The 1,153,433-nt window shown below is 42.0% G+C and overlaps 11 protein-coding genes, 3 long non-coding RNA genes, 1 other non-coding gene and 1 pseudogene across 27 annotated transcripts in view; 7 read left to right on the top strand and 9 right to left on the bottom strand.

Annotated features, from left to right (window-relative positions):
• Nucleotides 1–218,366: 218,366 nt before the first annotated feature.
• Nucleotides 218,367–843,026, top strand: shank3a (SH3 and multiple ankyrin repeat domains 3a). 6 transcript variants are annotated; one of them, XR_004562245.1, is made up of 26 exons: nt 218,367–218,748; nt 337,314–337,517; nt 354,935–355,006; nt 464,223–464,331; nt 466,970–467,121; nt 472,915–473,082; nt 501,244–501,360; nt 524,469–524,546; nt 525,024–525,090; nt 533,656–533,885; nt 534,152–534,321; nt 562,168–562,349; nt 648,640–648,753; nt 729,756–729,831; nt 764,310–764,392; nt 768,552–768,676; nt 768,899–769,034; nt 775,595–775,675; nt 775,853–775,876; nt 780,243–780,370; nt 780,645–780,750; nt 804,488–805,014; nt 805,348–807,464; nt 808,083–808,129; nt 837,420–837,454; nt 841,607–841,718. XR_004562245.1 is itself a non-coding variant. In XM_034176661.1 (25 exons), the coding sequence occupies exons 1-25, from the start codon at nt 218,464–218,466 to the stop codon at nt 841,621–841,623; spliced, it is 5,403 nt and encodes a 1,800-aa protein (XP_034032552.1). In that variant the 5' UTR covers nt 218,367–218,463; the 3' UTR covers nt 841,624–841,771. The 6 variants fall into 6 exon arrangements, 5 of the variants coding, with proteins under 5 accessions (XP_034032552.1, XP_034032553.1, XP_034032550.1 ...); XM_034176661.1 differs by lacking the exon at nt 808,083–808,129 and having other exon boundaries at nt 841,607–841,771; XM_034176662.1 differs by lacking the exon at nt 837,420–837,454 and having other exon boundaries at nt 841,607–841,704.
• Nucleotides 635,788–659,114, bottom strand: LOC117515892. The gene is made up of 4 exons (XR_004562248.1): nt 659,104–659,114; nt 649,274–649,281; nt 644,013–644,016; nt 635,788–635,922 (listed from the first exon to the last, which is right to left on the bottom strand). It is a non-coding gene; the product is annotated as an uncharacterized LOC117515892 (long non-coding RNA).
• LOC117515894 lies at nt 780,894–786,727 on the bottom strand. The gene is made up of 3 exons (XR_004562249.1): nt 786,689–786,727; nt 782,822–782,828; nt 780,894–781,331 (listed from the first exon to the last, which is right to left on the bottom strand). It is a non-coding gene; the product is annotated as an uncharacterized LOC117515894 (long non-coding RNA).
• Nucleotides 843,027–844,995: 1,969 nt separating the features above from the next.
• On the top strand, nt 844,996–846,328 carry LOC117515891. Its single transcript, XR_004562247.1, has 2 exons — nt 844,996–845,029; nt 846,119–846,328. It is a non-coding gene; the product is annotated as an uncharacterized LOC117515891 (long non-coding RNA).
• A 3,431-nt stretch (nt 846,329–849,759) lies between these two features.
• Nucleotides 849,760–861,782, bottom strand: rabl2 (RAB, member of RAS oncogene family-like 2). Its single transcript, XM_034176666.1, has 8 exons — nt 861,315–861,782; nt 861,165–861,194; nt 859,497–859,576; nt 859,333–859,412; nt 856,364–856,475; nt 853,863–853,960; nt 850,146–850,229; nt 849,760–850,034 (listed from the first exon to the last, which is right to left on the bottom strand). The coding sequence occupies exons 1-8, from the start codon at nt 861,422–861,424 to the stop codon at nt 849,963–849,965; spliced, it is 666 nt and encodes a 221-aa protein (XP_034032557.1). The 5' UTR covers nt 861,425–861,782; the 3' UTR covers nt 849,760–849,962.
• Nucleotides 861,783–866,956: 5,174 nt separating this feature from the next.
• zgc:77752 (uncharacterized protein LOC393862 homolog) lies at nt 866,957–879,912 on the bottom strand. 2 transcript variants are annotated; one of them, XM_034176664.1, is made up of 13 exons: nt 879,650–879,912; nt 879,168–879,359; nt 878,996–879,076; nt 874,987–875,105; nt 874,750–874,887; nt 871,109–871,380; nt 870,727–871,029; nt 870,355–870,615; nt 870,160–870,276; nt 869,966–870,067; nt 867,483–867,563; nt 867,266–867,376; nt 866,957–867,186 (listed from the first exon to the last, which is right to left on the bottom strand). In XM_034176664.1, exons 2-13 carry the CDS (start codon nt 879,356–879,358, stop codon nt 867,064–867,066), a joined length of 1,899 nt encoding a protein of 632 aa, XP_034032555.1. In that variant the 5' UTR covers nt 879,359; nt 879,650–879,912; the 3' UTR covers nt 866,957–867,063. The 2 variants fall into 2 exon arrangements, with proteins under 2 accessions (XP_034032555.1, XP_034032556.1); XM_034176665.1 differs by having other exon boundaries at nt 870,736–871,029.
• Nucleotides 879,913–887,038: 7,126 nt separating this feature from the next.
• LOC117515886 (ADP-ribosylation factor 4) lies at nt 887,039–903,824 on the bottom strand. Its single transcript, XM_034176658.1, has 6 exons — nt 903,624–903,824; nt 900,899–900,979; nt 897,342–897,451; nt 896,682–896,753; nt 888,455–888,577; nt 887,039–888,353 (listed from the first exon to the last, which is right to left on the bottom strand). Exons 1-6 carry the CDS (start codon nt 903,688–903,690, stop codon nt 888,270–888,272), a joined length of 537 nt encoding a protein of 178 aa, XP_034032549.1. The 5' UTR covers nt 903,691–903,824; the 3' UTR covers nt 887,039–888,269.
• Nucleotides 903,825–906,333: 2,509 nt separating this feature from the next.
• Nucleotides 906,334–931,988, top strand: si:dkey-30c15.2 (uncharacterized protein LOC558938 homolog). The gene is made up of 11 exons (XM_034175500.1): nt 906,334–906,403; nt 906,524–906,567; nt 906,997–907,060; nt 919,537–919,668; nt 923,317–923,421; nt 924,454–924,581; nt 924,684–924,729; nt 925,048–925,119; nt 925,612–925,765; nt 931,266–931,360; nt 931,450–931,988. The coding sequence occupies exons 1-11, from the start codon at nt 906,371–906,373 to the stop codon at nt 931,594–931,596; spliced, it is 1,020 nt and encodes a 339-aa protein (XP_034031391.1). The 5' UTR covers nt 906,334–906,370; the 3' UTR covers nt 931,597–931,988.
• Nucleotides 931,989–941,361: 9,373 nt separating this feature from the next.
• Nucleotides 941,362–959,264, bottom strand: neto2b (neuropilin (NRP) and tolloid (TLL)-like 2b). Its single transcript, XM_034176657.1, has 12 exons — nt 959,253–959,264; nt 957,603–957,659; nt 955,084–955,239; nt 952,618–952,866; nt 952,467–952,514; nt 952,235–952,362; nt 950,843–950,944; nt 949,247–949,373; nt 948,821–948,934; nt 942,327–942,457; nt 942,143–942,235; nt 941,362–942,061 (listed from the first exon to the last, which is right to left on the bottom strand). The coding sequence occupies exons 1-12, from the start codon at nt 959,260–959,262 to the stop codon at nt 941,603–941,605; spliced, it is 1,674 nt and encodes a 557-aa protein (XP_034032548.1). The 5' UTR covers nt 959,263–959,264; the 3' UTR covers nt 941,362–941,602.
• An 11,237-nt stretch (nt 959,265–970,501) lies between these two features.
• Nucleotides 970,502–974,307, bottom strand: LOC117514928 (annotated as a pseudogene).
• A 21,652-nt stretch (nt 974,308–995,959) lies between these two features.
• On the top strand, nt 995,960–1,004,859 carry LOC117515884 (predicted GPI-anchored protein 58). Its single transcript, XM_034176656.1, has 2 exons — nt 995,960–996,089; nt 1,003,591–1,004,859. The coding sequence occupies exon 2, from the start codon at nt 1,003,598–1,003,600 to the stop codon at nt 1,004,474–1,004,476; it is 879 nt and encodes a 292-aa protein (XP_034032547.1). The 5' UTR covers nt 995,960–996,089; nt 1,003,591–1,003,597; the 3' UTR covers nt 1,004,477–1,004,859.
• Nucleotides 1,004,860–1,013,303: 8,444 nt separating this feature from the next.
• On the bottom strand, nt 1,013,304–1,061,339 carry terb1 (telomere repeat binding bouquet formation protein 1). Its single transcript, XM_034175498.1, has 29 exons — nt 1,061,004–1,061,339; nt 1,060,778–1,060,888; nt 1,059,462–1,059,593; nt 1,056,902–1,057,033; nt 1,055,532–1,055,592; nt 1,055,292–1,055,410; nt 1,053,677–1,053,805; nt 1,052,820–1,052,972; nt 1,052,603–1,052,734; nt 1,050,052–1,050,177; nt 1,038,398–1,038,522; nt 1,038,162–1,038,317; nt 1,037,862–1,038,025; nt 1,037,714–1,037,784; nt 1,037,507–1,037,584; nt 1,036,749–1,036,985; nt 1,035,023–1,035,103; nt 1,034,763–1,034,828; nt 1,034,627–1,034,668; nt 1,029,558–1,029,577; nt 1,029,349–1,029,441; nt 1,029,121–1,029,234; nt 1,021,289–1,021,439; nt 1,019,569–1,019,649; nt 1,019,309–1,019,374; nt 1,019,173–1,019,214; nt 1,014,052–1,014,125; nt 1,013,623–1,013,778; nt 1,013,304–1,013,533 (listed from the first exon to the last, which is right to left on the bottom strand). The coding sequence occupies exons 1-29, from the start codon at nt 1,061,032–1,061,034 to the stop codon at nt 1,013,504–1,013,506; spliced, it is 2,973 nt and encodes a 990-aa protein (XP_034031389.1). The 5' UTR covers nt 1,061,035–1,061,339; the 3' UTR covers nt 1,013,304–1,013,503.
• A 13,107-nt stretch (nt 1,061,340–1,074,446) lies between these two features.
• LOC117515883 (B-cadherin-like) lies at nt 1,074,447–1,091,185 on the top strand. Of its 2 annotated transcripts, XM_034176655.1 has the most exons (15): nt 1,074,447–1,074,987; nt 1,075,144–1,075,218; nt 1,077,869–1,077,988; nt 1,078,066–1,078,221; nt 1,078,336–1,078,477; nt 1,083,833–1,084,005; nt 1,084,088–1,084,216; nt 1,084,308–1,084,493; nt 1,084,593–1,084,837; nt 1,084,927–1,085,069; nt 1,085,262–1,085,486; nt 1,087,921–1,088,145; nt 1,088,230–1,088,357; nt 1,088,598–1,088,741; nt 1,090,260–1,091,185. In XM_034176655.1, the coding sequence occupies exons 1-15, from the start codon at nt 1,074,937–1,074,939 to the stop codon at nt 1,090,509–1,090,511; spliced, it is 2,394 nt and encodes a 797-aa protein (XP_034032546.1). In that variant the 5' UTR covers nt 1,074,447–1,074,936; the 3' UTR covers nt 1,090,512–1,091,185. The 2 variants fall into 2 exon arrangements, with proteins under 2 accessions (XP_034032546.1, XP_034032545.1); XM_034176654.1 differs by having other exon boundaries at nt 1,084,308–1,084,837.
• Nucleotides 1,091,186–1,094,238: 3,053 nt separating this feature from the next.
• On the top strand, nt 1,094,239–1,105,172 carry si:dkey-30c15.13 (uncharacterized protein LOC558731 homolog). The gene is made up of 7 exons (XM_034175622.1): nt 1,094,239–1,094,274; nt 1,094,365–1,094,529; nt 1,094,605–1,094,715; nt 1,097,953–1,098,009; nt 1,098,086–1,098,196; nt 1,104,701–1,104,847; nt 1,105,033–1,105,172. The coding sequence occupies exons 1-7, from the start codon at nt 1,094,266–1,094,268 to the stop codon at nt 1,105,084–1,105,086; spliced, it is 654 nt and encodes a 217-aa protein (XP_034031513.1). The 5' UTR covers nt 1,094,239–1,094,265; the 3' UTR covers nt 1,105,087–1,105,172.
• A 14,417-nt stretch (nt 1,105,173–1,119,589) lies between these two features.
• Nucleotides 1,119,590–1,153,433, bottom strand: part of frmd4a (FERM domain containing 4A) — a 241,423-nt gene continuing 207,579 nt past the window's right edge. For 5 of the 6 annotated variants that reach the window (XM_034176652.1, XM_034176651.1, XM_034176650.1 and 2 more), the window contains exons 12-24: nt 1,145,789–1,145,865; nt 1,143,463–1,143,604; nt 1,143,095–1,143,236; nt 1,137,370–1,137,503; nt 1,137,156–1,137,278; nt 1,132,281–1,132,512; nt 1,131,984–1,132,040; nt 1,131,161–1,131,398; nt 1,130,887–1,131,045; nt 1,128,254–1,128,592; nt 1,127,567–1,128,144; nt 1,126,883–1,126,985; nt 1,119,590–1,120,211 (exon numbers count right to left, since the gene is read on the bottom strand). In XM_034176652.1, the coding sequence (XP_034032543.1) occupies nt 1,120,109–1,120,211; nt 1,126,883–1,126,985; nt 1,127,567–1,128,144; nt 1,128,254–1,128,592; nt 1,130,887–1,131,045; nt 1,131,161–1,131,398; nt 1,131,984–1,132,040; nt 1,132,281–1,132,512; nt 1,137,156–1,137,278; nt 1,137,370–1,137,503; nt 1,143,095–1,143,236; nt 1,143,463–1,143,604; nt 1,145,789–1,145,865 (2,427 nt within the window). In that variant the 3' untranslated portion in view covers nt 1,119,590–1,120,108. Of the gene's footprint in view, nt 1,120,212–1,125,496; nt 1,125,569–1,126,882; nt 1,126,986–1,127,566; nt 1,128,145–1,128,253; nt 1,128,593–1,130,886; nt 1,131,046–1,131,160; nt 1,131,399–1,131,983; nt 1,132,041–1,132,280; nt 1,132,513–1,137,155; nt 1,137,279–1,137,369; nt 1,137,504–1,143,094; nt 1,143,237–1,143,462; nt 1,143,605–1,145,788; nt 1,145,866–1,153,433 lie in introns of all 6 variants that reach the window. The other variant, XM_034176649.1, reaches the window with a different exon arrangement.
• On the top strand, nt 1,127,229–1,127,301 carry trnam-cau. Its single transcript has one exon. It is a non-coding gene; the product is annotated as a tRNA-Met (tRNA).

The following is a 1,153,433-nucleotide window of genomic DNA, read 5'->3' as shown; positions in this document are numbered from 1 at the left end:
TTATGCATATAGCTGATTTCAATTATAATGGACAAAAATTTGCTGGTCCAACTGAATCCATGCGAGTTTGATTGTACATGATAAATTAGTGCCATACTAAAAAAAAAGCACCTTTACAAAAAAGAGCACATTAAACACTCATTATCACATGTGAGGATGTGGGTAAGAAGATTATGATGAACGTCTGATGAGTAGACAGCTCAAGAGTTGGACTACAAATATGTAGACCTAGGTTTTATTCCTGGTCCCACTATCTTGCATCCTTGGACAAGGCAATTCATCCACATGTTCCTTGTCCCCAGTTGTAAATAGGTACCTGTCTTAGTTGGTGAAATAACCAGCAACAGCCAGGCTTCTTTTCTATGTGGAGTCAGACTCTCATTTGCTTCATGCTAGAGTCCAGAGATAAGCATCAGCACCAATTGGTCTATATAGGACTTACTTCTTCTGATGAGCAAATTTGGGCAGGTGTGAGTAGTTAGGTGGGTGAGGTGACCAATTAACAGACTGAAGAATAAGAGAGTCAAGGATCTGAGAAAGTGATCTGATGCCAAAATCAGAAAGCACAAGGTTGCACATGGTAATAGCTGTACCAGTGTTCCTTCATACCTTATCCCTGTCCTCTGCAAACACACATTTTGCTCTCAAGTTCTTAAGGACTGGAGCATTTGAACTGTGAGTGACACACTGAGCAGCGTGTTGACCTCTGTGAAGAGTGGTGCTTTTTCTCTGCTTGGTCCATCAAGCAAAATGAAATTATCCACTCATCCGAGAGGCATCTTTACTTCGGCGCCTCTTGGATGAGTAGGGCAACATCTTCAAGTCGGCAGCTTCAATTCAGTTTATAATTTAATTCTGACTTGCCACTGTATTATCAGGATGAATGAGATTGACCTACACGGGCCTTCTGACCAGTTGGATTCTGTTGGCTCATCCTCATCACTTAGAAACCATGGCCCATATTCACACAGCAGTCCTACATGTAAAAAAGACTTTAGAGCTCTTTTTCTTTTAAATTATGGGACTAGATACAAGTCTTGTGGTAGTGATTTGGGGGGGTTTCCTGAGCAGATTGACAGAACCTGGGAGACAATATTATCTCATGTCGTGAAGGTCTGTGGACCTAAAATAATCTCTTGCCCGTCATGCATTCTGAGAGTCCTCTACATTTATCAATAGCACATATTCATGGATGTTTTCCCACCAGAATGGTTTGGCCGATACTCAAACTTTAGTTTGTTTTAGGCCTTGACACAGTTTGATTGGACAGATGCGGCAACATCAATCCAATATGGCTTCTGAACAAAAGAACTATACTGAGACTCTTTTGAGAAAGTGGTCTCTGCGTGGTTCCACTCAAACTGCAGGGTGCAAAACAGCACAGTGGAAGCTATAACTGTCAGTGTGTGTGAGACAAGTGTTATGTGTTATGTGTCGGACGCAGCTCGGAGAACCGACCAGTGTTTGAAGGACCCAGTATGAAATAAGCAGAGCACGGTACAAAGGCTAACTGAATTTAATACATAACAGTGATACAAAAAATAACAAAAGAAAGTGCGGTCTGGCGTGGTGCGCTCCCAGCAGCGCTAACGGTCCGGAGCCAGAAGCTGTTCGGACCCAAGGACCCCGCCGACACCCCCCAGGTGGCCGCAACAAACCGAGTCTGTGAAAGAAGGAACCATTATGTGAGTCCACACTCTACACACAGAGAGAACACTTAAAGGTGTACAAACAGCAAACACTTCCTGGCTTGATTACTAATCAGCTTCCCAACCTGCAGGCATGGAACATCCAGTTCACAAAACTCCACTGCAGTGGAAGCTGATACATGACTAACATACAGCTCAATATAAAAAGGTGTGAGGGACACCACATTTACTGACTGTATAAATGTTAGTCACAAAATCTAACGTACCTCAGGAAGTGTGCTGACGAGCGTGAGACCTCACCCCCTCCTCTTTCACAGACCGTGCATCAAACCCTGGACGTTCTCTGCATCCACTGATGATGAGATGGCTCCCGAGACGACGATCTCACCCGTCTGGTCACAAGGTCGAGTCTCTGGCAAATACACACTGTATACTCCAGTCTTAAATGCCACCATGTTCCAATCCATATAGATGCACCTCAGCTGTGAGTCCTGACGAGCCGCAGGTGATCAGGGTGAGGTCCTGATAACCTCAGCAACACAGCCACTCAGTCCCAAATGCCAGCCACCTGGAAGGAAAAACAAAAGACAGAAACAAAAAGGCAGCCAGGCCCCCCAGCCATACAACATTATGGATGGATTACAGAAAGCAAATTTGACAAAGTCTGAGCCTAACCTTCACTGATGCTGAACCCTGACTAGACAAAATCTTACGTTTTCAGTTCCCAAAGCTTATATTCGTTAATTAACTCGTGTTCACCCTGAGTTAAGCTCTCATGACAATAATAAAAGCAATCATCAGTGGAGCTCTGATACTACTATTCACCATGGCAACAGGCAAGGAAAAAAGGTCATTCTACTTGTGTAACCTCACTGGAGTTAGAATATCTAATATACATGAGCACATTTTAAGAAGGAAAATTAAACATGCACAACAGCAAAAGAGACAACTGGCGGGGAAGGAAATGACAGCCAGTGTTAGTGTGCATGCTGTAGCTTTCTGTTAATATTACAAAGAAAGTGGTGGAATGTTATTGAATAAATTGTGATTTTCATTGAGGTGCATGTCTGTTATGTGTCGGACGCAGCCCGGAGAACCGACCAGCGTTTGAAGGACCCAGTATGAAATAAGCAGAGCACGGTACAAAGGCTAACTGAATTTAATACATAACAGTGATGTGATACAAAACAACAAAAGAGTGTGCGGTCTGGCGTGGTGGTGATACGGTGCGCTCCCAGCAGCGCTAACGGTCCGGAGCCAGAAGCCGTTCGGACCCAAGGACCCCGCCGACACCCCCCAGGTGGCCGCAACAAACCGAGTCTGTGAAAGAAGGAACCATTATGTGAGTCCACACTCTACACACAGAGAGACCACTCAAAGGTGTACATAAACAGCAAACACTTCCTGGCTTAATTACTAATCAGCTTCCCAACCTGCAGGCATGGAACATCCAGTTCACAAAACTCCACTGCAGTGGAAGCCGATACATGACTAACGTACAGCTCAATATAATAAGGTGTGAGGGACACCACATTTACTGACTGTATAAACGTTAGTCACAAAATCTAACGTACCTCAGGAAGTGTGCTGACGAGCGTGAGACCTCACCCCCTCCTCTTTCACAGACCGTGCATCAAACCCTGGACGTTCTCTGCATCCACTGATGATGAGATGGCTCCCGAGACGACGATCTCACCCGTCTGGTCACAAGGTCGAGTCTCTGGCAAATACACACTGTATACTCCAGTCTTAAATGCCACCATGTTCCAATCCATATAGATGCACCACAGCTGTGAGTCCTGACGAGCCGCAGGTGATCAGGGTGAGGTCCTGATAACCTCAGCTACACAGCCACTCAGTCCCAAATGCAAGCCACCTGGAAGGAAAACCAAAAAACTGGGGGGAAAAACAAGAAGAGAGAAAAAAAAACAAAACATACAAACAAAACAACCCCAACCCCACCCCCTTGGCGCAGTGGAAACTGGAAGCACGTCCAGTGTCACCAACCGTGACTATACCCCAGAAGCCAACCGGGAGGAGTGGAACAGCGGTTATGGCAAACGGCACAAAACGGCGCCACTCCTCCGACTTCTACACCAGCCACTAGCTGCGGGTATATCCCACTGCCCCAAACCTCAGCCACGCCGATGGCAGACGGCCAAAGGCGTGCTGAAGCCGGAGGTGGAACAGGGAATCAAAAAACACCCCCCCCCCCAGGTGCAGAGGTTACCCGGGAAACGCCCAGTATAACCAAACTGCACCACTCCAGCAACGCCGACACTACGGCTCACCCGGCTGGAGCCAGAGGAGAAGAGAGGGAAGAAAATACCCCAAACCCCCCCCCCCCTCCCGGGTGCAGAGGCTACCTGGGAAATGCCCAGCACAACCAAACTGCACCCCTCCAGCAACACCGACACTACAGCTCACCCGGCTGGAGTCAGAGGAGAAGAGAGGGCATAACAAAAACAAACAAAAAAAAAGAAAAAAAAAACCCAAGTACCACCCCATCACCCCCCAGGGGACCGTCCCATCAAACCCTGGGGAGGTGAAATAAAAAGAAATAAAAGAAAGACTAACAGACCAACATACAGTTGTTTGGGTCCTTTTTTTTTTTTTTTTTTTTTTCTTCTTAGACAGGCTGCAGGGTCACAACCCCAGACACCCAACAGTGGAAAAAAAAAATAAATCCCACACAAAAACCAACTCAAAAAACACCCACACGAAATGAACTAACACAAAACAAATCAGTGACGTATACCGTTAAGCTCAAACAAATCGAACACACCTGTTCTAACTTAAGAGCTTAACGGTAATGTGACTAAGTCACCAAAAGAGGGAGCCAAAGTGCTAAAAATGAAAAAAACCCCTTTGGTGACAAAAAACAAACGAGCTGCATCTCCGTGTGCAGCTGTGTGCAACACACAACCAAAATGTGCTCAACTAAATAACGCCGGAGCTGATACAACAGACACAGTAGTTATCTTTATCCGGGGAAACGGGGCTACAACTGTAACACAGGAAGCTCAGCGACCCGTGCCACAGAGCTCCGCCGTGTGCGTGCACCCATTACAGACACACTCTTGCAGCTCCCGTTTAAACCTCTTATCCGGTCGGAGCGTGACGCGAAGCTGTCGCCAGTCACACTCCACCACGACCCACGGATAAGGCACAAACACAGGAACACGGCTGCAAGAGAGCACAAATCAGTATTCAGTAATGGGTCTCAAACACGCACCATCCGGGCGGAGAGCACCCGCAACTGATCCGGATAACTACTGAACGCCTGCTGCCGCCTTCCCGGCGCGTTACCGTCTCTGCTACCGCTGGGTCTGTGATGTTTGGCCAGAGACTACTGTTATGTGTCGGACGAAGCCCGGAGAACCGACCAGCGTTTGAAGGACCCAGTATGAAATAAGCAGAGCACGGTACAAAGGCTAACTGAATTTAATACATAACAGTGATGTGATACAAAACAACAAAAGAGTGTGCGGTCTGGCGTGGTGGTGATACGGTGCGCTCCCAGCAGCGCTAACGGTCCGGAGCCAGAAGCCGTTCGGACCCAAGGACCCCGCCGACACCCCCCAGGTGGCCGCAACAAACCGAGTCTGTGAAAGAAGGAACCATTATGTGAGTCCACACTCTACACACAGAGAGACCACTCAAAGGTGTACATAAACAGCAAACACTTCCTGGCTTAATTACTAATCAGCTTCCCAACCTGCAGGCATGGAACATCCAGTTCACAAAACTCCACTGCAGTGGAAGCCGATACATGACTAACATACATCTCAATATAATAAAGGTGTGAGGGACACCACATTTACTGACTGTATAAACGTTAGTCACAAAATCTAACGTACCTCAGGAAGTGTGCTGACAAGCATGAGACCTCACCCCCTCCTCTTTCACAGACCGTGCATCAAACCCTGGACGTTCTCTGCATCCACTGATGATGAGATGGCTCCCGAGACGACGATCTCACCCGTCTGGTCACAAGGTCGAGTCTCTGGCAAATACACACTGTATACTCCAGTCTTAAATGCCACCATGTTCCAATCCATATAGATGCACCACAGCTGTGAGTCCTGACGAGCCGCAGGTGATCAGGGTGAGGTCCTGATAACCTCAGCTACACAGCCACTCAGTCCCAAATGCAAGCCACCTGGAAGGAAAACCAAAAAACTGGGGGGAAAAACAAGAAGAGAGAAAAAAAAACAAAACATACAAACAAAACAACCCCAACCCCACCCCCTTGGCGCAGTGGAAACTGGAAGCACGTCCAGTGTCACCAACCGTGACTATACCCCAGAAGCCAACCGGGAGGAGTGGAACAGCGGTTATGGCAAACGGCACAAAACGGCGCCACTCCTCCGACTTCTACACCAGCCACTAGCTGCGGGTATATCCCACTGCCCCAAACCTCAGCCACGCCGATGGCAGACGGCCAAAGGCGTGCTGAAGCCGGAGGTGGAACAGGGAATCAAAAAACACCCCCCCCCCCAGGTGCAGAGGTTACCCGGGAAACGCCCAGTATAACCAAACTGCACCACTCCAGCAACGCCGACACTACGGCTCACCCGGCTGGAGCCAGAGGAGAAGAGAGGGAAGAAAATACCCCAAACCCCCCCCCCCTCCCGGGTGCAGAGGCTACCTGGGAAATGCCCAGCACAACCAAACTGCACCCCTCCAGCAACACCGACACTACAGCTCACCCGGCTGGAGTCAGAGGAGAAGAGAGGGCATAACAAAAACAAACAAAAAAAAAGAAAAAAAAAACCCAAGTACCACCCCATCACCCCCCAGGGGACCGTCCCATCAAACCCTGGGGAGGTGAAATAAAAAGAAATAAAAAGAAAGACTAACAGACCAACATACAGTTGTTTGGGTCCTTTTTTTTTTTTTTTTTTTTTTCTTCTTAGACAGGCTGCAGGGTCACAACCCCAGACACCCAACAGTGGAAAAAAAAAATAAATCCCACACAAAAACCAACTCAAAAAACACCCACACGAAATGAACTAACACAAAACAAATCAGTGACGTATACCGTTAAGCTCAAACAAATCGAACACACCTGTTCTAACTTAAGAGCTTAACGGTAATGTGACTAAGTCACCAAAAGAGGGAGCCAAAGTGCTAAAAATGAAAAAAACCCCTTTGGTGACAAAAAACAAACGAGCTGCATCTCCGTGTGCAGCTGTGTGCAACACACAACCAAAATGTGCTCAACTAAATAACGCCGGAGCTGATACAACAGACACAGTAGTTATCTTTATCCGGGGAAACGGGGCTACAACTGTAACACAGGAAGCTCAGCGACCCGTGCCACAGAGCTCCGCCGTGTGCGTGCACCCATTACAGACACACTCTTGCAGCTCCCGTTTAAACCTCTTATCCGGTCGGAGCGTGACGCGAAGCTGTCGCCAGTCACACTCCACCACGACCCACGGATAAGGCACAAACACAGGAACACGGCTGCAAGAGAGCACAAATCAGTATTCAGTAATGGGTCTCAAACACGCACCATCCGGGCGGAGAGCACCCGCAACTGATCCGGATAACTACTGAACGCCTGCTGCCGCCTTCCCGGCGCGTTACCGTCTCTGCTACCGCTGGGTCTGTGATGTTTGGCCAGAGACTACTGTTATGTGTCGGACGAAGCCCGGAGAACCGACCAGCGTTTGAAGGACCCAGTATGAAATAAGCAGAGCACGGTACAAAGGCTAACTGAATTTAATACATAACAGTGATGTGATACAAAACAACAAAAGAGTGTGCGGTCTGGCGTGGTGGTGATACGGTGCGCTCCCAGCAGCGCTAACGGTCCGGAGCCAGAAGCCGTTCGGACCCAAGGACCCCGCCGACACCCCCCAGGTGGCCGCAACAAACCGAGTCTGTGAAAGAAGGAACCATTATGTGAGTCCACACTCTACACACAGAGAGACCACTCAAAGGTGTACATAAACAGCAAACACTTCCTGGCTTAATTACTAATCAGCTTCCCAACCTGCAGGCATGGAACATCCAGTTCACAAAACTCCACTGCAGTGGAAGCCGATACATGACTAACATACATCTCAATATAATAAAGGTGTGAGGGACACCACATTTACTGACTGTATAAACGTTAGTCACAAAATCTAACGTACCTCAGGAAGTGTGCTGACAAGCATGAGACCTCACCCCCTCCTCTTTCACAGACCGTGCATCAAACCCTGGACGTTCTCTGCATCCACTGATGATGAGATGGCTCCCGAGACGACGATCTCACCCGTCTGGTCACAAGGTCGAGTCTCTGGCAAATACACACTGTATACTCCAGTCTTAAATGCCACCATGTTCCAATCCATATAGATGCACCACAGCTGTGAGTCCTGACGAGCCGCAGGTGATCAGGGTGAGGTCCTGATAACCTCAGCTACACAGCCACTCAGTCCCAAATGCAAGCCACCTGGAAGGAAAACCAAAAGACAGAAACAAAAAGGCAGCCAGGCCCCCCCAGCCATACAACACATGTCCATGGGTATAAAGTGCACTTGGAAGCATAATGTAAAAATATTGTTCAAACGGGTAAGGCATATTGTGCATTGGCGTATAAGCTCAGCATTGCAGATTCACTTTGATTTTAAACACATTACAGTAAATATATGTCTGTTTCAAATTGTAGTAGAATACAGTACATAGGTATCCTCTCACTAAACATCCTTTGTAGTAGATTCATAGAGTTCTGCTGTGCTCACAAAGTGAAGCTCACAAAACTGGTAGGTCACCACCACAGACTCTGACAGAGGCAGAAAAGCTGGCCCTGAGCCTTTAACGGTGGATGACCAGTGGCTGAACAGCACACATCCCAGCGAATCACCCCTCAGGACACAAGTCCTGCAATAACATATAGTTATGCCTCCATTATGAGTAAGGAAGCTTCCATATAAAAAATAGGACCAACACAATGAATTTGCTAGTTATTTAATGGTAACATTCAAATAGTTATCAGGGAATGTATCTCAAAAGCCTTGGCATAAATCTATGCAAATTAATTGGAATTAAACATTGATCGAGTAAACGAGGAAAGGACATCCTGTGTTCGAAAGCTGCCTCGGACCAAACAGAAAGGAGGATAGAAGGAAAAACTCGGGGTTTGTTAAAGAAAACCTGCCACTGAGCAGGTTGGGGTCACAGAGCCAGTTACTATGGTAACTTACCCAGAGCTTCAGTGACTTCTCTTTCTGGAATGCAATACATAGAGTTTCCCCCCCAGGAATTTGTTAATCTCAGGATTAACCAACTCCGATTTCAGTAAACCCCTTTTCTGGAGAACACCCACGATTTGCATCAAACTGGACCAAAATCAGATGTTTAAGATAGAATCAGTGGAGCTAAGCTGCAAGTTTGAAATCGATGTCAGAATTCTTCTAGACCTCCTCCATCTTCTCACATAGAAGTTACCATTAGACCACAGAACCTTAAGTTTAGAACTGGCACTACGACAGGCATTTGTGTAAAGCACAGCATTGTTATGAATGAACCATAAAAGACCTGGATGTGCATTAAACACTAACAACAGAGGCCTTCGTGGTCACCAGGACCCTGAGATTATCAATAAGGCTTCACAAGCAATTTAATGGACAAAATGTTGGAGCTGATGTGCCATTGCAAAGCCTTTATTCTCCTGTAAAGCTAATGGCATCATAAAACAATGCAGTCTCACTGCAGTTAATGATGACATAAAAAGTAATCTAATCTATTAGATGTTGATACTCTCGTGAAATGTAGTAGATTTTCATGATACAACCCCAATTCCAAAGAAGTTGGGACATTGTGTAAAATGTAAATAAAAACAGAATACAATCATTTGCAAATAGTCCAACAGTTTAAGAACAATGTTTCTCAGCATTCTCAGCGTTTGTTAATAAAAAATATTTATTACAATAAACAGGACATTAAAGTGCAAACTTCACTTTCTCCCCGAACAACATGAACAAGAAGCGATCGCAGCTCGCAGCAACTCCTATTGAAAATAACGGAGAAACGACCTGAGCGTCTGACATTTTTACATAAAACAAACGCAGTAACAACATCTAAAAACCCAGTTAATATATCCAGGAGAGTTTTAGGCACAAAATACAGCGTTTTATGTTGCGATGTTAATGCTGTTGTCCGTGTGCAGTGTAAGTGCAGCCTGATCAGATCGTCTCAGTGCAGTTGTCAATGTTTATGATGACAGTGCGCCTTTTTTGTTTGGAGCCGGAAGTTGAAAATCACATGATGCGTTACGTCACACTTAACAACCGGATATGCCTGTTGATGCCAGGATGTCAGCCGTATCAACATTTGTAGTACAGTAGCATCTCTTCCAGCTACTTACAGACTTCACTGGCTGGGCATACACTGTACGATATTTTCAATCATTGTACTTGGCTCCAGCTCAAACTGTGCGACAAAACCGCAGGGTTTAAAAGTTCAGAAAGCACGATTCATGGTCTCACACTGTATGGCCCGATGCGCTGATGCGATCTGACTGCTCACATTGTACGTTCAAAAACCACACGTCGGGGTTGCATTTCTTTTTAAAAAAAAAATATTTCATGCCTATCAGCGCGCACAGTGAGTGAAATCAGGTGGGGGGAGACTGAACGCATATGCGCGCATGCACACACACAGCAGACAGCAACGTGATTCACGAGAGGACGGTAAAAAAGAAAACAAACAGTCATAACAGGTGTTGCTACTTACACTGTTGTATAAATAAACTAGATTTCATATGGAGTCTTACAGCTGTGCTCATCTGTCCTACCTGCCCCATTCCTACCAGGCTGCTCAAGGAAGCCCTACCATTAATTAATGCTTCGATCTTAAATATGATCAATCTATCTTTATTAGTTGGCTATGTACCACAGGCTTTTAAGGTGGCAGTAATGAAACCATTACTTAAAAAGCCATCACTTGACCCAGCTATCTTAGCTAATTATAGGCCAATCTCCAACCTTCCTTTTCTCTCAAAAATTCTTGAAAGGGTAGTTGTAAAACAGCTAACTGATCATCTGCAGAGGAATGGTCTATTTGAAGAGTTTCAGTCAGGTTTTAGAATTCATCATAGTACAGAAACAGCATTAGTGAAGGTTACAAATGATCTTCTTATGGCCTCAGACAGTGGACTCATCTCTGTGCTTGTTCTGTTAGACCTCAGTGCTGCTTTTGATACTGTTGACCATAAAATTTTATTACAGAGATTAGAGCATACCATAGGTATTAAAGGCGGTGGTTTGAATCATATTTATCTAATAGATTACAATTTGTTCATGTAAATGGGGAATCTTCTTCACAGACTAAGGTTAATTATGGAGTTCCACAAGGTTCTGTGCTAGGACCAATTTTATTCACTTTATACATGTTTCCCTTAGGCAGTATTATTAGATGGCATTGCTTAAATTTTCATTGTTAAGATGATACCCAGCTTTATCTATCCATGAAGCCAGAGGACACACACCAATTAGCTAAACTGCAGGATTGTCTTACAGACATAAAGACCTGGATGACCTCTAATTTCCTGCTTTTAAACTCAGATAAAACTGAAGTTATTGTATTTGGCCCCACAAATCTTAGAAACATGGTGTCTAACCAGATCCTTACTCTGGATGGCACTACCCTGACCTCTAGTAATACTGTGAGAAATCTTGGAGTCATTTTTGATCAGGATATGTCATTCAATGCGCATATTAAACAAATATGTAGGACTGCTTTTTTGCATTTGCGCAATATCTCTAAAATTAGAAAGGTCTTGTCTCAGAGTAATGCTGAAAAACTTATTCATGCATTTATTTCCTCTAGGCTGGACTATTGTAATTCATTATTATCAGGTTGTCCTAAAAGTTCCCTAAAAAGCCTTCAGTTAATTCAAAATGCTGCAGCTAGAGTGCTAACAGGGACTAGAAGGAGAGAGCATATCTCACCCATATTGGCCTCTCTTCATTGGCTTCCTGTTAATTCTAGAATAGAATTTAAAATTCTTCTTCTTACTTATAAGGTTTTGAATAATCAGGTCCCATCTTATCTTAGGGACCTCATAGTACCATATCACCCCAATAGAGCGCTTCGCTCTCAGACTGCAGGCTTACTTGTAGTTCCTAGGGTTTGTAAGAGTAGAATGGGAGGCAGAGCCTTCAGTTTTCAGGCTCCTCTCCTGTGGAACCAGCTCCCAATTCAGATCAGGGAGACTGCTGGGGGGTTCCCATGATGCACTGAGTGTTTCTTTCTCTTTTTGCTCTGTATGCACCACTCTGCATTTAATCATTAGTGATTGATCTCTGCTCCCCTCCACAGCATGTCTTTTTCCTGGTTCTCTCCCTCAGCCCCAACCAGTCCCAGCAGAAGACTACCCCTCCCTGTGCCTGGTTCTGCTGGAGGTTTCTTCCTGTTAAAAGGGAGTTTTTCCTTCCCACTGTCGCCAAGTGCTTGCTCACAGGGGGTCGTTTTGACCATTGGGGTTTTTCCGTAATTATTGTATGGCCTTGCCTTACAATATAAGGCGCCTTGGGGCAACTGTTTGTTGTGATTTGGCGCTATATAAATAAAATTGATTTGATTTGATCTGTCGTAAATCCTGTTGTTGTGTGTGTGTGTGTGTGTGGGTGCGCGCATATACATTCAGTCTCCCCCCACCTGATTCCACTCACTGTGCGCGCTGATAGGCATGAACTTTAATATGATATTAGGTTATTGCGAGGGAACGCAAAAAAAAAACAAAAAAACAAGACTTTACATGAGATCACTGTTTGCTCTCTCCGGTGTTTGCTCATGCACAGTGCACGAGGTAATCAGCGCGTAGACGATTGTAGTGCTGCTTCAACAACGCGGAACCCTCATGAGTCATGATGGCCGACCAAAATATCAAACAGGTTTGATTTTCATCCGACCATATGATTCCCCATCGGGAGGTGGTCGTGAGATGTTAAACGCAGCTCGTTACTCCATGTAGACTGCATGATGCAGGACGCACGATTAAGCTGAAACTCGGCGCGATCCAAAAAATTCTCACACGAGTGAAAAATCGGCTGAAAAAGGGCCAAAAATCGCACAGTGTAAGCCCAGGTGGTGCACTGGTGAGTTAACAATACCGTTCTTGTTTTAACTAACTAACTTTTTCTTTCTATTATAAGCCACCCAATTTTCACAGTCAGTCAGCACATAAATGCTGGATTTAAATGCCACAGCGGAACTCTCATTACCCCTGTGCCCTGGCGGTTTGTAGGCCGGTTGGATATGAAACTCCTGGGCTGAAAAATGTTCCCAGCACGCCCCTGCTTCGAGGGATACTGTTATTTCAGAAATCAAAATTTCAAACCACCGTAAAAAGTCATTGTGTTTCTGTTAAATGTGTCAATATTTGGAATTGCCCAGATAACATCAAATCTCTTGGTACTTTGGTTGGCCTTAAAAGTCTACAGAAACTGTTTGATTGCTTGCTATAATATGTCAAATTAGGTTTATTGATTTTGTCTTGTTTATGGTGCACTGCTGCTTGTGTGTTTGCTTCTTTGAAACAGTTCTATGATCAATTTATACTTTGTATGAGGTATATGTATAGTTTTATATAGCTACGTATAATTTTGGCAAGGTCCAGGAAGTCAACAAAAGCCAGTGTTGCCAGATGTACGATAATTATCGTATTTGTACGGTAGTTTTGCCCTCTGTACGATGTACGATCAATAATGGGAAAAAACCCAATATGTAAGATAATTTCAGTTGGTTGCCCAAACACGCATCTCTCTCTGACACCCAAGAATCATTTTGCAGGCGTTGCACTCAGGCGGCATCAAAGACACACCACACACAGGGCTGCTGCTGGCTTTGGGTGGTCCGGGACAAAGTCATTTGAAAGCCCACCCCCTCTCCATACAAAGTAATGATTTCCCATCCAATCTCTGCCGTGACAGGAAGATTCCCCAACCAACAACATCTTTTTTTTTTTGAAACTTTATTTCAACAAATGCAATAACAAACGAACAAAACACAAGAACAAAGAGATATGAAAGAAAAATAAAAAAGTTCAAGTTCCTTATGGAGGTGTCAACATTTTTTCTGTGTTCAACAAAATCTGCACAAGTGGCCATGGCATCGGATGACGACAGCGACCTCGAGGTTGAATTCTACTCGTTCTAGTCTGGTAATTAACACATGTTTGTGTCCCTTCACAGAAAAAAAAAAAAATCTTTCTAGTCTGGTAGTGCATTTGCTTGTGCATTTGCATTCTTTTTGTGCCATAGTTTCCCCATTACTGTAATTACTGTTTAAAAATGTGACATAAAATTCTTTGTAAATTAAAAAAAAACACGCTAAAATAGCTACGTTGTATGCGTTTTGTTTGTGTACGATAATTTCTCCCAAAATACGATAATTTTGAGGTTTTGGTACGATAGTTTCATATTTCATATCTGGCAACACTGATGAAAGCCTGAATCGTAGTCTTAAAGCAGGACAATCACAAACCCAGACGCCAATCAGGGTGTGATTAATCCACAAAGATCACAGCATTGTCCCCAAAGACAGTGGATCATCCTTTCATACTTTTATGGTTTTGTTGAATGCAGTCACTGCTCTTGTTGGCAAAGATTTGTTAATGTGCCCAAATAGGTGAGAGGACTTTATGATCATTATGATGAAAAAAAAGTCTTTATTATGAAAAAAAAAAACTCTTGTCAACGACGCTGACCAAAATTTCAGTTGCAGATAGGTCTAAACCATATGTGAGACATCTGGGCCATGAATAACCTCTCAATGATCATAAGAGTTCCATCTCATCTAACCAGTTTTTTACTGATGGTTTATCTTTCTTTGTCTGTAATTGTACTCATGTTGGCAGCCTGTTGTTGTTCACCCAATTACATAGTTCCATTATAATCACAGAGAAGTGGAACGGCACTGATGGAAAGACCAGTCAGAAGAAAAACCTGCCATTTACGTACTCACAAAACAAAATCGCCTGCCTTGGAGATAGAAAAACGCCTGACCCTAATTGAGACGAATACGATGTACATGCTGAAAAGACATGAAACCAGGTCTCTCTAAATCAGTTTGTGCTACTGGGAATTTTCTGCACAGATACAGACACACATTAGTAAACGGGGAGCATCATAAGCAGTGGATGCAGACTCACTGAGACTGAAGTAAATGCAATTACAAAGAATGGTGGGGGAGGTCACCGATAAAAATATGTCTGTTACGCTTTAGATATCTGCAATCTTAATGTTTACCTGCTGCAAACAATTAAATAATGCAAAATTGATGATTGTAATCTCTTTAAAACACATTATGTTCTTAATTGAATGATCATTTTACTTTGATAGGAACATTTTTAAAAAGCATAACCCAGTTAAGAGTACTGAAGTCGACATGTCGGGGTTTACCTTTTGAAGTCCTACCTTCTGCGTACTGTTGGAAAAAAAAAATGCATCTCTTCTGCACCACAGTTCTTGCTCTCTGCTTTGTGCCACAGTCGCTCTGATCACGACTTAGCTGCTGGCCAAACACAAAACGACCACAAACTCATTAATGCTCTTCTCCTTTTCTAGTTCTTGCTTCCAAGAGGAGGAAAAAGATCTTATAGAAATAAGTACAGCAAGAGTTTGAGCGCAACTATAGATGATTGATTAGTCCTGTCTCATGAACAGCTGGGGGGTCATTACTCAAAATAATACATTACTTACATTACTCTTTACTTTAAAAAATGTAATGTCTTACTTCATTTTACTGTCTGCGGACAATAACTCATTACATTACTTGTTACTCTTAATTGTAGCAAAACCTGAAACATGCACTGCACAAATAAAACAAATACCTATTGTGCTAAAGTTAATCTCTCTCTCCACATTTTTGCAGTTTTACGTTTAAGAGATCTATGGGTTTTTAACTATTACAGAGTATTTTAACTCAGAATCTCGCTACTTCGGGTACTATTTCACTGGGCTGCAACTGCTGGATTTTTTGAACTTCTTAGTTTACATCTTTTTAAGCTACAAAGTTATGTATAATTGGGGTTGTGGTCACTTTAAGTGACAGCAGTTAAGATGAGTTCCGAGTCTCACTGTGTCCATAACTCACTGTCAGCTGGCAGCAGCTGCTCGCTGTTGTGGATGGAGGTGTCTGTCATTTTGAGCATTTTATTACAAACACCTGCAATCATATGGCTTGTTGTCTAGTCAAACGTCCTAACGGATCATCTAAGATGTCCCGTTTTTATGTATAATATAGCAAACTAAATCTGGATGGAAATTCTCACTAAACCTAAGATTTCATTTACATTACAATAGTTTTATAAACAAAATATATCTTCAGGCAGGAAAAGGTGCAATATTACCATGAAGTCAACTTATCTCTACACAAAAGCAGACCGGACCCAGATTTGGAAAGTGATTAAGTTTGCACAGACTGTTACCCTGTGGTCGAAATATGTTGTCCTATATAATTAAACATTCTCAAGCATAGAGATTAAATAGAGCTGCAAGGATTTAACGTTTCCGCCAGCAGAAAGTAGATCATATTTTCAGTCGAGTGTTATTGTTATGCATTATGATGTCTGTTATTGCAGTAAATAGGAATCTTTGTACAGTGTGCCAGCACTCTCAGTGACATAATCTGTTGGTTCCAAAGCAGAGACACCTGGCGTTAATTCCCCTGTTGTAGCAGAAACTGCTGAGAATCACTCACCCTGAAAACACTGAAGAGAAACACCTTACACATAATGTGATCACACGTTCACTGGAGCTGTACTCCCAAAGCATCTGACACAATTACACATGTTAATGGAGGTAATTATAATCCACAAAGCATACAGTATTTTCTTATCATCTCACAGACGGAGAATGTGTGCGGACGTTTGTGATAGTTTTCTTTCTCTTTATGGTGTTAACGTGCATGTTTGCTGTTGATGATGCATGAGCGTGATTGAGGACAAAACTCAAACACAGTTTTTCTGAAAACGGTGGAGTCCAGAGAAAGATGAGGGCCGAGGATTATCTGAGCTCATCTGATGTCAGGTAAAGTTTAGAATTTGATAACTCGTGCTTGTTGTCCCTCGACAGCTAGGTGTGTCACACAGAGGTGAGAGCAGGAAGGGAAGGCAAGCTGAAGGATCCAAAAGAGAAAGGAGAAAATGGAGAAAAGGAGGATGTCAAATCTGGTGCATTGGAAGCAATCTTGGCACGAAACCCAAGTTACCATAGCGACCTAGTGAAAAGCTCTGCAGCAAGCAGACAAAGTGAGACAGACGGACAGACAGACAGGGAGCAGACCTTGAGGTATTGTGTTTCACAGCAGTAGTTTGAATATTAGTGCTCAGTTTCAGACTGCACAACTGGATTCTCAGTGAATATTATTGTTCTGTGTCATGTTCATGTTAATGATCACAGCAACCCAAGTTTCAGCTAATATCCCGTCACCTTCATTACTGAGGCTCGGTCAAGTTAATCAAACATTTAGGCTCATCACTGCATCACTGACAAAGCAGTTAAAAGGATGTGATGTTGAACTACACATCTCTCTACTTCAATATTCTTTGTTATGTGGACACTAATTGGGTGCCTTTGATGCACGGCAGTGGATGCTGAATTGATTACCTCTATTCACCAGCATGTAGAGGATAGCCACATGCAAACCCAGGTATATTTCATTTAAGAAGTAAATCCTGTACAGTAGGGGCGTGCATCTCTCTCCCTTATAAAATGATAAAATATGTATCTAGGTACATGGCTACGAAAGAACTGAGGAACAGTACTCTTTATTATGGAATTACGTGCTTTGATTTTGTGCAATATGATTAAAATTTTAAAAGTCACATTCAGCCAAAAGTGGCATTGCTTATATATAAAAACATATTTCATGAAAAAAAAAAACACCATCTTCAAGTTTTCTGCTGCAGGAACACTGGTGCTGGCTTTGCTCAAATTTTGTTCACCACTGGAGGCAGTACCACATACAGTAGCAGAAAGCACAGCATAAAAGAAGTTCAGAAGAAGCAAGCTGTTGTTAACATAGCATAACTTTGCCGTTCTGAACTGGTATGAAGGTATAAAAAAAAATTGCGAACCAAATGTAAAGTTCAAATGAGTACTTCTTTCAGTTTTGCTGACTATCATGACCAGACATGTTGATTTTGTTTTTCAACCTTCCTGTGACCAGTCTTGTGAAGGCTTACCTTTGAACCTTTACAAGAGCTGAAGACATGGAAGCATCAGGGAGATAGAATTAACACAACCCAATTTATAATATTAAAATCAAACCATAGTACATTTAGATTGATTCAGGAGTCCATGTATCAGTGTAATTATAGCCATTGCTTTAATCTATTACTTAACTGTTACTACTACAGGCTCTGAGGCCCATTGGTGCTACTGCTTATTCCCGGATTTTGAGTCCACAACTCCCCCTGGACATTGTGCATACAGTTTACTTCCCCAGCTAAGGCCCGTACCAATTTATATCGTTGTGGACTGAGACAATGCCAATGATGTCTCTCATTCAAAGACATAGACAGAGTATCTGTGAATCAAATCCAGGTTTGGTAGTCCAACTACTTATCCCACTCAGCTGCTGGCACCATATCTGATTTACGCTTGATTTGGGTGGGATTAGTTTCAAATGGAGAGTTGGGGTAAGGTATTTATTATCCCATCTTAATATGCCAAGTGTCATTTTTATGGACTGTGCACCCCGTGTAGTGATGCCAATGATTCATAAAAAATACCTCATGTACCATGCAAATTGAGGTATCTGTAAAATGTTTTGCCATATCCTGTGGAAAAGGAGTTTTTGTCCAGGTATGGAGACAGTTGGAAGTGGCATCTTACACATGCTTACGTGGATCTCCTGTAAGGTTTCCAGTACACAAACATCTCCGCAATACAGTAATGCAGCTGTTGAAACATTTGCTATACAAGATGACCAGAAAGAGTGGCTGAGCATAGTTTGTCATCAGGTTTTATTGATGGGCTGATGAAGCCTTGTGAAACACGTGAGGTATTCCTCTCATTATATCGATTAAAGTTTTGATGTCTCAATGCACACAATACCGATATATGATGTACAACAAACATTATAGCAGGCATAAATTCCAGCCTGGACAGAACATATGTGCACATAGCATGGACCTGTATGGAAGAACAATTTAAATTTTGTGTTTGATAAATTCATGAAGTGGTGTGGAGTTTCACTTCCTTCTCAGCAATAATGAAATTTATTACTTTGACCTCAGCTTTCAGTGATTAGACCTAATCCAGAAATTAATTAATTAAACTCATGTATAGATAGCTGTATGAAATGATCCCGACTGCTCGATCAATCTGAATTTGGTTGGCGGTAATGCTTTTTTATAGGTGTAATACTGCATTAATATGGTTATTGGATTATTATCCAACCATATTAGTCTGGGAGGACACATTTACATTTGCCATCAAAGCTGTTCCAGCCCCCATGACCCGTAAATTCAAATAAGCGGTTTCACAAAATGCATGGATGTAAACAAGTAGCAATAGTCATAGAAATAAATTAACTTGATCACTTTTAAACACATTGTTGTCTAAACTGGGTCTGTTCTTATTATGTCTTGTGATATGTAGTGGTGCGTCTGTTAATAGTTTCTTTATCTGGCTTTGATAAACAAAAAGGACCTTTTGATCTAAACTCGCACATCCTGCTTGTCTAAACTCATTCCTAGTTTATGTCCATCTCTCTCTGTGGACTTTCTATAAATGTCAGTTAAAAAAAAAATTCTTGGCCAGTCCTTCACTCACCTTGTGTTTGTGTGTTAAGGTCAACTTTGCAGTAGGCTTCCTTTGTATGGAAGTCATGGAGTCTGTTTTTTTTTTTTTTTTTTTTGTCGTGACTTAGAATTAGATCGAGTGTCTTTGTCATCTGCAGTAAATGGGTTGTTGGACATCATACATTACCCAGCCACAACCTCTAGTGCTGAGAAAGTAAGCTAATGCACAAATGCCAAATGTTGCAGTTACTTTGAATGGCTGCTTGAGGCTGCCTCCAAAAGCGAGTCACTCCCTGTGCAGCAGGTTAGGTTAATGAAGGATACAGACGGAAATGTGCAAGCAAGGAAAGTGTGTTGAGAAGGTCCAAGGAATAATCTGAGGAGCTGATGAATGAGGAAAATGAGAAAGAGAAGGCATGATGATATGGAGAGAGTAAATCAGGAAGTGCTGAGGATTAGTAAGGAAGACGTCAGGACAGTTATGAAGAGGATGAAGAGTGGAAAGGCAGCTGGTCCAGATGACATACCGGTGGAGGCATGGAAATGTTTCGGAGAGTTGGCAGTGGAGTTTCTAACCAGATTTTTTAATAAAATCTTGGAAGGTGAAAGGATGCCAATGCTAAAATATCCAACTTTATAACAGAAATAACCATGTTTACATTCTGGTACAAAAATCAGTTTTGGTCACTATAACTATGTTCTCTGTTTATGACAACTGTACATGGACTGAATTTTTATGCTACTCATTAATTCAAGATATTTTAAGCCATGACATTATGAATAATTAGAGTTGTGGATGCTTTGAGTTACAATAGTGGGTCAAAGGCCTTGTTAGCAGAGAAAACCTTTGGGTGACATCACAAAGGACTGTCCAGTACATACATAGTTAATTTCAATTCATTTTATTTTTATTTCATCACCAAATCACAACATTGCTGCCTCAAGATGCTTCACATGGGTAAGTTCTAACCTTAGGTAGTATCTCACTGAGCTGCGACAGCCTGTGAATGGCATCTGCAAAGAAATTTGTTCAGTTTGGTGCGAGGTTCGCAGCCATTCACTGCCCCCTCTTCTTAGTAGTGGTGCAGAGCATAAGTGTCGCTTGACTTTTGAAGAAACCAAAAATCCCTCAACAAATTGTCAGGCAGGCACCTCATACCCCTCACCATGTCATCTCTGTGACGTGAGGCAACTTGTCAGGGGTTGACACACACATTTCCTTTTATATGATCAGAGTCGAGCCGCTGCTCCTCCACATCGAAAGGAGTCAGTTGAGGTGGCTTGGGCATCTTTTCCGGATGCCCCATGGACACCTCGCTGGAGAGGTGTTCCGGGCACGTCCCATTGGGAGGAGGCCCCAGGGAAGACCCAGGACATGCTGGAGGGACTACATCTCTCGGCTGGCTTGGGAACACCTTGGGGTTCCCCCGGAGGAGCTGGAGGAGGTGTGTGTGGATCGGGAGGTCTGGGCGGCTTTGCTTGAGCTGCTGCCCCCACGACCCGACTCCGGATAAAGCGGAAGAAAATGGATGGATGGATGGATGGATGGATGATCGGAGAGGAACACCACTTCTGGAAACGACTGAACACTCCAACAGCCTCCAGCCACCTCACTCTGCCGCCGGGCAGCACCCACCTGACGTGCATGCATGTGAGTGAGCTGGACGTGTCATGTCCAGCCACGGACAAGCTACATGGACCTGATTCATTGTGTTTCCCTCTATTTATTTATTATTCCAAGGACAGAAGTGAATTTAGCTTTAATACTCCAGGCTGGCACACACCCCACATGCATGCATGAGCTGGACGCATCCTGGCCGGCCATAGACAACCTGTACAAACCGGATTTACTGTTTATTTATTTATTTATTATTCTGAGGACCGAAGTGGATTTCAGTTTAATGCTCCTGGTTGGTGGCCACCCGTTGTGCACACCTTGCTAGACAGATGATGTCAGTACTCTGGCTTCATTTTTTTATTTTATTTTTATCAAAGCACTTCTATAAAATCATGGTGCCCGTGTGTCCTGTCACAGCAGAGCCGTGCCATCTAATGGAACTCAGTTTTATGCGTGGCCCGTCTGTGAACATACAGTCTGGCTGTGCATGCATGCTGGACGCATCCTGTCAGGCCACAGAAGAGCACAGGAACTAGATTTTCTCTTTTTATTTATTTATTTTTCTGAGGACCACAGTCTGTTGCTACCTGCTGGGGCAGGGACAGCAGGCTTCACCTGTGGACGAGGCGATCCAGATTCATTGTTTAATTTTCGTTGTCTGTGAGGATGTCAATGGAACTTGAGAGACACAGCTCAGTGGACATCATTCTGTAAGTCTGAGTGGTGGGTCACACTTTTTTTTGTTTTTAAAAAATTATTTATCTGTTTAATTATTATTTTCAGTGCTTTTTCTGCCTAAAGTCAGAGGCATTTTCATAGACTCTTTCACATAATAACAATGTAATAGTCCACATCCATTCTGAGCACTATGTGTGCAAACGTGTAGTAATTTCAGCCGCGCCAGTGATGCTGAACATTCGTGAGAGAGCCACGTGGTATTCACATAAGTGGTATTCGCATCCAGGCACCTGCAAAGGCCATGCTCGACTTTTGTGTGTGTGCTGTGTGGCATGTCAGTGGCTCTCGTGTGGTATGTATGTGGACTGCTCAAGATTTGTGGCTGTAATTCTCGCAGGGAGATCATTCCACAGGACAGGTGCACGATAAGAGATTAATATGTGGCCTGCTGACTTTTTTAACATTAGGGACACAAAGCAGTCGTGTATCCTGATAACACAGAGCACTGGCCGGTACGTGGAATTTAATTAGATCAGCTAGGTAGGGAGGTGCTAGTCCGTAAATGATTTTATAAATTAGCAATAAAACATTAAAATCAGATCTCACAGAGACAGAAAGTGAATGAAGGGAGGCCAAAATCGGTGTTATGTGGTCAGAATTTCTGCTTCAAGTCAAACTTCTAGCAGCAGCATTTTGAAACAGTTGGAGACCCTTAATCCTGGACTGCGGTAAGCCAGAGAAGACATTGCAATAATCCAGTCTAGAAGAGACAAAGGCATGGATCAGAGTCTCTGCATCAGTCATAGAGAGGATGGAAGGAATCCTCAGCAGATTACAAAGAATGAAGAAAGCAGCCCTATGTATATCACTCACACACTAAATGCATCATTGCATATTCTATCCCTGCAGGTGTTGGTGCGTGCAGCACCTACTTCTGAGCGTAGCCCTCATGTGCACGTGATTGCATATGCTGCATCATCTGGTACAGCGTGTGGGGGAAAAATGAAACATTTCCCACTGAAATCTCACTTCTGTGTTCACAGGCAGGTGAGTGTGTAGCAGGCGTACAGGTGAAGAGTGTATGAGAAGTGGCACGCTGAGATTACCAGGATATTATCAATTTCACATTTGGAGATAGCAAGCTAGCACCTGGTGTGTGTGTGTGTGTGTGTGTGTGTGTGTAATAAACGCTTGCAAAGCAACAGACCATTTGCACTGTGAAATTCTCTGACTAAAGCTTTCTTCTGTGCCACTCTCAGAAATGCTGTGAGGTCTCCACGGTTACCAGCTACTCCGCTTACATTTAGGAGACCATGAATTCAAAAAGAAAACTATTTGATATGCTGACATACAGCATGTAGAACATGTGTTAAACTCATTTGCAGTGCAGGAATGTTGAACAGCTGTGTCACTATGACTGAGACTTGCTTTCTCCAGATGTCAACGAAGGCACGGCTACTTTATGGGTAAGCAAACCATCAAGCAAATCATTCTTAAACTATACTAGGTTTTAGTGGTGTTTATTACCAGAAATGGAATATAGCTTATATAACTTTTTCATAACTACTCCTTTTTTCATTTTATTCCGTTTTTGTTGTTGTTGTTCCAGCACTGTTACAGACCGCTGCCTGCCAGAGTTGTTCCTTGTTGTTGTGTCTTTTTAACCACTTTTACTATTTATTTTTCTTACTCTTCTTTTAGTTTAATAGTTTTTAATAATTTATTGGCCAGTGAAGACATGCTGCTTCACTCATTATTTATTGTTTTCATGGTATTTGTGGCACTTTTACCGAGCCAAGTCCCGGCCCTGGTGAAGCAGCGCCAGGACTCCATTGTTTGGGACCAGCTGATGGAGATCCGATGCAGTTGCCCGAATACGACAGACATGATATCCCTAAGAAAATGAGGAAATTCCGTGACTGTAGAGCTGGGAGGATATGGTGGCAACTGAAGAGGAGATATCAGTCATATCTTCCTTCCATTGTGATGGGGAACATAAGATCGCTGGTGAACAAAATGGTCGAACTAACATCACCCATGAAGAGTAACAGTGTGTTTTGTGAAGGCTCAGTCTTGTGCTTCACAGAGACATGACTGCACGACAATATATCAGACTCTGTAGTGACTTTACTCGGCTTTCACTTGGTGTCAGGGGACCAGAACTGCGCCAACAGTGGCGAAAAGAGAGGTGGGGGAATCATTGTCTACGTGAACAACAAGTGGTGCAATCACAGGCACATTACGGTGAAGGAGTGTGTGTAACCCAGACATTGAACTGTTGGCAGTGAGTCGTCATGCTTACTATTTGCAGAGGGAGTTCTCCCACGCCATTATCCTCATTGTTTACATCCCACCGGTGGCAGACTCATCGAGGGCCAGTGATGTCATCACCTTGGTGACTGTGAGGCTGCAGAGCCTGTATCCCAGTGCTTTCACTGACATCTCTAAGGATTTTAACCATGTTACCCTTCCCACTTTCAAGCAGACAAACAAGAGACAATAAGACAATAGACCTGCTGTATGCTGATGTAAAGGAAGCATACAATCCTTCACTCTCATTCCTCGATGCCTCTGCTTTTTCCTGCCCAGACACCTCAGCCCTCCTGTCCCCCTTCTCAACCGGAGTTCTCTCCATCCTCTTCCATCATCATCACTACTGAGGATTGAGAAGACAAATTAGGTGCCTGTGTCCATGAAAGGCTGTGGATCCTGACGGCCTCAGCCTGAGTGTTGAAGGGATATGCTCTCCAGCTGTGTAGGATTTTCCAACACGACTTCGACTTGAGCCTGAGCCAGATGGTTGTTCCTGATCGGTGGAAAATGTAATTTCTGCTTCAGTTCCCAAGAAGAAGAACCCCAACACACTTAGTGACTACAGACCTGTGGCCCTAGCATCTCGTTATGAAGTCACTTGAGAGGCTCATCCTGAGGCACCTCAGCACAGTTGTCAAATCATCGCTGGACCCCCTGCAGTTCCCATAACAGTCCAACAGGGGAGTGGTAGAGTCCATCTTCTTCATGCTGCACAGAGCTTATTCTCACATGGAGGAGGTAGGCAGGACTGTGAGAGTCACGTGCTTCAGTACCATCCAGCCTGATTTGCTCAGTGATAAGCTACTGGCCATGAAGGTGGAGGCTCCACTGGTGGCCTGGATTAGCAGGTACCTCACATGCCGCCCCCAGTATGTGAGACTTTGAGCCATTACATCCAACACCATCATGAGGACCATGGTGGCACCAGGGGGGATGATCCTGTCTCCCTTCCTGTTCACACTCTACACCTCAGCCTTCAGGTTCTGGTCACAGTCCTGCCACCTGCAGATGTTTTTGGATGACTATGCCATTGTGGGCGGCATTGGCAGTAACTAGAAGGGTGAGTACAGGAGTGCGATGGACAGGTTTGTGGAGTGGTACGAACTCAACCACTTACAGCTCAAACTTTCTAAAACAAAGGAGGTGGTGGTGAACTTCAGAAGACGGAAGACCCGTCCGAACCCAGTTACCATCAATGCAACAGAGGTGGACTCTGTGGACTACTACAAGTACCTGGGTGTTTACATAGACAACAAACTGGACTAGACTGTAAACACAGATGCTGTGTTTAAGAAAGATCAGAGCAAACTATACTTCCTCAGGAGGCTCAGATCTTTCAATGTCTGCAGAAACACACTGCAGATGTTTTATCACCGTGTGGTCTCCAGCGGTATCTTCTATGCTGTAGTGTGCTGTGGCAGCAGGCTGAAGGCAGCTGACACGAAAAGACTCAACAAGCTGTCCTGAAGGTTGAGCTAGAGTCTGTGGTGGAGGTGTCAGAGAGGAGGATGCTGATGAAGCTGCTCAGCATCCTGGACAACACCTCCTTCCCCCTCCATGCCACACTAATGTCCTGTTAGAGCACCTTCAGTTGTAGACTGAGACCACCGAGGTGCACCACAGAATGCCACAGGAGGTCTATCCGACCTGTGGTAATCACACTGTATAATTCCTCCCCCTTCTACTGGATGAATACATAACAGAGTTACTCAACCTATGTGCAATATTGTCAAACATCTGTGCAATATATCTTCCAGTCATTTGGCATAAATTTGTTGTACTTTTTGTACTTTATTTGATAATTTTAGACACTATTCTATACTTGCTTTTTGAACTTGTATTCTATAGTTGGCTTTTATTTTAAACTACTTACACTTTGTCATTGTGTTTTTAACTAACTATTGTTTACTGCTTCTGTGCAATGGCAAAAGTTACTTGCACAACAATTTAATGTTCTTTCATAAGCTTATGATGAGCACTTCATATCTACATGGGAGGCTCTTTGAGGAGGTCATCTGTCGTTAATAGCCTTCCATCTCATTAGCAGCCGAAGGCTTTAAAACCATGTTACTGGCATGATTATCACTTACACTGCACAAGCATCAACCAAAGAACATCTTGTCATTGTGACCAATTCCACCGTGCCCAACAGAACCAACATTTGGGGAAAGGAACCAAGTTTCACAGTTATGTTCCTATGTCACTATTTAGCTTGCTAATATCTCTATAATATGTCTTCTAAATCACCTCAGAGGTATTATCTCATCACAAAAAAGAGGGTTTTTATACCTAAATGTTTATTTCTCATTAACCTTTACAAAATATTAGAGATGAATGCAAAATATATTAGATTTAGACAGAAATAAAGCTGTTGGAGTGTATTCTGCTCTCTTGGAATATTTTATTAAATTCTGGTGACCTTGCTGTTTCACCTAATCCTCTGAATTTTTTTTATGCTGCTACTGCTTAACTTCAAAATAACAATAATAGAAATCTCAATTAAAAAATAAACAAAAAAACAAAAATGAAAACAAATCCTAGGGCAGGAAGAAAGCTCATTTGTGACATATGGAGGGTCATACAAATTGCTTATCACAAGAGAAGTGAGGGACCACTTGGCGGGACTCAGATGAGGTGTATCATTATAAGGGAACACCAGCTATGCCAGTTTTGCCATGCAGTGTTATTCCTTTGGCATGATCCAGCATGCAAGTGCCTCAGTGTTGAGAACCCCAGAGGCTGGAAAAAGCCAACAAGATGCCCACGTTTCACCTGGCTACAGCTGATACATGGCTACTTTTGAGAAGTACTTTTGTGTGTGTATGTATATGTGGAGTACATCTCAGATTCTGATTTCTGTGGAAAGATCTGACTCCTAACCTTTATCAAAGTGGACAACAGGAGTATCAAGGGCTGTACTCGGACTTCTTCTATGGCCACTTCTGAGCTCTCTCAGGTGTCCCCCCATGCATGACCTGGCAGAGCAGGGTATGGATAACAGTCAATCCAGGGCACCCCCCCTTCAGTATATACTATTCACAAGTGGTCAATGCGCACATATATATGTGTGTGTGTATACCAGGGGTGGGCAACGAGGGCCGAGACACTGCAGGTTTTCCTTGCAACCAATCACCTCAGCAGGTGGGTTGCTGATGAGCTTCTCCCTTGAACATAACCACCTGGTTGTCAATGAAATCACCTGCTGAAACACCTGAACATTAATGAAATCACCTGCTGAAACACCTGAACATTAATGAAATCACCTGCTGAGGTGATTGGTAGCAAGGAAAACCTACAGTGCTTCAGCCCTTCATGGCACATGATTGCCCACCCCTGGTGTATACAGAGGTGCGCGCACACACACACACACACACACACACACACACACACACACACACACACACACACACACACACACACACACACACACACACACACACACACACACACACACACACACACACACACACACACACACACACACGTAGATGAATGACAAACAAATAAGTCACCTGCAGAAGGAAATATTGAAATTCCACAACCAACAAATTTTTGTGATGTACAGATGGATGTTTCCAGTATTGAGACCTTGAATGGGAACTGAAATACCCCGAGTCCCTCCTCTGCACATGTACAAACCATCTCAGTCTCACCTCTCTGACTTTGTCTCCAAACCATCCCACCTGAGCTGTCCCTCTGATGTGATCATTCCTAATCCTGTCCATCCTCGTCACTCCCAAAGTGAATTGCAACATCTTCAGCTCTGCCACTTCCCTTCCACTTGGTCTGTTGCACACACAGTATGTCTACCTGTCTCCTCTCCATCATATCAGCCAGCTGTCTCCCTTTTCCAGTTATTCTACTAACATTCAAAGTCCTGACTCTCATTTCCACCCTTCTAGTTTTCCTCTTCCCCAACTGTCTTTGGACAGGTTCTCCTCTTCTTCTTCTTTGCCCAGCAGTAGCCCAGTTTCCACCAGCACCCTGTTGAGCAATGGCACCAGTGGCGGTCATTGTTAACTTGGGCCTTGACTGATCCGGTATGAAAATTTGAGTTGTACTCTGCATTTTGATCCGGTATGAACATTTGAGTTGTACTCTGCATTTTTATTTTGGCTTGTTTTACGCCAGATGCCCTTCCTGACACAACTCTACTCATTTATCCGGGCTTGGGGCTGGCACTCAGAGTGTACTGGCTACACACCCCATGTGGCTGAGATTTGACAAACTCTAAGGTTTACACCCTGCCTCATTCCACCCTCCTCATTTTTCTTGGCTTGGGATCGGTTCTCAGAATGTACTGGCTGGACACTCCATGTGACTGAGTTCAAAAAAGAAAAATATACTCAACAAAAATATAAACGCAACACTTTTGGTTTTGCTCCCATTTTGTATGAGATGAACTCAAAGATCTAAAACTTTTTCCACATACATAATATCACCATTTCCCTCAAATATTGTTCACAAACCAGTCTAAATCTGTGATAGTGAGCACTTCTCCTTTGCTGAGATAATCCATCCCACCTCACAGGTGTGCCATATCAAGATGCTGATTAGACACCATGATTAGTGCACAGGTGTGCCTTAGACTGCCCACAATAAAAGGCCATTCTGAAAGGTGCAGTTTTATCACACAGCACAATGCCACAGATGTCGCAAGATTTGAGGGAGCGTGCAATTGGCATGCTGACAGCAGGAATGTCAATCAGAGCTGTTGCCTGTGTATTGAATGTTCATTTCTCTACCATAAGCCGTCTCCAAAGGCATTTCAGAGAATTTGGCAGTACATCCAACCAGCCTCACAACCGCAGACCACGTGTAACCACACCAGCCCAGGACTTCTACATCTAGCATGTTCACCTCCAAGATCATCTGAGACCAGCCACTCGGACAGCTGCTGAAACAATCGGTTTGCATAACCAAAGAATTTCTGCACAAACTATCTGAAACCATCTCAGGGAAGCTCATCTGCATGCTCATCGTCCTCATTGGGGTCTCGACCTGACTCCAGTTCGTCGTCGTAACCGACTTGAGTGGGCAAATGCTCACGTTCGCTGGCGTTTGGCATGTTGGAGAGGTGTTCTCTTCACGGATGAATCCCGGTTCACACTGTTCAGGGCAGATGGCAGACAGCATGTGTGGCGTCGTGTGGGTGAGCGGTTTTCTGATGTCAATGTTGTGGATCGAGTGGCCCATGGTGGCGGTGGGGTTATGGTATGGGCAGGCGTCTGTTATGGATGAAGAACACAGGTGCATTTTATTCATGGCATTTTGAATACACAGAGATACCGTGACAAGATCCTGAGGCCCATTGTTGTGCCATACATCCAAGAACATCACCTCATGTTGCAGCAGGATAATGCACGGCCCCATGTTGCAAGGATCTGTACACAATTCTTGGAAGCTGAAAATGTCCCAGTTCTTGCATGGCCGGCATACTCACCGGACATGTCACCCATTGAGCATGTTTGGGATGCTCTGGACCAGCGTATACGACAGCGTGTACCAGTTCCTGCCAATATCCAGCAACTTCGCACAGCCATTGAAGAGGAGTGGACCAACATTCCAGAGGCCACAACTGACAACCTGATCAACTCTATGCGAAGGAGATGTGTTGCACTGCATGAGGCAAATGGTGGTCACACCAGATACTGACTGGTATCCCCCCCAATAAAACAAAACTGCACCTTTCAGAGTGGCCTTTTATTGTGGGCAGTCTAAGGCACACCTGTGCACTAATCATGGTGTCTAATCAGCATCTTGATATGGCACACCTGTGAGGTGGTGGGATGGATTATCTCAGCAAAGGAGAAGTGCTCACTATCACAGATTTAGTCTGGTTTGTGAACAATATTTGAGGGAAATGGTGATATTGTGTATGTGGAAAACGTTTTAGATCTTTGAGTTCATCTCATACAAAATTGGAGCAAAACCAAAAGTGTTGCATTTATATTTTTGTTGAGTGTACATATTCTTGAAATTCTGCAAGTGGTAGTAGCATTTCTTTTTTTCAAGCAGTAATTTCAAGGTATTCAAGTATTTAATCTGGTCTGACCCATCTACCTGATTATATAAATGATTAAAATCAGTCATGAGCCATCACAGCTAATAATGACTCTAATCAGAATGTTTCATGGCTGATGATGAGTATGCGCCTCTTCCATTACTATCATCTTCTAACATTCTCTCTCTTTCATGGACATGGTTGTCTGTCTAATCTACCACATAGTGGTGCACGGAAGTTTGATGAAGGTGATAAGTCTAATCAGCAATTATTATTGGACAGCACAGACACTGTGAGTGTGTGTATTTATACAAACTGAACTTGTGTTAGCATTTAGATTAATTTATTATACTTTGATGAAAGCTGTGTCTAAGCCATTTCTGGTTTGCTAGTGTATGCTTTGCAAAAGTGTTTGAGTATTCCTTGCATTGTATCAGTCTAGGAAAGATCTAGAACATCCTTGACCAGAACAGTTGAAAAAAGGGCAAGGAACAAGATCAAAATCTGCAACATTTTGTAAGGAATCAGGTGCTTTGTCGAGAGTACCTTGTAGGGTAAAAAGTACATTTTCATCTTTTTAGAAATTGCTTTATGCATTAAATTTTTGCATCACCCTTATAGTTCTTGGTGATGGCCAAATGAGGCCTCATTAAGCAGTTGTTATTGTTTTTTCTGATCCCAATAGATTGGGATGTGTTTGCAACAAAAAAAGGTTCAAAGCCATCTTAAGTGCATTACAAATATTCATTAGTTCTGAATATAGCTATTCAAGTTATATAGTCAGAAGTGTTGTCGATTCTACAGCACACAATATAGCAAGTTCTTTCAGCTTCTCCTTTTTGTGTGGCCACAGCAGATCTGAGATGGATCTACAGGTAAATTCAGTTGATTGGACATGATTTGGAAAGGCACAGATCTGTTGACATATATGGTCCCACAGTTGACAGTGCATGTCCTTGAACAAACCAAGCATGAATTCAAAGGAATTGTCTGAAGACCTCAGACACAGGATTATCTTGAGGCACAAATCTGGGAAAGGGTACAGAAACATTTCTGCTGCTTTGAAGGTCTCAATGAGCACAGTGACCTCCATCATTCATAAATTGAAGATGTTCGGATCCACTATGAGTCTTCCTTAAGCTGGCTGCCCATTTAAAGTGAGAGGGCGAGGGAGAAGGGCCTTAGTCAGGGAGGTGATCAAGAACCTGATGGTCACTTTGTCAGAGCTCCAGCATTCCTCTGTGGAGAGAAGAGAACCTTCCAGGAGGACAGCAATCTCTGCAGCAATCCACCAATTAGTCCTGTATGGTACAGTGGCCAGATGGAAGCCACTCCTTAGTAAAAGGCACATGGCAGCCTGCCTGGAGTTTGCCAAAAAGCACCTGAAGGACTTTCAGACCACGAGAAACAAAATTCTCTTAGTCTGATGAGACAAAGATTAAACTCTTTGGCATGAAAGCCAGGTGTTATGTTTGGAGGAAACCAGACACCATCCCTACAGTGAAGCATGGTGGTGGCAGCATCATGCTGTGGTGATGTTTTTAGCAGTAGGAACTGGGAGACTAGTCAGGAGTGAGGGAAAGATGAATGCAGCAATGTACAGAGACGTCTTGGTTGAAAATCTCCTCCAGATCGCTCTTGACCTTACAGTGAGCCACCGGTTCTTCTTTCAGCGGGACAATGACCCTAAGCACACAGCCAAGATATCAAAGGAGTGGCTTCAGGACAACTCTATGAATGTCTTGAGTGGCCCAGTCAGAACCCAAACCTGAATCTGATTGAACATCTCTGGAGAGATCTGAAAATGGTTGTGCACCAACATGATGGAGCTTGAGAGGTGCTGCAAAGAGGAATGGGCAAAACCGCCCAAAGATTGGTGCATAGAGCTTGTAGCATCATATCCAAGAAGACAAATGCTGAAATTGAGGTTGAAATTGCTGCCAAAGGTGCATCAACAAAGTATTGAGCAAATAGTTATGTACATGAGATTTCGTTTTTTAAAACACATTTGAAAAAATAAAACAAAAAAAAAACTTTTTCATGTTGTCATTATGGGGTGTTGTGAGTAGAATTTTGAAGGAAAAAACATTTACAACATTTTGGAATAAAGCTGTAACATAACAAAATGTGGAAAATTGAATACGAATACTTACCAGACAATGAATACTTTCCAGATGCACTGTTGTTAACAGAATGGAGTTGTTTAAATGAGAGAGAGATATTTTTTACCCCAACAAGAACAAAAACTGTTAATGTTCACCAACTTTAATCATGATGTTTTATATACAAATGTTGCATAGAAGACACACACATCCAAAACATATGAAGGGTGTGCTGGATCAAGAAAAATTATACCAAAAAGAGAAATATCCGCACCACCACAGCGCCCCCATTCAAAAAAGCGTTATTAATAGAGACGTGATGTTTTGGGCAACCTGCCCTTCCTCAGACCATCTATCTATTCTGTTTTTTAATATACAAATGTTAACATTTGATCAATTTTAAACTATTATTTTATGATTATTTTCTGGCATCCAAACGGGGTGCCGACAACACATTTGATAACAAGTGCTTCAGATAAAACAGCTACTGAATTCAAAAATGGTGTATCTGGTTCAGTTTAATATTGTACCAAATCATACTGTAATTCACTTTAAAGTGCTGTGTACTTACCAACCCAGTGAGCAAACACAGTGGTGACAATACAACACTCACTCAGGAGTTTTTATTTTTTTATTTTTTTAAAGGTACAAATCTTAAGCAGGCCAGATTTTATCAAAAATAAAATAGAAAACAGGCACAACATAACAGAAAGTTTACAACTGGGGACATCCGTTTTCTGTACTGGTTTACTACAATTAAGGGTCACAGAGGCGGGGTGAAGCCTATCCAAGCACTCATAGGGCATGAGGTGGGGTACACCCTAGACAGGATGCCGGTCTGTCACAGGGTCACATATAGACTGAGAACCACATTCACACTCGCACGCACAGCTACAGTGAACTTAAGTTTTCAATTCACCTAACATGCATGTCTCTGGATGTTGGAGAAAGCCGGAGGAGCACCTGGAGGTAGCACACAAACAGTGCACTACATCCAGTGAACCTATGACCTTCTTGCTGTGAAGTAACAATGCAGGCCCGGATTCAGACCAGTTTCGACCAATGCAGTTGCATCGGTCAGATTTTTTTAAGCATCGTTCGTCATCAATTTAAAAAAAAATCTCGAATAATCCCGAATAGTGCTGAATGTGTCCCCGTGGTGAACACAGCTTTTGATTTGATCCCACAATGCACCACGCAGGTGTACACAGGAAAATTCAAACCGGATCAAACAAACATAGCGTCAGTCCAGTCGAGTTGATGATCATGGCATCCAGGAAAAAAGTTGTGCAAGGAAAATTGGGCGCTTATTTCAGCAAGAAATGGTGAGTGGTTTATAAATAGTTTTCAGACAATAGTGTGCTTGAAAGGCATTCTATGATGACTGAAATTACATTTTCGGTGGTTTTCCGACTATACATGTCAACCTATACGGATTGTCCATAAATTATACAGATTTTTCCGAGTTTCAGAGTCATACGGACGTACAAATAAGGCCATATGTTCACTGTTTGGTCTGCAGCGGGTCTGTAATCAACAGTTTCTGCAGCGCAACTCCACTTTGAAGCATGAACCATTGAAGCAATGCTTTGATCCACTAGCTCGTTGGTTCTTTGATTCGCTGCTCTTCAGAAACGGCACGTCTGCTTCTTAACCCCTCTCAAAGCCATTAAAATACTGTGAGTCACGTTTGTGTGGATTAAAGTCACTAACTGGGACTCTTGTCTTGTTGCAGTCAAGAAATGAGAATCATCCTCCATTCCATTGGCACAGCTCCAAATGCTGCGCGGCTCTCTGCTGAGACAGGGTCCAGTCGGAATTAATAACTTCAAAATGATTTGCCGCTTTAAATAAAATGACACCTCTTACAAACGTTGTAATACAGACAAGAAACTACAATCGACTAAAATGTTTTTTCCTCCCAAAATGAGACGTGCTGTAGTTCTTTACAAATTACATCCTGATGTGAAGCACAGCAGCTGCAAGAGCTCAGCTCAGATATATTGAAAGACATTAATGCCAGTAATATCTGAAAGGAAATGCTTTTGACAAAAACTACAGATTTTGTTTATTCCTATTTATGTCCAGAGATCAAGGATCCACCATGTCAGTTTTTGTTATAGTGTTGTTTTTTTAGGACATCATATTTATACAAATAAAAAGTGTTCACTATGGTTCATGAAGTATAATAAATACATTAAAAGAAGTGTGACAGTGTATGTTGCACACAAATAAAAGAATGATTATTGAATAACAAGACACGTATGATTTTTATTTTATCATTGGGCAAAAATGCATCTGTCAGATTTTCACTCTGGATCCAGCCCTGCAATGCTACCTACAACTGAGATAACCAAATGTAATAAAAAAAAAAAACAAACAAACAAAAAAAAACATGGTTCTTGCTACGGCCAGCACGATGGATTAGCGGTTAGCACTGTTGTCTCACAGTAAGAAAGTTATGGGATGTATTCCCACCTGTTGCATTTTTGTGTGGCGTTTGCATGTTCTTCCCGTGTTTATGTGGGTTCCCTCTGGGTGATCCAGCTTCCACCCACATCTAAAGACATGCAGATTAGATGAACTGGAGACTTTAAATTGTCCGTAGGCGCGCATGCAGGTGTGAATGTGTTTGTTTGTCTATATGTGGCCCTGCGACAGACTGGCATCCAATCCAGAGTGTACCCCGCCTCATGCCCTGTGACTGCTGGGATAGGCTCCACCCCCTTGTGACTCTTAATTACAATAAGTGGTTGAAGGTGAGTGAGTGGGTGAGGGTTCTTGCTATTTGTTGTGCTCACCCTGCATCTGAGAGCACTTTGAGACCTTTAAGTAAGTTTGATGACATGACTCGAATATTTTTGGTCTGATAGTCTTGAAGATGTTATACAATGTCAGATGGCTAATCTAAGATCAGCTGGATCTGTGTCTAAACTGATTTTATAATAGGAGACAACTGAGATACACTGCAGTTTCTGACACGTTTGTCTTCCATCTCTGTCTCGTCTGTAAATGAAAAAAAAAAAAAAAAAAAGAGAACACCTTCAATAATGCAATAATGGCCACGAGTCTGCAGGAAATAATCAGGGTTGGATGATTTGGGAATATCATGCTGACAATAACAAATGTTCCTAAGTAGGCTTCTATGCACCACTTCTCTGACGCAACATGCAATTAGTCACTATGTTTGAGGGTTTGTAATCTTAAAGCTCTTATTTTTGCAACACATGCAAACAGTCTTTTGATGCAACATTTCAGAATGAGAGATTTCTGATTTGTCTCGTTATTCCCAGTCGCTCTGTGGTGTTTGAAAAGTCCACAACCCCTTTAAATGAGTGTCCTTCACTAATGGCTATCACCAATCCCAGGTTGCGACAGCTGTTTTCCCCAGCCGAGCCTTAGCGGTGGCATCGAGTGAAGCTCAGGCAAATGTGGTGTCGCAGGCATTCCACCTTGTAGATATGGTGTTTTGTTTGTGCCTTTCTGTTTGATTAGTGACTCAGTGTTCTGCATAGCTGAACACTGAGTCACACAACAGGGCCGCGGCTATCTGTCTTGCTGCTCAACACACCCAAACGCACACATGGTACAACAATAAGGTGTCCAAATTATTTATCCCACTAATCGTTCACATCAAACCTGGTAGGGTTTGTCTGACACAAGGTGATGAAAAAATGACAATCTTCTTTGTATTAATTTTGTCACTCAGTGTAACAACGTATGAAATGAAACAGCAACACAGACAAGAAAACAATGTGCCGCCTATTTAAACATTAACTTACACCTCATACTGCAGGTGTGTAAATTGATTACCTGACCTTTCTGACCCTGCGCCAGCATTTTTTTATGAAGGCGCACTTTGTTTGCGTGTGCCCTTCATTCATCATGTTGTTGATTCACCCAGGATTTGGGAGCACACACATTCCATCCTGGAAGCAGGAACATGAGAACAGTTGCTGATGGATTAAACGCTGTAAGACGCAAGGACGGGTGTAAAGCTTTAGAACATTTGGTTTGTAGAACTTCTTTGCTTTCTGTCTGATTTTTCTCTGCTTACTATTTCAACTCTTCTTGTACATTTAAAGGGGAATTTTTTTTCTATGTTTTTGGCTTCATCCTTTTACTTGGGGTAAAAAAAAAAAAAATCAATGTACTAGTGATTTTGAACACAAACACTGCCGCAAGCTAAATAGCTAAAGGATGTAATTGTAGGGGACACGTGGAAAACACTATTTTTTTGTCACCTTTGAAGGGGTGTAAATGTCATGAGCAGTGTCTGGTAGCACTGAGAGGATCCCTACAGATTGACAATGAGAAGGTCTTTCCTGTTGAATAAGCCCTTAGTGATGGCTAAATGAGGCCTCATGAAGTTTTTTTTTTTTTTTTAATCTGAGTCCACTGTGGCAGTATCTTTTCAATAAATGGTTCAAAGCAAACAAAAATGCATGGTGCTTTGAAAAAAAAAATTTTTTTTTTGAAAGAGACCACCATCCATATCAGCCTTGAGACCGATAAGGAAAGTACTTATTATATATGTCTCAAATTTCCATGGTGTGAAATGGACCAGGGTCCATGATTGACCTTGACAGGATGCCAGTTCATCACAGCTGACTTCCCAGCTCAGGCTGGTATCCATTTTACATCTGGGTGGATTGAGAAAATGCAGATTAAGTTCCTTGTCCAAGGACACAAATGAGTACCACAAGCAGGATTCAAACCCAGGTCTACATTTTTGCAGGCCAGCACTGAGTTACCTGCTCTGGAGCACTGCCATCTTGTGGGCTCAGAAAAAAAACAGAATTGCTTCATGGAACCTCATGTGGCCATCATTTGTCATCAGTGTGATGTCACACTTACTTTGAAAGGTTACTTTATTAATTACTTTTTAGTTACTTTATACAGTTACTTCATTAGCAGTCAGCAGCTGCTGAATGTAACTAATAAGGTAACTACTTACCTAACTTAGTTACCTATTATGTACTAATGAGGTAACTAAGGTAATTATCATGCACCTGTTTTGTAGAATGCTCTCCTTGCATCAATAAAACAGTCAGCTTCTGTAGAGATTTTCATGTCCAGACTTTGGATACATTTAAGTTCCTGTTCATATGGCTAGCATACTGGCATAATATGATACAATGCTTCCTACCCTTTTAAATTAATTTTATTAATAAACAGAGCAGGTCACGGCCTCAACTCTATCTCAAGTCTGGGTCTGTTAATGAAACTTAGGGCTAGTGGCCGGCGATCACCTTAGTATTTCTTTTGTTTTTGTTGTTGCTTAATGCTGACAAATTATTTGTTGTCTTTCTGCCGCCTGATTCTGTTTTTTCTCTCTGTGAGGTGAAGCTCCATCTAGAAGTGGGAGTTGGTGTCTTCTTCTGCAGGCTTCCCATCCTGTGCACTGGCATGGACTCCCAAAATTTCCTGTATTGTGTACAGTGTGTTGGTAGCATGGCCAAAGCAACCCCTTTGAGGCTGGTCTGCTTGCGGTTTCTTCCTCAAAATCATCAAAGGGAGTTTTTTTCTTACCACTGTCACCTGTGTGCTTGCTCTAGGGGTTAGTAAGGTTAGACCTTACTTGTGTGAAGCGCCTTGAGGCAACTTTGTTGTGATTTGGCGCTATATAAATTAAAATAAATTTGGTTACTATTAAGATTGTGTAATCAGCAAAGTAACTAATAGTTACTTTTCTGAGCACTCATTCTTAAAAATAACCAATTTAGATTACTAGTTACTTCATTAGTTACTGTATAATGTAACTTTTCAAAGTCACTGTGGCAACACTGTTACTCATAGACAATTAACTTGTAGTAACGCAGAGGAGAACAGTGCAGCCAGGAGGCTAAGGAAAGTGGTTAACTGCATACCTGATCATTTTGGAAAATGTCTTTATATCTAAGGAGGTTAACATGCACACTTTTATGTTTATATTCTCTCCATGCAACAAGACACTTCTGACTCTAAATTTTATAGTGGCAATATTCATAAACAGTCACTTCAAGAATGCATCCTCTTCCCACAACGTCCTGTAACATTAGTGTGGCATATTAATTCAGGAGAAAAATGACATGCAAAATAGGTTTCTCCTATTCACCCTGATAATGGTAAAACCCCAAACAGGATTCTATCGTTGTCTCATTTGAATGTTTTGTAGCTGCATGCAGTCATGCAGTTTACCTTGGTCTCTGTGTTTACTTGTTAAAACAATAGATACAGAATGGGCAGTAGCAGGAATTTGGGATATTTAACATGTATATGAGAAATTTCTGAGACGTTCCTAATTTCAATAAATGGTCACTTACTTAGGGGTTTTTCAGATAATTTGAGAAATGTTTGTGTTTTTTAACACCCCCAGAAATGCACTTTAAGTTTTGTTTGAACAAAGTCAAGGTCATTGGGGTCAAAAGTAAACATTTTAGTTTAGCTATCGGGATAGTTATGAGGATCAATGCGTGTTCCATCCTGGTTGTGAAGTGGTGGACCAGCTCTTTACACTCGCAAGGACATTAGAAGGGTCTTGGGAGTATAACCACACAGTCTACATGTGTTTTGTGGTTGTACGACCAGGTCCCTTGAGGTGTCCTGGGGGAGTATGGGGTATCAGAACCATTGCAAAGGGTGATCCTGTCTCTGTATGACCAAAATTGGAGCTGTATCAGCATTCGCATCATTATATTGGAGCAATTCCCGGTGGGTGTTGGACTCCACCATGGCTGTGCCTTGGCACGACTGCTGTTCGTGAATTTCATGGATAGGTTTTTAAGATGCAGTCAGGGACTGGGGGGTCTCCAGTTTGGTGACCTCAGAATTGCATCTCCACTTTTTTGCGGATGATGTGGTTCCGTTGGCTTCATCAGTTTGAGCTCCAATGCACACTGAGCAGGTTTGAGGCAGAGTGTGAAGCAAATGGGATGAGAATCAGCACCTTCACATCTGAGACCATGGTCCTCCATTGGAAAAGGGTATACTGTCCCCTCTGGGTAAAGGAAGAATTATTGCCCCAAGTGGAGGAGTTTAAGTATCTCGGGTCTTGTTCATGAGTGCGGGCAACTTGGAACATGAGATTCATAGATGTATTAGGGAGGCATTTGATGTTTTATGGATACTGCGCTGGACCTTTGTGGTGAAGAAAGAGCTCAGCCAGGAGGTGAGGCTCTATTTACCCCATCAGTTTACACGCTATCCTCACCTATGCTGATGAACTTTGGGTTATGATGGAAAGAAGGGCCTTTATTTTCACTGTACATACATGCTACAAAATTTGTTCTTTGCATTTAACCCATCCTAATTATAGTTAGACACAATCCAACAACTAGAAGCAGTAGACAACCAGAGTCCAGCACCCAGGGACCAACTCCAAATGTAAAGATTCTGCCTTGGTCAGGGACAGAGAAAGGAGCTGAGCTTAAATAAACATGTTCTCTGATTGTGAGAGGAAACTGGACCACCTGGAGGAAACTCACACAGACTTGGGGAGAACATGAAAATTCCATACAGAATGGGCAGGAAGTGATCCCATGACCTTGTTGTGAGGCATCAGTGCTAACCACAATACTGCCAACAACATACAAGCAGTGAAAATGAGATTCCTCCATTGGCTATCTGGGCTTACACTCCTGGACTGGGTGAGAAGCTGGACTATCTGGGAGCGACGCTGAGTAGAACCACTGCTTCTTTGGTGAGGATGTCCCCTGGTGGGTTTATATTTCCCACGTGACTTGGAATGCCTCAGTATCCCCCAGGAAGACTTAGAGGAATTAGCAGAGGATATGGAAGTGTGGGATGAGTGGCTTGGTCTACTGCCACCATGACCCAGACCTGGATAAGAGGCAGAAAATGAATGAATGAATCTGTTCTGCTTCTCCTCACAAGTCTTTTGGCTGATTCCTACCAAACTTAATACATGGATGACAGTCAACTCCAGAATTGCTTTCACACCGTTGGTTTGGCAAAGGACAAGTTCATTAAGCTCAAAGGTCAAAATTAAAAGGCAACTGTGGTATGTGTAGATGTGTTTTGGAACTGTCCAGGTAAAGTCAAGATTTACCAAAGGTCACTCATAGGGTTGAAGTAAATGCGGTCAAAGGGTAATTTTTTTTATTTGCTCCAATTTGCACCAAACTTGGTGCAAATCTTGAACTGCCCATGCAACACTGAATTTGCCAGAGGCCAATAACTGGGGTCACTGTCCTCTCTGCCTATCTGTTGGCCTATTCCTTCCAGGTCCTTTTACTGATTTCGGCCAAACTTGGCAGGCAAGGTTGACCCCAAAATTGTAATTAAACATTTTTTGGGCAAATAGCAAGGTATTTGAGCTTGAATTTGGGACCACATGTGGCACACGCTTATCTTCACTCATCTTCAACCACTTAGTCCAGTTAAGGGTCATGGAGGTACTATGACCTTCTGACTTGGAAAGTAAGAAAATAAACTTTCAGAAAATGGAAAACCTTCACATTCTCATCACCCCATTTATCTGGACAGATGCTGCATAAATAAATAAATAATCACCACCCAACACTGACAGTTTGAGGTTTCTCATTTTTCATATTTATTAGCAGTTTCCCCACATAAGCTGAACCTTATCAATCATTTTAACTGTTTTAATTCTTAAGTTTACATTCTATTATCTGTTTAAATGCCTGCTTTTTCTTGAGCAATTAATTATTCTCTCTCTGCCACTTGCAAGTGATCTGTGTCCATCTTTCCATGTTTCTCTTGCTCATCTACATGCAGCTCTGTCTTTACTGTCTGTCTCTCCGACTGTTCATTAATTCTTTGTGTCTTCTGTATCTGTGTGCAGAATGCAAACATCAAAGAGGGAGGATGTCACATGGTACTGTGTTTCCCCCGTTTACTGTGGCCGCTGTGTCTTAACTCACGAGGGGTTGTTTTTATTGAACCTGCTAACAGCGAATCAATATTCTCAGAACAGATACTTGTCAGTCATAGCATCCTTCTCAGTACATGTGTGTCTGCAGATCAATAACAATGTTCCCGCTTCACTTGCATCATTTAGAGCTCTTCGCCAAACAGCTTGTACTGCAACATTTAAGTGCCTACCGCGGTGGCACATACACACAAACTGCAATAAACCTTTCCTGGTCATCTGTAGGTGTTTTTAACAAAATTACAGCATATTACGTTCACCAAAAGTGCCTGTTTTAATCTTCACTAATGCTGTTTCTGGTATTTATTTAGACCAATTTAATCAGGCCTCTTTCTCATACCACCTTTCTTTTCACACTTTATGTGAAATGTCTTTTTGATTGCTTGATTGCTTGGGAAGATGCGACAGATGGAGTTTGGGGCTGCGGTGGCGCCGGGGATGTGGTGGTGAGGAGTGTTTTGGGTTGGAGTGGCCTTTGGCGAAACAGATGGTTCCTCCTGCCAAGGAGGCACAGAAGAAGGTTTTGTGTTTGTCTTGGCAGTTCCACGTGTCCAAGCGGGCAGCAGAGGACCAGTTTGCCTCACAACAGATCCATTGATGACATGCTGCTGCCAAAGCGTAGTACAGCGCCCTCGCAGCCATCTGTCTCCATGTATTGACCCATTGGTTAGCAGCTCCACTATCTGAGAGCAAACCTCTCCCCTCAGAGTTCAACTGAATGCAAACTATGTTCTGGATTGATGAGTCAGTGCAGCTTTGACTTGTTTCAGAAGCACTGGCCCAGTTATTGTCGTAAGAAGTGCCAACATATTGTGCTGTTGTAGAGCAGGTTGCTTAGTGGAATGTGGAGTCAACATGCATGTGTCTGATTTCTGATCCCTTTATGAAAATTGATGGCCTTAAAGTCCTTTAATCAAGGAAGAATCGATTAAATCTTGATTAGATGAAATCTAACCTGGCCCTTTCTGTGTGGAATTTGCATGTTCTCTGTGTGTCTGCATGGCTTCCCTCTGAGGGCTCTAGATTTCTCCTACTTCCACAGGCATGCAGGTTTGATGAACTGGAAATTGTGAAATTGATGTAGATTTGAGTGTGAATGAGTTTGTCTGTCTTTATGTGTTGGACATCCCATAGACTGACAGCCTGGATCCTGCCTGTCGCCCAATAACTGCTAGTCCCCTTGTGACCCTTAACAAGATGAAGCAGGTTCAGACCGTCCCATATTTTTCCTTTGATTGCTTGTGATCTTGCCTTATGATGAAGATGGAATCAGTACATTCTGGAGCTTTAAAGATCCCATGATATGGACGAGCTGTACAATCCAGCTAATTTTAGTACACTCTTGCTTTTTCTTCCTTTCTCCTCAGTTATGTAGCACTTTGGCTTACATTTTAGACTGATCAGTCAATGTGCCTGCTTTAAGAGGAATTATATCACACTCAGGACATTGTGACAAAAATGTCATAGTACCTCATTAATCTATGAATTTTTAGTACAAATCATTAAATCTCTGTAAAATGGTAAAAGACTTTCAAATTTAAACTGACCCGGAATACCTTTTATGACAGTGTTGTCAGCATCTAAACTATGTCTTAGGCCACCCTTGAATTTATTGTATTAATATTAATGCACTGTCATGTCTCAATGCATCAGCAGTGAGCTGGAAGGAAATTTAAGCATGCATTGCTTGAACAAAATAATTCATATTTTACTGTTCAATTTGATAATATATGAGGGATTATGGGAGAATGCTTGCCATTAATTATCATGGACATGTCAGTTAATGATCAAAATCTAGTCCATCTGACTAAGAATAGCATGATTTATAGCCAATATACAGCTCTATGCTGTGTTCTCAGAGTCCAAGCTCTCTCCTCTGTGTTAGATATCTCATTTTACATTCCTTCTGTGTGCAGTCCTCGTTATCATATTCCTATGGAGTGTGCTGACATTTGACATGTGGAAGCCAAAATCTCTGGTAGAATTTCAGATAAGCTGTCTCTCACACAGATCAGTTGTCGCTATTCCTCTGAATCCTCTCTCATTTCTGTTGTATACCACAAATAGGTGACAACCCAAAGAGACCATGCAAGGAGTAGTTGTTAAATTAAATTTAAATTAAATCTATGGGTGTTTGATGTGAGAGGACATTTGACTTTTGTCTTGTGTATGGGTGGTGTCTCTGCATGTGATGAACATGACAGTAAGTAGCACCTTTGCAATCTCTTTATAATTAGATTGTAACAATATTGTAAGAGTTTTACATGTAATTATATCTGCAACAGTAGGTGGCAACCAAATACCCTTAAAACAAATGTGCTCCACAGGACCAGAAAGACCTGTTTGGCTGACCTTGTATGGAAGCAGTTGGATAAAGTCTAAATGTTGCTGTTGAGCTGTTTTGAAGTCACCTCATAATTGGACTTATTGCTAGCTATTTATTACTGTCATAGAAACAGCCAACACCATTCCTTCATTCATTCATTTTCTATACCGGCTTACTCCAATTAAGGGTAGCCCAGACCATTGTTTTTAATTATTTTATTTTATTTAAATTATTATTTTTTATTTATTTATTTTATTTTATTTTGATAAAATCATAATGAATATTCCACCATGACAACATTTTTTCTGTCAGGAAGGCCTGTGCAACTCAGAAGTTACCATGCAAGTCCATTGTGATAAAGGCAGTATAATCATAAAAGAACCATCAAGCACCCATGAAATAAAGTTGTGTTATTTCTATCATCATTTTGTCTGTAACATCAAGATGGCAAGCACAAAATGACATTTGTAAAAATTCTAACAGACACAAAAATTACTGGATTTCCAAATGCAGTAGTTACAAGAGCTTGACAGGCGAGAGTGTGAGTACTGAGGAGCTGCCCATAAAGTGTGTTTTTATTAGAAGCATTTTCAAATAAAACCTTTATTTATATTAAAGATTTGTTCCTTAGAAAGTATTTTCTCAAAAATACTCGTATGTCTTGAAAAATGGGGTTTGTCTTATAATCAAGATCATTTTATTTTCAGCAGTATTTTAACTAACATTTTCTTTTTGTTCCCCAAATAGCTGCTCTTTATTTGTTTTTGCTGTTTCATGTTTCAGTTGTTTGTGATGCTTTGCTTCAGGATTAGGTGGCAGTGTTTCAATGAAGAAGCACATTGCGGTTTGGAAAATGTTGGCATACAATGCCTGAACACAGTGGTTTACAATAAACAAAGGAACTGGGATCTTCCCAATGCCAATCATTTTAAACCTGTTTTCAGATTGTCTATCTTGATGAGCAAAGCTCAAAACTTCAATGTAAAGTTCTACCCGGATAGGATTATTTCACATGTGGAAGTGGATAACTGTTTCTCAATTATTTTAGTCATGTCTGAATGAGTTTTTATGGATTGTGTCCTCCCATGTCAGTAAAGACTCTGACATCTTTTATTTTCTGTAAAACAATCTGCAGAAATGATCTCAGGTTATATTAATCTGATGCAAACAGATGTATCAGTACATATTCCATCATATCCTGTAGAAAAGGTATGAAGGGTTATTAAGATCACGTTAAGAAAACAAATGTTTTGGATTTCAAGAATAAAGTTGAAATGTTGACAAAATCAAAATGCTATTTCAAGAACAAAAAGAAAATGTAGAGAACAGAGGTGTGTAATCCAGGCTTCAGCGAATAAAGGTCCTACCGTCTGTTTGTACCCGTGTGCCTAATACAGGTGATTTCACCGTGTAGCTCATCTTCCTGCCTGAGGAGATGAACTAATTACACTCAGATGGTTTAATGGGTGGATAGAAAAAATATGTGGTCCAACTTTTACTCACTGAAGCCAAAATTATCGACCTCTGGTCCAGAATAAATTTGAAATACTATTTGAGTACAAGGTTGAAATTTTGAGAATTAATTTGATATACTGTTTTGAGAATGAAGTTGAAAGCTTGAGAATAAATTTGAAATACTGTTTTGAGAATAAAGTTGAAATTTTCCAGAATAAATGTGAAATACTATTTCAAGAATTACCTGAAACGTGGTCTCACTTAATTTCTGGAATACAAATGAGTCCATATGGTGTTCGACCGCTTGGCTATAGACAGTTGCCAAACAACAATAATCTTGTTGTAGTTTTTAATGTTTTTCATAGACATTATTTATTGACAAAAGCTGGGAAAACAATTAAGGCCCGTGTCACTACCTGAGCCAGGTAAATTGGACGCTATAGCAGGCAATATGTGTCTGCCAGGCTGAAACAGCTGTGGCTCAAAATTTAATAGGGTAAGGCTGAATGATTAATTGTTTTGAGCTCAAAATCCTGAGTTGATTTCCCCCTCCCAAGATGCAAGCAGTGTGAAGAATCACATTAATTAATGCTGCTGTTCAAGCTATCCATACTACACAAACATCACATTTTCTAGTGCACATACACACCCAGAGCTGACTGTAGCCTTTTAGTATGAAATTTATAATAAGGAACAATTTAACAAAATTTCACTTTGGCTCCGAATGTGATCAGTGGCAGACCTGGCGGCACTGTCTTAAAGCATGAGCTAAACTGGTCAATGTAACCTTTTGCATATAAACACTCATGAAGAACCATCTGAGCAACTTGGCCTGAATTTTATTTAAATACAGAATAATTGCAACTTATGTTGCATTCGCACTCTGACGATTAGTCCGTTGTTTGCCGATGGAGAGTGAAAGGATGACTATAAAGTTGACCAGTGCCTAGATTCGCCATACTCTGCAGGAATTAAGTCAGCATCAGTCAGGCAATGCTGATGTTCAGCATGGTCCCAAAAAGGTTTCAACATCCTCAAAATCTTCAGTGTTCATGCTAAAACAGCTCCACTACCCCTACATCACCTCTGCTAGTACGCCGTTACTGCTCTGTTTGTCTCTGCCAGCCTCCGCTGGTCAATGTAGGAGGCTTGACTGGACATACTACCTCCTCTGGATCCCTTGGACATGAAGAAATGTCAAGAAATTTGATGGAATATGTAGAACCTGTCTCAATGATGCACCAGTAGCAAATGACGTAATCACAGAGTTGCACTGAGTTCATACAGGCTAAGTCACCTGACATGACAAACACTGAGTCAATCATCAGCTTCTTCAAGCTATAGAACTGCTCTGCGGACTGTGCTACCAATGCACCCTTCCTCCAATAGTGAAAAGTGAGCTACATCTTGATCCTGCGGTATCCTGTCAGACATGACATTCAGATCGCCTGCTGCATGTCCAAACAGATTGACGGTCCGTTTGTCCTCCCATCGCAAAAGTGATATATGCTTTTACGAGGTCTGTCAATAAAGTATAGGTCCTTTTTATTTTTTTCAAAAACTATATGGATTTCATTGATATGTTTTTACGTCAGACATGCTTGAACCCTCGTGCGCATGCATGAGTTTTTCCACGCCTGTCGGTGACGTCATTTGCCTGTGAGCACTCCTTGTGGGAGGAGTCGTCCAGCCCCTCGTCGGAATTCCTTTGGTTGAGAAGTTGCTGAGAGACTGGCGCTTTGTTTGATCAAAATTTTTTCTAAACCTGTGAGGCACATTGAAGTGGACACGGTTCGAAAAATTAAGCTGGTTTTCAGTGAAAATTTTAACGGCTGATGAGAGATTTTGAGGTGATACTGTCGCTTTAAGGACTTCCCACGGAGCGGGACGTCGCGCAGCGCTCCCAGGCGCCGTCGTCAGCCTGTTTCAAGCTGAAAACCTCCACATTTCAGGCTCTATTGATCCAGGACGTCATGAGAGAACAGCGAAGTTTCAGAAGAAGTCGGTTTCAGCATTTTATCCGGATATTCCACTGTTAAAGGAGATTTTTTTAATGAAAGATGTGTGGACGGATTGCAGCGTCGGCTCGCAGCCGTCGCGACGCTCCACCACAGGAAAAACACCTCTGTTGGAAGCCTTAAGGACAAGTTGGAACATGCCCAGCTGTTAAACAATTTCTCATATACTCACTCCACTGAAAGCCATCAAAAGCCACCTGGATTTTACAAATGGTTATCAACACGGAGGTGTTTTTCCGCACCACGCCGGCTGCGTCCCGACGCGCGGACCCGTCCGCACATTTTTCATTAAAAAAATCTCCTTTAACAGTGGAATATCCGGATAAAATGCTGAAACCGACTTCTTCTGAAACTTCTCTGTTCTCTCATGATGTCCTGGATCAATAGAGCCTGAAATGTGGAGGTTTTCAGCTTGAAACAGGCTGACGACGGCGCCTGGGAGTGCTGCGCGACGTCCCGCTCCGTGGGAAGTCCTTAAAACGACAGTATCACCTCAAAATCTCTCATCAGCCATTAAAATTTTCACCAAAAACCAGCTTAATTTTTCAAACCGTGTCCACTTCGATGTGCCTCACAGGTTTAGAAAAAATTTTGATCAAACAAAGCGCCAGTCTCTCAGCAACTTCTCAGACAAAGGAATTCCGACGAGGGGCTGGACGAATCCTCCCACAAGGAGTGCTCACAGGCAAGGCGCACGAGGGTTCAAGCATGTCTGACGTAAAAACATATGAATGAAATCCATATAGTTTTTGAAAAAAATAAAAAGGACCTATACTTTATTGACAGCCCTCGTATGTATTTCCTTCTATTGTCAAAAGTCAAGCTCTGCCTGTACAGCACTTCCCTCTGCTGAGGTGTGTTAACCTGCCTTGAAAATGTGTGCATGTATGCGTGCGTACGTATGGCTTTGATCACAAAGAAACTGGGGAGAGCTGCCATTTGGAATGCTTATGTATTTTAGGTCAAGGATGAATGCTGCGAAAATGGAAAGTTGACAGGGCTGATATTTCTGCAGAAATTAGTGATATTAGCTAACAACAGTAAACAATGGATGTTGTGCTGCAATGCACCATGGGAGTTTGAGGTTTTAAATGGGTTTCAAATGTTATTGTAGTTCATTTTAGTTTGACAGTGTTGTTAGTGTTATTGATTTATTGTTTTTGTAGTCATTTGGTTTAGTCATTTTAGTTAAGTGTCTTGTTGCTGTTACCATGAGTGAAAAGTATACCACCACTCTCTCTGTATGTGTGTGTAAAAATAAAAAGCACCTGCTTGGGGCAGAATGCAGAAAAGACAAAAAGCTCTGCCTTGGTTTTCATTCTTCCATGCAGCTTGGCATAATATATTAAAACAGTGGCTTGTGAACGTATATGCGTGCATGCGTATAACTTTGATTTGCCGTTTGGTATGCTTATGTAACAAAATTATCATTATTATTAGTATTATTATATTGGGTAAAAATATAAAGTATAAATAATGTATTATATTGAGTACTAGAAGCACTCGGAGAGTGCAAACCTCCACCAAGGCCATGGGGTCACTGACCCCATAACATCTACACGCCGTGGAATCATTGAACCTAAAAAAGTCTAACAATGATGTTTGCTCAGTAGTAAAAGAACTTTCATCTGCTGTGACTGGATAGCATGTATCCTTAGCGCTTGGCATCACAGTTTATTGCAACTTGCACCTTTCCCAGAAGCTACTGTCATCTGAGCACTGATATTGATATTGCATGTGCTTATAGACAAAAACAAATACACAAAATTCAATTTATTATTCAACTAAACTGCAAATATATGAATTTTTTAACATTTATGAATCACTTCTCTAAATAAATAACAGTAAATTATGAAATAGAACTATTTTTAAGTGTTGCATGTGCTACACAAGGCCATAGGGTCACTGACCCTAAAGAGATTCCCTCCTTGGCACAGTGATCTATTCAACAATTCAGTGTTACAACCAAAACTATGATACATACACTTTTCTTTCCTTTATATTTGACACCCTTGACCATGAAAACATACCAATAGAACTTGGAATCAGTTTTATGTCTTTATTAGTTCAAAAGTTATTGTATAAAAATGATTTTTCGGTAATGGCGGTTTTCTTCTGGATCTAGCTCCATAACATTTGAAGCTACATCAAATCTGATGACACCTTACTGAATCAGTACAGATTCAGCTACAATTTGGTGTTAGTTGTGCATCTCTAGCTTCATTTGTCCCCTCACACTGACACATTTTCTAGTTCCCCGATATTTTTGCATATTCTGAATCACCAGATCCGGAATCCGGATCCGATCATCACCAAACTTTGTTGTTTGATAGAACATTTGACTATGTTACACCCAAAGTTTTTTCAAGCCTTTCTGCCTTGTTTTCCGGATCGTGATCTGGATCACCACTAAAATTGAATCACTTGTTCCTCTTGTCATTTCCAACCACTCCACAAAATTTCATCAAAATCCATTCAAAACTTTTTGAGTTATCCTGCTGACAAACAGACAGACAGACAAACAAACAAACTCGACCGAAAACATAACCTCCTCCGGCAGATTTCACTTTTAACAAGAGATTTTGTCATGGAAAGCCGCGCGGAGGCTTCGCGCGTAAAGACTGATTCGCTTTGGAAGCGAGACAAAGGAACACCTCCATTTCGGCGTGTCAGAGGACAAGTTTGGACATGTCTATATCGGCTTTCAGTGCTTACCAGTCCAGTAAGTATCAGTGAAATTGTGGAGAGCTGGGCATGTCCCAACTTGTCCTTTATCACTCCGAAATGGAGGTGTTCCTTTGTCTCGCTTCCAAAGCGAATCAGTCTTTACGCGTGAAGCCTCCGCGCGGCTTTCCATGACAAAATCTCTTGTTAAAAGTGAAATCTGCCGGAAAATGGCTGATGTCCAGCTCTTGTGATAACCAGAGAAAGAGCACACGATCTCGGTCATGGTCTCGTATCCACAAAGCCATCTGTTTAGAAATGGTCCGGTGGCTTGTGCCGCGTCATCGCAGCTCGGAGCGCGGCGCGCCGAGCGTCCTTAAAGGGGTCCTTAAAGCTGTCCTTAAAGCTGTAGTAACAGACCTTATTCTCTGTGAAGCCCGTAAAATTTTCACCGAAAGCCAGATAAATTTTTAGAATGGTTTCCAGGTGCCAGTCTCTAACAGCTTCTGAAAAAATTCTGATGGAAAAAAAGTCCTTTTCATTCCGCCATTTCCAGACAATGAAAATCCGACGAGGGGGCGGGACCAGTCCTTCCCAAGGCGTGCTCACAGGCGAATGACGTCACCGACAGGCGTGGAAAAACTCACGCATGCGCACGAGGGTTCAAGCATGTCTGAAGAGGTGGGCATCATTTTTCAGAGTCCAGCATGTCCTGAGAGACTTCAACATGAAGGTGCTTTTGCTTCGCCATTAGCAGCTTCGGCATGAATTTCACCGCCACTCTTTTCATGGCCACATCTTCTGTCACAGTGGAATGTGCCAAAAAAGTGCTGATGTCCACCTCTTCCGCAATTTCTCGGATTGTCACACGACGCACCACAGCGTTCACTTTGGAAATGATCTGGTCATTTCAGCGTGTTGATGGCCGACCGGAGCGTGGCTCGGTCTCCACCATCGTGCGGCCAGTTGTACCGCTCCTTAATCTGTGTGATGCCCATAGGATCGTCACCGAAAGCCGTGATGATCCGAGAGCACTACACACCACCTCACACAAATGCTGCTTACCAGCAACTGACGTAATTGACAGGCGTGAAAAAATTCACACATGCGCACGAAGGTTTAAGGTTGGCTCATGCAAGCACACGTGATTCAAATCCATCAGGTTTTTGCAAAAAAAAAAGTCGGATACTTTTCTAACAGACCTTGCGTGTGTGTGTGTGTGTGTGTGTGTATATATATATATATATATATATATATATATATATATACATAATGTATGTATAGGCTCCAGCCCCCCGCAACCCTTAATTGGACTAAGCGGTGGAAGATGGGCCTTCAGAACCTCCATGACCAGTAAAAAAATCAAGGACAGAGACGTCGCCTGGTATGGCTGAGCTGGGGCCCCACCCTGGAGCCAGGCCTGGGGTTGGGGCTCGCGTGCGAGCACCTGGTGGTCGGGCCTTAGCCCATGGGGCCCGGCCGGGCTCAGCCCAAAAGAGCAACGTGGGCCTGCCCTCCAGTGGGTTCACCACCTGCAGAGGGGGCCATGGGGGTCGGGTGCAGAGAGGATTGGGTGGCGGTCGAGGGCAGGTGGCATGGCGGCCCGGTCCATGCTCACAGCCCCTGGCTGTTGGGACGTGGAATATCACCTCGCTGGGGGGAAGGAGCCTGAGCTTGTGCGGGAGGTTGAGAGATACTGTCTAGAGATAGTCGGGCCCTTGCTTGCCTCTACTGGTGGTTGGCTCTCACTGCGGTATTGTATCACTTCCTGTTCCGGAGCACAGCGGTGTTTTTCTGTATCTGTTAGCTGTTTAATCTGCGCAGTTAGATTGATCTAGTTATCTAGATTACGATTTGTTTCCCAGTGTAATCTTTACGTGCCTTAACTAAAGCACTCATTCTGCTGAATCACCTCTAAATTATTTACACATTATTCACTTTGCGTGTTTTTAGGAATCCGCTAGCTTAGCGTAGCTACTAGCTCTTAGCCGATTTAGCATGGCGGCTTCTCCTGTCTCTCCCGCACTTTTCTGCTCTGGGTGTGAAATGTTTAGTTATTCCTCGGCCTCCTTTAGCAGTAATGGTACTTGTAATAAGTGTAGCTTATTCGTAGCTTTGGAGGCCAGGCTGGGCGAATTGGAGACTCGGCTCCGCACCGTGGAAAATTCTACAGCTAGCCAGGCCCCTGTAGTCGGTGCGGACCAAGGTAGCTTAGCCGCCGTTAGTTCCCCCCTGGCAGATCCCGAGCAGCCGGGAAAGCAGGCTGACTGGGTGACTGTGAGGAGGAAGCGTAGCCCTAAACAGAAGCCCCGTGTACACCGCCAACCCGTTCACATTTCTAACCGTTTTTCCCCACTCGACGACACACCCGCCGAGGATCAAACTCTGGTTATTGGCGACTCTGTTTTGAGAAATGTGAAGTTAGCGACACCAGCAACCATAGTCAATTGTCTTCCAGGGGCCAGAGCAGGCGACATTGAAGGAAATTTGAAACTGCTGGTTAAGGCTAAGCGTAAATTTGGTAAGATTGTAATTCACGTCGGCAGTAATGACACCCGGTTACGCCAATCGGAGGTCACTAAAATTAACATTAAATCGGTGTGTAACTTTGCAAAAACAATGTCGGACTCTGTAGTTTTCTCTGGGCCCCTCCCCAATCAGACCGGGAGTGACATGTTTAGCCGCATGTTCTCCTTGAATTGCTGGCTGTCTGAGTGGTGTCCAAAAAATGAGGTGGGCTTCATAGATAATTGGCAAAGCTTCTGGGGAAAACCTGGTCTTGTTAGGAGAGACGGCATCCATCCCACTTTGGATGGAGCAGCTCTCATTTCTAGAAATCTGGCTAATTTTCTTAAATCCTCCAAACCGTGACTATCCAGGGTTGGGACCAGGAAGCAGAGTTGTAGTCTTACACACCTCTCTGCAGCTTCTCTCCCCCTGCCATCCCCTCATTACCCCATCCCCGTAGAGACGGTGCCTGCTCCCAGACTACCAATAACCAGCAAAAATCTATTTAAGCATAAAAATTCAAAAAGAAAAAATAATATAGCACCTTCTACTGCACCACAGACTAAAACAGTTAAATGTGGTCTATTAAACATTAGGTCTCTCTCTTCTAAGTCCCTGTTGGAAAATGATATAATAATTGATCAACATATTGATTTATTCTGCCTAACAGAAACCTGGTTACAGCAGGATGAATATGTTAGTTTAAATGAGTCAACACCCCCGAGTCACACTAACTGTCAGAATGCTCGTAGCACGGGCCGGGGCGGTGGATTAGCAGCAATCTTCCATTCCAGCTTATTAATTAATCAAAAACCCAGACAGAGCTTTAATTCATTTGAAAGCTTGTCTCTTAGTCTTGTCCATCCAAATTGGAAGTCCCAAAAACCAGTTTTATTTGTTATTATCTATCGTCCACCTGGTCGTTACTGTGAGTTTCTCTGTGAATTTTCAGACCTTTTGTCTGACTTAGTGCTTAGCTCAGATAAGATAATTATAGTGGGCGATTTTAACATCCACACAGATGCTGAGAATGACAGCCTCAACACTGCATTTAATCTATTATTAGACTCTATTGGCTTTGCTCAAAAAGTAAATGAGTCCACCCACCACTTTAATCATATCTTAGATCTTGTTCTGACTTATGGTATGGAAATAGAAGACTTAACAGTATTCCCTGAAAACTCCCTTCTGTCTGATCATTTTTTAATAACATTTACATTTACTCTGATGGACTACCCAGCAGTAGGGAATAAGTTTCATTACACTAGAAGTCTTTCAGAAAGCGCTGTAACTAGGTTTAAGGATATGATTCCTTCTTTATGTTCTCTAATGCCATATAACAACACAGTGCAGAGTAGCTACCTAAACTCTGTAAGGGAGATAGAGTATCTCGTCAATAGTTTTACATCCTCATTGAAGACAACTTTGGATGCTGTAGCTCCTCTGAAAAAGAGAGCTTTAAATCAGAAGTGTCTGACTCCATGGTATAACTCTCAAACTCGTAGCTTAAAGCAGATAACCCGTAAGTTGGAGAGGAAATGGCGTCTCACTAATTTAGAAGATCTTCACTTAGCCTGGAAAAAGAGTCTGTTGCTCTATAAAAAAGCCCTCCGTAAAGCTAGGACATCTTTCTACTCATCACTAATTGAAGAAAATAAGAACAACCCCAGGTTTCTTTTCAGCACTGTAGCCAGGCTGACAAAGAGTCAGAGCTCTATTGAGCTGAGTATTCCATTATCTTTAACTAGTAATGAGTTCATGACTTTCTTTGCTAACAAAATTTTAACTATTAGAGAAAAAATTACTCATAACCATCCCAAAGACGTATTGTTATCTTTGGCTGCTTTCAGTGATGCCGGTATTTGGTTAGACTCTTTCTCTCCGATTGTTCTGTCTGAGTTATTTTCATTAGTTACTTCATCCAAACCATCAACATGTTTATTAGACCCCATTCCTACCAGGCTGCTCAAGGAAGCCCTACCATTATTTAATGCTTCGATCTTAAATATGATCAATCTATCTTTGTTAGTTGGCTATGTACCACAGGCTTTTAAGGTGGCAGTAATTAAACCATTACTTAAAAAGCCATCACTTGACCCAGCTATCTTAGCTAATTATAGGCCAATCTCCAACCTTCCTTTTCTCTCAAAAATTCTTGAAAGGGTAGTTGTAAAACAGCTAACTGATCATCTGCAGAGGAATGGTCTATTTGAAGAGTTTCAGTCAGGTTTTAGAATTCATCATAGTACAGAAACAGCATTAGTGAAGGTTACAAATGATCTTCTTATGGCCTCGGACAGTGGACTCATCTCTGTGCTTGTTCTGTTAGACCTCAGTGCTGCTTTTGATACTGTTGACCATAAAATTTTATTACAGAGATTAGAGCATGCCATAGGTATTAAAGGCACTGCGCTGCGGTGGTTTGAATCATATTTGTCTAATAGATTACAATTTGTTCATGTAAATGGGGAATCTTCTTCACAGACTAAAGTTAATTATGGAGTTCCACAAGGTTCTGTGCTAGGACCAATTTTATTTACTTTATATATGCTTCCCTTAGGCAGTATTATTAGACGGTATTGCTTAAATTTTCATTGTTACGCAGATGATACCCAGCTTTATCTATCCATGAAGCCAGAGGACACACACCAATTAGCTAAACTGCAGGATTGTCTTACAGACATAAAGACATGGATGACCTCTAATTTCCTGCTTTTAAACTCAGATAAAACTGAAGTTATTGTTCTTGGCCCCACAAATCTTAGAAACATGGTGTCTAACCAGATCCTTACTCTGGATGGCATTACCCTGACCTCTAGTAATACTGTGAGAAATCTTGGAGTCATTTTTGATCAGGATATGTCATTCAAAGCGCATATTAAACAAATATGTAGGACTGCTTTTTTGCATTTACGCAATATCTCTAAAATCAGAAAGGTCTTGTCTCAGAGTGATGCTGAAAAACTAATCCATGCATTTATTTCCTCTAGGCTGGACTATTGTAATTCATTATTATCAGGTTGTCCTAAAAGTTCCCTAAAAAGCCTTCAGTTAATTCAAAATGCTGCAGCTAGAGTGCTGACGGGGACTAGAAGGAGAGAGCATATCTCACCCATATTGGCCTCTCTTCATTGGCTTCCTGTTAATTCTAGAATAGAATTTAAAATTCTTCTTCTTACTTATAAGGTTTTGAATAATCAGGTCCCATCTTATCTTAGGGACCTCGTAGTACCATATCACCCCAATAGAGCGCTTCGCTCTCAGACTGCAGGCTTACTTGTAGTTCCTAGGGTTTGTAAGAGTAGAATGGGAGGCACAGCCTTCAGCTTTCAGGCTCCTCTCCTGTGGAACCAGCTCCCAATTCAGATCAGGGAGACAGACACCCTCTCTACTTTTAAGATTAGGCTTAAAACTTTCCTTTTTGCTAAAGCTTATAGTTAGGGCTGGATCAGGTGACCCTGAACCATCCCTTAGTTATGCTGCTATAGACGTAGACTGCTGGGGGGTTCCCATGATGCACTGTTTCTTTCTCTTTTTGCTCTGTATGCACCACTCTGCATTTAATCATTAGTGATCGATCTCTGCTCCCCTCCACAGCATGTCTTTTTCCTGGTTCTCTCCCTCAGCCCCAACCAGTCCCAGCAGAAGACTGCCCCTCCCTGAGCCTGGTTCTGCTGGAGGTTTCTTCCTGTTAAAAGGGAGTTTTTCCTTCCCACTGTAGCCAAGTGCTTGCTCACAGGGGGTCGTTTTGACCGTTGGGGTTTTACATCATTATTGTATGGCCTTGCCTTAAAATATAAAGCGCCTTGGGGCAACTGTTTGTTGTGATTTGGCGCTATATAAAAAAAAAATTGATTGATTGATTGATTGATTGGTACCCAACTCCTGGAGAGGGGCTGGACGCTTCATTTTTCTGGCATTGCCCACGGGCAGAGGCGGAGAGCTGGGGTCGCATTGCTTATTGCTCCCCAGCTCAGTCGCCATGTGTTGGAGTTCACTCCAGTGAATGAGAGGGTCGTGTCCCTACGCTTTCGGGTCGGGGACAGGTCTCTCACCGTTGTCTCGGCCTACAGGCCGAGCAGCAGTGCAGAGTACCCGACCTTCCTGGAGTCCCTGGGAGGGGTACTAGATAGCACTCCGACTGGGGACTCCATTGTTCTCCTGGGGGATTTCAACGCCCACGTTGGCGGCGACAGTGAGACCTGGAGGGGGGTGATCGGGAAGCACGACCTCCCTGATCTGAACCCGAGTGGTGTTCAGTTGTTGGACTTCTGTGCTAGTCACAGTTTGTCCATCACGAACACCATGTTCGAGCACAAGGGTGTCCATAAGTGCACATGGCACCAGGACACCCTGAGCTGGAGGTCGATGATCGACTTTGTAGTCGTATCATCTGACCTTCGGCCACGTGTCTCGGACACTAAAGTGAAGAGAGGGGCTGAGCTGTCGACCGATCACCACCTGGTGGTGAGTTGGATCCGCTGGGAGGGGAGGAAGCCGGTCAGACCTGGCAGGCCCAAACGTATCGTGAGGGTCTGCTGGGAACAACTGGCAGAACCCTCTGTCAGCGAGGTCTTCAACTCCCACCTCCAGGAGAGCTTCTCCCAGATCCCGCGGGAGGTTGGAGACATGGAGTCCGAGTGGACCATGTTCTCCACCTCCATTGTCGATGCGGCCGCTCATAGCTGTGGTCACAAGGTCTCTGGTGCCTGTCGCGGCGGCAATCCCCGAACCCAGTGGTGGACACCGGAAGTAAGAGATGCCGTCAAGCTGAAGAAGGAGTCCTACTTATCTTTGTTGGTAGGTGGAACCCCAGAGGCAGCTGACAGGTACTGGCAGGCCAAGCGTGCCGCAGCCCACGTGGTTGCAGAGGCAAAAACTCGGGTGTGGGAGGAGTTCAGGGAGGCCATGGAGGACTATCGGTCGGCCTCGAAGAGATTCTGGCAAACCATCCGATGCCTCAGGAGGTGGAAGCAGCTCTCCACCAGCACTGTTTATGGTGCAGGTGGGGAACTGTTGACCCTGACTGGGGATGTTGTCGGGCAGTGGGAGGAGTACTTCGTGGATCTCCTCAATCCCATCGTCATGTCTTGCGAAGAGGAAGCAGAGACTGGGGACTCAGAGGTGGACTCATCATTACCCAGGCCGAAGTCACCAAGGTGGTTAGAAAGCTCCTCGGTGGCAAGATTCCTGGGGTGGAGGAAATCCGTCCTGAGTACCTTAAGTCTCTCGATGTTGTGGGACTGTCTTGGCTGACACGGCTCTGCAACATCACGTGGCGATCGGGGACAGTGCCTCTGGATTGGCAGACCGGGGTGGTGGTCCCTCTGTTTAAGAAGTGGGACCGGAGGGTATGTTCCAACTATAGGGGGATCACACTCCTCAGCCTCCCCGGTAAGGTTTATTCCAGAGTACTGGAGTTTAGAATTCGACCGATGGTCGAACATCAGATTCAGGAGGAGAAGTGTGGTTTTCGTCCTGGTCGCGGCACACTGGACCAGCTCTACATGCTCCATCGGGTGCTCGAGGGTTCACGCGAGTTCGCCCAACCAGTCCACATGTGTTTTGTGGATGAGTTTTGTGTTCGACCGTGTCCCTCGGGGCACCCTGTGGGGAGTGCTCCGGGAGTACGGGGTCTGGGGTCCTTTGCTAAGGGCTATCCAGTCCCTGTATGACCGCAGCAGGAGCTTGGTTCGCATTGCCAGTAGTAAGTCATACCTGTTTCCAGTGCACGTTGGCCTCCGCCATGGCTGCCCTTTGTCACCAGTTCTGTTCATTATTTTTATGGACAGAATTTCTAGGCGCAGCCAGGGTGTAGAGGGGGTCTGGTTTGGGAACCACAGAATCTCGTCTCTGCTGTTTGCGGATGATGTGGTTCTGTTGGCTTCGTCAAATCAGGACCTTCAGCATGCACTGGGGCAGTTTGCAGCTGAGTGTGAAGTGTCCGGGATGAAAATCAGCATCTCCAAATCCGAGGCCATGGTTCTTGACCGGAAAAAGGTGCATTGCCCTCTTCAGGTCGGTGGAGTGTCCTTGCCTCAAGTGGAGGAGTTTAAGTATCTCGGGGTCTTGTTCACGAGTGAGGGACGGATGGAGCGTGAGATCGATAGACGGATCGGTGCAGCATCTGCAGTGATGCGGTCGCTGTATTGGACCGTCGTGGTGAAGAGAGAGCTGAGTAGGGGGGCAAAGCTCTCGATTTACCGATCGATCTACGTTCTGATCCTCACCTATGGTCATGAGATTTGGCTCATGACTGAAAGAACGAGATCGCGGGTACAAGTACAAGTACGCGAGTACAGCTGCCGAGATGAGTTTCCTCCGCAGCGTGACTGGGCACTCCCTTAGCGATAGGGTGAGGAGCTCGGTCACTCGGGAGGAGCTCGGAGTCGAGCCGCTGCTCCTCCACGTCGAAAGGAGTCAGTTGAGGTGGCTCGGGCATCTTTTCCGGATGCCGCCTGGACGCCTCGCTGGAGAGGTGTTCCGGGCACGTCCCATTGGGAGGAGGCCCCGGGGAAGACCCAGGACACGCTAGAGGGACTACATCTCTCGGATGGCTTGGGAACGTCTTGGGGTTCCCCCGGAGGTGGAAGAAAATGGATGGATGGATATATATATATATATATATATATATATATATATATATATATATATATATATATACTCAACAAAAATATAAACGCAACACTTCTTGTTTTGCTCCCATTTTGTATGAGATGAACTCAAAGATCTAAAACTTTTTCCACATACACAATATCACCATTTCCCTCAAATATTGTTCACAAACCAGTCTAAATCTGTGATAGTGAGCACTTCTCCTTTGCTGAGATAATCCATCCCACCTCACAGGTGTGCCATATCAAGATGCTGATTAGACACCATGATTAGTGCACAGGTGTGCCTTAGACTGCCCACAATAAAAGGCCACTCTGAAAGGTGCAGTTTTATCACACAGCACAATGCCACAGGTGTTGCAAGATTTGAGGGAGCGTGCAATTGGCATGCTGACAGCAGGAATGTCAACCAGAGCTGTTGCTCGTGTATTGAATGTTCATTTCTCTACCATAAGCCGTCTCCAAAGGCGTTTCAGAGAATTTGGCAGTACATCCAACCAACCTCACAACCGCAGACCACGTGTGACCACACCAGCCCAGGACCTCCACATCCAGCATGTTCACCTCCAAGATCGTCTGAGACCAGCCACTCGGACAGCTGCTGAAACAATCGGTTTGCATAACCAAAGAATTTCTGCACAAACTGTCAGAAACCGTCTTAGGGAAGCTCATCTGCATGCTTGTCGTCCTCATTGGGGCCTCGACCTGACTCCAGTTCGTCGTCGTAACCGACTTGAGTGGGCAAATGCTCACATTTGCTGGCGTTTGGCACATTTGAGAGGTGTTCTCTTCACGGATGAATCCCGGTTCACACTGTCCAGGGCAGATGGCAGACAGCGTGTGTGGCGTCGTGTGGGTGAGCGGTTTTCTGATGTCAATGTTGTGGATCGAGTGGCCCATGGTGGCGGTGGGGTTATGGTATGGGCAGGCGTCTGTTATGGACGAAGAACACAGGTGCATTTTATTGATGGCATTTTGAATGCACAGAGATACCGTGATGAGATCCTGAGGCCCATTGTTGTGTCATACATCCAAGAACATCACCTCATGTTGCAGCAGGATAATGCACGGCCCCATGTTGCACGGATCTGTACACAATTCTTGGAAGCTGAAAATGTCCCAGTTCTTGCATGGCCGGCATACTCACCGTATATGTCACCCATTGAGCATGTTTGGGATGCTCTGGACCGGCGTATATGACAGCGTGTACCAGTTCCTGCCAATATCCAGCAACTTCGCACAGCCATTGAAGAGGAGTGGACCAACATTCCACAGGACACAATTGACAACCTGATCAACTCTATGCGAAGGAGATGTGTTGCACTGCATGAGGGAATGGTGGTCACACCAGATACTGACTGGTATCCTCCCCAATAAAACAAAACTGCACCTTTCAGAGTGGCTTTTTATTGTGGGCAGTCTAAGGCACACCTGTGCACTAATCATGGTGTCTAATCAGCATCTTGGTATGGCACACCTGTGAGGTGGGATGGATTATCTCAGCAAAGGAGAAGTGCTCACTATCACAGATTTAGACTGGTTTGTGAACAATATTTGAGGGAAATGGTGATATCGTGTATGTGGAAAAGGTTTTAGATCTTTGAGTTCATTTCATACAAAATGGGAGCAAAAGCAAAAGTGTTGCGTTTATATATATATATATATATATATATATATATATATATATAGCACGGAGCATCCATCATTCATGCCGAAGCCATCGGCATGAATTTCGCTTCAACTCTTTTCATGGCCAAATCTTCTGTCACAGTGGAATGTGCCGAAAAAGTGCTGATGCCCACCTCTTTCGCAATTTCTCGGATAGTCACACGACGGTGCCACATCACCACAGCGTTCACTTTGGAAATGATCTGGTCATTTCAGCGTGTTGATGGCTGACCGGAGCGTGGCTCGCTCTCCACCGCTGTGCGGCCGTCTTTAAACCGGTTGTACCGCTCCTTAATCTGTGTGATGCTCATAGCATCGTCACTGAAAGCTGTATGAATAATCCGAATGGTTTCCACCTGGCTGTCGCCCAGTTTCTGGCAAAATTTGATGCAATGGCGCTGCTCCAGAAATCCGACGATAGACTACACCCATCCTCACACAAAGGCTGCTTACCAGCAAATGATGCAATCGACAGGCGTGAAAAAATTCACGCATGCGCACGAAGGTTCAAGGTTGGCTCATGCAAGCACACGTGATTCAAATCCATCACGTTTTTGAAAAAAATAAAAAGGTCCGACACTTTTCTAACAGACCTCGTGTATATATATATACATATACGTATATATATATATATATATATACATATACGTATATATATATATATACGTATATATATACATATATATGTATATATATATACGTATATATATATATATATATATATATATATATATATATATATATATATATATATATATATATATATATAATATCCAAGAAAACCAGATGGATAAAAACTGGTGAGAATATTATTTTTGAAAGTTATCTAGAGTTAATTAGATTTTGGAGTAGGTTGTTTAGGGTCAAGAAAAATGTCATAAGAATAATACCTCTTTTTTGTCTAAACAGTCACAAAGCCTTGATAAATTGTCTAAAACATATATTATGATGATTACTATAAAGTTTCATAATGAAGTTTCTTCACCATATGACTCTATGGTGAAGTTATGCATAGTGAAAAACACCATTATGGACAAATGTATATTGTTCATTTATGTTATGGTGTGTTGAGTGTGCAGGGTATGCATCAGTCCTCTGAAGGCTTTCATCCAGATAATAATGTTGTTTTTTAATTTTTGCAAATTTAACAAAAAATGGAAATATTGTGATAAATTTGATTTGTAAACTGTGATATTGTAATTTTTATTGTGAGGCCAAACTAAATTTCAGAAATTATTTAGGCAAGTGTTGATGTGGAGCCCGATAGTGACATTACAGCATGCTTTAAAACCACTTAGAAGGTTTTGCTTCAGTTACAAGAGTCCTCTGTGCTGTGGTATGCATCAGGGATATAAGTAGTAAATCAACAGTATTAACCTGTGAGGTTATTTATAACCTGTGTCACATGTTGAGATGAGGCCATATGGACGGCTGTGATCCTGTCTGGTAATTCTCACGCTCTCTCCAGATCCTGCATTCTTACAGCTGGACAGGTGTAATTCTTCTGATCATTAATCCTGAGCAGACTTTTTTGGCCACTCCCCATCCATTCAGAAAGTGGAACTGAGCATGGTGCATGGTATGTGTCTCTACATTGTGACTTTCTTGTTATTGCGAGTAAATGTTTGCCTCAGTAAGGTCTCAGTGAATTGTTGACATCTGTTTTGGTTTAGGTTTGGTTTCAACACATTGCTGAAGAAATAAGTATAAATTTAGATTTTTTTAGGGCATTGTCACATTAATTTGTATATAAGTAGGAGAAAACAGGTGATAGTCTCAAAATTTGCCACAAAACCAAAATTACTCAAATAGCTTTTGGGAGAGCTAGACTAAATACACATTTATTATATCAGTACCAGAATTACTCACAGTGAGGGCTAAAATATATATTTTGTATATCGCATGATATTCACCAATACATACTGTCAGGACAGTAAATGAGACAGTGAGACTTTTTTTGTAGTTTAGCCTCTGTACACTACCACAACTGAGTTAAAATAAATCAATTAACATGGTCTTGTCATGACTGTTTTCAGCCTTATGTCAATGGCTTCAATAAGAATGTTGTACAACCCCATTTCCAATGAAGTTGGGGCATTGTGCAAAATGTAAATAAAAACTAGAATACAATGATTTGCAAATCCTCTTCAACCTATATTCAATTGAATACACCACAAACACAAGATATTTAATGTTCATACTGATAAACTTTATTGTTTTTGTGCAAATATTTGCTCATTTTGAAATGATACCTGCAACACTTTTCAAAAAAGTTGGGACGGGACAACAGAAGACCGGGAAAGTTGATGAATGCTCAAAGAACACCTAATTGGAAACAAGTCAGTGTCATAATTGGGTATAAAAGGAGCATCCCCAAAAGGCTCAGCCGTTCACAAACAAAGATGTGGCGAGGATCACCACTTTGTGAACAACTGCGTGAAAAAATAGTCCAACAGTTTAAGAACAATGTTTCTCAGCGTTCAACTACAACAAATTTAGGGATTCCATCATCTACAGTCCATAATATAATCAGAAGATTCAGAGAATCTGGAGAACTTTCTACACGTAAGCGGCAAGGCCGAAAACCAACAATGAATGCCCGTGACCTTCGATCCCTCAGGCGGCACTGCATTAAAAACTGACATCACTGTGTAAAGGACCTTACCGTGTGGGCTCAGGAATACTTCAGAAAACCATTGTCAGTTAACACAGTTTGTCACTACATCTACAATTCAACTTAAAACTCGACCGTGCAAAGCAAAAGCCATACATCAACAACATCCAGAAATGCCGCCACCTTCTCTGAGCCCGAACTCATTTGAAATGGACAGACACAAAGTGGAAACGTGATGTGGTCTGATGAGTCCACATTTCAAATTGTTTTTGGAAATCGTGGACGTTGTGTCCTCCAGACAAAAGAGGAAAAAGACCATCCAGATTGTAACCAGCGCAAACTTCAAAAGCCAGCATCTGTAATGCTATGGGGGTGTGTTAGTGCCCATGGCATGGGCAACTTACTCATCTGTGTACATCGAGATTTTGGAGCAACACATGCAGCCATCCAAGCAATGTCTTTTTCAGGGACATCCCTGCTTATTTCAGCAAGACAACGCCAAGCCACATCCTGCACATGTAACAACAGCATAGCTTCATAGTAAAAGAGTGCAGGTACTAGACTGGCCTGCTGGCAGTCCAGACCTGTCGCCCATTGAAAATGTGTGGTGCGTTATGAAGCACAAAATACAACGGAGACCCCGGACTGTTGAACTGTAGTCATACATCAAGCAAGAATGGGAAAGAATTCCACCTACAAAGCTTCAACAATCAGTGTCCTCAGTTCCCAAATACTTATTGAGTGTTGTTAGAAGGAAAGGTGATGTAACACAGTGGTAAACAGATCACTGTCCCAGCTTTTTTGAAATGTGTCGCAGGCATCCATTTCAAAATGGGCAAATATTTGTCCCAACTTCATTGGAATTGGGGTTGTATTAACCCTTTAGGAATCACTGACATTTGTATATACAGTCACTCCATATTCATAAGGCCATAAGTAATTGGATAAACTAAACGTATGTATTATTTCTGATACAAATCACTTTTGCAGCCATTTTCTTTAGATGAGCAAGGGGAAGAATACAACAACATTTCCAAGTCACTGAATACAACTTGGACTTATTTTATGTCCATCATTAAGTGCCCCTTCACACATATTGTGAATACGTGCAGCTCAGGGTGACTTACGGCGTTAGAGCTCATATGAGCGCACCATGAAACATCGCTCCGATGGGCAGACGTGCACGATGCCGTTGCGATGGTTCAAGCAGGAACACAGTGTGAGCTGCTGCAGCTGCTCGTACTGTGTTTCATGGGACAAAGTACACCACATCACACCACTGATGAGGTGGAAAATAAATAAAAACCAGCTGTACAATTAGTGAATGTCACTGGGTTGATATAAATAATACATAAAAGGGGACGCAATAGAGAACCCCGCGGATAAATAACCCTGGTTAAATTAAAAAAAATAATACCACTCACAGGATTTGAACCCACACACTCTGATTACCAGACAGAAATATTACCACTGCACTACAGTCACTGTCTTATAACAAGAGCATGAAATGGCTAAATTCAACTAGCAGATAAAAGTATTTTCTAAAAAAGAAAAAAGCGCTGTTGTGTGTTCAATTGGACTGATGGTCTGTTTCTCCTCCCATCGCAAAAACAATATGTTTTTATGTATTTCCACACAAGCACACACACATGCGTGTCCATCAAAACACGGGACGCGTGCTGCAGCTGTGATGTCAAGAACTGTCTAGCCATGCCCCCTGTCCTGTCAGTGCACAGACCAAGATGTCACTCTGTGATCAGATGAGAGATGCCTTGCCTGCCGGGGGTGTGGGGGTGGGGGTGGGGGTGTGCGAGCCACACGCACACGTGTTGGGGGTAGCGGGGGGGGGGGCACACGAAACACACGCACACTGTCGGGATGATTGGCTTGGACACAAATGCAAGGCTCACACGGGTAGCTCTGGTTGGTAGTCTTTAGTGGAGGATTCAGCAAGGGTCGGTACACAAAAAGGCAGTCCAAAAAACACAGTGACAGAACAAAAAACATCAGCCTAAGACGAGGTCAGAATAAACAGGCTGGAGGTCGAGGACACTATGAGGCAGGCAGAACACGGAATCAAAGGCTGGAGAGAAGGCACAGGGCGCATCAATCTGGCAAGGAAACAGAGCAAAATGAGCAGTATATATACATCCAGGTGATTAGCAGAAGATAGACAGCAGATGCGCGGGGAGGAGCCCAGAACAGGGCGTGGTCCAGAAGGCAGAGACACACCCACCAAGAGAGACACACACAAAAAAAAGAAACAACAACAACAAAAACAAACAAAAGAACAATCAAACAGAAAAAACAAAACCAGGCAAAACAGAGCAACCTCACACCCTGACAGTACCCCCACCGCCACGGCCGACCCCGGGCGGCCCAGGCGCGGCAGGGTGGGCAGCATGAAAAGCACGAACAAGACCAGGATCCAAAACAAAACGGGAGGGGACCCACGACTGCTCCTCAGGACCAAACCCCGCCCAGTCAACCAAATACTGCAAACCGCGCCCACGATGGCGAGAGGCCAAGAGCCGGTGCACAGAAAAAACAGGGCCACCATCCACATAGCGGGCGAGCGGCAGGGCAACGGCCGGAGGGCACAAAACGCTCGACCGGACGGGTTTGACACAACTGACGTGAAACGTGGGATGGACACGCATGGACCGGGGGAGACGAAGATGGACTGAGACAGGATTGATGAACCTGGAGATCGGGAACGGTCCAACAAACCGGGGAGCCAGTTTCCGGGGCACACCCCTAAGGGACAGATGACGGGTCGATAACCATACCTTCTGGCCCACTGCGTAAGAAGGAGCCGCAGACCGTTTACGGTCAGCGGAGGCTTTCTAAGAGACCGCAGAACGCAACAGAAGAGCCCGAGCCCGCTCCCAGGTACAAGACTTCCCCCACCCCCACATTGGAGGCATCGACTTCAACCACAAACTGCCGAGCGGGGTCAGGGAGGAGCAGCACGGGGGCCGTGGTAAAACGATTCTTTAGGACTCTAAATGCCTCCTCACACTCTGGCATCCAGTTGAACGAGTGGAGGGCTGAGGTCGCGACATGCAGGGGTGCTGCGATAGAACTAAAGCCCCGGATAAATTTGCGATAGTAGTTGGCAAAACCCAAAAATCGCTGAACCTCCTTGCGGGATGTGGGTGCTGCCCACTCCTGACCCGCCACCACTTTAGCAGGATCCATTTTGATTTCGCCTGCGGAGATCACGAGACCGAGAAAAGAAATCGTGGATCTGTGGAATTTATATTTTTCGGCCTTCACAAAAAGGTTGTTTTGTAACAAGGTCTGTAAGACCATACGGACATGGTGTTTGTGCATGGCTAAATCATGGGAAAATATCAGAATGTCGTCTAGGTAAACAAAGACAAATTTGTTGAGAAAATCCCGTAACACATCATTGACCAGATTCTGGAACACGGCAGGTGCATTTGTGAGTCCGAAGGGCATGACGAGATATTCATAATGCCCCGAGGGGGTGATAAAGGCTGTCTTCCATTCATCTCCTTGTTTTATCCTGACTAGGTGGTAGGCGTTTCGCAGATCGAGTTTGGTAAAGATTGTGGCTCCTTCTAATAACTCAAACGCGGAGGTGATTAACGGGAGCGGATAACGGTTTTTAATACTTATGTCATTTAAGCCCCGGTAATCGATACAGGGGCGGAGCGTCTTATCCTTCTTTTCGACGAAGAAAAAACCCGCCCCGGCGGGGGATGAAGAAGGACGTATCAACCCTGCCACCAAGGATTCTTGAATATATTCGTTCATAGCATTGCGCTCCAGAGCTGAAAGAGAATAGAGTTTACCACGTGGCGGCGACGCCCCGGGATGGAGCTCGATAGCGCAATTGTAATCGCGATGTGGAGGCAACGATTTCGCCTTGGCTTTACTGAAAATAGCTGCCAGATCATGATAACATCCAGGACCCCTGAGAAACGCAAATGGTGTTCTTCAGACAGACGTTGTAACATGCCGGACTGCAAGAAACAATTTCACACTTTACCCAATCAAAGTTGGGCCCATGACGTTGTAACCAGGGGTGCCCCAGAATGATTGGGTGAGTCATCTTATCCAGTACATGAAAACTGATGGATTCAGAGTGTATGTGAGATACTATCATTGTAATCGACTGAGTGCGGTGTGTAATTTGGCCCATAACATGACCGTCCACGGCACGTACCACCAGTGGACGAGAGACCTTATACATCTTAAGGTGAAGGGACCTAGCGAGAGAGGATAAGATTAGATTAGCATCAGAACCAGAGTCAACAAAAGCTGATACAGTAATAGTGGAGTGGTCGGATACTAATTTAGCTGGAATAATGTTCTGAGGCGAAACGGTTGAAATGGAATTAAGACTCACCCGCACTTCTGCTTTTGACCGCACGGTGGCACCCCTGGCTTGACAATTAGAAATCATATGTCCAGACTGTCCACAGTAAAAACAGAGTCCACCCTCACGGCGGCGCTGTTTCTCCGCAAGGGAAAGATGTGTGCGTCCCAGCTGCATGGGTTCCTCAGCACTGAGGGGAGGAGGGTCGAGCCGAGCATGGGTGGAGGAGGAAGGTCGGTTTGGAGGCTTGTCGGCATGTTGTTCCGGGTAGCGGCTTCCTCGTCGTGGGCGGTCCTGCAGACGACGGTCCGTACGGATTGCCAGTGCAATAAGACTATCCAAATCTTCTGGTAAATCCACTGCTACGAGTTGGTCTTGAATGACAGCGGACAGACCCCGGAAGAAGACATCTAGCAGAGCCGACGGGTTCCATTCACTCTTGTCCGCAAGAATGCGGAAGTCAATGGCGTAATCGGTGACCCGTCGGCTGCCCTGCCTTAGCCTCATAAGCGAGCGCGCTGCCTCGCGACCAGGAGCCGTGTGCTGAAAAACCTGTTCAAGGGCAGTGGTGAAGGCTGAGAGAGAAGCACAAACTGGTGACTGGCGACCCCACTCAGCGGTGGCCCAGGTCGCCGCACGTCCGGTCAGGTGAGTGATTATATAAGCGATCTTGGCTCTATCGGTAGGAAACATGGCTGACATCAGTTCAAAATGGAGTTCACACTGTGTAATGAACGGTCGGACGTCTCCAGTCTCGCCAGAAAAGCGTTCGGGTTGAGACAGCTGGTTACACACCACCGGGGTTGATGCAGATACGGGTGAGGCAGCTGTGGGTGCTAGTGGAGGTGGACCGGAACCAGTGGTGGCTGCATCCGACGATGCCTGAGGGCTGCGTTGTGTCAGTAACCGACTCATCTGCTCAGTGATGGAAGACATAAAGGCGTCCTGGCGTTTAGCAAGTTCGCTAAACCCGGAGCTAAGTGCTTCAAGTCTGTCTTCCTGTTGTGCAAGCTGCTGACTGTGGTGACGCACCGCTAGCTGAAAGGGATCTGAGCCTGCTGTGTCCATTGTTGGCCAGATAGATCTGTCGGGATGATTGGCTTGGACACAAATGCAAGGCTAACACGGGTAGCTCTGGTTGGTAGTCTTTAGTGGAGAATTCAGCAAGGGTCAGTACACAAAAAGGCAGTCCAAAAAACACAGCGACAGAACCAAAAACATCAGGCTAAGACGAGGTCGGAATAAACAGGCTGGAGGTCGAGGACACTATGAGGCGGGCAGAACACGGAATCAAAGGCTGGAGAGAAGGCACAGGGCACATCAGTCTGGCAAGGAAACAGAGCAAAATGAGCAGTATATATACATCCAGGTGATTAGCAGAAGATAGACAGCAGGTGCGCGGGGAGGAGCCCAGAACAGGGCGTGGTCCAGAAGGCAGAGACACACCCACCAAGAGAGACACAAAAAAAAAGACCACACAAAAGAAGAAACAAACAAAAGAACAATCAAACAGAAAAAACAAAACCAGGCAAAACAGAGCAACCTCACACCCTGACACACACGTGTTGTGGGGGGAGCTGACACTCTGGAACGCCACATGTGCACTCTGCAACTTCACAGTCCTGGAGCACTTTTTCACAAATTTCACTGCCAGCTCAACAATGGTTGTCCGCTGACTGTTGTCGTGTTAAGAGTACAAATGGCCACACCCTAAGAAATGCGAACAGTATGGCATTGCATGGTAAATCTGTCTGGAGTACATCGGTCTCAAAAACTGACTATGCAAGAAGGAGACTAGTGAGGCACCTAGTGAAGCCTGTTGTGTGGGCCGCTGAAGAGGAGGTACTGCTGGCCCACCACCACCAGAGGGCGCCCTGCCTGGAGTGCGGGCTCCAGGCACCAGAGGGCGCTGCCGCCGACGAGGGCTGCCAGGGTGACAGCTGTCACCCATTACTGGACACAGCTGACTGCACTCAGGACGGAGGTATATCAGCAGGACAGCGTCTCCACCTCAGTGCCGAGATATCGCCTTGAGATTAAGGTAACCTTCTCTGCAAGCTCATATTGAAGACTCTGATAAACCTTGGTAAACCTTTTCAGGACAGCTGACTACAGAAAGCTACTTGCTTGGATAAGTACTCACCTTTCCTGCTTCATTGTAACAAGAGGTGGAGGCGGCTTCTCCCCTCTCCGTCTACTGGGTGCTGTCGCATCCATACCTGTGTGTTTGTGCTCTTTCCCGCCAGCAGTACCGGATCCGACGAGCGGAGGCAGTGGCCACCTGGGAATTCGGGACTTGGCGGTTCCAGTACTTCTGGGGTTCGGTGGCAGAGGAAATCTGGGTGGTTCCGGTTCGACTAGGACGGACGCCTCCTACCTTCGAGCCTGCCCACACGACACCAGCAGATTTCGGCTTCAAACTCCAAATTATTAATTGTTGTATTGGTTGTGCTCTTTTCACAACAGTAAAACTTGTTATTCACCTTTCTCCATTGTCCGTTCATTGCGCCCCCTGTTGTGGGTCCGTGTACCTACACTTTCACAACAGAAGCCACCAAGATGCCAAGGCAACTCTGAAGGTTGCATCAGTACTTGTGCACAGAAAAAAGTACCACATGACCATAATGTCATCGGTGATGGTCCCTCATGATGCAAGTAGAACTTGTGCCTTTATTCTCTTGCAAAGAGCGTTGCATCGCTAAACACATCTGTTCAGCGACCTCATGACTCCATAAGGTATTCCTAGTCTCTGAGGCCTCAAAAGCTGAGGTCCCAGAGACTTTCAGGTTGAGGAATTGAAAGCCATGATGTTAGTCTTGGTTCAGGCATTTATGACCTTGAGTTTTATTTTTTAGTGTCACCCAAGGCCAAAGATCATGTGACCAAAAGAAACATGATGTATGACCTCCACTTTATGTTTCATGGGAATGACAGGAAGACTTTTAAACAGTTCCCTAAATTTGCAATTCCAGATATCCCCACAGAACAGCACTGGGAAGAAATGTTGGCCTTTGCTTCTTTTTTTAAAAAATCATAACACCAACTTTGGCCAAAATCAGGTCAAAACTCCATAAGTTATCTTCCACACAGAACCAATAACAGTACCTCCTTGGGCACTAACGTACAGGTGTAGAAACGCATGAGACAAAATTTGACAAATGGACAATCTCCGCTGAATTCATTAGCACTTTGCCTTCTCACCTGCTCTGCAGTGGTCCCGCTGTGTCTTTCTTCAGCTGCACTAGTGAGACACATTTATTGGGAAAGTGACTAAAATTATTTGTTCATTTTTAGCAATTATAGGAGCAACTCAGTGGCTGACATGCTGCTACTATATTTTTTTATGCAAAACTCTGGACACACTAAGTGATGCAATGGAGACACACACATCCAAAACGTAAAAAGGTATGCAGAACCAAGAATAATATACCAAAGATAGAAACCAAATGATCCGCACTGTGCGGATCATTTGGTTTCTATCTTTGGCAACTTTATAAGTGAGACATCCCTTCCTCTGCAGAACAGCAGGCAGCAACAATATTCATTGTTGGCTTTATAGCTGTCCAGTGTAGAAGTGGAATATATCCCTGTTGATTAGGGTTTTAACCTGAAGCAAAACCATTTACCTCCTCGTAAGGCATGTGATATAATGAAATGAGGTACTGATAAGTCATTAAAATATCTGAATAACAGCCACATCTCTAGAATAAAGATGTAATTTTGCTCTCAAAAGACACACTGAGAGTGTACTAATCTTCATCTTTCATGGCAAATTATCAGTTTCCACAATATCTATTGTTGATTCAAGCTTCTCTACAATATCTATTCACAGGATCCCCAGTAACTTGCTGGATATCATAGCCAGCCTATACACAGCTAGGTGTCATGAGTGCTGTACATAGCAAGGGTAGAATCTGCTTTCTGAGGCACTACTGGTGTTCATTAGGGTCATGTTCTGGTTCCTACACTGTTCAATAGTTGTGTGTACTGGGTGTTGGATAAGGTTGTTGATGCCAGTGCTCTAGATGCTGTTCTTGGTGATGAAAGGTTTGCTGACCTTGACTTTGCAGAGGGTCCTGTGATCTTTGCGGACTTAATGGATACCCTGCAAGCAGTGAAGGGCACAGCTATCCAAAAAGTTAGCCTCGATAACCATTAATCCGATAACTGAAAAGTTATCTTTTATGATGCTAAACCAAGAAACTGATAAAGAAAAATGTATCTTTATTACAGATAACCGATAACTTTTAGTACTGATTTGGACACAGCCACATCAGATTACACTGTTGGCTTCTGATAAACCAGTTTCACTTTCACTTTTCGCTGCTGGGTAAATTCAAGGCTCACAAACACATAAGAATGCACAATAAATGAATGAATAAAAAAATAAAACCTCAAACTGTCATCATCTTTCAAAAGCAGTAAAACACAGTATTAGAAGTCACAGTTTATCTCTGTATCTCTGTATTGTATACACGAACTAAAAAATTGCTGCTTTTTTCACGTTTTGAACCCTGCATCTTAAACAACCGAAATACGTCCATTAATGCATTGATTGGCAGAGTAAACGACACATTAAGAAATATAAATTCTTACCTGTTAGTTTCCGTGGGATTCATCTGAAGAAATAAAGTGTCCTTTTTAAAAAATCCAAAACAGTGTCTAAACGGTGAAGAAAAGTCCCTCTGTACACACAGCTGTACCGTGAGATTTCCTCTCCCGCACTGAGCCTTGGCAATTAAATTATCCCATCAGCCACACAGAAATAAAATAAAACAATGTTAAAATTAGTCTGTTTTGTTTTTGTGGAGCAGACGGTAACAGTGTAACGTCCAAAGTGAACCTGAACTACACTACCCACAATGCTCCCTGCATTGAGCGGCCAATCACGTCGTGCGCTTAATGATGATGTCATCAGCAAGCACAACAGACAGACTAAAAAGTTTGATTTTAGGGTTTACAAACGTTTTTGACCGTTAAACCTTTTTTTATCGGACTGAAAGTTATTGGAACTAAAATTTATCAGAAGATAACTGGTCCGATGATGGTTTTAAAACTTATCTGAAAAACTAATCTGCTTTATTAAAGAGCAGTGCCAGCACATGCTCCCACATTTTACTTGACTTGATTTTCCCTGGTTGCTTGGGGTCAAGACAGTGGATCCAGTAGAGATCTGCATTGGGATTTGGCACAAGTTTTAAGATTTTATGTCATCATGGCAAAACAGTGCCAGAGAATTCTGCTCTAAAAGAACATAGTCTAAATGCAGAAGAGCGGGATTTTCCTCAGACTGGCATTGCATATGCAAGCAGATTTTGATAAGTGAACAAATGTTAAGAAACAGCTGCTTTGACAACTTGGACAACAATGCAACACAGATATTTACTTAAATTAGTGTCAGTTGGACTGCAGGGGTGACCTCGAGGGAGGGGCGAGAGGGTTAACTCCCCCAAACTGGCGACCAAAGTTTTTACAAAATATAAAAATTGAGAACTGATTGATGAACATTGCTGCATGTAAAATTAGAAGATTTCCAGTTTTTAAAAACACAAATTCTGTATAAAGAACAATGATCATTTCACCAATCACAGCTACATAAGCCTATAACTTCTTCTGGGTTGTCTGGGTGTCTTGGTGGCTTTCCTCACTCTTATTCTTGCAGAGTCACTGTTTTTGAGAACTATCTACTCCATACAGATTTACCATAGAGTGCCATACTGTTTGTAATTCTTCGTAAATGATGTAAATAAAGTCCAACACATATTCAGTGGCACCTTTACCATCAGAGAGCCTCGTCCACAACTACCACAAAAGAGTCCAAGCTGTCATTGATGTTAAAAGGGGCAACACGGTATTAAGAACTGGAGTATGAAAACTTTCGATCAGGGTCGTTTGCGTAGTTTCTGTTGCCATTATGATTTAAAAAGAGTAAACACAGTTGTTTGACAATGAACGGCTTCACCCAGAAAGTTTTGCGATATCATTCTTATTCTCTAACAAAAATGGCCAAAAAAAAAAAAAAAAGAACCACCAACAATTCTGCCCGGGTATGTAAACGTTTGAGCCCAACTGTATATACTGCTTGATAAAATGGAACATGTGCAGTCTGAAAAACTAAGTTTGCAATTTTTTGGGGGTGTGGAAACATATGCATCTTCATCACTCTGCTTTGTGAGCACTTTTTAAAAATTCATTTATTTATTGACTTTTACATTCAGTCAGAGTATTTATTTAGGGGAGTAAATCCACTTCTAAATGTGGAAATGTCCTTGAGCAAGACACCAAACCCCTGATTGTCCCATCCTGTATATATTATTATTATGCACTGGCATCTGCAGGTTGGCCCAAACCTGTGGAAATGGTTGGTGGCAGATTTACAATCAAGTCCGAAAACAAACAAACAATAAAACATTGACCCAGTTTGAAACCATTATGATGGAGTGTGTGTGCTCCTCGATTTATCACCCATCATCAATAGTCACTTGATATGTTTTCACTGAGCGTTAGAAGATGACATGAAAGACTGATCCCAACAGAGCACCACTCATAAGTGTTAAACATCATCATGGACCTGCTAATCACTTATTTCCTTTGTTACTTTCATAATTTTAGATCATTTCAAGTTATAAATTACATGGATTAACACTCATTTCGACTCATGACCTAAATTTGTGCATGCACGCTTCAAACTCTTTCTTTCTCTCACTCTCCTGTCTGCCTGTCTTTCATCATTCTCCATCATCACCATTTTACAAAACATGCAGATTGATCCTAAATGTGTTTGACACTGGCAGTGTTGTTGTACAGCAGGAATGCTTTCTGTCCTGCCAGCTTCTTCATTTCGGCAGCACATCCACTTCAGATGGCTGCCTTCCCAAAATCATGATCCATTTTCAAAGTAATGTGCTGAGGTTTGATGTTAAAGAGCCATTTCTTTTCCTGTACCTAGTGTAAAATCACCATTTGTCTCTGATCTGCTCTGAGAGGTCCCAATGCCACGCTGGTGCCTAGTGACACTCTGGTGCCTGTTTTTAAACCTGCACAATGCAATAAATTTCACATTTTAGGGTTGCATCTATATTGTGGCCATTTATATCCTTTCATATAACATGCACGCACACACGGGCATTTCATTTAAAATTATCATTTTACACAATGCTAAAATACCCTCGGCCGTATGAGCCGCAGTTGTTTAATTTGTATCCCAGTGCAAAGCATATATATATATATATATATATATATATATACACTCAACAAAAATATAAACGCAACACTTTTGGTTTTGCTCCCATTTTGTATGAGATGAACTCAAAGATCTAAAACTTTTTTCACATACACAGTATCACCATTTCCCTCAAATGTTGTTCACAAACCAGTCTAAATCTGTGATAGTGAGCACTTCTCCTTTGCTGAGATAATCCATCCCACCTCACAGGTGTGCCATATCAAGATGCTGATTAGACACCATGATTAGTGCACAGGTGTGCCTTAGACTGCCCACAATAAAAGGCCACTCTGAAAGGTGCAGTTTTATCACACAGCACAATGCCACAAATGTCGCAATATTTGAGGGAGCGTGCAATTGGCATGCTGACAGCAGGAATGTCAACCAGAGCTGTTGCTCGTGTATTGAATGTTCATTTCTCTACCATAAGCCGTCTCCAAAGGCGTTTTAGAGAATTTGGCAGTACATCCAACCAGCCTCACAACCGCAGACCACGTGTAACCACACCAGCCCAGGACCTCCACATCCAGCATGTTCACCTCCAAGATCGTCTGAGACCAGCCACTCGGACAGCTGCTGAAACAATCGGTTTGCATAACCAAAGAATTTCTGCACAAACTGTCAGAAACCGTCTCAGGGAAGCTCATCTGCATGCTCGTCGTCCTCATCGGGGTCTCGACCTGACTCCAGTTCGTCGTCGTAACTGACTTGAGTGGGCAAATGCTCACATTCGCTGGCGTTTGGCACGTTGGAGAGGTGTTCTCTTCACGGATGAATCCCGGTTCACACTGTCCAGGGCAGATGGCAGACAGCGTGTGTGGCGTCGTGTGGGTGAGCGGTTTTCTGATGTCAATGTTGTGGATCGAGTGGCCCATGGTGGCGGTGGGGTTATGGTATGGGCAGGCATCTGTTATGGATGAAGAACACAGGTGCATTTTATTGATGGCATTTTGAATGCACAGAGATACCGTGATGAGATCCTGAGGCCCGTTGTTGTGTCATACATCCAAGAACATCACCTCATGTTGCAGCAGGATAATGTATGGCCCCATGTTGCAAGGATCTGTACACAATTCTTGGAAGCTGAAAATGTCCCAGTTCTTGCATGGCCGGCATACTTACCGGACATGTCACCCATTGAGCATGTTTGGGATGCTCTGGACCGGCGTATACGACAGCGTGTACCAGTTCCTGCCAATATCCAGCAACTTCGCACAGCCATTGAAGAGGAGTGGACCAACATTCCACAGGCCACAATTGACAACCTGATCAACTCTATGCGAAGGAGAAGTGTTGCACTGCATGAGGCAAATGGTGGTCACACCAGATACTGACTGGTATCCCCCCCATTAAAACAAAACTGCACCTTTCAGAGTGGCCATTTATTGTGGGCAGTCTAAGGCACACCTGTGCACTAATCATGGAGTCTAATCAGTATCTTGATATGGCACACCTGTGAGGTGGTGGGATGGATTATCTCAGCAAAGGAGAAGTGCTCACTATCACAGATTTAGACTAGTTTGTGCACAATATTTGAGGGAAATGGTGATATTGTGTATGTGGAAAAAGTTTTAGATCTTTGAGTTCATCTCATACAAAATGGGAGCAAAACCAAAAGTGTTGCGTTTATATTTTTGTTAAGTGTATATATATATATATATATATATATATATATATATATATATATATATATATATATATATATATATATATATATATATATATATATATATATATATATATATTAATTAGACATTATTATTTACAGTAATTATTAAGATCCTATTGTCTTACAATTTGGACATGTTCAATAAAGCGCCTCTATCAATCACTTATAAACAGTATTTGCATTTATGAGCTTTTGACAAGAGCTGAAGTTAACTTTGAGTTATTGGAAGTTGGCGTGCACGCTGATGTCAGCAAAATATCTTGTAAATCACTGCAGAGGTGTTATCAGGTTACAAAACAGCATTTCAGTTTAAGAAGTGTTCATTTCTTGCTAGCTTTTACATAATGTATGACAAAGAGGTTATACACAGACAAACAAAATGTTTTGCTGCTAGCCTGTGAGGTCACCACGCTAACATCCACAAAATGTTTTATAAATCACTTCAAAGGAGTTATTATGTTCCAAAAACAGTGTTTTCAATTTTAGAAGTGTTTATTTCTTGCTAGCTTTTACAGAATATATGACAAAGAGGTTATATTTACACACAAACAAAACACTTTGCACCTAGCCTGTGACGTCACCACGCTCACATCCGAAATGTCTTGTAAATCAATTCAGAGGTGTTATTAGCTTTCAAAAACAGCATTTTCAGTTTTAAAAGTGTTTAGTTCATGCTAGCTTTTACAAAATATATGAGAAACATATATGAATGTGAATGTGAGGCATAATTGTAAAGCGCTTTGAGCGGCTGATGCAGATGGAAAAGCGCTATATAAATGCAGTCCATTTACCATTTTTATAAACACATAAATAAAGTGGTTTTACAGAGAACTGCCACTGATGTCACAGTGCCGCTCTACTTTGATTGGCTGTCACCCCCGCCACGCAAAAAAAAAAAAGAAAAAAAGGAATGGAACAGAATGAAAAAGAATATGACTTTTTAGCCTCTTAATATAGGTCAAGGTTAGCCATCTTTGAACTTTTCCAAGGTCTGTGTCCCCAGAATGTTCCCTGTGAATTTGAAGACTCTGGCAGTAATAGACCTAGATTTATGCTGACCACAGACAGATGAACAGGGGGTGGATGGACGGATGGACAGATGGATGCAAAGTCTTTGCAGTACCCAATGGCCATATTTGATGGCCTCAAGTAAAATTGTAACTATCAGGTCATTGCCTTCTACAACCCCAATTCCAATGAAATTGGGACATTGTGTAAAATGTAAATTAAAACAGAATACAATGATTTGAAAATCCTCTTCAACCTATATTCAATTGAATACACCATAAAGACAAGATATTTAATGTTCAAACTGATAGACTTTGTTTTTGTGCAAATATTTGCTCATTTTGAAATGGATGCCTGCAACACGTTTCAAAAAAGTTGGGACGGGGCAACAAACAAAATGGTTATATATAGTACTAGAGTCCGCACTCCCAATGCTGCACACTAAACGAAAACGTCCCTTCATGGACAGCGACATGACGTCTCCTAACTGGGCAAAATATTGATGAAGTACCCGGATGTTAATGCATTTTCAATGGGGATTCGCGACTGAACACACTCAGGAAAATGCTTGCAAAATACATGTTAAAATGGCATTTTCACCTGGATATCCAGCCAGTAAAATTAATTTACATTAAATTTTGCCAGGAAAGTATTAAACTTACTCTGACACACACACACACACACACATTCCCAAATATTAGTGTTGAAAGTTACACGGATCTGCGCTGTTCAAGCTGCTGAGCTGAGGAATCCTGCTGCAGCTGTTGTGTTCAATGCAGCGCGGCTCCTAAAATCATTACAGTACATTTATATATATATATATATATATATATATATATATATATATATATATATATATATATATATATATATATATATATATATATATATATAATATTTTTATACAATTATCCTTTATTGACCGAGTTTCATTCATGACATCAGTGGTGTGGGTACACATCTCTATGTGTGGGTGTGACTGTGAGCGGCAGCGCGGGTCATTATAATCTCATTATTAAAAAAAAAAAAAAAATCCCCAGTCTTGTCGAACAATTTTAATCACTAACGACAAGTATTTTAACTAGACATTGGTCTAGCAGTGTAAATATCAACTAGACATAAGTGAAGAGTTAATGATCCGTGTCATCGGGCGACACAGGTACGACAGGAAACATACAGCTGTTTATCATCCAAATATCACGGACAAAGTGACAAGAAGAACCAAAACCACTTACTTATGGAAGGAAATATTGTCTCCCTTGTTCCTCCATTTGTGACTTTGCCAATATGCGCAACTTTCCGGCATATTCCACCTGTTTCTTGATGAGACTAATTGAACTTCTATGCATGCAAATCACTAACTTGCCTGGAATTAAAATGGCGATCACGCCTCCTTGCCGGCACACGGCTCAGTGCAAATGTGGCCTCTAGTTCTCATATATAACCTCTTTGGCAACAAAAGACTGGGAAAGTTAATGAATGCTCAAAGAACACCTAATTGGAAACAGGTGAGTGTCATGATTGGGTATAAAAGGACCATCTCCAAAAGTTTCAGCCTTTCACAAGCAAAGATGGGGCAAGGATCACCACTTTGTGAACAACTGCATGAAAAAATAGTCCAACAGTTTAAGAACAATATTTCTCAATGTTCAATTGCAAGGAATTTAGGGATTCCATCATCTATAGTCCATAATATAATCAGACGATTCAGCGAATCTGGAGAACTTTGTACACGTCAGCGGCAAGGCCAAAAACCAACATTCAATGCCCGTGACCTTCGATCCCTCAGGCGGCACTGCATTAAAAACTGACATCATTGTGTAAAGGATCTTATCGGGTGGGCTCAGGAACACTTCAGAAAACCATTGTCAGTTAACACAGTTTGTCACTACATCTACGAGTGCAAGTTAAAACTCTACTATGCAAAGTGAAAGCCATACATCAACAACATCCAGAAACGCCGCCGCCTTGTCTGGGCCCAAGCTCATTTGAAATAGACAGATGCAAAGTGGAAAAGTGTGCTGTGGTCTGATGAGTCCACATTTGAAATTGCTTTTGGAAATCGTGGACGTCGTGTCCTCTGGACAAAAGAGGAAAAAGACCATCCAGATTGTAACCAGCGCAAAGTTCAAAACCCAGCATCTGTGATGGTATGGGGGTGTGTTCGTGCCCATGGCATGGACAACTTACACATCTGTGATGGCACTAAATCAATGCTGAAAGGTACATCCAGGTTTTGGAGCAACACATGATGCCATCCAAGCAACATCTTCTTCAGGGACATCCCTGCTTATTTCAGCAAGACAATGCCAAGCCACAATCTGCACATGTTACAACAGCGTGGCTTCGTAGTAAAAGAGTGCGGGTACTAGACTGGCCTGCCTGCAGTGGAGACCTGTCGCCCATTGAAAATGCGTGGCACATTATGAAGCGCAAAATATGACAATGGAGACCCCGGACTGTAGAACAACTGAAGTTGTACATCAAGCAAGAATGGGAAAGAATTCCACCTACAAAGCTTCAACAATTAGTGTCCTCAGTTCCCAAACACTTATTGTATGTTGTTAGAAGGAAAGGTGATGTAACATAGTGGTAAACATACCACTGTCCCAGCTTTTTTGAAATGTGTTGCAGGCATCCATTTCAAAATGAGCAAATACTTGCACATAAACAAAAAAATGTATCAGTTTGAACATTAAATATCTTGTCTTTGTGGTGTATTCAATTGAATATAGGTTGAAGAGGATCTACAAATCATTGTATTCTGTTTTTATTTACATTTTACACAACATCTCAACGTCATTGGAATTGGGGTTGTAAACTGACACTAGTGTACTTTATCAGCGGAAGCGAAGAGAAGCTCCTTTACACACTGAAGCGTTAATTGACTGACTTTTTAATTCATACTTCTCTTCTTCTGTCTCACTCCTTCACCCAGTATTTCTTCTTTCGTTATCCTCTAGGCTGAATTAATGAGAGATCAATGAAAGGGTGTTTACAAGATTAACAAATGCCTCAACATTTTGTCTGTGCATACGAGTGTCAGTGAGGTTCCGTGTTTTCACAAAGCGCCTGTGAGGATTACAGCAGCCTGCACGCTTTAGCCTTTTTGTCTTTTTTTTTTTTTAATAGCAGCTTGTAACTCATCTGCAATTGTTAAAAGATTGAAAAAAATGATGTTATGCTTGGAATTAAAATTTGGTCTGTCTGTGTTTAAACAAGGATACCACAAAAGTCAGACTTGCACTCCATGATAATGCGATATGAATGCGTGTTATGCCAAGATCATAAAGAAATATGAGCTGTATTGCAATACGTGTCTAGCAGCTGTGTTACAAGCATACATGAGATGAGATGGCAGCACAGGAGTTTGAGCATGTTCAGAACTTCAGGGACATGCCTGGTGTTGTATTTTCCGTGCATCACGTGGTTCTACATAGGTAACTGAGAGCAGACGGAGATGTACAGGTGTGTACAGACCCACACATTTGCACCTTGAGTAAAAGACATGAGCAGCCAAAAGATATGAACTCATCCAGGTCCAAAGTCCATCAGACATTCTTAAATGCTTTGTGTGAGGTGGAGGTGCATGTATCTACTGTTAAAACCACAAATGACAGAAGCCAAAAGAAGCAAAGCAAGCAGTGCCAAGGGGCACACATGAAGGTGCCCACAACACCTAAAGAGCCTTGGAGTGGCCATGGAGAAGAAATGATAGGACAGACATGGAGAGCACTCAAAGTACTTTGCATGTGTGCGACATACAATTTGTTCCCACAGTTTGACTAATTCATATGCATGAGATGAATAATGAATTGATTCTGGCAGTGCATGCTGCCAATATGTTGTAAAAGGAGGCTGACATGCACCTTTCTCTCTGCCTGAACGGATTCATTTCTGTGCTCAGTAGCTCAATAGAGGTATTGCCATGTTTCTTATTAACCACATAAATAACCAATAATAACTTCTGTTACACTGGGTCTTCTTTCCTATCTCAGTTCCCTGTGCACGCATGGTAACTTGGCACTGCAATGACATGGTACAAGCACACAAACTCATCAAAAGTGGTAAATAATTGTATCTTGTGGACACAGCATTTTAGTGCTCACACAAGGCCTTGTTACATATTGATTTTTCTCTCTGAACTCTGCACTGTCCACTAATGGGACGGCCAGTGCAGCTCCTTCTCCTCCTTTCCTGCACAGAGAGATGTGCACGCTACAATGTGCACACTGATTTCTATAGTAGTTCTGTAATATGCTCTTGCATTATGTTGACGAGGCTGTGTATTACGTTGATAAGGCTCTAGATTGCTTTGATAGGACAGTATTGCATTGTGCCATCATGTTGTGTATAGCTGGTTTATTAATAATGTATTCATTTTAAAGCATAGTGTAATTCACATTAGGCACACTGACGTCACTGCTGCCTTGATTCTCTCTCTCTCTTTCTCTCATGAGCCTTTGCAGAAAACATTTATGTACAAAATCTGCCACCTCAATCTGGATCTGTTCTTTGGCCTCAGGGGGCGCATTTGACATACAATGCATGCCCGCATCTCATCGGCACAATGTACGTTTTGTTCCCTTGTATTGATGAATTTGTTTCCACATTATTATTAATTAGTTCCCACACCTTAATTAGTTCAAAAGAAATAATATAAATGCTGCTGTGCACAGATAGGGCAGGTCTAGAGCTATGCTAAATATTATTTTTCCAGTCCCAAGACAAATTACAGAGTGCTGTACAATTCTAATTTAAGATTATAAAATTCCATCAAATTTTTGAACAACTATGTTTCCATATATATATATATATATATATATATATATATATATATATATATATATGTATATGTATGTATGTATGTATGTATGTATGTGTGTGTGTGTGTGTGTGTGTGAGACCTTACTTCAATTCAGGGTCACAGGGGCGTGAGACAGGAATAAGGATATTGATATCACTGAGTGAGACATTCGAAGCGGTGCTCCCCTGAATTATTTTTACTAATTACTTTGCCCTGTACACCTAAGGGAACTCTCCTTTCTATATGAATGTGAGATATGTCCATGTTTTTTTTGATTCTTGGGCTAATGGGAATGCAACTGCACCTGGTGCCATCTGGCAGAAAGGCATCTTCAAACCCTTTAGCAAGCCGAAAGCACATATTTTCCCAACAGCTATACCATAAATCAAACTGAGCTTCGCTTGAACACTGTAGTGCTCTGTTATTCTGTAGATCTGGCAAACAGTTTTCTGGCTGGATTATCTCCTTAGCTGAATATATAATTTTTCAGCTTGAGGGCAGAGTCATTTCAAAATCAGCACTGTTGTGCAATTACAGTACAATATATTCAACGTCTCGGTGGATCATTTCTTGACAGACAATGTAGACCCAAGTATTTAATCATCATGGCTCTGTGTGTTATGTGTTGACGGGGGTTGAGGAGCGGACCTGCGTCAGACAGGACCCAGCGCTAAAAATAACCAGAAAGCGGTTCCAAACAGAAACTATTTATTATTCACCTGTGCTTAAAAGTGTAAAAACATAAAAACAACGTCCCTCTGGTGGAGTGATTCGTGGCTCGCTCTCCAGCGCCCGCAAGGATTAAAGTCGGCGCTCCTGGACTTCCTACCACCGCCAAACACCCCCCAGGTGGACACGACAAACTGATTCTCTTTCGTGTGTGCTGACAGCATGTGTCCTCACCCCTCCCTGCTTCACGGGCTCGATGTGTCAAAACCCAGGCGCGGTCCTCAGCGTCTCACAAACGAACGTCACAAGGTCGAGCTCCCGGCAGTTCTGCCTGAATCACACATGACTTAAATGCAGAATGGCATCCAATTATCTGCTTCAGCTGCAAGTCGTCCAGGTTGCACGTGAGCACCACGCCCCCCCCAACACACAACACTGTGTAGCACATCTGTAATGCAGCATCCAGCTTGCAGTGCATGTTTCTGGATACTGTCTTTCAGTGCCTGTTTCTCTGATTAGGCCCAAGGGAAGTGACCCCGTACCCAGCGGGGGGCAGAGCTAAGGTAAAAGTGGAAGGTTCCCGGTTCAAACCTACCCCAGCTCATTCTCCACTATGGAGGACAGGTGGGGCATCCAGTGTAAAACTTGTGCCAAATCAACATGCTGCTGTGGCAACCCCAAGTGTAAAAAAGGGAGATGCTAAGGGACTGACTTTTTACTAATGACACCTAACTTTTATAAGATGAATTTAATTTTTTTTTTTTTTTTGCTTTAAAACCCTGAAACACAGACTTAAAGAGTTGAAATTTTAATATGATATAGCATAAACATCAAGGTTTCCAGAACGTTTTGGCGCACAAAGAACAGATAATGATAAAGATGTGCTTAAATAATTTAAAGAAACAGTTAAATTAAATCAAAGTTTCCATTCAACATAATTTATTCACACTGCAAAAACATTAAACAAACAAGAGCAATCAGAGATTTCTATTGTCTGCCAATCCGGATTGGTATCACCTACAAAATTTAATGGAGCCTTCTATGCCCTAATGTCTATCTGTGGTGCAAATTTGGTGAGAATCCGTGAAGTATTTTTGACATAATCCTTCAAAGCATATATAAAGTGAAACTTGATCCAGAATCCAGATCCAGATTACTTCCAAATTTTAATGGAGTCTTCCATGGCCTAACATGTATCCGTGGTGAAAATGTGATAAGAATCCGTGAAATAGTTTTGACATAATCCTTCAAAGTGTTATGTGTCGGACGCAGCTCGGAGAACCGACCAGCGTTTGAAGGACCCAGTATGAAATAAGCAGAGCACGGTACAAAGGCTAACTGAATTTAATACATAACAGTGATACAAAAAATAACAAAAGAAAGTGCGGTCTGGCGTGGTGCGCTCCCAGCAGCGCTAACGGTCCGGAGCCAGAAGCTGTTCGGACCCAAGGACCCCGCCGACACCCCCCAGGTGGCCGCAACAAACCGAGTCTCAGGAAGTGTGCTGACGAGCGTGAGACCTCACCCCCTCCTCTTTCACAGACCGTGCATCAAACCCTGGACGTTCTCTGCATCCACTGATGATGAGATGGCTCCCGAGACGACGATCTCACCCGTCTGGTCACAAGGTCGAGTCTCTGGCAAATACACACTGTATACTCCAGTCTTAAATGCCACCATGTTCCAATCCATATAGATGCACCTCAGCTGTGAGTCCTGACGAGCCGCAGGTGATCAGGGTGAGGTCCTGATAACCTCAGCAACACAGCCACTCAGTCCCACATGCAAGCCACCTGGAAGGAAAAACAAAAGACAGAAACAAAAAGGCAGCCAGGCCCCCCAGCCATACAACAGTACCCCACCCTCACGGGAAGCCTCCCGGCGACCACACAAACCTGACCCAGGAGAAACACCCCCCTCCAGGGACCATGGCTGGAAACCGCATCTGCATTCGTCTTCCAACAGAATGGTTGATGTCCTCTCCTCTGGCTGCATCCTTGCCTTTGTTTCAGTCAGTCACTTAGCACAGGTGTGGCCAGGAGTTCTTAAACCTGTGCGGTCAGCCTTTATCGGTCATTAGTCATAAAACAAAAAGACAAACACAAACAACCAAACCACCCCACCCCCCTCCCCAGGGGACCGTCCTATCAAACCCCGGGATGAGGAGAAAAGAAAAACCCCAAACTTAAGCTTACAAATAAAAGCGCTAAAACACCCCCCCCCCCCCCCCCAAACGACATGTAGGGACCAACACCCCCCAGAGGACTTCCCGCCAGCTCCAGGAGTAATAACCACAGCCGAGGTCCCTCTGGGATCCAACGTCACCCACGGGGACTCCCAGCGCCTCCCAGAGGACCACTCGTCAACCCCAGGAGACGCCTCCCCTCACGACCAACAGACCCAGCCCCGGCCGTCTATGGCTAGATGGACCCACAGCCCTTTCCCCCCCAGAGGACACCACAGTCAAACCCTGAGGGCGGAAACTGGGGGGAAAACACCCCCCCCCCCAGGTGCAGAGGTTACCTGGGAAACGCCCAGCATAACCACACTGCACCACTCCAGCAACGCCGACACTACGGCTCACACGGCTGGAGCCAGAGGAGAAGAGAGGGAACAAAAAGAAAATACCCCAAACCCCCCCCTCCCCTCCCGGGTGCAGAGGGTACCTGGGAAACGCCCAGCACAACCTAACTGCACCACTCCAGCAACGCCGACACTACGGCTCACACGGCTGGAGTCAGAGGAGAAGAGAGGGCATAACAAAAAACAAAACAAAAAAAAGAAAGAAAAAACAACAACCCAAATACCCCCCCCCCCATGACCCCCCAGGGGACCGTCCCATCAAACCCTGGGAGGCGAAACTGAAAAAAAAAATAAAAAGAAAGACTAACAGACTGACATAAGGTTGCTCGGGTCCTTTTTTTTTTTTTTTTTTTTTTTTTTGGCAGAACTGCAGGGTCACGACCCCAGACACTAAATAGTGAAAAACAAAAAATAAAATCCCACACAAAAACCAACTCAAAAAACACCCACACAAAATGAACTAACACAAAACAAATCAGTGACGTATACCGTTAAGCTCAAACAAATCGAACACACGTGTTCTAACTTAAGACCTTAACGGTAATGTGACTAAGTCACCAAAAGAGGGAGCCAAAGTGCTAAAAATGAAAAAAAAAACCCTTTGGTGACAGAAAACAAACCAGCTGCATCTCCGTGCGCAGCTGTGTGCAACACACAACCAAAATGTGCTCAACTAAATAACGCCGGAGCTGATACAACAGACGCAGTAGTTATCTTTATCCAGGGAAACGGGGCTACAACTGTAACACAGGAAGCTCAGCGACCCGTGCCACAGAGCTCCGCCGTGCGCGTGCACCCATTACAGACACACTCTCGCAGCTCCCGTTTAAACCTCTTATCCGGTCGGAGCGTGACGCGAAGCCGTCGCCAGTCACACTCCACCACGACCCACGGATAAGGCACAACACAGGAACACGGCTGCAAGAGAGCACAAATCAGTATTCAGCAATGGGTCTCAAACACGCACCATCCGGGCGGAGAGCACCCGCAACTGATCCGGATAACTACTGAACGTCTGCTGCCGCCTTCCCGGCGCGTTACCGTCTCTGCTACCGCTGGGTCCGTGATGTTTGGCCAGAGACTACTGTTATGTTTTGGACGCAGCTCGGAGAACCGACCAGCGTTTGAAGGACCCAGTATGAAATAAGCAGAGCACGGTACAAAGGCTAACTGAATTTAATACATAACAGTGATACAAAAAATAACAAAAGAAAGTGCGGTCTGGCGTGGTGCGCTCCCAGCAGCGCTAACGGTCCGGAGCCAGAAGCTGTTCGGACCCAAGGACCCCGCCGACACCCCCCAGGTGGCCGCAACAAACCGAGTCTCAGGAAGTGTGCTGACGAGCGTGAGACCTCACCCCCTCCTCTTTCACAGACCGTGCATCAAACCCTGGACGTTCTCTGCATCCACTGATGATGAGATGGCTCCCGAGACGACGATCTCACCCGTCTGGTCACAAGGTCGAGTCTCTGGCAAATACACACTGTATACTCCAGTCTTAAATGCCACCATGTTCCAATCCATATAGATGCACCTCAGCTGTGAGTCCTGACGAGCCGCAGGTGATCAGGGTGAGGTCCTGATATCCTCAGCAACACAGCCACTCAGTCCCACATGCAAGCCACCTGGAAGGAAAAACAAAAGACAGAAACAAAAAGGCAGCCAGGCCCCCCAGCCATACAACACAAAGACTATATACAGTGAAACTTGATCCAGAATCCGGATCCAGATCAGCTCCAAAATTTAATGGATTCTTCCATGGCCTAATATGTATTCGTGGTGAAAATTTGGTGAGAATCTGTCAATCGCTTTGACATAATCCTTTAAAGCATATATAAAGTGAAATCTTAATCCAGAATCTGGATTCGGATCTGGGTCACCTCCAAAATTTAAAGAAGTCTTCCATGGCCTAATATGTATCTGTGGTGTAAATTTGGTGAGAATCCATGAAGTAGTTTTGACATAATCCTTCAAAGACTATATATAGTGAAACTTGATCCAGAATCTGGATCTGGATCCAGATCACCTCCAAATGGAGTCTTCCATGGCTGAATATGTATCTGTGTTTAAAAATTTCAGCAAAATCCGTGCAGTAGTTTTGACGTAATCCTGCTAACTGTTCAGACAGACAAATAAATGTAGGTGATTTCATTACGTCCTTGGTAGACATAATCAGGAATATTAAGAAACAAAAATACACATGGAAAATCATTTTAATAAACTAATTAAGAGAATGACTTTTGCATGACTTCCTGCTCCTGCCACTTCATTAGGTACACCTTGCTAGTACCAGGTTGGATTCTCTTTTGCCTTCAGAATGGCCTTAATTCTTCATGGAATAGATTCAACAAAGTGTTGGAAACATTCCTCAGAGATGTTGGTCCATATTGACATGATGGCATCGTGCAGTCATCCATTCAGCCAATCTGTGCATTCTCCTCTTACCTCTGACATCAACAAGGCATTTTTGTCCACACAGCTGTTGCTCACTGGATGTCTTCTCTTTTTCGGACCATTCTGTAAACCCTAGAGATGGTTGTCCATGAAAATCCGAGTAGATCAGCAGTTTCTGAAATACTCAGACCAGTCTGTCTGGCACCAATAACCATGGCACGTGCAAAGTTACTTAAATCCTCTTTATTCAGCAAGTTGTGTTCACCATGTCTAAATGCCTAAATGCACTGAGTTGCTGCCATGTGATTGGCTGACTAACTATTTGTATAAACCAAGCAGCAACCTGAGACCACTAGAAATTAGGTTGATACAGAAGTCCCTTGACTGGCTGTTTGAGTCTGGCTCTAAAACACAGCACTTTCCCATAGGATGCTGTGCTAAGATGTCCAACTTAAGGGCCCCTTCACACATAACATGATCTATGTCAACTAGCGTATGAAGGAGAAATTGCATGCCAATTGTGAAAAATGGGAGCTGCCCCCAACGCCTCGTACACGTCGCTAGTGCCTCTAACGTCTCATACACCTGTTGCCACAACTGTTTGTGCACACCAGCGGCTGAAAGACAGAGTGTGCCCTGTGAGAACCCATTCGATCCCTCTCGCGGCAGGTGTCGAACAAATTCAGGTGACAAGCATGAACATCTAACACTGCTCGCTTAGCATTTAGAAAATGTGTGGACATTTGTGCTGTCAGCACGAAAACAGTCAGCAGACGATCACTTTCGAGCTGGATGTGAAATTTGTCTAAGTGCCCCCACAAGTGTGTTTCACGCACTCACCCCGCTCACCCCCAACACAAGCCGTGTGTGTGTGGTTCGCGACCCCACCCGCAGGCAGAGTGACACCTTGGTCTGTGCGCTGAACGGACAGTGGGCGTTGCTTGACAGCAGCAGTTGACATCTCTGGTCCTGAACGTCACAGTTGCAGAATATGTACTGTGTTTTGATGGACACGCGCGTGTGTGTGCTTGCTGTCCTCATGTGGAAATACATAAAAACAATGTGTCACACATGCTCCAGCTGTTTGCATTGTGTTCCCGCTGCAACGGTGTCATGCACAAGCGTGCATGACATTGTCGCACGCACAAAACTGTTGCAGTGGGATTGTTCACACCTGCTTGTCGGCTCAATGTTTTTGTGGTTCACCCATACGAGCTGGTCCGCCCTGATTTGTACTTATTCGTACGATGTGTGAAGAGGCCCTTAGAGCAAAAAAATAGAGGATTGTTTGCAGTATTCACGCTGTGTGAAACCCTCATCGTTATTTAATGTTGTATGCAAACAGCAGTGTTAGCACTTTTATTAGCTGTCAGTAGATTCACCTGTTTGGTTTACATAATGCATGATTACTGAGAAAATAAGCCTTTCATAACTTTTAATGTCCTCAACAAAGTAAATCATTTGGAAAACCACAGTGAAGTCTCCAAAACTAGAGACATTCATCACGAAATGCCCCGCGCGTAGTATTATTTTGCAAAGTGCAGTAATATGTACTTGTATGGGGTGGGTATTTGTTTGAAGCCTTATGTGTTTGATGTAAACTGGGATATACAATGAAAAAAATTGGTGATTGGCATAATATTTATTTAGAGGATGTGTGACAAACAGTGACCATAAAAAGTCGGACACAGTTGCCAGCCTTCAAAACAAATGCAACCACTGGTGGCCTTGAAACAGAGGTCAAGGTCACTGGCTTTTGAACCCATGCAAAGTACTCCTCCAAGGCATGTACCCACCAAATATGAAGTTTCTGCGAGCAATAGGTCCCGGGGTGCTTTGCGGCAAAGGATTTGACAGTTGTGACCATTGGTGACCTTGAAAAGTAAGTCAAGGTCACCGGCCTTCAAACCCATGCAAAGTACTCCTCCAAAGCATGTACCCACCAAATATGACGTTTCTGCAAGCAATAGGTGCCGAGCTACGTTGTGGTGAACGATTTGACAGTTATGACAATTGGTGATCTTGAAAAGCAGGTCAAGGTCACTGGCCTTCGAACCCATGCAAAGTACTCCTCCAAGGCATGTACCCACCAAATATTAAGTTTCTGCAAGCAACAGGTGTCGAGCTACGTTGCGGCGAAGGATTTGACAGTTGTGACCACTGGTGGCCTTGAAAGGCAGGTTAAGGTCACTGGCCTTCGAACCCACGTGAAGTACTCCTCCAAGGCATGTACCCACCAAATACTAAGTTTCTGCAAACAATAGGCGCCGAGCTACGTTGCGGCAAACGAATTGCAGCCGGATGGACAGAAGAACTGATGGAAGGACGGACGGACAACCCGGATGCTATATGCTTTATGCCCCATAAATATTAATTAATAAACACACAAATCCAGGTTAAGAGAGGGGTGTGTTCAAGTGTCTTTCATCACATACAGAGCCATTCACACTCCACCTCTTTATGCGTTAATGAGTTCATCTTAGAGCTGCTGTAAACATGTTGCCACCCACAACATAGCCCAGACGCAGGCTTCATTTCAGCTCTTCTAGGTGTTTATAGAAAATCAATGGGTGACGTCACGAAGGCTGTGTCCTGCATAATACACTCTATGGTGTTAGCAAGCAACTGAACAGGTGTACCCAAAAAGTGGCCGTTGAGTGTAATTTCCAACAGTAACATGTATGGTTTCTTACAAAAATGTTATCAGACTTAAAATTAGCAAAACTAAACTTACTGGAAAATAACTGGTCTGCTAATAGTATTCAAATGTAGCCGAAAAGCTAATCCACCAATGAAAAAGTTTACTTGAAATGTGCCACATTAGTGACACTTTGACATTTTATTGCTTTCATTGGCTGGAAATTGTGGTTTGAATGGACAGAAGTTATTTTGTGGTAGTTGGGTCACAACACGCACATACAGTTTTGCAGACATGGAGACTTCAGTTCTTCATGCATCTCAGTACAGATGCCAAAGGTCACCTTTACCATCTACATAATGACAAAATATATAATCCATCACTGTGTCGTGAAGGATAATCATGAAACTGGAATGACACCTCATTGCTCAGAATTCATTTAAATAAACCTCTTTAGATTGGAGTCCTGCCAACTTGTGAAAAGCCAGCTTTTACCTTCTTCAGGCTGAATTTCCATATCAGCTTCTCTGACTTGCATATTTTCACAGAAAATGTTATGGCAAGTAGGGTAAATCCATCCACCCATTTTAAGAACCTACTTATTCCAGTTAAGGGAAACAATCTAAAAAGAAACTGTTTTACCTAAGTAATATCCCACAGATATGTCTGCCATTTGCTAGAAAGGTAGTGAATGCTGGATTGATGGTGGATTAGAAGCAGGTGTGGTCATTAAGAGAGACATCACTTCATTCACTCCAATCATGTAGAAGTACAATCGCTATGGTATTGTATGGTATATTTCTGTGGAGTCAGCATTTGTAGAAAATTGAGTGACTGTACCACATGGAGACAAGTAAGCAAAGCTTTCAAGACACCAACGGTCATTCTGAAGGGTGTTGGAGTGATTGGAGAAACTGTGAATCATGGATATTTTATGTTGCACCACCACCTACAGTTTCATGGTGGAATGGAAGGCAAAATGATTTTCATACAATAAAAGTGATCAAATCTCAACTTGAGTCTTTCATTTACCTTCTTTTAATCTGTATCTGAAAATATTTAATAAGAAGGCGATTCATGATAGAAGTGGGCGATACTGGGAATTTTGGTACTGATCCGATACCAAGTAAATACAGGCCCAGTATCCCTTACCAAAAAGTAGTACATGCAAGTATGTTTCAAGTATACTTCCAGTTTACTTTTTATATACTTATCAGTACTATTTTTTTGGTAAGGGATTGCTGATACCGATACCGATACTTTTTCATATTTAAGCTTCATAGATCCAAAGGATCCAAAAGACCTAGGATAGAATTTTGCCAAACATTGTACGTGACAACAAAATACTTTATTATCACAATCAACGTAGTAGAGAAGCTTGAATCTTCGACTGGACTGGGTTGCTTGCAACCAGTCGAAGATTCAAGCTTCTCTACTATGGAAAACCACCTGGACAACTGAGAGCCTTCACAGAAACATCACAATCAACATAAAAAAAAAAAATATCACTCAACACAACTTAAAACAAAATCTCCAGAGGTAGCGGGCTGACAAGGGTGCACTGCTTTGTGTTGTGTGACACAGCGCAGCACTGCTCTTACAGACAGAGAGTAGACTTTGATGAATCTGCGTGCGCAGCAGTCAGTGCGTGCGGGAGATAAAAAAAGCTTGAGTATCGATCTTTTTACACAAGGATCATTCAATATCAATACCAGCGTTAGTAATGATATTATCGATATTAGGATTGATCCGCCCACCTCTAATTCATGAAGCCACCAAGAGTCTCACAACTCTGAAGGAGATCAAGGCTTTGCTGGCTGTCTTCTTTTGTCAACACTGTGCCGCTCCACCGTGAAATTGCACAATTGGTGCTGCATCACACAACAGTCACATGTTGCATACTTTGTCTAATCACAACCATAGATGCCCAAACCTCCTTTAGAGTCATCATAGGTATATTGGTGGCTTCCCTCACTAGTCTCCTTCCTGCATGGCTTCGAAGTGTCTTGTGTCTATCCTTTGACTTGTCTAATAATTTTATGTTTGTAATAATTCTTATATTTAGTTTGTCCAATTACTCATGGATCTTGGGAATAGAGGCTATATAGGCAAATGTCTGCAATTCCCAAATGTTTGAAGTTATGCCCCTTGAATTAAGGATTTAAAAAGTACAAGTGCATTACTGACCAAATTCTTATGGACCTGACTGTGTGTGGTCAGAAGTAGACCAATTTGCAAATTGTGAGTCAATAGATATTGTGTATGAGGCGCAATTGTGTCGGTAAACAGCTGCTGTGTGTATGACATGCACGGTCTTGGCCTCATTATATCACCCCTGAAGATACGCAGATGTTTATGTGGTAAACATCTGCTTCAGCAGTCAGGCTATCGACACAGCAAGGTCACTGCTTTTACACAGTTGTCACCCAAGCTGTTTGCGTATGAGAGTGCAGCGAGTTGTGCTTCAGACTGCCAAATGTTTCCTTTTATCTGCTACCTTCTCCCCCCCCCCTCCCCATGTTCACAGTGGTTGACTTTGCTTCCTGAAGCAGAAAAAGGCACCGAAGCCAACAGTTATCAATTCACTGCCTCCAAGAACGAGGTGGGTTATTTTTCTCTGCTGGCTATTACCACATGTTCACATGCAGGCAAATGCATGTGCACGCACACACACGTGCACACACATCCTCTTACATTCACATATGCATGTGTGTGTACCACACCTGTAGATGCCCGTGGACTCAGATCATATAGTAGCTTTAGAGAAATCAACATTTCATCTCCAACAACCTCTCCGGAGGCTATCGATTAGCTTTCTTCCCACAGAGAGGTGTGTGTTGTTTCTCAGTTCAGAGTATTAAGGACACACTCGTCCAACTTTTTTTCTCCCTCAGTAATGGGTCTGAATGATTGGAGCAAAATGTCTAATTGCATGTGTGTGTGTGTGTGTGTGTGTGTGTGTGTGTGTGTGTGTGTGTGTGTGTGTGTGTGTGTGTGTGTGTGTGTGTGTGTGTGTACTCCCCAAAGTGGCATCCTCTGGTGCTGAAAAATGAAGCCAATGCAGAAGTGGCAAAACTTGCAGTCCCTTGAATGGCTGCTTGAAGTTAGCATCAAAAGCAAGTCATTCCCCACATAATCCCACTTTAAAATCTCCAACTTCACAGCAGAAATAATAAACATGTTTCCAGACAAGCCAAAAAAAAAAAAAAAAAAAAAGCTATTTTAAACCATAAAGTTATGAATAATTAGGGGCTTCATCACTTTGAGTGACAGCTAGTGTGTGCTGGTGGATCCAGGCAGCCACCCCACTAGCAGAGGCGGCTAACGGTGGCTGCTAGCTCCTGTGAATTCAACCATGTTTGTCTTTTCTGAGCATGTTATTAGCAAGCAACAACACTCAAGCCTGTGTTTTAATCCCAACCCGGAAGGGCAGTTTCTTGACTGGCCACTTGAGGCTGGCTTCAAAACAGAGCACATTCCAATAGTACTCCGTGTTAAAATATCCAACTTTAGAGCAGAAATAATCATGTTTACAACTAGGGAGTGGTGTTATTTCAAAAAATTTGGAAATCTATAAATGTTTGCATGGAACATGGAAATATACACGGAATAAACCATAGCAGGATAAATTCTGGGTCATTTGGTTCCAAAAACCCATATGGATGGAGCCAGTGAAGATATCGGGTTCAAAAATCGCCAAAAATATCGCCAAAAATGTCATATCTTGAGAACCGCTGCACCTAGAGACTTGAAATTTGGCTCCAAATGTTGCTTGACCCCAAGTTTATATTCAACTTCTATAGTAACAATAAGCCTATGTGGTGTGGAGTAATTAACAAAAAAAACCTAATTTCAGTACATACGAGGTCTGTCAATAAAGTATAGGTCCTTTTTATTTTTTTCAAAAACTATATGGATTTCATTCATATGTTTTTACGTCAGACATGCTTGAACCCTCGTGCGCATGCGTGAGTTTTTCCACGCCTGTCGGTGACATCATTCGCCTGTGAGCACTCCTTGTGGGAGGAGTCGTCCAGCCCCTCGTCGGAATTCCTTTGTCTGAGAAGTTGCTGAGAGACTGGCGCTTTGTTTGATCAAAATTTTTTCTAAACCTGTGAGACACATCGAAGTGGACACGGTTCGAAAAATTAAGCTGGTTTTCGGTGAAAATTTTAACGGCTGATGAGAGATTTTGAGGTGATACTGTCGCTTTAAGGACTTCCCATGGTGCGAGACGTCGCGCAGCGCTCTCAGGCGCCGTCGTCAGCCTGTTTCAAGCTGAAAACCTCCACATTTCAGGCTCTATTGATCCAGGACGTTGTGAGAGAACAGAGAAGTTTCAGAAGAAGTCGGTTTCAGCATTTTATCCGGATATTCCACTGTTAAAGGAGATTTTTTTAATGAAAGACGTGCGGACGGATTGCAGCGTCGGCTCGCAGCCGCTGCGACGCTCCGCCACAGGAAAAACACCTCTGTTGGAAGCCTTAAGGACAAGTTGGAACATGTCCAGCTATTAAACAATTTCTCATATACTCACTCCACTGAAAGCCATCAAAAGCCGCCTGGATTTTACAAATGGTTATCAACACGGAGGTGTTTTTCCGCACCGCACCGGCTGCGTCCCGACGCGCGGACCCGTCCGCACGTTTTTCATTAAAAAAAATCTCCTTTAACAGTGGAATATCCGGATAAAATGCTGAAACCGACTTCTTCTGAAACTTCTCTGTTCTCTCATGACGTCCTGGATCAATAGAGCCTGAAATGTGGAGGTTTTCAGCTTGAAACAGGCTGACGACGGCGCCTGGGACCGCTGCGCGACGTCTTGCACCGTGGGAAGTCCTTAAAGCGACAGTATCACCTCAAAATCTCTCATCAGCCGTTAAAATTTTCACCGAAAACCAGCTTAATTTTTCAAACCGTGTCCACTTCGATGTGTCTCACAGGTTTAGAAAAAATTTTGATCAAACAAAGCGCCAGTCTCTCAGCAACTTCTCAGACAAAGGAATTCCGATGAGGGGCTGGACGACCCCCTCCCACAAGGAGTGCTCACAGGCGAATGACGTCACCAACAGGCGTGGAAAAACTCACACATGCGCACGAGGGTTCAAGCATGTCTGACGTAAAAACATATGAATGAAATCCATATAGTTTTTGAAAAAAATAAAAAGGACCTATACTTTATTGACAGCCCTCGTATGTTACGATCAATTGTAACAAACAAAATCTATGTAGTTTTTATTTCAAGAACATCAGTTGAGTATAATCATCACATGTAAAGAGTGACATGGCCACAATGAACTAATTATAAGCAACAGAGTGGTTTTCTACGTCAACAGCACATATACGACACATGCGTTACTTGAAATTTTCAAACGCTCCGATATGGGTTTTTGGAACCAAATGACCCAAAATCTATCCTGCTATGGTTTATTCTGTGTATATTTCCATATTCCATGCAAATATTTATAGATTTCCAAATTTTTTGAAATAACACCCGTCCCTATTACAACCTGGTACAAAACACAGTTTTGGTCTCTATAGTTAGTCTCCTCCTTCATGACAACTGTACAGGGTGAATTTTTTTCTAACTTCTTAGTTTAAGACAGTTTAAGCCATAAAATTCTGTATAAATGTGGGCGTGGTTGCTCTGAGTGACAGCCGCTCAGCCCAGTGACTCCTCCTCTCACTGTGACCATAACTCAGAGTCTGCTGGCAGCGGTCACTCGCTGCTGTGTCTGTTTTGTTTGGAGCATTTATTACAAACACCTGGAATAATATGGCTTGTTGTGTGGTGGAATGTCCTAACGTATCATCTAAGACGTCTCTGTTGCAATATCCACGCTGCGTGAAACTCTTGTCTGATTTGATGTTGAATGCTAACGCTGTCAGCACTTTTTGCAGCTGTCGGTAGCTTCATTTGTTAGGTTCACTTAATGTATTATTACTGATAAAATAAGCAGTTCATAACTTTTACTGTCCACACCAAAGTAAATCGTGATGAGAGCCACTGCACAGTCCCCAAAAATATGATTTAATAAACGCCCAAACCGACGTTAGCCTGTTAGCTGTCAGGTTGGACATGAAGAGAGGGCGACGTTTAGGCTTTTTTTGTCACGTGCTACGGCACCTACACTCCGCCCCTTTATGCATTAATGAATTTGTCATGAATCAGTGTGGGCGGGGCAGTCAACATGGTGACGCCCACAAAAGGGGGTCATTTTGGTTGTTCTGGGCTTCTATTCACAGGATATATACAGTCTATGGTTATTACACATATCTGAGATAATGTGGCTTGCTGTGTAATCAATCGTATGAATGGACCATTGAAGAAGTCTTTGCTCCAGTATTTCTTTTACTTAATTTTAGTATTATTTAATTTGTATATTACCACGATGCACCATTTATATATTAGCACCAGCATGTATGTCAGCACAAATTAGCATGCATCAGCAGCGTGGTGACATTATCCCCCTGTTATGTCATGGAAACTGAGGCAGTATTGCAGTCCTAACTTTTAACCCACCAAAGCTACCTGTTATGAAAATCACTGCTCAGTCCGTTTAAAAAACTAGCTGAACTAGCATTACCCTGTTCAACCAAAGTGACACAGAGCGGTGCACTACGCCCTCTAAAAATTGAGTTAATGCAGTAAGAACTAGTGCAATTTTGTAGGAACAAAGTAGAAATGTGTAAAGATGTGGTATCATCTCCATGTAGGTGGAGGATGTGGTCTAATCAGGATGCGGTAAGAACATAATAAGGACACAGTAACGACAACACTGGCATAGTAATGGCATAACTAAAATGTAGAAGAAACTTCATTGACGTCGTATAAGCGCAGCGCAGATAGAAAAGATTGCACCACATTGTCACTGTGTTGTCACTGAGTTGTCAGTGCGCTCTTGCAACATCACAGGACTTCATACCATGACCTCGCCACGCTAGTGCTATGACCACGGTGCATCCATGCCACACTGTCGAAGACTGCATCATGCTGTTAATATGTTCTTTCAGCACTTACCACATTTATGGTATGTTTGCAGCAGGTTTTGACTGTTTCTAAATCACGCTCAGTGAGATTAAGTGCTGTGATCAAATTCCTCACACCATCACTTCTGTTTCAACTGAAACTGTCTATATGTGTAAAATGTTTTCTCCAAGTGTAGTAACTCAAGTTTGGGGTCATGCACTGATCCCACGCTTTGCCCCATTCACAACATCACAGAAATGTTCCGGGTCCTCTGTGGTAGCCACCCAGGCAGAAACGTGTGTGCTGGAGTGCCCCAAGTCCAAAATTTTGAAACAGATGCCCCCTCACAGTGCAAGTAATACTCATCTTCTTAGTTTCCCTAAGTAACTATGGTCTGACACAATCATTCAAGGGATACCCTCGGATCCTCCAAAGAGACCTAGTACCAAAGACATCCAGTCGCCACTTTGGTCACTAATTAGCATTCAAGTCTGTTGTGAGGCATGAAGCACCAGGTAGCATCTGGGTAGCACGAGGACCCTAAAGACTTGGTTCTTCTGCGGAGACACAACGTTAACGCAAACGTTTATTTTTATTCACATTTCCCAAAAAACTTGTGATACAGGAAAGCATGCACAAGCTATTAATAACCGGTCCTAAAGGTCAGCTGCCCATCATGCTGATGATCCAGTGTCAGAACAGCAACCAAACCATACAGATACAGTGAGGACTTTGTAAGTGTGCAGTGCAGTCTGACTGATCGTAGTTAAAAGGCAGTAAGAGCACACTGGATGTGGAGCACACATGACCATGCGTGTGGTGTGAAATCAGTGGGAAAATGACAGACAGGAAAATAGTAAGAAAATAGCATGAGCTTGAAAACTGCACATTTCGACCACATCCCAACTATATTCATCGAAATTTTCAGGATATATTCTGACCTTCCTGGTCTTCTTCTGAGTGTTATGGGGGCTTTAGCTTTAGCATGATTGGTAATTCGGCAGCATGGTGGATTAGTGGTTAGCACTGTTGCCTCACAGTGAGAAGGTCGTGGGTTCAAGTCCCGGGGCCTTTCTGTGTGGAGTTTGCATGTTCTCCCTGTGTTTGCGTGGGTTTCCTCTGTGCTCCGGTTTCCTCCCACATCCAAAGGCATGTGGGTTAAGTACATTGGAATCTTTAAAATGTCCTTAGGTGTGCATGTGGGTGTGTCTGTGTTTGTTTGTCTGTTCTTGGCCCTGTGACAGACTGGCGTCCTGTCTTGGGTGTACCCTGCCTCACGCCCTATGACTGCTGGGATAGGCTCCAGCCCCCCGCGACCCTTAATTGGACTAAGCAGTAGAAGATGGATGGATGGATGGATGGATGATTGGTAATTCAGATTTAGGGTGTGTGTGTTTGGGCTTCATTCATCCGAATCAGGTCACGCTGGTCTTGCCCATTAATGAGTTGGGTGGGAGGTGTCAGGTACTGTTAAGATTCCGATATTTGGAACCACCCCAATTCAATTTTAAACCTGCTCTTCCGAAAACCTATGGGTGATGTCCTGAAGGGTTTGTGCATGATATATACAGTCTACAGAATTTTCTCTTTATCGATACTGCAGTGTGATCAATTGCATCAACCTCTTTCCCCTCAAAAAACCCCAATTTCAATTTCTTTATTTTGTTTCTATGCAAAGAGTAAAGCCCCACATCTCCTTGACAACTTCCAGTGATACTGCTGACAGCTCTGCACTTTAGCTGTGTGCTCTAACATTACGGGAGCTCTTAGGAGCTGCTGGAGGTTACAACATTTAATTCCCTAAAGGGAGTAAAAGCTGACTGCAGGGGTTCCTTGTTTTGCCCTCCACCCCGAGCAAGCAAGAAGGTTGATGCCTTTATCTGCATCACAGTGTTTCATGTTGGTACACGCTTTTGCTGAAAATGCCATGCAGTCACCTTCAATACTGACTTCACCATTTTTGTGGACAAAAGAGACATAGTAAGAGTTCAGTACACCTGCAGGCCTATCGTCATCATAATGTAAAGCACAAACATAAATCTGCCCCTCTTGAAATACACTGAACACTTAGATGGTGAGGCGAGGCAATGATATGTGGTAATGTGTTCACTGTGCAAGATCCATGCAGTCTGCTTGGATAATTTAACGCACTCCTTTTATTTCCATATCCAACGCAGTGATCAACAATGCATCTAGATGATTGCAGAACCTCACTTCCATCAACTATAATGCTGCATTAATTGAATAAGGAGATTGAGAGCCAAATCAATACAGAAATCCACATTTCAATAAGCTAAGCTGGTGCCCACTGTTTATCCTGCACACCAAATTCAACTGCATCTTGGTAGGTTGTCTGCCTGATTGCAAAAAAATTCACTTTTGGGATTTTGTGTCAGGGTTGGCCCTCCAACCTGTGTAAAATCACTTGCAAATCTCAGTACTGGAAAAGCAAAGCTCTTGGCACTACTGGAGTAACTGTGCCACTGCCTTTCATCAGAAGAAGACAGTCCATGTTATGAAGAAATGGACGATCTCCATTCATGGTAAATCAAAAATCACAAGAGAGTACTGAGGACCTGTCTCCGTAGGTTGGTGGCTGGTACAGTGCTGAGTGGTCATCTACTGCCCAGCAGTGCCCTTGCCCTAAGTTAAGGCAATTTGTGACAGTGGTAACATGATTTTTTTTTTTTTCTCTCAGCCAGACTACTATTTTCTGCTGTGCCACTGCTAATAAAGGACCTTGGAAAGCTGTACAATGCAATGACAGTACCTTCTGTGGCTTGTAAACCTGAAAGTGGCTTCATTTTGATGGGTGGATATACAGTAGTGTTCAGAATAATAGTAGTGCTATGTAACTAAAAAGATTAATCCAGGTTTTGAGTATATTTCTTATTGTTACATGGGAAACAAGGTACCAGTAGATTCAGTAGATTCTCACAAATCCAACAAGACCAAGCATTCATGATATGCACACTCTTAAGGCTATGAAATTGGGCTATTAGTAAAAAAAAGTAGAAAAGGGGGTGTTCACAATAATAGTAGTGTGGCATTCAGTCAGTGAGTTTGTCAATTTTGTGGAACAAACAGGTGTAAATCAGGTGTCACGTATGTAAGGATGAAGCCAGCACCTGTTGAACATGCTTTTCTCTTTGAAAGCCTGAGGAAAATGGGACGTTCAAGACATTGTTCAGAAGAACAGCGTAGTTTGATTAAAAAGTTGATTGGAGAGGGGAAAACTTATACACAGGTGCAAAACATTATAGGCTGTTCATCTACAACGATCTCCAGTGCTTTAAAATGGACAAAAAACCAGAGAAAACGGAAAACAACCATCAAAATGGATAGAAGAATAACCAGAATGGCAAAGGCTCACCCACTGATCAGCTCCTGGATGATCAAAGACAGTCTGGAGTTACCTGTAAGTGCTGTGACAGAAGACGCCTGTGTGAAGCTAATTTATTTGCAAGAATCCCCCGCAAAGTCCCTCTGTTAAATAAAAGACATGTGCAGAAGAGGTTACAATTTGCCAAAGAACACATCAACTGGCCTAAAGAGAAATAGGGGAATATTTTGTTGACTGATGAGAGTAAAATTGTTCTTTTTGGGTCCAAGGGTTGCAGACAGTTTGTGAGATGACCCCCAAACTCTGAATTCAAGCCACAGTTCGCAGTGAAGCATGGTGGTGCAAGCATCATGATATGGGCACTTTTCTCCTACTATGGTGTTGGGCCTATATATCGCATACCAGGTATCATGGATCAGTTTGGATATGTCAAAATACGAGGGAAGGCTGAAAAGTTCTAAGGCTCACCAAGAAGGAGAAATGCCATTTTAATAAAACTTGGCATGCATTAAATTCAACTCTTCTGATGACTAACTGTGTTATTTTCTTCCAGGTTGTGAGGTAGTTTGTGGTTCATAGCCAAGTTTGAAAGTTCGTGGTAGAGGGAAATGGCAAAAATGGACAAAATCTGGCATTGCGGTGTGATTAAGTACCTGCATAAGAAGGGGTTAAAGCCCAAGGACATTCATGTGGATATGGTTGCTACATTAGGGGATGAAGCTCCCTCCATATCTACAGTGCAGAAGTGGGCAGCTGAATTTAAGAGGGGCAGAGAGAGCCTTGAAGATGACCCAAGGACTGGGCGGCCTGCAACAGCCACAACCCAGAAAAACATTGACCTTGTTCATGAAATGGTGATGGACGACAGACGATCGATGATTAATCAGCTAGCAGATGCTGTGGGAAAAACCCCGTGAGAGAATTGAACACATTCTGCATGAAGAAGTTGGAATGTCAAAGGTGTCAGCTCGGTGAGTGCCATGTCTTCTGACGCCTGATCAGAAACGCACCAGGCTAGTCATGTCAAAGGCAAACTTGGCACAATTTGAAGAGGATCCAGCCAATTACATGGAATGTTTTCTTACCCAGGATGAGTGTTGGTTTCACCACTTTGAACCAGAGACAAAAAACAATCAATGCAGTGGAAACACCCAAGGTCACCACCTCCAAAGAAGGCCAGGGTCATTTCGTCTGCGGGGAAGGTCATGGTTTCAGTTTTGTGGGATGCCAAGGGCATTGTGTTTGTGGACTATCTTGAAAAGGGACAAACCATAAATGGACAGTACTATTCTAACCTACTGAGACAGTTACGCGAGGCTATCAAAAAGAAGGGACCAGGAAAGCTGACGAAAGGGGTGCTGTTCCATCAAGACAATGCCCCAGGTCACAAGTCAACAGTGGCCATGGCAAACTGGTAGATCACCCACCATACTCCCCTGACTTGGCACCCTCAGACTTTCATCTGTTCCCAAACCTGAAAAAAACCTTGGCTGGGAAGCACTATCGGAGCAATGATGAGGTGATGGCTGCCATTGAGGACTATTTTGACTCTCAAGATGAAAGCTTCTATGCCAAGGGAATCGAATCACTCAAGCACCGCTATGTAGAACAGGGGTGCTCACACTTTTTCAGCATGCGAGCTACTTATAAAACGACCAAGTCAAAATGATCTACCCCACTACAAAAATGCAAAACATATAATTATTTTCAAATGTATCGAGGATTCTTTGTATGTACAGTGTATGTTGATGTACCTTACATAACCGAATGAGCCAATATTGCACAACACACATAAAACTATTAACATTTTTTTGTAATTACCTGAGTTTACTTTAATGACTTGCACTGAATTGAATCAGCCAGGGATGCGTAGTCCGGACAGTAGCTGCCGACAGCCAGCCTCAAGCACACTTCCAAATGTTCATCAGTCATGGTGGAACGGTATTTGGACTTAATGATCTTCATGTAGGAAAAGGCTGACTCACATAAATAAGTGGAGCTGAATAATGCAGTCAAGGAGGTAGCACATTTCCTCATGTTGGGGTACTTTTCCTCTGTGATTAAGTTCCAGAACTGTGCATGAGCTCTCGACTTCAGCTCAGTGTCGGTTTGTAGAGTCAAAATCTCATTTTCCACTCCAGAAGAGTTCACATGAAACAGTGCTGCAATGTTTGATGCGAGTGAATCATTCTTCATTCATTCATCTCTCCGTCTTGGAAGGACTTATTGTTTTTAACGATGACGTGACTCACCCGGAACGATGCTTCGGTGGCGGCTTTCGCTTTTGAAATTTGTTGAGTGAAAAATGACTGCTGTCCAGACAACTGGGATTTTAGTTCCTCCACCTTTCTCTTTCTCAGCTGGCTTTTCGGCGGGAAGTCGGTGTCGTATTTTCCAGGAAGGGTCCGAAAATGCCGCTCCACATTTCCCTTCTTTGGTATTGCGATGGTAGACTGGCAGATGAGGCAAACGCACTTCGAAAATGACTGTGAAAAAAAAGTCCACCTCCCATTCCGTATGAAAGTGATATGTTTTTGCCTTCTTACTTGGTCCAGCTTTCTCACTCATTTTAATGAGCTTTAGCAAGGGCTTATCGGAGGTAATTCGCTGATTAGCTTGTAGGTTTTGCTGTGCTTCACGCCGTTATTTACGCATGCGCGGCGACCTAAAGGTCAAAGTTCAGTTCAGTTCATCTGACTGGTTGCCCTGTATGTCAATCAAGTGACAGGATGGATAATAGGCTGACATCTATTTTTTTAATGTCACGCCACGATCGACCGGTACTACCTCCGCGATCGACCAGTAGATCGCGATCGACGTAATGAGCACCCCGATGTAGAAAAATAACCCTGAATTTGTTCAATTCGACAACTGCATCATAGTCAGCCTTAGAACTTTTCAGCCTACCCTCGTACTTGAAGAGGTTATGTTGCCTTATGCTGAAGAGGACATGCCCTTGAAATGGGTGTTTCAACAAGACAGTGACCCCAACCACACTCGTAAATGAGCAAAATCTTGGTTCCAAACCAACAAAATTAATGCCTCGCAGATGTGAAGAAATCATGAAAAACTGTGGTTATACAACTAAATACTAGTTTTGTGATTCACAGGATTGCTAAAAAAGCAGTTTGAACATAATAGTTTTGAGTTTGTAGAGTCAACAGCAGATACCACTATTATTGTGAACACCCCCTTTTCTACTTTTTTTTACTAATAGCCCAATTTCATAGCCTTAAGAGTGTGCATATCATGAATGCTTGGTCTTGTTGGATTTGTGAGAATCTACTGAATCTACTGGTACCTTGTTTCCCGTGTAACAGTAAGAAATATACTCAAAACCTGGATTAATCTTTTTAGTCACATAGCACTACTATTATTATGAACACTACTGTATGACTTTTTCCAAATCATTGCAGCACAGAACAGACTTTAGTTTGGCAACAATTCTTAATTGATAAAACTAGTGTTTACAACAGACTAGATTTGTTTGTTGAGGCTGAGCTGCGAGTCTAAAATGACACCAAGATTTCATGCATGAGAGTTAACATAAGGGACAAGGGGACCAAGGTTTCCAGGAATTAAATTTTTGGATTTTGATCACTAAAAACAGTTACTTTAGTTTTGTTCTCATTTAGGTGAAGGAAGTTATTTGCCATCCAGTTTTTTTTTTTTTTTTTTTGCTTAAGGCAGTCTAAAAGAGGCTGCATGGAGTTGCCAGATTTAAGTGGCATGTACAGTTGGGAGTCATCTGCATAAAAATGGCTGCAAGTTGCTACCTTCTGGTTCCAGCATCCACAGCAGCACTGATGGGCATTGTAACCTCAAATTGATAGTGTAGTTCTGGAGATCTATCATGTTCTATTGGGAAGATGCTTGAGAATCCTGCAGAACAGCAGGGTCTATAGAAGTACCCAAGTTGTGAACTCTGACTAGAGACTTACTGGAGCTTCCCTAAGGATTCAGTCAAACTCTTCGAGATTGTCTTCTGCTTGGTGTCCCTGATGTAATCCAGTTAGATTTTAGTGTCAGACTGTATCATGGGATTTTCCATGCTGTCGGGGTGGAGGACTTGTAAAGGTGGATGTGACAGTTGCGTGACATACTGTCATGCAACTGTTCTATTCCTACATCTGGGAAGTAGCCATTAATGTATTGCAGCTAAGTGATGATTTGGACATCCCCTTGGCCTTTTCCAGATGCCGGGGTCCTCAACAATACCTCACTTTTGTGCTGGATCATGTACAAGGAGGTAGATAACTCTCACAATGCACGTAGTAGACCTTCCTTGACCAGCTGCTCATTTGATACAAAGTCATTCCAATATTATTCAAAGAATCCTGCCAATGGACCTAGTACCAAGACATCCACTCGTCACCTTAACTAACTCAACGGTCACTCAAAGCCTCAATGTCAGTCTTAATGCAGGGCAATCACAAACATAGACACTAACTCATCACTCAGCTTCTTGAATGCTGCAAACAGGGTTTTTAATGATTCCAGAAAGATCAAGAACCACTGGAAAACTGAAACTCTGATCATTCCTGTTCTCCAAGATTCTGGCTATCATAAATATTGTAATTTTGGTCATTTTTTAAAAGTATGCCTTTAAAACCCACTTGCAGTTTGTGAGACTTGAATGATTAATAACTTAAACCAGCAGTGAATGAATCATGTCAAACAAATGGCCATTGAGGTCACTTACTAAATATTTCTACATAACAGTCTACAAATACTGTTTTGTTATATAGTTGAAATGATCAATTCTGAGAAATTATTATTTTCCAAGCAAAATAGACTCGGAAATTCAGAGAGCGCATAACCACTCAACCAGCCATGTGTTTGAGTTCTTCTAAGGTCCAGGTGCCAATTTTAATTTGAGATGGTTCATAAAATTCCATTCCATGTTATTACAGATCAAATTATACATGCAGCGTAACACATAGTTATGTGCTGAACTCATCGGTTCACCTCACCCTATTTTAAAGCACAGCTAACCGAGTCAGATGCTAAGTGAAAAGTAACGCTCTCTGGGGCTGTTGGTGTGACAATGCTGTAGTGCTGAAAATTAAGTTGGCAGTCCATTGCTCTGCCTGTATAAGCACAAAATTTTATGACCACTTCAATTAAGAATTAGAATTTCACTTTCTTATCTTGAATGTAAAAATATTTAATTCATGTTATAAGGTTGTTATTAGATTGGAACATTATATGCAGAGTAGACTGCATGAAAAAAGAATAGAGATATTACTGAAATGACACAGATCTTCACACCCATTGTTATGAGGTAAGGCCAGATGGGGGACATAGAACTGCACTTGTGTGTGTGTGTGTGTGTCACACTTTTTTGGCTATGGGATAAATTAGTTTGAATGGGATATCCTAAGAGTTTGTCATGGTTAGGTTCTACCATTACAAAGTTCAGAATGTAGCAAGAGACTTTAAGGGAGCCCATCTTCCTTAAAAAGTGTCAGAACTGCCATACCTCATATTTTCTGGACCAGTAATTTTTGTTTCTGTGCCCTATACATCTCTTACCTAAATATATGAGGGTTGTATATACTTATTTGTCGTTTAATATCAGGAAAATAGTTTATATCTAGGATTTATCCCACCTCAGGAGCCTTCTGAGGGAGATCAAAACAGCTCCAATTGCAAACATTTTTATTAACCCTCAAGCGACCGAGTGGGGTCATTTAGAATCCCAGACATATATTTTTGTCCACTATTTTTCTAATTTTAATTGGAAAAAAATTTCCTACCATGAATTTGTTAGTCTATTTGTCCTGCATTTGTTTATAGAATTTTGCAAGAAATGGTTGATCCGTGTGACAATTATAGTCCAAACTTGTGTGGGGTCACTTATGATGCCCCCTGGAAAATCTATGACATTTTCAACATTGTAGCTTCAGGCGGTATTGTAATTTGCCAACTCTAGTCATTATAGTTTGCTGTTTTGCAAGGAAGCATGGCCGACAGACCTAGAACAGCAAGATTTACAGCTGCACAAGCACTGAGACTGATTCTTGATGCCCAGAGTGAAGATGAAAAGGAAGATGGACAAATATATTAGAGAGGGAAATAAATATGAAGAAACTTAAAACAATCATTTATATAGAAATATTCCAATATAAAGTCTGTGGGGTCAGAAATAACCCCACTCGGTCATATTAGTCACTAAAATAGCTTGGCCGCTTGAGGGCTAATAGGGCAGTGCAGTCTCGTTTGGTGGTGGGCGCTAAAGGGGTAAAATATGACACATATGACGTAATTTCTCTACTCCCGGGATACAAACCACGACATTTTCAATGCGGTTTTTGGCAAATTACACGCAAAGTGGAAATGCAAAGAAAAAGTGACAATGCGGTGGGAAAGTGGACATGTGTTGCGGTTTGTTTATGATCCGGCGGTTTTGCAGGTGAGAGAACAGAGCTACTCTGGTTAGCTGTATAGGCTAACTTACCGATACGATGTCTCCCACCTCCTCGCCTTTTCTTCTCTACTGGGAACCGAAAAGAAAAAAATACTTTTCACGACTGCTTCGGTGATTGCAACCGAAAACAAAACAGTACACCATTTATCCGTGTGAAGTGTGTATACTATGTATATATTAAATGGACGTCCCCATAAGTGGTAAAATCCTGCGATATCACGGCGCATTCAAACAAGACTACAGTCTCCTATAAAGTATTTCTATCAGATATGTTAGTTGGCTGGGAGATTGGGGGTAAATGAATCTAGTCCTAGTCTTATACTGGTAAAGATTCCATTAAAAATTGCAAAAAGAAATAAATTGTGTCCAGAATTCATTGATGTAGAGAGCCCTACCGCTAACCTGGGTATACAATATAAATACGTTGCTAAAAAAAAAAAAAAAAAAAAAAAAAAAAAATAGGGGAACACAGTGTTCCTCTAATTATTGTGTGCAGTAGGCTATATATAGACTGATCCTTCATTTAGGCCAGACATGATTTTCCTGAGGGTAGTCATATTCCAAAATAAAAATTACTAGCAGGGGATTCTCTTCACAGGAGTGGGCCTCATTGTACCTGAATTATTGTTTTGCAAGGCATATATTTCATTTATCTTCTCCTCTGTATCTTTAAAATCAGTTGACAGTTAAAGTTAAATGCCTTGCAACTGTGGGACTATGCAATAAATTGTACCCCTCCTAGCAAGGGCGTAGGTTTGGTCTCAGCTTTGGTAGGGACAATACCCCCCCCCCAGCCCCCCTGCCCACCACCACCACCCCCTAACCCACTCATACCATTAGACGTACAAGTACAGCATAATACATAACATATGATGACATAATGCTGAATAATTTAACACTTTATTTTCAATATTAAGCGTGTAGGCAAACAAACAAATAGCTTAAATAACAAAATTGCACCCAAAATCACGAATCTATTCGACAGGCCTACACCTGAGAGAACAAGACAACAAAAAAATACTTGTGGAGCTAACAAAAAAAAAAAAAAAAAACATTTTTGCAACCAAGATGTATAATCTATTCTCTTCATCAATAATGCAGTTGTAGGTATCTGGCAACCTAATTTGCCAAAAAAAAAAGGGCTTTTCAATGATATATGGTGTATTACGGTAAACGTAAAATTTCAACACTGACAGCAAGCCAAGAACCCGTGCTTTCCAACAGTATGCTATATGGTGCATATATTACGGTAAACGTAAAATTTCAACACTGACAGCAAGCCAAGAACCCGTGCTTTCCAACAGTATGCTATATGGTGCATATATTACGGTAAAGTGCGTTCGGTGACTTTTGAAGGGAAAAGTATGAAAAAGAGCGCAAAAGTGACAGAAAAGTACAGAGACAGACAGCAAACATAAATGTAGTAATTTTTGAGGAAAAGGCAGGGTGTTAGTGTCATTTGTGAAGGTGTGTGTGGGTGTGCAGTTTAAGTGTGGTGCACAGCATTGTTCTCAAGCCGCCCCCCCCGCCCTTCTTGTTTTTCTGCACCGGAGCAGTGTTGTCAGATATGAAATATGAAACTATCGTACCAAAACCTCAAAATGATCGTATTTTGGGAGAAATTATCGTACACAAACAAAACGCATACAACGTAGCTATTTTAGCGTTTTTTTTGTTTTTTTTTAATTTACAAAGAATTTTATGTCACATTTTTAAACAGTAATTATAGTAATGGGGAAACTATGGCACAAAAAGAACACAAATGCACTACCAGACTAGAAAGATTTTTTTTTTTCTGTGAAGGGACACAAACGTGTTAATTACCAGACTAGAAAGAGTTGAATTCAACCTCGAGGTCGCTGTCGTCATCCGATGCCATGGACACTTGTGCAGATTTTGTTGAACACAGAAAAAATGTTGACACCTCCATAAGGAACTTGAACTTTTTATTTTTCTTGTATATCTCTTTGCTCTTGTGTTTTGTTCGTTTGCTATTGCATTTGTTGAAATAAAGTTTTGAAAAAAAAAAGATGTTGGTTGGGGAATCTTCCTGTCACGGCAGAGATTGGATGGGAACTCATTACTCTGTATGGAGAGGGGGCGGGCTTTCAAATGACGGTCGCCCAGAGCCAGCAGCAGCCCTGTGTGTGTTGTGTCTTTGATGCCGCCTGAGTGCAACGCCTGCAAAATGATTCTTGGGTGTCAGAGAGAGATGCGTGTTTGGGCAACCAACTGAAATTATCGTACATATTGGATTTTTTCACATTATTGATCGTACATCATACAGAGGGCAAAACTATCGTACAAATACGATAATTATCGTACATCTGGCAACACTGCACCGGAGCCACCCATCCTCTGCGCTCTGGGACCTCCCACTTTACAAATGAAGCACTGCCTGCCACGAGATAGAAGAATGTGAGCCAATGAAATTGCAACATGGTAACCCTGTCACTCTGGCACGTTGAAAACACAAAACATGACGACTAAAATTATAGTATCGAGTTCGCAAAAAATAGTAAATGATTTTGTTATATTTAAAAAATGCTAAATATTGGTAGGGACTATTTTGCCATCCCAAAATATTGGTTGTGACTTGTCCCTATGGTCCATATGCAAACCTACCTGGTACGATCATTTCTCCCAAAATACGATAATTTTGAGGTTTTGGTACGATACTTTAATATTTCATATCTGGCAACACTGCTCCGGTGCAGAAAAACAAGAAGGGCGGGGTGGAGGGCTTGCGAACAATGCTGTGCGCCACACTTAAAATAAACTGCACACCCACACACACCTTCAGAAATGACACTAACATCCTGCCTTTTCCTCAGAAATTACTACATTTATGTTTGCTGTCTGTCTCTGTACTTTTTTGTCAGTTTTGCGCTCTTTTTCATACTTTTGCCTCGTTTCAAAAGTCACCGAACGCACTTTACCGTAATATATGCAACATATAGCATACTGTTGGAAAGCACGGGTTCTTGGCTTGCTGTCAGTGTTAAATTTTTCAGAGTGAGGGCTTACATGAGAACTTACGGTAATGAGAATCAGCGGCGCATTAGTGTGAAACTTCCGTGTTTTTCCTCTGCGTTATGACATCACAGGCTTTGTTTACCGTAATACACCATATATATCATTGGAAATCCCTTTTTTTTTTAATTAGGTTGCCAGATACCTACAACTGCATTATTGATGAAGAGAATAGATTATACATCTTGGTTGCAAAAACTTATTCTTTTTTTTTTTGTTAGCTCCACAAGTATTTTTTTGTTGTCTTGTTCTCTCAGGTGTAGGCCTATAGAATAGATTCGTGATTTTGGGTGCAATTTTGTTATTTAAGCTATTTGTTTGTTTGCCTACACACTTAATATTGTAAATAAAGTGTTAAATTATTCAGCATTATGTCGTCACATGTTATGTATTATGCTGTACTTGTACGTCTAATGGTATGAGTGGGTTAGGGGGTGATGGTGTTGAGCAGGGGGGCTGGGGGGTGGGGGTGGTATTGTCCCTACCAAAGCTGAGACCAAACCTACGCCCTTGGATCGTACACAAACAAAACGCATACAACGTAGCTATTTTAGTGTTTTTTTTTTTTTTTAATTTCCAAAGAATTTTATGTCACATTTTTAAACAGTAATTATAGTAATGGGGAAACTAGAACGCACTACTAGAAAGTTTTTTTTTTTCTGTGAAGGGACACAAACGTGTTAATTACCAGACTAGAAAGAGTCAAATTCAACCTCGAGGTGGCTGTCGTCATCCAATGCCATGGCCACTTGTGCAGATTTTGTTGAACACAGAAAAAACTGTTGACACCTCCATAAGGAACTTGAACTTTTTTTATTTTTCTTGTATATCTCTTTGCTCTTGTGTTTTGTTCGTTTGTTGTTGCATTTGTTATAATAAAGTTTCAAAAAAAAAAAAGATGTTGGTTGGGGAATCTTCCTGTCACGGCACAGATTGGATGGGAACTCATTACTTTGTATGGAGAGGGGGCGGGCTTTCAAATGACGTTGTCCCAGGCGGCCAAAGCCAGCAGCAGCCCTGTGTGTGTTGTGTCTTTGATGCCGCCTGAGTGCAACGCCTGCAAAATGATTCTTGGGTATCAGAGAGAGATGCGTGTTTGGGCAACAACTGAAATTATCATACATTTTGGATTTTTTCCCATTATTGATCGTACATCGTACAGAGGGCAAAACTATCGTACAAATACGATAATTATCGTACATCTGGCAACACTGCACCGGAGCCACCCATCCTCTGCGCTCCGGGACCTCCCACTTTATAAATTAAGCACTGCCTGCCACGAGATGCGCTTTGTTTACGTCCATGTGAGAAGAACGTGAGCCAATGAAATTGCAACATGGGTAACCCTGTCACTCTGGCACGTCGAAAACACAAAACGTGACGACTAAAATTATAGTATCGAGTTCGCAAAAAAATAGTGAATGATTTTGTTATATAAACAAAAATGCTAAATATTGGTAGGGACTATTTTGCCATCCCAAAATAATGGTTGTGACTTGTCCCTATGGTCCATATGCAAACCTACGCCCTTGCCTCCTAGACTAGCCCACTGTGTCTGAATGCTGCATGCTCTGTATCATCATAACACTCAAGCATGCCTGCCATTCTTTGTGTCTCTGTGGCGCATTTGATAATAAAGTTATTTTTAGCCACATCTATTGTTTTCGACATAATAATTTGTCCATTACGATCCATTACATAGCACTGGCCCATTGCCAGTGCTGTCACTGCAATGTAATAGGCAATACATCAACAAGGGTGTGAGTTTTTGTGTGTGAGAGAATACTTTTTACATTGTTGTAGATGTCTAGAACCATCACACATATCTTTGTTAATCTACTTGTCGGAGTCGCAGATTAAACCTATTCATTGCTTTTAATACTACATTATATATATATATATATATATATAATTTTTTTTCAAGATTCAAGAGTTTTATTGTCATATGTACAGCAGAAACAGGCAGTTACACTATACAATGAAATTCTTCATTTGCCATTCCTCCATTCACCAATATAATCTTAAAAAGAAAGAAAGAGAGAGAGAGAGGAAAAGGCGAAATGTTTAAAAAAAAAAAAAACAAAACACTTAAGTTATTGTTCAAATTGTGCAAATATGTGGAGCAGCAATTCAGAGTGCAAATCACGAGTAATGGATGTGGACAGTAGTATTCAGAACAAATATAAATAAACCTATGTAAACAGTATTTTAATAGTATTAGATAATATATATATATATATATATATATATATATATATATATATATATATATATATATATATATATATATATATATATATATATATATATATATATATATATATATATGAACCGGTCTGTTCTGTGTAAGCCTGATCCCATCAGATCTCAGAAGCTAAGCAGAGCAGGATCTGGTTAGTACTTGGATGGGAGACCTCTTTGGAACACCAGCGGCTGTGTGTGTTTCTCCAGGTAAAACTGGAGTTGCATCAAGAAGGGGATCCAGCGTAAATCTTGTGCCAAATACCAATGCGGATCTGGCTGTATTGGCTGTGGCGACCCCGAACAAAACCCGGAGCAGCTGAATGAACAACAACACACACACACATACATACACACATATACACTCAACAAAAATATAAACGCAACACTTTTGGTTTTGCTCCCATTTTGTATGAGATGAACTCAAAGATCTAAAACTTTTTCCACATACACAATATCACCATTTCCCTCAAATATTGTTCACAAACCAATCTAAATCTGTGATAGTGAGCACTTCTCCTTTGCTGAGATAATCCATCCCACCTCACAGGTGTGCCATATCAAGATGCTGATTAGACACCATGATTAGTGCACAGGTGTGCCTTAGACTGTCCACAATAAAAGGCCACTCTGAAAGGTGCAGTTTTATCACACAGCACAATGCCACAGATGTCGCAAGATTTGAGGGAGCGTGCAATTGGCATGCTGACAGCAGGAATGTCAACCAGAGCTGTTGCTCGTGTATTGAATGTTCATTTCTCTACCATAAGCCATCTCCAAAGGTGTTTCAGAGAATTTGGCAGTACATCCAACCAGCCTCACAACCGCAGACCACGTGTAACCACACCAGCCCAGGACCTCCACATCCAGCATGTTCACCTCCAAGATCGTCTGAGACCAGCCACTCGGACAGCAGCTGAAACAATCGGTTTGCATAACCAAAGAATTTCTGCACAAAATGTCAGAAACCATCTCAGGGAAGCTCATCTGCATGCTCGTCGTCCTCATCGGGGTCTTGACCTGACTCCAGTTCGTTGTCGTAATCGACTTGAGTGGGCAAATGCTCACATTCGCTGGCGTTTGGCACGTTAGAGAGGTGTTCTCTTCACGGATGATGCGAAGGAGATGTGTTGCACTGCATGAGGCAAATGGTGGTCACACCAGATACTGACTGGTATCCCCCCCACACCTGTGCACTAATCATGGTGTCTAATCAGCATCTTGATATGGCACACCTGTGAGGTGGGATGGATTATCTCAGCAAAGGAGAAGTGCTATCACAGATTTCGACTGGTTTGTGAACAATATTTGAGGGAAATGGTGATATTGTGTATGTGGAAAAAGTTTTAGATCTTTGAGTTCATCTCATACAAAATGGGAGCAAAACCAAAAGTGTTGCGTTTATATTTTTGTTGAGTATATATATATATATATATATATATATATATATATATATATCATCCAGAAAGTTTTCACAGCACTTTACTCTTTCCACATTTTGTTATGTTACAACCTTATTCCAAAATGGATGAAATTTATTAATTTCCTCACAATTCTACGCACAATATCCCATAATAACAATGTGAAAAAACTTTTTTTTTGAGATTTTAGTAAATTTATTATAAAAAAAACATGTACATAAGTTTTCACAGCCTTTGCCATATCTGTAGGTCTCTGAGACAGGATTGTCTCGAGGCACAAATCTGGGGAAGGGTAAAGATACATTTCTGCTGCTTTGAAGGTCCCAATTAGCACAGTGGCCTCCATCATCCACAAATGGAAGAAGTTGGGATCCACCAGGACTTTTCCTCGAGCTGGCTGCCAATCTAAAATGAGCGATAGGGGGAGAAGGGCCTTAGTCAGGGAGGTGACCAAGAACCCGATGGTCACTCTGTCAGAGCTCCAGCATTCCTCTGTGGAGAGAGGAGAACCTTCTAGAAGGACAACCATCTGTGCAGAGTTTGCCAAAAGGCACCCGAAGGACTCTCAGACCATGAGAAACAAAATTTTCTGGTCTGAAAAGAAAAAGATTGAACTCTTTGGCGTGAATGCCAGGTGTCATGTAGGGAGGAAACCAGGTACAATCCCTACAGTGAAGTATGGTGGTGGCAGTATCATGCTGTGGGGATGTTTTTCAGTGGCAGGAACTGGGAGACTAGTCAGGATTGAGGGAAAGATTCATGCAGTAATGTTCAGAGACATCCTGGATGCAAACCTGCTCCAGAGCGCTCTTGACCTCAGACTGGGGCAACGGTTCATCTTTCAGCAGGACACTGACCCTAAGCACACAGCCAAGATATCAAAGGCTTAAGGACAACTCTGTGAATGTCCTTGAGTGGACCAGCCAGAGCCCAGACGTGAATCCAATTGAACATCTCTGGAGAGATCTGAAAGTGGCTGTGCACTGATGCTCCCCATCCAACCTGATGGAGCTTGAGAGGTGCTACCAAGAGGAATGGGCAAAACTGCCCAAAGATAGGTGCACCAAGCTTGTGGCATCATATTCAATAATGCTGCATTCACACTGGGCGCGACGCGAGCGACAGCAGTGACAGGTTGCCATGTAATCCCTATGGAAGGACGCATTTTGGCACCAAGTCACGCAGCACGACGCGATGGACGCAAATGAAGTGAAGTGAGTGAAGCGATTTTGAGCGATTGGCGCGTTTGTGGCGCGATATTGTGTCGCGTCACGACGTGTTGCCCTCCTCCCCAAGTTGAAAAATCTGAAATTTTTCGTCTTGTCGCGCCGCAATGACCAATCAGGGACTGAATATGTAGTGACGTGGAGATGTCTGGAGTTTGACTGAGTTGGATGTGAACGTGTCCCGTCTCTGGTAATCAGCCTGTGAGCAGGACCTATGTCTCTTTTGTCCTTTATTTCACAATTATGATAGAGTTTTTGGAGCGAGCAGCAGCCCCACAGCAGGGGGAGCGGATTTTTTTTTTGTTTGTTTGTTTGTTTTAAATGTTGTGCGAGGGAACTTGTCCGTGGAGATTATTTTACTTATTAACTACACAGATGTATAATAAAACAAATGGTGACTGGTTTATAAACACAATTATGACAGAGTTTTTTTTTGGAAGAGCAAGCAGCAGCCCCACAGCAAGCAGCGGAGTTTTTTTTTTTAATTGTTTACATGTGCACGTGTGAACGGGACAGGAGGTCCTCAAACTGGGTCCTGCAGAGGCGGAAGGACCGCTGAAAGCGACCGTCATCCAGACGCAGTGACTATCGGAGAAATTGTGGAAGAGGTGGACATCAGCACTTTTTCGGCACATTCCGCTGTGACAGAAGATTTCGCCATGAAAAGAGTGGCAGTGAAATTCGTGCCGAAGCTGCTGACAGCGGAGCAAAAGCACCTTTGTGTTGAAGTCTCACAGGACATGCTGGACTCTGAAAAATTATGCCCACCTCTTCCACAATTTCTCCGATAGTCACACGACTTAAAAGCCACCGAAACCGGTCTGAATCTTCTGGATGGTTTCCACCTGGCTGTTGCCGAGTTTCTGGCAAAATTTGATGCAGTAGCGCTGCTCCAATCATTCCGTCTTTTTCCTTGCAATGAAAATCCGCCGAGAGCACAACACACATCCTCACACAAAGGCTGCTTACCAGCAAATGACGCAATCGACAGGCGTGAAAATGTTCACGCATGCGCACGAAGGTTCAAGGTTGGCTCATGCAAGCACACGTGATTCAAATCCATCAGGTTTTTGCAAAAAACTAAAAAGATCCAATACTTTTCTAACAGACCTCGTGTGTGTGTGTGTGTGTGTGTGTGTGTGTGTGTGTGTGTGTGTGTGTGTGTGTGTGTGTGTGTGTATATATATATATATATATATATATATATATATATTATTGTGGGCAGTCTAAGGCACACCTGTGCACTAATCATGGTGTCTAATCAGCATCTTGGTATGGCACACCTGTGAGGTGGGATGGATTATCTCAGCAAAGGAGAAGTGCTCACTATCACAGATTTAGACTGGTTTGTGAACAATATTTGAGGGAAATGGTGATATTGTGTATGTGGAAAAAGTTTTAGATCTTTGAGTTCATCTCATAAAAAATGGGAGCAAAACCAAAAGTGTTGTGTTTATATTTTTGTTGAGTGTAGCTCAGCTGGGCAGTTGTCTCTCATTTGGCTAGTGAAACACAATTCAATATTTCTGTTTTGTTGCAGAAAACTCAAAGCAAATAGCAAAGCTGATTTTCAACATGTCCTTGATTACTATAAATTCTGTAATTACATCTTTTTAAAGCTGAAAGGCCTGAGTGAGACTTTGTGAGTCTGAAACCGAGATGATATGTGTTGAGACTGTGGGGGTCATCTGGTGGAATAACAGAGTTTGGTGTAATCAGTATAGCGCTGATATGAGAAGCATTTTAATTTGGTTTTTACATATCACATACTGTGGAAATGAGTAGTGGTGATCTGGATCATGACCTTAAAACAAAAAAAAAAGATTCCAATTGGGAGATGGGTCACAAATTCATAATTGGCTTCTTAACATTTTTACACTAGCAGTCGTAAATGGGCTACCTTTTGTTGCGCTTTTGCTCATGCCTCACCTTCACAAGCGCAGCATTCAGTTTGTATTCAGACATACCTTAGCAGGTTGTAGAAATGTCATTCCATTAACCCTTTTCATACAGTGATGCACAACTGTATATTTTAATTGAACCTCAACATTCCTGATCAGGCAGTAGTGTCGGCCCTGTGCCCTGTCCAGCCACATCCCTGAGCTATACATCAAAATCTCCTAAATGCAGCAATGACCTGAAGGAATGGACTGGTATGCACATTTGATTAGAACATAATTAACCTATAAATTAAGTTGTGTACTGAAATGTGATATTGGCTCACTCTTCAGTGCTATTGAAGAGACTTTCTCTGACTTCGTAGTGTTGAGATTTTAGTTTCTTTGTTGAAATGATCATCAAGATAACAGCTTACCTTAAAGGATTAATGGTTGCGCCTTACATACTATTTGTTTAACTGTATAATGGCGATGCAACAGATCACAATCGTCACAGATCAGATCATGTTTTTTTGTGTCATGGATTGAATAATTGGGTAATTTTTCACATCAGCAAAAAAAAAAAAAAAAAGCTTGGTGGTCGTAGTGGTGGTTGTGTATGGGGTGGTGTGGGGGGGGGGGGGGTCAGTTGCTTTCAAATTATTCTATTTAAGAAACATGAAAACAAGTTACATTGTGCATGGTCCTGAATGAAAATGAGCTGTCCAACGTTTAAATACAATTTTACAATGAAACAGAGCACCCTCTTCAAGAGGTACTGACATGTCAGGAATAACTGACTTGCTGCACCTCATAAGGCTGCAAAGAATCTTTCCGAGCAGCCACACCGCTCAGCAAAAGTCAGGAGAAGCCTTTTGTTTCCCTTTCAAACTCAGTGGACTTCCAGCCACCGTGAGTCCCATCAGTGCCCCAATCAGGACACCATGGGGAAGATGCAGCAAACACACTCACTCCCTGCAACTCTGCATTAAGATTTAAGCCCTGGTCCCACCAAATAATGAAGGATGAATAATGAGCCATGCAGCATGTTTTTGTTTTTTTTTGCTACGAGAGGTATTGTGGGAGAATGGTGGCTCTTAGAGGCATTATCTTCAGTGAATGAGGCTCATCTCTGAGCGTGGCACTAATTTCAAGATGTTCAAACTTTAGCAACAATAGCGTGGGGCAGTTTGTGAGTTACTACGACGACTGACTAGGATTTTAGAGGCATGTGCGTGGTGCTTATAAGGCTGCTAAAAGCCCATTATCCTAGCACCTGGCAGCTACGCAGGACCTGAGAGGTTATTTTTGGAGCGATTGCCCTCTTGCGCACACAATTCCACCTGATCTGTGCTCCGGACGCTGTATATAAAATAATAGTTTTGTAGTGGATTACAATCATTTTCTACCAAACCTTGAATGCTGAAAACACCTCTAATCGCTTCTGGAATCACAGAAGACTGTTCCATCTGGATGCTTTTTTCCTCTCTTTCCTGCTCCATGAGGAAACAAGTGTGGGAGGGGCGGAGGGTAGGACCAAATATGTGCGTTTGTGTACCGATGTCACACTACATGGCACTGCGTGGCTCATATGTGGCTCTACGTGTCTTAGTGTGACTGATGTGAGCCATCCAAGGTTCTATTGACAGGTCATTCGTGGCTCACTAGAGGCTGCTACGTGGCACATGCAGGGTACAGAGAGGCACATAGAGGTGCCTTAGCAGTGGATATGTGATAGATGAAAATGTGGGTCATTCTTCGAATAATCACTACACACATACATGCGTGGCTCATTATTCATGGCTTATTATTCGGTGGGACTGAGGTTTTACTCAATGCAGAGTTGCAGTGAGTAAATTTTAGATTTTTGTTTCCAGTTTTGTATTTATTCAATTATTACTTTAAAACATGTCACTGCCCAAAAAAAAAAAAAAAAAAAAAAAAAAACTTGTATTAGACATTGTTATTTAAACTTGCAATTAATCTGCACTCCATATGCATGGCATGGTCCATATGGATCATGGATTAAATATGATTTACTACACCTCTCGTGTGTATTAATATACAGTAGTTGCTGTTTTATTAGGATTTGAATCAGCCTGAACTGCCCACCAATAGTTTTCCAATGCAGTGTTCAATAAAATCTTGTTCGTCTGTGTTGGATCAAACCTCAGTGTTTTTGCATTATATATTAAAATAAATAATATGATATGTGGATACTGCCTCTTTCACTGTGAACCAAGTGCATCTATTTTTGCTCATATAAACAGTCTGCCAGATAAAGCGCAGCATGCAGCCATCTTAAAAACTGCAGCAAAATGTCATCTGTCCTTATTCATTTTACTTTATGCATCGGGTTCTTGACATTTAGCCGGACACAATATGCACAGACATTTAAATATTATTAAATGTCTGTGCAGCACTTCTCAGAGCATGCATAATACCACTGAGTGGGCTCCTCAAAGAGTATTTATGATAGCAAGTCACTGACACACAATGACAAACAATTAAAGAAAGACTGAGGCCTTATCTATGAACAAACTCTGGATGCACTGAAGAGCTGTCACTTCCAAATGATGTCTTGATACCATCTGTGCCCCACTGTTGTGCCATCTCTTTTAATTATGCCTTAAATCATAAGCACATAAATGCCTCATTCTGTGTACATAAGTGCTCACATTAAATACAATTTCAGCTTTTTATACACAAATCTGCAGCAGTGCAAAGTGTAATCCGTTTCCTTCCAGTTTTTGAGACTTGCTAGTTTATATCTCCTTAATGTCACTACTTTCTATTTGTATGCAAATTAATTCTGTTACATCCAGCAACTGATGGAGTCACGACAATCGCTGCAGGATTTTGGGCATGTAAGGTTTTGAATGCAAGGTTGATCACATTTATCGTCCCAATTGAGCTTCTTGTAGGAGTCATTCACGACAGGTAACCCCTGCTTTAGATTTGCTTCAGCTGTGCTGAAATGGTTGCTTTTATATTCTATATATGTGGCATCATTCTGCACAGCACTTACTTTGAGGACTCAATGCAGCAGGCTCATGAGGTAATATGACTGATGCCAACAAATCAACAGCTACGGGTATCTATGCTTTAGCAGACATATGGCTTTTTTAATTGCTTCATGTACTTGAGTTTTGTCTTCCTGCCTTTTTGGAAAGGGTGCATTAAAATGGTGACATTTCTGTGTCAATCAAACCCCTTGTCACTGTAATAACTCAACGCTTGTAGGTATTGCTTCTATATTATGCTCTGCATCAAAATCTTTGATGAGTTTAACACATGAGCAATCTGTCATCCTTGTCTCCTAGTTAAAAACAAGTCAGTCAAAAACCTGTCACCACAATATTTCAGTGCTTCCAGGTATCACGTGAATATCAGATACGTCATAAAACAAACAAAGACAAAAAAAATGGAGAAGAGCAGCTCTGGTTGCCAGTATAATTATGTAAAAAAAAAAAATCTGTATAAATACATAAATATCTTTACAGAACAACCTGTAAATTTTAAGGTATTAAACTGTTGTCATTTACAAAAATGTACATTTTAAACCAGTAAATCTAACAGCATTAACCTTGGGCATTTTGTTTGGAAATGAGCACACTTGCTGTCTGCCCTACTGTGCTGCCACACAATAGGAACTACTCTGAAAATCGGACAGAGAGTACCCAGGGCCCAGAGCATAGGGGGACCCCACAAAAAACTGTCAGTAAATACATTTTTGTGTTGCATGTTATTAATGTCCATACAATTCATGTTGTAAAAGAATATAATTAGAATGTATGTATAAATATTTCTAAACATAATTCTGCTCTAACAGTAACACTGAAAGATCTCTGAGGGCCCTTCCCACCCCTGCACAGTTGTACAATGGTTTAGCCCAGGCGCACAGGGGGCATGCTGCCACACAAACACATCCCAAATGGGATCTGACAGCATGAGGAGAGGTATTTAGGCTGAAATAAGACATGTCTTTCCTAAAAAAAAAAAAAAAAAAAAAAAAATCAAAGTGCGGATATAAAAAAAAGCAGAGAAAAAAAGGACAGAGAAAGAAAACTAAATGAGGGAAAACAGCTGCTAACGAAATTCTTTGAGAAGAGATGTGAGCTCGAAAACTATCTTAACGTGCATGCAGGAAACTTACTAATATCAGCACCGAGGACATATGAGGACAAATGCTAAAAATAACTGTGCATTTAGCGCTGTCCCTTTCATTATGCGCAGATTTGGAAAAGTCTGTTTTTTTATGAGGACAGAAAAAAATATGCATTATCCTGCCTATATGACCACAGTCCAGCTGCACACGCACCTGTCTACAAAAACACGTGCACACACAAATAGGTTAAACTTTTTACAATAAAAATATCTGAATGTAATATTAACATTATGAACCCCATGGCCTTTAGTTTCAGACAAAGCAGCAGGTGCTGGTCCCTCATCTTGTCAAAGCAACAATGCGGATGTTAGTGAAGGTGAGCTTATGGAGCCACTGTACAAGCAAATGATTTAACTAAAATGTAATTTAATTTTAGTAACCTTTACAACATTTTTTTTTTCCTGTTTTGTGTATTTGTTTTTTGTTGAGCTGATATTAGGATTACCTAATAAATGGTGTGTCTTTGTAGTCGCAGGACCTGAGGGACAGATAGAAGATGACAATACAAACTATACAATATTACAGAGAATTGCCAAGTATACAGAAAAGGAATAGGGCTATTATGGTATGTATGTAGAGAGTATATAATATGAATTAACCTTTTTCATTATTTTTTAACAAACAAAAATATATTGCATTGATTTATTCAGTCTAATATTGGTAAGAAATAACAGGAATTACCTTTTTTTCAAAAACAGGGTTATAAAATATGTATTTTCTATTATGACATTATTTTACATTACCTCATAAGACAGTACAGTAATTCCTGAACCTACAAGTTGTAGGTTAAGGAAGTAATATTCTGAAAGCCTGTTTTTTTATCAATTTCAATTTATTTTCATTTATATAGCGCCAAATCACAACAGTTTTGCCTCAAAGCGCTTCACACAGGTAAGGTCTAACCTTACCAACCCCCAGAGCAACAGTGGTAAGGAAAAACTCCCTCTGAGGAAGAAACCTCAAGCAGACCAGACTCAAAGACCAGACCTTCTGCTTGGGCCATGCTACAGACATAAATTACAGAACAATTCACAGAACAATTCACGGACGAATATACAAGAAATGCTATTGGCGCACAGGACAGGAGGATTGCCAACACGAATACAACTCCCATCTCTGGATGGAGCTGCACCTTAAACAGAGATAAAAAACAGAATCAGGCATCAAAAAGACAAAAAAAATACTGTATAATTTGCCAGCATTAAACAACAAGAAAAACAGAGAAATACTAAGGTGATCACCAGTCACTAGCCCTAAACTTCACTAAAAGACCCAGAATTTAGGTAAAGTTGAGGCCGCGGCCCGCTCCAATTACTAATAAATGAATTACAAGAGTAAAAAGTGTAAAACAAAACTGTACCAGTATGCTAGCCATACGAAAGGGAAAATAAGTGAGTCTTAAGCCTGAACTCGAAAATCTCCACAGAATCTGACTGTTTTATTGACGCAGCGAGATCATTCCACAGAACGGCCCTTACCAAAAAGTGGTACATGCAAGTATGTTTCAAGTATACTTCCAGTTTACTTTTTATATACTTATCAGTACTATTTTTTGGTAAGGGGGGCACAATAAGAGAAAGCTCTGTGACCCGCAGACTTCTTATTCACCTTAGGGACACAAAGTAGTCCTGCACCCTGAGAACTTAAAGCCCAGGCCAGTACGTAAGGTTTAATTAGGTCAGCTAGGTAGGGAGGTGCCAGTCCATGAATAATTTTATAGGTTAGTAGCAGAACCTTAAAATCTGATCTCACTGGGACAGGAAGCCAGTGAAGGGATGCCAAAATGGGTGTAATGTGGTCAAACTTTCTGCTTTGTGTCAAACGTCTGGCTGCAGCATTTTGAACCAATTTGAGACCCCTAATGCTAGACTGTGGTAAACCAGAAAATAGAACATTGCAGTAGTCCAATCTAGAAAAGCTAAATGCATGGATCAGGGTCTCAGCATCAGCCATAGACAGGATGGGACGAATCTTCGCTATATTTTGCAGGTGGAAGAAAGCAGTCCTAGTAATAGTTCTAATATGGAGGCCAAAGGACAACGAAGGATCAAAAATTACCCCAAGGATCCTCACTTTGTCAGTGTGATGTATGACACACGAGCCGAGGCTAAGTGTTAACTGGTCAAATTGATGCTGATGTCTCACTGGACCAAGAACCATCATTTCAGTCTTATCAGAGTTTAAAAGTAGGAAGTTTCTAGACATCCAACTTCACACTGCTGCAAGGCAATCGTCTAAGGATTTTATGTGAACGAGATTACCAGCAGTTATCGGCATGTATAACTGAGTATCATCTGCATAGCAATGAAAGGTAATCCCAAAACGCCACAATATGTGCCAAGGGGTGCTATATAAAGGGAGAAAAGCAGGGGGCCTAAGACGGACCCCTGTGGAACCCCAAATTTCATGTCACTAAGGGGACGAGTAGGGATGTGGAAAACAGTGGTTTAAATTTATGACCTTGAATTCACAGACAGATCTCTGTGAAGTCAGTGGATACTGTGATTGCAGTTCTTGAGAGGATAGGCAAGGGATCTGATTGTCTGGGTTTGTGATAATCCTGGATCAAGACTAAAATCCAGGCTGTCAAAGACTCTGTGTATCTGTATGGTGTGAAAGTGTTGAATTTCACTTATGTCAACACTGATATTCATTCTCTGGGCAACACGGTGGCTTAGTGGTTAGCACTGTTGCCACACAGCAAAAAGGTCATGGGATTGATTCCCACCTGTGGCCTTTCTGTGTTGAGACCCCTGTGGAACCCCAAATTTCATGTCACTAAGGTTAGAGGTAGTGTTACTGTACAAAACACAGTGAGAACGACTGGTCAAGTATGATGTCAGCCATGCAAGGGCACACCCAGTAATCCCAAAATGATTTTCCAGCCTATCAAGTAGAATATGATGATCCACTGTATCAAATGCAGCACTGAGATCTAACAGCAACAGAACCGTAGTGGTGTCCGAATCCATTGTAAGCAGAAGATCATTCATCACTTTAGCGAGAGCCGTCTCTGTGGAATGATATTTTCTAAAAGCAGACTGCAGTGGCTCAAAGAGATTATTCTCAGTAAGATAGTCTACGAGCTGCCGTGACACCACTTTTCCAGAATTTTAGAGAAAAATGATAGATTTGATATCGGCCAATAGTTTGTCAATACACTAGGGTCAAGATTAGGTTTCTTAAGTAATGGTTTTATCACTGCAGATTTGAACCATTTAGGAACAGATCCAGAAGTTAAAGAAAGATTAGTAATTTCCAGCACAGTCAGCCCAAGAGTGGGCCACAGGTCCTTAAACAGTTTTGTTGGTATAGGATCAAATAAACAGGTTGTGCTTTTTGTTAACATTACGAGTTTTGTCAGCATGCCTAGTGAGATACTATCAAATTCTGTAAATCTAGGTAATACCTCAGTAGTGGCACCCACCTCAATAGCAGGGTGTAGTGGCTGGGTTAAGGCACGCTGGGATATGTTTAACCTGATGTCTTGTATTTTCTTCCCAAAGTAATCCAGGAAATCTTGAGCTGTAAAAGGAGAGCGAACTACAGGTGGTTGTCCATGCATAAGTGTTGCCACCGTGTCGAGCAAGAACTCTGAGTTATGCTTGTTTTTGTTGATCAAATCAGAGTAGTAAGTCCGCTTTGTAGCCAATAGTGCATGCTTATAGTCTAAGATAGCATCACGCCACGCAAGGTGAAATACTTCTAATTTTGAACGCCGCCATTTCTGTTCTAGACCTCTTGCTTTATGCTTGAGGTCACGCAGATAATCATTCAATCAATCAATCAATTTTTTTTTATATAATATAAAAAATATATTATATAAAATACAATATATGATTGTGATTTGGCGCTATATAAAAAAATTGATTGATTGATATAGCGCCAAATCACAACAAACAGTTGCCCCAAGGCGCTTTATATTGTAAGGCAAGGCCATACAATAATTATGTAAAACCCCAACGGTCAAAACGACCCCCTGTGAGCAAGCACTTGGCTACAGTGGGAAGGAAAAACTCCCTTTTAACAGGAAGAAACCTCCAGCAGAACCAGGCTCAGGGAGGGGCAGTCTTCTGCTGGGACTGGTTGGGGCTGAGGGAGAGAACCAGGAAAAAGACATGCTGTGGAGGGGAGCAGAGATCGATCACTAATGATTAAATGCAGAGTGGTGCATACAGAGCAAAAAGAGAAAGAAACAGTGCATCATGGGAACCCCCCAGCAGTCTACGTCTATAGCAGCATAACTAAGGGATGGTTCAGGGTCACCTGATCCAGCCCTAACTATAAGCTTTAGCAAAAAGGAAAGTTTTAAGCCTAATCTTAAAAGTAGAGAGGGTGTCTCTATAATCACTGAACCAAGGTGACTGTGATTTGGGGGAGCGCGGTTTTAACACAGGTGGTGCAATCATGTCAAGTGTAGTTTTGAGCACTAAGTTTAAACTATCCACAAGTCTGTCTACTGATTGGGTATTTGTCAAATGTGAAGCTAAGACATCAGGCAGTCTAGCTTCGAGTTCAGTCTTAGTTGAGGAGTTGATGCATCGCCGTAATGATATATAAGGTTGTTGTTCCACTAAACACGGCAGCAGAACTGTAAACTTAATAAGTGAGTGATCAGACACCACTGATGTAAGAGGCATGATGTCAGTATTTGTGACAGCAATACCACGTGCGAGAACCAGATCCAGGGTATTTCCACTAATGTGCATTGAATCCCGAATGCATTGCCGAAATCCTAACGCATCCACAGTTTCCATAAATGATTTGTAGAGGGGATCAGAAGGCTTATTTATATGAACGTTAAAGTCACCAATGATCAGAATGTTATCTACACTAGCTGACAAGTTAAAGATGAACACACCAAATTCATCTAAGAATTCAGAATATGGGCCAGGAGGCCTATATACAGTGACAAAGTAATTCTTCTGACCTTGGCAATGTGTAATATCCTGAGCAGAGCGGAGAATCAAATGCTGAAATGAGTGATATTTGTAACCCCCAACAGCTAATAAGCTTAACCTAGATTTATAAACAAGAGCAACACCCCCGCCTTGCCTCGCATCACGAGGGACGTGACTAAATGTATATGCTGGTGGGCAGGCCTCATTTAAGGGGAGGACAGCTGTAGGTTTAAGCCAGGTTTCACATAGCCCAATCATAGCTAAGTGATGATCAATAATTAGATCATTGATCAACCATGATTTTGAGGACAGTGATCTTATGTTAATGAGACCCAGTCTAAGGACCTCAGTGGGGTTGACAGTTGAACTGTTTGAGTTTAGGGGTGGTTCCAGAGTAGCATATATAAGATGCCTAGAAGTAGGTTTAGGTTTAAGGCATTCCACGCGCGTTGTAGGTAGCAGACATGAAATCTTTGCTATTGCTGGAACAACCACTGAGCATCCTCAATTTCAACATCATCCAATATAGTAATGGGTATTAAGTTTGGAAAGCATATCCCTCTATGATTTTTATGGACACGACTATGTAAGCAGGCCACAGTCTCAACTTGTTGAAATTCCCTCCCTGGCAAATAAACTGCACTATCACCATAGTGGATTTTCTACACTAAATTCCCCGCTAAGCTAATGGATTCCACATCCACATTTGTCATAAGCCTTGCAGGGTCTCTAATCACCTGCTCCGTGGCCTGCTGTAGATTCCTAATGTTACCCTCCCTGTAGAGCTCTATCTATCTTCGCAGACAAGATGGTGGCGCCTTCCCCAGTAGGGTGGAGGCCGTCCGGCATCAGCAAGCCACGGCGGCCCCAGAACGAAAGCCAGTTATCAATAAAGCTAAAGCCTTGCTGTCTACAAAACTGCGCCAGCCAGCTATTTAACGATGTCAGCCTGCTAAATGCCTCATCAGTACCCCGGGAGGGGAGGGGACCAGAGACTATTAATCGATGCTGACACATCTTTCTGGCAAGGTCACAAGTCCTCTCTATGCCCATTTTTGTGACCTCTGAGTGATTCATCCTGATATCATTGGTGCCAACATGAATAACTACACTCAACAAAAATTTAAACGCAACACTTTTGGTTTTGCTCCCATTTTGTAGATGAACTTAAAGATCTAAAACTTTTTCCACATACACAATATCACCATTTCCCTCAAATATTGTTCACAAACCAGTCTAAATCTGTGATAGTGAGCACTTCTCCTTTGCTGAGATAATCCATCCCACCTCACAGGTGTGCCATATCAAGATGCTGATTAGACAGCATGGTTAGTGCACAGGTGTGCCTTAGACTGGCCACAATAAAAGGCCACTCTGAAAGGTGCAGTTTTATCACACAGCACAATGCCACAGATGTCGCAAGATTTGAGGGAGCGTGCAATTGGCATGCTGACAGCAGGAATGTCAACCAGAGCTATTGCTCGTGTATTGAATTGTATCATGTATTTCTCTACCATAAGCCATCTCCAAAGGCATTTCAGAGAATTTGGCAGTACATCCAACCAGCCTCACAACCGCAGACCACGCGTAAGCACACCAGCCCAGGACCTCCACATCCAGCATGTTCACCTCCAAGATCGTCTGAGACCAGCCACTCGGACAGCTGCTGAAACAATCGGTTTGCATAACCAATGAATTTCTGCACAAACTGTCAGAAACCGTCTCAGGGAAGCTCATGTGCATGCTCATCGTCCTCATCGGGGTCTCGACCTGACTCCAGTTCGTCGTCGTAGCTGACTTGAGTGGGCAAATGCTCACATTCGCTGGCGTTTGGCACGTTGGAGAGGTGTTCTCTTCACGGATGAATCCCGGATCACACTGTCCAGGGCAGATGGCAGACAGCGTGTGTGGCGTCGTGTAGGTGAGCGGTTTTCTGATGTCAGTGTTGTGGATCGAGTGGCCCATGGTGGCGGTGGGGTTATGGTATGGGCAGGCATCTGTTATGGATGAAGAACACAGGTGCATTTTATTGATGGCATTTTGAATGCACAGAGATACCGTGACGAGATCCTGAGGCCCATTGTTGTGCCATACATCCAAGAACATCACCTCATGTTGCAGCAGGATAATGCACGGCCCCATGTTGCAAAGATCTGTACACAATTCTTGGAAGCTGAAAATGTCCCAGTTCTTGCATGGCAGGCATACTCACCGGACATGTCACCCATTGAGCATGTTTGGGATGCTCTGGACTGGAGTATACAACAGCGTGTATCCGGTTCCTGCCAATATCCAGCAACTTCGCACAGCCATTGAAGAGGAGTGCACCGACATTCCACAGGCCACAATTGACAACCTGATCAACTCCATGCGAAGGAGATGTGTTGCACTGCATGAGGCAAATGGTGGTCACACCAGATACTGACTGGTATCCCCCCCAATAAAACAAAACTGCACCTTTCAGAGTGGCATTTTATTGTGGACAGTCTAAGGCACACCTGTGCACTAATCATGGTGTCTACTCAGCATCTTGATATGGCACACCTGTGAGGTGGGATGGATTATCTCAGCAAAGGAGAAGTGCTCACTATCACAGATTTAGACTGGTTTGTGAACAATATTTGAGGGAAATGGTGATATTGTGTATGTGGAAAAAGTTTTAGATCTTTGAGTTCATCTCATACAAAATGGGAGCAAAACCAAAAGTGTTGCATTTATATTTTTGTTGAGTATATGTGACTATATCTCATGTCATGTTCCTTCGTCTGTCTTCCCTTCTGCAGCGTCAGCACCCTAAGATGAGATGCAATGTCGGAAGCTCTGGCCCCAGGAATACATTTAACATTAGCCGGCGTCTGTAACCTGACTTTGCGGGTGATAGAATCCCCTATCACTAAAGTCCGGTGTTTCGGCCTGGAGACAGGAGTGGAAGTCACTTGTGGGCTCAGAGAATTCACATCTGGCAAATCCAAGGGGGAGAACCGATTCACAGTTCGCACTGGCGAGTGTGATCAGGGTGCCACAACCGGGCACCCAGCCCTACAGGGCTTCCTCTGCCTAGCCACAGTCCGAAAGCCGTCCTCCACAGCCAGCGTTTCTAAGCTGATGCTAATGGGCTCGCTAGCCGGCCTAACTCTAACCTCATCTGGAGTGCCCATAGCATCTAACTCCACTGAGCTAAGAAGCTGCTCTAACTTACGGAGGCGGCTCTCTAAGAGAGTCACCCTATCTTCCAACATCACGCAGGATTTACGGAGGGTGTAAAGTAGAATTAGTAGTGTACTTTCTACACTAAGAAATTCAAGAACGTAGCCAAGCCAACATGAGCTAACCAATAATGGATAAGCTAACCACTCCTAAGGCTCACACAGACGCAAATAAATGTATTAAAATTCACAGCAGTTACACTGAAAAACTAACAAGTATTAAACAGGTAAAAAAGCAGCAGCTATAAAATACACTAAAGAGTTAATTAACTAACAGGAGTGTAAAAAATGTAATGAAAAAATGATGACGGGGGTCCGAAATAGCTAACGCAAGCTAACCACTAGCGAAAATGCTAGCCACTCCTAAGATTTTACACAGGAGTAAAATAATTACTTAAAATTCACAGCAGTTCAACTGAAAAACGAACAGAAGTATTAAACGGGTAAAAAAAAACAGCTATAAAAAGTAACGCCGGAGAGGGGAGGGGTCGACCTAGCTAGCAAATTCTAACTGCTAGCGATTCACAACAGGACTGTTGTTAAATAACGTTCAGAGTAGATACAATTAATAACCAGAAGAGTGCTAAACAGAAATAAAAGAAGTATATACAACCGTGTGAAGTTCAGAGTGGCGTCACAGCAACAAACAATCCGTCAGAAACAAGTTGCCAGATTTGTGAAACAGAAGCTTTTTTTTCTCTCTCATTAATATGGACTGAGTTCACTGACTGACATTGACTATAAGATGGATAATCTGTTCTTTAATGTTCTGATTGTAGAATATTGTATTATGTATTTTTTTAACCCTAACTCCAATTTGTAGTCAAGTTAACATTGGGGTATATGTCTGTTAAAATGCACAGGAATGCACCACACTGCACCAGTTTTCTAGAAAATGGTGCAATTTGTTCCCCCAGACCCCCCACCTCGTAGTGCTCCCCCAACTTTAAAAAGGGTTCTGAGTCCCAGGTGTGATCTAAGGTATAAATGATTTAGAACTGGTTTGACTACACATTAGAAATTTGGTGTTTCCGTTAATAAAAAAGAACAGTGTGTGTGTGTGGGGGGGGGGGGGCTTCAATATAGCTAGTACCTAGGGCCTAGAATTTGGTGCTACTCCCCTGATTGCCACATTAACATTTTTTTACTGTTGTTGTACAAAGTGTTTCAATATGAAGAGTTCCGAAAAAATTGTCTGTTTTGAATTCGGTAGGCTATTAATAGGCTAAAATGAATTCTGCAGTACATTACATTTTCCGACTAATACAAAATGGTGGCGTGAGCATTCTGTGTTTACCTCATTCGTCTTTAATTCATTTTACCCAGTGCCAAAGTATGGCCATCGGGTATTGCGAAGACTTTGCATCCGTCCGTCTGTCTGTCTGTGCTCAGTATAAGTCCAGTCCTATTAATACCAAGGTCTTCAAATTCACAGGGAGCATTCTTGGGACATAGACCTTGGACAAGTTCAAAAATGCTAACAACCTATTTTAGGAGGTCAGATGGTCTGGTAACCACAGCTGACTGTCGGTCCGCGTAAATCAACAATGTACATATTCTCTGTACTAAAAGCTTGTGCAAGTTTGCAGATGAAGGCTCTGTGACCCTTGTTACCAGCCATCGTGGTTATCCCTTGGTGAAGAAGAAGATTCTCATAATTGATTCCCAGACAGGATGGTGGACATGGAGATGACTAAAATGGCCCAGTCTTGATGTGCATTGTTTGTTACAGATGCTGCACATGGTTGCTACGGGACGCTTCTGCCAGCCAGGATCTTGCACACTCTCTCTCTCTCTCTCTCTCTCTCTCTCCATCCTCTTTCTCCTCTTCTCCCCTGTGTCGTTCATTTGCATTTTTTGAAGACTTCCACTCCAGGGCGAATCATTGCTTGCCAGTTACAAGGGGGTCACAGTCAAAATGTTGTTGCCACAATAACTCATTGTAAATCAATCAATCAATCAACTTTTTTCTTGTATAGCGCCAAATCACAACAAACAGTTGCCCCAAGGCGCTCCACATTGCAAGGCAAGGCCATACAATAATTATGAAACACAGTCTACGTCTAAAGCAACATAACCAAGGGATGGTCCAGGGTCACCCGATCCAGCCCTAACTATAAGCCTTAGCGAAAAGGAAAGTTTTAAGCCTAATCTTAAAAGTAGAGAGGGTATCTGTCTCCCTGATCTGAATTGGGAGCTGGTTCCACAGGAGAGGAGCCTGAAAGCTGAAGGCTCTGCCTCCCATTCTACTCTTACAAACCCTAGGAACTACAAGTAAGCCCGCAGTCTGAGAGCGAAGCGCTCTAATGGGGTAATATGGTACTATGAGGTCCCTAAGATAAGATGGGACTGATTATTCAAAACCTTATAAGTAAGAAGAAGAATTTTAAATTCTATTCTAGCATTAACAGGAAGCCAATGAAGGGAGGCCAACACGGGTGAGATATGCTCTATCCTGCTAGTCCCAGTCAGTACTCTAGCTGCAGCATTCTGAACCAATGAAGGCTTTTTAGGGAACTTTAGGACAAACCTGATATAATGATTACCAATAGTCCAGCCTAGAGGAAACAAATGCATGAATTAGTTTTTCAGCATCACTCTGAGACAAGGACCTTTTCTGATTTAGGATATTGCGTAAATGCAAAAGGCAGTCCTACATATTTGTTTAATATGCGCTTGAATGACATATCTGATCAAAATAACTCCAAGATTTCTCACCAGTATTACCAGAGATCAGGGAAATTCCATCCAGAGTAACGATCTGGTTAGACACCAGTCTCTAAGATTTGTGGGCCAAGTACAATAACTTCAGTTTTATCTGAGTTTAAAGCAGGAAATTAGAGGTCATCCATGTCTTTATGTCTGTAAGACAATCCTGCAGTTTAGCTAATTGGTGCGTATCCTCTGGCTTCAGGATAGATAAAGCTGGGTATCATCTGCGTAACAATGAAAATTTAAGCAATACCGTCTAATAATACTGCCCAAGGGAAGCATGTATAAAGTGAATAAAATTGGTCCTAGCACAGAACCTTGTGGAACTCCATAATTACCTTTAGTCTGTGAAGAAGTTCCCCATTTACATGAACAAACTGTAATCTATTAGACAAATATGATTCAAACCACCGCAGCGCAATGCCTTTAATACCTATGACATGCTCTAATCTCTGTAATAAATTTTATGGTCAAACAGTATCAAAGCAGCACTGAGGTCCAACAGAACAAGCACAGAGATAAGTCCACTGTCCGAAGCCATAAGAAGATCATTTGTAACCTTCACTAATGCTGTTTCTGTACTATGATGAATTCTAAACCTGACTGAAACTCTTCAAATAGGACCATTCCTCTGCAGGTGATCAGCTTAGCTGTTTACAACTACCCTCCTCAAGAATCTTTGAGAGAAAAAGGAAGGTTGGAGATTGGCCATATAATTAGCTAAGATAGCTGGGTCAATTGATGGCTTTTTAGTAATTGGTTTAATTACTGCCACCCTTAAAGGCCTGTGGTACAATAACCAACTAACAAAGATAGATTGATCATATTTAAGATTGAAGCATAAATAATGGTAGGACTTCCTTGAGCAGCCTGGCAGGATTGGGGTCTAATAAGCATGTGATTGGTTTGGATGAAGTAACTAATGAAAATAACTCAGACAGAACAATCGGAGAGAAAGAGTCTAACAAATACACGGCATCACTGAAAGCAGCCAAAGATAACGATACATCTTTGGGATGGTTATGAGTAATTTTTTCTCTAATAGTCAAAATTTGTTAGCAAAGAAAGTCAATGAAGTCATTACTAGTTAAAGTTAATGGAATACTCAGCTCAATAGAGCTCTGACTCTTTGTCAGCCTGGCTACAGTGCTGAAAAGAAACCTGGGGTTGTTCTATTTTCTTCAATTAGTGATGAGTAGAAAGATGTCCTAGCTTCACGAAGGGCTTTCTTATAGAGCAACAAACTCTTTTTCCAGGCTAAGTGAAGATCTTCTAAATTAGTGAGACGCCATTTCCTCTCCAACTTACGGGTTATCTGCTTTAAGCTACGAGTTTGTGAGTTATACCACGGAGTCAGACACTTCTGATTTAAAGCTCTCTTTTTCAGAGGAGCTACAGCATCCAAAGTTGTCTTCAATGAGGATGTAAAACTATTGACAAGATACTCTAACTCCCTTACAGAGTTTAGGTAGCTACTCTGCTCTGTGTTGGTATATGACATTAGAGAACATAAAGAAGGAATCATATCCTTAAACCTAGTTACAGCGCTTTCTGAAAGACTTCTAGTGTAATGAAACTTATTCCCCACTGCAGGGTAGTCCATCAGGGTAAATGTAAATGTTATTAAAAAATGATCAGACAAAAGGGAGTTTTCAGGGAATACTGTTAAGTCTTCTATTTCCATACCATAAGTCAGAACAAGATCTAAAATATGATTAAAGTGGTGGGTGGACTCATTTACTTTTTGAGCAAAGCCGATAGAGTCTAATAATAGATTAAATGCAGTGTTGAGGCTGTCATTCTCAGCATCTGTGTGGATGTTAAAGTCGCCCACTATAATTATCTTATCTGAGCTAAGCACTAAGTCAGACAAAAGGTCTGAAAATTCACAGAGAAACTCACAGTAACGACCAGGTGGACGATAGATAATAACAAATAAAACTGGTTTTTGGGACTTCCAATTTGGATGGACAAGACTAAGATACAAGCTTTCAAATGAATTAAAGCTCTGTCTAGGTTTTTGATTAATTAATAAGCTGGAATGGAAGATTGCTGCTAATCCTCCGCCCCGGCCCGTGCTACGAGCATTCTGACAGTTAGTGTGACTCGGGGGTGTTGACTCATTTAAACTAACATATTCATCCTGCTGTAACCAAGTTTCTGTTAGGCAGAATAAATCAATACGTTGCTCAATTATTATATCATTTACCAACAGGGACTTAGAAGAAAGAGACCTAATGTTTAATAGACCACATTTAACTGTTTTAGTCTGTGGTGCAATTGAAGGTGCTATATTATTTTTTCTTTTTGAATTTTTATGCTTAAATAGATTTTTGCTAGTTATTGGTGGTCTGGGAGCAGGCACCGTCTCTATGGGGATGGGGCAACGAGGGGATGGCAGGGGGAGAGAAGCTGCAGAGAGGTGTATAAGACCACAGCTCTGCCTCCTGGTCCCAACGCTAGACAGTCACAGTTTGGAGGATCCCAAAAAATTGGCCAGATTTCTAGAAATGAGAGCTGCTCCCTCTAAAGTGGGATGGATGCCGTCTCTCCTAACAAGACCAGGTTTTCCCCAGAAGCTTTGCCAATTATCAATGAAGCCCACCTCATTTTTTGGACACCACTCAGACAGCCAGCAATTCAAGGAGAACATGCGGCTAAACATGTCACTCCCGGTCTGATTGGGGAGGGGCCCAGAGAAAACAACAGAGTCCGACATTGTTTTTGCAAAGTTACACACCGATTCAATGTTAATTTTAGTGACCTCCGATTGGCGTAACCGAGTGTCATTACTGCCGACGTGAATTACAATCTTACCAATTTTACGCTTAGCCTTAGCCAGCAATTTCAAATGTCCTTCGATGTCGCCTGCTCTGGCCCCCGGAAGACAATTGACAATGGTTGCTGGTGTCGCTAACTTCACATTTCTCAAAACAGAGTCGCCAATAACCAGAGTTTGATCCTCGGCGAGTGTATCGTCGAGTGGGGAAAAACGGTTAGAGATGTGAACGGGTTGACGGTGTACACGGGGCTTCTGTTTAGGGCTACGCTTCCTCCTCACAGTCACCCAGTCAGCCTGCCTTCCCGACTGCACGGGGTCTGCCAGGGGGGAACTAACGGCGGCTAAGCTACCTTGGTCCGCACCGACTACAGGGGCCTGGCTAGCTGTAGAATTTTCCACGGTGCGGAGCCGAGCCTCCAATTCGCCCAGCCTGGCCTCCAAAGCTACGAATAAGCTGCACTTATTACAAGTACCGTTACTGCTAAAAGAGGCCGAGGAATAACTAAACATTTCACACCCAGAGCAGAAAAGTGCAGGAGAGACAGGAGAAGCCGCCATGCTAAAACGGCTAAGAGCTAGTAGCTATGCTAAGCTAGCGGATTCCCAAACAGGGAATCCGACACTAGACAGGCTGTGGAGCAGCACAGGTAACGCACAACAACAGTGCTAAAAAATAAAATAAAATAAAAATCCACTGGACAGGCTGTGGAGCAGCACAGGCAACGCACGACAACAGTGCTAAAACAAAATAAAAATCCACTAGACAGGCTGTGGAGCAGCACAGGTAACGCACGACAACAGTGCTAAAATAAAATAAAAATCCACTAGACAGGCTGTGGAGCAGCACAGGTAACGCACGACAACAGTGCTAAAATAAAATAAAAATCCACTAGACAGGCTGTGGAGCAGCACAGGTAACGCACAACAACAGTGCTAAAATAAAATAAAAATCAACTAGACAGGCTGTGGAGCAGCACAGGTAACGCACGACAACAGTGCTAAAATAAAATAAAAATCAACTAGACAGGCTGTGGAGCAGCACAGGTAACGCACAACAACAGTGCTAAAAAATAAAATAAAATAAAAATAAAAATCCACTGGACAGGCTGTGGAGCAGCACAGGTAACGCACAACAACAGTGCTAAAAAATAAAATAAAAATAAAATAAAAATCCACTAGACAGGCTGTGGAGCAGCACAGGTAACGCACGACAACAGTGCTAAAACAAAATAAAAATCCACTAGACAGGCTGTGGAGCAGCACAGGTAACGCACAACAACAGTGCTAAAACAAAATAAAAATCCACTAGACAGGCTGTGGAGCAGCACAGGTACCACACACCTGCTCTCTGGACCAAAATCTTGGGCAGTTTTGCAAATGAGCACTCTGTCACCATGTGACCTTGTTACAAGTACAGCTCCAGTCAAACGTTTGACTGGTACTGTACCTCACATCAAAATGTTGTTACCGCAATAACCCATTTGCTTGGCTCAAAACTTTGGACAACCTTGCTCTGTGACTCTTGTGACCCCTGTGACCCTTCTGAGCTAATTGAATGTACACATACGTACATATCACAATCAAAACCTTGTTGCTGCAATAACTCATTAATACTTCCATGTATTATATAGCAGATGACCAAAATCTGGGTGATCCGCGGATCACCTCCAAAATTCATTGGCGATCAAGATGAAGATCAAGACTTCACTTTATATAGGCTTTTAAGGATTATGTCAAAACTACTTCACGGATTCTCACCAAATTTGCACCACAGATAGATTATAGGCCATGGAAGACACCGCTGAATTTTGCAGGTAATTCGGATCCGGATTCTGGATCAGGATTTCACTTTGTGTAAACTTTTAAGGATTACATCAAAACAACTTCACGGGTATGACATCATGATGTAAAACCAAGATCAGGAAGACACTATTTTTGTTTCAGCTTGTGAATTAAATATCAGATTGCAACAACTTGATCAGTCAGACCATTCTGGATCAGAATGCAATTATTGCATTGTGTTGTGGAATCCGGAACCAGGTAAAGTCCCGGTCACAGCGTGAATCACATATCTGTTATTTTGAGTCCTCGTCAACCCTTTGCGGATGTCAGAAATCTCAGATCGCTCTTGTTAAGAGTATGTCACAATCAGAAAACTGTTGCCACCACAAGTCGTGCACTGAACTGAGACACTTTAATGGTGTGTATGTGCTTTCATATTGTTATGTATATAGAAAACTTTACACAGGTGGGAGACTCTGAAGTATGTCACTTGTTAATGTATATTTATAGTAAATTTATATGGTCTAATCCACAATGGTTATGAGTCAGGCTGATTAATTCTGAGCATAGCTGAAGCTAAGTGGTCTTATCTGGTTTGGGGCTGTTCTTTTGTGTTGGGTAACTGTTGTGATGTACCCTTTTCCATTCTTTTCTTTTCTGTCACACTGATGGGGTGTGGTTTAAATGAAAACTTGCAACGTCTGTTTTAGATTGGTGAGGATGACAGAGAGGAACGCTGGAACAGGAGGCAGCTGTGAGGACTGAAATGAGCTAGAGCCAATCTGCAGGATTTTATCCATTAGGAGTGAACATAAAAGACTGAGTGGCACACATTAAATGACTGAATCTAGGGCGGTATTTTTTCACACAAATATTACAGCTATCTCAAAGGAAACAAATACAAAGATGGAGAATAATCAGCACTTTGCTGCACTCGTAAGAATGACTTTTCCCACAGTATTAAGATACCAAAGCAAACAAGGGACAATGTTTTCCAATGAAGAATAAAAATAACAATTCACCACTCTCCTTTTTTATGTGGTGAAAAGGAAGTAAGCAAGAGATTGTAAGCCACAGATGTAGAATGGAGAAGTAACATACAGAAGTAAAAACTATGGTCTTATGGGACTCCAATCCCAGATGGCAACCATGCAGGCACACAAAACTAGTTCATCCTCATCTCTCAAAAGTAGCCATCTATCTGATACAGGCAGGTGAAATGTGGGTGTCCTCTTGGTCTTCCTCAGCTGCTGTAGTCCTCAACAAAGAGGTCCCACATGCTGGATTATGCACAGAGAAAAGCATCACTTGGCCAAAATGTTACAGTGGACATATGTGTCTTGGCAATGACATACGTGTCTCTGCGTCCTCACCCTTTGAGATTGAGAGGCACCTGGAAAGACCTTGTGACATCAAGAGGACACCGGACAGAGCTGTTTGGTGATGCTGATACCTTTGCAGACAAATGAATGTCCAAGTCTTTATGTTCATGGTGTTGTTTGTTATGCGTATGGTTGTGACACTTGGATGCTTACATATTGAACATACAGTAAGGCGACGAGTGGATGTCTTTGGTACTAGGTGTCTTTGAAGGATCCTTGGGTACCACTGGAATGACTTTGTATTAAATGTGTGGTTGCTAAGAGAGACTAGGATGAGAAGTATCGCTTGCATTGTGAGGGAGCATCAACTACGATATTTTGGCCATGTGGCCCGTTTCCCTGTGCATGATCCAGCATGCATGTGCCTGAGTGTTGAGGACCAAAGCAGTTGGAGAAGGCCAAGGATTTGCCCGCTTTTCATCTCGCTGCAGCAGATAGATGGTTATTTTAGAGATGTGGGAATGGACCAGTTGTCTGCTTGGGTGGTTACCATTCAGGACCCAAGACAGTTCCAGTTCCAGTTGTGGATGCGGCAAAGCGCATCACCAGTGCATGCTCCCAGTCGTGACATGACTTGACATTCCCTATAGTTGTGATACTATCGTGTGACTGCATCCTCTCCTCCCACACACACACACACACACACACACACACACACACACACACACACACACACACACACACACACACACACACACACACACACACACACACATCCAGAGTTCTGAGCAATGTTGCATCACAATTCACCCTAGTTTCATTCTGATTTCTTTGCCATTCGACTGTATTCCACAAAGAATGTGTTTGTCTCACTGCTGACAGATGTAGATCAATAGCCATAAATGCTCTTTGAATTGATGGTGTAGCGATGGTTCCTGCAGCCTTTTGAGAGGGATGAAATGGGCTGATCTTTATATGTTAATGAATAGGAGGCTACCTCATGTCTTTGTTTCTTTTCCTCCATGTATAAACAGTCAATAGAGATACAGTATGCTGTTTGTTTTCCTCCCTTGGGATTAATTCTCCTACATTTTAATCCCTTTGAAGTTTGTCTTCAGTTTTGCATTGATACGTTGCACACTGCTAAACAAAAATCACTGTGGAGTTTAAGGGCAGCATTGGAGTAAACAGTATGAAATATTTATGCTTCTGTCTAGAAAGAATGCCAGAGAACAGCTCCATATTGTAGTTGTCAACAAATATACTCAACAAAAATATAAATGCAACACTTTTGTTTGTGTTCTCACTTCTCGTGCATTGAAGTAATATATCCACGATTTCTTCTACACACACAAAACACTTATTTCTCTTGAATTTTGGCCAACAAATCTATTATTGGTGTGAGTTAACACTTCTTCTTTTCCATCCACCTGGTTGGTGTGACATATCATGATGCTGATTAAACAGCATGATTATTGCACAGGTGTGCCTCGGACTGGTTACAGTGTAGGCCCACTCTAAATTGTGCAGTTTTATCAAACAACACAATGCCACACACACTACATGTTTTAACCAAGTGTGGAATTAGCATGCTGACTGCACCAGAGCTGTTGCCCGTGAACTGAACATTGATTTCACTACCCTAAGCCATGTCCAATGTCATTTCCAGCCAGTGACAGCTCCCATCCAACTTCTTCACCTAATCAAAAGGTTTTTCAAGATCAGCTGTACATTTTAAAAAACATGCAGGTTAAGTTAACTGGAAACTTTTAAAATAAACTGTTGGTGTGTGTGCACAAGTGTGAATGAGTTTGTCTGTCTGTACGTGGTCCTGTGATAGACTGGGTCCAGTGTGATGTGACCAGGGTGAACCCTCACTCTCACCCTATGACTGCTGGGATAGTCCCCAGCCCCAATGTGACCCTTGACTAGAGTAAGCTGGTGTATAAAATGAATGAATGAGCTGCACATTTTAGAGTGGCCTTTTATTCTGACAAGTCCAAGACTCATCTGTGCAATAATCATGCTGTTTAATCAGCATCTCACAGACAGCTTATACACAAGGACTGTGAGTGCTGAACGGAACAAGGGCAGAAATTCAGAATCTTTCCTAGTCAAACGAAGCATCAATTAAGGATGTGTTCTGGCTTCTATATTCTTTGGTACCTGCCGGGACCGGGTGCTGAGTAATTTAAATTTGTTTCATTATATAGTGCCAAATCACAACAAAGTTGCCTCAAGATGCTTCACACAAGTTAGGTCTAACCTTTCCAACCCCCAGAACAAGCACACAGGTGACAGTGGTAAGAAAAAAACTCCCTCTGATGATTTGAGGAAGAAACCTCAAGCAGACCAGACTCAAAGGGGTTATAAATATACAGGAAATTTTGGGAGCCATGCTGGTGCACAGGACGGTAGGTCCGCAGAAGAAGACACCTACTCTCAGTTCTGGATGGAGCTGCACCTCAAACAAAAAGAAAAATAAATAGAATCAGGCAGCAAAGACAACAAATACGGTATAATTTGTCAGCATTAAGCAACAAGAAAAACAGAAGAAATACTCAGGTGATCGCCGGCCACTAGCCCTAAGCTTCACTAAAAGACCCAGACTTTAGATAAAGTTGAGATCGTGGCCCGCTCGGTTTCCTAATAAAATGAATTTAAAAGGGTAAAAAGCATAGTAACATACTATGCCAGTATGCTAGCCATACAAAAAGGAAAATAAGTGCATCATAAATCTGGACTTGAAAGTCTGTACCAGTGTTGTATAGTAACAAAGTAAAAATACTTCACTACTGTACTTAAGTACGTTTTGGGAGACTTTGTACTTTACTTGAGTTTTTAATTTCAGCTTACTTTCACTTTTACTTCACTACATTTCCGACCTTAATTGCATACTTCTACTCCGATACATTTTCTATGCGCCATGCCGTTACACACACACGAAAAAAGTTGTGTTTTCACCCAGAGACTCCACTGATTGCTAGTGACTGCAATGAAGTCAGGCCGATTTGTCATGAGGCATGTCCGATAGGCTTTTTTTGCAGTTGCGCACTTGTCACTGGTTTATCAGGAAAATGATAATTTTCTACATTGATTACAGACCTGCAGCAGGTCTGTAATCAACATTTCTGCCGCGCAGCTTTGCTTTGAACCTTGATCCAATCAAAGCAGTGATTCGCAGGTCGAAGCAGTGCTTCGATCTATGATTCATGGATTGACTGCTATATTTCACTTTATCCTAATTTTTCCCCACTAAAACCCTGAAGAGCATGTATGTGCATATATATGTCTGAGTAATATTTAATATTTTTATGTTAAACCGACCTGTTATGGTCTTCTGAAACAGTTGATAGATGTATGTTAAAAATGGGACCAATGCTAACGCCTTAGCATGTCTATGGCGTTTTCAACGTTAAGTTAGCATTAAACTGTTCGCATCAGAACGTTTGTGTTGATTTGTTTTCTGTATAATTAATGGCTCAGCATTCGTTCTCGTAAAAGAGTCAAATTGTATTTTTTTATTTATTTTTATTCATATATTATAGCAACAAAAATAATAGTTTACATAATAGACAATAATAGTCAATAATAATAGACTAATAATGTTACAATACAATTTTAGAGAAAGAGACAAAAAGAACCTAATGAAACAAAACACAACAGAAAAGATAAAACCATGTAACAATGAAAATAAATAAATACATATAGAAATAAATAACTGTTTCCTACTCTTGTTTAGGTTTTGAAACCTTGTTTCTGAAGTGTTTTTGTGTGATGTGCACAATTTTCAATATTTTGACTAATACTACCAGTCATTTACAAGCCAAGTGTTGTGTGGGCCGCTGAAGAGGAGGTACTGCTGGCCCACCACCACCAGAGGGCGCCCTGCCTGGAGTGCGGGCTCCAGGCACCAGAGGGCGCCGCCGCCCCACAGGAGCAGCCTCGGTAACAGCTGTCACCCATCACCTGAGACAGCTGACGGCAATTATCACTGGGGTATATCAGCAGGACGGCATCTCCACCTCATCGCCGAGATATCGTTCTACCTGGAAGGTAATAATCTCAGCTGACTGCTTGACAGTAACCTTTGTGATTTTTGTGAGTGATTGCAGACTTTTTTCTCCAACGAGAGGTGGAGGTAGCTTCCCTGCCGTACAGGTTGCTGGGTGCAAACGCGCCCACGTTTAATTGTGTTCTTGTTCCTCGCCAGCAGTACCAGGTCCGACACGCGGAGGCAGTGGCCACCTGGGAGTTCGGAACTTGGCGGCTCCAGTATTCCCGGGGTCCTGTGGCGGAGGAAACCGTGTGGTTCCAGTTCTACTTTGGAGAGGCGTCTCCTATCTTCGAGCCTGCCCACACGACACCTTTGTGAATTGAACTTTGTCCATTGTTGTAATTTGTTGTGTTTGTTGTGCACGTTCGCAACAGTAAAGTGTTGTTATTTGACCTATTCCATTGTCCGTTCATTTGCGCCCCCTGTTGTGGGTCCGTGTTCCTACACTTTCCCAACACCAAGATAAACTTTTATATATATATATATATATATATATATATATATATATATATATAAATCAGTCAGTTTTTTATTATTAACATTTACTTGTACTTTTACTTTCAATACTTGAGTACATTTAGTTGTACATTACTTGTCATACTTAAGTACAATAAATACTAGATACTTTAAGACTTTTACTTGAGTAGCATTTCAATCAGTGACTTGAACTTCTACCAAAGTCATTTTTTTAATGGGTATCTGCACTTTTACTTAAGTGTGATTTTCCGGTAGTTTATACAACACTGGTGTGATGTATGACACACGAGCCTAGGCTAAGCGTTAGCTGGTCAAATTGGTGCCGATGTCTCACTGGACCAAGAACCATCATTTCAGTCTTATCAGAGTTTAAAAGGTAGCAAATTGCTAGACATCCAGCTTTTCACTGATGCAAGGCAATCTTCAAAAGATTTTATGTGGATGAGATTGCCAGCAGTTATTGGCATGTATAACTGAGTATCATGAGCATAGCAATGAAAGGTAATCCCAAAATGCCGCCATATGTGCCCAAGGAGTGCTATATAAAGGGAGAAAAGCAGGGGGCCTAAGACGGACCCCTGTGGAACCCCAAATTTCATGTCACTAAGGGGACGAGTAGGGATGTGGAAAACAGTGGTTTAAATTTATGACCTTGAATTCACAGACAGATCTTTGTGAAGTCAGTGGATACTGTGATTGCAGTTCTTGAGAGGATAGGCAAGGGATCTGACTGTCTGGGTTTGTGATAATCCTGGATCAAGACTAAAATCCAGGCTGTCAAAGACTTTGTGTATCTGTATGGTGTGAAAGTGTTGAATTTCACTTATGTCAACACTGATATTCATTCTCTTAGATAAACTGTAAACTTTATAATTGTTCAAGTCTCCCCTGTAAAAGAGATCTTGATCTCAATGGGACTAACCTGGTTAAATAGCAGAAGGTTAAGTTAAATAAAGGTTAAATTAAATGTATCTGGGTCCTCTGCCTTTGAGATCAAGAGACACCTGAGAATACCATACAGAGGCATGAGGTTGTTGGCCCTCATGACTTTATGGTTGTAGACTTGGACTACCAACAGTGACCTAAGGCAATGTCTGAATGCCACTGTTACCAGGTCTCTTTGAAGAATCCTTGGGTACTGCTTGAATGTCTTTGCATCAAATGAGTGTAGTTACCAAGGAAAACTCAGATGACTCAGACAGCCATATTAACCCATACTTTTATCATTTGCATCATCATTTAAAATAATATATACAGGAATATAATGACCTCCAGAAAACAGGTCATTATTGTGCAGTGGGCAGCAAAGAGTTGCGCAAATGTAGGCCCTAATTTAATTCATATATTATCCATTACAGGGTCAAGGGATTTGCAGAGTTTATGTGATGGCTTACATTTTTTATTCAAGTGTATCATTTTTTTTATCCCTTCTGCATAAGCAGTGGACCACCTTGGGTTTTCTGAGGATTTTTCCATTTTCGATAGCTTGTTTTTAATTAGTCGTGACATTATCTGATAGGGTCTGTGAAAATAAGTGAGACGGAAGCTTGAGCAGAAACATGCTTCGATGAAATGTTTTGCTGAGTTGCTTCACTCTGTAACCATGCTACCCGCTGTACACAAACACTTATAATATAAAAGATGGTGCATTGCTCGTTATCCAGTAACACATATGCTGGAGCATTTTTCTCTGTGGTAAGGGGAACTTTGGCTGCAATTATAGCATCCAATAATGTCTCGCTTGTACACCTAATTGATTTCTCATTTGTCAGGGAAGAATAAGAAAAAAAAAGACTTCAAAAACTATTCAGCATTTTCTATTTATGGCGATTGTTATTTGGAGCACTGAGCTGGTCATAGCTTCCACTGTCTAAGCCTCGGTCCCACTGAATAATAAGCCTTGAATAGCCACGCATGGATGTGTCAGCGATTATTCAAAGAATGATCCGCGTTTTAAGCTAGTATCTGCAACTAAGGTACCTCTATGTGCCTCTCTGTACTTCACTTGTGCTAGGCATCAGCCTTTATATAACGGCTGAGTGGATCCTTGTCATTTGATTGGTGCTTTGTATGTCACATGACATGGATTCATTTGTCCCATTTGTATTGCATTGCATTTAGAGTGCAGTTTGGTTCCATTTAGAGTGCAAATTTGGTCCCATAGGTTTGGTACCATTGCACTCTGCACATGTACACACACACGCACACACATGCATGCGTGCATGTGCTCGGACATGCACATGCTCGCGCACACACAAAACAAATCCACTGTGCTGTCTGGAGGCTGTTAGGAAGAAAGAATGAAAAGCTGGACTAATTTCTGACGTGATTTTTTTGTTGCTGCACTGAGGATATATGCAGTCTTTTTTGGTAGTACACATGTGCAGAAGCGCTGACCCGGTTGCGTGTGAGCGCATGCAGGGGACAACGACTCTACCGAGACATGATTTGATTGAGCTAACTGATGCTGCTAATTCTTGTAACACACACACAAAACCCACTCTGCTGTAAGCTGTCTGGATGCATGAAGAGCTGTTCAGATGAAAAGTTGGCGTGATTTTTGGCTGGACTGAGGAACTACACAAAGTCTTTTTTTCTTTTCTTTTTTTTTTTTAATGGAAGTCCAAAGTCAGTGCACAGCATCACTGGACTGCACGTTACAATTTGGACTTTAGCAGCAGTGGAACACCAAAATGTAAGTCCCTTTTCTGTTGTTTATAAATTAATAAAATATCAAATGACAAGGATCTATTTTAGCCGCTATATAAAACAAATAATGAATGTTTTTACATTCTTTCAATGGAACAAATATTTAATTCGGTGAAAGCTGGAACAAAGCATTCAACTTGGCTTGGTGCACTTTGCATTACATGGGTGCATGCAAGGGTATGTTCCAACTCTACAGCCCTCCCACACTTGGTCCCTTTAAAGCAGTGGTCTCCAAACTATTCCAGAAAGGGCTGAGAGGGTGCAGGTTTTCTTTGCAGCCACTGACTTCAGCAGGTGATTTCACTGATTAACATCACTTGGAGCAGGTGGGATGAGTTCATCAGTGAAATCAACTGCTGGAGTCAGTGGCTGCAAAGAAAACTTGCACCCTCTCGGCCCTTTCTGGAATAGTTTGGAGACCACTGCTTTAAAGTGTGGGTTTTCAATTCACAGCATCCATTCAAAGTGTTGTCACATTTTTTAAAATGCAGTCCAAAAATACACACTCCAGTACAGTCCGGCCTGTGTGCACCGTGCGTCAGGCTGCTGTTCACCTGTGTTCCAGAGTCAATAAATGCACCAGACTAGCTAGAAGCGAACCATGGGTTCCTGGACAGTCGCCTCTGCACTTCCTCTCACTGGCTTTATTTCTTTTGACACCGTGATCCAACTTTTAACTTTGTGTTTGTCCGTTATTGTGTGCGAAATCACTCTTTTGCACACACTGCTGTTCTGCGTTCCTGGACAGCCACTTCTGCGCTGCTTCTCGCTGGCTTTATTTGTTCTGCAGCTTTAAACAACCATTTGTCATTGTGATCCAACTTTTACTTTGTGTTCATCCGTTATTGACTGCAAAATCGCTCTTTTGCGTACGCTGCCATTCTGCATTCCTGGACAATCGCATCTGCACTCCTTCTCACTGGCTTCCTTTCCATCCATGCTTTTGCTGGCTTTATCTCTTCCGCAGCTTTAAATATAGTCATTTTCACACCATGATCCAACTTTTAACTTTGTGTTCGTCCGTTATTGACTGCAAAATCGCTCTTTTGCATACGCTGCCGTTCTGCGTTCCTGGACAATCGCATCTGCACTCCTTCTCACTGGCTTCCTTTCCATCCATGCTTTTGCTGGCTTTATCTCTTCCGCAGCTTTAAATATAGTCATTTTCACACCATGATCCAACTTTTAACTTTGTGTTCGTCCGTTATTGACTGCAAAATCACTCTTTTGCAAGCTGGCGTTCTGCCTAAATGCTTGTTTTGAGCGTGAGTCATTACTTCAGTGTGCACACACAGCAGAGCTCCTGATCCATTAACAAGATATTAAATCTATCATAGACATACTTTTACAGCTGACTATATAGAAGGAATGAACATGCAACTGTTTTACCAAGCTATTACGATCAAAACATTACAAATAATTATACCATGGTCAGTGAGCATTCCATGTCTAACTGGCGTGCATTATTTTCGTGTATACGCACACGTAGTTTGGTGAGTTAAGTCACTGTTATAATTACTCCGCTCTGGTCATCACCATAGCAATGCGCAAATCAGTTGGCGCAGATCAGCTGTGTTTTGACAGGTGAATGACAGAAACATGATAAAACATGGATTTCCAAGTGAATGTTAATACTGTCCAAAATAAAATGTTTGAGGAATGGAAAGAGGAGGAGAGCAAATGAGAAGAACAACAAAAGCAACGGTGTAAAGATTTAACATCGGACAAACTGGACAAGATTGAAGACGGAAAAGAAGAAGAGAACGGTTCTATCCTTGCGGACTGCCAGAGCGCTCCGCATCAAAACAGCAAGCGTAGTTTCTAGACCTGTTGCCAGAGTTGGCCGCAGCTCCACACAGCAGAGAGGGGCGCGGTGTGAGTGGCCCACTGCGGCGCGAGCCTGCAGACTCGGTAAGCGCATCGGAAACAAAATATCTTGAGACTGGTATAAAATAGTCCCAAATACTCACACATTTTTGTCAAGTTCTGTTAACATAAATATTTGTGTGTTAACTCACTGTGTGGGACCATGGTATAAACGGATTAAACACGCTTCGTGATACTTTAGACTCCGCGTTGTGCATTCAAACTGTATAATGCACAGCTTCTCGTTGTTTAATCCTTGCTTGTCTTTTAAGCTGTTTCAAATCCATTCTCCACATCAGTCCATGAGAGAGAAAGAGAGGGAAAAAGGTCCACATGAAACAGTCCTCTACAATTCCAGAAGTGATTAGAGGTGTTTTTAACATCCAAACTCTGACAGAAAATACTTAATCTGCTACAAAATAATTTTTATATACAGTGTCTTGCACACAAGGCAGGTGGGATTGTGTGTGCAAGAGGGCTGAGCCAAAGTAGCCTGTCCAAAAATAGCATCTCCGTCTCTCGTAGCTGCCAGGCGCTCAGATAATGGGCTTTTACAGCCTCTTCCTCACCACACACATGCCTCTATTATCACCATTTGTCCTCGTAGCACCTTGAACACAAACTGCCCCACGCTGTTGTTGCTAAATTTTGAACTTCTTGAAATTAGCACCACGCTCAGAGATGAGCCTCGTTAACCGAATATACAGAGCCACTGTTCTCCCATGATTGCAGAATACCTCCTCTCGTACCCCCCCCCCCCCCCCAAAAAAAATAATAAAAAATGCTCCGTGGCTCATTATTTACTGTTCATTATTTGGTGGGACCAGGGCTTAACATCATGAGCAGCAGGAGAGTTATGTAATTCAGTAATAGGCATCTGCTTCATGCAGACATATACAGTTTGTTACCCTGCAAGATTCCTCCATGTGTATTAAGGCACAGTGTGCATGCTCATTCAGAAACAAAACATGGTGAAGTTGGATTTTTTTTGTTTTTTTCCTCAGGGTTGTGGCTTTCTTATTTATGGTTCATCAGACACATTTTTGCACTGGGTAGATTAGTTAACCTTTTGCTGACTTAAACCAGACATTTCTTTTTGCACCTCAGTTTCAGTACGTTGTTCCATTCTGCAAAGGTGTGGATTTGGGTGTTTAATTTATTTATTCATTTATCTGATCAACCTAAATAAATAAACATCAGAAAATAATTACAATGTTCTAAATGTTTATACATAATGGAGATAATGGAGTGTGCTTGGTTTCAGCGCTTAAGGTTCAAACCCCACCCCTGCCATATTTCTTCATGTGGAGTTTTTTTCAGGAAGGGCATCCGGTGTAAAACCTGTGCTAAACCAACGTGCAGATCCAACTTAGACCTGCTGTGGTGACTGAGTGAAAACAAGGGAGCAGCCGACGGGTCTTAAGCTGCGTTTACGCATAACCAAGACACGTTACGAATGTCATTTTTCTGTCATTCGTGACACATTCCTGACATTCTTAATGTGACTTAACGCATCTGAATAGGTTTCTTAATAGTGCGTGTTGGTGCGTGATATTCTTGATATTCGTGGAGCATGTTTTTGCCTGTCAAAAAATCTTCCACGAATGTCACACACCACCCTCATTTCGTCTCACGTCGTGGAGGTCGCAATTGAGCGTATTGATCCGTCTTGATGAGTAGTGATCCTTAATAGAACGTGACAACATTCGTAGTGGTTCCTGTGATGGTTCTTGGAGCCAAAACTGTCACGCGTTCTTACGAAGTGACACGGAAACTGTCAAGCTTTGACACGACTTGTAACGCGGCGTCACATTTCACTATGCGCCATGACGAATCAGTTTTCTGTCACGTGCGCACAATTAAACTTGGCTCCAAATGTCATTCCACAGTTCCTGCTGAAGTTCCTCAGGACGCTCCTGCAGGTGTTCCACCTGCTGTTGTAACCGATGAACGGGAGAACGAGTCTGAGCAACCAGAGGAGCAAGAGGAGACTCACGTGCAGCCAGACATCTCTGCACCTCCTCCAGTCCGGCGGAGGAAGAAGCGCGCGCACAATTAAACCCTGCTGCATCGCATTCAGTTTGATCGCTGACACCAAGTTGGCTAAAAATCTAATTTCAGTGCTCTTCAGCGCGCTCCTGCAGGTGTTCCACCTGCTTCATGTGCCTGATGTTTGGGAAAATGCACGAGACGAGACCCGCATGAAGCCACACATCTGGCTCTGTCCTCCTCCTCCTCTCTGCGCCACTACATGGCACAGAGCCCAACTACGCATGCAGTCACAAAGTTCTTCTGAAAAACTGGAGCGATCTGAATTCGGGTGGATGAATATGGGTGTGTGTGGGGAGACAATTCATCTAGTTCACAACGTGACAGAACTTAACGATGCGCTGTTACGTGCAATGGTGCGCAACAATGCGGAACACTATTCTTGACCGTGCGTAATGGTTCTTGATAATTCTCCAGCAACACGTGCCATTAATCGTAACGTGTGGTAACAGGTTGCAGCAGTTCCTGAGGACACCTGACGCCTCTGCCCTGAATCATCACATTCGTGATCAGCGGCCAACAATGTGTATTTCGTGGCATTCGTGACTTGTCGCCGTTATGTGTAAACGCAGCATTACTTTTTTATTGAGATTTCGCTCATTTGTAAGCAGTTGTTTTATCAAGTGTTGGAAATGGATGGGTACGTCTGTACAGAACTCATTAAGAATAAATCGAATCCACACCAAATAAAAATGTTCCGTCATAAAATATCTTGTCCCAGAGTCATATCATAGTCCATGTATCCGTTCATAAGGGAGACATGGACACCCCATGATTCCAGTGTTGTTATTGGTTTGCAATATATTTGCTGATCACTTGTTATAAAGCTCCCGAGCTCTCCTAGAAGTTAATCGTCTCTGAAAATAGTGGAAAATATTGTAAACTCATGCATGTATGAAACACACTACTTCAGACATAATAACAGAAATTTATGTTAAGCAGGCACTTTCCTGACTCTCAAGTAGCGCACATTTGGTGGTATTAAGTTGAGCCAGACACTGTGGCTACCCCAGAATCTCAAGTACACGTTTTCAAGAGCCGTGGTGGTGTGCGGACAGACGATCCTCTGCATTGTATGAAACAGGTCTTAATTGGCTTGCAGGCTTTATGACGTTCTCTCTGGGGAGGCCCATTGATTATTTATAGGCACACTGCATCAAAGAACCAGCTGCCATTTCAGCCACAAACCTGGCAACACTGAAATCAACACATTCACAACTTTCTGTGGTGACTGAGACAGAATATGGAAACAGGCTGGCAGTTTGTTAAAGATAAAATAACTGAAAACAAAAGATGGGAATGAGAACAAAGACTGGAGGTGAGGAATCAGATCTCTGTGTTGATGAATTATAGCAGTTATTTTTGCCTAGTGACATACAGTGCATCTGGAAAGTATTCACAGTGCTTTACGTTTTCCACATTTTGTTATGTGACAGCCTTATTCCAAAACGGAGTAAATTCATTTTTTTCCTCAAAATTCTACACAGAGCACCCAATAATGACAACATGAACAATATGCTGTCATTCTTACCCATGTCATCATTGAAACCTGGTGACTCCACACTCATTTTTAAAACAGAGGAGGTGGTGGCACCCAGGAAGACCAGATAGAACAGTTCTCCTGGCCCAGACAACATCAGTGGCCGCGTCTTAAAGTTCTGTGCTGAGCAGGTGGGGGGAGTGTTTCAAATCCTGTTCCAGAGATCCATAGACATCAGTATAGTCCCTCAGCTCTGGAAACATTCCACAGTTATTCACATTCCAAAGAAAAGTATTATTAATATTCAGAAAGACCTCAGGCCTGTGGCAATCACTTCCTTGGCGGTGAAGGCCATAGAAAGGGTTGTAAGACAACACTGATTGATTCATTACAGTACGCTGTGCATGACGAGGGGTGGGCGATGCAAAAGCATTCATCAACACTGTACATAAACATCTGGAGAAGCCTAATCCATCAGCCAGACTTTTGCTTGCAGACTTTTCATCTGCATTCAACACAATGCAGCCTCATATCCTGGCTAATGAACTTACCTCCTTTTTTCATCTGGATGATCAGCTCTTCCTGTGGATACTGGATTTTCTAACCAAGAGGCCACAAAGAGTCCAGGTTAATAACTCCTCCTCCGACCTCCAGTACACCTCGACGGGCTCCCCCCAGGGCTGTGTGCTCTCATCTCTGCTCTTCATCCTTTACACCGATGACTGCAGATCTACACTGCCTCAGTGCCACCTAGTGAAGTATGCTGATGATACAGTTCTCCTATCCCTGCTCTCAGGTCCCTCACAGCAGCATGGACCAGCTCTACAGGAGTTTGTGGAGTGGTGCGATAGCTCATGTCTTGAGCTAAATGTGAGTAAGACCAAAGAGATGGTGGTGACATTTTCTAATAGACACAGAGAGCTGGCTGCAGCATCCATCACTTTAATTCACGGGAAGCCGGTGGAGTTGGTGGACGAGTATAAATGCCTGGGTACCATCTTCGATAGCCTGCTAAGATTCTCCTCCAATACATAGGAGATTCTCAGGAAGTGCCATCAGCGGCAGTATTTCCTTATGGCCCAGTCACACGGCACTTAACAAAGGGCAACAAAGTCCAAACGAAACAAGAAATCTGGACTTTCATTGACTTTCATTGACATTGTTTAACCTTTATGCAGCTTCTTTCCTGCAGCTGGTGCTTCGTCAGGATTTTTAAACTGTTGAAAAATTTGAACGAATGCTGCTGAAAACATCAATTCGTCCATATTCCATTTTGCTGCCGCTTTTGGCAGTTTCTTGTCGTTTGCTTAGTTCGACTTCATTCGACCAGCTGAATGTTTTCACACAATACAGAAGCCAGTTTGTAAACGCTGTTGTGGAGAGAGATGCAGCTGCTCCACAGCAGAGCTGGTTTGTGGTGTGAGGCTTCTGCCGCTGCGTGTGAGGTGCGGCTGCTGTCATGCCATGGTGCTGGCCAGCCAGGAAAAATTTGTCGGTGTTGTTCCAGTGTTGCACACAGTGTTGCACATCTGTGGTGATCTCTCAGCACAATCTGCGCCTCGGTTTGTGCAAACCAGAAGGCAGTTTACAGAAGCCTGACTTTGAACATCGTAAAAAAGTTTCAGATTCGTGTGTGCTCCAACGTGCACACGAGTCTGTGACAAAATTATCCACACAACCTGCAGCATGTGTGCATGAGCCGGAAGGGATCCATCTGTTAAATGCACATCAGAAAACATAGTTACATTCTTTCAATTCATAAAATGGATTTCTTTTGAAATCCAGAGAACACAAACAGCAGGTCTCAAAAACAGGAGACGGAGAGACAGCTCTCTCTCTCTCTCTCTCTCTCTCTCTCTCTCTCTCTCTCTCTCTCTCTCTCTCTCTCTCTCTCTCTCTCTCTCTCTCTCATGGTCAAACAAGAAGCCTGATGTTTAAGTATGTGAGTTTAACTTTGTGATCTGATGTTACGAGCCATGACGAGACAGCAATGTGTCCCACTGGGTGTCAGAAAACATGAGTGCCATCTGCTTTCATGAACCATTTTGAGACTGGAGGGCACTTCCACAGAGGAAAATAGCAGTGATGGCTACATACATGACAACAATGCAACTGTAAAAAACCTCATGATACATTTGACTGTTTTCCAAGCGCAGCAATGTGTTCTGCACAGCCGGCAGGAGTGAACTGAAAAAGAGCTGAATAGCAGCAAGGGCTACACATGACAGCACGCATTATGCATGTTGAGCAAGTGCTTCAGTTTTTTTGTTTTTAATTGGAGCAAGACGGAGTGCGCAGTGCGTCATCAGTCTGAACCAGACACTGAGGATTCTGATGATGAAGGAGATGATTGATCCCTCTTTTGTTCTGGACGAGGAACCAGAGCAGGTAGAGCCACCGACATACGCACAGAAATTCACAGTGGATCTGATCGCGTGCTTATCTTTGCAGCTTCTCCAGGACTCAGGCACTACAGAACCCCGTCCCAGTGCCGGGTCGTTGGACATAGAGCAGGATGCAGACACACACTGCTCCAGCAGTGGCTCCAGGCGGGTTTGGTTTAAAGCATCCAGGTCAACATTAGCTTCGGTTTTGTTTTGTTTTTCTTTCATTCCTTTTGCGCACTTGATTCACAGGCTATTCGGTGATGGGAAAAGTCATAAACTCATTTGTCCCCCTTTTCTCGATGATTTGTGATTTTTTTTTTTTTACTTTTTTCCCTTTGTTGAGGAATTGTTGTATGCCGTGTTACTGGGCCTTAAGGAAACCCAGTTCCTTTGGTGTCAGTAAAAACATCTTGTTAACTTTTTACTTTTTCCTTTGTAGAAAGCATTGTTACATTCTCTGTGACCTGTTGGGTTCATTCCATTATGGCCCCTTCACACATAGTGCGAAGTTTGGATGAAAACGGTGAAACAGCGCAAAACAGTTCAAAATTAGCGTAGCATGAAACACCGCGGTGACAGCAGGTGTGCACGAACCCGATGTTTGTGCATGCACCGGTGTGTTTTGGGCAAGAACACACAGTCCCTGTTTCTGCTCATCGCACTGCTTATGTGGAGGAAATATAAAAAAACAGCCAGTAGCTGTGGGACCACATCGCACCGCTTACGGTACCTGTTGGACCACATCGCGCCGCTTATATGGAATAAAAAAAATACAGCCGGTACCTGTGGGACCACATCGTGCAATTTATGTGGAAAAAAAAAAGAACAAAAAAAACATACAACCCATAGAACGTGAACTTGTGCCATCCAAAAGCTCTGATTGCTAAGTCAGAGACTTTACTGCTGAGCTACGGAGCTGTTGTTTGAAAGCTGTGGGAATCTGCCTCATATCAGGAAGGACATGGAAGTATTAAAAAAAATTAAAATCACACACTATATTAAAACACCAAATTTATCAAGCAAGCAATACAGATATGATCCAGCTGTTCCTCTGGTGATGACTCATGGTCACAGACATACAGGAATGAAATGACATGAATGAGAAGCAGTTCACTCGTCTCATTCATGTCCACATCTGCTGGCGCGTCTCTTGTGGACGATGCACCGCAGGATACCATATCATGTGGAGCAGAGCACACGTGGGTGATGTGAGATCGCCTGTTGCGTATTATGATGTGATGGTCCGTTTCAACCTGGGAGCAGCCTGTCAATGTGCGTTCTCACTTGCTGCAGTATGTCGCCACAGCAATATACAGTGAGGAAAATAAGTATTTGAACACCCTGCGATTTTGCAAGTTCTCCCACTTAGAAATCATGGAGGGGTCTGAAATTTTTATCTTAGGTGCATGTACACTGTGAGAGACATAACCTAAAAAAAAAAATCCGGAAATCACAATGTATGATTTTTTAATAATTTATTTGTATGTGACTGCAGAAAATAAGTATTTGAACACCTGTGAAAATCAATGTTCATATTTGGTATGGTAGCCTTTGTTTGCAATTACAGAAGTCAAACGTTTCCTGTAGTTTCTCACCAGGTTTGCACACACTGCAGCAGGGATTTTGGTCCACTCCTCCACACAGATCTTCTCTAGATCAGCCAGGTTACTGGGCCGTCACTGAGAAACACAGAGTTTGAGCTCCCTCCAAAGATTTTCTATTGGGTTTAGGTCTGGAGACTGGCTAGGCCACTCCAGAACCTTGATATGCTTCTTACGGCCACTCCTTGGTTATCCTGGCTGTGTGCTTTGGGTCATTGTCATGTTGGACGACCCATCCATGACCCATCTTCAGTGCTCTAACTGAGGGAAGGAGGTTGTTAGCCAAAATCTCGCAATACATGGCCCCGGTCATCCTCTCCTTAATACATTGCAGTCGTCCTGTCCCATGTGCAGAAAAACACCCCCAAAGCATGATGCTTCCACCCCCATGCTTCATAGTAGGGACGGTGTTTTTGAGATGGTACTCAGCATTCTTCTTCCTCCAAACACGGCGAGTGGAATTAAGACCAAAAAGTTCTATTTTGGTCTCATCTGACCACATAACTTTCTCCCATGACTCCTCTGGATCATCCAAATGGTCATGGGCAAACTTAAGACGGGCCTCGACGTGTGCTGATTTAAGCAGGGGAAACTTCCGTGCCATGCATGATTTTAACCCATGACGTCTTAGTGTATTACCCACAGTAACCTTGGAAACGGTGCCAGCTCTCTTCAGGTCATTGACCAGCTCCTCCCGTGCAGTTCTCGGCTGATTCCTCACCTTTCTTAGGATCATTGATACGCCATGAGGTGGGATCTTGCGTGGAGCCCCAGTCCGAGGGAGATTGACAGTCATGTTTAGCTTCTTCCATTTTCTAACAATTGCTCCAACAGTTGACCTTTTTTCACCAAGCTGCTTGGCAATTGCCCCATAGCCCTTTCCAGCCTTGTGGAGGTCTACAATTTTGTCTCTGCTGTCTTTGGACAGCTCTCTGCGCACGTGTACTACCAAAAAAATAATACATTGTGAATTCCGGATTTTTTTTTTTTAGATTATATCTCTCACAGTGGACATGTACCTAAGATGAAAATTTCAGACCCCTCCATGATTTCTAAGTGGGAGAACTTGCAAAATCGCAGCGTGTTTAAATACTTATTATCCTCACTGTATATTTTATTTATGTCCACTTGATAACAGCAAACAGACACACGTGCATCATAGTGGGCAGTTGTTTGTCCATGTCGGTCCAAGCACAGTACATGGTGTCCAGCTGGAATGTCCAGATCCACAGATTTCCACAGTCGCTTCAGTGGGAGGACACACCTCCTGTCATCTCAGCGCACACACCAAAGCCGCGAGAGGGTTTGATGGGCTCTCACAGCATACACTTTGTCTTTCAGGCGTTTGTGTGTGCAAATAGTTATAGCAACAGGTGTATGAGGCGTTGGAGGCAGGGATGACATTACACGGTTTGCACACGATTCCTGCGTCATGTGCACTAAGTGTGCACTTTGTCCAATCTTTGCACTGTGTGTGAAGGGGTAAACAAGAATCATTTAGAGATCATAGCCAGAGTCTACTCCAAAAATTATTCGACTTCCCATTAGATCTCTTTCGACCATCTATGAGCAGCAAGCACTTAGGCTGGCTAAAAAGATTATACAGGATCCATTACATGTTCTTCACACTGCATTTGAGTGGCTCCCCTCAGGGTGCTGACTTCGTGCAAGACACAGAGGAGAAGAGCGAGTGTACCCAGGACTGTTCACCTGTTCAAGTCCTCTTAATCCTTCCCCTTTTTCCCTGGCTGTTTTACTTTTTTATTTATTTATTATTTTTGTTGTTGTTGTTGTTGCTGGTTGTTGTATTGCTGCTCTTGGCATCTGATTGCCCCTTGGGGACAAACAAAGTTTTTTTTTAATTTGAATGAAAAAAGTCTTTTTTTTTTTTTTTTTTTTTTTTTTTTGCAAATTTGTTAAAAAAACATAATAAAAAAAACCCCCTAAGAATTCACATGTACATAAGTACTCACAACTTTTGCTCAATACTTTGTTGATGCACCTTTGACAGCAATTACAGCTTCAAGTCTTCTTGAATATGATGCCACAAGCTTGGTGCACCTATCTTTGGGCAGTTTTGCCCATTCCTCTTTGTAGCACCTCTCAAGCTCAATCAGGTTGGATGAGGAATGTATTGGTGCACAGCCATTTTCAGATCTCTCCAGAGATGTTCAATCAGATTCATATCTGGGTTCTGGCTGGACCACTCAAGGACATTCACAGAGTTGTCCTGAAACCACTCCTTTGATATCTTGGCTGTGTGCTTAGGGTCATTGTCCTGCTAAAAGATAAACCATCACTCCAGTCTTAGGTCAAGAGTGCTCTGGAGCAGGTTTTCATCCAGGATGTCACTGTACATTGCTGCATTCATCTTTCCCTGAATCCTGACTAGTCTCCCAGTTCCTGCCATTGAAAAACATCCCCACAGCATGATGCTGCCACCACCATACTTCACTGTAGGGATGGTGCCTCGTTTCCCGCAAAAATGATGCCTGGCATTCACACCAAAGAGTTCAATCTTTGTCACATCAGACCAGAGAATTTTGTTTCTCATGGTCCTTCAGGTGCCTTTTGGCAAACTCCATGTGGGCTGCCATGTGCCTTTTACTAAGGAGTGGCTTTGGTCTGGCCACTCTACCATACAGGCCTAATTGGTGGATTGCTGCAGAGATGGATGTCCTTTTGGAAGGTTCTCCTCTCTGTGACCATCAGGTTCTTGGTCACCTCCCTGACTAAGGCCCTTCTCCCCCGATTGCTTACTTTAGACGGGTGACCAGTTCTAGGAAGAGTCCTGGTGGCTCTGAACTTCTTCCATTTGCGGACGGAGGCCACTATGCTCATTGGAGCCTTCAAAGCAGCAGAAATGTTTCTGTACCCTTCCCCAGATTTGTGCCTTGAAACAATCCTGTCTTACAGGTCTTCAGACAATTCCTTTGACTTCATGCTTGGTTTGTGCTCTGACATGCACTGTCAGCTGTGGGACCTTATATGTAGACAGGTGTGTGTCTTTCCAAATCATATCCAATCAACTGAATTTACCTCAGGTGGACTCTAATTAAGCTGTAGAACCATCTCAAGTATGATCAGTGGATACAGGATGCACCTGAATGCAGTTTTAAGCTTCATGGCAAAGGCTGTGAATATTTATGTACATGTGATTTCTTAGTTGTTGTTGTTGTTGTTTATTTTATTCTTCTTATTATTTTTAATACATTTGCAAACATCTAAAACAGCTTTTTTCACATTGTCAATATGGGTTATTGTGTGTGGAATTTTGAGGAAATGTATTTACATGTGATTTCTTAGTTTTTCATTTTTAATACATTTTTAAAAATCTCAAACATTTTTCACATTGCCATTATTGGGTATTGTGTGTAAAGTTTTGAGGGGAAAAATAATTTCATCCATTTTGGAATAAGGCTGTAACATAAAATGTGGAAAAAGTAAAGTGCTATTAAAACTTCTGGATGAACTGTATTTACTGGCAAACATTAGCTATATTTTTTTTCCATAAACCTTGTTTTAAAGATTCATGTTCTTTTATAGAAATCCTATGCATTTTAGAACTCATATCACTGCAGGTGTAGTTTCTTTTCTGTTTCTTTATATATGTTTTACATTGATCAGCCATAGGCCTGTGCCCACTGCCAGGAGAAGTGAATAACACTGATTATCTCTTTACAATGGCACCTGTCAGTGGGTGGAATACATTAAGCAACAAGCATTTCATCCTCAAATTGTTGGAAGCAGGAAACGTGGGGGTGCATAAAGATTTAAATTACTTTGACAAGGGCCAAATTGTGATGCACTGAATGCCTGGGCCAGAGCATCTCCAGAACTGCAGCTCTTAAGGGATGTTGTGTGTGTGTGTTTTTTTTTTTTTTTTTTTGTGGGGGGGGGTTGTTAGTACCTGCCAAAGTGGTCCAAGGAAGGAAAACTGGTGAACAATCTAGTTGATCAGCTGTGGAAAGTGTTGAACCAACAAGTGTAATGGAGGCCTCACCTCACAGCTTACAGGAATAAAATGCTCTGCTGCTTGGTGCCAGATACCACTGCACACCTTGAGAGGTGGAGCAAAGTCTAGGCCTCTGTGGACTGTTTGGGGGCAAAAGCAGAGCCTAAAGAATTTTAGGCAGGCGGTCACGATGCCAACATTGTATTGCAACAGGGATTCAGAAGGTTTTCCACAAAATACAAAACTAAAATCATTGATTATTTAATTGATAAATGGCAGACTGTGGTGATTGCACTGTGATGAGGAATATCAACATGTCAGCTCTTTGGGTGTGCGTGTATGAACAAGTGTTTGTTTTTTGGGGGTGGATTGATCATATGTGCTCTGTGTATCAGCGCCACTAACTGGATAGAGAGGGCTGCTTTGGGATGTGGTGCAGATACTGTAGAATATTGATTCCAAAACCCTTTAGTGCATGGCTAATTTTCCATTCGGGGGCCTCTGCATGTGGCCCAGCGGCTCTGGATTGGTCAAGCAGTGTTTTGTTTACACTGAGTGGCTAATCCATGTGAGCTCTGTGTGTGTGTGTGTGTGTGTGCGAGGGGGATAGTTTGTAGTTTTTCTTTTGACACCCTGATGTTCATGTACACTGCTTTGTTGAATAATGAATCTGTTTGGCATCTCACTCGACATAAGCAATTTCAAATGGGGAACATCTTTGAAGGAGTTTGCTGTTAATTAGGATTCACTGGCACCATCTGTGTTGATGGACACACTAATCTCAGACAAAACAGTCTAAAAAAAAAAGAATCCATTTGTTTCAGACAAAAACTAGAGCACCGCGCTCATAGAGTGCAAACCTCCGCAAACACGAGGTTCCAATTCCATGTATTTTTACCTTGGAAAAAATTTGAAATGAAGGGCTTAACTTCAATTTTAGTTCATGAAGACTTTTCATAAGGTAAAATATAATATAAAATATAGACTAAAAGGCTTTTCAATGTTAAAACAAAATATCTGCTAAATCTGCAATATGGATTAGATGCCGATCAAACTTACTCTATTCATTGAGAGTGCCAGTTTACACCTCATTGTCACCAAAAAAAAAGAGTGACTGAGGCACTTCTGATAATGCAAAATGTACACCAAATGGGCTTTTCAATATTAAATTCAAATGTCCACAAATCCACAGTCCACATCAGATCCATATCAAATTTGTCAAGCAATACTGAGTACCAGTCTGCACCTCACTTTCAAATATGACTGATTGGGGCGTGTTTGATTAAGATGTAATGCAATATATACATTAAATGGGGTTTTCAATGCTAAATTTAAATGGCCACAACATGTGTAATCTGGATCAGATCCAGATCAAACTTTGTCAGGCAATACTGAGTGCCAGTCTGCATCTCACTTTCAAATATGACTGATTGGGATGTGTTTGATTAAGATATAATGCAATATATACATTAAATGGGGTTTTCAATGCTAAATTTAAATGGCCACAACATGTGTAATCTGGATCAGATCCAGATCAAACTTTGTCAGGCAATACTGAGTGCCAGTCTGCGCCTCACTTTCAAATATGACTGATTGGAGCATGTTTGATTAAGATATAATGTAAAATATACATTAAATGGGGTTTTCAATGTTAAATTTAAATGGCTACAACATGTGTAATCTTGATCAGATCCAGATCAAACTTTGTCGGTCAATAAAGGATACCATCCTACTTAACGCTGTCAAATATGAAAGAAATTTGATCTTTTTTGAGTTATGAATTTTAGAAAATTCATTCAACGTTAAAGATAGGGATTTTTCCTGATTTTGCCCTTTGACCTATGACCTTGAAAATTTAATCAGTTGTTGCCTATCAGTATATGAATCTTCAGTAAAAATGTCATAACAATGTATGAAAAAAAATAGGTATACTGTATGTATAACCCTATACAGTCAGTCCATAAACATTTGGACAGTGACAATTGCTGTATTTTTGCACCTGTACATCACTAGAATAGAGCTGAAATTAAATAGTTGAAGCTGTACAGCGTCTCATTTTTTTAGGATTTAAGTCGCAAAAATAAGTTCATCATAATTTTATTCCTTAGCATTTAAATAAGAGATTCATAATAATATTGTCAAGATGATCAAAATTTACTCTGTCTGGAGACTATTTAGAATTTAGAATATAATATAAGCATCACTCATGGTACAGGGCGTCCTAAACAGGAAGTGGAAAATTTCAAATCCACAGTAAAACAGGAAATGTTCAACTGTGAAATACTTCCTGGATTGACACATGAGATCCAATGGAGTCTCGCAGGAACTCAGTGGCAAGCTCACACTCAAACAGGAAGTGCCAAAATTTCAGTCACAGTGAAACAGGAAATGTCAAATGTTGAACACTTCCTGACATGGGTGGAGCAAGAGCGGAGGCTGGGGTTTCACTGTACTCCCCTGAAATCTGATTGGACACAGATGATTGATATGTCACAGCAGAACATGTCTGGATGAAAGACCTGCATTTTCAAATTAGTGAGTCACATTGACTGCTGGGTTCCTCCTGTCCAGTAGTTTGTGCTGTGTACCACAAAAAGTTTTAATCCACCTTAGTAGAAGAAGAAAAATGTTTGGTTCAGATTTGAACTGAACACGTTGTTTGAACCATTGACTTCTAATCACACCAAACTTATATTGGTGAGTAAACGACCGTATTTTATGCCAGAAATGAGGTCCAGGTTGTTAAAAGCAGCATTTCTTCTTTAATTCGGATTGCCTTATATACACGTTTAAGCAGTGGTGGGCACAGATAACCAAAAAATTAACTTCGATAACAGATAATCAGATAACTGAAAAGTTATCTTTGATAAAGTTACGTAAAACAATAAACCACCCAAAAATGTATCGGACGTTACAGATACTAACAAGCTGAATTTGAGTTTTAACACCATGATCGCTTCTGGTAGCATCAAAAGCGACAACAGACCCAAACAATGAGCCCGCACATCTGTCTTTGAACATCTTGCCCTCTGCTGGAAGCTCTTGTTTACTACATGGCTTCCAGCACAGAAGCAAGCTGAGTGCAGCCACAAAGCTCAGCTCTCTACCCAATCACAATGCTCCCATTAGTCGGAGGTCTTGGAAAATAAAGCAATGCTGAGTTATGGTTTGGTACAGAGCCCTGGAGGTGTCATCGCAAAATGTTTTGCATGTGGAGAGAAGGTGCGCTCATTTTATTATATTGTGCGCTCGTTTTATGATGTTGTGTGCACATTTTATGATGTTGTGCGCACGTTGTATTATATTGTGCACACATTTTATTATATTGTAAAATAAATGTTGGCTATTAGCCAACAAACCAGGAGACAGTGTAATACATTTTCCCATTAGAAATGGATCTGGTCAGAGTATATCATAATGGTTTGGGCACACAAGGACATATAGAGAACTCCAGCTGCCCAGTATGACATCATCTGGAGTTTAAGCACATTAAAAAGGATGCTGAGGGTGACGCATCTCCCTGTCGTGAGAATGACAATTTAGGTCATATTATGAAGTTAATTTTGAAGGAAAGGAAAACGTGCGCACGTTTTATTAATTCGAGGGCTCAATTAAAGGAAAATGTGCGCACAAATTATCACAGCCAGGAAAATGTGCACACGTTTTATTAATTTGAGAGCATGTTTTATTAATTTGTGGGCTCAATTAGAGGAAAATGTGCACACAAATTATCATGGCCAGAGTCCGACGTGTGGTTTTTGAACGTACAATGTGTGTAAGAACATAAATCATGCGCTCTGAACTTTTACACCGTGCGGTCTGTGGTACAGTTTGAGCTGTAGACGAGTACAGTGATTGAAAATATATCAGCCCAGCTTCAGGGCCAATACTGCCATGAACATTACTGGCCAGTAGATGGCAGTAGAGACCTTGAAAACTTGCCAAAACAAAGTTCCAGATAATCCGTGTCTGCTACATTTAAGATGTGTGGAATTTAATAAATGCAGACACAATAACAACGTCTATAAACCCAGAAAATATATTCACGAGAGTTTTAGGCACTAGAGTTTAATGCTGTTGTCCGTAGAGCCTGATCAGAGTGTTTCAGATGCATTTCTCATGTCGTGAACGTACTGAGATTACCCTATCCTACCCGTAATGCACTGCTGGGAACAGCATCCACACTAAAACCTTAAAAATTAGCGCATTACTTTAAAACTAAAACATATATCTGATATTTTCACTTTATAAAACTTCAGACATGACATTAATTTAAATAACTTGTCCAAAATTAGTTTGGTTAAAATTTGAACCATAAGTTAAAAATGTATGCCTCTGGATGACTTGGGTGATACTGCCCGCGTATCAGTATAGGGTTAAAAGAAATTAGTTTTTATATATATATATTTGGGACCAGTTCTCCTTTGCCTGCAGGATAGAGCAGTTTCTTCTTAAAGCAGCTCTTCTCTGTTTTGCAGAGGGTAGAACTACCCATCAGCTACGAAACATTTAACAGGTAGGTGCTCAACTGACTTTAAGTTTTATAAATATTTGTAGCTGTTCAGCTTTATTTACCACATTATCGGTCTAAAAATTATCTGACAAAAATTTATTGCAAGATAATTAGTCCGATAATGGTTTTTAAAGTTATCTAAAAAGATAATCTGATAATGAAAATATTATCTTCGATAATTATCTGATTATCGGAACTGTGCCCACCACTGCGTTTAAGCTAACAGACAGCAGCTGGTTCATGTTCTGTTGGCTTATTAGTGCAGCAGATAACTGAAACAGTCCTTCAAATGGTGATACAAGCATCAAATTCAGCACAAATACAGCTGGAGCAAAATTAATGGAGCAACTTTAACTTGTGACCCCTGTACAAACTGAAACTGACCTTTGTCACCATGCTTGCTGCTTTTACCTCATAACGCCATAACATTCAGTCACAGATTGTCCAAACTATACCTTTTTGGAATCTTTATAGATTTTTATAGATTTTCTATGTGATTGGAGCATCTTTTAATTTTGACCCCTGTGTAATTGTTCAATTGACCCCTACCTGGCTGCCTATTGAAAATTCAAGGGGCCAATCAGTTTTTTAAAGACTTCATGTCTATGGATTATTGTGCCGAATTAAATGCTACAAACTTAATCACTTATGTTTCTTTTTTACTTGCAGAGACCCTGAAGTTTATGTTGATGCCAACCAAGACTCAGGAAAATGCCAAGATTAACCATACTACAGCGAACAAAAATTATTGCGTTTTGGCACCAGACCAAGAGTGTCAAACAGGTGCAGCGACTTTATGCTAGACTGACAAAATGCAGGGCCAATATTGACACTGGTATGAAAAACTTCAACCTTTCAGCTTTCCATCCAGCCATAAATTTATTTCCTAGACATATGCTTTGACCATTTTCTTTGCTGATAAAATGTTGCATATTTTTTTTGGAACACCCGATATATGAGGTGTAAGATGCTGCTCCTCAGTGTTTCTCAATTGCCCTCAAAAGTATTGGAACACTTGGTATTTCACACATTTGAATTTGTTTATTCCATTTCAAATACATTTTTTTTTCTAAAATTTTCTTTCTTACCTCAAACTGAAAGCAAATCTCGGCAACTTCATATAAATTAATTAAAAATATATAATCCAGCTTCCTGATGAAGTGGTGTAGAGGAGGATTTTCTTAAAAAGACCTGAAAGTTCAGCTACAATTTGACAGAAAGCACATTTTAGATGAAAGCCTAGATTTGATGTTTTGGTGAAAGAAACTTTTGTATTTCTTCATAACTGATGTAAATAAAGTCAAAGACATATTCAATGACTTGGAAATGTTCATGTTTCCATCCCCTGACTTGTCTGAAGAAAACTGGCAATAAAACTAATTATTATTTACCAGTTTTATCAAGTTTTAGAGATTTGCTTTCAGTTTGAGTTTGAGGAAGATAATTTTAGAAATTTTAATTCTTTATTTTTTTTGTATTTCTTGTATTTAAAATGACATTAACAAACTAAAATGTGTGAAATACCAAGTGTTCCAATACTTTTGGAGGGCACAGTATCCTGACCTTATAATGAGTGCAAAATGAGTGTGGTATTATGACCTTTTTGTTTAAGAATGTTTAATTTTCACTGTTGCTGCACTTTGTGTCAAATCATAGTCATATCGTATATTGATATGCAAATTCAGTAAGGTACAGTTGAGCTCAAAAGTTTACAAACCCTGGCGGAATTTGTGTTTTTTTGACCATTTTTCAGAGAATATGAACGATAACACAAAAACCTTTTTTCACTCACGGTTAGTGGTACCACTAACCGTGAGTTGGGTGAAGCCATTTACTGTCAAACAACCAGGTTTACTGTTTTTAAATCATAATGACAACCCAAACTACCCAAATGACCCTGATCAGAAGTTTACATACCCCTGTTCTTAATAACATGTATTGCCCCCTTTAACATCAGTGACAGCTTGGAGTCTTTTGTGGTAGTTGTGGATGAGGCTCTCTGATGGTAAAGCTGCCACTGAATACGTTTCAGACTTTATTTACATTCATTAGAAAGAAATAAAAACAGTATGGCACTTTATGGTAAATCTGCATGGAGTAGACAGTTCTCAAAAACTGAGTGACTGTGCAAGAAGGAGAAGAGTGAGGAAAGCCACCAAGACACCCAGACAACCAAAGACAAGTTATGGGCTTATGTGGCTGTGATTGGAGAAATTGTTCACATGCATGCTTGGCATGTTATCGTTCATATTCTCTGAAAAATGGCCAAAAAAACAAAAAATTCCACCTGGTTATGTAAACTTTTGAGCTCAACTGTATATCTTCTATTATACATTCCAAATCTAAGGTGGAACTCTACTAGTGTTTACTAAGTAACACATAAATATCTTAAAAAGAGAGAGGCACTTAGGTGCCTGGTCTTGAGAACCAGGTATGGTAGGTTGAAAAGCTTTTTTTTGTTATCCCATGGGAACTCTCCTTACCCACCTAAGTGGCTCAAGAATATAGACACCATGTATATAAGTGACATTTACATGATAATTTATGTGACAATATTGAGATACGATAATTTGGCCATATTGTACAGCCCTACTGTCAACTAGCTGAAAACTCTGAATATTAATTTACATCTACATTTTAAAAAATGCTTGAAGTGGCAGGGAGTTAAGAGGGTTGTAATTGGGGGGTCAGCTGAAAAGCAAAAGAAGAAAAATGCTTAAAAAGGTGGGGAGTATGAGGGCAGAGCCCCTCCAGAAGCTGAAAGGTAAGATAATGAAAATGCTTAAAAAGGTGGGGGGGTCCCCTCCCCCCCCCAAGAAGCTGAAAGGTTTTAGTCATGTGCATGCTCCCCTGAAGCATTTACTCAAAATAAAGTCTGAAGGACCTTAGTGACACAGTGCAGCAGATAACCATAACAATTGTGCACTTTATGAAGAAAGCATGAATTTTTTACCAGTGTTAGTTCATAGCATTGACTTTAATTTTAGACGTGGAGGTAAGCTGGATTTGACCTCTGAGGACTGTGAGAGGTCATTGACCTCATATACTGTTAAATGCCTGGTTTTGCCTGCCGCTGTAGCAATAGAAGTGCTGTTTAAAGATGTTGCATGTAAATAGTGATGTTTCAATCCCTCACAACCTATTACTACAAACTCTGGAGAGTTTTGAACTGCATAGAGTGAGGTCAGTGACCTCTAAAAAGTAAAAATTCACTTGAAATAGGTAGAAAAATACAGTTAAATACATAGTAGAGAAGCTTGAATCTTCGACTGGACTGGGTTGCTTGACGCAAGGACGTTTCGCTTCAAATCGCAGAAATTTCCTCAGCTAAAATTCTTGCTCTGGAAGTCTGACTTCTATCTGACTCTTGTAGAGAAGAATAAAACAGAAGCCAACAAAAGCTTGAGTTTTAAACCTAACCAGACCCCTCCTACTGAGAGGCAGACTGAGATTTGAAGCGAAATGTCCTCGCGTCAAGCAACCCAGTCCAGTCGAAGATTCAAGCTTCTCTACTATGGATACCACCTGGACAACTGAGAGCCTACACAGAAACAGTTAAATACACTTTATTTCTGACAATGTGGAAGCCAGCTGTAAAATTTCAAAACAGAATTGATCATACAGGTCCAAAACTTTTCTTCAATTGCCAGCAACTGAATTTTGATCTCAGCAGTCTCCTGAACAGAAGCACAGTGCAGTGCACTTGAGTGCTGCCTTGGTGCACTTGCAGCGTCTGGTGCACCTCTTCTTGCAGCCGCAGTGGATTAGTTCATGGCAGGATCTTGCTGCTTCTGGGAGGGTGGTCCACAAAGGCTGCCATCCAGTTGTGTCCTTTGTCCAGCCCTAGTCAGATGGGTCCAGCAGTTCAGGTTCTGGAACTAATGACTGGTTCCAGATGTTGGCCTGGTAGCTAGCATGCTTGATGTGTTGCAAGAGAGCTGCCTGGGTGGGAGGAATGTTCTCCAGAGTTCTGGCCTTGTGTGCAAAGAGCTGTTTCCTGGCATCGTTGACCTCCATGATGTCACTGGTGCAGTCGTACATGAGCACCATGAACCTCTCGAGCAGTGACATTGACTCCTTACTGACCTCTTGTGGCATGGCTGCAAGCTCACTAAAAGCACCGGTCACCTCTGGGAAAGCCTTCCATGTTTCCCACGCGGTTTTCTTTCCTCTACCAGAGAACGCTGATACGGTATCGCATCCTGTCAGAGCATGGAAGATGGGAAGAGTTGAACACTTTCTTGGATCCATTGTTGATACAAGATCATGAACAGGTATGCACCGAAGACTGGACCCAGTACCGAGAGAAATCCCCAACTCGTCTGCTTTGATCTTGTCAAATAAATCAACAGCGACTACCAGGACATCAGTGTCAACTGTGCGAATGGTCACCTTCTTGCATCCTTTCAGGACAGCGTCTGCCACATGGAGCGGGTGTAAGCGGGTGTCGGCCTCCTCATGAGAACATGGGGCAAGGTTGGACAGGTTAGACGCTGGAGGAAAGCAGAGGACATCGGCCCCACATGTTGCGTACAGCTCCTTACCATCTTCCAGGGGACCATGAGTGGATTCCCGTGAGAGGAAACTGAACAATTTGGTTTTATTTTCATCTACACGAAGGAAGTCCTTCCAGTTCTTTGGAATCACAGCAGACGGGGTGACTCTTCTCCATCTACCCTTTCCACTCTTCTGTCTTGTTGTTCCCTTCAGACTGTTGGGTAGGTATACATCCCAGATGAGGTCGATGTGGTCAGTCTTCTTGAGCTGAGTAGAGATGTAGGGTGCAAACACTGTGTCTGCATACTCCTGGAAGGTCTTGGATGTTCCTGGGTTCAACATCTGAACTACAGCGGCGCCATCAATGACTGTAGCATCAGTGACGGGTGCATGGCTGTTTTCAGGCAGGTTTGACTCCAGACAGTGTAGCAAATCCACTTTCACCCCAAGCCGCATTTTTCCTCCAGACGACAGAGCTGGTGGGGCTGCCTGGTTCTTGTGTGGGAAGAACTGGTCAAGATCACCGTCTCGTGTTTGACAGATGTACAGCCTCGAAAATAAATCACAGTCACTCACTCTTGAGTGCAGCAATCTGCTCTTTCTGTTTTGACTGAATCTTGACTGGTGGTCGGCTGAACAGGGGCAGTTTGTTCTTGGGCAGTGTTTCTGTGATGAGTTTCGTGCACAGTTCCAGCCTTTCTTCCACGAACTTGTTGTACTGCTCCTCGCCGACTGATTCGACCTTCTTCACAGTGTCTGCCACTGCAGCATCCATGACATCTCTAGTATCAATGACTAGTAGATCTTCACTGTCTTCTAGGAATGGATTCCCCATTTCTTCCAGTACAGCCACAAGACTTCTGACATCCTTTTTAAAGGCTTTCTGCACTCCAGGGTGCTGGTCATGATGGAGGTCTCCAGTGTCCTTGGCGCTGTTTTGTGTTCCTGTTGCCTGCTCTTCAAATTCCGTTGTTATCCTGGCAATTTCAGGCCCTGCCACCATCCATCGCCTGAGTGCAGAGGGGTTGCCTGTCAGCCCAATTGCTCCACCAGATCCTTTGACCAAGGCATTGTTCTGTTCATGGCACTGGTCGATTGCCATGGCTGAGAACTTTTTGCTGGTTTTGTGTACCACAAAGTTCCCAGACTCGAATTCTGCCAGGATGTCTGGGTGCTTGTCTCCAAGGGTCATCATGTCTCGAATATGTATGGACAGCCATCTTGAGTAGTGGGTGTGATCTAAGGCGAACATCCAAGGCATGACCTGTGTCAGGGATTCCACATAGAGCTGAAAATTCCCTTCACGAAGAGATCTGATATATCTAAGTAAGAGAAGCTCCAGTGACAGGGTCTTGAGCCAGTAGTTGAAGTGCACACTGTTCCTGGACCTCTGCATGCACCACTCTTCAAAAGGCTGCATGGTGTTGTCATCATCATTGGATGTGGAGTTTCCCTGATATGCTTGGCGAAGTAGTATGTACAGGCTGGCCGCTGTGACCTGGTGGGCGTGGTGTGTCTTGGTAACATGGGTGGCTCGAATGAAGGAATCAGCTGTTCCAGAGCTTGCAATGTCAGCCTGCACTAAGGCATTGGTCCAACTGCTGTCTTCCAGCCAGTCTCCCAGCAGCTAGAATGAAACATAGGAAAATGCAGTTGTAGAACTGGCATGTTACATTTACAGCGACCAGAGTGTAGGCCTACAAGCATTGGAATAGGCAGATTTTGTCTGTTACTTCAACATAATGTTTTACCTTCAGGACACCCATCTCGATGTGTAGGCCACCAAACATGATAACAAAGTGATCCTATCCATGGGTAGCTGGCCAGGTCCACTGGATCTCTTTCAGGATAGCAAAGAGTGGTTGGTCAGCTGTAAGGACAGGCACTTGACCAGGGATAGGGTGCTGAACTGCTGCCTTGGTGATGTCCATGGAGTGCCGTAACATCGCCACTGAATGGGCACTGTCTACAAACAGAGGCAACAAGGCAAGTATTGCTGGTGGTGGGGTGGCTGTTTGTTGGGCGTGAGCATGGTAGGCAGACCAGGAAATCCAGTCATCCACACTCTGCTTCTCAAGAGCTGCTTTCACTGTGTTGAGCCACCCATACTCTTTTTCTGCAGCAGCTGCAGCAGCCATGAGATTGGCAGGTCTGACAGGACCTTGTACAGCAGGTGCTGTGAAGTTCTTTGTATTCAGAGCAGCTGGTGGTACACTTGTATAGGCTGATGGGAGAGGTGCTACTGACTTGGAAGATCTCTCTTGATTGAGCACAAGTACTCCGCGATCCAGGCCACCATGTGTGTTTGATGGGTGTTGGATAAGAGATATTGCGGTCCCATGAAACGAATCCTTGGCTGTGGCAGAGCTTATATTGTCGATATTGTCCACTGCTGCTGTTGTGAAGAGCCCTTGACGCAGCTTTGACGGACACACAGCGTCTTCTATCCTGAAGCGCTGGCAGACACCATCAGCAATGTCTGATGTCAGCTGTAGCAGCCTGTCATAGGATCTCCACAGTCCCAAACTGTGGAGTATGTCAACCAACTCTCGACTCCTGGTGACTGCATGGATCTTCATAGAGAGGTAGGGGGCAGAGGCATGTCCCTATTGCGGTTATGACATCCTGAGCTGGAGGACTCCTTCCGTGCATGTTTGACACTGTTGAACACCAACAACTGAGAGACAGACAGGGCTGCAGTTGTGGTGGTTGTCTGAACCAGCTCAGTTTGATGTTTGCTCCGTCCAGTATCATGTTGACCAAAGCTAGGAGTGATGGTGGCACAGCATCCTTCTGGCAGTCTGGCTGGAAAGACCCATCAAATGAGAAGCTGGTCTCAAACATCTCCCTGCGTACCACCTGTGCTGCTCGCACTAAATGCATAATGTCACTGTCATGATCACAGGCCTTCCTCAAGGCTGGTCCAATGTCCTTCTGGAAGGTCAGAAGGGTGTCTCTTCCCACTGAATATGACCTGAGATCAGGAAGCTCTGAAAGCAGCCTGTTCTTCAGTCTGGTGGTGTGAATCCGGCTCTCCACAGTGACCCCAAGCTGCCGCAGCCTGACCTTGTACAGCTTAGCTATGTCTGTGAGTTTGAAGACTGGGGAACTTCCCTCATCACTACACATGTCCTCCATGAATACGACTAGCTCTGCAAAGGCTATACCATGTAGGCGATCATGCTCTCCGTCATCATCCTTGGGTGCAGCTTGTCTGGCTCTGTTACACAGTGCACACAAACATGTGTTGTGGTATTTAGCCTCAATGGTTATCATGTCTCCTGCGGAAAGCTTAGCTAGCAAAGCCGTGTCCTCAAGGTCACGGGCACACCTCCGCACGTTCTTGTCCAACTGTTTGGTGGCTGCCTCATGTAAGCCTGCAGAACCAGCAGGCTTGTCACAGAAAAAACATGTGGGCTCTGTGGACTTTGGATGCATGTGAGCAGATCGTGTGTGGACAGCTGGATAATTACTAGTTTGTTGGCCAGTAATTGATTCTGCTCTGCTTTGCTGGTCGAACATTTTCTTGTTGAACCTCAGGTGACATTTCTTGTGCCATTGAGCACTGTGTGCCCTCAAGGTGGCTTCCACACCATCACCATCATCCAGTCTCTCTACCCTGAGATCTATTGGCATGTGCTGAAGTTCCTGGAACCAAAGAAGGTCCTCTGCCTATGATGCATAGCCACTCCCGGCGGGTCCCTTGGTTGATCTGAGCGGGCACTGCAAAGATTCGCCTGTTTCTGCTTGGCACAAAACACAAAGTTCCCAGTTAGTACTTAAAGCTTGTTTGGGCTGTTTAGATCCAGAAGGCATGTTGGGATCTATTAGGATATGACGCTTTGCCATGATGACGAGAGGAAAAGCAGTCACTAGTCTAGGCTAGTTCTGTTAGGATTAGTCTATGGCAGTATCTACAATTAGACCAACTAGCATTTGTAGATCAGGGAAATCAGAAAGAAGGAGATCCTGCAACAATGCATTAGAACCAACCACCACATAGAGGATAACCAACCACCTGCACAGTGACTAAGCAATGCAATTCTCAGTGGGATATTTCTACACTACTGTAACAGTAGACTACATGTCATGCAAACTAGCCGATTTTCTTTGTATAAACCCTATTTACCTTTTTTGTAGATCTACAAAGTATAAGGTAATTGTAGTTTATAAGCTAGTTGCAGTTTCGAAGCAACACTGTCTTGGACACTCCCATGAGCAGCCACGTGTTTTACATTTTCATTCCAGAATGGCAAAACACACCAGGTGGACCTGTTCTGATGGGAGTTGTATCAATATACACCAGGTGGCACTTCATATTTTGCACAGAGCTGGATGGGGCATTGACTATAAAATGCAGACATATTTTATTAGAAAAAAGATACAAAGATAAACATATATTTTGACAGTGTAACTATCAAGTTGTAATCAAAGTGTGTAAAAACATCAATATTTTGGCTGAGGTCAGTGACCTCTCATTGTCCTCAGAGGTCAAATCCAGCTTACCGCCACATCTAAAATTAAAGTCAATGTTATGAACTAACACTGGTAAAAATTTCATGCTTTCTTCATAAAGTGCACAATTGTTTTCATATTAGAGCTTATCCGCTACACTAACATGGTGAGATGCTGACAAGCTTCGCTCTTTCATGTCCGCTCCATATGCATGTTAGAATATAATAGAATGTAATAGATTTTAGAATATAACACAAAGCATAAAACATTTTCAATGACCACCCACTTTACTGCCACCACCTCCCAACCCCCCAACCCATTAGCGTTGGTTAGGTGCTATGTGCTTTCACTTTGTCCTCCTGCTACCTTGGCATTCTGTTCATGTGTGTGTGTGCATGCATGTGCTTGCTTGTGTGATGTGTGAGAGAGTGACAGACAGGCAGAGACAGAAAGTGAGACCGTTCGAAAGATTCCTCATCAACGTGCTTTCATCATTCTAGGTTGCTGCCAGTTGCAACAAAAAGAAGCGCTGTGATGTGTGTGGACCCAAGATAGATAGAAACGCACAATATTCATGCATCATCTTCAAGAAATACATATGCAACATGCACACACAGTGAAACTGTGCCCCTCGTGCTGTGTAGGCTGAAGTGAAAATGCTGTGTGCTTGATGAGGCTGATGTATTGTTTACACTGAAAAAAGTGACTCATTTCAAAATTTGTTTAAACTAAGCATGTTTTTGATCCATATGTAGATCATTATTGACCCTCCCCCCCTTCTATTAAATTTGATCACAAACCATGTTTGATCTCACGTTAAAACTCCATGACAAACATACCAGCAGGATGCACAGCAGTTTCAGGTCAGACTCCCCATCTTCACTTAGAGGGTGATTTTTCTTTTTCTTCACCCTGTTCTTATAGGCCATATATTTATTTAGAGCCTATGATTACTGTTTGCAGTTTCATGCATCAACTTGACATTCACAGAATCTCCACCTGCTTGAAAAGGAATTCACATGCTGACATAGTTTTTGATTAATTCAAGTCATGAACAGAGTAAGAAATTAAACTGCATTGTCATAAGTATCAGAATGTACAGTATATGAGGTCTGTCAATAAAGTATAGGTCCTTTTTATTTTTTTCAAAAACTATATGGATTTCATTCATATATTTTTATGTCAGACATGCTTGAACCCTCATGCGCATGCGTGAGTTTTTCCACGCCTGTCGGTGACGTCATTCCCCTGTGAGCACTCCTTGTGGGAGGAGTCGTCCAGCCCCTCGTCGGAATTCCTTTGTCTGAGAAGTTGCTGAGAGACTGGCGCTTTGTTTGATCAAAATTTTTTCTAAACCTGTGAGACACATCGAAGTGGACACAGTTCGAAAAATTAAGCTGGTTTTCAGTGAAAATTTTAACGGCTGATGAGAGATTTTGAGGTGATACTGTCGCTTTAAGGACTTCCCACGGAGCGAGACGTCGTGCAGCGCTCTCAGGCGCCGTCGTCAGCCTGTTTCAAGCTGAAAACCTCCACATTTCAGGCTCTATTGATCCAGGACGTCGTGAGAGAACAGAGAAGTTTCAGAAGAAGTCGGTTTCAGCATTTTATCTGGATATTCCACTGTTAAAGGAGATTTTTTTTAATGAAAGACGTGTGGACGGATTGCAGCGTTGGCTCGCAGCCGCCGCGACGCTCCGCCACAGGAAAAACACCTCTGTTGGAAGCCTTAAGGACAAGTTGGAACATGTCCAGCTGTTAAACAATTTCTCATATACTCACTCCACTGAAAGCCATCAAAAGCCGCCTGGATTTTACAAATGGTTATCAACACGGAGGTGTTTTTCCTGTGTCGCCGCACCGCGCCGGCTGCGAGCCGACGCTGCAATCCGTCCGCACGTCTTTCATTAAAAAAAATCTCCTTTAACAGTGGAATATCCGGATAAAATGCTGAAACCGACTTCTTCTGAAACTTCTCTGTTCTCTCGCGACATCCTGGATCAATAGAGCCTGAAATGTGGAGGTTTTCAGCTTGAAACAGGCTGACGACGGCGCCTGGGAGCGCTGCGCGATGTCTCGCTCCGTGGGAAGTCCTTAAAGCGACAGTATCACCTCAAAATCTCTCATCAGCCGTTAAAATTTTCACTGAAAACCAGCTTAATTTTTCGAACCATGTCCACTTCGATGTGTCTCACAGGTTTAGAAAAAAGTTTGATCAAACAAAGCGCCAGTCTCTCAGCAACTTCTCAGACAAAGGAATTCCGACGAGGGGCTGGATGTCTCCTCTCACAAGGAGTGCTCACAGGCGAATGACGTCACCGACAGGCGTGGAAAAACTCATGCATGCGCACGAGGGTTCAAGCATGTCTGATGTAAAAACATATGAATGAAATCCATATAGTTTTTGAAAAAATAAAAAGGACCTATACTTTATTGACAGCCCTCGTATACCAGATTATACTATTTAGCAACCAAAAGAACAGCATGAAAACAAATGTATGTATGTTGAGCAGCAGGGCCAAATTAGGGGAAATTTAAATTAATTCAATCTGCATAATTGAATATAATTGGCAAGTCAATCATTCAATTTTGCTGTGTAAAAATTAAAGTCGTTATGAGAGGGAGAATAATCTCAAGAGGAACACACCACCAGACGGCTGGAATAAGTGCTGATTAGGTGTTAGAATGCACCACAAAAATGGAAAAGCTGATAAAGAGGGAATTAGATATTTTATTTATACTTTTCAACAAGTAAAACATTCAGTGATGGATGTGTCACAGAATTCAATTGAAATAATTTAAAAATAAATAATTTTTTTAAGAAATTATTTTTATAAATTTTTTTGGATGAACCAAAGAGGGGAAAAATGGGCTATGGGCAAGTGTGTGTGTGTGTATGTGTGCGCACTCAAGTGTCTATGCATGCTTACGTGTTGGCTGTGAGTGTGGGGGAGATATTTGTAGTCAAAAGTCAAATTTGTTGTCAATTCTACCATATGCACAGGACATACGAAGAATCAGAATACACTTTAAAAAACCTACAATTTCTAAAGGTAAAAAGAAAAAAATCACAGATTAAACAAAAAATTCAGGAAAAAAAGGCACTGCAGACCCATCACACCCTGGACACACACACTGTTTAAACTCCTCCCCTCTGGTTACAGAGCTCTGTACTCTTGGGATAATCCAGGGGTCTCCAGTGACCTCGCCTCCCTGTCTTTCTTATCCCGTGCATCCGTTGATTTGAAAGAAGGTTTTGACCAGTTATTTAAATTTAAACACACTTACCCTGAGGGCTACACCACCGCTCAGAGATTTATTAAACAGAATTTAAATGCCACAGAATTTAACAGAATTCAAGTTTTACAGAATGAGTGAGATAGATCTGATCATACCCAGAAGTTCTGAGGGTCCCAGGAGCTGAGTGCTTCCAACCAGGCATCTGGTGTTCCAGCAAGCTCTCAGCAAAGAGGAACCTTGAACAGTGAACTGGGCTCTGTTTTTATACTCCTCTGTCTTCCTATGCTACTACAGTGATTCATGCTAATCTGAGGCGTTGTCCTTCATCTGACTGGTCTTCATCCCTCTGCTTCGGGCATTGGTCCTGCCCACACGTGCCGTGGAGTCTTCTTGCTTTCTCTTTCTCGTAAAGTGACACCTGTACCTAAACTGATAGGAAATTGTTTTGGGCAGAAAACTGCTAACTGAAAGACTGTCAGCAAGTCTCATCACTGCAGTTATACCACAAGAATATTAGCACATCTCAAAATTGCACAATATTCTAACAAACAAGTCTAATCATACCCGCGTAACAAGTTTAGTCTCCTTATCTGACTGTTTGTGATCAGTACTGGCATCCTGTTCCATATGCTGTTTGCAACATATGGATGTGTCTGAATGTATCTTTCAGGGCCTCACTGAAAAAGGGACACATCACATTTACAACACTTTGAAAATGATTATATAAGTAAATCATCTGTATAACAGCAGGCTAGGAAACTAATGCAAAAGCAAATATAATCATAAACATAACATACCTTTAATTTGATACACAATACACAGTTCAAAAGCATACAAACATATATTCCAAAAGTATTTGAACATATAGATATCACATAATTAACCTTAGCTATTGATTACATGTTTAATAAGCATTGATAAATATCGATCACTATGTAGATATGAGTAATATATCCTTCAATAACAACAGGCTGTTGTGAAAGTGACGTGACACGGACCCACAACAGGGGGCCTTAATGAACGGACAATGGATAAGCCAAAAGTAACAATTTAATGTGAATTGCACAACAACGTACAGACAATAACAATATGGTGGACTGTCAATCATACACCAGGTGACGTGTGGGCAGGCTCGACGATAGAAGATGCCTGGAGAGAGAAGAGCTGGATCCCCACACAGCTTCCACCACCAACGGAGCTGAAGAACACCGGAGCCGCCAAGCCCTGCGCCCCAGGTGGCCGCTGTCTTCAGCAGTCAGACCCGGTACTGCTGGCAGAAAAGTCCAGATGAGTGTGAGTTCGCACACTCAGTAATCCCACAGTCTGTATTAAGTAAAGGAGGGAGAACCTCCACCTCCAATCACACACACTCGTGCAGCTCCTGGTCAACCACTTATCTGAGTTGGGATGTGAGGCGAAGCCGTCGCTGTCACACCAAACGCCAATCCTCCAGATAAGGAAACACTCCAGGAAAACGGCTGCAATAGAAGTTCAGGTTAAACACACACAGTGTCAGGCAGCAGAGAAATTACCTGAATGGTAGTTGATTTCTCGGCGGGGAGGTGGAGTTGCAGTCCGGCCTTTATGGTGGTGGTGATGAGAAGTGAATGAGTGACAGCTGGTATGGATGATGAGTGACAGCTGTCACTCCTGGTTGCTCCGACGCCCTCTCGTGCTTGAAGCCCGCACTTCAAGCAGGGCGCCATCTTGTGGTGGTGGGCCAGCAGTACCTCCTCTTCAGCGGCCCACACAACAGGACCCCCCCCTCAACGGGCGCCTCCTGGCGCCCGACCAGGCTTGTCCGTGTGCCGCCGGTAGAAGTCGGCCAGGAGGGCTGGGTCCAGGATGAAGCTCCTCTTCACCCAGGAGCGTTCTTCGGGTCCATACCCCTCCCAGTCCACCAAATACTGGAACCCCCGGCCCTTCCGACAGACGTCCAGGAGCCGGCGCACGGTCCAAGCCGGCTCCCCGTCGATGATCCGGGCAGGAGGCGGCACCGGTCCAGGGGTACAGAGGGGTGAAACGTGGTGAGGTTTGATGCGGGACACATGGAAAACCGGGTGGATCCGCAGTGAAGCTGGCAGCTTCAGCTTCACTGCGGCTGGACTGAGGACTTTGAGGATGGGGAAAGGTCCGATGTATCTGTCCTTCAACTTTTGGGATTCCACTTGCAGGGGAATGTCCTTTGTGGAAAGCCAAACCTCCTGCCCAGGCTGATATGCAGGGGCCGGGACACGCCGGCGGTCTGCATGGTTCTTGGCCCTCGTCCGGGCTTTGAGCAGGGCAGAGCGGGCGGTACGCCACACCCGACGGCACCTTCTCAGATGGGCCTGGACCGAGGGCACCCCGACCTCTCCCTCCACTAGCGGGAACAATGGGGGCTGGTACCCCAAACACACTTCAAATGGGGAGAGGCCGGTGGCAGATGAGACTTGGCTGTTATGAGCGTACTCGATCCAGGCCAGATGGTCACTCCAGGCCGTCGGGTGCGCGGAGGTCACGCAGCGGAGGGCCTGCTCCAGTTCCTGGTTAGTCCGCTCTGCCTGCCCGTTCGTCTGAGGGTGGTACCCAGACGAGAGACTGACGGTGGCCCCCAGTTCTCTACAGAAACTCCGCCAGACCTGGGAGGAGAACTGAGGACCACGATCCGAGACAATGTCTGATGGAATCCCATGCAGACGCACGACGTGGTGGACCAGGAGGTCTGCAGTCTCCTGGGCCGTCGGGAGCTTCGGGAGGGCCACGAAGTGGGCCGCCTTGGAGAACCGGTCCACTATCGTTAGGATGGTGGTGTTTCCCTGGGATGGCGGGAGGCCCGTGAAAAAATCCAGGCTGATATGAGACCAGGGGCGACGAGGCACAGGCAGAGGCTGGAGGAGGCCTTGGGCCTTGTGGTGGTCAGCTTTGCCCCTGGCGCAGGTGGTGCAGGCCTGGACATACTCCCGGACGTCGGCTTCCATAGACGCCCACCAGAAGCGCTGCCGGACCACTGCCACGGTTCTTCGCACCCCTGGGTGACAGGAGATCTTGGAACCGTGACAGAAGTCAAGGACCGCAGCCCTGGCCTCTGGTGGGACGTACAGTTTGTTCTTTGGACCGGTCCCCGGGTCCGGGCTCCGTGTCAGGGCCTCCCGGACGGTCTTCTCCATGTCCCAGGTAAGGGCGGCCACGACAGTGGACTCGGGGATGATGGTTTCAGGGGGGTCTGACAGCTCGGTCTTGACCTCCTCTTTGTGCACCCGGGACAGGGCGTCAGATCGTTGGTTCTTTGTCCCGGGGTGGTAGGTGATCTGGAAGTCAAAACGCCCGAAGAACAGTGACCAGCGGGCTTGCCTGGGGTTCAGACGCTTTGCGGTCCGAATGTACTCCAGGTTCCGATGGTCCATGAAAACCGTAAATGGTACCGATGCTCCCTCCAACAGGTGTCTCCACTCTTCAAGAGCCTCCTTCACCGCAAGAAGTTCCCGATTGCCGACGTCATAGTTCCGTTCAGCTGGGGTCAACCTGCGGGAAAAGTAGGCACATGGATGGAGAACCTTGTCGGACTCCCCACTCTGGGATAGCACGGCTCCTATCCCTGAGTCAGAGGCATCCACTTCAACAACAAACTGGCACTTGGGATCGGGCTGCACCAGAACCGGTGCAGTCGAGAACCGGCGTTTCAACTCCCTAAACGCGGCTTCGCACTGATCCGACCAGGTGAAGGGGACTTTTGTGGAGGTCAGGGCTGTCAGGGGGCTAACTACCTGACTGTAGCCCTTGATGAACCTCCGGTAGAAATTTGCAAAACCGAGGAACTGTTGTAGTTTCCTACGGTTCGTTGGTTGGGGCCAATCTCTCACCGCCGCAACCTTGGCCGGATCAGGGGCGACGGAGTTGGAGGAGATGATGAACCCCAAGAAGGACAAAGAAGTGCGGTGGAACTCACACTTCTCGCCCTTCACAAACAGCCGGTTCTCCAACAACCGCTGTAGGACCTGACGTACATGCTTAACATGGGTCTCAGGATCCGGAGAAAAGATGAGTATATCGTCTAGATATACGAAGACAAACCGATGCAGGAAGTCCCGCAAGACGTCATTAACCAATGCTTGGAATGTCGCGGGCTCATTGGTGAGGCCGAACGGCATGACCAGGTACTCAAAGTGACCTAACGGGGTGTTAAATGCCGTCTTCCACTCGTCTCCCTCCCGGATCCGAACCAGGTGATAAGCATTCCTAAGATCCAATTTCGTGAAAATTTGGGCTCCATGCAGGGGCGTGAACACTGAATCCAACAGAGGTAACGGGTATCGGTTGCGAACCGTGATCTTGGTCAGCCATCTGTAATCAATGCATGGACGGAGTCCGCCGTCCTTCTTGCCCACAAAAAAGAAACCAGCACCCATCGGGGAGGTGGAGTTCCGGATCAACCCGGCAGCTAACGAGTCCCGGATGTAGGTCTCCATTGATTCGCGTTCCGGACGTGAGAGGTTGTACAGCCTGCTGGACGGGTACTCAGCGCCCGGTATCAAATCAATGGCACAATCGTACGGACGGTGCGGGGGCAGCGTGAGTGCCAGATCCTTGCTGAAGACGTCAGCAAGGTCGTGGTACTCAGCCGGCACCGCCGCCAGATTGGGGGGGACTAAAACCTCCTCCTTAGCTGTCACACCGGGTGGAACCGAGGATCCTAAACACTCCCGGTGGCAGGTTTCGCTCCACTGAACCACAACCCCAGACAGCCAATCAATCCGGGGATTGTGTTTTAACACCCATGGAAAACCCAAAATCACTCGGGAGGTAGGAGGTGTTACATAAAACACAATCTCCTCCCTGTGATTCCCAGACACCACCAATGTCACTGGCTGAGTCTGGTGTGTGATTAGTGGAAGAAGGGTGCCATCTAGTGCCCGCACCGACAATGGTGACGGTAAGGCCACTAGAGGGAGCCCAACCTCCTTTGCCCATCTGCTATCCAGCAGATTCCCCTCCGACCCCGTGTCCACCAGTGCTGGGGCGTGAAGGGTTAGATCCCCACTCAGGGTCATGACTGGGATTTGTGCAGATTTACAGGGTTTCCCCGCGTGGGTATTGTGACCCACCCTTAGCCCAGTCTCTAAGGATGATTGCTGCTGTTTTGACCGTTTGGGGCATTCTCTCTGTGTGTGCTCGGTAGAGCTGCAGAGAAAACACTCTCAGCCTCCTTTGTCTCTGATCTGATCACTTTTTGGCCCTGCTCGTTTCCATAGCAACGTCAGCAGGGGGAGCTGTTGTCACGTGGAGAGCCCTGGCAGTGGAGCGTGGGGAAGTCGGCTCCCTTTCAGACCCAGGAGGAAGAGGGACGGCTTGTGCCTGACCACGCCCTTCGTCTCGCTCCCGTCGGTGTTCTGTTAATCGGTTGTCTAACCGTATAACCAGGTCGATAAGCCCATCTAAATCCCGCGGCTCGTCCTTCGCCACCAGGTGCTCCTTAAGGACCAGAGACAGTCCGTTTATAAAGGCGGCGCGGAGCGCAACAGCATTCCAGCCGGCTCGCGCTGCCGCGATGCGGAAGTCGACTGCATACTTCGCTGCGCTCCGACGCCCCTGTCTTATCGACAGCAGCACACTTGAAGCGGTCTCGCCTCTATGAGGGTGGTCGAACACCTGTCGGAACTCCCTCACAAACTCAGTATAAACCGTTAGGAGCCGTGAATTCTGCTCCCAGAGCGCCGTAGCCCAGGCGCGTGCCTCTCCTCGAAGCAAATTTATAACGTAAGCCACCCGGCTAGCGTCTGCTGCGTACATGACGGGACGCTGTGAAAAGACGAGCGAGCACTGCATCAAGAAGTCCGCGCACGTCTCCACACAGCCTCTGTACGGCTCCGGAGGTCTTATGTATGCTTCAGGGGAAGGTGGGGGGGTTCGTTGAACGACCAGCGGAATGTCTGTTTCTGGCACACAGTCAGCAGGAGGAGGTGCTGCAGCAGCGCCCTGAGCACGCGCTTCCACCTGGGCGGTGAGAGCCTCTATGCTGCGATCGAGAACACTGCTCTGCTCGGTAACTAAGTCCAACCGAGCGGCAAAGGCGGTTAAGATGTGCTGCAGCTCACCCAACACGCCTCCTGCTGGCGCCTGTGCACCTCGCTCTTCCATTGGCTGTTCAAGCGATGGTTGACGCTCCTCGGGATCCATGACGCTGGCCGAGAAATCCTGTTGTGAAAGTGACGTGACACGGACCCACAACAGGGGGCGTTAATGAACGGACAATGGATAAGCCAAAAGTAACAATTTAATGTTGTGAATCGCACAACAACGTACAGACAATAACAATATGGTGGACTGTCAATCATACACCAGGTGACGTGTGGGCAGGCTCGACGATAGAAGACGCCTGGAGAGAGAAGAGCTGGATCCCCACACAGCTTCCACCACCAACGGAGCTGAACAACACCGGAGCTGCCAAGCCCTGCGCCCCAGGTGGCCGCTGTCTTCAGCAGTCAGATCCGGTACTGCTGGCAGAAAACAGAGACAGTCCAGATGAGTGTGAGTTCACACACTCAGTAATCCCACAGTCTGTATTAAGTAAAGGAGGGAGAACCTCCACCTCCAATCACACACACTCGTGCAGCTCCTGGTCAACCACTTATCTGAGTTGGGATGTGAGGCGAAGCCGTCGCTGTCACACCAAACGCCAATCCTCCAGATAAGGAAACACTCCATGAAAACGGCTGCAATAGAAGTTCAGGTTAAACACACACAGTGTCAGGCAGCAGAGAAATTACCTGAATGGTAGTTGATTTCTCGGCGGGGAGGTGGAGTTGCAGTCCGGCCTTTATGGTGGTGGTGATGAGAAGTGAATGAGTGACAGCTGGTATGGATGATGAGTGACAGCTGTCACTGCTGGTTGCTCCGACGCCCTCTTGTGCTTGAAGCCCGCACTTCAAGCAGGGCGCCATCTTGTGGTGGTGGGCCAGCAGTACCTCCTCTTCAGCGGCCCACACAACACAGGCTCTATTAATATATAAATGATCACTTCCAAACATTAGAACACACTCATAAATGTAACAATATATTCTTGGCTCAATAAAAGATAAAACATAATACGATGATTATGAATTGGGAAAAAAAGCACAAATGGTTAATGCATATTTAAGCACATTTAGGATACATAAGTACATCAAAAAACGAGACACAGGAACAGTTTCTTTCCACAGGCCATCACACTGACGAACAATTAAAGCTGCCAAAAATCACTAATTCATATACCTCATGTACACAGGGTGTCCACTTGAATATTTAATAGGCAGCCAGGTAAGGGGCAATTGAAGAATAACACAGAGGGCAAAATTAAATGATGTTCCAAACATATTGAAAACTATAACACATTATTTGTCTGATCACAGAAGTTCCAAAAAGGTATGGTTTGGACTGTCTGTGTTGTGAAAGTGTAGGAACACGGACCCACAACAGGGGGCATTAAATGAACGGGCAATGGATAAGCCAAACAGTACAATTTAATGTTGTAAATTGTGCACAACGGAATACAGACAACAATCAGTTTTAGACTATAGTCAATTACACATTGGGTGACGTGTGGGCAGGCTTGAGGATAGGAGACGCCCGTCACGGCCCTCACCGCCAACGGATCTGAAGAACACCGGAGCCGCCAAGTCCTGGGTCCCCAGGTGGTCACCGTCTCCAGCTGTCAGACCTGGTACTGCTGGCAGAGAACAGAAACAGCACAGGTGAGTGTGAGTACGCACACTCAGTAATCCCACAGTCTGTGTTCTGTAAGGAGGGAGAACCTCCACCTCCAATAACACACTCGGACAGCTCCTGTGAAAACCACTTATCTGGTTGGGGTGGGAGTGCCAATACAGCAGATAAGGAACCCGTCACAGGAAAACGGCTGCAAATGAGATCAGACTATTATTCAGAGTTAAGTTTAGCAGAGAAATTACTTCCAAGGTAGCTGATTTCTCGGCGGGGAGGTGGAGTTGCAGTCCGGCCTTTATGGTGGTGGTGATGTGGATGAGTGACAGCTGGTGCTGATGACGAGTGACAGCTGTCACTCCCGGTTGCTATGACGCCCTCTCGTGCTTGAAGCCCGCACTTCAAGCAGGGCGCCATCTGGTGGTGGTGGGCCAGCAGTACCTCCTCTTCAGCGGCCCACACAACAATCTGTGACTAAATGTTATGGGGTAAAAACAGCAAGAATGGTGACAGAGGTCAGTTTCAGTTTGACCCCTGTGCAGTTCTTCAATTGACCTCTACCTGGCCGCCTGTTGGAAATTGGAGTGGACACTGCTTTTTCAAAAGAATAATGTCTAAGGAGTATTTGTGCAGAATTTGGTGCTTGCATCACCATTTGAAGGATTTCTCTGTAAATATTCACTCATCTGCTGCACTATGTTGGATGAGTGAAAGATGATAAACAAACCTGCAGCTCTATTTTTCACATTCTGCAAGCAAACAACATCACACTTATTTCATATAGAGTGAACACAACAAAATGACAAAGGCTTGATGTTACAAGGTGATCAAGCCAGCTCATCCTATCTTGTAATGTTAAAGAAAGTGTGTGTGTGGGGGGGCGAAGATCCTCAATTCACCCTCTTAATCAGAACCGCACCAGAAGGAAATGGTTCCCACCTTGGCCCATACCCTGCCCTTTCACCAAGTGCCAAGAAAAATGGTTCAGTAGTTTTTGTGTAATCCTGCTAACAGACAAACAACCTGAGGTAGTAGTTTGGGTTTTGCAAAGAAAAAATGTTGGAAACCTTAGAAAACTGGCTTGGAACTAGGGTTGAGCTGGATACTCGTTTCAGATGAGTATCCATTTCGGATAAAGTATTTTTGACAAGCACAAGCATGATTCGAGTAAAAGTCGTCAATATCTGTGCTTGTGCTGAAGGAAAATCCTGATTGGCTAACTGACTGTCTTCACGCTCGTTGATTGGCCAGTTATACACAACACCCGCCCCTCCCTACACAGAAGCGTCTCTGCAGCTTCGAGCACACACACAGACAGGATCTGCTCTCTCTGTGCTTGGCTTGACTGTAGCTCACGTAGTACTCCTTAATTTTTCATCAATTCACCTCTGTTTTGGTTTGTATGATAAAGTTACTTGGTGAACATGTTTCATAACGTACACGGTGCATTTGACAAGACAGAGCTGAAAATGGCTCGTGTTGTGTCGCTCACTGCCTTCACTCCGGTCGGGGTTTTTTTAACCGTTTGTTTGCTGGCTGGTGGTTGTAAAACTTTGCTTGTACTGAACACAGTGGTTTTGAGAAGAATACAGTGAACAAGGCTGACATTTCACTGTTTGCCATCACTGGATGTTTGCATGAATCACCAAGTTCACACAGATCATTAAAAAAAACAAACTCTCTCTCTCCATCTCACTCAGTCTCACACACACATGCACACGGACACACACGCACAGACACGTTAATCAAAATGCCAAGAATGTTAGGTAGTAAAAATAAATAAATAATTGAAAAAAAGATGAAAATAAGAAATTATTAATAGTGACTCACCAGTATTTCACAGTTCCTCGGACCGCGCCTCTTTGTCCTGGCGCCGCTCCGCTGTTGCGTCTTTTTCCACTGAGTGACACCTCGGTGCAGGTGTCTTCTTCTGAGTGAAGAACACAGTTATGGGTAGTTGTTGGCGCTCTTTTTTCTTCTGTTCGAGAAGATTCTTATAAACAGACACGCAGAACACAATGCGCGTGCTCTCCCTTTGTGGTGAAGCCGACCGTGCCGGAGACCGGCCTGCTTGATGAGGACACAGAACACAATGCGCTGTAAAAAAAAAAAAAAAGCATGCAAAACTGGGCTAAAAAAATCCGCGAAACTGCAAGGCCACCAAAGGTGAACCGCGTTATAGCGAGGGACCACTGTACATGTACACTAAAGGCAATAGTAACAAATGCCGTGATGTCACAACATATGCATGGATTGGCTGATTACTCGGGTGGTATGAAAAATATTACCCGTCCGCAAAAAGGGTGTATTGTTATTTATTCTTTAGTGTTTTATCCAATCATATTGGCGTATCATTTATAGGTATATGATAATTATTCATACCCTTAAGAATATTCATGTTCTGAGTTCATAAAAAAACTTGTTCTGTAAAATAGTTCCTTTACTATTGTAAAGTGAAAATATCAGATATATGTTTTCATTTTAAAGTAATGTGCTAATTTTTAAGGTTTTGTGAGCACATGCTGTGCCCGGCCGGCAGCAATGCATTATGGGTAGCATAGGGTAATCTCAGACGTTCACGACAGGACAAATGCATTTCAGACACTCTGTTCAGGCTCCACGGACAACAGCATTAAACTCTAGTGCCTAAAACTCTCATGAATATATTCTCTGGGTTTATAGACGTTATTGTATTTGCATTTAAATTCCACGCATCTTAAATGTAGCAGACGGATTATCTGGAATTTTGTTTGGCAGGTTTTCAAGGCCGCTACTGCCATCTACTGGCCAGTAGTGTTCATGGCAGTATTTGCCCCAAGTGCTAAGCATCTGGGCCCCAGTAGAAGGCAGTGTTCTATTTATTTTGACCCGGTTATCAGATGGTGGTCAAATCAACTTTTTGGCTTTGCAAATGTTTTTTTTTTTTTTTTTTTTACAAATTAAGTTTAAAAACAAAACAACAACAACAAAAAACATTACAAGACACCTCTGCGGTTGGATGCTTTGTAGCTCTTCAGCAGCAGGAGGTGGTCGTGAGATGTTAAAGCTTGTTACTCCACTACACGATGCAGGATGCGCGATTAACCTGAAACTCGGTCCAAAAAATTCTCGCACGAAGGAAAAATCATCTGAAAAATGGCCAAAGCACACACAGTGTAAAGCCAACATTTATGTGTCAAGATAAGGCTTTTCAGAACTGACCAACTGTTAACCTTGTCCTTTGTTTTATCTATGTTTTTATTATTGCATTTTAACCTGTGAAGTGCTTTGTGACTTATGTCTGTGAAAGGCACTATATAAATAAATTTACTTACTTACTTACTAATATTGAGTGCACGTTTTAAAACATCATAAAACATGCGCACATCATCAAACATTCTCTCCACATGCAAAACATTTTGCGATGACACTTCCAGGGCTCTTTAAAAATGCCTGTTTTTACAAATAAAAATGGAATATTTTACAAAAGCACATTTATCTTTAAACCAACACACGACACACGTCACATTAACGTGTTGGTTTACATAATGAATGACTGAACCAATCAGTGTTTAGCAGAGGCACTTTTACCCAGAATGCTTTGCAGTCCGTGTTTGTTACAAAACCTCAGAATTAGTGCATTGTTCAACATTAAAAGATATATGTTATATTTTAACTTTGTACAAATGACAGAATTGACATTAATGGAGTTATTCTATCAGTATTTTCACAAAACCATAAATTAGTATGACTTTATTTTTTAAGACCTCCGCCTGACTGGAGCATTATAATTAGTAGAAAGCTCAGTTTGTGGGTGCTTTCAGGATTCTTCTGTGCAGTTTCCTACAGGGAGCAGCATGGCCAAACATGGAAATACTGGCTCATTCTTTGGGTCTTTTATCGCTTTTGATGCTTTTGAAAGCGATCATGCTAAAAGTTAATTTCAGCTTCTTAGTAATTGCAAATGTACCAGAGCCAATACTGGAATTTATCGGTTATCGATTATGTGTAACTTCCGATACATTTTTGGGTGGTTTATCGGTTTATCTTTATCAAAGATAACTTTTCAGTTATCTGATTATCTGTTATCTGTTATTTGGTTATCTGTGCCCACCACTGGTGTATGGTTATGGTTTTATCATATACCTATAAATGATAAATGCACGCAGAACACAATGCGCGTGCTCTCCCTTCGCTCACTGCCTCCGGGGGTACGGATGCGGGACCCGCAAAGAATCCAAGTCATTGCCACGGAGCTCTTAGTGGATGGACGTGACACCGGTGGGAAATACACACGTGGAACAAGAGGTGAAGCTCTTAACAGACAGCATATTTTACGTCCACTAAAGCTTCAGTTGAATGGTGCTGTTTCTTTTTTTTTCTCCCTTGTTTCAGAAGCCGTAACTGGCAACTGTCTTCTAGTGTTAGCGGAGGTTAGCCTGTAAGCTTGCCGTCGTGCTGATAATCATTCGAGTACATTTGTTTAATGAAGCTGCTGTAAATGAAGAAATTCATCAAAATATCGACATTAATTGCAAAGGTGTTTTGCTTCTTTCATCATCCATCCACCTCACGTTCCAAGCACTGTTTTCTAAGCGAGGCGGAAAGAACTGTACGTGACACCTGATTGGCTGATTACTCGGGTGGTATAAAAAATATTACCCATCCGCAAAAACTGTGTATTGCTATTTATTCTTTAGTGTTTTATCCAATCATATTGGTGTATCATTTGTAGGTATATGATAATCATTCATACACTTAAACAAATTCATGTTCTGAGTTCATAAAAACTTGTTCTGTAAATAGTTCTCTTACTTTTGTGATCAAAATCATTGATTTGAATCTCAACTTTGAGGCTGGTCTGTGAATAATTTTCAAATAAGCAATAAATAAAGCAACTTTTGATCAATCCATATCAATTTCAGACTTAAAATAATGTACAGATGTAAGCCACACCTGTCTCCGGTTAAACCACGCCCACTTCTGGTATAGGCCCCGCCCACTCCGAGTACAAATACAGATCATTTAGATGGTTGAACAGATACAGATAGTGGTGTACTCGCTCATCCCTACTTTGAACAAACAGATCCTGCAGAACACAATGCTCGCTCAAATACTGTGTGTGTTTTGTGATGCTTACATGTGAAATATGTTCCTTCAAACATAGAATGAGAGAACTGTTACAGGAGCAGAATATGATGCAATAGAAAAAAATGACTTTTTTATAGATACGGGTATTGTGAGAGTGTGTGCCTGTGTGCGTGTATGTGTGTGTGTGTATCACGAGTCAGTGAGTAGAACAGACTAAATGTGGCCCCAGGTGACATCAGTTTGTGATTGGCCATGACATTTGCTTTACCAGGTGTAGAGGAGCATGAAGCAGACTCTGATGGTGCCTGGGAACAGTTATCACATTTTCTCCAGGCCACGGGTTATGTGGCTGCTTTGTCAAAGTCGACTGTATGTAATGCTTTACCTCCCTCTCACTCCTTCCCTCATGCTTCTCTCCCACCTTCCTTTTTCTTTCGTTACACTGCCAGCCCTCCCTTTCTTTCTATCATGTTCTTTTTTCTTTTTTTTTTTGGTCCTGCTACATCCTTTCTCTTTCTCTCTGCGTTATGCTCCCTCAGACAGCTGCTTACTTTTATCTTCCTCTCTTTTCCTCAGGGTAGACGAGGCATTTTTGTCGTCTGCTCCAGCACTCATCCGATCTCTGTCATGGCAAGTGTTGGTACAGTCCTACCAATTGACTGTCCCGTACTGTGCCATTGGGGAGGCAACTTTGAATAAGTGCAGAAAGCTTATGCTCCTGCCAGGAAGGTGGACAGCATTGGTGCCAAGGCTTCAGGGTTCAGTTGAAAGAGTCTTGCTAAAATTTGGTGGTTCACAGATGATTAACAGAACAACTGTGTCAATAAAACAGTCAGATTCTGTAGAGACTTTCAAATCCAGACTTAAGACGTACTTATTTTCCCTTATGTATGGTTAGCATACTGGCAGAGTATGTTACTACAGTATGCTTACTACCATTTTAAATTCATCTTTATTAGTAAACAGAGAGGGTCGCAGCCTGAACTTTATCTAAAGTCTGGGTCTCTTAGAGAAGCTTAGGGCTAGTGGCCGGCGATCACCAGAGTATTTCTCCTGTTTTTCTTGTTGTTTAATGCTGACAAATTATACTGTATTTGTTGTCTTTCTGCTGCCTGATTCCATTTATTTTTCTCTCTGTTTGAGGTGCAGCTCCATCCAGAAGTGGGAGTAGGTGTCTTCTTCTGCGGACCTCCCATCCTGTGCACCAGCATGGACTCCCAAAATTTCCTGTATATTTGTATTGCCTACTGCGTTGGGAGTATGGCACAATCAGAGGGTCACCCCTTTGAGTCTGGTCTGCTTGATGTTTCTTCCTCAAATCAGCAGAGGGAGTTTTTCTTTACCACTGTCACCTGTATGCTTGCTCTAGGGGTTGGTAAGTTTAGACCAGGGATGGGCAGCAAGGGCTGAGACAGTGCAGGTTTTCCTTACAACCAATCTCCTCAGTAGTTGCTGATGAGCTTCTCCCCGAACATAAACACCTGATTGTCAATGAAATCACCTGCTAAGGTGATTAGTAGTAATGAAAACCTGCAGTGTCTCGGCCCTTCATGACACATGATTGCCCACCCCTGGGTTAGACCTTACTTGTGTGAAGCGTCTTGAGGCAAATTTGTTGTGATTTGGCACAATATAAATGAAATAGATTGAACTGCAAACCAGACTGCAAAGGTGGTGACACAGCTGAGGGTGGGTATTAACTGCAGGGATCTGTGGTATAAGGGCTGAACATCTTCAAGCAGGTGCAGATGCTGTTGTCCTGGCATTGCAATCAATTTCTTCTTCTATTTGAGAGGACTTTTTATCCCTCAGATAAAAAGAAAGGGTGGTTGCTTGTATTGCAACAGCAACAGTGGTATTACACTCCTTTCTGTGCTTTGTAAAGTCCTTGGTTGGTTGGTATCAATAGTGTAAACTGTTCCTGGGCAAGAGCAGTTTGGTATCATGCTGAAGTTCACTACTGACAGCATCCTACAAGCTCTCATTGAATGCGACCACTGTAGAACTTGAGAATTTGCAAGATTCCTGTAATTTGCTGAACATTTCATTGGGTCTTTGGATAGCCACTGTGAGTGTTGTGCAGATTGCAGGCAGTGTCTCTGACTTCTTCACAGTGAATTCTGGTATTTGCAATGGATGTGTTTTCTTACTCTGTTCAATGTTTGCATGGAGTGGATGCTAGGGTCATGGATTTCAGTGACTTGTGTGCCTGGTGCTGGTGAGGAAAGACTCACTGACCTTAACTTTATAGACAATGCTGTAATCTTTGTGGAATCAATGCCTTGATTGCAACACTTAGGAAGTTAAACAAGTCATCAGTGTGGTTGTAATTGAGATCGTTCTAGATCAAGACTAAGATCCAGCTGTTCAATAGCTTCCTGGACTCATTAATCAGAAATGTTTCTGCTTGTGATTCAAGTCAAACTTATCTTAAAACCTGTTGAGAGATGCATTTACTTCTGTGACACTTGTGCCACTGGGTGCTCAACCTATGAGGTCCAAAGAGTTGTGGGAAGAGCTTACAAAGTCCAGAGGTATTGCCACAGAAGTGCTTCATGATTTTGCTGTCACTGCGAAAGAATAAAGCTCCAAGTCTTCAGGAGTCAGCTGGTCATCTGCTTGGGTGGTTGCCTCTCAGAATCCATGTCAGCTATATAGTGTGATGGATGCAGCAACACTCATCACTACCACATGCTACCAGACCTGCCATGACCTGAGCTAATCCTTTCCTGCCCATTGTACTGAGTTCTGTGTAGAAGTTGGTGGGGAGCAATTCAGGATGGCTGATCGTTAGCAATGGCCTATGTTGTCCTTACGTGCAGCTCCTTTGAAAAGCACGATATAAAAGCTTAGTGGATGTTTCAGATACTCATAGTTTCCATTGGATCCAAGCACATACTATTATGAATTATTCACTTTGTTTTCACCAGGCTGCAGTGTGAGAGATGGGGTGAGAGTGGGAGGGGAGAAAGAGATCTGAGATAAAGAGTGTAAAGGCTGTTTGTTGAGCCATGAGAGCTGGCCTCCTTATAATTTTAGTCCACTCTTTTAAAGTTCCAGTGTGCAGTGTTAATCTGGAGAGCATCTATATATTTTGAATTTACCGCTGCTGTTAGCAAAGCATCTATGCAAGTGTCAAACGATATTACAATAATAGAAATGGAGGGAGTGTTGTCCAAATATATTTGGTACATATAAACATAATAAAACTGTAAGTGCGCCATTAACTTTTTGTCAGGAATGAATAAAGGACCATCTGCAGGACCAGTCCCAGTCAGATATTGTATTTATGAAATAAATCATCCTAAAATTACAGTTTAATTAAGTTGTAACCATAAGGATAGTTGGCAGAGTGCATACCCCTACCACAGCTCCAGAGCCACCTTTAATTAACCAACCAAAACAAATTTCAATCCTTGGTCTTTTCTCAGATCAGAATCATTGCTGTGTTCGCCTGTGGAAGTCAGTTATGATATAGATTTAAATAAGTTTTCTCACAGGGATCAAGACTAATCATGGGGTAATTCGCTATTGTGCATGGTTAATGATTCTGAAAAAGATACCTGGACTCAGCTGTTGATGTTGATTTACACTGAAGATAATTGTCGTCTTCCTCTACCCATGCTTTATCTCTCCAAAGAGTTTCATTAAAATCAGTTCATTAGTCGTGACAGATGCTTGGTTACTTTCTGGATATGGGGCTGGATCGGCCAGTGGCGTGCCTGAGTGGTTATGAGTTGGGACCCTGGCACTTCTGCAGTATTGTAAATGCTGTGACATGTGACACAAGCACATGCTCCCAGGCTTGAGCTGTTTTAAAGAACATCAGCCACTTTGTCAAAAATGGTGTAATGTTAATTTTAGTAAATGTGTATCTTTTGGGGCATCCATCCATCCATCCATCAGATATCCTTCCAGGACTGAGACATGTAAAGCCTGCATGGGACCTGTTGAGATCTGGAGCATGCCGATAGGTTTGAGACCATCACATGGATGAAATCTGAGACAGATTTAATGAGTGATTTGGCATCAGTACACATACTGACTCAACACTTTTACTACTCAGACTTTAAACTTCACCATTTCTTTGTCATTTGACCCATCGTTTGTTGTGACAGCTGAATGTATGTGGTTGCTCAGCTCCAGCATTTCTGTCTCTGCATGTATAACAAATTACCTAGTGAATTTTTGTTTTATTTTGCTGTTATGTTTTGATGTATGGCAAAACCAGATGGCTACCCCACTGATTCTGGTCTGCTTGAGGTTTCTTCCTATAATCAAAAAGATCTGAGGGAGTTTGGCCTTACCACTGTTGCCAATGTGCTTGCTCATGGGGGTTGGTAAGGTTGAAATCTTACTCGTGTGTAGTGCTTTGGGGTGAATTGTGTTGTGATTTGGCACTGTATAAATAAATTGAATTGCATAATGAAACAGCATCTCCTATCAGCATGAAATGATGTAAACAAGAGGTCACCAACCCTGCATGTTTGCCATGGGTATCTGTTGCAATAACACATTCACTCAAAATTCATCACATTTTTACACTTGGTCAGTGCCTGTGTGAATCACCATGTGACAACTTGGGGACCGCTGGGGCGTGATTTGTTGAAGAGTGGAGAGACATTTGTTTGACAGTTGTTATTTCTCAGTGACAGTACACATCTGCTTCACATCCATGTCATCAGAGAACATTCATGTATGGTTTGGTTATGGTGAAGGTTATGGGTTAGGTGTTGGGTTAGTGTTAGAGCTTCCCCCAATATCATACAGTAACACAATGAGGGTACCAGCCTTTTGACGTTCAGTCAAAGTTATCCAAAATGTTGTTGAAATGTGAAAGGTGTCTTGGTGTTTGGTCTCTTCTTTGGCTGACAACATCTGACTTAGTTAAGTAGGACTGGGTGGAGTGGAGATAGTTGGAAAACGTATAACAGGTGATCTCCTGGAGCAGGGTTAGTGTTCCCTGGTATGACCATTTAGGCCAAGAAACAACACTGTCTCCTTATAATAAAGGATCACTGAAAATTTGTTTTTGTTGAGATAGTGAAAATGAACTTGAAACAAAAATAACAACTTGCTTTGTGGAGGTTTCATGACAAAATCAATACAAATTTTATGCATGGGCACACATATTAAATTGCAGTACTGTGTGGAGGGTAATAGGGCATTGGACAGAATGATCAAATCCTGAATTACAGGGAGTTATTAGGCAAAAATTGTTTCTTTAAAAAAGATACACTGCATATTATCAACTCATAGGTTTCAGTTGCCATTTGTTCAAACTGATAACTCATCCCATGTGTGTAGAACTACTTTCGTGCTGCTGGTCACTCCATTTATTCCCATATGATGTAAGAAGCATGAAATTCCTCCCTGCCCTGCTCCATTTATCTTGGGATATCATTATTGCTTATTAGCAAGACATCTTAGGCCCCTCTGCAACATTCCCGGTCAGAATTGTATGAGGTGATATTTATTAATTATGTATTACTTACATAATTACTGAACTTATCAGCTATTTACAGTGCATCCGGAAAGTATTCACAGCACTTCACTCTTCCCACATTTTGTTATGTTACAGCCTTATTCCAAAATGGATGAAATAAATTTTTGTTCCCTCAAAATTCTACTCACAACATCTCATAATGACTACATGAAAAAAAGTTTTCTTTTTTAAATTTTTGCAGATTTACAAAACAAAACAAAAAACCAATAAAACAAAAACAAAACAAACAAACAAGCAACAACAACAACAACAACAAAAAAAAACTAAACAATTACATATAAGTTTTCACACCCTTTGCTCAATACTTTGTTGACGCACCTTTGGCAGCAACAGCCTCACGTCTTCTTGAATATGATGCCACAAGCTTGGTGCACCTATCTTTTGGCAGTTTTGCAGCACCTCTCAAGCTCCATCAGGTTGGATGAGGAGCATCAGTGCACAGCCATTTTCAGATCTCTCCAGAGATGTTCAATCAGATTCAGGTCTGGGCTCTCACTGAGCCACTCAAAGACATTCACAGAGTTGTCCTGAAACCACTCCTTTGATATCTTGGCTGTATGCTTAGGTTAGATCATCATCCTGCTGAAAGATGAACCGTCGCCCATCTGAGGTCAAGAGCACTCTGAAGCAGACTTTCATCCAGGATGTCTCTGTACATTGCTGCATTCATCTATCGCTCCATCCTGACTAGTCTCCCAGTTCCTGCTGCTGAAAAACATCCCCACAGCATGATGCTACCCTCACCATGCTTCACTGTAGGGATGGTGCCTGGATTCCTCCAAACATAATGTCTGGCATTCATGCCAAATAGTTCAATCTTTGTCTCATCAGACCAGAGAATTTTGTTTCTCATGGTCTGAGAGTCCTTCAGGTGCCTTTTGGCAAACTCTTGGTGAGCTGCCATGTGCCTTTTACTCAGGATTGGCCTCCCTCTGGCCACTCTGCCATACAGACCTGATTGGTGGATTACTGCAGAGATGGATGTCCTTCTGGAAGGTTCTCCTCTCTCCACAGAGGAATGCTAGAGCTCTGACAGAGTAACAATCAGGTTCTTGGTCACCTCCCTGACTAAGGCCCTTCTCACCCGAACGCTCAACTTAGATGGGTGGCAAGCTCTAGGAAGAGTCCTAGTGGATCTGAACTTCCATTTACGGATGATGGAGGCCACTGTGCTCATTGGGACCTTCAAAGCAGCAGAAATGTTTCTGTACCCTTCCCCAGATTTGTGCCTCGAGACAATCCTGTCTCAGAGGTCTACAGATAATTCTTTTGACTTCATGCTTGGTTTGTTCTCTGACATGCACTGACAAATGTGGGACTTTATATGGTGTGTGCCTTTCCAAATCATGTCCAGTCAACTTAATTTACCCCAGGTGGACTCCAAATATGTTGTAGAAACATCTGAAGGATGATCAGTGATAATGAGATGCACCTGAGCTCAATTTTGAGCTTCATGGCAAAGACTGTGAATACTTATGTACATGTGATTTGTTACTTTTTAATACATTTGCAAAAATCTAACATATACGAGTATATATATATATATATATATATATATATATATATATATATATAGTGAAATGTTGTGAATACTTTCTGGGTGCACCATATCTTTTAAATGTTTCTCACTGTCCATACAAAGAAATTTGCGACACCACATATGTCCCACCCTTTCAACATTTGAATATTTGTCCACTTTCATAAGGGGACTAATTACCTTGATATATACAGTGGGTGATTTTTTTTTTTTTTTTTTTTGGCTCAAAGACCTGAGTTGTGTACAGTTGTATGCAGGTATCCTGATCTGCTGAATCCTCCAGCTATTAACACTATATTTACTGCAATAATGTGCAAGTGCCTACTGTGTAAAGACATTTCTGATGAATATATTTCAAGATATAATAAACCATGCTGTGCGTACTGTAAATTATGTAAGTAAAAGCTGCATGGCAAGGTAAAGTGCACCTTCTTAAGAGTTAGATGTAGTTAACCTGTTTAATGATTAATCACCTTAAAACCACCATGGCTTCCAAACAAAATGTGACATTTTTTTTTTTTAATTTACTTTTACATGCAACAATGTGTGAGAAACAAGTATATTTCTAAAGTGCTCAGTCCACCCAAACAGTGAATGGTTGTAGGGAGGTTTGTAAATCATATGGCCTTTGTCTTGGGTCTCTTAGAGTCTCTTACAGTGTAGCAAGTGTTATTGTTAGCATACAACTGACACAGGCATTGCTTTCATCTGTAAATAGCGAGTGTAATTGTGTGGTCATTGGCATGTTGGCTTAAAAATGTAATGTTGTGTTGTGTGGTTGGACACAGTACCTGTGAACTGCTGGTCTAAAGTCAAGCACAGAGATTTTCTACTGTTAACATGACACAAATGAATATTCTGGCACATTTCACAAAAGTGGGGTCACAACGCACATTTCTATACCCAGGGATGTGCGTTGTTCCATGGAACTACCATAAAACTGAATTGAAAGCAAAAATTAACAACAAACTAAAAGTAAATACCTATGGAGAAAAACAAAATTGTAAACATTTTGTTTTTTTACACTGTTTTTTTTTTTTTGTCCTTCCTACATTGGCTGGTGGGGAGCACTGAGAAAGGGCTGGTCATCATATTCAGCTGCGGCAAGGGGGTGTCTGTGCCTGGTGGGATATATGTAGAGGATATCAGATTATCAGAGGAGATAATGGCGAACAAGGCACTCAAATGCTTCATTTCAAGGAGTTGTGGTGGATGGTTGCCGCTCGCACCGTGTGCGTTAACACTTTATGCATAGATTTGCTTCCTGGCCAGAAAACCTCTTACTTCTGTATCTGCCATCTACATGTAAACAGCAAAGTGGGGTTGGACATACCTCAAATGTGGGTGCACTATGCTCTGAAAACCATACACCATAGACTGTTAACATATGCAAGCTGGTCACAGTGCAATGCCTCAGAATTGAAAAATGGATGCCTTAATTGTGGGAAATTAATGCTTGAGTGTTCTGTGTTCCAATAATACTCAGTAAAGATGTGATGTACCCTCTCACTGCACAGAGGCAGTGAGGAAAACAGCAACAGTGCATCATCAAAAAATAAGTTCATTTTCTGTAATACTTAATGCCTGCAATAATTACTCAAAAAATTAACACATTAATGCTCACATTAACATTTTAATCTCCCAACCCTGCCTCATTAAAAGTGCACACATTAATCACTGTGTTAATGCATTAATGTGTCAATCTTCCCAGTTCTTTTCCCACAGCACAGTGAAGCAGGCTAGATTAAGGTTTTGCATCTCCAAATTTAATGCACAACTAATGAAGTGCCACTGCTGTCCAAAATGGTACAAAGTACTCTGCACACCTGGTCGTATCGTAGCCCCTCAGTGGTCTTGAGTTGGGCATGATATTATTAATAACGCTAACATTTCATCATCATTACATATAGCGAACAGACAATGTTTGTTATAGTCTTAAGTAAGTCTAATTGCGTTGCTCCAAATTGATTCCCAGCCCCAACTTTCAAAGCTAAAAAAATATGCCATTGCAGAGCTGGCAAAATTTGCAGTTCCTTGAGGCCCATATTAAATTGCCCAAATTTACACCCGATGTTGTGTGGGCCGCCAGAAGAGGAGGTACTGCTGGCCCACCACCAGAGGGCGCCCTGCCTGAAGTGCGGGCTTCAGGCACGAGAGGGCGCTGCCACCACGGACGCAGTCGGGGGTGACAGCTGTCACTCATTATCTCTTGACAGCTGTCACCCATCTACTCTATAGCATCTCACTCCATAAAGACCAGACGTCATCTCCACCTCGTTGCCGAGATATCGTACTTCTATGGAGGTAACTTTCTCTGCCTGTATTAATCATTTCCAAGAGCTATTGTTTTGCAGCTGTCAACCAGAGGACCGGCGTGGGTCGCGACTGTTTCGTCCTACGTCCGTCAGATAAGTGGTTAAACAGACGCTGCACGAGTGTGTGTTAGAGGTGGAGGTGGCATTCCCACCATTGTTGTTACGGGGTGTACACACACCCACACTTGACTCTCTTTGTTCTTCGCCAGCAGTACCAGATCCGACAGTCGGGGACAGTGATCACCTGGGAATTCGGGACTTGGCGGCTCCAGTATTCACCAGGTTCGGTGGCGGCGGAAATCGTGTGGTTCCGGCTCTTCTCAGGACAGATGTCTTCTATCCTCGAGCCTGCCCACACGTCACCTTTGTGGATTGAGTGTTATCAGATTCTGAGATTGTCTGTGTATTCGTTGTGCACCTTCACAACATTAAATTGTTACTTTTTGGCTCATCTATTGACCGTTCATTTGCGCCCCCTGTTGTGGGTCCGTGTCACTACACTTTCACAACACCCGAAATACCTTTACAGCCTTGTTTTGTTGTCAACAGCTAGTTTCCCCATTCATGACGACTATGCAGTGGGGGATTTTTTTAAAATAAATCACCAGTTAAAGGGGCATATCTCACTCCTGTCAACACTATCTTTTAAAATATTATATACCAGATTATAAATGATTACTTCCAACTCTTTATCTTGTGTGGGTCCTGATAAACCTGACAAAAGTAAAATAAGCCAGAATATGTTTGCAATATATACAACAGCTTGATAGCCAATTTGATCGATAATCATTATGTAACATCAGGCACTGACTATTACCTGTCTGAAACTTACTCCACGTGTGTTCATGAATGGACAGAATAGAATACGTGGTTAGATCCATATTTGGAAGACTATTCTCAAGCTGTGCTGGGCTTCACTTCTGCAGTGGGTATGTTAAACCCAAACCGTGAATCAGCTGCAAATTGTGAAATATCCCCAACCCGTAATTGCTAAACATGAATACTAAAAAAAAAAAAAAAAAAAAAATCTCCTGAAACGTGAACGCAGGTCTCATAAAACATGAATATAATTATAAAGATATATATTTTTTCAGTTTAAGTAGTTTATGGATTTCAGTTTATGGATCAACTACTGCAGGAAATCTTGATAGCAAACCCTATCAATGCAAAATTTTATTTTTTGGGGGGTGGGGGGGTGTTGGGAGGCGTCACTACAGTCAGTAAGGCAGAGAGGTGAGCTCCGAGTGGGCTCTCGCTTCTGGTGCCAAGCGCCTGTTCTGTTTTGGCAGCGTTCATCCTTGACAGAAAATACATAAGCATACCAAATGGCAGATGTCAGCTGTCCACAGTTTCTCTGTGATCGAAGTTGCGTGCACACACAGCTGCTGTAAGCAGGTGCTTTTAATTTGACAAACAAAGGCAGTGGCAGAAGGCATTAAAACACTACACATTTCACTCATGGTAAGAGCATGAAACTTAAGTCACTCATGGTAATAGCAACATGAGACTTAACTAAAGTGAATAAACCAATTGAGCTACAAAATCACAATAAACCAATAACACTGACAACACTGTCAAACTAACATAAAGCATAATAACAACATTTAAAACTCAAAACCCCGAACTCCCATGGTGCATTGCAGCACAATGTCCATTGTTTACTGGTTAGATAAAATTGCTAATTTCTCCAAATATATTTGTCGTATCAACTTTCCGTTTTTGCAGGATTTATTCTTGACCCAAAATATATGAGCATACCAAAAGGCAGCTCTCCCTAGTTTTTGCGTGATCAAAGCCATACACATGCACGCATGCACACACACATGCACACAGAGGCCATTTGGCTATTATAATATAGATATAAATGCAACACTTTTAGCTTTATTCCCATTTTTCATTCCTAAAAAATATATGCATCCATGATTTTTGCTGAATTCTGTTAAAAAAAAAAATGTGTGAGTGAGCCTTTTACCTTTTTCAAGAAAATCCATCCACCTGACAGGTGTGGCGTATCACAATGGTGATTAAACAGCAGGATTATTGGACAGATGTGCCTTGAACTGGTCACTGTAAAAATCCACTTGAAAATATGCAGTTTTATCACGTAGGACAATGCCACAAATGTCATACGTTTTGAGGGGGCATGCAATTGGCATGCTGAATGCAGGATTATCCATCAGAGCTGTTGCCCGTGAACTAAATGTTCAATTTCTCTGCAGCCGCATATCACGTGGAACCACATCAGCCCAGAACTGCCACTTCTGACTTTTCAAGAAGAGTATTTTTCAAGTTCAAGTCACACTTGTTCAGCAATTATACTGTTCAATTGGCATCTTGATATGCCACACCTGACAGCTGCATGGAATACTTTAACAAAAGTGAAGTTTCTCACAAACACTGATTTGAACAAATTTGTGAACAAAATTTGAGGGCAATAATTATCTTGAACTTGAAATCTTAAACCATTAATGCAACTATTGAAAAAACAATTAGTGTTGCATTCATGCTTTTGGGTGAAAGTAAACATGTCCTTCTAAATTAACACATTGCTTTCTGGTAGCCTTTTCACAAGGTCATGGAGTAAATTCTTTTCTCTGACAAACTCTCTGCAGGAATCTAAGGCTCTTCTAATATAATGAGGTGATATTTTGGCTAAAACTGCCATCACAGGAAATCTTGTGGCATAAATGAACTTTACAAGTTGAACAACTATGCAAACTCACAACTTCTAGTGCTTTACCCCCCCCCCCCCCCCTTTCCAACCACCACCACCACTGTCCCTAACTTGAGCGTTCTCCTTCAGTGGAATAACACCAGTATTATCTGAGGGCATAAAGGCAGATTAGATGTTCTTTCATTCATTTGATGTTTTATGTCTTCATATCAGCAGCTTCCATAACTTCTTTAAGGCTGAGTTATGCTTCTGTGTTGAATGTTGTTGGTACTAGGAGGCTATAAGGCGGTGGGAGTAAGTCACCATCAAGTCACTGTCAAGCCATGAATTGGCAAGTCCCATGTCAAGTCTCAAATCATAATAATCACCAATTGTTTGCAAACTGACTTGAGACTTGACTTGGGACTTGCTGATTCATGACTTTAGAGTGACTTGACAGTGACTTACTTCTACCTCTGCTATAAGGCTAATAAATGCACAGATACATCTACACTCAACAAAAATATAAATGCAACACTTTTGGTTTTGCTCCCATTTTGTATGAGATGAACTCAAAGATCTAAAACTTTTTCCACATACACAATATCACCATTTCCCTCAAATATTGTTCACAAACCAGTCTAAATCTGTGATAGTGAGCACTCCTTTGCTGAGATAATCCATCCCACCTCACAGGTGTGCCATACCAAGATGCTGATTAGACACCATGATTAGTGCACAGGTGTGCCTTAGACTGTCCACAATAAAAGGCCACTCTGAAAGGTGCAGTTTTGTTTTATTGGGGAGGATACCAGTCAGTATCTGGTGTGACCACCATTTGCCTCATGCAGTGCAACACATCTCCTTCGCATAGAGTTGATCAGGTTGTCAATTGTGGCCTGTGGAATGTTGGTCCACTCGCACTTGGCTGTGCGAAGTTGCTGGATATTGGCAGGAACTGGTACACGCTGTCATATACGCCGGTCCAGAGCATCCCAAACATGCTCAATGGGTGACATGTCCGGTGAGTATGCCGGCCATGCAAAAACTGGGACATTTTCGGCTTCCAAGAATTGTGTACAGATCCTTGCAATATGGGGCCGTGCATTATCCTGCTGCAACATGAGGTGATGTTCTTGGATGTATGGCACAACAATGGGCCTCAGGATCTTGTCACGGTATCTCTGTGCATTCAAAATGCCATCAATAAAATGCACCGGTGTTCTTTGTCCATAACAGATGCCTGCCCATACCATAACCCCACCGCCACCATGGGCCACTCGATCCACAACATTGACATCAGAAAACCGCTCACCCACACGACGCCACACACGCTGTCTGCCATCTGCCCTGAACAGTGTGAACCGGGATTCATCCGTGAAGAGAACACCTCTCCAACGTGCCAAACGCCAGCGAATGTGAGCATTTGCCCACTCAAGTCGGTTATGACGACGAACTGGAGTCAGGTCGAGACCCCGATGAGGACGACGAGCATGCAGATGAGCTTCCGTGAGACGGTTTCTGACAGTTTGTGCAGAAATTCTTTGGTTATGCAAACCGATTGTTTCAGCAGCTGTCCGAGTGGCTGGTCTCAGACGATCTTGGAGGTGAACATGCTGGATGTGGAGGTCCTGGGCTGGTGTGGTTACACGTGGTCTGCGGTTGTGAGGCTGGTTGGATGTACTGCCAAATTCTCTGAAACGCCTTTGGAGACGGCTTATGGTAGAGAAATGAACATTCAATACACGAGCAACAGCTCTGGTTGACATTCCTGCTGTCAGCATGCCAATTGCACGCTCCCTTGCAACATCTGTGGCATTGTGCTGTGTGATAAAACTGCACCTTTCAGAGTGGCCTTTTATTGTGGGCAGTCTAAGGCACACCTGTGCACTAATCATGGTGTCTAATCAGCATCTTGATATGGCACACCTGTGAGGTGGGATGGATTATCTCAGCAAAGGAGAAGTGCTCATTATCACAGATTTAGACTGGTTTATGAACAATATTTGAGGGAAATGGTGATATTGTGTATGTGGAAAACGTTTTAGATCTTTGAGTTCATCTCATACAAAATGGGAGCAAAACCAAAAGTGTTGCGTTTATATTTTTGTTGAGTATATGTTAACAAAACAGTGTTGGTTTGTAATGACAAGGGTACTTCAAAAAATTTAGGCGAAAGATATGCCAGATAGCAAAGTATCTCATAAAACCAGGAAAAAACAACAAACCCTGAAGGCACAAGGTAGAAAATTACATTAACCCGTTTATGCCCAGATTTTTTTTATAAGTGGAAAAAGTTGCACTAGTACCTTTGAAATTTGTGTGTGTGTGTGTGTGTGTGTGTGTGTGTGTGTGTGTGTGTGTGTGTGTGTGTGTGTGTGTGTGTGTGTGTGTGTGTGTGTGTGTGTGTGTGTGTGTGTGTGTGTGTGTGTGTGTGTGTGTGTAAAATGACATTGATACACTCTGGCAACAATTGTTGCCAGTGGAGCAAAGTGGGTTAAGCATTTCAGTCACAACTCTTGTTCCTTTGTCATATGAGAATGACAAAAGGTAGCAGTTCTCAATTTATTAAGGCTGATTTCTTCAGTGTGGACAAATAAGTTCATGCTTTCTATCAATTGTTATTGTTTTTTTTTTTTTTTTTTTTTTTAGTTTATATTGATTGGGGAGGCCATGGAGGAGGACTATCGGTTGGCCTCGAAGAAATTCTGGCAAACTGTCCGACGCCTCAGGAGGCAGAAGGAGCTCTCCACCAGCACTGTCTATGGTGCGGATGGGGAGCTGTTAACCCTGACTGGGGATATTGTCGGGCGGTGGAAGGAATACTTCGAGGATCTCCTCAATCCCATCGTCGCGGCTTCCAAAGAGGAAGCAGAGACTGGGGACTCAGAGGTGGACTCATCCATTACCCAGGCAGAAGTCACTGAGGTGGTTAGAAAGCTCCTCGTTGGCAAGACTCCTGGGGTGGATGAAATCCATCCTGAGTACCTTATGTCTCTGGATGCTGTGGGACTGTCTTGGCTGACACGCCTCTGCAACATCGCGTCGGAGACAGTGCCTTTGGATTGGCAAACCGGGGAGGTGGTCCCTCTGTTTAAGAAGGGGGACCGGAGGGTGTGTTCCAACTACAGGGGCATCACACTCCTCAGCCTCCCTGGTAAGGTCTATTCCAGAGTACTGGAGAGGAGAATTCGACCGATAGTCGAACCTCAGATTCAGGAGGAGCAGTGTGGTTTTCGTCCTGGTCGCAGCACACTGGACCAGCTCTACATGCTCCATTGGATGCTCGAGGGTTCATTGGAGTTCGCCCAACCAGTCCACATGTGCTATGTGGATCTGAAGAAGGCATTCAACCGTGTCCCTCGGGGGCACCCTGTGGGGGGCGCTCCGGGAGTACGGGGTCTGGGGTCCTTTGCTAAGGGTTATCTGGTCCCTGTACCACCACAGCAGGTCATGGTGAAGAGAGAGCTGAGTAGGGGGGCAAAGCTCTCGATTTACCGATCGATTTACGTTCCAGTCCTCACCTATGGTCATGAGATTTGGCTCATGACCGAAAGAACGAGATCGCGAGTACAAGCGGCCGAGATGAGTTTCCTCCGCAGGGTGGCTGGGCGCTCCCTTAGAGATAGGGTGAGGAGCTCGGTCACTCGGAAGGAGCTCGGAGTCAAGCCGCTGCTCCTCCACGTTGAAAGGAGCCAGTTGAGGTGGCTCAGGCATCCGGATGCCCCCTGGACGCCTCGCTGGAGATGTGTTCCGGGCACGTCCCATCGGGAGGAGGCCCCAGGGAAGACCCAGGACACGCTGGAGGGACTATGTCTCTCGGCTGGCTTGGGAATGCCTTGGGGTTCCCCCAGAGGAGCTGGGGGAGATGTGTGTGGATCGGGAGGTCTGGGCGGCTTTGCTTTAGCTGCTGCCCCCGCGACCCGTCTCCGGATAAGCGGAAGAAAATGGATGGATGGATGGATGGATTATATTGATTGGGTTTGATAGGTTTGGGTGCCAAAGTTAGCAAAAAAGTGACTGATTTGAAGTGGATGTACACTTAGAACCAGTTTGGGAACCTTGCCACCTATTCCCCAATATATGACATTATCAGGGGTTTTTGTATTTTCTGAGTACAGAAGCTGGCTAAACACACAAAAAAGAAATCAATCGCCTGCCTACTTTGACAAATATATCAATATTTATGAATATTAGAAAGTATACCAAATAGCTTACCCTAACTCAAATAGCTCAAAAGCAGATGGGATTAAGTGGATGTATTTCATTGTCAAAATGCATGCAGGTCACAAGAGAAGTGCAAATAGGAAAATCCTGTTGATAGCAGGTTTCTATTGAGAACAGAATACTTTGGGACTCACTGGATACCTCTGGAGAATCTGCTGGCAAAGGTACCAGAGGCATTTGTTGCTGAAGCAGCCTCATGGCAATTCACAATATCAACCTGAATATCCACTAAGGATGGTTTGATAATGCCTTTATTATGGCAAGAGCAAATGTATTTTTCATGGTTCTGTTGTACAGAGAATGGAGCAGATGAGAATATTTTCTATTCCTTTTTGTATGCTGATCCACAGTCCTGGTCAAATTGGCACCCATGATCTCTGGATGCAGACTTTAAAATATGTTCAGAAATAACTGCAAGTAAACTAGATTTGTACAAATGGTCTATTTAATGAAATGTCAAAATTTACTGTACAGTAACAACAGCAACAAATAAAAAAATGTTTTCATATACTGAAATAAAAGCAAGCTACAGTGGCCTTATGACCCGGTCACATGGCATATGACGATTCCTGAACGAAGGGAAAAAAGTAAAAAAAAGTCACAAATAGTTGAGAATGAGCTTTATCACTGAATAGCTTGCGAATCAAGAGTGTTGTGTGGGCCGCCAGAAGAGGAGGTACTGCTGGCCCACCAGAGGGCGCCCTGCCTGAAATGCGGGCTTCAGGCACGAGAGGGCGCTGCCGCCACGGACACAGCCGGGGGTGACAGCTGTCACTCATTATCTCTTGACAGCTGTCACCCATCTACTCTACATCATCTCACTCCATAAAGACCAGACGTCATCTCCACCTCGTTGCCGAGATATCGTACTTCTATGGAGGTAACTTCTCTGCTGACTTATATTAAGAAATAATCTGAGCTCTTTTTGCAGCCGTTTTCCTGTGGGGTTTTCTTATCTGCTGGATTGGCGTTTGGTGTGATTAGCGACGGCTTCGCCTCACACCCCAACCAGATAAGTGGTTAAACAGGAGCTGCACGAGTGTGTGATTTGAGGTGGAGGTGGCATTCCCACCGTTGTTGTTACGGGGTGTACACACACCCACACTTGACTGTCTTTGCTCTTTGCCAGCAGTACCAGATCCGACAGTCGGGGACGGTGATCACCTGGGAATTCGGGACTTGGCGGCTCCAGTATTCACCAGGTTCGGTGGCGGCGGAAATCGTGTGGTTCCGGCTCTTCTCGGGACAGACGTCTTCTATCCTCGAGCCTGCCCACACGTCACCATTGTGGATTGACTGTTATCAGATACTGAGATTGTTTGTATATTCGTTGTGCACCTTCACAACATTAAATTGTTACTTTTTGGTGCATCTATTGACCGTTCATTTGCGCCCCCTGTTGTGGGTCCGTGTCACTACACTTTCACAACAGGATATCTCGGCCAGCGTCATGGATCCCGAGGGGCGTCACCCATCTGTTGGACAGCCAATGGAAGAGCAGGGTGCACAGGCATCTGCAGGAGGCGTGCTCGGTGAGTTGCAGCAAATCCTCACCGCCTTTACCGCTCGGCTGGATTTGATGTCCGAGCAAAACGTCATCCTTAATCGCAGGATGGAGGCTCTCACCGCACAGGTGGAAGCGCGCGATCAGAGCGCTGCTGCGGCTCCTCCTCCTGCCGACCCGGTGCCGGATATTAACATTCCACTGGTCGTTCAACGAACCCCCCCACCATCCCCTGAAGCATACATAAGTCCCCCAGAGCCGTACGGGGGTTGTGTGGAGACGTGCGCGGACTTTCTGATGCAGTGTTCGCTCGTCTTTGCACAACGACCCGTGATGTACGCGTCTGACGCCAGCAAGGTGGCTTATGTTATTAACTTGCTTCGGGGTAAGGCACGCGCCTGGGCTACGGCTCTCTGGGAACAGAACTCACGGTTGTTATCAGCATACACTGGGTTCGTGGGAGAGTTCAGAACAGTGTTTGATCACCCTAACAGAGGAGAGACCGCTTCAACAGTGCTGCTGTCAATGCGACAGGGGCGCCGGTGCACAGCCGAATATGCAGTCGACTTCCGCATCGCGGCTGCGAGGTCCGGCTGGAATAACGTTGCGCTCCGCGCCGCCTTCATAAACGGACTGTCATCGGTCCTGAAGGAGCATCTGGTAGCTAAGGAAGAACCGCGGGATTTAGATGGGCTTATCGATCTCGTTATACGGTTAGACAATCGGTTGGAGGAACGCTGTCGGGAGCGAGGCGAAGGACGTGGCTGGATACGCGCCGTCCCTCTCCCTTCCGGGTTCGAAAAGGGGCCGCCCTCCCCACGCTCCACAGCCGCAGCGCTCCGTGGGGCAACAGCTCCCCCTGCTGACGTTGTTAGGGAGATGCACAGGGCCAAAATGAGGAGGCTGGTCTGCGGGGAGTGTTTTCTCTGCAGCTCAAAGGAGCACATACAGAAAAACTGCCCCAAACGGCCACAACGACAACAACCGCCCTTAGAGACTGGGCTAAGGGGGGGTCATAACATTCATGTGGGACACACACAGATTGCCACACGACTCCCAGTTACAATCCTGAGTGGGGATTTAACCCTTCAAGCCCCAGCACTGGTGGACACGGGGTCAGAAGGGAATTTGCTAGACAGCAGATGGGCAAGGGAGGTAGGGATCCCTCTGGTGGTGCTTCCTTTGCCATTGCAGGTGCGGGCACTAGATGGCACCCTCCTCCCTTTAATCACACACAAGACACAACCAGTAACTCTGGTGGTGTCTGGAAACCATCGGGAGGAGATTGAGTTTTTTGTAACTCCTTCTACCTCCCGCGTGATTTTGGGCTTCCCATGGATGTTGAAGCACAATCCCCGGATTGATTGGCCGTCTGGGGTGGTGGTTCAGTGGAGCAAAACCTGCCATCGGGTGTGTTTAGGATCCTCGGTTCCTCCCGGTTTACATGCTAAGGAGGAGGTCAAAGTCCCTCCCAATCTGACGGCAGTGCCGGTTGAGTACCACGATCTTGCTGACGTCTTCAGCAAGGATCTGGCACTCACCCTTCCCCCGCACCGTCCGTACGATTGTGCCATTGATTTGGTTCCAGGCGCTGAGTTCCCGTCCAGCAGGCTGTACAACCTCTCACGACCTGAGCGCGAATCAATGGAGACCTACATCCGGGACTCATTAGCTGCCGGGCTGATCCAGAACTCCACCTCCCCGATGGGTGCAGGTTTCTTTTTTGTGGGCAAGAAAGATGGCGGACTCCGTCCATGCATTGATTACAGGGGGCTGAATGAGATTACGGTTCGCAACCGATACCCGTTGCCATTGTTGGATTCCATGTTCACCCCCCTGCGTGGAGCCAAAATCTTTACTAAGCTGGATCTTAGAAATGCGTATCACCTGGTTCGGATCCGGAAGGGAGACGAATGGAAGACGGCATTTAGCACCCCGTTAGGTCACTTTGAGTACCTGGTCATGCCGTTCGGCCTCACCAACGCCCCCGCGACGTTCCAAGCCTTGGTTAATGACGTCTTGCGGGACTTCCTGCACCGATTCGTCTTCGTATATCTGGACGATATTCTCATCTTTTCTCCGGATCCTGAGACCCATGTCCAGCATGTACGTCAGGTCCTGCAGCGGTTGTTAGAGAACCGACTGTTTGTGAAGGGCGAGAAGTGCGAGTTTCACCGCACGTCTTTGTCCTTCCTGGGGTTTATCATCTCCTCTAACTCCGTCGCCCTTGATCCGGCCAAGGTTGCGGCGGTGAGAGATTGGCCCCAACCAACAAGCTGTAGGAAGCTGCAACAGTTCCTCGGCTTCGCTAATTTCTATAGGAGGTTCATTAAGGGCTACAGTCAGGTAGTTAGCCCCCTGACAGCCCTGACCTCTCCAAAAGTCCCCTTCACCTGGTCGGATCGGTGCGAAGCCGCGTTCAAGGAGTTGAAATGATGGTTCTCTACTGCGCCAGTTTTGGTGCAGCCCGACCCTAGCCGCCAGTTCGTGGTTGAAGTGGATGCCTCTGACTCAGGGATAGGAGCCGTGCTATCCCAGAGCGGAGAGACCGATAAGGTTCTTCACCCGTGTGCCTACTTTTCTCGCAGGTTGACCCTGGCTGAACGGAACTATGATGTCGGCAATCGAGAACTCCATGCGGTGAAAGAGGCTCTTGAGGAGTGGAGACACCTGTTGGAGGGAGCGTCTGTGCCGTTCACGGTTTTCACTGACCATCGGAACCTGGAGTATATCAGGACCGCCAAGCGGCTGAACCCCAGGCAAGCCCGCTGGTCACTGTTCTTCGGGCGTTTTGACTTCCGGATCACCTATCACCCCGGGACCAAGAACCAGAGGTCGGATGCCTTGTCCCGGGTACACGAAGAGGAGGTCAAAACTGCACTGTCGGATCCACCGGAGCCCATCCTGCCTGAGTCCACTATCGTGGCCACCCTCACCTGGGACGTGGGGAAGATCGTCCGGGAGGCCCTGGCACGGAGCCCGGACCCCGGAACTGGTCCGAAGAACCGTCTGTACATCCCACCAGAGGCCAGAGCTGCAGTCTTGGACTTCTGTCATGGTTCCAAGCTCTCCTGTCATCCAGGGGTGCGAAGGACCGTGGCAGTTGTCCGGCAGCGCTTCTGGTGGGCATCTATGGAGGCCGACGTCTGGGAGTACATCCAGGCCTGCACCACCTGTGCCAGGGGCAAGGCAGACCACAAAAGGTCCCAAGGACTTCTCCAGCCACTTCCTGTGCCTCATCGCCCCTGGTCCCATATCGGCCTGGATTTCGTCACGGGCCTCCCGCCGTCCCAGGGCAACACCACCATCTTCATGATAGTGGACCGATTCTCCAAGGCGGCCCACTTCGTGGCCCTCCCGAAGCTCCCAACAGCCCAGGAGACAGTAGACCTCCTGGTCCACCACGTCGTCCGTCTGCATGGGATACCCACCGACATCGTCTCTGATCGTGGTCCCCAGTTCTCCTCACACGTCTGGAGGAGCTTCTGCCGGGAACTGAGGGCCACTGTGAGCCTCTCGTCCGGGTATCACCCGCAGACCAATGGACAGGCAGAATGGGCCAATCAGGAATTGGAGCAAGCCCTGCGCTGTGTGACGTCCGCACACCCGACGGCCTGGAGTGAACATCTGGCCTGGATCGAGTATGCGCATAACAGCCAGGTGTCCTCTGCCACCGGCCTCTCCCCATTTGAGGTGTGTTTGGGGTATCAGCCCCCGTTGTTTCCCGTGGTGGAGGGAGAGGTCGGTGTGCCCTCGGTCTAGGCCCACCTGCGGAAGTGCCGTCGGGTGTGGCGCTCCGCCCGTTCTGCCTTGTTGAAGGCCTGGACGAGGGCGAAGACCCATGCAGACCGCCGGCGATCCCCGGCCCCTGCTTACCAGCCCGGGCAGGAGGTGTGGCTATCCACGAAGGACATCCCCCTCCAGGTGGACTCCCCGAAACTCAAGGACAGATATATCGGACCATACAAGATCCTCAAAGTCCTCAGTCCTGCCGCAGTGAAGCTCCAACTCCCGGCTTCACTGCGGATCCACCCGGTCTTTCATGTTTCAAGGATCAAACATCACCACACCTCACCCCTCTGTGCTCCCGGACCGGCGCCGCCTCCTGCTCGGATCATCGACGGGGAGCCGGCTTGGATGGTGCGCCGGCTCCTGGACGTCCGTCGGATGGGCCGGGGGTTCCAGTATTTGGTGGACTGGGAGGGGTATGGACCCGAAGAATGCTCCTGGGTGAAGAGGAGCTTCATCCTGGATCCGGCCCTCCTGGCTGACTTCTACCACCGTCACCCGAACAAGCCTGGCCGGGCGCCAGGAGGCGCCCGTTGAGGGGGGGGTCCTGTTGTGTGGGCCGCCAGAAGAGGAGGTACTGCTGGCCCACCAGAGGGCACCCTGCCTGAAGTGCGGGCTTCAGGCACGAGAGGGCGCTGCCGCCACGGACACAGCCGGGGGTGACAGCTGTCACTCATTATCTCTTGACAGCTGTCACCCATCTACTCTACATCATCTCACTCCATAAAGACCAGACGTCATCTCCACCTCGTTGCCGAGATATCGTACTTCTATGGAGGTAACTTCTCTGCTGACTTATATTAAGAAATAATCTGAGCTCTTTTTGCAGCCGTTTTCCTGTGGTGTTTTCTTATCTGCTGGATTGGCGTTTGGTGTGATTAGCGACGGCTTCGCCTCACACCCCAACCAGATAAGTGGTTAAACAGGAGCTGCACGAGTGTGTGATTTGAGGTGGAGGTGGCATTCCCACCGTTGTTGTTACGGGGTGTACACACACCCACACTTGACTGTCTTTGCTCTTTGCCAGCAGTACCAGATCCGACAGTCGGGGACGGTGATCACCTGGGAATTCGGGACTTGGCGGCTCCAGTATTCACCAGGTTCGGTGGCGGCGGAAATCGTGTGGTTCCGGCTCTTCTCGGGACAGACGTCTTCTATCCTCGAGCCTGCCCACACGTCACCATTGTGGATTGACTGTTATCAGATACTGAGATTGTTTGTATATTCGTTGTGCACCTTCACAACATTAAATTGTTACTTTTTGGTGCATCTATTGACCGTTCATTTGCGCCCCCTGTTGTAAGTCCGTGTCACTACACTTTCACAACACAAGAGCACAAAAGGAATGAAAGAGGAACAAAATGAAACTGAAGCAAACGTTGATTTCCACGCTTTAAACAAAATGCACCTGGAGCCACTGCTCGAGCAGTGTGTGTCTGTAGCACCTGAGTCCTGGAGAAGCTGCAAACAGAAGCATTTGATCCGACCCACTGTGGAGATCTGTCCTCATGTTGGTGGATCCACCTGCTCTGGTTCCCTCATCTAGAACAAAAGAGGGATCATCTCCTCATCAGAATCCTCACTGTCTGATTCAGACTCTGATGACACGCTGCGTATTCCGTCTTGCTCCAATTAAAAAAAAACGTAAATGCTTGCTCAACATTGATAAGATACCTCATTTTTACAAAACAAAAACAACAAAAAACACCACCACACTACCACACAAGCTAAATACTCACATACACACTGCAAACATGGCAAATATTTCTTAAATCTCTCAAATACCCAACCTCTCAACTCTGACTGTACACCCGAAATGCGTGCGTACTCAACATTTTTTGCATGCCATTGCATTCGTAGATTTGTTTGCAGCTGCATATGTTTGCTCTTATTGTATGCGTTCTGTCGTGTGTAGCCCTTGGCGCACTCCTACCTTTGTTTTTTTTGTGTGTGTTGTAGAAATGTGCTACGTTCTCAAAACAGTAAAGCAAACAGCACTCAGGTTTGAAGATGTGCAGCGTGATACACTGCTTTCTTGTCAGGGCTGGGAACATCAGATCACAAAGTTTAGAGTCCTTCTATGTCCTTTGTATTTAAACTCACAAGCAAACTTAAAACTGTCCATCTCTTGTTTCAGCATAGAGAGAGAGAGAGAGAGAGAGAGAGAGAGAGAGAGAGAGAGAGAGAGAGAGAGAGAGAGAGAGAGAGACGCTGTCTGTCTCTGCCCTTTTTTTCAAAACCCTGGTATTTCTGATCACCGGTGCTGTGGCTGTGTCATCAAGCAGTCACTCACATTCACGCACGCGTGTTGGTTCGATTACCAGTTCTGATCACGGCTGCACAGCCGCTGCGTACGTGGATCAGACACACACACACGCACGCACTTCACCTTCTCTCCAGCTGATTCACTCTGGATGAATGCATTCAGTGTTTGGATGTGTTGTAGTGCACATGCACGTACACGCGCGCACAAAAGGACTGCCTTGTACGTGATTTAGTGATTCAAATGTTCAAAAAAGAATGAAGCCATTTGCATTCACACTGGGTTTTCTGTTTTCATATGTCACACCTCTGTGGATCAAAGCTGTTCACACACGAATGTTGCCCTTCATTAAGTGTTGTGTGACTGGGCCTTTAGTGACCAACAGGCGATGGCGGCTGCAGAGATTTTTTTTCCTTGCAGGTGCTAGGTTTGGGGGGGTGGGGGGTGGGGAGTAAGTGTGATAGAGGCCAGCAGGAGTCGCTGTGCATGTGATAGTCAAGAGGCCTCAATCCCCTGACAGTCAAAGGATACTCTGGTCACTCAGGCCAGAGACTGGATTTTTAGCTGACCCATCAAAGTATTCAACTTCCAAGCTGCTACACTATGGCTAAAGCTATAGCACCCCGTAGCACTCCCCGGCACCGCCCCTCCCACAAGAACCCTGAGATTAGAAACAGGTCTAGTCAGGTCCGGGAGCATGTGCTGGTGCAGGGTGTTGCTGCATCCACTATGCTATTGAAGTGTCCTGGGTCCAAGAGGCTATCCACATTTCATCTGGCTGCAGTAGATAGATATCTGCCTTTGACAGACAATGATGGCCCGGCTGTCTGCCCTGGATCCTTGATGGCAATGGGGCAGCACAGTCTTGTTTGAACCCCTGCATGATATCACAGGATTTGACCACTTCCAGGGACAGCCTGCACAAACTCAGCATCACTTCTAATGGAAAAATGGTGTACTGTTTTGTTTTTGGCTGCAATCACCAAGGCAGCTGCAAAAAGTGCAGGGTTTTTTTTCGGTTCCCAGTGGAGATGGGATGATGAAGCAAATGGGAGCAATTGTGTTGGTAAGTTTTAGGTATGATTTACACACCTTGACGGAGTAGCTACAGTCTCTCATTAACGCCTGCACAACTGCCTTGACGTGTTTGAGCTCTGGGTCATAAATAAACTGCAACATATGCCCACTTTCCACCGCATCTTCACTTTTTCTTTGCATTTTCACTTTGTTTGCCATGTAATTTGCCCCATAACTCAGAGACCGTGCCATGGTTCTGATGGGGACAGACGAGTGACTGGGCAATAATGGGGGTGTCCCTGAAAGTAAATTTATTGCATTTATTGCAGTTTTTGTGATCCTCAGCACTGAGGCACCTGCATAATGGATCACTCCCATAGAAACACTCCACATCACCAAAATGTTATAGCTGATACTCTCTCACAATGAAATCATCTTACTGTCCCCAAGTAACTGTTTGTGTTGTGATTTGAATGCAGGAACAGAGTCAAATTGAACCCAAGAAACAGGGATCCAGGACACAGATGTATAGATACAAAAACCACAGTGCTTTACCAATCCAAGGTGACACATAATCCAACATACTGAGATGAGTTAAACATACAGTGAGGGTATGAACCAGGGAACAGGGAGGAGAACAACAAGGAGGTACCAGGAGTGAAAAATTTGGAACATTGCAGAGAAAGATGACACCAAAAATACTTATCATACCATACTTACTATAATACTATAGTAATATTAACCCAACCCAAGATCAAGGAGGATACGACCAACACTCATAACAAGCGCAACTGACCTGCACCCAAACAGAGAACAAGGTGTGGTTAATAAAGAACTGAGCTAATGGACAACAGGTGTGCTGAAAAACAAGAAGGTGAAACTAACGGACGCATGTGAAGGAACAGAACACATAGAGATAAATAACTAAACAGGTAATAACCAGTGACAGATAATAGAACAGACAACAAAGGGTGAGTAGGAAATAATCAACAATAACCCATCAAAACTGCAGAAGAAGAAAAATAAAAACACGGAAATAAATGACAACCTCGTAGGTAAAAAAAAGCAAACCAATACGAAAACGAAGAATGAAACATCAAGGTTATTAAATATAAATGACAATCAGAACAAAACCATGATCAAAACCAAAACCCAGAATATAACAGAACAAAACGTGGAACTAACAATAAACCGATGCACACAATGCAGGTGGACGACACTGGGACACAGACTGGGGACTGACACATTCACAAAAACAGATGATCAACAAACGACACATCTCACATACATGAAATATGAAAGCAGAGCACACAACAACCACACACACACACACGCACACAATGAAATCTGTCATGTGCCACAAGTGGCGCACATGACAGAACACAAACGGATGACTCAAACACGAACCGGGGGCGCACAGACACATACACCAGATAAAGATATGACAGAACACACATGGATGACAGCCAGCAGACAGACAAGCATACACACACTCGCACATACCAGACACAGACATGAACCGGGGGCGCACGCACACACACACACACCAGACTCACACATGAACCGGGGATGCGCGCACACGTACCCCAGACGCAAACATGAAGCAGGGGAACACACAACACACACACACACAAAGGGCACGGAGATACACACAAGCACAGACAGGACACATGCACAACAGTTTGTTTGACACAAAGTCATTTCAGTGATACCCCAGGATCCTCCAAAGACATATAGTTGTCTCCTTAGGTTAATAGTTAGCATTCAAATATAACAACCATATAGAGAGGCAGGAAGCACCAGGACCCTATAGACTTGTACATCAGTTCTCCTGCAAGATATTGTCATTGTCAAACACCTCATAACTCCATGAGCTCTTCCCCTGTATTCCTTGATGTCAAATGCCAAGGACCTAGAATCTCCACAAGATGAACTATTTTGCCGCATATACGTCGATACACTTCCAGTGGCTCAGTCCAGAAAGTCATTGAAAGCTTGTATCTTTGTCTTGATGTAGGACAAACACAAGACCAGATACTGCAATTCCTCACTCAGGTGCTGAAATCATGGATTGATTCTATCAAGTTCACAGTATCATCCGCAAAGTCAAGCTCAGTCAACCTTCCCTCACCAACAAAAGCACTTAAGCTACTCATTTCCACAACCCGACCCAGCACTCTACCCAGTGTCCAAACATACACTGAATGAGAATGGAAGCTAATACACATCTGTAACGACTGCCAGGTTTCACTGGAAAAACTGAGTTTGTGCTGCACAGATCACTCACAGTAGCTGTGTATATACGCTGGCTATGACATCCAACAACTTCTTAGGGATCTGACAAATGTCCTAAAGTGCCACATGGACAACTTAAACACTGCAAAAATCAACATAGGTTGCAACAAAGCACTACTGTTATTCGGGCTTACATTCAATGAGTACTTGCAGCACAAGTGTAGATATTAGTTCATCCTTATCTGCATGACTCTCACCTCAAGATCGCACATTATCTTGTGTAGCAGCAGCTGGAGAGCTTTTCTCACTTGTGTTCTCCCTGAAGTGCTTCCAATAAATTTTATCCAGTCTGAAAATGCTGTTTACATGCTGTCAGGCCAGCTTGAACAATGGCAGCACTCAGGACACAATTTTGAATGCCACCGAAAAAGATCACTATTAATAATTGTTCGATATGCCATAACTTTTTTCGTAGCCCATTTCCCTTCATGAAATAGTCTCACTTGTATACTATAAATGATGGAATGTGTCGCTGATATTGCTCAAGACATTAAGTATTTGTCGAACATAACACACTAACGTCAATGTAATCTTTTGTGAAATTACATTTTTACGGTTTTCTTTTGAGTTCAAGATAGTGGTTTGGAGTGTTCCAGATATTATGTAACACCAAGGCCAATCAATGTGATTTTCAAGACAGATTAAATCACGGTCTGACTACAGTGTTGCAGTACTGCACGGTACACCTACTACATGAAACACTCACTTTGGCTGTCACAATGAAACTACTCTCCAGTTTAGGTTGGTGTAAGAGGTTATTTATGGTATAGGCTTTTATTCATGTATTTTTAGGTTGTACTAGTCCAGGACGTGGGTGCAAAGGCTAAGGAAAAGACATACGGTGCATCAGGAAAGTATTCACAGCCCTTTAATTTCAATTTCAATATACTTTTATTTGTATAGCACCAAATCACAACAACTGCTTGGGCAATGGTACTGACACTTTAGACAATACAGCAAATTATACAGGACATTTTGGGAATTTACTTTTTCTACATTTTGTTATGTTACATACTTATTCCAAAATTGAATATATTCATTTTTCCCCTCAAAATTCTACTCACAACACCCCATAATGACAAGAAGAAAAACATTTTTATTAAATTTTGTAAATTTATAAAACAACAACAACAAAAAACAAAACTATGAAATCACATGTACATAACTATTCACAGCCTTTGCTCAGTACTTTGTTGATGCACCTTTGGCAGCAATTACAGCCTCAAGTCTTCTTGAATACGAGGCCACAAGCTCAGTGCACCTATCTTTGGCAGTTTTGCACATTCCTTTTTGCAACACCTCTCAGGCTCCATCAGGTTGGATGGAAATGTCAGTGCACTGACATTTTCAGATCTCTCCAGAGATGTTCAGTCAGATTCAGGTCTGGGCTCTGGCTGGGCCATTTAAGGACATTCGCACAGTTGTCCTGAAGTCACTCCTTTGATATCTTGCCTATGTGCTTAGGATCACTGTCCTACTGAAAGATGAACTGTTGCCCCAGTCTGAGGTCAAGAGCACCCTGGAGCAGGTTTTCATCCAGGGTGTTGCTGCAGTACATTGCTGCATTCATCTTTCCCTTAATCCTTACTAGTCTCACAGTTCCTCCCACTGGAAAACATCACCACAGCATGATGCTGCCACCACCATGCTTCACTTTAGGGATAGTACCTAGTTTCTTCCAAACGTGACACCTGGCATTCACGCCAAAGAGTTCAATCTGTGTCTCATCAGACCAGAGAATTTTGTTTCTCAGACCATGAGAAACAAAATTCTTCAGGTGCCTCTGCAGGGAGCTGAAACTTGAAACCTGAAAGAGTTGGAGAAGATCTGAGGAGTGGACCAAAACCCCTGCTGGTGTATGTGCAAATTTGGTCAAGAACTACAGGAAACGTCTGACCTCTGTATTTGCAAACAAAGGTTTCTGTTCCAAATATTAAGGTCTGTTTTTTCTATTGTATCAAATACTTATTTCATGCAATAAAATGCAAATTAATTATTTAATCTTTTCTTTTAGATTCCACCTCTCACAGTTGAAGAGTATCTATGATAAAAATTACAGACCTCTCCATTCTTTGTAGGTGAGAAAACTTGCAAAATCGACAGTGGATCAAATACTTATTTGCCTCACTGTACATAGATACGTATAGGACTGTGTCATGTAGGATGTGCATGGGATCTCTTTGGGGTCTGGTGCATGCCTATGGGTTAGTAGACCATCATGGGATCAAAAAAAAAATCTTTGATAGGGTGTAAACACTGAATTGCCAATTGCTGTTCATTTTACTGAGACTCTACTCTTTACATCTCGGTTGTTTTTGACCCATCATTTTTTGTTATCACTGGACTCTGAGTATTTGGTTACCTAGCTGCAACATTTCTGTCTCTGTATGTTTCAAAATTTCTTGTTGAGCTTTTGTTTTATGTTCTTGTTTTCTTTTTATTAGTATAGTTAAATCAGATATAATCCTACTGAGTCTGGTCTGTCATAGTCATAGAGGGCATTTTTTGTTTTTTCTTTCAAATGTTGCCAAAGTGCTTGCTCAGTGGTTAGGTAATGTTTAACTCTTATTAGTGTGTAGCACACTGGGATACATATCTTGTGATTTGGTGTTGTATAATTTAATTGAACTGAAATCAAATTGAATGATCCTATTATTTAATTTGTCCAATTACGTTTGGACCCTGAAACTGGAGGCACAGTGTATACAAATGACCATAATTCCTGAAACAAATTTAAAAGTGAACACTAAATGCACATCATGATTGTTTCATGCCAACTCCATTGTAGTGTGGTACAGAGGTAGCCCAACATGGCATCGACGAACTCGCTGCCGCTTACTTCTATCAATGCCATGCTTTAACCTCTGGTCTTTCCTGCAGACCTTTATTCTAATGCAGCACACTCAGTCCTCTGTACACATGGCCAGAATTTTAATAAATACTCATTCTATGTCCCTTGTTCTTGCTTTACGTTGGTGTATTTCTGTTGGGTTTAGACAAAAAACACAACTCTATATCTGAAGAAGTTGGACTACAAAATTCGCATCCATCCTTCACTGATGTGTGCATGCACACCAAAGGTTGTGCATGTTTACTTTGTGATGTGCATGCACAGATCAGTGCAACATGGCTGGTCTAGTCGCTGCAGACATCTGCATTTTTTGTCCAAACTCAACAGAAATATACCAATGCAAAGCAACGGCAAAGTATGGAAGTTTTCCGGTGGCTCGCCTACAGGGGACTGAGTAAATCTGTGGAATAAATCTGTGGCAAAGATTACAGGTTAAAGCATGGAGTTGGTAAAAGGAGGGGTTCGTGATTTTGACGATGCCAAGCGTGACTACAGAGGCAAAAATGACCAAATTTGTCACTGTTCAAATACTTTTGAGCCGGAGTGTATGTCACCTGGTTCTTGTCATTTTCTGTTTTAACTTCTCTTTTCTGTTTTTTCCCCATCACTCTAATATCCTCTCCTCCCCTCCAACATCCCTCCCTGTCTCTCCTTTTTTCTCGCCTCTCTCCTCTCCCAGGCGGGTGATGCGCACTTCAAGCCGTGTGTGTGTGTGTAGTGGCAGCGAGATCGAGATCCACCAGTGTGTGTGTGTGTGTGTGTGTGTGTGTGTGTGTGTAGAGCGTGTGGTAGAGAGAGAGAAAGAGAGAGCGAGAGAGAGGTAGACTGAGCCCCTAACACGGAGCATGCCTCTGCGTCCAGCAGCCGGCAAACATGAGCCACCCAGCCCTCCACGGCAGGACCAGCAGCAGCACACACACTCAAACACACACTCGGCAAACGGCAGCCAGGGGGGCAGCACTGACAGCGGCAGCTCCCGGGAAGAGGACAGCGGCTCTCCCGTTCCCGTTGGCGTTCTTCTGGCTTTCCGTCCCGGTGCAGAGCGCAGCCACAGTGCACGAGCACCCATGGAGGAACCGACAGGCAACACGGTGGTCATTCGCATTGGAATCCCAGACCTGCAGCAGACGGTAAGAGCTCACTCCTCTGCAGCCACTGTTCAGAGAAGAGGATTAAAGAACACCACACATCACTGCTCCTGCATCCTCCTGCATCCTTGTTTTTTTTTCTGCTGCGCAGAATGGGATCTTCTGGTTGTCTCTCCAGTTTTACCTCCTGGTTCTGTCTTTACATCCTTCTTGATCCCATCTATCACACACACGCACGCACACACGCACACACTTTATGCTTTTTGGCTGCAGTCGCTGGCTCTTTTGGGATCTCCCCTCCTCTCTCCTTTTCCACTGATGCCTCCTTAATAAATCTGCCTCTTCATTAACTGGGCTTCAGCTGACTTTGACAATTGGCCACTTAGGGTGAGGCAGGGGAGGGAGGGAGGGAGGGTGCAAGAGCAGAGGCGGCAGTGGGGCAGTGAGGTTGGAGGGGATGGATGGTGGGGTGGGGTGGTAAGGATGCTGTGCCAGACATTGTAAATCCGCTGGAATACCAAAGTGCAGAAAGAGGTTGTTATATTCGAGCTGTGAAACTTTCCCTCAGTTTCATTCTCGCTGTCATCGCTGTGTATCCAGGCAGAATAAGAGATGCGGTAGTCTGCTCTTGTGCTTCAAAAAACAAAAAAACAAAATCTTATCCCTGCCTTTCTGTTAGGAATAGCAGCGCAATATCATATTTTCATGTCCAATGCAATACCGATACTGGAACCTGTATCTGCTGATTCCATTTCGATACCTTTTCCATTTTCAAATGGACTCAGATGGTATACAGTATCCTGGACAAACCCTATGTGATGTCACCCATAGCCTTACTGAAGAAATGGTTTGAAGCTGTGTAGCAAGGTGGCTTAGTGGTTTGCACTGTTGCCTCACAGCAAGAAGGCTGAGGGACTGCTTCCCACCTGGGGCCTTTCTTTGTGGAGTTTGCATGTTCTCCCTGTGTTTGCATGGGTTCCCCTCAGATGCTCTGGCTTTCTCCTACATCCAAAGACACACAGGTAAAGTAAATTGCAAACTTTAAATTGACTGTAGGTGTGTGTGCAGGTGTGAATATGTTTGTCTGCGTATCGGCGGACCTGCGATAGACTGGTGTCCTGTCCAGGGTGTACCCGTCTGCTGCTGGGATAGACTCCAGCCCACTCATGACTCTTAAATCGAGCAAGCCGGTGTAGAAAATGGATGGATGGATGGTTTGAAGCTCAAATGGGGCGGTTTGAAATGTCGCCATCCAGGCAGCAAGCAACTTGACCTAACTCCTGGCCAACCCATTAATGGGTAAAGAGGAGTGAGACTGGTGTGTCTTGGGCCTAAATGAATGAAACCCAAACACCATCCCCCCACCCCAACCCAAAGTTGAAAACAAACTAAAGCTAACAGGCTAAGTTCAGGTGTCTTATTCATGCATTTTTTTTTTTTTTTTTTTTTGTGGGCTTGGCAGTGGTTTTCATCATAGTACCATTTGTGCGAAAATTAAAAATTATGACCAAAATATTGCCTCAAAAACTGTGGATTAACAGTGGAGATACCCTCACCAAGCGCTTGATACCTGCTAATTAGCACTAAAGGTGCAACAGAAATACAGATTTCTTAATGTCCGTTTGTAAAAGTAACCACACAAATGACATATTATCACAGATATTTGTAATAAAATGCTCAGAAAGGACAAATACACTCAAGCCAGCAGCACCTAGTGGCTACTGTTAGCCTTTCCTAGTGGGGTCCTGGACATGGCTCACCAGCACACAATAGCTGTCACTCAGAGTCACCACACCTACCTCTAATTATTCTTTTACTTTAGAGCTTCAAATTGCTTAAAATGATGAATTATGAATGAATGAATGAATGAATGAATGAGTTTATTTGGCACACAATTCAACAACAAAAACAAAAAACTCATAACAAAGCAACTTTACAAAAGTCCTGCGTGGCCGAAAGGGTGAGGGCAGAATACCCACCCCTTATACTAAAAAATAACAAACATATACACACAAACAAAATTTCAGAAATACATATCTACACAATCACACACACACACACACACACACACACACACACATATATATAGAGTCTGTTAGGCCAGACTGCAAACATGTTTATTTCTGCTGTAATGTTAGACATTGTAATACGAGTGTCTATTGGGGAGACTTGCTTTTGGAGGCAGCCTCATGTGGCCATTCAAGGAACTGCCTTGTTTGGACACTTCTGTGTTAGCTCCATTTTCTAGCACAGGAGGTTGAGGCTTGGATGAACTTTCACCTCAGAAAACATCAACCCACATTATGAAACAAATATTCGAATCCCTTAAAATGGAAATGTATAGCCCACAACATGACTCAGATTAGCCTTGGATGGTTTTTTTAATACTTTCCATGGAGCGATACTGATAAAAAATGATCAGCTCAGTGCGTCTCCAGAATGTATCCTGTCATGTATCTTCATCTGTGGCTTTGATCCTATTTAGGTCGAGATTCATTGTTAATTGTTTATCTCATTACAAAATGCAATTACAAGCATCTTTTTGTGGGCCGGGGCCTGTACTCACATCCTAATTAAGTGTTCATTTCTCATAATCCACTTTTGCAGTCAGATTCAGTAGCAGTTATCCTGTTAGGTTTGAGCCGGCGTTACGGTCACCACTATTTCGGTTCATTATTCCGGAAGTGTTCCTCTTGGGATGGCAGGATTTAAATTCTGTCCTTTATTTCTTTCTATAGTTTGAAGTAAAATGATTCCCTTTGTCATTATAAGTCAGGAGTTAAAAATAACAGAGAGGATGACTGAGATTTTACATATACTTGTATACGTGAGGAAGAAGTAACGTTTTCCTCCTCATCAGCTGTGTAGTGATACAAGTAGGATCACTTAGATGTATCTAACCTGGTGTGTTCCGAGAGTCTCTGCGCCTCTTGGCCTCACACACACAAACACACACATGAGAGCACTAATAGAGAGGTACCATGTACCATGTGACAGCTTTTATATAACATAGCATCAAGCTTTTTATTACAGATGTGCCTCTGCGTTAGTGCATCTTGTTTCATTCGGCGTTCTTCAGTCCTTTCATTTCCACTGGAGACGTCCCTGCTAATGGTACAGAAAAATTCAGATTAAAGTTTTGCAGCCTGTCACTGCATTTCTGTGCTGCAGTGTTCAGTCAGGGATGGCTTCCTTTCAGTGTCGCTTTGATTCTTTATTCTGTGACAGTGGCGACAAAGCCAGTGTGCTTTTGGCGGGACGTCGTGTCATCATGCGTGCATCTTTGTGTGTGTGTGTGTGTGTGTGTGTGTGTGTGTGTGTGTGTGTGTGTGTGTGTGTGTGTGTGTGTGTGTGTGTGTGTGTGTGTGTTTAAGCATATCCTTGTGAGCATGATACATCATTAACAACATATGTTAGACACTTTATATTTACTCCCAGAGGAGTAGATAAATTGATGAGAATTTGGAGTTGTTTGGTGCTTCATATTATTGAGAATAAAGAGAGAAATAACTTTAAATATATGCCAGACACTTGATGTGCCATCATCTCCGCTCTGGTGGTGGTGGTGAAGGATGATGCCATCATCTTTTATGGTTGTTTTGTGTATATTTACCTTGGCCAGGGAGGTAATGTTGGTGCTGTTTATCTGTTTGGTAGCAGGATTGCGCAAAAAAATACTAAACCAGTTTTCTTGGACCTTGGTAAAAGTATGGAGTTTGGCCAAGGAAGAAACTCTTAACTTGTGGATTGGATCCAGTTAAGGGGGCGAAGCCAGAATACTATCCCCAACATTCTTTGACAATGTAAAATTGTACATTTTTCAACATTTTAGTGAATTTTTCAAGAGGTAATGCACAGATCTTTGTTAAAATAAGACCTGTGTAGAGTGCTGATATCTAGCACATTATCTTGAAATATGTGTGAAATGTTGGTGGGGTATGTGCTCTCAGGACACTCTAGTTATTCTGTGTAGTGTGTTTGTTAGCATGATAACTCAAAAAGCAATAAATGGATTTCAATTAAATTTGGTGAGCATATAGTTAATGATCCAGGAAATATTGGATGCAGTTTTGGATGTGATCCAGAATATATTCTGGAATTGAGATGCAGAAGAGTTTCTCATAGCAATATTTAACCCCAAAAAATTGTGAGAGGATGTTGATGAAATTTAGAATAGAATCGAAACTTTGTCATTGCATATATATATATATATATATATACACACATACATACATACGATGAAACTTGTCTTCTGTATTTAACCCATCCTAATGACAGTCAGACACAATCCAACCACTAGGAGCAGTGGGCAGCCACAGTCCGGCACCCGGGGATCAACTCCAGATGTCGACGCTGCCTTGGTCAGGGGCACAGAAAGGAGCAGACCCTAATAAGCATGTTTTCGATTGCCCGGAGGAAACCCACGCAGACATGGGGAGAACATGCAAACTCCACACAGAAAGGATGGGAAGGATTTGTTGAGCAGATTGATAATGTCTTAGAAAATTAATGTTTTTTGTTATGAATTTGATCCAGAGCTTTTTTTGGATCCAGGATCCTGTGGTTTTAAGCATTCAGCGACATGGGGCCTTGGTGGAGGTATGCTCTTGAGTGCCTTCTACATTTCCATGATAATGAGGGTAAAGTGATGTTTTCTTTTGTGAATAATAAAATTTTTAACACATGGTAGACACTTTATACACCATCACCTACCCCCTGGAGGAATGGTGATTATATTCCATAAAATGCATATATGTAGATATTAATGAAGATCCAACCAGTGCGAAGCAGCGCACAGTGCAAAGCTAGTATCTTTGCTAGCTTCTGTTGATTTCATATCTAGCACACTTGTTCTCTTAATCATAACACCACTTGCACTCAGGTGGGCGTGCTGGTCTAAAAAGGAAGCGTGGTCAAGCACAAAGCTCATGCATTCATATTGTCTGTCATGTGTCTATATCTTAGACCAAGAACAATCTGGTCTAAACTCCGGTGCTGTGTATGTGATTGAAAAAGTGCAACATGCACCTTACATAAGTGGGTTCAGAATGCACATTCACTCTACTTGCCTATACATATATTCCAAGAACCCTTTTTTTTCTTACCAGAGTCACACTCTCTCTCATGCATGCAGAAACAAAACATGTAGTTTTCAGGAAACACATGACAAACAGTATATCAATATTAATATGCAGTCGTGTTCAAAGCTGTTGCACTTGTTTGCATATAGAGTGTCTGTGTTGTGAAGCTGCAAAGTGAAGTGTATTATATATTGTGCAACATACACAACAAATGTGAAGTGACAACAATAATTTAAGGAAATAAAGTCAAGTCAAGTGAAAAATACAAAATTTCACCTTTCTGCTCCATTGCTTCACCTCAGGGAGCTTTGGCGGCAGAAGTCTGCTCTGCATTTTGGAAGGATATTGCTATCTCATTAACCAATTAGAAATCCTTCCACTTGTGTTTGCTTTGTCAGCATCACAGCAGTGTGTGCCTGGGTGCACTGTGTGTATGACAGGAATGACAGGTGCCACTCTGATTTTACTGATATTATGTTTTGTCTACACTGCCATGTCTGTGAGCATGTTATATAGCCTGCAGCTTAGACAGCAATGTGTGTTCCAACATGCCCCAAGTGGTTTTACACCCTCTTGTTTTTGTGGCTGCTGTCCAGTGCTTTATGTAAATGCAAAGACTCGATACCAATGCATGGTGGACACTTCATACTTCCATTATATTGGTACCCGTGTGGCGCAGATGAGCTGTTTACATTGTATTGTAGTTTCGCGCATATATTGGGATATGCAGAAAGGGAAAGTGATTCTTGTGAACATAAGTTAATATCAATACATGCTAGACACTTGATACACATACAGTTCAACCGGATAGTATTCACAGCGCTTCACTTTTTCCACATATGTTATTGTTACTGCCTTATTTCAAAATGGAGTAAATACATTTCCTCAAAATTCTACAAACAATACCCCATATTGACAATGTGAAAAAAGCTTTTTTTAGATGTTTGCAAATGTATTAAAAATAATAAGAAGAATAAAATAAACAACAACAACAAAAAACTAAGAAATCACTCGCACATAAATATTCACAGCCTTTGCCATGAAGCTCAAAACTGCACTCAGGTGCATCCTGTAGCCACTGATCATCCTTGAGATGTTTCTACAGCTTAGTTGGAGTCCACCTTGGGTAAATTCAGTTGATTGGACATGATTTGGAAAGACACACACCTGTCTACATATAAGGGTCCCACAGTTGACAGTGCATGTCAGAGCACATTTCTGCTGCTTGGAAGGTCCCAATGAGCACAGTGGCCTTCATCATCTGTTAATGCAGCTCCTGACTTCAGCAGGTGATTTCACTGATTAACATCCCTTTGAGCAGGTGGGATGAGTTCATCAGTGAAATCACCTGCTGGAGTCAGTGGCTGCAAAGAAAACCTGCACCCTCTCGACCCTTTCTGGAATAGTTTGGACATCACTGGCTTAGTCAGAGCTCCAGCATCGATCTGTGGTGAGAGAAGGACCTTCCAGAAGGACAACCATCTCTGCAGCAATCCACCAATCACGCCTGTATGGTAGCGTGGCCAGACAGAAGCCATTCCTTAGTGAAAGGCACAACGTAGCCCACCTGGAGTTTGCCAAAAAGCACCTGAAGGACCCTTTGTCTGATCAGACCAGAGCATTTTGTTTCTCATGGACTAAAATTGAACTCTTTTTGCGTGAATGCCAGTTGTCATGTTTGGAGGAATCCAGGCACTATCCCTACAGTGAAGCATGGTGGTGGGGATGTTTTTCAGCACCAGGAACTGGGAGACTAGTCAGGATTGAGGGTAAGATGAATGCAGCAATGTACAGAGACATCCTGGATGAAAACCTGCTCCAGAGTGCTCTTGACCTCATACTGGGGTGACAGTTCATTTTTCAGCAGGACAATGACCCTAAGTACACAGCCAAGATATCAAAGGAGTGGCTTCAGGACAACTCTGTGAATGTCCTTGAGTAGCTCAGTCAGAGCCCAGACCTGAATCTGATTGAACATCTCTGGAGAGATCTTAAAATTGCTGTGCACCAACACACTCCACATTCAACCTGATGGAGCTTGAGAGGTGCTGCAAAGAGGAATGGACAAAACTGCCCAAAGATAGGTGCACCAAGCTTGTGGCATCATATTCAAGAAGACTTGAGGCTGTAATTGCTGCCAAAGGTGCATCAACAAAGTATTGATCAAAAGGTTTGAATACTTATGTACATGTGATTTCTTAGTTTTTTTTTAAATAAATTATAAAAAATAAACAAACCTTTTTCATGTTGTGAGTAGTGATTTTGAGGGGGAAAAATGAATTTACTACATTTTGGAATAAGGCTGTAACATAACAAAATGTGAATATTTTCCGGACGCACTGTACTATAGAAACCCAATAACAGAGTAGGTACTAGCACTATTGTGTCATTTGTTGCATGTATTTGGATATTAATGAAGAAAGTGGGTTTGTGTTGTGAACATGATAAATGAGTATCATTACATACTTACTCTATAGATTCCTCTGTGGAGTAGATGAGCTGCTAGCATTTTCCGTAGGGTCATGCACATATTTCATTTTCATGAAGGTACTTTTTTGTAAATATGAAAAATCAACATGAATACATAGTGGAAACTTGATACTTACACTATTGTACCCCTGTGGAGTAGGTTTTACTACTGTTTCGTGCATATTTTTGCATATTAATAAGGATGCTATGATCTCCTCCCCACAGGATTTGATTGCTCATGCTTTAACGACAGACCTTTTATCCATAGTGTGTGTATATTATGGTGAAACAAATATAATGTGGAAAAATGCCTTAAATGGTGCAGCTATGCCACTTTGTGCACACCTGATCCTGCCAAATATGAAACTAAGCAGTCAGCCCTGATTTGTACACGAGGGGCAATGCATTTCTGCACATAGAACTGGGTTTTCACCATTAAAAGATAGCTAGTGTAAAAAAAAAAACAACAAAAAAAATGCTGTAGATCTTTACCTGATTCACTGTGGTGACCACAAGGAACAGGGAGCAGTCAAAAGCAAAATATATAATGCAATGCTAAAATACCCTCGACCGTATTAGCATTGTGTTCTTTATAATTTGCAGTTGTTTAATGAATTATTAAGCTCTTATTGTCTTACATGCAGTTTGTACATGTTCAAATCAAATCATATTTTGTGCACATTAAAGAATAGATCACCCTCTGTGCATTTGCAGTTATTAATGATACAGATTTTTCACTCCATTGGAAGTTAGCTTTGAGTTAGCGAAAGTTAGCATGCAAGCTAACATCCACAAAATGTCTTGTAAATGACTCCAGAGGTGTTATCACGTTACAAAAACAACGTTTTTAGTTTTAGACATGTTTATTATACATATTACATAATATACCAGAAATGAAGCTGTTAGCAAGTAGCTACACCAGGAAGAGACATCACCATGCTAACCTTAGCAAAATGTCTTGGAAATAAGTTCAGAGGTGTTATTAGGTTCCAAAAACAGCGTTTTCAGTTTGAGAAGTGTTTAATTTCTCGCTAGGTTTTACACAAAACAAAGTGTTCTTTAAGAGACCAGCGACTGACCTCACGGTGCAGCTCTACTCTGATTGGCTGTCAACCGTGTCACTCAAAAACAAAATGGATCAGATTGAAACAGAATGTGACATTTTAACCTCTTAAAATACATTAAGGTTAGCCATCTTTGAACTTGTCCAAGATCTGTGTTCCAAGAATGTTCCCTGTGATCTGGCAGTAATAGAACAGGACTTATGCTGAGCACAGACAGATGGACAGATGGACAGACGGGGGACAAACGGAGAGACGAGAAGCCTTTGCAATACCTGATGGTCATATTTGATGGCCTTGAGTAATAAAAATGTGTTAAACAGAGAAGCGACTTGCAAATCCGTCAGTTTTATCAACGTAGCTAAAACTTGGCAGGACATTCAGCACTTGAAGTTGTTGTTCAGGTTGGTTTTTGTTCAGCTCATTGTTGTTGGCTTCACAGTGATATGACCTATTGTATTTTAATGAAACCCTGCATACTGCGTATAAAAACTGAAAATGAGAGGCAGTTTGGAACAGAGAATTCCCCAAAGGCACTGCAGAATCACCTTCTGAACAAAACTGTATTTTCTTAAACACAACCTGTGCACACTCACAAGCACAAAGTCTGCAGATCCAAGATGTAGTCAAGCATGCGCTTACACACATGTACACGAACATGCATGCATGCCCAAAGTCCTAATCCTGTTACTAAGGGACTTCCCTTAATGTGCTTATGCAATGTGAAGATGATGAAGAAATTGCATTTAGTTTAATATATGGACAAACTGACAGGAAGACTTAAAGCATGTTACGGTGATAGATGGAAAGACAAACAGTGACAGACCCTGAGAGTCTGAGAGAAAACAAAGAGGCAGATGACAGATGGCCAGTCTCTGACAGTTTGAGTCTTTTGTGGAGCAGTCGAAAGTGTCTTGTGTGTACTCGGAGCAAGCAGAAGATTAAACTAGAATAGTGTGCATGAAGTAGGATTACTCATCTCCTGCTGTGTTTCAATACCAGGATCACGAGAAAGAAGTATCATGCAAAGATCATACCAGGCAACACTTCTACTTTTCAGCAGGAGAACAAGCGGCTCAGGGTGACAATCAAGTTGTCATCTCAAATGGGTTAAAAGTCACAGTTCTCTTTTCCTATCTTTTCCATGTGTGTGTGTGTGTGTGTGTGTGTGTGTGTGTGTGTGTGTGTGTGTGTGTGTGTGTGTATATATATATATATATATATATATATATATATATATATACGTGGGCTGTCAATAAAGTAACGGTCCTTTTTATTTTTTTCAAAAACTATATGGATTTCATTCATATGTTTTTACGTCAGACATGCTTGAACCCTCGTGCGCATGCGTGAGTTTTTCCACGCCTGTCGGTGACGTCATTCGCCTGTGAGCACGCCTTGTGGGAGGAGTCATCCAGCCCCTCGTCGGAATTCCTTTGTCTGAGAAGTTGCTGAGAGACTGGCGCTTTGTTTGATCAAAAGTTTTTCTAAACCTGTGAGACACATCGAAGTGGACACGGTTCGAAAAATTAAGCTGGTTTTCAGTGAAAATTTTAACGGCTGATGAGAGATTTTGAGGTGATTCTGTCGCTTTAAGGACTTCCCACGGTGCGAGACGTCGCGCTGCGCTCTCAGCCGCTGTCGTCAGCCTGTTCAAGCTGAAAACCTCCACATTTCAGGTTCTATTGGTCCAGGACGTCGTGAGAGAACAGAGAAGTTTCAGAAGAAGTCGGTTTCAGCATTTTATCCGGATATTCCACTGTTAAAGGAGATTTTTTTAATGAAAGACGTGCGGACGGGTCCGCGCGTCGGGACGCAGCCGCCGCGACGCTCCGCCACAGGAAAAACACCTCTGTTGGAAGCCTTAAGGACAAGTTGGAACATGTCCTGCCTGTTAAACAATTTCTCATATACTCACTCCACTGAAAGCCATCAAAAGCTGCCTGGATTTTACAAATGGTTATCAACATGGAGGTGTTTTTCCTGTGCCGCCGCACTGCGTCGGCTGTGTCCCGACGCGCGGACCCGTCCGCACGTCTTTCATTAAAAAAATCTCCTTTAACAGTGGAATATCCGGATAAAATGCTGAAACCGACTTCTTCTGAAACTTCTCTGTTCTCTCACGACGTCCTGGATCAATAGAGCCTGAAATGTGGAGGTTTTCAGCTTGAACAGGCTGACGACGGCGGCTGAGAGCGCTGAGCGACGTCTCGCACCGTGGGAAGTCCTTAAAGCGACAGAATCACCTCAAAATCTCTCATCAGCCGTTAAAATTTTCACTGAAAACCAGCTTAATTTTTCGAACCGTGTCCACTTCGATGTGTCTCACAGGTTTAGAAAAAATTCTGATCAAACAACGCGCCAGTCTCTCAGCAACTTTTCAGACAAAGGAATTCCGACGAGGGGCTGGACGACTCCTCCCACAAGGAGTGCTCACAGGCGAATGACGTCACCGACAGGCATGGAAAAACTCACGCATGCGCACGAGGGTTCAAGCATGTCTGACGTAAAAACATATGAATGAAATCCATATAGTTTTTGAAAAAAATAAAAAGGACCGTTACTTTATTGACAGCCCTCGTATATATATATATATATGTATGTATATGTATGTACATATATACTCAACAAAAATATAAACGCAACACTTTTGGTTTTGCTCCCATTTTGTATGAGATGAACTCAAAGATCTAAAACTTTTTCCACATACACAATATCACCATTTCCCTCAAATATTGTTCACAAACCAGTCTAAATCTGTGATAGTGAGCACTTCTCCTTTGCTGAGATAATCCATCCCACCTCACAGGTGTGCCATATCAAGATGCTGATTAGACACCATGATTAGTGCACAGGTGTACCTTAGACTGCCCACAATAAAAGGCCACTCTGAAAGGTGCAGTTTTATCACACAGCACAATGCCACAGATGTCGCAAGATTTGAGGGAGCGTGCAATTGGCATGCTGACAGCAGGAATGTCAACCAGAGCTGTTGCTCGTGTATTGAATGTTCATTTCTCTACCATAAGCCGTCTCCAAAGGCGTTTCAGAGAATTTGGCAGTACATCCAACCAGCCTCACAACCGCAGACCACGTGTAACCACACCAGCCCAGGACCTCCACATGCAGCATGTTCACCTCCAAGATCGTCTGAGACCAGCCACTCAGACAGCTGCTGAAACAATCGGTTTGCATAACCAAAGAATTTCTGCACAAACTGTCAGAAACCGTCTCAGAAACCATCTCAGGGAAGCTCATCTGCATGCTCGTCGTCCTCATCGGGGTCTCGACCTGACTCCAGTTCGTCGACTTGAGTGGGCAAATGCTCACATTCGCTGGCGTTTGGCACGTTGGAGAGGTGTTCGCTTCAAGGATGATGCAAAGGAGATGTGTTGCACTACATGAGGCAAATGGTGGTCACACCAGATACTGACTGGTATCCCCCCCAATGAAACAAAACTGCACCTTTCAGAGTGGCCTTTTATTGTGGCCTTTTATATATTTTTGTTGAGTGTATGTATATGTATGTATTTGTGTGTGTGTGTGTGTGTGTATGTATGTAATCCTGCTAAAGTATATTTAAGGCATTGCTTTATGTTTCCTTGCAAATTTGCACATACTCGTACGTATGCAGTTGTAAAACCTCTTGGAAATTTTAGAAATGGTCAAACGTAGTCTAAGCGTATCGTTTTATTTTACAGAAATGGACGAAACAAGATGATGCAGGTTATCCTCACAAAGTGTTCATAAAAAAACTTACAGAAAGGAATGCACAAATATTCCCACACAACCAATGTAATTGTCATGACTGAAAAAAATATGGATCTTGTGACTGATAAAAGGCAGGCATTCCTGTTGTTATTATTGTTATTGTAACCTTAATCATAACCCTTGTTTCTGAACACAACATGCAAAACACACTTTGTTCATGCATGTGGGACTTCATAGGATTATGCATGAAATATCCTGGTTAACCTTTCTGATTTATTACACAAATTGCTTCATAAGAATCCATTGGATGATGGCCAGGATGAGAACTGGAACTTGGACACATCCTAATTTAACCTCTGCATTGTGTTTGACCCCTCAGGGCATGAACTCATAATCTCCTGGATGAGAGGCAGGCACTTTAACCATGAGGCTAAAACCCATGAGCTGTAGTGTCTGTCACTGGAGTGTCTTTTGGCGTTGGGGAGTGAGGTCTACTGACAACATATGCACAGACTCCACTCCAGCTTGCCTCCACCAACTGATTACCTGTTTGACTTCATCTTCTTTCAGCTGCTCCCGTTAGGGGTCTCCACAGCAGATCAGTCATTTCCATCTTACCCTGTCCTTTGAATATTCCTCTGTCACACCAACCACCTGCATGTCCTCCATCAGCACATCCATAAACCTCGTCTTTGGCCTCCCTCTTCTCCTCCTGCCTGGTGGCTCCATCCTCAGCATGCTTCTCCCTATATACCCTGGGTCCCTCCTCTGCAAATGTCCAAACCTTATCAATGTCGCCTCTCTGACTTTGTCTCCAAACCGTCCCACCTGAGCTGTTCCTCTGAAATGCTCATTACTAATCCTGTCCATCCTCATCACTCCCAAAGAGAATCTCAACATTTTCAGCTCTGCCACCTCCAGCTCTGCCTCCTGTCTTTTTGTTAGTACCACCGTCTCTAAGCCGTACAACATAGCTGGTCTCACTACTGTCTTGTAAACTTTCCCCTTCACGCTTGCTGATATTCTTTGGTCACAAATTACTCCTGCCACCTTTCTCCACCCTGCCTGCACTCTCTTCTTCACCTCTACCACATTCTCCATTCCTCTGGACAATAGATCCCAAGTATTTAAACTCATCTACTTTCACCACCTCTACTCCTTGTAACTGCACTATTCCACTGGGCTCCCTCTCATTCACACACATGTACTCAGTCTTGTTCTTGCTGACTTTCATTCCCCTGCTCTCCAGAGCATAGCTCTACATTTTCAGGCTAGACTCAACATGCTGTATACTCACACTACAGATCACAAAGTCATCTGCAAACATCACAGTCCACGGACACTCCTGTCTGAACCTGTTACACTGAAACGTAATAAGCAACTGTTTTGATTATTTTGATTTTTTTTATTGTTTTTTTTAACCTGCATCTGTATTTCGGGTTTGGGTTTGCAGAATCAATGGATACCCAGATTGCTGCACTTAAGACCCAGAGAGAGAGGTTAGAATCCCAGACAGAAAATGGATCCGGGCCGGATGTAGTCCAATATCCGGTACCAATCCTGAATACACATCCGGTCCAGACAATTTTTGCACCCTGACCCAGATCCGGCACGTCTCCACTTTACAGTTCTTGAACAGATCCAGATCAGATCTGAACCGGATCTGCAAAAGACCAACCATTTACAGCCCAAATCTGTCACGGATCTGGGACAGATGTGGTCCACATCACAGCACTGTGGCAGGATCATGGGGTTAGCATAGCGATGAGCAATTTCATCTGCACTTGGCAGAAACTATCCATTAACGGTTATAAACTCAGGGCTGTGAAAACTCTGCAAATCATGGGGAGGAGGGGGGGTGTTAATGTGTACTCTATAATCGTGATCGTCACTGAGGTTTTTTTTAAATGCTTATCACAAAGCGGTTTGTTTCTTTATGACAAGCAAGTTTTATAAGTACACGGACACTGATCTGTGTATTACAGATACAAATCAGTTTCCTCGGATCCATGGAACTTACCCCTGTAAAACTTGTTCCTGCCACGGTGCTGTGATGCAGACCACATCTGTCCCAGATCCGTGCCAGATATGGGCTGTAAATGGTTGGTCTTTTGTGGATCGGTTCAGATCTGGTCTGGATTTGTTCCAGAACTATAAAGTGGAGCTGTGCCAGATCTGGGCCAGGGTGCAAAAATTGTCTGGACTGGATTTGTTTTCAGGATTGGTACCGGATGTTGGACTACATCCGGCCCAGATCCATTTTCTGTCTGGGATGCCTGGGTTTGTGATTCTTCTGGGTCCAGACAAAGGTCCAGGCTTGTCTCTGGGTCCTTTTGAGATAAAGAGAAACCTGGGAAGAACTTTTGGAATCTTGTTGCTGGACAAAGGTGTTTGGCAATACCAAGACCTTTGCAGGAGAACAAAAGTCCAATTCTTTAGGGTCCTGGTGCTTCCTGGTTACTGTACAGTTGTGAGACTTGGACCACTGACCTAAGGTGATGACTGCATGTCTTTTGGTACTAGGTCTCTTCTGAATCTGTATCCCTCTGGAATGACCATGTAAAACGAGTGGATACTTTGGGAAACTGAGAAGAGGACTCTTACTTGCATTGTGAGGATACGCCAGCTCCGGTATCTTGTGGAGCATTTCTCTAGATGTGATCCAGCACATAGGTGGCTCGGTGATGAGGACCTGAAGAGTTGGAGAAGGCCAAGGGAAAACCCGTGTTACTTTTGAGATGTGGCGATGGACTGGATGACTGCCTGGGTGGTTCCACATTGGCTTTCATGTGGTGGATGCACCAATGCATCCTCCCAAACCTGCCTTGACGTATGAGGAAAAACTCTACTGTCAAGTTTATATTCAAATTCTCAAGAAACAAGGAATGAATCGCAACGAAAAACTATTAGATAACTCTGAATTTAATTAATGAATAACTAAACAAGGAACTCGTCTATTAATATGCAGACCTGGGTTCAAATCCTGCTTGTATTACTTGTGTGTGTCCTTGGACATGATACTGAATCTGTGTAGTCTCATTCCACCGAGCTGTAAATGGGTACTGGTGTTTGGCTGGGGAAATAACCTGCATTGGACTGCCATCCAGGGGGAGTCATAGACTCTCATGTGCTTCAAGCTATGGAATCCAGAGATAAGAATGAGCCTCAGGGCTCACATAGGAGTGTCTTCTAAAAACACCCAGACAGGCTTGTTTCTGAACATTTAGCCTTCATAGAGGAATGTGCTCTACAGAGTGCCCTTTTATCTAATTTAAATTACGTATCAAGGAAGAAAAGCCAAATATTCTTTAGTTCCATATTTATGAATGTCACTATTTATTTTTCTGCTTTAAGTTATTCTGAATTTAATATTTTTGCAGTTTGACTGTTGCTTGGACCATGGATGTGATCACAGTGGGCCACATTCCACCCAGCCTAATCCTTAAGTACCCCCAAACCTTCGCATCTCTCTCTCCTCTAAACACAACTGATTAATTAAGGCAAAGCTCTGCCACTTCTTGATTGGATATACGAGTTTAAGTGAACTAATGGGCTGTGCATGCAGCAGGGAGAAAAGAAGCCACACAGTGACGGGAATACTTCAGCGTCAGTGTTGGGAAAAACTGCTCTAGGACTTTCCCAATGTATGAATGGCAGTTTTTATCCATTACTGACAATTAACTTGAAAAATAAAATGTTATTAGTAGCCCTAGTTTTAATTTCCTCCTGACAATTTTCCAATTCCTCTTTAAGACAAGGTATTCAGTTTGCTGATTTAGTGTATTTCAAGTATTACACTTGATTATCCAGCTGAGGCAGTTCAATTATTTCCTTGGATGGATGTGGACATTTATAAGCTTAAAGGAAAATTTGATGGCTGAGGGCCCTATTTTCACAATCAGTCTACACAGTAAAATCACCAGTGTTAAATTAACACTGACAGTGAACACATGGTTCCACTCTGGCCAGAGTAGGACCATATGTACACTGGCAGTGGTAATTTAACCCTTGTGCGGTCTTAACATTCTGTATACTCCCCTTGTCCTATGGGTAAAAAATAACCTGCCTTCACGAAAGCCCTAAAATAAAGCAACTGAATTGAATTTTAAACCCATTATCTATTTTGCATGATAAAACATCCTGTTATTTATCAAATCAACTCAATTTTATTCAGTTTTATCATATTTTTTTTTCTAACAGTGAAAAAAGACATTCACCAGTGAGTATGATTATTATTATTATTTTTCTTTCTTTTTTATTTTACCACAACCCAACTGACATAATAGTTTTCTTTTATACGAGGTCTCTTAGATAATAAACCAACCCTTTTATTTTTTTTTTAACTATATGGATTTGAATGACATGCGATTACACCAATCATGCTTGAACCCTCGTGCGCATGCATGCGTGAGTTTTTTCACGCGTGTCGGTGACGTTATTTCCCTGTGGGCAGGCCTTGAGTGAGATGTGGTCCCGCCCTCTCGGCTGAATTCCTTTGTTTCACACGCTGCTCGAGACGGCGCGCGTTGCTTTATCAAAAATTTTTCTGGACCTGTGAGGAATATCCGAGTGGACACTATTCGAGAAATTAAGCTGGTTTTCTGTGAAAAGTTTAACGGCTGATGAGAGATTATGGGGTGTTTCTGTCGGTGTAAGGACTTCCCACGGAGCGGGACGTCCTGCAGCGCTTCCAGGCGCCGTCGTCGGCCTGTTTCGAGCTGAAATCATCCTAATTTAAGGCTTAATTCACCCAGGACATCGTGAGAGAACAGAGAAGATTCAGAAGAGGCCGGCATGAGGAATTTATGCGGACATTCCACTGTTTAAGGACATTTTTTTAATGAAAGACGTGCGCGCAAATTCGCCGAGTCGTTTCCGTGACGACTCGGCAAATCTGTGCGTCGCGACAGGAAAAACACCTCCGTGTTGAAAACCATTTGTAGAATTCAGGCGGCTTTTAATGGCTTTCAACAAGTGAGTAACTGAGAAATTGTTTAACAGCTTGGGCATGTTCCAACTTGCCCGTTAAGATTTCCAACGGAGGTGTTTTTCCTGCCGCGACCCCCCGCGGTCGGGTCCAGCCCGACATGCGACTCTGCCCACACGTTCTTTCATTACAAAATGACTGTTAACAATGGAATGTCCGAATAAACTCCTCATGCCGACTTCTTCTGAAAGTTCTCTGTTCTCTGACGACTTACTGGGTCAACAGAGCCTGAAATGTGGAAGTTTTCAACTTGAAACGGCGAGACGCTGTCGCCTCGAAGCGCAGATCGCCGTCAGGCGCCGTGGACCGTCCTTAAAGCGACAGTTACAGACCAAAATCTCTCATCAGCCGTTAAAATGTTTACCGAAAACCAGCTGAATTTATTGAATGGTGTCCACTCAGTTGTGCCTTACAGTTTTGAAAAAATTTTGATCAAACAAAGCAACAGTCTCTGAGCCATTCCTAAACAATGAAAAAAATCGACGAGCGGGTGGGCGACTCCTCACTCAAAGACGTATGACGAAACCGACAGGCGTGAAAAAACTCTCGCATGCCCACGAGGGTTCAAGCATGTCTGATGTAATCACACGTGATTCAAATCCATATGGTTTTTGAAAAAAATAATAAGGTCGGATACTTTTCTAATAGACCTCGTACAGTAAAGGTTTATTATTATCACTTTACTGAGGCGTTGCTGGGCCGGTATTGTAGATTTACATTGACGCTACCTGGCTATACCCGCCCGCTGTGCGTAAACAAATGACATCATAGCACATGCGCAGCCCAAGAACTGTCCGCAGAAGGGGGGAACTGTCCGCAGAGGAAAAGATAAAAAAGCGAGAAGTGTGTGTTGGTCCCAATATGGATACTCCGGATGATTTTCTCGTGGATAGTATGACAATGAACAGCAGCAGCCAGCTTGATGAGGACGCACTGCGGAATTTGGAGAGCAGCGCGTGGCAGCCAACACGACAAAAGTTAAAGTGAGCCAACTTTTTATGTACGTGTTACGTGTTGTGTATCTCAGTAAGTGATAATAATGCAAATAACATGCTGTTGTCGTGCTATATGCATTTTATGAGTTCCTCCGTCCATGCTGTCACCCAAAATGACAGATATTCGCCCTCGTCTAACTTGGGCTAATATCTGTCATTTTGGGCGACTGGGCATAGACGTCAGGCCTCTGAAAATGCATACCACCCTCCAAAAGCATGTTATTGTATTATTATTACTCATATCAATGTGAAGAAATTACTATTTAATTAATTTTATTGAAAAGAAAAATAGCAGTCAACAGTCTGGAACTTTTCCCAGAGTTTATTTTTTGTTAATATTCTTTATGAAGTGAAATATCAAGTACATTGCTTCTCTTCTCTCTTCTCGTAACAAAACAACAAATCAATAACAAAACAGCAAAATGTTGCTTGACATTGAACAATCCACTACATCAACTCTACTTAGCACATGTGGGACAGTATGTGCAAACGTGAGCATGGGCTTTGCAGATGTATTTCTCACACGTGCAGCACACAACTTTCGTCTTGCAGTCCTTCTTCCAGTGGCTGAAATTGCATCTTTTTCTCTTGCCTGCAGCCTCAGGTGGCTCAGGACAAGATTCAGCTCCCTGAGCAGCTCTCACAAGTGCTGCAGAGGCTTTTGTGCGGGGGAGGCACTCCCTTCTTTCAATGCATGGAGTGACAAGAGCCTTTCCCACCTGCTCCAGGAAAATCCTCCTCCTGTTCTTCCTCTCAGCCATCCAGGTTGGGTGGATCGTCTGCTATATCACAAAGGTATTGTATGATGAGACATCAAGGATGATGTGGAAGATGACCAGGGGCCAGTGTGCGGTCATCCTTCTGCAGCTGTACGTTCCAATAACCTTGTCAAGGTTGTCTACACCCCCTTTATTGCGGTTGTAGTCCGGGATGATGGCTGGCTTCCTGTCTTCATGATCAGTGATTTCAGCTGCCTTGTGCAGTGTACTCAGCAGGACCACATTCTTGTCCTTTTTTTGGAGGTAAGAAACAAGAGTAGTGGCGGGGTGAAGGCAAACTTTGTTGAAAAGATTGCTTTCCCTCTTGTTGCAAGGAGTGTAGGGGGCAGTTCAGGCTTGTTTTTCCGAACAGTGCCAATCATGGTCATTTTCCTTTTCAGGAGCTGCTGGCCGAGTTAATAGGAGGTGAAAAAGTTGTCACATGTGACATTGTGCAACTTCAGTCCAACCGTCAAATCAAGTACAACAAGCATCCCCTGGTTCTTCTCTGGTGCTCCACTGGGCAGCTTCCCAGTGCAGACTTGCATATTCCGTGCATAGCTGTATTTTGCATCATAGGCCACCCTTATTATGATGCCACATTTTGCTTGGCATATACTGCCAGAATGGACAGCAATCTGATAAAAAAAAAAAAGACAAAGATTACAATCAGTAATGAGTGTGAGTGTCACAGAAAAAAAAAATACATGAATTAACAAAGTAAAAATATAAATTTCAGGTAAGTAACATTACATAGATGAAAATAAATATTTACCTTTGAATGGAACCAACTGGTCATCTACTGTGACTTCAGGTCCAGGGATGTAAAGGTATGGCAGACGCTCAGCCCACTTGTCCCAGACCTCTCCGATGGCTGCCAGTTTGTCCGTCACACGCCTTGGCTCTCTAAACAGTGTGTGTGTGTGTGTTAGAGAGAGTTTGTGTGTGTGGCCTTTGAACTTTTTTCTGTCATGTAAATGTCTTGACTCATGGTTGTCAAATCTTAGCATTCTTGAAAAAGTGTGGAAGACTTTTAGTGGCATTATTTTTTGTCTGGGATCTTGTGTGATGTGAGGGGTTTGCTGCAGGTCAGAGGTGCAGGTGTAAATTAAAGTTCAATTCATACATCAGTAAGAATCCAGTTTCTTTGTTGTGTGTGTTAGAGAGAGTTTGTGTGTGTGGCCTTTGAACTTTTTTCTGTCATGTAAATGCTTTTATAACACATGGGTCAAAAATGACCCATAAGACAATCTTAGGACCCTAGTGGTGTACAGCCCATATGAAAATGTAAACAAAACCAGAATTTCACTTTTTTAAATGCTGGGGTCCGTTTAGGAAAAGTCATAAAATTTCAAGTTGAAATTCAAGTTGAAAAAGAGTGTTATAGGGTTTATTTTGTAGCTAAACATGGTGGTGGGTCATTTTTGACCTGCAGGACAACACAAGGGTTAACACTGCCAGTGTTAGTTTTACACTGGTGATTTTACTGTGTATACAGCGTGAGTGCTTTTGGGGTGTGTCCAACTCATTTTGGCTCATTACACAGAGTATAATCTGAGGGGAAAATAAGGCACAGTCATGGGTGCATTTTGGGCATAACATGAAATTAAATGTGTCAGAGTATCATCTTTTTTTTTTTGGCTGTTAAACATCTCTATTCAGAACAGCCACCACCAAAGCTCCCTGAGGTGAAGCAGTAAGGTCAACCTTTGTATTTTTTTGTTTGTGTTTACTGTTATGTTTCTGATTATTTGCCATTCAGTTTCGCTGTGTGTACAAATAGAGTGTGCAAGTGTTTGCATGATTGTGTATTGCTGTGTGTTGCTACACACTTGGGGAAAATAGGGAAAAATTTTATTTAAAGGGATGGCAGCGTAATAAGCGCACGTTGTATTTGGAGGTAGTGATGGCTAAACAAAATGCATTCAATACATCCAACCGCCAGAGGACAGCAGCAAATATTCTTATGTGCCTTAATACACAACACTTGCATCCTCCATGTTCTACCACTAGATGCTGTGCATATACACTGGCAGAGCTTTGTGTATATTTAGACACTTTTCTAAGTCCGATGTGTTGCATAAAAATGTTTATACGCACGGCTTAAGCACAAATCTGTGAGTATGAACAGTTCATAAATGAGGCTCCAGAAATTTTAGCATTGCGTGCGATCACCTAACATCAGTATCGCAGTAACAAAAAAAAAAAAACCTGGTGGACTAAGGTGGTTATGGATTACTTGGGGATCTGTGGACCACACAAGTAGGGCTGCCACAAACAATTATTTTGATAATCGCCTAGTCCAGGGGTGGCCAAGTTCGGTCCTCGAGAGCCACATTCCTGACACTCTTAGTTGTCTCCCTGCTCCAACACACCTGAATCCAATGAAAGGCTCATTAAAAGTCTGCTAACGACTCTTTCATTGGATTCAGGTGTGTTGGAGCAGGGAGACAACTAAGAGTGTCAGGAATGTGGCTCTCGAGGACCGAACTTGGCCACCCCTGGCCTAGTCACTGATTATTTTTTGGATTATTCGACGAATTGGATCATACGTAAATTGTGGCTTATTACACCAGCATGCAGCTGGTCTTATATAACCATCATTAGCTTCAAGCTTGAAGTGTTTAAGGTATGTGCTGACTAAAAATAAAGACAATTAAGATGATAGTTCATTCAACTTTTATTGGTAACAAAGCCATCCATTGAAGAGGAACATATTTTTTTAGCACTGTAACGTAGTGTTCTAAAGCTTAGCGTTATCACATTTCCTATTTAGAAGAGAATAGAATAGAATAGAATAATTCTTTATTGTCCACCGATGTGGAAAATTGTCTTTGGCTCACCAGCACAAAAAAGACAAAAAAAACAGTCATAAAACATTCATACAAACACACGAATAAAACAAAAATAAGATACATAAAATACATGGAAGTAAAAGAAGAAATAGAATAAGACCTAGTAAGATAAATAAAACAGTACAGTAAGATCTAATAAAATCAAATAAAACAGAAGTAAAGCAGTTCAGGTTTAATTTGTGGAGTGGTCACTTTTTTGAGTTCATTATGGTGACGGCATAGAAGATTTTTTGAAAGAACCTTTGGCCAGAGGAGCTCTGTAGCGCCTCCCAGACTTCAAGAGCTCAAACTGACAGGACAGAGGATGAGAGCTGTCTGCCAGGACTCTCTCAGCTTTCCTCCTCATCCTGTCAGTGTAATGTGGGCCAGAGTCTTCTGGGGTTTTCCCACAATTTTCCCCGCCATTTTTACAATTCTGTTTAATTTGTCCTTACATTTACAACTCAAGTGACCAAATCAAACACAAAGATGAAATGTTAAAATACTCTCAATATGTGCAGAATACACAAGCTCTAAAATCTGCGGATTAACACCAAGACAACTCAGTCTTCTGAGAAGACTGAGTCGCTGTGAACATTTCTTAAAGATAAAATCAGTGTTTTCAATGAAGCTCAAGTGACTATCAAGAACTGTACCAAGATATTTAAAAGTTTCAACCGTTTCAACAAGCTGGCCATCGAGTGAAACTGGCTGCACGGTCAGTTCTTCCGTGTGTCTTGTGTGAAAAACAAGCTCCTTTGTCTTAGACACATTGATTTCCAGCTGGCTGTCGAGACACCAAGCTTCAAGAGCCTTAATGTGAGCGAGATAGGAGGCTTCGCCAGAGGAGTCACACTTCTGTAGCAGGCCGACTAGGGCCATGTCATCCGCGTATTTAATCAGTTTAAAGTTTGTGTCATTAACTGCAAATTCGTTTGTAAAAAGAGAGAAGGGCAGAGGTGAAAGAACGCTACCCTGTGGGCAGCCAGTGCTTATGATGAGCTCTCCTGACAGAATGTTGTTAGCACAAACTCTTTGAGGGCGACAAGATAGAAAGTCTCTGATCCAGAGCATCAGGCCCTTTTCAACATTTAAATCAGCCAGCCTTTTCAGAAGAATATGTAATTTCATAGAATTAAAAGCTGCACTGAAGTCTACAAACAAAACCCGAGCATATGCTTTAGCAAGTGAAAGCTGCTTTGAGATCATGTCCAGCAAGATCAATCCAGCATCATCAGTACCTCTGTCCCTCTTATAGGCAAACTGCAGAGGGTCTAGTTCACTGACCACTGTGGTGGTCAGGACGTCAACTAAAACTCTCTCCATAATTTTACATAATATGGAGGTTATGGCAATGGGCCGAAAATCTTCAGGTTTGCTTGCCCCTGGCTTTTTTGGTATAGGCCTTATTATGGAGAATTTCCAAGATTTGGGCACTCCTGTGACAAGAAGGGAATTAAACAATCTGGAAAAGACTCCTTTTAATTGAGGAGCACAGTCTTTGAGTAGACAGGCTTTCAGGCCATCTGGGCCAGTGGCCTTGTTTGGCTTCAGTTTAGAAAGACTTTTAGCCACGTCATCCTCAGTGATAGCTGTGGGGGCTCCTGCTGGAAGATTTTTACAGATCTCATCACATTCCTGTTTATCATCCACTTTATCAAATCTACGGAAGAAACGGTTTAACTCATCAACAAAACATTGATTAATGGTTGTAAGAGCATCACATTTCTTACTCGATTTGCCCATCAGTGTATTTAGACCTTCCCAGGCTTGTTTTATATTGCCACTGAAAAATTTACTTGCTACTTTATTCTTATACTCAATTTTTGCCTTAAATATATTCCCTCTCAGCTGTCTCCTTTTTTCCTGCATTAATTGCACATTACCAGAGCAGAAGGCCGCCTTCTTTTCATTAAGACAGATTTTCAATTGTTTGGACACCCAGGGTTTGTTATTTGGGAATATTTTCACAGTTTTAGTCTCTGACACATTATCCTCACAGAACCTAATATAAGATGTGATGGTGTCAGTGAGTTCATCTCCATCCAGACAGGATTCAAAGAAAATGTCCCAGTGTGTTTCATCAAAACAGTCTCTGAGTTGCTCTTTGCTTTCCTCGGACCACACCTGTACCTGCTTATTAACTGTTTTAATTCTTTTGACCACAGCTTTGTATTTAGGCAAAAGATGAATCACATTGTGGTCAGATTCCAAGAGGCGGTCTGCATACCGCTTTATAAGCCTCTGGGATGTTGCCATAGCAACGGTCAAGCGTGCGATGCAGACGTGTAGGACAGTCTACATATTGCTGTAGGTGGTCAGACAGACTGAAGGAGTTAAAGTCACCCAGAATGAAAACGGGCTGGTCAGCAGAGCGGGTGAGTGCATTATTATAGCTCTCTGCTATTCTCTCTCCTGCTGCGTCGTCATCTGGACTGGGCACGTATACGAGAATGACAGTGATCTGTCATTTACAGCTAAGTAAGTAGCTCACAATAGTTAATGCTGGCGGCGCCCAACTAGCCACTTAGCTTACCGAGACGACTGTCACTTCGCCAGAATCAGCCACAGAGTGCTTCCTTGTTGTGTGTTGGGGGGTTTGGCTGGGCATGGTTTTGTTGTTTTTGTGTTTATTTTCCTCCCAGGTGGTTTGGGGCTGATCTCTGGGGAGAGTGTGCTGCAGAAGAGTCTCTCACCTCTGTCACAGTGATCTGCTGCACCTGTTGCACTCACGTGCGGCTCTCTATCAGGATGATCTACGACACCTGTGGCATTCATGTGCAGATCTAAGGACTCTCAGCTGGTGCCAATGAAGAAATGAAGGGCTGCATTTAAGCCAGCAGTGATCAGGGCTGAATTGCCGGAGAATACGATTTTGTGACGATCGTTTGGGGACGCTGAGGGCCGCTCCAGATTCTGACATTGCGCCTGTGAAGGAGGACGAGGGTGAGAGGCAAACGCGGTCAGCACACGTCAGAGGTGATTATTCTGAAAGGCTTATTTGTAATTGTAATTTGGCGTTTTGCGCAGCTATAATTAAATATTGGTGAAAATTGTCTGGTTTGCTCCTCACGGCAGTGGCGCGCGGATTGATAATCCTCCACTAGCTGTGAGCAGCAGCCCTTTTGAACTAAGTCCGAAAGCAGACCTGAACGTGTAGCTGATAAGTGTGCCTCTAAATTATATTTCGTGGTAACAGTGTTGAATAACTTCACCTCTGTTCCTCCTTCACAGAGTACAGTCCTGGGAAAAGCCACCTGGGGGGGTTGTCGGCGGAATTCCTGAGTCCAAAACGTTCGGGCTCCGATTTGTTGAGACGCTGAGAAAGCGCGCCGCCTCTTCACCTCACCAGACTTATTTAGTATTTCATGTACAGCACAAGGGGAAAAAATAAAATTTGTTTCTTTTGGAACTGCTTCTGGTTATTTTGACGCTGGGTTCAGTCAGACGCTGGATCGCTCCTCAATCCACATCCAAACCATAACATTCCTTCTCAGATGCTGCTGCATCGCCGTTGTACTGCCGTGGAGTGGAAGTTCTGTCTTGCAGATTTTGCATTTCATGTTTTTCTCTTTAACATGATTAAAATGCTCCCAAATGTTTGAGCTCTGTTGCCGGCTAGCCATGATATGTTTTGGGCATAACTTTTCTGGTGATATCACGGCTACCCCGGTTACCACTACTGCACATGTGCATCACGGACAGAAAGGCAGCGGAAGGTACAGCGGCAGCTTTGAGAGAAAACCAAAGCTTAGAAGCATAACGACGTTGATTATTAAATTAGTTGCCAACTATTTTGATAGTCAGTGTAATGGTGACTAGTCGATTGATTGTGGCAGCCCTACACACAAGCTACTTGGAGAGAAGTGGGGCTCTGGTCATCTCAGTTTGTGTTGCCCTCTATAAGAGTGTTTTATTCCTGAAAGACCCCAAACACCTCATGGCCTCAAGTTACATCTTTGATGTGTTCAAGTGCAGCACAAATTGTGTGAAATGACAGTAAGATTTAGTAAAACAACAGAATACAGTAAACGTAGCATTAGCAAGCAACACCACATTTATTCATGCAGAGCTCTGAGTACTTTTTTTCTTTCATAATGGGCATCATTTATCATTAATCATATCCAGCTGCACAAAACTCGATTTCTGTGATGGGAGCAAAATGAGGTGGCTTTCCAGTACTGCTAATGGGTGTCATTCATCTTTCAACAGAGGAGAGGGAGGCACGGACAAAAATAGTCTGCCCCACAACTCACCGCCATTCATCCTTCTTCTCTGTTTGCTTCTCTTGCTTGTTACCCCCCCCCCCCCCCCCCCCCCACACACACACTCTCTTGAAGTGTAAGAGGTATATCCTAATAGAGCAGCATGATGTTAGATGTAATGCAAAAAATAAATAGAGTTGAATTAAACCAGAAAATTGCCACATCAAAGGAACGTGAATGTCTCGCCAAGATTTGGGAGGCTATTAGGTACCCTGAAGTTACAGGTTGTGGATTTGTATGCATGCACGAGTCACACAAAATTACTGTGCCATCGTTCTCTTGTCAGTTTTTTCATTCCATCCACACTAAAAGGATGAAACGTTCACTTTACACAATGCATCCTCCAAATTTGGTCATGCATTTCTTTTAAGTGATGTTTCTGCTTGGATTTTCTGTCACGAGTCACGCTGACGTCTCAGCAGTGTGTTTGCACAGTCTGCACATGCAGATTAAAGGCCCGGTCCCACTGGGGAGGGGATTAATTGCACATGAACTGAGTATACAAATGTTGGATGTTTGTTGTCATCCACAACAAAAGTGGCCAAAAATGACAGAATGAATTACAAATATATTAATAATGTACAGTAACTATATGACAAACAGTTACAGGTGTATAACGCATGTATTGAGCAAATGGATTGGATGCATTGCAGTTATCACGGGGGTATTACAGATGTATTGACAATGCATTGAGCATGTGTTGTGCATGCATGGCATCTGCATTGCGGTCATAAATGAAGCGCACTCGCTCCTTTCGGCATCACTATTCACACCAACACCACAGCCTCTGGAGCAATTGCTGGACTTGGACAAGTTGATTGGAGTAAACAAGCAGTGAACAGGGCGAGTGGTGATGTCAGCGGATCGCATCAGAGCGCAGCTCGTCTGAACGATTATAACAACAAGGTAAATCTGTTATAAACATAGGGATAAATACTGTAATAGCTGCAGACAAGAAGGAAAAAACACCCAACTGTTTTATCAAACCTTGACAATGTGAACAAGTCAAATAATTACCTTTTTACCTTACCTTTTTTCTGCAGCTTGTTAGGCCCGCATGCGAACGGCTCAGGCTGCAGGTTCCTCTGTGATTCAGGAAGTGATTAGAGCCGGGGGAGGTGATGGTCTAGTGACTAAGGTGTTGGGCTTGAGTCCAGAAGATCATGGGTTCAAATCCCCACCTGACTGGAAAATCACTAAGGGCCCTTGGGCAAGGCCTTTAATCCCCTATTGCTCCCAGTGTGTAGTGAGCGCCTTGTATGGCAGCACCCTGACATCGGGGTGAATGTGAGGCATAATTGTAAAGCGCTTTGAGCGTCTGATTCAGATGGAAAAGCGCTATATAAATGCAGTCCATTTAGCCGTTTTCAACGGTGAATTTGCAGAAAACATGATTAATCTACCACAAAATAATTATTTTATATATGCAGCGTCCAGCGCAGAGCGCGTGGCAGCCGGTAGAACAAAGAACGGCGTCCAGCTGTGAACACAGCAGGTCGGATCGTCAGGACACAGGTTGTGCTGCCGCGTGAAGCAAAACATGCTTGTGTCAGTGCACCTTTATGTTATAGATGGTGTTTTTGGGGATCCATAACTACATCTGTACGTTTCCACAGCTGGACTGGCACTGACTGGCAGGTATGTCGATGTCTGCCTTGGTATTTTGGGTTTACGTGGAGTGTTTGTTTGCAAATCAGATGCAAAGCAGACGTAATACAAACGCTTTATTCGTGGTCACTCTGTATGCAGTCGCTACATCTTATTTTAGTTTGTGATATGGACGTGATAGGCACACAATATATTTGTTTTACACACTGTCCCAGTCCGCTGCCAAGCCACAGTACCCCATCAGTTGCAGATATCAGCAGATAACGGCGGATATACAGCGCATAGATTGAGTATGTATTGCGTTATGTATTGCGTATGTAAGGCAGATGTCATCTGCAGCCAAAATTTTGTGCAGTTCAAAAATCCCGGCAACGGAAAAACGTGCCACTGCAGATAATTGCGGACGTCTGCGGTTGTCGGCCGACCCATACAAGCATGTTTCACGGATATTGCGGACGTTTAGCGAATATGAACCAATTCTGTGCGCAATTCATACGCAAATCATCCTAAATGCCAGTGGAACCGGGCCTTAAGACTGTGAGACCTTGTCTCTGTTGACTTGCTGCTGAATGTCTTCTGCTGCTCTGATGAGTCGACTCGTGCTGTCTTTCAGTCAGCCTGTATTTTTGTCTTTGGTCCTATATTCTGATATTGGGCTTTAGTTTCTAAACGCGCCTCCCCTTCTCTCCAATCTGCACATTGTGGCTATGTATTGCTGACTGGAGATATTCCCAGAGCTGTTTATTTTCAGCAGCCATTTTCCTGACATACTCTTGTGGAGGCTTCATGTTTCATTCAAGACGTTTGCCTTGATGCTTATCTAAGTCCTCATCTCGCCACCATTTTTCCATTCTCTGGATGCTGGACTCCAACAGGACGTCTTTATGTATTGTGAGATGATTTCAAGGATGCATTAGAAATCATGCCATTTGTGTATATGCAGTTGATTATCCAACCACAATATCTATATAATAATTTGAAGCCAGTTCCTGTGACTGATTTTTCGGGGCAGTTATGCATCACTCACACACTCCAAATTGTACATAATGACAGCTGACGGGTTAAGATTGGTGAGGGCAGATGAGAGAAAGCCTCCATAATTTTGCTATTCTCTCTACTAATCTCTCTTCCTCTCCAAATTTGACATTTTGCCAAGATATTTCCATGCACCAAGGGGATATTTAAATGCATACATAAATAACGATCAGGGATAATTTCATTGTTAAGTGTTATGATTCAAGTTACCTGTTGAACACCTTCAGATATACACTCACGTCCATAAGTGTTTGGAAAGTGACCATTTTTGCCTCTGTTTCTTAGGTAGCTGAGTGTTTAAAGAACTGGCCTTTAAGTACGTAGGCCTGGGTTTGAATCCTGCACATGCTACCCATCTTCATCCTTGGAGATGACATGTAATTTACATTGTCTCAGTCCACCTAGATGTAAATGGGTACTGGCCTCGGCTGGGGAAGTAACCTATCTTGGACTGCCGTCCCATCCAGGGGGAGCTGTACACTCCCATCCACTTGAAGCTCTGGAATCCGGAGATAAGCATAAGCATTCGTACCAACAGCCTTGGGGCTGATACAGAACTACATCTTGCACCATGCAATTGAGTTGAAATGAAACAGATGCTCTTGTAATGTTAACTTTTGGCTTTAATCCAGGATGTTTTTCAAAAGTATCACTTTAGTCTTTTATTAATTACAGCCATTTCTATACAAAGCGTCTCCATTTTCATAACCCAAAAGTAACTGAACAAACTAAACATCAGGATTATTGCAATAAATAAATAAATAAATAGTAAATTTGAAAACAAGTTTAAATCAGTATGTAGTAGGCATTCTGATTATCAAAAATGGAGTGTGCAACAGGACATCTGTGATAGCTCTCTGGGCTAAAATGTAGTTTTCTTACTTCACAATGACATCACTTCTGAATGGGGTCTAAGTTTTAAAGTCCTCTGCAAGAAGGTAGTCTGTCAGATGATTTGATTGATGAGTTGGTGGCCCTGTCAGCTTTTATTTAGCTATGGCAACAGGCATTTGTGTAAATTAAAAAAAAAAATCATCAAATGATGGTGGCCATAGAGGGACAAACGTATTGGGGATTCTGTAACAACCAAATCAGACACTTTGAGAAATCAACATAGCCTGCAAAGACAAACTGGTGATATTCACATTTGCTACCAATGCGTATGCGTAGAGCTAGGATGCAGCCGATGGTTGACTGTGTGGGTTTGAAGCTAGACTACACCAGTTGTGAAACAAGAATTGCTGGGACTAAATTCTTTCCCAGCACAGAGAACAGTCCAATATCACTGTAATGTTTACCCTTTTTAAAAATATAAAATTAAAAATAAAATCCTGTGTTTGCCTAATATATTCATATTTACTTATCATTCATTAAGCTAAGAATACTTAAAGTTGATGATGGCTCATTATCTTGAATTTTTTAAAAAGCTTTTCTGGCAGTCAAAAGTAAATTACTCCATAATATATTTTTTAGAGCAACAAGCCTTTCCATTCCTTTTGATTATGTCACTGAGGTGGTAATTGCCCCCCCCCCCCAAAGAATCCCCCCACCAATAAGCCATAAAGGGTTAATATACACTCATCTGCTAATGCACAATGTGTAATAATGAACAATTTACAAAAATCAATGGAGTGGCGCAATTAAAGTCAATTTGTAGTTTAGACTGAGACTGTTTAGCCTAATTATGTCTGCTGGTGTTAATTATTCAAATCTTTATTTTTGGTTGCGGATAGTCACAGCTGCTAGGTTTTCCTCTAGTGCTGTTATTTTCTGGTGTGGATCGAGTCAGATGATGATGATGGTGATGATGATGATGCGTTTCCTTTGGATTTACTGTGATGCCTCCAGTTCTCAGGAATTGTGGTTGTATGTTTTCAGACCAACTACTGAGCTTTCCTATTTTGTGAGGATTATTTGCCCACTTTGTCTACTCAGACTGTTCATATTGAAATATCTGTTATTTAGAGCTGAACATGAGTTCTTTTTCCATCAGTGTCATTGTAACACAATGTACTTTTGTTTAGCAGTATTTAAGGCCTCAGTTATGGACACAATAGTCAATATCTCCTTTTTGCTATTGCTTGGTGTTTTTTCTTCCCCTGAATGAAAACATTGGTTATATCTTTTCTTGCTGAATTTTTGACAGAGCATATAATATTTCTGCTGGCGACTGCATAAAGCATTTGATTTAAATTGGGTAGCAGTAGGGATTGTGGTATTGCATCATTTTTTGGTTTAGACAAGGAGAAGCAAGCCTTACATAGGCCCTGAAGTGGATGAGATTCGCAGACGCAGATTACTTCCCCAGCTAATGCAACCCATTTACAGCAAGGTGGATTGGGACAATGCAGATGAAGAGTATTTTCCAAGAATACAGACAACTAACAAGACCTGGACTTGAACACAAGTCTACATATTGGTAGTCCAACTACTTATCCCACTGAGCTACATGCAGGGAAAGGTTGTCATTATGGTTGAATGCTGACTAACGTGTATATGTTGATGGGTGTCAGGCACAGTTTGGGTGAATAGCCATTATGGTTGTGTACCTTTGGTGTTACACAGACTGTAAGGACCATTGTGTCAATGCGTATCCCTCAATACTATATCAGATACAAGTCTATGACTCTAACTTGATGGGACACCAGTCCATTGCAGGTTATTTCCCCAGCCAAGGTCAGTACCCATTTTCAGCTGGATGGACAGAAGCAATGCAGATAAAGTCTCTAGTCCAAGAAAAACAGAAAGGTAGTATGAAGCACATACCTAGAACTGAACTCTGGTTCTGACTCATAGAGGTCCCCTGCTCACTCTTCTTCTCGAGCAGATAAAAGGTCAGATGTTGATGTCAGGTGTTACTTGTTGGTTAAAGTTCAGTTAAATCAATCACTAACAAACTGAAGTAGTCTGTTACAGTATGTCCCAATCTATCCCTGCAAAGTGCAGTTAGACCTTTTGCTTTCGTGATTTGAAGACAAATTAGGTAATAGCACACATCTGGCAATCAATTGTCCAGTAACATTTTGTAAAATGTTTTGGCTCGTAAATAAAAAAATAATGCAATCCCAACAGCTTTTATCCAATTTGGAAGTGATTACCTTCAAATTAAAGCAGCAACCACAGATTCATTTGGTAGTGATGATTGGTACTATCTAACATGTGATGACTGTTAGTTAAAATAAAAACTTTGTCTAAAATCAGTGTTAACCAATATTTAACTTGATTGTTATTGCAAAGCACAGTGGTGAATAATAATTTTGTGTTCTTGAATTGTTTGTTCTAGCAGCCTTCTTTCTTTCTTCTTCCATGCAAGTATCTGTATGTTTGCTTATTGAATTAATGGATGTTGTTTGTCTTGGAGGTGATGGTCATGAGTTTGAGTCCAAAGGATCCTTGGATTGATTCCCCATCAGAAAGATTGGTTTGATTCCCCTATCAGATAGGAAAACCATTAGAGTCCCTTGGACATAGTCCTTAATCCTCAAGCTGCTCCCAGTGTGCAGTTGGGGGCCTTGCATGGCAGCACGCTGACATCCGTGTGTCTGTGCACGTATGCGTGAATACGTGAATGTGAGGCATTATATCAATGCAGTGCATTTACCATTTCTTCATTTCCACAGTTTTATGTCTTATATTTTACATTGATTTAATATGATCCCTGGCTTCCATTGTGTCTTTCTTGCAAACCTCTGTTGCTTTTCGTATATTTTTTTTATATCTGTATAGTTTCATCACCTCTATTTCAGTTTCTGAGGAGGATTGATACATTACTGTGATTCTCATTCCAGGCTCACTCACATACCTATTGACCTAACCGTTTTGTCAGTGATTGGTGGGAATGTCCCTTGAAAGTCCTTATGTTGCTATTTCTAGCTTCATTGACTGGAGAAACAAGGCCCTGAGACATGAGACACATTCTTACTTCCACCTGCTCACAGCACCTGTCAAATGTTTTAAGATGAAGACTAAGACAGAAAAAGGTGTCATCCAACTTCACACCCTTCCATCATATTCTCATCTTGCTTCCAAAGCATCCACATTCCTTTTTTCCCATTTAAGCTACTGTCATCAGGCCCTGCTCCATTACTCATGAAGCAAACAAGGGTCAAAGGTGAAAGGGGAACACAACAAGTTCCAGCATACATCAGAGCAATACTGGCAGAGTAACTGTGGACATTGTGCTGAGCTGTACCAAAACACTTCTGTCAGGATCCACCTTCTGTGTGACCCAATACAGACTAATTCTATTTGCAAGTGCATCTCAGTTGTAGTGCGAGTGTTGGATGATTTTCAGAGTTTCATCTGAGATTAAACACCTCATTGGTGACAATAATGCAGTTTCTGGCAGCCTGTCGCAAAAGAACTCCCACATTCCATTCAGGTTAAAAGTAATTTATAATTTGTCAGTTGCCATGTTAGGTCAAAGCAAAGGGGAGCTTTGCCAAACATGTGTCATAGGCCATGCATTTAGGCATCTCTGGTGCAGAGACAGTGAAAAGGAAGAAGTCTGTACTTTTGCTAAAATAATGTAAACCCTTTTCTGGTGGTTTGTGTTAACATGTCACCCTGTCAGTAGTTGTATGTGCTGCATATTAAAAAAGTTCATTGCCACACACGAACCACCTTTCTAAAGATTCCGTGATAGAGACGCGTAAACGTTTTATTGTGTGTTGACAGTGTATCATTTGGCATACAATCAGGCTTACAATAGGAATCTCCAAAGTATAACAAGCCTGTAATTATCATATGCAGGGATTGCAGTGTGATTCATTGAAACCTCAATAAATATCCACAATGGGTTTTTTTCTACCCTACTTGTCCACAGTGTCTGCCGTAAGTGTCAAAATTACCATCTACCCCATAGTATTGAGAAGGAACATATACCTGTGGTCCATCTGCTGGACCTGTTGGGCTTGCTGCAAGAAATAATTTTATCACAGTCTTTGGAAATAAAAGAAATGGGGAAAAACAAACTCATTTTAAGCTACATGTTCCTTCAAACCCACACCTGCACATAATTTCCATAATGCATGTGATTTTAAAGTTATTCTCTGCAACAAGTCCAAACATACAAACACTCGTCTATAGTAGAAAGTTGCTTTTTCGATTAATGTGATGTATGAAACTCAAACATCTCTATGTGCATTCTCTAATTCAATAAGTTGCAAAATAATAGTATTTATTAAGTCATCATTTTAAACTGTAGGGGATGGAGTTATTTTCCTCCTCATTCGCTCAGTGTATATTTCAGACAAACAATGTATGATGCCCCCCCCCCACAAGGTTTTCCCATAGAGACCCGGAAGAGCTGTTTGAAGCCAAAAAAAAAAGCTGCTCTGGGTTTTGCCATGTTGGCAGTGCTTAATCTGCTGATGTCATGGCCAGCCTATAAATGGATAAAGAGGTGGAGTGTGGGTGAGACCTAGTGTGACCTGGGTGGGACAAATGAAGTCTCAGCACTCCCCCATCTTAGACTTACCAAAGCAGCTAAGCTAACAGGCTAACCTTGGTTCGGATGCTTATTAAATTAGAGAATAACCCTGTTGTATCTGATGATTTGTGGACATTAACACTGGATTTTACAGTCGCAAATTGAGGTTTACAACACCTCACCTGTAAAATGGATATTTGCGAACGTAATCTAGCATTAATATCTGTAAATCATCAGACACAAGGGGGTTATTCCCATTCTAATCCAATTCCATCATTTACACAATTAATTTTTTTGTTAGTCATTCGGTTGGCGAAGCTAACCATAGCAACAGCGTTGTCGTTGCTCCACCAGTTTCTCTCGCGCTCTTCTTCTTCTTCGTGTTTAATGGTGGTTGGCAACCTCTCGCTCTCAGCTGGTGGCGTCATTATTGACATCTGCGTAGCAGCGTTGTCAGTAATACATCAAATGTGAAATGGTCAAATATTTTGCCACTATCTACGCAATATTTTATTGTCGGAAATCTCAGACGATTAACCAAGAAGATCTGCGAAACAAATGTAATTGGATTAGAATCATATTTTTATGGACTGGAAGTGTGTTGGTGCGGTCAAAATTATGAAATACTTATTTCCTTGGTAACCTTGAATTGAATGAACTTAAATTCATCAAGTTGCTGAGAGTGCAAACACTACAATATTAAGTAACATGAAAATTTCACTTGACAGAAATACTGAAGCACAGTTGTGTTAGATGATCCATTAGGACTATTAACCACACAAACATCCATATTATTACAGCTACTTATACTAAAATGCTCAGAAAGGACAGGCATGATCTTCCACAACAACTGTCATCCGCAACTAGTGGTCCCTGTGCTAATGGAATGCTAAACTCAGCTCACAGCAGCACACACTACCTGTCACTCAAAATGGCCATACCCCTAACTAGTTAAAGCATTATGGATTAAAATGTCTTAAGTTATGAGATAAACCCTTGCCCCCACCAAAGGTTGCCGTTGAGCCAAGGATGCTGTGGAATAATCAATAAGCACTGCATGAAGCAGCAGGTATGTGTTTGTGGCAGGTGTGTTATTGATTGTGAAGAAGCAGAAAGTGTTATATTGTAGAATGAAACAACTGGTGTTTTCTTGTGCATCCAAAACCTCTGCACCTCTGGAAGAGCTTGTGCAGCACAAGCTACAGCTATAGCATGACCACTCAGTTGTTATAATAGAGATAAATTGGCTAGAGTAGTGGTCACCAACCCTCCTTTTTGGAAATCATCTGTCTGGCATATTTTCCTCCTTACCTCCTCTATTTACAGCTAAATAACTCTTCCATGTGTTCAGCCAAAAGAGAACTGGCAAACACAGGGCTTTGTTAATTAGTTTGGGCTGAGTAGGGAGAGATGGAATCTGTGCAAGACAGGTGATCTGTATTAGGCAGTGACAGGAGAAGTACGCAGATCTTTTACTAAAGAAAAATAGTAATACCGCCCTGTCCAAATACTCAAAGTGAAGGTTCTGCATTCAAGAGATTACTCAAGAAAAACTACAAAAGTATTAACATCAGAATATATTTGAGGTAACAAAAGTAAATGGTAAATGGACTGCATTTATACAGAACTTTTCCATTTGCATCAGACGCTCAAAACGCTTTACAAATAATGCCTCACATTCACCCTGATGTCAGGGTGCTGCCATACAAGGGGATTAATGACCTTGCCCAAGGGCCCTTAGTGATTTTCCGGTCAGGCTGGGATTTGAACTGAGGATCCTCTGGTCTCAAGCCCAACACTTAAGACCATCCCCCCCCTGAAAAAAATTAAAATTACACATAATGCAGAATTTCCAGTTTCATAGCAATGTGTATCACATTATTGGAATCTAATTATTGATGTGTAAATGTCTTCTTAACTTTAATGTCTCTCTCTCTCTCTCACACACACACACACACACACACACACACACACACACACACACACACACACACACACACACACACACACACACACACACACACACACACACACATATGAGTATGGAGTAAGTGGGTCTGTAGAAAATGAATGACTAAGTGAATGACATACTGCTGGATAACTTTTTTAGTTTCCCTCTGCAGACCAAAGATATATGATATAATAATATAATGTATTTATTAAATAGATTTTGTATTGTTATTCTGAATCTATAATATAAATAGTATAGGGCTATCAGGTAAATGTATCGGAGTAAAAGTATAAATTAGCCGACAAAAGAAATGCTCAACTAAAGTTAAAGCTACAGTGTGTAGGATTTTGTGGTGTTTATTTGCTGAAATACAATATAGCATTAACAACCATCTGTTCATTAGTGTATAATTACAGTACTTGCAACAACAAATCAATGTGTTTTCATGAGCTTAAAATGTGCCGTTCATATCTTCATGGGAGCGGGCCCCCTCATGAAGGACTGCCATGTTAGATAGATAGATAGATAGATAGATAGCTTTTTTTGTCATTGTCATTACAATAACGAGATTTCCGCACTCACATTCCACATACAAACAGCAATTGATCTACAATTATTACTTGTTTACCGTAATAATGGCACACATCAGAATTAAGACAACACATATACATTTGACATTGTTTATGTGCACTAAACTTGAAGCAGTCCGTTTTCCAATTGAGGCGATGTGAGTGTGTTGATAGCCGCTGCAACTGTCAAGTCGCACCGCCTGCCAGCTTAGGAAGAATGTGGGCCTGCCGCGGAGGGCAGGAAGAGAGGTAAGAGGAGAAAACTGGAGCATGCTTCAGTCCATGTGTAAGTCTGTCAGTTTATTGTCCTTGTGGGTTGAGATAAGAATGGAGCCGAATAATCTCACCAAGGCCTGAATAAATTCCTCTGGAGGTAAACAGTGGGCATTTGACCTTGAGGCTAGATAGCCTGTAGTGTTGCAGCCAAGCAGTGAAAAACACTTTTAACAGTTCCCACTTGAACAGCCAAATCCCAATTATGAATTAAGAATATTCCCAATTATGATTTAAGAATATTCACGGGCCTCCGAAACCTTCAGCTTCAACTGCAAGGCACACATCAGCTCCAAGGTGTCATCCAATTTGCATCTGAGTTCAAGAGTCAACACAGTCTGAGAATGCATTGCCTTGCCAATCTCGTTAATCATGACGGAGAAGCGAGGGCCCGTGGTTCTTGATGCCGGCCAATTCTCCGGTAGATCAGGGCAGCACATAAGCCAAAAAGTACCATCCCTGCTGCCATGAGAACAAAGATGAATAAATCCTCGACATCCTCAACAGAGAAAGGCGCCAAGCATGCCACATGCCAGGAACTCCAGGAGTCGAGGACATAGCCCGCATGATACGTTCTATCTGGGCAGGCAGAATCCCCCAGTCCTAACCTTCTTGTAGAAAAAATGGTGTCAATAACCTTCAGAGACCAGCTGATCAGTTCCATGGTTAATCCAATAGTAGTCCAATAGATCCAGAATCCAATATAGTTTTGAGGCATGAAGTAGGGACTTGAAGGTTAAAAGCAGAGCAATAAGGGAGAGTGGAGGAGATGCGACCGCCCTTGTCGGAGTCCCAAGCTGATCAATATCGCAGTTGCACTGCGATATTGATAAAAAGGAAAAAAAAAAGGAATCAGTGGTGTTCCACTATTACGAACAGATAGGAACGGATTAAGGTCCTATCCCAGTGTGCAACAGTGTGCGAATGGCAATTGTGAGGGAAATCGCTTGATTTTGTACAACATTTGCTGGGTGTTGTGCTTCCCTCACAGGGCGTTGCACCTCGATTTTGAACAGTTCAAAGTTGGTGAGGTGACAAAGGTCCTCGTCACACAGTTCCACACACTCCCAGAGCCATCACGGATGTCGGAAAACCCTCTGAACGCAGTTGCTGCAACTCATAACGGGCGAGATTTGTGAGAGAACTTTGTTGATCCGTTGACAACGGATGACGCTACATTGTGAGTGATTTGAGACAAAAATGAGTATATTACTTTTCCCGTGGGAGACACGCAGGAGCTGTTTTGGGAGCACGTCAAAAATAGCAGAGATGATCGCAGTCCAGCAGCCACGGCTCAACTGCAGACCTGTGTGCATGCATGGTCAGCGGGCTGGACACACCTGTCCATGCCAGGGAGGATTATCTTTCATTTTTATACCCAAGAACCGAGGAGAATATCTGTCCAAAGAAGGACATGGAGCGCGATTTGTGAAGCCAGGAGCTCTTCCCTGCTGGACACTACATATTTCTTTCTGTGGCTGGCGATCGTGCACGATGGTGTCATGCAGTCAGAAGCTCTTCCCCACTGAAGATTACATATTTCATCCTGCAACTGGTGATCATGAGCGATCCGTGCATGCCAGCCAGGAGCTCTTCTCCACTGGACATTAGATACAGTAGTGTTCAGAATAATAGTAGTGCTGTGTGACTAAAAAGATTCATCCAGGTTTTGAGTATATTTCTTATTGTTACATGGGAAACAAGGTACCAGTAGATTCAGTAGATTCTCACAAATCCAACAAGACCAAGCATTCATGATATGCACACTCTTAAGGCTATGAAATTGGGCTATTAGTAAAAAAAAAGTAGAAAAGGGGGTGTTCACAATAATAGTAGTGTGGCATTCTGTCAGTGAGTTTGTCAATTTTGTGGAAAAAACAGGTGTGAATCAGGTGTCCCCTATTTAAGGATGAAGCCAGCACCTGTTGAACATGTTTTTCTCTTTGAAAGCCTGAGGAAAATAGGATGTTCAAGACATTGTTCAGAAGAACAGCGTAGTTTGATTAAAAAGGTGATTGGAGAGGGGAAAACGTATACGCAGGTGCAAAAAATTATAGGCTGTTCATCTACAATGATCTCCAATGCTTTAAATGGACAAAAAAACCAGAGATGCGTGGAAGAAAATGGAAAACAACCATCAAAATGGATAGAAGAATAACCAGAATGGCAAAGGCTCACCCATTGATCAGCTCCAGGATGATCAAAGACAGTCTGGAGTTGCCTGTAAGTGCTGTGACAGTTAGAAGACGCCTGTATGAAGCTAATTTATTTGCAAGAATCCCCCGCAAAGTCCCTCTGTTAAATAAAAGACGCGCAGAAGAGGTTAAAATTTGCCAAAGAACACATCAACTGGCCTAAAGAGAAATGGAGTAATATTTTGTGGACTGATGAGGGTAAAACTGTTCTTTTTTGGTCCAAGGGCTGCAGACCCCCAAACTCTGAATTCAAGCCACAGTTCACAGTGAAGCATGGTGGTGCAAGCATCATGATATGGGCATGTTTCTCCTGCTATGGTGTTGGGCCTATATACCGCATACCAGGTATCATGGATCAGTTTGGATATGTCAAAATACTTGAAGAGGTCATGTTGCCTTATGCTGAAGAGGACATGCCCTTGAAATGGATATTTCAACAAGACAATGACCCCAAACACACTAGTATTCCAGCAAAATCATGGTTCCAAACCAACAAAATTAATGCCTCACAGATGTGAAGAAATCATGAAAAACTGTGGTTATACAACTAAATACTAGTTTAGTGATTCACAGGATTGCCAAAAAAACAGTTTGAACATAATAGTTTTGAGTTTGTAGCGTCAACAGCAAATGCTACTATTATTGTGAACACACCCTTTTCTACTTTTTTACTAATAGCCCAATTTCATAGCCTTAAGAGTGTGCATATCATGAATGCTTGGTCTTGTTGGATTTGTGAGAATCTATTGAATCTGCTGGTACCTTGTTTCCCATGTAACAATAAGAAATATACTCAAACCTGGATTAATCTTTTTGTCACATAGCACTACTATTATTCTGAACACTACTGTATATAATGTCTATGGTTTCATCAACTACTACTACTATTCCAACCATTTGTGGCTGGCCTGTGTGTGCAGACACATTGTTGTCGTGAAGACAAACAACATCTCTCACCTGTTGTCAAGACAAGCAAATCCCGCACCTGCAAGAAATATACTCAAAACCTGGATTAATCTTTTTAGTCACATAGTACTACTGTTATTCTGAACACTGTATTTCATACTGCAGAAAATCATTCTACAAGTGGGTGAGTGCCCTGTTCACAATTTTTTTTTTCCCTGTTGTATTTTGTTCCCCTGGTGGAGCCACATTAGGCTTTATTATTGACTCACTCACTCATCTTCAAGTGATTACTCCAATTAAGGGTCATGGAGGGCTGGAGCCTATCCCAGCAGTTATAAAGCATGAGGCAGGGTACACCCTGGACAGGGCACCAGTCTGTCGCAGGGCCACAAATAGACAAACAAGCACATTCACACCTGCACACACACTTACAGACAATTTAAAGTATCCAGTCCACCTGACCTGCGTGTGTTGGGAAAGTGTAGTGACACGGACCCACAACAGGGGGCGTAAATGAACGGACAATGAAAGGGTCGAATATGAACACTTTATTGTTGTGAAAGAGCACAACCAAAACACAGAGGATTACAGAATTTATGAAAACAGTCAATCCACAAAGGTGACGTGTGGGCAGGCTTGAGGATAGAAGACATCTGTCCTGAGAAGAACCGGAACCACACGATTTCCTCCGCCACCGAACCTGGAGAATACTGGAGCCGCCAAGTCCCTAGTCCCCAGGTGGCCACCGTCTCCGAATGTCGGATCTGGTACTGCTGGCGAGGAGCAAAAACAGTAAGACGTGGGTGCATGCACACCCAGTAACAACAATGGTGGGGATTCCACCTCCACCTCTAACACACACTCGTGCAGCTCCTGTCTAACCACTTATCTGGTTGGGGTGTGAAACGAAGCCGTCGCTGATTACACCAAACGCCAATCTCACAGATAAGGCACACCACAGGAACGCGGCTGCAAAAAGAGTTCAGACTAAGACACAGTTTAGATTACGGCAGAGAATATTACCTTCACAGGTAGATGATATCTCGGCAATGAGGTGGAGATGACGTCCGGTTTTTATGGAGTGGAATGATGTAGTGAAGATGGATGACAGCTGGCATGAGATAATGAGTGACAGCTGTCACCCCCAGCTGTGTCCGTGGCGGCAGCGCCCTCTCGTGCCTGAAACCCGCACTTCAGGCAGGTCGCCCTCTGGTGGTGGGCCAGCAGTACCTCCTCTTCTGGCGGCCCACACAACAGGACCCCCCCCTCAACGGGCGCCTCCTGGCGCCTGACCAGGCTTGTCCGGGTGATGGTGGTAGAAATCGGCCAGGAGGGCCGGGTCCAGGATGAAGCTCCTCTTTACCCAGGAGCATTCTTCGGGTCCATACCCCTCCCAGTCCACCAAATACTGGAACCCCCAGCCCATTCGGCGGACGTCCAGGAGCCGGCGCACTGTCCAAGCTGGCTCCCCGTCGATGATCCGGGCAGGAGGCGGCGCCGGACCGGGTGCACAGAGGGGTGAGGTGAGATGTGGTTTAATCCAGGAGACATGAAAAACAGGGTGGATCCGCAGTGAAGCCGGGAGCTGGAGCTTCACTGCAGCAGGACTGAGGATTTTGACGATCTTGAATGGTCCAATGAAACTGTCCATCAGTTTGGGGGAGTCCACCTGCAGGGGAATGTCCTTGGTTGATAACCACACCACCTGCCCGGGCTGGTATGCAGGGGCCGGGGACGGCCAGCGGTCTGCATGGGTCTTAGCCCTCGTCCGGGCCTTCAACAAGGCAGAACGAGCGGTGCGCCACACCCGACGACACCTCCGCAGATGGGCCTGGACCGAGGGCACACCGACCTCTCCCTCCACCACGGGAAACAATGGGGGCTGGTACCCCAGACACACCTCAAACGGGGAGAGACCGGTGGCAGAAGACACCTGACTGTTATGTGCATACTCGAACCAGGCCAGATGGTTACTCCAGGCCGTCGGGTGCGCGGATGTCACACAGCGGAGGGTCTGTTCCAACTCTTGGTTGGCCCGTTCTGCCTGTCCGTTCGTCTGTGGGTGGTACCCGGACGGGAGGCTCACGGTAGCCCCCAGTTCTCTGCAGAAACTCCTCCAGACTTGAGAGGAAAACTGGGGACCACGATCCGAGAGTACGTCAGTTGGTATCCCATGCAGACGGACGACGTGGTGGACCAGGAGGTCAGCAGTCTCCTGGGCTGTTGGGAGCTTCGGGAGGGCCACGAAGTGGGCCGCCTTGGAGAATCGGTCCACTATTGTGAGGATGGTGGTCATGCCCTGGGACGGTGGGAGGCCCGTGACGAAATCCAGGCCGATATGGGACCAGGGGCGATGAGGCACCGGAAGCAGCTGGAGAAGTCCTTGGGTCCTCTTGTGGTTTGCCTTGCCCCTGGCACAGGTGGTGCAGGCCTGGATATACTCCCGGACGTCGGCTTCCATAGACGTCCACCAGAAGCGCTGCCGGACAACTGCCATGGTCCTTCGCACCCCTGGATGACAGGAGAGCTTGGAACCGTGACAGAAATCCAAGACTGCAGCTCTGGCTTCTGGTGGGACGTACAGACGATTCTTCGGCCCAGTTCTGGGGTCCGGGCTCCATGCCAGGGCCTCCTGGACGGTCTTCTCCACGTCCCAGGTGAGGGTAGCCACGATAGTGGACTCCGGAATGATGGGCTCCGGTGGATCCGACAGCTCTGTTTTGACTTTGTCTTCGTGTACCCGGGACAAAGCATCTGATCTTTGGTTCTTGGTCCCGGGGCAATAGGTGATCTGGAAGTCAAAACGCCCGAAGAAAAGTGACCAGCGGGCTTGCCTGGGGTTCAGCCGCTTGGCGGTCCTGATATACTCCAGGTTCCGATGGTCAGTGAAAACCATGTACGGCACAGACGCTCCCTCCAACAGGTGTCTCCACTCCTCAAGAGCCTCTTTCACTGCTAGGAGTTCCCGATTGCCGACGTCACAGTTCCGTTCAGCTGGGGTCAACCTGCGAGAAAAGTAGGCACACGGGTGAAGAACCTTATCGGTCTCTCTGCTCTGGGATAGCACGGCTCCTATCCCTGAGTCAGAGGCGTCCACTTCAACCACAAACTGGCGGCCAGGGTCGGGCTGCACCAGAACTGGTGCAGTTGAGAACCGTCGTTTCAACTCCTTGAACGCGGCTTCGCACCGATCCGACCAGGTGAAGGGGACTTTTGGAGAGGTCGGGGCTGTCAGGGGGCTAACTACCTGACTGTAGCCCTTAACGAACCTCCTGTAGAAATTTGCAAAGCCAAGGAACTGTTGCAGCTTCCTATGGCTTGTTGGTCGGGGCCAATCTCTCACTGCCGCAACCTTGGTCGGATCAGGGGCGACGGAGTTGGAGGAGATGATAAACCCCAGGAAGAACAAAGAGGTGCAGTGAAACTCACACTTCTCGCCCTTCACAAACAGCCGGTTCTCCAACAACCGCTGCAGCACCTGACGTACATGCTGGACATGAGTCTCAGGGTCCGGAGAAAAGATGAGTATATCGTCCAGATATACGAACACGAATCGGTGCAGGAAGTCCCGCAAGACGTCATTAACCAAACCTTGGAACATCGCGGGGGCGTTAGTGAGGCCGAACGGCATGACCAGGTACTCAAAATGACCTAATGGGGTGTTAAATGCCGTCTTCCACTCATCACCCTTCCGGACCCGAACCAGGTGGTACGCATTCCTAAGATCCAACTTGGTGAAGATTCTGGCTCCATGCAGGAGAGTGAACACTAAATCTAACAAGGGCAATGGGTATCGATTGCGAACCGTAATCTCATTCAGCCCCCTGTAATTAATGCATGGACGGAGTCCGCCGTCTTTCTTGCACACAAAAAAGAAACCTGCACCCATCGGGGAGGTGGAATTCTGGATCAGCCCGGCAGCTAATGAGTCCCGGATGTAGGTCTCCATTGATTCGCGCTCAGGTCGTGAGAGGTTGTACAGCCTGCTGGATGGGAACTCAACGCCTGGAATCAAATCAATGGCACAATCGTACGGACGGTGCGGGGGAAGGGTGAGTGCCAGATCCTTGCTGAAGACATCAGCAAGATCTTGGTACTCAACCGGCACTGCCATCAGATTGAGAGGGACTTTGACCTCCTCCTTAGCATGTAAACCGGGAGGAACCGAGGATCCTAAACACACCCAATGGCAGGTTTCGCGCCACTGAACCACCACTCCAGATGGCCAATCAATCCGGGGATTGTGTTTCAACATCCACGGGAAGCCCAAAATCATGCGGGAGGTAGAAGGAGTCACAAAAAACTCGATCTCCTCCCGATGATTTCCAGACACCAGTTACAGGTTGTGTCTTGTGCGTGATTAAAGGGAGAAGGGTGCCATCTAGTGCCCGCACCTGCAATGGCGAAGGGAGTGCCACCAGAGGGAGCCCTACCTCCCTAGCCCATCTGCTGTCTAGCAGATTCCCTTCTGACCCTGTGTCCACCAGTGCTGGGGCTTGAAGGGTTAAATCCCCGCTCAGGATTGTAACTGGGAGTTGTGTGGAAATATGTGTATGTCCCACGTGACTGTCTTGGCCCACCCTAAGCCCAGTTTCTAGGGGCGGGGCGTTGGTGTTTAACCGATTGGGGCAGTCTCTTAACTGATGCTCACTCGCGCTGCAGACAGAGCACTCCCCGCGGGCCAGCCTCCTCTGTCTGTTAGGTGGTCTAAATGTGGCCCTGCTCATGTCCATAGCTTCGTCAGCAGGGGGAGCTGTAGCCACACGGAGCGTTGAGGCTGTGGAGTGTGGGGAGGGCGGAACCTTGTCGGACCTGGAAGGGAGAGGGACGGCGCGTGCCCAGCCACGTCCTTCGTCTTGCTCCCGACGGTGTTCCTCCAACCGATTGTCTAACCATATAACGAGATCAATAAGCCCATCTAAATCCTGCGGTTCTTCCTTGGCTACCAGGTGCTCCTTCAGGACCGATGACAGTCCGTTTATGAAAGCGACGCAGAGCACAACGTTATTCCAGCCGGACCTCGCACTCCGGCGCCCCTGTCTCATTGACAGCAGCACTGTTGAAGCAGTCTCTCCTCTGTTAGGGTGATCAAAAACCGTTTTGAACTCCCTCACAAACCCAGTATAAGTGGTAAGGAGCCATGAATTTTGCTCCCAAAGCGCCGTAGCCCAAGCGCGTGCCTCACCACGAAGCAAGTTAATTACATAAGCCACCTTACTGGCGTCAGACGCATACATTACGGGACGTTGTGCAAAGACGAGCGAACACTGCATAAGAAAGTCCGCGCACGTCTCCACACAACCTCCGTACGGCTCTGGAGGACTTATGTATGCTTCAGGGGATGGTGGGGGGTCGTTGAACGACCAGTGGAACGTCTATATTCTGCACCGGATCGGCAGGAGGAGGAGCTGCAGCAGCGCCCTGAGCGCGCGCTTCCACCTGCGCGGTGAGAGCCTCCATCCTGCGATTAAGGATGACGTTTTGTTCAGTCATCAGATCCAACTGAGCGGTAAAGGCGGTGAGGATTTGCTGCAACTCACCAATCACGCCTCCTGCAGACGCCTGTGCACCCTGCTCTTCCATTGGTTGTCCAACAGATGGTTGACGCCCCTCGGGATCCATGACGCTGGCCGAGATATCCTGTTGGGAAAGTGTAGTGACACGGACCCACAACAGGGGGCGTAAATGAATGGACAATGAAAGAGTCGAATATGAACACTTTACTGTTGTGAAAGAGCACAACCAAAACACAGAGGATTACAGAATTTATGAAAACAGTCAATCCACAAAGGTGACGTGTGGGCAGGCTCGAGGATAGAAGACGTCTGTCCTGAGAAGAACCGGAACCACACGATTTCCTCCGCCACCGAACCTGGAGAATACTTGAGCCGCCAAGTCCCTAGTCCCCAGGTGGCCACCGTCTCCAAATGTCAGATCTGGTACTGCTGGCGAGGAGCAAAAACAGTAAGACGTGGGTGCGTGCACACCCAGTAACAACAATGGTGGGGATTCCACCTCCACCTCTAACACACACTCGTGCAGCTCCTGTCTAACCACTTATCTGGTTGGGGTGTGAAGCGAAGCCGTCGCTGATTACACCAAACGCCAATCTCACAAACGCCAATCTCTTTCCCACAGGAAAGCGGCTGCAAAAAGAGTTCAGAGTAAGACACAGTTTAGATTATGGCAGAGAATATTACCTTCACAGGTAGATGATATCTTGGCAACGAGGTGGAGATGACGTCCGGTTTTTATGGAGTGGAATGATGTAGTGAAGATGGATGACAGCTGGCATGAGATAATGAGTGACAGCTGTCACCCCCGGCTGTGTCCGTGGCGGCAGCGCCCTCTCGTGCCTGAAGCCCGCACTTCAGGCAGGGCACCCTCTGGTGGTGGCCCAGCAGTACCTCCTCTTCTGGCGGCCCACACAACAGCGTGTCTTTGAATGTGGGAGGAAGCCGGAGCACCCGGAGAGAACCCACACAAACATGGGGACAACACGCAATCTCCACACAGATAGGTTACAGGTGGGAATCAAACCCATGACCTTCTCGCTGTGAGGCAACAGTGCTTACCACTAAGTCACCCTGTTGCCGGATATATTATTATTTATTATTATTGATTTATTTTATTATTAAATTTATTTTATTATTATTTACAGGACTGGCCCTTATTGGATACAGTCGGAATTTCCACAGCCACTAGTCACATAATAGCAGGATAATACCAACTGAGCAGTTTGTGTGCAAATGTGTCATCATTTCAGCTGTGACTGACATTAGAATCTGTGAGAGTGCCACGTGGCATTCACACGCAAATCAGCAGATCCTTACATCTTCAAAGGCTGCCCTCAATATTTATGAGGGTGCAGTATGGCATTTGAGCAGCACTCATGCGATATATATGTGGACATCTTCGTCCTAAGTCCATACGAAATTCGGCTGCCATTCAGCTGGCATTCAACTGACATGCGTTAATGTATTGTTAGTACCAAGTCAGTGCGATACCAACTACGAACTGTCACTCATTTGAGTTTTTGGTCACTAATTCCAGTCTCCAACTACTCTCCAACAGTCACAGTCCAGTTGTATAGGACCCTTACTTTAATGGCAGCAGGACCTGGGACGACCCTACACAAGATAAGATAGATCCAAAAGGAAATGTTTTTCCATTCTCTTTGTTATAATGTTATGTCTGACACATAACCAGAGTGGTTTGGAGTCAGTTTTAATGTGATTTTGTTTTGTTTTTAACATTGGACAGCTCATGTGGTTAATAATCATGATAAATCATCTAATGTGGTCTTTTTTTTTGAGAGCTATGATAGGATACTTCATTTGAAGTGGCATATACAGCAGCATGCACTGCAGTAGAACCCGTGAACATGATCCTTGTAGTCAGTACATTAATACTCTACCTCTGTCTTACTACCGATGGGAAAAGGAGATTCCCATGGCAATTTACTCACTTCCAGTAACCCACACTACAATAGTTCTGCGCTGCATCCCCGTTAACGGCAGAATAGATCGGTTGCTGCTGTGATGTGAATTGGTTCCCTCCTCAAAATTTCTTAAAGGGAAGGTGCAATGTCTTGTTTTTCACTCTCACTGTCTAATTACTACCCTTATTTGTGTGGTTAAATAACAATAAATACAACTTTATTACTTTCAACTACAGCTGAAAGAATATCATTAATTACTAGTCATCAGTTGCTTTAAACTTGAGTAGAGTTTGGTTAATACGTACATAATCATATTCACACAGGAAGAACGTAATCCTCATGAACAGCATCACAGCTCATTGGGTTCCAGTTGCATATATCATGTCTAAATCTTCCAGACTGAACCGGCTGTTTGCAGCCTTGTACTAATGACTTACATTAAAGAGTAGTGCAATATCTGAATACTATATTATGCCCAGTCTCAGTTCTATTAACCTATTATTCTTCTTCTCCAAGTGGGTTTCTAACTCCTGCAAATGAGTATGAAGCAAAAGACCAACTTCAAGTTCATGGCTAAACTGGGGATAAAATCCAACAGAGACCCAAGTCGCAACAAAAAGTGTGCGGGGAGCAGATAAAGTTCTGTGCATGTGTCGCTGACTGGCAGAAGTGGTTCAGGCATGTCAATGTGGTGCAAGAGCAAAATTATGGCAACATTATCCTGAAGTTTAATAAACTGGTTTGGATGGATTACAGATTGACAGTCTGACAGGGGAGGTGATGAACTCATGGTTAAATGTTGGGCTTGAGACTAGAGGATCCTTGGTTCAAAACCGAGCCTGACTGGAAAATCACTAAGGGCCCTTGAGCAAGGTCCTTAATCCCCTAGTTGCTCCTGGTGTGTAGTGAGCGCCTTGTATGGCAGCACCCTGACATCGGGGTGAATGTGATGCATTTTTATAAAGTACTTTGAGCGTCTAATGCAGATGGAAAAGCGGTATATAAATGCAGTCCATTTACCATTTGACAGTCAGAATGATTGCTAAAGAAATGGGATTGAATAAAGAGATTAAGGAAAATCTTAGTGTAAAATGTTGGGATGCCAAAGGTGTGCAGAAAGATGGTGGCCATGTTCCTCTCTGAGGAGTCAAAGACAAACCATGTAGGCATGTTCCGTGGCATTTTGCGGTATCTGAATGATGACAATGAGTTCCTCAAGAGTGTCGTTATTGGAGATGAAACTTGAGACGTCCAGTACAATCTCAAATCCGGGTAGCTGAGCCCTCCAGTGGAAGAGTTCAGCCCCAGGGAGAGCCAGAAGGCTTGCAAGTCCCTCTCCAAGATTAAAGTCATGGTCATTGCCTTCTACAACCACCAAGGTTTGATGTACCTTGAATTTATGTTGGAAGGGCAAACTTTGAACCAAAATATGAGTACACAAAAGTGATAAATTTATTTATTGTGCGAATCCAGCAGACGAGGTGTGGGAGGTAAAGAAGCTAATACAGTTTTGTAACAGTGCCCTGCATGCAAGGTCGCAACTGCAGAACATTCCCTGTAGTTATCAGACTTATACACGCTTTCCCAAGGTGAAAAGTGTCCTCAGAGGAAAGTATTTCAAGCACGTGAAGGACATCAAGGCTGATGAGACCCGTTTCATGAAGGCTATCAAGAAGTAGGATTTTGAAGAGGTTTTCAGGGCATGGAAGAGAAGAAAGCAGAAGTGCATTGCTTCCAGAGGGATTATTTTAGAGATACTGTAAGTAGTATCTTGTTCTTTCAGCAAAAAAAAAAAAGTTTATTGAAACAATCTTGTTTCTTTGTTTTTTCCCCAACCCATCATACGAGGTCTATTAGAAAAGTATCCGACCTTATTATTTTTTCAAAAAACATATGGATTTGAATCACGTGTGATTACATCAGACATGCTTGAACCCTCGTGGGCATGCGAGAGTTTTTTCACGCCTGTCGGTTACGTCATTCGCCTGTGGGCAGTCTTTGAGTGAGGAGTCGTCCACCCGCTCGTCGATTTTTTTCATTGTTTAGGAATGGCTCAGAGACTGTTGCTTTGTTTGATAAAAATTTTTTCAAAACTGTAAGGCACAACTGAGTGGACACCATTCAATAAATTCAGCTGGTTTTCGGTAAACATTTTAACGGCTGATGAGAGATTTTGGTCTGGTAGTGTCGCTTTAAGGACGGTCCACGGCGCCTGACGGCGATCTGCGCTTCGAGGTGGCAGCGTCTCGCCGTTTCAAGTTGAAAACTTCCACATTTCAGGCTCTGTTGACGCAGTAAGTCGTCAGAGAACAGAGAACTTTCAGAAGAAGTCGGCATGAGGAGTTTATTCGGACATTCCATTGTTAACGGTCATTTTGTAATGAAAGAACGTGCGGGCAGAGTCGCATGTCGGGCTGGACCCGACCGCGGGGGGTCGCGGCATGAAAAACACCTCCGTTGGAAATCTTAACGGGCAAGTTGGAACATGCCCAAGCTGTTAAACAATTTCTCAGTTACTCACTTGTTGAAAGCCATTAAAAGCCGCCTGAATTCTACAAATGGTTTTCAACACGGAGGTGTTTTTCCTGTCGCGGCGCACACAGATTTGCCGAGTCGTCACGGAAACGACTCGGCGAATTTGCGCGTACGTCTTTCATTAAAAAAATGTCCTTAAACAGCGGAATGTCCGCATAAATTCCTCATGCCGGCCTCTTCTGAATCTTCTCTGTTCTCTCACGATGTCCTGGGTGAATTAAGCCTTAAATTAGGATGTTTTAAGCTCGAAACAGGCCGACGACAGCGCCTGGAAGAGCTGCAGGACGTCCCGCTCCGTGGGAAGTCCTTACACCGACAGAAACACCCCATAATCTCTCATCAGCCGTTAAACTTTTCACAGAAAACCAGCTTAATTTCTCGAATAGTGTCCACTCGGATATTCCTCACAGGTCCAGAAAAAATTTTGATAAAGCAACGCGCGCCGTCTCGAGCAGCGTGTGAAACAAAGGAATTCAGCCGAGAGGGCGGGACCATATCTCATTCAAGGCCTGCCCACAGGGAAATGACGTCACCGACACTCGTGAAAAAACTCACGCATGCGCACAAGGGTTCAAGCATGATTGGTGTAATCGCATGTCATTCAAATCCATATAGTTAAAAAAAAAAAAAAAAAGGGTCGGTTTATTATCTAAGAGACCTCGTATTTTTCATTCTACTGGTGCTTCCCACTGGATGAATATGCTTTCAACAACACTGAGCACTCGTCCCTCACAGCAAGAAGGTCCTTGGGTTCAAGTCCACTCGTGTACATTATCCTTGTCCATTTGGAATTGCATCATAAAGGGTATCCAGTGTAAAATGAGTGCCAAATAGATCAGCAGCAGCCAAAGGAAGGTTATATTATGTGGATGCACTTTATGGACCAAAGGTTGTAATTAATCGCAGTATAGAAAGAGAGCAAAATGCAACATGGCATTATTTTGCATTTTAGCAATGAAATTGTATAAACATTAATGAGAAGCAAACATTTTACAAATGTTCAATTGATTGTGCAGTCCAAGCTGGCACTTGCAATTAATGTATGTAGCATGTAAATAAAAGTTGTATTTTTTCCTTTTACCTTTTCTTATTTTTTTTTTATTTTGTGCATACTTGCTTCTAAGAGACTAGGTTCTTCAACAGCGTCCACATGGTAGACTTCAATAAAAACCAAAATTTGCCTTAAGCAGGATGAATCAAAACCTGAAATATTAAAATATAATGTGATTTAGTCAAAGGTCCTGTTTTCTCAATTCCTCCAGCTAATTATTTTCAGATCTGTGCATTCATTTGTTTAGCTCTGCTTAGTACTGGTAACATGAGCTACATGGAAAGATTCAAAAGCAGTTTCTGGTCATTTATAAATAGACCTAAAAAATGTCCTGAAGGTGGCTTATGTACCTCTGTAAAGTAAGAAGATGTGTGTGTATGTGTTTGTGTGTGTATATATATATATATATATATATATATATATATATATATATATATATATATATATATATATATATATATATATATATATATATATATATATAATATGTTACTTGAAAAACTGTTTGTGAAAATAATTTCGGGGGAGGGGGGTATAGGGATCACCCTGTCTTCCAAAACAGTCTGTTTGATTTCAGTGAAACTCACACAATAATAGCACAGCACATGAAAACATACATAACTGAAAATAATTCTGGTTCAACATCTTCAAGGGGAGTTGATTGCAATGCTTTATCTTATTGATGCATCGCATGATACTGACCTTGTAAGTCCAACTCCTCCCACTTATGGATTTCAATAAAACTTCACACAATACAGTGCATACAGAAAGTATTCACAGCCCTTCACTTTTTCCACATTTTATGTTACAGCCTTATTGTAATATGGATGAAATTCTTTTTTTTCTCAAAATTTTACGCACAATACCCCATAATGACAATGTAAAAAAGCATATTTTGAAGAATTTTGCAAAATTATCAAAATAATAAAAAAAATAAATCACACGTACATAAGTATTCACAGCCTTTGACTTGAAGTTGAGAATTGAACTCAGATGCATCTTGTTTCCACTGATCATTGTTGAGATGTTTTTACAGGTTAATTGGAGTTCACTGGGTTAAATTCATTTGACTGGACATGATTTGGAAAAGCACACAACTGTCTACACATAAGGTTCCACAATTGTCAGTGCAGGTCAGAGCACAAACCAAGCATGAAGTCAAAGTAATTGTCTGTAGACCCCCGAGACAGGATTGTCTTGAGGCACAAATCTGGGGAAGGATACAGAAACATTTCTGCTGCTTGGAAGATCCCAGTGAGCACAGTAGCCTCCATCATCTGTAAATGGAAGAAATTTGGATCTACCAGGATCTGAGCGTTCGGGGGAGAAGGGCCTTAGTCAGGGAGGTGACCAAGAACCCGATGGTCATTCTGTCAGAGCTCCAGCATTCCTCTCTGGAGAGAGGAGAACCTTCCAGAAGGACAACCATCTCTGTAGCCCACCTGGAGTTTGCCAAAAGGCACCTGAAGGACTCTCAGACCATGAGAAACAAAAATCGCTGGTCTGATGAGACAAAGATTGAACTCTTTGGCGTGAATGCCAGGCATCATGTTTGGAGGAAACCAGGCACCATCCCTACAGTGAAGCATGTTGGTGGTAGCATCATGCTGTGGGGATGTTTTTCATCAGCAGGAACTGGGAGACTAGTCAGGAAGAAAAGGTGAATGCAGCAATGTACAGAAACATCCTGGATGAAAACCTGCTCCAGAGCACTCTTGACCTCAGACTGGGGCGACAGTTCATCTTTCAGCAGGACAATGACCCTAAGCACACAACCAAGGTATCAAAGGAGTGGCTTCAGGACAACTCTGTGAATGTCCTTGAGTGGCCCAGCCAGAGCCCAGACCTGAATCTGACTGAAGATATCTGGAGAGATCTGAAAATGGCTGTGCACCAATACACTCCTCATCCAACCTGGTGGAGCTTGAAAGGTGCTGCACAGAGGAATGGGCAAAACTGCCAATAGATAGATGCATCAAATTTGTGGCAACATATTCAAGAAGACTTGAGGCTGTAATTGCTGCAAAAGGTGTATCAATAAAGTATTGAGCAAAGGTTGAGACTTAAGTACATGTGATTTGTGAGGTTTTTTTATTTTAATTAATTTACACATTTCACAAAACTTTATGTCGTCATTATGGGATGTTGTGAGTAGAATTTTGAGGGAAAAATGTATTTACTCCATTTTGGAATAAGGCTGTAACATAAAATGTGGAAAACTGAAGCACTGTGAATACTTTCTGGATGAACAGTAGTAGCACTGTGTATGAAATTGTGCATGAAGGAAAATAATTCTGATCTCGCACCTTCAGGGGTAGATAATTGAAAGTTTTGTTGTTTTTGTTTTAAAATACATCATATTTATCACTTGCATGTACAGAGTTTGACAAGGTTCTTAATTTAAGTATTTAATCACAAACGTTGTTCTGCCACTGATATATAATAAATGCAAGCAACTATTCTGGCAAAGTGGGAGGTATCATATTCTGGGCTTGATCACAGATCTGTAATTTGACAGTTCTGCATTGTTTTAATGATGCATGCGCATCTTGATTGTTGAGTGTATTGTTGCTTCAAGTGCAGGTCTTTAAAAACATGAGCCTTCATTCTCTGCAAAGGTATAGCATCGCCAACAACTTCTGTCCAGCTACATACCTCATGACTCCATAAACTCTTTGTATGTGTTTGTCTATCTCGATGGCTGAGAAACCAGACATGAATGTCTTTGCTGTTAGGTGACACTGAAGGGTTATGTATCAAAATGACTGGAAATCCTACAGGATGAATGCAGTATTTTTGCTAAATCAACTGATTTATCACTGAAAGTCTACACTATAAGCACATGGTGATTCTTGCTTTTTCGATGATTGTGGTGGTGCACTGAAGCAACATTACAAAAAAAACAAACAGTCGCTGTCTACTTATTTATGGACACAACTGTAGATTGAATGTATCAAAAGAAATCAAAGGCAGAATTAATTTAATTAATTCAGTTCCCTGACCAACCATATCACTTCATATTTTGAGTTTGGAAAATTTGCTGTAATTTGACTTATATTTCAGTTTTCTCTTGGAGCTCTTCACTGACTTTTAAGATTCAGAAGTTTATGCAGGGGAAGGTACAAAAAGTAATACGCCAGAGGGGAGGTTTTCAACATTTTGTTTTGAAAATTTAAGTTATAATCGACAGTCATTAGTACAGTGTACAGGAAACACCTTTTGGTTCCAGTTTGCAAAATAATAAATGCCTTAAACGTTTCGTTTTACAGTTGTGTTGCACCCTCCCCTTTCTCTGTATTTGTGTGTGCGCATGTGTGCCTGCTTGTCACATATTTCCCAACAGATTGACTGACATTAACTGCAGGTCGTCTTGGCATATTCAGTCACACCTGCCAGCTGGAATGAACAAGTGGTGTTTAATTATTTGTCGTGTGTCTGTGTGTGTTTGCACATATGTCTGTTGTTGTCTGAGCTCAGAAATGAGGAGGTGGCATGCTGAAAAAAGAAAGATTACTCTTCTGACCCTTCAAAATGTGAAAGATAAAAGCCAAAGTTCAGTCTTTTAGCATTCATTTCATTTTGAAAACTTTCCTCATGTTAGTTCTAAACTTTTTGAACCATCCCACAAGAAATAAGTAGAAACAACTCTTCTTCATATTCCCCACTGGCTACCCTAAACAACTGACGGCTGCAAAATTCATGCATCGACATTTATGGTTTTTATGGCCTTAATACTGCAACGTGTCCACTTGCACAAGGTTGGGTTGAGGTGCACATTGCAGCAGGGATACGTATTAATATCATATCAAATAAGAAAATCCACACATACCAGCAAACAACTGTTAATTATTTTAAAATAAATCAGTAAAAATGGAGACACTTGTGGGTCATGTCAATATAATATGAAATGTAAAACACACACACACACACACACACACACACACACACACGCGCGAAAATAATAATTTTGTAAAATTGCATCTGAAAAATTACTCTCTCAGAATTGGATCTGTCTCAGTCAATACTGGTGTTAATCAAATTTTAATAATTTAATTAACATTGATTAATTCTAAGATTAAATTTTAATAATATAATTATGCTGTTCATTTATACATTTATATTTATTTTGCTGTGAATTTTTAAGGTAATAATCTGTCCTTTGGTGTAGCATCATTCTAATTTAAATACATAGATGCATCAGTGTTGAGAACCTGAACATCTGGAAATGTCCAAGGAGACGCCCACCTTACATCTGGTTATTACAGATGGATTGTTACTTTGAGAGGTGGGGATGGACTAGTTGTCTCTAATGATTTTCATCCGGGACTTAAGGTGGTCCCAAAGGGTGTTGGATGCAGTAATGCACTTCACCGGTGCATGCTCCCAATATTGATCTGATCTAATCTGACTGGAATAGATGAAGAGTACAGCAGTAGATAAAGCTTTTCAAGACTACTGCATGCAAATTACTCATGGCAAATGCAAAATGCTGTTTCAAAACCTTTTATACACCTGTATTGTGGACATTGTCCTGGAGTCTATAAAATAGGACATCACATGCTGTGCTGGCATCCAACCATCTGATGGATGGTTAAGGAATGTGTATCCCTATCATATTATGAATAGGGATGGGGATCGAAAACCACTTCCTGTTAAGAATCGATAAGAGATGATTCAACAGATATCAGTAGCGTTTTTGCTTAACGATTCCCTTATCGGTTATTCTTTAATTCACATTACACATTTGTCTCACGCACACTCCGCTGAGGGAATGCAATTAGCTGCACAATCAATGGGAACGAGTCCAAAGATTTACCCAGACTGACAACAAATGTGAGTAAATTAAGTACTTTTTTGCATTTTTTGTGGTTTCTTGAGGCATTTTACAACCCCAATTCCAATGAAGTTGGGACGTTGTGTAAATGTAAATACAAACAGAATACAATGATTCAATTTTGTAAAAACATTTTTGTGTTACGTCCAAACCTCTGGTCAAATGGTATTAAAAGCACTCATTATTTTTTCCCCTTTACTGACTTTAAAGGGTCTCTTAATTCCAGTTTTTAAGCTGTCAACAGTTACCAACTTTGTTTTGTGTTTCTCTGATAACAGGACATCAATCTCTGGTTACTAAAATTCCTCTTTGGAAAAAAATAGCTCATCTTCAGTGTCACTTGTTCCGGTGTTGAACATAGCCCAGATGAGGCTACCTGCACTACACAGCCTTATTTGGTATTTTGTGGGTGGCATTTTTGTAATTCATTATTCTCATGAACATTTGCTTATTTACACACCCCAATTCCAATGAAGTTGGGACATTGTGTGAAATGTAAATAAAAACAGATTACAATGATTTACAAATCCTCTTCAACCTATATTCAATTGAATACACCACAAAGACAACATATTTAATGTTCAAACTGATAAACTTTGTTTTTCTGCAAATATTTGCTCATTTTGAAATGGATGCCTGCAACATGTTTCAAAAAAGCTGGGACAGTGGTATGTTTACCACTGTGTTACATCAACCTTCCTTCTAACAACACTCAATAAGTGTTTGGGAACTGAGGACACTAATTGTGAGTGTCACAAGCAAAGATGGGGCAAGGATCACCACTTTGTGAACAACTGCATGAAAAAAATAGTCCAACAGTTTAAGATCAATGTTTTTCAACGTTCATTTGCAAGGAATTTAAGGATTCCATCATCTACAGTCCATAATATAATCAGAAGATTCAGAGAATCTGGAGAACTTTCTACACATAAGTGGCAAGTGTATTCAATTGAATATAGGTTGAAGAGGATTTGCTAATCATTGTATTCTGTTTTATTTACATTTTACACAGTGTCCCAACTTTATTGGAACTGGGGTTGTCTGAATGTAGAAACGCACTCATGTGATATAAAACAAACGAACCCTCGCACACACTCCGGTGAGGAAATGAGTTTAGCTTCACAATCAATGGCTCCGAGTCTGACAATTTACCCAGACTGACAACAAATATGAGTAAATGAAGTACTTTTATGCATTTTTTAGGTTTCTTGAGGCATTTTATGAATGCAGGTATGCAGTCCATGCTCAAAACGTGCTCATGTGATATAAAACAAATGTACCCTGTCTTCTTCTGTGGCTTTAATGACAGCCGAAATCCTTATTGTTGCATTGCTGCCGCCTTCTGCATCAGTCCGTTATAGCAGTACTAAATTCTCCCAAGTCCAGTGTCTTTCAAGTATTTAAAAACACTTCCCCCTCCCACTTTAATTTTAATCTTTATTTAACCAGATTTGTGCCATTGAGATCAAGATCTCTTTTACACGAGATACCTGGACAATTATAAAGATTCTAAATCACCAAACCTGCTGATCCTATGTCTAAAATACATCCAACAGGAACTTCTTTCAGGCCTGTAATTCTAAATTCTGAGAGAAGCTCTTGCCTTTCTCTGGCATATTTATTACAATACATGACGGCATCCTAACAACCTAAACAATGTTCTAAATAAGGTTTTGTCAACTCTTGGATGAACCTGTCCCAGAGATCTAGTATTCAGTGACCATGTACAGATTTTATTTATTTTTTTATTTATGTTCAGAGATCAAGGAGCCAGTGATCAATTTTGTTTTTATTTACTTTAACACTCAATAGAATGGTGTTGACATAAAAAAAGCAAAAAAAACAAAAACGTGTAAAGCCAACTCTTTGAAAAAAGAATCGGGTCGATAAGTGGAATCGATAATGGCATTATCGATAAAATCTTATCAATACCCATCCCTAATTATGATAATTAATTACATATTTAAAAGCTTCAGTCAACAATGTTTGTATGTGGACTCCCATGTGTGATGCTTATAAAGAATTCACCTGTGAAATATGAATGAAGTAAAATCAGTGAGAACTATAGTTTCCAATTCACCTAACCAGCATGTCTTTGGATGTGGGAAGAAACCGGAGCACCTGGAGGAAATCCATGCAAACACAGGGAGCATGCAAACTCCACACAGAAAAGCCACGGATGGGAATCGATCCCATGACCTTCTTGCTGTGAGGCAGCAGTGCTGCCCACTAATCCACTGTGCTGCCCACAAATCCACTGTGCTGTTTTTGAAACATCTTGCAAAACTACAGTTCATTTTAATGAAGAGAACATATTTACAAATATTTTATTTTCCTTTTAACACCGTCTGCAGGAGGATGTGCATGTGCACATGCATGAACTTTTCAAAAGACCAGAAGTTACGTTTCTCCACGGGTGATGCGTGCACACATAGCTTGCAGAGGTGTTATCTGGTTACAAAAACAGTGTTTTGGGATTTTGAAGTGTTTATATCTTGCTAACATTTTCATAATATATATGAAACATATTCGTTTTACACAGAAATTCAGCGGTTTTAGAGCGTTTTCCACCATGTGGGATTAGCAGCCAGAGAGAGACCAGTCTGCAGACGTCACTGTGCCTCTCTTCTGTGATTGGATGTCATTGTGTGCTTCCCAGCATTCCTCGTGCAAATCTGTGGAAGCCCCCATGTGATCTATGACGTTACTCTCAGAGGGTATAGGTCTCTACCGTCGCTGTCGTAAGTAATTCAAGGCCTTTTTATCTTTTGACATTATCTCCTACAGAAGAACTTGTTAGTAATTTTTTCTCGATGTGAATTTTGATCATGTTAGCAATGTCACATTATGAATCCCCTATTTATAGGCTAAAAATTACAATTATAATTGTGCCAAAGAAAATTCTTTTTATGCCTTAAATCTTAAAAAGCTTAGTGGCCCTATATCTTCAATTACTGTGGATAGAATAGTAGAGAAGCTTGAATTTTAGCTGAGGAAGCTTCTGTGATTAGAAGCAAAATGTCCTTGTGTCAAGCAACCCAGTCCAGTCGAAGATTCAAGCTTCTCTACTATGGAAACCATCTGGACAACTGAGAGCCTTCACAGAAACTGTGGATAGAATAATTAAATTTCTGAAATAGGACATTGAGTTTATTTTATTTAATTTTTTTTAATTGCTAACACCTGAACATGCTCAGCTTTGTAGCAAAAATTTGTGTGTAAAGGCTGACTGAATATCATTTTGTACTTATGGCCATTAAAAACCTCATTTAGGGCCCCTTCACACATAGTACGAAAAAGTACAAATTAGGGTGAATCACAGAGGAACAGCTCATATGAGCGAACCACGAAAACTTCGAGCCGACGGGCAAGCAAGAACAATGCTGTTGCGACGGTTTTGTGCACGTGGGAATATAGTGCGAGCAGATGCAGCATGTGTAACTACATTGCACAGCTGCTGTGAAAATAAAAAATAAAACATTTTAAAAATACATGCCACCCGTGGGATTCGAACCTGCAATTTCCAAAAGCTCTGATTGCCAGCCAGAAACATTACCACTGAGTTACCTTCACTGTCCTGTAAAAGGTGCGGGAAGATACCTGATACCAAGAAGGACATGGACGTATTAATAAAAACACTGCATTTTATTGAATTCCTCTTATCAAGCGGACAATACAAATATGATCCTTCTGTTCCTCGGTAGATGACCCATGGTCTCAGACTTACAGTCATGAAATGACATGAATGAGAAGCAGGGCACTCTTATCATGTCCACATCTGCTGGTGGTGTGTCCAGTTGGTCCTGTGTGTCTTGTGGATGGCGTGCCGCAGGACAGACACCTCATCATGTGGAACAGAGCTCACATGGGTGATGTGACATTCAGATTGCCCGCTGTGTGTTATGATCTGACGGTCTGTTTCACCTGGAGTAGCCTGTCGATGTGTGTGGCATGCGCTCCCTAGTCAGTGAAAGATAAAAGCCAAAGTTCAGTCTTTTAGCATTCATTTCATTTTGAAAACTTTCCTCATGTTAGTTCTAAACTTTTTGAACCATCCCACAAGAAATAAGTAGAAACAACTCTTCTTCATATTCCCCACTGGCTACCCTAAACAACTGACGGCTGCAAAATTCATGCATCGACATTTATGGTTTTTATGGCCTTAATACTGCAACGTGTCCACTTGCACAAGGTTGGGTTGAGGTGCACATTGCAGCAGGGATACGTATTAATATCATATCAAATAAGAAAATCCACACATACCAGCAAACAACTGTTAATTATTTTAAAATAAATCAGTAAAAATGGAGACACTTGTGGGTCATGTCAATATAATATGAAATGTAAAACACACACACACACACACACACACACACACACACACACGCGCGAAAATAATAATTTTGTAAAATTGCATCTGAAAAATTACTCTCTCAGAATTGGATCTGTCTCAGTCAATACTGGTGTTAATCAAATTTTAATAATTTAATTAACATTGATTAATTCTAAGATTAAATTTTAATAATATAATTATGCTGTTCATTTATACATTTATATTTATTTTGCTGTGAATTTTTAAGGTAATAATCTGTCCTTTGGTGTAGCATCATTCTAATTTAAATACATAGATGCATCAGTGTTGAGAACCTGAACATCTGGAAATGTCCAAGGAGACGCCCACCTTACATCTGGTTATTACAGATGGATTGTTACTTTGAGAGGTGGGGATGGACTAGTTGTCTCTAATGATTTTCATCCGGGACTTAAGGTGGTCCCAAAGGGTGTTGGATGCAGTAATGCACTTCACCGGTGCATGCTCCCAATATTGATCTGATCTAATCTGACTGGAATAGATGAAGAGTACAGCAGTAGATAAAGCTTTTCAAGACTACTGCATGCAAATTACTCATGGCAAATGCAAAATGCTGTTTCAAAACCTTTTATACACCTGTATTGTGGACATTGTCCTGGAGTCTATAAAATAGGACATCACATGCTGTGCTGGCATCCAACCATCTGATGGATGGTTAAGGAATGTGTATCCCTATCATATTATGAATAGGGATGGGGATCGAAAACCACTTCCTGTTAAGAATCGATAAGAGATGATTCAACAGATATCAGTAGCGTTTTTGCTTAACGATTCCCTTATCGGTTATTCTTTAATTCACATTACACATTTGTCTCACGCACACTCCGCTGAGGGAATGCAATTAGCTGCACAATCAATGGGAACGAGTCCAAAGATTTACCCAGACTGACAACAAATGTGAGTAAATTAAGTACTTTTTTGCATTTTTTGTGGTTTCTTGAGGCATTTTACAACCCCAATTCCAATGAAGTTGGGACGTTGTGTAAATGTAAATACAAACAGAATACAATGATTCAATTTTGTAAAAACATTTTTGTGTTACGTCCAAACCTCTGGTCAAATGGTATTAAAAGCACTCATTATTTTTTCCCCTTTACTGACTTTAAAGGGTCTCTTAATTCCAGTTTTTAAGCTGTCAACAGTTACCAACTTTGTTTTGTGTTTCTCTGATAACAGGACATCAATCTCTGGTTACTAAAATTCCTCTTTGGAAAAAAATAGCTCATCTTCAGTGTCACTTGTTCCGGTGTTGAACATAGCCCAGATGAGGCTACCTGCACTACACAGCCTTATTTGGTATTTTGTGGGTGGCATTTTTGTAATTCATTATTCTCATGAACATTTGCTTATTTACACACCCCAATTCCAATGAAGTTGGGACATTGTGTGAAATGTAAATAAAAACAGATTACAATGATTTACAAATCCTCTTCAACCTATATTCAGTAGCCTGTCGATGTGTGTGGCATGCGCTCCCTCGCTGCAGCCCATTGCAACAGCGATATATCTTTTAATGTATGTCCATGTGAGGATAGCAGCAGACACACTCGTGTCACAGTGGGCGGTTGTTAGTTCATGTCTGTCCAAACGCAGTACGTGTTCCCCAGCTGGGACGTCCAGAACCACAGGTCTCCACAACTGCTCCCGTGGGTGGACACAGCCCCTGTCAGTTCAGCGCACACACCAACGTGTCACTGTGTCTGTTTGCAAAGCTGTCTGTTTGGGGCACTTAAGCAAATTTCACATCCAGCTCGAAAGTGATCGTCTGCTGACTGTTTTCATGCTAATGCGAAGTGCGAATGTTAGTGTTAGATGTTTGTGTGTGTTTGATGGGCTCTCACAGCCGCTGGTGTGCACAAATAGTTGTAGCAACAGGTGAACAAGGCGTTGGCGGCAGCTACGATTTTACACGTATTGCATATGATTCCTGCTTCATGCACACTTCATGCACAATTCGACTACATTTGTACTATGTGTGAAGGTGTGAATATACATATGTCTACTTCATGCTACTGCCTGCTATCAATCGCACAATTACTCTTAGTAAATCACTGTAAGTAAGCAAGTCCCTTCGGCTGCTCCCTTGTTTGCACTCGGGGTCGCCACAGCAAATCCAAGGTGGATCTGCAGGTTTTACGCCGGATGACCTTCCTGACGCAACTCCACATTACATGGAGAAATGTGGCAGGGGTGGGATTTGAACCCGGAACCTTCTGCACTGAAACCAAGCGCATTAACCACTTGCCCACAATCACTGTCTCCATCAAAAAGTTTGGATTGCACATGCACTTTAGCAGTCCTTATCTGGGATCTTGTTAAATCAGGCCCTTCATCTAATTGGTTAGTTAGAAAATTTCATAATTTCAAAAGTTTCATTTGCAGCCAACTTGGATGCCTTACTTCTTAGCACACTCTGATAGTGAAGAGCTGATATGCAAATACAAGGAAACTGATGTGAATGTGTGTGTGTGGGGGGGGTGGTAGAAGCAAGATAATTATGTCCTGTGATGCCAATTACTTTCCTGTAAAATTTGAATGGTTTAGGTTTATGGTGTATTTACAGACTTGAGACTGTTGTGCTGCACTTGTCTGGGGATTTTAAGATACAGAATAGTCCTCTGAGTCGTGCTGGTTTGGTCTTTCACAAGAGAGGGAAGAGAAATACAGTGTGCATTTAAATTGCAGCAGCAGAGACAGACAGACAGAGAGAGAGAGAGAGAGAGAGAGAGAGAGAGAGAGAGAGAGAGAGAGAAACTGAACCAGGAATAAAGTCTGGCACAGGGAACATATACCAGAGGAAACTACAGAAGAACATCTGTGGAGTGTATCCTGTTTGCGTGCACTTGTGTACCCACTGACAAACATCCCTCCTTCTCTGCCTCTGCAAATGCTGCCTTTTCTAAACTGAAGCATTAACTTGCCAGACGTCTTGCTACATTTTTTTTTTTGTTCTATCTGCATCGTGCATTACATCAGCTACTGTGAATGTAGCAGTTTGAATCACCTTTTATTTTCAGGAGTTCAGTGTTGAAACATTTTTGGTCACCTGGTTGTGATGAGAGCAGAGTGTGTAGTGCATGTCAGAAGGATAAGTGGGAACAAATCCTGAACGTGCACTGGCTGCAAGTGGCCACTGACTGGTGATTACTGCTAGCTGCAGCACCTCTTCACACATTCAGTGCTCAAGTTCAGCATTTAAAGCTGCTGGTTTGATGCAGTGGAAACATTTCTCCCATATTTATTGTGTTGTGCTCAGCACTTTTTCACAAAATAATTAAAAGTTGACAGCTATATATATATATATATATATATATATATATATATAATGTGGATCCTTAATTTTCACATTTAAAACTACATAATTTGTTTAGCTGATAAAATGCACGGTTTAGATGATTTCTTTTCTTTTTTTTTTACTAACTTTACCGGATGTACAACTACAAATACATGATATTTTTTGTTTTTTGTTTTTTTTTTATTAAATTGAGGTCTTTAAATTGTTAATGGATTTACTTGGAACAATGGATTGATGTGTTGTCATGAATTTAGAAAGAGCCCTTCATATCTACATGTGGAGGCCATCATGTTGAAGCATCATGTAGATGCAGTTGCCCAAGAGGGACATACTTTGTCTTTCACATTTTGCAGTGTAGCCTTAAGACTGAAGGGAAAAAAGTAGAAGAATTGATGGTTGCTCCAATATACACTGTCTACTGGTTGCTAATGCAGGCTAACAAGTCTGAGAGCCCTCACCTATCACAACCGAGGGTAAAGTAGCATGAACCCTCCTCACCAAAGAAGTAAAAACATGAAAGAAGCAAAATATCAACCAGTGATGGCTTAACACAAGGTGCAAACTCAGCATTTGATGACTCTGCATCCTATGGCAACACATCAATTGGATGGTGCAGGATGAATATATGGTTGTCAAAGTGATCTTCAGTTTTTGTTAATAAACACAGCTAAATCTAAAGCCCCGGTCACACGTCACTACCGAAGGACAATGAAGCCCAAATGAAACAAGAAATGTGAACATCCATTGACTTTCAGAGGCGTTCAACCGTCATCCTGCAGCTGGCGCTTCGTCAGAATTTTCAAACTGTTGAGAAATGTGAATGAATCTTGATGACAACCTCAATACGTCTTGGCGGTTCCTCATCGTTTGCGTAGTTTCTGCAATATCAGCGTTCCATTTGACTGTCGTCCAACTTTGTCCAACCTCCCATGTCTGACATATTGCACGAACGTTGACTATATCTGAACGGATCAATAGCTAAAGCTCAGTCGAGCTGAACGCAACATTCTTGTATTGCTGATGACTTGTCCATGTGTGGGACAAAAACAATGTTGCCTACAGAAACAATAGCAGTAACAACGTTTTTTCCATAGACATACATAGACGCCTCAAGACTTGCTGCAACATAATCCAATGTCGTCACCATATTGGGTGGGTCTCTTCACAACAGGCTCGCACCAGAGTCAACTGGAGTCAATGGAGAGTGAGCAAATATGCTGATATTTTGTGGTGCTTACGGTTGCAATAACCGGTGCAGTATAGAAACCAGATCACGTGGGATTACCTTTCACAAGTAATATTGAACAATAATTTCGGTTATTTAACCATTTGTAATATTGTGTCATCATAACAAACGGTACTTAGGTGTAACGTTATTACAGCAGAAACTAGTACTCTCTCTCATTAGTTGTGTTTCTATCCAACTAGGATTGCAACTCTTAAGCAAATTTTCATTAATGCAGCAAAAGGAAGAGTGCATTTTCACGTTTCCATCCACTTGTTTTGCACTTTTGTTTCATGGCAAAATCAACATGCACTAAAATAGGTGGATGGTAACACAGATACTACTCTTGCTGTTTTTTGTTTTGTTTGTTTTTGTTTCTTTTTAAAGATTTCCCATTGATACAGGCCTGAGGAGGCAATGGCAAGTTGCTATAAGACGGCAGGGTTTTGTTGCGACTGAGCTGTCAAAGCTCTGCAGCGAGCACTTCAAGACTGATAGTTTTGACAGGATGGGTCAGTTTGTCAGGCCTTAAAAAAGGCTCATCTTTGTAACAAAACCTGGTGAGTGAAGCAGAGTAAATTAAAGTGATGCCCTCTGTGTGTGTGTGTGTGCGTGTGTGTATGTGTGTGTGTGTGTGTGTGTGTGTGTGTGTGTGTGTGTGTGTGTGTGTGTGTGTGTGTGAGAGAGAGAGAGAAAGATGAATTCAAATGAACAATCCAAACTTGCTTCTTTAGTAAATTATAAAATTAATTCATTTATACATTTATCTATATGCCATACCATATGTCTTTGTTAAAGCGCGTAAGACAAGGTCTTTCAGCATGAAAGTACGTATTTTTAATATGTGACAGAATCCTGTATTGTAGCTGAATCTCTGCTGTTTCTAACAAACCAAACTGTGGGAAAATCGGGAGGTATAATATATATATATATATATATATATATATATATATATATATATATATATATATATATATATATATATATATTGTAAGTGGGGATTCACTTTCCACAGTACAAATAAATGCACTGGAGGCAAAATAGGGACCAATCCAAGATGGTGGCCACGCTGATACGTCAGCTCCTATAGGCAGCGACAGTCCATGAGGCATCTGCGTACAGTAGTGTTCAGAATAATAGTAGAGCTATGTGACTAAAAAGATTAATCCAGGTTTTGAGTATATTTCTTATTGTTACATGGGAAACAAGGTACCATAGATTCAGTAGATTCTCACAAATCCAACAAGACCAAGCATTCATGATATGCACACTCTTAAGGCTATGAAACTGGGCTATTAGTAAAAAAAAGTAGAAAAGGGGGTGTTCACAATAATAGTAGTGTGGCATTCAGTCAGTGAGTTCGTCAATTTTGTGGAACAAACAGGTTTGAATCAGGTGTCCCCTATTTAAGGATGAAGCCAGCACCTGTTGAACATGCTTTTCTCTTTGAAAGCCTGAGGAAAATGGGACGTTCAAGACATTGTTCAGAAGAACAGCGTAGTCTGATTAAAAAGTTGATTGGAGAGGGGAAAACTTATACACAGGTGCAAAAAATTATAGGCTGTTCATCTACAATGATCTCCAACGCTTTAAAATGGACACAAAAACCAGAGACGTGTGGAAGAAAACAGAAAACAACCATCAAAATGGATAGAAGAATAACCAGAATGGCAAAGTCTCACCTACTGATCAGCTCCAGGATGATCAAAGACAGTCTGGAGTTACCTGTAAGTGCTGTGGCAGTTAGAAGACACCTGTGTGAAGCTAATTTATTTGCAAGAATCCCCCGCAAAGACCCTCTGTTAAATAAAAGACATGTGCAGAAGAGGTTACAATTTGCCAAAGAACACATCAACTGGCCTAAAGAGAAATAGAGAAATATTTTGTGGACTGCTGAGAGTAAAATTGTTCTTTTTGGGTCCAAGGGCCGCAGACAGTTTGTGAGATGACCCCCAAACTCTGAATTCAAGCCACAGTTCACAGTGAAGACAGTGAAGCATGGTGGTGCAAGCATCATGACATGGGCATGTTTCTCCTACTATGGTGTTGGGCCTATATATCGCATACCAGGTATCATGGATCAGTTTGGATATGTCAAAATACTTGAAGAGGTCATGTTGCCTTATGCTGAAGAGGACATGCCCTTGAAATGGGTGTTTCAACAAGACAATGACCCCAAGCACACTAGTAAAGGAGCAAAATCTTGGTTCCAAACCAACAAAATTAATGCCTCGCAGATGTGAAGAAATCATGACAAACTGTGGTTATACAACTAAATACTAGTTTAGTGATTCACAGGATTGCTAAAAAAGCAGTTTGAACATAACAATTTTGAGTTTGTAGCGTCAATAGCAGATGCTACTATTATTGTGAACACCCCCTTTTCTACTTTTTTTACTAATAGCCCAATTTCATAGCCTTAAGAGTGTGTATATCATGAATGCTTGGTCTTGTTGGATTTGTGAGAATCTATTGAATCTACTGGTACCTTGTTTCCCATGTACCAATAAGAAATATACTCTAAACCTGGATTAATCCTTTTAGTCACATAGCACTACTATTATTCTGAACACTACTGTATATAATGTCTATGGTTTCATCAACTACTACTACTATTCCAGCCATTTGTGGCTGGCCTGTGTGTGCAGACACATTGTTGTCGTGAAGACAAACAACATCTCTCACCTGTTGTCAAGACAAGCAAATTCCGCACCTGCAAGCATGGAGGAGAGGACATGAGGACAGGGCTGGCTGTGTGCAGTCTCATACCTGCTGTCATTCACGTCATCTTGAATGTTTCATTTTGATTTTGTTTAAAGTGTCAAAGTCAACGATTGCTTTGTTTATCTTTCATTTGTTTCGGTTTTGTTTCGTTCCTTTTTGCGCTCTTGATTTGCAGGCTTTTCGGTGACGGGGAAGGTGCAGGATCGTCCACCTTTTCGTCCACCTTTTCCCGACAATTTCCGACTTTTTGTCCTTCATTCAGCTGTCGCAGTGTGTCGTGTGACCGGGCCCTTACACACTGTAGCTTGAAGAGAAAAATTGGAATTCTGCCATCTGTCAGTTGGGAGAAGTAATAATGGCTACCCCAAACAAGATATGCTTTCCTTAAGTGTCCTTTTTTTTTAAATGTAAAAGCATTCTCCCTCATATCTTAATTTTTGAACAAATGGCAGAAATAACGGCGCACCTTTCAGGTAAACACCAGCTTCTATGAGGTTTGGATGTTATTGTGGCACGTTCACCTGTTGTATGCTGGCACTACCTTGTCAGAGGTTCTTCTATTTTACATTTCTCTGTAATGTTGGAATAACGACACTATTTCCACTCCAAGATTTCAGTTTTTTTTTTACACAAAGTAAGCAATAGAACAGTCCATTTGTATACATTTAATTTCCTTTTCAATACCATTTCCAATTTGTACCATTTGTAATAGTTTCTGTAGATACATGAATAACAATCACCACTGTATTTGGAGCTCACAAATACACACAGGCAAATGCAAACAGAGCCATCATTGTTTTATTTTATTTTATTTATGTATTTTGCATTGCACAGTACATGTGGAATAAAATATCTGAAAATAATGAGGACATGATGACAAGGCTAATCACTAACTGCAGTTATTTCTGGAAGAAAAGATGTCCTTCAACATAAGTAGTAAAAGGCCTGCAACATGCAGAACCTAAATAGGCTAACTGACTTCAGCAGAGTATTGGAGAGAGATGAAGACAACTTTCTACTGTTGAAACCTCAAGTGGCCCCACTGTGGTCTTCAACTTCTGCATCTTTTCTCCATTTTCTTTCAGCCTCTGGTACTTCTTGATGGTTTCATGCTCTCATTCTGATGCTGCTCATTACTTGGAACTCCCCCTCACTTTAATAGCCATGTGTGGGACATTGATTCATAGGCTTTCTTTTAGTCCAGGTATGCTCAGGTGGGTCTGTCTGTTCTTAGAGTCCTCCGTGATTGTTCTGTTAACCAGTAGTAGTCCTGTTCAACTTAGTTGTGATGATGGTTGACAGGTGCTTCCCTGCTGTGATGACAGGGATACTTCATAAACTGTATGGCCTGAGTAGCCAGCCAGAGTGGTACCCTGCTGTTAGTAGTTCACTGCTTTTAGATTTTAGATTTTTTAAGACTTTAGAGAAGGATCATGTTTGAGGCAAGTTATTGGATATTGTACTTTGAGACAGTGAGTGGATCTTGCTCTAGAAGGTTGCCCTGGTCTGCTTTCAGGTCCACCTGGCTTTGTTTCTAAAGTCGAGAGGCCAGCTGACAGTATCCAGTGCCATGCTTATGGACAATTTGTTGTACTTCTTTTGGAGCCTGGACCTAAAAAAAAATCTAAAAAAGAATTAGTAAGTAATAAGTATTCACACTCTTTGCTCAATACTTTGTTGATGCACTTTTGGCATCAATAACAGTCTCAAGTCTTCTAGTCTGATGCCACAAGCTTGGCAAACTTATCTTTGGGCAGTTTTGTCCATTCCTCTTTGCAGTACCTCTCAAGCTCCATCAGGTTGGGTGGGGAGCGTCAATGCACAGCCATTTTCAGATCTCCCCAGAGATGTTCAGTCAGATTCAGGTCTGGGTTCTGGCTGGGCCACTCAAGGGCATGAACAGAGGTCTCCTGAAGCCACTCCTTTGATATCTTGGTTGTGCACTACGGTTTCATCAACTACTGCTGACAGATGTGATCTGTCGCCCAGTCTGATGTCAAGAGTGCTCTGGACCAGGTTTTCATGCAGGATGTCTCTGTACATTGCTGCATTCATCTTTCCCTCAATCTTTTCTAGTCTCCCAGTTCCTGCTGCTGAAAAATATCCCCACAGCCTGGTTTCCTCCAAACACGAACACCTGGCATTTACACCAAAGAGTTTGTCTCATCATGCATGAGAATTTTGCTTGTCATGGTCTGAGAGTGCTTCAGGTGCCTTTTGGAAAACCTCAGGTGGGTTGCCAATGTGTATTTTACTAAGGTGTGGCTTCCGTCTGACCACTCTACCATACATGCCTGATTGGTGGATTGCTGCAAAGATATTTGTCCATCTGGAAGGTTCTCCACTTTCCACAGAGGAATGTAGGAGCTCTGACAGAGTGACCATCAGGTTCTTGCTCACCTCCCTGACTAAGGCCCTTCTCCCCCGATTGCTCAGTTTAGATGGGTGGCCAGCTCTAGGAAGAGTCTTGGTGGATCTGAACTTCTATCCATTTACAAATGATGGAGGCCACTGTGCTCATTGGGACCTTCAAAGCATCAGAAATGTTTCTGTACCCTTCCACAGATTTGTGCTTCAAGACAATCCTGTCTCTGAGATCCACAGACAATTCATTTGACTTTATGCTTGGTTTGCGCTCTAACAGGCACTGTCAACTGTGGGACGTTATATGTAGACAGGTGTGTGCCTTTCCAAATTATGTCCAATCAACTGAATTTACCCCATATGGACTCTAATTAAGCTGTAGAAACATCTCAAGGATGATCAGTGGAAACAGGGTGCACCTGAGCTCAATTTTGAGCTTCATGGCAAAGGTTGTGAATACTAAATGTGATTTCTTAATGTATTTTTTTTTATGGATGGATGGATAGATGGATGGATAGCTTTATTATCACTGTCATTACAACAGCGAGATTTACACACTCAAACAGCAATTAATCCACAATTATTACTTGTTTACCGTAATAATGGCACACATCAGAATTAAGAAAACACATATACATTTGACATTGTTTATGTGCACTAAACTTGAAACAGTCCATTTTCCAAATTGAGGCGATGTGAGTGTGTGGTAGCCTCTACAACTGGAGTCACACCACTGCCAGCTTGGGGGGAACGAGGGCCTGCCGCAGCTAAAAACCGCGCAGCCCCCACAGGGGAAGGAATGATGTTGGCGAGCGCCGGAGAGAGGAGGTGTTGATGGGGAGGGAGGGGGTGGGGGAAGGGAATAGAACATGCTTCAGGCATGTGAAAAACAGTTTGTCTTTGTGAGATGAGATAAGAAACAGCCAATGTTCCCCCAGGCCGAAACAAATCCCTCTGGAGGAGACAGCAGGGCAGTTTGACCTTCGGGCCTTAATAAGCCTGTAATGTTATGGTTTCAGCAGTGAAATCACTTTTTAACAGTTCCACTTGCACAACCAAATCCCAATTATGAATTAAGAATATTCCCAATTATGAATTAAGAATATTCACCGGCCTTCAGCTTCAACTGCAAGGCACCCATCTGCTCCGAGATGTCATCCAATTTGCGTCTGAGTTCAAGAGTCAACACAGTCTGAGAATGCACTGCCTTGCCAACCTCGTTAATCATGATGGACAAGCGAGGGGCCGTGGTTCTTGATGTCACTGTCTTCCCAATTTTCCAGCATATCAGGGCAGCACATAAGCCAAAAAGTACCAGCCCTACTACCATAAGACCAAAAATGAATAAATCCTTGACATCCTCAACGGAGAAAGGCGCCAAGCATGCAACACGCAAAGACCCCCAGGAGTCGAGAACATAGCCCGCAGGATACGTTCCATCTGGGCAGGTAGGATCCCCCGGTCCTGACCTTCTTGTAGAAAAAATGGTGTCAATAGCGTTCAGAGACCAGCTGATCAATTCCATGGTTAATCCAATAGTAGTCCAATAGATCCAGAATCCAATATAATTTGAGGAATTCACAGTCTGTTGAAGTAGGGACTTGAACGTCAAAGGCAGAGAACAGAGATAAGGGAGAGTGGAGGAGATGCGACTGCCCTCGTCAGAGTCCCAAGCTGATATCTTAATATATTTGGAAAAAAAAAAAAACAACAACAAAAAAAATCTTTTTCACATTGTCATTATGGGGTATTGTGTATGGACTTTAAGGAAAAAAATGATCCATTTTGGAATAAGGCTGTGACATAACACAATGAGGAAAAAAGTAAAGCACTGTGAATACTTTCCAGATGCACTGTAGCTCTCTGAGCAAATAATCCATTCTGTGCTTTGCTATTATCCACATAAATACACAATAATAACATATGTCACTTAGTATGTACTTTGCTGGCTCATGAACCCACAGTGCACAGAGCAGACACACTTATCATGTACACTTGAACTAATCAGAATGTAGGAACTAATTAATGAAATCACTGGAACAAATGCTACCTCATGTGCATGTTTTTTTCAACATTTCAAGTGCTCAGTGCAGTAAAACATGGCCTTGTTATGTGTTTTGTCTGTCTGCCACCTCAGAGGTCTGCATAGACCACAGATGGGACCACAACCTGGGCCTTTACAATACATTGCTGCACTGTGTTGGCAGTCTTTCATCAATTGTAGGCAGAACTGGCGGATCCTGATTGAGACTGTTTATAAAACTATTCTAAGAGAGTTCTTACATGAAAGGAGAAAGGCTCCTCGGAAAGAGAAGAGAGAAACTGTCTATATGCTTGTCCGCGGGTGCAAGGTATATATTATACAAATAACTAGAAGCACTCAGAGAGTGCAAACCTCTGCCAAGGCCATGGGGTCACTGAAGCCATAACATTTACACGCCGTGGAATCATTGAACCTAAAAATGTCTAACAATGATGTTTGCTCAGTAGTAAAAAAGTTTCATCTGCTGTGACTGGATAGCATGTATCCTTAGCGCTTGGCATCACAGTTTATTGCAACTTGCAACTTTCCCAGAAGCTACTGTCATCTGAGCACTGATATTGATATTGCATATGCTTATAGACAAAAACAAATAAGAGACAAAATTCAATTTATTATTCAACTAAACTGAAAATATATGAATTTTTTAACATTTATGAAACACTTCTCTAAACAAGGCCATAGGGTCACTGACCCTAAAGAGATTCCCTCCTTGGCACAGTGATCTATTTCTTTTTGTCTCTTTCTCTAAAATTGTATATAATAATCATTAGATTATTAATATATAAACAAAAATAAATTTAAGAAATATTACAATTTGAAAACAAATGCACCCGAACGTGATGACAGCTGCAGCTGCTTAATGCTAACTTTTAACATTGAAAATGCTATAGACATGCTAAGCGTTAGCATCCGGATCACCACTAAAATTTAATCACTTGTTCCTCTTGTCATTTCCAACCACTCCACAAAATTTCATCAAAATCCATTCAAAACTTTTTTGAGTTATCCTGCTGACAGACAGACAACCAAACAAACAAACGCGACCGAAAACATAACCTTCTTGACGGAGGTAATGAATGTTTATGAGTTCAATGGTACGAATATTTCATGAGGTGAAAGATGGAATGGTACATTCCATCTTTCACAATATTTGTTCCATTGCAAGGATGAAAAAAACATTCATTATTTGTTTTATATAACAACAAAAATAGATCTTTGCCATTTGCAGTGGTGGGCACAGCTAACCAAAAAGTTAGCTTTGATAACTGGTAATCAGCTAACTGAAAAGTTATCTTTTTTAACGCTAAGCCGATAAACTGTCTAAAAACTTATCAGAAGCTACAGATAATGATAACTTTCAATTTTGCCTCCCATACGCTCTCAGGTACTAAGAAGTTGATTTTGAGTTTAAACACCGCCAAAGCTTCTAACAGAACCAATGGTGATCACAAACCCAAACCCAAACCCAAACCCAAACCGCCGATGAGCCAGCACTTGTCTTTGTGCACTCTGCCTCCTGCTGTAGGAAAACATCATTTACCCTGACAGGATACAGTGTTTCCCACAATGAAACAGGGGTCTTGAAATGGAAAGCAGGTTTGAATTATGGTTTTGCTTTAAAAATTAAATTATTCCGAATAGAATAACTACATTAATGTAAACTCTTAAAATGTAGAAAGTGATATATAACACATATCTGTTAATTCTAAAATAATGCACTAATTCTGAAGATTTGAACATTAACACACAGATGCCCAAAGGGGATTATGGGTAACTAAGCCTCCGCTCATACTGATTGGTTTATTCATTCATTCTATGTAAAAACCAACACAAGTGAATCAATGTAACGTGTGTTGGTGTTTACAAATAAATGTGCTTTTGTAAAATATAATTTTTTTCATTTGTATAAAAAAAGAAAGAAATTTTCAAGATCCTGCTAGACAGCATCTAAGTGCATGGGATATGACATCACAACTCTATCCGGTTAGGGAGACAAGGTTTCTTTCAATTACAAGAACTGTCAAAAAACTTTCTCGTGTGGTTGGAATTGTGTGGCAATAGGAATTGCCTTTTGAACGCTTGAATAATGATGTCAGTCACACAAAGAAATCAAATAATAGTGAAAACATGTTACGTGCAGTGTCATAATGCATCAATCAGTCTTTCCATGAGGCATCATAACATCAAGCCTGGTTCACATGGCAAAATAATTAGGCTGATATCGGACCAATCTTCCCCTTCCGACAATCTTAAGGATGCCAGGACAATCGTGATGACGCTAAATCTAATCTTATACAACCCCTGGCAAAAATTATGGAATCACCGGCCTCGGAGGATGTTCATTCAGTTGTTTAATTTTGTAGAAAAAAAGCAGATCACAGACATGACACAAAACTAAAGTAATTTCAAATGGCAACTTTCTGGCTTTAAGAAACACTATAAGAAATCAAGAAAAAAAGATTGTGGCAGTCAGTAACGGTTACTTTTTTAGACCAAGCAGAGGAAAAAAATATGGAATCACTCAATTCTGAGGAAAAAATTATGGAATCACCCTGTAAATTTTCATCCCCAAAACTAACACCTGCATCATATCAGATCTGCTCGTTAGTCTGCATCTAAAAAGGAGTGAACACACCTTGGAGAGCTGTTGCACCAAGTGGACTGACATGAATCATGGCTCCAACACGAGAGATGTCAATTGAAACAAAGGAGAGGATTATCAAACTCTTAAAAGATGTTGGTTGTTCACAGTCAGCTGTGTCTAAACTCTGGACCAAATACAAACAACATGGGAATGTTGTGTGGGCCGCCAGAAGAGGAGGTACTGCTGGCCCACCACCAGAGGGCACCCTGCCTGAAGTGCGGGCTTCAGGCACGAGAGGGCGCTGCCGCCACGGACACAGCCGGGAGTGACAGCTGTCACTCATTAATTCCTGACAGCTGTCACTCATTCTTCATCATCGCACTCCATAAAACCCAGACGTCATCTCCACCTCATCGCCGAGATATCGTACTTCTTTGGAGGTAATAGACTCAGCCGTTTGTGTTTTACAATATAATCTGTATATTGTGAGTGTTTGCAGGAGTACCGGTCCCTCTGTCTGTGGAAGCTGAGTGAGTGCTGGACGGCACTCTTTTCCCCTGAGGAATCACTGCGGTACTCTGCAGAATATTGTGTTAGAGGTGGAGGTGGCATTCCCACCGTTGTTGTTACGGGGTGTACACACACCCACACTTGACTGTCTTTGTTCTTCGCCAGCAGTACCAGATCCGACAGTTGGGGACCGTGATCACCTGGGAATTCGGGACTTGGAGGCTCCAGTATTCACCAGGTTCGGTGGCGGCAGAAATCGTGTGGTTCCGGCTCTTCTCAGGACAGACGTCTTCTATCCTCAAGCCTGCCCACACGTCACCTTTGTGGATTGACTGTAATCATATTCTGAGATTGTCTGTATATTCGTTGTGCACCTTCACAACATTAAATTGTTACTTTTTGGCTCATCTATTGACCGTTCATTTGCGCCCCCTGTTGTGGGTCCGTGCCACTACACTTTCACAACAGGGAAGGTTGTTAAAGGCAAACATACCAAGGAAGACATCAAAGCGTCAAGACAGAAAACTTAAAGCAATATGTCTCAAAAATCGAAAAATGTACAACAAAACAAATGAGGAACGAATGGGAGGAAACTGGAGTCAACATCTGTGACCAAACTGTAAGAAACCGCCTAAAGGAAATGGGATTTACATACAGAAAAGCTAAACGAAAGGCATCATTAACACCTAAACAGACAAAAACAAGGTTACAATGGGCTAAGGAAAAGCAATTGTGGACTGTGGATGACTGGATGAAAGTCATATTCAGTGATGAATCTCGAATCTGCATTGGGCAAGGTGATGATGCTGGAACTTTTGTTTGGTGCCTTTCCAATGAGATTTATATAGATGACTGCCTGAAGAGAACATGTAAATTTCCACAGTCATTGATGATATGGGGCTGCATGTCAGGTAAAGGCACTGGGGAGATGGCTGTCATTACATCATCAATAAATGCACAAGTTTATGTTGATATTTTGGACAATTGAAAGGATGTTTGAGGATGATGAAATCATTTTTCAAGATGATAATGCATCTTGCCATAGAGCAAAAACTGCAAAAACATTCCTTTCAAAAAGACACATAGGGTCAATGTCATGGCATAGGGTCAGTGTCAATGAGCAGATCTGATTTGATGCAGGTGTTAATTTGGGGGATGAAAATTTACAGGGTGATTCCATAATTTTTTCCTCAGAATTGAGTAATTCCATATTTTTTTCCTCTGCTTGGTCTAAAAAAGTAACCGTTACTGACTGCCACAATCTTTTTTTCTTGAGTTCTTATAGTGTTTCTTAAAGCCAGAAAATTGCCATTTGAAATGACTTTAGTTTTGTGTCATGTCTGTGATCTGCTTTTTTTCTACAAAATTAAACAACTGAATGAACATCCTCTGAGGCTGGTGATTCCATAATTTTTGCCAGGGGTTGTAGATATTCCTGCCGTGTGTGGTTTGTAAGAGCGCTCTGAGCGCTCTGATCTGCTCAGAAGGATGTGAGGAGCTAAATGTGACATGCAGCCAATCAGAAAGCAAGGTGTCTGACCTGGGAATGTTCATGTGTGAAATCTGTTTGTGTGTGTTGTTTTTACCGTGTGGCTGACACCACACACTGTACAACTAAACCTGTCAGGTCTATGATTTGTTTTTATCTCCACGTGTGGTGTCTCTCAGGTTTTGGAAACCTACAGATAATTTTAAAATCCTGCGGTCGACAAAACACTGTGATACAACCGGTCACCAGTAGATGATAGTGTTCTATGCGTTTTGACGCCGGTTATAACACATAGCCTAACAATTGAACAGACTTTTCAGCGTTTGGAGAAGCAACTTGGTCTTCTTCTGGCATTTTTACGTAAAACAAACACAATAACATGTCTATAAACCCAGAGAATATATTCACGAGAGTTTTAGGCACAATATCCAAAAGGTTTAATGCTGTTGTCTGTGTGGAGCCTGATCAGAGCATCTCAAATGCATTTCTCCTGTTGTGAATACCCATAATGCACTGGGCACATCTGCATGTCCACACTAAAACCTTCAAAATTAGTGCATTACTTTAAAACTAAAACATATATCTGATATTTTCACTTTATAAAACTTCAGACATGTCGTTAATTTATATAACTTGTCCGAAATTAGTTTGGTTATAATTTTAACCATAAGTTAAAACTGTATGCCTCTGGATTACTTGACTGCTATTGCCAGCCTATTAGTATGGAGTCAAAAGAAATGAGTTTTTTTTCTTTTCTATGAGCAGTTCTCCTGTGCCTGCAGAGGATAGAGTGGAGCCACCTCTTCTCTGTTTGTAGAGGATAGAACTGCACATCTACTACAAAAACCTATGTCTGCAAAAATGTTAGCGATCTAAAAATTATCGAACCAAAACTTATCGGAAGATAATTGATCCGATGATTTTTTTTTTTCAAAGTTATCTGAAAAGCTAATCTGATAATGAAAACATTATCTTCGATAATTAGCGGATTAGCAGAACTGTGCCCACTACTGGTCATTTGATACTTTATTAATTTATAAACAACAGAACAACAGAAAAAGGGACTTACATTTTGTGTTCACCACTGATGCTTTGACATCAAGAGTCCAAAATTATTTTCAGTCAACTTGCAAAATACATCCTGACGATGTAGTCCATGATGCAGTGCACTGACTTTGTGTATAGACCTGTGTCTGCTTTCCTCACTCAGCAAAAAATCGCATCAAATTGGTCCAGGTTTTCATTCTGACTTAATCCTCTTCATCCTGACAGCTCTTCCTGCCTCCAGATGACTTACGACGTGGTGGATTTGTTTTGTGTTAGAAGGATTAGCACCATCAATTCGCTCCTTCAAATCATCATCCACCAGCAAAACAAATTCTGCCATGTTTAGCTAAAGCCGCCCCCGGTAGTGTGAGCATGCGCAGTGGTCGGGGCATGCAATAGCACATTTCATATAGTACCAAAATTGCACGCTAAAAAGAACTATTGCATGGTAAATGAAACACAATTGCAAATGCTACGAATAATCCATGTCACGTGACATACAAGCCACCAATCATATGTCAAGGATCCACTCAGCCGTCATATAAATTATTATTGACAACTTGACTGGGAGGTAGTGCAGTGAAGAAACTTATTGTTTGTTATTTATTCCCTAAACTATGTAAAATTTTTGTGATCATCTCATGAAAATTCAAAACCTCAGTTCCCCCAATTGTCAAACCTGCTAGCACCACCGATGCAAAACACAATAGAAAAAATGTAGTGTCCTTTTTTAGATTTGGTTGTGTTTTGCATCATTCAAATATAAACAAGTGAAATGGACTAATCCTCTTGTCTCCCCTCTTTGACTTTTGCCAGAGAGGCTGAGCAGTCTGATTCCTCTATAATCAGAACACACTCTCCAGTCCCCCTTTTTAAAGATGGTGGACCACCACCCTAGTTTGTCAATTCAGAGGACCTATCCCAGACTTCCATGCAACATTGTATAGGCGTGTCAGCCATAAGAGCCCAACGGCATCCAGAGAATTCAGCATCTCAGGGTGAATCTTCTCCTGGCGACTTGACACTAAGGAGTTGTTTGACTACCGTAGTGACTTCCACTCGGGAGATGGCACCAGATCTACCTCAAAATTGTATGTTTGGCCTCAGAATTGTATCTCTGTTTTTTTGCGGATGATGTGGCTCTGTTTGCTTCTTCAGACAATGCCCCCGATGTGCACTGGTCAGGTTTGAAGCAGAAATTAAAAGTGACTGGGATGAGAATCAGCACCTCCAAATCTGAGGCCATGATCCTCTGTCACAAAAAGGTAGATTGTTCCCTCTGGGTCAGGGGAGAGTTATTGCCCCAAGTGGAGGAGTTTAAGTTTCTCAGGGTCTTGTTCACGAGTGGGGGTAAGTTGGAGCATGAGCTTGATACATAGACTGGGATTCAGTTCAATTTAATTCAATTTATTTAGTTTATATAGCACCAAATCACAACAAAACTGCCTCATGGTGCTTCACACAAGGAAGGCCTAACCTTACCAACCCCTAGAGCAAGCACACAGGCAACAGTGGTAAGGAAAACCTCCCTCTGATGATACTGAGGAAGAAACCTCAAGCAGATCAGACTCAAAGAGGTGACCCACTGCTTAGGCCATTCTAACAGTTACAAGGTTTTTACAAAGTTTTACAAAACAGAACATAGCACAACATAAGAAGATCCATTTGATGAGAAGTCCATGCCGGTGTCCAGTCCACAGGCAGTGGTCATCCAGCAGTGCTCATGCCCTTCAGTGTCTGATGATTTACGGACGCTGTACCAGACCATCGTGCTGAAGGAAGAGCGGAGTTAGAAGGCGAGACACTCGATTTTCCAGTTGATTTGTGCTCCCTCTTCACCCATGACTTGAGCTTTGGTTAATACCCAAAAGGATAAGGCCATGGATACAAGTGGTGGCAATGAGATTCCTCCGTCAAGTATATGGATTTATACTCCAAGACAGGGTAAGAAGCTGAAATATCCAGGAGGGACTCGGAGTAAAGCCTCTGCTTCTTTGCATCAAAAGGAGCCAGTTGAGGTAGTTCAGGTATCAGGTGAGCATGACACCCAGTCATCTCCCTAGGGAGATCTTCCAGGTACTTCCAATGGGGAGAAGACCCAGAGAAAGACATAGGACTTGCGTTCCCAGCTGGCTTGGAAATGTATTGGGATCCTTCAGGAAGCGTAAGAGGACTTGGCTGAGGATAGGAAAGTGTGGGATCAGCTACTTATTCGACTATCACTATGACTTGGACCCAGATAAGCAGCAGAAAATTAGTGAATGAATGAATGAGTGGAGTGAAATACCAGAGACAATGTTAGCAGTGCCTTAAGCCTTTATTAAGCCTTTACCTTTTCATCATGAGAGACTGAAGGATTTGGCTGTGAGCCATTTCTCACTTCTTTAGCGTGCAGCTAGCAAGACTAAACTGAATGGGGAAACCCTTGTGCATGCTGTTGGCACGTCACACTCAAGTGGCTGTCACAGCACTGAACATTGAACAAACTTGGGTTTTGGGCAGCATAACTTTTAATTGCATAGTTTCAGCCACTACCTTCCCTTTTTATATAGTTGGGGAAAAAACAGCATAGGATATAGTGTGAGGTACATTAGAATAGCATCCCTACATACTGTAGTTCATATGCCATTTAACATGCTCATCATATATGATTTATTTTGAAAAATCCAAAGGCTCTCTTCCAGTCTTGTTCAGTAAATGTATTTCTCCCTCTTTCTTGTTCTTTCTAAAATGATTTAGTCACACGTTCAAATGTTCCAGGATATCTTGACAAACAGTTGCTACTGTTGAATGCACTGATGAATGTGTGTTGTTTTTCATTTCCATGTGCACATTGCAGTGATGTTTGGTGTGATTGTGAAATGGTATGCCAAAGCCCCTGTATTATAGTCAGGGAAATGTGTAGCCTAATGTTGCTGATGTCATGTTCAACATCACGTACTGTTTTTCTTCGGCTCTACTCGAGGGCTCCTCTGACAAGAGGGGGAGATAAACTCTTGTTGGTTTCAGGCTCCTAGGGTTTTGTCTTATTGATGTTACCTGAAGCCTTTCTTTTTCATGTTATTTAAAAAAAGCATTTGATAAAATTAAGAAATGAAGGCAGAAACATGAAGTCATATGCACAGGTACAGTAAAATATTCAGTGTTTACTTTTGGTGCCTCAGTACTCCATAGACCTGCAGCGAAAAATTATTTTATTATTATTCTAACCATATCCATAACCCCAACTGAATCCCCAATGTGCATTTCTGAATGCAACGTGCGTGTTGCACATGCATGTGGAAATTTATAGTAATACTTTGTATATTTTATATACTTTAAATATATACCACAGGTTGTGTAGTTTGATATGTTAAAATTAGAATTAGACAGATAGTAGTAATTAAATGCTTTTAATATATTATTAATCTAAAATCTGGTCATAAAATATATTGCAATGAAATGAGAAGTCAAGGGAACAAGATTAATAGACTCTAAGTGAAATACAGAAGCACAGAGTGAGTCTCTTCCACAGCTGGCACAAACATGTGCTACCTCTTGTTGTGCATGTATTATGAAAGGCTTTAACTGTGACATTAAATATGAAGGACTGAAAGATAGGAGGGTATTATTTTGTATGAGTGCAGTCCTGCAGGAACCTCACATTGAGATGGAGAAGCACCTGTTTTCGACCTGAACCTCTTCTAAACAGATGGAAAATCAGAGAATAGTTAAAAAAATAATGGTGGTGTGATGATACAGTTCCAAGAACACAGAGGCAGTTAATTTAGTCCATCTGTCAAATATGGATCTCACAATCAAGTGTTTCTAGCCCAGTCCCGATCAAAGTCATTTAATAGTATCTTATGACACTGATTCCAATTTGGTACTTCTATTTTCCCAGACATACTTGCAAAGGGAAAACTGCAAGTATGTTAAAGTCAATCTAGAGTATGTACTTGGCAACTGAACATCTCATTAAAAAACAACCTGCAACACAAGTTGCTTCTTAATTTACAACCCCAATTCCAATGAAGTTGGGACATTGTGTGAAATGTAAATAAAAACAGAATACAATGATTTGCAAATCCTCTTCAACCTATATTCAATTGAATACACCACAAAGACAAGATATTTAATGTTCAAACTGATAAACTTTATTGTTTTTGTGCAACTATTTGCTCATTTTGAATGGATGCCTGCAGCATGTTTCAAAAAAGCTGGGACAGTGGTATGTTTACCACTGTGTTACATCATCTTTCCTTCTAACAACACTCACTAATTGTAAGTGTCATGGTTGGGTATAAAAGGAGCATCCCCCAAAGGCTCAGCCATTCACAAGCAAAGATGGGGTGAGGATCACCACTTTGTGAACAACTGCGTGAAAACATAGTCCAGCAGTTTAAGAACAATGTTTCTCAATGTTCAGTTGCAAGGAATTTAGAGATTCCATTATCTACAGTCCATAATATAATCAGAAGATTCATAGAATTTGGAGAACTTTCTACACGTAAGCGGCGAGGCCGAAAACCAACTTTGAATGCCTGTGACCTTCGATCCCTCAGGCGGCACTGCATTAAAAGCCAACGTCATTGTGTAAAAGATCTTACTGTGTGGGCTCAGAAACCTTCAGAAAACCATTGTCAGTTAACACAGTTCGTCACTACATCTACAAGTGCAAGTTAAAACTCTGCCAGCCAAAGCAAAAGCCATACATCAACAACATCCAGAAACGTCACCGCCTTCTCTGTGCCCGAGCTCATTTGAAATGGACAGACGCAAAGTGGAAAAGTGTGCTGTGGTCTGATGAGTCCACATTTCAAATTGTTTTTGGAAATCGTGGACGTCGTGTCCTCCTGACAAAAGAGGAAAAAGACCATCCAGATTGTTACCAGCGCAAAGTTCAAAAGCCAGCATCTGTGATGGTATGGGGGGGGGGGGGTGTTAGTGCCCATGGCATGGGCAACTTACACATCTGTGATGGCACCATCAATGCTGAAAGGTACATCCAGGTTTTGGAGCAACACATGCTGCCATCCAAGCAACGTCTTTTTCAGAGACGTCCCTGCTTATTTCAGCAAGACAATGCCAAGCCACATTCTGCACGTGTTACAACAGTGTGGCTTTGTAGTAAAAGAGTGCGGGTGCTAGACTGGCTTGCCAGCAGTCCAGACCTGTCGCCCATTGAAAATGTGTGGTGCATTATGAAGCGCAAAATACAACAATGGAGACCCCGGACTGTTGAACAACTGCAGACGTACATCAAGCAAGAATGGGAAAGAATCCCACCTACAAAGCTTCAACAATTAGTGTCCTCAGTTTCCAAACACTTATTGAGTGTTGTTAGAAGGAAAGGTCATGTAACACAGTGGTAAACATACCACTGTCCCAGCTTTTTTGAAATGTGTTGCAGGCATCCATTTCAAAATAAGCAAATATTTCCCAACATCCCAACTTTATTGGAATTGGGGTTGCAGTTTTTACTTTTATTATGTATTTAACACAACAAAGTAAACCAGTTAACACACACACACACACACATACACACACACACATATATATATATATATATATATTTTATACATTTTTTAATGTTTGCATTCTGGTAGTATTCACTTCAAAGAAAGAGTGAAGTGATGACTGTGGTGTTTTAACTCTGGCCACTACGTGTCAGTAATGATAGTTAAATGTGATAATACAGAAGAGAAGGTAGTTGTACAAATTATTGTCTAGTTGGTGACAGTAATGCCAACCCCATTTAAAATCTACAAATGAAGAAGAGAAGGCAGTAAAAGAAGACTACTGGACAAAAAGAAAAATCTACATGGAAACTCCAAGAAGTAAAGCAGCATCCTTTGAAATTAAACCAGTTGCAAATGTGAAGTGAAGCAGAGCGCTGATATGTTTATCATATGTGCCACTGCACTGGTGGTGAGATAGCAAATATTGAATAGCGTTATAACTATCAGCTCTGTTGACATGTTGCTTCCAAAATGGAGTACAGTTGAACTTGGATGACTTGTGTTGAATAAAGTTTTTTTTCCCAATCAATCCAAATTTGCTTTGATTAGACTGATCCCAATTTTTGAGATTGGATCATGATATCCCTACAATCAAAAGCACCAAGCTCTTCAATAACGGAATTCAAGCATATTTACACAACGTAGTATCACAGCACACAGGAGCAGAGCTATTTAATCTTACATAACTATAGTACAATGCAATGCAGTTTCCAAGGGAACAAGCACTTGTCAGTAGTAGTAGTAGTAGTCATATGTATTATTATCACTTTGGGGTATTGGTTAGGAGCCGTCTATATCTAGTAGGAGGCACAGTATTGTTAATTAGCGCATATGTCATCTGGGCAGCGACAGCCAGGGGTCTTGGGAGATGGAGACGGGACTGTGAAAGTCATTACACTTTATCATCTCAGCACTCCTCTTTTCTTCTTTTGCCTCAGTGCCACAATACGGTTCACTCTCCATTCTCTTCTGTGTCGATATATCACTTCCTGCCTAAATGCAACAACAATGTCCCATTTCTTTCTATTGACTGTATGCCATTTGTGGCTTTAGAGATACTACAGCTATAACCTCCTCCATGCATCATCTTTGCTGGGTTAATTACAAACAAACTCATGAACAATACATCTTAATTAGAATGGCATTTTATTCTGCATTACAATGAATATGAGTGTGCATGCACATTAATAGTTCATGTATTTTACATAAGGTAAATTCAAGACCAGGGGCAAGATGTATCCCTGAGCAACTTTAGATCCAACCCATGGTCCAAATATGATGATTATTGTGGCCTGCAAACATATGCTTTTATCTACTGCAATTCCCATTGTGATTGCAGAGGTGTATTATGTGGTACAGCAGGAAAAATGTTTTTGTTTTCTTTTATTTTTTCAATCACCTTGGGACATAGGAGGTTTTATCTCTCTTCTCAATTTCAGAATAAATTCAAGGTGCTCTGTAGAATGCTTTTCTCCATCAAGGCACAACGGGCTTTTCAACCATATTAACCCTAAATATGTGAGAACACAGTGACTATATGAATAATTTTGTTTTTGGGAGTCTGACTTATTTCATGAAGCTCTGATGAAAATGCAAAACCAGTGCTGTAGGCACAATTTCATTGTTTGCTTTGGCCTCAGATATGCTGCATTGCAAGATACAGTACAAAAATAAATAAATAAACTAAATACTGATAGTACATCAGGTGATAGTACATCAGGTAACCCAGTGGATTAAGGATTTGAGCTATTATCATATACCTATAAATGATACACCAATATGATTGGATAAAACACTAAAGAATAAATAGCAATACACCCTTTTCGCGGACAGGTAATATTTTGCATACCACCCGAGTAAGTGAATGTCACCCTGGTAATCAGCCAATCCATACATATGTTGTGACGTCACGGTATGTGCGATCCTAGATATTGTCAATGTGTAATTTAATAGTGGTCCCTCGCTATATCGTGGTTCAGCTTTCGCAGCCTCGCAGTTTCGCGGATTTTTTTAGTGCAATTTTGCATGCTTCTTCTTCTTTTTTTTTTTTACATTGCATTATGTTCTGCGTCCTTATCAGGCAGGCCAGTCGCGGCACCGGTTGGCATCACAGCGATTGCTCTCACTGCCTCCGATGCGCTTACTGAGTCTGCGGGCTCAGTAAGCACCGCAGCGGGCCACTCACACCTCCCCCCTGTCTGCTGTGCAGAGCTGCATCCAACTCCAGCAACAGGTCCAGAGACTAAGCTTGCTGTTTTGATGCGCAGCGCCCGCTGCATGGTCTCGGTAACTGCAGCCGCAGAGCTCCGTGGCCATGACTTGGATTCTTTGTGGGTCCCGCATCAGTACCCCGTAGGTATATGATAAAATCGTTATCAAGTTGCTCACCAATGAATATGGCTTTATACGCCCTCCCGAAAAATATACACCCTGGTGTATATTTTTCGGGAGGGCGTATAAAGCCATATTCATTGGTGAACAACTTGATAACTGATAATATCTAGACCTGTCTGTGTCCATGCACAAGACACACAATCCACATTCTCCCATTACACCCAGTTATAAATGGGCACCAAACATGGCTGGAGAAGTAACCTGTGATAACTGTCCAGTGGGAGTCATAGACCCTTATTCACAACATGCTATAGAATCCTTGAATAAACACAGAAACCAATGGGTCCCAGGCCCTATTGATATAAAATATGCTGTCACAATTTGAGGAAACAAAAGCTCACATTTGTTTTTTGAAGAAGGCACATAAAGAGAGTGAGGCTAAACAAAGGAATGTCTCTACCAGTAAAGTGTGATTGACTGATAGACTCACAGACACAACAGGTGCACAAAAGTAGAATATGACATAAATAAGATTCTACCCCAACCCCCCCACCACCATGTTAGTCGGTTGCCCACTGTAGTTTGTCACACAGTATTCACCCAACATTGAAACATATTTTCTGCTCGACGTAATTGTTCCACTTAATCTAATATACTTTTACCTTGAGTTTAAAATAACCCAGTCCAGCTCTTGCTGGATTTTATGTTTTCGTCTGTTTGCAGGGCCATTTCAAGTTCAAACAAGTTGTGTATTCTCTGTTGTATTATGAGAATTACATGGACACTGAAAGAAAGACTGAAACTTATTCAGATTCTGATGTTTCAATGAACGACTAGAATAAAAGACCAACTGTTAATCTCAATGCAAGATCCATAAATTCCACCCTATCAAGCTGTTGACATGCACATTCGCTCCCTGTTATGATGTCGCTTTTGTTGGCCTGTCACGGACGATATGAAAGCTTTTCACAGGCATGCATATCCACATACAGCTGTCTTTTATATATGCAGTAAATTAATATTGTACTTGTTTTTTATTGTTACACCCAATTAACACTTATTTATGATCACAACTTTACACAAGGATGATTTAGTTAGATGTTGTTAATCATGGATGCTTGTGTTACACAACTGCATGTTACGTTTAAAGGGAAAGGCAGGTGCCTCTCTCATTGGTTGATATGATGTTTGGACAGTAAAATACCCATCACTCTCATCACTCATCTTCACTGCTTTTCTGGGTTCGGGTTGTGGGGGCAACAGCTCCTAGTCCTGGGTCTTCCCCGGGGTCTCCTCCCAGATGCATGTGCCTGGAACACCTCCCTTGGGAGGCGCCCAGGAGGCATCCTTTCCAGATGCTCAAACCACCTCAGCTGGCTCCTTTCAATGCGAAGGGGCAGCGACTCTACTCCGAGCTCCCCACGGATGACCAAACTTTTCAGCCTATCTCTAAGGGAGACACCAGCCACCCTCCTGAGGAAGCCCATTTCAGCCACTTGTACCCGCAGTCTCGTTCTTTCGGTCATGACCGTAGGTGAGAGTAGGAACGAAGATTGACCAGTAGATCGATAGCTTCACCTTTTGGGTCAGCTCCCTTTTCATCACAACAGTATGGTAGAGCGAATGCAATACTGCCCCTGATGCACCGATTCTCTGGCCAATCTCACGCTCCATCGTCCCCTCACTTGTGAACAAGACCCCGAGGTACTTGAACTCCTTCACTTGGGACAAGGCCGTATTCCCTACCCGGAGTAGGCAATCCATCAGTTTACCTGCTGAGAACCATGGCCTCAGATTTAGAGGTGCTGATCCTCATCCCAGCCGCTTCACACTCGGCTGCAACCAATCCAGTGAGTGTTGGAGGTCACCGGCTGATGAAGCCAACAGGACCACATCATCTGCAAAAAGCAGTAATAAAACCCTGAGCCCACCAAACTGGAAATATGAATAGTTAATGCAGTAAATCCAACCCTTTTGCTTATACCACCTTGACCTACACCAGTATTTCAAACTGCTTAAATAGCAAAGTGCTGTCTGACACATCCCAATTGGGTTTGCACCCTGTACACATCTGTTTTTCCATCTACTGTTAAAATGGGGGCCCAATGGTTCTCCCCTACCTGATAAACCAAACCTTTCTTACCTTATAGTGATACTAGGCCATCAGCTTATCCACAAACAACTCCTTGAAACTCTCCATTGCAAAATTTCAACACAGAATAAATTCATCCATTGATTGGCTGGGTGGTCATGTGGCACCAGGATATCTAGTCTTTGAACCAGAACCATTGCCTGTTGTAGAGCACAGTTGAGTATACTGCCCAGTTTGGGACCAGAGTGCTCATGTCAACCAACTGGACGTCACCATTAACAGCACCATGAGGTTCACCACCAGCTGCCTGTTCTCGACCACTGCAGATTTTCTACCGGTGCTTGCAGGTATCACTCCTGCCAAGTTGCACACAGAGAAACTCTGAAATGCCGTTGAGCAAATCTCACAACAATTTGGAAATCAGTGATGGCACTTTCACCACTCCTTAGTATGGCTTAGTATAATTTATGCTGCTTCATATGAAAAATGAAGAAGAAATGTACTTAGAGGTCAGTGGATCAACTACTTATTTATGTCACAATATGTATTACTTTATTCACAGACTTTAATAACAAAGTTGTACAATAAAATAATAAAACACAGCGAAGAAATAAATGATGTTAAAAAAATACAGCACCCGGTGTACACTGGTGTGTAATTACAGGTAAACTTGCTCAGCGAGCAAGTTTACCTCAGAATTATCTCTCATTGCACACATTTCTATAATTTGTTGTGCAAGCCTCTTCATCAAAATTATGCTGCCAAGAGGCACAAATGTTACTAATATCACTCTGAAATTTGTGCAAAAGAAATCTCAAGTTAGCACCAATTACGGAATGGGAGCCTACAAGGCCCATATTGCTAATTGTACTTACATTATTATCACTGTTACACATTATCAATAAATTTTACACAGTGCTTAGAAAAATAAAGGTCAATACTCATGCAATTTGCAAGATACGGCAAACTATTACTCAAGTGTCTTTGAGTAAGGGATTAAAAACAAAGTTCTTTCCGATCTGAAATACTGGAGAGAGTTAGAAAGAGAACACATATCTCCCTGTCTGCAAACTATATGAATGTTGTTTGTTTTTATATCTATTTTCATTGCATTAAATATATCAAATGAGTTGAAAGAATGTTATCATGTATTGCAAAATGCTTCAAAATATTAAGTTTAATAAATAAAATGGAATAAGATGATTAATGACAAATCAACCAGGTTTATACTTCATGATTCAAGCTTGGTTAATATACAATAAATAAAAAAGTAAATAAATGAATAAATCTGAAGACACAATGACTAAAATCTTGTAAAATTTTCTGTCCATGGAGCAACATAATTTTAGTTGAGAAATGATCCTAAAATTCTGTAAATTGGTTGCAGTTGAAAAATAAGTAGGCTGTGGTAAGTGTTCAAAGGTTTGAAATAAGTAGAAAATGTTTGTTGTTAGGTAAATGTTCCTTGAAATCAAACTTGCTACAGCAAAGAAATAAGTAAGAAATACATTGACTGTTGGCAAAAAACAAACAACAACAAAAAAACTAAAAACAAAACAAAACTGAATTTATTATTTTTTTAATACTCAATTTTAGCATACTGACTAATGGGAAAATGAAGGAAATAGTTGTAACCCAGTTACTGTCTTAATGCCGAAATTTAGCATTTACAGCAAGAATGGGACTTGATCCCATAGTTCTTCACAGTACTTTATGCGTTAGGCCACTGACTCCATCAACTCTCAAATTACCAGCTTTACTAGACCTTCTATGTAACAGTCAGTATCTTGAGCTACGTTAGGCTGTCCAACTCAATATCGCACATAACGTCTGAAATAAATCTAGTTTCAAGTAATCTTGTTTAGATTGCTAACTTAAAGTAAGTCTTCTATAACATTTAAGCAGGCGTGTTACTGATATGACATTTGTTTCTATTTAAAATAATTCATATAAAGACAAAGTTTCTTATCACGACAAGACAAGCAGTATTACATGAATTAAGTCAAATAATCTCCCTTAGAAACCACTAGATGGTCCATTTATACTCTAGTCAAAGTCAACTTTATTGTCAAATATGCTATACATGCTCGACATACAGCACATATGAAATTTCAGTCCTCTCAGACCCACGGTGCAGAGTATAGAATAAAAACTACTACTAAGCTAAGTAAAAAAATTACCTTAAATACTACTGATTTACAAAATAAAAATAACAATATAAAACAGTATAACAGTGTAGGCAGTGTAAGTATAACAGTATGATGCTGTAGTGCAAATGGCAGTGTACTAATGTAAATAGTAAGACATCAAATACGATAACGATAACAATATAATACAGTATAACAGTATAATACACGTAACTTTTCCGCATCTGCTGAAGTTAGGTCCGTGATTTTGTCCATGTTTCTGCAGATGTCGAGCAGAAACTCACGGGAATAGGTGCGCCTTGACATGTGACTGCGCGACGGGTATGGTGACAAACAGAGACACACTCTTTGTAAGCACAAAAAACACAAAAACACCGTTGTGTTGGGAGCCGCTGCGTGTGCACGCACCGCCATTATGCCGCTGAAAAGAGCTTTTTTGTGAATGACATGAGAAGATGGCCTGAAATAAATTGTCCGCTGCATTTGCTGGTGCCGCTAGAAAGAAATGCAGCAGAACTGAAGCTCATCTTCAATCTGAATAGAATGTCAGATGGTCTGTTTGGTTTCTGTCAAGCACAGGGTCAATGTTCTCTGCCACCTTGCACTTTGCAATGTAAATGTAGCGCACCTTCTACAGAGAGCCTGTCAGAAAGAGCAACTCAATATCCATACACTATCCTGCTGTTAATGCTAAAGGCGTGTTCACATGCTCTTCACGATCCCACTCTGATTCAGTCACTCAATTTATTTGTTCCCCATTCTGCTGCACCCTCTCTCTCTCTCTCTCTCTCTCTCTCTCTCTCTCTCTCTCTCTCTCTCTCTCTATTGCATGCTTTGAATGTTGTATCCAGTCAGCCAGTGTGGCTGGCTCTGCATTGCAGTTCAGAGACAGGACTTTATTTAGACCTGAGGGATACATTCAGGAAAGACCCTCATTTTCAGCAGCGTCAATGAACAACAGCAGAAGAATTGGCTATTCATTCCAAGTGCGTGGAGCATACCAGCATAATCAGACGAAGAGAGAATACAGAGAGCAGAGACAAAGATGAGAGTGAAAAACTGCTAATTAGAAAGATTTTGTAGATCTGGGGCAATGTTTCAGTGAATGGCAGAAGCCACAATCACAGTGTTAAACTTTTGGTTTGACAGTTTTTGACTTTGGTGTGTATGTCAAAAACACTGAAGTAACTGAATGTATCCAGTGGTCCAAATGACAAAATAATTCTTTATACCCACTTACTCCAATCAAGGGTCATTGGGGAGCTGGAGAGGTGAAAGGCGGGCTACTCTCTAGACAGGATGTGTGTATCACATGTGTGCGCATGTGTCACGCCTCCCGTTCCCCCCACCCCCTGAAACACGTGGCGTGCCTGTGTTTTGCTCCTCCTCGCTCCCCCTAGTACATGTGGTGGGGGGGGGGGGGGGGGAGCAGTGGAAGCACACTTGCATAAAATGCTGATATGTATGTACAGACATGGTCACATGGGGGAGGGACAGCCATGTCTGAGCGCACACAGCACAGCGAGGTGCCTCTCAGTTGATCACAGCACACTGACAGCTGGAAATGATGGCTCAGTGCACACGACGTGTCACATTAAAAACACAGAGACCACCGCCAGGACAGGTATATAAATAATTACGATAAAACCTACATACACAATTACATACCAAATAATAGAGGTAGAGGTTGGGGAAGGAATAAGGGCCAAGCCAGAGTTCATAGACAAGCATGTGGATGAGCCTGTGGAAGAAGCAGAGGCTAAGAACTGCCACCAGTAGGCTTATCAGATGATAGGTTTTTAAGATATAATGGACGTTCTGATTAGGACAGCAGTTATAGGCCATACACAGGCAAAAATGGAACAATATGGGGAAAAAAATCATCCTCATCTATATCAGTGTCTCATGCAGGATATTGTCAGGAATCTACTGAGCATAACCTTCAAAGTGTGATGCGGCAACATCCAGTCAGTCTGCAATCATTAATTCATTTACTATACCTAATTACTGGCTAGAGCCTATGCCAGTAGTCATAGGACACGAGGCGGGGTACACCCTGGATAGGACATCAGCCTGTTGCAGCCAATTGGTCTTTTTTACATTAAACGTTGTTGAAAATCATAACTAATTACATTAGAACATTTTAAAATATCTGTCACAGATAATGGAAGCACTTTAGGTATGATGAGTGCAAACAGAGCCATTAGGAAAAAAAAAAAAAACATTCTTGTATAAAATATAATGGAGATCATAAATGACTGGATTAGGTCATTTCAGTTGTGAAAGTAGCTTGGTTGCTTGATGGTTATTCATTTAGAAATTATGGCTATTTATATACACAGTGCCTCAATTTTCAAAACCCATGACTAATTACACAACAAAAATATAATGATTATTATATCATTTTTCCAGCCAGTTTTCTTTAGACATGTTGGGAGATGGATACATAAACAGTTACAAGTCACTGAATATGCCTTGTACATCACTTACATTAATTATTAAGAAATACAAACAGTATAGTACTATTTAGTAAATCCATCTGGGCTAGACAGGTGTCAAAAAAGGAGATTAGTGAGGGATGCCACAAAGACACATGATGAGTTTAAAGGATTAATATGTGTTTCTGGTATTTCATCACCAGTGACATAGTTTCATGCTAGAGTGGAACAAAGAAGGATTTTTGTCAATTCAGCTTGATTCAGTTTATTTAAACATCACCAAACCACAACATACGAGGTCTGTGAAAAAAGTATCCGACCTTTTTATTTTATGCAAAAAATATATGGATTTGATTCATATGTTTTTACGTCAGCCAAGCTTGAACCTTTGTGCGCATGCGTGAGTTTTTTCACGCCTGTCAGTTGCGTCATTCGCCTGTGGGCAGGCTTTGAGTGAGCACTGGTCCACCCCTCTCGTCGTCTTTTCATTGCGAGGAAATGGCGGAATGGTTTGGGCTTTGTTCCATCAGAATTTTTTCAGAAACTGTTAGAGACAGGCAGCTGGAAACCATTCAGAAAATTCACATGGCTTTCGGTGAAAATTTTATGGGCTTCACAGAGATTACGGGTGTTACTACCGCTTTAAGGACAGCCCACAATGGTGCACGGCGCGCCGCGCTCCGAGCCGCGATCGACAGGCAGAAACCACCATTTCATTTCTAAACGGATGGCTGTGTTGATCCAGGACCGTCGTGTGCAATTTCTCTGGTTATCACAAGAGCTGAACATCAGCCATTTTTCAGCATATTTCACTTTTAACAAGAGATTTTGTCATGGAAAGCCGCGTGGAGGCTTCGCACGTCACGTCGGAGCCGCTGATGGAGCGAGACAAAGAACACCTCTGTTTTGGAGTGTCAGAGAACAGGTTGGGACATGCCTATCTCAGCTTTCAGTGGCTTACCAGTCGAGAGAGTATAAGAGAAATTGTGGAGAGCTGGGCATGTCTCAACTTGTCCTCTGATTTTGGCTGAAGGTATTTTGGGCCATTCTTCTATACAAAACATCTCCAGTCAGTTCAGGTTTGTTGGTTTCAGAGCATGGACAGCCCGCTTAAAATCACACCACAGGTTTTCAATAATATTCAGGTCTGGGGACTGGACAGCCCGCTTAAAATCACACCACAGGTTTTCAATAATATTCAGGTCTGGGGACTGAGATGGCCATTCCAGAACTTTGTACTTGTTCCTGTGCATGAATGCCTTAGTAGATTTTGAGCAGTGTTTAGGGTCATTGACTTGTTGAAAGACAATGTTGTTGTCACTGATTGTTGAATATTGTTCTCAAGAATCTGCTGATATTGACTGGAATCCATGTGACCCTCAACTTTAAGAAGATTCCCAGTATCTGCACTGGCCATACAGCCCTACAGCATGATGGAACCACCTCCAAATTTTACTGTAGGTAGCAAGTGTTTTTCTTGGAATGCTGTGTTCTCTTTTAGCCATGCATACCACCCCTTATGTCCAAATAACTCAATTTTAGTTTCATCAGTCCACAGCATCTTATTCCAAAATGAAGCTGCCTTGTCCAAATGCACTTTAGCATACATCAAGCGACTGTTTGTGTCATGTATGCAGAAAAGGCTTCCTCTGCATTACAGCATCATACAGCATCTTCTTGTACAAAATGTGCTGTATAGTTGAACTATGCACAGAGACACTATCTGCAGCAAGATCATGTTGTAGGTCTTTGGAGAAGGTCTGTGGCTTGACTATGACTGTTCTCACAATCCTTCGCTTCAGCTTATGAGATTTTTCTTGGCCTGCCACCTCGGGGCTTAACTAGTACTGTGCCTGTGGTCTTCCATTTCCTCACTATGTTCCTCACAGTGGAAACTGACAGCTGAAATCTCTGAGATTTGCATCCTTCCCCTAAACCATAATGTTGAACAATCTTTGTTTTCAGGTCATTTGAGAGTTGTTTAGAGGTTCCCATGTTGCCACTCATTAGAAGAGATGCAAAGATGAGAAACATTTGCAAATGGCCACCTTAAATACCCTTTCTTATGATTGGATTTACCTGTGTAAGGAGGTCAAGGGTCAGTGAGCTTACCAAACCAATTTTGTGTTCCATTAATTAGTGCTAAATGTATTCAAATCAATAAAATGACAAGGGTGCCCAAATTTATGCACCTGCCTAATTTTGTTTAAATACTTATTGCACACTTTCTGCAAATACTAGAAACTTCATTTCACTTCCCAAATATCAGTGTGTTCGTCTGCTATATGATATATTTAACTGAAATTTCTGATCCAGACAACCAATGATTTATAAAGGAAAATCATGAAATCAGGGGTGTCCAAACTTTTGCATACAACTGTATAAATGGTAAATGTATTATTTTTGTTTATCCCATTGAATTAAATTGAGAAGTCCACACTACAAATGAATCTTGATTCTTTCAACTCCACTGTATTGCGGTACAGAAGCAAAAATACACAAATTGTGCAACAGTCCAATAACTTATGGACCTGACTCTACATGCAGCTAGCTTGAATAAAAGGTGAAGACTCTCAGTTTGGTCTGACCCCTAAACAGGACTCTCCTGTGAGGGCTCAGCGTAAATGCATATGACGGGAGGGATAGGCCACCTCACCTCGGCTTGGACAAAACAGGACACACTGAGCAAATGGAACAACAGTGTTACAGGGCCAAGACCTGGATGCACCATGTGATTCCAGTAAATACTTAATTTTCTAGATGTTTCCAAATAATACTGAAATAATACTGTAATCACAATATAATGCATTTAATAAACCTTAGTATCCATCAGCACAGAGAAAAGTAAAAGTAGAAGAGCAGTGAGACAGTGTATGCAGTTGCAGACATACCCCTTGGAAAAAAGCCTGAAACTCAATTTTCTCAGACTGCACACATTCCATTATATCAAATAACATATGTGTTAAGTAAATTATAAGTTCTGTTTTATTGCTGTGTAAAATTATTTTAAAATAATAGTTCCAAGATAGCTTTATTTTCATCACAATGTCAGATTTTTAGTGGGTCGGTATTTTACATATACAAAGATGAATTCCTCTGGAAACAGCAAGGAATGTTCCACAAATTACTTATTAAACCTTTTGAATAACTAAGCGGCATTTGAATGAGCACAGAGCACATGCTCAGTGTTTCAAAGTTTTTAATATCCGAAAGGCGATTCCATTTGGTGCTGAAAATGTTTCCAATGATTAAAAAGTTGCTTTCATGCAACATTGGCTGGGACGCCACTGCTTGCACTTCATAAAGAAAAGATGAGAACATATGGGGGCTATAGAAAGACTTCCACCTCATCTACTTTGTCATCAGTGTTCCTTTGGAAAAATTAAGTGATGTCAAACCCAGAGACAGGTCAGTATGCACTGGTGCAGCCACACTGCCAAACTGTCTTACGTCACAGATGGCAACCATCCAGACAGAGCAATGGTCCATCTGAGTTCCAGTGGAAAAATAAAATAAAATAAAATAAAAATAACTTGAAAAAATAATTTATTTTCTTTTGTGGCCCCAAAGAGTTTTTTTTTTTTTAAAAAAAGGTCAAAATTAAAAAAAAAAAATTCTATGTGCACCCCAAGGCCCAGTAGGGTCTATAAAAATGATAAAAAAGTAACTGAACTTCTTGAAATCCCTTCACACATAAGAATCTAGTAGTTGAGCTACAGGGAAGCTGTTGCAAATTGTAGTTAAACTATAGTAATAATAATAATAATAATAATAATAATAATAATAATAATAATTTTATTTATAATGCACTTTACATTTGACACCAAATCCCAAAGTGCTACAGTATAAAACAGAAGAACACAAAAGACTATAAATCAATGTAAAAACAATAAAACAGTAGCAATAAAATTAAAATAAGAGTGATAAAACAGTAGCAATTATTTAGCTAAAAGCCAGAGTAAAAAGGTAGGTTTTGAGTCCTTTTTTAAAAGCATCTACCGTCTGTGGAGCCCTGAGATGGTCTGGGAGGGCGTTCCATAGATGGGGAGCAGCCACTGAGAAGGCCCTATCACCCATGGTCTTGAGCCGTGTCCTGGGCACGGCTAGACAGTGCTGTTGGCCTGACCGGGTCCTAGTGGAAGTGTGTGGTGTGAGCAGTTCAGTGAGGTAAGTGGGGGCCACACCATGGAGACAGTGATGAGTGTGCAGGAGGACTTTGTATTGAATATGGCAGTGAATGGGGAACCAGTGGAGGGAGTGAAGAATGGGGGTGATGTATAGTACAAGCTTAGGTACTTATACAGTAGTTCACTATGCGCCGACACTGTTTATTAATAACTACGTCTGAAAGAGGTAATCGGGGCAGCGCCAGGGGCACTAGGGGGTGCCATAGTTCCCCCTGGATTAGTCATATCACCCCCAAGAAAACAATAGCTCATTTATTATTTTCATTTCATTTTGTTGTGTGGGCCGCTGAAGAGGAGGTACTGCTGGCCCACCGCCAGAGGGCACCCTGCCTGAAGTGCGGGCTTCAGGCACGAGAGGGCGCAGCCACCTCCCAGAAGCAGCCTGGAGTGACAGCTGTCACACATCAACCATCAATCACCACATCCCATAAAAGCCGGGCAGCAACTCCACCTTCCTGCCCAGAAATCGTCAAACCATTCAGGTAAACACTCAGCCATAGTTTTGGTGCCGTACGCACACAGTTGTTCTGGATATTTTGCAGGCGAACCTGTTGACTGGTCTGCAGCTGGAAGCTGGGAGGAGACGACGCTCTTCGCTCCTCGAATAAGTAGTCACTCAGGCGCTGCACGTTATTGTTCCTGTTTCAGGAGGTGGAGGTGTTTTTCCCCACTGGAAAGGAACTGCTTGCTGACTGTTTTGCTGGGTGTGTGCACACACACCCACCATTGATTGTTTCTGCTTCCTGCCAGCAGTACCAGATCTGACAGCTGGAGACGGTGGCCACCTAGGGACTCAGGACTTGGCGGCTCCAGTGTGCTCCAGACCCGTTGGCAGTGGAAATCGTGTGGGACCCGGCTCTTCTCTGGACAGACGTCTTCTATCCTCGAGCCTGCCCCTGAGTAAAAACAGTGAACTTCTCTGTGAAACGGAGTGAACTTCTCTGTGTGTTTTATAGCAGTTTGAGTGATATCAGCGCTGTGTTGGTGGCCGTACAGCCAATTAAATACAGAATTAGGGCCAAAAACAATTGACAACATTTTTCTGCTGAGACAGTAACGCGGTCACCTGTTTTTGATAACTCACGTTTAATCTGTAAGATGCTCTCACTTGTAAAACAAACATAGCGTACCACAAGCTTGACGAGTACAACTCAGATTTCAAACATTCATTCAGACTTGCTGAATCAGTATTACCTGGATCTCGAATTAGAAGCAGCAGGTCCACAAGTTATTCATCAACCTCCGTCAAAGCCATTTAAAGATGTCAATCCTGACTCACCTTTCTGCTGATTGAAGTTGGTTACATGGGACTCTTGTTTCTGTTTTCGCGCGCAAGAAACAAGAATCGTCCGCTATTTCAGACCGGACTGTTATTATTCATTCCTTATTAACGTTCCTTTTTACAACTGAGGCAGCCCACGATGTGTTTCTGCCGAGGACTGGACCATTAATATCACATCGTCGGTTTGTAAACTTAATTTAGGTTCCCTCATGTAAAAGAAAAATAATAACAATAATAATAATTTCCTCCATGTGTAGTGGGACTTGACTGATTAAACATCGTTCCTCCAAATGCTGCTGCTCTCTGCCGATATTACCAGTTTGGCGGTAAGCTAAAGTTACGGCCCCTCGTGTAAAGGAAAAACAATAATAATATCCTTTATGCATTGTTTTTGTGGGACATGACTGATTAAGCACTTTTCCTCCAAATGCTGTCGCTCTCTGCCGCTGTTACTGGCTGTGTGTCTACGCTCCTGCTGGGGCAACAACCTTCTTCACACCCGACTGATGAGATGCTCCCTGTCCCTCTCTGTTCGACTTGCTACTGATGCTCTTCTGGTTTGAATTTCCAGGTGTTCACTCTCTTCGGGCTGTGTACTGGAGCATGTTTGAAGCCCGGTTGCCGTAGAAAATCACTGACAAATACAAAGTCTCTTATTACGAGAAAATAACAGTAACGTGATCATGACTACACGCCGTTTGCTAATTTATCACCACCGAAATTATCCTGGTATTGGTAGATTTGCTAACTCCCCAACCATGTGAAAGCATGTGTGAAATACTTTTATCAACAGGGAAATGGCACTGTTGCTGCCATGACAGTCACGCAACAATGGCATCACACTGTCTTCCTCCATTTGTCTGCTCTGGGTTCATTTCTCAGCCTGAGCTAGTGGGTGCCGGTGCTTTGTCCCACCACCAAGAAGAAAAAAATTACATGTTAAATTACACTTCCGTTAACAACACCAACAACATGCATTAAGAGCCTTTTTTGTTCAAAAAATTAACATATGTACAGTGCATCCAGAAAGTATTTACAGTGCTTCACTTTTTCCAAATTTTATTTACATTTTATTCCAAAATGGAGTAAATTGATTTTTCCCTCAAGATTCTATTCACAATACCCCATAATGACAACACGAAAAAGTTAGTTTTTAATTTTTGCAAATTTATAAAAAAAATGAAAATAAGTCACATGTACATACATATACAGTAGTGTTCAGAATAATAGTGCTATGTGACTAAAAAGATTAATCCAGGTTTTGAGTATATTTCTTATTGTTACATGGGAAACAAGGTACCAGTAGATTCAGTAGATTCTCACATATCCAACAAGACCAAGCATTCATGATATGCACACTCTTAAGGCTATGAAATTGGGCTATTAGTAAAAAACAGTAGAAAAGGGGGTGTTCACAATAATAGTAGTGTGGCATTCAGTCAGTGAGTTCATCAATTTTGTGAAATAAACAGGTGTTTATCAGGTGTCCCCTATTTAAGGATGAAGGCAGCACCTGTTGAACATGCTTTTCTCTTTGAAAGCCTGAGGAAAATGGGACGTTCAAGCATTGTTCAGAAGAACAGCGTAGTTTGATTAAAAAGTTGATTGGAGAGGGGAAAACTTATACGCAGGTGCAAAAAATTATAGGCTGTTCATCTACAATGATCTCCAATGCTTTAAAATGGACAAAAAAAAATAAAACAGAGACGCGTAGATGAAAACAGAAAACAACCATCACAATGGATAGAAGAATAACCTGTCGAGAGGGGAAAACTTATACGCAGGTGCAAAAAATTATAGGCTGTTCATCTACAATGATCTCCAATGCTTTAAAATGGACAAAAAAAAAAAAAAAAAAACAGAGACGCATAGAAGAAAACAGAAAACAACCATCACAATGGATAGAAGAATAACCAGAATGGCAAAGGCTCACCCATTGATCAGCTCCAGGATGATCAAAGACAGTCTGGAGTTACCTGTAAGTGCTGTGACAGTTAGAAGACGCCTGTGTGAAGCTAATTTATTTGCAAGAATCCCTCGCAAAGTCCCTCTGTTAAATAAAAAACATGTGCAGAAGAGGTTACAATTTGCCAAAGAACACATCAACTGGCCTAAAGAGAAATGGAGGAATATTTTGTGGATTGATGAGAGTAAAATTGTTCTTCTTGGGTCCAAGGGCCACAGACAGTTGAGATGACCCCCAAACTCTGAATTCAAGCCACAGTTCACAGTGAAGACAGTGAAGCATGGTGGTGCAAGCATCATGATATGGGCATGTTTCTCCTACTATGGTGTTGGGCCTATATATCGCATACCAGGTATCATGGATCAGTTTGGATATGTCAAAATACTTGAAGAGGTCATGTTGCCTTATGCTGAAGACGACATGCCCTTGAAATGGGTGTTTCAACAAGACAATGACCCCAAGCACACTAGTAAATGAGCAAAATCTTGGTTCCAAACTACCAAAATTAATGCCTTGCAGATGTGAAGAAATCATGAAAAACTGTGGTTATACAACTAAATACTAGTTTAGTGATTCACAGGATTGCTAAAAAAGCAGGTTGAACATAATAGTTTTGAGTTTGTAGCATCAACAGTAGATGCTACTATTATTGTGAACACGCCCTTTTCTACTTTTTTTTTTACTAATAGCCCAATTTCATAGCCTTAAGAGTGTGCATATCATAAATGCTTGGTCTTGTTGGATTTGTGAGAATCTACTGAATCTACTGGTACCTTGTTTCCCATGTAAGAATAAGAAATATACTCAAAACCTGGATTAATCTTTTTACTCACATGGCACTACTATTATTCTGAACACTGCTGTACTTTGTACCTACATCTACATGTACTTTGTTGATGCACATTTGGCAACAATTACAGCCTTAAGTCTTCTTGAATTTAATGCCACAAGCATGGTGCACCTATCTTTGGGCAGTTTTGCCCACTCATGATCAACACTTCCCAAGCTCCATCAGCTTGGATGGGGAGCATCAGTGCACAGGCATTTTCAGATCTCTCCAGAGATGTTCAATCGGATCCAGGTCTGGGCTCTGGCTGGGCCACTCAAGGACATTCATAGAGTTGTCCTGAAGCCACTCCTTTGATATCTTGGCTGTGTGCTTAGGGTTATTGTCTTGCTGAAAGATGAACTGTCAGCCCAGTCTGAGGTCAAGAGCGCTCTGGAGCAGGTTTTCATCCAGGATGTCTCTGTACATTGCTGAATTAATCTTTCCCTAAATCCTGACTAGTCTCCCAGTTCCTGTCACTGAAAAATATCCCAACAGCATGATGCTGCCACCAACATGCTTCACTGTCGGGATGGTGCCTGGTTTCCTCCAAACATGACATCTGGCATTCAGGCCAAAGACTTCAATATGTTTCTTGTCAGACCAGATGATTTTGCTTCTCATGGACTGAGGTCCTTCAGGTCACTTTTGGCAATCTCCAGGTGGGCTGCCATGTGCCTTTTTGCTAAGGGTTGACTTCCATCTGGTCACTGTACCATACAGGCCTGATTGGTGAGTTGCTACAGAGATGGTTGTCCTTCTGGAAGGTTCTCCTCTCTCCAAAGAGGAATGCTGGAGCTCTGACAGAGTGACCATTGGGTTCTTGGTCTCCCTCCCTGACTAAGGCCCTTCTCCTCTGATCGCTCAATTTAGATGGGCAGCCAGCTCTAGCAATAGTCCCGGTGGATCTGAACTTCTTCAATTTGCGAATGATGGAGGCCACTGTGCTCATTGGAGCCTTCAAAGCAGCAGAAATGTTTCTGTACCCTTACCCAGATTTGTGCCTTGAGACAACCCTGTCTCTGATGTCTGCAGACAATTTCTTTGACTTCTTGGTTTGTGCTCTGACCTGCACTGTCACCTGTGGGACCTTATATGTAGACAGGTGTGTGTCTTTACAAATCCTGTCCAATCAACTGAATTGACCCCAGGTGGACTCCAATTAAGCTGTAGAAACATCTCAAGGCTGATCAGTGGAAACAGGATGCACCTGGGCTCAATTTTGAGCTTCATGTCAAAGACTGTGAATACTTACGTACATGATTTCCTACTTTTTTTTTTTAAGTAGCAAAAATCTCATAACTTTTTTTTACATTGTCATTATAGGGTGTTTTGTGTACACTTTTGAGGAAAAACATGAATATCATCCATTGTGGAATAAGGCTGTAACATAAAAATGTGGAAAAATTGAAGTGCTGTGAATACTTTCTGGATGCACTGTATATACAGAATATAATGCCAGGGTTACAACACAGAAAGCAAAACTATACAGAGGAAAATTTAAAAAAAATGCAAGCATGAGTGATAAAAAATATATACACCTCAAAGTCACTGGTTCCCCTGAAATGGATCATTTGTTTTTGATTGCTTTTTTGTTATTAAGTCCTTAAATTGTGGTGCTGTACTTTAAAAACTCTTGACAGAAGTGTTCAAAGTTTCATTTTGAGACCTGTCCATCTCGTTTAATAAATATGAAATTTTCCCAGGAGCAGTTGACGCTGAATGAAGTAAATGACGTCCTTGTTCAAATCCTCATTTGTTATGAGCTGCTGAGGCAACAGAGGCAGGGCTTTGACATCATCCTTTCAGAATAGCCCAAATCTGGCATTTTCAGACTTATATAATGAGATAAATATTTTACTCATAAAAGAAAGTAAATATTCATAAACAGAACTAATACACAAACAAGTGTAATCACATTTGACCTTTGACCTAATTATTCAAACACATAAACATGACGTTGAATGACGTCATGTCTTCAAACTTCACGTCATGGAACTGCAGTGAGTGTAGTCAATTTGGCGTTGCTGAAATGGATCAGTTTTTGCTTCCCAATTATCCACGAGGGGAAATGGAAAGAGGTGAAGTCTGCGTCGCCTAAAAAGAACGATATGAGGAAAAGCAGTGGGGGACGGCCAAACCGATGACCTGGCACTCCTTGCAATTAACCCTCTGAGAAAATGGGCCCTGGACAGCAATCAAATTATTGATGCTTTTGCTCTCATCCACAACAACAGGCACATTGTGCTGTTATCAAGACATCAATGGCAGGTAAAAGATTTTCTCGTCTGTCTGCTGTTAGCATTTTTTTCCTTTAGACTATAGGCCACATGGCTAGGTCTGTGGATATTTGTATTGAACAGTAGCCTAGGTTTGTGTGTGATTTTGTTCATTCTGCATGTCGTCAGTGACTGTCACAGATGAGAACGCGGCTATGTGTCCGCGCACGTCAACGTGGCAGATGTGTTGAGAGCCATCATGACACATGAGCCCTTATTTTATAGCACTCTTATAAAAATGCCAAGCTCCCTCTTAGCACCTGCAGAAAAACATCTCTGGAGCGGCCACTTGAGAGAATTAAAATCATACTTCTCCCCTCACCTCTTGGCATTATCCTCGTATGATCTTTATAAGCGGTAAGAGAGTCCAATGTCTCTCATCTTCATTAATATCTTACTTTCTTAACATGAAGATGTCTTGATTTAATTTGCCACTGACAGGATTGTGGTTAGTTGGCTGTGTGGTCTCTTAAAACCCCAGAGGTGTATTTTTTGTGGGGTTTTTTAATCAACCTATGGCACTTGAATTTTTTTTGTAATTGTTGATTACATCTGTGTCATCACTGGTGGAAATATTATTTGATTTGTTGTCACCATAAGATCCCAGTAAAATGTTTTCAGTTGGGGTCCACACAGACCCCAGGCTGACCAAGTGCAGAACATGATTTCTGATGTTTTTCAGGTTTATTTTTCTTGACACACTGATACACTGGACTCTGTAAAATCCATATTTCTGATTGTCATTTGCATTTGTAAAGTCTTGCATATGTGATGTCTAACCGGTGTCTAACCACTTAGCTACAGCAGTGGAAAAAGTATTGCTGTTTGTGCCCTACAAATACTGCTGGCTGGCAGATGGTTATTTGTGAGATGTGTGATCAATTGTCTGTCTGGGTGGTTGGCATCCATGACCCAAGGCAGTTCCTTGATGTTGTGGATGCATCAAAGCACAGCACTAGCACATGCTCAAAGACTTGACTTGACTTGCTATGGCAGCAGCCACATGGCATCAGGAAGATCATGGCATCAAACCAAAAACATATATAAACAACAGAAAAATGTAGAATTGTGACTTTAAGCATCAATAATGTAACATCAATACAATATTTTTAAATGCAATAATATTAATATTTAGGTGTTGATATCATCAAGGAAAATCTTAATAAGTAAGGATTAAACAACTCGAAGCTGTGCATTATACGGTTTGAATGCACGACGCGTAGTCTAAAACACTACGATGCGAAGCTGAGTGGTGCTACTCCACAAAGTGCATTCAAACCATATAATGCATGGTTTTGAGTTGTTTAATCCACTTATACCATGGTCGCGCACAGTCAGCTAACACACAAATATTTATTTAAGTTAACATTTTTCGTGTTCTCTTCTTCTTTCCCGTCTTCAATCTTGTCCAGTTCATCTGATGTTAAATGTTTATGCCATTGCTTTTGCTGTTCTTCTCGTTTTCTCTCCTCCTCTTTCCATTCCTCAAATGTTTTATTTTGGTCAAAAATATTAAAATTCACTTGGAAATCCATGTTTTATCATGTTTCTGTCATTCACCTGTCAAAACACAGCTGATCTGCGCCAACTGATTTGCATGTTGCTGTGGTGATGACCAGAGCGGAGTGATATTGCAGTGACTTAACTCGCCGAACTACGTGTGTGTATACACGAAAATAATGCACGCCAGTTAGACATGGAATTCTCACTGACCATGGTATAAACATGAATAAAAATTGATATATAAACCTGGCAACATCAGTCCATGCGTACAGTTTTGCAAGGTGTTATAAATAAAATTAAAAAATATATGGATGATATTTGCTGTGAGGCTAATGCTGCCTTTTTCATGGTTACCTCACTCGCATTCACTAAGACTGATACATTCAGGCCTGGAAGCTGCCCAGTGTAACCACTGTGTGAACTGTCAGACACTGAGCAGTTGAAAATTGATGGCGTCACTGAAGGCTACGTCAGCCTCCAACCTTTAGACCACCACATCTAACAAGTTTTCCCTTCATTTCAGAAAATTCTAGTAAACAAAGTTTGGAATTTGAGCAATGAATACTTGAGCAATGAACATGTTTTTGAGTTACATTATACCCCAACTACTTTTTCTGTAATAAGAAAAGTGCCCAATCATTAATTCTTATCAGAAAGATGGAGTGCTTGCTATTTCTAGAACTACATTCAAGCATTTTAAATTTACTACTTTTTTAACATCACTTGTATTTCGTGAGCATCTATTGTGACATACTGCATGGATAGATTGTGTAAGAGTTATTACCCAAGGCCAAAATATGGCCATCGGGTATTGCAAAGACCTTGCATCTGTCCATCCATCCATCTGTGCTCAGCATAAGTCCATTTCTATTATTGCCAGGGTCCTCAACCTTAGTTGTGGGGAGGTGATGGTCTAGTGGTTACGGCGTTGGGCTTGAGACAAGAAGATCCTCAGTTCAAATCCCAGCCTGACTGGAACATCACTAAGGGCCCTTGGGCAAGGTCTTTAATCCCCTATTGCTCCCGGTGTGTAGTGAGTGCCTTGTATGGCAGCACCCTCACATCGGCGTGATGTGAGGGTGCTTAGTCCAAAAAATGGAATAAGATACTTGAGAAACTCAAACGATGTCCAAATATCAACCAGTTTAAATATTTATACAAAGAAATGTTGTTCTCCGGATATGTATCTGATGAAAAAACATTGATTTTGTGTTGTATGATGAATCTGCTTCATTTCAATTCTTAATATTGAATATGTAATACTAAGCTATTGTGAAATACTCACTTCCCTCAGCTGTAGTTATGAGCTGCTACTCTTCAGTAGAGGTGGGCGATACCGGGAATTTTGGTATTGATCAGATACCAAGTAAATACAGGCTCAGTATTGCCGATATCAATACCGATACCAATACTTTTTCATATTTAAGCATCATAGAGCCAAAGGATCCAAAAGACCTAGGATAGAATTTCGCCAAACATTGTACGTGACAACAAAATACCTTATTATCACAATCAACATTTTTGTCCTGAGGTAGAGGGTTGATAAACCACAATACAAGGGTGCACTGCTCCGTGATGTGTGACACAGTGCAGCGCTGCTCTTACAGACAGAGAATAGACTTTGATGAATCTGCGTGTGCAGCAGTCAATGCGTGCGGGACAGAAAAAAAGCTTGAGTATCAATCTTTTTACACGAGGATCGTTCAATATCAATACCAGCGTTGGTATTGATATTATTGATATTAGGATCGATCCGCCCACCTCTACTGTTCAGATTTTGTTGGAAATGAAGGTGTATGAACTGGCACATACGAGGTCTGTCAATAAAGTAACGGCCCTTTTTATTTTTTTCAAAAACTATATGGATTTCATTCATATGTTTTTACGTCAGACATGCTTGAACCCTCGTGCGCATGCGTGAGTTTTTCCACGCCTGTCGGTTACATCATTCGCCTGTGAGCACGCCTTGGGAAGGAGTGGTCCCGCCCCCTCGTCAGATTTTCATTGTCTGGAAATGGCGGAATGAAAAGGGCTTTTTTTCCATCAGAATTTTTTTCAGAAGCTGTTAGAGACTGGCACCTGGAAACCATTCGAAAAATTTATCTGCCGTTCGGTGAAAATTTTACGGGCTTCACAGAGAACAAGGACTGTTACTACAGCTTTAAGGACTGCTTTAAAGACGGTCGGCGCACCGCGCTCCGAGCTATGACGACGAGGCACAAACCACCGGATCATTTCTAAACGGATGGCTCTGTGTATATTAGACCGTCGTGTGCTCTTTTTCTGTTTATCACAAGAGCTGGACATCAGCCATTTTCTGGCAGATTTCACTCTTAACAAGAGATTTTGTCATGGAAAGCCGTGCAGAGGCTTTGTGCATAACGACCGATTCGCTGTGGAAGTGAGACAAAGGAACACCTCCGTTTCGGAGTGTTAGAGAACAAGTTTGGACATGCCCAGCTCTCCACAATTTCTCTGATACTTACTGGACTGGTAAGCATTGAAAGCTGACATAGTCTGACGCATAATGACAGCTTTTAACCTTGCACTGTCCTCCAACGCTATCTGTGCCTGCCAGGTTTGGTTAATCCAGCCATGCTTATACAGTACTTCTACTTACTACAGAATGTTCCTTACTGTAAAGTTATTATTATTGTGACCTAATTTAATTCTTTTGTATTCATATACAGCTGTGGTTGAACATTTACATACACTGTTCATGGGCATGAATGTCATGGTAATTTTGGACTTTTAATGGTGTCTTTTAACTGTTGTTTTGCCAGGGTGGAATTATTGTACAGCATACATCATTAATGACTTTAAAATCAAGAACTGGGTGCACAAGTTTGAATTTATTTTGGATCATCTCTCATTCACACAGCGTCAAAGTTATACATACAGGCTCAAATATAAACATTCATACACTGATATATTTACCTGAGACCCTCAAATATGGCCATCGGGTATTGCCAAAACTTCACGCCCGTCTGTCTGTCTGTCCATCTGTCTGAGCTCAGTATAGGTCCAGTCCTATTACTGCCAGAGTCTTCAAATTCACAGGGAACATTCTTGAGACACAGACCTTGGACAAGTTCAAAGATAACCTGTACCTATTTTAAGAGGTTAAAATTCTGTTTCTTTTTTTTTTTTTGGACGGGCAGGGGTGTTAACCAGTCAGAGTAGAGTGGCACCATGATGTCAGTGGCTGGTCTAGTTAGCTGCAAACTCAGTTTCGTTTGTGTGTAAATATAACCTCTTTGTTGCATATTATGTTAAAGCTCACAAGAAATAAACACTTCTAAAACTGAAAATGCTGTTTTTGTAACCTGACAACACCTCTGGACTGATTTACAAGACATTTTGCAGACTTCAGCATGCATGCTAACTTCTGCTTACTCAAAGCTAACTTCCGCTCTTGTCAAAAGCTCATGTATACGCACTCATGCCCTCCTGCAGATGGCATTAAAATGTGGTGAAGTGGTTAATGCACTTGGTTTCAGTGCGGAAGGTTGCTGGTTTGAATGCCACCCCTACCACATTTCTCCATGTAATGTAGAGTTGCGTCAGGAAGGGCATCCAGCGTAACATTTGTGCCAATTCAACATGCAGATCCACCTTGGATTTGCTGTGGCGACCCTGAGTACAAAACAAGGGAGCAGCTGAAGGGACTTACTTACTGATTGAGGAGCTTTATTGAACATGTACAAATTGTCAGGACTGAGCGGAGGTGAGGCACAGACAGAGGCTGGACGCAAATGCAGGCTCACAACAGGACGTATGCGTAAAGGATGGTTTTATTCAGGCCTGGGTTCAGTAACAGGAAGGCAGTCCGCGGAGCAAAAGTACCGGGCAGGGACAAGACAGAGGACGTGGTCAAAAACAAGCAGGGTCAGTACACAAGCAAACAGAGTTGTCAGGGCTGAGGCAAAAAGCAGGATCCGGTACACAGAGCAGAGTCAAAAACACGGCTGGCAAAAACAGGACTGAAACAAAGTGCTGGTGAGTGAATGAAGCAACAAACGAGCAGGGAGGAAGTGAACTGAAGCAGTTTAAATAAGAACAGGTGTTAATAAGACAATGAGGTGCACGTGGTGGAGGACGGGCCTGGAAGGGGGCGTGGTCAGGTGACAACTAAGAGGCAAAAGTGATGCAGAAAGGTGGCGACAAATGGGCAAGTAAATGACATGAATGGGGCGTGGCCAACAGTGATGACAAAGTGCAGGTGCGGGACATGAGAGTGCAGTGATCAGAAAGAGACTGTGATAACAATGAAACTGGACATGACAACTTAGAGACCTGAGAGAAGTGCAGACAAAGAGAATGACAGGCAGGTGCAAGTGAGCGGTGACGAGATTACAGACAAGACAACTAGAGATCATACAAAGAAAAACATGAACAGGAATCTAAACTCGAACAGGACTTAAAAGCAAACCAGAAGATGATAAACAGAATAATGGGAAATAACACACTATGACAAAACTAAGTGGAACAGACAGACAAAACCATAAGAAAAACAGAAACTAAGTGATAACAAAACCTGGCATCACAGTATATTACAGACATGAGAGCAGCAAAAATAGGCAAACAATAACTAAATGATAAACCATGAAAACACAGACTGATAGAACAAAACTAGAACGGAACTGGAACATGGCTGAAGTATAAATGTAACAGAAGAATGTGCCAAAGAAAAAAAAAAATAATAGAACATAAAATAAACACATGATGAATATAGCAATTAATAAAACAAGGCTGGGGCAAAAGGAGCAGAACCAAATAAAGAGGGAAAATAAGGACTGAAGCCTGGAACTGGGTGGGGCATGACACAAATTGTACGTAAAACTTAATATTAATGTAAGTAACAATAAAGGTGTTATTAATTTTATATATATATATATATATATATATATATATATATATATATAAATTTCTATTTATTTTCATTTATATAGTGCCAAATCACAACAGAGTTGCCTCAAAGTGCTTCACACTAGAGGATGACATTTTTCGGGAATTCCTGTGGGTCACGTGATTCCTGCGGGACTCCCGCGGGATGGGAGTCAAAATTTTATCAATCCCATGATTGGGATGGAATGGGAATAAAAATGAACGGGAGCGGGCAGGAGCGGGAATGCCAAAAATAGATGATGATTTTCATCTATTTAATGCCGCGTTCACACCGGGCGCGATCAAACACTACAAATTCGCGGGGGTCGCGTGGCGACGGACGTGCCTCCTTCGCCCGGTGTGTCGCTCTGCTTTTGCTGCGAAAATTCACCCCGGTGCGTCATCAAATAGGAGGAGCTTCCATTCCGCTTGCCGGCTCCAGTTGTCAGTCAAGTTAACATGACGGACCTTGATCACACAGAGCAAGTTGTGAAAAGCTCCCAATACAGAGAGTATCATTATTTGCTGCAGGAGCTGTGGTCCTTCCACCTATGCAGGACCCAACTTGAGGACCAACTGTCCCGTTCACGCGCTCACATGTAAACAATATATATATATAAAAAAAAAACTCTGCTGCTTGCTGCAGCTCGCTCTTCCACCAAAAAACTCTGTCATAACTGTGTTTAGAAACCAGTCACCATTCGTTTTATTATACATCTGTGTAGTTAATAAGTAAAATAATCTCCATTCACTTGCGGGCGCACGTAACATAAAAAGAAAAAGAAACTCCGCTCCTGCTGCTGTGGCTGCTGCTCGCTCCAAAAAACAGGCTGCTACCAGAGACAGGACAAGTTCACATCTTCAGTCAAACTCCAGACATCTCCTCGTCACTACATACTCAGTCCCTGATTGATCATCACGGTGCGAGACATACGGGAGTGGGATGGGAGTGGGACTGATTTTGAGTGGGAACGGGATGGGATTGGGAGTCATCTTTACAGGAGTGGGACGGGATGGGATTTATTTTATTTTACTCCAGTCCAGGATTGGGACAGGATGGGATTTTTTTTCTGGGAGCGGGATGGGACGGGAGTGAAAATCCACTCCCGTGTCATGCTCTACTTCACACAGGTAAGGTCTAACCTTACCAACCCCCAGAGAAACAGTGGTAAGGAAACACTCCCTCTGAGGAAGAAACCTCAAGCAGACCAGACTCAAAGGGGTGACCCTCTGCTTGAGCCATGCTACACACACAAATTACAGAACAATTCGCAGAACCATTTACGGATGAATATACAAGAAATGCTGTTGGCGCACAGGACAGGAGGATCACCAATACGAATACAACTCCCATCTCTGGATGGAGCTGCACCTTAAACAGAGAAAAAACAGAATCAGGCATCTGAAAGACAAAAATACTGTATAATTTGCCAGCATTAAAAAAGAAAAACAGAGAAATACTAAGGTGATCACCGGTCACTAGCCCTAAACTTCACTAAAAGACCCAGAATTTAGGTAAAGTTGAGGCCGCAGCCCGCTCCAATTACAAATAAATGAATTAAAAGAGTAAAAAGCGTAAAACAAAACTGTACCAGTATGCTAGCCATATGAAAGGGAAAATAAGTGCGTCTTAAGTCTGGACTTGAAAATCTCCACAGAATCTGACTGTTTTATTGACGCAGGGAGATCATTCAACAGAACAGGGACACGATAAGAGAAAGCTCTGTGACCCGCAGACTTCTTATTCACCTTAGGGACACAAAGTAGTCCTGCACCCTGAGAACGTAAAGCCCAGGCCGGTACGTAAGGTTTAATTAGGTCAGCTTGGTTGGGAGGTGCCAGTCCATGAATAATTGTATAGGTTAGTAGCAGAACCTTAAAATCTGATCTCACTGGGAAAGGAAGCCAGTGAAGGGATGCCAAAATGGGTGTAATGTGGTTGTACTTTCTGCTTCATGTCAAAAGTCTGGCTGCAGCATTTTGAACCAATTGGAGACCCCTAATGCTAGACTGCAGTAAACCAGAAAATAGAACATTGCAGTAGTCCAATCTCTAAGAAATAAATGCATAGATCAGGGTCTCAGCATCAGCCATAGATAGGATGGGACGAATCTTCGCTATATTTCGCAGGTGGAAGAAAGCAGTCCTAGTAATATTTCTAATGTGGAGGCCAAAGGACAACGAAGGATCAAAAATTACCCAAAGGTTCCTCACTTTGTCAGTGTGATGTATGACACACGAGCCGAGGCTGAGTGTTAACTGGTCAAATTGATGCCGATGTCTCACTGGACGAAGAACCATCATTTCAGTCTTATCAGAGTTTAAAAGTAAGAAGTTTCTAGACATCCAGCTTCTCACTGCTGCAAGGCAATCTTCTAAGGATTTTATGTGAATGAGATTACCAGCAGTTATCGGCATGTATAACTGAGTATCATCTGCATAACAGTGAAAGGTAATTCCAAAACATCTCAATATGTGCCCAAGGGGTGCTATATAAAGGGAGAAAAGCAGGGGACCTAAGACAATCCCCTGTGGAACCCCAAATTTCATGTCACTAAGGTTAGAGGTAGTGTTACTGTACAAAACACAGAACGACTGGTCAAGTATGACGTCAGCCATGCAAGGGCACTCCTAGTAATCCCAAAATGATTTTCCAGCCTATCAAGTAAAATATGATGATCCACTGTATCAAATACAGCACTGAGATGTAACAGCAACAGAACCGTAGTGGTGTCCGAATCCATTGTAAGCAGAAGATCATTCACCACTTTAGTGAGAGCCGTCTCTGTGGAATGAAATTTTCTAAAAGCAGACTGCAGTGGCTCAAAGAGATTATTCTCAGTAAGATAGTCAACGAGCTGCCGTGACACCACTTTTTCCAGAATTTTAGAGAAAATGATAGATTTGATATCGGCCGATAGTTTTTCAATACACTAGGGTCAAGATTAGGTTTCTTAAGTAATGGTTTAATCACTGCAGATTTGAAACATTTAGGAACAGATCCAGAAGTTAAAGAAAGATGAATAATTTCCAGCGCAGTCGGCCCAAGAGTGGGCCACAGGTTCTTAAACAGTTTTTTGGTATAGGATCAAATAAACAGGTTGTGCTTTTTGTTGACATTATGAGTTTTGTCAGCATGCCTAGTGAGATACTATCAAATTCTGTAAATCTAGGTAATACCTCAGTAGTGGCGCCCACCTCAATAGCAGGGCGTAGTGGCTGGGTTAAGGCATGCCGGGATATGTTTAACTTGATGTCTTCTATTTTCTTCCCAAAGTAATCCAGGAAATCTTGTGCTGTAAAAGGACAGCAAACTACAGGTGGTTGGCCATGCATAAGTGTTGCCACTGTGTCGAACAAGAACTTTGAGTTATGCTTGTTTTTGTTGATCAAATCAGAGTAGTAGGTCCGCTTTGTATAGCATCACACCACACAAGGTGAAACACTTCTAATTTTGAACGATGCCATTTCTGTTCTAGACCTCTTGCTTTACGCTTGAGGTCACGCAGATAATCATTGAACCAAGGTGACTGTGATTTGGGGCAGCCCGGTTTTAACACAGGTGGTGCAATCATGTCGAGTGTAGTTTTGAGCACTGAGTTTAAACTATTCACAAGTCTGTCTACTGACTGGGTATTTGTCAAATGTGAAGCTAAGACATCAGGCAGTCTAGCTTCGAGTTCAGTCTTAGTTGAGGAGTTGATACATCGCCGTAATGATATATAAGGTTGTTGTTCCACTAAACACGGCAGCGAAACTGTAAACTTAATAAGTGAGTGATCAGACACCACTCATGTAAGAGGCATGATGTCAATATTCGTGACAGCAATACCACGTGCGAGAACCAGATCCAGGGTATTTCCACTAATGTGCGTCGAATCCCGAATGCATTGCCAAAATTCTAATGCATCCACAATTTCCATAAATTATTTGCAGAGGTGATCAGAAGGCTTATTTATATGAATGTTAATGATCAGAATGTTATCTACACTAGTTGATAAGTTAGAGATGAACGCACCAAATTCATCTAAGAATTCAGAATATGGGCCAGGAGGCCTATATACAGTGACACAGTAATACGACTGATTTTTATTCTTCTAACCTTGGCAATGTGTAATATCCTGAGTAGAGCGGAGAATCAGATGCTCAATCGAGTTATATTTGTAACCCCAACAGCTAATAAGCTAAACCTAGATTTATAAATAAGAGCAACACCCCGCCTTGCTTTGCATCACGAGGGATGTGACTAAATGTATATGCTGGTGGGCAGGCCTCATTTAAAGGGAGGACAGCTGTAGGTTTAAGCCAGGTTTCACATAGCCCAATCATATCTAAGTGATGATCAATAATTAGATCATTGATCAACAATGATTTTGAGGACAGTGATCCTATGTTAATGAGACCCAGTCTAAGGACCTCAGTGGGGTTGACAGTTGAACTATTTGGGTTCAGGGGTGGTTCCAGAGTAGCATATATAAGATGCCTAGAAGTAGGCTTAGGTTTGGGACATTCCACGCGTGTTGTAGGTAGCAGACATGAAATCTTTGCTATTGCTGGAACAACCACTGGGCCATCCTCAATTTCAACATCATCCAATATAGTAATGGGTATTAAGTTTGGAAAGCGTATCCCTCTATGATTTTTATGGACACGACTATGGAAGCAGGCCACAGTCTCAACTTGTTGAAATTCCCTCCCTGGCAAATAAACTGCACTATCACCATAGTGGATTTTCTGCACTAATTTCCCCACTAAGCTAATGGATTCCACACCCGCATTTATCATAAACCTTGCAGGGTATCTAATCAGCTGCTCCGTGGCCTGCTGTAGATTCCTCATGTTACCCACCCTGTAGAGCTCTATCTATGTTCGCAGACAAGATGGCGGCGCCTTCCCCAATAGGGTGGAGGCCGTCCGGCATCAGCAAGCCACGGCGGCCCCAGAACGAAGGCCAGTTATCAATAAAGCTAAAGCTTTGCTGTCTACAAAACTGCACCAGCCACCTATTTAATGATGTCAGCCTGCTAAACGCCTCATCAGTGCCCCGGGAGGGGAGGGGACCAGAGACTATTAATCAATACCGACACATCTTTCTGGCAAGGTCACAAGTCCTCTCTGTCCCTTTTTGTGACCTCTGAGTGCTTCATCCTGATATCATTGGCGCCAGCATGAATAACTATGTGACTATATCACATGTCATGTTCCTTCGTCTGTCTTCCCTTCTGCAGCGTCAGCACACTAAGATGAGATGCAATGCCGGGAGCTCTGGCCCCAGGAATACATTTAACGTCAGCCGGCGTCTGTAACCTGACTTTGCGGGTGATAGAATCTCCTATCAGTAAGTCCGGTGTTTCGACCTGGAAACAGGAGTGGAAGTTACTCGTGGGCTCAGAGAATTCACATCAGGCAAATCCAAGGGGGAGAACCAATTCACAGTTCGCACTGGCGAGTGTGATCGGGGTGCCACAACCGGGCACCAAGCCCTACGGGGCTTCCTCCGCCTAGCCACAGTCTGAAAGCCTTCCTCCACAGCCGGTGTTTCTAAGCTGATGCTAATGGGCTCTCTATCCAGCCCAACACTAACTTCATCTGGAGTGCCTGTAACATCTAACTCCACTGAGCTAAGAAGCTGCTCTAACTTACGGACATGGCTCTCTAAGAGAGCCACCCTATCTTCCAACATCACGCAGGATTTACGGAGGGTGTAAAAAAGGATTTGTAGTGTACTTTGTGCACTAAGAAATTCAAGAATGTAGCCAAGCAAGCATGAGCTAACCAATAATGGATAAGCTAACCACTCCTAAGGCTCACACAGACGCAAATAAATTAATTAAAATTCACAGTAGTTACACTGAAAAACTAACAGACGTATTAAACAGGTAAAAAAAAAAAAGCAGTAGCTATAAAATACAGTAAACAGTCAATTAACTAACAGCAGTATAAAAAACATAAATGAAAAAATGATGATGGGGGTCCGAAATAGCTAACGCAAGCTAACCACTAGTGAAAATGCTAGCCGATTTTACACAGGAGTAAAATAATTACTTACAATTCACAGCAGTTCGACTGAAAAACAAACAGAAGTATTAAACGGGTAAAAACAAAGCTATAAAAAGTAACAATGGGGGAGGGGAGGAGTCGGCCTAGCTAGCGAAAGCTAACCGCTAGCGAATGCTAACTGCTAGCGATTCACAGCAGGACTGTTGTTAAATGACATTCAGAGTAGATACAATAAATAACCAGAAGAGTGCTAAACAGAAAATAAAGAAGCGTATACAACCGTGTGAAGTTCAGAGTAGCGTCACAGCAACAAACAATCCATCAGAAGAAAGTTGCCAGATCTGTCTTCGAACATTCACTTGGATACCAATTAAGCAACTGCAAATTATAAAGAAGACAATTCTCATATAGCCAAGGGTATTTTAGCATTGCGTTATATTTTAATATGTGGTGCTGAAGGTTCTACAGTGTCTTTTAACATGACAAGGCCAAGGCCTATTAACTCCTTGTTAGTTGACTACAACCGGTAGTTTTTCTTTGCCGGCATAAAAATGGTGTTCTGGTAATGCAGAAATGCATGTTCCCATGTAGTCCAAGAGTCAGAGGGTGTTTATTTGCTTAAAATGAGAGGTTGTTTAATGGGTATTTCTGAGAAGGGTATTCCATGGGGCATTCAAAACTGAGGTGCTTGTGAGTTGCAGCCGGAGCATATAGCCGGTATTAACCCTTTTCCATTTTTTCAGCCGAGTCACAATTACTGCAAATTAATGGGGTAGGGCAAATTAAAACTTGAATAACTCAACTTACAAATTATGTAAAATTGACCCTTTTTCTGGGTCACTAGAGGTCAAAAGGTCACATGACATTGGCAAACCTTGAGATTTTGTCTAAAATTTTATTGGTATCCTGTTTTCATGAAAAATTCAACAAAAAACACATAATCATACATACATCAATGCCACAACTTGGCATTGATGTCTTCGGAATGATATAGAAGGAGTATGAATGCATCTGTGTCAATGCTTCTGACTACCACAACAGGCACGGCACCTTCATTTACCTCCGCGACAGAGATAGCGTGAAAGATCAGTCGAGTGTCAGCCTCCTCATGTTGGCTTTGCAATTCATGGATATGAGTTCTCTGCACTTGACCAGAAAGAACTGTGTAGTGGAAGCATTCTTCTCCTGTGGCAAAGTAGAAACTGTGATTTTCTAGAATTGATGTCCATTCATCTTTGAGAAAGCACAGCAGCTCACGCTTGAATTCTGAGGAAAGCATTGCACTCCCAAAATCAGCTGGTCTTCTTTGCCATGGTCCTGTTATCTTGTGAGAACACATAGATTGACCACGACTGTCATGCTCTTGATCCTTAATCGAAGGCCAATCTGGATATGTGTCACAGACAAGATGCACCACCTTGGCATTGGAACAAGCATTTTGAAGGATTACCCTGACTACACCACCGAAGGAGGTCGGCAAAGTGGGGAGGGTGCGCATGAAAAACATGGCATCAATTAGGTAGGCATCTGCAGCAGCTGGCTCTTTGTTGGTTGTATCCATCACTGGTACCTGTGTACCACAGATCCTGTAAAATATAGGGCTAGCACATGGTTTCATTATGGACAGTGCAAGGCAACTGTATTGCAGTGTGTTTCATCACTTTCACTTTAGGTTCAGTTTCACCACACAAGTAACAACCTTTGTTTTTCTCTTCTGCAGTTGATGAAGATGAACTAATTCCACTTACCTGACTCAAATCCCACATCCTATCACTGAAAAAAACACTGAAAATATGTAGTTTTAATTGATTAATTTCAAGAACTGGCTTTATTGATATGCTGATTAATTTTCTTCCTCCTAAAACAAAAGATTTATGCAGAGGTGCCATCTATCAGCAAAATGTGGAACAAATATGAATGTAGATTGATTTACCCCAGTTGATGCAGGTCTTAGCCACCCGTACATTGGGCAAAGTAGCTCCAACCTTCCCTTAAAAACTACCCTGATGTCTAATCTGTAAGGAGATAGAGATTTTCTTGGATTCCTGTTTGGATTTCACATGAAAAAAGGGCCACAATGAAAGTTTTGACAAAATCTCAAGGTTTGCCAATGTCATGTGACCTTTTGACCTCTAGTGACCCAGAAAAAGGGTCAATTTTACATAATTTGTAATTCAAAGGAAGGAGCACCTCTGACCAAACATTTTAAGGTATGGAACATGATTCTAGCTCAAAAACTAGTGGAGTTATTCAAGTTTTAATTTGCCCTACCCCATTAATTTGCGGTAATTGTAACTTGGCTGAAAAAATGGAAAAGGGTTAATACCGGTTATATGCACTGGCTGCAACTCGCACGCACCTCAGTTTTAAATGCCCCATGGAATACCCTTCTCAGAAATACCCATTAACCAACCTCTCATTTTAAGCAAATAAACACCCTCTGGCTGTTGGACTAATAGGTGCCACACGCATCAGGCCTTGTACCACAAGTATTTTCTGAAGATTCAGGGAACTGTTCAGCAGGGCTGAGGGTCTTCAGTATTTGATTACTCATGTTACTGGATTTCAAATTCAGGACTCTGAAATTGCTGCACAGATGTTTCACTCAAGTCTGCCTGTGTGTGGGTGGTTTCATTACTTTATTGCTGAGAACATGGGATTTCTCAAAACTTGCATCTCATTGTCAGGCATGGTGCTGAGCAGGATGCAGTTAAAGTTCTGAATCGATATTGCAGGCAGAAATGAATGATTTATTTTTTTGTGGATTGTGTTCTCTCTCTGCCCACTGTGGCTCAGACTCCACAATGTGGTAGCTGAAGGATTTGCTCCATCTGCCTACTAAATTAGATTTTGGACAACAAAATCGTAAATTATTTAAAGTATTAAATGCAGCATATGTTTACGTCGATAAAAGTACAACCCTAAGTGAGAGTTCTGTGTGTTGTTACATATGCAGTTAAGTTGTGTAACTAACCAGAGAACTTAACCGAGTGGATTATGTTTTTCCCATGAGTGTCCCTTCAATTGAATTGTTTTATATACAACACTAGAGACAGAGCTGCTGTTGATGATGTTGTTATTTATTGCACAACAGCATTTTTAATGTTACAAAGCAATAATACACTTAAGATTTGGTTGTGGTCTTTGCATTTGGAAAATTTATGTTGCTGCAACATGGGTATCAGGAGGGTTTCTGTAAGTGTTTTGAATTATAATATGGTTTTATTTCCTGTAACACTATTGCTGGTTATTGTGCCTCAGATTTTTTTTCTTTTTCTGAGAAAACATCTCACTGACTCCCACTGAACTACTGAACAAAGAAAACTAAAATAACCTGTGGACTCTTACCTGTTTCATGTTATGGTGTGCAAGGGTGTCAGCTGGCCTTAATGGGCCTAAGGGCCTGTACAGGACTTACTTCATCTCTTCATTTTCTGTTTTGTTTGACATCAGGGCAGTAAAAGGTATTTAACTAAATGACATGCTTAACCTTTTCCTATTATGTGGTTTTGTCTCTGCAGAAATGTTTAAAATTCAACGTGGATGCTCCTATCTGGCTGTCCAAACAAAGAATCTTGTGCAATCTTAACCAGAGCCTGAAGGATGTACTTAACTACGGCCTGTTCCAGCCAGCATACAATGGCAAAGCTGGCAAGTTTCTGGATGAGGAAAGACAGCTAAGGGAATACCCATTCCCTTCCTATGCTCCCGTACCTTACCTGGAGGTAGGTATGGAATCATATGTGTGAGTGATTTCTCTATATAAGTAGCAAAGAATTAAACATCAAGTTGTTGAGTGTGATAAGAGAATGGAATAAAAGGCACAGATGCGAGGTGACAGAGAAATAAGAAAGATAATGCTCATATTGAATAGAAGGAGTGATGTTCCTTATGACACCAAATTGGGCTAAACTTTAATAGCATGGTAAGCTAAAGCTTATACACTCAAAGGCTGCAAATATTATTTTCTTTCACTAATTGAGCAATCAGATAAGATGCTGAATCAACCTCACACCACCATAAAATTATACATTATTTTGAAAAAAAAAATGTGATAGGCTATATACACTCATTGTGTAGCTAGAAACACGTGAGCTAACATCAAATTCTGAAAGGTAATCCCTGAGTCATGTTATCTCCTGTTTTTGACAATAATGTGGTGTAAATGTGAATGTCTTATAAACTTCCAGAGCATTATGATGGGCACCAGATTTAAAAAAATTATGCTGAATGAATGCATTATGTATTTAATATGAATGTCCTTATCAGCTTTAAATGGCATGAAATTACAGACAGCATGTAGTACGTATGTTGATGCTTTAGCAGATGTTGTCTTGGTACTGCTGTGTTGTATATTTGTGTTGAAGAAAATAGCCTGAAGGGTTTTTAATTCCTTTAATATCCTTCAGAGTATTTATTACGTTTAAGTAGAAAGTTTAGTCTGTACAGACCATGAAATCATTCTGTATTTTGAATAAAAAGACATTTGGGTTTCATAAGACTTAAGTAATTAAATAATTAATTAATTTTCTTTGGCACCACTGTAATCTATATTATAATAGCCAAGTGGCCTCTGTGTGCTTGTGTGTGTGCGCGCATGGCTTCGATCATGCAAAAACTGGGGAGAGCTGACGTTTTCTGTTTGATATGCTTACAGTGAGGAAAATAAGTATTTGAACACCCTGCGATTTTGCAAGTTCTCCCACTTAGAAATCATGGAGGGGTCTGGAATTTTCGTCTTAGGTGCATGTCCACTGTGAGAGACATAATCTAAAAAAAAAATTCCGGAAATCCCAATGTATGATTTTTTAATAATTTATTTGTATGTTACTGCGGCAAATAAGCATTTGAACACCAGTGAAAGTCAATGTTAATATTTGGTACAGTAGCCTTTGTTTGCAATTACAGAGGTCAAATGTTTCCTGTAGTTTTTCACCAGGTTTGCATACACTGCAGCAGGGATTTTGGTCCACTCCTCCATACAGATCTTCTCCAAATCTTTCAGGTTTGGAGTTTCAGCTCCCTCCAAAGATTTTCTATTAAGTTCAGGTCTGGAGACTGGCCAGGCCACTCCAGGACCTTGAAATGCTTCTTACGGAGCCCCTCCTTAGTTGCCCTGGCTGTGTGTTTGGGGCCATTGTCATGCTGGAAGACCCAGCCATGACCCATCTTCAATGCTCTTACTGAGGGAAGGAGGTTGTTTGCCAAAATCTTGCAATACATGACCCAATCCATCCTCCCTTCAATACGGTGCAGTCGTCCTGTCCCCTTTGAAGAAGAGCACCCCCAGAGTATGATGTTTCCACCCCCATGCTTCACGGTTGGGATGGTTTTCTTGGGGTTGTTCTCATCCTCTAAACATGGTAAGTGGAGTTGATTCCAAAAAGCTTTATTTCGGTCTCATCTGGCCACATGACCTTCTCCCATGCCTCCTCTGGATCATCCAGATGGTCACTGGTGAATTTCAAATGGGCCTGAACATGTGCTGGCTTAAGCAAGGGGACCTTGCTGCCCTGCAGGATTTTAAACCATGACAGCATCATCTGTCACTAATGTAATCTTTGTGACTGTGGTCCCAGCTCTCTTCAGGTCATTGACCAGGTCCTCCTGTGTAGTTCTGAGTATCAGATCTGGATAGCAGGAATGGCTGGACGGAAAAATGCAGGACTCAGACAACAACCTCTGTAAGTAAAAGCAATTTACTGAAACAGTAAACGGGGTCCGGTATACAGTAAAGCAGGCCAACAAGAATAACAAAACCAAAAACATCAGGCTAGGCGTGGTCGAGGATACAGGCAGGTAGTCGGAAAACACAAGAGACAAGCAGGTCGAGAATACAAACAGAGCTGGAGAGAAGGCACTAGGCGCATCAATCTGGCAAATGACAAGAGGATCAGAGGGGCCTAAATACACCCCGGTGATGAGGTGCTGATAAGGAACAGGTGTGCGTGGAATGAACCAGAAGGAGGGCGTGGCCAGAGAGAGGGAGAAACGCCCACCACTAAGCGTAAGCAGAGACAGATAAGAGAGAAAGGGACAGACAGACCCATCAGAAAAACCCCAACAAGAGACTAAACATCGCAGAACCAACAAACCAAGACAAGAAGCACAGCAAACAAAGCCCAATCCTGACACTGAGCTTTCTCAGAATCATCCTTACCCCACAAAGTGAGATCTTGCATGGAATCCCAGACCAAGGGAGATTGACAGTCATCTTGTGTTTCTTCCACTTTCTAATAAATAATCATAACAGTTGTTGTCTTCTACCAAGCTGCTTGCCTGTTGTCCTGTAGTCCATCTCAGCCTAGTGCAGGTCTACAGTTTTGTCCCTGGTGTCCTTAGACAGCTCTTTGGTCTTGGCTATGGTGGACAGGTTGGAGTGTGATTGATTAAGTGTGTCTTTTATACAGGTAACAAGTTCAAACAGGTGCAATTAATACAGGTAAAGAGTGCAGAATAAGAGGGTTTCTTAAAGAAAAATTAACAGGTCTGTGTGAGCCAGAATTCTTGCTGGTTGGTAGGTGTTTAAATACTTATTTGCAGCAGTAACATACAAATAAATTATTTAAAAAATCATATGTTGTGATTTCCAGATTTGTTTTTTTTTAGATTATGTCTCTCACAGTGAACATGCACCTAAGATGAAAATTTCAGACCCCTCCATGATTTCTAAGTGGGAGAACTTGCAAAACCGCAGGATGTTCAAATACTTATGTTCCTCACTGTATCTATTTTGGGTCAAGGATGTGTTGGGATGGTCCTTTTCACCACACACAAGTGTAAACACCAAGACCTTAAACACCACAACGCAAACACCACAATGCAAACAACTTTGCCTCATCTCAGTTACATGAATCATCAGAAAAACAGAAAACCATGTTTTCACATCTCGCTTCAATAGTGGTTTATCAGCACATTTTAACACGCACAACCACAGTGGTTTTATTCAGGTCACAATAGAAAGACGAGCTAGCATAAGAAAAGAAAATGTAACTAATAAAGAATAAAATCAACATAATATATTTACAGATGAATGCTGTGAAAATGTAAAGTTGATAGGACAAATATTTTTGGAGAAATTAGCCACTTTAACTCACCAATAACCAATGGATGCTGTGCTGCAATGCACCATGGGAGTTTGTTATTTTTAACAGTGTTGTTAGTGTTATTGATTTATTGTGTTTATGTAGCTCAGTTGGTTAGATACGTCTCATGTTGCTATTACCATGAGTGACTTAAGATTCATGTTGGTACCATGAGTGAAATGTTTAGTGCTTTTAATGTCTTAAGCCACTGTCTTTGTTTGTCAAATTAAAATCACCTGCTTAAAGCAGCTATGCATGCAAGCAACTTCGATCAGGGACAAACGTTGACATTTGCTTTTTGGCATGCTTATGTATTTTGGGTCAAGGATGAATGCCACCAAAACAGTACACTGATAGGACTGATAGTTTTGAAGAAGCTATGAACAATAGCTAATGTTGCTAATTACATTTTGGACTGTAGTATGTTTACAGTAATATATTTTGGAAAAGTTAATGAGAAATAAATACTTCTAAATCTAAAAATCCTTTTTTAAAACCAGATAACATCTGTGAAGGGATTTACAGGATATGTCATGGATGTGCACGCTACATGTACACCCATCATGTGAGGTCAAAAATAACTTCTGGTAATTTCAAAACTACACACACTTCCTCCTGCAGACAGCATTATGAAGAAAAGAAAATATTCAACATGGAATTCCCCCAGATAAATATGTTCTTTTCATTAAAAAGAGCTATAATTTTGCAACACATTTCAAAAATAAATTGACATTATAATCCCAGAATTTCAGTGGAGCCTAAATTGTGTCAGTTTTGTAAAATGTGAAAGGCTATACAGCTTAAATGTTCAGTAGCTATAATAAGTTTGGAAACACCAGATTGAATGTGTCAGTGGTTCACAACTTGTTTCCTTGGCACCCTGCTTATGTCTTAGAAAGGCTGTGCCCCACTCCCAAAATAATTGGTTTTCTTTCTTTCTTTCTTTCACTGAAAAAAATGATACTTTGGATCAACTTAAAAAAATTGATGTAATTTGTTACAGCTAATTTTTTTTAGTTTCTCACAATGTATATTTATGATTTTATAAAGTGATTCCAGCAGATTTAAACTGGAAACCACAATTTTCCATTAGACCAATGTAAATAAGTACTTTGAATGAAGTGCACTGTGTTTCACTTTTTTCAGTGTTCTTTCTTTCTTTATGGCAAAAATTAACTTTAACAGATGCATAACTTGGTAGCAAGGTGGTTTAGTGGTTGGCACTATTGCCTCATAGCAAGGAGGATCACTTCCCACATCTAGTCCTTTCCATGTGGAATTTGCATGTTCTCCTTGTGTCTGTGTGGGTTCCCTCCTGGTGCTCTGTCTTCCTCCTGCTTCCAAAGATGTGCACGTTATTCATAGCTTCATTGATCCCAAATAGAGCAATTCATTTGCAGTTTACCTCACCCACAACAGTCAATGTTCTGTGTCCAGGCACAAAATAAATAAACAGAAGTCAATAAGAACAACAAGATTTTCAAAAAAGAAAACTCCTTTTAAAAGACTACTGTTATTTAGGTAGCCTGATAGCAGAGGGAATAAAAGGTTTGGAGCACTAGTTTTCCTAGAAGGAAAGGCATCACCTTGAATTCAGGAGACAAAACATAATCTGTGTGGCTGATCATATTCTTTGCCTTCTTTTTCACCTGTTTCTCCCCAAAGGAACACTCCAAGATCAGTGGAGTCAGGCAGAGAGACTTGTTATGTGAATTGGAAACTTTAAATTGGCCGTAGCTCAGAGTGTGAATGTGTATGACTGTCTATACAGTATGGTGCACTCTGATAGACTGGTGTCCTGTTCTGGTTGTACCTCGAATAAATGAACATATGTAATTATGGCCTCCAAGGACATAATAAAATCATCAGCATTTATTTATTTCTCTTTCTGTTTGCCTGTTAGCAGGATTACGTCAAAACTACTGTACAGATTCTGACTAAATTGTCACCACAGATAGATATTAGGTAATGGAAGACTCAAGACTCAAGATTTCACTTTATGTAGGCTTTGAAGTGTGCCGTCAAAACTACTTAACGGATTTTCACCAAATTTTCACCGCACACTGGTGTTAGGCCTTGGAAGATTCCATTAAATTTTGGAGGTGATCTGGATCTGGATTCTGGGTCAGGATTTTACTTTGTAGACTTTTAAGGATTATGTCAAAACTACTTCACAGATACGACATCATGATTTAACACCAAGATCAGGAAGACACTATTTTGTTTCATCTTGTGAATTAAATATCAGATTTCAACATCTGGATTAGTCAGACTATTCTGAACCCAAATGCAATTATTGCACTGTGTTGTGGAATCCGGATCTAGGTAACATATGTGAATCACATATGTTTTTCTTTGTGTCCTCAGCAACCCTTGGCAGACGTTAGAAATCTCTGATTACTCTTGTTTTAATTTATTTGAACTGTCCAATATATGTGTTATTATAAGTTTATTTAACATATTTAATCTCACTAAACTTTATATGTTTTTGATGGTGGGAACTAGTACACCAAGAGATGATAATGTTAAGGTTAATGCTGATTTCAATTTCAGTTCAATTTTCAATTTATTTTCATTTATATAACGCCAAATCACAACAAAGTTGCCTCAAGGTGCTACACACAAGTAAGGTCTAAACTTACCAACCCCCAGAGCAAGCACACAGGCAACAGTGGTAAGAAAAAAAATTCCCTCTGATGATTTGAGGAAGAAACCTCAAGCAGACCAGACTCAAAGTGGTCTGCTTAGGCCATGCTGCTGACACAATTTACAAAACAATATACAGGAAATTTTGCCAGTACACAGAACGGGAGGCTTGCCGAAGTAGACACCACTCCCATCTCTGGATGGAGCTGCACCTCAAACAGAGAGAAAAAACAGAATCAGGCATCAGAAAGACAACAAATACAGTATAATTTGTCAGCATTAAGCAACAAGAAAAACCAAAGAAATACTAAGGTAATCGCCAGCCACTAACCCTAAGCTTCACTAAAAGACCCAGACTTTAAATAAAGTTGAGGTCGTGGCCTGCTCTGTAGATCTTGTCGTGCGATGTACAGGAAAAAAATCTGTAAAGATATGATTCTTCACAGACAGCGGTGTCAAACTGTCCCATAATTTTCTGTCAGCCTTTATTTTAAGTAGTTTAGTAATGTATCTAAGATGGAAAGCTGATTAAAGACTTACACAGTCCCTTTAAGCTGCAGTTAAATCCCTTTATGCTCAGCGAGACATTCCTCTTATTTAATATCTTATTTTTGATGGTCAAAGCTTACTTGGGGAAGAGTGAAATATTTCTACAATAAAATGTTATCAAAGGCCAAAATGCTATATTTTTATGAAATATATTTTAGGCACAATCAATTGATACACAGATTGCAGTACTTGAGAAGCTGAGGGAGAAATCTGAGTGTCTGGCTTTGTCTTGTATCAAGACTAAGATCCAGGCTTTCACTGATTTCCTGGACTGTGCCATAAGAAGTTGGTATGTTTGCAGGATGAAGGTCAATGTCTTTTTTGTTCTGTTCCCTCTGGGGCCAAGGTGATTTTGCCATACCTTCAGTAATTTCAGTTATGGTGCTTGCAGTATGCCCTTGTGTTACATATCAAAATGTTTAGGACAATCTCAGCTTTCTGATTATGGGACCTATATTTGTCTACAACACTGTAAAAAATACAATTTGGCTCTGAAATGGAACCCCGTTGGTAAATATGAATTGCATTTTTAGAAATTCTTCAAGAGTGGTGACCATGTGGGTAGCTGTGCTTATTTCCAGTGAGGAAGGTTCCTGGTTCAAGGCCACCCCTGCCCATTGTCCATGTAATGTGGAGTTGTGTTTGGAAGAGCACCCAGTGTGAAAAATCAACATGCAGATCCTTCTGAGATCTGCTGGGCAACCCAGAGTGAAACAAGAGAGAAGCTTTTTGAAGTGAATATACATTTTTATTTATGTTGATAAACTGTTTTGGTGTTTGAAATGGGTTTTTGGTCCCAAAAAAGGTGTATGGAAAAAAAAAAAAAAAAAAAAAAAAAAAAAAAATATATATATATATATATATATATATATATATATATATATATATATATATATAAAACAAAATATACACTATGCAGTGTGATAACGCCATCCACTGGAAACTACACGATGGACATCTGGAACATTCCAAAATAAAATATTTGTAAAATAATATCATTTATTTGTCAGCTGAATGTCTTCTCTTTTCAATGAATTCATTTTTGGATGAATAAAAACCATAGTGATGAAAACCGATGTCAAAAATGTCCACTGCTGCCTTGAAAAAGTAAAAAACTGATCCACTAATCCTGAAAAAATAAAATAAAATCCTTCTGTTTGTTTTTCCATGACAGTTTTCTTTGTCTGTAAGACAAAATAAAAATAAAGTATTTTCAGGACAACAGGACTGTTGCTTTAGAGTTTATGAGCATTTACTGATGTGTTTCAGAGAGAATCTCCCACTAACAGATGCTGCAGCCAGAGTGCAGCCTCTCACAGAGTGACATTCAATAGAGATCATTGGATCATAGCCTCTAGGATTGGCTGTGAGTCAGAGATCTTCTGGAGGAGAGATGGATATTACAGCTGAGAATTTGTAGTTTCACAAAGTAGTTGAACAAAGTCTGCTTGACATTCCGTAGCAGATATATTCTTAGAAATATGATGAAAAGTACATTTGGACATGTCGGCATGTCCATGGACCCCAGAGGCTATGCACTGCACATATTGCAGACTGAACACCTCTGTCACACCTTGACAATTTAGCCAGTATATGCTGACCATATTAAGAACGTTTGCATACGCAGCCGTACTCTAATAACTTATGGGTAAATTTTGTATAAGTTAAGAGCATGATGAAGCACGCTGACATATGTCGTAATACGGTGAGTATGTTAAACAATTTTTGGCATGCACACTATTTTCGACACATGCATCCTATGATTCATACATCCCACATATGCAGACCATAAGTTGTAGGTAAGTTATGCAATTGTTCACATGTTACTTGTAAATTACTCATAAGTCAAAATATGCCCATTGATGCTCTTCATTGACTGGCTCAACAACTGAAAGGTGCAGTCCTCATGTGAACACTTCAGACTGTTTCAAATATTAAAACCATTCACATATGAAGTAAATACAAAGTCTTCATCTTACCTGTTACATTGTTGCATTGATATGTTTCATTGTCACAGCCTGATGAAAACATATCCATTTTGGAAATCGATGTCTGAAAATCTTTAGTTCCTTGTCATGGCTGAAGAAGCACAGCTTTTTCAGCCTGAACCAGAGGATGCTGGTGCTTTGTGCCACAACAAGAAAAATAACTTATTTTAAAAGTTGAGAGTCACAAGCTTCTTTCATTCACGTCAGCATTTATCACAGGCATCATTTGACTCTTCAGCAGTCTGCATGAAATGAAAATAAATCCCATGATCCAGCAAGACAAAAATAAAATAAAATTTAAAAAAATGTTAAATTACTCTGGCCTCCGTGTGGAGTGGAGAGGCCGCGCAACAGCACACATGCTCTTGATGACATGCTTGTCAATATTTATGTGCACCGCCTGCCAAAAAAGGGTTCTGCCAATGGTGGAAATGCAATTCAAGCCGAACTTAGCTGTTCTGACCTGGACCATGCCGTGCAGTACCAACCTGACCCATTAGGTGGAAATAGGGCTGTCAGCATACACTGGCTAAATTGTTGTGGTGTGACAGCTGCATAACATATTCAATGTATCCAGTGTATTCTGTGCATTTTTCATATGTTGGGCCCTTAGGAAGCGCAATCATCTTATACTTATATTCAAATCTAGTTGGTCTTCTTTTTAGTATAAATGCATTATCTAGGTGTTTTTGAGGAGATCAATTTAATTTAAGCAAATGTCACTTGCCTTGATAAGAAACTCCATCTATCTATCCATCCATTGTCTATACCCACTTACTCCAATTAAGGGTCACAGGGTTTGAGCCTATTCTAGCAGTCATATGGTATGAGGCGGGGTACACCCTGGACAGCACGCCAGTCTGTTGCAGGGCCACATATAGAGAAACAAACACATTCACACCCTCACGCACACCTACGGACAATTTAAAGTCTCCAATTCACCTAACGTGCATGTTTTTAGATGTGGAAGCCGGAGGACCTGGAGGGAACCCACACAAACGCAGAGAGAACATGCAAACTCCACACAGAAAGGGAATCCATCCCATGACCTTCTTGCTGTGAGGCAACAGTGCTAACCACTAAGACACTGTGCTGCCCTTGATAAGAAACTTTTTTTTTCAGGAGATATCTGGGACATATCTAAAAAGCATCTGCCCACATGTTATAGCACCCTGAATTTAAGTCTCCAATCTAAACTAGATTACGTGAAACCAGTCTGGCCACTCTGAAAGGTGCAGTTTTGTTTTATTGGGGGGGATACCAGTCAGTATCTGGTGTGACCACCATTTGCCTCATGCAGTGCAACACATCTCTTTTGCATCATCCGTGAAGAGAACACCTCTCCAACGTGCCAAACACCAGCGAATGTGAGCATTTGCCCATTCAAGTCGGTTACGACGACGAACTGGAGTCAGGTCGAGACCCCGATGAAGACGACCAGCATGCAGATGAGCTTCCCTGAGACGGTTTCTGACAGTTTGCGCAGAAATTCTTTGGTTATGCAAACCGATTGTTTCAGCAGCTGTCCGAGTGGCTGGTCTCAGACGATCTTGGAGGTGAACATGCTGGATGTGGAGGTCCTGGCTGGTGTGGTTACACGTGGTCTGCGGTTGTGAGGCTGGTTGGATGTACTGCCAAATTCTCTGAAACGCCTTTGGAGATGGCTTATGGTAGAGAAATGAACATTCAATACACGAGCAACAGCTCTGGTTGACATTCCTGCTGTCAGCATGCCAATTGCACGCTCCCTCAAATCTTGCGACATCTGTGGCATTGTGCTGTGTGATAAAACTGCACCTTTCAGAGTGGCCTTTTATTGTGGGCAGTCTAAGGCACACCTGTGCACTAATCATGGTGTCTAATCAGCATCTTGATATGGCACACCTGTGAGGTGGGATGGATTATCTCAGCAAAGGAGAAGTGCTCACTATCACAGATTTAGACTGGTTTGTGAACAATATTTGAGGGAAATGGTGATATTGTGTATGTGGAAAAAGTTTTAGATCTTTGAGTTCATCTCATACAAAATGGGAGCCAAACCAAAAGTGTTGCGTTTATATTTTTGTTGAGTATAAATAAACTTTTGAATGAACCTATGTGGGCGGTGTGGCTTGACCTTTAGAGAGACAAATCATTCTCACATCACTGACTCACATCAGCTATATCTGTGCATGTGCATACAATATGCCTGTGGGGTTGTGCACACTATTGTGTCAATATACACATTTGAATGTGTTGGAAAGGCCAGCAGCAGTCTTTGATAGCCTTCTCTGGCATACTAGTCTCTCTCCCAGCTACAGGACTGCTTCTCATGGACTGTATGGGATTTATTTTCCAGCCACAACCTGCAGGAGTACACTGACACCGTACTCTCCTACATTAAGAACAAGAAGACAATAAAGGCAATTTTGATTCTGATTGTGATTCTAGTAATGCTTGTACCTTTACCATATCTCTGTACTCTCAGAAAGAAGACACAGAACATGAACTGTTAATTCATGAATTAACTAAATGTCTAATTGTACGAAGTGTTTGGTAGGCTTCAAATAAGCAGTTAGTATGTTTGCCTTCCAAAAGGAAGGTCCACAGTGAAAAAGTTACCCATGACCATTCTCTGTCCTGTGTCAGGAAAGTGCATCCAGCACTTAAAAATATGATATGAAATTTCAGCTAGACTGTCACAACACACATAGAAGACTCAAGTCTAGATTTGATCTCTTTGGTTATATGAAATTCCAAACTCTGTGCCATTCCGCCATGACACAGAGTTGTCTGGGTGTCTTGGTGGCTTCTCTCACCAGTCTTCTTCTTGCACATTCACTCATTTTTTGAGAACTCCCTTGCCCAGACATATTGACCATACAGCATGGTTTTTATTTTTTAATGACAGATCTGAGTGAAGTTAAAGATAGAAGTCCACTGACTTGGAAAATGTCATGTATCCATCACCTGACTTTTTTTTTTTAAGAAAACTGGCTGTAAAAGTGATGATTTAATTGTGTTATACCAACAAGGGCACATAACTAAGCACACCACTGTTTTGGTTTTCATATTTAATTTAATTTAATGTCATGTTGTAGATGTTTGTTTTAATTCAGTTTAAATAGCATATTTTTCAAAGTTTGAATGTATGTAATGAAGCCTGAGGTACTTTTCTATTGATGACATAATCCAGTTAAAGTGTCTTCAAGCTCAAGGGGTTATGGAGGAAGGCAAAGATCTAATTTTTGGTAGAGGTTTCCTTTGAAGGCAACTCTGTGGTAGCCTTAAAGGCTAAGTTATTTCGGCAGAGGTGTAGTACTACAGCTCAACTACAATAAGATGTTGACAGACACCACAGTTATCTGCAGTGAGTTGTGAGACCTGGAAAACAGCAATTTTAAATGACACTTGTCAACAGGAAATGGTATCTGTCAAGAACATGAGTGATGGGCCATTTAGACATTTCCATACGCGTATGACAGTGAATTGGTAGTTATATATGTACAAACATACTGAAAGATGCCACTAAAACAGTCAAGCAAGTTTTGGAGTTTGCACTGACAAGGATTTTGAATATCTAAGACTTCAGCCATTTTTCCATGCATATATTATAATCTAAGACAATGACTAGATGTCTTTGGTACTAGGTTTCTTCTGAGGATCCTTGGTTACTACTGCAATGGCTTTGTGTTACTTTGTTACTTTGCAAGACCAAGGCGAAGCATATCACTTGCATGGTTGAATAAGTGGCATATTTCTCTGGGCATTATCCAGTACAGTGGTGCCTCGGTGTGGAGGACCACAGCGGTGGGAGAATGCCAAGAACATGCCCACATTTTACCTCACTACAGAAGATAAACTTACTTTTGAGAAGTTGGAGTGGACCAGTTGTCTGCCTGGGTGGTTGCCATGCAGTAACCCAGGGTGTTTCCATGGTATGGTGGAAGCAGTGATGTGTGATACCAGCATATGCTTCCAGTTCTGACCTGGCCTAATTTATATTATGGTCATTATATGTCTGCAATTGTAAACACATAATTATCCAAGGAAATCTGTGAAGTCCAAACTATCTCTTTTCTCTTGTATGAGCTGTGACTCTAAATATACTTAATTATATTCATTTAATTGTCACAGTAATTGTCAGACTGTCTAATTATGAAGATAAGTGATGGGTCTATTGTAGTCTGATGTATAGAATGAGAAATGTGTATCTTTTATTGTTTGGGTGTACAGCAGAAGAGGAGGTCAACGTATGTGGCTGTTTCTTACTTTTATGTTTTTGCTGCATTTCTTGGTCAGTCTCAACTGTAATCCTTTATCTGTTTCATCTCTCTCTTTGGTGGTGGTACTCACCAAAGCTTATGTTCTAGCTGAAAAAATTCTTTATCTCTATTTTGTGTGTGTGTGTGTGCCCCACTTGTCTGTTACAGCACTGTGTGTGATATTGATTGACCAGCAGTTATTCCCTTGGGACCTGGGTTTGTAGAAATGACTGACAGTTTTGGATTAGTGGCTCAAAGCCCCTCTGCTCTGTCATGGACTGTTGGAGAAGATCACAGATTGAGGCAGATTCATATGTGCACATGGCCACATGCGCATGCCCGTAGTTGAGTGAACAAGTGTTTGTGAATGTGGACAGAATTGTAATGCTTGTAAGACTTGTCCAAGATATTACAGGCTGCCTAGGTTCAGGAAAACAATTTAAAAAACATCAATATTGAATTGTACAGTCAGTTTACATGTGAGCAGTGCAGATTTTTGTGTTGTAAATGATCAATTTTAATATTGCAATATGTATAGTCATCATTTTTGGATAATATACAGAATAAGTACCATTTTGCAAGGTACAGTGCATGTGCTTTATCCAACTTTACCTACATTTAGCACCAGCATGTGTTTGTTTTTGTTTTGTTTTTGTTTTTGTTTTTTTCCTAGAAGTAAAGTATAGTTACAATTGTAGGTACAAAACAGGGCTCTTACACATTAAACATTTATGACATAATATTAAAAACACATTTCAGCCTTCTCTATATTTAAATTGATCAAATTATTCCCTTTAACCTCACAGTGAAAAAAATCCCTATAACATGATCTAAATACAGTACAAATATCAAAGGGAAAACAATGCAGTGAATAACTATCTGTACGTAGTGGTGGTGGCTTAGTGGTTAGCACTGATGCCTCACAGCAAGAAGGTTGTGGGATCACTTCCTAGCCTTTCTCTGAGGAGTTTGCATGTTCTCACTTTGACTGTGTGGGTTTCCTCCCACAATCAAAAAGATGTTTATTTTGGCTCTGTCCCTGACCAAGGCACATCTATACATCTGGAACTGGACGCCACACAGTGGCTGCTCACTACTCCTAGTGGTTGGATTGTGTTTAACTGTAATTAGGATGGGTTAAATGCAGAGCCGGACAAGTTTTGTTGTATGCATGTACAATGACAATTAAGGCTATATTATTATTATTGCTATATTGCAGGATAACACAACTGATTCACACAAGTCATTGGCTGCAACATTTCAAAGTAAATGAATGTGTCTTTACATCAATTACTAAATATGTCCAAACTTGTCCTCTAACACTCCGAAACGGAGGTGTTCCTTTGTCTCGCTTCATCAGCGAATCGGTCGTGACGCGCGAAGCCTCCGCGCGGCTTTCCATGACAAAATCTCTTGTTAAAAGTGAAATCTGCCAGAAAATGGCTGATGTCCAGCTCCTGTGATAACCAGAGAAAGAGCACACAACGGTCTCGTATCCACAGAGCCATCAGCTTAGAAATGATCCAGTGGTTTGTGCCGTGACATCGCAGCTCGGAGCGCGGCGCACCGACCGTCCTTAAAGGGGTCCTTAAAGCTGTAGTTAAAGTCCTTATTCTCTGTGAAGCCTGTAAAATTTTCACCAAAAGCCAGATAACTTTTTCGAATGGTTTCCAGGTGCCAGTCTCTAACAGCTTCTGAAAAAATTCTGATGGAAAAAAGTCCTTTTCATTCCGCCATTTCCAGACAATGAAAATCCGACGAGGGGGCGGGACCACTCCTTCCCAAGGCGTGCTCACAGGCGAATGATGTCACCAACAGGCGTGGAAAAACTCACGCATGCGCACGAGGGTTCAAGCATGTCTGACGTAAAAAACATATGAATGAAATCCATATAGTTTTTTAAAAAAATAAAAAGGACCGTTACTTTATGGACACCACGTAATAGACAGAATATGGTACTACAGAGTAAATAAGGAGTTTTAAAATACTGTGTGACCATGTAAGAAGGAGATAAGTGAAGGAAGCCACCAAGATGACTGTGACAACGCGTAGTTATACAAGTAGTTATAGGCATATATGGCTGTGATTAGACAGATTGTCCTGTTACAAAGCTTCATGAAGGAGTGGAATATGGAAGGAACTTCCAAAAAAAAGGGGAAATTTCAGCACCAGTTTCCCGAAGGCACATGAGAGACTCAACTCTGGAATTTGTCACGTTTTTTTGCTTTTAATCTGTTAACCAATCTTGTAGCAAGATCCTTCTCTTTTGTGCTTTTTTGTGTCATTTGTGTGTTGCAACTGAAAAACATTTTGAATATTTGGAACCTTTGTTAGTTGTGGATTAACACTAACAGTTATTGTTGATTTTATTAAGAAAGTAAAAGTTAGAATCCTGCATTCTATAATGTTAAATATGACATCCTGGAACAAATTGTTAAAACTTTGTAGTGCCTATAATTTATTTTTTTATAACTGGTTGGTACAGAAAACATGCAGTGAAAAGTTAACACTGGTTGAAATTGCAAAAATTAGCAGGAAAACAAGAGAACACAGAAACAGTTGGAAAATATATTTGAAGATGGGTGCGAGATACATCAAAACATACATCTTCACACCCATTGCAGTTTACAGTTGAATTCCTCCCTTCACAGCAGAGATGCAAAGCTCTTCAGTCTCAAAAAACCTGTAAAAAGGATTCTGATATTGAGCAAGTTTGCATTTTTTGAACTGTAATATTGTAATAAACAGTGACTGTGATAATTTGGCAGCTATTAATGTTTTCATGTTAGGAGGATGTTGTGTGTTCTTCTAAAATATAGATTTGATCCAGTGAGTGAAGCCGAAGACAAATTTGTACCCTGTTGGACAACATTATCCCTGTATTATTTTCTGTTGTGCCCAAGTAGTCCTCATCATTAGAGTTAAACTTGATTGAGGTTTCTTCATATATTCTATGTATGCCACAAATTTTTTTTTTTAAATGAAATATATATATTTTTTAGGATATGCCTAATCAGGGTACAGCAGTCATTAACATTTCCTTTCTCTTTAGCAGTTTGTTTAAAATGCTTCGGATGAAATGACCCCTATAGGTCTGGTCAGCAGAAATACAATACATTTTTCTTTTGGTTTCATACTAATGGTGCTCTTGTGACATTCTGCGTCAGTAATCAGACTGGGAGCTGAAGGAACTGATTCTGTGACTTTCTCTTTGTTAAACTGAACAACACCTTCACTTAAAATTTCATTTAAAGCACCGTGGTGGTTCAGTGTCATGCAACAGTAAATAGCTTCTGGGTTCATTCTCTGCTCTGGCCTTTTTGAGTGCTGATGTTCTCTCCCTGTCTGCGTGGGTTTTCACTTGTTACTCTGCTTTCACTTGTTATTTGTCTTTTGGCTGCCCCTGGTTGCCACAGCAGATCCAGCACAGATCCACATTGGGATTTGGCACAGGTTTTATGGAGGGTTCCATTCCTGATGCAACTCCAGTTCTACGTAGAAAAACACACACAGCCCCTGGTATTCCCAGACCAAGTACTAATTAGGACTTACTTCTGAGATCTGACAGGATCAGATGTCACCATGGCTGATGGTTATTCTGCTTTTACTCCACAGTATAACTGCATACTATTCTGTGCAGTCTGTATTGGAGCTTTTGAACCGGAGAATTTGCTTGTAGGCTATTGGCCAATTTGTGGTGAATTGGAGGTAAATGAGGGAGAGTTGAGAACTGGAGAACATCCAGTTATAAAGATTGATCTGGCATTGACAAAATCCCTGATTTACTTGTGCAGTCTATTTCATCTGCCTCATGCTACAGAGGCAGGACGTTTGTCCTTCCAGCCCATCTTTTGTTGTGAACACTGGACTATATATATGGTATCTTAGCTCCAACAAGTCTGTCACTGCATATTCTGACAATTCTGTGTTGCTATTGTCTTGTCTTGTTATCATGGCCAAGGAATATGGTCACTTGCTCATGAGGTGTATAAGGGTTAAAGCGTGCTCATCTATAGTGGCTTGGGGCAACTTGTGTTGTGATTTGGAGTTGTATAAATAAACTGAATTAAATGCATAGTTGTTATTCAGCGTATTCTCATGAAGCATTTCATATGATATTGTACAAAAAGTTACAGTAAGTGTGATATTTTGCGCATATTCCTATGAATTCCAGTGCACATGGACAACACACATTTTGCATTTAGCACTGAGAATTGAGTGTTTGGGATTGGGTTAGAATAACATTAATAATAACTGTTACAAATTTCAACCTTTTTTAGTGACAAGCTCTGCCATTTTTTACCGTTACACGCGATCGCAGCCTCCTAGCTGTTGAATTCATGGGATATGTACGAATGTTTGTGCATTACATTTCCAATGTTTTGCTGAAGATTTTTTTCACAAAGGATGACCTGTGCTAACTTACTCAATGTTTCTGTTTGTCTCTTTGTTGTCTGTCACAAACCTATAGCTAAATATCAACAAAAAAATATTTATGTTGGATAACTGATTATTAGTACCATGGCCATTTGATTTTCTATTTTCAAGCTACTGCATAAAGAAAAAAACAAAATAGACACATGAAAAAATGTGCCACTGGGCCTCATATGCTTGTTTTATTTCCTTTCAGTTCCGCTATAAAAGACGTGTCTACACTCAGGCCTACCTGGATGAAAAGCAGCTGTCGAAACTTCACACCAAGGTAAGCCCAAACAGCTGCATGCTCTCTGAACCTGAGATCTAAAAAAAACTGCAAAAATGCTTCATAATCATACCTGAGAAACACAATGTTCCTGTGGTTGCAATGAGTCTACTATGTCACCAGATAAGGTGTAACCCCTACAAGTGATACATGTGGCATCATTTCGTAATATAAAGGCAATGTGGAAACTAATCAAACCTTTAATTATGTCACAACTTGACATATTGGTTTTTGTATGAGTCATAAGATACTTAAGCAAAAGGACATCATTACCAGCTGAGGTTTGGTAATGGTCTGGTGCATTCAGGCGCACGCAAAAGGCTTGGATATACAGTAGTAAGAAGCCAAACAGGTTTGATCAAAACCTTGTTTTTACTCAAACCCAGGCTGATAATCCATTCTGGCAAACTGACCCAAGAGGTCTCACATATTGGTCAAGGACAAACAGGCGGTCAGATACCGAGAAGCAAACAAGACAAAAGCTGGAAGAATAAGGCCTCTGAGCAACATACAGTAGTTGATATGAGAGTGAATTCTGGAAGGTTATTTTATATGCTGATGGAGTAATGTGAAACTGCTGTGGAAGTAGGTGACTGATCAGGTGCTAGAAGACAGCAGCAACCAGTGGGACATCTGCAACATGCAAAATGACAGGAGAAGTTAGAAATTAATGAAACATAAACCACAAAGAATAAGTAAATGTAGATAAAGTAGATGGAGGAGATGGAGCTGTCTGTGTGTGTCTTTGTGAGTGTAATGAGGTGGACAGACAGCAGCGAATGCATTTGTATTAAACCCCTTTATAGGGCAGAAAATTTGTAATGGAGATAGAAAAAAAATAATGTCAACTTTGTGTTTTGGAGCAAAAGAGACAGAGTTTGCATTGCTGTTGTTGACTAAAAACAGAAGAACTGGGGTAAATGGAGGGTTTTTGTACAGCTGCCCATTGGTTCAGTGATATTTTAGTTTTCCTATTCAATTTTACTCTCAAAAAAGAAAAAAAAAAGTAGAGGAAGTGAGTTCTACATAGCCACAGACATCTGTTGGTCACAGCACATATAGAGTCTGTAGCATGAGGCAAATGAGAGTCAGCAACTTCTCATACCCCCGGTTGCTTCTTTATTTATAGCATAGTGGATAGATACAATGGTAAATGGAGTGCATTTATATGAGGTCTGTCCATAAAGTATCGTACCTTTTTATTTATTTTTTTTAACTATATGGATTTGATTCATATTTTTCACGTCAGACAAGCTTGAACCCTCGTGCGCATGCGTGAGTTTTTCCACGCCTGTCAGTGACGTCATTCGTCTGTGAGCACGCCTTGTGGAAGGAGTGGTCCCGCCCCGTCGTCGGATTTTCATTGTCTGGAAATGGCGGAATGATTTGGGTTTTTTTTCTCATTCAATAAAATCTGTGAACTCAGCTTAGTTCTGTGAGTATTCACTGGAGCCACATCTCAGCACATCCACCACACTATGGAACCACCTTCAGTCCTGGATGGCAACTGTCCAGGCTGACAACTGGGCTATCCCCACTTTTAAAAAGTAATCATCTGTCTGGGACCTTCTCTAGCCACTGGGGTCCCGAACACTGAGGCACCTGCATGCTGGCTTGTGGCTCAAGAAATGCACCAAATGGCCAAAATGCTACAAGTGATGTTCCCTCCCTAACTAACTACAGTAAAACACACATATAATTCATTCAGGTGGACCACAGAATTTTGTCCATTATAATCTAAATCTGTTATATGTATAAAATGGACAAAATCTGTTATATGTATAAAATGGACAAAATCCGTTATACATGTAATGGATTAGTTACAGCCAAGGGGCACTGAACAATTTATGGGGAATCCCCAGCTCCAATTAGGCTTACATATTTCCTTTATTAATCGCCTGACCTTGAATAGGGGCCTGTCTCATTTAATGACCGGGTCAAAACTTTGTCTGAAAAAAAAAAAAAAAATGCCTGTCTTAAATAAGTGCAAGGCATTATGTGCATTAAAAAAGATTACATTTGGTCGAGTCACTCTTTTTCTAAGTCTCCTGTGGAGTGGTACCTTAAAATCCTAAACCTGAGTTATGCTTCTGTAACTCTGTTTGATACATTTGCCTTACATTAACTCATATGAGCTTATGAGGCAATAATTTGAAGTATTTTGCCTTTATTCGCATTATTCTTCAAATAACCTGAATTTTTATCTAAATAGGATTAATTTGTTTCATATGTCTTACTCACGGACAAAGTACAGTCACATCTCCTGATTCATGACTGACCATAAGCAGGAATGAACCCATCAGCTTTTCAGTTTATACACAACCAATAATTCTGCTTAAGCCTCTTGCACACAGACCATTGCTACTTGAGTTTTGTTTAGTAAATTCAGTTTTAATTGATTAAGGAATTTTCAACATGACCCCTTTTCTCTTTGACTATTGTCATATGCTGGAAAGGTATAATATCTGAACTTTTTTGTTGTTTTGATTGTTTTTCTTGCTGATGAACAGTCAGATGGTATATTTTCCCTTTAATTAAATATCATTGAAAACAGAATGAGTCAGCAATGTTGTGATGAAGATATTCTGTTTGGCAGCCTTGGCTCAGGGGTTAGAAGAGGGTGTTTTTGTACTAAGAGGTCAGTGGATCAATTCCTGGCTACTTCTGCATGTCACAGTGTCCTTGAGCAAGAGAATAAACACAAAATTGCTTCTAGCCCCCAAAACTGGAAAGAATGTGTGTGACAGAAAAAAAAAGAATTCTGACTACATACTTGTTGTGGCTTCTCTGAGTATTCATTTGAAGACTAGCAGACTACTTCTTGCTCAATGCCCAAGATTAAATCTTCTCAGACTTCAAGATAAGACTGTTTCTCAGGAATTTGTATGCAATTTGTATGCAATTTGGCTGGAGGACTGGTGATCCAAACAGGTTGTGGGAGTTCTTCCACAGCCAGACCCTGAAAGTTGCTGAGGATTATACAGGAACTACTGGTGTCCATTAGAGGTGTATCATTTCTTAGATCACAACCTGGAAAACTCACTTAAAACTGTGCCAGTTTTAAACATGTTCAAAATGTTAAGGAGTTCAGTTGGAATCCCGCCCACCTTGTGTTCAGCTTGGTGCAGGCTTGACACACTTCAGCATCCTGTTTTCATTCCAGTTTTCATGCCAAGCACATAAATAATCACTCTGAGATATCAGGAGTTGAAGACAGTGTGCACTATGCCTTCCCTGTGCCAGTCCAGAGCCAACTGTTTGAGGGGCAGAGGTGGCTGGGAATCCGCTGAACTGAAGAAAATAAAAGACGTGTCTGGACTTTTGTGAGTGGTGTGCCTGATCAGAAGGTACACAGTGCTAAACATGGCCAGGCGGGAGATCCTCTGTGGGAGTTGGATGAGGTGTGCCAAGTTGTAGTTGAGTTTATGTAAAACAAAGTCAAACACAGCCATGTGTAAGAGTTGCTTTACACAAGCTGATATTATGCAACTTAAAGTTGCAACAAATGAATGAATGAATGAATGAAAAAAAATAATTTTAACAATTTCTTTTGTCTGTGGACTGTGGGAGGAATCCAAAGAACCCAAAGCAACACACAGGTGTAGAGGATGCAAATTCCTTACAGAAAAGCTCCAACTGGAAATATACAGGGTCAAAACTACTGCCATTGTCAACTGCAGTAAGACCATGATCTGTAGTGGTGCAAAGGATCACAAGACTCATGGTTTAGATCAAATCATGTTTTTGAATCAAGGATCATTTTTTTGAATGAGCAACAAATGGAGACAAATATAACTTTGCTTCCTGAGTGGCAGACCACTCAGCAAAACTCTGCAACAGTCTTTTTATTTTCCCAAAGCTCAATGGAATCCCAGCAACTATGGCCTTGGCTCAGTGGGCTCAAGATAGCACAGGAAAGATGCAGATCACACTGTCTTCAACTCCTGATATTTTGTTGAGATTCTTTCTGTGCATTACTGGAATTACTGTATCACTTTTAAAAGGAAAACTGTATTTCACACTCTTATCTGAACTTTGCAATTAAATTGCGAGCAGTCCATATGGATCACAGATCAGCTATGGTCAGTACACTGCTAGTGCTCTCCTCTTATTTTATTAAAAATAGGTCAAATTATTTTGTTTTCAGTATAGTCTTTTTTGTCCTGTATGTTTTTTCACTTATACTTTATATGGTCTTAAAATGGCATGTAAATGGCTCTGACCATTTTCTTTTGTTACTATCTTTGGAATAACAACTTATTCCGACTTTATCATCATGATGTCCACATTATTTACCTCTAAAGGGAAAATACTGTAAGCTCAGTGTTTGCCAACTGCTCAATTGCTGTGCATGTTACTTCTAAAGCACAAGGTGACTCATATTTTCTGCCCAGCAATGGTATAATTTTGAGCTTTTTGAAATTCTGTGGTATGTTTCGCTTCTTCTTTATATTTGCTGAAAATGTTTCTGTTCTCTTCTGCTAATGAGAATGCCAGAAAGACCAGAAAGTGAGAAACAGTGAACGGGATGGAAATTAGCAGAGGGAGGAATGTCAAGGATGAGTCATACTCATGTTTTCAGTCTGGTGTGAGGTGCTGCCATCTGCAACTCTGCTACACTGCTGTGATACAGTAAATGATTGGCACTCAACATACTCAAACATCATGTCTGTCTGAAAGCAAATTAGGTGGTAATTTTAGACATTTAATAACTTGAAACACTATGGAGACATTACATTTTGACACATATCTTCATGCACCTCACTGCAATGGAAGTATAGCTATCACAACTACTTAAGCTGTCTCTCTTAATTAAAACCAAAATGTGAATTGTGGGATGTGATGGTGTAAAATGGTGGGCTAGTGAGCAAAGGATCCTTGGTTCAAGTCCATGTCAGTCCAGAAAATCACTAAGGGCCTTTTGGCAAGGTCCTTAAGACCCAAGTTGGTCAGAGTGTGCAGTGTGAGAAATGGTTTGCAGTGGAGTTGTACCTGTCTACCATTAAAAGGGTCAAGCAAGACAACCGATAATGTGACCATGAATGTATGGCAGCAGATTGTGAGAAAAGTGAATAGACTTTTAGTGTCATTTTTCGTCAAGTGATTATTTCTTCATAAAACATCATTAGCTTTCTTCATACCCTGCATAAGGGCCCCTTCACACAGAGTGCGAAGTTTGGACAAAGTGCACACTTAGTGCGCATGATGCAGGAATAGTGTACAAACCATGTAATGTCGTCCCTGCTGCCAACGCCTGCGTACACCTGTTGCTACAACTATTTGCACACACAAGCGCCTGAAAGACAAACTGTGCGCTGTGCGAACCCATCCAGGTGACATGCACAAACATCTAACACCGCTCACATGGCACTTACAAAATGTGTGGTTAGTCGCACTCTTGGCACAACAACAGAATGCACACAATCACTGCTGTACTGCTGTTAAATTTGTCTAAGTTCCCCACGAGTGTGATTTTGCAAACACACACACTGACACGTGGGTGTGTCCGCTGCACTCACGGGAGACGTACCTTCCGACAGAAGCAGCTGTGGTGATCTGTCATTCTGGACATTCCAGAGAGACAACACCTACTCTGTTTGGATAGTCATGTGAGGCGCGTGTGTCTGATTTCTGTATTTACGTGGACATAAATAAAAACATATACCACCGTGGTGGTGACAAGCTGCAACAAGTGAGCTCACGCATGGAACGGACACTGACAGCCCCTCAGGTTGAAATGGACAGTCAGATCTGACCGTCACGTCACCCACGTGAGCTCTGTTCCACATGATGCGGTGTCTGTTTTTCATGTCCAAAATGATATAGATACTGACACTACTACCTTCAATAACTGCTGATACCAGTCCCATTCTTAAATCAACTAATCAGTTCAATCATATTCTTATCTCTAAAAGAAAGCATATACATAGGTGAAACATGACTCAGATATGCAACAAAAAACTTAGATTAGATCACATATTTTTTGTTTATTTTTTTCATATCCAAGCCAATAATTTTGGTCAATATTAGGCCAAACTGATCCAAAATATTTGAATTGGTGCACCCCTAATTCTGAGGTCTGTTGTTAGCCTTCCAACTAACCAAAGTTTGCCCATTCTTTCTTTTCACCTTTAAAGACTGTGTGGGCTGGGAATCCCACCTATTGATCTGGAAAACTTCTTGACAAGCTCTTTGCAGATTGCATTTAGACGAAGAATGTGTGAAATGACAAATTATGTAAAACGCAAGGTGCAAAAGAAATGTCAACCAAATGGACTATTGGAGAAATATGCTGTGATGGGAAAAGGTCACTTCTTGGAACTCTGTTCAGTTAGAAAAGCTGTTCATGTGGTTCTTAGTTCATTTCAAATTTCTGGTCGAGATTAAAAACACTCTGACTGTAAGAGTCTTGGTATTTTGTTTTCATTTAAAAGATTTGTTGAAGATTTGTTTAATCACCAGTGACCTAATGCTTGTGGTAGTTATGTGAGCTGAATACATGACTTCAAGCATAAATGTCTTTGGATTCATTTAGTGCTGCAGATGAGTGCAAGAATAGTTGAGTTAATGATTCAAGCACCAAATTTGGTATCAATGCTTTTGACAAGTCCTTTTGTTCAAAAACCCACTAGCCACATGTAATTGTAAAATAGCCTTTTTGCTCAAGTAAAACACATTGGCAGGATAATATAGGTGATTATGGTACTAAATATTGAATGAAATGCTGCGAAACACAAATCTAACATTTTAAGATATAATTGGAGTCATCTTCATTTTTAAAAGTACTATTTTTTGTGCGGTGAACCTATTTTATACTGTCATACGCTGACAAAAACTCACAAATTTACACAAAACATGGTTACATTGGAGACAGACATTAGTCAGCACATGTAATTTTATTTCAGCTCTACATGACAATAAATGAGGAGTGTATCAAAATTGCAGATTATTAAAAATTTAATTACCATGTCTACTGTAAGGATTAATTACATTGCAGTATGATATATAAAGTCTGTATTTGACATTTGCAGCTACATAGTGCTGTGCAGCTCAGCCCAAAGTTGTAGCACTTGCATTTTCGTCTGCAAAGCCTCGTGCTTCCACATTTGGTCAACTGTTGGCAGTGAGGATGAGTGTTCATCCAAAGGACATGGCTGACTTTAAAAGAAAAGTACTACCTCTAGTACTAAACCCCTACACCCCAAGCACTATCACATGCTGTGCAGCATACATGTACACTTATTAAAAGCATATACAAGCCATCTAAAAAGCATGAAAATATTGCCTGAAGTCAATTTCAACCCACTTGAACTGGAAAAAGCTGAATTAATTTAGTATTTTTAATTGTTTTGATGCAGGGAGCCAAACGGTTAAGTGTCCGTGTTTGGAGTGTGGAATGCTCCCTGTTCATCAAGGCCACCCATGTCCATTTTCCATGTAATATGAAGTTGCATCAGGAAGGGCATGCAGATCCACCTCAAACTGGCTGCGTCGACCTCGAGTGGGGAGGAGGATTGAAAGTGATGGGACTTTTTTCAATACTTAAGCAGTACCAGACCTCAACAAATGTGACATCTAGTTTTCATTTCATTTTTCATTTCATTTATTTTCATTTATAGAGCGCCAAATCACAACAGAGTTGCCTTAAAGCGCTTCACACAAGTAAGGTCTAAACTTACTAACCAGCAGTGGTAAGGAAAAACTCCCTCTGAGGAAGAAACCTCAAGCAGACCAGACTCAAATGGGTGAAACTCTGCTTGGGCCATGCTACAGACACAAATTACAGAAACAATTCACAAAACGAAAATACAGGAAATGCTGTTGGTGCACAGGACAGGAGGGTCTCCAGCAAAAATACGACACCCATCACTGGATGGAGCTGCACCTTAAACAGAGAGGAAAAAACAGAATCAGGCATCAGAAAGACAAGAAATACAGTGTAATTTGCATTAAACAACAAGAAAACAGGAAATACTAAGGTGATCACCGGCCACTAGCCCTAAGCTTCACTAAAAGACCCAGAATTTAGGTAAAGTTGAGGCCGCAGCCCGCTCCAATTACTAATAAATGAATTAAAAGAGTAAAAAGCGTAGAACTATACTATGCCAGTATGCTAGCCATACGAAAGGGAAAATAAGCATGTCTTAAGTCTGGACTTGAAAGTCTCCACAGAATCTGACTGTTTTATTGATGCAGGGAGATCATTTCACAAAACATGGGCATGATAAGAGAAAGCTCTATGACTCGCAGATTCTTATTCACCCTAAGGACACAAAGTAGTCCTGCACCCTGAGAACACAAAGCCTGGGTCGGTATGTAAGGTTTAATTAGGTCAGCTAGGTAGGGAGGTGCAAGTCCATGAACAATTTTATAGACTAGTAGCAGAACCTTAGGAGAACTTAGTTTTGTACAATACTGCTAGTCATGAGTTAAAGTAGCAAACTTTTGAGTAACGTGTCAGCTCAGTAGGTGCATCAGGTTGTTTATTTTGGATAGAACCAATGGTTGTTTGTAGTTCAGTGAGGGCATGTTTTGGTTTCGCACGGTTTAGAAGAATGTAGGCGTCTGTGATAAGCATCACTAGAAACTCTTGAAGGAAATAATGAAGATGACATTTAACTGTTAAAGGTTCTGCTGTCTTCAGTTAACTACTGACCTCAAAACAGTTTTTGCACCAGCATTTGTGGACACTGTCTACATTTACAATACATCACGTCTTGTTTCCCCCAACCTCCCAGTCCTGTGTAAGTTTTGTTTGCAGCTTGCTGACAGAAATGTTGCTTTGTTTAGAAAGTGTCTTTGCGCCAGGATACTTTTCAAGACACAATTTCCACTGGTATAACAAAAACTCACCTTATTTAAATAATACTCCCACGTTTGTACCTCTCCCTCTACCTCCATGCAGGCACTCTGAATGAAAATGCCAAAGAAATGCACACACCCAATTCCAATGCCAAGAAAGTGCCAAACAGTCTGAACACCATATTATGCTTGTTGTTGTACCTCTAAAAACTAGAGTTCCTTCATGGGGTGTCAGACACATGTAACAATTCTTCCAGGATATGTATAAACGAGTATGTTGGAAGCAATATTTCAGTAACAGACAAGCTTCTGCTGAGAGTAGGTCTACACCTGGAACCTTCTTTAGCCCTCACCTCTTTGACTGTTAATGGATGTGTTGAGATTTTGGGTTAAAGCCTGCTTTTCCGGATGCATGGTTTTTACAGATGACATTGTGTGGAGTGACAAAGCGGAATAGAATAATAAATATGGGACTGAGATCAATGACAAACATGGGCCCGATATGCAAGAATGTTCTAGAAAATAGGCTTGGGCATGTTATGACACAAGGAGTATTTTAAAAAGTGCAGATGAAACTGCGGTGAAGAGAGGAAGGGAAGGGTGTAAATGGAGGTTGGTGAATAGATTAAAGGAGGCTAGCAATGTTATATTTATTGCAATAAATGGTTTAAAAAGTCAAAATTGAAATCCTGATATGGTAGATTCCAATGGCCTCACCAGTTATGACATTCATGTTTCATCCTTCGGTTTTTTGGCTTTCTTAGCAGAAGCCAAGCACTGGCAAACGTTGTTAGCATGGAGGCCATTAGGTTTAATATTAAGTTTTAATTGTTAAGATTTGGGGCACCAGTGGATTAGTTGTTAGCACTCTTGTCTCACGGTGACAATGTCCCAGGCTAACTTCCAACCTGGTCCTTTCTGTGTGGAGTTTGCATGGTCTCCCTATGTTTGAGTGTGTTCCCTCCCGGTGCTCCATTTTCCTCCAACTTCCAAAGACATGCAGGTTAGATAAACTGGGAACTGAGTGAGACTATGTTTGCCTCTATATGTATCGATCCTGTGATTGACCGGCAGCAGGTGTACCCCATCACTTGCCCGGTGACAGCTGGGATAGGTTCTAGCCCCCATGTAACCCTTAATTGGAATAACCAGGTATAGTAAATGAATGAGAAAATGGTAGGGTTTCACCTTTTTTTTTACTCATTCCTCTTCTGCTTCTCTTCTTTATCTTATAGTTTTATGTAAGTTTATAGAGTTTAAAACCTGAAACCAAAAATGTCTTAAATTTCAAATGCTGTGAAGTGACTGAACAGGACTCTCTGATCTAAGTTTCGGAAACTGAGTATCAGCACTGAAAGAATTAATGGTTTTAGATAAGATTGACAAGAAATATTGGTTCTATTGTGTATGAATGGAGGTTTTACATGCAATGATATGCACACAGGGTAAATTGGAAGTTCTGATCGTGAGATCTTGCTTTGCTGGATGATGGGGCATCATTGAGAGAAAGTTGGAGATACATGTGGGTTGGAGTGAGCAATAGGAAGTGCCTTACCTCATTGACTGTGGAAGGGCATTTCAACCAAACCAATCAACAAATGCACTAACTTAACATTCTGTTTCACTGGGACTCTAATTTTTACTTTCTTGTGGACTTTTCAGCTATCCCTGGATTGTGAACACTAGACTATATGTTGTTTTAGCTGCAAATGTTCTGTCACAGCATATTCTCTCAATCTGTTATTTACAGTGCAACTGGAAAGTATTCACAGAACTTCAATTTTTCCACATTTTGTTATGTTACAACCTTATTCCAAAATGGATGAAATTCATTTTTTTCCAAAAATTATGCACACAATACCCCATAATGACAATGTAAACAGATTTTTGCAAATGTATTATTAATAACAATAATAATAATAACAATAATAATAATAGAAATAACTAAGAAATCACATGCACATGAGTATCCAGAGCATTTGCCATGAAGCTCAAAATTGAGCTCAGGTGCATCATGTTTCCACTGATCATCTTTGAGATGTTTCTACAGCTTAATTTGAGTCCACATGGGGTAAATTCAATTGATTGGACATGATTTAGAAAGGCACACACCTGTCTACATATAAGGTCCCACAGTGCATGTCAGAGCACAAACCAAGCAGGAATTGTCTGTAAATCTCTGAGACAGGATTCCCTTGAGGCACAAATCTAGGAAAGAGTATAGAAACATTTCTGATACTTTGAAGGTCCCAATGAGCACAGTGGCCTCCATCATCCATAAATGGAAAAGTTGGAATCCACCAGTACTCTTCCTAGAGCTGGCCACCTGTCTGAATTGAGTGATTGGGATAGAAGGGCGTTAATCAAGGAGGTTACCAAGAACCCAATGGTCACTCTGTCAGAGCTCCAGCATTCCTCTGTGGAGAGAGAAGAACCTTCCAGAAGGATAACCATCTCTGCAGTAATCCACCAATCAGGCCTGTATGGTAGAGTGGCCAGATGGAACCTACACCTTAATAAAAGACACATGGCAGCCTGCCTGGAGTTTGCCAAAAAGGCACCTGGAGGACTGTCGGACCATGAGAAACAAAATTCTCTGGTCTCATGAGACCAGAGAAATTCAGAGTCTTGGCTGCTGGTGTCTGATGGCCACTACCTGAAGAGATCCCCACTGCCATAGTTGCTGGCAACTTAGCTTTTCAACATTTGGAGCCCACCACTTCTTTTGTTGCTGAGCCCGCTGGCCTCCTAGCTGCAGGAGCGTGTTAGCTTTCCAGACGTCGCTGATCCCAGGCTTGCTACCCGTCGGGGCCCACTGTTTCTTGCTCCTGGAGCCTGTTGACCAACTAGCTGCCATTTTTTTTTTTTAGTTTATTTGAGGGACAATGTACAGCATCATTAAGCTCAAAGAGACAGAGAAGAGCTGCACCAAATTATAGCTAAATAGCTCATTTGCATCTGCAATCCCTGGGCACATCAAATAAATTAACAATGAAATAGCACAACATTCTACAACTCCTCTCCCACAATAATTCACTTTCACAGACAAAGTGTTGGGAAAGTGTAGTGACACAGACCCACAACAGGGGGCGTAAATGAACGGACAATGGATAAGCCAAAATATAACAATTTAATGTTGCGAATTGTACACAACGGAATACAGACAAATGCAGTTTGAGAATGATAGTCAATTATACGAAAAGTGACGTGTGGGCAGGCTCGAGGATAGAAGACGTCCATCCAGAGAAGAGCCGGGTCCCACACGGCTTCCACCGCCAACGGATCTGAAGAACACCGGAGCCGCCAAGTCCTGAATCTCCAGGTGGCCACTGTCTCCAGCTGTCAGACCTGGTACTGCTGGCAGGAAGCAGAGACAGTTAATGGTGGGTGTGTGGATACACACCCAGTAAATCCTCACACACAGATGCAGTTCCTTCGGGAGGGAGCACCTCCACCTCCGCAATAGGAAACAAAATAGCAGCTCCTGTTAAACCACTTATCTGGTTGGAGTGAGAGGCGAAGACGTCGGCACTCTCACTGACCGCCAACCCAGCTGAAAGGGCACCACAGGACAACGGCTGCAAACAGATCAGACGTAAGTCACAGTTTAGATACTGCAGAGAATATTACCTAAGTAGTAGATGATATCTCGGCAGCGAGGTGGAGTTGCTGCCCGGCTTTTATGGTGATGTGGTGATGATGAGTGACAGCTGGTGCTGTTGATGAGTGACAGCTGTCACTCCCGGTTGCTCCGATGCCCTCTCGTGCCTGAAGCCCGCACTTCAGGCAGGGCGCCCTTTGGTGGTGGGCCAGCAATACCTCCTCTTCAGCGGCCCACACAACACAAAGTCAGACCATATCATAGTCAGTCACAACCAGATCATATCACATACATTCATCTACCGCAGAACACTTCACCATTCTCTACACCAGTGGTGGCCAAGTTCGGTCCTCGAGAGCCACCTTCCTGACACTCTTAGTTGTCTCCCTGCTCCAACACACCTGAATCCAATGAAAGGCTCATTAAAAGTTTGCTAACGAGTCTTTCATTGGATTCAGGTGTGTTGGAGCATGGAGACAACTAAGAATGTCAGGAATGTGTCTCTCGAGGACCGAACTTGGCCACCCCTGCTCTACACAATACTAATCAATTTTATTTCTACTAGTATTTACAACACAGCTTATGAGCTTGCCAGCCACTGGAGCCTGTGTAAAGACAACTCCAGGAGCCTACTGGCTTACTGGCCGCTGGTGTTTGATGCCATCGGTGCCGGGACTCTGTTGGCGGCTGGTTAGCGGGGACGTTCTGAAACACAGTTAATACAGCCATTAGTGTATTGTGTTGTTTAATTTTTTTCTTGATTTCTATTTTACAGACAGTAACAATTAAACTAATTTTGTATTATCTCTTGCATTCTCATGTGTTTTGCATGGGTCATACTGTTGAATTGTGGTGGTGGGGCACATAGGTACGTCCCCCATCCACCTTTGGATTTCTCCAGTTCAGGGACTTGTACGTGGTCATTATGGACGGCTGATAATAATAATAATAATAATAATAATAATAATAATAATAATACATTTTATTTGTTAGGCGCCTTTCTGGGTAGTCAAGGTCACCTTACAACAATACAACATAACAACTACAATATAAAATGACATTAAAACAAAGTTAAAAACAGTTAAGGTTCAAATTAAACAGGACAAAGCAGTTATGGTTGTAGTGAGTAGGCTTGTCTAAACAGATGAGTTTTGAGTTTAGATTTGAAGTCAGTGAGTGAAGTGGTATTGCGGAGGTCTGGGGGGAGAACGTTCCAGAGCTGGGGAGCAGAGCGGCTGAATGCCCTGCTCCCCACAGTGACAAGATGGGCGGGGGGGACGGAAAGCTGGAGGGAGGAAGCGGAGTGGAGAGAACAGGCAAGTGAGTTGATGTGGATGAGGTCAGTCAAGTACGGGGGGGCGAGGTTGTGGATGGCTTTAAATGTGAGGAGCAGAAGTTTGTAGTGGATGCGGTGTGAGATGGGGAGCCAGTGAAGCTGCTGGAGAACCAGGGTGATGTGATTTATGGAGGGTGTGTGTGTGATGATGCGGATGGTAGAATTCTGGACCAGTTGAAGTTTATGAATAGTTTTGTGGGGGAGACCAAACAGGAGGGAGTTGCAGTAATCCAGACGGGAGGTGACGAGGCTGTGGACGAGGACAGCAGTGTAGTGAGGACTGAGGAAAGGACGAAGGCAGTGGATGTTTCGGAGGTGAAAGTAAGCAGAGCGGACAATATTATTTATATGTGCGGTGAAGGAGAGGGAGCTGTCGAGGATGACACCCAGACTCTTTACCTGAGGGGAAGGGGAGATGGGGACGCCGTTAATGAAAATGGAGAATGCTTGGGTTTTGTTAAGGGTGGATTTGGTGCCGGTCAGTTTTATTGCTGTTTAATTTAAGGAGGTTTGAGGTAAACCAGGAGTTAATTTCAGAGAGGTAGTTGGTTAGGGATGATGGTGGGAGAGTGGTGTTGGGTTTACTGGAAATATAGAGCTGGGAGTCATCCGCGTAGCAGTGGAAATTTATTTGATGCTTTCTGAAGATGTGGCCAAGGGGAGTAAGTAGATAAAGAACAGGAGAGGGCCTAGGACAGAACCCTGAGGAACACCAGAAGTGAGGGGAAAGGGGTGTGAGGTGAAAGATTTTAGCTGGATAAACTGAGTGCGGTCTGAGAGGTAAGAATGGAACCAGGTAAGGGGTGTGCCAGTAATGCCAATGGAAGCAAGACGGTCCAGAAGGATGGGGTGTGATATGGTGTCAAAGGCTGAACTGAGATCTAGCAGAAGGAGGATGGATAGTGAACCAGAGTCAGCAGAGAGGAGCAGGTCATTGGTAATTTTAAGAAGAACAGTTTCAGTACTATGGAGGGAATGGAAGCCAGATTGAAATTTTTCTTACAAGTTATTGGAGGAAAGGCGGGTTTGTAGTTGAGTGGCAACAGATTTTCAAGACGTTTTGAGATGAAAGGAAGATTTGAAATGGGGCGAAATTATTGAGGTCAGACAGATCGGAACCAGGTTTTTTGAGGACAGGAGTGACAGCAGCAGTCTTGAGTGAAGGTGGTACAGTTCCAGAGGTGAGGGAGGCATGGATTATGGTAGTGATGAGAGGGGACAACACAGGAAGAGAAGCTTTAACAAGGACAGTGGGGAGTGGGTCAAGTTGACAGGAAGAAGATTTAGATTTTTGAATAAGTGTGGAGATTTGGTTGACTCTAGGGAGGGTAAATGTAGAGAATTGATGGGACAGGGCAGGAGGACATAGGATGGGTGGGTTTGGAATAGAAAGGGGGGAGAGTTGCTGGTGGATGTGTTGGATTTTCGTGGTGAAAAATGAAGCCAGGGTATTGCAAAAGTCAGTACAATAAAAATGAAATGGTAGTAAGTCCGGGGGTTTTATGATGTGTGAAAGGAGTGAAAAAAGTGCTCTTGGATTTCCTTCATTTGCGCAGATTAAACCAGAGTAGTATTTGGATTTAGCTATACGAGGTCTGTCAATAAAGTATAGGTCCTTTTTATTTTTTTCAAAAACTATATGGATTTCATTCATATGTTTTTACGTCAGACATGCTTGAACCCTCGTCAGCATGCACGAGTTTTTCCACGCCTGTCGGTGACGTCATTCGCCTTTGAGCACTCCTTGTTGGAGGAGTCGTCCAGCCCCTCATCGGAATTCCTTTGTCTGAGAAGTTGCTGAGAGACTGGCGCTTTGTTTGATCAAAATTTTTTCTAAACCTGTGAGACACATCGAAGTGGACACAGTTCGAAAAATTAAGCTGGTTTTCGGTGAAAATTTTAACAGCTGATGAGAGATTTTGAGGTGATACTGTCGCTTTAAGGACTTCCCACGGTGCGAGACGTCGCGCAGCGCTCTCAGGCGCCATCGTCAGCCTGTTTCAAGCTGAAAACCTCCACATTTCAGGCTCTATTGATCAAGGAATCAAGGAAATTTTATTGTCATATGCACAGAACAGAAGAACATCTTTCCTGCACAATGAAATGTGGCTACTGCATTTAACCCATCCTATTTGCCAGTAGGAGCAGAGGTCGCCTTTTAGGCACCCGGGGACCAGCTCCAGATGTACATCCCTGCCTTGGTCAACAGCAGGGCTGAGCAAACCAACACCGACCCATAACAACAACACACACAACACACAACACATAGGCCGGCCCGGTACATAAAACATATATATGAAAGCAAAACACGAGGGAAAAGGAGAAGAAAAAAAAAAAACCCTCATAGCTGCTGCATCACACAGCGGCAATGAGGAAAAAAAAAAAATCCCATCAGCACAAAAAACAATAATCACAGAGACAAAACAAGGACACAGGACGACAACCGAGATTTGAAAGGACCAGTTTATCAGAACACTCCGGAAGGCAGCCAGTTCGGCGCCGTCAACGGCCTTGTCTGACAGTCTGGAGGGGGCAGCCCTGCGCACTCTGAGAAAGTCCTGGACAGTTCACAGTTCACGTCAGAGCTGGAGAAGCTGAGGGGAGGGGGGAAGACCAGGGAGCGAGGCTTAAGTGTTGATCTTCTGAGGAGGTTTTTATCACAGCGATCTTGAAGTGCAGCTGTATTTGGGGAAGCCAAATGAATAGCCAGATTAACAGACGCCTGAAAGATTCCACAGTTCTGAGAACAGAGTGGCTCTCAATGCATCTGAAATGTAGAATGTGGTCTCCACAGACGGTCATAGCGGGTTTCCAGGGCAGCGATCTTCCTCGAGATGTCATCCAACGCGCGGTTAACCCCCGCCGACTGCGCAGCCACTGCCTTCCCAATCGAATCAATCATATAGGGCAGCTTGGAATGACCAATCAAAGCTGCTTCCACTTTCTTGATTTTCCGGTAAACCAGCAGAGTGCCCGCACCACACATCAGAAAGCCGGTCACCACCAAGCCGAATATGTACACATCTTCGATGTCCTCCACAGAAAGCATGTAAAGGCACATGACCTGCCATCTCCTCCATGAGTCCATCACGTAACCCATCACATGCGTCCCAGCAGGACAGGTCGGGTCCTCCGCTCCCGAAGGTCTTGTAGAAAAAATAGTGTTAATTGCGTTCAGAGACCACTTTAACAGATCCATTTTTGTTGTTTCCAGAAGAGCAAAGCTGCAGCCTCACAGACAACACGCCACAAAAGCAGGAAAGATAAGGAGGGAGGGAGAGGAGAAAAGTGCGTCCGTCTCGGTCGAGTGCAAGCTGGCATCCAAGACATCGTGAGAGAACAGAGAAGTTTCAGAAGAAGTCGGTTTCAGACTTTTATCCGTATATTCCACTGTTAAAGGAGATTTTTTTAATGAAAGACATGCGGGCGGATTGCAGCGTCGGCTCGCAGCCGCCACGACGCTCCGCCACAGGAAAAACACCTCCGTTGGAAGCCTTAAGGACAAGTTGGAACATGTCCAGCTGTTAAACAATTTTTCATATACTCACTCCACTGAAAGCCATCAAAAGCCGCCTGGATTTTACAAATGGTTATCAACACGGAGGTGTTTTTCCTGTGCCGCCGCACCGCGCCGGCTGCATCCCGATGCGCGGACCTGTCCGCACGTCTTTCATTAAAAAAATCTCCTTTAACAGTGGAATATCCGGATAAAATGCTGAAACCGACTTCTTCTGAAACTTCTCTGTTCTCTCACGACGTCCTGGATCAATAGAGCCTGAAATGTGGAGGTTTTCAGCTTGAAACAGGCTGACAACGGCGCCTAGGACCACTGCACGACGTCCCACTGCGTGGGAAATCCTTAAAGCGACAGTATCACCTCAAAATCTCTCATCAGCCGTTAAAATTTTCACCGAAAACCAGCTTAATTTTTCGAACCGTGTCCACTTCGATGTGTCTCACAGGTTTAGAAAAAAGTTTGATCAAACAAAGCGCCAGTCTCTCAGCAACTTCTCAGACAAAGGAATTCCGACGAGGGGCTGGACGACTCCTCCCACAAGGAGTGCTCACAGGCGAATGACGTCACCGACAGGCGTGGAAAAACTCACGCATGCGCACGAGGGTTCAAGCATGTCTGACGTAAAAACATATGAATGAAATCCATATAGTTTTTGAAAAAAATAAAAAGGACCTATACTTTATTGACAGCCCTCGTAGATATGGAATCCTTGTAGTGGATGATATGGGTTGAGTACATTTCCTTATGAATGGTGAGTCCAGTTTTGCGATAAAGTCTTTCCAGCTGACGGCCTTTAGTTTTAAACAGTCTGAGAGTGGGGGTGAACCAAGGTGCAGTGTGGGTGAAAGAGACTGAACGGGTTTTGAGTGGAGCCAAAGTGTTGAGAATGTTATGGAGATGGGTGTTGTAGTGTGTAAGAAACTCATCTGTTGTAGAAAGACTATCAGCACTGGGGATGTTATTAATGTAAGAATTTAAATTGTCCAGGTTAATATCCTTGATGTTATGGAAGTAAATAATACGAGGAGTGTTGGATTTTGAAAAAGACAATGTGATACTGAATGATAGGAGCAGATGGTCAGTGAAAGGGAGTTGAGCAGCTTTACAATCCATAGGAGCGAGTCCTGAGCAGCAGATTAAATCAAGAATATGACCTTTGTTGTGTGTGGGAAATTTGACAAACTGTTGAATTCCAAAACTGTCCAAGCAGGATGTAAAGTCTTTTGTGAGAGTTGTTAGCATTGTCCATATGAATTTTGAAGACACCCAGTAGTATGATATTAGGTGAGAGTGTGGATAAGCAGGTGAGAAAGGCAGAGATGTCAGTGATAAAATCCTTGTTTGGTTTTGGCGGTCGGTACAAAGTTGCGATGATGGTGGGAACAGGTCCAGAGAACTGGCAGACGGTAGTCTCGAATGAGTGACAGGCAGGCACACTCACAGGCACCACCCTCCAGGTCTCCCGGTAGATCATCGCGAGACCGCTTCCCTCTGCCGGTCCCACGAGGTTCAGTGAGGTAAACAAACCTCGCTGGAGTATCATCATTGAGAGCAGAGAAGTCATTTGGCTGTTGCCAGGTCTCAGTCAGGCACAAGATGTCGAACTTACAGTCCATTAGGAGATCTTGGACGAGATGGCCCTTACTCGTGAGAGAGTGGATGTTTAAGAGGCCAATGCTAGTGCTGCTGAGACCGGGTGCCGCGTTAGCCGACCACGGGATGCAGGTCAACACAGCTGGATTAGCGCGGCGTCCAGAGTTCTTTGGCAGTCAGCGTGTGGTGGACCAAAATGACTTTATTGAATTGGAGTTGTCATACTGGAAGTGTCGCCGTGAGCCCCGGTGTGTGGTTCTCCGCCGGGGCAGGTAAAGGATGTCCGGGTGTTGAAGCAGAGCAGGCGCTGGTGAATCATGTGGATTAAAATGGAGTTTGAACTCAGTGGCTGTATATTGAAAAAGTGCTGATGTCTGGTGGATAACAGACAGGATGAACCAGCAAAGTATGAGCCACACACAGCAGATCCACATAGCTAGGCTGGGTTGCAGCAGGAGATGGCTTCCAGCAGCAGATAAGCTGATCACTCAGTTGCATGCTAACTCCAGTGACAGTTTTACATACTAAGCGTGATGAATAGATGGGTTGATCACCCACACATAAATCATACATTCAATGTCCAGAAAATGTACATTTAAGCATTTAAGCATTAAGCATTAAACCCACTGAGCAGCGGTAGCCAAAGCGCGGCAGCATTCACTCAACCGGAACCGGAGGTTTGATGAAGATGATGAAGATGAAGTGGTCTCACAATAACTGTTGTCCTTCTATTTGCCGGGATTAAATCTTTCATTCTTTGATGTGTATATCTGTCTTGCAAGGCAGTTTTATACACACATAATATTCACTCATTGACCTGAAAATCTCCAATATCAATAACAAGAGCTCAGTTGTTAATGTAAAGAGGAAATGTTTTTTTCCTCTTCTTCTCCCGTTCTCTGGCAATGTTCAGCCTAATGCAGGTCTCTCACCCTCTCTGAAAAAAAAACGATACCCCGATGGTTTCAGAGCCAGGTCAGGCCTTGGCATTTTACATTTAAATGTCAGGAGCCTGATTCCTAAAATTGATATTTCTATTAACAGATACAATGCTTTCCGTTGTGATTGTCCCAAGAAAGGTGGAGGTTCAGCCATCTATTTAAAAACCTCTTTAATGTGACTCTCCTCTGTATGGATTAGCAAACAGTTTGAATTTCTGGCAATGAAACTTGAATTTCAAGAAAGAGTCCCTCACAGTTGTGGGCTGTTACAGGCCCCCCTCAGCCTGCTGCGAGGGGCTAAGTTCTTTAATTAATTGTATCTCATGGCTAAACCCTGGTGAGCTAGTGCTAGTGGGGGACATAAACCTTAATTGGTTGTCTTCACATTCATAAAGCCTAAAATCTATCTGTGATTCACTAAATCTAAGTCAGTTAATAGACAGTCCAACTCAGCCCAATATCAAACATCCCTCTAAATCATCGCTTCTTGATTTAACAATAACAAATGCTCCCCACCCCCCACAAGTATTTTGATGTTGAGGTCTTTGGGAACACTTTGAGTGACCATTGTGCAATTGCAGTAGTCAAGAATACCGAACTCCTCAAAACCAAACCACGCATTTTATTTAAAAGAGATTTTAAACATATTTGTGAACAGGCTTTCTTGTATGACCTATTTTCAAATGGAACTTTGCTGATACTGAGTTGGCCTGGCAATTTTTTTATGATGGATTCTTGAAGCTAATTAATAAACATGCCCCAGTATGTAAATTTAGAATTAAGGGGTGGAACAGTCCTTGGTGTTCCACTGAAATTGGAAACATTTTTAAAAGAAAGTGACCATGCCTGGTCCAAGCACGAAAAACAAAAACAGAGGCTGATTGGATAACTTTTCGACAGCTCTTCAACAAATGCACCTTCTTAATTAAGAAACCTAAATCTGAATTTTATTTATCTAATACCACCGAAAATTTCAAAGATACCAGGAAGTTTTTGATGGTTGTGAGATCTGCTTCTGGTGCTATGTATTCGAATGAGCTGCCTAATTTCCTGGCAGCTCATAAGCCAATGAAAGCGAGAAGCTTGTTTCCAGAAGGGCCTACGACACATGTCTCTCACTCCTCCCCAGGACTGTTGTTGAGAGTGTCAGTTAGGAGCGTGGCTGCAATCGGGAAACAAACCCAGATCGCTGGCGTCCCAGTCCAACATGCAAACCATTATGTCACCGCCTCCCTGTAAGTCTGAAAATCTGCTTTTGTCGTCCCACTGATAAAGGAGGCGAACCCTCAGATGTGAATAACTACAGACCTATTTCTAAATTATGCAGTTTGGCAAAAGTATTTGAAGCATTGGTCTGTGATCAACTGAAGGACTTCCTAGAAACAAACAATATTTTAAACCCTCTGTAGTCTGGTTTTAGGAGGCAACATAGCACTGTTACTGCTAATCTAAAAGTTTTAAATGATGTGTTTGAGGCATTGGATTCTAAAAGGTTCTTTGTTGCACTGTTTCTCCATCTTTCTGGATCACCGTCTCTTGCTAGAAATGCTTTACAAACATCGCCACACATGCTGGTGATGTTTTGCCATACGGCATACATATTTTGCCGATTATTTGGCAAGTAGGATGCAGTGCATTCAGATGGCTGGTGTAAATTCCACCATCTTTGAGGTCACAAAAATTGTTCCTCAAGGTTCAGTTTTAGGACCTATCTTGTTCAGTTTATACTACTGATCTGTGTGCAAACATATAAAATGCCTTCTGTCATCTTTACGCAGATGATAGTGTAATCTCTTGTTGCCAAAACTCAGTGACACAGGCATTTGAATTTTTGCAGTTCACTTTTGATATTGTGCAGTGCTGTTTGGAGAAAATCAAACTGGTCTTGAAAGCTGAAAAATCCAAAATAATGTTTTTTTTTTCAAAGTTACCTGTTTCCTTGGAGGATATACCATCAATTAAAACTGTTTGAGGTAAACCTCTTGAGCTAGTCAGCAGTTACAAGTATTTGGGACCAGCTATTGACACTGAGCTTTCTTTTACAGTTCATCTTAAACACTTGATCTCCAAATTAAGGGTGAAATTAGGCTTCTTTTACAGAACCAAGTTTTCCTTAAAAGCTTGGAAGCTCCTGATAACTGCTACCTTCTGTACTGGACTACGGTGATATTGTGTATATGTGTGCTTCAAGCAACTGTCTGCAGTCCCTGACCCCACTGTATCACTGTGCCTCGAGATTCATCACTGGTTGTACGGTACCCACGTCACCCACCACTGTGAGTTGTATGCTAATGCTGGCATGGCTTCTTTGTATGTAAGGCAATATACACCATTGGATGACTCTAGTTTACAAGAGTCTTACTGGGCCAGTTCTGACTTATTTATCCAATTTACTTCAAAGATCTGAAAGCCGTTGTGCTTTGCGCTCGAATGACATGTTGTGCTTTAGTCTAACTCGTGTTCACACTGAAATGGGATAGAATGCTTTTAGTTTTTCTGCCCCCTCTGATTGGAATGTCCTCCAATCGGAATTTAAACTGTCTGGGTTGATTTCTTTGAACACCTTCCACTGTATTTTAAAAGACCACAAACAGAGTTCTTTTTGCACAGTGCCCACGTTTCTTAATCTTAATTTGTTTTATCTTATATACTGTTACAATAACCAAAGTGATTGTTTTATCTGCATATTGCTTGTATTTTATCTGTTTTTAACGTTCTCCTGATGATGACGTTCTCCTCCATGATGTGTGCTGCTGCCATTTTTGGCCAGGTCACTCTTGTAAAAGAGGTTTCAATCTCAATGGCCTCACCTTTATCTAAAGTCTGGATCTTTTATTGAAGCTTAAGGCTAGTGGCCAGCAATCACCTTAGTATTTCTTCTGTTTTTCTTGTTGCTAAATGCTGACAAATTATACTTGCTTGTCTTCCACCTAGACGTCAGGTGGCAATTGGCCCACACCTCACACCATTCGAGTGCATTCTTGTTATTCTTACTGCATTCTGGGTATAAGTACTGTGTTCCAACTCAGTTGGAACTGCATCCGTATGCATACGCAGGGGATGTGTACAAATCAGTCGATGTGGGTCCACACACATTCTAAGTAGTCACCCAGCATTCATACACGGTTCTCTGAATGTCTGTCCTCCTGACTGTACCTCGAAGTTTGCTATTTTTTTCCCAATTCTGGTTGATTCAGCTTGTTTCCTGCTCATTTGTGCTAAGCGTGACTGGGCCTTTATGGTTTAGCACAGTATGGTTTAGCACAGTTTTTGACTCTTGGTCAAAAACTGTTTTTGCCACTTGAGAAATATTGCCAAGTTGAGGCCAATTCTGTCTAACTCTGATCTGGAAGTTGTGATTCATGCATTTATTTCTTCTCGTTGCAACTCGCTTTTTAGTTGTTTTAATAAATCTGCCTTAAATCATCTTCAAATGGTCCAAAATGCTGCAGCAAGACTTTTAACAAGATCTAGTAGATGGACTCGCATTACCCCTATTCTATCCTCCCTGCACTGGCTTCCTATCAAATTTCGTATTGATTTTAAAATTTTGGTTTTGACTTTTAGAGCCTTGCATGGTCAGGCCCCCAAATATGTGTTGGATATGTTGAGCCCCTACATCTTTGGTCGCTCTCTTTGTTCCTCGGAGCAGAACCTCCTCACGGTTCCAAGAACCCTCTTTAAAACCAGAGGAGACTTATTCTTTCAAGTTGTGGCTCCTAAACTTTAGAATAATCTCCCACTGTCCCTTCGTGCGAATGTCTCTGTGGATTCTTTGAAAAGGCAGCTAAAGACATTTTTGTTTGGTCAAGCTTTTAGTTGATTGTTCTCTTAATCACTGTTTATTTATCTTTTAACATGGTTGTGTATTTTTGTTTTACCTTTTTTGAAGCACTTTGTGATTTTTACGTGTGAAAGGTGCTATATAAGTAAAGTTTCTTTTCTTCTTCTTCTAAAAATCTTAAATGTTCGATTATTAACAGAAGCATAGGCAGCCTTGTTGGTGTGACATCTCTGTATAATTGAGGGCAAGCTTGAAGACAGCAAGCAAGCATGAATGCAGCAAATCTTTAAGTGACAAGACCCATTAAACTCACTCAGCTAATTCACAGGATTAAAAAAAATCGCAATTTGAAAATATTATGTCACTCGGTGCAAGGATTGAACCAAGGTGGGACAGTGTGGAGGGAAAAAACATTTATTCTTCCATTTACTTTGACAAACACATGGAGATAAAATACTTTTTCCAACCACAACTTGGCCACAAGGTGGACTTTTCTGAAGGTAAGCAATGGAGTTTTACAGAATTAGGCTATTCTAATTTCTAATGGAAATTGAATGCCAACAATTAGGGCCCCTTCACACATAGTGCGAAGAAGTTTGGACGAAGCACACACTTAGTGTGAATGATGCAGGAAACGTGTGCAAACCATGTAATGTCATCCCTGCCTCCAACGCCTCATACACCTGTTGCTACAACTATTTGCGCACACAAGTGCCTGAAAGACAAAGTGTGTGCTGTGCAGTGGTGGACACAATTCTGATAATCCGATAACCGATAATTATCGAAGATAATGTTTTCATTATCAGGTTATCTTTTCAGATAACTTTGAAAACCATTATCGGACTAATTATCTTCCGATAAATTTTGTACAATAATTTTTAGACTGTTAATGTAGTAAATAAAGCTGAACAGCTATAAACTCTTATAAAATTTAAAATCAGTTGATCACCTACCTGTTAAATATTTTGTAGCATCTACTGGCTAGTAGTGTTCATGGCAGTATTCAAACTCAAGCTGGGCTGATATTTTCAATCACTGTAGTCTGTTCCAGCTCAAACTGTACCACAGAACCGCACGGTGTAAAAGTTCAGAGCGCACGATTTATGTTCTCACACACATTGTACATTCAAAAACCACACGTCGAACTCGTGTTTCCAGAAGCAAAACAGAAACAGAAGCTTTTTTCAAACTTAATTTACAAAAACTCTCAATGGGAGACATCAATGTTTAAAAACAAAACAAAACAAAAAAAAAAACATTACAAGAAACATTACAAGACAGGTCTGCGGTGTTTGCACAGTCACAGTGCGAGAGGTGGTCGTGAGATGTTAAACGCAGCTCGTTACTCCATGTATACTAAATGATGCAGAACGCGCGATTAACCTGAAACTCGGTGCGATCCAAAAAATTCTCGCACGAATGAAAAATCAGATGAAAAAGGGCCAAAATTCGCACAGTGTAAACCCAGCTCAAGTACTGAACGTCTGGCACCAGTAGATCATTGCAGTGTTCTATTTATTTTTGACACCAGTTACATCAGACGTTATCTAATTACAACTTGGCTTTTTTTTTTTTTTTTTTTGAAAATGCCTGTTTTTACAAATTAAAAAATGGAATATTTTACAAAAGCACATTTATCTGTAAACACCAACACACGACACACATCACATTAACATGTTGGTTTATATAATGAATGACTCAACCAATCAGTGTTGAGCGGAGCCACATTTTACCCAGAATCCTTTGTGATCTGTCTGTGTTTGTTTCAAAACTTCAGAATTAGTACATTATTCAACATTAAAAGATATATGTTATATTTTAACTTTGTACAAATGACATAATTGACATTAATGGAGTTATTCTATCAGTATTCATTTTATTTATATACCAAACCATAACTCAGCATTGCTTTATTTTCCAAGACTTCGGCCTGACAGAAGCATTGTGATTGAGTAGAGAGTTGAGCTTCATGGCTCCTCTCAGCTGGCTTTTGTGCTGGAAGCCATGTAGTAAACAGGAGCTTCCAGCAGTGGGCAAGATATTCAAAGACAGAAGTGTGGGCTCATTGTTTGGGTCTGTTGTTGCTTTTGATGCTACAAGAAGTGATTGTGGTGTTAAAACTCAAAATCAGCTTATTATTAGTTGCAAGTGTAACAGAGACAATACTGGAATTTATTGGTTATCTGTAACTTCTGATACATTTTTGGATGGTTTGTCATTTTATCTTTATCAAAGATAACTTTTCAGTTATCTGATTATCTGTTATCGAAGTTAATTTTTTGGTTATCTGTGCCCACCACTGGTGCTTGTGAACCCATCGCACCCTCTCGCGGCAGGTGCTGCCCAAATTCCAGGTGACACACACAAACATCTAACATCGCTTGCATTGCACTTAGAAATTGTGTGGCCAGTCGCAGTCTTGGCACGATAACAGACTGCAGACAATCACCTTTGTACTCGCAGAGAAATTTGTCTAAGTCCCATACGAGTGTGGCTTTGGTTTGTGTGCTGAGATGACAGGAGGTGTGTCCTCCCACTGAAGACGGACATGGACAAACAATTGCCCACTATGATGTGTGTGTGTCTGTTTGCTGTTATCAAGTGGACATAAATAAAAACATATATCACTGTGGAGACGTGCTGCAGCGAGCGAGCGTATGGCATGCATATGGACAGGCTGCTCTCAGGTTGAAATGGACTGTCAGATCAGAACACGCAGCAGGCAATCTCATTGTCACGTCACCCACGTGAGCTCTGGTCCACATGATGCGGTGTCCTGCGGCACGTCGTCCATAAGACACGCACACACGGCCGGTTGGAGACGCGCCAGCAGATGTGGATATCAATGAGACGAGTAAACTGCTTCTCATTCATGTCATTTTATGGCTACATGTCTGTGACCATGGCTTATTTACAGAGGAACAGAACAGATCATACTTGTATTGCTCGCTTGATAAATGTGGCGTTTCTATGTGGTGTGTGATTTTAATTTTTTTTGTAATACTTCCATGTCCTTCATGATATGAGGCAGATTCCCGCAGCTTTCAAAAAACAGCTGTGTAGCTCAGTGGTAAAGTTGCTGACTGGCAATCAGAGCTTTTGAAAGGTGCGAGTTTGTGTCCAGTGGGTTGTGTGTTTTTCTCTTTTATTTATTTATTTATTTATTCCACATAAGCGGTGTGATGTGGTTCCACAGGTACTGGCTGGTTTTTAATTCTTCCACATAAGTGATGGCATGTGCTGCACCTCACACTGTACTTGCTCGAAAGACAAACTCTCGCACCAAGTTCATGCATGCCTGCCCATTGTCACAATGTTTTGTGGTGCGCTAATTTCAAACTGTTTTGTGCTGTTTCGTCGTAATCTACCAGACGTCGACCAAACTTCCCACTATGTGTGAAGGGGCCCTAAACATTGAATTCTGTCTGACTACATCATATCACACCAAACTGTTCCATAATAAAACATATCATACATGAATAATTTTGTAGCTCATGTATCAGGATACATGCAGTATTGTTTTTTGAGGGAGAAATTCACACCCCTAATAATACTTCTAGATAACGAAGCCATGCCACTCTGAGCACATTTGATCCCATCAGCTTTTACAAGTGAAGCAGAGTACTTCCTGATTAGTATATGTCTTGGGGGGCAGGGGGTACTTGGGAACACCAGGAGCTATTAGGAGCATGTTTCTCCTTGCAGAAGTGAAGTTGCATCAGAGAAGCCATATGAAGGAAAATGTGCCAAATTCACATGCGATATTGCATTGTGACTTGTGATCTAGGTTGGACAGGTTGTCATTTGGTCAAAGCCAGTATTTAGTAATGCACTATTTGGTAATGTGGTCACAGACCACATACAACATACTATCAGTGCACATGTGTCCAGATCACTGTCAATATCTAGCAGAGGAATAGCACATAAAAATAAACTTTACTGTCTTTAAATCATACTTTTGTTGTATTTGTGTGTGCGTGGGGGTGGGGGGTGTGGGGAGGTTGGCGGGGTGAAGTATTGCATAAAAGCATAATGCCAAGTAAAGCTATTCCTCCTACATCTGGGCTTTGGATTATTCCTTAGCTTATTGCATTTATGAATGAGAATTCCTGCATTATTTTCAATTTCCAATGACGACACAGAATGGAGCTCATTGTGGGTTTGCCATTGTTCTGAGATGCCACAGCCCACAGAGCTTTTGCATAGTGCTAAACCCTCCCATCAGCTCAGTGTTCATGCAGCTGCGGCTGAAATTTGATGTGTGATGTTTTTAAACACACACACACACACCAAAATGCCCACACACACATACACTGCAGGGGATGAGATATGCCTTCCAAAGGGGAATCCCTCACACACAAAGCCCCCTGTGTGGGTGAAGTAATGTCACTTCATTTAAACAAAATACAAATACATGAGCCAGTTGTGCATGGATTGTTTTCCCTGCTACAGCCAATGTGCCTCATGTGTGTACGTGTGTTGATGCGTGTGTGTTCCGATACATACTACAACCCCTGGCAATAATTATGGAATCACCAGCCTCGGAGGATGTTCATTCAGTTGTTTAATTTTGTAGAAAAAAAGCAGATCACAGACATGACACAAAACTAAAGTCATTTCAAATGGCAACTATCTGGCTTTAAGAAACACTAGAAGAAATCAGGAAAAAAATTGTGGCAGTCAGTAACGGTTACTTTTTTAGACCAAGCAGAAGGAAAAAAATATGGAATCACTCAATTCTGAGGAATAAATTATGGAATCACCCTGTAAATTGTCATCCCCAAAACTAACACCTGCATCAAATCAGATCTGCTCGTTAGTCTGCATCTAAAAAGGAGTGATCACACCTTGGAGAGCTGTTGCACCAAGTGGACTGACATGAATCATGGCTCCAACACGAGAGATGTCAATTGAAACAAAGGAGAGGATTATCAAACTCTTAAAAGAGGGTAAATCATCACGCACTGTTGCAAAAGATGTTGGTTGTTCATAGTCAGCTGTGTCTAAACTCTGCACCAAATACAAACAACATGGAAAAGTTGTTAAAGGCAAACATACTGGTAGACCAAGGAAGACATCAAAGCATCAAGACAGAAAACTTAAAGCAATATGTCTCAAAAATCGAAAATGCACAACAAAACAAATGAGGAACGAATGGGAGGAAACTGGAGTCAACGTCTGTGACCGAACTGTAAGAAACCGCCTAAAGGAAATGGGATTTACATACAGAAAAGTTAAACGAAAGCCATCATTAACACCTAAACAGAAAAAAACAAGGTTACTGGGCTAAGGAAAAGCAATCGTGGACTGTGGATGACTGGATGAAAGTCATATTCAGTGATGAATCTCGAATCTGCATTGGGCAAGGTGATGATGCTGGAACTTTTGTTTGGTGCCTTTCCAATGAGATTTATAAAGATGACTGCCTGAAGAGAACATGTAAATTTCCACAGTCATTGATGATATGGGGCTGCATGTCAGGTAAAGGCACTGGGGAGATGGCTGTCATTACATCATCAATAAATGCACAAGTTTACATTGATATTTTGGACACTTTTCTTATCCCATCAATTGAAAGGATGTTTGGGGATGATGAAATCATTTTTAAGATGATAATGCATCTTGCCATAGAGCAAAAACTGTGAAAACATTCCTTGCAAAAAAACACATAGGGTCAATGTCATGGTCTGCAAATAGTCCGGATCTTAATCCAATTGAAAATCTTTGGTGGAAGTTGAAGAAAATGGTCCATGACAAGGCTCCAACCTGCAAAGCTGATCTGGCAACAGCAATCAGACAAAGTTGGAGCCAGATTGATGAAGAGTACTGTTTGTCACTCATTAAGTCCATGCCTCAGAGACTGCAAGCTGTTATAAAAGCCAGAGGTGGTGCAACAAAATACTAGTGATGTGTTGGAGCACTCTTTTGTTTTTCATGATTCCATAATTTTTTCCTCAGAATTGAGTGATTCCATATTTTTTTCCCTCTGCTTGATTTATTACATTGTGTTATATTTCCCCTTTTCCTTCACTTGTGCCTCCTCTTCATTTCCAGTTACACAGGACATGGCACAGTATCATCCATCTATTCCACACTACACTCCCATCCTACACCCCCCATCCTCCCTCCCTTTCTCTGCCTCTTTCTCCCCTCCCCTCTTGTGTTCTCTTCACCATCCAGCAAAATCACTTCTTCCCATCTCTCTGTCTGTTTGCATTCACTGGACTTAGTGTGTGTGTATATATGTATATGTGTGTGTGTGTGTGTGTGTGTGTGTGTGTGTGTGTGTGTGTGTGTGTGTGTGTGTGTGTGTGTGTGTGTGTGTGTGTGTGTGTGTGTGTGTGTGTGTGTGTGTGTGTCCGTGACCATGTGAGAGTGCAGGTGCAACACAGTTTAGACGCGAGCAGGTGAAAGAGAAGGAGGCTGAGAGCAGAGAGTAGGAGTTGGACTGAATATGGCCATGTGGAGAATGTTTTGGCATCAGGACTATAGCTGACCTATGGCGGGCCGTGCACGTGAGCGTGCGCTTGTGAGTGTGTGTGAGAGAAGTACGTGGCTGAGTGCATTTATGTGAGATGGGATCTGCTCTGGGAAGAAGACAAGCAGCTGAGCGAAGGCAAAGAAGAACCAAAAAAGCCAAGAAGGCCGGTCCAAATAGTAAGGTACCCCACTACTCTCATGCAGCTTTTAATTGAACTTATCATTATCTCTGCAACTTCAGCTGTGACTTCGACTTCATGCTTTTTTTCCTTAAATGCCAAATTCTTCCATTTCCACCCCTGTCTACCTGTTCTTTTGTTGCGTTGTTATGCTCTGCTGCACGTTAGCTGTGTGAAAGTCTGGTGCAGTGTTGTCTCAAACACTGACAGAATGCTAATTTTTTGTTCTCTCGACTGGCTGTCTTTATGTGTGGGCTCGGCTCACGGTTAAAGGACGTGTGGATGTGTGTCTCGCTGCAGCGAGTGTGAACGGCCATGCTTTGATTTGGGATCCACGAGTGAGTAACACAAACAGAATGTGTCTGCATGTGGGAGACATCCATTTGGTAAAATGTGTGTGTCTGTGCATGTGTTTGCACACGTGTCCTGATGATCAGCCTGCTGGTCTTTCCAGGTCTGATGAAGGCAGCATCACTGTGAATATAAATGTAAATTTGCATTTGGTGAGCTGTCACACTGTGAGCCCAAGCCAGGAGTCGGGGACCTCAGACTTAAACGTGTTTTATTGTTATGGTCTTCGCAAGAGTGCAAGGCAGTATGTGTGTGCCCAGTTATGATCAATTTTTGGCTCGTGTGTATTGGCAACTTTGATCTCCTCAGTGGAGATGCATCAGGTCAGGTCGGGTCGGGTCCCATGCCTCCCAGACTTTCTGGCTTTGTGTGAAGAATGAGGTGCTCAGCAGCAAGAAATTTGCTGTTTGGAGTCAGGGGGTAACAGATTACAAAACCAGCAGTTCACATGGGATCACTGTTTTTAGTCATGGGATCATTTTTAGACATAAGGAGGCGCGCTTTTCCATTTTTAAAAAAGAACTGAAAAAACAATGAAAACAAGGCACTTTTGTCCATGATCCTGAATTAAAACAAGGTGTCCAATGTTTAAACAATATTTAAATTGCAATATGAAAAAAAAAATTGCCTTTGTCAGAATCATTAAAAAGGAATAAATAAACCAAAGCAAACCTGAGTTTAAAACTATAAATTGTTTTCCATAAAGATGAGGATGTCAGTATTATCTGGTGAAAGGGTAGTAATAACTTTTATCATATACCTATAAATGATAGGCCAATATGATTGGATAAAACACTAAAGAATAAATAGCAATACACCCGTTTCGCGGACGGGTAATATTTTTCATACCACCCGAGTAATCAGCCAATCCGGACAGCAGAGCGGCGCCACGACGAAGAGGCGCGATCAGAGGAACTGTGAAATACTGGTGAGTCACTATTAATAATTTCTTATGTGTCCAACCTCATAGGTTGATCGTTAAAATTAAATTCATTAGTTCTAAAAGCCATCATAATTATTTATAGGAAAACGTTCTATTTTTTTTTCTACTAAGGTTTGAACTTTGAGTGTTTACACAGGAGAAAAAAGTGAGAAAATGTTAATGCCTGTTTGAGAAAAGTGTATAAAGTGTGTAGTGAGGGGTTTTACAGCCTTAAAACATCTATAATAGTTGTAAAAAATAACGCTGGCTACTTCGCGGATTTCGCCTATCGCGGATTTTATTTTTAGAACGTAACTCCAATATTCTCATATCTCTCACATATCAACTCTGCTCTGATGGAGCATTTGTTTGGGGTAATTTATGCTTGCATGCAGACAATATCTGCACTTCGTATGCACTATTTTTCACAAAATCCATGTAAATGGAATTGTTGATTGTAATGTGCATTGACATGGCTGCGGTAAAAGGTTGTGCTCTGTTTAAATAGCGTGCAGGTTAAGATTTTACTGGTGTTTTTGTCCTTGTCCTGGCTGACTTCACTGACAGCTCAGCAGGTGGCAGCTCTCTGCAGGATGGCTTGCATGTGCCCTGACTCAAGCTGCTGCACAACACACAGCACCTGAGATGTGTAGAAATGTTTCACACTATTTGCACTAAGGTAACAATGAGGGATATGGTTGTGGAAGACATTTTCCCCTCTACATTATATCAGTATATATCAGTGTTGATTAAAAGTAGTTTGCAGAAAATGCATTACACATGCATGTTTCCTGCCCGCAACAGTAATGTCATAGGGCTTTGATAGCAAAAATGCCAACGAGTGGGTGAGTTAGTCAATCCCTTCAAGACTGTAGAGACAACAACTCAAAAACAATATATTGTAACTCAGCAAATTAAAAGAACATTTAATGAGTACAAATCATTTTGCATCTGGTGGACTTTGAGGCACTGATTGAGTGAAAGAGAAACTTTGTTTTTCTTGTATAATTTCCCGTAGATGTACTGCCGCCTGCTGGATGGTTAATGGAGGTGCCTGCCTTCATGTGAGCATCATTAAAGTTATGGATGGTTAGTTGATGCTGAATAATTTGCCAAAATTATGAACACCTTGAAACACATGTTGTTTGCCTCCTGAACACAAGGTGTTTTATGTGGTTGTTGCTGTACAGTGACCAGCTAAGAAGCTAGGAACCACAGTGAGAAGCAGAATGCCCCTATGTGGGCAAAGTCTCAATAAAATACACAAAAATATGGGAAATTCATTAAACACTAGATAGAATGTGTGGCTGTGGAAGGACAAAACATTTCATCCTTACTACAAATTAGTGAAAGCTAACTCGAACCACTGCTCCGGAATATTTCAAAACTTGACTTGAACATTGTTCTGGAATCTGTATCAAAAGACAGACGTCACAATTTGGGTGAAATGTAGCTTCAGTATGTCAGTAAGTGGTGCAAAATATATGTGTCACATCATTCCATTTGACTTAGCATTAAAACAAATTAAAACACAAGTAAATGAAGTAAGGTTGCACTGTTTTTAACTTTCATATTTAAAAGCTCAGCACAGGGCGTGTTGGTGAATTAGCACACATGTTGGTTGTACCACATGGAAAGTGAATATGCCTATACATCTCAGTGCAGATTCATGTCAAAGTCCAATCAAATGTGAGTTCAAAAACCTGAAATGTAGAGTTTAATTTAATTAAGCCAATATTGTCATTGTATACTGGATACAATGAAATTGCAGGTGTGCATTGGTGCTACAAAAAATGAATGTAAAGAATTTAAAGGTAGTATACGCAAATATTTAACCCCCTGCCACCCACCTCATTTTGGCTTGTCAGTATCTCACAAATAAAAAGTGAAATTTCCCATCGATGGGGATATACAGGCTTAGAAGGGGTTAAATAAAAGTATAGAATAAAATCTCAGAATTGTATGTATGTGCACTCAAATAACCAACATGGGTGTTGTTGGTTTTTATGTTACATGAACCTAATTCTAACATGTAGTTTATACGATATAAAATTAAGTTTTATGGGTGAACACATTCAAATCATGTAGTTTTTAACATAACATGCAACAACTTAAAATCTAAGTTGCTCAGTGAGCACAATTAAATTATGGCAAGTATTTCCACCCAAGCAAAATGTGTTAACATAGCCAGAAACAATTTTGCTAAGTGACCTAAATGTAAATTTGTTGGGTCAACATGATGAATTTGCATTAATTTGCACCCTTACAAATCTAGTTGGCCTGAACCATAGTAATTGAGTATCAGTAACACAAATTCATCATGATGAGCCAACAAATTTACATTTATGTCTACATTTACCTTTGCAAATCTACTTGGCCTGAACCATGGTAATTAGGTAACAGCCACGCAAATTCATCATGTTAGCTCAACAAATTTACACTTGGGTCACTCAGCAAAATTGTTTCTGGCTAAGTTAATGCATTTTACTTGGATGCCAATACCTTACATAATTTTATTATGTTCACTGAGCAAGTTTACTGAGCAAGACATGGTCATATGGATATTGTACACAGAGTGAGTAAAGCTCTGTTATTCTAACAATCCAAAAGCAGGCAGCATTAAAACTGCACAGTGTTGTAATCCTCTTTGCCACTTTGTTTTGGCCTTAGCATGTCAGGTGACAGTCCTGTGTGGCATTAACGGATGCCAAAATACACTCCATATTCTTGGCTACTGTTAACATTTGTCGAGTGTGTGACACATGGATTAGTGAGAAATCAGGGTGCTCTTTTCAGTGATGTAATCTGCTATAGGAAAAGTATCCAATTCCACATTTCTTCACTTAATTTAAATGTAGTGATTGGCGTGCATGAGCAAGATAGTCAGCGATGTGGAGAGGAAGAGAGAGTAATTAAAAAGACTCAAAAGAAGGAATTGATTTGGCTTTGTTCAGTATGTTGAGAAACCAGGCCATGTACTCTTGCCCTTGGCACTTTACAATACACTCCATCAAACTCCATGCAGGACTCTGCTTGTAGTTGCCACAAATGTTCTTTCTTTAGACTCTATTGTTCAGTGTTTAGTTCAGCAGAAATTGTCCAAAGTTTTGAAATCATATTAAATGTAGAATACTTTGCCTTGTTTTGGCTCGCTAACACTGAAACTAAGCAGAAAGTTTAAGCAGCTGCTTTAAAGCTATAGTGTGTAGGCTTTATTGTCATCTAGTGGTGAGGTTGCAGATTGTATTTTGGCATTGTTGATCAGGATTGTATTTCCCTTCACGTTTTTTGCTATCAACATGGCTGTGCAATGTGGTGGACTCGCTGCCATGTAGAAACATGGCTTATGAAAACATATTGATTTATTGTTGCAGGTAATTATAAGCTAATGAACAGACAGAGTTGTGCAGGGTGGATGGGCTCTAGTTGCATCCATCCTGCATGGAGATACAGGGGGTGGGGTATTAATATAAACATACCACGCTGCAAAACAAAGTATTATACGAGGTCTGTTAGAAAAGTATCCGACCTTATTATTTTTTTTAAAAACCAGATGGATTTGAATCACGTGTGATTGCGTCAGACAAGCTTGAACCCTCGTGCGCATGCGTGAGTTTTTTCATGCCTGTCGGTTGCGTCATTCGCCTGTGACCAGGCTTTGAGTGAGGTGTGGTCCACCCCTCTCGTCTATTTTTTTATTGCGAATAAATATCTGAATGTCTGTTTTTTTCCAGGAACTGTGAGAGACCTCCAGGTGGACACTGTTCGAAAAATTAATATGGCTTTCAGGGACGATTTTATGGGGATTAAACAGATTACGGGGTGTTACTGCCGCTTTAAGGATGGCCCACAACTGCTGAGAGCGCGGCACGCTCCCAGCCCCCATCAACAGGCTGACACCCCGCTGGAACAACCAGATCATTTCCAACGTGAAAGCTTTGTTTATCCGGGACCTCGTCTGACTTTCACAAAAAGGCAGAAGATGTGGACATCAGCACTTTTTCCGGCACATTCCACCGTTACAGGAGTTTTTTCATGGAAAGAAAAGCGGAGGGACGTGCCACGGCTCCGTTCATTACGCGGGACAAAACCACCTCGGTGTCGGTCTCTCAGGACAGCTTTCAGGTGGATTTCAGATGGATTCCGGTTGCTTTCCAGTCATGTGAATATCCGATTGTGATTGTGCATGAGCTGGACATGCCAGAACATGTCCAGTGAGGCTTCATCACGGCGTTGCTTTGCGCCGAGCGGTTGCTTTGCGCCGTGCGGTTGCACCGCTACGCGCGGTGGAGCAGCTTCTCTTTCCATAACAAAAACTCCTGTAACAGTGAAATGTGCCCTTCATTTTTAAACTGGATGCTGTCTTGATCCGGTATGTCATCTGACTAGCACAGGAATTGTGAAAAGACGTGGACATCAGCACTGTTTCACTGTTACAGGAGTTTTTGTCATGGAAAGAGAAGCTGCTCCACCGCACGTGGAGCAGCTCTCTCACTCTCAGCAGTTGTGGGCTGTCCTTAAAGCCGTAATCTGTTTAATCCCCATAAAATCATCCCTGAAAGCCATATTAATTTTTTGGAGACCACCACCTGGAGGTCTCTCACAGTTTCTGGAAAAAAATTGATGCAGCAAAGCTCCAAATTGTTCAGACATTTATTCGCAATAAAAAATAGACAAGAGGGGTGGACCACACCTCACTCAAAGCCTGCTCATAGGCGAATGACGCAACCGACAGGCATGAAAAAACTCACGCATGCGCACAAGGGTTCAAGCTTGTCTGACGCAATCACACGTGATTCAAAGCCATATGTTTTTTTTTTAAATAATAAGGTCGGATACTTTTCTAACAGACCTCGTACATATTATTCTGTTCACGTCCGTGATGGAGACATAACCTTGACCCTCTCCTTTGGCATATAGTACAGCTTTATGTGCAAGAAATTTTGTAAATCCATTTTTGTGTTACGTCCAAACCTGGGGTCAAATGGTATTAAGAGCACTCATTATTTTTTCTCCTTTACTGGCTTTAAAAGGTCTCTTAATTCCAGTTTTTAAGCTGTCAACAGTTACCAACTTTGTTTCGTGTTTCTCTGATAGAAGGACATCAATATCTGGTTACTAAAATTCCTCTTTGGAAAAAAAATAGTTTGTCTTCAGTGTCACTTGTTCCGGTGTTGAACATACCCCAGATGAGGCTGCCTGCACTGCACAGCCTTATTTGGTATTTTGTGGGTGATATTTTTGTAATTCATTATTCTCATGAACATTTGCTTATTTACACGCCCCAATTCCAATGAAGTTGGGACATTGTGTGAAATGTAAATAAAAATAGAATACACTGATTTGCAAATCCAATTGAATACACCACAAAGACAAGATATTTAATATTCAAAGTGATAGAATTTTTTTGTTTTTGTGGAAATATTTGCTTATTTTGAAATGGATGCCTGCAACACATTTCAAAAAAGCTGGGACAGTGGCAGCAAAAGACTGGGAAAATTGATGAATGCTCAAAGAGCACCTGTTTGGAACATTCCACAGGTGAAAAGGTTAATTGGAAACTGGTGAGTGTCATGATTGGGTATAAAAGGAGCATCCCCAAAATGCTCAGCCGTTCACAAGCAAAGATGGGGCAAGGATCACCACTTTGTGAACAACCGCATGAAAAAAATAGTCCAACAGCTTAAGAACAATGTTTCTCAACGTTCAAATTGCAAGGAATTTAGGGATTCCATCATCTACAGTCCATAATATAATCAGAAGATTCAGAGAATCTGGAGAACTTTCTCCATGTAAGCGGCAAGGCCAAAAACATTGAATGCCTGTGACCTTCAATCCCTCAGGCAGCACTGCATTAAAAACCAACATCATTGTGTCAAGGATTTTACCGCGTGGGCTCAGGAACACTTCCGAAAACCATTGTCAGTTAACACAGTTCGTCGCTACATCTACAAGTGCAAGTTAAAACTCTACAATGCAAAGTGAAAGCCATACATCAGCAACATCCAGAAATGCTGTGGCCTTCTCAGGGCCTGACCTCATTTGAAATGGACAGATGCAAAGTGGAAAAGTGTGCTGTGGTCTGATGAGGCCACATTTCAAATTGTTTTTGGAAATTATGGATGTCGTATCCTTCAAACAAAAGAGGAAAAAGACCATCCAGATTGTTACGAGTGCAAAGTTCAAAAGCCAGCATCTGTGATGGTATGGGGGGTGTGTTCGTGCCCATGGCATGGGCAATTTACACATCTGTGATGGTATGGGGGTGTGTTCGTGCCCATGGCATGGGCAACTTACACATCTGTGATGGCACCATCAATGCTGAAAGGTACATCCAGGTTTTGGAGCAACACATGCTGCCATCCAAGCAATGTCTTTTTCAGGGACGTCCCTGCTTATTTCAGTAAGACAATCCCAAACCACATTCTGCACGTGTTACAACAGCGTGGCTTCATAGTAAAAGAGTGCAGGTACTAGACTGGCCTGCCTGCAGTCCAAACCTGTCACCCATTGAAAATGTGTGGCGCATTATGAAGCGCAAAATATGACAACGGAGACCCCGGACTGTTGAACAACTGAAGTTGTACATCAAGCAAGAATGGGAAAGAATTACAAATACAAAGCTTCAACAATTAGTGTCCTCAGTTCCCAAATGCTTATTGAATGTTGTTAGAAGGAAAGGTGATGTAACACAGTGGTAAACATACCACTGTCCCAGCTTTTTTGAAACGTGTTGCAGGCATCCATTTCAAAATGAGCAAATATTTGCACAAAAACAATAAAGTCTATCAGTTTGAACATTAAATATCTTGTCTTTGTGGTGTATTCATGTGAATATAGGTTGAAGAGGATTTGCAAATCATTGTATTTGTCAGGGATTTGGCAGGGTCAGGGTGCTGAGCCCTTGTTTTCCTCCTTTCTGTTGCTTCTGGTCTGCTTCGGCTTTGATTTATTAATATTTGTTTTCTTTGGGATTTATTCGGTTATGTTTTTCTTGTTACTTTGTTTCTTGTTATTCTGTTGCCATCATCCAGTTCTGTTCTAGTTTTGCTCTGTCAGATTATGTTTGCATTACTGATCATTAGTTCATCATCTGTGTATTTTTTCATTTGTGTTGTCAGTTACATTGGGTTTTGCATCTGTATCATGTAATCTCTGTTTTCCTTATTGCTGTGTTTTAGTATTTGTTCCTGTTCTTGCCCAGTTCTGTTATATGCTATTCTGTCTCATGTCGAGCCTGTTCATCATTCCCTGCTATTCCTCACTTCCAGTTAATCATGTTCACTTCTCTGTACCTGCCTCATGTCTGTCTTTCTCTTTGGTTCTGTCTGCTTTGTTTCCTTTCACTCACGCTCTTTGCACCTGCCCATGTCTCTCACCTTGTTTCTGTGTGTGTTGTTCATCTCACTCACACTCCCTATGCCAGCCCAAGTATGTTTGCTCCTTACATCACTCTCTTGCGCAGTGTTTGATTTTTGTCTACTAGCCATGCCCCCTCTCTGGAATCTTCACTGCACACCTGCACCTTATTACCTAATCAGTCTGCACATGCACATTGTTCACAGCACCTGTTATTTAAGCCCTCACAGTCTTACAGCTCACCGCCAGATTGTTGTCTTAGTACACTCTCTAGCCTTTGTTCACAGCCTTGTTTTTGTCCAGCCGTGTAACGTATTTTGCCCTGATTTTTTGACTACGTCTTTGCCTTATCTCTGATGTCTGAGTTTGCCTGTGCCACTGAACCCTGCTCGTCTATGACTGCGTTTTTGCCTGGTCCTGCTTGTACCTCTGCTCCGCGATATGACCACCTGTGTACCGAACCTCGGCCTGCAATAAACATGACGATTTCTGATACCTCAAAGCCTAATTTGGGAGTTTGTACCATGGGTCCACCCGCTCCTGGTGTCGGGCTGCTGCCCGCCATGACAGTATTCTGTTTTTAGTTACATTTTACACAATGTCCCATCTTCATTGGAATTGGGGTTGTACATAACTATCTGACTTTATAAGCATTTCCTGAATCTAGAGTGGCATATTCGTTGTATCCCTTCATATGGGGGGCGGGGGGGGAACAACAACAACAACAAAAAAAAACATGAGAGATTTAAGAGAAGTTGATAAATGTTCTTGCATGAGGCCCAAAGTTTTAGCACTAAAACTAAAGTTTTCAAAAAAATATAACTTTTTAATCTAGTGGATAGTGTTGTGCAATTAAACAAAAAAGAAAACCTCTTAACCTGCATAAAACATGCACTTTCCACATTTGTCTGTCCTTAAAATTTCCAGTCCTAGAGAAGTATGACAAAAAAAGGAGCCTGGTCTATCTAAACCCACGCACTGTATGGCTTTCACTGTTCACGCAGTACAGCAACATCATAGCTGCTTGAAACTTGATTGTAGGTCAGACAGTATGAATAGATAGCTGTGGAAGAGCTTGCCACAGGCTTAAGAACGATGGAGCTGTAACGATCATGTGGATGAATAACTATGTGACCTACGTGCCCCCGTCTCAGCCTGGAGTTTGTTTTTTGCCCTCTTCTGTTCTCTTCCTCCAGCCTGTGGGCCTGCGTGTAGGTAACAGTTCAATGTGTAATCAGTTTTTACTGAATTGTAAGCAGGTTCTTTTTTTTTTGTCATTATCTATTTTTGTATTTACACACGAGTTTGACTTTGCCTGCAGCCTGTTATATTGTGCTTTATCTCCTGGCTCTGCCAGCTCGAGTCCTAATGTCAGTGTATGTGTTTGAAACCACATGATTGGACCTGATTCAGCTCTTTCTTTCTGTGGACTCTGTTTCTGATGACAGCAAACATTCTCTTCATCCTCCCTGCCCATCATGCTCACAAACAGAAATAGAAATACCAGCATGTACGTGCACGCACAACACGCTGGTTCTCAGTCATGTTTAAAAACCACTAATCTAAAAGTTACTGTCCTTTTTGACTTAGATTTAAACACACTGATCAGAGGTGAGTAACCTTACTTCACTGAGGAAAAGTCCTACCATGGGTTGTTTGTACCTGTGCACCTAAAGCAAGTGATTTCACTGATTAGCTCATCTAACTGTATGAAGAATTGAACTAATTTGAATCAAATGGATGGAGCAAATATGTGGTAGGACTTTTGTTCACTGAAGCCAGGGTTACCCACCTCCACACTGATTTTATCAGAGCTCAAAAGTTAAAGGGCATATCTCACTCCAGTCAGCACTATCTTTTAGAAAATTACATACCTGATTATGAATCATTACTTCCAACTCTTTAACTTATGCGAGTCCTGATGTAGCTGAAAAAAAAAATAGTGATACAGCATCTGAAAAAGTGACATAACCTCAGGTGCTGACTATTACCTGTCTGACGGTCACTTCATCTGTGTCCACTTCAGGACTTACTCCAGTACACACAATCAATCTGGGCTGATTTTTTTTATCTCCAAATGTAATATGGCTTCAATTTGGCTTTAATTTGGCTTTCAAGTCAAATTCTTGTATTTTGCAATCAACATATGCCCAGCTCCACTTCTTTGGAAACTCATAGTTTACATATTCAGAAACAAAAACAAAACCATTGCGTACATCTTAATAAGACTGAATAATAATGATTCCATACTGTGAAAGTGGTGTCTCTGATTTCACTCCTGTTGTGTTCACACACTGATCCATGTAGAATTATTGATTTGCTGTGTGATTCCGCTGTCTTTTGTCCACAGAAAAACAGCGTTCCTCCATCAGCCTTCTCCAGACGTGCTGGTGTCACTGACACTGGGGCTCCTGGTAGCACTTAGCTTAGCCATTGGTTTACCTCACCTTAGCCAATAACACAAATGCTGAAGCTGGTCCACGTCATGGCTCTCCTATTAACAGCGGTCACACGTTGTCACATTCTGTCTAACTCGGTGGTCACAGAAGTGGCTTCCTTAGTGAGACCCGCTGGCATCCCGCATGTACCAGCTTAGCTTAGCATGGCGCATGCTTAGCTTAGCTGGTTCATGTAAATTGTGGCTATGCCCTGGCACCAATGGGCCCTACGTATATGCGGCTTACCTCTTCTCCTTCAACTCAAAAGTGAAAGCATTTTCACCGTCTATTTGTAAATGTTTAATCAACATTGGAATTTAGACCCTTTTGTCACTGAGATTTTCAGTAGTGATATTTTTCAACCTGTACAATGAGTAAATTAGAGGAAATCATAATTTTGAAGCCTTACTACCAATGTATGTCCACAGTTACCATTTAAAAGCTGGCAATGAACGCTCCATATGAAAACCAGTCTGAATGCGAAAGTTTGTTCAACGTCTATAAATAGGCGTTGAAAATACTTTTAAACCAGTTTTCAATGTATTTTCACCATAACCATTTTTTAAACATCTTTTCATCATTAAAATCCTCCTTTTTGGAAGTCTTAATTAATGTCCAAAGTATTTTTTGTTAAAACTACCAACACACAAATTTATCTTTGAAGCATTGTTCTAGATTTTCAGTGACAAATTGCCCTGCTGTCAAATGTTAGTCAGGAATGTTTACAAAGAACAAGAAAAAACAAATACAAAATTTTTAAAAAAAAAAATAGGATAAAATAAATTTATTTAAGCAACAATTTAAATTCAACATGAATAATGTCTTTGAATTGCCTCAAACTGGGATAGTTTTCTTGAATCTTAAATATTTACATGAAATTACCAAGACAAAATCAACAACAGTTTATATACAGTAGTGTTCAGAATAATAGTAGTGCTATGTGACTAAAAAGATTAATCCAGGTTTTGAGTATATTTCTTATTGTTACATGGGAAACAAGGTACCAGTAGATTCATTAGATTCTCACAAATCCAACAAGACCAAGCATTCATGATATGTACACTCTTAAGGCTATGAAACTGGGCTATTAGTAAAAAAAAAGTAGAAAAGGGGGTGTTCACAATAATAGTAGTGTGGCATTCAGTCAGTGAGTTTGTCAATTTTGTGGAACAAACAGGTGTGAATCAGGTGTCCCCTATTTAAGGATGAAGCCAGCACCTGTTGAACATGTTTTTCTCTTTGAAAGCCCGAGGAAAATGGGACGTTCAAGACATTGTTCAGAAGAACAGCATAGTTTGATTAAAAAGTTGATTGGAGAGGGGAAAACTTATACGCAGGTGCAAAAAATTATAGGCTGTTCATCTACAATGATCTCCAATGCTTTAAAATGGACAGAAAACCAGAAACATGTGGAAGAAAACAGAAAACAACCATCAAAATGGATAGAAGAATAACCAGAATGGCAAAGGCTCACCCATTGATCAGCTCCAGGATGATCAAAGACAGTCTGGAGTTACCTGTAAGTGTTGTGACAGTTAGAAGACGCCTGTGTGAAGCTACTTTATTTGCAAGAATCCAGAGAAATGGAGGAATAAAAGAAATGGAGGAATATTTTGTGGACTGATGAGAGTAAAATTGTTATTTTTGGGTCCAAGGGCTGCAGACAGTTTGTGAGATGACCCCCAAACTCTGAATTCAAGCCACAGTTCACAGTGAAGACAGTGAAACATGGTGGTGCAAGCATCATGATATGGGCATGTTTCTCCTACTATGGTGTCGGGCCTATATATCTCATACCAGGTATCATGGATCAGTTTGGATATGTCAAAATACTTGAAGAGGTCATGTTGCCTTATGCTGAAGAGGACATGCCCTTGAAATGGCTGTTTCAACAAGACAATGACCTCAAGCACACCAGTAAACAAGCAAAATCTTGGTTCCAATCCAACAAAATTAATGCTTCACAGATGTGAAGAAATCATGAAAAACTGTGGTTATACAAGTAAATACTAGTTTAGTGATTCACAGGATTGCTAAAAAAGCAGTTTGAACATAATAGTTTTGAGTTTGTAGCGTCAACAGCAGATGCTACTATTATTGTGAACACCCCCTTTTCTACTTTTTTTTACTAATAGCCCAATTTCATAGCCTTAAGAGTGTGCATATCATGAATGCTTGGTCTTGTTGGATTTGTGAGAACCTACTGAATCTACTGGTACCTTGTTTCCCATGTAACAATAAGAAATATACTCAAAATCTTGATTATTTTAATGAAGAGGGCATTTTTGAACCATTTTTACAAATAAAAGTAAAGTTTTTAAAATAATTTTGAGTGTATACTCGCCACCCCACTGTCTGGCCTGTCAACTGTCGGTTGCCAGACAACCTCAATTTATGTTGAGGTTTATATGTAGGCAGCATGGTAGCTTATTGGTTAGCACTGTTGCCTCACAGCAAGAAGGTCATGGGATCAATTCCTACCTTTGGCCTTTTTGTGTGGAGTGCATGTTCTCCCCATGTTTGCGTGGGGTCCCTATGCATGCCCTGGCTTCCTTCCACATCCAAAGACATGCATGTTAGGTGAACTGGAAAATTCTAATTGTCAATAGGTCTGTGTGCAGCTGTGAATGTGTGTGTCTGTCTGTATGTGGCCTTGTGGCAGAATGGCATCCTGTCCAGGGTGTACCCTGTCTCACGCCCTATGACTGTTGGGATATGCTCCTGCCCCCGTTGCCCTTAATTGGAGTAAGTGAGCATAGAAAATGGATGGATGGATGGATAGGTCATATGCAACCATTTTAGGAAAAATTATGCATTCTTTGATAGATGTACATGCATACAGCTATATGCAGCCAAGAAACAACCATCACCTCTGCACACCTTGTACCACGTACAGTTCAGACAAACTGATCTAAAATATGATGGATACTATTGTTGCGAATGACGCAACCGACAGGTGTGAAAAAACTCAAGCATGTGCACGAAGGTTCATCCTTGGCTGATGCAAGCGCACATGATTCAAATCCATATAGTTTTTGCAAAAAATAAAAAGGTCGGATAGTTTTCTAACAGACCTCGTATTTAGCGGTATTAATATTCGCGTTTACATTATGAATATGTACGTATATGTACGTTATGTATTAAAATAGCAGTATTTAATTTGGCAACCTTGTTTAACTCGCGAAATTCGCATAATAAATCCCACGCGAATATTTGCACCTTTACAGTATTTGCAACAGGAAGGAGAAGCTCCCTTTATTTCTCAGCTTATACATACAAACATGTTTCTACAAACCAGAAAAGTGTAATTGTGTGTCTACATGGGTAATTTACAAGCCTACTAATCTGTTTGATATCAGAGGAGGATAGGGACCAGGGAGCAAAAATTCTCAACCCCCATGGGAAAAGTTTATCTAGCAGTTTCCCCTTTCATCACTTAAGGGATTACTCTGGCAGAGGAAATTGAAACTTGAGGGTGTGTGATAATAGCTGTGTAACAGTTAGTGCTTGTTGCTTATTATCAATGAAAAGAAAATACATAACGTTGATATCCAGATCAGAAAAAAATCAGCAGAATTCTCGGGGGGGGGGGGGGGGGGTCGGTTTAACCCCCTGAACCCCCTTCATATACGGGCATGGAGCAAAGGCAGTGCCAACAGGCTTCAGCACAGTAGAAAAACCTGAAGAAGGTGTCTGGTTTTTAAATAAATATGTATTTAAAAGGAAGCAATGCCCATTTTGGCTTTATCATTGAAAATGAATGTCTAAATACTAAAACAAAGAATTCATATTGCAGCATATCATCATTGAATTGGATTTAAATCCAATTGTTCGATCATAAAAACTGTAGACCATGTTTCTAGATGCAGCGTGTATTGTTTTAAAAGGTAGGTATACACACCCCTACTGTATTGGGAGGCTGGGTTGAACTGGTTTAGTACAGCACATTGTGGTTGTCAGTCCACATACAATAAGCCGGTTCTCTATATGTGTGCGAGCTGACAAGTGGGAAACAGGGCAGTGGTTTTGACGTGCTTTGTCTGGCCTTTGTCTTCACTAACCCTGCCAGGGATCACTCTCACAGTAACACTACGCTGTAATTCTTCAAAAGGAACACATAATATTATACAGAACTGCAAAACTATATTGCAGTGCTTCTGAACAGGATTACTTCAACTGACCTGGCATAATGCTGCTGCTACGTTCAGGGAGACCTACCAGGAGATGGGCCACAGAGGTTAGACAACACTCACCTTTGCCAAATGATTCATATGATTAGATGAAAATGTGAATTATTGTAACAATCAAAGTGAGGAGAAGCTTTTTAACTGACACCATTCTTATTTTATGGTCACATAAGTATAAAAATGCTTGTAGTATTTTACAGCACTTTGAGTTCCTCATCTTGGAATTCCATGTCAAAGCTGAGTACCAGATCTTTCATCTAATTATTCAGTTTTTAAGGCATAATTTTACATCATTTGAATTTTTGATTTGAAATGTGACACATTTGCATCATTAGTCTTACAATCGCTGAAAAGTCATTAAAGTTTGATGTATTAGATAATTTATGATAATCTACATTCAGGGTTTTACTGACAACATATTTTTAGCTGTTATTGAATCTTTATTACCTGTTTCTTCCTTCATTTTGTTTAAAACAGGGAATATAGGGTGACAAAAATGATAAGCAAATCTGTCTTACCAGATTCTGAAACTGAAAAACCATTGAACATTTAGGACAGTTTCTTTTTTCTTTTTCATTTTTTTTGAGACATTGAAATGATATCTCTCACCTTTTTTGACAATGAAATTATGTATTTAATCAATTTACTTATTTGACATTGAAATTATGTACCTGAAATTTTTAGCGATGAATTCTGGTGCAACATATTTAGCATAGAAATTATCTAATAAATTCACTTGCCAATGAAACAAAGTCAAATGCCTGAGTGGATCCTTGTCATTTGATTGGTGCTTTGTATGTCACTTGACATGGATTATTCATCCCATTTGTGTTGCGTTGCATTTAGCGTTCAAATTTGGTTCCATTTACTGTGTAAATTTGGTTCCATACATTTTGTACCATCATTACACGCTGCGACCACCGCCCACGCACACGCTAGTGGAAGCTACGTTTAGCTAAACATGGCAGAGTTTGTTTTGCTAACGGATGATGATTTGAAGGAGCTAATTGATGGTGCTAATTCTTCTAACACACACACACACACAAACAAATCCACTGCGTCATAAATCCTCTGGAGGCATGAAGAGCTGTTAGGATGAAGGTAGGTTGAAAAGCTGGGCAAATTTATGACGCGGTTTTTCGCTGGAGTGAAGAAAGTGCAGGCAGCAGTCTGTACGTGAAGTCAGTACATGGCATCACGGACTACATAGTCAGAATTGTTTTTTGCAAGTTGACTGAGAACAATATTGGAGTCCTGTTTAAAGTTTGTGTTGGACTGTTGATGTCAAAGCACCAGTGGCAAACACCAAAATGTTAGTCCCTTTTCTGTTGTTTATAAATTAATAAAATATCAATTGACAGGGATATATTTTCGCCATTATATAAAACAAATAATGAATGTTTTTTCATTCTTTCAATGGAACAAATATTTCATGAATATTTCATTCGCCTCATTGAATGGAACATTCCATCTTTCACCTCATGAAATGTTTGTACTAGGGATGAGCAAGTACACCAGTATCTGTATCTGTTCAACCATATAAATGATCTGCATCTGTATCTTTACTCAAAGGGGGCGGGGCCCAGACCGGAAGTGGGCGTGGTTTAACCGGAAATGGGTGGGGCTTACATCTGTACATTATTTTCAGTCTGAAATTGGTATGGATTGATCAGAAGTGGCTATATTTATTATTTATTTGAAAACTATTTACAGAATAGCCTCAAAATTGAGATTCAAATCAATGATTTTGATCACAAAAGTAAGAACTATTTACAGAACAAGTTTTTTATGAACTCAGAAGATGAATGTTCTTAAGTGTATGAATGAATATTTACAGAGCAGCCTCAGAATTGAGAGTCAGTGTTTTTGATCACAATAGCAAAGGAACTATTTTACAGAACAAGATTTTTTTATCAACTCAGAACATGAATATTCTTAAGGGTATGAATGAGTAACAGAACAGCCTCAGAATTGACATTCAGTGTAGTAGGAAATTATGAATGACTAAGTGTGCATGAACAAGAGTTGTTTTAATCAACACAACTTTCTTTATTATTATTATTATTATTATTATTATTATTATTATTCATTTTATAATCAACTGTGATTTTTTTTCAATTACTTCTTTATTTTTACTACCTAACATTCTTGTCATTTTGATTAAGGTGTCTGTGCGTGTGTCTGTGTGCATGTGTGTGTGAATGAGGGAGAAAGAGGTTCTAAAAAATGTTTATTTTTAATGATCTGTGTGAACTTGGTGATTCATGCAAATATCCAGTGACGGCATACAGGTAAATAATATGTCAGCCTTGTTCACTGTATTCTTCTCAAAACCACTGCGTTCAGTACAAGCAAAGTTTTTCAACTGACTTCATATCACCACCCAGCAAACAAACGGTTAAAAAAAACGACTGGAGTGGAGTCAGTGAGCAACACAACATGAGCCGCTTTCAGCTCTGTCTTGTCAAATGCACCGTATACGTTAATGAAACAAGTTCAGCAAGTAACGTTAAAAATACAATACTGTTCAGAATAATAGTAGTGCTATGTGACTAAAAAGATTAATCCAGGTTTTGAGTATATTTCTTATTGTTACATGGGAAACAAGGTACCAGTAGATTCAGTAGATTCTCACAACTCCAACAAGACCAAGCATTCATGATATGCACACTCTTATGGCTATGAAATTGGGCTATTAGTAAAAAAAAAAAGTAGAAAAGGGGGTGTTCACAATAATAGTAGTGTGGCATTCAGTCAGTGAGTTCGTCAATTTTGTGGAACAAACAGGTGTGAATCAGGTGTCCCCTGTGTAAGGATGAAGCCAGCACCTGTTGAACATGCTTATCTCTTTGAAAGCCTGAGGAAAATGGGACGTTCAAGACATTGTTCAGAAGAACAGCGTAGTTTGATTAAAAAGTTGATTGGAGAGGGGAAAACTTATATGCAGGTGCAAAAAATTATAGGCTGTTCATCTACAATGATCTCCAATGCTTTAAAATGGACAAAAAAAACCAGAGACACGTGGAAGAAAATGGAAAACGACAATCCGAATGGATAGAAGAATAACCAGAATGGCAAAGGCTCACCCATTGATCAGCTCCAGGATGATCAAAGACAGTCTGGATTCACCTGTAAGTGCTGTGACAGTTAGAAGACGCCTGTGTGAAGCTAATTTATTTGCAAGAATCCCCCGCAAAGTCCCTCTGTTAAATAAAAGACGTGCAGAAGAGGTTACAATTTGCCAAAGAACACATCAACTGGCCTAAAGAGAAATGGAGGAATATTTTGTGGACTGATGAGAGTAAAATTGTTCTTTTTGGGTCCAAGGGCCACAGACAGTTTGTGAGATGACCCCCAAACTCTGAATTCAAGCCACAGTTCACAGTGAAGACAGTGAAGCATGGTGGTGCAAGCATCATGATATGGGCATGTTTCTCCTACTATGGTGTTGGGCCTATATATCGCATACCAGGTATCATGGATCAGTTTGGATATGTCAAAATACTTGGAGAGGTCATGTTGCCTTATGCTGAAGAGGACATGCCCTTGAAATGGGTGTTTCAACAAGACAATGACCCCAAGCACACTAGTAAATAAGCAAAATCTTGGTTCCAAACCAACAAAATTAATGCCTTGCAGATGTGAAGAAATCATGAAAAACTGTGGTTATACAACTAAATACTAGTTTAGTGATTCACAGGATTGCTAAAAAAGCAGTTTGAACATAATAGTTTTGAGTCTGTAGTGTCAACAGCACATACTACTATTATTGTGAACACCCCCTTTTCTACTTTTTTAAACTAATAGCCCATTTTCATAGCCTTAAGAGTGTGCATATCATGAATGCTTGGTCTTGTTGGATTTGTGAGAATCTACTGAATCTACTGGTACCTTGTTTCCCATGTAACAATAAGAAATATACTCAAAACCTGGATTAATCTTTTTAGTCACATAGCACTACTATTATTCTGAACACTACTGTACCATATAAACCAAAAGAGAGGTGAATTGAAGAAAAATTAAGGAGTGCACGTGTGTCTGTGTGTGAGAGAAGCTGCAGACAGACGTGTCTGTGTCAGGAGGGGTGGGCGCTGTGTGTGACTGGCCAATCACAGAGCGTGAAGACAGTCAGTTAGCCAATCAGGATTTTCCTTCAGCACGAGCACAGATATTGATGAGTTTTATTCGGATCATCCTCATGCTCATCAAAAATGCTTTATCCATCTGGATAAAGCCCTAGTTTGTACACTGGACTCATAAACATTCATGGTTTGTATAGTAGTCAGTGTCCACAATTCAATGGTAGGTGATTCAATTACATAATTTCAATGTCAATAAAACTTGAGATGCATAATTTCAGTGTTGAAAAAAAATCCTGATACATAAATTCAAAGTAAAAGAGGTGCTCAAAATTAAAATTTTAAATTTCAGAAATTAGTGAGAGATTTGCTTCCATAGGATAATCTTTGTAAAGTGTGTTGCTTCATCAGCAGATGACATGGCTCCAAGGTTAAGAAGGCATGAGGTCAAAATGCAGACAGGTTTAGTACAGTACTGTTCTGAATATAAGACAATCCTCATTATAAAATGATCACCCTATTTCATTCAACACATATTTTTTGGGGAAAAACAGACTCTCTTCTGACCATTTTTTAAATTATGAAAACTTTCATTTGAAACTTATGCAAATGAAAGCACATTTCACGGACTGCTTAGGTAGATATTATCTTCTGTAAAATGGCACATCACACTTGCAGTTTCACAACAGAGTTATCTCTGCTTTCTGCTTGACATGGTTTAATTGTTAAATTGTAAAAAATGATAAATGGACTACATTTATTTCACATTTTTAAATCTAATGCAGAGGTGAATGCAACACTTATTCACACATAAACTCACACACTGATTTCAGGGTGCTGCTGCACAAGGTGTTTAACTGCAGACCAAGACCAACTTGCAGATAAAAACCTTACACTACATAGGTAATTTTGCTGTCTCCTGGGAAATTGAAGTGTGGCTTTTCTGCTCACAAATTAGACTCTCAAGCAACATTTCCCCACATTTGTTAATCACATTTATGAGTATCTTGTAGCTCTACACAACTTTGGCTCAGCATAGCTCACTGGAGCTGCCCTAATGACAGTCGAGCTGGTACTCTATCAATGTTAGTGGGTGCATCATATTGGTCACGCAGATCAGCTTTTCTGGTTAATATCTAGTGTACAAAATCATATTATCAACATTGATACATGTACAGTACCAGCACGGATTGATATTGCCAATTTGTAATTTGTGTGTCTGTCATATGAAGTGTTTAGTTGTAATTCAAGAGGTCTGCCAAAAATTCCAAGTCGAATGTAAGTACAACCAGGAGCATAGGCGGTGGACTCAAGTTGTTTTATCATGGAGAGGATAGGAAGAGAAATGGTGTTGGAGCTTTTTTAACAAAAGTGCATATTAATAGTGTGTTGAAGGTTAGCGAGTGTCTGACAGGGTGATGAGTGTGAAGTTGGAAATTGAAGAGGTGATGATAGAGGTAGAGGTTCTTATTTAACGTGGGTAGCCAACGAAAGCCCATAAGCCCATAGCTTGTTTTCAGAAGGGCCCACGGCATGTGTCTCTCGCTTCTCCCCAGCACTTCTGTTGAAATTTCCAGTTGGGAATGTGGATGCAATTGAGAATTGAACCCAACATGCAAACCATTACGCCACCACCTCCCTCTGATGATGCTCCGATGATAAGAAAGATCATCATAGATGCAATGTTTGGTCAGAAAATACCGATGGAGAATTATAGAGAAGGCCAGAAGGAGTTACCTTGTGTGTTTGTGGATTTAGAGAAAGCTTATGACAGGGTGCCAAGAGAAGAGTTGTGGTATTGTATGAGGAACTCTATAATGGCAAAGTATGTGAGAGTGGTGCAGGACATGTTTTCTTGAGCCGCTTGGGTGGGTAGGGAGAGTCCCCATGGGATAAAAAAGCTTTTGTACCTACCATCCCTGGTTCTCAAGACCAGGCACCTAAGTGGCTGTACTGTACTCTATTCTACTCTTCTATTCTACTCTTCTTTTTTAGATTTATAGATATACCTTAGTATACACTAGTAGAGTTCTACTTTAGAATTGGAATATATTATAGAAGACATACCTTACTGAATTTTCATGTACAAGGATAGTGTGACAGTGGTGAGATGTGCAGTAGGAATGACAGACTCATTCAAGGTGGAGGTGGGCCACTCCCTTTGGGACCAGTCCTTTCTTGTTTGCAATGGTGATGGAGTCTCCATGGACAGGATATACTCCTGTCTCCATGGAATCTCCAGGAGTCTCCATGGAATCTCCAGGAGTCTCCATGGACTATGATATTTGCAGATGTCATTGTCACCTGTAGTAAGAGTAAAGAGGAAATTGATTCTAGCCTGGAAAGTGGGAGATATGCTCTGGAGAGCAGGGGAATGAAAGTCAGTAGTAGCAAGACTGAGTACATGTGTGTGAATGAGGGAGCCCAGTGGAATAGTGCAGTTACAAGGAGTAGAAGTGGTAAAAAAGATGAGTTTAAATACTTGGTGTCAACTGTCCAAAGTAATGGAGAGTGTGGTAGAGAGGTGAAGAAGAGAGTGCAGGCAGGGTGGAGTGGGTGAAAAAAAGGTGTCAGGAGTGATTTGTGACTGAAGGTGGCAGTAACAAAAAGACAGGAGGCTGAGCTGGAGGCAGCAGAGCTGAAGATGTTGTGGTTGTCTTTGGGAGTGACGAGGATGGACAGGATTAGGAAAGAACATATCAGAGGGACAGCTCAGGTGGGATGTTTTGGAGACAAAGTCAGAGAGGTGACATTGAGATGGTTTGGACATGTGCACAGGAGGGACCCATGGTATTTAGGGAGAAGGATGCTGAGGATGGACCACCAGGGAGGAGGAGAAGAAGAAGCCCAAGGAGGAGTTTTATGGATGTGGTGAGGGAGGACATGTGGGTGGATGGTGTGACAGAGGAAGTTACATAGGACAGGGTGAGATGGAAATGATTGATCTGCTGTGGCGACCCCTAAGGGGAGCAGCCCAAAGAAGGGTTTGAGAAAAAATTTTCAAATTTGATGTTTTTGAATTACAGGCACTTTTCTACAGTCTGTATTCTCGGAGACCATAAATAATTCAACAAGCTGCTTATTGTCATTACATATAATCACTTTTATAGCCAGTTTTCTTCATCATCTCAGGGGATTGATATTGTGTATTAAATCTGTCTGGAGTAGGCAGTTCTCAAAAACTGAGTGACTGCCAGAAGGAGAATTATGAAAGAAGCCACCAATGCCACCGGCCATCTCTGAAGGAGTTATAGGCTTCTGTGGCTTTCATCTGTTTAAGAATAGCCTTGTCTATGCCACTACACCATGAAACTATGCAACTTGTGATGCATGTCACAGCCACAGAAGTCTGTAACTCCTTCAGAGTGAGCTGGGTTTTTTGGTGGCTTCCATCACTTGTCTCCTTACCATTGTGCTACCTTCCAAATACTTCTAGATCTGACTGTATTTTTGTGATTAAATATATTACGTCGATTTAAAAAGTTATCAGACAGCACAAGAAAACTTTTCTTCAATTCCGTAACATAAGAGTGAATGCTATATGCTGTTGCTATAGCATCAGTTCCCCATAATATTCATTAAGTACATTTTTTTTCACTGCTTTCATACATCATGAATACGTGTGTGGTTCCTACACTAAATTATGAATCAGTCAGTGTGATTTTGTGTGACTATGTGTGCACATGCTTGTGTGAATTAGGCCAATAATCCACCCTCCATTTGCACTCCCTTTTTTCTGTTCTGTTTGTGTACACCTAAGATGAAAAGTGTATCATATTATTCACAGATTCATTTTGCTGCTATGCAGAGAACAGTGAGTATTCCCTCTGACAAAATCCCATTGCTTGGGATCAAGTCCATAGTCTGTCATATAGTATATTGGTCTTTTTGTAGCTGAAAGTATTACACTTTAAGCCTGTTAGCTATGGATATTTGAGATTATGGGAGCTCTTGCTGTCTCAGACAAAAATACTGTCAGATGATGCACAAATGCACGGGGATAGTGGCAGACATGCATGCACACATTGACATTATGTCTCTCAAAGGAGCTTTAACCACCCACATTCATGCTCATTAATTAATTCTTTTATTGGATAGTTTTGCAAAACAACACAATTTCATGTTAATGTACATTTTTTGTGTGACTCTTACTGTGAAATATTTTAACTTTCTAGTGGCAACAACGAGTGATATTTGGCTTTTAAACTTATAGAAATTATATTTTCTGTTTTAAAAAGGCAAATTGTATACAAATTAGAGCTGATACTGTAAATACGGGAGTCTAGATCTGAATTTGGGACCAATTGTACCGTAAAGCTCAGCATAAAAGCCTGAAGGTTATTGAAACTTACCAAGATGTAGCACACGTGCCGCTGCTCTTGTTTCCAAGAACACTTGCAAATGTTGGTGTCATAACTTCACGATAGCTATCAATATACATGCCAGACTTGCAATGAAATGATGTTAGGGCCCGGTCCCACTGGCGTTAAGGAGGATTTGCGTATGGATTGCGCACAAAATTAGCTCATATTCGCTTAACATCCGCAATATGCGTGAAACATGCTTGTATGAGTCGGCCGACACCTGCACACGTCTGCAATTATCCGCAGAGGCACGTTTTTCTTTTGCCACGATTTTTGAGCTGCACAAAGTTTTGGCTGCGGATGACATCCGCCTTACATACCTTCCTTTTCTCTCAAAAATTCTTGAAAGGGTAGTTGTAAAACAGCTAACTGATCATCTGCAGAGGAATGGTCTATTTGAAGAGTTTCAGTCAGGTTTTAGAATTCATCATAGTACAGAAATAGCATTAGTGAAGGTTACAAATGATCTTCTTATGGCCTCGGACAGTGGACTCATCTCTGTGCTCTCAGGTCCCATCTTATCTTAGGGACCTCGTAGTACCATATCACCCCAATAGAGCGCTTCGCTCTCAGACTGCAGGCTTACTTGTAGTTCCTAGGGTTTGTAAGAGTAGAATGGGAGGCAGAGCCTTCAGCTTTCAGGCTCCTCTCCTGTGGAACCAGCTCCCAATTCAGATCAGGGAGACAGACACCCTCTCTACTTTTAAGATTAGGCTTAAAACTTTCCTTTTTGCTAAAGCTTATAGTTAGGGCTGGATCAGGTGACCCTGAACCATCCCTTAGTTATGCTGCTATAGACGTAGACTGCTGGGGGGTTCCCATGATGCACTGTTTCTTTCTCTTTTTGCTCTGTATGCACCACTCTGCATTTAATCATTAGTGATCGATCTCTGCTCCCCTCCACAGCATGTCTTTTTCCTGGTTCTCTCCCTCAGCCCCAACCAGTCCCAGCAGAAGACTGCCCCTCCCTGAGCCTGGTTCTGCTGGAGGTTTCTTCCTGTTAAAAGGGAGTTTTTCCTTCCCACTGTAGCCAAGTGCTTGCTCACAGCGTTTTGACCGTTGGGGTTTTACATAATTATTGTATGGCCTTGCCTTACAATATAAAGCGCCTTGGGGCAACTGTTTGTTGTGATTTGGCGCTATATAAAAAAAATTGATTGATTGATTGATTACATACTCCATACATACACAATACATACACAAACATACTTAATCTATACGCTGTATTTTCACTGTCATCTGCTGATATCAGCAACTGACAGGGATTTGCGGCTTGGCAGCGGACTGGGACAGTGTGTAAAATGGATATTTTGCGTGACCATCATGTCCACATCACAAACTAAAATAAGTTTTAGTGACTGCATACAGATTGGCCACGAATAAAGCGTTTTTATTATTGTTTTTTATTATTATTGTGTTCACAGCTTGACGCCGTTCTTTGTTCTACCGGCTGCCACACACTCTGCACTGGATGCTGCGCATACAAAATAATTATTTTAGTGGTGGATTAATCAGTTTTTTCCTGCAAATTGGCTGTTGAAAACGGTTCTAATCACCTCCTGAATCACAGAGGAAGCTGCAGCTGGGCCGTTCGTACACACGCGTGCACGAACGGCTAACAAGCTGCAGAAAGCATTTTGAGCCGTCTAAAAAGGTAATTATTTGACTTGTTTACATTGTCAAGGCTTGATAAAACAGTTGCGTGTTTTTTCCTTCTTGTCTGCAGCTGTTACAGTATTTATTCCTATATTTATAACAGATTTAACTTCTTGTTATAATCGTTCAGACAAGCTGCGCTCTGATGTGATCCGCTGACGTCACCACTCACCCTGTTCACTGCTTGTTTATTCCAATCAACTTGTCCAAGTCCAACAAATGCTCCAGAGGCTGTATTATTGGTGTGAATAGTGATGCCAACGCCTGACTGCACTTCTTTTATGACCACAATGCAGATGCCGTGCATGCACAACACGTGCATGATGCATTCATAATACACCCGTAATACTGCCGTGATAATCGCAATGCGTCGGGTCCGTTTCCTCACTACATGCGTTATACAACCGTGATTGCTCATCATATATTCTCTATATATTATAATATAGCCGTAATTCATACCGGGACATTTGTCATTTTTGGCCATTTTTGTTGCGGACGACAACGAATGCCTGTAATTTGTGTACTCAATTCATGCACAATTAATCCTCTCCCCAGTGGGACCAGGCTCTTAGGCACAAATATCATTGATGGAACAGACTGACTGACATTGGGCTTCATGCAAAAACATTTTTGTAAACTTGTATTAAATTTCTGTTACCTTTTTTAGTACGATGACCTCATATGCATGTCCTATGTCAGATTCAGGGAATACTCTTAAATCCAGAAAATTGCATATGTAATTAGTGGCACTTTTGTTTGTACATCAGCATACATTCATGAGAAGAATGAAGAAGTATAAATAACACCCAAAAAGTATCAAATAAGGCTACGCTGCCCACCCAGCATACAGCAAAGGTGCCCAATCAGTTCACTAGGATCGGCAACCTTCAAGAGACACTTTGGAGATTGACATACTGTTAGTAACACACACACACACACACACACCACACACACACACACACACACACACACACACACACACACACACACACACACACACACACACACACACACACACACACACAGAGAGAGTCCGTAATTGTTAACAGTGTAAAACGTGTAATTAAGTGACCTGCTGAAAACAGTGAATGGGGAATGAATAAGTGCTGTTACATCGTATCACCCAAGGGACAGAATGCATCACTACAATAACAAAATAACATTTTGACATTAATATTCCTCTCTGTCATGGGAGAGGGTCAAGGGTAGATCTCCATTATGTAGATGAATGAAATAATACATACAGCGGGGAAAATAAGTATTTGACCCTCTGTCAGTTTTGCAGGTTTTCCCACCTACAAAGAATGGAGAGGTCTGTAATTTTTTTATCATAGGTACACTTCAACTGTGAGAGACAGAATCTAAAAAAAAAAATCCAGTAAATCACATTGTATGATTTTTAAATATTAATTTGCATTTTACTGCATAAAATAAGTATTTGACCCCCTAGAAAAACAGAGCTTACCAATTGGTACAGAAACATTTGTCTGCCATTACAGAGGTCACATGTTTCCTGTAGTTCTTGGCCAAGTTTTCACACACTGCAACAGGGATTTTGGTCCACTCCTCCATACAGATCTTCTCCAAATCTTTCAGGTTTGGAGTTTCATCTCCCTCCAAAGATTTCTATTGAGTTCAGGTCTGGAGACTGGCCAGGCCACTCCAGGACCTTGAAATGCTTCTTACGGAGCCCCTTCTTAGTTGCCCTGGCTGTGTGTTTGGGGTCATTGTCATGCTGGAAGACCCAGCCATGACCCATCTTCAATGCTCTTACTGAGAGAAGGAGGTTGTTTGCCAAAATCTCGCAATACATGACCCCATCCATCCTCCCTTCAATACGGTGCAGTTGCCCTGTCCCGTTTGCAGAAGAGCACCACCAGAGTATGATGTTTCCACCCCCATGCTTCACGGTTGGGATGTTTTTCTTGGGGTTGTTCTCAGCCTCTAAACATGGTAAGTGGAGTTGATTCCAAAAAGCTCTATTTTGGTCTCATCTGACCACATGACCTTCTCCCATACCTCCTCTGGATCATCCAGATGGTCACTGGTGAAATTCAAACCGGCCTGGACATGTGCTGGCTTGAGCAGGGGGACCTTGCTGCCCTGCAGGATTTTAAACCATGACAGCATCATGTGTTACTAATGTAATCATTGTGACTGTGGTCCCAGCTCTCTTCAGGTCATTGAGCAGGTCCTCCTGTGTAGTTCTGAGCTTTCTCAGAATATCCTTACCCCACAAAGTGAGATCTTGCATGGAACAGACCGAGTGAGATTGACAGTCGTCTTGTGTTTCTTCCACTTTCTAATAAATAATCATAACAGCTGTTGTCTTCTACCAAGCTGCTTGCCTGTTGTCCTGTAGTCCATCCCAGCCTTGTGCAGGTCTACAGTTTTGTCCCTGGTGTCCTTAGACAGCTCTTTTGTCTTGGCTATGGTCGACAGGTTGGAGTGTGATTGACTGATTGTGTGGACAGGTGTCTTTTACACAGGTAACAAGTTGAAACAGGTGCAATAATACAGGTAAAGATTGCAGAATAAGAGGGCTTCTTAAAGAAAAATTAACAGGTCTGAAATCCAGAATTCTTGCTGGTTGGTAGGAGGTCAAATACTTATTTTATGCACTAAAATGCAAATTAATTATTTAAAAATCATACAATGTGATTTTCTGGATTTTTTTTTTTTTAGATTCTGTCTCTCACAGTTGAAGTGTACCTACGATAAAAATTACAGACTTCTCCATTCTTTGTAGGTAGGAACACCTGCAAAACTGAAAGTCGGTCAAATACTTATTTTCCCCACTGTAAGTGTTTTTGCAATGTGAGATCATATTAATTCAGCAATTTGTAGTCTGGCAAAGGTTGACCCCGTTGGCATCCATTCAGAGCCTTTCTCTCCAAGCAAGATGGATGGGATTACTGCCCATCCATCACAGTGCATAGGGTGAGGGGGGGTTCAATTTTCCTATATTGCATCTGACAACATGGTAATGAGGTCTTACTCACTCTCATGGAGTGAGCTTTGTTATACTTACATATTTCACCAGTTTGAGACTGATAACGGACACTGAGCTGACTGTAACCATCATGTCTTCCTTTTAATATGGATTTCAGAGCAATGTTCTGAAACTTTGGATATGCAAAGATTTCAAAGGATTTTGATGTAGTCTTGCCATAACTAATTCGCATTTTTTCTTAAAGGCCCCTTCACACATATCATGAAAGATGCAGAAACTGGAAGAAAATCCGCAAACCAAAAACGAAATGGAGAACCACGAAACATTCCACCTGCTGTTGGGAGGGACGCACGATCAGACAGGCGTGCACGAGCCTGTGGCAACGGTTTCAACAGCTGCTGCTGTTTGGGGCCACGCCCACCTGTTTGTGCAGCACAGAGAACAAAGTGTCATTCTCTGTTTCTGTGTTCTGTGATCATTCATTTTAGTTAGTTGTTATGTAATTGTGTATGCAGTTATTGAAGTAATTATTTATATACCTGTCCTGGCTGTGGTCTCTGTGTTTTTAATGTAACACTTGTGTGCACTGAGCTGTCATTTCCAGCTGTCAGTGAGAGGCACCTTGCCCTGCTGTGTGCGCTCAACATTCCTTGTGTGATCATGTCTGTACATACATATCAGCATTTAATGCAAGCGTGCCCCCCCCGCACACCACATATGTTGCGGGGGCGTGAAAGACACACACACCACATGTGTTGCATGGGGGAGTGCGACAAATGCGTACATGCGCGATGCGCACTGGTACAATCACTCTGGTACATCACATGTGTGTTGCTAGGTGCCACTTTCTTTTGGCACTTAGACACTTCACAGACAACTCGAATGTGGTCACTTGCTGTCTACTATCGTACCGGGAGTGTGAATAGCCATGCCTTTCTAAGTGCCAAGTGAGCAGTGTTAGATGTTCATGTGTGGCACCCGGAATTTGGCTACACCTGCTGAGAGAAGGTCGAATGGGCACTCGCAGGGTATTTGCTGTCTTTCGGCGTGAATGGTTGTGGTGACAGGTGTATGAGGCGTTTGAGGCGGCTCTGATTTTTCACAAGTGGCATGCAATTGCTCCTTCGTGCGCCAGTTGGCTTCAATTGCATTATGTGTGAAGGGGCCCTTAATGGGGTTTCATCCAGTATTTGGCAAGAACCTAATGGGCATCATGTTTCACCCCACAGTTGTGTTCTTACCTTGCTACTTGATTCATGTCTGCAAGTGCCTTTGACTGCTCCCTTGTTTGCACTCGGGGTCACCACAGTGAATCTGAGGTGGATCTACATGTTGAATTGGCAGAGGTTTTACACCGGATGCCCTTCTTGACGGAACTCCACATTACATGGACAAATGTGGCAGGGGTGGGGTTTGAACCGAGAACCTTCCACACTGAAACCACTTGACCACCATTCCTACTTGATTCATGCTTGTACATGAATCAAATTGCAAAGTAAGATAGCAGTGTTACAACATGATGTGTGTTGCAAGGGCTTTGAAGTGGAGTTTTGAGTTTTTGGTTTTACATTCCTGTTTTGTTGTATATTTCATTACATATTTGGTGACATAGTGGAAGGTAAGTAAAAGCAGAACAATAGGCAGTGGGTTCAAGTTGTTGTATAATGGTGAGAACAGGAAGAGAAATTATGTTGGGGTCAGTTTAAAGGAAGAGTATGTTAAGAGTGTGTTGGAGGTTAAGCAAGCGTCGGACAGGGTGATTAGTGTGAAGTTGGAAATTGAAGGGATGATGATGAATATCATCAGTGCATATGCCCCACAGGTAGGTTGTGGGATGAAGTAGAAAGAAGCTTTCTGGAGTGATTTAGATGAGGTGGTGAAGTGTATGCCCAAGCATGAAAGAGTGGTGGTAGGAGTGGCCTTCAGTGGGCATGTTGGCGAAGGGAACAGAGGTGATGAGGAAGTACTGGGTAGATATGGTATCAAGGACAGGAATGTGGAAGGGCAGATGGTAGTTGATTTTGCAAAAAGAATGGAGATGGCTGTGGTGAATACCTACTTTAGGAAAGGAAGAGAACAGGGTGACATAGCAGTGAGATGTGCAGTAGGAATGACAGACTCATTCAAGGTGGAGATGAGATTACACCAAGGATCAGGTCTGGGTCCTTTCTTGTTCACAGTGTTGATGAACAAGTTGACAGATGAGATCAGACAGAGTCTCCATGGACTATGTGTTTGCATATGGCATGCGATCTGTAGTGAGAGTAGAGAGCAAGAGTCTAACCTGGAGAGGTGGAGACTGCTTTGGAGAGAAGGAAATGAAAGACAGTAGGAGCAAGACGGAGTACATATTTGTGAGTGAGGGGGAGCCCAGTGGAATAGTGCAGTTACAAGGAGTTGAAGTGATGAAAATATTTGGCATCAATGTCCAAAATAATGGAGAGTGTGGCAGAGGGATGAAGAACAGAGTGCAGTCAGGGTGGAGTGGGTGCAGAAAGATGCAGGAGCAATTTGTGACCAAAGAATATTTGCATGTGTGAAGGGGAAGTTTACAAGACAGTAGTGAGACCAGCTATGTTTTACAACTTCAAGATGGTGGCACTAACAAAAAGACAGGAGGCAGAGCTGGAGGTGGCAGAGCTGAAGATGTGATTCTCTTTGGGAGTGATGAGAATGGACAGGATTAGGAATGAACATATCAGAGGGACAGCTCAGTGGGACAGTTTGGACAGAAAGTCAGAGAGGTGAGATTGAGATGGTTTGGACATGTGCAGAGGAAGGACCCAGAGTATATAGGGAGAAGGATGCTGAGGATGGAGCCACCAGGTAGGAGGAGAAGAGGGAGGCCAAAGAGGAGAGGTACAGAGGACAGGGTGAGATTGGAACAATTGATCTGCTGTGGCAACCCCTAATGGGAGCAGCAGAAAGAAGAAGATGATTTGTGATGTATTGGACATCAACTTGTTAGCTGTTGCTAGATGAAAACCTATGGGATATTACACAGGCAAAACAAAGCTGTTTTCTATTGATGTGGTGCATCAAAGGTATCCTTCTTATGTGATCATGGGTGCAATTTGGTGGGGGATAGGGGGGACATGTCCCCCCCACCTTTTCAACCAGGGGGGGACAGAATATGGTATGTCCCCCCCACCTTCTGACATATATGTGTGTACTTGAAACATGCTATGCCAGTCTTATGTGCAAACCATGTCAGTCTTATGTGCAAAACCATGTCAGAATCGTATCTTTGTTTCTGCAAGTTTGTATTTTTAGCAGCATTGTCTTGTTTACAAGACCTGTTTCTTGTTTGTCACATTCGGAATTTGGGACTGCATTTGCCAAGATTTGAAACCAAAAATAGTTGCCTCTAGGGACTATAGTGTCTACACATAAGTATCAATGGACAATATGCTAATTTACTAAATTCTGAAAGTTAGAAAAGGAAATCAGAAAAGCTATCTGGGACCTCAGAAAGCCCATCTGCAATTATTGCTTGATCTCCAAAATCAGTCTATGCAAGCAAAATTATGTTCAGTATGAGTGTGTCATAAGTGCCACTTCTAAAATTAAATTCATGATAAGTAATTTATCCTAAACTTATGATCTCTTGTTTTTTCAAACTTATGCAAAAACAAATCTTGAGAAAAAATACAGTATGTGATGCGATTTAAGGATATGATTCCTTCTTTATGTTCTCTAATGCCATATACCAACACAGTGCAGAGTAGCTACCTAAACGCTGTAAGTGAGGATAGAGTATCTCATCAATAGTTTTACATCCTCATTGAAGACAACTTTGGATGCTGTAGCTCCTCTAAAAAAGAGAGCTTTAAATCAGAAGTGCCTGACTCCGTGGTATAACTCACAAACTCGTAGCTTAAAGCAGATAACCCGTAAGTTGGAGAGGAAATGGTGTCTCACTAATTTAGAAGATCTTCACTTAGCCTGGAAAAAGAGTCTGTTGCTCTATAAAAAAAGCCCTCCGTAAAGCTAGGACATCTTTCTACTCATCACTAATTGAAGAAAATAAGAACAACCCCAGGTTTCTTTTCAGCACTGTAGCCAGGCTGACAAAGAGTCAGAGCTCTATTGAGCTGAGTATTCCATTAACTTTAACTAGTAATGACTTCATGACTTTCTTTGCTAACAAAATTTTAACTATTAGAGAAAAAATTACTCATAACCATCCCAAAGACGTATCGTTATCTTTGGCTGCTTTCAGTGATGCCGGTATTTGGTTAGACTCTTTCTCTCTGATTGTTCTGTCTGAGTTATTTTCATTAGTTACTTCATCCAAACCATCAACATGTTTATTAGACCCCATTCCTACCAGTCTGCTCAAGGAAGCCCTACCATTATTTAATGCTTCGATCATAAATATGATCAATCTATCTTTGTTAGTTGGCTATGTACCACAGGCTTTTAAGGTGCAGTAATTAAACCATTACTTAAAAAGCCATCACTTGACCCAGCTATCTTAGCTAATTATAGGCCAATCTCCAACCTTCCTTTTCTCTCAAAAATTCTTGAAAGGGTAGTTGTAAAACAGCTAACTCATCATCTGCAGAGGAATGGTCTATTTGAAGAGTTTCAGTCAGGTTTTAGAATTCATCATAGTACAGAAACAGCATTAGTGAAGGTTACAAATGATCTTCTTATGGCCTCGGACAGTGGACTCATCTCTGTGCTTGTTCTGTTAGACCTCAGTGCTGCTTTTGATACTGTTGACCATAAAATTTATTACAGAGATTAGAGCATGCCATAGGTATTAAAGGCACTGCGCTGCGGTGGTTTGAATCATATTTGTCTAATAGATTACAATTTGTTCATGTAAATGGGGAATCTTCTTCACAGACTAAAGTTAATTATGGAGTTCCACAAGGTTCTGTGCTAGGACCAATTTATTCACTTTATACATGCTTCCCTTAGGCAGTATTATTAGACGGTATTGCTTAAATTTTCATTGTTATGCAGATGATACCCAGCTTTATCTATCCATGAAGCCAGAGGACACACACCAATTAGCTAAACTGCAGGATTGTCTTACAGACATAAAGACATGGATGACCTCTAATTTCCTGCTTTTAAACTCAGATAAAACTGAAGTTATTGTACTTGGCCCCACAAATCTTAGAAACATGGTGTCTAACCAGATCCTTACTCTGGATGGCATTACCCTGACCTCTAGTAATACTGTGAGAAATCTTGGAGTCATTTTTGATCAGGATATGTCATTCAAAGCGCATATTAAACAAATATGTAGGACTGCTTTTTTGCATTTATGCAATATCTCTAAAATCAGAAAGGTCTTGTCTCAGAGTGATGCTGAAAAACTAATTCATGCATTATTTCCTCTAGGCTGGACTATTGTAATTCATTATTATCAGGTTGTCCTAAAAGTTCCCTAAAAAGCCTTCAGTTAATTCAAAATGCTGCAGCTAGAGTACTGACGGGGACTAGAAGGAGAGAGCATATCTCACCCATATTGGCCTCTCTCATTGGCTTCCTGTTAATTCTAGAATAGAATTTAAAATTCTTCTTCTTACTTATAAGGTTTTGAATAATCAGGTCCCATCTTATCTTAGGGACCTCGTAGTACCATATCACCCCAATAGAGCGCTTCGCTCTCAGACTGCAGGCTTACTTGTAGTTCCTAGGGTTTGTAAGAGTAGAATGGGACACAGAGCCTTCAGCTTTCAGGCTCCTCTCCTGTGGAACCAGCTCCCAATTCAGATCAGGGAGACAGACACCCTCTCTACTTTTAAGATTAGGCTTAAAACTTTCCTTTTGCTAAAGCTTATAGTTAGGGCTGGATCAGGTGACCCTGAACCATCCCTTAGTTATGCTGCTATAGATGTAGACTGCTGGGGGGTTCCCATGATGCACTGTTTCTTTCTCTTTTTGCTCTGTATGCACCACTCTGCATTTAATCATTAGTGATCGATCTCTGCTCCCCTCCACAGCATGTCTTTTTCCTGGTTCTCTCCCTCAGCCCCAACCAGTCCCAGCAGAAGACTGCCCCTCCCTGAGCCTGGTTCTGCTGGAGGTTTCTTCCTGTTAAAAGGGAGTTTTTTCCTTCCCACTGTAGCCAAGTGCTTGCTCACAGGGGGTCGTTTGACCGCTGGGGTTTTCCATAATTATTGTATGGCCTTGCCTTACAATATAAAGCGCCTTGGGGCAACTGTTTGTTGTGATTTGGCGCTATATAAAAAAATTGATTGATTGATTGATAGTTAATAATTATTAAGAGCCTGTTCTTTTATATTTATGAATACATTTTTCCACATTGCAGTTGTTTTTTTTAATAAAAACTCAACCTATCATTCTTTTTGAATTCTACACATGTGGTGATACCTTATTTACACCAGGATGTTAATAAAATCAATGCTGGCTATTTTCAGAATAAAGTACTTATATCCACAGTTTCAAATTGCATAAGTCAAATGGTGTCCACTTTATGGTCTTCTCAAAACATTAAAATTACTGTTCTGGATGCTCAGAATGCAACTGAGCTTATCTAGAAACCGTTGGCTTCTGGGGGCCTAAAGACCCCCGGCCTATGGGCTGTGGCCCTGCGGGCCTCGCACTTTGTCCACCCCAATTTCTAGTTCTAAATGCCTTGTTTTGTCCAGCCGTGTAACGTATTTGCCCTGATTTTTTGACTACGTCTTTGCCTTATCTCTGATGTCTGAGTTTGCCTGTGCCACTGAACCCTGCTCGTCTATGACTGCGTTTGCCTGGTCCTGCTTGTACCTCTGCTCCGCGATATGACCACCTGTGTACCGAACCTCGGCCTGCAATAAACATGACGATTTCTGATACCTCAAAGCCTAATTTGGGAGTTTGTACCATGGGTCCACCCGCTCCTGGTGTCGGGCTGCTGCCCGCCATGACAGTATTCTGTTTTTAGTTACATTTTACACAATGTCCCATCTTCATTGGAATTGGAGTTGTACATAACTATCTGACTTTATAAGCATTTCCTGAATCTAGAGTGGCATATTCGTTGTATCCCTTCATATGGGGGGCGGGGGGGAACAACAACAACAACAAAAAAAACATGAGAGATTTAAGAGAAGTTGATAAATGTTCTTGCATGAGGCCCAAAGTTTTAGCACTAAAACTAAAGTTTTCAAAAAAATAAACTTTTTAATCTAGTGGATAGTGTTGTGCAATTAAACAAAAAAGAAAACCTCTTAACCTGCATAAAACATGCACTTTCCACATTTGTCTGTCCTTAAAATTTCCAGTCCTAGAGAAGTATGACAAAAAAAGGAGCCTGGTCTATCTAAACCCACGCACTGTATGGCTTCCACTGTTCACGCAGTACAGCAACATCATAGCTGCTTGAAACTTGATTGTAGGTCAGACAGTATGAATAGATAGCTGTGGAAGAGCTTGCCACAGGCTTAAGAACGATGGAGCTGTAACGATCATGTGGATGAATAACTATGTGACCTACGTGCCCCCGTCTCAGCCTGGAGTTTGTTTTTTGCCCTCTTCTGTTCTCTTCCTCCAGCCTGTGGGCCTGCGTGTAGGTAACAGTTCAATGTGTAATCAGTTTTTACTGAATTGTAAGCAGGTTCTTTTTTTTTGTCATTATCTATTTTTGTATTTACACACGAGTTTGACTTTGCCTGCAGCCTGTTATATTGTGCTTTATCTCCTGGCTCTGCCAGCTCGAGTCCTAATGTCAGTGTATGTGTTTGAAACCACATGATTGGACCTGATTCAGCTCTTTCTTTCTGTGGACTCTGTTTCTGATGACAGCAAACATTCTCTTCATCCTCCCTGCCCATCATGCTCACAAACAGAAATAGAAATACCAGCATGTACGTGCACGCACAACACGCTGGTTCTCAGTCATGTTTAAAAACCACTAATCTAAAAGTTACTGTCCTTTTTGACTTAGATTTAAACACACTGATCAGAGGTGAGTAACCTTACTTCACTGAGGAAAAGTCCTACCATGGGTTGTTTGTACCTGTGCACCTAAAGCAAGTGATTTCACTGATTAGCTCATCTAACTGTATGAAGAATTGAACTAATTTGAATCAAATGGATGGAGCAAATATGTGGTAGGACTTTTGTTCACTGAAGCCAGGGTTACCCACCTCCACACTGATTTTATCAGAGCTCAAAAGTTAAAGGGCATATCTCACTCCAGTCAGCACTATCTTTTAGAAAATTACATACCTGATTATGAATCATTACTTCCAACTCTTTAACTTATGCGAGTCCTGATGTAGCTGAAAAAAAAATAGTGATACAGCATCTGAAAAAGTGACATAACCTCAGGTGCTGACTATTACCTGTCTGACGGTCACTTCATCTGTGTCCACTTCAGGACTTACTCCAGTACACACAATCAATCTGGGCTGATTTTTTTTATCTCCAAATGTAATATGGCTTCAATTTGGCTTTAATTTGGCTTTCAAGTCAAATTCTTGTATTTTGCAATCAACATATGCCCAGCTCCACTTCTTTGGAAACTCATAGTTTACATATTCAGAAACAAACAAAACCATTGCGTACATCTTAATAAGACTGAATAATAATGATTCCATACTGTGAAAGTGGTGTCTCTGATTTCACTCCTGTTGTGTTCACACACTGATCCATGTAGAATTATTGATTTGCTGTGTGATTCCGCTGTCTTTTGTCCACAGAAAAACAGCGTTCCTCCATCAGCCTTCTCCAGACGTGCTGGTGTCACTGACACTGGGGCTCCTGGTAGCACTTAGCTTAGCCATTGGTTTACCTCACCTTAGCCAATAACACAAATGCTGAAGCTGGTCCACGTCATGGCTCCTATTAACAGCGGTCACACGTTGTCACATTCTGTCTAACTCGGTGGTCACAGAAGTGGCTTCCTTAGTGAGACCCGCTGGCATCCCGCATGTACCAGCTTAGCTTAGCATGGCGCATGCTTAGCTTAGCTGGTTCATGTAAATTGTGGCTATGCCCTGGCACCAATGGGCCCTACGTATATGCGGCTTACCTCTTCTCCTTCAACTGAAAAGTGAAAGCATTTTCACCGTCTATTTGTAAATGTTTAATCAACATTGGAATTTAGACCCTTTTGTCACTGAGATTTTCAGTAGTGATATTTTTCAACCTGTACAATGAGTAAATTAGAGGAAATCATAATTTTGAAGCCTTACTACCAATGTATGTCCACAGTTACCATTTAAAAGCTGGCAATGAACGCTCCATATGAAAACCAGTCTGAATGCGAAAGTTTGTTCAACGTCTATAAATAGGCGTTGAAAATACTTTTAAACCAGTTTTCAATGTATTTTCACCATAACCATTTTTTAAACATCTTTTCATCATTAAAATCCTCCTTTTTGGAAGTCTTAATTAATGTCCAAAGTATTTTTTGTTAAAACTACCAACACACAAATTTATCTTTGAAGCATTGTTCTAGATTTTCAGTGACAAATTGCCCTGCTGTCAAATGTTAGTCAGGAATGTTTACAAAGAACAAGAAAAAACAAATACAAAATTTTTTTAAAAAAAATAGGATAAAATAAATTTATTTAAGCAACAATTTAAATTCAACATGAATAATGTCTTTGAATTGCCTCAAACTGGGATAGTTTTCTTGAATCTTAAATATTTACATGAAATTACCAAGACAAAATCAACAACAGTTTATATACAGTAGTGTTCAGAATAATAGTAGTGCTATGTGACTAAAAAGATTAATCCAGGTTTTGAGTATATTTCTTATTGTTACATGGGAAACAAGGTACCAGTAGATTCATTAGATTCTCACAAATCCAACAAGACCAAGCATTCATGATATGTACACTCTTAAGGCTATGAAACTGGGCTATTAGTAAAAAAAAAGTAGAAAAGGGGTGTTCACAATAATAGTAGTGTGGCATTCAGTCAGTGAGTTTGTCAATTTTGTGGAACAAACAGGTGTGAATCAGGTCCCCTATTTAAGGATGAAGCCAGCACCTGTTGAACATGTTTTTCTCTTTGAAAGCCCGAGGAAAATGGGACGTTCAAGACATTGTTCAGAAGAACAGCATAGTTTGATTAAAAAGTTGATTGGAGAGGGGAAAACTTATACGCAGGTGCAAAAAATTATAGGCTGTTCATCTACAATGATCTCCAATGCTTTAAAATGGACAGAAAACCAGAAACATGTGGAAGAAAACAGAAAACAACCATCAAAATGGATAGAAGAATAACCAGAATGGCAAAGGCTCACCCATTGATCAGCTCCAGGATGATCAAAGACAGTCTGGAGTTACCTGTAAGTGTTGTGACAGTTAGAAGACGCCTGTGTGAAGCTACTTTATTTGCAAGAATCCAGAGAAATGGAGGAATAAAAGAAATGGAGGAATATTTTGTGGACTGATGAGAGTAAAATTGTTATTTTTGGGTCCAAGGGCTGCAGACAGTTTGTGAGATGACCCCCAAACTCTGAATTCAAGCCACAGTTCACAGTGAAGACAGTGAAACATGGTGGTGCAAGCATCATGATATGGGCATGTTTCTCCTACTATGGTGTCGGGCCTATATATCTCATACCAGGTATCATGGATCAGTTTGGATATGTCAAAATACTTGAAGAGGTCATGTTGCCTTATGCTGAAGAGGACATGCCCTTGAAATGGCTGTTTCAACAAGACAATGACCTCAAGCACACCAGTAAACAAGCAAAATCTTGGTTCCAATCCAACAAAATTAATGCTTCACAGATGTGAAGAAATCATGAAAAACTGTGGTTATACAAGTAAATACTAGTTTAGTGATTCACAGGATTGCTAAAAAAGCAGTTTGAACATAATAGTTTGAGTTTGTAGCGTCAACAGCAGATGCTACTATTATTGTGCACACCCCTTTTCTACTTTTTTTTTACTAATAGCCCAATTTCATAGCCTTAAGAGTGTGCATATCATGAATGCTTGGTCTTGTTGGATTTGTGAGAACCTACTGAATCTACTGGTACCTTGTTTCCCATGTAACAATAAGAAATATACTCAAAATCTTGATTATTTTAATGAAGAGGGCATTTTTGAACCATTTTTACAAATAAAAGTAAAGTTTTTAAAATAATTTTGAGTGTATACTCGCCCACCCCACTGTCTGGCCTGTCAACTGTCGGTTGCCAGACAACCTCAATTTATGTTGAGGTTTATATGTAGCAGCATGGTAGCTTATTGGTTAGCACTGTTGCCTCACAGCAAGAAGGTCCATGGGATCAATTCCTACCTTTGGCCTTTTTGTGTGGAGTGCATGTTCTCACCATGTTTGCGTGGGGTCCCTATGCATGCCCTGGCTTCCTTCCACATCCAAAGACATGCATGTTAGGTGAACTGGAAATTCTAATTGTCAATAGGTCTGTGTGCAGCTGTGAATGTGTGTGTCTGTCTGTATGTGGCCTTGTGGCAGAATGGCATCCTGTACCAGGGTGTACCCTGTCTCACGCCCTATGACTGTTTGGATATGCTCCTGCCCCCGTTGCCCTTAATTGGAGTAAGTGAGCATAGAAAATGGATGGATGGATGGATAGGTCATATGCAACCATTTTAGGAAAAATTATGCATTCTTTGATAGATGTACATGCATACAGCTATATGCAGCCAAGAAACAACCATCACCTCTGCACACCTTGTACCACGTACAGTTCAGACAAACTGATCTAAAATATGATGGATACTATTGTTGCGAATGACGCAACCGACAGGTGTGAAAAAACTCAAGCATGTGCACGAAGGTTCATCCTTGGCTGATGCAAGCGCACATGATTCAAATCCATATAGTTTTTGCAAAAATAAAAAGGTCGGATAGTTTTCTAACAGACCTCGTATTTAGCGGTATTAATATTCGCGTTTACATTATGAATATGTACGTATATGTACGTTATGTATTAAAATAGCAGTATTTAATTTGGCAACCTTGTTTAACTAACTCGCGAAATTCGCATAATAAATCCCACGCGAATATTTGCACCTTTACAGTATTTGCAACAGGAAGGAGAAGCTCCCCTTTATTTCTCAGCTTATACATCAAACATGTTTCTACAAACCAGAAAAAGTGTAATTGTGTGTCTACATGGGTAATTTACAAGCCTACTAATCTGTTTGATATCAGAGGAGGATAGGGACCAGGGAGCAAAAATTCTCAACCCCCATGGGAAAAGTTTATCTAGCAGTTTCCCCTTTCATCACTTAAGGGATTACTCTGGCAGAGGAAATTGAAACTTGAGGGTGTGTGATAATAGCTGTGTAACAGTTAGTGCTTGTTGCTTATATCAATGAAAAGAAAATACATAACGTTGATATCCAGATCAGAAAAAAATCAGCAGGACTTCTCGGGGGGGGGGGGGGGGGGGGGTCGGTATTTAACCCCCTGAACCCCTTCATATACGGGCATGGAGCAAAGGCAGTGCCAACAGGCTTCAGCACAGTAGAAAACCCTGAAGAAGGTGTCTGGTTTTTAAATAATATGTATTTAAAAGGAAGCAATGCCCATTTTGGCTTTATCATTGAAAATGAATGTCTAAATACTAAAACAAAGAATTCATATTGCAGCATATCATCATTGAATTGGATTTAAATCCAATTGTTCGATCATAAAACTGTAGACCATGTTTCTAGATGCAGCGTGTATTGTTTAAAAAGGTAGGTATACACACCCTACTGTATTGGGAGGCTGGGTTGAACTGGTTTAGTACAGCACATTGTGGTTGTCAGTCCACATACAATAAGCCGGTTCTCTATATGTGTGCGAGCTGACAAGTGGGAAACAGGGCAGTGGTTTTTGACGTGCTTTGTCTGGCCTTTGTCTTCACTAACCCTGCCAGGGATCACTCTCACAGTAACACTACGCTGTAATTCTTCAAAAGGAACACATAATATTATACAGAACTGCAAAAACTATATTGCAGTGCTTCTGAACAGGATTACTTCAACTGACCCTGGCATAATGCTGCTGCTACGTTCAGGGAGACCTACCAGGAGATGGGCCACAGAGGTTAGACAACACTCACCTTTGCCAAATGATTCATATGAGTAGATGAAAATGTGAATTATTGTAACAATCAAAGTGAGGAGAAGCTTTTACTGACACCATTCTTATTTATGGTCACATAAGTATAAAAAATGCTTGTAGTATTTTACAGCACTTTGAGTTCCTCATCTTGGAATTCCATGTCAAGCTGAGTACCAGATCTTTCATCTAATTATTCAGTTTTTAAGGCATAATTTTACATCATTTGAATTTTTGATTTGAAATGTGACACATTTGCATCATTAGTCTTACAATCGCTGAAAGTCATTAAAGTTTGATGTATTAGATAATTTATGATAATCTACATTCAGGGTTTTACTGACAACATATTTTAGCTGTTATTGAATCTTTATTACCTGTTTCTTTCCTTCATTTTGTTAAAACAGGGAATATAGGGTGACAAAAATGATAAGCAAATCTGTCTTACCAGATTCTGAAACTGAAAAACCATTGAACATTTAGGACAGTTTCTTTTTCTTTTTCATTTTTTTTGAGACATTGAAATGATATCTCTCACCTTTTTTGACAATGAAATTATGTATTTAATCAATTTACTTATTTGACATTGAATTATGTACCTGAAATTTTTAGCGATGAATTCTGGTGCAACATATTTAGCATAGAAATTATCTAATAAATTCACTTGCCAATGAAACAAAGTCAAATGCTGAGTGGATCCTTGTCATTTGATTGGTGCTTTGTATGTCACTTGACATGGATTATTCATCCCATTTGTGTTGCGTTGCTTTTAGCGTTCAAATTTGGTTCCATTTACTGTGTAAATTTGGTTCCATACATTTTGTACCATCATACACGCTGCGACCACCGCCCACGCACACGCTAGTGGAAGCTACGTTAGCTAAACATGGCAGAGTTTGTTTTGCTAACGGATGATGATTTGAAGGAGCTAATTGATGGTGCTAATTCTTCTAACACACACACACACACAAACAAATCCACTGCGTCATAAATCCTCTGGAGGCATGAAGAGCTGTTAGGATGAAGGTAGGTTGAAAAGCTGGGCAAATTTATGACGCGGTTTTTCGCTGGAGTGAAGAAAGTGCAGGCAGCAGTCTGTACGTGAAGTCAGTACATGGCATCACGGACTACATAGTCAGAATTGTTTTTTGCAAGTTGACTGAGAACAATATTGGAGTCCTGTTTAAAGTTTGTGTTGGACTGTTGATGTCAAAGCACCAGTGGCAAACACCAAAATGTTAGTCCCTTTTCTGTTGTTTATAAATTAATAAAATATCAATTGACAGGGATATATTTTCGCCATTATATAAAACAAATAATGAATGTTTTTTCATTCTTTCAATGGAACAAATATTTCATGAATATTCATTCGCCTCATTGAATGGAACATTCCATCTTTCACCTCATGAAATGTTTGTACTAGGGATGAGCAAGTACACCAGTATCTGTATCTGTTCAACCATATAAATGATCTGCATCTGTATCTTTACTCAAAGGGGGCGGGGGCCCAGACCGGAAGTGGGGCGTGGTTTAACCGGAAATGGGTGGGGCTTACATCTGTACATTATTTTCAGTCTGAAATTGGTATGGATTGATCAGAAGTGGCTATATTTATTATTTATTTGAAAACTATTTACAGAATAGCCTCAAAATTGAGATTCAAATCAATGATTTGATCACAAAAGTAAGAACTATTTACAGAACAAGTTTTTTATGAACTCAGAAGATGAATGTTCTTAAGTGTATGAATGAATATTACAGAGCAGCCTCAGAATTGAGAGTCAGTGTTTTTGATCACAATAGCAAAGGAACTATTTTACAGAACAAGATTTTTTTATCAACTCAGAACATGAATATTCTTAAGGGTATGAATGAGTAACAGAACAGCCTCAGAATTGACATTCAGTGTAGTAGGAAATTATGAATGACTAAGTGTGCATGAACAAGAGTTGTTTTAATCAACACAACTTTCTTTATTATTATTATTATTATTATTATTATTATTATTATTATTCATTTTATAATCAACTGTGATTTTTTTTCAATTACTTCTTTATTTTTACTACCTAACATTCTTGTCATTTTGATTAAGGTGTCTGTGCGTGTGTCTGTGTGCATGTGTGTGTGAATGAGGGAGAAAGAGGTTCTAAAAAATGTTTATTTTTAATGATCTGTGTGACTTGGTGATTCATGCAATATCCAGTGACGGCATACAGGTAAATAATATGTCAGCCTTGTTCACTGTATTCTTCTCAAAACCACTGCGTTCAGTACAAGCAAAGTTTTTCAACTGACTTCATATCACCACCCAGCAAACAAACGGTTAAAAAAAACGACTGGAGTGGAGTCAGTGAGCAACACAACATGAGCCGCTTTCAGCTCTGTCTTGTCAAATGCACCGTATACGTTAATGAAACAAGTTCAGCAAGTAACGTTAAAAATACAATACTGTTCAGAATAATAGTAGTGCTATGTGACTAAAAAGATTAATCCAGGTTTTGAGTATATTTCTTATTGTTACATGGGAAACAAGGTACCAGTAGATTCAGTAGATTCTCACAACTCCAACAAGACCAAGCATTCATGATATGCACACTCTTATGGCTATGAAATTGGGCTATTAGTAAAAAAAAAAAGTAGAAAAGGGGGTGTTCACAATAATAGTAGTGTGGCATCAGTCAGTGAGTTCGTCAATTTTGTGGAACAAACAGGTGTGAATCAGGTGTCCCCTGTGTAAGGATGAAGCCAGCACCTGTTGAACATGCTTATCTCTTTGAAAGCCTGAGGAAAATGGGACGTTCAAGACATTGTTCAGAAGAACAGCGTAGTTTGATTAAAAAGTTGATTGGAGAGGGGAAAACTTATATGCAGGTGCAAAAAATTATAGGCTGTTCATCTACAATGATCTCCAATGCTTTAAAATGGACAAAAAAAACCAGAGACACGTGGAAGAAAATGGAAAACGACAATCCGAATGGATAGAAGAATAACCAGAATGGCAAAGGCTCACCCATTGATCAGCTCCAGGATGATCAAAGACAGTCTGGATTCACCTGTAAGTGCTGTGACAGTTAGAAGACGCCTGTGTGAAGCTAATTTATTTGCAAGAATCCCCCGCAAAGTCCCTCTGTTAAATAAAAGACGTGCAGAAGAGGTTACAATTTGCCAAAGAACACATCAACTGGCCTAAAGAGAAATGGAGGAATATTTTGTGGACTGATGAGAGTAAAATTGTTCTTTTTGGGTCCAAGGGCCACAGACAGTTTGTGAGATGACCCCCAAACTCTGAATTCAAGCCACAGTTCACAGTGAAGACAGTGAAGCATGGTGGTGCAAGCATCATGATATGGGCATGTTTCTCCTACTATGGTGTTGGGCCTATATATCGCATACCAGGTATCATGGATCAGTTTGGATATGTCAAAATACTTGGAGAGGTCATGTTGCCTTATGCTGAAGAGGACATGCCCTTGAAATGGGTGTTTCAACAAGACAATGACCCCAAGCACACTAGTAAATAAGCAAAATCTTGGTTCCAAACCAACAAAATTAATGCCTTGCAGATGTGAAGAAATCATGAAAACTGTGGTTATACAACTAAATACTAGTTTAGTGATTCACAGGATTGCTAAAAAAGCAGTTTGAACATAATAGTTTTGAGTCTGTAGTGTCAACAGCACATACTACTATTATTGTGAACACCCCCTTTTCTACTTTTTTAAACTAATAGCCCATTTTCATAGCCTTAAGAGTGTGCATATCATGAATGCTTGGTCTTGTTGGATTTGTGAGAATCTACTGAATCTACTGGTACCTTGTTTCCCATGTAACAATAAGAAATATACTCAAAACCTGGATTAATCTTTTTAGTCACATAGCACTACTATTATTCTGAACACTACTGTACCATATAAACCAAAAGAGAGGTGAATTGAAGAAAAATTAAGGAGTGCACGTGTGTCTGTGTGTGAGAGAAGCTGCAGACAGACGTGTCTGTGTCAGGAGGGGTGGGCGCTGTGTGTGACTGGCCAATACAGAGCGTGAAGACAGTCAGTTAGCCAATCAGGATTTTCCTTCAGCACGAGCACAGATATTGATGAGTTTTATTCGGATCATCCTCATGCTCATCAAAAATGCTTTATCCATCTGGATAAAGCCCTAGTTTGTACACTGGACTCATAAACATTCATGGTTTGTATAGTAGTCAGTGTCCACAATTCAATGGTAGGTGATTCAATTACATAATTTCAATGTCAATAAAACTTGAGATGCATAATTTCAGTGTTGAAAAAAAATCCTGATACATAAATTCAAAGTAAAAGAGGTGCTCAAAATTAAAATTTTAAATTTCAGAAATTAGTGAGAGATTTGCTTCCATAGGATAATCTTTGTAAAGTGTGTTGCTTCATCAGCAGATGACATGGCTCCAAGGTTAAGAAGGCATGAGGTCAAAATGCAGACAGGTTTAGTACAGTACTGTTCTGAATATAAGACAATCCTCATTATAAAATGATCACCCTATTTCATTCAACACATATTTTTTGGGGAAAAACAGACTCTCTTCTGACCATTTTTAAATTATGAAAACTTTCATTTGAAACTTATGCAAATGAAAGCACATTTCACGGACTGCTTAGGTAGATATTATCTTCTGTAAATGGCACATCACACTTGCAGTTTCACAACAGAGTTATCTCTGCTTTCTGCTTGACATGGTTTAATTGTTAAATTGTAAAAAATGATAAATGGACTACATTTATTTCACATTTTTAAATCTAATGCAGAGGTGAATGCAACACTTATTCACACATAAACTCACACACTGATTTCAGGGTGCTGCTGCACAAGGTGTTTAACTGCAGGACCAAGACCAACTTGCAGATAAAAACCTTACACTACATAGGTAATTTTGCTGTCTCCTGGGAAATTGAAGTGTGGCTTTTCTGCTCACAAATTAGACTCTCAAGCAACATTTCCCCACATTTGTTAATCACATTTATGAGTATCTTGTAGCTCTACACAACTTTGGCTCAGCATAGCTCACTGGAGCTGCCCTAATGACAGTCGAGCTGGTACTCTATCAATGTTAGTGGGTGCATCATATTGGTCACGCAGATCAGCTTTTCTGGTTAATATCTAGTGTACAAAATCATATTATCAACATTGATACATGTACAGTACCAGCACGGATTGATATTGCCAATTGTAATTTGTGTGTCTGTCATATGAAGTGTTTAGTTGTAATTCAAGAGGTCTGCCAAAAATTCCAAGTCGAATGTAAGTACAACCAGGAGCATAGGCGGTGGACTCAAGTTGTTTTATCATGGAGAGGATAGGAAGAGAAATGGTGTTGGAGCTTTTTTAACAAAAGTGCATATTAATAGTGTGTTGAAGGTTAGCGAGTGTCTGACAGGGTGATGAGTGTGAAGTTGGAAATTGAAGAGGTGATGATAGAGGTAGAGGTTCTTATTTAACGTGGGTAGCCAACGAAAGCCCATAAGCCCATAGCTTGTTTTCAGAAGGGCCCACGGCATGTGTCTCTCGCTTCTCCCCAGCACTTCTGTTGAAATTTCCAGTTGGGAATGTGGATGCAATTGAGAATTGAACCCAACATGCAAACCATTACGCCACCACCTCCCTCTGATGATGCTCCGATGATAAGAAAGATCATCATAGATGCAATGTTTGGTCAGAAAATACCGATGGAGAATTATAGAGAAGGCCAGAAGGAGTTACCTTGTGTGTTTGTGGATTTAGAGAAAGCTTATGACAGGGTGCCAAGAGAAGAGTTGTGGTATTGTATGAGGAACTCTATAATGGCAAAGTATGTGAGAGTGGTGCAGGACATGTTTTCTTGAGCCGCTTGGGTGGGTAGGGAGAGTCCCCATGGGATAAAAAAGCTTTTGTACCTACCATCCCTGGTTCTCAAGACCAGGCACCTAAGTGGCTGTACTGTACTCTATTCTACTCTTCTATTCTACTCTTCTTTTTTAGATTTATAGATATACCTTAGTATACACTAGTAGAGTTCTACTTTAGAATTGGAATATATTATAGAAGACATACCTTACTGAATTTTCATGTACAAGGATAGTGTGACAGTGGTGAGATGTGCAGTAGGAATGACAGACTCATTCAAGGTGGAGGTGGGCCACTCCCTTTGGGACCAGTCCTTTCTTGTTTGCAATGGTGATGGAGTCTCCATGGACAGGATATACTCCTGTCTCCATGGAATCTCCAGGAGTCTCCATGGAATCTCCAGGAGTCTCCATGGACTATGATATTTGCAGATGTCATTGTCACCTGTAGTAAGAGTAAAGAGGAAATTGATTCTAGCCTGGAAAGTGGGAGATATGCTCTGGAGAGCAGGGGAATGAAAGTCAGTAGTAGCAAGACTGAGTACATGTGTGTGAATGAGGGAGCCCAGTGGAATAGTGCAGTTACAAGGAGTAGAAGTGGTAAAAAGATGAGTTTAAATACTTGGTGTCAACTGTCCAAAGTAATGGAGAGTGTGGTAGAGAGGTGAAGAAGAGAGTGCAGGCAGGGTGGAGTGGGTGAAAAAAGGTGTCAGGAGTGATTTGTGACTGAAGGTGGCAGTAACAAAAGACAGGAGGCTGAGCTGGAGGCAGCAGAGCTGAAGATGTTGTGGTTGTCTTTGGGAGTGACGAGGATGGACAGGATTAGGAAAGAACATATCAGAGGGACAGCTCAGGTGGGATGTTTTGGAGACAAAGTCAGAGAGGTGACATTGAGATGGTTTGGACATGTGCACAGGAGGGACCCATGGTATTTAGGGAGAAGGATGCTGAGGATGGACCACCAGGGAGGAGGAGAAGAAGAAGCCCAAGGAGGAGTTTTATGGATGTGGTGAGGGAGGACATGTGGGTGGATGGTGTGACAGAGGAAGTTACATAGGACAGGGTGAGATGGAAATGATTGATCTGCTGTGGCGACCCCTAAGGGGAGCAGCCCAAAGAAGAAGGGTTTGAGAAAAATTTTTCAAATTTGATGTTTTTGAATTACAGGCACTTTTCTACAGTCTGTATTCTCGGAGACCATAAATAATTCAACAAGCTGCTTATTGTCATTACATATAATCACTTTTATAGCCAGTTTTCTTCATCATCTCAGGGGATTGATATTGTGTATTAAATCTGTCTGGAGTAGGCAGTTCTCAAAAACTGAGTGACTGCCAGAAGGAGAATTATGAAAGAAGCCACCAATGCCACCGGCCATCTCTGAAGGAGTTATAGGCTTCTGTGGCTTTCATCTGTTTAAGAATAGCCTTGTCTATGCCACTACACCATGAAACTATGCAACTTGTGATGCATGTCACAGCCACAGAAGTCTGTAACTCCTTCAGAGTGAGCTGGGTTTTTTGGTGGCTTCCATCACTTGTCTCCTTACCATTGTGCTACCTTCCAAATACTTCTAGATCTGACTGTATTTTTGTGATTAAATATATTATGTCGATTTAAAAAGTTATCAGACAGCACAAGAAAACTTTTCTTCAATTCCGTAACATAAGAGTGAATGCTATATGCTGTTGCTATAGCATCAGTTCCCCATAATATTCATTAAGTACATTTTTTTTCACTGCTTTCATACATCATGAATACGTGTGTGGTTCCTACACTAAATTATGAATCAGTCAGTGTGATTTTGTGTGACTATGTGTGCACATGCTTGTGTGAATTAGGCCAATAATCCACCCTCCATTTGCACTCCCTTTTTTCTGTTCTGTTTGTGTACACCTAAGATGAAAAGTGTATCATATTATTCACAGATTCATTTTGCTGCTATGCAGAGAACAGTGAGTATTCCCTCTGACAAAATCCCATTGCTTGGGATCAAGTCCATAGTCTGTCATATAGTATATTGGTCTTTTTGTAGCTGAAAGTATTACACTTTAAGCCTGTTAGCTATGGATATTTGAGATTATGGGAGCTCTTGCTGTCTCAGACAAAATACTGTCAGATGATGCACAAATGCACGGGGATAGTGGCAGACATGCATGCACACATTGACATTATGTCTCTCAAAGGAGCTTTAACCACCCACATTCATGCTCATTAATTAATTCTTTTATTGGATAGTTTTGCAAAACAACACAATTTCATGTTAATGTACATTTTTTGTGTGACTCTTACTGTGAAATATTTTAACTTTCTAGTGGCAACAACGAGTGATATTTGGCTTTTAAACTTATAGAAATTATATTTTCTGTTTTAAAAAGGCAAATTGTATACAAATTAGAGCTGATACTGTAAATACGGGAGTCTAGATCTGAATTTGGGACCAATTGTACCGTAAAGCTCAGCATAAAAGCCTGAAGGTTATTGAAACTTACCAAGATGTAGCACACGTGCCGCTGCTCTTGTTTCCAAGAACACTTGCAAATGTTGGTGTCATAACTTCACGATAGCTATCAATATACATGCCAGACTTGCAATGAAATGATGTTAGGGCCCGGTCCCACTGGCGTTAAGGAGGATTTGCGTATGGATTGCGCACAAAATTAGCTCATATTCGCTTAACATCCGCAATATGCGTGAAACATGCTTGTATGAGTCGGCCGACACCTGCACACGTCTGCAATTATCCGCAGAGGCACGTTTTTCTTTTGCCACGATTTTTGAGCTGCACAAAGTTTTGGCTGCGGATGACATCCGCCTTACATACCTTCCTTTTCTCTCAAAAATTCTTGAAAGGGTAGTTGTAAAACAGCTAACTGATCATCTGCAGAGGAATGGTCTATTTGAAGAGTTTCAGTCAGGTTTTAGAATTCATCATAGTACAGAAATAGCATTAGTGAAGGTTACAAATGATCTTCTTATGGCCTCGGACAGTGGACTCATCTCTGTGCTCTCAGGTCCCATCTTATCTTAGGGACCTCGTAGTACCATATCACCCCAATAGAGCGCTTCGCTCTCAGACTGCAGGCTTACTTGTAGTTCCTAGGGTTTGTAAGAGTAGAATGGGAGGCAGAGCCTTCAGCTTTCAGGCTCCTCTCCTGTGGAACCAGCTCCCAATTCAGATCAGGGAGACAGACACCCTCTCTACTTTTAAGATTAGGCTTAAAACTTTCCTTTTTGCTAAAGCTTATAGTTAGGGCTGGATCAGGTGACCCTGAACCATCCCTTAGTTATGCTGCTATAGACGTAGACTGCTGGGGGGTTCCCATGATGCACTGTTTCTTTCTCTTTTTGCTCTGTATGCACCACTCTGCATTTAATCATTAGTGATCGATCTCTGCTCCCCTCCACAGCATGTCTTTTTCCTGGTTCTCTCCCTCAGCCCCAACCAGTCCCAGCAGAAGACTGCCCCTCCCTGAGCCTGGTTCTGCTGGAGGTTTCTTCCTGTTAAAAGGGAGTTTTTCCTTCCCACTGTAGCCAAGTGCTTGCTCACAGCGTTTTGACCGTTGGGGTTTTACATAATTATTATATGGCCTTGCCTTACAATATAAAGCGCCTTGGGGCAACTGTTTGTTGTGATTTGGCGCTATATAAAAAAAATTGATTGATTGATTGATTACATACTCCATACATACACAATACATACACAAACATACTTAATCTATACGCTGTATTTTCACTGTCATCTGCTGATATCAGCAACTGACAGGGATTTGCGGCTTGGCAGCGGACTGGGACAGTGTGTAAAATGGATATTTTGCGTGACCATCATGTCCACATTACAAACTAAAATAAGTTTTAGTGACTGCATACAGATTGGCCACGAATAAAGCGTTTTTATTATTGTTTTTTATTATTATTGTGTTCACAGCTTGACGCCGTTCTTTGTTCTACCGGCTGCCACACACTCTGCACTGGATGCTGCGCATACAAAATAATTATTTTAGTGGTGGATTAATCGTTTTTTCCTGCAAATTGGCTGTTGAAAACGGTTCTAATCACCTCCTGAATCACAGAGGAAGCTGCAGCTGGGCCGTTCGTACACACGCGTTCACGAACGGCTAACAAGCTGCAGAAAGCATTTTGAGCCGTCTAAAAAGGTAATTATTTGACTTGTTTACATTGTCAAGGCTTGATAAAACAGTTGCGTGTTTTTTCCTTCTTGTCTGCAGCTGTTACAGTATTTATTCCTATATTTATAACAGATTTAACTTCTTGTTATAATCGTTCAGACAAGCTGCGCTCTGATGTGATCCGCTGACGTCACCACTCACCCTGTTCACTGCTTGTTTATTCCAATCAACTTGTCCAAGTCCAACAAATGCTCCAGAGGCTGTATTATTGGTGTGAATAGTGATGCCAACGCCTGACTGCACTTCTTTTATGACCACAATGCAGATGCCGTGCATGCACAACACGTGCATGATGCATTCATAATACACCCGTAATACTGCCGTGATAATCGCAATGCGTCGGGTCCGTTTCCTCACTACATGCGTTATACAACCGTGATTGCTCATCATATATTCTCTATATATTATTAATATAGCCGTAATTCATACCGGGACATTTGTCATTTTTGGCCATTTTTGTTGCGGACGACAACGAATGCCTGTAATTTGTGTACTCAATTCATGCACAATTAATCCTCTCCCCAGTGGGACCAGGCTCTTAGGCACAAATATCATTGATGGAACAGACTGACTGACATTGGGCTTCATGCAAAAACATTTTTGTAAACTTGTATTAAATTTCTGTTACCTTTTTTAGTACGATGACCTCATATGCATGTCCTATGTCAGATTCAGGGAATACTCTTAAATCCAGAAAATTGCATATGTAATTAGTGGCACTTTTGTTTGTACATCAGCATACATTCATGAGAAGAATGAAGAAGTATAAATAACACCCAAAAAGTATCAAATAAGGCTACGCTGCCCACCCAGCATACAGCAAAGGTGCCCAATCAGTTCACTAGGATCGGCAACCTTCAAGAGACACTTTGGAGATTGACATACTGTTAGTAACACACACACACACACACACACACACACACACACACACACACACACACACACACACACACACACACACACACACACACACACACACACACACACACACACACACACAGAGAGAGTCCGTAATTGTTAACAGTGTAAAACGTGGAATTAAGTGACCTGCTGAAAACAGTGAATGGGGAATGAATAAGTGCTGTTACATCGTATCACCCAAGGGACAGAATGCATCACTACAATAACAAAATAACATTTTGACATTAATATTCCTCTCTGTCATGGGAGAGGGTCAAGGGTAGATCTCCATTATGTAGATGAATGAAATAATACATACAGCGGGGAAAATAAGTATTTGACCCTCTGTCAGTTTTGCAGGTTTTCCCACCTACAAAGAATGGAGAGGTCTGTAATTTTTTTATCATAGGTACACTTCAACTGTGAGAGACAGAATCTAAAAAAAAAATCCAGTAAATCACATTGTATGATTTTTAAATATTAATTTGCATTTTACTGCATAAAATAAGTATTTGACCCCTAGAAAAACAGAGCTTACCAATTGGTACAGAAACATTTGTCTGCCATTACAGAGGTCACATGTTTCCTGTAGTTCTTGGCCAAGTTTTCACACACTGCAACAGGGATTTTGGTCCACTCCTCCATACAGATCTTCTCCAAATCTTTCAGGTTTGGAGTTTCATCTCCCTCCAAAGATTTTCTATTGAGTTCAGGTCTGGAGACTGGCCAGGCCACTCCAGGACCTTGAAATGCTTCTTACGGAGCCCCTTCTTAGTTGCCCTGGCTGTGTGTTTGGGGTCATTGTCATGCTGGAAGACCCAGCCATGACCCATCTTCAATGCTCTTACTGAGAGAAGGAGGTTGTTTGCCAAAATCTCGCAATACATGACCCCATCCATCCTCCCTTCAATACGGTGCAGTTGCCCTGTCCCGTTTGCAGAAGAGCACCACCAGAGTATGATGTTTCCACCCCCATGCTTCACGGTTGGGATGTTTTTCTTGGGGTTGTTCTCAGCCTCTAAACATGGTAAGTGGAGTTGATTCCAAAAAGCTCTATTTTGGTCTCATCTGACCACATGACCTTCTCCCATACCTCCTCTGGATCATCCAGATGGTCACTGGTGAAATTCAAACCGGCCTGGACATGTGCTGGCTTGAGCAGGGGGACCTTGCTGCCCTGCAGGATTTTAAACCATGACAGCATCATGTGTTACTAATGTAATCATTGTGACTGTGGTCCCAGCTCTCTTCAGGTCATTGAGCAGGTCCTCCTGTGTAGTTCTGAGCTTTCTCAGAATATCCTTACCCCACAAAGTGAGATCTTGCATGGAACAGACCGAGTGAGATTGACAGTCGTCTTGTGTTTCTTCCACTTTCTAATAAATAATCATAACAGCTGTTGTCTTCTACCAAGCTGCTTGCCTGTTGTCCTGTAGTCCATCCCAGCCTTGTGCAGGTCTACAGTTTTGTCCCTGGTGTCCTTAGACAGCTCTTTTGTCTTGGCTATGGTCGACAGGTTGGAGTGTGATTGACTGATTGTGTGGACAGGTGTCTTTTACACAGGTAACAAGTTGAAACAGGTGCAATTAATACAGGTAAAGATTGCAGAATAAGAGGGCTTCTTAAAGAAAAATTAACAGGTCTGAAATCCAGAATTCTTGCTGGTTGGTAGGAGGTCAAATACTTATTTTATGCACTAAAATGCAAATTAATTATTTAAAAATCATACAATGTGATTTTCTGGATTTTTTTTTTTTTTAGATTCTGTCTCTCACAGTTGAAGTGTACCTACGATAAAAATTACAGACTTCTCCATTCTTTGTAGGTAGGAACACCTGCAAAACTGAAAGGGGGTCAAATACTTATTTTCCCCACTGTAAGTGTTTTTGCAATGTGAGATGTTCATATTAATTCAGCAATTTGTAGTCTGGCAAAGGTTGACCCCGTTGGCATCCATTCAGAGCCTTTCTCTCCAAGCAAGATGGATGGGATTACTGCCCATCCATCACAGTGCATAGGGTGAGGGGGGGTTCAATTTTCCTATATTTGCATCTGACAACATGGTAATGAGGTCTTACTCACTCTCATGGAGTGAGCTTTGTTATACTTACATATTTCACCATTTTGAGACTGATAAACGGACACTGAGCTGACTGTAACCATCATGTCTTCCTTTTAATATGGATTTCAGAGCAATGTTCTGAAACTTTGGATATGCAAAGATTTCAAAGGATTTTGATGTAGTCTTTGCCATAACTAATTCGCATTTTTTCTTAAAGGCCCCTTCACACATATCATGAAAGATGCAGAAACTGGAAGAAAATCCGCAAACCAAAAACGAAATGGAGAACCACGAAACATTCCACCTGCTGTTGGGAGGGACGCACGATCAGACAGGCGTGCACGAGCCTGTGGCAACGGTTTCAACAGCTGCTGCTGTTTGGGGCCACGCCCACCTGTTTGTGCAGCACAGAGAACAAAGTGTCATTCTCTGTTTCTGTGTTCTGTGATCATTCATTTTAGTTAGTTGTTATGTAATTGTGTATGCAGTTATTGAAGTAATTATTTATATACCTGTCCTGGCTGTGGTCTCTGTGTTTTTAATGTAACACTTTGTGTGCACTGAGCTGTCATTTCCAGCTGTCAGTGAGAGGCACCTTGCCCTGCTGTGTGCGCTCAACATTCCTTGTGTGATCATGTCTGTACATACATATCAGCATTTAATGCAAGCGTGCCCCCCCCGCACACCACATATGTTGCGGGGGCGTGAAAGACACACACACCACATGTGTTGCATGGGGGAGTGCGACAAATGCGTACATGCGCGATGCGCACTGGTACATCACTCTGGTACATCACATGTGTGTTGCTAGGTGCCACTTTCTTTTGGCACTTAGACACTTCACAGACAACTCGAATGTGGTCACTTGCTGTCTACTATCGTACCGGGAGTGTGAATAGCCATGCCTTTTCTAAGTGCCAAGTGAGCAGTGTTAGATGTTCATGTGTGGCACCCGGAATTTGGCTACACCTGCTGAGAGAAGGGTCGAATGGGCACTCGCAGGGTATTTGCTGTCTTTCGGCGTGAATGGTTGTGGTGACAGGTGTATGAGGCGTTTGAGGCGGCTCTGATTTTTCACAAGTGGCATGCAATTGCTCCTTCGTGCGCCAGTTGGCTTCAATTGCATTATGTGTGAAGGGGCCCTTAATGGGGGTTTCATCCAGTATTTGGCAAGAACCTAATGGGCATCATGTTTCACCCCACAGTTGTGTTCTTACCTTGCTACTTGATTCATGTCTGCAAGTGCCTTTGACTGCTCCCTTGTTTGCACTCGGGGTCACCACAGTGAATCTGAGGTGGATCTACATGTTGAATTGGCAGAGGTTTTACACCGGATGCCCTTCTTGACGGAACTCCACATTACATGGACAAATGTGGCAGGGGTGGGGTTTGAACTGAGAACCTTCCACACTGAAACCACTTGACCACCATTCCTACTTGATTCATGCTTGTACATGAATCAAATTGCAAAGTAAGATAGCAGTGTTACAACATGATGTGTGTTGCAAGGGCTTTGAAGTGGAGTTTTGAGTTTTTGGTTTTACATTCCTGTTTTGTTGTATATTTCATTACATATTTGGTGACATAGTGGAAGGTAAGTAAAAGCAGAACAATAGGCAGTGGGTTCAAGTTGTTGTATAATGGTGAGAACAGGAAGAGAAATTATGTGGGGTCAGTTTAAAGGAAGAGTATGTTAGAGTGTGTTGGAGGTTAAGCAAGCGTCGGACAGGGTGATTAGTGTGAAGTTGGAAATTGAAGGGATGATGATGAATATCATCAGTGCATATGCCCCACAGGTAGGTTGTGGGATGAAGTAGAAAGAAGCTTTCTGGAGTGATTTAGATGAGGTGGTGAAGTGTATGCCCAAGCATGAAAGAGTGGTGGTAGGAGTGGCCTTCAGTGGGCATGTTGGCGAAGGGAACAGAGGTGATGAGGAAGTACTGGGTAGATATGGTATCAAGGACAGGAATGTGGAAGGGCAGATGGTAGTTGATTTTGCAAAAAGAATGGAGATGGCTGTGGTGAATACCTACTTTAGGAAAAGGAAAGAGAACAGGGTGACATAGCAGTGAGATGTGCAGTAGGAATGACAGACTCATTCAAGGTGGAGATGAGATTACACCAAGGATCAGGTCTGGGTCCTTTCTTGTTCACAGTGTTGATGAACAAGTTGACAGATGAGATCAGACAGGAGTCTCCATGGACTATGATGTTTGCATATGGCATTGCGATCTGTAGTGAGAGTAGAGAGCAAGAGTCTAACCTGGAGAGGTGGAGACATGCTTTGGAGAGAAGGGAAATGAAAGACAGTAGGAGCAAGACGGAGTACATATTTGTGAGTGAGGGGGAGCCCAGTGGAATAGTGCAGTTACAAGGAGTTGAAGTGATGAAAATATTTGGCATCAATTGTCCAAAATAATGGAGAGTGTGGCAGAGGGATGAAGAACAGAGTGCAGTCAGGGTGGAGTGGGTGCAGAAAGATGCAGGAGCAATTTGTGACCAAAGAATATTTGCATGTGTGAAGGGGAAAGTTTACAAGACAGTAGTGAGACCAGCTATGTTTTACAACTTCAAGATGGTGGCACTAACAAAAAGACAGGAGGCAGAGCTGGAGGTGGCAGAGCTGAAGATGTGATTCTCTTTGGGAGTGATGAGAATGGACAGGATTAGGAATGAACATATCAGAGGGACAGCTCAGGTGGGACAGTTTGGACAGAAAGTCAGAGAGGTGAGATTGAGATGGTTTGGACATGTGCAGAGGAAGGACCCAGAGTATATAGGGAGAAGGATGCTGAGGATGGAGCCACCAGGTAGGAGGAGAAGAGGGAGGCCAAAGAGGAGAGGTACAGAGGACAGGGTGAGATTGGAACAATTGATCTGCTGTGGCAACCCCTAATGGGAGCAGCAGAAAGAAGAAGATGATTTGGTGATGTATTGGACATCAACTTGTTAGCTGTTGCTAGATGAAAACCTATGGGATATTACACAGGCAAAACAAAGCTGTTTTCTATTGATGTGGTGCATCCAAGGTATCCTTCTTATGTGATCATGGGTGCAATTTGGTGGGGGATAGGGGGGACATGTCCCCCCCACCTTTTCAACCAGGGGGGACAGAATATGGTATGTCCCCCCCACCTTCTGACATATATGTGTGTACTTGAAACATGCTATGCCAGTCTTATGTGCAAACCATGTCAGTCTTATGTGCAAAACCATGTCAGAATCGTATCTTTGTTTCTGCAAGTTTGTATTTTTAGCAGCATTGTCTTGTTTACAAGACCTGTTTCTTGTTTGTCACATTCGGAATTTGGGACTGCATTTGCCAAGATTTGAAACCAAAAATAGTTGCCTCTAGGGACTATAGTGTCTACACATAAGTATCAATGGACAATATGCTAATTTACTAAATTCTGAAAGTTAGAAAAGGAAATCAGAAAAGCTATCTGGGACCTCAGAAAGCCCATCTGCAATTATTGCTTGATCTCCAAAATCAGTCTATGCAAGCAAAATTATGTTCAGTATGAGTGTTGTCATAAGTGCCACTTCTAAAATTAAATTCATGATAAGTAATTTATCCTAAACTTATGATCTCTTGTTTTTTCAAACTTATGCAAAAACAAATCTTGAGAAAAAAATACAGTATGTGATGCGATTTAAGGATATGATTCCTTCTTTATGTTCTCTAATGCCATATACCAACACAGTGCAGAGTAGCTACCTAAACTCTGTAAGTGAGATAGAGTATCTCATCAATAGTTTTACATCCTCATTGAAGACAACTTTGGATGCTGTAGCTCCTCTAAAAAAGAGAGCTTTAAATCAGAAGTGCCTGACTCCGTGGTATAACTCACAAACTCGTAGCTTAAAGCAGATAACCCGTAAGTTGGAGAGGAAATGGTGTCTCACTAATTTAGAAGATCTTCACTTAGCCTGGAAAAAGAGTCTGTTGCTCTATAAAAAAAGCCCTCCGTAAAGCTAGGACATCTTTCTACTCATCACTAATTGAAGAAAATAAGAACAACCCCAGGTTTCTTTTCAGCACTGTAGCCAGGCTGACAAAGAGTCAGAGCTCTATTGAGCTGAGTATTCCATTAACTTTAACTAGTAATGACTTCATGACTTTCTTTGCTAACAAAATTTTAACTATTAGAGAAAAAATTACTCATAACCATCCCAAAGACGTATCGTTATCTTTGGCTGCTTTCAGTGATGCCGGTATTTGGTTAGACTCTTTCTCTCTGATTGTTCTGTCTGAGTTATTTTCATTAGTTACTTCATCCAAACCATCAACATGTTTATTAGACCCCATTCCTACCAGTCTGCTCAAGGAAGCCCTACCATTATTTAATGCTTCGATCATAAATATGATCAATCTATCTTTGTTAGTTGGCTATGTACCACAGGCTTTTAAGGTTGCAGTAATTAAACCATTACTTAAAAAGCCATCACTTGACCCAGCTATCTTAGCTAATTATAGGCCAATCTCCAACCTTCCTTTTCTCTCAAAAATTCTTGAAAGGGTAGTTGTAAAACAGCTAACTCATCATCTGCAGAGGAATGGTCTATTTGAAGAGTTTCAGTCAGGTTTTAGAATTCATCATAGTACAGAAACAGCATTAGTGAAGGTTACAAATGATCTTCTTATGGCCTCGGACAGTGGACTCATCTCTGTGCTTGTTCTGTTAGACCTCAGTGCTGCTTTTGATACTGTTGACCATAAAATTTTATTACAGAGATTAGAGCATGCCATAGGTATTAAAGGCACTGCGCTGCGGTGGTTTGAATCATATTTGTCTAATAGATTACAATTTGTTCATGTAAATGGGGAATCTTCTTCACAGACTAAAGTTAATTATGGAGTTCCACAAGGTTCTGTGCTAGGACCAATTTTATTCACTTTATACATGCTTCCCTTAGGCAGTATTATTAGACGGTATTGCTTAAATTTTCATTGTTATGCAGATGATACCCAGCTTTATCTATCCATGAAGCCAGAGGACACACACCAATTAGCTAAACTGCAGGATTGTCTTACAGACATAAAGACATGGATGACCTCTAATTTCCTGCTTTTAAACTCAGATAAAACTGAAGTTATTGTACTTGGCCCCACAAATCTTAGAAACATGGTGTCTAACCAGATCCTTACTCTGGATGGCATTACCCTGACCTCTAGTAATACTGTGAGAAATCTTGGAGTCATTTTTGATCAGGATATGTCATTCAAAGCGCATATTAAACAAATATGTAGGACTGCTTTTTTGCATTTATGCAATATCTCTAAAATCAGAAAGGTCTTGTCTCAGAGTGATGCTGAAAAACTAATTCATGCATTTATTTCCTCTAGGCTGGACTATTGTAATTCATTATTATCAGGTTGTCCTAAAAGTTCCCTAAAAAGCCTTCAGTTAATTCAAAATGCTGCAGCTAGAGTACTGACGGGGACTAGAAGGAGAGAGCATATCTCACCCATATTGGCCTCTCTTCATTGGCTTCCTGTTAATTCTAGAATAGAATTTAAAATTCTTCTTCTTACTTATAAGGTTTTGAATAATCAGGTCCCATCTTATCTTAGGGACCTCGTAGTACCATATCACCCCAATAGAGCGCTTCGCTCTCAGACTGCAGGCTTACTTGTAGTTCCTAGGGTTTGTAAGAGTAGAATGGGACACAGAGCCTTCAGCTTTCAGGCTCCTCTCCTGTGGAACCAGCTCCCAATTCAGATCAGGGAGACAGACACCCTCTCTACTTTTAAGATTAGGCTTAAAACTTTCCTTTTTGCTAAAGCTTATAGTTAGGGCTGGATCAGGTGACCCTGAACCATCCCTTAGTTATGCTGCTATAGATGTAGACTGCTGGGGGGTTCCCATGATGCACTGTTTCTTTCTCTTTTTGCTCTGTATGCACCACTCTGCATTTAATCATTAGTGATCGATCTCTGCTCCCCTCCACAGCATGTCTTTTTCCTGGTTCTCTCCCTCAGCCCCAACCAGTCCCAGCAGAAGACTGCCCCTCCCTGAGCCTGGTTCTGCTGGAGGTTTCTTCCTGTTAAAAGGGAGTTTTTTCCTTCCCACTGTAGCCAAGTGCTTGCTCACAGGGGGTCGTTTTGACCGCTGGGGTTTTCCATAATTATTGTATGGCCTTGCCTTACAATATAAAGCGCCTTGGGGCAACTGTTTGTTGTGATTTGGCGCTATATAAAAAAATTGATTGATTGATTGATAGTTAATAATTATTAAGAGCCTGTTCTTTTATATTTATGAATACATTTTTCCACATTGCAGTTGTTTTTTTTTAATAAAAACTCAACCTATCATTCTTTTTGAATTCTACACATGTGGTGATACCTTATTTACACCAGGATGTTAATAAAATCAATGCTGGCTATTTTCAGAATAAAGTACTTATATCCACAGTTTCAAATTGCATAAGTCAAATGGTGTCCACTTTATGGTCTTCTCAAAACATTAAAATTACTGTTCTGGATGCTCAGAATGCAACTGAGCTTATCTAGAAACCGTTGGCTTCTGGGGGCCTAAAGACCCCCGGCCTATGGGCTGTGGCCCTGCGGGCCTCGCACTTTGTCCACCCCAATTTCTAGTTCTAAATTGTGCCCTTGTATGTGCTGTTGAAATTTGATAACTTATAAGATGATAATATTTGTTTTTCAAACTGGTTGCAAATGAAGCAACTCAGTCACTCACACCCACTCACTCGTTTGAATTTTTTTTCCTGTACAAGCTCTACACTCTTTCCAGCACAGGGAACAATGCTAGACTAATGCATGCAGGGTACTACTGACTGAAAACAATTCATGACAGCAGTTACATAATATTTCCTTTTCTAAGCAGGAGAGTGCTCGGTTTATACCATTCTTACTTTTTTATGAAAACCCAGTGATGGGAAAGTTCTTATATAGAGAGACTGAATATTTGATCTTGGTTTACGTGACAAACAGCATTTCATAAGAACAGCAAAGCAATATTTAGAAGCTGCGTAACACAGCAAATAGAGTGATGAGACTGAAAGGGAACAGATGTGTATTCTCACTCAGCAGCACACAGCCTGTGTCATGTGTCACAGAAATGTGGCCCTTTTAACCATTTGATTTGCTGTGATTCACTACAATTATTTGTTTCATGTAGAAAATCATTTTCCACTTGATTTGAACAATTACTGTAAAAGTGACATTGCTTCCATTCAAACACATATTTCATGAAAATCTACCGACCTTCTTCAGGTTTTTACTATTGTGCTTCAGCATTTAGGCACTAGCACAGCGTAACTTTCCTTTCCTGGACTCCTGTAGTTTGACAGCATTAACAAATTATCAAATGAACATGAAGCTCAAACAGTATCCATTTTACCACCTACCACTATTGGACATCTTAATACCCCCATCACACATGGACAGACTGAGGCCAAATTGCATCAGAATGATACATCCGGCCACAATCGGGAAATATTGACTTGCAATCCGAAGACCAACGGACGGACGGTCTGTTAGCATCTACATATTTGGTCCCATTCACTCGGCTGTCCCGAGTGTGTTGCACATGTTCAAAACACTCTTGGCACCATCGAGATGGAACGCACATCTGATAGCAGTCTATATGTAGTTTTTGCGTCATCTGATCACAGTCTACATATTCTGACGGAATCAAAACGATCGATCAGTCACAGCAAAGCCTGCCGACATGTTGTGCCACGGATGTTCACCTCCAGTGGACCCCGGCCAGGGAGGGCAAAGGAAATGTTGATAACATGTACTGTATGTGGCACATATTCATCATATACAGTGAATGTGAACAGTGCACATTCAGACTGAAAGTATTGTGTGCTGCTGCACCTCTCTGTGGTCTCATGCACAGTAATGTGTCATAGCGCACATCAGGCACAGAGCTGAACAGATCTCTCTGCTGTAATATGCATATTATTACCTGATCACCATCTAAACTCTGTAGGAGGTGTGATGTGATGTGGAACTGTATCCCAGGCCATGACAACATTATTAAACATGAAACTCACCCCCAGCATGGAACCACAATCCTTTCACTGCACAGAGTGCACAGGAACCAAACCACAGTCTGTAGTGAAAAGCCTCACCCCGGCTGCAAAAATAAAATCCCATGTGATAATCCAACTGGCATCACAGTGTACAGAGTTGCATTGCGCTCCTGAAGTGAGCAAAAAAGAAATTAAAGTTCACTGGAAAGGCTCCGTCTGATGCATGGTGTGACTACTTGGCCCAAACCATTAGTGAAGGTGTCCAGTGGCACATGTTGGGCTTGAGACCAGACGATCCTTGGGTCAAATCCCAGCCTCACCAGAAAATCATTAAAGGGCCCTTGGGCAAGGTCGTTAATACCCTAGTTGCTCCCAGTGTGTAGTGAGCGTCTTGTATGGCAGCACCCTGACATCAGGATGAATGTGAGGCATTATTGTAAAGGGCTTTCAGCATCTGATGCAGCTGGAAAAGCACTATATAAATGCAGTCCATTTACCATTTATCATCTTGATGGTGTCAGATGTAATATTCAGAAGTCTCGCATACTCTGGGTGGCCTGTTAGGTAGTTAGTAATCCAGGCCACCTCTGGAGCCTCCACCTTCATGTCACATAGCTTATTGCTGAGCAAGTCAGGCTGGATGGCATTGAACGCACAGAACATGACTCTCACAGTGCTGCAGCATGAAGATGATAGCATCCTCCTCTCCCCTGTCGGGCTGTTTCGCAAACTGCAGAAGGTGCAGCGATGGTTCCATGTCTGTGCAGTGGTGCCTCAGGATGAGCCTCTCAAGTGACTTCATAAAATGTGATGTTAGAGCCACGGGTCTGTAGACATTAAGTGTGTTGGGATTCTTCTCTTTGGACACAGGGACCAGACATGAGATTTTCCACCACTCAGGAACAATCATCTGGCTCAGGCTCAAGTTAGAGCCTGAGCCAGCTGGAAAATACCACACAGCTGGAGAGCATATCCCTTCAGCACTCTGGGGCTGAGGCCATCAGGACCAGCCTTTCCTGGACACAGGTGACTAAAGTCTCTTCTCACCTCCTCAGCAGTGATGGTGATGGGAGGCATCGAGGAGAATGATGTTGTAGTGGGGGAGGGGAGTGTGGGTAGGTTGGTGGGCAGGTGGGATGGTAATAATAGGGGTGTGAGATGAGTGCCCAGGGTAGGGTGGTCACTGAGAGGAGCTGGGGGACGGTGGGCAGAGTCCATGTTGTCAAACCTGTAGAAGAACAGGTTTAGCTCATTGGCCTCATGAAGGTCTCCTTACATCACCTTGTCCGCCTTCTTACCATGACCAGTAATGGTTCTAATCCCTTCGGTCACCTCAAAACATCCTCAAATACTGTCTTCTGCCTCCTGTGCCCACCTCCGTACCACTCTGGTGATCATAGGTTACTGCTAGCAGGTCAGTGTCTGGGTTACACACATGCTCCTTCACCGGGATTGCACTACTTGTTGTTTACATACACAGCAACCCCTCCTCGTTTCTTTTTGCTGCTGTCGGCACAGCTCCGGTCTGCTCGCACCAACTGAAAGCCAGGTAAACTCGCTACAGAGTCCGGTATGTTGTTGTGCAGCCATGTCTCCATTAAGCACAAGACTGAGCCCTCACATAGCACACACTGTCGCTCCTCACCAGTGATGTTAATTTGTCTATTTTGTTCACCAGCGATTTTATGTTTCCTGTCACAATAGAAGGCAGATACAGCCAATATCTCTTCTTCCTTTTCCAGCATCTCCTCCCGGAGATCTTTATGGCCCCTTCACACATAACATGATTGAGGCAGAATGGCACACGGAGTATTCAAATGGCACTCATGGAAAATTGGAGCAGCACTCACACGCCTCGTACTGCAATCACCACATCCATTTGGGCATGGCACATGCACTCTATATTTGCGTGCCCTTCACACCAGAAACCCATTTGAACGGCAGGCAAGATGAGGTCGCACTACCATCTGATCGTGTTTGCAGCACTGACATGGCATGTTGAACACAGGTTGGACATATCGTGCCACAGCTGAGGAGCTGCAAAAAATGACCAGCTGTGTCAAACTGTGGCCAAATGGCACAATCGAGGCAGCCTTCACACCAGCAGCCGAATGTCGGCGAATGCTGTGCAAGTGCCTATTCGACTCACTCTCGGTCGGAGTCTGCTGGAGTCCAGGTGCCACCCACGAACATCCAACACCACTTAGGGAGCACTTAGAAAATGCAGGGCCATTTGTGCTGCGAACATGAATATAGAGAGCAGGCGACGCTTTTCCAGTTGGCTGTATGAATAGCTCCACATTTTCTAAGTGCCCCACGAGTGTTGTGTGTTGGGGGGTGTGGCTGGATATTTTGGTGTTCTTTTCTTTTCTTTGCTCTCCAGGTGGCATGAGAACTGATTTGTCTGTGGAGAAGGTGCTGGCTGAAGAGTCCTTCACCCTCATCAACATCATGTGCAGCACCTGTGAATGGTGCTCACATGCAACCTTAAAGACTTTCAGCTGAAGCAGATAATTGGATGGCGTTCTGCATTTAAGTCATGTGTGATTCAAGCAGAACTGCCGGGAACTCGACCTTGTGATGTTCGTTTGTGAGACGCTGAGGACCGCGCCTGGGTTTGACACATCGAGCCCGTGAAGCAAGGAAGGGTGAGGGACACATGCTGTCAGCACACATCAAAGGTGATTAAGTGTTTGACTAATTGTTGATAGTAACTTGGTATTTTGTTACGCAGTATACTTGAATTGTGATGAGGATTGTGCAGTTCGCTTCTCACTGCTGTGGCATGCGGACAAGTGGTCCTCCACCTGTTGTGAGAAGCTGCTCATTTGCATACAGCTTAAAATACAGACCTGCATGTGTTGCTGATAGTGTGTGTCTTTTGAAGGATATTAGTTGTAACTGCTAACTTACCTCACCTCTTCTATGCTTCGCAGAGAGTCGGTTTGTCGTGTCCACCTGGGGGGTGTTTGGCGGTGGTAGTGGGTCCAGGAGCGCCGGGCTTCAATCCTTTTGGGCGCTGGAGAGCGTGCCAGCCTTCACTCCACCAGAAGGATGCTATTTCTGTTTTTACACTTTTTATGCACCAGCGGGTGAAATAAATATATTGTTTTTGGAACCGCTTTTCTGGTTATTTGTAGCGCTGGGTTCCGTCTGACGCAGGTCCGCTCCTCAACCCGCGTCGACACATAACGAGTGTGTTACTGAGCAACACAAATGGCGTGTGAGTTTGCCCCCCCATGCAACACAAATGGCATGCGAGTGTGTGGTGTGCTCCCCCCAGAACACAAATGTGTGTGTGTGTCACCCCCCCCACACACACACACACACACCACGAGCCTATAGTTGAGGTGTGGCTGAGGTTGCAGACAGTGGCTGCAGGGCAGTGTGATCGCAGTCAGCAAAATGTGCACAGCTGGATGGTTGTCATCTCTATGATGGCACAGCTGACAACTGTTGAACACCATGGCTTATTGCAAACATACACCACAACAACAGAGATGAAAATAAGAACCCAGCCTGGCTGCATGTCACAGAACCAGCGCGCCAGCCAACCAGAAAGGCATGTCACATGACACGCGATCGCAGCATTCACACAGTCCATCATCCGCCTCACAGCCTCACAGAAAAATCAGCATGGCCAGCTCAGTTGCCTCATATGCTGGAGCTTTGAGCCCATCTATGTGAGCATGTTGCTGCAATGGGAAGGTGGTTGTGTCACATGTCGATCATGTATTGTTTGACATGGTCACACGCACTACAGTTATGCGTTTGTCAGGGGTTGACATGTAATCACATCATGGGTTGGATGACATTCGCAATCACGGCAAGTGCTGCTGTCCTGCAGCGTGTGCTGCTCACATCAGATCAGCTGATGGAGCTGTCGTGTTGACAAAGGAGTCTTGGCACTGCACCGCCATGGCTGGGACCCTGCACGGGGAAAAACACTCTAAACGATAAATAATGAGTGAAGCAGCATGTAGTCACTGGCCAAAAAATTATTAAAAACTATTAATTAAAGAAAGCAGAGGAAGAAAAGAAAAAAGATAATAAAAAGTGGTTAAAAGACACAATGACAAGAATATAGGTTGAAGAGGCTTTTAATTAGACTTTCATTGGAGGTGTGTTGGAACAGGGGGGACAACTAAGAGTGTCAGGAAGGTAGATCTCGAGGACCAAACTTGGGCACCCCTGCTTTACACAATGATGTTGTTTTTTTAATACAGTGCCGCCTGTGGGATCGAAGGTCACAGTTATTCAATGTTGGCTTTCAGCCTTGCCGCTTACGTGTAGAAAGTTCTCCAGATTCTCTGAATTTTTTGATTATATTATGGACTGTAGATGATGAAATCCCTAAATTCCTTGCAATTGAATGTCGAGAAACATTGTTCTTAAACTGTTGGACTATTTTTTTCACCCAGTTCTTCACAAAGTGGTGATCCTCACCCCATCTTTGCTTGTGAATGGGTGAGCCTTTTATACCCAGTCATGACACTCACATGTTTCCAATTAGGTGTTCTTTGAGCATTCATCAACTTTCCCAATCTTGTTGTCTTGTTGCCCCATCCCAACTTTTTTGAAATGTGTTGCTGGCATCCATTTCAAAAACAACAAAGTTTATCAGTTTGAACATTAAATATCTTGTCTTTGTGGTGTATTCAATTGAATATAGGTTGAATAGGATTTGCAAATCATTGTATTCTGTTTTTATTTACATTTTACACAACGCCTCAACTTCATTGGAATTGGGGTTGTATTTTTGCGTGATTGATTACAGCAAACAGCAGCTGGGGGAGAGGATTTTAATCACAGGCTGTGGTCCTGGCTCCATGTCCACACTGCACTGTGAAACACTCCTGGGCCATTGTTGGAGTTGAGATTTATGTTTATTAATGCTGTCGTGGCCTGGCACAACAGTTCTACATCATATCTCCTACAGTGTTCAAAGGGGATCAAGTAATAATATCTTACAGTAGTGAGATCCATTCAGCTTCAAGCCTGACGTGTGCAATGACGTGTTACTGCACATGAGACCACGGAGAGGCAAAACTGCCTGTGTTATATACATATATGATGGAAACAATTTACGTCACCCATGGGAAGGAATGGACAAATATCTGTACTGTAAGGTCTGTTGTGGATATAACAGCCTGTTAAGATTTGCGGCAGCGTGCGTGCAGTAACGCATGGTGCTTTTGGTTTGATTGCACGCTGTTCACTTTCACTGTACATGATGAAGCAGGCCACATACATAGAAACAGTTACTTTGGGGAGGCATTGGAAGTGGACATTGCTATATGTGGCACGTGCAAGTCATACCAGCAGGCTTTGCCGTGCCAGATGCATCTTGAGGTACCCTCGTACACGCTCAAATTGTTTTGGTTTCTGTTTTTCTGCCATCAGAATATATAAATTGTAGTCAGTTGGTGCTCAGACTTCACATGGACTGCCGTCGGATAGGTGTCCCATCTCGACAGCCCCCGGAGGGTTTTGAACATGTCTAACACACTTGGGGTCACCAGCCAATTGTGACCAACTGTGTGGACTCTCGCAGATGGTTGTCAGAATGTTTTCAAACTGCAACTCAACACTGCCAGAAGGAGGCCGAATGTCATCAGAATGACGATTTGGCCTCATTCTGGCTTTGTGTGACGGGGGTATTATACATCCAACCTGTCAGGTTCAAAGAAGACAGACATTTACTCTGCATATTGGCCTTAGACCTTATTTTGTGGCATTCTGTGACAAAAGTTAATTAGCTAGTAATTAGTAGCTAATTACTGGCTTTTTGACAGATGAGTCAGTCATCGGTCCGTTGTTTATAATAGTTACCTCAAGGGGCAATTTAAACTTTTTTCCCTTGTAATTTATTTATGTAAACCTCAGCAGCAAAACACATTACACAAATCATCATGAAAATCTTGCAGGTCCAGCTGGCCTCTGTAAACATTTTAAGAGCCAACTAACTCTTACAGACCCAGTAAATACCAACCTTACAAAACTTACAACTTGTAACCTTTAAGGCTACAAATAACCCATTATATAGCATTCCAGATAATAGTCTCACTCTGACATGAGGCTGTACGCATTCCATTCACAGAGACCATCTGATTAAAGTTATGAACTCCAGTGCCATTTAGTCCTCACTTTTTAGCTCAGTTGGTGATCATCAGTAGTGCCGATGATGCTACTGAGTCTTCTTTGTTCATCGTCTGGCCAGCTGGCATCTGCCAGTTTTTTCTTCAAATTGCTGCTCATCTTATGGTTCTTATCGGATCAGTCTGAATTTTCTACTGTGCATAAACTAATGGACCTGGAATTTCAAATTCCCATCCACAATTTCTGCAGGAAGTTGAAATCATGAAAATGACATCAAAATGTAAAATTGTCCAAGGATTCTTGTTGGATTCATCTGAATTTTTCACTATTCATACCAGGCTAATAATGCCACAAACTAGTGGACCTGTGACTTAAAATTTTTAACCACAGTTACTGCATGAAATCAAGTTTTAAACTGACACTACTCCAAAGGCTCTTATTGAATCAATCTGAATTTTCTGCAGTGCAAATGCGGACAATCAGACCACATATTACTGGAGCTAGAATTTAAAATTTCCATCCACAGCATCTCAGGAAATGGGAAGTATAAAAATCAGGTCAAAAATTCAGATTGCTCCTTCAAGGGTTTTATTACGAGTATATCTATGTAAATTTTCTGTCATGCAAACTGGGCTATTAAGGCCATACATTAGGGGATTCAGGATTTTGAATTTCCATCCACATTTTCAGCAGGAAATAGAAATCAGGTAAAATCTTCCAATCAAAACTCCTCCTATCAAAATGAATCACAGTAATTGTGAACCCTGTCACAATGATGAGCTACACTGGTGTATTTTGGTCATGAACAAAAATTAGCATAAAACAATGTTATAATTTTGGCCACTCCAACAGGAATCTTTTACATTATTCTGAGTTGTCTAGGTACTGAGAAAGATCTCCTTTTTAACAGTTGGAAATACATCTAGTGTTTGAAAAAAGTTCTAATTTTGTGTGTCTCAGAGGCAGTGTTGCCAGTTACTTTGAAACAGTAATCTAATCACTGATTACTGATTACTCCTAGAAAAGGTAACTTAGTTACTTTACTGATTTCTCAACTTTAAAAGTAACTAAGTTACATTATTAGTTACTTACAGCAGCTGCTGACAACAATCCCCCTGCCACCTCAACATGAAAATGATAACCAGTTTTGCCAATACTCACTTTATTGGAAGTGCATTTTTAACAGTAACATAAAGTAAACAATATTATCTGACATTAAAGTTGAACTTAAATGCTGTTTGCTAAAAAAAAAAAAAAAAAAAAAAGTTTTTGTAAAATATGAAATTAAATCATTTTTTCTTGACTTCAATGAACAAAAATACTTGTTTTATAAAATAAAAAAGGCAGTCTTTCTTGACCTTGTATTTAATTGTTGACAGCACTGTAATGGTAAAATATACTTTTTATAATCTACATTGTTTATAAATGTAACAATTACATTCTTTCTACCATTTTTGTAACATTTACATTCTTCTCATACATTTCAGTTGTTGAAATTATTAATATTATTATTGTCATTATTATTATAAGTAGTAGTAGTATGAAAAAGTGTCTTCAAAAGTGGACCTTTAATCTCGGGGTGTTGTGGGGGGCCGAGTCCCTCCTCCCCACGCCCCCTTCTGGATTTGCCCCTGGTTTGCCATCTGAGCAGGAAGAATGGTTTTTACATCATGTCATCCTCAGAAAGAGATTTTACGTACATCACATAAAAATGCTCAGTGCAGGTATGCACTGTGCTTTGAGAGACAACAACTGTTTTTCAACTTGGAGCTGCTGCACAAAACCGCAGTTGAACAGTTTGCAGGATCAAATGTTAAAAGTGAGCAGTTCACCCAAACCCCCGACCTCCCCCTGCCCACGGGCCAGTTTTAAAGCTGTGATCGACACACAATACAAAAATAATAGTAATGTACATTGACTTGGAAAAGTATCTTTAATTTGATTACTGATTTGGAAATATTACCAAATTAGATTACTCATTACTGAAAAAAAGCAGTCAGATTAGAGTAATGCATTACAAAGTAAGTAATGCATTACCAACATCCCTGCTCAGAGTTTTGTGGCTGGTAGCTTGGCTGTCTCCAGATCCTTTTTATTGGGGCACGGGCCCCAGTATTGATCTGCTTTGCCCCAGTAAAATCTCATGTTCAAGTTTTAACACCATCCTAATTTATTTGGCAGTGTATGAATTTAGATCGATAATACCTGGAAGAGAATGAATGTTTTTAATCCTCATGGCAACTGCAAAACAGTTTCACCTCAAATACAACCTAAGCACACACGTTCTGTACATCTATGCACATTAGTTCACATGTATAGCTGGTATATAGTGTTGCCAAGTCTGTGACATTCCTGTGAAACTGGACTATTTTTGAAGTGGTTCCTCTGGTTGAGCAGATATATTTTGTATGCACATTATGCTGCATTAACCTGTGGACTTCATGTAGGAGAAGGTAAACTGGGTGTTCTCTTGTTTTCAAAGAGAGGACGATAAGAAATTCTTTCACTGTTCCTTGAGAGCTCTTTCATTTTTTTTTTTTTTTTGGTACATGAGCAAGCTACATGGATACATGTTTTAAAGATGAGGAAAGCTGGACAGCAGGTGAACTGTTTTAGTGTGGTTGTATGTCAGGTAAACGTGAATAACTTGTGTGACTTTACAGAGAAAAAGTTGAGCATTTAAGCCACCATCAGAGCCAGAGCTTCCTGTTTAATATGATGTGCAAATGCTAAAACTCCCTTGTGTCTTTTAATTAAGTAAATAAACGACAGTTTCATTAAGGCAGAAAAATGAGGCAGACCACCATGCTCCCCTTAATGGTTATTATATAACGGCTGACTGGATCCTTGTCCTTTGAATGGTGCTTTGTATGTCACATGACATGGATTAATTCATCCCATTTGTGTTGCATTGCATTTAGAGTACAGTTTGGTTCCATTTAGAGTGCAAATTTGGTTCCATACGTTTGGTCCCATTGCACTCTGCACACACATGCATGCGCGTACATGCTCGCGCACACACATGCACACATGCACGTGCTCATGCAAGTGCGCACCCACACACAGACATGCGCTCGTGCACACACACACAGAACATGCACCTGTGCGCACACACAAAACAAATCCACTGCGCTGTCTGGAGGTTGTTAGCTGTCTGGAGGTTGTTAGCTGAGATGAAAAGCTGGACTAATTTTTGACATTTTTTTTTCACTACACTGAGGATGTACACAGTCTTTTCTTTTGGTAGTACACACATGCACAAGGGCCGACCCGGTTGCATGTGTGCATGCGCGCGCAGGGGACAACAACTCTACCGAGATGAAGATTTGATGGCGCTAACTGATGCTGCTAATTCTTGTAACACACACACAAAATCCACTCTGCTGTAAGCCGTCTGGATGCATGAAGAGCTGTTCAGATGAAAAGCTGATGTGATTTTTGGCTGGATTGAGGAACTACACAAAGTCTTTTTTTTTAATGGAAGTCCAAAGTCATCACTAAACTACACGTCACAATTTGCACTTAAGCAGCAGTGGAACACCAAAATGTAAGTCTCCTTTCTGTTGTTTATAAATTAATAAAATATCAAATGAGAAGGATCTATTTGAGCTGTTATATAAAACAAATAATGAATGTTTTTACATTCTTTCAATGGAACAAATATTTAATTCGGCTTGGCCTCGTTGAATGGTATGTTCCAGCTTTCACCTCATGAAATATTCGTACATTGAACTCATAAACATCCATTATTTGTATATTATGTTATATTAGAGAAAAACAGATTACCTCCTCCCCACCCACACCGCGACATACTATGCACAGTCCACGTTCTGCCTATGGGACTAATGCTTGTATGATAAATAAAACAGGATTAAGCTGTCTACCATTTGTTCATCTTGACTGGATGTAATAGGTAATCGGGGCATAATTGTTAAAATCCAGCCCCATCTTTCTTCTCCAACTGCAAACATCTCTACAATATTTTGTTCAAATGAGAAACATGGCAGGGAGATTTTAAATTACTGAGAAGAAAGAGAATTGATGTATCCATAAAGAAGAGAGATTAAAGGCATGCAGATATTTAAGTTCTGACTGCTTTTTTGTGTTGCCAACACATAAAACTGGGGCAGTGGTGGAAATATTTTTCCAGTTGAGTGGAAAACTGGAGATGTCCTTAAAACACTGCTGATAACTTGAAAAAAGAAAAAAAAAACTGCAGATATTAAATATATGTTTGACAAAATTATTGTCATCCTTTGATGAATTTACAGCAAATTATCACTTTCACGACAGGTTATCTTTACAAAATTCAGTGTATGGATACATTAACATTTCCAAATCTCTTCTTGTCTTGTCTTTCTTGTTAGGAAATACAAAGTGTATGGGAAATCTGTCTGGAGTTGAAATTCCTCAAATACTGATGGACTTTTGGGGCTTAGTGGTTTGCACCGTTGCTTCATAGTAAGAAAGTCTTGGAATCACTTCCCACCTGGTCCTCAATGTGTGGAGTTTGTATGTTCTCCCTGTGTCCACATGGGTTCCCTCTGGGTGCTCCAGCTTCCTCCCACTTTCAAAGACACGCAAGTTGAATGAATTGAAACTTTAAACTGACTACAGGTGTCGGTGTTAATGAGTGAGGTTGCCTGTTTGTAGAGGGTGTGCACGTGATGTAGCAGTATACCAGCAAGCTGGATGGTAAACAAAGCAACAGCAGCTGTGTTCGCTCATCCATATACTACATTGTCAGCTCTGACAAGGTTGACAGGGGAACAGTCTACAATGTGAGAACAGGATTCAAACAGTTTTAGACTCAAAAAAGCAACATCATGAATGGCTTTAATACTGTTTTCAGCCTGTCCGAGCTTCGGTTTTATTAACGATCGTTAAAGCCAAACCAGCGGCATTGTCAGATCTCACGAGGTGGACAGCAGGACAGTCCACATGTGACATCAAACAGTTAAACGTCATGAATCAAACAGTTTTTGACTGTTTTTGTCCTGTCAGAGCTCCGTGAGGCTGTTTATTTAAGGATCTTTAAAGCCCATCCAGTGCTTTGTGAATGAATGCTGGTAAATGCACAAACTCCTGCATTTGTGACAAAACAATGACAATCATTAAAGCAAGTTACATTGGTATGAAAAGTATTTTACCTGCATGTCTCGCTAAGCAGGAGGAACAACATAAACTAACCTGTGCTCTGTGAAGGTGCGCTGACTTTCCTTGACTCCATGTCCGGGTACTGAATATCAGGGACATATTCGCCTGCCAGGAGCCCTGAAAACATCCACAAAAAAATCTGGGTCCTGAAGGTCAGTCCATATTAAATAAATGGTAAATGGACTGCATTTATATAGTGCTCAAAGTGCTTTACACATCAATGCCTCACATTCACCCCAATGTCAGGCTGCTGCCATGCAAGGTGCCCACTACACACCGGGAGCAACAAGGAGATTAAGGACCTTGCCCAAGGGCCCTTAGTGATTTTCCAGTCATGCTGGTATTTGAACCGAGGATCCTCTGGTCTCAAGCCCAATGCTTAACCACTAGAGCATCACCTCCCCAGTCCACACAGTGGTCATCATATACCTATCTTTCGCTGACTTAACAAAAAAGGATTGTGCTCTTAGGTTGTGGAATTTTGGGATGTTCAGCTGCTGTGAACAATTGATTTCTTTCAGCCATTTCCCATGGAAGATGGAGGTATACATCTCAGGTTGTGGTTTGATGACGTTAGTGCATACCCTGTGTGGCCCTGCAATAGACTGGTGTCCTGTCCAGGGTGTGCCCTGCCTCTCACCCAGTGACTACTGGTTCCAGCCCCCCCACCCCGTGACTCTTAATTGTAATCAGAGTAAGCAGGTACAGACAATGAATAAATGACTATTTGAGGAAGCCATTAAGAGACCCATGACAATGCTTGTTCACTTGTCCACTCAGTACTTATGTGGGTCTCCTTTTGCAGGAATTACTGCATCAGTGCTTTGTGGCATGGAGCTCATGAGGTGTTATGGAAGCCCAGGGTGCTATATATATATATATATATATATATTCATGTATTGTGTTTTGTCCTACTGTGCTGTTGGTTTTTGTTTCTGGATTTCTGAGTGTGTCTTGCTTGGGTTTTCTGGTCCACATTTCTCTTGTCTGCCTTTCTTTGAGCTTGGTGGGGGCGTGTCACTCTGGTTGGGTCACACCTTGTTCTGGATCTTTCTACACATATCACTGGGAGTATTTAAACACCACTGGTTGCACTGAGTTTTCGCCTGATCGTTGTGCCCTGTGCCATTGCTTCTAGCTCTGTTCCTTGATCATTCTAAGTCCTGCTTCCACATTGTGTTTTGACCACCTGCCTGTTATATTGACCACGCCATTGCCTGATGTTTTGGATTTGTTTGCTTCTCTTGGACTGCCTCCTTGTGTACCGAACCCAGCTTAGCCTTTCAGTAAACACCTCCTTGAACCAGAGCTGTGTTGTCAAGTCCTGCATTTGTCTCCAGCCTTCTTTGTCTGACAGCCCTGATATATATATATATATATATATATATATATATATATATATATATATATATATATATATATATATATATATATATATATATATATATATATATATATATATATACAGTAGTGTTCAGAATAATAGTAGTGCTATGTGACTAAAAAGATTAATCCAGGTTTTGAGTATATTTCTTATTGTTACTTGGGAAACAAGGTACCAGTAGATTCTCACAAATCCAACAAGACCAAGCATTCATGATATGCACACTCTTAAGGCTATGAAATTGGACTATTGGTAAAAAACAAGTAGAAAAGGGGGTGTGTATATATATATATATATATATATATATATATATATATATATATAACTTTTTTGTGATATTCTCATTTTTTAGATGCACCATATGACCTGTTTCAGGTGTGATATTAGACACTATTCAGGACACATATTCTGGTAATAGTCTTCCCACACACGTGCACATCAGCTGCCAGAACTGTCTTTCTATCCCATCACCATAACAACTATCTCACAGAATATCCCCCCATAAAAAGAAGAAGCTAAGTGAATTCCTCTCACTCAGATGGGGCGAGTAGCATTCAGCATCTTGCAGTGTGTCAGTGTGTTGTCTGTCACTGAACAAACGGGCTGCCGATGACTCTGCGAATGGAAAGGTGCGCTGAAATGTGAAGCAGAGAAGGTCTAAAGGGCGGCTTTTCAAAGCGAGGGCTAAAGTATTGTAGATGATGCTGCACACGGTGAGTGTCACAATGGTCACTGCTTTTTGTTCACACATCTGTGCGTGTTTTTGTGTGTTTGTCGGTTTTATCACGTGGGTGTTATGTAATTACAGCAACCATGAATATACAGTAACACTGAAAGTTCACATGTGATGCTTATTTCTCAGATTTTGTGTTAAAGCTGTGTTCAGTTTTTTCTGGTTATTGTTACACAGTTGCATAGTATAATGTGCTTTTCCCTTCATTGCTTAATTATTTTGCTATTTCGGTATTTAGTCATTGAATATATTTTTGAGATGGATTACGCTTTCAAATATGAAATCAAATGATTGATTGCTGTTCTACTCTATGGATTAATTATTTTAATCATAAGGACCAGTTACTTATGCACTGCCAAACTTTGGAGGATAAGGAGCTCACCTACCAATCTGTGGACCCGGGCTTGAATCCTGCTCACTCAATCTGTCTGTGACCGTAATTTATTAAATTCAATTTATCAAATTTATATTGTGCCAAATCACAACAAAGCTGCCTCAAGGCGCTTCACACAAGGAAGGTCTAACCTTACCAACACTAGAGGAAGCACACAGGAGACAGTGGTAAGGAAAAACTCCCTCTGATTATACTGAGGAAGAAACCTCAAGCAGACCAGACTCAGAGGGGTAACCCACTGCTTAGGCCAGAGTAACAGATGCAAGGTTTTTACAAAGTTTAACAGAGCTGAAGAGACAGAAAACAGGAATTCAGAAGCTCTGAAATATATCAAGTCCTTGGAATAGACACATAATCTTCTTTATACCAGTCCACCCAGCTGTACATGGTACTGGCCTTGACTGGGGACACAACCCACATCAGACTGGCATACCATTCAGGGGGAGTCATAGATTCTCATTTGCTTCATGCTATGGAATTTAGAAATAAGTATCAGCACCAGCAGGTTTAATGGCTTATCTATATATATTAAGAAACAGACTTTTTTCCCCTTTCTATTTGTGTGCAAACATCTGCCTGTGTTAATGGATTTCTGCAACACATGAGCAGAATTTTTAAAGGTGTGGTACCATTTGATTTTCAACACAAGTAACATTTTATTTTGTGTTGAAATCTCAATATTAGAAAATACCCTTTTGTTTGTGTTATATTGCAAAGCTGCAGCTAAATTTGTTGTCCTTTGATCCTATGATGTCCTTTGACCTCCACAGTAGAGATATTGCGAGGAGTGCTTTCTTCCACCTGCGAAATATAGCGAAGATTTGTGCCATCCTGTCTATGGCTAATGCTCAGACCCTGATTCATGCATTTATCTCTTCTAGATTGGACTACTGCAATGTTCTATTTTCTGGTTTACCGCAATCCAAAATTAGGGCTCTCCAATTGGTTCAAAATGCTGCTGCCAAGCTTCTGACACAAAGCAGAAAGTTTGACCACATTACACCCATTTTGGTTTCTCTTCACTGGCTTCCTGTCCCTGTGAGATCAAATTTAGGGTTCTGCTACTAACCTATAAAATTGTTCATGGACGAGCACCTCCCTACCTAGCTGACCTAATTAAACTCTACGTACCGGCCCGGGCTTTGTCTTCACAGGGCGCAGGACTACTTTGTGTCCCTAGGGTGAATAAAAAGTCTACGGGTCACAGAGCTTTCTCTTATCGTGCCCCTGTTCTGTGGAATGACCTCCCTGCATCAATAAAACGGTCAGATTCTGTAGACTTAAGATGCGCTTATTTTCCCTTTCATATGGCTATCATACTGGAATAGTATGTTACTGTGCTTTTTACCTTAATTCATTTTATTAATTAGGAAACGGAGCAAGGCGCAGCCTCAACTTTATCTAAATTATGGGTCTTTTAGTGAAGCTTAGGGCTAGTGGCTGGCGATCACCTTAGTATTTCTTCTGTTTTCTAAAACAGATACATTATACTGTATTTCTTGTCTTTCTGATGCCCGATTCTGTTTTTTTTTTTTTCTCTGTGTTTGAGGTGTGGCTCCATCCAGAGATGGGTGTAGTGTCGTGTCTGTTTCTGAAACCCACCTGTCCTGTGCACTGGCAAAATTTCCTGTATATTCATCTTGTGAATTGTTTTTTAATTTGTGTCTGTAGCATGGCCCAAGCAGAGGGTCACCCCTTTGAGTCTGGTCTGCTTGAAGTTTCTTCCTCAGAGGGAGTTTTTTTCTTACCACTATCGCCTGTGTGCTTGCTCTGGGGGTTGGTAAGGTTATACCTTACTTGTGTGAAGTGCCTTGAGGCAACTTTGTTGTGATTTGGTGCTATATAAATGAAAATAAATTGAAAAAGTTTAAATTCATCACAATTAAAGGATTGATTTTGTGTGAATCCATGTCAAATACAGTGAGTTTGTTTTGTGAGATCTTTCGGCCTATGTGTAAAATGCTTAGCTCCCCATGAGTTACCAAATCAGTTAAAAACACTGTAACTGTAATTAATGTTAGTATTGACACCTGACACAGTTGTCCCTCTCCAGGTGATGTCCAAAAAAACCTTTCTGTTAATTATGTCCAAATTTTATCCAGAGTTCTTTCACATGGGATCTGGAGCTGCTTGTGATTACTAGCTGTTCTGCTGCTTCTGCTGCTTTGTTTCTAGTTTAGTTGTCCATCGTTTAGAGCACTTTCAGTACTTTAAGGTCTACCGTGTTTTGTTGGGCTCTACATTACTAACACTGAACAAGTTTGCCTTTAGACTGTCAGACCGCCTCAGGCATCATCTACTTTATGTCAGCACCAAAAGTGTGATCTTCCTCTTGTTGCTGCATTTTAACCTATGTGGGTCAAAATCTTATTATTATTGTTTCATGTCAAAGCTCATTTTGAATATTGGTGACATAAGAATGACAAATTTTTGTTAGAATACGAAAAAAAAATGTAGTGGCACTGAAAAAAAAATCTTTTTTTATGACTTAAATGGTAAAAAGGATGACAGCTTTAACATTGGTACATACATGATTGTTGCAATTAGACTTTATACAAAACTACTCTGGAATAAAAACTTGTGACTTAACCTTTTCTGTTGGCACAATCTAAAACAGAAAGTCTTTATTTCAGTGCGACTGTACAGATTTCTTTTCCCTGCCTTTTTTTTTTCTGTCCATCCTATAATAGCTTTTATATCTACCGCACACGGCAGAAAAGAAATAAAACCTTCACCGTCGACAGAGAACAGCCACTTCTCCTTTCATCTCTTAAATGCATTATTAAACATCCCCATGCACACGAGTCTGACATCACCCAGTCACAGCTGTCTTTTCCTCCACTTCCCCCTATCCCGGCTCCCATGTCTCCCTCCATTAGGCAAACCTGAAGAAGTTTATGGAATATGTTCAGCAGAGGAACACTGAAAAAGTCTCAAGGTTCTTGGAAAAAGGCCTCGACCCAAACTTCCATGATCCAGACACAGGAGGTAAGGAAATAATACAAGTCAAGGCAAATCTCACCCTGATCACACTTTACTTAATTTTTTTTAATTTTTTATTATTCATGTATTTATTTATTTATTTTTGGTTGGATAATTGGGAACTGATTTATCTGAGAATATTATGAACAGGATCTGCACAGTTCAAGTTTTTCTTTTTTTCTCAAAAATGATGCAGTCAGTCATTAAAAACATGATCCAATCCAAGTTGTGAATCTTGTTGTCCATTATACCCCTACTTATTGGCTTTGGTGCTTCTACCTCTTCATGAATCTAATTCACCACATTTATTTTTTTTTTTACACTTTTGTCATTTTACATACAGAACTTTGTGTTATATTGTTGACCAACATGCAGTTGTTCATCCCACAAAGCTCTATAGCCTAAGAACTAAAAATACTTCAATAAAGTGTATTTTGGGGACTGAAACAGTTCCTCAATCCTCTGTGGAATTTACAAAAAGGTTCCTGAGTTCATGACACAGTTCTTTTTCTGCAACTGTTGGACCAACCTAATAGAGTGCTTCAATTCGTAACAATCCAATCTAATGTCACAATTAATATTTTCTCCAATGTGTTCATTTAATTTGGGCAAACTGAAAGTTATATGGCCTTTCAAATTTCACAAAACTGACAGAATTTAGGGTCCCTTCACACATAACACGATATTGGGCAAAAGAAGCACAAACCGGCCAAAAAAGGGCGAAAAAAAAGCAAATTTGGGAGCCACGAAACATTCCGCCTGCTGTCGGGAGGAACACACAGTCAGACAGGTGTGAACGAATGCACAGCAACGGTTTTGTGCACGGTCGCTTAGTGTGAGCATGCGAAAGGTGTGTGATACGCACACAAACAACAGCAGCAAATGTACATAAATTAACAAAAATATGTAAACACAAAATAATAAGGGAACAAGGAAGTAATGAATGGACATGGATGACTTTTACTGCCTTTTATTTGTTATTTAACTGACCTGATGTGCCCGTTTCATGAACGCATCAGTCCCTCTGTCCAGCGCGCTCTCGGGCGTTCGACTGCCAACACATTGCAAATGTGATATGCGTTTTTTTTTATATGCATGTGAGCAGAGCCTGCTGATGCACACACATCACGGCAGAGTGTCACGAGGTGTGATTCTGCAAGTCACGATATGTGTTCCCCAGCTGTGACCTGTGGGTACACAGGGCTCACCACCTGCTGCTTGCCGCCGACACACCCACCTGCATGGAACAACTCATAGCTCACAGAAAAAAAGTCTCACTCTCTGTCCCCTTTGTCCTGTGATTATTTGTCTTATGTATTTGTTATATAAATATGTATTTATTTATTGTAGTGATTATTTATTTGCCTACCCTTCTCTGTTCTCTATGTTTAATTTAACACATCGTGTGCACTCTGTCAGTTGCTGACAGTGAGCCGCTGGCTGACAGTCAGCTGACATGCCCACTATGTCCACATTGCTATGAGCAAAAGTAATCACACATGATGTGTTCATGCCTTTCCCCGTGCTGGGCGCGACATTAGCCTGGCCGGTGTCTGATAGCACAGTTCACAGGTGTTAGCTGTGATCTTATCTGTATGTGTTTTCAGCACATCATGAGAGCATGAGAGCCCACCCACACATGTGCATTGTACACAGCTGTCAGCTGTGTACAATGTTTTCCGCCATGTTGGATTAGCAGCCAAAGAGAGACCTGCCAGCAGATGTCACTGTGTCTCTCTACTCTGATTGGCTGTCACCGTGTGCTTCGTGGTATCCTTCGTGCAGTGGGGGGAGGGGGGGCACATGATCTATGGTGTTGCTACCATAGACTGCATGGGTCACCATCATAAATAGTTCAAGACCGTCTGTTCTTTTGAAATTTTCCCCTTTGGAGGGATTTTTTTTTTCTTTTTTTTTTATAAGACAACATGAATTTTGGTCATATGGGTAATGTCATATTATGAATCCCCTCTTTAAACGCTAATAAATAAAACTATACACAGCAAAATAAAATCACCAGTGTTAAATTAACACTGACCGTGTCTATATGGGTCCACACTGGGTCAGTGAGGAATATATAGACACTGGCAGTTCAAATTCTTTTTTTGCCTTAAATTTTAAAATGCTCAGCGGTGCTATACTTTTAATTCACCTGAGTGTTATCAATTGAAGCAATTTCAGTTTTCTCTTTCCATGTTTTTCCTGTAATAGTTTCTTCAGTTGTAAATCCCTTCTCTCTTACTTTCTTTTGCCTCTCTCATCATAACAAAATAGCCATGTATGGATTTTCTGAAATAAGCTTTCTGCGTGCTGGGTAAAGCTGGATTACTCTCTTCACTAATCTCCTCATGTTTATGCAAATGTTTGTCCACCCATAAAGGCGATTTTCCCTGCGGGTGACCTGTAGTCTGACAGAGGAGCTAAAATGATCTCAACAATGAGAACAATTTGGTTTAGCACCAACACGAAGCTGTCACACAGACTGCAGAGTGACAATCACGACAACCACAGCAGTGATCAAAGTGCGGCGTCTGTAAAAATGTTTACACACACCTTCCTTAGTCGCCGTTGTCAGTCAGTTGTTGGTGCTGAAAAATTTGCAGAATATTGCTCATTCGTCCTTGTTCATACATGTGTGTTGCAGAATGTCCTCTCACGCTGGCGTCGCAGCTGGAGGGATGTGCAGAGCTGATCAAAGTGCTGAAGAGCGGAGGGGCGCATTTGGACTTCAGGACAAAAGATGGCATAACTGCCTTACACAGGGCTGTGCGCAGCAAGAACCACACAGCGCTGATCGTGAGTGTAACCCACATCCTCACACAATCAGAGCAGAAAGCTGACTCATCTCCTTTCTGTCTGTGGCTGCACCAATTACCTGCTGGCAAAGTTTCCCCTCTGGAGAAGGAGAGTTTGCAGGCAGGCAATCACTGTTAGAGGGTGTCGGAGCGATTTAATGCAGAGAGTGTATGAGCAATTACTAAATATGTGAGGCTTAACATGGCCTTGCTGAATGAGCTAGCATATTCACTGAACATCCTTGTGTCAGTCTGGTTTGAGGGTTTACATGAGTCACATAATTGAATTCTTGTTGAGCCCGAACTGTTGAAGTTGAAATGGATTACTTCCGGTTGGTTGTGTTCTTGCTCATATATTAAATGTCGCCGCATCATGTAACATTCATAAGCTCTCTCTGCTCCGGGTTAAAAGCTGTAATAGTTAATACCGTATGAACTCTAGGCACCACTTTGAGATCTGAACATCATCCAGGGCTCTCTTAAAGCCTTTAATCACAACAAATGCACAACACACACTGATCAGGCAGGCTGGCTCTGTGGTTGGCATGAAGCTGGACTCTCTGGTGATGGCAACAGAGAAAAGAACACTGGACAAACTGCTGGACATTATGGACGATGCCAGTCACCCTCTGCACACCGTCATCAGTCACCAGAAGAGCCTCTTCAGCCACAAACTACTCCTTCCCAAGTGCAGGACCAACAGACTGAAAAACTCCTTTGTCCCTCAGGCCATCAGACTGTACAACTCCTCACTAACAGGAAGACAGAGGTCAGGAATGAGAGGAACAGTCTTAGCCAGTAAATGAGTATTGATCAGTATGTGTGGTATTTATATTGTGTATTTATATTTATATTTGCAAACTGTTTTTCTTTTTCATTTCACTTTTGATACTGTGTGCTTCTTACCCTGTGTGCTGCTATACAATGCTGCTGGAACCTCAATTTCCCTGAGGGAGTCTTCCCAAGGGATTAATAAAGTTCTTTCTAATCTAATCTAATCTAACATGCCACTGAGATGATATATATATATATACACGAGGTCTGTTAGAAAAGTATCCGACCTTTTTTATTTTTTTCAAAAACCATATGGATTTGAATCACGTGTGATTGCATCAGCCAAGCTTGAACCTTCGTGCGCATGCGTGAGTTTTTTCACGCCTGTCGGTTGCGTCATTCACCTGTGAGCAGGCTTTGTGTGAGCACTGGTCCACCCCTCTCGTCGTTTTTTTTATTGCGAATAAATGTCTGAACGATTTGGAGCTTTGCTGCATCAATTTTTTTCCAGAAACTGTGAGAGACCTCCAGGTGGACACCGTTCGGAAAATTAATATGGCTTTCAGGCATGATTTTATGGGGATTACACAGATTAAGGAGTGATCCAGCCGGTTTAAAGACAGCCTACAACTGCTGAGGGCGCGCCGCGCTCCGAGCGCCGATCGACAGGCTCAAACCCCGCTGAAACAACCAGATCATTTCCAACGTGAAGGCTTTGTTGATCCGGGACGTCGTCTGACTTTCACAAAAAGGCAGACGGCTTGGATATCAGCACCTTTTTGGCACATTCCACGGTTACAGGAGTTTTTTTCATGGAAAGAAAAGCGGAGGGACGCGCCACGGAGCCGTTCATTACGCGGCACAAAACCACCTCGGTGTTGGTCACACAGGACGGCTTTCAGGTGGCTTGCAGACGGCTGTCTGTTGCTTTTCAGTCGTGTGATTATCCGAGAAATTGAGCATGAGCTGGACATGCCCCAACATGTCCTGTGAGGCTTCATCACGGCGTTGCTTTGCGCCATGCGGCACTGCCGCGACGCGTGGAACTCCTCCGCACGTCTGTCTCAATGTGCCAAAAAAGTGCTGATGTCCACGTCTTTTCACAATTCCTGTGCTAGTCAGACGACATACCGGATCAAGACAGCGTCCAGTTTAGAAATGAACGGCACATTCCACTGTTACAGGTGTTTTTGTCATGGAAAGAGGAGCGGAATTCCGTGCGTCGCGGTGGAGCCGCATGGCGCAAAGCATATATATATATATATATATATATATGTATATATATTCTACTTAAGTACAGTAATGAAGTATTTTATATATTTCCTCAGTAAGTGTGGCACCAGAGGAGCTACAGTCACCAAGATATCCACACCTGATTAGATTTAATGGTGCTAATATACAAATTAAATCATACTAAAATTTCACTCAACAGAAATACTGGTGCACAGTCTTCTTAGATTGTCCATTAGTACAATTAACAACACAATATGCCATACTGTGTCATATATTTCTAATAAAATGCTCATGAAGGACAATAAGAATAAGAAGAACTTTATTAATCCTGAAGGAAATTGTTTATTTATTTATTTATTTTAAGAATAAGATCATCATCATGTCTGTAACAGCCGCTCGCACGAAGAGGCAGTGTTGTTGTTACTGGTGGCCATCTGTACCTAGCATACCCTAGCTGTCATTCAAAGCCCATAATTTTGCATTACTTTATAGCTTAAACTGTTAATTTAGCATGGGGTCTGTGAGATGTGACTCGCTTTTGGAGTCAGTCTCAAGTGGCCATTAAAGGAAGTGCGGGTTTTGGCAGCTCCACACTGGCCTAATTTTTCAGCGCCAGAGGTTGAGGAAGTCGATTAAAAGGTTAATCGTAACCCTTGGCTCCTCCCTTGTTTTCACTCATGGTCACCACAGCAGGTCTGAGGTGGATCTGCATGTTGAATTGATAGAAATCTGAGAGCAGATGCCCTTCTTGACTCCACTCCAAAGTGGTGTTTGATCCAGGAACCTTCTACACTGAAACCAAGTGCATTATCCACTTGGCCACCACCCCTGCAAGGCAATTTTCTTTGAATAATGTTTGCTGTAATTTATTTAGAAAATGCATTTTATTTTATTTTATTTTTATTTTTTTTACCCAGAGCAAAATTTTTGATTCACCCCTGGAGTGCTCATTATGTATCTGCAGGAAAGATTAAGTTGCATGCATAGATTCATTGTGGTAGGCTGCAGAGATTTTGTGCTTTAAAATGGTTTCCAACCCATCCTCAACAGCCACTCTCAGGCTTGAATCATTTGATTACCTCCAACATGGAAGTAATGTTTTTGCATTATTTGTTTGACTTTTAGCAGGTTTGCGCAAGTACTCCTGAATTGAGAATCAGGATTTGTGACCTTGGTGGAGAGTTGGGGTATCAACCAAGGAAGATGTCATTAGATGCTGGAGCTTATCCAGCTGCAGTAACGGGGAGAATCTTTATTTATTTATTTTCTTTAACAATGCAGTATTTTTCAGCATGTTCTTTGCTTTCTTAAAAACTGCTGAACCAATTTTCATGATCCCTCTTGGAGCATAGTGGAGTAGGTCAATGATTTTTTTCTTCACCCACTTTTGTTAAGTTTGCCTAAGAAAATGTTTAACTGCCATTTTTGTCAATATCTAAAAAAACAAACAAACAAACAAAACAAACAAACTGCTGTATCAATTTTTATAAAACCTGATGGAGAGGTGATGGACAAGCCAAGGAAGAAGAATGGAGTGGAGCTGGATAACAGGCAGACCACATATTTTTGTTTTGCTTTGCTGTATTTGGCATTGGACTGATGTTTACATTGTTTTTTTTTTTTTACTTGTCAATTTTTCAATAAATTTTAGCCCTCATGTAAAGCTGTTTATTTGTATAGCATAGTTACCGTGGACCAAATTTCTGCACAAATTCACAACTAAACAGCAATCGGTAAACTGGCAAGGCTGTGCAAGGCTATTAATTAAAAACAAACATAAGAAATACATTTTTAAGAAGCAATTGTAAGACATTAAAATAACAGAAACTGAAGGCCAGATGGAATGACGAGAGAACTTAGTTTGAGAGTGTAAATGCTGAAGAATAAAATTTGAGAAAATAAGGTACAAAATAATCCATAGAACAGGAAAGTAAAAGTGGAATTAAAGGAATTAAAGAGAAGGTAGAATGTTTCATCGTTAATGCAAATTACTGATGACAAAACACAGTTGAAGAACATTTGGAAACCTGTTTCGTAACACTGGCACCTGCTGGATGCTTTACAAATGATCGTCCATCTTCTTTTTTCTTTTTCTTTCGGCTGTTCCCGTTAGGGGTCACCACAGCAGATCAGTCGTTTCCATCTCGCCCTATCCTCTGTATGAGAGACATGAGAGATGATACCCTGGGTCCCTCCTCTACACATGTCCAAACCATCTCAATCTCGCCACTATATTTCATATACGAGGTCTGTTAGAAAACTATCCGACCTTTTATTTTTTGCAAAAACTATATGGATTTGAATCATGTGTGCTTGCATCAGCCAAGCTTGAGCCTTCGTGCGCATGCAAGAGTTTTTTCACGCCTGTCAGTTGCATCATTCGCCTGTGAGCACGCTTTGAGTGAGCAGTGGTCCACCCCCCTCGTTGGATTTTCATTGCGAGGAAAATGTCTGAACGATTTGGAGCTTTGCTGCATCAAATTTTTCCAGAAATTGTGAGAGACAGCCAGGTGGAAACCATGCGGAAGATTCAGACGGCTTTCAGGGACGATTCTATGGGGATCACACAGATTAAGGAGTGTTACAACCGGTTTAAAGACGGCGCACAATGGCGGAGGGCATGCCACGCTCCGAGTGGCGATCGACAGGCTGAAACGACCAGATCATTTCCAAAGTGAACACTGTGTTGATCCGGGACATCATCTGACTACCAGAGAAATGGCAGAAGATGTGGACATAGCACTTTTTCGGCACATTCCACTGTTACAGGAGTTTTTGTCATGGAAAGAGGAGCGGAGGAATTCGCCACGGAGCCGCTAATGGCGCGGGACAAAAGCACCTCCGTGTTGGTCTCACAGGACATGTTGTAACATGCCCAGCTCTTGCACCATTCGGAAGATTCAGACGGCTTTCGGTGGCTTTTCAGTCATGTGACTATCCGAGAAATTGTGGACGAGCTGGACATGCCAAAACATGTCCTGTGAGGCTTCATCACGGCATTGCTTTTTGTTCTCCGCCATTAGCGGCTCCGTCCCGATGCGCGAATTCCTCCACGTCTTTTCATGACAAAAACTCCTGTAACAGTGGAATGTGCCGAAAAAGTGCTATGTCCACATCTTCTGCCATTTCTCTGGTAGTCAGACGATGTCCCAGATCAACACAGTGTTCACTTTGGAAATGATCTGGTCGTTTCAGCCTGTCGATCGCCGCTCGGAGCGCTGCGCGCCCTCCGCCATTGTGCGCCGTCTTTAAACCGGTTGTAACACTCCTTAATCTGTGTGATCCCATAGAATCGTCCCTGAAAGCCGTCTGAATCTTCCGAATGGTTTCCACCTGGCTGTCTCTCACAGTTTCTGGAAAAAGTTGATGCAGCAAAGCTCCAAATCATTCAGACATTTTCCTCACAATGAAAATCCGATGATGGGGTGGACCACTGCTCACTCAAAGCATGCTCACAGGCGAATGACGCAACCGACAGGCGTGAAAAAAACTCACACATGCGCACGAAGGTTCAAGCTTGGCTGATGCAAGTGCACATGATTCAAATCCATATAGTTTTTGCAAAAAATAAAAAGGTCGGATAGTTTTCTAACAGACCTCGTATATCAGCTACAGTCAGCGCAGGGTTTGTATATGTGCTAGGATGAGTGTTGCTTGTTTATTCTAGTACAGATAATTAATCAGTACTTGAGAAGTCCTAGCATAGTGTGGGGCCTGCTGAGATGGGTTCAACTCTATATATTCCCTTTTACGTTATCTCCTGTGACCTGTTTCCCTTTCTCTCCAGACACTGTTGGACCTGGGTGCATCGCCTGACTATAAAGACAGTCGGGGGTTGACTCCTCTCTACCACAGCTCAATGGTAGGAGGAGATCCCTACTGCTGTGAGCTGCTACTGCATGATCACGCACAGGTCGGGTGTGTGGACGAGAATGGCTGGCAGGAGATTCACCAGGTAATATCAGGGTAATGTACACTGACATACATACACAGATACAACAGTGAGGAGTGCAGAACATAAATGCAGTCATTAAGAACTGTTTTCATTGGTTCACTCACTTGATTTCTTTGTTCTGCAGAGAGATTTTGTATTGTGGTAGAACATTTAGGCTGGATTTATGTGTTTATTAGAATCTCCAATATGGAACTAAAGTACATTAAAAAATCCTCATAATTGTAAATCGTAGGTGTATGTATCTTTCTAATATTTAGCTCGATAGATGGACTACAATACGATTCAGGACAATACTTTCTGAAATATTTGATTTGGTGCAATATGATGCAAACCCCCTCAATTCTTTGTTGAAGTCTGAATTCTTTGTTTAATGTAGCTGTTCATGTTCCATGATAAATTAGACAGCCCAATCTCATGCTTTTTTGTAGTACCATCACAAAATGCATCACATTTTCCCCTCAGCGCATCAACCCAAATTTCGTGAAACCGTCAAGAGATAATTTTGTGATACTGTCACGAAATGTGTTATATTTTTGTGACATATCACAAAACTATAGATTAAATCATTTTTATGATGCCATCACAAACTGGCATGAGATCAGGTTGAATTACAATAAGCCAAAACTAACATTGCTCATGAGGGTTGGGCAGTGGTGGGCACACTTCCGATAATCCAATAACAGATAATTATCAAAGATAATGTTTTCATTATCGGATTATCTTTTTAGATAACTTTAAAAACCATTATCGGACTAATTATCTTCCGATGAATTGTCCTCCGATAACTTTAAGACCGATAATGCAGTAAACCCAGCTGAACAACAGCAAACATTTTTAAAATTTAAAATCAGTTGAGACCTACCTGTTAAAAGTTTCCTAACAGATGTATATAGTTCTACCCTCTGCAAACAGTAGAGAGATACTTCCAGGAAAAACCACTCTACCTCTGCAGGTAAAGGAGAACTAGTCACCAAAAAAAAAAAAAAAAAAAAAAAAAAGGGCTCAGCATGTGAGCACATGCTGAGCCCAGCAGTGCATTATGGGTAGGACAGGGTGTTCACGACAGGACAAATGCATTTCAGACACTCTGTTCAGGCTCCACGAACAGCAGCATTAAACTCTAGTGCCTAAAACTCTCGTGAATATATTCTCTGGGTTTATAGACGTTATTGTATTTGCGTTTGTTAAATTTTACGAATCTTAAATGTAGCAGACGGATTATCTGGGATTTTGTTTTGGAAAGATTTCAAGGCCTCTACTGCCATCTACTGGCCAGTGGTGTTCATGGCAGTATTTTTTTTTTTTTTTACAAATTAATGCACAGTGCAAGCAGTTGGACGCTTGTTGCTCTTCAGCAGCAGGATACCCTCACGACGGCCGACCAGAATAATATCAAACAGGTTTGATTTTCATTTGACCATACGATCGGCGATCAGGAGGTGGTCGTCAGATGTTAAACGCAGCTTGTTACTCCATGATGCAGGATGCGCAATTAACCTGAAACTCGGTCCAAAAAATTCTCTTCACAGTGTAAAGCCAACACTTATGTGTCAACAATATTGAGTGCACGTTTTACAACATCATAAAACGTGCGCACATTCTCTCCACATGTAAAACATTTTGCGATGACACTTCCAAGGCTCCGTAAAAATGCCTGTTTTTACAAATAAAAAATGGAATATTTTACAAAAGCACATTTATCTTAATTATCTATAAACACCAACACACGACACACGTCACATTAACGTGTTGGTTTACATAATGAATGACTGAACCAATCAGTGTTTAGCAGAGGCACATTTTACCCAGAATCCTTTGCGATCTGTGTGTGTTACAAAACCTCAGAATTAGTGCATTATTCAACATTAAAAGATATATGTTATATTTTAACTTTGTACAAATGACAGAATTGACATTAATGGAGTTATTCTATCAGTATTCACACAAAACCATAAGTCAGGATGCCTTTATTTGTCAAGGCCTCCGCCTGACTGGAGCATTGTGATAGTAGAGAGCTGGCTTTGTGACTGCTTTCAGGGTGCTTCAGTGCTGTAGTTGTGTAGCTTCCAGCAGGGGGCAGCATGTTCTAACATAGAAATGCTGACTCATTGTTTGAGTCTTTTGTCGCTTCCAAAAGCGATTGTGGTGTTAAAACTCAAATTCAGCTTGTTAGTAGTTGCAAATATACCAGAGACAACACTGGAGTTTATCAGTTATCTGTAACTTCCGAAACATGTTTGGGTGGTTTATCGGTTTATCTTTATCAAAGATAACTTTTCAGTTATCTGATTATCTCTTATCAAAGTAAATTTTTTTGGTTATCTGTGCCCACCACTGGGGTTGGGTCATGACCAAAAGAACTAGATCGCGGGTACAAGCGTCCAAAATGGGCTTCCTCAGGAGGGTGGCTGGTGTCTCCCTTAGAGATAGAGTGAGAATTTCGGTCATTCGTGGGGAGCTCGGAGTAGAGTCGCTGCTCCTTCACATTGAAAGGAGCCAGCTGAGGTTGATTAGGCATCTGGTAAGGATGCCTCCTGGGGGAGGCCTAGGGAGGTGTTCCAGGCACGTCCATCTGGGAGGAGACCCCAGGGAAGACCCAGGACTAGGTGGAGAGATTATATCTCCACACTGGCTCACATTGATCACTCAGAGGTGATCAATGTGGCACAGGAAAGGGAAGTCTGGGGTCCGCTGCTGGAGCTGTTGCCCCCGCGACCAGATCCCAGAAAAGTGGTTGAAGATGAAATGATGATGATGATGAGTAACATTACTTGCCTTCAAATGCATATTTCATGAAAAACCAGGAACCTTCTTCAGGGTTTTGCTACTGTGCTGCAACACACTGGTGGTGCTTCTGTTCGCCTTTTGTTTGCTAATGGAGGCAGCACATATAGCAGAAAATGTAGAATAGAAGTAGCACAGAAGAAGAAGCTGGCTGTTTTTTGGCTTGTTAGCATTGCATAAATAGCATTGCATAATTTACCTCTTCTCAACCAGTATCGCAGTGAACCACATGTAATAGTTGACATGCGTACATTTACCTGTTATGTCACCGACCGCTATCAGAAATGACAATTTGTTTTTACTTTGCAGACAAACTTAATCTTCCTGTGACCAGTCTTATGAGAACCTCAGGCTAACCTTTGAAAGTGCCAGAGCTAAAATTGAGCCATCAGTTAATTCATGGTACACTTTAGATTGATTCAGGAGTCTGTTTATCAATGTAGTGTACCTCTAACTTGAAAATTGATTTTCAATTCATATGGATTGGTAAATGGTAAATGGACTGCATTTATATAGCACTTTTCCGTCTGCATCAGACACACAAAGCGCTTTAGAATGTCTCATACTCACCCCGATATGAGGGTGCTGCAATACAAGGTACTTGCTACACACCGGGAGCAACTAGGGGATTAAGGATGTTGCCCAAGGGCCCTTAGTGATTTTCTGGTCAGGCTGGAATTTGAACCGAGGATCCTCTGGTCTTAAGCCCAATGCTTAACCACTAGACCATCACCTCCCCTGGATTATTTGTCCAATCCTGTTTGTGATATTCATGGACAGGATATTGAGGCATCGTCGGGGGAGGAGGGTTTCCAGTTTGGTGGACTCAGGGTCTCATCACTGCTTTTTGCAGATGATGTGGTCCTGTTGGCTTCATCAGCCTGTGACCTCCAATACTCAATGGATCATTCGCAGCCGTGTATGAAGCGGATGGGATGAGGATCAGCACCTCTAAATCTGAGGCCATGGTTCTCAGCAGGAAACCTATGGATTGCCTACTTCAGGTAGGGAATGCGGTCTTGCCCCAAGTGAAGAAGTTCAAGTACCTCTGGGTCTTGTTCATGAGTGAGGGGACAATAGAGGATGAGATTGGCCGGAGGATAGGCGCAGCAGGGCCAGTGTTGCATTCTCTTTACCGTACTGTTGTGACGAAAAGTACGGTACTACTGGTCAATCTTAGTTCCTACTCTCACCTATGGCCATGAGGGGTGATAACTGGCAGAACTAGATTGCAAGTATAAGCGGCCGAAATGGGCTTCCTTGGGAGGGTGGCTGGTGTATCCCTTAGAGATAAGGTGAGAAGCATGGTCATCCATGGAGAGCTCAGAGTAGAGCCGCTGCTCCTTCGTGTTGAAAGGAGCCAGCTGAGGTGGTTTGGGCGCCTCCCTAGGGAGGTATTCCAGGCAGCTAGGAGGGGTTTGACTCTCACGCAGCTACAGTAGTTGTGCCACTGTTTTGGCAGCTGTGTCTTACCCAGTGATGGGTCCAAATCTAGGTTCAAGTTGTACCTAGATTTGTACCTAGATAGAAGGTCTGAACTTATCACACCCATTTTGGCATCACTGCACTGGCTCCCTGTCTCTGTGAGAGCAGATTTTAAGGTTTTGTTATTGACCTATAAGGTTGTTCATGGACTGGCACCATCTTATCTGGCTGATCTTGTGGAACTTTACGTGCCGGCCCGGGTTTTGCGGTCGCAGGATGCGGGACTTCTCTGTGTTCCCACGGTGAAGAAGAAGTCAGCAAGTCAAAGAGCCTTTTCGCATCTTGCACCCACCCTGTGGAACAGTTTTCCTGCGACCGTGAGGCAGTCGGATTCCGTGGACATTTTTAAATCAAGACTGAAAACCTATTTTTATTCTTTCTTATGAATAGATTTTATTTTGTATCTGTTTTATTCTTTTATTTCTGTTTTTAATGATGTATTTGATTTTCTTTTGTTCATTTTTAATTATTTATTTAAATTTTATGTTGAATTGTTTCATGTAAGGTGCCTTGAGACGACTTTGCTGTGATTTGGCGCATTATAAGCTAATTAAATTAAATTGAATTGTAGATGTCTGTACTCAGCACAGAAATGGTTTCCTGAGTTAAGAAGACCAAAGAGCATATTGTACGAGGTCTCTGACACTCCAAAACGGAGGTGCTCTTTGTCTCGCTCCATCAGTGGCTACGTCGTGACGCGCAAAGCCTCCACGCGGCTTTCCATGACAAAATCTCTTGTTAAAAGTGAAATCTGCCGGAAAATGGCTGATGTCCAGCTCTTGTGATAACCAGAGAAATTGCACACGATGGTCCGGGATCCACACAGCCATCCGTTTAGAAATGATCTGGTGGTTTCTGCCTGTCAATCGCGGCTCAGAGCGCGGCGCGCCGTGCGCCATTGTGGGCCGTCCTTAAAGCGGTAGTAACACTACTTAATCTCTGTGAAGCCCATAAAATTTTCACCGAAAGCCATGTGAATTTTCCGAATGGTTTCCAGCTGCCTGTCTCTAACAGTTTCTGAAAAAATTCTGATGGAACAAAGCCCAACTCATTCCGCCATTTCCTCGCAATGAAAAAACGACGAGAGGGGTGGACCAGTGCTCACTCAAAGCCTGCCCACAGGCGGATGACGCAACCGATAGGCGTGAAAAAACTCACGCATGCGCACGAAGGTTCAAGCTTGGCTGACGTAAAAACATATGAATCAAATCCATATATTTTTTTGCATAAAATAAAAAGGTCGGATACTTTTCTCACAGACCTTGTATGTACCTAATGAGCATGGGTGCTGAAGGCATGCCTTGTTCTGCAGGCATAAATAACACTGGTCCAAAAAAAAAACAAGAAAACAATATTCCTTACATGGACTTTCAGAACTGATTTTGGGTCATTTTGGGGGCTGAATCTGAATCTGAGCTCAGATGTCCTCTATCACATCATGGTTGTTTTTTTTGTTTTGTTTTTGTTTTTTTGCAATCTGCATGTTCCGTATTGATGAATTTCACAAAAGTTGCTCATTCACTCATGCGTTTGATGCCACCAATCATACACAAAAGCAGCTTAAAAAGCACAGTTTTTAAACCAGAGCCGTAATATTATTTATGGTGCCAAAGAGGTGTGCGAGACTGCAGCTTTTGCTTCAATGCTTGATACGAGAAATATATTTTAATATCTCAAAAACGTGATGTGATTGGCGAAAACTAACACCAGATTCAGATTCAGCGCCCCCAAATGACCCAAAATCCGTTGAAAAACTCCATGCAAGAAAAATCGTGTTGACCAGTGTAATCGAAGCTGGTGCCCACATGCTGTATTTGATGTGTCAGGACTTTTTGCATAATGCCCGAGTAGTGACAGACACTGGTATTGTAAAGGACCTGTGCTGGAAACTGAGCCAAAGAGTTACAAGCTGAATGAGTAAGCAACAGGAGTGATGAATCAAGATTTTTTTTTTGTTTACTTCAGAATGGCAGCACTTCTGTTGAATGAGACTAAAGGACAAAGCCTCACTTTTGACAAATACCCAGTCAGTAGACAGACTTGTGGATAGTTTAAACTCAGTGCTCAAAACGACACTCGACATGATTGCACCACCTGTGTTGAAACCACGCTCCCCCAAATCGCAGTCACCTTGGTTCAGTGATTACCTGCGTGACCTCAAGCATAAAGCAAGAGGTCTAGAATGGAAATGGCGTCGTTCAAAATTAGAAGTATTCAACCTTGCATGGCGTGATGCTATCTTAGACTATAAGCATGCATTATTGGCTACAAAGCAGAACTATTACTCTGATTTGATCAACAAAAACAAGCATAACTCAAAGTTCTTGTTCGACACAGTGGCAACACTTATTCATGGACAACCACCTGTAGCTCGCTCTCCTTTTACAGCCCAAGATTTCCTAGATTACTTTGAGAAGAAAATAGATAACATTAGGTTGAACATATCCCAGCATGCCTTAACCCAGCCACTACACCCTGCTATTGAGATGGGCGCCACTACTGAGGTATTACCTAGATTTACAGAATTTGAGAGTATCTCACTAGGCATGCTGATGAAACTCGTAACGTCAACAAAAAGCACAACCTGTTTATTTGATGCTATACCAAAAAAACTGTTTACGGACCTGTGGCCCACTCTTGGGCCGATTGTGCTGGAAATGATTAATCTTTCTTTAACTTCTGGATCTGTTCCTAAACGTTTCAAATCTGCAGTGATTAAACCATTACTTAAGAAACCTAATCTTGACCCTAGTGTATTGAAAAACTATTGGCCGATATCAAATCTATCATTTTGCTCTAAAATTCTGGAAAAAGTGGTGTCACGACAGCTCATAGATTGTCTTACTGAGAATAATCTCTTTGAGCCACTGCAGTCTGCTTTTAGAAAATATCATTCCACAGAGACGGCTCTCAATAAGTGGTGAATGATCTTCTGCTTACAATGGACTCGGACACCACTATGGTTCTGCTGATGTTAGATCTCAGTGCTGCATTTGATACAGTGGATCATCATATTCTACTTGATAGGCTGGTAAATCATTTTGGGATTACTGGGAGTGCCCTTGCATGGCTGATGTCATACTTGACCAGTCGTTCTCACTGTGTTTCGTACAGTAACACTACCTCTAACCTTAGTGACATGAAATTTGGGGTTCCTCAGGGGTCTGTCTTAGGCCCCCTGCTTTTCTCCCTTTATATAGCACCCCTTGGGCACATATTGTGGCGTTTTGGGATTACTTTTCATTGCTGTGCAGATGATACTCAGTATACTGGTACAGTTTTGTTTTACGCTTTTTACTCTTTTAATTCATGTTATTAGTAATTGGAGCAGGCTGCGGCCTCAACTTCACCTAAATTCTGGGTCTTTTAGTGAAGCTTAGGGCTAGTGGCCGGCAATCACCTTAGTATTTCTTCTGTTTTTCTTGTTGATTAATGCTGGCAAATTATACAGTAGTTTTTGTCTTTCTGATGCCTGATTCTGTTTTTTCTCTGTTTAAGGTGCAGCTCCATCCAGAGATGGGAGTTGTGTTTGTGTTGGCGACCCTCCTGTCCTGCGCACCAACAGCAATTCTTGTATATTCGTCTGTGAATTGTTCTGTGAATTATTTCTGTAATTTATGTTTGTAGCATGGCCCAAGCAGAGGGTCACCCCTTTGAGTCTGGTCTGCTTGAGGTTTTTTCCTCAGAGGGAGTTTTTCCTTACCACTGTTGCTCTGGGGGTTGGTAAGGTTAGACCTTACCTGTGTGAAGCGCCTTGAGGCAACTCTGTTGTGATTTGGCGCTATATAAAGGAAAATAAATTGAAACTGAAGGACACCACCCACTGCATGTATGACAGTCATCAAAACACTTCTAGTCATTATTATTTCCTCATACAAGCATACACACCAACCAATGTGGCTTGCAAAGAGTTGAGGCTGAACAATGTTTTCAAATGTGCTTCATGGTTTGCCACATTTGGTGATGCACCTACATTTCCTGTCTGCATGCGTCATGTCTGCTGCTTATAAATGCTATTATAATGTTCAGCATTGTTTCTCAAATGTTTTCATACCAAGGACCACTTAACCAATAATAATAATAATAATAAGCAATCTCACAACCACCTGACTCCCCAAATATTCAAAAGCAATAGGTATAAATATGGAATCACTCAATTCTGAGGAAAAAATTATGGAATCACCCTGTAAATTTTCATCCCCAAAACTAACACCTGCATCATATCAGATCTGCTCGTTAGTCTGCATCTAAAAAGGAGTGATCACACCTTGGAGAGCTGTTGCACCAAGTGGACTGACATGAATCATGGCTCCAACACGAGAGATGTCAATTGAAACAAAGGAGAGGATTATCAAACTCTTAAAAGAGAGTAAATCATCACGCAATGTTGCAAAAGATGTTGGTTGTTCACAGTCAGCTGTGTCTAAACTCTGGACCAAATACAATCAACATGGGAAGGTTGTTAAAGGCAAACATACTGGTAGACCAAGGAAGACATCAAAGCGTCAAGACAGAAAACTTAAAGCAATATGTCTCAAAAATCGAAAAATGTACAACAAAACAAATGAGGAACGAATGGGAGGAAACTGGAGTCAACGTCTGTGACCGAACTGTAAGAAACCGCCTAAAGGAAATGGGATTTACATACAGAAAAGCTAAACGAAAGGCATCATTAACACCTAAACAGAAAAAAACAAGGTTACAATGGGCTAAGGAAAAGCAATCGTGGACTGTGGATGACTGGATGAAAGTCATATTCAGTGATGAATCTCGAATCTGCATTGGGCAAGGTGATGATGCTGGAACTTTTGTTTGGTGCCTTTCCAATGAGATTTATAAAGATGACTGCCTGAAGAGAACATGTCAATTTCCACAGTCATTGATGATATGGGGCTGCATGTCAGGTAAAGGCACTGGGGAGATGGCTGTCATTACATCATCAATAAATGCACAAGTTTATGTTGATATTTTGGACAATTGAAAGGATGTTTGGGGATGATGAAATCATTTTTCAAGATGATAATGCATCTTGCCATAGAGCAAAAACTGCAAAAACATTCCTTGCAAAAAGACACATAGGGTCAATGTCATGGCATAGGGTCAATGTCAATGAGCAGATCTGATTTGATGCAGGCGTTAATTTGGGGGATGAAAATTTACAGGGTGATTCCATAATTTTTTCCTCAGGAATGAGTGATTCCATATTTTTTTCCTCTGCTTGGTCTAAAAAAGTAACCGTTACTGACTGCCACAATCTTTTTTTCTTGATTTCTTATAGTGTTTCTTAAAGCCAGAAAGTTGCCATTTGAAATGACTTTAGTTTTATGTCATGTCTGTGATCTGCTTTTTTTCTACAAAATTAAACAACTGAATGAACATCCTCTGAGGCCGGTAATTCCATAATTTTTGCCAGGGGTTGTACAATAATGAATCAGATGTACCATTAAGCATTTTAAAATAATATGAATAGGTAGTATGCATCTTCAGCCCCATTTGCTCTTTTCTGGAAAATATTTTACCATATCAACGATATGGACACACATTATATGATACAAATGTCTGCTAAATGTCAGTCACATTTATTTTTGAAATGTGGTGCTCCCTCTTCATGCATCAAGAAGCAAAATTAATTTAGTCAGTGTATTTATTATTGATAATGCAGACATCACATTACAAAGGTGAGATGAAGTCACCATCAAGTCACTCTCAAGTCATGAATCAGCAAGTCCCAAGTCAAGTTTCAAGTCATAATGACAATCAATTGTTTGCAAGCTAACTTGAGACTCAACTTGGGACTTGCAGACTAATGACTTGAGAATGACTTGACAGTGAGTTCATCCCACCTCTGCCACATTAGTGATCAGAAGCTAATGAGCTAAATATTGTTATTGGACTAAGCATAAAATTTAAGTAAATTAGTTTTTTGGCCACAGAACAGACCATCATATGTGAGGTAAGTGTGCAGTGTAAGCATTAGAAAACTTTGCACATTAATATTTGTTTAAGTAGTTAGTGTGCTTGGTTTCAGTGCAGAAGGTTCCCGGTTCAAATGCCACCCCTGTCGGTGTCTCCATGTAGTGTGGAGTTGCATGAGGAAGAGCATCTGACGTAAAACTTGTGCCAATTCAACATGCAAATTCACATCAGATCTGCTATGGCAATTCCAAGTGAAAAAAACAAGGGAGCAGCTGATGGGACATACTATAAACATACATGTCAACCTATACAGATTGTCCGTAAATTATACCGATTTTTCCGAGTTTCAGAGTCATACGGACTTACAAATAAAGTCTTACGGATATTCAGGGTTTTCTGTTGTAAATTTATTTTACTGTTGTTTTTCTTAACTCCGCAGACTTTTGGCCAGCCATCCACCATCTTTGTACTCCTCATAGAAGCTGTGTGATGACGTGCAATGTCCAGTCATAGGGCAGAGCAGTCTGAGGTGGTAGGGCCAAAGATTGTTAGGAGCAGTGATATATTATTACTCTGTAAGTTCTTGTTTCTGTAAAAATAGAACAGCTGTGTGACACTATATTCACAGGAAATATATTGAGTTTGTACACAATACCTACAATGTACTTGTAGACATTGATTTTGTTGACAGCAAGCAATTTTACTGTGGAGCAAGAGGATTTAACTGTGTCGGACTTCCACCATAAAAGAGCCCATGGAGATCCCTGGTGTTAGTTATTAATATATGGACAAAACCCCAGTTATGTGATACCGCTATGCAGTTGTGTGTACTGTAATAAAACTGATTTTGGTGCAATTTGGAGGTTATAAGGATTTTGTGTTGATTTTATGGATTTTATCACTTGGTTATACAGGTGAACCATCAAAGGGGTTGACATGTATGTATAAAGCAAACACTACCTTAGCCAGCAGAAGCTAATGAGCTATTTAATGTTGTAGTCACATGCAGAAAAAAAAAAAATTAAATTGCTACTTTTGGCCACTGAATAGAATATTATACAGTATGTGTGGTAAATGTGCAGTTTATTTAAACATTTGAAAATTCTTTTGTAAAACATTTTTAAAAGATAATGGACTTACTTACTACAATATCTAAACAATCTAAGGATAATTCCTGTTTATTTTGTTTCTCTGCCTTCCTCGCTGTCCTTTCCAGCATTAGTATTCTGTTGGTATACATTGCATACAACAGGACACAGTGAGGAAGGTCTGATAACCAACAACAATCTCAGCATCATTTGTGTGCCGTCGCACCGCTGTCACACACTCTTAGTGAGACAGAACAAAAGACAATTGCTGCAGAGAGCTGTGTGTTTCTTTGGCAATGGCACAGGACAAAACCAGGGAGCACAAAAAAGAGAGGAGATAGATGGAGATTAGATGAAAAGTTTCTTGCTCCCAGTTATGTGAAACAAAAGAGCTGAGAAAAAAAAGGGCATCGCTCTTGCCTGAATAACTCTGACTCTGATTTACATTCTGCCTCAGGTGCTGTGTGTGATGCAGATAAGGTGCTCTTTTGCTTTTATAGACTTACAGTAATAATATCAGTGGGGGGGAAAGCCTTGTGCACAGATATCCACAAAGAAAAAAACTCACAACTGCATGTTAGTTTGCATCATTGTTAGGTTATCTCCAGAAATATGTTTTTAAGCAGGTTCTGGGTTTTAGGACATTTAAGATCTTTCAACTTAGTGACTTTTTTTTTGTGTATTGTGGTAGTAACAGAATTAGGTCATAGAAAAACATAGCAGCTTATCAGGGCAGGGGTGGTGGGCCGGGTGGTTAGTGCACTTGGTTTCAGTGTGGAAGGCTCCTGGTTCAATCTTGAACCTGCCACATTTCTCCATGTAATGCGGGCTTGTATGAGGAAGGGCGCCCAGCGTAAAACCTGTGCTAAATGAGCATGCAGATCCACCTTGGATCTGCTGTGATAACCTCAAGTGAAAACAAGGGAGCAGCCGAAGGGGTTTACTCCTAAAAACACAGTGGCTCATTGTACAATATACCTAACACATCCGTGGTCTAACTCTAGCCTGGGGATTTTATTGCATATCACTATCTGACCTGGGTTGTATTGACATTATGAGTCAATTGACAGAAAATTAGTTTGGACTATTTTGACAACTGTCCCTACCGCATATAGTCACATCTGGGCAGCTATTGGGGGTGCATCATTATTATTTGCCTTAAATTATTCAAACTGCCTGAAGAGCAGTGGTGGGCACAGTTCCAATAATCCAATAACAGATAATTATCAAAGATAATGTTTTCATTATCAGATTATCTTTTTAGATAACTTTAAAAACCATTATCAGACTAATTATCTTCTGATAAATTTTTGTCCGATAACTTTTAGACCGTTAATGTAGTAAACAAAGCTGAACTGCTGTGCGGGCCGCTGAAGAGGAGGTACTGCTGACCCACCACCAGAGGGCGCCCTGCCTGAAGTGCGGGCTTCAGGCACGAGAGGGCGCAGCCACCTCGCAGGAGCAGCAGGGAGTGACAGCTGTCAGTCATCACCACCTCATCACCAGCTGTCACTCATCAACCACAAACCACCATCACCATAAAAGCCGGGCAGCAACTCCACCTCGCTGCCGAGATATCGTCTACCGTATAGGTAAATTCTCAGCCGTTGTTGTGCCAATGCATGTTGCTTGCTTTCTCCTGTTGTGAACTGTTTGCAGGTGTTTAACCCACTACTGTCAGCTGGAGGCTGGGGTTTGTGGATGGCCGAGGAGTGAACGATTTTCACTCCTCACACCGAACTGCAAAAAGTAGAAGGTTAACCCGACACAAACTGTTTTATGGTGTTCAGAGGTGGAGCTGTTTGTTCCCACCCGACAAAGCAGAGACTTGTATTGCTGACTGTTTACTGGGTGTGTTTTCACACACTCACCCTTAACTGTTTTTCTGCCTCCTGCCAGCAGTACCACATCTGACAGCTGGAGACGGTGGCCACCTAGGGACTCAGGACTTGGCGACTCTGGTGTACTTCAGATCCGTTGGCAGTGGAAATCGTGTGGGACCCGACTCTTCTCTGGACAGACATCTTCTCTCCTCGAGCCTGCCCACACGTCACCTCTGTATATTGACTGATATCAAATTCTGTGATTGTCTGTATTTCATTGTGCACATTCACAACATTAAATTGTTACCTTTTGGCTCATCTATTGACCGTTCATTTATGCCCCCTGTTGTGGGTCCGTGTCACTACACTTTCCCAACAGGATATCTCAGCCAACGTCATGGATTCCGAGGGGCGTCAACCATCCATTGAACATCCAATGGAAGAGCAGGGTGCACAGGCGCCAGCAGGAGGCGTGTTAGATGAGTTGCAGCACAGGGCGTGGCTGCAGCTCCTCCTCCTGCTGTCCTGGTGCCAAATATAGACATTCCACTGGTCGTCCAACGAACCCCCCCACCGTCCCCTGAAGCATACATAAGTCCCCTGGAACCGTACGGAGGTTGTGTAGAGACGTGCGCAGACTTTTTGATGCAGTGTTCGCTCGTCTTTGCACAGCGTCCCGTTATGTACGCGTCAGACTCAAGCCAGGTGGCTTATGAGATTAATTTGCTTCGAGGTGAGGCACGCGCCTGGGCTACGGCGCTTTGGGAGCAGAATTCACGGCTCCTAACGTTATATACTGAGTTTGTGAGGGAGTTCAGACTGGTGTTCGATCACCCTCATAGAGGCGAGACCGCTTCAACGGTGCTGCTGTCTATGAGACAGGGGCATCGCAGTGCAGCCGAGTATGCAGTCGACTTCCGCATCACAGCTGCGAGGGCCAGCTGGAATACTGTTGCACTCCGCGTTGCCTTTGTAAACGGACTCTCTCTGGTCCTAAAGGAGCATCTGGTGGCTAAGGACAAGCCGCGGGATTTAGACAGGCTTATCGACCTGGTTATACGATTAGACAACCGGTTAGAAGAACGCCGTCGGGAGCGAGACAAAGGACGTGGCTGGGCACGCACCGTCCCTCTCCCTTCCTTGTCCGAAAAGATTCTGTCCTCCCCACGCTCCACAGCCTCAGCGCTCCGTGTGGCAACAGCTCCCCCTGTGGACGTTGCTAGAGAAACGAGCAGGGCCAAAATGAGATCAGTTGACAGAATGAGGAGGCTGGCCCGCGGGGAGTGTTTTCTCTGCAGCTCAAGAGAGCACATACAGAAAAACTGCCCCAAATGGCCAAAACGACAACACTCGCCTTTAGAGACTGGGCTAAGGGTGGGTCATAACATTGAGGTGGGACACACACACAATTCTGCATGGCTCCCAGTCACGATCCTAAGTGGGGATCTAACCCTTCAGGCCCCAGCACTGGTGGACACGTGGTCAGACGGGAATCTGCTGGACAGCAGATGGGCAAAGGAGGTAGGGCTCCCTCTAGTGGCGCTTCCTTCACCGCTGAAGGTACGGGCACTAGATGGCACCCTTCTTCTTTTAATCACACACAAGACACTGCCTGTAACTCTGGTAGTGTCTGGGAATCATCGGGAGGAGATCGAGTTTTACGTGACTCTTTCTACCTCCCGTGTAATCTTGGGCTTCCCGTGGATGATAAAACACAATCCCCGGATTGATTGGCTGTCTGGGGTTGTGGCTCAGTGGAGCGAAACCTGCCACCGGGAGTGTTTGGGATCCTCAGTTCCCCCGGTTTGACTGCTAACGAGGAGGTTAAAGTCCCCTCCAATCTGACGATGGTGCCTGAGGAGTACCATGATCTTGCTGACGTCTTCAGCAAAGATCTGGCACTCACTCTCCCCCCGCACCGTCCATATGATTGCGCCATTGATTTGATCGCGGGCGTTGAGTACCCATCCAGCAGGCTGTACAACCTCTCATGTCCAGAACGCGAATCAGTGGAAACCTACATCCGGGACTCGTTAGCTGCCAGGTTGATCCGAAACTCCACCTCCCCGATGGGTGCTGGTTTCTTTTTTTTTGGGCAAGAAAGAAGGCAGACTCCGTCCATGCATTGACTACAGAGGGCTGAACGAGATCACGGTTCGCAATCGATACCCGTTGCCCCTGTTGGATTCAGTGTTCACACCCCTGCATGGAGCCAAGATTTTCACCAAACTGGATCTTAGGAATGCTTATCACCTGGTTCGGATCCGGAAGGGAGATGAATGAAAGACGACATTTAACACCCCGTTAGGTCACTTTGAGTACCTGGTCATGCTGTTCGACCCACCACCAGAGGGCGCCCTGCCTGAAGTGTGGGCTTCAGGCATGAGAGGGTGCAGCCACCTCGCAGGCGCAGCAGGGAGTGACAGCTGTCAGTCATCACCACCTCATCACCAGCTGTCACTCATCAACCACAAACCACCATCACCATAAAAGCCGGGCAGCAACTCCACCTCGCTGCCGAGATATCGTCTACCCTCACCCTTAACTGTTTTTCTGCCTCCTGCCAGCAGTACCAGATCTGACAGCTGGAGACGGTGGCCACCTGGGGACTCAGGACTTGGCGACTCCGGCGTACTTCAGATCCGTTGGCAGTGGAAATCGTGTGGGACCCAACTCTTCTCTGAACAGACATCTTCTATCCTCGAGCCTGCCCACACGTCACCTCTGTATATTGACTGATATCAAATTCTGTGATTGTCTGTATTTTGTTGTGCACATTCACAACATTAAATTGTTACCTTTTGGCTCATCTATTGACCGTTCATTTACGCCCCCTGGTGTGGGTCCGTGTCACTACACTTTCCCAACATCAACAACAGCAAACATTTTTAAAATTTAAAATCAGTTGAGCACCTACCTGTTAAAAGTTTTCTAACAGATGTATAGTTCCATCCTCTGCAAACAGAAGAGAGCTGCTTCTAGGAGAAACTACTGTATCCTCAGACAAAGGAGAACGCAGACAAAGGAGAACTGGTCACCAAAAAAAAAAAAAAAATCATTTCCTTTAATACCATACTGATATGCTGGCAATATCACCCAAGTCATCCAGAGGCATACATTTTTAACTTATGGTTCAAATTTTAACCAAACTAATTTTGGACAAGTTATTTAAAATTGCTGTCATGTCTGAAGTTTTATGACGTGAAAATATTAGATATATGTTTTAGTTTTAAAGTAATGTGCTAATTTTTAAGGTTTTAGTGTGGACATGCTGTGCCCAGTAGTGCATTATGGGTAGGATAGAGTAATCTCATTACGTTCACGATAGGACAAATGCATTTCAGACACTCTGTTCAGGCTCCACGGACAGCAGCATTAAACTCTAGTGCCTAAAACTCTCGTGAATATATTCTCTGGGTTTATAGATGCTATTGCATTTGCGTTTGTTAAATTTCACGCATCTTAAATGTAGCAGATACTGGTTATCTGGAATTTTGTTTTGGCAAGTTTTCAAGGCTTATACTGCCATCTACTGGCCAGTAGTGTTCATGGCAGTTCATGGCAGTATTCGTCCTGAAGCTGAGCAGACACTGTATGATATTTTTAATCACAAGTTAAGTTTTTTTAAACTTAATTTACAAAAACTCTCAATGGGAGACATCAAAGTTTAAAAACAAAACAAAACAACAAAAAAAAAATTACAAAACAGCTCTGCGGTGTTTGCACATGCACAGTGCGAGCAGTTGGACGCTTGTTGCTCTTCAGCAGCAGGATACCCTCACGACGGCCAACCAGAATAATATCAAACAGGTTTGATTTTCATTCGACCATACGTTCGGTGATCAGGAGGTGGTCGTGAGATGTTAAACGCAGCTTGTTACTCCATGAAACTCGGTCCAAAAAAATTCTCGCACAAATGAAAAATCATCTGAAAAAGGGCCAAAACTCACACAGTGTAAAGCCAACATTTATGTGTCAAGACAATATTGAGTGCAATATTGAGTGCAATATTGCGTTTTACAATATAATAAAACGTGCACACGGCACTAATAAAACATGGGCACATTCTCTCCACAGGCAAAACATTTTGCGATGACACTTCCAGGGCTCCGTAAAAATGCCTGTTTTTACAAATAAAAAATGGAATATTTTACAAAAGCACATTTATCTGTAAACACCAACACACGACACGTCACATTAATGTGTTGGTTTACATAATGAATGACTCAACCAATCAGTGTTTAGCAGAGGCACTTTTACCCAGAATCCTTTGCAATCTGTCTATGTTTGTTACAAAACCTCAGAATTAGTGCATTATTCAACACTAAAAGATATATGTTATATTTGGAGTTATTCTATCAGTATTCACACCAAACCATAAGTCAGCATGACTTTATTTTCCAAGACCTCCGCCTGACCGGAGTGTTGTTATTGGTAGAGTGCTGGCTTTGTGGCTGCTCTCAGGTTGCATCTGTGCTATAAGCCGTGTAGTAAACAAAAGCTTCCAGCAGGGGGGAAGGATGTTCAAACATAGAAGTGCGGGCTCATTGTTTGGGTCTTTTGTCGATCGTGGTGTTAAAACTCAAATTCAGTTTATTAGTAGTTGCAAATGTACCAGAGACAAAACTGGAATTTATCGGTTATCTGTAACTTCCGATACATTTTTGGGTGGTTTATCTTTATCAAAGATAACTTTTCAGTTATCTGATTATCTGTTATCAAAGTTAATTTTTTGGTTATCTGTGCCCACCAGTGCTGAAGAGGGGGTGGGTGGATGGACGAGCACTGCCAATATTATGTTCATCTAAATGCCCACCACTCCATATGTTTCCATAAAATGTCTGATGTCATCATAAATAAAAAAAAATCACAAATAACTCACCCATTTAGTGCCAGATGTTGCCAGATCTGTTCCATCAAGTGCGCAACTGTTGTACTACAAGCTGTCAAACTGACAAGGACTGCTTTTTTCCACCTGCGAAACATATCGAAGATTTGTCCCATCCTGTCTATGGCTAATACAGAGACCCTGATCCATGCATTTATTTGCTCTGGATTGTACTACTGCAATGCTCTATTTTCTGGTTTACCACAGTCCCACATTAGGGTTCTCCATTTGGTTCAAAATGCGACTGCCAGACTCTTGACAGGAAGTAGAAAGTTCGACCACATTACATCCATTTTGGCGTCTCCTCACTGGCTTCCTGTCTCTGTGCGGTCAGATTTTAAGGTTCTGATATTAACTTATAAAATTATTCATGGACGAACACATCCCTACTCAGCTAACCTATTCAAACCCTATGTACCGGCCCGGGCTCTGCGTTCTCAGGGCACAGGACTACTCTGTGTCCCTAGGGTGAATAAAAAGTCTGTGGGCCACAGAGCTTTCTCTTATCGTGCACCTGTTTTGTGGAATGATTTCCCTGAGTCAATAAAACAGTCACATTCTGTGAAAACTTTCAAGTCCAGACTTAAGATGCATCTATTCTCCCTCTCGTATAGCTAGCATACTGGCATAGTACTATACTATGCTATACTTTATCTAAATTTTGGGTCTGTGAGAGAAGCTTAGGGCTAGTGGCCGGCAATCACCTTAGCAATTTCTACTTTTCTGTTGATTTACTGCCGATGAATTATACCTTAGATGTAGTTTTTCCGTCCAACTGATTCTGCTCTTTTTCCCTCTGTCCAAGGTACAAATGACAGACGGATCTGAACTTAAGGTTGCCAGATGGACTGTGAGGTGGAAGACCTGGCGCGGGTGCTGCATGCTGTAGTCTTCATGTGAAAATGACCCTGTCACGGGCACAGGCCCAGTGACGTTGTGGATGACCTCTGCCTGTGGTGCTGGCACCTGTGTGGACTTCTCATCTTCTTTATATTGTTATGTTGTTTGATTTTCCATTTTCTGTTTCTTCAGCTTTGTAAAACTTTGTAAAATCCACGTAACGGTTAGAATGGCCTAAGCAGTAGGTCATCCCTTTGAGCCTGGTCTGCTTGAGGTTTCTTCCTCAGTATCATCACAGGGAGTTTTTCCTTACCACTGTCACCTGTGTGCTTGCTCTAGGGGTTGGTATGGTTAGACCTTACTTGTGTGAAGCGCCTTGAAGCACCTTTGTTGTGATTTAGCGCTATATAAATGAAATAAACTGATTGAAATTGAATTGCCATCATTGTTATGTGACATTGTCACAGGTAAGACACAGAAACAGTTACAAACGTGTCATGAAAACTCTTTATTTTTTTGCTTGTTATGATGTGTTGGAGACATGAAATTCATTTATTTTAAGTTGAGCATTTAACCAACTTTAATTTTAAAAAATTAATTAAATTTAGGGTGGGCGTTTAATCAACTTATTAAAAAGGGGGTGGGCAGATGCTTGAGGGGGCATTCCATCACATAGATATGGTGTTTTGAAGAGATTTACAGTAAGCTGTTCTTCCAGATGCACTCTAACTGGTACAGCCAGCATTAAAAATGCATCCAATAAGTGTAAACCAGACTGAACAAACTAAGTCAGAAATAATAAAAATATATCTCGAAATGCAACCATATCCAATTGATTTTACTTTTCCTTCAGTGGCAAACACCAGTCATGGAGAACATCATTCTGCTATCTGACACTGCTTCTAGCTTCACAGAACTTCATATGGGCTTCAAAGTCCGTGTCTATATACAGTGAGGAAAATAAGTATTTGAACACCCTGCGATTTTGCAAGTTCTCCCACTTAGAAATCATGGAGGGGTCTGAAATTTTCATCTTAGGTGCATGTCCACTGTGAGAGACATAATCTAAAAAAAAAATTGGAAATCACAATGTATGATTTTTTTTAATAATTTATTTGTATGTTACTGCTGCAAATAAGTATTTGAACACCTACCAGCCAGCAAGAATTCTGGCTCACACAGCCCTCTTATTCTGCACTCTTTACCTGTATTAATTGCACCTGTTTGAACTTGTTACCTGTATAAAAGACACCTGTTCACACAATCAATCACACTCCAATCTGTCCGCCATAGCCAAGACCAAAGAGCTGTCTAAGGACACCAGGGACAAAACTGTAGACCTGCACAAGGCTGGGATGGACTACAGGACAACAGGTAAGCAGCTTCGTAGAAGACAACAACTGTTATGATTATTTATTAGAAAGTGGAAGAAACACAAGATGACTGTCAGTCTCCCTCGGTCTGGGACTCCATGCAAGATCTCACGTTTTGGGGTAAGGATGATTCTGAGAAAGCTCAGAACTACACAGGAGGACCTGGTCAATGACCTGAAGAGGGCTGGGACCACAGTCACAAAGATTACATTAGTAACACATGATGCAGTCATGGTTTAAAATCCTGCAGGGTAGCAAGGTCCCCCTGCTCAAGCCAGCACATGTCCAGGCCCATTTGAAGTTCACCAGTGACCATCTGGATGATCCAGAGGAGGCATGGGAGAAGGTCATGTGGTCAAATGAGACCAGAATAGAGCTTTTTGGAATCAACTCCACTTACCATGTTTAGAGGATGAGAACAACCCCAAGAAAACCATCCCAACCATGAAGCATGGGGGTGGAAACATCATACTCTGGGGGTGCTCTTCTGCAAACGGGACAGGACGACTGCACCGTATTGAAGGGAAGATGGATGGGGTCATGTATTGCGAGATTTTTGGCAAACAACCTCCTTCCCTCAGTAAGAGCACTGAAGATGGGTCATGGCTGGGTCTTCCAGCATGACAATGACCCAAACACACAGCCAGGACAACTAAGGAGGGGCTCCGTAAGAAGCATTTCAAGGTCCTGAACTCAATAGAAAATCTTTGGAGGGAGTTGAAACTCCAAACCTGAAAGATTTGGAGAAGATCTGTATGGAGGAGTGGACCAAAATCCCTGCTGCAGTGTGTGCAAACCTGGTGAAAAACTACAGGAAATGTTTGACCTCTGTAATTGCAAAGGCTACTGTACCAAATATTAACATTGATTTTCACAGGTGTTCAAATACTTATTTGCAGCAGTAACATACAAATAAATTATTTAAAAAAATCATACATTGTGATTTCCAGATTTTTTTTTTTTAAGATTATGTCTCTCACAGTGGACATGCACCTAAGATGAAAATTTCAGACCTCTCCATGATTTCTAAGTGGGAGAACTTGCAAAATCGCAGGGTGTTCAAATACTTTTTTTCCTCACTGTAATACCACAGTTGTCCTGATCAGATTACTAATCCAGTGTCACTTCCTCTCCAAGTCTTCATGTTCACACTCTTGCAAAATCAGATAAACTTGCATGGCATTCTCATAGACACATGTAAAATACAATGTGGATGACAGGCATTGTGAACAGTAAACAGGTACGTAAACAACAGGACTGGAAATTTGGCTTGACTGAAAAAAAACCCAAAAAAACAAATGGATGTTGGCAAAGCAATGTATTCATGCGTTGATTTTTTTTTTTCTTCCCTATATGTGGTAGGGAGAATTGAGGTTTTTTTAAGCCACTGGGAAGGCCAGTGACACAAATGGTTAGTTTACCTCCAAAGATCCCTGGGTCAAGGCCACCAGTGCCCCATTCTCCATGGACATCTGGATTTGCATCATGCATAAAACTTGTTACAAATCAACCTGTGGAGTCATACCCAACCCTTTGAAACTCTCTTCCATCCATGATCCATAGTCCTTCTCTGGCCATTTTTAATAATCATCTGAAATCTTGCCTGTTCAATGAGGCTTATGGGCTTTAACTCCATATCAACCTTTGTTTAATGTGATGTTTGGAGGATAATGGGGCATATTTACATAATTTTAAGCATTATGGTAATTGCAAAATCTTATTTGGCTAATATGTCTTGGTGCATGCATGCGTGCATGTGTGGTTCTTGTATGGCCTATGGTTAGTATGTTGGGATTGGATGTTCATGAATGTTCGGATGTTGGCATGTGTTTGAATTTACTTAAATTATGCTTGTACTTTTAAAAATGTTGTGCTAGTGTTTTGTTTCCCATTGAAATAAGATAAATAATTCTTCAAAAATGTAAAAAGCCCAAGGATACAGTCTTGCTGCATTGTGCACACTTGACTCCATCAAATCAAATCAAATCAAATCAATTTTATTTATATAGCACCAAATCACAACAAACAGTTGCCCCAAGGCGCTTTATATTGTAAGGCAAAAGCCATACAATAATTACAGAAAAACCCCAACGGTCAAAACGACCCCCTATGAGCAAGCACTTGGCGACAGTGGGAAGGAAAAACTCCATTTTAACAGGAAGAAACCTCCAGCAGAACCAGGCTCAGGGAGGGGCAGTCTTCTGCTAGGACTGGTTGGGGCTGAGGGGAGAGAATTAGGAAAAAGACATGCTGTGGAATCAGTCACTAATGATTAAATGCACAGTGGTGCATACAGAGCAAAAAGAGAAAGAAACACTCAGTGCATCATGGGAACCCCCCAGCAGTCTAAGTCTATAGCAGCATAACTAAGGGATGGTTCAGGGTCACCTGATCCAGCCCTAACTATAAGCTTTAGCAAAAAGGAAAGTTTTAAGTCTAATCTTAAAAGTAGAGAGGGTGTCTGTCTCCCTGATCCGAATTTGGAGCTGGTTCCACAGGAGAGGAGCCTGAAAGCTGAAGACTCTGCCTCCCATTCTACTCTTAAAAACCCTAGGAACTACAAAGTAGAGAAGCTTGAATCTTCGACTGGACTGGGTTGCTTGACGTGAGGACCTTTCGCTTCAAATCACAGAAGCTTCCTCAGCTAAAATTCTTGCTCTGGTAGTCTGACTTCTGTCTTGACTCTTGTAGAGAAGAATAAACCAGAAGCCAACAAAAGCTGGAGTTTTTTAACCTAACCAGACCCCTCCTACCAAGAGGCCAACTGCTATAGGCTAGTGACTAAACAATAGCTGTAATTAGCACCTATTGTGCTCTAGTTAGCACTCTCCTAATGATGGGATGGAAGCCTCCCCTGATGGCTCCCTTGACGACTCTCCTGATGAAGTGAATGACTCATTACCATGAACAAAAGACTGAAACTGCTTTGACCTGAGTACCCCATTGTAAACAGGGGACAAAGCGTGTCTGAGACCCACCCCCCGGTTAAGGCTGGGTTTCAAGTGTTTTACAAAGAATGCTTCCTTGACACCTCTCTCAAACCATTTCTTCTCTGTGGCTAAGATTTTAACTTCCTTGTCCTCAAACGTGTGGTTAGTGTCTTTCAGGTGGAGATGAACTGCAGACTGAGGTCCACTGGCGACCTCTCTGCGGTGCTGGTATAGCCTCTTGTTTAAAGGTTGCTTAGTCTCACCTATGTAGTGTTCATTACAGTTTTCCTGACATCTGATATAATACACTACATTGCTCTGTTTGTAACTAGGGATCCTGTCCTTAGGGTGAACTAATTTCTGTCTCAAGGTGTTAACCAGTTTAAAGTAAACTGGGATTTTGTGTTGTCTGAAGATCCTCTGTAGTTTTTCCCCTACTCCTGCTAAATAAGGGAGAGACACTCCTCTTCTTCTTGTCTCTGTCTCCTGTCTATCTGGTCTCTTTGTTTTCTGGGACTTCTGCACTTTGTCCAGGGACCATCGTGGGTACCCACATACTGTGAGGGCTTTCCGTACAAGTTGTTGTTCTTTAGCCCTTCCCTCTGCAGTTGTGGGCACCTGTATGGCTCTGTGTTGAAGAGTCCTGATCACCCCGAGCTTGTGTTCAAGGGGGTGGTTTGAGCCAAAGAGCAGATATTGGTCAGTGTGAGTGGGTTTTCTGTAAACCTCTGTCTGGAGCTACCTGTTCTCTCCAATCGTAACATTACAGTCCAAGAAGGCTAAATGGTTGTTTCTGGCATCCTCACGTGTGAACTTGATATTGGAATCCACCGAATTGATGTGTTCTGTAAAGTCCTCAACCTCCTGTTGCTTGATTTTAACCCATGTGTCATTGACATATCTGAACCAGTGACTTGGAGAGATGCCCGTGAATGACGTCAAGGCTGTCTTCTCCACTCGCTCCATGTACAGATTGGCCACAATGGGGGATACCGGAGACCCCATCACACAACCATGGATCTGCCTGTAGTAATTCCCCCTAAACAGAAAATATGTGGTGTTAAGACAGATCTCCAAGAGTTGGCAGATGTGGTCTGGTGTGAGTTTGGTCCTTTCAGGTAGAGACACATCTTCCAGCAGTCTCTGCCTCACAGCTGAGATGGCCTCAGCGGTGGGGATGCAGGTGAACAACGAAGTCACATCAAATGGCACCATAGTTTCATCTGCCTCCAGCTGCAGGTCCTTGATCTTGTTCACAAAATCTTGTGTGTTCTCCACATGGTGGTCTGAGTTACCCACTAGAGGAGCCAAAATCCACTTGAGGTGCTTGGCCAAATTGTATGTGATGGAATCTGTGCTACTTACAACAGGCCTGAGTGGCACGTCCTGTTTGTGAATTTTGGGCAGTCCATAGATGCATGGAGTGGTGTCCCCCGGGTACATTCTGTAGTATGTCTGCCTGTTGATGAGTCCCTCTTTCTCCAGGTTTTGGAGGTAGCTAATGATTTTCTTCTTATAGCCACTCGTGGGGTCTCTCTTCAGACGTTCGTATGTACTGGAGTCACTGAGCAAGTTGTTGATCTTGGCCTCGTAGTCCGATGTGTTCAGGACCACCGTGCATCTGCCTTTATCTGCTGGCAGGATAAGGATGCTTTGGTCCTTCTGCAGTGCTGCCAAAGCTTTCTGTTCTTCTCCTGTGATGTTGGACGGAGGAGGCTTAGCACTGTTAAGTACTGCTGTGACTCTTAGTCGGAGGTCCCCAGCTTCTGACTCTAACAAACTGTTATGTTTAATGGCTGACTCTAATGCAGTGATGTAATCTACTGTCAGTATATGTTTAGGGGTCACTGAGAAATTTAGTCCTTTGGTGAGCACATCCTTTTCTGTCTGTGTAAGAACCCTGTCGGACAGATTCTTTACCCAATTTTCCCTGTTGTCACTAATTTGTCTGGGTGTATCTTTAAAACTACTCCCCCTGAAAGTACACCTTTTCTGCACTAAAAGGTTGTGAAACTTCCTGATTTGCCGCTCCTTACTTTTTAAATGCTCAGCCATTTGAATTTTAACTATGAACTTTGTGATCTTATTATGGGCCTCTTCGCCCACTAAGGTTTCTGACCTTTTGTAAAGACTATCAAGATTATTTTGGAGGTCTAACATTTTAAAATGAAGCCTTCTAAATAAGACCCAAAATCCTCCTAAGGTAACTGTGCTGGATCTTTTCTGCTGTGTGGCCTGCTTCTAGTGCCTTTTGCTTCATGCATTTGGGAATAACATTGTTTTGTTTGCATCTTAGGTTAAATCTTAAGTGGTTTCTAAAGTTAGCTATCTTTTTTTGATTTTAACCCATCCAACCCATCAACCCAAATCCATGGTTGTGCGATGGGGGTCTCCGGTATCCCCCATTGTGGCCAATCTGTACATGGAGCGAGTGGAGAAGACAGCCTTGACTTCGTTCACAGGCAACTCTCCCAGTCACTGGTTCAGATATATCGATGACACATGGGTTAAAATCAAGCAACAGGAGGTCGAGGACTTTACAGAACACATCAATTCGGTGGATTCCAATATCAAGTTCACACGTGAGGATGCCAGAAACAACCATTTAGCCTTCTTGGACTGTGATGTTACGATTGGAGAGAACAGGTAGCTCCAGACAGAGGTTTACAGAAAACCCACTCACACTGACCAATATCTGTTCTTTGGCTCAAACCACCCCCTTGAACACAAGGTCGGGGTGATCAGGACTCTTCAACACAGAGCCCTACAGGTGCCCACAACTGCAGAGGGAAGGGCTAAAGAACAACAACTTGTACGGAAAGCCCTCACAGTATGTGGGTACCCACGATGGTCCCTGGACAAAGTGCAGAAGTCCCAGAAAACAAAGAGACCAGATTGACAGGAGAAGGAGACAAGAAGAAGAGGAGTGTCTCTCCCTTATTTAGCAGGAGTAGGGGAAAAACTACAGAGGATCTTCAGACAGCACAAAATCCCAGTTTACTTTAAACTGGTTAACACCTTGAGACAGAAATTAGTTCACCCTAAGGACAGGATCCCTAGTTACAAACAGAGCAATGTAGTGTATTATATCAGATGTCAGGAAAACTGTAATGAACACTACATAGGTGAGACTAAGCAACCTTTAAACAAGAGGCTATACCAGCACCGCAGAGAGGTCACCAGTGGACCTCAGTCTGCAGTTCATCTCCACCTGAAAGACCACACGTTTGAGGACAAGGAAGTTAAAATCTTAGCCAGAGAGAAGAAATGGTTTGAGAGAGGTGTCAAGGAAGCATTCTTTGTAAAACAGTTGAAACCCAGCCTTAACCGGGGGGCGGGTCTCAGACATGCTTTGTCCCCTGTTTACAATGGGGTACTCATGTCAAAGCAGTTTCAGTCTTTTGTTCATGGTAATGAGTCATTCACGTCATCAGGAGAGTCGTCAAGGGAGCCATCAGGGGAGGCTTCCATCCCATCATTAGGAGAGTGCTAACTAGAGCACAATAGGTGCTAATTAGAGCTATTGTTTAGTCACTAGCCTATAGCAGTCGGCCTCTCAGTAGGAGGGGTCTGGTTAGGTTAAAAAACTCCAGCTTTTGTTGGCTTCTGGTTTATTCTTATCTACAAGAGTCAAGACAGAATTCGGACTACCAGAGCAACAATTTTAGCTGAGGAAGCTTCTGTGATTTGAAGCGAAACGTCCTCACGTCAAGCAACCCAGCCCAGTCGAAGATTCAAGCTTCTCTACTATGGAAACCACCTGGACAACTGAGAGCCTACACAGAAACCTAGGAACTACAAGTAAGCCTGCAGTCTGAGAGCGAAGCACTCTATTGGGGTGATATGGTACTATGAGGTCCCTAAGATAAGATGGGACCTGATTATTCAAAACCTTATAAGTAAGAAGAAGAATTTTAAATTCTATTCTAGAATTAACAGGAAGCCAATGAAGAGAGGCCAATATGGGTGAAATATGCTCTCTCCTTCTAGTCCCCGTCAGTACTCTAGCTGCAGCATTTTGAATTAACTGAAGGCTTTTCAGGGAACTTTTAGGACAACCTGAGAATAATGAATTACAATAGTCCAGCCTAGAGGAAATAAATGCATGAATTAGTTTTTCAGCATCACTCTGAGACAAGACCTTTCGAATTTTAGAGATATTGCGCAAATGCAAAAAAGCAGTCCTACATATTTGTTTAATATGCGCATTGAATGACATATCCTGATCAAAAATCACTCCAAGATTTCTCACAGTATTACTAGAGGTCAGGGTAATGCCATCCAGAGAAAGGATCTGGTTAGACACCATGTTTCTAAGATTTGTGGGGCCAAGTACAATAACTTCAGTTTTATCTGAATTTAAAAGCAGGAAATTAGAGGTCATCCATGTCTTTATGTCTGTAAGACATTCCTGCAGTTTAACTAATTGGTGTGTGTCCTCTGGCTTCATGGATAGATAAAGCTGGGTATCATCTGCGTAACAATGAAAATTTAAGCAATGCTTTCTAATAATACTGCCTAAGGGAAGCATGTATAAAGTGAATAAAATCAGATCTCAGAAGTGAAGCAGAGTAGGTCCTCATTAGTTCTTGGCTTGGAAACATCATGAACGTGAACATGTTTCTCCATGTAGAAGTGGAGTTGCGTCAGGAAGGGCATCTGGCGTAAAACTTGTGCCAAATCCCAATGGCAACTGGGTGCGGCTGGCAGAAATAAAAAGAAGCAAAAAGGTATTAAGTAATTTTTACAGACATTTTACAACAATACAAACTTTACATCCATTGTTTAAATCCAAACTGGTTTCTGTGGTCCATTCTACTTTATTTGTCCTTTTTGTTATTCTTCTGCAATGCAAATCACTAAAAAACAACAATCACAACAACAAAAAACCTGTATAATCCCTGTAAATTCACTTAAAATCTAGTTGTTGCTTTAAAACGATAAGGAAAAACATTATATGCCACCCTTGAATTGTAAAATAAGTTTGCAGTTCATTTATTTTCTTGTTTGTTTGTTTTTAATCTGCCCTTTTAGGCATGCCGCTATGGCCACGTGCAGCACTTGGAACACCTCCTGTTCTACGGAGCTGATATGAGTGCCCAGAATGCATCTGGAAATACCGCCCTTCATGTATGCGCACTGTACAACCAGGTATGCATGATTTAAAATGACATTGACCATATTTAACCATGTTCACGATTTCTCCTGCACTCGAATAAAGTGCTTTATTTATATTAGCTTCAACATATATTGGCAATACAGCTGTTTTCATAGACTAAGAAAGTGCAGTCAGTGAATAGGTTAAGCGCTTTAGTGGAATTTTCCCAAATAATTGTTCTTTTTAACAATTTGATGCGTCTCCATCATGCATTCACATGTTGATGAGAACACTTGTGTTGCTAAGAATCAAAGCTGCCAAGGAGGTAAAGTTTCCATATCTGTTTGTTTGTTGTTTATCTGTTAACAGGATTACACAAAAATTACTTGACTGTCATGAAACTTGATGAAAGCGTCGGGGATTAGTCAAGAAGGAAACCATTAACTTTTTGGGAATAGAATGAAACCAGTATTTTTTTTTTCCACTTGCTTTAATAGTTTTCAAAGTTTTGTAAATTTCTCTATAGATAATGCACAGATCTTTGTTAAAAATAAATAAATAAATAGGTATTTTTTCCTCAAAATCTTGATTGTTATCCAGACCCACAACAAATCCCACCAGCTGTTATATATTAACACAGATTAATACAAACACAAATGCTTAAAAAAAAAAAAAAAAAAAAAAATCAGGCTGTATCTCATGAGAAATTAACAAAAATGCTGAAAACAAAAAATGCCCTGTCTTGCAGTATTAAATAAAGTGGCAACCACCACCCCCCCCCCACCCCCCACGCGCGCATACACACACTAATGTTTGCAGATATATAAAAAGATTAATTTTAAAGTACATCCAAATAGAAGGGTGGATCCAGAGTTGGTTTTTTTTATTATTATTATTAAAAAATAAAATAAAAATTTGGTAACAGAGATTGGGCAACTCACGTGTTGGCAGAGGAAAGCGCTGTCTGAGTGCCACCCTAGTTATGTTTTTTTTTTTTTAAATTGCACATGTAACAATGCAACAAAAATGCTGCTTCATTGTGTCTTACTGAAGGACAATTTGACCCAGATTCTTGTGCTCTGTCTGCTGTGCAGAATGTATAGGCCTGGCTCTGTTCTTGTGTCTGTGTTCAGTCACACTGAAGGATCTGTAGTTTTTGGTAGCAATAACCTCCTGTATATGTTGCCTCAGGTGATGTTTGACTGAAATGGGAAATTCAACAGAACAGTCCAAGTGGGAGTGCTGAACTGACACTGGCACAAATGAATGGGTTTCAGAGTGTGCATCCATCACTTGACACAGGCTACGTTTACATGCCGTTAATATTCGGGATAAGGTCAATATTCCGGTTTCTGAATCATTAGGAATAACCCGTTTACATGCTTAAGCAGACAGTTACTCCTGTATACATGGTCATTGGTATCATTTGGAATATCCCCATCTAACAGCAATGCACGTCTTCCACTGGTGCTTGATTTGGTCTGGCGTTCATGCAAATCCTGCTTCGCGTAACTTTTCGGACACCTTCTTGTAAATGTCGCTATCTCTGTACTTTCTACTGTCAATAAAAGACATTACATTCATAACTTTCACGATACTAATGAAGTACTCGGTTTCCTCCTGCTCCAAAAGTGTGGTGCTGTGCTGCTGCATCTGGATGTCCCCATGCTTGTTTACCTCTGCTTCTGTGGTGTCCGGTGGGTTGCGCGCACTGCCTACAAGTAGTTGCCGTACTCAAAAGACCAAGATTCCTTGCAGATAGGACATGTGCAGAACACAAAATAATGTTCCTTTCTATGGGGATATTCCGATGCGCGTTTATATAACCTGATATTCGGGTTAGAAAAGGAGTAACCCAGGGGTCATATTCAGGTTTTTAAAAAACAGAATATCAGCATATTCATGTTTTTGCGGGTGTTTACATGGCCGCGCACAACCAAGTTATTGATAATATTCCGGTTACGAAAGAGTTATGAAAGGGTTATTGGCTGCATGTAAACATAGTCACAGACTTACTGTAATCAATGGGAATTCGATTCAAAGGATGTAGTCTGACTGATGCCTTACAGACCCTGAGCATCATATATGTGACATATGTGGTATGCTCATCAAAATATGTTGAATCTGTATACTAAGAGTCAACTGTGTGTGTGTGTGTGTGTGTGTGTGTGTGTGTGTGTGTGTGTGTGTGTGTGTGTGTGTGTGTGTGTGTGTGTGTGTGTTCAAACCATTAAATTTTATTTCTAAAAATGTTAGCTAACTTAAAGCTACGAGAACTAAATTTAGTGGATGCTAATTGTTCTGCTAATGTTTTTCAAAGTTAGCTGCAAAGCTAATCTGCATGACCCGAGCAGGACGAATGAACCCAGAACACACCTCCATCTTTGAGTGACAGACAAACTAAACTCATAGGCTAACCTTGGTTCAGATGTTTATTAAATCATATTTTTGAGGATTGTGCAATGGTTCTTATCGCTATCCACAGCAACTAGTATCCACAGGTAGCGGCTCTGAGTGAATGTCACACTCTTTTTTTAGGTGCTAACCTGTGAACATGTTAATTTCTGCTCTAAAGTTGAACATTTTAACATGGGCTTCAATGGGAGCCTTCTCCTTTCTTAAGCCAACCTCAACTGGCCAGTCAAAGAACTGCCACCTTTTCTTCTTCCACGTATGTGTAATTTGGGACCATGAAAGCTTACCACTTGGTAACAAGACCTCCTGACAAAACTCATAACATGTTCTAATTTACTGTGGCAGAATAGAGTAGGAGAGGGTATCAGATCGGATAAAATCATAAGGTTACAAGCATAGTTTTGTCGGCAGTGACTTGTGCAACTTTAAAGACTTCAAAGTCTGTATCCTTGTAATAGATCTTACTCTTGCACTTGTGTGCCTCCACTGTTGAGAAGGGCTGTTATTGTCATCAGTGGAAGCAGAACATCATGTTGAGCTGATCAATTTCAGTAACTGTGTCTTAGCAGGGGTTGGCAGTATTGAAAGAGTTGTAGCCTATGTGATTATGTAGAGTAACAGAAAGAAATGTGGTGGCAGAATTGACCAAGAAGCTGGTAGAACAGTGGCAGAGATCAATATATCCATATAAAAGGAAACAGGGAAGCTGAGCAATAGCAAAGTGGACAGAGAGAGACAGAGAGGATGAATGACAAAATGAGATATTCAGCAGCAGATTATTGGTCTGAAAAGTTGACTCACTGGGTCATCATGTTTTATCATCAATGTTTACTTAGTGAAGTATTAGCTTTAGAGATGTGGCTGTATTTAAGACAGCGGCCTTTAGATAGAACTACAGGGGTAGTTGAATGATTCAGGTTTTCCTGAGATAACACAGTAGGTAATGGAAAGTGGGAACAACACTGATGGGTGAAATTAAAGCCCCCGTGACACATAGCAAGAATGTGCAGGAACAACCTGGTCTCACGGCAAGTCGTGATCCAGCAGCAGAAAAGCACCTCATTTTCATCACGGCAGCACAAATTTGTTCTAATTCATTCCGTGATGGCTGCACGAAATTAAAAGTGAAGCGGGGGGGGGGGGGGGGGGGTGGGGGTGGTTATGGTTAGGGTGGGGGAAAGAGTAAGATTAGGTTATGGTTAAGGGGTTAGGGTCGGGGGTAGGAGTAGGGTTAGGGTTATGGTTAGTGAGTTAAAACAAAAAACCCTGTCACGAAAATTTGACTCATTTTGTCACGGGAGCACAAAAAAAAAAAACGTGAGACTGGGCTGGCAGGAACCATGCCCGACATGGCAAATATTGTCATAATCCAACACAGTTGGGAGGAAAAGAGGCATGGTCAGCCTTGTCAGAATGCATCCAGTTTACCTCATCCACACCTACACGATGACATCCAAAGCGCATGTAGACAACAGGTAGACACAGCCATAAAAGGTGCTGCAGACTGCCCGATATCCAAACGTCTGGATGGGGCTGCAATTATCACTCAGCCGCGTGTCTATGTGTGTGTGCGTGTGTGTGTGTGTGTGTGTGTATGTGTATGCATAAGACTGCATGAGCCGTGAGGCACACACGCTTAGTGCCACTGGACAGCTTTGATGAAAGTTTGCTGGCATTGGGCCATGCTGTCCCCTGCGTCACACAGAGCCTTTCCATGTAACTTTAATTTCTTTTTTCCTTTTTGCTCACTTCAGGAGCACACCGCAACTCTGGACACCACGATGGTTGGATTATCACATGGGATTTATTTTTTATTTTGGGTGAGAGGATTTTAACCACAGTCTGCGTCCCACCTCCACGTCTGCACTGTGAAACACTCCTGGACCACTGTTGGAGGTGAGATTCATGTTTATCAATTCTGTCACGGCCTGGCACAACAGTTCCATGTCATATCTCCTACAGAGTTAGAAGGTGATCATTTATTACAGTGTGAGATCTGTTTAGCTCCAAGCTTGATGCGTGCAATGACACGTTACTGCACACCACGGAGAGGCGCAGCTGCGCATGTTATATACAGTTATGATGGAGACAGTAGTTCATATTATTTACGTTGCCCATGAGAAAGAATGGACAAATATCTGTACTGTAAAGTCTATTGTGGACATAACAGCCTGTTCAGATTTCCAGCAGCATGCGCACAGTAGCGCATGGTCTTTTCGGTTTGATAGCCGCTGTTCACATTCACTGTACATTAGAATAATTCATACTTATTATCATGATGAAGCATGCCACATACATTTCAACAGTTCCTTTGCACTCCGGGGTGGGGCATTATTATACGTGGCACGTGCAGGTCATACCTGCAGGCTTTGCCATGCTAGATTCATCTCAAGGTTCCCTCGTATGCGCTTAAATCATGTTGGATCCCATTTGCCACCATCAGAATATGTAAACTGCGGTCAGATGATCCTCAGATTACACATGTACCACTGTTGGATAGGTGTCCCATCTCCACGGCGCCTGGAGGGTTTTGAACATGTGCATCACACTCGGTGCCACTGGCTGAATTTGACAAACTGTGTGGACTTCCGCAGATGGCTATCAGAACATTTGGGAACTGAAATCTGACATTTTTTGGATGTGCACTGATTCATCATTGTGATGCCTCATAATGTGAGAGAATCGTGAGAGGGGCTGACAATGAATGAAACTACATTGTGACTGATTGGAGACACATATTAGGCTCTAACATTCTCAGTGGGAGACACATATGAGCTGCCCTGGAAGCATGCCAAAATAGCGAAGATGATTGGAGAGAGACAGCACTTCTGGAAGCAGCCGAGGGAGTCCAGCAGCCACGGCTCAACTGCTGACCCACACATGCGTGGTCATTGGGCTGGACACACACCTACTCCAACTGGGATTATCTTTAATTTTTATAGCAAACTTCAGCAGAAGCCCACACACAGAGGTGGGCTTCAGCACAGTGGTGGGTGAATGATAGTTATTTCTGAGAACCAAGGAGAGCATCTGTCCACAGGAGGACATTGTGCATGGTCTGTGTATGACTGTGCCAGCCAGGAGCTCCATTGGCCATGACATATTTCATCATGCAGCTGCTGACTGCATGCAATCTGTATGTGGTACTGCCAGACAGGAGCTCTTCAATGTGTGGACTCCTGGACATTACATATTTCATCCTGAGGCTGGCATTTATTCATGACCCATGCATAACAGTGCCAGCCAGGAGCTCTTCAATGGTGTGGACTCCTGTGGTTGGTATTGTGAGCGATCTGTGCATGATGGTGCCAGAAGGAGCTCTTCCCCACTGGACATTACATATTTAATCCTGTAGGAAATTATTCTACAAGTGGGTGAGTGCCTTGTTCACAGTTTTCTTCCTGTTGTATTTTTGCTCCTCCATGGAGTCATGCTAAACTTTGTAATATTTATTATTAATTTTATTATTAAATACAAAATGCCTTACTGGGTAGAGTCAGTGGAATTTCCACAGCATCTATTCACATAGTAGCAGGATAATGCCAGCTGAGCACTTTGTGCACAAACTTTCATCATTTCAGCTGCGAGTAGTATTCGACATCCATTAGAAATCTAATGCAAATCAGTAGATCCTTGTATCTGCGAAGGCTGCGCTCGACATTCACAAGAGAGCTGCACAGCATTCAAGTGGCACTCACGAAATATTTATGCAGAGATTTTCGCGTGAGTCATTGTGAAATATGGCTGACATTCAGACTCAATGCGCTAACATGTCATTTGTACCACTTCAATGAAACGTTACACTGCTCCTCAGTGTTTCTTAATTTAATTGCCTTCTCCAGAAGCTGAAAGGTTTTAGTCATGCTCTTGCTCCCAAAAACAATTTTACTGAAAAAAATCTGAATGACCTAAAGGACAAGGTTAGATAGCGAGGAGCTTTTCCAGGCATGTAAGAGGCAAGTAAAATAAAATGCTTAAAAAGGCAGGGGGTCTGGGGGAGCTCTGCCCCCTCAGAATATGAAAGGTTTTTGCCCTGCTAATGCTCCCCTGAAGCATTTACTCAAAATGAAGGACCAAAATAACATGGTGAGATGCTGACGAGCTTCGCTTGTTCATGTCTGTGACATATGCATATAAATAATAACATGGATTCAGAAGAAACACATTCAAATAAATGTGATTTAATTTTTTTTCTTCTGTGTTCAACTGGTTGATAACACTACAACTCAGCTGAATGTGAAATTCATTGGTTCTTTGCAGGAGCAAAATAACTCACGTGGAAAACTCTGTATATCTCTCCACATGTTTAACAGAAATATGTTAATTCTGGGAAATAAAAAACATAATAATCAAACTGTTTCCTGTGATGTTATCACCCTTTACAAGAAGTTTCAAGTATCTGCAGGTAAATTCAACAGTGTACCATAATGAAAAAAACATAAACGGAACTGGAAAAGTTGAAAAATATGTGTTTATCTTCACTTTTCTTTTAAATGCTTTGGAAATGTTTTCAGTAACATAATTGGACTTGTATATTGGACTTAAATGGCCTTTGTGGTCCTTTAAATGTTTAACTGGAGGTGATCAGACAACACCAAAAATTTCCCACGTCAATGAGAAATAAATGTTGCTTTTCATGCTTTCAGCACTGAACATAGGATCTTATCGGCTGTAGATATTAGTGTCCACTCTGTGCAAAAGTCACGTGTTACATCATTTGGGAATGTAAGCTCGGCTTCAGTAATTCTGCTGAGAAAATAGTCACATCAACATCTCATGAGAGAAACCATCTGTCATTATGTTCACGCTTAACTGAGCACCATCGCTAATATAAAGAATGTAATGTGGCTCATTGTGGATTCGATGCACCTGATGTGATCACTTTAAGAACACTGTGATGAGGACTGTTATAAAAGTCTTGTGTTTTTTGTCTTTTGCAAAGCTTCTGGGGAAAACCTGGTCTTGTTAGGAGAGACGGCATCCATCCCACTTTGGATGGAGCAGCTCTCATTTCTAGAAATCTGGCCAATTTTCTTAAATCCTCCAAACCGTGACTATCCAGGGTTGAGACCAGGAAGCAGAGTTGTAGTCTTACACACCTCTCTGCAGCTTCTCTCCCCCTGCCATCCCCTCATTACCCCATCCCCGTAGAGAAGGTGCCTGCTCCTAGACCACCAATAACCAGCAAAAATCTATTTAAGCATAAAAATTCAAAAAGAAAAAATAATATAGCACCTTCAACTGCACCACAGACTAAAACAGTTAAATGTGGACTATTAAACATTAGGTCTCTCTCTTCTAAGTCCCTGTTAGTAAATGATATAATAATTGATCAACATATTGATTTATTCTGCCTTACAGAAACCTGGTTACAGCAGGATGAATATGTTAGTTTAAATGCGTCAACACCCCCGAGTCACATTAACTGCCAGAATGCTCGTAGCACAGGCGGAGGCGGAGGATTAGCAGCAATCTTCCATTCCAGCTTATTAATTAATCAAAAACCCAGACAGAGCTTTAATTCATTTGAAAGCTTGACTCTTAGTCTTGTCCATCCAAATTGGAAGTCCCAAAAACCAGTTTTATTTGTTATTATCTATCGTCCACCTGGTCATTACTGTGAGTTTCTCTGTGAATTTTTAGACCTTTTGTCTGACTTAGTGCTTAGCTCAGATAAGATAATTATAGTGGGCGATTTTAACATCCACACAGATGCTGAGAATGACAGCCTCAACACTGCATTTAATCTATTATTAGACTCAATTGGCTTTGCTCAAAATGTAAATGAGTCCACCCACCACTTTAATCATATCTTAGATCTTGTTCTGACTTATGGTATGGAAATTGAAGACTTAACAGTATTCCCTGAAAACTCCCTACTGTCTGATCATATCTTAATAACATTTACATTTACTCTGGTGGACTACCCAGCAGTGGGGAATAAGTTTCATTACACTAGAAGTCTTTCAGAAAGCGCTGTAACTACGTTTAAGGATATGATTCCTTCTTTATGTTCTCTAATGCCATATACCAACACAGTGCAGAGTAGCTACCTAAACTCTGTAAGTGAGATAGAGTATCTCGTCAATAGTTTTACATCCTCATTGAAGACAACTTTGGATGCTGTAGCTCCTCTGAAAAAGAGAGCTTTAAATCAGAAGTGCCTAACTCCGTGGTATAACTCACAAACTCGCAGCTTAAAGCAGATAACCCGTAAGTTGGAGAGGAAATGGCGTCTCACTAATATAGAAGATCTTCACTTAGCCTGGAAAAAGAGTCTGTTGCTCTATAAAAAAGCCCTCCGTAAAGCTAGGACATCTTACTTCTCATCACTAATTGAAGAAAATAAGAACAACCCCAGGTTTCTTTTCAGCACTGTAGCCAGGCTGACAAAGAGTCAGAGCTCTATTGAGCCGAGTATTCCTTTAACTTTAACTAGTAATGACTTTATGACTTTCTTTGCTAATAAAATTTTAACTATTAGAGAAAAAATTACTCATAACCATCCCAAAGACGTATCGTTATCTTTGGCTGCTTTCAGTGATGCCGGTATTTGGTTAGACTCTTTCTCTCAGATTGTTCTGTCTGAGTTATTTTCATTAGTTACTTCATCCAAACCATCAACATGTCTATTAGACCCCATTCCTACGAGGCTGCTCAAGGAAGCCCTACCATTATTTAATGCTTCGATCTTAAATATGATCAATCTATCTTTATTAGTTGGCTATGTACCACAGGCTTTTAAGGTGGCAGTAATTAAACCATTACTTAAAAAGCCATCACTTGACCCAGCTATCTTAGCTAATTATAGGCCAATATACAACCTTCCTTTTCTCTCAGAAATTCTTGAAAGAGTAGTTGTAAAACAGCTAACTGATCATCTGCAGAGGAATGGTCTATTTGAAGAGTTTCAGTCAGGTTTTAGAATTCATCATAGTACAGAAACAGCATTAGTGAAGGTTACAAATGATCTTCTTATGGCCTCAGACAGTGGACTCATCTCTGTGCTTGTTCTGTTAGACCTCAGTGCTGCTTTTGATACTGTTGACCATAAAATTTTATTACAGAGATTAGAGCATGCCATAGGTATTAAAGGCACTGTGCTGCGGTGGTTTGAATCATATTTATCTAATAGATTAAAATTTGTTCATGTAAATGGGGAATCTTCTTCACAGACTAAGGTTAATTATGGAGTTCCACAAGGTTCTGTGCTAGGACCAATTTTATTCACTTTATACATGTTTCCCTTAGGCAGTATTATTAGAAAGCATTGCTTAAATTTTCATTGTTACGCAGATGATACCCAGCTTTATCTATCCATGAAGCCAGAGGACACACACCAATTAGTTAAACTGCAGGAATGTCTTACAGACATAAAGACATGGATGACCTCTAATTTCCTGCTTTTAAATTCAGATAAAACTGAAGTTATTGTACTTGGCCCCACAAATCTTAGAAACATGGTGTCTAACCAGATCCTTTCTCTGGATGGCATTACCCTGACCTCTAGTAATATTGTGAGAAAGCTTGGAGTCATTTTTGATCAGGATATGTCATTCAATGTGCATATTAAACAAATATGTAGGACTGCTTTTTTGCATTTGCGCAATATCTCTAAAATCAGAAAGGTCTTGTCTCAGAGTGATGCTGAAAAACTAATTCATGCATTTATTTCCTCTAGGCTGGACTATTGTAATTCATTATTATCAGCTTGTCCTAAAAGTTCCCTGAAAAGCCTTCAGTTACTTCAAAATGCTGCAGCTAGAGTACTGATAGGGACTAGAAGAAGAGAGCATATCTCACCCATATTGGCCTCTCTTCATTGGCTTCCTGTTAATTCTAGAATAGAATTTAAAATTCTTCTTCTTACTTATAAGGTTTTGAATAATCAGGTCCCATCTTATCTTAGGGACCTCATAGTACCATATCACCCCAATAGAGTGCTTCGCTCTCAGACTGCAGGCTTACTTGTAGTTCCTAGGGTTTGTAAGAGTAGAATGGGAGGCAGAGCCTTCAGCTTTCAGGCTCCTCTCCTGTGGAACCAGCTCCCAGTTCAGATCAGGGAGACAGACACCCTCTCTACTTTTAAGATTAGGCTTAAAACTTTCCTTTTTGCTAAAGCTTATAGTTAGGGCTGGATCAGGTGACCCTGAACCATCCCTTAGTTATGCTGCTATAGACTTAGACTGCTGGGGGGTTCCCATGATGCACTGATTGTTTCTTTCTCTTTTTGTTCTGTATGCACCACTGTGCATTTAATCATTAGTGATTGATCTCTGCTCCCCTCCACAGCATGTCTTTTTCCTGGTTCTCTCCCTCAGCCCCAACCAGTCCCAGCAGAAGACTACCCCTCCCTGAGCCTGGTTCTGCTGGAGGTTTCTTCCTGTTAAAAGGGAGCTTTTCCTTCCCATTGTCGCCAAGTGCTTGCTCACAGGGGGTTGTTTTGACCGTTGGGGTTTTTCCATAATTATTGTATGGCCTTGCCTTACAATATAAGGCGCCTTGGGGCAACTGTTTGTTGTGATTTGGCGCTATATAAATAAAATTGATTTGATTTGATTTTCTTGTTTTTCTTAATGAATTCCTTTAGGACGTTGTGGAGCTGTAGTGTTAGACAGATGGCCCAGACATGTAATTGGGCTCTCTGTGTGTACCTATGTGCACACATGCGTGCTCATGCACATGTGTATACCTGCTGGATGTGGAAATGAGCATAGCTAGTCATTAAATGGCAAGAAATCACAAAAGAAAATGATGAGCATCTCATTTAAGAAGACTGCATGTTCACATCGCAGACAAGGCACAGACAACAATGCATGAATGGTCAGTCAATTTGACATGCATGTAAGTGGAAATCTTTATTTATTTTCATGCTTTATTCATTTAAAGTGCTCAATAACTTGGTGTGAATGTCAGACATCCCAGAGCTCATAGATTTTAATACTGCAGTGAAGGAAACGGCCAATAATGTGACATTTGCCACAATAACAGTTGGCTTTAAAAATTCGCTTATAAAAAGCTGCTTTAATGTACACTATACAGTATATTTGCTTTGCACTTTGCTGTTCTTGGTCATTTGACCCACACTTTTTCTTAAAGTCATGTTCATAAGTATTTTGGGAGCAAAAGGTTTGTGATTTTGTCTCTGTGCACCACCACCACAATAAGTTTAAAATTAATCAATCAGGCAGTGAAGACTTTCAGCATTGATTCAACGGGTTTGACAAAAATATTTCATCATCCATTTAGGAATTACAGTTAATTGTATTCATACTGTGTATCCAGAAAGTATTCACAGCGCTTAACCTTTTCCACATACTGTTATGTTACAGCTGTCTTCCAAAATGGAGTAAATTAATTTTTTTCCCATCAAAATTCCACTCACAAAACCCCATAATGACATGAAGAAAAGATTTTCTATTTTTTTGATTTTTGCAAATTTATTAAAAATAAAAAAACTAAGGAATCATATGTGCGTAAGTATTCACACCCTTTGCTCAATACTTTGTTGATGCACCTTTGGCAGCAATTTTGGCCTCAAGTCGTCTTGAAAATGTCCTATCTTGCCCATTCCTCTTTGCAGCACCTCTCAAGCTCCATCTGATTGGATGAGAAGTGTCGGTGCACAGCCATTTTCAGAGCTCTCCAGAAATGTTCAATGTGATTCAGGTCTGAGCTCTGGCTCGGTCACTCAGGGCCATTTGCAGAGTTGTCCAGACGCCTTTGATATCTTGGCTGTGTGATTAGGGTCACTGTCCTGCTGAAAGATGAACTGTCGCCCCAGTCTGAGGTCAAGAGCACTATGGAACAGGTTTTCATCCAGATGTCTCTGTACATTGCTGCATTCATCTTTTCCCCACCCTGACTAGTCTCCCAGTTCCTGCCATTGAAAAACATCCCCACAGCATGATGCTGCCACCACCATGGTTCACTGTAGGGATGATGCCTGGTTTCTGCCAAACATGACGCCTGGCATTCACGCCAAAGAGTTCAATCTTTGTCTCATCAGACCAGACAATTTTGGTTCTCATGGTCTGAGAGTCCTTCAGATGCCTTTTTGTCAAACTCCAGGTGGGCTGCCATGTCCCTTTTACTAAGGAGCGGCTTCCATCTGGCCACTCTACCATACAGGCCTGATTGGTGGATTGCTGCAGAGATGGTGGTCCTTCTGGAAGGTTCTCCTCTCTCCACAGAGGAATGCTGGAGCTCTGACAGAGTGAACATCAGATTCCTGGTCACCCCTCTGACTAAGGTCCTTTTCCGCCAATTTCTCAGTGTAGATGGGCGGCCAGCTGTAGGAAGAGTCCTGGTGAATCCGAACATCTTCCATTTACAGATGATGGAGGCCACTGGGACCTTCAAAGCAGCAGAAATGTTTCTGTACTCTTCCCCAGATTTGTGCCTCGAGAGAATCCTGTCTCAGAGGTCTACAGACAATTTCTTTGACTTCATGATTGGTTTGTGCTCTGCATGCACTGTCAACTGTGGGACCTTATCTTAAGACAGGTGTGCGACTTTTTAAATCATGTCCAACCAACTCAGTTTACCCCAGTTTGGCTCCAATTAAGCTGTAGAAACATCTCAAGGATGATCAGTGGAAACAGGATGCACCTGAGCTCAAATTTGAGACTCACAGCAAAGGCTGTGAACATTTATGTACATGTGATTTCTTTATTTTTTAATAATAAATTTGCAAAAATCTCAAAAAGCTTTTTCATATTGTCATTATGGGGTACTGAGTGTCGAAATTTGAGGGAAAAAATAAATTTCATCCATTTTGGAACACTCCTGTAACATAAATGTGGAAACAGTGAAGGCCTGTGAATACTTTCTGGATGCACTGTACTAACCAACCATTACATAAACTGGTGCATGCACCACACGAGAGCTGCGTCAGTCAGTCAGAGCTGCGTGTCGTCAGAGTGAGCTGCAAAAAGTTTGTACCTGAGTTTTCAGAGGTGGTGTTTGTAGTTGCCATCTGCCACGCCGGTGTTTGCCAACCCGGATGGTGGGAATACCACCTCAACCAGCAATTTAGCCCCGCGACTGGACAGCAACAACGTCCGAGGCCCGCCCAACGTGGTGAATTCACTGAGGCCGCGCGCTGCATCATTAAAGCCGCACGTCACGAGTGCCACTTCCCCGAGGCCTCGTGCAGCCACCGCGGATACATCAGCACGGAAACACCGAGGCCGCACGGCACCAGCGCAGCACAGATCCATCCCGGTGACAAACAACACAGGCTGTTAACATCAATGATGGCCAAGCAGCCCACAAGCCGACCATGGGGTCTAAGAAGTTTCTGACGGCGGAGGAAGGCGACATTAAAAAATCTCTGGACTATCTATCAGAGGAGATTTCTGTTGTGAAGCAGCAACAGAAATCAATCATGGATCTGGTGGAGGAGGTGAAGGCACTACGGCTCCAGAACGCCGAGAAAGACCGGCGTCTGGTGCAGCTGGAAAATAGAGTGGCTGAATTGGAGCAGTACACCAGAATCAGCGACATCATCATCACAGGTCTTAACATCAAACCACGGTCCTTCGCACGGGCGGTAACAGATGAGAGCGGAGGGGAGCCCAGTGAACAGGAGGTCAGCTCTGTGGAAAAACAGGTTGCTGAGTTCCTCCTATCTAAAGGTATAGAAATGGATTTAAATAACATTGAAGTGTGCCACCCTCTGGCCCAGAGAAATGACGGTGATAAACAAACCGTCATCATGAGATTCATCAACAAACGTATTCATCAATGAGCATCTCACCAAATGGAACGCCGACATCGCCAGGAAAGCACGCTTCTTAAAGAAACGGAAAAATCCAGCACACATGGACTTCAAACTGTAAAATATTCATCAAACTGAACGGATCACCAGAACAAGCAAAAGTCATGGCAATAAGGAACATCGAGGAGCTGGACAAATATGAACAATAGGTACGAGGACTCAAACACATCACAGCACCATGATGCAGACTGGAGCAACCCACTCATCCACATCATCTACACCCGGAGACAAGAGAGACATAATGACTAAGGATAATGATCCGTTTATTTCTGCCCAGGAGCTCTGTCTAGATACATTTAATTATAATAATTCTGCTAACTGCCCCTTCGAATCTGAAAATGATCCTGATACATTTTTCAGTGAGAATATTGTGAGACAGTGCAAATATTTTACAGAAGAACTATTCAAAAATTATAAAATCAATGATGAAGATTTTTCAGTTATACATTTCAACAGCAGAAGTCTTTCTCGGAATCTGTCCAGTATTAATGATTGTTTGAAAACATCCAAAAAAAAGTTTTTCAGTTATTGCAATTTGAGAAACATGGTTAAATGAGGATAATAAAGATCTGGTATATCTTGATGGTTATGAATTGTTCCTAGTTAATAGGCAGACGAGAAGGGGCGGAGGCGTTGCATTGTATGTAAGGTCAGATTATAACTGTAAACTCATTAACAACATGTCATTTACAGTGGACAACATCATGGAATGTGTTACCATAGAAATTACATCTATAAACTCCAAAAACATAGTTGTTACTTGTATTTACAGAGCTCCTGGGACAAATATTGACACCTTTGAAGACATTATCTTAGGAATGTACAACAAAATCAACAGAAATAAGCATTTATTTGTCTGTGGAGATTTCAATATAGATTTTTTTAAACCCTCACAATCATCCACAAATTACCTCATTTATAAACACCTTGTACTGTTTAGGACTGTTTCCAACCATCATTCATCCTAGCAGAATAACTATGGACTCAACAACTCTCATTGACAATATTTTAACTAACGCTATATCCGGTAATCTTAGTGGGGGACTACTGGTCAGTGATATCAGTGATCACTTGCCAGTTTTCTCAGTCTTTGCATTGGAGGGTTGTTGTAAGTATCGAAGCAATATCAAATTCATGAGTAGAAAAGTAACACTGTCCATTTGTTGACAAAATATATAGAAATCAATAAAGCAACAAACCATGGATAACTAAGGGGCTTCAGAGGGCATGTAAAAAGAAAAACTTACTATATAAACAATTCATAAAACTACGAACTAAGGAAGCTGTAAGTAAGTATAAAACATATAAGAATAAGTTAATCAATATCATGAGACTCAGTAAAAAAAGATATTATAATGAGTTACTTGTCAAAAATAGAAATAACATCAAAAACACATGGAACATATTAAATGAAATAGTAAAAAAGAATAGAGTAACTAGAGATTATCCTTCATTTTTTTCAGAGTAACAACTACATCACGATTGATAACGAGTCTATTGCTGAACACTTTAATGAATACTTAATGTGGGTAAAAATCTTGCCAGTAAAATTGACTCATCAACTAATAACTTCAGGGTAAATAATTCAACGTTTAACAAATCTGTTTCAGTGTTCATTGGTGGTACTCATGAAAGGGAAATACTTGATCTGGTTCATGGTTCAGAAAGTAAGAAATCGACTGATTTTAATAATTTGGATATGGCTTTATTAAAAAAAGTTATTGATTGTATAGTAAAACAGTTCAATTATATTTGCAATATGTCACTAAGTACTGGTAAATTTCCTTCTCAAATGAAAATAGCCAAAGTAATTCCTCTGTTTAAAACTGGTGACAAACACACATTTTCTAATTATAGACCTATATCACTCCTGCCACAATTTTCCAAAATTTTGGAAAAAATATTTGCTAAAAGATTAAATGATTATTTACTGAAGCATAACATCATTTGTGAAGAACAATATGGATTCAGAAGGTCTCGAACTACGTCACATGCTTTGATGGACTTTGTGGAAAGTATAGCAACTGCAATTGACAATAAACAATACACAATAGGTGTTTTTTTTTTATTTACAGAAAGCGTTTGACACAGTTAACCATGGAATACTATTAACTAAACTGCAGAAATACGGAATCAGAGGTCTGGCATATGAATGGATAGCTAGTTATTCACAAGGCAGATTTCAGTATGTTCAATTCAATAATACAAATTCTGAACTCAGGGAAGTCACATGTGGGGTGCCGCAGGGCTCAGTGCTGGGTCCTTTGTTGTTCATAATCTATATAAATGATATAAGTTGGGTGTCGAGTTCACTGAGATGTGTCCCTTTTGTGGATGATACAACTGTGTTCTGTAGCGGTGAAAATCTTGAACAGCTTCTGGACATAGTGGAGAAAGAACTGGAAAAATTTAAGGTTTGGTTTGACGCTAATAAGTTGTCACTCAACCTTGGGAAAACTAAATGTATTATATTTGGAAATAAACAGGCACCCAAATGTAAAAATTTAACTATAAACAATAAAGAAATTGAGTTAGTAACAGAGAATAAATTTTTAGGTGTTATAATTGATAATAAACTTAGCTGGAAACCACATATAAATTACGTGAAATCAAAATTGTCAAAAACTATAGCCATTTTGTATAAAGCCAAAGACGTACTGCCACAAGAAGGGTTACTTACTTTATATCATTCTCTGATGGTACCATATATGACATATTGTGTTGAGTCATGGGGAAACACTTACAAATCAAATATCAATCCAATATTCCTTTTGCAAAAACGAGCCATACGAATCATCTGCAATAAACATTATCGTGAACCAACTCATTCTCTATTTGTGTCTTTAAATTTATTAAAATTCATAGATTTGGTCGATTACATTACAATTCAAACTTTGTTTCGAGCGAAAAACCAAGCCTTACCGAGACATGTCCAGAGTCTGTTCCGATTGAGGGAATCCAGATATAGTTTAAGAGGTTGTGCAGTTTTTATGAAACCACCAGTAAGAACAAATGTAAAGGGTTTTTTTTGTGTGTGTCTGTGGTTGGGGTGAGGAAATGGAACAAATGTTCAACAGAGGTTAGAATGAGTAGTACCTTAGTAAGATTTAAGAAACTACTCAAAAAGAACATCATGTCTAAGTATCATAAAGAAGCAAATATAATTTGATTTATAGGGAATGTTCAATTTATAAGTGGGGCTTATTGTATATTTGAATGTGTGGGTATGTGTATGCGTATGTAGATATATAGATATGGGTAGGTGTATATGTATATATGTATATAAGTGACTGTGTATATGTATGTATATATGTATATATTTATGTATGTAAAGTATATACGTATGTATATAGGTATATATGGCACAGCCCAAGCAGAGGGTCACCCCCAAGAGCGTGGTCTGCTTGAGGTTTCTTCCTTATAGGGAGTTTTTCCTCACCACAGTTGCCTAGTGCTTGCTCTGGGGGTTGGTAAGGTTAGTCCTTACTTGCGTAAAGTGCCTTGATTCGACTTTCTTGTGATCTGGTACTATATAAATATAATTATAAGTGAATAGTATATTGATGTGTATGTCTGTGTGTCGACATGTAGTAGTGAATTTCTTCTTATGTAAATATGACTGATTAGAATTGTTGGACTTGTACTAGCAGGGGTGGGCTACAACACCGCCATCTAAACATGTCCTTTGACCCACATGTTTACATACGCAGGGATGCCATAAACATGCTTATTTTGCAACAGAAGACTATTTTTTTACAATTTCTGGTACTTAATAAATGTATATTTAGATAATACCACAGCCCCATGGACATTGCTGCCTTTCTCATGTATGCCTGCTATCTTCTTTCCCGAGAAGTTCTTCCTCTGTTTCCAGGCTAAAGCTGCCTCATCGGATAGCATAGTGTAGTCTGTTTTGACGTTGTGGAGGTAGTATATCATCCAGACACTGGTCAACTGCTACTAAATGCCTATTGAGTACTTGTGTACACTACAGATTGCGGCATCTTGCTTTTAAGATGTAGCCTGTGTGTTCTGTTTCAGGTGACACAAGTTCTTTATACACAGTTAACAGTTCAGAGCTGTCATGCATAGCACTTGTCTTTGCATTTTACCAGTAGAGGACGCTCTGATGTCCCCACATCCTTATATCTGTGTTATACATAATTGGTTCATTATATTTTCCCAGCTTGATGATTTTAATTTTAATCGAACCAAACATTATATTAATCTGCATGCACCTAAATAAAGATAAGCGTCAGGAGAGTCACTGTGTTGGTTTTACAGCAAAGCCACTCCTGTTAATTCTGCTCTGTGTGTTAAATTAGATATCGACCCACATCCAGCGAGCACATGTAACCTTGTTTATCAATCTATTTTCTTTGCCAGAGGGTGTGCATATGCACATTAATACATAAAATAATATGGCATTTAAATGACACAAAGAGAGATCTGTTTATGGACAAATAGTGCGATTCTTTTGTCATCTAAAATCCTTTTTTTAAACACTTTTTGGAGACATTTTTTAGTTGCAGTGTAATTGAGGCGAGTTTGTGACATTAAATTCTCAGAAAGGAGTCAAGAATGCAGGCGTAGGTTTGAATGAGATTCGAACCTGATTAAAAAAATGCCCGTTATAATAACTGTCATTTGTTATATTACTGAGACTCTGGACCTGTGATAACAAAAAAAAAAAGGCTGAGTGATTTGCATCCTGGCTGTCATTGGCTGTGTCTGCTTTTCTTTTACTGCATCATATCTTTGAGCTCACTGTCAGTGAAAGATTTGGCTGATGCCTGACTTGACTGTTTGACTAACGAAAGCTTCTATTTAAATGGTATGTGCATGAGTTAAAGAGAGTGGTAAGACAGCATTTTATTGATCCGATAAGGAAAATTAAGTAATGCAACAGCAACAAAGGGGGAAAGAGAGATTTCCTTAGAGCTGTAACTATCAGCTCATTCATCATTGTGAGCATTCTTGCACTCGAAAGATACCAGCTTTTCAGAAAGAACACTCTGGACCCTTCAGTGGTACCACACATTTCTGCATCCACCACTGAATGGAACTGCCTTGAATCCTGGATGGCAGTCACCCGGGCAAACAACCGGCCTATCTCCCCCTCTCAAAAGTAACCATCTTTATACCTGCTACAGCCAGATGAAACATGGGCATCCCTTTAGGCTTTTCCATTTGCTGACGTCTTCAACACTGAAGCACCTGCAGGCTGGATCATCCTCATTGACCAGACCAGACCAGAGGATACTTGGTTCAAAATCCAGCCAAAGTCAAAGTGGGCTGTCATGTGCCTTTTACTAAGGAGCGACTTATGCTGCGTTTACACATAACGACGACAAGTCATGAATGCCACGAAGTATACATTCTTGGCCACTGATCACGAATGTGATGATTTGAGGCAGAGGCATCAGGTATCCTCAGGAATACCACGTGTTACGATTAATGCACGATTAATGCATGATTAAGGCACATGTTGCTGGCGAATTATCAGGAATCATTACGCACGGTCAAGAATAATGTTTCGCGCTGTTGTGCGCTGTTCCGCACTATTGCGCATAACAGTACATTGTTACGTTCTGTCACGTTGTGAGTGAGGCAAATTGTCTGCACACATACCCCCATATTCATCCAACTATCAGCTGCTGAACAATTCAGATTGCTCCAGTTTGCTCCTCAAAATCTAGATTAATCCACAGCAGAAGAACTTTATGATGGCATGCTTAGTTGGGCACTGTGCCATGGAGTGGCACAAAGAGGAGGAGACGGAGAGAGCCAGATGTGTGGCTCCACGCGGCTCTCATCTCATTCGTTTTCCCAAACATCAGGTACAGCAGCAGCAGGTGGAACACCTGCAGGAGCATGCTGAGGAGCATTGGAATGAGACTTTTAGCCAACTCGGCATCACTGTCCACTGTCCATTGCTGCATCATGCAGCAATGAAACTAAATGCAGTGCAGCAGAGTTTAATTGTGCGCATGTCAGAGAAGAACACTGTGATGCTCTATTAAGGATCACCACTAATCAAGACGGATCAACATGCTCAGTTGTGACCTCCACAACATGAGGCGAAATGAGGATGGTGCGTGATATATTTGGAAGATTTTTTGACAGCCAAAAACATGCTTCACAATAATCATGACTATCACACACCAACACGCACTATTAAGAAACCTATTCAGATGCGTTAAGTCACATTAAGAATGTCAGGTATGTGCCAAGAATGACTCAAATATGACATTCAGAACGCGTCCTGCCTATGTGTAAATGCAGCATTATGTCTTGCCACTCTACCATACAGGCATGATTGGTGGATTGTTGCAGAGATGGCTGTCCTTCTTGGAGGTTCTCCTCTCTCCACAGAGAAATGCTGGAGTACTGACAGAGTGACCATCAGGTTCTTGGTCACCTCCCTGACTTAGGCCCTTCTTCCCTCATTGCTCAGCTTAGACAGGTGGCCAGCTCTAAGAACACTCCTGGTGGATCTGTACTTGCACTGTGCATTTGAGGTTGTGGCACCCAAACTGTGGAATGCAATGGCACTGCACCTACGTTCCATGGACTCTGTTGGAACTTTTAAGAGAAGCTCAAGACCTATTTGTACAGACTTGCTTTTAACTAGTTTTATGTTGTTGCTGTTTTTAGTTTCTGTATTTTTATTTCTGTGTTCTTAAATTCCTGTACAGCACTTTGTGATTTTTACTTGAAAGGTGCTATACAAATAAACTTTACTTACTTATTTACTCCTTCCATTTATGGATGATTGAGGCTAGCCTGACAACTGGCCCTGAATTGCGCCAGATTCTGGCCTCTGTCTCCTAGCCTGTGATTGGTTGGTGGCCCAGACACTAATGTCAGTCCATACGTCAGCCTCACATTGATGTGGCATGAGCACTGCTCTCCTATTGGTCATTTTGGAGTGGGAAATCTCACGCCAAGATGGAGGTCAGTATCCGGTGTCGCAGACTGAATGGTCCGCCCCTAAAAAACGGTCTGCATTTTGCATCTGCGAATGCGTCATTTCGGGCAACAGCAACACATCTGAGACAGAATCTCTTCACCCAAAGCAATCAAATGGATTAATGGGATTATTAACCATCAGATGATAAAGGTAAAACCTCATAAATCATCCTAAAGTCACATTTAAGAACAAACAAGGCCATTTTAAGCAGAAACTCAGTGAATGCTTTGAAATGACCAACACGCAGTGAACGCATCAGCTAACAGCTCATTTAGCCAGGGCGCTGTGATCTCTTCTGCCACCTTTTAGCATTAAATAATTCTGAATTTATATGGAAATGATTGTTGTATAAAAGCTTCAGATGTCTGTTACTGAGATAGATGATGACTGGAGTGCAGTTTGAAGCAGAAACAAGATGATAATCCGCAAACCCCGTCATCGGGGGGACCAATTTCTAGGGCGACCATTCGGTCTCCGACACTGGCCTAATTCATAGCCGGGCCGGTTGTCGGGCTAGACGGAGGCCACTGTGCTCATTGAGACCTTCAGAGCAGCAATGTTTCTGTACCCTTTCCCAGATTTGTGTCTTGAGACAATCCTGTCTTGGAGGTCTACAGACAATTCCTTTGACTTCATGCTTGGTTTGTGCTCTGACATGCATTGTCAATGGTGGGACCTTAAATGTAGACAGGTGTGTACCTTTCCTAATCATGTCCAATCAACTGAATTTACCCCAGGTGAACTCCAATTAAGCTCTAGAAACATCTCAGGGATGATCAGTGGAAAAAGGATGCACCTCAGCTCAATTTGGGCTTCATGGCAAAGGCTGTGAATTCTTATGTACGTGTGATTTCTTAGTATTTATTTCAAATAAATTTCCAAAAATCTCAAAATGCCTTTTTTCATGTTGTCATTAGGAGGTATTGTGTGTAGAATTTAGAGGAAAATCATGAATTTCATCCATTTTGGAATAACGCTGTAACATAGCAAAATGTGGAAAAAGTGAAGTGCTGTGAATACTTTGTGGATGCACTGTACTTTAGGTCCGATCGCTCCCTTGACCATACCTGTGGTGGACTAGCTCCTTATGATGAATTCAGATATCTCCCCTGTCAACAAGTACATTATGAAGCTCTGGTTTAGGTACTCTTTGGGTGTTATCGCTGGTGTTTTTTGTACATTCCTGCTCTGGTGACTGATTTCTCAGTGAGAAAGAGTTTTTACTTTGAGCTTCACTTGGTGATTGATAACTGCCTCAGATGTGTCACTGCTCTGGTCATGGGTAATTTCAGTGTCATGGCAGGGCAGGTTACAAGTACTGTATTAACCCCAGAGGTCTGACAACCATGGTAAAAATGGATCATTGCTCATTGACACAGGAGTTTTGTTAGAGTCTGGTTTTGAGCTCCAGAGTGGCCCTGCTGGACATGGTTCTCCAATACTGGTGGTGTAGCTAAGGAGATTGGTTATTGTTATTTTATTTTTACCCGAGAGGGAAATTCTGGGCTATAATCTTGGAAGCTATCAGAGCTATATGTGTTAATTTTGGTCAATTTGTGACAGAGATGATGTTATAGAAACAGCCTGAGGTTGATGATACCAATATGCTCTTGCGGGAAGACACTGCGGACTCCTGTAGAATTGCAGGGTTGATGGAAAGGACTGGTTTGTGCATGAGATTACCAAAAGGATTCAATCTGCTCAGTATTCCAAGTTTAATCTGGATAGACCTCAAGATCTGACTGTTATGCAGGGGTTTGGAGGACTTCCAAACAAGACTGCAACAACTGATCCAAGTGAAGTGCTGAAGCTCATTTACAACAAGATCCTCAAAGCTCATTTAAACCTCTCAGTTAATGTAAATAGACTGTCACTGCTAAGAGTAAAACTTTGCATGTCACTGTGTATATTTGCAGGGTTTTGTTTTTACAGTTGCCTGTTGTAAAATCAGTCACATCATTTCATCAAAGCTTTCCCTCTGTGTTATTCAGGACAGCTGCACACGGGTTCTCCTGTTCCGTGGAGCCAATAAAGAAATAAAGAACTACAACAGCCAGACTGCTTTTCAGGTTTGTCTGTCATCCTCCACTTTATGTGATATGCAATTGCTGAAGAGTTTAAATGCTATAAATTGCATTGTCTAATTTTTAGAAATAGAATATCTTGATTTATTTATTGATTGATTGATTGATTGATTGATTGATTGATTGATTGATTGATTGATTGATTGATTAACCAGTGTTAACACCTCTTGGGGAGACTCCCTGCGTCTGAAAGAGTGAATTTATTTGGACACAGGTCCACATGTTGCCCTTCAGAATTACTGCACAAACAGGGTTTTACTATTATTATTTGTATTATTATTATTATTTATTGGATCAAAGGATGAACTGTGTAAAGTATTAATTATAAGAGGAAAAAATATTGATGTAGATTGCGGGGAGTTAGATGCATTTTTATCATTCCAAATTTATTCCTTTTTCTTTTTGCTTCACATTTTGTTCTCCACATTGTGTAATTTGCTTTTCTGTGTTTTCCACCTTTAGGTGGCAATTATTGCAGGAAACTTTGATCTGGCTGAAATCATAAAGGTCCACAAAGCATCAGACATTGGTATGTTGACAGCGGAGAAAAAAATCTCAGTATTGATGACTGAGTATTTTGCAGGTTTAACATTCGGACACACTGGAAGGGAGACGGCCTGCCATGGTCTGTGGAAATGCCAAAAGAATAAAACTGGATACTGAAGAGAAATGTAGTCATGCAAACAGAAATATAGATGTAGAGCAGGTGTGAGGAATTCAGCAGAGCCCTAAAAAGACTGGTTTCTCTTTTACATGAACATACAGGAAAACTCTGCCATCTAGTGTAGACAGAACACAATGCACTGGCCTTCATCATTTGGAATAATCACACACACACACTAATCTTCAACCGCGTACTCCAAGAGTCACGGGGGGCTGGGTGAGGTACCCCCTGTACAGGACGCCAGTCTGTCACAGGGCCATTTGGAATATCGCTTTCAAATATTTGAATATTTATTGTAACAGCCACTGGGCTGAATCACATTATTTCTCTTTTTATTGATGGTCTGTTTATCCTGAAAGAATATGTCTTGCAAATATATCACCACATTATGCCATAGGCGCATTCTCGTGTGCTGCATGCAGATGAAGAAAAAGGCAGACTGGTATTTGCAGTGAAATTGCTGCCCTCTGTTGCAGTAGATGGTAGATGGTGTAAAATTAGGCCATTTGCAGTTAAAGTCCTATATGGGCCCTCAGGTCCGTTGATACCGTCCTTATGTCTGGATTCTGTAGCATGAAGCAAACTAGAGTCTATGACTCCCACTGGACATGGTGCAAGTCCAACGCAGGTTACTTCTTCCAGCCAAGGCCAGTACCTATGTATTTCCAGCTGAGTGGACTGAGATCATTTAGACTGGGTGTCTTGCCCAATGATACAAGCTGATAGTATGAACAGGATTCAGACTCAGTTCTACAGATTGCCAGGCTAACGTCTTGTCAATTGATCTACCTGTCCTACCATTTGCAGTTTTGTAGTGTGTTCTATTAAAACAGAAAGCTCTGGGTGTGGCTGATGCTTAAAAAGTCAAGTTTTTATGATGTTGCTACGTATTCTCACTACTCATCACATATTTATGCTTGAAAGAAAAGAAAGAAGAAATCAAATCAAATCAACTTTATTTATAAAGCACCTTAAAAATCAGCTGCAGCTGAAGCAAAGTGCTGTACACAAGGGGACATATAAAAGGTAACAAACCAAATAAAACAAAAAAAAATAAAAACAAGCCCCCCCCCCCCCAAAAAAAAAAAAATTAACTAAACAAGTAAAAACAGTTAAAACAGCCAAAACAGATCGAGAATCTCATTCTGGGTTAAAAGCCAGTACATGAAAGTTGGTTTTAAGATTAGTTTTAAAAACAGAAAGTGAAGAGGCCTGCCTGATGTGGAGCGGTAACTCGTTCCACATCTTTGGAGCCACAACAGAAAAAGCTCGGTCCCCTCTGAAAGGGCCTTTATTGTCACTCTGCATACATGGACATATACTAAAGGATTATTAACCGAGTAAGCGAGGTTAATAATTTGTTTGTGATATGGCTATTATACGAGGTCTGTGACAAAACTATCCGACCTTTTTATTTAAATTTTTTTAAACTATATGGATTCGAATCATGTGCGCTTGCATCAGATAAGCTTGAACCTTTGTGCGCATGCGTGAGTTTTTTCACGCCTGTCGGTTGCGTCATTCGCCTGTGGGCAGGCTTTGAGTGAGCAGTGGTCCAGCCCCCTCATCGGATTTTTATTATTTAGGAATGGCGGAGCGACTGCCGCTTTGTTCCATGAAAATGTTTTCAGAAACTCTGCCAGACAGCCAGATGGAAACCATTTGGAAGATTCAGATGGCTTTCGGTGAAGATTCTATCGGTATCACACGGATTAAGGACCATTAAAACTGGATTTAAAACGGCTCACAGCGGCGGAGGGTGCACGGCGCCCCGAGCGGCCATCAACAGGCTGGAACGAGCAGATCACTTCCAAATTTAAGGCTCTGTTGATGCAGGATGTCGTGTGACTAGCAGAGAAGTTTCAGAAGAGGTCAGGATCAGCACTTTATCGGCACATTCCACTGTTAAAGGAGATTTTGTAATGAAAGATGTGCGGACGGATTCGCACGTCGCAATGCAGCCGCTCATGGCGCGGGACAAACACCACCTCCGTGTTGGAAACCATTCGTAAGATTCCGACGACTTTCGGTGGCTTTTCAGTCAAGTGAGTATCCGAGAAATTGTTTAACAGCTGGGCATGTTCCAACTTGTCCTGTGAGACTTCCAACATGGAGGTGTTGTTTGTCCCGTGTCATGAGAGGCTGCGTCGCGACGCGCTAATCCGTCTGCACGACGTCCTGCATCAACAGAGCCTTAAATTTGGAAGTGATCTGCTCGTTCCAGCCTGTCGATAGCCGCTGTGGGCCGTTTTTAATCCCGTTTTAATGGTCCTTAATCCGTGTGATACCGATAGAATCTTCACCGAAAGCCATCTGAATCTTCCAAATGGTTTCCATCTGGCTGTCTGGCAGAGTTTCGGAAAAAATTTTCATGGAACAAAGCGGCAGTCGCTCCGCCATTCCTAAACAATAAAAATCCGATGAGGGTCGTGGACCAGTGCTCACTCAAAGCCTGCCCACAGGCGAATGACGCAACCGACAAGCGTGAAAAAACTCACGCATGCGCACGAAGGTTCAAGCTTGTCTGATGCAAGCGCACATGATTCAAATCCATATAGTTTTTGAAAAAAATAAAAAGGTTGGATAGTTTTCTCACAGACCTCGTATATATATAAACACGCAATGTTACAGTATCACCCGAATATGAAAGCTGCTGACAGTGTTGGGGTCATAGTCAGACCCATTTGTTTTCTTCACCTCCACTAGCATAACAGATGGTCCATTCGTTAGGTGGTAAGCTTTCAATCTGGTTTTTTTTTCCGATACTGTTTAGATATTTATGGAATATTTTCATGTCCGACTTGGTTTTTCTAATCGTGTTTTTAGCTTCCTGGTTTGTAATGAAAATGCACATTCCGGACCAGTTGTCATGGTAAACAGTCCGATAAGGGAAAATATCAGATCGGTAATCAGCCAATCACGCATAGCATTGTAGCCATATAATAAAATGAAATATCCTCATCGCATCATTTCCTGTCACGCAGGGAAATGCCATTTTTAGAGCATCTGCTTCATTGGGGAATATTCATCTGTGTTTGGGTTATGGTCATGGTTAAGGTAAAGGTTCGCGTTTCCCAGCTTGTCATTAAATGATGCGAAGGGTCCTCTCAACTCGTCACGCATTAATGCTCATTCAATATGTGACGAGTTGGGAGTGAGAATGTGTTGAATGTTACAGTCTAAGTTCTCTCTGTAATATCATACAAATTATTCCTGTTTATATATTGTATAAAAATGAGTCTCTGCACAAAATTGATTTCTCACTGTCCGTCTTTCACCATTTCTAAAAGACTGCACGTACGTCTCATCATGATGTATGAGGGCTGCTGTCACAGTTAGTGATTCAGTAGATTTTTACCTTTTGTAAGTGCAATCAAAATAAAAGGCCCTGTCTTCTACCTGGTGCAAAGTGGCACAGAGCACAATGCAATATCCATTGCTAGTTTCCACCCGACACATTTGTAATTTTCACACCCAGCTCTCACATTCTTTTAAATACCAATTTTCCAGTACTGTGTACCCACAGGTGTGGTGGTCTACATAATGAGGTTTGATCAGGCATAGTGATGGTGCATGGCTATTGTAAGGAAGCAATATGAGATTGCACATAGTTCAGAAAAAAAATCTGATCTAAAGTTGAGCACAATTTCTGCAATTTATATGTCCCAGTATTCAGCCACGCTTTACATAGGTGGGTTCACGACACATGTACACTCTGCTTGTACACGCAGGATTGCACAATGGTGCGTCAAGCTAAGGACAGAGAATTTAAAAAATGAAATATAAAAGAAATAAAAGTAATGGAAAATTAGAAAATTTCAGTGCGTTTGATGTCTTCCACCACGTCTGTGTTTGTGGGTGTGTAAAAATAAGTCTGTGCATGCATGCGTGCAATTTCGAACATGGACAAATTGTGGAGACCTGACATTTACAAGGGGGTATCGTAAAGTTTTAATTATGGCTATGAAGTAAATGAGTCAGAAACTTCATTTTTATTTGTGGTCCTTAAGACTTCTCTACATAGTCACCATCCAGAGTCACACATTTCTCCCATCGTTTCTTGACCTTCCACAGGCCGCCGTTGTAGAAATCCTCAGATTGCGTTGAAATCCATTGTTCCACCTCTTGAATGACTTCATCTGTGTCATCAAATCGCTGACCCCGCAGTGGATTTTTCATCTCTAGGAACAAGAAAAAGTTGCTTGGGGCGAGATCGGGAGAATAGGGCGGATGCAGCAAGATTTCATAGCCACATCGCCTTGCTTCCACAAAAGCAGCTTGAGATGAGTGAGAGGGTGCATTGTCGGCAAGGAGATGGACTCCTTTGGTGAGCATACCGCGTTGTTTCTTCTTCAGAGCATCTCAACTTGTTCAGAAGTGTGCAGTAGTATGTGCTAGTGATGGTCTGACCCTTGGCAAGATAGTCTGTGAGGATGACTCCACAACAGGCCCAGAAAACTAACAGCATGACCTTCCCTGCAGACTTCTGCACCTTGGCCTTCCTGGGGGCGGGGGTGTTTCCACTCCTTGCTCATCTCTTTGGTCTCTGGATCATACACATAGATCCAACTTTCGTCCATAGTTACCAGACGACCAAAGAAATCCTCTTCATCCTGCTCCAAAAGAGTCAATATTTGCCTCAACAGGTCAAGCCGTGTTTGCCTTTGGAGAGGAGTCAGTAAGCGCAGAACGCAGTGTGCTGATACCTTAGACATGTGCAGTTCATCATGAATAATTTTCCACACACTGCCGTAACTAAGACCAGTCTCATGCATGATCACGTGGATGGTTACTCGTCGGTCTTCCAAGATAAGATCCTCCACTTTCTTTACTGTGGCCACCCTGTCCATGAGTGATGGTCGTCCAGTTCTTGGCTCGTCTGTGGGGGACATGTGGCCAGTTTGGAAATTCCTTTTCCATCTCACAACAGTGGCATTTGAAGGGCAATCATCACCATAGACAGGCTTCATTTCATCATGGATTTGCCAGGCACTGTAACCCTACAAATGCAGGAACTTAATCACGTTGCAAGCCTCAGTCTTCTCCATCTTGCAGGTTAGTGACATCTAGCGCCACCTGTAAAAAAAATAAACAGACTTAAGAGAACATCTTTGCACCATCATGTACATGAGGACCAGTGATTACACTGACAAAATTTCGTCGACATAGATGAATAACGTCCGGGTGATAACTAAAACTTTACGATACCCCTCGTACTGTTTGGTATGCTTATGTATTTTTGGTCAAGGATGAACACCGCCAAAATGGAACGTTGATAGGACTAATATTTTTGGAGAAACCACAGATATTATACAAATAATGAATGTTTATGAATTCATTGATACGAATATTTCATGAGGTGAAAGCTGGAGCATACCATTCAATGAGGCGAATCCACCCCGCGCACACACATGCAACCGGGTCAGTGCTTGTGCACGCGTGTACTAGCAAAAAAAAAAAAAGACTGTGTACATCCTCAGTGCAGTGAAAAAAAATCATGTCAGAAATTAGTCCAGCTTTTCATTCCAAGTTCCTGCCAACAGCCTCCAGACTGTGCAGTGGATTTGTTTTGTGTGTGCTTGTGTGTGTGCGTTGTGTGTGTGTGTGTGTGTGTGTGTGCGCGCGCGCACGCAAGCATGTGCATGCACAAGCATGTGTTCACACATGCATGTGTGCATGCACGTGTGCAGAGTGCAATGGTACCAAAGGTATGGAACCAAATTTGCACTCTAAATGGAACCAAACTGCACTCTAAATGCAATGTAACACAATCCATGTCATGTGACATACAAAGCACCAATCAAATGACAAGGATACACTCAGCCGTTATATAATATCTAACAACACTGAACAATGGACGTTGATAATTACATTCTGGACTCACACACCAATCCAACAGAGGGCGGTAAATGTGTATTAAAAGTGTGTGTGCATGTGTGCATGATTTTATTTAGTAAGTTCAATGTAAGTACATAATATTGTAAAAACATTAAAAATACATGGATGACACAAGAAAGTGAAAACACTTATTTCCATTGTGGTCCATTTAAAAATCAAATGACAAAATAGAAGTAATTATAATATATAACAATAATAATAGTGTGTGTGTGTGTGTGTGTGTGTGTGTGTGTGTGTGTGTGTGTGTGTGTGTGTGTGTGTGTGTGTGTGTGATGACAACAACTTAAACAATTTATAAATACATTAAGACAGTAAATTAACATTTTAAAACATTACGTAATTAACAGGAAATAAAAGGGCTGAGTTCTTCTTCTAAAAACTATTGAGGTCTAAGGTCGAAGATTCTAAAAACATTCTGGACTCACGCCATTCCAACTCATTATAGAATCTTTACATTACCACCCGTAAAAAATGTCAGCTACCTATTTTATAAACATTACCCAATCTAGAGCCCATGGATCACCACGGGCAATGCACTAGTTCCATTTATTAATTCTATTAGCACAACCAATAATTTGCATCACTTTTTAGCAAAATTGGAGCAACTTTAACTTTTGACCCGTGCAGAAAATAAAATTGGCATTTGTTCCCATTTTTGCTGTTTTTATTCCATAACTCCATAGACAAATAATGTGGAACACTTTTCAATATGATTGGAGCATTTTTAAATGTTGACCCTTGAGTAATACTTCACTGACTGCTACCTGACCACCTACTGAAAATTCAAGTGACTAGTTTGCTTTTTCAAAAGAGTAATGTCTAAGGAGTATTTGTGCTGAATTTGGTGCTTGTATCACCATTTGAAGGATTGTTTCATTTACAACCCCTGGCAAAAATTATGGAATCACCGGCCTCGGAGGATGTTCATTCAGTTGTTTAATTTTGTAGAAAAAAAGCAGATCACAGACATGACACAAAACTAAAGTCATTTCAAATGGCAACTTTCTGGCTTTAAGAAACACTATAAGAAATCAAGAAAAAAAGATTGTGGCAGTCAGTAACGGTTACTTTTTTAGACCAAGCAGAGGAAAAAAATATGGACTCACTCAATTCTGAGGAATAAATTATGGAATCACCCTGTAAATTTTCATCCCCAAAACTAACACCTGCATCAAATCACATCTGCTTGTTAGTCTGCATCTAAAAAGGAGTGATCACATCTTGGAGAGCTGTTGCACCAAGTGGACTGACATGAATCATGGCTCCAACACGAGAGATGTCAGTTGAAACAAAGGAGAGGATTATCAAACTCTTAAAAGAGAGTAAATCATCACGCAATGTTGCAAAAGATGTTGGTTGTTCACAGTCAGCTGTGTCTAAACTCTCGATCAAATACAAACAACATGGGAAGGTTGTTAAAGGCAAACATACTGGTAGACCAAGGAAGACATCAAAGCGTCAAGACAGAAAACTTAAAGCAATATGTCTCAAAAATCGAAAATGCACAACAAAACAAATGAGGAACGAATGGGAGGAAACTGGAGTCAACGTCTGTGACCGAACTGTAAGAAACCGCCTAAAGGAAATGGGATTTACATACAGAAAAGCTAAACGAAAGCCATCATTAACACCTAAACAGAAAAAAAAACAAGGTTACAATGGGCTAAAGAAAAGCAATCGTGGACTGTGGATGACTGGATGAAAGTCATATTCAGTAATGAATCTCGAATCTGCATTGGGCAAGGTGATGATGCTGGAACATTTGTTTGGTGCCGTTCCAATGAGATTTATAAAGATGACTGCCTGAAGACAACATGTAAATTTCCACAGTCATTGATGATATGGGCCTGCATGTCATGTAAAGGCACTGGGGAGATGGCTGTCATTACATCATCAATAAATGCACAAGTTTACGTTGATATTTTGGACACTTTTCTGATGTTTAAGGATGATGAAATCATTTTTCAAGAAGATAATGCATCTTGCCATAGAGCAAAAACTGTGAAAACATTCCTTGCAAAAAGACACATAGGGTCAGTTTCATGACATAGGGTTAATGTCAACGAGCAGATCTGATTTGATGCAGGTGTTAGTTTTGGGGATGGAAATTTACAGGGTGATTCCATAATTTATTCCTCAGAATTGAGTGAGTCCATATTTTTTTCCTCTGCTTGGTCTAAAAAAGTAACCGTTACTGACTGCCACAATCTTTTTTCTTGATTTCTTATAGTGTTTCTTAAAGCCAGAAAGTTGCCATTTGAAATGACTTTAGTTTTGTGTCATGTCTGTGATCTGCTTTTTTTCTACAAAATTAAAAAACAGAATGAACATCCTCCGAGGCCGGTGATTCCATAATTTTTGCCAGGGGTTGTATTTGCTGCAATATTAGTGAGTGTATTGTGCTGTATGTAGATTCCAAATCATTTCCTTGAATTATCTGTATTGACTTTCTGCAGTAAATTAATGTCTTAACGTGACTCTATGGTGAAGTTCTGTGGTCTGCTTGCTCCATCTGTCTGTTTCTCTTCTCAGTGCCTTTCAGGGAGACACCCTCCTACACTAACCGTCGACGTGTGATACCTGGCCCCCTGCCCTCACCACGTTCCTTGCTCCGCTCTGCTAGCGACAACAACCTAAATGGGGACCACAAACACTTCCATGTCCAGAGCCCTCGAGAAATTTGCGGCCGCCAGGGTCATTCCCCTGTGCCCTCCCTGCGCAGCCTGCCAACTCTTGGACAGCAACACAGCAGCTTTGGAGAGGTAAATTAGAGCTTGTGATTGAGTGTTGGAGGATATGAATATTTTGCTGTTGTGTGTTTAGACTGCCTAAATCCACTTCTTTTCTTTTTTTTAAGTGAAACTGTCAGTACAAGAGAGCGAAAAGGCAACAAATTAGACATTTGACACAGTGTCACTGGTGTTATCCTTTGGATTTTTGGTACATAGAGTGCAGGTGACAGAGATGATTTTCATGTTTTCTTCACATTTGCATATGACCTTCACTCGTCTCTCCTGCTCTGTGTCAGAGTCGTCATGGGGAGATTCCTGACAGCAGTCTCCAGAGTACAGGCAGTTCCAGATCCTCTCATTCCCGCTCGCCTTCACTTCATCACATGCATGAAGAGGACAAGCACATTCCAAGAAGGTCCCACAGCCATGGCTACCCTCACGGATACGGCCCTCGTGGAAGACTCAGGTCTGTTTGTTTGACTTTGTCGTTCTGTGATATTTCTGCAATTTTAAGGGCATCAATAGTTTCATAAACACCATGTTTGAATCATGCAGATCTTATTAAACCTCACACACATCAAACAGCCTTGGAAGCTAATTACTCATGTTATGCAACTTTACCTAGATTTTAAAAAGTCACGTGAGCTACTTCAATCACTGGTTAGCAATCAGGCAGCATTCTGTATCTACCATCTGCTGCTTGTATCATCAATCAGTGCAGCATCTTCTTCATTCATAAAGTCTCAACTACACATGAAAGTCATTTATGTGCAAACTGTAGCCTTGTCCAGTAACGCTGTCTGTGTAAGGCACAAATTTTCATGAATTCCTATCAGATTTGTACACAGACTGATACACTGATCAGAGTGGCATCTGTAATAATTGAATTTATAACTGGGTAACTGTGTATAACTGGGTATTTATATCAACTGGAGAATCATTCACCAGAGCCCTGGCACTGAAAACCAGAACCAGAGACCTTGGGCAAGGGCCTTAATCCCCTAATTGCTCCCGGTGTGTAGCAAGCGCCTTGTATGGCAGCAGCCTGACATCGGTGTGAATGTGAGGCATTATTGTAAAGCACTTTTAGCGTCTGATGTAGATGGAAAAGTGCTATATGAATGCAGTCCATTTACCATTTACTAAAATTTCACTCAACTGAAATACTGGAGCACAGTCTTCTTAGATGGTCCATTAGTATAATTAACTGCACAGCAAGCCATATTATCTCAGATATTTCTAATAAATTACTCAGAAAAGGCAAATACTCTGAATTCCATAGCAATATTCATAATTTTATGGCTTAAAATACCTTAAACTGAAGAGTTAAGAAAAATCCCCCCACAGTTGTCTCAAAAGGGGAAACTACCTATAGAGACCAAAACCATTTTTAATAACAGGTTGTAAATATGTATTTCTGGTCTTAAGTTGGGGATTTCAAGATGAGAGTCTGTGGGGAATTGGCTCACTTTTGGAACCAGCCTCAACTGGGCATTCAAAGAACTGCAAGTTTTTTCACTTCCATGTTGGCTTCTTTGAAAGTACTGGTGGCTGGGTCTTGTGACCAGGTGAAAACTAAATGAAGAGTTGGTCTTTCCTACAGGACAAATGATAAGTTGTGCACAGCTATGTGCCTTGGTGCACATTTCCCAATAAGACAGAGGAAAAGGCTCTACTTATGATCACCTCGAAAAACTGATTGAATATATCAAGCTCTGTGTGTGGGTGTGGTGTGTGTCAGTGAGTTGAATAATGTCACTGGGCTGGTTACTCACTTCATAACAGGTTGTCAGTTGATTGACATATAAATCTTCACATTATGTTTTGCTGCTGGGTTGCTGGGACACTTCCTTTGTGAGCCGATCCATTAGACATGCCACACAGTAAACCCGTGCACTGATCACATCTTGGGGCAATAGATTGAAGTGGTTAACTGTCGCTTCGTTTACTAACCTTTTTTATTACGATCATACATCAGAACAAGCTCACCTCTGTGCACATTGAATGTGATTCCTGGGTGTGGAGGACTTGGATGTTTAACAGGGGAATTGCATTACAGACACATTTTCAGCCACACTCACCCACCCTACAATACTCTCCTGTCACTTCTTTCTATCCATTAAAGACTCTCTCTCTTTCTCTCTCTGTCTCTCTCTCTCTCTCTCTCTCTCTCTCTCTCTCATTCATTCATGCACACAAACATGCACAGTGCCATTAATCTGTGGTTTGAAGCCAGATAGCAATCAGCATCCAGTATTAAACTGCATAACAATCACACATCACACACTGTGCTATGGAATTTACAATGTACTGGAAGTGAATAGTGTTCTTGATCTGAAATTTAATTATACATAAGTGTATTTATTTAATCATGTTGTTCACACCTGCCCTTTTCTTGATGTCAAATTCTATGTATCATTTCCTTGTGCTTCTGTAATTGAGCATTTGCATGCTACTACATCTAACATTCTTTTTCGACCTTTGGGATGTAGGAACACCTGATGGTGCCAATACCTTTGTAGGACAACAAGGATCTAAGTCTTGAGGAGCTTGGTGCTTCATGTCTGACTGTTATGGTTGTGAGACTTGGATGATAACCAATAATATAAGGTGACAATTGGATGTATTTTGGTACTAGGTGGCTTTCAAGGATGTTTGGGTGCCACTAGAATGACTTTGTTTCAAATGAATGGCATTTAAGTAGACTCACTTGGAGACTTAAGGAGACGCTTGCATTGTGAGGGAACATGAGCTGCAACATTTGGGTTAGGCCTATGTGTTGGTTTTCTCTTGGGATGATCCTCTATGCAGGTGCCTGAGTGTTGAGGACTTCAGACACTGCAGAAGGCCAAGGGGATGCCCATGTTTCTCCTGGCTACTTTTGAGACACGAGGAAGGAACAGTCATCAGCAATGGTGATAGCATCAACATGAGCTACAACAAAATAAATCCTTGCTGATATTCAAAATTGTGTTCTTTGAGTACTTACAGAGCTAAGTTGCAGTCAGTCATTGACTTCATGGGTGTGAAGCCAGACTGCTCTGATAGCTGAGCAGCAAATAACTGGAACAAGGTCTTATTGAGAATACTCCTTCCAATCACCTTGACTGGCAAAAAGAACAGTTTAATACCTTTGTAGTTGTTGCAGTCCAGGTGAGCACCCTTTCCTTTCCAGCGTGAAATGACAATCCCTAAAGAGTGATACCTGTCTACCAGATTGAAACAAAGATTATTTGCAATCCCAGGAGTACAGCATCTCCATTTGCATGGACACTCGTCCGGTTCACTTCATTTGAAATATCACTAACATTTGGTGGTTCACAGTCAACTGGAGAATCATCCACCAGAGCCCTGGCACTGGAAATGTCTCATTTTCCAGCTGGAGGATCAGCCTTCTGCAACATCTCAAAGTAACCAGTCCAGTGGGACAGTACAAAAGAGCTTTCTGTTAGGACTGAACTGTGACCCACCATGACAAATTCCTTTCACAAATGCCTCCTTGTCTTTCCTCAAATGTCATCACAGCCCCCTTTCTCTTTTCCTGATACAGCCTTTAATTTCCATCAAGCCTCACTCATGAGAATCCTCAGGAAAAAAAAACCCAACATAAACCAATGACTGCTCATGTCCTTTTACCGCTCTACCATGAAGAACATCCTCACCTACTGCCTTTGTATGTGGTTTGCCAGCTGCATGGGGGCAAACAGGAAAGAGCTCCAGAGGGTTACCAAAATGGCAGAGAAGATCATTGGGTGCCCTCTACCCACACTGGAGGACCTTAATGGCTCTTACTGTCCCAGGAGAGCCAACACCATCCTAAAGGACTCATCTCACCCTGGCCACTCTCTGTTTGAGCTACTGCCATCAGGCAGATGGTACAGGGCCATTAAAGCAAATACAAATTGATTGAAAAACAGTTTCTGCACAACTGCTGTTTGAGCTACGAATGTCACTGGAACCAAATAGCCAGGTCACATGCCACACTTGAAATGAATGCAATATTTCTTTATGTGCAGTATCTACTGCCACTGAAATATCCACAGTTTTGTACATACTTATTTAATATGCAGTCTCTTTTTTGTTACTACATTCTTATAATTTATAATGTTTTTTAATTTGCACTCTGAACATACCTCTTTCTTTCGGTTACATTTTCTGTTTATATTTTCTTTTCTTCAGATATCTGAAGCTTTTGTACAACAATCATTTCCACATAAAATTTCCTGTATATTTGTACTGTCAAGTGTGTCAGTAGCATGGCCCAAGCAGAGGGTCACCACTTTGAGTCTGGTCTGCTTGAGGTTTCTTCCTCAAATGATCAGAGGGAGTTTTTCCTTATCACTGTTGCCTGTGTGCTTGCTCTAGGGGTTGGTAAGGTTAGACCTTACTTATGTGAAGCACCCTGAGGCAGCTTTGTTGTGATTTGGTGCTATATAAATTAAATCAATTGAATTGAATTGAAATTCAGCATTATTTCATAATAAAAGACGGAGAAAGTGATGTGAGCACAGCAGCCAGATGAGCTTCTGCTGCGTTCACTGCGCCGCCGTCATTTAAAAGCGTCGGTAGCGATTCACCGATTATCTCCTCGTTTCTGCTTAAACCTGACTTTAGAATGATTTAAGAGGTTTTACCTTGTCATCTAATGGTTAATAATCACATTATTCCCTTTGATTGCTTTGGATGTAGTGACTCCATTTCAGACAAGCTGCTGTGGTCCCAAATGACACGTGCAGTGAAGGCAGGACAGACCGATTTTTAGGTGGGGACCATTTAGTCTGCGACACCAGCACTGGGATTTGGTACAATGTCAATGCTGAATGCCCTTCTCGATGCAGCTCCAGTTCTACACGAATAAACAAACGCAGCCCTTGGCCTTCCTATGAGGTCTCCCAGTCAAGTACTAACCAGAACCTATTCTGCTTAACTTCTGAGATCTGGTGGGATTATGTGTACGCATAGCAGATTGGCTGCAGGAATCAGCAAATGGGCTGGTTCTGGAAATAAGCAAATTGAGTTTGGTGATGATCCAGATCCAAGTAATCAAAATTTGTGGGCCTCTATTTCAGATGATAATACATTTTGTTAATATGTTTGGGATTACAATGACATAATAATATGCTACAGTATCTGATGCCAGATTGAGAGAGTAAGAATTGAGGCGAAGGCAGCAGGGTGTGCAGTGGTTACCACTTTGACCTCACACCCTGCATATCAGCCCAGAGTCTGACCCTGACCCAAGGAAGTTTCAACATCCTCTGATTGCACTTCAACAAATGGTTATGAGTGACTAAATCCTTTCAGACTGAACAAAATCCTTGACAATAGCATATTTATTGAAATGTACCAAGGAACTTATCAACAACACCTCTAGCCAATATGACAACTGAGCTTGAGCAAAACTGTGAATATGATTTAATGGTGATGGATGAGCTGTTTGTTTGCGCCATGCACAGCATTAAAACATTGCAAAATGTTGGCAAGGATATATCTTTTAGCCTTGCAGAAACAACATAATTTGCATGGTTCACTGAGATCTTGTTGTTTTAAAGTGAGGTGAAAGTATCACATGCTAAAAATAAGCAGTTGATCTCCATAACCAGAATTTGCTACTAAGTGCTACTTTCTTTGAATATTCTCTCTCTCTCTCTCTCTCTCTCCCCCCCCCCCCCCCCTTCCCCACCCTTTAAAACTGCTTGTTTCTCTGACCTTCTGTTGATGCCCACACGAACTCTGGAGGCATTATGGCCACGAAGGGAGTATGAAATTAACTTGGCTGGTCACCAGCCCACCCAACAGCAAACTCCAGCAAGTTCCTGTAGAACACAGCATCACTTCCTCCTTGTACGTGTGCAGTGGTGCCAGGTTTCAATAGCTTGCTGGCTGGAATTCAGCAGAAAATTAGACTGAGGATTTTACATATAGTAATTATTACAGTCACCTAAGAAATACTGTGATGAAAGATGTAGCAAAATGGTTACAGCAGTGACTGTCAACACTAGAAAGAGAAAAAGTGCCTTTTAAAATATCAATATTTTTATGTTGGTTTGATTGAGGTAAATTTGAAAATCTAATGTAATAGCATAATTACTTTTTGTGCATTTCTATAGGAACATAATGTCATTTAGCGTATACAGCAGGGGTGGCCAAGTTCGGTCCTCGAGAGCCACATTCCTGACTCTCTTAGTTGTCTCCCTGCTCCAACACACCTGAATCCAATGAAAGACTTGTTAGCAGACTCTTAATGAGCCTTTCATTGCATTCAGGTGTGTTGGAGCAGGGAGACAACTAAGAGTGTCAGGAATGTGGCTCTCGAGGACCGAACTTGGCCACCCCTGGTATACAGTTTTAACTTACCTTGAAGTGATGTCCACCGCATGTCTCAGTACTTCCATTCATTCAGAAATTTGTGTGTGAGATCCATCAAAAGGCCAGTGCATGCACAGTGTGGGTGCAAATTTGTGGAAGTCCTATATAGGCCCTTAGGCCCAGTGGTGTCCGTGCTTGCATTCAGATTCCACAGTGTGAAGCTGATGAGTCTATAACTCCCCTTGGATGGTGGATGGAATGCCACTCTGATGTAAGTTACTTCCCCAGTCAAGGACGGTACCCATTTTACAGCTGGGTACACTGGGACAATGCAGATTAAGTGTCTTGTCCAAGGACACAGACAGGTAGCATGACCAAGCTTCAAACCAGGTCTACATATATTGGCTCCTTAGTCACCAAGCTATCTGAGTGGCACAACTTGTGTGCTCACCAGAAAACCTCTCAATTCTAAATGTGCCCTCTTAATAGCAACAGGAAATTACTTCTGACACGTCTGTCTTAAAGGCAGTGGCAAGTGCCACTCTGATTGTTTGAGTTCATGTTGTTTATGTTTTGTCTGCGTTTATGTTTTGTGCTGTCTGCCACAGATCCTGTGTGCCATAGACTGTAAATATAGGACCCCCAATTCTGTCTTGCCTTCATTCGCTTTTGAATTTCCTCCGTATCCATTTACTACTTTAGACTGTTTTTGTCATCAAGGGGTTGTGGCCAAGCAGTTAAATGTGCTTTTTTATTGACATTTACCTTTGATAAACTTTGACTGTTATTTAACATGGTCTGTGACAGCACCTGTTCTTACAGTTTTAACTGTGTTACTGTAGAATTTAGTTTTTTTTATTTTATATAATTTTCAGGACAAGCTTTCAGTTGGAATCTGAGGTGATTACACTGTTTAGTTAGTCAATTACAGAGAACATGGCCCTGCAGTTTTCATTGTTTTCAATAATTATTCTTTCAAAACCTCCTTCTCTAGTTTATACCGTAGCCTTTTCATGCAACCATGCCACCTTGTGCACACCTGATTCCATCATATCTCAAAAGTTAGGGAGAATAGGTCCTAATTAGTACTCTGCTTGGAAGCCCAACTTTCTCCATGTAGAACTGGACTTGCGGCAGGAAGGGCATCCAGTGTAGAACTTGGGCCAAATACTTATGTAGATCTCCAGTGGTTCCACTGAACTGACCCATCCATCATCCATCCATCCATTTTCTTCCCCTTTATCTGGAGTTGGGTCGCGGGGGCAGCAGCTCAAGCAAAGCCGCACAGACCTCCCCTCCCCCAGCTCCTCCGGGGGAACCCCGAGGTGTTCCCAAGCCAGCCGAGAGATGTAGTCCCTCCAGCATGTCCTGGGTCTTCCCCGAGGTCTCCTCCCAATGGGACGTGCCCGGAACACCTCTCCAGCGAGGCGTCCAGGGGGCATCAGGAAAAGATGCCCGAGCCACCTCAACTGGCTTCTTTCGACGTGGAGGAGCAGCGGCTCGACTCCGAGCTCCTCCCGAGTGACCGAGCTCCTCACCCTATCTCTAAGGGAGCACCCAGCCACCCTGCGGAGGAAACTCATCTCAGCCGCTTGTACTCGCGATCTCGTTCTTTCGGTCATGACCATAGGTGAGCGTCGGAACGTAGATCGATCGGTAAATCGAGAGCTTTGTGTACTGACCCTTGGCAACCAAATCTTGCAGCAGATATACTGTCTTTGTAAATTGGATGTACTGTAAAGCTTACTTCCTGTTAATCTTTTTCAGCTTGGAGCTTTCTAGTCTGTCCAGGGCACGCGCGCGCGCGCATACACACACACACACACACACACACATCCATGTGTTTTTATGCTTTTGATGAGGAGGAGTGACAAATAGTCAAACAAATACTTTATTACACTGCACACTGCCATGCGAGCAGGGTATTGTTATCACTCCTGTGTGTGTGAGTATGAGTTTGAACACAATAACCAAAAATAGCTGAACAGATTTTCATCAAACCTGGTAAGAATATTACTTAGATTTATGCCTATGACAAACGTTTGGAACAGATTTGTCTGAGATGAAGGTCAAGCCAAACATGAGCCAAAAACATGTTTATTTTTCTGTGACATATGTGGCTAGAGATTTGATCAAAAGCTCATTGATCAGTAAAATAGGTGTGATTGATTGGTAAATGGCATCATGAAGTCATATATTTAACAATAAAAGAAACACCTTACTTGACTGTGCGGCCCCTTGACACTCACTGCATGTATTGCAGGCAACAAGTATTCATAACTGATAATATAAACTTTTATCTCAATGTGCAAATTGTAGGGTATGCATCAGCCCTCTGGTACTTTCCATTAATCTGAAAAGATTTGTGTAAAACATTAATAGCGCATCTTCAGAGGCCGTGGCAATGAGTTTTAATAGCAAGAACTGGCTATGAATGTTTCGTGCCTAAACACAAGAACTAAGATGTTGCAATCTTTATGTTTTCTTGAAATGACCAATTTAACATATGATGCGTATCTTAAAGATCTTTTAAAAGATTTTTCTAAGAAATAAAATGTGGCACCGTCTCTTCTTTCAGTGAGTTGAGTCATCAGTTTCTCTGCCTACTCTCAAAAGCAGTACATTGTTCTCTTTCTATTAGTAATAGCATGTGTAAATGTAGATGACACGTTATCCTTTTATGGAAGAACACAATAAGTGTGGGGGAATTCAAGTATCTCGGGTCTTGTTCACAAGTGGGGGTAAGATTGAGCGTGAGATCAATAGACAGATTGAGGTTGTGTCTGATACTTTATGGATGGTGTACCAGACCATCGTGGTGAAGAAAAAGGTGAGCTCCTGTCCTTACTTATCATCATGAGCATTGGGTAGTGAACGAAAGAACAAGGTCAGAGATACAAGTGGTAGAAATGAGATTCCTCCATCAGGTATCTGGCCTTACATTCAGGGACAGGTTGAGAAGTTTAAATATCCAGGAGGGACTCGGAGCAGAGCCAATGCTTCTTCACATCGAAAGGAGCCAGCTGAGGTGGTTTGGGCATGTGGTGATGATGTCTCCTGGTCATCTCCCTAGGGAGGTCTTCTAAACACATCCAATTGGGAGGAGGCTGCAGGGAAGACCCAGGACACACTGATGGGATTATATTTCCCAGCTGGCTGCAAAACACCTCAGGACCCCACAGAAAATGTTAGAGGATGTGGCTGAGGATAGGAAAATATGGGGTGAGCTGCTTGGTCTATTGCTACTGTGACCCAGACCTGGATAAGTGAAAATAGTTTTAGCACACAGTGCTATTTATTAATATTACTATATTTTCTGGAGGATAAGTTGCACCAGAGTATAAGTTGTGCTTATTAAGAAATGCTTCTTCAAAAGGAAAAGTCACACTGGAGTATTTCTTGCCCCTTTTTTTCTGTATTATAAGATCTTTAATTTAGGATTTTTGTGTATTGTTGTAGTGTACTTTTTATTATTGGCCTTTATTCTTTCATTATTGGAGTTTATTTTATTTAGTACTTTGATTCCTGGGAAAGTCCTATATGAATAGGCATAAGTATTATTATTAATCAAATTAATGTGATTTTCATTACATAAGTCACACTAGAGTATAATTCGCAGGACCTCACATACTCGTAAAAAAAAGAAAGAAAAGAAAATGTCACTTATACTCCGAAAAATAGAGTAATTCAAAGTTATTATTTTTGTACTAACTTTTTTGTACTAACAACAAAAATAAGGATATCACTGTGAAAACAAGGTCAAAACAAAGTTCAGTAAATCAGGAAAATGTAATCCAAAGGTAATATGTAATTATTTTGTGGTAATGTTGAGGAACAACAGTTTGACGTTCATGCTGATGCTTTAAAATTGTTTGTTTGACCCCTGTTTTCACTAATTAATATAGCATTTATAGTTACTCTAGGTTTGGTCCTTTCTGCAGCTGTCCATTAATTATAAAGTCTGCACAAAGAACAAGTTGTTTGTGTACAGACGGATGCAATATGCTGTTGAAAACATACAGTATATTCGACCCAATGAGCGGTGTCCGAATTCTGTTCCATTCCCGATAGCCATAAACACTCCCACAGTATGTACGGGAAAGAATGAGCGTGCACATATTCATTCAAGCACAGCAAAGGAAGGACAGACTGATGATCATTAGTATGCAAAGTGCGATACTGATTATAAGTGTTTAGAATGGGCTCATCTCACCTTAGAGAGATGGGCTTTTTGAGGGAAAAGGCCATTTACTTGAGAGGGCAAGGCAGTCATGTGAGAGAATGATGCAGTGAAGCCAGTTAGGTTGATAGCATCTGTGTAAATGGCAGCTAATACCAATTGCAGCTTTATCTTCAGAACACAGGCCAATCATAGACTGTGGTATCCAGAGCAACACAGCTGGAATTATTCATTATTTATAATGATAACTTGTCTTCAGCACCTTCCTTGATGGTTTCTGGAATATTCAAGGTATTGCTTTAAGGTTTTGGGCCTTTATTTTTCAGCTGAGGTCCAAATAATTTTTCCAAAATATAGGGTCATATTTGGATGGTAGACACAAAAAACACTTGTCCATGTGCAATTTGTTGTCTAAATGGTGGGAAAAACCCAGCCCTGTCTCACGTTTTTTATTCGTGCTCCCGTCACGAAATGAGTCAAATTTTCGTGACGGGGTTTTTTTAAACTCACTATTACTAACCTTACTCCTTCCCCCAACCCTAACCATAACTACCCCAAATTCGTGCTGCCGTGATGAAAATGAGGTGCTTTTCATCACAATATCACAAACCAATACATTAATGTGTATATTCCGTGCTGCTGAATCATGACTCGCTGTGAGACCAGGTTTGGCCCCAAAGCAATTGGGAAAAGGGTTGAGGTAACTATGTTCGTTGCTGATGGGTGTTTTGTTGTTTAAACATGATATCAACCAGTCAGAGTGGTACCTGTATACACCTTTAAATTGGTCTTTGCCAGGCACACATCACTGTGATGTTAAGGAAGCAGAATTAACTGAAAGGATTTCTGGCTTGTTCAACATGTCAGAATAAAGTGTCCATTGTCATCAAAGGGATGTGACTGCTATTACCAGTCACATCCCTGAGTCCCATAAGAGAAGACATGTGTGAATGTCCCACCATAACATAGGCTCCTTAAGAACAACAAAGCCGCCAATCCAGATGGGATTACAAAGGAAGGTGGACTTATGCTCCTGCAGAACAACCCTACTCCTCAAGATCTCGGAAAGAGAAGAACTTTGCTTAGAGCTCAGGGATGCTCTGATAGTGACCATATTCATGACTGGGGTCATGGCAGAATCTGGAAACTATAGGGGCATCTCACCTCTGTCAACTACGGGAAAAGATCTTGCTCGCATCCTTCCACTGTCTGTGAAAGTACTTCTGAATGACAGTGTGGCTTTCTCTCACCAAGAGGTACAGCTGACGTGATTTTTACAGCATGCCAACTCCTGGAAAAATGCCATGAACAAGGTCAACCTTTGTGTGTGGCCTTCACAGATTTAAAAAGGCCTTTGACACAGTAAACTGTCAGGCTCTGTGAATCACACTGTCAAGGTATGGTTACCATTATCAGCCACAGGGCTTATTAACAGTAGCTGTATGTATGAGCCTTTCACTGTGGAAACGGGGGTCAAACAGGGGTGCATTAGTGCACCCACGTTGCTTGTTATCTTCATTGCTGCCATACTCCACCTGAGCCCAGAGCTCCCAAAAGGGATTTTACATTGAACTAATGGCAAACTCTTAAACCTGAACAGATTTAAAGCCATGAGCTAAGCCAGAACAACAGCCATTATAGAGCTTCAGTATGGTGATGATAATGATATCGTAGCACACTCTACAGGAGACATCCAGGGCATCCTGAATGCATTTGCCAAGGCATAGAGTGCCTTAGATCTGGCCTTAAATATCAAGAAAACCCAAGTCCTACATCAACCTCCATCTAACCAGCCTTCAATCCTGTCCACCATAAAAGTGGGCATAACTCTTGAAAATCTTGATCACTTTCCATACCTTGGAGGTCTTCTGTCTTCCAGAGCTGACGTACATTCTGATGTTAATCATTGCCTGAGTTGTGCCAGTGGAGCATATTGCCAGACTCAGGAAAAGTGTCTTTGAAAGCCGAGACTTAAATTTCCAAACAAAACTCCTGGACCACATACACTCAACAAAAATATAAACGCAACACTTTTGGTTTTGCTCCCATTTTGTATGAGATGAACTCAAAGATCTAAAACTTTTTCCACATACAAAATATCACCATTTCCCTCAAATATTGTTCACAAACCAGTCTAAATCTGTGATAGTGAGCACTTCTCCTTTGCTGAGATAATCCATCCCACCTCACAGGTGTGCCATACCAAGATGCTGATTAGACACCATGATTAGTGCACAGGTGTGCCTTAGACTGCCCACAATAAAAGGCCACTCTGAAAGGTGCAGTTTTATCACACAGCACAATGCCACAGATGTCGTAAGATTTGAGGGAGCGTGCAGTTGGCATGCTGACAGCAGGAATGTCAACCAGAGCTGTTGCTCGTGTATTGAATGTTCATTTCTCTACCATAAGCCGTCTCCAAAGGTGTTTCAGAGAATTTGGCAGTACATCCAAACAGCCTCACAACCGCAGACCACGTGTAACCACACCAGCCCAGGACCTCCACATCCAGCATGTTCACCTCCAAGATCGTCTGAGACCAGCCACACGGACAGCTGCTGAAACAATCGGTTTGCATAACCAAAGAATTTCTGCACAAACTGTCAGAAACCGTCTCAGGAAAGCTCATCTGCATGCTTGTCGTCCTCATCGGGGTCTCGACCTGACTACAGTTCGTCGTCGTAACCAACTTGAGTGGGCAAATGCTCACATTCGCTGGCGTTTGGCACGTTGGAGAGGTGTTCTCTTCACGGATGAATCCCGGTTCACATTGTCCAGGGCAGATGGCAGACAGCGTGTGTGGCGTCGTGTGGGTGAGCGGTTTCTGATGTCAATGTTGTGGATCGAGTGGCCCATGGTGGCAGTGGGGTTATGGTATGGGCAGGCGTCTGTTATGGACGAAGAACACAGGTGCATTTTATTGATGGCATTTTGAATGCACAGAGATACCGTGACGAGATTCTGAGGCCCATTGTTGTGCCATACATCCAAGAACATCACCTCATGTTGCAGCAGGATAATGCACGGCCCCATGTGTTGCAAGGATCTGTACACAATTCTTGGAAGCTGAAAATGTCCCAGTTCTTGCATGGCTGGCATACTCATGTCACCCATTGAGCATGTTTGGGATGCTCTGGACCGGCGTATACGACAGCGTGTACCAGTTCCTGCCAATATCCAGCAACTTCGCACAGCCATTGAAGAGGAGTGGACCAACATTCACCAGGCCACAATTGACAACCTGATCAACTCTATGCGAAGGAGATGTGTTGCACTGCATGAGGCAAATGGTGGTCACACCAGATACTGACTGGTATCCCCCCCCCCAATAAAACAAAACTGCACCTTTCAGAGGGGCCTTTTATTGTGGGCAGTCTAAGGCACACCTGTGCACTAATCATGGTGTCTAATCAGCATCTTGATATGGCACACCTGTGAGGTGGGATGGATTATCTCAGCAAAGGAGAAGTGCTCACTATCACAGATTTAGACTGGTTTGTGAACAATATTTGAGGGAAATGGTGATATTGTGTATGTGGAAAAAGTTTTAGATCTTTGAGTTCATCTCATACAAAATGGGAGCAAAACCAAAAGTGTTGCGTTTATATTTTTGTTGAGTGTAGCTATCATTCTCCCCACCCTGTTGTATACAGCAGAGTCAGCTATCTACTGAAGGCACCTGAGAGCACTGAGACAGCTGGAAGGACAGATGTACTAACACCAGTGCTTTGGAGGAAGCCAGCATGCTCAGCATTACCATTCCAATAATGCAGCACCAACTCCATTGGACTGGCCATGTCATTCGCATGTCTAAAACGTTTCCCCACACAGATTCTACACTCACAACTGAAGGAAGGTCAGCAAGCCCTTGGTGGGCAAAAAAGAGAAAGCCTCAATGATAATATCAAGATGACCTTGAAAAAAATCAAGATAAGGTCACACAGTTGGACTAAATTGGCCATGCTGGAAGAAAGCTCTGCAGGAAGGTACTGCACATCATGAAATGGAACTCCACTGTCTCTCAGAAGCAAAGTGACTGTACCACAAGGAAAGAAAGGAAAAAGGTCCATCAACACTTCCTACCTCCACTTTCCCTTGCCCACACTGCAACAAAATTTGTAGATTACAGATTAGCCTCTACAGGAATCCGAAAACCCACAAGTGGACAACCCCACTGAGAGAACTGTCATGCTTATTTTGTATCGGCTGATGCTGACACTGTTGCAGGAAATTGGTGATGATATGTGCAAGCAGAGTGTATATGTGTTGTGAAGCCACTTATGACAGGCACGTCTTACTGTTGAACTCTTTATCCTGCAACAGACAAAATTAGACATTAGACCAGGTTTTTGGTGGTCTAAGGCACAAACTATTTCTAGCAATGGCTATCAATGCACCAGTTCTGCACCTCATCATGCCTCATTTTAGACCAAAACACACACAGGACCACAAGTGGCATTTGGTTTTTACAGGATGCAGACACTTGGCATAAAAATGACAACTGCATCAGATGGAAATTAACAATGATAGTTGCATTACACTTGGTGCTGCTTTGCAACAGTTGTATGATAGGGCCCATAGAGTATAATCTTTTATCATAGACACAAATTGTTTTTCGGGGAAAATCTTGAATCTGATTTCTTGTCTATGTCAACTCTTTTGCTACGCTAATAGCCACTATTAACTGGATGAATGACATTGCACTCAGTGATATGACTGTATTGCATTTTTTTAATTGATTACTTGTGTTGGATGATAAAAAAGGAACAGAGAGAAAACAATATACATAGTAATCCGTGTTTTTGTGTCAAGGAGGTACATGTTATTGAACTGTTATATGATTAGATTTTCTGTTCTTTTATTGACAGTTGTATTGCAGTACTGACACATATAGACAAATGCATTTACACTCTCACTCACATTACAGCCAATTTAGATTTACCAACTCAGCTAAGCTGCATATCTGTGGAAGTGGGAGGAAACTGGGGCACCCAGAGGGTACCCACACAAACACTACAATAACATGCAAACTTGGCTAATCCAATCTGAGAGGCACACACCTAAGTGCAGTGAGGGCACGAGAAACCCACTGAGTTTGGGTTGGTTATTGAGCCATGAAAGTCGATGTTGACTTGTTAGGCAGACAAAATTAAAAAATATTCCGTGAAGCACCTTTTTGTATTCCAATATGGTATTTAGAAATACAAACTAGCTGTGTTGTTAACCTAACCATGTTTTTTGTTGTTGCTGTTGTTGTTACTGATTAATTATGTCAGGTTTGTTATATGGCTGGGGGGGCCTGGCTGCCGGTTTGTTTGTCTTTTGGTTTCCTCCCAGGTGGCGTGCATTTGGGACTGAGTGGCTGTGTTGCTGAGGCTGTCAGGACCTCACCCTGATCACCTGCGACTCGTCAGGACTCACAGCTGTGGTGCATCTGGATGGATTGAAACATGTTGGCATTTAAGACTGGAGTGTGTATTTGCCAGAGACGCGACCTTGTGACCAGACGGGTGAGATCGTCGTCTCGGGAGCCATCTCATCAGCAGCGGATGCTGAGAACGTCCAGGTTTGATGCACAGTCTGTGAAAGAGGAGGGGGGTGAGGTCTCACGCTCGTCAGCACACTTCCTGAGGTACGTTAGATTTTGTGACTAACAGTTATACAGTCAGTAAATGTGGTGTCCCTCACACCTTATTGTATTGAGCTGTTTGTTAGTCATGTATCAGCTTCCACTGCAGTGGAGTTTTGTGAACTGGATGTTCCATGCCTGCAGGTTAGGAAGCTGATCAGTAATCAAGCCAGGAAGTGTTTGCTGTTTGTACACCTTTAAGTGTTCTGTGTGTAGAGTGTGGACTCACATAATGGTTCCTTCTTTCACAGACTCGGTTGTTGTGGCCACCTGGGGGGTGTCGGCGGGGTCCTTGGGTCCGAAACAGCTTCTGGCTCTGGACCGTTAGCGCTGCTGGGAGCGCACCACGCCAGGCCGCACCTTTTTGTTATTATATTTTCACTGTTATGTATTAAATTCAGTTAGCCTTTGTACCGTGCTCTGCTTATTTCATACTGGGTCCTTCAAACGCTGGTCGGTTCTCCGAGCTGCGTCCGACACATAACAAGGTTCTTTGTTTATGGGTTGTTTTTGTGTTCCATCTGTCTCTTGCTCTGTCCCTGTTCTGTCTTTCTGCTTGGGTTTTCTCTGCTCTGTTGTTTCTTGCCTTTCTCTCCTGGTTCTTTGGTGGGTGTCTCCCTCTGTCTGGCCACACCCCTGTTCTGGGAATTTCTCCACACACCTATTCTGGGTTTGCAGTTAATCACCTGGGTGCTTTATAAGCCTCACAGTTTGTCTCTGTCCTTCGCCAGATCGATGCGCTTTGTGCCTTCCTTCCAGCTCAGTTCTTGTTCTCTTACTTTGCTTTGTTTGCCTCAGCGGTTTTTGACTACCTGCCGGTGTACTCCGACCACGCCTTTTCGCCTGATGTTTTTGATCCTCCTGATGTTTTTGATCCTGTTGCTCTGTTTGGACGTGTACCGACCCCAGCCTGTTCACCCAGTAAACATTCTGTCTCCACTGAGCTGTGTTCCAGTGTTTTGCATTTGCGTCCAGCCCGTCCTGCCTATCGAGCCTGATAAATTATGGCCAGGATATAAAAAAGATAATAATAATAATAACACAATTATCAACATTCTTTTTGTGGGGGATCCTTAGAATTTTTTGGTAAAACCTGCTTGTCCATTGCAGGTTACTTCAAGATTGAAGATTCAGTTTATTATTATACCCTTGGCTAAATTTGGTTTATAGTGAGTGAGTCATCTCATTTTGCAAACACACAGAGCAACACAGAACAAGTCAAAGTGACAATGCTAAGGGTAAAAGAACAACAACGACGGCCCCAAGATAAAATAAAAAACAAGATGAGTTTAAACACCAATAGATAAAAAGTCTAAAAACATATCATACCAAGCCAAAGGATAATAAATAAATAAATAAAATGTAAAATAAAAGAAACTAGAAGCACTCAGAGAGTGCAAACCTCCGCCAAGGCCATGGGGTCACTGACGCCATAACATCTACACGCCGTGGAATCATTGAACCTAAAAAAGTCTAACAATGATGTTTGCTCAGTAGTAAAAAAAGTTTCATCTGCTGTGACTGGATAGCATGTATCCTTAGCGCTTGGCATCACAGTTATTGCAACTTGCACCTTTCCCAGAAGCTACTGTCATCTGAGCACTGATATTGATATTGCATGTGCTTATAGACAAAAACAAATAAGAGACAAAATTCAATTTATTATTCAACTAAACTGCAAATATATGAATTTTTTAACACTTATGAAACACTTCTCTAAACAAGGCCATAGGGTCACTGACCCTAAAGAGATTCCCTCCTTGGCACAGTGATCTATTTCTTTTTGTCTCTTTCTCTAAAATTGTATATAATAATCATTAGATTATTAATATATAAACAAAAATAAATGTAAGAAATATTACAATTTGAAAACAAATGCACCCGAACATGATGACAGCTGCAACTGCTTAATGCTAACTTTTAACATTGAAAATGCCATAGACATGCTAACATGTTAGCATCGGGATCCGGATTGTGATCCGGATCACCACTAAAATTTAATCACTTGTTCCTCTTGTCATTTCCAACCACTCCACAAAATTTCATCAAAATCCGTTCAAAATTTTTTGAGTTATCCTGCTGACAGACAAACAAACAAATGCGACTGAAAACATAACCTCCTTGGCGGAGGTAACTATACAAAAAATAAATTCATAAATTATGTGGGAGTTTCTGTTACTTGTTAACAGCACTGTTGGCTACTGGTACAAAGCTGTTTTTGTAGCATTTGGTTTTAGGAGCTGGTACCCTAAACCTCCGACCTGAAGGGAGCAGCTGAAACTCACCATTAAGAGGATGGGAGTCATCTCTTAGAATCGAGCAGCTGTCATCTGTACCTGTTTATTAAACAGGGATTTTGGATGAAGGTGAGACTCTCCAATCAGCTTGCTCGACCATTTCACAATTTGGATTAAGAATTTTTGTTTTTGAGCCAAGGCTGGTACAACAAGATGGACTGGGACAATGCAGATGAATTGTCTTGTTCAACAACACTCAGCCTGAAGTAAAACAATGTTTTAATGCCACTCAGGTTGGAAAAAAGTGAATTCCACATTCTGCTTGCTCCCAGCAACCAAAAGGGACTGTGAACAACAGAACAATGAAACATCTACAAAATATTCAAAACACATTCTGATTTATGAATGCAATTGTGTTCTCATTTAATTTTCATGTATTAAGACTGGATACTGTGCAATTAAAATGTTAATGCAAAAATAGACATCTCTTTATCATTTGTCTGTAGAAGACAAATAAGAAATGTTTTAATACTTTTTCAAGTTTTTTGGTCACCATGACAGTGAATGGTTTAGCCAGTCAAATTTCAGACTGTTCAAGGTTTTCTCACTTTAAAATGTATTACAAAAGAAGATGTGAAATAATCCAGCAGTGTAATGTGAAACATTAATTAACATACCTTCACACGTTCATTTGTGTTAAGAACTGGGCACCCCGTCTATAGAGTCCAGGCTGTGACCATAATCTCACTGTGGATCAGCGGATAAGGCAGATTTGATTTCAAGTAAAATTAGTATTGTTCGGGTTGTTCTAATTTTTTTGGCATGCCCACCTGTTCTAGACACACTCTGATCTCTTTACTCTTTCGCTTTTTCCTTCATCTTTCTGTGTATCAGTGTCACTCTCCCACTTCATTCCTGCTGATGTTCAGTGCAGCTATTCCGGTCCCTCTGTCCCTGCGGTAATTGGAAAACCGTCAGCAAGCTGTTGTTTTTCAAATGGTGGTGGCAGTGGTGGGGTGTCATAGAGAGTGGATAAAATGGGAAAAGCAAGAAAAGCAATAGACTTGCAAAGACAAAAAGAAGGAGACAAACAAGCTTTGAAAGAAGGTAAGCAGCAGTCAGAAGCAAGAGAAAAGGTTGAAGAAGTCTGAAATGACAGGAAAGAAAGGATGAAGGCATGGGACTGATACTGTGTGCTGGGGAGGGCTGGCAAGAGACCTAGATGTTTAGAAGTTGAAAGGTTGAATGACAGGGATGAACAGCTCAACTCATTCTGTCAGTCTTGTAAATAAATATTACATCTGTGTCCTTTTTATATTTTTGGTATTATTATGTCAATAAAAGGCCATGTTTGAAACTTTCAAATATTCAGTTAAAATGTACTTTCACTCAAATGTTAAATAGATTTTTTTTTTTTTAATGAATTAATTATATTATATTCACTTCTAATATAAGCAACAGGTTGGTAATTGCTGATGTCCCACAGCAGTCGATACTCAAGTATCTTAAAATGGAGCAATATTTCCATCAAGAGAACATTTACTGTGAATGCAAGTACAATAGAGCTATATTCACAGAAATCAAGAAATCAATCCCCCAAAAAACAAAAAATGATTATTTTGTAGGTAGATGCAGTAGATGATTCCACAAAGACAACAAATAGGATAGTATTTACTAAATAATAAGATAATGAACAATTTCCTTTAGAAACCATTTGATTGTTCAGCCAAAACAATCCAATAGTTTGAAATATAAAGAGTATTTTCATGAAATATTTGTTTTGATTAAGTAAATCAAATTCCTTTATAAATTCCTTTTAAAGTGGCTTGACAAAAGTTTACACATCTGGGCCCTCGTGTACAAAGCTTGCATGAATTTCCTACTAAAGCACGGCATATGCCAAAACCCAAAAAGTGGCAGAATGTGAGCTGTAGATAACTGGGAATTACATGGAGACGTGCAGGGATAGGTTATTTACCCTGTCACACGGAATAAACTGTAAAAGAGTTAGTGGGAGTGCGCATGTGTGAGGCCGCAGTGCTGTGTTAGTGGGAGCGTGTGTGTGTGAGGCCGCAACACTGTGGACTCAGGGCAGCACACACACTGATGAGTGAGGTGCACCACGTGTTTTTTGACAAATGCAAAGGGTTAGTCGGGGGCCTGTTAAGAAGCTCTAGTTTCACAATCAAGAAACAAAAAGAAAATAATAACAACAAAAAAAAGGACAAAAATTGAATGCGCACATGCCCATATACTTCATTCAGGACAGTTTACACGAATGAACTATTTACTCATCGCATACGTGACAGACGGGGGCACAAAAGGCGGGATGACGGGGGGGTGGGGGGTTGTCATGGTTAGGGTTAGGAGAAGAGGTTAGGGTTAGATTAATAAAATTAAAATCTGCATCACGGACATGTCACTCAATTCGTGCTGGTAGCATGACAGCGTGGTTGAGGCAGCCCAGCCTCACGTGTTTCTGTTAGTCAAGACGAATGAGTCATGCGCTGAACCAGGAGACCCAGCCACAATTTAGTTAGATGCATTTGCGCATCACATGTTTGAACAATGATGAAATGAACTTGTTCCCAACTGCCAATAAACAAATTTGATTACGTTAGGGAAACCGGCTCTCACTGCAAATCGCACTGTAATATTGGAATGTGATGTACCTGGATGACATTCGGATGATTGCATCCCACACAGCTGGCATGGCTCATCTCAAGGTTGACTGGCACACTCCTGACCGATCTTACTGGAATGCCCCTGTTGCCAGGAAGCCCAGCGTGGTCAGCACCTGTGTGGGCACCAACAACCCCTGGATCCTCACCATTTTGCGCTCTGGGCTGCGCAACGCCAGTAACAGAGGCCTTGGTAATCGAAATCGGTTTATGAGCCAATTATCGCCATTTGCAAGAAAATCCTTGCGTTCCCTGAATACACACTCATGTCGGATTGCACCATTTGCAAGGTCCTCTAATGCATCCATTGTTCCATTGTTAGTGCCATTTTACACATCACTTTGCACATGCTTTTCATATCCACCCATATAATTGGAAATACGTGGGTGTGTTAATTGCACATCAGTGTCTCACTGATGTGCACATCACTCTGATGACTTCATGTTTTCACACTATTAATAACAGTTCCCAGCATCACCTCTGCGTGTTGGCAGTGGAACAATAGTTGTCGAAAAGTGCAGACGTCAGCCAGGATTTTTGCATGACGAACCACACATTTCCACAGTCATTTCACTTTTGATACATCTGATTGTTGGCGTTGAGACAGACGTGCGCCACGTTTTTGTGTGTACGCACACGTTGTACATGAGGCTCCTGGTGTTGAGGTTCAACCAAACTAATAATCAAACCTTACCCCTCATTTTCCAAGTGTGTGCTCTTGTGCTGACAGCATAGCTGAAACCAAGACACAATGCACTCCACACCAGAGCACTTACTGGCGTCATGAATAGAGATAAGGTAACTGAAATTATGCTATGCTGTGATGCTGATTATAAACATTTTCAGATGATGATCTGTCAGGATTAGCAAGCAAACAAGCCAGTTTTGCTATCATTATCTAATGCACACAGAGGCTCGGCAACATCTGCAAAGCTAAAGTTATTGAACTAAATGTTATGAGATCTGTTGGCACACTTCAGTACATGTAGCCAACTCCATGTTGTTAGCTGCACAGTCCTTGCTGGCTGTGGAGCTTCAAGAGTGATCTGAACTATGTCCTTTTCAAGAACAGAATTACAGAGTATTGGAAGGGTTGCAGTCTGAAACCTTACCACTAGATGTCAAAAATTCCATCAGGCCACTTTATGTCAAGTGCACAAAGAGATGTTTTAAAATTTCAACAAATTTGCTTGTCTAATATCAGATGAAAAGCTATTCTGAAAAGTTAGAGGATGACAAGCAAAGGCCCTTGGTTTTCTTCTTCTTCTTCTAATTTTTCACTCCACGAACATGCAGCAGGCCTCCTTAGATCATATGTTGAGGTTCAGTATGTTCAGCAAAATAAGGAAGAGCCCAACTATTCACTGTTTCATATATTAGAGCAGAACCAATGCCAAAATCATTTTCAAGTCTTTCCAACAATATACTAGGATCCACTACACCAAAAGCAGCACTCAGATCTAATCTAGAGTAGCACTGACATGGAATCAGCATCCATAAACAGTAAGCGATCGTTCACGACTTCAGTGTGGACGTTCTTCATGGTGCAGACTGCACAGCAGCAAAAAGGTCCTTCTCCAGCAAATGTGAGAAATATGAGGTCACTTTGTCCAGCATTTTGGTTAAAAATGACAATTTAGAAACAGGTTTACACCCATAGTTTGCCAGTACTCTAAGGTCCAAATGAGCTTGACCACAGTGTAAGCAGGAACAACTCCAGCAGTGAGAAATACGGCAACTTCATTCAACACAGAAAAACCTTTGACACATCCTGTCGGAAAATCGAATCAAATTCAGACAAACCTGGTCTTGAGTCAGAGCCTCTGTTAGATCATTCCAACAGGTTTCCAGTAAGACTACGGAAGACTTGGTTATCTTATTCTTAATATCCTAAATTCTGTCATGAAAAGAAAGTCCATAAAATCATGTGCTGAGAAATTAAAACAGCTTGCAGACTGTCTGTCTCGAGTAAGCTTTGCAACAAGCTCAGAGGAATCTCGGCTTTTTGCATGAATTAAATTATAATAATAAGTAGTTTAGTGCTCAGTGCTTGAACACTTTTTAGATTAAAGTACAGTGGTGCCCAAACATTTGTAAACCCTTGAGCGACTGCACATCTGAATGTTGGAATGACATAGGAAAAAAATGAGGTTTCTGTATATAAACATTTCTAAACTGAAACTGTGCAGAGTGGGGCTGCACAGTGGCTTAGAGGTTACCACTGATGCCTCATAGCAAGAAGGTCGTGGGGTTGATTCTCATCTGTGGAGTTTCCCTCTGTGTTTGCGTGGGTTCCCTCCAGGTGCTCTGGCTTCCTCCCACATCCAAAATGTGCAGGAGAGGCAAATTTGAAACTTTAAATTGTCTGTAGGTCTATGCAGGTATGAATGTGTGTGTTTGTCTATATGTGGACGTGTGACAGACTAGTGTCCCATCCAGGGTGTATTCTGCCTCACACCCTATGGCTGCTGGGATAGTCTCCAGCCCCCCCACCCCCACCCCAACCCACCTTAATTCGAGTAAATGGGTACAGAAAATGGATGGATGAATAGAACTGTTTCTCCTATAAGCCTATAACTTCTTCAGAGTTGTGTTGGTGTCTTTAGAATAAAACAGACTAGAACAGAATAAACTTTATTGTCTGTCCCACAAAGGTCACAGAAATTATTCTTCAACAAGTGGCTCATAAAACACATAAAATACTCATACAAAACTTCACTGTAGAAAAATAAATAAATAAATAAAATTGATGGATTGATTGATTGATTGATTGACAACACAATTGACAGCACAAGTGTCTATCTGGTCTTATTAAGGGCTACTACAGCAGAGGGGATGAACGATTTCTTGTAAATATTTTTGTGTTCCAGAGAAACTCTGTACTGCCTGCCTGATGGCAGTAACTGGAAGGAGTGGTGAAGGGGGTGTGAGGGGTCCTCAGTGATCAGGGTGGCTTTCCTGATCACCGAGCGACTGTATAGTTCAAACAGAGGGGTTTGGGGTGAACTAGTTATTTTGCTTGCATGACTGATAGTGCGGAGAAGCTTATTTCTTTGTTTGATAGTGAGGAAATTGTACCAGGATGAGATATTGAAAATTAGAAGTGAGTCTTGGTGGCTTTCCTCACAAGTCTCCTTTTTGCACTGGCACTCAGATTTGACAACTGCCTCCTCCATACAGATTCACCATAAAGTGCTATTTTGGTATTATTTATTAATAATTGATGTAAGTGAAGTCCAAGATATATTCAGTGGCTTGGAAATGATCCATCCCCTGACTTATCTGTAAAAGTGATGCTTTACTTGTGTTATACTGGGTGCCTATAAATATGCTTGATTAGTAATCATTTGCTATGATTAGTTTTCACTTTGAATTACAAAGGGCATCATTTTTGAAATTTTTACATGCAGATTGATGTTTTTTATGTCATTCTAGCTTTCAGATGTGTTATAGGTCAAGGATACAGAAACCTTTGGCCACCACTGTATGTGTGATTTAGTTTCATTGTTGTTGATGTTGTATTGTGTGTATATGTTGAGTCTTGGCTAAGATTTAAAACAACATCATAGATGCTGCAAAGGATGATATGAAACATGAAATAATTAATGACAGAGTGTTGAGCATCTATTTTACTGACATACTAAAGAAGAAAAATATCAGGCCACAGTGTGTGTGTGTGTGTGTGTGTGTGTGTGTGTGTGTGTGTGTGTGTGTGTGTGTGTGTGTGTGTGTGTGTGTGTGTGTGTGTGTGTGTGTGTGTGTGTGTGTGTGTTCACATGCAGTGAATCCAGAAAGTATTCACAGTGCTTCACTTTTTCTACATTTTGTTGTTAAGGCCTTATTCCAAAACACAACATTTGACCCACAATACCCCATAATGACAATGTGAAAAAAGTTTTTTGAGATTTAAAAATAAAAACTAAGCGATCACATGTACATAAGTATTCCCAGCCTTTGCCATGAAGTTCCAAATTGAGCTGAGGTGCATCCTGTTTCCACTGATCATCCTTGAGTTGTTTCTACAGCTTAATTGGAGTCCACCTGGGGTAAAATCAGTTGATTGGAAATGATTTGGAAAGATACACACCTGTCTACATATAAGGTCCCACAGTTGACAGTGCAGGTCAGAGCACAAACCAAGCATGAAGTCAAAGGAATTGTCTGCAGACCTCTGACACATGATTGTCTTGAGGGACAAATCTGGGGAAGGGTACAGAAACATTTCTTGTGATTTGAAGGTCCCAGTGAGCACATTGGCCTCCATCATCTGTAAATGGAAGCAGTTCGGATCCACCAGGACTCTTCCTAGCGCTGGTCACTTAGTCAGGGAGGTGACCAAGAACCCAATGGTCAGTCTGTCAACACTCCAGCATTCCTCTGTGGAGAGCAGAGAACCTTTCAGAAGGACAACCATCTCTGCAGCAATCCACCAATCAGGCCTGTATTGTAGAGTGGCCAGATGGAAGCCACTTCTTGGTAAATGGCACATGGCAACCCATCTGGATTTCACCAAAAGGTCCCCGAAGGACTCTGAGAAACATAATTCTCTGGTCTGATGAGCCAAAGATGGAACTCTTGGTCCTGAATATCAGGTGTCATATTGGACATCTCCACCTTAAAGACACTAACCTAACCTATTCACCTCCACCTTAAAGACACTAACCACACGTTTGAGGACAAGGAAGTTAAAATATTGGCCAGAGAGAAGAAATGGTTTGAGAGAGGGGTCAAGGAGGCATTCTTTGTGAAACGTTTGAAACCCAGCCTTAACCGGGGAGGGGGTCTGAGACACACTTACCCCTGTTTACAATGGGGTACTCAGGTCAAAGGAGTTTCAGTCTTTTGTTCATGGTAATGAGTCATTCACGTCATCAAGGGAGCCATCAGAAAGGCATCCATCCCATCATTAGAGGGACAGCTCTCCTGCCATTAGGTGTGCTAACTACAGCACAATAGTTGCTAATTAGAGCTATTGTTTAGTCACTAGCCTATAGCAGTCTGCCTCTCAGTAGGAGGGGTCTGGTTAGGTTTAAAACTCCAGCTTTTGTTGGCTTCTGTTTTATTCTTCTCTACAAGAGTCAGACAGAAGTCAGACTTCCAGAGCAAGAATTTTAGCTGAGGAAGCTTCTGCGATTTGAAGCGAAACATCCTCGCTTCAAGCAACCCAGTCCAGTCGAAGATTCAAGCTTCTCTACTATTGGACATCTACAGTGAAGCATGGTGGTGGCAGCATCATGATGTGGGGATTTTTTTCAGTGCCAGTAACTGGGAGACTAGTCAGGATTGAGGGAAAGATGAATGCAGAAATGTACAGAGACATCCTGGATGAAAACCTGCTCCAGAGCGTGGCTTCAGGACAACTCTGTGAATGTCCTTGAGTGGCCCAGCCAGAGTCCAGACCTGAATCTGATTGAACATCTCTGGAGAGATCTAAAAATGTCTGTGCACTGACACTCCCCATCCAACCTGATGGAGCTTGAGAGGTGCTGCAAAGAGGAATGGACAAAACTGCCCAAAGATAGGTGCACCAAGCTTGTGGCATCATATTCAAGAAGACATGAGGCTGTAATTGCTGCCAAAGGTGCATCAACAAAGTTTTGAGCAAAGGGTGTGAATACTTATGTATGCGTGATTTCTTAGTTTTTTATTTTTAATAAATTTGCAAAAATTAAAAAAAAACTTTTTTCATGTTGTCTTTATTGGGTGTTGTTATTAGAAGTTTGAGGGAAGAAGTTAATTTAATCAATTTTGGAATAAGGCTGAAACATAACAAAATCTGGAAAAAATGAAGGGCTGTGAATACTTTCTGGATGCACCGTATATATATATATATATATATATATATATATATATATATATATATATATATATATATATATATATATATATATATATATATATATAAGTGTGTCCAAACTTTGACTTTTAGCTGTATGTCTGTATGTGTGTCAGTGTGAAGGATTGGAAAAAGCTTTGACAGCTGACAGCACACATGCATATGCTGAATGATGCTGAATGCAACTTAAGCAGCGGTGGCACAAGAGTGATGAATGAAGAGGCGGAGCTTTGCCACTGCTATATTAGACAACAGCGCCACAGAAAGAAGGAAGGAAAGAGTGAAGATGCATTGTCAAGAAATGGTGAGACGGATAAGAGGGGGAAATGGAAGCAAGGAAGAAAGAGTGACTTAAGGCAATGAGGGAGGAGCAACAATTACATCAAATGGGATGTAGATTTTTGTTTTGATTTTTTTCGCCCCCCCACCTTACTGGACACGTGCACCCACACTCATGGAAACATCCACATACTCTCACAGCCTGCCTCAAGGAGCCATGGTGCATGCACGCTCATGGGCAGACAGGCAGGAGGAGATCAGTTGCGCTCCAGGATGCTGCATGTGTGTGTCAGTAATGTGTTAGTGACATGCTGGCGGTGGCGTATGCCATGTTATCGGTGCAGTGTTATCAGGATGGGAGGGGGGCTGCCTGTGTATGTGTCTATGTACACGGGTAGAATGCACATAGAAGACTCGTGGTGCGTGAATGTGAGCGAACCGTCAAAGGGGAGGGTAGCTACGGAACGCAACACCAGCAGCATCAGCAGCGGCAGCAGCATTGCCAGAGTGTGTGAGAGAGCGCGTGTGTGTGAGAGGGGTGGAGGGGAGAGGAGAGGCAGACGTGGCGGGACTCCCGGGAGAAGGAGCGGGAGTCGTGGAGCAGACCTAGCCTCTCTCCTCCACAGCTGGAAACCAGGATCCAAGGACAAGGCAGGATCTGTAACCCAGCCTGGAAGCAGTTGGATGTGGGAATGTACCGAGGCTTTTGCTGGAGCCCCATCTCAGGATGGGTTTGACTAATGGGGGCTTTGACAGACACACACAGAAGAAGAAAGAGTGCAGCCTCTGCTATCGTTAAGCATTCCTGCTCCTACCTTGGCTAAGATGCAGGGGAGAGTGGAGAGATAGAGGCGGTGGAGAGAGGGAGCAAGGAGGACATTGTTTGTGCTATACAGAAAGAGAGGGAATAAGAAGAGGTGGAGGAGACAGCGGCTGGGGAGGGTTGGACTGTCCTCTCATGACTTTCCCATGGAGCACTGACTGTTGACTGGTCATCGGCAGACACCAGGATTTATTTATGAAATGCTCCCTGGTCACCATTAGAACCAGGGGGGGTCACCAGGTTGCTGTCCCGTTCCCGTTGATGAACATGTCGGTAACCACGGGCTTCAGTTACCAGCTCCCTGGAATCACCACAGTAACATATGTGTTTGTTTACAGCCCCGGCTTGGTACAACGAGACCCCAGCCCCCCTCATCACACCCCTCCCGCACTGACCGGGCCCCGAGGGCCCAAACGGAAACTCTACAGCGCTGTCCCGGGACGGACCTTCATTGTGGTCAAGCCCTACACACCACAGGGAGAGGGGGAGATCCAGCTAAACCGGGGAGAGCGGGTCAAAGGTAAGCTAACTATTCCAAAGACTTGTTACTGTGCTTTGAGGCTCTTTGAACCTACTGGTCGACATGTCACTGTTACCATTGTGCCAGAATTCCAGTCAAGTTCTTTGCTCTGTGCAGCTCGCACGACTGACACAAAGTTGGGTTTGTTTCACAGTGGAAGTGATAACACACCACATTTGTAGCTCGCTCATCTACATTTGAAGCCAACTCTTTGACATTGGTGAATTCCCATTTCATTCACTTTATAAATGTGCTGATGTCTGCCAGACACACAGCTGGAGCTGCTTTGCCTTCATGTGTCTGTGTGTGTGTGTGTGCTTTTGTCTCCATCCATGCTTCACTCCAGACTATGAAAATAATGACCTAGAAGGTAAACTCTACAATATTCTTCTCACCCTGTACCTCTCCCATCTCCAGTATCTTGGCCCTGTTGGTATACATGTGACATACATGTATACCTGTACTGTGTGGTTTCCGTGTGTATCTTCAAGCAGAGGGCATGCAAGTTCAGATAGGCCCTGTGTGCTTTTAGTTGTTGTTATGCACATACACATGCAAGATCCTCCTTCCTCTCTTGGAGTGCTTTTCTCCCTCCTCTTATCACCTGTCCACAGTCACCCAGCTCCACAGTGACTCCCCACACCTTACATCCTGCCACTTCACATACATCACCGTGGATCAAACGCACATTAGCCTAATGGACAGCATTCCCTGCTGTCCACAATCACAGAGAGAGAGAGTGACTGCACTCATGCTGACAGCCTCTTATGTTCCATTCAGATCAACAGTACAGGAGGTAGAGATTAAGGGTCAATTTGGAATTTGGTATTTGTACAAAGCCACTTCACAGAGACTGTCTTTCTTTAAAAGCACTCACACTTCCCCACCTTCCCTCTTGTCTATGTCCTCTGTAGCTTCTGAGATAGTCAAAGCATTAGTCGTATGCTTTTTCTTGGTTACTTTTAAAGGTACTATCAATGTATGGCACGTGTCTAAGGTGCACACCACAGGCGCATTTCAACTTTTTTTGCTATATAAACAATGCATGATCTGAGCACAGAGTATGGCACAAACTCCAAAATATTATATTTATTATTTTAATAAGTCATGACCTTGTTTTATGCATACTTTTTTTAAAGGTGTACTTTGGAACAATATGGTCAGAATGTGTCCAACTTTGCCTAATTTATATATAGGGTTAGACCAGTCTTTGGCTTATCCCTTTTCAATGTCTTCTCAAGGAATTTTGTTTGATATCATACAAAACGTTAAGAGCAATATTTTTGGAATATTCCTTCAAATTTCCATGCGTTCTGTGTATGCAATGTTTATTTCACATTTAACAATCAGGGAAAATATGTTAGGGTTATTGTTAAGGTTAGAGTTAACTTGTAAGTACAACCACCAATCAGAAATAGTTAGGGACGGTATGAAAAGTGCATATAAAAAAATAAATCCTGCAGTGATTCTGACTTTTACTGTGACATCTGTTTCATTGCAGACTGTATGAATCCAAGGTATTTCATGTTTTCTGTGGTCAACCTCATTTCATTTGTTAATATAAAGCCACTGCTGCATTTCAGGCCTGCAATATACATTCCAGAAAAAAGTTTGGATGGGGCAATTTAGGCCTAGTAATGAGGTATAACATTTTTTAATTAGGATATTATTTCTAACAGATGATATCAACAGGTGATTGTAATTATGATTTGGTATAAAAGCAGTATCCATTAAAGGCAAAATGGGCAGAAGATCGCCACTTTGTCAACTGATGTGTGTGAAATGTATTAAAATGTTGAAAAACAATGTTCCTCAAATAAAAATTGGAAGGGATTTGCACATTTCTCCCTCTACACTGCATAATATTAAATGGTTCAAGGAGTCTGAAGGAATTTCACTATGTAAAGGGCAAGTGCACAAGCCTAAGCTGAACACCATTGATCTCAAATGCCTCATTCATCAACAGCTGATATAACTGCAAAGGCAAGGGATTACTTTGGGAAAGCTTTGTTAAGCACTAGTATATGGAGCTACAAATAAATCAATCAATCAATTTTATTTATATAGCGCCAAATCACAACAAACAGTTGCCCCAAGGCGCTTTATATTGTAAGGCAAGGCCATACAATAATTACGTAAAAACCCCAATGGTCAAAACGACCCCCTGTGAGCAAACACTTGGCGACAGTGGGAAGGAAAAACTACCTTTTAACAGGAAGAAACCTCCAGCAGAACCAGGCTCAGGGAGGGGCAGTCTTCTGCTGGGACTGGTTAAACTACAAATGTTATTTAAAACTTTACAGTGGAAAAAAATAACAAACAAACAAAAAAATGCTTAAGTTAACCTTGTCCAGTAGTTGTGATTACTATTCTAGGTGTGATGGCATCTGGGTTGGACCATCACATAGTGGAAATATATACTGTAGTCAGACAAATCAGTTTGCCTGATCTTTTTTGGAAGAAATGGACATTGTGTGTTCAGGACCAAAGACAACAAAGGGACATCCAAACTGTTATCAGCAACAAGTCCAAAAGCCAGGGTCTGTTGTGGTATGGGGTTGTGTCAGTGCCCTTGGAAAAGGTAATTTGCAATTCTGTGATGTCAGCATTAATGCAGAAAAGTACATTGCAATTTTAGAGTAGCATATGCTGCCTTTACATGACATATTTTCCAGGGATGTCCATGCATTTTTCAACAAGAAAATGTAAAACCATGTTCTGCACACATTACAAAGGCATGGCTGTGGAAAAAGCAGGTGTGGGCTTTCAATTGGTCTGCCTGGAGACATCAGCTGTCACAACAAAGAATATGTGCACATCTTAAGATGTGATTGCATAGTCTGGGACAAAGTAACACGTGAAGCATTTCATCACTTGGTATCCTAAATGCTAAAACATTTTAGGCATTGTGAGAAAGAACGGCAACATGGTAAATTTTTAAGCATCTCAGTTTCTTTTTTGAATGTGTTGTGTTCCTTAAATGCAGGAATGAATGTATATTAACAAATTAAATTATGTAATTTTATCTTGGACCCATAGTGTCTGTAATGATACAAAAGTGAAAGTAAATATGAGTTGTTGCAGGTGTTTTTGTGTGTGTGTGTGTGTGTGTGTGTGTGTGTGTGTGTGTGTGTGTGTGTGTGTGTGTGTGTGTGTGTGTGTGTGTGTGTGTGTGTGTGTGTGTGTGTGTGTGTGTGTGTTTTGGTCTTTTTTTTTAACAGACACAATATTTTTTGATTTATGGTTGAATAAGATGAATTTCCAAGTTTTGTTTTACTTACAAAATCTGTCATCTTGTTTTCAGTGATGCTATCACAGCCTCCTGTCTGATGAATATGTAGGATATGCCCATTATAATTCACATTTTTGTGAGGATGACCTGCCATATTTGGCAGATCCATTATGGCTCAGCATCTTGATCTGATACAGGTTTTACACTGGATGCTCTTGCCGGTTGCAAGCACATGCACAAGGAGAATGGGGCATAAGATAAGATAAGACTTTACTGATCTCACAATGGAGAAATTCACATGTTACGTCAGCTCTGATCTTAAATCAAAATGTTCTGTTTGGAAGAAAATCCAGTAACTGCTTACACCACAATGTACATTTAAATCAAATTAACTTTTCAGTGCACAACATGAAATAAACCAATCAAAGTGTCAGGTTGTCTCACAACCTGTCAGTGCATGCAAGATGAATCCAGCCACCAAAGCTCCCTGAGGTGAAGCATATTCTAGATCACAATACCACCTGGCCTCACATGGCAGTGGTTGGTCCAAAATTGGTCCAAAAATAAGGTGTGCTCAGTGTATTATCTGTCATTAGAAACATTTGCACATTAGACCACCAAAGATCTGGTCCAAAGTCCATCACGTTCTGGCACTGTATAAAGAGCATTTCAAGACAGTGGATTCATCACTCATGTACACTCCCCTTCACAGAAAGACATGATATGCTCATGAAAACATGACAAAAGTGAAGTTAAAAACCATTAAACAAAATAACAGTCATCACAGAAAAAAATAAAAAATATATATCTTGCAGCAGGCTTCACTTCAGGAGCTTTGGTGGCTGCTGTCCATTGTGTGTTCTGAGAGGTTGGCAAAATCCATTAAAGAGCCATAAATCCTTTCACTTACATCAGCTTCTTTATTACCTCAGTGCTGTGTGCCTGGCACAGTAAAGATTAAAGGAAAGGACAGGTGCTACTCTGATTTGTTGATATCATATTCAGACTACAACACAACCATACCTAATGCACACAATACATCAACTCTTTTTTGTGCAATTCTCAGCATTCATATTTCCCTTCACTTAAATGGCAAAGTGTGCTCAGACATATCCCAAATGAACTTGCATCTGTGGTCAGAATAGGGTCCTTTCAATTTTAAGAAACACTGTTCTTATAGAAACAATGGTACTAAACAAGTACAGTACTAACACTTAATATGACAGTTGTGGAAAGTGATGACTCAACAACAGCAGCCAGGATCTACTGAATAGATCTGCCATCAGGGGCATTTCTGCAGGTGCAGCCAAATCCATAACCTTATAACTAATGTGAACAGGCAGTGTTTTACTGCTCTGTGATGTTGCTCATGCAGCAAACAAGCTTGCAGTCATATGGCTGCCAACATCATGGCCCGGCCAACTAAACCATCTGGCTCTGTTCAGCAACACTGACCATCATAAGCATTACCGTGTTGCATTCACGATGCTGCCGTAGTTTTGGAATATAAATTGGCAGATACGTCATCTGTGCCAGCTGATTACTGAACTGCTACAAGCCCAGACAATCAGTAATTTACTTAAAATATTTGCCTTGGTAACAAGAGCTTGTTATTGTATTTCATGTTCTGCCAAAGTACAGTTTCATCATTGCGTAGAGAGGATAAGGTGAGAAGGCACTTCCTGTAGGGACAGATGACCCTCAGTCTGATTCATAATAGATATCAGCTGCATTCATAAATGGGTGAGTTTCTGATAGTAATAGGACGCATTTGCAATGGAGGGAAAGTGGAAGTATAAGAGAGAAAAGATGAGTTTTATTCAATTTATGTGTTGCTTGTAGTGTGTGTGTGTGTGTGTGTGTGTGTGTGTGTGTGTGTGTGTGTGTGTGTGTGTGTGTGTGTGTGTGTGTGTGTGTGTGTGTGTGTGTGCGTGCGCGCACACGCGCCCGTGTGCACGCAGGATGTGATGTAGATTGTACACGTTCCCACTCACCAGTGGTACTGTTTGCAATCTGGTGTTAACCTGACACACATATTGATAATTTAGTGAGATCACCTCTGCTAAAAATGCACATATTGATTCACATGTCTCTGTGTTGTTAGTGTGTTAATGTGTTCACATCTTTGTTAATTACCTGCTATATCAGAGGAGCATCTATATGATGAGATTACACTTGGTAAATAAGCACAGCTCAGTAATTAGTGTGTGTGTGTGTGTGTGTTTTACCAAACTTTACTATACACTGCATTCATGTTTATTTTCGATATATACAATATAGAGTGTATACTAGGGTGCTCCCAAAATACAAAATTCAACTTTTTGAAGGTGCTTCTTCATTTTTTGGTTCCTGTAGGGGTAAAAAAAAAAAAATGGGTGAAATTTCATGAGATTTGAAAAATATTAACCACTGCCGCCCACAAGTGACATTTTGAGTTATGGACTGGATACATTAGTTCATTAGTGTCAGATTTTGGTCACATTTTTGAGGCATTCAATGTCAACTTTGACTTTCTCATCAATGACCCCTCAGAGTGGGAGGATGACATCATTCCAGTCGTCACAGCAGGTTCTGGATAACATTGCTGCTGTCAGTGATTTTGCTGAGCGAGGAGTTGCATTTATCCATGATTATAATCTGATCCTAACGAAGGATGAACAGCAGCGCCAATGCCTCCTACAAGTTGTTGAGTGGCATCAACTTCAGTTCCCAGAGTTGAAGAAAATCTGAACCAAACGCCACTACCCATGAGTGTTTGTTTTCACCAAATAGGTGGACAGTGACATGTAACACTTTTTTATCTCTCCTGTATGGTCAGTTAAAGGAGAAAGGATCATCGTTTCAATTTGTGTTTCATTTGTGAGCTGGTACACCACTACTGCTGGTTTGCACTAATATGCTCAACCACTGCAATTTCCACCCCGCGTGCGGCAGTGGTTAGAATAGTTACATCGAAATAACGTACTGCACAAAACATTTTCTCATCAAGATGAACAATTTTGTCAAAAAGCACCTTAAGAAAGTCACATTTTTATTTTTGGCATACTGCAGAGGACCACCCTAAGTGTATACTATTCCAATAAAGGGCATATTGTAGTTCTCTTAGTAGTGTGTACATAATTCTCAGTCAAAAGTCATTGGCTTGAAACCCCCATTCTTGTGTTCATGGAAAATAAGCGAAGTGCGCATCGCATCTGCGCATGTGTGGGTCAAACGGGGGGCAAAAATCCCAGCTGCCACACTCACACCGCTCCCATTGAATTTTGTGTACAGTAGCATTAGCGGACTGTAAAAGTTAAAGCTTGTACAGGGATTGTTTCAAAGCCTTTAAGCCTTAAGCAACACATACAATAATGACAGGGGTGCATTGTGCTGTTTTCAAATGCTCAAACGGAATTTATAGGCTTGAAAGTTGGCTGAAAACACACGATTGCAAAGCTCCGCCGAGTCCACACAAAGATGGAAAGAAGAAGAAATGTGGTCGTAAAACTCCATTCATTCTACACAATTTCGCCACAGAAAAGAAAGATCCAGACGGACGTAAAAGATGGACTAAAATTGTAAGTTTTCGTGCATCGGCATATGACTGTAATGTCACGCCATGAATGACGCGGCATGTAATATTGTAAAATTGACATGTTCTATAAACAAACTGCATGCATGCACATATCGTATGTCTGTCAACTTATCAAAACAAACGTGACACCAAAGAGGTTACATGTAAGACTCACCGTCATTGTCGTCATTACGAAGCCGGCGGAGTCACAATTTCTCATCCCTGCTTAGCAAATATTCTGCAGTATCCACAGTTTCAGTCTCTGGACTTCGTCTAACCATCCATCAGCCTCCTTCAAGGGGTCAGAAATTTGTTTGTCTCCAACTATCAACAAGGACTGGTGATTTTGGACAGCAGCGCGCTCTTCCTCCGTCGGCACTAACGGTAGTTTCTGTAACAATGCAGCACACGCAAGCACAACCAGCTCTTCTTTCCATTTCTGTCCACTGCCGTGCGTAGTCCTGGTTGTAACAGGCAATCTGCGGAGCTTAAAAAAACGCTTTAAATTATTAACTTTCCAGCGGTTGAAATGATCCAAATCACAGCACTCCTCGCTGCTTTCCGCCGCCATAGCTTGTGGGTTGGTAGCTGAAAACTTTAGCCTGCCCATAATGCACCGCGCGGCCTGAGATGCGCACTGCGCTTATTATCCCAGAAGGTCTCATTCTATAATGTGACAAACCAGCATGTGAAGACAACTGTTGCCCACAATGGTGATCTAGCGTGTAGTTTGATGATGTAAAATACTTGATTGTACCATGTGATGTTGGCCTTGTTTGTGGGAAGAATCTATTGGTCGTGATCGACACATGAGGCTTCTTGAAGCATTTGTTGCTTTTCTCTGAGCTCATTTGATGTAGTATCTTTTCAAAAATGGTTCAAAGTAAAAAAGTGTCATGGTGTGTTAAACCTTGTGTTCTCAACTGAAATGTTACATGCTACCAAAGTATGAAATTCCCACCATGGGTAAAATAAGACGACAATGGACTATCCCACTCCATCAGGGACATCCTCACAGACCCTCTAAGGTTTTCTAAGATATGGACAAGGTTTCAAACCATGACCTTCTGGGATGCATATCCATGAATGTGAGAACATAAGCCCTTATAGTGTATGATAAACATGGGCTCTATGTATTTCAAATAATTTTATGTTTTCTACTCCTTGTAGTGAAAGATGTCTCACAGGAATCAGATGGTAAATATAACAGAACCTTAGAGTACATTTCCCCAAGCACTTCATTTTTTAGAAACTTTACAGTTGACCCAAGTGATTAGTATTATGTCACAAGAACAACTATCCCAACAGAATAGCTAAGATAAAAGGATTAATAATTAGGCCTCACTCACTGCAAGATGTTTCTCACATACAGAGGCATTTGCACAAACTACATTATATGCTGTCTCACTGTTTTTGATATATACTGTTCATAGATAGATAGATAAATAGATAGACAGATAGAATGAATGAATGAAGAGACCTAGAGTCAATAAACTTACAGAAAAGGTGTATCAGGTCAATTCCTTGGTCAAGTTTGAAAATTGATGACGTTGGCCTTGAGGTCAGCGCCACATGACTAATTTTGGGATATTCCTCGTTTGTGCTTTTGCTCTCAAATGGAGAGACCTCACCAAACCTATAGGAAAGGTGTATACAGTGAAGACTTAATTAAGTTTGAAAATTTATGAATTTAATCTTGAGGTTAAAGTCTTGCTAACACCACAGGGATTCTGCCACCCTGGATTTCACTGTAGCGGAGGCTGAGGGGTAGCATAGGTGTTCACCAGTATTTTCTTTTGTTGACTTTATGCTATACAGCACTTTGTATTTATGTTGTAAAAGTGCTGTACAAATAATCACTGTTTTATTATGATATGAATCATGAATGTTGATGAGTTCAATGGTAGGAATCTTTCACCGAGTTAAATATTCATTCCATTGAAAGAATGGAAAAACATTCATTGTTTGTTTTATATAACACTGAAAATAGATCCTTGTCATTTGATATTTTATTAATTTATAAAGAATAGAAAAGGGACTTACATTTTGGTGTTCGTCACTGGTACTTAACAGTGCAACACAAACTTTAGGGCCCCTTCACACATATTATGAATGTGGTCGAATTGCGCATGAAGTGTGCATGAAGATAAGATAAGATAAGATAAAATAAGATAAGACAAGATAAGGTAAGATAAGATAAACTTTATTGATCTCACAGAGGATAAATTCACGTTACGTCAGCTCTTCAAAAAACACACAAGAGGAAAATGTTCATCAAACAGCGTGTGTAAGGATAAGCAATATAGTACTTGTAACAGTACAAGACATACGAAAATGAGGTAGAAACAGAATATGTATGTGTATATATATATATATATATATATATATATATATATATATATATATATACACACACACCTACATACATACTTATGTACGTACACATATACATATGCATATATATAAACATGATTGGGATTAAAAAAGAGATAGGAGCATCTTATTTACAATATGTGAAATGGAGTTATGTGTGGTAAGGTGACATTAGTGCAGGGACATGAAGCAGGAATCATATGCAATACGTGTAAAATAGTAGCTGCTTCGCATGGAGATCTCTGGTTGTGGACGTCACAGCTGGGGAACACATACCGTGTTGAAACGGACATGAACTAAGAACTGTCCACTGTGACGCGCGTGTGTTTGCTTGCTGTCCTCACGTGGACAGAAATAAAAACATATATCACTATTGCAATGGGCTGCAGCGAGCACGCGCACACCGTGCACATTGACCAGCTACTCCAGGTGAAACGGACCGTCAGATCACAACACGCAGCGGGTGATCTGAATGTCATGTCACCCAAATGAGCTCTGTTCCACATGACGCAGTGTCTGTCCTGTGGTGCGGCGTCCACAAGGCACGTGTGTCAGACAGGACATGCGTGCGGGGCCAGCTGGACACGCCACCAGCAGATGTGGACATGATAAGAGCGCTCTGCTCCTCATTCATGTCATTTCATGACTGTACATCTGTGACCATGGGTCATCTACAGAGGAACAGACGGATCATACTTGTATTGCCCGCTTGATACGAGGGATTCAATAAAATGTGGTGTTTTTATATGGTGTGTGGTTTTATTTTTTTCTTAAATACATCCATGTCCTTCCTGATATCAGGCATTTTCCTGCACCTTTTACAGGAGAAGGATGGTAGCTCAGTGGTAAAGTTTCTAGCTGGCATTCAGAGCTTTTGAAAATTGCAGGTTCGAATCCCATGGGTGGCATGTATTTTTTATTTTTTTTATTTTCACAGCAGCTGCATGATGTTTTTACACATTGCGCAGCTGCTCGCACTGTGTGCACGAAACCGTCGCAGTGGTATCAGTCATGCCTGCCCGTCGGCTCGATGTTTTCGTGGTTCGCTCATATGAGCTGTTCCGCTGTGATTCGCCCTGAGTTGTAGTTATTCTTACTATGTGTGAAGGGGCCCTTAAATAGGAGTCAAAAATTGTTCTCAATAGTCTGTGATGCCGTCCACTGTACAGACTGCTGTCTGCTTTCCTCACTCCAGTCAAAATTCACATCAGAAATTTGTCCAGCTTTTCATCCTGACTACATCCTAACAGCTCTTCGTGCCTCCAGACGGCTTACAGCATTGTGGATTTGTTTTTTGTGTGTGTGTTAGAAGAATTAGCAGTGTCACTTAGCTCCTTCAAATCATCGTCCGCCGGCAAAACAAACTCCGCCATGTTTAGTTAAACACCCCCTTCGGTAGTATGAGCATGCGCGGTGGTTGGGGCGTGCAATAGCACAATTCAAATAGCACCAAAATTGCACGCTAAAAAGAACTACTGCACGGTCAATGAAACACTGTGGCAAATGGTACAAATAATTCATGTCATGTGACATACAAGCTACCAATCAAATGACAAGGATCCACTCAGCCGTTATATTAATGCTCCGACTTAGACCTATCATTATGTCTATGCTATTTTCAAAATATTTTATTGAAACATCAAGGTTTTATCAATTTTTTTATTATTATTCTTTACAAAAAATATCTCCCACCTTTCTGGAAATTTACAAACAACCTGTAAATTCAAAATTGATTTGGCTCCTGTTAAAATAGTATGTAGGTTTTTGTTGTAACCACTCTAGCCCTGCTGTAGCACCGATTAATGAACAATAGTGTTACAGAGTAGCTGGAGTAAATTTACTGTAAAAAGAGTAGCTGTGCAGTACATTTATCATTTGATGATTGTGCATTTTACATTTAGAGGGCTGAAATAATAGTGAACAAAAATTCATTCTTCCTTAAGGCATATGTAACAACTGATGTGATATGTCATAGCTGCCACTGCATGTGAGGAGGAGGACGGACGTGATGAAAATGGCAGTGATGATGAAGGTACTGTGAAATGAATCTTTTCAGAGTTAATTTGAAAGACAAGTGACATTCTTTTGTCATCAAAAAACATTGTTTGATGACTGTTTGATAGCTGCGACCTTGGTAATTTTTGGAGATAGATGTTGCTTTTCTGAGAAATTTTATGACTAACAGTAGCATCAGCCAACAGAGTGCCAAAAGGCTGCCTGTCATAATCCAGGTCCAGAATGAACTGCATTTCTTTTGATCAGTTGTATTAAACACATCCCCTCTAGTATTATGAGCATATACTGTTCATTAGAGTTATTGACAAAAACGTTTTTGTTTCATTTGCGTATTTGTGATCTTGCCTACCTGTGTGTTTTGAACTGGTCGCTATCTGTTGTCTGTCTATCTATCTATCTATCTATCTATCTATCTATCTATCTATCTATCTATCTATCTATCTATCTATCTATCTATCTATCTATCTATCTATCTATCTATCTATCTATCTATCTATCTATCTATCTATCTATCTGTCTGTCTGTCTGTCTGTCAAATTAAAGTCAAATTGCGTTTAAACCCCAATTCCAGTGAAGTTGGGACATTGTGTAAAATGTAAAAACAGAATACAATGATTTGCAAATCCTCTTCAACCTATATTCAATTGAATACACCACAAAGACAAAATATTTAATGTTCAAACTGATCAACTTTATTGTTTTTATGCAAATATTTGCTCATTTTGAATTGGATGCCTGCAACACATTTCAAAAAAGTTGGGACAGTGGTATGTTTACCACTGTGTTCCATCACCTTTCTCTCCAACAACACTCAATAAGCGTTTGGGAACTGAAGAGACTAATTGTGAGTGTAATGATTGGGTATATAAGGAGCATCCCCAAAAGTCTCAGCCGTTCACAAGCAAAGATGGGGCGAAGATCACCACTTTGTGAACAACTGCATGAAAAATAGTCCATCAGTTTAAGAACAATGTTTCTCAACGTTCAATTGCAAGGAGTTTAGGGATTCCATCATCTACAGTCTATAATATAATCAGAATATTCAGAGAATCTGGAGAACTTTCTACACGTAATCGGCAAGGCCAAAAACCAACATTCAATGCCCGTGACCTTCAATCCCTCAGGCGGCACTGCATTAAAAACCAACATCATTGTGTAAAGGATCTTATCGCGTGGGCTCAGGAACACTTCAGAAAAGCACTGTTAGTTAACACAGTTCGTCGCCACATCTACAAGTGCTCTACCATGCAAAGTGAAACCCATACATCAACAACATCCAGAAACGCCACCGCCTTCTCTGGGCCTCAGCTCATTTGAAATGGACAGACACAAAGTGGAAAAGTGTGCTCTGGTCTGATGAGTCCACCTTTCAAATTGTTTTTGGAAATCACGGATGTCGTGTCCTCTGGACAAAAGAGGAAAAAGACTATCCAGATTGTTACCAGCGCAAAGTTCAAAAGCCAGCATCTGTGATGGTCTGGGGGTGTGTTAGTGCCCATGACATGGGCAACTTACACATCTGTGATGGCACCATCAATGCTGAAAGGTACATCCAGGTTTTAGAGCAACACATGCTGCCATCCAAGCAACGTCTTTTTCAGGGACGCCGCTGCTTATTTCAGCAAGTCAATGCCGAGCCACATTCTGCACATTTTACAACAGCTTGGCTTCGCAGTAAAAAAAATACGGGTACTAGACTGGCCTGCCTGCAGTCCAGACCTGTCGCCCACTGAAAATGTGTGGCGCATTATGAAGCACAAAATACGACAACAGAGACCCCGGACTGTTGAACAACTGAAGTTGTACATCAAGCAAGAATGGCACAAATTCCACCTACAAAGCTTCAACAATTAGTGTCCTCAGTTCCCAAATGCTTATTGAGTGTTGTTAGAAGGAAAGGTGATGTAACACAGTGGTAAGCATACCACTATCCCAGCTTTTTCGAAACGTCTTGCAGGCATCCATTTCAAAATGAGCTAATATTTGCACAAAAACAAAAAAGTTTATCAGTTTAAACATTAAATATCTTGTCTTTGTGGTGTATTAAATTGAATATAGGATGAAGAGGATTTGCAGTTCATTGTATTCTGTTTTTATTTACATTTTATACAATATCCCAAATTCATTGGAATTGGGGTTGTATAATTGGAGATTATATAACACCTAAATAGATCCTTGTCATTTGATTGGTGGTTTGTATGTCACATGATCTGGATTATTGTCCCATTTGCCATTGTGTTCATTTACCATGAAATTTTGGTCCTATTTAGCATGCAATTTTGCTTCTATTCATTTTGTGGTTGGCTCTCACTGCGGTATTGTATCACTTCCTGTTCCGGAGCACAGCGGTGTTTTTCTGTATCTGTTAGCTGTTTAATCTGCGCAGTTAGATTGATCTAGTTATCTAGATTATGATTTGTTTCCCAGTGTAATCTTTACGTGCCTTAACTAAAGCACTCCTTCTGCTGAATCACCTCTAAATTATTTACACATTATTCACTTTGCGTGTTTTTAGGAATCCGCTAGCTTAGCGTAGCTACTAGCTCTTAGCCGATTTAGCATGGCGGCTTCTCCTGTCTCTCCTGCACTTTTCTGCTCTGGGTGTGAAATGTTTAGTTATTCCTCGGCCTCCTTTAGCAGTAACGGTACTTGTAATAAGTGTAGCTTATTCGTAGCTTTTGAGGCCAGGCTGGGCGAATTGGAGACTCGGCTCCGCACCGTGGAAAATTCTACAGCTAGCCAGGCCCCTGTAGTCGGTGCGGACCAAGGTAGTTTAGCCGCCGTTAGTTACCCCCTGGCAGATCCCGAGCAGCCGGGAAAGCAGGCTGACTGGGTGACTGTGAGGAGGAAGCGTAGCCCTAAACAGAAGCCCCGTGTACACCGCCAACCCGTTCACATCTCTAACCGTTTTTCCCCACTCGACGACACACCCGCCGAGGATCAAACTCTGGTTATTGGCGACTCTGTTTGGACCGGGAGTGACATGTTTAGCCGCATGTTCTCCTTGAATTGCTGGCTGTCTGAGTGGTGTCCAAAAAATGAGGTGGGCTTCATAGATAATTGGCAAAGCTTCTGGGGAAAACCTGGTCTTGTTAGGAGAGACGGCATCCATCCCACTTTGGATGGAGCAGCTCTCATTTCTAGAAATCTGGCCAATTTTCTTAAATCCTCCAAACCATGACTATCCAGGGTTGGGACCAGGAAGCAGAGTTGTAGTCTTACACACCTCTCTGCAGCTTCTCTCCCCCTGCCATCCCCTCATTACCCCATCCCCGTAGAGACGGTGCCTGCTCCCAGACTACCAATAACCAGCAAAAATCTATTTAAGCATAAAAATTCAAAAAGAAAAAATAATATAGCACCTTCAACTGCACCACAGACTAAAACAGTTAAATGTGGTCTATTAAACATTAGGTCTCTCTCTTCTAAGTCCCTGTTGGTAAATGATATAATAATTGATCAACATATTGATTTATTCTGCCTTACAGAAACCTGGTTACAGCAGGATGAATATGTTAGTTTAAATGAGTCAACACCCCCAAGTCACACTAACTGTCAGAATGCTCGTAGCACGGGCCGGGGCGGAGGATTAGCAGCAATCTTCCATTCCAGCTTATTAATTAATCAAAAACCCAGACAGAGCTTTAATTCATTTGAAAGCTTGACTCTTAGTCTTGTCCATCCAAATTGGAAGTCCCAAAAACCAGTTTTATTTGTTATTATCTATCGTCCACCTGGTTGTTACTGTGAGTTTCTCTGTGAATTTTCAGACCTTTTGTCTGACTTAGTGCTTAGCTCAGATAAGATAATTATAGTGGGTGATTTTAACATCCACACAGATGCTGAGAATGACAGCCTCAACACTGCATTTAATCTATTATTAGACTCTATTGGCTTTGCTCAAAAAGTAAATGAGTCCACCCACCACTTTAATCATATCTTAGATCTTGTTCTGACTTATGCTATGGAAATAGAAGACTTAACAGTATTCCCTGAAAACTCCCTTCTGTCTGATCATTTCTTAATAACATTTACATTTACTGTGATGGACTACCCAGCAGTGGGGAATAAGTTTCATTACACTAGAAGTCTTTCAGAAAGCGCTGTAACTAGGTTTAAGGATATGATTCCTTCTTTATGTTCTCTAATGCCATATACCAACACAGTGCAGAGTAGCTACCTAAACTCTGTAAGTGAGATAGAGTATCTCGTCAATAGTTTTACATCCTCATTGAAGACAACTTTGGATGCTGTAGCTCCTCTAAAAAAGAGAGCTTTAAATCAGAAGTGCCTGACTCCGTGGTATAACTCACAAACTCGTAGCTTAAAGCAGATAACCCGTAAGTTGGAGAGGAAATGGCGTCTCACTAATTTAGAAGATCTTCACTTAGCCTGGAAAAAGAGTCTGTTGCTCTATAAAAAAAAGCCCTCCGTAAAGCTAGGACATCTTTCTACTCATCACTAATTGAAGAAAATAAGAACAACCCCAGGTTTCTTTTCAGCACTGTAGCCAGGCTGACAAAGAGTCAGAGCTCTATTGAGCTGAGCATTCCATTAACTTTAACTAGTAATGACTTCATGACTTTCTTTGCTAACAAAATTTTAACTATTAGAGAAAAAATTACTCATAACCATCCCAAAGACGTATCGTTATCTTTGGCTGCTTTCAGTGATGCCGGTATTTGGTTAGACTCTTTCTCTCGATTGTTCTGTCTGAGTTATTTTCATTAGTTACTTCATCCAAACCATCAACATGTTTATTAGACCCCATTCCTACCAGGCTGCTCAAGGAAGCCCTACCATTATTTAATGCTTCGATCTTAAATATGATCAATCTATCTTTGTTAGTTGGCTATGTACCACAGGCTTTTAAGGTGGCAGTAATTAAACCATTACTTAAAAAGCCATCACTTGACCCAGCTATCTTAGCTAATTATAGGCCAATCTCCAACCTTCCTTTTCTCTCAAAAATTCTTGAAAGGGTAGTTGTAAAACAGCTAACTGATCATCTGCAGAGGAATGGTCTATTTGAAGAGTTTCAGTCAGGTTTTAGAATTCATCATAGTACAGAAACAGCATTAGTGAAGGTTACAAATGATCTTCTTATGGCCTTGGACAGTGGACTCATCTCTGTGCTTGTTCTGTTAGACCTCAGTGCTGCTTTTGATACTGTTGACCATAAAATTTTATTACAGAGATTAGAGCATGCCATAGGTATTAAAGGCACTGCGCTGCGGTGGTTTGAATCATATTTGTCTAATAGATTACAATTTGTTCATGTAAATGGGGAATCTTCTTCACAGACTAAAGTTAATTATGGAGTTCCACAAGGTTCTGTGCTAGGACCAATTTTATTCACTTTATACATGCTTCCCTTAGGCAGTATTATTAGACAGTATTGCTTAAATTTTCATTGTTACGCAGATGATACCCAGCTTTATCTATCCATGAAGCCAGAGGACACACACCAATTAGCTAAACTGCAGGATTGTCTTACAGACATAAAGACATGGATGACCTCTAATTTCCTGCTTTTAAACTCAGATAAACCTGAAGTTATTGTACTTGGCCCCACAAATCTTAGAAACATGGTGTCTAACCAGATCCTTACTCTGGATGGCATTACCCTGACCTCTAGTAATACTGTGAGAAATCTTGGAGTCATTTTTGATCAGGATATGTCATTCAAAGCGCATATTAAACAAATATGTAGGACTGCTTTTTTTGCATTTACGCAATATCTCTAAAATCAGAAAGGTCTTGTCTCAGAGTGATGCTGAAAAACTAATTCATGCATTTATTTCCTCTAGACTGGACTATTGTAATTTATTATTATCAGGTTGTCCTAAAAGTTCCCTAAAAAGCCTTCAGTTAATTCAAAATGCTGCAGCTAGAGTACTGACGGGGACTAGAAGGAGAGAGCATATCTCACCCATATTGGCCTCTCTTCATTGGCTTCCTGTTAATTCTAGAATAGAATTTAAAATTCTTCTTCTTACTTATAAGGTTTTGAATAATCAGGTCCCATCTTATCTTAGGGACCTTGTAGTACCATATCACCCCAATAGAGCGCTTCGCTCTCAGACTGCAGGCTTACTTGTAGTTCCTAGGGTTTGTAAGAGTAGAATGGGAGGCAGAGCCTTCAGCTTTCAGGCTCCTCTCCTGTGGAACCAGCTCCCAATTCAGATCAGGGAGACAGACACCCTCTCTACTTTTAAGATTAGGCTTAAAACTTTCCTTTTTGCTAAAGCTTATAGTTAGGGCTGGATCAGGTGACCCTGAACCATCCCTTAGTTATGCTGCTGTAGACGTAGACTGCTGGGGGGTTCCCATGATGCACTGTTTCTTTCTCTTTTTGCTCTGTATGCACCACTCTGCATTTAATCATTAGTGATCGATCTCTGCTCCCCTCCACAGCATGTCTTTTTCCTGGTTCTCTCCCTCAGCCCCAACCAGTCCCAGCAGAAGACTGCCCCTCCCTGAGCCTGGTTCTGCTGGAGGTTTCTTCCTGTTAAAAGGGAGTTTTTCCTTCCCACTGTAGCCAAGTGCTTGCTCACAGGGGGTCGTTTTGACCGTTGGGGTTTTACATGATTATTGTATGGCCTTGCCTTACAATATAAAGCGCCTTGGGGCAACTGTTTGTTGTGATTTGGCGCTATATAAAAAATTGATTGAATTGATTGAATTTGTGCTATCACACGCCGGGACCACCACGCGCTCACACTAGCAGTGATGGCACTTAGCTAAAAACAAACATGGTGGGGTGTGTTTTTGCGTGGCATCAGGTACGGACTACATAGTCAAGATTGTTTTTGAACTGTCTGACTGCTTTTACAAGTTGACTGAGAGCAATTTTGGACTGGGTTGGAATGCTATTTAAAGTTTGTGTTGGACTGTTTGGAAACTCTTGATGTCAAAGGACCAGTGGCACACACCAAAATGTAAGTGCCTTTTCTGTTGTTGATAAATTAATAAAGTATCAAATGACAAGGATATATTTTAGATAGGGATGCACCGATCCCGATACCTTTATCAGATATCAGCCCGACCCCATATTCATTTACTTGTAATCATAAAACTTCTCCAATACTATGACACCTGATACCCCTTTACAGCAGCGTGATGTCAACCTCTCATGTGGGATTTTCATGTACATGCTCCGTAATTTCCAGACTATAAGCTGCCACTTTTTTATACATTTTGAACGCTGTGGCTTAAACAATGATGCAGCTAATTTATGGATTTTTACAGGCTTTCATGTAATTTACTCATAAGTTGAAACACATCCATTAATGCTGTCCATTGATTGCTCAAAGCTGCAGTCCTCATGCGGAGAAAATTCACACACAGAGTAAATAAAAAGTCTTACCTGTTCATGGAATTCATCATCACATGATCCTGAAGAAAACATTATCCACATACAGCCTCCTGAGTTTGGAAAACAACATCTGAAAATACTTCAATTCCTTGTCGGGGCTGAATAATGTTCCTCTGTGACTTTGAGACTTTGCGCCACAGTTTCATCTGTCAGATCACAGTTTCAGCAGCGGGGATTGTACATCAGGTTGGTGACTTTCAGTCCCTGGTGTGGCTGTCCAGGACAATGTGAGACTGGCTTGGTCCACTACAGCTGTAATCCATTTGTTGGATGTCTGTGGTGCTGCATTTGAAGCTTAATTCCTCTCCTTCCCATGGGCCGCACTTTGCAACTCAAGTTGAAGGAGTCATTCTGCGTCTCATTCATTAACGTCTCATTTACCACAGGCATCAGGCGATTCTGTGTGCATGCAATGAAATTATCCCATGATCCACAAAGACATAAAAATAAAATAAAATAATGCTAAAATGACTCCGTTTTGCCTCTGTGTGGAGTGGAGATGCTGCACAACACCATGAGTGTGCACGCCGTGCTCCTCCAATATTTACATGTTCCACCTTTGGGGAAAAACATTTACGGTTTATATTTGTGTATGTTACCAGTACATATTTAATTAAAAGTTTAAAAAAAGTGTGGAGAGTGAAAGGCTGTTTTGCTCAGTGTTGCACATTGTGGATAAAAACAGAACAGTCTCACAGGCTGATAACACAGAGAAGCTTCTTCTCATCAAAAAGAATCTGATGCTCACATTTTAAAAAACAAGGCTTTTAGTCCTCACAGACTAAATTAAAGTTTGTGATGGACAATTTCAGTTCTGTTCCTGCTGTACACACTACAGGCCATGTGTATGCACATAATGATGAAGTGAACATATTAGCAGAAACAAACTGCAGATGTGAGTGTGACTGTTTTGTTGTTGTTGTTGTTGTTGTTGTTTGTTTTGTTTTGTTTTTTTTTGTTTTTTGTTTTTGCTGAAGTGGTAATAATCCAAACACAAGTGAAATCCCACTTACACATGTGATTTTAGCAGTTGGGCTTAGAATCAGTGAATTAGAGCCATACATGTGCAAATATGGCTGAGCTGCTTAAGAATGTACTGTAAATAAATCCACAATGGATCATTATACAGTGGGGTAAAAAAGTTTTTAGTCAGTCCATGATTGTGCAAGTTCTCCTACTTAGAAAGATGAGAGAGGTCTGTAATTTTCGTCATAGGTACACTTCAACTGTGAGAGACAAAATGAGAAAAAAAATCCAGGAAATAACATTGTAGGATTTTTAAAGAATTTATTGGTAAATTGTGGTGGAAAATAAGTATTTGGTCAATAACAAAAGTTCAACTCAATACTTTGTAACATAACCTTTGTTGGCAATGACAGAGGTCAAACGTTTCCCATAAGTCTTCACCAGTTCGCACACACTGTAGCTGGAATTTTGGCCCATTCCTCCATGCAGATCTCCTCTAGAGCAGTGATGTTTTGGGGCTGTTGCTGGGCCACACAGACTTTCAACTTTCTCAACAAATTATGTGGTTTGAGGTCTGGAGACTGGTAAGGCCACTCCAGGACCATGAAATGCTTTTTATGGAGCCACTCCTTTGTTGCCCGAGCAGTGTGTTTGGGATCATTGTTATGCTGGAAGACCCAGCCACATTGCATCTTCAATGCTCTCACTGATGGATGAGGTTTTGGCTTAAAATATCATGATACATGGCCCTGTTCATTCTTCCCTTAACACAGATCAGTCTTCCTGTCCTCTTTGCAGAAAAACAGCCCCAAAGCATGATGTTTCCACCCTCATGCTTCACAGTAGATATGGTGTTCTTGGAATGCAACTCAACATTCTTCTTCCTCCAAACATGACGAGTTGAGTTTTTATCAAAATGTTCTATTTTGGTTTCATCTGAACACATGTTATTCTCCCAATCCTCTTCTGGATCATCCATATGCTCTCTGGCAAACATCAGATGGGCCTGGACACATACTGGCTTAAGCAGGGGGACACGCCTGGCACTGCAGGATTTGAGTCCCTCTCTGCATAGTGTGTAGTCTTTGTTACTTTGCTCCCAGCTCTCTGCAGGTCATTCATCAGGTCCCTCCGTGTAGTTCTGGGATTTTTGTTCACCGTTCTCATGATGATTTTGACCCCACAGGATGACATCTTGTGTGGAGCCCCAGATCAAGGGAGATTATCAATGGTCTTGTATGTCTTCCATTTTCTTACAATTGCTCCCACAGTTGATTTATTTACACCAACCTGCTTGACTATTGTAGATTCACTCTTCCCAGCCTGGTGCAGGTCTACAGTTTTCTTCCTGTGTCCTTTGACAGCTCTTTGGTCTTGGCATGGTTGAATTTGGAGTCTGATTGTTTGAGGCTGTGGATAGGTGTCTTTTATACAGACGTTCAAACAGGTGCCATTAATACAGGTAACAGGTGGAGGACAGAAGAGCTTCTTAAAGAAGAAGTTGCAGTACCAAGTAATCACACAGTGAGAAAAATTAAACGTTGTGCTGAAAATAGCAGCTCAGTCTCACACATTTTGTTCTTGTTGCTGGCACCAAGTGCGTCAAATTTTCATGGCCACTACCATCACAAAAATGTTTTTGTGATACTGTCACGAAAATGTAACACATTTAACAAATGTACCAAATCACTTTTCGTTCATCATGAACTCGCATGAGACTGGGTTAGAAAAAAAGACACATCAAGGTTTATTTCATAGTCGAATCGCAGCCCTCTGAATCATAATTGAATTGATTTGTGAAGTACATAAAGTTTCCCACCCCTGCTCACAGACTGACCAGCCCCCCATTTCTTTTTAAATCACAGGGTGTTGTGTGTATGCGTACACATGTGTACAGTTTTGAACTAAGTGCTTCTGAGATCCCAGTATTTTGAGGTTTTGTGTGTGTGTGTGTGTGTGTGTGTGTGTGTGTGTGTGTGTGTGTGTGTGTGTGTGTGTGTGTGTGTGTGTGTGTGTGTGTGTGTGTGTGTGTGTGTGTGTGTGTGTGTGTGTGTGTGATGGTCCCTGTGGTCCATTTCATTAAGAGACCCAAGGGTCCTTCCCCTCTCCACTGTATACTGACGACGTAATCTGATCTCATCATCCGGATGGGCATCTCTTGAAAGGCCATTTACCATCACCATGGCAACAAACTGGGACACATGCCACCATAACCCGGTCAAGCTTTTTTGCACACACAATTACACTCACAGGAAAACAAACAGATCCAGAAGAAGCAGATGCTGAGCGTATCAACTGCGCATTCAAGACATTCTTCTCGTCAAGTGAGGTAACGCCTTAAAGAACGCATTCACCACACTGTATCTCAGGCCCGCATACACAAATGCACCACATGCACCATCTCCAAACGCCATTATAAATCTTGCAGACAGCCATGAAAATGAAACCAGCACAAGTAACGTTGAGATTAGACATTCACAAACATGATTAATGGGGTTTGGCTGCATCCAGTGAGTGCAGAATATTAACGCTGCTATAGGCTGTGGAGAATACCTGGATCAGCGACACAGACTCGACTACACACATACAGTGGATTTTTAATGGATTATTCTTGGTGTAGACTCACACAGGCCCAAAAAGCAACTATTACTGCTGTTATGATCTTTGGGATCACACAGAGGCTCAGCCATTCAAGAACACTGTGATACTGAACACCTGTCATCGAAACGCAAAAGCTGGGGTTAAGTGCATTGTTGGAAGGCGTATGACTTTCTCATTTTTGTTCCTTTTCTCCAACAACAGCAGAAAGTAAATGAACAATAATGTGAATGTCTTAGCAAAAGCCAAGAGCCAATTCAATGAAAAACTGAATCAGTGGTCATGTATTATATTCAGCAGCTGTTAAGACTAAAATGCATGTGCTTCTGTTTCCAAGCAACAGGTGCTAAGTGCGGTGGTGTTCAGTATAGTGCAGCTTACTCTTATGTCAATAGGTTGTTTACAGGAAGTAGTTCTTGAGTGGAAGCCCTGCACATTGCAATGTTGAATATGTAGAAGCATTGTGGATTAACATGCAGTATGAAAATAAAGACAGCTCTGTTATACTCATTAACGGTAGAAGTGAATCCATAACACAACATGACGTGCCGTTAAGAGTACGTGCATAAGAGGACTAACAAGAAGCAACTATCCACCTTATTCCTGAGGACGCTGCTGGAGAAGCGATTATGGGTGCAACTTCCTGTGAGAGACAGGAAGTAGCAGTGAGCCATTGTTTTCTAGCGGTTTTCGTTTCCTGGGTCGGTTTATTTTAAAGTTTATTGTTATCTTTTCTAAACGATGATCAGCTCCCATAGCATTTTAACCCTCTGGGGCCGATGCCATCATATACGACGGCTAAGACCAAGCTTTACTAAATTATAAATAACTTTTGAATGATATGAGATAGAAACGTACTTTTTTTGGTGAAAAGTTAACTTCGCTGACTTTCGAGCCAGCCATCGGCCATCTTTGTACTCCTTGTAGAAGATGTGTGATGATGTGTGCAATGTGAGTGTCCAGTCCGAATTGGTTGACCGTCACACGGCTTTCCAAAATCCAATTGTAGGGCAGATTTACCTCACGTGAAAAGTCAAAGATTGTTTTTAGGAGTGATGTGTTACTAGTTGGCCCATTAAATCTGCAGCTACAACAGCGATGTTTTTAACATGCAGCTGGACTGAGAGCGTTTCCACCGCCGACCGAAAGATGAGGAACCCAGAAGGATGTGGCTGAAAAATCTCAACTTGAAAAGACCACCTAAAACATTATATGTGTGTTCTTTTCACTTTATTGGCAAAAAGCCCGCAGAGGAACGTCTTAGTTTGTGGCTGGGATGTGACAGACCTCCGGAGGAATTTACAAGGATTAACAGCAGCGTCATCAGATTAACAGGTATGATTTCATGTGTCTGGAGGACAAATCACTGTAATATTAATCATGAGCAACAACAAGTATGACGCTTTTCTGAACATTTAAAATGTAACGTGCATTTGGAATGCCATAATTTCAGTACGGACGTAAAATGTTCAACAATGCAGTATTTTAATATTGATCTGAATTTAATATTGTAGCTGTTATTATGTACCAGGTTTCTCTTGGTTTCTGGAGCACAGAGGTGATGCCGTTACCAGTGGGAATTAGTGGGGTTGATGGAACGTTACTGGTGTAATTAAAGTGTTATAATAAAAACCCTAATGCATTCACTTTTGATCATCGTGTCCTGCATCGCTGCCCTCAGATGAACCAGAGGAAATGGATCATGATGAGGAGTTTCTTTGCAGTAACAAAGTCATCATGTGATGCCCAGCCGTGGAGAGTCACACCTGTTCAAAGGGGCCCACCATCATGTGTCAAATGCATCCACCACCACGAGGACCACCACACCCTGTAGCTGACTGCATCTCCCGTCTGTATGCAGGGATTCCACTCACAGAATTTCAAACACTTCACCATCAATGCCGGTTGTGGCCCAAATTATAATGACTTTGATGAAATGAAGACAAAATTTTGTCATGGCTGATTTGGCACACCGATTAAAAATATCACAAGGTCAGGACAGTGGGACTGTGGGTAGACATTATGTGTGAATACATGAAGGATCTCACTGTGTCATTACCTCATGAAACAATTAAAGCAACATTAGTGGCTGTTTCCCCCTCTGGAATAAACATGTTTGTTTTTTTACTGATGCTTATGGTGGAAAATGTGACATGTACAGAACACAGATAATGTGTGTGTGTTTTTTTTTTTTTTAATTTGGAACATATACTGAAAATGTATTGAAAACACTATTTTCCTTGTAACAATAAACAAACAAACAACTAAAAGTGTCTTATTTCCATCCTTCTTTTCAGTGTTCTTTTGGTGTCTGTAACACACGTTACACATGATAAGTGATGACTGTATTTTTAAGAGATTCAGATATTTGGGGCAGAGCAGAACCTTCTTTACAACACATTCATCCACTAATGTTGGAAGGAGGAGTCCAGATGACAAGCTGAAGGCACATCCGTGTCAACTGGACCTAGAGGGATGTAAATATATGGCTTAGTATATTTTAATGAAGTCTCACATGTATTCTGTCACGTTAGTTCATACATTATAATTTACAAAAGTTACCCACCTGGTGATCTGCCTTGACTTGTCATCCATGAACACCCTGCTGTTTGTATTCACCTGATGCTGAAACTCAAACCCAGGCTCGGTGATGTGGGATTTTAATGCTCCTGCTGGCCTCTATGTCTGCCTTGAGGTAAATAAGTTGTATTCCAAAACCTCTTTTAGCAGAACAGGACCGACCTTATTACTGTGCAGGTCCTGACGCACCTCTGAGCTTTTCAGATTGTTCATTGCCTCGCGTCCGGAGCGAGAGCTAAGTAGCTAAAAATGCTACCGTATGTTATCTTAGGCCACTTCTTCATGTTGTCCTCCAACCTCTCTATGTTTGTAGACAGCGGGATTGCTGTCTCGTTTGAGCCGTGACAGCTGTTGTTTATGTCTGTAACCCTCGTAGAAAGTGGTTTGTGTGAACAGTTATAATGTAAACAAACATCGGTTCCGCTTCTTACCAGAAGTCTCACCCATAATTCACGCAAAGCCTTATGGGGGCTTGGAATAATGTGGATAGACCACCAGGCATACTACAGATGTGAAAAATCCCCCAACCACGGAAAATCACAGCGCCCAGCCAATGAGGTGACACACAACTGTAGTGGAAAAAAGGTTAATAAAGCAAAGTCTGTTGATCAGCTAAGACAACGTATGAAATATTATTTAGAGTCTCCTCCTTTCTCTGTCCCTGACCAAAACAGTGACTCTACATCTGGAGTTGATCCCCGGGCATCGGACCGTGACTGTCCACTGCTCCTAGTGGTTGGATTGTGTCTAACTGTAATTAGGATAGGTTAAATGCAGAGGACAGATTTTGTTGTATGTATGTACAATGACAATAAAGGCCCTTCTTCTTCTAGAAACAGACAACACATGTAATACTACACCTCTATTTCTAAGCCACTTAATGTGGCCACAAATACATAGTTCCCAGATTTGACAATAAGACACCATAAAGTGATTTAATATAGATGCAGGCACAAACCAGATTTGACAATAAGACACCATAAAGTGATTTAATATAGATGCAGGCACAAACTCCACAGTCATCTCACCAAAGACTTGTACTATTGTAGCTAAGAACATCTATTCAGCTGAATGTGACATACAGTACTACTGTTTTGCCCAGGTGGTAAGCCTCTGCTAGTTTTAGACATGTACAAAGAGATTCTGAGAATAGGACAGCTAAGGATTTAGGAAAAGGTGTATGTACGTGAGGACTTGCACACAGCTTTACCAAGCAGACCAGCTAGTGTTAAGCTCAACCTGGTGTCAAGAGTACATAAAACTGTAGTGGAAGCTTCCATCCAAAAGTATGTCAGGGTTTTATACAACCCTTGGCAAAAATTATGGAATCACCGGCCTCAGAGGATGTTCATTCAGTTGTTTAATTTTGTAGAAAAAAAGCAGATCACAGACATGACACAAAACTAAAGTCATTTCAAATGGCAACTTCCTGGCTTTAAGAAACACTATAAGAAATCAGGAAAAAAAATTGTGGCAGTCAGTAACGGTTACTTTTTTAGACCAAGCAGAGGGAAAAAATATGGAATCACTCAATTCTGAGGAAAAAATTATGGAATCATGAAAAACAAAAGAACGCTCCAACACATCACTAGTATTTTGTTGCACCACCTCTGGCTTTTATAACAGCTTGCTGTCTCTGAGGCATGGACTTAATGAGTGACAAACAGTACTCTTCAACAATCTGGCTCCAACTTTCTCTGATTGCTGTTGCCAGATCAGCTTTGCAGGTTGGAGCCTTGTTATGGACCATTTTCTTCAACTTCCACCAAAGATTTTCAATTGGATTAAGATCCGGACTATTTGCAGGCCATGACATTGACCCTATGTGTCTTTTTGCAAGGAATGTTTTCACAGTTTTTGCTCTATGGCAAGATGCATTATCATCTTGAAAAATGATTTCATCATCCCCAAACATCCTTTCAATTGATGGGATAAGAGAAGTGTCCAAAATATCAACGTAAACTTGTGCATTTATTGATGATGTAATGACAGCCATCTCCCCAGTGCCTTTACCTGACATGCAGCCCCATATCATCAGTGACTGTGGAAATTTACGTGTTCTCTTCAGTCAGTCATCTTTATAAATCTCATTGGAACGGCACCAAACAAAGTCCATTGTAACCTTGTTTTTTTCTGTTTAGGTGTTAATGATGGCTTTCGTTTAGCTTTTCTGTATGTAAATCCCATTTCCTTTAGGCGGTTTCTTACAGTTCGGTCACAGATGTTGACTCCAGTTTCCTCCCATTCGTTCCTCATTTGTTTTGTTGTGCATTGTCGATTTTTGAGACATATTGCTTTAGGTTTTCTGTCTTGACACTTTGATGTCTTCCTTGGTCTACCAGTATGTTTGCCTTTAACAACCTTCCCATGTTGTTTGTATTTGGTCCAGAGTTTAGACACAGCTGACTGTGAACAACCAACACTTTTGCAACATTGCGTGATGATTTACCCTCTTTTAAGAGTTTGATAATCCTCTCCTTTGTTTCAATTGAGATCTCTTGTGTTGGAGCCATGACTCATGTCAGTCCACTTGGTGCAACAGCTCTCCAAGGTGTGATCACTCCTTTTTAGATGCAGACTAACGAGCAGATCTGATTTAATGCAGGTGTTAGTTTTGGGGATGAAAATTTACAGGGTGATTCCATAATTTATTCCTCAGAATTGAGTGAGTCCATTTTTTTTTTTCCCCTCTGCTTGGTCTAAAAAAGTAACCATTACTGACTGCCACAATTTTTTTCTTGATTTCTTATAGTGTTTCTTAAAGCCAGAAAGTTGCCATTTGAAATGACTTTAGTTTTGTGTCATGTCTGTGATCTGCTTTTTTTCTACAAAATTAAACAACTGAATGAACATCCTCCGAGGCCGGTGATTCCATAATTTTTGCCAGGGGTTGTATGTTCATTGCAGCAGCCTTAGTCCACCAGAGTGAGGCAGCTTAAGTCAATAATTCAATTCAATTCAATTCAATTTTATTTATATAGCGCCAAATCACAACAAACAGTTGCCCCAAGGCACTTTATATTGTAAGGCAAGGCCATACAATAATTACCTAAAAACCCCAAAGGTCAAAATGACCCCCTGTGAGCAAGCACTTGGCGACAGTGGGAAGGAAAAACTCCCTTTTAACAGGAAGAAACCTCCAGCAGAACCAGGCTCAGGGAGGGGCAGTCTTCTGCTGGGACTGGTTGGGGCTGAGGGAGAGAACCAGGAAAAAGACATGCTGTGGAGGGGAGCAGAGATCAATCACTAATGATTAAATGCAGAGTGGTGCATACAGAGCAAAAAGAGAAAGAAACACTCAGTGCATTATGGGAACCCCCAGCAGTCTAAGTCTATAGCAGCATAACTAAGGGATGGTTCAGGGTCACCTGATCCAGCCCTAACTATAAGCTTTAGCAAAAAGGAAAGTTTTAAGCCTAATCTTAAAAGTAGAGAGGGTGTCTGTCTCCCTGATCTGAATTGGGAGCTGGTTCCACAGGAGAGGAGCCTGAAAGCTGAAGGCTCTGCCTCCCATTCTACTCTTACAAACCCTAGGAACTACAAGTAAGCCTGCAGTCTGAGAGCGAAGCGCTCTATTGGGGTGATATGGTACTACAAGGTCCCTAAGATAAGATGGGACCTGATTATTCAAAACCTTATAAGTAAGAAGAAGAATTTTAAATTCTATTCTAGAATTAACAGGAAGCCAATGAAGAGAGGCCAATATGGGTGAGATATGCTCTCTCCTTCTAGTCCCCGTCAGTACTCTAGCTGCAGCATTTTGAATTAACTGAAGGCTTTTCAGGGAACTTTTAGGACAACCTGATAATAATGAATTACAATAGTCCAGCCTAGAGAAAATAAATGCATGAATTAGTTTTTCAGCATCACTCTGAGACAAGACCTTTCTAATTTTAGAGATATTGCGTAAATGCAAAAAAGCAGTCTTACATATTTGTTTAATATGCGCTTTGAATGACATATCCTGATCAAAAATGACTCCGAGATTTCTCACAGTATTACTAGAGGTCAGGGTAATGCCATCCAGAGTAAGGATCTGGTTAGACACCATGTTTCTAAGATTTGTGGGGCCAAGTACAATAACTTCAGTTTTATCTGAGTTTAAAAGCAGGAAATTAGAGGTCATCCATGTCCTTATGTCTGTAAGACAATCCTGCAGTTTAGCTAATTGGTGTGTGTCCTCTGGCTTCATGGATAGATAAAGCTGGGTATCATCTGCGTAACAATGAAAATTTAAGCAATGCCGTCTAATAATACTGCCTAAGGGAAGCATGTATAAAGTGAATAAAATTGGTCCTAGCACAGAACCTTGTGGAACTCCATAATTAACCTTAGTCTGTGAAGAAGATTCCCCATTTACATGAACAAATTGTAATCTATTAGATAAATATGATTCAAACCACCGCAGCGCAGTGCCTTTAATACCTATGGCATGCTCTAATCTCTGTAATAAAATTGTATGGTCAACAGTATCAAAAGCAGCACTGAGGTCTAACAGAACAAGCACAGAGATGAGTCCACTGTCTGAGGCCATAAGAAGATCATTTGTAACCTTCACTAATGCTGTTTCTGTACTATGATGAATTCTAAAACCTGACTGAAACTCTTCAAATAGACCATTCCTCTGCAGATGATCAGTTAGCTGTTTTACAACTACCCTTTCAAGAATTTTTGAGAGAAAAGGAAGGATGGAGATTGGCCTATAATTAGCTAAGATAGCTGGGTCAAGTGATGGCTTTTTAAGTAATGGTTTAATTACTGCCACCTTAAAAGCCTGTGGTACATAGCCAACTAATAAAGATAGATTGATCATGTTTAAGATCGAAGCATTAAATAATGGTAGGGCTTCCTTGAGCAGCCTGGTAGGAATGGGGTCCAATAGACATGTTGATGGTTTGGATGAAGTAACTAATGAAAATAACTCAGACAGAACAATCTGAGAGAAAGAGTCTAACCAAATACCGGCATCACTGAAAGCAGCCAAAGATAACGATACGTCTTTGGGATGGTTATGAGTAATTTTTTCTCTAATAGTTAAAATTTTATTAGCAAAGAAAGTCATGAAGTCATTACTAGTTAAAGTTAAAGGAATACTCGGCTCAATAGAGCTCTGACTCTTTGTCAGCCTGGCTACAGTGCTGAAAAGAAACCTGGGGTTGTTCTTATTTTCTTCAATTAGTGATGAGTAGTAAGATGTCCTAGCTTTACGGAGGGCTTTTTTTATAGAGCAACAGACTCTTTTTCCAGGCTAAGTGAAGATCTTCTAAATTAGTGAGACACCATTTCCTCTCCAACTTACGGGTTATCTGCTTTAAGCTGCGAGTTTGTGAGTTATACCACGGAGTCAGGCACTTCTGATTTAAAGCTCTCTTTTTCAGAGGAGCTACAGCATCCAAAGTTGTCTTCAGTGAGGATGTAAAACTATTGACGAGATACTCTATCTCACTTACAGAGTTTAGGTAGCTACTCTGCACTGTGTTGGTATATGGCATTAGGGAACATAAAGAAGGAAACATATCCTTAAACCTAGTTACAGTGCTTTCTGAAAGACTTCTAGTGTAATGAAACTTATTCCCCACTGCTGGGTAGTCCATCAGAGTAAATGTAAATGTTATTAAGAAATGATCAGACAGAAGAGAGTTTTCAGGGAATACTGTTAAGTCTTCCATTTCCATACCATAAGTCAGAAGAAGATCTAAGATATGATTAAAGTGGTGGGTGGACTCATTTACTTTTTGAGCAAAGCCAATTGAGTCTAATAATAGATTAAATGCAGTGTTGAGGCTGTCATTCTCAGCATCTGTGTGGATGTTAAAATCGCCCACTATAATTATCTTATCTGAGCTAAGCACTAAGTCAGACAAAAGTTCTGAAAATTCACAGAGAAACTCACAGTAATGACCAGGAGGACGATAGATAACAACAAATAAAACTGGTTTTTGGGACTTCCAATTTGGATGGACAAGACTAAGAGTCAAGCTTTCAAATGAATTAAAGCTCTGTCTGGGTTTTGATTAATTAATAAGCTGGAATGGAAGATTGCTGCTAATCCTCCGCCTCGGCCAGTGCTACGAGCGTTCTGGCAGTTAGTGTGACTCGGGGGTGTTGACTCATTTAAACTAACATATTCATCCTGCTGTAACCAGGTTTCTGTAAGGCAGAATAAATCAATATGTTGATCAATTATTATATCATTTACTAACAGGGACTTAGAAGAGAGAGACCTAATGTTTAATAGACCACATTTAACTGTTTTAGTCTGTGGTGCAGTTGAAGGTGCTATATTATTTTTTCTTTTTGAACTTTTATGCTTAAATAGATTTTTGCTGGTTATTGGTGGTCTGGGAGCAGGCACCGTCTCTACGGGGATGGGGTAATGAGGGGATGGCAGGGGGAGAGAAGCTGCAGAAAGGTGTGTAAGACTACAACTCTGCTTCCTGGTCCCAACCCTGGATAGTCACAGTTTGGAGGATTTAAGAAAATTGGCCAGATTTCTAGAAATGAGAGCTGCTCCATCCAAAGTGGGATGGATGCCGTCTCTCCTAACAAGACCAGGTTTTCCCCAGAAGCTTTGCCAATTATCTATGAAGCCCACCTCATTTTTTGGACACCACTCAGACAGCCAGCAATTCAAGGAGAACATGCGGCTAAACATGTCACTCCCTGTCCGATTGGGGAGGGGCCCAGAGAAAACTACAGAGTCCGACATTGTTTTTGCAAAGTTACACACCGATTTAATGTTAATTTTAGTGACCTCCGATTGGCGTAACCGGGTGTCATTACTGCCGACGTGAATTACAATCTTACCAAATTTACGCTTAGCCTTAGCCAGCAGTTTCAAATTTCCTTCAATGTCGCCTGCTCTGGCCCCCGGAAGACAATTGACTATGGTTGCTGGTGTCGCTAACTAACATTTCTCAAAACAGAGTCGCCAATAACCAGAGTTTGTTCCTCGGCGGGTGTGTCGCCGAGTGGGGAAAAACGGTTAGAAATGTGAACGGGTTGGCGGTGTACATGGGGCTTCTGTTTAGGGCTACGCTTCCTCCTCACAGTCACCCAGTTGGCCTGCTTTCCCGGCTGCTCGGGATCTGCCAGAGGGAAACTAACGGCGGCTAAGCTACCTTGGTCCGCACCGACTACAGGGGCCTGGCTAGCTGTAGAATTTTCCACGGTGCGGAGCCGAGTCTCCAATTCGCCCAGCCTGGCCTCCAAAGCTACGAATAAGCTACACTTATTACAAGTACCATTACTACTAAAGGAGGCCGAGGAATAACTAAACATTTCACACCCAGAGCAGAAAAGTGCGGGAGAGACAGGAGAAGCCGCCATGCTAAACCGGCTAAGAGCTAGTAGCTGCGCTAAGCTAGCGGATTCCTAAAAACACGCAAAGTGAATGTGTAAATAATTTAGAGGTGATTCAGCAGAGGGAGTGCTTTAGTTAAGGCACGTGAAGATAACACTGTGAAACAAATCGTTATCTAGGTAACTAGATCAATCTAACTGTGCAGATTAAACAGCTAACAAGATACAGCAAAACACCGCTGTGCTCCGGAACAGGAAGTGATACAATACCGCAGTGAGAGTCAACCACCAGTAGAGTTTTTATAACATAAGAATCTTTCACTTGGTGATACAAGCACCAAATTTGGGACATAAGTACTTCAGGACCTACTCTCTTAGAAAAGGTCGCTATCCAGGTGAAAAAACAAAATGGCCAACATTTTTCAAGCTGGCCGCCATGTTAAAGGTGAAAAAGGGTGTTTTCAGCTCAGAATGTCAAGGAATCAAAACATCTGAGTAATGCAAATATCAAAATGTATGTATTCTGACCAGGAGAAGTTAATAGTATCAATGTCATTCCAAAATGGCCACCATTTTTAGAAATGGCAGCCATTTCATGACTGAAAATGCATATTTATGACACATCCAGCTGTCCGATCACGTATTACATATTACATACAACACCTTGCCATCATTGTTGTAATACAATGTTAACTAGCTCTTGTTTTCAATATTATGAATCAGAGTGATGCCATAGCACAACCAGGGCACACTGGTGGCATCATTACTGTGAGACTCAGCATGGGGTTCAGTGTCGGCTTGTAGTACAGTAGCTGTAGTTGTAGTTTACTAACTATTGTAGTAGTATACTCACTACAGTTTTCAGTATTTCAGTGTCCCAAATGCTATCTAATAAGCCCCTGTATATAGCTTAACAAGAAATGTAGTTAGTTGTAGAATAATAGTTAGATAGCCGCACCTGAATCGACAGGATGTGCCAGTGCGGGAGAGCCGAGCCAAGGGTAATGGGGCATCAGTTACCCGGATGGTGTACAGATCGCATGGGACTTAAATGGCACTGGATGAACAATCGGGCTAGGTGTAGGGCACAAGATGCCTGAACCTTGTTGTATCCCATATCTCAATGTGCTTTGATATTTCATACGGTTGGGTGGTAAAAGGATAGCCCAAATTCAAACATACTCATCAAAATATGAGAGGACAGACATAGTTTTTGATGTTTAATGGACTTCAAGCTTAAAGGCAGAGACAAGGTCAAGAAGGGGTAAAGGAGATTGACGTAGAGTGACTGACAAAACCAAGCTTCCACCTAACTGGAAACGTTTTCTGCGAGACAATGACAACAAGACTGAGCTTTTTGAATTCCTGGCTGACAAGATAGTATCCCTGTGTGCTGAAAATGTTGTAATTGTTACCAAAGGCAAAGAGGCTCTGTCCAACAAACCCATCAGTCTGGAGAGCTTCAGCCCATGCAACCATGAAGAAGCTGACAACAGAATCTTCACACATGCTCTTGATGCAGCCAAGCAAAAGGCAAAATCTGTGTTAGTTAAGGCAAGTGATACAGATATTCTTGTTGTTGTTGCAGTCAGCAATTTTGCAACTCTCCAGGATGCAGGATTGGAAATGCTGTGGATTGAGTTTGGCCATGGTCATTCCATCAGGTGGCTGCCAATCCATGACATTGTGTTGAATATTGGCCCAGAGAAGTCCAATGGTATGCTGTTCTTCCATACCTTCACTGGCTGCGATGTTGTATCATCTTTCCGTGGCAAAGGCAAGAAAACAGCATGGCAAGCATGGGACTTTTGTCCTGAAGTGACCCATGTCTTCAATAAGCTCAGTAAATATCCAGCAGTCATAGAAGGTGTTGACTTGAACATTCTTGAGAAGTTTGTCATCATTATGTATGACAAGAACAGCACTGCAAACAAGGTTGATGAGGCAAGACTGGACTTGTTTGCTCGGAAACAGAGACCGTATGATGCCATTCCACCGACAAGTGCATCCCTCTTTTGAGCATGTAAAACGGTCTGTCTTCCAAGCTGCCTGTATATGGGGCCAGTCTACTGTGGTTGGATAAAAGATGGTGAGATCTTGAAAGTTCTGTGGTCAAATTGCAGACAGTTGCCAGCAATTGACAAAATGTGGATGCAAGACTGACTGCTGAGGAAGATGCAAATGCTATCGCTTCAGCCTCAAGTGTACGCAGTTATGTTCCTGCAAATGTGATGACTGAAAAGAACTTATGCAAACTGTACATCAACAGAGACTTTGTTTCATACCAAAGCAACAAACATGTAATCATTGCAATCATCATATTTTTGGAAATTTAGCAGATTGCCGACATCATTGAATGAGTGTTCATTTACATAATTTACATAAAATTACCTGATTTTTCAATGTTTTTTTTGTTTTTTTGACTGCATAATTGGATTTTCTAGGCTCCAAGTCATATATTTCCATTGCTACATCTTCCAGATATGGTTATTCAATTAAAATATAGGTAAAACAAGCTTAAAAACCAGTTCAATTGGCGGCCATCTTGGAAAATGGCGGCCACTTTGTTTTTTTTACCTGGATAGTGACCTTTTCTAAGAGAGTAGGTCCTGAAGCACCTCTGTTCCAAATTTAGTGCTTGTATCACCAAGTGAAAGATTATTTGAGGTATAAGCAACTTCAGCAAGATGGGATCCCGTCCCTCTGCTGGGCAAAGTGAAAGCAGGGCTGGAGAGACTCGGAGGCATCTCCCAGTTTGAGGAACCTACTGATTTATGCTCTGGCATGGTTCCAGTACATTCAAAAATGGCACGTTGCATATTTGCATTGACCTCACTCACCTCAGATAAGCAGTCTGCAGAGAGAAATACATCAGTAGAACAGACACTTTGTTCTCTTGCAGTTGCTCAGATCTACAGCAAACTCCATGCTAACAGAGACTTCAGGTACATTCCTCTATCCCCAGATTTAGCAAACTATAAAATCTTCATAACTCCCGTTTGATGCATCTGCTTCCACATGCGGCCCTTCGGCATAGCATTGGCCCCAGAGCAAGGAATAGAGGATGTTCTGTGTCAACTGGATTCTCATTTGAGGAAAGACCTATTGTGAACACAACACGAGACTCCACACTGTTCTACACAAGCTGCAGAATGCAGGTGTTGCACTGAACATGGAAAAATGTGAGCTCAACAAATGTGAAGTTAGGTTTCTGGAAGGAATGAAACAAGACCCAAATAAACCATGAGCCATCAGAGAAATGGATGAGCATCAAGCACAGGAGACATAGCTTCCTTGCAGTGGTCAAAGAGATCAGAAAATTAATCTCAGGACTGGGAGAGAAAACCAAGGAACTGCAAGGCTACTTGGCCTCAGTGCAATCATCCTACAGAGAGACTGTAAACAGTGGAGTATACACTGCATCCAGAAAGTATTACAGCACTTCACTTTTCCACATTTTTATGTTACTGCCTTATTCCAAAATGGATTAAATTAACATGTAGCTCAAAATTGAGCTCAGGTGCATCGTGTTTCCATTGATCATCCTTGACATGTTTCTATAGCTTAATTGCAGTCCACCTGGAATTCAGCTAATTGGACATGATCTGGAAAGACACACATTTCAAGTTGAAGCTTCACTTTATTTATCCTTAAAAAGGAAATTTAGAGTGCAGCAGGATGTCCAGAACACATGTACAACAGAGCACCCTCACCAGACACCCACAGCAATTGTACACACAAGACACTCAACAATAAAAACACTCCTTCCCCACAAAAAAACAATGACAAAGCCAATGAAGAATACACAACTAAAAACTGTCATCATAAACATAGACAGAAATAAAGAAAATCTAGTACAATATTTAAAGGTCCTCTAGAAAACTTTTAAAAAGTCAGTTCAATGCATTCAAATTTCTAATAGCGAGAGGAATGAAAGAATCCCCTGGCACGACTAGTCCTCAGCTTAGGAGGCCTAAAACAGTGGACAGAGCAAATTAAACTCCCCAAAAGAGTGGGTGCTCAGGGCAATTCAAATTTGGTTTGTCTTTCCTCTGGCCCGTTTATCATAAATACAGTAGTGTTCAGAATAATAGTAGTGCTATGTGACTAAAAAGATAAATCCAGGTTTTGAGTATGTTTCTTATTGTTACATGGGAAACAAGGTACCAGTAGATTCAGTAGATTCTCACATATCCAACAAGACCAAGCATTCATGATATGTACACTCTTAAGGCTATGAAATTGGGCTATTAGTAAAAAAAGTAGAAAAGGGGGTGTTCACAATAATAGTAGCATCTACTGTTGACGCTACAAACTCAAAACTGTTATGTTCAAACTGCTTTGTTAGCAATCCTGTGAATCACTAAACTAGTATTTACTTGTATAACCACAGTTTTTCATGATTTCTTCACATCTGTGAGGCATTACTTTTGTTGGCTTGGAACCAAGATTTTGCTCGTTTACTAGTGTGCTTGGGGTCATTGTCTTGTTGAAACACCCATTTCAAGGGCATGTCCTCTTCAGCATAAGGCAACATGACCTCTTCAAGTATTTTGACATATCCAAACTGATCTATGATACCTGGTATGCGATATATAGGCCCAACACCATAGTAGGAGAAACATGCCCATATCATGATGCGTGCACCACCATGCTTCACTGTCTTCACTGTGAACTGTGGCTTGAATTCAGTTTTGGGGTCATCTCACAAACTGTCTGCAGCCCTTGGACCCAAAAAGAACAGTTTTACTCTCATCAGTTACAGGTAACTCCAGACTGTCTTTGATCATCCTGGAGCTGATCAGTGGGTGAGTCTTTGCCATTCTGGTTATTCTTCTATCCCATTTTGATGGTTGTTTTCCATTTTCTTCCATGTGTCTGTTTTTTTTTGTCCATTTTAAAGCATTGGAGATCATGTAGATGAACAGCCTATAATTTTTTGCACCTGCGTATAAGTTTTCCCCTCTCCAATCAACTTTTTAATCAAACTACGCTGTTCTTCTGAACAATGTCTTGAACGTCCTATTTTCCACAAGCTTTCAAAGAGAAAAGCATGTTCAACAGGTGCTGGCTTCATCCCTGAATAGGGAACACCTGATTCACACCTGTTTGTTCCACAAAATTGACAAACTCACTGACTGAATGCCGCACTACTATATTGTGAACACCCCCCTTTTCTACTTTTTTTTACTAATAGCCAATTTCATAGCCTTAACAGTGTGCATATCATGAATGCTTGGTCTTGTTGGATTTGTGAAAATCTACTGAATCTACTGGTACCTTGTTTCCCATGTAACAATAAGAAATATACTCAAAACCTGGATTAATCTTTTTAGTCACATAGCACTACTATTAATCTGAACACTACTGCATGTTGTAGTTGTGGTAATGGTACCCCAACCACTTTAGATGCCACATTTACCAGCTTTATTAGCGTACACTTGCTGATCATCGGAAGACCACCGTACCACACCAGCATACAAAATGTCAGGACTGATTCAATAAACACTGATAAAACAAAGTCATCAGAGTCCCGAATGATTTCATCTTCCTCAAAAAGAAAAGTCTCTGTTGGGCCTTTTTTCAGACATCATCTGTGTTGCTGTCAAAGGATAATTTGCCGTCGATGATGGTTCCTAAATATTTGTACTCATCCACTATCTCAACATTATTGTTCTGAAACAGTTTGTGAGACATTTTGCTTTGATCTACGGCAATCAATTATCATGTCCTTTGTCTTAGAAACACTGATGGACAGATAAACGTTCTCACACCAAGCAATAAAATCATTGAATACAGGGCCACGCCCCTCCTCCTAATTATTCAGAAGGCTAACTATGACAGTGTCGTCTGCAAATTTCACACAGTGCCTATTCTCATATTTACTCCTACAATCATTAGTATATAAGATAAAAATCACCTTAGCGATCACCTTAGTATTTCTTCTGTTTTTCTTGTTGATTAATGCTGGCAAATTATACAGTATTTTTTTGTCTTTCTGATGCCTGATTCTGTTTTTTCTCTGTTTAAGGTGCAGCTCCATCCAGAGATGGGAGTTGTGTTTGTGTTGGCGACCCTCCTGTCCTGTGCACCAACAGCAATTCTTGTATATTTGTCCATGAATTGTTCTGTGAATTATTTCTGTAATTTATGTCTGTAGCATGGCCCAAGCACCTTTGAGTCTGGTCTGCTTGAGGTTTCTTCCTCAGAGGGGGTTTTTCCTTACCACTGTTACTCTGGGGTTTGGTAAGGTCAGACCTTACCTGTGTGAAGCGCCTTGAGGCAACTCTGTTGTGATTTGGCGCTATATAAAGGAAATAAATAAAAAAATAAAAAAATAAAAAGCAATGATGACAAAACACAGCCCCGTGGAGAACGTATGGAAGAAAAAACTTTTGAGGATAAAACATCACTAACCTGAACACACTGCGACCTGTTGGACAGAAAATCCAATATCCAACCAATTGTTAGGCTTCAAGAAGAGCCTGAAGTTTCTCAGCCAGCAGATAGGACTGAATAGTACTGAACGCTGAAGAGAAGTCAATAAAAAGGAACCTCGCATAAGTTTTATAAAGGAAATTTAACAATGTAAGTATTGCATCCTCAACACCTCTGCCAGCCCTGTAAGCAAACTGGAGCTGATCCAACTGTTACTCCACCTGGTTCAGTAACTCCTGCTTGACCAACCTCTCCAAGGTTTTCATCACCAAAGAGGCGAGAGCTACCAGTCGAAAGCCATTTAGAACCTTAGGATTCTTACACTTAGCCACAGGATTAATTGTGGAGTGCTTCCAAATCTTTGGCACTGTTTGCATCTGGAGTGACTGAGTGAGGATCACTTTGAAGATCTCACTTAGCTGAACAGCACAGGAATTGAGGACTTGACCACTGATGTTGTCAGGGCCAGGACTTTTACTAACCTCAGTTTCTATAAATAATGATTTGACCATAGACACGCCAATATCAAAAGCAGGGGAATCACTGACCAAATTCTCCCTCATATGACTGGTTTCCACACTTAAATTTATTGTTAGAAAATCTCATATAAAAGCTATTTAGTTCATTAGCTAACATCATATCAAAGTTAAAACCATTTTAAAAAATAGTATTATTGCCTTTATGCATACAATCCCACACACATGTGAGATCAGATTCACTAAATTTGGCCTCAATTTTACTCTTGTACTGAAATTTAGCTTTAACAATTTCAGCTCGCACAACCTTCCTAATTTCAGCATATGCCTTCATATCACCACTATTAAAAATAGTCCTCTTTTCCCTCAACAGATGTTTCAGTTCTTTAGATATCCAGGGCTTGTTGTTAGGATAGGAAACAACTGTCTTAGTTGGGATCACGCTGTCCACACAGAAGGAGATGTAACTGCATACAGCATCTGTCACTTCATCAATGTTGCTGGATGATTCCTGAAAGATGGACGAGTCGGTACAGTCAAAACAGCAAAAGTGCTCTCCTCATTCCACACTTGAACCACTCGAGCCTGCACTCTGTCTCGATACAGCACAACATTTCTGCTGCTTTGAAGGTCCCAATGAATACAGTGGCCTCCGTCATCTGTAAATGGAAAAAGTTACTATCCACCAGGAGTCATCCTAGAGCTGGCCACCCGTCTAAACTGAATGATCAGGAAAGAAGAGCCTTAGTCAGGGAGGGCACCAAGAACCCAATGGTCACTCTGTCAGAGTTCCAGCATTCCTATGTGGAAGGAGAAGAACCTTCAAGAAGGACAACCATTTCTGCAGCAATCCACCAATCAGGCCTGTATGGTAGAGTGGCCAGATGGAAGCCAGGCTTTTGTAAAAGGCACATGGCAGCCCGTTTGGAGTTTGCCAAAAGTCACCTGGAGGACTCTCAGACCATGAGAAACAAAAATCTCTGGTCTGATGAGACAAAGATTGAACTCTTTGGTGTGAATGCCAGGCATCATATTTGGAGGAAAACAGGCACCGTCCTTACAGTGAAGCATGGTGGTGGTAGCATCATGCTGTGGGGATGTTTTTCAGTGGCAGGAACTGGGAGACTAGTCAGGTTTGAGTGAAAGATGAAACATCCTGGATGAAAACCTGCTAGAGAGTACTTCTGACCTCAGACTGGGACAACGGTTCATCTTTCAGCAGGACAATGACCATAAGCACACAGCCAAGATATCCAAGGAGTGGCTTCATGACAACTCGGTGAATGTTCTTGAGTGGCCCAGCTAGAGCACAGACCTGAATCCGATTGAACATCTTTAGAGAGATCTGAAAATGGCTGTGCACCAGCGCTCTCCATCCAACCTGATGGAGTTCAAGAGTTTCTGCAAAGAGGAACGGGCAAAACTGCCCAAAGACATGTGCACCAAGCTAGTGGTATCATACTCAAGAAGACTTGAAGCTGTAATTGCTGCCAAAGGTGCATCAACAAAGTATTGCACAAATGGGGTGGATACCTTTGTACATGTATTTCTTAGTTTCTTATTTTTAAGAAATGTGCAAAAATTTTAAAAAATATTAAAAATTAATTTACTCCATTTTGGAATAAGGCTGGGTAATGAATATGGGCTCAAACGTATTCACACAAACATCAAACTTACATTAATGTTTTTCCTTCCCAAATAATTATTTCTAAACCTTTCAAAGCCTAGACTGTGTTAACATGTGACCTGAGGTCACAGCTTCACAGGGGAGGTTTGTTATGAATTCTGGTTCGATGCATGCACCTCTCACAAGAGTAAACAATATTGTCCTACTTCAAAGGTTTTTCTGAAGTACAGAATGGGTCTAAACTTCATTCAGCGTAAGTTACTGAACACTTTAACAGCCATCGGTCCAGAGCTGGAGATGTCCTCGGCAAGCAAAGCTGTCTTCCTACAAGAAAACAGGACAATAAAACAGGGCTGTTATCATCCAGATATCTGCTGATTAATTGTACTAAAAGGACCAGTATTGGGGCAGGCCCAGAGCTCTCCCTGGAGGATCGAATGCAATTATTCGTCAGTGTACAAATAACATTCTTTTATCCCAAGCAGAAATATTATTATGTTTCGTGTTGTATAATTAATCAAAAGACAACTTGTATGTTCCAGAATAACCTGGTGACATGGTTTCATTCAGGTAAAGCCATTTTAACTGTTGATGTATGTCAAATGTTATTTCTTTAATTTTAAGGAGTTGCCATGCTGAACCATTTTGTTCCTGTAATCAAGTTTTTTCTTAGGACGTATTTAGGAAACTTAATAATCTTATTTGTGGTAGATAAAAGAACAGTGTCTTTCAGTACATGTGAAGTTTTTCTGACTTGTCTCTGTGAGAGAAACCACACACCAAAGGTGCACAGCTTATTGATGTAGTAGCTCTTTAAAAGGTCTTGAACAAAGCCATCTCTCTCTCTCTCTTCCACAACTCTCTTGCACTCTTCTTTTATCCTTCCCTGCTGTTTTTATTGGCTGTCTGACAGCCTCATTCTACCACGTTGCTTCTTCATTCATTACTTCCTAACTTTGGTTGTTAACACATCAGTCTTGATAACTTTTAAAGGCTTGAGTCAAGTTTTCTTCATTTTAAAGACCATTTCATAGTGGAGTTTTTCAGATTTAGAGTGAATTTGCAAGGCGTCCAAATTCCTACCACCTCCGCACATGCCAAGAGTTTTCTTTGCCCTTTTTCTTTCTTTAACTTTACAAATGTAGTTCTCAAAACGTGAACTTTTTCTAAGTTTTTACACAGACTTTAATTCGGCTTTCCACAAGTTATTGAAGTTGACAGAGCATTCTTTTGAGAACAAATACCTAAACCTTCATCCTTGGCTCAACCGGAACCAACTGACAGACCCACAGAACCATCGGTCTGCTCTGCCAGCAAACCAAGCCAGACCAGTGCCTGTAGTCTCTTGGGAAAACCAGTGGATTAACCTGACACAGGCAAGCTAAGGCCCCAAAGGCCCATCAAGAAATTGGACTGGACCACAAACATCCGAGACAATGGACCAGCTAAGTGACCCAACCAAGGTTCCTAAGGGCTTTGTTCTCAGTTGATGGCAAAGTGGCTTTTTATGTATTGGTCATTTTCCTAATAATAATTATAATTGATTAACCAAATTCATGATTAAGTTCCAATCAGATTAACCCCCTAAATTGTAAACTTTGTTCTTTCACTGCTTTATCTTCTGATGTCTCATGAGCAACAGACTGTCTCCGTAATAAAAGCAGGAATTATTATTCATCTTCTCAAAATGTCAATCACCTGTTTATCCCTGTATATATGCAAATATTATGACAGTGGTTTTTATTGTGCCCAGTTGAAACAGAGTTGTGGTCAATCGTATCGAGATCTTATGACTTTTTTTAATCAGACACTGATAATGTTTAAGACTATTGTTCCTGTGCATAAAACAGATGGTGCCCCAAATTCGAGAAATTAAACCTTATTTAACCATATTTTACCATATTTAATTAAATACTGTCTTAACTTAAATTTCATTACATATTATGGTGCCGCCATGTGCGGCCAAATTATTAATGTTGCGAATCACTACATATTTTGATGCCCAGTGCGTGAAGCATATTTCAATTTTGATTTTAAAAATGATTAAATATTAAAATCATTACAGCATGTAACATAACAAAAAGTGGAAAAAGTGAAGTGCTGTGAAAACCTGCCAGTGTCACAGACCAAACAGTCCCCTCTAAAAATTGTCAGTCCTGCCTTCACTGCGCATGTGTCATCAGCTGCGGTTCAGGGATTATCACCTCATTTCTGCTTAAAACTGCACTCCAGTCATCATCTATCTCAGCAACAGATATCTGAAGTTTTTGTACAACAGTCATTTCCATATAAATTCAGCATTATTTCATCATAAAAGACAGAGAAAGTGATCAGAGCGTGACAGCTACACGAGCTGCTAACTGTTGCATTCAGTGTCCATCATTTCAAAGCGTCACAGATTATTGCCTCCTTTCTGCTTAAAATGGCCTTGTTTCTGATTAAAACTGACTTTATAATGATTTAAGAGATTTTACCTTGTCATCTGATGGTTAATAATCCCATTAATCCATTTGATCGCTGTGGGTGAAGAGACTGTCTCAGACAAGTTGCTGAGCTCCAAAATGACACATGCACAGTGGTGGCAGGGGGGACCGTTCGGTCTGCGACACCAGATGCACTGTATCTTGTGAGAGATGGGAGCCCTCTCATAGCAGGGCAGCAGGTGTGGGTCTTATATTGTAGATAGCCCATCAGGTACCATGAGGTGAAACAGGTAACATCTTGTTCCCTTGCCTGAAACTACATTCTGCACAGAGACCGTCTGCAGGCCTACATAACCTGATGAGTCTGAAGCACCTACTCAAGTTCCTCACAGGTCCCCAGAAAAGGCTTGAGAAAAGGCTGGAAACTTTTCATCTGTCACGACAAGAATGAGTTTTGGCAGAGTTGTATGCAAGCCAGCAAGACTGGACTTATGAACTCAGAAAATGAAATACTGGCAAATTGAAAAACAATAACAAATGTAACAGCGCAGTATCGTGCAGCATGCTTTTATATTGAAAGGTTGGAAACAGGAAGTGTTTCTGTAGCAGAAGCTCTATGTATTGCATGATAGAGTCCAAAGAATTTTGTTTCTCAGTCTGAGAGCACTTCAGGTTCCTTTTGGCTCCAGGTGGGCTGCCATGTGCTCAATGGAAGTATTTGGATTTTTGAGTCCTTATCCTTGAATGTCTGCATAACTCAAATACAGTTACTCTCACTATATGTTTTTATTTATTTACTTATTGATTGATTTATTTTGCAAAAACAAAAGTAGAGTGCACCTTGGTCCTCCATCACAATCATGCAGATTCGGATGTACAGGGGTCTAAGAGCATTATGGTTCAAACATGTCATTTTAAAACAGACATAAAAACCAAACTAGAAAATCACTCTGAATCTCTGATCAGATTAGTCAAGGAAAATTTACAAATGTTGATTACAAAATACAATGGTTGCATTATTTCTTCTTGCAATTTTGTGTTTACAATCAGCTTTTGTAACCCCAGTGGTGGCTACCCCATTCACTCTCATTCCCACCTTCCTGAACAAATTTTCCAAAAGAAAAAAAAAACTGATTAAAAAAAAAATTCTAATGTCAAAAGGGAGTAGATTACACATAGGCGTGATTGTTAATATTTTAAAATCATTTGAGTTGCAAAAAGTGAGCTTGTCCTTTAACGCCAATCTGGAATGTTGTTATTCCAGCTAAAGACAAATCATTTCACTTAATGTTGCGATAACTGATTCACTAGATTTGCTGTCATGTATTTACACCCAAATTAATATAGGTAGAATTTGAAATCATTGTTTTGTTTTTAAAATTAAAACCATGTGTTTCTGAGAAATTCGATGTCAACATTGTATTTCTGTCTGATTTAAAAGATGCTTTTCATTTTCAGGCTGTTACCTTCCCATACTGAGCTCAAATTAATTAATTACACTTTATGTCCGATTGTAGCTTTAAGGTTAATGGGTTGTGTGCACATTTGTAACTGTGCACATGCATTACTCCATTGATGTTTGCCTCATGATCATGTGTGCGTCATGATGTACATGCGTCATGTTTGCATAGATGTGTGTGAATATGATGACTGTATGTAAATTTGTCTTGGTGTGCTTTCGTCTTTCTGCAGCATAGTGGAAGTAATTGCCTCCCACAAGTTAGATAAACAGCATCCTTCAAGTATTCAGCAGCCAGCTGTCGTAATGTCCTCTGAACATATGGAAGAATTGTCTCTCTGTCATTCCCTTTTTCTTGCTTGCCTTTCGTTATTTCATTACATCTCATATGCTCATTTACAAATACCTTTGTATGTATAGATTATTGTTCACTTTATTTTCCAGAAACAGATACCAAGGAGATAATATATTTGGATTTTGAATCCTTATCCTTGAATGTCTGCGTAACTCAATACTGTTACTCTCACGTTACTTTTATTTATTCATTTGTTTTTGTTAGTAGAGCATAGTAGACTGTACCTTGGACCACCATCACAATCATGCAGATTCAGTTGTACAGGGGTCTGTGACATTTTAATTTTCCACTTAAGGCTCTGAGCTTGTTTCTTGGGTGGCATTCAGGTAGTAAGCTTTGATGGGCTCAGATGAAGCCCTACCGGAAGAAAAAAGTTGCAGGTCCTTGACTGGCTGTCTGTGGCTGCTAGCGACAAAAATAAATCGCAGTAATGATCCACCAAGACAAACAAAAAAGTTTAAATACACTGTTAACAACAAGAACGTCATTAATTATGAGCAGCTGAAGTTAGAGAGGTACGACTATGACATCATCGCTTCAGAAAAGTTCCATATTGCTTGTCAACTTGAAGAAGCAAATCCAGTTTCTACTCTGGGACCTGTTTTCAAAAAGTAGTGTTTTCACCCACCGAAAGCACCAGTTCCATGTGGACAAAGTAATATGATAAAAAACGTTTGTGAATTTGGCTGAACCTGTATCCATGTGAACAGGCTCTCAGTGTCTGCTAGCCTTAACTGTTAGCTGTTGTGGAGGACGTGTCTGTTGTTTTGGAGTATTTTATTACAAACACCTGGAATACTATGACTTGTTGTATGGTGAAATGTCCCAGTGGATCATCTAAGACTTTCCTATTGCAATATTTGCATTGACTGGAATTCTTGTATTTGATGTTGTATGCTAACGGCGGTAACACTTTTAGCCGGTATCAGTAGGTTGATCTGTTAGGTCCATTTAATGCATGGTTACTGAAAAAATAAGTGGCTCATAATTTTTAATGCCCACAGCAAAGCAAACTGGCAAGCTGTTATGAGAACCACTGCACAGTCCCCAAAAATATGATTTAATAAATGAGCGAGACATCAGCATCAATTTGACCAGCTAGTAATTGGCCTGGGTTCATGTGTCGTACATCATATGGACAAGGTGAGGAACCTTGAGGTGGTTTTTGATCCTACGTTGTCCTTTGACCTCCACATTAGAAATATTACAAAGACTGCTTTCGTCCATTTGCGAAATATAGCGCAGATTCATTCCATCCTGTCTATGGCTGATGCTGAGACCCTGATTCATGCATTTGTCTCGTCTAGACTGGATTATTGCAATGTTTTATTTTCTGGGTTGCTGCAGTCCAGAATCAGGGGTCTTCAATTGGTTCAAAATGCTGCTGCCAGACTCTTGACCACGAGCAGAAAGTTTGACATTACTCCCATTTTGGCATCTGTTCACTGGTTTCCTGCCTCTGTGAGATCAGATTTTAAGGTCCTGCGACTGGCCTATAAAACTCTTCATGGACTGGCACTGTCCTATTTGGCTGATCTACTTAAACCCTACGTACCGGCCTGGGCTTTGCATTCACAGGATGCAGACTTACTTTGTGTCCCTGGGGTGAATAAAAAGTAAATAGAGCCTTCTCTTATTGTGTCCCGGTCCTGTGGAATGCTCTCCCTGCGTTAGTGAGGCGGTCGGACTCCGTTGAGACTTTTAAGTCGCGACTGAAGACACATTTGTTTTCTATTTTATGTTGTTGTCCCTTCGGCTGCTCCCATTTTTTTTTTTTGTTCGGGGATAGGGTTACCACAGTGGATACAACCAGATCTGCATTGATATTTGGCACACGTTTTACGCCGGATGCCCTTTCTGACACAATTCCAGTGTTACCTGGAGAAACGCACACACATCCGCTGGTGTTCCAAAGAGGTCTCCCATCCAAGTACTAACCAGGTCCCGCACTGCTTAGCTTCTGAGATCTGACGGGATCAGACTTACACAGAGCAGATCGGCTGCTTGTTTTCTATTTTATATGATTAATATGTTGTTTTACTGTACTTTTTATTCTTTTTACTTTTTACCTTTTTATTATGCTTTTAATATTTTAATTACACTCTTTGATCTTTTGTTGCTGTTTTCTGTGAAGCACCTTAAGGCGATGCTGTTGTGATTTGGGGCTCTATAAGTTCAATAAATTGAATTGAATTGAATAAACACCGGAAACTGAGGTAGCGTGTTCGCTTAACTGGTTCTGACTTGAAGAGAGGGGCGTGTTCTGGCTTCTTTTGTCACACACTGATTCACCCATGCTCCACCTCTTTATGAATTATTGAGTTCACTGCAGTGTAGCCAGAATCAGCCACCGCTGTCAACATGGCGACAGCCAGACATGAAGTTCATGTCAGCTCAACGATTAATTAAATTAAAGTCAATTAAGCCTTTATTGTCATTGTATACTGGATACAATGAAATTGCACATACCCTTGGTGCTACAAAAATGAATGTAAAGAGTGTAAAGGTACTATATATAAATAAGATAAAATCTCAGTAATGTATTATACTATTTTACATTCAGCTCGTTCTACACAGTCATAATGTATAATGCACACAGAGTCCAAGTTTATGCAGCAGTGAGTGCTATTATTGCTTTATTATTGCTGATTAAAAAAGTATTTTTAATCAGTTTGTCTGGGTTTTTGTTCTTCTGAATTGTTTGCTCATGGGCAGCTGTTCAAACAGTGAGTGTCCAGGATGGGTTCAAGTCTTGGAGCATGCGCTTGTCCAACACCACGGAACCGCCTTGGGTCCTAGATGGCACCCACCAAGGCAAATACTGTATACTGCAGGGGTGGCCAAGTTCGGTCCTCGAGAGCCACATTCCTGACACTCTTAGTTGTCTCCCTGCTCCAACACACCTGAATCCAATGAAAGACTGAGTCTGGTATACTGGATATATACAGGATATGGTAAAATGTTGTTGGCTCTTCTAAGACTGTGGCAACTGTATAGATCTTCCAGAGAAGGGAGAGGCCAACTAATGATCTTCTAACCGATGATCTTCTGGGTGGTGTTAATGATCCTCTGGAGCCTTCTGGGTCTCTATAGAAAACCTATGGTCACGCAGGGTTAGTCCAGTATATGTACAGTCTCTGATGGCATTGTCAATGGTTAGCACTCTTGCCTCACAGTAAGGGCCAGAGTTTGATTCCACCCATGTCCAATAAAATAATTAATTATGATAGAATAGTTTTGTTTTTTTAATGTTTTATTTTTAATGCATGACACTTGTTGTTGTCCATTCGGCTGCTCCCGTTTTGTGTTCGGGGTCACCACAGCGGATACAACCAGATACGCCTTGATATTTGGCACAGGTTTTACGCTGGATGCCCTTCCTGACGCAACTCCAGTGTTACCTGGAGAAACACACACAGCCGCTGGTGTTCCAAAGAGGTCTCCCATCCAAGTGCTAACCAGATCCCGCACTGCTTAGCTTCTGGGATCTGACGGGATCAGGCTTACACAGAGCAGATCGGCTGCTTAATGCATGACACTCTTTATTGTAAATTTTCTAATTATTTGAATTTAATCAAAAGCTCTACATTATTTCAGGAGCATTGTTCTTTTTTAAACTGTGCCAAATGCAGATGCACAGTATTTTAGATTGACTGCCAAATCATATGGTGAATAATGGGAAACCAGAATGCATCATTCATTTTGGATTTTTCTTTTTTTTTCCTGCATGGTACAGCCTGAAAGACTGTAAAGAATGATGATGAAATGTAGGGTGCTTAGGGAATTAAAGGTGTAGTAGTACTTTTCAGTTTTACACAAAACTGACAAAATTTACTCCATGTTGAAATCAAGTGACTATAAATTATCTTTATGTCTGTGTATTTTTATTGCTGGTAAAGTATTTATTTTGGAAGGTTTGCATGGCAAAAATAGTGACTGCTTTATTAGAGTATATAGGTGATATGGGGAAAGCGCACACACAATTTGACGTTCATGATGCATTCAGTGTAAACTGGGAACTCAGAATTTCCAACTCACAACTCGGAGAAATACATCTAATACAGCTTTGATAAACCATTTAAACTAATATTTTGTTTTATTAACTCTCTGGGGCCGACACTGTTGTATACGATGGCTGAGACCAAGTTTTACTAAATTATAAATAACTTTGTAATGATATGAGATAGAAACTTACTTTTTTTTTTTGCTGAAAAGTTAACTCCACGGACTTTCGAGCCCACTGTCCGCCATCTTTGTACTCCTCATAGAAGCTGTGTGATGACGTGTGCAATGTGAGTGTCCAGTTGGAATTGGTTCACCATCACATGGTTTTCCAAAATCCAATTGTAGGGCAGATTTACCTCACGGTAAACCAAAGATTGTTTTTAGGAGTGATGTTTTACTAGTTGGCCTGTTTGAATAGCCCTGGCTGCTGGCTCCAATGCACCCTGCACCATTATTCACAGCGATCAGTGAAGTGCACAGACGGAGCAGACGGAGGGCCTCTCATACAATCTCACGTGCTCAAACAAAGAGTGTGTGAGTATCAGGATTGCTCCACTAGTCTATCTGCGAATGTTATTGGATAAGCCTGTGGCAAGCTCTCTCTCACCGGCGTAAAGCACCGTTTACCATATCAATGGAGCGAGGGGGGAGGGGCCGCTCCACAAACTGTGAATGAGCCTCAAAGTGTGAAAGCTGCTTTCACAGTGCAGCCACAGTCAACAGACACAGTCACCTTCATAGGAGTAGATGTTTGTGATGTGACCTTTGTGTAATAGCAGACAGAAATTGCTTTGAGATGAAGACAAACAAAACACAGACCATTTTGTATATACTGTTCAAAATGTGCATTTGTTTAATGTTTGAAATGTTGTTGTTGTACAGCCTTTCCACACAAGACCTCAAATTACCTTTATAAAGTGTCAAAACAGTTGTTTATTATAGTTTGCTATGTGTTTTGAATAAATGTGTGAAAATTATTTCCTGCTTTACTTTTTCCTTTCTTATTTCTGATTGTAAACCATAGCATATATATTCTGAAAGTACAGATTGTCCTGAAAAAAACTTGATTGTGGGATGCAGGGAGAGCTGTTAACAGCAATAATAAAACATTTATGCCAGGCGACTGAACTGTCCAAAAAATGTCCTCGGACCCCAGAGGGTTAAACTAATCATTTTGTTTTATTGTTTTGTTTTGGGAACACAGATGTCTGATAACATTTTGTTGAACATGTGGGATTATGAAGTATAAATCTGAAGATGGTAAATCAACAGCAATTTTTGACTCAGCAGTTGTTCATATTGTACTATGTTATGGTTGTTTTTCTGCACATTGATACTGGGCAGGGTCAACAAGCCGATGGCAAGGACATTGATGTCCTTCTGGCTGTCCAATCAGAGCAGCAGCAGGGTGCATAGTCCCAGCCTACGCACCACCTGCTCCCTGCTGAATGCACCACCTGTCTTTCCTATTTCACTTTCATTCTTCATTACTGCTGCATACTTTCACAAAGTAGCCCATAACGTGCATCCAGGGTCGCCGGATCATCACATATTTGCACATGCTTACTTAACATGCATCTAATTTACTGAGAAGTTGCCTAACACAAAATGCTAATTAGACATACGAGAAACAGCAGTTGCAGAGTTAATCAGTGGATGAATAATCATGAACACAAGCGGTGCTGCATTAATAGAAACCACTGACTGATAGAGAGAAACACATTTAACAGAAAATCTGATTTTAACTTGTAATTACTGTCATGTACAGTGTGACACGAACTGAAGTAGGTGGACACTGCCAGAGTTTCCTCTTGGCTGAACTATCCAAATGACTCCAGATGGTTGTTGGCAAGAATCACCGGCTGCCATGTACAGTGAGGGCAACTCAGTCATTTGTGTGAAAATATCCAACAACAAGGGCTTACAAAAGGTTATGTCCTTATAGTCAGATCTTGTTATTCCAAACAAGTGCCCACATTTGTGAACCTGAGTGTTTGACACGTGAACCACTTCACATTGATATTTCAGACACAGACTGTAGATTATCTCTGAAAATGAAAAAAAAATTTAAATTAAGATAACATCAAAATTGGGCTATCTGGTACACTGAACTGCCCTTTTAGGGATCAATAAAGTTGTTTGAATCGTGATTCTGAATCTGTAACACATTTCTGTTTTAATTTACACTAAACTACTGGCAGCAAGAGTTTACTGTTATTCTACAGTGTGCCTACTAGAACATATTGGGTGTCAAATTCCAATTCCTCTTCTATATTGTGACACCTGGATAATGGACCAAGTAGGGGATTGCCTGTTGGGGTGAAATGTGGTGGGTACCTTGTGTGCCCTGTGGATGGTATGGAAACCATGAAAACCCAACAGGAACCCTGAACACAAGATGGCTAACGGGGCTCTGCTGAACCAAGACGTCCTCAATGGTGGATTGGGGGGAGGAGGTGATGGCTTGTAACCCAATGGCTGTGAAGGTGGATAAAGCTTATAGCAGATCCTCAGACCCCAGTTGTAAGGGATTCCCCAGCCAGTGGACCAGGCAAAAGATATCTCAAGGACCATGTGTTTGAGAGTTCAACAACATTCCCACATTAAACAAACCCATGTACAGGCATTTCTAGATCAACTCTGGATATCCCATCCTGGAAATGATCAAGAGACAATCTTCCTTACCACTAAAGGATTGCCACAACTGGAACACACAATTTATTACTGTGAAAAGGTGACACTGCTGTCCCACTGTTAAATTACAGTAAGCAGTTGTGGTTGTCAGACTAATAATGTAAAACTACTCGATTTTAAACAGGTGTTTCCAAAACTATTTCTATTAATATGTAGAATTTAGACAATATGTCTGTCTCAAAGTTAACCATTACATTTGTGGATTGCACAGTGCATGGTTGTGCAGTTAGTGCACTTACCTCCTAAACAGAATATGTTGTTCAAGGCCAGCCATGTCCCATTCTCAAGTTGCATTGTTGCCTGTGGCAACACCTAGAAAATGGACGAAGCCCAGTGCAATCTAAATGAATTGTTTTACTATGTATTTTTCATTTTTAAAGAATTTGGCAACCACAGCTGCTTGCTGTAATTTAACAATGGGACAGTACTATAATCTTTTTAACAGTGATATAATGCTGTACGTTACAGACAGCACACTTTAGAATAACAGCATAATGCTGGCAACTCTAACTCCCAGTAAGTAAAAGTCCCTTCGGCTGCTCCCTTGTTTGCACTCAGGGTTGCCACAGCAAATCCAAGGTGGGTCTTTATGTTGAATTGGCACAGGTTTTACACCAGATGCCCTTCCTGATGCAACTCCACATTACATGGAGAAATGTGGTAGGGGTGGGGTTTGAACAGAAGCGGTTTTGCTAAGACTGCAAGGGAAGCTCAGCTTCCCCTAAAATGTCAAAAAAGTAAATGGTCAAATATGTACAGTTTGTTATCATTTCATTGACTACAAATGCTTTAGAACACGTTCATCTTGAAGAGGAGTTTGTTCAGAATCAGCTACTTATCACAAATCAATTGACTCTATTTTGCTAACTTCTCATAAATCTTTTTTCTCATACGTTCTGTGGTCAATGCACTTTCCTGTAGAAGCTGAGTGTCCGTTCACTTCAATGAGACTGCCTGGAAAAGATTTTTTATTGCCACGAAAAGTGACGGTCATTGGATAAAGCCACGATTTTGTCCCGCTCTGGACATTGAGCATCTCTGGGGGTGAATGGAGCTGTGGGCGGGCCTGGACGCTGCAGTTCTGCACAATGATTGGATGATCAGTCGAAAGGCTGAATCCCATTTTGATTGACAGCTATAGGAGTGAGAATTAGTTTGCACATTTTTGCATATTTATGCATTTTAAAATTTATGCCAAAGTGTTTTGCGTGTGCTATAAATCAGTCTGTTTTAAAGGCGCCCAGAGAAGCACACTTGATTACATGTTATGTGAGAAGATCTCGGTGAGTTATTCTCTGCTTCGTTCTTCAGTAAGTGTTTAAAAGTCGTTGCATGTTAATTAACGCCCCGGTTCACAACACAACATTAAAGTATTCATAATTATCTATCCGGACATATGTGGTAATAATTAGCAGTTGGTGATGTATTTTATTCATGAAAATTAGTGACAGAGAAACCAAAGCATATTGAAACACTGAATCAATATGAAGCAATGGTTCAGTGTTTTGAAGCTTTGATACAATTACATATGGCGACATCTGCTGGCCAATCCTTAAAATAACATTTGCATGGAACAATGTCAGGAAACAGGCTCTTTTATGTGTGTTTAATAATAAAGGTTCTATGTGCTTCTTGAAATTTCTGATGATATTTTTGTTTAAAAACATTAATAATATTCTTGTAAAACTAAGTCCCTTCGGCTGGTCCGTTGTTTTCACTCGGGATCACCATAGCAGATCCAAGGCGGACCTGCATGTTGATTCTGGCACAGGTTTTATGCCAGATGCCCTTCCTGACGCAACTCCACATTACATGGAGAAAGGTGGCAGGGATGGGGTTTGAACTGGGAACTTTCCGCACTGAAACCAATCACACTAACCACTTGGTAATTGTGCCATTATAAAATACTGTGTATAATAGAGATATAAACTGTGAAATGCTTGTGCAGCTGGAGACTGTTATGACCATTTTACATATTTGAATTTACATATAAATAAATTGACAAATTTTATGATTTAAACTGACAGTGAGCTTCCCCTCTTTGACAGACCAGCAGCCGCCACTGGGTTTGAACCAGAAGCCTTCCACACTGAAATCAAGTGCACTAACCACTTGGCCACCATCCCTGCCCTGCAACTGTAGCTGCCAGTAGTTTACTGTAAATTAAAAAGCCAGCTTGTTACAGTGTAATTTCCTTGCATTTCATTACAAGCTCATGAACCATTGTCTCACCTAAACCTTCAAACCATTTCAGTCACAAAGTGGTGGGGTTTTGTTTTGTTTGTTTTGGGGATGGAGGAGGTGTCATGTTGTAATATGTAGCTGCAGTTGTGCCATGGTCAGTTCATTACTGCAGCTTTATTTCTCACATATCCGACTCGTCACATCAGTAGGTGTGTTCCTGACTGATAAATTCAGCTTTTTTGTAATCAGTCATCTTAAAGCAGAACTCTGAAACTGTTCAACTTACACTTTATTTTTTTTAGATACTTTTGTGATTATCTCTTTCACTTGGAACACAAACTATTTGAATAAGTCCAGTATTGATTTAGAGTGCTCACACTGGCGTCAGTTAAAGAGCTACACAATGCAAGTCAATGGGGCAAACTATAAAGACTCAAAGGAAAGCCCTACTTGTCACCAATAAATGAGCAAAAATGTAATTAAATTTGAGATGTAGCATGGAGAGAATTACATTAGCGTGCTTCATGTTTAACGGCGGCCCTTTCCACTTCTAGTCATTATAGGTCGATTGTCTATGTCATCAACAGGTCCTTACATTGTGTAGCTGGACCAGTTAAAGTTGTTCTTATCCCAAGTGAAGCCAATCCCACAACAATAAAAAATACATCCAAGGTTGAAGAATCCCCCGAGAATCTCTTCTCAGTTTTTTAATCCATTGGAACTGTATGCATCAAACGTTATCAGTTCTTCTTATCAGTGCTGCCATGTTTTTGTGACAGTTCTGCATTGCGAGCGCATATGTCAGAATTTCAAATGTAATGTCATGACATCAGACTGTACCTCCAGCAACTAAGAAACCACCTGTACTGATGCTGAAAACCTACTGATGCTGAAAAAAAATTCTTCCATTTTTTTTTTCCACACAGTAAATTGATCAGAACTTGAGAGTCAGAAAAGAAACAGATCAATAGTCAGGACCAATAATAGCATCTTTTGATCAGATGTTATTTGCTCACATCCCTTGTCATTAGGTGACTGTTATTCATCCAAAATAACGACTACAACATTGGTGTAATTTTTTGATCAAACACTGACTTTTGACTTGCATATCAGAGCAGTGGTGAACACCACACGTTTTCATTTATGCAACATTGCAAAGTTTGCATGCATTATACAGGATAAACAATCCTGCAGTGTCACTGTTGCAATCAAGCTTCTATGTCCTCTTTTCTTCTTTTACAGTTGCACTGCATGCAAGAAATCCTGGTTTCCAGAAATGTGTTTTGGAAAGAATGATTGAGAGTGAATGGGTCAGCTGTCTTAAGAGTGCAGAATGAACTCAACCTCCATTTTTCAAGCCTACGTTTGCAGTATATCATTCGTTTGATAAACATTTGTTTGTTTGTTTGTTTCACTCCTCCTTCTCTGTGCTTGGGACACTTTTGACCAAACCTGCTGTGTACATATATAGGTTGACCCCAGAATTATCCTGGGGTTTGTTTAGGCAAAGGTCAAGATAAGTAGAGTCAAAGGTCAAAATTTTAGTTTATGAAAGGTCAAAAGTTTGGTTTATCTCTTTGCACCCCTTTGGCGGATTTCCACCAAACATGGTATGTGGATGACAGTTAACCCTCGAATTGCCCTTACAGAGTGTGTTTTGGCAAAGGTCAGTGTTACTGGTTCAAGGGTCAAAATTCTGATTTGTCACTCTTATGTTTGACATTCTTGGCATACAAATGGAGATGGGTTATGGAATTACCCAGGTGAGGTCAAATTTCAGAATCAGAATCGGAATCCTTTTATTGTCATTTTACAGTGGATGCAGTACAAAGTACAAGGAGATTATCAAGTAGCAACTCTCTTTTCAGTGCAGTGGTTGATTATAAATAAATTATAGAGTTGAAATGAAATTTGAATGAAGGAAAGCAAAAAACTGTACAAAATGTACCAGTGGCCAGTCTTTGGGGTCAAAGTCATTGAGTCAAATGTCAAAATTTTAATGTTTCACTCTGATATGCATTGAACTTGGTACACATATTGGGGTACATTCTGGAATTGCAAGGTCAAATTTCCCAAAGGTATAAATAAAGTTTGAGTTGAGTTGAAAGATCAGTTATTGGGGCTAAGGTCATGTCTGCGTGTCTGCTTCTCGATGTGCTCCTCCCAGGTCCTTTTGCTTATTTCTCCCAAACTTGGTGTGTCAATGAAGATTGACCCTGAAATTTCTCTTAAATAATTAATTATGGCAAAGGTCAACAACTTGAATTTCAACCTGACTTGTCACGCACTTAGGGTAGATTACAGAATTGATCTGGCAAGGTCAGCCAGAGGTCAATCATTTGGGTGATGGTCAAGCTCCCTGGGCTCGAACGTGTGATTGCCGTAGCGTCTCCATTTCCACAGGTAGTATTACTGAGTTATGACAGTTCCATTTCTGTGTGATCTTGCCCAGTTGTTTTAAAATGGTAGCAGAGGGTAGCTGTTCGGTATTCTGTTCTATTCTTGTCTCTGCCTGGGGTCAACATAGAAAAAGAGAGAAAGCATGAAAAACTGAATTAGAACCAAGAGAGAATGAAAGACGAGGAATGTCATGTAGCTCCCTCTCACCTTGAAGAGAGGGAGGAGAAGAGAAGAGAAGAGGGATCCCTCTGACTCAGCTTTGGAGTTTTACTCCCTCCCCTCCTCCCTTTTTCCACCTCCCATAATTTACAACACTCCCGCCCCTTCACTTGTCTGTATTTTGCATCGCTTTTTCCATTCACTCCACCCTTTTTTTAATCATTCACAAAACTCATCGTCTTATGTTTGTTTGCTGTTTGTTCCCTCCTCTAAGTTGTGAAATCTGACTTTTTCAGTCTCTCTCTCTCTCTCTGTCTCTCTCTGTCCCTCCTCCTCCCTTCATTTCTGTGTTGAATACTGATGAGGCAGAGACTGCACCACTTCCTTGCCCTCGTCTGAGCAAAAGATGTCCTGTGAGGACGCTTACGTATCATGTCACAGCACAAATGTGACTCAGAAGTGGGACACTTCATGCTCTGTCTTTTGCATTTGCTCTCTACTTCATCTGGTCTTGTATCTTCCCTGGGGTTCACTCGCCCTTTTTCACATCACCTTCTTCATCGACGGCCTTCCTTATGTCTTTTTTGCTTGTTTGTTTGATTGCATTCTTACCTCCACCTCCAGAAGGCAGCACTTTATAGAAGTACAGCATGTAGGGGAAAAAAACGCCACATATTTTTCAATGAAGACATAACACATAATCAACGAGTGATGTTTATATCTCCAAACACATTTGTGTGTGGGTTTTTTGTTTTTTTTGGGGGGGGGGGGGGGGGGGGGGGGTTGTTGCTTTATAAAGATGCAACTGTGTTGTCTCTCTATTCCATTGCAATGAACTCAAGTTTAATAAAGAGTGCCGAGATCCAAATCTAATAAGAGCAGCAGTGGTTATTGGAACACTCTCCACACACACACACACACACACACAGTTTTCTAGGCAATGAGATACATACTTACTCTTTATTCAGAAAAGCCTTCGTCAGCAAGTCTCTCTTACACACTACATTACACATGCATTTTTACAAAGCAAACGTCGACTGCCGAGACACACACCCACACACTTTTTAATGAAGCACAGTGAGGTTTTGCTTGAAGATACGATTTTGTGTGTGTGTGTGTGTGTGTGTGTGTGTGTGTGTGTGTGTGTGTGTGTGTGTGTGTGTGTGTGTGTGTGTGTGTGTGTGTGTGTGTGTGTGTGTGTGTGTGTGTGTGTGTGTGTGTGTGTGTGCGTGAGAGAGAGAGAGAGGTGAATGTGTGTTTTTAAACTTCAGTAATGTAAGCCAACCCAGTCTCACAGCAAGTCGTGATTCAGCAACACAAAATATACATTAATCTTTTGGTTTGTGACATTGTAACGAAAAGCACCACATTTTTGTCACGGCAGCACAAATTCATTCTAATTAATTCCATGATGGCTGCACAAAGTGAAGCAGGGTTGGGGGTTCAGGGGTGGTTATGGTTAGGGTTGGGGGAAGGAGTAGGGTTGGGTTATGGTTAAGGATAGTGTCGGGGGTAGGAGTAGGGTTAGTAATAGTGAGTTACAAAAAACCCCGTCATGAAAATCTGAATCATTTTGTGACGGAAGCACAAAAAAAAAAATATGTGAGACTGGCCTGTGTAAAGCACACACACCCACATCATAAACCAAGCTACAATATCCAGTTGGAGAGCGTAAGTAACCTACAATGAACTGGCATCCCTTCCAGGTGGCACCTTTTTTCAGAACTGCCCTAATTCTTCAAGGAATAGATTCAACAAGGTGTTTGAAACGTTCCTCAGAGATGTTGGTCCATATTGACATGATGGCATCACACAGTCGTCACCCATTCAACCTATCTGCCCATTCTCCTCTGACCTCTGACATCAACATGGCATTTTTGTCCACAGAACTGCTGCTCATTGGATATCTTCTCTTTTTCAGACCATTCTCTGTAAACCCTAGAGATGGTTGTGCATGAAAATTCCAGTAGATCAGCCGTTTGTTTTACTCAGACCAGCCTGTCTGGCACCCATAATCATGCCATGTTCAAAGACACTTAAATCTCTTTTCTTTCCCATTCTGATGCTCGGTTTGAAATTCAGTAAGCCGTCTTCACCACATGTTGCCTAGATGCTTAAATGCACTGAGTTGCTGCCATGCAATTGGCTGATTAACTATTTGTGTTAACAAGTAATTGAACAGGTGTACCTAATAACTAATAACTTTAAGAACCCTCACTTTTGTGAAACCGAGGATCACACATATTGCTTTTATCACAAGAGAAGACAAGGGTGCATGAATCCCTGTTGCCAAAGAAGTAAAAATGTAAAATAAAATAAAATTGTGACCAACAATGGCATAACGCAGTGTGCAACCTCGCCACTAAATGACACTACATCCTACACATTGTAGCAATAATATAAAATCCAAATTTTTTCTATGTAATTTCATTAATTTATTTATTTTTGACTTGATAGTGTCCTGAGCAAGAAAAGAAGCAATGTTACCTCTGGGCTCTGAGGTTTTTTTTTTCTGTCCCATTCACATTTTTGTCTCACTGCACATGCACATTTCATGCATGAGATATGCGTGTTTAGTGCATGTGAATCTTACCCTATGAAACCGTTGCCCTCTTTTTTTGTGAACAAATTATTACTGAGCACATTTTTTTATGTAAATGGTATATATTACAAATTACTAATGTGAAAAATGATATTGAGTTAAATTAACATTAATAAAACTTGCACACACACAAGGAGGGTGAACAAGACACAATCAAATGGCCTTCCTAACCTTTATAAACAGACAGTAGTACTCACAGCATAGGTATTGATTTTTTTTTTTCAACCTGGAGAATGAGAACTACTTTCCAGTGCATCCAAAAATCCCATCTTGAGGCTAAAAATGCCTCTGGCCAAGAATATGGTTGACTAGAATCCACATACATCTTGCTTTTCTCACATAGAGAGCTGTTATACCTGCTTAAAGGCTCCAAGTTTTGTTTCTTCTACTCAAGAGTAGGAGTTGGTAAGGTGGAGGAGGAGAATTAGAGATGGGAAGCTTTGTTTATATCCTGAAACCTGGTGCAAGTGTGACATCTAGTGGTGTTGCAGTCCACAAGTGGTTAGCACACCCGTCTTCCAACAAGATGCAATTGCAAACAGAAACAGCTCATGCTTGAAGCGAACACAGCTGGCCCCAGCCGACATATCAGTAGTCCAATTCCTATTCCACACTCAATAGAGTAGTCCAAACATTATTTTTAGGCAGGCTGACGTGCTGAACAAATTAAGTTCTTAATTACAACCATCACTTTGCAATGATGTGTCTCAGCGGATGCTATCCACGGGAGAAAAAGCTAATGTGTTTCTCAACAAGGTAGCTTACTAATTGGTGTCATTTCTTTACTCTTGCCTCTTTCCACTTGTACAGGAAGCCTTGAATTATTTCATAGCATTCCTGTCTATTGAGATGTGGAAATATAAGATGGAGCCACTAATATGGAGAGTTCCTACCCACTCTTAGGCCTCCTTCACACATAGTACAAATGAGGCCGAATCACAGCAGAACAGCTCATATGCACGAACTGCGAAAACATTGAGACGACGGGCAGGAGTGAACGATGCCGCCGCATCAGTTTCATGCACACGGGAATGCAGTGTGAGCAGCTGCTGTGAAAACAAAATACATGCTGCGACGGTTTCATGCATGCACACAGTGCGAGCAGCTGCAGCATGTGTAACCACATCGCACAGCTGCTGTTAAAAAAATAATACATGCCACCCACAGGATTCGAACCTACAATTTCCAAAAGCTCTGATTACCAGCCAGAAACAGTACCACTGAGCTACCATCACTGTCCTGTAAAAGGCACGGGAGAATGCCTGATATCAAGAAGGACATGGATGTATTTAAGAAAAATACAACCACACACCATATAAAAACACAGCAGTTTACTGAATCCCTCTTATCAAGCAGCAATACAAGGATGAACCATCTGTTCCTCTGTCGATGACCTATGGTCACAGGTGTACAGTCATGAAATGACATGAATGAGATTCAGGACACTCTTATCATGTCCACATCTGCTGGCAGCGTGTCCAGCTGGCCTAGCGTGCGTGTCCTGCCTGACACATGTGTCTTGTGGATGGCGCGCCACAGGACAGACACCGCGTCATGTGGAACAGAGCTCATGTGGGTGATGTGACATACAGATCGCCCGCTGCATGGGATAGCCTGTCAATGTGCGCAGTGTGCGCTCACTCGCTGCAACCCATTGCAACAGCAATATATGTTTTTATGTATATCCACGTGAGGACAGCGAGCAGACTCACACGCGTCACAGTGAGCAGTTGTTAGTTCATGCCTGTCCAAACATGGTACATGTTCTCCAGCTGGGATGCCCAGATCTACAGATCTCCACAGCTGCTCCTGTCGGCGGACACACCCCCTGTCAGTTCAGCACACACACCAATGTGTCACTGTGTCTGTTTGCAAAGCCACACTCATGGGGGCACTTAGACAAATTTCACATCCAACTCGAAAATGATCGTCTGCTGACTGCTGTCATGCTAATAGCGAGAATGGCCACACATTTTCTAAGTGCCATGCAAGCGGTGTTAGATGTTCATGTGTGTCAGCTGGAATTTGGCCGACACATGCCGCGAGAGGGTTCGATGGGCTCTCACAGTGCACACTCTGTCTTTCAGCCACTGGTGTGCACAAATATTTATAGCAACAGGTGTACGAGACGTCGGAGGCAGCTATGATTTTACACATATTGCATGCAATTCCTGTTTCATGCGCACTTCATGCGCAATTCAACCACATTCATACTATGTGTGAAGGGGCCCTTAACCCTCTGGGGCTGACGCCGTGGTATATGGCTAAGACCAAGCTTTACTAAATTATAAATAACTTTTTAATGATATGAGATAGAAAGTTACTTTTTTTTGCTGAAAAGTTAACTCCGCAGACTTTCAAGCCAGCCATCAGCCATCTTTGTACTCCTCATAGAAGATGTGTGATGATGTGTGCAATGTGAGTGTCCAATCGGAATTGGTTCACCGTCACATGGTTTTCCAAAATCCAATCGTACTCGTAGGGCAGATTTACTTCACGTGAAAAGCCAAAGATCATTTTCAGGAGTGATATGTTACTAGTTGGCCCGTTTGAATAGCCCCCTGGCTGCTCCAATGAGTACATACTATTAGTACATACTCACTGCGCCATTACGCACAGCGATCACTGAAAGCAGGAGCACACGGAGAGCCTCTGATGATAATCTCACGTGCTCAAATAAAGAGTGTGTAACTATCAGGATTACTCCACTAGTTTGCATGTGAATATTACTGGATAACTCTGTTGCTTTCTCTGCGTAAAGCACTGTTTACCATATCAATGGACAACAAAACGCATAGACCATTTTGTATATTTTGTTCACAATGTGCATTTGTGTTTATTGGTTGAAACTTTTTGTTGTACAGCCTTTCACACAAGACCTCAAATTACCTTTATAAAGTGTCAAAACAGCTGTTTATTATAGTTTGCTGTGTGTTTTGAATAAATGTGTGTGGAAAATTATTTGTTGCTTTATTTTTTCCTTGCCTATTTTTGATTGTAAACCTTTATTACACTTATAAAACACACCAATAACATATATATTCTGAAAGCACAGGTTGTCCTGAAAAAAAGAGACATAAAACTTGATTGTGGGATGCAGGGAGAGCTGTTAACAGCAATAATAAAACATTTATGCCAGGTGAGCGAACTGTCCAAAAAAATGCCCTCAGACCCCAGAGGGTTAACTTTGTATCAGATACAGAGGACTAAGATCATTTTAAATGAGGGAAAAGCTATTTGATGTTTGTGGTGTTTCACTTTGCAATGTATTAACTGAAACCTTGATTCATATATTGGAACTGCTTCTCTCTGTTTTATATATCATTTGCAATGGACATTTACCATCCCTTGGTTCTTATTTGTCTTCAGTCCTCAGCATCATTCTGCTGATATTCCCTGTTGAGAGAGAAAGAGAAAGGAAGTGAACAAGAGACAAACAGATAAAAACTGGGGGGAGAGAGCAATAGGCACTAGAACAAAGACAGGAACAATAACAACAGTGACAATGGCAACAAGAGCAATCCGAGATTTCTGACAGCCACCAATCCAGATCTGGATCACCTCCAAAATTCGGTGGAGTCTTCCATGCCCGAATATCTGTCTGTGGTGCAAATGTGTTGAGGAATCTGTGAAGTACTTCTGGCATGATCCTTCAAAGCCTGTATAAAGTTAAATCTTGATCCAGAATCCAAATCCGGATCACCTCCAAAATTCAGTGGAGTCCTCCATGACGTTATATCTCTTTCTGTGGTGCAAATTTTGTCAAAATCCGTGCAGTACTCTTGACGTAATCCTGCTAATAGACAGACAAATAAATAAATAAACACTGATAATTTTAGTTCATCCTTGGTGGATGTTAATAATGTCACTGCTAATGATGACAAAATATTGACAGATGATGAAAAGGATGTCATGCAGGATTGGTCGTGTAGGGGAAACTGAAGGACTATGATCACTGATCTGGTATGGGCTGCTCTGTAAACAGTAATACCTGTCAAGACAGAAAGAATGAGGAACCCGTGTCGCAGACCGAACAATCACCCCTAAAATTGTGTCATTTCGGAGTTCTGAGAGTCTCTTCACCCAAAGCGATCAAATGGATTAATGTGATTATTAACCATCAGATTACAAGGTAAATCCTCTTAAATCATTCTAAAGTCAGTTTTAAACAGAAACTAGGTGAAAGGAGGTGAAACTGGGTGATGCTTTGAAATGACCAATGCATCAGCTAGCACCTCGCATAGCTGCGGTGCTCTCGCTTCATCTGTCTTTTATGATGAAATAATGCTGAATTTATGTGGAAATGATTGTTGTACAAAAGTTTCTGTTTATCTGTCACTGAGATAGATGATGACTGAAGTGCAGTTTGAAGCAGAAACAAGGTGGTAATCCATGAACTGCAGCTCATGACGCATGCGCAGTGAAGGCAGGGCTGGCCGATTTTTAGGGGGACCATTTGGTCTGCGACACTGACATGCCTACAAAAAGGAGACTGAAGAGAGTTAGTAACATGCAATTATGTGGTAAAAGTACAAAAAGAAGGAGGGGGCAGTGAAAAGATGAGAGGAGGATAAAGCAGCGAGTACAGGCTGAGGACAGTTTCCCAGTATATCATAGGAAGTCCCCTGGCCGCTTAGGCCTGTATGGCAGCATAACTAAAGGATGGCACAAGAAAGCTGGACCAGCCCTAACAATAAGCTTTGTCACAAACACACGTTTCAATACCTTGTTAAAGGTGGAGATATTGTTTGGCTCCAGAACCTAAAGTGGGACAGTATTCCACATTTTAACAGAGTTTTATGGTAATGTGCTCTGTTTTGGAGCCAACCTTAAGCAGCTAATTGAGGAACTGCAAGTTTGTGGACTTCTAAGAAGCTGACAAACACTATCATCGAAGTTTACCGCTTGGTCAGTATACATGCAACCATGCTTTAGATGAAATGGGTCCTGGATGGTAACCACCCAGGCAGACAGCCAGTCCATCCCCACCTCCTGAAAGTAATCATCTATCTGCTGTATGCAAGTGAAATGTGAGGGGTCCCTTTGGCCTTCTCCAGCCACAGGGTTCCTCAGCACTGACAAATTTACAAAGACGATCATGCTCAGAGACATGTTCAACATGGCCAAAAGTCAGAGGTGACGATCCCTCACAATGCAAGTGATACGCCTCATCTTAGTTTTCGCACATGGCCATTTGTTTGACACAAATCATGGGAGCCATACTCAAGGATCCTCTGAAAAGACCTAGCAACGAAGACAATTAGGTCAATTAGGTCACTGGTTAGCATGCAAGTCTCACAACTGTACAAGAAGACAGAAAGCACTAGGACCCAAAAGACCTGAGCCTTTGTTCCCCTGCCAAGATATTGGCATCATCAAACACGTCTGTCCAGGACCTTCATGACTCCGTATGCACTTTCGAGGCATCTCTTGATCTTAAAGGACAAGGATCCAGAGGTATCAATGTCACTCTTGACATTCACACATGGCAGCAGTTAATATGAGGGGAAAATTCAAAGGTAGGCATGTAAATCTGCAGAGCGCTTAAATGAAAAGCAGTTAGCATAACATCTGAAGCCGCAGACTGAAGCGACAGGTTTATCTGCACAGTCCAGAGTGCACCATGACACGCTGCATCTGTTGTAATTCACAACCAAGTAATCAGTATTTCCTCAAGCAGGTGTTGTTTATTGTTAATACAGTTGCACAGGAACATCATGTGGTATGTGAATAAAGACAACATTGAAACGCTAAGTTGTCCCACAGGAAGTCTAATGCATAGAAAACATGCCATTTAGGTAAATCAAGCTTGGTTTCAGCTTTGGCAAGTCTTTCATAGCGCCTGAATCAGTGTGAGTGCATCTGTGGCAACAAGCCATCAGCCTCTCCGAGCACAGCTGCATGCTCTTTGTTGTGTGTGTCTGCAAGGCAAATACAGGAGTTTGGCACACCTTCTGTTACTTGGGAGGGTGGGGGGGGGGGCGGTGGTTGGATGTTTGAGTGAATGCGTTTTGATTGCTCTCCGCCCCTCCTTCACCAGCTGCCGCTCATTCATCCATCCATTCATTCATTCATGAATGACAGTTGCTCCGTCATCTTCTGTGTGTGTTTGTGTCTGCGTGTTCTGCAGGGAAGGAAAATGAAACGAATGACTCAGCTTGAAGCAGTCGAGAGACACAAAGCAAGAACTGGTCGGTGATCACATGCATGCAGAATTCTGCGTGTATACATGCACGCAGATTTTTGCATGCACACACACATGCAGGCACGCACGACGCAGGGGTGCATTGAGTCTTGTAGGCAGGGTGTGTGAAGAGTATAAATAGCTCTGCATCCTCACTGATGCTATTTTTGAACCAGGAGTCGTGACTGACTTAAGCAAGGGCGCAACTCGGGAGGAGTACACACTCCGCCTCCCAAACACATAGGCTACTCACATAGGCTACGCTCAATGCAGAGAAAGAATAAACCCGTACCAGATCTCTCAGTAGAAACCAGACTTTTTGGACAGTCATGAATGACTGCGCGCCCGTCGAAAAATTGCTCTTTCCTGTTGTCAACTTGAGCCAGTTTTTAGTTGGCTCTCATCTCTCTTTGTCATTGCAGAGCAAAAGCCTCTTTCTGTCACATTTTGTTTCTTTGTTTCAATCTCCGGGGCTATTATGCTTCGCTCCTTTCTGGTCACATTTCACGCTCGGGTTGTGTGTTTTTTTCTTTATAGGCTTATCATTTTCCATTAATGGTCTAGCGAGCTGCTGCTGTTCAGTTCTGTGAGAGGGCATTTTCTGGTTATCTGAGAAGCAATACACAGGTGGAGAGAGGATGAGTGGAAAAAGCATGTAAAAACACGTGTAAAGGTATTGATAAATGTCTCTGAATGTTTATCTGTATGATAACAGCCTGTTAGACTCTGTCTGACTGGTCGTGAATGTCACACTGAAAGAGAGGTTTGGTGCAGTGATAGATTTTGACTTATTGTATTTTCTGAACAATAAGTCCCACTCCCGTCTTAGTCACATCTGTCCAAAAATGGGCAATGAAGAGGAAAAAACACACATATGTCGCACCAGTCTATGAGTCACATTTATGTTTGAAACATTGTGCTACTGCTTCATACAGCAAGAAGCAAAATAAATTAATTTTGTTTATAATGCCATCACTGCATTACCGAGCAGAAACTAACTATAATTGTTGTGGTGCAAGGCACACAACTTGAGCAAACTGCCTATTTTTGCCACTGAACAGACAGAATAGGTGTGAGAAAACATGCTGTGTAATAAAACATTTGGAAACTTTATTTGGAAATATTATTTATTTGTAGTCCAAACACTGCATAAGGAAGTAGAAGCTAATGAGCTAATTAATGTTATTGTATATTGTACAAAGCACAGAACTCTAGAAAACTGCTTTTTATCCCAACTGAACAGATGATCATAGGTGAGGTAAATGTGCAATGTAATTAAATGTTTGAAAAATGTGTTGTAAAACACTTGCAAATGATAATGGCCTTATCTTACCAGCTGATCCTAGCTAACCTGCTTTTGCCGTTCTTGTTGTCTCACACAGTGTAAATATGTGGGCTGCCAACTAGTATGAAAGTTACATACGTTCCCTCTTTTTAATCCAGAGCATGATTTCTAAAATTTACTGGTTCTGTATGACACACAGAACATCACATCTCACTCATTCAGCTCTTCTTTTTCTTGCTGCTTTATGACATTTGGGTATGTTACATACCATTCATATGCCTTCTGCTCCGGAGTGTGAATGACACTACAGCGCATCTGGAAAGTATTGACTTTTTCCACATTTTATGTTACAGCCTTATTGTTGTGAAGGTGTCGTAACACGGACCCACAACAGGGGGCGCAAATGAACGGACAATGGATAAGAAAAGGAGTAACAATTTAATGTTGTGAAGGCACACAACGGAATACAGACAGAAAAATAGTGGATGCCAATTGTACACAAGAGGACTGTGGGCAGGCTCGAAGATAGGAGACCTCTGATGATCGAAGAGCCGGGGCCCACACCGCTTCCACCACCAACGGCCTGAAGAACACCAAGTCCTGAGTCCCCAGGTGGTCTCTGTCCTCCGTTGTCGGCCCTGGTACTGCTGGCAGACAAGAAACAGATGACGGTGAGTGTGAGTCCTCACACCCAGCAACCTTTACACACAATTCCTCCGGGAGGGAAAACCTCCACCTCCAGATACGTTATCACTTGTGCAGCTCCTGTTTGTCCCTCTTCTGGATGGAGTGAGAGACGAAGACCGTCGTCTTCTCACTATCCGCCAATTCAATCTCCAACAGACTTTACAGGTATACGGCTGCACACAGATCACAATTTGAAAAACACTCAGAGAATACAGCAGAGAAGATTACCTCTAGTGGTAGATGATTTCTCGGCGAGGAGGTGGAGTTGTAATCCGCTTCTTATGTGGTGGTTGATGAGAGACAGCTGGTGTGGTTGACAAGTGACAGCTGTCACTTCCAATGGCTCCGGCGCCCTCTCATGCTTGAAGCCCGCACTCCAAGCAGGGCGCCGACTGGTGGTGGTGGGCCAGCAGTACCTCCTCTTCAGCGGCCCACACAACAGGACCCCCCCCTCAACCAGGCTTGTCCGGGTGTCGGCGGTAGAAATCATCCAGGAGGGCCGGGTCCAGGATGAAGCTCCTCTTCACCCAGGAGCGTTCTTCGGGTCCGTACCCCTCCCAGTCCACCAAGTATTGAAAACCCCGGCCCATCCGACGGACGTCCAGGAGCCAACGAACAGTCCATGCCGGCTCCCCGTCGATGATTCGGGCAGGAGGTGGCTTGGGTCCAGGGGTGCAGAGTGGTGAGGCGTGGTATGGCTTGAGTCTAGAGACATGAAAAACCGGGTGGATCCGCAGTGAAGCCGGGAGTGTCAGCTTCACTGCGGTCGGACTGAGGATCTTGGCGATGGGGAATGGTCCAATGAAATGGTCCTTCAGTTTCTGGGATGTCACTTGGAGCGGGATGTCCTTAGTGGATAACCACACCTCCTGCCCCGGTTGGTATGCAGGGGCCGGGGATCGCCAGCGATCTGCATGGGCCTTGGCCCTCGTCCGGGCCCGCAACAGGGCAGAACGGGCGGTCCGCCACACCCGGCGGCACCTCCGCAGGTGGGCCTGGACTGAGGGTACCCCGACCTCTCCCTCCACAAGTGGGAACAAAGGGGGCTGGTAGCCCAGACATGCTTCAAAAGGGGAGAGGCCGGTGGCAGATGACACTTGGCTGTTGTGAGCGTACTCAATCCAGGCCAGATGGTTACTCCAGGCCGCCGGATGCGCGGAGGTTACACAGCGAAGGGCCTGTTCTAAGTCCTGGTTCGCCCGCTCTGCCTGGCCGTTCGTCTGTGGGTGATACCCGGACGAGAGACGTACGGTGGCCCCCAGCTCCTTACAAAAACTCCTCCAGACCTGCGAGGAGAACTGGGGACCACGATCTGAGACGATGTCCGACGGTATCCCATGCAGACGCACGACGTGGTGGACCAGGAGGTCTGCTGTCTCCTGGGCCGTTGGGAGCTTCGGGAGGGCCACGAAGTGGGCCGCCTTGGAGAACCGGTCCACTATCGTCAGTATGGCGGTGTTGCCCTGGGACGGCGGGAGGCCCGTGACGAAGTCCAGGCCGATGTGGGACCAGGGGCGATGAGGCACAGGCAGGGGTTGGAGGAGACCCCTGGTCTTGTGATGGTCCCCCTTGCCCCTGGCACAGGTGGTACAGGCCTGGACGTAGTCCCGGACGTCGGCTTCCAGTGACGCCCACCAGAAGCGTTGCTGGACTACTGCCACGGTCCTACGCACTCCGGGATGACAGGAGAACTTGGATCCGTGGCAGAAGTCCAAGACGGCAGCCCTAGCCTCTGGTGGGACGTAAAGTTTGTTCTTCGGACCATCTCCCGGGTCCGGGTTCCTTGCCAGGGCCTCCCGGATGGTTTGCTCCACGTCCCAGGTGAGGGTGGCCACGACAGTGGACTCGGGAAGGATGGTTTCGATGGGGTCCGACAACTCAGCCTTGGCCTCCTCTTCGTGCACCCGGGACAGTGCATCGGACCGTTGATTCCTAGTCCCGGGGTGGTAGGTGATCCGGAAGTCAAAGCGTCCGAAGAACAGGGACCAGCGGGCTTGCCTGGGGTTCAGCCGCTTGGCGGTCCGGATGTACTCCAGGTTCCGGTGGTCCGTGAAAACCGTGAAAGGCTCCGTAGCTCCCTCCAACAGGTGTCTCCACTCTTCCAGAGCCTCCTTCACCGCGAGGAGTTCCCAATTGCCCACGTCATAATTCCGCTCAGCGGGGGTCAACCTGCGGGAAAAGTAGGCACAAGGATGGAGAACCTTATCGGACTCCCCGCTCTGGGACAGCACGGCTCCTATCCCTGAGTCTGAGGCGTCCACCTCCACTACAAACTGGCGAGTAGGATCAGGCTGCACCAGAACTGGCGCAGACGACAACCGGCGTTTCAACTCCCTAAACGCGGCCTCGCACCGGTCCGACCAGGTGAAGGGGACCTTAGTGGAGGTCAGGGCAGTCAGGGGGCTAACAACCTGACTGTAACCCTTAATGAACCTCCTGTAGAAGTTTGCAAAGCCGAGGAACTGTTGCAGCTTCCTACGGCTTTTTGGTTGGGGCCAATCCCTCACCGCCGCAACCTTGGCCGGATCCGGGGCGACGGAGTTGGAGGAGATGATAAACCCCAGGAAGGACAAAGAAGTGCGGTGAAACTCACACTTCTCGCCCTTCACAAACAACCGGTTTTCTAGCAACCGCTGTAGGACCTGACGTACATGCTGGACATGAGTCTCAGGGTCCGGAGAAAAGATGAGTATATCATCCAGATATACAAAGACAAACCGGTGCAGGAAGTCCCGCAAGACGTCGTTAACCAATGCTTGGAACGTCGCGGGCGCGTTGGTGAGAGCAAACGGCATGACCAGGTACTCAAAATGACCTAACGGGGTGTTAAATGCCGTCTTCCATTCGTCTCCCTTCCGGATCCGAACCAGGTGGTACGCATTCCTAAGATCAAGTTTGGTGAATATTTGAGCTCCATGCAGGGGTGTGAACACCGAATCCAAGAGGGGCAATGGGTATCGATTGCGAACCGTGATCTCGTTCAACCCCCTGTAATCGATGCATGGACGGAGTCCGCCGTCTTTCTTACCCACAAAAAAGAAGCCCGCACCCATCGGGGAGGTGGAGTTCCGGATCAATCCGGCGGCTAAGGAGTCCCGGATGTAGGTCTCCATTGATTCGCGTTCCGGACATGAGAGGTTGTACAGTCTACTGGACGGGTACTCAACGTCCGGAATCAAATCAATGGCACAATCGTACGGTCGGTGCGGGGGAAGAGTGAGTGCCAGATCTTTGCTGAAAACATCAGCCAGATCATGGTACTCCTCAGGCACCGCCGTCAGATTGGGAGGGACTTTAACCTCCTCCTTAGCCGTGATCCCGGGTGGAACCGAGGATCCTAAACACTCCCGGTGGCAGGCTTCGCTCCACTGCGCCACTACCCCAGACAGCCAATCGATCCGGGGATTGTGTTTCACCATCCAAGGAAAACCCAAAATCACTCGGGAGGTAGAAGGTGTTACGTAAAACACGATCTCCTCCCTGTGATTCCCAGACACAACCAGAGTCACGGGCTGTGTCCGGTGTGTGATTAACGGGAGTAGAGTGCCATCTAGTGCCTGTACCTTCAAAGGCGAAGGCAGAGCCACTAGAGGGAGCCCTACTTCCTTTGCCCATCTGCTATCCAACAGATTCCCTTCGGACCCCGTGTCCACCAGTGCTGGGGCGTGAAGGGTTAAATCCCCACTCAGGATTATCACTGGGATTCGTGCTGATCTGCGGGGTCTCCCCGTGTACATGTTATGGCCCACCCTTAGCCCAGTTTCTAAGGACGGGCGTTGGTGTTTGACCATTTGGGGCAGTCTTTTAACATGTGCTCACATGAGCCACAGTAAAAACACTCCCCGCGGGCCAGCCTCCTTTGTCTGACATCAGATCTCACTTTGGCCCTGCTCGTGTCCATAGCTTCGTCAGCAGGGGGAGCTGTTGCCACACGGAGCCCTCTGGCAATGGAACGTGGGGACGACGTCACCCCTTCGGACCCGGAAGAGAGAGGGATGGCTTGTGCCCAGCCACGCCCCCCGGCCTGCTCCCGACGGTGTTCATTTAAGCGGTTGTCTAAGCGTATAACCAGATTGACAAGCCCGTCGAAATCCTGCGGTTCGTCCTTTGGCCAGTAAATGCTCCTTCAGTACTGGAGACAGTCCGCTTATGAAGGCAGCGCGGAGCGCAACGTCATTCCAGCCAGACCTCGCAGCCGCGATGCGGAAGTCGACAGCGTAATCAGCTGCGCTCCAACGCCCCTGTCTCATTGACAGCAGCACGGTCGAGGCGGTCTCGCCTCTGTTGGGATGATCAAACACTTGTTTGAATTCCCGTATAAACCCAGCGTATGATGTCAGAAGCCATGAATCCTGTTCCCAGAGCGCTGTAGCCCAAGCGCGTGCCTCACCTCGAAGCAGATTAATTACATAAGCCACCCGGGTGGCGTCTGATGCGTACATAACCGGACGCTGTGCAAAAACGAGCGAACACTGCATTAGGAAGTCTGCGCACGTTTCAACACAGCCTCCGTACGGTTCGGGAGGGCTTATGTAAGCTTCAGGGGACGGTGGGAGGGGTTGTTGAACGGCCAGTGGAACGTCTGTATTAGGCCCCGGGCCAGCAGGAGGAGACACTGCAGCGACGCTCGACTCGCGTGCTTCCACTCTGGCGGTGAGAGCCTCCATCCTCCGATTGAGGATTGCATTTTGCTCGGTTACCAGATGTAACTGAGCAGTGAAAGCGGTAAGGATTTGCTGCAGATCACTTACCACGCCTCCTGCTGACTCCTGCGCTCCTTGTTCTCCCATTGGCTGTTCAAGCTGTGGTTGATGCCCCTCGAGATCCATGACGAATGGCCGAGAAATCCTGTTGTGAAGGTGTCGTAACACGGACCCACAACACGGGGCGCAAATGAACGGACAATGGATAAGAAAAGGAGTAACAATTTAATGTTGTGAAGGCACACAACGGAATACAGACAGAAAAATAGTGGATGCCAATTGTACACAAGAGGACTGTGGGCAGGCTCGAAGATAGGAGACCTCTGATGATCGAAGAGCTGGGGTCCACACCGCTTCCACCACCAACAGCCTGAAGAACACCGGAGCCGCCAAGTCCTGAGTCCCCAGGTGGTCTCTGTCCTCCGTTGTCGGCCCTGGTACTGCTGGCAGACAAGAAACAGATGACGGTGAGTGTGAGTCCTCACACACAGCAACCTTTACACACAATTCTTCCGGGAGGGAAAACCTCCACCTCCAGATACGTTATCACTCATGCAGCTCCTGTTTGTCCCTCTTCTGGATGGAGTGAGAGACGAAGACCGTCGTCTTCTCACTATCCGCCAATTCAGTCTCCAACAGACTTTACAGGTATACGGCTGCACACAGATCACAATTTGAAAAACACTCAGAGAATACAGCAGAGAAGATTACCTCTAGTGGTAGATGATTTCTCGGCGAGGAGGTGGAGTTGTAATCCGCTTCTTATGTGGTGGTTGATGATAGACAGCTGGTGTGGTTGACAAGTGACAGCTGTCATTTCCAATGGCTCCGGCGCCCTCTCATGCTTGAAGCCCGCACTCCAAGCAGGGCGCCGACTGGTGGTGGTGGGCCAGCAGTACCTCCTCTTCAGCGGCCCACACAACACTTATTCCACAATGGATGAAATTAATTTTTTTCCCTCAAAATTCCACACAGAATACCCCATAATGATAATGTGAAAAAGTTTTTTAAGATTTTTGCAAATTTATTAAAAATAAAAATAAAAACTAAGAAATCACACATTCTTAAGTATTCACAGCCATCCTATGAAGCTCAAAACTCAGCTCCGTTGCATCCTATTTCCACTAATCATACTTGAGATGTTTCCACAGCTTAATTGGCATCCACCTGGGGTAAATTTAGTTGATTGGACATGATTTGGAAAGGCACACATTTGTCTACATATAAGATCCCACAGTTGACAGTGCATGTCAGAGCACAAACCAAGCATGAAGTCAAAGGAATTGTCTGTAGACCTCTGAGACAGGATTGTCTCAAGGTACAACTCTGAAGAAGGGTAAAGAAACATTTCTGCTGCTTTGAAGTTCCCATTGAGCACAGTGGCCTCCATCATCTGTAAATGGAAGAAGTTTGGATCCACCAGGACTCTTCCTAGAGCTAACTGAGTGATCGGGGAGAAGGGCCTTAATCAGGGAGATAACCAAGAACCCAATTGTCTCTCTGTCAGAGCTCCAGCATTCCTCTGTGCAAAGAGGAGAACCTTCCAGAAGGATGACTATCTCTGCCGCAATCCACCAATCATGCCTTTATGGTAGAGTGGCCAAATAAAAGCCACTCCTTAGTAAAAGGCACACGGCAGCCTGCCTGGAGTTTGCCAAAAAGCACCTGAAGGACTCTCAGACCATGAGAAACAATATTCTCTGGTCTGATGAGACAATGGCCAAGAAATGCCTCCAGTGTGCGAGAGTTTTGTTTGCTTCCGGGTTAGTCATCATGAACTATCCAGCCTTTGTTTCGTGAACTGGCTTTATTAACATTTACGGACACATACGAATTGCAGAACGACATGCTTAGCTCTTATCCTAGCAGGTCTTCTTCGACATACTTACAGCTCTTCTGTTAAGCCTTTTTGTGCACACAGCGGTGCTCAGTGTAACAGCGACGCCTGCTGGCTAATGTGAGAACTGTCACAAATACATCACATGACATTTGTCTGCTACAACTGTGATCAAAAGCGGAGGAAGATCTCCTTTTGGAGGAATACGAGCAATGTAGGGGTGCTCTTGAGTGTTTTATCGACTAAAATAAGATTAGCCTCCTCCGTAAACAACTAAACTAACTAAAACTTTAGCCGACTAAGCGCTTTGTTTAATGACTAACGTTAAAAAATTAGTCAATTAAGTGATTTTATTCGACTAGATAACAAGATTAGACTGCTTTATGAAACAGGGCTCAGGTTTTCTGTGGCACATTCACTTTCTGCTGCCTCATAATAACAGTGCACCAGCACTGCACCTGGCCACACCTTATTTGAAGATCAAAATGTCCATGGGCAAAGCAGGGAGCTTGATATTTAAAAATCATGGACCATAGGCATGAAAATGAAACTGCATTGTTAGGAAACTTGCTGTGATCCTCGGGGTGTGCAGTGCACTGCTTTGTGCAACATTGAGCCCATAAATATATTCACTGAATGCTGTCACATAACCACAATGTTTTCAGCATGCCATGTGACCACCATAAATTCAGAGCTCCAAACACATCATGTTATTCACACTGGCTAGAACTGTAGCTCAGCAGTAGGTGCAACATGCAAATTCAACTCACACCAATTTCTCCCATCACAACTACAGAGGTTCTGTTTTACCTCCAGAGTTGTCATGGGTGTCTTGGTGGCTCCTGTTGCGAGTTTCCTTGCATAGCCATTCAGTTTCTGAGAACCGCCTTCTCCAGACAGATTTAACATACATCAGTGGTTCCCAATCCTATATTCAAGTCTCCCTGCTCTGCCAAAGGCTGGTTGGTTTGATCAGGTGGGCTCTGCCAGCCAAGACCTAATGGCACTTGACTCAGCCAATCAGGTTTGGCTGAGCAGGGACAAATAGAAAATGTGCACTTTCAACCTGGTCTCACAGCAAGTCGTGATCAGTACGAATTCATTCTAATTCATTCCGTGATGGCTGCATGAAATTAAAAGTGAAGCAGGGGGGTCGGGGTGGTTATGGTTAGGGTGGGGGGAAAGAGTAAGATTAGATTATGGTTAAGGTTAGGGTCGGGGGGGTAGGTGTAGGGTTAGTAATAGTGAGTTAAAAAAAAACACCCCGTCACGAAAATTTGACTCATTTCATCACTGGATCACGAAAAAAAAAAGCGAGAGACTGGGCTGGCACTTTAGGGGTCCTTGAGGAGTGGAATTGGGACCTGCTGCCATGTTTGTATTTCTTATTGATTGATGGAAATGAAATCCAAGACATATTCAGTGACTCTGAATTATGTGTGTGTAAAAGTGATGATTTCTATTGAAATAATCATTCAGTTTAGGTTGCCCAATTACTGATGGGCTCTGAAAACTGATGGATTATGCTTAAAGATGGCTGTATTTCTTAAATGGTTAATGCAATATGTTTGCTACACCCCTTGAATTAAAGCTAAAAGTCTATACTACAATTGCGTCTTGATTTTTTTTGTTTCATCTCCATTTTGGTGGTGTACAGTGGCAAAATTACAAAAAACTGTCACTGTCCTTTAAGGACTTGAGTTTTAACTGCTCCAGTGATCTGCACAGTGCCTTCAAGATTTAGCATGTACATTCTTGTGAAATATGTTGTTCAGAAGTCTGAAACCGTTTTAATATGTTATGACACAGTCAGTCAAGCAGGTAGCTCAGTGGGATAAGTAGTTAGGCTGCCAGTATATAGACCTGGGTTTGATTCATGGTCACTCTACCTGTTGTGTCCTTGGGCAAGATACTTCATCTGCATTTTTCCAGTCCACCCAGCTGGCATCCTATCCAAGGGGAATCTTAGACTCTCATCTGCTTCACGCTACAGAATCCAGGAATGATCACAAGCATCAAAAGGACCCAAGGCCTGTATGGGACTTCTACTTCTTCTAGCCGTGTGTTGAAGTGTTTGCCAGCATGTGCAAACCCTTTACTCCCACCAGTTCACCTGTGGAGGTGATTATGAATCAGCTTGACAAGTCAGTGCTTATGATCCAGACAGGGCTGACCTCTTATCCTGCAGTACAGGGAGAAACTGATGTCAAGCTGAGGTGTTGATTGCCTTACAGAGTGAACTGCTGTTTAGCTAAACCACAATGTACACCTGCAGAGAGCGGAGCAGAATAGGTCAAAATGGAATTTATTCTTTAGAGATTTCTTTTTTCACATTATCACTTTGAAAAAAAATGTTCATTTCCTCAGCACATGTCAATCTAGACCCATTTGGAACAAACAAAACTTTTTCACCCAAGTTATTTTTATAAACAGCATTCATTATTTTGTTTTATTTGTGTTGTATTCCTCCACCTAACTGTCACACATTTCTTGCTTTCTATCCAGTATATTGAAAAGTAGAATTAAATTTGAACAGATAATCACAGGGGGTGTTATGTACGAGGTCTGTCCATAAAGTATAGTTCCTTTTTATTTTTTTCAAAAACTATATGGATTTCATTCATATGTTTTTACGTCAGACATGCTTGAACCCTCGTGCGCATGCGTGAGTTTTTCCACGCCTGTCGGTGACGTCATTCACCTGTGAGCACTCCTTGTGGGAGGAGTCGTCCACCCCCTCATCGGAATTCCTTTGTCTGAGAAATTGCTGAGAGACTGGCGCTTTGTTTGATCAAAATTTTTTCTAAACCTGTGAGACACATCGAAGTGGACACGGTTCGAAAAATTAAGCTGGTTTTCGGTGAAAATTTTAACGGCTGATGAGAGATTTTGAGGTGATACTGTCACTTTAAGGACTTCCCATGGAGCGAGACGTCGCGCAGCGCTCCCAGGCGCCGTCGTCAGCCTGTTTCAAGCTGAAAACCTCCACATTTCAGGCTCTATTGATCCAGGACGTTGTGAGAGAACAGAGAAGTTTCAGAAGAAGTCGGTTTCAGCATTTTATCCGGATATTCCACTGTTAAAGGAGATTTTTTTAATGAAAGACGTGCGGACAGGTCCGCGCGTCGGGACCGGCGCGGTGCGGCGGCACAGGAAAAACACCTCCGTGTTGATAACCATTTGTAAAATCCAGCGGCTTTTGATGGCTTTCAGTGGAGTGAGTATATGAGAAATTGTTTAACAGCTGGACATGTTCCAACTTGTCCTTAAGGCTTCCAACAGAGGTGTTGCCAATTTCTCTCCAAACTCCAATTCTTCATTTGGTCATACCCAACTTTTTCACTGTTTCATAAAAGATGGGTGGGGGGGAGTCTGTCAGTGAAGGTGAAACATTACTTCAGCGGCAGAGGCAAAAAGTAAGAAACTGCCTTAAAACCTGAGTCATGCCTTCATATTTGTATTTTCACCTGTACGTGGAGCTTGTCACACACGTTGCACTGAATGTCACAACAGTGTGGATGGAAGATGGCACACACCTTGTCAGTCTTTCTGCAGAGATGTAATGTGAGTTTCTTCCTGCCGCTTGGCTGCTGTGAGCTACCACCTGGTTCACAGGCACAGCTGTCAATCCAACAGTGTAATAGTCAATAGAAGCTAGAGATGACTCAAAAAAGGGGAGCTCTCAGATACTGTGTGAGTGCATGTATGCATAGTGTATACACAATGCCGGGTGTTACTGTGCATGTACCATTACATTTTGAAGTAATGATTACCTTAAGCAGTGATGCCACAATACATGGTAGTTAGTACACACTACTCTGTGGACCATTATATCAGAGTTGATGTGCACATTATCTCTCACTCTCCCTCTTATCTGCCATATATTCAGTTTATGGCTGTCATAAAAACTATTGATTTTTTTTTTTTTTTTTTTTTATCAATTCTTTCACATTCATGATTACACAGGCTTACACAACTACTGAATTATGATGGAATTTATTAAAATCAAAGCATCACAACATAGAACATTGTTTAATTCTGTAATTAGGGGATTACAAAGTTCACTCTCTGTACATGATCTGACATACATTTTCCACAAGCTGGATACAGAAGTCTTCTATGGTTAAAAGCATGAAATATTTTGGTAAACAGCTTGTTGGCTCTGTAACATTTTGCTTTGAAATCTGATCACAGTGTGTGATGGAGAAAAAAAAAACAATCTCACTGCCACAGCTTGTTAATTAGTTGTGTTATCTGCCTCATTAATGAGACTAGGGTATTGTTTTACTAATTTATTTCACTGTTGAAGAAATGCATTTCAAAATAATGTCATCCTGAATTCAGCCAAGAGCTGTCGGTGGTAAAATGTATCTGCCCCTTTTTTAATCATGTCACACTTCAAAAACATGCTTTGCACATTAGGTGGCTTTCCTCCTTTAAGCTGTGGCCATCTGTTTTTATTTTGTTTTTGATGGGTTTTGTTTATACCAACAATATTCCCACTCCTTCATCCATGATGCATAGGTGACACAAAGCTCTCAGACTGAACCACATGAAAAGACATGTGGTTTGTTTTTGGAGGTCATATAGTCAAACAAGACATTTTCACAGTTTTGTAAGCATCACATTTTCAAATCTTGGTACACCATGAAACTCATCGTATAGTATTTGGTGTGTGGATTTGTCTTAGATGTAAAATAAGCCTTCCAGTGTAGCATTAAAAGAATACAAGTTTGGACAGTAGCAATCTAGATCTTTATATGTGTGCCTTAACCAATGTAATTATTCTTAAACATGATGACTGTAGCTACACTGCTGAACATACAGTGGAGCAAAAAAAAATTTTAGTCAGTCCCTGAATGTGCAGGTTCTCCTACTTAGAAAGATGAGAGAGGTCTGTAATTTTCATCATAGGTACACTTCAACTATGAGAAACAAAATGAGAATAAAAAAATCCAGGAAATCACATTGTAGGATTTTTAAATAATTTATTTGTAAATTATGGTGGAAAATAAGTATTTGGTCAATAGCAAAAGTTCAACTCAAAACTTTGTAACCTAATCTTTGTTGGCAATGACAGAGGTCTAACGTTTCCTCTAAGTCTTTACCAGGTTTGGACACACTGTAGCTGGTATTTTGGCCAATTCCTCCATGCACATCTCCTCTAGAGCAGTGATGTTTTGGGGCTGTTGCTGGGCAACATGGACTTTCAACTCACTCAACAAATTTTCTATGGGTTTGAGGTCTGGAGACTGGCTTGGCTTTTTACGAAGCCACTCCTTTGTTGCCCGAACAGTGTGTTTGGGATCATTGTTATGCTGGAAGACCCAGTCACGTTGCATCTTTAGTGCTCTCACTGATGGAAGGAGGTTTTGGCTTAAAATATCATGATACATGGTCCCGTTCATTCTTCCCTTAACACAGATCAGTCGTCCTGTCCCCTTTGCAGAAAAACAGCCAAAGCATGATATTTCCACCCCCATGCTTCACAGTAGATATGGTGTTCTTGGAATGCAACTCAGCAGTCTTCTTCCTCCAAACACAAGTTGAGTTTTTTACCAAAATGTTCCATTTTGGTTTCATCTGAACACATGATGTTCTCCCAGTCCTCTTCTGGATCATCCATATGCTCTCTGGCAAACTTCAGACGGGCCTGGACGTACTGGCTTAAGCAGGGGGACATGCCTGGCACTGCAGGATTTGAGTCCCTCTTTGCATAGTGTGTAGCCTTTGTTTCTTTGGTCCCAGCTGTCTGCAGGTCATTCATCAGCTCCCTCCGTGTAGTTCTGGGATTTTTGCTCACTGTTCTCATGATCATTTTGACCCCACGGGATGAGATCTTGCATGGAGCCCCAGATCGAGGGAGATTATCATTGGTCTTGTATGTCTTCCATTTTCTTACAATTGCTCCCACAGTTGATTTATTCACACAAACCTGCTTGACTATTGTAGATTCACTCTTCCCAGCCTGGGGCACATCTACAATTTTCTTTCTGGTGTCCTTCAACAGCTCTTTGGTCTTGGACATGGTTGAGTTTGGAGTCTGACTGTTTGAGGCTGTGGACAGGTGTCTTTTATACAGATAACGAGGTCCAACAGATGCCATTAATACAGGTAACAGGTGGAGGACAGACGAGCTTCTTAAAGAAGAATTTACAGGTCTGTGAGAGCCAGAAATCTTGCTTGTTTGTGGGTGACCAAATACTTATTTTCCACCATAATTGACAAATAAATTCTTTAAAAATGAATGAGATGATCTGAAGCTTATGCAAAGTTTGTCATCATTTTGTACAAATGAAGTCTTAATGAGGTCTTTTGGAAGTCATAAAATGACCTCACAGCCCAGAAAACACATTTTTTTCAGCTATCGCTTTCATAACATATATCTATGTCTCAGCATTGGTGTCACAGATCAGAAATGGATTAGGAGTTGGTGGAGTGATTGAGGACTGACAAGAGAATCAATAGAGGTCTGACCTTCTCTTTCATTCTGTCAATGGGAACAGCCTGCACAGCTGACACCTGCCTGCTGCAGCAACACCGGTACAATACAGGCAGACTGACAGAAAGGCAAAGGCAAGGATGTGCTAGATGATCGGCAAGTCATTCAGAAACATCGAGACGCAAAGAGGGAGAAAGTCAAGTGTTGGAAATGAAAATAAAGATGAAAAACAGACAGAGGGATTTCGGTTCTCACAAGACAAGTGGGGTAAAGTTGTGTTAAGCTGAGATCAGAGAAAGAGATCAGTCCATCTATCCTCCATTGTGCTGAGTGTCATGTTTTGTTTTGTTTTTTTCATACTCCGGGGAGTCAATAAACATCCCTTTTCTCTTTTAGCTGATGTGTTCAGTCTGGCGGTGGCTAGTCAAGAGGAGGTTTTCTCATTGTTCCATCTGTGAATGAATGTCAGAACAACAAAGTGTGTACTTACTTTGAGTAACATTTATTTTATGTTCTGTGTGTGTGTGTGTGTGTGTGTGTGTGTGTGTGTGTGTGTGTGTGTGTGTGTGTGTGTGTGTGTGTGTGTGTGTGTGTGTGTGTGTGTGTGTGTGTGTGTGTGTGTGTGTGTGTGTGTGTGTGTGAAAATCCAAAATTGACAGTCAGGCCTTTGTCCTGGTTGCACTGTGGAACAGGTAGCTCAGTGGGATAAAGAGTATGTCGATTTGGTTTGATTCTCAGTCGTGCTCCTTTTCTGTGTCCCTGGAAAATACACTTAAGCCCCGTTTACACATAGACGGTAAGAGCTCCCGGAAGCGTCCCGGAAGAGTTTTTGGCCGTCTTAAGGATCACACGCCGTTGTTAACGCCGGCACTAGGGGGCGTGGCTTAGTTCTGGCTTTACCGGGAATCGTTGAAAAAATTATTCAACATGTCGAATAATTCCGGGAGCGCTCCCGGAGAATTCACGTGATGACGGAGACAACGCGCACAACGGCGTTTGATACTTTTTAATCACCGTTTCATCCTGCCCCTTCCTGTAGTGCCGCAGTTTACAACGCCGTAATTGGCGGCCGGCCTTGTATCCCTAATCAACAGCATGTAAAACGGTAATAGAGCCCACATCGGCATCCTCAAGGGCGCTTTAACCGGCGACAGAGGCAGACAAAACGGCGGCGCTAGCGGACAGCGTTCTAAACGCCACCTCCCGGTTAAGGGTGTTCCAAACGGCCGATAGGCGGCGGTCAATATAAAAACGCTAGCGCGCTGCATGCAGGCCTCTCACTCACGGCCAGCTCCAGATATTTTTGCAGAGAAGCTCCAGTATGCCTCCTAAAAGAAAATTGGCAGCGGCAAGGACTTACCAAGAGGTCTGGTTCAGAAGTAGAGGGGAGGTGGAGACAGAGCAACACATTGAGCAGGTGGAAAAGGAGAAAAAAAGGCTGAGGATGATCTCCCTCCCCCTGCAGTGACAGAGGCATGTATTCCTGCTGCTTCAGCCTATTATATTCTGGGGGCGGTGCCTATATGCAAAACTTCCTGGAGTAACGCAGGATTTGCCTGGATAAATCCAGCGGTACACAGGGCATTATCGGCGGCAGCAGAACACCGTCATTCTTACATGCGTCTTAACCTGCGATTGTAAAGGATAGAACTGGTATTAACCCCCATTGCCTGACGTGTGCCGGATGCTACGGCTTCAAAACATCGCTTTATTCGGCGGATTTAGCGGCGTTTTATCCGCGTATTTGCGGATAGTATGGCGGCCAAAACGCCGACGAAATGCTCCGCCCCTTTCCCCCGCGAAAACAGCCGGAACTACCGCGAACTTTGGTCTACGTACTGCCCACCGACAACACCGTCTATGTGTAAACTTGGCTTTAATCTGCGTTTCCCCAGTTATCCCAGATGTAAATGGGTACAGGCCTGACTGCGAAAATAACCTATGTCAGACTGCTGTCCTTTGCAGGGAGAGTCTTGAACTCTCATCCACTTCTTTTAATGGAATCCAAGGCACCAGTGGCCCTGGCCCTTATGAAGTATTTGTCCTGCTGATCAACTGCCTATTTTTTTAATTCAATGTAGATTTCATGACTTTGTCCTTGATCAAGAGGCTTTTCGACCAAGAGGATGGGGCGCAAGGTGGATCATGTCACATTTCTATCTGATTTCCCCAACTCCATCAGTTCTTCAGTTTTGATCCTGAGGTTATCGTCGATGTCTGGGTGTTACTTTGGGCCATCTTCCTCAATGAAGTAAAGGTTCTTATATTTTTATATAATAAAAATTGCAGTTGGAGCCAGATTTATAGAGATCCAAAATTTTGCTCCACAAGCCATGGCTTAATTCTTTTCTCCTTCCCTTAAATGCTATTAGTCATGGCTATGACATCATGTACAGCCATAGGTGCCCCAGTTAAACCTAAATTTTGCCAATCGGTCATTTTGACAGTTATAAAAGTAATTTCAACAATTTTGTGAATTTTCTAGAATCATCCATGCTGTTTATAAAGGCTTTCATCTTGCTGAATATTGTACCGTTGACCTACTGAAACTCTGATACTGTAAATAAAACAGAAATAAATTCATCATTCCTTCATTTTTTATACCCGCTTATTCTAGTCAAGGGTAATGGTAAATGGACTGCATTTATATAGCTCTTTTCCATCTGCACCAGACGCTCAAAGTGCTTTACAAATAATGCCTCATATTCACCCCAATGTGAGGGTGCTGCCCTACAAGGCGCTCACTACACACCAGGAGCAATAATGGTAATGGGGGGCTGGAGCCTATCCCATCAGTCATAGGGCATGAGGCCCAGACAGTCAAGTCAAGGTCAGTGAAGGTCACCCTGGACAGGACACCAGTCTATCACAGGACCACATATAGACAAACACATTCACACACCTACCGTCAGTTTAGACTCACCAATTCATCTAACCTGCATGTCTTTGGAAGTGGGAGGAAGCTGGAGGACCATTTCACAATAAAATGTTTAATGCCAGCATCCCAACAAATACCTTTACTGTAAAAGGCATGCTGTCAGTGTTCTTTGCGATTGAGTTTAACTTGACAACGCTGAGGAGACACTAGCTAAAATGTTTTTTTTTTTTTGGTAAAAACAAATTTTCCACAATTTCTACAAAGTTTCATTACATAAACTGAATAAAATCTTATATTTGTTGTGAGTTCAAGTTTAAATAAACTATGTTCAGGATGTTGTGGTTCTGAGGATTCGCTGTTTTAAATATCCTAAATGTTCTGTTTAATTTTGTCTGAGTCTCTTCCAATAACCTGTTTAATAGGAATCCTTTTATTTTCATATAATTGATAATAAAACTGATTTTTGAAAACAATATGAAATACTATATTCAAATAATAATATAATGCACAACGTAACATATCAATAAAAACATACACCCAAATAACATTAAAAGTTCTTATTATTGTGCCAAGTGGCTTTTGAATGTAGTGTTGGATCAAAATTTATATTACATCTACCTCAGATGTTTGAATTTAAGTCACTGGCTCACATTTGGCTCACATATTAATCAACACATTTTACAGCAAACCTAAATGACCCCAACTCACATTATCAATAACTACTGTATTCACATGCATATGTTGGTGCTTCATGTACACTAAAGCCCTGGTCAGACTGAATAATGAATGATGAATAATGAGCCACGTAGCATGAATTTTTTTGTGCAAGTCGAGTTATTAAAGAAACGTGGGAGAATAGTGGCTCTTAGAGGCAGATTATTCAGCTAATGAGGCTCATCTCGGAGCATGGCGCTAATTTTGTGAAGTTCAAAATTTAGCAAAAATTGTGTGGGGCAATTTGTGTACAAGGTACTATGAAGACAAATGAGGATGTTAGAGGCAAATTTTTTAACATCCATTTCCTGCAATTCCTTCAGAATAATATCATATACGTAGCTCATTATTCGAATAATCACTGAAATTCTGACAAATCTATACATGGCTCATTATTCATGGCTTTATTATTCGGTCTGACCAGGGCTTAGGGCCCCCCTCACACATAGTATGACTAAGAACAACTCAGAGCAGCTCACGGCGGAACAGCTTGTTGAGCAAACCACGAAAACATCGAGCCGATGGGCAGGCATGCACAATCCCGCTGCGACGGTTCATGCATGCCGGGATGCATGCGTGATGATTCGAACCTGCACTTTCCAAAAGCTCTGATTGCCAGTCAGAAACTTTATGACTGAGTTACCATCACTGTCCTGTGAAAGGTGTGGGAAAATGCCTGATATCAAGAAGGACATGAACGTATTTAAAAAAAATAAAACCACACCCCATATAAAAATACCACATTTTATTGAGCCCATTGCAACAGTGATATATGTTTTATGTATGTCCACGTGATGACAGCAAGCAGACACACGCATGTCACAGTGGACAGTTGTTAGTTCATGTCCATCCATACATTGTACATGTTCCCCAGCCGTGATGTCCAGAACCACAGATCTCCACAGCCGCTCCTGTGGGCGGACAGGAGCCCACTGTCAGTTCAGCGCATACACCAACATGTCACTGTGTCTGTTTGGAAAACCACACTCGGGGCACTTATACAAATTTCACATCCAGCTCGACAGTGAATGTCTACTGACTGTTGTCGTGTTAACAGTGCGAATGGCCACACATTTTCTAAGTGCCACGTGAGTGGTGTTAGATGTTTGTGCGTGTCACCTGGAATTTGGCCGACACCTGCTGCAAGAGGGTTCGATGGGCTCTCACAGTGAACACTCTGTCTTTCAGCCGCTGGTCTGCGTAAATAGTTGTAGCAACAGATGTATGAGGCGTTAAAGGCAGCTACGATTTTACACGTATTGTAAAGGAGTCCCGCTTCATGCGCACTTCATGAGCAAGTCGACCAAATTCTCAATATGTGTAAAGGGGCCCTTAACTGTGTTTAGTCCTTTCTATATGTCTGTGTGTATATATGTCTGACCATGTTGGATGAATGTCAGTCTTTTTTAAATAATTGTATTTGTGTGTCTCTTCGTATCTCAATGTCAACCACATCTTAACAAATGTACACTTTCTGTTAAAACTATGTAAGAGTATGTACACCTCTTTGTACATTCCACCTTCAAACACACCCTCATACGACCATCCATGAAAATCTACTTAAGTTCTAACCTAAAGGAATGCAAACTTCCTACAGGCAAACTTCCTACAGTTTTCGTATGTCATGGCAAATCACAGAACAATTATGTAGCTTATGTTAACATAGCTTTTCACAGGGCTGATGGGAACATGTAATCACGCTGAATCACTCGACAGGAAACAGATGAAATGTCATTTGTGAGTCAGTAATATGTGAGTGCAGAAGAACATGTAAGTTTAGAGGTCAGGAAAGATCTTTTACCGACAAGATGTATGGAGTAATACCAAGAAGGACTGATATTTGAAATTTTTACTGCCATCTAGGTTTCACCGGTTACACATCCCCATGCATGCCAGAGTACAAAATACTTTGGAGGAAGTAGACTACATCATTTAGGAGCCTTTCTGCCAGCTGCAACATCATACTGACGTATCCTAGCAACCAGTTTAGAAGAAGGGTTCACTCAGGCAAAGCTTCAGTTCCAGCTGATGATCTCTGAGGAGTGTCTGTGTGCGTGCATGTGTGTGTTAGCTTGCTGGGATAACAGATGAACGTTGTAGAAATGGGCGTGTTGGCTCAGTCCTGCAGGGAAGATCAATATCAACTATACATTCATCTCTAATTACCACAGCAGAACTTAGAAGGAATCTCTTATTTTCTTTTGGCTGCCTTGCATTCTTTTGCAATCTCCTTCTTGTCTTTTTTTTTGTTTCTCTCTTTTTGCTGTCTCTCTCTCTCTCTCTCTCTCTCTGTCTGTCTCTCTCTCTCTCTCTCTCTCTCTCTCTCTCTCTCTCTCTCTCTCCCTCTCTGTCTCTTTCTCTGACTCACAAATTCAGAAATCATTTATTGGGTTGAAAAGAACAAAACCTTTGTTGCCGAAGCACCTCAGCACGGTACATTAGTTGCAGACTAATATTTTCACATTAAAATCTCTTCTTCTGTGTACCGGTGTACTGTTATCTGTGTGTACATGTGTGTGAGTGCCTATTTATGAAATAAATTACTTTCTCACACCCTCTTTCACCTCTCCCTCTAGCCGCACTCTATTATAATTTAATAACCCAGGACACAAAAACATAAATACCTCATTGTGCTGTGTGAGCCTTTGTCCTTTCTTTGTGGTGACATATAACTGGTTTTCCTCCATGACAATATGTGTGACTGATTTTGATTCCCCCTGTTCTTTCTTTCTGTCAGTGCTCAGTATAGGTGAAGGAGGATTCTGGGAAGGCACTGTTAAAGGGAGAACTGGCTGGTTCCCAGCAGACTGTGTGGAAGAAGTTCAGATGAGACAGTATGATCCACGGCTAGGTAAGAGGTCTGTGTGCACTGTCACACGTGCACATGCAGTCTTCTCACATCCTGTCATATCCCAGCGGGATTCAGTCTCACTGTGATGTCTTGGCACATTACGAGGTTGGAGCTCTGTCCATGGTTCTGAAAAAAACAAACTCTGGCTTACAGCTTCAAGCCACAGAGCATTTGCCATTAAAACCGCACACAGTGCAGGTTTTAACTGTGACTAAAAACTGAACGTGTGTGTGTGTGTGTGTGTGTGTGTGTGTGTGTGTGTGTGTGTGTGTGTGTGTGTGTGTGTGTGTGTGTGTGTGTGTGTGTGTGTGTGTGTGTGTGTGTGTGTGTGTGTGTGTGTATCCAGGCAAATATCTTAGTAAGTGTGTGGTTAATTTAATATTCATTCATATTCATATTGCGCATGTGAACTGCAAGTGATCATTCCTCAGCAAGACTTTAATATCAAGGTTAAAAGTCAAGGTCAGTCAAGGTCATTGAATAGTCTTGAAATTCACATTTTCCTCAATAACATCTAAACAAAGAGCGCTATATGGATTGTTTCAAGTGTGTATGAATCAGCAAACACAGTACTATCTCCTGATCTACATATATGTTAAATCAAATCAATTTTATTTATATAGCGCCAAATTGCAACAAACACTTGCCCCAAGGCGCTTTATATTGTAAGGCAAAAGCCATACAATAATTACAGAAAACCCCAACGGTCAAAACGACCCCCTATGAGCAAGCACTTGGCGACAGTGGGAAGGAAAAACTCCCTTTTAACAGGAAGAAACCTCCAGCAGAACCAGGCTCAGGGAGGGGCAGTCTTCTGCAGGGACTGGTTGGGGCTGAGGGAGAGAACCAGGAAAAAGACATGCTTTGGAAGAGAGCAGAGATCAATCACTAATGATTAAATGCAGAGTGATGCATACAGAGCAAAAAGAGGTGAATAAAAAGAAACACTCAGTGCATCATGGGAACCCCCCAGCAGTCTAAGTCTATAGCAGCATAACTAAGGGATGGTTCAGGGTCACCTGATCCAACCCTAACTATAAGCTTTAGCAAAAAGGAAAGTTTTAAGCGTAATCTTAAAAAATATATGTGTCACCAAATGACATTATGCGACATTAAATGTTCACAAAAATCACATTTTCCTCAATAGCTTGTCAACAGCAAGAGCTGGAAGAATGATCTCAAGTGCATATGAATCAGCAAACAGCATACGACCTGCTGATCTATATGTGGCATCCTGGTGATTTCACTAAATAACATAAAATGATTAAAAAATAAACATTTTTGATTATAACTTCAAAATTCCAAGTGCTAGAAGTATGATTTCAAGTGCATATGAACCAGTGAACATATTGCTATATGCTGATTGTCAGCTATCATTTATCATATAAAATTTATTTTCTCATTTCATGTCACATGGCATTAATTGGTGGAATGATACAGTAATTTCCATTTCCACACATTCATGTTTGTGATACTTCTTGTATATTTATGTTTTTTTTTTTAATAAACCTCATCTCTTTGATCATGATATTACAAGTCTGTTTATAAATGAATATTTCCAAGCTCTACTCATTTCTTTTGATTGGGATTTGTTGTGATCAACTCAGGGATAATTTTCCATCACTGCAACTGTGTTTGCAGTAGAGGTGGGCGGATTGATCCTAATATCAATAATATTGATACCAATGCTGGTATTGATATTGAATGATCCTTGTGTAAAAAGATCGATACTCAAGCTTTTTTCTGTCCCGCACGCACTGACTACTGCGCACGCAGATTCATCAAACTCTACTCTCTAAGAGCAGCGCTGCACTGTGTCACACAACACAGAGCAGCGCACCCTTGTATTGTGGTTTGTCAGCAATCTACCTCAGGAGATTTTGTTTTAAGTTGTGTTAAGTGATATTTTTTAAACAAAAATGTTGATTGTGATAATAAAGTATTTTGTTGTCATGTACAGTGTTTGGCAAAATTCTGTCGTAGGTCTTTTAGATCCTTTGGATCTATGAAGCTTAAATATGAAAAGGTATTGGTATCGGTATCGATATCGGCGATACTGGGCCTGTATTTACTTGGTTTCGAATCAATACCAAAATTCCCAGTATCACCCACCTCTAGTTTGCAATAATCACCAACACATGGAAAGGTAAATGTCGCAGGTTGAGACTTTGAATTATGTGACTAGTAGTGAAAACTTGCTTGTTGTTGGCCTTTTATGTCACGCTTTAATTTCTCTGGCTTTGAGCCTTGCCCATGATGTCTGAAGATGTAGGTCCTGTATAGACCTTAAGGCCTGTTGGTGCCATTGCTTATCTTGGGATTGCGTAGTGTTAAGTGGATGCGAGTCTGGGCAGCAGTGTGACGCAGGTTACTTCCCCAGCCGAGGCTGGTACCCATTTACAGCTGAGTGGATTGAGACAATGTAGATTAAATGTCTTGTCCAAGGTCACAGACAGGTCATGTGACCAGGATTCAAATCCAGGTCTACATATTGGCAGGCCAGCTCCTTATCCACTGATCTGTTCTCTATTAATCACAGGACTTAATTAAAAAAAAAAAAAGTGTTTCAGCATTTATGACACCATCTTCAGTGATGTTCTTTTAAATTATTATAAATATATAAATAACCTGAATATTTCTCATCAGCATATAAATAACACACAAAATAATATGAATTGCTGAGGTTCTGGAACAAGCTAGACAGTTATGATATATGATGTCATCTCTCTTAAGGAAGAAATACATAAACAAAAAAAGTGAATTAGGTAGGTTGTGTACATTGTCTTCAGTTTAATAACAACACGTGTCAATTTTAATTACAGTAATGTTTTCTAATAATTCAACTTAAATTAGATAGGTGAACTTGTTTTTTTTTTTTCACTAACCTAGTGTAATTTTATGCAACCTGTTGACAAAATGAATTTATTTAAAGTCAATGTTTCAGTTATTTAAGTGTAGGAAAATACAAATAATAATAATAAAAAAGAACAAACACAGGAAAAACCCTGACAAACAGTTAGGAATTAGTCTTTGTAAACAGTAATTGTGGTGGTGGCAAAGTGGTTAGTGCACTTGGTTTCAGTGCAGAAGATTCAGGGTTCTGTCACATTTCTACTTCTACTGGAGGTGTGTCAGGAAGGACATCTGGTGTAAAACTTGTGCCAAATCCACATGCAGATCCACCTTGAATCTACTGTGGCGACCCCGAGTAAAAACAAGGGAGCAGCCAAAGGGACTTAATTATGTAATCCCTTCCTCATGCATCCTTCAATGTACAGAATATTTGCACACCATATGGAATCTGACATCCTGCATCAATGTGGTGGGTTTGAATGAAAACTACTGTGAAGCAACTGTCTGACAGTTCAGGTTCAACTTGCAAAACATCCTGCTGAAAAGCATCTTGTGTGACTGTGTGAAAAGGTTCGGTGAAGGAAAACGCTTTTAGCAGGTACATATACTGTAACTGGGACAGGGGCAGGTTCGTCATGAATACCTCCACAGCTCCTCCTTGTTTGTCAAGCATCTCCAAGGAACTATTTCTGCTGCAATTGGGGCACTTTCCTTCTGGAATGGTTGTTGAGAGATTGGGGTTACCTCTGAGTAGATCTGAAGAGATGAAAAAAAAAATCTTTAATCTTTAAATCTTTAAATACTCCATTTAAATGCATTGTGGAGGGGAAAAAAAAGATAGTGGAAGGTTTTATAGAAAGGGACAGATAAGAGTGGGAGATGGATGGTGGAGCATACTTTAAAAGATGGTAAAGTGAAGATGGCAGAGTGTGCTTTTCAGAGAGGTGGTGGGAAAGAAGGCAAGGGAGATGGGGGCTGATATGGAGCCACCAACTCATAAATCCTGAAAAACCAGATCCTTTAAATGTATTTCACAAGGATTAAAAAAGTGTCTGCTTCTGTTTTCACAGTGCATCCTAGTTGGTGCTTTTTGCTTGATAGTAAACTGGGATGCATGGTTTTACTTTTGTGTTAATGCACAATTAAAGGCGCCAAACAATTTGAGACTGGAATAAGGCAGCACAACAGATTTTGACAAGTCCCATGATTGGAAGATTGTCATATTCTGTTACACGTAAATAAAGGCACTTTGAAAGCGCGCTATGTGATGCCTCTAATGTATTATTGAATAATAACTGTATCCATTGATGCATGTCAGTGATTTACACACTCATCCCCAAATTATTTAACAGTGCTATTCAACAAGAGAGCAACACAGGAGGACAAAATAACACACACACAGAGTTGTTTATCTGAGGGGAACCACTGAGGCGTCACTGACAGTTAGGCCAATATGTCTCAGCCTAGTGAAGGAGGAAAGACAGACCTGTCTACAATTAACTAATCCAAATGTTACAGCAGCTCTCTCTCTCCCTCCCTCCCTCCCTGGCCCCCCCACACCTCAATTTCAATTTCAAATGGATTTATATTAGCATGACTGTTTGAATACAGTATTGATAAAGCTCTTATTAAAGAACATCAGGTTACAGAAAAAAAACAATGAAAAAATTGCAATAACCTGTATATCAACAAATGAGTTACAATGTTCTTACAATAATGGTGGTAGTAAATATAGATGAAACAACAATAAAATCGTGTGTGTGTGTGTGTGTGTGTGTGTGTGTGTGTGTGTGTGTGTGTGTGTGTGTGTGTGTGTGTGTGTGTGTGTGTGTGTGTGTGTGTGTGTGTGTGTGTGTGTGTGTGTGTGTGTGTGTGTGTTGTTTTACATTACTGCCTCTCAGGTTGTTACATTTTAAAAGATATTGTGCTGCCAAATTAGCTGGAAGCCCTTCACCCAAAATTGGGGCTTTTTTTCTTTCAAGACATCTGTAATCTGAGGTAGATTTAAAATTTTGGGATGGAACTCCACCTTTTTTTTTTTCACAGTAATTTTTAATAGCAATGTTTTATTCAGTAATGGACAACAGAGGTTTTTTTTTTTTTTACCCAAGACCATCACATATGGCCATTGGGAATTGCAAAGGTTTTGCATCCGCCCGTCTATCCATTTGTCCTTCTGTCTGTCCATCTGTCAGTCTGTCTGTGCTCAGCATAAATCCATGCCTATGACTGCCAGAGTCTTTAAATGCATGCAACATTCTTGGGACACAGACTTTGTTCAAGTTCAAAGATGGCTAAATGTGACCTATTTTAATGGTTTTTTTCATGGTACAATTTAGAATTTTGTTTCTTATGATCTGAGAGTCCTTCAAGTGCCTTTTGGCAAACTCCAGGTGGGCTGCCATGTGCCTTTTACTATGGAGTGGCTTCCATCTGGCCACTCTATCATACCAGCCTGATTGGTGGATTGCTGATGGTTGTCCTTCTGGAAGGTTCTCCTCTCTCCACAAACGAAAGCTGGAGCTCTGACAGAGTGACCATCAAGTTCTTGGTCACCTCTGTGACTAAGACCCTTCTCCCCCGATCACTCAGTTTAGACGGGCAGCCAGCTCTAGGAAGAGTCCTGGTGGATCTGAACTTCGTCCATTTACAGATGATGGAGGTCACTGTGCTCATTGGGACCTTCAAAGCAGCAGAAATGTCTCTCTACCTTCCCCAGATTTATGGCTCCAGACAATCCTATCTTGGAGGTTTACAGACAATTCCCTTGACTTGTTGAGTTCCCTTGTCTTGTTTGAGCTCTGACATGAACTGTCAACTGTGGGACCTTACACAGGTGTATGCTTTTCCAAATCATGTCCAATCAACTGAATTTACCCCAGGTGGGCTCCAATTTAGCTGTAGAAACAACTCAAGGATGATCAGTGAAAACAGGATGCACCTGAGCTCAATTCTGAGCTTCATGGCAAAGGCTGTGAATAATTATGTACATGTGATTCCTTAGTTTCTTTTATTTTAATAAATTTGCAAAAATCTAAAAGTGTGGAAAAAGTGAAGTACTTTGAATATTTTGTGGATGCACCTGTAACAGATTGTAAAACGTCTGAACCACCATCGTCGATCTGACCTATTTCAGTCTGATCGGAGAGTTTATATGAGATATTTTCATTTGGATTCTCAGTCATTCTGATCAAAAAAGAGATTATAATTGCCTATGTATACACAACTGGATGACTCAAAGATGAAAATGTCCACAGACATTTTCCTGTAAAGGGAAAAGGATAGCGTTTATGGAAGTGGTTAGCTGTTGTTGGTGGTGGTGGTGTTTTTTCTTTTCTTTTTACTGTTTCAGTGTACAGAGTCAGGTTCGGGGGGGGTTGAAGTAAAAAGTGCAGAATCACTGGGTTTCCATTGCAAATTTGTACAAATGTTAAGCGATATTTTCAGAATGTCGACAAAACACAATAGGGAAATGGTGGCGTTTCCATTGAGTGTTGGAATGTGACTACTGGGTTTTGTCCTCTGGTGATAATTGGCATTCCAGTAAGACTGTCACAAGAACTGTACTTCTAATAGGTGACAGATGACGAAGTCCTGCTTAATGTCAAAATACAAAAACAATGAAAAAGCATGAACAGACTTGAAAAACATCTACAGTTTAAATCGCTGCTGACTCTCTTTGTTCTTATCTGTCACGGCATGCTTCTCTTTCCCTGCACGGCCAGAACTACCCGAGACCAACAGTTGATCTTCACCTAGTGCTGGAGGGGACAGAGCAACAGAGAGAAAGAGAGATAGAAAAGGCTGACTGAAAGTAAAAAAATAAAGGGGGCAGAGCAGGGCATAAGGAACTGACGGAGGAAATGGGGGTGAAAGCAAAGAATTTTGATTGAGTACATTAAGACTACAGTGAGTGATGCAGTGCAAAATAGTGTTGGCTGTGGGGAAAAGGCTGATGTGCACTGGATAGAGGTGCAACAATCAATGTCTTATTTTAAATCAATCGACTAGTTAACCCTCTGGGGGTCCGAGGGCATTTTTTGGACAGTTCACTCACCTGGCATAAATTTTTATTATTGCTGTTAACAGCTCTCCCTGCATCCCACAATCAAGTTTTATGTCTCCTTTTTTTAGGACAACCTGTGCTTTCAGAATATATATGTTTTTGTTGTGTTTTATGTGTAATAAAGGTTTACAATCAAAAATAAGGAAGGAAAAAATAAAGCGAAAAATAATTTTCCACACACATTTATTCAAAACACACAACAAACTATAATAAACAACTGTTTTGACACTTTATAAAGGTAATTTGAGGTCTTGTGTGAAAGTCTGTACAACGAAAAGGTTCAAAGAATAAACACAAATGTACATTTTGAACAATATATACAAAATGGTCTATGCGTTTTGCTGTCCATTGATATGGTAAACAGTGCTTTACGCAGAGAAAGCAACAGAGTTATCCAGTAACATTCACATGCAAACTAGTGGAGCAATCCTGATAGTTACACACTCTTTGTTTGAGCACGTGAGATTGTCATCAGAGGCTTTCCGTGTGCTCCTGCTGTCACTGATTGCTGTGCGTAATGGCGCAGGGCACACTGAGTATGTACTAATAGTGTGTTGGAGCTATTCAAACGGGCCAACTAGTATCATATCACTCCTGAAAATGATCTTTGGCTTTTCACGTGCGGTAAATCTGCCCTATGATTGGATTTTGGAAAACCATGTGACGGTGAACCAATTCCAATTGGACACTCACATTGCGCACATCATCACACAGCTTCTATGAGGAGTACAAAGATGGCCGATGGCTGGCTCGAAAGTCCGAGGAGTTAACTTTTCAGTAAAAAAAAATAAGTTTCTATCTCATATCATTCAAAAGTTATTTAGAATTTAGTAAAGCTTGGTCTTAGCCGTCATATACGACGGCGTTGACCCCAGAGGCTTAAAAAAACAAAACAAGAGCCTCATTAGCCCTGGCGTCCAGGGTGTACCCCTTCCCATGCCCTATGATAAGACTGCAGAAGTGCTCAAAACTGTAGTTCCTTGAATCGCCATTTGAGGCTGGCTCGGAAAGTGAGTCAATCCCGATAGACCCTCATGAAAATGTCACACTTGACAGCAGAAATAAGCATGCTGCTGTAATGGCATCTGCTAGCAGGCAGTTGTGAGCTGTGGACTCAACCGTGGTTTCCTTTCTGATCATTTTATTCCACATTTGTAACAATATGACTTAATTCTTCTAACTGACCATCTAGATCAGAATCAGAATCGCCTTTACTGTCATTGTAATTTACATTGCAATGAGATTTGAGTGCAACTCCAAAAGGTGCTTTCCCAAGGTGCGAGTAATTGTTAGCCAAATTAAAGATAATGAAATGTAACAAAATAAATTATTTAAATATATGTACAACTAAAATAAAATGTGGACAAAAAGTAAAATGTAAAACGAGAATTATGTACAACTGTGGAATGATATCGCATGGGAAAATATTGCACATGGGTACAGATATTGCACAAGAAACTTTGAAAAGTGCAGATTAGTGCAGTGATCGCTTTGGGGAGAAAGCTGCTCCTGAGTCTGTTTGTCCTAGTTTTGATTGACCTATACCGTTCGCCCGAGGGTAGTAGGTCAAACAGGTGGTTGCTTTGATGATGCTGGCAGCTCTGCTGAGGTAGCGAGAGCTGGCAATGTCCTCTAGGCTGGCCAGAAAGCAGCCAGTGATCCTCTGAGCCATGTTGATCACCCTCCGCAGCGCTCTCCTGTCTGCTGCTGAGCACCCCCCGTACCATGCTGTAAAGCAGTACGTCAGGATGCTCTCGATGGTGGCTCTGTAGAACAACACCAGCAGCTTCTCCTCCAGATTGTTCCTCCTAAGCACCCTCTAAGAAATCTGTACTCCAGTATTGACATTGAGTTAAATTTTAATATTATTTAATTTGTGTTTTAGCACCATTCGCACTCAGTAGCAGGTATCTATAGCTTGACATTAGTTACATTCATGTTGCTGTATGCTCATCATAATTTTTAAATACCCACACCCAAGTTACCTACTGTCAAAAACCATCACCCAGTCTACAATATGTGTTAATCAAACACCAACTAAAGATACCCTAGCCTGTTATCTTGTCAACTTCAAGATAGATGGGCACATTCAGGCTTCATGCATCTCATCTAGGTCATGCCAGTCTTGTCCCTGACAAAACCCCTTTGTGAATTCATGGGTTGGCTGGGACTTAGGAGAAATCAGGCACTGTCAAACTGGATCCACCTCTTTTGAGCTTCAAACGCACTCTTCAAACAGTCTAGGGTGACATCACAATTCAGCTTGGGACTCCGGCAAGGACGGTCACATTCCTCCCATCTCCTCTCCTCTTTTCTGTTCTATATCTCTGCTCCAACCTTCAAAGTCCCAGCTTCACCATATTGTGAATTCTTCAAATTAAGATTTGGATTAACTATGGAATTGATCAGCTGGTCTCTCAATGCTATTGACACCATTTTTTCGACAAGGAAATCAGGGCTGGAGGACCCTGCATGCCCTGATGGAACCTACCCAGTGGGCTATGCTCTTGACACCTGAAAGAATGGAGTGTGACATGCTTGGCTCCACTCTGTGTGGAAGATGTTGAGGATTTATTCCTATTCGCATTTATGGTGGGAGGTTTGGTGCTGATTGGTTTGTGCGCTGCCCTGACCCACATGAATATTAGCAAGACGGCTGCTTCCAGAATCTCGTTCCCTCATCTGTCCATCATGATTAATGAGTTGGGCAATGCTGTGTAATCTCAGACTCTGTGAACACTTGAACTCAAATGCAAAATGGATACCATCTTGGAGCATATCACAGCATTGCAAAGGAATGTGCTGCTGAGGACCGGAGAATATTCTTTATAAATTTGGACTCTAGACAATCAGAGGTGCAATAAAAGGAATTCTGTATCTCTCCACCTAACATCAACATGGCAGCCTTATCAGCTCCGGAAGGTCAAATGCTCTGCTCTTCCCCCAGAAGGATCTACGGCCGTGGTGAAGGAATTTGGCTCCCCCTTCTCATCAATCTACCCCCCCCCCCCAGCCTGCTGTTGCCTAGTAACATCAGACTTTACACACATGGACAGAAATTGACAGAAACTTAACTCATCTGCACACGATGCATGTCTCCCTCCCTCTATACCCCCCCCCCCGTGTCTCTCTACTCCCCTCACCCTGGCTTCCTCCCTGCCACATCGAAGGCAGCACGGTTTTTAACTGCTGCAGCCTTCAACTCCACAAGCTGGGCGGCGCGGGCCCCTCCTGCTGCAGCCTTCACTTTGCCTCAATTCGGATGACGGACTGCTTCAAGTTTAGTGCACATAAACAATGTCAAATGTATATGTGTTGTCTTTAATTCTGATGTGCACCATTGTTACGGTAAACAAGTAATAATTGTGGATTAATTGCTATATCTTGTCTGAGGTAATTGGAGTGTAAACGTAATTTTATTGTTGTTGCACTCGTGTAGTGACAATGACAATAAATCTCATCTCATCATCTCATCTCTCATCAAATGCACTTTGTGGCAAAAACAAACTCCTTAGCAGAGGACTCAAAAACACTTGTATTCCGGCCTTTTGGCACCCTGGCATTGTTTCTAAAAATGTAAAATATTTGAACATGTCCAACCAATCCCACTCAGATGTTTTGCAGGCTCCTGGACTGTTTCTGGGGGTTAATAGTAAATGTTTACCCGCTGTAATGGAGGGGATAATGATGCAAGTATGATCTGTTTTTGTCTTTCTAATGATGTTCGAACATTACCAGGGGCCATTCATTTTCAGCAAAAGCACTGTTAAACTGCTGGCTCCAGTCTGCAGAGATCTCATTGCCCTCTAGTTTAAAGACCAAACTCTCCCATCCACACCTTCGCAGTAACACATTAACTTGTTACTGAAGACAAAATAATGTTAAATATTCTGCGTTTTTGGAATTTCAATGATGTAACAATGAATTCCCCCTTCAGTTGCTGGAGGTCTTGGAGGACCTCGATGTGACGAGAACAATAATGCCCATTTTTCATATGTGATGGAAATGCTTGAAGCTGTCAGTGGGTTTGATATCTCACCAAGCATGCACGCCTGTACTCTCTTTCTCTCCTTTGCTCCATTCCTTTGCTCTCCTCACGCTGCAGCACAGTTGAATGACTCACAGCCGCATGAATCACCCCAGTCAGATCCAGCCTGGACTATTTTTAGCCTGCCCATTAAGAAGTTTTGGAGTGTGTCTGCACTCGCCTAGAATGCTTAAACGTCAGGGTTGCTGCGGCATCAGAGACTGACATGGGGAGAGCAATTTGGAGGGCAGGGGAGAAGAGAGAGCTAAAGAGAGATTGAAGGTGGAACAGTGCTTTATGAGGGACAACACAGGAAGCCGGCTGATCTGAATTGTGGAGTTATCAGGAGGATTTCCCCAAACATGGTGCGTGTCTATTAGTTTGTCTGCACTTTTTGTACCTCTGTCCTGTTGCTGATTTCCAAGGTCCGAGGCCATATGTCTGCTGCAGCAATGTATTATGGTCATGTGAGCCCTGTTAATGAGAATGATAGAAAATACTTGATGCTGTTGAATGACTTTGGATACTTTTAATAACATTGTCACACAGGATCCTGCATGTGCACTTCGTTGTGACGTATCCAACCGCACCTGCTGTTTTTATTCATGTAGGCTCAGCACATTATGCACAAAGGTGTGTGATGAAGAGGAAACAAAATTATAAGTGTGTTATTACCTGTCTCATATGAGGATTGACAGAAAGGTTCTACTCTCGATGCAATTATTTCAATAACAATCAACATACTCACCTGAAACGCACATCTGCTTTAAGCTTGGCGTGTTCTATATCAGGCAGTATCATTACTTTTCCAGTAGTCACCTTCTCTTTCCACACACTTACGCCAGTGCCATATACGTTTTTGCATCCCGTTGGTGAAGAAATCAGATGTCTTCTCGCTGGGCCAGCAATGAACAGCTGCTTGCACCTCAGAATCACGACTGTAACGGTGCCCCTGCAGGTGTTCTTTCAGCTTTGGAAAAAGGAAAAAGTGATATGGCACAAGGTCCTGACGGTACAGCAAGTGTGGTAAGATCTTGTAAAATCTGAGCCACTGCAATGCATCCTTGTGTGTGAATAAACATCGTCATGCTGAAGATTACATGTTTTCCCAGATAAACCTGCTTCAAGCTTGAGCAGAACTTTTGCAAAGTGTCCACATATCGGTCAGAGTTGACAGTGTTGCTATGTTCCTAAAATTCTGTGAGGACTATGGCGTTGCACCCGCACTTGATGGTTGATCATGCAGACTCATTGTGGTTGAATTTTCACACTTCAAATGCCTTGCCAACCTCCTGACTGTACTGACATCAACACCATAGACAGTACTTATTCACTGATAAAAGTCTACAGGTATACAACCCTTCACCAGGGATGAATTTAATAGCAGCATGTTGTTTCAAATGCATGTTTATGTACGTTGCCATATTTTTACCAACTACTTTGATATGTTTTGATATGTTTTGATATATTTTGACACGGTCAGTCGTGAGGGTTTGTGGAAGATTCTTGCATGCCTTGGCTGCCCTCCAAAGCTCCTCACCATCATCCGCCAGCTGCATGAAGGCCAGATGGGACAAGTGAAGTACAACGGGACTCTGTCCGGCAGCTTCCCCATCTCAAATGGCGTCAAACAAGGTTGCATCCTCGCACCCACTCTGTTCTCCATCTTCTTCAGCATGATGCTTTGTGAGGCCAAAGAAGACTTGACAGACGGCATCTATATCCGCTTCAGAACCGACGTAAGTCTGTTTAAATTGTGGCGCCTTCTGTCCCACACTAAGATCACAGAACAGCTAATCATGGAGCTGCTCTTCGCAGATGACTGCGCCCTCGTCGCCCATACGGAGCAAGCCTTGCAGCACATTGTCAACTGTTTTGCTGAAGCAGCAAGAGCCTTCGGCCTCACCATCAGGCTGAGAAAGACAGAAGTGCTATATCAACCGGTCCCCCATACAGCATATACCCCACCCCAAATCAACATCGAAGGTACCAGCCTGAATGCAGTAGAGCACTTCACGTATCTCATTAGTGTTATCTCAAACGACGCATCTGTTGCCAAGGACCTAGACAGTCGCCTTGCCAAGGCCAGCAGTTCTTTTGGTCGACTCTCAAAGAAAGTCTGGCAGAATCATGCACTGCGCCTTTCCACAAAAGTGCAGGTCTACAGAGCCATTGTGGTCCCTACCCTCCTGTATGGAGCTGAAACCTGGGTTCTGTATCGCCAGCAGATCAGATTACTGGAACGTTTTCATCAGCGTTGTCTCCGAAACATCTTCGGGATCAAGTGGCAGGACTACGTCTCAAATGAGGACATCCTTACCAGAGCCAAATTGCCCAGCATGGAGTCTATTATACTCAAACAACAGCTTCGTTGGGCAGGTCCCGTAGCCAGGATGGATGATACACGCATGCCGAAATTAATTCTCTTTGGCGAGCTCAAGGAAGGGAGACGAAACCAAGGGGCCCCCAAAAAGCGCTATAAGGACCAGCTGAAGAAACAGCTCTCCCTTGCAGGCATTCAGCATCAGCCATGGCAGCATCTAGCTACAGATAAACTCAGCTGGCGTTCCAGCATCAAATCCGCCAGCCTGAAGTTTGAGGCAGAAAGAACTGAGGCCTCACGCCAGAAGCGTCAAAGACAGAAAGAGCGGGCAGCAGCACAAGCCCAGCCTACTCAAGTGTTCATTTGCCCCAAGTGTAACAGGTCTTGCGCATCCCGCATCGGACTTTTCAGCCACCAGAGGGCTTGTAGAAAAGAAACTAAAAAAAAAAAAGAAAAAAGGCTTTCCCACTATCCTCGCAAGCGAGGAAACTGCCAACAACAACTTTGATATGTTGAAGGTGATTCTGCTCATGTCTGACACTGCAGGCAAAACCATTTGGTGAAGCGATAGTCAATAAATAATGGATTACTGTCATATTAATTTCATTTCAATATCTTGTTGTTATTTAAATAATTTCACTGCAAGCAGAACTTTTCAGGCAACCCTAGTTTAACAACGATATTAGTATTCCCTGCACTGTTAACTGCAAAGAGATTTTGCAGCAAGTCCATCCCAGCCAAGTTGTGTAAGCTGTAACTCAAAACCAGTCAATGTTATCATCTTTAACTCACCAAATTATGAGCAGGTCATGACTGTGAATTGATGGTTAACTTTGATGCACCAGATCAATTGAAAACAAATTACTTTACTTTGCTTATGTAATATCCAATAGTTGTTTCTGCTACCTGTTGGATGTGGTACCTGCCCTAGCATCAGCTAACAATTACACTAGTCACTATGGGGAGAACCATCATGCACATGACATGGGCAAATATGGGATAATATATTTAAAAGAATAGGAAAGTACAACCAGAAATTAGATAGAACATGTGGCTGGGGATGGCACCCAAAGTGTCTTCTGTCCTGCAAATGAGTGAGGGCAAATTTAAAACACAGTTCTCAAATGTTTCAAACCTTTACATCACCTTTGTATCAAAACATTGTTTTGGTCTCTGCATTCAAAAGGAAGGCATCACATTTTATGCTAAATGAGGTGTCATTTGAAATGCACTGGATTCGAGTGAAGAATCAGAGTGTCTGGATTTGTGATTGTCCTGGATAAGACTAAGATCCAGGTTGCCAATGACTTTCTGGACTCAGCCTTCAGAAGTGTATCTGTAGGTGGTGGCTTTCACTAAACTTAGTAGTGACATTTATGTCTCTGGGTTCTCATCATTTGAGAAGAGATCATTGAATAACGAGGTTACGGGAAAGAGGTGTTTGGCAATATTTTTCGTGGAGAATGAACGTCCAAGTTTTTAGGGTTCTGATGCTTTCTGTCTTACTGTACCTACCCTAAGGCTAGCAAAGTTTATGAGAAACGGTCTTTGGTATGAGGTCTCTGAAGAATCCTGGGGTACAAACAGGAATGACTTCATGTTAAACACAGGATTTCTTAGAGAAAGTTAGATGAGGACTAATATAACTAAGGCAAAGTCTTGTACTGAACATCGGTTGATGTAAATATATTGTGTCGATTTTATGTGATACACTATAGTACAAAATTGCTTGGGTGTATGAAGTTCTTGAGATGAAGGTACTTTAAATAGACTGACACAATTTGTTAATGATGAACTATTGTAGGCTTTAATGGTACATACATATGGGTTTATTAAAGGTATTCATGAAAATATCATTGCTAAGTAGAATATTAAGAACAGAAACTTTTGTATTCTCAAGATCGATAGATTTATTAAATGATCAGTGTAATTTCCAACAATCAATAATATGTTTTATCTTGCTGACATTAATGAGCGAAGCTCCTCACCATTTCACCTTGTCATTTAGGACCTTCAGGCTTTTTTCAGTAAAATGGTTCTGGGAAGCATTAGCATGGCTAAAACCCTTCAGCCCCAACCACCACCATTTTAAGCATACAAAACACATACAGTAAAGTTAAAACAGTACATACAAACAAAACATGTCACAGCACCACTAGGTATTAAAAGACAGCTTAATTTTATTCATTTATTTTTTGTTTTTGTTTAAATTTAAAGAGTTTGGGCACTACCCACTACTTTGAAATCCGAGGCGTGTTTTTGGTCTATTCACTTGGTCACACATCTGGGCACTGTGTCTGTGAGGTTTTAGCAATGTGCTTAGCAACACCAGCGACTGATTTTACGCAGAAGCAAACTGAAAATGATGTTCTGCAACCAAATCTTGTTACTTTTTTTGCCGCGACCAAATCAATTGTTCCCCAACACTGTTTTAGATCACATCATGTGACATTCGGTTCTAGGGGTCCTTAAGGTGGATGAGGCGAACACTGATCTTACGAGGAAACAAACCTGAAGCAAACTGGAAGTGACATCGTCGCAACTGGGTCCTCATGGCGGATGAAACAGATGGCATGGTACATCATGTGCTCATTCAAAATGGTGGCACCCATGGTTCTAGGAGTCCTCATGGCAGATGAGGCAGATGACCAAGTTGGATTTTTTTAACGGTATCACTACCACAAACATCAGCCACGATATTTTGCCAATGTGGTATGTTTCTCTGGGCATGATCCATCTGTAAGATATCTCATTGTGAATGACCGCAGCGGCTGGAGAAGGCCAAGGGGATGCCCACATTTCACGTGGCTGCACCATATGGATGGTTATTTTAAAGGTGGAAGTAGATTGATTGTCTGCCTGGGTGATTGCCATTCAGGATCCAAGGTGGTTCCATCACGTGCAAGACCTGACCTTATGAATGTCAGTTTTTTTCACAAAGTGTTGACATAAATTTGTGAAGTATATAAAGATTCCAAAATGAGTTTAATCATTCTGTAGTTGTGAACTTGTAGCTCACACTAAAACACTATGGCGGGTAAACTGAGTCAATAAACTGGCATAGCTGACTAATCCATCTTAGACAGCGAAAGAGAGACAGACAGGTGGACAGAAAGAATATAAACTACAGGTTTGAAAGCGTGCGTGTGGCATGAAGGATGATCTGAGTCAGTGTTATTGAGTGGCTATTTAACCATTTATAATATTTGGTGTATGAGTCCATGCATGTGTGCTCATTGTTTGTGTTAGGTAAAAGAACAAAGGCCATGAACTGCAATTGTGTGTGTGTGTATATATATCAATCAATCAATCAATCAATCAATCAATCAATCAATTTTTTTATATAGCGCCAAATCACAACAAACAGTTGCCCCAAGGCGCTTTATATTGTAAGGCAAGGCCATACAATAATTATGTAAAACCCCAACGGTCAAAACGACCCCCTGTGAGCAAGCACTTGGCTACAGTGGGAAGGAAAAACTCCCTTTTAACAGGAAGAAACCTCCAGCAGAACCAGGCTCAGGGAGGGGCAGTCTTCTGCTGGGACTGGTTGGGGCTGAGGGAGAGAACCAGGAAAAAGACATGCTGTGGAGGGGAGCAGAGATCGATCACTAATGATTAAATGCAGAGTGGTGCATACAGAGCAAAAAGAGAAAGAAACAGTGCATCATGGGAACCCCCCAGCAGTCTACGTCTATAGCAGCATAACTAAGGGATGGTTCAGGGTCACCTGATCCAGCCCTAACTATAAGCTTTAGCAAAAAGGAAAGTTTTAAGCCTAATCTTAAAAGTAGAGAGGGTGTCTGTCTCCCTGATCTGAATTGGGAGCTGGTTCCACAGGAAAAGCTGAAGGCTCTGCCTCCCATTCTACTCTTACAAACCCTAGGAACTACAAGTAAGCCTGCAGTCTGAGAGCGAAGCGCTCTATTGGGGTGATATGGTACTACGAGGTCCCTAAGATAAGATGGGACCTGATTATTCAAAACTTTATAAGTAAGAAGAAGAATTTTAAATTCTATTCTAGAATTAACAGGAAGCCAATGAAGAGAGGCCAATATGGGTGAGATATGCTCTCTCCTTCTAGTCCCCGTCAGTACTCTAGCTGCAGCATTTTGAATTAACTGAAGGCTTTTTAGGGAACTTTTAGGACAACCTGATAATAATGAATTACAATAGTCCAGCCTAGAGGAAATAAATGCATGAATTAGTTTTTCAGCATCACGCTGAGACAAGACCTTTCTGATTTTAGAGATATTGCGTAAATGCAAAAAAGCAGTCCTACATATTTGTTTAATATGCGCTTTGAATGACATATCCTGATCAAAAATGACTCCAAGATTTCTCACAGTATTACTAGAGGTCAGGGTAATGCCATTCAGAGTAAGGATCTGGTTAGACACCATGTTTCTAAGATTTGTGGGGCTAAGTACAATAACTTCAGTTTTATCTGAGTTTAAAAGCAGGAAATTAGAGGTCATCCATGTCTTTATGTCTGTAAGTCAATCCTGCAGTTTAGCTAATTGGTGTGTGTCCTCTGGCTTCATGGATAGATAAAGCTGGGTATCATCTGCGTAACAATGAAAATTTAAGCAATACCGTCTAATAATACTGCCTAAGGGAAGCATGTATAAAGTGAATAAAATTGGTCCTAGCACAGAACCTTGTGGAACTCCATAATTAACTTTAGTCTGTGAAGAAGATTCCCCATTTACATGAACAAATTATAATCTATTAGACAAATATGATTCAAACCACCGCAGCGCAGTGCCTTTAATACCTATGGCATGCTCTAATCTCTGTAATAAAATTTTATGGTCAACAGTATCAAAAGCAGCACTGAGGTCTAACAGAACAAGCACAGAGATGAGTCCACTGTCCGAGGCCATAAGAAGATCATTTGTAACCTTCACTAATGCTGTTTCTGTACTATGATGAATTCTAAAACCTGACTGAAACTCTTCAAATAGACCATTCCTCTGCAGATGATCAGTTAGCTGTTTTACAACTACCCTTTCAAGAATTTTTGAGAGAAAAGGAAGGTTGGGGATTGGCCTATAATTAGCTAAGATAGCTGGGTCAAGTGATGGCTTTTTAAGTAATGGTTTAATTACTGCCACCTTAAAAGCCTGTGGTACATAGCCAACTAACAAAGATAGATTGATCATATTTCAGATCGAAGCATTAAATAATGGTAGGGCTTCCTTGAGCAGCCTGGTAGGAATGGGGTCTAATAAACATGTTGATGGTTTGGATAAAGTAACTAATGAAAATAACTCAGACAGAACAATCAGAGAGAAAGAGTCTAACCAAATACCGGCATCACTGAAAGCAGCCAAAGATAACGATACGTCTTTGGGATGGTTATGAGTAATTTTTTCTCTAATAGTTAAAATTTTGTTAGCAAAGAAAGTCATGAAGTCATTACTAGTTAAAGTTAATGGAATACTCAGCTCAATAGAGCTCTGACTCTTTGTCAGCCTGGCTACAGTGCTGAAAAGAAACCTGGGGTTGTTCTTATTTTCTTCAATTAGTGATGAGTAGAAAGATGTCCTAGCTTTACGGAGGGCTTTTTTATAGAGTAACAGACTCTTTTTCCAGGCTAAGTGAAGATCTTCTAAATTAGTGAGACGCCATTTCCTCTCCAACTTACGGGTTATCTGCTTTAAGCTACGAGTTTGTGAGTTATACCACGGAGTCAGGCACTTCTGATTTAAAGCTCTCTTTTTTAGAGGAGCTACAGCATCCAAAGTTGTCTTCAATGAGGATGTAAAACTATTGACGAGATACTCTATCTCACTTACAGAGTTTAGGTAGCTACTCTGCACTGTGTTGGTATATGGCATTAGAGAACATAAAGATGGAATCATATCCTTAAACCTAGTTACAGCGCTTTCTGAAAGACTTCTAGTGTAATGAAACTTATTCCCCACTGCTGGGTAGTCCATCAGAGTAAATGTAAATGTTATTAAGAAATGATCAGACAGAAGGGAGTTTTCAGGGAATACTGTTAAGTCTTCTATTTCCATACCATAAGTCAGAACAAGATCTAAGATATGATTAAAGTGGTGGGTGGACTCATTTACTTTTTGAGCAAAGCCAATAGAGTCTAATAATAGATTAAATGCAGTGTTGAGGCTGTCATTCTCAGCATCTGTGTGGATGTTAAAATCGCCCACTATAATTATCTTATCTGAGCTAAGCACTAAGTCAGACAAAAGGTCTGAAAATTCACAGAGAAACTCACAGTAACGACCAGGTGGACGATAGATAATAACAAATAAAACTGGTTTTTGGGACTTCCAATTTGGATGGACAAGACTAAGAGTCAAGCTTTCAAATGAATTAAAGCTCTGTCTGGGTTTTTGATTAATTAATAAGCTGGAATGGAAGATTGCTGCTAATCCTCCGCCCCGGCCCGTGCTACTAGCATTCTGACAGTTAGTGTGACTCGGGGGTGTTGACTCATTTAAACTAACATATTCATCCTGCTGTAACCAGGTTTCTGTAAGGCAGAATAAATCAATATGTTGATCAATTATTATATCATTTACCAACAGGGACTTAGAAGAGAGAGACCTAATGTTTAATAGACCACATTTAACTGTTTTAGTCTGTGGTGCAGTTGAAGGTGCTATATTATTTTTTCTTTTTGAATTTTTATGCTTAAATAGATTTTTGCTGGTTATTGGTAGTCTGGGAGCAGGCACCATCTCTACGGGGATGGGGTAATGAGGGGATGGCAGGGGGAGAGAAGCTGCAGAGAGGTGTGTAAGACTACAACTCTGCTTCCTGGTCCCAACCCTGGATAGTCACGGTTTGGAGGATTTAAGAAAATTGGCCAGATTTCTAGAAATGAGAGCTGCTCCATCCAAAGTGGGATGGATGCCGTCTCTCCTAACAAGACCAGGTTTTCCCCAGAAGCTTTGCCAATTATCTATGAAGCCCACCTCATTTTTTGGACACCACTCAGACAGCCAGCAATTCAAGGAGAACATGCGGCTAAACATGTCACTCCCGGTCCGATTGGGGAGGGGCCCAGAGAAAACTACAGAGTCCGACATTGTTTTTGCAAAGTTACACACCGATTTAATGTTAATTTTAGTGACCTCCGATTGGCATAACCGGGTGTCATTACTGCCGACGTGAATTACAATCTTACCAAATTTACGCTTAGCCTTAGCCAGCAGTTTCAAATTTCCTTCAATGTCGCCTGCTCTGGCCCCCGGAAGACAATTGACTATGGTTGCTGGTGTTGCTAACTTCACATTTCGCAAAACAGAGTCGCCAATAACCAGAGTTTGATCCTCGGCGGGTGTGTCGTCGAGTGGGGAAAAACGGTTAGAGATGTGAACGGGTTGGCGGTGTACACGGGGCTTCTGTTTAGGGCTACGCTTCCTCCTCACAGTCACCCAGTCGGCCTGCTTTCCCGGCTGCTCGGGATCTGCCAGAGGGAAACTAACGGCGGCTAAGCTACCTTGGTCCGCACCGACTACAGGGGCCTGGCTAGCTGTAGAATTTTCCACGGTGCGGAGCCGAGTCTCCAATTCGCCCAGCCTGGCCTCCAAAGCTACGAATAAGCTACACTTATTACAAGTACCGTTACTGCTAAAGGAGGCCAAGGAATAACTAAACATTTCACACCCAGAGCAGAAAAGTGCGGGAGAGACAGGAGAAGCCGCCATGCTAAATCGGCTAAGAGCTAGTAGCTGCGCTAAGCTAGCGGATTCCTAAAAACACGCAAAGTGAATAATGTGTAAATAATTTAGAGGTGATTCAGCAGAAGGTGTGCTTTAGTTAAGGCACGTGAAGATTACACTGGGAAACAAATCGTAATCTAGATAACTAGATCAATCTAACTGTTAAACAGCTAACAGATACAGAAAAACACCGCTGTGCTCCGGAACAGGAAGTGATACAATACCGCAGTGAGAGCCAACCACCAGTAGAGGCAAGCAAACATATATATATATATATATATATATATATATATATATATATATATATATATATATATATATATATATATATATATATATATATATATATATATATATATATATATCAACCCCCTTCATCTCTCGCTCTGCCTCCTCCCTCTCGCTGTGGAGGGCAGGTTTGTATCAAATCTTAAAAGATTGTGGTGCTAGATGAACAATGAATCAAAGCTGAAGCAGGCCTCACAGTGGAGACATATCACATTTGACAAGAGCCAACAGTCGGCTCCGTGCACACTTCCACACACATAAACAAGCACACATACACACCTGAGCAGACACTTGATACTGGATTTCTTTATGAACGCTGGGTCTATTTCACAGTGTCGTAGGTTCTCTTGCACACTGTGTTCACCTTCAGTAGTTCCTCTCACAGCTCCTGTGTAATGCTCACGCTGCAGACACAGCTGGTTGCGTCATTCTGTTTTCTTCACCTCTTTCACTACCATGACTTGACAGAAAATGTTTCTCACTGTTGTGGGACGTCACATCTAAGGAATGTGGGAGTGCATACATACACCGAGCAGCTTACCTGGCAGAGTTGTAGAACAACCTGTTTAATGTCACTTTTCCCATGGCTCTTAGTAGCTACACTACAAGGGTTCTTTTAGCAACCCATAAAAGTGTGGTTTGCCTTTGTGGCAGGCCCAAACACTCTACAGGGTGGGTGTTTTAAAGTAGCATGAGTACAGTTAGGCCCAATCCCAATACTGTCCCTTTCCCTATCACTTTATCCCTTCCCTTCATGAAGGGAGAGTTTTGGCATTGGGCTTCAGTGTTGTGTCAAGCCGGTATTACACTTTGCACATCTGTGTGAGATCTGTGTGCCAAAATAAGGAACGCAGGGTAACAGCGGGATGGCCGTGGTAAGAATCAGGTCAGGTTTCAGGTCTGGGAGCATGCATTGGTGTTGCATGTTGCCACATCCACCACAGTTTGGACTTGTTTTGGATCCTAGATGACAATCTTCCAGGCAGACAGTTGGTCCATCCCCTACTCTCTCAAAAGTAACCATCCAGCTGTTACAGCCAGCTGAAACATGGATGTTGTCTTGGCCCTTTCCAGCTGCTTGCATCCTCAGTACTAAGGCACCTGCCAATCTGTGGGAGTTTATTTTGTAATGAGAATACATTACATAAAATACATTACAAAATACATTTTGTAATGTATACTCAACAAAAATATAAACGCAACACTTTTGGTTTTGCTCCCATTTTGTATGAGATGAACTCAAAGATCTAAAACGTTTTCCACATACACAATATCACCATTTCTCTCAAATATTGTTCACAAACCAGTCTAAATCTGTGATAGTGAGCACTTCTCCTTTGCTGAGATAATCCATCCCACCTCACAGGTGTGCCATATCAAGATGCTGATTAGACACCATGATTAGTGCACAGGTGTGCCTTAGACTGCCCACAATAAAAGGCCACTCTGAAAGGTGCAGTTTTGTTTTATTGGGGGGGATACCAGTCAGTATCTGGTGTGACCACCATTTGCCTCATGCAGTGCAACACATCTCCTTCGCATCATCCGTGAAGAGAACATCTCTCCAACGTGCCAAATGCCAGCGAATGTGAGAATTTGCCCACTCAAGTTGGTTACGACGACGAACTGGAGTCAGGTCGAGACCCCGATGAGGACGACGAGCATGCAGATGAGCTTCCCTGAGACGGTTTCTGACAGTTTGTGCAGAAATTCTTTGGTTATGCAAACCAATTGTTTCAGCAGCTGTCCGAGTGGCTGGTCTCAGACGATCTTGGAGGTGAACATGCTGGATGTGGAGGTCCTGGGCTGGTGTGGTTACACGTGGTCTGCGGTTGTGAGGCTGGTTGGATGTACTGCCAAATTCTCTGAAACGACTTTGGAGACGGCTTATGGTAGAGAAATGAACATTCAATACACGAGCAACAGCTCTGGTTGACATTCCTGCTGTCAGCATGCCAATTGCACACTCCCTCAAATGTTGCGACATCTGTGGCATTGTGCTGTGTGATAAAACTGCACCTTTCAGAGTGGCCTTTTATTGTGGGCAGTCTAAGGCACACCTGTGCACTAATCATGATGTCTAATCAGCATCTTGATATGGCACACCTGTGAGGTGGGATGGATTATCTCAGCAAAGGAGAAGTGCTCACTATCACAGATTTAGACTGGTTTGTGAACAATATTTGAGAGAAATGGTGATATTGTGTATGTGGAAAAAGTTTTAGATCTTTGAGTGCATCTCATACAAAATGGGAGCAAAACCAAAAGTGTTGCGTTTATATTTTTGTTGAGTATATTTTGTAATACAAGCTGAGGTTCAGTTGTTTTGGCAGAAATGGAAATGGAGCAACCTTTTTTTCTGATAAGCAGTGGCTCTGTCAATGTATTGCCCTGTCCCAGTGGTGTCCAAACTATTCCAGAAAGGGCTGGGAGGGTTCAGGTTTTCCTTTCAGCCACTGGGTCCAGCAGATGATTTCACTGATGAACTCATCTCACCTGCTCAAAGTGATGTTAATCAGTGAAAGGTGCTGTTGACATGAAATTTTCACCAGATGTCATTAACAACCCAAGTAATTCATACATGCAAAGAAACCACAACAAATAAGTACAGAAATTAAGTTATGTGTAATAATGTGAAATGACAGAGGGAAAAAGTATTGAATAGGTTCACTGACATTTTGTCAGGTCCGTTGCCCGAACTGGACCTGGCACTTAAACTGTGCCTGAGATCGTATCCTGCAAAACACAGTTTCTCAAAGCACAATCACATAAAAGAGACAACATTAGACAGAGATCTCTTTTGTGAGCTTTGCGCAAAGGGGAGAAGCTTCGGAGAGAGCGTACAAACCTAAGACCAACCTTGCTTTCCCTGCTCCTCTCCGCCGCCCCCCGGCGCTTGCTCTTTTATTAGGAAAGAAAAAAAATCATAAACAATACAACGTAGCATTAGGGTACATTGCGTTTGGGGAAGGGAGGGGTGAACGGTTGCTTGTGAGTTACGGTTTCCTGTGAAACATGCTCGTTTCTTTCACAGAAAGAAGGGAGTAAGCAGTTAAGTTTCGATGTCAACAGAGTCCTGAAACAACCTTTAGTTCATCACTGTGGCTGAGCAATCATTTAGCTTAAATGCAGCATATATGAATGGGTACATAATTATTATGATTGAATGAGTAAATGAAGTATAAAAGAATATAATTCAGACAATAATAAATGTAGAATCCTTTAACAAGTCAGCTAAGACACATATTCTTTCAGTCTTGTGGCTGGTTTCACTCCCACATCACACAGATAACAGATAGTTGATACAGTTCATTTCACAAGAAGCAGAAACTTAACTCAGACTACTTTTGATTACATTGAATATCATGTAAGCAGGCAATGATGAATTAAATAAATGGTAACAACTCATAAAATCCCCATCATTTCCCTCCTCTTTTAGCATTTATTTGTAGTTAGCTAGTGTAAAAATAAATGTATTTACAGTGTATGACAATAATTCAGCATAATTTCACTCATCCATCATGAGCACTTGTTTACACATTTTCACTCATAACTTCATTACTTTACACTGTCAATTATCATCATAAGTGTCTTGTCCTTAGTCCACATTATCACATCCTTCCTGGGGCTCCTCAAGGTTCAAAAGTGTATAGGTTGGTGTGTGAGCCAATTGTAATTGCACAAAGAGCTTGGTTGCCAGCCTGGTAACCATTGCCTTAATACAGGGTATGGCACAGCAGGAGAAAACAATCAAAACTCCAATCAAAATCAGAACCGGTGTAAAGAATTTTAGCAATATTTGCCACCAGGAGCCAGAGGTAAACCACCCCCACAGGCTCCATCGAGCTGCTGTTTCCTGAAACTCAGGAATTTATCTCATCAGATATATATGTACAGCACGTGGCATTTATCATTCCACATACTCCGCCTTGTGCTGCTGTTAACAAATCTGACACTAATCGATTTTGGAGAACCATCGTACGGATTTCGGTCAACATTTTGTTTTGGGCTTTGTTGACTACGAGAAATGCGTTTAGGAATACAGCCAATCGATAATTTACTGTTTCTAATCGAAACTGTAAGTTTGGAATACCCAACCAAGGCAACACGGACAGACCACCCCTCTCCCAATCTTTCCAGATCTTAAACTCCTCGGGCACATCATCGCTCTGCCAGATGTGTTTTACCTGGTGAATCTCCACGTCGTCTAAATTCCGTCTCACCCTTTCTGGCCTTTTGGGCTCGGCCGCGACGACAAAGGTGTGATCTGACACCTGGGTAGGGGTGCAAATTCCATCCCATCCCGGTGGGAGATTCAGGTACAAGCGTGTACCACAAACCCAGAACATGTCATCCACTGGCCATGTTCCGTTCCGGGCCGGTAACCATAATTTTGCTATCCTAAAGCAATTGTGATCTGTTGGACAAGAGGGTCTGTCCTGAGCCCACTTTCCACAATATAGGGTTTCAGATTTGGTTGTGTTAACTTGAATACACTCTCCAACATTTAGGCGAGTCTCTACACATCTCTTAGCAGTCAACCGTCCCACTGATACATTCCCTTCCTGATAATAACAAATTGGAAATTTAATTCCGTGGGGTATTATAACAGTTTTGGCCACAAGTGCAGATGCCTTAATCCTAGTCAAGGTTACTAATTGACTACACGGGTCATAAATTTTCCCCCAATGAGATCCATTCCATCCGCTGTATGCTTTGGACATATATACGTGATCCTCACCAGTCATTGTTACGTACATAGCTTGAACAATACAGTCAGTGACTCCATAACTAAATGGTCGTGCCCATAAAGTTGGTTGTGTGCTGGATATTGGGATGTATGAACAGACATAACAGTCTGTCTCATTAACTGATTGAGCTACGATTGTTGCATAATTGTACCATGGGTTTTGCTGTAATGGATTGTCTGTGGTATCGTTTTTTATCTCATCGAGTAGTGCTAGCATCTGTTTAGGTATGTATCTTTTATTGATTTTTGCGAACGCTTCGCTTTGTCTAGCTGTCCCTTGTAACCGGAAATGATGAAGTAAATATATTACCCCTGCTAACAGAAACAACATTATCATACAACAACAAAAACAAGAGCATTTCTTTCTGCTATGAACCTCTCGGATTTCTCCCTTACGTCGTCTAACGTCGTCTTACGTCTCTCCTCAGCAGGAGCTCTTCGTCCTTCATGTTGACTGGTACAGGCGTCATCTTTAGTGACAGTTCAAAAGGTGCCGTTTGTCTGGGCTTAGGGGCTGAAGGTGACAGTCCACAGTCTCAGTTCTGTTCAGCAAGGGACTGAGGGAATCTGGAACCTTTTTTTTTTTCCTGTTATTTCCCTTCAGTTGTAGTGAATAAATCTGTACTATTATCAGTATGTGTAAGGCATGTTGCAAGTGGACTTAAGATAATGTGTCATGTACTCTGTCCTGTGCCCTGTTCTTGATGTTTCTTTTAAACACAGGTGCACAGTATTAGAACAGGATCGTCTTGTCTCCTGTTTTCAAAGATGCAGTTTCGTCTGCTTCTGTCTCCTGGTCTGGTCACGTCAGTTTCAGTGCTCTTATTTCAAGCTTGTAGTACGTCTGCTTCTGATCTTGGTCTGAGTTGACAGGCCTCTTCTTGGTCACAGCTGGTTACTCGTCTGCTTCAGGACTCTGATATTTGCCTCAACCTTTGGTCTTTGTCTTTGTAGTGGGATAGATGCACCCAAGATGATCTTTTCCTCTGGGCTGGATGCTTTTTCCTCTGGGTTGTCCAGGAGTTTTACCAGCTTACAGTGACTTAGGTGGATCCAACTCGACCTCTCAGTGATTTTAACTGCAGTTGTCAGTTCCTGTCATTGATTGCTTTCTGTCTCTTCTGTGCCTCATCTAACCATCTCTTCGCTACTTTCAATTCTTCCTCCTTTTTTAACTTACTTTTTCCTGTCTTTTTGGCTACTTGAAGTGTGACGTCACTTACAACCTTTTGACAATTTGACCTTTTGACAAGTTTATTTGTGAAACCATATTTTTTTTCCAGTCTTTACAGTACTGTGTGGATCCCGGGGAGACCCTTTCCATATATTTGGGGTCGCCCTCGAGTTTTAATGTACCCTGTGTGTTTCCCATTTTAGACCACTGAGGGGGTTAGGCCTAGGGCCATCTAAATCAGTGGTATTTCAAGACCCCTTTAATGACTCTGGCGCGTCCGCGAGGTGCCAACCAAGCTTCTACCAAATCCTTAGATTGGGCGGGTCGACCTTGCCTCTGCTTCCTTGTGGTCGCTGTTGAGTTTTTGTGCATATGGAATGTCACGCAAGCTAGACTGCAACCGGAGTTACAGGAATTCGCTTACGATCATTCCCAGTCATACATTCCATTCATTCATCATGCATTACCCCTTTAGATAAACTTGGGTTTTCAGTACTTTTTAAAATATCCAATTACAATTTGTGAAATCATTTGGAGAGAAAAAAAACAATCCTACACGTTGTCACAGTTGTCTCTCTTTGACGTAAATAATAGTCTTAGAATTGCCCTCCAGGTCAAGTGTTAACTGTGTTGAACGGTCTTCCTGTGTTTTAGTTACACTGCAGTGATTAACTTAAAGTCCACAATCCCACACAAAAGACTCCTTACTTACGTCAAAATTGTGATTCTAGTGGCTTCGTAGAGCGTCGTCAATCCCTCCTCCGAGCCACAAGTCGACTTCAGTCTAAAACGCCGGCCACGTTTGAAGTGGTGGTCTTTTCCTCCGTCTAACGGGGTTGCGGCGCGTCGTCTTCTGGTTACGGAGGGAGGATGTGTCGACGCCCCACGTTGGGCACCAGGAAAATGTCAGGTCCGTTGCCCGAACTGGACCTGGCACTTAAACTGTGCCTGAGATCGTATCCTGCAAAACACAGTTTCTCAAAGCACAATCACATAAAAGAGACAACATTAGACAGAGATCTCTTTTGTGAGCTTTGCGCAAAGGGGAGAAGCTTCAGAGAGAGCGTACAAACCTAAGACCAACCTTGCTTTCCCTGCTCCTCTCCGCCGCCCCCCGGCGCTTGCTCTTTTATTAGGAAAGAAAAAAAATCATAAACAATACAACGTAGCATTAGGGTACATTGCATTTGGGGAAGGGAGGGGTGAACGGTTGCTTGTGAGTTACGGTTTCCTGTGAAACATGCTCGTTTCTTTCACAAAAAGAAGGGAGTAAGCAGTTAAATTTCGATGTCAAGAGAGTCCTGAAACAACCTTTAGTTCATCACTGTGGCTGAGCAATCATTTAGCTTAAATGCAGCATATATGAATGGGTACATAATTATTATGATTGAATGAGTAAATGAAGTATAAAAGAATATAATTCAGACAATAATAAATGTAGAATCCTTTAACAAGTCAGCTAAGACACATATTCTTTCAGTCTTGTGGCTGGTTTCACTCCCACATCACACAGATAACAGATAGTTGATACAGTTCATTTCACAAGAAGCAGAAACTTAACTCAGACTACTTTTGATTACATTGAATATCATGTAAGCAGGCAATGATTAATTAAATAAATGGTAACAACTCATAAAATCCCCATCACATTTATTTAATACTTTGTACAAAGCCTTTGTTGGTAATGACCTCCTGTTTGGAGAAATTAGTCTCATGCATTGCTCAGGTGTGATTTTGGCTCATACTTCCAAACAAAAATGTTCAAATCTTGAAGGTTCCGTGGACCGCTTCTATGACCTCTGATCTTTAGTTCTTTCCATAGATTTTCTATTGGATTCAAGTCATTTAAAATGGTGAATGAACTGCATTTATATACTGTAGTACTTTTCCATCTGCATCAGAAGCTCAAAACACTTTGTAATTATGTCTCGCATTCACCCATCCACACAAACACGCTAATGCCACATTCACAAGGGATGCCACGCAATGCCATCACCTGGTGTGTTGCTGTGCTTTCTCTGCAAAAATTTGCCCCAATGCATTATCAAATAGGAGGAGCTTCCATTCTGCTCTCCGTCAAGTCAACATGATGGACCTTGATCACACGGAGCGAGTTGCTGTGCTCTATTTGTTGTGGAAAGCTGACAGATGTCGCCAGCGGCGCGTCCCCGGGTTCACAACATCCTCATGAGACGTTCCCAATTTGGGGAGTTTCATTATTTGCTGCAGGAGCTGTGTCTGGATGACGGCAGCTTTCAACAGTACTCTCCAGGACCCAGTTTGAGGACCTCCTGTCCTGTTCATGCGTGCACATGTGAACAATTAAAAAACAAAAAAACAGATGCCGCTGCAGTTCCCCACTCTCCCCTCCAACTCTGTCATAATTGTGTTATAAACCAGTATTATACATCTGTGTAGTTAATAAAATTATCTTCACGGGTGATTCGTTCGCACGCGCACCTGGAAAAAAGATGGCTGCTGCGGTGCTGCTGCGGTGCTGCTGCTTGCTCTCCCCTCAAACTCTGTCATAATTGTGTTATAAACCAGTCACCATTTGTTTTATCACACATCTGTGTAGTTATTAAAATTATCTTCACGGATGATTCGTTCGCGTGCGCACGTAAAAAAAAAAAAAAAAAACTGGCTGCTGCTGCTGCGGTGCTGCTGCTCACTCTCCCCTCAAACTCTGTCATAATTGTGGAATAATGGACAAAAGGGGCATAAGTCCTGCTCACAAACTGGCTGCCAGAGACAAGACATGTCCACATCAAGTATAAACTCCAGACATCTCCACGTCACTACATATCCACTCCCTGATTGGTCATCGCGCGCGACAAGACGAAAAAGTTCAGATTTTTCAACTTGGGAAAGAGGGCGATGCGAAGCGATGCAATGCGATATCATGCCATAAATGCGCCAGTCGCTCAAAATCACTTTGTTCGCGTCCATCACGTCGCATTGCGTGGCATGAACTTTTGTGGTGCCACAACGCATCCTTCCATAGGGATTACATGGCAACCTGTCGCCGCCGTCGCTCACGTGGCGTCCGGTGTGAACGCGGCATTACACACCAATGTCAGGGTGGTGCTATACAAGGTGCTCACGATACACCGGGAGTAACTAAGGGATTAAGTATCTTGCCCAAGGGCCCTTAGTGATTTTCTGGTCTGGTTGGGTTGTGAACTGAGGACCCTCTGATCTGAAGCCCAACACTTTACCACTAGACCATCACCTCCCCAGGTGTCTGGCTGGTTCATCCTAGAAGGTTTATTTTCATTCTCTAAAAGCAGTTGAGACTTTCCGTGCCTGTGTGTTTGGGAACATTGTCTTGCTGAAATGTCCACCCTCGTTTAATTTTCATCATCCTGCTAGATGGCAACAGATTTGTATCAAGAATGTCTCGGTCCATTTTCCCATTCATCCTTCCTTCACTGATATGAAGTTTACCAGTGCTATCTGTTGAACAGCCCCACACCACGATGATTCACCTCCAAACTTCACTATTGGTATGGTGTTTTTGGACTGATGTGCAGTGCCATTTACAGTGTGTATTTAGACAACCAAAGAGTTCAGTTTTGTTCTCATCTGACCAGGGCCGCTGCTAAGGTTTTGGAGGCCGTAAGCATAACTGGTCAGGGAGCCTCCCCCACCCCGAGAACCCCCCCCACACACATACACACACACACAAAAGTTCTACTCAAACCGTTACTATTTATTAAAGCGTTTAAGTTTAGCGTTTAAAGCTACATCAAATCAGCAAAGCCAACGCAACCTAGCTTAAGCAGCACCACTGAACATTAAGTAATCAAAACAATTTAAACCTTTAACACGTACTTACCAGCAAGGGATGCATGGGCATCATCTTTTTGTTTCTTTTTCCTCCATTTTTCAGCTCCAGACTCCTGCTGTCGCTTCATTGTTTAATTGTGGAATAGTGGCAACTTGTTGTCTCGTGTCAGAATCGAATGTGGGCTAGCAGTGCTACTTCAGTTAGGCACAGGGTTGCCAAATTGGGTGTTTTCCCATCCAACTGGTTTGTTTAAGGTAAAAATATGGCACTGGACGAGTTTTTTGTATAGAATTGCCACACACATTTTAAAAATCAGTTCAAATTGCGCAGGATTTAGTGCCTCCATGCACTTTTGAGCATTTATTGGACTGGAAATCGTCACATCTGGCAACCCTAGTTAGGCGACACAGCGAACAGAGAAAGACGCAAACAGGGCTGTACCATTTCAGGGAATCGGGGCGGGGGTGGATGGGGGCTTTATATTAGGCAAAAAAACTGTTAATTTGCCCCAATTAAGTAATGGGGTAGGGGCCTACACAATGTTTAACGACAAAAACGATGGGCCTATTCATAAATAATTCATATTGATTTTGAAATGTAATAATCAGTGTTGCCACAGTTACTTTGATAAAGTAATCCAATTACTGATTACTGATTACTCCTTGAAAAAGTAACTTAGTTACTTTACTGATTACTCAATTGTAAAAGTAACTAAGTTAGATTACTAGTTACTTTTTTAGTTACTTTCCCAGCTGCCGACAACAACCCTCTGCCACCTCAACATGACAATGATACCTGTTTTGCCAAAACTCACTTTATAGTCACCCTTTCTTGACTTCAATGAAAATAAATACTTGTTTTATAAAAAGTAAAATAATCTTTCTTGACCTCATATTTAACTGTTGACAGCACTGTAACAGAAAACTTGCAATTTCTAACCTACATTGTTTAGAAATGTAACTATTAAATTCTAACATTTTTCTAACATTTAAATTCTCTATAAACATTTTACTGGTCAAAATTATTATTATTTTAAGTTGTATTAGTAGTTGTAGTTAAAAAAAAACGGCTTCAAAACTGGACCTTTAATCTAGGGGTGTTGTGGGGGAGGGGGGCACATCCCTGCCCCACGCCCCCATTCCATCTAGATTCGCCCCTGTTTTGGCGTTTGAGCACAAAGAATGGATAACATTTATTTAAGCAGAAAACATGACCAGATTTACAGGTAAGAAAGTTTTATTGTGTTTTATGTGCATTTGAGTGGAAAATAATGTTAGTTGTTGACACGTCGCGGAGGATCAGCTGTTTTTAACGAGACGATACGGAGTGGCTCAGCTCAGAATTCTAAATAAAGGAGAAAAATAAAGCATAAAAATGACTTGGTAAAGCTCAGTGCAGGTGTGCTGTTTTCACCGCGCTTTAAGAGGTGAGGATGAGTCGTAGCTGATGAAAAGCTCACAGCTTGCTTAAAGTGGGCAGTTCAGTCGAACCCCGACCTCCTGCCCACGGACCAAGTTTAATGCTGCTGTCGACCCACAATGCAAAAATAATAGTAACGCACAGTGACTTGGAGAAGTAACTTTAATCTGATTACTCATTTGGAAAGATTAACGCGTTAGATTACTCGTTACAAAAAAAGTGGTTAGATTAGAGTAACACTGGCATCACTGGTGATAATGTAATAATTTCAACACATTTTTCAGTCAACTGGAGGCCCTGCAAACTAGTGCAACGTGGTTGGTGCCCCACGCAGGCTGCGTAGTCTGCTTATGCCGAACGGCGGCGCTGCATCTGACCAGACTATATTGTCTCAATATTTCACAGGCTTGTCTAAATGTTGTACAAATGTTGTACACAACACTTTGGTCCCAGCCTGAAGTCTCCACAAGTTAAACAGATTGTCACTGAAGCAGAGCTGGATGTAAATACTGTACCTCTTTCACAGTCTGTGAAAACACCCAGCAGCATTGCAGAGAATAGGATGGAGAAGAGGGTTGGTGACAGGACGCATCCTTGCTTCACTCCATTCCTAACTGGGAATGGTTTGGATTGCTTACCATTCTCTTGGACCCTGGCTTGTATGCTGTCATGAAAGGAAGTGATGAGAGTGATCAACTTCTCTGGGCAGCCAAAGATGCTAAGGATCTTCCATAGACCCTCTCGAATGGCCGTGTCAAAGGCCTTGGTGAGGTCGATAAACACCATATAAAGGCCTCTACACAGCAAAATCACCAGTGTTAAATTAACACTGATGGTGTACAGATGGTCCCACACTGGCTCAGTGAAGAACCATATGTACGCTGGCAGTCTGAATTTAACACTGTCAGTGTTAATTTAACACTGACAATGTTTGCCACATTTACTCTGTATACATTTCTTACACTATTTCTCACACCTTAAAACCGAAGGAGCCCATAGGGGGACCAAACACCCCATAAGTGCTCTTTTCTACATTTTATAAGCAATATTTTCAAACAAAATGGCAGTATATTGGTATCTACAGAAAACCTACCTTCTCTGGAACAGAATGGGCCTCAGTACAATATCTTAAGCCTGATTTATGTTTCCACAACTCTGTAACTCCGTGGCCACGCAATGGCATCAACGTGGGCATGACCCTTTCAAAGTTTTACGTCACATTGGTGTTGGGGAAAGTGAATGCACAGACCCACGCCAGGGGGCGTAAATGAACGGTCAATAGATTTCCCAAATAAATACAATTTATTTTGCAAAAGTGCACAAATAACCAAATATGCTTTAGACGGTCAATCCAAAAACGGTGACGCGTGGGCAGGCCCGAGGGTAGGAGACGCCTATCCAGAGCCTGGTGAATGGTCCGATGTACCGGTCTGTGAGTTTTGGTGAGTCCGTATGCAGAGTATGTTCTTAGTGGATAGCCAAATCTCCTGCCCGGCCTGGTAAGCTGGAGCCGGGGCTCGTCGGCGATCTGCATGGTCTTTTGCCCGTGTCCGGGCTTTCAGGAGAGCAGAGCGGGCTGTTTTCCACACCGGACGGCATCTCCTGAGGTGGGCCTGGACCGAGGGGACCCAGGGAGGCCTGTGACGAAGTCCAGGCCGATGTGTGACCAGGGGCGATGAGGCACAGGTAGCTGCTGGAGGAGTCCTCTTTCCGGTTGGTGAACTGCCTTGCCCCTGGCACAGGTGGTACAGGCCTGGACGTAATCCCGGGTGTCGGCTTCGACCGACGCCCACCAGAACCGCTGCCGGACCACTGCCACGGTTCCTTGCACCCCTGGGTGGCAGGAGAGTGTGGAACCGTGATAGAAGTCCTATAGGGCAGTTCGAGCGTCTGGTGGGACGTACAGCCTATTCGGTGGTCCACCACCGGGATCCGGATGTCGCGTCAGGGCCTCCCTGACCACTTCCTCCACGTCCCACGTGAGGGCGGTGATGATAGTGGACTCCGGCAGGATAGTATCAGGTGGATCCGACAGCCTCATTCTAATCTCCTCTTTGTGCACCGGGGACAGAGCGTCAGACCTCAGGTTTTTGGTCCCGGGGCGATAGGTGATCCTGAAATTGAAACGTCCAAAGAAGAGTGACCAAAGGGCTTGCCTGGGGTTCAGACGCTTAGCGGTCTGGATGTATTCCAGGTTCCGATGGTCAGTAAGAATCACAAATGGGACCACAGCTCCCTCCAATAGATGTCTCCACTCCTCAAGGGCCTCTTTCACCACCAGGAGTTCCCGGTTGCCAGCGTCATAGTTCCACTCAGCGGGGGTCAACCCGCAGGAGAAATAGGCGCAAGGGTGGAGAACACTATCGGACTCCCTGCTCTGGGACAGCACGGCTCCTATCCCTGAGTCAGAGGCATCCACTTCAACAATAAACTGGTGGTTAGGATCGGGCTGCACCAGAATTGGAGCAGTCGAAAACCGGTGTTTCAACTCCCTAAACGTGGCTTCGCACCGATCCGACCATGTGAAGGCTGACTGGTGGAGGTCAGGGCAGTAAGGGGACCAACAACCTGACTATAGCCCTTAATGAACCTCCTGTAAAAATTGGCGAACCCTAGGAACTGTTGCAGCTTCCTACGATTTACCGGTTGGGGCCAATCTCTCACCGCCACTACCTTGGCCGGATCGGGTGCGACGGAGTTGGAGGAGATAATGAACCCCAGGACGGATAAAGAAGTGCGGTGGAACTCGCACTTCTCGCCCTTCACAAACAGCCGGTTCTCCAACAACCGCTGCAGGACCTGACGGACATGCTTAACATGGGTCTCAGAGTCCGGGGAGAAGATGAGGATATCTTCTAGATATACGAAGACGAATCGGTGCAGGAAATCCCACAGAATGTCATTAACCAACGCTTGGAATGTCGCGGGGCGTTGGTGAGGCCGAACAGCATGACCAGGTACTCAAAGTGACCTAAGGGGGTGTTAAATGCCGTCTTCCATTCATCTCCCTTCCGGATCCGAACCAGGTGATAAGCGTTTCTGAGATCCAATTTTGTAAATATTTTGGCTCCATGCAGGGGTGTGAACACTGAATCCAATATAGGTAACGGGTATCGGTTGCGAACCGTAATCTCGTTCAGCCCTCTATAATCAATGCATGGACAGAGTCCGCTGTCCTTCTTGCCCACAAAAAAAGAAACCTGCACCCAACGGGGATGAAGAATTTCGGATAAGCCCGGCAGCTAAAGAGTCCCCGATGTAGGTCTCCATTGATTCGCGCTCAGGACGTGAGAGATTGTACAGCCTGCTGGACGGGTACTCAGCACCTGGAACCAAATCAATGGCACAATCATACGGGCGGTGCGGGGGCAGAGTGAGTGCCAGATCTTTGCTGAAAACGTCAGCAAGATCATGATACTCAGTCGGCACCATCGTGAGATTGGGGAGACTCGGACCTCCTCTTTAACAGCATCACCGGGTGGCACCGAGGATCTTAAATACTCCCGGTGGCAGGTTTCGCTCCATTGAGCCACAACTCCAGACGGCCAATCAATCCGGGGATTGTGCTTCACCATCCATGAAAACCCAAAATAATTCTGGAGGTAGAAGGTGTCACATAAAACACAATCTCCTCCCTGTGGTTACCAGAGACAACCAAGGTTAAGGGGTGTGTCTGGTGTGTGATTTCTGGAAGAAGAGTGCCATCTAGTGCCCGCACCTTCAATGGTGAAGGAACGGCCACCAGAGGGAGCCCCACCTTCTTAGCCCACCTACTGTCCAGTAGGTTCCCTTCTGACCCTGTGTCGATTAGTGCTGGGGCAGTAAGAGTTAAATCCCCACAGAGGATTGTGACTGGGAGTCGTGCGCATTTCTGTGGAATGCCCGTGTGCGTGTTATGGCTCACCCTTAACCCAGTCTCTAAGTGCGAGCATTGGCGTTTAACTGTTTGGGGCAGTCTTTCTGCACATGCTCACTCGAGCCGCAGTAAAAACACTCTCCACGGGCCAACCTCCTCAGTCTGTTATCAGATTTCACTTTAGCCCTGCTCGTGTCCATAGCTTTGTCAGCAGGGGTAGCTGGTGCTACGCGGAAAGCCCTGGCTTTGGAGTGGGGTGAAGACGGTGCTGCTTCGGACCTGGAAGGGGGAGGGACGACGCATGCCCGGCCACGTCCTTCATCTCTCTCCCGTTTATGTTCTTCTAAACGATTGTCTAATCATATAACCAGATCTATCAGCCCATCTAAATCCTGCGGCTGATCTTTCGCCACCAGATGCTCCACCAGACAGCCTATTCACAAAGGCAGCGCGGAGCGCTACCGAATTCCAGCCGGCTCTTGCTGCCACAACACGGAAGTCGACTGCATATTCGGCCGCGCTCCGGCGTCCCTGTCTTATCGACAGCAGCATATGTGAAGCGGATTCGCCTCTGTTAGGATGATCGAACACCTGTCGAAATTCCCTAATAAACCCAGTATAGGCCGAAAGGAGCCATGAGTCCTGCTCCCAGAGCGCCATAGCCCAGGCGCGTGCCTCACCTCGAAGCAAATTTATGACATAAGCCACCCGGCTGTGGTCTGACGCATACATCACGGGGCATTGTGAAAAGACGAGCGAGCACTGCATTAAGAAATCCGCACGTCTTGACACAACCCCCGTACGGTTCCGGGGGGCTAATGTAAGCTTCAGGTGACGGGGGGGGGGGGTGTCCGTTGAACGACCACTGGATTTTCTTTATTTTGTGACAGGTCCACAGCCGCGCCTGGCGCGCGCGCCTCCACCTGAGCGGTGAGAGCCTCCATCCTACGATTGAGAAGTATATTCTGTTCGGTCACTAAATCCAACCGAGCAGTGAGGTTGGTGCGAATCTGCTGCAACTCACCCAATACACCTCCTGCTGGAGCCTGCACACCTTGCATCTCCATTGGTTGTTCACTCAGTGGTAAACGCCCCTCGGAGTCCATGACGTGGCCCCTGGTGATCCAACCAGGCCACTGCGCCCTCTGGTGCCTGAAACCCGCCAACAGGCAGGGTGCCCTCTAGTGGTGGGCCAGCAGTACCTCCTCTTCGGCGGCCCACACAACAATTGGTGGGTGTCGTAATGCAATTTACTGCCGGAATAGTAGGTGGCACAACGTAGAGAACAAGGCAGGGATTTCTTGCCGCCTGCACTGCCACTGTTCCTGGTCAGCCCCCCCCCCCCAATAATTTGTTCCTGAACAACCTCCACTTCTTTATACAATCATTAACCTCCAAACCAACATTATGTGCAATTTCCTTCCATGGATTAAGGGTCAGTTCAACGTCTTTATAGTTTTTAGACTCCATGTTATAAAGCTAGTCATATTTTCCAACTTTTCTGCCAAACATTCCTCTGTTTGTTCCATAATCAAAATATAATCTGCGTGCACACTGCAAAAACTTTTAAATATGACAGGAGAGGAAGGAGTGAAACAAGAAAAGTGTCCAATCACAGCCCTTGCAGTCTCCATTGTTTCAATGTGTAGTTTAAATTGTTGGGAGGTACATGTCAGGCTACGGAGAGGGGCTCACAGAGGGTACGCAGTGACGCAGAGGACTCTGTGTCACTACAGAGCTTCAGAAATGCAGAGCATAAATCAGGCTTTATAGTATCACAATGAAGAAAAAAAAAGACAAGATAGCTTCCAGGACAAAATGAGTCTATCTCACTTTCTGACTATATAATTTATGGGAAAGCTTTCAATTTTAAACACTGCAAAAACTGTCCCTCTCAAAATAAGCTGAATAATCGAAAATCTAGCCATACTGTCTTGTATTAAACAAATAAATCTGCCAATGGGGTAAGAAAAATTTACTTGGTTAGAGTTCTCAAAACTAGTAAAATGTCTAGGCACTGAATAATCAAAATGTGCCTTAAAACTAGACAGAATTCTTATTTTAAGATTAGCCTCTGTCTTAAAATAAAGAAAACAATCTTGTTCCTTTGCTTGGAAGATTTGAAATCCATTTTCTTTCCTTGTTACTGGTCAAATACACCTTGATATTAGCTGGAAAAACTTAACAAAATGTGAGATACATTTTTCCAAAATAGGACATTTTTCTTGTCATGCTTGGCATGATTATTTTTCTACTTAGACAAAAAATGAAGTCAAATTTTCTTTAAATACGTCTTTTTTATTTATTTATTTATTTTTTACTTTCTTAGATATCAGTTTCTGCAGTGAAGCCTTTCACTGTAATTCACTGGTAGACTAGCAGAGAACTTGATTGACAAGTATGCTTTTGTTTAGCCATGGCAACAAGCATGGTTGTTGTATTCATGTTTGCCATATAGGACAAAATGTTTGCTTTCAATGAGGGCATGAATGGCATCCACAGTCAAACATTTCAAATTTCTTATGCTTGCCACAGCAACAAAGGCCAATCCAATGTTGTTTTGCCTTAAATGATGATGGAGAACAAACAGTGACAGGTTTTAACTGTTTTAGTACAGAGACACCCAATTTTATTTGAGGCTAAGTAGAAAAAGTTGTTTGATAATGCAGAGTAAATTAAGCTGTCACTTAACAAAAAGTTTAATAATCGCAGTCAGACCTACCTTTATTGATATATAATATAATGCAAAATGTGTTGTGGTCTTTCAGTTCAGTAAATTATTATCTGCCTTGTTAACACTCCAAACCTGTTGCATCTCATGTCATCACCTGTGAGTGCGACTGTGTTATAATGACTGACATGATGTGTTTTCTATCATCAACATGTGAATGTAGCTAAACCGCTGCGCAGTCAGAGGAAAAAGTGAAAGTTGATGACTTTGAAGGCTTTGTTTTTATGTTGCAATGTGTTGAAAGAAGTATGAATTTGCTATGGGGTTTGTGCAAAATTCAGTTTTTCAAAATACTAGACAATATCTGCACCAACAAATTCAACTTTAAATGCCACAATCTGTCTTTGGCTGCAGATTTGAGGTGTCATGGATTCATGTTTGTGGCAGTTATGTTTTTGGTAAAAGCATCTCTCTAGTTATCTCTCATTTGTCTTTCCAGATATTTTCATCATGCTCTACTGTGAATTGCACAGCTGTCAAAATACTTTGAGTTTAGACAAGGAATATTTGTGGCTGAGAGAATAATGAATTCTGAACACAAAGCTCTCTAAACTAGAGCACCGTGCTCATACAGCGCAAACCTCCACCAACAGTTTCCAATTTCACAAATTTTTATCTTCAAAAAAAATTTCAAGGTCAAATTCCTATTAGAATTGGCTTTATATAAGCTAAAATATGACTCTCATATTTGAAAGTGAGGTGCAGACTGGCACTCACTATCGCCTGCCAAAATTTGATCTGGATCTGATCTGGATTGTGGATTTTGTGGATATTTGAATTTAATATTGAAAAGCCCATTTGATGTACATTTTTCATTATATCTCAATCAAAAGAGCCTCAATCACTCTCATTTGTGACAATGAGGTGCAAACTGGCACTCTAAATAAAAAGACTAATTTTGATCCCCATCTGATCCATTTTGCGGATTTAGCGGATATTTGTGGAATTGGAATAGAACAGAATACAATTGAATGTCTATTTGTCATTGTGCATGCAAGCACAATGAAATTAAAAATGCAATCTCACCTCAGGACACAGGTACACATAATAAATTAATACTAAAATGATACTAAAATAACTAAAATAATACTCGTGAATTCATTCTCACACAGTACGGCAATTGCATAAAAAGATTATTGTACAGCGGTATTTATTGCACAAATGGCACTTGCAAAAAAGCTGTTTTTCAGTCTGTTTGTTTTTGTTTTCAATGTCCCGTACCATCTGCCTGATGACCACAGTTCAAACAGATGATGTTCAGGGTGGGAGGGGTCTCTAATTATGTTTTTTGCCATGCAGCTGGAAAACCACACACACAGACAGTAAGTCAGAATGCTCTCTACAGAGCAGCAATAAAAGGCCAACAGCAGTTTCTTTGGAAGGTGGTTGTTCCTGAGAACCCTGAGGAAATACAATCTCTGCTGTGCCTTCTTGATGGTAGCCATGGTGTTGGTGCTCCATGTCAGATCATCCCTCAGGTGGACGCCCAGAAACTGGAAGTCAGAGACCCTTTCCACACAGTCCCCACCAATGACCAATGGCTGGCTGTATGTTCATTTTCCTTCTCCTATATTCCACCACCATCTCCTTTGTTTTTGAGGTGTTCAGGATCAGCTTGTTCCCCTTGCAGCATGCAGACAGCCACTGCACCTCTTCTCTATAGACGGTCTCATCCTCACCAGAAATGAATCCCACCAAGGTGGTGTCATCAGCAAACTTGATGATATCATTGCTGGGGTGAGAGGAGGTGCAGTTGTGGGTGTAGAGGGTGGAGAGCAAGGGGCTCTGCACACAGCCCTAAGGAGAGCCAGTGCTGAGGCTAATGGCTGAGGAGATGTGAGGGCCAACTCTCACCCTCTGAGAGTGGGCTGTGAGGAAGTCCACAATCCACAGGCAGATGGAGTGGGAGAGTAGTTTTGGCAGAGGTCTGCGATCTATGAGGTCGGTGCTCTTGTTGAAAACTTGTTCAATGTTAAAGATAAGGATTTTAACAATTTTCCAAGATTTTTCCTGATTTTGCCCTTTGACTTATGACCTTGAAAATTGATTCAATTCTTGCCTATTAAGATATGAATCTTTCGTTAAAAAAAAAATCAAAATGATAAATGAAAAATTGTGGGCTCCAGGCTGTTCACAAACAAACAAACAAATTATCAGGTGAGTCTTCTTGATGCATCCAAAACATATGTTGACAATGTAGACTGCTGTCAGATGGCCATAAAAGGCACTGCAGACTGCCAATCTCCAAATGTCTGATGGCAAATATAGACCGGAGCGCTGTGCTCCTCCCTTTGCACAGGACCTGTACTGGAAATCAAAGAACAACCAACATATGGACTGGACTCACACCATATGTGTCCATCCGTGAGGTCACCCACTCCCATTCAATCACTCCTTTGCTCGTCCTCTTTTTCCCAGGCTCACTGACCTCACGTGCATGTGTGTGCTGACCGCTCAGTGTGTGTGTGTGTGTGTGTGTGTGTGTGTGTGTTTTCATAATAATCCAAACGTGTGCACTATGTGTGCGTGTTGCTGAGACTCAGGACCCTTTTGCTTAAAGGTTTGCAGTGAGCTTTCTTATTATATTCGTCAGATGCAGCCTCTCGAGCAACTTTTTATTTCTTTTTTTTCCCCCACAACGCAACTCTACATGGTGATTTTGGGTTGGATTATCACATGGGATTTATTTATGGTGTAGTTGTTTCCATCATTCCACCACAGGCTGTGTGGTCCTGGCTCCTGGCGCACTGCAGTGCGAAATGCTCCTGGAGGTGAGATTTAATGTTTCATATGATGTCATGGCGAAACAGTTCCACGTCACATGTCCAACAGAATCAAATGTGGTCAAGCAATAATTTCTTTATTACAGTAGTGAGATCTGTTCAGCTCTGAGCCTCTGACATGAGGTGTGACAGCGTGCGCACCTGCCCGCCAGCCGCCATGGTGTCGCAGATCTGATGGGCACAATATTTCACATTATTTATGTCGCCCATGGGGAGGAATATTATCTGTACTGTAAGGTCTATTATTGATATAACAGCCGGTACAGATCTGCAGCGCCGTGCCACACATTGATACTTGGGGCCGCCAGCTGATTTTGACCAACTGTGTGGACTTCCGCAGATGGCTGTCAGAATGTTGTGGAACTGAAATCCGACACTTTTCGGATGTACGCCGATTCATAACTCCCGACGCCATTCTGCGTGATTCCGGCTATGTGTGATGGGGGTGTGAAGGTCACGGAAAGAAACCTTGTCCTTCCCTTAGAAAACCTTGGACAGTTCATGAGAGTCCATCTTTGTTACATCATCGTGACGTAGTTCAAGATGTTAAATCTGTGCTGTGTACTTGAACTGAGGATCCTTTAGTTATAATTCCATCTCTCTAACCTTTAGACCATAACGTCCCTTTGTTATATTTTGAGGACATTCAACCTTGTAACATGCTGTAAACTGTAAGCTTTCAGGGTGCATACCTGTGAAAGTCACAACAAGGCTTTAAATCCCAAGTCCAGACATTTTCTCAATGAAATTTGGTCAAATTTGGTGGGGACATTCCTTGGGGGCCTGTCTGGCCATGGGAGATAAAATTTTCCTGGGGCCCTCAGGGTTTCTCAGAAGGGCAAAAAATGACAATTTTCATAATTGTTCAATAACATTTTCTTAAATTTTGCATAAAGATTGTTTGGGGGACTGACACCACCCCACCCACCCCACCCCCCTCCAAAAAAACAATTTGTTTTATTGTAGAAAATCTGTTCAAAGAATTTTCCTGAAAGTTGTTTTTTTTTTTTTTCTTCCTGAAAAACCTGTAACTTTCTGGTCATGGTAAGTCTGATGCTTTCATTTAATCTGTGCCATCCTCTCCCCCCACCCCACCCCCCAAACAGGACTCCCAAGAAGGACAACAAAGGCATTTTTCACACTGTTCGATTTATTACAGAAAATCTGTTCATACAATTTTTGGCCGTCTAGTGAGGATGACCCTGGTCATCTCCGTAGGGAGGTCTTCCAGGCACATTCAACTCGGAGGCAACCCCAGAGAAGACCCAGGGCACCCTTCAGGGATTATATTTTCCAGATAGCTCAAGAGTGTCTCAGCATCCCCCAAAAAGAGTTAGAGGACTTGGTCGAGGATAGGAAAATGCAGGTTTGGCTGCTTGGTCTACTGCCACATGACCTGGACCTGCAGAACATGAATGAATGTATGAAATGGTACAGAGTTTCGGCCATGATAAGTTGGACTTTCCAATTGAATCACTTATCAATGCATCTCATATTTTCCATGATCACTTTTGTTTCACTTGAACCTTCAACCTGTGATCTGGGTGATCTGAAACAATTGCAAATATTCAAACTGTGTGATAAAAGAAGTCTAGCCAGGCTTTAAAGCTGGGATTCAGACATAGTTGGTCATGTTATAATGTAATCCAGCAGCATTACATGGTAACTAATCATACTCTTCACCACCTCTCTTGCTTTACCATCTGTCCATCAGTGTCTTACTGCAACACTCCTGCGCTTCTGACATCTTTCCTAAAATATACTCTGGCATGTCTGCATTTGAGTGTACCTCTTCTTGTCTTGACCTTGAGTCAAAGGCGTGTTGTGATGAACTGTCGTGCTGTTTGAAGAGCTTGTACAGTAGTTTTTTCTTGTTGTCTGAATTTAATTGAATTATTCAAGGCTTCTTCCACTTTGTCAGAGCTGAGGTATTTATAGGCATCGGTCTCTGGCTCTGACAGCCGTGCTTACACAGAAACAACGAGCCTCTCTGAAGGCTCTTTGGCAAACCAACTGCTTCTGAGAGAGGGGAGGAGAAAAGAAGACAGCTGAGCAGCAGAGATGTGAAATATGTGTTTTAGTTTTTTGCTGGAGGCTGAAACAGAATGGAACATTAAGGCCACAGACACTGAGAAACCGTTTTCGGTGCTATGTTTTTGGGAACCCTTGTGTTTTACTGGGAGGACAAAGCAAAAAAACAAAACAAAAGTTACTTTACCAAGTCTAGGCTTTTTGAACAAATGTCGCCACAAATCGGATACTTCAGGAGTGCACTGAATGTTCTCCAGGACAGAATGAGAGGGAGACCTAATCCGGATCTTCTCACTGTGAAAAGCTGGGAGACTGAAGAGGATGGAGGGTCTTCATCAGTGTCACGGCGGTAGGAAACCGAGTTTATGAGATTTAAAGATGGACTGCTGTCCACTCATGGTGTCAGAGCTGCCTGTGCTGTGCAGCAGGATAGACGGGGTGGTCACAGTTGTAAAGGCGGAGCAGCACAATTCGAATCACGACCTGTGCTGGGGTGAGTCCCTCCCTGTCCACAGCTCTGTGCACTTAATAATATCAGCGCACACACTTTGTGTTAGAGTGCACATGATGGCTCAGTTCTAGGCATTCTGTCATTCTAAAATCTAATATCTTGCAGCAGAATCTAAAATGTAAGAAAACTGGAACAAGACAGAAGAAGGTTTTGATTGCATACAAATGTTTCACTTTGTAGAAGGGTTGGGGGGATATGCATATGAGTAACTGCAAATTAAATAGATCATTGCTGAAGAGAACATTTGGTAATTTATTAAATATCTTAGGCTGAAAAAGTCATGTATTGTTACGTTGTACAGTATATTATTCTCACAATTCACTGCTCTTCTTCTCAGCCACACCCTGTCCCACAACTGGAACAAAGGTTTTTAAGCTTTTTTTGTGATTTTCTTAATAACATAATTGCAACACTTGAGGACTGCTGTTTTGAAATGTCTTGTCGTGCATCTTGTCCAGATTACCTGCTTAATACACTCAACAAAAATATAAACGCAACACTTTTGGTTTTGATCCCATTTTGTATGAGATGAACTCAAAGATCTAAAACTTTTTCCACATACACAATATCACCATTTCCCTCAAATATTGTTCACAAACCAGTCTAAATCTCTGATAGTGAGCACTTCTCCTTTGCTGAGATAATCCATCCCACCTCACAGGTGTGCCATACCAAGATGCTGATTAGACACCATGATTAGTGCACAGGTGTGCCTTAGACTGTCCACAATAAAAGGCCACTCTGAAAGGTGCAGTTTTGTTTTACCAGTCAGTATCTGGTGTGACCACCATTTGCCTCATGCAGTGCAACACATCTCCTTCGCATCATCCGTGATGAGAACACCTCTCCAACGTGCCAAACACCAGCGAATGTGAGCATTTGCCCACTCAAGTCGGTTACGACAACGAACTGGAGTCAGGTCGAGACCCCGATGAGGACGACGAGCATGCAGATGAGCTTCCCTGAGACGGTTTCTGACAGTTTTTGCAGAAATTCTTTGGTTATGCAAACCGACTGTTTCAGCAGCTGTCCGAGTGGCTGGTCTCAGACGATCTTGGAGGTGAACATGCTGGATGTGGACGTCCTGGGCTGGTGTGGTTACACGTGGTCTGCGGTTGTGAGGCTGGTTGGATGTACTGCCAAATTCTCTGAAACGCCTTTGGAGATGGCTTATGGTAGAGAAATGAACATTCAATACACGAGCAACAGCTCTGGTTGACATTCCTGCTGTCAGCATGCCAATTGCATGCTCCCTCAAATCTTGCAACATCTGTGGCATTGTGCTGTGTGATAAAACTGCACCTTTCAGAGTGGCCTTTTATTGTGGGCAGTCTAAGGCACACCTGTGCACTAATCATGGTGTCTAATCAGCATCTTGATATGGCACCTGTGAGGTGGGATGGATTATCTCAGCAAAGGAGAAGTGCTCACTATCACAGATTTAGACTGGTTTGTGAACAATATTTGAGGGAAATGGTGATATTGTGTATGTGGAAAAAGTTTTAGATCTTTGAGTTCCATCTCATACAAAATGGGAGCAAAACCAAAAGTGTTGCGTTTATAGTATTTTTGTTGAGTGTATTAAGAAAATTAACGAAGAAAGCCACTTCACATCACCGACAGCAAAGACCATTGGAACACTTAAAGGTTCACTTATGTGGGTCCTTTGGGTTGGGTAGATTGACAAGTCCAGTCCTGATCAGCTGTTTTGGCTGATCAGGATTGGCCTTCTTTAATTGACCTGCTTTGAGGTAAACCCACCGGGTCTCCAAGATAACTACAGGCATGGATCTGGCTCGTTTTCCCAGTAGGACCGAACACGATAGTTCAGCAGTTCTGTAAAAGCTTGGTCCATTGACCGACCCATGATGAAGGTTTCAGTCTTTGGTATCAAAAATGCTCCGGCGGCTTCTGAAACTTGTAAAGATCAATTTAAAGTCCTTGTAAAATTTATAAAAAGTTCAAGGCTTGGCAAAGAAAGTTGTGGAGAAAAGAATTTGGAGACTTACAAATTTTCCCTTAATTTGAAAAACTCAGCTCAGCAGTTGTATTCAAACATTATTAAAACTGGTACATCAAACAGCTAAAGTTACAGAACAAAAAGAAACACAAGGAAATAAAAGAAACAATGAAACAAAAGCCATGAGTTAAGACTAAGGACTTAGAGAGTGTTGAAAAGGAGTGGAGTGGAAGAGCCAAAAGAGAGTCCAAGAAGAGAGGGTTCCTTTGTTTCATGGTCATTGTAAAGAGTCTAAGCACATGGTCATAAGCTCCGCCCACTTGGCTGCAGATATCTCCCAAATAAAGTTATTTGAAAAACACATCATATACAATGAGTGACATATACCTTCTTTCTTCTTTGTCTAACAAAATATAAGCTGACTGACTCATCTTCTAAACTATCCTAGAAACAGGGAAGTGATTAACAGAAACATTGTTTTCACCATGACAATTCATTAATAGTTCAACAAATAACATTTAAACATGCACCAAGAATTATAAAAAGGAATATTCATGAAAGACACGTGTAGCAGATTAAATTGGATTATAAATGTTGTCTTTCGTTAAGTATAACAACAGGAACAAAAATTTCAATTTCTCTCTTTTGTTAAAAGAAAGTATATTCGCGTATTGAATGGTCTGTGTTCTTCCCATCAGGGGGCACTGCAATTCCATTCCAGTGTTGGCCACTTTTAGGACCTTTGATCTTTTGTCATCTGGTTGGTTAAACTGATCTATTTTAGAGATAAGACATGAACAAGAATGCTGTGAGGGTCCCTTCTGGTGATGTGAGATGCTATAATTTGATTAAAGAGTACTTGGGTGTTGATATTTCCTGGCACCATTTCAACGGGGTCTTTGGATTAAGGACTTTCTGTTAGATTGCTCACAGAGAGTCAGGATTGGCCTCCACATATCCACAGCTCTCACACTCAGCACTGGTTCCCCCCAAGGCTGCATTCTGAGCTCACTGCTCTTCACCCTCTACACCTCTGACTCTACCCCTATCCACACCAGCAACACCTTCATTAAGTATGCAGATGACACCACAGTGGTAGGCTGTATCACTGGAGGAGATGAGTCCGCCTACCGGGAGGAGGTGGAACAGCCGATGGTGTGGTGTAGAGAAAATAACCTGTTCCTGAACACATCCGAAACCAAGGAGCTAATCATACACTTCAGGAGAAACAAAAAAGACATTCAGCCCATTATCACTGGGGAGGCCTGTGTGGAAAAGGTCAGGAACTTTCCTTTCCTGGGAGTTCACACAGAGGAGAAACCGACCTGGGACAGAAACACCACACATTTGGTAAAGAAGGCACAGCAAAGACTCCACCCTCTGAGAATCCTCAGGAAAAATAATATAAACCAGAGATTGCTCGTGTCTTTTTAGCTCTCTACCATGGCGCGAATCCTCAAACACTGCCTCTGTACATGGTTTGCCAGCTGCACAGGGCCAACAGGAAAGAGCTCCAGAGGGTTATGGCAGAGAAGATCATTGGGTGTCCTCTGTCCACACTGGGGGACCTTCATGGCTCGTACTGTCTCAGGAGAGCCAACACCATCCTAAGGGACTCATCCCACCCTGGCCACTCTCTGTTTGAGATACTGCCATCAGACAGATGGTACAGGGCCATTAAAGCAAGTACAAATAGACTGAAAAACAGTTTCTACCCAATTGCTGTTAGAGCTACGAATGCCACTGGAAACAAATAGCCAGGTCACATGCCACACTTGAGTGCAATATTTGTTTTTGTGCAATATCCACAGTTTTGTATAAACTTTTGTTTTTTATGTGCAATCTATTTTTTGCTACTACATTCTTATATTTTTTTTTTTCTTTTTTCATTTACACTCTGGACATACCTCTTTCATTCAGTTAAATTTTATGTTTATTTTTTTTTTCTTTTCCAGACCTTTAAAGTCTGCATGTGGTTTAGTCAGGTTTACATTTGCACTGAAAGGCTTGCACCTCACCTTTCATTGTTCTTTCTTACAATAACAAAGTATCTGTGTTTGCATCTGTTGATCTATAGCAGGGGTGGCCAAGTTCGGTCCTCGAGAGCCACCTTCCTGACACTCTTAGTTGTCTCCCTGCTCCAACACACCTGAATCCAATGAAAGACTCCTTAGCAGACTTTTAATGAGCCTTTCATTGGATTCAGGTGTGTTGGAGCAGGGAGACAACTAAGAGTGTCAGGAAGGTGGCTCTCGAGGACCGAACTTGGCCACCCCTGATCTATAGGGACTGTTGGTTGAAGCTTTCCAGAGGCATTGCAAATTTGGCCAGTGAATGTTTGGAAGACTGTTCACTTTGTTAAAAGGTGGGGACTTTTGGGGTCTGACACTGAGTCAAGTGATAACACAGTCCTTCAGCTTAAGACATTCCTGCCTTAGAAATGTCTGGAGAGTCAGTTCTTTGCTAAAAGTGGAAAATTATGTATATAATGTCTATGGCCAAATTCACTACAAAGGTAACAGGTGTGCAGGGGTGGTGGCCAAGTGGTTAGTGCACTTGGCTTTAGTGCGGAAGGTTCCTGGTTCAAACCCCGCCCCTGCCACATTCCTCCATGTAATGTGGAGTTGCGTCAGGAAGGGCACCCTGTTGTGAAAGTGTCGTGACACGGACCCACAACAGGGGGCGTTAATGAACGGACAATGGATAAGCCAAAAACGTAACAATTTAATGTTGTGAATCACACAATGATGTACAGACAATAACAATATAGTGACTGTCAATCATACACCAGGTGACGTGTGGGCACACTCGACGATAGAAGACGCCTGGCGAGAGAAAAGCCAGATCCACACAGCTTCCACCGCCAATGGAGCTGAAGAACACCGGAGCCGCCAAGCCATGCGCCCCAGGTGGCCGCTGTCTTCAGCAGTCAGACCCGGTACTGCTGGCAGAGAACAGAGACAGTCCAGATGAGTGTGAGGTCACACACTCAGTAATCCCACAGTCTGTATTCAGTAAAGGAGGGAGATCCTCCACCTCCAATCACACACTCGTGCAGCTCCTGAGTTAACCACTTATCTGAGTGGGGTGTGAGGCGAAGCCGTCGCAGTCCACACCAAACGCCAACTCCGCAGATAAGGCACACCACAGGAAAATGGCTGCAAAAAGAGATCAGACTAATACTCAAAAGTTTAAGTCAGCAGAGAAAATTACCTGATTGGTAGTTGATTTCTCGGCGAGGAGGTGGAGTTGCAGTCCAGCCTTTGTAGTGGTGGTGATGGGTGACAGCTGGTGTTGATAGGTGACAGCTGTCACTTCCAGCGGCTCCAAAGCCCTCTTGTGCTTGGAGCCGGCACTCCAAGCAGGGCGCCATCTGGTGGTGGTGGGCCAGCAGTACCTCCTCTTCAGCAGCCCACACAACACACCCAGCGTAAAGCTTGAGCCAGTTTAACATACAGATCCAACTGGGATTTGCTGTGGCGACCTCTAATAAGTGTAAACAAGGGAGCAGCCAAAGGGACTTACTTTAATGTCTATGGCCAAATTCACTACAAAGGTAATAGGTGACTTTAAGCTGACAAAAAGAATGCTGTAAAATGCACCTCGACCTTTCAGTTGATTAGAAACGGTGCAGTTTGTGTCAAAGACTCAAAATCACATTTGTTGTAGTTTTCTGCTGTAAAGATAGGTCCCTGTGCTGGAGACAGAAAATGCTGGAGGAGGTGAAGTTATCATGTTGACTAATATCACAAAAATAATCATTATAATAATATTATAATAATAATGGTCCTGGATTATTGAGAGTGTGACATTAAGACATTATTACTGAGGATTTCATACTCCATGATCCATACATGAGTGATCGAAACTCAGCCAAACCATGAGTCAAACATCAAATACCTCTTATTAATATTATTATTATATTAAAATAATTAGAATATTAATAAGAGCTAGCATGTTGTCTTATAAGACTAAATGATGCCTGACCTGCTACCTTACCCACAAAATGTCATCACAGTTACTGCATAGAATATAACCAGCACTGCTGTCATCTTCATGAACAATCTCTCTAAAATACTTCCCACACTGTACTTTTTGTTTGTTTATCAGTCACACACACACACACACCCTTTTTTAATTGTCTCATGTTCGATTTTTCCTGAGCAGTCTCCATATCCACTCTCCAATCCCACAGGTGTCTGTGGTCAGCACATGCTGCATCTTTTCACAATTGCACTTATACAACCAGTGATGTTTTGAAAAACAATTATGTCTTACTCGTTAGACTCGTTAGCAGACTTTTAATGAGCCTTTCATTGGATTCAGGTGTGTTGGAGCAGGGAGACAACTAAGAGTGTCAGGAAGGTGGCTCTCGAGGACCGAACTTGGCCACCCCTGATATAGGACTTAGTGTTTTAGTTTGCTAATAATTTTGACAGGCATTTAAAATCTTCAGTTGTCTGCACACCACCTCAAAAGACATTTACAAACCAGATGCATTTTGAATGGAACTACCCAAAGTCTCAGTTCCTTTGGCTTCCCTTTTTTGCTTGGGGACACCATAGCAGATCTGATCTGACACAAATTTATCACTAAGGTGTCTTTCCCCTGAAACAACTTCATGTTACGTAGCAAAGGGACACAGGTGGTGTTGAACCAGAAACCTTTTGCTTTGGATGCAACTGCACTAATGACTTAGCCCACTATGCTGTACTATATTCTCACATTTTTTTCATCTCCCCACTGACTGTCCACATGTTTTAGATCTGGTACAGCTTAGAAGTTACTCCTCTTCCTCATCACAGGAAGTCCTCTTGTTGTAGAAAGCATTGAAGACACTTTTATCTACATACAGGCAGTGACCAAGATTGAACCAACTACTATTATCTCATCATCAAAGGCACATTATGTCTCAATAAGCAATGACGTTTGATAGGCATTGTTTCTCGTGTGTGTGTGTGTGTGTGTGTGTGTGTGTAAGATGGATGGAAAAGGACTTGAGGTTATCTGTGCTATCAGGGCCCGCCCTTAGATGCTCTCCAGCTGTACAAAATAGATGACAGTCGTGATAAATGAGCTGCATTTCACACTCTCAGATTGTATCTGGTATCACATGATGCATGCACACACACACTGATACAGCACCTATATGGAGATGTACATTTAAGCGTTCAAATGCACATAAAAATATTATTTGCATATGAACACTAAACAATTTCAGCCTCTGTTTTGCTGTTTTTCGTGCAGCACTGTTTGATGATGATGATGTGTGTGTGTGTGTGTGTGTGTGTGTGTCTGCACAAAGGTGCTGTGAGGTGCGCTAAAGCCACTGGACAGATGCTGAATCACCTCCAAGTTTTAGTCACAAGTATAACTTTTCTGTCAGTAATACTACCCTCCTGTGACTAATAATAACAAGTACAATATATTTCCTTGTAGCATGGAAGTACTGTACCTGTCTAAGAACCAAATCAGTCAGGCAGCCCTGTTGCCTGTCGGTACCTTGTACCTGGGGGGGGGGGGGGGGGGGGGCTGCTCAGCTTCAGTACCTGAGCAGACTCACAAGCACAGTCGATGGCTTAAGTTGGTTAGCACCCTCCTAATGACAGGGTAGCTGTCCCTCCTAATGATGGGACGGACACCTCTCCTGCCGGCTTCCTTGACGACTCACCTGATGACGTGAATCACTCATTACCATGAAGAAAAGACTAAAACTGCTTTGACCTGAGTACCTCACTGTAAACAGGGGACAAAGCGTGTCTCAGACCCCCTCCCCAGTTAAGGCTGGGTTTCAACTGTTTCACATAGAATGCCTCCTTGACCCCTCTCTCAAACCATTTCTTCTCTCTGGCTAAGATTTTAACTTCCTTGTCCTCAAACGTGTGGTTAGTGTCTGTAAGGTGGAGATGAACTGCAGACTGAGGTCCACTGGCGACCTCTCTGCGGTGCTTGTATAGCCTTTTGTGTAAAGGTTGCTTAGTCTCACCTATGTGGTGTTCGTTACAGTTTTCCTGACATCTGATAGAATACACTACATTGCTCTGTTTGTAACTAGGGATCTTATCAAGTTATGATTCTTTGTTATGTTTCGGACGCGGTCGGAGCACCGACCCAGCATTTGAAAGGACCCAGCATAAAATAAGCAGAGCATGGTTCAAAAGATAACAGAATTTAATAAACATAACAGTGAGTGACGTGCTAAACAACTAAAAAGTCCGCGGTCTGGTGAGGTGGAAACACGGCGCGCTCTCAACAGCACAAACGGTCCGGAGCCACAGCAGTTCGGACTCAGGGACCCCGCCGACACCCCCCAGGTGGCCACGACAAACCAAGTCTGTGAAGAAAGAAAACATGGAGGTGAGTCCAACTCCACACAGAGAGACACAACTCAAAGGTGCACGCAATCAGCAAACACTTCCTGGCTTAAATCTATACATCAGCTTCTCACCCTGCAGGCACGGAACAACTCAGTTCAAATCTCCACTGCAGCAGAAGCTGATTAGACAATTAGCATAATGTGACAGCTCACTAACACAAGGTGTGAGGGACACCAAATCCACTGTCACTACTTCATAAAAGTCACCAAAACCAAATTACCTCAGGAAGAGGTCAAGAGCGTGAGACCTCACCCAATCCTCCTTCACAGACTGTGGCGTCAAACCTGGAGCGGTCTCTGCGTCCGTGATGGTGAGATTGTTCTCCTGACGTCGATCTCACACGTCTGCTCACAAGGTCGGGTCTCTGGCAATCACACACTATGCATTCAAGGTTTAAATGCAGCAATCTCTGATCAAGACAAAATACACCACAGCTGTGAGTCCTGATGACCTGCATGTGAAAACAAGCCTCAGGTGTTCAGGGTGAGGTCCTAATGCTCAGCCACTCAGTCCTGAATGCATACCACCTGGTGGGAGAAACAGAAAACAAAAACCAAGCCAGCCAAACACCCCAGCCCACAATAGTACCCCACCCTCATGGGAAGCCTCCCGGCGACCACACGGACCTGGGCCAGAAAAAACAAAGCCCCCCTCCAGGGACCATGGCTGGAATGTTGGCTGGGAACAAAAAACACCTCCTGCAGCTTCAGTTTCAGCTCCTTGTGCTGACGATCCAGCTGGGGAAGGCCCGTCTCCAGGAGCTGTGCGTTACTGTGCTCTGACGACAGCTCCATCATCAGCTGCTCAACCTGCAATGTTAATTTCTTCATGCAGTCATTGATCATCTCAATGTTGAGCTTCTCTAGTTCTTCCTTCAGCTGGATAATGCACGCTTCCAGCCGCCTCTTCTCTGTCAACAGGGAACTTTGTGCCAAGACTATCACTCTCATCCTGGAGCTCATCCTTTCTCACCCTGAGCCTGTCTGCAGTAGACTGCTCCGCAGCTGACACTCCAGTGCAGAGATATTCTTTGTTGACTTTAATGGTCTTGCCCTCTGTTTCATTTAGCAAACCTGTTAGAGTCTCCACCTCTGACTGCATCTTTGCGTTCATTCCTGTCGACTCTTACTTTAGTTGTTCACTTTGCATAATTTTGGCCAGGAGTTGTTGAACCTGTGCACTCAGCCTTCTTCCGACTGTGTGGTAAAGTCTGCTTAGTCATAAAACAAAAAAAAGACAAACACAAACAACCATACCAACCCCCCCCCCCCCCAGAGGACTGTCCCGTCAAACCCCGGGAAGAGGAGAAGAGAAAAAACAACCCAAACTTAAGCTTGCAAAAAAAAACTCTAACACCCCCCCCCCCCCCCCCCCCCCCCCCCGCCCGGACGACATGTAGGGACCAACACCCCCCAGAGGACTCTTGCTTGCCTCTACTGGTGGTTGGCTCTCACTGCGGTATTGTATCACTTCCTGTTCCGGAGCCCAGCGGTGTTTTTCTGTATCTGTTAGCTGTTTAATCTGCGCAGTTAGATTGATCTAGTTATCTAGATTACGATTTGTTTCCCAGTGTAATCTTTACGTGCCTTAACTAAAGCACTCCTTCTGCTGAATCACCTCTAAATTATTTACACATTATTCACTTTGCGTGTTTTTAGGAATCCACTAGCTTAGCGTAGCTACTAGCTCTTAGCCGATTTAGCATGGCGGCTTCTCCTGTCTCTCCCGCACTTTTCTGCTCTGGGTGTGAAATGTTTAGTTATTCCTCGGCCTCCTTTAGCAGTAATGGTACTTGTAATAAGTGTAGCTTATTCGTAGCTTTGGAGGCCAGGCTGGGCGAATTGGAGACTCGGCTCCGCACCGTGGAAAATTCTACAGCTAGCCAGGCCCCTGTAGTCGGTGCGGACCAAGGTAGCTTAGCCGCCGTTAGTTACCCCCTGGCAGATCCCGAGCAGCCGGGAAAGCAGGCCGACTGGGTGACTGTGAGGAGGAAGCGTAGCCCTAAACAGAAGCCCCGTGTACACCGCCAACCCGTTCACATCTCTAACCGTTTTTCCCCACTCGACGACACACCCGCCGAGGATCAAACTCTGGTTATTGGCGACTCTGTTTTGAGAAATGTGAAGTTAGCGACACCAGCAACCATAGTCAATTGTCTTCCAGGGGCCAGAGCAGGCGACATTGAAGGAAATTTGAAACAGCTGGCTAAGGCTAAGCGTAAATTTGGTAAGATTGTAATTCACGTCGGCAGTAATGACACCCGGTTACGCCAATCGGAGGTCACTAAAATTAACATTAAATCGGTGTGTAACTTTGCAAAAACAATGTTGGACTCTGTAGTTTTCTCTGGGCCCCTCCCCAATCGGACCGGGAGTGACATGTTTAGCCGCATGTTCTCCTTGAATTGCTGGCTGTCTGAGTGGTGTCCAAAAAATGAGGTGGGCTTCATAGATAATTGGCAAAGCTTCTGGGGAAAACCTGGTCTTGTTAGGAGAGACGGCATCCATCCCACTTTGGATGGAGCAGCTCTCATTTCTAGAAATCTGGCCAATTTTCTTAAATCCTCCAAACTGTGACTATCCAGGGTTGGGACCAAGAAGCAGAGTTGTAGTCTTACACACCTCTCTGCAGCTTCTCTCCCCTGCCATCCCCTCATTACCCCATCCCCGTAGAGACGGTGCCTGCTCCCAGACTACCAATAACCAGCAAAAATCTATTTAAGCATAAAAATTCAAAAAGAAAAAATAATATAGCACCTTCAACTGCACCACAGACTAAAACAGTTAAATGTGGTCTATTAAACATTAGGTCTCTCTCTTCTAAGTCCCTGTTGGTAAATGATATAATAATTGATCAACATATTGATTTATTCTGCCTAACAGAAACCTGGTTACAGCAGGATGAATATGTTAGTTTAAATGAGTCAACACCCCCGAGTCACACTAACTGTCAGAATGCTCGTAGCACGGGCCGGGGCGGAGGATTAGCAGCAATCTTCCATTCCAGCTTATTAATTAATCCAAAACCCAGACAGAGCTTTAATTCATTTGAAAGCTTGTCTCTTAGTCTTGTCCAACCAAATTGGAAGTCCCAAAAACCAGTTTTATTTGTTATTATCTATCGTCCACCTGGTCGTTACTGTGAGTTTCTCTGTGAATTTTCAGACCTTTTGTCTGACTTAGTGCTTAGCTCAGATAAGATAATTATAGTGGGCGATTTTAACATCCACACAGATGCTGAGAATGACAGCCTCAACACTGCATTTAATCTATTATTAGACTCTATTGGCTTTGCTCAAAAAGTAAATGAGTCCACCCACCACTTTAATCATATCTTAGATCTTGTTCTGACTTATGGTATGGAAATAGAAGACTTAACAGTATTCCCTGAAAACTCCCTTCTGTCTGATCATTTCTTAATAACATTTACATTTACTCTGATGGACTACCCAGCAGTGGGGAATAAGTTTCATTACACTAGAAGTCTTTCAGAAAGCGCTGTAACTAGGTTTAAGGATATGATTCCTTCTTTATGTTCTCTAATGCCATATACCAACACAGTGCAGAGTAGCTACCTAACTCTGTAAGGGAGATAGAGTATCTCGTCAATAGTTTTACATCCTCATTGAAGACAACTTTGGATGCTGTAGCTCCTCTGAAAAAGAGAGCTTTAAATCAGAAGTGTCTGACTCCGTGGTATAACTCACAAACTCGTAGCTTAAAGCAGATAACCCGTAAGTTGGAGAGGAAATGGCGTCTCACTAATTTAGAAGATCTTCACTTAGCCTGGAAAAAGAGTCTGTTGCTCTATAAAAAAGCCCTCCGTAAAGCTAGGACATCTTTCTACTCATCACTAATTGAAGAAAATAAGAACAACCCCAGGTTTCTTTTCAGCACTGTAGCCAGGCTGACAAAGAGTCAGAGCTCTATTGAGCTGAGTATTCCATTAACTTTAACTAGTAATGACTTCATGACTTTCTTTGCTAACAAAATTTTAACTATTAGAGAAAAAATTACTCATAACCATCCCAAAGACGTATCGTTATCTTTGGCTGCTTTCAGTGATGCCGGTATTTGGTTAGACTCTTTCTCTCCGATTGTTCTGTCTGAGTTATTTTCATTAGTTACTTCATCCAAACCATCAACATGTTTATTAGACCCCATTCCTACCAGGCTGCTCAAGGAAGCCCTACCATTATTTAATGCTTCGATCTTAAATATGATCAATCTATCTTTGTTAGTTGGCTATGTACCACAGGCTTTTAAGGTGGCAGTAATTAAACCATTACTTAAAAAGCCATCACTTGACCCAGCTATCTTAGCTAATTATAGGCCAATCTCCAACCTTCCTTTTCTCTCAAAAATTCTTGAAAGGGTAGTTGTAAAACAGCTAACTGATCATCTGCAGAGGAATGGTCTATTTGAAGAGTTTCAGTCAGGTTTTAGAATTCATCATAGTACAGAAACAGCATTAGTGAAGGTTACAAATGATCTTCTTATGGCCTCGGACAGTGGACTCATCTCTGTGCTTGTTCTGTTAGACCTCAGTGCTGCTTTTGATACTGTTGACCATAAAATTTTATTACAGAGGTTAGAGCATGCCATAGGTATTAAAGGCACTGCGCTGCGGTGGTTTGAATCATATTTGTCTAATAGATTACAATTTGTTCATGTAAATGGGGAATCTTCTTCACAGACTAAAGTTAATTATGGAGTTCCACAAGGTTCTGTGCTAGGACCAATTTTATTCACTTTATACATGCTTCCCTTAGGCAGTATTATTAGATGGTATTGCTTAAATTTTCATTGTTACGCAGATGATACCCAGCTTTATCTATCCATGAAGCCAGAGGACACACACCAATTAGCTAAACTGCAGGATTGTCTTACAGACATAAAGACATGGATGACCTCTAATTTCCTGCTTTTAAACTCAGATAAAACTGAAGTTATTGTACTTGGCCCCACAAATCTTAGAAACATGGTGTCTAACCAGATCCTTACTCTGGATGGCATTACCCTGACCTCTAGTAATACTGTGAGAAATCTTGGAGTCATTTTTGATCAGGATATGTCATTCAAAGCGCATATTAAACAAATATGTAGGACTGCTTTTTTGCATTTACGCAATATCTCTAAAATCAGAAAGGTCTTGTCTCAGAGTGATGCTGAAAAACTAATTCATGCATTTATTTCCTCTAGGCTGGACTATTGTAATTCATTATTATCAGGTTGTCCTAAAAGTTCCCTAAAAAGCCTTCAGTTAATTCAAAATGCTGCAGCTAGAGTACTGACGGGGACTAGAAGGAGAGAGCATATCTCACCCATATTGGCCTCTCTTCATTGGCTTCCTGTTAATTCTAGAATAGAATTTAAAATTCTTCTTCTTACTTATAAGGTTTTGAATAATCAGGTCCCATCTTATCTTAGGGACCTCGTAGTACCATATCACCCCAATAGAGCGCTTCGCTCTCAGACTGCAGGCTTACTTGTAGTTCCTAGGGTTTGTAAGAGTAGAATGGGAGGCAGAGCCTTCAGCTTTCAGGCTCCTCTCCTGTGGAACCAGCTCCCAATTCAGATCAGGGAGACAGACACCCTCTCTACTTTTAAGATTAGGCTTAAAACTTTCCTTTTTGCTAAAGCTTATAGTTAGGGTTGGATCAGGTGACCCTGAACCATCCCTTAGTTATGCTGCTATAGACGTAGACTGCTGGGGGGTTCCCATGATGCACTGTTTCTTTCTCTTTTTGCTCTGTATGCACCACTCTGCATTTAATCATTAGTGATCGATCTCTGCTCCCCTCCACAGCATGTCTTTTTCCTGGTTCTCTCCCTCAGCCCCAACCAGTCCCAGCAGAAGACTGCCCCTCCCTGAGCCTGGTTCTGCTGGAGGTTTCTTCCTGTTAAAAGGGAGTTTTTCCTTCCCACTGTAGCCAAGTGCTTGCTCACAGGGGGTCGTTTTGACCGTTGGGGTTTTACATAATTATTGTATGGCCTTGCCTTACAATATAAAGCGCCTTGGGGCAACTGTTTGTTGTGATTTGGCGCTATATAAAAAAATTGATTGATTGATTGATTGATCCCGCCAGCTCCAGGAGTAATACCCACAGCTGAGGTCCCTCTGGGATCCAAAGTCACCCACGGGGACTCCCAGCGCCTCCCAGAGGACTGTTCCATCAAACCCCAGGAGACGCCTCCCCTCATGACTAACAGACCCAACCCCGGCTGTCTACGGCCCACAGCCCTTTCCCCCCCAGAGGACACCACAGTCACACCCTGAGGGCGGAAACTGGGGGGAAAAAAACATACAAACAAAACAACAACCCCAACCCCACCCCCTCCGCGCAGTGGAAACTGGAAGTATGTCCAGTGTCACCAACCACGACTATACCCCAAAAGTCAACCGGGAGGAGTGGAACAGCGGTAATGGCGTAATAGCGCCTTGGGGCAACTGTTTGTTGTGATTTGGCGCTATATAAAAAAATTGATTGATTGATTGATTGATCCCGCCAGCTCCAGGAGTAATACCCACAGCTGAGGTCCCTCTGGGATCCAAAGTCACCCACGGGGACTCCCAGCGCCTCCCAGAGGACTGTTCCATCAAACCCCAGGAGACGCCTCCCCTCATGACTAACAGACCCAGCCCCGGCTGTCTACGGCCCACAGCCCTTTCCCCCCCAGAGGACACCACAGTCACACCCTGAGGGCGGAAACTGGGGGGAAAAACCATACAAACAAAACAACAACCCCAACCCCACCCCCTCAGCGCAGTGGAAACTGGAAGTATGTCCAGTGTCACCAACCACGACTATACCCCAAAAGTCAACCGGGAGGAGTGGAACAGCGGTAATGGCGTACGGCACAAAACGGCGCCACCCCTCCGACTTTTAAACCAGCCACCAGCTGCGGGTATATTCCACTGCCCCAAACCTCAGCTACGCCGATGGCGTACGGCTCAAAGACGCGCTGAAGCCGGAGGTGGAACAGGGAATCAACAAAAAAACAACACCCCGAACCCCCCCCCCCCCTCCCGGATGCAGAGGTTATCTGGGAAACGCCCAGCACAACCAAACTGCACCACTCCAGCAACGCCGACAACATACGGCTCACACGGCTGGAGCCAGAGGAGAAGAGAGGGAACAACAAAAACAAAAAAAAAGAAAAAACAACCCAATTACCCCCCCCCCATCACCCCCCAGAGGACCGTCCCATCAAACCCTGGGAGGTGAAACCAAAAGAAATAAAAAAGAAAGACCAACAGACAAACATAAAGTCACCTGGGTCCATGCCATGCTCCAGACAGCCTGTATTTCAACTCCACCAGACCACTGACAGTGCTATAATCCACAAAAACAACAAATTAACCCCTGATAAAAACACCACATACTAAAACAAGAAACAGATAATAGACCAATAAAAAAAACTAACATTGGCCTACATCGTCAAGTGCAAAGAATGGAAAAACGTATTTTCCATCCTTTGAACCTAGACGGTAATGTGACTCTGTCACCAACAGAGGGAGCCAAAGTGCCAAATAAGAAAATCCCTGTGGTAACAGAGTAAAAACCAATACACACTGCTGTAAACGACAGCAGGTTGTAACAAACAGCTTAAAGTGCAAACTAAATACCACCGGGGCTGCTACAACAGGCGTCGGAGCCAGCTGCACGGGAGGAGACGGGGCTACAGCCGTAACAGCGGGGTGCGACGCGACCCAAGCTGTAAACTCCACCATGCGCGCACCAACGCGCACAACCCGGGCGGAGAGCACCTGCAACTGATCCCAGATCAACTCCAACATCTGCTGCTGCCTTCCCGGCAAAAATACCGTCTCTGCTTCTGCTGGTCCATTGTTAAATGGCCAGAGACTACTGTTATGTTTCGGACGCGGTCGGAGCACCGACCCAGCGTTTGAAAGGACCCAGCATAAAATAAGCAGAGCACAGTTCAAAAAGATAACAGAATTTAATAAACATAACAGTGAGTGACATGCTAAACAACTAAAAAGTCCGCGGTCTGGTGAGGTGGAAACACGGCGCGCTCTCAACAGCGCAAACGGTCCGGAGCCACAGCAGTTCGGACCCAGGGACCCCGCCGACACCCCCCAGGTGGCCGCGACAAACCAAGTCTGTGAAGAAAGAAAACATGGAGGTGAGTCCAACTCCACACAGAGAGACACAACTCAAAGGTGCACGCAATCAGCAAACACTTCCTGGCTTAAGTCTATACATCAGCTTCTCACCCTGCAGGCACGGAACAACTCAGTTCAAATCTCCACTGCAGCAGAAGCTGATTAGACAATTAGCATAACGTGACAGCTCACTAACACAAGGTGTGAGGGACACCAAATCCACTGTCACTACTTCATAAAAGTCACCAAAACCAAATTACCTCAGGAAGTGTGCTGAAGAGCGTGAGACCTCACCCAATCCTCCTTCACAGACTGTGGCGTCAAACCTGGAGCGGTCTCTGCGTCCGTGATGGTGAGATTGTTCTCCTGACGTCGATCTCACACGTCTGCTCACAAGGTCGAGTCTCTGGCAATCACACACTGTGCATTCAAGGTTTAAATGCAGCAATCTCTGATCAAGACAAAATACACCACAGCTGTGAGTCCTGATGACCTGCACGTGAAAACAAGCCTCAGGTGTTCAGGGTGAGGTCCTAATGCTCAGCCACTCAGTCCTGAATGCATACCACCTGGTGGGAGAAACAGAAAACAAAAACCAAGCCAGCCAAACACCCCAGCCCACAACAATTCTTGCTAAAATATATATATTTGTTTTGAGGTGTGCTGTGCTGTATATGACCATATGTAGACTGTATACATACAGGACAAAGACTCCTCTGTGGCGTCACCCTTTTCTTTTTCTTTCATTCCCTCTTTCTTTTCTGATGAGTAGGTTTGAAGCTCACATAGAGCGGCTCTAAATGTTGCAGTTTTTGCAGCAGTGTTGGGTGTAAAGTGTTACAATGTAGTGTTACGGTAATCACATCATGTTTATCTGTAATACAGCAATGTAACCCGTTACTGTTGTAAAGTCAGCAATCATGCTACAGTTCCTAAGCCTGTGCATGAAAATGAATTTCCCTTAAATGCATCATGAACACGCATCCTGAGAACTCAACTGGCTAACTGGTAGCTTCATTTACGCTCACAAAGTCAGAACTTCGTTGGTGTACATTCCAATGGAATATTCAAGGGACAATGCATGCTTCCGTGGAATAAAAGTCATGAAGTTGGACACAAAATGCGGATTAAAAGAGTTTCGTTCATTCCTGTGTTGTCTTTCTGCACATGTAAGTAAAAGTCTCATTAATTACTTTTTGAAGGATATTGCTTTCACTGTCAGAAATAAACATGTAATGGCTTGTACTCTTTCTGCTGGAAGCAAACTGAAATCGCCATCATGGGAGGCAGATGCTCTGATCAGTTGGTTAAAACCCGGGTTCTGGCCTGAGTGGTTAGAATATCCTTTGGTTGTCAGGGGAGTGATGCCTATGATTACCACATGAACAGTGACTCCTGCTGGCCTCCATCACATGTGTATGTAAGATTCAGCTTGAAAATGCTCTATAGGCTTTCAGATCTCTTAAATGTTGTAAAACTGCAGAGAGAGAGAGAGAGATTTCCTTAAAACAACAGGAATTTGTTATGTGTGTGTGGTAGGTGTGGTGGCCAAGTGTTTAGTGTGCTTGGTTTCAGCGTGGAAGATTCCCAGTTCATACCCCACCCCTGCCACATTTCTCCATGTAATGTGGAGTTGTGTCAGAAAAGGCATCTGGTGTAAAACTTGTGCCAAATCAACATGCAGACCCACCTTGGATCTGCTGCAACAACCCCAAGTGAAAACAAGGAAGCAGCCACAGGAATTTACTATGTGTGCAGTGCAGATGGGTTTAAGGTTTGGTTATAGTCTGCTTCTGAGTGATAACACAGTAAGCTGTAAGCCTCGGTCCCACCGAATAATGAAGGCTGAAGAAGGAGCCACGCATGGGTGTGGGGTGATTATTCGAAGAATGACCCACGTTTTCATCTATCACGTATCCACTATGAAGGTGCCACTATGTGCCTCTCTGTACCCCGCATGTGCCGCGTAGCAGCCTCTAGTGAGCCACGACCGACATGTCATTACAGCCTCGAATGCATCACATCAGCCACACTAAGCCACGTAGTGCCATGATAGCGCCATGATAACGCCATGTTGGCGCACGTTTAGGCATGAGTTTGGTCCAAACCTCCAGCCCTCCCACACCTGGTCCCTTCAAAGTGTGGGTTTTCAATTCACAGATTCACAGCAGCATTTAAAGATGTCCCTTCTTTTTTTTTTAAACGCTGTCCAAAAATAGACACTCCATCACAGTTCCGCAGTTGTGCACTGTGCGCCAGGCTGCTGTCCACCTGTAATGCACCAGACCAGCTAGACCCGAACCACGGGTTCCTGGAGAGCCGCCTCTGTAGCTCCTCGCTGGCTCTGCGGCTCTTTGGCTTTTCTTCTGCGGCTTTAAACACACAAAACTTTATGTTTGTCCGTTTACTTCTGCAAAATCGCTCTTTTGCGTGCGCTGCTGTTGTCCTTTCATGGACAGCCGCCTCTGTGCTCTTTCTAAGTGGCTTCCTTTCCATCCGTGGTTTGCTGGCTTCATTTTTTCCCTGGCTTTAAACACAATAATTTTTACAACGTGAATCCACTTTTAACTTTGTGTTCGTCCGTTTATTTCTGCAAAAGCACTCTTTTGTGCGCGGTGCCGTACTGCATATAGAATGAGGTGGCCGTTTTATTATATACACCTGTGGATCATTTTCAAAATATATATATTTCTTTATTTCTTCCGCAGCTTACAAGTCACCATGATACAACTTTTAACTTTGTGTTATGTCTTCAAAATCGATCTTTTGCGCGCTCTACACCTGTGTTGCCGCACAGCTCCTGCTCTTAGCTGCCCCACTGGAGTTATTATCTTCCATGGCTTTAAACACACATCCACTTTCACGCAGTCACCCAAATTTTAACTTTGTGTTCATCCAATATTGACTGAAATATCACTCTTTTGTGAGCTGGCGTTCTGCCTAAATCCTCGTTTGAAGCATGATGATGAGCCACTGCCTCAGTACGTACACACAGCAGAGCTCATGTGATCTATTAATTCCAGAAGTGATTAGAGGTGTTTTCAGCATCCAAGGTTTGACAGAAAATGATTAATCCGCTACAAAATAATTATTTTATATAGAGTCCAGCGCACAGAGCAGGTGGAATTGTGTGTGCAAGAGGAGAGCCGCTCCAAAAATGGCCTCTCAGGTCTTGCCTCAGTGCGCACACACAGCGGAGGTCATGTGATCCATTAATAAGATATTAAATCAACATACTTTTACATACAACAGACATCAACATACAGACATACATTTACTGCTAGGAACTGTTTTATCAAGCTATAAAAAAAACATTAAAAATAATTACCTTAAGCTGTTCAAAATACATTCCACATGGAGCAGGAAAGAGAGGGAAAAAAAAGTGTCCAGATGAAACAGTCCTCTGTGATGCCAGAAGTGATTAGAGGTGTTTTCAGCATCCAAGGTTTGGCAGAAAATGATTAATCCGCTACAAAATAATTATTTTATATGGAGTCCGGTGCACAGAGCAGGTGGAATTGTGTGGACAAGAGGAGAGCTGTTCCAAAAATAGCCTCTCAGGTCCTGCGAAGGTGCCAGGCGCACGGATAATGGACTTTTTGCAGACTCGTAAGCACCATGCAAATGCCTCTAAGCTGTCGCAGTAACTCAAACACAAACTGCGCCTCGCTGTTGTTGCTAAATTTTGAACATCTTGAAATTAGCGCCATGCTCAGAGAGGAGCCTCGTTAACTGAAGATAATAACGAGCAACTCTGAGCCACTATACTGCCACGATAGCTCACGAAACAAAAAAAATAGGGTGCGTGGCTCCTTCTTCATTCTTCATTATTTGGTGGGACCGCGGCTTACAATAAGGTATTGCATTTGCAAAAGTACCTTTTTTGAATAATGACCCCCAAAAGTCACTGCTTGGCAGTGCTTGACTCCACCTGACTCCCGGCCAAACCATAAATGGGTAAAGGGGTGGAGCACGGGCAAGACCAACGTGTCCTAGATGTCCTAGACACATAGATAGATAGATAGATAGATAGATAGATAGATAGATAGATAGATAGATAGATAGATAGATAGATAGATAGATAGATAGATAGATAGATAGATAGATAGATAGATAGATAGATAGATAGATAGATAGATAGAAAGAAAGAAAGAAAGAAAGAAAGAAAGAAAGAAAGAAAGAAAGAAAGAAAGAAAGAAAGAAAGAAAGAAAGAAAGAAAGAATTACACTTGAAAAAGTTGTCTAACATGTCCCTTAATTAGAGTTACTGATAAATACCTGACAGTTAGGGCAGAAAGGTGGATTAGTGGTGAGCATTGTTGCCTCACAGCAGGGAGGGGCCGGGTTTGCTTCCAAAGACATGTAGGTTTGGTGAATTGGAAACTTTAACTGAATTTGGTACTCAAAACTACACTTGATGAGACTGCGCCTCCTTTATTAAGGCCTTGCCTTCCCAAAGTGCAGTCGCCTTGGTTTAATGGTTACTTGCCATACCTCAGGCAGAAGGCTAGAGGTCTGGAACGGAAGTGGCGTAGCTCCAAATTAGAGGTGTTCCACTCTGCATGGCATCATGCAGTTGTAGAATATAAGCATGCACTATGGACTACAAAGCGGGCCTACTATTTGGATTTGATCTATAAAAATAAGCACAATTCAAAATTTTTGTTTGATACTGTAGCATTTCTTATCCATAGTCGGTCACCTGTTAGTCATTTTCCATTTATAGCTCAGGACTTCTTGGATTACTTTGTGAAGAAAATAGAAGACATTAGATTGAGCATATCTAAACAGGCTTTGGCTCAATCACTGCACCCTGCTGTGGAGGTGGGTGTTATTAATGAGGTGACATCTAGATTTACAGAATTTGATACTATTTCACTCGACGTGCTGGCGAAGCTCATGACGTCTACAAAAAGCACAACCTGCCTATTTGATCCTATACCAACAAAATTGTTTAAGGACCTGTGGCCCATTCTTGGGACGACTGTGCTGGAAATTGTTAGTCTTTCATTAAGCTCTGGTTCTGTTCCTGGGTGTTTTAAATCTGCAGTGATTAAACCATCGCTTAAGAAATCTGGTCTTGACCCTGGTGTACTGAGTAATTATAGGCCGATATCCAATCTGTCATTTTGTTCTAAAATTCTGGAAAAAGTGGTTTCACGGCAGCTTGTGGACTGAGAATGATCTTACTGAAAATGATCTTTTTGAGCCACTTCAGTCTGCTTTTAGAAAACATCACTCCACAGAGACAGCGCTTATTAGAGTGGTGAATGATTTTCTGTGTGCAATGGATTCGGACACCACAATGGTTTTAGTGCTTTTAGATCTTAGTGCTGCGTTTGATACTGTGGATCATCGTGTTTACTTGATAGGCTGGAAAATTACTTTGGGATTACTGGAAGTGTTCTTGCTTGGTTGACGTCATACTTGTCCAGTTGTTCTTATTGTGTTGTGTATAATAACACTACTTCTGGCCTTGGTGAAATGAAATTTGGGGTTCCACAGGGGTCTGTGTTAGGCCCCTTGCTTTTCTCACTTTATATAGCCCCCCTTGGGCATATTCTGCGGCATTACGGGATTGCCTTTCATTGTTATGCTGATGATACTCAATTGTACATGCCAGTAACTGCTGGTAATATTGCCCATATGAAAGATTAGAAGATTGCCTTATATCTGTGAGACGTTGGTTGTCTAGTTATTTCCTACTCTTGAATTCTGATAAGACTGAAATGATGGTTCTTGGTCCAGCTAGACATCGGCATACATTTTAACAAGCTGGCGCGTAATTTGGGTTTGTGTGTTGTGCATCATACGGACAAAGTGAGGAATCTTGGAGTACTTTTTGATCCTACGTTGTCTTTTGGCCCCACATTAGAGACAATATGAGGACTGCCTTCTTCCATCTGCAAAACGCGGCAAGGATTCATCCCATCCTGTCTATGGCTGATGCTGAGACTTTAATACATGCGTTTATTTCTTCCAGACTGGATTATTGTAATGCTTTATTTTCTGGTCTGCCGCAGCCTAGCATTCGGGGTCTTCAATTGGTACCGAATGTTTGCTGCCAGACTTTTGACACAAACTAGAAGGTTTAACCACATTACACCCATTCTGGCATCCCTTCATTGGCTTCTGGTTTCTGCCAGATCGGATTTTAAAGTCTTATTGTTGGTTTATAAAATTGTTCACGGACTGGCATCTTCCTACCTGGAGGACTTGGTTAAGTCCTACATGTCTGCGCAGCCCTTGCTTTCGCAGGGTTTCTGTGTGTTCCGAGGGTGAACAAGAAGTCTATGGGGTATAGAGCCTGACTGAAGACCCACTTCTTTAGACTGTCTTATCATTAATCTAATTTGTTTTTATGTTTGTTTTGTCATTTCTTTTTATTCTACTGTGTTTTATCTTTCTGTTGTGCTTTTCTTGATTTTAATTTTGATTTTAAATTACTTTGTGTTGTTATGAATTGTGTGAAGCCCCTTGGGGCGACTTTGTCGTGAGTTGGCGCTATATAAATTAATAAATCGAAAATTGAAATTGAAAATTGAAATTAAATAGACTGTAGGTGTGAATGAGTTTGTGTCTCCATGTAGCCCTGCAACAGACTGGCACTCTATCTGATTCTATCTGAGTGTACCCACCTCTCGCTGGGATAAGATGGATAAGATAAGCAGATTAATTTCCTGAGACCCTGCCTCCATATACTGTGCTAGACTATAAAATATCACAGTTTATGAGGTCATTCTTTTTTATGTTATTATTATTATTATTGGGTGCTACGGTGGCTTAGTGATTAGCACTGATGCCTCACAGCAAAAAGGTCATGGGATCGCTTGCCGCCCTTTCTGTGTGAAGTTTGCATGTTCTCCCCATGTTTGTGTGGGTTTCCTCCAGGTGCTCCGGCTTCCTCCCACATCCAAAGACATGCAGGTTAGGTGAATTGGAAACTTTAAATTGACTGTAGGTGTAAATGTATTTGTCTGTCTATATGTGGCCCTGCGACAGACAGGGTGTACCATGCCTCATGCCCCATGACTGCCAGGATAGGCATCAGCCTTCCTGTGACACTTAATTGGACTAAGCGGTTATAGAAAATGGATGGATTATTATTATTATTAATAGCAGTTTCTGGTGTATTGTGCCATAGTTGCTTTCCTCAGATCATTGACATTCAGTTGTAATTGACCTTGAGTGAGATGTCTTTTTTTTTTTTTTTTTTTTTTTTTTGCTTAAATTAATTGATGGATATCAATTTCAGGTGTATTTTGTCGGGTTAGTGTTGGATTGTGGAGGACCTACGAACTCAAACACCCTATTCTTACTATTCTGTGCTTTCCAGTCTTTACGAAGAAGCATTACCTATTTGTGTATCTTCTTTCCCTCAACTTGCATCATCTAGTTTTATTTCAGTTTGTGATATTTTTTCTCTTCTTTGTGGTTTTTCTTCTGTTTTCTGTGTACTGTTCTTAGTCACACGGAGTCAAATGTCACAACGAAACATAACATTTCACTCGTCTTTTTCTCTGGATTAGAGAAAGGTAAAGAAGCTCTGAATGGGAAGAAGTGACTGAAACACCACTCATCAACTACATGTGGTTATATAAACGCACCAACACATCTAACAACCGCTTTCACAGAACCAGGGCAAAAAGCGGTAAATATATGATGTCCTCTGAGGAGGTCATCTCAACTATGCACTCATCCATGCAAGATTTCACATTTGATATTCAAATGTGCAGCAAAACTGAATGTTATTATTGCTACAATATCAGGTTCAGTGGATATGCTAATTTGTCCTGACATATCTTCCATACACAGAGAACTTGTGGTATTCAGGTGCAGGTCGTCCGTGTAGGTGGAGGGAGCAGAATTTGATAGGATAGTAAGAAAAAAAGTAGGTGAGAGAAGTATTCCATTGGAACTAAAATAGAAAATACGGTTCAAATTTTAAATGCAAATGTTATTGGAGAAACGGCCTTTTCGAGATTAATTTCTCTGTTTGATAGTTGTAGCCAATTGTCTGTGCTTTCTTTTTCACAACAGACCAACATGAAAATTTGACATTGATTGCTAATAGTAAATAATTTTCCAGTAACACCCGAAAATATATTTGCATGTAGGCTGATTATGAATGAATTATGAATTCATTTCATTGATATAGCGCCAAATCACAACAAAGTTGCCTCAAGGCGCTTCACACAAGTAAGGTCTAACCTTACCAACCCCCAGAGCAAGCACACAGGTGACAGTGGTAAGGAAAAACTCCCTCTGATGATTTGAGGAAGAAACCTCAAGCAGACCAGACTCAAAGGGGTGACCCTCTGCCTGGGCCATGCTAGCGACACAATTTACAAAACAGTATATACAGGAAATTTTGCCGGTGCACAAGACAGGAGGATTGCAGAAGAAGACACCTACAAACAATAAAAAAAAAACATGAGGTACTGAAAATAATCTTTGACAGAATGAAAATAGTTTGAGTAGTGCACTTACATCACAAAAAGCATCACCTCCAATGCAACAGAGGAGGAGGGTACAGCCAGATTTGTAAGTATTTGGACGGTGACAGTTTTTGTAGTTTTGGCTCTTTGCACCACCATAATGGAGTTGAAGTGACACAGTCAGCATGTGTTTGAAGTGCACACTTTCATCTTTAATTCAAAGGGTTTATCGAAAACATCATATTAACCATTTAGGAATTGTTAACCACAGTCTTGTCGGTTTGGCAGCATCTGTAAGAATCTGAGCAAATAGGACATCCGGACACACCTCAGAATTCATCGTGTTACTTCCATCAACAATCACACTGTCAATAATCACCAGTGACCCAGTTCCATTAGCAGCCATACGTACCCATGCCATAAGTGATGCTGTATACTTCAGAGCTGTTCCTTTCCTTCTCCATACTTATCCCATCATTCCGGTGCAGATAAATTTTGATTTCATCTTTCATCTTCTTGGACTAGACCTGGGCAGACTGTATTTTTCAGACATTTTCTGTTAAAAGTATAATCAGAACTTCCTGTTATTGGGTGTTCCCAGTTCAACGGCGGCAAGGGGTGTGCTGACTTAGACTTATGACCTACCAAGTTTGGGAAGTCACTGCTGACATCAATATCTTTTTGTACCTCACACTGAGAGTTCCGATGAATGGCTTCCATTTGCAAATTCAACACTTGGAATCAACTCCAGACTTTTTATCTGTTTAATATGCTAACTGCAAATGCAAATAATGAGTGAACAGGCCACACCTGGCCATTACACCGCTTGTTATTCATTTGTCCAATTACTTATGGCAGGTCTCAAACCGGTTCCAGAAAGGGCCGAGAGGGTGCAGGCTTTCTGTGCAACCACCTACTCCAGCAGGTGATTTCAATGATTAACTGATTTCACCTGCTCAAAGTGATGTTAATTAGTGAAATCACCTGCTGGAGTGGGTGGTTGCACAGAAAGCCTGCACCCTCTCGGCCCTTTCTGGAAACGGTTTGAGACCTCTGACTTATGGCCTCTGAAAATGGAGATGCTACATTAAAAAATGCCTTCAACCGCATACTCCAACCAAGGGTCACTAGGGGCTGGAGCCCATTCCAGTAATTATAGGGCGTGAGGCAGGGTACACCCTGGACAGGGTGCCAGTCTGTCACAGGGCCACATATATTCAACCGATGGACAATTTAAAGTTTCCAATCCACCTAACATCCAAGTCTTTGGATGTGAGAGGAAGCCGGAGCACCCAGAGGGAACCCACGCACACACGGGGAGAACATGCAAACTCCACACAGAAAGGCCACAGGTGGGAATTGATCCCATGATCGTTTTGCTGTGCAGCAACAGTGCTAACCACTAAGCCACTGTGCTGCCTTGAAAAAAATGACTGTAACTCCTAAATCATCATATCCTGTCCGTTCAGTTCCTCTGTAGATGACCCATGGTCACAGACATACAGTCATGAAATGACATGAATGAGAAGCAGTGTGCTCTGATGTCCACATCTCCAGGTCCGGTGTGTCCAGTCGGCCGCACGCATGTCCTGCCTGACACACATCTTGTGGATGGCATGCTGCAGCACAAACACTGCGTCATGTGGAGCAGAGCTCACATGGGTGACGTGACGGTCAGATCACCCCTACGTGTTCTGATCTGACGGTCCGTTTAAACATGGCAGGCTGTCATTGTCCGCTCCGTGCACACGCTCGCTCGCTGCAGCTTGTTGCCACAGCGATATATGTTTTTATTTATATCCACATAAATACAGCAATGAGACACATGCACCTCACAGTGGACAGTTGTTAGTCCGTGTCCGTCCAAACACAGTAGGTGTTGTCTGGCTGGGATGTCCAGAATGACAGATCACCACAGCCACTTCTGTCACAGCCACACCTCCTGTCAGTTCTCAGTGCACACACCAAAACCACACTCGTAGGGAACGTACACAAATTTCACAGCAGTACGACAGTGGTCGTCTGCAGTCTGATGTCGTGTGAAGAGTGCAACTGGCCACACATTTTCTAAGTGCCATGCGAGCGGTGTAGATGTTTGTGCGTGTCAGCTGGAATTTGGCCGACACCTGCCGTGAGAAGGTGCGATGGGTTTGCACAACAAGCACTTTGTCCTTCAGCCGCTGGTGCGCGCATATAGTCGTAGCAACAGATGTACGAGGCGTTGGAGGCAGGGACGACATTACACGGTTTGCACACAATTCCTGCGTCATGCGCACTTCGTCCAAACTTCGCACTGTTTGTGAAGGGGTCATACACAAACACTCCTAAATGGTTAATGCGACATTTTGTTAAATCCGTTAAAATAAACTAGAAAGTCTACACAACAAGCACATCTTGACTGCTTCATTTTAAATTCGTTGTGGTGAAACAGAGGTAAAAAATACAAACATTTTTGTTGTTTCAATACTAATGTGCCCGACTACATGATTACATCTGTCTGGTGGCTTGCCTGGGCACTCAAATACACAAAGAAAAATTTCAAAGAAAACACAAAATTTGTTTGAAATCTGTCTGATTTTAAACAAACAAACTGGATTTCAGATCACTGAAAATTTGTTTGCAAGCTTTTGAGGGGGATTCGAAACATTCAGAATCTTTTATCCATTTCCTATATGGCTCTCATCACAAAGAGCCATAAATAAGTTTAAAATGCTTCCTCTGTTGACTTAAGATGGTAAAAAAAGAACAATAATCCTATAGTTGAGGTTTCCACTACTGTGTGCACGCTCTACTCTCTTTTTAAGCTGCAATAAAATGTTTAATGTGGATGTTTCATTCAGACATCTTTACATAATACATAAGATTTTGTACAATACAGCACAATGCAACTTTTCCAACAATCTAGAAAGTTGTCTTTTATTAAAACATCACTCCCTCTTGTGAATGATGCAAACAAATGGATACCACAATTAGAGAGTGACATTCACAGTTCTTTTGAAGAGTGAATGAACACAGAAAGTGGAAATGCAATTATGACAGAAAGGCAGAGAAAAACGAGGCAAGGCCGACTGAGAGATTAAAGCAGGTGGATGACACGTCAAACTTAAGTGTGAAATTGAGAAATTAGAGTGGACTGTAAAGTCCTAAATGATTTGTCTGTCTCTTACATCACAAGTGACCAGAGCGTCAGCTTGTCTGCGGTCTGTCACTCACGTGGACGGACAAAGTGAAGTGAGGATGGCTTTCATGTCTGCGCGGTAACTTTAATCTTTCTCTCAGTCACTTTTTTCTTAAATATGATGTGATTCTCACACATTTACTGGCTTGTTTAGACAGCAGAGAGACAAAAAGAGAAGACATGACGGTAACTCTTGCTCAGATGTTTATCCTCACACATGGTCTGTGTCTTGGGCGGCACAATTCCAGGACATCCTGGAGTTCATGTTTCCTATTTCATAGTGTCTGTGTGGCCTAAAAGCATCATGGGATTTTGTCTCTTGTTTGGAGAGGGTGATGATATCACAACACAAGTTTGTACTGGGGCATCTTAAGAATTTTCCAGATTCCCTAGAAGTTGCTGGATATCATAGTGTATACACAGGTACCGTGAGTGATGTACAGAATCCCAGACTTTTTCTGAGTGAATCCTGCTGTTGGTCAGGGATGTGTTCTGGCTGTGAGACTGTTCAGTATTTGCATGGACTGGATGTTGGGTGCTCTTGTAGAAATGAGAGGCTCAGGTGTCTTGATGATTAAAAAAAAAACAAACAGGTTGACTGACCTTGAATTCATTGATGATACTGTGCCCTTTGTGGAATCAATGGATTCCCTGATTGCAGCATTAGATGCTGAGTGAGTCGTCTGAGTGCCTGGGTTTGTGACTGTCCTGGATCAAGATGACAATCAAGGTTTTCACGGACTTTCTGGACTCAGCCTTCAGAAGTGTATCTCTGACCTGTAGTAGAAGTGTTGAACTTCTAGATACATTCATTTACAGTAACTCATCAGTGACATTCATGATTCTGGGTCATTGACCTTTGTGGGAAGATAACCCTGGGAAGAACTTAAGGGGGTTGCTGGACAGAAGTGTTTGGTGAAGCCAATATGGTAAATAGTATACAAATAATGAATGTTTATGAGTTCAGTGGTACGAATATTTCATGAGGTGAAAGCTGGTACATACCATTAAACGAGGCAAAGCCAAGCGTTTTGTGTGTGTGTGTGTGTGTGTGTGTGTGCGTGCGTGCGCACGCGCATGCATATGCGTGCATGAGCACATGTGGGCACACGCATGTGCATGCATGAGCACGTGTGCACATACATGTGCATATGCACACATGCAGAGTGCAGTGGTACCAAAAGTATGGAACCAAATTTGCACTCTAAATGTAATGCAATACAAATGGGAGAAATTAATCCATGTCATGTGACATACAAAGCACCAATCAAATGACAAGGATCCACTCAGCCGCTATTGAAAGTGCATTTATACCGCACTTTCATGGTCTATGTGTTTTACAGTGATGCCACACTTTCACACACACACACTCTCACACTCACACGCAGATGTCAGAGTGCTAACATGCAAGACGTGCACTACACACAGAGGGCAGTTTGAGGATTAAGGACATTGCCCAAGGCCCCTAAGTGATTTTCCAATCTGATTGGGATTTGAACCGAGGATCCTCTGGTCACAAGCCCACCACTTTGGTTTGACTCCCTGATGTCTTTGCGGGATAAAGGTTCAAGACTTTAGGATGCTCGTGCTTCCTTTCTTACTGTATGAATGTCTTTGGTACTAGGTCTCTTCGGAGGGTCACTGGGTAACACTGGAAAGACTTTATGTTAAATAAGCTACTTACTTGGGCAGGCAATTGCGATTGATGTGAGGGCACATCATCTCCAAATTTTTGACCATGTGTCACATTTCTGTGAGCCTGATCCAACACACCCAACAATTTAAAAACGCCAAGGAGATGCTCACATTTCACCTGTATGTGGTAGATAGATAGTTACTTTTGAGAGGTGAGGATGGACCCATTATCTGTTTGGGTGGATGCCATCATGAACCCAAGGCAGTTCTGTGATGTGGTGGACGCATGGCTCCAGCTCATGCTCCCAGAGCTGACCTGATACTGTTGCACAGAACTCTGACTTCGGCTTTCAAATGGCTGTCGCACTGAAAACCTTTCCCTCATGGTTATGAAGTAAACAGATTAGTCAATGAGTTAATCTGGCAAACTAGCGTATAATCTGTTGTCATTTCTTAAAGACTGAAATGTGAATGATCCAAAATTGAATTATGCAAAATATTCTAAAACATGGCCAGTAGCATTAGTAGCAGTAATAATAATAATAATAATATTTACAGCAATTCTCACAGTCACAATATGTCACATTTTGGGTATGCCACCTATTTAAAGTAAGAAACTTGAAGCAACAATAATGTAAAATATAAATGGGGAAAATGTTTAGTTTATTGTAATTTTTGTTCAGTTCAGACAAATGTCTCAAAATACAAAATCAGGCGCTGTTCTTGATGTGCCTGTCAGTGGTTCATCTGCCTTCTATCTGATATTTGTCTTATCATCAAGAAAGCTTTTCACTGCATGGACCAACCGTCTCCTACATGTCTCCACTTTGCCTTCTTCACAGGTTCCAAATGAATTAGGTGCTTTATCTTTATTTTTCTGAACAAAGATACAGTATAAACAGCATGTGCTATGTGCCCTAACGGTGATAACAATCTGAAGCTCAGTTTCACCCTAAGTTCTACGAACATCATCTAAATTTAGCGTGATGAGCTGCAGCGGTCTGAGCATTAAGTTTTTATTGATGTTCAAGATTCATTGGGTAGCCGTAGTTTTATCACATTTTTATGCCTTTTCCATGCACTGTCAAGTATGGGGCTTTTACAAAACTGTGGATGAGTGTTTGAGTGGGTTAGTGGATGGGTGGGTTAGTCCGTCCGAGCAAGCCTTTATATAAGCAGTAACATCTCCAACTTCAAATGGCTTATAACGAGGACAAACTGATTAAAATCTGGGGAACTTTGATGTACCGGTGTAACAGTATATCCCCCCCCACCGGATATCTTCCCCCAATAAACTGTTGCCACAACATGTCCAGGAACTGTTTAAACTGAGAGATTCCAGTTATAATTTGAGAGGAATATTATTTAAGATCCAAACTACTGTAAAAGTCATTGTGTTTCTGTTAAAGGTGTTAACTGGTATAACTGTCCTGACAATATTAAAGTACTTGGTGCTTTAGTTGGCTATAAAAGGCATTACAAGAGTAATAAAATTGCTTGCTGTAGTTTGAAGACTTAAGGGCCTTTCACACTGAACACGTCAGACGCGTCAGAAGCGTCAAAAATCGGTCTAAAATGCATTATTTTCAATCTCGCATTGCTTTTTAGACACGTCAGAAGTGTCGCGTCAAAAGCCGAGCTAAACTGACGCTTCTGACGGGAGCGTGCATTGGCACTTGTCGGCAGGCTGACGCGGTCAAAGTTCAATCCAATCCAACCTTCGACACTCTGAGCTGTGACATACCTTCGCGTTGTCCAATAGGAACGACACGGAAGACCCATGGCAGAAACCACTGATCTCTACAAAATGGATCGGTGCAGAAACCACTGATCTGTACAAAACATTAACGTGTGACAGGACTGCTCATTTACAGAGCAGTTTTCTGAAGAAAAATCATTGGAAATGTTTTGTTGTTGTTGTTTGTTACCTCAAAATTTCTGATTACTGTTAAAAAAAAAGGTTAGAACACTTGTAATTAAAATAGCTAAATAAATCAATAAATGGTTCTTTAGAAACCTTTCATCTGTAAATTAAAACCACCTGTTATTTCAGATTAGATAAATTCTTCTTTAACATAAGGAACCTTGGACATTTATTTTTAGACAAATAAAATAACATGGAAACTTGTACATTTTTTTTTAAGTCTGGTAGATTATTTATATCTCATTTCAACCAGAAAAACAGACACTAAATAAATACAAATGTTTATTATAAATGCAACAGGAAATAATTTAACAATGACTGCAGTGTGATTGTAAAGTAGGATTTCTGTGACATAAACCTCATGATGTTTTTTTTATATATAGTCACTTAAACTTGTAATTTCGTCAAAATATGTAATTGCCTTTAATGTTATCAGGACAGAGTCATTTCTAAAATATGAATTTGAGCGCAATAAGTGGAGAACTTCTACCTGTGCAAATGTCTTTGGACTTTGATTCATGGACATTTTTAATGATCCGTTCATTTATTGTTAAAATATAAAATGAAACAGCTTTTTTAAAAATAATAACATAGTTGCTGTTCAAAGAGCCTTTTATTTAGAAGCAGGTGATGTTATGCTGGATTCTTGGGACCAGATGAAGGTCTCTTCTGCAGCTTTGAACTCTGGTGGTGTTGCTGAAGACACTTTTGTCCTATTTTGAAGAGCAGAGATGTTGTCTTTCGACTGGACTTCGTGGTGTTCAGCTTATCAATGGAAGTTTGGTTGTCTGCACAGCAAATGTTCCTGATTAGGACAAAAAAAAATATTTCTTTAAATATAAAGAAACACTAAACAGTTTATATATAAAAAGGGAAAAAAAAAAAACGGCAAAAAAAAAACGATGGGAAAAAACGCCCGAAAAAAATAAGTTATTTAAAGTTGAGCTTTTGTGGTCTCCAATAAAAGCTGTAGCTTTATTTGGTAAAAATAAGAAAGACTGAACCATCTACAAATTAAAGCGTTCTCTCAGATCAACTGTGCTAAAAATCTAAGCTAACGTTAGCCGATCAATAACCCTTCACAGCAGTGCAGAAACATCACATTTTACTTTTATTTTATCCTCACCTCGATAAAGCTGCAGAACTAACCTCCGCTGGGCAAACTGGGACTTCGCATATATCCAAAAAGTGGGAGATTTCGGACTGAGTGGGTTTGCTCCATCCCCCCAGCTGCTTGCCTCGGTCTGCCCAGGAATGATGCCTGAAAGCCGGCTTTTCCGTGCGGGTCGGCCCGCTGTCGCGGTTCGATCGCTTTCCCACCATGTTGTCAGTTCTCCCTCGGTCGGCGTCACTCCGAAAAGTAGCTGAAAAAAAGCTTCTCCCAGCAGGGTGATGGGAGAATCGTTCTACTGCTGTTTTTTAAAGCTTTTTTGTGGTTCAGGTGAAGCAAATTCAAGATGGCGATTGCTGAACTTTTTTTTTTTCCAACCAAAACTTTATTTCAACAAATACAATAACAAACAAATGAACAAAACACAAGGTCAAGGAGATATACACGAAAAATAAAAAAAAGTTCCTTATGGAGACAGTGTCAGCATTTTGTGTTCAAAATTGTTCATTTTCAGGTTGTGGAAACAGCCAGAGTGTGATGTAGCCGCAATCTCAGCCCCCTTGCCGCTTCCGAAGCGATGCGTCGTAAACGCACCAGCCTGGCGTTACGACATGTTGGGGGGCGTTAAAGCGTCGCGCTGAAGCTTGCAGTGTGAAAGGCACTTTAGGTTTATCGATTTTTGTTATTGCCTTCGGACTTGTGTGCGCCATTGTTTGTCTGGTTGTTATTTTTATACACGGGTTTGTTGTTGTTGTTTTGTTATGTGTTTTTGTTATTGTTGATTTGTGTGCTAAATAAATACATTAATTCATTCATTCACACAGGTCACAGTATCTTACCACCCACCCCATCATGGACAGATGTTCTATCATATTTCAGGTTGTCAATCAGGTCCATATATCTGTAGAGTATATTTGAAATGGGGATTTAAAGATACTTCAGAATAGGAAATATTACTATTGTAGATAGCTATAGATACATACATAAAGAATACCAGTATCGTTCACCATCATTCAAACTGTGCTTCATCTGGGACCAAAAGAACATCCATGAAATATAGAGTTTAAAGGTCTATTCTGACTGGGCCTTATCAAGGTTTGCATAAGCTTTAATCAGTAATGCCCTGTAGGAATGTTACCTTTCAGTGGGGGGGATTTCCTGGGAGGAGGGGGAAGATATATGGGGGGGTGGGGGTATACTGTTACACTGGATCTGTTGAAAAAAGCCACTTTGTTTAGCCTCTGACAGTGGTTCCCAAAATGTGGGCTGCAAACCCCTGGTGTGCCATAAAGGTACTGTAGGTAGGTGATTAAAAATAAAATTTAAAAAGGTCTTTGATTCACTTTTGTAATAAAGTTTCAAACTGGCTTAAATATTTCATTATTTGGAATTGTAACCAGATGTAATAAAACAAATCAACGGGAATCAAATTATGTCTTATTCTTTATTTATCTGACCAAGTTTAACATATACGTAAAGGTTTTGGGTGGCCCTTAGATGATTTTCAGGTTTCAAAGTGAGCCCTGGTGTTCTTATTTTGGAAATGGCTGGTTTATGTAATATTCCATATATGTGTCTGCCACCTGCTGGATACTGCACCCACTGTTGGGTATTTTCTCCTCCAAACATTCTTAAAACCTTTGATAAGACAAACAGAGTCAAGAAACACCAGTGAGACAGAAAGTCAAATTTTACGCGCGGAGTGCGGCCAGGCTGTACACCAAAGCTACACTAAAGTCTGGCCTGCGCTTCGCTCTTTTTATTAGTGAATCCCTCATCACATCATAAAACTTGTCCTAAGGGGGGGGGGACAACGCGAGACAAGTTTCTTCCCGTAACATAAACACATACGTCAATAAGCGCAGCTGTAAGGAAAAACAGTTTCTTTCTTTACTCTTATCATCGGAGGTCAGCACATCTCGTTCGTCTGTTGCAGTTATCAGCTGTTCTGCATCTGCCTGGAACACTAAGCATCACATCACAATCAGTCAAAATTCAACCTTCAGTTCTTTTACTCCCAGTCGTTAGCGGCTACGAAAACAAGTTGTGTAATAATAATAATAAGTACATCCAGCTCCAACAAGGTTGAATAACACGTACATTCTCGGGTTTAAGTGCAAACAGCACAACACCGTTCTCATCAGAAAGAAGACAAAAGGTACAAATGTTTAACAGTGATAACATATATATATATATAAAATCCTTAACACCCACCTTCATGTGATCTGATAATTTAAGCAAGCAACGGTGAGTAGAAACATGATACCCATTACATTGCCAAATACAGTATGACATATACAAGAGAATGATAGTAACAGTAGGTCATATGCATGCATGTGGATGATAAAAACTTTATGTCTCACTGAAAATTATTTACGGCAAACTCGAAGCACTGTTCTGAAATCTTTCAAAACATTTGAAATGCTACTTATTGAATATTTTTCCAGAGCCTGCATGAAAACAAGCACAAGTGCTGTGCTGCCACCCACTACACAGTGGCACCTGCTGGATGCTTCAGGGATGTATATCCATAAGTTCTTATTTAAAGGTTACAGTGAGTGAAAGGTCTGTACATGCAATAGCGTGTACATTGCTTGTTGCCATATTTTGCATTTTAATCAGTTAAACCAGCTCAAGTGAAGCTTGATTTGAAAAGTTGCAATACAAATACCTAGATACCAGCAAATCAGCTGTCTGGTGATACCAGTCTGGAATAACCAAACATCTTTGCAGCTGGAAAGACCCTGTAATTAAACTGTAATAAAGCTCAAAGTATTGTGAAGCATTTGCCCACATTAAATGATACACTTTAATGGCCTAATTATGCAATTATTTTACTGTTTATAAACCAAAAAATTACCATATAACAATTATTCACTCCTAAATGTGATAACTGAAATAATTAATGAAGCATGTTAATGATAATTACTTCTCTGTGGTAGCTTAATGTCTCTCTGTATGAACGGAATTCAATTTCTGCAAATTGTTTAACCTGCTAAGGGCTCGGGTGGAAATACAAGACATCGCTTTACTCCAGCGGATTTGTTAAAGGGGGCAAACAAATCTCTTACTTTTCTGAGTCATTATTGATCTTAAAGTACTTTTGATCTCTGTCATCAGACTGAAATTCTGGATATAACATCTAGAATATGTTTCCAGAAACAGTACAAATAAAGTCCATCATAACAAATCCATGGGTTTATATTTTTACAACCTTAGTAAGTATGAGGATTTTAACCAAATCCTTTAAATTAAGTATGGTCATTCCAGTTTTTCTTGTTTTAACCCGGTGCGCCTGCTTATGTACTATATATGAAGGGTTCAGATGCCAAACCCAGTAAATCCACTTTTTAAATGGAGAAAAATACAATTTAAATGAAAATGCACAAGAAAACATAGATTTCCATAAATAAAATAAAAATGGATTGTTCAAATTCTTCCATTTTTGCACACTGATAGTTACCTAAACAGACAGGTACACGTTGGCCTCAGCTAAAAATTTGTGGTTTGGGGGATATTGGGATTTACAAAAAAAGTTAAAGTAGTTTTGATGCTTCTGCATTTTTAAGTTACCATGTAGTTCCTGTTCGCTCTCAATTTACTCAAATATTCCAGAATCTTTCCATCAATTTGATATTAATAATTACATAATTTGTTAAAATAACATTCAGTGTGTATGTCAATCTTTCCGCTCACTGACATAATATCTGCTATTATTGCAAATCGAAATGCATACAAGATTCTATTGCAGCACAAACTGCTGCACAATGCACAAGCACTCAAACTTTCTATCTGACTCACATATTGCCACCAATGAATGATGTGAGAAGACTGACACATTTACCTGCAGGAGTGACTTTTCAGCACTTGTTGTGGCAGTTTTGTTGCAGTTTTGCAGAAACTACACTTCAGGTTTATGTAGATTTAAAGGTATTTCATCTGTTTTGCAGAGACGCGGGAAGATCGAACCAAGAGACTGTTCAGACATTACACTGTGGGATCCTACGACAACTTCACCTCATACAGGTACACACTCATGTGTCCAGGCTGTCATGCTGCTGCAGTGTGCAGGATGTGTATTTGACACTGTGTTGCACAAACTGTGTGTTTCATGTCAAACACGTACACGTTTCCTGATTTAGGCTGGATTAAAATGTTTAAATCCTATGGTATGCTGCCATCTAAAGGCATTAGGTTGCCTGTGCACTCAGCTCAAAAGAAAAACTGCATATAAAATTGTTTTGCCAATGTAACATTTTTGTTAAACAGTGCTGTGCTGCAGATGCTTCTCTATATACCTGCATGTGTGCTGTAATGTGCATACACATTTTTTTCTTACTCTTATTCCATGCTTTTGTTTTTTGTTTTTTTGTGACTGGCTCAAGTTGACATGTAACGCACAGACACAGTGTGAGTGCTCCCTCTCTGTTAAATCAGATTTATTACCCGAGAGAGACATAACGCTACATGAGATTTTGTTATGATGCAAAGCTCCACTTAATGCCAGAGTGTGCTGCTCTAAGAAAGACAGCTCTTCAGAGTGTGTGTTGTTTTCACCCACTTTCTTGGCCTTTCACAAATGTCAGATTCTTGTAGTTCAGGTTCTTGCCTGATTAAATGTCAATTCTGTGTCATCTAGGATTCGCCAGAGCTAAATATTGACAGACGTAGAGACGTAGTGTGTGTGTGTGTGTTTGTGTGTGTGTGTATACGTGCACACACATGCACACTGTAGCACAGGGCCCCGGTTATTGTAGTTTGCACATGGCGTAGTTGTGGCTTTCCCACCCAACACTCACATCATTGAAATACTGAATATATATGTGCTTATCTGTGCACACATGGGTGTAGTGATCAAAATATGAGGATTTTCTGGCAGCAGAACACAGCTGCGCTATAAACCAGATAAAACTTGGCTTTAAGTCCAGCGCAGGGTGCAGTATTCACATATGCTTTACATGTTGTGTTCAGGGCATGCGCACAACGAGGCTGGTCATGGCTGTAGCTGTGTGGAAAACAGGTGTATGAAGGTGGGCTGAAAAACAATACAGAGTTGTAATAACATGCATATCAACCCAGGTTTGATTTCTAAGTAAATTTCAAACAGTAATAACAAACTCCAATCACAACAGCATGTGAAAAACTTACTCCATCTGTGTTGAGATGCGGTGCACATGAGTGCACCACAGCTCAACACAAGCATTTCCAGACCAAGTCAAAGTGACCAGTTTTTAGCTCACCTTTGAAACTGCTGCAGGCAGCCAGTCTCAGTGTGGACCTTCCTGACAACCAGGTATTTTCATTTATTCAGAAATTTGCGTGTGAGATTCTTTTCAAAGGCCAGCTGAAACAGCTGGTCCTAATCCAAATGTGACATGCACAGTGGTCAGTGAACAGTTTTCACACATAGCAGTGAATAGCAGCTCCTACCAGTGGCCTCTGAGCGGGCCAACTCTGTGACAGTTGACGCTCAGTGAACTGTCACTCAGAGCAGACCTGCACCTAATTATGCATAACTTTTATGGCTTAAAACATCTAAATCTAAAAAGTTAGAAATAAATCCCCAACCACCCCCATACATACACGTATAATGTGCAGGGGGGGATGCACTATAGAGAGCACACCTTTTTGTACCAGGCTGTAAACATGTTTATTTCTGCTCTCAAGTTGTACATTTTAACATGCATTTCTATGGGAATGTGTTCCTTTCTGGAGCCAGCCTCAAGCGGCCAATCAAGGAACTGCATCTTGTTCTTCTTCCGGGTGGGCCTCATTTGAGACCATTAAGGCTTATCACTTGGCCAGCACTTGGCACATTTGTCTCTTAAATGGAATGAGAGATGGCTCTCTGGTTGGTTGATTCTATGTCATGTCCACATGACACAGAATGAATGCTTGCACCTAATTAGGCAGCTTAATCCAATGACTTTTCACCCTGCACTCTAGATTGTGCTTTAAATTTCCTGCAGCATAAATACCAATATGTGGGTGACATGCTGCAAATCTTCATGTGCTATGAATGCCTGAACATCATGCCAATCTATAAAGTGTGTTTGATTGGCAGTATGAAACCATGTCAGAATAAAATTCATTCATTCATTCATTTTTCTATACCCACTTATTCCAGTTAAGGGTTACAGGCGAACTCGAGGCAACCCCAGGGGTCACTGAACAAGAGGTGGGGTACACTCTGACCAAGCCACCAGTCTGTTGCAGGGCAAGATACAGACAGGCGAACGCAATCACACTCTCACTCACACCTACGGTCAATTTAAAATTTCCAATTCACCTAACCTGTATGTCTTTTGAAGTGGGAGGAAGCCGGATCACCTGTAGGGAACCCATGCAAAACATGGGAAGGACATGCAAACTCCACAAAGAAAGGGCAAGGTGGGAAGCGAACCCAGGACTGTCGTGCTTTGAAGTGACAGTGTTACCCATAGAATAAAATTAATAACATAAAATAGGTCTGGGATCATTCTCTTCCACTTCTACCACACTACCTAACCACCTTAGGTCCAGGATAGGAACCACCCAAGCAGACATCCAGTCCATCTCTGCATAGCCAACGAACCGTTACAACCAGGTAATACGTGGGCGATCCCTTGGCCTTATGGAGTTGCTGGGGTCTTCAACACTGAGGCACCTGTTACAAAAAAAAAGAAATAAAATTAGAAACATCATAGGACAGATTTGTTCGTGTAGAACTGTTTAAAATTTTAACTGACGACTCTTACTTCAACATCAGTCTTTTCTTTACTGAATTATGTAGGCAGAGAGGATTAGGACAAAGAACATAAGTATTAATGCTGCATTTTGGGACAGAGCAGAGATCAAAGTGCAGTGAATAAAAGTGTTTGTACTGTAACTGATCATCGTAGAGACACTGAACTGATGCAATTTTTGATGCATAATTATTTCAAATGTGGGAAGTAGCTGTTTATGAATGCAAACCTCTGGCCTTCCCTACAGTTTTCTCAGGTCTGCTGGCACCAGCAGCAGGAGCTCTGTCTTTCCTCTGCAAGTCTGAGTGAGTGAAGTTGTTGATGCTGCAGCTAAGTGAATGGAAGCTGCCCACTGGATCGCATCCTGAAAGCTTGCAGTTGACATAATTGTCAGCTTTGTTGTACAATTACTACTTGAAAGTCACAAAACCTCCAAACTCTCCTGGGTTTTGTCTTAGCGTTCAGGCCATAACATGTAACAGTCACCTAAGTGAAATCCAGTTGTGAAAAGAGTGGCCAAAGTCTGGGACGTGCATCTGAATTGTTAACTGTGCCACGATGCAGAAAGAGGGAATTTAATGGCAGTGCTTCTCTGCATCAGTATCTTTGCTTTGGACCATCTTCCAAAAACAGATCATGTCATATGACAAGGTCATATAGAATGATGACAATAAATGATGGTTCTATGGTCAAGGTCAATTCAGAGGTTATCTGAAAGACATTAATGACCATATCTCATGAACTATTTGAGATATTTAATAATAGTTTTCTACATAGGCTTCTGATGTCAATGCCATCATAACATTAAACAAAGTAAATGAAACGATCTGGCAGCGGTGACTCACTGAAGTCATCCTTGTGATTTCTGCCTAACGTAATCTAATGCCTTGTAATTTCTTTCCACACAATTTAGCTTTTATGATGCTCTCCTGTGCTATTTTAAAGCAACTAAAATAATTTGCTACAAATAAGATTTTGTCTTCTTTCTGCATAGTAGTTTAACTAAATTGCTACTCTGTCACTGAAAATGCAGGTGCAAAAAAAAAACAGGACTCTTGAGGTTTTTATGTGTTATGTCATGTTGAGTTACGATTCCACTGTTTAAATCTGTAAATCTGTAATGCTTTACAATAAGGTTGTCAGTCCTTGTGAGCAAGACCCTCAGATTTCAGGCAAGTGCACAAAAACTTCTATCCCCTTCAGTAGAGTACTGTGAAACTAGAGACTAAAGCAAAAAAAAATAAATAAATCTTCTGACTGAAATTTTTTTCACAGCCAAATCATAAGCTGTTCACATCTACCTTTTTACAGAAACCCTTTTGCGATCGTGTCCCAAAGTGGGACAGGTGGAGACACCTAAGAAAACAGCAAATTGTTCTCCCGCTGAACCACTGCTGCTCCTTTCTAATGCAGCATCATATTATAGAAAGACTTTATCCTACACATTATTTAAATACGTCACGATAAACACATTTGAAGAGAAAAGCTTTTATAGAACTTTTACTAAAATCAATACCAATTAAAATGTCAGGTCTGTAGCATTTGAAATGGGTGGGAAGGGGGTGGTTTTGCCAGCAGGGCAAAATTTGGGGGTTTTGTTGAACGTGGATGCATTCTGGAGGGTTTTTTGGTGGCTATTTTCTCACCACAATCCCCCCAATTTAGTTGTACTGCTTAATGTATGTTGTATTTGTATTTTCTTTTGTACATTTTCACCTTTTCTTTGCCTTTAACCAAAATTGGAATCACAACCTACATGTTTGTTTAATAAGATTACTAACAACAAGAGCCGTAATCATTTTCATATTTTTGGCTTTCCTCATCTTGACTAACCTGATTTTGAAGCCAGAACCCGAAACAGATCCAGTAATGCCAAACTTAGACATTACATTAAAAAAAGATATTGCTTCACATTCCCCTTTATTTATGCAGAAAAGTTAAATTAACTAAACTTATTTTTATGTGACTCATCAATAAAACTTAGTCCAGAACTATAGTAAAACTTAGGCCCAGAGTAATACAGATTTAAACATTTTAGTTATTAAAATTAAAATTATTATTATTATTGTTGTTGTTGTTGTTATTATTATTGTTGTAAGTAGTAGGAGTATGAAAAAAGTCTTCAAAGGGGACCTTTAATGAAGGAGTGTTGGGGGGTGGGGATTCTGACTGGATTCACCCCTGGTTTGCCATCTCTGAGCAGGAACAATCAAAAATTTGTGTATTTATGTGGAAAGCATGACTTGATTGAGAGCTAAGAAGGTTTCATCAGAGCATTTACATCATGCTGTCCTCAGAAAGAGATTTTAGGCATATTGTAGAAAAAAGCATTTGTGTTTGTGGCTATGCGTCACGGGTCTGTAGCTGTGTTTTTAGTTTAACCACAGCAAGGACACTAACAGAGACACTCAGAGCAGACTTTGAAAGAAAAGAAAAGTTTAAAAATATGTTTCTAAAACTCTGCACTCTGCTTGCTGTGTTGCGCTGTGCAACACTCAAACACACAGCTCCCCACTCCCTCCCCCTTCCTTCTCCTGCAGACAGGACACAGAGGAACAGACACAGGGACTCATTGCCAGGAGGAAAAAAAAACAAACAAAACAAACAGAGATGTTATTCTAAAAATTGATTTTTGAACATAGTAAAATTTATATCTTGATTTTGCGTCAGGACAGTGTCAGCGCAAATGCTGCCTTTTGGTTGCCCAATTAACGGAAATCCGTCATAGTGATGGAGAACTTTAATCCCTGTAGAAATTGCCAAGAGCATGTACCTCCGCCAACACTTCACACAAATAATTGTTAGCAGGACAAAAAAATACTCAACCAATCTTCTTGAAACTCTGTGAAAATTTTTGCTATGTAGTGCATTTCTCTGTGTGATCCAGCATGCAGGTGCCTCAGTTTTGAGGACCCCAGTGGCTGGAGAAGGTCAAAGGGATGTCTAAGATTCACCTGGCTGCAGGGAATGCACAGTTACCTTCAAGAGGTTGGGCTGGTTCGGTTGTCTGCCTGAGTGGTTGCTATGACTCAGGACGCTGCTTTGGTGTGGTTGATGCTGTGATGCATGACATCAGCACGTTTCCAGACTTAACATTGCAAGATAGAACATTTTTCAATATCTGCATAGATTTCATAAAGAGATTAGATCCTTATAATAATAATAATAACTAATAATAATAGCAACATGTGGATATTAGGTCTCGAGAAGAAAAAAGAAAAACAAAGCCCGGGATCCACCCCTGTAATCGCTCCACTCCAAGAGTTAATGATCTCTTTGTTGGCTCTACTAACAGGGAGACAAACGGCACTGAAATTATTACCTCCTTGGTGGAGGTAAAAAGTCTTAAAGCGGCCAAACTGTGTACTTGTGTCACTGTGTTGTGAAAATGAAACATCTACAGAGACATAACATGTACGGGGGTGGTGGCCAAGTGGTTAGTGTGCTTGGTTTCAGCACAGACGGTTCATGGTTCAAACCCCACCCCACCCCTGCCACATTTCTCCACGTATTGTGGAGTTGCGTCAGGAAGGACATCCGGCGTAAACCTTGTTCCAGTTCATCATGCTGATCCGCTTCGGATTTGCTGCGGTGACCCCGAGTGCAAAACAAGGGAGCAGCCGTAGGGACTTACTTTTACAGAGATATAACATCCAGAAAAACTGTTTCTTGTCTGAATCTGCTCTTTAAGTAATATGGGGTTATAGTCTGTCACATTTATATCACCTTGTTATTTATTATGCATTTCTTTTGCAGCAGTCTCAAATGCCTTTTTGCTTGTCTTCCTCCCTCCATGCACATCTTCCATGGTTTAATGAAATCTTAAAACGCTCTCGCCTGCATATTACCAGTAAGTCTGTTTGATTGAGAGAGGATGGTCTAAATATTTCATGCACACAGTCAATAAACAGCCAGCCGTCAGCCTGTCTGATCAGCTCATGAGATTTCCTTTGATGCATAAATACTGTTTCCTAATTCGGCTTTGATTATTTTTGCCCATACAGCTCTGCACTCAGAAGTGTAGCATAAAGATGCCAAATCCATTTCTAGACATATACTCAACAAAAATATAAATGCAACACTTTTGGTTTTGCTCCCATTTTGTATGAGATGAACTCAAAGATCTAAATCTTTTTCCACATACACAATATCACCATTTCCCTCAAATATTGTTCACAAACCAGTCTAAATCTGTGATAGTGAGCACTTCTCCTTTGCTGAGATAATCCATCCCACCTCACAGGTGTGCCATATCAAGATGCTGATTAGACACCATGATTAGTGCACAGGTGTGCCTTAGACTGCCCACAATAAAAGGCCACTCTGAAAGGTGCAGTTTTTCACACAGCACAATGCCACAGATGTCGCAAGATTTGAGGGAGCGTGCAATTGGCATGCTGACAGCAGGAATGTCAACCAGAGCTGTTGCTCGTGTATTGAATGTTCATTTCTCTACCATAAGCCGTCTCCAAAGGCGTTTCAGAGAATTTGGCAGTACATCCAACCAGCCTCACAACCGCAGACCACGTGTAACCACACCAGCCCAGGACCTCCACATCCAGCATGTTCACCTCCAAGATCGTCTGAGACCAGCCACTCGGACAGCTGCTGAAACAATCGGTTTGCATAACCAAAGAATTTCTGCACAAACTGTCAGAAACCATCTCAGGGAAGCTCATCTGCATGCTCGTCGTCTTCATTGGGGTCTCGACCTGACTCCAGTTCGTCATCGTAACTGACTTGAGTGGGCAAATGCTCACATTCGCTGGTGTTTGGCACGTTGGAGAGGTGTTCTCTTCACGGATGATGCAAAGGAGATGTGTTGCACTGCATGAGGCAAATGGTGGTCACACCAGATACTGACTGGTATCCCCCCCATGAAACAAAACTGCACCTTTCAGAGTGGACTTTTATTGTGGGCAGTCTAAGGCACACCTGTGCACTAATCATGGTGTCTAATCAGCATCTTGATATGGCACACCTGTGAGGTGGGATGGATTATCTCAGCAAAGGAGAAGTGCTCACTATCACAGATTTAGACTGGTTTGTGAACAATATTTGAGGGAAATGGTGATATTGTGTATATAGAAAAAGTTTTAGATATTTGAGTTCATCTCATACAAAATGGGAGCAAAACCAAAAGTGCTGCGTTTATATTTTTGTTGAGTGTATTAAGTACACATGAAATACAGTGTTTTTTTTCCTGGAAATATAATGATATCTGGCAAGATATAATTAAAATGTATGTTGAATTTGATGAATTCAACATACAGTCTATACCAGTAACAATAAATTCTGTTGATCCTTGTTAACGGGCAGCACGGTGGCTTAGTAGTTAGCACTGTTGTCCCACAGCAAGAAGGTCATGGGATCACTTCCGCCCTGTGTTGTGTGGGCCGCCAGAAGAGGAGGTACTGCTGGCCCACCACCAGAGGGCGCCCTGCCTGAAGTGCGGGCTTCAGGCACGAGAGGGCGCTGCCGCCACGGACACAACCGGGGGTGACAGCTGTCACTCATTATCTCATGACAGCTGTCACCCATCTTCACTTCATCATTCCACTCCATAAAAACCGGACGTCATCTCCACCTCGTTGCCGAGATATCTACCAGTGAAGGTAATTTTCTCAGCCATTGTTTTTGTCTTTTCAGACAGTGTTTGCTTCTGTATTGTTTGCAGTCAGTTCTGTGAGTGCTCGCAGCTGGAGGCTGAGTTTGTGATACGTGGAGAGCTGACGTCTTCGCTCCCCACGCCAAACTGTTGATAAGTACTCATTACTACTGCACGTGCCAGTTTTCTGGATTAGAGGTGGAGGTGGTATTCCCACCATTGCTGTTACTGGGTGTGCACACCCACATCTTACTGTTTTTGCTCCTCGCCAGCAGTACCAGATCCGACATTCGGAGACGGTGGCCACCTGGGGACTCGGGACTTGGCGGCTCCAGTATTCTCCAGGTTCGGTGGCGGAGGAAATCGTGTGGTTCCGGTTCTTCTCAGGACAGACGTCTTCTATCCTCGAGCCTGCCCACACGTCACCTTTGTGGATTGACTGTTTGCATAAATTCTGTAATCCTCTGTGTTTTGGTTGTGCTCTTTCACAACAGTAAAGTGTTCATATTCGACTCTTTCACTGTCCGTTCATTTACGCCCCCTGTTGTGGGTCCGTGTCACTACACTTTCCCAACACCCTGGTCCTTTCTGTGTGGCGTTTGTCTGTTATTTGTTCACATAGATTTCTTCCTGGTGCTCCGACTTCCTACCACTTCCAAAGACAGGCAGGTTAGGTGAATTGGATACTCTAAATTGACCATAGGTGTGCATGCATGTATGAATATGTTTGCCTGTCTATATGTGGCCCTGCGACAGCCTGGTGTCCTGTACCACGCCTCACACCCTGTGACTGTTGGGGTAGTCTTCCCCCCCCGTGGCCTTTTATTGGAATAAGCAGGTATAGAAAATGGATGGATGGATGAGAGATCCTTGTTAGCATGATTATTTGTACTGTCGTCATTACTTTCATTATATTTTCCTCCAAGCGCGGCTCTACTTTTGTCCCTCTTGGAATCATTTTAATCATGCACTCTCTTAAAACTTGATCTCCCCGAAACTCAGAACTGTGCAGGTATTTCAAAGAGAAGAAATGTGCTGCCTTAGCTATTTCTCTGTGCAGAACCCCCCCCCCCCCCAAAAAAAAGATATAAAAATTCAGTAAGGTATGTCTTCTATAATACATTCCAATTCTAAGGTAGAACTCTACTAGTGTATACTAAGGTATATCTAAATATCTAAAAAAAAAAAAAGAAGGGCAGAATAGAAGAGTAGAATAGAGTAGAGTAGAGCCACTTAAGTGCCTGGTTTTGAGAACCAGGGATGGAAGGTTGAAAAGCTTATTTATCCCATGGAAACTCTCCCTACCCACCTAAGCAGCTCAAGAAAATGGACACATCATAATCATATATAATAATACAATAACATGCTTTTGGAGGGTGGTATGCATTTTCAGAGGCCCAACGTTCATGGCCAGTTGCCCAAAATGACAGATGTTCGCCCGAGTTAGACGAGGAGGGACTCAGAAAGCCATGAACAGAGGGACTCAGAAAATGCATACCGCACAACAACAGCATTTTATTTGCATTATTAGCACTTTACTGAGATACACAACATGTAACGCGTACATAACAAGTTGGCTCACTTTAACTTTTGTCGTGTCGACTGGCACGCGCTGCTCTCCGAATTCGGCAGGGTGTCCTCATCAAGCTGGCTGCTTTGGCTGCACTGTTCATTGTCGTACTATCCATGAGAAAATCATCCAGAATATCCATATTGGGACCAACACACACACTTCTCGCCTTTTTATGTTTTGCTCTGCGGACAGTTCTTGGGCTGCGCGCTATGACGTCATTTGTTTACGCACAGCGGGCAGGTATAGCCAGATAGCGTCGACGAAAATCTACAATACCGGCCTAGCAACACCTCGGTAAAGTGATAATAATAAGAAATATCATACGAAAATGGACAGCATGTATATACTAAGTGATATATACAATCGGTAATGAACAGCATATACAAGAAATACAGTTACTACATAATATTATAGGACTTAGCTTCTAAAACCTAAATATTCATACAGGAGAAGATTGTAGTATACATATACCTAGTCTGTAGACTTGTTGTAAAATTAAATTATAGCTAGTAGGTTAAGCTATAAATATGGTTGTTTTATTATAGAAACAGAAGCTATGATGTAATATGTTTTAGGTATCTATCTAAAGTTAACCCTGCTAGCTTACTATAGGAAGACAAAAACAAACAAAAAAATATTATATATGCTATCTAATGGGAACCGAAAACTAGGTACTATATGTTGATATCTATTAAAGAACCCATAAACTGAAGAATCATTAAAAAGCTACACCATGTAAAATAAAAATGTAAAAATGCAATAATGTTTATGAACACACTAATTTAAAAGCTAAAACAACTTTAGCTAATCTGAGCAAAACCATGAATTTATTTCCCCTAAAGTTTTTTCTTCCCCTAAAGTTTTTTTCTCTGGCACCATGATAGACTGAGGAAAAAAACACACTGAGGTTATGCCCCTATTCCACAGAGCACCTTGCCTTCCCCTTTCATCCCAAATAACAGATTGGGGCACATTTGGAAGCCTCATAATAACTTCTTTCTATCAGGTTCTACTGGCAAAGCAGGCAGGACACAATTGCAGGACGTGGACAAACAGCTTTGTATAACAGAAGCTTTACTTGAGTCGTAGGCAGGGGTCAGTACACAAAAAGGCAGTCCAAAAAGAGCAACAGTAACACAATCATCAGGCAAGGGCGTGGTCCAGATATACAGGCAAGTAATCAAAAACACGATGAGGCAGTCAAGGCAAGAAACATGAGAAACAGAGCTAGAAGGAGGCACAAGGCACATCGATCTGGCGAGAAATACAGGCACACAGTGCGATATATAAAGCCTCAGGTAATGAACAGCAAATCAGGGACAGGTGTGAGGAAACTTCCAGAGACAGGAGGTGTCCAACACAGAGGGAAATGCCCCCCATGCCGAACCAAGAGAAGAAGGGGAGCAAGAGAGAGCAGGACAGGGAAAACAAGCAGAAAAGCAGTGCAAGAGACAGACAGATACAAAAGCAACAAACCAACCCACACACAAAGTCCAAATCCTGACACTTGCTCTGTCTTTTGTCAGTCTTGAACAAACTCGGTATACGCAGTAGTTATGGACTTCATCTGCACCAGTTTTGAAATCGGGGTGAAATTTTCAAGCTGTTCAAAAATTTCATCCCGAATCGCCAAATCGCCATCATTATGTGGTTACTTCCGTGTTCGCAGTCTTTAGAACTTCAGTCATGTTCACACATCTTTAAACGGGGCAGTCCTAGTGAGCACAGCTTGAAACACATTTGATCGTGCTACACTGGGGTCAAAATTTGAAGCAAAAGCAGTGTTTGTTGTGATTCTAGCTGAGAATGCAGACGGGGGCAGCTTTACTTTCATTTTCGAGCGGGTTGCCAGGTATGTGCTTTATAAGCCAGCCTGATAGGAGGCATGCTGGAGTAAGCTGTTTCATCCTGTCTTTGCACTTTTTCTGAATCATGGAGGATCGTAATAGAACAGTGTCCTGTGGAATAGGGGAATAGCATTGATCCTTGATCCAAAATACATACAATGTAAGTATGCCAAACGGCAAATGTCAGCTCTTCCCAGTTTCTCCATGATCAAAGCCATACACACCCACGCACACATGCACACAGAGGTCACTTGGCTATTATAATATGAGATGAGATAAGAGTGTTGCTCTTCTGTCTTACTAACATCTTCTTCTGCTGGATGTTTTGTTAATGGTTATCACAGCAGCTCATCGTCATTCTGCCATCTACTGGTCAAATAATTTGTAGCATTATAATGTATTAATAAAGGCATATTCAGTAATGTAGTCAATATTGACAAGATGTATAGAAAAACTCCAAATCAAATAGTACTTATTTAATGAACTGGTGTACATTTTTTTCTTTATCTACTATATGTCTGGATCATACAATTTTATAATTAAAGCTTAAAAGAATACTTCTTTGAGTGCTATTTTTATTATTAGTTTACTGTGGTATCAAATTTGGTATTTAGAATCGTGAAATTTCACAAGTACCAGTATTGACTACTCAATGTTTGGTATGGTGACAACGCTAAATATGACTGGCTAGATGACTAAAAGAGGAACTAAACCTTTCAAGAACATCTGCATGAGGGCTAGAAGGTATCAAGAAATGTACATGTCCAAAAACAGGTGCATAGTTGTTTCAGTGGTGAAGTTACAGAAGGAACACCTGGTGTCAGCATCCTTTCTAAATCAGAAAGAAATTAGTATTTGACCAAGTAGTATTTATGCACTAGTTTAAACCATACTTCTCTCATCTAATTCATTAAAAGGTATTTATAAAGTAAATACTATCATTTTTTTAAGACTACGATCAGCAATACCAACTCAGTATGAAACCACATAACTTAAAGTAATAATATCTTGTGCAAAAGTGTTCTAATTCTACTGGAACAAGAGACGCTGAGAAACAAATTCCTCTTAAGATCATAATGAGAGCTGAAGGAACAGCATCAAAGATATTCTGCTGGAGACACAGAAGTGTTAGAAACTGAAAGGAATTCTCAGTAGTCATATACTGGCACGCTGGTTTCACCTGTATGATATTGTAATTTACTCAGTCAGAGTAACAGTGTTGAAAAGACAGTTTATCAACTGAAATTTCAAGATATTTTTGATATTATCAGTTATCAAGTTGTTCACCAATGAATATGGCTTTATACACCCTGAAGAAAACCATACACCCTGAGGCCGAAGGCCTCGTCTAACTCGGGCGAATATTGGTCATTTTGGGGGACTGGGCATGGACAGAGGGACTCTGAAAATGCATACCACCCTCCAAAAGCACGTTATTGTATTAGTATTAGAAGTCACAGTTTATATTACAACCCCTGGCAATAATTATGGAGTCACCGGCCTCGGAGGATGTTCATTCAGTTGTTTAATTTTGTAGAAAAAAAGCAGATCACAGACATGACACAAAACTAAAGTCATTTCAAATGGCAACTTTCTGGCTTTAAGAAACACTATAAGAAATCAAGAAAAAAGATTGTGGCAGTCAGTAACGGTTACTTTTTTAGACCAAGCAGAGGGAAAAAATATGGACTCACTCAATTCTGAGGAATAAATTATGGAATCACCTTGTAAATTTTCATCCCCAAAACTAACACCTGCATCAAATCAGATCTGCTCGTTAGTCTGCATCTAAAAAGGAGTGATCACACCTTGGAGAGCTGTTGCACCAAGTGGACTGACATGAATCATGGCTCCAACACGAGAGATGTCAATTGAAACAAAGGAGAGGATTATCAAACTCTTAAAAGAGGGTAAATCATCACGCAATGTTGCAAAAGATGTTGGTTGTTCACAGTCAGCTGTGTCTAAACTCTGGACCAAATACAAACAACATGGGAACGTTGTTAAAGGCAAACATACTGGTAGACCAAGGAAGACATCAAAGCTTCAAGACAGAAAACTTAAAGCAATATGTCTCAAAAATCGAAAATGCACAACAAAACAAATGAGGAACGAATGGGAGGAAACTGGAGTCAACGTCTGTGACCGAACTGTAAGAAACCGCCTAAAGGAAATGGGATTTACATACAGAAAAGCTAAACGAAAGCCATCATTAACACCTAAACAGAAAAAAACAAGGTTACAATGGGCTAAGCAAAAGCAGTCGTGGACTGTGGATGACTGGATGAAAGTCATATTCAGTGATGAATCTCGAATCTGCATTGGGCAAGGTGATGATGCTGGAACTTTTGTTTGGTGCCGTTCCAGTGAGATTTATAAAGATGACTGCCTGAAGAGAACATGTAAATTTCCACAGTCATTGATGATATGGGGCTGCATGTCAGGTAAAGGCACTGGGGAGATGGCTGTCATTACATCATCAATAAATGCACAAGTTTACGTTGATATTTTGGACAATTGAAAGGATGCTCCACGTTCATCTCCACAGTGTGCTGTGGAGATGAACGTGGAGCTGGTGGTAATGAAGGACCAATGGCCACGATCCGGCCATCGGCAAGACGAGCTGTGGAGAATCTTATTCCTGTAGGGTACATCCACATTTTGGAAAACACGGGGCAATACGTATATCCTTCTGAAGACACTATAGTGTCAGCTCGTATTTGATCAACCAAAAGAGAATGCCAAATCACGGTTGCCTCAGCCTCAATTTTCAGGTATGTTGCTGTTGGTACCTGGGGCACAAAAGATGTATCCTTCCGTCCCATTATTCCTCGTGCCACTTGAACAGCGAAGTTGTTGCTATAACACGTCGGGCACCACAGAGTCGGTGTTACCTCCCAGAAGTAGATCGCTTGTTCCAGGGTGGCTTGACAATGAATACATCTTATATCCCCCTACAGTGTAAGAGGAAACATTAGTCTTTTAACGATTATATTGCAAGCAAGCAAAAGAGTTTGTTGGGATTATTCAGATGCACGCCAGAGCTGCCTCATGATCACCGTAGGAGAGTGGGACGGTGATGACGTTATCATTCCCGTAGTAGCTGAAGAAGCTGTACGTGGGAAGCAAGCATCATAGGTCGTAAACCATAACAGCAGGAGCAGTTGACTAACCATGGACAGCCAGTATAAGGATGATAGTATTCCCCATCCTAAGGCCCAAATTATGATAAGTCCAAGTTTGTAGAGCCATGGTTTCTTGCGTTGTACAGCTCCAGTTAACGTAGCTATGTACGCCAATAGGGTCAGGGCCATCACAGCTTCGCACACAATGTCAGCTATTACTGCCGGGGCGTAAAAGATTGCTGTCATATCTATCACCATCCAAATTGTAATCGATGTGTACTGCCATATTCCCCAACAGTCAAACTGGAGATTAAAGCGACCGAGGACGTGAGTGATGAATAAAGACAACCCCAAGTCACTATGACCGTAGTGCAGATTGATGATCGCCAATCTGACACATCCATGTAGTAGCGTTACTATTCGCAGTGGTTGTCGTAAGTCCCAACGGCCGACACAGCAGTATAGCAGCCATATTAACAGTAGTGCAATAAACTCCACTCTACTCACTTTGAAGATGGTGTCATTTATGCCGCCAGTATTGTTGGACATTGTGCTCTCTTATTCTTTTTACTTATCTCCTTAAGTTAGTGTGCTGTTATGTAGATGCTTCTTCCTTCTTTGCTCCCCCAAGGCAGAATGAACAGGGCGTGTTTCGGCGTCGAGCTTTGTAGGCTCCATAGCTCCTCCCCTAACGGAGGAGGGGCTCCATTTCACTGCGTTGTGTGCTCCTCCCACACAAGCGCAGGGCGGCTGCGAAACTTCCTTTTAGCAAAACATATCCAATTACTGCAGCAATAATTAATCCTATTATAATTAACAGATAGGGCCAAAGATATCCAAACAAATGTCCAATCCAACCGGTCACTACTTCGAGACCTTCTTTAATGACTTCTCCGGTCTCTGCAGCGAAAGTGGTGATGGCTCCTCCAGCGATTATTTGCGTTCTTTCCCACCAAGAACATTCATGCCGACTTCTTCCTTTTCCACAGCTTATCCAATGTTCTGCAGGCGATTCACATGTACCATTATTGTAAATCCGATTGGGCCCCAACCATTCATAACCGACAATTTCTTGTCCTTCACACAGACTTTTCTTGAAAGCATATCCTTCTTCAAGCATTATCAAAGCATCTCCAACAAATGGCACTATGTGGCCTAGAATCTGCTTCCTTTTTGACATTCCATGTCCCAGGACAGCCTTGGCACATCCAACGTTGGGTGGAAAAGCTCTTATCCATTCGTTAGCACCGTTCTTCTCCCAAACTGTTTGATGGCCATAAGTGTCATACTCGCCGTCATAGTAAGCATCACAATATTCCTCCCAGCCAGGAACATTTCTCCAATTTTGGCGGGCAAGGCTTATTGTGCATGTGGTATTACGTTTATTACAAATCATTTTCCATGGCCGTGCCGTAACATAAGGATTTGGTCTCCAGAGTAGATTAGGCCAAGTAGCTCTATCTCTGGAGTAGACCGTGGCGATGTATTGATATTTAACCCAATAATTGTTACTTTGATCTAAACAGGGGAATACCCAATTTTCAATTTCAAATTTCTCCATTCCCCACCAGGTAACATCCTCACTACGCTTAACTCCTTCCTGCCATGCTTGAAGGGTTCCCTTAATGGTTGGAACTTGTAACAACTTTGTACAGTTATATACCCATCTTAGCCAATTCCCTGTCTTAATTTGGTCTATGGGACATCGGGGGGATATTTTCTCTCAATCGAAGACAGAGTATAGCTCCACAATGTTACCATACCCCCTCCTTCATTGCTCACTTTTACCACCGAATCCTCTTCTTCACAGCTTATTTCGGCTAGCAGACGAGTAGTCAAACTACGCGGCTCCAGCCTAACTGCGTCTTGAATGGCTTTCTTTAGCTTTTCCAAGCAATCCTGATCTGTAGCTGTCCAAATCCATTGCTTTTGCTCTTGTCCATTAGGTTTCTTCTTGAGACGAGCATAAAGGGGCTTTGCGTATTTCTGATAGTGTGGAACGTGATCTCTCACATAGTTACACAGTCCCAATATCTTCTGTAGGTCATTCTCAGATTGAGGTGGTTTAATCTGACTCAATTTTTCTCGGTATCCTTCTGAGAGTCCCAAGTCTGATGATACCTGGAATCCCAAATAGTTAACCTTGAATTGTCCAAACTGACATTTCTTCAGGTTGAGTTTTAATCCATCTTCAGTGAGCTTCTGTATCACCTTTTGCAGCCGCATTAGGTGTTCATTTTCATCATCATCTGCGATAAACACATCATCGATGTAGACTGTTACTCCCAGATCTTTCCATATTTCCATTACTGCTGCTTGGAACACATTTGGTGAATTTCTGTATCCCTGCGGGAGTCGTTGCCACACATAACTTTTCCCCTTATGTGTGAATGCCGTTTTCCCCTGTGACTGTTTTGCTAATCGCAGGGAAAAGAATCCATTTGCCAGATCAATGCATGATTTGTATTTCTTAATTTGGAGTGTTTTCAGCGCTCCTTGGGGATTTATCAGACTCGCTCTATTGGCTATTGTTCGTCGATTGAGAGCCTTGAAGTTGATTACGGGTCTCCAGCCTCCTCCTGCCGACTCCGGCTTCTTAACTGCTTGGATGGGGCTGTTAGTGATCGGATTCAATTCCACTTGAATGATCCCCAAAGCTTCCAATTCTTTTACTATTTTATCAATTTCCTCAACCGCTCCAGGGTTCAAGGGATATTGTCGCACCGGCGGATGTACTCCTCCTTCGATGACATGAATATGTTTAGTCCCCAAATCTCCACAATCATTTTTAAATCGTGCTACTTTAGCTTCGGAAATAATTTCCCTCAATTTTTCTTTCCCTGCTTCAGAGAAATCACTTTCTTCAATTTTTTCTTCTGTGACAGCCGGTACATCCACTTCTTTATACCAGCTTACTGGACTCTTTCCAATTGGAGTTATACCCATTCGTACAACTCTTGCTTGTAATTTTTTCACTCGTCGTCTTATTAGAGTTCGAAGTCTTTTGGGCCGATGCAATTCTTTCAAATCCCTGACTGATATCAAATTAAAGGGGCCTTTTAACCAAACTATCCCCTTCCATATTCCAAATGGTGTTCTCTCTGTTGCCCCATTTGCATACTGGATCAATAGGTATCCTATAGTGACAAGGTTTCTGCGGGTCATGGACACCTCTGCTCCCATGTCTACCAGGTACGGTTCTCCATCCACATCAGTGTAGATATTGTCCCCTTCCCAGTAGGCATGGTCTAGCATGACCCACGCCTCCGAAGCCATTACTTCTTCTGCCCTCCAGCCGCCGCTGTAGCTTGGCGGACTTCCTGGAGGGTTTTTCTTTGTTCTGGAGTTAATTTGTCGTACTCCTCTTTAGGGAGATAGCCACCACTACGAGGTGTAGGTGTAGGTCGCGATTGTGGTGGTGGAGGTGGTGGATCTCTCGGCCGAGAGCTCCATTGTCCAGCTGGAGGCCTTTGGTTATTCCTCTGTGGTGTTTGATGTGACTGAGGAGGTGGTGGTTTAGGCACTGAATTTCTTTTCTCCACTCCCCCCGGTTTTTGTCCTGATTTCGGTGTGCTCTCCTTCTTCCTCTTTTCTTCATAGAACTGCTGCTCCAGATCCCAGCTCTTTACCACCGCATCCATTTGTGGGACTGTAGTGCCGTCTATGGGCATTTTCACAAAGGTTATCTCTCCTCTTCTTCCTTTAGTGACCTCTCTCAGTGCCCTAACATAGCGTTGTGGCAAAATCGTCTGTTTCAGCCCATGCCAAACTTGAACCAATGTTTGACCTTTGTCTAGTCCAGCTTTAGCTCGAGCAATATGGGAATCTTCATCGTTAGGATCTTCCAACACTAACCTGGCATAATGGTTTCGTGCTGGTTCACCCCGACTGATGGGTTGACTGGTAACTTGGGCTAGCCACATAGATTTACCCTCTTCACTGTTCGAAGCTCTGTCAATAAGGGGCCACACTTCTTTCAAATAGTCCTTTAGGTCTTCATTTGGTTCTTTCTCTCTCACCAGCATCTTTAATTTCTTGAATTCACGGAATTCCCTGCCGTCTGCTTGAATTTCAGCTTGAATTGCTGGCAGACTCTGCTCTCTGGATCCAGTAGGAAAGTTCTGATTTGGGAGGCTCGTTTGTAATCCTGACGATGGTGGAATTGTTTCTCCCTCATCATCCAGATTTTCTTCATTGGTCTCTCTCAACACTTGCCGTGACCAGCGTAAAGCTGCTGTTTTTAGTTTTCTCAACATCACATCATGGGCAACGCCTAAATAGGCGACTCTGAAGTTATTTGTTAACTCTTTACAGGCAGTTAGTGTAGGATAAAAAGGCCACATTAGTATATTAGCCCACTCTCCAACAGTAGCTGTTACCTCGAGAGTTTTCTTTTCATCTTGTCGCTCTATCCACTCTTCTGGGATGTCATACCCAGTTTGTCCAACTTCTGGAGCATAGGTTTGTCGCTTATCTCGGGTCTCCACTGGGTTGACTCTGACATCTCTTGCAATTCTCTCAGAGGCTACACACACATTATACACCCCAACTTCTTTCTTTCGTCCTCTGTAGCGTCCAGTTCGTAGTTCTGGGCGTGAGACTTCTCTTTCTCCTACCACAGATAGCGGTTCATCCTCTTCTGAGTCTTGTGGATTGATCTCCTCTTCAGACTCTCTTTCCTAGTCCTCATCCATATCAGATTCATGGGGAGGACATAGGTCTTGTGGTTGTGGGTCCCCGTTTTGTTCTGACTTTCGGGGTGACCCAGTTTCTTCAATATTTCCGACTGGTAAAGGAATGAATATAGGATCCTCTTCTCCATTATCCGGTGGAGGAGCCTGGAAAGACTCTTTCATCCGTGATTGGGAGCCTGTCGGGGGTATGATAGTCTGGAGCCCACTTGCAACTTGTTTTAATGTTGGTCGTGGGGTTTTAATCCTTAATTGCTGCACTCCCACAGCATGTGTTGATCTTTTCTCACTTGTCGCCATGGGAATGGCCTGCATCACTAACGGGGGACTAGTTGCCACTCCACTTGCTCCAACTGCACCCTTCTTTGGACCTGCTTTATTTGGCCCTAAATTCACCGCTTCAAGTGCCCTTCTCACTCGATCTTGCTCCTGTTCATTGCTAGTGACCACCACAATCTCTCTCATTGATCCCCATACTCCTGGGGTACGCATGTGTAGGTTCACGGCTGCCATGGCAACCTTTTCTGCCTCTTCCCATGTCATTTGTCCAGATCGTAATCCGTCCACACATATCACCACTTGCCGATGCTGGCGTTCTTTGGCCAAATCAATAGCTATCCCCAGAGTTTTCAACATTTTCTCCGTGTATTCGATTGAATTTTCTCTCCCTGGGTAGCTTTCAAAGGGTACATGGATGAGAGCATGATAATTCATTCGTGGTGCGCTTGTTATCACCAACGATTTTCCCTCCAGATTTCTCCCCTTTATGTTCTTAAGCTCCTCTTGGTATTCTTTGCCTGCCTTCTCCTTGAGTTTTGCTCGGAATTTTCGGTTGGCAATTTTCAGTTTGTGATTTGTGAAGACAATGAGACTATCTCCATCTATATCCCAAGGACTGCCAAAATAATGATATGCCCGTCCTCCATCTTGGGTCACCATCTTTTTGGTTCCTTCGGGCATAGGGTTCAAGTCCTCCATGTAATCAGATTCAACATATACATGGTGGGTTTTTGCTTTAGATTTTCTAAAGATTTCCTGTGAGCGCCCTTCCTCTTTACTATGGTAACTCGGTCCGAGAGCACATTCTTCAGATTTAAGCTGCCCCAAGCTTCTGGGCCCACATTCCGGCGATTGACGGAATATCTGTCCAGATACTCCCTGAAGGCTTCTTCGTCTTTTCTCCTGCTCAATCAGGTGTTCTGTATGTTTTTTAACTGTTGAGGTTGTTCCTCTCACACTTCCTAAGGGCAATTTTTGCCACTCTGGGTCAAAGCTTGTGAGGAGCTGGTCCGGGCTTTTATATTCTTGACCATTTACTCCAGAATTATGACCTCCCGGGGATATCAATTCATCTTCACTTTCCTCTGGCTCGTTTTCCTCTTCACTTTGTTCGGAGTTGGCCTGGGAATCCATCTTGCTCTCGTCTCCAGTGTCGAGGATCTGACTTCCATTCCCATCTTCTATTGTAGGATATTGTTCCTTAAGCATTCTTCCTACCCCTTTTAGTCGTTCTGCCACGGACTTAAATTTGGCATATACGGACGCTGCTTTTGCGTTAACATCAACCAGGACCGTCTCTACTCCCAACAACCCAGCTGTCATTTTTACTATGGGGTCATAACTTTTCTCAGGACTTATTAAGGTGGTGATTTGTCCTCTTTTCCACCCTTCTTCGAGAATTTTGCACCACCACTCAAGCCACTCTCTTGTCCTTTGGGACTGGTGGGCTTTTCAAAACAGCCAGGATCTGCCCCTCTTTATGCTGACCTGGATAATATATCCCTAATGTGCATATTGTTTCTGCCATAGCTTCTTTGAAACTTTCTTCATCAGTTTCTACACTTTGATCTCTGACATATTTTTGAACTGTTTCTGCCCAAAAATCATATCCTCGTCCATACAATACCACTCTGTGTGGCTGAATATTCACTCCTTTTTCCTCGCCTGGTTCGGATTCAGGGGTTGTTACAGGTCCTGACTCTTCTTCAGCCATATTTTTACTGCTTGTTTTTAACACTAACCTTACTGTTTTGTAATGATTATCCTCTCTCTCCCGGTTGCTGAGATTGTCGATTCCACCACTGTCGTCTCCTTGACTTCAGCTATGGTCCTTGTCGTCTCGAGTCGTCTGCCTCTCAAAGCCTCTCTTGGCGCCTTGAGTCAGGGATGAGTGACAGACTACTTGGCTATTCAGCGCTAATTCCAGAGGTTAACTCCAAATCAGCTGCTCCTTTTCCCGCTTCTCACCTCAGGAACCTCACGGGTTGATGATCCTACTCTCTCTTGTAGATCACCATTTTGCACGGTATACTCTCATACCTGCTTTCTTTGATGATCCGATCCAGCAGGCTCCCTCGTCTGCTTCCCTTCCTCGTCGTTTCGTGACGATCCAGCAGGCTATCTCCGTCTGCTTCTCGTCCCAGTCCAGACGATCCAGCAGTGACACATCTACTTCTCGTCCCAGTCCAGACGATCCAGTAGTGACACGTCTACTTCTCGTCCTTGATCCCAGCTCCCTGGGATGCTTACTCCTGTTGTCTTTATGTCGTCCTTCTGGTGGTCGTCTCCAAATTTTCACCTCTCTGGAAAACAGATGTGTTTCAAGCCGTTACTGGACCTATACAGGCCATCAGCCGACACTCTCCACAACACTGTCTCCCTTGGTGATCCACCCAGGGGCTTTCCACCTATCCAATGGCAAAAGACTCTCCTTTGGCCAGGATTCTTCCTCGGACCTGACTACACTTCGTCAGGTCCCTGTTCGGGTGCCACGTGTCAGCTCCCGCTTTATATATATAACCCAGCTCTCCGTCTCTGGGGTCCGACCTTCGTGTCTCCACGGGTATTACCCGACAGGGCTGCACAAAGGCTGTTTAAGCTGGTGGCGAGGAGATTCGTCTAGCCGCTCACTGCCTCCATCCGGACGTCCACCCCGCTGACGCTGATCTCGCACCCCGGTCGAATAGCCTTCTTCTTCTGGAACCAGGATACGAGCCGGCCACGCCCGTTAACGGCAGCTCTCCTCTTATGGATCAGGGCTCTTGGAATGTTGCTAGATTTTAAATTTAGTGACTCGTACAGCGAGTCCCCAGGATGCGTTAATTTCATTAAAAACCAGACTAACCTTTTAGAGCACTTTTTGATGTTATACACCCAAAAAACTTACACACACCTTAAGAACACCTTAAGAAGAATCAATAAATCCAATGTCCGAGCCTTAACACTTTAACTGCATGCTTGGAAATTTATTGCAGGTTTTGCAAGTGCTGACAACATAATCAAAATCGGTTATATGATGATAATTTCACAACAGTAATTCAAATATAATCAGAATAATAATTGGCAGAGATTTTTGTTTCTGATTCAATAATGCTGTCTGATCTTACTCTGACTGGACTGGATTAACTTCTTAACAATTTTTCTAGGAGTGAGGGAAGGAGGTTTTTTGATGTTAAAATCCCCAGTTCGATGTTCTTGATTTCCTCTTCATCAGCTATTAGTTGTTAGCTGACCACGATCCTTGTGATGTTGTAATCCTTCAAGAAATAAATCCACATAAGAGTTTATTCCTTCTTCAATCAACCAAAAGTTGATCTAATCCACTCTGGTATGATGTGATGATCCTTGAGAGAGAAAACGTTGAAACTTCCCCACTCAAACTTAAGGCCAGTGATTATTCTCCAATGCTCTGCTACTCCGTGACTGGACGGCCTGAGTGGGAGTTGAAAACTCTCTCAAATAATCTCTTATGTCTCCAATCCTCTCGCTCCTCGATTCCAATTGCAGCTCACAAGATGGTCAAGTCTTGTGATCTCCTCGTAGCAGCGGAGAAGTGACAACAGCACCTCTCTCTGGAAGAATAACCCCGTTTCCTGTTGTTGTACAGTTTTTATACGAAACTCTTGTTGTTGTTGAGTTGATCTTGGGGATGGGGAATCTTCTTCACAGACTAAAGTTAATTATGGAGTTCCACAAGGTTCTGTGCTAGGACCAATTTTATTCACTTTATATATGCTTCCCTTAGGCAGTATTATTAGACGGTATTGCTTAAATTTTCATTGTTACGCAGATGATACCCAGCTTTATCTATCCATGAAGCCAGAGGACACACACCAATTAGCTAAACTGCAGGATTGTCTTACAGACATAAAGACATGGATGACCTCTAATTTCCTGTTTTTAAACTCTGATAAAATTGAAGTTATTGTTCTTGGCCCCACAAATCTTAGAAACATGGTGTCTAACCAGATCCTTACTCTGGATGGCATTACCCTGACCTCTAGTAATACTGTGAGAAATCTTGGAGTGATTTTTGATCAGGATATGTCATTCAATGCGCATATTAAACAAATATGTAGGACTGCTTTTTTGCATTTACGCAATATCTCTAAAATCAGAAAGGTCTTGTCTCAGAGTGATGCTGAAAAACTAATTCATGCATTTATTTCCTCTAGGCAAGTTCCCTAAAAAGCCTTCAGTTAATTCAAAATGCTGCAGCTAGAGTGCTGACGGGGACTAGAAGGAGAGAGCATATCTCACCCATATTGGCCTCTCTTCATTGGCTTCCTGTTAATTCTAGAATAGAATTTAAAATTCTTCTTCTTACTTATAAGGTTTTGAATAATCAGGTCCCATCTTATCTTAGGGACCTCGTAGTACCATATCACCCCAATAGAGCACTTCGCTCTCAGACTGCAGGCTTACTTGTAGTTCCTAGGGTTTGTAAGAGTAGAATGGGAGGCAGAGCCTTCAGCTTTCAGGCTCCTCTCCTGTGGAACCAGCTCCCAATTCAGATCAGGGAGACAGACACCCTCTCTACTTTTAAGATTAGGCTTAAAACTTTCCTTTTTGCTAAAGCTTATAGTTAGGGCTGGATCAGGTGACCCTGAACCATCCCTTAGTTATGCTGCTATAGACGTAGACTGCTGGGGGGTTCCCATGATGCACTGTTTCTTTCTCTTTTTGCTCTGTATGCACCACTCTGCATTTAATCATTAGTGATCGATCTCTGCTCCCCTCCACAGCATGTCTTTTTCCTGGTTCTCTCCCTCAGCCCCAACCAGTCCCAGCAGAAGACTGCCCCTCCCTGAGCCTGGTTCTGCTGGAGGTTTCTTCCTGTTAAAAGGGAGTTTTTCCTTCCCACTGTAGCCAAGTGCTTGCTCACAGGGGGTCGTTTTGACCGTTGGGGTTTTACATCATTATTGTATGGCCTTGCCTTACAATATAAAGCGCCTTGGGGCAACTGTTTGTTGTGATTTGGCGCTATATAAAAAAAAAATTGATTGATTGATTGATCTTGGTAACCATGGGGATGATGGTGACTCAAAACCTCCCCCCTTACTCCTTCCTTTTACTGGAAGCCATCTGGAGAACTCATGTCCTGGCTGCCGGTAACTGATGTCCCGGCTTGCCAGTAACTAAGGTGACTCAGTTCCTGTTTTCTTCTTAACACAGCCTTTCCGAGAATACATTCCTTTTAAATCATGTCTTTTTTTTTAGAATCACATCAATCATATTCAATCATTTCATTACAACTCTTTTTCACATAACAATTCATATGATCATATACAAACATTTTCATTCATTATTATTCATTTCATATGCTATCATGTCTTAATTATTTTCGGTTGTTTTTATCATCAGCTCTTCTGGCCTTGCTTGCGACATCACTAACTTCTTCTTTTTTCTCTGCCTCTGCACTAAAAACAACTTCTTCCAGTTCCTCTTTCTTCTGACTGCCATGAAAAACAACTCTATAATCATTCATTTTACTTATTTGTAACATACATTTTCTAATCAACTTTTACTTTTTATTACATTAATAGTTCATTTGATCATACTTTGTCATTTTAGAATCATCTTAGACATATTCCATCGTTTTCACCACTGAGTTCAATCCATGGGCCTCCCCATCTGCAATGGAAAAGTCCGGTATGACCTCACTTACTCCAGGAAAGTATCAAACACTGTTCAGTTTATTCCAACAACGTGTGTATTAATCCAATGGCACGTATTATATTCCAAGATGAAAACAAGCTGAAAGCAAGCTTAAAGTCATCTTTCTTGACAGAGCGTTCTTTTGTTTTTCATGATTCCATAATTTTTTCCTCAGAATTGAGTCATTCCATATTTTTTTCCCTCTGCTTGGTCTAAAAAAGTAACTGTTACTGACTGCCACAATTTTTTTCCTGATTTCTTATAGTGTTTCTTAAAGCCAGAAAGTTGCCATTTGAAATGACTTTAGTTTTGTGTCATGTCTGTGATCGGCTTTTTTTCTACAAAATTAAACAACTGAATGAACATCCTCCAAGGCCGGTGATTCCATAATTTTTGCCAGGGGTTGTATAATAAACCATTTATGGAGCTATAGCTCATATTGCATTCACAAAACAAATGCACGAAAATAAATAAAAATACAAACTTTTGAGCTGCTTACATACCATTTTTGTCTACCGTGTAACTTCTTTCATCTGCTACGTCCACACTCTCTGCAGGCTCCTCCTCAGCGTCATCCTCAGGCTGCGGAACAAAAACGTCTTCACTTATTGTACAAAAAAGACCGTAAACTAACAATAAAAAACATATAGAATGCTTGCTTGCTAACTCGCTCGCTCACTAGTCACTGTGTGACATACACACGCTGCGAGACTCGTGAGCATGCTGCAATCTTGCGCTTAATGTTGATGTCATCAGCCAGCAACAGCCAGTCAGAGCACAGTGAAGGTTTTATGTTGCAATCTTGTTTTTTTTAAGACCGTTTCTATAAAAAACTGTCACAGTATTAATAGTCTGTTTATCTCTGTGTACGACACCCGTGTTGCGTTCAATGTGACTGGTAAAATCTACAACTCTATCGGGCTGTGAGAGTGCTCACATCTTTTATTATTAATTTATGTGGAAATGATTGTTGTACAAAAGCTTCACATATCTGTCGCTGAGATAGATGATGATTGGAGTGCAGTTTTAAGCAGAAACGAGGCAATAATCTATGAATTGCTACTGAAGCACTGAAATGAAGAATGTGCAGTGAAGGCACAGTGCGAGTGTCCTCCCCCTTCTGAGCTTCTCCAACAGCAGCTTGACTGTTGCAGACAGCCAGGAACGATTTTAGCGGTTTACAAACATTTTTGACTGTTAAACTTTACTCACTTCACCACCAAAAAAAATGTTAGCCGACTGAAAGTTATCGGAACTAAATTTATCAGAAGCTAATTGGTCCGATGATGGTTTTTAAAAATTATCTGAAAAGATAATCCGATAATGAAAAAGTTAGCTTCGATAATTAGCGGTTAGTGGATTAGCGGAAATGTGCCCACAACTGCATTCTGTCATCCCCCCCTTCCACGAATAGAGGAGCAAATTTTTAGAAAGAGACTATTTCAATTTAGAAAGTAGGCTCCTCTGCTGGAGCATAATGGATTTCAATTTATTTAATGTATATAGCCCCAAATCACAACAAAGCTGCCAAGTAAGGTCTAACCTTACCAACCCTGAGAGCAAGCACACAGGCGACAGAAAAACTTCCTGTGATGATTTGAGGAAGAAACCTCAAGCAGACCAGACTCAAAGGGGTGACCCTCTGCTTGGGCCATGCTACTGACACAATTGACAATACAAATATACGGGAAATTTTGGGAGTCCATGCTGGTGTACAGGGCGGGAGACTTGCAGACGAAGACACCCACTCCCACTTCTGGGTGGAGCCGCACCTCAAACAGAGAAAAAAAAATGAATAATGAATAACAACACCACACAGTAAACGTAAGAAAGGTACCTGTCTGTATTAGAAAATTCACGTATTAAGTTTTCACACAATGCAACAAAACTGAGTACAAAACCAAAAATCAAACAAACAAACAACAACAAAATAAACAACAATGGGCCCAACTTCACAAATAAACCAAAATTCACCCCAGGGGATTTTATCTCAGTTATGGCTGTGTAAATCCACACCATGAAGTTGTAGGTTCCAAACTGTAAGTCTTTTTTTCTTCTTCTTTCAACATGTGCGGAAAGACGGTGAGGCGCAGATTTATCCTATCACTCAGCAGAATCATCAAAGTTCAGTAAATCGCAGTATTAAAAAGAAAATCAAAATCTCTCTGAATCTTTAGCAGTCTGTGAATCCTGGTATGGTTGGCTCACCACCATTGGACTGGGTCAGTTTGTGGAATCATACATCCAAAAAAAAAAAAAAAAATGTATAAAATCTGTATAACACAGTTCGAGAGAAATATTCAAAAATGCAGGCACATTATAATTTTTACCATTCAGTGTAAACAGTGTCAATCAAACAGTCATAAATCAGCATTTAAAAATGGCAAAAAGCTCTCCTGAAAACTCAAAATGGCACTCGTGCGACACCGACACACTACAGAACAAGCTTTTTTTTTTTCAGTGCACAGCACCATATATCTCACCGCTATGTTGCTGTACAAAAATGCACCAACACACTATATGGTATTTTACACCATTTCATATAAAACAAAGATTTACAAAATTGTGATGACCTGTAGCTTAAGATTTCTGAGCACTGCTCTCTACACGGTGACAGCCGCTATTGCATCATCATGAATTCACTTCACAATTTGTGGTCTCAGAAGGAGTTCAACTCTCAGAGGAGAATTCAAAACAGCTTAAAAAAGAAAAATATCCAGACAGAGCAATGCTTGTCTCACTGGTAGTTGTTATTGGCATTTACTGACAATTTCTAACAAAGAACCGTCTTTTTCTTTTTCTGCTTTCGCCTTAACAGCATTTTCCGCTCACTTGTGTTTCTTTTTTCTTATTTTCTCCCACGCATACCGGGGCGGAGTCCTTCCCTTAATTCCTAACATTTTTCAATTAAAATTCATCTACTTCCCTTTTAACCAAATCCACACTACAACAATTGCTTTTCCCATTAAGAACATGTATTCTTAACTTTTTTCTTTTAATACAGCATCATGAATTTCTCATCAATAGATATTTATATTAACTGGGTTACAATTTACTGTGTTTATGAGTTCGTCCCTGTACGTCTGCAGTCTGGACCTTTTCACCTTGTCTTGTCTTTTTCACAGCAGCACCTACCTTCAGTTAGCTTGATTTACCTCACAGCATTTAGCTGCTGTTTTTCTGTCACTTCCTGCCAGATTATAATGTTATGTTATTTTGTTCGTGCTGGTTCTTCAGCGGTTCCAGTCCTTGTTTCCCTGCAACACATCCCATTTGGATTTGATTTCCCATATGGACTGGTTTGTGTTTCCATCTGGACAATTATTAAATTACTTTTCAATTTATCTCAGTGTGCTCATGTCTGCATTTTGGAGTTTAACACTGCTGTCTTTGGTGTTGTGGTGGACATAATTCAACATGTAACAGATATTGTGAACATAATTCACCATACTCGGCTGTCATTTGGGGTTAGTGTGTTCTGTGTATGCAGTGCACATCAATGTGTGTCTCGTTCACAGCTATAGAGACATGGTCTCTTTGATGTTTTCGCACCGGGACTGCTGGGTTGGTGATGGGTGGTGCTGAGCTGGTTTTGAAGTCAGTGAGGTTTTGAACCTGTGACAAAAAATAAACGACACACCGTTGCATTGTCAATGTGGGAAATTGTCTTGTCTTTTTCCATCCATCACAATTTTCACACTGTTGACCCCGACGTTTGTCTTTTGAACATTTTGAAGGATATTCCAACACGATCGTGACAGGGAATGCTGTATCTTTGAAGGTTCCTGAGTTTTGGGAGTCGTTGGCTTTGGCTTGCTTCATTCAAACGGAGGCACAGTTTGCACTGTGTGAGATTACCTCGGATGACACGAAATACTATTATGTTGTGTGGACCCTCAGCAGTTCTACAGCGGCAACACTGGTTAGTCTCGTGAAAAATCCGCATGCAGTGGATAAATATGCAGCTCTCAAGGCTCATCTATTAAAAACATTTGAACTTTCTGATGCTGAGAGGGCCAGCAGGCTATTTTCTCTGCACTGTTTCACCTCAGCAGCATTGCGACCCCGATCACCTTGCACTTTCAGTGGGAACGGAAACATCTGGCATTCAGTAGTGGCCTTGAGCATTGGCCACACAGACAGGCTGCTGTTCATCCAGGACACCATCTCTGGGCATCATTTCTTGTGTGACACCAGTGCGTTGTGGGTGCATTTTGCCTGCTTCCAAACTGGACATCCTAGCGGATGTTGTTTAGCTTTGAAAATGCCACTCAGTCATTCCAGCGCCTCATGCTACATGACCTGCATTTCCTCTTTGTATACCTGGAAGACATCCTCATGGCCAGTACCTCCCAAATGGAACACCTGTCTCACCTGCAGATACTATTTGAACGTGTCAGCCTGCATGAGCTGATCATCAACCCAGATAAGTGCCAGTTTGGCTTAACCACCGTTGACTTCCTGGGACACAGAGTGACCAAGGACGGGGCTGTGCTACTCATGTCTAAGATGGACACGGTCTTAACATTCCCATGACTGGTCACAGTATGGGCCCTGCAGAAGTTCTTGGGAATGCTTAACTTTTATCACCACTTAATTTATAAAGCCACTGTGCTCATGCACCACCTGCACGAGGCCCCAAGCACCTAGTGGATTGATCCACTGAGAGAAGAGACACAATATTCCCGGGTGCTAAACCTGCCTTAGCGGCAGTGATGATATTGGCTCATCCACCGTTGTAGGCTCCAATAGCCATCACCAGGGATGCATAGGACTATGCTGTGGGCACAGTGCACAAGCAGTGGATGAATGGTGCCTGGCAACTGCTTGCTTTCTTTAGTCGGGTGTTACGCCCCAGTGAGTGCAAGTACAGCGCTTTTGACCAGTAGCTGCTTGCCCTTCACCTCATTATTTTACACTTTCATACACTGCTGGGGGGCCGGTGGTTTATGGGTTTTGTAGATCACAAACCGCTGACTTTTGCCATGGCTAAAGTGTCTGAGCCAAGGTACGCCCACCAGCAGTGACAGCTCTCTTATATCTCAGAGTTCACCACAGACAAACAACATGTTGCTGGTAAGACAAACTTCGCTGCGGACTGCCTCTCTCGAACATTTGCAGCTACTGTCCACCTCAGGCTGGAGTACACCCACATGGCAGCTGATCAGGCCACTGAGCGAAAGGTACAGTCACTCAGGTCTGCTGCCACTGGACTGCAGCTGACAGTGATCTCTTTTGGTGAGGGCAGCACCATGCTGCTCTGCAACATCTCCATGGGACAGCCACGGCCCGTCGTCCTCACCACGTGGAAGCAATGTGTTTTCGAGGTTGTGCACGGCCTTTCCCGCTCGGGTAAAAAGCTGTCCCTAAAGTTGGTGGCAGCCAAGTTTGTCAGTCACAGGTTCAAGATGGACGTAAAGGACTGGGTGGACTCTTGTGAAGACTGTCAGCGCGCCAAGATCCACCACCACTCCAAAGCTCCCCTAGCACACTTCCATGTGCCCGAGCATAGATTCGACCACATGAATGTGGACTTCTTGGGCCCCCTACTCTCCTCCCTGGGTTTCACACACCTCCTTACAATGGTGGATAGGACCACTCGGTGACCAAAGGCTGTTCTGTTGATCGCTGCAACAACAGCTGAGATGGCTTGAGTGTTCATCGGAATCTGGGTCACCTGATTTGGCACTCCATCTGACCTCTCTTCTGACAGGGGCTCACAGTTTATGTCCGAGCTCTGGAATGCCATCGCAGAGAGCGTGGGTGTGAAGCTCCACTGGACCACTGCTTATCACCCCCAGGCTAATGGACTGTGTGAGCGCTTTAATCACTCTATGAAGGCATCTCTGCGGGCCAGCCTAACAAACAGTGGTTGAGTGGGCAGACTCCCGTGGGTCATGCTGGGCCTAACTACCTCCAAGAACGACTTCCGGTCCTCATTGGCAGAGTTGGTCTATTTTTGAAGAATTTGAAGAATATTGGGTGGAGCGTCACTGTCCTTCTTCAGCATACTGCAGCAAGGAAACTGAATGTGGTGCAGGAGGGTTTAATTGTGCGCACGTCAGAGACGAACACTGTCACAATGTATTAAGGATCACCACTAATCAAGACGGATCAACACGCTTAGTTCCAACCTCCACAACATGAGGCGAAATGAGGGTGGTGTGTGACATTCGTGGAAGATTTTTTGACAGTCAAAAACATGCTCCACGAAAATCATGAATATCACGCACCAACATGCACTATTAATGCTGCGTTTAACACATAACGATGACAAGTCACGAATGCCACGAAGTACACATTCTTGGCCGCTGATCACGAATGTGATTATTCGGGGCAGAGGCGTCAGGTGTCCTCAGGAACTGCTGCAACCTGTTACCACACATTACAATTAATGGCACATGTTGCCGGAGAATTATCAGGAACCATTACGCACGGTCAAGAATAGTGTTCCGCGTTGTTCCGCGCTATCGTGCGCTATTGCGCGTAACAGCGCATCGTTAAGTTCTGTCACATTGTGAACGAGGTGAATTGTCTCCCCACACACACCCATATTCATCCAACCGAATTCAGATCGCTCCAGTTTTTCAGAAGAACTTTGTGACTGCATGTGTAGTTGGGCTCTGTGCCATGGAGTGGTGCAGAGAGGAGGAGGAGGACAGAACCAGATGTGTGGCTTCATGTGGCTCTCGTCTGGTGCATTTTCCCAAACATCAGGCACATGCAGCAGGTGGAACACCTGCAGGAGCGCGCTGAAGAGCACTGAAATTTGACTTTTAGCCGACTTGGTGCCAGCAATCAAACTTAATGTTGTGCAGCAGGGTTTAATTGTGCACACGCTTCTTCCTCCGCCGGACTGGAGGAGGTGCAGAGATGTCGGGCAGCACGTGAGTCTCCTCTCACTCCTCTGGTTGCTCAAACTTGTTCTCCCGCTCATCAGTTACAACAGCAGGTGGAACACCTGCAGGAGCGTCCTGAGGAGCTTCAGCAGGAAGTGTGGACCGACATTTGGAGCCGAGTTTAATTGTGCGCATATGACAGAAAACTGATTCGTCATGGCGCATAGTGAAATGTGACGTCGCGTTACAAGTCGTGTCAAAACTTGACAGTTTCCGTGTCACTTCGTAATAACGCGTGACAGTTTGGGCTCCAAGAATGATCACAGGAACCACTACGAACGTTGTCACGTTCTATTAAGGATCACTACTCATCAAGATGGATCAATACGCTCAGTTGCGACCTCCACGACGTGAGACGAAATGAGGGTGGTGTGTGACATTCGTGGAAGATTTTTTGACAGGCAAAAACATGCTCCACGAATATCAAGAATATCACGCACCAACACGCACTATTAAGAAACCTATTGAGATGCATTAAGTCACATTAAGAATGTCAGAAATGTTGTCACGAATGACAGAAAAATGACATTCGTAACGTGTCTTGCTTATGTGTAAACGCACCTTAAGAAACCTATTCAGATGTGTTAAGTCACATTAAGAATGTCAGGAATGTGCCAAGAATGACACAAATATGACATTCGAAATGCGTCTTGCCTATGTGTAAACGCACCATAAACAAAGTTTTCTCCTTTCAAAACCTCCAAATTGTTCAAACACATGATGGTCACTAAAGATCTGATTGCCGATCATCCACAGTCATTCGTCCGTTAAGGTAACACCATCAAACAGCTGGTCCGGTGTCCACGCCATGGTTCTCCCATTAAGATTGTAACAGCAGTCACTTTTTCTTAGTCTTGGTGTCACACTTATAAACACACAGATAAATTTTTTCTTTCTCCATGATTAATCTTTGGTGTGGTGTGCACGTCACAGCTCCCAGCGGAGCATGGGAAAGAGAGACATTTCATTTCCATGACAGCGGCAAACAAACCCACCTCCCGTTCCACGCTTTTGGTAGAGGCAACATGCTTAGTTCTGCTGGCCACAAATTGAATTGAAGGAATAGAACCAAGTGTTTTTTAAGCCCATTTCTTATGTTGTGCCAGCTGCAATTTCTCCACTTTTTACGAGAGGTGTGTACAAAACACTTCCACTTCAAGCCCAAAAGTCTTATCTGTGGAAAAACTGAACACCGAATAAAAATCATGACTAGTATTGCTGGACCTTATAAAAACACACCTGTGCCATTTTGACGTATTCGCCACAAAATCCACAAAAACATAGATTCGGAGCTGCAAGAAAAATCAGTTTTCCCATTCGTTTCAATGAAAATGGCAAATGGGTCTGAGGGGGCAGTTCCAAAGTGATTTCACCGAAGTCAACATTTCTCACACACTGACGCGTTTATCAGCAGCAGATGTAATCAAGCTAATTTCCCCATGTTTATGACTTAATTTTTCAGGACATATGGCACCAAAAATAAAAAAAACAATACATCAATATTTTTATAATTCTTTATTTATTTAGAATACTCAGCTCACTTGTAATTTCATGTATAAGATGTGCACATTAATGCAGTGTAGGCCATGTAACAGGCTCCACCCATCAACACACAGTAAAATCAAACTTGTGTTTGTCTTCTGTTCTCACAACCGCCAGTGTCAGTTTGCTGAGCAGATGCTCTCCACACTCCTGCAGTCACATTTGAAGGATCAGTCAGAAGATTGAGTTTTGTCCCAAAGACTTCAGTCACTGAGGACGCTCTCTCTCTTTCACTCACTCACTCATGCCAGCTTATCCTCTCAGCTTCTGTATCGCTTTCAGAATACGAGCACATCCCCCCTGAGAATCCCGAGCAGCACCATGCTGCTCAGCTTTTAACTTGATTGGGTTGTTGAAAAAAGACGCACAAGCGTATGTTGGCCTGGTGACAATATATACTGCAACAGCGTATGGGGTGTGCACATGTGGGCACACGTTTCTCCATCCCCCCCCCAAAGGACTTTCTTTTCTCCCGCTGCTCTCGCCCTCTCTGGTTCTGTGTGTATGAAGATGGTGCTGGAATCATACCTGCTCAACCTTTGCTCTCTCCTTCACAGTGACTACATCATAGAGGAGAAGAATGCTGTGTTACAGAAGAAAGAAAATGAAGGGTTTGGTTTTGTCCTGCGGGGAGCCAAAGGTGAGAATTACAGATGCAAGTGGGACAGGCACACCCGGTTACCACCATCAGGGTTTCTGTGAGAAAGAGTTGATGAGTGTGGCTTGGTGTCTGTATTGTTACTGCGTGAGTCAACAAAACGAGCAGCTTGGGTCAACACTCTGCTTGTGTGATCAGATGCACTCTGGGTTTTCGTGCGTGCCGTTGGGTGTGTTGGTGTGGGAGAACCATACTTGGCTGAGCCTGTCAGCGAGCTGTCCCATCTGTTCCCTACACATGGCGTTCGGCTTTAATAGCGACTCGCACGCCTCATTTTCGCACCCTCTCTTCTTTCTCTCATCACTGCTCCATCCTCTGTCGCTTTTGTGCCGCCGCTCTGCACTGCTGTCTTTTCTGTCACTCTCACTCACTACATTAACTCCCCCCCCACCCTCACCACAAAAAAATTAAACAATTATTTTCATACCTGCTGTATTCAAGCTGAGATCTCCTCTGCGTCTCTCCATCAATTTCATTTTACTCATGCACGTGCCTACTGCCTGCTCAGGCTGGTTGCTATGGCAACCCCCTCTCAGGCACCTTGCCTGGAGTCTGAGTGTGCTCTACTGCTCCATCACTCACTACCGTGCAGCTTGGCTTACCCTACTCTCTTTCACTCTCTCTGTCATTTACTCCCCGCTACCCTTAAAACACACACACACATGCACACAGAAGTTCATTTAGCGGTCCTGTGAGATGTCTCACATGTCGGTGACGTACGGTGCATCCAGAAAGTTTTCACAGCACTTCACTTTTTCCACATTTTGTTATGTTATAGCCTTATTTGAAAATACATGAAATTAATTTTTCCCCTCAAAATGCTACACACAGTACCCCATAATGACAATGTTAAAAAAGTTTATTTTGAGATTTTTGCAAATTTATTAAAAATAAAAACTACGAAATCACGTGTACAGTGGTCCCTTGCTATAACGCGGTTCACCTTTCGCAGCCTCGCAGTTTCACAGATTTTTTTTTGTGCAATTTTGCATCCTTTTTTTTTTTAACAGCGCATTGTGTTCTGTGTCCTTATCAGGCGGGCCGGTCGCGGCACCGGTCAGCATCACCGCGATTGCTCTCTCTGTCTCCGATGCGCTTACCGAGTCTGCAGGCTCGGTAAGCGCAGCAGCGGGCCACTCACACCGCCCTCCTCTCTGCTGTGCGGAGCTGCGCCAAATCTGGCAACAGATCCAGAGACTACAGTCGCTGTTTTGATGCGGATGTTGGCCGCAGCTGCAGAGCTCTGTGGCCACCGAGAGAGGACTTGGATTCTTTGTGGTTCCCGCATCTGTACCTCCAGAGGCAGTGAGCGAAGGGAGAGTTCTGTGTGTGTCTGTTTATAATCTTCTCGCCCAGAAGGAAAAAAGAGAGTGTTTACACAGGAGAGAAAACTGAGAAAATGTTAATGCCTGTTTGAGAAAAGTGTATAAAGTGTGTAGTGAGGGTTTTACAGCCTTAAAACATCTATAATAATTGCAAAAAATAGCGCTGACTACTTCGCAGATTTCGCTTATTGTGGGTTATTTTTAGAACGTAACTCCCGCGATAAACGAGGGACCACTGTACATAATTATTCACAGCCTTTGCCATGAAGCTCAAAATTGAGCTCAGGTGCATCCTGTTTCCACTGATCATCCTTGAGTTGTTTCTACAGCTTAATTGGAGTCCACCTGGGGTAAATTCAGCTAATTGGACATGATATGGAAAGGCACACACCTGTCAACATATAAAGTCCCACAGTTGACAGTGAGTGTCAGAGCACAAACCAAGCATGAAGGCAAATGAATTGTCTGTTGAACTTCAAGACAGGAATGTCTTGAGGCACAAATCTGGGGAAGGGTAAAGAAATATTTTTGCTCTTTTGGGGTCCCAATGAGACATTTGGATCCACCAAGACTCTTCCTAGAGCTGGGGGCCTATCTAAACTGAGCCACTGGGGGGGGGGGGGGCTTAGTCGGAGAGGTGAGCAAGAACCCGATGGTCACTCTGTCACAGCTCCAGTATTCCTTTGTGGAGAGAGGAGAACCTTTCCAGAAGGACAACCACCTCTGCAGCAATCCACCAGTCAGGCCTGTATGGTAGAGTGGCCAGATGGAAGCCAGTCCTTAGTAAAAGGCACATGGCAGCCCACCTGGGGTTTGCCAAAAGGTTCCTGAAGGACTCTGAGACCATGAGAAACAAAATTGTCTGGTTTGATGAAACAAAAAATGAATACTTTAGTGTGAATCCCAGGCATCATGTTTGGAGGAAACCAGGTACCATCCCTACAGTGAAGTATGGTGGTGGCAGCATCATGCTGTGGGGATGTTTTCCAGCAGCAGAAACTTGGAGACTAGTCAGGATTGAGGGAAAGATGAATGCAGCAACGTACAGAGACATCCTGGATGAAAACCTGCTCCAGAGCGCTCTTGACCTCAAACTGGGCCAAGGTTAATCTTTCAGCAGGACAATGACCCTAAGCACACAGCAAAGATATCAAAGGAGTGGCTTCATGACAACTCTGTGAATGTCCTTGAGTGGCCCAGCCAGAGCCCAGATGTGAATCTGATTGAACATCTCTGGAGAGATCTGAAAATGGCTGTGCACCAACACTCCCCATCCAATCCGATGGAGCTTGAGAGGTGCTGCAAAGCACCATCATATTCAAGAACACTTAAAGCTGTAATTACTGCCAAAGGTGCATCAACAAAGTATTGAGCAAAGGGTGTGAATACTTATGTACATGTGATTTCTTAGTTTATTTTTTCATAAATCTGCAAAAAAAATAATAATAATAATAATTTTTCATGTTGTCATTATGGCATGTTGTGAGTGGAATTTTGAGGGAAAAATTCCACTCACAACATGCCATAATTTTGTTATGTTACAGCCTTATACCCCTTTGGAATAAGGCTGTAACATAACAAAATGTGGGAAAAGTGCAGCGCTGTATCCACACTGTGCATCCAGAATACTGACCGGATACACTGTAGTTGGATTCAGTTCAAAATTAAATTGAGTTTGTGGTTGTGCACTCACTCAACAAAGTGTGTGTGTGTGTGTGTGTGTGTGTGTGTGTGTGTGTGTGTGTGTGTGTGTGTGTGTGTGTGTGTGTGTGTGTGTGTGTGTGTGTGTGTGTGTGTGTGTGTGTGTGTGTCCATTTTCTCAAAGCCAAAATGCAGCTGTGCATATATGACTCCATAACTGCATGGAAATCTATATATCAATAAATTTATTCATCTGCAGCATGCACACACAATGTATTAAACAAATAATTAATGTTTATGAATTTTATGGTAAGAATATGTGTATGAGTTGAACCATAGAATCTTATATTCAACAAGGCAGAGCCGAGTTGAATGAAATATTCCATTTCTCAATGAAGGAAAATAGTCTTTCCATTGCACAAATGCAAAACTTTCATTATTTATTTTATGTGACACCTAAATAGCGCCACGTCGTTTAAATTTTGACTTAAAATTAGAAAGGTGTTTCTTGTCAGAACAGGAAGCCAACAGCAGCGGGCAGAGTAGGCTCTATGTCCTGCTCTGCTGTTCACCTCAACTGGCATACAGGCACACCACCAACACTGCTGAGCAGAGTCAAATCTACTGAGAAGCCCAGTAGTATGTGTGGAAACACATCTATCTGTTTTCCAGAATCCAGTGAAAAAGGGTCTGTCAGCAACCCAGAAACTCACTGACCTTTTATACACACACACACACACACACACACACACACACACACACACACACACACACACACACACACACACACACACACACACACTGATTACAAGCAAACAAATCACAGGTGAGGATGTTACCTTTTGTAGCCACTCAAAACTTTGTGTCAACTTGTGTGCATGTTATCAGTCCAAAATCACCAGGGCATGTAAAATTTTGATCAGAGTCTCCATTCAAATCCCCATCAGATCAAAGAATCATTAAGGGCCCTTGGGTAAGGGTCTTAATTCTCAAGTTGCTCCCAGAGCATAGTTGAGCTACTTGCATGGCAGCACGCTGACATTGGTGTGTGTGGGTGAGTGTGAAGAATCACTGTAAAGCACTTTGAGTATGAAAGCACTGTGCAAATGTAGTCCACTTATATTCCTTTCCTGTAATTAAAGGAAGCCATAGATTTTGTGGTTGTGTATTCTTAGCTGAGACACCGATTGAAGAATTTGCGCCCACCCCGGCATTCCCCGCGTTGCAGTATCTGGAGTCAGTGGATGTGGAGGGAGTGGCCTGGAGGGCAGGCCTGAGGACTGGAGACTTCCTCATTGAGGTAATGAAGCACTAATCTACTGTTTTTTTGTTTTTGTTTTTTTTAGTCACACTGCTTTAACTTTCTTCCCATTTACCAAATAAAAGTGAAGATGTTTGCACATTTGGGCAAGAATAGACCAACTCCCATTTACTTATGAACCAAAATGTTTCAAAATATTTACCAGAAATTGAAAGTTGTGCACAAAGATTGTGTTGGCATGTTGCATCTCTCTATCCACAGGTAAATGGGGTGAACGTAGTGAAGGTGGGCCATAAGCAAGTGGTGTCTTTAATCCGGCAGGGGGGCAGCAGGCTGCTGATGAAGGTGGTGTCCGTCACACGCAAACCTGAATCTGAGGAAGTTGTTCGCAAGAAAGGTAAAGACTAGAAGGATGTAGGTGGAATCATATCATTTTTTTTAAAGGCCAAAACATTCAAATTATTCATCATTATTTTGCATGCAAGTACTTATCTAATGATGCACATGTGAGCTTTGCAAAAATAAGTGAACGCTGCTTCACAATTAAAATTCTAAACAATTATTAAAATTGTGAATACAATAGCAGACAGTTTGCCTAATGAATGCGATGAGGATGTAATTTCATGGTACATTTCTCATGTCTGATTGATTTGATGAAAAGTCTTCTTGTACTCATCGTCTCTGTGGAGGATGGCTTTGTGTACAGAGGAAGACATATGTTATGGTTGTCAAGGTGATTTCTACCACATTTCCCAGTTGTAAATTTATGTGGTTTCCATGTCAACCACAGCTCACCATTACTCAGCTCCCACACAATCCTAAAACTATGACCCCCAAAGTGTGCGTGCCTGCATGTGTGTGTTTGAGTGTGTGTGCACGGAAACTCATTTCCTATGACTGATACAGAAGCAGTGGTAAATGGGTTTGACCTAGTTTTACTGGGACAGTACTGTGTCCAGTACATCCCTCTAGAAACGGATCTCATGGTCTCTTTAATCTCCATCTCTGTCAACTTTTTTTGTGTGCTTTCTTTCTCGTCTCTTTGAATATATTATAAAAACAAAACTGATAATAGGAAGCAGCAGGGAGATAGGTGTTGGGCTACCTATATGTAGATATGGGTTCCATATCCACTCACACTCCCTGTCTGTACTTGGACAAAATACTTCATATGGGTTCCATATCCAGTCACACTCCCTGTCTGTGTACTTGGACAAAATACTTCATCTGCACTGTCCCAGTCTACCCAGCTGAAAAGGAGTACTGGTCCTGGCTGGAGACATAACCTTCGATGGACTTCCATCCTGTCTGGAGGACTCATAGACACTCGTGCACTTCAAGCTACAGTATCTGTGGACAAGGATTGGCACCAATGGGCCTCAGGCCCTACATAGGAGATCTTCTTTCTTTAATATCAAGTCTAGTCCTTACACAGAGACCAACCTTCCCCTATTATACTGATGTGTTCAAAATAATAGTAGTGTGTTTAAAAATGTGAGTCAAGCTCAAAGTCCATATAATAGTTTTTATTTCCATACACGCAAATTCATTGGGAATACTGTGCATTCTATTTCAAATCAAAACAATACATTTACTGTATGAGCTGAAAAATGCTTGAAGATTTATCTTTCCCGTGAATCACTGAACTAATATTTAGTTTTATAACGACTGTTTCTGAGAACGTGGCATTTTGAACGAAGGCGTTCGACCGTGTCCCTCGGGGCACCCTGTGGGGAGTGCTCCGGGAGTACGGGGTCCGGTGTCCTTTGCTAAGGGCTATCCGGTCCCTGTACGACCACAGCAGGAGCTTGGTTCGCATTGCCGGTAGTAAGTCAAACCTGTTTCCAGTGCACGTTGGCCTCCGCCAGGGCTGTCCTTTGTCACCGGTTCTGTTCATTATTTTTATGGACAGAATTTCTAGGTGCAGCCAGGGTGTAGAGGGGGCCTGGTTTGTGAACCACAGAATCTCGTCTCTGCTGTTTGTGGACGATGTGGTTCTGTTGGCTTCGTCAAATCAGGACCTTCAGCGTGCACTGGAGCAGTTTGCAGCCAAGTGTGAAGCATCCGGGATGACAATCAGCACCTCCAAATCCGAGGCCATGGTTGTCGACCGGAAAAAGGTGCTTTGCCCTCTTCAGGTCGGTGGAGTGTCCTTGCCTCAAGTGGAGGAGTTTAAGTATCTTGGGGTCTTGTTCACGAGTGAGGGACGGATGGAGTGTGAGATCGATAGACGGATCGGTGCAGCATATGCAGTGATGCGGTCGCTGTATCGGACCATCATGGTGAAGAGAGAGCTGAGTAGGGGGGCAAAGCTCTTGATTTACCGATCGATCTACGTTCCGATCCTCACCTATGGTCATGAGATTTGGCTCATGACTGAAAGAACGAGATAGCGAGTACAAGCGGCCGAGATGAGTTTCCTCCGCAGGGTGGCTGGGCGCTCCCTTAGAGATGGGGTGAGGAGCTCAGTCACTCGGGAGGAGCTCGGAGTCGAGCCGCTGCTCCTCCACATCGAAAGGAGTTAGTTGAGGTGGCTCGGGCATCTTTTCCGGATGCCCCCTGGACGCCTCGCTGGAGAGGTGTTCCGAGCACGTCCCATTGGGAGGAGGCCCCGGGGAAGACCCAGGACACACTGGAGGGACTATATCTCTTGGCTGGCTTGGGAACGCCTCGGGGTTCCCCCGGAGGAGCTGGGGGAGGTGTGTGTGGATCGGGAGGTCTGCGCGGCTTTGCTTGAGCTGCTGCCCCTGCGACCCAACTCTGGATAAAGCGGAAGAAAATGGATGGATGTTTCTGAAAACTGCTTCACATCTGTGTTGCATGGAGTCGACCAACTTCTGGCACCTGTGAACAAGTATTCCAGCCCTGGACAATTGGACTGCATTCCACAATTCCTCTGCATTTCTTGGTTTTGCCTCAGAAACAGCATTTTTGATGTCACCCTACAAATTTTCTGTTGGATTAAGGTTTGGAGATTGGGCTGGCCACTCCATAACTTTTTGTTCTAGGACCAAGATGCTACTCACTTGCTGGTGTGTTTGGGGTCATTGTCTTGTTGAAACACTCAGTTCAAGGACATTTCCTCTTTGGCATAAGGCAACATGACCTCTTCAAGTATTTTGATGTATTCAAACTGATCCACGATCCCTGGAATGCAATAAATAAGGCCAACACCATACTATGAGAAACGTCCCCATATCATGATGCTCACTGTCTTCGCAGTGTACTGTGGCTTGAATTCAGTTTTTGGAGGATGTCTGACAAACTGTCTGTGGCCCCTAGACCCAAAAAGAACAATCTTGCGTTCATCAGTCCACAAAATGTTGAGCCATTTCTCTTTAGGCCAGTCAATGTGTTGTTTGGCAAATTGTAACCTCTTCAGCACATCATTTTTTTAACAATGGCTTCTTGCCCATAACTTGAATTCAAATAGGCATCTTCTAATTATTACATTACTCACAGATACCTTTAGACCTTCTTTGATCACCCTGGAGCTGATCATTGGCTGAGTCTTTGTCATTATGGCTGTTCTTCAGTCCATTTGAATGGCGGTTTTCTGTCTTTCTGGTTTTATTGCCATTTTAAAGCATTTGAGATCATTTTAGCTGAGCAGCCTATCATTTTCTGAACTTCTTTATATGCTTTCCCCTCTGCAATCAACTGTTTAATCAAAGTAAGCTGTTCTTCTGAACAATGTCTGGAACAACTCGTTTTACTCAGATTTTCAGAGAGAAATGCACAACAACCAGCAATGTATGACACCTGTTATTTTTTTACAGAAAGAAAAATGCAGACAATGCTATTTTTTTGAACAGCCTAACAGCTCCTTTTTCTTCACTTTCTGTAAACGAATAACAAATTTGATTAAACAAAATTCTTCATGCTTTGATTTGAAATAGAATGTGCAGTGTTCAGAAGTCAGATGTGCAGAAGTCATATATGGGTAATTGTATGGTAACAGAATAACAATCAGAGCAAATTTTTAATGGTAATCTGAAATATGGCCAGATTTTGTTGTCATTGTAATTCTGTTACTGTAGAACAGCAAATATTGTTTAAAAAAAAAAAGAAATTTACACAACTATGTGTGGTCCCTTGAAGCTCACTGCCTGCATTGCTGACAGTAAGTATTCATGATATAAACTTTTATCATATACCTATAAATGATACGGCAATATGATTGGATAAAACACTAAAGAATAAATAGCAATAAACCCTTTTCGCGGACGGGTAATATTTTTCATACCACCCGAGTAATCAGCCAATCCAGACAGCGGAGCGGCGCCACGACAAAGAGATGCGGTCAGAGGAACTGTGAAATGCTGGTGAGTCACTATGAATAATTTCTTACGTGTCCAACCTCGTAGGTTGATCGTTAAAATTAAATTTGTTAGTTCTAAAAGCCATCATTTATAGGAAAACGTTCTATTTTTTTCTACTAAGGTTTGAACTTTGAGTGTTTATGCAGGAGAGAAAACTGAGAAAATCTTAATGCCTGTTTGAGAAAAGTGTATAAAGTGTGTAGTGAGGGGTATTACAGCCTTAAAACATCTATAATAATTGTAAAAAATAACGCTGACTACTTCGCGGATTTCACCTATCGCGGGTTATTTTTAGAATGGAACTCCCGTGATAAATGAGGGACCACTGTACATAAGTATTCACAGCCTTTGCCATGAAGCTCAAAATTGAGCTCAGTTGCATCCTGTTTCCACTGATCAATGCTACGCACACTCTGATTGGCTGATTTCCAGGCTGATATTTTCCCATATCAGACCGTTACCATGACGGCCCGGATCACATATCACATTTGTTACACACTAGAAAGCTAAAAACACGGTTAGAAAAACCAAGTCGGACATGAACGTACTCCATAAATATCTAAACAGCATCGGAAAAAAACCAGATTGAAAGCTTACCAGCTAACGAGCGGACCATCTGTTATCAAGTTCTTCATGGAGGTGAAGTGAACAAGTCGGACTACGAGCCCAAAACCTTCAGCAGCTTTCATATTCGAGTGACACTGTAAGTTTCTATATAATAGCCATATAATAAACAAATTATTAACCTCACTTGGTTGGTCTGTACGGGAATAGCAGACCTCTGTGTTTTTGCACTGATCTCGTACTGTCAACACCTTGGTCTGATATTTTCCCGTGTAAACCTTGCGCTCGGTTAATAATCCTTTAATATTTCACGGTGCAGGGCATACAGGGTATCAGCCCTCTGATGTGTCTGATGTGTCCCTTCAGCTTCTCCCTTGTTTCACGTGGGGTCGCCACAACAGCAGCCCCTATACATGTCCCTATACATGTAACATGTTTTACACATACTTATTATCTGATTAGTAGGTCATTTTTGTTGTTGTTGTGTCATGTTCCTCCATCATCAAGGTGATGAATGATAAAACTTGATAAGAGCGCCAAACCAAATAAACTGCAGAAACAGAGACGTCTAAACAGCTGCGGTGCGGCTCGTGTTTCAAGCTCGAGGGTCCACGGGTGTAAAACTGTCCTGAACGCCGCCATGTGCAGCACTGCCCCTCCTGTTGGATTTACTCCCAATTTTATGCAGTATTTTTCTCCAAATGCACACACACACACACACACATGCAGTACACCCTTCACAAGCCAACACACATTTTCTGCAGCATGCAAGGCCTCACCACTGCCACCGTTGCCATGGTGACTACACTGCATGTTTGAATTAAGCATTGCATTACAGTGAGACCATCTCTCTCTCCCGCTCTCTCTCTCTCTCTCTTTCTCCCTCTGACTGTCTGTTCTTCTCTCTATCCTCCTCCATCTCCTCTGCTCCCTCTTACTGTACCAGAATGTGCAGGCTGGTGAGGAAATGAAGATGTTTGTTATGGACTGTACCCGGGATGGCGTACGTACTGTAGATCTGCAGCTGCTGATGTCAGCAGGATAGTTAGGCTCGAGTAAGGCACGTGGGCATGTGTGGAACTTAAAGATCTATTACTCTGCGGCGGTGCACTGAGTAGTCGATCAGGGATCGAACGGACCCATCTTGTAGTACTGTGGGGTATTGATAAAAAAAACTTTATTTTCTTGTATTTGAACTGCTGTGGCTGAAGCTGAGGTTCGTGAGATCAATCTGACAGCATGGCAGCGGGATGTCGCCTGCCGACACAAGCTGCTTAGACACATGGCATTTTTCTGTTGTGTAACAGCAGTGTGTGTTGTAACGGAGGGTTTTGTTTAAATATGTAATATGTGTCTGATATGTGCCGAGTTGCACTGCATGTGTGCGCTAACTGGTTTGAAGAGGTTTTCTTTGGCTTTGGAGTATAACATCTGCAGTGTATCGTTCTCTTGAGTTGATAAAGTTGCTGTCATCAATACATCTTTCCTCAGGAAAAATATGCATGTGTGTATCTGAACTGGTTTCATTTCAAACACACACACACACACACACTAAATTCTAGACAGGCCCCATCCTGAAAGTAAGATGGACAACTTGCTCCCTGTCTTTGCCACGTTTATTTTGCTCATCCTGCCAAATGTGGCAGACAGATTCCGGTGTTCCATGTACAGTGTGAGGATTCAGAAAGCTCGGGATGCTGCAGAGAGGACTTCCCGCCTCTGGCCTCCTCAACTGAGACGATTTCTCTCCACACAAACAAAAAGATACTGAGTCTAGGTTACAGACTTGGAAATATATATCTATCTATATATCTGTAGATAGATATATAGATATATATAAAACCGGCGATCAAGACAAAGCGGAACATGAAGAAGCTGGGCGCCAAACACAGTCTGAAGAAGGTCCTGGCCAAATCTGAAAGGTCCAGCTCAGCTGAATTTGACCAGGTCAGAGCAGCCAGGATGCATTGGACCGGTCGTCTCTGGGATCCCAGGAGGACACTGAGCCGTAAAGCCAAAGGAGTTCCATTGTCTTCAACATCATCCTCAACACCATGCCTTTTGTCCACAGCTCCCCCACCGCCAAAGCGAGCTCCGAGTACCACGCTGACGCTGCGCTCCAAGTCCATGACGGCTGAACTGGAGGAACTGGGTGAGTGCCACAGAGCTGCTATGCATGCACCAAACTCTGTTCCTTCTTTCCTGTCAAATTCCAACATTCCCTTTGACACTAAAACTCATTATATCCTGAACTTTTAGAATAGTCGCTCCTGTTGCCTTGTTCTTGTCCTTTTCCTTCTTCTGCTGACGCTATCTTTTTCCCGCCAAGCTTCTGCTCGGAGGAGAAGAGGAGGTGAGTCTGAGGAAAACATAAAACAAAGTGACACCTTTCTGATCATCCTAGAGATAATTTATCACAGATGTGCCTGTTTAGGCAGGTCGCATCCTTCTTTGGTCTCCTCCTTTCTCGCAGCACTCACACCTCCTAGTGTTTCAGAAAAGGAACAGTAAATCTTTCTTCACATAGACCTGTGATTGTGCACGCATGACCATGATTACAATATTTCACAGTCTGCCCATACGTATTTGCAGGGCGACACAATAATTAGAATTTTGCAACTGTACAACACCAGTGTGGAACTTTTAATTCAAGGGGTTAAATAAAAAACATCACATTTACCACTGATGAATTACAGCCATTTTCATACATATCTCCTCCATTTTCAGAGACTACAAGTTAATTCAACAAACTAAATATAAGGATTATTAATACAAGTAATCTGTTTTCTTTAGACAAGTCAGGGGATGGATACATGAACATTTCCAAGTCACCAAACATGTCTTGGTCTTCATTCACAGCGAGCATTAAGAAACACAAACAACATGGTACTGTATGATAAATCTATTTGGAGTAGGCACTCCTTGTCAGGCTGAGCGTAGGCGAAGCACAGACAGAGGCTGGACACAAATGCAGGCTCTCAAACAGGACGTATGAGTAAAAAGGATGGTCTTTATTACAGGCAGGGCTTCGGCAACAGGAAGACAGTCCGCGGAGCAAAAGTACCAGACAAGGACGAGACAGAAGACGTGGTCAAAAACTAGCAGGGTCAGTACATGAGCAAACTGGGTTTTCAGAGCTGAGGCAAAAACAGGGTCCGGTAAACAGAGCAGAATCAAAACACGGCAAGAGCAAAAACAAAACGAGACAAAGCGCTGGTAAGTGATGAGCATCATCGACAAACGAGCAGTGAGGGAATGAACAGACGCAGTTTAAATAAAGAAGGCGGTGACAGGAAAACAAGGTGCACGTGAGGACGAAGGATCTGGAAAGGGGGGCGTGGCTGGCAGATGAGGAACAGGTGCAAAAGAATGAATGAAGAAAACGCAATGCAAGCAATCCAAAAGAACTAAGTGACTGGAAAAATCAACAGAGAGAAATGAGATGTGCTTAAGGCAGAAAATAATAAACGTGCGCAAAGCAAAATGGGAAAAAAAAACAGGAGATAATGTGACTAAGCAAAGTGGAAAACCAGGAGATCAATAAAAATAAACACAGATTCGAACCAAGCTGACACTGAATAAAATATAGAAATAAATGCAGTGACAATACAAAATACTAATAAGAAATCAATCACAAAGAACATAATCAAATACTAAACACTGAAGATGAAAAATAAGCAAAACCTGTGACTAAGCATGATGTAAAGAATGTGAAAAGCTAAAGTACACTCAACAAAAATATAAATGCAACACTTTTGGTTTTGCTCCCATTTTGTATGAGATGAACTCAAAGATCTAAAACTTTTTCCACATACACAATATCACCATTTCCCTCAAATATTGTTCACAAACCAGTCTAAATCAGTGATAGTGAGCACTTCTCCTTTGCTGAGATAATCCATCCCACCTCACAGGTGTGCCATATCAAGATGCTGATTAGACACCATGATTAGTGCACAGGTGTGCCTTAGACTGTCCACAATAAAAGGCCACTCTGAAAGGTGCAGTTTTGTTTTATTGGGGAGGATACCAGTCAGTATCTGGTGTGACCACCATTTGCCTCATGCAGTGCAACACATCTCCTTCGCATAGAGTTGATCAGGTTGTCAATTGTGGCCTGTGGAATGTTGGTCCACTCGCACTTGGCTGTGCGAAGTTGCTGGATATTGGCAGGAACTGGTACACGCTGTCATATACGCCGGTCCAGAGCATCCCAAACATGCTCAATGGGTGACATGTCCGGTGAGTATGCCGGCCATGCAAAAACTGGGACATTTTCGGCTTCCAAGAATTGTGTACAGATCCTTGCAATATGGGGCCGTGCATTATCCTGCTGCAACATGAGGTGATGTTCTTGGATGGCACAACAATGGGCCTCAGGATCTTGTCACGGTATCTCTGTGCATTCAAAATGCCATCAATAAAATGCACCTGTGTTCTTTGTCCATAACAGATGCCTGCCCATACCATAACCCCACCGCCACCATGGGCCACTCGATCCACAACATTGACATCAGAAAACCGCTCACCCACACGATGCCACACACGCTGTCTGCCATCTGCCCTGAACAGTGTGAACCGGGATTCATCCGTGAAGAGAACACCTCTCCAACGTGCCAAACGCCAGCGAATGTGAGCATTTGCCCACTCAAGTCGGTTACGACGACGAACTGGAGTCAGGTCGAGACCCCGATGAGGACGACGAGCATGCAGATGAGCTTCCGTGAGACGTTTCTGACAGTTTGTGCAGAAATTCTTTGGTTATGCAAACTGATTGTTTCAGCAGCTGTCCGAGTGGCTGGTCTCAGACGATCTTGGAGGTGAACATGCTGGATGTGGAGGTCCTGGGCTGGTGTGGTTACACGTGGTCTGCGGTTGTGAGGCTGGTTGGATGTACTGCCAAATTCTCTGAAACGCCTTTGGAGACGGCTTATGGTAGAGAAATGAACATTCATTACACGAGCAACAGCTCTGGTTGACATTCCTGCTGTCAGCATGCCAATTGCACGCTCCCTTGCGACATCTGTGGCATTGTGCTGTGTGATAAAACTGCACCTTTCAGAGTGGCCTTTTATTGTGGACAGTCTAAAGCACACCTGTGCACTAATCATGGTGTCTAATCAGCATCTTGATATGGCACACCTGTGAGGTGGGATGGATTATCTCAGCAAAGGAGAAGTGCTCACTATCACAGATTTAGACTGGTTTGTGAACAATATTTGAGGGAAATGGTGATATTGTGTATGTGGAAAAAGTTTTAGATCTTTGAGTTCATCTCATACAAAATGGGAGCAAAACCAAAAGTGCTGCGTTTATATTTTTGTTGAGTGTAATATACGAGGTCTGTTAGAAAAGTAACGGACCTTTTTATTTTTTGCAAAAACTATATGGATTTGAATCATGTGTGATTGCATCAGCCAAGCTTGAACCTTCGTGCGTATGCGTGAGTTTTTTCACGCCTGTCGGTTGCGTCATTCGCCTGTGAGCACGCCTTGTGGGGGGAGTGGTCCAGCCCCCTCGTCAGATTTTCATTGTCAGGAAATTGGCTGATCGACTGCCGCTTTGCTTCATCAAAATTTTTTCAGAAAGTGTGAGAGACAGCCAAGTGGAAACCATTTGGAAAATTCAGATGGCTTTCGGTGAAGATCTTATGCGGATCACACAGATTAAGGACAATTACAACTGGATTAAAGATGGCCCACAGCGGCGGATGGCACGCCGCGCACCGAGCGGCGATCGACAGGCTCAAAAGACCAGATCATTTCCAAAGTGAACGCTTTGTTGATCCGGGACGTCGTCCGACTACCAGAGAAATGGCAAGACAGCTGGACATAGCACCTTTTCGGCACATTCCACTGTTACAGGAGTTTTTGTAATGGAAAGAGGAGCAGAGAAATTCGCCATGGAGCCGCTCATGGCGCGGGATGAAAGCACCTCCGTGTTGGTCTCACAGGACAAGCCCTAACATGCCCAGCTCTTGCACCATTCGGAAAATTCAGACATGCCACAACATGTCCTGTGAGGCTTCATCACGGCGTTGCTTTTTCTTCTGTGCCCTGCGCCTCCGTCCCGACGCGCGAAGTCCTCCGCACGTCTTTTCATGACAAAAAAACTCCTGTAACAGTGGAATGTGCCGTTCATTTCCAAAGTAAATGCTTTGTTGATCCGGGACATCGTCTGACTACCACAGAAATGGCAGAAGAGTTTGACATCAGCACTTTTTCGGCATGAAAAGACGTGCAGAGGAATTTGCGCATCAGGACGGAGGCGCAGGGCACAGAAGAAAAAGCAACGCCGTGATGAAGCCTCACAGGACATGTTGTGGCATGTCCAGCTCGTCCACAATTTCTCAGATAGTCACAATGGTGAATGTAAATTAATTCTAAGTAGTTGGTGACTTGGAAATGGTCATGTTTCTAACCCCTGACTTGCCTTAAGAAAACTGATTGTACAAGCAGTGATTAAAAATATTCCTTATATTCAGACTGTCAAATTACATATGGGTTAGTGGAGGGGCTGTAATTCCTGAACGGTTTATGCAATATTTTTGTGATTCTTCTTAAAGTAAAAATAAATGTATACACTACAGGAACAGCTTGATAGTAGTTTTTAGTTAGATAGTTACAGAGGCAATCCCCCCCATCAATCATTCCCCAATTAACTATGGAGCAGACTGTCCACCAGCATTTTGACTCGGCTCATTTTGTCCTTCTCCACAGAGAGACTTGATGAGATGTTGGCATCCCAGGAGTCTATGTTGCGTTCACAGCCCACAGAGGTAGATTACAGAGCAGCCACTGTTAAACAACGGCCTACCAGCAGGAGAATAACACCAGCAGAGATCAGTGTGAGTGCGCCTACACACATCTTACTGAGAGACAACACAGGCTTCTGTGCTCACACACACACACACACACACACACACACACACACACACACACACACACACACACACACACACACACAGTCTCATACATAATATACTGAACGATACCTGGGCCTACACATAGAAAGGCACAAAACCACCCACACCTTCTTACACAATGGGATGCACATTTTCTGCTGTACGAGCCGTAAAGACGTTTCAAGCTTTGTTAAATGTCTGTGTTGTTTCATTGCAGTCACTATTTGAGAGACAGGGGATGACTCTACATGGAGGGCTTCACCCGGGCATAGAGAGAGGCCATATTCCACTACCAAAGGGAATGTCCAGGACCAAGTCTTTTGGTAAAACAATCACCCATCCTGTATATTATGAAATAAGGTGAATGATGGTGCATGTTATGAACCTTTTTGCTAAACTAGATCACTACACCATAAAAGTATAGCATGTGTAAATATTGAAAAAGAAGCAGCATCTTTATCAAGAGGAATAAAATATGTACTGACACGAATAAATCCCAGCTGTCAATCACTGACAGACTGATGAATGTGCTCTACAAATATATAGACTTAAAGTCTGTGTCACTAGTAATTAAAATGTCAAATGAGCTGAGTATTCTAAATAAATAAAGAATTATGAAAATATTGATGTATTTCATTTTATTTTTGGTGCCACTGCCCAGAGAAATTAAGTCATAAACATGAGGAAATTGGCATGATTTCACCTGTCTCTGATAAACGCTCAGAAACCTCAAGCTGTGAGGAATACGAATTTTAGTGACATCATCTCAGGTCCCGCCCCTAAAATTAATGGGGGAAAATGTAATTTTTTACAGTGTGAAATCAGTGGGGGTTTTTTGTGGACTTTGATGGTGAATGCGTCAAAATGGTTCAAATCTGTATTTTGCAAGGATGTAGTCACATGACTAATGTTGCTTATTAGCAGTGGTGGGCACAGATAACCAAAAAATTAACTTTGATAACAGATAATAAGATAACTGAAAAGTTATCTTTGATAAAGATAAACCAATAAACCAGCCAAAAATGTATCGGAAGTTACAGATAATCGATAACCGATAAATTCCGGTGTTGTTTATGGGACATTTGCAGTTACTAAAGAGCTGAAATTGATTTTTAACACGATCGCTTTTGAAAGCATCGAAAGTGGTAAATGACCTGAAGAATAAGCAAGAATGTTTGACCATGCTACCCCCTGCAGGAAGCAGCACAGACAAATCCTGAGAGCACCCACAAAATCAACTCTTTACTAATCATAATAATTTTTCTTTCAACATCCTGTCCCTGCTGGAAGTTCTTGTTAACAACAGCGCTCCCACCACAGAGGCACACCACGAGCAGCCATAAGGCCAGCTCTATATCAATTTCAACATGCCAGTCAGGCGGAGGTCTTGAAAAATAAAGTCATACTAACTTATGGTTTTTTGAAAATACTGATAGAAAAACTCCATTAATGTCAATTCTGTCATTTGTACAAAGTTAAAATATAACATATATCTTTTAATGTTGAATAAGGCACTAATTCTGAGGTTTTGTAACAAACACAGACCGCAAAGCATTCTGGGTAAAAGTGCTAAACAGTGATTGGTTCAGTAATCCATTATGTAAACCAACACGTTAATGTGACGTGTGTTGGTTTAAAGATAAATGTGCTTTTGTAAAATATTCCATTTTTATTTGTAAAAACAGGCCTTTTTACGGAGCCCTGGAAGTGTCATCGCAATTGCATGTTTTAAAACTTTTATGATGTTGTAAAACGTGCACTCAATATTAGTAAGTAAGTAAGTAAATTTATTTATATAGTGCCTTTCACAGACATAAGGCCATGTACACACGTTGTCGGGTATTTGTAAAACCAAATATCTTACCCTTTCAGTTTGGGGAAAAACTTCATCCACACTACGTCGTTTAAAAAAAAATCCATCCACATCGAACCATATAATTGTGTTCTAATTAGTCTGCCAAACCTTTGGGTGGCGGTACTGATTAAAATTCTATCCAATCAGGAGCCTTATTCTCTTGTCGTCACTTCCACTAAAAACATGGCGCCAACCTTGTTCGTGTGGACCGATAAGGAGTCGGAATTACTTCTAACCATAGTTTTAGAATACAAAGTTAACAAATATATGCACACAAAAAGCGCCTGGACAATGGACAATACAAACACTGTGAGAGCAGCCATGTACCCAGACGTTTAATACTGTCATGAACACTCCTGGCCAGTATATGGCAGTAGCGGCCTTGAAAAAATGTCAAACAAAATTCCAGATAATCCATGTCTGCTACATTTAAGATGCGTGGAATTTAACAAACGCAAATATACTAACGTCTATAAACCCAGAGAATATATTCAGTTTTAGGCACTAGAGTTTAATGCTGTTATCTGTGGACCCTGAACAGAGTGTCTGAAATGCATTTGTCCTGTCGTGAACGTCTGAGATTACCTTATGCTACCCATAATGCATTGCTGCCTGGCACAGCATGTGCTCACAAAACCTTAAAAAGTAGCACATTACTTTAAAACAAAAACATATATCTGATATTTTCACTTTATAAACTTCAGACATGACCAGGGTCGGACTGGGAACAAATTTCGGCCCTGGCATTTTTCCTCTGGACCAGCCCACTATTGGCCCGACGAATCCACCCCCAAACACGCACACCCACCCGTCCATACCGAACCCCCAATGAATAAATACTATACACCTAAACACCATGAACACACACCTAAACACACACATTCACTGGCATTTCACCTTGATCATAGTACAAAACGCGTTCCCGGCGCCACAAGGGGGCGTCCTGATAACATTAAAGGCAATTAGATATTTGACACAAAATTACAAGTTTAAATGACTATATATATACGAGGTCTATTAGAAAAGTATCCGACCTTATTATTTTTTCAAAAACCATATGGATTTGAATCACGTGTGATTACATCAGACATGCTTGAGCCATTGTGGGCATGCGAGAGTTTTTTCACGCCTGTCGGTTACGTCATTCGCCTGTGGGCAGTCTTTGAGTGAGGAGTCGTCCACCCGCTCGTCGATTTTTTTCATTGTTTAGGAATGGCTCAGAGACTGTTGCTTTGTTTGATAAAAAAATTTTCAAAACTGTAAGGCACAACTGAGTGGACACCATTCAATAAATTCAGCTGGTTTTCGGTAAAAATTTTAACGGCTGATGAGAGATTTTGGTCTGGTAGTGTCGCTTTAAGGATGGCCCACGGCGCCTGACGGCGATCTGCGCTTCGAGGCGGCAGCGTCTCGCCGTTTCAAGTTGAAAACTTCCACATTTCAGGCTCTGTTGACGCAGTAAGTCGTCAGAGAACAGAGAACTTTCAGAAGAAGTCGGCATGAGGAGTTTATTCGGACATTCCATTGTTAACGGTCATTTTGTAATGAAAGAACGTGCGGGCAGAGTCGCATGTCGGGCTGGACCCGACCGCGGGGGGTCGCGGCAGGAAAAACACCTCCGTTGGAAATCTTAACAGGCAAGTTGGAACATGCCCAAGCTGTTAAACAATTTCTCAGTTACTCACTTGTTGAAAGCCATTAAAAGCCGCCTGAATTCTACAAATGGTTTTCAACACGGAGGTGTTTTTCCTGTCGCGGCGCACACAGATTTGCCGAGTCGTCACGGAAACGACTCGGCGAATTTGTGCGTACGTCTTTCATTAAAAAAATGTCCTTAAACAGTGGAATGTCCGCATAAATTCCTCATGCCGGCCTCTTCTGAATCTTGTCTGTTCTCTCACGATGTCCTGGGTGAATTAAGCCTTAAATTAGGATGTTTAAAGCTTGAAACAGGCCGACGACAGCGCCTGGAAGCGCTGCAGGACGTCCCGCTCCGTGGGAAGTCCTTACACCGACAGAAACACCCCATAATCTCTCATCAGCCGTTAAACTTTTTACAGAAAACCATCTTAATTTCTCGAATAGTGTCCACTCGGATATTCCTCACAGGTCCAGAAAAAATTTTGATAAAGCAACGCGCGCCGTCTCGAGCAGCGTGTGAAACAAAGGAATTCAGCCAAGAGGGCGGGACCACATCTCACTCAAGGCCTGCCCACAGGGAAATGACGTCACCGACACGCGTGAAAAAACTCACGCATGCGCACGAGGGTTCAAGCATGATTGGTGTAATCGCATGTCATTCAAATCCATATAGTTAAAAAAAAAATAAAATGGTCGGTTTATTATCTAAGAGACCTTGTGTATATATATATATATATATATATATATATATATATATATATATATATATATATATATATATATATAAAACATCATGAGGTTTATGTCACTTAAATCCTACTTTACAATCACACTGCAGTCATTGTTAAATTATTTCCTTTTGCATTTATAATAAACATTTGTATTTATTTAGTGTTTGTTTTTCTGGTTGAAATAAGATATAAATAATCTACCAGACTTCAAAAAATATACAAGTTTCCATGTTATTTTATTTGTCTAAAAATAAATGTCTGAGGTTCCTTATGTTAAACAAGAAATTATCTAATCTGAAATAACAGGTAGTTTTAATACAGATGAAAGGTTTCTAAAGAACCATTTACTGATTTATTTACCTATTTTAATTACAAGTGTTCTAAACTTTTTTTTAACAGTAATCAGAAATTTTGAGGTAACAACAACAAAAAAACATTTCCAATGATTTTTCTTCAGAAAACTGCTCTATAAATGAGCAGTCCTGTCACACGTTAATGTTTTGTACAGATCAGTGGTTTCTGTACCAATCGGATTGGTCCAATCCATTTTGTAGAGATCAGTGGTTTCTGCCACAAGTCTTCCGTGTTTTGGCCCGACGCGTCATTCCTATTGGACAATGCCAAGGTACGTCACAGCTCAGAGTGCCGAAAGTTGGTGCACCTCATCTCGACAGAACACCGGCTCTGTGTGGAATGCAGGAGATCACTTGACCGAGGATCTATACGTTCAAATAATAATTTTTAAAAATACTGTCATCACTCTTCACTCTTAGTCAGTCTCTTACAACGGTGCAGCGTAAATACACGAGCTTTACAGGAGCGCACGTCTCCTGCACGCTTTTTTTGGGGGGGGGGGGTGATGCTAAACTCATCACCCCCTTAATATTTTTTTTTTCTGGCGCCGGGTCTGACAAAACGGAAGCAAAAGCAGCACACAAGCGGAAAAAAGTTTTTGTGTCTCCAAAGTGTGTGTGTGAGAGAGAGAGAGAGAGAGAGAGAGAGAGAGGTAATGTGTAACCACTGCTAGGATTCACACAGCAGCAAATTAAGGAGCTGAAGTCCGTAGCTGTTGCATTTAAAGATTAACAAAAGTAAAGCACAGTTAATTAAGATAAAAGAAACAATTCCAACCTTGTATCAGTAGAAGAGCGGAGAGAAGTCCAGGCGCCGAGGACTCAGTCCATTCACAGGGGTGGGAGCGGCCGCCTGCTCTTCTTGCAATCTGATTGGCCACCCTGTATGCTTCTCCAATTGTCATTGGCTGTTGGTCATGTCAATCATTGTGCTCGATGTAAGTCTCCGTTTTGTGATCAAACGGAAACAAAACTGAAACCTAGAATAAGACTGCGCCGTGTATGAAACACTACAGAACTTTTATTTTGACACAAATTCAGGAAGTGGTTCTGCAGCTGCGCCGATTAAATGCTGTAGCTTCACCGATAATGGACTTTCCTCGTGTTGACAGCGGTGTGCGGTTGGAGAACACTGTATATTTCCATAATCTCTATAAATATGGGAGGGCCGGCCCACGCATGTCTAAACGTGCAGCGGCCCACCGGGCAAATGCCCAAAATCACAGATTATCAGTCCGAGCCTGGACATGACAGTAATTTGAAATAACTTGTCTAAAACGAGTGGTTAAAATTTGAACCATAAGTTAAACATGTATGCCTCTGGATGACTTGGTGACATTGCGATTATATTAGTATGGTGTTAAAGGAAATGACTTTTTTTTTTTTTTGGTCATCAGTTCTCCTTTGCTTACAGACGATAGAGTGGCTTTTGTGTACAGAGGATGGAACACCATACCTATTAGGAAACTTTTAACAGATAGGTCTCAACAGCTTTAAAAATGTTTTTCACTGTTCAGCTTAGTTTCGTACGTTATCGGTCTAAAAGTTATCAGACGGTAATTCATCGGAGGATAATTAGTCCAATGATGGTTTTTAAATTTATCTAAAAAGATAATCCGATAATGAAAACATTATCTTCGATAATTATCTGTTATCGGATTATCGGAAGTGTGCCCACCACTGCTTATTAGGTGGACAGATTTTCCAAAGATACTATTTTGAGGAGGAAAATGAGAGGGTTTTTTTAAAAATAGTATATCTTGTACAAACAGCACAAGTGGAGTCCGGTCTTCAAAACATGGATCTAACCACAGATTTGACCCTTTCCTTTCATATGGCCAGGAGAAAATTCTTAACAAAACCTGTTTCCTCTCCCAAAAGTGTGGATCTGGCCATGTGGTTTGCACCGTGGCATCACGTCATGCTAAGCTAAGATGCTACGTGTGGGACACCGACTAGTCACGCTGTGGAAGCCACTTCTGTGATCATGGATCTGTACAGAATGTGACAATGAGTGGCCGCTGTTAACAGGACAGCGACAGCTTCACCGTTTGCCTTATTTGCTGTTTCGCAGTTATGAACCTCATGCCGTGTCGCAGCCCGTGACTCACGCGAGAGGTCAGTTTCAGCAGAGTTCCAGTGTCAGGAGCTCAGCACTCACAATGTAAACAAACCTCGTAAAGTATGGACAATAAGACCACATCGGGGCACAGCAGAAGTCCATCACAGGTGCTACACCTCCTCCAGATAACCCTCTCAACATGGAAGAACGTGTCATCATCCCGCCATCCACATCCTCGCTTTGCCATTGTTTACATGCACTGTGAGATAGCGGAACTCTGCTGGTGTCGCGGTACATTCTGGGAAGCGCAGGGGGCCGCCAGGGGGATTATGGGCAGTGATGGGCACAGTTCCGATAATCCGATAACAGATAATTATCGAAGATAATGTTTTCATTATCGGATTATCTTTTTAGATAACTTTAAAAACCATTATCGGACTAAATATCTTCCGATAAATTTCTGTCCGATAACTTTTAGAGTGATAACATAGTAAACAAAGCTAAACAGAGGCAAACATTTTTAAAATTTAAAATCAGTTGAGCACCTACCTGTTAAAAGTTTCCTAACAGATGTATAGTTCCACCCTCTGCAAACAGAAGAGAGCTGCTTCCAGGAGAAACCGCTCTATCCTCTGCAGGCAAAAGAGAACTGGTCAGAAGAAAAAAAAAAATATTTCTTTTAACACCATACTGATACACTGGCATTATCACCAAAGTCATCCAGAGGCATACATTTTTAACTTATGGTTCAAATTTTAACTAATTTCGGACAAGTTATTTAAAATTACTGTCATGTCTGAAGTTTTATAAAGTGAAAATATCAGATATATGTTTTAGTTTTAAAGTAATGTGATAATTTTTAAGGTTTTAGTGAGCACATGCTATGCCCAGCAGTGCATTATGGGTAGGATAGGATAATCTCAGTACGTTCACGACAGGACAAATGCATTTCAGACACTCTGTTCAGGCTCCACAGACAACAGCATTAAACTCTAGTGCCTAAAACTCTTGTGAATATATTCTCTGGGTTTATAGATGTTGTTATTGTATTTGCGTTTGTTAAATTCCACACATCTTAAATGTAGCAGACACAGATTATCTGGAATTTTGTTTTGGCAAGTTTTCAAGGCCTGTACTGCTATCTACTGGCCAGTAGTGTTCATGGCAGTTCATGGCAGTATTCGTCCTGAAGCTGAGCAGACACTGTATGATATTTTTAATCACTGTACTCAGTTTCAGTTCAAACTGTACCACAGAACCGCACGGTGTAAAAGTTCAGAGTGCCCGATTTATGTTCTCACACACATTGTACATTCAAAAACCACACGTCGAACTCCTGTTTCCATAAGCAAAATGTAAGCTTTTTTTTCAAACTTAATTTACAAAAACTCTCGATGGGAGACATCAAAGTTTAAAAACAAAACAACAACAAAAAAACATTACAAGACAGGTCTGCAGTGTCTGCACAGGCACAGTGCGAGCGGTTGGATGCTTGTTGCTCTACAGCAGCAGGATACCCTCACGACGGCCGACCAGAATAATATCAAACAGGTTTGATTTTCATCTGACCATACGATCGGCGATCAGGAGGCGGTCATGAGATGTTAAATGCAGCTTGTTACTCCATGTACACTACACGATGCAGGACGTGCGATTAACCTGAAACTCGGTCCAAAAAATTCTCGCATGAATAAAAAATCATCTGTAAAAGGGCCAAAACTCGCACAGTGTAAAGCCAACATTTATGTGTCAAGACAATATTGAGTGCACGTTTTACAACATCATAAAACGTGCGCACGGTACTAATAAAATGAGCGCACATTCTCTCCACATGCAAAACATTTTGTGATGACACTTCCAGGGTCTGTAAAAATGCCTGTTTTTACAAATAAAAAAATAGAATATTTTACAAAAGCACATTTATCTGTAAACACCAATCAATCAATCAATCAATCAATCAATTTTTTTATATAGTGCCAAATCACAACAAACAGTTGCCCCAAGGCGCTTTATATTGTAAGGCAAGGCCATACAATAATTATGTAAAACCCCAACGGTCAAAACGACCCCCTGTGAGCAAGCACTTGGCTACAGTGGGAAGGAAAAACTCCCTTTTAACAGGAAGAAACCTCCAGCAGAACCAGGCTCAGGGAGGGGCAGTCTTCTGCTGGGACTGGTTGGGGCTGAGGGAGAGAACCAGGAAAGAGACATGCTGTGGAGGGGGGCAGAGATCGATCACTAATGATTAAATGCAGAGTGGTGCATACAGAGCAAAAAGAGAAAGAAACAGTGCATCATGGGAACCCCCCAGCAGTCTACGTCTATAGCAGCATAACTAAGGGATGGTTCAGGGTCACCTGATCCAGCCCTAACTATAAGCTTTAGCAAAAAGGAAAGTTTTAAGCCTAATCTTAAAAGTAGAGAGGGTGTCTGTCTCCCTGATCTGAATTGGGAGCTGGTTCCACAGGAGAGGAGCCTGAAAGCTGAAGGCTCTGCCTCCCATTCTACTCTTACAAACCCTAGGAACTACAAGTAAGCCTGCAGTCTGAGAGCGAAGCGCTCTATTGGGGTGATATGGTACTACGAGGTCCCTAAGATAAGATGGGACCTGATTATTCAAAACCTTATAAGTAAGAAGAAGAATTTTAAATTCTATTCTAGAATTAACAGGAAGCCAATGAAGAGAGGCCAATATGGGTGAGATATGCTCTCTCCTTCTAGTCCCCGTCAGTACTCTAGCTGCAGCATTTTGAATTAACTGAAGGCTTTTTAGGGAACTTTTAGGACAACCTGATAATAATGAATTACAATAGTCCAGCCTAGAGGAAATAAATGCATGAATTAGTTTTTCAGCATCACTCTGAGACAAGACCTTTCTGATTTTAGAGATATTGCGTAAATGCAAAAAAGCAGTCCTACATATTTGTTTAATATGCGCTTTGAATGACATATCCTGATCAAAAATGACTCCAAGATTTCTCACAGTATTACTAGAGGTCAGGGTAATGCCATCCAGAGTAAGGATCTGGTTAGACACCATGTTTCTAAGATTTGTGGGGCCAAGTACAATAACTTCAGTTTTATCTGAGTTTAAAAGCAGGAAATTAGAGGTCATCCATGTCTTTATGTCTGTAAGACAATCCTGCAGTTTAGCTAATTGGTGTGTGTCCTCTGGCTTCATGGATAGATAAAGCTGGGTATCATCTGCGTAACAATGAAAATTTAAGCAATACCGTCTAATAATACTGCCTAAGGGAAGCATGTATAAAGTGAATAAAATTGGTCCTAGCACAGAACCTTGTGGAACTCCATAATTAACTTTAGTCTGTGAAGAAGATTCCCCATTTACATGAACAAATTGTAATCTATTAGACAAATATGATTCAAACCACCGCAGCGCAGTGCCTTTAATACCTATGGCATGCTCTAATCTCTGTAATAAAATTTTATGGTCAACAGTATCAAAAGCAGCACTGAGGTCTAACAGAACAAGCACAGAGATGAGTCCACTGTCCGAGGCCATAAGAAGATCATTTGTAACCTTCACTAATGCTGTTTCTGTACTATGATGAATTCTAAAACCTGACTGAAACTCTTCAAATAGACCATTCCTCTGCAGATGATCAGTTAGCTGTTTTACAACTACCCTTTCAAGAATTTTTGAGAGAAAAGGAAGGTTGGAGATTGGCCTATAATTAGCTAAGATAGCTGGGTCAAGTGATGGCTTTTTAAGTAATGGTTTAATTACTGCCACCTTAAAAGCCTGTGGTACATAGCCAACTAACAAAGATAGATTGATCATATTTAAGATCGAAGCATTAAATAATGGTAGGGCTTCCTTGAGCAGCCTGGTAGGAATGGGGTCTAATAAACATGTTGATGGTTTGGATGAAGTAACTAATGAGAATAACTCAGACAGAACAATCGGAGAGAAAGAGTCTAACCAAATACCGGCATCACTGAAAGCAGCCAAAGATAACGATACGTCTTTGGGATGGTTATGAGTAATTTTTTCTCTAATAGTTAAAATTTTGTTAGCAAAGAAAGTCATGAAGTCATTACTAGTTAAAGTTAATGGAATACTCAGCTCAATAGAGCTCTGACTCTTTGTCAGCCTGGCTACAGTGCTGAAAAGAAACCTGGGGTTGTTCTTATTTTCTTCAATTAGTGATGAGTAGAAAGATGTCCTAGCTTTACGGAGGGCTTTTTTATAGAGCAACAGACTCTTTTTCCAGGCTAAGTGAAGATCTTCTAAATTAGTGAGACGCCATTTCCTCTCCAACTTACGGGTTATCTGCTTTAAGCTACGAGTTTGTGAGTTATACCACGGAGTCAGACACTTCTGATTTAAAGCTCTCTTTTTCAGAGGAGCTACAGCATCCAAAGTTGTCTTCAATGAGTATGTAAAACTATTGACGAGATACTCTATCTCCCTTACAGAGTTTAGGTAGCTACTCTGCACTGTGTTGGTATATGGCATTAGAGAACATAAAGAAGGAATCATATCCTTAAACCTAGTTACAGCGCTTTCTGAAAGACTTCTAGTGTAATGAAACTTATTCCCCACTGCTGGGTAGTCCATCAGAGTAAATGTAAATGTTATTAAGAAATGATCAGACAGAAGGGAGTTTTCAGGGAATACTGTTAAGTCTTCTATTTCCATACCATAAGTCAGAACAAGATCTAAGATATGATTAAAGTGGTGGGTGGACTCATTTACTTTTTGAGCAAAGCCAATAGAGTCTAATAATAGATTAAATGCAGTGTTGAGGCTGTCATTCTCAGCATCTGTGTGGATGTTAAAATCGCCCACTATAATTATCTTATCTGAGCTAAGCACTAAGTCAGACAAAAGGTCTGAAAATTCACAGAGAAACTCACAGTAACGACCAGGTGGACGATAGATAATAACAAATAAAACTGGTTTTTGGGACTTCCAATTTGGATGGACAAGACTAAGAGACAAGCTTTCAAATGAATTAAAGCTCTGTCTGGGTTTTGGATTAATTAATAAGCTGGAATGGAAGATTGCTGCTAATCCTCCACCCCGGCCCGTGCTACGAGCATTCTGACAGTTAGTGTGACTCGGGGGTGTTGACTCATTTAAACTAACATATTCATCCTGCTGTAACCAGGTTTCTGTTAGGCAGAATAAATCAATATGTTGATCAATTATTATATCATTTACCAACAGGGACTTAGAAGAGAGAGACCTAATGTTTAATAGACCACATTTAACTGTTTTAGTCTGTGGTGCAGTTGAAGGTGCTATATTATTTTTTCTTTTTGAATTTTTATGCTTAAATAGATTTTTGCTGGTTATTGGTAGTCTGGGAGCAGGCACCGTCTCTACGGGGATGGGGTAATGAGGGGATGGCAGGGGGAGAGAAGCTGCAGAGAGGTGTGTAAGACTACAACTCTGCTTCCTGGTCCCAACCCTGGATAGTCACGGTTTGGAGGATTTAAGAAAATTGGCCAGATTTCTAGAAATGAGAGCTGCTCCATCCAAAGTGGGATGGATGCCATCTCTCCTAACAAGACCAGGTTTTCCCCAGAAGCTTTGCCAATTATCTATGAAGCCCACCTCATTTTTTGGACACCACTCAGACAGCCAGCAATTCAAGGAGAACATGCGGCTAAACATGTCACTCCCGGTCCGATTGGGGAGGGGCCCAGAGAAAACTACAGAGTCCGACATTGTTTTTGCAAAGTTACACACCGATTTAATGTTAATTTTAGTGACCTCCGATTGGCGTAACCGGGTGTCATTACTGCCGACGTGAATTACAATCTTACCAAATTTACGCTTAGCCTTAGCCAGCAGTTTCAAATTTCCTTCAATGTCGCCTGCTCTGGCCCCCGGAAGACAATTGACTATGGTTGCTGGTGTCGCTAACTTCACATTTCTCAAAACAGAGTCGCCAATAACCAGAGTTTGATCCTCGGCGGGTGTGTCGTCGAGTGGGGAAAAACGGTTAGAAATGTGAACGGGTTGGCGGTGTACACGGGGCTTCTGTTTAGGGCTACGCTTCCTCCTCACAGTCACCCAGTCAGCCTGCTTTCCCGGCTGCTCGGGATCTGCCAGGGGGGAACTAACGGCGGCTAAGCTACCTTGGTCCGCACCGACTACAGGGGCCTTGCTAGCTGTAGAATTTTCCACGGTGCGGAGCCGAGTCTCCAATTCGCCCAGCCTGGCCTCCAAAGCTACGAATAAGCTACACTTATTACAAGTACCATTACTGCTAAAGGAGGCCGAGGAATAACTAAACATTTCACACCCAGAGCAGAAAAGTGCGGGAGAGACAGGAGAAGCCGCCATGCTAAATCGGCTAAGAGCTAGTAGCTACGATAAGCTAGCGGATTCCTAAAAACACGCAAAGTGAATAATGTGTAAATAATTTAGAGGTGATTCAGCAGAAGGAGTGCTTTAGTTAAGGCACGTAAAGATTACACTGGGAAACAAATCGTAATCTAGATAACTAGATCAATCTAACTGCGCAGATTAAACAGCTAACAGATACAGAAAAACACCGCTGTGCTCCGGAACAGGAAGTGATACAATACCGCAGTGAGAGCCAACACACGACACACGTCACATTAACATGTTGGTTTACATAATGAATGACTGAACCAATCAGTGTTTAGCAGAGGCACTTTTACCCAGAATCCTTTGCGATCTGTCTGTGTTTGTTACAAAACCTCAGAATTAGTGCATTATTCAACATTAAAAGATATATGTTATACATGGGCTGTCAATAAAGTAACGGTCCTTTTTATTTTTTCAAAAACTATATGGATTTCATTCATATGTTTTTACGTCAGACATGCTTGAATCCTCGTGCGCATGCGTGAGTTTTTCCACGCCTGTCGGTGACGTCATTCGCCTGTGAGCACTCCTTGTGGGAGGAGTCGTCCAGCCCCTCGTCGGAATTCCTTTGTCTGAGAAGTTGCTGAGAGACTGGCGCTTTGTTTGATCAAAATTTTTTCTAAACCTGTGAGACACATCGAAGTGGACATGGTTCGAAAAATTAAGCTGGTTTTCAGTGAAAATTTTAACGGCTGATGAGAGATTTTGAGGTGATTCTGTCGCTTTAAGGACTTCCCACGGTGCGAGACGTCGCTCAGCGCTCTCAGCCGCCGTCGTCAGCCTGTTCAAGCTGAAAACCTCCACATTTCAGGTTCTATTGATCCAGGACGTCGTGAGAGAACAGAGAAGTTTCAGAAGAAGTCGGTTTCAGCATTTTATCCGGATATTCCACTGTTAAAGGAGATTTTTTTAATGAACGACGTGCGGACGGGTCCACGCGTCGGGACACAGCTGCCGCGACGCTCCGCCACAGCAAAAACACCTCTGTTGAAAGCCTTAAGGACAAGTTGGAACATGTCCTGCCTGTTAAACAATTTCTCATATACTCACTCCACTGAAAGCCATCAAAAGCCGCCTGGATTTTACAAATGGTTATCAACACGGAGGTGTTTTTCCTGTGCCGCCGCACCGCATCGGCTGTGTGCCGACGGGCGGACCCGTCCGCACGTCTTTCATTAAAAAAATCTCCTTTAACAGTGGAATATCCGGATAAAATGCTGAAACCGACTTCTTCTGAAACTTCTCTGTTCTCTCACGACGTCCTGGATCAATAGAGCCTGAAATGTGGAGGTTTTCAGCTTGAACAGGCTGACGACGGCGGCTGAGAGCGCTGAGCGACGTCTCGCACCGTGGGAAGTCCTTAAAGCGACAGAATCACCTCAAAATCTCTCATCAGCCGTTAAAATTTTCACTGAAAACCAGCTTAATTTTTCGAACCGTGTCCACTTTGATGTGTCTCACAGGTTTAGAAAAAACTTTGATCAAACAATCAATCAATCAATCAACTTTTTTCTTGTATAGCGCCAAATCACAACAAACAGTTGCCCCAAGGCGCTCCACATTGCAAGGCAAGGCCATACAATAATTATGAAACACAGTCTACGTCTAAAGCAACATAACCAAGGGATGGTCCAGGGTCACCCGATCCAGCCCTAACTATAAGCCTTAGCGAAAAGGAAAGTTTTAAGCCTAATCTTAAAAGTAGAGAGGGTATCTGTCTCCCTGATCTGAATTGGGAGCTGGTTCCACAGGAGAGGAGCCTGAAAGCTGAAGGCTCTGCCTCCCATTCTACTCTTACAAACCCTAGGAACTACAAGTAAGCCCGCAGTCTGAGAGCGAAGCACTCTAATGGGGTAATATGGTACTACGAGGTCCCTAAGATAAGATGGGACCTGATTATTCAAAACCTTATAAGTAAGAAGAAGAATTTTAAATTCTATTCTAGCATTAACAGGAAGCCAATGAAGGGAGGCCAACACGGGTGAGATATGCTCTCTCCTGCTAGTCCCCGTCAGTACTCTAGCTGCAGCATTCTGAACCAACTGAAGGCTTTTTAGGGAACTTTTAGGACAACCTGATAATAATGAATTACAATAGTCCAGCCTAGAGGAAATAAATGCATGAATTAGTTTTTCAGCATCACTCTGAGACAAGACCTTTCTGATTTTAGAGATATTGCGTAAATGCAAAAAGGCAGTCCTACATATTTGTTTAATATGCGCTTTGAATGACATATCCTGATCAAAAATAACTCCAAGATTTCTCACAGTATTACTAGAGATCAGGGAAATGCCATCCAGAGTAACGATCTGGTTAGACACCATGCTTCTAAGATTTGTGGGGCCAAGTACAATAACTTCAGTTTTATCTGAGTTTAAAAGCAGGAAATTAGAGGTCATCCATGTCTTTATGTCTGTAAGACAATCCTGCAGTTTAGCTAATTGGTGCGTATCCTCTGGCTTCATGGATAGATAAAGCTGGGTATCATCTGCGTAACAATGAAAATTTAAGCAATACCGTCTAATAATACTGCCCAAGGGAAGCATGTATAAAGTGAATAAAATTGGTCCTAGCACAGAACCTTGTGGAACTCCATAATTAACTTTAGTCTGTGAAGATGATTCCCCATTTACATGAACAAACTGTAATCTATTAGACAAATATGATTCAAACCACCGCAGCGCAATGCCTTTAATACCTATGACATGCTCTAATCTCTGTAATAAAATTTTATGGTCAACAGTATCAAAAGCAGCACTGAGGTCCAACAGAACAAGCACAGAGATAAGTCCACTGTCCGAAGCCATAAGAAGATCATTTGTAACCTTCACTAATGCTGTTTCTGTACTATGATGAATTCTAAAACCTGACTGAAACTCTTCAAATAGACCATTCCTCTGCAGGTGATCAGTTAGCTGTTTTACAACTACCCTCTCAAGAATCTTTGAGAGAAAAGGAAGGTTGGAGATTGGCCTATAATTAGCTAAGATAGCTGGGTCAAGTGATGGCTTTTTAAGTAATGGTTTAATTACTGCCACCTTAAAGGCCTGTGGTACATAACCAACTAACAAAGATAGATTGATCATATTTAAGATTGAAGCATTAAATAATGGTAGGACTTCCTTGAGCAGCCTGGCAGGAATGGGGTCTAATAAGCATGTTGATGGTTTGGATGAAGTAACTAATGAAAATAACTCAGACAGAACAATCGGAGAGAAAGAGTCTAACCAAATACCGGCATCACTGAAAGCAGCCAAAGATAACGATACATCTTTGGGATGGTTATGAGTAATTTTTTCTCTAATAGTCAAAATTTTGTTAGCAAAGAAAGTCATGAAGTCATTACTAGTTAAAGTTGATGGAATACTCAGCTCAATAGAGCTCTGACTCTTTGTCAGCCTGGCTACAGTGCTGAAAAGAAACCTGGGGTTGTTCTTATTTTCTTCAATTAGTGATGAGTAGAAAGATGTCCTAGCTTCACGAAGGGCTTTCTTATAGAGCAACAAACTCTTTTTCCAGGCTAAGTGAAGATCTTCTAAATTAGTGAGACGCCATTTCCTCTCCAACTTACGGGTTATCAGCTTTAAGCTACGAGTTTGTGAGTTATACCACGGAGTCAGACACTTCTGATTTAAAGCTCTCTTTTTCAGAGGAGCTACAGCATCCAAAGTTGTCTTCAATGAGGATGTAAAACTATTGACAAGATACTCTAACTCCCTTACAGAGTTTAGGTAGCTACTCTGCTCTGTGTTGGTATATGACATTAGAGAACATAAAGAAGGAATCATATCCTTAAACCTAGTTACAGCGCTTTCTGAAAGACTTCTAGTGTAATGAAACTTATTCCCCACTGCAGGGTAGTCCATCAGGGTAAATGTAAATGTTATTAAAAAATGATCAGACAAAAGGGAGTTTTCAGGGAATACTGTTAAGTCTTCTATTTCCATACCATAAGTCAGAACAAGATCTAAAATATGATTAAAGTGGTGGGTGGACTCATTTACTTTTTGAGCAAAGCCGATAGAGTCTAATAATAGATTAAATGCAGTGTTGAGGCTGTCATTCTCAGCATCTGTGTGGATGTTAAAATCGCCCACTATAATTATCTTATCTGAGCTAAGCACTAAGTCAGACAAAAGGTCTGAAAATTCACAGAGAAACTCACAGTAACGACCAGGTGGACGATAGATAATAACAAATAAAACTGGTTTTTGGGACTTCCAATTTGGATGGACAAGACTAAGAGACAAGCTTTCAAATGAATTAAAGCTCTGTCTAGGTTTTTGATTAATTAATAAGCTGGAATGGAAGATTGCTGCTAATCCTCCGCCCCGGCCCGTGCTACGAGCATTCTGACAGTTAGTGTGACTCGGGGGTGTTGACTCATTTAAACTAACATATTCATCCTGCTGTAACCAAGTTTCTGTTAGGCAGAATAAATCAATACGTTGATCAATTATTATATCATTTACCAACAGGGACTTAGAAGAAAGAGACCTAATGTTTAATAGACCACATTTAACTGTTTTAGTCTGTGGTGCAATTGAAGGTGCTATATTATTTTTTCTTTTTGAATTTTTATGCTTAAATAGATTTTTGCTAGTTATTGGTGGTCTGGGAGCAGGCACCGTCTCTACGGGGATGGGGTAATAGGGGGATGGCAGGGGGAGAGAAGCTGCAGAGAGGTGTATAAGACCACAGCTCTGCCTCCTGGTCCCAACGCTAGACAGTCACAGTTTGGAGGATCCCAAAAAATTGGCCAGATTTCTAGAAATGAGAGCTGCTCCCTCTAAAGTGGGATGGATGCCGTCTCTCCTAACAAGACCAGGTTTTCCCCAGAAGCTTTGCCAATTATCAATGAAGCCCACCTCATTTTTTGGACACCACTCAGACAGCCAGCAATTCAAGGAGAACATGCGGCTAAACATGTCACTCCCGGTCTGATTGGGGAGGGGCCCAGAGAAAACAACAGAGTCCGACATTGTTTTTGCAAAGTTACACACCGATTCAATGTTAATTTTAGTGACCTCCGATTGGCGTAACCGAGTGTCATTACTGCCGACGTGAATTACAATCTTACCAAATTTACGCTTAGCCTTAGCCAGCAATTTCAAATGTCCTTCGATGTCGCCTGCTCTGGCCCCCGGAAGACAATTGACAATGGTTGCTGGTGTCGCTAACTTCACATTTCTCAAAACAGAGTCGCCAATAACCAGAGTTTGATCCTCGGCGAGTGTATCGTCGAGTGGGGAAAAACGGTTAGAGATGTGAACGGGTTGACGGTGTACACGGGGCTTCTGTTTAGGGCTACGCTTCCTCCTCACAGTCACCCAGTCAGCCTGCCTTCCCGACTGCACGGGGTCTGCCAGGGGGGAACTAACGGCGGCTAAGCTACCTTGGTCCGCACCGACTACAGGGGCCTGGCTACCTGTAGAATTTTCCACGGTGCGGAGCCGAGCCTCCAATTCGCCCAGCCTGGCCTCCAAAGCTACGAATAAGCTGCACTTATTACAAGTACCGTTACTGCTAAAAGAGGCCGAGGAATAACTAAACATTTCACACCCAGAGCAGAAAAGTACGGGAGAGACAGGAGAAGCCGCCATGCTAAAACGGCTAAGAGCTAGTAGCTACGCTAAGCTAGCGGATTCCCAAACAGGGAATCCGACACTAGACAGGCTGTGGAGCAGCACAGGTAACGCACGACAACAGTGCTAAAATAAAATAAAAATCCACTAGACAGGCTGTGGAGCAGCACAGGTAACGCACAACAACAGTGCTAAAAAATAAAATAAAAATAAAAATCCACAGGACAGGCTGTGGAGCAGCACAGGCAACGCACGACAACAGTGCTAAAACAAAATAAAAAACAAAGCGCCAGTCTCTCAGCAACTTCTCAGACAAAGGAATTCCGACGAGGGGCTGGACGACTCCTCGCACAAGGAGTGCTCACAGGCGAATGACGTCACCGACAGGCGTGGAAAAACTCACGCATGCGCACGAGGGTTCAAGCATGTCTGACGTAAAAACATATGAATGAAATCCATATAGTTTTTGAAAAAAATAAAAAGGACCGTTACTTTATTGACAGCCCTCGTATTTTAACTTTGTACAAATGACAGAATTGACATTAATGGAGTTATTCTATCAGTATTCACACCAAACCATAAGTCAGCATGACTTTATTTTCCGAGACCTCCGCCTGACTGGAGTGTTGTGATTGCTAGAGAGCTGGCTTTGTGGCTGCTCTCAGCTTGTTTCTGTGCTGGAAGCCATGTAGTAAACAAGAGCTTACAGCAGGGAGCAGGATGTTCAAACATAAAGTGTGGGCTCATTGATTGGGTCTGTTGTCGCTTTTGATGCTTCCAAAAGCGATTGTGGTGTTAAAACTCAAATTCAGCTTGTTAGTAGTTGCAAATGTACCAGAGACAATACTGGAATTTATCGGTTATCGATTAGCTGTAACTTCCGATACATTTTTGGGTGGTTTATCTTCATCAAAGATAATTTTTCAGTTATCTGTTTATCTGTTATGGAAGTTAATTTTTTGGTTATCTGTGCCCACCACTGATTTTGGGAAATGTTAAAGTACCAAATTGGCCAAGCTAAGCTAAACTGACAGCTAAGCTAAGCTACAGGCAACCGGCTTCTGGTGGAGCAAGACTGTTTTCCTGTGGACAAAAAAGAGACAGCAGTGCCACACAGTGGAACAACAATCCTACATGGCTCTGTTTGAGAACACAACAGGTGTGAAATCAGAGACACCACTTTCACGTATGTAATCATTATTATTCAGTCTTATTCAGTCCCTTAGTTATGCTGCTATAGACGTAGACTGCTGGGGGGTTCCCATGATGCACTGAGTGTTTCTTTCTCTTTTTGCTCTGTATGCACCACTCTGCATTTAATCATTAGTGATTGATCTCTGCTCCCCTCCACAGCATGTCTTTTTCCTGGTTCTCTCCCTCAGCCCCAACCAGTCCCAGCAGAAGACTGCCCCTCCCTGAGCCTGGTTCTGCTGGAGGTTTCTTCCTGTTAAAAGGGAGTTTTTCCTTCCCACTGTCGCCAAGTGCTTGCTCACAGGGGGTCGTTTTGACCGTTGGGGTTTTACATAATTACTGTATGGCCTTGGCTTACAATATAAAGCGCCTTGGGGCAACTGTTTGTTGTGATTTGGTGCTATATAAAAAAAAAAAAATTGATTGATTGATTGATTATTGAGACATATATGATGTTGTTGGGTTTCTGAATGCTCTGTGGGTTAAACAGAGGCAGAGATGGACTTATGTTGATTGCCAAGTACAATCATTTTATTTGAAAGCCAATTAAAGCCATATTAAAACCATATTGAAACCATGTTATTTTTGGAGACAAAGAACGGCCCAGATTGACTGTGTGTCCTGGTGTAAGTCATGAAGTGGACACAGGTGGAGTGACCTTCAGGAAGCTAATAGTCAGCACCTGAGGTTACGCCATTTTTATACCTAAAATTAGCTCTGAATCTGTGTGTATTTTTCAGATGGTGTATGGCTAATTTTATTTTTATTAGCTATATCAGGACTTGCACAAGTTAAAGAGTTGAAAGTAATGATTCATAATCTGGTGTATCATTTTTTAAAAGATAGTGTTGATTGGAGTGTGATATGCCCTTTACATTGCATTACATCTGCAGACTGTTAGCATGATAAATAGTCACTGGACCTTGATATGTGATTGTACTGGATCAAGAATCAGATACAGGCATTCAGTGACTTCCTGGAATCAGGAAGTTGGCAATCACTGTATCTTTGAATAATCCCAAGACTGTGGAAACAGAGGGGGGTTCACTAATGTTGGGCTCGCACCTGCATTTCCTGACCTGTTCACCCGTACCACTGATTCATTAGCTTTAAAAAATCATAATAAGTATACCAAACAACCCAATATTCCAGATGGGGGAGAGTGGCTGGTGGGGGTGTGGGGACCCTGTCCAGTGGAGGCAGAGGGGCCTTGAATCCAACCCATGGCTAGGGCCCTGGGGGTGCCCACGGTCTGACTAAAGGCTCTCTGGTGTAAGCTTGAGGGTCTTTGGCGGTTGCCCTCAAGCTCCCCCAGGCATCCCTCTGGGCACGGACCTGCTTTGTGGGTGTGGAGCCGCGATGGGGTGCTGTGCAATGGTGCTGCTGTTGCACTATGGTCCTGAGGGGTGTGTGGGGTTGCAAGGTAGGTTGGGAGTGGTGTCCTGCTGAGCTGTCCAGGGCCCCCTCTGGGCAGTGTGGACCACCTCCCAAGGGGCTGGAATGGTGGGAATGGCAGCTGTGGTGGGGCAGTTCTTCCCCACCTCCCTGGTGCAGGATAACTCGACATGGAGGGTGCAGTGGTACATGGACGTTATTGTCAGCTGTTGTCCTAGTGGGCAGTCCCAGGCATTGGCCTGCAGTCTTTGTGTGGTTTTGAACATTGCCCAGGGTTGCTGCTAGGGTTTGTGTGTCCTGTGTCTCATCAGCATCACTGCTGTGAATTTGAATTTAATTGAATTTGAATTTATTAGACAGCCATGCATAACAGAAATTCACTTGTATACAAACAACCAAACTCATAACAGAATAGTCAAAGGCAAAAAGAAATATAAGAAAATAAACAAAATACATGGTGCCTAAAGGCGTAGGCAGAAGCAACACTTATCAACACCTACACCCTTGTATAAAGTCAAATCAAACCAGGCTTATATGGCTGATCATAGATGTTTATATCCAAACACAATCTGAACAACAGCAGCACATAGCTACAGATAAAAGAAGTCAAATATTTCTCCAGACAGCTCCCAAAAAAAAAAAAAAAAAGAAAAAAAAGGTTCCAGTATAACAGTATCTACATGTAACACAACTCAACCACATTCATCTAATACATATCTAGAATATACCATTTCTTTGTATAAATATTTGAACCGGTTGATATCTGGACATCGCTTGAGTTTCTCCAGTAAATTATTCCTTTTTTGGGGGGGCCACAAATGGAGACACAGAAGCACCTCCAAGTCATCCTAGTGCCAGCAATTTTGTAGATTTGGGGACACTGTTAAACTATTTTGTGAGAAGGCTGCTCTATGGTCCCTCATGGTTGCTTCTTGCCACTGCCAGCATGGGGTAATGGTCCTGCCAATGCACATCTTGCACCACGGGGGCGGGTTGCTCTGTGGAGGTTGCTGTGTCTGCGTGGCCCTGGGGCTATGTATCACTTCAGGGGCCATGACACGGATGCAAGTCCTCACCACCATTCACTTAATCACACATCTGTCTTTATCTTTCACATCTGATAGATAGATTCAGCGCTTACCCAGCATGTACATTCAATGTTTTCTCAATATACACAATAATTCATCTGAAATGCTGCATATTTCTCAGTTTGCAACTGTCATCCTGGCTTCCTACTTAGGTTGGCCATGATTTGTAGTCTGCTTGTTGTCTGCATGTTCTTTTCCCCCTCTCTCTCTCCTCACTGTCCTTGTTGGCATTGTGTTGTTGTCACGGGCACTGTCGTTGTTGGTATGTCTTGCTGTCATGGTTCCTGTCATAGGTCTACAGTGCTGTTTTGTGTCACCTCCTTTATCTTGGATAATAGGAAAAGGAGCAGCAAATAGCTGCTGGAATATTAAAAATTATACATGTTCTTGAGCCTGCCATGACTCATACTGGAGTGATATATAAAGTCAAAAGTTTAAAGTAAAACAAGTGTATCTCTATATATTGAAAATGTTGAACTTGCAGACATATTCACTTGTCTCGGCAGTGACATTCATGTTTCTGGGTCCTCTGCACTTGAGATCAAGAGACACCTGGGAAGAGCTTATGGAGTCATGAGGCCACCGGACAGAGGTGTTTGGTGATGCCGATATCTTTGCAGGAGAAGGGTCCTGCTACTTCCTGTCTTGGATGTGAGAATTAAACGCTAAGCACTAACATGAGGTGGTGACCACAGGAATTTGGTGCTTGGTCTCTTCGAAGGATCCTTCCTTGGCTACTCAGATGAGGACTCTCACTTCAGTTGTATCATTCAGCTATGACATTTTGGTCTAGTGGCACATTTCTCTGGGTATGATCCATTGCACGTCTGGCGGACCCCAGAGGCTGAAAAATGCCAAGCAGATGCCGATGTTTCACCTGGCTGTGGTAGATAGATGGTTACATGTGAGGATGAAACAGTCTCTGAGTGGCTGCTATCCAGGACCTGAGGCGATTCTGTGGTGTAGTGGGTGAGGCATTGCACGGCACTAGTGCATGCTCCCAGACCTGACCTTGATTACAGTAGATGCAAAAATATAACCTGTTTCAAAACCAGATGGAGACATGAAATGCAGTCATCACTGTATTATGGAGTTTTTTTTTCTCTTCCTTTCAAGTGCACTCATTAAATTACTCTAGAATTAAGTCCTTTGTAGTTAAGGTGTTTTTTATTTAAGATATAACCAAGCTAGGCTTGAAAACCCTGATTCATTAAGGTCACTGCATATCTCATCCATGCAGTATCGTACAAGCAGTGTCTGACCTGGACAAGAAAAGAGGTGTCACCAAGTAAATGCTTGTTTTATCCACTAATATTGTAGGTCAGACAAAGCAGGCTGTCATCATGGAACGGCTTACATGCAAATACCAGTAGATTATTTCAGCAAGATAGTTGTTGTGAATTAACCTTTTTCAGTGTTGTCTTGTGTATTTGCAGAAACAATAATAGAAATAAAGTGCAACTGGGGGTGGGGGTGGGGGGGTATTGTGCTCTGCGTACGAGTACCTCTGGTCAATCAATATGGAAGACTGGCACAGCTGACAAATTATCTGATTCCAAATGTTATGAAATTTGTTGGCCACACACACATCACCACCATGCTTTTGGTTGTCAAAACAAATGAAGGTTTTCATCTTTTCTGCTAATCAGATGACGTACGATGAAGTTTGTAGCCATCTTTGTAAAACATATAAGTCATGTGTGTGATGTGTATTTGGATCTGCTAAGCTTGTAGAAAATTGTCCTTTATCTTGTTGACAACAAATAATTTGTGGTCTTTCCTCTCTTGTCAGGTGCCACTGAGGAGGACCGCCTTTCAGCTCTCGCAGGCGAGCACCGCTTCCCCCGCAGTTCCTCTATGACAGATAGCCTTCGAGACCACTCACAGCCCCATTCCATCCCACCACCTCCACAGATGGCACCCCCTCCTCCTCCCTACTACCTAGACACAGGACCTCCACCAGCCTTCTGTCCTCCTCCCCCACCATCTAGAACTCAGAGTCAGGGCCAAGAACCTGGAGGACGCTCCAGTTTCAAGCCCTCCTCCTTGGACCTGCCTTACGAAGCCTCTCAACGGCAAGCCACGCAACTTGAAAGGCAGAAGAAAGCCCGCTCCATGATACTCCTCCACGACTCCTCCCATCTACCTGTAGAGCCTACAGAAATTCCTCGTCCTTCTGCTGCTACACCACCTGAGCGAATCAAAAGGAAGGGACGGGTTATTGACAACCCTTATGCCAATGTCGGGCAATTTAGCATTGGACTATTCACACCTACCAAGCCCCAGAGGAAAAAAAGTCCCCTGGTGAAACAACTACAGGTAAGTTAGATGTTACTGATGGCTTTTTGAACATATTAGTTTGTCTTTGAGGTAACAGTGCTCTTCTAAACCACTGGTTCCAACCCTGGTCCTCAGGGACCCAATGACCTGCATATTTTCAGTCTCTCCCTTCTCTGCCAAATGCTAACTAGCTCATTCATGTGTGTTGTGCTAATCAAGAGCTAGCAGACAACTGAATAAGCTAATGAGGTTTTAGCAGAGCAAGGTATGATGGAAAGCATGCATGTCAGGGGGTCCCCGAGAACCAGAGTTGGGAACTACTGCTTGAAGCTAAAAGCGAGGTAGTTTAACATTTTACTTTTCTTTCCACAGGTTGAAGATGCACAAGAAAAAGCTAGTTTGGCCTTAGCTGCTGCCCACTCCAGAGAAAGCTCACCCTCAGGACGACAACCACATACCCATGGGCACACACACACCAGCCGTGCAGAGTACTACCAGCAGCAGCAGCAGCTGATGGTAGAGCGAGAACGTATGCGTGCCCAGGGAGAAATGATCTATCACAGCAAGGGCCCTTTTGCCGCTGCCATTGCTGGCGCAGTAAAGGATCGTGAGCGTCGCCTAGAAGAACGGAGGAAATCTACTGTCTTCCTTTCTGTTGGGACCATGGAGGGGACATCCACCACCAGCTCTGAGGCTCCCTCTTTGACTCAATCTCATTCTGTCGATGAACGGATGTTAACCCGAGAGCTGGCCCAGCTGCCTCCCCCTGCCTTGGCCCTGAGTCCTTCACCAAGTGGGACCACTTTTATCCATCCACTCACAGGAAAACCCTTGGACCCCAACTCCCCACTTGCTCTTGCGCTGGCTGCAAGAGAAAGGGCACTGACCTCCCAGAGCCAGTCCCCAGCTGGCAGCCCTGAGCCCAGGACTAAACAGGATCGGACAAGTCACAGCGTAATATTCATTGATACTCAGACCAAAGAGTCTCAGCTTGGCGAAGGAGGGACTGCATCACCACCCCTCTCTCCTAAAAGCATTAAGGCAGTTGGGTATGGAGTGGGATCATCTCCTGGAACCATGTTGGTTCCTCAACCCACCAAACCTCAGTGGGCTACATCATCCTCACCTCTATCATTTCGGCAGGAGATGGAGGCAAGAGTAGAGGAGAGGAAAGAGGAGAAGAGAACAGAGGACAAGAAAAGTATGTTGATCAGCATTGTGGACACATCACAGCAGAAGACAGCAGGGCTTATCATGGTTCATGCGACCAGTAATGGCCAGGATGCTGGTCCAGGTTCAGAACTAGATCAGACTCCTGCACCAACTGCCCTAGAGCCTAGTAAATCTCCAAGTCCACGGGCTAAATCCCCCAGTCCTGTTCCTTCACAGCCCCAAACCCAACCCCAGCCTCAGCCTCAGACTCTTGCTAGCCCAGCCCAAGAGAAGAGTCTGGGCAAGGGAAGCTCAGAGGAGGATGCAGAACAATACACAGTAACCTTACCCCCTGCAATGTTGTCCTCTAGTGATGAAGAAACGAGAGAGGAGTTACGCAAGATTGGAGTTGTCCCACCACCAGATGAGTTTGCTAATGGGCTGTTGGCACAGGCAAAGGTGACACACACATCTCCAACTAAGCCTGCCCCCTCTCCCACCACCCCTACAACTCTTACACCCCAAATGCCCTCTACTCTAACAACTCCAAGTGTTACCCCCACCCAGCCTCAGCCTCCTCAGCCCACACCTGCACCCAGTGCAGCAGCTGTCTCAGGGAAGCCCTCTGACCCTTTGGGGCCCCCACCGGTGGGCGAGTCTTGCTCTGCAGCTGATTCAGGTGTGGAGGAGGCTGACACACGGAGCTCCAGTGAGAGAGAGCGAGACCACCACCTTGAGACCACCAGCACCGTATCCACGGTTTCTAGCATGTCCACACTGTCCTCAGAAAGCGGCGAGCCTGCTGACACACACACCACACACACCTCCTATGCCGATGGGCAGACTTTTGTGCTAGACAAGCCGCCAGTGCCTCCTAAACCCCGACTTAAGTCCCAGATAGGAGGCAGTAAAGGCTCCGTCACCTTCAGGGACCCTCTGCTGAAGCAAAGCTCTGACAGTGAGCTGCTATCACAACAACAGGCTGCCGCACTGGCTGCTGCTGCAGCAGGAGGAGCTGGGCTGGCCTCAGTTGGATCAGCCTCGGTGACTGGACTAGCTCCTGTTCCTACCAAGCCACGCTACCTCTTCCAACGCAGGTCTAAGCTGTGGGGGGACCCTGTGGAGCCCCGTGGGCCAGGGGTGGGACTAGGTATTGGGAGTTTGGGCAATCTAGGAGGGCTTGGATTGGGGCTTGGTGTAGATGAAGGAAAACCATCTGTTATAGGTGAGCTCAGCTCAAGACTCCAGCAGCTAAATAAAGATACTAGGTCACTTGGAGAGGAATCACTTGGAGCATCATTTGACGCTGGGAGGAAATCACCTGTAGCAGGTGCCAGGTAAGAGAAATGTGAACAAAATTTTTGGCTAACATGATGCACACAACAAATTATAAGATTAAATGATTAAATCCTGTATATTTGCCTCATATCATGGCAGAGACATCAGCAAACTAAATATGTTTTAATTATCTATAGTAATTAATGTTGCTTTTTTTTTTACAATGACAAGCCCAAAGGAAGAGAGACTGCCAACACAGATCTCAAGGCAACATGTCTTATAGATAGTGGTTTAGGATCTCTTAGGATAGTCTGAAATCTGATGTCAGATGTATTATTGAAGAGTCAACATTACCTGGACAGCCAGTTCCTAGGCATTGAGTCAGAATGACAGCATTTGGTCTTATGTATTGTGCATGATGTGATTTTGCTTACTTATATTTTAAGTGTTTATATTAATCCTAGTCCAAGCATTGTTTATTGAGATAAGACATCCTCAGCATTGCCAGCATTTACATTTCTAGTAATACAAGAGTAATACTGTTGCTAGCATATGTTAGACACATGAGTAAGGAGGATTTAACACATAGAAATGAAGTAAAGAGAAAAGTGGTTCTTATGCAACATCCGAATTATCTGCAGCACAGATAAACAATAAAGTCCTTTATATTTCTACAGATGTGAGGACACCGACGAGAGTAAGCCTTAAGGTTATAACTACTAGGGTAAACAACAGCTTTTTTTGTAAAATATACATATCTTCCTAACAAGCCTATGAACTAATCCAACTGAAACAGAATAACCCTTTTTAAGAGTGTTACACTTTTCATTTTTAGATATTGTTACAGTACCTTGTTTGCATCAACTAATTTCGTAATTATTTCTTTTAGCATTTTGCAATAAATTGAAATTTTAAAATGCTATTTTGGCTGTAACTGCTGTGACTTCCATAATCACAAGGTCTAGTCTGTGTTATAAACTGCTCCTTGTTTCCACAATCAAAACAGTACTTTCAGAAACTATGGCCTTCTTTTATGAGCTACACATTGCACAGTACATGCAGTACATTGTTAGTACTGCATCTATGTGCATTTAGGTACATTAACTGTTGATGCAGACAAGGTGACAGGGGTTACCTAGATGCATGCACTTTCTTAAAGCCTCCTTCCTCCACATGTTAACCTACAATCCTGCTAGTAGCTGCTCATCCCTTTTCTAAGCTCCACCTAATGCTCTTGTTCAAACAGCACGAAATACATCCTTGTATCATCTTCTGTATGCAGTCATCACTGATAATACTGTAAGTGTGATAAGACCAGAAACACTAGTCTCCTTATCACTGTTGCCATCCTACAGTATCAGTGATAAACCCAAAGATTTAAGGATGCAGTTTGGTGTGAGTGTTTGAACAAGACTTAGCTATAATGGTGTGTCATGTGTAAAGTCATGTTAAAGCCAAGATTATGATTATGATTATGAAAACTTAGTTGTCCACAAAGTGGAAATTCATCTTTGGTTTCTCCATTGACATGTCTCAAGCCAGTAGGACATACAGGACATAATAATAAGATTACCAAAGTACTGATTTTGTCCATTGAAGTAAGAAACATACAGTAATACTACTTTATTATTGTTTTCGGCACATACATTTTCACAGGTATACAGTGACCTACAGTACTTCAGCCAGGCTGGGTATTTTTTCAGAATGTTCAAGTGCAGATGTGATGCAATAGATGGAAAAAGCTGCAGCTAATGCTGTAAGAAAATCTATGAATGCAATCTTTTTTTTAATATGGACTGCAGCTTTACTTAACCTCGATATTGATAATAAAGCAGCTCTTGCACTTGGTTGAGTTCAACACAGACCCTCCATAAGCTCTGCCTTGGCAACTCTTGTCACATAGAGCAGCACAAAATGGGAAAGGTCAGTAAAAGTCATCCTAGTTTTGAACATGTTCATAATTTTCAAGAGCATAGTAACCCAGGGCAGGCTTGACACAGATCTGTGTCCCATTTTCATGGCAAGAATGGAGGGAATAATCTTGATATATCAAGAAAGAGTGCACACCAAGTTTGCCCGGAGTTACATCACATTGCACTGTACCTTTCCCGAGCAGTCCTGAGTCCAGCGAGGGCAGAGGTGGCTGGGAGTCCTTCAAGTTCTGGGGAAAAAGTACTTTTCCCAACTTTGTCTGAGTGGTGTGCTTTCTCAAGAGGACTGCGCTGAACTTGGCCAGTCAAGAGAGGCTTGGGGAAATCAACTGAAGTGCACAGAGCTGCAACTGTACCTATTATGGCACCAAACTCAGCCAGGTCTAAGAGCAGCTTAGCTGAAGTAATGAATCTTGCATTCAGAAGTTAATTTTTGATAATTGCTCTGACGTAGTGCGTTATAGGGCTATTCTACAAAGCGCTGTTCTGTCCTGTTTCATCTTGGATAGCAAATCAGGGCACGTTTGGAAGCATCATCATAACTTCTTGATCCATCCTTGTAAATCTTGAACAAACTTGGTATAAGTAGCTCCGGCCATCATCTGCACAAGTTTGGAAATCGGGGTTAAATTTTCAAGCTGTTCAAATATTTCACCCCGATTTGTCAAATTGTGCTAGTACCTGGTAACTTCTAGGTGTTCATTTTAACATGTTAAATCATGTTTAAATGCCTATTAAATGGGGTATTCCTAGTGAATATACCTTGAAACTTGTTTTCTTTTAATCACATAGTACACTAATGAGTATAACTTGTGGTAGACATGACTTGGGTACTGAACAGAATAAGGTACTGACAAGACTCACCCAATCTTACTAAAAATAAAATAAATTGTCGTTATGCACTGTGTTCCCTCTATCTATCCATATGTGTGTTTCCATAGATATTATGCTCTGGCACCACTGGTCGTACCATCTTAACTATGCCAAAAAAGTATTTGCAATACGTTTCTGCAGTCAACAATAAAACACTGTCAGAAAATGGGGGATTACCATTGTAAAACTCAAAAACAGCTAAATTTACCCACTACTCATAGCTCAGCAACAATTAAGTATCAGAGTCCAGGTCTCAGCCTGAAGCTACTCAGCAGCTCCAGGTTTCCATTACACCAACAATTTTTCTAAATCTGAAGATGCCCATTTTGAACTAAATTAAATCACCTGTGTCACAGTAACTACTGAGGCTAGAGGACAAATATTAGCCTTAACTTGCATGACAACCCTACGTTTATTTTTGGCCCAAATTAGTATTTTTCCAGGATATGACAGGAAACGTGGTGAGAAGCTCGAATATCTGGGAGCGACTTGGAGTAGGGCCACTGTTTTTTTTTTGCACCAAAAGGAGCCATCTGATATGGTTTGGGCATTTAGTGAGGATGCCCCCTGGTCTCCTCCCTAGGGAGGTCTTCCAGGCACATCCAGTTGGGAGGAAGGGAAAGGGAAGGAATTATATCTCAGTGCTGGTTTGGGAATGAATGAGAATCCCCCAAGAAGAATTAGACGACTTGGCTGAGGATAGAAAAGTCTACTGCCTCCACGACCCAGACCTAGATGAGCGGCAGAAAATGAAAGAATGAATGAATGGCTGAAAATGCATATCTGACATTTGACCCCTCACTGTTTTGCAATGACAGGTCAGCTAAACTGATCCATTAGAATGTAACCAATCACAGTTCTATCCACTGGGGGTAATGGACAGAACACAAATTAATTCATGTGCTGAGAATAATTTGGCACCATGAAGACTATGCAAGCAGTTCAAAGATTTACTTGGGGTGGCTTGCACTGAAGTAGTCCAGCAACAGTGGAAGAATGTTCTACTGTGATGCTAGCTGTGTGAAGTGTTCCATTGGAGAGGTTTTCGGTGCATGAACACAGTCAGGCACACCTTCACCTACAAATGCTACATCCTCATTTGGCTAATGGCACTCTGCTATCTATGTATATGCCTGTTGCAGTTTGTGGATGGGTACATCGGAGTTTCGCCATGCTAGTTGTTTGGTACAAACAAATGGAATTTCCTGATGCCCTTCCAACCATGGCCAAAGGCCAAACATTCCCACAGGGTGCTGAGGCTGCAGACGCCTCCCATATTCCAACAGTCAGCTCCAAATATAACCACCTTGAGACAGTGCGTTTGTATAGTGCTACAGTGGATGTTAAATGTGCCTAAAACTTTAAAGACTCTAAAGATCACATATCTTTCCAGTCATAAATACAGTGCAGGGAGAGGCCTGGAAAATTCCACATTCCATGTACCTCACAGCTGTTCAAGTAGACTGAAAGTGATTCTATTAAAGACATGACTTTCACACAGTCCTAACACACTGCGTGTCATGTCAAGGGCAATAATGAATTTATCGATGAGTTCAAGTGGATCCTGTCGTAACCGCTTTCTGTAGTTTCTGCCTGACATGAATTCAGGTCACAACAATGACTTCCTGACATTTTCTAGTGAATGTGATTAAAGAAGTGAGTTGGTGTTCAAACACAGACAAGTCTGTCAAGTCTGCCAACTCTTTAAGTGGTTTGACTGCTTCGATGTCACGATTAGATGACCTTATTCTGATCCGTGAGCATCCAGACTGCCGTATGTCACTTATGGGGCTGCAAGAGTTCCAATATCACAAGGCACGTGTAAGAATTGTCAAGATATATAACCTGTATCACCAGCAACTCCAGTTTGTGGCAGTCTGTGTCCATTTGGCTAAGAAAAGTGCCCCCATCATGCTGTCATGACATTGCCACAATACCATTACTGTACCACAGTCCCACCATCACTTCATCTAGACCTAAAATAACAATAGCAACAATAATAACATAACAAGAATATAAAACCACAAATACGTTAAAATGCTAGTATGATGTCATGAAGTGCAGAGACGCTGGCGTCATCATGACATGGCACAGCCACGGGTTGTGCTGCATGGGGGAATATGTGCCAGATGTTCTTTCAATACAGAGCGCTTTGTGTTTTCACAGTTATGAAATACGGACAATGATTTTCAAGTAGAGATGCTCCTGCAGGCTCCTGACTGTGCCTTAATGGTTTCTGAGGGATATCTGTTGAGCTTTATGTGGCTAGACTGCGGACACTTTTGTCCCTTCACGTCATTACAAAAACTCATGATTTAGCAAGATGCTATCACAAAACCACCAAAACGTACCCATGCATCAACTTGACATAACATGGCAGTTGTAGTTGTTGTTACTGACAAAAATTCTGACATGCTATAAATTACAACCATGTAGCCCTGTCAGATGGGCAATTTATGCATTACGTTCAGCAGAGTGTTAATTATACAGTGGCAATCAGGGGATCCTTATCTAACATTTTTTAGCTAATTTTAGGTACGGCAAATGTAAGCTATAGCTAGCTAATGTTAGTTAGCTAAACTGCAATTTAAGGGAATAACTAGCTAACGTTCATGTCCATTCATAGAAACACGATACAATCAGAACCTCTAGAGGTAAGAAAGTAAAGTGAATTAATAACCGTTCATTAACCTATTTCAGCATCCTTTGGTTTGTGCCACACACTGGACCATAGACTTACGGTATTTTCCAGACTATTTTTCAAACAAGAGTATTAGTAGCATCTGTCCAAAAACGTGTCTTGATGAGAAAAACATATGTCAGTTGCATTAGCCTATAAGTCACATTTATTTTTGAAAGATGCTGCTTCTGCTTCATGCAACAAAAAGTAAATTAATTTGAATCAGTACATTATTTATTTTTATATAACGTCTTACTAGATCCTTGTCATTCGATTGATGGTTTGTATGTCACATGACATTTATTATTCATACCATTTGCCATTGTGTTCCATTTACAGTGCAATTTTGGTTCTATTTAGCATGCAATTTTGGTACTATATGTTTTGTGCTATTGCACACTCAAACTAGCAGTGGCTTAAAATCAAACATGGCGGGGTTTGTTTTGGTGACAGACAGCAATTTGAACAAGCTTATTGTTATTATCAGTATGCCATAAACCATGTGGAGGCATCTGTAGCTAAAGTACAAGCACTGTCAGATGAAAAGCTCTACAAATTTCTGTTGCAATTTTTCATTGGCCTGAGGAGAGCAGACAGCAGTCTGACACGAAGAACTCGTCACATACGGACTACATCATCAGAATTGTTTTTGAACTATCTCACTGTTTTTGCAAGTTGACTGAGAACAATTTTGGATTGGACTGCTATTTAAAGTTCGTATAGGAGTATTTGGAACCTCTTGACCTCAAAGGACAAGCAACGCACACCAAAATGTAAGTCCCTTTTCTCGTTTTTAAATTAATAAAATATCAAATGACAAGGATCTATTTTATGCTTTATATAAAACAAATAATGAGTGTTTTTTCATTTGTGTAATGGAGAGAATATTTCATTCAGTGAAAGATGGAATGTTCCATTCAACTTGGCTCCACCTCATTGACTGGAACATTCCATCTTTCACCTCATGAAATGTTCTTACCATTGCTTTCATAATCATTCATTATTTGTATAATAATGGAAACACCTCATTAGTGAGCAGAACCAAACAGGCAGGCAGACGAGATGTTCAACTAAATGTTTTTGACACCCCTGTATTAGTTGGTCAGAACCTTTAGTTGAAAAATGAGTGGCACTACTATGTGACAATATGCCATCAGTCATATTTGTCAACATGGGTGGGTCAAGCTGGTTAAGACAGTGATGTGAAATGGCGTATAACATGGAGCTGTGATTAGTCTTCACCAGTATGTTCTATCTTGATATTATGCTGTGAAAATCATCTCCACCATCTCCATCCTGACAGCCAGGCTGTTTAAAAAAAAAAAAAGCTAACAAAGACAATCATGCACACCATTATTTCTATCTCTCTCCACATTTGTATTTCCTTGTCCACTTAACGGAGAAATCCCTGCACTCCTTAGTGTAATGTAACTCGCCTTGTTCACCCTCCACCCTGTTTAAGCTCCTTCTAAGTCACACATACAGCTATGTTTTGTCTCTTTTGTGTGTACCTGCTGGTTCACGTGTGTATCACAAACTTGCATTTCTTGTGTTCCAGTTATGCTTTTTTCTGTTCATTTAACTTTGTGTTGTTTTTTCAGTGGTTGTGTTGAAGATGACCATGATCCCTGACTGTCTTGGTTAACACATACTGTAGGTTTCACAAACTGTGTGAAGACGCTGCACATTATGTGACAGTTTGTGATTGGCGTAATAGGTAATACAGTACGAGCAAATGTGATTAACTCAGTGGCTCCCAAACTTACCCAGGCTTTCCTCGGGAAGTGAGGGAAAAATATACAATGCACTGTCTATATATGAAAAGCCAAGTGGCCTCTGTGTATGCGTGCATGCATGTGTGTGTATGGCTTCAATCACAGACAAACTGGGGAGAGGTGACATTTGCTGTTTGGTGTGCTTATGTATTTTGGGTCAAGGCTGAATGCCGCAAAAACTGAAAGTTGATAGTTGATGATTTTGGAGAAATTAGGGATATTAGCAAACAACAGTGAACAATGAACATTGATTCCAGCAGGGGGTGGTATATCATCTATATATTAAAAGCCAAGTGGCCTCTGTGTGCATGTATGTGTGGGGTCAAGGATGAATGCCACCAAAATGTAACATTGATAGGGCTCATATTTTTGGAAAAATTATAGATATTACATTACAACAGTGAACAATGAACGTTGATAATTACATTCCAGACTCGCACACATTCCAAATCATTCTAGAAACTTTGCATAATTTAGTACCACTCTTGAAAAATGTCAGATACCAATTTTATAAACACTACCCAATCTAGAGTCTGTGGATCCCCACGGGCAACACACTAGTTTTGTTTAACTTTTTTTTTTTAACTGTGGTTAAAATCAACCAATTTTAATTAAATAATTATCAGTTGTTAATATCAGGGAAACTAGTAACAAAAACGCTGTTTTAAATTAGGGAATAACCCTGTTGTGTCTAATGATTTGTTCATGCTGGATTTTACGGTTGCAAATTGAGTTTTAACGCATCGCCAGTAAAACGGATATTTGCGACCGTAATCCAGCATGAACATTCGCAAATCATCAGACACAACAGGGTTATTCTCATTCTAATCCAATTCCAACGTTTGCATGGTTTATTTTTCTGCAAGGAACTCTACGTGCCGGCCCGGGCTTTGCGGTCGCAGGATGCGGGCCTTCTCTGTGTTCCCAGGATGAAGAAGAAGTCAGCAGGTCAAAGAGTCTTTTCGTATCGTGCACCCACCCTGTGGAACAGTGTTCCTGCGACCGTGAGGCACTCGGAGTCCGTGGACATTTTTAAGTCAAGACTGAAAACCTATTTTTATTCTCTTTCTTATGAATAGTTTTTATTTTTATCTGTTTTATTCTTTTACTTCTGTTTTTATTTATGTATTTGAATTTTTTTTATTTATTTTTAAATTATTTATTAATTTTTATGTTGCCTTGTTTAATGTAAGGCGCATTGAGACAGCTTTTGCTGTGATTTGGCGCATTATAAGCTAATTAAATTAAATTAATTCGGTCAGCGAATTGTTGTGAAAAGGTGTGGTCGGCTCATCAAAGGTTACAGTAGCAACAGCGTCTTCATGCCAAACTGGAAATTCTGTGAGCAGACCCACAGATTTCTCCATCTCGTCAACTACACTGAGTTAAATCCATGGTAAATCCATCAATCAATCCAGTCAGTCCATCAAATTCAAGCATTTCTTTTTTTTTTCTTTTTACTATGATGTGCTACTTAAAACCCAATATGATGTGCGTGCATGTACTGAGCTGGTGAAGTGCATTAAAAGGGTGTGACATGTAAGGCCCAACCCCAAGCAGCCAGCGGAAGGAGAGGCGCGGTGCAAGGAGCAGGGAATCCACGCATTTCAGCATCGCTGTCACTACACTAGTTTCTGTCACTCTCAGCTGAAAACACCATTATTGACACCTGCGTAGCAAAGCGGTCAGGGAGTGGAGTAATATATCAAATGTGAAACGGTCGAATATTTTGCCACCGTCTACTCAATATTTTGTGGTCTGAAATCTCACATGATTAACCAATCAGACTCGCGGAACAAATGTAATTTGATTAGAATTACTGACTCATTGGTCCATGGTCCTACAGCTACTTTTGATCCAATTGGTGACACTTAAGGTAGGCACTTGGACATCAGCCGCGTCAGCCAGCAACTTAGCCTCGCGTGATGACGTCATCAAATTTTCAAGCTCGCGGTTCGTATCGTTCGCAAAATGCGGATTGGAGAGGCTGGTTCTGCATGAATTCTACCGGAAATGCCGCTATTTTGATGTAGGAGACCTGCGAATTCTTACGCACTTTGTCTGGTAAAAATCCATTCAGATTTCTGAAATGTGCCTGATTTCCAAATCGAACGTGGAGTTCCCATGTTAAATTCACCACCTGCGTGACTTCCTTGGTGATTAAATACCTTTGCTTGGTCTAGTTTATGTAATAAACATCATTTTAGCGAAGTATCATATGAATCTGTGCCTCCGCACTAATATTTTGGATCCCCGCCGGTAGCCATGGTAGCGACCTCCCACTGAAAATATGTTGTCCTACTCGCTATGCCCGGAAAATAATTGTTCTATACATGAACATCTGCACATTTTTCAGCCGATAAATGCTTCAGATAAGTTTATCGATATCTTAAAATGTTATTTTCGTGAGGATTTTATTTCAGTTTTGCTTCATTATGAAGGATTGATTGGGGATTTATTTTGTTGAGCATATTTTGGGCAGGCTGGCTCACTGGTTTATGGTTACTGCTTTCTGATTGGTCGAGCGGAACTATGACGTATTGAAGTGATACCCTCTGATTCTTCTTCTTCTTGGTTGTTGGCAAGCTAGGCACGGTCAGTGCATTGCTGCTCCCCTCAGGTCATAAGACACAGAACACCTATTAAGTGTCAATGAGATATAATGAGATATAATCTACCTTTCCTTTCAGCCAGAAATTCCTATTATTTGACACAATTTTTCCTCTATTGTAATGTAAATAAGCTTAGAAAATAGGGCACGAAAATGACCCCTTCAAATCTCAATATCTCTGGTGTTATTTATCCGATTTTGACAAATGAGCTGTCATTTTGTTGCATTTTGGTGCCCTTTCTTCTGATTGCAAGCAGAAGGCCATTTAAACAACTTTGAAAGAATGTCCAAGTGCCTACTTAAGGTGGCAAAAAAACATAATTCAGCCTCAGTATCAGTGATGCCGGTAAACGCGTTACTCTAATCTGACCACTTCTTTTAGTAACGAGTAATCTAACGCGTTAATCTTTCCAAATCAGTAATCAGATTAAAGTTACTTCTCCATGTCACTGTGCGTTACTATTATTTTTCATTGTGGGTCGATAGCAGCATTAAACTTGGTCTGTGGGCAGGAGGTCGGGGTTCGACTGAACTGCTCACTTTAAGTGAGCTGTGAGCTTTTCATCCGCGGTTTTTTGCAGCTGCTCGACTCGTCCTCACCTCTTAAAGCGCGGTGATCAGCACACCTGCACTGAGCTTTACAAAGACATTTTTATACTTTTTTCCTCCTTTATTTAGAATTCTGAGCTGAGCCTCCGTATCGTCTCGTTAAAAACAGCTGATCCTCCGCGACGCGTCAACAACTAACACTATTTTCCACTCAAATGCACCTAAACTCTCTTTCTGAGGACCACATGATGTGAAAACGCAATAAAACTTTCTTACCTGTAAATCTGGTCATGTTTTCTGCATAAATAAATGTTATCCATTCTTTGTGCTCAAACGCCAAAGCAGGGGCGAATCCAGATGGGATGGGGGCGTGGGGCAGGGATGTGCCCCCCCCCACAACACCCCTAGATTAAAGGTCCAGTTTTGAAGCCGTTTTTTACTACAACTACTAATATTGCTTAAAATAATAATAATTTCGACAAGTAAAATGTTTAGAGAGAATTTAAATGTTAGAAAAATGTTAGAATTTAATAGTTACATTTATAAACAATGTAGGTTTGAAATTGCAAGTTTTACTGTTACAGTGCTGTCAACAGTTAAATATGAGGTCAAGAAAGAGGTCTTTATTTTACTTTTTATAAAACAAGTATTTATTTTCATTGAAGTCAAGAAAGGGTGACTATAAAGTGAGTTTTGGCAAAACAGGTATCATTGTCATGTTGAGGTGGCAGAGGGTTGTTGTCGACAGCTGGGAAAGTAACTAAAAAAGTAACTAGTAATCTAACTTAGTTACTTTTACAATTGAGTAATCAGTAAAGTAACTAAGTTACTTTTTCAAGGAGGAATCAGTAATCAGTAATTGGATTACTTTTTCAAAGTAACTGTGGCAACACTGCTCAGTATACTATGGTGTACACAAAAATGTATGATGACCATCCTAGGGTGGTAGCTCTAGTCAGGTAGTGGTCAATTTAGGGTTACACAGGGTCAAAATGTAAACATCCTCCATTCATATTGAAAAGTATAGCTACTACATTAGTTGTCTGATCATAAATTTTCCAAAAAGGTATAATTTGGACTATCTATGACTGAATGTTATGGAGTTATAATGTAAAAACAGCAAAAAATTGTGGCAAAGGGGTCAATTTCAGTTTGTACAGGGGTCAAAAGATAAAGGTGTTCCAGTTGTGATAAAAAGTGATGCAAATTATTGGTTGAACTAATAGGATTAAAAAATAGAATTGTTTTGACTGTGTTGAGTGCTTAGTCTCCAAAATAAAGGTCGAACAAGGTTGACGCCCAGTGGATTCTTGACATATGTTACCCCATAATGTGATAACTTAGAGGGACAGATGGTGCAAACTATTCACTTTTAAAACCCGATTAGCTCAACCAATAATTTGCATCGTGTTTTAACAAAATTGTACATTTGTTAAAAGTTAAATTTGGTCAACTTTAACTTTTAACATATGTATAACTTGAAATTGATGTTTGTAATTTGTTGTTGTTGTTGTTTTTACCCCATAATACTCAGTCATAAATACAAATGACTATACCTTTATGGTCACACAAATAATGTGGTTTCAATATGATTGGAGGATGTTTATATTTTGATCTCTGCGTAACCCTTAACTGATCCCTGCCTGACTATAACTACCACCCTGGGATGCCCACCATACTTTTTTGTGTAGTTGTGCAGCAGATTGACTCTCATATTGTACACAGTTGTGCATTTTGTGAGAAAAGCATGACATTTCTAGCATAGTTAATACATATCATAAGATTTATTTTCAGATGCAAAGGGAAGTTGGATTTGTCTTCTGAGGACCATAACAGGTCAAATCTAAGATGACCACCAGTCCACCCTGATTAAGGTCCAGTAAATTTTAATTTAGTACAAAGTCAAATTAAATTTTTTAGTTAGCATTGTGCACAATTTCTGAGTATCAACATCTAACAGACTTCAGAACAGACACATAGTGCAGCGCACTTGAGTGCAGTTTCAGCACATTTGCAGCTTCCAGTGCACCCTTTCTTGCAATGGCAGTAGATCAAGTCATGGCAGGATTTTGGTACTTCATAGAGAGTAGTCCAAAGAAGCTACCACCCAGTTGTTTCCTTTGCCCCCGCCTAGTCATTTGGCTCCGGCATTTCTGGATCCATGACCAACAGCTGGGTCCAACAGTTGGCCTGGTAGCAAGTGCACTTGATGTGCTGCTTTAGTGCTGCCTGGATGCAGGAATGTTCTCTAGAGTTCTAGATGTTTATGTGAAGTGCAGTTTCCTGGTTTCAGTATCATCAGATGTGCAATCTTCACTGTAAGCTTGTTGGAAGAATGTTTAGAAGCTTTCAGCTGTGACGTGGTGTGCATAGTACATCTTGGTGACATGGCTAACATGTACAAAGGAATTTGCTGTTCCGGAACTTGCAGAGTCAGCATGTACGAGGGCATTTGTTCACCCATTGTCTTCTAGCCAGTTTCCCAGCAACTTGTATTTGGCCATTTCAATGTATAGACCACCTAACATGATCACAAAGTTCTTAGCAAGCTCATACAATGGTTGGTCAGCAGCAAGGACAGGCATCTGACCATGGTTCAGGTCCTGAACTGCTGCCTTGACGATGTCCAAGGAGTGCTGTATCATTGCCACTGAGTTTGCGTAGTGCAATTTAGACATAGACTTACAAGCATTTCCTTGAGTTATGGTGATCTCAAAATATGCCCAAATGAATGGGCACCCCATATTTAACAGGAAATGATAGCTTAAATATTTTACACTGCCAAAATTAAGTGTATTTGAGTATTAGACAGGGTAGACTGGTGGCTATCTTGGATTAGACCTAGCATGGCCCTCAGAGGCTGAATCCAACTTCCCTCCACATCTGAAAATAAACCTTATAGTATGCACTAACTATGGTCTAAATTTCATGTTTTTCTCATAAACTGCACAATTGTTTTGGTTATCTGCTACACGGTAGGCCTGTTGACTTCATCAGGCGTTGGCCTCCAATGTGCTCTGAGCAGGTTTGAGGCCAAGTGTGAAGCAACTGGGATGAGAATCAGCACCTCCAAGACCATAGTCCTCTGTCAGAAAACCCTCTGGGTCAGGGGAGAGTTACTGCCCCAAGTGAAAGAGTTTAAGTATCTCTGGGTCTTGTGGGGGTAAACGTGAGTGTGAGATTGACAGACAAATTGATGTCTTACGGGCACTGTACCAGACCGTTGTGGTGAAGAAGGAACTGAGCAGGAAGGCGAGGCTCTCAATATACCAGTCGATTTACGCTCCTATCCTCACCTATGGTCATGAGCTTTGGGTAAGAACTGAAAGAATACGATCGCAGATAGAAGCGGCAGAAATGAGATTCCTCCGTTGGGTATCTGACCTTACACTGGTGGACAGGGTGAGAAGCTTGACTATCCAGGAGGGACTTGGAGTAGAGCCGCTGCTTCTTCGCATCAAAAGGAGCCAGCTGAGGTGGTTCGGGCACCTGGCAAGGATGCCACCTGATCGTCTCCCGAGGGAGATCCTCAGGGAATGTCCAACTAGGTACTTTCTACCCAGGGAAGACCTAGGACATGCTGGAGAGATTATATTTCGCAACTGGCTTGGGAATGCCTTGGGATCCCCTAAGGGTACTTACAGGAGTTGGTCAAGGATATCTTAGTGTAGGAGGAGCTGCTTGCTCTGCTGCCACTGCCTGACTATAGGCCAATGTACACTGGATTGTGTACAGAGAGAGAGAGAGAGAGAGAGAGAGAGAGAGAGAGAGAGAGAGAGAGAGAGAGAGAGAGAGAGAGAGAGAGATTGTTTGTTTTACTGTCAGAACACCAAATAAATTGAAGGCTGAAAGCTGTGCTGGCATTTCATTTTTTGATTTATTCTTATGACCCAAAGTAAATTTATTTTAAGTTCTGCATCATCAATGGCTTCAATCCTTCGGTTGAATGTCTTCAGTTTGTGAGTCACTGAGAATTACATTACTAAAACTGATGAAGATTCACAGCGCTGCACTTTTTCCACATTTTCTTTTGTTACAGCCTTATTCCAAAATGGATGAAATTCTTTTTTCTCAAAAATTCTACACACAATACCCCATAATGACAATATGAAAAAAAATTATGGGATTTTTGCAAAAAACTAAGAACTCACATGTACACAGTAAATATTCACAGCCTTTGCTATGAATCTCAAAATTGAGCTCAGGTGCATCCTGTTTCCACTGATAATCCTAGAAATGTTTCTAATTGGAGTCCACCTGGGGTAAATTCAGTTGATTGGACACGATTTGGAAAGGCACACATCCGTCTACATATAAGGTCCCACAGTTGACTGTGAATGTCAGAGCACAAACCAAGCATGACGTCAAAGGAATTGTCTGTAGACCTCTGCGACAGGATTGTCTCAAGGCACAAATGTGGGGAAGGGTACAGAAACATTTCTGTTGCTTTGAAGGTTCCAGTGAGCACAGTGGCCTCTATCATCTGTAAATAGAAGAAGTTCACATCCACCAGGACTCTTCCTAGAGTTGGCTGCCTGTCTAACCTGAGCAATCGTGGGTAAAAGAGCCTTAGTCAGGGAGTTGACCAAGAACCCGATGGTCACTCTGTCAGAGCTCCAGCATTCCTCTGTGGAGAGAGGAGAACCTTCCAGAAAGACAACCATCTCTGCAGCAATCCACCAATCAGGCCTCTATGGGTAGGTGATGGTCTAGTGGTTAAGGGTTGGGAATGAGACCAGAGGGTCCTTGGTTCAAATCCCAGCCTGACTGGAAAATCACTAAGGGCCCTTGGGCAATGTCCTTAATCCCCTAGTTGCTCCCAGTCTGTAGTGGGCGCCTTGCATGGCAGCGACCTGACATCAGGGTGAATGTGAGACATTGATGTGTAAAGCACTGTGTAGAGCGTCTGATGCAGATGTAAAAGCGCTAAATAAATGCAGTCCATTTATGGTAGAGCAGTCAGATGGAAGCCACTCATTAGTAAAAGGCACATGACAGCCCGTCTGGAGTTTGATAAAAGGCACTTGAAGGACTCTGTCATGCCCCGCCCAGTTCCAGGCTTCAGTCCTTATTTTCCCTCTTTATTTGGCTCTGCTTCTTCTGCCCCAGCCTTGTTTTATTAATTGCTATTTTCATCATGTGTTTATTCTATGTTCTATTTTTGCTTTGGCACTTTCTTTCTTTGTTACTTTTATTCTTCAGCCATGTTCCAGTTCCGTTCTAGTTTTGTTCTATCAGTCTGTGTTTTCATGGTTTATCATTTAGTTATTGTTTGCCTATTTTTTGCTGTTCTCATTTCTGTTATGTAGTACTGTTATGCCAGGTTTTGTTATCACTTAGTTTCTGTTTTTCTTATAGTTTTGTCTGTCTGTTCCGGCTTAGTTTTGTCAATGTTTAATTTCCTATTATTCTGTTTATCATCTTCTGGTTTGCTTTTAAATCCTGTTCAAGTTTAGATTCCTGTTCATGTTTTCTTTGTATGGTCTTTAGTTGTCTTGTCTGTAATTCTCTTCACTGCTCACCTGTCTGTCTCATCCTGTCCTCGTCTGCTCTGTGTCTGCACTCATCTCAGTCTCACGTGTTCACACCCAGCTTCATTTTTATCACAGTCTTCTTCTGATCACTGCACTCTCTTTCTGCACGTGCACTTTCTCATCACTGTTGGCCGTGCCTCATTTGTCACCGCCTTTCTGCATCTCTTTTACCGCTTAGTTTACACCTGACCACGCCCCCTTCCAGGCCCGTCCTCCGCCATGTGCACCTCATTATCCGATTACCACCTGTTCTTATTTAAACTGCTTCAGTTCACTTCCTCCATGCTCATTTGTTGAGTTCACTCACTTACCAGCACTCTGTCTTGTTCTGTTTTTGCCAAGCCGTGTTTTTTGATTCTGCTCTGTGTACCGGATCCTGCTTTTTGCCTCAGCCCTGATAACTCTGTTTGCTCGTGTACTGACCCTGCTTGTTTTTGACCATGTCCTCTGTCTTGTCCCTGCCTAGTACTTTTGCTCCGCGGACTGCCTTTCTGTTACTGAACCCAGGCCTGAATTAAACCATCCTTTAATCATACGTCCTGTTGTGAGCCTGCATTTGTGTCTAGCCTCTGTCTGTGCCTCACCTCCGCTCAGTCCTGTCAGACTCTTAGACCATGAGAAGCAAAATTCTTTGGTCTGATGAGACAAAGATTGAACTCATGTTTGGAGGAAGCCAGGCACCACTCATAAACCTTGCCAATACCATCTCTACAGTGAAGCATGGTGATGGCAGCATCATGTTGTGGGGATGTTTTTCAGTGGCAGGAACTGGGAGACTAAACAAGATTGAAGGAATCCCAACTCAGCTAAAATTTATTTCTAGAGCACATTTAAAATGACAGCACTCAACCAAAGTGCTGTACAGAAGTGGGACCAGTTTATGCCCAATAATAAGTAAATAAACAAATAGATTAAAAATAATAATGACGGCAATGACAATAATAAAATGACAGCAATCAGTAAAAACAATAAAACACCAAGTTTGCATTTGCTCATTTATGAAACAAAAAAAGAAGTGGGTTTCTTCCTCAGAGGGAGTTTTTACCTTACCACTGTTGCTCTGGGGGTTGGTAAGGTTAGATCTTACTTGTGTGAAGTGCCTTGAGGCAACTCTGTTGTGATTTGGCGCTATATAAATGAAAATAAATTGAAATTGAAATTAAAATTGGTTTTTAAGCAGGATTTAAAAGTCTCTGGTCTGGGACAATCTAATATACAACCCCTGGCAAAAATTATGGAATCACCGGCCTCGGAGGATGTTCATTCAGTTGTTTAATTTTGTAGAAAAAAAGCAGATCACAGACATGACACAAAACTAAAGTCATTTCAAATGGCAACTTTCTGGCTTTAAGAAACACTATAAGAAATCAGGAAAAAAAAATTGTGGCAGTCACTAACGATTACTTTTTTAGACCAAGCAGAGGGAAAAAAATATGGAATCACTCAATTCTGAGGAAAAAATTATGGAATCATGAAAAACAAAAGAACGCTCCAACACATCACTAGTATTTTGTTGTACCACCTCTGGCTTTTATAACAGCTTGCAGTCTCTGAGGCATGGACTTAATGAGTGACAAACAGTACTCTTCATCAATCTGGCTCCAACTTTCTCTGATTGCTGTTGCCAGATCAGCTTTGCAGGTTGGAGCCTTGTCATGGACCATTTTCTTCAACTTCCACCAAAGATTTTCAGTTGGATTAAGATCCGGACTATTTGCAAGCCATGACATTGACCCTATGTGTCTTTTTGCAAGGAATGTTTTCACAGTTTTTGCTCTATGGCAAGATGCATTATCATCTTGAAAAATGATTTCATCATCCCCAAACATCCTTTCAATTGATGGGATAAGAAAAGTGTCCAAAATATCAACATAAACTTGTGCATTTATTGATGATGTAATGACAGCCATCTCCCCAGTGCCTTTACCTGACATGCAGCCCCGTATCATCAATGACTGTGGAAATTTACATGTTCTCTTCAGGCAGTCATCTTTATAAATCTCATTGGAACGGCACCAAACAAAAGTTCCAGCATCATCACCTTGCCCAATGCAGATTCGAGATTCATCACTGAATATGACTTTCATCCAGTCATCCACAGTCCACGATTGCTTTTCCTTAGCCCATTGTAACCTTGTTTTTTTCTGTTTAGGTGTTAATGATGGCTTTCGTTTAGCTTTTCTGTATGTAAATCCCATTTCCTTTAGGCGGTTTCTTACAGTTCGGTCACAGACGTTGACTCTAGTTTCCTCCCATTCGTTCATTTGTTTTGTTGTGCATTTTCGATTTTTGAGACATATTGCTTTAAGTTTTCTGTCTTGACTCTTTGATGTCTTCCTTGGTCTACCAGTATGTTTGCCTTTAACAACCTTCCCATGTTGTTTGTATTTGGTCCAGAGTTTAGACACAGCTGACTGTGAACAACCAACATCTTTTGCAACATTGCGTGATGATTTACCCTCTTTTAAGAGTTTGATAATCCTCTCCTTTGTTTCAATTGACATCTTTCATGTTGGAGCCATGATTCATGTCAGTCCACTTGGTGCAACAGCTCTCCAAGGTGTGATCACTCCTTTTTAGATGCAGACTAACGAGCAGATCTGATCTGATGCAGGTGTTAGTTTTGGGGATGAAAATTTTCAGGGTGATTCCATAATTTATTCCTCAGAATTGAGTGAGTCCATATTTTTTTCCCTCTGCTTGGTCTAAAAAAGTAACCGTTACTGACTGCCACAATCTTTTTTCCTGATTTCTTATAGTGTTTCTTAAAGCCAGAAAGTTGCCATTTGAAATGACTTTAGTTTTGTGTCATGTCTGTGATCTGCTTTTTTTCTACAAAATTAAACAACTGAATGAACATCCTCCGAGGCCGGTGATTCCATAATTTTTGCCAGGGGTTGTAGAGGGGGAGACTGTTCCAAAGCCTGGGAACAGTCGCTGTTCCCAGGGCCTACCTGCTGCAAAGGCCCTGCTACCTCTAGACTTTAGTTTTTGGCACCTCCAGCAATAGCTGGTCAGAAGACCTTAAGGTTCGAGTTGGGATGTAGCAAAGCAGGAGCTCAGAGAGGTACACAGGGGCCAGACGACTAAGGGCTTTGAAAACAATTAAGAAAAGTTTAAAATCAACGCAATATCAGACAGGGAGCCAGTGGAGGGAGGCCAAGACTGGAGTAATGTGGTCACGCTTTTTCTTCCCTGAGAGCAGATGACCAGCAGCAATGATCTCAAGGCGGTTGCGAGACGACTGGTCGAAGCCAACATAAAGGGAGTTACAATTGTTGTGTTTTGTTCTTTTTTCATTTGCACTTTGCACTCCTACCATTGGTGCTGCTATACAATGCTGCTTGAACCTCAGTTTCCCTGAGGGAGTCTTCCCAAGGGATCATTAAAGTTCTATCTAATCTAATCTAATCCAACAATTTAACCTACTTGTAATGAAGGCATGGATAACCTTTTTAAAGTCAATCATAGAAAAATAGGACTTGGTCTTTGCTGAAAGATGGAGTTGTTAAAAGCTTGTTTTAACAACAGCACTGATCTGCCTATCAAATTTAAAATGCCTGTCAAAAATCACCCCGAGGTTCCTTACACATGACTGAATGTTGGAGCTCAGGGGGCCCAGGATATCAGCAGAGCAGGCTGTGGAATTGTTTCATCCAAACAGGATAGTCTCTGTCTTGGATTCATTAACCGCACATAAAAGCTCCGCTCTGTAAGGTACCGTTGTGGTCAAACGTTTACATACCCTTTAATTTTTTTGGCCATATTTCAGAGAATATGAATGATAACACAAAAACGTTTTTTCACTTATGGTCAGTGGTTGTGTGAAGCCATTTATTGTCAAACAACTGTGTTTACTCTTTTAAAATGATAATGACAACAGAAACTATCCAAATGATCCTGATCAAATGTTTACATACCCCAGTTTTTTATTCAGGTCAGGAGACTGAGATGGCCACTCCAGAACCTTCACTTTATTCTACTGTAGCCAATGACAGGTTGACTTGGCCTTGTGTTTTAGATTGTTGTCATGTTGGAACATTCAAGTATGTCCCATGTGCAGCTTCCGGGCTGATGAGTTCAAATTTTCGTCCAGTATTTTCTGATAACATGCTGCATTTATCCTGGCTTCAATTTTGACCACGTTTCCTGCGCCTTTGTAGTTTACACATCCCCAAAACATCGATCCACCTCCATGCTTCACAGTATCAATGGTATATCTTTCATCATAGGCCTTGATGACTCCTCTAAAAATGTAACATTTATGGTTGTGGCCAAAAAGTTAAATTTTGGTCTCATGACTCCAAATTACTTTGTTCTCTGGGCTGTTGGTGTAAGTGGGATACTTTGTGACATTTGCATAGTAATGGATTTCTTCTGGCGAACCGAACATGCAGCCCATTTTTCTTCAACTGTCTCCTTGTTGAGGATCTTGAAACAGCCACGCCACTTTTTTCAAAGAGTCCTGCACTTCAGCTGAAGTTATTTGTGGGTTTTTCTTTGCATCCTGAACAATTTTCCTGGCAGTTGTTGCTGAAATTTTTGTTGGTCTACCTGACCATGGTTTGGTTCCAACAGAATCCCTCATTTTCCACTACTTAGAGTTTGAACACTGCTAATTGACATTCTCAGTCCCTTGGATATCTTTTTATATCCTTTTCCTGTTTTATACAGTTCAATTACCTTTTCTTTGACAATGTTTTTGTTTTCCCTATAATTCAGAAACCAGAAATGTCAGTGCAGCACTGGATGACAGATGCAAGGGTCTGTCAGAAAATCATTGACCTTTTATACACACACACTGTTTACACTCAAACAAATCACAGGTGAGGAGGGTTACCTTTAGTAGCCATTCAAACCCGTTTGTGTCAACTTGTGTGCACGTTATCAGGCCAAAATCACCAGCATATGTAAACTTTTGATCAGGGTCATTTGATTAGTTTCTGTTGTCATTATGATTTAAAAAGAGAAAATACAGTTGTCTGACAATAAATGGCTTCCCACAAACACTAACCACGAGTGAAAATTAAACGTTTTGTGTTATCATTCATATTCTCTGAACAATGGCCAAAAAATCTAAAATTCTGCCAGGGTATGTAAACTCTTGACAACAACTGTAGGACCTGAACCAGCTGAGGGCAGACCCTGTAATGCTCACACACTGCTCAAGACGATACAACAGGATCGCAAGGTCCACTGTGTCAAAGGCAGCTGAGAGGTCTAAAAGCATCAGCTGGCAGGACTACCTGAGTTAGCAGCGAAAATCAAATCATTAAAAACTCTCAGCAGGGCAGTTTCAGTGCTATGTCTAGGTTTTAAGCCAGACTGAAACTTTTCATGAATGTTGTGCTGGGCAAAAAATGACAGCTGGATGTACACTACTCTCTCCAAAATCTTAGATAAAAAGGGAAGCTGGAATATGGGCCTAAAATTTAAACATATGGAGGGATCAAGGTTTTTCTTTTTGATTAAAGGTTTCACCATAGCATGTTTAAGGGCTAGCAGGTCACAGCCTGAGCTAAGACTGGTGTTGATCAGCAACAGAATACTAGCTCCAAGAATGGCCCAGCCAGATCCCAGACCTGAATACGATTTAACATCTCTGGAGAGATCTGGAAATGGCTGTGCAACGATGCTCCCCATCCAACCTGATGGAGCTTTAGAGGTGCTGTAAAGAGGAATGAGCAGAACTGCTCAGTGATAGGTGTACCAAGCTTGTGGCATCATATTCGAATAGACTATGTTGTCAATATGGGGTACTGTGAGTTTTGAGGGGAAAAAATGGATTTACTCCAATTTGAAATAAGGCTGTAACAAAACAAAATGTGGAACAAGTGAAGCACTGTGAATACTTTCCACGTGCACCATACAGCAACTGGACTGTTTGTTGGTCTTTAAGACATTGCATTCAGGAGACAACTTCAATTTGTTTTTTGTTTTTACATTGTAACATTGGTATTATGAAAAGTATATACCAGTGGGGGGAGAGTCTCTATTGTAAAAAAAACAAGGTAAACCTATTCAACAAAAAAATCATTCCATAGTATTTCTTGATAGTCATTAAAGTCCACTTGTGTCCAGAGGCTCGATACTTGTGATGTACGAAGTATCCCCCATCTTCTTGAGGAGTGATGACGGGACCACATTATAAGAATTTAAGGGAATTATGGGAATTTAAGGGTGGCTCCCTTTACTTGTGACATGGATATCCAAAGTGTACCTTTGTCAAGTCAGCAACTACTTCCTGGAAAGCAAGAAACTATAGATTACATTTTTCAAGACCAGAAAAAGAATCTTGTTATCTTGTATGGAGCTAGAATTTCAGAGAAGCTCAAGACAATCTTTGTAAAACACAACATAATTGTTATCATCATTAAGGGTGGTCACTATTTGTCAAATTTAGCCCACATGTTGTGTGGGCCGCTGAAGAGGAGGTACTGCTGGCCCACCACCACCAGAGGGCGCCCTGCCTGGAGTGCGGGCTCCAGGCACCAGAGGGCGCTGCCGCCTCACAGGAGCAGCCAAGGTGACAGCTGTCACCCATCAACCAAAACAGCTGACATCCATCAGCTGAAGGGTATATCAGCTGGACGGCATCTCCACCTCATTGCCTAGATATCGCTCTACCAAGGAGGTAACGTACTCAGCCTATTGTGTTGTTTTCGTGACAGTAATACTTTGTTGCTTTGCACAGAAAGAGAGAAGAACAGCAGGAGACTGTATTTTGGGATAAGTACTCGCATTCCTGCACTACAGTGTTGTTGTTGATTAGAGGTGGAGGTGGTGTTTCCACCCTACGTGTTGCTGGGTGCAGCCGCACCCACATCTGACTGTTTCTGTTCCTCGCCAGCAGTACCGGATCCGACGAGCGGAGGCAGTGGCCACCTGGGAGTTCGGGACTTGGCGGCTCCAGTATTCCCGGGGTCCGGTGGCGGAGAAAATCGGGTGGTTCCGGTTCGACTCGGACAGACGTCTCCTATCGTCGAGCCTGCCCACACGACACCATTAGAATTGGTTATAACCACAATTGTAATCTGTTGTGTTTGTTGTGCGTATTCACAACAGTAAAGCTTTGTTATTTGACTTTCTCCATTGTCCGTTCATTTGCGCCCCCTGTTGTGGGTCCGTGTTCCTACACTTTCACAACACCACATTTCTGTCCCAATTTCAAAATTGAGGAAATCAGGTATGATATTTCAGAACAGCAGACAAAATTCATATTACCTACTATTTTATATTTTCTTCCATACAAGTGTAACCAAGTCTTGCCCAATACACCTGAGTATGTACGATTCCCATTACAATTGATTTTGCCCATGGCTTGCCACAGTCCAAGGCACCTACACTTAGTGTGAGTAAGCCCTAAAAGACAAGGGCCACTTCTGATGAAAAGTTACACATTTTGGAAACAGATAATACATGGTCTTAGATGGGTGCAATAGAAGCCATTCAAGTTAAATTGGCAAAACCTTCTCAAGTAAAAAAAGAAATGGTATAAAGACCTCTTGTGTTGAAAAAATTGTTTGCTTTAAAATACTCTCCATCTAAGACAGCTGGTAGCTCACTGGAGAGGAGTTGGGCTGCCAATATGTAGACCTGTCTTCAATTCCAAGTCGCACAACCTGTCTGTGCACTGGGACAAGATACTCATCTGCACTGTCCAAGTCCACCCAGCTGTAAATGGGTACAGGACCTATCTGGGGATTTTTTCATTTAACGTTTATTTAACCAGGTTAGTCACATTGAAATTGAAATCTCTTTTGCAAGGGAGACCTGGACAATTATAAGGGCCCCTTCACACATAACACAGTTGAAGCCAACTAGCGCATGAAGGTGGAACTGCATGTGAAATGGACTGTCAGATCACACAGCAGGCGATCTGAATGTCACGCGTGTTCGGCAGAACATGCACGTCGCAGGATTATGACAATATGACAAGCCAACAGCGCCACAAATAGGCCACTTTCAGTCATGTATCACTAAAAATACACTGTAACAAATGTTGTTTTGTCAGTTATTATGGCACTTTTTTCTCTTTTAAAAAAAAAATACATTTATCTCCGGGTTATTTAACCGCAGGGTTCTGTATTGCGTCCCCTTTCATTTATTATTTATATGAACCCAGTGATATTCACTAATTATACAGCTGGTTTTTATCTTCTTTTTCTTCACATCAGCGGCGCGATGTGGTGCAACACATTCCAGCTGCTCGCACTATGTTCGTGCACGCGCACGATGGTTTGTGGTTCCCCATTTCATGTTTGCTTCGCAGATTTTCTTCCAGTTTCTGCGCCTTTCGTGTTATGTGTGAAGGGGCCCTAATGGAAGTAACCTGTGATAGACTGGCATCTCATCCAGGGGGAGTTGTTGTCTCTAACCCACTTCACACTATGGAATCTGGGGAAATGCACTGGCAATGATGACTTCAGCGCCTACATTAGACTTAATTCTTCATCTTCTAAGACTGCTAGAGCTCTTGGTGAAATTTTACTGTATTTTCAATTTTTTTCCAATTTATTTTCATTTATATAGCACCAAATCAATCAATCAATTCAATTTTTTTTTTATATAGCGCCAAATCACAACAAACAGTTGCCCCAAGGCGCTTTATATTGTAAGCCAAGGCCATACAGTAATTATGTAAAACCCCAACGGTCAAAACGACCCCCTGTGAGCAAGCACTTGGCTACAGTGGGAAGGAAAAACTCCCTTTTAACAGGAAGAAACCTCCAGCAGAACCAGGCTCAGGGAGGGGCAGTCTTCTGCTGGGACTGGTTGGGGCTGAGGGAGAGAACCAGGAAAAAGACATGCTGTGGAGGGGAGCAGAGATCGATCACTAATGATTAAATGCAGAGTGGTGCATACAGAGCAAAAAGAGAAAGAAACAGTGCATCATGGGAACCCCCCAGCAGTCTACATCTATAGCAGCATAACTAAGGGATGGTTCAGGGTCACCTGATCCAGCCCTAACTATAAGCTTTAGCAAAAAGGAAAGTTTTAAGCCTAATCTTAAAAGTAGAGAGGGTGTCTGTCTCCCTGATCTGAATTGGGAGCTGGTTCCACAGGAGAGGAGCCTGAAAGCTGAAGGCTCTGCCTCCCATTCTACTCTTACAAACCCTAGGAACTACAAGTAAGCCTGCAGTCTGAGAGCGAAGCGCTCTATTGGGGTGATATGGTACTACGAGGTCCCTAAGATAAGATGGGACCTGATTATTCAAAACCTTATAAGTAAGAAGAAGAATTTTAAATTCTATTCTAGAATTAACAGGAAGCCAATGAAGAGAGGCCAATATGGGTGAGATATGCTCTCTCCTTCTAGTCCCCGTCAGTACTCTAGCTGCAGCATTTTGAATTAACTGAAGGCTTTTTAGGGAACTTTTAGGACAACCTGATAATAATGAATTACAATAGTCCAGCCTAGAGGAAATAAATGCATGAATTAGTTTTTCAGCATCACTCTGAGACAAGACCTTTCTGATTTTAGAGATATTGCATAAATGCAAAAAAGCAGTCCTACATATTTGTTTAATATGCGCTTTGAATGACATATCCTGATCAAAAATGACTCCAAGATTTCTCACAGTATTACTAGAGGTCAGGGTAATGCCATCCAGAGTAAGGATCTGGTTAGACACCATGTTTCTAAGATTTGTGGGGCCAAGTACAATAACTTCAGTTTTATCTGAGTTTAAAAGCAGGAAATTAGAGGTCATCCATGTCTTTATGTCTGTAAGACAATCCTGCAGTTTAGCTAATTGGTGTGTGTCCTCTGGCTTCATGGATAGATAAAGCTGGGTATCATCTGCGTAACAATGAAAATTTAAGCAATACCGTCTAATAATACTGCCTAAGGGAAGCATGTATAAAGTGAATAAAATTGGTCCTAGCACAGAACCTTGTGGAACTCCATAATTAACTTTAGTCTGTGAAGAAGATTCCCCATTTACATGAACAAATTGTAATCTATTAGACAAATATGATTCAAACCACCGCAGCGCAGTGCCTTTAATACCTATGGCATGCTCTAATCTCTGTAATAAAATTTTATGGTCAACAGTATCAAAAGCAGCACTGAGGTCTAACAGAACAAGCACAGAGATGAGTCCACTGTCCGAGGCCATAAGAAGATCATTTGTAACCTTCACTAATGCTGTTTCTGTACTATGATGAATTCTAAAACCTGACTGAAACTCTTCAAATAGACCATTCCTCTGCAGATGATCAGTTAGCTGTTTTACAACTACCCTTTCAAGAATTTTTGAGAGAAAAGGAAGGTTGGAGATTGGCCTATAGTTAGCTAAGATAGCTGGGTCAAGTGATGGCTTTTTAAGTAATGGTTTAATTACTGCCACCTTAAAAGCCTGTGGTACATAGCCAACTAACAAAGATAGATTGATCATATTTAAGATCGAAGCATTAAATAATGGTAGGGCTTCCTTGAGCAGCCTGGTAGGAATGGGGTCTAATAAACATGTTGATGGTTTGGATGAAGTAACTAATGAAAATAACTCAGACAGAACAATCGGAGAGAAAGAGTCTAACCAAATACCGGCATCACTGAAAGCAGCCAAAGATAACGATACGTCTTTGGGATGGTTATGAGTAATTTTTTCTCTAATAGTTAAAATTTTGTTAGCAAAGAAAGTCATGAAGTCATTACTAGTTAAAGTTAATGGAATACTCAGCTCAATAGAGCTCTGACTCTTTGTCAGCCTGGCTACAGTGCTGAAAAGAAACCTGGGGTTGTTCTTATTTTCTTCAATTAGTGATGAGTAGAAAGATGTCCTAGCTTTATGGAGGGCTTTTTTATAGAGCAACAGACTCTTTTTCCAGGCTAAGTGAAGATCTTCTAAATTAGTGAGACGCCATTTCCTCTCCAACTTACGGGTTATCTGCTTTAAGCTACGAGTTTGTGAGTTATACCACGGAGTCAGGCACTTCTGATTTAAAGCTCTCTTTTTTAGAGGAGCTACAGCATCCAAAGTTGTCTTCAATGAGGATGTAAAACTATTGACGAGATACTCTATCTCACTTACAGAGTTTAGGTAGCTACTCTGCACTGTGTTGGTATATGGCATTAGAGAACATAAAGAAGGAATCATATCCTTAAACCTAGTTACAGCGCTTTCTGAAAGACTTATAGTGTAATGAAACTTATTCCCCACTGCTGGGTAGTCCATCAGAGTAAATGTAAATGTTATTAAGAAATGATCAGACAGAAGGGAGTTTTCAGGGAATACTGTTAAGTCTTCTATTTCCATACCATAAGTCAGAACAAGATCTAAGATATGATTAAAGTGGTAGGTGGACTCATTTACTTTTTGAGCAAAGCCAATAGAGTCTAATAATAGATTAAATGCAGTGTTGAGGCTGTCATTCTCAGCATCTGTGTGGATGTTAAAATCGCCTACTATAATTATCTTATCTGAGCTAAGCACTAAGTCAGACAAAAGGTCTGAAAATTCACAGAGAAACTCACAGTAACGACCAGGTGGACGATAGATAATAACAAATAAAACTGGTTTTTGGGACTTCCAATTTGGATGGACAAGACTAAGAGTCAAGCTTTCAAATGAATTAAAGCTCTGTCTGGGTTTTTGATTAATTAATAAGCTGGAATGGAAGATTGCTGCTAATCCTCCGCCCCGGCCCGTGCTACGAGCATTCTGACAGTTAGTGTGACTCGGGGGTGTTGACTCATTTAAACTAACATATTCATCCTGCTGTAACCAGGTTTCTGTAAGGCATAATAAATCAATATGTTGATCAATTATTATATCATTTACCAACAGGGACTTAGAAGAGAGAGACCTAATGTTTAATAGACCACATTTAACTGTTTTAGTCTGTGGTGCAGTTGAAGGTGCTATATTATTTTTTCTTTTTGAATTTTTATGCTTAAATAGATTTTTGCTGGTTATTGGTAGTCTGGGAGCAGGCACCGTCTCTACGGGGATGGGGTAATGAGGGGATGGCAGGGGGAGAGAAGCTGCAGAGAGGTGTGTAAGACTACAACTCTGCTTCCTGGTCCCAACCCTGGATAGTCACGGTTTGGAGGATTTAAGAAAATTGGCCAGATTTCTAGAAATGAGAGCTGCTCCATCCAAAGTGGGATGGATGCCGTCTCTCCTAACAAGACCAGGTTTTCCCCAGAAGCTTTGCCAATTATCTATGAAGCCCACCTCATTTTTTGGACACCACTCAGACAGCCAGCAATTCAAGGAGAACATGCGGCTAAACATGTCACTCCCGGTCCGATTGGGGAGGGGCCCAGAGAAAACTACAGAGTCCGACATTGTTTTTGCAAAGTTACACACCGATTTAATGTTAATTTTAGTGACCTCCGATTGGCGTAACCGGGTGTCATTACTGCCGACGTGAATTACAATCTTACCAAATTTACGCTTAGCCTTAGCCAGCAGTTTCAAATTTCCTTCAATGTCGCCTGCTCTGGCCCCTGGAAGACAACTGACTATGGTTGCTGGTGTCGCTAACTTCACATTTCGCAAAACAGAGTCGCCAATAACCAGAGTTTGATCCTCGGCGGGTGTGTCGTCGAGTGGGGAAAAACGGTTAGAGATGTGAATGGGTTGGCGGTGTACACGGGGCTTCTGTTTAGGGCTACGCTTCCTCCTCACAATTACCCAGTCAGCCTGCTTTCCCGGCTGCTCGGGATCTGCCAGGGGGTAACTAACGGCGGCTAAGCTACCTTGGTCCGCACCGACTACAGGGGCCTGGCTAGCTGTAGAATTTTCCACGGTGCGGAGCCGAGTCTCCAATTCGCCCAGCCTGGCCTCCAAAGCTACGAATAAGCTACACTTATTACAAGTACCATTACTGCTAAAGGAGGCCGAGGAATAACTAAACATTTCACACCCAGAGCAGAAAAGTGCGGGAGAGACAGGAGAAGCCGCCATGCTAAATCGGCTAAGAGCTAGTAGCTACGCTAAGCTAGCGGATTCCTAAAAACACGCAAAGTGAATAATGTCTAAATAATTTAGAGGTGATTCAGCAGAAGGAGTGCTTTAGTTAAGGCACGTAAAGATTACACTGGGAAACAAATCGTAATCTAGATAACTAGATCAATCTAACTGCGCAGATTAAACAGCTACAGAAAAACACTGCTGTGCTCCGGAACAGGAAGTGATACAATACCGCAGTGAGAGCCAACCACCAAATCACAACAAGGTTGCCTCAAGGCGCTTCACACAAGTAAGGTCTAACCTTACCAACACCCAGAGCAACAGTGGTAAGGAAAAACTCCCTCTGAGAAAGAAACCTCAAGCAGACCACACTCAAAGGGGTGACCCTCTGCTTGGGACATGCTACAGACACAAATTACAAAACAATTTACAAAACGAACATACAGGAAATGTTCCCGGTGCACAGGACAGTTTCTGGAACAGATACCACACCCATCTCTGGATGGAGCTGCATCTCAAGATGAAGCCACACCTCAAGGGACTGTACCTGCATTAATGGTAAATGTCCACCAGGCGGAAACATTAATCCATTTCAAGAACCTGGAGTACAGTTTGCTGTGGGACATGACAAGGAACCTGTTGCTTATAGTAGTAGATATATAATTGGACATACCACATTTATGTTTTAACATGAAGATTCTTTTGGATGAGAAAAGTCTAAAAGACCAACAACAAATCCAGTTGCTGTTAACTTAGATTTATAATCAAAATGATTTAAGTTGAGCTTTCACAGAAGCACCCACAAAAGTCCAGGGACATGTCCCATGTTTCTGTTTGTATTTGTTGAAGCAGTGTTTTATATGTGATGGTGTGCTCATATTTCTCTCATGTAGCCGACTGGTCAGATCTTCCAGTGTGGAAGCCTTCTCTGTGCTTGTTGTCATGCCAAGGCATCAACCACAGTCACTCTCACATTTACGTACTACGGGCATGTCAGAGAAAGCAGAGTTGGCTGAAGCAGAATCCATGTCTGGTTGTCAGGCTGCGTCTCATGGAGTGATGCTAACATACTCTCCCATTGCTCTCTCTCTGCTCACCTTGCATGCACCGCCCTGCTGCTCTGATCTGATTGGTCTAGAACTGACTGTACGCCCAGGAGGGCAGGACGACTGTGTAAGTGCGCATGGAGCTCATCTCATATCTGTCGGCTCCTGGTAGTTTGAGAATTCTTTTTTTACAACCTGTGCGCTGCCTAGCTACTTAGTACTGTATGTTCCATTACACGCATCAATAACAATTCCCACCTACAGAAATCGTTCCAGAGATGTGTGGGAAAAGCATCTGCCATCCCTGTGTACGACACAATGATTGACATGCATGAATAAAACAGACACGTTGCACCAAGTTCACTGCTCCTATCTGCTTGTACCTGCTTGCACCAAAATTGACAAAACTTGTGTTAGGGCCCCTTCACACATACGATTGAAGCCCACTAGCGCACGAAGGAGGAACTGCGTGCCATTCGTGAAAAATTGGAGCTGTCTCCACTGCCTCAGACACAATTATCTGCGCAAACCAGCGGCTAAAAGACAGTGTGTGCCCATGTGAGAGCCCATTCAGTCCCTCTCACGGCAGGTGTTCGCCAAATTCCAGGTGACACATACATCCAACACCGCTCGTTTGACACTTAGAAAATGTGTGGCCATTTGCACTGTTGGCACGAAAACAGTCAGCAGACAATCACTTTCAAGCTGGATGTGAAATTTGTCTAAGTGCCCCCAAGACTGTGGTGTTACATGTGGCGTGCCAGAGTGTTGGTTCCCCCCACAACACGTGCCGTGCGTGTGAATCGTCCGTGGGGGGGAGCGCACTTGCATGAACTACTGATATGGATGTACAGATGGGGAGCGGCCAGCCACATCAGAGCGCACACAGCACAGCGAGCCTCCTCCCAGCTTACCAGACTCACTGACAGCTGCAAATAACGGGTTCAGTGCACAGTGCACACAACGTGTCACATTAAAAACACAGAGACCACAGCCAGGACAGGTATATTAATAAGTACTACACTACCTACATACACAATTACATAACAAATAACTAAAAAATAATGATCACATAACAGAGAGTGACATGTTGGTATGTGTGCTAAACTGACGGGGCGTGTCCACTGACAGTAGCAGCTGTTGAGATCTCTGGTTCTGGATGTCCCAGCTAAGGAACATTTGTCCCCTGTGATGCACGTGTGTCTGCTTGCTGTCCTCACGTAGACATACATAAAAACATATATCGCTGTTGCAACTGGCTGCAATGAGCAAGCGCACGGCGCGCACACTGATAGGCTGTCCCAAGTGAAACGGACCATCAGATCATAACACGCAGCGGGCAGTCTGAATGTCATGTCACCCACATGAGCTCTGTTCCACATGACGCAGTGTCTGTCCTGCAGCGCGCCGCCTACATGACATGTGTGTCAAGCTGGACATGCGCACGGGCCGGCTGTACACACCGGGCCAGCAGATGTGGACATGATGAGAGCGCACTGCTTCATTCATGTCATCTCACGACTGTATGTCTGTGACCATGAGTACACCACACACCATACAGAGGAACAGATGGTTCATACTTGTATTTTCCACAGCAGAGGTGCGATGTGTTGCAACACATTCCAGCTATTTTTTTTCTTTCCTCCACGACAGCGGCAGTTACAGCACTTTTCTCTTTTTTTTAAATACGTTTACCTCCTTGTTGATTTTAGGCATTTTAAGCTCTGGTTATAGGACAGTGGTAAAGTTTCCATCTGTTAATCAAAGCTTTTGTTTGCAATTTTGCAGGTTCGAATCCCATGGGTGGCGGGTATTTTGTTTTGTTTTTTTTTCCACAGCAGCTGTGCGATGTGGTTCCACACGCTCCAGTTGCTCACACTGTGTTCATTCACGCCTGCCCAACTGTGTGTCCCCCCCGACGTCTGCTCGCACTGTGTTCGTGGTTCACTCACTTGGGCTGTTTCACCGTGATTCGCCCTGATTCCTATTTATTCGTGCTATGTGTGAAGGGGCCCTTAGTCTTAAACTCAAACCCACCTCACTCACCTTTCTGACCATCCACTTCCCCATCTGATCAGCAGACTGCTATGTTATCTGCTGCAAAGTCTCATTCTCATGTTATTTTGATGGCAAGTATAGATGTAAAAGGTAAATAAAACCCCACTGACTGTTTCGTGCTGCAGATGGTATGACTGGCTTGGTTGGTCTTTGAGTCCTTTAGTTGTTGAAAAAGTTGGTCACTGTATTTAAGGTAAAGAAAAAAAACTTGAACACAGAGGCTACTTTGAGTAGTTCTACATTCCAACAGTGTGAATAAAGACAAATATCAAATTCTTTCTCATACTTATGTACATATTTATATATATCCTTATAGAACAACAAATAATGTAGCACTTAAAGATGCTAAAGCTTCTACTACTGCATTCAGATATAATTCTAAACAAGTTGAACTTTCAGGGGGCAAAGGTCTGTCTTTGTTGATCCTTCCTATAGCCAATACATTCACAACAAGGGCATCACAACAAGTTAGGCAAACTCGGCAACTGCCTTGGGTGCCAAGCTGGAAGTGACACCAGAAAATGGTTGATTACATAGTCCACAGCAATGACAATGTCACAAGGAGCCCCTTAACTTTTATGATCAACCATCTACAGCTGAGTAAACTGCAACAACATGTCCGCAAATCCTCCTAATGAGGCCCCATGTAACTAGATTACTACCAAAGACTTTGTCATTTTAGAGTAGCAACCTACTTAGCACCAGGGCCCGGTTTCATGAAGCAGTCTAATCTTGTTTAGTCGAATAAACTCACTTAGTTGACTAACTTTTTGATGTTGGTCGTTGCACAAAGCGCTTAGTCAGCTAAAGTTTCACGTTACCCGGCTAAAGTTTTTAGCCTGGTACAGAGGAGACTAATCTTATTTTAGTTAACAAAACTTCATTGTCTTACCTCAAAAAATGGCGGTTATCATGTACCACTACTTGATGGAACACTCAAGAGCACCCCTACGTCACTCTTATTCCTCCAAAAGGAATAAGAGTGACACCTTTGGCCATGATTGCAGCAGACGATGACTGTCATGATGTGTTTGTGACAGTTCTCACATTAGCCACTGGGCGTCACTGTTATGTTGAGCAGTGTTGTATGTACAAAAAGGCTTGATGGAAGAGTAGAAGAAACTGAAGAGTGAAACTGCTAGGCTAAGTGCTAAGTTCGCATGTGTCCGTAAATATTATTGAAGTCAGTTAAGGAAACAAAGTCTGGATAGATCATGACAATGACCACCCCGGAAGTAAACAAAACTGTCGCACATTGGAGTCGTCTGTTGGCAACAGCACGTACAAGGCCCGTGAAAACCATCAACTAACGTAAGACGACCAATCTACAAGTTTAGCTGTTGATGTAACATGGTGATCAGACGGATAATACTGAACAAATAGCTGTAGTCGACTGAGTTTAGTAGACTGAAAGATTAGCCTGCTTTATGAAACTGGGCCCAGGAATAGGACTTTCCCTTCAGGTAGGGCAATAAAAAAACAACAAAAAAACAAAACAAACAACAAAACAGTGGTCAGGGCAGGTGGGGTAAGGAGGGCCCCCAGATTGCTTTTGCCCAGGGCCCTCAGAGTCACTTGAAACACCCCTGATTGATGGTTTTGATTTTCCTGTGTTTCAAAGCTTCAGCTCAGCATGGTGCTGCCATTCTGGCTTAACACACCTTCAGTGTCAATCTTTCAACCACAATAGAAGCAAAACTTTATACTGTGTGAACTCACAGCTGAAGGAGAGGTCAGAAGCAGAAAGACAGATGTTCTGTTTTGGGGCTATAATACAAGTAGCCATGTCCTGAAAGTTCCACTTCTTTAGCTTTATAACCGACGCCTTCACTGAACACATTAAAAGATGTTTTTTCTCTGACCTCTTCTTTCAACTTTTTGTCTAACATCTTTTAAATCAGTGGCATTTTAACTGTTTATGTGTGCTTGTTTGTGCAGGATGTGCTATATTTAACAAAAATGCATGCAACTTGGGGGAAAAATGCTGAGCATTATTAAAAACTGAATGGAATTTCAAATTCTAAATTATAACAAACTCAGCTACTGCTTTGAAGTGATCCAAACAATTTCTTTCTTTTATCTCTTGAGTCGAGACTAAGAACTGACAAGCTCTCACAGATGAAAGTTAAAGCTATCATTATATCTTTGAATTTTTTGCCCATCACCTTTTCGTCCGTCTTGTTGAATCTTTTGACCTTTATGCACTCTCTGTCTTCACCAGACTTTTCAGCAGCCTAGGTGAGCTCCACACCATTTCGCAGAGAAGTTATGGCACCACGTATACCATCCGCCCGGGCAGCCGTTACCCTGTAACCCGACGCACACCCAGCCCAGGGTCACCTGATCGGGGTGACCCTTTTGGACGATATTCAGGCTTTGCCCTACCGACCTCACCGACTACACCGCCACAGTCCACACTCAAATCCTCAAGCCTCAGCCTGCCCCAAGAGCCTAAAGAAGTCCGCTTTGTAATGAGGAGCTCCAGCGCACGGTCTCGCTCTCGCTCCCCATCCCCCTCGCCGTCTCACTCCCCCAGGCTGGGGTCGCCGCTGTTGGCCCTCAGGCCCTTCCACCAGAAACCCCTCCACCTCTGGAACAAGTATGACGTGGGAGACTGGCTGGAGAGCATCAATCTGGGAGAGCATAGGATGGGCTTTCAGGAGCACGAAATCGAAGGATCTCACCTTCCGGCTCTAACCAAGGATGACTTTGCAGAGTTAGGAGTGACACGGGTTGGACACCGCATGAACATTGAACGAGCACTAAAACAGCTGCTGGAGAGCTGACCCCTGCCCTGAGATGCAGCAAAGGTTAAAGAAGAAGATGCAGACTGAAAGTCTACGATGGAGAGCTGAAGAAAATCAGATTCACAAGCTGTCCTCTTTCACTCCGGCTGCTTTACGTTTTGCATCTCAAATGTTTAGCCTGTGGTTCCTGGCGACCTTCGCGCTGCATCAATACCTTGCACTTGGCGCTGCACTGAAGAGGAGAACTCAACTCATTGGTTCTCTTCTTCCCTGCCCTTCGTGTGTGCCCACGTACAGTACTTTACAGATCAAACCTCACAGCGGGCTCTTTGCCGAGGAGTCGCAGGAGCTCCAGTTAGCACATTTGATTTGTCAACACTTCTGTTATTTGTCCTTCTGTCCCTCTTCTCCTCTACCTCTGTTCCCTCCCTCTGTCAGGCCTCTGAAAGCTTTTGTTTTCCCAGTTTGAGGAAAGGAGGAAGAATTTAGGTCCAAACAGAAAGCTCAGTTGCCTTTCCAAATGTTTCTACAGAGAACAGCAGCGATGAACACGAGACGTAGTGATGACACAGCTGTGACAAGGTGCGTCTCATCCGTTCCTGCTGTCGTTTTTAAACAGAACACTCGAGAACCCAGAGGCGGAGCTCGACACCATAAACCACAGGAGAGAAAAACCTTCCACTCTGGAACCCAGACTGTGCTATCTATTATATTTGGAGAATGTTTAACCAACACTCGTGGCTTTTTCATAATATTTTGGTTTTCCAAAGGGAATATTATATACAAGTATTATATAATACAATATATATGTATTTAAATATAGCTTTCAGAAGAAAAGACAATGTTGCAGAGATGAGATGTAATGAATTAAACCACGTCTGTTTTGGGTTTTTAGTATAGACGTCAGAGAGAATTCTTTAAATTTATTTCACCAATAGTTTACTTATTTCTACTAATTATATATGAAAGAAAATCATATATAGATATGGAAGTGGAAACTTTGTCCCAGTTATATTCCTTATGGTCACCCTTTCTTAAACCGTAGCATGACGAGTTGCATCATGTTTTGGAAAGAAGGTTTACTCTTTGTTTTTATGTTCTTACGGTCTTCCTTCATACTTAAAGGGCATCCCAAAATGTGAGGCTGACGCCCAAGGTGACACCCATCCCTACTGCTTAGGCTACAGATCTCAGTGACGTGGTTCTTTCGATCCATGACATTAGGACCCCCAAATAAGAAATGACAACAATTTTACACTAACAGTTTGAGGAAACTTGAGAAGGGCTGAAAAAAAAGTTCCCCCCCAAAAAAACGACCAAAGTGACAAAGTCTGCTTTCGTTAAATAATTTTTTTAACACAGCAGAAAGTAGATGTGGGACTGTTAGATTGCAGAAATCTGTACTGTTTCCCAAAGAGGCGAAAAAAGTCTACAAAAAGGAGGAAGTTTTACTGCAAAAAGAAATGTTTCTAACACAGATGTGTATTAGATTCAGAAAAACCTCATGCAGGGGCTAAATGAGCTGGACATGTGTACTCTTCTGAAATGCAGGAACACATCTGTAGATTATGAGGTTGTGGGGATGGAAAACCTCTGCAAGGTCTTCAAGAAAATTCACTCTTTTCATATCTGGCGCCACCCCCTGTTGCTATGATTCCTGCTAATGAGTAAAACATCAACTACAGCAGAAAGAACAAAGCTGCGGCTGCAGGTTGTTCAACAAAAAAACTGAATTTTCTTTTAACAATACAATAATCTACAATTGTACTCATGAGTAGCTTTTGCTGGCAGTGAGAAACAGTGAGTTTTATTCAAGCAACAAACAAACTTTTTTTTTGGATGGGTAGGGGGCCCTCTGACAGAAGGTCGTGTGATCTGTATCACCGTTAACGCCTGTGCACATCAGCAGTAGCCAGTCTTTCTGCCGCGGCACAAGACTGTGCGTCCTTTATTCTGTTTATCTGTGTTTGCAGTTTGTAAAAGCAGGCGGTAAATTTGGGTTGTAGGAATAGCACTCACTGCCTCACTGTGACCTCACTGATTATTTTAATTCTGTCTCCAGGTTCTCAGACTCATTTGTTCTTTTTTGTTTGTTTGTTTTGTTTTGTATGTGTGTGTTTATTTATTTCGTAAAACTTGTTTTTAATCCTGTGTTGATTTGTTACCCTCGGACACTGTGGGTAGATTTTGTAGCGTGTGACACGACACTTCAATCACTCCTTTGAATTTTAAGAGTGACAGAAAAAAAAGTCCATTTAAAACATACTCTCACTTGTAAAAACAAACTACAAATATTTGCTTTTTTAAAATCACAAGCAATGTATATATAATAGATTTCATATAAATTTTTTGGAAAACAAAAACTATATAGATCTATATATGAATGTTTGGCATATATGCATAGTTAACCACCTGTGGAAAAGGTGAGCAGATTTTATTCTTTATATGAACTATTGAACTTTTAAACTCTGAACTATGAACTAGGGGATGATTTGCACAAAACAAGGTGACAAGGTGCTAACATAAAAGCCACCCATCGTCCAAGCGCATGTGTGCATCTGGATTTCCCCGACTATCTGTGCAGTCGTTCCTCTACACGCTGTGTGTGTGTGAGAGAGAGAGACTGTGCATTGACGCGTGTGTGCTTGTTTCCATATTTTGTGTGTAGCTGAGAGCGGCATATGAATGCATGCGATGGAGAGTGAGCATCTGGTTGTTTGGGTTTACATCCTTGGAGTTGGTCCACTATAGCCTTACTGTATTAATATCTGAGATTCCCGGCGGTGGCTGTGTCAAACATGCATTCACACAAATTACACACACACACACACACACACACACACACACACACACACACACACACACACACACACACACACACACACACACACACACACGTAAGTCACCACTTTGCACTCTTATTTTCTGCTGAGGGGCTTCTTTGAATAAAAGTGGACTGTTCTGCCCGAGATGGTCAGAAGGTTATCGAATCATACAAGACCATTGTTAGGTTTTTCTACTGCAACTCCACTCACCTTGTAAGTGTGTAGGTGTGTCTTATGCAGTGTCATTGTTTTGTCCACGTTCCCAGATTGCATCTGCGCTCCTTCTCCTCCACTCTGTCTGGCAGCGCTCCTTTTTCCTTTTTCAGACCTTCAGTTTCTGAGTTTTGGATATATGGTATATGAGGTGATCCGGAGAGGAACAAACACAAAGGAAAAAAAATGTGCCAAAAAACAAAAAAGACTTTTAACTGTATATTTGTCTTTGCTTTAGGACTAAGTTGCAGCGTTCTTGAGCTGTTAGACTTAATAATATGGTGCCATCTCCTGGAAATCTTGAGAACTACAGACATTGGTTAGGTCCTCCTGCACTGCTTGTAGGTGGAAAAACAGTCATCCTTATTTTGTAAAGAAGCAGGCGATTAAAATTTTCAGTCAAAAGTATTAGTTGCTTCCTTCTATTTATTTCATTTTATTTTTTTCTGTGATGAGGGTTACTATCCAGCTTGGCTTAGTGTTCTCACACAAATAAAGCGCATATAAAGGTGAAGGTGTTCAGCCGGGCCTGGTTAAAAAAAATCAGCGCCATATGAGGACGTATTTTTATTGCTGCACAAGTTTACCACCATGGCAGAAGCAACGCGTAAGACACATACACATCATTAGATCAAATAAGTTCAGTGAAGGGTTTGTCTTATTTTCTAATCAACAAAGCACAATCTTAGCATTGGGAGAGCAGTGTAACCTTTTTTTTTGTTTTGTTTTAACAAAAAGAAAAAAAATCTCGCTGGCATCCCGTCACATACTGGAACCAGTGATCTCATCATCAAAGGGGTTTTTTTCTTCGGTTGTTGGTTTTCTCCTTGTTTGCACTGTGAAGTTTAGAACGGTGGATGTATTGCTGCAACACCTCAGCCTTGTCTCACACACAGACCTCCCCTTCTCAGCATGCGACGAGCAGGCAAATCACACGCATGCATCGAGTTCCTCCAGCAACTGCCGGGCACAGACACAGCATTAAACACCTTCCAACTTTAAATTGGTTCTCCAGAAGCTACCTAGTATTCCTCATGCAGTGTAAGGGTGAGAGTGAAGGATGAGGCAAGATCTGAGATGTTGCCCAGGATGACTCCACCACAGAGATATATGTTTGTTATATTATGTAATAAATTTATAATTAAAACATGAACTGCTTCAAGCTCTTAATTAATTCATTGACTCATGAGCGTCGATGTTCCAGTTGGATTTATTCAGAGTTATTGCCACAGCCATATGTGGATTCCCCACATCGCGGGTAACATGATTAGCCAACTTGTGTGCAATCCAAAACCTAAATCCCCGTAAGGTCCTGAATCACAGTGTTCCTGCCACGTCAGCTAGTTCACAATGGCTTTTCATACATCATACTACAGGCACTGACAGCATGTGGATCATACTCGTCTCTGGCTGGATGACAGTGAGTTAAATGCAAACAACAACCTGGTCACACAGTACATTACGTTTTCATTTAAAGGTTGCTGGAAAACAGATTTTTACATCATAAAATGAAAGCAACAATAGCAGCCGGCAGTCACAGACCCCCACGGGCACTGCACACGTCACTAAACACAGACACCGAGACCAGCAGCAAAGCGGTTTCAGTCACAGCTTCTCTTTGATCCGAGTTTTCAATATTTCACATTTCATTTTAAATGACAGTCAAATCAGTCAGCCACATTCCACCCATTTAACAGGTTTTCTGACCTAAACTGACCTGGTAAACAGCACAGCTCATAATTATACAGCCAGATATGTTGCCCTGCCAACACTGGACACAAAGTACAGTCATTAAATAATTACAATGTATCTCATGCAGGTTAATGTGACAACAAGAGACAATCAGGGGCCATATTCTCAAAACACAAGTGACTCAATGTGAGTTAAATGAAAACAGCTTATCAAGGTTTTTGTTTTTTTGTTGTTTTGTTTTTTTTACTTTTTAATAAAAAGAGAATCAAAGACGGAGCAGAGTTGTGCCTGTTTTTTGTGATGTGATGTTGGTTTACTTGTCAATGTGTGTCCACTTGAAGTGGATATAGCTGGGCATATAATATGCTATTTGAGTCTGATTTTGAGACAAATTCTGAGCTACACAACTTTTTTCTGAGTCGGGAGGGATTTCAGCTTTGTCATGCGTCATTTGTCATGCAGTGTACAGGGGGTAAAGAGACAACACCTTCCAATTGACAACCAGATGGTCAGATGAATTTCAGACATATCAAAAATTTTGGTCACCCCTCATGAGGGGTAACCCACAATTGAAGCAGAGCCATGAGCTGATTCCCCTAAGGGCCCCATCACACTTAGCAAGAACCAAGCCGACCCAGGTAGAATGTTAAAAAAAAAAAAAAAATCCGTGCCACATCTGGGAGGGAATAAGGATTTTGGAAGACAGGAATCTAACCACACAGACTGCGCCTCAACCCGCCCTGAATGATTCATGCACAAGCTGTGCACATTAAGTCTCCGAACGCAGTACAAATGTATATGGAACACATTAGGATTACCTGGACAGCTGTCAGAACGCAGTGAGATTATGACTAATGCACTTACATCGCTGTATGAGTGAGGTCCGACTGCGGGTGGAGGAAATATATTCCAACAGCACTCGTGCTGCACTCGTGGTGCGTTCAGGCACAGTCGAGACATTCGGCATGTGACGTATCATGTCGAACTGCCCCACGAATGCGATCAGCTTGTTTCGAATGCCGCTGTCATGCTGTACGAATATTTAGATTGCAGTCAGATTGCGGTCAGACTGCACTCCGACTGTCGTTCGATATATTTCCACCTCAACTGTTTTGCACATGTGCAAAATATTCAGGGTGGCCACAGGAAGTTGGCCGACTGTTTAGACTGCTCTCAACTGCTGTCCGACGTCCTTGAATGCACCACCTCCAGAATGTGGGTCAAATTTTCATTCGGACAGCATTCGGCCTCTAGTGTGACGGGGATATAAACTCAGTGTTTCTTCCTCACTCCACCTGTGGGGAACATGGTGGCACAGCGTGTGGTTTGGACAGAAACAATAGAGATGTTCGGCCTGTGGCAGCAGCATGCGAGCCTCGTTGCTGTGTCCTCCCTTAACCCATCATGACAGAAATACCAGTTTCAAAATTTGGAAGGAAATAACTGCCGAGATGCAGCTGCCTGGTAAGTTAATGATTTTGGCCAGATGAGTTAAAGTTATGTTAGCATGTCCATATTTGCTGATGCCTCTATTTTCTTCTTCTTCTTCTATTGACATTTCTGCACAGAGAATGACACAAATAGCCAAGGTGTATGTCCTCCTGAAATAGCCGCGCAGTTCTGGTTTTGGGGGTGGGACACGTTTATTTCACACACATAATGTGAGCAGTCAAGCTGTAGCTAACCATCAGACCGTACAGTGTGAACATATGAATCATGAGCTTTGGCTTTACTCATACAGTTAGACTAGTTTAACCCTCAAGTGATCAAGTGGACATTGTGCACCACTGTTCTAATTTTAATCAGAAAAAAGTTTCCTACCATGAATTTGTCAGTCTATTTGTCCTGCATTGGTTCATAGAATTTTGCAAGGATCAGCCGATTCGTGTGGCAACTATAATCTAAATTTGTGCAGGGTCACTCCCCGGGAAGATCTATGAGATTTCTGACATCATAGCTTCAGATAGTATTGTAATCTGTCAACTCTAATCATTATATTTTACTGTTGTGCGGGGAAGCATGGCCAACAGACAGAGAAAAGTAAGATTTACAACTGCACAAACATTGAGACTGATTCTTGATGCCCAGAGTGAAGATGAAAAGGATGGTGGTATATTAGAGAGTGAAAGAAATATGAACAAAACCAAAAACAATAATTTATATATAAATATTCCAATATAAAGTCACTGAGGTCATAAATAACCCCACTCTGTCATATTAGTCACGAAAATAGCTTGGTCGCTTGAGGGTTAACAGAACCATTACTATCATCGCACAGTGTACGCTCAGCTTAACACAAAATGGTCACAGATTGACAGCTATAGAAAAAGAAAAGATTTTGTCCACTTACTAATTTCTTGCATTTTTGCAGATATTTCTTGCACGAAATTATCTCAGGTGTTCTGTCTTAGATGAAGACAACCTGAATAGCCACAAATTACAGTTTGAAAAGCTTAAAGTTTTAAAATTTGCATTTCTAACTGTCACTGGGTGGAAGAAAAGAATAACTGCCCTCCGAGACATTTAACAAATCCTTCTTTTGGCTTCTTCCATTATTTTGCTTGAGGTCACCACAGCAGAGCCAGCATGGATTCACATGTTGATTTGGCACAAGTTTTATGCCAGAAACAGCTTCCTGATGCAATTCATTTCTAAGTAAAGAATGAGGGATTATTGGCCTCGGAACTGAGGACCTTCTTGTCAAGAGGCAAACATGCAAACCACTTGTGCCCCATTCAACAAGTAACCAAATTAAATTAAATTAATCAAGTTACACTCAATACAGATTAGGCAGATGGTTCCTGCACAGAAAACATTGAACGTGATTGAATTAAAGACGTGTTTAGTTACAGTTATGTTTAAGAGCAGAGGAAGGTGACGCAGACATAGTAAGGATTTTTTAGCAGTTTCTCTTTGATCAGTCACTCAGGAGCTACATTCAGCCTGAAGATGTTTTGTGAATATGGCCCCAGCTGTGCACCATCATAAATCATGGTGAAGTCCCAGAGCAAAGTGCTGATGAAAAGCACAATCTGGCCCCGGAGCCAGATCAACAAATCCTTGAGGTGATACATACGGTTCGGAGGATACGTGAAGACTGTCAGGCCACCTCGGGGCTGTCTCCATCCTCACCGCCTCCTGAATGATCTCCCTTCATTTCCAAGTCAAAGTTCTGCAACATGGGTACAAGAACAACAAAAAAATTTAAATGGGCAACTTATTTCACCAAGGTTAACTTCAAACACTTTTAGCATGAACGTTCAGAGAGAAGGGATGACTATACCTCTAATTCTTGCATCACTTCATCCATGAAGTCGCACGGGTTTAGCTTGTAATCCAACGCTCTCTTGATCATCTCTCTGAACATCTGTTGTGACACATATAATCAGAACCTTCAACATAGTTGCAAGCAAATGAAGGCTCAAACCCTTGAGATCTGAGAGCATAACCAACTCTTACCTCCCACTCTGCCATACTAGCTGCTTTGCATGTATAATACAGTGTATCCAGAAAGTATTTACAGCACTTCGCTTTTTCCACATCATGTTATGTTACAGCTTTAATCCAAAACAGAGTAAATTTCTTTCTTCCCCTCAAAAATCTACTCACGACACCCTATGACAACATGAGAAGTTTTTGTGTTTTTTTAAATTTCCGCAAATTTAGCAAAAATCTAAAAAACCAAGAAATCACATATACGTAAGTATTCACACCCTTTGCTCAATACTTCTTTGATGCACCTTTGGCAGCAATTACAGCCTCACGTCTTCTTGAATATGATGCCACAAGCTTGGTGCTCCTATCTTTGGGCAGTTTTGCTCATTTCTCTTTGCAGCACTTCTCAAGCTCCATCAGGTTGGATGGAGAGTGTCGGTGCACAGCCATTTTCAGATCTCTCCAGAGATGTTCAATCAGATTCAGGTCTGGGTTCTGGCTGGGCCACTCAAGGACATTCACAGAGTTGTCCTGAAGCCACTCCTTTGATATCTTGGCTGTGTGCTTAGGGACACTGTCCTAATGAAAGATGAACTGTCGCCCCAGTCTGAGGTCAAGAGCACTCTGGAGCAGGTTTTCATCCAGGATGTTTCTGTACATTGCTACATTCATCTTCCCCTCAATCCTGACTAGTCTCCCAATTCCTGCCATTGAAAAACATCCTCACAGCATGATGCTGCCACCACCATGCTTCACTGTAGGGATGGTGCCTGGTTTCCTCTCAACATGACATCTGGCATTCACACAAAAGAGTTCAATCTTTGTCTCATCAGACCAGAGATTTTTGTTTCTCATGGTCTGAGAGTCCTTCAGGTGCTTTTTGGAAAACTCCAAGACAGCTGCCACGTGCCTTTTACTAAGGAGCGAGTGGCTTTGGTCTGGCCACTCTACCATACAGTCCTGATCGGTGGATTGCTGCAGAGATGGTTGTCCTTCTGGAAGGTTCTCCTCTCTCCACAGGGGACTGCTGGAGCTCTGACAGAGTGACCATCAGGTTCTTGGTCACCTCTCTGACTAAGGTTCTTCTCCCCGATCGCTCAGTTTATACAGACAGCCAGCTATAGGGAGAGTCCTGGTGGATACAAACATCTTCAATTTACTGATGATGGAGGCCACTGTGCTCACTGGGATCTTCAAAGCAGCAGAAATGTTTCTGTACCCTTCCCCAGATTTGTGCCTTGAGACAATCCTGTCTCGGAGGTCCACAGACAATTCCTTTGACTTCATGCTTAGTTTGTGCTCGGACATTCACTGGAAACTGTGGGACCTTATATGTAGACAGGTGTGTGTCTTTCCAAATCATGTCCAAGCAACTGAATTTACCCCAGGTGGAATCCAATTAAGCTGTAGAAACACCTCAAGGATGATCAGTGGAAACATGATGCACCTGAGCTCAATTTTGAGCTTCATGGAAAAGGCTGTGAATACTTGTTTTTTCTTAGTTTTTCTTATTTAATGAATTTGCAAAAATCAAAAAAACAAACAAAAAAAAAAACTTTTTTTCACATTGTCATTATGGGGTATTGTGTGTATAAATTTGAAGAAAAAAATATTTTGGAATAAGGCTGCAACAGGACAAAATGTGAAAAAAAAAAGCGCTGTGAATACTTTCTGGATACACTGTACAGTCACATCCATAAATATTTGGACAGTGACACACACTCTGTAATTATGCCTCTGTATACCACCACAATGGAATTGAAGTGAAACAATCAAGATGTGCTGGTACTGTAGACTGTAAACTTTACTTCAAGGGGTTTCACAAAAATATTGCATTAACCATTTAGGAATTATACCATCAAATTATTTTCAATTTATTTTATTCATATAGCGCCAAATCACACCAGTGCTGCCTCAAGGCACTTCACACGAGTAAGGTCTAACCTTACCAACCCCTAGAGCAAGCACACAGATGACAGTGGTAAGGAAAATCTCTCTCTGATGATACTGAGGAAGAAACCTCAAGCAGGCCAGACTCAAAGGGGTGACCCACTGCTTAGGCCATTCTAACAGTTACAAGGTTTTTACAAAGCTAAAGAAACAGAAAACAGGAAACCAAAGCAACATCAAAAACAAAGTGCATTATTGAGATGACTACACAAGCTTTTGCACCACAAGCAGCAGATCATCCAGCGCCATGGGGTGCAGGGCCAATGTTTCTCCATCACGCCGTCAATGGGCCAGTCACCACAGCAAAGTTTATTCCAAATGCAGACTGCAGTGTGCTGTATCAGCTTCAGGCATGGCATCTCATGGTCAGTCCAGCGCCCTGTGGTGTGTAGCTGTCAGCCTTGTGTGATGTCGTCGGTACTTCGGACGGAGAGAAAAAGAGCAGAATCTGCCAGCCATAAGAACTACACCTAAAACAGGGGTGGCCAAGTTCGGTCCTCGAGATCTACCTTTCTGACACTCTTAGTTGTCTCCCTGCTCCAACACACCTGAATCCAATGAAAGACTCATTAAAAGCCTGCTAACAAGTCTTTCATTGGATTCAGGTGTGATGGAGCAGGGAGACAACTAAGAGTGTCAGAAAGGTAGATCTTGAGGACCGAACATGGGCACCCCTGACCTAAGGTATAGTTCATCATCAGTAAATCGAAAGGAAAACAGAGAGAATACTAAGGTGGTTGGTGAATGGTAGTCCTAAGATTCACTAACAGACCCACAATTTGGATGAAGTGAGGCTGAGACCTGTTCTGTTGCTAATACGATGAATTAACTAGATTAAAAAGCATAGTAACATACTATGCCAGTATGCTAGCCATACGAAAGAGAAAATAAGTGCGTCTTAAGTCTGGACTTGAATGTCTCTCCAGAATCTGACTGTTTTATCTCCGTAGGGAGATGATTCCACAAAATAGGGGCAAAATAAGAGAAGGCTCTGTGGTCTGCAGACTTTTTATTCAGCCAAGGGACACAAAGTACTCCTGCGCCCTGAAGCTCTAACTGGTCATGCAACAGACAAAAGTTGATTCACTCATGGCCACAGAAGCCTTCAAGTATGTCTCGATAGCTTCCCTCACTCGTCTCCTTGCATGCTCCATCAGTTTTTGAGATCTGCTTAATCCTGACATATTTACCATACAGTACCATACTGTTTTTAATTTCTTAATGATTACGTCAAAGACGTATTCAGTGAATTAAAAATATCCATGTATCTATTGCTGGTCCTGTCTGAAGAAAACTGGCTACAAAAGTGATGATTTGTATTCACAACAATCCATTTGTTTACTTTCTCCAATGACTTATGGCCTCTGAAAATGAAGGGACTAGTGCACAACAAAGTTCACAATTTCATGGATATTTTTGTTAAACCCCTTCAACTAATTTTGAAAGTCTGCGTCTTGTAGACTTGTCTACATCTTGTCTAGATCTCTTGAAAGAGGATCTTGTTTCATTTCAACTCAACAGTGGTGGCTTACAGCGACAAAATCTTACAAATTCTGTCACTGTCCAAATCACTGGTAGCAGTCTGAGATAGAAGGTGCTTTGGTTATAGGTTTACCTTGACTACATTGGTCCCAGCAGCTGCTGACACATAGTAAAATGGAAGTCCTTGCTTCTTCCCAAAATTAAAGCTCCTCTGTGTCACCTTTACATCAGCTGCAGAAACAGAAAATATATCCATCTATAATTCTGTTGTTGCATTTTTGTTTTTAGTCAAAGAATGAATCTAATCAATTAACAGTTCATCATAGACTAGCTGTTAGACAACTGCTGGGATTATTAAACCTTCTGTTCTCCTAATATGCTCAAAGCCTAGAGTCTATACCTGTGTGTAGGCCTACATGTTCACGCATGCTCTTAACAACTTTATTTGAGTCGCCTTCTCGACAACAAAATCCACCGGGTGCATTCCTTTCCATGTGTCACACACACACCTGTGCTCCCACATCCAGATCCATACCCACACTCTCATGTTCACATCCACACACACACCTAGGCTCTCTTGTCCAGATCCACCCACCCCAATACACACACTCACATGTCCAGATTCCACCCCCACACATACTTTCAGACACTTTATAAGCTTGAGCCAGATTGAATTGGACAGATTTGGCAAACAGGTCTGAATGCTCTAAGTACTGACTCCGGATCGAGCTGGACTGCCAACCCCAGTCTGAACAGGGTCTTAGATGTTGCTATTTAAGGGGAGAAAATTGGGGAAACCTCCACAGTCACCACAGATCTAGACTCTTAAATCCAATGATCAATCTGGATCAGTCTCCTGGTGGCTTATGCTACAACCCCTGGCAAAAATTATGGAATCACCGGCCTTGGAGGATGTTCATTCTGTTGTTTAATTTTGTAGAAAAAAAGCAGATCACAGACATGACACAAAACTAAAGTCATTTCAAATGGCAACTTTCTGGCTTTAAGAAACACTATAAGAAATAAAGAAAAAACGATTGTGGCAGTCAGTAACGGTTACTTTTTTAGACCAAGCAGAGGAAAAAAATATGGACTCACTCAATTCTGAGGAATAAATTATGGAATCACCCTGTAAATTTCCATCCCCAAAACTAACACCTGCATCAAATCACATCTGCTCGTTGACATTGACCCTATGTCATGAAATTGACCCTATATGTCTTTTTGCAAGGAATGTTTTCACAGTTTTTGCTCTATGGCAAGATGCATTATCTTCTTGAAAAATGATTTCATCCTCCTCAAACATCAGAAAAGTGTCCAAAATATCAACGTAAACTTGTGCATTTATTGATGATGTAATGACAGCCATCTCCCCAGTGCCTTTACCTGACATGCAGCCCCATATCATCAATGACTGTGGAAATTTACACGTTCTCTTCAGGCAGTCATCTTTATAAATCTCATTGGAACGGCACCAAACAAAAGTGTCAGCATCAACACCTTGCCCAATGCAGATTCGAGATTCATCACTGAATATGACTTTCATCCAGTCATCCACAGTCCACGATTGCTTTTCTTTAGCCCACTGTAACCTTGTTTTTTTCTGTTTAGGTGTTAATGATGGCTTTCGTTTAGCTTTTCTGTATGTAAATCCCATTTCCTTTAGGCGGTTTCTTACAGTTCGGTCACAGACGTTGACTCCAGTTTCCTCCCATTCGTTCCTCATTTGTTTTGTTGTGCATTTTCGATTTTTGAGACATATTGCTTTAAGTTTTCTGTCTTGACGCTTTGATGTCTTCCTTGGTCTACCAGTATGTTTGCCTTTAACAACCTTCCCATGTTGTTTGTATTTGGTCCAGAGTTTAGACACAGCTGACTGTGAATAACCAAAATCTTTTGCAACATTGTGTGATGATTTACCCTCTTTTAAGAGTTTGATAATCCTCTCCTTTGTTTCAATTGACATCTCTCCTGTTGGAGCCATGATTCATGTCAGTCCACTTGGTGCAACAGCTCTCCAAGGTGTGATCACTCCTTTTTAGATGCAGACTAACAAGCAGATGTGATTTGATGCAGGTGTTAGTTTTGGGGATGAAAATTTACAGGGTGATTCCATAATTTTTTCCTCAGAATTGAGTGAGTCCATATTTTTTTCCTCTGCTTGGTCTAAAAAAGTAACCGTTACTGACTGCCACAATCTTTTTTCTTGATTTCTTATAGTGTTTCTTAAAGCCAGAAAGTTGCCATTTGAAATGACTTTAGTTTTGTGTCATGTCTGTGATCTGCTTTTTTTCTACAAAATTAAACAACTGAATGAACATCCTCCGAGGCCGGTGATTCCATAATTTTTGCCAGGGGTTATAGACAGGTCATCTTATTGCTCGGTTAACAGTGTGCTCTGCTTGTTGGACGAGGTTTCTTCAAGTTTTATATTAGTAACAAGTCATTACAGATGTCAAAAATAAAAGACATCAAATTTTGGATTCTCGTGCTGCTGAATTAATCAGCTCAGCATGTTCACACATGACCTTCACTCTAATCCCATCAATCATACTCTTAAAATAAACCATTTATCATAACTAGTAACATGAAAAAGTAAAAAAACAAGGTATTTTCCACTATAGCTAGACTTACCATCTATTTTATTGGCGACCACACAACATGGAATCTCTGGTCGGTACTCTCTCAGCTCCTTATACCAGTTAGCCAGGTTCTTATATGTAATCTTCCTTTGAACATCAAAAACCTTAAAGGGAGAAAAACAAACAAACCAACTGTTCACCTGATTTAATGGCAGTGTTCCAAATTCCCAGGCTGCTGCTATCAGCTGTGTAAGGTTTAAGGCGAGTTTAAACCTTTTTGTCGTTTCATCAAAAGTTGGCCCTGATTTTTAGTTCCACCCGAGTTCTTGTGTCCAAAGGAACGCAGTAAAATCTGCTAGAAGTTACTAAAGTTACTAACTGGTGGACACATGGTTTATCTCTGTCCCAAAAACTTTGTGCAGTTAGATTTGCACATCAGTCCTCATAGTATTGAGTTCTATAAGATTAAATATGTTCTGTATATATCAGGGCACAGCAGCACTGTAGTGTCATATGTTTAATGAATACATTTACTAGTTTTCATATCTCCCTCTGTCACAGATTATATAAAAACCTGAAGAAAAATAACCAGTCCACGTGTGGCACATACTGTATTAACTCATGCATGACTACTAAGTCATGGAGGGGGAAAAAAAAAAACAAAACAGATTTATCATAAGATCCAGTCCCACTCTCATTTTATTGAAAGCACACCTTCAACGATTATATGTAAGCATGGCATGCGAGATCGACAGAATGATTTGCAGCTGTGTTTGAGGTCCTGCGGATGCTGTACCGGACCATCGTGGTGAAGAAAGAGCTGAGTCAGAAGGAGCGGCTCTCAATTTACCCGTCGATTTCCACTCCCATCGTCACCTATGGTCATCAGCTTTGGGTAATGACTAAAAGAACAAGGTTGCAGATACAAGCAGCGGAAATGAGGTTCCCCCGTCGAATATCTGGGATTTGGAAAAGAGCTGCTGTTTCTTTGGTGGTTCAGACATCTGGTGGTTCAGACATTTGGTGAGGATGCATCCTGGAAGGTCCCTATGGAGATCTTCCAGGCACATCCAACTGGGAGGAGGCCACAGTAAAGACCCAGGACACACTGGAGGGATTATATTTCCCAGACGACTTGGGAACACCTCAGGATCCCCCTGGAAGAATTAGAGAGCTTGGCCAAGGATAGGGAAGCGTGGAGTGAGCTGTTTGGTTTACTGCCACTGTGACGTGTACCCAGATAAGCGGTACAGTATAAATGAACAAATGAATGACTGTAAGTAGACTGCCTAATAATAATAAAAAATTTAACATGACATACAGTATGATGCATAAAGGTTTAGAGACACTAGAATTTTGAGAGAAACACAATTTATCAGTGGGTCAACAGAAAAAAAAATTTAAACAATTCTTTTCCAACAAAAAACAATTTGTTTTTTAAATTATTTATCAACTTACAAATAACATTTTCACATTTTAAAAGAAAAACAAAACCTTTATTTCTTTGTAAGGGTACTAAAAACACAAAGACGGTTGCCTATGAGATAAAATGGTTGTAAAACCCTGATTAAAACTACAGTTAGAAGAAAAAGGATATTGGTGTCAATCAAAACTGCAAGGAAAAACATATTTTATGTTGATTTTTGTTCCCCCTTAGTAGTTTGAAATAATGTATTAGCTCATGTGGAAAAATCTGACATTGAATAGAAGCTCACACTAATTAAACACTTTTGAAGGAAATTGTGAAATATAACGCAATGCTAAAATACCCTCAGCTGTATGAGCAAGTACTCAGTGAAAGAGCGTGTAGAAGGAATGTGACCTTTTGACCTTTTAAAATAGGTCAAGGTTAGCCATCTTTGAACTTGTCTAAGGTCTGTGTCCCAGAATGCTCCCTGTGAATTTGAAGACCCTGGCAGTAATAGGACTGGTCTTACAGACAGATGGACACAAAGTTTTCACAACACGCGATGGCCATATTTTGGCCTTGGGTAAAAATTAACATAAAGTTTTTAAACAGTGGTTTTGCATCGGGTTCTTTTAAAATTAGCTTTTCACCTTAGAATGGGATACAGAAACAGGGTCAGTGCAATTTGCAATAGCAACACCACAAGAGGAAGTGCTTCATTCCTTGCTTTATTAAAATTTTTCTTTTTTTTTTATTAATGCATGTTAAAACTAGAGCACGGCACTCGCAGAGGGCAAACCTTCCCAACACGAGTTTCCAATCCCACAAATTTTTACCTTGGAAAAAAATTTCAAGGTCAAAGTCCTGTGAGAAGTGGCTTTCCATAAGCTAAAATAGAATACAAAATACAGATCAAAAGGGCTTTACGGTGTTAAACTCAAATATCTGCTGAATCCACAATATGGATGAGATGCAGATCAAACTTCACTGAGAGTGCCAGTTTGCACCTCATTGTCACAAACAAAAGTGACTGAGGCACTTTTGATTGAGATATAATGCAAAATGTACAACAAATGGGCTTTTCAATACTAAATTCAAATGTCCACAAAATCCACAATCCGGACCAGATCCTGATCAAACTCTGTCAGGCGATGGTGAGTGTCAGTCTGCACTTCACTTTCAAATATTGGAGTAATTGGGGCATGTTTGATTAAGATATAATGTAAAATATAACTTAATGGGAGTTTCGATGTTAAATTTAAATGGCCACAAAATCTGTAATCAGTCAGTCAATTAAGGATACCATCCTACATAAGGCTCTCAAATATGAAAGAAAGTCTTTTTTTTTTACAGTTATGAATTTTTGAAAATTTGTTTAATGTTAAAGGATAGGGATTTTCACATTTTTCCCAGATTTTTCTTGACTTTGACCTTTAAAATTTAATCAGTTCTTGTCTATCGGATATGAATCCTCTGAAAAAAATGCGTCACAATATATTGTGGGTTACAGATTGTTCACAAACGAGGGCAAAAACATAACCTCTGCGCAACTTCATTGACAGAGGTAATGATTATGGAAAGACACTCGACATTGAGCTACTAGTCTATCTTACCATGATGCATGCGTGTGCGTTATGGTAGTAAGAGGGGTGCATACTCTGAAACCTCTCCTGGCCCGCAGTGTCCCAAAAATCTGAAAACAAAAGCACAACCTGACTGAATTGCAATTACAGCTCATAATTCACTGATTCATTGTCCTCAAATGCAGAATACCTACCGACGGCCACAGTCTTGCTTTCAACAGTGGCTGTGTATTTGTAGAGGGTCAAAGCATAGGTTGACAACTGCTGCGGGCGACTGCAGTCACAGTGAAGGACTTTAACATCATTGGAGTCATGCTCTGTTGTAGATACGTTGTTAAATCAGGCCTTAAATGGGCTGATAATTCACAAAACAATCGTGTACAATTAATCTATTCATCATTTTGTCTATAAAATATCAGATAGGAGTCGAAATGACCATCGGAATTTGCCAGAGCCCAAGATGATCAGGCTGTAAAGATATAGACCAGCTCAGAAGATGGTTTCCTATAAGATTTGAGGCCCCCTATTTCATAGATTCATGATAAATTGGATCTCAAAGGTAGTCAGTCTACAACGCTATGAAACAGAAAAATGCAGAACCATTGTGTTGTAAACGCTGAAGCTTTAGATTTTGTCCTGACAAATTACTTAAAGGTTCAAAGTGCGACATGATTTTTTTTTTTTTTTTTTGGTCACTTGATTCACATTATTTTGTATTGAGTATGTTTTGTTCAGCTGGAAAAAAATGTTTGTGATCATAACACACATCATTGTGGCAAAATAATCATCCCTGCAGTGGCAGTTTGGTCGTGTGAAGCCAAAAGCTGCTGAAACGCGACAATCTAAGTATGACATCAGACAGCAGGCTTGCTGTTGATGTATGTCAATCCCCACAAGCAGCTCGGAGGAAAAACCTTATTTTGTCAGTGTCTGAAAGCTCGTATGAGAAAGACACTTCAAGTACTGACAGAGAAAATAAAGTGGAGGTTATATTTGATCATCAATCTGACAGGTTTGAGAAAAATTATTCTGGACCAGACAACAAAGTAGCAAATATAACAGAGACTGATGAGATGCAGGCAGCATAATCAGATTTCATCACAATTTACAACAGCTAATAATATTAAATGGTCCTTTATTGTCATTAAATTCACTTTGTATAATTCAATATATATATATATATATATATATATATATATATATATATATATATATATATATATATATATATATATATATAAAATCCTAAGATTCTGCCAACACAAATGTAACACCAGATTCGTCCACATGTAGGCAGTTTTTATTTTATTATTTAATTTTTTTAACTGGGACTTTCCACCTTAGATGTTTAAATAAATCCCATCTGTACATGCACTGTTTAAAAAATAAAATCCCCATTCACATGAAAAGCAACAGATGGCTGAGGTGCATATATTACAGAAGCACACTGGGGTCACACATGGTTTTGTTCCACGCCAGTGTCTCAGCAAGGTTCCGCCAGCCCAAGCAACACAGCTGTCTCCGACTGTCCTCATGAACGACATGAGCCTGTTCCAAAGGGAACAATATGTAGCTGGTTGGTGCTAGCAGGTGACAGTTGGTCTGATCATTGTCAATGTGTAACTTACAGCCCAGCTCACCTCTGTAAGGCAAGGTTAATACATGGTCTTAGAAGAAAATGGTAGAAACTTCAACACAGACCCAAGCAGGCAATACATGCAAATGATTATTTATGGGGGGGTCTACATCCATTCATGGCTAATGATGAGAGTGTAAAGCAGGCTCAGACAACTATGTGTACACATAGCTTTATAACACTGGCAAAAAGAGGTTATTTTAATTTCAAAATTTAAAAAAGATACTAGTGGTCCATGAGAAACCTCTCCATCAACCTGTAAGAGAGAAAAACAGACTCAACACAATCTGTTATTCATTATACAGAGCAATAATAAATAAATAATAAGCAAAATATACTGAAGCAACCTGTTGTCATGGTAACAGTTAAAACTCACTTGGATTTACCGACTGCGCTGTCTCCCAGACAGATTATTTTTACATGTTCGTCTGCATCGTATTTCTTCTGGTCCAGTTCAGCAATGCTGCCGCGTGTGTCTTTAGCCATTCTCCGCTTCTTCTTATTATTTTTTACGACTTTCCACAAAGTACCTTAGCCGAGTTCCAATTAGCATCTACACGCTAACTGGAAACGAGCGTCATCCTGCTGTTAATTCGCTGTGGTCACCGTGTCCACCTCAAACACACCGCTGACATTTATTTTTTCTTAAAGCTTCTCACTCTGAGCGGCTGTAAGCTAACAGTCAGCTAGCGACGTTACGGATCAACTCTAATAAGATTTAGTAATGACCACACAGTCTTGACACGTGTTAAACTAAATTTGACTGAATCAATATTATACTATAGTAAACCTTACCTTGTTCGTCATTCATCTATATAAACATAAAAAATTAAGTTCTCAAGCATTACACAACATATCGGGCGATAGTTTCCGTTTCTATGCAACGGAGACGCCCGAAGGACCATGTAGTTTTAAATCCAGCTGCCCTTACATTTGCCTGGGTTAGCAGTGGCTATTTTTTTTTAACAAATTTTATTGGAATTTACAGAACAAACAAGGGAAAACGTTAAAACAACAGCTGTTTAGAAAAATAAGCAATTAAGGGTGCTCTACAACGGCACGAGAATATATTAAATTAAATCTAAAAATTCGACGACACTAAACAGCCACATTTGTAGCCCGACAACCGGCCCTAAATTGGACCAGATCACTTATCTGTATATATTACTGGATAGCTCATTGCCCCCCCCACTCTCCATACAATCCGCTGAAGCAAAGTGGCGGCCATCTTGCCACTCCCAATTTATGCGAATCGCACATAGACAGCTTATTAGAACGTCAACATTTTAAGTAATGATGACTGAGCTGATTCTCTCATTTACTTATTTCTGTTCTTCGGATAATGTAAGATTGATACCTCCTAATCTATGCCTGCCATGATTAGCTATTTGATTCATTTTCTTTCTTTTTACTTTGACTCCATCCCTTCTATTCTCAACACTCATATCTCACAGGGACAAATACGCAATTTCTAAAAATGATCATTCCTTCATCAAAGTTTATACAAGCTTTTATATATATATATATATATATATATATATATATATATATATATATATATATATATATATATATATATATATATATATATACGAGGTCTGTCAATAAAGTATAGGTCCTTTTAATTTTTTTCAAAAACTATATGGATTTCATTCATATGTTTTTACGTCAGACATGCTTGAACTCTCGTGCGCATGCGTGAGTTTTTCCACGCCTGTCGGTGACATCATTCGCCTGTGAGCACTCCTTGTGGGAGGAGTCGTCCAGCCCCTCGTCGGAATTCCTTTGAGAAGTTGCTGAGTGACTGGCGCTTTGTTTGATCAAAATTTTTTCTAAACCTGTGAGACACATCGAAGTGGATACGGTTCGAAAAATTAAGCTGGTTTTCGGTGAAAATTTTAATGGCTTATGAGAGATTTTGAGGTGATACTGTCGCTTTAAGGACTTCCCACGCAGTGGGACGTCGCGCAGCACTCGCAGGCGCCGTCGTCAGCCTGTTTCAAGCTGAAAACCTCCACATTTCAGGCTCTATTGATCCAGGACGTCGTGAGAGAACAGAGAAGTTTCAGAAGAAGTCGGTTTCAGCATTTTATCCGGATATTCCACTGTTAAAGGAGATTTTTTTTTTAATGAAAGACGTGCGGACGGATTGCAGCGTTGGCTCGCAGCCGCCGCGACGCTCCGCCACAGGAAAAACACCTCTGTTGGAAGCCTTAAGGACAAGTTGGAACATGTCCAGCTGTTAAACAATTTCTCAGATACTCACTCCACTGAAAGCCATCAAAAGCCGCCTGGATTTTACAAATGGTTATCAACACAGAGGTGTTTTTCCTGTGCCGCCGCACCGCGCCGGCTGTGTCCCGACGCGCAGACCCGTCCGCACGTCTTTCATTAAAAAAATCTCCTTTAACAGTGGAATATCCAGATAAAATGCTGAACCAGCTTAATTTTTCGAACCATGTCCACTTCGATGTGTCTCACAGGTTTAGAAAAAATTTTGATCAAACAAAGCGCCAGTCTCTCAGCAACTTCTCAGACAAAGGAATTCCGACGAGGGGCTGGACGACTCCTCCCACAAGGAGTGCTCACAGGCGAATGACGTCACCGACAGGCGTGGAAAAACTCACGCATGCACACGAGGGTTCAAGCATGTCTGACGTAAAAATATATGAATGAAATCCATATAGTTTTTGAAAAAAAATAAAAAGGACCTATACTTTATTGACAGCCCTCGTATATATATATATATATATATATATATATATATATATATATATATATATATATATACATATATATGTGTGTGTGTGTGTGTGTGTGTGTGTGTGTGTGTGTGTGTGTGTGTGTGTGTGAACAAAAGTGGATGGGTAACAAAAGTCATGATGGATAATACAGAAATAGTGGATTTTTTAAAAAAAATAGTTGCACTAAAAGAATAAAACACCACGTAACCAGCTACAGGACAGTTAGTGTTCCCTGCAATGACATTTATTACACACAGCTCTATGAGCTTCAGCCTAATATAAGTAATAAAGCTTGCAACAACGCCTAAAGCTCCAAAACTATGCACAAGTAGACCTAATGAATGTCTTAAAATCCACCACAAAACACAACATGTGGCTAGACATGTTGCGTTAATAAGCCATTTATTTATTATTATTATCTTTGCCTATATGCTGGAATAAGGGAGAGAACTCTTCAAATTATTGTTCATTACTTCCCATTTCAATCATGCTCACAGGCGAAATGTTCGTCCACAGCCTTTGATCTGGCGATTTGCGCAGGTTTGCGTTGCACATGAAGGTATTTTTTTAACAAAATTACTAAGAACAATAAAGTTGTGTGCGCCTCATTAAAGATCAATAGAAAAGAGCGTTCAGGAGCTGGACATCGGAGTGGTAATACGGCGGCCGGTTTGCTTCAAAAATATTGGCCAATGAGCGATCCAGTAATATATAGAGATCAGTGGGCCAGATACTGGCCTCACTCTCCTAGCCTGTGATTGGTTAACGACCGAGACGCTGACGTCAGCCCATGCGTCAGCATCACGTTGATGTGGCGCAAGCGCTGCTCTCCTATTGGTCGTTTAGGAGAGGGAATTCCAGCGCTGCTCTCCTATTGGTCGTTTAGGAGAGGGAATTCCAGCGCTGCTCTCCTATTGGTCGTTTAGGAGAGGGAATTCCAGCGCTGCTCTCCTATTGGTCGTTTAAGAGTGGGAAATCTCACTCCAAAATGGAGGCCAGTATCGGCCCAATTCATAGCTGACCAGTTGTCGGTTTACCACAACTGTGGTGAAAAGTCCTCGGAGACTCTGATTCCTGCAGTATCTGCAAAATCCGTTGAGTAGCGCTATTCAAAGTGTTGTCGTTGTTGTGTGTCTCCAATTATGCTAAAGTGCCAGTGGGGGGCGCTGTATCACCAAAGTACAAGATACAGAAATCAGTGAAATCAACTCTTCTCTGATCACCTTTATCAAACATAAATAAACAAAATAAAATGTATCTTTATTTGATGGAGGTAACAGTTAAAAGACAAAAGAAAAACAAATTCAACATTTTTTTTAAATATTCTAAAAGATGCTACAGTACAAAAATTGAACTGGTCTATACACCAAAGAACATCTTTTTCATTGAGGCCCACAACACTGTATAATGAAATGATAGTGAAAGTTACAAAAAAGAAAGAAAGAAAAACAATAAAATCCTAGATCCACAAATAATAATAATAATAAAAATAATAAGATCCACTGCTAACAAGCATAAAATCTATTTAAAAAAAATCAAAAAGTTAGATAAGTGGTGTGCATTTCATAGCAAAGGAAAATAGAACGAAGACAATCACAAGCTCAGGCACCTCAACTTCTCCCTCAGCTTCTAAAGTGCTGCAATCAGATAATCCATGAATTTTGCAAATATCACAGCATCATTTGCAAACCCAAGGCCAGTAAATCTTTCCCAAGCTGTTGCTTTGTACTACCTGACCCAACACCCAGCTGGGTCAGTCATTTAACATTGTAGGAGCCAGAACACATTCCTGACAAACACTAGAACCACTGGGTGGGAAAATGCAGAAACAAATCAACAAAAGCCACAGTTACTTTTGGTGTTTTTAAAAACATTTATTGTCTTGTATGAGTTGGTTAAATGTATGAAAATATTTGCAAAATACAATACAAAGACAACTGTCAAACCAGAGAGAGCAGCTGAGACTGAGTGACAGAGACACTTGGTTCACGGAGAGACATGATGGGATCATGTTTACTGTGTATCATTAAGAAAATAAGCTGAATTTAAATATATATTTTTTTAAAATGTGGATTTCTTCTTGAGTTGACACCAGGGGCGTAGGTTTGCATATGGACCATAGGGACAAGTCACAACCAATATTTTGGGATGGCAAAATAGTCCCTACCAATATTTAGCATTTTTTTATATAACAAAATCATTCACTATTTTTTTGCGAACTCGATACTATAATTTTAGTCGTCACGTTTTGTGTTTTTGACGTGCCAGAGTGACAGGGTTACCATGTTGCAATTTCATTGGCTCACGTTCTTCTCACATGGACGTAAACAAAGCGCATCTCGTGGCAGGCAGTGCTTCATTTGTAAAGTGGGAGGTCCCGGAGCGCAGAGGATGGGTGGCTCCGGTGCAGAAAAACAAGAAGGGCGGGGGGGCTTGCCAACAATGCTGTGCGCCACACTTAAAATAAACTGCACACCCACACAAACACGCACACACACATTCACAAATGACACTAACACCCTGCCTTTTCCTCAAAAATTACTACATTTATGTTTGCTGTCTGTCTCTGTACTTTTCTGTCACTTTTGCGCTCTTTTTCATACTTTTCCCTCGTTTCAAAAGTCACCGAACGCATTTTACCGTAATATATGCAACATATAGCACACTGTTGGAAAGCACGGGTTCTTGGCTTGCTGTCAGTGTTGAAATTTTTCAGAGTGAGGGCTTACATGAGAACTTACGGTAATGAGAATCAGCGGCGCACTAGTGTGAAACTTCCGTGTTTTTCCTCTGCGTTATGACATCACAGGCTTACGTTTACCGTAATACACCATATATATCATTGGAAATCCCTTTTTTGTTTTGGCAAATTAGGTTGCCAGATATCTACAACAGCATTATTGATGAAGAGAATAGATTATACATCTTGGTTGCAAAAACTTTTTTTTTTTTTTGTTAGCTCCACAAGTATTTTTTTGTTGTTGTCTTGTTCTCTCAGGTGTAGGCCTATAGAATAGATTTGTGATTGTGGGTGCAATTTTGTTATTTAAGCTATTTGTTTGTTTGCCTACACGCTTAATATTGTAAATAAAGTGTTAAATTATTCAGCATTATGTCGTCATATGTTATGTATTATGCTGTACTTGTGCATCTAATGGTATGAGTGGGTTAGGGGGTGGTGGTGGTGGGCAGGGGGGCCGGGGGAGGGGGTGGTATTGTCCCTACCAAAGCTGAGACCAAACCTATTCCCTTGGTTGACACACACAAGTACAGCAAAATCTGACTGGTTACCCCAGACCACATAAGTTACTTTTGTCCATCAAGCATAAAAAATGACACACTGGTGATATTACAGCTTTTTTTGTTTGTTTGTTTGTTTGTTCACAGTGTAGTGTTGCTGCTGCAGGCTTTCATCATGTATCTGTAGTCATAGAAGGTTTCTCTCATACTGGCTTTCAGTACTTTCAGCAAAGTTGCGAGCCTTCCATTTTCCTCCTGGGGGCGCTGTTGGCAACTATATTATTAATAATGAAAGGCAAACAAATTTGTTTTTCTGCACACTGTGTGCTATCACTATTCTTACCCGCGTAAGCGCCCGCATCAACCGTAGTATCACAGCGTCCTGTCTGTGTGGACACAAGCTGGTGACGCTGCTCACACAGCTCAGCAAACAGTAGATGGTGAGACTCTGCGGCTGTGGTGACATGACATAGAAAACACCTTCATATCACTGACAGGGTCAGAGGGAAAAGGTTTTTTAAAGGGGAATGAGGAGAATAATAATACTGCTCTCGTTTTACCTTCTTCAGCACACTGAGAGGCTTCCTGTGCTTTGCTGCACAACCCAACCTTTCTATATCTTCGGCACTCAGAATAGGATCCTAGACGAGGATGGATAAGACAACACTCAAAGTTGGCTAAATGTGATTAGGTATTACACTGTATTTTGGGGAGGTGATGGTCGTGGGTAAGTGTTGGGCTTGAGACCAGAGGATCCTCGGTTCAAATCCCAGCCTGACTGGAAAATCACTAAGGGCCCTTGGGCAAGGTCCTTAATCCCCTAGTTGCTCCCGGTGTGTAGTGGGCGCCTTGCATGGCAGCAGCTTGACACTGGGGTGAATGTGCACCGAAGTGGAATACAGTACATTGAGAGTTTCTCATAGTACAAGATAAGGCGTTGGGCTACCAGTATGTAGACTTGGGTTCAATGCCCAGTCATGCTAACTGATGCTTCATCTGCATTGTCCCAGTTCACCCAGCTATAAATGGGTACTGGCTTTGGTTGGAGTCAGACTGGTGTCCTATTCAAGAGGAGTTGTACTCTCATCTGCTTCATTCTACAGAATCCAGGGATACACACCTGCACCAGGGCCCTCACACTGTATATAATTAAGTGTAAACTTTTTTCCTACAGTTGTTTTTTTCCATATGTAGATTGTGGATTCATGGCGTTGTCCTTTATCAACAGGCTTTTAGGTCACATTGATGGAGCGTCCTGGTAAAGGTGAATGATGTTCACATCTCTTTCTGATACCTCCAGCTCCATCAGTACCTCAGGTGTTTCCTGAAGTTCTCTCAGGGCTTTTCAAACAAAAGTTTGATCATTCCTGGGTATTAATGTTTAAAGCCTGTGTTGTTCCAAGCTTCGTATATTTCTGTATTTCTAATTGTACAACTAAGAATCTTTACGAGATAGCTACTCAGGAGGAACCTGACTTATGGAGATTCAAAGTTTTGCTCTGCATGACTTGGCTTCATTCTTGCAATGCAATTCAGCACTGGTTTTACAAGAAGGCCCTTAAAAACAGCTACAGGTAACCCAGCTAATCCAGGCACCCATGAATTAAAATACAGTATGAACTGTAGAGAAACAACCACAACTCCATATTTACGGTCATCAATACAAATATCATGGTATAAGTCATGTTTCAACATGTACTACACATGCGGTGCCAGTAAGTGTCATCGGCCATCCTCTCGTAAATGAGGACAATGGTCTCTTAACCAGTGTTGCCACAGTTACCTTGAAAAGTTACTTTATTAGTTACTTTTTTAGTGACTTTGTACAGTTACTTCATTAGTAGCTTTATGCAGTTACTTTATCAGCAGCTGCCGACAACTTGTAACCAATACGTTATGTAACTAATAAGCTAACTAGTAATCTAACTTGGTTACACTTACGGTTGAGTAATCAGCAAAATAACTAATCAGAAAAGTAATTATCAGTTACTTTTCTGAGTACCCAATCTTAAAAATAACCAAGTTATAATACTAGTTACTTTATTAGTTACATTCAGCAGCTGCTGACAAGTTGTCTGCAGCTGCTAATGAAGTAAATGTATAAAGTAACTGTAAAATGTAGCTGCATAAAGTAACTTTTCAAAGTTATTGTGGCAACACTGCTCTTAACAGTGGGAATGTTGTCATAGATGGGAGACAAGACCGGTCCCGGAAGTACATCTTCACCTACATGAAAATTCAGTAAGGTATGTCTTCTATAATACATACCAATTCTAAGGTAGAACTCTACTAGTGTATACTAAGGTATATCTAAATATCTAAAAAAAAAAAAAAAAAAAAGAAGAGTAGAATAGAAGAGTAGAATAGAGTAGAGTAGAGCCACTTAGGTGCCTGGTCTTGAGAACCAGGGATGGTTCTCAAGATATAGTAAATATAGTACATATTGCTTCTAGGTTTGTTTGTTGCTCCGAATGTTGGGCTTTCAACCATTCTACTGAGAGATAATAGTTCCCAAAACACTGTGTATTCATTATTTTGCATATGTATACAAATATCTTTGTGACACACCTATTGCACCTTGTACCCGACATGACGCACCCAGTGATGTGAGATACAGGCAGAAATCCAAAATGATGCCTTCGTCACTAGTATGTAAAGCTATGTGTAATAATGGACAGGATGTGGTGCTGTGCTGTGAGTAAACCTCACTCCTCATGATGCAGAGACATTCGAGCAACAGACACTAGAGCCTCGTGGTTGGAATGCTTGCTTCCCATGCCAGTAACTGAGTTTGAGATCAGCGAGGGACACAGCGCAAGTTACACTGGTGCCGTAACCCGGATGGGAGTGAGGTTTTGGATACAGGGAGTGTGCACAGCAAGTGGTGCTGTGCAATTAGTAAAAGATGTTTCAGCAAAAAACACAAGAGCCTATAGGTGTCCTGTCCAGAGGGGAGTCATGGACTCTCATCCAGGAAATAGCACTGGCACCACAGGGCCTCTAGAGGACAATGTAGCATTCTGTTCCACATGATGCTTCTGACCTTTAGCTTCTCCAGCCAAGTCCACAAGAGACAACTGAGGACATGAGGATCTGACTCAGTAACCAGCAAAGCCCAACCACAGTCGCTGCTGTTCAGTTCTTCCTGTTGAACAGAGGAGTGATGTCACTGGTTCAGTGGTCTTGGAGTTTAAAATGATTGTGTCCTGAAAAAAAAAACCCTGTTTTGTTGTTTACCTGCAGTAGAGCTGACCTCTGCAGAATGCCTTCTCCTGGAATGCCCTGGTCTGCCATTGCCTTAGCAACAGCCCGTGCTGCTGAAGTAGGGCCGGAATTATGTACATTTTTGCACAGCTTTACAGGACAGAAGCCAGTGAGAACTTTTACAGCACTGTCATTAAATCTTATCGTAGACAGTAAGATTTAAGTTACCTCAACGTTGGAGTTGTATTTGCGAAGTGTGAGCGTCTTTTTTGCTGTGCATTTAGAATTCTTAGGACAGTTTTTGGCTGTTCTCATGCTTGACATTGGAACATTTGGTGTGCGGGAATGCTGTTTATTGGTCTTGCAGCCAGGCAAATGCATGGGAAGGACTGGAGTAACTGGTCTCAAATCAGGTCTGATCAGATCCTGCACGTACCAGTTTCTGTCGTTGCCAAGTGGTGTGGTAAAACACGGGCTCAGCTCCAGATCCTTCAGGGAAACAGTGCAAGAAGTTCAGAAAAATAAACCTCTGATTAGTTTGATGTGGTAAATTTAGCTCAAAGAGCTGATATAATCCTGATGTTTAATGTTATATTGGACCTCATTTACTGTAATCCTGCTCAGGTCGGAGTCGCTGTAGCAGCGCTTGTTCAGCAATACTTCAGTTTTCCTCTCCAAATATCTAATCGGCTCATCCCAGGAGGACACTGATCCCGAGGCCTCCCGGGACACTCTATGGCTCTCTCTCAGCAACGGCAAGTACTGCTTGGATACCAGGGTCTCCCTCACAGTTCTTCCCAGGATCCTCAAGCCTGACCGCTTCTCCAGCTCCGCATCTACCTCCGGAGGAGCAGGGAGACCCAGGGCTAAGCAGGAGAGGCGCACACAAAGAAGGTACACCACCTAATAAGACAGCACAAAGGGGAGAACATTTTTTCTCCTGCAGTGGTGTAGTTAGCTATGCTGCAGGATAAGTCCTGACCTTGGGTGTATGTCTGAGGATGCGCGCTTCCTGACCGTGCAGCAACAGCGCCTGTCGGTTTAAGTAATGCTGCAGGGTAAAAGGGGCTCCGTGGCGCAAGCTGAGGTCTGGGTACTGGGTCAGCTGTGTCCCAAGCAGGCGAGCAAAGTCAAACACCTGGCTGATCTGTACCCGCGTCTGGATAGAGCGAGGACGTTTAATTCGCACGTAGTGGACGGCCTCGCTCGGACTGATGCGCAGGGTGTAGATGAGGTAACAGGCGATCAGGACACCTGAACAAAGGCACAGTGAAGCATACACAGGCGCACACACACACACACACACACACAGAATATAGATTAAACCACAACATGGGCACAATTTGATGCATAGCATGGAGACATAAGAATGTGTGTGTTTAAGACATAAGAAGACATAAGAATGTGCTTAACCCACAGGTGGGCAATCATGTGCCATGAAGGCCTGAGACACTACAGCTTTTCCTTGGTATCAATCACATCAGCAGGTGATTTTATTCATGAGCAGGTGTTTATCTTCAGAGGAGAAGCTCATTAGGAACCCACCTGCTGAGGTGATTGGTTGCAAGGAAAACCTGTAGTGTCTCGGCCCTCACTGCCCACCCCTGGAACCACTAGACCATCGCCAAGGAGGTGATGGTCTAGTGGATGTGTTGGGCTTGAGACCAGAGGATCCTCTGTTCAAATCCCAGCCTGACCAGAAAATAAGGGCCCTTGGGCAAGGTCCTTAATCCCCAAGTTGCTCCCGGTGTGTAATGAATGCCTTACATGGCAGCACCCTGCCATCGGTGTGTGAGTGTGTTTGTGTGAATGTGAGGCACAATTGTAAAGCACTTTGAGCATATATATATATATATATATATATATATATATATATATATATATGTATGTATGTATGTATGTGTGTACGAGGTCTATTAGAAAAGAAACCGACAGTTTTATTTAAAAAAAAACTATATGGATTTGAATCACGTGTGATTACATCAGCCAAGCTTGAACCCTCGTGGGCATGTGAGAGTTTTTTCATGCCTGTCGGTGACATCATTCGCCTGTGAGCACGCCTTGTGGAAGGAGTGGTCCAGTCCCCTCGTCGGCTTTTCATTGTCTGAGAAGTTGCTGAGAGACTGGCACTGTGCTTGATCAAAATTTTTTCAAGAACTGTGAGGCACATCTGAGTGGACACCATTCGAGAAATTCAGCTGGTTTTCGGTGTAAATTTTAACGGCTGATGAGAGATTTTGGATTGTTTCTATCGCTGTAAGGACTTCCCATGGAGCGGGACGTCGCGCAGCGCTCCGAGGTGACGTCGTCATCCTGTTTCAAGCTGAAAACCTCCAAATTTAAGCCTCTGTTGACCCAGGACGTCGTGAGAGAACAGAGAACTTTCAGAAGAGGTCGGAATCAGCAGTTTATCGGAATCGCAGCCGGCGCGGTGCGCCCGCCACAGCAAAAACACCTCCGTGTTGATAACCATTTGTAAAATCCAGGCGGCTTTTGGTGGCTTTCAGTTGAGTGAGTATCTGAGAAATTGTTTAACAGCAGGGCATGTTCCAACTTGTCCTTAAGGCTTCCAACGGAGGTGTTTTTGCTGTGGCGGGCGCGCTGCGCCGGCTGCGAGCCGACGCGCCAATCTGTCCGCACGTCTTTCATTAAAAAAATCTCCTTTAACAGTGGAATGTCCGGATAAACTGCTGATTCCGACCTCTTCTGAAAGTTCTCTGTTCTCTCATGACGTCCTGGGTCAACAGAGGCTTAAATTTGGAGGTTTTCAGCTTGAAACAGGATGACGACATCGCCTCGGAGCGCTGCGTGACGTCCCGCTCCATGGGAAGTCCTTATAGCGATAGAAACAATCCAAAATCTCTCATCAGCCGTTAAAATTTTCACCGAAAACCAGCTGAATTTCTCGAATGGTGTCCACTCGGATGTGCCTCACAGTTTTTGAAAAAATTTTGATCAAGCACAGCGCCAGTCTCTCAGCAACTTCTCAGACAAAGGAATTCCGACGAGGGGGCTGGACCACTCCTTCCACAAGTCGTGCTCACAGGCGAATGACGTCACCGACAGGCGTGAAAAACTCTCGCATGCCCACGAGGGTTCAAGCTTGGCTGATGTAATCACACGTGATTCAAATCCATATGGTTTTTTAAAAAAATAATAAGGTCGGATACTTTTCTCACAGACCTCGTATGTATGTATGTATGTATGTATGTATGTATATATGCTATTCAATATCTCAGGAACTGCTGATCATGCCGTCTTTATTTTGGTGTCAAATTATTTGCATAATACAAGTTGGTATAGGCTCTAGCGCAGAGATCACCAGCCCTGCTTCTGCAGATTATCCATGCTGCGTGCATTCCAACTCTCCCTGCTCTATGCAATATACATTAAATGAGAAGGTATGCTCAGCCAGCCAAGAGCTCAAAAACACCAGATGTCACAAATCACCTGTGGGTGCAGTAGGTGGCCATGGAAAACATGCAGAGCAGGTTATCTCCAAGAGCAGAGTTGATGATCCTTGTTCCATTGAAACACTGTGAGAAAGTGTTTCCATGGTAATAAACAAATGCAAAACAAGAACACATCAGTATTTTGTATCATGGCAGTAAAGGTTTTATCAAACTAATAGATAAATTAGGAGATTCTCACCAAAACATGTATTTGGTGTTCTGATAATGTATTCAGAAATAAAAAACATCCAGTACACCACCAAACTGGGATTTGAATAAATAGAATATTGGCAGCTTTGCTTTCAAAATTTTAAGTTATGCTGTTGTTTTTTGTGGTGGCTGATTGGTTAGGGGAGGGAAATGAACAAGAGCCAGCCAGGACTTAAGATGAAGAAAGTAAAAAAAAAAAAAAAAAATCACATGAAGCAAAATACAACATTCAATAGTTTGTTCATTAAAGTGGACGGTCCTTAGAGGGTCTTTGTGAAATCCAGTCATGCTCAAATTAGAGCTGGTCCAAGATGTAATCACTTAGGATGTCCATTTCTAATTTGGTAAATAAATGTAATTAATAATAATAATAATAATAAAGTCATTAAAATTTTAAAAGACCGTTCAAGCTGCTGTGGTCAAAAGAATCAGTAATGCAATCACTGAAGGAGACGGTTCCTCAGAGGGTCTTCATGAAACCATATGCTTAGATTCAAACTCATCTGAGATATACTCAGTTGGATTGTCAATCTCTAAACTGAAAATGAATTTTCTCCAATATGGAATAAGGCTGTAACAGAACAAAATGTGGAAATATGAACCACTGTGAATACTTTCCAGATGGACTGTACAACAAATTATCATTTGCTCCAGTTAAATTTGAAATTTGCATTTGATTTTTGACTTCAATAAAAGAACCTCTTGATGCATATCAATAATAGGTCAGAAAACCTGTTCCCTTCAACAGATGCACTTAAAAGAATGTGAAGAGCCACACAGAATGCATATCGTTCAATCTATGGTGTTATATAGCAGAAGGAAAATATTTTCTATGTTGAGAATAATTTGACACCAAACTCAAGACAGCCAGTTCAAACATGTGCTTGAGGTAAGTCTACCATGTAGCAGCTCATGCAGTGCAGGAAACGTTTGCCTGGTTTGTCAGTATATTTACTTGTACCTGTCCTGCCCAGTCCTGCGTGGCAGTGCACAGCCACTCTTCCTTCTCTCACTGCAAAGGTCAAAACCTTCACCCCATCAATTATTCCAACAAGGGAGGACACACCGAAATCTGGCATCCCAAAGTTGTAAAAGTAAACTGCAAGTAAATGTGTGGGCACAAATGCATTCACTGTGTGGGTTAACTGTTTGTTGTTTATTTATTATGGAAAACTATGACGTGCATTTGAGATCTCACCGTCATTGTCCATGAAGATCTGTGGAGAATACGTGAAGCCACTTTGAGGGTCCAGAGGAGGACCACAATGAGCGTGCTCCCCTGGGAGCTGCATGTTGATAATAGATCTGATGTTCAAACTGTCAAAAAAAACAAAACAAAACAAAACAACAATTACAATAATCTTGCTTATTACAGCCATAACAACTGAGTAATCAAACAGTTAGTAGAAATGTAATTACAACTACTTTGATTTTGGTTATTTGTTCCCTTTCGTTGTTTATAATCACTGTAATTTGATTAAGTTTTAGTTTTATTCTGCTAGAAAATGCCAGAGACCCCCATTTACCCTGCTCCCCCTCTGCCCCCCACTTTGACAGACTGGTCATCCCTGCAATGAACGGTACAGTGCAGGGATGACTGGTGTACATCTGCACACCAGTCATATGCGTTTGCACATTCTTCTTCCCATTACGTTATATTTATTTAACAGTGAACATAGTCATGCCTATTTGACTCTTTAACTGCTTACAGAAGTATTTTTTCCTTCTCTTTTTTACTATTGTTGTTGATGCACCAATAACACCAGACCAAATTCCTTGTATGTGAAAACTTACTTGCCAATAAATTCGATTCTGATTCTGAAAAACAAAACAGGTAATGTGAAGATGTCACTTTGATCTCTCATAAATTACAATTTAATTTCTTCTCCCTTAACATTGTGAAATTACATAGATTAAAGACTGATTCATCATTTAAAAACCTCTTTTTTAGCCACTTCGGTTCATTCAGTGTGTCTGAAACTGATCTAATTTGCAGTATTGCTCTTTGCTTGAAAATACACAAATATGCAGTACAATCATTTGACTAAAATGTAAAAATTTCTCTCTGGCAGAAGTCACAGAGGCTGCTATAGACTGGCGTCCTGTCCGGGGCATACCCCACCTCGCCCTATGACTGCTGGGATAGTCACCCCGTGACCCTTAATTGGAGTAAGTGGGTACAGAAAATGAATGAATAAATGGAAGTCACTGAAGTAGTCCAAGAATTTTGTCATGGCAAGTCACCAGGAATGGATGAGATTCACCCTGAGATGCTGAACTCTCTGGATGTTGTTGGACTTAATGGCTGACGCACCTATATAATATTGCATGGGAGTCTGGGAAAGTATCTTTGGTTTGGCAAATGGGTGGTGGTCCCCATCTTTAAAAAGGGGAACTGGAGAGTATGTTCCAATTATAGAGGAATCACACTTCTCAGCCTCCCTGGAAAACATATGCCAGGATGCAAGAGAGGAGACTTACACCGTTAGTCAAACCTCAGACATAGGAGGTCCAATGCAGGGTCCATTCTGGTCATGGGATGGAGGACCAGTTCTTTACCCTTGCATGGATTAGAGGGGCCTTGGGAGTATGCCCACCCAGTCAACATATATTTTGGGGACTTGGAAAAGGCGTAGGACTAGGTCCCCTGAGGTGACTTGTGGGAGGTGCTGCATCAGTATGGGATACCAGATCCACTGCAACTTGCAATCTGGTCTCTATTACCCACTCTATTAGACCTGTTTCCAGTGGGCTTTCGACTCCGCCAGGACTGCACTTTGTCACCAATTCTGTTTCATTTTCCAATGATGTGGTTCTTTTGGCTTCTTCAGGCCTCTGATGCACACTGGGCAGGTTTGAAGCTGAGTGTGAAGTGAACTGGAAGAGGATCATCACCTCCAAATATGAAACCACGGTTTTCTGTCAGAAAAGGGTGGATTGTCCGCTCAGGGTCAGAGGGGAGTTATTTCTCCAAATGGAGAAGTTCCAAGTATCTCAGGGTCTTGTTCATGAGTGGGGTGTAATTTGGAGCATGATATTGATAGATGGATGTCCGGCAGACACTGTACTGGACTGTCATGGTGAAGACAAAGCAGAGCAAGAAGGCGAAACTCTCGATTTACCATTACGTTCCTATGCTCATGGTCACGAGCTTTGGGTCATGACCAAAAGAACAAGGTCGCGGATACAAGCATAGGAATTGAGGTTTTTCCATAGAGTATCTGGGCTTTCACTCAGGGACAGGGTGAGAAGCTCAAATATCCAGGAAGCACTCAGAGTAGAGCCAGTGATCCTTCACATTGAAAGGAGCCAGATGAGGTGGTTTGTGCATCTGGTAACGTTGGGGGGTCTTCCATGCACATTCAACCTGGGAGGTCTCAGGGAAGACCCTGGATACACTGGAAGATTACATCTCCCAGCAAACTTGGGAATGCATATGGACCCCCCCCCCAAGAAGAGTTAAGAGTGCCTGGCCGAGGATAAGCAAATATGGGATGAGCTGCTTGGCTTGCTGCCACCAAAAAGTTTGTTATTTGATAATTAATATTAACGTAAGCTGTCCGAGGCTGCTAATTTACATCATGCATGTGATAAAATTATTGCCTGCAACAAGACCACACATATCCAGCAGATGGCAGTGTTCAGCAGGTGTCAGACAGGTCTATGGGATGCATGCAGCATATAAGGAAAACAATGTTGCTGTTTGGGTTGATCTGGTGCATCAGTGTGTTAACCAATGTCTTATCCTTGTTATTTGTCCTTTTAATCTGGTGAGTTCCAAGATACAGTGGGGTAAAAAAGTATTTAGTCAGCCCCTGATTGTGCAATTCTCCTACTTAGAAAGATGAGAGAGGTCTGTAATTTTCATCATAGGTACACTTCAACTATAAGAGACAAAATGAGAAAAACAAATCCAGAAAATCACACTGTAGGATTTTTAAAGAATTTAATTGTAAACCATGGTGGAAAATAAGTATTTGGTCACCCACAAACAAGCAAGATTTCTGGCTCTCACAGACCTGTAACTTCTTCTTTAAGAAGCTCTTCTGTCCTCCACCTGTTACCTGTATTAATGGCACCTGTTGGAACGTGTTATCTGTATAAAAGACACCTGTCCACAGCCTCAAACAGTCATACTCCAAACTCAACCATGGCCAAGACCAAAGAGCTGTCGAGGACACCAGGAATGCAATTGTAGACCTGCACCAGGCTGGGAAGAGTGACTCTACAATCGGCAAGCAGGTTGGTGTGAATAAATCAACTGTGGGAGCAATTGGAAGACATACAACACCACTGATAATCTCCCTCGATCTGGGGCTCCATGCAAGATGTCATCACGTGAGGTCAAAATGATCATGAGAACGGTGAACAAAAATCCCAGAACTACATGGAGGGACCTGATGAATGACCTGCAGAGAGCTGGGACCAAAGTAACAAAGGCTACACACTATGCAGAGATGGACTCAAATCCTGCAGTGCCAGGTGTGTGTCCCTGCTTAAACCAGTACCTGTCCAGGCCTTTCTGAAGTTTGCCAGAGAGCATATGGATGATCCAGAAGAGGATTGGGAGAATATCATGTGGTCAGATGAAACCAAAATAGAACATTTTGGTAAAAACTCAACTCGTCATGTTTGGAGGAAGAAGAATGCTGAGTTGCATTCCAAGAACACCATATCTACTGTGAAGCATGGGGGTGGAAACATCATGCCAAAATACCAGCTACAGTGTGCGCAAACCTGGTGAAGACTTACAGGAAACGTTTGACCTCTGTCATTGCCAACAAATATTATGTTACAAAGTATTGAGTTGAACTTTTATTATTGACCAAATACTTATTTTCCAGCATAATTTACAAATAAATTCTTTAAAAATAATACAATGTGATTTTCTGGATTTTTTTTCTCATTTTGTCTCATAGTTGAAGTGTGCCTGTGTTGAAAATTACAGACATCTCTCATCTTTCAAAGTAGGAGAACTTGCACAATCACGGACTGACTAAATACTTTTTTGCCCCACTGTAACAGCATTTAATGCTTTTGATTTACAGAATTGACAAAGTGGAGGGGAAGAACTCTACATGAAAAAAATCAAATTTGTTTTCTTCTTGAATATATCAATGGCTGGAATTAAAATATATTCAAACACTAAATTTTGAATCAAAATCCTGGTGTGCCTAATGTGTTTTTCACAGAACTGCACACGTTACCTTTTGAACTGTTCAATGATTTTGTATTTCTTAATGAGATGATTGGACGGTCGCGTCATGGCAACAATGTCATCCGTCACCCTGAGACAAGCAGATGTTCATCACCAGTTAAAAATAAATAAATAAACACTTCTTGTTTTTGCTGCATTCAAAGGATGTCAATTGGTCTCACCAGGAGGAGAAAAGGCCCCGAATGGCTTGCTGGTTTGCTCTCCAACACTCAGGACCTTCATAGCGGCAGTCGACACCTCCACACGCCAGCAGGCAGAGGATTTTGGCTGGGATCGCCCTCACAATATTCTCCCTGGCCTGGGAATAGGTGGGTCGTGGTACACGTATGGGTGAGGTCAGATGTGGCATCATCCTGTGTCAGGGTTCACCTTTAGATCAGCCTGAGGTGCAGCACTAAAAAAAATAAATGTAAAAGTACCACTGTGTGTATGTGTATGTGTATGTGTGTGTGTGTGTGTGTGGGGGGGGGGGTTCTCAACTTAGTAAATGGATTTTGCATTCACTGGTCAGACCGTGACTGCAGGTTTGGTTAAGAGAATTCTTGTTCAAATGCATTTCTTTGAAAACGCTTTGTGAACACTGTTGAATACACAAACAGCAAAGCAACTGTGTTTTTGTCAAATAAATAGATTTCAGACTTACCTTTCCAAATATGCTGCACAGTGAAGCTGGAAATCCCATTTAATATATTTCCATAAACCAGGCGTGCCAAAAAGTGAAGCGATTTGGTAGAACACACGTGTGCTCCAGCGATGGGCCTCGGTCGAACTACACGCATGTGCCACTGACCCAGCTTCACTAAGCCAGATTAACTGTCATAAATACATAAAGACAAACATCCATACGAGAGCAAGCCAATTACATTCTGCTTATACGGCATCAACAACCTAATTAATGGACACCAGTTTATGTGGCGCCATTTGTAAACAAATACCTGTTAAAACGATTGAAACATTTTCCCATAATTAGAATGACAGTCGGGGGTGGCAGTAATGTGTTTTTTGCTCTGTCTTTCACATATTGAAAACTGAAATCTTTCATGCTAAAAAATACAAACGAATGATAATTGCTCCTACTTGAGTTTAAAAATAACTGTACAGAATTGGTTAGAATTGGCAGCACAGTGGATTAGTGGTTAGCACTAGAAGAAGGTCATGGGATCGATTCCCACCTGTGGTCTTTCTGTGTGTAGTTTGTATGCTCTCCTTGTGTTTGTGTGGGTTTTCTTCGGGTGATCCGGCTGCCTCCCACATCCAAACACTTGCAGGTTAGGTAGATTGGAAACTTGTCCGTAGGGGTGTGTGTTGTCATGTAACAAAGTAGAAATACTTTGTTACTGTACTTAAATGGTAAATAAATGGACTGCATTTATATAGCACTTTTCCATCTGCATCAGATGCTCAAAGTAAAATTTGGCATATCTGTTCTTTACTTCATTATTTACATTTCTGGTGAGTTTCACTTTTAGTCCACTACATTTCCTCAATAAAATGTATACTTTTACTCCGATACATTTCCCTTAACCAACTTTGTTACTCATTACTACAATATTAAAGTAGAATAAATTTGTTTGGGCAAAGCCTGTTTGCGGAGGTGAAAGAAAGCCGGAGTGCAACAGATACAGTCCTATTCAGCCGGAATGCAGGGGTCCGCCTTTCACCCCTGTGGCATCAAGTGCCATGTTTGACATAAAACAAGTTTGAAAGACAAAAAAAATAAATAAATAAAAGATGACAGGTTGAATCTGCGCCCTCGCTGAGGAAGAGGAGACTGTGGAGGGTGAAAACCATCTGCCCTTTGGACTCCACACACACACACACACACACACACACACACACACACACACACACACAGAGCAGCTCCCGTTGGAGTCCAGTGCATGATTGGTTAACACACACTTAAAGGGAAAACTTCAGTACAGACATGTGTTTCTTTTTATTTTATTTGACATTTGCAGAGAAGCGCTGCATAAAAGCGGCACCGCATTTTGGATTTGAGCGCGCAAAGAGCACTGTGTTTGGTTGCTTTGCAGTGAGTGGTTGGTGGTGGTGACACTTGAAGTTTTTTTTTTTTTTTTTTTTTTTACTTTTCCTTAAATTTGGCACAACTGTGTAGCTAGAAATGACTGTTCTGTTTCACAAGAGTGTGGCTGTTGAGTTTAACAGAAAAGTGTGTGTGGGTCTTCCAGGAAAATGAGCGGCAGCTTTCTTCACAGGTACATACAACTGTTGCTCACTCATCCCGTCACCAACACCAGCTGCTCTGCCAGAGGTGGATCCAGCCTTTTATAGGGGCTGAGGCCCCTCCTGGTTTCTCCAGACACCACATTGGCTTTCTTTTCTGTCGCCCTTTCACTCTCCACTCATTTTGGATTTTACTTTTACTCAATCCTTTTACTTAAAGAACATTTTATATCAGAAATTTACTTTTGATACTTAAGTACAGTAAATGTCAGATACTTTAAGACTTTAACTTTTGCCAAAGTAATTTTATCCTAAGATACTTGTACTTTCACTCAAGTATCACTTTGCGGTACTTTACACAAGACTGCAGGTGTAAATATATTTGTCTGTCTATATGTGGCCCTGCAACAGACTGGCATCCAGTCCAGGGTGTACCCCATCTCACACCCTGTGACTCTTAACTGGAGTAAGCACCAGCGGGTATAGAAAATGGATGGATACCCTTAGCAAAAAGTAGTATACTTAAAGTTCATTTTATTAAATATGCTTCAGTATACGTAAGTATAGCAAGTATACTACAGACCGTACTGTTAGTATACTAGAAAGTACACAAATTTAATACTTTTTCAGACTAAATTGGAACATTTCAAGTTTACAAAAGTATATTTTAAAGTTTAAGTTTGCAAAAGTACACTTTAAAGCATACAACAAGTACACATCTATATACTATCAATGTACTTGGTATATCCCTCTTGTATGCTTAAAGTATACCACACGTACACTTATCAATGTACTTAATATATCCCTCTCCTATGCTTAAAGTATACCACAAGTGCACTTATCAATATACTGCCATTGTACTAGTTGTATACTTTGAGTCCCTATTTTTAGTTTATTATTGTATACTTAAAGTATACTGTTATACACATTGGTTATTTCACTATTTTACTTTTTATACTTTAATTTTGCTTGTCATATTACTTGTTGCTTACTATTTATATACTGAAAATATACTCCTTAAAGTATTCTTAACGTTTACTCATACTGTACGTACACAAGAGTGTGAAGCATTTAAAAAAAAATCACAGGACAGAATGTTGAAAACAAGTTTGATATATTTTCAAGCATTTCAAAAACAAAGACCTATGAAATCAAGTCCTTCCTTTGTGGAGAAAATTAAAGGAAAAAGTGCATGTAAAATGTAAACATAATGGTCTCCAAGATCAAGTCCTTATTTGTAAAAATGTAAACATAGCATCTTCAACTGAGAGCTAAAGTCCTTGACTGTCAAAAAAGGTAAAAGAAAAGTGCGAACCTTTGGAAGCAAAATGAAATACAAGTAACTACATAGAAAAAAAATCTGTACTTTTATGACTTCTTTTCAGTTACTTGAGTCAGTGGCTTGACTTGGTATATCTTGCTCCAAGTGCATAATAAGTGTTAGTACTTTGTGACAGAAATAGTAAAAAGTATACTAAAGTACAAGTTTTAGTATATATTAATGTACTTAGACTTTTGTTTATACTTGTCAGTATAAGCCAAGTATACTTCACTATACTATTCTTAAGTATATAAAATATAGTTTATAAAAAGTCACCTTCAAGTATACTTCAATTTTAGTAAAAAAATAAGTATACTCATAGTACACTTGAATAAACTTCTTTTTGCTAAGGGTAGAATTGTTTATATTTTGATTCCCATCAGTACCATACCCAGGGTGGGTTTTGGGGCATTGTCCTGAAAAGATTTTTTTGAACTGAATATGAATCATATTTAATCAGCATTAACAAACAACTTCAGTCTATATAACACTAAAGAGTAGAAATTAGGAAAATATTTTACTCCAATAATTATCCAGATATATTGCATACATTTTAAACTTCTCTGGTACCTCAATGTTTCCTTATTAATTTACAACTTGCGTGTTGCCTGTGGGGATCCACTGGCTCTAGATTGGGTAGTTTATAAAATAGGTCACTGACATTTTTCAAGGATGGTAATAAGTTGTGCAAAGTTTCGATAACGAGTTGGAATAGCATTCTAGAATGTTTTAGAACCTTAGAGCTCAACCCTTTTATTTCCTGTTAATTATGTATTTTTTTTTATGTTAATGTATTTATAAATTGTTTAGGTTCTTGTTATCATATACACACTATTATTATTATTTATTTTTACTTCTATTTTTTCATTTGATTTTTAAATGGACCACAATGGAAATAAGTGTTATCACTTTCTTGTGTCATCCATGTATTTTTAACATATTTAATATTATGTACTTACATTAAATTTACTAAATAAAATCACACACTCTTTAAATATATAGATGATTTACCAGCTGCGCTGGATTGGTGTGAGTCCAGAATGTAAAATTCAATTGTTATCCATTGATCAGTGTTGTGTATGTATGTATGTATATATATATATATATATATATATATATATATATATATATATATATATATATACACACACACACACACACAGTGAGGAAAATAAGTATTTGAACACCCTGCGATTTTGCAAGTTCTCCCACTTAGAAATCATGGAGGGGTCTGATATTTTCATCTTAGGTGCACGTCCACTGTAAGAAACATAATCTTTATAAAAAAAAAATAAAAAAAAAAAAAATCCAGAACTCACAATGTATGATTTTTTAATAATTTATTTGTATGTTACTGCTGCCTACCAACCAGCAAGAATTCTGGCTCACACAGACCTGTTAATTTTTCTTTAAGAAGCCCTCTTATTCTGTACTCTTTACCTGTATTAATTGCACCTGTTTGAACTTGTGACCTGCATAAAAGACACCTGTTAACACAATCAATCACACTCCAACCTGTCCACCATAGCCAAGACCAAACAGCTGTCTAAGGACACCAGGGACCAAACTGTAGACCTGCACAAGGCTGGAATGACTACAGGACAACAAGCAAAAGCATCTTGGTAGAAGACAGCAACTGTTATGATTATTTATTAGAAAGTGGAAGAAACACAACATGACTGTCAATCTCCCTCGGTCTGGGATTCTATGCAAGATCTCACTTTGTGGGGTAAGGATGATTCTGAGAAAGCTCAGAACTACACAGGAGGACCTGGTCAATAACCTGAAGAGAGCTGGGACCACAGTCACAAAGATTACATTAGTAACATGATGCTGTCATGGTTTACTTGTAAAATCCTGCAGGGCAGCAAGGTCCCCCTGCTCAAGCCAGCACATGTCCAGGCCCGTTTGAAGTTCACCAGTGACCATCTGGATGATCCAGAGGAGGCATGGGAGAAGGTCGTGTGGTCAGATGAGACCGGAATAGAGCCGTTTGGAATCAACTCCACTCATCATGTTTAGAGGATGAGAACAACCCCAAGAAAACCATCCCAACCATGAAGATGGGGGTGGAAACATCATACACTGGGGGTGCTCTTCTGCAAAGGGGACAGGACGACTGCACCGTATTGAAGGGAGGATGGATGGGGTCATGTATTGCAAGATTTTTGGCAAACAACCTCCTTCCCTCAGTAACAGCATTGAAGATGGGTTATGGCTGGGTCTTCCAGCATGACAATGATCCCAAACACACAGCCAGGGCAACTAAGGAGGGGCTCCGTAAGAAGCATTTCAAGGTCCTGGAGTGGCCTGGCCAATCTCCAGACCTGAACTCAATAGAAAACCTTTGGAGGGAGCTGAAACTCCAAACCTGAAAGATTTAGAGAAGATCTGTATGGAGAAGTGGACCAAAATCCCTGCTGCAGTGTGTGAAAACCTGGTGAAAAACTACAGGAAACGTTTGACCTCTGTAATTGCAAACACAGGCTACTGTACCAAATATTAACATTGATTTTCACAGGTGTTCAAATACTTATTTGCAGCAGTAACATACAAATAAATTATTTAAAAAATTATACATCGTGATTTCTAGATTTTTTTTTTTTTAGATTATGTCTCTCACAGTGGACATGTACCTAAGATGAAAATTTCAGACCCCTCCATGATTTCTAAGTGGGAGAACTTGAAAAATCACGGGGTGTTCAAATACTTATTTTCCTCACTGTAGCTTCTCTAAAAATTTTAGTCTTATCAATGTTCCGTTTTGGCACCGTTCATCCTTGATGCAAAAGACATAAGCAATACCAAACAGCAAATGTCGGATCTCCACATTTTGTGTGTGATGAAAATTGTATACACGCACACAGAGGTTTTGTATTTTCTGCATTCTGCTGTAAGCAGGTGCTTTTAATTTGACAGAGACAGTGACAGAAGACATTAAAAGCAATTCACTTGTAGTACGTACCAGGAGCATGACACTTTAGTCATTCGTGGTAACAATATAACACTTAAAACAACACCAATTGATCTACAAAAACATAATAAATCAATAACACTAACAACACTTAAATTAATATGAACCACAATAACATTTAAATCCCCCAAACTCCCGTGGTACATTGCAGCACAATATCTATTTGTTTACTAGTTAGCTAAAATCACCAATTTCTCAAAAAAAAATATTAGTCCTGTCATCTTTCTGTTTTCACGGTGTTCATCCTTGACCCAAAATGCATAAGCATACCAAACGACAAAGGTCAGCTCTCCCCGGTTTCACCATACACAAGCACACACACAAAGGCAACTTGGCTATTATAACATGTTAGAATGTACAATCCAAAAAGTTGGAAAAGAAAAAATACAGGTACATTTTGTCCATCAAACATGCCTATTTTTTGGTACATTCCACCAAAATGTACTTTTTCAATTCCTGTATTTCAAAATTACCCAAGGGGCATGCCTGACTTCATTTGTATTTTGCTTAATTTTCACTCTAATGTCCACCGCAATTGGTACATATATGTTGGTAGGTTCTGGGATTACCCAAGCAAGATCAGGCTTGTTAAAAGTCAATCACCGTAGTCAAGATCGTGGTCTGGCCAACTCTGTGTTGGTGTTTTTACTGATTTCCACTAATCCCATAATGACTGTGATTGTGTCAAATTGACAATGAAAATTAAATTTGGCAAAGGTCAAGGAATCAGTTTTTGTTCCAAATGCGGTACACTTACTGTAGGTGTTTACTAAAATTGCCATAGGACAGTCAGCCAGAGGTCACTGGGATTAACTGTCAGATTTCAACAGAATTTACCATCTTCAGGCACACTGATATGACTACTTAACTATAAAATTATCAACCCACTGTCGGACACCGATTGTCATGCAATTATCGTTTAAGTCATCATGGCAATCCCTTGGTGGCAAGGAAGACTGAATCTCATTTAAATAAGACTGTCCTAAATTGTGCAACTATTGTCCTTAAATGTTGCCTTGGATCATATTTTCCCATAATCCTTCACTTTTTTTTATGTGGAACTGTTTCAAAGAAGCTTGCTAGCTGAATATTCTGCCTCTCAGAGCCACCACCCCTCCAAAAAAAGAGAGAGAAAAAAAAAAGAGACATGCTACATGGCTCATTATTCATCCTTCATTGTTCGGTGGGATCAGGGGATCACCCAAGTATACGCTTTTGTTAATAAACAAAACTGGTCAAGTGGTTCTTGAGACATCACGCTAGCAAGGGTGGCAATGACAATATCTTGAATATCTCACTGTAACCTTGAAACTGACCCCAAGGTCACAGTAATCGACTGTAGTCGGGGATCACCCAAGTACACCCTTTCGTTAAATATGAATGAAACTGGTCAACTCGTTCTTGAGATATGTTAAGTGAAAATGGACTCAAGCATACTGATTGGTATACCAACCCCCCCCCCCCCCATTTGATACCACGGGGACAAAAAAAATGAATGACGCTTCAACTCCAAACAGCATCTGCCTGCCCTCAATAATCAACACAGTGGATAATCAGCATTTTTAAGTGACTTTATTTTAAGCTCTTTTTTTGTAAAACTGTTAGCACATCAACATTAGGTGTACCAGCTTCATGCAGCATTTGAAAGCATTGTTTGGAATGTCGACCCAGCCAAACTTGACTGCGGGTGTGTTTTTACATTTTGGGTGTAGGTAAGGGGCAAGTAATAATAATCATAGAAAAAAAAAACCTACAGTATTTTCAATTTGCACACAAGCTGCAATAAACACTGGCCAAGTCAAAAAGGAAAAAAACATGAGGCTACTTGTTTATGTGGACTTTAATTACACTTCTATCCATCAAAGGAAAAAAGCACCTTCAAGAATGGAGACTCATTTTTCTTCATTAAAAAAAAAAAAAAAAAAAATTGTAGATTAAAAAAAAGATGTGAAGAGGAGTGTGGGGCAATTCACATGTTCAATGACTTACTTGTGGAGATTTAAGCTGCAAATCACATTTATACTCAGCCTGCTGTAGTGCAGAACAGCACAAGAGGAAATGTTACTGCAATACTGTCTTACAAAAGCAATAAAGCCACTAAAACATCTAAAGAGGGAGCATGACCTAAGCATGAGATAATAAGAGGATTACTTAAGATTTGTGTAGCAAGGGGCCAGAAGGCACAATGTTCCCTTTTAGAAACAGTTTACAGGGAGTCCACAACACAATGTGACACCACTGCAATCTTCATTCGCCTCATTTTACAGGTCTGTATGGATGGGCACAGCAGGAATGAGCAAAGGTACAAGAGAGAGATGAACAGTTTGTTGCCAAATGCAAATTATCATTCACCACGGCTCTGAGGGTTCCTTAAGTCCAGGGTTGCTAAGAAGGATAACCAAGTCTGAAAATTAGACAAGTGGACGATAACTGCCTAGAGAAGATAACTCCTTTCACATACTGTGTATCCACACACAGTGTGAAGGAAAGGGGGTGGGAGTGGGGGGAGACCGTTGACATTTTCTTAATAAATTTATGCTCATCATGCATTTAAACAGGAAATTACAACTCGCTGCTAGATGGTGGAAAAAAAGCAGTAGTAATAATATAGTAATAATGGGGGGGAAAGATATTAAAATGTTACAATAGTGATTACACTGTCCACCAGCTTTGTCCTTTTTTGTGACCACAGGTGCATGAAGACCAAACAGCTCAAGAATCAATGTCTGTCTTCTGTCCTGCGGTGCTCCATGTCTCACTGTCGCCCTTTCAGCAAAAACCTCTTTACTTCACCAGCTCGTTGGAAAGCCAGTCAAGTCCTTCGTACAGCCCTGTACCGGTGGTGGCGCAGGTCGCCTGAATGTACCACTGTGGAGTCAAACCATATGGAGTTTGATTATGTGTGGCTTTGTATGCGACTTAAATTTATATTCCACTACAGGAATGTCTACCTTATTCTCATGACTTACTTTTCTGCGGAAGGTCTGCAACTGAAGTTTATCTGTGAGTTCGTCGACTGTTAAAGCGTTGGGTAGATCCTGTTTGTTAGCGAACACCAGCAAAATAGCATCTCGCAACTCATCCTCCTGCAACTGCAGAAACAAACGAGATTTAACTACAAGCGGCACCCAGAACTCTCGCTACAGTTGCCGGGCTAATAATGGCGCAATGGCCACAATTATTACCACTCACAACTGACAGAGAATTCTGACATTTATTACCATCAGACCTTTATGACATAAGGTGAAAAGACTCCAGAATAAGATCAACGCAAAGACTAACTCAAAATTTTAAAGAAACTGAAGCAGATTAAAAGGAAATAGTTGAAGACAGTAGAGCTGCATGATTTGAAGAAAATGTCACATTGCAATTATTGTGGGAAATATTGTGATATGGTAAATGTAGTCTTACTATGCTGCAGTCAGGTCCATAAGTATTTGAACAGTGAATGTTTTGTAATGTTGCCAATACATATCACAATAGAATTAAAAGAAAAGACGTGCTCGACTTTCAGCTTTACTCAGGGGATTTCACAATAACCATTTAGGCATAAGCCACAATTATATAAAGTCCCATCTAGGGATGGGTATCGAGAACCGGTTCCTTTCGGGTATCATTAAGAAATGGTTCGATCCACCGACATCAATAACCTTTTTACTTAACGATTCCCTTATCAGTCCTTCAGAGTGGCCGTTGTTTTTGGGGGTGTTTGTCAGGAAAGTTATAACTTCTCAAGATTGATTACAGACCCTGCAGCAGGTCTGTAATCAACTTTTCTGCAGCGCAGCTTTGCTTTGAACCCTGATACAATCGAAGCAGTGATTCGCAGATTGAAGCAGTGCTTCGATCATTGTTTCGTTTATTAATTTTTTTCTTTCGCTTTCCTGCGCTAAAACCCTAAAAAGCATATAACTGAGTATTATTTACCTTTTTATGTTAAACCGACCTGTTATGGTTTTCTGAAACAGTTGATAGATGTATTTTATAACTTAAAAATGGGACCGATGCTAACACGTTAGCATGTCTATGGCATTTACATTTCAATGTTAAGTTAGCATTAAGCATGTGCAGCTGTCAAGCGTTTGTTGTTGTAAAAGAGTCAAATGTATTACAAACTATTTTTTTATTTATTTTTGTTTATATATTAATAGCAAGCACAACAATAATAGTAATAAGTAATCTAATGATTATATACAATTTTAGAGAAAGAGACAAAAACAACCTTAATGAAAACACAACAGAAAATATAAAACCAACTAACAATGAACATACATAAATAAATACATACATACATACATACAGAAATAAATAAGTGTTTCCTATGAACACCTAGTGACTCTTACACCTCTATTTCATCCCTGTCTTATTTAAGTTTAATGACTGTTTCGGTCAAACCATATTTTCAATATGTTAATTTCTTCAGTGATTTGCTCCAGAACTATCTGCCAAACCAGAAAACTGCTGAATCCTAGTAAGAGCAGAATACTACTGGAATGAATTTGATTAAGTTTTTTTTTTTTTCTCACCTAAATGAATGCTGCAGTCACTCCAGTTTATTGTCTGGAATAGTCCCAGATTGCATTTCAGAGCTTCTAGAATTCAGACATTTTCATGGAGGTGGTGTTGGGGGGTAATTTTGGGTTTCAGCTCTTTTTGTTTTTCACCACTTTCATCCCTGAATATGTGAAATCGTGATTCACTTTTGTGCGGATTAAAGTTAGTAACAGGGACCCCTGTCTTGTTGCGAGAAAGAAACGAGAATCGTCCTCTGTTCTGTACACACAGCTCCAAACGCTGTGCGGCTCTCTGCCGAGTCAAGTTAGAACGATAGAATCCAGTCGGAATGAATATCTTCAAAGCAAAACACCATTTTATTTTTATTTATGTCCAGAGATCACGGATACAGTGACCAATTTCATATTTATTTACTTTAAGACTTAATGAAATACATAGAACCCTGCAAAGCCTACTTTTAGTACAAAATTCACAAGAGGTATCGAAAAGGGAATCGAAAAGGAATCGGATCGATAATGGCATCGATAGATAAAATCTTAGCAATACCCATCCCTAGTCCCATCACTTCCAGAGTTGATAAATAATTTGACAAACTGATTACTGTTATATAAGCCAGGGAATGGATCCATGAACAAGTCACTGAATACATCTTGGTCTTGACTTACTTCAGTCATTAATACAAACAAAATGGTAATGTATGCAAATCTGTGTGGAGTAGACAGTTCTCAAAAACTGAGTACTACCCATACAAGGAGACTCGAGAGGTGAGCCTTGAAAAACACCCAAGCTTCTGTGGCTGTGAGAGGAGAAGCTGCTCATAGAGTAACAAATGGCTGCAATTGCTAAATGGTTAATGTGATATATTTAACACAATGTTAATGGGCTAACATTAGCATGAAAACTCAATAAATAAATAAATAAATAAAAAAATAAAAACCTATTCATGTTTGGTTTTTGCGTGTGTTTTTTTTTTGCCGACAGACTAGCCCTGCGACAGACTGCCGGCATGTCCAGGCCCTCTCGCCCTATGGCTGGTGGGATAGACTCCAGTGACCCCTTAAGTAAGCAGGTACACAAAATGAATGAATGAATACCAGAAAGACTAAGTAATGGACTAACTAACACACAGATTTGGGTCCAAGACGAATACGGTACAGAGACCTACACAGAAAAACACATTGATTGTTTCATTTCAAATCTTTGTGGTGTTGTACAGAGGCAACATGACAACCAGTGCGACAACGACACAGAGCTCACCTGGTTTTATTCTCCGAACTAATCCTCCACACTATGTAAAAACTATGACATGCAGTAAACAATGCTCTTGTAAATAACTTGTAAATTTTGAGTGATTTTAGTATTTACCCTACTGTGTAAATACACTTCTGAATGAAACCTGAACTATCAGGTGAAATAGGTGAAATCTTAGGGAATAGTAATTCACACACTACTGTGAATATTTTTCTGGTAGTTGGCTGTCTTCCAAAATCTTTATGATAATGTGTCCAACAGTCCGGACGAGCTAATAAAAATGGTGACACTGTCCAAATACTAGTGAACCTGTGTGTGCCACAATGGCTTCCTCTGTCCTAGATTGTGTCAATGGAATCTTGATAAATGGGGTAGTACCTGCTAGCCTGAAGCACGCGGTTGTCCAACTGTTAATAAAAAAGGCTGGTTTTGATCCTGGTGACCTATCCAACTTTTGCCCTATTTCCAAACTAACATTTCTGTCAAAAGTGTTGGAGAAAATTGTTTATAATCAGCTGAAAGCATTCTTAGATGAGCATGAAATTGCTGAGTTCTTTAAATCTGGTTTTAAGAATTTTCACAGTACTGAGTCAGCTTTGATGAGGGTTTTTAACAACATTCCGGTATCCACTGATTCTGGTCACACTGTTTTGGTGTTGTTGGATCTGACCACTGAGGTCGACAGTGAATCATGAGATCCTCCTGGATTGCCTTAAGAATGTGGTCAGCATTCAGGGCTATGCTCTAGAATGGTTCAGATCCTACTTAACGGATAGGAGTTTTTGTGTAAGACTTGGAGATTTTGTTTCCTCCACGCATCCCCTGTCATGTGGTGTGCCACAAGGGTCCATTCTTGGGCCACTTTTTTCATTGTATTTGTTTCCACTGGGATCAGTTTTCGTAGATTTGGGGTGTCATTTCACCTCTATGTCGATGACAGCCAAATCTATGTGCCCCCAGAGCATTAGAATGCATTCAGTGCCAATCAACTTTTATCCCGCGTTCACACCGGGTGCGATGCGAGCGACTGCAGCCACAGGTTGCCATGTAATCCCTATGTAAGGATGCGCTTTGGCGCCAAACCGCGCAGCGCGACGCGATGGACGCGAGTGAAGCGATTTTGAGCGTTCTGCGCATTTGTGGCGCGATATTGCGTCGCGTCACGTCGCGTTGTCCTCTTCCCCAAGTTCAAAAATCTGAACTTTTTCGTCTCGTCGTGCCGCGATGACCAATCAGGGACTGAATATGTAGTGACGTGGAGATGTCTGGAGTTTCACTGAAGATGTGAACATGTCCTGTATCTGGTAGCAGCCTGTGAGCAGGACTTATGTCTCTTTTGTCCTTTATTTCACAATCATGACAGTTTTTGGAGCGAACAGCAGCGGGGAGCGGAGTTTCTTTTTCTTTTACGTGCGCGCGCGAATCGTCCTGGAGATTATTTTACTTATTAACTACACAGCTGTATAATAACGCAAATGGTGACTGGTTTCTAAACACAATTATGACAAGAGTTTTTTGGGGGAAGAGCCAGCTGCAGCAAGCAGCGGAGTTTCTTTCTTTCTTTTTGTTTAATTATTTACATGTGCGCGCGCGAACGGGACAGTTGATCCTCAAACTGGCTCCCGCAGAGGTGGAATGACCACTGAAAGTGGCCGTCACCCAGACACAGCTCCTGGAGCATATAATGATACTCTCTGTATTGGGAGCTTTCCACAGCAACTCGCTCCGTGTGATCAAGGTCCGTCATGTTAGCTTGACGGACAACCGGAGCCGGCGAGCGGAATGGAAGCTCCTCCTATTTGATGATGCACCGGGGCGAATTTTCGCAGCGAAAGTCCACCCAAGCAGAGCGACACACCGGGCGAAGGAGGCGCGTCCGTCGCCTGGTGACCCACGTGAATTTGTAGCGTCTGATCGCGCCCGGTGTGAACGCGGCATAGTGCATTGAGAACATTAAAGACTGGATGTCCACAAACTTTCTACTCTTTTTAATGAAAAGAAAACTGAAGTTCTTATGGCCGGGCCAAGTAAATCAGGTTGTTGTGGTTCAATAAACCTTGGACAACTGACAATGTATTAAATCTAGTCTGTAACTTTGGTGTGAAAATGGATGGAGATTTTAAACTTTATAAACAAATCAGTGCTGTTGTAAAGGCAAGCCCCTTTCACACCAGGCCCACTTCAAGTTGCATCGTACGGCATCATGTCGACGCCACGTGGATGCAACCTAGTGCCGAGATGATGTAGCTCAATGCCAAGAACACCGTGATGGACGCAAAGGATGAAGCAAATCGGACGCCAAAAATTAAACATGTTTCATTTTTTCTGCGTCAAGCGAAGGACGCAGAAAGTGGTTTATACGCATGTCAGGGCAACGGGATGGTACTCAATGTGATTCCTGCTGTGTTCTATTGTTCCTGAGCTACAGATCACGCAAGATTGTTGACACAAACCTTTTATACCGTGTACACAATGCAGTAAATCTACACCACACGTGAACAATTACAAGAAAAAAAAATCCTCAGATTGCAGCCTGACCACAGCTCATTGTGCTCACCTTGTCAAATTCTCTCTGATTGTGCTAAAGTCCATAAATAAGTCCTGCTACAGACTGACTGCGAGAGACAGGACATGTCCACATCCAGTAAAAACACCAGACTTCTCCATGTCCACTCACGGACAGTTCGCGCGTGTGCAAACACGCGCAAGCTGGCTGCAGCTCCCGGTCACAGGAAGAAAGATAAACTGTAAGAGAACTCAGAGCGCAGACCTGCAGCTCAGAACACGACATAGAAACTGGACAAGAAATCAGAGCGCACACAGACTGGCTGCAGCACCTCCTCTCTACCCCCTGCTGCGCGCACCTGACAGACATTCCTGCGTTGTCATGATGCCACATGAAGCGGGCCGGTGTGAAAGGGACTTCAGATAAAGCCCTCACTTTCAAGGCATCACTTGGAGATCTTAATCTATGGTTTTGTCATGACTTGGCTGGACTACTGTAATGTGTTGTACGTCGGTATCAGTCAGGCCTCGCTTGCACGGCTGCAGCTGGTTCAGAACGCTGCAGCCCATCTTTTAACTGGATCCTGGAAGCATGATCATATTTCACCCATTCTTTCTTCCCTTCACTGGTTGCCAGTTCGATATCATTATGCTTTTAAAATTTTATTGTTTGTTTTTAAATGTCTCAATAATCTTGCCCCACATTATCTGTCTGACCTGCTCGTGTCTTATTCTCCATCACGTTCTCTTAGGTCACAAGATCAAGCTCTGCTTGTAGTTCCTAGACCAAGCTCAAACTTAGAGGTGATAAAGCTTGTTCTGTTGCTGGTCCCAGATTGTGGAATGACCTGCCTCTCTGCATCAGGCTGGCAAGAGTCACTTCGAGTCTTTAAATCTCACCTTAAAACATATTTGTTTTCTTTGGCTTTTGACTCGAGAGTTTATGATTTTACTGTTGTAAAGATTTATACTGTTGCCACTGTTGTCTACCATGTATTTATTTTATAAATGTCTTTTTTATACAGCACTTTGGTCAACCTTGTTGATTTTTAATGTGCTCTACAAATAAACTGGATTGGATGACCTCAGGCTGCAGTGACACCCGCACAAAAATCATTTTTGCGGTGATCGGGTTTGCGATCACGATTTCCTGCAGTAATTGAGCTGTAAACTGAAATCCATAAACTACTTAAACTGAAAAAACAGATATATAGTATGAATGATATTCATATTTTGCGGACCCGCGTTCACGTTTTGTGAGATTTTTTTGTTTTCAATATTCACATTTTGCAATTAACGGTTTGTGGATAATTCATGATTTTCAGCTGATTCACGTTTTGGGGGTTAACACAGGTATTATTTTCACTCACTCACCTCAAACAAATTTTTGTCCGTTGCTCAAAGTAATTAATCTTGTAGTTTTGACTCGCAGAGAGTTAAACTCTTGTCTGAATGCTAATGGCGCTATCATTTTTAAACAAATATGTAAGACTGCTTTTTTGCATTTACGCAATATCTCTAAAATTAGAAAGGTCTTGTCTCAGAGTGATGCTGAAAAACTAATTCATGCATTTATTTCCTCTAGGCTGGACTATTGTAATTCATTATTATCAGGTTGTCCTAAAAGTTCCCTGAAAAGCCTTCAGTTAATTCAAAATGCTGCAGCTAGAGTACTAACAGGAACTAGAAGGAGAGAGCATATCTCACCCATATTGGCCTCTCTTCATTGGCTTCCTGTTAATTCTAGAACAGAATTTAAAATTCTTCTTCTTACTTATAAGGTTTTGAATAATCAGGTCCCATCTTATCTTAGGGACCTCATAGTACCATATCACCCCAATAGAGCGCTTCGCTCTCAGACTGCAGGCTTACTTGTAGTTCCTAGGGTTTGTAAGAGTAGAATGGGAGGCAGAGCCTTCAGCTTTCAGGCTCCTCTCCTTCGGAACCAGCTCCCAATTCAGATCAGGGAGACAGACACCCTCTCTACTTTTAAGATTAGGCTTAAAACTTTCCTTTTTGCTAAAGCTTATAGTTAGGGCTGGATCAGGTGACCCTGAACCATCCCCTAGTTATGCTGCTATAGACTTAGACTGCTGGGGGGTTCCCATGATGCACTGAGTGTTTCTTTCTCTTTTTGCTGTGTATGCACCACTCTGCATTTAATCATTAGTGATTGATCTCTGCTCCCCTCCACAGCATGTCTTTTTCCTGGTTCTCTCCCTCAGCCCCAACCAGTCCCAGCAGAAGACTGCCCCTCCCTGAGCCTGGTTCTGCTGGAGGTTTCTTCCTGTTAAAAGGGAGTTTTTTCTTCCCACTGTCGCCAAGTGCTTGCTCACAGGAGGTCGTTTTGACCGTTGGGGTTTTTACGTAATTATTGTATGGCCTTGCCTTACAATATAAAGCGCCTTGGGGCAACTGTTTGTTGTGATTTGGCGCTATATAAATAAAATTGATTGATTGATTTTTAGCAGCTGAAGGATTCACCCGTTAACTCCACTTAATGTATGATTACTGGAGGAAAAACGCAGCTTGTGACTTTTAATGTCCACAACAAAGTAAACCGTTAGGACAACAACAGTGCAGTCCCCAAAAATATCACTTTAAACACTCTTAAGCCCAAAACAAATGAACCCTTCTTCTTTGGAAATTATTGGTGGCTTGCAAACCAACACTGTGTACTACTGCCACCAACTGTTTGGGCGTGGAACTGAAATGAATGACTGACATGTCAAAAACAACCCGGAAACGTTCACCACGTGAGTAAAAACCCTGATTTTCTTTAATTTCCGGAAAACTCATCACTGAATTTAAAAGTTTCCCCGTCATCCTGTGATGACCCACAAAATTACAGTCATAATAATCCTCAACTCTGCATTTCTGTAATACACAAATTACCCTTCAGAGTACAACACAGCTGATACTTACCATTTTTTTGAGCTCTTCTGCAGACTCGCCTATTCTTTCTTTGTCATTGCTGTCCACTACGAAGATGAGACCCTAAATTTAGAAAAGGACAGAAACAACCATTAAAAAAAGCTCACTGTGATCAAGTACTTCACTCCAATTAATTGTAGAGACAGTATAAGATCTACTTACTTTAAAACTGCTGAAAAAAGTACAACTTGTATTATTTTTTTAAGTTGCAACATCAGCAAACTTTGATATATGCTCATTAAGTGGCTTAGCAGAATTTCTAAGCATTCATTGACGACAACTTCTTGGCAGATAAAACTTTATTTTAATTAAACTATACAGCAGCTGGAGCACAATAAATTCATTATAAAATAACAGGCTTTCAACGAGGCCAAACTATTTAGAAATAAATTGATTTACACCAGCAAATCAGCTATGAAACCTTTCTAAATAATGTTACTATATACAAGTTTAAGTATCCTACAAAAAACTAGAGTGAAGAAAAATAAATGATTATAAAAATTGCATCTTCTTTTTCTCCTTTTGGCATGACACAATGCCAATCCTCTTTTGAAATGCACTTGACAGTGTCACAGTAAAGGCGTGACCTACTCTCTAATTATTACCATTGTAAAAAGTTGTCCCCAAGCAGTGTGACACTCTCACTCATACCTCTGTGTTCTGGAAGTAATGTCTCCAGAGGGGTCTGATCTTGTCCTGGCCGCCCACATCCCACACAGTGAAACAGATATTTCTATATTCTACTGTCTCCACATTGAAGCCTTTATGATGGAAAGAAAGAGAGAAAGAGAGAGAAATAAAACTGGAAAATCAGCACTGCTCAAAAAATTACTGACATGTTTAAAAGTTATGGGAAATATTAGTTGCCAGAAGAGAAAGAATCTATTAAACTCAGTGAGGATCTGGATCTGCATGCAGGTTTAAGACTATATTCATTTTGTCAGTAACTCAAAAACAAAATACAAGTATTATGACCCCAACTGCATTTTGGAGTGGTTCTGGACTTGTGCTCTATCAAGGGATGTTCTAATTCAAGAAAAAGCAAATCATCACTTTTATTCAACTGCTCCCAAGGAAAAATAAAAGCCTGCATTCCCATTGTGATTAAGACATTAGTGATGATGACAAACATTCAACAACTATGAGAAACTAATAGAATGTTAGGTTTAGTTCTTGTCTACTCTTACTCCCTGCATTAAACAACCTGTTAGTCTATTTGGGATTAATATCAGATTCAAAGTCGGTTAGGGCTGCGCAATGCATCTGATTTCAAGCAATACTGACAATTATTGATCTTTTTAATCACGTATTTTTAAAAGGTATCAAGTTATATCAAAGGTTGCAGGACTTGCTGAGAAGCAGTGTAATCAGAGGTTATTACTGAGTAGACCTAAAGTTTGTTTAAGATCATTAGCAGCAGTACACAGAAAAACTCTCTCCTCTGTATTTCTTCTGCTTTTAAAACATTCTAACGCTGCGCTGACACTTGCATGACTTTGATGGATGCATGTCGTCATGACAATCCCAGCCACAGTGCCGTGCTTTGTTCCATAGCCTGCCATGCACTCTGCGCTGCACGCTGCGTATATAAGATAATTATTTCTTAGTGGATTACTCATTTTCTCTGCAATTTGTCTGTTGAAAACTGCTCTAATCGCTTCCTGAATCACAGAGGACGGTCCAGCAGTGGTGTTTGCACGTGCGCACTGAATGAGCTAGAGAAAGCATTTGGAGCCATCTAAAAAGGTAATTATTTGTCATGTTTACCTTGTCATGGCTTGATAAAACAGGTGCATGTTCTTTCCTTCTTGTCTGCTGCTGTTAAAGTATGTTTATGATAGATTAAACATCTCGTTATAATCCTTCAGACAAGCTGCGCTCTGATGCGATCCGCTGATGCAACCACTCGCTCCGTTCACTACTTCTTCACTCCCCTTGATGAGCTACATTTCGTGTTGGTGAGCAGATCGCGCCATGTAGCACGACATTTATGCATGAAGGATTTTTTTTGGGAACATTTCAAAATTCTCTTTGCGCAATTGCAGTCGTATATATACGAGGTCTGTTAGAAAAGTATCCGACATTTTTTTTTAAAAACCATATGGATTTGAATCACGTGTGATTGCACCAGACAAGCTTGAACCCTCGTGCGCATGCGTGAGTTTTTTCACGCCTGTCGGTTGCATCATTCGCCTGTGAGCAGGCTTTGAGTGAGCACTGGTCCATCTCTCTCGTCTATTTTTTATTGCGAATAAATGAACGATTTGGAGTTTTGCTGCATCAATTTTTTTCCAGAAACTGTGAGAGACCTCCAGGTGGACACCATTCGAAAAATTAATATGGCTTTCAGGGACGATTTTATGGGGATTAAACAGATTACAGGGTGTTACTGCCGCTTTAAGGACGGCCCACAACTGCTGAGAGCGCGGCGCGGAGGAGTTCTGCACGTTGCGGTGCAGCTGCTCGGCGCAAAGCAACGCCGTGATGAAGCCTCACGGGACATGTTCTGGCATGTCCAGCTCATCAATCACAATCGGATATTCACACGACTGGAAAGCAACTGGAATCCATCTGAAATCCACCTGAAAGCTGTCCTGTGAGACCAACACCGAGGTGGTTTTGTCCCGCGTAATGAACGGAGCCGTGGCGCGTCCCTCCGCTTTTCTTTCCATGAAAAAAAACTCCTGTAACGGTGGAATGTGCCGGAAAAAGTGCTGATGTCCACGTCTTTTCACAATTCCTGTGCTAGTCAGATGACATACCGGATCAAGACAGCGTCCAGTTTAAAAATGAACGGCACATTTCACTGTTACAGGAGTTTTTGTCATGGAAAGAGAAGCGTGGTGCAGCCGCTAGGCGCAAAGCAACGCTGTGATGAAGCCTCACGGGGCACGTTCTGGCATGTCCAGCTCATGCAACATACACACACACACACACACACACACACACATATTCTGTTTAGTGGGTTTTATTTTGAAAGCCCTGCACTTCTCGAGCAGACATGGCAACTTTGGATGGGTCACATGACAATGGTGTAACATCACAGAGACCCGTTAATTAATTGATTAATTGATTGACTGTTTACCATCACTGGCTGCACCACTGTCAAGGGGTTCCATGTAACACGATATATAACAACAACAACAAAAATTAGGTATCTTGCTATGCTCATTTCTCCCACAAGGATAATAAATTGTAAAACTCAAGATGGCTGCCATGCCATTCCAAAATATCTTCAAAATGCTCCATCTTTATTGCTATGTCAAACAGACAAATGATGTGTTATTACTTCTGCCAACGAAGCTGGGCAGACGTTATGTTTTCACCCCTGCCTGCAACCCACAATTTTTCATATATCATTATGAAATTTTTACAGAGAATTCATATCCTGATAGGCAAGAACTGATTTAATTTTCAAGGTCATAGGTCAAAGTCAGGGAAAATCTTGGAAAAATTCTCATACTTTGAAGGAATTTTCAAAAATTCTTAACTGTCAAAAAAAAAAAAAATTACATTTCTTTCATATCTGAGAGCTTTATGAAGGACAGCATCCTTTATCAACTGACAAAGTTTGATCTGGATCTGATCCGGATTACAGATTTTGTGGCCATTTAAATGCAACATTGAAACCCCCATTTAATGTATCTTTTACAATATATCTTAATCAAATGTGCCTCAAACACTCATTTGTGACAATGAGGTGCAAACTGGCACTATCAATAAATAGACGAAGTTTGATCCGCATCTTACCTGTATTGCAGATTTAGTGGATATTTGATTTTAACATTGAAAAGTCCTTTTGCTCTATATTTTGTATTATATTTTAGCTTATGAAAAGTCACTTCTAACAGGACTTTAATCTTACGAATTTTTTCCAAGGTAAAAATTTGTGGAATTGGAAACTAGTGTTGGCAGAGGTTTGAGCTATATGAGTGCAGTGCTCTAGTTCTGTATTAGTACATGCTGAGCCCATTCTAACTGTAGTTACACTGTCTTCTTTTTTTTAAGTTTGGCAATCTACGTTTTGTTATCATACCTATATCATACAATGTGCATTTTTTTTTTTACCATAAAAACACACTCATTTCACATATCTTGTGTTACAAATCACAACTGTGATACATATGACTATAGTTTTATTTACTGAACATTACACCACAATCTACAGGTCATACGATGCATATAAACCAGTTAAAAGAAATTCTTACCAATGGTTGGGATTGTGGTGACAACTTCACCAAGCTTCAGCTTGTACAAGATTGTAGTTTTCCCTGCAGCGTCCAACCCAACTACAGTGGAGGGGGAAGAATTGTGTGACAAAATTAATACTGGTGCTAAAGAGGACTCATCTCAACAGCTAGATGTACAAAACAAGACACCAAAGAAGACAAGTTTCAGACATTAAGACACATTTTAGCAACAGCAGAACCTCAATAACAAAATGTTCTTGAACACATTTTTAAAATCAATTGATCATGTCAGAAAATAGCAAAAAGTAAATCTGATGGTACCAGTAAAAAAAAAAGAAAAAAAAAAGGAGCTTCTACAGTGAAAAGCTAGATGGCTGGATGGGTCATACCACTTATGTACGAATGGCTATGAGATCAATTCTAACCCAAACCCTAATTAATATGGCTATTTATAGAGAAAATTTTGTATTATCAATACAGCTATGGTTTTTGAACAACTGGGCAGCATTGATAATATAACACTGTATCTGTACATAGCTATGCTAATTATCCCTTAGGGTTAGGGTTTCACCCATTGCTACACATCACATGCCTGATAACCAACAATCATTATACAACCCCTGGCAAAAATTGTGGAATCACTGGCCTTGGAGGATGTTCATTCAGTTGTTTAATTTTGTAGAAAAAAAGCAGATCACAGACATGACACAAAACTAAAGTCACTTCAAATGGCAACTTTCTGGCTTTAAGAAACACTATAAGAAATCAGGAAAAAAAATTGTGGCAGTCAGTAACAGTTACTTTTTTAGACCAAGCAGAGGGAAAAAAATATGGAATCACTCAATTCTGAGGAAAAAATTATGGAATCATGAAAAACAAAAGAAGGCTCCAACATGTCACTAGTATTTTGTTGCACCACCTCTGGCTTTTATAACAGCTTGCAGTCTCTGAGGCATGGACTTAATGAGTGACAAACAGTACTCTTCATCAATCTGGCTCCAACTTTCTCTGATTGCTGTTGCCAGATCAGCTTTGCAGGTTGGAGTCTTGTCATGGACCATTTTCTTCAACTTCCACCAAAGATTTTCAATTGGATTAAGATCCGGACTATTTGCAGGCCATGACATTGACCCTATGTGTCTTTTTGCAAGGAATGTTTTCACAGTTTTTGCTCTATGGCAAGATGATAATGCATCTTGCCATAGAGCATCTTGAAAAATGATTTCATCATCCCCAAACATCAGTGTCCAAAATATCAATGTAAACTTGTGCATTTATTGATGATGTAATGACAGCCATCTCCCCAGTGGCTTTACCTGACATGCAGCCCCATATCATCAATGACTGTGGACATTTACATGTTCTCTTCAGGCAGTCATCTTTATAAATCTCACTGGAACAGCACCAAACAAAAGTTCCAGCATCATCACCTTGCCCAAAGCAGATTCATCACTGAATATGACTTTCATCCAGTCATCCACAGTCCACAATTGCTTTTCCTTAGCCCATTGTAACCTTGTTTTTTTCTGTTTAGGTGTTAATGATGGCTTTCCTTTAGCTTTTCTGTATGTAAATCCCATTTTCTTTAGGCAGTTTCTTACAGTTCGGTCACAGACGTTGACTCCAGTTTCCTCCCATTCGTTCCTCATTTGTTTTGTTGTGCATTTTCGATTTTTGAGACATATTGCTTTAAGTTTTCTGTCTTGACGCTTTGATGTCTTCCTTGGTCTACCAGTATGTTTGCCTTTAACAACTTTCCCATGTTGTTTGTATTTGGTCCAGAGTTTAGACACAGCTGACTGTGAACAACCAACATCTTTTGCAACATTGCGTGATGATTTACCCTCTTTTAAGAGTTTGATAATCCTCTCCTTTGTTTCAATTGACATCTCTCGTGTTGGAGCCATGATTCATGTCAGTCCACTTGGTGCAACAGCTCTTCAAGGTGTGATCACTCCTTTTTAGATGCAGACTAACGAGCAGATCTGATTTGATGCAGGTGTTAGTTTTGGGGATGAAAATTTACAGAGTGATTCCATAATTTATTCCTCAGAACTGAGTGAGTCCATATTTTTTTTCCCTCTGCTTGGTCTAAAAAAGTAACCATTACTGACTGCCGCAATTTTTTTTTCTTGATTTCTTATAGTGTTTCTTAAAGCCAGAAAGTTGCCACCTGAAATGACTTTAGTTTTGTGTCATGTCTGTGATCTGCTTTTTTTCTACAAAATTAAACAACTGAATGAACATCCTCCGAGGCCGGTGATTCCATAATTTTTGCCAGGGGTTGTAGGATATAAGATGTAAGTGGTAGTAGGGACTCAGACGTCTAATCCAAAGGCAAAATCTAAGAACTAACGCCTAACAACAAACCCAAACCACAATCGGAAACAATACAGCAAAGTACGGACAGCCACTAGCAAATATGTATATATATATATATATATATATATATATATATATATATATTTATTTTATATTATAATTATTATTGATACAACTAAGTAAGGACAGTTTGAAAAGGTATATTCAGAATAAAGCTTTCGTTAGTACCACGTTATATTTTCAAACACAGTCACAAACTACAAACTCTACATTTAAAAAAGTGGAAAATATTCTTTCAGAAACAAGTTAAATTTCTTCGAGTATCATTTATAATCCGCTGTTGTCTTAAAAGCGCACAACGCTAAACACATAGCGGACAAGCTAAACGTAAGCTAGCTGCTGGTAAAGTAGCTTCTCTCACCCATTAAAATCCTCGTTTGTTTCTTGGAAAATAACCTGGTGAAAAGACTTGAAATGGAGAGCCCCATAGCTGGGTTTACACTTCCGAAGCGTTGCCACTAATGATACAAAGTACGAGGATGTTTCGACGAACGACTTATTCAAGTTTTTCCTCAGACCGTCTGAACTGCCACGTCCGGGCCAACGTGGAAGACTCGACGTCATCAGGTTTGAAGAAACTTTATCAACACCACAAATATATTTCATCATATTAAAGAAATTTAAGAAAACACGCAGACAAATGTACAATTTTAAAAAGGTTATGGTTTGTAGTTATAGAAAAAGGTATGTATCTGAATCTTCGGTATAATTTTGTGTTAGACTTCAAATAAATTATTATTTCCATCATATGGCAGTGGACCATAGTTTCTTTTTTCCCAGTTTCTTAAAGATTAATGCAAATGAAGTTCAGGACATATACAGTAACTGTGAAATGTTTATGTATCCATCCCACGACTTGTCTAAAGAAAACTGTCTGTAAAAGAGATGATTTAGTTGTATTATACTTTAAGGCCATGGTTCCCAACCTGGGGTTCAAGACCTCCTTAGGGGGGCGCCAAAGATCATAGAGGTGCCCATAGAGTTACATATATGTATTAAGCATATATGTAAGTTACATATATGTATTAAGCATATATGTAAGTTACATATATGTATTAAGCATATATGTAACTCTATGGGGGTGCCAGAGGTATAGTCTGCTCTGAGGTTATCAAAATTAAAAGATCACTTATCAGCAAGGTTGGGTAGGATTACTTTGAAATGTAATCCAAAAGTAATAAGATTACAAGTAATCCAAATGTATGTACGAGGGCTGTCAATAAAGTATAGGTCCTTTTTATTTTTTTCAAAAACTATATGGATTTCATTCATATGTTTTTACGTCAGACATGCTTGAACCCTCGTGCGCATGCGTGAGTTTTTCCACGCCTATCGGTGACGTCATTCGCCTGTGAGCACTCCTTGTGGGAGGAGTCGTCCAGCCCCTCGTCAGAATTCCTTTGTCTGAGAAGTTGCTGAGAGACTGGCGCTTTGTTTGATCAAAATTTTTTCTAAACCTGTGAGGCACATCGAAGTGGACACGGTTCGAAAAATGAAGCTGGTTTTCGGTGAAAATTTTAACGGCTGATGAGAGATTTTGAGGTGATACTGTCGCTTTAAGGACTTCCCACGGAGCGAGACGTCGCGCAGCGGTCCCAGGCGCCATCATCAGCCTGTTTCAAGCTGAAAACCTCCACATTTCAGGCTCTATTGATCCAGGACGTCGTGAGAGAACAGAGAAGTTTCAGAAGAAGTCGGTTTCAGCATTTTATCCGGATATTCCTCTGTTAAAGGAGATTTTTTTAATGAAAGACGTGCGGACGGGTCCGCGCGTCGGGACGCAGCCGGCGTGGTGCGGCGGCACAGGAAAAACACCTCCGTGTTGATAACCATTTGTAAAATCCAGGCGGCTTTTGATGGCTTTCAGTGGAGTGAGTATATGAGAAATTGTTTAACAGCTGGACATGTTCCAACTTGTCCTTAAGGCTTCCAACGGAGGTGTTTTTCCTGTGGCGGAGCGTCGCAGCAGCTGCGAGCCGACGCTGCAATCCGTCCGCACGTCTTTCATTAAAAAAATCTCCTTTAACAGTGGAATATCCGGATATAATGTTGAAACCGACTTCTTCTGAAAGTTCTCTGTTCTCTCATGACGTCCTGGATCAATAGAGCCTGAAATGTGGAGGTTTTCATCTTGAAACAGGCTGACGACGCCGCCTGAGAGCGCTGCGCAACGTCTCGCACCGTGAAAAGTCCTTAAAGCGACAGTATCACCTCAAAATCTCTCATCAGCCGTTAAAATTTTCACCGAAAACCAGCTTAATTTTTCGAACCATGTCCACTTCGATGTGTCTCACAGGTTTAGAAAAAATTTTGATCAAACAAAGCGCCAGTCTCTCAGCAACTTCTCAGACAAAGGAATTCTGACGAGGGGCTGGACGACTCCTCCCACAAGGAGTGCTCACAGGCGAATGACATCACCGACAGGCGTGGAAAAACTCACGCATGCGCACAAGGGTTCAAGCATGTCTGACGTAAAAACATATGAATGAAATCCATATAGTTTTTGAAAAAAATAAAAAGGACCTATACTTTATTGACAGACCTTGTACATACATACATGTAATCCACATGTATTCTTTCAGAGTAATCCTACCCAACCTTGCTCATCAGTTAAAGTCATAACACTTTCCTGACAATCATCACCAATGAAATTGAAACTTTTTTTTTGAATGAACAATATTATTATTATTATTATTATTATTATTATTATTAAATTCAATGTCATTACTGTCTACAGGATACGTGCTTTGGCTATTCCAAAACAAAAGAAAACAAACAAAACAAACAAAAAATAACTACAGAAATAAAATAAAATTAATAACAACTCTCATTCCACCTGACAAATTTTTAGTTCTGCACAAATCCCAAACATCCGCGCAAACAATCGAAGAACACATATGACGTGTATACACACGCACACACGCACGCACGCACACACAAAGCAGGTGGAGTGAAAATATCACGTGATGTGCCACAGCCAAGGTGCAGTATTTTCTGATAAGACTGCACACACACACACTTTTCAGTCGAACGTGTCATGGATCCTGCTGATTTGGGATTTGATCACACAGTGTGAGTTTGGAATAATCTGATGATTGCGTCTTTGACATGGAGCTCACGGGTTCACTGAGTGAGGATCACGTAAGTGCAACATAACATCCTGATAGAGACTGAAATTAAAACTCATTCAAATAAAATGTGTTTTAAGCAAGAAATGCTCATATAAAATAATCCTTAAATCACACCTGTATTGATTTTCAGATTGGTATTCTCTCTACGGTGTATTTGGTGTTTCTTACACCCAGGTAATATAAGCTTCCTCATACTTGTTCAGTGGCATTTATTTGAAGGGTACTATTTCTTTATTTCCAAATGCAATTATAGACAGACTACATATCTAATATTGAAACATTCTATATAAGTTAAGACAACAGATGTATAACCAGCACAAATAATAACATCACTTCACATTCTTTTTAGCATTCAGTATGATATTTTATAACTTTTTTTATGCAGTGTCACATGGCTTTGAGATGAAGCATCTTTCAGCCAAATATTTTTTTTCAGACAAGCTTACCTCTGTGATAAATTTTATTAAAATCAAATTTTCAGTAAAAGTAACTTCCGTGCTTCATACTTTTTATATGACTGATGAATATTTTCACTGAAACCAGTTTTATTTTGTACGACTTCAAGATGTTGTTGAATATTTATGACATTTCCATTAACTGCAGTGTGATCGGGAGCTGTTCTGTCCTGGTTGTTTCCATCATAAGATGGAAACATTTACAACAGCAGGTGAGTCGAGCTGAACATGTGTTCTCGTGTGGTATTGTGTGGAATATGTGGAATATCGTTGTAATTATTGCTTGTTAATGTTTCTTTAACTCTGCAAAGGAACTTTGAACCAGCTTTAATTAGTCTGACTGTCAGATGGATATCTCAAAATATTAAGATAAGACTTTATTGATCTCACAGAGGAGAAATTCACGTTACACCAGCTCTTAAGAAACACACAAGGTGAGAGCAAGTAGAGGAAAATGTGCATCAAACAGCGTGTGCAAAGATAATAATACTTGTAACAATACAGTAAAATAAGAAAATGAGGTAGAAATATATATATATATATATATATATATATATATATATATATATATATATATGCATATATAAACATGATTGGAATTAAAAAAATAGGAGCATCTTATTTACAATATGTGAAGTGGAGTTTAGATGTGATAAGGTGACACTAGTGCTGGAATTTGTAAACAAGCTGTTATTGCACATGATTTGTACACAGATTAATATTGCACATGATTTGTGGACATATTATTGCATGTGGTTATTTCATAGTGTTATTTACAATCTGACAGCAGCAGGGATGAACGACCTGTGGTATTGTTCCTTCTTGCACTGAGGGTGCCTCAGTCTGTCACTGAAGGAGCTACTCAGCTCCACTACAGTCCGGTGCAGAGGGTGAGAGGAGTTGTCCATGATGGATGTGAACTTGGCTAACACTCTCCTCTCTGCCACCTCCTCTAAAGAGTCCAGAGGACAGCCCAGGACAGAGCTGGACTTCCTGACCAGCTTGTTCAGTCTCTTTGTCTCCTGCTCTGTGCTGCCCGGGGCCCAACAGATGACAGCATAGAGGAGAGCAGAGGCTACAACAGAGTCATAGAAAGTCTTAAGCAGAGGCCTGCTCACTCCAAAGGATCTCGGTCTCCTCAGGAGGTGGAGGCGACTCTGGCCTTTTTTGTACAGGCCATCAGTGTTGTGAGTCCAGTCCAGTTTGTGGAGGTGAACACCCAGGTATTTGAAACTGTCCACAGTCTCTATGTCCTCCCCCTGGATGTTCACCGGTGGGTGAGGTGGTGGTTTCCTCTTGAAGTCAATCACCATCTCCTTCGTCTTACTGGTGTTGAGACACAAGTGGTTGCTCTCACACCAGTCCACAAAGTCTATGATGACCTACCGGTATTCCAGCTTGTTCCCCTCAGACACACGACCCACAATGGCGGAGTCATCAGAGAACTTCTGGAGATGGCAGCTGTCCGTGTTGTAGGCAAAGTCTGAGGTGTAAAGGAAGGGCAAGAGGATGGTACCCTGGGGGGTCCCGGTGCTGCACCTTACCACCTCAGACTGACAGCCGCGCAGCCGCACGTACTGCGGGCGGTCAGTGAGGTAGTTGATGGTCCAGGCAGCGAGATGTCCATCCACACCTGCGTCCTTCAGCTTCCCCCGCAGCAGCACCAGTCTGATGTTGTTGAAAGCGCTGGAGAAATCAAAGAACATGACTCTCACAGCGCTCCCGTCGGTCTCCAGGTGGGCGAGTACTCGCTGCAGCAGGTAGATGACAGCGTCATCTACCCCGATGTTGGGCCTGTAGGTGAACTGCAGCGGGTCCAGGTTGTCACTCACCACGGTGCAGAGGTGAGACACAACGAGCCACTCCATGGTCTTCATGAGGTGGGAGGTCAGGGCAACTGGTCTGTAGTGGGCCGGTTCCTTGGCGTGCAGTGTTTTGGGAACCGGGACCACACAGGAGGTCTACCACAGGGTGGGGACCACCCCCAGGCTGAGGTTCTTGTTGAAGATGTGGCTGAGAACCTCACAGAGCTCATCTGCACAGGTCCTCAGCAGCCTCGGGGAGATCCCATCAGGTCCTGCTGCTTTCCTCTGCTTCTGCCGCAGGAGCTGGCCTCTCACCTCAGTCGGAGTCACAGTGGGTGGGGGTGCTGAGGTGTCTGCTGAGGTGGGCTGGTGCTGAATACAGTCCGGGGAGAGGAGGGACAAGGTCCGGGGTGCAGTGGAGGTGACCACGGGGAAGAAGGTGGGGGGTCAGAGGGACTGGAGGGTTGGCTGCTGGAGACGTGTGGAGAGCCGGGAGCAGGCAGGGGGGGCAGGTGTGGAGGAGCCAAAATGGTTAAAGTAACTGTTTAGCTCCTCTGCAAACCGAGAATCTCCATCTGCAGTCCTACTGGCACCCTGCCCAAATCCGGAGGCAGTCTTGAGGCCTCTCCACACATCTCTGACGTTGTTCTGGGCCAGCTGCTCCTCCATCTTACTTCCATACTCCTTCTTGGCTGCCCGGATCCTCCACTGGAGTTCCCATTGGACTCTACGCTGCTCCTCTCTGTCTTCTGAGTTGAAAGCCCTCTTCTTCTGGTTCATCAGGACCTTCAGCTCGGGGGTCACCCAGGGGTGGTTGTTGGGAAAGCACCGTACCCTCCGGGTGGGCACAGTGCTCTCCACACAGAAGTTCATGTAGTCAGTGACACACTGGGTCAGGCCGTTGATGTCTTCTCCGTGAGAGTTTTGAAACATGCTCCAGTCTGTGGTTCTGAAACAGTCTCTCAGCCTCTCAGTGGCCTCTTCAGTCCAGAGTTTCACCGACCTTTTCTGCACTGGCTCTCTTCTCACCCTGGGTGTGTATTGGGGGTGCAAGTAGACGAGGTTGTGATCCGAGCATCCGAGCGGGGCGAGGGGGGCGGAGGTGTAAGTGTCCTCCACATTAGTATAAAAAAGGTCCAGTATTCTATTGTCCCTGGTTTTACATGTGATGTACTGGGTGAACGTGGGGAGGATGGCAGAGAGGGATGCATGGTTAAAGTCCCCGGTGATGAGGAGGAGGGCGCGGGGGTGTTGTGTCTGCAGCCGTGTCACTGTACTGTGAATCCGCTCACAGGCAGCGGTGGCGTCTGCAGAGGGAGGAATATACGCTCAGAGCGCAATCACACTCCCAAACTCCCGTGAGAGATAGTACGGCTTCATGCTCACCCCGAGTAGCTCCACGTCCGAGGAGCAGATCTGATCCTTCATGTGAACATGAGCTACATTGCACCATCTCTCACTCACATAAACGGCGAGCCCCCCTCCTCTTTTCTTCCCGCTCTCCGCCATCGTCCTGTCCGCGCGGATAAGTGTGAAGCCGTCCATGTTAATAACAGAGTCCGGTACATGTTCATCCAACCACGTTTCCATGAAGCACATGAGACTGCAGCCCTATACAGCCTCTGGAAATGGGTTAGCGCTGCTAGCTCCTCGGTCTTGTTGCGGAGAGACCTTAGATCCCCCATGACCACAGACGGAATATAAGTCCTTCTCCGTTTCGTCCGGCCACCCCTGCAGCCTCTCCGTCTCCTCCGTATGTCTGCAGGTATGTCCAGGTGCTCAGCATAGTGGGGACCCGGCCCACTGTACATACAGTCTCTTAGTCCAAGCAGCTGATCCCGGGTGTAAACAATGGGGCATCCGGAGCCGGAGACAAAGGGATTTCCCCCGCGCTGCCTCAAAAAGTGCCGAAAGAAGCAGAAAGCCAAGCACAAGAGTTACAAAAGTGGGTTTCCCATGTGCACACTTGCACATGGGAAACCCATATTATAATAACCCATTATAATAACCCATATTATAAGTTAGATTTGATTTTACAGAGAAGGGCGGGTTTGGGGTCAAGATTAGATCCAGATCTACATCACATTAACAGACAGACTGTTGTGTGGGCCGCTGAAGAGGAGGTACTGCTGGCCCACCACCACCAGAGGGCGCCCTGCCTGGAGTGCGGGCTCCAGGCACCAGAGGGCGCTGCCGCCGACGAAGGCTGCCAGGGTGACAGCTGTCACCCATTACTGGACACAGCTGACTGCACTCAGGACGGAGGTATATCAGCAGGACAGCGTCTCCACCTCAGTGCCGAGATATCGCCTTGAGATTAAGGTAACCTTCTCTGCAAGCTCATATTGAAGACTCTGATAAACCTTGGTAAACCTTTTCAGGACAGCTGACTACAGAAAGCTACTTGCTTGGATAAGTACTCACCTTTCCTGCTTCATTGTAACAAGAGGTGGAGGCGGCTTCTCCCCTCTCTGTCTACTGGGTGCTGTCGCACCCATACCTGTGTGTTTGTGCTCTTTCCCGCCAGCAGTACCGGATCCGACGAGCGGAGGCAGTGGCCACCTGGGAATTCGGGACTTGCCGGTTCCAGTACTTCTGGGGTTCGGTGGCAGAGGAAATCTGGGTGGTTCCGGTTCGACTAGGACGGACGCCTCCTACCTTCGAGCCTGCCCACACGACACCAGCAGATTTCGGCTTCAAACTCCAAATTATTAATTGTTGTATTGGTTGTGCTCTTTTCACAACAGTAAAACTTGTTATTCACCTTTCTCCATTGTCCGTTCATTGCGCCCCCTGTTGTGGGTCCGTGTACCTACACTTTCACAACAGGATATCTCGGCCAGCGTCATGGATCCCGAGGGGCGTCAACCGGCTGTTGAACGGCCAATGGAAGAACAGGGCGCAGCGGCGGCTTCGGGAGGGGTAGTCGGTGAGTTGCAGCGGATCCTCACCGCTTTCACCACTCGGATCGATTTCATGACCGAGCAGCACGTTCTCCTAAACCGCAGGGTGGAGGCTCTCGCCGCACAAGTGGAAGCGCGCCCTCCGGGCGCCGCTGCGGCTCTCCCTCCCGAGGACCCTGCGTGTGAGAATGACGTTCCACTGGTCGTTCAACGGTCCCTTCCTCCGTCCCCAGAAGCATACATAAGCCCTCCAGAACCGTACGACGGCTGTGTGGAGACGTGCGCGGACTTCCTTATGCAATGTTCGCTCGTCTTCGCTCAGCGTCCCATGATGTACGCAGCTGATGCTAGCAGGGTAGCTTATGTGATAAATCTGCTTTGCGGGGAGGCACGCGCTTGGGCTACAGCGCTCTGGGAGCAGAACTCACGGCTCCTTCAGTCATACGCCGGGTTTGTACGGGAGCTCAGAACGGTGTTCGATCATCCCAACAGAGGAGAGTCCGCTTCAACCGCATTACTGTCCATACGACAGGGACGTCGGAGCGCAGCTGCCTATGCAGTCGCCTTCCGCATCGCGGCAGCGAGATCCGGCTGGAATAGCACTGCCCTCCGCGCTGCCTTTGTAAATGGATTGTCTCTGGTCCTAAAAGAGCACCTGGTGGCTAAAGACGAACCGCGGGATTTAGATGGGCTCATTGATCTGGTCATACGGCTTGACAACCGGTTAGAAGAACGTCGCCGGGAGCGAGGCGAAGGGCGTGGCCAGGCACGGGTCGTCCCTCTCCCTTCCGGGTCCGGTCGAGTTCCGCCGTCCCCACGCTCCTCTGTTCCGGCGCTCCGTGCGCTTACGGCTCCCCCTGCTGACGAAGCTATGGACACGAGCAGGGCAACATTTAGGGCACCTGGAGCACAAAGGAGGCGGGCCCACGGAGCTTGTTATGTTTGTGGCTCGAGTGAGCATATGGCAAACGACTGCCCCGAGCGGTTAAACTCCAACGCCCGCCCCTAGAGACTGGGCCAGGGGTGGGCCAAAACATGCACGTGGGACACACCCACATTGCTACACGACTCCCAGTCACGATCCTGTATGAGGATTCTACCCTGAAGGCCCCAGCACTGGTGGACACGGGCTCTGAGGGGAATCTGCTTGACAGCAGATGGGCCAGGGAGATAGGGCTCCCTCTGGTGGCTCTTACCTCGCCTGTGCAGGTTCGGGCACTAGATGGCTCCCTACTCCCACCAATCACGCACAAGACACCTCCAGTAACTCTGGTGGTGTCAGGTAACCACCGGGAGGTGATCGAGTTCTTCGTGACTCAGGCCACCTCCCGTGTGGTTTTAGGGTTTCCATGGATGCTGAAGCACAATCCCCGGATTGATTGGCCGTCCGGAGTAGTGGTACAGTGGAGCGAAACCTGCCATCGGGAGTGTCTCGGTTCCTCGGTTCCTCCTGGCTCCCAAGCTAAGGAGGAGGTCCGAGTCCCGCCCAATCTGAAGGCGGTGCCAGCGGAGTACCATGACCTCGCTGACGTGTTCAGCAAGGATCTGGCCCTCACGCTACCTCCCCACCGCCCGTATGATTGTGCCATTGATTTGGTTCCAGGCAGTGAGTTTCCGTCCAGTAGGCTGTACAACCTCTCACGGCCGGAACGCGAATCCATGGAGACCTACATCCGGGACTCATTAGCTGCCGGGTTGATCCGGAATTCCACCTCACCGATGGGCGCAGGTTTCTTTTTTGTGGGTAAAAGGATGGCGGGCTTCGTCCATGCATTGATTATAGGGGGTTGAACGAGATCACGGTTCGCAATCGATACCCGTTGCCCTTGTTAGATTCGGTGTTCACCCCCCTGCATGGAGCCAAGATGTTCACCAAGCTGGATCTTAGGAATGCGTATCATTTGGTTCGGATTCGGAAGGGAGACGAATGGAAGACGGCATTCAACACCCCCTTAGGTCATTTTGAGTACCTGGTCATGCCGTTCGGTCTCACTAATGCTCCCGCGACCTTCCAAGCGTTGGTAAACGATGTCTTGCGGGACTTCCTGCACCGGTTTGTCTTCGTATATCTAGACGATATACTCATCTTTTCCCCGGATCCTGAGACTCATGTCCGGCATGTCCGTCAGGTCCTGCAGCGGTTGTTGGAGAACCGTCTGTTTGTGAAGGGCGAGAAGTGTGAGTTCCACCGCACTTCTTTGTCCTTCCTGGGGTTTATCATCTCCTCTAACTCCGTCGCCCCGGATCCGGCCAAGGTTGCGGCGGTGAGAGATTGGCCCCAACCCACTAGCCGTAGGAAGCTGCAACAGTTCCTCGGCTTTGCGAATTTTTACAGGAGGTTCATTAAGGGCTACAGTCAGGTAGTTAGCCCCCTGACAGCCCTGACCTCTCCAAAGTTCCCTTCACCTGGTCGGACCGGTGCGAGGCCGCGTGCAAGGAGTTGAAAACGGCGCTTCTCGTCTGCACCAGTTCTGGTGCAGCCCGATCCTAGCCGCCAGTTAGTGGTTGAAGTGGATGCCTCGGACTCAGGGATAGGAGCGGTGCTCTCCCAGAGCGGGAAGACCGATAAGGTCCTTCACCCGTGTGCCTATTTTTCTCGCAGGTTGACCCCCGCTGAACGGAACTATGACGTCGGCAATCGGGAACTCCTTGCTGTGAAAGAGGCCCTCGAAGAGTGGAGACATCTGTTGGAGGGAACAGCCGTGCCATTCACGGTTTTCACTGACCATCGGAACCTGGAGTACATCAGGACCGCTAAGCGTCTGAACCCCAGGCAAGCCCGCTGGTCATTGTTCTTTGGCCGTTTTGACTTCCGGATTACCTACCGCCCCGGGACCAAGAACCAGCGATCGGATGCATTGTCCCGGGTGCACGAAGAGGAGGTCAGAACGGAACCGTCGGATCCCCCGGATCCCATCATCCCGGAGTCCGCTATCGTGGCCGCCCTCACCTGGGACGTGGAGAAGACCGTCCGGGAGGCCCTGACCCGTGTCCCGGACCCCGGAAACGGACCAAAGAACAAACTATACGTCCCACCAGAGGCCAGGGCCGCAGTCCTAGACTTCTGTCACGGTTCTAAGCTCTCCTGTCACCCAGGGGTGCGAAGGACCGTGGCAGTCGTCCGGCAACGCTTCTGGTGGGCATCCCTGGAGACCGACGTCCGGGACTACGTCCAGGCTTGTACCACCTGCGCCAGGGGCAAGGCCAATCACCAGAAGACCTCAGGGCAGCTACAGCCACTGCCCGTGCCTCATCGCCCCTGGTCCCACATCGGCCTGGACTTCGTCACGGGTCTCCCGCCGTCCCAGGGAAACACCGTCGTCTTCACGATAGTGGACCGTTTCTCCAAGGCGGCCCACTTCGTGGCCCTCCCGAAGCTCCCTACGGCCCAGGAGACAGCGGACCTCCTGGTCCACCACGTCGTCCGTCTGCATGGCATACCATCAGACATCGTCTCCGATCGCGGTCCCCAGTTCACCTCACATGTCTGGAGGAGCTTCTGCCGGGAACTGGGGGCCTCGGTCAGCCTTTCGTCCGGGTACCACCCCCAGACCAACGGGCAAGCAGAGCGGGCCAACCAAGAATTGGAGCAGACACTACGCTGTGTGACAGCCGCGCACCCGACGGCCTGGAGTACCCACCTGGCCTGGATCGAGTACGCCCACAACAGCCATGTGTCATCAGCCACCGGCCTCTCCCCGTTTGAGGTGTGCTTGGGGTATCAGCCCCCCTTGTTTCCGGTGGTCGAGGGAGAGGTCGGTGTGCCCTCGGTCCAGGCCCACCTACGGAAGTGCCGTCGGGTGTGGCGTGCTGCCCGCTCTGCTTTGTTGAAGGCCCGGACGAGGGCGAAGAAACATGCAGACCGGCGGCGGGCCCCGGCCCCCACGTATCGTCCTGGGCAGGAAGTGTGGTTGTCCACCAAGGACATTCCCCTTCAAGTGGACTCCCCCAAGCTCCAAGAACGATACATCGGTCCCTTCAAGGTCCTCAAAGTCATCAATCCCGCCGCAGTGAGGCTTCAGCTTCCGGCCTCACTGCGGATTCACCCAGTGTTTCACGTCTCCCGGATAAAACCCCATCACACCTCACCCCTCTGCACCCCGGGTCCGGCACCACCTCCTGCCCGGATCATCGACGGGGAACCGGCTTGGACCGTGCGCCGGCTCCTCGATGTCCGTCGAATGGGCCGGGGTTTTCAGTACCTGGTGGACTGGGAGGGGTACGGCCCCGAGGAGCGCTCCTGGGTGAAGAAGGGCTTCATCCTGGACCCGGCCCTCCTGGCCGACTTCTACCGACGCCATCCGGACAAGCCCGGTCGTGCGCCAGGAGGCGCCCGTTGAGGGGGGGGGTCCTGTTGTGTGGGCCGCTGAAGAGGAGGTACTGCTGGCCCACCACCACCAGAGGGCGCCCTGCCTGGAGTGCGGGCTCCAGGCACCAGAGGGCGCTGCCGCCGACGAAGGCTGCCAGGGTGACAGCTGTCACCCATTACTGGACACAGCTGACTGCACTCAGGACGGAGGTATATCAGCAGGACAGCGTCTCCACCTCAGTGCCGAGATATCGCCTTGAGATTAAGGTAACCTTCTCTGCAAGCTCATATTGAAGACTCTGATAAACCTTGGTAAACCTTTTCAGGACAGCTGACTACAGAAAGCTACTTGCTTGGATAAGTACTCACCTTTCCTGCTTCATTGTAACAAGAGGTGGAGGCGGCTTCTCCCCTCTCTGTCTACTGGGTGCTGTCGCACCCATACCTGTGTGTTTGTGCTCTTTCCCGCCAGCAGTACCGGATCCGACGAGCGGAGGCAGTGGCCACCTGGGAATTCGGGACTTGGCGGTTCCAGTACTTCTGGGGTTCGGTGGCAGAGGAAATCTGGGTGGTTCCGGTTCGACTAGGACGGACGCCTCCTACCTTCGAGCCTGCCCACACGACACCAGCAGATTTCGGCTTCAAACTCCAAATTATTAATTGTTGTATTGGTTGTGCTCTTTTCACAACAGTAAAACTTGTTATTCACCTTTCTCCATTGTCCGTTCATTGCGCCCCCTGTTGTGGGTCCGTGTACCTACACTTTCACAACACAGACAAACAAACATACACTCTGATTGCCCAGTAGTTTGATGGTATGTCTGTCTGTATTTTAGGAGGGTTACTCCAAACGTTGTCAGTTGAATTCTCAGTTTGAATTTGATAAAAAAAAAAAAAAAACTCTTAACAGTTTGCCATTGTCCATTGTTCAAGATTTGTAGAGAGATTATGGGTGAATTTTTAACTTTATCCAAATAAGATGTGCCTTTTTCCAACATTGTCATTAATTTCTCAAAAAGATTCATATATACAACCCTTGGCAAAAATTATGGAATCACCGACCTCAGAGGATGTTCATTCAGTTGTTTAATTTTGTCGAAAAAAAGCAGATCACAGACATGACACAAAACTAAAGTCATTTCAAATGGCAACTTTCTGGCTTTAAGAAACACTATAAGAAATCAAGAAAAAAAGATTGTGGCAGTCAGTAACGGTTACTTTTTTAGACCAAGCAGAGGAAAAAAATATGGAATCACTCAATTCTGAGGAAATAATTATGGAATCACCCTGTAAATTTTCATCCCCCAAATTAACACCTGCATCAAATCAGATCTGCTCATTGACATTGACCCTATGCCATGACATTGACCCTATGTGTCTTTTTGCAAGGAATGTTTTTGCGGTTTTTGCTCTATGGCAAGATGCATTATCATCTTGAAAAATGATTTCATCATCCCCAAACATCCTTTCAATTGTCCAAAATATCAACATAAACTTGTGCATTTATTGATGATGTAATGACAGCCATCTCCCCAGTGCCTTTACCTGACATGCAGCCCCATATCATCAATGACTGTGGAAATTTACATGTTCTCTTCAGGCAGTCATCTTTATAAATCTCATTGGAAAGGCACCAAACAAAAGTTCCAGCATCATCACCTTGCCCAATGCAGATTCGAGATTCATCACTGAATATGACTTTCATCCAGTCATCCACAGTCCACAATTGCTTTTCCTTAGCCCATTGTAACCTTGTTTTTTTCTGTTTAGGTGTTAATGATGCCTTTCGTTTAGCTTTTCTGTATGTAAATCCCATTTCCTTTAGGCGGTTTCTTACAGTTCGGTCACAGATGTTGACTCCAGTTTCCTCCCATTCGTTCCTCATTTGTTTTGTTGTACATTTTTCGATTTTTGAGACATATTGCTTTAAGTTTTCTGTCTTGACGCTTTGATGTCTTCCTTGGTCTACCAGTATGTTTGCCTTTAACAACCTTCCCATGTTGTTTGTATTTGGTCCAGAGTTTAGACACAGCTGACTGTGAACAACCAACATCTTTTGCAACATTGCGTGATGATTTACTCTCTTTTAAGAGTTTGATAATCCTCTCCTTTGTTTCAATTGACATCTCTCGTGTTGGAGCCATGATTCATGTCAGTCCACTTGGTGCAACAGCTCTCCAAGGTGTGATCACTCCTTTTTAGATGCAGACTAACGAGCAGATCTGATATGATGCAGGTGTTAGTTTTGGGGATGAAAATTTACAGGGTGATTCCATAATTTTTTCCTCAGAATTGAGTGATTCCATTTTTTTTCCCCTCTGCTTGGTCTAAAAAAGTAACCGTTACTGACTGCCACAATCTTTTTTTCTTGATTTCTTATAGTGTTTCTTAAAGCCAGAAAGTTGCCATTTGAAATGACTTTAGTTTTGTGTCATGTCTGTGATCTGCTTTTTTTCTACAAAATTAAACAACTGAATGAACATCCTCTGAGGCCGGTGATTCCATAATTTTTGCCAGGGGTTGTATATATATATATATATATATATATATATATATATATATAGAGAGAGAGAGAGAGAGAGAGAGAGAGAGAGAGAGAGAGATGAAAATTCACCACAATAGAGTGTTTCAATCATGTTTTTATTTATTTATTTATTTATTGCTGTCTCACTGATTCCCACATTATTTGCGCTTTAGTGCAACAGCACCCCCTACCTGCACTTTCAGTCGAGGACAGATACACGGGAAAGCTGGGGCCTTGGTAGAGCCATGTACTCTCTTGTGTGTCTTATTTTATTTCATTTTATTTTACCTTAATGCTGCATGTGAAAACATTTGAGCATTTTGATCAATTTGTCAAAAAATATATAAATCCACTGTTCTTGATAAAACCTGTCGGTCCAGAATATCCTGTGACATACAATCAACAAATTAAATTTTGAGCAAATTTAGACAATAATAATAATAATAATAATAATAATAATAATAATAATAATAATAATAATAATAATAATGCCCTTTCAGTGAAATTCAATGTGCTGCAAAAATTTCACCCCATAAAAGGTTAAAATTATAAAATAATACAGAACAGAGAATGGCACATTTGGAATAAAAAATTAAAAATACATAAGACCTCACAGCTGCAAATGAGGATGATTGTCAGAAATGATATGCCACAACGAAAAGATAAATCTTAACTCTGGTCTCAAAAATAACACAAGTTCATGTCAACTGGTAAACAGTTCAACAAAGTTGGTGCACAATTCACCCACCGTTGTCTTCTTAATCTTCAGGGCACATAAGGCTTCAGCAGCTCAGCCAAATAAAAGAATGATCATCTCGATCTGTTAAAGCGGAACATGTATTCGGACAGAAGTGATGTAAATTACAATTAACAGCTAATAGAAAACTTGTGGAATTACTTTTATTGTAATTTATTATTATTACTATTACACACATACATCTTCAACTGTTTATTCTTAGATCAGATTATTATTATTTGTCTTGGCCTTGGTAGACCTTGTTTAAGTGGTTTTCCATTTGATGTAATTGAACATTTGGAGGTTTGACATATACATACATCCATACATACATACACTGTTGCAAAATGTTGCAGAAAATGTGCTGATTTTGGTAGACAAAAACATCTTTGTGCATCTGTCTACACAAAGGTGCAGATCCTGGTGCAGCTCGCCTTGGCCGACTTGTTAGCTGCCGTCGTCCTGATGTCCGCCAGCGCCATGAACAAAGTCCAAAATATCAACAATGTACACATCTGCCAGTACAGCCTGCCACTGTCAATTGTGAGATGCAGTCATTTTTTTCTCCCTTTCTCTTTGCTTCCGAGCTTTGAGTCCTGTAGGAATTCAGTTTATAGATGCATCATTATGTGGCATAATGATGCATGTTTGCTTAAACAAAACAGGAAAGATAAGTCATATATAAAAGAGACACTTTGTTCCCTGTGATTTTGGTACTACCACTGAAGTATCTGGTTTTCTGGAGCACAGTTCATTTTTTTATATTTGTAATTACATCTCTGCAAAATTTGCTGAGTCACTGAGGACTGCAGCTGAGAAGTGTCACATTGTATTTCTTGCAGTAAAATGAAGTAATGCCATGGGCTTGTTATATTGCACTCTAAAATAAAATGAGATGTTTTTATGGTCATGTCTTCAGTTATATGACTGTCACCAGTGTTCCCTCAGACAGAAGTTACCCTTTTCACATATTATTATAGGTATTTTCTTAGGCATTGGAAAAGCCTGTCAGATATAGACAGACAGACCTACACGTGCATAAGTATTTGGACAGTGAAACTAATTTGATACTTTTGCTTCTGTCTGCACTGAAGTAATCAAGATGTGGTTGTCATGTAGACTTTCAACTTTAATTCAAGGGGTTTAAAAATACCACATCAACCATTTAGGAATTAAAGCCTTTTTTATATACATTCTATCCTTTTTCAGAGTCCAAAAGTAACTGAACAATTGACTCACATGTAGTTTCATGGTCGTGTGTTCCCTCATTATTCAAAGGCATATTAAGTAGATTTAAACAAAAAAAATCTGGTGTTGATTCTGAGTGTCGAATTTGTATTTTGTAGCTGTACGGTGTAACTTTCAATAAGATGTGCCAAGATGTGTTGATGCAAGTGAAGGAGACCACAATTAGTATGGAAAGAAAACCAAACAAACAAAATAAACCTATCAGACAGAGTGACCAAATCTACAGTTCTATTCTTAAAAAGACGTAATGCAAGGTAAGCAGAGCACTGAAGACAACTGAAGTGGATGATGGCTGAATCGTTTCTTGATCAAGAAGGAAGCCTTCCTGACTCTCAACATGTATCAACTCAAGAACACTCTGGAGAATGTACTGTAGTTGTACCTCTGTCAAAGGCTAAAGTGAAGACGTGCCTTCACGAGTGTAATTTACAGAGGGTTTATGACAAGGTGCAAATCACTGATAACAAAACGAAGAAGAGGAAGTCCAGATTTGACAGAAAAAAGTCTGTTGGGTTTGTAAATCGTTGCACATGATCAGAATGTGCCTACATAATGTACACTCAACAAAAATATAAACGCAACACTTTTGGTTTTGCTCCCATTTTGTATGAGATGAACTCAAAGATCTAAAACTTTTTCCACATACACAATATCACCATTTCCCTTAAATATTGTTCACAAACCAGTCTAAATCTGTGATAGTGAGCACTTCTCCTTTGCTGAGATAATCCATCCCACCTCACAGGTGTGCCATATCAAGATGCTGATTAGACACCATGATTAGTGCACAGGTGTGCCTTAGACTGTCCACAATAAAAGGCCACTCTGAAAAGTGCAGTTTTATCACACACCACAATGCCACAGATGTCGCAAGATTTGAGGGAGCGTGCAATTGGCATGCTGACAGCAGGAATGTCAACCAGAGCTGTTGCTCGTGTATTGAATGTTCATTTCTCTACCATAAGCCATCTCCAAAGGCGTTTCAGAGAATTTGGCAGTACATCCAACCAGCCTCACAACCGCAGACCACGTGTAACCACACCAGCCCAGGACCTCCACATCCAGCATGTTCACCTCCAAGATCGTCTGAGACCAGCCACTAAGACAGCTGCTGAAACAATCGGTTTGCATAACCAAAGAATTTCTGCACAAACTGTCAGAAACCGTCTCAGGGAAGCTCATCTGCATGCTCGTCGTCCTCATCGGGGTCTCGACCTGACTCCAGTTCGTCGTCGTAACCGACTTGAGTGGGCAAATGCTGGCGTTTGGCATGTTGGAGAGGTGTTCTCTTCACGGATGAATCCCGGTTCACACTGTTCAGGGCAGATGGCAGACAGCGTGTGTGGCGTCGTGTGGGTGAGCGGTTTTCTGATGTCAATGTTGTGGATCGAGTGGCCCATGGTGGCGGTGGGGTTATGGTATGGGCAGGCATCTGTTATGGACGAAGAACATAGGTGCATTTTATTGATGGCATTTTGAATGCACAAAGATACCGTGACGAGATCCTGAGGCCCGTTGTTGTGTCATACATCCAAGAACATCACCTCATGTAGCAGCAGGATAATGCACGGCCCCATGTTGCAAGGATCTGTACACAATTCTTGGAAGCTGAAAATGTCCCAGTTCTTGCATGGCCGGCATACTCACCGGACATGTCACCCATTGAGCATGTTTGGGATGCTCTGGACCGGCGTATACGACAGCGTGTACCAGTTCCTGCCAATATCCAGCAACTTCACACAGCCATTGAAGAGGAGTGGACCAACATTCCACAGGCCACAATTGACAACCTGATCAACTCTATGCGAAGGAGATGTGTTGCACTGCATGAGGCAAATGGTGGTCACACCAGATACTGACTGGTATCCCCCCCCCAATAAAACAAAACTGCACCTTTCAGAGTGGCCTTTTATTGTGGGCAGTCTAAGGCTCACCTGTGTACTAATCATGGTGTCTAATCATCATCTTGATATGGCACACCTGTGAGGTGGGATGGATTATCTCAGCAAAGGAGAAGTGCTCACTATCACAGATTTAGACTGGTTTGTGAACAATATTTGAGGGAAATGGTGATATTGTGTATGTGGAAAAGGTTTTAGATCTTTGAGTTCATCTCATACAAAATGGGAGCAAAACCAAAAGTGTTGCGTTTATATTTTTGTTGAGTGTAATTTCCTAATGTTTCTCAATCAGAAAAATAAATACATGACATTGGCAACATGGTTGCTTTGTGGTTAGCACTGTTGACCAAGAAGGTCCCAGATTCATGTCTTATCTGGTCCTTTCTGTGTGGAGTTTGCATGTTCTCCCATTGTTTGTGTGGGTTTCCTCCAGGTGCTCTGGCTTTCTCCCACTTCCAAAGACATGCAGGTTACGTGAATTGGTGACATTAATTTGACCCTATGTGTGAATGAGTTTGTTTGTCTGTATTTGTCGGTTCTGTAATAGACTGTTGGCCTGTCCAGGGTGTACACTGCATCTCATCCAATAACTGCTGAGATAGACACCAAAAAGTAATCCTCATATTTATAATTATGTTAGTTTGTCAAGTTACCTTTGGTCTCTAAAAAGGAAATACTCTGTATAAATATGGCTGCAATTTCTTCATGGTTAATGTGATTAATTTTGATCAACCCATTAAATTAGAGCAGCTACCTGAGTGTATAAGGAGCTGGCCTGCCTATATGAAGGCCTGCATTCAAATCCTGCTCATGCTACCTGTCTGTGTTTTGTAATCTACATTGTCTCAGTCCACCCAGCTGCTAATAGGTACTGGCTTTGGCTGGGGAAGTAACCTGCGTCAGACTGGCGTCCCATCCAGGGATAGTGATAGACTATCATGTACTTGACGCTACGGAATCTGGCAATAAGCCCCAGCACCGGCGGGCCTATATAGTGGCCCCCTCCTGGGATTGTCTAATACACTTTTTTTTTCTATTGCAGACTTTTTACTCTGTTTCCTTTTTGTTGGTGTTGGTTTATGCGTGGACCTCAAAGACTGCAATTGAAGGATGGAGAGAAAGGCCAGCTGAGAGTAATGAGGAGCAGGTGAGTGAATGCCATTTTGGTGATTTCAATCTTGAGAATTGGCTTAATGATCATTTTGGTGCCACCTCCTCCTTGTTTTGCAGAGATCGTGCACGAGAAGGGCACCTTTACCTTTGTATGCTTTTATATGGTGAGTTTGCTCCTTTGGAACTCATCCACTTACTGTCTTTCAGCTCAGTATAAATGAGATGCACAGACCTGGGGAGTAATGATTAAATACAGTATACTCAGGGTACATTTAAAAAATGGAAAATGTATTCTTATTGCATAAACCATGAACTCTGCAGACTGAGAGAATGAGTTAGTGTTGCCAGTTCTGTTCAATATGAGTAGAATTCCAACATCTAAATAATAATATGTCTTCCTGGACACAGCCATCAGAAGTGTATCTGTGTGCAGTGAAAGTGTCAAACTTGCAGATACATTCACTTATTTCAGCAGTGGCATGAAATCTCTGAGTTTTCAGCATTTGAAGTCACAAGGCACTTGGGAAGAGCTTATGGAGGTCGCTGGACAGAGGGGTTTGGCAGTGTATGCAAGAGAATGAGTTTCTAAGGTGGGTGCGTCCTGTCTTACTGTATGGTTGTGAGACTTGGATGCTACCCAGTGACCTAAGGTGATGACTTGGTACTAGGTCCCCTTGCATAATCCTTGGGTACCACTGTAATGACTTTTCGTCAAACAAGCTGTTGCCGAGAAAGACTCAGATGAGGGGTATCATTTACTTTGTCAGGTAATGTCAGTTTATGACATTTTGGCTATGTAGCAGGTTTCTGTGGGCAAGATCCACTGCACAGGTCCCTCAGTGTTTAGGATCCCAGTGGCTGCAGAAAGACAAGGTGATGCTCACTTTTCACATGGCTGTGGCAGATAGATGGTTACTTACTGAGAGGTGGGGATCAAGGACCCATTGTTTGCCTGGATGATTGTCATCTAGGATCCAAGGCAGTTCTGCAGCATGGTGGATGTGGCAATTACTGGCACCAGTATATGTCCCCACACCTGAGCTGACATGTGTTTCTCAAATATTGTAGGTTGATACCCACTGGAGCATACTTCCTATATGTGCTCACTTTCTTAATAAAAAGTGATTTGCTTGTTCTAACCAATGACATACCCTTAAGTGGAGCTGCCTTTGATGAAAGCAAATACTGCACAAGGTGAGCATTCAACAGGAGAAACATTTGTCTTCTTTTGAAATCACTTATTCAGAGGATAAAATGATTTTTTTCTGTTTTTTTTTTGTTTTTGTTTTTTTCCAGCTGTATTTTTTTCTTGCACAACTGGAGTGATCCATACTGCAAAACTGTGAGTATGACATCTAATTCATTTTTTTTTTTTTAATCGTTCATTCATTCATTCATTTTCTGGCACTCATCCGGGCGTAGGTTGCGGTGGCAGTTGTCAGCTTTTTCATCTTGTCTTTTTTTTTTTATACATTTTCTCTTCATTTAGTGTTTTTAATAGAGTAGCTTTGTTTTGTTTTATGTTTTATCTGCTATGTAACAGTAGTAGTTTAATTTATTGTGAAGCAATATACTATATTGCATCATTATAATAAATGCAGGTGCCATTATATAAGACGGCAGTCCAGAAATGTGAAAGCATCTGTCTTTTTTTCCACAGGAGAATATTCATGACACATTCATTACAATTGTTCTGTTCCTTGTGGTGATACCAGTGATGGTATCTTGCTCTGTAAGTTTCAACAATTACATTGCTTTTTGGAAGAAAACTGTACAGTCTTGTGAATATGGAAAAAATTTTAAAATACAGATATGTAAAAGTAACTGGCTGGTGCAATTATAAGCTCATATGCATTTAAACTTTACTGTATTAATTCTGTATTAATTCTTGTATTTAGTGTATGAATTACGGTTTTGATTCTTGTTTTTTATTTTAATTTATTGTTAATTCTTAATTAATAGACTGTATTATTCTTGATCTTATTAAAAATTTTCTGCTCTCTACCTTGTCCATGTGCATATCAGCTTTATTTTTCCCATATACCATAGCACCTCCTCTCATAATTTGAGAATTCCATTATTATGTATGAATGTGTACAGGTGGCAGGTGGACTGTAGAAACTTAATTGGTCTGTGGGGATTAATGAAGTTTTCTGTAGCTGTATCTGTAAAAGTTATTTTACTTGCAGAGGTTATGGAATTGTTCCTACGCTTGTCATTGCAGGTAATTTATTATAAAATTGGTAAATGGTATCAAAGATCAAAGCAGGAGGGACTTTTTCCTGTAGAAGGCGACGGACGTTCAAGTAGGAGACATAAAAAAATGTTTTCCACGGCAAGAAATATGGTGATGGTTATCTTCTTCAGCTGGACACCAGGTACATACACATATTTAAGTCATATCAGGTTTTAAGGTAATCCTTCATTATTCACACAGTGGAGAATTTTGAAGAGATACAGCAATATGTATATATATATATATATATACACACACACACACACACACACACACACACACACACACACACACACACACACACACACACACACACACACACACACACACACACACACACCACACACACACACACACAGCGGTTAGCAGTGTTGCCTCACAGTAAGAAGGACATGGGATCATTTCCTACCTGGTTCTTTCTGTGTGAGGTTTGCATGTTCTCCCCATGTGCACATAGGTTCCATCTGAGTGCTCTGGGTTCTTCCCACTTCCAAAGACATGCAGGTTAGGTGAACCGGTGACTCTAAATTGTGTGTGTGTGTGTGTGTGTGTGTGTGTGTGTGTGTGTGTGTGTGTGTGTGTGTGTGTGTGTGTGTGTGTGTGTGTGTGTGAGACCCTGTGAAAGATTGGCATCCTATCCAGGGTGTACGCTATTTAATGCCCTATGACCGCTGGGATAGGCTCCAGCTCCCCCGTGATTCTTTATTGGAGTAAATGGATATAGAAAATGAATCGATTTATGTAAGTATGCCAATGCTGATGCCATCACAGAGTCACAAAATCTGCTCAGGAGTACTCCTTGCACTTCAAAAGACCTGGCTAGCCTCAGCAGATAGAGTCTGCTCTGCCCTTTCTTATAAAATGCATTTGTATTGGTAATGCAGACCAGTTGACTATTCCCAATTCCTAAATATTAGCGGGGATATATTCAAAAGAATCATATGTATATCCATCTGTCTGAATATGTGCCACTATACCTCCAAGGCGCTTTGGCCCACACAAACCAAAGTTGGCACAAGGGTAGAGTCCCAGTGGAGTATGCAATCACCATAGCAGCAGTAACCTCATATGCATATTAATTAGGTCATGAGGTCAGTGAACTGTTTCTATGAGCCAAAGTATGATTTTGGTGGCTCATAGAAACAGTTTTACTTGATTTAGACACACGTAACTTTGACTCAAGCTCCAACTGAATCCAAGTCAGCTACTAGGTACTACTTTACCTTGTTATTGAGTGTAGAGGTGGGTAGCAGCTAAAATAATATAACTGTATGGCACTAAACTGCTAAAAGATTGGACCGGATCAATTTTACATTCTCAAGACAGCAACAATTTAGATATTCATTTGATAATAAGGTCAAAATTGTTATGTGCAGACGCAGGTTGAGGAGCGGACCAACGTCTGACCGAACCCAGCGCTAAATAACCAGAAAGCGGTTCCACAAACAAAACAATTTTATTTCCCCTCCTAGTGCAATAATTAGTGTACAACATAAATATTGGGTTTGTCTGGCGGAGTGAAGGAGGGCGCACTCTCCAGCGCCCAAAAGGATCAAAGTCTTGGCGCTTCTGGACTCAGTTTCACCGCCAAACACCCCCCAGGTGGACACGACAAACTGACTCTGTGAAGGATGGAAAAGGTGAGGTAAGTCAGAGCTACAGCAAATATCCCTCAGAGGTACACACTATCAGCAACACATTCAGGTCTGAATTTAAGCTTTATGTAAATGAGCAGCTTCTCACAACAGGTGGAGGATCATCAGTCCGTACGCCACGGCAGTGAGAAGCAAACTGCACAATTCTCATCAATGTTCAAATACACTGCATAACAAAATACCAAATTACTATTTACGATCATTCAGACAATAATCACCTCTGATGTGTGCTGACAGCATGTGTCCCTCACCCGTCCTCCTTCACAGGCACGATGTGTCAATCCCTGGCGCGGTCCTCAACGTCTCACAAACGAACGTCACAAGGTCGAGTTCCCGGCAATTCTGCTTGAACCACTCATGGCTTAAATGCAGAACGCCATCTCATTATCTGCTTCAGCTGAAAGTCTTTAAGTTTACATGTGAGCATCATCCACAGGTGCTGCAAGTCAGTAGGCCTGCACGTAAACATCCTCCACAGGTGCAGCTAATAATGCTGATGAGGGTGAAGGACTCTTCTGCCAGCACCTTCTCCACAGACAAAAACCAGTCTGCATACCACCTGGAGAGCAAAGAAAAGAAAACACAAAAACATCCAGCCAAACCCCCCAACACACAACAGTACCCCCCCATCAACGGGAAGCCTCCCGGCGACCGAACAGACCAGGCCCGAGAACAACACTTCCCTCCGGGGTCCATGACAGAAAGCAGACGGCAGGACAGGGCACTGCGGCTGGCATCAACAAAAACCCCAAACAAGTCCCATATACAACCCAACATAGAAAAAAAACACAAAACCCACCCAAACCCTCCCCAGGGGACCGTCCCATCCAACCCCTGGAAGAAAAGAAAATCTCCCAAATGCAATAACCCAACACAGCCCCAATAACACAATACAAACATAAATTCACAAAGAAAAATAACAAACAACCCCCCCCCCCCAGAATGATATGCAGAGCCCACCCCCCCCAGAAGACCTTTACCGCCAGTTCCAGGAGAGAACAACCAAAACCGGAATCTTACAGAGGTCCCCAGGTTTACACGGAGGAACAGCACCCCCCACAGGACCGTACCATCAACCCCAGGAGGTACCCTCCCCACAACCCAGGAACCCCAGACCCGGCCGCACTTGGTTAATCGGCCCCACAATCAATTCCCCCCCAGAGGACCGTCCCATCGACCCTGGAGGTGGAACCTGGAAGGAAACATAACACAAAAATACAACCCCCGGCGGACTTCATTAAAACACCCCGGGGGCAAAATAAAACAACTATCAAACCCTGTTACCCCCCCCCAGCACCCCGAAAGACCCCAGATCACTCCCAGAGCCTATCGTTAGCACAATTTTGGCGAACGGCACAAAACTACTAAGCTGGGGAAGGAAACAGGAAAAACTAACCCGGTCCCATCCCCGAAGCGCAGCGGAAAACCGGAAAGACGTCCGGTGCCCCAACCCGACCATACCACCAGCCTATCGGGAGGGGTGGAACTACCGAAATGGCGAACGGCAACAGATCGGCCCACCACTCCGACTGAGGTATGTTCCTGCTGCACCATACCCCGGTAACACCAATGACGAACGGTCAAAGGCCCACCGGGGCTGGAGAGGAACCGGGCCCTAACCAAACCCAAAAAAACACCCCTGACAACCCCCCCTAGGTGCAGAGGTCTTCTGAGAAACGCTCAGCGTGACCAACCTGCACCACCCCACAACCCAAAAGACAAAACGGTCTCAGAGCAATGTGAGGATGGGGTTAGGGAAGCAGGGAAATAAAACAACAAAACAAAACGACCCAATCCTCAAACAAAAATGACCTAAATTCAAATAATGATTACCTGAGTCCAGCCGAGCTCCGAACTGCCAGTCGTTCACTCCACCAGAACCGCCTCTAAATCCCCAAACAATTTATAACCCCTTACAAAAAAACAAAATAGCCCAAATAACTAAACAACCAAAGAGTTTTTTTTTTTTTTTGTGTCCATTTTTATGCCTGTCCCAGAACACCTGGAGATACGTCATCACTATCTTTCTTGACGCTTATGTGACCGGGGCAATATGGCGGCTTCAGCTCGTCCGAGCTGCATGGGCTCATCCGCAAGAGGAGCCAGAGGTCCCGTCGGAGGAGTCTCAGTGGGGCGAAGAAGAGGCAGCCCAGATCTGTGTCGGGGAAAGCCCCGAGACGAAAAAACCCGCTCTGATGTCCGTCCTCTCTCACGTCCACGCTCCTTTATCCGATCATCTAGACGAATAACCAAAGATATTAGTTCATCTAAATCTTTTGGTTCGTCACAGACTGCTAGCTCGTCTTTTAATGGATCATTCAAACCATCTACAAACACTCCTCTTAAAGCTGCGGCATTCCAACCGGACTGAGCAGAAAAAATTCGGAAATCCACAGAATAATCCGCCGCACTCCGCCTCCCCTGCCTGAGATTCAGCAACCATTGGGCAACAGTATTTGTTTTCACCGGATGGTCAAAAACCAAGCAGAACTCCTGAGAGAAATCCTTAAAGGATCCTAACAATGGAGAGTTATTACTCCACAACGCAGTGACCCAAGCTAAAGCGTCACCTCGGAGCAAATTTGTCACATATGAGACACGACTACCATCAGAAGAGAAGGAAGCCGGTCGCTGAGCAAAAACCAGAGAACACTGCATCAAAAACGGAGCACAGGCTTCATTTCCCGCATAAGGCTCCGGATGACAAATGAGCCGCAGCTGGAGCAGCAGGAAGCGGAACGGCTTGCGCTGCAAGCTCCGTAATGCGGGCATCTGTTTGTTTAATTTGGTTTGCGAGATGCTGTAATTGCTCCCATATTTTCTCCAAGTGTTCTTGAACTCTTTCGGCAAATGGAACCGCTTCTGCCGCTGGGTCCATTTTGGAATGGCCGGGAACTACTGTTATGTGCAGGCGCAGGTTGAGGAGCGGACCAACGTCTGACCGAACCCAGTGCTAAATAACCAGAAAGCGGTTCCACAAACAAAACGATTTTATTTCCCCCTCTAGTGCAATAATTAGTGTACAACATAAATATGTGGTTTGTCTGGTGGAGTGAAGGACGGCGCGCTCTCCAGCGCCCAAAAGGATCGAAGCCTCGGCGCTTCTGGACTCAGATTCACCGCCAAACACCCCCCAGGTGGACACGACAAACTGACTCTGTGAAGGATGGAAAAGGTGAGGTAAGTCAACAGAGCTACAGCAAATATCTTTCAGAGGCACACACTATCAGCAACACATTCAGGTCTGAATTTAAGCTTTATGTAAATGAGCAGCTTCTCACAACAGGTGGAGGATCATCAGTCCGTACGCCACGGCAGTGAGAAGCAAACTGCACAATTCTCATCAATGTTCAAATACACTACGTAACAAAATACCAAATTATTAACGATCATTCAGACAATAATCACCTCTGATGTGTGCTGACAGCATGTGTCCCTCACCCGTCCTCCTTCACAGGCACGATGTGTCAAACCCTGGCGTGGTCCTCAACGTCTCACAAACGAACGTCACAAGGTCGAGTTCCCGGCAATTCTGCTTGAACCACTCATGGCTTAAATGCAGAACGCCATCTCATTATCTGCTTCAGCTGAAAGTCTTTAAGTTTACACGTGAGCATCATCCACAGGTGCTGCGAGTCAGTAGGCCTGCACGTAAACATCCTCCACAGGTGCAGCTAATAATGCTGATGAGGGTGAAGGACTCTTCTGCCAGCACCTTCTCCACAGACAAAAACCAGTTTGCATACCACCTGGAGAGCAAAGAAAAGAAAACAACACAAAAACATCCAGCCAAACCCCCCAACACACAACAAAAATGTGCATATTCATACAGTAGCTGAGTGGGGGATTTGCTGGTTAATGACCTTCTCATTTAGGTTGTCATGGTCTTGATGTCCATTCCTCAGCTGCAACTTAACACAACGTGCACCATAATAAAAATTTGCTTTGTTACATCGTGAGATTGACTAGCTATGTTTGTTCTTGTAGCACTCATCCTCATCGTGCTGTCTACTTTGACAACTTGGCCGCCAAGTGCACCATGGATTGAACAGAATAATCTGTTTGCTGTTTATGTGATACAGGTATGTCTCAAAACAAGTGACTGAACAAGGATGAAAGAACCTTCTTCTGATGCAGATGTTGTGGAACATTTTTTGTGTGTGTGTTTCAGGCAGTTGCCGTGTCACTACAAGGTTTCCTGAATAGTCTTGTTTACGCCTGGAGACGACCCAACTTTACTGAGGCCGTACTTGGAGAGGCTACACCCCTCATGGTACATGAGCATCTGGCTTTCTTTGATGAATCCCTGAGAAGCTAATCTTGATTCTTGACCAAAAGACTTGGGGCTCTACAATAACAATCTCTCTCACACATTCTAAAGTGCATAGCACCTGTGCATTTGGGGAATGTTCAACTCCACAAAGGATTTCATTTATTCTCTTGATTAATCATGAGTGTGTTTTGGGGAGGACATGAAATAAGCTAATCAGATTCCCATAAGTCATCCCCTTTGAGAGTTATGTGTGCTGGAACCTATGGCATTGCTGTTTAAATGGTGGACTCAATAAGTGACAGAACAGAGAGGTTTTCTGGCAGGGGAACGGATCTGAGTGCAAAGCATCAACGTGCACAGGAGGTCATTAATGGGAGCAGTGGTCATCACCACAACTCTCTGAGGTCAAACAGTTCCCGTACCACCTCCTTCTTGATTATCATCCACCTAAACACCAGAGCAATTCCCGTCGTATAGTGCTACGTGCTAGCAAACCCAGGGAGGAAGAAAACCAGTGTACACACATGGCACAAAGCAAATTTATTGAAGTTTTGTTTTTTCCATGGGTAAATAGGAGGGATAAGAGTGTTCTTCCCTATGTGTAGAAGCAGCGTTTACGTGCATTGTGAACTCACCTATCTCTAAAAAAAGCAAAAAACAAAAACAGAGCAACTTGACTTTACACCAGGCTTTTGGTGGTCTATGGTGGAAATCCATTCTGCTGCTTCACAATAGTAATGTATCAACACTGTGCTTGTCCACACCTTATTTTTAGACCAACATACCAATGGGTGCACAGATGAGCGCAAGTACACTTTCTATTTAAACAAGTGTATCTGTCGAAAACTAGCATGGACACTTGTTGCGCTGCTTCACACTGGGGGTAAGATAGGCCTCTGTGGCACAACACAATGGTCCAAAGAAAACTGACACCACATGCGCATGTCATGACTCTGACACAGTCTGCAGACTGATTAATAAGAGAGATTGATAACAAAGTAGAGCATGAGGATGAAAGAAAAAAATCTTTGAGTTGTAGCATTTTTTTTTTTTATCTTTTTAATAAATAGGGCCAATAATAATAATAATAAAAATCCTCAAGACAAATGCAAAAAAGTTTCAGTTAGTAGTTACTGTATGTCTGGGTTTCACTGTTATGTACTGTAAGTCAAAATATCTCACTGATAATTTCTATTTTAACACTTATATTTGCAACAATGTGCATTTGTACCACTTTTTCTTGTCATATTTGTTGCACAGCTGTTCCTCTGTACTTGTGTATTTACAGTACCTGCGTGCTCTCCAGTGACCGCTCTGTCATTTCAAATTCATGTCACTTATGACAACACAGAGTTGAATCAAATCAGCTTGAGTGTGTTTGAATATGAAAGAATGCTGAGATTTTACAGCTCGGAGAACGAGCACAATGGTGGTGTTCCACTGTGTCCATAAAGTGCCTTCATAAAAAAAAAATATGTGAGGTGGCGACTAAACGTTAGGGTTTGTACATACACACAAGCACACACACTCCCTGTTTAACAATGTGTATTTCTGTTACTGTGTGCTAATGATTAACAGACGAAAGACAGGACACTTGATTCTGATGTAAATTATGACTTGACGCATTCATTTACTTATTGTACTGTAGAGTTATTGAGTATCACTTGTAGATGTACACAGGTACTTTTGTTTAATGCCACGTAGTGAACTGCACAGGAGAGTTCTGCATAACAGATATAAAATATAATCATTGGGTCAGACAGGAATATTTGGTGTTGTTCTGGTATGAGCATTATTTTTTGCGCATTCTGAGTTAATATATCAGAGACTTTACACAGAGACATACGTAAGGACTATTTTGGTTGCCAAAAATCACTCAGATTTATTAGTTTTTTAATCCACATGTGCCCCATAACCTATAAATCTACAATGGGTTGATGATCTAAACAGATTTTTCAACAGATTTGACCGCCCCACTCAAGCACAGCCCCCACAGTCCTCCCAGTCTAAACTACATTCAGCTCCCAGTCAGCTTCAGTGTTTTCCTCCTCCATTCAATCCACCCTCACCTTCTCTGGTGGGGACAACACTGACTCTCTCTCCAGCTCAGGTCAAGAGGGAGCTGGACTGACTGAAGTTGGAGAAAGCAGTGGGACCAGCTATGAAAGACATCTTGCTTGGTCCCTCTGACAAAGAAAAGTCGACCTACCAAAAATAAGGACTATAAGCCTGTAGCCCTCACTTAACATGTGTTGAAGGTGAGACTGATCCTCCCCCTCATCAGGACCACTGTAGCACCTCACATGGATGTCCTACAGTTTGCCTACCAACTTAATATTAGTGTGGATGATGCACTCATCTGTATGCTGCACAGGATGTATGCACATCTGAATACAACTGATGCTTTTGTGAGGTTAATGTTTTTTGACTTCACAAGTGCATTCAGTACTATTCATCCTGTGCTGCTGGGTGAGAAGATGAGGAGAATGGAGGTGGATGCATCAATGGTCCAGTGGTGTGTGGACTATCTCTCCCACAGACCACAGTTTGTGCATCTGCAGAGTTGTGTCTCAGATACCATCCTGAGGAGCACAGGGGAACCACAGGGAACGGTACTGGCAGCATTCCTTTACACCATCTATGCTGCAGATTTCAAGCATAACACCAGCAACTGTTTTCTCCCAAAATTCTCTGATGATACAGCAGTTGTCAGCCTGATTTGGGAACAAGACGAGGAGGAGTACAGAGAAACCATCAGGGAGTTTGTGACCTGGAGTGAGCACAATCAGCTTAACCTCAAACACCGGAAAAACTAAGGAGATGATTGTGGATTTTAGGCAGGGGAGAGTGGTCCCTGCAGCACCTATTACCATTGAGGGCACCAAGGTGGAGGTAGTTTCTAACTACAAATACCTGGGTGTGCAGCTGGATCACAAGCTGGATTGGAAAAGCCAGGAGGAGTCTGTGCATCACAAGGGGCAAAGCCAGTTATATTTTTTAAGGAGGCTACAGTCATTTAATATCTGCCCACCCTTGCTTCGGACTGTTTACCACACAGTAGTGGCCAGCGCTGTATTTTTTGCTGCTGGGGAGAGGGCATTCATATAGCAGACAGAAACAGGCTGACTAAGTTTATCAAAGAAGCAGACTCTAGTTGGCTCAGAACTTTCACCAGTTCAGCAGGTGACCGAGGAGAGAATGCTCTCAAAGCTCAAGGCCATTAAGGCCAACATCTCTCACCCCCTTCATGCCCTGGAGGTGATCACCTGTAGCACCTTCAGTCATGCGCTGCTGCCACCGAGGTGCAGGTCGGAGCATTTCAGAAAGACTTTCCTCCCGGTTGCTATTAGGCTGTTTAATGCGCATTGACTATTTAAATGATGTCTCTGGTTTTGTACTTTCATTTTATTTTACATTATATGTTAATGATAGATGTATGACATTTCTGTCTGTGTGAGCTGCTGCAACAACATAATTTCCTGTGAAGGATCAATAAAGTATCTATCTGATGGGTACAATGGAAAAATCAGAGCTTTCATTTACTTGGTGTCTGGTGTGTATTTAATGTACTTTTTAAGAATTTTTATTGTTTTAAAATAAAGCTTGTTTTACAATGTTAAAACAAATGAAAGACATACATGTTGGAAACATATTTAATAAATGCCTGTTAATTTATAGGTGTAGACCCCTTTACCTTTCCACAAAATTGACATTTACTCTGCATTTAAATGTATTCAACATGATTCTATGAATCATGTTGAATGGATTAGGCCATTCAACTGAATTCTGTGTTCAACCTGAATAAAGGGGAAAATCTAGTCAAAGAATTTTGTTTGGATTACAGTGCATAACTTCTTGATAGAAGTATGCACTCTGAGTGCTTTTCAACATTTAGATTACAAAAAGGTACCAAACACCACCACATCGCTATCACTATTCTAGATATAATTGTACAAAAAGCCAAATAGCTTACATTGCTGACCTGCTTTTACATTTCTTTGAAGCACTCTGTTATCTGTCCCAGATATACTACCTTAGTCACATGTGATATAAATACTTAGTATGCACTGTGGTGGTGCTGGAAAAAAATACAGCAACTACACACTAGTTGGGTATATATATATATATATATATACACACTCAACAAAAATATAAACGCAACACTTTTGGTTTTGCTCCCATTTTGTATGAGATGAACTCAAAGATCTAAAACTTTTTCCACATACACAATATCACCATTTCCCTCAAATACGAGGTCTGTCAATAAAGCAACGGTCCTTTTTATTTTTTTCAAAAACTATATGGATTTCATTCATATGTTTTTACGTCAGACATGCTTGAACCCTCGTGCGCATGCGTGAGTTTTTCCATGCCTGTCGGTGACGTCATTCGCCTGTGAGCACTCCTTGTGGGAGGAGTCGTCCAGCCCCTCGTCGGAATTCCTTTGTCTGAGAAGTTGCTGAGAGACTGACGCGTTGTTTGATCAAAGTTTTTTCTAAACCTGTGAGACACATCGAAGTGGACACGGTTCGAAAAATTAAGCTGGTTTTCAGTGAAAATTTTAACAGCTGATGAGAGATTTTGAGGTGATACTGTCGCTTTAAGGACTTCCCACGGTGCGAGACGTCGCTCAGCGCTCTCAGCCGCCATCGTCAGCCTGTTCAAGCTGAAAACCTCCACATTTCAGGCTCTATTGATCCAGGACGTCGTGAGAGAACAGAGAAGTTTCAGAAGAAGTCGGTTTCAGCATTTTATCCGGATATTCCACTGTTAAAGGAGATTTTTTTAATGAAAGACGTGCGGACGGGTCCGCACGTCGGGACGCAGCCGACGCGGTGCGGCGGCACAGGAAAAACACCTCCGTGTTGATAACCATTTGTAAAATCCAGGCGGTTTTTGATGGCTTTCAGTGGAGTGAGTATATGAGAAATTGTTTAACAGCAGGACATGTTCCAACTTGTCCTTAAGGCTTTCAACAGAGGTGTTTTTCATGTGGCGGAGCGTCGCGTGCCGACGCGCGGACCCGTCCGCACGTCTTTCATTAAAAAAATCTCCCTTAATGATTAGTGCACAGGTGTGCCTTAGACTGCCCACAATAAAAGGCCACTCTGAAAGGTGCAGTTTTGTTTTATTGGGGGGGATACCAGTCAGTATCTGGTGTGACTCCTCTTCAATGGCTGTGCGAAGTTGCTGGATATTGGCAGGAACTGGTACACGCTGTCGTATACGCCGGTCCAGAGCATCCCAAACATGCTCAATGGGTGACATGTCCGGTGAGTATGCCGGCCATGCAAGAACTGGGACATTTTCAGCTTCCAAGAATTGTGTACAGATCCTTGCAACATGGGGCCGTGCATTATCCTGCTGCAACATGAGGTGATGTTCTTGGATGTATGGCACAACAATGGGCCTCAGGATCTCGTCACGGTATCTCTCTGCATTCAAAATGCCATCAATAAAATGCACCTGTGTTCTTCGTCCATAACAGACGCCTGCCCATACCATAACCCCACCGCCACCATGGGCCACTCGATCCACAACATTGACATCAGAAAACCGCTCACCCACACAACGCCACTCACGCTGTCTGCCATCTGCCCTGGACAGTGTGAACCGGGATTCATCCATGAAGAGAACACCTCTCCAACGTGCCAAACGCCAGCGAATGTGAGCATTTGCCCACTCAAGTTGGTTACGACGACGAACTGGAGTCAGGTCGAGACCCCGATGAGGACGACGAGCATGCAGATGAGCTTCCCTGAGACGGTTTCTGACAGTTTCTGCAGAAATTCTTTGGTTACGCAAACCGATTGTTTCAGCAGCTGTCCGAGTGGCTGGTCTCAGACGATCTTGGAGGTCAACATGCTGGATGTGGAGGTCCTGGGCTGGTGTGGTTACACGTGGTCTGCGGTTGTGAGGCTGGTTGGATGTACTGCCAAATTCTCTGAAACGCCTTTGGAGACGGCTTATGGTAGAGAAATGAACATTCAATACACGAGCAACAGCTCTGGTTGACATTCCTGCTGTCAGCATGCCAATTGCACGCTCCCTCAAATCTTGCGACATCTGTGGCATTGTGCTGTGTGATAAAACTGCACCTTTCAGAGTGGCCTTTTATTGTGGGCAGTCTAAGGCACACCTGTGCACTAATCATGGTGTCTAATCAGCATCTTGGTATGGCACACCTGTGAGGTGGGATGGATTATCTCAGCAAAGGAGAAGTGCTCACTATCACAGATTTAGACTGGTTTGTGAACAATATTTGAGGGAAATGGTGATATTGTGTATGTGGAAAAAGTTTTAGATCTTTGAGTTCATCTCATACAAAATGGGAGCAAAACCAAAAGTGTTGCGTTTATATTTTTGTTGAGTGTATATATATAGGTTTGATTAATTTGGTTGCTTCTAAATGTGAAGGCATGTGGACAGCACAGTTCACGTGGCCCCATTTGTGCTATTCATGAGCATAATGGTCACATTTTTGGTCAAATTTTAAAATAAACCACAATGTTTTGTTAACCGAGGCATGCGTTGTTTATTCTTGAGCATATCACACGACACTTGGAATGTCAAACACCAAATGCAATGATAGGTTAAAAAACACATTTTTTTCTGTGTGGCTGCATAGTTGCCCCATTAATATGGTTACAAAGTAAATTTTCATAATGTGAGGAGATAATCCTGTATGTTTGTAAGAGTGAGGCCAAAGCTCACGGAATGTGTATGTATGTACATAATTTGGTACAGTAAGCAAAAAACTGTTCCAGAAATTTCAATGTTTTTGAATTACAAGATAAATAATTTACACACATTCAGGTAACATTTTCTGATCTTTACCGATATCATCAGTGGACCATAATTTGGAGACTTTCATCAAAAGGTGTACCATTGGCTGTGCAGATCAGGTACAATATGAGAAAAACCTATTACCAGATTGGCCAAGTTGCCCAGTTTAAGTCATGTGTGCAGTTATTACTGGAATTCACACTGTACTATTTTTATATGATTTATTTTCTACATGCCTGCACTTAACAACTTCAAACTAATCGATTATGTTTTGGGAATTTCCAGACGGTTTGGCTCTTGTAACCCAGCTATCAAAACAGTGAAAAAGAAACTGAAAGATGCTTTAGTGTCAGATAGATGTTTCAACAGGCTGCCAATGTGGTATTACTAATTACACAGACACTTTCTATTCACATTGCAAGGGAAATTCCATTGCACCTTTGTCACGTACCTTTAAGAAGACAAACCCTGAGTGACTGTGATCTGAATAAGGGCTCCTTCACACAACACGAAATTGGGCGAAAGAAGCAGAAACCAGATGAAAATCTCCACATAAAAAACAAAATGGGGAATAACAAAACATTCCACCTGCTGTCGGGAGGGACGCACGGTCGGACAAGCGTGCACGATACCACAGTGATGGTTTTGTGCATGCTCGTTGTGTTCATGTACACGAACACAGCGTGAGCACGTGGAAAGTCACAATGTTGGATTCATGGTGTGTGTGTGTGTGGGGGGGGGGGGGACACACTCCACAAGCCCTGTGTGTTGGGTGGGTGGGGGTGGGGGGGGGGGGGGGGGGGGGACAACGACACACTCCACAAGTCGTTTGTGTGTGGGGAAGTGGGGGTGTGGGAGTTCAGCACAGTTACACTCGTGTTGCACTTAGACAATTTTCACAGACAGCTCAAATGTGGTCAGCTGCTCTCTACTCTCATGCAGGGAGCGTGAATAGCCCCGTCTTTTCTAAGTGTCCAGCAACTGGTGTTGGATGTTCGTATGTGGCACCTGGAATTTGGCTGACACCTGCCGAGAGGGTGATCAAATGGGCACTCGCGGGGCACTCGCTGTCTTTCAGCCACTTGTGTGCGCGAACGATTGTGGCGACAGGTGTATGAGGCATTTGATGCAACTCCAATTTTTCACAAATGGTATGCAATTCCTTCTTTGTGCAACAGTTAGCTTTAATCGTGTTATGCGTGAAGGGGGTATAAGATTTTGCAGTCTGTGCAAGTTGAGAACTTTCTTGAACCAGTGGTGCAAAAATTTTTTATACGTCATCAACAGACCAAACTAATACCGGGAAAAAGACTGTGTGTAAATTTTGAACTTTAAATCAAAAGATGTTTTCCAAACTTAACCACTGATACAAAACTGATTTCAACAAAATAATTTTGTTTACCAAAAAGTAAAAGTTTTCCCACAAAATAAATAAATAAAACATTAGACATGTTGCTTCATTTGTTTCTTGCTTTAAAACATCCCCATGGGTTCATGTTTGTGACAAAAATGGTAACATATTTGTGTCTATCAGATCTAAATGAATGCAGTCAGCTCTTCGTCCTGCTTACCACCTCTCAGCGTCTGGTTCTCCAGGTCTTCTGGTCAACCACACATCTGCTTCTCCCCATTTCGTCATTCACTGTCTCACTAGCTATCTCCAATAAATCATATTGAGTCATACCTGCCTCTCTGTATTTATGTCTGCACTTGAGTGCACTTGTCCAGTGGCCAATTAACATTAAGCTTTGAACAGAACTTTTGATCCAGGCTTTGATACCGATTACTCCTCTTTGATTATTGTTTGCTGAACTTGAGGAATCATCTTTGATTCAAATCATTCAGCTTTGATTCTGATCACTCATTTTTATCTTGATTATGTTGATTTGATCTTTATGTCATAACCTTAGTTTTCCTTTGTGATATCATGGTGCCAAAAGGTTAGGGTTTCCTTGATGTCATCATGAAAAAATGTTGAGTTTCATTTGCAGGTCAAAGGGATCAAATATTAGGTTTGCCTTCATGGTGTCATGGGCAAGAAGTTAGGTTTTCCTTTATGATATCATAGAGACAGTATACAGTATTAGGGGTTCCTGTATGATATTACTTTATTATATCATCAGGCAAAACTATTGCATTTCCTTTGCCATAGGAGAATAATATTAGTTTTATATTAGCCTTTATCATATCATGGGGGGGGGGGGGGGGGGGGGGGGGGTTCATTGATGATGCCATGAGGCAAAAATTTCTTTCATGATATCAAAAGGAAAAAAGACCAGATCAGGTCAGATCAAATTAGTCTAATGTTACTTGATTAGTTACCTTCAAGTTAACCATCAGTACTTAATCAGTTACTGTTACGAGGTACTTTAATAACTGAGTTACCCAGTTAGACCAACTTTGTTTCCAGTTAGTTTTATAGTTACCTACAATCCATTGTCATGGTTCTGGTCTCTGTGTGCATTTCCTGTTTTATTTTGGTGGTCATATTTTCCTTGTGTAGTTTGTTAGCATTCTTCCTATGTGTTTCTGCTCAGAGTTGTCTCTCACCCCCGCCCCCAATTAGTTCCTGGTGTATAGTGACGGTCTCCACCCTCCTCCTCTGCTAGATTGCCTTGTGTTGTAATGCCAAGTCTTCCAGTCTCCCTTGTGGTCTCTTATGTTCTCGTTGCCAACCTATGCTGCCTGGCATTGACTCTGCCTTCTAGCCTGCTCCTTTGGACCCTGCCGTATGGTTTGGTTAGCCCTGTGTGCCTTGACCTCTTGCTTGCTTAATCGACCTTTGCTTGTGTCACCTCACGGATTGGACTGCTGTTTGGACTGACCTCTATGTATACTCTGACCCATGCCTGACGCAACTCCACATTACATGGAGAAATGTGGCAGGGGTGGAATTTGAACCCGGAACCTTCTGCATTGAAACCAAGCGCATTAACCACTTGGCTACCACCCCTAAAGGGCATTCTATCAATGTACCTGTTTATTTCTCTGGAAAGAAATAAACAGGTTGCTCTCCAGTCATAACACCTATAAGTTATTTTATGAAAATAGTCACTTTGTTACTTCTATATATTATTATATTACTTCTATGTATCTGCCCCAGACTATAATGTATCAGTTAGTCAGTGAAGTGTTAAATGACAAAGTGTTGGATTTAGAGTCTCCTGGCTTTGTCATCATTCCAATAAATGCCCATGGTTCTGCTTGTATAATGTGGCACTAATTTACATGTCATTCTTGTCTTCGTCAGTGCAAATATTTCTGTTCAAAAGTCCATAGATAAGGATCTATGCTGGGCCATTATATAGTTCCCTCTTCTGCTTCCTGCTCTGTGCATGTTCACAGCATACCTACCATCCTCCTCCTCATCCTCCTCATTGTCATCCTCTTCCATCACTCTATCCTGGTGGTCCAGTGATGTCTCCCCTATACTGTGATGCCCGTGTACCTGACCTGCTTTCATACTTGGCCAGCTTTTCTTCCTCAAGCTGCTGCTAACATCTCTGAATGGAGGTAAGGATCTCTGGAAGTCCCCTCGGAAATTTGGACCTTCTAATGATTCTCTGCATGTGAGCGGTGCACCTTGGCTGGCTTTGATGGAGTTCACAGATGCCTGGGAACCACAGTGGTGTTGGTGAACACAGCGCGAAGCTGATGAGAACCTCCTGAGTGCTTGCAGGGACTGCAGTTCCTCTGATAACTCTCCAAGGTCTCTGGACATTTCCTAATGAGTACAATAAGTCATTAACAGTTTTTAGCTTACTTTCAACCATGAAAAGTTTCAAGAGAAAATCACAATGTTCACCTTCTCTCTGAGTGTAAAGAGCTCATAGTGAGGTGGCTCCAACATGCTCTGGAAGTCACCCCGATGCAACAGCTTATTCTTACGCACTAACACCTTGGAAAAAAGTGCAATTGATGGATTAGCAATTTCATCACCAAAATACTGCACAATAATAGAAAAGATATATGTTACTATTGTTTTATACTTTTTTACGTGGCTGTTTGACTTGCACCAGGATTGAGAAAATGAGGAGTAACAGCACCACTCCGGTAGACACACAGATTACTGTTGCCTGGGTTTTTGTGATGTGCTGGAAAAGACTTGTGGTCTTACTCTCTAGATGATGGAAATAAAAGTGTCACAGAGAAAAAAATATGAGAAACAAAAGCCAACAACAGCACCTCTCCCTCTTCAGCTATCATACAGCTTATGGCAGGAACTGTTAAAATCATTCACAAATATCCTATATGGTGATTTAAATCCACTTCAGTCTGTGCTGACTGTTGTGTACAATTGCTAACAAGCATTTATCAATCTAAAAATCATAGTTTCAAAAGACTTCCATTTGCATTTTCAATGCACAAGCTGAACCAACAGTTCACTGTCGACGAATTACACTCCAGTAAACACACAAAAAAAATGATAAAATGTGCCACCAAATCCTCAAAATGACCTCTACCGTATATACTGCTACCACCTTCTTGATACCTACCAACAAGAAGTAGAAAACAAAATTTAAGAGATAAACTGACTCGACAGTGAGTAGTAGGGGAAACTGGGGCACGGTGAATCACGGGGCACAGTGAATCAGTAGCTCTATAGCTATATCTACAAAACTACATATATATTTGCAGCAGTTTTATGCATAAAGACATAAATTAGTGTTTTGTTTTTGTAAACATTTAGGGTAAAACTAAATGTCAAGTGAAGTCAGTTTTTTCCTATCAAAAGTAAATTTTGTGGATATCAGTGTTTTTGTATTTATTTCTCACAACAGAGGAAAGGTGACCAAAAAAATTGTTATTAGTTAGAAGATGACCCCGTCCAACTGATGAGCATGTGTTATGTCTTCTCCAGACTATCAGCTACGTATTTGATAACATGACTTATGTGTGTCACATGCACCCAGGGCACAGTGAATCAGTCTAGAAAGTGATTTACTAAGCCCAAGTAGCAAGTGGATGACAAATATTACATGTTGAAGCTTATACATTTATTTTTCTGTGAATTATTTCTATAATTTGTGTATATAAAAACTGTTTTCACATTTGAACAGAAATTATGACACTTGTATTTATAATAGTTTCTAAAGGACTTATATCACTATATAAGACACTCACACATTACATAGCTGATTTGCTGGATTATAGGTTGTATATGCATCAGTATATATTTAAGAATTTTGAAGAAATCTTTATAATCATGTGTTTTTTCATTATATTCTAAGTTGATTCACTATGCCCGGGACATTGATTCATTGTGCCCCGTGAATTAGTGTCTGGGGCACAGTGAATCAAAAATCTTAAAATCGATTTTAAACACCTGTAAATTACACTTGGGGAGAAATAAATAACACAGCCTTATAAACAATAACTCGTTGTATTAAATCCACAATAGAATGACCTAAACCTATGCATAATGTGTTTCTGCTGCCACAAAACGTCATTTCTGATCCACTGTGCCCTGGTTTCCACTATACATTTTTTCACATTCCAAATCTTTTATTGTGTAAATGAACTGTGTTGGAGTTGAGTAACTTGATTTAACACTGCAATAGAGCTGATATCTACTATGGATGGGATGAGTTCAAATATGGAGGTTAAGGTTGCAGAGACCAAAGTGAAGGTCACAGGTGGTGCAGTGGTTGCATTTAATGAGCCAGAGGTGGCCCATGGTATAGGTGATATGCAGCGCCGCCGTTCGGCATAAGCAGACTACGCAGCCTGCGTGGGGCACCAACCATGTTGCACTTATTTGCAGGGCCTCCAATTGACTGAAAAATGTGTTGAAATTATTACATTATTACCAGTCATGCCGGTGTTACTCTAATCTAACCACTTTTTTTTTTGTAACGAGTAATCTAACGCGTTAATCTTTCCAAATCAGTAATCAGATTAAAGTTACTTCTCCAAGTCACTGTGCGTTACTATTATTTTTGCATTGTGGGTCGACAGCAGCATTAAACTTGGTCCGTGGGCAGGAGGTCGGGGTTCGACTGAACTGCCCACTTTAAGCGAGCTGTGAGCTTTAACTGCACACCTGCACTGACCTTTACCAAGTCATTTTTATGCTTTATTTTTCTCCTTTATTTAGAATTCTGAGCTGAGCCGCTCCGTATCGTCTCGTTAAAAACAGCTGATCCTCCGCGACGTGTCAACAATTAACACTATTTTCCACTCAAATGCACCTAAACTCTCTTTCTGAGGACCACATGATGTGAAAACACAATAAAACTTTCTTACCTGTAAATCTGATCCTGTTTTCTGCATAAATAAATGTTATCCATTCTTTGTGCGCAAACGCCAAAGCAGGGGCGAATCTAGATGGAATGGGGGCGTGGGGCAGGGATGTGCCCCCCCCCACAACACCCCTAGATTAAAGGTCCATTTTTGAAGCCGTTTTTTTTTACTACAACTACTAATACAACTTAAAATAATAATAATTTTGACAAGTAAAATGTTTATAGAGAATTTAAATGCTAGAAAAATGTTAGAATTTAATAGTTACATTTATAAACAATGTAGATTAGAAATTGCAAGTTTTACTGTTACAGTGCTGTCAACAGTTAAATATGAGGTCAAGAAAGATTATTTTACTTTTTATAAAACAAGTATTTATTTTCACTGAAGTCAAGAAAGGGTGACTATAAAGTGAGTTTTGGCAAAACAGGTATCATTGTCATGTTGAGGTGGCAGAGGGTTGTTGTCGGCAGCTGGGAAAGTAACTAAAAAAGTAACTAGTAATCTAACTTAGTTACTTTTACAATTGAGTAATCAGTAAAGTAACTAAGTTACTTTTTCAAGGAGTAATCAGTAATCAGTAATTGGATTACTTTATCAAAGTAACTGTGGCAACACTGATTATTACATTTCAAAATCAATATGAATTATTTATGAATAGGCCCATCGTTTTTGTCGTTAAACATTGTGTAGGCCCCTACCCCATTACTTAATTGGGGCAAATTAACAGTTTTTTTGCCTAATATAAAGCCCCCATCCACCCCCGCCCCGATTCCCTGAAATGGTACAGCCCTGTTTGCGTCTTTCTCTGTTCGCTGTGTCGCCTAACTAGGGTTGCCAGATGTGACGATTTCCAGTCCAATAAATGCTCAAAAGTGCATGGAGGCACTAAATCCTGCGCAATTTGAACTGATTTTTAAAATGTGTGTGGCAATTCTATACAAAAAAACTCGTCCAGTGCCATATTTTTACCTTAAACAAACCAGTTGGATGGGAAAACACCCAATTTGGCAACCCTGCGCCTAACTGAAGTAGCACTGCTAGCCCACATTCGATTCTGACACGAGACAACAAGTTGCCACTATTCCACAATTAAACAATGAAGCGACAGCAGGAGTCTGGAGCTGAAAAATGGAGGAAAAAGAAACAAAAAGATGATGCCCATGCATCCCTTGCTGGTAAGTACGTGTTAAAGGTTTAAATTGTTTTGATTACTTAATGTTCAGTGGTGCTGCTTAAGCTAGGTTGCGTTGGCTTTGCTGATTTGATGTAGCTTTGAACGCTAAACTTAAACGCTTTAATAAATAGTAACGGTTTGAGTAGAACTTTTGTGTGTGTGTGTGTGGGGGGGGGGGGGGGTTCTCTTGTATGGGGGTGGGGGGGCCTCCCTGACCAGTTATGCTTAGGGCCTCCAAAACCTTAGCAGCGGCCCTGGTGATATGGGTGGTGGTGTCAGGTGAAAAATATGAGCAGGTGCATCATAAGAGGGGAACATGTTTGGGACTCATCCTCCCCCCTTTTTTTTTTTCCAGAAGTGTGCCCTCTCACCAGCCCACAGTGAGAAGGACTTAGTGACTGCACCTGATGCACAGCCTGTCAGGGGCCACAAAGATGGTTTTGAAGCAGAAATTGTTGTGTGGGCCGCCAGAAGAGGAGGTACTGCTGGCCCACCACCAGAGGGCGCCCTGTCTGGAGTGCGGGCTCCAGGCACCAGAGGGCGCAGCCGCCTCACAGGAGCAGCCAGGGTGACAGCTGACACTCATCACCTGCAACAGCTGTTACCAATCATCTGATCAGCAGGGGTACATCAGCAGGACGACGTCTCCACCTCTTTGCCGAGATATCGTTCTACCTGGAAGGTAGCATTCTTAGCTAACTGTGTGACAGTAACCTTTTGTGACTTTTGTGCGTTGTATAACAGACTCCTTTTCCAACGAGAGGTGGAGGTAGTTTTCCTGCCGTGCGGATTGCTGGGTGCAAACGCGCCCACATTTAATTGTTTCTTTGTTCCTCGCCAGCAGTACCAGGTCCGACACGCGGAGGCAGTGGCCACCTGGGAATTCGGGACTTGGCGGCTCCAGTATTCCCGGGGTCTGGTGGCGGAGGAAATCGTGTGGTTCCGGTTCTGCTTTGGACAGACGTCTCCTATCTTCGAGCCTGCCCACACGACACCTTTTGTGATTTGGCTTTTTGTCCATTGTTGTAATCTGTTGTATTTGTTGTGCCCATTCACAACAGTAAAGTGTTGTTATTTGACTTCCTCCATTGTCCGTTCATTTGCGCCCCCTGTTGTGGGTCCGTGTACCTACACTTTCCCAACAGAAATACAAACTTCCTCTCTAAATCCTGATGCGTTTGTGAAATTAAAAATGGTTTAAACTGTAAACCTTGTAGGTTGTGTTTGACCAACATGTTTTGTTTTGTTTTTCTGTGCATGAAATTTAGTGTGTGAGGTGCTGCATCAGTAAGGAGGTGAAGCTTCTACCAGCTTTGGAAAAAACATATTTATAATCATCATCATATGTGGCTGTGCCCGTGTTTTGCATTTTGCATATAAGTAATTTCTTTCTTTGCTTACAATTTAAACCATTTTTAATCTCACAAACATACCAGGATTTAGAGAAGAAGTTTGTATTTCTGCTTCAAAACCAATTCTACCAAACACATTTTTTATGAGAAGACTGAGGGCTTAAGACTTCAGTTTTATCACAAAATACGCACACATCACATCTTGTTAGGAGGTAAAAGTAGTTGGTAGTATTTAACATTAAATTTACTAGAGCTGGCCCTGTCTAGTTCAGTAGGGTCACAGTCCAAATGTCAACAAAAATGAAACTTTAAATCCATGATTTTGGTATTAGTGGTGAAGTCTGGATCAGAATTTGATCATTGAATGCATTTGGTGACAAAGCATTGGAAATGTTTCATTACGTCCGCCAAGTACGTAATATCATCAGCATTTATTTATTTGTCTGCCTGTTAGCAGGATTACGTCAAAACTACTGCACGGATTTTGATGAAAGTTTCATCACAGATGGATATTAGGCAATGGAAGACTCCATTAAATTTTGCAGTGGATTGGGATCAAGATCCCAATTCTGGATAATTTCTTATATTTTCACCATGTCAAGGATAATCTCAAATCTGCTTGATGGATCTTGACAAAATTTAAATCAGTCATTGTACAAAGGAAGACCCTGTTAGTGTTGGATGTTGGTAGTGATCCAGATCAATATGCAGGTTCTGCAGCAGAAACATTCAACATCACGATGTAAAACCAAGATAAGGAAAACACTATTTTGTTTCAGCTTGTGAAGTACTGTAAGTATCAGATTGCAACACCTTACTCAGTCAGACCATTCTGGATCAGTATGCAGCTATTGCATTGTGTTGCGGAATCCGGATCCAGGTAAAGTCCGGGCCACAATGTGAATCACATATCTTTTATTTTGAGTCCTCCAACCCTTGGCAGACGTCAGAAATCTCAGCTTACTCTTGTTTATTATGTCCACCAAGGTACATAATAAAATCAACTGCATTTATTTATTTGTCTGTCTGTCTGTTAGCAGGTTTACATCAAAACTACTGCACGAATTCTGATGAAATTTTCATCACAGATATTAGTACATGGGAAACTTCATTAAATTTTGGAGGTGATCTGGATCCAGATCCAGCTTCTGGATCAAGATTCATTCTATATAGACTTTGAAGGATTACGTCAAAACTACTTTGCGGATTTTGACAACATTTTCAACACAGATACATATTAGGCCATAGAAGAATCCATTACATTTTGGAGTTGTTCTGTGTCCGGATTCTGGATCAAGTTTCATTTTATATAGTCTTTGAAGGATTACATCAAAATTACTTCACGGATTCTCACCAAATTTGTACCACAGACAGATATTAGGGCATGGAAGATTCCGTTAAATTTTGGAGGTGATCCAGATTCGGATTGGGGGACGTCAGAAATCTCTGATTGCTCTTGTTTATTAATTTTTTAGTCTACACAGGGGGCTGTATGAAGTTTTGAAAATGTCACCACTGTACTGATAAACGCTTGTTAACAATCACAAAAGCTGTCAAAGACTCTTTGGTTTGAGGAGCATGATGTGATCTGATTATAACCACAACCCAAATGGAATGCAGGTACAGCTAGCACCAAGCCATTTCTAATACAACACAGTCCATCAGATTTTCAACAACACAATCACAGGCTGTATTGGCACAACTGGAGTACCTATGCAGTTGCTTTCATCCCATGGAAAGACACAGTTTTGTATGCCGTTGCACACAAGAGAGGTGTTGATGCACATGTTAGTATGGCAAAAGAATGTGCTGCCTATACAGGGTGCTGAAACACAAACACAAGTGGGTCAGTGTGGTATTGACTTAATAAAGCATCCAAAGCACTGATAAAGGGAAAATGTTCTGAAAATCATTGCCTGTATTTCTGTGTTAATTCCAAAAATTATTTTATAACCAAGAATTGTTTTTTTCTGTTTAATAGACGATGAATCTTAAATGCTTTTGACCATTGGCACCAATGGACTTATCATTCAAATGCACTTCGTGTGCAGAGACACACTCAGACCACATAACAGTGTGCCTGCAGAAAAGGCTAAATGAGAGAATTTTGGGGGAAAAATCTGGAAAAGAAACTCACGGTCTTCGAAAGACGTGAACAGCATCCGGAAGCGGCTGAGACGGCTGGTCTCATCAGCCCACATCCTCACTACTCCCACACCCGTGTCCAGCGTGAGGTCTGTAGCTACTGTACTACAAAACCTGGCCTGCAAGAGACCACACATTGTTTTCTCTTACAGCATCAGATGTGTCGTCTCATTGAGACCAAGTTCTATACAGCAATTGCTAAGCAGTTCTGATGTGATTATTGTATTTAAAAAATAAAATTGTGACAAGATAATATACATGCAATAAACCTTAATGTGCAGCAAAAGCAGAAACTCAGAAGTGATGATGTCATACAACACTGTGAGTACATCAAATAAAGCAAGTTTAGTTTTACAGTTTGACTCAGTGCAGACAATATTTTAACATACACTCAGTGTACACTTTAAGTGGAAAGTGTACCTAATAAATTGGCACTGAGTGTATGTCCTTTGCTATCATTAACCTTTTGAATTGCTACTCACTGAACTTTCATTGACAAGGTTCTACAAACTCTGGAGAGTCTCGAACTCAGACAAGAGATCAGAATTTTGTGACATACAGTTAGGTATGTAATTATTTGGAAATTTTTGTCACCTCTGTATGCAAACACAATGGAGTTTAAATTAATTGAGATGTAAGATTTTAGTGTTAATTCAACTGGTTTTACAAAAATATAGTATTAACCATCTCAAAATTGCATTTTCAGAGGCTGTAGGTAATTGGACAAACCAAACACAAAGATTACTTTTCATACAAATCATCACTTTTACAGCGAGTTTTTTTTTTTTTTAGACAAGATGGTTACATGAACATTTCCAAGTCATTGATTATGTCTTGGCATTCATTTACACCAATCATTAAGAATGATTTTTATTCAAGAAAACAGATCAAGTCTTGGCTTCTCAGAGTCTCCAATGTGCTTTCGAGCAAACTGTAGCTGGGATTTTATGTTTATTTGAAAATCTTTCAGATCCAGTTTATTTCAATTTATTTCATTTATATATCGCCAAATCACAACAAAGCTGCCTCAAGGTGCTTCACAAAAGTAAGGTCTAACCTTACCAACAGCCAGAGCAAGCACACAGGTGACAGTGGTAAGGAGAAACGCCCTCTGATGATGTTGAAGAAGAAACCTCAAGCAGACCAGACTCAAAGGGGTGACCCACTGCTTAGGCCATTCTACCAAAAATGTTTATTATACAGAACACAACACAACAATTGATGAGAGTCCATGCAGGCACCCAGTCCACAGTCAGGGGGGTTGGGAAGGGTGGGTCCTACAGCGGAGTCTGCCCCGCATCCACCACAGAAATCATCCAATCCAGCATGTGGTTCCAGGCACATTTTGGACAGAGAGAAAAAGAAAACAGAGTCAGTCGGCCAGAAAAACTACACTTAAGGTATCATCTGTCAGCATTAAGCAACAGGAAAGCAAAAGAAATGCTATGGTGATCACCAGCCACTAGCCCTAAGCTTCACTAACAGACCCAGACTTTAGATAAAGTTGAGGCTGAGACCTGCTCTGTTTACTAATAAAACGAATCTTTCGCTATGCCACTCCACAGGGGATAATGTGGGTGATAATTACCTTTAGATCCTCAATGGCATTGCTCCCATCATAAATAGCCACAAAGTTCTTCTTACATTCATTTGAATTTTCCAACTGGTACTCCAAAAACCGCAGGTAAATCTGCAATACCCAAGAGACATGTATTTGTTTCCTAAATCTGCTGCCCTTACATCCATAAAAAGAATCAAGTCCTGTTTAAAGAAACACTGCAATACGCGTGACTTAAATCTGTTCTGGAGTCTATGTGAAAGAACATCACAGTATGGGATGAAATATACAACACAATGTGGAAGTAAATGTGGATAGAATGTGTGGCTGGGGATGGTGCCACAACTTTGCACTGGAACTGCAATTTAGTGAAGGCTGACTCAACACATCGCTCTGAAATGTTTCAAAACCTTTTAACACCCGAGTTTCAAAAGTTGTTCCAGAGATTGCATGAAAGGAAAAGGTTGGCTGCTGTGACGCCACCTAACACTGGCACCTGCTGGACAGATCAGGAATGTGCATCTGTGTCAAATTAGTTAATTTTTAATGGCTACGTTGCTTGTTTATACTGCTATATGGAGCGCGCACACACACACACACACACACACACACACACACACACACACACACACACACACACACACACACACACAAAATGAAAACAGACTAACATTGGAACCTAAATATACAATGTAACCATAAAATGATTTAATAAAACAAGTTACATTAAGTATTAATTATAAGATAAAGAACAAAAGTGTGTTTTAAGATTTATTTTCAAAGATTCAGCTTAATTTGACTTTTCCTCTTTCCCCACGCAGATTATTCTGCAAGACTGGAATCAACACTGTCTGTTGCAAAGTTCTGTATAATACACATAGTCATGCTTCTCTGTGTGTATTTTTGAGATGTTAAAGTAAATTTTGACAGGTGCATTACTGTAAATATGGAAATACATCCAAAAATGCCAGTATGTCATGTACTGTATTTGAAGAAATTTCCATCTAATTGTAAAAAAAAAAAAAAAAGTTATTATATTGTTCAAGTTAATGACACAACTGAGGGAGTTGATTTAATGGATTTGCTTCTATTTGTACTGTACCCACTTGTGTACAATACAGTGTAAAGCCTAGTCATCTGTATATTTCTGGTTAGTCTTCAACTGAATGTTTGATAAAAGAATAAATAAACCCATCTTGAGCATGTTTTTGTGATATGAAGCTGCACTCCACATCCTTCTTGTTGATGTGGAACTTTTGAAAAGTACAGATAGTTATGGACTTGATCTTAATGTCATGGAGTTTGATGTCTCTGGAGCTCCTACTCCCCCTCAGACCCATATTGCCTGATATGATTATCTGAGGCTAATCTGCTGTTGCACATTAGTTTTTCTGCAAGAATATAACACAAGGCATGCCATACCCTGTTGTTTCTTGGGGCTTGTATAGTCCACATGCAGTCCACTGGTTGGTCTGGCATCATTTTGTATTCCTCCACCACCTGATTAGAATGGATCACTCCGTCAGCTCCGGACACCTCAAACTGGCAATCTGATGCAGGCACCGACACGAATAAATAAATAAATATGTGAGGATATGATTAACATGTATCACACGAACAAAAAGATGTATAATTAAAGTAGACTGAGCTTCACCTGGGATGGGATTTAAAAGTCCTCCCACATGGAGATGGAATTCAGGATCTTTTGAAAATGTTACATAACCACAAAGCTTCTTTTAGTAAAGCAGAATAAAATTCAGTAGACACAGAAGACGCAACAAACCATCACAGAGCATCTTCATCACCTGCAGTGAAGCTGTACTGGACCTGGAAGCCAATCCCCTCCAGTTCTTCATCACTGAAGAAACGGATCCACATGAAGCGCCCACTGGAGTAGACAAGCCCAGGATTGGCGGCGCCACAGAATCGATTGATAAATGGTGAGAAGCTGAAGGGCCCATCTCGTACCTCAACATGGTCAAAACGACATTCGAATGATGCCTCAATGTAAAAGGTCTTATCAAAGAGCAGCTCTATCCTCTGGCGGGGCTGAGCTGTGGGCAGTGGGTGACATGTCACAGAAGTAACTCAAAAATATGACAGGAAAATGTACCTACAGTGTAGTATTTCAAAAAGAATTGAATTTATTATGTTGTTGCATGTCAGGATGATGATATGGCAACTCCAAAAGTTTAATTTTGTCTTTTGAGCCTTTCAGTTGTGGAGTTGCTTTCATGCACAAACTACCATCACACCATTTGACTGTAGGTGTGGTTTTTCATAGACTTCTGTGCTTGGTTTACTTCAGATGTAATTCCCATCCATCCATCCATCCATCCATCCTTCTTTTGAACTATGTTATTCCATTGAAGTGTCACAGGAGCCTACCCAGTGGACACTTTGCAAGAAATGGGGTACCTCCTGGACAGGCCACAGTCCACCGCAGGGCCAACACATACTCACCTGTCTTTCAAATGCTTCTGCTTCCATAAATGTTTTGAGGAATGTTATCTTCAATTCTTTTCGTTACATCTTGGATCAGGCCTAGATGTAGGCATGGACAAAGGTGGGTGGAGCTACTACAAACGAGCATCTTGCCCACCTAATCAAAATGAAATTTAAAATTGAAATTGAACCAGGTTAGTGCCATTGACATTAAAATCTCTTTTACAAAAGGAAACCCGAACAATTTTTCTTTGAAAGTTTCCAGTCCACCTAACTTGCATGTTTTTGGATGTGGGAGGAAGCCAGAGCACCCAGAGGAAACCCACACAAACATGGGGAGAACATGCAAACTCCACACAGAAAGGCCACAGGTGGGAACCATGACCTTCTTGCTGTGAGGCAACAGTGCTAACCACTAAACCACCATGCTGCCCAACTCAAGAATTTTTTTTTGAGATCAGGCAATAAAAAACAGCACCCTGTCAAAGTCCTCCCACGATCAACTTACTCTTATCGTGTTCACACTCAGCTACTGACTGCAGCTTGACACAAACTCCTATTTTCTATTTTGATCTGTTTGTTAATCAGAAAGACTTATTTTTCAAACTGCAGAGCGTCATCACATTTTTTAATTTATGAACCCAGGTTGCCCACCGATTTCTACTGGCCCACCTTAACACAGCAGGCTAGAATCGGCCCTGGATGAGTCCATCACTGTGACTTTTGGAAGGTCACCTGCTTCAGGTGGGTTGCAATTATTACAATTTTTTTGTCCATTTGGAGATGTGATTGGAGTCCATGAGATGGATAGATGTCAATCACCTTCTTCTTCTTCTTCTTCATTATTGTGTGGTAGTGTTTGAGACCTTTTAACCAACTTTGTTCTACTGAAACAGTTCTATGTAAATGGTAAATGGACTGCATTTATATAGCGCTTTTCCATCTGCATCAGACGCTCAAAGTGCTTTACAATTATGCCTCACTTTCACCCCGATGTCAGGGTGCTGCCATACAAGGCGCTCACGACACACCGGTAGCAATAGGGGATTACAGACCTTGCACAAGGGCCCTTAAGTGATGTTCCAGTCAGGCGGGGATTTGAACTGAGGATCTTCTGGTCTCAAGTCCAACACCTTAACCACTAGACCATAAGTGTCAAACTGATTCCAGAAAGGGCCAAGAGGGTGCAGGTTTTCTTTGTAACCACCAACTCCACCAGATGATTTCACTGATGAACTCCTTGGCCCTTTCTGGAATCAGTTTGACGCCTATGCACTAGACCATCACCTCCCCCAATATTTAGCCAATGAATTGATTGAACGAGGCTGGCGGCAATCCCTCCTAAATGTGTCTAGTCCTTTAGAACCCAGCTACCCATGTAGTTTGGTAAATTAGTTTATTTAGTAATTTTGGGGCAACATTATTTTCCACAAATGCCAAATATAGTTGATAACAGTTTTGCTTCTGTCATTAATAATATCGACACCCCTGCGATAAACTGGCAGCCTGTCCAGGGTGGACCCCACCTCTTGTCTAATGACAGCTGATAGCACCCCCCATTGAACCTTAATTGGAATAAGCAGGTATAGAAAATGAATGAATGGATGGTGAATATCATTTACAACTGTAATTTTCAGTCCACCCAGGTTACATCGGTTTTCTGTAAAAATTTTGGTTGAAGGCCAGTATTAGTATGACATACACTCTATTGAAGGTGGAAGAACAAGGTTAATCCATTTGGGTTTGAGATCAACAGATGAATATGAAAAGACCGCATGGAGTGAAATCTTACTTTACACTGGTCTCAGATGCATGCTGTTGGTTACCTTCCAGTATGTACAGGCACTCCTTGTTGGGAGGGTACATATTTGGGTAGTTTGGTGAACTGAAGGTTCCACCATCTGTGCCTCGTACCCAGTTTCCACACTGACGAGAATTCTGTGGCCTTCCAGTGGGCTTGACTGCTCTTGATCCTGTACCATCTGCATAAGTATCAAGATATTTTGTCCTGACTGAAAAACAAATTTTTTTTAACCCACTGTCTGCTTACATCATTCATGAATTAGTCAAATCTGGCTCATAACATTAAGAATATATGTTATTTTTAATACTGTACTTTCTCCCCCATGAATTAAGGGTGTCACACAATAGTATACAGGACCTCCACCCACACAGGAAGGGACATGCACAGGAACAGGACAAGGACACTGTGCCACCAAGAGGTGAGAAGTGATCACTGTGACTGCAGACCAGCCATACACGGAAAGAAGGTACTCAACTTCACATGAGGTATAGGACAGAGACCCCCAGTGTCAACATCAAACAGAACCAAAATCTCACCAAGAGAGCAGGCCAATGCCAAACCAGAGGCAATCCACCGAAGAAAGAGCCATCAACACTTCTAAGCAGTGCTCTGTTCCGCCAGAGTTAAAGTCTTCACACCTGAGAAAAGTGGATGCCCCTACCCCAAATTCACCAGTGCAAAGCAGACCCACCTGGAAGGCAACCCATACAGCCCAGATGGGTTTCTCGACAGCCCCATAGCACACCTTCCCCTCCAGCTACCCTGTTCAACTGAAAGGGCTCCCCCCCCAAAGTCCACTGGTGAACAGCTGCATCACCATGTGGTACCTTGTTGCCCACACCTTGGGCCACTGCCTGGGGTAATGTTAGGGGCCACCAGGGGGCCATGGCCAGAAGCCCAAACATATGCCCGAGTTTCTGATTGGTCTACACGCATTACCAGCTCCCTTGCAATGGGTAGGAACAGAGCTCCTCACCCTGCAGATACTAGCTAGGCTCTCCCATCCTCACCACACACCTCCACATCCCCTTGCATGGGGCTTTGGGTTGTAAGTATATTGGATATTTTTGCCATGGCATCAATGGAGTACAAGCATGCAGGGTAAGAACCATGGGCAATGGGACATGGTTGCAGACAGCTTTGATGTACCCCCCCCCCCCCCACACACACACACACACACCCACACCCATAACCCAAGAATTACCTCGTAAGAAGTAGGTGTGTGAGTGCAAATGCTACTTAGATGTGTATATGAAGCAGATGAGAGCGTAGAAATCCTAATGAAGGGAAGAGAACAGACAGCAACCCACCACTGCAGATGAGGAACCAAGAGAGGCACCAGACAATCAAACCACCACCATATCACATAATTAAATAAATGCATGCATTCAAGATGACTGTAATGAACCATAAAACACTTGATGTTTAGACTACAATAGCTCAATCTAACTTAGGTGTTGTGTGTGTGTTCCCCTTGCCCTGTCTGTGTCTTTTGTTTTTGGATTTGTGTTCCAGCCCTTGTCTGAATACAGTTTATGTCTGTTGCCCATGCCCCCTTTTGGTTTTCTCTCTCTGTGTGTGTGTGTGTGTGTGTGTGTGTGTGTGTGTGTGTGTGTGTGTGTGTGTGTGTGTGTGTGTGTGTGTGTGTGTGTGTGTGTGTGTGGTTTCTCCATCATCTGTCATTCGTGTGGGTACCATTTGTGTGTGTGTGTGCGTGCGCCTGTGGTCCATGTCTGAGTCTTGTGTGTGTGTGTGTGTCTCCCCCTGTATGTCTTCTTTGTGATCTGTCTGCTGTCTGTGCATCCTTACACTCCCCAGTTCCTGCGCCATCATGTCTCTGTGTTTGTGCTCCTGTTGTGTCTCTCTGTTCTCCCATTCTCAGTTCTCCAAGTCTTTGTGGTTTTTGTTCATCTGTGTCGTTAAAAAGTCGTTAAAAAGCTCTCCACAATTTGTCACTTTACATTATTCTTTAATTGTTGCTTGCATTTGTCTTTTGGGTTGTCATTTGATCAGTGTCTGAGTTATCATTTATCATGCTGTCTTTTAGTTTCACTGTTGTTTGTGTATTTGGTGTTCCTTTTGGATTTCACGTCTCTCTGTCATTTCCTGTCCACTGTGATTTTTGCACCTGTCACTCATTAGTTCTCCTGCTTTTAAGCCACACCCATTTGTCTATCCTTTGTCGGTCAATTAACATTTCATTCATGCGTCATGGTGTTATGTCTCACAGTCTTTCCAGTGTTCACTATGTGTTGTAAGTACTCCATATGGTTAATCGTGCCCCTTGTTTTCAGCTATCATTAGTTTAGTCCTCTCAAACGCACCCCCAGTTATTCTCTGCCCTGTGTTTAGTGGTGGACTCTTTCGTTGCACCTGCTTGTTTTGCTTTTGCTCACCTTCCTGGATAATTAAAGCACTGTGATGTTGGTATTCTCAGCTTTGTGTCCTGGCTGCCTGCTTATTTGGGGTTCTATTTGACTTTGATTCCGCCCAATCATAACAATAGGCCTTCTTTCAAAGGATAGCAGACATCAAGCTTACCTCTTGGCTTTGGTGCCAGAGCAAATCCCTCCTCAATGAACAGGATAAATATCCAGGCTGCAGAAGAAATGATGAGGGAACACAGTTGGGGTGAATAAAACCAAAAGTGTGTAAGAAGGGATATAATCAGGGAAGCATGGAAACAGAAAGCTTAGCAGGATTTGTAAGTGTGTGTTTCTCGTGTCAATGCACTCAGTGGACTCCCAGAATGTATGTAACACCCCAGGGTCAAACTTTCAGAGGCTTGACTCTGACAGAATAAAAACATGCTGTTTCCACCATCTGCTCTTACTTTTTTTAACCTTGCATTCTCTTTTTTTAATCATATAAGTAAAACAGTAGATCAGAGTTATGACTGCTGTTCTGTCACTACACTTTGATAATCTGACCAAAACCTACGTTCTCTAATTTCATACATTCTAACACTGTTGTACTTTTTAAACAAACTATACATGTCAAATGAATCATTATTTCATCAGCTGACTGACAGAAAGTATTTGACAGTTATTTTGACTAAAAATTACAATAATTACAGTCGTCAAACTTATCAAACACAATGATATGTTTCTCATTTATATACAGCATTACTGTCAGGCAAATTGCTTTAGGTTTTAAATGCCACATTGGTTCCTAGGCTAATATGTTGGAACTGCTTTATTTTCTTTATGGTATATTTTTCAAATCACTTTAAAAAACTCTGTACCATATTCTGCAAAATGTATGACTAAAAGGAGGCTGTTAACAACAGTATATTTAAGATGAAATATTTCAGCATCAATGCTCTTGAAGAACACAAATGTTTGCAACAAATTCTGCAGAGAAAAATAGACTCTGCCAGGACTCAAATTGTGTCTGGCTCCAAATGAGTTATATGATGTGAAATAATCTCTGCCACAGTAAAAATGACTCATATTACAGCTGAACAACTTGCTTTAGCACTGTGACAGAGCTGATTTTACGCTACGATAGAGATTATATAACTCAATTTGGAGTGGGACCAAATGTCGTCATGGCAGAGTAAATTTTACTCTGAAAAATGTACTGTGAAAAAAGTGTTTATGTGGACTGGTCCTGATTTGATAATAAGTTTAGTTTTACCAGCATGATCCAGTATAACAGACTGGTATTACTTTGCCACCAACTTCTAGAAACACTCAGATATCAATGAAGTGCAGATGTGTTGCATTTGCAGCATTTTAAGAGCTGTGATTTTTTTTGTTTCCACAGTCTGTTTGGCATATGGAAAACACAGACAACCGTCAGAATCCTCCACTGTCCAGGCACAGAGCCATCACACAATGACCCAGCAAGGAAAATAGACTTCAAATCAATGACATGCTGATTGTTACTAATATACATTATTATTATTACACACACTTCACTTCAATAATATGAAATATTACAATACTGCAGCAAGAAAATTTTTCAAAACAAACAAGCACACATCTCGTTGATGCTCACTTCATGTTTCAGATCACACTGCAAACTGAAAATGTAGGCATGTTTAATCTGTAAAGAAAACTGAAAAAGATTACTGTGTTAAAGATTATGAAAGATTAAAGAAACACCCATTTATATTTGCCTCACTTCCACTCATCTCTAAGAGCAAAGGCACAGTTTCACAAAATACTTCAAATGTGTTCCACTCACCCGCATGCATCCTCTTTCTTATGCTCTGACTGCAACTATGCACACATCCTGTTGTCCATTTAGATCAGCGGCCTGGATTAGTGCATGTTAGAAAGAATGGTTTGCAAAATTCAACTCTCCCCTCCTCATCCTAATCCCACTGGTAAAAATCACAGAAGTGTCCAGGGGGCAAAGAGCGGATGAACAGATTCATCATCACTTTTCTGTGGTTGGAATTAAAAATACATTTGGCTGTTGTATTCCAGTGTGGAGATGATGTTCCTGCTGGATCAGCACGGGACTTTGTCCTCTTAAATAAACAGATGATCCTTCTGCGGCTGCTCAGTTTTAAGATTTGGTTCAGTTGGCGCTAGAAGGGTATAGAGCAGATTGCGCATGTGCATCATTATGCTTGAGTAATGAATATGTGATTATCGCCCACGGGACATAACTTGTTCAGTTTGGAGGCACTGCATCAGCACTGAAAATTCACTGCACATAAACCAGTGAACACAATGAAATTCTGTGCAGAGGAGAGAGCAGCGCACATTGTCGTTTAAAAAAAAATGCTTTTCTCTGTCACTCCACCATGAAGGTGTGACTGGTGATGCAACAGACAAAAGTTGCACTATGTACACAGTTTCTCCAATCACAATTGTCATGGGTGACCTGGTAGCTCCCCTCACCAGCTCCATTTGCATGCAGGAATTCCTCAATAGATAATGGGATATATTTTGTGAAAAGCTTTCTATTAATGCTGAAATTGTGTACAGAGGCAAAATTATAAAAATTACGTATGTCATTATCCAAGTATTTATATACCGGTCTGTATGACAAGTATCATTAAAAAGGGTAACGTATCCTTTAAAACAATGTCACAGTCCTCTCTTATCATTTCCTGTTTTTTTTTTAATGTTCCTCACCTCTGAGGATATTTAAAGCACTTAGACATATAGTCTTTGTGCAAGAACATCTTGTGTGCCATGCCAAGTCTTCCAGTGTACTTTGGTTCCTTGTGTTTTCTAGTTGCTGATCATTGACACTTTAAGTGGCAGCAAAACTATTTCCTCCAACATGCATGAATCATTTGTTTTCTGGCTGGATTTGGAAGGATTGTTGCTGTCTTATCCTGAGCCATGTGACATTTTGAACCGTAATAAGAAAGTGTGAGTGGTCCACAGCAATCTTCTATGAATGCCAGCTGTTACACTCATGACCAGATGCCACAGTTGGCTGCAGTCAGTTTGTTACTCTCTGATTGTCTCTCTTTCACTATGAAATACACACAAAGTGATTCACATGAAGGACGTAGCCATTTAGTTCAGCAATGATTAGTTCAACACTAATATGAGAAAAACATACTGTCCGATTTCTTTGTATTTAATTTGATAACATAAATGTGGAAAGATAAATTTTGCAAACAAGTAATGAAATTTACTCAACAAGATTACTAGTTCAGAAATATGAACAATATTAGGATTGTGATGCAACAATCAGCTCATGTGATAATGAGTCTGAGTCACAAACACAATATTGATGCAGCTCACTGATGACTTTTCACACACTAATTTATGTATTTATTTATTTATTTATTTGTTGTCAACCCTTTAACATATTTACTGAAAATCAAAAGTGCAAAAACCTCCAACCGTTGCCACTGTGACTGAGTTCTGACATGAAGCCAACAATGTGCCTACAAGTGGTTCCACTTAAAAATTCCAATTAGACATTGACCAAAATTACATTTCAGAATGATGAAATTCAAGTAGGATCTAAACTGATTATGGATTTTTTACATTTTGTGTGACCTTGACCTTGAAATTTGAACTGTGACCTTGAAAAGTGAACTCACTGTATTCTAGGACTCAATACACCACTTCTACACATCAGATTTAAATACAAAATATATTTTTTTTGGGGGGGGGGGGTCAACTATGACCTTGACTGAACTTTTGAAGGTCAAGGTCAAAGGTCAAAGCAGTCAGAAGGTATCTCCCGAAGAGGAACAATATGAGCCAAATTGGAAGTTCTATGGTGAGTAGTTCCAAAGTTATGGCTGATTATGCGATTTTCACTTTTTCCATGACCTTTGACCTTGAAACTTAAGCTATGACCTTTAAAAATGAACTCACGCTATTCTAGGATTATCTGAACCGTATGTCTAAATTTTATGACCATAGATGCAGAACTACCGTGAACCAGCAAATCCCTCACTCAGCTCTGGATAACATTCTGTATTGAATAACCTCATGACCTAAATAGGAAGATGATCCACCCACCCAGTGGGTGTCATGGAGTAGGGTCTGCAAAAATTTTGTGTGCCCAGCTCAAGTAATATAGTCTCTATCACCCAAAAGTAGATTTTGCATTCACTGATCCCATGACCTAATTATTATGCAAATCAGGTCATTGTTACTATGGTGAATATTTCTCCAACAGAGACTACCCATGCACTATGTTTGATTACTGTGGGCCCATGAGTGTTGGAGATATTGAACCCTATCTTGATGATCTATGGAGCACCGTCTTAAGTGCATAATGAAAGTATGTTTGGAGCGTGTGCAATTGCATGTTTCTATTTCCAGTGCTCGGCAAAAGGGTGAATTAACCAACAAATATACCAAAATAACCAAAACCAAAATAAACCATATAAACCAACCAACCAACCAACCTGTCATTAAGAAAAACATCTGGTGGCAGCAGGAACCACGCTATATCAATGGTGAACTCAGAAGTGAGAGGTTTTCTGGTGAGGAAAGCATCAAAGCATACAAGCGAAAGTAGCAATCACCCACCACAGCTCCCTGAGGTGAAGCATTCAAGGACCTTGTGGAACACATTCTCCTTCTCATTGTACTGTGACCTGTTTGAAAATGTATTCAGGTATTTTAATGAAAGAAATAACTTTGCTGAATTGCATGGAATTAACAAAAATCACAACATAAACATGAAATGCAACTGAAGCTTCATAGACAGAAATAATTTCTGAATTAAAGTGTCAGAAAAGCAACATTAACCACTATAAAGCATATTTCTATTGTCTTAGCAAAACATCGGCCCAAAGAAGTATTTTGTTCTTAAGAGTCAGGGCAGTAAAACTGATCAGACGAGTGTATGATTTATCAGCCCTATTTTTTCCTTGTACCTCATGAGGGCTGGTTTATGATTAATTGGCAGATTTGTGTTGTAATATGTGATAAGATACATTGCATGGGGACTGGTTTTACCAGTGAACAGAAAATGTAAATACAACTCTACTGTATGTACTGTTTAATATGCACAATGTTGTGATGACAGTTATTTTTGGCAAAAGAACATGCAACCATCAAGAGAACTAAATGAGCATAATGAAACCTAAACTGTTCACTTGCAGAGCCAGGACGATAATTATTTTAATTTGAGCCTTGACTAGGCTTATGATTGTTTTAAATTAAAGTCAAGCATTTAATTAACATCTTTAATTTGGCACAGTCTGGGATACAGCTGAATAAATCTGACACAATCTAGGTTGGAAACTTCATTTTTACATTTCATTAGAAAGCATGTGTTGTGTGGGCCGCTGAAGAGGAGGTACTGCTGGCCCACCACCACCAGAGGGCGCCCTGCCTGGAGTGCGGGCTCCAGGCACCAGAGGGCGCCGCCGCCGTACGAGAGCAGTCAGGGTGACAGCTGTCACCCATTACTGGACACAGCTGACTCCACTCAGCCCGGGGGTATATCATCAGGACGGCGTCTCCACCTCAGTGCCGAGATATCGCCTTAAGACTGAGGTAACGTTCTCTGCATTCATAGTCTGAATAACCAGCTAAAACTTGTTAAACCTTTTCAGGACTGCTGACTACTGATAGCTAAATTGCTTGGATAAGTACTCACCTTCCTGTTATATATTGACAAGAGGTGGAGGCGGCTCTTCCCCTCTCCGTTACTGGGTGCTGTCGCATCCACACCTGTGTGTTGTTGCTCTCTCCCGCCAGCAGTACCGGATCCGACGAGCGGAGGCAGTGGCCACCTGGGAATTCGGGACTTGGCGGTTCCAGTATTTCCAGGGTTCGGTGGCAGAGGAGATCTGGGTGGTTCCGGTTCGACTGAGACGGACGTCTCCTACCTTCGAGCCTGCCCACACGACACCAGCGGATTCGACCCCAAATTGTTAATTGTTGTATTCGTTGTGCTCGTTTCACAACAGTAAAACTTGTTATTCACCTTTCTCCATTGTCCGTTCATTACGCCCCCTGTTGTGGGTCCGTGTACCTACACTTTCACAACAGGATATCTCGGCCAGCGTCATGGACCCCGAGGGGCGTCAACCGGCTGTTGAACGGCCAATGGAAGACCAAGGCGCGTCGGCGGCTTCGGGAGGGGTAATCGGTGAGTTGCAGCGGATCCTCACCGCTTTCACCTCTCGGATCGATTTAATGACCGAGCAGCACGTTCTCCTAAACCGCAGGGTGGAGGCTCTCGCCGCACAAGTGGAGGCGCGCCCTTGGGGCGCCGCTGCGACTCTCCCTCCCGAGGACCCTGCGCGTGAAAGTGACGTTCCACTGGTCGTTCAACGGTCCCTTCCTCCGTCCCCAGAAGCATACATAAGCCCTCCAGAACCGTACGGAGGCTGTGTGGAGACGTGCGCGGATTTTCTGATGCAGTGTTCGCTCGTCTTCGCACAGCGTCCCGTGATGTACGCGACTGATGCTAGCAAAGTAGCTCATGTAATAAATCTGCTTCGCGGGGAGGCACGCGCTTGGGCTACAGCGCTCTGGGAGCAGAACTCACGGCTCCTTCATACATACGTTGGGTTTGTACGGGAGCTCAGAACGGTGTTCGACCATCCCAACAGAGGAGAGTCCGCTTCAACCGCGCTACTGTCAATGAGACAGGGGCGTCGGAGCGCAGCTGCCTATGCAGTCGCCTTCCGCATCGCGGCGGCGAGATCCGGCTGGAATAGCACTGCCCTCCGCGCCGCCTTTGTAAACGGACTGTCATTGGTCCTAAAAGAGCACCTGGTGGCGAAGGACGAACCGCGGGACTTAGACGGGCTCATCGATCTGGTCATACGACTCAACAACCGGTTAGAAGAACGCCGTCGGGAACGAGGCGAAGGGCGTGGCCAGGCACGCGTCGTCCCTCTCCCTTCCGGTTCCGATCGAGCTCCGCCTTCCCCACGCTCCACAGCCCCTGCGCTCCGTGGGGTCACAGCTCCCCCTACTGACGAAGCTAGGGACACGAGTAGGGCAACATTTAGGGCACCAGATGCACAGAGGAGATGGACCCACGGAGCGTGTCTTGTTTGTGGTTCAATAGAGCACCATGTGAGAGACTGCCCCGAGCGGTCAAACGCCAAACGCCCGCCCCTAGAGACTGGGCCAGGGGTGGGCCAAAACATTCACGTGGGACACACCCACATTGCTACACGACTCCCAGTCACGATCCTGTTTGAGGATTCAACCCTGAAGGCCCCAGCACTGGTGGACACGGGCTCTGAGGGGAATCTGCTTGACAGTAGATGGGCCAGGGAGATAGGGCTCCCTCTGGTGGCTCTTACCTCGCCTGTGCAGGTTCGGGCGCTAGATGGCTCCCTACTCCCACCAATCACGCATAAGACACCTCCAGTAACTCTGGTGGTGTCAGGTAACCACCGGGAGGTGATCGAGTTCTTTGTGACTCAGGCCACCTCCCGTGTGGTTTTGGGTTTTCCCTGGATGCTAAAGCACAATCCCCGGATCGATTGGCCATCCGGGGTAGTGGTTCAGTGGAGCGAAACCTGCCATCGGGAGTGTCTAGGTTCCTCGGTTCCTCCCGGCTCCCAAGCTAAGGAGGAGGTCCGAGTCCCGCCCAATCTGAAGGCGGTGCCGGCGGAGTACCATGACCTCGCTGACGTGTTCAGCAAGGATCTGGCTCTCACGCTTCCTCCCCATCGCCCGTATGATTGTGCCATTGATTTGGTTCCAGGCAGTGAGTTCCCGTCCAGTAGGCTGTACAACCTCTCACGGCCGGAGCGTGAATCAATGGAGACCTACATCCGGGACTCATTAGCTGCCGGGTTGATCCGGAATTCCACCTCTCCGATGGGTGCAGGTTTCTTTTTTGTGGGTAAAAAAGATGGCGGGCTTCGTCCATGCATTGATTACAGGGGGTTGAACGAAATCACGGTTCGCAACCGATACCCGTTGCCCTTGTTGGATTCAGTGTTCACCCCCTTGCATGGAGCCAAAATCTTCACCAAGCTGGATCTTAGGAATGCGTATCATTTGGTTCGGATCCGGAAGGGAGACGAATGGAAGACGGCATTTAACACCCCCTTAGGTCATTTTGAGTACCTGGTCATGCCGTTCGGTCTCACTAATGCTCCCGCGACTTTCCAAGCGTTGGTAAACGATGTCTTGCGGGACTTCCTGCACCGGTTCGTCTTCGTGTATCTAGACGATATACTCATCTTTTCCCCAGATCCTGAGACTCATGTCCGGCATGTCCGTCAGGTCCTGCAGCGGTTGTTGGAGAACCGCCTGTTTGTGAAGGGCGAGAAGTGTGAATTCCACCGCACTTCTTTGTCCTTCCTGGGGTTTATCATCTCCTCTAACTCCGTCGCCCCTGATCCGGCCAAGGTTGCGGCGGTGAGAGATTGGCCCCAACCCACAAGCCGTAGGAAGCTGCAACAGTTCCTCGGCTTTGCTAATTTCTACAGGAGGTTCATTAAGGGCTACAGTCAGGTAGTTAGCCCCCTGACAGCCCTGACCTCTCCAAAAGTCCCCTTCACCTGGTCGGATCGGTGCGAAGCCGCGTTCAAGGAGTTGAACGGCGCTTTTCGTCTGCACCAGTTCTGGTGCAGCCCGATCCTAGCCGCCAGTTAGTGGTTGAAGTGGATGCCTCGGACTCAGGGATAGGAGCGGTGCTCTCCCAGAGCGGGAAGACCGATAAGGTCCTTCACCCGTGTGCCTATTTTTCCCGCAGGTTGACCCCCGCTGAACGGAACTATGACGTCGGCAATCGGGAACTCCTAGCTGTGAAAGAGGCCCTCGAAGAGTGGAGACATCTGTTGGAGGGAACAGCCGTGCCATTCACGGTTTTCACTGACCATCGGAACCTGGAGTACATCAGGACCGCCAAGCGGCTGAACCCCAGGCAAGCCCGCTGGTCACTGTTCTTTGGCCGTTTTGACTTCCGGATTACCTACCGTCCCGGGACCAAGAATCAAAGATCGGATGCATTGTCCCGGGTGCATGAAGACGAAGTCAAAACGGAACCGTCGGATCCCCCGGATCCCATCATCCCGGAGTCCGCTATCGTGGCCGCCCTCACCTGGGACGTGGAGAAGACCGTCCGGGAGGCCCTGACCCGTGACCCGGACCCCGGACACGGACCAAAGAACAGACTATATGTCCCACCAGAGGCTAGGGCTGCAGTCCTGGACTTCTGTCACGGTTCTAAGTTCTCCTGTCACCCTGGGGTGCAAAGGACCGTGGCAGTCGTCCGGCAACGCTTCTGGTGGGCGTCCCTGGAGGCCGACATCCGGGACTACGTCCAGGCCTGTACCACCTGCGCCAGGGGCAAGGCAGACCACCGAAAGACCTCAGGGCTGCTACAGCCACTGCCCGTGCCTCATCGCCCCTGGTCCCACATCGGCCTGGACTTCGTCACGGGTCTCCCGCCGTCCCAGGGAACACCGTCGTCTTCACGATAGTGGACCGTTTCTCCAAGGCGGCCCACTTCGTGGCCCTCCCGAAGCTCCCAACGGCCCAGGAGACAGCGGACCTCCTGGTCCACCACGTCGTCCGTCTGCATGGAATACCATCAGACATCGTCTCCGATCGCGGTCCCCAGTTCACCTCGCACGTCTGGAGGAGCTTCTGCCGGGAACTGGGGGCCACGGTCAGCCTCTCGTCTGGGTACCACCCCCAGACCAACGGGCAGGCAGAGCGGGCAAATCAGGAACTGGAGCAGACACTTCGCTGTGTGACAGCTGCGCACCCGACGGCCTGGAGTACCCACCTGGCCTGGATCGAGTACGCCCACAACAGCCAAGTGTCATCAGCCACCGGCCTCTCCCCGTTTGAGGTGTGCTTGGGGTATCAGCCCCCCTTGTTTCCGGTGGTCGAGGGAGAGGTCGGTGTGCCCTCGGTCCAGGCCCACCTACGGAAGTGCCGTCGGGTGTGGCGTGCCGCCCGCTCTGCTTTGTTGAAGGCCCGGACGAGGGCGAAGAAACATGCAGACCGGCGGCGGGCCCCGGCCCCCAAGTATCGTCCTGGGCAGGAAGTGTGGTTGTCCACCAAGGACATTCCCCTTCAAGTGGACTCCCCCAAACTCCAAGAACGATACATTGGTCCCTTCACAATCCTCAAAGTCATCAATCCCGCCGCAGTGAGGCTCCAGCTTCCGGCCTTGCTGCGGATTCATCCAGTTTTCCATGTCTCCCGGATAAAACCCCATCACACCTCACCCCTCTGCACCCCGGGTCCGGCACCACCTCCTGCCCGGATCATCGACGGGGAACCGGCTTGGACCGTGCGCCGGCTCCTCGACGTCCGTCGAATGGGCCGGGGTTTTCAGTACCTGGTGGACTGGGAGGGGTACGGCCCCGAAGAACGCTCCTGGGTGAAGAAGGGCTTCATCCTGGACCCGGCCCTCCTGGCCGACTTCTACCGTCGCCATCCGGACAAGCCCGGTCGTGCGCCAGGAGGCGCCCGTTGAGGGGGGGGTCCTGTTGTGTGGGCCGCTGAAGAGGAGGTACTGCTGGCCCACCACCACCAGAGGGCGCCCTGCCTGGAGTGCGGGCTCCAGGCACCAGAGGGCGCCGCCGCCGTACGAGAGCAGTCAGGGTGACAGCTGTCACCCATTACTGGACACAGCTGACTCCACTCAGCCCGGGGGTATATCATCAGGACGGCGTCTCCACCTCAGTGCCGAGATATCGCCTTAAGACTGAGGTAACGTTCTCTGCATTCATAGTCTGAATAACCAGCTAAAACTTAAACCTTTTCAGGACTGCTGACTACTGATAGCTAAATTGCTTGGATAAGTACTCACCTTCCTGTTATATATTGACAAGAGGTGGAGGCGGCTCTTCCCCTCTCCGTTACTGGGTGCTGTCGCATCCACACCTGTGTGTTGTTGCTCTCTCCCGCCAGCAGTACCGGATCCGACGAGCGGAGGCAGTGGCCACCTGGGAATTCGGGACTTGGCGGTTCCAGTATTTCCAGGGTTCGGTGGCAGAGGAGATCTGGGTGGTTCCGGTTCGACTGAGACGGACGTCTCCTACCTTCGAGCCTGCCCACACGACACCAGCGGATTCGACCCCAAATTGTTAATTGTTGTATTCGTTGTGCTCGTTTCACAACAGTAAAACTTGTTATTCACCTTTCTCCATTGTCCGTTCATTACGCCCCCTGTTGTGGGTCCGTGTACCTACACTTTCACAACAGCATGGGTAAAAGTTAATTAATTGAGTTTGTTTGTTTGTTTGTTTAATACATTGATTGCACTTGTGGTTCTGCAACTGTAAAGTTTGGTGTAACAAAATGATACTCTGGTGATACATTATGGGAACTTTAAATTTTAATTTGAGATTTAAATCTGTGTCAGTGTTGCTGGATCTGCTTGGTGCAATAAAACACAACAGATTGACAAACAGAGGGGGTAAACGCTTTGGAAAAATCATTAGGATACAGTACCACCATGACCCTGTGATTGGCAGGGAATCCCTGTGGATTTGGCCTGTTCCTGCTGATGAAGATGCACCAGTAGCCTGCAAGTTCCTACTTTATTTGGGTAGAACTGATTACTGTTCTGCAGTGACTTCTCATTTGTGATCCGATTTGTCCTTGTGCAACTGTACATAATGTCACTACTAATGCAGCCCACTGCAGAGTCCATCAACTGCAGACACAAACATGGAAAATTGCAAGCAGTATTAAAAAAAAAAGCAAAATCAGCTTGTTTTATTCGTCCATTTTCTTCTTCTAAACAGTTAATCAAAAACATTATCAACTTGAAATGTAATCATCCTAGTGGATGATTCCTTACATAACACTCAGCTTAAGGTTCAAAGCTGGACCATCCCAGGAGACGAGGTGACTGAGTGCAAACAGACATCCCATTCCTTGACAGACCGTCGAAGGCTCTGACTGTGACATCACAGCACAGGAGGAGCTAAACATCTGTCCTTATATTCTGCCCAAACTGGATAAAGATTGGTCAAATGTCCTCTGAGGTCACATCAAGGAATCAAGGTGTTTTGGTCAATCATGAAATACTGAAACTGGGAAGATCAAAAATACTGAAGTAGTTTTAATGGAGTTACTTATGGAAATTTTGCAAACCTGCTCATTCACTCACTCCAGTAATCTTATGTTCGAAACATAGAGAAGTAAGTAAATAATGCAGAGTACCATAATAAATCAAACAACAGGGCAAGACAATATGAACATAAAGTGCACTCAAACATGTCAGACCAACAATTTCAAAGACAATTTCTTTGAGGTGATTTGCTGTAATTTTTAGGAAATGAGTTTGCATTTATTCAGGCTTTTACGGTAATTTCTTTTTCAGCGATTAATGGAAGTACAGTTGTATAGAAGTCATTTTTGTTGTTGGTTTATGGATTTGAAAATAAGAAACAACAAAAACAGCATTTGATTTTGTTTAGAACAGAAATATTGAGCACATTTTAAAATGATGGAGAAAAAAAATTTCAAACACTAATGTTACAGTTCTAAAGTGTCTAACAGTCAACAGTCCTACTGTATCGCATCTGCAACAAAAATCACTTTGCATGTAGGATGTGAACTCTATTATATCATGAGAAGCAACAACAGCAGTTTCTTACAGACGTTTGACTGTAATTGTGGTAACTTGTAAATAAAAAGAACCATGAAACGCAGATGCCGAGTTTTCACCTTTATCTGAATTGTAAATATCAAACATCTATTTCGGTGTGTGAGAGAACCAACGCATGACTCAGGAACATGTAGTCTTCTCCTGTTCTTTTTTCCTTGCTGGCAATAGCAGTAGTACACATCCATACATTCTAATGGTCATAGAGTGCCACCTACTGGTAATAATGTACATTGCCCATATTTACTGCATTACAACACACACCCCCCACTAAGTTCAGAAATTCCTCCAATACGTAACTATTAACTTCAAGAAACTGAAAATTGATCTGGTGTCAATTACTTTCATACACCTATACTGACCTTAACACATCAAACACAAATTATCTTTGCATACACATAACGGAACATGGAATATGCATTATCAAAGAAAAGCAGTAACACTTATCAAATATTCAGTCTAAGAGGAGGCTTTCGAGCACGCTGTGATCTGTGCACTGTCTCCTGTGAAACAGCAGTCACCACAGGCGTTGGAGCTTTGGGAGGATCCTGTGCTGCGGTCACCAAAGGGTTCTGTGGTGTCTGTGTGTTGGTGTGTGACTGTCCATCCTCTGCCGGTGGTACAGATACCTCCGGTGGCGATTCCTCTGCCGGAGACGCTCCTCCAGGAGTCACCAGTGGCAACTCTGCAGTGCTGACAGTTTCTGGGCCTTTATCATGACGCAGCCGCACGTGGTCCTGATGCCTGCGGAACACTCGTCCATCTGTCAGTTTGATGACGTAGGAGACGGGACCATTCTGTGTCAGGATAACCCCAGGAAGCCATTGCTGCTGGTAGTTACTGCAGAAATTCTTCACATAGACATTGTCACCTGGTTTCAGCAGTCTCTTTCACATGAAGATCGCGGCTCTCCTTCTGCTTTTCTTGCTTTCTCGCTACCTTTGCTTTCAAGTCAGGGCGAAGCAGATCTAGCCTTGACTTAGGCCTACGGCCCATCAACATCTCTGCTGGTGTACGTTCAGTAGTGGTCTGAGGTGTGAGGCGGTACTTGAACAGGAAACATGAGAGTCTAGTACTCAGAGAATCACCTGTCATGCGCTTCAAACCTTCCTTCACTGTCTGTACAGCACGTTCCGCCAGTCCATTCAATGCTGGATGGAAAGGAGCTGTACGAATGTGACGGATTCCATTCTGTTGCATGAAGTCACTGAACAGCTCACTTGTGAAGGTTGGACCATTGTCCGTGACTAGGGTGTCAGGTAGACCATGAACTGCAAACACTTGTTTGAGTTTCTCAATGGTTGAGGGGTCTGTTATGTTGCCCATGATGTGACATTCTGTCCACTTAAAGTAGGCGTCGACCATGACAAGAAACATCTGCCCCATGAAGGACCCTGCAAAGTCCAGATGTAATCTAGACCAGGGACTGTCTGGCCACTCCCTGGATGCAAGGGAGCTGGTGGTGACATTTTCTGATTGGCCTGACACTGTGAGCATAATTTCACCTTGTTTTCCAGGTCTAAGTCCATTCTTGGCCACCAGACATAGGATCTTGCAAGACACACCTGGATGTGTCTCATGCACTTCCTCCATGATCTGTAAGCGGCCTGGGGGAGGTACGATGACCCTCGTCCCCCAGAAGATGCAACCATCTTGTAAGCTCAGTTCAGTCTTTCTTTTCACATAAGGCCTCAAATCCTTACCCTCTATCACTGCGGGCCAGCCTTGTAGCAGGTAAGTCTTTACCTTGGACAGGACAGAATCTCACTTGGTCCATTGCTTGACCTGGGATGCAGTCACTTGTGTTTCCGACAACTGCTCTAACGAAAAGACAGTCTCTGGAGGCACGTAAGTGGTGACTGGCATCTCGGGCAATGGCAGGCGACTGAGTGCGTCAGCATTTGCATTGTCTTTTCCTGCTCTGTACACTATGGTGTATTGGTAGGCTGACAATGTTAGTGCCCAACGTTGGATTTGGGCAGAGGCGAGTGATGGGATGCAATGTGTCTCGCCAAACAGACTCATCAGTGGTTTATGGTCTGTATGGATTTTGAAAGGATGGCCGTAGAGGTACTGATGGAAGCGCTTAACAGCAAGCACAATTGCCAGACCTTCCTTGTCTAGCTGCGAGTACCCCTTTTCCGCAGCCTTCAACATGCGTGAAGCAAAGCCAGTAGGCTTCTCTGATCCATCTTCCATTACGTGCAACAGCACTGCCCCTACACCATACGGCGAGGCATCACATGAGAGGGTCACCTCCTTGTCTGGATCGAAATGCACAAGCAGTTCCGCTGAATGGCGCCAAGATCTTTGAAAGGTCCTGCAGAATTTGCCGTAGTAATTCACCATCCCAAGAAAGGATCTGAGTTCGGTGATGTTCTTGGGGCTCGGGGCTTCCTTGACAGCTCTCACTTTGTCTTCCACTGGGCTGATACCCTCGGCTGTTATCTTATGTCCCAGGTAAGTGACACTCAGTGCCATGAACACGCATTTGTCTCTTTTCAGTCTCAGCCCTGCATCTGAGAGTCTTTGTAGCACCTGCTCCAAGTTGCTGAGATGCTCAGTTTCGGTAGCACCGGTAATGAGCAGATCATCCAGGTAGCATGTGGGATGCCTTGCAACAGACTGTCCACTGCCCTTTGGAAAATGGACGCCACTCCAAACACTAGGCGGTTGTACTTAAACAATCCCTTGTGCGTGTTTATTGTGACAAACTCCTTGGACTCATTGTCTAGCAGCAGCTGCTGATAGGCGTGGCTCATGTTCAGTTTTGTAAACGACTTGCCCCCTGCCAGGGTTGCAAACAGGTCATCCACCCATGGCAATGGGTACTCCTCCAGCTTTGAGACCTGGTTCATGGTAAGTTTATAGTCCCCACATATTCGCACTGTTTTGTCAGGTTTCATAACAGGAACAATGGGAGCTGCCCACTTGGAGAACTGGACTGGCTCAATGATGCCCAGCGCCTGTAAGCGCTCCAGCTCCTCCTCCACTTTCTGTTTCATTGCATAGGGTACCACTCTGGGCTTGTAGAAACGTGGTGTGGCATTAGGGTCAATGTGCAGTTTCACTGTCATTCCCTTGAGTGTGCCCATCTCCTCTCTGAACACCTCACTGTATCACTGCAGAATGTCCTCTGTTGTGCGTGTGTACTTCACCTCATGCCAGTTAAGCTTAATTTTTCTGAGCCAGTCATGGCCCAACAAACTGGGACCACTACCCTTGGCCACTACTAGTCTCCCCTCAGCCTTCTGATTTCCCACTACGATGCTCACCTTTAACACTCCTAGGTGGGGTATGGGCTGACCGGTGTATGTCCTTAGCTGGAGCTTTGATGGAGTCAGGGGTGGTGGCTTGGATCTCTACATCCTCTTGTAGGTCTCCTCGCTGATGACCGACGCGGTCGCTCCTGAATCAATCTCAAACTTGACACACTGTCCGTGTACGGTGAGTGTGGCATAATATGGCATAGGCCGTTCCTCATAAGTGTCCACTGCAAACATGTCAAAAGAACACACAGCCTCTTCGCTTGCTTCCTCTACATGATGTGTGGCAGCCTGATTTTGCTTTGCTCTCCCCTTTTCAGTTTTAGTTTTATTTTAGCACCTCTGCACTTCTTTTCTAAGTGTCCTTTTTTCTTGCAACCATGGCAGACTGCATCCTTGAATTTGCATTCGTTTGCACAGTGTGCACCTCCACACCGAAAGCATTCAACTGGTTTGCCAGATTTTGAATCGTCTTTCTTTACATGATGCACTGCCACAGGTTGTGCTCCAGCATGCCCTTTCTGAATGTCTTTGGCATTGCTAGCAGCCATTTCCATGCTCTGAGGAGAAAGTTCTAGCGCTCTTTTGAAAGTCAATGTTGGTGTTGTCTCACTCAGCAAGCGGCGCTGAATTGCATCATCATTTATGCCGCATACAAGTCGGTCATGAAGCATGTCGTCTAGCACTGCTCCGATTTCACAATGCTCTGATAGCTGTCGAAGCTCTGCTACGAAGTTAGCCACTGACTGACCTGACTTTCTGAAGTGACTGTGGACTTGAAACGCTGGACAATTACAGATGGTTTTGGATTGTGGTGGTTGCTTACGAGTTTGACTAAGTCTGCATATGGAATTTCACCTGGTTTCCGTGGTGTAGCTGTTCCTTATCAGCTTATAAGTCTTTGCCCCACACACACTCAGGAGAATCGAGCGCTTCCTAGCCTCTTCAGTAATTCCATTAGCATTGAAAAAGTGTCCTTTCCTCATACTCGGTCCAATCCTTGTCTCCCTCCACAAATTCACTGATTGTCCCAAACATTCCCATGATCTGCACAGGTCATTGTACTTCTCCGTGTCCCCTTTCCACAGTGACTGGTGCTCTGTTTCTCTCAACAACCACCTCTTGTTCCTCGGCGATGGCTTGTTGTTCCTCTCCACCGTTTTCACTCATAGCCGCCTACTGAAAGCTAGCTATAACACTTGACTAGCTACAGCTAACAACAAAAAAACAAATGTGAAAACAAACTCATCCAGTTCACCTTGTCGCCAAAAATATGGGGTAACTTGTAAATTAAAAGAACCACGAAACGCAGATGCCGAGTTTTCACCTTTATCTGAATTGCTGCAGCTAGAGTACTGACGGGGACTAGCAGGAGAGAGCATATCTCACCCGTGTTGGCCTCCCTTCATTGGCTTCCTGTTAATGCTAGAATAGAATTTAAAATTCTTCTTCTTACTTATAAGGTTTTGAATAATCAGGTCCCATCTTATCTTAGGGACCTCGTAGTACCATATTACCCCATTAGAGCGCTTCGCTCTCAGACTGCGGGCTTACTTGTAGTTCCTAGGGTTTGTAAGAGTAGAATGGGAGGCAGAGCCTTCAGCTTTCAGGCTCCTCTCCTGTGGAACCAGCTCCCAATTCAGATCAGGGAGACAGATACCCTCTCTACTTTTAAGATTAGGCTTAAAACTTTCCTTTTCGCTAAGGCTTATAGTTAGGGCTGGATCGGGTGACCCTGGACCATCCCTTGGTTATGTTGCTTTAGACGTAGACTGTGTTTCATAATTATTGTATGGCCTTGCCTTGCAATGTGGAGCGCCTTGGGGCAACTGTTTGTTGTGATTTGGCGCTATACAAGAAAAAAGTTGATTGATTGATTGATTGAATTGTAAATATCAAACATCTATTTCGGTACTTCGTACTATGTTTGAAGGGGACCTAAATCTTGCTTGATTGCACCATATGGCCAATCACAATGAGTGTTTCTCGAACAGATGGCCAATGATGACCTTTACTCACAGCAGGGTTAAGCCCAGAAAGGCAATGTAAGTCCAGTAACAGATTAGTCTGGTCCTCACCAGTTAGTGACCTTCACAGTAAGAACAACATGTGAAGAGGAGGCGGAGAGGAACTGAAGAATTTACATTACTTCTGCCTCCTCAAAAAGTTCCTCATGTTGAGTTCAAATCATACTATATGATAAATGTCACATTTATGGATAAGGGGTTGTAATGTTTACATTTACCGGTTGTATTGTAGCAGAAACTTTCAAGAAAAATGGTTGTATTTGAAAAATGGTTGTATTTAGATGCATTTTTCCAGCATCACATCTGTTTCTATAATCATCTCTCCACAAATGACCTCATGGAAATATGAATTCTAAAACTGAAATGAAAAATTCTTTATCCTGAAATCCACATAAAAATAACAGTCGCTCATGTCAGTAAGGTTAGCAGCCATTCTGACAGTTACCCGACAAACTTGACAGGCAGGACAAGCTGTCATCCTTCAGCAAATAGAAATCTTCTTAGCACAGCCTGATCTGTGGATGTGGCAGCAAGCCCGGACAAGGATGAGTCCAACATGACTCCAGATAGTTCAAAAGGTTTTATTGTAACAAGTCTTACCTTAAAATGCTTTTTAGCTTCACAGGGTGCATGTATGCTTCTGCATATCATTCCTCTTTTTTCTCTTAATTTAGTTAAATATACAAAGCATTTTTGCAATCAAGGCCTAAGCACTTGGAGGAAAGGGCTTTACAAACATAATTAAAAGGTCCAAGAGAGGGCAGATCTGGGCAGAAAGTGAAGAAATACCAGTGTTTTAAACATCAGCATGGGAGAGAGAGAAATAGAGAAAGACAGCCAGACACCGCACCATGTGACTGAACAAGTACAAATTACCAGTGGAGGATGAAATATACAATATAACCTTTATTTAACCAGATAAAAAGCCCATTGAGATGGAAAGCTCTTTTACAAGGGTACCTGGCCAAGAAAGGCAGTGGCATGTCATAATCAACAGGTTAACATCATCAAGAAAATGTTAAAAACAAGTAAAATACAAGCAATATACCGATAAAACAATCATTTTGGTCATTGTAACAGTATATAAGATAAAACAAAATTAAAATTAAGAAACTTGGGCACTGTGCAAAAGAATTCCATTCACGGTCTCTTAAAATAGAGTGGAAGGCATTCAAAGGAATCAACCCACACACACACACACCAACATTAGTTTTAATATAAATCATTTTTAGTCAGTTCTGCCATCGATACCTGTGTTATTTAATTTACTTTGTGTTGTGCTGAGTGTCTGTGTATTTTTTGAAAATACACACAATTTAATTGTGGTTAAATATTGAGTGTAAAAATCATTTTATATATAATTTTTGGTCACATCAGTGGGACAGTCTTTTATTTATTTTATAACTTTATGGGTGGGACAGTCTTTTATTTATTTTATAACTTTATGGGTTATTTTCCTGGAGGGTTACTCAGTCCTAATTAGAGTGGCTTTTGCAAATGGAAGATGACTGTGGTGTGCTTGGAGGGTTTTTTATTTATTTATTTATTTATTTATTTATTTATTTTTATGAAAGCTTAAGCTAATAAGGAACTGGTAGTTGCAGTTTTTTTTTTTTTTTTTTTTTTTTTGAAAAGGCATACGATATGTTGTCTCCTTATCAAGCTTGGAGCCAAGGGAATAGGTGGGTGAATGTTTAACTGGATTATAGATTTTTTGAAGAACAGAACCACTGAAGTAAGAGTTTAGCCAATAGACAATGGAGTTCCACAAGGGTGTGTATGCAGTCCCTCACTGTTTAACATCATGATTACTTATACTTAACCTTTGGTGTTCATATCCAGAGAGTTGTGACAGGATGTAAAAGGGCAGCAAATATAATGAGGTGTTTGGTGGGAAGTAGCTGGGGAGGTAGCATGAAGTCTCTGAAGTAAATCTATACTGCCAGAATAAGATCTGATTATGCATGTATTGTATACAGAGCAGATGAAAAATCTCATCTACAAAGGTTCGATGTGATATAAGCTCAGGATCTCCATGTATGTTATGGAGCTTTCAAGATGTCATCAAGCCCGAAGCTTCAGGTAGAGGTTGAACAATTACCTTGAACTTTGAGGCATCTATTGGAGAAATTCACAGGGTCACAAACACACACGTCCGACCAAATCTGTTTTAAACCCATATTGAGAGCATGATAAAATAAAGTCTAATAGTTCTGGTTGGGTAGGAAATAGTCATGCTGGGAAACTAGGCTGGTCTACGTATGTTAACACATAGTTGTGTGTAGTACCACTGTCTGTTAATCCCCTGTGGGGTTTTTTCCTATGCCACAAGTAGCCTCTGAGATGGAGAAACTTTCAAAGGAAATTAATAAGTACAGTGGGATGGACGGTCTAGTTCAGTGGTACCTTAACAGTGATGCGTTACTCTAATCTGACCACTTTTTTTTAGTAACGAGTAATCTAACGCGTTAATCTTTCCAAATCAGTAATCAGATTAAAGTTACTTCTCCATGTCACTGTGCGTTACTGTTATTTTTCATTGAGGGTCGATAGCAGCATTAAACTTGGTCTATGGGCAGGAGGTCGGGGTTCGACTGAACTGTCCACTTTAAGTGAGCTGTGAGCTTTTAATCCGCGTTTTTTTTGTAGCTGCTCGACTCGTCCTCACCTCTTAAAGCGCGGTGATCAGCACACCTGCACTGAGCTTTACAAAGACATTTTTATACTTTTTTTCCTCCTTTATTTAGAATTCTGAGCTGAGCTGCTCCGTATCTGGTCATTAAAAAGCTGATCCTCCGCGACGCGTCAACAACTAACACTATTTTCCACTCAAATGCACCTAAACTCTCTTTCTGAGGACCACATGATGTGAAAACGCAATAAAACTTTCTTACCTGTAAATCTGGTCATGTTTTCTGCATAAATAAATGTTATCCATTCTTTGTGCTCAAACGCCAAAGCAGGGGCGAATCCAGATGGGATGGGGGCGTGGGGCAAGGATGTGCCCCCCTCACAACACCCCTAGATTAAAGGTCCAGTTTTGAAGCCGTTTTTTTTACTACAACTACTAATATTGCTTAAAATAATAATAATTTCGACAAGTAAAATGTTTAGAGAGAATTTAAATGTTAGAAAAATGTTAGAATTTAATAGTTACATTTATAAAAAATGTAAGTTCGAAATTGCAAGTTTTACTGTTACAGTGCTGTCAACAGTTAAATATGAGGTCAAGAAAGAGGTCTTTATTTTACTTTTTATAAAACAAGTATTTATTTTCATTGAAGTCAAGAAAGGGTGACTATAAAGTGAATTTTGGCAAAACAGGTATCATTGTCATGTTGAGGTGGCAGAGGGTTGTTGTCGGCAGCTGGGAAAAGTAACTAAAAAAGTAACTAGTAATCTAACTTAGTTACTTTTACAATTGAGTAATCAGTAAAGTAACTAAGTTACTTTTTTCAAGGAGTAATCAGTAATCAGTAATTGGATTACTTTATCAAAGTAACTGTGGCAACACTGTACCTTAATATGAAATATATGAATATGATTCAAATATTTACAGATGAATATAAAGATCCTGTCACAGGAAAGACAGGAGCAGCGGTTTATATTCACTAATTCCATAAGTCAGTCAAACAAAGACTGTCAGATTATTTAGCTGTCTCTTCTGTGGAACTGCTAGTGATTTTGCTTATGGTGGGTAGAGGAGGTGAAGTTCAGTCACCATGTCATCTGTTCAGATTCAGTGGCAGCATGACTCAACATTTAAAAGTCAAAGTGTCTTTATTAGTCTGGCATTTCAAAAGGCAAATCTGTTTGCAGGCCAGACCTCATCAATTAGATTCTTCAATTTATTTAAACTACAGCAACAGAATATTTCAGTGTATATAATGCCTAAATCGATACTTGTAATTTGATTGGTTTGTACGTTACGTGATATGAATTATTCATACCATTTATCATTGTGTTCCATTTAGTCTGCAATTTTGGTTATATACGTTTTGTGCTATTGCACAAAATGTATAAAACGTACAGCACGCTTACACCAGCGGCGATGGCACTTATCTTAAAAACAAACATGGTGGGGTTTCCTTTTGCACAGCATCCGGTACAGCCTACATTGTCAAGATTGTTTTTGGACTATCTGACTGTTTTTGCAAGTTGACTGACATCAATTTTGGATTGGATTGGACTGTTATTTAAAGTTTGTGTTGGACTTTTTGGAACCTCTTGTTGTCAAAGGACCAGTGACGCACACCAAAATGTAAGTCCCTTTTCTCTTGTTTGTAAATTGACAAAATATCAAATGAGAAGGATCTATTTTAGGCGTTACATAAAACAAATAATGAATGTTTTTTTTTTTCATTTGTGCAATGCAAAGAAGTGCCTCATTGAATAGAACATTTCATCTTTCAACGAATGAAGTATTCTTACCATTGCACAAATGAAAAAACATTCATTACTTGTATAATGTTTCATGTGGGTTCCATCTCATTCTGAAATTGAGGGCAATGAAGTAGTAGATCAGCTGGAATACGTTCTTTTTCTACACTTACGCCACTTGTTTGGAGGCATGTAATTGCATATTTAAAGGGAACAGGATTATTCAATAGAATATAGTACAGTTCCCCCCCCCCCCCACACACACACACACATTCCTTTTTTCCTTCCCTCCTTTATCTCCATTAATGCTCCGCACCCAAACAGCTGGTGGCGGTAATGCACCGTGTCTGTTTGCAAACCGCCAATAAACGCGACAGAAGAAGACGAAGAAGTTGTTCAAGAAAATATGACAGAAAAGCGACTGCCTTCATGGATGACGAAGAAGAAAGAGAAAGTGAAAGAGGAGAGAAGCGAGAAAAGACGACAAGCTGCACGGTAAATGCTGCCAAAAACTCAACAAGGCTCTTATTCAGTTTAAGTCTTAATGTGTGATTTGTCACTAACAGACACGATATGATGTGGTTTCAGGTCTGTTTTCTACTGTATGAACGAGAAAGAGCTGGTTGAAGCAGCTGTTTCATGTCTCAGCCACACAGCCTGCGAAGATGTGACTCTCCTCAAAGACCAACAGGTGGCGCTGCTTCCTTTTATATGGCATTTAGAAAGTGCTGCAGAACTGATAGACTTATAAAACCCAATGCAGGCTGCACATCCTTGATGCAACAAACATTGTGTTAAGTGAAATTAATGCAAAGGCTACAAGTCTATAATTATGGAATAACCCTGTTGTGTCTGATGATTTGTGGATGTTCATGCTGGTTATACGGTCGCAAATTGGGCTTTACCACATGTGCAAACCATGTGCAATATGATTCCACAGTTGTATATAATTCTTGTTTTACATTTTACTTGGGCCACATTTTATTTTACCTTATGTTTATATTAGTTGTACATATACTCTGAATAATTTACCGTTAAATTTCACTCTCTTTTATATTGGCTAAAAATTACTGGCACCACGGAAAGCACCTTTTTGGAGTTGCACTCAAATCTCGTTGTAATGCAAATTACAATGACAATAAAGGCGATTCTGATTCTTCTAATTCTAGCAGAGCCGGTAAAATGGATATTTGCAACCGTATAACTGCATTAACGTCTGCAAATTGTCAGACACAAGGGGGTTAGAACCATTCTAATCCAATTCCATCGTTTGCACTGTTTATTTTTCCGTAGGTAATTCAGTTGGCGAGACTTACTGTGATGCAGCGTTGCTCCAACAGCGGTCAGGGTGCGGAGTAATTCATCAAATGTGAAAATCCATCAAATGTGAAACAATTCTGTATCAGAATCCACATCAATACTTTCATATGGTAGCTTAAATTCACCCATTTCAGTGGTGGTACGCGACTTTCTCTCGCTAACAGCACCATTATGACATGCGTGTAGCAGCACGTGCAGCCGGTGTTCTGTCAAATTGTTTGTCTCGACAGTTCCGCGTCCCGATAATATTGCGCATGCCATGCGTGCACATATATACCATATATGGTTCTGTGTACTCTTGACATGGTGTTAGTTCTGTCCAAAATTCAGTCATTGTATCCTTGACTAACACACAGTCCTTCCACCATGTTTAATCTATATTCTCTGCAAACTGTTTGTGTTAAATAGTTGGGACTTTGACTTTTCAAGGTCATCCACCATCAAAGGTGGCCCAAATAAAGTTGATATATTACTTCATATCAGTGTGTAATAGCAAACATACACGTATCTTTAACCAGTTGCTCCGAAAAGCTTTTAAAAATATCACCCATATATAGTAAATATTGGGGGTCCAGATTTTGATGCTGACCTGTGACCTTAACGTTAACAGATCTTTGTCAAAATCAAATTACTTTGTCTTCAGCTGACCTGCAGTCATTCCACCAAAAACTTATTATTGTATTCACATGCAGACAAACAAAAAGTGATGAAAACAATACCACCTGCATGCAGTACCACTGCACAGTATGTAACAAGCACAATTTAGAAGTGTTAAAATTATCCATATAACACAGATGGAGAAAATTAAATAATTTAGATGCCTGGTTTTGGATCCTGGAGAAAACATTTTTCAGATCTTTTGGCCTTTCCACTTACTATTATAAGTGAAATACATGTTATCACACCCTGTATATCCTGAAATAAGAACCAGTACCAGTGGGTGCTATATTAAGTCTTACATCTTTGTATACTGTATATGCTTTATTTATTTTGTCTGATTGTAATTCACGTCGGCAGTAATGACACTCGGTTACGCCAATCGGAGGTCACTAAAATTAACATTGAATCGGTGTGTAACTTTGCAAAAACAATGTCGGACTCTGTTGTTTTCTCTGGGCCCCTCCCCAATCAGACCGGGAGTGACATGTTTAGCCACATGTTCTCCTTGAATTGCTGGCTGTCTGAGTGGTGTCCAAAAAATGAGGTGGGCTTCATTGATAATTGGCAAAGCTTCTGGGGAAAACCTGGTCTTGTTAGGAGAGACGGCATCCATCCCACTTTAGAGGGAGCAGCTCTCATTTCTAGAAATCTGGCCAATTTTTTGGGATCCTCCAAACTGTGACTGTCTAGCGTTGGGACCAGGAGGCAGAGCTGTGGTCTTATACACCTCTCTGCAGCTTCTCTCCCCCTGCCATCCCCGTAGAGACGGTGCCTGCTCCCAGACCACCAATAACTAGCAAAAATCTATTTAAGCATAAAAATTCAAAAAGAAAAAATAATATAGCACCTTCAATTGCACCACAGACTAAAACAGTTAAATGTGGTCTATTAAACATTAGGTCTCTTTCTTCTAAGTCCCTGTTGGTAAATGATATAATAATTGATCAACGTATTGATTTATTCTGCCTAACAGAAACTTGGTTACAGCAGGATGAATATGTTAGTTTAAATGAGTCAACACCCCCGAGTCACACTAACTGTCAGAATGCTCGTAGCACGGGCCGGGGCGGAGGATTAGCAGCAATCTTCCATTCCAGCTTATTAATTAATCAAAAACCTAGACAGAGCTTTAATTCATTTGAAAGCTTGTCTCTTAGTCTTGTCCATCCAAATTGGAAGTCCCAAAAACCAGTTTTATTTGTTATTATCTATCGTCCACCTGGTCGTTACTGTGAGTTTCTCTGTGAATTTTCAGACCTTTTGTCTGACTTAGTGCTTAGCTCAGATAAGATAATTATAGTGGGCGATTTTAACAGTCCACACAGATGCTGAGAATGACAGCCTCAACACTGCATTTAATCTATTATTAGACTCTATCGGCTTTGCTCAAAAAGTAAATGAGTCCACCCACCACTTTAATCATATTTTAGATCTTGTTCTGACTTATGGTATGGAAATAGAAGACTTAACAGTATTCCCTGAAAACTCCCTTTTGTCTGATCATTTTTAATAACATTTACATTTACCCTGATGGACTACCCAGCAGTGGGGAATAAGTTTCATTACACTAGAAGTCTTTCAGAAAGCGCTGTAACTAGGTTTAAGGATATGATTCCTTCTTTATGTTCTCTAATGTCATATACCAACACAGAGCAGAGTAGCTACCTAAACTCTGTAAGGGAGTTAGAGTATCTTGTCAATAGTTTTACATCCTCATTGAAGACAACTTTGGATGCTGTAGCTCCTCTGAAAAAGAGAGCTTTAAATCAGAAGTGTCTGACTCCGTGGTATAACTCACAAACTCGTAGCTTAAAGCAGATAACCCGTAAGTTGGAGAGGAAATGGCGTCTCACTAATTTAGAAGATCTTCACTTAGCCTGGAAAAAGAGTTTGTTGCTCTATAAGAAAGCCCTTCGTGAAGCTAGGACATCTTTCTACTCATCACTAATTGAAGAAAATAAGAACAACCCCAGGTTTCTTTTCAGCACTGTAGCCAGGCTGACAAAGAGTCAGAGCTCTATTGAGCTGAGTATTCCATTAACTTTAACTAGTAATGACTTCATGACTTTCTTTGCTAACAAAATTTTGACTATTAGAGAAAAAATTACTCATAACCATCCCAAAGATGTATCGTTATCTTTGGCTGCTTTCAGTGATGCCGGTATTTGGTTAGACTCTTTCTCTCCGATTGTTCTGTCTGAGTTATTTTCATTAGTTACTTCATCCAAACCATCAACATGCTTATTAGACCCCATTCCTGCCAGGCTGCTCAAGGAAGTCCTACCATTATTTAATGCTTCAATCTTAAATATGATCAATCTATCTTTGTTAGTTGGTTATGTACCACAGGCCTTTAAGGTGGCAGTAATTAAACCATTACTTAAAAAGCCATCACTTGACCCAGCTATCTTAGCTAATTATAGGCCAATCTCCAACCTTCCTTTTCTCTCAAAGATTCTTGAGAGGGTAGTTGTAAAACAGCTAACTGATCACCTGCAGAGGAATGGTCTATTTGAAGAGTTTCAGTCAGGTTTTAGAATTCATCATAGTACAGAAACAGCATTAGTGAAGGTTACAAATGATCTTCTTATGGCTTCGGACAGTGGACTTATCTCTGTGCTTGTTCTGTTGGACCTCAGTGCTGCTTTTGATACTGTTGACCATAAAATTTTATTACAGAGATTAGAGCATGTCATAGGTATTAAAGGCATTGCGCTGCGGTGGTTTGAATCATATTTGTCTAATAGATTACAGTTTGTTCATGTAAATGGGGAATCTTCTTCACAGACTAAAGTTAATTATGGAGTTCCACAAGGTTCTGTGCTAGGACCAATTTTATTCACTTTATACATGCTTCCCTTGGGCAGTATTATTAGACGGTATTGCTTAAATTTTCATTGTTACGCAGATGATACCCAGCTTTATCTATCCATGAAGCCAGAGGATACACACCAATTAGCTAAACTGCAGGATTGTCTTACAGACATAAAGACATGGATGACCTCTAATTTCCTGCTTTTAAACTCAGATAAAACTGAAGTTATTGTACTTGGCCCCACAAATCTTAGAAGCATGGTGTCTAACCAGATCGTTACTCTGGATGGCATTTCCCTGATCTCTGGTAATACTGTGAGAAATCTTGGAGTTATTTTTGATCAGGATATGTCATTCAAAGCGCATATTAAACAAATATGTAGGACTGCCTTTTTGCATTTACGCAATATCTCTAAAATCAGAAAGGTCTTGTCTCAGAGTGATGCTGAAAAACTAATTCATGCATTTATTTCCTCTAGGCTGGACTATTGTAATTCATTATTATCAGGTTGTCCTAAAAGTTCCCTAAAAAGCCTTCAGTTGGTTCAGAATGCTGCAGCTATAGTACTGACGGGGACTAGCAGGAGAGAGCATATCTCACCCGTGTTGGCCTCCCTTCATTGGCTTCCTGTTAATGCTAGAATAGAATTTAAAATTCTTCTTCTTACTTATAAGGTTTTGAATAATCAGGTCCCATCTTATCTTAGGGACCTCGTAGTACCATATTACCCCATTAGAGCGCTTCGCTCTCAGACTGCGGGCTTACTTGTAGTTCCTAGGGTTTGTAAGAGTAGAATGGGAGGCAGAGCCTTCAGCTTTCAGGCTCCTCTCCTGTGGAACCAGCTCCCAATTCAGATCAGGGAGACAGATACCCTCTCTACTTTTAAGATTAGGCTTAAAACTTTCCTTTTCGCTAAGGCTTATAGTTAGGGCTGGATCGGGTGACCCTGGACCATCCCTTGGTTATGTTGCTTTAGACGTAGACTGTGGGGGGGTTCCCATGATGCACTGTTTCTTTCTCTTTTTGCTCCGTATGCATCACTCTGCATTTAATCATTAGTGATCGATCTCTTTTTCCTGGTTCTTTCCCTCAGCCCCAACCAGTCTCAGCAGAAGACTGCCCCTCCCTGAGCCTGGTTCTGCTGGAGGTTTCTTCCTGTTAAAAGGGAGTTTTTCCTTCCCACTGTGGCCAAGTGCTTGCTCATAGGGGGTCGTTTTGACCGTTGGGGTTTTTCATAATTATTGTATGGCCTTGCCTTGCAATGTGGAGCGCCTTGGGGCAACTGTTTGTTGTGATTTGGCGCTATATAAGAAACAAGTTGATTGATTGATTGATTGATTGGACAGAATAACTCACATTTTAATTACTTTTTTCTTATTTTAATGTATTTATCTATGAGTGTGATATTGGGAACAACCGACTACATTTTGGCAATTAGTTTCCATTGACAGTTGGAGTTATTTTTGATATATTTTTGGTGTATCTGTATGTGTGGAGAGGATCAGCTTAGTCCTCCTCTGTGATGTAGTATAAATGATCTGCAACTGGAACCAGATTCTGGATTTTTTTTCAGGTAATACAGTACTTTTACCAGATATTGTTGATTCTGTCACTCGTGAGGTTCTAATCCAGTCACTAATGTTTACCTAACGGTATGATCTAATGACTTATGGGTATCTGCTGGGCAGAAAGCAGTGCTTCCATACATCTTACACAGATGGACTTATTCAAAGCAGACAGGCCTGTTGTGTGATTTTAATGCTTCCTGTTACGATGTTTTGTTGTCCTAAAGTTAACTGACCTGCATCCACACAGGTCATGGAGGAGAAAGACGACTGCAAGATGAGGAGGAAACCTTCTGCTCTGGCGTCACCAGTTATGGAAGTGTTGGAAGAGCAGTGCTCAGACTCTGATGGTGCCCAAAACACAACCTATGTTTCAGAAACAGACTGGGATCTTACAGACGTGGAGGCGCTGCTAACCACCACGAGCCCTCAGTGGTCTGAGGATCAGGGTTCGGGTCTAGTCCAGGATTACAGCGGCAATGTTAATGGTGATTTGGAGACTGAGTTAAGAGGACGACATTCAGCAGTGAAAGACGATGCTTTTCACCTCGTGCGGGAAATTTTTTTCACCTGATGAGTAACTCTGGAAATTTTCTGTAATAGTTTACACCCAAATGATGTACAAATGTTGGTTTATGCTTAATGTATCATTGGTTTTAGCATGAAAACTGATTTTAAAGTCTTACGGCATCACAAAATCAGCAACCAACACATTGTCAGCCAAGTAAACAGTAAATTAGAAATTAGGCAGTATCAAAAGTGTAGATATAAAGCAAGTTTTAACTGTGCAAAGAACAACAAACAAAACAAAAACATGGATCTCTAAATACACCTGATGTGACGAGCCACTCATCTTAAAGTTTCACTGATCAAAATGCTGAGGGCCATGTATAGATTTACTACAGGCTATATGTATGCATACATCTTTGTAGCACACAGTTTATGATCTTGCGCAGATACTGAACTGTGAAATTATGTGTACTTTTTCTGTACTACATGTGTCAAATTTTGCCATATTATTCATCCAGATGTAGCTTTTCTGTGTCCTTATTAAAAGTGAATAACATCAAGAATAATTTCTTATTCTCACACAAGCAAAACCAGAATGGAGCTTTTAGCCCTGATTTTATTCATCTACAGTGATTTTCTATATCTAATTTTTTTGCAGTATCTAGCATGTGTAACATCATATTAAATGCCAACAAGCAGTCAGATAAAACCCTGCAGGCTAAGTTAGGAGTCATGTTGTTTCACAATGATGGCAGTTGGTTTTGCAAACCAGTTTCCAAACTACAACCCCTGGCAAAAATTATGGAATCACCGGCCTCAGAGGATGTTCATTCAGTTGTTTAATTTTGTAGAAAAAAGCAGATCATAGACATGACACAAAACTAAAGTAATTTCAAATGGCAACTATCTGGCTTTAAGAAACACTATAAGAAATCAATCAATTCAATTCAAATTTTTTTTTATATATATAGCGCCAAATCACAACAAACAGTTGCCCCAAGGCGCTTTATATTGTAAGGCAAGGCCATACAATAATTATGTAAAACCCCAACGGTCAAAATGACCCCCTGTGAGCAAGCACTTGGCTACAGTGGGAAGGAAATCAGGAAAAAAAATTGTGGCAGTCAGTAACGGTTACTTTTTTAGACTAAGCAGAGGGAAAAAGATATGGAATCACTCAATTCTGAGGAATAAATTATGGAATCACCCTGTAAATTTTCATCCCCAAAACTAACACCTGCATCAAATCAGATCTGCTTGTTAGTCTGCACCTAAAAAGGAGTGATCACACCTTGGAGAGCTGTTGCACCAAGTGGACTGACATGAATCATGGCTCCAACATGAGAGATGTCAATTGAAACAAAGGAGAGGATTATCAAACTCTTAAAAGAGGGTAAATCATCACGCAATGTTGCAAAAGATGTTGGTTGTTCACAGTCAGCTGTGTCAAAACTCTGGACCAAATACAAACAACATGGGAAGGTTGTTAAAGGCAAACATACTGGTAGACCAAGGAAGACATCAAAACGTCAAGACAGAAAACTTAAAGCAATATCTCAAAAATTGAAAATGCACAACAAAACATGAGGAACGAATGGGAGGAAACTGGAGTCACCGTCTGTGACCGAACTAAGAAACCGCCTAAAGGAAATGGGATTTACATACAGAAAAGCTAAACGAAAGCCATCATTAACACCTAAACAGAAAAAAACAAGGTTACTTTTTTCCTGATTTCTTATAGTGTTTCTTAAAGCCAGAAAGTTGCCATTTGAAATGGCTTTAGTTTTGTGTCATGTCTGTGATCTGCTTTTTTTCTACAAAATTAAACAACTGAATAAACATCCTCCGAGGCCGGTGATTCCATAATTTTTGTCAGGGGTTGTAGCTGAGATCCACTTGATTTAACGTAAACTCACAAATGTCATTCAGAAGAAGACGTAGGGCATTTTTTGTCATTGTACATACAACAAAAATTTGTCCTCTGCATTTAATCAAACCTAATTACATTTAGAAAGAATATAACCACTAAAAAGCTACAATCTGGTGTTTGGGGACCAGCTCTGTGTAAATACAGAGACATGGGCAGAGAAAATAGCAGACTGTAATGTGCATGTTTTGATGGTAGTAGGAAACCCACACAGACACAGAGAGAAAATGCAAACTCCACACAGAAAGGGACTGGGCATGGGTGGAATCAAACCCTAGATGTTATTGCTGTGAGGCAAATGTGCTAACCACTGAGCCACTGTGCTGCCTATGAATGTGTTCCCAATTGATCTGCCTGTTCATCAAAAACAAATCTTTTTTTTTTTTTTTTTTTTCTTTCAAAATAAATAAATAAATAAATGGTGTGTGTGAAAGAAGTGAAAATTATTAGTCATATTAAAATGTCAGCAGCCAGGCATCTGAGTGCTTTACTCACTTCTGACAATTGAGTTGTGTAAGACAAATCGTCTTCCCATCCCAGTTGGCGAAAAGTAAATCTGGGTATCGATGCAGCATCTGCAGCAGAACACCACAACTAACCATGTTTTTCCAAAGCCTAAACTTGCCCAGAGCAGTTATTAATGCATTCTTGCATTTTGTAATTACTGACAGTATATATATTATTGCACACATTAAATTTCTATTGAGTTAATTTACCACGTTCCATATCCAAAGCCCCCCCCCCCAAAAAGAGACCAAAACTAAGGGCCCCTTCACACAGTATGAATAAGTACAAATCAGGGAAAATCACAGCGGAACAGCTTGTATGAGCAAACCACGGAAACATCGCGCCAATGGGCAGGCGTGCACGATCCCACTGCAACGGTGTCGTGCGAGCAGCTGGGACATGGTGCAACACATCACACTGCTGATGTGGAGAAAAATAAAATAAAGAACCATCTGTATAATTAGTGAATATCACTGAGTTGATATAAATAATAATTAAAAGGGGATGCAATAAAATAACTCTGGTTTAATAAACACTAAATCCCGCTCACAGGATTCGAACAAGCAGATAAACATATAAAAAAAAAAAAAAGTGCTGTGATAACTGACCAAACAGCATTTGATATGGTGTATTTATGGCGTATTTCTGCTGATACGTGACTGAAAGTGGCATATTTGTCGCACCGTTGGCTTGTCATATGGTCCTGCAGCGCGCTGCTCACAGGACATGCGTGTCCTGTCAGACAGATGTGACATTCAGATCGCGTGCTGCGTGTCCACATGAACTGACGGTCCGTTCCAGCTGGAACAGCCTGTCAATATGCGCGCTGTTAAACCCGTCGCAAAAGCGATATACGTTTTCATGTATTTCCACGTGAGGACAGCAGGCAGAGACACGTACCTCACAGAGGAATGTTGCAAGTTCATGTCCTTCAAAACACGGAGCACAGATCACAACAGCAGCCGCTGTGAGCAGACCACCCCCCTGTCCGTTATGCGCCCAGACCAATGTGTCTCTGTTATGTGGTCATTCATTTTCGTTATTTGTTAATAATTGCATATGTAGGTATTGTCAGTTATTTATATAACTGTCCTGGCAGTGGTTTCTGTTTTTGTAATGTGTGCACTGAGCTGTCATCCAGCTGTCAGTGTGCTGTGATCAGCTGACAGGACCCTCCCCGTGCTGTGTGCGATCACACCTTGCTGTCCAGCTCCCATGTGATCAGATCTGTACATACATATAAGCATTTTATGCAAGTGTGCAAACCCCCCCCCTCCCCCCGACATGCCATGTGTTGGGGGGGCGACACGTGCGAGACATGCACCTCGTGTGTGGCTTTTTGCAACTCCACAGTTGTGGGGACACTTAGACAATCTTCACATCCAGCTCGACAGTGATCATCTGCTGACTGTTTTCGTGCAAATAGCGTGAATGGCCACACATTTTCTGTGCCAAACAAACGGTGTTAGATGTTTGTGTGTGTCACCTGGAATTTGGCCGAAACCTGCCGCAAGAGGGATCGAATGGGCTCTCACAGGGCACACTCTGTCTTTCAGCCGCTGGTGTGTGCAAATAGTTCTAGCAACAGGTGTACGAGGCGTTAGAGGCACCTCGATTTTACACATATTGCATACGATTCCTGCTTCATGTGCAGTTTGACTGCATTCATACTGTGTGAAGGAGCCCAAACTTTTAACCAGTGGTGGAAGAAGTAGTGCACTCAGACCATGCTGTAGACATAATACTCTTAAATAAAAGTCCTGCACTGGAAATGTTATTGAAGTAAAATTACTAAAGGATAAGAATCAACATACTTAAAGTTCCAAAAGTAAAAATTATTAAGAACCTTGGCTCTCTGTCCTCTTCTGTTCACTCAGCAGTCAGAAATCTTGAGTGTTACATTTGACCAGGCTCTCAATTTTGACACACGTTACTCATCTTGTGCAATCTTGCTTCTTCCACTTACAGAACATTGCCTGCCTTAGAAACATTGTGTCTCAACCTGAGGTGGAAATGATCATCCATGCTTTTATTTCATCATGCCTTGATTGTTGTAATTTGCTGTTCCCTAGTCTCAGTAACTGTTCTCTGGATCACTTACAAACAGTTCAGAATGCAGCTGCAAGGGTTCTTACAAGGTCATCTATGAGGCCTCGCATAGCACCCACTCTGTCCTCTTTGCACTGCCTCCGCTATTCAGTTCAGACTACAATTTAAAATACTGTTGATGACTTTTAGAGCTCTGCACAGTCAAATGCCACTCTACATCAGTGAACTCTTACACCCTTATATAATAAGCAGGTCTCTGAAGTCTTCAGACCAGAGCCTGTTGGTTGTAAAAACTGAAGACCAAAAGAGACTGCACTGTGGTTCCCAAACTGTGGAATGCACTGCCTCTGCATCTACATTCTCTGGACTCTGAAAAGTTCAAGACCCATTTGTACAGGCTTGCTTATAACTAGTTTTATGTTACTGCTGTTTTTAATTTGTGTTTCTATTTTTTTTTTCTGTAAAGCACTTTATGATTTTATCTTGAAAGGTGCTATATAAATAAACTTTACTTACTTTACGGGAGGCTCTCTGTGTTCTGGCTGTGAGTTGTGTAGACGAACAGTAAAGTTATGTTTCTGTGTGGAGTTTGCATGTTCTCCCCATGTTTGCATGGATTTCCATCAGCGCACCTTTAAGAAAGCTGCTTGAAGGTGACACGGAGTGGCACTGGGAACAAACACAAAAGAGGAGTTTTGAACATCTTAAACAGCTGGTCGCCAACGTTCCAACCATGAAGTTTTATGATGTTAACAAACCACTGATACGGTCAGTAGACACCAGCTCAGAAGGCATTGGGGCAGTCATATTGCAGGATGGACAACTTACAGGTCAAGCGCGCTCACTAACAGTCAACACAGTTATGTGCAAATTGAAAAAGAGCTACTCGCCATTGTTTATGGATGTGAGAAATTCCATCTACCAGGCAAGGAACTCCACATTACAGATGAGTATTCCTCAATGAGAAGAATGATGAGTTGCTGGAGAAAGAATTAGAGGTACTCAACAAAAATATAAACGCAACACTTTTGGTTTTGCTCCCATTTTGTATGAGATGAACTCAAAGATCTAAAACTTTTTCCACATATACAATATCACCATTTCTCTCAAATATTGTTCACAAACCAGTCTAAATCTGTGATAGTGAGCACTTCTCCTTTGCTGAGATAATCCATCCCACCTCACAGGTGTGCCATATCAAGATGCTGATTAGACACCATGATTAGTGCACAGGTGTGCCTTAGACTGTCCACAATAAAAGGCCACTCTGAAAGGTGCAGTTTTATCACACAGCACAATGCCACAGATGTCGCAAGATTTGAGGGAGCGTGCAATTGGCATGCTGATAGCAGGAATGTCAACCAGAACTGTTGCTCGTGTATTGAATGTTCATTTCTCTACCATAAGCCGTCTCCAAAGGCGTTTCAGAGAATTTGGCAGTACATCCAACCAGCCTCACAACCGCAGACCACGTGTAACCACACCAGCCCAGGACCTCCACATCCAGCATGTTCACCTCCAAGATCATCTGAGACCAGCCACTCGGACAGCTGCTGGAACAATCGGTTTGAATAACTAAAGAATTTCTGCACAAACTGTCATAAACTGTCTCAGGGAAGCTCATCTGCATGCTCGTCGTCCTCATCGGGGTCTCGACCTGACTCCAGTTCGTCGTCGTAACTGATTTGAGTGGGCAAATGCTCACATTCGCTGCCGTTTGGCATGTTGGAGAGGTGTTCTCTTCACGGATGATGCGAAGGAGATGTGTTGCACTGCATGAGGCAAATGGTGGTCACACCAGATACTGACTGGTATCCCCCCCCAATAAAACAAAACTGCACCTTTCAGAGTGGCCTTTTATTGTGGGCAGTCTAAGGCACACCTGTGCACTAATCATGGTGTCTAATCAGCATCTTGGTATGGCACACCTGTGAGGTGGGATGGATTATCTCAACAAAGGAGAAGTGCTCACTATCACAGATTTAGACTGGTTTGTGCACAGTATTTGAGGGAAATGGTGATATTGTGTATGTGGAAAAAGTTTTAGATCGTTGAGTTAATCTCATACAAAATGGGAGCAAAACCAAAAGTGTTGCGTTTATACCGGTGTCAGAGGAAAAACTGCACAAGTTCAGGGCAGCAACAGTGGATGACCCCAAAATGCATTTACTGAAAGACATTAACAGGTTGATCGAATTTAAAAAGTACAGTAACAAAAGAAATTCAGCCCTACTGGGCATTTAGAAATGAAATCACAACATCTGGGCTGATGTTAAAAGCAGCAAACCTCATTGTTCCACATCAGCTGAGACAAATCCATGAATCACACTTAGGAATTATTAAATGCAAAGAAAGAGCCAGAGATGTTTTGTATTGGCCATACATGTCTACACACATTGAAGAGATGGTGTCACAGTGTCCCACTTGTAAAGAGAACCGTAACAACAACCAAAGAGAGCTGCTACTCTCACAGACCATGGGAAAAAGTAGGGACTGATCGCTTTCACTTCAGAAGATCTGAGTTTCTGCTTTGTGTTGCATATTTCTCCAAGTTCCCTGAAATAGCAACATTGAGAGACATCACCAGTAGTAGTGTCATAGTCCCACTGAAATCAATGTTTACATGCCACGTCAGCCCTGATGTTGTCATCTCTGATAATGGTCCTCAGTATGCCTGTGCTGAGTTCAAAGACTTTGCAAAAAATTGGGAATTCAAGCTTAACACACCCAGTCCTGGTCATGCTCAGTCAAACAGTCAAGCAGAAAGGACAGAAGATTAAAAAACTGCTGAAAAACTCAAAAGTTAATGGTGACCCTACATTTCACTAGGATTATGTTCGATATATTTGTGTGTTCAATTGTGTTTTTCTTTATTTGTTTTCTGTACCTGTACTGGTATTAAAGTAGTTGTTTTACTTAGGATGTAGTCTTCACTCTTATTCTTACTTTTCTTTGTTCTCTGTTGGTATGTGCAGGTAGAACCGAAGTTAACTTGTTTCTGCCATTTAGGACAAAGAGGGTTAGGTTACAATTATAAATCATATGTCTCCCATTATTCCGCGGGTCTCGGGCAGGGGGTTGGACCTCCCTCGAATGCTCACGATGGCCAATAAGAGAAGGATTTTGCAAAATAAGGTCCACCTATGTCACGCATATGTAATGTTGTATAAAAAAATGTTTGTGTCCATTTTTCAGGGTTCTGTAGGGGCGGATCTTGTTTGTGAGAGAAGTTCCTGCAGAATCCAGGCCTGAGGTTTCTCATCGTGACTTTGAATAAATTTAAAAGTGCGGAATAGTTTGAGTTTGTACTTTGTGAGGGGCAGTGTTACAGAAAGAACCGGGGTGGAATAACAATTATTACTAGCCCAGCTACTAATGGGATGGTGACGAAAAGGGAAACTGCCAACTTCAGCCTCACTCCAGAGGGTGCTGTCAGAGTACACAATCAGCTGAAAGAAAAGCAGGAGAAACAAAAAGTATACTTTGACAGATGAACAGTAAAGTTACATTTATAAATGAAGTCAGTGGTCAAGTGTCATCAGTATAACACTTACTAATCTGAATCTGCAAGCTAACTAAAGCTGTCAACAGATAATTGAGTAAAAAGTACAATAGTTACCTCTGAGATATGAAGTAAAAGTAAAATGTAGCAGAAAGTAGAAATACACACACACACACACACACACACACACACACACACACACACACACACACACACACACACACACACACACACACGCACACACACACACACACACACACACACACACACACACACACACACACACACGCACACACACACACACACACACACACACACACACACACACACACACACATCTTCAACTGCTTATCCAAGATCAGATCGTGGGGAGAAAGCAGAAATACTCAAGTAAAATACAAGTAACTCAAAATGTACTTGAACACAATACTTGAGCAAATATAATCACTTACGTTTCACCACTGCCTCAGGGTTGATATAAACTAGAGATGTCACAATACCATTTTTAAATGTCCAATGCAATACCAATGCTGGAACCTTCAATACCTGGTGATACCAATCTGATACAGGTTTCCCCATCTTAAAACAACTACTCTGCTAACAAATACATTTATCTTTTATGTACTTTCCTAACTTAACCATCTAACAAAGTACCAACTAAAACTGAAACTCTGCGAAAGAAAAATATACATATCTTGTAACAAGACTCAGATGTGTAATGGAAGGCTTGAATCAGATTGAAAATATCAGATTGTGCATCCAAAATATACTTGGTTTGTCTTATTCAAACATTTTAGACAGCAATTTTAAAAGTACATTATGCTATTTTGTTTTAATTTTGAGTACATAGTGGATTTCTAAGTTGTCTAAAATAAATATCTAGCAACCAAAGTAAAGAGTCATGAGGTGAATAGTGCTAACAATGTTCTAATATGACTGGAGTTGTAAAAAGAGTGAATGTTTCCTTTAACATGGATGGACTGAACAAAAGAGGTCCAAAACTCCCTCCATGTGGTGCCCCTCCTCAAACCTAAACATCAGAGCAAAAAAAAAAAAAAAAAAATCAGAGGAATGTTGCTGATGCTAGTTAAGATAAAGAGATGAAAATACTTTATCTGGTTTCTCTTTTGGGTGTGTGAAAGAATCCAGTGAGTCACATGTTTAATAATGAACTTACAGGCCAGCTGATCAGCATTATCCACTAACAATAGTCACGTATGCAGTAATCACGTTTTCATAAGTATTTTTCTCTCACAGCTACCTTATTTACTTAATTTTGAGTAAACAAATGCGAGAGAGCGACAGCTTGTCTCAGTGGTGTTGTGGTGCAGGATGTTCCTCATTTATTTCTTCGCCTGCTGCACGTGAACACGCTGTGGGCGCGCATGGTGCACAGGCACGTTTACAGGCGGAGTTTTTTGGAGAGGGGTGGCGCGCGTCTTTCTCCAAGTCGAGAGAGCGAGTCAGTCGTCATCTTCTCTAAACTGCTCCAAAAATCATCCAAAGGTCCGTTCAAGTTACTTTTCTAACGTTATAATGGGTGTTTTCTTGTACTTGTGAGAGAGTTAGCACTTTGTTCGTACGAGAGGAAGACGACGACGTCGTCCGCAAAAGATTGTTTGAGCTTTTAACTTTGATGAATAATGTCAGATGAGACGCTGTTGTCGTGTTTGAATTCCCTTTCGGGGATACGAAACGATAATAAACTGAATTCGTGAAGTGGGTGTGCCGTGGAACAGAGAACAGCAGGAACAAGCTGTTTGACATTTTGTCATAAAATAATGTAGTTTTATTATGGCGCTGTGAAGTGGGAGCTATATACTGGCTGTGTATGTATGTATCTTTGTTCATAATGTAGCCTTGATTTGACCATTTGTGATGTAGCCAGCCAGGGGCGGATATTTAAACTCCTTTAAGTGGGGCTGTGCACCATCCAACTGGTTTCACTAACCATCACAGCAATGCAAACTGTGGTGTACCAGGCAGGTGTCAAAAGCATTGCATCTTACTTGTACACCCACAGAAATATTTAACCCTAACTTTTAAGATTTATGTAATTTTATTATATGACAAATTCCCATTTACTTTTTTTTTTTAGATAATTTTAATACAAACCTACCAAATAAACCTTACATGATACATATTCATTACTGTAATAAATCCTATTCATTTGAAATGCATAATCCTCAGCTTTATGTATTTAGTATTAAAAAATATATAATTACTCTAAATCAATAATGATGACAGTATTTATTTAAAATACATAGTAAGTCCCTTCGGCTGCTCCCTTGTTTGCACTTGGGGTCGCCACAGGAAATCCAAGGTGGATATGCATGTTGAATTGGCACAAGTTTTACGCCGGATGCCCTTCCTGACGCAACTCCACATTACATGGAGAAATGTGGCAGGGGTGGGATTTGAACCTGGAACCTTCTGAACTGAAACCAAGCGCATTAACCACTTGGCCACCACTCCTATTTATTTAAAATACATAAAGTATATTGTTTGAATTGCATAATAATTATGTTACCTATGCCATTTATCTTGTATAGATATTATTTAATTAAAAGGATATAAAAGAGTTTTGATAAAAACAGTTGAGGTCTAAGGTTCTAAAACATTCTGGACTCACACACCATTCCATCTCATTATAGAAACTGCATAATTTATACCACTCTTGAAAAATGACAGCTACTTATTTTATAAACACTACCCAGTCTAGAGCCCGTGGATCCACACAGGCAATGCGATAGTAGTTTGTTTGCTGCTCAGCTGACAAATAAAGCAAAGTCTGAAATTCACAGTTTTTGACTTCTTATTTAGATGAAGACTCTGCCATGTTGGTTAATATACAGTGAGGCAAATAGATATTTGATCCACTGTTGATTTTGCAAGTTTTTCCACCTACAAAGAATGGAGAGGTCTGTAATTTTTTTTTTTATCATAGGTACCACTTCAACTGTGAGACAGAATCTTAAAAAAAATCAGAAAAGGGTTAGGATTTTTAATTGTAGGATTTTAATTGTAGGATTTTAAAATAATTCATTTGCATTTTATTGCAAACAAAAATGGCACGTTTTTAATGTGTAAATTGTATTCCAACAGAATCAGGTGAGGTTTTGCTTTTACCAAAACATCCAGAAAACATACACACACACATTTTTATTTCATGACAAATGAACCTACATTATTTGGATATGGACTAGATCCAATTCTGGATGAAGTCATATTTTCATATCAAGCATGTGAGAATTGTGCATTTTTGCATATTTAAGGATTTTAAAATTTCTGCCAAAGTGTTTTGCATGAAGTATAAATTAGTCAGTTTTGAAGGCTGTCGTAACAAACATTTTACAACAATCATATGCTAATACAGTACTACCAAAAACGGACTTGAACTGCTGTAAAGTAGTCAAACTTAAATAAAAAAGATAAACACTTGCTTTGTAATGGTGCCAAACCACAGCCAAACAAAAGGAGTCAAAATCTCTGGAAAGACATAATAGGAAGGGACAAAAATGGAGGCATCAGGTACCTGTAGGATTGGACGTTGTGTGAGATGCAGGTGAGTTGCTAGCTTCTTTCTTTAGTAAGTTACTGCTTCAATGACATGACACACGTTATTTAACATCCCGGTTAGCAACACAACATTAAAGAATTCATGATTGTAAGTCTGTTCGTGCAAATGTGGTAATAGTAGTCACTGATGTATTTTATTGCTAATTATTAGTGATGGAGACACCAAAGCATTTTGAACCACTGAATCAATATGAAGCAACTGTGTTGAAATGGTTCAGTGTTTCGAAGCATTTGATACAATTAAATATGGCAAAATTTGCTGGCCAATCTCTAACATAGGACTTGCATGGAACATTAAACAGCAAGATGTCATGAAACAGTAAGGCACTGTTATGTATGACTTTGGGCGCTTCAAAATTTTTTTATTTATAAAAGCAAGATCATTTCAGCGGCGTTAGGCTTGAGTCTGTTCCTCTTCTTTGTTACTACCTCTCCACTTCTGGAGAAGACCCTCTCACACGGCACAGAAGTTGTTGGCATATGAAGATAGCTTTTGTTGAGCTTGTAAAGAGTTTCCTCCATCCTCCACATCTCTCTTTGCAAATTCACTGCAGAAAATGGTTCTGGGGAGCATTAGCATGGCTAAAACCCCATGACTAGGGCCCTCTTGACCCACAGCCATTTTAAGCATTTTTGTTTATTTGCCTCTCACATGCCTGCATATGAACTATGACATATTCTAGAATAGGAACTTCTGGAAGTGCACAAAGCATGCACAAAGTGTATGTTTTAGTTTTAAAGTAATGCAGTAATTAGTGCATTACTTTAAAACTAAAACATATAGCTGATATTTTCACTTTGTTAAACAGAGGTGACGTTAATTTCAATAACTTGTCTGGAATTAGTTTGTTTAAATTTTTAACCATAAGTCAAAACTGTCTTGCTGTGCATGACTCCTGTGATACGTCTGTATGGCTGTGAAAATAAAAGGTTTTTTGGGGGTTTTTTTTGCCCTTCCTTTCTCTCTGATCATCAGGTCTCTTTTACTGAGACAAGGCTGATCTGAGATACAAGCAGTGGCTTGTTGTTGTCAGTAGCTGCCAGTGTACTAGAGTCAATACTCAAAGTTATTGGTTTAGCTTTTAGCTGTGACTAACGCTAAATTTTTTAGGGGTTTATCAGTTAAGCTTTATAAAAGCTAAGTTTCCAGCTAGCGGATTAACAGTTATCAAAGCTAACTTTTTGGTTAGCTGTGCCCACCACTGGCAAGCACAGCTATTTGTCAGTTACATGTTCTGTAAAAACAGACATGTTGGGCTCTTTCATACAGAGGTTGACCAGTTTGTTCATTCAGGTACACTCCCAGTCAAATGTTTAGACCCATTCTATGGGGAAGTGTGTCCAGATGCTTGACAAGTAGTGTATTTCATTACAGATGAACTACCAGTATATAATACGACATGCAACAAGAAGTATGGCAGAGTTTGTTCATAGATATCTACAGTAGTTATCCACACTGTTGCATCTTTTGCTTGAAACATTCATGAAATATTATAGGCCCCATCCACCTGTATGACCAGAACAGTTTTGGTTTAAATGTGAAGTATCCATGTGCTCCACCTTCCTCCTACTTCCAAAGACATGCAGGTTAGGTCAATTGGTGACTCTAAGTGAGAGTGTGAATGTGTTTGTCTACGTCGGCCTGCAGTACACTGCCCAGAGTGTACTCTTCTTCTTGACACCCCCTCCCCCAACGAACTATACAAGATGAAATCATATAGCATTAACACAGTGAACTACCTGAAAACAATGTTTGAGGTATTACTAGATGTACAACCCAAATTCCAATGAAGTTGGGAAGTTGTGTGAAATGTAAATAAAAACAGAATGCAATGATTTGCAAATCCTCTTCAAGCTATATTCAATTGAATACACCACAAAGACAAGATATTTAATGTTCAAACTTTGTTTTTGTGCAAATATTTGCTCATTTTGAAATGGATGCCTGCAACATGTTTCAAAAAAGCTGGGACAATGGTATGTTTAACACTGTGTTACATCACCTTTCCTTCTAACAACACTCAATAAGCATTTGGGAACTAAGGACACTAATTGTGTCCCCAAAAGTCTCAGCCATTCACAAGAAAAAATGGGGCAAGGATCACCACTTTGTGAACAACTGCATGAAAAAAATAGTCCAACAGTTTAACAATAATGTTTCTCAACGTTCATTTGCAAGGAATTTAGGGATTCCATCATCTACAGTCCATAATATAATCAGAAGATTCAGAGAATCGGGAGAACTTTCTACATGTAAGCAGCAAGGCTGAAAACCAACATTGAATGCCCGTGACCTTTGATCCCTCAGGTGGCACTGCATTAAAAACCGACATCATTGTGTAAAGGATCTTATCGCGTGGGTTCAGGAACACTTCAGAAAACCATTGTCAGTTAACACAGTTCGTTGCTACATCTACAAGTGCAAGTTAAAACGCTACCATGCAAAGCGAAAGCCATACATCAACAACATCCAGAAATGTCGCTGCCTTCTCTGGGCCCAAGTTCATTTGAAATGGACAGATGCAAAGTGGAAAAATGTGCTGTGGTCTGATAAGTCCACATTTCAAATTGTTTTTGGAAATCATGGACATCATGTCCTCCGGACAAAAGAGGAAAAAGACCACCCAGATTGTTCCCAGTGCAAAGTTCAAAAGACTGTCCATTGAAGAGGAGTGGACCAACATTCCACAGGCCACAATTGACAACCTGATCAACTCTATGCGAAGGAGATGTGTTGCACTGCATGAGGCAAATGGTCACACCAGATACTGACTGGTATCCCCTCCCAATAAAACAAAACTGCACCTTTCAGAGTGGTCTTTTATTGTGGGCAGTCTAAGGCACACCTGTGCACTAATCATGGTATCTAATCAGCATCTTGGTATGGCACACCTGTGAGGTGGGATGGATTATCTCAGCAAAGGAGAAGTGCTCACTATCACAGATTTAGTCTGGTTTGTGAACAATATTTGAGGGAAATGGTGATATTGTGTATGTGGAAAAAGTTTTAGATCTTTGAGTTCATCTCATACAAAATGGGAGCAAAACCAAAAGTGTTGCATTTATATTTTTGTTGAGTGTATATATACAGTGGTGGGCACAGTTCTGATAATCCAATAACAGATAATTATCAAAGACAATGTTTTCATTATCGGATTATCTTTTTAGGTAACTTTAAAAACCGTTATCGGACTAATTATCTTCCGATAAATTTTTGTCCGATAACTTATAGACCAGTAACATAGTAAACAAAGCTGAACAGCAGCAAAGATTTTTAAAACTTAAAATCAGTTGAGCACCTACCTGATAAAAGTTTCCTAACAGATGTTTAGTTCCACCCTCTGCAAACAGAAGAGAGCTGCTTCTATGAAGAACTACTCTATCCTCTGCAGGCAAAGAAGAACTGGTCACCAAAAAAAAAAAAATAATAATAATAATATTTCTTTTAATACTGATACGATAACACTTAATACTGATACGCTGGCAATATCACCCAAGACATCCAGAGGCATACATTTTTAACTTATGGTTCAAATATTAACCAAACTAATCTTGGACAAGTTATTTAAAATTACTGTCATGTCTGAAGTTTTATAAAGTGAAAATATCAGATATATGTTTTAGTTTTAAAGTAATGTGCTAATTTTTAAGGTTTTAGTGTGGACATGCTGTGCCCAGCAGTGCATTATGGGTAGGATAGGGTAATCTCAGTACGTTCACAACAGGACAAATGCATTTCAGACACTCTTATCAGGCTCCACGGACAACAACATTAAACTCTAGTGCCTAAAACTCTCGTGAATATATTCTCTGGGTTTATAGACGTGTATTTGCATTTGTTAAATTCCACGCAACTTAAATGTACAGACATGGATTATCTGGAATTTTGTTTTGGCACGTTTTCACGGTCTCTACTCTACTGGCCAGTACTGTTCATGGTAGTTCATGGCAGTATTCGTCCTGAAGATGAGCAGACACTGTATGATATTTTTAATCACAAGTTACGTTTTTTTAAACTTAATTTACAAAAACTCTCGATGTGAGACATCAAAGTTTAAAAACAAAACGACAAAAAAAAAAAAACATTACAAGACAGCTCTGCGGTGTTTGCACATGCACAGTGTGAGCGGTTGGACGCTTGTAGGTCTTCAGCAGCAGCAGGATACCCTCACGACAGCCGACCAGAATAATATAAAACAGGTTTGATTTTCATTCAACCATACAATCGGCGATCAGGAGGTGGTCGTGAGATGTTAAATGCAGCTTGTTACTCCATGTACACTACACGATGCAGGACGCGCGATTAACCTGAAACTCGGTCCAAAAAATTCTCGCACAAATGAAAAATCATCTGAAAAAGGGCCAAAACTCGCAGAGTGTAAAGCCAACATTTATGTGTCAAGACAATATTGAGTGCATGTTTTACAACAACATAAAACGTGTGCACATCATAAAACTAATAATAAAATGAGCGCACATTCTCTCCACATGCAAAACATGTTGCGATGACACTTCCAGGGCTGCGTAAAAATGCCTGTTTTTACAAATAAAAAATGGAATATTTTACAAAAGCACATTTATCTGTAAACACTAACACACGACACGCGTCACATTAACGTGTTGGTTTACATAATGAATGACTGAACCAATCAGTGTTTAGCAGAGGCACTTTTACCCAGAATCCTTTGCAATCTGTCTGTGTTTGTTACAAAACCTCAGAATTAGTGCATTATTCAACATTAAAAGATATATGTTAGATTTTAACTTTGTACAAATGACAGAATTGACATTAATGGAGTTATTCTATCAGTATTAATTTTATTTATACACCAAACCATAAGTCAGTATGACTTTGTTTTCCAAAATCTCCACCTGACCGGAGCATTGTGATTGAGTAGAGAGCTGGGCTTTGTGGCTGCGCTCAGTTTGCCTCTGTACTGTAAGCCGTGTAGTAAATAAGAGCTTCCAGCAGGGGGCAGGATGTTCAAACATAGAAGTGTGGGCTCATTGTTTGGGTCTGTTGTCGCTTTTGATGTTTCCAGAAGCGATCGTGTTGCAAATATACCAGAAACAATACTGGAATTTAACAGTTATCTGTAACTTCCGATACATTTTTGGGTGGTTTATCGGTTTATCTTTATCAAAGATAACTTTTCAGTTATCTGATTATCTGTTATCGAAGTTAATTTTTTGGTTATCTGTGCCCACCACTGTATGTGTGTGTGTGTGTGTGTGTGTGTGTGTGTGTGTGTGTGTGTGTGTGTGTGTGTGTGTGTGTGTGTGTGTGTATGTATATATATATATATATATATATATATATATATATATACACACACACTGCCATCCCAAAACACATACAACACTACACAACATCACAGTGTGACAGTATTTGGACTATTCATTCTCATTTGGCTCTTTCCCTGCACAGGCTCACTATGGGAAACCGGTTGTTCAAGAAGCAGGAGGCCTCCAGCAGCACTGATCAAACTGTTGCTGCTGAACAAAAACTTGCAAAGGAGCCTATGACGACACAGCCTGAAGATTCTGGGGCAATGCTGAACCAAGAGGTCGCTGAGTCTGGGAAACCAGATATTGTGGAGTCTGAAAATGTCACACCGGCGTTACCAAAAGAAGAATGTGTCGCATGTGCAGAGCCTCTTGCTGCAGCTCTTCAGAGTGAAGCAGAAAATCTGGCTAAAGAAGCTCCTGCTCCAGTCCTAGGAGTCAGTGTTCCTTCACCTCCAGAACCAGCTGCTGTTCATCAGCTTGCTGCAGAATCCAAACCAAAGCCAAATGTTGAGGCAATGCCAGTGCCCATTTCTGAGTCAGCCCCAGCTGAGCCTGCACCTCAGGCAATGAACCTGACTGAGGAGTCTGTGCATGACCCGACACCATCCTCACTCCCTTCTGTTGAGCCAGCGATCCCGGATCTCTCATCCCAGCCTGACAAAGCTCCTGCAGCCCCGGCTGACATCCCAGCTCCTGCAGCCTCAGCTGACATCCCCGCTCCAGTCATTCCAGAGGTGCCATCAGATGTACCGGCTGAGGAATGCAGCGCTGAGGGTGTAGTGATTCCTACGTCTGTCCCAGAAAAGGCCGCAGAAACATCAGAATCTCTGAAGCCAACAGAGGGAGAGGCTACAGGGAATTCAGAGAAGCTCATGAGTGATGTCAACATGAAAAGTATTAGTGGACAGTTAAAGCAGTTGGAGCTGTCAGGAAGTGACCTTGTCGCTGACCTCATTCCAAGTGATATCAAGATGTCTGCTGACACGACCGTCGCTGACACGAATGGTTCAACTGAGCTGATGTGAAACCTTTCAAGATGATTTGCCCCCGAAAAACAAAACTTGATTTCCCCCCCCCCAACTCACACATCCCTTCACATGATTTATGAAAGACTCATGGTTACACTCCCACCCCGCCCCACAACAAAAAGGAATACTTCACAGAAAATGTCCGATCATTGTATTGATCTGTAACCACATGAAATCAAGTACATTTATCATGCACGTACAATAAAGAAATGTGGAAACGTATACAGGACCAAACTTAAATTCACATTTTTATGGCACACTAGTCTATTTTAAAGTAAGATTCTCAAAGCTTAAGAATTCCAGTTCAAATCTAAATTAGTCTACCTGCACACCAACAGCATGTCCGGTAGTGTTTTTAAAAAGCTGTACTTATTCACATAAACATCATTAATAATTTATTGCCTGAGGATGGTGGACTGTTTTCTGTCCACTTAGAAGGAAAGCTTCTTTGAAGATGTATAACACAGAGTCCAGAGTCATCAAAAAGAAGTATCACAAAAACAAAGTATTGCTAAAAGCATGACTTTCTGACTGTGTAGAAATCTGGCACAATGACAAGTCCTTTTTGATGTGCAGATTTTAGGTCACACTGAACACTAGGGCTGCAGCTATCAATTATTCTGCCAATTAATTAGATAAAAAGGACTTTTGCATTTTTTAAACAACATCAATAGTCCAGGGCTCTCCCTAAGCAATGGTACAGTGCCGCTGCGCCAGAGTCTTAGTAAATCAGAAGAGACACGCACATCCAAGACGTGTAAAAAAAAAAAGGTGTGCTGGATTAAAAAAGAGACAAATATCGAAGCAGAAATCAGCACAACCTTGACATTTTGCTGAAACAGTGATGGGATGTGGTTTCTGTTTTGTTTTTTCCCCAACTTGTAAAATTAAACTTTTTTTTTTTTTTTTTTTTGCTTTTTTTAAGGTTGGCGGACTGGGTCCCTGTGTTAATTTCTTTTTATTATCCCTCTTTCTCCGTGATTCAGCAGATGCATTTCACCTGGAGGTTGAACATGCAAGCCTTGCGGTTTTTATTATTATTATTATTATTTTATTATTATGTTTTATTTAAGTTGCAGTGTTTGTGAAGCATTGTGTGTTGCCCAAAAAAGCGAAAATTAAAAAGTTAAACAGTGCGAGTCTGAGCAAAACACAGCTGAAAGAGTGGAGTTTTGCTGAGAGGATCTTTCAGAAACTGTCAGTGTGGCCGAGGACAGAGCTGTGACTCACCTGGTGTGAGGGGAGTGCTGAGCCTCTCACACCAGGCAGAGACAGACACAGCAGCCGACTGCCGGGTTAATAGTCACTCGACCGTGTGTTTTTGTTTTTAATAATGAACAAACACACAGCTTCGCTTTAAATGCGCAGTCAGTCTATTTCAGATGATCAGCGTGGACCCTTTTTCTCTTAAAAGGCTCAATTTTACTCTGTGTATCACGTTGGAAAGCGGTAGCTTTAGGCACTAATTTGATTAGCGTTTACACAGCTTATGGGCATGCTTTCTTCTTCTTTTTTTTCTGGGGACGTTACAGCTCCACACACAGGCCTAGCATATGTACTACAACAGCTTCGAGGCACAGAATTTGCCTCAAACATTTTTTGTAATCGAATTATTCGAGTTACTCAACTAATCGTTTCAGTCCTACTGAACACATTAATGGGAGAAGCAGTATCAGGATTTGGTTCAGTTTTAAGAAGTGGGTTGGATGACAGGATAATTGTGAGATGAGACATTGCTGATGTGGTTTACGTGGAACAGTTGAGCCTAATAGCAGGTAGGGTCGTGTTTGGGAGGTTGCGCGGGTGGCACGTATTGCCACATCCACTATAAATCTGAACCAACCCTGGTTTCTGACTGGTAACCACTCAGGTCCCTCAGTGCTCAGGACCCAAGTGGTTGGAGAAGGCCAAGGAGTTGCTCGTGGTTCAGCTGGCAGACAAATGACTACTTTGAGAGTTGGAGGATGGACCGATTTTCTGCATGGGTGGCTGCAAAAAAAAATCTTGGTATCATCACATTTTGTGGTCAGTATCAATTGTTTTCTTTAGAATTGATTTTAAGAAAACTTGGGTAGAAGAAGCTCATTTATCCTGGAACAGAAACTAGCTTAACATTTTAGTGTAGCAAAATGTTATTTATACATTTAAATGAGTGTCCTAGTTATTTGAAGACATCCTGTGACTTGGATGAATGAGATTTATTGACATTAATTTTCTTAAGATTCATTAGAATTCCTTCTTTCAGAGCCATTTTTTTCTGCAAGTTCAAACCTCTGCCAAAAATTGATTTTTGGGTGAAGTATTCCTTTTTAGGAGGCTGTTAATTTTTTGTTTCCTTTTTATTTTGTTGCTGCACTTTTCAAACTAATTCATGCATTTTCATACTGAATATATAGTTAAGGGATAACTTTGCAGCCAGAAGGTTTGGGATGACGGGATAAATGGTGCAATACTGGACCAAAGACAAGTAACAAGGAATTAAATTCTTGTATTGACTTGATTGGGGGGGGGGGGTGGAAAGGTATGTGTGCTGTGACAACAGAATGTCAGACCATGTAAATGTAGAAACAATCGTGACATTTTCAAAGTTGAGCCTGTGTAAAGGGAAAAAAGGTGGATTATTTAATGTACAACACTACTAAGTTCATATCAAATATATTCTTGGACTCTGTAGGTGATCAAAGGGTGTCCGTAGCAGAGCAAGCAATGATGACAAACGAGTACATGTGAGCGATCTGTCAACATGCTTTATCCCACTATTTAGTGGTGGGATGTAAGAATTTGTAGTAAAAAAAAAAACAGCAATTGTTGCTTAAAAATCAGAATTAAAGATCTTACAGGATGCAAATGTTCTGTATGCTCTTGAGGTGAATTATAGCATTATTGAGCCCCACTGTAGAGCCACCTATGGGAAGAAATGCAATCACGCTAAGGCCGGGTTCACATGGCAGGATAATTAGGCTGCTATCGGACCCGATCTTCCCCTACTGACAAGGACGATTGTCGGTACGCCCCGACAATCGCGATACTAAAGATAATCTTATCAGATATTCCTGCCGTGTGTAGTGTGTTAAGAGCGCTCTGATCTGCTCGGAAGGACGTCGGGATCGCAAATCGGGGATATTCAACATGTTGGATTTTTTGGCCCGATATCGCAGCGTGTGTTGCGTCCTCCGACCACAAACGTGCACACTGCCCGCTGAATGTGACGGGCAGCCAATCAGAAAGCGAGGTGAGGGACGCACGGAGCGGAAAATAAAATCAAAACAGCTGTTCTGACTTAGCAGAAAGTCCGGTGGTCGCGCTGTCTCCACTCCTTTAAAGAACACCTTTTCTTTTTGTATCTTTTTTGCCCCTCTGTTTTAAATAGTCCACAAAGTACCTCCGTTTGTTTACTCTGAAGTCACGTTTAATCTCGAGAGATTTTGTGAGATTTCCTATCTGAGCTGTGAATGTTCTTGTGCGAAAGCTGTTCATGTGTGGTGGTGGTGTTTTTACCATGTAGCTGAACGCCACACACTGTACGACCAAACCTGTTAGATCCATGATTTTTTTTATCTTCACGTGTGTGGGCTCTCAGGTTTTGGAAACCTAAAGATCATTTTAAGATTCTGCCGTGTGAACCAGGCTTAAGACCACTGAAAATGAACTATTTTCAGATGGAGCTGTTTCACAGAGCTTGATGGCCAATCCTTCTGTTAGGTCACAACCACTTTCAAAGCAGACGTGACCTAACAGCGTGGAGTATAGAAAATAAAATTCAAATGATGTGCATGTAAATGAGCCTTTAGGGACTGTTACAGCGTGTACAGTACACAAATGTACACATGGAAATCTAATTCAAACAAACCTGGTACACAAATCATGTAAATGCTTCCATAAAATCTTGTGAGAGAAAGGATGAGGGGGAAGAGAAATGGAAAGACGAGACCACATTCTTTCCAAAGGAAGGAGGTTTTTCAGGGGCGCTGGGTCAAAAGTCCTCAGTGTGTCTACATTACAGAGCATGAGAAATCTGCCATTAGTAAGCCTCTCCCACTGCACTCTCCTCTTACTGCTTTGCTGTCCCAACCTTTTTGGAGGGGGTGTAATATTCATCAGATTGTCCTGACAGGACAGTTCTGCCTTTCTTGAAAATTGAACTGAGGAAAAAAAAAAATGTTGGCATTTGCTGTTAAAAAGCAAGAAGTGCAGGATATTACTAACTTGGCACTAAAAATGATAATCCGTGTGTGGAATTGTTGAGGAGGCTTTTAGTTTGTCGTGTCACTAAAAACGTAGAACCTGTTTTCTCAAGCTTACGGTTAGCTCATCTATTCACGCAGTGGGTTTTGTATCTGTTAACAGGTTTGTGCACTGACACTTGTTACCATTTCTTGGTGAGGGGGTTGTTTTTGCAGTTTCTGTAATTTTGTTGCTTTTATACATTTTTGCATTGAGTTTACATGTAATGCAATATACTCTAAATAAAATGACTTATTTTAACACAGCTGTGACTTTTCAACAAATGCATTTTATTATATCATGTTCATTATATATGGATGCCGGTTGTTGTAATTTTGCTTCTGTACACCACCACAATGCAGTTGTAATGAAAGGATCAATTCAAGGGGTTTAACAATATTGCATTTACCACTTAAGCATTACAGTCATTTTCATATAGTCCCTCCACTTTCAAAGGCCACAAATGTTAAAGTGTTGTAAATCAGCTTGGAGTAAGTAGCTCCCAAAAACTTGATGTGCAAGAAGGAGACAAGTGAGGGAAGCCACTAAGTCATCCATGATAAAGTACAGTAAGTCTGAAGGAGTCATGTGACTGCACCAGTTACAGTAGTGTACTGTATGTGCATGATGCAACTTTTTCTATTGTGTACCATCAGGCATAGCTTCATGGTGGAGTAGTGCAGAAGAACCTAGGCTAGAGTTTGTCAGGTGCCTTCAGGCAAACCTGCAGAAATTTCAGATATTCAAGAAAATCCTGATATGTTCCACTGCACCTTGAACCTGTATAAGTGGCGAAGTTGAACTGTGCAGTTTGTCCAATCACAGCCACAGAAGCATATAACTTCTTCAAAGTTATGGCTGTCTTGGTGGCTTCCCTCACTAGTGTCTTTTTATGGACACTCAGTTTTTGAGAACTGCCTAATACAGACAGATTTGCCATACTGTTTGTTTCTGAACAATTAATGTAAAAGAAGTTCAAGACATTGTGGCTTAAATGCCCATGTATCCATCCCGACTTGTCCAAAGGAAACTGGCTGTAAAAACAATTTGTCCAAACAATAATTCTAATATTTAATTTGTCCAATGTCTCATGACCTCTAAAAATGGACTGTGCATAAAAATGGCACTACAGCACATCTTGCTTCATTTCCACTCCATTGTGGTGGTGTACAGGAAAAATGACAAAAAATGTTGCTGTCCAAATTCTTATGGACCTGACTGCGGTCACTCTATTCCACTTCCTTCTCTGAGGACAGCTGTAATGCTGCTGGGGATGGCGGTGAAACATCCTTGTTTGGTACGGTTGTTGCGTTACTGATCAGTCAGTTGCAATCACGGTAAATATTTTGTCTCATCTGGCTCCACTTAACTTGTAAGACTACGCCTCAGGGCATGGCAAACACTTCAGTCCCACGATTTTGGCAGTTCATGAGTGAATCCCCACAGAGTGGGAGAGGCACTCTTTCGACAGTGATCTCACTAGCTTTTAGGATAAGACAGAGGTAGGACATTAAAACTAGCCCTGCACAAAAAAATCAGCTTTGGTCTGTTTGTGATTCCTGTCACACCAGAAAGCTTTTAGATCAATAAACAAAAACTGTTGGACTTGGGTCCATCTGCTTATTTTCTGTCCCTCTGTGTACTGATGACTAAACCACAAAAACAAACTAAACAGATGTCTGTTTGTTTTGGTGACACCACGTCAAGTGACAATTTGCTAGGTCATGTTTTCAAGTTCATTTTAGTTCAAAGTGGGTAAAATTCTACAAAAAATAAATCTGACGATTACTGTTTGCATTCTTCTCAGGAGTCTTGATAACATACTAAAAGTCAGTGTGTCTTCCTCCAACTTTCACCATCACAACCTGATGTTTATGAGAAATGGCCCTGAGAGTTATTTCAGTGCATGTGTGTTTAAAGGCCACACAATGATTTGGAGCACTGACCTTCAAAATAAGCAGAGGAGCATGATGTCATGACCTCTTCCATGATGCTATAAATAGGATCACAGTCTGAGGTTTTGAACGGGATATGGAAAATCAGAAAAACACTTATGTTGGAGCCTTAAATACATGAAGTGGTACAGTTCAAAGACACTATCACACACTGCTCTCACGTGCAACATTAAAATGTACCGTTTTGCTTCTGTAGGTTTTTTCACTTAAAATAATCACCAGAATGATCCTGAAGGTGAGTTCATCTTTGCTTTCTTTTGTACCAAATCATGGATGCAGTTTAAGAATTGATGTCTCTCCACCACCCCAAAAAAGAAAGAAAAAAAAAAAAAAAAAAACTGGCACAGCCATTTTCCTTGGTCTCATGACCACATGAGGTCATAACCACAGACTGGTCATAATGGAAAAAGCCTGAGGACGACACATGGAGACTTTTGGCTTTTTACTATTTTTATTCTTCCTGACATTGGCATAAAAACCATCCATCCATTTTCTTCGGCTTTATCCGGAGTCGGGTCGCGGGGGCAGCAGCTCAAGCAAAGCCGCCCAGACCTCCCGATCCACATACACCTCCCCCAGCTCCTCCGGGGGAACCAAACCAAAAAAAAAAAAAACCCTAAAAAGACCTGCATGTTTTCGTTTTAGTCTGACAGAATGATGGAGATCTCCTCTGCCCCTTTTAACCAATTCCTTAACAGTGCATGTGTTCATGACATGAGGCACAGTAAGGTAGCATTACAGTAGTGTTCAGAATAATAGTAGTGCTATGTGACTAAAAAGATGAATCCAGGTTTTGAGTATATTTCTTATTGTTACATGGGAAACAAGGTACCAGTAGATTCAGTAGATTCTCACAAATCCAACAAGACCAAGCATTCATGATATGCACACTCTTAAGGCTATGAAATTGGGCTATTAGTAAAAAAAAGTAGAAAAGTGGGTGTTCACAATAATAGTAGTGTGGCATTGAGTCAGTGAGTTCTTCAATTTTGTGGAACAAACAGGTGTGAATCAGGTGTCCCCTATTTAAGGATGAAGCCAGCACCTGTTGAACATGCTTTTCTCTTTGAAAGCCTGAAGAAAATGGGACATTCAAGACACTGTTCAGAAGAACAGCGTAGTTTGATTAAAAGTTGATTGGAGAGGGGAAAACTTATACGCAGGTGCAAAACATTATAGGCTGTTCATCTACAGTGATCTCCAATGCTTTAAAATGGACAAAAAAAACCAGAGACGCGTGGAAGAAAATGGAAAACAACCATCAAAATGGATAGAAGAATAACCAGAATGGCACAGGCTCACCCACTGATTAGCTCCAGGATGATCAAAGACAGTCTGGAGTTACCTGTAAGTGCTGTGACAGAAGACACCTGTGTTATTTGCAAGAATCCCCCGCAAAGTCCCTCTGTTAAATAAAAGATGTGCAGAAGAGGTTACAATTTGCCAAAGAACACATCAACTGGCCTAAAGAGAAATGGAGGAATATTTTGTGGACTGATGAGAATAAAATTGTTCATTTTGGGTCCAAGGGCCGCAGACAGTTTGTGAGACGACCCCCAAACTTTGAATTCAAGCCACAGTTCACAGTGAAGACCGTGAAGCATGGTGGTGCAAGCATCATGATATGGGCATGTTTCTCCTACTATGGTGTTGGGCCTATATATCGCATACCAGGTATCATGGATCAGTTTGGATATGTCAAAATACTTGAAGAGGTCATGTTGCCTTATGCTGAAGAGGACATGACCCCAAGCACACTAGTAAATGAGCAAAATCTTGGTTCCAAACCAACAAAATTAATGCCTCGCAGATGTGAAGAAATCATGAAAAACTGTGGTTATACAACTAAATGCTAGTTTAGTGATTCACAGGATTGCTAAAAAAGCAGTTTGAACATAATAGTTTTGAGTTTGTAGCGTCAACAGCAGATGCTACTATTATTGTGAACACCCCCTTTTCTACTTTTTTTTTTTTTTTTTTTACTAATAGTCCAATTTCATAGCCTTAAGAGTGTGCATATCATGAATGCTTGGTCTTGTTGGATTTGTGAGAATCTACTGGTACATTGTTTCCCATGTAACAATAAGAAATATACTCAAAACCTGGATTAATCTTTTAGTCACATAGCACTACTATTATTCTGAACACTACTGTATGTCCACAGGCGGTGCTACAAAAAAAAAAAGTGTACCATGTCCTGAGAAGAATGAATGGTAACTTGTTTTTTCTCCAAACTGGAATCATCCTTACAGAAGAGCTGGAGTGTCTTCCACAAAAAAAAAAAAAAAAAAAAAATTGCTCGGACAGGGGCTGATCGGTATGGGCAGTACGTTAGCTAAACTCATAACATAGAATGATTTACACCAAACTCACCCAAGTTGAGAATGAACTGCATACCAAAATTTGCCTGGAATTCTGCACTAGGCCCAATGTGAGAGCAGCTGGGAGTCTGACCAGACTCTGGAAAAAAAATGTCTGAACTGATGTGTCTGCCTGGAGGACAAATTATAGCTGCTTCAAGAAGTGACTTGAGATGTGTTTAGTTGAAAATGATCCCTAGCAGCACAAAGCAGCACTAAAGTTGACCAGGTATGAGAGCTGCTTCTGTCTGAAATAATTAATCTCACAATCAACCATTCAAGGACAAGTGGAAAACTCAATTTCTTTTTAATGCACAACAAAAAGCAATAATGTAAAAACAACAGAACATGCAGCAGAAGTGGCTATCAACAATGTCACAAGTACTGAACTGAGTTTAAAGTATTTTGGATTAAAGCAGTTTTTTCCCCAACTTGTAATTCGAAACTCTTCATTAAAGGAATGACGGAGGATCTCGGACCCAGGATCACGTGTAATCAAGGCTGGGATTGTCTTTCTGGAAAATGAAAAGTGGGGGGAAAGTGATTAATCTCAGCGCACTCTGCAAAGCCTAAAAAGCCGGTTTGAGGAAAATTATCTTTGTACCATCAGCTGCTTGTATTTCTTTGCCAGGTCAACATTAGTACGTCCACGCTGGAAGGGATATGACCACAGAATTAAGTTCCATGAGTAACCGTATCTCTTCACTCCGTGCAGAAGGTAACGTACCTCCTCCTGACTAAAGTCCTTTCTTTTCCTTCTCTAAGGATATAATAAAACAAAAAGGAAAAGAAAAACAGATTCAAAAACAATGCTCTGTTTTATTACCTTTGCTTTTGTTTCCGATTCTTTATGTTACTGTATGTGGTACTACGGTACAGATGGAGGGCAGAGTTGATGATTGCAGTCACTTTTCTCATCCTTGATTCTATGTCTCAGACTGTAGCGTGCACTCCTGACATTGAAGAGCTGCTAGAAATCCCAGCAGGGAGTTAAATAAACTGTTTGTCACAGAAAGATATTTTATACTCTTACAGTGCAACAGAGATCTCCGTTATCCTTCAACTCATCATCAAGAGGCTGAGGTGCCCTGCTGTTCTCTCTTCTTTCTGCATTAGACAAGGCAGATTAAAGCTGTTTGTGAGTGTGACCAAATGTGACAAAGACTGGGTGGCGCAGCCTGGATAAAGAGATTTGGCACCACATTCAACAAAACAACAGGTTTTAGTCTAAGCACACTATACATCTATGACTTGTGAGAAAACAAAAAGAACAGTGAGAGAAAAAAGGATAAGAGAGAGTGACAAAGTTCCCTGTACTGGTAACACAAGCTTGGAGAGCAAAAATATCAATGAGTGGGTGAGTGTGTGAGTCTATCCTAGCTAGCATGTGTAGACAATAACTTAAAAACAACAAATGCTATCACCCTGTACCTCACCAAATTAAAAGAGCACTAAATAAGGTCAAACCGTGCCACATCTGGTGAACTTTGACACACCCGTTCAATCAAAACAGGAACTTTGTTTTCCTTTGTAAATTCCAGACAGGTAGTGCCACCTGGATTGATGGCTACTAAATGCTAAGTAAAATGTTAAAAATGACAAGCTGCAGTTGAACTCACATGGACTATCTGCCTTCTGAACGTATTATGGTGTATCTGGAAAGTATTCACAGCGCTTCACTTTTTGCACATTTTGTGATATTACGTGATGCCTTATTTAAAAATGGATGAAACTCATTTTTTCCTCAATTCTACAAATAATACCCCATAATGATAATCTGACTGACTTATTTTAAGATTTTTGCAAATTTATCAAAAATGTAAAAAAAAAAAAAAGAAATAATGAGTACATAAGTATTCACAGCCTGCTGTGAAGCTCAAAATTGAGCTCAGGTGCATCCTGTTTTCACTGATCATCCTTGAGATGTTTCTGCAGCTTACCTGGAGTCCACCTGGGGTAAATTTAGTTGACTGGACATGATTTGGAAAGACACACACCTGTGCACATATAAGGTCTCACAGTTGACAGTGCATGTTAGAGCGCAAACCAAGCATGAAGTCAAAGGAATTGTCTGTAGACCTCCGACACAGGATTGCCTCGAAGCACAAATCTGGGGAAGGGTACAGAAACATTTCTGCTGTTTTGTAGGTCCCAATGAGCACAGTGGCCTCCATCATCCATAAATGGAAGAAGTTCAGATCCACCAGGACTCTTCCTTGAGCTGGCCGCCTGTCTAATCTATGATTGGAGAGAAGGGCCTTAGTCAGGGAGGTGACCAAGAACCCGATGGTCACTCTGTCAGAGCTCCAGCAACCTTCCAGAAGGACAACATTCTCTGCAGCAATCCACCAATCAGATCTGTATGGTAGAGTGGCCAGACAGAAGTCACTCCTTAGTAAAAGGCACCTGAAGGACTCTCAGACCATGAGAAACAAAATTCTCTGGTCTGATAAGACAAAGATTGAACTCTTTAGCGTGAATGCCAGGCATCATGTTTGGAAGAAACCAGGCAACATCCCTACAGTGAAGCATGGTGGTGGCAGCATCATGCTGTGGGGATGTTTTTCAGTGCCAGGAACTGGGAGATGAGTCAGGATTGAGGGAAAGATGAATGCAGCAATGTACAGAAACATCCTGGATGAAAACCTGCTCCAGAGCGCTCTTGAACTCAGACTGGGGCAGCGGTTCAGCTTTCAGCAGGACAATGACCCTAAGCACACAGCCAAGATATCAAAGGATTGGCTTCAGGACAACTCTGTGAATGTCCTGAGTGACCCAGCCAGAGTCCAGACATGAATCAGATTGAACATCTCTGGAGAGATCTGAAAATGGCTGTGCACTGAAGCTCCCCATCCAACCTGATGGAGCTTGAGAGGTGCTGCAAAGAGAAATGGGCAAAACTGCCCAAAGATAAGTTTTAAGCTTGTGGCATCATATTCAAGAAGACATGAGGTTGCAATTGCTGCCAAAGGTGCATCAACAAAGTATTGAGCAAAGGGTGTAAATATTTGTGTGCATTTGATTTGTTTGTTATTTTTAATACATTTACAAAAAAAAAAAAAATACTTTTCATGTTGTCATTATGGGGTGTTGTGAGTAAAATTTTGAGGGGGAAAAAAGAAATTTACCCCATTTTCAAATAAGGCTGTAACATAAAATGTGGAAAAAGTGAAGTGCTGTGAATACTTTCTGGATAGACGAGCACTCACCTGGGCAAAACACAATGCCTGCTATTTGGAAAAGTGCAAGATAACAGAATAAGAATGTAAAACCAGAATTAAAGAATGGATAGAATGTGTGGCTGTTCATAGTGCCTAAAGTTTTGTCTGTCCTGCAAATTGAGATTGGCTAACTCAAAGCACTGGTCTGAAATATTTTGAAATCTTTACAACACCTGTATTTGAAACATGTTTCCAGAGTTTGTATCAAAATAAAGACAATGGCAAAGACAAATGGTACAGAAATGACCACTTACAGAAAGTGACCAAAAGGGCTGAAAATGATTTGACAGTGGGCCAGCCCTAACCCTCACACACTTAGCATGAACGTGCTTTGAAGTCTATGTGTCTGTGAGGGTGGATATTAGGACAGGGCCAATGTGACCAACTGTTTGAAAAAGGTTTCAAAACATTCCAGTTGATTTGTGCTATCTGGTGTTGAAATATAATAAAACAAGTGGATGAACTGGGATCACGTTGTTTTGAATACAACATGTGAAGACAAGAGTCAGTGCAGAGTCTGGTTGTGCACTGCTGTAATCCTGCACATGCACTGCTTGTTTACAGTGGAAGAACACTTGTATCAGTGGAATGGGTTTAGAAGACAAAGTGGGAGGACTAAAAAAACCTGGGGCTTGGAATATTAGGCAAGAAACAAGGTGTATGCAAAATGAATTTGGCACAGGACTACAGAGCGAGTAAATTTCAACATGACAGCACAAAATGTGCAAAGAGAGACATCTGATGACTGCTCCACATTGACGTGCACGTGAAGCTGTTGCTACATCACAGTGTGAATGAAAGCCAGAAAAGTCACAAAATAAGAAACCGAAAAACAGACCTACTGTAGGTTATTTAAGAAAAACTAATCTTTGTTAATATACTTTGTATATAACAGGCATGTGAAAGGCAAATACAGAAACATGCTTAAAATAGCCGGCCCTGGTTGGGGGTCTGGAAGGTGAAGCCCCCCCAGACGCCTAAGGGTTTTAGCCATGCTAATTTTCAATATTCAAGATTGTCAATAGTTCCATTTTGCAAGTTACGGTACTTGAATGGCATGATCAATATCATCCCAGGTTCATTTTTATTTACTTTTGCTTTCTGTGCTTTCTCTTAGCTGTGGCTGCTGCGGCCTCCATGCATTTCCTTTTAGCTGCCTGTGCCTGGGTGAAGGGCGTCGCCTCCTGTCTGTACAGCCTATGTAAATCTGAGCCATCACTTTGATTTTATTTAGTAAGTTCAATGTAAGCACATCATATAATTGTAATATATTAAAAATACATGGATGGCACAAGAAAGTGAAAACACTTATTTCCATTGTGGTCAATTTAAAAATCAAAGCTCAAAATAGAAGTAATGATAATAACAACAACAATGAAACATTCACATGAAAGCTCAGAAGCTGCGTTATTGGACACAGCAGCGTTCATTTCACTCTGTCAGCCATCGGGATGTTTCTGTTTTTCCTAAAATGTACATTGCATGCTGGGAAATGCTGAGTAAGACGTTTTCCAGAAATGCACCTGCAAACTTGCCGAGCAGGAGGAATAATAACATGCTTTTGGAGGGCGGTATGCATTTTCAAGAGGCCCAACGTCCATGCCCAGTCGCCCAAAATGACAACTATTCGCCCAAGTTAGACGAGGGCGAATAGTTGTCATTTTGGGCGACTGGATGGACGGAGAGACTCAGAAAAAATGCATACCGCACGACAACAGCATGTTATTTGCATTATTATAACTTTTTACTGAGATACACAACACGTAACGCGTACATAAAAAGTTGGCTCACTTAACTTCTGCCTTGTCACCTGGCGCGCGCTGCTGTTCAAATTCAGCAGTGCATCCTCATCAAGCTGGCTGCTTTAGCTGCTGTTCACTGTCATACTATCCATGAGAAAATCATCCGGAATATCCATAGTGGGACCAAAACACACTTCTCACCTTTTCATCTTTTCCTCTGCGAACACTTTTTTTTTTCCCTCTGCAGACAGTTCTTGGGCTGTGTGCGCTATGACGTCATTTGTTTACGCACAGTGGGCAGGTATAGCCAGATACCATCGACGTAAATCTATGATACCGGCCCAGCAACGCCGCGGTAAAGTGATATTAATTAGCAATAAAAATACAGCGATCACTATTACCGCATATGCACGGATAGACTTACAGTCATGGATACATTGATGTGTTGCTGAGACATTAAATAACATGTAACATGCCCTTTAAACACTAATTTACTGAAGATATAAGCAGAGAGCAACTCACCTAGATCTCACACCACCTCCAATCCCACAGGATGCCTGCTTTTCTGTCAATATTCCTGGCTTCCAAATCACCAGTTTGGCCCCCTTTCTATTATGTCTTTCCTCAGATTTTGACTCATTTTGTTTGGCTGCAGTTTGGCTCCATTACAAAGCAAGTTTTTTTTCATCTGACCACTTTGCAGTAATTCGGGCCCATTTTACAGTAGTACTTTATAAGCATGTGATTGTCTTAAAATGATTTTTACAACATTTAACATGCGCATTCAAAACAGACTGATTTATACCTCATGCAAACACTTTGGCAGAAATGTAAAAATGTGTAAATACACAATAATGTGCAATTCTCACATGCCTGATAATTCCAAAACATGAAAATATGCAATGTGGAAGAGAATAAAATGCTTTATCTGTCAGCACATGGTCAATGACGAAGAACAAAAGTGTTCCACAGAGTGAAAAACAGATTAATCCAGCTGTGCTGCACTGAACCAGCGTCTGCCCTGAGACTGTCAAACACTGGCTGCATTTCAACATTCTTTCTGCTGCTTTACTCATCTGCTGCCAAGAACGCTCTCAGCAGAACAGCGCCCCCACAGGCTCACAGCACACACACTACAGTATTACTGTACAGCGCATATCCTGTCTGAGGCGTGGATCCAACAGGTCGTACCTTCAGGGAGGTGAAGCTTTTTCACAGGAGTCAAGCCAAGACCTGAGAGCGGGAGTGGTTGAGTAAGTGCTGATGAATTTGTATGAATAAATAGCAACAATAAATTATGTGGTTTATGGTAATGTATTAAACATACCAGCCTTGTTAAAAGACACGAGTGTTTCTGGTTTAGCTCCTTTTTTCAGTGGAGTCAAAGTAAAACCTATGACAGATGAGCAAGGCATAGATAAATGACACCTCTACACAGGAATTTTACATATATTCAGCTTTCTGCACTTGTGTTTTGATATGGGGACAGAATTGCAATAGCTAGCTCTGTGATTGATTATATCCTGCTCCCTGCTGATATGCTCATGTTACACGGCTGTATAAAACCTCACTTAGCATGTGACTTACTTTTGTGCTTCTTCCAGAGCAGCGGTGGTTGTGGACTGCTGGCTTTCCCTGATTCTTTGCGTATGGGGGTCAGACAGACATCTGTTACAGCGCAACACAAATCACACGTTGAACAGCAATTAAGTGATAATATGTGAGCTTTCAGTAGGAGTATTAGAGCAACATGTACAGAGCAAATGTAAGAGGACTAACCACCACCACCCCCTTCAAGACATTTTTTGAAAACACTTCCTGAAGACATCTTTTTTGTTTACTTTTAATGCTTTTATTTGAAAATAATGTCAATAAAAGCATATTGAGAGCAAGAGAGAAAAACAGGCATGATTTTATCAAGCAGAATAATAAATAATTGGTGCCAATCTGGGCTTCTGCAGATGATAAAGGTGGAAGGCAAACATACAACCGCATACGACATGGTGTAAATCTGATGCTCTTCTTAAACTAAAATCTCTCCTGATACAATCTGAGCAACAAAAATAATGGGCAAGATTGTTGAATCAAATTGCAGGGGTGTCAGCAGCCACCGTCAAGGGGAGAAATTCACTCTGACATAGTTTTGAATAATCAGGTCCCATCTATCTTAGGGACCTCATAGTACCATATCACCCCAATAGAGCGCTTCGCTCTCAGACTGCAGGCTTACTTGTAGTTCCTAGGGTTTTTAAGAGTAGAATGGGAGGCAGAGCCTTCAGCTTTCAGGCTCCTCTCTTGTGGAACCAGCTCCTAATTCAGATTAGGGAGACAGACACCCTCTCTACTTTTAAGATAAGCTTAAAACTTTCCTTTTTGAAAAGCTTATAGTTAGGGTCTGGATCAGGTGACCCTGAACCATCCCTTAGTTATGCTGCTATAGACTTAGACTGCTGGGGGGTTTCCATGATTGCACTGTTCTTTCTCTTTTTGCTCTGTATGCACCAATCTCCTTTTAATCATTGGTAATTGATCTCTGCTCTCTTCCACAGCATGTCTTTTCCTGAATTCTCTCCCCTCAGCCCCAACCAGTCCAGCAGAAGACTGGTTCTGCTGGAGGTTTCTTCCTGTTAAAGGGAGATTTCCTTCCCACTGTCACCAGGTGCTTGCTCATAGGGGGTGGTTTTGATCATTGGGGTTTTTTCTGTAATTATTGTATGGCTTTTGCCTTGCCATATAAAGCGCCTTGGGGCAACTGTTGTGATTTGGTGCTATATAATAAAATTGATTTGACATGGAAAAAGAAGCACAAGGATCCCTGGAAGAAATGTAAATAATGGCAATTAATTGTGATTTATTGTGTTATTGTGAATGATTTACACTGACTGTGGTGTTAAAATGCGAGAAGGAATTTTCAGCACCATAAGTGTACGGTATACCTCACACTATGACTTTTTTGCCTGGTCTTGTGTGTGTATGTACGTATATGACGTAAAGGTCTAGTCCATGATAAGACAACCCCATAATTTCTCAGATGTAGTTCCAGTTTATAAAAAGAAAAAAAAAAATTATATTCAAGCCAGTACACTGAAATCATCAGCACAAAATGATTTCAAATTGATGCAACAACTTGCATCATGCATATTTTCTGTCCAAAACGTTCTCTTTATTCAGTCAGCACCAGAGAAAAGCATTGAAATATAGAAGATGAATGACCATATTATCTTCCAAAGCATAATTATAGAACTAATTTAAGATTAAAATCTACACGACCCTGCACAATTTACTGTAAATCCAAATACTGTCCTACCACTCCAGTGTTCCTGCCTTTGCTGTGACTCTGCCATTAAATCCCTCTCGGATGTGGGTCTGTCTGATCCGTGGTGCTGTCTCGGTTCCCTCTCCTGAACATAAGGCTGTCGTGTCGAGTCCTGAAGCGAGCCGTTGCCTCCTGGAGAACTCTGTGCAGGTCACAGCTGTTGTGGCAGGAGCTTTGAGAAATGAGAATGTGCGACTGGTCACCTCCTCAAATGGAACGACACAAGCTTAAAGGAGAGAACGAACATGACAAGGCATTAGGCAGCAGACCCAAGTTTGGTTTACAGTGCATCTAGAAAGTATTACACAACGCTTCACTTCTTTCCACATTTTGTTTATGTTTAACAGCCTTATTCTACAATGCAGGAAATTCCCCCCCCCCCCCCCAATTCAATTCACAACACCCATAATGACCCTGAAGTTTTTTTTTTTTTAATTTCTGCACGATTATTAAAAATGTAAAAACTAAGAAATGACATGTACATACACCCCCAACTTCACACTTTCTTTGTTTGTTGCAGGTATTAAAACTCTAAGATAATCTTTCACACTGATGACAGCACTGATTCCCTGAGCCCACGTCAATAAAATAAACTATGTAGAGGACCACATAATTAATTTTAAAACATGTTTATAAAAAATTAAACATAAATTCTGCATGAACTCTATAACAATCTTTAAAATAATTCAGGATTAAAGCTGTATAAAAAAAAAAAAAATACAAATCTGAATTGAGTACAGCCGAAAAAAAATTCTACCCTGATACATCTGGTATGTGAAGCTGAATTTTCATCGACAGCTGGTATCCCCACCTTACTTATCTCACGGTCCAGCAACTATCTGAACAGAAGAAACACACCCATTGAAGATAGACAGGAACTGATGGCACTGGGGCAGAAAAAGATGGAACTCCAAAACAAAACTCAACACATGAATCCAAAAGCAACTGTACTGAATGTACTGCACACGGTTTACCTTTTTCTATCAGCAACATTTAATCTTCTTTGGTACACTGTTCATCGCTGGGGCAGGTGGCCTTGAACAACTGACTAAAGTAAAGAAAACCAGTAAGACATCAACAACATCATTTAGTTTTAGTTTAATGGAGCTGAGGACTCGACTGGCCTGTCAGCAGCATGCAGCTCTCTGTCTCCCTCTAATGGACGTAAATGGGAGGATGAGGCGACCCTTGTGCATTTGCACAGAGAACTTCGTGAAGCAGCCATGACAGGTTCTTGCCCAAGAACCTTAGGTTCAGCTGGGGCCACTGGAGAATACCTGACCTTTTCCTGAGAGACACAAAAAGGCACAGGATGTCTGCAGGTACCTCTACCCAAAATCTCCAAGCTACACTGCACTAACATTGTTCCCAGCCACAATTTACCACAAGTGCTACTACTCTTCATAATCCCTGCTTATCTTCACCTTATGCACATCTACTTGCTTTGGCTGTCCCTCCTTATTTGTGGCATCAGGGTGAACAGAAACTGGGAACAAAGGCTGGACTGGGGTCACAGACGGCCGATGTAGCTTTTCCACTGAATCCATTTGGTGTATGTCTTCCATCTCATCATTGGCCTCCTGAATATGAGATCCAGCGCACATCATCAGTTGCCGTGTAACTAACATACTGGGGTGATGTGTGTGAATGCATGTCTGACCTTTGTCTGTTTTTTCTCCAGCAGCTGAACCCTCTGCAGCAGCTCTCTGGCTGAGCTCCTGTATTCTTCTATGCGTGTTAAAGTGTCTTGTGTTTCTACCAGGCCAGGTACGCCTAAGGACATCGCTTCACAGGTGACAACAAATTATTAGGACAACTTGACATTCACCACCACAAACAGTGTCCCAAAACAATTCCACAATAACCCTGGAGTTCACCAAGAGCCACACAAAGATGGTAATAGCCCCGAGGGTGTGTGTGTGTGTGTGTGTGGGGAGGGGCGCAACCCACTACGGAGGACATCAAGCTCGTTTCTGAGAGCTTAAGGAACTGTCATGATTTTATGACCCACTGCTGTACTGACAACACAAAGATCCCATACCAATGTGAATACCAGCATCTAGTGCATCAGCAGAGAAACTGTTTTCTGACTGATTGGTGCCTGCTTACAGTTTAGATGGTTTGAGGTACAATTCTCATTTCAGTAACACTACCTGTTCTCAACCTCAACAGAGTATCACATGTAATTGTATGGAGAACTAAAGTGGGTTAACTTTAAAATGTGTCATTTATATAATAAAAATGTTAACTGGTATTATATTCTTCTCGTTGTTCAGAAGCGTCTATGTACAGCAGGTAAAATAGGTACTGAACATGTCACCATTTTTCTCAGTAAATATATTTCTAAAGGTGCTACCGACATGAAATTTTCACCAGATGTCAGTAACAACCCAAATAATCCATACATGCAAACAAACCAAAACAAAGAAGTACAGAAATTAAGTTATGTGTAATGAAAAGGAATGGTACAGGAAAAAAATGAATATTGAATATGCTTACTGAAATTTAATACTTCATACAAAAGCCTTTGTTGGTAATGACAGCTTCAAGAAGCCTCCTGTATGGAGAAACTAGTGGCATGCATTGCTGAAGTGTGATTGTGGCCCATTTTTCCACACAGTCAAATCTTGAAGGTTACGTGGACCTCTTCTACAAACTTCTACAATTTTATACTGGATTCAAGTCAGGTGTTACACCCGGGCCTAAGGGTAACCCGCGGCACAACAAAAGAGCGACACCTCCTCCTTCCAGCCCTGAGGATGACTAACCACAAGGTCTGCAGTCCAAAACATAAAGTTATCTTTCTTAAATAAAAACTTCAGGGTGGAAAAAAAGGCCAAAATAAGAAAAAAAAACATCTTCCAAAACCCCCGCTCTTATCAAGTGCTCAAACAAAACAACCACACAAAATAGTAGAAAACAGTGTCAAAATAAAATGGCTTCTCACCCCTACTAACAAAAGTGTTGGACTGGTTTACAAAACTAAATGGTTACAAAATGTACAAAAGTAGACCAAAAAAAAAGAAAAGAAAAAAAGTGCCCTCAGACACACACAATATCTGTTGGGAGCAAAGAGAAGGTGGAACCCTGAGTGTTGGTTTCAGCCTTCCTTATAAAGCTGGAGCATCACTGCTGGACCAATCAGCTGGTGCCATCTGTACAAGCTCACCTGAAGAAAAAAAAAAAAGGAAACACACAGCACACAAAATGCATAGCGCCTCACCTAGGTGGGGAGGTTAAACAAACCCACACGTCTCAAAAATACTAAATATGACCTCAAGGTCATAACATCAGGTGGTTGGCTGGGCCATTCAGGCAGCTTTATTTTCATTCTCTGAAACCACTTAAGAGTTTCCTTGACTGTGTGTCTGGATGTATTGATGAGAAGTCCACCCTTGTTTCATCTTCATCATCCTGGTAGATTTTTATCAAGAATGTCTCCATATATTTGTCCATTGATCTTTTCTTCAATTATATGAAGTTTGCTGGTTACATATGCAGAAAAACTGCCCCACACCATGATGTCCCCACCTCCAAACTTCACTGTTGGTATGGTGTTTTTGGGGTGATGTGCAGTACTATTTATGCTGTGTATTATGGCATCCAAAGAGTTCAAATTTAGTCTCATCAGACCTGACTATATTCTCCCATTATTTCACAGGCTTGTCTAAATGTTGTGCAGCAAACTTTAAATAGCTTCAACATGTTTTTTTCAGATATGGAGTCTTGCCTGGTGAGTGTGGATACAGGCCATGGCGGTTGAGTGCAGTTTCGTTGCTCCCTGCAAGTGGTCCTTGGCTCTTTAACAACTCTTCTGATAACTGTTATCACTCCTCTGTCAGAAATCACGTGAGGAGCACCTGGTCATTGCCGCTTTATGGTGAAACAATGTTCTTTCCACTTCTGGATTATGGCCCCACAGTCCTCACTGGAACGTTCATAAGTTTAGAAATCTTTCTGTAACCAATGCCATCAGTATGTTTTGCAACACTAAGGTTGTGAAGATCTTGAGAGAGCTCTTTCGTTTTACCCATCACAAGGTGTTCTTGTGTGACACCTTGGTAATGAGACACCTTTTTATAGGCCACCAGTTGGGACTGCATCAGCTAATATTAATTTGCACTGACAAGGATCAGGATTGCTTTCTAATTATTTAGATTTTAGTTGGTGTCTTGGCTTTCCATGCCTTTTTGCACCTCCCTTTCTTCACGTGTTCAATAATTTCCTTGTGTCATTTCACATTATTACACAACTTAATTTCTGTACTTATTTGTTTTGGTTTCTTTCTACAGTGCCCTCCAAAAGTACTGGACCCTTTGGTATTTCACACAGTTTAATTTATTTTTCCTTTTTCAAATACAAAGTGTAAATCACACTTCTCAATATAAAAATGTATAAATTTTTATTCCTTAAACACAAACTCAACACAAATCTCTATGACTTGATATAAATTAATACAATATAAAAGCCAAGATGATGGGTTGCATAAGTAATGGGCCCCTTCCATGTAACACCTGTAAATAATCAGTTTTATTGCCAGTTTTCTTCAAACAAGTCAGGGGATGTATACATGAACATTTCCAAGTCACTGAATACGTCTTGGACTTTATTTACATCAGTTATGAAGAAATACAAACAGTCAGTGGTGGGCACACTTCCGATAATCCGATAACAGATAATTATCGAAGATAATGTTTTCTTTATTGGATTATCTTTTTAGATAACTTTAAAAACCATTATTGGACCAATTATCTTCCGATTAATCTTTGTCCGATAACTTTTAAACCGATAAACAAAGGTGAACAGCGACAAACATCTTTAAAATTAGTTTAGCACTCACCTGTTAAAAGTGTTGTAACAGACGCACAGCTATAACCTTTGCAAACAGAAGAGAGCCACTTACATAAAAAGCATCTCAATCCTCTGCAGACCAAGGAGAAACAGCCGCAAAAGAAAAAAAACATTTCCTTTAACACCATACCAACAGGCTGTCGATATCACCTAAGTCATCCAGAGGCATGCATTTTTAACTTATGGTTCAAATTTTGGACAAGTTATTTAAAATTACTGTCATGTCTGAAGTTTTATTAACTGAAAATATCAGATATATGTTTTAGTTTTAAAGTAATGTGCTAATTTTTAAGGTTTTGTGAGCACATCCTGTGACCCGCAATGCATTTTGGGTAGGATGATGTAATCTCAGTACATCACGACAGGACAAATGCATTTCAGACACTCTGTTCAGGCTCCACGGACAACAGCATTAAACTCTAGTGCCTAAAACTCTCTTGAATATTTCTCTGCGTTTATAGATGTTGGTTTTATTTGCGTTTGTTAAATTCCACGCATTTTAAATGTAGCAGACAGGGATTACTGTATCTGGAATTTTGTTTTCAAGGCCTCTACTGCCATCTACTGGTCAGTAGTGTTCACTAAGCATGTGGGAACCAGTAGATAGCAGTGTTCTATTTATTTTGGCCCCGGTTATGTCAGATGATTGTCAAATCAACTTTTTGGCTTTGCAAATGGCTTTTTTGTGTGTGCAATGAATGTATACATTATACAAGTTTCACTTTTTTAATGGAATTACAACCTATTTCTTTTTCAAATTCTCCCATTTTTTGCATCCAGCCTTATTTCCTTTAGAAATTTCCTTGACAAATAATATCAGTCTATTAGGACGTCAGGTTATGTGTTACACATATACATGTGTGTGTATATATTTTCCAACTTATTCCCATTGATGAAACTTTTCATTTTCTGCCTGAAAGCTTATTAGATGAGTGTGTTCAGGGCTCCGTTTTTTACAAAATACACACACGTTACAGACCTTGAAATCCAACAGCAGGGATTGATATTATCCAAAGATTTATGAACATACAAATTAACGTGCTTACACTTTATCATGATTTTCTCCGTTGTGAGATATAAAAGTGTCTTATCGTAGCGTTCGTGTGTATGTGCATTATAACGCAGCGCACGAGCGACGTTACAATATTCTTCAGAATGACAACATATGCAACATGCATCCAGCAGCATACACGCTGCTGTCATAGACAACTGCCTGTAAAGTTTTTTTGGCAAGTTATAACTTTCTAAACAGCGTAATTTGTAATGAAATCCGCTTCATTTATGGCTCTTTTGGCACCATGTTTGTTTTTTCAGAGACAGCAGTAAGCTCCTCCTACCCCTCCAAACGGAGGGATTTGTAGCCCTTCGCCTTCCCCTCCGCCTCGCTCCAAAAGAGAGACTCAGCCAGTGTTTAGCAGAGGCACTTTTACCCAGAATCCTTTGCGATCTGTCTGTTTGTTACAAAACCTCAGAATTAGTGCATTATGTTGGGAAAGTGTAAGTACACGGACCCACAACAGGGGGCGCAAATGAACGGACAATGGAATAGGTCAAATAACACACTTTACTGTTGTGAATACGCACAACAAGGACAACAGATCACAATAAAGGGACAAAGTCAAATTCACACAGGTGTCGTGTGGGCAGGCTCGAAGATAGGAGACACCTCTCCAAAGTAGAACCGGAACCACACGGTTTCCTTCCGCCACCAGACCCCGGGAATACTGGAGCCGCCAAGTCCCGAACTCCCAGGTGGCCACTGCCTCCGCGTGTCGGACTGGTACTGCTGGCGAGGAATAAAGAACAGTTAAAAGAGGGCGCGTTCGCACCCAGGAATCCGAACGATTGCTAAAAAAGCAGTTTGAACATAATAGTTTTGAGTTTGTAGCGTCAACAGCAGATGCTACTATTATTGTGAACACCCCTTTTCTATTTTTTTTTTTTTTTTTACTAATAGTCCAATTTCATAGCCTTAAGAGTGTGCATATCATGAATGCTTGGTCTTGTTGGATTTGTGAGAATCTACTGGTACATTGTTTCCCATGTAACAATAAGAAATATACTCAAAACCTGGATTAATCTTTTAGTCACATAGCACTACTATTATTCTGAACACTACTGTATGTCCACAGGCGGTGCTACAAAAAAAAAAAGTGTACCATGTCCTGAGAAGAATGAATGGTAACTTGTTTTTTCTCCAAACTGGAATCATCCTTACAGAAGAGCTGGAGTGTCTTCCACAAAAAAAAAAAAAAAAAAAAATTGCTCGGACAGGGGCTGATCGGTATGGGCAGTACGTTAGCTAAACTCATAACATAGAATGATTTACACCAAACTCACCCAAGTTGAGAATGAACTGCATACCAAAATTTGCCTGGAATTCTGCACTAGGCCCAATGTGAGAGCAGCTGGGAGTCTGACCAGACTCTGGAAAAAAATGTCTGAACTGATGTGTCTGCCTGGAGGACAAATTATAGCTGCTTCAAGAAGTGACTTGAGATGTGTTTAGTTGAATAATGATCCCTAGCAGCACAAAGCAGCACTAAAGTTGACCAGGTATGAGAGCTGGCTTCTGTCTGAAATAATTAATCTCACAATCAACCATTCAAGGACAAGTGGAAAACTCAATTTCTTTTTAATTGCACAACAAAAAGCAATAATGTAAAAACAACAGAACATGCAGCAGAAGTGGCTATCAACAATGTCAACAAGTACTGAACTGAGTTTAAAGTATTGGATTAAAGCAGTTTTTTTCCCCAACTTGTAATTCGAAACTCTTCATTAAAGGAATGACGGAGGATCTCGGACCCAGGATCACGTGTAATCAAGGCTGGGATTGTCTTTCTGGAAAATGAAAAGTGGGGGGAAAGTGATTAATCTCAGCGCACTCTGCAAAGCCTAAAAAGCCGGTTTGAGGAAAATTATCTTTGTACCATCAGCTGCTTGTATTCTTTGCCAGGTCACATTAGTACGTCCACGCTGGAAGGGATATGACCACAGAATAAGTTCCATGAGTAACCGTATCTCTTCACTCCGTGCAGAAGGTAACGTACCTCCTCCTGACTAAAGTCCTTTCTTTTCCTTCTCTAAGGATATAATAAACAAAAGGAAAAGAAAAAACAGATTCAAAAACAATGCTCTGTTTTATTACCTTTGCTTTGTTTCCGATTCTTTATGTTACTGTAGTGGTACTACGGTACAGATGGAGGGCAGAGTTGATGATTGCAGTCACTTTTCTCATCCTTGATTCTATGTCTCAGACTGTAGCGTGCACTCCTGACATTGAAGAGCTGCTAGAAATCCCAGCAGGGAGTTAAATAAACTGTTTGTCACAGAAAGATATTTTATACTCTTACAGTGCAACAGAGATCTCCGTTATCCTTCAACTCATCATCAAGAGCTGAGGTGCCCTGCTGTTCTCTCTTCTTTCTGCATTAGACAAGGCAGATTAAAGCTGTTTGTGAGTGTGACCAATGTGACAAAGACTGGGTGGCGCAGCCTGGATAAGAGATTTGGCACCACATTCAACAAAACAACAGGTTTTAGTCTAAGCACACTATACATCTATGACTTGTGAGAAAACAAAAGAACAGTGAGAGAAAAAGGATAAGAGAGAGTGACAAAGTTCCCTGTACTGGTAACCACAGCTTGGAGAGCAAAAATATCAATGAGTGGGTGAGTGTGTGAGTCTATCCTAGCTAGCATGTGTAGACAATAACTTAAAAACAACAAATGCTATCACCCTGTACCTCACCAAATTAAAAGAGCACTAAATAAGGTCAAACCGTGCCACATCTGGTGAACTTTGACACACCCGTTCAATCAAAACAGGAACTTTGTTTTTCCTTTGTAAATTCCAGACAGGTAGTGCCACCTGGATTGATGGCTACTAAATGCTAAGTAAAATGTTAAAAATGACAAGCTGCAGTTGAACTCACATGGACCTATCTGCCTTCTGAACGTATTATGGTGTATCTGGAAAGTATTCACAGCGCTTCACTTTTTGCACATTTTGTGATATTACGTGATGCCTTATTTAAAAATGGATGAAACTCATTTTTTTCCTCAATTCTACAAATAATACCCCATAATGATAATCTGACTGACTTATTTTAAGATTTTTGCAAATTTATCAAAATGTAAAAAAAAAAAAAGAAATAATGAGTACATAAGTATTCACAGCCTGCTGTGAAGCTCAAATTGAGCTCAGGTGCATCCTGTTTTCACTGATCATCCTTGAGATGTTTCTGCAGCTTACCTGGAGTCCACCTGGGGTAAATTTAGTTGACTGGACATGATTTGGAAAGACACACACCTGTGCACATATAAGGTCTCACAGTTGACAGTGCATGTTAGAGCGCAAACCAAGCATGAAGTCAAAGGAATTGTCTGTAGACCTCCGACACAGGATTGCCTCGAAGCACAAATCTGGGGAAGGGTACAGAAACATTTCTGCTGTTTTGTAGGTCCCAATGAGCACAGTGGCCTCCATCATCCATAAATGGAAGAAGTTCAGATCCACCAGGACTCTTCCTTGAGCTGGCCGCCTGTCTAATCTATGATTGGAGAGAAGGGCCTTAGTCAGGGAGGTGACCAAGAACCCGATGGTCACTCTGTCAGAGCTCCAGCAACCTTCCAGAAGGACAACATTCTCTGCAGCAATCCACCAATCAGATCTGTATGGTAGAGTGGCCAGACAGAAGTCACTCCTTAGTAAAAGGCACCTGAAGGACTCTCAGACCATGAGAAACAAAATTCTCTGGTCTGATAAGACAAAGATTGAACTCTTTAGCGTGAATGCCAGGCATCATGTTTGGAAGAAACCAGGCAACATCCCTACAGTGAAGCATGGTGGTGGCAGCATCATGCTGTGGGGATGTTTTTCAGTGCCAGGAACTGGGAGATGAGTCAGGATTGAGGGAAAGATGAATGCAGCAATGTACAGAAACATCCTGGATGAAAACCTGCTCCAGAGCGCTCTTGAACTCAGACTGGGGCAGCGGTTCAGCTTTCAGCAGGACAATGACCCTAAGCACACAGCCAAGATATCAAAGGATTGGCTTCAGGACAACTCTGTGAATGTCCTGAGTGACCCAGCCAGAGTCCAGACATGAATCAGATTGAACATCTCTGGAGAGATCTGAAAATGGCTGTGCACTGAAGCTCCCCATCCAACCTGATGGAGCTTGAGAGGTGCTGCAAAGAGAAATGGGCAAAACTGCCCAAAGATAAGTTTTAAGCTTGTGGCATCATATTCAAGAAGACATGAGGTTGCAATTGCTGCCAAAGGTGCATCAACAAAGTATTGAGCAAAGAGTGTAAATATTTGTGTGCATTTGATTTGTTTGTTATTTTTAATACATTTACAAAAAAAAAAAAATACTTTTCATGTTGTCATTATGGGGTGTTGTGAGTAAAATTTTGAGGGGGAAAAAAGAAATTTACCCCATTTTCAAATAAGGCTGTAACATAAAATGTGGAAAAAGTGAAGTGCTGTGAATACTTTCTGGATAGACGAGCACTCACCTGGGCAAAACACAATGCCTGCTATTTGGAAAAGTGCAAGATAACAGAATAAGAATGTAAAACCAGAATTAAAGAATGGATAGAATGTGTGGCTGTTCATAGTGCCTAAAGTTTTGTCTGTCCTGCAAATTGAGATTGGCTAACTCAAAGCACTGGTCTGAAATATTTTGAAATCTTTACAACACCTGTATTTGAAACATGTTTCCAGAGTTTGTATCAAAATAAAGACAATGGCAAAGACAAATGGTACAGAAATGACCACTTACAGAAAGTGACCAAAAGGGCTGAAAATGATTTGACAGTGGGCCAGCCCTAACCCTCACACACTTAGCATGAACGTGCTTTGAAGTCTATGTGTCTGTGAGGGTGGATATTAGGACAGGGCCAATGTGACCAACTGTTTTGAAAAAGGTTTCAAAACATTCCAGTTGATTTGTGCTATCTGGTGTTGAAATATAATAAAACAAGTGGATGAACTGGGATCACGTTGTTTTGAATACAACATGTGAAGACAAGAGTCAGTGCAGAGTCTGGTTGTGCACTGCTGTAATCCTGCACATGCACTGCTTGTTTACAGTGGAAGAACACTTGTATCAGTGGAATGGGTTTAGAAGACAAAGTGGGAGGACTAAAAAAACCTGGGGCTTGGAATATTAGGCAAGAAACAAGGTGTATGCAAAATGAATTTGGCACAGGACTACAGAGCGAGTAAATTTCAACATGACAGCACAAAATGTGCAAAGAGAGACATCTGATGACTGCTCCACATTGACGTGCACGTGAAGCTGTTGCTACATCACAGTGTGAATGAAAGCCAGAAAAGTCACAAAATAAGAAACCGAAAAACAGACCTACTGTAGGTTATTTAAGAAAAACTAATCTTTGTTAATATACTTTGTATATAACAGGCATGTGAAAGGCAAATACAGAAACATGCTTAAAATAGCCGGCCCTGGTTGGGGGTCTGGAAGGTGAAGCCCCCCCAGACGCCTAAGGGTTTTAGCCATGCTAATTTTCAATATTCAAGATTGTCAATAGTTCCATTTTGCAAGTTACGGTACTTGAATGGCATGATCAATATCATCCCAGGTTCATTTTTTATTTACTTTTGCTTTCTGTGCTTTCTCTTAGCTGTGGCTGCTGCGGCCTCCATGCATTTCCTTTTAGCTGCCTGTGCCTGGGTGAAGGGCGTCGCCTCCTGTCTGTACAGCCTATGTAAATCTGAGCCATCACTTTGATTTTATTTAGTAAGTTCAATGTAAGCACATCATATAATTGTAAATATATTAAAAATACATGGATGGCACAAGAAAGTGAAAACACTTATTTCCATTGTGGTCAATTTAAAAATCAAAGCTCAAAATAGAAGTAATGATAATAACAACAACAATGAAACATTCACATGAAAGCTCAGAAGCTGCGTTATTGGACACAGCAGCGTTCATTTCACTCTGTCAGCCATCGGGATGTTTCTGTTTTTCCTAAAATGTACATTGCATGCTGGGAAATGCTGAGTAAGACGTTTTCCAGAAATGCACCTGCAAACTTGCCGAGCAGGAGGAATAATAACATGCTTTTGGAGGGCGGTATGCATTTTCAAGAGGCCCAACGTCCATGCCCAGTCGCCCAAAATGACAACTATTCGCCCAAGTTAGACGAGGGCGAATAGTTGTCATTTTGGGCGACTGGATGGACGGAGAGACTCAGAAAAAATGCATACCGCACGACAACAGCATGTTATTTGCATTATTATAACTTTTTACTGAGATACACAACACGTAACGCGTACATAAAAAGTTGGCTCACTTAACTTCTGCCTTGTCACCTGGCGCGCGCTGCTGTTCAAATTCAGCAGTGCATCCTCATCAAGCTGGCTGCTTTAGCTGCTGTTCACTGTCATACTATCCATGAGAAAATCATCCGGAATATCCATAGTGGGACCAAAACACACTTCTCACCTTTTCATCTTTTCCTCTGCGAACACTTTTTTTTTCCCTCTGCAGACAGTTCTTGGGCTGTGTGCGCTATGACGTCATTTGTTTACGCACAGTGGGCAGGTATAGCCAGATACCATCGACGTAAATCTATGATACCGGCCCAGCAACGCCGCGGTAAAGTGATATTAATTAGCAATAAAAATACAGCGATCACTATTACCGCATATGCACGGATAGACTTACAGTCATGGATACATTGATGTGTTGCTAACTGAGACATTAAATAACATGTAACATGCCCTTTAAACACTAATTTACTGAAGATATAAGCAGAGAGCAACTCACCTAGATCTCACACCACCTCCAATCCCACAGGATGCCTGCTTTTCTGTCAATATTCCTGGCTTCCAAATCACCAGTTTGGCCCCTTTCTATTATGTCTTTCCTCAGATTTTGACTCATTTTGTTTGGCTGCAGTTTGGCTCCATTACAAAGCAAGTTTTTTTTCATCTGACCACTTTGCAGTAATTCGGGCCCATTTTACAGTAGTACTTTATAAGCATGTGATTGTCTTAAAATGATTTTTACAACATTTAACATGCGCATTCAAAACAGACTGATTTATACCTCATGCAAAACACTTTGGCAGAAATGTAAAAATGTGTAAATACACAATAATGTGCAATTCTCACATGCCTGATAATTCCAAAACATGAAAATATGCAATGTGGAAGAGAATAAAATGCTTTATCTGTCAGCACATGGTCACTGACGAAGAACAAAAGTGTTCCACAGAGTGAAAAACAGATTAATCCAGCTGTGCTGCACTGAACCAGCGTCTGCCCTGAGACTGTCAAACACTGGCTGCATTTCAACATTCTTTCTGCTGCTTTACTCATCTGCTGCCAAGAACGCTCTCAGCAGAACAGCGCCCCCACAGGCTCACAGCACACACACATACAGTATTACTGTACAGCGCATATCCTGTCTGAGGCGTGGATCCAACAGGTCGTACCTTCAGGGAGGTGAAGCTTTTTCACAGGAGTCAAGCCAAGACCTGAGAGCGGGAGTGGTTGAGTAAGTGCTGATGAATTTGTATGAATAAATAGCAACAATAAATTATGTGGTTTATGGTAATGTATTAAACATACCAGCCTTGTTAAAAGACACGAGTGTTTCTGGTTTAGCTCCTTTTTTCAGTGGAGTCAAAGTAAAACCTATGACAGATGAGCAAGGCATAGATAAATGACACCTCTACACAGGAATTTTACATATATTCAGCTTTCTGCACTTGTGTTTTGATATGGGACAGAATTGCAATAGCTAGCTCTGTGATTGATTATATCCCTGCTCCCTGCTGATATGCTCATGTTACACGGCTGTATAAAACCTCACTTAGCATGTGACTTACTTTTGTGCTTCTTCCAGAGCAGCGGTGGTTGTGGACTGCTGGCTTTCCCTGATTCTTTGCGTATGGGGGTCAGACAGACATCTGTTACAGCGCAACACAAATCACACGTTGAACAGCAATTAAGTGATAATATGTGAGCTTTCAGTAGGAGTATTAGAGCAACATGTACAGAGCAAATGTAAGAGGACTAACCACCACCACCCCCTTCAAGACATTTTTTGAAAACACTTCCTGAAGACATCTTTTTTGTTTACTTTTAATGCTTTTATTTGAAAATAATGTCAATAAAAGCATATTGAGAGCAAGAGAGAAAAACAGGCATGATTTTATCAAGCAGAATAATAAATAATTGGTGCCAATCTGGGCTTCTGCAGATGATAAAGGTGGAAGGCAAACATACACCGCATACGACATGGTGTAAATCTGATGCTCTTCTTAAACTAAAATCTCTCCTGATACAATCTGAGCAACAAAAATAATGGGCAAGATTGTTGAATCAAATTGCAGGGGTGTCAGCAGCCACCGTCAAGGGGAGAAATTCACTCTGACATAGTTTTGAATAATCAGGTCCCATCTTATCTTAGGGACCTCATAGTACCATATCACCCCAATAGAGCGCTTCGCTCTCAGACTGCAGGCTTACTTGTAGTTCCTAGGGTTTGTAAGAGTAGAATGGGAGGCAGAGCCTTCAGCTTTCAGGCTCCTCTCTTGTGGAACCAGCTCCTAATTCAGATTAGGGAGACAGACACCCTCTCTACTTTTAAGATTAAGCTTAAAACTTTCCTTTTTGAAAAAGCTTATAGTTAGGGCTGGATCAGGTGACCCTGAACCATCCCTTAGTTATGCTGCTATAGACTTAGACTGCTGGGGGGTTTCCCATGATGCACTGTTTCTTTCTCTTTTTGCTCTGTATGCACCAATCTCCTTTTAATCATTGGTAATTGATCTCTGCTCTCTTCCACAGCATGTCTTTTTCCTGATTCTCTCCCCTCAGCCCCAACCAGTCCCAGCAGAAGACTGGTTCTGCTGGAGGTTTCTTCCTGTTAAAAGGGAGATTTCCTTCCCACTGTCACCAGGTGCTTGCTCATAGGGGGTGGTTTTGATCATTGGGGTTTTTCTGTAATTATTGTATGGCTTTTGCCTTGCCATATAAAGCGCCTTGGGGCAACTGTTGTGATTTGGTGCTATATAAATAAAATTGATTTGACATGGAAAAAGAAGCACAAGGATCCCTGGAAGAAATGTAAATAATGGCAATTAATTGTGATTTATTGTGTTATTTGTGAATGATTTACACTGACTGTGGTGTTAAAATGCAGAGAAGGAATTTTCAGCACCATAAGTGTACGTTATACCTCACACTATGACTTTTTGCCTGGTCTTGTGTGTGTATGTACGTATATGACGTAAAGGTCTAGTCCATGATAAGACAACCCCATAATTTCTCAGATGTAGTTCCAGTTTATAAAAAGAAAAAAAAAATTATATTCAAGCCAGTACACTGAAATCATCAGCACAAAATGATTTCAAATTTGATGCAACAACTTGCATCATGCATATTTTCTGTCCAAAACGTTCTCTTTTATTCAGTCAGCACCAGAGAAAAGCATGAAATATAGAAGATGAATTGACCATATTATCTTCCAAATGCATAATTATAGACTAATTTAAGATTAAAAATCTACACGAACTGCACAATTTACTGTAAATCCAAATACTGTCCTACCACTCCAGTGTTCCTGCCTTTGCTGTGACTCTGCCATTAAATCCCTCTCGGACTGTGGGTCTGTCTGATCCGTGGTGCTGTCTCGGTTCCCTCTCCTGAACATAAGGCTGTAGTGTCGAGTCCTGAAGCGAGCCGTGGCCTCCTGGAGAACTCTGTGCATGTCACAGCTGTTGTGGCAGGAGCTTTGGAGAAATGAGAATGTGCGACTGGTCACCTCCTCAAATGGAACGACACAAGCTTAAAGGAGAGAAAGAACATGACAAGGAATTAGCAGCAAGACCCCAAGTTTGGTTTACAGTGCATCTAGAAAGTATTCACAACGCTTGACTTTTTCCACATTTTGTTATGTTACAGCCTTATTCTACAATGCAGGAAATTCCCCCCCCCCCCCCAATTCAATTCACAACACCCCATAATGACATGAAGTTTTTTTTTTTTAATTTCTGCAAGATTATTAAAAATGAAAAACTAAGAAATGACATGTACATACACCCCAACTTCACACTTTCTTTGTTTGTTGCAGGTATTAAAAACCTCTAAGATAATCTTTCACACTGATGACAGCACTGATTCCCTGAGCCCACGTCAATAAAATAAACTATGTAGAGGACAACATAATTAATTTAAAACATGTTTATAAAAAATTAAAACATAAATTCTGCATGAACTCTATAACAATCTTTAAAATAATTCAGGATTTAAAGCTGTAAAAAAAAAAAAAAAAAAAATCTGATTGAGTACAGCCGAAAAAATTCTACCTGAACATCTGGTATGTGAAGCTGAATTTTCATCGACAGCTGGTATCCCCACCTTACTTATCTCACGGTCCAGCAACTCTGAACAGAAACACACAATTGAAGATAGACAGGAACTGATGGCACTGGGCAGAAAAAGATGGAACTCCAAAACAAACTCAACACATGAATTCCAAAAGAAATGTACTGAATGTACTGCACACGGTTTACCTTTTTCATCAGCACATTTAATCTTCTTTGGTACACTGTTCATCGCTGGGGCAGGGGCCTTGAACAACTGACTAAACGTAAAGAAAACCAGTAAGACATCAACAACATCATTTAGTTTTAGTTTAATGGAGCTGAGGACTCGACTGGCCTGTCAGCAGCATGCAGCTCTCTGTCTCCCTCTAATGGACGTAAATGGGAGGATGAGGCGACCCTTGTGCATTTGCACAGAGAACTTCGTGAAGCAGCCATGACAGGTTCTTGCCCAAGAACCTTAGGTTCAGCTGGGGCCACTGGAGAATACCTGACCTTTTCCTGAGAGACACAAAAAGGCACAGGATGTCTGCAGGTACCTCTACCCAAAATCTCCAAGCTACACTGCACTAACATTGTTCCCAGCCACAATTTACCACAAGTGCTACTACTCTTCATAATCCCTGCTTATCTTCACCTTATGCACATCTACTTGCTTTGGCTGTCCCTCCTTATTTGTGGCATCAGGGTGAACAGAAACTGGGAACAAAGGCTGGACTGGGGTCACAGACGGCCGATGTAGCTTTTCCACTGAATCCATTTGGTGTATGTCTTCCATCTCATCATTGGCCTCCTGAATATGAGATCCAGCGCACATCATCAGTTGCCGTGTAACTAACATACTGGGGTGATGTGTGTGAATGCATGTCTGACCTTTGTCTGTTTTTTCTCCAGCAGCTGAACCCTCTGCAGCAGCTCTCTGGCTGAGCTCCTGTATTCTTCTATGCGTGTTAAAGTGTCTTGTGTTTCTACCAGGCCAGGTACGCCTAAGGACATCGCTTCACAGGTGACAACAAATTATTAGGACAACTTGACATTCACCACCACAAACAGTGTCCCAAACAATTCCACAATAAACCCTGGAGTTCACACAAGAGCCACACAAAGATGGTAATAGCCCCCGAGGGTGTGTGTGTGTGTGTGTGTGTGGGGAGGGGCGCAACCCACTACGGAGGACATCAAGCTCGTTTCTGAGAGCTTAAGGAACTGTCATGATTTTATGACCCACTGCTGTACTGACAACACAAAGATCCCATACCAATGTGAATACCAGCATCTAGTGCATCAGCAGAGAAACTGTTTTCTGACTGATTGGTGCCTGCTTACAGTTTAGATGGTTTGAGGTACAATTCTCATTTCAGTAACACTACCTGTTCTCAACCTCAACAGAGTATCACATGTAATTGTATGGAGAACTAAAGTGGGTTAACTTTAAAATGTGTCATTTATATAATAAAAATGTTAACTGGTATTATATTCTTCTCGTTGTTCAGAAGCGTCTATGTACAGCAGGTAAAATAGGTACTGAACATGTCACCATTTTTCTCAGTAAATATATTTCTAAAGGTGCTACCGACATGAAATTTTCACCAGATGTCAGTAACAACCCAAATAATCCATACATGCAAACAAACCAAAACAAAGAAGTACAGAAATTAAGTTATGTGTAATGAAAAGGAATGGTACAGGAAAAAAAATGAATATTGAATATGCTTACTGAAATTTAATACTTCATACAAAAGCCTTTGTTGGTAATGACAGCTTCAAGAAGCCTCCTGTATGGAGAAACTAGTGGCATGCATTGCTGAAGTGTGATTGTGGCCCATTTTTCCACACAGTCAAATCTTGAAGGTTACGTGGACCTCTTCTACAAACTTCTACAATTTTATACTGGATTCAAGTCAGGTGTTACACCCGGGCCTAAGGGTAACCCGCGGCACAACAAAAGAGCGACACCTCCTCCTTCCAGCCCTGAGGATGACTAACCACAAGGTCTGCAGTCCAAAACATAAAGTTATCTTTCTTAAATAAAAACTTCAGGGTGGAAAAAAAGGCCAAAATAAGAAAAAAAAACATCTTCCAAAACCCCCGCTCTTATCAAGTGCTCAAACAAAACAACCACAAACCATAGTAGAAAACAGTGTCAAAATAAAATGGCTTCTCACCCCTACTAACAAAAGTGTTGGACTGGTTTACAAAACTAAATGGTTACAAAATGTACAAAAGTAGACCAAAAAAAAAAGAAAAGAAAAAAAGTGCCCTCAGACACACACAATATCTGTTGGGAGCAAAGAGAAGGTGGAACCCTGAGTGTTGGTTTCAGCCTTCCTTATAAAGCTGGAGCATCACTGCTGGACCAATCAGCTGGTGCCATCTGTACAAGCTCACCTGAAAAAAAAAAAAGGAAACACACAGCACACAAAATGCATAGCGCCTCACCTAGGTGGGGAGGTTAAACAAACCCACACGTCTCAAAAATACTAAATATGACCTCAAGGTCATAACATCAGGTGGTTGGCTGGGCCATTCAGGCAGCTTTATTTTCATTCTCTGAAACCACTTAAGAGTTTCCTTGACTGTGTGTCTGGATGTATTGATGAGAAGTCCACCCTTGTTTCATCTTCATCATCCTGGTAGATTTTTATCAAGAATGTCTCCATATATTTGTCCATTGATCTTTTCTTCAATTATATGAAGTTTGCTGGTTACATATGCAGAAAAACTGCCCCACACCATGATGTCCCCACCTCCAAACTTCACTGTTGGTATGGTGTTTTTGGGGTGATGTGCAGTACTATTTATGCTGTGTATTATGGCATCCAAAGAGTTCAAATTTAGTCTCATCAGACCTGACTATATTCTCCCATTATTTCACAGGCTTGTCTAAATGTTGTGCAGCAAACTTTAAATAGCTTCAACATGCTTTTTTTCAGATATGGAGTCTTGCCTGGTGAGTGTGGATACAGGCCATGGCGGTTGAGTGCAGTTTCGTTGCTCCCTGCAAGTGGTCCTTGGCTCTTTAACAACTCTTCTGATAACTGTTATCACTCCTCTGTCAGAAATCACGTGAGGAGCACCTGGTCATTGCCGCTTTATGGTGAAACAATGTTCTTTCCACTTCTGGATTATGGCCCCACAGTCCTCACTGGAACGTTCATAAGTTTAGAAATCTTTCTGTAACCAATGCCATCAGTATGTTTTGCAACACTAAGGTTGTGAAGATCTTGAGAGAGCTCTTTCGTTTTACCCATCACAAGGTGTTTCTTGTGTGACACCTTGGTAATGAGACACCTTTTTATAGGCCACCAGTTGGGACTGCATCAGCTAATATTAATTTGCACTGACAAGGATCAGGATTGCTTTCTAATTATTTAGATTTTAGTTGGTGTCTTGGCTTTCCATGCCTTTTTGCACCTCCCTTTCTTCACGTGTTCAATAATTTCCTTGTGTCATTTCACATTATTACACAACTTAATTTCTGTACTTATTTGTTTTGGTTTCTTTCTACAGTGCCCTCCAAAAGTACTGGACCCTTTGGTATTTCACACAGTTTAATTTATTTTTCCTTTTTCAAATACAAAGTGTAAATCACACTTCTCAATATAAAAATGTATAAATTTTTATTCCTTAAACACAAACTCAACACAAATCTCTATGACTTGATATAAATTAATACAAATATAAAAGCCAAGATGATGGGTTGCATAAGTAATGGGCCCCTTCCATGTAACACCTGTAAATAATCAGTTTTATTGCCAGTTTTCTTCAAACAAGTCAGGGGATGTATACATGAACATTTCCAAGTCACTGAATACGTCTTGGACTTTATTTACATCAGTTATGAAGAAATACAAACAGTCAGTGGTGGGCACACTTCCGATAATCCGATAACAGATAATTATCGAAGATAATGTTTTCTTTATTGGATTATCTTTTTAGATAACTTTAAAAACCATTATTGGACCAATTATCTTCCGATTAATCTTTGTCCGATAACTTTTAAACCGATAAACAAAGGTGAACAGCGACAAACATCTTTAAAATTAGTTTAGCACTCACCTGTTAAAAGTGTTGTAACAGACGCACAGCTATAACCTTTGCAAACAGAAGAGAGCCACTTACATAAAAAGCATCTCAATCCTCTGCAGACCAAGGAGAAACAGCCGCAAAAGAAAAAAAAACATTTCCTTTAACACCATACCAACAGGCTGTCGATATCACCTAAGTCATCCAGAGGCATGCATTTTTAACTTATGGTTCAAATTTTGGACAAGTTATTTAAAATTACTGTCATGTCTGAAGTTTTATTAACTGAAAATATCAGATATATGTTTTAGTTTTAAAGTAATGTGCTAATTTTTAAGGTTTTGTGAGCACATCCTGTGACCCGCAATGCATTTTGGGTAGGATGATGTAATCTCAGTACATCACGACAGGACAAATGCATTTCAGACACTCTGTTCAGGCTCCACGGACAACAGCATTAAACTCTAGTGCCTAAAACTCTCTTGAATATATTCTCTGCGTTTATAGATGTTGGTTTTATTTGCGTTTGTTAAATTCCACGCATTTTAAATGTAGCAGACAGGGATTACTGTATCTGGAATTTTGTTTTCAAGGCCTCTACTGCCATCTACTGGTCAGTAGTGTTCACTAAGCATGTGGGAACCAGTAGATAGCAGTGTTCTATTTATTTTGGCCCCGGTTATGTCAGATGATTGTCAAATCAACTTTTTGGCTTTGCAAATGGCTTTTTTGTGTGTGCAATGAATGTATACATTATACAAGTTTCACTTTTTTAATGGAATTACAACCTTATTTCTTTTTCAAATTCTCCCATTTTTTGCATCCAGCCTTATTTCCTTTAGAAATTTCCTTGACAAATAATATCAGTCTATTAGGACGTCAGGTTATGTGTTACACATATACATGTGTGTGTATATATTTTCCAACTTATTCCCATTGATGAAACTTTTCATTTTCTGCCTGAAAGCTTATTAGATGAGTGTGTTCAGGGCTCCGTTTGTTTACAAAATACACACACGTTACAGACCTTGAAATCCAACAGCAGGGATTGATATTATCCAAAGATTTATGAACATACAAATTAACGTGCTTACACTTTATCATGATTTTCTCCGTTGTGAGATATAAAAGTGTCTTATCGTAGCGTTCGTGTGTATGTGCATTATAACGCAGCGCACGAGCGACGTTACAATATTCTTCAGAATGACAACATATGCAACATGCATCCAGCAGCATACACGCTGCTGTCATAGACAACTGCCTGTAAAGTTTTTTTGGCAAGTTATAACTTTCTAAACAGCGTAATTTGTAATGAAATCCGCTTCATTTATGCGGCTCTTTTGGCACCATGTTTGTTTTTTCAGAGACAGCAGTAAGCTCCTCCTACCCCTCCAAACGGAGGGATTTGTAGCCCTTCGCCTTCCCCTCCGCCTCGCTCCAAAAAGAGAGACTCAGCCAGTGTTTAGCAGAGGCACTTTTACCCAGAATCCTTTGCGATCTGTCTGTTTGTTACAAAACCTCAGAATTAGTGCATTATGTTGGGAAAGTGTAAGTACACGGACCCACAACAGGGGGCGCAAATGAACGGACAATGGAATAGGTCAAATAACACACTTTACTGTTGTGAATACGCACAACAAGGACAACAGATCACAATAAAGGGACAAAGTCAAATTCACACAGGTGTCGTGTGGGCAGGCTCGAAGATAGGAGACACCTCTCCAAAGTAGAACCGGAACCACACGGTTTCCTCCGCCACCAGACCCCGGGAATACTGGAGCCGCCAAGTCCCGAACTCCCAGGTGGCCACTGCCTCCGCGTGTCGGACCTGGTACTGCTGGCGAGGAATAAAGAACAGTTAAAAGAGGGCGCGTTCGCACCCAGGAATCCGAACGACAGGTAAGCTACCTCCACCTCTCGTTGGGAAGTTCTCTCAGAGTAATGCACAAGTTAAAAAGATCACTGTTAATCAGCTAGCAGAGTATGTTACCTTCTCGGTAGAAACGATATCTCGGCAAAGAGGTGGAGACGTCGTCCTGCTGATGTACTCCTGCCGATCAGATGATTGGTAACAGCTGTTGCGGGTGATGCGTGACAGCTGTCACCCTGGCTGCTCCTGTGAGGCGGCTGCGCCCTCTGGTGCCTGGAGCCCGCACTCCAGACAGGGCGCCCTCTGGTGGTGGGCCAGCAGTACCTCCTCTTCTGGCGGCCCACACAACAGGACCCCCCCCCTCAACGGGCGCCTCCTGGCGCCCGACCAGGCTTGTCCGGGTGGCGGCGGTAGAAATCGGCCAGGAGGGCCGGGTCCAGGATGAAGCTCCTCTTCACCCAGGAGCGTTCTTCAGGTCCGTACCCCTCCCAGTCCACCAAATACTGGAAGCCCCGGCCCATCCTACGGACATCTAAGAGCCGGCGCACAGTCCAAGCCGGCTCGCCATCGATGATCCGGGCAGGAGGTGGTGCCGGACCGGGAGTACAGAGGGGTGAGGTGTGATGGGGCTTGATCCGGGACACGTGAAAAACGGGATTGATCCGCAGTGAGGCCGGAAGCTGAAACCTCACTGCGGCTGGACTGATGACCTTGATGATTTTGAACGGACCGATATACCGGTCCTGCAGTTTAGGGGAGTCCACTTGAAGGGGTATGTCCTTGGTAGACAACCACACTGCCTGCCCTGGCCGGTACGTAGGGGCCGGGGTCCGCCGACGGTCTGCATGGGCCTTCGTCCTCATCCAGGCCCTCAGGAAGGCAGAACGGGCGGCACGCCACACCTGACGGCACTTCCGTAGGTGGGCCTGGACCGAGGGCACACCGACCTCTCCCTCAACCACCGGAAACAAAGGAGGTTGGTACCCCAGACATACCTCGAAAGGGGAGAGGCCGGTGGCTGACGACACCTGGCTGTTATGGGCATACTCGATCCAGGCCAGATGGGTACTCCAGGCCGCCGAGTGCGCGGCTGTCACGCAACGCAGGGCCTGCTCCATCTCCTGATTGGCCCGTTCTGCTTGCCCGTTGGTCTGGGGATGATACCCGGATGAGAGACTCACCGTGGCCCCCAGTTCCCGGCAGAAGCTCCTCCAGACGTGCGAGGAGAACTGGGGACCGCGATCGGAGACGATGTCTGTTGGGATCCCATGCAGCCGGATGACGTGGTGAACCAGGAGGTCCGCTGTCTCCTGGGCCGTCGGGAGCTTCGGGAGGGCCACAAAGTGGGCCGCCTTGGAGAATCGGTCCACTATCGTGAGAATGGTGGTGTTGCCCTGGGACGGCGGGAGGCCCGTGACAAAATCCAGGCCGATGTGGGACCAGGGGCGATGGGGCACGGGCAGCGGCTGGAGCAGTCCCGAAGCCCTGCGATGGTCAGCCTTGCCCCTGGCGCAGGTGGTGCAGGCCTGGATATAATCCCGGACGTCGGCCTCTAGGGACGCCCACCAGAAGCGCTGCCGGACAACTGCCACGGTTCTTCGCACCCCTGGATGACAGGAGAGCTTAGAGCCGTGACAGAAGTCCAGGACTGCAGCCCTAGCTTCTGGTGGGACGTAGAGTCTGTTCTTCGGCCCAGTTCCGGGCTTCGTGCCAGGGCCTCCCGGACGGTTCTCTCTACGTCCCAGGTGAGGGTGGCCACGATAGTAGACTCCGGGATGATGGGTTCCGGTGGATCCAACAACTCTGTTTTGACTTCATCTTCATGTACCCGGGACAAGGCATCCGATCTCTGGTTTTTGGTCCCGGGACGGTAGGTGATCCGGAAGTCAAAACGGCCGAAGAACAGTGACCAGCGGGCTTGCCTGGGGTTCAGCCGCTTGGCGGTCCTGATATACTCCAGGTTCCGGTGGTCAGTGAAAACCGTGAATGGCACGGACGTTCCCTCCAACAGATGTCTCCACTCTTCAAGAGCCTCTTTCACCGCAAGGAGTTCTCGATTGCCGACGTCATAATTCCGTTCGGCCGGGGTCAACCTGCGGGAAAAGTAGGCACACGGGTGAAGGACCTTATCGGTCTTCCCGCTCTGGGAAAGCACAGCTCCTATCCCTGAGTCCGAGGCGTCCACTTCAACCACTAACTGGCGACTAGGATCGGGCTGCACCAGAACGGGTGCAGACGAGAAGCGCCGTTTCAACTCCTTGAACGCGGCATCGCAACGATCCGACCAGGTGAAGGGGACTTTTGGTGAGGTCAGGGCTGTCAGGGGGCTAACTACCTGACTGTAGCCCTTAATGAACCTCCTGTAGAAATTAGCAAAGCCGAGGAACTGTTGCAGCTTCCTACGGCTAGTGGGTTGGGGCCAGTCTCTCACCGCCGCAACCTTGGCCGGATCAGGAGCGACGGAGTTGGGGGAGATGATAAACCCCAGGAAGGACAAAGATGTGCGGTGGAATTCACACTTCTCGCCCTTCACAAACAGCCGGTTCTCCAACAACCGCTGCAGGACCTGACGTACATGCCGGACATGAGTCTCAGGATCCGGAGAAAAGATGAGTATATCGTCTAGATATACGAAGACGAATCGGTGCAGGAAATCCCGCAAGACATCATTAACCAAAGCTTGGAACGTCGCGGGGGCGTTTGTGAGGCCAAACGGCATGACCAGGTACTCAAAGTGACCTAAGGGGGTGTTAAATGCCGTCTTCCACTCGTCTCCCTTCCGGATCCGAACCAGGTGATACGCATTTCTAAGATCTAGCTTAGTGAATATTCGGGCTCCATGCAGGGGCGTGAACATTGAATCCAATAGGGGCAACGGGTATCGATTACGAACCGTGATTTCGTTCAGTCCCCTATAATCAATGCATGGACGAAGTCCGCCGTCTTTTTTACCCACAAAAAAAGAAAGCTGCACCCATCGGGGAGGTGGAATTCCGGATCAACCCGGCGGCTAAAGAGTCCCGGATGTAGGTCTCCATTGATTCGCGCTCAGGTCGTGAGAGGTTGTACAGCCTGCTGGACGGGAACTCACCGCCTGGAACCAAATCAATGGCACAATCGTACGGACGGTGGAGGGGAAGGGTGAGCGCCAGATCCTTACTGAACACATCTACAAGGTCATGGTACTCCACCGGCACCGTCCCCAGATTGGGCGGGACTCTGACCTCCTCCTTAGACTGGGAACCGGGAGGAACCGAGGAACCTAAACATACCCGATGGCAGGTCTCGCTCCACTGAGCCACTACCCCGGACGGCCAATCGATCCGGGGATTGTGTTTTAACATCCAGGGGAACCCTAAAATCACACGGGAGGTAGTAGGAGTTACAAAAAACTCGATCTCCTCCCGGTGATTTCCTGACACCACCAGAGTTACTGGTGGTGTCTTATGTGTGATTGGTGGGAGTAGGGAGCCATCTAGTGCCCGCACCTGCACAGGCGAGGTAAGCGCCACCAGAGGGAGCCCTATCTCCCTGGCCCATCTGCTGTCTAACAGATTCCCTTCAGAGCCCGTGTCCACCAGTGCTGGGGCCTTCAGGGTTAAATCCTCATAAAGGATTGTCACTGGGAGTCGTGTGGCAATATGGGTATGTCCCACGTGAATGTTTTGGGCCACCCCTAACCCAGTGTCTAGGGGCGGGTGTTGGTGTTTTAACCGCTCGGGGCAGTCCCTTACTTGATGCTCTACTGAGCCACAAACAAAGCACGCTCCGCGGGCCAGCCTCCTCTGTCTATCTGGTGCCCTAAATTTGGCCCTGCTCGTGTCCATAGCTTCATCAGCAGGGGGAGCTGTCACCACACGGAGCGTAGAGGCCGTGGAGCGTGGGGAGGGCGGAACTCGGTCGGAACCGGAAGGGAGAGGGACGGCGCGTGCCCGGCCACGCCCTTCGTCTCGTTCCCGATGGCGTTCTTCTAACCGATTGTCTAATCATATAACGAGATCAATAAGCCCGTCTAAATCCCGCAGTTCGTCCTTGGCCACCAGGAGCTCCTTCAGGACCAACGACAGTCCGTTTACGAAGGCGGCGCGGAGGGCAGTGTTATTCCAGCCGGACCTCGCAGCCGCGATGCGGAAGTCGACTGCATAAACAGCTGCGCTCCGGCGCCCCTGTCTCATTGATAGCAGCACGGCTGAAGCGGTCTCTCCTCTATTTGGGTGATCGAACACTGTTCTGAACTCCCTCACAAACCCATCATATGTCAGAAGAAGCCGTGAATTTTGCTCCCAGAGCGCTGTAGCCCAAGCGCGTGCCTTGCCGCGAAGCAGATTAATTACATAAGCTATCTTACTAGCATCAGTCGCGTACATGACGGGACGTTGTGCGAAGACGAGCGAACACTGCATAAGAAAGTCCGCACACGTCTCCACACAACCCCCGTACGGCTCTGGAGGGCTTATGTATGCTTCAGGGGAAGGTGGGAGGGGGCGTTGAACGACCTGTGGAATGTCACTGTTGCGCACAGGATCGACAGGAGGGAGAGCCGCAGCAGCGCCCTGAGGGCGCACCTCCACCTGCGCGGCGAGAGCCTCCACCCTGCGGTTAAGGAGGACGTTCTGCTCGGTCATTAGATCCAACCGAGCCGTAAAAGCGGTGAGGATTCGCTGCAACTCACCGACCATTCCTCCTGCAGACGCCTGTGCGCCCTGCTCTTCCATTGGCCGTTCAACAGCCGGTTGACGCCCCTCGGGATCCATGATGTTGGCCGAGATATCCTGTTGGGAAAGTGTAAGTACACGGACCCACAACAGGGGGCGCAAATGAACGGACAATGGAATAGGTCAAATAACACACTTTACTGTTGTGAATACGCACAACAAGGACAACAGATCACAATAAAGGGACAAAGTCAAATTCACACAGGTGTCGTGTGGGCAGGCTCGAAGATAGGAGACACCTCTCCAAAGTAGAACCGGAACCACACGGTTTCTTCCGCCACCAGACCCCGGGAATACTGGAGCCGCCAAGTCCCGAACTCCCAGGTGGCCACTGCCTCCGTGTGTCGGACTTGGTACTGCTGGCGAGGAATAAAGAACAGTTAAAAGAGGGCGCGTTCGCACCCAGGAATCCGAACGACAGGTAAGCTACCTCCACCTCTCGTTGGGAAGTTCTCTCAAAGTAATGCACAAGTTACAAAGATCACTGTTAATCAGCTAGCAGAGTACGTTACCTTCTCGGTAGAAACGATATCTCGGCAAAGAGGTGGAGACGTCGTCCTGCTGATGTACTCCTGCCGATCAGATGATTGGTAACAGCTGTTGCGGGTGATGCGTGACAGCTGTCACCCTGGCTGCTGCGCCCTCTGGTGCCTGGAGCCCGCACTCCAGACAGGGCGCCCTCTGGTGGTGGGCCAGCAGTACCTCCTCTTCTGGCGGCCCACACAACACATTATTCAACATTAAAAGATATATGTTATATTTTAACTTTGTACAAATGACATAATTGACATTAAAGGAGTTATTCTATCGGTATTAATGTTATTTATAATCAAAACCATAAGTCAGCATGCCTTTATTTTTCAAGACCTGCGCCTGACCGGAGTGTCGTAATTGATAGAGAGTTGGCTTTATGGCTGCTCTCGGGGTGCCTCTGTGCTGAGAGCTCTGTAGTAAACAAGAGCTTCCAGCAGGGGCCAAATGTTGAAAGAAAAGTGTAGTCTCATTGTTGGGGTCTGCTGTTGTTTTAAATATTATTATAAGCTATTAAATTTGTTCTACTACTAGTTGTAGATGTGTCAGAGGTAATACTGGAATTTATCGGTTATCTGTAACTTCTGATACATTTTTGGGTGGTTTATTGTTTTATCTTTATTGAAGATAACTTTTCAGTTATCTGATTATCTGTTATCGAAGTTAATTTTTTGGTTATCTGTGCCTACCACTGCAAACAGTATGGCACTCTATGTTAAATCTGTGAGGAGTAGACAGTTCTCAAAAACTGAGTGACTGTGCAAGAAGGAGACGAGTGAGGAAAGCCACCACCAGACAACCCAAAAGAAGTTATAGGCCTTTGTTATTAGAGAAATTGTGTATAGTGCATGTTTGAATTTTGTATCACCAGTTATAAAGCTTCATGATGAGGTGGAGCAGAGAAGGATTTTCTTTCAGCAAAACATCCAATATAGGCTTACATCGCAGATGTACTTGTAATTGTAGCTGAAATTTCAGGTCTTCTTTTTTCAGAAAATCCTCCTCTGAAGGAAACTCAACACACAGCAGCTCTCGGAGATTACTGGTCTTTGTGGTGTCACAAGGCAAGTTAATTATAATGTGGAATTTTCAAACATGTTAAGAGAAAACTTCTCCCATGTTAATACCAAAATATTTTGAGAAATTTCCAAATGACGACCAAAAGGGTCTTCTCTATGCTAATGTTTTGTCAAAATTCATTCACCACTTCTTAAGATGTAGTATGTGCAGGCAAACAGACAGATGCAATCAAGAAACTTCAACCCTCCTCTGCCAGCTGGAAGAGCTTAAAGTATTTGGCCTTTAAAGTAGTGTGTATACCACAGTATTAAGATAAAGTGGTTGTGAAATGTACAGATCACTGTGAAAACGGCATTTTGACTTACTGGCCTGTTTGCAGGTCTGCAGTATGAATGTTGCAGCTTTTCTAACCTCCTCAGTCTTGTCCTCGGTGAGTAGAGTGATGATGATGGGCAAGCCTCCACACTGCAATAACTGAGACTGATGCTCCTCTGCAGAAATACAAGTACTGGTAAAGAATCCCTCAATGAAGAAACATCATGAAGACTTCATGAGAGACAACTGTTGAAGTTACTCTGAATTAAGGGCCCTGTCCCACTGGGGAGAGGATTAATTGCACATGAATTGAGTATACAAATTGCGGCGTTCGTTGTCGTCCGCAACAAAAATGGCCAAAAATGACAAATGTCCCAGTATGAATTATGGATATATTAATAATATATAGCGAATATATGATGAACAATCACGGTTATATAACGCATGTATTGAGGAAACTGATCCAACACATTGAGATTATCACGGCAGTATTACAGGTGTATTATGAATGCATCGCGCACGTGTTGCACGTGCACGGCATCTGCGTTGCGGTCATAAAATAAGCTCACTCGGGCTGTCGGCATCACTATTCACACCAACAATACAGCCTCTGGAGCATTTGCTGGACTTGGACAAGTTGATCACAGAGTTAACGTTCATGTTGTCATGCGAGGGTTAACTGTTCATGAGTTTGGGGAGCGAGAGGGGGGGAAGCCGCTCGGGTGTGAGATGGTGTTTTTTTTTTTTTTTGAGTGAGTTGTGGGTAAACAGCAACTCTTCCTTTTGTTGGTGTTAAATAAAAGTCCTGGATTGCAGCAGCTATTACGTCTTTGTGGATCTACACAGCCAGACCGGCACTGACTGGCAGGTATGTCGCTTTCTGCCACATATAATACTTTGGGTTTACGTGATGTGTTTGTTATGCATTCACAGATTGTCCGCAAATCAGCTGCAAAGCAGATGTAATAAAAATGCTTTATTCGTGGCCAATTTGTATGCATTCGCTACAACATATTTTAGTTTGTGATGTGGACATGATGGGCACGATATATATCTGTTTTACACACTGTCCCAGTCTGCTGCCAAGCCGCAAATCCCCGTCAGTTGTGGATATCAGTGGTTAACGGCAGATACACAGCGCATAGAGTGAGTATGTATTGTGTATGAATTGAGTATATATGGAGTATGTAAGGCGGATGTCATCCGCATTCAGATTTTTGAACAGCTCAAAAATCCTGGCTGCGGACATGTGTGCCTCTGTGGATGATCACGGGCGTGTTCGGATGACGGCCGACTCATACAGGCATGTTACACGGATATTGCGGATGTTTGGCGAATATGAGCCAATTTTGTACGCAATCCATACGCAAATCCTCCTAAACGCCAGTGGGACAGGGCCCTAAAGTCTTACACCAACCGCAAAGTGTTACATCTAGTTTCCAACCAACATATTTGTCATTTGTGGACCCAGAACACATATTGTTAAAAGAGCAAATGTATGTGTACCCATGTGTGTGTTGGTCTTGCATATTTTAGATTAGATTAGACAGAACTTTACTGATCCCTTGGGGAGACTCCCTCAGGGAAATTGGGGTTCCAGCAGTACTGTACAGCAGCACACAGGGTAAGAAGCACACACATTATCAAAAGTGAAAAAAAAAAACATTGATACACTTTCCTTCCTCCCCAGGTTCACAGGCAGGGAACGCAAAGACTGGTCTGGACACAGGACGGCCCTGATGGAATATGTAGTAGCTTGGGTGGTTTGAGAAGGATTTGCCAGAATGAATTCCTAAAATGTTTCACCTCAGGGGGCTGTAGGGGATGCCGTGCCTGTTCACGATTTGCTGTATGCGATGACGCTTTACGTGCAGGTGCATTTTCCCACCAGAAAACCTCTCATTTCAGTCTGCCATCTAACAGCGGTGCGCCTAGCTTAGGCACACACAACTCTTAAAATTGTGAAAATTTTCTGATTGATTTAAGTCATGTCATGTCATACAAAAAATACATCCATTTTCTATACCTGCTTACTCTAATTAAAGGTCGGAGGGAGGGGGCTGGACCCTATCCCAGCAGTCATAGAGTGTGAGGGACAGGATGCCAGTCTATCGCAGGGCCACATACAGACAAACAAACGCATTCACACCCTCATGCAGACCTACAGTAAATTTAGTTTCCAATTCACCTAATAGGCGTGTCTTTGGACGAGGGGAGGAAGGTGGAGCACCCAGAGGAAACCCACACAAACACAGGGAGAACTTGCAAACTCAACACCGAAAGACTTCAGGTGGGCAGCAATCCCCCGACTTTCTTGCTGTGAGGTAACAGTGCTAACCACTATGCCACCACGCCGCTGTGAAAAATATACCCATGCTTACTTAAGAGACTACATACATCCCCTTTACACACTGCACCTTACTTTGCTCTCAGATTACATGCATGTAACTAGCAAAGTGAAGTTGGACATGCCTCAAGTGCATTTGTGTCATGCCCTTTAGACGCTGCACTGTCAACTGTCAGAATAGGGCCTTAATGTGGAAATTAATCACTTCATCAGCAATAGAAAATATACAGCAGTATACTCCTGTGCAGTCTCACCAGAGGCCTCAGTGCAGTGGCCCAGGGTGAGTAAAACTGAGATCCTGTCCTCGGAGTCCAGGTTTGGGCTAGCCAGCAAGGAGAAGAGCTGAGAAACCACACCGTACTGAGCTAAACTTGAAGCCAGCACAGCTTTAAAGAACAGATTTAGAAAAAGATTAAAATTTGGAATCTTGACATCAGCAGAAGAACATGTAAATATGTCTGAAAGACATACAGTTGTCAGTGATACAAGCTGAAAGGGTCTTCGATAAAGTGACAGATAGTTGGCAAGACAACAGACTTGTTGCTGCCTCAGCAGCTCGATGAACCAGGGTAAGGGTGAGAGCTTCCAAACCGCCTGAGGCAGAAAAACCTTCTTGGGCACAGGCTGCAAAAATAAATACAGAATAATTGGTTTTGTTGTCATTTTAGATGTTTAAAAAATATATATACCATATTCGCGCATCTGAGTGCTCTGGGTGTTCCGTGCAAAATTCTGCTTGAAGTGGGGGTGGGCGTTTGCACAAGCTCGTCCAAATATTATGTTTGTCGGACCGCCCAGTTCAATAAAATGTCTGATTTCCTCACACATAAAGAATAAATCACCTGTCTGTGTCTATTTTTTTCCCCCCTCTCTCCTTTTGTCAAATGTGTTCCATGTCAACTAATGTCTAGTGCAGCAAAAAAAAAAAAAAAAAGATGACGTGCTGTTGCTGTCTGTGTTTCCTGCTTGTTAAGATAAATAAAAAAATACATAAATTGCCATCAGCCTCTCACTGAAAACAGTGGAACATCCGGTCTGTTGCTGACTGTCAACATGTGAAGTCAGTTTTCTCAGTGCTGGGTCCAGAAATGCAACGTGTTGTCTCTGTGTCACACTCTCTCACATTCAAAACGGCAAACAAACATCCAGGCAGCAGGAAAGATCCGTCTGAACTCCCCTCAAAGTAATAATTAATGAATAATGAATTCATAATTTATTAATTAATTAATAATTTCATTTCCGGAGGGGGGTGGGCTCGGCCCTCGTCCCTCAGATGTGGGAATACAGTGTATATATATCACACAATGAGCACAGATCCTGCTTCTTACGGTTATTGGCAACTGTCATGGCTATGAAGGAGCATATGGGCTGAAAAATCTCACTGCGGGGTAGAACAATCTGCTGAAGCCACATTCTTATGACTGGAAAGACTGCCACACACATATTCTGGCCGTCCTCTGAAAGAACAAAGAAAAACACAATTGAACTAAAACTGGTTTTGATTTTATTATTGCTACAAATGTAATCCAGTTTCACTTGGTAACAGGGTCGGTTGTAACCAGTTTGGCGCCTGAAGCAAGATTTTTAATGCTCCACCCCCCCCCCCCACACACACACACACACAAACTCAATATATAGACACTTTCTTGGAAATGCAGAAATGCACTCCATCCTCAAAACGGTACATGTGCTCTTACGCAATTTTTGAGATGCCCCTGTGAAAAAACAAAACAAAACAAGCACACCCTGTGACGGATAGCGTGCGTGACTGAAGCTGCAGCTCTACAGCTTTCTTTCACTTCCAAATTCTCTCACGATTATGGCATGTTAAATAAAGTCCATTAACTCCTGCTTACAGACCGATCGCCAGTGAGAGAACATGCCCACGTCCACTCCTCATGGATGGATTGCGCACGCCATCACCGGCTACAGCTCTGCAGCTTTTTTCACCTCCAAGTTTTTTCAAGATTGCGGCACATTGCATAAAGTCCATTAACTCCTGGAAATAATGTATTCTGACTTTTTCCAGTGTATCAAATCCATCTGCGTGTCCAGGCAGTCTGTAACAACATCATGGAGCCAAGCTTCTCCCCAATGCGTGCAGTTTTTTTCCTCTCTCTCTCTCCCTGCGCGCAACTTATGCAGCCATTCCTGCAGTGTTGTCAAAGTAACTTTAAAAAGTTACTTTTTTAGTTGCTTTATACAATTACTTTATGCAGTTACTCCATTAGCAGCTTTAATAAAGTAATTACTTTATTAGAAGCTGCCGAAAACTTGCAACTAATAAGTAATGTAACTAATAAGGTAAATGGTAATCTAACTTGGTTACTCTTAAGCTTGAGCAATCTAAAGCTTAAAAATAACCAAGTCAGATTATTAGTTACTTTATTAATTACATTCAGCAGCTGCCGACAATTTGTCCACAGCTACTAATGAAGTAACTGTATAAAGTAACTGTAAAATATAACTGTATAAAGTAACTAATGAAGTAACTTTTCAAAGTTACTTTGGCAACACTGCATTCCTTGTACTAGCTACGCAGCGCAATGCAACTCTACACAAGCCCAGTGTGAAAGGGGATTTAGCAACTGCTTATACTGCTTATAGCAGGGGTGGCCAAGTTCGGTCCTTGAGAGCCACATTCCTGACACTCTTAGTTGTCTCCCTGCTCCAGCACACCTGAATCCAATGAAAGGCTCATTAAAAGTCTGCTAACGAGTCTTTCATTGGATTCAGGTGTGTTGGAGCAGGGAGACAACTAAGAGTGTCAGGAATGTGGCTCTCGAGGACCGAACTTGGCCACCCCTGGCTTATAGGCTGGACTGGGCCCGCTTGGTAAATAGACACCAACCATTTAGAAGTAAACTGCTATGAATTATGACTGCTTCATAATATGAAAATTAATGTTTTACCATCAACAGCACTGATTGGCAGCATCATTACCATTCTGAGGATTGTTGACACACCCACAGAGAGCACTAGACACAGATGCCCAAAGTTGGTAGTTTTGAGTGGCATTAGCTGCTTTGAGAGTCCCATCTGTGGACAATGGAAAAGTCATCCTGCAAAGACATGGACAAGCATATATGTTAAGATTAAAATCCTTATTTTCATGAGTTATAGGTAAGAATAACTTTCAGTTGCATGTGATTATAGAATGTTTGCCACAGTCAGGACATTTACCTGAATAGGTCCATTAATACATCAAGACATCCAGTGGTTTGAGCCAATGTCTGCCCCAATTCTGCAAAACACAAAACCCAAATGTTTGCCCAACAAAAATCTCATACAAATTTTAAGTTATGTACTAAATTCTGGGTATAATAAGATCTAAGATACACTGCAATTTTTTGTTCTAAAAGGGACGTTGCCACTGTGAACAATTTATTGGTATACAAACTCATAATGTGCACAGTCTCGCAGTCTCCTGACATCTCAAGAAAACTGTCTTGGGTTCATACTAGGGGTGTCACAATACCTCAATTTGTATGAACCGTATGTGTACGGTACACACGCGGCGGTGGGATGGCTTCCCACCTGGGGCCTTTCTGCACAGTAAAATCACCAGTGTTAGTTTTACACTAGTGATTGTGCTGTGTGTGTGGAGTTTGCATGTTCTCCCCGTGTAGTCTTCTCGTGTTCGTTTCTCTCCGTGTGCTCTGGCTTCCTCCCACATCCAAAGACATGCAGGTTAAGTTAATTGGAAACTTTTAATTGAGCATAGGTGTGCGTGTGAATGAGTTTGTCTGTCTATATGTGGCCCTGCGACAGACTGGCATCCTATCCAGGGTGCACCCCGTCATACCCTATGACTGCTGGGATAGGCTACAGCGCTGATACCCCCCTCCCCCCTTAATTGGAGTAAGAAGGTACAGAAAATGAATTCGTGAGTTGCGCTGCTCATGTCCATAGATTGTTTCTCTCTCTTCACACTGTATCCCTCTCCTCAGCCCACTCTCTGTGTGTAAGACGATCAGACAGAACAGCGAGCCAGTCAGTTGGAGGGATGCAAAGACATTATTACACACAGAAACATTGAAAGCATAAATGAAACTGGTTAATTTGCCTTTTTCTTATGAAATATGAACCTAAAAGTGAAAGTGTACCGATCTGCATTTGTGTTAAATCATTGTCCTGTATGAGATCAATCTGCAGCAGGTGAGTTTTGACAGACAACACTACTAACTTATTACAAAACATGGCATTTTATGAATTAGTTAAAATTTCATGGATGAAATGAATACAGGCAAATGTGTCCAATGGTACAGAGTGAGGCTTTATGAGTTGCAGTCATTTGCGCAAAAATCACATGAAATTGACAAGATATTGAACGCGTTCTGGCTTGACACATTGCGTAAGAGAAAAATAAACAAAAACACAACACTTAACACGCTGCAGAGTAAATTCATCCAATGCAAATGACAAAAATAAAATTCATAAATGTTGAGCAAACAAAATGTGATGTATAGTGACAAAAACAAGCAAAAAAAAAAAAAAGAAGACAACAGGCATGGCGGCTTTAACAAATGTGAGTTCAAGAGTTTCAGTCTTACTGTTGTTGGCTATGAGCACAGTGAGCAAATAGACAGACACAATCTTCTGTGTCAGCAGGATTTCTTCTGTTGTCAAGCAACCAGCAAGGTTTGAGAATATCTCCTTTCTGCACAGTGAATTCTTGCAATACACTGCAAGACATAATTTATAGAAATGCAATTTCATCATTAAAACATGACTGTAAAATGCCCTTATTATTAAAAAATTATTAATTAATAATATAATAATAATATATTAATATTAATAATATATTAATATAAATTATTATTAGTTTAAATAGGAATGTTGGCACAGTGGGACATCTGCTTGTTCAGGCAGCCACAAGTAAAGCTGGCCTTTTGTTTACATGTAATTTATGAAGCCTTACTGTTAATTGCAAACTTCTGGTGAACACTAAGGCCACTGTTGCTTGATGTCTGTTGGTATTTGCAATAAACCTAATTACATAGAGTCTAGTTAGAGAGGCCAGGTCATGTCTGGGAGCACGCATCAATGCATCCACCACACTACGGAAATGTCTTGGGTCCACCCTCACCTTGAAAAAATAGCCATCTATCTGTTGCATGCAAGTAAAACATGGGTGTCCCTTTGGTATATCCAGTTGAAAATACAATGAGGTACGTGTGTGCTGGATCATTCCCAAGCAAACAGAGAAACATGCCACACGGCCAATATGTACAGTACAAGATAGAGTGGAAAAAAAGAGACTTGTGACTGTGCAACTCTGGTAGTAAAAATAATAATGGCACTGCTATTACTACTCCACCAGTGGAGATACAGGTGTCACAGTGTGTCTGTGATGACAGATCTGGATGAAAGGGAGCAATAACAGGTCAGATTAAAATACTTTATTTTCCTCTTTGTGCTACTGTCAGGTCTGCTTCACATGACACAAACGTCCCTTTTTGATAATTAATAATAACTAATGTGTTACCCGTGGGGATCCACGGGCGCGAGATTGGGTAGGATTTATAAAATTGGTAGCTGACATTTTTTTAAGGGTGCTAATAAATTGCGCAAAGTTTCTATAATGAGTTGGAATGGAATCTGATTCCAGAATGTTTATAGAACCTTAGAACTTAGACCTCAACAGTCAACTCAACCCTTTCATTTCCTTTTAATTATGTAAATTTAATGTTAATTTACTGTTTTAATGTATTTATAAATTGTTCATGTTCTTGTTATGATATACACACTATTATTATTGCTATCAATATTATTAGCATTATTATTTTATTTTTACTTCTATTTTGGCATTTGATTATTAAATGGACCACAATGGAAGTGTTTTCACTTTCTTGTGTCATCCATGCATTTTTAACGTATTTACAATTATATTATGTACTTAAATCGAACATACTAAATTATCAAACATAGCTATCATTTGTCCTCATTTGGCCTCAAGTGGAGGAGTTTAAGTATCTCTGGGTCTTGTTCACGAGTGAGGGATGGATGGATGGAGCGTGAGATCGATAGACGGATCGGTGCAGCATCTGCAGTGATGCAGTCGCTGTATCGGACCGTCGTGCTGAGTAGGGGGGCAAAGCTCTCGATTTACCGATCGATCTATGTTCCGATCCTCAGCTATGGTCATGAGATTTTGCTCATGACCGAAAGAATGAGATCGCGAGTACAAGCGGCCGAGATGAGTTTCCTTTGCAGGGTGGCTGGGTGAGGAGCTCGGTCACTCGGGAGGAGCTCGGAGTCGGTGCGCTGCTCCTCCACGTCGAAAGGAGTCAGTTGAGGTGGCTCGGGCATCTTTTCCGGATGCCCCCTGGACGCCTTGCTGGAGAGGTGTTCCCGGCACGTCCCACTGGGAGGAGGCCCCGGGGAAGACCCAGGACACGCTGGAGGGACTACGTCTCTCGGCTGGCTTGGGAACGCCTTGGGGTTCCCCCGGAGGAGCTGGGGGAGGTGTGTGTGGATCGGGAGGTCTGGGCGGCTTTGCTTGAGCTGCTGCCCCCGCGACCCGACTCCGGATAAAGCGGAAGAAAATGGATGGATGGAAGCTATCATTTGTGCGAAGCACATTTCAGTCAAGACATTAAATACAGTTTCACACAAGCTGTTTTTATTCTTGTAATATTGAATGATAACAAAAATGTGCGCAGAGTGTGAACAGGATAACAGCTAACAGTGGAAATGTTCGCTATTAAATATAGTCTTCTTGTTCAGATTGTCACATCTGGGACATGTTTAACAGACTTTGTCCACCTTTCTTTGGGCAAGTTACGGACATTTGTCGCAGTGTTATCCATCGATTCAGTCATGTCTGCGCATTTACACGGAGGATGCACCCCACGGTGTTCTACATGAGCGACGTGCAGAGTACTCAGTGCGCGTGCACCAAACAATGTAACAGCGGTCTATTGCAGTGCTTCTTTGCAAAAAGCAATGAAACGTCAATGGAAGCTCGGAATGAACTTCACAGTTTTTATTAGCAGGCTGGATGTGAAATGGAAATTATACAGAAAAGATTACTATTGTCATACAGGGTTTGCCATTAGTAAAGTGGAATACTTATATTGAAACTAAGGTGTATGTATTTACAACACTTACCATTGGCCTCAGCGAGAGTCCCAAGAGTGAAGAGAGCAGTCTCCTTAACATCATGGTGGACAATACTGGACTTGGAAAGGTTATACACAAACATCACACCTCCCATTTCTCTTAGCAGGTCCACATTATCCTCTGAAATAAAGCAAAAATGATCAAAGCAGGAAAGACTGGACGTCCCAAAATCTATAGGTACGGTCGGGCCTATGTCACTTCTGCGTAGTTACGGCTGCCACTTTGGGTCGCCTCTGAAAACAAACTGTACATGCAGTCACAACCATTGTTGATATAGTCGTCTTTACTGCTGTTTATTCGCAAAGGCCTGCCAATTTGGTCATGCCAAATGGCGTAGGTACGGTTGGACATCCGGGTCCCTGATGTGCGCACACAGCAACACGCATAGTAACCAGCTGAAAACAAACCGCTGTCACGTTCATTTCCTACTTGACATTCATCACGCTCGCATCATTCTGCCACGTTTTTTCTATTTAATATACACCTGTTTTCACAAGGAATGCCACGATCGTGTGCAGCAGTACTAGTACTTCAAAGGACGCTGAACGCTACAGCCGCAGCCAAAGCAGAAATGTGAAGCGTCTCGACCAGCCACGCCACAGGCCAATGGGGGCGACGTGGAAGCTTCATTTGGGCTCACCTCCTGCAGCTGCCTCTCTTGGTGAACCTGCTACAGCAGTAACCTCACCCAGAGAGTTCCTGCCTCCTGCTGATTTGAGTGACCATGAGGACTCGCTTTGTCCAACGTCACATGATTACGTTAACATGGAACAGGTGTCCTAAAAGGAAGAGTTGGAACGCCTGAGAGTGGAGAACTCACAGCTGAAGACAGAATGCGTTCCTGGGAGCCCAGCAGAATGAGGAGAGAAGCAGAATGTGGCGCTTTGGGAGTTCGAAAAAAAAATGCACTTTTTGATCTTTTAACTTATCGTGGTTGGTACAGCCAACTGCAACACACAATCATGGCATTCTGTGTGAAATCTGGTGTATATTAAGTAGAAAAACCCGAGGCAGAAAGCTGCGAGCGCGATGGATGTCAAGTAGGAAATGAACGCGACAGCGGTTTGTTTTCAGCGGCTCGCTGGTTACTATGTGCGTTGCTATGTGCACGTGCATTAGGGACCCGGATGTCCGACCGTACCTATAAAACATGTCGTGTTATATCTAAATGTGTCCTGCTTTTTTTAAACACAACTTGCTTTGTTGAGTCCACATAAAGTTTGACATACAGAACAAACAGAATTTCCTCTTTCTGGCTCCCAAAATGGATTAATGTGTTTTTACCATTTATGGAGCAACATTACCTCTATTTTCACAAATTGAGTGAATGGTCAGAAGAGCTTGTTTCTGCATATCAGGACACTTCATTTGAAACTTGAGACACTCAAGTAGTAAAGAGAGGTCTGTTCTTATGGCTGTAAGAGATGAGAAAAGATGAAAAATGACAAGATATAGCTTAGGCTAAGCTAGCTAAAACACACATACACACAGTGCTAGCAAACTGTGCACCAAACAAAATGAGTCACTTACTGTTCCGACTGCTGATCCTACCAACCTCCATTTCTCTGTGAAAACGATGTTTAATGTTAAAATAAGCAGTTTCACGTTATTACCCACGTACAGAACAATCTTTTAGAACAAGTGTTTCCACACATAGCTAATGCTAAACTACAACAGATGTGTGTGTAGATGCAGCAGAAGCCTGTTTCTGTATAAATTCTGTTCTCTAAGGGGTTTTTCTTCAGCAGAACAAATTTCGAATTTTCAAAAGTTACTTTTCAGTTTAACCAAACAAAATATCATCCCAATGTATTATTCCAAGACAACAAATTTATATTCATAAGTAATTAATTAATCAAGTCTTTATTCTTGTAAAACAACCTAGTTTTACAATTATGGTAAATATTTAAATTATACAAGTATAGTAAATATGTTCCATTTTTAATACTCGTGGTGCCCTTTTTGAAAAAAAAAAAAAAAAAATATATATATATATATATATATATATATATAATTTTTATTTACAAAGCACTTGACCAAAGTGCTTTACAACTTAAATGAAATTAACAGAAAATTCAAACAATCACTCCTCACACAACTAATAAAGACAAATTAAACTATATTACAACCAGTTTATCATTAAACATGGGGGGAAAGGTATGTTTTAAGCCTCAACATAAAGTAGTCATCCCAAGTGAAAAAAGGTTTAAGCCGAAGGGGCTTACTTTGAACACTTTCCACAAAGAAATTTTAAGTAAATTTAAATTAGTGTATTCAGTTGCATTTGTCAATACGTGTTAGTCACTCGTTCATAAAAACTGGATCAAAATTGTGCCGAATTGAATAAAGTAAATTGTTCTTATCTTACAGACTGAAAATGTGAGGCATCAATTGTGTGAAACACAATTTGAACCACCAATTTCTCAGTTCAGGAATATGTGGTTCTTCCATCTGAGAGTATTGTCTGTCTCCAAGAAATGTGTTTGTGTATACCCCGATTTTGCTTTCCTTCTGGAAGGAGTCACTGTGCAGTGTTTCAGTAATATGTTGCAAGATGATGAGGTGATGGCCTCATGGTTAAGCAATCCCTGCCCGAATGGAAAATCACTGAGGATCCTTGGGCATCCCCCACATGCTTTTGGTTGTTGTGCATGATAGCACCCTGACATCAGTGTATGAATGGGTGAATGTGAGGCATTATTGTAAAGAGCTTTGAGCTTCTGATTCAGATGAAAAAGCACTATATAAATGCAGTCCACTTATGATGAGGAGGGCACTTCTTTTTATTCAATCTGACATAGTTTGGAAGTACAATTTACTCATGAATTGTGAATCATGTTTACTGACAAAACGGGTGAACACACCCAGTTAAACACCCTGTGACATTGTATGTGGGGATCTTTTTCTTTTTATTTTCTCTGTACTTTTCACTCCACATTTTTTCAGTGTGGGGACACTCAACAGCCCAACGTCTTAAGGTTGTTGGGCATGTAAGGCCCACTATGTTCAACAAGATAATGAGGGGCACAAGCATTCAGCATCTTAATTGTTAACTGCAGAACCTTGAAATCTGCCCTTGCACAGACAGGAACCCAATGCAGAGAAGTTACCACTGAGGTTATATGATCAAATCTCCTGGTTCCATTCAAAATTCCAGTAGCTGTCTTCTGGATTGCCTAAAGACTTCTACTTTGGGGGGGGGGGGGGGGGGGGTGTTATGGTTAGGTTTAGGGAAAGGGAGAGGGTTAGGTTAAAAAAACTGCATCATGAAAATGTGATTTATTTCGTGATGGTGTCATGGAGACTCAGGACAGAGTCCATGATCACCAGATGAGAGACTAAGTGTTTTAGCTGTGCTCAGTTGTTTAAGAATATCTTCTTAAAGGTGTCCAGAAAAGTCAGAGAAACAAAGTCCCAAAGCAAGAGTTTTTAATTTTGCTAGCAAAAGGAAGCAAAATCCCACAATAGCATTGTACACTGGTTTGCAGTCCCTTTATTAAATATTTTGAACAGGGCAATTTCTCCTAATATGATAAGATCACTTCAAGCAGTACTCAAGTATGATAAGATCACTTCAAGCAGTACTCAAGTATGACAAGATCACTTCAAGTAGTACTCAAGTATGATAAGATCACTTCAAGCAGTACCCAAGTATGATAAGATCACTTCAAGCAGTACCCAAGTATGATAAGAGCATGTCAAGCAGTACTCGGATATGATAATATCACTTCAAGCAGTACTCAGATATGATAGGATCACTTCAAGCAGTACCCAAGTATGATAAGATCACTTCAAGTAGTATTCAGATATGCTAAGGTCACTTCAAGCAGAACTCAAGTATGATAAGATCACTTCAAGCAGAACTCAAGTATGATAAGATCACTTCAAGCAGTACTCAAATATGATAAGATCACTTCAAGCAGTACTCAAATATGATAAGATCACTTCAAGTAGTATTCAGATATGCTAAGGTCACTTCAAGCAGTACCCAAGTATGATAATATCACTACAAGCAGTACCCAAGTATGACAAGATCACTTCAAGTAGTACTCAAGTATGATAAGATCACTTCAAGCAGTACCCAAGTATGATAAGAGCATGTCAAGCAGTACTCGGATATGATAATATCACTTCAAGCAGTACTCAGATATGATCGGATCACTTCAAGCAGTACCCAAGTATGATAAGATCACTTCAAGTAGTATTCAGATATGCTAAGGTCACTTCAAGCAGAACTCAAGTATGATAAGATCACTTCAAGTAGTACTCAAGTATGATAAGATCACTTCAAGCAGAACTCAAGTATGATAAGATCACTTCAAGCAGTACTCAAATATGATAAGATCACTTCAAGTAGTATTCAGATATGCTAAGGTCACTTCAAGCAGTACCCAAGTATGATAATATCACTACAAGCAGTACCCAAGTATGACAAGATCACTTCAAGTAGTACCCAAGTATGATAAGATCACTTCAAGCAGTACTCAAATATGATAAGATCACTTCAAGCAGTACTCAAATATGATAAGATCACTTCAAGTAGTATTCAAATATGCTAAGGTCACTTCAAGCAGTACCCAAGTATGATAATATCACTACAAGCAGTACCCAAGTATGACAAGATCACTTCAAGTAGTACCCAAGTATGATAAGAGCATGTCAAGCAGTACTCGGATATGATAATATCACTTCAAGCAGTACTGAGATATGCTAAGGTCACTTCAAGCAGAACTCAAGTATGATAAGATCACTTCAAGCAGTACTCAAGTATGATAAGATCACTTCAAGCAGTACTCAAGTATGATAAGATCACTTCAAGCAGAACTCAAGTATGATAAGATCACTTCAAGCAGTACTCAAATATGATAAGATCACTTCAAGCAGTACTCAAATATGATAAGATCACTTCAAGTAGTATTCAGATATGCTAAGGTCACTTCAAGCAGTACCCAAGTATGATAATATCACTACAAGCAGTACCCAAGTATGACAAGATCACTTCAAGTAGTACTCAAGTATGATAAGATCACTTCAAGCAGTACCCAAGTATGATAAGAGCATGTCAAGCAGTACTCGGATATGATAATATCACTTCAAGCAGTACTCAGATATGATCGGATCACTTCAAGCAGTACCCAAGTATGATAAGATCACTTCAAGTAGTATTCAGATATGCTAAGGTCACTTCAAGCAGAACTCAAGTATGATAAGATCACTTCAAGTAGTACTCAAGTATGATAAGATCACTTCAAGCAGAACTCAAGTATGATAAGATCACTTCAAGCAGTACTCAAATATGATAAGATCACTTCAAGCAGTACTCAAATATGATAAGATCACTTCAAGTAGTATTCAGATATGCTAAGGTCACTTCAAGCAGTACCCAAGTATGATAATATCACTACAAGCAGTACCCAAGTATGACAAGATCACTTCAAGTAGTACCCAAGTATGATAAGATCACTTCAAGCAGTACTCAAATATGATAAGATCACTTCAAGCAGTACTCAAATATGATAAGATCACTTCAAGTAGTATTCAAATATGCTAAGGTCACTTCAAGCAGTACCCAAGTATGATAATATCACTACAAGCAGTACCCAAGTATGACAAGATCACTTCAAGTAGTACCCAAGTATGATAAGAGCATGTCAAGCAGTACTCGGATATGATAATATCACTTCAAGCAGTACTGAGATATGCTAAGGTCACTTCAAGCAGAACTCAAGTATGATAAGATCACTTCAAGCAGTACTCAAGTATGATAAGATCACTTCAAGCAGTACTCAAGTATGATAAGATCACTTCAAGCAGAACTCAAGTATGATAAGATCACTTCAAGCAGTACTCAAATATGATAAGATCACTTCAAGCAGTACTCAAATATGATAAGATCACTTCAAGTAGTATTCAGATATGCTAAGGTCACTTCAAGCAGTACCCAAGTATGATAATATCACTACAAGCAGTACCCAAGTATGACAAGATCACTTCAAGTAGTACCCAAGTATGATAAGATCACTTCAAGCAGTACTCAAATATGATAAGATCACTTCAAGCAGTACTCAAATATGATAAGATCACTTCAAGTAGTATTCAAATATGCTAAGGTCACTTCAAGCAGTACCCAAGTATGATAATATCACTACAAGCAGTACCCAAGTATGACAAGATCACTTCAAGTAGTACCCAAGTATGATAAGATCACTTCAAGCAGTACCCAAGTATGATAAGAGCATGTCAAGCAGTACTCGGATATGATAATATCACTTCAAGCAGTACTGAGATATGCTAAGGTCACTTCAAGCAGAACTCAAGTATGATAAGATCACTTCAAGCAGTACTCAAGTATGATAAGATCACTTCAAGTAGTACTCAAGTATGACAAGATCACTTCAAGTAGTACCCAAGTATGATAAGATCACTTCAAGCAGTACCCAAGTATGATAAGAGCATGTCAAGCAGTACTCGGATATGATAATATCACTTCAAGCAGTACTGAGATATGCTAAGGTCACTTCAAGCAGAACTCAAGTATGATAAGATCACTTCAAGCAGTACTCAAGTATGATAAGATCACTTCAAGCAGAACTCAAATATGATAAGATCACTTCACGTAGTATTCAGATATGCTAAGTGTTGTGTGGGCCGCCAGAAGAGGATGTACTGCTGGCCCACCACCAAAGGGCGCCCTGCCTGACGTGCGGGCTTCAGGCACGAGAGGGCGCTGCCGCCACGGACACAGCCGGGAGTGACAGCTGTCACTCATTAATTCCTGACAGCTGTCACACATTCTTCATCATCGCACTCCATAAAGACCAGACGTCATCTCCACCTCATCGCCGAGATATCATACTTCATTGGAGGTAATACTCTCAGCCTTTTTGTGAGATTTATAAATCTGTTATTGTGAGTGTTTGCAGGAGAACCGGTCGTTTTTGCGGAGGCTGTGCAAGACTGCGCTCCTTTTCATCTGAGACCGCTGCAACATATTGAGTGAGAGGTGGAGGTGGAATTCCCACCGTTGTTGTTACTGGGTGTACACACACCCACACTTGACTGTCTTTGTTCTCGCCAGCAGTACCAGATCCGACAGTCGGGGACGGTGATCACCTGGGAATTCGGGACTTGGCGGCTCCAGTATTCACCAGGTTCTGTGGGGGCGGAAATCGTGTGGTTCCGGCTCTTCTCAGGACAGACGTCTTCTATCCTCGAGCCTGCCCACACGTCACCTTTGTAATTTGACTGTAATTATATTCTGAGATTGTCTGTATGTTCGTTGTGCACGTTTCACAACATTAAATTGTTACCTTTTGGCTCATCTATTGACCGTTCATTTGCGCCCCCTGTTGTGGGTCCGTGTCACTACACTTTCACAACACTAAGGTCACTTCAAGCAGTACCCAAGTATGATAATATCACTACAAACAGTACCCAAGTATGATAATATCACTTCAAGCAGTACTCAAATATGATAAGATTACTTCAAGCAGTACCCAAGTATGATAATATCACTTCAAGCAGTACTCAAATATGATAAGATTACTTCAAGTAGTATTCAGATATGCTATGGTCACTTCAAGCAGTACCCAAATATGATAATATCACTTCAAGCAGTACTCAAATATGATAAGATCACTTCAAGCAGTACCCAAGTATGATAAGATCACTTCAAGCAGTACTCAAGTATGATAAGATGAATGAATGAATGAATGAATGAATGAAAACTGTTTATTTCGAACATTTGATACAACAACAATTACAAGATAGATCAGTAAAGACAACAACAAAAAAGTTCCTACTGTGTACCCAACATGTCCGAAAAGGGGTAGGGTGAAGCATCAGCTTATTTATCCCTACCCCTTCTTCCCCACAACCAGTAATACCCTTTGCCACATATACACATAGATTCCTACACACCCAAACCGATATCAATATATATATATATATATATATATATATATATATATATATATATATATATATATATATATATATATATATATATATATACACATCAACATACATACACATATACATACACATATATACACATATACATATATACACATATATACACATATATATACACAAACATAAATATACACCTACACATACCTACTTACATACAAAATACTATATATTTACAAGCCGAAGCAAAAAACAAAAACACCCTAACCCTCATTACCCTTCCTCCTCCCTATACCTAGAAAAAAACATATTTTTGTACCGCTGTTTGAACTGGTTCATGCTTGGACATTGCTTGAGCCCCACTCCCAATCTGTTCCACATCCTCACCCCACAGACAGAAATACAGAAACCTTTTAATGTTGTTCGTGCCCACTGATGCTTTAAATTAAATTTCCCCCTCAGACTGTAATCCCCTGATCTGTTAAAAAACATATTTTAATATTTGCTGGAAGTAAATTGTTTATTGCTTTATACACAATTTGTACTGTTTGAAAATGAACCAAGTCTGTGAATTTTAAGAATTTGGATTGTAAAAATAGTGGATTTGTATGATCTCTATAGCCAGTATTATGAATAATTCTTATAGCTCTTTTCTGCATTACTGATAGTGATTGTGTTGTACCTTTATAAGTATTACCCCATACCTCTGCACAGTACTGTAAATATGGTAAAACCAGTGAGCAGTAAAGAATGCGGAGTGAGTTGTGGTCCAGAATATGTTTTGCTTTGTTTAGAACTGAAATGCTTCTTGACAGTTTACTTTGTATATGTTTTATATGAGTCTTCCAGTTTATCTTATCATCTATTATCACCCCCAGAAACTTATTTTCATGTACCCTTTCAATATCTACCCCCTCGACTTGTAACTGAACCTGTATGTCTGTATTACAATAGCCAAATAACATGTATTTTGTTTTACTTAAGTTTAATGATAATTTGTTTCTGTCAAACCATATTTTCAATTTTCCCATTTCTATACTGATCCTCCTCAGTAACTCCTGCAAATCCCCCCCTGAACAAAAAATGCTTGTGTCATCTGCAAATAATACTCATTTTAATATTTTGGAAACACTGACAATATCATTTATATAAATTAGAAACAGTTTTGGACCCAATACTGACCCCTGTGGGACGCCACAAGCATTGTCCAAGCATGATGATGTATATTCCCCCAACTTCACAAACTGTTTTCTGTTACTTAAGTAGCTTCTCACCCAGTGCAACACCAACCCCCTAATCCCATACTGTTCAAGTTTATTGATTAATATGTCATGATTGATTGTATCAAAAGCCTTTTTAAGGTCTATAAATATTCCAACTGAATGTAATTTGTGGTCTATGGTGTTTGTAATCTCCTCAACTGATTCTATTAATGCAAGTGATGTTGAACTATGTGCTCTGAATCCATATTGACTATCAGTAAGTAATTTATGTTTATTTATGAATTTGTCTAATCTATTATTGAATAACTTTTCTAATAATTTGGAAAATTGTGGAAGCAAAGAAACAGGTCTATAATTTGTGAAGTGGTGTCTATCCCCAGTCTTATACAGCGGCACAACCTTAGCTATTTTCATTTGATTGGGAAATTTACCGGTTTGAAATGATAAGTTACAGATGTATGTTAATGGTTCTACAATCCATTCAATGACCTGTTTTACCACCACCATATCAATTTCATTTAAATCGGTAGATGTTTTATATTTACAATTATTCACAATGTCTATAATTTCATTTCCATCCACTGCTGTGAGGAACATTGAACAGGGATTTGTTTCTATGAGATTATTATCCCAATCCTCAGGTTGGGAATCAGGAATTTTTTCTGCCAAGCTTGGTCCAATATTTACAAAAAAATTATTAAAACCGTTGACTACCTCATCCTTATTTTCCTTCTTGACATTATTATCAATGAAATACTGAGGGTAACTCTGTTTTTTATTACCATTTTTGATAATGCTATTTAATATATCCCATATTCCTTTAATATTGTTTTTGTTATTATATAATATGTTACTATAATATTCCTTCCTACATACCCGTATAATATTAGTTAATCTATTTTTGTATTTCTTATATCTATTTTCTGCCTCTTTAGTCTTTAGTTTTATGAATTCTCTATACAGTGTATTTTTCTTATTACATGCATTTCGTAACCCTTTCGTCATCCATGGTCGAGCTTGGATTTTTTGTTTTCTGTAGTCTTGTTTAATTGGACAATTTTTATCATATAATGATGTAAATATTTGTAAAAAAAGTTTCATATGCACTATCAACATCACTTTCACTGTATACCTTTTCCCAGTTTTGCTCCTGTAAATCCTTCTTTAGTGTGTTCATGTTTTCCTCTGTCCGCACTCACCTGTATTTTATTTTCTCCTCTGGCTGATTCCGCCGATGGTTTCTATTATAAACGAAAACTGGTAGATGATCACTAATGTCATTGATTAATAATCCACTCACAGTGTTATTCTCAATATCATTGCTGAATATATTATCAATTAAGGTAGCACTATGGGATGTAATTCTGCTTGGCCTGGTGATTTTTGGATATAAACTCATACTGTACATTATACTGATAAATTCATCTGTTATTTTATGCTTATTTGGATTGAGCAGATCAATATTTAAGTCACCACAAATGAACACAGTTTTTTGATTAGTTTTTGAGAACGTTTTTCCCATACAATCAATCAATCAATTTTTTTATATAGCGCCAAATCACAACAAACAGTTGCCCCAAGGCGCTTTATATTGTAAGGCAAGGCCATACAATAATTATGTAAAACCCCAACGGTCAAAACGACCCCCTGTGAGCAAGCACTTGGCTACAGTGGGAAGGAAAAACTCCCTTTTAACAGGAAGAAACCTCCAGCAGAACCAGGCTCAGGGAGGGGCAGTCTTCTGCTGGGACTGGTTGGGGCTGAGGGAGAGAACCAGGAAAAAGACATGCTGTGGAGGGGAGCAGAGATCAATCACTAATGATTAAATGCAGAGTGGTGCATACAGAGCAAAAAGAGAAAGAAACAGTGCATCATGGGAACCCCCCAGCAGTCTACGTCTATAGCAGCATAACTAAGGGATGGTTCAGGGTCACCTGATCCAGCCCTAACTATAAGCTTTAGCAAAAAGGAAAGTTTTAAGCCTAATCTTAAAAGTAGAGAGGGTGTCTGTCTCCCTGATCTGAATTGGGAGCTGGTTCCACAGGAGAGGAGCCTGAAAGCTGAAGGCTCTGCCTCCCATTCTACTCTTACAAACCCTAGGAACTACAAGTAAGCCTGCAATCTGAAAGCGAAGCGCTCTATTGGGGTGATATGGTACTACGAGGTCCCTAAGGTCCTACGAGGTCCTTCAATACAAGATCCTGGTGCTCTATATATACAGCTGACTAATACATTTTTACTTTTTTCTTCACATATTTCAATAGTTATACATTCTAATAAGTTATCAATCACAGTTGTCATATTGTCTACTATTTTATAATCCATGTTCTTATCCACATACACAGCCACTCCTCCTCCACTCTTATTCTTTCTGTTTACACAATTAAATTCATATCCATCCAGTTCAAAATCCATTCCTTTATCTTCATTGATCCATGTTTCTGATATAGCAATTATGTTAAATATTTTTTTAAACTGACTTAAATATTCTTTAATGTTGTTAAAGTTTGCATATAGACTTCTGCTGTTGAAATGGATTATTGATAATTTGTTATCCGTTCTAATGATCCGATTAAACTGTTCATCTGTATAATAGCAACAACTGTCATTGATATTTGAGAAGAAATTATTGTCCGGGTCTATATCGTGCTCCAAGTCCAGTACATTGTGGTCTGTGTATTTAAATGTTCTCAGTTCTACTTTTCCATGATCAGCAATCCTTTGAGTTATATCCTTCTTGTCTCCAGATGTAGATGATGTAGTAGATGAATAGGTTCCTCTGGTCTGTGTCATGGTGTTATGATGTGTTTGTGTCCTCATACCTTATTGGTCGTATTTGTCCAGTTCCTCGATGTTCCTGATTACCATAACCTTCGCTTGTTCTGGTGTTCCATTCAATTTGATAAATGTTTTGCAGTTGGATGTCCATGTCTGTTGAATTTTTCCCTGCTTTTTTAAGAAACGAGCTTTCCTGGCGATGTCTGCGTTTCTTTTGGTCAGATGTTCATTGATGAATATGTTTGTTCCTTTGAGTTTCCGTCCCTGTTTTAACAATGCCATTTTATGTTTTCTGTTGACAAACCTCATTATAACTGCTCGCTTGTCTCCATCCTCTCTCCTGGGCAGGGGGTGGCACGCTTCAATGTTATTACAGTCCATTTGAATACCTTTAGATTGCAGGAAGTCAGCCACCTGTTGTTCCACTGAGCTGGCCTCCTGCTCTTTGGCCTCCCCTCCGCTGTCTTCTGACACCGCCCGTGCGTAGGATCGAGGTTTAATATGAATTCCTGTAATAATAACGTCGTTCATCCTTGTGTACTGTTCCAACTCCGCAACACGGTTCTCCAGGTACACCAGACGCCGGTCTTTCTCGGCATTCTGGATCCGGAGAGCCTTCACTTCTTCCACCAGCTCCATAATGGATTTCTGCTGCATTTTAACCACAGAGATTTCCTCAGACAAAAAGTCCAGGGACTTCTTGATATCGTCTCCCTCCTCCGCCGTCAGTGCCTTCTTCGGACCCATGGTCAGATAACTCATTCATTCATTCATTCATGAATGAATGAATGAATGAATGAATGGATTTATTCGGCACACACACAAATCCGAAAGAACAGAAACATACCAATAATATGAATGATATATAAACAAGCCTGTGAGTCCGAAAGGGTGTGGGCAGAAGCAAAGCTTATCAACGCCCACCCCTGCTAGAATGAGTCCAACAATTATAACAGTCATAACAACATATACACAAATTCATAACACACTACATATCAACACAGACATACACTTCAATATTCAATTACATTTCAATTCATGTATAAGTATGTTATGTATAAAGTGCCAAATCACAGCAAACTTGGCCCAAATCACTCCATATTAACCCTGCCGACCCCCAGAGCAAGCACTAGGCAACTGTGGTGAGGAAAAACTCCCTCTTAGGAAGAAACCTCAAGCAGACCAGGCTCTAGGGGGTGACCCTCTGCTTGGGCCGTGCATATATACCTGTATACGTACATACATACACACACATTATATACATATATACACTTATACACACACATATACACACTCACATATATACCTATATACATACCCACTAACACATAAATAAATATACACTACATATATATACACATACATACATTTATACCTACACATACATATACATACTCCTACACATATACACATATATATATATACACGCACACATATACATACATACATACACACACAAGCATGTATACATATATACACACACATATACACGTACATATACATACATATTGACTGATTGATCATTTATTTTGAGTTTTACAAAATAAGCATTTCTTTGACATCTACATTTACCCACATTGGGTTGAAAAGAACAGGAGATACAAACATACACGCATACATACCCGCGCACTTAACCCGAAAAGGGGTGGGATGATGACGAACTTATTTAATCCCACCCCCAAATACCCATACGTTATTACGACTACCGAGTGTGACCAAAATTCCTTTTTTATTACTATGTAATTGATATCATATATTAGTGATGAGTATCTATAATAATAATAATAATAATAATAATGATGATAAAAACAATTCCCACTATAATAGACAGTAATAATGACAATAATTATTGTCAATCAAAATTTTTTTTTATTTCTATTATTATTATTACTACCATTTTTTTTAATTGCTATTGATATTGCTGGTGTCATTCCTTAAGCCATTTTCATATGTCAATAAATTCCCCACATTTACTCAGAAAATGACCATTTAAAAGGACTATTCTTGTGTGTGTCGATGGTAATTCTGTCTCTCTCTCTCTCTCTCTCTCTCTATATATATATATATATACACATCATACATGCGAACATACATACACAAAATACACACTTACATCACCTATACACACATGTATACACATAATACATATACATATATACAATTATGCTACATTCATTTTATTTTATTAATTTAATTACCTTAACTTTTTTATTAACTTATCATTATCATTATTATTATTTTCTTTTTTTTTTCCCCTTCCCCTCCTTCCCCATTTGTCATGTGTGTGGTGCATTAAAAGATGCAAAGTATTTTGTAAACCTGCTGCCAGAGAGGGGTCGCCCCCTGACACAGGTCCACCCTTTGCTCAGTGTCCTAGGGTCTGCATTAAAAGACAAGGTTTTGGAGTCTGCTGGCAGAAGGGGGAGACCTTTGAGCAACAGACCCCCACTTGCCGACCCTGATCTGGTGATAATGATGTAAGTGATGTAAGAGGGGGAAACAAGGAGGAAAGAAAAGGAAAAGTCTTTTTTATGTATCAATAAACTTACATATGTACATATTTATATAAATGTTCCCAAATATGATAAGATCACTTCAAGCAGTACTCAAATATGATAAGATCACTTCAAGCAGTACTTAAATATGATATCAGTTCCCAAATATGATAAGATCACTTCAAGCAGTTCCCAAATATGATAAGATCACTTCAAGCAGTTCCCAAATATGATAAGATCACTTCAAGCAGTACTTAAATATGATATCAGTTCCCAAATATGATAATATCACTTCAAGCAGTACTCAAATATGATAAGATCACTTCAAGCAGTCCTCAAGTATGAGGTGACAAAATGTACGCATCAAAAAAGAATTAGCCTCACCACAGTACGATTATGCAAGTGAAAAAGGGTGCACCAAGTTACCTCTCAAATATGTTACCTCTCAAATATGTGACTCAAAAGACAAAGATTAATCAACAGTCTTGACTGTCACAGTGTTGACTTGTGCAGTTACCAAGTGACAGTGTGAAATGATCAGTAACAACCTGGACTTGGCCATCAGAGGTGATTCCTGTTTTACTGTATGGTTGTGGGATTTGTGCACTAACCAGTGACCAAAGGCAACACAGTGTCATTTTGTACAAGTCTTCAGTATCATGCATTCAGTTGGTGGGGTGGGGGGCGTGGGGGAGGACTATGTTTTATAATAAACAGCTTTTGACATGCTCAGTGTGGACCACGTCCACCTGCATAAACACACGCCTGCATGCGTGACACCTTTAGGTCACCTTTAGCTCACAGGTTTGGTGTTGTAGCTCAACTTTGCAGCGATTAAATCAAACTACCCTGCGAACGTAACAGAAACACGTTAAGCACCTTATTAGCGAGTTCAGAGAAGAGGAAGAGTCAATAATATGGAATGAGAATCTGTGACAGTGAGACCACAAGGAAGCTGATGATAAAAGTCATGAACGTGGAATTTGTTGTTACAAAGGAGCAGTGGATCGTGTGATACTGGACAACAGATCAGCAGGGTTCTGACTGAAAGAGCTGATGGAGAACAAAAAGTTTTTGAGCCTCTTGTTTTATCTTTATCAGGTTCAGGTGAGAATTTCACAATGATGTGAACTTTTATTGTTTGGTTTGGTCTTGTTGATTGCTGAGCTCACTTATGTTAATAACCTTACACTCATAATTGCAGTGTTATGTTTTAGTTGTTGTGCTTTATGCTCCTTATTTTATTCCTTTTTTTTGCCTTAGTGTTCAGGTGGTGTGGCAACTTGTTGCTTGAACCGCACAACCAGCTGCTCTAATACTGTGAACACAAAACTTGAGGTAAGTTTGGAAGTACCAGATTTTAATAACTGATGACAATGATCCACGATAACCTCCCTTGGATATGTGCCCCCACCCCTAGAAAGCAGCCCTGCTGTGGTATATGATTTGTTTTACCCTACCCAGTCTTTGACAATGCCGGCAGACTGGAAAGCAACATTGAAGGAAGACTTCTGAAAGATGTCCACCCTAACACTGATTGTAGCCTGGTTGATTAAAAATAAATCAATAAAATTCTATGCCCATGTTGACTGTTGCTGCTATTTTAGAACAGATGCGCTTGCGGCCAACACTTGTACACTGTAGCTATGTTCTAGATGGGCATGGGTTTTCTACCACCCTGCCTACATTCAGTCCCAGACTGGACAATATCTTTCAGAAGTCATTTTCTATTGTTATGTGTCGACGCGGGTTGAGGAGCGGACCTGCGTCTGACGGAACCCAGCGCCAAAACAACCAGAAAGCGGTTCCAATAACAAAACAATTTATTTTCCCCCTTTGGTGCATAACAAAGTGTACAAACGAAACATGCGTCTGTCTGGCGGAGTGAAGGACAGCGCGCTCTCCAGCGCCCAAAAGGATCGAAGCCCGGCGCTTCTGGACCCACGTTCACCGCCAAACACCCCCCAGGTGGACACGACAAACCGACTCTGCGAAGGATAGAACAGGTGAGGTAAGTCAGCAGGTACAACTAATATCCTTCAAAGGCACACACTATCAGCAACACATTCAGGTCTGAATTTAAGCTTTATGTAAATGAGTAGCTTCTCACAACAGGTGGAGGATCATCTGTCCGCACGCCACAACAGTGAGAAGCGAGCTGCACAACTCTCATCAATATTCACATATACTGCGTAACAAAATACCAAATTACTGTTAACAATTATTCAGACAATCAAATCACCTCTGATGTGTGCTGACAGCATGTGTCCCTCACCCGTCCTCCTTCACAGGCACGATGTGTCAAACCCAGGCGCGGTCCTCAGCGTCTCACAAACGAACATCACAAGGTCGAGTTCCCGGCAATTCTGCTTGAATCACACATAGCTTAAATGCAGAACGCCATCTCATTATCTGCTTCAGCTGAAAGTCTTTAAGGTTGCACGTGAGCACCATCCACAGGTGCTGCACATTACGTTGATGAGGGTGAAGGACTCTTCTGCCAGCACCTTCTCCACAGACAATAAATCAGTTTGCATACCACCTGGAGAGCAAAGAAAAGAAAAGAACACCCAAATGTCCAGCCAAACCCCCCAACACACAACATCTATGTTGCTTTCTTGTCTATCATCCTAGTTAAAGTCTGGATAGGACAATGATAAACCTTGCAGGAGAAAACTTGACATTTGTCCACTGTAGGGACAATTTTTCAATTTTTTCATTCATATAGCACCAAATCACAACAAAGTTATCTCAAGGCACTTCACACAAGTAAGGTCTAACTTTACCAATCCCTACAGCAATCACACAGGCAGCAGTGGTAAGGAAAAATTCCCTGTGATGATTTGAGGAAGAAACCTCAAGCAGACCAGACTCAAAGGGGTGACCCTCTGCTTGGGCCATGCTACCGACACAATTGACAAAACAATTTACATAACAAATATACAGGAAATTTTGACGGTGCACAGGACGAGAGGGTTGCAGAAGGAAACACCACTCTCATCTCTGGATGGAGCCGCACCTCAAACAGAGAGCGAGAGAGAGAAAAAAACACAGTCAGGCATCAGAAAGATAACCAATACAGTATAATTTGTCAGCATTAAACAACAAGAAAAACAGAAGAAATACTAAGGTGATTGCTGGCTACTAGCCCTAAGCTTTACTAAAAAAAACCCAGGCTTTAGAACCAACAGAATTTACATAAAACAAAATTTGCATATCTTGTGCCTCTGCAGGTAGATATGTTAAAGATGGGAAGATATTTTCTATCAAACTGCCTATAGAGTCAGTCCCAGACAGAACCACATATTTTAGAACTATTTCTTAAATGTTGCTTTCCACTGTCAGTGTTGTTTCTGAACAGATATACTACGAGCACTTTGCCACGGGTTCTAGATTGGATAGTGTTTATAAAATAGGTACAGTAGCTGATATTTTTGAATGGCGGTAATAAATTATGCAACGTTTCTATAATGATTTTAAATGAAACTGCAGGAAATTAAAATGAGAAGTTTTGTGAATAATTGTATTTATTTGGCACATTCAGTTGATGTCATGTTTTACAACTGGCAAGGTTGAGATATGTCCTTTGTTCAGAGCTTGTCTGGTTACCAAGGGCTGATTAATGGTGATATCAATGTCCATTGTTCACAGTTTGTTTTTGTTTTTTTTGTTTACCTAATATCCCTATTTCTCCAAAAATATTAGTCATATCAACTTTACATTTTTGCAAAGTTCATTGACCCAAAATACATAAGCATGTCAAACGCCAAATGTCAGCTCTCCCTAGTTTCTCTGTGATCAAAGATACACGCACGCACACACGTATACATAGGCCGCTTCGCTTTTAATATTGGGACAGGATGAAATATTTGATATACTGCAGGTGACTTGCTTTGCAGAAAGGTGGTGGGGAGTTTCCTGGCTGGGAGTGGACGGAATTGTTTTGATACTATTTTTAGTCTGATCTGCTCTGTGATGATTCATATAGAACAGCTCCATCACCTGCCATGTGTCCAACACTTTGAAACGGATGAAGAGGGACTGGGTCATTCCACCAATTAGCTTCTCAGAAAATGACAAAGGTCCATACCCCAAATTCATGGTGCAGGTAAGTACAATATGTTTTCTGTGACATGTCATTAAAAGGGGATGCAATTAAATCATATGTCAATGATTTTGTTTTAGATTAAGTCAAATAATAACACAAAGGGAGCGTTAACCTACAAGCTCACCGGACCAGGAGCTGATGAGCCGACAAAGGGCCTCTTTATCATCAACAGCAGATCTGGGATGATGTATGTGACTCAGCCGCTGGACAGGGAGGAAAAAGACAAATATACTGTGAGCTGCCATACACCAAAACGCCTCTCAACTCATTTTCTAGACTTAATCTCACAAGTCTGTTACGACAAATACACACCTTTACTCTAAATACATTCGTGCTGTGTGTTCTAGCTGTGGGCTCATGCTCTGGTTAAAGGAGGCAAGGTTGAGAATCCCATGAAGCTCATTATCAAAGTCATTGACCAGAACGATAACGCTCCAGAGTTCACGCACACGTCATTCCACGGTGAAGTGAATGAAAACGCAGCTACAGGTGAGACAAAGGTTTCTTCTGGAGGATTTAACCCAAGGTTTTGAAATGTGATTTTCAAGGAAAATTGCACAGCCTGTGTATGACCCAAACAATTTAACCCTACTGTATAATCTGCCTGTCCACAACAATATGTCACATATCTGGAACTGCAGTTCATACAGTTTTAGTTTTGATGTCACGTTTCTATCGGCTTTTATGTAATTTTTTTCAGCATGGTCATGACCAAAATTGCCAAGTTCACATAGTAATCACTTCTTAAGTAAATGCTGAGGCTCAATGAAATTTTTCCACAACCTCAGCCCACAATAAATTTGATCCAACTGAACACTTTCTTTTTCCCCAGGAACTACTACTGGAAAGATCTGTTTGGACCTGTGAACCCAATGAAATCGCCCTATGCTATATCTTAGCAAACACTTGAGGCTAGAGACCAGATCCTGGACTTAAATTACTCAGCAACCCCAAAATTTTAATCAATACGAGGTCTGTTAGAAAAGTATCGGACCTTTTTATTTTTTGCAAAAACCATATGGATTTGAATCACGTGTGATTGCATCAGCCAAGCTTGAACCTTCGTGCGCATGCGTGAGTTTTTTCACGCCTGTCGGTTGCGTCATTCGCCTGTGAGCAGGCTTTGTGTGAGCAGTGGTCCACCCCTCTCGTCGGATTTTTATTGCGAATAAATGTCTGAACGATTTGGAGCTTTGCTGCATCAAATTTTTCCAGAAACTGTGAGAGACCTCCTGGTGGACACCATTCGGAAAATTCAGATGGCTTTCAGCAACAATTTTATGGGGATTACACAGATTAAGGAGTGTTACAACCAGTTTAAAGACCGCCCACAGCGGCTGAGAGCGACAGGCTGACACCCCGCTGAAACAACCAAATCATTTCCAATGTGAAGGCTTTGTTGATCCGGGACATCGTCTGACTTCCACAAAAAAAGGCAGAAGATGTGGACATCAGTACTTTTTCAGCACATTCCACTGTTACAGCAGTTTTTTTCATGGAAAGAGGAGCGGAGGGATGTGCCACCGTGCCGCTCATGGCGCGGCACAAAATCACCTCGGTGTTGGTCTTACAGGACGGCTTTCAGGTGGCTTTCAGACGGCTGTCAGTGACTTTTCAGTCGTGTGACTATCCGAGAAATTGTGCATGAGCTGGACATGCCAGAACATGTCCTGTGAGGCTTCATCACGGCGTTGCTTTGCGCCATGTGGAAATGTCCCGACGCACGGAATTCCTCCGCATGTCTGTCTCAATGTGCTGAAAAAGTGCTGATGTCCACATCTTCCGCAATTCCTGTGCTAGTCAGAGGACGTCCCGGATAAAACACAACGTCCAGTTTAGAAATGAACGGCACATTCCACTGTTACAGGAGTTTTTGTTATGGAAAGAGGAGCAACGCCATGATGAAGCCTCACAGGACATGTTCTGGCATGTCCAGCTCATGCACAATTTCTCGGACAGTCACACGACTGAAAAGCCACCGAAAACCGTCTGAGCCATCTGAAAGCCGTCCTGTGAGACCAACACGGAGGTGGTTTTGTGCCGCGCCATGAGCGGCACGGAGGCGCATCCCTCCACTCCTCTTTCCATGAAAAAAACTCCTGTAACAGTGGAATGTGCCGAAAAAGTGCTGATGTCCACGTCTCCTGCCTTTTTTTGTGGAAGTCAGACGATGTCCCGGATCAACAAAGCCTTCACGTTGGAAATGATCTGGTTGTTTCAGCGGGATGTCAGCCTGTCGATTGGTGCTCGGAGCGCACTGCGCTCTCAGCTGTTGTGGGCGGTCTTTATACCGGCTGGAGCACTCCTTAAGCTGTGTAATCCCCATAAAATCGTCGCTGAAAGCCATATGAATTTTCCAAATGGTGTCCACCTGGAGGTCTCTCACAGTTTCTGGAAAAAAATTGATGCAGCAAAGCTCCAAATCGTTCAGACATTTATTCACAATAAAAATCCGACAAGAGGGGTGGACCACTGCTCACACAAAGCCTGCTCACAGGAGAATGACGCAACCAACAGGCGTGAAAAAACTCACGCATGCGCACGAAGGTTCAAGGTTGGCTGATGCAATCACACGTGATTCAAATCCATATGGTTTTTGCAAAAAATAAAAAGGTCCGATACTTTTCTAACAGACCTCGTATATTTTATTTATTTTTCTTTTTCTGAAAATAACTGGAAAGACCAGTTTGGACTTTTGACTCCACTGACGCAGATGATACCCAGCTTTATCTATCCATGAAGCCAGAGGACACACACCAATTAGCTAAACTGCAGGATTGTCTTACAGACATAAAGACATGGATGACCTCTAATTTCCTGCTTTTAAACTCAGATAAAATTGAAGTTATTGTACTTGGCCCCACAAATCTTAGAAACATGGTGTCTAACCAGATCCTTACTCTGGATGGCATTACCCTGACCTCTAGTAATACTGTGAGAAATCTTGGAGTCATTTTTGATCAGGATATGTCATTCAAAGTGCATATTAAACAAATATGTAGGATTGCTTTTTTGCATTTACGCAATATCTCTAAAATTAGAAAGGTCTTGTCTCAGAGTGATGCTGAAAAACTAATTCATGCATTTATTTCCTCTAGGCTGGACTATTGTAATTCATTATTATCAGGTTGTCCTAAAAGTTCCCTAAAAAGCCTTCAGTTAATTCAAAATGCTGCAGCTAGAGTACTAACGGGGACTAGAAGGAGAGAGCATATCTCACCCATATTGGCCTCTCTTCATTGGCTTCCTGTTAATTCTAGAATAGAATTTAAAATTCTTCTTCTTACTTATAAGGTTTTGAATAATCAGGTCCCATCTTATCTTAGGGACCTCGTAGTACCATATCACCCCAATAGAGCGCTTCGCTCTCAGGTGTGCCTTAGACTGTCCACAATAAAAGGCCACTCTGAAAGGTGCAGTTTTATCACACAGCACAATGCCACAGATGTCGCAAGATTTGAGGGAGCGTGCAATTGGCATGGTGACAGCAGGAATGTCAACCAGAGCTGTTGCTCGTGTATTGAATGTTCATTTCTCTACCATAAGCCATCTCCAAAAGCGTTTCAGAGAATTTGGCAGTACATCCAACCAGCCTCACAACTGCAGACCACATGTAACCACACCAGCCCAGGACCTCCACATCCAGCATGTTCACCTCCAAGATCGTCTGAGACCAGCCACTCGGACAGCTGCTGAAACAATCGGTTTGCATAAGCAAAGAATTTCTGCACAAACTGTCAGAAACCGTCTCAGGGAAGCTCATCTGCATGCTCATCGTCCTCATCGGGGTCTCGACCTGTCTCCAGTTCGTCGTTGTAACCGACTTGAGTGGGCAAATGCTCACATTCGCTGGCGTTTGGCACGTTGGAGAGGTGTTCTCTTCACGGATGAATCCCGGTTCACACTGTTCAGGGCAGATGGCAGACAGCGTGTGTGGCGTTGTGTGGGTGAGCGGTTTTCTGATGTCAATGTTGTGGATCGAGTGGCCCATGGTGGCGGTGGGGTTATGGTATGGGCAGGCGTCTGTTATGGACGAAGAACACAGGTGCATTTTATTGATGGCATTTTGAATGCACAGAGATACCGTGACGAGATCCTGAGGCCCATTGTTGTGCCATACATCCAAGAACATCACCTCATGTTGCAGCAGGATGATGCATGGCCCCATGTTGCAAGGATCTGTACACAATTCTTGGAAGCTGAAAATGTCCCAGTTCTTGCATGGCCGGCATACTCACCGGACATGTCACCCATTGAGCATGTTTGGGATGCTCTGGACCGGCGTATACGACAGCGTGTAGCAGTTCCTGCCAATATCCAGCAACTTCGCACAGCCATTGAAGAGGAGTGGACCAACATTCCACAGGCCGCAATTGACAACCTGATCAACTCTGTTGTGTGGGCCGCTGAAGAGGAGGTACTGCTGGCCCACCACCACCAGAGGGCGCCCTGCTTGGAGTGCGGGCTCCAGGCACCAGAGGGCGCTGCCGCCTTATGGGAGCAGCCTGGGTGACAGCTGTCACCCATCACTGGACACAGCTGTTCCACTCAGCACAGAGGTATATCAGGAGGACGGCGTCTCCACCTCAGTGCCGAGATATCGCCTTTAGACTGAGGTAACGTACTCTGCATTTATATTCTGATTAAAAGACTTGTTAAACCTTTTCAGGACTGCTGATTACTGAAAGCTAAATTGCTTGGATAAGTACTCACCTGCCTGCCATATTGTGACTAGAGGTGGAGGCGGCTTCTCCCCTCTCCGTTACTGGGTGCTGTCGCATCCACGCCTGTGTTGTTGCTCTCTCCCGCCAGCAGTACCGGATCCGACGAGCGGAGGCAGTGGCCACCTGGGACTTCGGGACTTGGCGGTTCCAGTATTTCCAGGGTTCGGTGGCAGAGGAGATCTGGGTGGTTTCGGTTCGACTGAGACGGACGTCTCCTACCTTCGAGCCTGCCCACACGACACCAGCGGATTCGACCCCAAATTGTGATTGTTGTATTCATTGTGCTCGTTTCACAATAGTAAACCTTGTTATTCACCTTCCTCCATTGTCCGTTCATTGCGCCCCCTGTTGTGGGTCCGTGTACCTACACTTTCACAACACAACTCTATGCGAAGGAGATGTGTTGCACTGCATGAGGCAAATGGTGGTCACACCAGATACTGACTGGTACCCATATATATATATATATATATATATATATATATATATATATATATATATATATACACACTCAACAAAAATATAAACGCAACACTTTTGGTATATATATATATATATATATATATATATATATATATATATATATATATATATATATATATATATATATATATATATATAATCAAATCAAATCAATTTTATTTATATAGCGCCACATCACAACAAACAGTTGCCCCAAGGCGCTTTATATTGTAAGGCAAGGCCATACAATAATTACGGAAAAACCCCAACGGTCAAAACGACTCCCTGTGAGCAAGCACTTGGAGACAGTGGGAAGGAAAAACTCCCTTTTAACAGGAAGAAACCTCCAGCAGAACCAGGCTCAGGGAGGGGCAGTCTTCTGCTGGGACTGGTTGGGGCTGAGGGAGAGAACCAGGAAAAAGATATGCTGTATGTATATATATATATATATATATATATATATATATAAGTGATAAAATGAACAGACTCCAAGCAATCCCAGTTGAAGATCTTTCAAATTATGGAAAAATAATGCAACAGGGAAATACTCTGTATTTTGGGAATTTTTAGACTGTACGACGAGTCTAAAAATCTGCTGGTAAGCCCTCCCGCAGTACAACATTTGCCTCATAATTCCTTTTTTGTTTGTATCTCCTAGGTCACTCTTTCATGAATGTAACAGCGGTGGATAAGGATGACATAGACACAAACAATGCTATAATTAGGTATCAGATATTATCACAGATGCCTCAGGTGCCTAAAGCGGACATGTTTGCCATAAACCCAGTGAGCGGGATCATCAGTGTGGAGGCAGCAGGACTGGATCGTGAAGTAATGTAATCCAGTTTTTCCTTTTAAAATACTCTTTATTTGCATCCGACATCACCATTTCTACACATCCCTTTACCTGCAGACTCACCCAGAGTACAAGCTGGTTATTGAGGCTGCTGATATGGAAGGGGCAGGGCTAAGAGACACCAGCACTGCCATTATCACAGTTACTGACAGCAATGACAATGCTCCACAATTCGCTGTGACATCCGTGAGTTTAAAACATCCAAGTTCTTCATAATGACAAGTTGAATCCAGTGTTATTGGTGCAGTAGTATCGCTGTCTAGCTCCGCCCACACAGATATCTACATCAGTCCCGGAGAATGAGGTTGGAATAGAGGTGGTGAGACTAAAGGCAACTGATGAGGATGAGTTAGGTTCTCCCAATGCCAACACCGAGTTTTCCATAATAACAGGAAACGAGTGGTCACACTTTGCCATTGTCACAGGCCCCAGTAAAATGGAGGGGATCCTCACCATCGCCAAGGTTGGGACACAGTCTTTGTTTTTCTTCAACATGCTGTGTTCATCCCACATCTCAGGTCCATTCTCTTCTCTCTCCTTCTTTGCTATCTGTCACTCCAAGGAGCTTGACTTTGAGAGTGTTTCAGTCTTCACTCTGCTGGTAGCGGTGAAGAACGAGGTTCACTTTACGAGGCCGGTGTCGACTTCTAGTGCCACAGTCAGGGTGATGGTAGAAGACAGGAATGAGTCTCCTGTGTTCAGCCCAGCTGAGATCCATGAGAGCTTGTCAGAGGATGCTTCAGTGGGAACTACTGTTGCCTACATAAGAGCCAAAGATCCTGATAAGGCCAGGAAACAGAGTGTAAGGTAACAGGCATTTATATCCTTTGTGCATATACTTGTAGATGTTTATGTGCACAGCTCTGTTTTATTCGGACTGTTCCTCTTGCTTTCAGGTACAAACTACACGGTGATGCAGCCAAGTGGCTCCATATTGATAAATCCACAGGAGTAGTCAAAGTTCAAAGCAGCATGGACAGAGAATCAGCCTTTGTCAAAGATGGAAAATACACCGTGTTTGTTTTGGCTTATGACAATGGTAAACATTGCATTGCTTTGAGCTTGTTTATCATTGTTATTGCATTCATGTTCGCATGTGCACCAAAAAAAAAAAAAAAAAAACATTTTACAGGGGAAAAACTCCATATGTGGGATATTTTGGGCCTTAGTGAAGGAATGCACTCATAGTTAAAAACTCAATGAATCATTCTGTGTCTTGTCCTGCTTTCAGATATGGTTCCAGCCACAGGAACAGGAACATTGGTGGTGACTCTACTGGATGTGAACGACAACGCTCCTCTGATTAAGCAAAGGACAGCCAGTCTATGCAGCACACAGCCACTTCCTATCCTGTTGGATATAGTGGACCTGGATGGACCTGGTCACACCGGACCATTTACTGTAGAGCTTTCAAGAGAGAACTGGATCAGCTGGACCATTCACATCAATTCAACTAGTAAGTCCCATATAGCACTATACTGAAGATGAGTGAGAAATTGTTGAACTACGTGACTCAAGAAGAAGAAATGAGTCCTCTAGATATCCAGTGGTTTAGCCCCATCTTCTAGTGTAACCCCATCATTTACTTGAACTAAGTTTGACCTAAACCCCTAACCCTAAGCTCTGTCTTGTTAAAATCTACAATGATCAATCATAGACATATTTGATCAACTTTACTCCCACTGAAATATGGTTGTAAACCTGGGTCTAAGCCCTGCTTTTGACGGAGGGCAAAGATCACAGGGGGCAGGTTTGTCTGCTCTGTTATCAAAACTTAAAGTTCATGATTTACTTTTCTTTAGTCAAACCAAAAAGAAAAGGGGGAAATCTATTATGTGCCCCCCCAACCACCATCAAAAAATGGAAATAATCACTTTATCCTTGTTTCTTTTTTTTTAGGGGGGGGGGGGGGTGTCTCAGAAGAAAAAAGGTCGGGAACCACTGCTACAACCCCTGGTAATAATTATGGAATCACCGGCCTCGGAGGATGTTCATTCAGTTGTTTAATTTTGTAGAAAAAAAGCAGATCACAGACATGACACAAAACTAAAGTCATTTCAAATGGCAACTTTCTGGCTTTAAGAAACACTATAAGAAATCAGAAAAAAAAATTGTGGCAGTCAGTAATGGTTACTTTTTTAGACCAAGCAGAGGGAAAAAAATATGGACTCACTCAATTCTGAGGAATAAATTATGGAATCACCCTGTAAATTTTCATCCCCAAAACTAACACCTGCATCATATCAGATCTGCTCGTTAGTCTGCATCTAAAAAGGAGTGATCACACCATGGAGAGCTGTTGCACCAAGTGGACTGACATGAATCATGGCTCCAACACGAGAGATGTCAATTGAAACAAAGGAGAGGATTATCAAACTCTTAAAAGAGGGTAAATCATCACGCAATGTTGCAAAAGATGTTGGTTGTTCACAGTCAGCTGTGTCTAAACTCTGGACCAAATACAAACAACATGGGAAGGTTGTTAAAGGCAAACATACTGGTAGACCAAGGAAGACATCAAAGCGTCAAGACAGAAAACTTAAAGCAATATGTCTCAAAAATCGAAAATGCACAACAAAACAAATGAGGAACGAATGGGAGGAAACTGGAGTCAACGTCTGTGACCGAACTGTAAGAAACCGCCTAAAGGAAATGGGATTTACATACAGAAAAGCTAAACGAAAGCCACCATTAACACCTAAACAGAAAAAACAAGGTTACAATGGGCTAAGGAAAAGCAATCGTGGACTGTGGATGACTGGATGAAAGTCATATTCAGTGATGAATCTCGAATCTGCATTGGGCAAGGTGATGATGCTGGAACTTTTGTTTGGTGCCGTTCCAGTGAGATTTATAAAGATGACTGCCTGAAGAGAACATATAAATTTCCACAGTCATTGATGATATGGGGCTGCATGTCAGGTAAAGGCACTGGGGAGATGGCTGTCATTACATCATCAATAAATGCACACGTTTACATTTATATTTTGGATACTTTTCTTATCCCATCAATTGAAAGGATGTTTGGGGATGATGAAATCATTTTTCAAGATGATAATGCATCTTGCCATAGAGCAAAAACTGTGAAAACATTCCTTGCAAAAAGACACATAGGGTCAATGTCATGGCCTGCAAATAGTCCGGATCTTAATCCAATTGAAAATCTTTAGTGGAAGTTGAAGAAAATGGTCCATGACAAGGCTCCAACCTGCAAAGCTGATCTGGCAACAGCAATCAGAGAAAGTTGGAGCCAGATTGATGAAGAGTACTGTTTGTCACTCATTAAGTCCATGCCTCAGAGACTGCAAGCTGTTACTGACTGCCACAATTTTTTTTCCTGATTTCTTATAGTGTTTCTTAAAGCCAGAAAGTTGCCATTTGAAATTACTTAGGTTTTGTGTCATGTCTGTGATCTGCTTTTTTCTACAAAATTAAACAACTGAATGAACATCCTCCGAGGCTGGTGATTCCATAATTTTTGCCAGGGGTTGTATATAGGGCCCATTGGTGCGTACTCCCAGATTTTGTGAGGTGGATGAGAGTCTGAGGCTTCCTCTGGACAGGGACACCATTCTGATGCAGGTTACTTTCCTAGCTGGGGATGATACCGATTTATAGCTGGGTGCACTTGGACAATGTAGATGAAGTGCCTTGTCCAGGGACACAGACAGGTATCCTGATCAGGAACTGAATCCAGGCCTTCATATTGGTGTCTTAAGTTTTTATCCCAATGAGCTACTCTACAGTTACTACTTGAGTTGCATAAGGCATAACTTCAAATGCATCACTTGAACATAGTGGAAGGGTGTGATGACACCATACCTCCACCAAAGTCCAAAAAAATGTATACAAATCCTAAAAAAAGGAAGTGCTTCTGTTATCTCTCACAGGTAATGTGATGTCCCTGTCCCCAAAGAAGGATTTGTCCCCTGGGATCTATCATGTCCTCCTGCGTATCTATGATGTACAGATGCTCCACCAGGACAGCACACTGGACGTCGAGGTGTGTCAATGTCAAGGAGCCGTCTCCACCTGCTTCATCCCACATGCAGCTTCTCAGGCAAACATTCTTCCTTTTACGAGCGGAATCCTGGGAGCTGTTTTGGTCCTTCTATGTACGTCGTCCTCATCCCCGTTTATTGTTGGTTTTGATTGAACAGTTTGTCTTTAGGCATTCTACTGTCTTCTGTTGACCACAGTGCTGCTTTTGCTGCTCCTGCTGTTCCTGAGAAAGAGGAAATCAAAGAAGGAAGCTGATCTTTTTCAAGACATAAACAGAGACAACATTTTGTGCTATGATGAACAGGGAGGAGTTGAAGAAGACCAGGTACTTTTAAGGAGGAGCTCATGTAGCGTTACTTTACATATCTAAAAACGAAAGATCGCGCCCTGAAATATTTTGATGGATGTCACTTTAATGAGACAAAGGATGTTAAACCTGTGGCAGGTGCACACATGTGAGCAAATAATCATTTCTCCTGAACATAAAACGAAAGCCGTATGGGCAGTGATTAAACATATTCCACTGGGATGTTACTGAGCGTGGTTTTTTTTTTTGTTTTTTTAGGAGTATGACCTCAGTCAGCTGCACAGAGGGTTGGATCACCTCCCTGAGATTTTGTGTACTGATGTGTTCCCTGCTGCTCAGACCCACCCATCTTACCGGCGACAGCCTCAATCCAATGAGGACATTGAAAAGTTTATTGAGGAGGTGAGTAATGTTAGAATTTGACATTAAAACCATGCTTCATAAACTTTGATACATTAGTCTTTTTCTGTAGTTCACCAGGACAACAGTTTTCGAAGTTTGTGAGTGCCAGGTCACCGCAATGACTCTGTCTCAGTTGGAGGACTGCACCATTCTAGGATTGCATTTTGTTGACTACTTGTGTTATAGTGGCGTGACAAGTCTCTCATTTGAAAGACTCCTTGGAATGTGGTTGATGAATGTAGCCTTCTTTCCCCCTATAACGAAGGATACAACAGGTGTATCCTTGTACCCCATGAGTCATTGCATGATACCCCCCAAGACAAAGTGAATGGTAAATCTAAAAAACAGAACCAAAAAAGGGACAATTTCAGGCTTCATATCGTATACGTTTGTTCAGAGTCACCACAGCAGCTCCACCAAGGAGCCACATTGGGATTTCGCACAAATTTTAGGCTGGATGCCCTTACTAACACAACTCCAAGTCTACCTCAAGAAATACACAAAGTTCCTGGTCTTCCTAACAGGCCTCCTATCCAAGTACAAACTATGACCCACCCTGTTTAGCTATTAAGGGCTGACAGGATCACGCTGACACAAAGCAGACTGGCTGCCAATTTGGGGCTTCATATGCCCAATTACAAACATGTCATCTTTAGAACTAAAGTATAAATAAGCACTAAAAAGCAATTATGAAACTATGTGTTATGCCTACTATGCCAGCTTGTGGAGTGCAGCTGTCGACATTGCTAAGTGACAGGGGGTAGGAGTGAGAAAAGCCAATAACATCATAGCAAAATGCTCTGTGGGCTAAACGTCTTATTCCAGGACAGTTGGTTTGGCTTCCATGGCCTTGACAGGCTTGATCTTCATAGGGCAGAAGGATACAGCCCATGAATCAGGGACACAGCCATTGTTTTGCACTTTTGCATATTCATTGTTTTGTTAGATGGCTTCATAGCAGGATCACTCAAACACTAAAATTTGTTGTTTGAGTGAAGCCTCAAATGGTTCAACATTCAGCTGCGCTTATTTATTTATTTGCTTGTCTGTTTATTTATATTTTATGTCCTGCCACTTTGCATCCTAAAGTAAGGATCCTTGGTTCGATTGCCCATAACACATGAAAATGTAAGGAGCCTATGAATGCAGTCCATTTACCATTTTTTGTAGTTCAATTTTTAAAAGTAAATATGGGCTTTCATTAAATTTGGTGCAAATTGTCAGCCTATCCCAGAATAAACTTTGTCAAATTTTAGAGTACAGTTTGGATCAAGAAGATAAAGACAGAAGACTTTAAAAAGAAGTTTTGAATGTTGCATGATAGGGCATTTCAGGGGTATATTAACAGATTTATAAAATATGTTGAATATGCTGGGCCTGCATTACAGTTGGTGCCACTACATTTTCTAACGTTGTGCAACAGCATGCGTTATCAGCATGTTTTAGTAGCATCTCAAGGCAATTTGCGCTGAGTGTTCCTCTAGTTGTGTACAGTACATGTTTTTGGCTCTTCCATAGAACCTGCGTGCTGCTGACAGTGACCCCACAGCGCCTCCCTATGACTGCCTGCTGGTGTTTGACTATGAAGGCTTTGGCTCTAAGGCGGGTTCGCTCAGTTCTCTTCAGTCCTCAGACTCGGATGAGAATCCCACCTATGGGAGCCTGCGTCTCTGGGGCCCTCACTTCTGCAGGCTGGCTGAGTTGTATTCAGGGGTGAAGGAGTATGAGGATGACACAGAAACACTTCCAGGAAAAAAGGAGTGGGTGTGATCAGTGCAGATGTATTTATAAAAATCTCCAAATTCATGTCCTGAGAGTCTGGTTTGATTTCTTTCTGTTAATTTTGTGCCAGCTTTAGATTTGGTCTGACCTTGAGGCTGTTTTTTTTTTTTTACTATTTTTAACCAACATGGATCTTATGGGCCTGTCACTCCTTGACAATTTAGCCAACATATGCTGATTTATGAAAAAACTGGCAAATACGCTGGCTGTGTCGAACAAGTTATGCACCTGTCACACCATGATGATTTAGCTAGCATATGCCGATGTAACTAAATCCTGCCAATACGTCATTATACGGCAGCTGACACGTTCACTAAGTTCTATGGTTGTCTGGAACATGCGAAATACGTCAATATACATTGGAGATAAGTTAAATATAAGTTGATGATGATGATGTTCATCCTTCGAATATGACCATGATGTCACAGTATCACCGTGTGCTGTGGGTGTGGAGATGGTTAATTAAGCTGAGCTTTGCTCTGAATTTTCTGCTGGAGTGTCGGCATGGAATGTCTGGCAGGGAAGAGGAGTTTGACTAGTCCTTCCAGTGTTTCTGCTGCAGTTCTTGGATGCATTGCGCTTCGAACTCTGATATACTGCTATACCTGTTCTGACCGAGGTCTGCCAGGCAGGGTGGTCTTGTGCAGCTTCTTTCCAGTAGGCGGGGGGGGTGGGGGTGGGGGGTTACATTGATTCAAGGAAGCCTTGAGGGTAACCTGGAAGCACTTCTGACCACCATAAGATCGCTTCCCTTCCTTAAGCTCCCCATAGAAGAGACGCTTTGGGAGGCCTGCCCATCGCAGCTGGGAATGCATGAGTGTGGCATGAATGCTTTTCATCTGGGTTCGCTTGAGTACCTCTGTGTACGGAACTTTGTCCTGCCATTTGATGTGTAGCAGCATTATCACGCATCTCATGTGGAAGGCGGTCAGCTGTCTGGTGTGGCGGCTGTGGACTGTCCACGTTTTACTGGCAAACAGCACAATACACCTTCAACTTGGTCTTGGACTCTGCCGAAGGCTGCACTGGCTCTGGCAATCCTGTAGGCCACCTCCTCATCAATGTTGGCAGAATGTGATACGGTGCACCCAGGTAGACAAACGTGTCTGCCACAACAAGTCTCTGTCCATTGACTGCTATGATAGGCTCTGTGTAGGGGGCTCCCGGGGGTTGCTGGTGCAGGACCTCTGTCTTCTTGGTGGAGATTGTGAGGCCAGATGCTTGATGGCTTTCACCACTTTTTTTCAGTTGAGGAGTCGGCGAGCGAGTGGTCAATGGAGACCAGCAGCAGCCTGACAGTTGCTTCCTTGTTGATTGTGGACAAGGAATGTCGTGGAAGTCTTCTGCCCAGTGCTCCAGGATCCTCTCCTTGTCTAAGATCAGTGTGTTCCCATCTGGGATTCAATGAATGTATGAGTCATACATTGGCATGGGTCAAAAATATTGTGCATGCACAAATGTATCAATGACCTCGCCGTACTATGGCATATACCAGTGTGCTTCAACGTGCTCTTAACTTATACAAAACATACCCGTAACTTACGTACACCATTGCATTGGGGTATTTTTAATACATCGACATGCGCAGACTAAATCGTCAAGGTGTGATAGGACCATTAAATAAGTGATTTAAGTGTTTTTGAATAAACAAACTTCCATTGATATCATTCTAGTCTTTTACTGTGTTGTTTCACATTCTTCAAACCAAAGCCCTTCTACAAGTGGCAGACTCTGCAAGAACGACAACTTTAACAACTTTAAACACAAATGTTATTTTAAAAGTCCAATTTGTAGCTTATTTAAATGGCTGGAAAACTGGAAAACAGAGCCACTCTGTCTGCCAACATCACACAATTAAAACAAAGTTTAGTGCGAGAATAACGACACCATATAACAGATAAGGCTGGTGAGGCCAATGCTAACAGGCTAAGCTAACCACTCTTGACATGTACTAAGCAGACAGCTGATGGTACTTAAACACTCGCAATGCGTATAAGCAACTATTAAAACAACTTTGAAGCATGTGTCAGTAAAGCAAATAGAAGACAGAAAAACTATGATCTTTGTTAAATATTTGAGGATGTCACGTCCTAGGATGTGACTCGACGTGAGAACGTCACATCAATTTGATTTGCTTTCCCCCAATATCCAATCCACACATTTTGACCAGTATCAGACATGAATCTGAACCTTCCAGATAAAAAGTCAGATTTCAGTCATCTTCCAAACAAGAGTCTTAATTGGCTTGCAGAAGCAGACCATCTTTGTTTTTTGTACCCACAATTTCATTTGACCTTGGGGGTAGAGAAGCTTGAATCTTTGACTGGACTGGGTTGCTTGACCTTGGGGGCTATTCCACAGAGTGCCGTTCCTTCCTGTTTAATCCTGAATAGCAAATCGGGGCATGTTTTGAAGCATCAGAGTAATTTCTTGATCTATGATTGTCAGTCTTGAACAAACTTGATATATGTACTAATTATCAGCATCATCAGGACCAGATCCCAATTCTCAAAATTGTCGATCGTACGCAGTAACTTCCGGGTTTTCGTAGTCTTAAGTGCTTCAATCATGGTCAACCTTCTTTAAATGGGGTAGTCGTAGTGACTACTCCATTGGGGTAAAAATCTGAAGCTGAAGATGCCCTGATGAGAGTTTGTTGTGGTTGTTGTTGAAAGTTTAAGAGCTTGATCATGTTTGGCTGAGGGTGGAAGGGTAGAGGAGGCATACCTACAGCTTGAGACCAGAGGATCCTTGGTTCAAATCCCAAGCTGACCGTAAAATCACTTAGGGCCCTTGGGCAAGGTCCTTAATCCCCTAGTTGCTCCCGTGTGTAGTGGGTGCCTTGCATGGCAGCAGCCTGACCTCGGGGTGAATGTAAGGCATTGATGTGTAATGCGCTTTGAGCGTCTGATGCAGATGGAAAAGCGCTATATAAATGCAGTCCATTTAGAGTGTGCAGATTGCAGGATGCACAGAGCACAATGAGGGATGATTTTTTAATTCAACCTTTATTTAACCAGGTTAGTCCCATTGAGATCAAGATATTTTGCAAGGGAGACCTGGGCAGAAGAACACCAATGCGTGCAATATGTGTTCAGCACATTGAAAAATATCATCATGATCAGGTTATGCTTCATCAACTGTACCCATCAAATTAGGAAAAGTCATAAAATATGAAGCAAAAAAAAGGGTGAACTATTATTTATTTAATAAACATTGAATGGGGTCAAGTTGACCCCAACGATAATAGGAGGGTTAAGCTCCTCCCCCTCAAAAAGCTATGCAACCCCCCTCCCCCTGTTTGAGTCACTGCTTCGAACATTTGTTCAAATCACATATGTAAATGGATCTGTTACAGTGCAGAATGTGTTACACATGTTTATTTATTTGTTTACTTATTTTAACATTTATGCAAAGTTACACAAAAGAAGCGAGGCAGCGTGGGTAAAGATCCCTTGTTATGTCCTGAAAATGAAACCGACCCTCTGATACCAACCCTGCCTACAAACTGACAGGCACTTCAGCAACAGCCAATGATCTCAGTGTAACACTTCCTCAGGAATGGACTTCAGCCACACACACACACACCCACACACACAGAGTGACCTTTGACACTGAGGAATTAAGCATAGGACACGGCACAGAAGTGAGAAAATGCAAAGTTCTTCTGTTTTTAAGATTGCATTGGTGTTGTTGGTATGACGTTCTGTGGGTAACAGACATACAAACAACTCTGCTTTCAATGCCAAAGGTAAGACATAACATGGATTGAAATTAAGTGTGAAATCTGAATAGATTGTTTTACGAATGCGTGCAATGTGTGTTACTTGTGCTATGACAGATGATGTCACAGAATATGTTCCAGGAGGGGCTGCATCAGGTGTATTTTAATGACACCCCTGCTGGTGTCCCACCAGCTCAGGCTACCAACAACAGAGAGCTGAACAACACCAGAATTGATCGCTGGTTTGGGTCAGTGATTCATACCAGACTTTTAGTGACTGGGGTGAGATTTGTCCCTCCTTTGCTTATTCTGGTATTCTCACATTTGCTGCTTTAAAACTGTGTGACTCCTCCTCAGGTGGTACAGGTCCTCAGTGCCATAGCTTGCATGCTGACCACAGTCATGCATGCATGTCTGAGCTACAACTGCTCTGTCGCCATGACAACTCCAGTCTGGTCAAGTCTTTTTGTGAGTTTATGATGTCTAAATATATGTTTTTTCTCCATTTACATGCAAAAATGGTACATTTTAGAACACTTTACAATGGTACACTTTAATGTGATTACATTGCTGAAAAAAGAAAAACAATACAAAACTATTAAACATGAAAACATGTCAAAAATATGAAAATGGAAAATGACTGAAGCCCTCCACCTCCTCCCTTTCCATCCCTCCCCCTCTCCCTCGTTCTCAGAGTGCAAATGAAGCGTTTTGGAAACACAAAACCTTTAAACTGCAAAATAAACCGTAAATATCTGAATGTATCAACATTTACGGACACAGAATGAACTCTGGATTATTTCATTACAGATTCTGATTGAGTCGTTTTTTCCCTTTCAGTCAGAGCGGAGGGAGCTGTCCGCTCTGAGCTGCCTTCAGCGCTGTGGCTTCACAGAACGCTGAAAGCAGTTGACTGCCGATCTCTGCTGTTTGCAGATGTGATAAGAAGAAAATGAAATATATATTTCTTATTTCTTTAATTATTTGGTTGAAATAGTAAAATAAAGCAAACTATGCAATACGATCGAATTGGTACATTTTCAGCAACATTTCAGTTCATTTTTCAGAAAATCTGTGCTGGGTGGTATGGCCAATTTGAACCAGAGAGCCGGGTGGAAATATGCAGTACCAGGCACCCACCATAGCTAGTCATAGTCATAATGTCCACCAATTGTTTGCAAGCCGACTTGAGACTTGACTTGAGACTTGCCGATTCATGACTTGAAAATTATTTGACAGTGACTTCATATATATATATGAACTGTTATTGATATTTTAAAAAGATTTAAGATTCAAGAAAGCTATCCCCAATGGAGGCAAGTTAAAGGCATTATTCATGTTGTATTTAAATTGTTGCTTAAATAAATTTATTATATCCTGTATGGTGAGGATTATTGTTATTATTACAAATTTTTGTTTAGTCCTTTTGTAAATTATTATGATTATACATATACTAGCATGTTGGGTAGTGTTTATAAAATAGGTAGCTGGCATTTTTCAAGGGTGGTAATAAATTATACAAAGTTTCTATAATGAGTTGGAATGGTGTGAGTCCAGAATGTTTTTAGAACCTTAGACATTAGACCTCAACAGTTTTTAGAAGAACTCAACCCTTTATTTCCTGCTAATTTCCTGCTTATAGTAAGGGTTGGATCAAGTGACCCTGAACCATCCCTTAGTTATGCTGCTATAGACTTAGACTGCTGGGGAGTTCCCATGATGCACTGAGTGTTTCTTTTTATTCACCTCTTTTTGCTCTGTATGCACCACTCTGCATTTAATCATTAGTGACTGATCTCTGCTCTCTTCCACAGCATGTCTTTTTCCTGATTCTCTCCCCTCAGCCCCAACCAGTCCCAGCAGAAGGCTGCCCCTCCCTGAGCCTGGTTCTGCTGGAGGTTTCTTCCTGTTAAAAGGGAGTTTTTCCTTCCCACTGTCACCAAGTGCTTGCTCATAGGTGGTCGTTTTGATCGTTGGGGTTTTTCTGTAATTATTGTATGGCTTTGCCTTACAATATAAAGTGCCTTGGGGCAACTGTTTGTTGTGATTTGGCGCTATATAAATAAAATTGATTTGATTTGATTTGATTATGCAATTTTTTTGTTAATTTACTGTCTTAATGTATTTATAAATTGTTTAGGTTCATATACACATGATAATTATGATTATAATTTTCTGATTATTATTATTATTATTATTATTATTATATTTTATTACTATATAGATAATTTATCACCCCTGCTGGATTGGTGTGTGAGTCCAGAATGTAAATATCAATGTCCATTTTTCAGTGCTGTTAGCAAATATCCATAGTTTCTCCAAAAATATTAGTCCTATCAATATTCCGTTTTGACAATGTTCATCCTTGACCCAAAATACATAAACATACCAAACAGCAAATGTCAGCTCTCCCCAGTTTGTCAGTGTTTGAAATTGCATGCATGGACACACTTATTTCTACACATCCACAAACAGAGACGGTGGCGAAAGACATCAAACGCACTATCCTTCTCACTCATGGTAACGGCAACATGACACTTAACTAAACTGACTAAACCAAAATGAACTACAAAAACTTGACTAAAACAATTGAACTACAAAAACACAATAAATCAGTAACACTAACAACACTATTAAACTAACATGAACCACAATAACAACATTTAAAACCCTGAACTCCCATGGTGCATTGCAGCACAAATCCATTGTTCACTGGTGTTAGCTAATATTGCTAATTTCCCACAAAATATTAGTCCTATCAACTTTCCATTTTCGCAGCACTCCTCCTTGACCCAAAATACATAAGCATACCAAACGGCAAATGTCAGCTCTCCCCAATTTCTCCATGATCTAAGTCACACGCATGCACGCACGCATACACAGAGGCCACTTGGCTTGTGATATTTGATAGCATTGTAATAGGGCAGCGCTGTCTCATTTGAATGCCTGTGTGATATCACGGGATTTGCTCACACCTGGGGACAGCTGGCACCAACATGGCAGAAAATCCCTGGCTCGGTAAACTGAAAAGCATACTCGCCATCACCTACTGGTTGTGCCGGTTTAAAATCGTTTCCGTTGAAACCCCCCATCCTCTGAATGATTTGTGCTGACACTCCCACATTCCGTCTGAGAATTAGTCTCTCAGCATCACTTCTAATGGAAAAATGGTGTACTGTTTTGTTTTCGGCTGCAATCACCGAAGCAGTCGCTAAAAATTGGAGTTTTTTTCGGTTTGCAGTGAAGAAGGCAAGACGAGGCAAATAGGAGAGGTCACGTTGGTAAGTTGTAGCCTATACAGCTAACCAGAGTAGCTGTGTTCTCTCACCTGCAAAACTGCATCGACATGTTTGAGCTCTGGGTCATAAACAAACCACAACACATGTCCACTTTCCATTGCATCATCACTTTTTCTTTGCATTTTCACTTTGTTTGCATGTAATTTACCCAAAAACTCGCAGAAAGTGTCATGTTTCTTGGTCTAAACGGTCTAAATTGTCTGATGTACATGTGTTCTTTCGAAGTTGTACGTTTGGAAAAGTGGCACCTTTCAACGTAATGTATGTGAAACGTAGTGGACACAGGCATGAGTAGGTACTTCGAGGGCTGCAAGTGTTTCAGGGTGTTTTTACAAACTTTAATATTTGCTGGCATATATTAGCTTCCTGTAAAGTTGCGTATGATTAACTGTTTGTGGTTTTACAGTATGTGGCCGCCGGGTCTCTGGCAATGGATGTCCAAAGGAAAGCAAACAAATTAAAGGTAATTGTTTTACATGATACATATTTTATTTTGTGCATACTTAATATCTGGCATCTCTTTCTGGTGTTACAAGCAGATACTTACTCTGACGGGTTTGAACCTGTTTTGTCTGCTGTTTGGATTTTCTGCCCTGCTGGTCAACAGCCTCATCTCAGCAAAGTCAGTCGCACTCAGCACAAGACAACAGGTAATTCAGCAGAACCAGAATTAGTCTGTACTTAAAGCTCAGACATTCTGCTTCTTCCAGGTTTAGCCTGGTTAATAGGGCCACCATTACATTTAAGAAAGCTGGGGCCCTATCTTGACAATCTACAACCCCAATTCCAGTGATGTGCAAATCCTCTTCAACCTATATTCAATTGAATACACCACAAAGACAAGATATTTAATGTTCAAACTGATAAATGTATTGTTTTTGTGCAAATATTTGCTCATTTTGAAATGGATGCCTGCAACACATTTCAAAAAAGCTGGGACAGGGGCAACAAAAGACTGGGAAAGTTGATGAATGCTCAAAGAACACCTGTTTGGAACATTCCACAGGTGAACAGGTTAATTGGAAACCGGTGAGTGTCATGATTGAGTATAAAAGGAGCATCTCCGAAAGGCTCAGACAATCACAAGCAAAGATGGGGCGAGCATCACCACTTTGTGAACAACTGCATGAAAAAAAAGTCCAACAGTTTAACAATGTTTCTCAATGTTCAATTGCAAAGAATTTAGGGATTCCATCATCTACATTCCATAATATAATCAGAAGATTCAGAGCATCTAGAGAACTTTCTACACGTAAGCAGCAAGGCCGACAACCAACATTAAATGCCTGTGACCTTCGATCCCTCAGGCGGCACTGCATCACAAACCGAAATCATTGTGTAAAGCATCTTACCGCGTGGGCTCAGGAACACCTCAGAAAACCATTGTCAGTTTACACAGTTCGTCGCTACATCTACAAGTGCAACTTAAAACTCTACCATGCAAAGTGAAAGCCATACATCAACAACATCCAGAAATGCCCCCGCCTTCTCTGGGCCCCAGCTCATTTGAAATGGACAGACGCAAAGTGGAAAAGTGTGCTGTGGTCTGATGATTCTACATTTCAAATAGTTTTTGGAAATCATGGACATTGTGTCCTCTGGACAAAAGACGAAAAAGACCATCCAGATTGTTACCAGCAAAAAGTTCAAAAGCCAGCATCTGTGATGGTATGGGGGTGTGTAAGTCACCCCCATACCATTACAGATGTGTACGTTGCCCATGGCATGGACAATTTACACATCTGTGATGGCACCATCAATGCTGAAATGTACATCCAGGTTTTGGAGCAACACGTGCTGCCATCCAAGCAACGTCTTTTTCAGGGACGTCCCTGCTTATTTCAGCAAGACAATGCCAAGCCACATTCTGCACATGTTACAACAGCGTGGCTTCGTAGTAAAAGAGTGCGTGTACTAGACTGGCCTGCCTGCAGTCCAGACTTGTCGCCCATTGAAAATGTGTGGCGCATTATGAAGCACAAAATACGACAACGGAGACCCCAGACTGTTGAACAACTGAAGTCGTACATCAAGCAAGAATGGGAAAGAATTCCACCTGCACAGCTTCAAGAATTAGTGTCCTCAGTTCCCAAACACTTATTGAGTGTTGTTAGAAGGAAAGGTGATGTAACACAGTGGTAAACATACCACTATCCCAGCTTTTTTGAAACAAATTGCAGACATCCATTTCAAAATGAGGAAATATTTGCACAAAAACAATAAATTTTATTAGTTTGAACATTAAATATCTTGTCTTTGTGGTGTATTCAAGTGAATATAGGTTGAACAGGATTTGCAAATCATTGTATTCTGTTTTTATTTACGTTTTACACAACGTCCCAACTTCATTGGAATTGGGGTTGTATAACACACAAACTGAGTTGCATATCAGAAGTGTATTTGGGGTGTGTCCAACTCACATTTTCTATTTAGAGGGCAAAAAAATAGGGTGCAGAGCACAAAAGGGTTGCATTTATTCAGTTAAATAATCATGGGCATCTTTTGGGCATAACATGAAAGCCACCAATCAGTGCCTCCTCCCATCCCCTTCAAGATCTGGAGAAAGAAAACTTAAGTGAGATTTTTTTGTTGTTGTTAATGGGGTGGACAGTGGCCACCAAGGTTCCTTGAGGTGAAGCAATAAAGCAGTAATATGAAAGTTGCTTTTTCCATGTGTCAGGCCAGGTCCCCCTTGGGAACCGGCCCATCCCCACATCTCAAAAGTAACTGCAGCCAAATGAAACTTTGGTGTCCTCTTGGCCTTTTCCAGTTGCAGGTGCTTCAACATGACAGCGCTTCCATTGTGAATCATGTCCAGGGAAATGTGCCACATGGTCAGTATGCTGTAGCTGACTTTTCCTCACAATGCAAGTAATTAGAGCCTGACCGATATGGATTTTTTGGAAACTGGTACAATACTGACATTAGAGAGTTAAAAAAAATTGTACTACTGATTTGTGGATAAAAAATGCCAATTATTCATAACATTTCATTATCAAACCCTTATGACAAATTAATGTAAATGAGGCTTGATGTTTTACAATTTAAACGTCAACGTCTTTATAAATATAACCAACAACCAACCAACATATGTCATGCTGCCTTCACTCAGATTGGTATTTGCCATGTCACATTGCTCAGCATTTGCATACAATAGACCTCATCTATTTTGGCCCCGCCTAGCTGGTGGCATAGTGACTGTTATGCATAAGTAAATTTCGTTGTGCTGTTTTATTGTGCAATGACAATCAAGGTAATTCTGATTCTGATTAGTCTGTTGTCGCTGTAAAATATCCACTGTCATTGAAAATGAATGGCAGCTTGTCTCTTTGCCTTGGTCTCTTGTTGCTAATGTGACCAACGGGTAATGTGGGTCCCAGCAGTGCTTGATAGCAGTGTAAACAATGTCATCAAACTACATAATATCAAGATTTCCAATAGCCAAAGCATTTTTCTGCATTATCTGGTAAAATGTACTAATACTCATCATCTTCGTCTCCCCAATTAACAGTTCAGTTGACACAAAAGGCGCTCGCACACAGAAGGTGTGTGTGCCATTTAGAGGCTCTTGTAGCACTCACCACCAAACTCTTCACTATCTGTCACAAACACATTGCACAAAGCCACACGGTTGCTGGCACTCGTCAGGGTGCCACACTACTCAATTAAACTCATCACGCAGTCACCCATTTTACACTCCACAAATTAAAACTCACAATCCGTGGGACAGGAAGGAAAGCATGCTGTTGTTTTCAATGTCATGAAACAGCGTGACCATCCAGTGGCCACACGTTATGCACACTGTCTTTGTGTGAGATTGGCTAAACTCATTCAAGCTGTACCCAAAGATCCAAGTACCAAAGATATCTAGTTGTCATCTTAGGCCCATGAGTTTCTCACTGTACTTCTTAGTTTGCAGAAGTTCTTACTTTTATTGCATTTCACAGTTCTTTCCAATTCAGTTTCATTGTTCATGTAAACAGAAGGTACGTGCATTATGGACCTGCCTGTCTAAGGCGCATTTGTATATTGCACCCTATGAATACACAACCCAGACTGACGTTTCTGTGTAGGCACTCAGTTGTCCAGGTGGTTTCCATAGTAGAGTCTGAACTGCAGACTGAGGTCCACCGGCGCCCTCTAACTACACATTTGAGGACAAGGAAGTTAAAATCTTAGCCAGAGAAAAGAAATGGTTTGAGAGAGGAGTGAAGGAGGCATTGTATGTGAAACAGTTGAAACCCAGCCTTAACCGGGCAGGGGGTCTGAGACACGCTTTCTCCCCTGTTTACAATGGGGTACTCAGGTCAAAGCAGTTTCAGTATTTTGTTCATGGTAATGAGTCATTCATGTCATCAATCAATCAATCAATTTTTTTTATATAGCGCCAAATCACAACAAACAGTTGCCCCAAGGCGCTTTATATTGTAAGGCAAGGCCATACAATAATTATGTAAAACCCCAACGGTCAAAACGACCCCCTGTGAGCAAGCACTTGGCTACAGTGGGAAGGAAAAACTCCCTTTTAACAGGAAGAAACCTCCAGCAGAACCAGGCTCAGGGAGGGGCAGTCTTCTGCTGGGACTGGTTGGGGCTGAGGGAGAGAACCAAGAAAAAGACATGCTGTGGAGGGGAGCAGAGATCGATCACTAATGATTAAATGCAGAGTGGTGCATACAGAGCAAAAAGAGAAAGAAACAGTGCATCATGGGAACCCCCCAGCAGTCTACGTCTATAGCAGCATAACTAAGGGATGGTTCAGGGTCACCTGATCCAGCCCTAACTATAAGCTTTAGCAAAAAGGAAAGTTTTAAGCCTAATCTTAAAAGTAGAGAGGGTGTCTGTCTCCCTGATCTGAATTGGGAGCTGGTTCCACAGGAGAGGAGCCTGAAAGCTGAAGGCTCTGCCTCCCATTCTACTCTTACAAACCCTAGGAACTACAAGTAAGCCTGCAGTCTGAGAGCGAAGCGCTCTATTGAGGTGATATGGTACTACGAGGTCCCTAAGATAAGATGGGACCTGATTATTCAAAACCTTATAAGTAAGAAGAAGAATTTTAAATTCTATTCTAGAATTAACAGGAAGCCAATGAAGAGAGGCCAATATGGGTGAGATATGCTCTCTCCTTCTAGTCCCCGTCAGTACTCTAGCTGCAGCATTTTGAATTAACTGAAGGCTTTTTAGGGAACTTTTAGGACAACCTGATAATAATGAATTACAATAGTCCAGCCTAGAGGAAATAAATGCATGAATTAGTTTTTCAGCATCACTCTGAGACAAGACCTTTCTGATTTTAGAGATATTGCGTAAATGCAAAAAAGCAGTCCTACATATTTGTTTAATATGCGCTTTGAATGACATATCCTGATCAAAAATGACTCCAAAATTTCTCACAGTATTACTAGAGGTCAGGGTAATGCCATCCAGAGTAAGGATCTGGTTAGACACCATGTTTCTAAGATTTGTGGGGCCAAGTACAATAACTTCAGTTTTATCTGAGTTTAAAAGCAGGAAATTAGAGGTCATCCATGTCTTTATGTCTGTAAGACAATCCTGCAGTTTAGCTAATTGGTGTGTGTCCTCTGGCTTCATGGATAGATAAAGCTGGGTATCATCTGCGTAACAATGAAAATTTAAGCAATACCGTCTAATAATACTGCCTAAGGGAAGCATGTATAAAGTAAATAAAATTGGTCCTAGCACAGAACCTTGTGGAACTCCATAATTAACTTTAGTCTGTGAAGAAGATTCCCCATTTACATGAACAAATTGTAATCTATTAGACAAATATGATTCAAACCACCGCAGCGCAGTGCCTTTAATACCTATGGCATGCTCTAATCTCTGTAATAAAATTTTATGGTCAACAGTATCAAAAGCAGCACTGAGGTCTAACAGAACAAGCACAGAGATGAGTCCACTGTCCAAGGCCATAAGAAGATCATTTGTAACCTTCACTAATGCTGTTTCTGTACTATGATGAATTCTAAAACCTGACTGAAACTCTTCAAATAGACCATTCCTCTGCAGATGATCAGTTAGCTGTTTTACAACTACCCTTTCAAGAATTTTTGAGAGAAAAGGAAGGTTGGAGATTGGCCTATAATTAGCTAAGATAGCTGGGTCAAGTGATGGCTTTTTAAGTAATGGTTTAATTACTGCCACCTTAAAAGCCTGTGGTACATAGCCAACTAACAAAGATAGATTGATCATATTTAAGATCGAAGCATTAAATAATGGTGGTCAGTCCCATTGCTAGGAGGGACCGCTACCCTGTCATTAGGAGGATGCTGACTAGAGCACAATAGGTGCTAATTAGAGCAATTGTTTAGTCACTAGCCAATAGCAGTCTGCCTCTCAGTAGGAGGGGTCTGGTTAGGTTTAGTACTCCAGCTTTTGTGGCTTCTGTTTTCTTCTCTACAAAAGTCAAGACAGAAGTCAGACTACCAGAGCAAAATTTTTAGCTGAGGAAGCTTCTGCGATTTGAAGCAAAACGTCCTCGCGTCAAGCAACCCAGTCCAGTCGAAGATTCAAGCTTCTCTACTACTAACCCAGTCTCACGGCAAGTCGTGATTCATCAGCACGAAATACACATTAATCTATTGGTTCGTGATATTGTGATGAAAAGTGCCTCATTTTCGTCACAGCAGCACAAATTCATAGTGATTCATTCAAGTGAAGTGGGGGGTCGGGGTGGTTATGGTTAGGGTGGGGGAAAGGAATAGGATTAGGTTATGGTTAAGGTTAGGGTTGGGGGTAGGAGTAGGGTTAGTAATAGTGAGTTAAAAAAAAAAACCTGTCACGAAATGAGTCGTGACAGGGAGGACGAAAAAAAAAACATGAGACTGGGCTGGAATACAAGAACTCAATCTTAAACAAGTTCTATGGCACAGTCATTTTCTGCCTGTTCATGCTGGCGATGCACCAGCACTGCACCTGCCTACAACTCGTTTTAACACCAACATGTCTACAGTTACACAAATGAGTGCAATTCCACTCATTATTCATATCGTGACTATGCTGTGTGTGAAAATGACAACTGCATTCGTTAGAAACTAGGAAGTTACTTACGGTGGGTTGTGCACTGCTTAGAAGATAGGGCCCCTTGTTTGTCATATAGTACATGTGAAACTGTCCTGAATCCTTCTCCTCAGGTGGCTGGTTCATACATTGCAAAAGGAAGCTCCATTGTGTTTAACACACAGTGTCTGATGGCATCACTCTACGTACTTTTCCTCTCCTGGAGAGGCCTTCGACGCTACAGTCCTCCACATGTTCAGATATACAGCCGTCTTTCACAGGTAAAATTAAATGAATACACGCAAAAATCTTTTGAAATCAGAAAGATGTGTTTTGGCCATTTTTGACATCAGAGTGCCGGTTTTTGTGTTTCAGCTAATTTGGCACGTTGATAAAATTGCTCTCTAAGAATATTTCCAGGAATGTTTGTTATTGTTTTTTTGTTTGTTTGTTTGATGCTACACAGGATCCCGAGGACGCCACGGGACCTCTTCTGGAACGGGACAATAGTGACACATAACAACCCTTCACTGTCTCTGAGATAAAATGCATTTGCCAATTTACCAAAGAAATCCAATTGTAAACATTTTATACTGCTGCTCAGTTTTAATACTACAGTGTGTTAGATTTAGGAATATAACATAATAACCGTCTGTGCATTAGTGCATCAAATAACAAATCACTGCATTTTCCTAAGCCAAGAATGACCCCTTCGTATCTGCATGTTAGCAAAACTCCTCACGGAGGCCGCCATGTTTCACCAGCATGTTGATACAGCAGCCCGAAAGGGACATACTTCCTCTGTCTTTGGCATTTTGCAGCACAGCCAGAAGACTGGAAAAATAAGAATAATTAGTGGTAGATCCTCTTTACACTGTTTATTGGTTGCTATTTTTTTTCTAATATTTATTTCATTTATTTAAAAGAAAAACAGAAAAGCAGAAATGAATATACTACAAGACATTGAATGAAAAGGAACAGAGGGAAGAACAAGTCTTATATTTTCTGCCCCTTTTTACAATACAGTCTTTCAATTTTAAGCATCATATTCAACATTATTTAACAGATTACATTTTTTTACTTTGTCACATACCACTGACTTATTTCATAATTTTAGCCATTATTTAAAAGATTACATTTTTAACAGATTACATTTTAGACTTTGTCACAACCCACTGACTTATTTCATAGTTTCATACTTACTTAATACATCTAGTTTAATACGTTTTTTTTTTAATAATTTAAGTGACCTTGATTCTTTGATTTCTTTGTTGAGGTTGTTCCATAATTTTACATTTACTGCAATACTCCGTTCCTTTACTTTGGTTCTGAATCTTGGTTTTTTAAAGACTTCTATTCCTTTCAAATTATAACTACTTACTCTTTTTTCAAACATATTTTGAATGTTTATTGGTAAGGTATTTTTATTAGCTTGGTGCATTGTTTGTAATATTTTCAAATCAACTAAATCAGGAAATTTATTGTTGCAGGCTAACAAGTTTGAGAAGCCTTATATTTGTTAAATTGAGGATAGGGTTGCCACCTGGAGTAGTATATTTAATTTTGAAAAAAAGCAGTTAGTCATACTTAAAGCTTTAAGTGCTTTATTAACATGAAACTGTTAATGATAAACTGTGCAGTCACTGAAGTGTGCAATAATAAACATAAATATTAAGAAAAACTGACCAATAATTTTAATCTTTAAAGTGAGGACAATTTTACTTTAAGAGGAAATAAAAATACTTGTTTGCCTACAGTTTGCCATTACCACTAACGCTGTTAAACCAGGGGTTTGACTCTTTCCACTCATGTCTGTACATTTGCAAATGTTTTTGCTTCTTTGCATGTGGTTGAGTTTTGGGTGTAGACATGCCAGGTAACCAGGCAACCCGTGACAGGTGGACACACGGCGATATAGACGTCAAAGTCTGAGGTCTATCCGCTGTACCTCACGTCGGTACAGAGATGACATCTGCAGCCCTTAATATTTCCTGTGTTTTATCTTGTTCATTATTCAGGGATGCAACAATTGATTGTCAAATAAAGGACAATTCTGTATTTTAAGGGATCATGGGTGGCAACCAATCATACACGTTTCTCACAAGATACAGTAAGGGAGCATGAATCCCACTTGCCAAAGTAACAATGCAAAGGAAAGCAATGCAGTTATTCGAGGTTGCATAAATGTGCAACCTCATCACGAGATATTACTTAATGAGACACACTGTAGCTTTAAAAACAGTTCATACAGTCCTAATGTTGGGAAATTACATCATATCACAATGAGTTTGAGGTTTTGTTTTGTTTTTCGGAAGTTGAAATCTCACTGGGTGAGTGTCAGAAATGTTAAGTACAAAAAACAACAACAACAAAGGCACGTTAAACCGAATTATGTACAATTTATACACTGAAAAATGATATTGCTAAGAAGTGGCACCTTTGTGACACAATGTGATGAACCTACAACTTTGTAAATTTGTCAATAAAATAAAAGAAAACTGTTTCTCACAGTAAAACCATTTTTATCACACTATCTTCTTGAAAAATGTTTAATCCGCCTGAAATGTTTTACAGATGCTGCTCTGTGTTCAGCACTAGAGGGCGCCATCGACATTGGATTCAGTTTTTTTTTTTTTTTTTTTTTTTATAACAGTGAAGGATGAAGTTTCCAGATAATCTGAGTCGTAAATGTTTTAATAGGGAAAAGACAGAGTACAATCAGATCTGTAACTGTTTGAAGAGTGACACAGTTTTTTTTTTTGCAATTTTGCCTCTGAACATCACCAAAATGAATTCAAAATGAAGCAATCAAGATGTGATTTGGGTGTACGCTTTCAGCTTTAACAAAAATAACAGAAATTATATTATTTTTAGGGTTACTGTGCATGCAAATCATCACTTTCACAGTCATAGAATGAATACATGAACATTTTCGCATCCCTGAATACATCTTGAAGTTCATTTACATCAATCATAAAGAAATAAAAGTGTGGCACTGTATGCTAAATCTGTCTAAAGAAAGCAGTTCTCAAAAACTACGTGAACGTGTAACAAAGAGACTAGTGAGGGAAGCCACCAAGACACTCAGAACAACTGCTTCTGTGAAATTGTCTGTTGTATTTGCAATTACACAGGTTTATTGTGGAGCTGAACAGAAAAGGATTTTCTAAAAATGAAGACGTGAAATTTCAACAATAATTTTCCAGAAGGTACCTGGGAAAATCCTTCTCTGTTCCACTCCACCATGAAGCTGTGACTAGTGATGCAACAGACTAAAATTGCACAATGTAGTTTCTCTGATCACAGAGTTGTCACGACTGTCTTGGAGGCTTCTTCTTGCATGGTCACTTAGGGCAGTATCTCACTGGGCTGCGACTGTTGGAGAGTAACTGGAGACAAAAAATAGTGACAAAACAGGTAAATTGGTGTCAGTTTCGCAGTTGGAATTAGGGATGCACCGATACTATTCCGATACCAGAGCTCTGTTTGCTTTAACATTATTATCATTGACGCTAATTTTATATGAGACTATTTGTATCCCCAGTTATACAGCTTCATGATGAAGTGGTATAGAGGAGGATTTTCTTAAAAAGAAAACCCGAAAGTTCAGCTACAATTTGCTAGAAGGTAGTTCTAAGATGCAAGCCTAGATTTGATGTTTTGGTGAAAGAATTAAGTACTTTTATTTTTTTTATTTTTTTTGGTGGTTTCTTGTGGCATTTTGGAAATACAGAAATGCGCTACTTCCTCAAAACAGTACATGCACTCGGACGCAATTTTTTCACAGCCTGATCACGGGAGATGAACTCCCCTGTCGAGTTAAGCTCCCCGTAGTGGAGCACGTTTACATGACCATAATAATCAGATAACTGTTAGTAATCAGGTAACTGTAAAAGTCTGATCTCTCGCGTTTACATGCACTTCAGTAATCTAATAATCAGAAAAAAATCCTGGTTTACATGATTTCAGTTCATAAGGTGGATTTCTTTTGAAGTTGAGAAAAGAGAAAAGGCAGGTCTTGGAAAAAAAAGCATAGACTTTATGAAGAAAACATAGTGGTCTCTCTCTCTCTCTCTCATGCTCTCCAAGAAATTAGCTCTTTAGAATGCTGACATGCACAAATGTAAAAGAACAAAAAAAAATCTGATTAATGGTATACATGTTTATGTACGTGTAAACGGGGCCGTTGTTGGGTTTCCTGCTAGCTAGCTGCAAATTGCAGAAGGGACCTCCTGAACGGAGGCGTGTCTCATTACTCTGCCTCTCACTGAGACACGTCTCTGTTCAGGAACACCCCCTCCTCCCTCCACATAGACATGGTTTTTGGATCAGAAAACTCTGCAGGTTGTATCAAAATTTTCAATCCGTGAATTACTTTGGTATCGGAACCTGATACCGATATTGGATCGGATCAGCCCCACCCCTAGTTGGAATCTCACTGAAATGGTACTAACAGCATATTAGTGCATGTCACTTGAATGTGGGCTGATTATCACATGACCTGCTGGTGAAAACAGGGTCACAAACTGCAAGTAGTCTGCATACGTAGCACACGAGTGCCACTTGAATGCCGTGCAGCACTCTAGCGATTGTCAATCGGCATTTTTGCAGCCTTCGCAGGTGCATGGATTTACGCGATTTTATTTTATTATTATGTACAGTGCTTTGCCTTTCATACCTACAGTCAGTGATATTTCCACAGCATCTTTTCACATAATAGCAGTCCCAAATCATCCTCACCAGTTTGTGTATAAACGTGTCATCATTTTAGCTATACGAGTGGCGCTATACATTCATAAGTGCTGCGTGGCATTTGTGTGCTATGTATGCAGACTACTTGTGATTTTTATGCCCTATTTTTACCACTAATCTCTGTGACATTCAGCCTACATTCGGGCTACATGTGCTAATGTGTCATTAGTACCAATTCAGCGAGATTCCAACTGCAAAACTGTAACTAATTTGCCTGTTTTGCCATGATTTTCTGTCTCCACCTACTTTCCAACAGTTGCAGCCTAGTGAGATGCTGCCCTTAGTTTTCAACAACTGTCTACCTAAGATATATTCAGTGACTTGAAAATGTTGTTGGTTGTAAACCGGTTATGAAAGAGATAATTTGTGTTAACAATAATTTTTATTTAGTTGGTTCAGTTATTTATGGTATGCGAAACACTGGGACATGAAAATGACTAATTCCTAAATGGTTAGCATAATGTTTTTGTTAAAGCCATTAAAGGTAAAATCTACACTATAAGCAGATCTTTGTTGTTTTATTTAAACTACATTGTGGTGTACAGAGGCAAAATTTCCATAACAGTGTCACTGTCAAAACACCTGACTGCAAAGAAAATCCTTCATGTCATCTTAGGGTAATGTGTTATGTGTCGGACGCAGCTCGGAGAACCGACCAGCGTTTGAAGGACCCAGTATAAAATAAGCAGAGCACGGTACAAAGGCTAACTGAATTTAATACATAACAGTGATACATAAAAAACAAAGTGCGGTCTTGGCGTGGTGCGCTCCCAGCAGCGCTAACGGTCCGGAGCCAGAAGCTGTTCGGACTCAAGGACCCCGCCGACACCCCCCAGGTGGCCGCAACAAACCGAGTCTGTGAAAGAAGGAACCATTATGTGAGTCCACACTCTACACACAGAGAGAACACTTAAAGGTATACAAACAGCAAACACTTCCTGGCTTGATTACTAATCAACTTCCCAACCTGCAGGCATGGAACATCCAGTTCACAAAACTCCACTGCAGTGGAAGTCGATACATGACTAACATACAGCTCAATATAACAAGGTGTGAGGGACGCCACATTTACTGACTGTATAAATGTTAGTCACAAAATCTAACGTACCTCAGGAAGTGTGCTGACGAGCGTGAGACCTCACCCCCTCCTCTTTCACAGACCGTGCATCAAACCTGGACGTTCTCTGCATCCATTGATGATGAGATGGCTCCCGAGACGACGATCTCACCCGTCTGGTCACAAGGTCCAGTCTTAAATGCCACCATGTTCCAATCCATGCAGATGCACCACAGCTGTGAGTCCTGATGAGCCGCAGGTGATCAGCCTCAGGTGATCAGGGTGAGGTCCTGATAAACTCAGCAACACAGCCACTCAGTTCCAAATGCAAACCACCTGGAAGGAGAAGCAAAGGACAGAAACAAAAAGGCAGCCAGGCCCCCCCAGCCATATAACAGTAATGTACATAGCTAACTCACTGGAAAAACAGGCGTCTAGAAATCTCCATATACGAGTATGAATAGACCTCTGGCAAAATTATATAATCTACTTACCAGGAATCTGAATAAGTTAGCAATACAATATGTCATCATATTATATCATTATTTTATGGCCGTCCTTACAAATGTCTGCTAACTAGCTCCTGGTACATTCATGACTCCAGTCCAACAAACTATAATTTGGCAAAATATCAGTTCATCATGGTTGTTCTGCTCATCAAAGTAACTGTGGTTCATCCTTACATTGCTATTTTTGAAAACTTGTTTAATTTTGAAAATGTAATTGCATATAATGTGCTAGTCTGTGAAAGAACTGTACTTTTTACATTCAGAATCCATTTTAGTGGGTGTGTCTCAGGACAATCAGGAGTCCAGATCTGGACTTCCGTGACATATGTCACACGCCTATAGAAAGTTAATTGAGTCTTAAATTTGCCTTAAAGCATGACAGTTTTAAAAATGCAAAGGTATGCACTTTATGGGAATTTTAGAATGTTTAAAGTAAAACCAAACCCTAACATTTAACAATCAAAATTAAAAACTTATATTCACCCCTTTAAACCACATCTTGAATCTGTGTGGACTGGCCACGGTGTCCTGACTCGGCAGGCCGCCTACTCCTCATAAAACAGGGAACATATGGTGAAGAGTGTGAAGGGAATGATGGAGGTTTTACTAAGAATATAAAACAAGGTCATACTCAACTTCTATAGCACACAAATGAACACATACACAATCCGAATTGTACAAGGGGGGAAAAAAAATCACAGGAGAAGTAGTTTCTCACGGCGTGTCAGGCTAACAGCTTCCAGCTGTTGGCTGGTTTGGAAAGCTGCTGTGGGAGCACACCAAGTACAAAAAGGAACATGGGATATATTAATGAATGGACAGAGATGAGAAATAGAAACAAGGCAGAATCATGACATGCTTGTCCATTACAAAAGACACTGCCATCTAGCTGTTATGGAATGCACCACACCAGATACATGTAACTTTGAGGTAAAACTACAAAATATTGCAACATTTCATCTCTTACCACGAGAAAACATCGATTGTGCACTACGACAATAATACGTATATGGTTCAGCGTGACATTGACATTTGATTAATTGTGTCCAAAATGCAAATACTTTATCCTTTAACTGGTTACAGCTAAATAAAATATTATTCAAACAATGAATGTTTGGGTTCAATGGTATAAATATATAATGGCAAAAATAGATCTTTGTCATTTGATATTTTATTAATTTATAAACAACAGAAAAGGGACTTGCATTTTGGTGTGCGTCACTGGTGCTTGACAGTCCAACACAAACTTTAAATAGGAGTCCAAAATTGTTCCCAGCAGTCCGTGATGCCATCCACTGACTTTGTGTACAGGCTGCTGAGTGCTTTCCTCACTCCAACGAAAAATTGCGTCAGAAAATTGTCCAGCTTTTTATCCTAACTTCATCCTAACAGCTCTTCATGTCTCCAGACGGCTTATGGCGTGGTGGATTTGTTTTTGTGTGTGTGTTAGAAGAATTAGCAGCGTCAACTAGATCCTTCAAATCGTCGTCCGCCAGCAAAACAAATTCCGCCATGTTTAGCTAAATGCCGCCCCCTGGCATTACGTGAGCATGCACGGTGGTCGGGCGTGCAATAGCATATTTCATATAGCACAAAAATTGCATGCTAAAAAGAACTATTGCATGGTCAGTGAAACACAATGGCAAGTGGTACAAATAATCCATGTCACGTGACATACAAGCCACCAATCAAATGACAAGGATCCACTCAGCCGTTATATAATGGTTAATAATGCTCCATGTAAGGTGGTCTGACAAAACAATAAATGTCTTTTGAATATTATAAAAATGTCTGTTGATATAAGCTGTAGTTACTGTAATTGTTAAAAAAAAAAAACTGCCTAAGATGCCTTGATATCATGAATGCCACAGTGAACAAGCTAGGCTATATTGGTAACACTGTTTGGCTAAACAGAAGCTAGCTAATGATTTCCAACATTATTTATCTTTACTTTTCTCTGTCCATCAAATATTAATGAAGTTGATGACAAAGACCAACATTTATAAGGTGCATAGCACAATATTTACCTACTCTGGCTGGAAAAAGGCAGACACATTTTAATCATCTGTTGGTGGTGATGTAGCTGAGACTTTCAGAAAAACAGCTGTTCTAATGAGAACCACAACATGATAAATAAGGACAATTCAACCACACCACACTGCATACAGCACTTCCGCACTAAGCTGAAGACATAAAAATAAGTAAGCTCATTCCGGATAACCACAAACATTATCCCTAGAGCTGTTGCTCCCGCGACCTGATACTGAATAAGCGGTTGAAGATGAGTGATGAACATTATCCCTGCACGGTCAAGCAAGTAGCATGGAACTGAATCACTGCCATTCACAACCCAATCTCAGGGCAGTTCGTGATGGCATTACAAAAAGGAAATTAATCTATGGTTTGTGATACTGTCAAGAAAATGGAACGCTTTTCATAATGGGAGCGCGAAATGTGGAATGACATGGAGAAGTCTGGGGGGGTATGGTTATGGGAAGGGGTAGGATTAGAAATAGTAAAATAAAAAACAAACCATGTCACGAAGCTGTGACAGGGGCACGAATAAAAGCATCAGACTGGGCTGGAAATTCAACATACAGAGAATGTCTTTCTGCCGCCTTGTCTGTTTAAGACAATCTTAGGCTTCTTAAAAGTCCTTCTCAATCCTCTTAACAGTTTTGCACCTTAGGAGCTCTCTTAAGGCCTAAGATGTTTCGTGAATAACTTTATCTTACCAAGGGAAAATTCTAAGAAATGTCTAAGAATTCGAGGAAATCTAAGATTTTTCTTAGAATGATGTCACTAAGAGCTACTTTTAACCTTGCTTTGTGGATACAGGTCCAGATCTTGTGTTGCAGCAGTTCCGGTGCCCTATACTCCCACTGCACCCCCACAGGACACCCAGTGGTATGCCTTTTCCAAGTCTATAAAACACATGTGGACTGGTTGGTCATACTTTCAAGCTGTTTCTGTTATCGTTGTGAGGGTAAAAAAATAGTTCACTGTGCCACAACCAGGATAGAACTTGCATTGGTTTTCCTGAATCTGAGGTTCGACTAGCACTCTAAGTCTCCCCTCTAGTACTTTAGCAAAGGCTTTCCCATGGAGGCTGAGAAGGGTGATTCCTCTATAATTGGAACACATTCTCCGGACCCCTTTTTTTTTTTAAAGATGAGGACCACCAATCCAATTTGCCAATCCCAAGGCACTGTTGTCATGGTCCTGCCCTTGATGTGCTTTTTGTTATGACTTTTTCATTGATCTTTGCTTTCTTGTTCTGTACATCTGTATTTGCATTCCTGCCATGTTCATGTTTTCATTGGTTTTGTTTTCTGTTCATTGTTCATGTATTGTGTAGTTTTGTCTTAGTAGCTGTTTTGCCACATTGTTGTCATTAATTGTTACCTTAGTTTTCACTTCAGTCTTGGTTTTGTTCTGTTTATTTAATTTCTTGTATTATGCTTTAGTCTGGCCTTTTCTGTGACGTTTACTTTTGTCTCTGCTTTTGTTTTAGTTTATCACTTAGTCTTCTGTTTTCTTTCATCTTTGTCTCATTGCACTTGTCTCTGCATTTTGTTATTTCTGTTTTTTCTTCATCAGAATTACCTTTTGGTTTTTGCTGTTCAGTATTTTTGCACTAAGTCACGCCCACCTGAACCTTTCTGTTTGCCACGCCCTCTTCCTGGTTCTTCCAACACACCTGTTCTCACTTTCCTCATTTCCACTTTGGTTATTTAAACTCTCTGCCTTCACTCAAGCCCCGCCAGTTCGTTGATTTTCACAGTTCTCGTACCAGCCTTTTCATAGCTCTGCCTTATTTTGCCGTGTACTGACCCAGCTCTGTTTTGTGACCTCGTCTTGCTGCTGCCTACGTACTTTGTCTGCTTGTGTAAAAGACCTGAGCCTGCCTTTTTGACGACGCCCTGGCCTGCTGACTTTCTGTACCTCTGCATCCATGACTGCCTAACTGTGTACCGAATCCAAGCTCATTTATTGACCGATAAAGCCTTTCAATTTCAATTCCACTGTCTGTGAGTTTTTGCATTTGGGTCCCTCAACCTTTGGTGCCACATCACCCCGAGTTCCTGACAACTGTGCTAGAATTAAATGCAAGTGTCACCCTTGACAGCCCAACATTATAGAGCTCTTGAGGTTGTGCTTCAGGAGGTTCTTGTAATGTTTGTTTGTTTTTTGGGGGGCTGGGCATTTTCCATTGCTCAGCTGAGATTACATCTGCTTGGGAATGCAATCAGGTACTCATGGGTGTCATAGGTTGTGATGATATTTATGGCTGATTATGCACAGTACGACAACATTTATGAACAAGACTAGATCTAAGTACTACAAACTAGAGAAATGTATTTCCAAGAAATCCGATACAGGTTACTTCCCAAAACAAGCCAGTATCCACTTACAGCTAGCTGGACTGGGACAATGCAGATAAAATGTCTTGTTCAAGGACACAAACAGGAAGGGAAAACTGAGAAAGCCAAATGTTTTATCCCAATGAGCTACCTGCTCTACACACGCACATGCACGCACACACACACACACTGTGTGTGGCTGTAAAAAAATGGCGACTCAAAATCTGTAAAAACTTGCCTAAGATGGCTTGATAAAACTTTTTGAGTGGCAGCAGTTAATGTTATCTTTTACCTTCAATTTACATCGTTTGACTCAAAATCCCCTTTTTAATCTTGGAATGTAAAAGGGAAGTGACTGAGGCACAGATATGATGACAAAGGAATGATGTTGGAGAGGAAGTGTTACATGTCTGATAAGTCTGGCTGACTGTTCATGGTGCAAGAATTTGATGAGGACCATCTGGCGGTGAATGGCTAACTGCTAACTCCTCTTGTTTAAAAAAAAAAGAAAGAAATTAAAACAAACAAAAATAGACGTAATTCTGAGAACATTCATCAATAATTTATTTTTCATAATCTCAAGAACCACCGAGTCTTCTCATCTGGAAAATTCATCACCAGTTGCAAACAACACAACTTTGAAAAATGTAAAGTTACTATACAAATTCTTAATAGAAAAAAGAATAAATTAATTGTGGAATTTAGTTTTTTTTTTTTTTGTCAATTCCACACATTTTTTTCTACAACACCTTTAATGCCTGGTTACAGTTGAATAGAATTGGCAAAATCAAGTTACATGCTCTATTGTCTGGTAGAGTGGGTGTTCTACTGTTAAAATAAGCTTCATTTTGCACACCTGGCATTGAATCTACTGTTAACCATGAAGACATGTCTAGATCCTACGTGACAAAGCAGTAACTGGTCATTTTATAGCACCTGAAAGGGTTGTTTCCATGTCAGAACTAAAAGGAAAAAACAAAAATTGGGTCATATAAAATGGAATATTGTTAAAACAGCGGTAGATGTTAAAAACACCACAAAACCTTACAGCGACCCCTCCTCACATACAGGAAAAGACTGTCAAAAACAGTTAGTTCAGTTTGTGTTTTACAAAAACAAAACAAACAAAAAAAACTTCACACATTTCTCAGGAGCACAGAAGATATGCTGCATTTGTATCCGTGGAGGGAGGGGTCGTCATAGTTCATCACATCGGGCTCAGAGGTCAGATATTACCACAAGGTTGAAATCGGACTTTATTTTCATGGCGGGTTAAGAATATGTATGAAGACTTGTGAATGTCGGTGCCCTGAAGTTGGACACAGTGGGAAAATTTGTGGGTTTTTTTTTTTTTGGCTATCGGATTTGGAGGTCATGCACAGGACTGTGCCAAACAGAAAAAGCACACAAATGTCAAACGCAGACTCTAACAAGAAACATGAAGACATTATAGCAGTGGACTCGTACAACACTGAATGGGCCATTTATGAAAACTCGAATTAGGTCAAGTTTTGGAACATGTGTTGGGTCTCGCATGTTACCACATCCACCATGCTATGGAACAGTCTTGGGTTCTGGATGGGAGCCACTCAGGCAGATAACTAACCCATCTCCACATTTTGAAAGCAACTATCTGCTGTAGTCACGTAGAACATGGGTGTTGCCTTGGTCTTCTTCAGCCGCTGGCACTAAGGCACCTGCGTGCTGGATCATGCACAGAGAAATGCACCACATGGCTGAAATGTCACAGCTGATGTTCCCCCACAATTCAAGTGCTACTCCTCAGTTGAGTCTCCCAAAGATGGAAAGACATTCTAGTGCTACCCAAGGATCCTCCAAATGCCAAGTCATCAATTCATCACTTTAGGTCACTGGTCAATATCCAAGTCTTGGTATTGACATTGCAAACTCCTCTGTTCAAAGACCTTATCATTCTACAAGATCTTCTCAGATGTCCCCTCTAGCTCAAAGGCCATGGACCCAGAGACATAAATGTCACTGCAGAGACAAGTGAATGTCTTGACAAGTTTAACACTTTCCCTGCAAACACACACTTCTGATAGCCAAATTCAGGAAGCCATTGATAGTCTTCCTCAGTTTCTCAAGAGCGGCAATCAGGGCATCCAATAATTCTGTGAAGATTACAGCATCATCCGCGAAGTTGAAGTCAGTAAACCCTTCCTCGTCAACAAAGGCTCCCAAGCTGCAAAACCCCACCCCACAGCCATTCCATGCAAGCATAGAACAGTGTGGTCGCAAGAATGAATGCCAGAATGCACACAACACTCAGGGTTCTGGTGTAGGCTGAACAGAAAACCCGAGGATTGGGATGCCTTGCAAAAAAAAAAAAAAAAAGTCCAGAAAGTGGCAGATAGCATTTATTGTGAAGATGCCATAAATGACATCTCTGCATAAATCAAGAATTGTACTTTAAAATGAAGGATACATATGAGATCCAGAGTGTTATTCCCACGCTGTAGAAAACAGTGCAACCATAATCCCACTGCTCCAGTAAAACACGCTCCCCTCCACCACTGACATGTGGAGTATGAGTAGAATGAATTGTTTCTGATGAAGTGAGATTTTGTACAACAATGAAACAACAGTAAACAGTCAATCTCAACATTCATGGTGATGCTGGAGAAACAGATTTTATGAAATAAATAAATAAATAAATAAATCATACCGAGTTGTACTTTTCTAAATAACCAAGTGTGCTTTTATAACCCTGTTCAGATTGTTTTTTGTATTGGGGCGTTCTTTATGCGCGTCTACATTTTACAGAGTTGCTCTGAGAAGAATTAAAATGCTTGCTTTTTGATTATGGCTTCTCTTTGTTTCATTTCATGTGTCCAAAGGCTGCACCTTATCTGTTTTTTTCCTCTTTTTACTGATTGAACAATCACTGATTCAATATCATCAGCACAAAGTGAAAACACTGATCCATATCCTCATGCCTTTATTTTTAAATTTCCCTGTCACCATTTCTATTCATGACTGCCACTTCCCTAAACATTTGGACTGTGATAGTGTCCAAAACGCCAGGCACATAATGGACACGGGATATCGATCGTACGCCCCTGAACTGAAGTCAATTGTGGCAGATTTTTGATATCAGAAAATATCATACAGTCAACCCAAGAATCCATACCATCTCATATTGTGATAAAACCTGTGACTGGTAGAACAAGTAGAGAATGAGAACATCATATTTGCAGCTTCAGCCCTCAAAGACACTGTAAATGTTGTGCTTTTTTAAGACGGAACGTACGGCTGAACCCTCTGTATTGGCTCCACGTGATGCCAGATTTAAGAAGAAGTCTGTAAAGTGTGTCATTTGACTTACAGACTGAGAGAATTTTCAAAGGTTGAGATGTTTCAGTGCTGACTTACGGTACAAATATAAAGCACCAAGTTTGGCACTGATAAACTTGTATTCATGTTTGCAAATGATATTTTGTGATTGTTAATGTGGATTCTCACAGCACTGATTCCAGACTGCCTGCATGGGTCTCGTCTCATGCATTAAAAAAAAAAAAAAAAAAAAAGGGAAAATGACATGGAACCAGTGGTTCGCTCAACGCTGGCAGAAACACAACATGATGTGGCCCAGAACAGAGCCTAGAACACACCACTGCAAGGAAAGACCATTTACTGTCGAGATCCAATCATCCAAATATCAACTGATGTGTGATTCAAGCAGAAGTCAACAGTGAATCGTCTTTCAAGACAAGAGAAACGGGTGGAGAAATAGACAACAAAATGTAATTTTTCAATATTTGTGCCAGTTTAACCTTTCACCTTGACTGTTTTTGCGCTCTGGCCGGACAAACATGGACAGAGACATGGCTTAAGAAAACAAAACAAAAGAGTTAAATAAACAGGAATGACAACGTCACACAAGTCCCCTCAGAGTAATGCCAAACCAGAACTCCAAACGTTCCCTGTGGCGCACTGAAAATCCAAGTGTCACAAGGCAGAGAACGCGGCAAAATGCCGACTCAAGTTCACTCTTGTAAATTTGGACCAGTTTGTACACTTTTGCAGTGTTTGTTATTGCTATAGTCCTCACTGATGTCCTGTTTAAACCATCTCGACCGCGGCTCGTTCAGGTGGCTGACAGTCACTTACGGTGTGACGTGGTGGCAGATCGACGTACGCGTGCACTGGCCTTGGCGCACTGCTGTGACGGCCCATCCAGTAGTTGTCTTTGGTTGTGGGTCAGACTGAGAGAAGACGAATTTTTCATCACATTGTTTGTTGATGTGGGCTTGCTTCATAAAGTCTTGTGTTGTTTTCTCTTTTATAAATATGAAGGGCAGGAAAAAACAAACGGATGCATTTTGGTTCATTTCGGACTGGAAACGGTTTAAATTACTGGCTCAAATCCAGCAGGTATCTCCTGATCGGATGCACTTGGATAACCATGACACAAGAGACAGATGTTGATGAGTTTGTGTGCTCTCTCTCTCTCTCTTTCTCTCTCTCCCTCCATCACTCTTCCTCCATTTCTCTGTTTTGTGTGCCGACTGCGGAAAAGGATCTGTGGTGCCGCAGAGTGAGAGCTGAGGTGGCACTGTCCTGTCTATCCTGTGAAATCAAGCCCGATTAGAGCTCAGTGAGCGTATCCCTGCTCATCTGAGCTGTAATGGAGGAAGTAGAATAAGGAGTCGGTGAGACGGGCAAGGGCAGGATGACACTGCAGAGAGGCTCAGGTCTGGTCTGCCGGTGTGGTGAGGGCGAGGTTTCTGTCGGGCCTTCGGGATGAGGTTGTCAGTTGTCAGTGGGTGGGGTGATGAAGGACCACGGGGAAGCAGCAGGTGAAATAAGTAGGACTTTTCAGGGCCCATTAGGAAGGCCTCAGACCAAGGTTCCAGGTTTGGCCTTGTCGCGTCCATACCACTGCACATCTGTCAGCTCTGAACACAGCGGGCTGCTTAGAAAACAGCTGTCACCGAAAGACCTGCAGACAAACACAAAGACCAGATTAGCCCTTTCTCATTTCAGATCATTCTAAGACAGAAGACAACACCAGCAAATATGGGAAACGTTTATAAATACATAGTAGAGAAGCTTGAATCTTCGACTGGACTAGGTTGCTTGATGCGAGGACGTTTTGCTTCAAATCGCAGAAGCTTCCTCAGCTTGTTCTTCTCTACAAGGGTCAGACAGAAATCAGACTACCAGAGTAAGCTGCTGCAACTTTAAGCGAAATGTCCTCGCGTCAAGCAACCCAGTCCAGTCGAAGATTCAAGCTTCTCTACTATGGAAACCACCTGGACAACTGAGAGCCTACACAGAAACATTTACAAATACAAATACAAAAAACAAACAAAAACTTGAAATACACCTACATCAATTCAATAAATGCTGCCCTTCTACCGCAGGGTGCCAGACTGACCTCAGGATGCCTTGCCTGTTACAGCAATGACTGGAAGCCCTACCTATTCTGGAATTGGATGCCCTTAGATTCTTTCAAAGCTTTCAGGCTTTGAAAGAGACAAGCATGTTCAACAGGTGCTGGCTTCATCCTTAAATAGGGGACACCTGATTCACACCTGTTTGTTCCACAAAATTGATGAACTCACTGACTGAATGCCACACTACTATTATTGTGAACACCCCCTTTTCTACTTTTTTTTACTAATAGCCCAATTTCATAGCCTTAAGAGTGTGCATATCATGAATGCTTGGTCTTGTTGGATTTGTGAGAATCTCCTGAATCTACTGGTACCTTGTTTCCCATGTAACAATAAGAAATATACTCAAAACCTGGATTAATCTTTTTAGTCACATAGCACTACTATTATTCTGAAAACTACTGTACATTTTAGAAAACGATGGGTGCGTTCAGTCAGTTAAAATGTGCACTTTTCATTACATGTAATGTTTAAAAATAATAGTTCAGTTTTATTTATTTCCGTTTGTCTTTGCTATGTCAGATTTTTAGTGAGTCAACAGTTTATGTACACATACATTGTCAAAATGCCTTTTCAAACAAATTGTAATGTTGGAGAAGATCCGAGAAATTGATGGCAGTACTGCCAAAGAGCCCGTGGCATAGTTAGCATAGTTGCTTTGGAAAAAGAAATGCCCTGATCTTTATACAGTTGGAAGTAGGTCACTAATATATCCAGTATCAAACTAATGCCAAATCCACAAGTCATTAGTGCAGCATATAACTGAAACAATCCTTCAAATTCGGTACAAATACACCTTAGACATTACTCTTTTGAAAAAACCAATTGGCCACTTGAATTTTCAATAGGCAGCCAGGTAGGGGTCAATTGGAGAATTAGACAGGGGTCAAAAATTAGAAATGCTCCAGTCAAATTGAAAACTACACCACATTACTTGTCTGATCATAGACATTCCAAAAAGGTATAGTTTGGACTGTCTATGACTGCATATTATGGAGTTATGGGGTTAAAAACAGCAAGAATGGTGACAAAGGTCAATTTCAGTTTGTACAGGGGTCAAATGTTAAAGCTGCTTCAATTATGGTAAAAAGTGATACAAATTATTGGTTGAGATAGTAGGATGAATAAATGGAATAGTTTTGACTGTGCTGAATGCTTGGTCTCCAAAGTAAAGGTCAAACAAGATCAACATCCATTAGATTCTATGACATGTGACATATGCTACCCTGTAACATGATAACTAAACATGAGTAACTAAGCATACACCACAGATGGAGGTGATCTGGATCCGGATTGGCGGACATCAGAAATCTTTGATTGCTCTTTTTCTCTTTATCACCAGAGGGAGTTGTTCATTGCCACTGTTGCCTGTGTGCTTGCTCACGAGGGTGGGTAAGGGTAGTTCATTACTCGTGTGAAGTGGCTTGAGTCAGTGTTGTTGTCATTTGGTGCTATATAAATAAAATAAATTGAAATTATAGGCAGGGAGGAAAAAAACTGTTGTGGATTTATTTATTTTTGTTAATCTAAAGAATTCTTTAGCAGAAATAAAACTGAATCTTCATGAAAATTCAGTAAGGTATATCTTATATATTATATTCCAATTCTAATGTGGAACTATGCCAGTGTACAAAGGTATATCTAAATATCTAAAAGGGAAGAGTAAAATAGGAGAGTAGAAAAGAATAGAGTAGAGCCACTTAGGTGCTTGGTCTTGAGAACCAGGGATGGTTCTCATGACTCAGTTACTGCAGGAATCATCTCAAAATGATATATGGTTTCACAAACAGCTGCACTGTCTATCATAAAATACAAATTGGAAGCTTGGTGATACAGACTTTAAATCACAGAGGAAGGGGGCCCAAATGAACACCCAGAAATTAATGTTCTAAAGGTCCACCAGTTCCTCACGGTGAATGAATGATAAAAGATCAATGAGAGAAATGTGACATTGTCCACTTTTAAGAGTGCACTCCATTACCACGGCTGTTGACCGAGATAGAAACCATTAATCCAAAACTGACATTAAAAACAGGCTTGGCCTTTTTCCTGGTGATCAAGTATGTATAGCTTTTTTAAGATGATGGTAGAGTAATGGCTTCATTCTTGGTGATAGAGCGCTCTCCTAAAGGCACATGATGTCACATTTCTAACTCATGCCTTCATCCCCTTGAGGTTTTTGTGGAGCTTTTTAAAAAACATTTATTAATTTCTTTGTGTTCATTTGGGCTTCCTTAACTCAATGATGTAAAATCTGTATGGTCTTAAGGGTTGTATATTTTGAATATAATAGTGTTGTGGTACCGTGAATCTTTTTGAGATGGCCTCTAAGCAGGAACCTGACTGGAGATTCACAAGTGAAATAACTCTTCCTGCTGTTAGACACAACAAGAAGGCACTGTTTCTACAGTTAAGACACGTAAATACAGCAAATGGTTTTGGATTAAGGTAATGCAGGGGTTTTCAAAGTGTGACCCCCCCCCCCCCAGAGAACAAATGAATACACATAATTTCAACATCTTTGTGTGTTTTTAAGGAACTGTCTATGTATTTACACATTTTGCAGCCTTTGTAAACATTTTAAACATATTTTTAAAGAACTTTCTATTCTTTCACACATTTTACACCCTCTTCAAACATTTTAAATGTTTTTTTTTTAAATTTCTATTCTTCTATTTTTACCTTTTGTCATATTTTAAACATAGGTTTTTTTTACATTTAAACATCTCTGTGTTTTTAAACGTCTGACATAACACATTTTAACATAAATAATATTAAACTTTTATACATATTTAGTCTCTCATCTAGTCTCATCTCTTGTTTAGTGCGAGCAATGAGTCTACGTCTTTGACGTGCGCAGGCAGCTGATGCGGGGATGCACCGTGGAGAGGAGCAAACAAAGATTGTCCTCTACTTTCTTCTTTTTTTGGTTGCCCCAAACTCTGTCTTCTCACCGGTAGATTTACGCACTAAAAATTTTTCCATTTTGCTCCTGGCATGTTAGCTAACAATGGTATCTTTTTTCTTTTTTCCCCTTTTTCTTTTGGTGGTTAACAGTGTTTGCAGTTTTTTTTGCGCTTCCCCCCCCCCCGAAGAACTCTGGCGCCCCCAGGGGAGCACGCCTCACAGTTTGAAACCACTGAGGTAATGGATTATGCCAAGTATTCATTTGGAAGCTTTTACAAGGAATTTCTGGAATTTTTCATGTTATATAAAGAGACATTCATCTTGATGTATGTAAGATGGTGACCAGCTGAAATCTGAATGAAGAAACCTTGAAAGCTATTGTGTAATTGTTTAGTGCACTTGGTTTCAGTGCGGAAGGTTTGCGGTTCAAACCCCACCCCCGCCACATTTCTCCATGCAATGTGGAGCTGCATCAGGAGGGGCGTTCGGCGTGAAACCTATGCCACTTCAACGTGCAGATCCACCTTTAATTTGCTGTGGTGACCCTGAGTGCAAACAAGTGAGCAGCTGAAAGGTCTTACTTTACTTTGGATATACAATCGACACACTGACTTCACACACACACACATGCAGTTTGGTAAAATGGAATATACAAGGTAGAGGAAAATGGAGTTTGAAGAGTTGTAGTCAAGGTGTATGCAAACATATGTGTGTAGAAGATATAGAATGAGTTGGGGAACATTCACAGTCAGAACACAGAAAAGCGCAGATGGAGCGATCAGACTGAGATAAAGGCACAGGAAGAGGACGTGCTTCCACCATCAAAGAGTATAGCAAACCCTCCTGATTCAGCAACAACACACTGAACCAGCTAATACAGGTGAGTCCGTTAACTCGCGATTTGGCTTTTCTTGTGGTCAAGTTGTGGACCCCGGAAATTTAGACTACCGACTGTTTTTACGAGAGATAAAGATAAACTTTATTGATCTCACAGAGGAGAAATTCACATGTTACGTCACCTCTTAAAACGTGAATTTCTCCTCTGTGAGATCAATAAAGTTTATCGTCAGTGCGAATGATTCTAGATGATGATTTCTTCTTCTTCCTCAAGATGCTACAGTCAGCGATGAGAGAGGACGATTCTGTGCGGAAGATTCCTGACGATTCAAAGTTTTTGGATGCGACTCTTTAGATCAGGGGTGGCCAAGTTCGGTCTTCGAGAGCCACATTCCTGACACTCTTAGTTGTCTCCCTGCTCCAACACACCTGAATCCAATGAAAGACTCGTTAGCAGACTTTTAATGAGCCTTTCATTGGATTCAGACAACTAAGAGTGTCAGGAATGTGGCTCTCGAGGACCGAACTTGGCCACCCCTGCTTTCGATCCTTACTGCCGATTCAGATTGGGACGGAATTTGTACACCCGCCTGGCCTAATCTGAATCGGCAGTAAGGATCTAAAGAGTCGCATCCAAAAACTATGAATCGGCAGGAATCTTCCGTACTGACAAAGCCCTCATCGCTGACATGCAGCAGGAGATCCTAAACCCGCTCCAGATGAAGAAATCACAAAGTAAGCTGATTTTAAGTTTTTTTGGTCAACTTAATTAACTTGCAGTTTCAGAAAACTTGTGGCCCAATTTTGTGGACTCCAACCCGCACGAGTTAACGGGGCTCACCTGTAACACTGAATTCTGAACAAATTTTTAACAGATTTTTAAATTCAGCTGTAGATTTCAACATATATTCACATTCATTCTCAACTAATGAGTCTTACAGTGTTGGTTCAATAACTTTGTAATCATTAAAAATCTGTTTTATGTGAAAATTTAGCTCAACTGCTACATTATGCGTGTTTTCTCCACGTTTTTTTTTTTTTTCCAATTTTTAGATGACTTGGAGGTCAGAGCTACATACAGTACCTCTATGCATCTGAGCTGGGCTGAGAGGGAGACTGACAGACGTCCTCAGTAGGAGAGCAGTCTGCTGTGCCTCTAAAGCAGGAGAGAGGACACACACAAACACACAAGGAAAGGAGGGTTAGTACACAAAGAAAGGGAGTAAAAGGCAACCAGAGGGTGTGAGAGACAGAAAAGCATGTGGAGAAATAGTGTAATGAAGAAACAAGACAAAAGTGAAACAAAGTGATGAAAAGTAAGAGAACCCACTCCACAAATGGTAAAAAACACACATATTACAGATTAGTCTAAAGAAGACCACAATAAGACAGATACAACAAGTTGTGAGCATTTTTACAGATATGGAGAAAGATGTTTGGAGGTCAAAGATCAGTTTGTAGGTAATTCCCAAGTGGCAAAAGCTGGTGTAAGAAAATGAAGCCATTGTAGATGTGCCAAAACGTGCAATTCCTTCTTGAATGGCTGAGGCTGGCTCCAAAAGCAAGTCAGGCCCCTTCATGTTAAAATGTGCAACTCCACAGCAGAAATAAAGATGTTTACAGCCTGATACAAAAAATATCACGTTTTCCCATAACAAATGTAACTGACTAATGGGAGAGAGAAAAAAAAAGATTATTTCATGCTATTTTAAATCATGAAGGAATGAATAATTAGGGGTGTGGATGCTTGGAGTGAAAATATTGTATTGTTTAATTTGCATGTTAACAGCAGATAGGCAATAATTAGCAGGTAGCTAGGTTACATTAGCTCCAGTGTTAGCACAATGGCCAATATGTCAATCACTGTTTTTAATAACTGCACTCAAACCACTCATCATGAAAACCACCTCCCACAGTCTATGATAACTGGGTACCGTAGTCTCGTTTGAGGGTGGGCACTAAAGGGCTTAAACGAAAGAACATAACTCTACTTCTGGGGACAGCCCTCATCTGTCCCCATCAGAAACACGGCACATTCCCTGAGTTTTTGAGCAACTGCACAGCAAACAAAGTGAAAATACAAGGAAAAAGTGACGATGCAGTGGAAAACGGATGTGCGTTGTGCTTTGTTTATGACCTGGAGGTCAAACACTTCGAGGTGGTTGTGCAGGCGAGAGAACGACTCTGTCAAAGTGTGTAGGCTAAAACATACCGACACAACCTCTCCCATTTGGTTCGTCTTCCCTTCTCCACTGGGAACCGAAAAAAACCCTGCACTTTTCGCGACTGCTTCGGTGACTGCAGCCGAAAAGAAAACAATTAACCATTTTTTTCCGTTAGAAGTGATGCTGTGTTTGTGTAGGCTGTCCCCGGAAGTGATTGAATCTCACGATATAACGCAGGGGTTCCAACGAGACTGCAGTTCCCTATTCCTCTTTCGTATAGGTTCCTATAGTTGTGCGTCACTTACCCGCTCTGCCAGTTGAGGATGTGCTGTGGGCTGCAGGGGGGTGTGGGAGTTGCAACGTGTTCGTTGGAGGGCGTCATACTCCTCTGGCTATGAGGAGAAGCAACTATGGGGAAAATTACCATGGTTTAGTATTGGTAAATGAAAAAAGAAGACACGTTACATGAGAGAAGAAAGAAAACTACAAAGAAACTTAACAGTAACACAACAGTGGCTGTAGTCACATGGAGGGTAGAAGGAATTTAGTCTGTGCTCTGTTCAGGGGGGTTAGTGAGCTTTAGTGTGTGTCACAGGCCACCCGGTTCAGGGATCAGGTTACATATAGGTCAGAATCTGCCCTGAAACGTGAGCCTTGTTGGCGCAGTAGGCAGCGCGTCAGTCTCATAATCTGAAGGTCGTGAGTTCGAGCCTCACACAGGGCATGTTTTTTTTATACAAAGATTTTCCAGCTGTTGTTAAGATACAGTATGAAGTTAATTCCACCCTTGCTCCCCTGCTGTCCCCTACACATATACCACACGCACGCACACAAACTCCTGAAGTCAATTACTGTCATTTATTATTATTTTTTTAATTTCTATGTGGTACTGTTCTTTTTTTGGTGAGGCCAGAGGCACTTTCCCATGTGAGAGGACAATAAACTTGTAACCTTTCTTATTTAATGTGAGTAGATGAGGAAGAACATACCTGGTGAGCCCTTGGCGAGTGTTCCTACCCTACTCCCTCTCCCGTGTCCTAGAGTGCCATGCTGTGACCCTGTGTCAGAGGATGTGGAGCCTGAATGTGAGTGGCTCCTCTCCTTCAGGCTCCCTGAGGACCTCTGGTACCAGCACCGCAGTTCTTCAGACACCGCTGCCCTCCCACCTCCACCGCCCCCTTCTCGTCCCAGCGAGGGAGTCCGTACAATTTGGGATCGGGACGGCGTGAGTCTGCCGCTCCCCTCCCCTCCCTCTTCTCCACCCCAGGCCTCCTTGTACAGTCCACCTGCTGTGTAGGAGCTGGAGGTCTTAAACTGGGCCTTTACGCTGTAGTGTCCCTCCTGATCGCTCTCCAGGCTACGCACGACAACAGGGTTAGGGCTGCCCTCCACATACAGTGGGTATTCCTTGATGCGGTACTGGGAGGAGGGCTGGCTCTGGCTGTGAAGGTAAACTCCGTGGTGTCCTCCGCTGATTCCACTCCCACCTGATCCCCCACCACAGCCATTCTTAGCTGCCAGGTTTGGCATAGAGCCAGAGCTGGAGGAACCCAGATGGCCTGCAGACCTGAGTCGAGAGCACAGCACAATATCTCAATCACTTTTTTGTTGACAGAACCACCAAAAGTAGAGAGGTCAGTCATTTACTTCCCTCCCCGCGCCCCACTATCCCTTACCTATGTCTTTGCCTTTGCCTCTGCCTTGCTTTGGAAGGTGAGTCCTCCCCTAGAGTTGAGTAGTTGGGGTTGCTTCCAGGTGCCAGTGATCCACCAGAGGGGTAGTAGTGTTCTGAGCTGCTGTGGCTGGTGCAGGATGAACAGTCATCCAACGGGTCAGAGCCATTGGAGTTACGTCCTGGGACCAGGAAGAAGTCAGGGCTGCCCAGTGGACCCAGAGTGTGCGAATGTGTATCAGAGTCGGAAGCCAACAGTTTGCCCTGGGACTCCAGGCTGGAGCTGCGGTTCCTAAAGTGCTGAGCAAGACTGTGCAGACGCGTGGGACTGATGTCCACTGACCTGCCAGACACAGAATAGAGTACTGTCAGAGCTCTGGATATGATTACATCAATACACAGAAACTCTGGATCAATTTCCTATGAACAGGTTGACTGACTGACTGTTTTTACCCGACGCCAACATATGGCCATCGGGTACTGCGAACACTTGGCGTCCGTCCGTCCGTCTGTGTTCAGCATAAGTCCATTTCTATTACTGCCACAGTCTTCAAATTCACAGGGAACATTCTTGTGATACAGACCTTGACCAAGTTCAAAGATGGCTAACCTTGACATATTTTAAGAGGTTAAAATGTCACATTCTGTTTGAATCTGTTCTGCTTTTTTTTGAGTGGCAGCGGATGACAGCCAATCAGAGTAGAGCTGTACCGTGAATCTGGTCTCTTCAAAACCGCTTTGCTTTGTGTTTATATGTGGTCTGTCCATAAATTAACGGTCCTTTTTATTTTTTTATTATTTTTTTTGTTAGAGGACAAGTTGGGACATGTCCAGCTCTCCACAAGTTCTTTTATACTCACTCGACTGGTAAGCACTGAAAGCCGAGATAGACATGTCCCAACTTGTCCTCTAACACTCCGAAATGGAGGTGTTCCTTTGTCTCGCTTCATCAGCGAATCGGTCGTGACGCGCGAAGCCTCCGCGCGGCTTTCCATGACAAAATCTCTTGTTAAAAGTGAAATCTGCCGGAAAATGGCTGATGTCCAGGTCTTGTGATAACCAGAGAAAGAGCACACGGCGGTCTCGTATCCACAGAGCCATCAGCTTAGAAATGATCCAGTGGTTTGTGCCGCATCGTCGTAGCTCGCAGCGCGGCGCACCGACCGTCCTTAAAGGGGTCCTTAAAGCTGTAGTTAAAGTCCTTATTCTCTGTGAAGCCCATAAAATTTTCACTGAAAGCCAGATAAATTTTTCGAATGGTTTCCAGGTGCCAGTCTCTAACAGCTTCTGAAAAAATTCTGATGGAAAAAAAGTCCTTTTCATTCCGCCATTTCCAGACAATGAAAATCCGACGAGTGGGCGTGACCACTCCTTCCACAAGGCGTGCTCACAGGCGAATGACGTCACCGACAGGCGTGGAAAAACTCACGCATGCGCATGAGGCTTTATTGAACAACATTGAACAAATTGTAGACAACAGGATCTTAATAATGAATTAAACTACTGCAAATTATAAAGAACGCAAGGCTTTATGTTTAAATTAATAAATCTATGGCTGAGTTTCCTCCACAGAGCATTGCCAAACTCAAAAGTCAAGGACTTGTTACAATAATGTTAGAGTGGCAGTGCCTGTTACATAAAAAAGACGCAACATGTCTAACAAAGCCGATAGGAACCATCAAACTAAAATCAGAACCATCAAATTAAAATCAAAATTTGGAAAGAATGTGAATTTTATAAGACGGACAAAAATCCAGTCATTTGTAAGCTCTGTAGAACAGCAGTAAGTCCTGTGGTAGCATGACAAACCTTAATAATTACTTGGGGAAACCTGTGCGGATCCAGAGGAATCTGTTGAGCGAGCAATAGCAAAGACTTGCAAGACAAACATTTGGAGATGAAACTCTTTTTGCAACTACAACTTGGCCACACCAAGAGTAAGAGTGCCTAAATGCAAGGCTCTCAAGTGCACACAGAGAATAATTTGGAGATTAAGGACCTTACCCAAGGACCCTTAGTAATTTTCTCAGTCAGACAGGGACTTGGCTCACCACTTGACATTCACCTCTCCAATGGCTGAGTGTCAAGTGACACTAACATTTAATGTCTTAAATATTGGCATTATTTAGTATCTTTTGACACTGAGCACAGTCAAATTTCTTGACTAGCACTACACAAAAGATAACAAAAATATACATGGAGGGACTCGGCAAATCAGTGGAAAGTCACAATTCCTGGATGTACATGGAAATATATATTTATTTTCCATTGTACTAAGTTATATATTTGGTGGTATGGCTCTGGAGAGCAGTAGAACCCCCCCCCCCCCTCCCCCCCCAAAAGTATAGAACATCCATCAATACTTGTGCTCAATGCATGTGGAATGCATTGAAATTCACGTATCTTTTGTATGCTGACAATTGCAGGAGTCAGTTTTAATGCAGACATCAGCATTGTGGTACCTTTCTTGACATTTACAGATGTTTGCTGACTGGTAAAATTTTGTCTTTCTGTCAAGATGTTGGTCTGTTGGTTTGTGATGCATGCAGATGCATTGGAAATGTCTCCTTTCATGCAGTGTAAAGTTAAGCAACACTTGAATAATTTTTACTAGAAGTACAGAGAGTAAATTCTGACCTAGTGGAATGTACATAGTGTGTGGTCCTGGTCCTCAGGTCCGGGGTAGACGGCATGCTGGACTGAGAATTCCAGTGAGGGAGGTTCCGAATGGGACTGCTTTGCAATGAGTTACTTCCACCTGCATCTGCACTGCCAGAGCTTGGGTAACGTTTGTGACTATATGGCATGTAAAGATGATAACAAAGAGCATGCAGAATTATATATGAATACATTTACAAAGAGGATGATAGTTTGAATACTGAAGGATTACAAAAGACATACTCCCTCATACCTGGAGTGTGAAGAGCGTTTCTTGACCTTTTCATAAGGCTCATCCAGTGACGACTCACTCCACATTCTGGGTTTGATGGGTGACTTATCATAATCTGAGCGTGTGTAGTGCAGATGTCGCAGTCCATCCAGGGACTGTGGTGGAGCGGGCCGACTGTGAGATGGAGGCCGGGGAGGGAGCCCCTTGTGAGGCGATGATACTGGAGAGAAGGTTGGAGTACCTGTAACTTGAGAGTCATCTGAAACAGACAATCATTAAGTTACGACAATTCGAAGTAACATTTGAAAACAGAGATTTTATTCACTGAATAAGGCCCTGTGTCCACTTCTGTGCAGCACTGTCTTTTTTCAATTGAGATCAAAGCATATGCAGCTGCATGCACCCACCTAGGGGTCTAGTGTCTCTTTTCACAGTGCTCTGCTTCTTCTGTACGGCCTCAACGAGCGGTTTGAGTTGAAAATCTCTGAACATTTCAGAAAGTCGCTCCAATGCCACTGCAGCAACTTTGGTCAACCAATCATGTGGAGCAAAACTTGCCACAAAGAGCAACACAAACAGAAATCCCTCATCTGTGATAGCAGACTGGCAGATGCTGTGTTCCTGCTGAGGGTGAGTGCTTTTTTTTGCCATCAGTTATAAGGTAGTCAGAGTGGTTGTCACAGAAACATATCCCATGAGGATTTTTTTTATTTTTAAGAAAACGCTGAGATGAGATGTTTCTGATAATGATGAAGAGTGTTTGTCAGTGCTCTGTCAGTGCTTTCATGGCAGGGGGCAAAAAAAGCAATATTGACACAAGGCCTAATATCAGCAATAGACTCACCATCATCCAAGACCAATGCATCAGATAGTGAGCTGTCTTCAGAACCAATATTGGCCTCTGTGGGACAGAAGAACAAAGATGACAAAGTTGAACAATTACAACACAGTCTACAATCTCACCTCAGAATATTGAGTCTCATGTTGACATACTGTTATTGTCTCCAAAGTCTAAAAACAAACATTTAAAGCATTTGTTTGAATCACCATCCACTACATGGACTGCTGTCAGCAAGCATATGGGACAAGTATTTTCAAGGGTATTGCTTCTGGTGTGTAATGAGTAGGACAACACTGGTACCTTCGATGATAAGTGATGCTCTCTGCGTGGGTTTCTTGCCAGAGCGAACACGGTACTCGTTGATAGAGTTTTCAATTTCCTGCAGTTTCTTCAGTGCGTTCAGATATGAAGTCTTTCTCTGTTTCTTCATCTTCTTACTGCTCACATGAGGATCGCTGGCGAGACGCCTGGCCGCCTCCGTAATCTGGGACTGTATGGCAAACTCCCGCTCGAGTCGCTCCAGCTCCTCTTCCTGGGACGAGGCAAAAGACAAATCTGAGTACACGAGCATATACACACATCACAAAGTTGAGGAAAACAATGAAAATTTTTATTGGATTTGCTCTAAGTTTAGGCATCAGAGCTTTCCACGCATAATGGGCTTACAGTAAATGTTCATGTAAATGGGGAATCTTCTTCACAGACTAAAGTTAATTATGGAGTTCCACAAGGTTCTGTGCTAGGACCAATTTTATTCACTTTATATATGCTTCCCTTAGGCAGTATTATTAGACGGTATTGCTTAAATTTTCATTGTTACGCAGATGATACCCAGCTTTATCTATCCATGAAGCCAGAGGACACACACCAATTAGCTAAACTGCAGGATTGTCTTACAGACATAAAGACATGGATGACCTCTAATTTCCTGCTTTTAAACTCAGATAAAACTGAAGTTATTGTACTTGGCCCCACAAATCTTAGAAACATGGTGTCTAACCAGATCATTACTCTGGATGGCATTACCTTGACCTCTAGTAATACTGTGAGAAATCTTGGAGTCATTTTTGATCAGGATATGTCATTCAAAGCGCATATTAAACAAATATGTAGGACTGCTTTTTTGCATTTACGCAATATCTCTAAAATTAGAAAGGTCTTGTCTCAGAGTGATGCTGAAAAACTAATTCATGCATTTATTTCCTCTAGGCTGGACTATTGTAATTCATTATTATCAGGTTGTCCTAAAAGTTCCCTAAAAAGCATTCAGTTAATTCAAAATGCTGCAGCTAGAGTACTGACGGGGACTGGAAGGAGAGAGCATATCTCACCCATATTGGCCTCTCTTCATTGGCTTCCTGTTAATTCTAGAATAGAATTTAAAATTCTTCTTCTTACTTATAAGGTTTTGAATAATCAGGTCCCATCTTATCTTAGGGACCTCGTAGTACCATATCACCCCAATAGAGCGCTTCGCTCTCAGACTGCAGGCTTACTTGTAGTTCCTAGGGTTTGTAAGAGTAGAATGGGAGGCAGAGCCTTCAGCTTTCAGGCTCCTCTCCTGTGGAACCAGCTCCCAATTCAGATCAGGGAGACAGACACCCTCTCTACTTTTAAGATTAGGCTTAAAACTTTCCTTTTTGCTAAAGCTTATAGTTAGGGCTGGATCAGGTGACCCTGAACCATCCCTTAGTTATGCTGCTATAGACGTAGACTGCTGGGGGGTTCCCATGATGCACTGTTTCTTTCTCCTTTTGCTCTGTATGCACCACTCTGCATTTAATCATTAGTGATTGATCTCTGCTCCCCTCCACAGCATGTCTTTTTCCTGGTTCTCTCCCTCAGCCCCAACCAGTCCCAGCAGAAGACTGCCCCTCCCTGAGCCTGGTTCTGCTGGAGGTTTCTTCCTGTTAAAAGGGAGTTTTTCCTTCCCACTGTAGCCAAGTGCTTGCTCACAGGGGGTCGTTTTGACCGTTGGGGTTTTACATAATTATTGTATGGCCTTGCCTTACAATATAAAGCGCCTTGGGGCAACTGTTTGTTGTGATTTGGCGCTATATAAAAAAATTGATTGATTGATTGATTGACAGTAGTTTGCAGTCCCAAATTCAGACCGCAACTCTCCCACGCAACTTATTCTGTTAGACACCCAATGCGTTGCCAGAGAAAACACACTGAGGAACTCATTTGTCTTTACTGCACTCCCACTTTTCCCCAACATTGGACATTCTCCAGTGAGACGCTCTGTCCCCAATAATAACATATCTCCATCAACCCCCACCCCCCCATCCCCCAACTCCTCCTGGGATTTCAAGCGATGATTAATGAAACCAAGTTAAACATTATTTCCTATGTGTTAATAGTTGCGGAACTTTATATAGTTTGAATGCCGGCTATGCACCGAAGCTTGACCATCCCTTATCAGATCTGACTCAAACGTGGCAAAGTGGACATCGATAGGCTTGTCAAGTTAATCCTTCAATTTTGGTGTCATTGAGTGAGATCCCAAGAAGTTTACAAGTGTATGAACTATGTTGGCAATGACATAGTACCTCAACACTGTGACAGATCATCAGTGCAATATTGAAACTTCAGTCTGCACACATTTTTGCTATTCCAGAAAATGCCCATCTCCAGATCCTGTGGAATTTCTTAATTTTATTTGTAATTTTATACATATTAACAGCTGTAAAGCTTTGTATATTTGTATTACTGAATTTGTGTGAGGTAACATGGTCTGTCCCTAGACTGATCTGATTTAAATTTGGCACAGTGGTCATCTGCAGGCTGGGGTTGGGAAGTCAAGTCTGGCAGCATGCACTGGAGGTTTGATGTGCAGCATCTAGCACCTTATGGAACCACCTTGCATCTTGATAAGCAACCACCCAGGAAGAATAATGGGATATCCCTGTGTCTTGGCCTTGTCCCAATCGTTGGGGCCCTCAGCACTGAGACACCTGTGTGTTGGGACAGTGCAGACATCACTGTTGTTGAGCTAGGACCAGAGGAGGTAGCTTAGTGGAAAAAGGAGTTGGGCTGCCAATATGTCAACCTAGATTTGATTCCCAGTTATGCAACCTGTCTGTGTTCTTGGACAAGACACTTCATCCAGCATCCAGCTGTAAATGGGTACCAGCCTTGGCTGGGGAAGTAACCTCCGTGGGACAGGTATGCCATCCAAGGGGAATAGTAGACTCTCACACACTTCACGCTACAGAATCCAAGGACTTATTATTTTAGAATTTGCTGGGCCTAGAGCCCTAAATGTTATTGGAACTAAAATAAAATCTCAGTTTTTACAATTGTCACAACCTGTGCCATAACAAGATGCAGATCTGCTGTGGTGACCTTAACCTCAAAGGAAGAAGCCGAAAGAACTTACTACAGGTAAACCTCATTAACTTGCATTTGCGTAAGTCGCGTTTTGGCTTTACTCATGGACGATACGTGGACCCCGAAAATTTAGACTATTGTATAAAAGTCAATTTTGAATTGACTGTTTTTGGAAGGGATCATCAGTGCGGATGCTTGTGGATGATAATTTCTTCTTCCTCCTCTGGCTGCTGCATGTCAGCAATGAGAACAGATGATTCTCTGTGGACGATTCCTGGCAATTTGAAGTTTTCAGATGTAACGTTGGTGCCTGTGGTTGTGTAAATTCTGGCCCAATCTGAACCGGCACTATGGATCTAAAGAATCATATCCAAAAACTTCTAATTGTCCAGAATGACGAAGCCCTCATCGCTGATGTGCAGCAGCCGGAGGAGGAAGAAAAAGATCCCGAACCCACTCCAGATGAAGAAATCATCACTATCCAGGAAGACATCACACTTCAAATGGTTGAAACTATGGTAACATGGCAAGGTAACCTGATTTTAAGTTTTGTTGGTCAACTTCATTAACTTGCAGCTTCAGATAATTCGCAGTCCGATTTTGTAGACCCCTAACTTGCATCAGTTAATGAGGTTTACCTGTAGTTGGACATAAAAAGAAAAGGTGACCAATAATATTCATCAACTCTGGCTTCCAGCCAAGACCAAATACATGGATGCTACTGTTTAGAAGATAAACTATGTCAGAAATAATGAAGATCAAGAGTTCAGACTGTATCATACTCTGTATTTCATTATGATCGGAGTAGTGGTGGCCTAAAGGAAACCTTTCTTGTGACAAGAAGGTGAACCCTTGGTGTATCTACGTGGGAATAGGGAATCCTCAGAGGTACTTTGCTGTGCATGTAAAGGTTTAAAAACAGAAGGTATTATTTGCTAAATAAGGATGTAGTACATATTTACATAGATTGACATGCCGCTGGCTTAAGCGCCTCAATTCAGAGAATTCTCTCTCACGCACTTATGTTCATGTGTCTGTCTGTCTCAGTTTGAATTTTTCAGTGGGGAAAAAAAAAAAAAAACAACCCAAAACCCTGCATTTCTGCTTTCAAGACCACTTTGCAATATGATGTTCCTGGATTCTTTTCAATATATACAACCTCAGTGACAACGCTCACACATGCCTGCACACACACAATCCTACTATCACCACTTCCTGTGGTTAGCATGCAGCCAGACTATTTTTAGAAGTTCTGTAGTTCTGGAAAATTTACCCACGGCTCAAAGTAAAAAAAAACAAACAACAAAAAACAGTAAGAGAAGGATGTGGTACAATGACTTACACAGAGTTCAGGAAGACTGAAGCTTTTTCAGTCTTGATGTTGACTGGTAAACATATCACCTCAATCACAACCGCAATGTTTGAAATACAAGTACGGCCGCTTAGTGCAGTTTTGCTCATTTTTACACAGTAGTTTTGTAATAAAAATGCTGTTGTTTGGCACATCAGCTTCTTCGTGACTACTTTTAGACCATAGACACCTGTAGTGTTTCACATCTTGTCTTGTTGGTTCCACACTTGAACAGGCAGAGCTTATTGTTTGACAAATGTGCTGTATTCCCGTGTTCCAAATGTATAACTTGAACTCAATGCCGCTATTTCTTCAGAGTGTGAGTTTGAAAATGTTATTTATATGCCCTGTAATTGCACCTCTAATGTGTAAAAGTCTGCATGTGTTTCATATAAACCCACGACCTGCTGGATTTGTTTTACGAGGGTTTTGTAGGAGTGGGTGGATTTTGTGTGATAGACTGCTGAGGAGAACATCAAACTAGGCATCACCTCTCCTTTGGGAAGTATTTTCTGCTCATCCAGTTTGAAGGCAGTACCGATTTTCCTTCTCACTGTGGGTGGCTCTTCTCCCGGGTCCAGTGGATACTCCTTAGGAAGCTTTCCTGTCAGTTCCTGGAAAAGGCAATGAGGCAAATCAAGTCAGAAAAGGACAAAAAAGGATTCCAGCATTCTAATTATTTGACAAATTCTTGTTTTCTTGTACCGCCTCTCTGATGCAGATGCTCTTGAGTTCCTCTAGCCTCTGCTTTAGCGTTTCCTCCAAAGCTTCCTGCCTGGCTCTTAGTGCTGCTAGCATGTCTTTCTTAGCTGTCTGGGAGCTGTCTGATTCCTGAGATCCTGTAGCGTAGATGGCACACAAGGTAAGTACTGTGAGGTAGAGGCTGTGAATTCACCTGCCTGTCTCTCTGAATGTTTACAAGGAAGCAAATGCTACATTTTGATGAGGAAACCTCAAATTAGTGGTACTGTTGCATGAGTGTTTGAAGAATGGAGCAGTTGAGGACTTTCTCCAGCCCTCTTAGAAGGTCATCAGATCAGTCCTGGTGGCAACATGTCACCGGACCTGATCAAGATTTATCATGACAACTTTGTTATGGTGCATGTGTGGATAATTGTGGTCAAAATCACGTATGAAAGAACTGGGCTTAAACATCTATCAACTAATATAAATGTGCAGTATTGGCCACTGCATTTGCAACCACTCACTGTTCCTTCAGGTGGGTTGGGAGTGGAACTAGCACTGGTACCACAGTCTCTTATACAAAGAGACTGGTAGCGTGTTTTTGAAAACATGGCTGTGATTGGTCCATCTGATACGTCGGCCGCTACTGGCTATCACGCCACGCTCTGTGATTAGCTGTGGTGTAACTGCTGAAAATGTAAGTTGGTTCCACTCCTCCACAGACTGTGGTACCAGTGCTACATTGTAAACAAAGGCTGCAGCCAATCAGAGAGTGGCGTGTCTCAGCCAATCAGCAAAATGTCAGAATCCTGACTAAAAGTTATGTGACCAAATAACCCGATACCGACTCCTTTGCATTGGCTGGAGGAGTGGAACCAACTTAGGAGTGGAACATGCTGGGGTTTAATGTCTTTTATGAGGACACTTTTACATACACTAGTACTCGGGAATGGATCTACAAACTTCATTGTTTCAGAACATGCTCCACTACCTGCACCATTGTCCTAAAACAGTGTATATTCTTGGCCCAATCCATATAACCCCTGCTATTTTATTTTCTGTTTCTTAATTCCAGCATGTAATCACCTGAGTGCATGTTGCTAAACCAAAATTAATGAGCATTTTATGAGTTCTGACATTAAAATATCAGTCTGCTGTCATTTAAGATACTAAGCGGGTTTCCAATACTCTCTAAATTGTGCAATTTGACATTGGGAATGAGGCAGCGCAGTCTTGTTTGAACCCTTGCATGATATTGCAGGATTTGACCACCTCCGGGGACAGCCGGCACAAACACAGCATCACTTCTAATGGAAAAATGGTTGTACTGTTTTGTTTTTGGCTGCAGTCACCGAAGCAGTCACAAAAAGTGCAGTTTTTTTTGTTCCCAGTGGAGAAGGGAAGATGAGACAAATGGGAGAGGTCACGTTGGTAGTAGCTGCATTCTCTCGCCTACACAACCGCCTCGATGTGTTTGAGTTCCGGGTCATAAACAAACCGCAACACATGTCCACTTTCTACCGCACTGTCACTTTTTCTTTGCATTTTCACTTTGTTTGCCGTGTAAAGAAAAGTGTCATGTTTCTGATGGGGACTGACGAGGGCTGTCCCCAGATGTAGGATCATTGCGCCATATTTGTCACATTTTAACCCATTAGCGTGTACCCTAAAATGAGACTGTGGTGCCCAATTCAAAATGTACTTAATGTATTTTGAAACAATTCTCAAATATTGCAAAAAAAGATTTTATGCTTGCGGTGGTATTTCAAGTGATTCAAAGAAGCTGTGTTTGACAAAACTGGAATGGAAACTCTTTTTATGTCACATGACACAGAGAAAGAGAATGACCATCCTAAAATACATGCCACGGTGCCACAGTAGTGAATCTTTAAAACTGCACAGTGACGTAACACCAAAGCAGACAGATAAGACAGACTGGGGAGAAATTACAGAAGGACAGAGCAGAGGACAGAAAAAAAAGAAAGAACACTTGGGCCCCAGTTCTGCAATTCTATGGGGCCTGGTCTTTGGGGAGTTACCAAAGTATTTTTGCTATTGCATAATCTGAGTGGAAAAACAGGGCATAGTGCACAAACATGTTGGAGTTATCCTTTTAATTAGTCCTGGGCATGTTCTGGAAGAAGAAGGCTATCACTGGATAACCTTGCATGAATTACTCCTACTGGATGGGAGGTTACTTCTTCATTCACAGTCGATCACCATTTATTGCTGGATGGACTAGGACAATGCAGATGAAGTGTCTTGTCCAAAGACACACATGGTTTCATGAATCAAACGCTGGGAATCAAACACAGATCTACAATACTGTTAGTCCAAGTCCTATCCCACTGGGCTACCTGTTCTACTTGCTACCTATGTGTTTAGGGCATAACAAGGAATAAACCAATCACATTATCAACTGTCATCATCCTTTAAAATAAAATGAAGTTGGGCGAAAGAAGCAGAAACCAGCCGGAAAACCGCAAACAAAAACCGAAATGGGGAACTGCGAAACATTTCACCTGCTGTCTGGAGGGACACATGGTCAGACAGGCGTGCATCAAAAGTGGTCGCCTGCTCTCTACTCTCGTGCTGGCGAGAGTGTGTCGAATGGTCATTCATCCGGCATTCGGCCGCTGGTGTTAAGGCTGCCTCAATTGCGTCATTCAGCCACGGTTTAACAAGGACGATGATTTCATGCATCGTGCAACTGCTCGGCCGCGGCACGATATGTCTGACCTGCATATGACATGCGTTCAAATGCTCTGAACACAATCAGATGGCAGAGTGACCTCATCATTGCCTGCAGCTGTACGAGGCACTCGAGTGCGGCACTGATTTCCCACGAGTGCCATTTCACTCCTTCATGCGCCATTCTGCCTCAATCATGTTATGTGTGTAGGGGCCCTTAAGGAGTGCACCAGGAAACATGCATGTGATGATAAGAATATTACCTGCAACAAGCACAGACAGGTGAAACCAAGCCACTGACAAACTATATGAAGGTTCAACAATATATGCTCCTAATTTCCATCATCCATCCAACATGCAACAATGAGCCAGCAGGTGACAGTGTTCGGGACACTATATAAGCAAAACACAATTTATTCTGGATTGGAACTGCAAAATCTCTCTCTCTCTCTCCCATCTTCAACTGCTTCTCCGGGATTGGGTCGTGTGGACTGGTAAATCAAAGTTTACTAAATTTTTATTTTGTCTTTTTAATTTGGATACTTACAAAATGACAGTATTCATTGGTTATGGCTTATGTTCATCACTGGACTCATTCATTTGGGATGAGGAGGTGGTGCAGAAGCAGGGGCGTGCTGGGAACATTTTTCAGCCCAGGAGTTTCATATCCAACCGGCCAACAAACCGAGTTTGTTTGTTAAGAGTTCTGCTGTGGCATTTAAATCCAGCATTTATGTGCTGACTGACTGTGAAAATTGGGTGGCTTATAATAGAAAGTAAAAGTTAAGGCAGGCTTACACTGTACAAGAGTTTTGGCCCTTTTTCAGCCGATTTTTCACTCGTGCGAGAATGTTTTGGATCGCGCCGAGTTTCAGCCGTGCGTCCTGCGTCGTGCAGTCTACATGGTGTAACGAGCTGCGTTTAACATCTTACGACCACCTCCCGATCGGGAATCATATGGTCGGATGAAAATCAAACCTGTTTGATATGTTGGTCGGCCCTCGTGACTCATGAGGGTTCCGCGGTGTTGAAGCAGCGCTACAAGTGTCTACGCGCCGATTACCTCATGCACTGTGCATGTGCAAACACCGGAGAGAGCAAACAGTGAACTCATGTAAAGTCTTGTGTTTTTTTATTGCGTTCCCTCGCAATAACCTAATATATTAAAGTTCATGCCTATCAGGGCGCACAGTGAGTGGAATCAGGTGGGGGGGAGACTGAATGTATATGCGCATGCACGCACACACACACACACACACACACACACACACACACACACACACACACACACACACACACACACACACACACACACACACACACACACACACACACACACACACACACACACACAACAACAGGATTTACGACAGATGAGCACAGCTGTAAGACTCTGTATGAAATATAGTTTATTTATACAACAGTGTAAGTACCAACACCTATTATGACTGTTTATGTTTTCTTTTTTTTACCGTCCTCTCGTGAATCACGTTGCTGTCTGCTGTGTGTGCGCGCGAATATACGTTCAGTCTCCCCCCACCTGATTCCACTCACTGTGTGCGCTGATAGGCATGAACTTTAATATGATATTAGGTTACTGCAAGGGAACGCAATAAAAAAACACAGGACTTTACATGGGATCACTGTTTGCTCTCTCCGGTGATTGCACATGGACACTAACAGTGCGCGAGGTAATCAGCACGTAGACGCTTGTAGCGCTGCTTCAACAGCGCGGAAAAAAAGAAAAAGAAAAAAAAAGCTTCTGTTTATGTTTTTCTTCTGGAAACATGAGTCCGACGTGTGGTTTTTGAACGTACAATGTGAGCAGTCAGATCGCATCAGAGCATCGGGCCGTACAGTGTGAGAACATAAATCGTGCGCTCTGAACTTTTAAACCCTGCGGTTTTGTCGCACAGTTTGAGCTGGAGCCGAGTGCAATGACTGAAAATATCGTACAGTGAAGTTTGTAAGTAGCTGGAAGAGGCGGTACTGTACTACAAATGTTGCATCAACAGGCATGTAGCCTGTTATGCCCGGCCCTATTTACCATTTCCCTCTTCGCTCTGTCTTCTTGAAAAAATATCTGTGAGCTTTGTACACTTGGCAGCATCTTCCTCCAAAGCTTTTCTTTTTCTTAATCTAGCTTTTTCAGCTCCACCTGGCTTTTTTCTGTCCATCTTTTCACTCACAGGCCACTCCTCCTATACTTGCTAGTAGCGCAAGTCCCATCTGGGCGCACAGGGCTTGATTGGACTGAACTAACTGTAATGAATGCATAGGTGTGTTAAACGTGTAATGGTATGTCCCTACCTTAGGCTTTGGAAAAGATAACAGCATTGCAAAAGAAGCAGTCTTAAGTTATTTTCGTGATTGTAAAACATTTATAACACTTAATGTCTTCTCTTTAAGATACAGCAGCCCAAGTGTCTTGCTGTGTAGCCTAACAGTTAGTGGTGGTCATATATGTATGCATATATTAACACCCCCTCACAACGGCCCCAGGATTGACCAGCCCACCGGGAAAACTCCCGACTCTCCCGATTACCCAGCACGCGGTAGTGCAGAAGGCATTCAAATGCACATCAGGAAACTCTGGAGGATGACTGCTGCTCCCACAAATTATTGTTTTGCATGGAAAACAAACCATTTTGTCCAGAAAACCTCTCATTTCTGTGCTTTCCAACTAAACAGCAATACACCAATTGCTGGTGTACCTGTCTCTTAAAACGGACGGCAGGTGACACTCTAAATGGTTCATTTTATGTTATGCCCAAAACACATTTATGACTAATTAATTACCTAAATACAACCTCTGTGCACTCGAATTAGGCATCAAAGTGGAGTTGGACACACCCCAAAGCTATGCACTTCAGACCATAGATCATGAAGATGAGGCCCTATTTTTTCATATAACCATGTTCAGTCACAAAACAGAGATAAATTTGACAAAGTTGACATCACATGAACTCTAATGGATTTTTGCAAATATACAAAAGAGTAATTTGTCATTAAGTTTGCCTCTTATATTTCACACCCATACAGTAAATGCACTGACCTGAGGAGAGCAGACTGCCACTGCTGCCACTGATAATTTTTCCCTTGCTGCCCATGTTGGCCAGTTTGGAGGTCTTGAGAGTTCCCGTCTCTGTAAGATCTATTGCGATCTCACTCAAACTCCGTGCTGCATGGATCTTAGACTGGAAAGACAAAAACAGAAAGCTTTGTCACCTCCTGTACTTGTGATTTTTTTTTTAATCTTGAAGAAGTTGGCGATTGAACACTCAAGTACAAAAGCAAAACTGTTCCTTCTGATTCATTCATTTTCTGCCGCTCATCCAGGTCTGGATCATGGTGACAGACCTCTGAGTTTGCTGTAACCTATAATTAGATGTTTTCAGCGTACATCCCAAGGCAAAAACTCACCTTGCTCTGCTTGCGGTCAAGGTAGAACTGATGTTGGCTGATGGCCATGGCCCAGATGGACTTGATAAGCGCGGGGCAGGCGTACCAGGTGTGCACAGCGATGCCACTGTGGCCAAAGGTTCTTCTCGTCACCGACGCCCTACAGTTGGAGCGGACACAAAGCCTCCTTATATACACTGACTGCAAGAGATGAGCACACATTTACAACTGTGAAAATACCACAATATGCCCTAAGACGTAACGATCACCACCACATCCTTTAATAAAATGAATACCGCCACGCCGGCTGCTGAGGAAGAAGAAGAAAAAACAAAACAAAACAGGAGCAGTCTGAGAGCATGACTTACTTTTTTTTATGTTACAAAGCCACACACGTTGCGTCCCCTTGTTTACCCTCCTTTCTTAAATACACATCTGTAGCTGAGCAACAGACCAGCTCACACTAATGGCAGCTTCCTTTAAAGAAAACACTGCTGCTCTCGCCTTCACCCTTTCTGTCTGCCGCTTTTATTCCCTTTCTCTTCCTCTGTCAGCACAATAACACTCCACATATATACAGCCACTTTAAATAAACAGAACAGAGGTCACTTCCTCTGCAAAACAGCGATCATGGAGCCATCCATCCTTTTGTGGTGAACTGTGAAGGGTTTATCACGCGTGTGCATACATGTGTGTGCATGCGTGTGCATGCACAAGTGTGTTAATAATCAGCCTATTAATCTGTGTCAGGCTCTCCTGGGACCCCCCACCCCCTTCCCAATATCTTGCGCTATTGCCAAGACAAATGCTGCACTCATTACTGAATTACATTCCGGTCTCTGTTCCTGCGCTGTGCAGCGTGCATGTTGAATATCAGAAAAGTTCACATATGATGCAGTGATAAGTTACAACAAAAGGAAAACTGCTCACACACTATTGGAAAATGGCATTACTTCTACTTATCAAATGTGCAGTCCCCCTTGGGGAGGTGATGGCCAAATGGTTCAGTGCTGTGCCTCAGATCAGAGGATCCTCAGTTCAAATCCCAGCCAAACCAGAAGATCACCAAGGGCCCTTGGGCAAGGTCCTTAATCCCTGAGTTGCTCCCGATGTGTAGTGAGCGCCTTGCATGGCAACACCCTGACATCATTGGGTGAATGTGAGGCATCACTGCAAAGCGCTTTGAGCTTCTGCTTCAGATGGAAAAGTGCTATATATATATATATATATATATATATATATATATATATATATATATATATATATATATATATATATATATATATGTCAGGTTTACACAAAATTTACTGATTATTTCTGTGGAATACCACAAAATTACACCTAAATTTACAGTTGGTAATAATTATTTTGGGGGGATTCCATTTCACTGTGAAATCTAACAGACAACATGAAGGAGGAAGTGTACATTAAGCGTGCTTGAATTTCATGCTGCATTCATTGGAAGCTGGGAACTTGGAATTCATATAATACATCTAATAAAATTATGACAAGTCCTTCAACTCCCTACTAACTCATTTTGGCAAACCAAGCAAAAACGTAAGGGTAATTAATGTTGGAGTTGACACTGTAGACCCATGTGAGTGGTGTTTTACCTGTCCAGCATATATCTAGCAAAACCTTTGTGTAAAAAAATTCCAGAATTTTACACTTTAATTTTGATTTTAAACACTTTCACTCATAATTGAAGGTTGACCATGTTTCTTTAGCTCTATGATGCCACCACATAAAGAGTGTCACGGTGCCTTGTTGCTGTATTTTAACCCATCTGGGTCAAAATTCTAAACTGTTTCCAGACACGAACAATGTTGAACATGTTGATATAAGATTGTGAATCTTTTATTTCAATACTAAAGCATGCGCTTACTGTGGTGTTGAGGAAATGACTTACAACTTTAAAAGGATTCCACACAGTAAATTTGGCAGAGTAAAATATACTCTGCCACCATAACATTTGGTCCCAGTCCAAATAGAGTTAAATATACTCTATCACAGTGCTAAATCAACTCTATCACAGTGTAAAATCAACTCTAAAAAACTTGATTTGACGAGACAGTAGAGCTGATTTCACTCTATAATAGAGTGTATTTAACTCCATTTGCGCTGGGACCAAATGTTATCCCAGCAGAGTATATTTTACTCTGCAAAATTTACTGTGCACCTTTAAGATTTTGGAGTTTTAAAGTGATATATCTAATCATGAAAGTAGAACCAGTATCAGGTATCCAAATCTTAAAAAAAAAGCTTAAATTAGTTTTTTAAAATACAGAAAATCAAACTGTCCACAAGTGTTAGGTGACAAAAACAGCAATTTGTGATATAAATTTACCTCCTTGGGTCATGAACCTCTACAGAAAACTTCTTCTCTCTGAAGTAAAGGTTCTCCAGCTGTCGCCATTGGAACACCTGAGGTTGAGGCGAAACACACGTCTTTCAGGACCACTCACAAAAAAACAAAAACAAAAAAAATCCTCTATTCTCGTCTTTGTATGATCCACTTTGTTTTGAAACAAAATGTAATGAAGGAGGAGGAGAAAGAAAAAAAACACAAGAAGCCAATGAAGAGGAGGAGTTGGAAGTGAGGAAGGGGGCAGATGGAAGGGGAGCAGAGAACCTAGATCGGTGGGGGGACTATGATCAGGTCCAGACCCGGCAGTCTTGTCCAGCGCAGGCTGACTGACCTCAAAGCGACAGCATGAGAGGGAGACTTTCTTTCTTCTCTTAAGTTTTTCCCCCCCGTTTTTCCCCTTTCTTTTCCGTCCTCTTCATTAACCACCAGCTCCTCTTTAAAATAAAGCCAAACCCAGCCGGGTGAGAGGATTTTCTTCAGGATCTACTCCACAGCGTGTTAGTCAGCATGCAGGAGCTCCTCCCGACCACGGGGGAAGAGCAAGATGTGAGCTGGTGGGTGTTCACCATCTGTACACGTGTGTGTGTGTGTGTATGTGTTGGTAGAGACAAAGTGTGTAAAGTTAAGTTTCCTCCCCTCCTTCCCTCAGAGGTTTGAGGAGGGAGGGGGCATTTATTCCTTCCCTGACCCCTCCTCCCCCAGGGACTAGGCTTCCTGCTCTGGGCTCTGTGTATGCGCGTACAGAGGGGTCAAGGGGGGAAATAAAAAGCTTTCTTGTAATTGAAGTGCCCTCGCTTTGTTTAGTCAGACCTTCTCACGCATGCACACACACACACACACACACACACACACACTCACGCACGCCCGCATGGTCGGAATCTGTTTCTTGTTAGAGCCGAGCCTGAGTTATTACAGAACTGCAACCCAAAAGCGCCGGCATCAGCTGGAGCGCCTGCATGAAACTGTGAAGTACACTGACCAGTTATTACAAAAGAAAGAAGAACGGAGGTGTAAGGACAGGAATAACATGGAAAAAACAGAAAGCAGGGGCCGAAATTATGACAGGATGAGGGAGGAAGAGAGGAGACGGGGAGAGAAGGGAAGAAGAGGTCACAGCTGAGGAATTTTAACAGCACATGAAAACAATGGATGGAGCTGAGACGGGAGGAAGGGGAGGAATTATTCATTTTTAAAAAAGTATGTAATTGCATGTAATACATGTATACTGCATGCATGTGCACAAACATGCAGAAAAAATAAATCGGTTTCGTTATCACTCCTGCTGCATCGCACATTTGCAACAGAGTGTGACGTGCTAATGTACCATGGTGCTAAATATATCCAGCAGGAGTGATGGCAGTGTTAGCTACATGTGGGTCCAATCTGTGGAGGTCAGATCTGTGTTCATGACGTGCCACTAAAGCTCTCTCCACCGCCAACGTGACCAAGTCACTCTGACAGAGAGGCGGCATTGAGAAGCGGTTACAAATTGTCCAATCCTTTGGAATCTTGCACCTCCAAGCTCATTTATTTCTTTCAGACTCCAGTGTGTTTTTTTTTTTCCCCACCTGGCCAAAAATTTGTGTCATGACATCAATATCCATGTGAATAACAAAATCTACCTGCAACCTCAACATCAAGAGTCATGCGGAGAGGAAGAAGCAATCTGAAACACAACTTCATTTCACGACAAAAGTTGACAACCATGGTCCTCATAATGTCTCTTCACCTCTGTGTGATGGTGTGAGAATAATTTAGTGAAAGCACTGACTTAATTTACTTACATAGATGATGACCTCTACTTTTGCATGACATGAATGCTCCCTGGTTGCAATTGTGTGAATTGAATATAATGTTATCTCATGTCTTCTGGAGGACTTTTTTTAAAGGCGAAGTAAATGGATATGTTACCTATAACCTAAGTGTGGTCAGTGCACAGTGGCACAGGTAACCAAAAAGTTAGCTTCGATAACCTTTAATCTGCTCACTGAAAAGTTAGCTTTTATAAAGCTAAACCGGTAAATCTCTAAAACATTTAGCGGAAGTTATGTATAAAAGCTAAACCAATAACTTTCAGTATTGATTTCAGTATGCTAGCAACTACTGACACAACAACGAGCCAGGGCGTCTGTCTCAGATCAACTTTCTCTCAGCAAAAGAAACCTGGTGACCATAAAGAAAGGAAAGAGAAGAATGAAAGGGGGGGGTAAAAGAAAGATAATTTCTCTTCACACCATACAGATTTGCTGGCATATCACACAAGTCATGCACAGGCATACAGTTTTGACTTATGGTTCAATTTGAAAACAAACTAATTCCGGACAAGTTATTGAAATTAACACCACATCTGTTGTTTTATAAAGTGAAAACATCAGCGATATGTTATAGTTTTAAAGTAATGCACTAATTTTGAAGGTTTTGGAATTTAGACACACATGCCACAATGCATTATGGGTAAATTAGTTTTCTGGCATAAGTGGTTGGTTGGTTGGTTGGTATAACACACATCACTGAAATGTGTGGTGGGTTTTACAAATAAATCTGTATTTATAAATATGTCTTTTTTTTCATTTGTAAAAAAAAAGGCAATTTGAAAACTGAAAATTCGATTTGTTAAGTGGATTCAGCACTTATAGCAAATGTGTGGCAGCAATTGTATTCACACTGTCTTGAACACTGCCAGCTTCAATAATTAGTGGTTAGTGGATTAGAGGAACTGTGCCCACCACTGAGTGTGATATATATGACGCCCCCTTTTGTTGGACAATGCAAAGGTTTTTCACGGACACACACACAAAGATACAAAGAAACACAGGCCGAAGATACACACAACTGCCTTTTTCATATACTACACCCTTGAAATGCCCCCTGGTGGCATTTGCCTGAAGTAACACATAAGTAGCATATTCCACATATTCCGGACAATAAAATAAATGTTATGAACTAATTGAGATAATCAAGATGTTCCACATATTCTGGATAATAAAACAAATGTTGGCAGCATGGCGACTTAGTGGTTAGAGCACTGTTGTCTCCCAGCAGAAAGAATGTTATGATGCCCCTTTTGCTGGCCTGTGACTTATGATGCAAAAGTTATAAGTTGTTAAAGTACACCGATGCAGCAGATCGATACAATGAGCTACCTTTCATATATAAGATTAATATTAATAACACAGACGGGCTTACTATGTGTTTTCTTTGATTAAGGAAACCTAACTCAAAATGCTGCACATTTTTTTTTTCATTTCAGCTGTTCCGATGATGACAGAGTATCATCACCAACAACCCCGAAGCTACAGCCAGCTGCTCGACTCATCCATCAGCTCCAAGCTAGCAAAATCCTTTGGTGTGTTCTGCACAGGGAAGGACAATGAGTGAAAAAAAAGCTGAACTAGTGCCACAACAATAAAGCATGAATCTAGAAAACTGCAATTCTACACCTAATTGTTCTAACTGTTCTACATCTAATCCATACATGTACTGAACTGTAGGCTGTGCACCATAAAAAAAAACTGTGAGGTCTACTACATCCTTTCTTAGTACCCACTTACTCCAATTAAAGGTCACAGGGGGGCTAGAGTCCATCCAAGCAGCCACAGGGCAAGAGGCGGGGTACACCCTGGACAGGACGCCAGTCTATCACAGGGCCACATACAGACAGACAAACTCATTCACACTTGCACGCACACCGAAGGTGGCACAGGAAAAACACCTCTGTGTTGATAACCATTTGTAAAATCCAGGCGGCTTTTGATGGCTTTCAGTGGAGTGAGTATATGAGAAATTGTTTAACAGCTGGACATGTTCCAACTTGTCCTTAAGGCTTCCAACAGAGGTGTTTTTCCTGTGGCGGAGCGTCGCAGCGGCTGCGAGCCGACGCTGCAATCCGTCCGCACGTCTTTCATTAAAAAAATCTCCTTTAACAGTGGAATATCCGGATAAAATGCTGAAACCGACTTCTTCTGAAACTTCTCTGTTCTCTCACGACGTCCTGGATCAATAGAGCCTGAAATGTGGAGGTTTTCAGCTTGAAACAGGCTGACGACGGCGCCTGAGAGTGCTGCGTGACGTCTCGCACCGTGGGAAGTCCTTACAGCGACAGTATCACCTCAAAATCTCTCATCAGCCGTTAAAATTTTCACCGAAAACCAGCTTAATTTTTCGAACCGTGTCCACTTCGATGTGTCTCACAGGTTTAGAAAAAATTTGATCAAACGAAGCGCCAGTCTCTCAGCAACTTCTCAGACAAAGGAATTACGACGAGGGGCTGGATGACTCCTCCCACAAGGAGTGCTCACAGGCGAATGACGTCACCGACAGGCGTAGAAAAACTCACGCATGCGCACGAGGGTTCAAGCATGTCTGACGTAAAAACATATGAATGAAATCCATATAGTTTTTGAAAAAAATAAAAAGGACCTATACTTTATTGACAGCCCTCGTATGCTACAATATTTGACTCAAATATGCAACATACCAAATTGACCAGTATGCCTGCTGTTGCAAATTTGCAACATACCAGTATTATTAGTATAACATTATAACATACATTATTACCAAAATACCAAAATTACTATTTATTATTTGTGCAAAAGTGAAATTAATAATCTCAGCATTATTTACCATCTACTTAAAGGCAAAAACACACACAAAACATTTTTTTATATACAGCTATATAAATTCAGGCGTTAAGGGGATATTCATGATTTTCGTGGAATATTTTTTTGACACCACCCTCATTTCACCTCATGTCATGAAGGTCGCAACTGAGCATGTTGATCTGTCTTGATTAGTGGTGATCCTTAATAGAGCGTGACAGCGTTATTCTCTGACGTGCGCACAATTAAACCCTGCTGCACCACATTCAGGTTCATTGCTGCATTATGCTGAAGAAGGACAGTCACTCCAAGTCGACTCAAAGTCTCATTCCAATGCTCCTCAGTGCGCCCCTGCAGGTGTTACACCTGCTGCTGCTGCTGTCCCTGATGTTTGGGAAAACAAGCGAGACGAGAGCCACGTGAAGCCACACATCTGGCTCTCTCTGTCTCCTCCTCCTCTGAATCCCAATTATGCTCAAATTTGATCTCATTTGTGATACTAATTAAGATGTCCCATTCAAATTAGGTGAAAATCAGATACAATTTTTAAAGTTAACATGTGCACAAGATTGATCAGAAATCAATAAAGTAATGACTAAAGCACTACAATGATGTAGAATTGATAATAGCACTGGGTTCAATCAAATGTGATCGCTTCCCATCTCTGTGCTTCAGCTTTGCCTTTCATATTTTGGGCAGATTTTTGCTCCCATTTAGTTTTACTCTTTTTTGAGCGCTTCAATAAGCTGCATAAGTGCACTGTATTAATGAGGCCTTTGTAGTCTTTGTGACACATTGTGAATAACATCTCTGGTGCTTCTGTTAATAGCCCCAGACTTGTGCGTATGAGCATGCACACACCCTAAACGCTCATACACAATGGCACATGTACAAGCAGAGGAAGTCATACACAACTGGGTGCTCAGTGTGTGCAAAACCACGTTTGCCAAAAAAATAATGCCTGTACACATGAGCATGCATTCATTACAGATGAAAAGGTCAAATCTGATAAAGTGTAATGACCTTTCGCCGATGTAGAAAACTCCCTGGGGGTTATGGGGAAACAAAACAATGCAGTGCTGTACAACCAGAGTTAGGCACAGGTATTGTTTTTTTCTACACAACGGCCATTGTTTCACCCATGGGTGGGGCTCTAATATGCAATGCCACGTCTGCTGGGACGCTTCCCGTTGTTTATGTTTTGCCTGTGGCGGTCGGGAATGATGACACTAATGAAAAAACAAATCTTGAAGAGCTGTATGTCCTTATTTGTGAAAAAAGAAAGATAGAAGCTGGTTAAAGTAATAAATACTTTCATCCCACTGCAGAAAAAAATGTATTAATGTTGTATATGAGTATCAAACATTAGTCTGTCTACTCAAAGACTCCTCCCACTCTTTTCCTGTATTTCTCACAAACTTTTTTTTGCCGATATCCACCAAATTTGGTATATGGATAGCCGTCAACCTCACAATTCCCCTTAAAGGGTTTGCTTTGACAAAAGTCAAAGTCATTGGCGGCAAAAATCTAATTTTTATTTTCACTCCAGTGTTCAACAAACCTGGTACACATATGGAAGTAGGCTCTGGAACTGCCTCGGCAAAATCAAATATACCAAAGGTAAATTTGATTTTGGAGTCAAGATCAATGAGGCCAAAGGTCAAAATTGAAGTTTTTAAGGCCAGGGTCATGTCTGCCTGTCTGTTTGCTGGTGTACTCCTCCCAGGTCCTTTTGATCATTTCAACCAGACTTGGAATGCCAGTGATGGTGCCCCCAAAGCTACCCTTTGGCAAAGATCAAGGGTTCTGATTTTAAACCTGATTTGAACCAAATGTGACACATACCGTAATTTCTGGACCATAAGCCGCTACTTTAATTCACATGCTTTGAACACTGTGGCTTAAGCAATGATGCGGCTAATTTATGGATTTTTACAGGCTTTCTCATAAGTTGAAATACGTCAATTGATGCTGCCCATTAATTAGCTGAAAGCTGCGGCCCTCATGCGTGTAAATTCACACGCACAATAAATATAAAGTCTTACCTGTTATTTTTAGTGGATTCATCAACACACACTGATGAAAATGACATCTGAAAATACTTTAATTCCTTGTTGTGACTGAAGAAAAGTCCCTCTGGCACTTTGCGCTACAGTTGCGCCTCCATCAGATCAGCCAGCGGAGCCCTCTCTCTCCCCCCACACCGGGTTTGGTCTTTGTGCCACAAGTTGGAAAAGTCACGGCACCTCATTAACGTCTCATTTACCACAGACACCAGGTGATCCTGGCTGCACACAATGACATTATCTCATGATCCACAAAAAAAAACAAAAAACAAAAAAATAGTTAAAATTACTCAGTTCTCCGTGTGGAGCGGAGATGCCGCGCAGCACCGTGCGCACGCTGGATGACGTGCTCATCAGAAAAAAGCATTTACGGTACGTATTTAATTGAAAGTAAAAAAATCTTTCTGTGGAAATATCTCATGTTACAACGTGGAGACCTGCAGCTTATAGACAAGTGAGGCCTATTAATGTATGTACAATTTCTTTTTTCTTTTTTAAATTGGTGGGTGCGGCTTATATTCAGGTGCGCTCTATAGTCTGGAAATTACAGTACTTAGGTGGATTCCACAACTGCCCTGGCAAGGTCAGACATAGGTCAGTCGTTTGAGTGAAGATCACAGTCATCGAGATAAAATGTCAGATTGCTGTAACTTGTACTATCTTCATACCCATGGCTGCTATTACTGAGCGACATTAAATTTGACCGGAGTCTTCTTTAGCGGGAAGGTGATGGTCTAGTGGTTAAGCGTTGGGGTTGAGACCAGACGATCCTTGGTTCAAATCCCAGCCTGACTGGAAAATCACTAAAGGCCCCTGGGCAAGGTCCTTAATCCCCTAGTTGCTCCCGGTGTGTAGTGAGCACCTTGTATGGTAGCACCCTGACATTGTGGATGAATGTGAGGCATTATTGTAAAGTGTTTGAGCATCTGATGCAGATGGAAGGTGCGCTATATAAATGCA

This window comes from Thalassophryne amazonica, chromosome 8, assembly GCF_902500255.1.
Source record: "Thalassophryne amazonica chromosome 8, fThaAma1.1, whole genome shotgun sequence".
In the NCBI taxonomy this organism is placed as follows: Eukaryota; Metazoa; Chordata; class Actinopteri; order Batrachoidiformes; family Batrachoididae; genus Thalassophryne; species Thalassophryne amazonica.
The sequence above is the reverse complement of the archived record's forward strand: the minus strand, read 5'-3'. Positions and strand labels throughout refer to the sequence as shown.

Coding starts and splice junctions, on each gene's coding strand:
- neto2b (XM_034176657.1), bottom strand. Junction 949,374..950,842: donor ATGCCATTGAGGATCTAAAG/GTAATTATCACC, acceptor GGTCTCTTGCAG/GCCAGGTTTTGTAGTACAGT. Junction 948,935..949,246: donor GTTCACGTCTTTCGAAGACC/GTGAGTTTCTTT, acceptor TTTGTGTTTCAG/CACCCTGTATAGGCAGCACA.
- LOC117515884 (XM_034176656.1), top strand. CDS start 1,003,598: ATGGGAAACCGGTTGTTCAAGAAGCAGGAGGCCTCCAGCAGCACTGAT.
- LOC117515883 (XM_034176654.1), top strand. CDS start 1,074,937: ATGGAGAACAAAAAGTTTTTGAGCCTCTTGTTTTATCTTTATCAGGTT. Junction 1,074,988..1,075,143: donor TTTATCTTTATCAGGTTCAG/GTGAGAATTTCA, acceptor TTTTTGCCTTAG/TGTTCAGGTGGTGTGGCAAC. Junction 1,077,989..1,078,065: donor ACCCCAAATTCATGGTGCAG/GTAAGTACAATA, acceptor ATTTTGTTTTAG/ATTAAGTCAAATAATAACAC.
- rabl2 (XM_034176666.1), bottom strand. CDS start 861,424: ATGGCTAAAGACACACGCGGCAGCATTGCTGAACTGGACCAGAAGAAA. Junction 861,195..861,314: donor AGCGCAGTCGGTAAATCCAA/GTGAGTTTTAAC, acceptor TCTCTCTTACAG/GTTGATGGAGAGGTTTCTCA. Junction 859,577..861,164: donor AGGTTTCTCATGGACCACTA/GTATCTTTTTTA, acceptor CTGTGACTGCAG/TCGCCCGCAGCAGTTGTCAA.
- terb1 (XM_034175498.1), bottom strand. CDS start 1,061,034: ATGGAGGTTGGTAGGATCAGCAGTCGGAACA. Junction 1,037,785..1,037,861: donor GAGCTGCATGCTGCTGACAG/GCCAGTCGAGTC, acceptor CTTTACGTTTAG/TCAGTTGTTCAAGGCCCCTG. Junction 1,029,578..1,034,626: donor AAAGCTTCACCTCCCTGAAG/GTACGACCTGTT, acceptor TGTCTAATGCAG/AAAGAAGAGAGAACAGCAGG.
- LOC117515886 (XM_034176658.1), bottom strand. CDS start 903,690: ATGGGGCTCTCCATTTCAAGTCTTTTCACCAGGTTATTTTCCAAGAAA. Junction 896,754..897,341: donor ATTACTTCCAGAACACAGAG/GTATGAGTGAGA, acceptor TTCTAAATTTAG/GGTCTCATCTTCGTAGTGGA. Junction 888,354..888,454: donor TGCAGACCTTCCGCAGAAAA/GTAAGTCATGAG, acceptor TTGACTCCACAG/TGGTACATTCAGGCGACCTG.
- si:dkey-30c15.13 (XM_034175622.1), top strand. Junction 1,098,010..1,098,085: donor GGAAAGCAAACAAATTAAAG/GTAATTGTTTTA, acceptor TGTTACAAGCAG/ATACTTACTCTGACGGGTTT. Junction 1,104,848..1,105,032: donor TATACAGCCGTCTTTCACAG/GTAAAATTAAAT, acceptor GATGCTACACAG/GATCCCGAGGACGCCACGGG.
- zgc:77752 (XM_034176664.1), bottom strand. CDS start 879,358: ATGATGCCACATCTGACCTCACCCATACGTGTACCACGACCCACCTAT. Junction 875,106..878,995: donor ATCATTGAACAGTTCAAAAG/GTAACGTGTGCA, acceptor TTTTTTTGACAG/TTTGAACATCAGATCTATTA. Junction 871,381..874,749: donor CGCAGGACTGGGCAGGACAG/GTACAAGTAAAT, acceptor GCCTTTGTTCAG/GTGTCCTGATCGCCTGTTAC.
- si:dkey-30c15.2 (XM_034175500.1), top strand. CDS start 906,371: ATGGAGCTCACGGGTTCACTGAGTGAGGATCAC. Junction 906,404..906,523: donor GTTCACTGAGTGAGGATCAC/GTAAGTGCAACA, acceptor ATTGATTTTCAG/ATTGGTATTCTCTCTACGGT. Junction 925,120..925,611: donor CAGTGATGGTATCTTGCTCT/GTAAGTTTCAAC, acceptor TTGTCATTGCAG/GTAATTTATTATAAAATTGG.
- shank3a (XM_034176659.1), top strand. CDS start 218,464: ATGCCTCTGCGTCCAGCAGCCGGCAAACATGAGCCACCCAGCCCTCCA. Junction 775,676..775,852: donor GGCTGAACTGGAGGAACTGG/GTGAGTGCCACA, acceptor TTTCCCGCCAAG/CTTCTGCTCGGAGGAGAAGA. Junction 775,877..780,242: donor TGCTCGGAGGAGAAGAGGAG/GTGAGTCTGAGG, acceptor CCTTCTCCACAG/AGAGACTTGATGAGATGTTG.